This window comes from Lissotriton vulgaris, chromosome 5, assembly GCF_964263255.1.
Source record: "Lissotriton vulgaris chromosome 5, aLisVul1.2, whole genome shotgun sequence".
Taxonomy (NCBI): domain Eukaryota; kingdom Metazoa; phylum Chordata; class Amphibia; order Caudata; family Salamandridae; genus Lissotriton; species Lissotriton vulgaris.
This window is the reverse complement of record NC_141693.1, coordinates 1,064,832,389-1,065,793,193: the sequence shown is the minus strand read 5'-3', so window position 1 is coordinate 1,065,793,193 and position 960,805 is coordinate 1,064,832,389. Positions and strand designations below refer to the sequence as shown.

At 45.6% G+C, this 960,805-nt stretch overlaps 1 protein-coding gene and 1 pseudogene across 2 annotated transcripts; both read left to right on the top strand.

Annotated features, from left to right (window-relative positions):
- The first annotated feature begins 29,353 nt into the window (after window positions 1–29,353).
- On the top strand, window positions 29,354–952,342 carry CFAP43 (cilia and flagella associated protein 43). 2 transcript variants are annotated; one of them, XM_086922745.1, is made up of 38 exons: window positions 29,354–29,536; window positions 53,315–53,568; window positions 82,024–82,120; window positions 101,735–101,902; window positions 112,008–112,164; window positions 139,157–139,307; window positions 142,125–142,207; window positions 170,205–170,336; window positions 175,779–175,895; window positions 179,184–179,264; window positions 222,605–222,753; window positions 225,986–226,089; window positions 255,289–255,441; window positions 264,804–264,973; window positions 302,365–302,517; window positions 368,489–368,619; window positions 385,533–385,698; window positions 430,723–430,836; window positions 466,565–466,642; window positions 474,683–474,808; window positions 476,406–476,510; window positions 503,689–503,805; window positions 567,265–567,471; window positions 632,305–632,511; window positions 633,770–633,859; window positions 634,627–634,707; window positions 681,826–681,951; window positions 685,646–685,765; window positions 685,848–685,955; window positions 773,797–773,883; window positions 773,999–774,087; window positions 818,571–818,778; window positions 839,884–839,996; window positions 842,075–842,234; window positions 845,290–845,454; window positions 887,854–887,934; window positions 888,078–888,231; window positions 950,622–952,342. In XM_086922745.1, exons 1-38 carry the CDS (start codon window positions 29,454–29,456, stop codon window positions 950,792–950,794), a joined length of 5,058 nt encoding a protein of 1,685 aa, XP_086778871.1. In that variant the 5' UTR covers window positions 29,354–29,453; the 3' UTR covers window positions 950,795–952,342. The 2 variants fall into 2 exon arrangements, with proteins under 2 accessions (XP_086778871.1, XP_086778872.1); XM_086922746.1 differs by lacking the exon at window positions 101,735–101,902 and having other exon boundaries at window positions 29,398–29,536.
- On the top strand, window positions 583,892–583,964 carry LOC147712017 (U6 spliceosomal RNA; annotated as a pseudogene).
- Window positions 952,343–960,805: the final 8,463 nt, after the last annotated feature.

Sequence of the window (960,805 nt, the reverse complement as noted above, 5' to 3'; positions counted from 1 at the left end):
TTTTTAATTTCAATGCCTTTAAGATTCATAATAAGTACCTTCTTCTTTAGGGCTTATCGTGTTAATATGGCATGTATCCTATCCTATCAGGACCTCTGTTTCACACCCCATTTCAACCAAGCAACCATATTGTGTTATTGTTTGTATGAATTATTTATTTCGAAATTTGGTATAACCTTGTTTTTTCATGGGTGATACTATAATGCTAACATGTGAAATACTTCGACTGATACTGTAGCAGAACACTTAGCGTAAAAAAATACTGAATGTGGTCCCATCGGTAATTACACAGACGACACTGCTGCCAACGTTAAATATTTGCCAATCTGGTGGCATATTAACACTGTGCCAAGCTTTGAAACAGGATATTTACTTCATAAACAACCCTGAAAAGCTGTCACAAAACGGATTTCATTTTGTCGGCTCCTCAGATTGTATTTAGATTGAAAAGGATACACTTGAATTTGTGAAACACACACTTCCATCTCCCCCTGATATACTTGGAATCGCTTCAAAATGTGTCACTTTATCACAGGCAACTTTGCAATCATTATGCAACTTGCCGTAATTCACAGGATTTTTAGCACTCTTTCCTCAGTTTCCGTCTGGTCTTGACGAGTACAATCTGTCACTTGTAAACCAAAGACAGGCCGTGGCATTAGCACTGCATGCTGCAACAAGTATGAAGAGCATTTGGAAAAATAAATTAAATGCAGACTTTTTGAGGCACTTGTCATTGTGGAATAGAATGGCTCACGGCTTATAAAACATAAGTCGAATTGGTGTCAAAAATAGGTAGCTTTAAAAGCTGGACATTATAATTTGTGGAAATGTAGCAGTCTCACAGCATTTTTATTTAAGACTAGCAGCCCGTCCCGACGTTGCCCGGGTATGAATTGCTGCCGGCCAGTAGTATATTGTTTTGTAGGATTTTGTTTTGATAGCATTTCTTATCTGTGACAGGCCTGTGAAACGCTCTGATTCACAGTGCACTGCAAATGCACTTAAGAGTGCGCTTTCAGTAGTGAGTGAACTCGAGTTTCCTTACTTTATTTTTCCTTGCAATATTATATAGCGCAAACTCGACAACATGGCATGAGCACAATTTACATTACAGAAGAAAGCATTCATTTGTGGTAGGCACGGGGAGACAAAGCGATTTGCCTGGAATCACAGCATGTTGAGCTGATGCCGAGATTCGAATGTAGCTCCCCAGCTCTAAAGTTCGCAATTCTAGAACTTGTGGCGGGAGGTGTGTCTAAAAGTGTATGTCGGTGCTGGACATCAATGAGAGAGACCTGTGCATTTTTCCGATGGGTGGGGAAAAAATATGAGTATGTTGCTGGAGATGTGGGCCGCCGTGCCACCAATGTACTTACCGTGGGAGGGTAAACACCCATTATTCCGCAACTTTCTTTCCGCATACCAAACACTGCATACTTTCATTACGAAAGTACCATGACTCCGCAATGCCATTATAACACATGGCATTACATTTTATATGCTTTTACCACGCATACATTTACAAAGAACTTCGTTGTAAATGCATGAATGGTAAAATCATGTTTTTTTTTTAATGTTTGGATAAGGTAAGTATGGGTATAGGGGGATATGCTTTGGGGTACTGAGGTATATGTTTTGTGGTGTTTGGGTATTTTAAGGGTTCAGATATAGTTCTGGGTTAAGGGGTACAGGGGTAGTTTTAGGGTTTAGGGATAGGTATGGGTTTTGGGGTACAGGGGTATTTTTAGGGTTCATGGCTAGGTTTGGGTTTTGGGGTACAGGGGTATTTTTAGGGTTCAGGGGTAGGTTTGGGTTTTGAGGTACAGGTGTATTTATAGGGTACAGGGCTGGGTTTGGGGTACAGGGGTATTTATAGGGTTCAGGGCTAGGTTTGGGTTTTGGGGTACAGGGGTATTTCTAGGGGTTAGGGATAGGTTTGGGTTTTGGGGTACAGGGTATATTTATAGGGTTAAGATGGGATAGTGTTTAAGGGTGTTGGGGTATTTTAAGGAGTAATGGTGGGTTATGATTATGGGGTGCAGGGGTATTTAAAGGGAGCAGGGTGGGATTAGCACACAATATGAGACATGGCATGAAGGGCGGAACATACCACACGCCCCCAGTGTTTGTCACGCCCCCAGCACATGCCCACAGCACAACGCAGACAGGCCCACAAGGGACTACTTTGCTGGCACGGTTGTTTTACCTTTTAAATGTATTTGGTGGGCGTCTGCATAGCCTATGTCCTTCTGCTGCAACTGCCCTTTCCAACGCTGTATTGGGTGTTGTGATTGGTGCTGTGGTTCCTGAGATTACCCGCCTCAAAGGTTTGGGCTCTCTCTTTATTATATTAGTATGGATATGGATGTTCTTAAGTCCAGAATCTCATAGGAATATAATAGCTTGCGGACAATAGCGCTGCAGTACTTTGCAATGTTTATGGTCAACTAGCATATCCCTACCAAGTAAAAAGGCTGCAAAAAGAGCAGTATCGCAAGTCGAATTCCACCCTTAAATCACTGCAACTGCTCAACGCCTAGATACCACAGCCTTAGTGAGCGAATCTGAAGTATTTATGCAAAGCGCACATGGTGTGTAGGCGAGGCAGCAGCAAGTTTGCTCTTAAAGGGCAAACAAATGAGCTCCAAAACTAAAAGAGTCTTTAGTAGATTGCATACTTGGCAAGTCTTCCATGAAAATATGGGTATGTAGCAAATACAAGTTTAGAGTAAACAGTGCAAAGTAGCAACCGGAAAAAGGGATGGAGGGGGAGCGGGTGTCTAGGAAAAGTGTACGCGAGAGAAAAGTGAGTGAGGAGGGGAAACGAGAGCGGCAATTAGGAAACGCGTGAAAGCTAAAGTAATCGCGATTGCGATCAAAGAGAAAGACGTGCGGCCGAGTGATGCTAATGAGGCGGCTGCGCGCGTGTTTACTCGTGTGAACGCAAGCGCTAGGCCAGCCTGTAGCAGTTTGAAAACTCACCTACTAAATGTCTCTCCGAGCAGTGCATGCGCTGGCTCAGCGAGACCTAAAAAGGCACTGTGCCACAAAGAGATAAATGCAATAAAAAGTAACATGGTTCTGGATTCACTAGACGTAAACCACTCTCAAGGTTTGTGTTGTCCACAAGTGGAAACTGCCGCCAAATTATTACACATAAATCACCCCTCTGTAGGGTCCTGCTGGACACGTTCTAGTTTTCTACCCACACTGTACACCCATCCATCAAAGGCGTCACCAGTCAAGTGACCCTGTTAAATAAAAGGGTCCGGGCGCACGTGCCCAGGGCCAGTTCCAATACCCAACTACGGTGTGTCTGTGTCCATTAATACTAAGCATGTGGGCCTAGGGCCCACAACACCATATTGGCGACAATGGCGTTCGCCTCGCGTGTAACCTGGCAGCTGCTTTTACTGGTCATCCTGAGGGTAGTGCAGCCTTATCCTAAGCCCCACCTGACTGTTGCCAGCATGACAGCGTAGGTGAAAAGAACAGGGCTAGAGAGACATCCGTGTGTAGGGGAGGCGTCGCAGCTAGCACCACGCTGCAGACAGTCCTGCAACAAACGAGAGGTGGCTCTTGCCCCTGTAACGGAAGCAGACAAAAGAACTGCACTGGCAGTACATCGGGTGAAGAGCCCACAAGAGAGACAAGAGAGTGCATCTAGAAAGCAAGAGTCGATGCACGCTGCCTGCAAGCTCTTTCCTGTACCCCGGTATGTCCCACAGTACTGAGGGGAAGGAGTGGTGAGCCCGGGAGAAGGCCACCGGTTGAGGTGCTCGATGGCGGAATAAATGCTAAGCAGCAGCCATAGCTCCGTGGCCGGCCTTACGCCGTAGATCTGCGCAGACATATGCCAATTGCCCAGCCTGAACGCAGCAGAGGGAGACTGTGTAAGGTGGCCCCACCTGCTCTAGAGGAGCCTACTGGTTGTGGAAGCGACCCATTCCCAGGGACTTAAAGCCCGAAGCCTACCTCTGCAGCGAGTCTCCGGTTTGGGCCCAACACAATCTGCTTTCACTGAACAACTCCTGACTCCTGCAGCTACTAGGGACAAGCATAAAGCCCAGCAAACAGCAATGGCACCCAGTGGCCATAACTAATCAGCCGCACCCATAAGGGGAACACCAGCCTGTCGTACCCATGCGCTACAGGGAGAATACATAGCGGCCCGGTGAGAAGCAATACTGAAAACAGTCTTCTAGCCAGAAAAGGTCTGCAGCGCCCCACCAGCAAGTCAGTCAACAGAGGATGCGCTACTGCGGTGCAAACACCTCGTACCGGTGCTCCGTTGTCACTGCCGCGAGAGCGCGCGGGTCAATACGAGCCTCACGCCTACCCAAGGCACCCTTGACAGACTAGTGCCATGCCAGAAGCTACACCCAGCAGAATGAGAACAGTTCCTGCCCCCCCACGCTATACCGTGCAGAAGATGCACTGCACGGTGCATGGGGAAATCCGGCAGCATGGGCGGCATGGCCCACAGCATGAGGAGAGTCGTTGCGACCTCCTATAATGCCAACAGAGCCAGTGAGAGCCACCAATACCCCCAGAACCTCACCTTCTCTCCTGAAGCACCGGCCCCAGGAGCAGGGTCCACTACTGCACTTGCTCCCGACTGGAGCAACTGGGAGTGGAGGACACGTGGGCCGCATTTTGGCCCCTATGCAGACTCGGACAGCAGCCCAGCACCGGCCTCGGCAGCAAAGGTAAAGACCCACAATTCAAGGAAAGACGCCTGGTGCCTGTGGAAAGTGCTAACTACCACCTAGTGGCCATTGGGAAACATAGCGCCAGTAATACGATGGGCTGTTTACAAAGAAACTACCCATAGCATTGAAGAAGTGGTGTGCTTCATGACACACCTATCATCCTTGGCCCAGAAAGAAGAGACCAGCGAGTTAGCCTCCAAGACAGCCTGAATGTGAAGCTTTTAGGTGATAGAGGGGAAAGCGCCTGAATGAAAGGGGCCTGCAGTGCCCTGCACTTTGAGGCTCTACAACAACCAAGCTGCCTGCAGTACAGCAAATGCCAAGGCGGTAAAGCGAGATACACCCACAGAGCCCCATGAGACGGCAAGTCCAAAGCAGCCACAGCCAAAAGACTGGTAGAAGTGAGCACAGCATGCACCCTGTGGACTGTCAAGCAGGCTGAAGAGGAGAAAGGGACACCCTGCTGAGAGAGAGAGAGGACCAAGAAGCCCAAAAGCTGCCCCAGCCAAGAGAAGCGTCAAGTGTCCAAGTAAGGTACAGCAAATATTAGGGGGCCGAAGGCAGCCAAGCACCAAGCAAGCCCTACAAAAAGCACAAAGACATGCACGGAACGCGCAACCCCCAGTGGCTGTCTGCTACCACCACAAGTGACAAGAGTGCACTGCATGCCCCCAGTAGTGAACTGCCACCACCGCGCCAGGCGCCAGAAGAGGGCGCCCAGACGAAGGACCAAGAGTGCAGAATCCGAGGTGCGCTGAAGCATGCACCCAGAAGTTTGACAGCATGAGCTGGTGCCCAGGAGAGTGACATCTCTCCACAGGAAAGAAGCAATGCTGAAGGCAACAGGGAGAACCTCTACATCTCCACTGCAAAAACGAAGCCCCGCAGTGGGCCAACATACAGCACAGTGTCCTCCCTCACACTACCTCAAGACGGAATCGCCAGTGGCCAAAAGACAGGCAAGAGGAGAGTTGCACACTCCACATGGCAAGCTGCCACCGCAACATGTGGTCTGACAACAGGCGACACGTGGCCGGACGCCACATCACACAGCAAGTAAGGAGCATGTCACACAAAGTGACCAATCCCGCCAAGCATTGCAATCATAACAAAAGTTCTCTGCCTGTAAACAAAGTCGTACAAGTGCTAATAGTCACTGATACAAAACGGGACACCCAAACACTGGCCTTCCAAAAATCAGTACAATAGAAACATTAGATACCAAAAATATCAAATTTGTTTATTCATTATATTTTTGCAGTTTGTAAAAAAAAATGATGTCCCAATAAAACAAGCGCATCCCACATCACACACACACACACTTTCCTTGAAACAAACAGAAACATACCCACACATACTCATACGTCCTACAAAATCAGGGTTCAACAATTGACAAAATATTGATATATACACAAAAACAATTGCCCCCATACAAAATATAAAGAAATTTGTAGCTCTATGTTGTCAACAATGAATGCAAAATTTAAGATCAAAAGAGAACATTAAACACATTACAGGATTAATCAATTGGTGGTGCATTTAATGTTTGAAGTCCAACTCGTTCTCAAAGGGGGGGACAAAAGAGAGCATCACATTCCCAAAAAGAGCTCCAGCTCCGACGCGCATTTCAATGTTTCACCCAAATGTGGGTCTCACCTTCTTCAGGGCACACTGATAATGTGCGGAGGCTGGGAGGGACAAGCCTGAAACTGATGGCCAAAAATTGACAACAGAAGGTACATCACAACACGAATGATCAGTGAGCTCTATGCCCAAACCAATTTGAATAGAGCAGCCGAGTTTTCAGGTTGAGAGAGGATACTATCAACGTACAAAGAGATATTGACCAGGGTTAGCATCCAGGAGAATCAACGAATACAGTGAGCCCTTATATTGGCCAATCTCTCTTCTCTGACATATAGCCCAGGATATGTGTGGCAGAATGTCCATGGTGAAATTGGAAGTCTGATACACCTTCAAGTAAGAAGCATTAGGAAACCGTCCTGCGCCGCCCACTAGAGCTGGAGATACAACAGGATACCTGGTATCTAATGTTTTTGTTGTTATTTTTAGACGGTCAGTGTTTGGGTGTTTGGTTTTGTATCAGTGATTATTAGCACTTTTATGACTTTGTTCACAGGCAGAGAACGTTTGTTATGATTCCAATTCTGTTTTTCCCTGTTGTCTCTGCCTGTTATTTGCCTCAGGGTCCCCCTTTCATGTGAGTGGTTGTTCAATCCCACCAAGCATGCCTTAACGGATGCAGAAGCAGGCGCCACGACACCGCAGACTCAAGGCGCAAGCACAACGCCCTCGAGTGAAGAAGAGAGACAATCTGGTCACCATGAAGAATCGGACTAACACAGGTGCGCTGCAAAAGACCAACAAGAGGAGAAGAACGAGGACTCGTACCGCCACAACACAAGAGCACACCCAGAGACACCAGTCAGCCACTGAGGTGGACCGACGTCCCTGGAGACAGCCCAATGAGAGACCCAAATGTAACCCGCAGCCAGCGCAAACCGCGTCTCTAGCCAACGCTTCCCAGAGCGACCGTCCAGTCCCGAGCGTCGGCAGTCTAAGTCGGACGGCATCCCAGCTCATGACCACAAATGCCACTGGTGAAGAACAGCCTCAGGAAGACAAGTACACAGGCTGCGAAGTCCCTCCAGATATCCTCTCTCCCAGCAAGTCACCACCACCTGTCGCCCAGGTTCAATGGTAACCATAACATCACTCCCATGTGCATCACCCCATCCAAGTGAGGAACCTGGTCGGAAGCAAAGAAGAGTGTGGCATGATGTCACTCCGTGAAGAAAGGAAGGGAGTGACACAATGTCACAGGGCAAACCACCACCACAGGTGCGCAAGGAGGAATGGAGAAAGCGACAGGACAGAGGACTCGTGCCAGCACTGCAGAAGGTGTTCATCAGCTTAAGCCAGCCACCGGGTTGCAGAGATGTCACTGGAGACAGCTTCGCGGGAGGACCAACCATAAGCAGCTAGCAAGCGCGATCTGCTTCCAGGCCCCACGCTTCCCAGTTCAACTGTTCTCTCACCTATCACCAGCTGCTTGGCATCGATAGCACCACACCTAGCAAGTGCACCTGCTGGAAGACAACTGCAAGTGGCATGAAGTCTCTCCAGTCCTCCTCACTCCACAAGGTCGCCTAAGGCAAGAGATCGCCGCCTGTTGCCCAACTGAAGGAAAATTACTGTGTTCGTCATCGTCATCCAGATGCATCATCACCAAAGACGTTTAAGGAGCATCGCACCACCAGAGTGGATCCCAACACTCCCGACAACCTGAGTTCAATGAGGCTAGCCAAACCTTCTGTGCCCCCGACAAACTGAAGCCTGCCGAAGTAGAGGATACCCTTCCATTGGAACATTCACCCTTGGGGTTACACAATGGCCATTGCCGTGGCCCTGTTGGGAGTTCTGCAGCGACCCCTCAGCACGACCTGGATTGCCACGTGGTCACGTGGCAATCCAGGGGAAAGAGCCTCGATGGAGTTCCTGTGAGAGGGGAATCCGAATAGGAGAGATGCGTCGGCAGCAGCTCCACAACAGGCATGGGAAGCATGGAGGTCACAGATAAAGACTGGTCACCCAAAGACCATTGGAGGAAGGCATAGATCCTGAGCCCTGACGGCAAGAACACCTAGACTGAGACTCCACCCACTGCGGCTACATGAGCGACTTGGCTGTTGTCCTGTTGGCAGTTCCTCAGCGATGCCTTCGAGCGGCCTACACGAAGCCTGCACAGTCCACATGGTCCCATGGCAGCCCAGCAGGAAGGCCCTCCAGGAAACTCCAGTGAGAGAGGAGTCCAGGCAAGAGAGGCAATTCTGAAGTTGTTCGGCTGTCAGGAGCTGAAAAGAACATCAAGTACGTCGCATCCAAGGAAAGACCTCATCCACCAAGATCATCCTCAATAGCTGTTGGCTTGTCGTCCACTGGAACCAGAGAACCTGCAGGATCTCCAAAGTGGACTCCACCACTGCTCCAGATGCACCACTATTTTGAACTTTGTAAATAGACTCCAACACCGCAAGGCCAGGCCGGTCTGAACTACATCGCCAAAAGGGACTAAAGCATCCTGACCATGCAGTACAGAGCTCCAACATCACCCAGTAGATGGCCGGAAGAGACTCATTGATGCTGCATCTTGTTATTTGTTTTTCTTATAGGTTGGACATTTGTTTGTTTCTTTTCCATTGAAGTTCGGGAGGGATGTAGTGTCCTGCTGGACATGTTCTAGTGTTCCACCCACGCTGTACACCCACCCATCACAGTGTCATCAGTCAGGTGACCCTGTTAAATAAAAGGGGCCGGGCGCACGAGCCCTGGGCCAGTTCCAGTGCCCAACTACGGTGTGTCTTTGTCCATTAGTACTAAGCATGTGGGCCTAGGGACCACCACACCACACCCTCGTACATGAGCTTGCGGCAGGATATTGAGTGTTGCACCTCTAAACCACAATACGCTTTGAATTGAATACATGAAACAAGACACTGTCCAATGCAAGTGTTAGGCTCGAGGAGGGGGTGAAGAGGAACGGAGCAAGGGTGCATTGCTTTTACTGGACGTGGCGTGCTCCAAGAACTAAATGTCTTTCAAAGATTTAGGGCCAACAACAGCTGCGAAACAAGCGCGTTCAAACCGTGACCTTTCCCGTAACCGGCAAACTGCTTTCTGATCTAAATGTACTACAGGCGCTGCAACAAGAACACACCAACCGCAGGGACTTACTGACTCCCAATTCTTCGGCAAGGTCTGAATAGTAGGCACTCGCACCCCGTCTCTCAGAATCTCTTGTACCGACAAGGCTCCTACATCACTCCATAAGACCAGAGTTACCACAAAAGCCATCTTCGAGTGGAGTAAATAGCATTACTGAGCATGTTTGTGAGTCTCCCAGCATTTCCAGTCTGGTCTAGGAAAGACATGGCTTGGTAGTTCGGGCTGGACTGTTCCCTTGAGGCACAGGGTCAAGGCTGATTTGCATATAGCCATTGTCTGACCTAGGGTGGTGTGGAGTGCAAAAAAACAATGGATTTAGGCCCAGATCTTTGTACTAGGGTGAATGTAAGACATTGTTCTGCATTCTGTCCATCAACTGTGTTTTTTGCAATTTTTACCCCGAGTGAGCTGGGTATGCTCAGACGTGAGTCCCAGGCTCTCCACATCACTGGAGTCAAGCTATCCAGGCTGAAGAAGGCTGATAGCCAGAAACCGGTCCTTGGATGCTTGATTCCGGTCTAGGAAAGACATGGCTTGGTAGTTCGGGCTGGACTGTTCCCATGAGGCACAGGGTCAAGGCTGATTTGCATATAGCCATTGTCTGACCTAGGGTGGTGTGGAGTGCAAAAAAACGATGGATTTAGGCCCAGATCTTAGTACTGGGGTGAATGTAAGACATTGTTCTGCATTCTGTCAATCAACTGTGTTTTTTGCTGCAACAAGAACACACCAACCGCAGGGACTTACTGACTCCCAATTCTTCGGCAAGGTCCGAATAGTAGGCACTCGCACCCCGTCTCTCAGAATCTCTTGTACCGACAAGGCTCCTACATCACTCCATAAGACCAGAGTTACCACAAAAGCCATCTTCGAGTGGAGTAAATAGCATTACTGAGCGTGTTTTGTGAGTCTCCCAGCATTTCCACCACACAGGCCCCTGAAGCGTGAAATTTACCACAGAAAAAGAAGACACTCGCCTCGTCCGGAGCGCAGAATGGGCACAGGCTCCGCAAGTCCTGACACTTAGCACTTCCTGTTTTGTTTCCTGTCTGCGACAGGAAACGGGAAAGTAGAGGTGACTGCCGGGCTTTTGCCTACATCAAAATACCCCATGGTTGCTCCTTCTGCCGGGCTAGCACTGGTGGTCTACGAGGGAGCGGCAGGGTCGGGATGCATTTTATGACATCTTTTGACGCTGTTTTACTACAGGTAAGTCAAGGATGGAAGACCACCGAGAATACTGCAGGTAGGTTATTCTCGGCAGCCGAGTGTCTCGATGTCCTACTCTGCATTTGTGTCCAGAGGCAGGGTTTTTGGGGCATACGGCCAATGGCATTACAGCTGTTGAGTCGCCAAGATTACTGAGGTGAATCTTGGCGGCCGAATGTGTTAATGTCCAGAGACCTTCTCCGCTTTATGAGCAGGGTAAGGGCTTGTAAGAAGTGTGTGGTGGGCACCAAGCTACTGTGGCGTGAGTCACTGCAGCCGCGTATGTCAAAATACTGAGCCCTACTGCACTTTATGAGTGGAGGTAGGACTAGTAAGTGGAAAAGCGGAAGCGCACATACCCTATTTACCTTATGGCACGCAGACTCCAGCTGCACATCAGTTTTTAATGATTGAACGGTTGCTGAAGCAGCGTGTAGCTGGTTGGTGCAGCAGCAATGGAAAGTGAAAGCCTGCTTGGAATGTGGCGCACAGGTGCATTCCAGAAGCCAGTTTTTCAATTCCGCAAATTAGCAAATACAGCACTGCGATTGACAGCATGATTTGTATAGTATCTGTCAATAGCATGTGCTTTCTGGTTAAATGCAGTTTGAGCTGTATTTTTACAAATATACAGCATATTGCAGTTTGATCTGTGTTTTGGGGAATACTTTATAATCTGCAAGTATTGTTGAGGAGACTAGCATTTATGTTAGAGCTGGTTGATGTGGGGAGCTCCAGCTGTTGGCTGTAATTATGGGAAAACATGCAGGGAAGAGGAGACACTAGTCCCCAACATCCTCATCTGCTTTAGTGGGCAGCCCATTGCCAAAGCCTCCCCCGAAGAAGAAAGTGGGTGAGGAGGAGTGGCTTAATCAATTGCTTTTGGAGACTTTGTTTGCCTTGAAGAACAAGAAATCACGAACTTAATCTGGAGGTGACCAGGAGCTGTATTCTGATATTTCAAGTTTCAAGTCATCTGATGAGTCTTCACTGGGTGCAATGGAGCCTTAGGGAAAATATGTGTCATAGGACATGTTAACCTGAAATTCCTGCCCATGTTAGGTAAAACATGGAATTTCCAGAGGAGGAAATGCCCAGCACATCTAAGGACACTGCATCCTTCACCTCCAACTGTGGTGACGACGGATGCCAGTACCCTGGGTTTGGGGTAATGATTAGACAGCGGTCTGTTCAAACTTGATGGGACAGATTAGTAGCCATGCAGTCATCCAATTGGAAGGAACTGTCTGCAGTACAGAGGTCAATCTGATATTTCGAGCCCCATCTACCCAATTGCAATGTCCTGATTAGATTAGACAACAGTGACAGTGGCATATTTCAACCATCACAACAGCACGAACAGCCAGTCACTCAATCAAGTGGCATGTTCTGAAGGCGAGCTGCGCAGAGCTTCATCTTTAATCTATCTCTGCTCAGCACATCGGGAGTATAGACAATGTGGTGGCAGATGCCTTGAGGTCAAAAAGAGGGGGACACTGTTCCTAGGGAGGGGTGCGTTGTGTCACTTACTCCCTTAGAAGAAAGAGAAGGAAAAGGAAAGACAGGGATCCTAGGCCTAGAACCAATTAGTGAGAGGGAAGAACAAGTCTTGACCCTTGTTGCCCTCACACATCCTGAAAGATGTCATGCTTCATCATCGGGCAGTTGCTCCTCATCGAGCCGGCGCCGCAATGCCCTACGGGTTCCCCGAAGGGTCACTTTGTCAGAGATCTTCTGCGAACTGCCATATGTTGCATACGGGTGTGCGGGGTGAGTCCTAAGTAAGAGGTGTACAAGTGCGTGCAGTGATTTAAAATTGACTAAGGGTTGCCAGGAGAATGTGTTTTAATATGGTGGTACCCTTGTCAAAGTAAAAAAAACGTAGGTTTAGTGTTACCCCACAAAGCGTAATGTGCCTGGGTAACTCAAATTTCACATGTTTTGCGCCTGTAAGGTCCAGTGGGATCCGTGGCGCTTCATCAGGACCAAGTGAACATGGTGTGGTGTCTAGGAAATGTGGTAGAAAATAAATAATACACAAACACAAGAGGGTCATTCACCCTCTGGGGGATAAGGGCAGGCCCAAATATTGTGACTCCTACAGATGGGCTACAACTAAATAGTTGAGACTGCTTCCTGATCGTGGCCTAATAAACAATGGAGAAGTACTCCAAGGGCTAGAAACATGGGGTGCCCGCACCTTACCGGAAGGTTAGCTCGGGTGCCGGTTCATCAGCACCTACCCGTCCTCACGTCTGCACGAAGATGCCTTGAGCCACAGGTTTCCATACTCTCAGGATCTACGACTTTCCACCAAGGTGTAACGTCTGATCTGCCAGAAATGTGGATGTTCAGCTGTGGATTTATTCACGTCCAGAGCCAATGCACTTCTGCTAACCTTCTGCTCCAGGACACTGGAATTGGGGACCTGGGGAGTGGATGCCTTATTGATTCCGTGGCCGACAATGCTGCTGTAGGCCTTTCCTCCCTTTTCCCTGATTTAGTATTTTCTGCTGAAGACCCAGTGGGAGAGAACACAGGTGGTGGCAATACTTCCTTACTGGTCAAGGAGATCATGGTTCCCATTGTTGAAACGCATGGCTGTGGTTCCTCAATGGATCTTGCCTCAAGTCCCGTCCTCTCCACAGGCTCTCGGTCTGCAACTGATGGTTCCACTAACTCTAGTGGTTTGGAGGATGAACGGCAGACTCTAGAGAGGCAAGGTTTGCCTGCTTACAGTATTTCAGTGGTTCAGGGCTCTTGTAGGAAAACTGCCTTCTTACTCTAAAGACTGGGCTAATTTTGACACAATGTTCTTTTCATGATCTTTCTTCTACATCTTGTTCGATTTCTTCTATTCTACAATTTTTCCTGGATGGGTTTGATAGAGGTTATGCGCTAACTACCTTGAATGGGCAGGTATCGCAGGGTTTAGGGATTCTGTGTCTTTTTCCTCAAATGCTGGGCCTTTGGTTTCCAGTTTAATTCGAAGTTTTTCTCTGTCTTCTCCTACTTTCAGATCTTCTGTGCCTTAGTGGGATCTTTCTCTGGTTCTTTACGCTCTTCAATTCCCTCCTTTTGAACCTTTATCTTCGGTGGATTTGAAATTCCTTTCCTTTAAAGTAACCTTTCTGGTGGCTATCACGTCAGACAGGCACTTGGGGGATCTTTCTGCTTTGAGGTGCAATGAAATTCATGGAGGATGCAGTGATCTTGAGATTAAATTCTGAATTTATGCCAAAATTACATTCTAAGTTTCATTCCTCTAAGGAGCTGGTTTTACCCTTTCTCTGTCCTTTTCCTTCTTCTCCTGAGGAGCGAGTATTGTACATTTTGGATTTGAAACATGCTTTGTATATGTATGTTGACAAATTAGCTACATTTTGTACTCCTGACAGTCTCTTTGTGACTTTTGGTCTTGCAGGACAGGGGAAGGTAGCATCTAAGATGACTCTGAGTCACTGGATTAAAGAAACAATCTCCTTGGCATATTGGGGCTCTGAGTTGACATGTCCTTTTAACATTTAAAGAAAATCCTCTTGTGGTGTGTCGGCTTTATGGTCTGCTTTTAAAGAAGTGTCTGTAGATGAGATCTGTCGGTCTGAATCTTGGGCTTCTGAGCCCACGTTCATACAACATTATCATTTGAATTGTGTTCAAACCAATCGTTTGAATTTTGGGAGTGGTGTATTACAGGTAGACAAGACTCCTGGTCCTGTTTGATTGGTTGGATGTGGCATAATTAAATTCATTTAGGGGTGTTTTATATCCTGTGTCGTACTTTATTTCATGTATCAGTATTCCCAAGGCCTTCATTTTAGGGTGCATGCTTTTGGTTACCTGATGTTGTTTATGACTGGGTCAGGGACAAGGGACGTAGAAATAATGCCCTGATAATTTACCGGTAATCCTCATTATTCTTAGTCCTACTAGTCCTTGACCCAGTCATACTTCCCACCCACACTCCCGATATCAGACTCTTGTGTTGCTTTGTATTTCAGGAAGTGTTAAGGTACGGCTATTGTAAGTATAGCCCTTAGCCAGAGGGTGGTTGGGGTTAGCATGCATTTCCTGTTTTGTTGCCTGTCTGTAATTGGATACTACCTCATGATGTTTATGACTGAATCGAGGAAGAGTAGGACTAAGAGAAATGAGGATCACCAGTAAGTAATCAGGGCATGACAATAAGTAAATGTTTTCAACACGTAATAATAGCCCAGGTATGGATCAGCTTTTTTGGGAGAACATGGCAGCCACTAGTTGAGCAGCCGCTTGCCTCCAATGGCACTGGAGTCCTGCGCCTAATGAGTAGGCGAAACTGAGACTTGTTTATTTGTTTTTTCCCGTGTTGCAGTCGTCTCAAGGCTGTTGACTGAATCTGCTCACCTTTTCTTTTTTGTGCCATGATTGCGCTGTGGTTCTGGCTCTGCGGGTGATGTGCATTGGAGCTTTGGCTTCCGTTGTTCCCGTCTATTCGTCGCAGTGGGCTGCCGCGGCCATGAAGCTGAGGAGGGGCCGCAGAGCAGCGGCTCGCGGGCTCCTTAGGGTCGACACCGGCAGCGGCAGCACTGTGCGATTTTCCTTCACACTGGAGAAGACTGCTTTCGGAGAGGGGAACAGCAAGCAACCGAGTACAGGATACAACGAGCCTTTGTTGTCTTCCTCGCAGTCGCAGCAACAACAGGAGCAGGTACAGGAGGGTCAGGCAGTGGGGGAGTACTCAAGTATAGCGCTTCCAACTAAAGGCACAAGGAAAGGTAAAAAGCGTGGAGGGGGCAGTGCAGGGGCTGGCAAAAGTAAAAGGGGATGGTAGAAATACCAAGCATCCCCCAGAAGAGAAATCTGCTGTAAAGAACAGTGGGAAGTGCCAGGGAAAAGGCAGCACTATTCCTGCAGTGTTTACAGACAGCAGCTGCTCAAGCTTTCAGCACTGCAAGGTCAAAGGCAGGAGTATAAAGTCAGGCAGAGCAAAAAGTAATCCCCTGGATTTGAAAATCAGGATCACCCCCTCACTATGGTCGTACTTTAAAGTGCAACCACTTGTGCTGGACGATGTAAAATAGGGGGAGGCCCTCAGAAGGGCCTCGGTTGGCCAGCTGGAGTGAAGACCCATCTTGGAGACGATGGAGGCTGTTGGTAGCCCCCTCCTTAAAGTACCAACTTTATCCGCAATCACTTGAATCGCTATAACAGAGGTCTCAGATAAAGGAAAGGACCTTGCAGGAGAAAAGGCCCTGGCTTGTCAAAGTATGGCAGCTAGTTGTAGCACAGAGGTTGATAAAGTCTCTGATGATGGCGAAATTAGGAGGCCCTCAGTATCCTCTCTCCAGGCTCTTTTTTCCACCCTTTCTGCAGACATCAAAAAGGGTGTTTCAGTCTCTGAAGCTAATCAAGGTGAGATCAGGGTTTTCTTGTGAGTCGCTGGAGAAGAAAACCGACCTCCTAAATTCAAGAACAGTTGTTTTGGAGAACACAAGGGGAGAACTAAGGGACGACCTGGGAGCTGCAAAAACTGATATAATATGCCTCAAGAGGGAAGAGGTGGTTCTTCCGGATAGGCTCGAGATGTTGGAGAACAACTCTCAGAGAAATAACTTGCGTATTCTGAATGTCCCAGAGGGGAGGGAGGATCCTTCATAGTCACACTCTTAAAAGAATCATTGCAGATCGAGGAATAAGAAAAGGTCTTGAGGAAAGACATCCAGAGGGTCCACAGGGACCCTTTTAAGAGGCATCCCAACAGAACAAAGCCTAGGAAAATTCTTATGAACTTTCACACTTATGCCTTAAAGGAAAAGATCCTCGACATGGCCTTAAAGGGGAAATCATTGAAAGCCAGAGATTTTTCATACGAAATCTATTCTGATCTTGCCTGTGCCACTTTGGACAGGCAATGGGAGTGGGCAGGAATATGGACGATTTCAAAAAGCTTTTTGCGGTTGCCCAGCTTAAATTTCCTGCAACTCTGAAAATCATGCATAACAAGATGCTTTTTTTGTTGAAGTTTCTTTATTAGGTGTTCATCCATATCAGCAGACAATCTACAATAATCAACATCAATCACTTCCGCCTCAGCCGAGGTGGAGCACGGTTTTGTAATAATACAAGTCAGGAATTAGACCACATGTCTTGTCAGTGGAAAAGTCCTCCCTTTCAATGTTCCTTTTCATTTTCATGAACATAATCAAAACTTAACTGCAACTTAACTCCCCCCTCCCCGACTAACCCCCATGACCCCTTCTCGTCCCTCCCCTCCCCCCTGCCCGGTCTGGGTAACTCGAGGTTTATCATTTGTATCGTCTATACTGGGTCCCCTTGTGTCTGCCCCCTGGAACCAGGGGCCGCCCCCCCTGCGGAAGGCGTCAGCTCTGAGCTTGCTTGTGTGGATTGTGCGATGTGTCCTGCTATCGCTTGGATCATTACTCCCCACGCCAGCAACACTTCCGGTAGTTTGTTATCTCTCCTGGTGTTACGCATATGCACTTCTTCTGTTAGTGCCCACTCCCTCAAATCTGTTCTCCACTTCACCACTAGTGGCCCCTGTTGGGTTATCCAATGGATCGCGATACGCCTCTTGGCTATAACGAGGCCCAGAACCAGGAACCTCCTACTCGTCTTGCGCGTAGGATCTCGCGGGATCAAGCCTAATAGGCAAGCGTGCGGGTCCAGGTCAATTACCCATCCCATTATCCTGGTCAGGTCCCCTAGGACCGTCCGCTAATATTTCTGGATCGTTGGGCATGACCACACCATGTGCGGGAAATCCGCCGGAGCACTACGACATCTGGGGAACAACAAGATGCATAACATTAGATCAATGCTGCAGAGGCGGATGAGTTATTGGATAGTCTGGGCAAAGGAGTGAAATAACAGTGAGCTAGCCCTGGCGGTCGAGCATCTATATACAACATTTATGTTTGGGATCTATGGGGGAGATTTAGCCAGTAGGGTTCTTTTCTTTAATATCTGGCCATTGCCCATTTTCATAGGAGGCATTAGAAAGGTACTCACAAATACATTCATAAAGGGACATTTATTGGGACAAGGGCACACTTAATTAATGGAAGTCAAAGGCCGGGCCCTAGATTTTGCTTTTTTTGCCTTTTTCTTGCATTGATTCATAAGGGGACAGGGCGGGCAGCCCCAGGGTGCAGCAGCTGGACTACATATGTCCAGATTAATGGGGGAGGGTTTCTCCAGGGAGGGTTTTTTTGGGGGGCGGGTTGCACGAGGTGGGGAGCATAGGGGTAAAAACATGACATTTCCTCATTCACCTTATTGTTTGGTCACATTATCTTAATTTCATTGTGGTTGGTCTGGTGTTGGCTCCCTCGGAGATTCAGTCGACTCATAGTTCTCATGTTTAAACCTCCATGAGAACGACTCAGCTATTGTCCTGGAATGTTAAGTGGCCAGCGAGTGAAAACCAGAAGAGCAAAGATTTTGCAGTATATAACAAATTCTCCCGCGCAGGTCATTATCCTCCAGGAAACTCATCTTCTAAAATAGGAGATGACTGGGATATTTAAAAATCTAAAGTGGGTGGAACACGTGATCTGTTCTAATCAGATTGCTAACATTAGGGGCGTTGCTATATTAATCAAAAAACAAGCAAATGCCTGTATCTTAGACTCTAAGGTTGACCCAAGTGGCAGGTGGGTCATTGTGAAGCTGATCATTTCAGGTTCTCTGTTAACTTTGGTGGCTATTAATGCCCAAACCAGGATGACCCCTCCTCTCTGAAAGCCATTTTGTTTTAATATTCTGGAAAACCCAGACCCAGTTAACATGGTTGGGGATTCCAATATTGTTCTGAATCCCAAACTGGACAAATCGCCAAGTAGCAGAGCCAGGGTGCCTTCTAGGTCACGTATGTACCTCCAATCCATGATGGCGCAGACTGGGCTTTGTGATATTTGAAGGGACAGATCAGGTCACCAGATAGGAGTCTCATATAATAATAGTAAATACGGCCACATCAAGAATTGATTACATCTTGGTCAGTCAGGATCTTAGGGGTAAAGTTAAGGATATCTGCTATTAGACGCCTCACCTATCGGATCATTCAAGGGTCTGGATGGATTTTGCCCTGATAGATGGCGAACATCCTAGAGTACGGACGTTCGAATAAACGCTACTTCTTGATGAAGCCGAGATGAGGTATTTATCTCAGGAGACTGAGTGTTTTTTTTAATATGAATCTGGGCTCAGCTAGGACTCCGGTGGTTTGGGACTCCTTAAAGGCTTTTTTTAAGAGGCATGATTACGAGTAGGGTATTTCATAAGAACAGACAATACAGGGAGGAGGTGGCTTACAAGAAGGCAGAGATGAAGATAGTAGAGCTGAGTCTAAATAGAAAGGTTGACTCTGAGAAGCACGAGCAAAATCTTGCTAAACTAAGCGAATTAAAGGATCAGTTACATACTATTATTCGGATGACGGTCACAAGTAGGTGGGAGGCGAGTAAGCCTGCTCACTTTGAGTACGGAGAAGGTGCAGGTAAGCTCCTGACGAGGAAGAATAAGTCCGAAAGGACGTGTAATTTGATTAAACAAATTGATTAAGCAGATGGGGCAACTGCTCTGTCTATAGACGAAGAGATAGGGGGTGTTTTTTTTGCTTTCTTTCAGGAGTTGTATCAAGAGGATAGTGCGGTTCATAAAACCACAGCTATAGAGTGGTGGCGGGGGAGCACGCTCACCCCCCTAAATTTGTCTCAGCAGGAACATCTAGAGCAGGACATATCGCAGGAAGAGGTGAGGAAAGGCATTCTTGCCTGTAAAGGAAGGAAAGCTGCTGGGCCCGAAGGGCTCCCAGTAGAACTCTATAGATCTTTGAGGGAGGCGATAATTACCACTCTGACACTGCTCTTTATGAGATCTTATTTGTGGGTACAAGGCTTCCAGGTTCATGGGGAGAAGCTATTACTCTGATTTTGAAAGCAGGTAAGAATCCAGCGAGCTGTGGGTCCTATAGACCCATCTCGCGGCTAAATGCAGAACATAAAATCTTTGCCAGGATTCTGGCAGGCAAGCTAGGTTCGGTTGCGGGAGGCATGCTTCACACCGATCAAAAAGATTTTGTTAAGGGCACCTTACTTATGATTTTGAGGGGGCAATAGATCTGGCCACTACCTTTTTGCTTACCCTCGCAGCAATGACATTAGATGCCACTAAGGCCTTCAACAGGGTCAACTGGGTATATCTCTCAGCAGTTATGGAAAAATTTTACTTGGGTGAAAAGTTCTGCCCAGCCATTCAGCTTATTTATCGGGATCCCGAGAGACTCCTGGTCAACAATAAATTGACTAAACCTTTTAAGATCACCAGGGGTACAAGGCAGGGCTGCCTCTTTCCCCTCTTCTTTTCGATCTATACATTGAGCCTCTTGCTCAGCATTTAAGAGATGAGTCTAGTATTTTACCATTTAAGCATGCCGCTTGGGAGAGGAAGGTAGCCCTATACGCCAATGGTATTCTGATCTCGTAATGACTTTTCCCCATGTTATCAGCTTTGCACAGGATTTCGGGCAGGTATCCGGCTAGGAGATCAACGCGGAGAAAACCGAGGTTATGACTTGGAACCTGGCGGAGTGTCAATATCAGACCAAGTGTGACATGAGGTGAGAATAGTGCAGGACATTGATAAGATCCCAGGGACCAACCTGGCAAGTGTCTCTAGGGAGTGTCAGTGTCGTGTGGCGGCTTTCCGCGGTCCCGGGCGCCGCAGGGTACATGCAGACATCGGGACACTCACTTCCGGCCGGAAGTGGTGTCCCGGTCTAGTCCTCCACCACAGACATTGGGATACTTGCTTCCGGCCGGAAGTGGTGTCCCGTTCCAGTCCTTCGCCGCAATGAGCACTTCCGGGCCAGCACATTTAAAGTGCGTGAAGCCGCCGGATCGGTGCTTCTAATCCTACCTGACAGACGGGCTGGAGCCCAGCAGACGCCAAGGGTTTCTTCAGGTCACGGTAACGCTGCCATTCCTCACGCGTTACGTGACTGCTTCCGTCTGTACCTTTTGATGTCAGCCGCGCAGGAGCGCAGCTGATTACTCACTCACGAAGCAGCTGCAAAGGCGCGCTGCTACTTCCCAGCCTTGGTTCGTTTTGTTGGCAGTGGCGCAGGAGCGTTACTGCCTGTTTGTAGTTCGAAGTGCAGGTGCATTTTGCCTTCTGGTTCCTCTGTTGTTTTGCCCGAGGCGCAGGAGCGCTTAACATTCTTTCCTTTGGACATACATTTGCCTTGGCGGTGGCGCAGGAGCGCTACTGCTTGGCTCCTACACGCAGAAAGCGTAGGAGCATTGTTCATTTGGGCCGCGCTATAGCGCTTACCCTGGATTTCTTGTTCTTGCCTACTTTTCAGCGCAGAAGCGCTTTTCTTTAAGTTCTATTGGTTCCTTGGTGGTCCTGGCGCAGAAGTGCCTCATTCCTCGTTTCCCTAGCCACGGACGTGAGGCTCCTGGACGACACTGCACTGGCCTCTTCCTTAAGACAACCCGAACAATAATTAGAGGTGAGCGTCAGAAACAGGGGCTCCTGTCTGCATGTGTCTTGTGGGGTGTTGTCCAGCACGCGCGTAGTATCTAGCCCTAATCTGTTTCTTGTTCCCTCAGCTGTGCCAAGACCCGTCCCAACGTCCCTACCACCAAAGCCACTTCCTTGGTTCCTTTTGGCCCCCATCCCTGGATCCATCTCATCCTTGTCGGGCGTTATTCCCCGCGAGGGTTTGTTGGGATCAGGGGCGGTGGTTTCTGTCGTCTCTGCGGGATTGCCTCACAAGCCCAGGTGAGTCTTGTGGGGTACTTGACAGTCAGAAACTAATGAAGTCGTGGGCCCATCTCCCCTTGACCATCCATGGGAGGATTAATCTGGTTAAGATGGTAGTGCTTCCGAAAATCGCCTTCCTATTCAACACCATCCCCCTACACTTTGAAATATCAGCCATAGCTAAACTCTAGCAGGCAATCAATGTGTTTCTTTGGGCTTATAGGGCTACTATGATTACCTGGAAGAAGCTGAGGCGTAGGAGGGAGAAAGGTGGTCTTGCACCTCCTGACCTGCTATACTATGCACGGGCCTTCCAATTATCGCATTTGAGAACGAGAATGCTTTTAAAAACTCCAGACCACACAGGGGTGGGGGCCATGTTTTCTGCAATGTTAAAGGGTGCTGGTCTACCCCAGGAGGGATTTCTGTTCAAATTTGGAGAACAGAAGTTCTTCAAAAAGATCAGACTAAAAGTCCTGCTGGGGATGGCTCGAACATAGGCTAGTATTAAACAGCTGACTGGTCTCAATTATTTCTCTAGTCGGGCCCCCCGTGGGACTCCCCAGGCGTACCGGATTGTCTGAAAGATGGGATAGCATTACCACTTAGCGCAGCAGGGACCTCGCCTATGTGGGTTCACTCTTACCATGGTTGTTACTATAAAATAGACTAGAAGAGGCCATGTCTAAGTTCAAATACATCCAGTTGCAGAGTTGGTCCCAAAAACTTAAAGGCATAGGAAACACACTTGAGGAACAGCTAGTGGTAAGACAATCGGTGAGGAAGGAGGTTTCTTTCTTTTATTGGTCCATTGAGGAGGCTGTTGATGGAGATTTTAAATTGGCTGAAGAACTGTGGGGGGATTCCTTGCCAAATGAACAGTAGGAACAGTTGTAGCAAACATCCTTTAACACCTTGTTTGCCACTGTAAGACCAGCCTGGCTGAGGAGGAACCACTTGTTTACGGCTCATAGGGCTTATTTATCTCCTCTAAGATTGACTAAAATGTCGAAGGGGCCTCCAGTCAGCTGTAAAAAAGTGATTTAAAGGGAGCCTCTGACGTACATATGTTTAAGGAATGCCCGGCTATAGCAGACTTTTGGGAAAGAGTAGGAACAACTATTGCCGATATTTGGGGACTACCAATCCAAATCAATCTTGCCCTGATAATTGTTGGTATATCTAGTGAAATTACGGGCCCTGCCAGATTGTTTCTTATGTTTGCAATACTGCTGGCTAGGAGGGAAATTTGAAAAAGATGGGTAGAAGTTGCACCCCCTTTACATTCTGAGTGGCTGTCCTCTTTATTCACAACATCCAGGATAGATCTGTGTAGAATGCAGAGTAGTAAAAATAAAGCATTTTGGCATTTTCTATTAAAATGGTCCAATGCTTAGTTTTGGAGATTCATAATTTAGTGTTAATAATGATTTAAGTATTTACCTATAATGGAATCTGGATCCTATGATTATGCCTCTTTGCAACTCCTTTGATTGTGTTGGGCCTCCCAGTCTTCCTCTCTGTAGGCCAACATTAACAGTCGCCAGGTCTACCTAGGAGGGGAGAGAGACCACCCTTTTCTATCTTGGGGCCAGTGCCATTTTAAGCCTGTTATGTACCGGTAGGCGGGGTACTCCTTCCTGGTCCCCATCTAGTAGCCTATGTCTCTTTAATATCGAGTAACGGTGTGGACAGCTTATTTTGTCTACTGGGGTCTGAGGCGAAGGAGGATAAAGAAGATACAAATAATTAAAAAAAATAATAAGCCAGGTCTCTGCAACAAAAGCATTAACCCGCTGAGCTATCGCACATAAAAATGGAAACATGTGACCTGAACATTACACCTAATTTTCCATAACAAACACATGAACCGTCGTCTATTAAATGATTTAATCATATGACCCATGATTACACAAATACACAGATCTCTCCAGCTGCACTAACTCCGTAGGATGTCTTAAATCCCTGCCAATTTCTGGCCCATTAAGACATAATAGTTTTATTATCACATCTGTCCGTGTTGGGGGTTAGGGTATCTAAAAAATAGTGAATTCCATCATGACTGTCATAAGCACCACCTCATGGATGTAGTATTCTAGCTGTTCGCCCCCTCGAGGGCTAATCCTCCGGAAGCACCTCTAAACTATGTATCACTCTCTGGCCTGGCGTGGCCAGAGAGCATAAATAAAAGGGCCGGGGTCGCTCGTGGCTTCCGGCTCGTACCACTATCACTGAGCTGTGTTTGCCTGTTCATGCATCCGTTAAAACTGTTATATATTGCCCGAGGCTGGCCCAGCACATGTGCTTGTCAGGTGTTACCCCCGCTACACTGGCGACGAGGGAGGGATAGGAGAGTCTCAGAAAGGAGCGCACTGAAGCATCGGCGCGCCTACCTGAACGAGGGTGACCTCAGCGGTGGAGCAACGTGAAAGCGGCAGGGCGTGTTCATGGAAGAAAGTCCGGAGGTGAGCAGCGCTCGACACGACTCACGTCCCCGGCCGCCCCAGTGCTGAAGAGCGACGCGCATGTTGGCCTGCCGAGTCGCGGCACAGGTCGGAGCCTAGCAGTCATTCTCTACACCTGCACGCATGCACAGAAGGCCGCGCGACCAACGCTAACGACCCGACCAGCGTGAAGGAGAAACACGCTAGGTTACAACGCTGCGGGGCAAAGATTTGAAAGAGCCCGGTCATGAGGCCAAGACACGCCAGATAAGCGCACTACAGTGGGTAAAAACCACAGCATTTCATTTCTTTTTTCCATGCCGAGCAGGCGAAAAAATCAAGCACTGGCAAAAGCAATGCCGGTTGTGGAGGCAGAAAGCCAGAAAGGCGGTGCAAATAGTAATGCACCTGAGAGTACTGGCCAATAGAGGAAAAGAGCTAAAGCACCAGCCTCCAGCTCGGGCAGTCCCCCCTCGGGAGCAGTGACAACAGCACAAAGCATTGGCAAAACCAACACAGTCTAACAGCAAAGCAGCACACATGGTACCGACACGTGACGCCACACCAGGGGTGCAAGCAGATAGACAGTCACCATGAATCCCGCGGCGCCAGCGGCTCAACAGCAGGCAGCCCTACCCGCGCAACAACAAGCAGCCCCAACTGCGCAACAGCAAGCATCCCTGCCTGCACTGCAATATCCGGTACACACCCAAATTGCTGCGCTTCCACCATTCAGTGAACTAATCGACCCAGTCACCGCGTCACCAAGGTGGAAAGTGTGGGTTAGCCACCTCAACAACTACTTTGTGGCTACTAGAGAGACGGATGGCGCAGTCAAGAGATCGCTGCTTCTACACTTCGCGGGAGATTAAATATACAAACTGTTCGCGCATCTCCCAAACACGGGCGCAGCCCCTGACTATGACGCTGCCGTCAGGGCTTTAGATGCACACTTTGACCCCCAGCTCAACCCTCATTACGAGCGGTTCAAACTTAGACAAGCCAGACAAAGAGAAGGAGAGTCAATGGACACTTTTCACGCACGCCTCAGGGAACTAGCAAGCACCTACACTGAGGATGACCAGACAAAGGAAGTGACAGCACAACTCATCCAAGGTTGCTGTAACAAAACACTGTGGACACTCATACTCCGCCAACCACGCATAACGCTAGAAGAGATCCTAATCCTTGCGCGCTTGCATGAATTGTCGGACATCCGGTCAACTGCAATGGAAACCGCGCTCAACCAACAGGCTGAACAACCAGTGAGTGTTAGGGCAGAGCGAGCCGACGCCATTCGCACGTCATCTCGCGGTGGACGAGGAAGGTGGCCCACAAGGACAACAAGACGGCCACAGTGTGGGTACTGTGGGAGAGAAGAACACCCACCGAAAGCTGTCCAGCGCAGGGAAAGACGTGTTCCAAGTGTGGAATCCCAAATCACTTTGCGAGCGTGTGTCGAGGAGGTTCACGAGTAAAGGCAACCCAGGGAGAAGAACAGGGACAGGAGCAGTCAGGCAACTAGCGCTTGAAGAGCCCAGCGCATCTCGGTTAGTAAAGACGTCCTCACGCCCCATCCAACGCCTGGATGATTCATCCACAGAAGAAGATGAAGAATGCTATTTTGTATCATTTGCAAGTGACCTCAAAAAGAGACGACGGCCGCAACCCAAATGCAATATCGAAATTGATGGGTCTCCGGTGACAGGCCTGATTGATACCGGAGCGACCGTTAATGTGATGGGGTTGCAACACTACAAAAAATTGAATCCGAAGCCAGCACTAACCCCATCCAGAATCCTCATTCTCACGTATGGAAGCCAGAAGCCGCTTCCCCTAAGAGGAAAAATCACAGTTCAAGTGAAGTCCGAAACCCAAGAAGTTACGACGACATTTCATGTCGTAGACCGAGAAGCAGACATATTAGTTGGAAGCCACACTGCAGAAGACCTTAACCTGATTGCATTTACGAACGCAGTGAAACTTCTCCAAACCGATGACATGCTGGACATGTTCCCGCAGTTGTTCAAAGGACTAGGAAACATCAAAAGACCACCAGTGAAGCTTCACATAGATAAAGTAGTACAACCGGTTGCACTAAGACATCGACGAGTCCCCTTCCATCTCCGACCGTTAGTAGAGCAAGAACTCCTGAAGCTCGAACAACAAGGGGTGATTGAAAAAGTAACAGGGCCTACCCCGTGGGTATCTCCCATGGTGATTGCCGAAAAACCCAAGCAGCCGGGGAAGATTCGTATCTGCATTGACATGAGGATGCTAAACCGGGCGATAAGACGAGAAAGACATCTAACGCCGACGGTAGATGATATCCTTGCCGATCTTAATGGGTCCCAATGGTTTTCGAAATTAGATCTCAATGCGGGATATCATCAACTAACACTAGCAGAGGAGCGCAGGTAAATTACAACTTTTTCAACCCACCTTGGACTTCGTTGGTATAAAAGATTGAACTTTAGAATATCGTCAGCAGCCAAAATATTTCAGAACGCGGTAAGGGAAATCCTATCAGGCCTTCAAGGCGTCCTCAACGTCAGTGACGATATTCTCATTCATTCGAAAACCCTTGGAGAACACCACCGACGACTCCGAGCCACGCTCCAGCGACTCGCAGAACATAACGTGACCCTGCATAAAGAGAAGTGTCAATTCTTCCGCAAAATGATTGATTTTTTTGGATATGTGTTCAGCTCAGAGGGTGTCAAAGTAGACCCCAGGAAATCACAAGCCATCCAGCTTGCCCCTGCTCCCACCAACGCTTCAGATGTAAGAAGCTTTTTGGGGATGGCAACCTACTGTGGACGCTTTATCCCGAATTTAGCAACAATTGCAGAACCATTGCGGAACCTCACTAAGAAAGAAACCCCCTGGAAGTGGACCACAGAGGAGGACAATGCTTTCAAGCTAGTGAAGTCAGCTCTGCTAGATAGCACGACCATGGCATACTTTGATACCACGCGTACCACAGAATTACTCTTGGACGCCAGCCCGGTGGGCCTTGGAGCGTTGCTCACCCAAGAGACTGAGCCAGAGACTTGGGTTCCATTAGCTTTCGCAAGCAAATCGCTCACAGCAACAGAGGCCCGGTACTCACAAATAGAGCTAGAAGCCCTGGCCATCAAGTGGGCTTGCAACCACTTTCACTTATATGTGAGCGGGCACCCTTTCCGGGTGATAACAGACCATCAACCTCTAGTCCCGCTATTCAAAGGGACGGCGCCACATCCACCTCCCAGAATCGAAAGATGGGTCATTCAATTACAACATTACCAAATGGAGTTATTATACCGACCAGGCGCCAAGAACCTGGTGGACTTCTTGTCTGGACAACCCAGCATCAGCAGTCGAGGAAGATAAAGATCAAGAAACAAAAACAGAAGAGTTCGTCAACATGGTCACTTACTGGTCGTGTCCGCGAGCCCTCTCCATAGAAGAAGTAAAAGAACACTTAGACCGTGACGCAGTCCTCAAACGAGTAGCTGACGCCCTGAAGGAGGGATCGTGGGAAGGACTTCTCAAGAACATTCAAGGATGGAGTGAGCCCGACAGGGCCCGTTTAGGAAAATTTTGGAAGATTCGCAACAAACTGAGCTCCGCGGAGAATAGAATACTAAGAGGCAGACGTATTGTCATACCGCACAGCTTGCAAGAACATGCAACGACAATTGTCCATGAAGGACATCAAGGTGTTGGGAGGATGAAATCAAGGATGAGAGAAAAGGTGTGGTTCCCTGATCTCGAAGATAGTGTGGACACAGTCGTGCGCAACTGCCGAGCCCGTCAGATCACAAGCAAAGCGGAGGCAGCGGCACCTGTGATCACGGAGGACCCAGCTCCCTCGCCATGGTCATGGGTGAGCCTTGGTTTTAGAAGCTTCCCCGATGGGAGAGTCACCGCCGTCCTGATCGACAGTTACACCAAGTATCCCATAGTTGAAGTTCTGCCGTCCACTGGATTTGCCAATCTACAACCTGTCCTGGAGAAATCGTTTGCCCTATTTGGATTGTCACACGTCATCAAGACAGACAACGGACCCCCGTTTCAAGGCAGTGAATTTAAAGTCTTCTTAGCGCGGGTAGGAATCAAACATCACCGAATTACTCCTCTGTATTTGTATTTGTATTTAATTTATTTATAAAGCGCTAACAATCATCCTAGGTAGGATATCACGGCCCCAAGCCAACGGTAAAGTTGAGCGTTTCATGCGCACTGCAAACAAAATATTGCGCATAGCGGTGGCCGAGGGCATCGATCCAGAAGTTGCGCTACAAAGGTTCCTGAGGGAGTACCGCAGCACGCCTCACTGTACAACAAAGCGGTCTCAATGGTCGCTCATGCTGACCGGAACCAGGCGGGACATGTTGCCTATGGCCAGCAACTGGCAGCAAGAGCCCTACAATCCTGCATCCACACAAACCCAGAGACAAAGGGCCAACGACAAAGCAAGTCGTCGACGGAGGGCGAAAGTCCGGATGATGCATCCTGGGTGTTCGGTATTGTTAAGGAATAGGTGGGGTGGAGGAAAGTTCTGCACTCCGTATGAACCAAAAGGAACGGCAATTACTGCAGAGCGAGATGGTGAGGTGATCACAAGGAACATTTCATGGTTTAAGGACGTTCCACCTCCAGTGACAGCGTCCCAGGAAACAGACACCTCAAGGAACATTGAAGTGCAACCTGGCCATGCTGAGAGACATGTATATGAAGATGCACCTCGCAGTCCAACGGAGTCGCCGCTGTCTGAAACCTTCCGATCTAAGACAACGGACCACAGTCCATGAACAATGAATCTGCAACATGATCAGGGGTGCCGCCAGCACCCTTACAATCCAAGGCGAAACCCCCACCCCAACAAGAGACTAGCTGACTTTGTGTGCTGATGCATATTTCATTTTAGCTATTTGAAGAACCAAGTTGGGATAGGATTTAGCGCTCTAGCCTCGAGGGCTAATCCTCCGGAAGCACCTCTAAACTATGTCACACTCTCTGGCCAGGCGTGGCCAGAGAGCATAAATAAAAGGGTCGGGGTCGCTCGTGGCTTCCGGCTCGTACCACTATCACTGAGCTGTGTTTGTCTGTTCATGCGTCCGTAAAAACTGTTATATATTGCCCGAGGCTGGCCCAGCACATGTGCGTGTCAGGTGTTACCCCCGCTACAATTACTTCACCAAGCTCAGCTGAAACATATATACCTGTAGATTCGCAAAATACTATTTCCATTTCAGCACTGCCGCCACAAATATTTCCACATTTGCTCTTGACGCAGTTACAATTCTAAAATAGGTGCTACTGTACCTTCAACCTCTACGAGTTTACGGGAATATTAGCACACCGTCTTTTGTTTTTGTTAGTACGTGTGACCAACGAGGCAGGCAGCCCAAGAAACGTGCGTGCGTGACATGACTCCAATATTCTACGCAGGCCAATGGGAGAAGCTGTTTGTGTTTCCATGGTGACGCTGGTAAACGGAAGCCTCAAAAAGTAGCGAGATGAGGCACTAATTTAGGTTTGAAAGCTCCACGGCAGCAACTCTCTTTTCTGTTAGCAGACCATGGAGGACAGCAGCAGCAGCATCACCATCGTCAGCGTTAGTGCCCGCTCTAGCAGCGTCAGCAGCAACCCCTTGGAGCTCAGGTGGGAGGGCAAACGATGGTGTATAATTGTTTTAATACTGCAGACCATAGGAGTTCTTCAGTGTTAGGCGTTAACAGATCACAAAGGCGTGGTTTTATTTTTGGCATTTGAGTACCCAGCCTCACAGTGCGTCCTCTCCTTTCTTCTCGTCCTGCTCCTCGTCCGTTAAAGAATGGGAGGCTAAGATTCCTTATTCCGTCATGACTCGAGAGCTTTGGGCACGAGGAAAAAGACAAACGCACCTCTCCCATAATGCTAACACAAGAAGAAAACATCAGATGTCTGACAAAACAAACAAAAAAGAGAGGTTATTAACATGGCAATAACAATTGCAATACACCATATACCACATAAGTAAAGAATAATGCAATAACCATTACAATTATATAACTATACACAGATACAAAGCAAGATGAACTATGCATAATAAATATATTTCTCTTAAGAAGACGCCCGGAAGCAGCAAGTATTAAGATATACTTTTTTATTTAAGTTCTATGAACAACACACCATATACAGGAGTTAGCAGTGTGAAAGGCGATCAGCAACTGACAACAGTCAGTTGTAACGGAATAGTTAACTGTCATAATGGAACTTCCAGCTGTCAACGTTCCAGCTGGTGACATCATCCTAACATGTGAGGGAGGGGTCACGATGAGGGGAAGGAGTGTTGTGCAGGGAAAGGGTAAGGTAATAACTAGTGAACACAACAAATCTTCTCCTTTCCTAAAGAAACTTTTAAGGAGGAAGGATAGTTAAATAGACACAGTAAGAAAACACGTGTTGACTAGTCGCACACAAAGTCTTTGTACTTGCTTGGTTTGACCAAGATGCGTCCGCATCTACTTGTGCTTGCTTGTTCTTCCGTAATATCTCTTTCTGAAACATTGTCCTGTTCCATCAAATGACTATCTTCCGAGCTTACGGGGCTATCTGCTTTTCTATTGATGAGATCACTATTCTCACTCATAATCTCCTCTGCATCTTGTTTTTCTCCTCTAGTGATAAAGCTACTAGAGCCAGGTGAGTTCTCTGAGTCACAAGAGCTATGGCCTCTGTATTCACCAATGGACTCTCTGAGTTCAAGGTCAAGTCTCTCTCTGCTAGTATTGCAACTTTCTGGCGTGGATGTACTATCTCCTTCTCCATCTGAATCATCCGTTTCCCCACGCAGCCAGCCATAGTTGAACTTGTCTTGTTCAGTGACATTTTCCCCTTCCTCCATGGGTTTTCCCTCATTGATGACCTGTGGGATCACGTCAGAACTAGCGCAAACGGAAATTGCAGAGACCTGCCACACCTTACCATCACTGAGGAGTGCAGAGTTACAAAATACTTTTTCTACTATTAGCGGATCCATAAACCTGTTCTGCCCCTTTTCAATGTGTCCACTCCTTTTGACCCTCACTCTGTCTCCTTTGATTTTGATTTCTTTGCACTTATGTTTACTGTCAAATTTCTCCTTGCACAGCTTTTTTGCCTCCTTGTATTCTTTTTCTGACCGATTCAGCTGCCCATTCTGTTCTCCTTGCCGTTTTTAGCCATCCAATATTGTCCTTGGAAATAGGGGTCCTTCCTCTCATCATTTCGAATGGGCTTATCGGAGTACTCTCCCTTGGTGTTATTCTGTACCCCCAAACCATTTTGTTAACTTCTTTCCTCCAACATTTGCCATTTTTGTTTGCTAATTGAATGGTCCTTTTTATTACCCTACTAGCAGCCCGTCCCGACGTTGTCCGGGTATGAATTGCTGCCGGCCAGTTGTATATTGTTTTGTAGGATTTCGTTTTGATAGCATTTCTTATCTGTGACAGGCCTGTGAAACTCTCCGATTCACAGTGCACTGCTGATGCACTTAAGAGTGCGCGTTCAGTAGTGTGTGAACTCGAGTTTCCCTACTTTATTTTTCCTTGTAATATTATATAGCGCGAACTCGACAACATGGCATAAGCACAATTTACATTACAGAAGAAAGCATTAATTTGTGGTAGGCACGGGGAGACAAAGTGATTTGCCTGGAATCACAGGATGTTGAGCTGATGCCGAGATTTGAACGTAGCTCCCCAGCTCTAAAGTTCGCAATTCTAGAACTTGTGGCAGGTGGTGTGTCTAAAAGTGTATGTCGGTGCTGGACATCAATGAGAGAGACCTGTGCATTTTCAAATGGGTGGTGAAAAAATATGAGTATGTTGCTGGAGATGTGGGCCGCCGTGCCACCAATGTACTTACCGGGGGAGGGTAAACACCCATTATTCCGCAACTTTCTTTCCGCATACCATCACTCTGCATACTTTCATTACGAAAGTACCATGACTCCGCAATGCCATTATAACACATGGCATTACATTTTATATGCTTTTACCACGCATACATTTACAACAAAATTCGTTGTAAATGCATGAATGGTAAAAGCATGTTTTTTTTAATGTTTGGATAAGGTAAGTATGGGTATAGGGGTATATGCTTTGGGGTACTGAGGTATATGTTTTGTGGTGTTTGGGTATTTTAAGGGTTCAGATATAGTTTTGGGTTAAGGGGTACAGGGGTAGTTTTAGGGTTTAGGGATAGGTATGGGATTTGGGGTACAGAGTTATTTTTAGGGTTCAGGGCTAGGTTTGGGTTTTGGGGTATAGGGGTATGTTTAGGGTTCAGGGGTAGGATTGGGTTTTGGGGTACAGGGGTATTTTAAGGGTTCAGGGGTAGGTTTGGGTTTTGGGGTACAGGGTTATTTTTAGGGTTCAGGGCTAGGTTTGGGTGTTGGGGTACCAGGGTATTTTTAGGGTTCAGACGTAGGTTTGGGTTTTGGGGTACAGGGGTATTTTAAGGGTTCAGGGCTAGGTTTGGGTTTTGGGGTACAGGGGTATTTTTGGGTTCAGGGGTAGGTTTGGGTTTTGGGGTACAGTGGTATTTTTAGGTTCAGGGCTAGGTTTGGGTTTTGGGGTACAGGGGTATTTTTAGGGTTCAGGGGTAGGTTTGGGTTTTGAGGTACAGGGGTATTTATAGGGTTCAGGGCTAGGTTTGGGTTTTGGGGTACAGGGGTATTTATAGGGTTCGGGGCTAGGTTTGGGTTTTGGGGTACAGGGGTATTTTTAGGGTTTAGGAATAGGTTTGGGTTTTGGGGTACGGGGTATATTTATAGGGTTAAGATGGGTTAGTGTTTAAGGGTGTTGGGGTATTTTAAGGAGTAAGGGTGGGTTATGATTATGGGGTGCAGGGGTATTTAAAGGGAGCAGGGTGGGATTAGCACACAATATGGGACCTGGCATGAAGGGCGGAACGTACCACACTCCCCCAGCGTTTGTCACGCCCCCAGCACATGCCCACAGCACAACGCAGACACGCCCACAAGGGACTACTTTGCTGGCACAGTTGTTTTACCTTTTAAATGTATATGGTAGCCGTCTGCATAGCCTATGTCCTTCTGCTGCAACTGCCATTTCCAACGCTGTATTGGGTGTTGTGATTGGTGCTGTGGTTCCTGAGATTACCCGCCTCAAAGTTTTGGGCTCTCTCTTTATTATATTAGTATGGATTAAACCTTTCCACTGCTCCATTACCTACTGGGTGGTAAACAGACGTTGTTTTGTGGGTAATTCAGTTTCTCTCAATGAACTTTTAAAAAAGTGTCTGAAGTGAACTGACTTCCATTATCACTAACTATTGTTTTCGGTATGCCTTCTCTCGTGAATATACCGTCTATGAAGCTGACAACGTCAGTAGCATCAACCCTTCTGCAAACCTTTCTTTCTGTCCACTTTGAGAAGTGATCTACTAGGACCAATATGTTTACTTGTACCTCATGAAATTGTATGGGACCCATTATATCTATTCCTACTCTCTCCCATGACATGTTTGGGCATTCCAACAGTTGTAGAGGTGGTTTGAGAGTTACCTGGGTTTTATCAGAATTCTCACAAGGTGTGCAGTTCCTTACAGCTCTTTCAATTTTGATATCACACCCTGGCCACCAATACCAATTCTTTATTCTCTGTTTGGTTTTATTAATGCCTAGATGTCCTTCATGGCAAAGATTGATTACTCTTTCTCTTAGTTTTACCGGTGGTATCACTTTTCCCTGTCTTAAGATGACGTTCTCCTCCACGGATAACTCACTACGCAGTTCCCAAAAAGGTCTCAACTCATTTCTAAGATATCTTTTCTTTAGCCATCCTTTTACAATCAGTTTGCTGATTTCTTGTAATGTTTCATCCTTAAGATATTCCCTGTCCCATTCTTCTTTCTGTATGCTAGGGAATTCTTTGTTTATGCTTGCCACGCAGAGTTCTTCTTTGTTAGCTCCTTTTTGACCATTTTGCAGAGGCAGCCTACTTAGGAAATCCGCTACAACATGCTTTACTCCTGGTAAGTATTGTATATCATAATTGTAATCTAACAGTCTCATAGATAATCGTGCCAATCTCGCAGATGCGTTGTACAACCCTTTGACTGTGAGTACTTTGGTCAATGGTGTATGGTCGCAACGTAAAATGACCCTTTTTCCCCAAATGTACTGGCGGAAATGTTCCAGTCCCCACATGCAAGCTAATGCTTTTCGCTCAATAACTGAGTACTATTCCTCAGTACAAGTTAAAGAGCGAGATGCGAATGCGATGGTGACTTCTTTTCTATTGCTTTCCATTTGGGTGAGGACTGCTCCGATCCCTTTTCCACTTGCACCCGTAGTTACCACACAGTCCAGATTAGTAGGGGAGGTGCCTCACAAATTTCTCTTTTTAGTTCTTTGAAACTTGCTTCGCAACATTGTGTCCATTCAAATTTGTTTTTATTTTTTAGTAGTGTTCTTATGTTATAAGTTTTTTTTGAAAGGTTTCTTACAAATTTGGAGTAATACTCCACCAGTCCTAGGAATGCTCTTAGTTCTTCTTTTTTTTTTTTTTTGTGGAACTGGAGCATTTTCAATTGCCCTGAGTAGTTCTTTTTTTGGTTTGTTTCCTTTGTAGGTTATCTCATGACCCAGGAATGTTATATTTGTGTTACTGAACCTGCATTTCTTGTACTCTGCAATCATTCCACATTTTTCCAGTATTTTAAGTACTTGTTCCAATCTCTTATCATGGTCACTCTGATCTCTTCCCATTACCAGTATGTCATCCTGGAAGATGAGTAATTTTTTGACTCCTTTAAAAATTTCTTGCATCAGTCTTGGAATAACGCCGCCGCAGATGCTAAACCAAAAGGTACCCTTTTGAATCTGAAACACCCAAATGGTGAAATAAAGGTGGTGAGGTGTCTGCTTTCTGGATGCAAGGGTACCTGGTGGTATGCAGCGCTGAGTCTATGGTTGAGAATACAGTCATACCTTTAGTTAGCAACAGCATCTCATTAATTCTTGGTAGTGTGTATTAGTCAATTTGTATATTGTTATTGAGGTCACGCAAGTCCATGCATAATCTCACTTTTCCATTAGGTTTTCTAGCGACCACCAGTGGTGCAACCCATTCGGAAGTTTCTGTAGGTTCAATTATTTCTGCTTCAAGTAACTTGTTGATTTCTGTTCTAACCTCTTCCCTAAGTGTCAACGGAATGTGTCCTACCTGGTGTAGGCAGGGAACCGCTTCTTCCTTAAGTTTTATTTTGTGTTGGATTCCCCTAATCTACCAATTTTGCCATTAAATACTTCTGGGAATTTTTCAACTAAATCACTCCCCCCTATCTTGTCCTGTTGTAATACCAATACAGGTTCTGAGCTGTTGGGGTTAAGGGTGATACCAAGTTTACCCTGGTCTTTCCATCCAAGCACTGAAGGTCCAGTGACAGCTACATATAACTTACTGCTTGTTATTCTCTCCTTGAATGTGAAAGTCAGTTCCCTAAAACCCATAAGATCAATAGGTTCGCCTGTGAATGTTTTTAGAGTAATATCGGGTTTTTCCATACGCCCTCCTAATTCTTTTTTTTAAATTTATCTCTCCACACATCATGGTTGATTATTGTGCAGGGTGATCCAGAATCTGCTACTATTTCAATATTCACACCTCCTATCTTCACTATGCACATGGGTTTCTTCTTTTTGCCCTTCTCTGTTTCCTCTCCTTCGCTACCTTCCGACATGTTTAGTACACATAGGTTGTAATCCGAGTCATCCGAGGATCCTTGTTCCTCCTCTTTCTCGTCCTCTACATATTTTACATTCGCCCATAGTTTCCTTTTACAAGCTTTTTGAAAATTTCCTATTAGGCCACACTTAGTACATTTGTTATTGCTTGCCGGACATTTCCAATCATTTGCTAGATGCTTGTTGCTATCACAACGGTAGCATTTTAATTGTTCGAATGTTTTCATTTTCCCTTTCTATTTTTGTCCTTCCTCCTCTTTATACTTATAATCCGTAACCTTATTCTTCTTTCCGCTAATTTTTGCCACTACGTTTGCGTCATCTGTTTTACTTTTATTTTCACTGATGACTTCCTTAGCGCAACGCCCAGTCAATTCTGATTTCTTTACGATATCGGTGACTTGCTGAAGTGGTCTTTCACCCTTTGCCCATAGTGCATCTTGTATGTTGGGATTGGCAGCACACATTACTATCTGATCCCTAATGAGGTCATCATGCATGTTTTCAAATTTGCATGTTAACGCTAAGTTTTTTAAAGCTGATACATAGTCCTCTATACTTTCCTCCTTACCTTGTTTCCTACTGTAAAATGTATATCTGTGTACGGCAACACAAACCGTTGGCTTATAATAATTATCTAAGTCCTCTATGGCATCATTGAAAACTCTCACCTCCTTCTCTTATTTTTTTTGTAATATTATTGTACACCTTTAAACCACCAGCTCCCAAACAATGCAACAGTATCTTTTTTTTCTCCTCTGGTTTAATTGGTTCTTCACCCTTATCAAATCTCATATGTAGTTGCAAAAGTACTCCTTCCATTCCTCCCATTTTACTAATGGTGGTCCTGCACCCTTCAAAAATGCTTCTGGGGATGTAGATTGTAAATATTTCCTGACGCCACAGTCTCTGTATCCACTCACTGTATTATTAACTCTTACGATGCCACTGTAAATTATCTGCTAAATCCTGTCACTGTAATTCAAAATTCGTTTTAAATATGTATTTTAATCATACTGTAACACTCCTCACCTGTTTATATTCTGCTTACGATGAGCAAAGAATGTTCGTTAGTCCTGTCCGAACACGATAATCTCCTTTCCGACTAGATTTGCGTTACAAACAGTCTTACTTTCTGGTTCCTAATATGGCGTCATGCACGCTTCCTGTGTGTTGCAAAAAAAACTAGACCGTTCACTTCCCTCCTTCAATATGGCGCCGATGCATCTGACGTCACTCCGCTAAGTAGCCTGCGACACAATTCCTGAAGAGAATTTTCTCTCAATGCCTGCTGTAACTTATATAGGCCTGCGCTGAGGAAATTTTAACCAAACGACTTTCGGTACAAATCTCTTTCACATTCCGCTTCTTTTTGCTTTACGCTGTGTTCACTGTTGCCCCATGAGTCTTTCACGTCACCTCAATTACTCTTCAAATCCGCCTCAGCTCACCCTATGCCTTTTTGATCTCAAACGTGACAGGCTCGTCATATTTATTTTTCCTTTTTGGCCGCTGATATCCAGAGATGCTTTACTGTGAGTCTCTTTATTCTTTGATCACTCTTCCTAATTATCCTCTGCTCACAGCTTCTACTCGATATGCTCAAACTTGAGATAGGATAATTTCTTTACAACTCTGTGAGCTCCCTTAATGCTTTTCACACTTTCTTCTTTTCTTTTCAATTTTCACTCTCTCCTGTCAGTCTTCACCTTTTTCTTTCCTCACATTTACTATTATTTTGAGTTTTGTTTTCCTTTTCCAATCATCTCCACAAGCTAACGACTTACCTTATCTTTACGTTAGTCTCTAGCATGTGTTCAGATGATTTTCTTTGCTTATCTCCATTGTGAATACCGCTTCCTTCGATTAAATTTCTCCCTTCATTCTTTACTTTCGTGGGTTCTTCAGTGTGTTGTCCAGCATCCTCGTCGCCATTGTTGTTACGAAGACGTCCGGAAGCAGTAAGTATTAAGATATACTTTTTTATTTAAGTTCTATGAGCAACACACCATGGACAGGAGTTAGCAGTGTGAAAGGCAATCAGCAACTGACAACAGTCAGTTGCAATGGAATAGTCAACTGTCATAATGGAACTTCCAGCTGTCAACGTTCCAGCTGGTGACATATCCTAACATGTGAGGGAGGGTTCACGCTGAGGGGAATGAGTGTTGTGGAGGGAAAGGGTAAGGTAATAACTAGTGAACACAACCATTTTTTTATCCCATTACGGAATTCTTGAATTTCACAGGAACTTTAGTTTCACGTTTCCCACTAAAGGGACCACATCCCCTACTTTTAGACTTGGAAGACACATTTACTCTCTCAGGAACATAAGAAACTTTCTCCCCACGAGCAACATTCAACCATTGTCCATTTTCCAATCTTGAATCCACATTCACTTAAACCGCTTTTCACGTTGCCTTTCATTACCTTGTCACTAGTCATTTTAATGCGAAACCATTCTCCTTTTTTTTTTTTTTAAAACCTTTATTTATCAAATGCACATTACACAGCGTCTGCCTACAACCCTTTTGGGCCGGCCGCCATGACAAGCAGTCAAAAATTAGAACATAGTATACAGCGGGGAAGGCCGCTTCGCGTTTCATTATGGTGTAGTGCATAAAACAGCAATCGGAGGATATCGAAGGTTCAATTTTGTGATTTTGTCGAAGTGAAACAAAGAAACAAACACCTGGTAATTTAATAGCAAGGTTCACAGGAAGGGAGGAAAAACGGGAAACAGTATACAAGAATGAAAGCAGGTCTACTACGGGAGGGGAACGATGAAGGGAGTGTAGAATGGAAAATAATGAAAGGAACGTAATCTATGGGGAGGAGGGAATGGCCTCAGCATAATCAAGTGGTGGGGTATAGATGTCACCCCGGTATGCGTTCCATTGCGCCCCGATCCTATTCCAGTTCCTAGGACGACCCCGTGCCTCGTACACCGTCTTCTCCCGAAACATGCACCAATCCATGTTATCTTTCCAGGCACTGAGCCTAGGCGGTCTATTGGAGCCCCAGAGCTGAGTTATGTCCCTCTTGGCGACCGTGTTGCCCAGTGTGATCCAGAAGGTCTGAGCAGCCGTACAGTCCGTAGGCTCCCACACATTAAGCAAACAGCGTCGTGCCTCGGGAAGGAGGGGGACCCCAGAAACACGCCCCATCACATCATGGACCCTAGACCAGAAAGCTGAGATAACCGGGCATTCCCACAAGACATGAAGAAAGGTACCATCCATACCACAGCCACGTCTACACAGTCCGTCCGTCGCAAGCCCCATTCGTACCAGACGCATACCAGTCACATAGACACGGTGGAGGATCTTCAGTTGCACAAAACGAAGCCGAGCCGGAATAGCCACCTCCTTAGGGGAAGAGATAGATAGCCATTTGCCTGTCCTCGTCATCCAGTTCAAGCCCATCCGCCACCCAGGAGGCACGAAGCTTCTCCAGCAGGTCAGCCCTGTTGTTAATAAGTTTTTTATATATTAAGGAGATCGTACTGTCCGGGACATGGCCATCAAGAATACGATCCTCCAACTGGGACGACTGGGGGATGTCAGTCCCGGGGGGAAAAGCGGAGGATAAGGCATGCCGCACCTGAAGATATCTAAAATACTCCTTATCATCCAATTGATATTCCACCTTTAGGGCCTCAAAGGATTTCACTGCTCCCCTGGCCCAGAGATCCTCCACCTTGCTAATCCCAATCAAATCCCATCTATCAAACCCTTTCGTCCGCCACAGGTTGCCCAGCCGTTCAGAATCATACAACGGGGTCATACGCGTCAACCTGCCGCCCCAACCTGTAGCCTCAGTAGCATCCTTCCAGGCACGCACAGCACATTTCATAGGACCAGTCAGGAGACTGAGTGGTGACTTCGAGTATAAAGCTCTATTGAAGTTGCCACCTGGCAACAGGAGTTTATCCAGGGCAAAAGCGGGAGCAGGTTCCGGGGAATATGTCACATGGTTGATTGCACTTAAATGTGAGGCCCAGTAGTATTGTTTAATGTCGGGCAGAGCAATACCGCCATCATACCAGGGGAGTGTAAGTTTAGATAAAGCGATACGGGCACGTCCGTCCCAGATCAATTGCCTCTGTAGGCCTTCAATCTCACGGAAATAGTGAGCGGGGACGGGGTCGAAAAAGTTCTGCAAGGCATAAAGGAACCTGGGGAGCGACATCATTTTAAAAAGTGCCGCTCGTCCCAATGGGGACAAGGGCAATTCACGCCACCGCCGCACATCTTGCTTGAGGCGACGAAGGGGAGCGTAGAGATTTCGATCGTATCGCACAGAGGAATCCATGGAAACAAAGATCCCTAAATATTTAAAACCATCTTCCACCACCTGGATAGGAAACCTGCGGGGCAGCGGAGGCAATATCCCCGCTATGACATAGACACATGACTTGGTCCAGTTGATAACCAGCCCGGAGTTCTTACCAAAGGAAGTGAGAACGTCCAAAAGTACGTTCCTAGACTTCTGGGGTGAGGTGAAATAGAGAAGGATATCGTCGGCGTAAAGCGAGACGCGATCCTCCAGATCCGGTGCCCACCGGATCCCTTTAATCGAGGGCTCCCATCGAAGCCAAGCCGCAAGGCGCTCTAGTGCCAAAGCGAAAAGAAGTGGGGAAAGCGGGCACCCCTGACGGGTGCCACGTCCCAATGGAAACGAATCGGAGCTTCTGCCGTTCACCACGACTTGAGCTAACGGTTGCTCGTACAGGAGCTTCACCCATGCGATGAAACTAGGGCCGAAGCCGAACTTGGAAAGGGCCGCCCACAAATATGGCCACTCTATGGTATCAAAGGCCATTGTAGCGTCCAAGGAGGCCACCACCGCAGGCTCAGTGAGAGTTCCAGCTCTCGCGAGAACGCCGTGGGGTCTACGCAGATTAAGAGCTGTGTTTCGATGGGGTATGAAACCGGATTGATCCGGATGGATCAAGTCACAAATTAAAGACAACAGCCAATTAGCCAGGACTTTGGCCAGAATTTTGAGCTCGGCATTGAGTAATGAAATGGGGCGGTAGGAGGTGCAGCGGTCACGAGGCTTGCCTTCCTTAGGAATGACCACTATGGTAGCCAAGCGCTGTTCAGACGGAAGGACTCCCGCCTCAAACGCATCCAGAAACATTGTCCGCAAGTGAGCAGCCATTTTGTCTGGTCGAAGTTTATAGAGCTCGATAGGCAAACCATTGGGCCCCATCGCTTTACCCGATCGCAAGGATCCGATTGCAAGGGCGATCTCATTCACAGTAAAAGGAGCTTCTAGGGCCAATCTATCTTCCTCTGAGACACAGGGAAGTGCAATGTCACGCAACAGTAAACGGGAGTCGGCCTCATCACGGTCACTCACTGGGCTGTAAACCGTCCGGAAATGGTCCACGAAACAGTCAACAATCTCACCGGGATCAGACACTCATTCACCAGTCTCACGGGTGATGACGGGCACAACGCGGTTCATCCTTTCAGCCTTGTCCAGCCACGCCAGGAGTTTGCTAGCCTTGTCACCCACATCATACAAACGGCCCAGCTGATTCACACGCATCACCTTAGCAGCATCAGTCACACAGGCTCTATAATCCGCCTGCTTCAGTTCCAAGGAGTGTAGAAGTGCAGGCGTATCATCCCCACCCAACTCACTTTCGAGCGTAGTTATTTCGGTCTCAAGGGCCAGCACAGCCTCCCTCCTAGCTTTCCTGTCAGCTGCAATAAGAGACAGTGCGGAACCCCGTATAACCGTTTTGAAGGCCTCCCAGAGAACCGCAGGGGAAGCAACTGAACCTACATTCTCATCAAAGTAACAATCGATCGCCTTAACCAAATCCGAGCGGAGCCGAGGGTTCCTAAAGTGCCAGGGCGGGACAGGGGGAACTCTGCTTCCGGAAAGACCTCCCACCGAAACCTCGAGCAGCAAGGGGGAATGGTCCGAAATACCCCTGGGGAGATGTCGGACTTCCCGCACCAAGGATAAGTTAGCAGTCAGCATAAAAAAATAATCAATCCTTGAGAGGCTGCCATGGGCACCAGAGTGGAAAGTGTATTGAGTTTGTGAGGGGTGCAACGATCGCCAGACATCCACCAGCCCGAAGGTTTCCGTCATGTCAGTCAGCCACTTTTGTGACAATAGCAAAACCCTAGGGGGCAGTCTATCACACTCGCCCGACATCACCGAATTGAAATCCCCACCCATGATCAGCAGTCCATCAGGGAGCCCCAGGAGAGTCTTGCCGAGATCAGCATAAGTGGTAGCCTGCAGCCCCGGGGGAACATAAACAACAACAATTACAATTAGCTTCCCCTCCCATCTCCCCGAGACAGCAGCATAGCGACCCCGATCATCAAGGGTGACATCATCAATTTCAAGGGCTAAAGAGGATTTTACCATTATACCAACCCCTCGGGAGCCGGATGTAAAACCAGCGTGGGCGACAAGGTGGTAGCCTCGACGGTCAAGAGCTTTACAGGCATTACCAATCAAATGGGTTTCTTGGAGTAAAACAACATCGGGGGCATGACGTCTTATAAATTGCAACACAATACCACGTTTGATCCTATCCCCCAAGCCATTAACGTTCCAGGAAAGAAACTTCACGTCACCCCCCCCCCATCCCAATAAGAGTCCCATCCCAACCCCCTCCCGGAACCTCAGATCAAGGATGCACACAAGCAATATAGTACCATGTGAAAAGAGAAACAGAAAACACGAAACATAACCAAGTCCCCACCACCCACCCCTCAACCAAGAACCCGTTACAACACCCCCCACCCTGCACCCCTGCCGACTAAGAAGCCACCCCAAACTGCAGTGTGCCTGTCGCCCCATCTGAATCTACACAAACAAACCCCGAGGAGGAAGGGAGAAACTACCCCAACCCGCCCCACCCCGGGCATAGAGATGAAGCACATGATATAAGTTACTCTGTAAAGATTACGATCCAAAACCGGACCTCAGGGCCCAAAGTCAGTCCTGCGCCGTTGCGCCTCCGTCCGCAGCTCCGGGGCCTCCGCTCTCGGCGTCGTCCTTTGGCAACGAGTCTAACCAGTCACTGGCACTGTCCGGCTGATCAAAGAAGTAGGCACGGTCCCTGTATTCGATACGTAGGCGAGCGGGAAACAGCATCGCATATTTTAGTCCCAAATCTCTTAGGCGACGCTTCACTCCGAGGAATCCAGAACGTTGCCGCTGTACTTGAGGAGTGAAGTCAGGGTAGATCGAGACAGAGTTGTCGAACTTCAACGGGCCGTGTTTGCGAGCGGCCTGAAGAATGGCGTCCCTGTCACGAAAGTGAAACAGCCTAGCAATTATAGGCCTCTGGGGTCCCCCCGGCTTTACCTGTCCACCTGGGAAGCGGTAGGCACGCTCGACCGCAAAAAACTTACTGAGGCCTGCGGGAGCGAGTTTAGCAACAATTAGCTCCTCAACCAGTAAATTGATCGAGGCAGCACCACTGTCCTCCGGCACCCCGACCAGACGGATGTTGTTTCGTCGGGCCCTGTTGTCGTACTCCTCCATACGTCTGGTTAGCAGGTCCTGCGACGATCGCAGATTCCCAATCTCTGACTGCGCTTCCGCCATGTCCGTCACCAGACTGGAAGCTTTTAGGTCCAGTGCCTTGATCCTCTCGTTTGTCTTGGCTAAATCGGCTCGAATAAGGGTAACATCGACCGCCACCGTGTCTATCTTGGACACGATGGCCTCATATTGCTGACCCATATCAGCCTTGAGCCCTGCAATGGCGGCCAGTAGGTCTTGAAGTGACACTTCCGATGAGGTCGCCATGTCCGTCTTTGGGTCCTCCAAACCGCGGCTGGTAGCACTGGGGGAACCTCTCGGCTGTGTATAGCGATCGATCACATTAGACTGGACTGATCCCCCACGAGTGGTGGCTTTCCTGCGCTTCTCCATCTCGGGTTTCATCGCCATGTTGGATTCAGCACCCCACTGGGACCTCCCAGGTGCGATAGAATGTCAGCGACCCTCCGGACCTCGAAAGTCTGGTTTTGCAAAAAAATGTCACAGGCCACTGAGCCGGCGCTGCGATGGAGACGTGTTGCTGGTGAACCCACCAAAACCAGGAGTATAGAGTAGGTCCCAGGCAGTCAGTTCAAGGATGGACGAGAAACCGAAAGTGAAAGTGGCACACCATCGGTGAAGCAGATGCCAGGCAGCCGTTGTTGTTGCATTACTGCTCGGCCATCCAAAGCAGCAGAGTCCCCGGTCCCGTCCGGGGCCAGGCCAGAAAGTTTGAGACAACGTAAATATGGTCCCCGAAGTCCGATCTCGGCCCCAAAAAGTACAGCAGCATCAGCAAGAGTAGAACTTCAAAAGCCCATCAAAGTGACCAGGATAGCAGAAGGATAGATCAATAAGGGCGGCGCTGGTCTCGGGAGCTCTCTGCTCACGCGACCATCTTGGATGCCCGCGTAGCTCCTCCCCCCCCCCCCCCCCCCATTCTCCTTTTTTGAAAGAAATTGACGATGTCTTTTTGCACACGGTATATCTAAACTTACTTTTAAATTGACTATGTTCAATTTTAGCATGCATGTCACCAACATGTTGCTTAATGTCAAAACTAAGTTAAAATTTAGGCAGATTATTCAAACATGCAAACTTAAGAAAGTCTGGAGAAGATTTCTCCCCCCCCCCCCCCCCCCCCCTCAGTGCTTGAAATGCCGAACCCCCTGTTACTCAATAAGGACATTGCTATTAGACCATAACATGGCGCTTACCGCATCTCCTACATCTACCCCTTAAATGATTGCACCTCTGACACATTCACTCACAAGTCTATTCCCTCTTTCCACCTGACCATTACTTTGGGGATCATGGAAACTACATGTTTTGTGGTTGATACCAGCATCTCTTAAGAATCCTGCTATGTCATCCAACACAAACTGCATCATGTTGTCTGATAGATCTACCAATGGAAAACCTTCTCTTGAAAATAGATCAGTTAAGAAAGTTATTACAGTTTTAATGTTGGCATCACTCATCAAACCCTTCCTCGTTGCCAGTGTTATAATTGAAGAAGCTGCTGCAAAGGCGAATGGGATACTTTATGATCAAAAGACTGCCATGATGGAGTTCCAACCAGGGCAAAGGTGTCACGGAGAATAGGGCAAGCACCAGCCTCACAGTGCATCCTTTCCTTTCCTCTCATACTGCTCCTCGACTGTTAAAGAATGAGAGATAAAGATTCTGCATTGCGTCTTGGCTCGAGTGATGCAGACTCAAGAGCCCGAGGCACGAGGAGAAAGACACAAAAACTCCACATAAAGAAAACATAAAACAAACCTTACTCCCCCTTCTGTGGTAGAGCCCATCATGGACTCATTTGGAGTCCAGGGTGTAGGAAGCCCAATGATGAAGCTTGCTCAATTTTGATGTGAGTGAGGGCCCAGCATTTCCCAGAGAGATCTCTGTATAAGGATAAGGCATCAACAATAATAATTGCCGAACTTCTTTGATGTGTGTTTGCTTATGTTGGGAGTAAAATACCTCTCACCCCCTTTTTTGTGAGATAAGGTTTTAGAAGTTACAAAATAATTAAAATGTTATTGATCTGAGGTCCGACCTTTGTTTTGGTATGTAGACAATGGCTCTGGAGCACTCTCCAGCTGCTGGGTGTTGATCCACCTCTGTCAGCAGCTATTGAAGGTCTGCACTCCTGCAATACAGTGCAAGTGCTATTTGACTTAGTTGGGGAATTTAGCCCCCCTTTTCCCATCCTCTCTTGGGTCTGGCAGGGTTGCATTATGGCCCCCCTCCTATTTAATTTATTTATAAATTATGTTACTGTCTGAAGGAGATGGTATAGATTCCCTTAAGCTACTTTTTGCGAAGGATCCTATACTGTTACATGCCAATAAGGTTGCCGTCTTTGTCGGAAAACTCTATGCATGTTATGACAAATTTCATGGTTTCTGCAGAGCATAATATCTCTATTAACGTGAAGAAAACCAAGGCCATGGTGTTGGAAACGGGCATACAAGTAAAGAGACCTTTCAAGATTGATGGGGAATTGCCAGAAAAAGGTTGATCAGTTCACTAACTTGGCTTGAGTTTTCATCGCTCACTCAGTTGGCAGCCTCACCCAGAGAAATCTATTAGATTTGCCAAAAGGATATGTAGCCTGCCCCTAAATGCTGTTTTGACGGTTTTTAGACAGCTCTCTTTGGAGCCAAGATTGTTGATGAGCTATAACAAAGCTAGGGGCCTGCAACTATTTGAAAACAATTTACTATGTTCCTTTCTAAAATTGGGTCCTCAGACTTGATTACTCTCTCTATAGGTACAGCTGGGTATACGACCTGTATCAGATTTAGACGCCTTAAGACTTGTTCTGTATTGGATCCACCTTAACAGAAACCACTTGGAAATTGTGTATTTACAATATGCCATGGAAGTATTAGCTTAATGACACATAAAAAGCCGTTGCTGGGAGAAGCATGTAAGTAAAGTACTTAATGGTATAGGGTTGGATCATCTCTGGTGGGACCCCAGTCAAAAAAATGGTAATACCACTGCAGCTGTTAAGGAGGCACACTGGCATTTGAAATTTACTGTCGCTAGCTGAAAAATGAATCCTCTAACTGCCAACTATTTTGATTATTATTTCTATAACCAAGTTCCATATCTATCGACATCTATACAGCAAGGGGAGTTAGCTCTGCTCTCTACGGGGCAGAGCTATGGGGCTCATGCAATATCAATGAATTGTCAAGATCCGAGAGGAAGTTTTGTAGGGCCATCATGTCACTTCCCCAAGGTACTCCCATGGCCCCATTAATGCTTGACTTAGGTTGTCGACCTATTGGAGATTTAGCAAAGTTCCGGCCCTTACTCTTATGGGCCCGGCTGTGGCGAGTCCCGGAGCTCGCCAAATATGCGAAAGGGCTCTCTGAAATTATGTCATTACCAGGGTGGCACAGAATTAAATGGTTAAGAGACATGAAATCCCTCTTGTGCAACTTGGGCCTAAGTGAAGCCTTTGCAAATAGGTCCTCTCCACCTAAGGCAACACTCAAGAGTCTGTACTGGAATTGGATTCTGACTCAACGGAGTATTAACCGCACATTGGGCAGACTGACGGAGGATTTTTTGAAATTCAAGGACTTACCAATTCGGGAACTCTATCTAGACATCATTGAGAAACCATTTGATAGGACCCTTTATTTCAAATTTTCGAACTGGAACTCTTCCCCTGCATGCCTTTACATCTCGGTGGAAACCGCCAACACAGACCACAGAGTTTTGCCCCACATTCAGACAAGAGTCAGTGGCACATTTCATGTTTGAGTGCCAGGAGTATGCCCGACCAAGAAGAAAATGGCTTGAGCAATTGTGCCGCTTGCTGGGGACCAGGCACCACGTTGAGGCACTACGTATTTTAATTTCAGACTCTCGCCCACTGTATGTCTGTACCTTCTCTAAATTTTTATCATGGGCCTGGTGCATTAGAAGTAAAAGGCTTAAAGAAAAAGTTTAATTCTTTTTTAATCAACCTCCTATGATATGCTTCTTTTATCAGAAAATTAAGATGTTTAAAGTTGAATGTAATTAAATTGTTGTATCTTTCTTTTTCTCTTTTAAATCAAATGAACTTGTGTATTTTTATTGTGAAGCTTTTATGATAATTTTTATCGAAATAAAGCCTTTTTGACTTGACTTGACCATATCTATACTTGCAACAACCGCAACTGAAACGTACTCTAGTTGTAAAGTTCAGGTGAGGAATTTTTACAAGTTGATCTTATAGGTCTAAATGGGCTGTAGACCTGTCTCACAATTGCACATGCACTTTAGGGGGCAAGGATACAATATCACATTTCCTGCTTTTTTTGTTCAAGAATAGCTTGCTCAAGATGGAATTGGTTTGGTCTATATGATAGTTGATACTGATTTTGTGTGCACTGTCACTTCATACACATGCTCCGCTTAGTTTATTTCGAGAAAAGACAAACACAAGTCTGAATCTAGTGCCTGCTTTGTAAATGAATTTTATTTGTGCAGTTGACTAAAGAAGATTTCTATGACTTCTGAATTAGGCAGTAGAATGAATTTTAATGCAGTTTTGTTGTGATTTAAGACCGATGTATCACTGTTATTTGGAAATCCTTTCTGAATTTTATTTGTATGCTTTTGAAAGTTGTATTTCTTTTGTGTACTCTTTGTACTGTTTTGTATGTGCGGCTATAAGCTGAAACATCTATAATAAACTTGGCAACATGGTTAAATAGTGAAAAACACAATACAATAAAAATCCAACTCCGATTTATAAAAAAGAGAATATTTTAATAAACAAAATGTCAAAAATCCAATAAGGGAAACCTGAAATATGAATTATGAAAGCTTTAAACAAAAATTGCACCCAAAAGCATTATATGCCAATTGTGGTCATCTAGTTGCTCTTGATCCATACCTAGGCATAAGTTAAGGTTAACCTCGATGGAGCGCATGTTGGATGCAGGGACCAGGTTTGTCCGAATGGAAAAGTTACCTCCTAGTGTTGAGAACCTACAGTGAATCAGGCATTTGGGTTGGCATCAAGGCAAATGTCTCAGCATTGGCAGATTCCAGCATCTGGATGGAGCTGTTGTTTTAGGCGAAAGAAGTTAAAGTTTTCATACCCTGAAGGTCGTCTGTGTCAGGGCCTATGAGGCTGCGGATTGAACCTGAAGAGTTCTCGTACGCAGTGGATTCTGGCATCGACAGAAGAATGTAGCGGAAGCTACGACAAAGTCTGGCCTGGAGGTGATGCTTCCTGTTTGGATCTGGTGAGCAGGTTGGTCCCAGTCTCCAGGTAAAATGTTGTAGAAAGTCTTAAGTCTAAGGTTTTTCCAGGATGTCAGGAGGAGAACACTTTGACACAGCACTGTGACACAGGACCACAGGAACAGCATTTACGGGGGTGCGAGGTCAAGACTCACTGCAGCTGAAATCCCAAGCAGCGTCAAAGGCAGGTCCAGTTGCAAATGTTCACTTAGCCCATTCAGGAAAAGGTTAGCTAGCAGATTTATTGTGTCCCTGCAGTTTAACGAGAGGTCAGCGAATTGAATCTTGGAGTCCAATTTTATGGCTTGGGTCCAAATGAAAGCAGGCCCAGCCCTTGGGGCTCTCTTTCCAACTCTCAATATCAGGTGCAATCTAACTTCAGTGTTCGACAGGTCAAGTAGTGTTCTGACAAGAGTGCCTAAGTGTACCACATTTATGCCTGACAGTAGCCTGTAGGTGGGGTTGACTCCTGATCCCTTCCTAACTCGTATGGAAAGGTTTGCAAGGGTATCCCTACTCACTTTTGTAGCAGTTCCTATATGCCCTACTACAAACAATCCCAAAGTGCCCCCCTAATTCTAAATTCAATATGACTGAACTTTCCTTTTCCTGTGCCCACCGTAGTGATGTGTACAAACAAATAAGTATCCCCTCCTCTGTGTTCAATCAAAACTTGTTCTGGGCAGTGGTGGTTGGTGAACTTTGTAAGTGGTGTGGCGTAACTCATCACAACTTCTGAGCGAGTCTATCAGACAACCCTAGCCTTCATAAGAGGGGCTGATAAGGGACTCGCCCGACAAAATGTTTTAGGAATAATAGGGAGAATGGGTCAATATTGCACCACAATTGTCAAACTTACTAAAACACCATAGCTTTCACATACATTTCTGTGGACACTCACTCATAGAAAATTCAAAGTATACTGTTGCAAAAAAGCTCCCCTCTCACAAGCGGCATCTGGGGAAGTGTAGACCCTTGCCTAGAAAGCAATCTGGGAACATCTGAGCCAAACAATGACATTTTAGCACAATTGCCCAAACACAGTGACTAAAAGGCCACAGGTTGTATGGGTGGTTCAAGTGATTTGCGGAATTTGGAAAGGGCTCATATACTTTTTCTAAATAATGCAAGCAGCTCCCTTATCACCTTATATTTTACCCGTTCTGTTCCTTCCATAGAATACTATCTATCAGATGAGGAGTCACACAAGTACATATATCGGACCTTACGTAGCAATTATAAATAGTGCTAGCAAGATCATAAAAGGCTGCAGTATAATTTTGGAATCTATAATCATAAATTAGACACAGTACCAATCTGATTTGTTAGATATGCACATACAATTTGTCTCGGAAAAAATATACATTAATACCGGCTTTACATATCCCATTACTCTAGCAATAATAGTCTCAAAAGTAGCAAAGTTGATCATTCAAATATCCGTGTGTAATATGTTCAAAATAGATGATACTTGTTGTAAATATCAGCTGTTTATTTTCTGAGAGAAGCAGTGCATGCTTTCCTCAAAACACCAACAGGTTTTGCATAGGGAGTCAGCAAAACAACTTTTCCTCACACGAAGAATGAGTTCACCTAAGGTAGCAGAAGTGCAAGCTTCAGTGATGCATGTATGCAAAGCAAACGTGGCAACAGTGAAAGCTTGCAGGACACACCTAAAGCGTGCTGGCTGCATGAGTTTTAGTTACACGGAACATCATCCCTCAAGCACACACACAATGTTTGGCACGGGTAATATCAGACAAAGTGTAACACACACAGTATGGCCAGCAAGAAAGCAAGCATCCCTGACACATGAAGAACCTTGTCGGTAGCGTTGTGAATCCAGAATGTATTGTTAATATATTGTTGTTGGATGATAGGACATTTACAAGGTACACCACTCATTTGAACAAAATCATGAAATGAAGTACTTCGAAGTGCACGGTAGGTCTGGGTTTCATGCAAGGTATAAGGGTTGCTAGCATAGAAGAGCCACGTTGCTTTCCTTTAGCAAAGTCTCACTAATTAAACAAAGCGTTTTTCTAAATACAAACAGCCCTGTATCGCATGCAGTGCTCATTTTGGAACTAAACGTGCCACTGCCCTTCTTCTTAAGACACAATTCAAATGATTAAAACTCAAACTATATTTGAGTTTTTGTGCATCATGACAGCAGACAGTTTCAGATAATTAACAATGAAACTTCACTAGAGATCTCAACATTAAAATGAATTCTCTAATATCACACAAAGGGAATCTTTGGCACACAATGCAATATAATAGAAACATTTTTTCTTTTCTTGCTCTTCCTAGCTAGCAATGCCTCACAAATGCACACAAACACAACTCACCTTGCAGTCCTTATCTCTTCCTCTGCACAGTGAGCTGGAATGTCATGACGTAGTTGGGAGGCACAAGCTGAAAACCATGTGCAGAGGAAGAGGCTATTTAGAAAGTGCCAGCTCTCATTTTAAGTGAGTGTTACAGCTGTCAAATCCACCCCCATCCTGTGGCATCAGAGAAAAGGGTGTATTAGAGGAAGAGAAAAGGGAGCCTGCGCCTCCCTCCTATTTTAACACCTGGCTGTGGCGTTCTGCACCAGACGTAGGATTAAAATTGAAAGCAATGGGTCCTGCTGCAGTGAAATGGGATACTGCAAGGGGTGCCACTGTCCTCCACAATAGACGTCGTGTCGGACAGTTATGTGTGCTCGGCGCGTGTGCAGATTTACTTGGAGAGAAACACTGAAGCTGAAAGTCTGTTTCAGGAACTCACACGCAGCAGAAAGTAGGAACATTTTCGTGCATGGCAAAATTGTGGGGCAGCGCCTCTCCCAATAGGATTGGTGCCTAGCTGACTAGATAGATAAAGGAGACAGGTCCAGTTGTTAGCTACATCTGCCAGTGACAGGCTAGGCCTCATTGAAGTTAATTAGGTTATTGGGCACTGGCCAGATGGTCATCCTGTCAGAGTAGCAGAACACCTCCCTATACTCAAGGCTTTTGTTTCAGTGCTGGTAGCAAATTCAAACTTCCTCAAAGGGTATTTTGAATTCCTGGGTGACGGTCGAAAAATGGGCTTCTAGAGACTTTAGGCAGTAAAAGATAACTTATGTAAACTTTTTTTTGTAAATGAGATTTCAACTTTACCAGGGAATTGGGCTTGTAATAAATATTTGAAAAAGTCCCACAAATGCCTTTTGTAGAAGTTTCCTAAGTGGAGATAACATTTAATTTAAATTGTATATCGCACTTCTTTCCTCTGTAACCACTAACCCTGCTACAGCTAAAATGGCTGTTGAGGCCATGTCCCTGTAAAGACATATTATATAATAGACATCGACAGGTCCTACTTTGAAATACTATGCACCCTGCCTCATACGGCATTAAAGAGCTCCTTAGTGGTGATTTATTAACATTCTGTTCCTTATACTTGAGACTTACAGGGAGGTAGTATTTACTAATTAGGTTGTATCCAATGTCAACATGTTTTAGGGGTGCAAGTCATGGACTGGGGTCTGGTTAGCAGAGTTACAGTGCACAGAGTCAAAAGACCAGGAGAATGAATTCAAAAGGAGGCACTTTCCCAAAGAGCTAATATATTTTTCTATTTAGGTTAATTTAAAGAGTATCAATAATATGCTTGTAGAATTTGGTCCCCATGTTTTGTAAAGCATCTGTACAGAGGCCACATAAATGTTAAATAACAAGGGAAATATTATTGAGCCTTGTGAGACTCATCTATTATGAACGGGATACCTTAGATTCAATAGAGACTTTGGTATGTCATTTCATTGCCTGGTTCTGTTCATGAATTTTAAGAAAAAAGCAATACATTTCTTGCAAGACATTATACAAAAATGAACTTTTCAGCCCAGATAAGTTTAAACAATGCGTACTTGTCCCGGTTAGTCATCCCTTTGCCTTATTAAAGATGTTCCCCATGGGTGCAACAGAGTTTTGTACCAACTTTATCTCATGGAGCATTCCCTCATTGGAATTCCCAAGTAAATGGGGCAACACCTTTGCCCCAGCATGTTACTGATGCATGTGCAGGGGCAAACAGTCTCTTGAGACTTGTAGTAACTATGCTAAGTCCCCAAGGAGCCTTATGTGAGGTGGCATGGAGCTCCGGGGGACTCCCAGCAATCTCTCTACGGGTGAGTGCAGTCATACACTGCAACCGAGAGTGGTTGGAAGGTCTCTTTGACGTTAGGCTGATCCGACGACTGCCGTGAAAGACAGAGCATCGGTTTATTGATAAGTTATATGTTGTGTTCTCTTCCAGGAACCAAGGCTACGCCAGGATGAAACTGGGGCTAAAAAGAGAGGGGCAAAGGGATGGAATTGAATGAATAGATTGGAGATGGATGTTACATGTTTTGCCACTTGAGGACTGACAAAGTTGAGCTTTGTTTCCCTGAGACTAATTGTGATCATTTCTGGTTTAAAAACTGAGAAACAAAGGAAAGAGGAAGTTGCATCTGAGGAGAAGCATATATAGAGGACTGTGTGTGAGTTCCTCAGATGCTGATGACTTTTTTCAGCTGTCCTTGCTATGTCTTAAATACATCTCCCTTTGCTACTAGTTACATGGCTAAAACAGTAAACACGTATACTGGTCCCGCCCCAAAAAATCAAGAAATTCTTTTAGTACGCTTTAATTCGTAAAAGCAGCATTTGTAAAATTGGATTTTTCTCATAAATGTTACCACTCATCCTAGATGTTAAAGGATTTGACCCCACATTCCACTACAAGTGGACAGTATGTATGTGATAATATTCCATGTAAATATTGCATCCCCTAGATATTGTATATTTTGGCGTAGTTTGTTGCAATTGCTCTTGTTGTTTTTCTTACTGTTGTAATACAAAGCTTTTTACTGTGCATTTTGTCTTTTTTGTTTCGATCAGGTGGGTTCAGGGCATCAATAAGCAGAATATTTCCTTTGTGAACAACCAGACAATTTGCTTTCCCTGTGGAAACTACATCCTCTTCATTGACCTCGAAACAAAGGCCCGTTCTGTGCTGCAGTGTATGAGCGGGAGCATTGGGGCCTTTGCTGCTAATCACTCCACCGAGGTGGTTGCCTTTTCAAATCAGAGGCTTAATCCTTCGATCTTCGTATACACCTTTCCAGGGTTTGTCAAAAGGGCAGAACTAACAGGTAAGCAGCAACATTTGCTACCTGGAGCTGATATCATGTGAAATAGTGGATGCTGCATGCAATTTCTTCTAGACAGGCTGTTTGTTTTTTATCGTGGCATGGTAATACCCAAATTGTTGATGTTGTATACTAATACCCTATGCATAGTGCACAGCAATAACATGATTCTAACTAGAGTCCCTGTGAAATGTAGCTTTTGTATTTTCTACTTTTATATGCTCCACAATGCTTCTGCTTCAGTTTCAAATATATCACAAGTAGGCACCAGATGTGATAGACACCCACCAACAGACCGTGTATATAAAATAAAAATTTACTTGAGCAATTATTCACTGACCTTTGTTGAAGTTGGCGGTGAGGATCTTCTTTGACGGTGAAAGCAGCCTTTGGAAAAATGTCAATGCCAGCTCCACATTGCACAATTTTGTTAAGCAAGTTATAGCATCTTAACTCAAATGGTACATCTTACCAGACCATGTTCAAGGATATTGGATAAATAATCATATGATTATCAGGAGCTCTAAAGCGCCCCCACTGACCTATTCAAGTAATTGAAGGACACTTATACTAGACTAGAGCAATATTTATCCATTGCAAAAAATACTGTTTTGGGACCGTGTAAAATTTCTGTGTCAAGCTCTACAAAGTGTAATCTTCAAGTAAGTATTTGTACCACAAGAAAACCAGTATATATTGGATATAGTATGTTCCACAGGAAAATGTCCATTGATAATCCTATGCCAAGGGAAACCGCACTAAATTTAATTATGTGCAAGTACATCATCTCCAGAAGTGTTCCTTTAAATGTAAAGAGTCTGCCAAAATGTCTCTGCTGCACGCACTGTGATGATCGGTTTGCAGATATCACAGGGATACCATTAAAATATTCCTCACTGTTGCATCATGCAGTATCCACATAGGCCCTCTATGAAATAACCATTGCCATACAAGAGTCACATTGTCCCTACTACATATTACTAATGATATACCTCAATCTACAATGCCCTCCTGTCAAAAAATAAATACATTGTCTTCATTTGGAATTGGGGTTGTGCATTCCAGTATTTATTACCTGCAGCTATTTTCTCATCTTTGTCCGGGGTGTATATTAAGTTTGTGTTGAAGTCTCCTGTTACAACAATATCCCTGAAGGGGTTGGTACTTCTTATGTTGAAGATTATGTCTGTTAACAAAGAGTTGTGGGCTTTTTCTTTTGTGCCCTTGGATGTTCATAGGTGTTAATTAATAGTACAGTTCTTGGTTTCTCTTTAGCCGGTAGCGGGAATTTTATTAATTGCACATTTGGTCCAGAGGGGACTATCTGCTCTGATTGAATGTTAATAGCTGTAGACCTATAGACAGCTAGGCCACCTTTCAGACGACTGTGTCTCTCGGCTGGTGTGTTAAAATGTATAAGTCCTACAAGAGGCAACTCTTCCAGAGCCCACGTCTCCTGAAGGGCAATTATGTTGCATGTTACCAAAACTTGAGGGGGGCTGCCTTCTTCTAGCCATTTTTTCGTCCAGCTACGTTCCATGAGAGAAGGTGCAGGTTCAGCTTTTTGTCGTTCGCCGCCTGTTTACACGATGGTCAGTTGTTTTTCACTTTGTTCAGGATTCCTTGGAACCATGGAAGAATGGCTGGTGGGCTCCTTCCTTTTGCTTTCTGAAGGACTAAATACACCTGTGGTTTTTCTTTTGTTTGTCCTGGCACTTAGTTTACCTTCTGGATGGCATTTTCAGCAAGCGAGCCGGGATAACGTGGTGTAGCGTTTTCAGAAATGTTTATGCCCTGTGTATCAAATTGTTGGTTTTGGCTCATAATGAGCTGGGCAACTTCCACTATTTGCCATGTGTTAAGTGTTTGTTCGTTGAGGTTTTCTTTTCCCTTCTGGCAAAATTCCACGTTGAGCAGGTGGGTTGACTGTAGATGTTTTAGTGCAGGGATGTTTGTTAGTAATTTTAGTGTGTTGCCCCTGTTCAGAATATCGTGCCGCCTCTGGGACTTGTAGTCTGGCGTTAATAATATTTGTTGCAATGATAGTCCATACTGCTGGGTATTTGTGTTGATTTCATCTTCTTGGTCTATTCCCCCTGCAGGTGACTTTTGCAGTCTATGGTTTTCATGATGGGGCATACTGTCCTTAGCGATATTTTGTGCTGAGGTTACTGGCTTATTCTGGAGGTTATTCTGATTGGTTCTCGATCTGTCTTGTAGTTATTTCCTGTTCTAGGAATCCCGACTCGGTTTCTCGGGTGGTTGCCCTTGGCCAATTCCCTTGATTACATTCTGATAGGTTTGCATTTTCGTGCTTTTGCGTGAAGAATTTAAGATTTTCATGTTGCCCTTTGGATGCCAAAGGATGCCCTTTGTTTTGGGTCTGGGAAAGGGGGTCTTGTATGCCAATATTGGTGTTGTCTTGTAGTTCTTGTCTTGGAAGGATGTTTCTGCACAATCTGTGATCCCTGGCTCATTGGTTTCAATCCCACCTTGTGCTTTTTTTGTCCACCCTTGATGAGTCCAGTCATTGATCATTGCGTCTTTGCTTAGCAGTCAGTTAGTCCCATCTTTCTTGTACGATGTTCCTTCTGTCAGGTCTTTAGGCTTCAGATTTGAGACTCCGGTCACGAGAGTTTGAGATGTCAAGTTTGTGGGTTGCAGAAATGTTGTCGCTTTTTTCCAAGTTCCAGTGTCTCTTCGATTTGGTTGCTACTTTGTGGCCTTTTCGTTGTCCCTTTTTTTGTGCAGGGTTCGAAGCCCCTCAAGTATGTACTGCAGTTTTTTTAGTGTCTCTCAATTCATGTTGGTCCACGTCTTCCCAAGTGTCCGTCACCATAAACCAGTCCTTGTGGTTACCACTTGGGGTGTCGGTCGTTTCCACAGATGTCCTGGTGAGGTTAAGTTTTCCTTTTGTTTCTCTAGTTGAACTAAATATTGAGTGCATTTTAGTTCCTGGCTCGTTGCCTCCGATTGTTAATTTGTGTATGGCTTTCCTATCACGTTTTTTTTGTCTTCTTGTTTACTTAGTTACAGTATGTTCTTCCAGATTTGGTGTGGCTGTGGCGCCAAGCTTAGTCACTACAGGTGCTGCCTTCGTTCCCATTAGTCTGGGTTTTTATTTTCTTGGCCTCCTCTTTAATTTCCGCCTGCATAGGAGTTGCTGTTTGTGTTTCGTTGTCAGCCCCTGTGTGCGCGATGTAAGATGTGTTTAGCTGTCTGAGAGCTATTATTTTTTCTAAGATGCTAAATTGCGATTAATTGCATTTAAGGAACCTCAATTCGAGATTCCTTAAATGCAATTCATGAACCATTTTTTAATTGAGAATTCGCAATCTGGGACCGCTATTTACCGCGAAGTCTACCTACGTGGTAAATAGCAAAAACTTTGAAAAATGCGCTAAAGTGCATTTTTCAAAGTTTCATGTTGCGCACACACTAAGGGCATGTGTGTGCTTTGGACACCCCTGCACCCTTGAAATCGCAATCTCAATTTGCGAATCGCTAATTGGGATTAGCAAATTGAGATGGTCTTCACATTCATTCCTATGGGCCTCTTGGCCCATAGGAATGAATGGGGAGATATTCCTTAATTGCGACTCGCAATTTGCGAGTCGCAATTAAGGAATTATTAGAAATTGCTATTTTTTAAGGGATTTCTTGATGAATAGCATTTTGCTATTCCTTAATAGCGAATCGGTATTTTTCGCTATTAAGGAATCGCAAAATGTGTTCTTGATGAATCTGGGGGTTAGTATTTATCCCTGCGATATGTAGCTCTGTGATATTCATGAAATCAATTTGAATGTCCATCTTATCCGATTGCAAATTGAGTGCCTTTGTTGAGGATGAAGTGTATGTAGTAAAGTTCTGAAGAGCTCTGGGTAGCTACTTGTGCCACTGGGTGTTTCATCTTGTGATGATGTCGGTTTTGATTCAGAGTTTAATAAATGATTTCTGGTAAGTACTTGACTGATGTTCTACAATGTGAGGGCAGCTATGGTTGCGTTTTCCTTATTATGAAGAGCCAGTTATTTCTCCATTGTTTTGCATTGGGGAGATTTAGGCGTCTGTGCCTAATGCCTCTTTTGCATCTATTTCTTGCAATGCCTCCTTGTTGGGAGTGAGGCTTAAAGTTCTCAGCCATGAGTTTTCTAGGTCTTCTAGATCTTCTAGTTATTTTGCTTCATCTGAATTTATCTGATGAATCTGAGCCACCGTTGTATGCCCTTGTGTAGTTTTATGTAGCCTTTTAGGCTTTGGAGTGAAGTTAAATAAAGCTTTTTGGCCTGTACATTGATTTGGTGAATGAGCTTTTACATTCCTGTTTCCTCTTCTGTGTCTCCCTTCTTTTCCATGGCAGGCATGGAGCTCATCTATGGCCTTGTTGTTGCACACAATGCTAATGTTTTTTATTTGGCCCTCTGGGGGTTTCTCTGGGTAGAGACCCTTGTGTGTAGGTGTTATCCCGTTGACCTTGCATATCGTCCTTGTTTCATCCTTAGAAATGACCATGTCCGTATCTGGCTAGCCCAAGTTTTGACTGGTTACTTGGCTATTTGGGTCCGTTGTGTTTGTTATAGAAGCGCCAATATCCTACTGTTAAACACCATTTCCAAAATCTACATTACTCTGGTATACAAACAGTAGAAGTGTAAACTATCTGGCACTGCTGTCAGGCCAGAATCCACATATCTTGATATGCCCGGCCCCTAAATCACATGAATGTGCCCTAAGGCATCATTGCTGCATCAGTTTATATGTCTATTCTTTAACCAGCCAACAGCCCATTCATCATCCAGCCTTTCCTGTAATAATTACATTCATCCATCACTCCATCCTCAAGCTCTGTGTTCTAGGAGGCCCGCATGACCTCAACAGGATGAGCGTGGGGGCACCACAATCCCATCTCCTGCACACATTGCTTGACGACCCAGTTGGAGGGTGATCGGGTGAGTGCCATGTTTGAAGAGGAGCCCTGCCCTAGAATTGCTATGTGCATTGATCCTGGACCAGACAGAGATGGCTGTGGCATGCATATGTGGGGGATGGGGGTAGGGGGCGCTCTCTGAACTCTGGACGTAGGCTCATAAGTTTGGGGGAAGAGCAAGACATGCCTGGGGTGCCCTGCTCCCCTCCTCCACAAACATCACCTGCTGACCTGCTAGAAGAGAGACTGGGCGGTGCCATGGTTGAGGATGAGACTTGCACTCTGGAATAAGGCTACACCCTGGCCCTGGCCTGGATTAGTTTGACTCGCCCCTGCAGGTGGACACAAGGGGCTCTGAGAAGCAGTGAGCGAGGTGCCTTGGGAGCTATTGCTGGGGAGCAGCGGTGTGACTGCTGTGGCCTGTGGTGTTGGCGGCTGTGCCTTTGCTGGATTCTAGATGATTTTAGAGGGAGTTGTTGACCTAAGTGGAGCAGGGAGGTAGCTTGAGACTAGGAGCCTCCTCCCTTTCCTTGGAGGGCTGAATGAATGGGGCGCTCTCCTCATGAGAGACGCCTGAAGAAGGGTTGTCTGGGAGATGGGTGCTGGCTGAGTACCAACAACCTTCCTCGCTGTGGACCTTGTGACCACGACCAGCTGCTCGTGCCTCAACATGGCCTTAAAATTGGGTCTCACCAAGAATGGCCTTGGCCATCTGTTAAGGGAGGAATGCTTGCAGTCCAGACCCCTTGAGGAATCACAGCAAGCTGCCAATGAGCTTTCAGCAGCAGGACTGAGGAGCAGGATGATCGCATACACATACTTGTTCCATCGGCCAACGGGAGAAATTCTGTAGACCTGCTCAATTCGAGGACCATGCTGGAAGTGAAAGTGGATGCAGTGGTCGCATATCACAGACTTCTACATGATGTTCAGCACAAACTGTCAGGGTCTCCCACATGGAACGATGATTCATGAGCTCCAACCCCAAATCACAGACCTGCAGAAGCAACTACAGGAAACGACTGACAAATTGCGCTTCTTGGAAGGGCGGGTTAAATATAAGAAAGGCAGGGCTCAGTGCAACAACCTCCTCATTATAGTGATGCTGGAGGGAGCGGAAAGAAACAACCCTTTATGGTTGATCGAGTCTTGGCTCACTGGGACAGTGGCCCCACATAGCTTGCTCAGTTGGCTCATTGTGGAGAAATCTCATAGAGTTGCAGTGCAGCCACCGCCTCTGAGGAGCTCCCCCAGATCCAATGTGGCCAAGCTCCTGAACTTCTGTGACAGAGGAACTATTTTGCAGAGAACCAGGAAAAAGGGGTGCTTTTCTTTTGAAAACGTAAAAGTTATGATATTCCGGGACTACACATTGGTGGTCCAGCACCACAGGGCTAGTTTTACAGCGACCAAGAGGAAGCTGAGAATTATGGGTGTGAGGTAGGCTCTCCTCCGTATGGCAAAGTTAAAAAAAATATATATATTGAGCCAGCGAACCCTGCTTTTCACAGAGCTGTGTGGGACTGGGCTGAACAGCATGCGGCATTGCAGGAGGAGGGTGAGCGGATTGATGCTGATCGGCCTCCTCCTTTGTGACAGCACTGATGTAGAACATGGAAAAGGGGAGCAAGGATGATATCGCTATCCCCCACTAAGGTGCAGCAAGACCAACCAATTACAAGTAGTAATGGCATCCTATTAGCAAGAGTCTGAAGAAGAATATGCTCCAGAACCCTCCCCGCAATGAAATTGAGTCTTGCAGTTATTCTGGTGCGTCTGAGGGAACTGCCTGGGGTTACTTTGCAGACAGCCAACGACCTCCTGTGAAACCTGAATGATTTAGACTACCTATTGTGACTGTTACAGCAGCACTGGTACAAGGTGGCCCTTGCAATGTTAGTCTCGGGGAACCCACCACAACCGCCTTTTCCTACAGATTACTCTGAGATACAGCAGAATACAGATTGGAGTAAATATAATCTACACAGAAATGCAAATATGCCATATACTGGCATGTGGGAGGGGGGGGGGGGTGTGAGCTGACTCATGCAACCTGGATGAAGCAAGTGTTTGCAGTACAGGTCTGGTTCCTGGGCCCATAAGCTGATATTAAATGACTGGGCTGATAGTACTGAAGTACTGGCCCTCTTAGGTTCCACTTGCTGTGCACCAGGCATCCCCTTGATGCACATATGTTCCCAATTGGAGACACATGCAGCGATTGCTCTCAGTTTGTAATTAGTTACAGGTTTTGTTTGACTGTGTGGGGAAATGTTGGGTGTCTCCCCTGAAAGCTGGATGTAGGCCTCTCAGGGTGGTGCATGCGCAGGTGGGGGTAGGTAACTGGAAGGTATTCACCAAAAGCATGGGATGAGGAAGGATACATGTACATAATATTAAGGTAAAATGTTTACAGCAACTAAACAAGAGGTACTCCTTTGTGAGGAGGAGGGACACACATGTAGCTTTACTGCAAGAGACACACCTGACGGAGAGTGAGGGCACAAGGTTGCAGGCCATGTGATGGAACTGGTAATGGCCACTGATTTCTCCTATGGCAGAGTGGTCCTGATTTGGATATGTCCTGGTGTCCCTCTTCGAAATCACCAAACAATTCATTGACAGGGATGGCAGATATATTATAGTGGGGTTCAGTTGGATGGTAAGCCAAATGTGGGGAGTCTATATGCCCCTAGTTTTGGCCAGTCACAGTACTGTACATCTATCATCCTTATTGGCTAGCTGGCCATAGTGTCCCATGTTATTGGGAGGAGATTTCAGTGGGATCCACGATGCATATCTGGATCCCTCTCATCCCACTGCCTAGTCACCTGCTTATGCATCAACCAAGGCCCTCAATAACTGGTTGACTCAATGGACAGTGGTGGACATATGTAGATTCTGGCACCCCATTGGAAACAACGATTCCATCTATTCCACTGTACAAGATAATAACTTCAGCACAAGGGGATGATTGGTAGCAGATGTAGACAGGCTGAATATTTTTTTTAAGTTCAAAGAATTTTATTGATCAGAGAAAAAGGTAGAGGTGTCAATACAAAAAATAACAGCAAGCAATGAAAGAAGTACAATACAACGTTATGAAAGGCGAAATATGGGCTAAAGGGCTAAGGATAGGAAATACAATAATTGTGAAGATTACAGCAAAGCAAATGTGCAGATACATATAATGATAAAGAAGAAGAAAAGGAATGTAAAGGGAAATTAAGGAGGTTTGGAAACTTCTTGCTGAACAGGTTGCAATTTAAATGAACAGTTAGCACACACATCAAGGTACATTGTGATAGGGAGCCATAAGTCCATGCGCTTTGTTGCTAGATGGATGGGAAAGACAAAAGCAGTGTCCAGTCTGTGGTTGTAGTATACATTGTACCACCAGGCTCGAAAGGAGATGTTAGAAGGGTTTTTCCAGTTGAGTGTAATTTGTTGAAACGCTACAGCTAGCAGTAAGTCGACAATCTGAACATCAAGTGCAACGTTTTCCCAACAAGGGGAGAGACTCCCCAAGAAGACATGGGTGTAGGAAAAAGGAATGCAAGTATGAAAAATTACATTAATTGGGCCCATACTTGTAGCCAAAAAATATGGACCAATTTGCGTAAAAACAGCTTATGAAATAAGGTGGCTTGTGGAGAAGAACATGACCAACAAGTGTCTGGATTTGCTGGAAACCGCTTATGTGGGTCAAAAGGTGTGAGAAGTAGCCTGTTATATATGAAGAACAAGGATTGCATCAAATTCGCCGCTCTAGATGATTTGCGAATCTTAGTCCATATCTTGTCCCACAAGGATATCGGCCAAGACGCAGCAAGATCGGATGTACGTTGTTACAACGCATGCTTTTACCATGCATGCTGTAACAACGCAAGTTTTAAAACGCATTCCATTACAACGCATTACACTGGGGGGTGCTGGATAGTGAATAGTTTAATTTACTATTCCAACACCAGTCCCCGTGGACACTAGGGAAGGTGTTAGATAGTAAATTAAAACTATTCCCTATCCTAGAACGCCCCCCAGTGTAATGCGTTGTAATGGTTTTTGTTTTAAAGTCTGCGTTGTAATAGCACTGCGTGCTAAAAGTTGCGTTATAAAGGTTGTTCTCCAGCAAGATCATGTTCCCATTGTTCCTCCACTTTAGATTTGGGCCTTATGGACACTTTGGTATGCAAGAATTTGTAAATGAAGGATGCCTTGGAAGTGGTACGCAAAAAGGAATGAAGCCTTGCAGTTTGGGTGAGGGAGAGTCATGTATTTGTGAGAGCCGGTAGTAAGCTGTCCTCACCACCTCTTTAAGTGTAAGATATTTGTGGAAAAAAGAGGCGGGCAAAGCAAAAGAGGAGCGAAGAGTTGGAAAAGATAGAAAGGTAGACCTGAAAAAAGTTGGGAGACCCAAACCAACCCCCTAAGTCTCCAGGACCTCCAGTAAAAAGGCTTGTTGCGAATCAACAAATGAACATTATGCCATATAGTGGAATTGAGTAAGTCAGCTACAGCGGCGGGAGGAGAAGTGGAGGATAGGAGTAATTTGGTGGTGAATTTATGGATGGGCGTGGAAATGAAAGAGGGTTTGCGTGAAAAGGAGACATTTTCAGCAAAGGAAAAGGGGGAAAGAAAAAGGCGCTCAACTTTGACCCAGAGAGGACATGGAGAGTCAGGGTCCTGTAACCAAAAAGAAGCCTGTCTTAGCAAAAACGCCCTAAGATAGGTCGGAAAATCTGGAAAGTTGACTCCGCCCTCAGACTTGGGACGAATTAGTCTAGCGAGAGAGACCCTAGACTTCTTGTTGTTCCTGAGGAAAGAGGACAGAATCGAATTGATTTTTTAAATTGTTTTAAAAGGAACAGGTACCGGAATGTTCGAAATTGTGTAAAGGATTATGGGAGAAAGCATCATCTTCATAGTGTCATGGCGTCCTCACCAAGACAGGTAGAGAGGATGCCATCTAGCTGTAAGGTCGGATATTTTTTTAATACAATTTTTGAGACAAAGAGAAACTGTGTCAAAGACCGCAGGAGTAATATGCATATCTAGATATTTGATATGGGAGGGACTCCACTTCAAATTGGAAGCACTGAAATCGGGTTTGAAGGTAAACTTCGTCAAGGGCAGAAACTCACGCTTATCGTTATTGAGTTTGTAGCCAGATATCATGGAGTATTCCTGAACTTCAGTAATGAAAGCAGGAATTGAGTCGGTGGGGTTAGAGATAAACAATAAGATATTATCAGCGTATGCAGCAAGCTTGATTTGGGATTGCAAAGTCTGGAAACCATGAATATTATGATTTTGACGAAGCCTGGACAAAAAAGGCTCCAAGGCCAAATTAAAAAGAAAAGGGGATAAGGGACAGCCCTGGCGAACTCCTCTACCCAGATAAAAAAAGGAAGAGACCAAGCCATTGGCGCATACTGCTGTACGCGGCCTAGAGTAAAGTAGAGAGACAAGAGAGATAAATCTGGGGCCAAAACCAAACCATGTAAGCGTGTGAAAAAGATAGGACCATTCAACACTATCGAATGCCTTCTCGGCATCTAAAGCAATTGCTGCAAGGGCATGAGGCAAACGTGAGGATTTGGACAGAACATTAAACAAAAGCCTAGTGTTATCAGTGATATATCGGCCCTTGACGAAGCCAGATTGCTCTTCACCTAGGAGGTCAGGAAGTAAGAGGTCTAATTGTGCGGCTAGTGACTTAGCAAATATTTTATAATCAATGTTTACCAACGAGATGGGTAGCATCGAGAAGGGAATGCAATTTTGGAATTAGGAGGTTGGAAAAGTGGAGAGAAAATTCAACTGTAAAACCATCCAGCCCAGGGGCCTTGTCCTTTTTGAGGTGCTGGAGTGCAGTGAGCAACTCATGTAGGGAGATGTCTGATTCCAAATGAGAAAGATCAAGAGGGAAGTGATCAGGCTTGGAAATGGTGGAAAAGAAATGTGCTAAAGAGTGGGAAGAGGGTTGAGTTTCGGAGGAATAGAGGGTTTTGTAAAACAAGGAAAATTGATCAAGAATATCAACATCTTTGTGTTTGAGATTAGCATTATCATCGTAGATGGATTCAATATTCAACTTGTTGTGCTTTACCTTCAAATAGTTAGCTAGGATTTTCCCCGCTTTGTTTTTGCCACCATAGAACTTTGCACTTGATCTCGAAAGGAACAAAGAGGCATCTTCTGTGGATCGTTTGTTAAAGCTCATTTTAGCGGCAATAAGGGCTGTCAGACTGTCTTGCGAGTGGGAAGTAAAGTAGGTGTGTTCCAATCTCTTGATATCTTGAAGGAGATCCCCCATGTACTTGTGAGCAGCCTTCCATTTTTTTGCCACAAACCCAATGATAAAATCTCTTGCTGCGGCTTTAAAAGCATCCCAGATAGTCTGTTTAGGGATAGAGGGAGTGTCATTAAACAAAAAAAACTCTTCAAAGAATGCAGTGAAGGAGGCAGTAAACTTAGGATCCAAAAAAAGGCTATTGTTAAAACGCCACCTCTTAGGACCGACAACTTTGGGCAGTATGTCAACGCTAACTAAGACAGGGGCATGATCTGATAGTAGAATCGGACCTATTTCAGCTCTGGTAAGGGTTTGAGCAATGTTATGGGTAACAAAAATATAATCAATCCGCGACTGGGATTGATGGGAAGGGGAATAGAAAGTGAATTCTTTTATCGTTGGGTGACACAAGCTCCAAGCGTCAATAAGCTTATGTTGGGAGATTACCTGAACAAACATTTTGTGAGATTTATTTGGGACATAGGAAGCAGTGGAGTTCCTGTCTAAGAAGGGATCAAAGGGTTGGTTAAATTCCCCTGCTAGAATGAAATTATCATCAACAAATCGAGTGATGTGCTGAGACATTGCATTCCAGAAACCAGGATCTCCACCAGTAAAGGCGTAAACGTTAAGGAGAAAGATTGAAACACTTCTAAGAGACAGCCTGACATGAACCCATCTACCATCAGCATCCGATTCCTGAGAGATCAAGGAGTAAGATAAGGATTTATGACATAATATTGCTGCACCATTACGCTTACCATCGCCCTGAGAGTAATAAACATCACCCACCCAGCTTCTCTTTAGTTTTGCAGACTCTGTATCAGAAAGGTGAGTTTCTTGCAGAAGTGCAAAGTCAACATTCAATTTAGCTAGATGGGACAAAATCCTCTGGCGCTTAATTGGGGAGTTGACACCCTTAACATCCCATGTGATAACATTCAATGCCATAATATGCTAAACATGCTAAAACATGCAGATAAACTAAATGTGGAAAAAAAGCCCATGAGAAATAATACTCGAGAAAGAAGCAAATACTGGTGAAGAATGAAGAAGCAATAAGTAAAGAAAAAGGAAATGAAGGGAAAGTCAGAGGAAGGAAGAGAAAAATAGTGACCGGTATAAAGGAGAACAGAAAGAAGAGAAAATCGAAACACATCAGAGAATGAAGAACGTGAAGGGAGCTTAAGCAGTCTAAATGATAACTAGTAAGATTCTGGAGTAAAAAGAAAAACAAGTCCTCAAGGTGTGAGACACTAAAAAAGTGACAAAAAGATGAACAGAAGAAGAAAAGACTAAAAGAGTAAAGGAGGAGAAAACAATTAGGATGAAGATCGTCATAAGAGAGCAGGCGAAGAGAGAGAACCGGAGCAGGAAAGTCCAGAAAATAAATGATGAAAGAGAAAAAAGGCGATAAGAGAGAAATAAAGAGCAGCAAGGAAGAAGTGACACCTTTAAGCAAAGAACGACTAGAAAGGGTAACAGGGGAGGGGGGGGACAGGATCATAAACATGAACTAACATGCCAATTAGGGAAGGGAACGTACTTACAGAGAAGGGAAGTAGGGGATCACAACCAGGAAAAAAAAAAGACCAGACGTGGAAGGAAGGGGGAGGGGGGGGGTAGAGCCAACTGGAGGAGACAAGACGTCCAGGGCCAGTGAGCCGTCCAGCCGGTGGAAACATTAAACGCTGTATATGATCTGTGGAAACAAGAGAAGAACGTCAGGAACAAGATAATAAAAAGAACAAAAACCCCGTAAGCACCAAACAAAGGGAAGAATAAACAATAGAATTTATGAAGAACAAGACCAACATAAAAAAGGAAGAACTTTTACGTAGTGCATAAGAACACACGATGTAACTAGCAAAGTCATATATAAGATAAGAGAATCCAAAATTAGGGAGACTTCAGCAATTTAGGAGAGTCATGTAGGGAATGAAGAAGAAGGACCAGAAGTGTCCATGTTGGCAGCTCGGCAGGAATTCAAAAAGCTCCGGAGTCGTACAGGATCCTGGTAAGTTGTCTTTTTATTGTTATAAGTGACCTTAAGGAGACACGGGTGAAAGAGCCAATATCTCGCACCAATGGCTCTAAGGTCGGGTCTAGTATCCAGAAATGCTTTCCGGTGGTTGGCAGTGGTTTTGGCGTAGTCCTGCGCAAACAACAAGGGGGATCCAGACCATGTGAGTCGTGGAGAGGCTCTAGCTGCTGAGATAACTTTTAAAAAGTCAGTGTACTCTAGGAAATACATGATCACGCCGCTGGGTCTCGCCGAGACAGAGGTAGACGAGGAAACTCTGCCAAGCCTGTGAGCTCTCTGTATATTAAGCAGTGTCCTCTGGTAGATGTAGGAGCTTAGGGAGGAAAGATTTGAAGAAGGCAATAGGGTCATTCCCCTCACAGCCCTCCACCAGGCCGTAGATGCGCAGATTGTTGCGTTGATTTCAGATTTTCAAGATCTTCGACCTGCGACCTGCTTTTGTAGAGAAGAAATCTGAGAATGCATATGAGAGACCTTGGCGGATGATTCTTGAAGAGAGTAGACATCTCGTTCCACTGATGTAACTCTTGCATCCATTTGTGTCCGGTTGTCAGTCAAAACTTGCAATTTAGCATTAGTTTCTTCCATAAAAGGGTGGAGTGCCCTTATTTCCTCCAATAGCAACTCTATGGAAATGGCTGAGGCGGAAGCAGACGGCGAGGGAGGATCCTTTTTTAGTCGTTTAACAGTGGCCTTCCCGGCAGGTTGTGTAGAGGGCTCCATGTTCGACTGTGGCATATGAGCGGGAGGCGCTTGAGAAGCGTCTAACTGGGCCAGCGCCGAGAAACTTTTGAGTTCTTGACGAAAGTGCACTTTAGAGTCTTGCTGGCGCAGCTTGTTGTAAGCCTGCCTATAGAATAACAGCCCCTGCCGAGGAAACACCCAGGCAGCACAATCAGCAGGACCCCTCAGCTTCCAGGAGATATTAACAACAATAGGAGAGCAAAATACACTGACAAAATCCACCGTATGAGGAGAAAAAACTAGCAGAAGTCTCTGAAGCACTTCAATGAAAAGTTGGTCACATGTTGCAGATACATGACACAGAGCGGTAAAACCACATAGCCGGAAACAATAACTATTGAGAATTGAGGGAAGGAGATGCACCAAATAGATATGAGTTCCTAATGATAGCGCCTGGAAGCCATATTAGCGCAATTTGTTAAAGGCCTGCACACGAGGGAGTATTTGCCACCGGGGAGAGCGCCCAGACAGCACATTCAGCAAAGTCCCAGTCAGAGACCTCCCTCGGCCTGCGGTGCGTGGAAGGAACAGCAGAAGGCGGAAGTGCAATGAAAAGGAGCACCGCAAGGGAAGATGGCCCTATTGGAACTGCGCAGGCAAATTAGTGGAGAATTGGCCATGTACGATGTGTTTGTGACAGAGGGGAACAGAAGTCACAAAATGGCCGCTAGTATGCGAAAGAAGGAGAGGCAGCTTGTAGAAGTGAGTGAATAGCTGTGCAAAGCAAATAAAGCCAATTAAAAGTAATTTATTTGCCCACCATGAGTAGATGAAAAGGCGCCGTGCACTGCAGGGAGCCGCTAAAACCTGAGACAGTCCATCTATGAAGTGCGCCGCAGTAGCTCAGGGACGCAAGATGGCGGCCGCGGCCGCCATGAAGCCGCGTCTGAAAGAACGTTGTCCAGAAAGTAGCTCAAACATCCGCCAGAGATCCCGCAAAAGGTCTTAGCACATGCCTGAGGCTTTACGATGACAGTATCCTCCGTCCACAGGGATGAAGAAAAGCTCGGTCCGCTAGTGTACCCCAGCCGCGACGGAGTGCTCACACCGGCGCTGCCATCCCCATCGGGCGCTAAGCCACGCCCCCCAGGCTGAATATTTAGCACGGATAATATCAGACCACAACCTGCAGACCATGAATATCAACTGGGGAAGAAGACACACATGCACCACAACATGGTGACTTTAAAACTCTACACTAGAAGACCTCGCTTTTCGCTCTTTATTGAGCAAGCTCATTGAGGTTTTTTAAGATGAATGAGAGGTCAGCCTTCTCGCTCCAACTGAGAAGAAGGGGGAGGTCCTGGTGTTTGGACCACCATGGAGGCTAGGGCTTGAATTGCCTGTCAGCTTAGGGATCTAGACTCCAAAATCAAAAAGCTATAGAGTGAAGCAGTAACAGGTGAGTCTAAAGTTGGTGCAGAGGCTATGGAGACACAAGCCACGCTGGGTGAGAGATAGAGGTGCCTTAACTACACATCATACACCAGCATGCCGAAGGACACAAGACAGAGAGCCTCTCAGCACAGCTAGCTGGGTTGGACAGTAGCAGTCAACTCTTGACTGGGACCATAGATTTAGGAGTGTGTTGGCAAGGGAGGGGCTTCACCATTCCCAGAGGCAATTACTAAGACATTCTTTGAGTGCTACGCAGCATAAATAACAACAGTCCACAGCACACTGAGGAGGAAACACACAGATTCCCACTCCCCTGTCTCAAAATGCAGAAGAGGGCCATGATAGACCAACCAGTTTCGAACCAATACATCAGAGGGGCACTGTCATCCCTTGCCCATGGCAAGGTGCCAGGCACTGCTGGCGTTGTAGGCTACTTTTACTTACCAACACCGCAACCAAGCTGACTGTGCTGTACAATGAGGCATGGAAATAGGCAGATTGACCACTGCAGCAAGTGAAGGCCTATTAATCTCCCTCCCTAACGGGGGTAATGATCTGGTTCCGATGTCCTACTGTCCTCTCTGAATTTTAAATGCGGACTATAAAATATAAGGCAATATCTTGCATCTTGAATCCAAAATTAGGGAGACTTCAGCAATTTAGGAGAGTCATGTAGGGAATGAAGAAGAAGGACCAGAAGTGTCCATGTTGGCAGCTCGGCAGGAATTCAAAAAGCTCGGGAGTCGTACAGGATCCTGGTAAGTTGTCTTTTTTATTGTTATAAGTGACCTTAAGGAGACACGGGTGAAAGAGCCATTATCTCGCACCAATGGCTCTAAGGTCGGGTCTAGTATCCAGAAATGCTTTCCGGTGGTTGGCAGTGGTTTTGGCGTAGTCCTGCGCAAAAAACAAGAGGGATCCAGACCATGTGAGTCGTGGAGAGGCTCTAGCTGCTGAGATAACTTTTAAAAAGTCAGTGTACTCTAGGAAATACATGATCACGCCGCTGGGTCTCGCCGAGACAGAGGTAGACGAGGAAACTCTGCCAAGCCTGTGAGCTCTCTGTATATTAAGCAGTGTCCTCTGGTAGATGTAGGAGCTTAGGGAGGAAAGATTTGAAGAAGGCAATAGGGTCATTCCCCTCACAGCCCTCCACCAGGCCGTAGATGCGCAGATTGCTGCATTGATTCAGATTTTCAAGATCTTCGACCTGCGACCTGCTTTTGTAGAGAAGAAATCTGAGAATGCATATGAGAGACCTTGGCGGATGATTCTTGAAGAGAGTAGACATCGCGTTCCACTGATGTAACTCTTGCATCCATTTGTGTCCGGTTGTCAGTCAAAACTTGCAATTTAGCATTAGTTTCTTCCATAAAAGGGTGGAGTGCCCTTATTTCCTCCAATAGCAACTCTATGGAAATGGCTGAGGCGGAAGCAGACGGCGAGGGAGGATCCTTTTTTAGTCGTTTAACAGTGGCCTTCCCGGCAGGTTGTGTAGAGGGCTCCATGTTCGACTGTGGCATATGAGCGGGAGGCGCTTGAGAAGCGTCTAACTGGGCCAGCGCCGAGAAACTTTTGAGTTCTTGACGAAAGTGCACTTTAGAGTCTTGCTGGCGCAGCTTGTTGTAAGCCTGCCTATAGAATAACAGCCCCTGCCGAGGAAACACCCAGGCAGCACAATCAGCAGGACCCCTCAGCTTCCAGGAGATATTAACAACAATAGGAGAGCAAAATACACTGACAAAATCCACCGTATGAGGAGAAAAAACTAGCAGAAGTCTCTGAAGCACTTCAATGAAAAGTTGGTCACATGTTGCAGATACATGACACCGAGCGGTAAAACCACATAGCCGGAAACAATAACTGTTGAGAATTGAGGGAAGGAGATGCACCAAATAGATATGAGTTCCTAATGATAGCGCCTGGAAGCCATATTAGCGCAATTTGTTAAAGGCCTGCACACGAGGGAGTATTTGCCAGCGGGGAGAGCGCCCAGACAGCACATTCAGCAAAGTCCCAGTCAGAGACCTCCCTCGGCCTGCGGTGCGTGGAAGGAACAGCAGAAGGCGGAAGTGCAATGAAAAGGAGCACCGCAAGGGAAGATGGCCCTATTGGAACTGCGCAGGCAAATTAGTGGAGAATTGGCCATGTACGATGTGTTTGTGACAGAGGGGAACAGAAGTCACAAAATGGCCGCTAGTATGCGAAAGAAGGAGAGGCAGCTTGTAGAAGTGAGTGAATAGCTGTGCAAAGCAAATAAAGCCAATTAAAAGTAATTTATTTGCCCACCATGAGTAGATGAAAAGGCGCCGGGCACTGCAGGGAGCCGCTAAAACCTGAGACAGTCCATCTATGAAGTGCGCCGCAGTAGCTCAGGGACGCAAGATGGCGGCCGCGGCCGCCATGAAGCCGCGTCTGAAAGAACGTTGTCCAGAAAGTAGCTCAAACGTCCGCCAGAGATCCCGCAAAAGGTCTTAGCACATGCCTGAGGCTTTACGATGACAGTATCCTCCGTCCACAGGGATGAAGAAAAGCTCGGTCCGCTAGTGTACCCCAGCCGCGACGGAGTGCTCACACCGGCGCTGCCATCCCCATCGGGCGCTAAGCCACGCCCCCCAGGCTGAATATTTAGCACGGATAATATCAGACCACAACCTGCAGACCATGAATATCAACTGGGGAAGAAGACACACATGCACCACAACATGGTGACTTTAAAACTCTACACTAGAAGACCTCGCTTTTCGCTCTTTATTGAGCAAGCTCATTGAGGTTTTTTAAGATGAATGAGAGGTCAGCCTTCTCGCTCCAACTGAGAAGAAGGGGGAGGTCCTGGTGTTTGGACCACCATGGAGGCTAGGGCTTGAATTGCCTGTCAGCTTAGGGATCTAGACTCCAAAATCAAAAAGCTATAGAGTGAAGCAGTAACAGGTGAGTCTAAAGTTGGTGCAGAGGCTATGGAGACACAAGCCACGCTGGGTGAGAGATAGAGGTGCCTCAACTACACATCATACACCAGCATGCCGAAGGACACAAGACGGAGAGCCTCTCAGCACAGCTAGCTGGGTTGGACAGTAGCAGTCAACTCTTGACTGGGACCATAGATTTAGGAGTGTGTTGGCAAGGGAGGGGCTTCACCATTCCCAGAGGCAATTACTAAGACATTCTTTGAGTGCTACGCAGCATAAATAACAACAGTCCACAGCACACTGAGGAGGAAACACACAGATTCCCACTCCCCTGTCTCAAAATGCAGAAGAGGGCCATGATAGACCAACCAGTTTCGAACCAATACATCAGAGGGGCACTGTCATCCCTTGCCCATGGCAAGGTGCCAGGCACTGCTGGCGTTGTAGGCTACTTTTACTTACCAACACCGCAACCAAGCTGACTGTGCTGTACAATGAGGCATGGAAATAGGCAGATTGACCACTGCAGCAAGTGAAGGCCTATTAATCTCCCTCCCTAACGGGGGTAATGATCTGGTTCCGATGTCCTACTGTCCTCTCTGAATTTTAAATGCGGACTATAAAATATAAGGCAAGATGTTGCTACATATGCCGAACCTTACACATGGCGACCAAAACCGGTCCCTGCAAGTCTCATAACATTTACAGTTTTAAAAAAATATATATTTTATTTTCCATTTTGTGCAAATAAATCAAACAAAAATACAAAACAATCCACTCACTCCAGTATGAGACATAAAGGGGAGATCAAAAATACAATACTCTCAGAAATATTGTCTTTAGGGTCAAATACAAACTGTAAAGAAAAAAGAAGCAAAGACACAAAAGAGAAATACACACATCAATATCCAAAGGTTTTCAACAACACCTGTAGTAAGGAGCTTAGTAGTATGGAAACCGTAGCACACCTCAGCCGACATCTAGCCAGCAGCCTATATCCCAATGCCCATAACTTCCATCATGACTGTTGTGCCCCTTCAGTGGGGGGGGATTGTGCAGCTTGTTCTCGAGACTGTGACTCAATGTAAGTTGTGTATAAGCTCCAAAAGTTCATTTGTCGATTGCGGGGTGGGAGCAATTCACTATATGCTTCTGTTTGCGTATTGCAATTCAACATGTCCCTAGCCCATTGTGACAGGGAGGGAAGGGGGCCACAGGACCAGTGCATTGCTAGGACACGTTTGGCAACCAGGAGGGCCATATCCATCAGGCGTGGATTTCAGTACTTTTTTAGAATAGCTGAGGAGAGCCAGTAGTGGGTCAGGGCGAATCTCCACCTGTGTGACTGTGCTTAGTTCTGTAAACACTTGTTGCCAAAAATTGGCGATTGCAGGGCAGAGCCACGCTAGGTGTATAAAGCTGGCGTCACCCGCTCCGCAACTCTCACAATTGGTCGTATCACGTAGGCCAAATCTATGCAGGCTCACCGGAGTATGATAGATTTGATTGAGAAATTTAAATTGTATCAATCGGTGCCTACCGTTAAGTGAAAGGCCTCAAGTGGCTTTGCAGCAGTATCTCCACATGTCGTCATCTATATCTAATTCGAAGTCCGCTTGCCACTCGTGTCTAGCTTTGACATAGTGGTTACGACACAGCTCCTGTGTCTGTGAGTATATGCGGGACACTATCCTCCTAGGGGAGTCAGTACGCAATAACACTGTGAAAGACAGGACCCCTGGGGGTTCCAGTAGCTCGTCCCCGAGTAAGTCCCGCAGCGCACTTCTGGGCCTATAGTAGTGGAAAGTGGTAAAGGGATGAGGCGTCGGTTCGGTCAATAAATGGTCAGCCCAAGGTTTGCCTAGTCCCTCATGAAAAAAGTCTCCTATTGTGTCTATCTCTAGGGAATGTAAGTCTGCTACCATGTCAGGAGAGGTAAGGAGTGGAAGCCACTCGCACCAAGCAATGGGGGGTCGCAGGGGAGTATAATATGGAGAGTGCTTGCCGGTTAAGGATTTTATGCCAGGCATCTGTGGCAGCATTGATCTAGTCCAGTATCCCAGTGATGAGTCTTGGAGCCCGAAACAACGCTGTGGCAATGTGAGCAGGAGCGTGTGTGAGAGGTTCTATATGTAAATGAGGGGGGATGTTTGTTGATGTATCCAGTAATAAGCAAGCGAGGCCTGAGCAGCTCTATAATAAATATCAAGGTCTGGGGCTCCCAGCCCCCCATAGAGTATGGCAATACGAGGAGCTCCCAAATGGCTTGTGGTTGTTTGTCGGCCCAAACTAATTTAAATTGTAACGTTCTGAGTTGTTTAAAGAAGTGTGCCAGTAAGACCATTGGGATGTTAAGGAATAAGAAGAGAAATCTGGGCAGAACAACCTTCTTCATGAGCGATATTCTGCCTAGGAGGGAGAGGGGGAGGTGGGTCCATCTCGCGACATCTTCCTCAAATTTAAGTATGGCATGGCCGTAGTTCTCCCTGAACACCAGCTCGGAGTCGGTATGAATTTGAATTCCCAAATATCATACCGGATCAGTGGACCATTGCAGAGGAAAGTCCAGGGCCTCAGGTAGCGTCACCGGTGTGAGAGGGAATGTAACCGACTTTGCCCAGTTGATTTTCAGTCCGGAAAGCTCGCCAAATCTCACAATTTCATGCAGGATAGGAGACACATTCTGGGAGGTATCACGTACATATAGGAGGGTATGGTCCGCATAGGAGGAGACAACGAGACTGTACCTCAAGAAACGGATTCCCCTGTGGCTATTATATTCGCGCAGTGCGCAAGCTAAAGGCTCAGCTACCAATGGGGAGAGCTGGCAACCCTGTTGGGTACCCCTCGAGATAGGTCATCAAAAGGAGGGAGAGGGAGGCTACTGCTAAGGGCGTGCTACGACTTGCGAGGGATACGTAGGAGCACTTTTTGTGAATCTATGTGTAGTGCAGTGTGTGGTGGAGTGGTGGTGGGTGATAATTAAAAATACCTAACTAGTAAGCCAACATTTTATTCCTGCCTCTAGTTGGTATGATAAAAACGGGGGTGGATAAAGGAAAAATAACTGTTGGTCACAATAAATGTCTGTCACAATCCCTAATATCCTGTCGACATGTTTCAAGGTTTCCCCTACACCTTTTCTTCAGGACAACATAAGGGCCAGCCCCATGTATGCCACTCCTGTGAGTCAGCCTTAGTATTAAGGAATTATTGGGTAGACACACCTAGTGTGTGTATCTAGTAACAATACATACGGTTAACGCTGTACCCGTCGTATCTGCATAATGGAAAAAATAGATTTGTAGGTTAGTACACAGTGCCTGCCCATATTGGGCCGGCCACGTAGAAAGGCATTCGGTCATTGTTGTGCTTAATGCCCGTAAAGTGTAAAAAACAGAAAACTGTGGTGCATGCTCCTGTGCTCCTAAAACAAATGGCGTAGGGGAAACCTTGAAACATGTCGACAGGATATTAGGGATTGTGACCACATAACGGTTATTTTTCCTTAATCCAATCCACTTTTTATCATACCAACTAGAGGCAGGAATAAAATGTTGGCTTACTAGTTAGGTATTTTTAATTATCACCCACCACCACTCCACCACACACTGTACTACACATAGCTTCACAAAAAGTGCTCCTACGTATCCCTCACAAGTCGTAGCAGCCCCAAGCAGTAGATGCTTGGGATGGCCCCAATGATGAAGTATGTCACCTAAAGGCAACCTTGGGTGAGTGAGGGGACTCTAGAAAAGAATTTTCTTTTCCAAGACAGTACACCCAAAAACTGGGTTGTCCTGAAAAATCCTTTCCTTAGCTAGGTTCATATGATCCATCATTTTGGATTTAAGTGTTACCCCTGGAGATAGTCAAGGGGGAAGTAACTTCATCACCGACTCGCACATAGGTCGTAGGATCCCGGTATAAGGTGCTAACCATACTCAGAAAGACACTCCCCAACCCCATTCATTCTAGAGCTAGCAACATAAAGTTCCATTCGACTGAATCAAATGCTTTTTCAGCGTCTAGAAAAATTGCGGCTGCCCTGGTGTCTGGCTTGGTATGCTGGATAGCATCAAACATTGTGCGTAAGTTATGGGTAAGTGAGTGGCCTGGTATAAAGCCAGCCTGCTCCAATCCAACGAGAGTTGGCAGTATAGGGGCCAGCCGATTTGCCAGCACTTTAACAAAAATCTTGGTGTCAACATTCAATAATGAAAGTGGGCTGTAAGAGGAGCATTGTTGTGGGGATTTCCCGTGCTTTAAAAGTACCACGAAAAGGGCCTAGTTCATCATAGGGGGCATAGTGCCTTCCTCCGCCATCTCCTCAAACAGTGTTAGTAGATGTGGTGTAAGGAGTTCCTTAAATGCCTTGTAGAACCCCACAGTGAGGCCGTCCAGTTCCGGCACACTACCAGAGCTCATCGTGGACAAGGCAGCGGAGATCTCACACACCTCAAAGGGGCGCATCAGATATTATCAATGGGCATCTAGCAGCCAGGGCAGCTTAATATATTCCAAGTATTCCAGTATTTCAGAGGACATACTGCTAGACTTGGACTTGTACAGATCAGCCTAATATCACCTGAAACACTCTGCAACCTCCGCCGAATCAGGGATCAGATCGTCGTTATCTGAGGCCAGTTTGATGGAACATTGGGCGGTGCGACGCCCCTTCATGAGGTTTGCCAGGACACTGCCAGGGCGTTCCCCCTCTCTATATGATCTTGCTACTGCGTATTTCCCCAGGAGTTTTACCGCTCTGTCCGCCTCAGAGTGGTATTCCTCTAGTGTGGACTTAATGGTGGTTAGTAATGTGGGATCATTGGTGTCGTGCGACCTTCTCTTCAGCTGTGCCAGGGTTTGTTCTAATAGTGCCAACCGTCCCCTGATTGATTTCAGTACCCCAGAGTCTTTAGAAATTGCCATTCCCCAAACATAGACCTTAAAGGTCTCCAAAACTGTAGTAAAGTTTGGAACAGATCCCAAATTAGTATCAAAGAAGGTTTCCATAGCCTTCAGTAGTTCTGCCCTAAAGGCTTCATCTAGTTGTGCATAGGGGGAAAGCGCCAGGTAAACAGAGGATGGCGTTTGATAGAAGTGGTCAATGTTAGCAGCACAGTTGAGTGGTCAGATTAAGTTTGTGGCAGGACTTCACAGTCCCGTAGAGCGCTTCTGAGGGATCCCATTAGGAACCAGTAGTCTATCCTGCTATGGAGATTATGGGGGCCAGAAAAGTGTGTGTAACCTCCTGGAGCTGCCGAGCTGGAACGCCAGACGTCCACCATATTTAGCTCTGTGAGCGCATCCAAAATAGATATGGCTGATTGCAATATGCGCCTCGATCGGTCCAGCTCCGGGTTGAGAATACAGTTAAAGTCCCCCCACCCCCCCCCCATATCTGTGGGATATTCGGCATCTGGCGTGATAAAATTAGGAGGTCTTGATAGAACCGCTGGCATTCGTGGTTATGGCCGTACACATTAAATATGAAATATTCCGCACTGTTCCCACTGCACCTGCAACCCCCCCCCCCCCCCCCCCCAGCCCCCCCCCAAGCCAACACCACATGCAGGTCTCGGATACTTGTGGAAATTACTGGAGGTCGCTGTCCCATGCCATCAAGTCATTGTCTTCCAGATGTGCCGCTGGGGATTAGCAAACATGGCGTGGGCACCTCTAAGTGAGTATATGCTGTTAGGGAGGAAAACGTGTGGTTCATGACAGTGACTGGGTCCCTCTCAAAGCAGACTGTCTAGTCATTGTTGTCGAGGGAAAACCCCTGTGATCCCTCTGGCACTGCATCCAAACCCCCTGCACAGCATCACTTTGTGACTTCTTGAGTAATCCTTTCAGTTCCTTTTGCTGCGTCTTTGGGTCCGTAAAGATGCGAGTGGATTCGCCCAGGTGTACCTTCAATTCGGCTGAATACAGCATGGCGTATGCAATGTTGTGATAACGAAGTTGATGTTTGAAGGACTTTAATAGGCGTCTCGTCTCCTGCACCCGAGCGGTGAAGTCCGGATATAGAGAGATCGCCGAGCCCTTGTAACGAAGATCTTCCAGCTCCCTGGCCCGCCGCATGGCCGAGTCGTGGTCCCTGTAGTTGAGCAGCTTGGCTATCACCGGTGTGGCTGAGCCCCAGGGACAGGCCACGGGCCCAGCGACCGATGAGCCCGCTCAACAACAAATAGATCTGAGAAAGTTTCACGGCCCAATACGGAGACAAGTAAATTTTCAATGAGTTGTTCCGCATTCCCCATGGGAGTGGACTCCGGAAGGCCCGTTATACGGATATTGCTGCGGTGGGACTGGGCTTCCAACTCTTCTGCTTTGTCCTGCAACGCTGTGATGGATTTGGCCATTTTCCGCTGTGCTGAATCTGTCTCAGTCTGAGCCTCCTCCACCTCCGTTAATCTGCGTTCGGCCATATCGATGCGCTCAGTGTGTTTATCTAGCCATTCTGACATCCTGTCCATACGGTACACCAGGGAGTCCATCTTCCCATCCATCGTTGTGAGACTTTTCTGGATTGTTGCGAACATTTGTTTCACCTCACTCGGGTCCTCCTCAGGGCTGTCCGCCCTGCTGTATGCAGAGCGGGCCCCATCCATCTCCCTACTTCTGGTGCTCTTTGCGTCAAATGGGGGCTTGGTCTGAGTCTTGTCCACCCTGCCCATGATTGCGACTGCATGCAGGGGCAAATAAGGTAGCCCAGTCCAATCTCAAGGATTATGTAAGAGAGCTAGGCGCTATCGCCGGTTCTGCGCTCAAAGAGTATTGCCAGGTGCTTTGCGAGCGGTGATCAGAGGGCGCCCAATTTGGAGATTTAGCAACAAGCCAGCAGCATTGGCGAGAGCGCACCCACCCTGTCCCCGTGTGAAACTTGGAGGGAGGGGGTGGTCAACAATCTCCACTAGGGCAATCCACAGTATACGGACTAGGTACTAACATCTGTCCATGGCTGCCCCAGACTTTAGGGATGCGCCTCTGGCCAAACGGTGTCCACGCGCCAGAAGGGCAGGATACAGCTGGGCTCTCCACCTCCAATCCAAGGCTCCAATCCAAGGACCTATGGAGCCTAAGTTCTGGCTCACCGGCGCCGGGTGAGTGCAGGTGTACAGGCGCTGAGTCTCCCCCCGCAGGTCAGCAGACCGCCCCAGTCCCCTCACAGCCACAGCAGAAGAATATCGATGAAGAGAGGGGGGCATAACAGCCCCCCTCGCCTGTTACCGTGAAGACCGCTCCAGGCAGTCATGCAGATGGTGACCGGTGTGTCCCAGCTGGCTGCAGGCAATCAGCGCCACGTAAAGGCCTCTAGTGTCAGGGGGACAGCAGACTCTGCAGGGTGTCCCCAGCCCCAACAGGCATAGTATTCCCCGGGTGGTGAACCACTGGGGTGTGGGTGCGCTCCCCCCACACTCCGGACGGATTTCCCTCAGGATCCTCAGGCGGGGGCTGTGTAGAGCCCGTAGCGGCCCCTCCGCACACCAAACTCTCAACGCGGTCCACCAAAGTCCAGAGCGGCACTGCCCATCCGGGAGTCTCAGCAAGACCCCGAGGCACCAAGGGGCAGGCGCAGCCACAGGAGAAGTCAGTCGGCAGTCTGTGGCGGGCACTACAGGGGGATATCAGGTCACGGCAGGATTCAAAAGGGCCAGATGATAGTACTGAGCACCTCCCCGTGCCGCCGCTCACAGCAGCAGGAAGCGGCTCGATTTGAGAGTGGTTGCCTCCGTTCCCCACCCATGCCTGCAGTCCTCCCGGCTGTCTCCGGCTGTTTAAGGGGGTCATTATGCTCTGGGAAGTCATCGATCTGCAGCGCTCCCCCTGCTGTGGCGATATCGGGCAGTTTCGTACTGGATAGTGCGACGATTGTGAGGATAACTGGAGTGGAGCACTGACGATCGCGGAGCTCCAACTCTACGCGGCCATCTTGTGCTGCGGCAAACTCCGCCCTCCCTCAGAACATTTACAGTTATTAAGTAATGGAGGCTGCTCGAAGAATGGTCTGAGTCTGTAGTAATTACAATTGATATGAAAAGGCTCTTGACTCACTGATTTGGCAATTGCTGCACAAAGCGCTAGGGATATTCAGACTTGTGCATGACTCTACATGCTGGGTTCAGGGACTACACCTAATCGAGAGGACTTTGGAGGAGAAGCCATTTTGTGAGAGAACATAACCTTTAGGTAGCTAGGGATACAGATATACAGCTGGGACCGATCTTCTAGGCCATAATATATAGCAACCCCTTTGATCCCTGTAGCCTCAGGTAACCTTGGAGGAGTTTGCCCCTTACTGTGGTGGGAAGAATAGTCACAGCTAAAATGATAATGCTACAGTGTCTCTTGTATTAAGTTGCAAGCCTTCCTCTAGTCATTCCTGGAGGGTTTTTCCGAAACCTTGATAGTTTATTATAAGACTTTAATGCTGAGATGGGGACGACGCAGAATCGCTCTGGGAACTCTAAAATGGCAGGCAGGTTTTGGAGCCATGACAGTCCATGACTTTGAGCTATATTATATCACAGCTCAGACCCAGTGGGCTGATAGATGACCAGCTGGACGCAACCCTCTAGAACTCTGCAATTCTTTGCGGGCAGATGGCAGTTTGCTGATACGGGGACGGGTATTGCCACCTTCTAGGCTGTGAAGCTCCTTGCTGTGTCTCAAACAACATTGTGACTGACGCGCACTGCAGCCTACCCATGACACAGTGCCTTACGCACCTAACGTTCCATTGACTATAGTACTAGTATTCTTGAGGTTACAAAGCAGCAATGAGGTGAGGGGCTGGGTACAAGTTGGGACAACTGTAGTGGGAGACCTGGTTGAAAATGGTGCCCTAGTACCATTTGTTACATTAGTGGTCACATCTGGGCTCCCTCCTGACCAACTCCTACACTGCAGGGGTATAACAGTGGAACTATGCAAGCTGATATTACATATACAGAAGCACAACAACTTTCAGGCACTGTTTACGATGGGCTGTAGTTGGAGGCTCATCACCTTGATATATAAAACTATGCTGGACCTTGAGGTTTCCTTTCTGAATAAATTAAAGATCAAGTGGGAAACCGATATTGGCAGGCCTTTTCACAAAAAGAGTGTGATAAAGTATTAGAGTCCCCCCAAAAAAATCTCCTGAAATGTCAGGTTGCAATACAATCAATACAACCCGTTGCAGGGGACTATCTGACACCACACACTATCAGCAATCGGTATCCAGGTGTTTTGGCATCCTGCCATCTTTGCCATGTGCATTGGGCTGGATTCCTCTACATGATATTGTATTGCCCCATAATAGAGCTGTTTGGGCAGGGAGTTGGTCCGCACATTGAGAGTCTTATGGAGAGGAGCAACTACAAGGCCATGGAGGTCGGTAAATTGGGCATTGCCCCCTGCCCCGAGGTGGGAACGACCAAGACGAAATTTGCAGACCTGTTGCTGGTGCTAGACAAGGGAGCCATAGCCATACACTGGAATGCCAGTATATGCCCTTCCATTAAACAGTAGTATATGACAGTGAGAGCACTGCGTTGTACAGAGAAGAAGCTATAGGCAGTTCTTGAGACAATAGAACCACTCCTTGGCATTGTTCCGATTGCTGTCTCAAAACTTTAGCACTTTGAGCAGGACAGTATGCAGGCGTTTCATTAAATGTTGGAGGTTTCAATTCAACATATAACATTTTTTTGGGGGTGGGGCAAAGTGGTAGGTGGTGGGCCTGGGAGCCCTCCTTGTACTTCGCAGAGGGGCCCCCCCAAATGTTGTTATGCCACTGACCATATCCAGACTAGTTTTGTGTGGTGTTGTGATGCCTATTGGAGTTATGATTACATTTACATCACCCAGTTACTCTGAAGAGAGTCACTGAGCTCAACCCTAAAGTCACAGATGCACCTCGAAATGCAAATAGAAATCGTTTGAAAAAAATCATGGTGATTTGCTGCTTTAATGTATGATCTCACCATACGAATATTTGACTACCAAAATATTACTCTTCTTTCAAGTCAAGTGTGATGTAGGTGCACCGTAAAGCGAGGCAAAGAAAACCTCTGGACTGTTAAATATAAAATGATTAATTGCATTTTCTCAAATAATAACCTTACTTTGTGTTTTGGTTTTGTAGGAGGAGCTCAGCTGGATTACTCTTTACTCGCTTTCAGTCATACTGGCCCATTCCTGGCCAGTTATTCATCAATACCAGAGTATGCACTTACACTGTGGTAAGTGGAAGAGATGCTTTCATTCTCCCAGAACAACACAGACAAGCTTAAATTACTGATCAATACATATCTATATTTGCTTTGCAAGAATTTGTTTTATTATTTAGAGACACCAAAACCCTACATAGCAGCTTACGGTTTGGTTTAGCATCAACCAAGAGTCGCAATTCTTTACAATGAGCAAATCATGTTAAAGGCAGAATATTACAAACTCATAACAACATTAAGTTGAGTTGTGTTATTTTCCATGACTGAATACCAGACTAAATACCGTCCTCACCATTGAGAATAGGGGTGTATACAATAAGGATCAGTAGGGGCGAGACATCATAAGAGATATCGGGGATTTCATCTGGATACTCAATCAGGGTTCTTAAAAAGCGCAACTACTCTCCTGTTAGAGTCTTCTTAGTTCACTCACTAACAAGCAAATCTGAGTAGTTGACAGGAATGCATGTAGACGTGTGGAGGTAAAAGGTAAAACTAAATCTTGTAAGGGAAGAGAGGGAATACCATGGTGCTCCAGCAGCAGCATGGGGATAACGTGACATTCAGGTGATACCTAGACAATAGCTGCTTCAGGTCTTTTTTTAAAGCTGTGTTCCAGATGGTCAGGCAGAGCTTGGAATGGGAGATTCCATATTCTCAGGGCACACACTGAGGGAGAGTCAGTCAGAGTGGGCTGTTTCTTAAAATCTGGGGTACAGCAACTCTGTGCTGCTTAGACGTCTATTGAAGAGGACCTGCGTCTCTGGCAGAAGTTTAGGAGATTCAAAATGTGAAGTTTTTTGTGGAGCAGTAAAGCAGTTTTGAAGATCTTTCGTGTCCGTGGGAAGCATGTGTGGGGAGTTAATAGCAAGATATTGTGTTCAAAGCATTGTATGCTCCTGCAGAATCTCAATATACCAGTTTGGTGCACAGATCTGACATGAATGCTAATTTTGGTTCTGCTGTTTTTAAACATTCGGTTGAAAGTATATTTTGTGCAAAACTATACAGAAACAATAAATTGCCAGTGCACCTAAGTATCATAGCAGCATAATCTAATTCCACAATAATGTGCAAATCATGCAAAATTGTGCAACTTTTGTAACTAAAAATGCATGTGCATTATAGTTTTCCACTGTCCCCTCTCGGGATGAAATATCTGGAACAGACATTCCTATGCTATTAGTGCAAATTGCGCAGATAATCTCCAATATATACCAAAGTGCAAGAGACTATTGAATTTGCAGGTTCCTTCCTTCCCCATATGGCATTATCCATCTAAATATTGTCAACGTCGAGTAGCCGCTGTTTCTGTAAATTACATCCCTCAGATCCAAGTACTTATTAAAATAATCCTAATATGTAGATATCAGCCCTAATAAATATCTTTAAAAAGTTGTGTTATGTATAAAATTTGTCAACTGGCTCAATTAGAGTTCATACTTTATCCTATTCATCTATCTAACTCTAAAGAACATTCCTGGAGAAATGTATAAATCTTAAAGAAAAGAGGAGAATTTACATAACTGGGTATCATTCCATTTTTCAATTATTTATATCAAATGAACATGCATTTCTTCGTCACGGTTTAGCCCATTTGGAGTTTTACATTCATACATCAGAATGTACCTCGATTACAATTTTCTCAAATTTGCTTCGCTGTTCCCACCTCTTCTTCTTCTCGGGACCGAATCCACTAAATAAAATGTCAGGTCTTCCTCTCTGCACCCATGAACCTCATTTATATGCCTAGCAACAGGATATGATTGGTCTTTATTCTTTACTGCCCTTAGGTGTTGCAAAATTCTTATATGTGGTTTGTGCTCCCTATGTGTGTGTGTGTGTGTGTGTGTGTATATATATATATATATATATATATATATATATATATATATATATATACGCCTTGTGGATGCTGGCGTAGAGAGTGGAATCAGGATGTGTATCGGAGAGGCCAGGCTTGGCCTCCAATAGACGGACCCCTTCATAACAAGATGCGGGAACTTTTAACAAGCCAACACGGAGCAACAGTTCGGGAGAGCTTTTTTCATTCCCAGCCCCCTGCTTTGAGTGAGAAACCGGAGGAACGGAGACTCAGCGATTGGGTGAACCAGCGCGACCGAGCGAGTCGGAGGACAAGCGAAGGGAGTGTCGGAGTCATCAAAACCGTGAGTTTCTTATCCCTGACGGTTTAATTAATACTCGAAGAGTGCAGGAGAGAAGGTCAAAAAAGCCGCTTTTTGAATCCCACGTTACATAGGAAGTGGGTTAATACAGTAATAACAGTGCAAATATAATTACCGGCCGAGGATGGAAATTTCAGACGGAGAGAGGGACAAAGAGGCGGATGATTTGTTTGGGAATTTACCGGTTGTAGATACTAATCAGGGCACCGCTAATGATAAAACGGAGCAGCATTCTAATGTTAAAACGTTGCTAAAACAATTGGAGAAACATCACAAGAGCGAAGTAACTAAATATTGGGAAGCCAAGTCTCTGGAAAAGTATCATGAGGCAGGCAGAATACCCCGAGGACTTCGAATTATGCTTGCTCCAAGTTTCGAAAAACCAAACCCTATGCTATTAAAAGAATGGGCTGAATCTAATCTAGAAGCGTCGATGCGCCTAGTATGCCTGTTAATAAAATATGCAAGAATTGATAGGGGAACGGACCTGAAAGAAATAAAGAAATTAAAGGAAACAATTGAGTCTCTGCTGGATTCAAACAACAAAGACATTATAGAAAAATCTTTAAAAGACATGCATGGACGCAAAACAAAATTGGAAGATACAATCAAGAAAAGAAAAGTATGGAAATTCAGTCGGGACAAAAATGACTACGACAGGGGTCAAGTATTCACTTTTGCTAGAAAGAATGACCAGGTAAAAAGACAAAGATTAAATAAAACAACACCAACAACTCAAGAAAGTAACATCAATAGCAATCAAGCAACAGCGTCAAGTTCCACCATTCAACCTGAAAACTCTAGTTCAGAAGGGAGCATCCTATCTAGTGACGAAGACTCTGACAGAGGAAGCATGGACAAAACCCCGGAACTGTTGGGCCCTTTATCCTACGCGGAGGAACTAGAATACATTCGAGAGCAAAGAGTTCAGTCCCTCAGGCCGCGTCACCAACAGAAGCAAAGCGCACCAATACAGAAAGGAACAGGAGCCGCCGCCAACGCAGGCAATCCAACAAGAGGACGTGGAAATTGGCAGCAGAAAAAGAAAAATTGGAATTAACAAAAATCACTGGGAATACAGACCATACCATTGTCAATCTTACAAAAATTAATTTAAATGAAGCGGAAAAACAATTACTCACGCTAGGCCTCAGTTATTGCCCTGAGAGCAATTTTGATTTTGTGACAACTAGAGTGGACATCTATAAATTTATAAGGAAGTTGAAATTGACCAAGTACTTCACTATAAAAAAACCCGGAAGGTAAAAACCCACAAAAAAAGCCAACACAAAGTAATGAAATAGTGGGCATGGCAGTAAAAGAAATTCCTCTGCTAAGAACATTACATAATCTGGGAAATGATACTGACACCACTCTTAACACTCAGGAACTACTGAATGAGGAAAATATTGATGGAAATAGAGGGAGCACAAGTCCATTCAAAGCCCCATCCACTTTCGTCCCTATTATGCTGAGAGATGCAGTGGATATTTTCCATGATAGGGTGGTGGAAGAACTTAAAACTCTTCACAAAAAAACATGCATGCAAAAGACAAAAAACTAAACCAAAAATAAGCAATACTTTCAACTAATGGCCAAACTAAAAAATAATGATACAGTGGTAATAAACCGAGCAGACAAAGGAGGCAATATTGTCCTGTGGGACAAGAATCTATACAGAGAAGAAGCCATGAGACATCTGGATTATACTGATTGCTATGAGTTATCTAATGGTGCAGCGGTCCACAAAACAAAACAAATGAACAATATAAGAAAAAACTATATAAATGGACACGCGAGGGACTGATAACTAAGGAGGAAAATACATTTCTAACGAACAATTTTCCAAGTTACCCACATTTTACTTAATCTCTAAAGTTCATAAGGGGTTAAGTCCGCTCCAAGGGAGACCTATTATCTCAGCGCAAAACAGTATCTTTGAAAACACATCGAAATATGTGGACTTTTTCCTACAGGACTTTGTAAGAACACTGCCTTCTTTTATCCAAGACTCTAGAGACTTCCTGGCTAAATTAAATAATGTAGAATGGAATGAGAATTATCTTTTGATAACATTGGACATTAAATCATTATATACGTGTATCAAGCACGAGGATGGCCTGGCAGCAGTAAAATATTTCCTTAGTCTACGAAATATTCAGAACTATGGTCATAGCAAAATGTTACTCAGTATGATACACTGGTGCTTATTTAATAACAGATTCCTTTATGATGGTAAGGTGTATAGACAAAAACAGGGAGTGGCTATGGGGGCATGCTTCTCCCCCAGCTACGCATGCCTTCATGTGGGCTGGTGGGAGGAGCATGTCCTCAAGCGGGAACATCATATCCTGTATGACCTGCACATTGTACGTCTATGGTGATACATAGACGATATGTTTATAATCTGGAATGGAACAAGAGAAGAAGCTAGTGAATTCATCAAAATTATGAACAACAACTCATTAAATCTAGAGTTCACTTATCAAATTGAGAAAACAAAAATCAGCTTCTTAGATGTACAGGTCAATATCCACTCAGGTAAAGTGGAAACCAGCTTGTTTGTAAAACCAACAGCTGGGAATACCCTGTTACACGCAAGTAGCTTTCACCCTAGCCACACAAGAGCGAGTCTCCCCTATGGGGAATTCCTCAGAGTTAAAAGAACTTGTAGCTGAACACAAGCTTGTGAGGAAGCCCTTACCCAAACTAAGTTAAAATTGCTGTAACGAGGTTACAAAGAAAAAACATTAAAAGCTGCACTCCATAAGGTTTCTCTTTTTCAAAGAGAAGCTTTATTACGACCTAAAGCGGCGACCATAGATTCCAACACAGCACCCACAAGAAATAGCAATGATGTAGTGGATGAAACCAGGAAGGACTGTAGGTTTATTTCTACTTATAGTAGACAATCCAAACTAATAAAGGAAATGGTGACCAAAGAATGGCCAATCATATTGACAGATGGGGTCCTAAAAGAAATTTATACGCAAAAACCTAATTTTACCTTTAGAAAGGCCCACTCAATGAAATCTGACCTTGTAAAAACCAGCCCAGAAATTTTTAATAAAGACATCTGGCTATCTGCTCGTAATGGTTTTTTTAAAATGTGCATCGTGCAGAGCCTGCAAATTTGGTTCCAATACTTCCACATACACAACCGCATTCTCAGACCGACCTATTAAAATCAAAGGCCATTACACATGTAAGACGGAGTTTGTCGTGTATATTCTAACATGTGTTTGCGGTTTAAGATATGTGGGAAGCACTAAGCTTCCAGCCCAGGCTAGGATTCTGCAACACCTACGAGCCATAGTAAACTCGGACCCTAACTACCCCGTAGCTAGACACATAAAAGCAGAACATGGTAACAATCTTAACGTCATTACATATTTTGTAATTGATCATGTGCCTAGCAGTAAAAGAGGAGGAGACAGGGAGAAAAAACTCTGTAGACTGGAAACCAGTTACATTTTAGAGCTGGATAGCAAGAGTCCTAAAGGCCTGAACATATGTGATGATTTGTACCATTTCCTTTAAGTGTCCTGAAATCTTGTAACCCTGATAATAGCTGCAGGGCAAGGCACTTACCACTTTATGTAAGAACGCAGTAAAGGAGCAGGAAGCACTTTATTTCCTAAATAGATTGTGCAAAAGATAGGAAATCCTTTTATATTTTATATTGTATATAGGGGTTTTAGATGGATCTTATATTTACATACTTTTTATATAATATTCCTAAAAATAGGAAATTTTGGTGCCATATGAAAATTACATCACAACTAATAATAATAATATACACTGTTTTAGATATTGACTAGGACATAAAATGAGCGGAAACTGATTGAATGGTTCTAAAATCAATCACAAGGAAGTTACAGTTGCATAAGAGACCACTCTGAATTAGAAACATTGTAACATTGAGTAGTGTTGCGATAATGTATTTGTACGGATATTAAGGTAAACCCAGAGTATTACATAGAACCGCCTTTAGGTCCCTCACAAATCCCTCTCTTTTAAACACAATTAATTAATTATACAGCATGGTAATTGTATACTTCCTGTCGGGAGAATAATTTGTTACCATTATTGATTGTGTATTTTTTGACACGTTTTAGCACATTTGCACATGTTGGATAAAGCCATTGGTCTGAAATGCAGTGAAAATCGAGTCTATTACAAACAAAAACCTGTCAATATGCAACATTTTAATTACTTAGTTTCACTCGTGAAAGTAAATGAATAATCCTTTTCATTTGAAATATGATATATGCAAATGCTTTGACACTTTACATTTTACGGTCTGAGAATGACTTGTAATTATTCCTTAGCACGCAATATAAAAGAATGCAATAATGGCAATAATAACTTTAAAAGAGATGAAATTAATGCTGCGGTAATGACGATGTTAAAGGTTTTAATGTTGCAATGTAAAGTATGCTTACTATTTCCATGTTGATGCAATGACCAATCATGAAGCACTTTTTTATTTAAATAATGGAGGGAACCTCACGATCACCACCAGCGAGCAAGGCGTCAGGTACGCCGAAACGCGTTTGGTTAGGCACGGTAATGCACTTTTTGAAATGGTAAAATAAAGAACATCAGCGGCTGCTGAATTTGGATAAGAGTCCGTCTCTCTCGTGTTTTGTACGTACGCCTTGTGATAATACAAATAAAATAATACTCTGAGGGAAGTACAATCTAAATCATATATGTATGCAAACATTTTAAATAGACCAGATGAATACATTTCGACACCTGGAAATCACCCAGATTTCCGGTGTAAAAACCCACCAGCATTTCACAGCAGGTTATTATGATGGAAGAGCAGAAGTACTTCTCGGCTGGCACTACAAGATAGACAGAGCCACGCACATTCACTCTCTCACTTACTCACTCTCTCTTTTGATTCAAATTGTACACACTACCCTATTAAACCCTGACAAAATATATGCAGCACTATGCATTTGTTTGTCATTTGGGGGTCTTAATTGTTTGATAGAAGTATGATAAAATAATGTGGAATATTCCGGCAAAGCAAATTATGGGGCACTGTGAAACGGGTTGTTATCAAAGGACCTTTCATTTTAGAACTACTTTCCTGTTCAATAAAACGAAAGTGGTATGGACAGTCGAAGGTATCAGATATTCCTTTAGATAAATAATAATGATGTTTTGGTTTTCCATGTAATTCTTATTGGTTTGAGTTCTCTAGAGGCACTCTATACATGCTGTTTAAGAAACTAAAAATATTGAATTCACATGGCAGTTTCAATATGCTTGGTGATGTGTTTGCTTTTCCTACACTATTTTTAATGACACTTTACAAACAAGCACTGGCAAAGCCAATAAGTGAGCAATTGCATCATAAAGGCAAGACACATTGGCTTTGCCAATGCTTGTCGTACCTAAGGCACGTGTCACCGCTCTCTTGCACTTATGTTGCATTATATGTCGTAGGTGTATCTATGAGCCAGTTTCATCATTCTCATTTTATCAAATTTGAATGCTTGAAACACTGAGTTGGCCACAGTAAAATTTGAACCTGCCGTCTCTGAGTTGCTCACACATTTCCAAAAGCTGCAACATCAAACCAATGAGTTGTATTAACTGCTCCACCTACTGGCCAAATGTATCAACAGATAAGGCAGCTCAGTTTGTTAAGGCACCTTCTACAGCAGTGGTTCTTAACCTGTGGTCTGAGGGCCCATGGGGGCGTGTAAGGCGTACTCAGGGTGTCGGCGACAGCTTTACAAAATTAAATGATATTAAACATAATAAATAAAACTAAATAAAGAATGTAAAACTAAGCAAAATTAAACATTTTAAAACCTTTTTCCCATTTGATTGTGAATTAAATAAAATATTTCAGTATTTGGGCATTTGTTTGGTGTACGCTTGTTTTTGTGTTTTTTGTTTTTTTGTTTTGAGGTTCAAATTGCAGAAATTGCTTAGGCCAGTGGTCCCAAACTTCCAATAATGACTCGGTGGGGGTTCCCGGATTTTAGTAATGATCCAGTGGGGTCCACACAAGTAAAAAGGTTAAGTACCACTGTTCTACTGCATTCATTGTGTGTCCAGAAGGTCTAGGATTTCAGTAGTAACAAAATAGCTCAGTTGGTTAATACTTGAGTGAGAGCACTGTGTGAAATCTGGATACTAACAATGGGTTCTTGCATTGGCCGCAGAGATTCAAGCATGACCTACAAGCAACAAGTTCTAATGTTGTTGAGATAATTCAGCAGATTATGCATCTGAGACAAAGACATGTATGCAGGGTTCTGACAGGAGCTTGAATCTCAGTAGGGCCTTACAGCTCAAACATGCTTTTTTCTTTGAGTGATTTAATGGCTACCATAGAGTTTGTTAACTTAACGCGTTATTAGCGTGAAAGGACCGTTTTGTGTTGCATGCTGTAAGGGTGGTTATTATTGGTAGATTTTTTACTCTAGACTGGCAGTTTTACTCGTATTGTGTAAGCAGGAGATTATCAGCTAGATTCATCATCGAAAAATGGGCTCGCAAAGGGCCAGATTCTGAGAATCTGGCCCTTTGCGAGTGCAATTTTTGCATTTGGGATTCATCATCCCAAATGCCAAAATCGCTATTAAAGAATTCGCACATTTGTGAGGAATTCAAGTTCAAGTTCAAGTTCTGCATTTGTATAGCGCACTACTCACCCAGAGGGTCTCAAGGCGCTTGGGCGATGGGGGGTGTTTACTTATCGAATATCCATGTTTTTAGTTGTTTTCTGAAGGAGAGGTGGTTCTGGGTAAGGCGGAGGTAGGTAGGGAGGGAATTCCAGGTCTTGGCCGCTAAGTAGGAGAAGGATCTTCCCCCCCATGGTGGATCTATGGATGCGTGGAATTGTGGCGAGGGCTTGATTGGATGATCAAAGTTGGCGAGTGGGGGTGTAAAAGGACAGGCGCGTGTTGAGGCATTCGGGTCCCAGGTCGTAGAGGGCTTTGTGGGCGTGGGTGAGGAGACGGAACGTTATTCTTTTGTAGACGGGGAGCGAGTGGAAGTCTTTCAGGTGGCCGGAAATGTGTTCTTGGCAGGGGACGTCTAGTATGAGTCTGGCTGAGGCGTTTTGGATGCGTTGGAGTTTTTTCTGTAGCTTGGCTGTGGTTCCGGCGTACAAGGTGTTACCGTAGTCCAGCCGGCTGGTGACTAGTGCATGGGTAACCGTCTTTCTTGTTTCGGTGGGGATCCAACTGAAGATTTTTTTGAGCATGCGTAGGATGTTGAAGCATCCCAGGAAGATGGGGAAGATCCTAAGATGAGGACTTCAGTTTTGTCCGAGTTCAGTTTTAGGCGGCTGTTCTTCATCCACTCGGCTACTTCTTTCATTCCTTCGTGGAGGTTGGTTTTGGCGGTGTTTGGGTCTTTGGTGAGGGAGAGGATCAGCTGAGTGTCGTCAGCGTAGGAGATGATGTTGAGGTTGTGTTGGCGTGCGATGGAGGCGAGGGGACTCATGTATACGTTGAAGAGGGTGGGACTGAGTGATGATCCTTGTGGTACGCCGCAGATGACTTCTGTGGCCTCTGATCTGAAGGGGGGTAGGCGGACTCTTTGGGTTCGACCGGCGAGAAACAAGATGATCCAGTCCAGTGCTTTACCTTGTATTCCGATGTTGCTGAGACGTTGTATAAGGGTGCTGTGACAGACCGTGTCGAAAGCTGCGGAGAGGTCAAGCAGGATGAGTGCAGTGGTTTCTCCCTTGTCCAGTAGGGATCGGATGTCGTCTGTTGCTGCGATGAGTGTGGTCTCGGTGCTGTGTTTGGCACGGAACCTGGATTGTGATGGGTCGAGGGATTTGTTGGATTCGAGGAAGGCGGCAAGTTGATTGTTGACGGCTTTCTCGATGACTTTGGCGGGGAATGGGAGGAGCGGGATGGGGCGGTAGTTCTTAAGATCGGTAGGGTCTGCTGTGGGTTTCTTCAGGAGGGCGCTGAGTTTGGCATGTTTCCAGCTTTCCGGGAAGGTAGCAGAGTTGAGGGAGCAGTTGATGACATCTCGGAGATGGGGTGCGATAATGGAGTCGGCTTTGTTGAAAATGTGGTGGGGACATGGGTCGGTTGGTGATCCAGAATTCATCAGTCGGATGGTGTCTTCAGTGGTGACTGGGTTCCAGGCGCAAAGGTTGTTGGATGGGGGTTTAAGTTCCGGTGTGAGTGGTGTGGACTGATCTCCGGGTTTTTCGAAGCTATTGTGTATGTCAGCGATTTTGTTGTGAAAGAATGAGGCTAGGGAGTCGCAGAGGTCTTGGGAGGGAGTGATGTCGTTGGTGCCGGCGGTGGGGTTGGTGAATTCTTTGACGATGTTAAATAATTCCTTGCTGTTATGGGCGTTGTTGTCAAGTTGGTCCTTGAAAGCTGCTTTTTTGGTGGCTCGGATAAGTTGGTGGTGTTTGCGGGTCGCGTTTTTAAAGGTTGATAGGTTAATAGTGGTTGGGTGTTTTCTCCAAGTTTTCTCGAGTGTGCGGCAGGACTTCTTGGATTGCTTAAGTTCATCGTTGAACCAGGGTGCTTTCTTGCTTTCATGTTTAGTTTGGTGTTTTTTCAAGGGTGCTAGTTCGTCAGCGCTGTGGGTGATCCATTGTGTGAGGTTGGTGGCTGCGAGGTTTGGGTCCGATGAATTTGTGGGAGGGTTTTGGTGAAGCGATGTGAAGAGTTGATCCGAGGTTATTTTGTTCCATTTTCTACGGGGAATTGGTTGTGGGTGGTTATGGGTTATGTTTTTTTTTAAGTTGAAGTGAACGCAGCTGTGGTCTGTCCATAGTAGAGTTGTGGTGTGGGTGAAGGAGATGTACTTGCTGGAGGTGAAGATTGGGTCGAGCGTGTGTCCGGCACAATGGGTAGGGGTGTCCACAAGTTGTTTGAGTCCGATATTTGCGAGGTTGTCTAGAAGGGTGGTAGTGTTGCTGTCGTTGGTTTTTTCCAGGTGGAAGTTGAGGTCTCCCAGTAGAATGTAGTTTTCTGAGGGAAGGGCGTGTGGGCTGATGAAGTCAGTGATGTCTTCGCTGAATTGTGTGCGGGGTCCTGGTGGTCTATAGATGAGGGTGCCTCTTAGTGTGGTCTTGGGGTCGGTGTGGATCTGGAAATGAAGGTGTTCGGTGGCAGCAAGGATGTCGTCGGAGCTGGTCGTGATGCGGATGGTGTTCTTATGGACGATGGCGATGCCTCCTCCAGTTTGGTTGGTGCGGTCCTTGCGGATAATCTTGTAGCCGTCGGGGATGGCAGTTGCGATGTCAGGCGCTGAAGAGGTGTTCATCCAGGTTTCTGTAAGAAAGGCGACTTCCGGCGATGTAGTGTCGAGTAAGTTCCATAATTCAATAGCGTGACTGTGGACCGAACGAGTGTTGAGCAGGATGCACTGCAGGTGGTTCGTGGTGTGGTTCTGTTTGGGGTTTGTGTATTTAGTATGGGTCTTGATGCAGTCGAATTTGCATGGGTGGCAGGTGAAGGGTCCATGGGTGTGTCCTGGGGCGGCTTGGTAGCAGTTTAGAAGACGGCCAGGGTTGAGTGATGAGAGGGTAGTGGCATCGTATGTAATGCAGGAGGAGTGGGTCTTGCGAGGAGCAGGGGGACTGGCTGTGGGCGCGGGCCAGGCGTGGACGGGCTTACCTTTGGCCCACCTTCGGCGCGACCGCTGCGCGTTGGTTCATCTGTCTTAAATGGAGAGTGGAGGGGGCGGTGCGTGGGAGGGTCAGCTGGGAGGCGGGAGCTGGGAAGAGACACAGGCCACAAGTAAACACACAACAAAATGTCTGCCCGGTACCTGAATCGAAACTGGGGCACAGCCGGAGTGCGAGTCAAGGTACAGTTGCACAGAAATTCCCGAAAACACTTTTCAGGCACTTTTAAATTCGCCTCAATGCAAGGCCAATGTGCTAAAAATTAAATGAGAAGCAAACGATACCAGGCGCTGTGTTCAATTCAATGCGCTCTATCAGGGCAGGCAGGCAGCAGGGAGCAAAGCGTCTGTTGGGAGGCGGTGAGCGAGGGGAGCGACCGCTATGGAGAAAGTCTAGACGGTCACAAATAGAGAGAGGACGGGGCGAGTTTACTATACCAGTGGGTGGGAGGGTCAGCTGGGAGGAGACATGGGCCACAATTAAACACACAACAAAATGTCTGCCCGGTACCTGAATCGAAACTGGGGCACAGCCGGAGTGCGAGTCAAGGTACAGTTGCGCAGAAATTCCCGAAAACACTTTTCAGGCACTTTTAAATTCGCCGCTATTCAAGGCCAATGTGCTAAAAATTAAATGAGAAGCAAACGATACCAGGCGCTGTGTTCAATACAATGCGCTCTATCAGGGCAGGCAGGCAGCAGGGAGCAAAGCGTCTGTTGGGAGGCAGTGAGCGAGGGGAGCGACCGCTATGGAGAAAGTCCAGACGGTCACTTAAGGAATCTCTATTTGAGATTCCTTAAATGCAATTCATGAACTATTTTAAAATTGCGAATTCGCAATTTTGGGCCGCTATTTACCGCGAGGTCCAACCTCGTGGTAAATAGCGAAAACATAGAAAAATGCATTTAAATGCATTTTTCTAAGTTGCATGTTACACACACACATGCAAGCATATTGGACATGTGTGTGCGCAACACCAATGTAGATTACATTTCAGGGGTGCTACAGGGTGTCCTTTGGACACCCCTGGCACTCTTGAAATCGCATCCTTAAGAATAACCCCCCATTCATTCCTATGGGCCTTTAGGCCTTTAGGCCCATAGGAATGAATGGGGAGTTATTCCTTATTTGCGATTAGCAATTTACTAATCGCAAATAAGGAATGTGTAGGAATCGCAATTTATTTAGCGATTCCTACATGAATCCCGTTTTGCAAGTCCTTAATAGCGATTCCTTAATAATCTCTATTAAGGACTCGCAAAACGGCACTATGATGAATCTAGCTGTATATTTTTGTGCCTATCTTAAAGACAATGCTGAAAAAGATGCTGAATCATTTTTGCTGTGTTCCTGTTCTATATACATTTTGTTAACTTTTATTTGGAAAATGGTTTGCCTTTTCTGACATCCTGCATAAACGATCCTTATTTATCCCTATTTAGGTGTTATGGCCTCGTGTACTAAGATTTTTTGTTGCCCCAAAACTGTGTAATCAGGAAACGCCTTGTCAGTATGTACAAAACCCTCCTGTTTTAAAAAAACTTTTAAAACAGGAGGGTCTTAAAGCAAGCATTCCCCTCCTCTTTGTGAGTGGCAAAGAAATGTGTCAATGGTTTGTGATCTGCTTGTGCTGGCCAGGGAAGGAGAGCTGGTCAGTTATAGCCATGGGTGGCATTCAGTGGTAGGAGGAGTGGTCTTCAGTACCAACCGGGGTGTAATTGTCATGATGATGAGCGAGCCCCTTCATCAACATGCATGTCTCGGACATGGTGGGTACGTACCTATTCAATTCAGGCGGGGTACATACTGATAAAATGAACAGTCCTGGTTGGTTAAGACTTGGCCCGTGAATGAGCCCCTCCAATATTACCAATTGCCCTTACCACCAATCGGATTTCTTTTCTAGGCATAGCACAACCTTGATTTGAAGTAAGCTTTGTCAATGGAACTTTTGTATTCCTTTGAATGTACTTTAGGAACGTGAAGTGGTCGGCATTGTATTTCAGGCATACCATCTTGAAGACACGTCAGACTTTAGTGAGTAGCCAGTGTATCAAAATTACGCTTGGTGATGTAGCCAAAACAGTGGATGCCCACAATTAAATGGGCTTCTGCATTTTGTACAGCTTTCAGTGAGGCCTAATGGGAGACATCATTGTGGGCCCGTTTGAGGGGCCAAGAACTTTCAAAGTCTTTTTTCAGTGTCTACAGTGTAGGTTTTCATTAGATCTGATTGTTGTAATGTTTGCAATGAGCTGGGCGGTGGGCAGTGTGCTAATCTGGACGTAGGCAAAGGACTTTCCCCTAGATGCATCAACGTTGTCATTTGCGATTCCTTAATTGCGAAAAATAAGGAATCGCAATTAAGGATTCGCAAATGGCAATGCATCATTAAATTCGCAATTTCATTGGAATTCGGTAAAAATCGCAATTTTTACCGAATTCCAATAAAATTGCGAGTTCCAAATAGCGAATCCGATATTCCCATTCATTCCTACGGGCTGAAATGCCCATAGGAATGAATGGGAATTGCGAATTCGCAATTTCAATTCGGAATGCATCAAAGCCTTTCAAGGGTGGAGAGGGGGGTCCAAAGGACCCCCCCCTGCACTCATGAAATGCACTTTTACATGTGAGTTACATACACACATGTCCTAAGGACATGTGTGCCTGTAACGTACACGTTTAAAAAATGCATTTTCATGCGTTTTTAAACATTTTTGCAAATTACCACGAAGTTCAACTTCGTGGTAATTTGCATTTGCAATTTTGGAAATCGCAAATGTTTTGGAGATGATGCATTGCTGTTAAGGAATCGCAAATGTGCGATTCCTTAACAGCAATCGCATTTTTTGGAACTCGCAAAAAAAGCGATTTCCAAAAAATGCTTGATGCATCCCAGTAACCAATTTAGGAAGTGCAAAAGGCCGATTTATGCGAATCGCACCGTTTGCACTTCCTAAAAAGGTTGATGCATCTGGGCATTTGTGCGTGATAGTAGGACACGCTAAAGCCAGTTCAGAATTAGGAGTTGTGTTATGATGATCATAAGGTTTTTGAAGATAAACTGGGGGGTGTAAAAAATTATGTTCATAAAATCATGTTAAAGCAAAATGCTACCCCCGTACAACACAAACTGAGACGAGTACCTCTATCGGTCAGGCAGGGTTTGAAAGATTTGTTGCATGATTTATTGCTTTCTAAAGTCACTGAACCAGTTGAATCATCACCTTGGATTTCGCCCGTAGTTTTGACGCTTAAGTCTGATGGCCGTCTAAGATTCTGCATTGACCTTCGTTCACTCAACCGTGAAATTATCACTGACACTTTTCCTCTTCCCAACATTAACGAATTGTTGCAATCTGTTGGTGGGGGAAAGTTTTTTCAAAATTGACTTGAGAAGTGCCTACCACCAGATTAGGTTGCACCCTGAATCCAAATGTTTTACTGCTTTCATCACAACGGAGGGGACATTCCAATTCACTTGTATGCCGTTTGGCCTCGCCTCGGAGTCTTTTTCAACGTATGTTGTCCAATATGTTAACAAGGTTATCTGGCGTAGTCTATTTTCAAGACGACATATTGGTATCAGGGAAAACTGTCAATGATCACAATCTTGCTTTACGCCAAGTGTTGTAGAAGTTGGAGAAAACTGGTTTAACTGTCAATAAGGATAAGTGCACCTTTTTAACTGAAAATGTTGAATATTTGGGTTACAATATTTCGAGTGGTGGTATTGCTCCAAAGAGGAATTTGTTGGATGCCAACAGAAAAGCCCCAGCTCCTAAAGATAAGGATCAACTCCGATCCTTTTTTTAGGCCTTGTCGAATATTATTCCAAATTTGTTAGAGGATTTGCGGATTTGGCTGAGCCTTTAAGAGTGTTGTTGAGGAAAGGAAACAAATTTGTCTGGGAAGGTGTGCAAGATCAATTGTTTCAGGAAATTAAAATTAAGATGTGCAATGCTGATATTTTGGCTACTTTTGATCCTGGGTGCAAGTCATTTTTAACGGTGGATACCAGTCTGACTGGAATTGGTGTGGTTTTCTCGCAGGTGCAGCGTGGAATTTAAAAAACTGTTGCATTTGCGTCTAGGACTCTTACCCAAGCAGAGAGGAATTATTCTGTAATAGAGCGGGAGGCTCTTGCTGCAACTTGGAGTGTTGAATTCTTTAGGGTTTATTTGTGGGGCGTGAAGTTTGTGTTGAGAACTGACCACAAAGCCTTGCTGAAGATTTTGTCTGCGGGTGGAGCTGGAAAGGGGTCCGCACGGCATGCAAGGTTTGCAGCCAGGTTGCAGGAGTATCTGTATGACATCGAGTTTATTCAGGAATGGAAAAATGTGCAAGCGGACTGTTTATCTCATATGTCAGTGGATTGAAAATATGTTGATGAGAGTTTAGAGAAACTTGACAATGTAGAGGCTGTAGCGTCGGTGAGTGACATTTGTGAATCTTGTTAAGGTGCAATTTCCAAAGTTCAGCGGTTGGATGAGATGCAGAAGGATCCAGTTTTGAAGGAGGTAATTTTGTTGATTAAAAAAGGAGCTCCCAGACAAAATATGGTGTCTGTTTCTATCAGACCATTTTGGAAGTTATTGGATGAATTATCTGTGTCAGGCGAAGGAATAGTAATGAGAGGAGATCGTTTTATACCACCTTTCGGTTTAAGATCACACATTTTCAAATTGGCTCATGAAGGTCATCTTGGCCAGGGTATGACCATTAGGAGAGTTAAACAAGAATTTTGGTGACCAAGCATGAATGATCAGATTAAGAGTTGGGTGGAGAGTTGTAATTCATGTCAGGAAAGTGAGAAGAGGTTAAACATTGGTCTTCATTGTAGTAAGGGGGATATAACTGATCCAGGGAAACCTTGGTTTCATGTATGTTTAGATTTTAATGGTCCTCTTTCTGATTTGCCGTTGAATATGCGTTTTGCTGCTGTTGTTATTGATGTTCACTCGAGGTGGCTGTGTGTTGAATTTTTGAGAGATATTACTACTAGGTCTACCATAGAGGTCTTGGAACGGCTCTTTTTGGTAGAAGGTCTTCCTCACATGATTTTAACTGATAATGGTACACAATTGACTTCGAACGAGATGAAATGTTTTTTTGAGAAATGTGGTGTGAAACATTTGTGCAGATCTCTCTATAATCCCATGGGCAATGGAAAGGTGGAACGGTCCAACAGACTCATTAAGGGTACCATTCAACTAGTGTTAGCCAACAATCTTGATGTTAAACGTCTTCTGGATGAGATGATCTGGTCTTATCGTTCTACCATTCATAGTGTTATTCAGAAATCTCCTTTTCAACTCATGCGTGGACGTTCTCCAGGTTCTAGATTGGTTCCATCCTGGTTAAAAGATTGGGTACTTTCTGATGGGGAGAATGTTCCAGATGTGGTGCATGGCAAAATTGTGGTGGGTGATTGGGTCAAAGTGAAATCTGTTAGGACCAAAGCTGGTCTACACAAATTTAAGGGGCCTTTCCGTGTCATGGGAGTGAGTACGTTTTTTGTGGTTTTGGAAGGTGGTGAGAAGTGGAATTTGAGGAATGTGGCTCTTTATCAGAAGGGGGGTCATTGTGTTAAACAAGCTCCCGGTGATATGTTACCTTTTAATTTTTATTTTTATTTGTGTTTTATTTACTAAGGAGGAGAATGTGTTATGATCTTTTTCTAACCTGTCATCACATTCTCTGCATGTGCTCTCGATTCTGTGTTCTTTGTTTCCGAACGTAGGGAGGACGGCACTCGATAGTTGACAGTTTCACTGGACTGTCGAGGTGGTCGTATGCCAGGTTGCTTTCTCCAATAAACTTACCTTCAATGTTCCTGTCCTCTTCTTCTTCTTGATCTGACCGCGAAGCATAACAACATGTTGCAAATGGGAGGATCTTGAAATATTTTGTTCATTTTCTGTGGCTTTATGTTCTACTCATATGTTACTTTCATGTACAAGTTAGCATAGTCGTGTACTGGTGTTTAGTTTAATCCATCGTTCAATCCGTAATTCAAGGCCTCTAAATACATTTTAAGTGTATAATCCTAAGGAGCCTTAATGGGCCATGTCTTGCCACTCGTGGTATGGATGATCAATTTCGACTAGGTGCTCTATGTTGTTTTTAAGAATGATGAAAACCGTTTTAGGACTTTGTCATTAAGACAAATGCACGTTTTCATACTGAGGGATGCCCAGTGGAAGTTCAGACTCATACATGAGCATACCTTGCTTAGGAACCGAATCCAAAAACAATCACCACTCACTGCAAAGTTGGCTCTTTTGGTTCTACAACCCTGGTTGCAATGATCTCATTGTGCATCACTGGAACAAGTATCTCGTTAGATCCTAAAAGTAAACCAAACAACAAATGATTCATAGGTTGCATTATGTCCTCTGGAAAATTACTTAGAGACCTGTCCGTTTAGCTCTGTTCACACGCTTTGACATGCCTCCTGTCTGGTGTGCATGCCTGTACTACCATGTCTAGACACAGGGTGGCAGCAGAATGCCATACATATGAAGTCGGTCTCCAAACCGGTCCTGGAGGGCCGGTTCCATGCCAGAATTTGTGCATATCCCCATTTAGATACATGTAGTTATTTTAAAAATCTGGCATTTCAAGTGAATGGTGTATATCACTGGAATGGCGCATATCTTTCTGCGTAATCCTGGCCTTTGTGCGAGAGCGAATTTAGGTTTAGGTGTACGAAAATTCTGATTTGTGATTCCCTATTTGTGCTTTTTTGCTAATCATAATTAGGTAATCGCAAAACACAATGTATGTACGAGTTGTGGCCATAATTTACGACATGCATTGTAGTCGCATCTTTATTTTGATAATCGCATTTTACAATCACCAAAATTGCGATCCTGGTCAAATTGGTAACACCATGAACATATGGTTTGCGTGCTTCAATTATAGAATCTATAAATTTGAAATACAAAACTGGGCTGCTAAAAATAACGATTCGCAAAACTGTTGTATGCAAAAAAAAAAGATTGCTGATTGATTTCTTACATCTCAATTTGCCACGTTTTAAGTCGCTGGGCAATTTGCGACCAATTTGGTATTCACAAACCCCTCGTACATCTATCTGGCCCTCAGTGTGTTAGGATTCAGGCAGTCAAGTCTGTCTGCAGCCAGAGGCGGCTACAACGAAAGAGTCCCTTCTTTTCCTCATATGCGAATTTTAAACAGCAGAAATCTTCAAGGCAACTAACTATATATGGTGATCAGTGGACGTTGTTTATAAGCACTAGCAAAACTGTAAATCTAACTCCTAACAATATTCCCACTGCTACTATTTATAAATTACTCGTGATTCAGGCAAACACAAGCATGAATGCGCTAGTGAGTACTTTGTCTTTCTCACAGGCAAATACACTTAACTCTTTGTGCTATCCAACTTTTGGTGACGAAATGGCCACCCCTTTCTGAATGAATACCTAGATCTACGCCCTCCATATAGTTTGTTTCCTCCTATGTATCTTACCCACCACAGCAGGAAGCTCCTATTTTACTGATTAAAACTTGCTCCCTTGGCTTGAAAGATGTACACGTTCCATTGCAATAACTGATGTATCCTGTATTAAAGGAACCGCCTAACAATGTATGGCAACTGTGTTCTGAATTCTGATGGTTTGGGGCTGATCCACGCTTTACAATATGATGCACTAAATATTTGATCAGACCAGCCTTTTTGGTTTTCAATGATAAACACACTTATGACTCATTCTTCGGTATTTAATTGTATGTTCCTGAATGCTTTATTTATTCTTTCTCTCTTTCAAGGAATTGGCAGGAAGGCACTCTCTTGTGCAGTAAATCGGAATCTGACGTTCCTGCAACTAGTTTGTCTTTCAATCCAATAAATTGGTATCAACTTTGTTTGTCCAGCAATGAATTTCTTACTGTGTGGAACATTGAACGATGCGACACCATTTATCAGCTCAAGCCAACGTAAGTTACAAATTTGTCACACGTAAAATCAACCTAATGAGCGACTCTGTTCAACGCTGTAGTTGTAGCTACATGTTTAGGGGGCGGGGGGGGGGGGGGGGGGGGGTACGACTGATTAATAGATTAATTCGAGCAATCCAGATTGTGTACAACCGATTAAGCGAAAATGTCGTTGCATTCCTTTCCAAGTAATGTTAAGTTATTTGACTAGTCCAATTCGGTTAACAAAAATGTTCTGTTTATAACATGTCTGTTTAAACACGATCTGTAATCGTAACTATAACCCACATTGTGGTATCATTGGGCCTTCTTATAGTGTGCATACGAGTAGTTTTTTAAATTAATTAAACCTCAGGATAGCAATTAAATTGTGTTACTTAACTCTTCAACCCAATAAACAGGGCCACTGGAATTATGCAGCCCCGAGCACAAAATTATGTGGCCGGGTTGAGTAAATTATCTGGCAAGAAAAGGCAAATTATGCGGTGTAATGTGACACATTTTTGATAGTATTTATTCAATATTTTGTCATTTTTACGTATTCCAATACTGTTTCGGGAAAGATTTCACCTCATTAGTACCAGTTTAACAACCAAATACAGAAATAAGCAACTGAAAGATAACCAGTTAACCTTTACGAAGGGGCTTCCACTGCACACAAATACATATCACTACATTTTTAGTACCTTTTGATCCGTTTTAGAGAGAAAAAAAATTGTGTTACAAATTGCAGATTATGCAACAGACGATGGATTTTGTGGAATGCGTGGCAAATCCATATTTATGAAAATAAAAAAGTGGCCTCCGTATCGCATAATTCCAGTGCCCTTCCATTAAATCATGTACTGTTTATTACTATTACATTCTTGTTTTTCACATTGTCATCTTGAAGGTACTCTACCGTTTAGAGGCAGTATTAGACATAGCGTCTGTGCGTATAAGCCTCTCTGCGGCCTCAACACATAGAATTCTTTTTTGAGGTTACCAAGACCTTTGGAACGTGTTGCACCAAGAAGTGCTACCTTCCCTTCCAGTCCACTTCCAGAGGAGCAAGAGTATGCACCCGTATCCCTGGCAGAACTGAATGACTCTGTGACGGCTATCCCGGAACCCAGAGTGCCTCCTCAGGCCGATGCTCTAGAAAGTCCTCTTTCAGCCATGAGGAACACCACAGCATGTTGGCCAGATTAAGCGACCAAGAGGAGCTAAAGTAGAAGCTGGAAAATCCCTTCCAGCTTCACTTAGATCAGGATTCAGGTTTTATCTCTACTCTTTTTTTTTTTTTTTTTAATTTTTGAAAACCTTTATTGTGCATCAATGAGAAAACAAATACGGGCCCACAACCACCAGGCCGGCCACGGATACACTTGAGCACTAAAGCATTCAATACGGCGACACAGTAGCACGGTATTACGTAGAACAGACATGTGTAAGTTACACTGTATATCACCACAATACTGTGTCCAGGTGTAGTGAAGGTTTGTTTTATATTTTTGTTGCAACTATTAGAGTCCGACATTTAAAATTTTCATAAACAGTAAAATAAGAAAAGAAGTCCGTGCAGGCAGTACATGACATTAATAAAATTGTACCGAATAATCCAATTACCTAAGAAGACAAGTCCCCCCCAGGCGAGACGGTGGTACAAAATATACAAACGGGAGCATCAGACCTAACACCACATGCAGCGTTCACCACCACCCGCCCCCATCCAACCAAAACACGGACCCAGGAAAGAAAGAGAAAGAGGAAGTATAAAACAAAAAATATAAAAAGGCACCATAGAAACTGAAATGAAAAAGGAAAACCCCACCCACCCAACCCCCACCCTGCACGCATGCAGAGGCTACGGCCTACCCCCCCCCCCCCCAGCAGTGTGTCTGTCGCCCAATAAACCCGAAATATAGGACAAGAAAGGAAGAGAAGAAACAGAAAGAAGTAGAACACTTGAAATCTAGGAAGTAAGAAAAGAATAAACTATTCTATGACTTCCATAAAAAGGGGAAAGTGGGGAGGAGCCCACCAAATACCAGCACTCCCGGACTCCGCCGCCATGCAAACACCTTCTACGCCATATGCGACAATAAATGTAAAAGACTTAGTAGCAAAGAATGGTAAGAATCATTCACGCCCAGACCCCCGGCCCGCATCAAACCGCCACCCCATCACCAGGAGTAAACAACAGGACGTATCAACTACAACCTTAAGTGGGGCAGAACAGTAAATTCAACTCAGCTAATGTAACAGAAAGCGTTCCAGTCTGGGTCCCCGCCAGCCGATCCAGCAAAATCAACGAAGGGAACATCATCAACCCTGGCCTGAACGTCGAAATCTCTCCAGGCATGGCCACCGCTGCAAGCCACCTTCAGGCAGAACAAAGGAGCAAGATGGCCGCTCTCGAGGAAGAGGAAGCAGAGGGGGAGAAGATAAATGTTCCCAGGCACTAACAAGTCCGATGTCCAAAACGACGAAGACCCCTTTTGTCGCAGGATTACCCACACTACAACAGTGTAACACAGAGGCTCCAATGGCAGAAACAGCGAGGGGGGTATGCGACAGGGAAATTGAGAAGCAGGGCCATGGTAGAAATTGCGTAGGCAAAGTCATAGCTTCCGAAGTGAAGGGAGCCTCTGCAACTGTAGCATCGTCGATGAGTAAACACCCAACATTGTAGCCAGAAAAACGACTCTCCTCCGTCCTCTCGTTTCGCAACATTGCATCCACTTCAGGATTAATTAGAGGCGGTAGGGGGCCAGCCAGCTGGGGTCGCCCTATGTCAGATACTGCCTCCTCAATCTTCCGCCCCAATGCTCGGGTGGACCGCCGCCATGTCGCCCTCAAATCGGCAAGGGCAACCAGGATATCGCCGCAGGTCAGGTCTCTCTGCAGTGGCAGCCGGTCCGCACTACACAGCTGCTCCCTCGGTACAGCCTTCGGCTCGAGGACAGGCGAGACCACAGTCACTGGAGACAGGGGAGCAGTCACCGTCTCGTCAAGAGGGGCAGGCGCCATTACCACTCCTCCGGCGAGCAAACAATGGTGGGAGGGGGGGGCGACCGCGTTGACAGGAAGAGCAGCAGTGCAGCCACCGAGAAAACGCAGCTCACAGCCCGGGGGCGGCACAAGGTGAGAGCCCCCCCCGTCTCCTGTTAGCGCTGGCGGTCCGCAGCAGGGAAGGCGCACCAAGATGGAGTCCGCCCAACTTTCGACCGAGTGGCAGAGGAAAGCGTCTCGTGAAGGGCTCCAGCGTCATCTGCACCACCACCGCCACAAAGGGGAGTCTAACCCCAATGAAAGGGTCCAACTCCGGTCATCCCGGCAATCGTCCACGCCCCCGTAGACACCGGCACTTCCCCAGCTCGTCTCGCCGTCCACAACCTGCGGCGTCCAGCGGCGGCTACCGGCACAGGGTCCAGGGGCAGCGCCGGAGGTCGGCGAACACAGCGAGTCTACCACCGAATCAGCCGGCAAAGGTATCCAAAGAACGCTAGTGACATCAGCGCTGTCATGTCCTGGTTTTAGGGTGGGGTAGGTAAGGATAAATATCAGGATTTTGAAATGGAACCGGACGGCTTGCGGAGCCGGGAGCTCAAACGTCCGTCCCGTCCGCCATCTTGGCTCCTCCTCTATCTCTACTCTTTTGATCCTAAGCTAAGTATGCATCCTGAAGAGTCCGAGTGGGAAGTGGAAGACTAATAGGATTTGTGCAGTCCTTGGCCCTATGTGCAGTGCAGCGCGTTCACTCTACGACACACCTTCCCCAGTACACCTCCAGCAAGGTCAGGGGCTTCCAAGGCCACATCACCAGGCACTCCAAGCCATTCGCCTGTCCGCACTCAGCTACTGGTCCTAACTGTCTTCACTGATCCAGCATGGCCATCAAAGATGGATGATTCTCTTGAAGAACCGAGGCAGAAGCTTCCCAATGCAACCTCCTGAGGTCGCATGGCTGATCCAGCCATCGAGTATGGGTGATTCTCTTGTGAAGCCGAGGCTGAACCTTCGCAAGGCAAGCTCCTGTGTTTGCATTGTGATCCAGCCATCGAGGATGGGTTATTCTCTTGCGGAGTCGAGGCTGAAGTTTCGCAGTGCAACCTCATGAGGCTGCTAGGCTGATCCAGCCATCGAGGATGGATGATTCTCTTGCACAGCCGAAGCTGAAGCTTCCCAATTCAACCTCCTGGGGCCTCATGGCTGATCCAGTCATCGAGGATGGGTGATTCTCTTGGGGAGCCGAGGCTGAGGCTTCCCAAGGCAACTTCCTGGGGTTCCTTTGCTGATCCAGCCATAGAGGATGGGTGATTCTCTTGTGGAGCTGAGGCTTAGGCTTCTCAATGCAACCTCCTGGGGCTGCATGGCTGACCCAGCCACCGAGGATGGATGGTTCTCTTGCAGAACCGAGGCTAAAGCTTCTCAATGCAACCTCCTGGGGCTGTATGGCTGATCCAGCCATTGAGGATGGATGATTCTCTTGTGGAGCCTACGCAGAAGCGTCCCAATGCAACCTCCTGGGTCTGCATGGCTGATCCAGCCATCGAGGATAGATGATTCCCTTGCACAGCTGAGGCTGAAGCTTCCCAATGCAACCTCCTGGGTGTTGCATGGCTGAAACAGGGATCAAGGATGTGTGATTCTCTTGTGGAGCCGAGGCTGAAGCTTCCCATTACAACCTCCTGGGGCCGCATAGCTGATCCAGCCATCGAGGATGGATGATTCTCTTGCTCAGCAGAGGCTGACGCTTCCCATTGTAACCTCCTGGGGCAGCATTGCTCATCCAGCCATCGAGGATCGGTGATTCTCATGCGGAGCCAAGGCTGAAGCTTCTCAATGCAACCTCCTGTGGCCTCATAGCTAACCCAGCTATCGTGGATGGAGGAGTTTCTTGCAGAGCTGAGGCTGAAGCTTCTCAATGCAACCTCCTAGGGCTGCATGGCTGATCCAGCCATCAAGGATGGATGTTTCTCCTGCAGAGCCGAGGCTGAAGCTTCTCAATGCAAGTTCCTGGGGCCTCATGGCTGACCCAGCCATCGAGGATGGGTGATTCTCTTGTAGAGCCTTTCCAATAACACCTCCTGGGGCTGCATGGCTGATACAGCCATCGACGATGGATGGTTCTCTGGCGGAGCCTTTCCAATATCACCTCCTGGGGTTGCATGGCTGATCCAGCCATCAAGGATGGGTTATTCTCTTGCGGAACCGAGGATGAAGCTTCCCAATGCAACCTCCTAGGGCCGCATGGCTGATCCAGCCATCGACTATGGATGATTCTCTGACGGGGCTTTTCCAATATCACCTCCTGGGGCTGCATGGCTGATCCAGCCATCGAGGATGGATGATTCCCTGGCGGAGCCTTTCCAATATTACCTCCTGGGGCTGCATGGCTGATTCAGCCATCAAGGATGGGTGAGTCTCTTGCAGAGCTGCGGCAGAAGCTTCCCAATACAACCTCCTGGGCCGCATGGCTGATCCATCCATCAAGGATGGGTGAGTCTCTTGCAGAGCTGAGGCAGAAGCTTCCCAATACAACCTCATTGGGCTGCATGGCTGATCCAGCCATCGAGGATGGATGATTCTCCTGCAGAGCTGAGGTTGAAGCTTCTCAATGCAACTTCCTTGGGCCTCATGGCTGACCCAGCCATCGAGGATGGGTGATTCTCATGCAGAGCCTTTCCAATATCACATCCTGGGGTTGCATGGCTGATCCAGCGATCAAGGATGGGTGATTCTCTTACGGAGCCAATGCTACAGCTTCTCAATGCAACCTCCTGGGAACGCATGGCTGACCCAGCCATCGAGGATGGGTGATTCTCTTGTGGAGCCTTTCCAATATCACCTCCTGGGGCTGCATGGCTGATCCAGCCATCAAGGATGGCCGAGTCTCTTGCAGAGCTGAGGAAGAAGCTTCCCAATACAACCTCCTGGGGCTGCAAGTGTGATCCATCCATCGAGGATGGGTGATTCTCCTTCGGAGCCGAGACTGAAACTTCTCAATGCAACCTCATGGGGCCACATGGCTGACCCTGCCATCGAAGATGGGTGATTCTCTTGTGGAGCCTTTCCAATATCATCTCCTGGGGCTGCATGGCTGATACAGCCATCGAGGATGGATGGTTCTCTTACCGAACCAAGGCTGAAGCTTCCCAATGCAACCTCCTGGGGCTGCATGGCTGATCCAGCCATCGAGGATGGATGATTCTCTTGCACAGCCGAGGCTGAAGCTTCCCAATACAACCTCCTGGGGCTACATGGCTGATCCCGCCATTTAGATGGATGATTCTCTTGCACAGCCGAGGCTGAAGCTTCCCAATACAACTTCCTGGGGCTGCATGGCTGATCCCACCATCAAGGATGGATGTTTCTCTTGGGGAGCCTAGGCTGAAGCTTCCCAATGCAACCTCCTGGGGCTGCATGGCTGATACAGCCATCAAGGATGGGCGAGTCTCTTGCAGAGCTGAGGAAGAAGCTTCCCAATACAACCTCCTGGGGCTGCAAGTCTGATCCATCCATCGAGGATGGGTGATTCTCCTTCGGAGCCGAGGCTGAAGCTTCCCAATGCAACCTCCTGGGGCTGCATGGCTGATCCAGCCATCGAGGATGGATGATTCTCTTGCACAGCCGAGGCTGAAGCTTCCCAATGCAACCTTCTGGGGCTGCAAGTCTGATCCATCCATCGAGGATGGGTGATTCTCCTGCAGAGCCGAGGCTGAAACTTCTCAAGGCAACCTCATGGGGCCGCATGGCTGACTCTGCCATCGAAGATGGGTGATTCTCTTGCGGAGCCTTTCCAATATCATCTCCTGGGGCTGCATGGCTGATCCCGCCATCGAGATGGATGATTCTCTTGCACAGCCGAGGCTGAAGCTTCCCAATACAACCTCCTGGGGCTGCTGCAGATCCCACCATCGAGGATGGATGTTTCTCTTGGGGAGCCTAGGCTGAAGCTTCCCAATGCAACCTCCTGGGGCTGCATGGCTGATCCAGCCATCGAGAATGGGTGATTCTCTTGGGGAGGCGAGGCTGAAGTTTCCCAATGCAACCTCCTGGGGTCGCATGGCTGATCCATCCATTGAGGATGGGTGATTCTTCCTGGGGCTGCATGGCTGATCCAGTCATCAAGGATTGATGATTCTCTTCTGGAGCCGAGGCTGAAGCTTCAAAGAAACCTTCTAGGGCTGCATGGCTGATTTGGCCATCGAGGATGGGTGATTCTCTTGCACAGCCTAGGCTGAAGCGTCAATTAATCCTCCTAGGGCTGCATGGCCGATCCAGCCATCGAGGATGGATGATTCTCTTGGGGAGCCCAGGCTGAAGCTTCCTAATGCAACCTCCTGGGGCTGCATGGCTGATCCATCCATTGAGGATTGGTGATTCTCTTGTGGAGGCGTGGCTGAAGCTTCCGAATGCAACCTCCTTGGTGTTGCAGGGCTGATCCAGGCATCAAGGATGGGTGATTCCAATACAACCTCCTGGGGCCGCATGGCTGATCCAGCCATCGAGGATGGCTGATTGTCTTGCGGAGCCGAGGCTGAAGCTTCTCAATGCAACCTCCTGGGGACGCATGGCTGACCCAGCCATCGAGGGTGGGTGATTCTATTGCAGAGCCGAGGCTGAAGCTCCTCAATACAACCTCCTGGGGCCACATGGCTGACCCATCCATCGAGGATGGGTGATTCTCTTGCGGAGCCTTTCCAATATCACCTCCTGGGGCTGCATGCTTGATCCAGCCATCGAGGATGGGTGAATATCTTGTGGAGCCGAGGTTTAAGCTTCCCAATACAACCTCCTAGGGCTGCATGGCTGACCCAGCCATCAAGGTTGGGTGAGTCTCTTGCAGAGCGGAGGCAGAAGCTTCCCAGTACAACCTCCGGGGGCTGCATGGCTGATTCAGCCATTGAGGATGGGTGATTATCTTGGGTAGCTTAGGCTGAAGCTTCCCAATGCAACCTCCTGGAGCCGCATTGCTGATCCAGCCATCGAGGATGGGTGATTCTCTTGTGGAGCCGAGGTTGAAGCTTCCCAATACAACCTCCTGGGGCTGCATGGCTGATTCAGCCATTGAGGATGGGTGATTCTCTTGCGGAGCCGAGGCTGAAGCTTCCCAATGCAACCTCCTCTCTCTAGGTAAAAATCAAAAAGTAGGAGTAGGGTAAAGTTGCGCTCAAGCTGAACTGACTTAATTTAGTTCTTGGACTCTTTTCCATCATCAATTCCCTTCTGTCAGTCCCTCCCACAAGTTGATGCTGGGAAATAGCCTATTGGCTAAGAGTATTAGAGTCACTAAGGCCAATGGTGCAGAAGGCTCAGTTGCACTGAATAACAGACATAATTGGTTTGCTGTGAGGGCCCCACAGCAAACCATTTATATCTCTCTTTTACTGTAACAGGGCAGTTGGGCCATTTTCTTCCTTACTTTTGGGTAATGGATCTCTTTCTATCCCACAGCCAGAGGAAAGTTAATCAGGAACCTCTTGTGCCTCATTCTTTGACTCAAGTCCCCTAAGCAATACAACTGAACTACCTTGGGCCATGGTTGAAATTCTCTATATATTATAGGAGTTCTTTGTGGCTATTCTGGTCACAGCATTTAGAAGGATGATACTTTTACATTTAATGGTGTGGCTGTAGGAGATTAATATAGCAAGATAAAAAAATAAATAGAGAGAGTTCCTTTTGAGAGAAGAACGCCCCCTGCACTGTATGGTAAACTGTGATGTACCCTTGCCCTGAGTGCCAAACTACATGTGAATCTGGTATCCTGACTTTTATTTTGGCCCTGGCACTACACTAATCTAGCTAGTGGGCAGAGTCCTAGACCTGTTGTGATAATGCAAGGTCCAGGATCTGTCTTCTGACTTGGAGGGGTACACCAAGCATGCCCTGGACATCTCACGTAAGCTGGTGGTAGAACCATAACATGTTTTTTGATTTATAGCCTGACCAGATCTTTTCTCTGTCAACGAGTCTCATGACCCTCTTGTGGAATATACCCTTGTTATGTTCAGTCCCGAAACTTGTGCTGACATCCTTTGTACATTTCTAGTATCCATGTGTGTGTGTGCAGTGAGCGTTTAATACCCATATGGCAGTAGAAGAGAGTGTGTGTGTGTGTATGCATGTACCTGTGTGTGGGCAGTTGTGTGTGTGTGGGCAGGTGTGTGGGTGTGTGTGTGTGTGTGTGGGTGAGTGTGTGTGTGCTCACACATGTATCTGTACACGTGTGTGCACGTGCACACGTGTGCGCCTGTGTGTCCGTGTGTGTGCATGCTCTTGTGTCTGTGTGTGCGCACGCTGTGTGAATGTGTGTGTGTAAATGGATGTGCGTGTGCGCGTGTGTAAGTGTGGATGTGTGTGCTTGCACATGCATGTGTGTGTGCATGCATGTGTGTGTATGAGCGTGTGGTGTGCATGTGTACATGCATGCGTGGTACAACATGGAGTATGAGGACAGTTTCCTCAGGCAGTGCAGATGCTCATTGTTATGAAGCATTACAATGTGCTGCATGTAGCATGAGAAGGATTTTAAAGCTCTGCAATAGCCCTTGCAATAACCTACGTAGGCGGATGCAGCATTGTACCTTTTCAGCCTAAAGGCAGCAGTCGCTTTTGGTTTCTCCCATGTATACTTCTTAGTACTTCTTATTCACTACAGATAAATCGTATTTGGTGCCTACTACGATTGTGCTCCTTATTAGAGTTTATTTCTTTGGTGAACTCTTATCACTTGAAGGTTCAAAGTAATGATTATCTAGTGACAACTTGTCCACTCTCAGCTAAATCGATTATCCCGGACAATTACTACTTCTATTTCCATGTTAAGCATTATTGATTTTGGCAACAATTATAGTAGAATGTGGATTTTAATTTTAATTGCTCAACATTTCGGGTTAGTTTGTTTCATAGCAACCTGTGTGGGAGGGAGAATAGGTGCTGAACTGTCTCGCTAGCAGGCAGTAGCGGGAACATGAATGCTGACTTCAAGTACGGTGACTATGCTCAGTTAAATTAGCGCTGGAGCTGGAGTTCACACCTCTGTCGAGTGCCATTTTATTTTTGTTTACATCAGAATGAATGGGCAATAACGCTATTTGCTTTGCTTTCCCCAAAGGCCAGTCAAGCTTCCAAATCAAGATGGCACCATAGTAGAAGATGCTACAGTGTCTGGGAATGCTCTTCCCGCTAATGCCCCACCTGCCTATGATGGACCATCACTGCCAGTAGCTGCTGTTGCTGGGATTACTGGGGACTTTGCTGAAACATTCACGGTAACTACTTTTTATCTGCACATTTTTGCATGTCTCTGAACGAATCCATAGCCATTTGTGAACAACGGCACCACGTTAGCTAATGTTAACTAAATTCATAATTGTACACAGATCTCTCAAACAGACCTCACCAGAGAAAGGCAAAGAAATGCCAGAGAAAGACAGCGCTTGCATTTGGTTTGATTACAATACAAATCAGAATAAGATAAGAGGAACCTCAACCCCTATGATGGTCTCTTCCTCAGTCGTGGGTATTTTCACCACCTATTCAGTCTTCAGTGGTCCTCGCTCTCTTCAGTGGCCTCACTCTCTTCAGTAGTCCTTTCTCTCTTCAGTGGTCCTCGATCTCTTCAGAGGACCTCGATCTCTTCAGAGGTCCTCGATCTCTTCAGAGGTCCTCGATCTCTTCAGAGGTCCTCGATCTCTTCAGAGGTCCTCGATCTTTTCAGAGGTCCTCGATCTTTTCAGAGGTCCTCGGTCTCTGCAGTGGTCCTTGCTCTCTGCAGTGGTCCTTGCTCTCTGCAGTGGTCCTTGCTCTCTGCAGTGGTCCTTGCTCTCTCTCTTCAGAGGTCCTCAATCTTTTCAGAGGTCCTCGGTCTCTGCAGTGGTCCTAGCTCTCTGCAGTGGTCCTAGCTCTCTGCAGTGGTCCTAGCTCTCTGCAGTGGTCCTTGCTCTCTGCAGTGGTCCTTGCTCTCTGCAGTGGTCCTTGCTCTCTGCAGTGGTCCTTGCTCTCTGCAGTAGTCCTTGCTCTCTTCAGTGATCCTTGCTCTCTTCAGTGATCCTTGCTCTCTTCAGTGATCCTTGCTCTCTTCAGTGGTCCTTTCTCTCTTCAGTGGTCCTTTCTCTCTTCAGTGGTCCTTTCTCTCTGCACTGGTCCTCGATCTCTTCAGAGGTCCTCGATCTTTTCAGAGGTCGTCCGTCTCTGCAGTGGTCCTCGGTCTCTGCAGTGGTCCTCGGTCTCTGCAGTGGTTCTCGCTCTCTGCAGTGGTCCTCGCTCTCTGCAGTGGTCCTTGCTCTCTGCAGTGGTCCTTGCTCTCTGCAGTGGTCCTTGCTCTCTGCAGTGATGCTTGCTCTCTTCAGTGATGCTTGCTCTCTTCAGTGGTCCTTGCTCTCTTTAGTGGTCCTCGATCTCTTCAGAGGTCCTCGATATCTTCAGAGGTCCTCGATCTCTTCAGAGGTCCTCGATCTCTTCAGAGGTCCTCGATCTCTTCAGAGGTCCTCGATCTCTTCAGAGGTCCTCGATCTCCTTGCTCTTTTTAGTGGTCCTTGCTCTCTTTAGTGGTCCTCGATCTCTTCAGAGGTCCTCGATCTCCTTGCTCTTTTTAGTGGTCCTCGATCTCTTCAGAGGTCCTCGATCTCTTCAGAGGTCCTCGATCTCTTCAGAGGTCCTCGATCTCTTCAGAGGTCCTCTATCTTTTCAGAGGTCCTTGCTCTCTGCAGTGGTCCTTGCTCATTGCAGTGGTCCTTCATTTGCTGGTTGAGTTCCTCTAGCCCTTTCTTTAAGTCTGCCGGTGAAACAAACGCTTTGAGTTGTATCTCAAGCTTCTGAATCTCTACTTTCAGTTCCAGTGACTTTCTTGTGGCTGTTTGAACTATTAGTACCAACCAGTCTCTGGTGCAATGCCAGGAGATAAGAGACCAGGCTTTTTTAAAGACAAGGTCATCTTGAAAGATGAAAGGTTCATTTCTTACCAACAATCCCTGCGGGGCTATTTTGTTCCTCAAATATTCCCTCATTAGCAGACCATGCAAGGCTGCCCTTATCTGGACTTTTCTTAAGTTCATCAATTCATCCCAGTCCGCTACGGCTGGGCCCGGATCATTGTTACTCAGCCCTTCAAAGGGGTTGACATCTGCAAGGGTCCTATCGATGTCGTCCTCACTGAAGGTTAGGCCGTGTTCATCCTCCATTTTGGTATGGTAATGGGAAAAAAATAATAGGCGTTGGATGTAGTGTATGGCGAATGTCTAAGTGTGTTCTATATTGGGAGGGGCTCCCACAGCTGTGCGCTGTCTAGAACATAAATTCAACAAGAGGAGGGAGGGAGAGGAAGAAGTGGATTCGATCTCCCCCAACAATTCGATTAAACAAAATAGAATCCACTCAGAAGGTGGTAGTGATCCCTACAGTGGTGGGGAGCACACAGTGTTGTTTGAATACCCCTCACACACCAACAGGCCCCTTGGTGTCATGCTTCATCATCGGGGCCTTCGCACCCCTCTACGGGATGCAGCGTGCTGCGACTCACGAATAGGTAGGAGCACTGATAGTGAACTATGTGTTTGTGTGTGTGAGAGGGAGAGTGAGTGGTGAGGTGAAAAGTGAAGGTTAAAAAATACCTGGCTCGTAGGAAAAAATATGTATTACGTCCTCGGCTGGTATTATTAAAAGGGGTGCAAGATGAGGTTGTCAGTTATACGTATTAGGGTATATCAACCTCGGAAGTGCGTTGACATGTTTCGGAGTATAGGAACTCCTTCTTCAGGACGAGGATATGCACAACTATCCTCACCTTACTCACATGGGGTTTGAATGTAAAAGTGTATTCTACAAAAAACACAAGGTGAAATGTACCTATAGGTGTTATTATTTGAATAAGCTCTGTTGTGCCCAATTGGCGTTGAAGATACAGAACCTGTAGGATAAACAAAAGCATAATAAACATCACAGTCGGACGTCCAGGATCAGGAAAAAATAATTCCATACAAGGTAGGGTAAAGGTGAACCAAAAAATAAGGTTCAAGGACCCTGTGGAAAAAAGAAGAAAAAGAAGGACACACAATGGACACAGACATACACTAATGGAAGAAACGCCAACATTCTTCCCAGACATGGACTATGGAGGAAGCAAAAGATATTCATAGATGTGGCTTACTTATGGACCAAGGTTAGTTGACCTCATGAGCCTTAGCGTAGTATTGGGGGTTCCTTCCTCACTGCTCAACTGGCAGCCCGCAGACGAAACAGACCCCAGGGTCCACACCAGGAGCATGACAGCGAACCAAGCCTCAACAAGCAAGAGGGGAACTTAGCAAGGGTGGGCGTAGTGGGCGTAGTGGGGCTTCGTGTAGCTACGCAAAGTGGGCAAAACACTACGCCCACCCACGCACTTCGCGTAGCCCCACTACGCGCCACCCGCCTCCCTCCCGCCCTCCCTAAATGCTTACAATAATTAATAAAATAATTATAAAACCACTTACCTTGTCCTGCCGCGTCCCCGGGGCTCCCGCTTGTCATTGCGCCGCCGGCGCGCGCGTCCTGGATGCTAATGCGCATGCGCGGGCGGCCGCGCATGCGCATTACTCACGAAAAAATGCGCATGCGCGGGCGGCCGCGCATGCGCATTAGCATCCAGGACGCGCGCGCCGGCGGCGCAATGACGAGCGGGAGCCCCGGGGACGCGGCAGGACAAGGTAAGTGGTTTTTATTTTTTTTATTCCTCATATACCAGAAGTGGGTATTCTAGAAAGGGTAACCTCTCCTCTCCTCAGTGCGATGTTCCGTCTGACTGGACCAAATCTACCATTTTGGCTCCAGATTGGGAGAGGAGGTAGGATACCCCTCCAGCCTCCACTGTGAGCTAGGTCCACTCCATACCCTATAGTCTATACGGCCCTCGGTTGGGTAGGATACCAAGCACCCACAGGACCCAGGTGAAATCACAGGAATCTATCTCATCGGTTCCGCCAAGCCACCAGGGTTTTGTCAAGGCTAGAATTATCACATGCAATATCGGCTTCACTAATATATATAATATAACTTAAAAAATCTGCAAAGGTAGGAAGAATCTCCAATTTCCAAAGTTTACATATTTCTCGTCTAGCTATAATCATTGCATAAAATATAAATTTAGTCCTCATCTCATTATGCTGAGATCCAAACTCTAACCCAAAAAAAATGGTCATCGGAGTGATTTTAAACCGTGTATTGCACACTTCTATTATAAACTCCTCTACTTTGGACCAAAAGAGAGATAGTTTAGGGCACTCAACGAACATATGTATGTCGTCTGCCTTGGAAAGCTTACAGCGCAAACAACAGTATTCAGTATTCGTAAACTTGGACAGCTTCTTGGGTGAAAAATACGCTCTATATAATGTGAACAAGTGGTTTCGCTTTAAAGGGGCGGATTTAACAACCATATGCAACAATTTGAAAGAATCTCCCCAAAGACCTAGTAAGTCGCCATGTTGTAGAGCTATTGCTTCTGCCCATAATTTATTAATTTCAGGTTCCGTGGCTTGATCTTTCTCATTTAGTGCCTCGTACCAAAAGGAAACTTTTTTTTTCCAGCTCTCTTTTCTCTTTACTAGATCAAATTTAGAATTCGTTGTAAGATTCCAAGTTATAGTACTACACCAGCTGGATAACTGATAAAATTTGAATCTAGTAAGGGTTCCATTTGTTAATTTGGATAATGAATCCCACTCCATTAGTCTTGAGTCTACGATGAGATCTTGCCACTGTCCAATGCCCGCTGTTCTAAGAGGAATCGATAATTGATCCCTAAGGCATTCGGGTGTTCCCGGCGAATCCCATATGGGGGCAAGGGGAGTGTAGTAAGAAATGTCCACTTTTTTCCTGGCAAACACCCAATTTCTCAAAGCTGTTCCCAAGACCTTTAATCTGACCTTCTTGTAGAACTTCGGGTCTCCGAACTTGAATAAAAAGGATTCTTTACCTTGAGGAATGTTATGTAACAAAGCTTGGAATAATTGACCCAAACAAGATGTGTCTGCTTTATCGGCCATTGACCTAAAGTTTTTAAAATGAAAAGCTTGACAGTAGTGGAGAATGTCTGGCAAAGCAAGCCCGCCTGTCTTAATCTTTCTTCTAAGTTTTTTCATAGAAATTCTGGGCGATTTGGAGTTCCAAATAAAGGACCCTATCCGTCCCTGTATTTTGGCAATATCTTTGGCGCTAAATGAAAGAGGTATCGAATTGAAGAGGAAGGTGATCTTTGGTAAGATGATCATCTTCAACAGATTCACTCTACCAAAGATGTTTAATGCCAGTCCCGACCAACGGTGTAAAAGTGTATTGATATCCTTAAGTACCCTCTCCAAATTAGCTTTGGGTATTTCTGTAATGTTTTGTACAAGCTGGATGCCAAGATATCTCATACGGGTCTTTACACCAGGAAACCTAACCTCCTGATTCCACTGCATGACCTCAGTTTTTTCTTTGTTAACTTTGTACCCGGAAACTTCTCCAAATGATTCTGCTTGATGAAATAATTGAGGGATTGATGTTTCGGGATTAGATGTGAACATTAAGAGGTCATCAGCATATAGGGCAAATTTAAAATTTAACTCATTCAGGCGAAAAGGTTCAATTAGATCATCTGATCGTAATTTGATAACAAAGGGCTCCAAGTATAAATTAAATAATAGGGGGGATAGGGGACAACCCTGTCTAGTGCCACGTATAATTTTAACCCAGTCTGTAAGTAAGTTATTTACTAAGAATTTAGCTCTGGGCTGGCAATATAACGCTTTTATTGATGTTATAAAGTTAGTCGGTATGCCAAACTTTGACAGAGCTTACCACAGATACATCCAACTTACTTGATCAAAGGCCTTAGCGGCGTCTATGGCTACTGTGCTTAATGGTACCTCCCCCACTGAAGCAAAGTCAATTGCCGCAATGGCCTGAAAGGTCAATTCATTTAATTGTCTGCCCGGCATAAAGCCTCTCTGGTCCTCATGAACAATAGTCTTAATAACTTTGGCCAATCTCGCTGCCAAAACCCCTGCAAAGATTTTATAGTCCACGTTCAGCAGCGAGATTGGCCTATACGACTCAACCAATGAGGGGTCTTTATTAGGTTTCAAAACCAGGGTTTACTGTTGCCTCTGACCAAGTCGGGGGTATATGATCTCCTTCTAGATGTATTCCATTAAAAAGGGCCGTTAAAATGGGACCTAAAATTTCCGACCTATTTGGTAAATTTCGACTGGGAGCCCGTCTGGGCCTGCAGCCTTACCGCTGGCCATCCTCTTAAGTTGATCGTGTACCTCTCCTTCCTTAATTGGTGAGCTTAGAAATGAGCTATCTGTCTCTGTTAGGCGGGTATACATACTCCCTCCAGCCATTGAGCTACCTCTTCCAAAGATGTTTTATCATTGCTCCCCATATATAGATTTTGCATATAGGTTTTAACTTCACTCAGAATCTCCCCGCTATCTGATGATATATCGCCAGAGCTCTGTATCCTCAATCCGTATATCTGGTTCCTAACACGATCTGCCCTGGCCTTCCAAGCTAATATTCGGTAAGTGGTTTTATAATTATTTTATAAATTATTGTAAGCATTTAGGGAGGGTGGGAGGGAGGCGGGTGGCGGGCAACTTAGCTACGCCCACGAAGTGGGTGTAGTGTTGCCTGCTTCGCCTACTTTGCAAAGGGCGAAGTAGGCAACACTATGCCCACTTCGTGGGCGTAGCGAAGTTGCCCGCCCACCCTTAGAACTTAGTCATCAACATAACTCCCTGGCCCTTAACTAACCTACAGAACGAGGTACTCAACAAGGGCTTAGGGTATGTCCCTACTAACAAACCTGACTCATTCCTTCTACATAAGGAGATGCAAGATTTCATTAGAACTATCAAGCTGAGGGCTTTCTTTAAAAACAAAGAACCATCCCAAGAGACTTCAGATACGGGTCTGAAACCGAAATCTACTTTTACACCACTGGACAATCAACTTCCTGTTGAAGTCCTGGCATTCGAAAATGCCATCATGCTTGAACTCGGTAAATTGAACACTAAGCAGAATGTTTTCCAAAATATGAGTAAACTTGAGAATGAGGCGATAAGAAAACTCACACAGAACAAACAACTCACCATAAAACCTGCAGACAAAGGCGGGGCAGTGGTGATTCACACTACAACTGCATATGACCAAGAATGCAGAAGACTACTCTCCGACAGGAGGAACTATCAGGTTCTTGTGGAAGACCCCACTGAATCTCTACGTGTGCAGATAGGGGCAATGATTGAGGAGGCTTTGGCGCACAACTGGCTCACTAAAAAAGAGTCGGAATTCCTGGTTCAGAAAAATCCCCGCACCCCCTACTTCTACACAATACCAAAGGTCCATAAAAGCTTAGAAAGTCCACCAGGCCGGCCGATTGTGTCCGGCATTTCGTCAATTTAAGAACCACTGTCTACACTTGCCGATGCCATTTTGAGACCTCTGGTGCAGGCGACAGATACGTACCTGAGGGATACTAAAGCGGTCCTGCAGATACTACAGAACCATCCATTTGACCCAGATTCACAGATGTTGTTGAGCCTTGATGCAGAGAGTCTCTACACGAGCCTCCCGCATGATGAGACACTACTGATCATTGAGGAGGTACTACATTCTGACCAATGGAAATATCAAACCCCCCGTGGAGTGGTCATGGAGTGTATCTCGATAGCACTAACTAAAATCTTTTTTGAATATGAGGGCACTCTATATTGGCAAAGTCATGGAACTAGTATGGTGAGTACATTTGCGCCGAGCCTGGCAGGATTATACGTTCACCATCTAGAATCCACCAAGATTCTCCACCCTAGCAACCCCTTCAGGGGAAGAATCCGCACTTGGCGACGCTATATAGATGACATTCTGGTGATTTGGGAAGGGGATGGCCCATCAATCACTGAGTTCATGAATTGGCTGAATACACAAAATCTTTTTCTCAAATTCACCCACCAAATGTCCAGTGATTCGATGGTTTTTCTAGATTTGAATATCTATCACGAGGCAGGTCTGTTAAAAACGGAGACTCATTTCAAACCAACGGCGAGGAACTGTCTCCTCAGGTTTGACAGTTTCCACCCACGTCACCTGAGGGAGAATTTACCATACGGACAGTTCCTACACCGCAATTGCAGCGACATAGCCAAATACAAGACCCAAGCCCGAGATCTGAGTGAAAAACTGAAACAAAGACGATACCCAGACAAGGTCATTCAAAAAGCAATGAAAAGGGCAAGAATTAACAACGAGAGGCTCTCCTTGAAGAAAAACCTGCCAGAGAAAACACTCCCAGTAGAACAGTCTGTGTCACAACGTACAGTTCAGTTTCGAACCAAGTCTCAAAACTGGTAAATAAACACTGGCGCATTTTGATGAGCGGTTCGCTCGATTTGGAGAAACCTTTGTTTGCCCACAGGCGGGGCAAGAATTTAAAAGACATTCTTGTTCACACAAGACCACCAACCACAGAAAAACAACAAACAAGGTTGCAGGGGCTACATGGACACCATCCCTGTGGGAACTGCAACAGCTGTCATCTAACTAAAAAAAGTCAGACCCTTACTTTCATGAATGGCACTAGATGGGAACAACGAACGTTCACTAACTGTAATAGTAAGAACGTTGTTTATCTAATCACATGCCCTTGTGACAAGGAATACGTGGGCATGACCACAAGGGCTGTCAAAATCAGGATTAATGAACTTAAGAGCAACATAAGATGTAAGAAATCAACTACAAAAATGGCAGCGCATTTCCTGGAGTATCAACACTGTGTGAACGAATTACACTGGACAGTGATTGAACAATTACCAACGGATGTTGGTCTATTCGAAAAAGAGCAGAGGTGGGTGTTCCGTCTGGGTACGGACACCGCTGGACTGAACGACTCTATTCATTGGAACCAATTGCGCTGATACACCTTAACCTATTGGGCTCTTCTTTAAAATGCACACCACCCTGTCCTGGCTCTTTGTGTATAAGCTGAACTAAAACCTATGCAGAACCTCCAACCACATGAACACCTCTATATTGGTTGTTTGTTGTTATCAGACAAATATTGAGTGTTTGATACGAGCCGCTCTGTGTGTGCAGATTATGTTTAGTTAACCCTTTTTGGACGGTTAGTAAGGTTCCAACAGCTCTAACCATATGAGCACCACCATGTCCATCTGAGTACATCAACAAACTATCGAGCCGCCCTGCATGTGCAGATTCTGCATAGTTCCAACTGTCCAGTTAGCTGATAAGATCGCAACAGCTCCCATTTTCTTAACACGCATGCGCGAACGACTAGCGTCTCCACATAGGGTCGCAGAATTCTAAACTGGCTTCATATGCATGCGCCTGGGAAACGTGTGCGGAACCTCCTAGTCAGCTCCATGAGCTTCACCGCATACGTACGGATGACATTGGTTTTAGGTGTCTGCGCAGTTCGGAACACTTACTTTAAGCGCATGCGCCTTATCACCGCCAATACGCCCCTGTCCAGCGCTCAATACCGGACCTTGTGGAGGGACTCTGTCCTTCTTTGGGCATCATTCCGTTTCTAATTACTACCTAATTGAAGCAGTTTTGGCGGTATATAAGGAGACAGGCCAGCACGTCTCGACACATCGTCTGAGCCGCGTTGAGGGGAAGGCAGCCTACTAGGTCGTGCAGTAACCGTGAGGTTTGTTGGTCAAACAAGGTGTACCCACTAGGATATTCAGGGTTACTGTATATCCATGACGCTAAAACCAACCTTTAACATCTTATAGGTTGCTAATTTGAGCAGTGAGGAAGGAACACCCAATACTACGCTAAGGCTCATGAGGTCAACTAACCTTGGTCCATAAGTAAGCCACATCTATGAATATCTTTTGCTTCCTCCATAGTCCATGTCTGGGAAGAATGTTGGCGTTTCTTCCATTAGTGTATGTCTGTGTCTATTGTGTGTCCTTCTTTTTCTTCTTTTTTCCACAGGGTCCTTGAACCTTATTTTTTGGTTCACCTTTACCCTCCCTTGTATGGAATTATTTTTTCCTGATCCTTGAGGTCCGACTGTGATGTTTATTATGCTTTTGTTTATCCTACAGGTTCTGTATCTTCAACCCCAATTGGGCGCAACAGAGCTTATTCAAATAATAACACCTATAGGTACATTTCACCTTGTGTTTTTTGTAGAATACACTTTTACATTCAAACCCCATGTGAGTAAGGTGAGTATAGTTGTGCATATCCTCGTCCTGAAGAAGGAGTTCCTATACTCCGAAACATGTCGACGCACTTCCGAGGTTGATATACCCTAATACGTATAACTGACAACCTCATCTTGCACCCCTTTTAATAATACCAGCCGAGGACGTAATAAATATTTTTTCCTACGAGCCAGGTATTTTTTAACCTTCACTTTTCACCTCACCACTCACTCTCCCTCTCACACACACAAACACATAGTTCACTATCAGTGCTCCTACGTATTCGTGAGTCGCAGCATGCCGCATCCCGTAGAGGGGTGCGAAGGCCCCGATGATGAAGCATGACACCAAGGGGCCTGTTGGTGTGTGAGGGGTATTCAAACAACACTCTGTGCTCAGTTACCCAGGCATTGCGGTTCCCACCATGTATCGTCGGTTTTTTGACGAATCGGTTCTCTTGGAACTTGATGGTTGTCTCGCAGACCCTCCTCCTAGGGTATGGCTTTGGTATCTTTTCTAAGTTAAGGAAACTGTGGCTAGATGTCCCTATCAGATGGAAGAGTTACTTACCTTCTGTAACAATATATCTGGTAGAGACACAGTCTAGCGGCAGAATCCTTAATGCCCACCCATCCTCCCCGCTCTACCAAGACCTTTTCAGGTAGTGTTTTCTTCCTAGCCCAACTTTCTGTTAGCCATGGTCTTCCGGAGGTGTGCCTTCTGTGTGGGGCCCTTCGGCCTCCCCTCTGTCTTAATGTTTGGTTGATGGCGTGTTCTGGCACCTTCCTTGGTGCAGGGGGTGTTGGTCGGCTATCGAGGCCTTTGGCTCTCCACTTCGTCCACATTTTTTAAGCTGTTCACGTTCTGCTTTTCACTGCCTTCTCAAGTTGCTCCACCTGTGTTCTTCATGCTTAGAGTTCTTATGTTTTTCATTCCCTCCCACCACCCACGTCTGTGCCTCCTTCCTCTATGGCAGTCCCTTGATCCCAGAAGTGAGGGTGTAGTGTACTTTCGTCGGGTCGTTCACTTCTAGTCACTTGCCTTGCAACCTGTTGCTTCTGTGTAGTGTTTCTTTTACCCTACCTACTGTGGTGCCGGGCTGGGACTGTCTTGTCATATCTTTCGTGCAGCAGCCGGAACCCCTTCCAGATGGGGCACGGCATGGCACGTATACCCTTGCTTGCAGCAAGTGCTCTGTGGGCTCCTTTCAGTTCCCTCATGGTACTGGGTGTGTCTCAATTTACTATTGTTTATCATTCTACATAATATGATTCTCATTTTTATGTTACTTATCATTGTTGTTTAAACGATTTTTTTTAAATCTTTTATCACACACTGTTCCTATGCTATCGCAGTTTTTGTCATGGCTCCGTGTTGTGGCGCAGAAATGTTTCCTTTCCTATAGAAAACTTATGTCAGCACACCAATAGGGCCTTATATGGCTCCATTGACGTCACTTCCGTGGATGATGTCAGGACGGAGCCGGACGACACCGCCTCCCGGCGTGCAGAGGTATTGCTGGGGGGAAAAAGAGTTTCCAGATCCAGTGTGTCGCCTGGGGAGGTATTCTAAGTTAAGGAATCTGCGGCTAGACTGTGTCTCTACCAGATATATCGGTACCAGAGATAAGTAACTCTTCCATTAGCAATAATTCTTCATTCTGCTCCTGAGAGTATCGCAGGAAGACAAAGTGAGTACCGGTACTGCTTGCCTTGACATCTCTTCAGTGGTCCTCGCTCTCTTCATTGGTCCTCGATCTCTACAGTGGTCCTCAATCTCTACAGTGGTCCTCAATCTCTTCATTGGTCCTCGATCTCTTCATTGGTCCTCGCTCTCTTCATTCGTCCTCGATCTCTACAGTGGTCCTCAATCTCTTCAATGGTTGTCAATCTCTTCATTGGTCGTCGATCTCTTCATTGGTCGTCGATCTCTTCATTGGTCGTCGATCTCTTCTTTGGTCGTCGATCTCTTCAGTGATCGTCGTTCTCTGCAGTGGTCGTCGCTCTCGTTAAGTGGTGTTTACTCTCTTCAGTGGTCCTCGCTTTCTTCAGTGGTCCTCGCTTTCTTCAGTGGTCCATGCTCTCTTCAGTGGTCCATGCTCTTTTCAGTGGTCCATGCTCTTTTCAGTGGTCCATGCTTTCTTCAGTGGTCCATGCTCTCTTCAGTGGTCCATGCTCTCTTCAGTGGTCCATGCTCTCTTCAGTGGTCCATGCTCTCTTCAGTGGTCCATGCTCTCTTCAGTGGTCTTCGCTCTCTTTATTGGTCCTCGATCTCTTTATTGGTCCTCGATCTCTTTATTGGTCCTCAATCTCTTTATTGGTCCTCGATCTCTTCAGTGGTTCTTGATCTCTTCAGTGGTCCTTGATCTCTTCAGTGGACCTTGATCTCTACAGTGGACCTCGATCTGTTCAGTGGTCCTCGCTCTCTCCAGTGGTCCTCGCTCTCTCCAGTGGTCCTCGCTCTCTCCAGTGGTCCTCGTTCTCTTCATTGGTCCTCGATCTCTTCATTGGTCCTCGATCTCTTCATTGGTCCTCGCTCTCTTCATTGGTCCTCGCTCTCTTCAATGGTCCTCAATCTCTACAGTGGTCCTCAATCTCTTCATTGGTCCTCGATCTCTTCATTGGTCCTCGCTCTCTTCATTGGTCCTCGATCTCTACAGTGGTCGTCAATCTCTTCAATGGTTGTCGATCTCTTCATTGGTCGTCGATCTCTTCATTGGTCGTCGATCTCTTCTTTGGTCGTCGATCTCTTCAGTGGTCGTCGTTCTCTGCAGTGGTCGTCGCTCTCGTTAAGTGGTGTTTACTCTCTTCAGTGGTCCTCGCTTTCTTCAGTGGTCCTCGCTTTCTTCAGTGGTCCATGCTCTTTTCAGTGGTCCATGCTGTCTTCAGTGGTCCATGCTGTCTTCAGTGGTCCATGCTCTCTTCAGTGGTCCATGCTCTTTTCAGTGGTCCATGCTCTTTTCAGTGGTCCATGCTCTTTTCAGTGGTCCATGCTCTTTTCAGTGGTCCATGCTCTCTTCAGTGGTCCATGCTCTCTTCAGTGGTCCATGCTCTCTTCAGTGGTCCATGCTCTCTTCAGTGGTCTTCGATCTCTTTATTGGTCCTCGATCTCTTTATTGGTCCTCGATCTCTTTATTGGTCCTCGATCTCTTTATTGGTCCTCGATCTCTTCAGTGGTTCTTGATCTCTTCAGTGGACCTCGATCTCTACAGTGGACCTCGATCTGTTCAGTGGTCCTCGCTCTCTCCAGTGGTCCTCGCTCTCTCCAGTGGTCCTCGCTCTCTCCAGTGGTCCTCGCTCTCTCCAGTGGTCCTCGTTCTCTCCAGTGGTCCTTGTTCTCTCCAGTGGTCCTCGCTCTCTCCAGTGGTCCTCGCTCTCTCCAGTGGTCCTCGTTCTCTCCAGTGGTCCTTGTTCTCTCCAGTGGCCCTCGTTCTCTCCAGTGGCCCTCGTTCTCTCCAGTGGCCCTCGTTCTCTCCAGTGGCCCTCGTTCTCTCCTGTGGCCCTCGTTCTCTCCTGTGGCCCTCGTTCTCCCCAGTGGCCCTCGCTCTCTCCATTGGCCCTCGCTCTCTTTAGTGGCCCTCGCTCTCTTCAGTGGTCCTCGCTCTCTTCAGTGGTCCTCGATCTCTTCAGTGGCCCTCGCTCGCTCCAGGCTTCCTAGCATGTACTTTCCAGTCCAAAGTCAACATTCCGTCACATGTGTGAACCATGCAATTGTCAACCATTTTTACCCCTGATAAGGGTATTATGATACAATCTGTGGACGCTATGACCCTGCATTAATCACTTGTAAGGGCTTACTCTTCAGAATGACCCTCCATGCACAAGTTGTCACAGAAGAGGAAGGAACATGTAGTACAAAATGCCAAGTAGTGGGCTTGCCAGCAAGGTCTTTCATAGTCTTTCCACTCTTGGTAAATCCTCTTGAACAAAAGAGGGCCTGCAAGGAGACAAAAAGTGTTAAACCATCTAATCCTCATTGCCGTTCTCGGAACTTAATGTGTTCTTGCCCTCTCTTGACCTTAGCAGTACTTTTTAAATGACGCTCCAGATCCCTCCTATCCTAATTACAAATGTTCTAACCATATTTGAAGGTCTCTGTTCCTTCTTAGAATCTGATAAGTTTACTGTTTTTTTTACCTTGTAGTACATATCCACATGTACTGTTTCCGTTAAGGAATGACGATGCATCGTGAATTCCTGACACTCTCCGAATTGCTCTATTGCTCCTTTTGTTGTTTACATATTTCAGGGTGCTGCTTTTAAGGCTGTTCATGACGCACATTGCTGACGCATTCTCTGTACCCAGTTTAATTTGTATACCTAACTCCTGCTTCTTTTTGGTTTTACCCTACAAAAGTACATCATTGTTAGCAAAAAACAGTATTTTTTAAATGTTAGCACACTTCCAAGACTGTGGGGACTGGCAGTGAGTCTGCTTCTCTTCTGTGCACCACCAATTTGATTACTTACGATTTTGCCTTCAGAGGTCTTCTTAGATCCTCAGTGCTAGTGTGACTTTAAAGGTTTTGTTAAACCTCCTCTGTGTTTCTCGGTCTGCCCTATTGTGCTTTATAGTTGTGATGCAAAAGGGATTGCTGAATATATCATTGTGGAAGTGAATGGTTTTCAGTAACCAAAATTAAATATCATTCATTCATTGTGGAAGTGGACTCTACTTTCGGCCAATGGGTATCAATAGAGGTTGATGGGGGGGTGATGACCTTCACCTTGTGGCGGCAAATTCAATGTACTTGTATACTTGTAAGTGTCGATCAAGAGGAGGCATTTTATACTGGGTAGCTTGATACTTGTGTACAGAGAGGGATCCCAGTTCTAACACCTGAGATGAGTGTTAGAAGCTAAGTGTTCAGCTAGACGTCTTTAACATCCTACTGTCTCATGGCAGCCTTAATGATGCAGATCAAGAGTCTTCTAAGGAGTATGTGGTGGTCTGCTGAAGAAAAAAATAGTGCTGATGAAGGATATGAAGAAAGACTAGCCTGCTAAAAGATAAGGCACCAAAAAGAGAACTGCACCTTGTGAAAAGGCAAGCAAAAAGTTCATAGCAAGGGAGGAAAAATAAAATATTCAAGTACAAAATCAAAAACATGCTAAATATAAAAGAGCGAGCACTATGAAAATAAAGTCCAAATAGATGCAGAACAATGATAAACATAAAATCCTGAATAGAATAGAAACAATGAACTGGAATGCAAGTGGGCATAACGTGGGAGAACCATGAGCATTGTAATGCAAGTACTACATTTCAATCCTCCCTTTTTTAGACCAGTGCTTATGATGTCTGTGGTAACTGGTTATTTGTTAAGAGCGGTTTTGTAGAAAAGATGTCAACCAACATAAGACTACCATGTCTGCTCCCATCCTTTTTTGAAGGGAGTCCAAGAGAAGCTTGTGGCCGACTGTGTTGAAGGCCGCCGATAGGTCTAGGAGTATGAATAGGCAGCATCGGTCTGCATCCAAGGATTTGTGTAAGTCATCTACTATATTCAGAATGGCTGGTTCTATGCTGCATCTTTTTCTGAAGCCTGATTGATGAAGGTCCAAGAGATTGTTGTTGTCAATGTAGTGGTTGAGTTGTAAGAGAACACATCTCTCGAGAATTTTGGGTAGGTAGATAAGAATGGAGACAGGTCTGACGTTATTGAGTAAATTCGGATCTGCACCCGTTTTATTTAGCAGTGGCATGACTTGACCTAGTTTGAGGTAGTCTGGCATAACTCCTCATCAGGGAGCTGTTTATTATCTTAGACTAAAGAGGGGTTAGGGCACGATTGAGCTTTTTTGTCAGGGGGTTTAGAAGCTGGATAGTGAGGTGGGAGGAGAGTTTATACATAGCCATCCGCTCAAAGATGTACGCCTTCGAGAGTTGGTTGAACACCTCCCAGCTCCTGGTAATTGTATTAAAACTGAAACCTTTGTCAGCCATTCTGACTCATTCAAGTTGTTCTGTTGACTTTGTATCCTGAGTGTCATCTTCTTGGCCCATGATACCTTGTACCATGTATCTCAGAGTACCCTGCAATCCAGTCCCCTTTGTTTTGAAGTTCTTTCTGTTTAGATATAATTCACTCATATAGACAATACAAAAGCCCCACACTCATGTCTTGAATGTAAACATGAAACCAATAATAGTAAACCTTATTACAGTCATGCTACACCTGGGCATGAGCCTTACCCATGGTGGTGGGGGAAGGGTGTGTGTCTAAAGCAATCAGATTGTGGTGAGAAGCATGCTCCCCTTCTGCTCCAGCCAGCACTGGCATTTTTGCGGTTATTGCTGCCTAGAGGAATCTTCTATATGTAAGGAAGGAGGTCATAGAACATAGAGTTTTTTTACCTTCAGTTTCTGAAAAATAAAATGTTCCTGAAAGTAGGCTTAGGTATCTTTACTGGACATTTGCCAAGCTGTGACGTGGTGGTACTTCTGTTCCCAAAACACTAATGCCATTACTAATGCCATTACAGTCTGATCCAGCCTGAAGGTCACTGTACCTGCTTGGCCCTATATGATTTTTTGATCTGAGTTTATCCGACGGACTCTCCAACTTTGTGAGATACATCTGTGCTATGATTTCTAAAGGTGAAAAATCTGTGATTAGAAGTATCCAGAAGAAGAAAAGGTTACTAACCTTCTGTAATGCTTTTTCTGGTGGATCACTGTACTCAAACTGCCCCATTCGGTTGAGTGACTTCTTTACCATCTAAAACATCCCATATCAGAAGGCAAGCACACATTCTCAGAAAATGTGCTCTACTCTCCACGCTCAATGTCTGAGGGTGTGGAAGGAGAAATACACAAGAATGTGACATCAGCGCACAGGGGTGTGCTGATCCATCACTTCCCAGGCTCTGCTCCATCACTTCCCAGGCAGTGTAGAGCTACATGACACCATCTACCGAACATTACTGAGAAATTCTTCATATCCAGTCTGGCTCCTGGGGATATTATAAAGGTGCAGTGTTTGTGGTTATATAGAGAATTCACGAGAAGGAGCATTACTGATAGTAAATAACTTGTTCTTCTCAGTCCTTTTTCATGGTAGTGTTGGTGCCTTGTTTATCAAGTCCTGCATCATTAATCATCTATAATAAAGAACTAGAAATGTTTCCTAGAAGGTTTTTCCCTCCTAACCAGGCCCTCTAAAGGAGATACTGGTCACCTTTCACGTATATATTAAATGCAGTGTGGCACAATGGCTACTGGAAGGAGTCACCCTTTTATCAGGCAATTAATACGACAGTTAGAAAGGTCATCACGGCATTCACTCCAAGATAAGTCAGTTTGGAACATCAGTAATTCCATCCTCCTCCGATAAATTGTTCATACCAATGATTTAGGAGAAAATAAGGGTGCTTGCAGATTAACAAAAGTAATTGTCTCTACTAATCTTGAAATTCCAAGCCCAGATCACGCTTGACCCAGGAGTAACATGTATATGCTCACAGAAAAAGATCTGTGAACCTGTCCCCCATGTCTAACTAAACAACTTAAGCTACAATATTTTCAAATTATTTTCTCTTTACCCGTTAACTGATTTCAGAAGCAATTTATATTATGACAGTTTCAGGCTGTTCTTTTCTTGTAACCCTAAATTAACTTTGCGTTTTTAAAAAAATCTGTAAGGTATTGGTTCTGCTGATACAAGTTTTTGAAATATGAAAGCAGTTCTTGGAGGAGTAGAAGAGTATGCCCAAATTTGATGGATCCCATATATCTTTCTACTCTCATTTTCTGATGGATACTATTAACCGCTGATCCTCACCTTCTGCCAACCAAATCTGAAAGATATATCAGCATAGCCCCTTGGCCGGTACGTGGCATTGTGGGGCTCCATGTCTATTTTGCTCCTCCCTGGAAGTGACTACTGAAGAACATAGTTGTGTATTGTAAGATCTTCCTTTTATAGTCATAAACTGAGACTTTTGGGGGCCATAGAAAGGTCTGCAACAATCTTCAGACGTAAACTTTTGACCACTCTTCCTGGAGTTGGTGTTTTCCCTAATTCTGAGGGCCTGAACAAATCACACCAGGGGTTTTCTAGATTGGTAATAACCAACACCTCCATTTTCTCGGCATTCACTTTCAGAAGGTTGTTGGCCATCCAATTTACAGTGAATCTGAGTAAGTTCTTTACCGATTCCTGTGCCTCCCTCGAATTCTCCAACTGACAAGCAGTTGGGTATCGTCGGCATAGTTAAAGACTTTGCAATTCCTATGCGTTAACTCCTCCACAAGAGGTTGAAGGTATATGTTAAATAACAGGGGGGATAGTGCGGACCCCTGGGGTACGCCCCAGGTCACAAAATTGGCCTCAGATATTTGGTCTCCCAATTGCACTCTTTGGGTCCGGCCAGTAAGGAAAGATTTAAGCCACTTAAATGCTTGCCCTGTTATTCCCAGCTTCGCGATACGGTCAAGCAGGATGGTGTGGCTGATCGTATCAAATGCCGCTGACAGATCTAATAGAATCAAGGCACAAGGCTGTTTATTATCTGCCCTGATTCTTAGATCGTCAGCGACCGTGGCCATAACCAATTCCGTACTATGCTGCGGCCGGAAGCCCGCCTGCCTTGGATGAAGTAGACCATGCTCCTCCAGGTAGCTGGCCAGCGTATTCAGGACTTGCTTTTCCAAGATCTTTCCCAAAAAGGGCAATTGGGAGATGGGCCTGTAGTTCTTTAGAGCCTTAATGTCCGCTCCTGCTTTCTTCAGGAGGGGGATAACCCTGGCTTCCTTCAAGTTCGCTGGGAGATAACAAGACTCTAATGACTCATTTAATAGGCTTAGCAGCTGTCCTTCAAGGCCGGTCAAGGCCATTTGAAATATTCTCGGGGGGCATGGGTCCATACTAGATCCTGACTTAATTTGGCGAGCAATAGCTGACAAACTCCCTGCATCCAAGCACCGGATGCTGTTCAAGTTCCAGGTCGACTCCTGGAGGGCAGGGGTGGGTGGGAGAAAAGGATCAGCTGGAGTTTTTGAGATGTCCCTAATGATGTCTTGTATTTTCTGGAGGAAAACCTCTGTAAGGTATCAAAATCCGGTCGATCATTTGCAGGGGCTTTACCATCTAACTGCGTTAGTTCCCTGAGGATGGCAAATATCTCCCTTTGCTTATTCCCTGCACGTCTAATTCTTTCCTCATAGAAGGCTGCCTTCCTCGATAGTATATCAGCCTTGTATTTTGACAGAAGTACTTTGTAATTTTCAGACTCAACCTGACTGTAATTGAGTCTCCACCTTCTCTCCGCTTGTCGAAGAACTTGTTTTTTTTCTCTAAGCGAGGCATCAAACTAATGTGCTCCCTTCCCTTTTGCTCTGGTTCTCTCCATTCACTCAGGGACAAGAGTGTCCAAGGCAGCGCGAATCCAGGCCATGAGGGCTGTGGTGTCTGAATCAAGATTTCCCTTGCTCCTCTCTGGAGGTGGAATAGAGAGAAGCATGGAAGTCAGAGACTCAGCTTCCAGCTTCTTCCAAGCTCGGACCTTTCTCCAAAGTCGATCAGACGTTGCCGGTGAGAAGTCGCACGGAACCCAGCACTTGATCAGGGAATGATCTGACCATATGCAAGGGCTGACGTCGATTATCTCTGCCCGGGATATAGAGGACCAAACCAGGTCCAACGTGTGGCCTTTGACATGCGTAGGGCCCACCACTAATTGGCGCAGATGTAGTGAGGTCAGGTTGGTGTCAAACCCTGTCTCTGTAGGGTCTCTGGGTAACTTCCCCCAATGATAATTGAAGTCCCCTACCACCAGAAGAGATTTATATCTAGAACCCTGATCAGTTAAGAATTCCAAGAAGGCTTCATTAAAATCTGGGGAACTTTTTGGTGGGCGGTATACTACCACCATCATAATGCATGTTGATTTTAATGAGATTTTTATGCCCAGTAGCTCCGCACTGTCACAGTTTTCCGCAACAACCTGTGTGACCCTGAGAGTTTTTTTAAATAGTATAGCAACCCCCCCCTACACTCCTTAGGGCGGTTATACCACAATGCATCATATTCCAATGGTAGTGCCGCAAGAACATCCGGGGTGGAAGAAGCCCCCAACCAGGTCTCGGTGAGGGCAAGAATATCAATGTCGTCATCCGGAAGGAGTGAAAACACTTCCAGATGGTGCTTTTGCAAGGAGCGTGTGTTCAGCATTGCAACTTTTAACCCCTGGATCGTATGAGAGTGTGGCACCATCTTAGGCCGTGTATGTTCGCACCTTCCCTGCAAGAGGGATTCTTCCCGTAACCTGGCTGAAGTGAACTCGGCTAGCGCCTCATTTCCAGTTCTTAACGCCAGGAGGGTGTCCATGGAGTAAATATGAGATTGAGGAGAGGCCCTAGCCCTTGGGCCCGTCCTGGCGCGGACGGGCGCAGACGGGCTTGCCTCTGGCGCACCCGCTGCGCGCGCGCTTGCATTCTGGGTCCTTAAATCCTTAAATATATATATAGACTTGTCTTGTTTAAAATACTTTGTGGTGGGGGTGATTCCTCCATTAAAAAGAGGAGGTGATCGAGAAGCTTTATTAAGACAGCTTGAAACTAAAATGATACTTGAATTTGATAGCCGTTGGCCTAATGGATTAAACAATTTAGAAGAAATGCATCATTTTCTGTAAAGGTTTTAGCCACTGGTATATTTTACTTACAGCCCTTCCCACCCTATTCTATATACTCCCTTTCAGTTAGGTTCCCTATTGAAGGTTGAGTTGGTGGTGGATTAGGATGTTATCAGTGGGCACTCTGATTACTGTGTAGCTATTCTGTCTTTCTGTGATTGATCTGTATCTCTCTATTTATACTTACATATTTATCGTGATGATTACTGTGTTATTCCTTGATGTATATATTCGTAATATTATATTTCTACATAGTATGTATTTTTTGATTACCTTTTTATACTACTATTTATAATATTGCAGGGATACTCTGCGTGTATTAAGTATTGTGTATATATATATATTCATGATATATATATATATATATATATATATTTTTTTTTTTTTTTTTTTTTTAGGTTGTGGGTTTTAACTTTTTGATACTTTTTGATACTGACTGTTTTTAAGAGGTGTATGAAAATCATAGAAATTATGTAGCGATTATATCTCAGGGATCTGAGAAGCTCTTAATATAAATATGATGTTGTCTCTTGATCTCGTCAGCGTTGCACTTTTTGCTGCTTACTTTGCACATATGTCTGCACAACTTTATTGCACTTTTTGTCCATTTATTGCTGCTTGGCTGTATTTTGCACATGGAGATTGTAACTATGGACACGTTTTTGGCATTTAATATATAAGACCCTTCCAGTTTTAGAGTCTTTAGGCATCGTTATAGAAATGTATTTATACAGTTATCATCTGTCAATTCTGTCATACATATGAAATAAAAGTTAGACACAGTTTTAACATTTATCTTAAAACATATGTCATCATTCTTTGTTGATTTTTGTTACATATATTGACATATTGGGATTTATCCTGCTATATTCTATTGTTCAAAATGTGCAAAAATCCTTGCTGCTTAAACTACAAGTAGTAGTATTTCTTCACTTTTTATTTTGTATCACATGACTGGTGATGTCACTAGAAGTGGGTGTTAACATGGTTGAACAAATATTAAAAAAAAGCATTTCATGTGTGGCAATGTTACAGTGTGAACAAGGGCGAGTTAGCCTGAAACGCGTAGCTGTTCTCTGTGTTGTTGCTGCAATAAATCACACAGTCCAGGAAATGGGCATTGAAGAATGTTCATCACTGAAAGTAATTTTCCATCTAGTCTAAGTTTAGACTTTCAGTGCTGTATTTTCCTGTTGAGTGCTGAGGAGAGGTGCTTGGCAAAATTTAGAAGAGGCTCTGAATGATCAACACTGTGTCATGGAAGGCTGTCTATATATATGAAGAAGGAAAAACAGCCTGATGAATCACTGAAGAGATTTGAAAAGAGACCTGACTGAACCTTTAAGAACCTCAGAAACACCCTATCCCGCATTGCACTGTGGTGACAGTTTGCCTGAGTGTGTTGATTCTTTTTTCCAACTCCTCTGGGCTCGATCTCTCAACACCTGAGCAGTCTTTTTACCTACAAATCTTTTCCCTTCATATATTTAGCTTTTCCAAAAGCTTAGTACTCGACAATATGATATCTCCACTGTTGATTACATTCATTTTGTCTGGTTTTCTGACCGGAATTTCACTCTGAATGCCTGCCTTTTTTACCAAATACCCATCATGTGCTAGAAAGAAAACGAGCTCTGATGCTCATAAGGTCTGTGTAGTGTCTTTCACCTACACACCTTACTAAAGGATGTGAAATTTGCATTAAAATGTCAAAAAGGACACCTAAAGACAGAGAAGGCAATAGACTGCATGGCTGGATGCAGGATATGAAAGCAGAGCATGAGAGAAGGAAAAGAAATATAATGGAAAGGTCATCTTCCCATGACGCTACAGAAAAGTGTCAAATCAGATATAGACTCCCAAAGAGTGAGATCTAGAAGCATAAAGTCTTCCTCTTGACATTGGTATGGACACCACTCTCATCAATGTCATTCACCTAAGTCGAAGGTATTGGCCCGTCTTGTTTGCCATCAAAAGAGGGCTCCACATCGACGCAACATCATTATCATCGTCATCGCTTGACATCCAAGACGGCGAACGAAATACTAACAACGCTGTTGACATTGAAGAGTACGACGGCACCAATGCATCAGTTAAGATCAGTGTTGAAAATCGACAGTACGACATCAAGATCCCATTGGTCTGCATCATTGTTCCATCACTCAACTTCAAGACCTCCGTTGACGTCTAAGAGACATGCTTCCTCAATGACACCGGTTCCTGAAAAGAGAATCTGCTCAACGTCAATGCCACCCCTCTCGACGTCAAGGATACATAAAAGTAATTCATCCCCTTTTTCGCAATGGTTAGGATCTCCCTCTTCTCAGTCATCATGTTCTCATCAGTCAGGGTCTCAGTTGCCACAAACAGATACTGAGCTTCCGCCTAAACGTCCTAATATACCAGCAGACAATCCTCTACAGGTACCATTATGACCATTAAATCTGTCTCATCCCGTACATCAATTTTCTAGTGCCACATCTATGCCACCCATTAGAAAATGGAAGGCTCCCTCTCCAATTAGATCTCTGCCACCAAGGATTCCTTCTTATGGAAGATCCATGACCATCTCTTGCCTCTTGCTCAAGATCCCAATCTGAATCACCTGATTCCAATTCACATTCATCATACACTCCAACTGCTCCACCTCAGTCTCCAACTAGAGTATCTTCAGTGGATGATATCATGACTTTTCAATACGCCCTAATGAGAAGTGCATTGAAGCTAACTATTACGGTTGTTACACCCCAGCTGGCAGTGTCCGTGATCTTGGGGAAAAAAAACAAGATCTACTCCACAACAGCTTCTTCCTCTGCTTCCTGGCCTCTTGGATATTGTTAAGGATAAGTTTCTAACCCCAGCCTTGGTAAAAGCTATCACACCAATACAGATCTTAATAGCCAGACCTGAATTTCCTAAAATCCGATCAGAAACCAGATTCAATCATTATGATGTCAATGAGGCATAACCATGCTTCGGCTCCCCAGTTTACGACTTCTCCATATTGGTAGAGCAAATGAATGGATGCCATCGGCAAAAAAGTGTGTGGCACAGCACCCACTCATTTGAGAAATATTAATGTGGCAGCATCATTCGGTAGATACCACAACTAAATATGGGATGAAATGAAAGCCTTCATGTCTGACTTACCATCCCACAGAGAGCAAGATTACCTTGAAATGGTAAATGAGGGGTCCTTGATTTCTAATCAATCGAGGTTCCTCGCGAATGCAAGCAGACGTTACCGAGGCCAATGTGGACTTGGATCTGACTGCAATTGTGACCTCGGAAACAGACGTCATTGCCCAGAGCTCTTCGAGTTCACAAGAACCGCCCGGATTTCCTTCCATTGCGAAGTTCAGATGGTCGACCAGCTCTTTGCACTTATTACAACTGCACCGTCAATGTGAAATTTCAACTGAGGACTGATACTTCAACAACCCGCAGTTAACGAGCCCCTCTCCGGACCCAGCTTGCAGCTTGACCCCTGCTGACTTGGTCGACAAGTGCTTCTCAAGGGCAAGAGGACTGAGTTGCAAAGTAAACTTTCCAACAGGAGGACCCTGGTCCCTATATCCAACTGGCATTCCATTGCGGGCCACCTGAACTTTTGACTTTGCCCTGGTTCATCAAGACCAGATAACCATAATTGGTGCTTTCTGCTTTTTGGTGCTATTTTTATTGACATTTATAAAAATTCATATCTCCGGTTTTGGGGATTGGAGTTTTGTTGTTCTGGTGTCATTTTATTTATTAAAATGCACTGTATTGCCCTAAATTGGTTTGGAATTTGTTTTGTGTTGTGTTTTCACTTTACTGCTGTTTAAGTTATGCATAAACATTTACACATTACCTCTAAGTTAAAGCGACTGCTTTTCTGCCAAGCTACCAGAAGGTTAAGCACAGGTTTATTTAGTGACTTTTGTCATTCACACTGACCATGATTGTTTTTTACTTCAGTGGGGCTCTCAAACTTTCAAATAATAACCCACTTTCTTACATTGGTGTTCAGTGGTGGGATCCATTACTTGTGTTTGTGCCATACCATTCAGTGATTTGTGTGAATCCAAATATCCCTTGTATAATCTGACATCAAAATCCTTTTTTTCTTCAAATTTCCCTCATTTTTAATTGGGCAGTTGTATCCTTTTTTCTGCTTTATACTTTGTGGCTATGATATTTTATATGCAAAAATTGAAGGACACATCAGCAACATGGAAGGCTTTACTGTGGCAGAGCTAAAAAAGTTTTGCAAGGAGAAAGGGCTGAAGATAGCCATGGGCACCAAGAAACTAGAGTACCAGATAGCCCTTAGTACCTGGGAGGAAGTCTGCCTGCTGCAGTCTACATCAGAGGAGCAGGAGGATGATGATGATGTAGAAGAGAAGGATAAAGAGGAAGGAGAAAATATCCTGGGCATGTCCCCAGAGCTAGAGAACGGAGATGGGCCACAGCAGTTAGATCCCTTGATGGATCTAGAGCAGGGAGCAATGTGTACTCTAGTAACCTGACCACTGGAGAATTGGACGACACGAAGGCAGAGAGAGAGAGAGGGACAGAGCTGAAGCTGCAGCTGGCCAAGATAAAACGGGCTGCTCAAGAGTAAAAAATCAGAATGGCCTTGAGGAAAAAAGGGCTGAGATAGCCCTGGAGGAGAAAAGTTGGGCCTTGGAAGATAAAAAGGCCTTATTGGCTCATGAATTGAGTCCGATAGAACTGGATTTAAAGGCCAGGAGAGCCACATAGTACAGTGAGGGTGGTGGCAACAATACAAAAGTGCCTAGAGGAGGTAGGAGGGTCTACATCCCTAAATACCTGGCCTAACTATGCGGTGAGAGTTGACAATGATAAAAAGGTTGAGACCTATGAGATGATGGTAAGGAGGATTGGGCGGGTAATTTGTGGAAATATTTGCCCACTTCAGGCAGGGATATGATAGTGGCAGTGGGAAAGGAGGATCAGATGAAGTATGTCTTGATGAAAGAAACTCTGGTTGTGAAATATGTTCTTACCCCAGAAAAGCACATTTAGAGACAGCCAGAAGCTGTCTCACCAGTCATGGATGGATTATGTGGAGCATTCCTGTAAGTAATTTGATGGTTGGGTGAAAAGTAGTAAAATGGGTACTTATGGTGAGCTGTACAACCTTTTTGAAAGAGCGCACGTTCATTAATTGTTTCCCAGAGCTGCACCAACGCCTGGTATAGTCTAAGCTCACTCTACCCAGAGAGCTTGTGAAGGAAGCAGATCTCTGGATCAGCACCAGGGTGCCAGGGAGTGTCCCCAAGAAGTTGGTTCAGGTGTCCTCACCCCAGCAGAGCAAGGGAGGGGTCCTGAGTAAAGCAATTAAGTTACAAACTAGTGTGGGGAGAAGGATTCCCATGCCCAATCTGAAAATAAGGGGAGGGGAGGTTCTAATGGGCACAGACCCAGGGCACCCTTTTTCGAGCTCAAGTGCTTTTCCTGTTCCCAGTTAAGGCACAGACAGAGGAACTTGGTCTGTACCTGGAGACCACTCACTGGTGGGAACTCCACAGGAATGGCCTTCATGAGAGGTAATCTACAAGAGCCGAGGGTAGAGCATGACTTAGTGTCTCTTAGTTGGGAGGTGGGCCCAGGTGGTAAGCATGTAATTCCTGATGGTGGGAGTCATTTCGTTCACCAGATCACAGTGAATGAAGTCCCTATCAGTGCTCTGACGAATACCTGTAACAGTCAGACCATGGTGGTGGAAAGGTCGGTTTCCCCAGAACAGTACCCACCAGAACAGGTGTGTAGGGTAACCCAGGCCCATGGGCGGGACTTTGTCCACCCTATGGCTCTGGTGTCCCTAGGTTGGGGTGAGGACGTGGCCCAGAGAAGGGTCATTGTGAGTCCCCGAAGCTCATTGACTGTATCTTGGGAAATGAACTACCAGCAATGAGTGACTGGCCTCTTGGATTAGAACTGAATTAATCCTTGTCATGTATACATTCTCCACTGTAAAGGGCATGCAAATTGGAGTTAATGATAATTAGAACATTAGACTGTCGGGAGCTCCATTGTTCTACAAAGGATTCTCGAAGCTCAAGGGGATTTATATCCCCTCGAGCTTTGAGAACCCTTTGTTTAATTTGTTAGAACATTCTTCCCTCTAGTGGCAGAATGTTCTAATAGCCTTATAGCCCTTCGTAGCGGGCTATACCGGCAATTAAAGTCCTGCTGTCTCGTTAAAGCCCCCTCGCCTTCGGCTCAGGCCTTTAACGATTCAGCGGGCCTTTAATAGCCGCTATAGCCCGCTACGGCGGGCTTTAAGGCTATAGTATTCTTTTCATTATATTTGAATGTCGCCACACAAAACATAAACATACCAAACTTAAGCCAATTAAACTGTATCCAACATTCATATGTATACTCATTTTCATTTGGTGTTTTTTGTGTTTAAGCCAAAAGAAGAGATCCAACGTACAGTCCGTCCTGCTTCTCAGTGCTGGAGTTCAACGTCTAACTTATATGTCGGCTGCCTAGAGGGACACATTTTTTTATTTAATTTGGACACACAAAAGGTTACCATGCTTCACAAGACAGATATTGGTGGTAAGAATTAGAAGCTTTACTACATGAAGCAACATTTATTTTTCACTCTTGTAATATGAGATTGGCTGTATAAGTCTTACTTTATTTAATTTCAACACGAAGCCAACTTTAATCAGGAATGTAATGATTGTAGTGTATCCGGTAATTGCTAGCGTACCTTTTATTATAAATCTGTACTTTTCAGCTGTCAAGATATATCATCAACATCATCATCATCATCATCATTAAACTTTATTTGGCTTAAAAGCCATTAAAATGCACATCAATAGAAAGAACAATGCAAATGCAAACACAAAATATACAATAAAAATGCATATAAAATCAATTCTCATACACTAATCACCAGATAAAAACCTAAAAACAGATCACAAAATAGTTTATAAATAGCCATATCTATTTCTAGATAGCCAAGGCATGGCGGATAGAATTTGCCACAGCAGCACATATTTTAAAATTGTTCAGATGGTGCAAATACACTAAGGCTTCTTTGTGGAGTCTGATACTAGTAATGTGCAAGATTGGTACCAGATAACGCTTACATGGATAGAAATATAACTGACAGAAAAGTATAAAGTGCACAGTGTTCTGAAGGGAGGCATTATCACAAGGACAGTTTGTCAATGAGGAAATCCTATCACCCAGTCTAGGAAATGCCACTAAAAAAATGAATACGTTTAAACAAAATAATGTGCGATTAAACCCGCTGTAGTTGGTTTGTACCCCCAAACACCAGCTCCATACATTGCCACTGAAACATACTTGCTTGTGTAGCTGTTGACCAACTCTTTACTGGTTTGTGTCCGAGTCGGCGTGCAAAGCTAAAGACTGACTATAGCTCTTAGGCATTGCACTACCCTTGTGTTAAACATGCTGTTACAATGTAACTGCGAGTCTGGAAATCATTAATAAGTAAAAGTTGTTACTTTTGAAGATTACTGATCCTTCTAATTATATGTTCTTGTTTTAAAAATCTTTGTGCATATGCTTATGACAAATGATTTGTCAAGGTTGGTATTAAGATCCAGCTATTAGGATATTCTCAGGCGCTTCATCAGGAGAAGTTAAATATAAGATTAGTTGTATATTATTTTTAATGAGCTTATTTAAAAAAGCCTCCTTATCTACCCTTTCCCATTTTATCCTGGTGCCTATGTTCCATGATAAGTTAAGGGCGGATTCTCCTTCCATCCTTCGGAGTAAAAGAGGTCCAGATCAAGGACCAGGACAAGCAGGTTATGGTCACTTATGCCGAATATTTCAACATTATAGTTCCTCAATAGTGCAGTTAGATCAGAGGACAAAACAATGTAGTCTATCTATCTCCTGTCAAGATATATAAAAAAGATCTCAAATTTTCAACCACTGTAGCGCTTAGTTTTTGATGTGGTTGTCTGAATAGAACTGCCCAGTTTCATCCACCTACCCAGCCGGACTTAGGACAGACTTTCCTTCGTCTCTCCATCGTGTCTCCTTCCTCCCCCCCCCTCCCCTTCCTATAAATCAGCCTGCTTGTTTGACTTTCTCTTTGTCTTTTTGGTTCCCCTGAATTACTTTCCCCCTTGCCGTTCTTTCCTAACCACATCTTCATTCCAACCCCATTTTACGTGTATAAAGTAAAATCCTCTTCCTTGTATACCCCATAGGATGTGTTTATATGTTAAAGGTATGCTCTAGCAATCTCATGTGACTGTGTAACCCTGTTTTTTTCCCATGTTATACCAGGCTCCTGTAACTGACGTAATTTTGTAACTAGACAATCCTCACGTGAAGCGCTCTGATACCTCCGGGACTAGCCATGGCTATATACAACTCTTCAGGGCTCATTTTATTTAAATTAGTTAATGTTTTGAATTAATTGTTTAATTGAACTTCGATAGAGCTCTTGCCTTGATGGACACAGCTACGTTTAAAAGGGAATGGATGAAATATTTGTTTGCTGAAATGCGAAACACACAAGATGATAGACGGAATGTTGCACAATGGCAAAACATTCACCCCCAGTCACAGATCTGGGTTTAATCCATCGTTATTTTTCTCACCAAGCCACCCCAGTTCAGACATGGCCATATGCAAATCAGTCTTGACCCTGTGCCTCATGGGAACAGTCCAGCCCGAACTGCCAAGCCATGTCTTCCCTTGACCGGAATCAAGCATCCTAGGACCGGTTTCTGGCTATCAGCCGTCTTCAGCTAGGATAGCTTGACTCTAGTGGCTTAGTGAGCACGGGACCCATGTCTGGGCATACCCTTCCCACATAGGGTGAACAGCAAAACACACAAGATGATGGACGGAATGTTGCACAATGGCAAAGCATTCACCCCCAGTCACAGATCTGGGTTTAATCCATTGTTATTTTTCTCACCAAGCCACCCCAGTTCAGACATGGCCATAAGCAAATCAGTCTTGACCCTGTGCCTCATGGGAACAGTCCAGACCAAACTGCCAAGCCATGTCTTCCCTGGACCGGAATCAAGCATCCTAGGACATTGAAATGCGGACATTGTGAAATCTATCTCAGTCCCGTCCAAAGTAGAAACCGTTTTGGAAATTTGCCCAAAAATGTTGTGTTTGGGCTACTCATGCCTCCATGGAATATAGAATGTGGTCCAAGAATAATAGCTACAGCTGTTCTTATTGACTTCTTCCAGACAATCACAACGGTCCTCTGTTTAGGATCCTATTTGATAGGTTAAAGGTTAATTAAATGATGCTCTCAGTTTTGATTCTCCAAGATCAACCATTTAACATAAAATGTGAAGGCTGGTTCATATTTACTTTCACCCATAATTTTTGTTTCTGGCCCATTTTTTTGTTCAGGGGGTTCGTCAAATACCTTGCTGCCAGAAGGGAAGATAAGAACGATGGCCATTTACAAAGATGAATTATATGCAGCAGGACAGGTAAGACATTTCGCTTCCTTTTCAATTTACACAGGATTTCTGTCAGATCTGAATGAACTTTTCTTTCCATGGCCATTTTTTAGCTTCTTGTTACGACTTAGGAATTGATTTGGAGTTTGGTGGAGAGGGTACTCCACCGCAGAACCGAAGGAGTGTCCTCTCAGCCAAACTCACGGTCTGCCTGGCTGATTTATTGGTGGGTGTACTGAAAGTATGTTGTGATGGAGCCTACTCTGGCTCTGTCACCGACACTCTTCCGATAGGCCAGAGAATGTATGCTATCTGAGGTTAGCCATCCGACTCCCCACCCGATTTAGCGTGGGCAATCATTTGGCTTTTTTGTTGTTGTTGCCTGCCTTCTCCAGGTGAAGCCTGGTGGTATAAGATAATCAAAAAAATATAATAGCTCCCCACACCATGGGAGGGAGAAAACTCTCCTGGCATGGAGGTGATTAGTTTTTTTCTTTTTCAAAGACATCCTCCAGCTTTGGGAATTTAGGACCTGTTTTTCAACTTGACGGGAACTCCCGTTCTCCATCTGTGGCTGCGGTTACAAGTACTCTGTCAAGCTGACCCATTCCAGCCTGCCGTATTTAGGCTGGCTGATCCTCCGTCTGTCTTTTTTCCATTGCATACGGGCCTCGCTGCTGTTGACTCAGTGGTCCGATTTAGACTTCACAGTTGAGCTGGCGTTGTCCTAGCGGCGGATTGCCGACAGAGGGATTCTGTTGTGGGACCTGTTCAACATTATACTATTCCTGTGGTTTTTGGATGGATGCTAGCACGACTCACCTGATCTGTTTTAGCTAATTGTTTTCACATGCATACCACACTATCAAACACACTCCATATCAGACAATTATCCTTTGCCATTCCACTGCAGCAGAACATTTTTCCTGAGCACTTTTTCAGTGAAGTCAGGTGTTTTGTTGGCCTTCTCTGTTTCCTTTTGTTTTCTTTTCTAATTATTATCTTGTGGGTTGTTAAAATCATTTCAGTTTATTTTTTCACAAGCACCTCACCCCCTGCCATGTCACTCCAGCTATTGACCTCATACGCAGCATCTCTTTAGGCCAGACTGCGATAGTGAATGTAACAAATGGCTGCATTTTTGGATGCCATTCACAGTTCAATGTCTCCCACAAAATTGCAGCTTCCTCACTCACCCCATCCTCCCACCCAGCCCAACCTTCTGCCCCAACTCAAGTCCCTTTCTCAACCCCAATCCAAACTCCCACCCCATCCCAAACACACTCTTTGCAGATATCCACTACAACAGACACAAGCAGCACAATCAGACACACCCCTAAACACAAACACACAAAGAAACACAAACAATATACACACACTATTGAAAATACACCCACAAGAACAATATCCACCACCACACCTACCGCCACACCCACACCCACCGCCACACCCACACCCACTGCCACACCCACACCTACAAACACACCAACCACTACAACGACTACAACGACACGCTAAAAACCAACACCACTATTATAATTCATTTACAATTCACTGATTATTAAAACTGTTAATAAGGAATATGTGAAATACATATTCTTACTCACATTTATGCCAGAAACAACTACAGTTTTTTTAAATTACATATGTGTGCAGTCCAAACATTAGTAGTAAAAAATTGTAATGGACATTAAGATTTTGGTGCAAGCATTCATCATGATAATGGACACTTGCACCAAAAATACATTTGTTTGAGTGTTTTTAGTTTTTGATGTGTTTATACAGGTGTGTTTACTCACCACAGTTACGTTGGCTGGAAGGCACATCATGATTGGCCCAACAAAAATATTGTCCCCCCCCCTCCCCCCCACCCCCCACCCCCCCCCGACAGCTGCTTTTGCCTATGGCGCCATTGGCTCGGGTGGAAAAATCTTGTAGAGTCGGCGAGACCCACCTACATCTAAATAGAGCGGTCGGACCACCTAGTAGATGGGCAAAGAAACCAATGGAAAAGTCACGTGTACGACCAGAGTTGGCAAGATCTTAATCAGGCCCTTAATTGTGAAAAATTGAAAATTGTGTAAAAGTGTGACGGGCAGCAGTCCTGGTTGACTGAGCCATCCAAACCTACAACATTGATGAGATCTGCTATGACGGCAGTGCCCGTCAGTATTAAAAGTTATCCACATGGCTGGCGGACAGCTCTAGATTTGACAGGCAGAGGTCCCTTGAGATGGCATGGGCAATATACTCAGCCATCCTGACAGAGCACCCTCTGTCTGCCAAACTTCAAACAACCCCTTCTTTTCTGAAGAACTGTTTTATAATGTTTCGAGAATTCTTCAACATCTTAAATTCATTTATTTATGTATTTATTTATTTATGCGTTTTTTAGAGCGAGAACTTGACCGTTAGGATATCAGAGCGCTTTACAGGAGATCAAAGCAATATACAGACAGGCTTAGAATCAACCAGTAACAGATCGAGTAGTAGGGGGGGCGGAGTGTCGGATACCTATGAGAAAGAAGAGCACGTATTTTACAGTTTATATAACCAATTACTCAAGACGAGATGACCTATTTACAGAATACGTTTACAATTATTTAAGACAGACCCCAAGGTTCTGATGAGGTGACTAGGTAGTCCGAAGGGAGGCAGTGGCGGCCACAGATCGGGCCACAGTGGTTTTTGAGGCAAAATTTAAACAAGAAATTTACCCATAAGGAAGGTTTTGGCATCCTTTTTGAAGCGAGTGCTTAGTTAAAAAAATCCAAAATTGATATAAAGTGGTGTTCTGGCAAATTATATCTGAAAAGGAAACTCAACATATTAAAAATATTTGAAGTCCTTACTGGCTAGCCCACCTACCATATTTTGTCCAACTTTTGCAAAGTTTAGAAAGTCATATGTAGCAATACATGGGAAAAACTATATTTAACATAACGTCTGCTATAATGTATAAAACAGCAAAGGCAGTGAGGGAAAACAATTACAGCTGCACTTGCTCTTCTATCACTAAATGTAAATACACCTAACAGTCTAGCATTTTGCACTCCTCTGTAAGTCCACTGCCCTGGGACCTAATTTTAAACTATACAATACACTGGTTCAGAGAGGCACATATTTAATAGCATACAATATGCACACAAATCACGCAGATTATTAAGGAGACTTGTCTTCATAGAAAAATCTTCTTTATTCTTAATCCACACAGCCAACGCTGTTTTCTGACCTGGGTGGACTATCACATCACCGCTGGCATCCTATGCGAAACTAAGAACGGAATTTGGAACTAACTGACGATAAGATGCACTGCACTGAACCTTTTTGGAGCCAGAAACGGTCTATTGGAGCCTTATTGAAAGCATTGGATACCTGGTAGTGAATCCCAATATGATAAGGATATCTGTATAAGAATCGAACACTGGAGGATTACTCATCGATTTGCTAGGATGTGGAATAGAAATTTTGGGTTAGCCCTGATGAAGCCCGCTGGGGTGAAACACGTTGGCTGTGTGGATCAAGAATAAAGAAGATTTTTCTATGAAGACAAGTCTCCTTAATAATCTGCGTGATTTGTGTGCATATTTTATGCTACTAAATATGTGCCTCTCTGAGCCAGTGGATTGTCTGCTAAAATGTCATTAACAGATCAGTCATTTCAAAAGAAATTGCAGAGGGGTAATCTGAGGTACCTGCTACTAGAGGGCCTGAATCCGGATATAACTCAACACAAAGCTGTGGGTGAGCTTTTTTTCTAGGAAAGTTGTTATATCAGATTCCAAGATGGGGGAATGGGTATGTGTTTCACACATCTCCTACACGGCAAACGTTTCCAAGCATAATTGCTGATTACTGCTATTTACTGACAAAAATCAAAGGACCAATAAGGCTGAACTTACAGAATCGTTAGACAGGTACATCATCCCTTGCAGGTGTTCAGCGTCATTGAATCTAAGGATACAATTCACAAAATGCATTCTGTAGTGGGTAAAGCTGTATTATTTATGTACTACAACATGGTATTCACTAAGCCACGTCTGAGAGCCACAACTTTGTCTCGCCTATCTTTTCTGAGCAGCCATCCCTGCCAAAGTGGTGGAGATATCCACACACTTAGGCGTACGATGTTGCAGGAAATTTGGAAGGAACAAGGGGAAGAGGCAGGAAAATGGGGCAATAGTAACTACAAAACTGGAAGGGTTTTGGAAAATTTAAAGAAGAGTTGAAGGCCGGGGTATTAAACCTTTTTAGTAGTGAGAGCTACTTCTGCTGAAGGAAAGTACTCCTGAGCTACTAGCATATCTTATCACTGTTAAATAGTGACCCCATTTGTTAATGTTACAATATGACCACCATTAACAGGATTATCAGTAGTGACAAGCCGAGCATTTCAGGCAAGGGTACCCGAAAAAATGCCAGGAAAAAGCTTATGAATATTGAATGTCTACACATGAGTAATGAAGTAACATTCAAATCATCTCATGCACTCTGGCACAAATGACATAACCACAGCAGTAAGTCTTCATAACTCAACTTGAATTATCATTTAGCTATCAACTTCAAAGGTGTTTTGGAATTGCATCAGAATGTCAGTTTCTGAAAATACACATATGTGTCTGCCACTTTCCGTTTTTGGAAAACAAACTAAATTTCACAGGAGAAAAATCTTTTCTGAAACATGCCCCCCATAATTCTTGCTTTTAAAATAGCAGTTATCATTAATAGGAAATGCACAGTCCCCAAGACACCAATGATGCCTGTATTATGGCAATAGTGGCAGCCATTATAATAGGGCCATCATTGTGCCAATGCAGGACACCTTAACAACAAGGATGCCCACCAAATATATGTCAAGGCCATTATTATGCAAGGGGTGGCCACCATTCTATCCGGAATGGCCTAAAGTAGGCGTTAACATGCTAATAATGGTTGCCAGTATGCCACAACTACATCAAGAATGCCCAACATAATCAAGGATAACCATTTTTGTGCAAGTTTTCACTATTAGGCTGTGAACAGGCACACGTGTCAGAGGTGAAACCCTTCTGATAGATGCTAGAATACTGTTTTGGTAGTCCTTGAGCTAGATGTAGTGTCCAGGGAGCAACACTATTTATTAGGGAGGGACCCATTGTCACACAGACACCACTCATATAAACATTTGTGGATGGGGTACTTGCTTTTCTCTGCTCTCGATCCATACCATGCTTTCCTCAGCTCTTGGGCTGATTAAGCGCCCAACTAACACATTATCACTCTGGCTGGTGCAGCCCCACACTTCATTGGGTCAGCACTGGCTACTGCTCAGGCTACTGCTAGCAATCTTCTGTCATTAGGACATTGTTCACACACATATGATGCGGCTGATGGAGCATGGCCTACAAAGATGGACAATCTCCTCGTGACTGAGAGTTGATGCAGATGATGATGTGGCAGACCCTATAGGCCCACAACGTGTGTGTTTGACTGCTATCATGATGCCCTGCCATTGGACTGGCTGGCTGTCACTTAGGAGTGGGAAGTAAACTACGCTATGCCGGCGGAGTTCATGGAGTTTTACCACTCACGCGCAGTTCGGCAAAAACTCTGATAACCACCACGTGGCAGATCTTACCAGTGCCCACCTAAGACCTGTAGACTTTTACACGCCAACATGGCCCCCACTTGGATATTTTTTTTGTCCGTTTCATGCAATCTTTTCTTTTCCTCTGTATGGTTGGTTTAACCAATAGCGGGCTGAGAGTTGACGCTTAGTCAATGAGTGTGGGAACACCAGTGCTTTTCGCATCATCAACACAGTGCGGTTAGAGATGTCCCGCTTTTCTTTAAGATTTTGCATGTTATATGTTTGGGGCCCACTGGCGAAAAGGGGGGGGGGGGAGGAAAGCACCGACCCGAGACTCAATGTAAGTGTGATAAAGGCCGCTTTATTGGAAGCAGGTGCATCCTACACAATAACAACCTTGGCCTGCGCCGCACAATCTAAACCTCATAAATATGTAAATTCCTGCCTCACCCCCACCCCTCCCCTAACTGATTCCCACAATCCACAAACAGTAACAATTAGCATAACGTCAATTTGCCTCTCCACCTGGCTAACTACTTTATTGTGCTTGACCTACCCCCGATAATCCAAACAGTTCTCCTACTCTTCCCCCATATATTAGGAAGAACCGCCCCTACATACAGAATGCACCCCACACCTGCTCCAGCGACATGTGAAAACCCCCCCACCCCATCCAAAAAAAACCCTTTTTGCACCAGCCTCCAACAAAATGTTGCCCAAAATCCCCGTTGCCCCCAACTCCCCCGCAAAGGAAGCTCCCCCGTAAGGAGCGATGCCTGCCCTTGGCCCCCCCCCGAATCGTGACCCAGGGAGGGAGGGAGGGAAAAATTGTCCACACACCAAAACCCCCACCCGGCGGCCGAGACACCTCACTTAAAATGGTGTCTCTGCCGCGTGGCGGGACGGGAACCACCGCCCAGCCCAAAAGAAGCCTAACCAAGCCCCGCCCCCCAGCCCAAAAGCTACCAAAACACGCCCAAACCATCCCCGGGCGGCGCCGTCTCTACCCCCCCCCCCCCTTTTCCCCGGCCCCAAATTCCCCCGGGCGTGACAGGCCTCCCTTCGGTCGGCCGCCCCCCCCAGGACCCCATTGGGGCTCTGGCCATTTTTTGTCCGATGTTGAGTGAAAGACTTTGTCCTTCCTACATCTTCACCTCACTGCACGTGCCAGTGCAACCACGAGAAAAGGGTAAAAACTGCAACTTCTTCGCAGCATTGGTGAAAATGTCATTAACAAGAGTATGTGCGCCATCAGCAGCACACGGAACCATTTATACAGTGCAGAAATAAGGGTTTGTAATGGCGCTGTGTGTGTGGACCTGCCTACTATGGACAACATGTGAAAGCAGACATGCCTCGTTTTCACAAGTTCATGTGTGCAAAGTACGGGCAATGAAGTGTTGTGCACCTTGTCCAGAATTAGGAGGGCGAATGGGCTCGCACCCATGCACCTTTTATTCTGCTACCATGGAAGTGTGCATTAACACATCACCTGCCGGTGTGTCTGCAATGCACATTGCCATGAGGCAGTTTACTCTGACACATATTTAAAAGGGGACACTACTAGCTCGAGAGTCACATGTCTTGTTGTTTTGGGATTAAACTTGTTCCTTCGCCCCCTCCTCAGTTGGTATACGAATACTCTGCTAGTGTTGACTGAGCTCCTTGTTTATCCAGTATTATGGGTATCTTTCATAGATTCACATGCCTGAATCATTCCCCGTCGTCGGGGTAGGAGTCCCCGGTAAATAACAATAGTAATGTCACATAGACATATACTTAGTACTAGGCCAGAGGCCTCACATTAGTAGCCTATCTAGGTCCTTATGTAAAAAGGACCAAACTTTGGCCAGGAGCCAATCAGCTACCATCACCCTTCTCACCTTCCTGGAAGGAGCCCTAGTCCCTCAGATTTTCTACCGCACGTCGTGCAGAGGAGTCTCCACTGAGCTCTGCTCAGGTTTTTTCCTATATCTTTGGTTTTTTGCCTTCTAATTCTTCAGGTTCAGTTGGAAAAGGAGTATTGATATTTAATATGTCTACTACTCCTAAGAAAGGACTTTTTAGGCCATGTGCCTCATGTAGTAAAATGAGGCTACACATAGAGGATAAGCATGAAGAATGTTTGTATTGCCTCTATCCTCAGCATTCTGCCAAGGAATGTAAGATTTGTCGCACTCTCCCGGTCAAGACATTGAAAGACAGGGAAGGGCGACTGCTTCTGTGGCTCCAGAGACTGAAGGACAAAGACCAAGTCTCCTCAGGTGAGAGTGAGTGTTCCTTTAGAAGTTTCCACTCCTCTCCTAAAAGGCCTCGACCGACATCTCCAGGTCAATCTGCTGTGCCTACTCACAAGAAGCCAAAGTCCATGGAGGGTCATCCTAAGGTCAAGCCTTCTCTTCAGATGACAGCCTTCAAAAAGCCTGCTGTGGTATCTTCTGGCCTGCCTGTGACGATGTCGACAGTATCCATTTCGACGTCCACGGCGTCTACTTTCTCCATGGCTTCAACTGCTACAACGTCGTCGACGATGGGTAGGTCAATACCTTCTGTTATTCCTCTCACAAAACCGTCGACGACGCTCCCGTCGACGTCTGCTTCATCGTCGACGAAGGCAAGGCTACCAGCGTCGACGAAAATCCCATCGTCGACGTCGAGTTCATCGTCGACGAAGACTTCGTCGTCGTCGAAGACACCGTCGACGAGGACACCGTCGACGTCGACACCTTCGTCTACAAACCCGTCGACGACGACACCGTCGACGAGGACACCGTCGACGACGACACCGTCGACGACGACACCATCGTCGACGAGCCCGTCGACGACGACACCGTCGACGAAGCCATCGTCGTCGTCGACTTCTGCAGTGTCGACGCCGCCGTCGACGAGGGCATTGTCGTCGACGTCGACGAGGACATCATCGACGTCGATGCAGTCGACGATGAAAATGCATGATAAAATGTCAGCAATTGTAGACGCTCCATCGGACGCCACAATGAATCTACAATCGAAAGGCTCTCCATCACTTAAGTATTCCTTTACCCATTTTAAGATGTCATCATGCATGGTGACACCAGAGATGACTTCACCTAGCAAAGTCCAGCAACTGCTGCCAACGCAGTTTCTAGAAGCAGAAGATCCTGACGTGGAGAACATGTTTCCCATAGCATCCAGTCCCTCTCATCTTAACATCAAGGTTCATGAGAGTTCAGACTGTGAAGATCTTGAAGAGGTGACGATTCAAGAAGAAGTCCGACAGCATACCACTGTTCAGCCTATGGTATGCCTTCCGGCGTCAATTGTCTCTGACCTACAGTTTCTGATTTCAGACTATAAGCAACGATTTCCGTCTTCTGCTCCTGCTTCAGGAGTGCCAGCACAGCAGGAAGCTCCAACTCCTCAACGTCGCCAGCGACCACCTCCGCTGGTTGTGCATCAGGAGCAAGAGAAATTGCCTCCTCAAGTTTCTTCTGATGAGGATGAATATGAGGAAGAAATGAGACATGATGAAGTCCAAGATGAGGAAGGTGAAATACATGATGAGGATTCTGATGATAACGCCAACCTGGATCCGGCATCCCCGGAGCAAGTACAGGATGATTCACCCCCTGAAGATTTAGGGGGATTCCATAATATAGTAGGGAGAGCGGCTGCAAGATTCAGCATCCAAATAGCTTCGGAAACGCAGGACTGTTTCCTCCATGATTTTAAGGAAGCCTTCAAAAGATCTGTTCGATCCATCCCAGTAATCGATTATATATGGGAGCAAGGACTTAAAATTATGAAAAATCCTTCCTCTCTCATTCCAGTGCCGGCTAGGCTTGAAAGGAAGTACAAAGCCCCAGACACTGCGCCCGCATGTTTAACTGGCCAGACTAAACCGGACTCAGTTATATCACAGGCCGCTCAGCAGAAGTCTAGCAACCCGTCAGCGGCAATAACAGCGCCTCCTGATAAAGAGGGGAGAAAACTTGATGCCATTGGCAAAAGATTTTCGTCCATGTCCGCCCTATCAGTCAGGGCTGCAAATTCTCTGGCATTACTAGGTCGCTACAATCGACAGATATGGGCAGATATAGCCCCATATCTAGAGGCAATCCCAGAAGACCAGAAAGAAGAGGTTAAGAAAATTTTGCTGGAGGGCGAACGCTCTGCCTCGGAAATGATCGATGTGGCCTTGGATATCGCTTCCACAGGATTTCGTCAACTGGTAGGAGCAGCGGTTTTGAGACGCCAGGGCTGGCTTAAAGCCACAGCATTCCGGCCTGATGTGCAAGCCAAAGTTCTAGACATGCCATTTGATGGAGATTGGAGAACTGCTCTTCGGTGAACATATCGATGATATGCTGCAAGGTATTAAGAAGGATACCGACACGGCGAAAGCCCTAGGCACCCTACAATACAAAACTAATTCCTTTCGAGGATCCAGAGGTAGAGGGCAACAGATTCGAGGCAGCTATCAAGGTTACACGTCCGCTTATAACTCTTCTCAGCAGTACAAGCCTCAATATCAGCAGAGACAACAACAAGGACGAACTTCCTACAACAAGTCGTCCTTTCGAGGGAAAGGAGGAAAGAAAGATAATTACAGACGCCAATGACTGCTTTCTCCAGCATGCCTCCACCTCTTCTCCACAATTCGCAGTTGGAGGAAAAATTACCAACTTCCTTCACAATTGGAAGCAAATTACAACAGATCGTTGGGTGCTGCAGTTAGTTCGCTTCGGACACACTTTGGAGTTTGTGGAACATCCTCCTCCGAACCCACCATGTCCTATGCAGCACAAGAATCTACTACTACTTCAACAGGAGCTCTCTCTAATGCTCCAGAAAAGAGCAGTGGAGAGAGTTCCTCGAGGTCAGAAGGGGAGAGGATTCTATTCCCGATTCTTCCTGGTCAGAAAAAAGGAGAAGAAGCAATGGAGACCAATATTGGATCTGAGAAACCTAAATATATACCTCAAGAAGCAGTCCTTCCGTATGGTTACCCTCCAGGAGGTATTACACCTACTCAATCCAAAAGACTATATGGTATCCTTAGACCTCCAGGATGCCTATTTTCATGTCCTCATTCACAAGAGTCATCGACAATTTCTGAGGTTTGCAGTGGCAAGCAGACACTACCAGTTCAGAGTTTTACCATTCGGCCTGAAGTCAGCTCCACGCATCTTCACGAAGTGTCTGTCTCCGGTAGCGGCATACCTTCGCCAGCATCATCACCAAGTCTTTCCCTACCTAGACGACTGGCTCATCAAAGCTCCGACTCGGACAGGCGTGGCCAAGTCCTCTTCGGCCTGCCTTCATCTATTCGAAAATCTGGGCCTAAGACTCAACCAGGAAAAGTCAACTCTCCAACCGTCACAACGTCTCAATTTCCTGGGAGCAACGTTGGATACACAACAAGAGAAAGCCTTCCCTTCCAGAGAACGTCAGGTCAAGCTGAAGACCCTGGCCGTCCACATTCAGACCAAAAAGAGAGTCAAAGTTCGACTATTCAAGTCGTTGTTAGGAATGATGTCTTCCAACATTTTTCTCATTCCTCACTGTCGCCTACACATGCGGCCTCTACAGGAAGCCTTAACAAATCAGTGGATCCAAAGTACAGGGTCTTTCGACGACTGGATCAAGATCACTCAGGTCATGAAGAAAGCTCTGAGATGGTGGCTTCTGGGCGACAACTTAAACAAGGGTCTCCCTTTTCTTCTCCCAATCTCTCCTCATGTGATAACCACAGACGCTTCACTGGAAGGATGGGGGGCGTTCCTGCAGGAACTGCAAGTACACGGTCAATGGTCAGTGGCAGAAAAACAACTCCACATCAATCTGCTAGAGTTAAGAGCAGTGCGCTTGGCACTTCGAGCATTTCTGCCCCGAATCCGGAACTCCCCAGTGCTTGTGAGGACGGACAACACCACCACAATGCACTACCTGAACAAGCAGGGGGGTACTCGATCCAGGACGTTGTCTCGAGAATCTCAGCAAATTTGGATCTGGCTGGTACAACACGACATTTCTCTGCGGGCAGAGTATGTCCCAGGAGTAGACAACACCCTGGCAGACTCGCTAAGCAGGCAGCGTTCACTTTGCCACGAGTGGGAGCTCGACCAGCAGACGCTCGACTCGGTGTTCTCCCGTTGGGGCAAACCTCACCTGGATCTCTTTGCGACGGAAGTGAATGCGAAATGCCAACATTACGTAAGCTGGCTTCCCCAGAAAAGGTCCCTAGGGAATGCCTTTTCGATGACATGGTGCAACGTCTTTGCTTACGCTTTTCCACCGTTTCCCCTGATCCCCAGGGTTCTCCGGAAACTGAAAGCAGAGAGTTGTACCATGATCCTGATAGCCCCAGCGTGGCCGCGCCAACACTGGTATACAGAGCTACACCTTCTATCGCTGGAACCTCCAATTCTATTCAGGACATGCCCACATCTCCTCACAATGAACCAGGGACAAGTCCAGCATCCGGATCCAACATCTCTAAAATTATCAGCTTGGCTCCTGAGTTCAGAGAGTTCCAGGATTTAGATATACCACAGGAATGCAGGGTCGTCTTAGCCCGGGCTCGGGCTGAAAGTACTAATAAGACGTATTCCCTCAAGTGGAAAAGGTTCTGTTTGTGGTGTAGAGCTCAGAATTTGCATCCGTTCACTTCTACTCCAGCACAAATTCTGCCCTACTTGCTCCACTTAGCCAATTCTGGACTGGCACACGCTTCAATAAAGGTCCACCTGGCGGCCATATCCAGGTTCAGACGATCTTCGTGTGGAGCTTCACTATGGACCAACAGACTAATCAAACAGTTTCTGAAGGGATTATTCAGATCTTTCCCTCCAGTTAGAGCACCTCCACCTACATGGCAACTAAATGTGGTACTAGCTCAACTAATGAAACACCCGTTTGAGCCAATCCACAGAGCAGATCTAAAATATTTGTCATGGAAAACAGCTCTATTGCTGGCGCTCACGTCAGCAAGGAGAGTGAGTGAACTACAGGCTTTTTCTGTGCAAGACCCTTTCATCCAGTTCAAGAACGACAGAGTCATTCTACGGACTAACCCTAAGTTTATACCGAAGGTTCCGTCCTCTTTCCATCTCAACGAACCTATTGTCCTACGATCTTTCTTCCCGAATCCATCATCTGCGGCTGAAAGATCTCTTCACTCATTGGACCTCAAACGATGTCTCAAATTTTACCTTCACAGGACGGAGCAATTTCGAAAGTCCAACCAATTGTTTGTTGCATTTAGCAGACCCAGGAAAGGCTTAGCTTTAACAAAACAGAGCATTTCCAGATGGATTTCAGCGGCCATCGCCTTCTGTCACCAACAGGCGGGCCACCCTCTGCCTTCAAAAGTACGAGCACACTCCACTAGAGCGGTTTCCACCTCCATGGCGCTCTTTGCTGGGGTATCCATTGTCGACATTTGCAGAGCGGCGACATGGAAGACACCACATACGTTCACCAAGCACTACTGCTTGGACTCTGAACTTATGAAGGACGCAGCAGTGGGGCAGGCTGTCCTACGTCATCTATTTCATTAGTGGTGAGCCTTCTTCCTATCATCCCACCTTCCAGGTAATTTATCGCACATTTCTTATCAGGTTGTGAGTATCATGTAAACTGTGTAACAACTTATGATAAGATTACTATGTCTTTACGAATGTATTATGCGAAATGTGCTCATTATTGCTTGCTATTCTGATTCAGGCATGTGAATCTATGAAAGATACCCATAATACTGGATAAGAAATGCGTTACTTACCTGTAACAGCAGTTATCCAGTATTGGTATCTTTCATAGATTCACATGCAACCCACCCGCCTCCCCTGGAAGGGCTCACCTTCTCCCTCTCAGTAGGTACTACTTAGCACTGTGCTTACGAAAATCTGAGGGACTAGGGCTCCTTCCAGGAAGGTGAGAAGGGTGATGGTAGCTGATTGGCTCCTGGCCAAAGTTTGGTCCTTTTTACATAAGGACCTAGATAGGCTACTAATGTGAGGCCTCTGGCCTAGTACTAAGTATATGTCTATGTGACATTACTATTGTTATTTACCGGGGACTCCTACCCCGACGACGGGGAATGATTCAGGCATGTGAATCTATGAAAGATACCAATACTGGATAACTGCTGTTACAGGTAAGTAACACATTTCTTACCCATAGCTCTGCAGTTTGCTCATACAGCTGAGTGTACACTGCACTGCAGCAGCCGTGCTGCACAGAGGCCTCCCTTTATCTTCATGGCCACCTCGTGCGAACACCAACACTGCAAAGTGCCTTTCTAAATTTCCCTCACTGACACCCACAGCATTAGTGAGGCGGAGGCGCCAGGCACGACAACACATAATTGTGCCTCTGATACCACCTATCAACTGCTCTTGCGCAACCTGCAACAGGGCTCACTATCAATCCACTCATCAACAGCAAACATCGCAAGTTACTCTGCCTGCTTGTGGAACTGAGCTGAATCCCACTGAGTTTTTAAATAAATCTGTGGAATTCCGCAGAGTGAAACTTTGCGAGCTCCGCCCATGCCTACTGTACCTTTTATGGTGTTAAAATGAGCATTGTGGCCTTCTTTAACAGCACATATTCTCTGAAAGAAATACTGGGCTTGACGTCACCTCTGAGTGCTACTTTGAGGGTGCTGACGAACACCCGTAGCTCCTCCACTACTTGTTAGTGACCCCTGGTTTAAGGAAAGACATACTCATATGCAAAACAGTCCAATAACAAGCATTTGCAATGCAATAGGTCTCGCATTAGGAAAGTTTGAGCTATTGGTATTGTAAATGACAATTTTTTTATTTATGTGTTGGTTTTGAAAATAGCGAATTTAATAGCTTTGTCATTTACAATGCCAATAGTTTTAACTTTTGCAAATGTGACACCTATAGCATTTGTAATGCAATATGTGTTGTATTTACGTGACTTAGATGTATTGATATTACAAATAGCAATAGCTTTACATTTTTTAAATAATTAATACTTAAATAAAAGGTATTGTAATTCATAATGACAATAGCTTAAACTTTTGTAAATAACTTTTGTGAAGATTCTGTTCATTGTATTTTATTGTGACGAAAATCCAGGAACAGAAGTGAAATATTAACATATTTTTGTGACATTTGTAATAAAGCTTGAAACATTGAGAGAACATATTTGAACCAGTTGTTGTTGAATGGTTGCACAGATTGATGCTGTGGTGGCGCTGAGTGATGTTTTGGTGGCGACGAGTGATGTTGTGGTGCCCCTGAGTGATGCTGTGGTGGTGCTGAGTGATACTGTGGTGATGCGATAGTGATTGCGATAGATAGAGGGAGGGTGATAGATAGATAGACAGAGCGTTTTTATGTTGCATTGAGTAGAGTGTAAGTATGAGGTGTGTAATTATATGGCACTGAGTGGTATTATGTGGAGTGTATTTACGTTGCATTGAGAGGAGTGTAATTATGTGGGGTGTAATTATGTGGCCCTGAGTGGTAATATGGGGAGTGTATGTTGTATTCAGTAGAGTGTAATTATGTGGCGTGTAATTATGTGGCACTGAGTGGTATTTGGAGTGTATGTTGCATAGAGTGCAGTGTAATTATGTAGCATTTAATTATATGGCACTGAGGGGTATTGTTTGGAGTGTATGTTGCATTGGGTGCAGTGTAATTATGTAGCATATAGTTATGTGGCACTGAGTGGTATTGTGTGGAGTGTGTGTTGCATTCAGTAGAGTGTGATTGTGTGGCGTGTAATTATCTGGCAGTGAGTGGTATTTGGAGTGTATGTTGCATTGAGGGCAGTCTAATTATGTTGCCTATAACTATATGGCACTGAGAGGTATTTGGAGTGTATGTTGCATCGAGTGCAGTGTAATTATTTGGCGTGAAATTATGTGGCACTGAGTGGTATTTGGTACTGTATGTTGCATTGAGTGCAGTGTAATTATTTTGCGTGTAATTATGTGGCACTGAGTGGTATTTGGAGTGTATGTTACATTGAGTGCAATGTAGTTATGTGGCGTGTAAATATGTGGCACTGAGTGGTATTTGGAGTGTATGTTGCATTGAGTGCAGTGTAATTATGTGGCAAGTAATTATGTCGCAGTGAGTGGTATTTGGAGTGCATGTTGCGTTGAGCGCAGTGTAATTATGTAGCATATAATTATGTGGCAGAGTGGTATTGTGTGGAGTGTATGTTGTATTCAGTAGAGTGTAATTGTGTATTGTGTAATTAAGTGGCACTGAGTGGTATTTGGAGTGTATGTGGCATTGAGTGCAGTGTAATTATGTAGCATATAATTATGTGGCACCGAGTGGTATTGTGTGGAGTGTATGTTGTATTTAGTAGAGTGTAATTGCGTGGTGTGTAATTATGTGGCACTGAGTGGTATTAGGAGTGTATGTTGCATTGAGTGCAGTGTAATTATGTGGGGTTGTGTGGGTGTGTGTGGGGTGTGTCTGTGTGTGGGTGTGTGTGTGGGGGGTTTGTGTGTGTGGGGGGGTTGTGGGTCATTCCACAAGAAAAATGTAAGTGAATGTGTGAACATTAGTCGAAACAACTGTAAATAACACTGCGAAAAATACAAGCATGCAAAATGTGGAATCCATGAAGTTGCATAAAAAAAACGAGATAGCTACATTCCCTAAATCTGAAGTACTCGTAGCTGCTAGCAGATGAGGTCTGTTGACGGATGGATTGCCTCCTGTTACTTCCCCTTATGATGAGCAGGCGTAGAGAGCAACGTGTAGCAGAGCAACAGGCCAGAGGTTGGGGAGAAGAAAGTTTGAAAAATCTAAAGAAAGCCAAGGACGAAGAAGCACTGGGCAGGAGGAAGGAGCAACAGAGAGCAGGTCTGAGCGAGTGGAATAAAATGCAGCACACGAAGAAGAGAGAGCAAATTGTGTGAGGGGAGCAACATGGAGCGCTCAAGGCGAGGGGTGCAGGACTTTAGTGGAAAGAAAGCTGCACACGAGCCCTCGTGTTTAACGAACATGAAAAACTCCCTACACACGAAACATTAAAGCACCTTTCTTTAAAACTGTATTTATTTGTTTTTTTTTTCTTTTTTTAATATATTTATTTAATGGCAGCATCTTCTTTACGGGGCTGCCTAAACAGCAGTCCGGGCTGCACTGACCCATGGAACTTCAGGAAAGCTGAGCGTCACTATGAGAGTAGACAGCCCATGCAGTAAACTGTTGGCAATGGAAAACAAGCTGCTTTTGAAGAAGGACAGGCAGCGCTGGGATTCTGCGGAGCGTGTGAAGTGGCTGGTGGGAAATGTCTTGCTTACTGGGAGGGGTACAGGGAGTTTGGCGCGCATGAAGAAGCGGACATCAAAGGAAGGGTGGGAGGGAACGAGCATATGGGGTGTGAGCGATAACAGAAGTAAGAGGCTGAGCGCGCGCTGGCTAAAGCAGTGCTTCGCGCTTGAATGCCTCACAAGCACTGGTCATAATCCGCATTCCAGAGGTCTTTGGTAGACTTTTCTTTTCCCCTTACTACAATCTTGCATAGCGATTCCTTACGCAATACCTAGGCTCGACCTAAATCACCATGAAGACCGGGAAATAAAGTAACACTCCAGAATTACTTCAACATTTAAATTGTGTGTTTGTATTTTAAAATTTTATAAACATAATCAAACAAAAATGAACTTTTAAACTTTTGTTAAAAAATAGAAAATAATTTAAATTAACTCATCACAAAACTTTCAATAACATTTACTGCATAGTAAATACAAATGTTTAAGGCAGGATTGTTTTTCAATTATTTTGAAATTATTTATAAACCCTTTTTTAATTCATTATTTAATGTTTTTAATTTTACATCTTAATGTGATTTTTCATTAGTTTCTATCTTAATAATATATTGTTTTAAATAATTTACTTTTATAATTTACATTAAAATATAAATATACATAATTTCCTTATACTTTCCACTGTGTCAGAGTTCTCCACTTACGTGTGTAATGAAACTGCTAGTGTCTTTGGACTTCTAAATCCTATTGTAGAGACATGTCAGTTTAACCTAGATGTGAATGTACACTCCAAAATGGTGAATGGCAAAAAGGTGTACCGTTACACCTAGCCGTAGTAGTAAATGTACATCTGAGTGAGTATAAACATGTATATTTAGCGTTGTGAATTGAACCCTAATAATCTAACTCATTGTGGAAGGTGTATGTGCTAGACTAACACCCCATCATGTTCTAGATCATCCTCCAAATATGAAGTCGTCTTAACAGTCATTCTGTATGAACACTAGCTAACCTCAGTGGATTGCAGCTGTGTAACAAAATAATTTTCCTAATATTTCTTGTCCCTTTTTATTGATGAGGTGGTAGCAAATTTGATCTTATTTTCAGATCTGTAGGATCCGCGGATCCTCGAGGTCTCTACATCTACATACATTTTGAACCTTAATCTCTCAAAAACCACTGAACTGGTTTCAACAAATAAAAAAGACACAATTTCTGGGTTAAGATCAAGATTTCTGCAAATTTTGATGTAATTCCATTCAGTTGTTTTGGGCGTTTCACTGTTCAGTTTTCCTGGGTAAATTGTGTTCATCAAGCTAAATGAATCTGGAGGGATGAATGTACATAAACTGGACTTCTTATATATCATTTTACCCTCATGATAATTGTAGTAGTTGGCACTCTGCATACAATGTTTGGCAGGTCAACATTTAAAACTTGATAGTGTAGTAGAACACCAAACGCTACAACATTTAAGACTGAGTTACTAAAAGCAATGCCAGGAAACGTTTTCTTTATATAATGTCACAACATGACTAATGAAATAACAGTCCCAGCAGCAATTTACCGCTGGCACATGTGCAATGCTAACAGCTATCAATATGGCTAGACCCATTGAATTACGTACTGTGCTGAACCGTACTCAGGCAGCTACTTCCAGGATACTGCCCAGCTACCAGTAGCCCCTGAGCTACCAGGTGGAGTCTACTGGTGTAGTGCATTTTCTTTGTTTAAAACATATTTTTATTAATTTTGTGATAGTAAGTACCTTTTCAGAGACATACCTTAATCTCTGATCTAAGATATATAATTGTAATAACAGTTTTCTGTTCGAGATAAAATATGCTATGCATTCAGCAGGACAAACCACACATTGTGTAGCATTCCTTACAGTGATTTTATCCTTAAAGTGAGAAGTGACAGATGTGCTTGCAAATGACAACTTGTCATACCCATGATGCTATCTCCAATGACCTCTGGCTTTTTCAAACATATGGGGGCAGCCCGACCTTCGTATATTGCTTTTTCTGCACCCACACACCAGTCCATATCCTCCTCCAATTTTATGGGTGTCTTATCTTGGTTCGTTTATTTATTTATTTTTTTTTATTTTTTTTGTAAGACGTTTATTAGTGTTTTATAGAGCAGTACATATAGCTGAGCCTACAACCCGGTGGGCCGGCTGCAACAGTACGGTGTATCGTGGAGGTAAGGAAGCATGGGGAGAGGTGCATCGTTCCAATGATTGTGCTCCCAGTGAGTGGGGCTTCAATTACCATTTTCATGTCAAACGTGCTCTTTAGACAATTACATTCACAAGTGACGTCTTATTTTTCCATTTTTTTTACTATAAGTAAACAATTTAACTCTGCAAAACAAAACAGTTCAGTTCTCATCGGTATGTCCCATACTTTAGCTGTGTTATCGCGCATCTTTCCAGCGTCCACGACACTGAAACCCACAAAGCGAAATGTTAGTCCTTGGGGGCGCGGCGTTGGAATGGGGGTTATCAGTGCATGTACGCGGCCTGTCTGTGTCGCAGCATATGACAGCCATTAAGAGCAGTGGGGCCCCATGGGCTGTCGGAAGAGTGCGTGACGCACCTGACTAGTAAGTGGTGCAGCCATGTTGTGATTTTGGGAGATGCCGCCCGAGTCCGGTCCTATGGCCGGACATGCGAACAGGCACATCTTCCAAGTATGATGTGTAAGGAAATCATGGCTACATTCGGGGAACATGAGTCCAAAACAGTGAACATGGGGATATGTGTGGGAGGGGGGGCGGGGAGGGAGAGTGTACCTGCGGGAGCGATGCCGCGGAGAGGGGCCAGGAGTGTGATTCAATCCATCGTGGATAAGTGTGTCCTCTCGTGGGTGGCCATCCGTGTCCACAGCCAGCATGTCGGACGTGTGGTATATCCGCCGCTCAGGGCGTCCGGGGGGGAGGCTGGCTTCTTACAGGCCATGTGCGCCTCGCCTCCATTGCTCCCGGCGGGCAGGTGCCGTGCAGGGGGGGGGGGGGAGATACAGCCTGCGTCCCTGTCTCCGCCACTGTTGCCCCAGCAATATAATCTCGTTTGCGCGGTCTCTATGTGAGCCCTCTGGCCGTGCCCTACAAGTCTTATCTTGGTTTGTTATATGTGAAGTTCACCTGTAAACCAACAATTTCTGAATTCTCAATTTCTATGACCACACACACTCAACGTAGAAAACTTTAAAGGCCATTTCTTTTCCTCCTGGTGCTGTAGTTCGATATTACCACAGAGGTCAATCTATGTGTACCTTGAGCTGCAGAAAAGGTTTGCTGGTTTGTCATACATTGGGCACTACCTTCACCTCTGCGCGTCCGCCAGTATCAGAATACAACAACCTATTGCTCTTCAGATCCATTACCACATTTTGATACAAAACATTTTATTCCTTGCTGAGACTCTCAGAAACATTGACCTCATCACCATCTCAAGTTAACTACTTTTAAAACGGATTTTCTCTTAATGCCCTTCTAAATTGTAACATTCCAATAAAAGGCTGCCTCAGCATGATTGATGTGCTGAATAGCCTGGATATTGAAGCAGGCTCAATATTGCTGGGTTTCATTCTAGACAAGAACTTGAATATCCAGCACCAATTAGTACACTAGCAAAAGAAAATGGTAGAGTGCCAGATCAGACCACTACCAGAAAAAACCTACTCTTTCCTTAGGATTTTAAGTGTGTTATGAATGACTTGTGTCATTGAGGTTGGACAATGTCAACTCGTTGCTCATAGGAAACTCCAAGTTACTCCGAACACCCTTATGGCTGCTATTGGCCCTGCTGCCAGGCTGGCCATTGGTTTGATGAAACATGATCATATTACACATTTTCTAATCACTCTCAAATGGCTCCCTATTGATATAAGAAGTTTTCTTAACATTTGTTGTTGCTGTCCTCATTCACCTTGTACCATTACAGCCCCCTCCCTGAAGGCCCCTTATTCCAGCTCAAGGGTTATGGTCTTATGACCTCACCCATCAGGCTGGTGGTAATTTTTAGATTGATTAAAACTGGGCTGAATACCACATTCCGGAATAAAGTGTAATAATTGAACGTATGATTTCCTTATCACTCTCAGCAAGATCTATTATGTTGGCCGGTAATGAATATACATAAGGATTATCTGATGTGAGCCTTTGTCATTGTTCATCCAAGTAAGCATTGGTTGTCACATGTTCAACCTGTTATCTGAACAGTCTTTTGTATTCATATTCCGTGTATACTTCACCGAGAGATGTATGTCGTTACTACGCATGCTTTTACAACGCATGCCTTTACCACGCAGGTTTTACAACGCAAGTCGTTACAACAACTTGCGTTGGGGGGCGCTGGATAGTGAATAGTTTAATTTACTATTCCAACTCCAGTCCCCGTGGATAGTAGGGAAGGTTTTGGATCGTAAATTAAACTATTCCTTTACGTACAGCGCCCCCCAGCGCAAGTCGTTGTAACGACTTGCGCTGTAAAAGTTGTGTGGTAAAGGTACTGCGTGGTAAAAGTTGCGTTGTAAACGCTGTTCCCCTCACCGAGGCCACCCAATCTGCTCTAGATGGTGCTTACTTGAGCAGTTACTTCTTGCAAATTTCTCTCCTCGCTAAGAGAACCAAATAGAACAGTAGCTTACTTTGTACTTTACTTATAGGTGCTGGTTGGTCCATGCAGCCAAATATAATAAGTGTGAGGCTGATCTTTGTTTCAATTTGTAGAATATTCATTATCTTCTTCAACATGTCTCCCTAATAGATTCGTATTGCAGGATATTACGAAACACACGTGGCTGTTATCTGTCCTTACAGCTCCACACTTCATGCATTTTGCAATGGTCATTATTCCCATTTTTGCCACTATATGGAGTCCAATACACCCTGTGCATCGTGACTAAATGCTGTCTTCTTACAAATGCAGGCCTCACTGTACTATGTAATGGAAACATAGATACTTGTACACACAATGTATTCCGCCTAAAATTACAAGGTGGTGCTATATGCTGTTGTTATCAGGTGGAACACTGCCTGCCTAGAGACGTGGAAGGAAAGGATTCCTTTTCTTTAAATAACCCTCACACACTGTAATAGTGTCATGTTTCATCATCGGGTTCACCCTGACTCATAAAGGTCAGGATGGGCTTGCCTCAGAAGGGTACTACACAGCTTTCTGCAATATTTTAGTTGAAAAGCCCATGCGCAATACTGAAAAATGAAAATCTTTCTCTCAGCATAGTTTTTTTCCAAGACTCCCAAGAAATTCCTACCACCATTGTGGCCCAAATACAACTTTAAATTATTTTCCCTGGAGTTTATCTATCCAGGCATATTTAAAAGTAAAAGGTATGGAAGTTTAAAGGAAGGTAAGCTTTGGTAAAACAGAATTTTTTATCAGATTCATTCTGCCACAGATGGCTAATGGCAGATGAGCCCAACCCCTTGGCAATTGCTGACCTCTAATTGAACTATTTTAACATGTATTTCTGGCATCTTATTGAGATGGGTGATCCTGATCCGTAGATATTTCATCTCCTTCTTGATTTGCATGCTCTCACTCGTGGAGTTTCAGGCCATTATCTCCAATTTTGCCAGGTTTACCAAATATCCTGATATACTCCCAGAATCCTGCATCAGCTTTCCTATGGCTTATAGTGCCTGTTCTAACACTATGAGGTCATCAGCATAAATAGCTGCCTTTAATCCTCAAACTTTATACCCGAATGATTTAATCGGTCACTCCTTCCTAAGTTCAAAAGGATTTTAGCACTGGGATCTTTATATATTTGCTGAAATGTCCTACAAAAATCACTACTCGATTATTTTGGTTTAACACTGAACACAAAAACTTCAAGGTCACTCAATCAAATGCTTTTGTGGAACCCAGTGTTAATATCGCTAAGTGGAGGTTAAAAGTTAAAGCTATATATATCGCTACTATCAGGCCGTGGCTTAATTTGTGGAAATACCTCCCAGTCATGAATCCTTATTGATCCTTCTGTAGCATACTACCTTGCTTAAGCTCATAACTAGAATATTTGCACAAATGTTATAATCATTATTCAACAGGGATAAATGCTTATAAGGCTCACATCTTGCCAAATTCTTATCAGGTTTGAGCACCAAGGTAATAGTTGCTTCCCTACTAGAGGGTGGCAACTTGAGCCCAAAACTAAAAATCTCCATAAATAGTCTGGTTAAGACTGGAATGACCGTTCCCCCAGTACCTTGTGTAGCTTTTCTTGAGTAACCCATTGGGACCCGCAGCTTTCCCATTTTTTATACTTTAAATGTCTGCTGGACTTTGTGCTGCTAGATTTCCCTGTTAAGTGTTGCTGCTTGAATATCTGAAAGTTTCTCTGGAGGGTTAATATCAAGTCATTCTAGCACCCTGTCTTCGGTAACATCTGTCCTCTCTATAAACTTCCTTACAGAAATCCAGAAAAGTCTCGTCGGTTTCCTTTCTGTTGGATACTAATTCACAATTACCGTGCGTTTCTACTTCCCTAGCCAAATTCTTTGTTAAATTGGATTTTGTTTTCCAAGCTAGCTGCTCGCCACTATTCTCTCCATATTCAAAGTGTGCCAATTTACTAGCCTCCCACCTCTTCCTTATTCTTTCATCTATTAACCTTGCTAGTTTCCTCTTAGTGTCCTGAAGGTCGACAACTAATGACATCTTCCAATTATTTAGGTTGTTCTGAGATATCGGTTTATCTTCTAATTGTACCAGAGCTTTCTCCAGGTGCCCACACTCTATCTTATATACACCATTTCTGTGCCATGAAATGCTATTTATTTTCCCCCTAAAGCCTTAAAGGTGTCCCAAACCAAATTTAAGGGTGCTGAACCTTCCTTTAATTTAAAGAATTTGACATCATCTGCTCGTAAGGTCTCCAGTACCTCTATCTCCAGAAGTAATCTATGATCTAATGTCCAACTTACCTGCTCTGTTGGGGAAGCTTGAGCTCTAACAATATGGCAGACTGGTCAGATAAGTGTGCCAGGAGATGCGTGATACTACTAACTGCTTCGCCCAATTGTTGATCACCTAAATTGTTGATTGTGGAGGCATAACCATACTATTTATTATGGAATGTATATTCTCTCTTGTTTCCCATCCTTCTTCTCCAGATGTCAGATATCCAAGCTCCGGCATTATGTTTTTAATTTGTGATTGCATCTTCGCGGCATGTAATAGCGCTCTTCTGGACAACTTGTACAGATAATTATCCAGTAAGACATTAATGTCACTGGCCATAATGATAGTAGCAGGGAGTTCCACTAACTTCATGTGTACATTTTTTATTACAGTGACATCACCCCAGTTTGGATCGTAATATCCCACTAAAGTGTAGACATTGCCATACATAAGAATATTGGAGGTTATCCACCTTCTAGAGTTATAAGTGGCATATTTGGTTTTTGTGGCTTGGATGTTGTTATTTACTATGATTGCTACTCCCTTAGTACAGCCCTCTTGGTCTGTGCAAATCACTTGCTGGAGCCATTTAGGGACGTAAGGAGTTCTAAGCATTCTTTGTGGGTTAAGTCTGGCTCCTGCAAGATAATGATCTGCTCTTGGGAGTCTTGCATATATTGTAGAATTCTTTTTTGTCTGATTTTTGTGCACAGCCCATGTATATGCCATGATAATATTCTCACACTTCCTCTCCTCTATCTATACCTCCCTAATTGTAGTTTATATACTATCCTACTGACCAACTAACAGTATTTGTCTCTATTAACACCTTTCCTAAAGTAACTACGGTGCACAAAGGTCTACTCCTAATACTCTGTACCCAGTGCTCCCCCCCCCCTTCCTGCTTCTCCCACCCTCCCCTCCCAAACGGAAACCTCCCAATTTACTCCTGGACATTTCTGCTGTCCTATGGGGGTACACTGAGACTGACTTAGTTCCTTATGTGTGTGGGCTAAATAAAAACCAGAAAAATAAATGCCAAAAAGGTGTGCCCCAAAAGAAAGCTGCTACACATAAAGAAACCCAGGCCCTCAAACATTTTCCTTGGGGTCTACTTCCAACTAACTATTTTTAACTATGTAGTAGATGATTTTCTCATTTTGATGCTGTTAGCCATTTTTTCCTCATCTGAATAATCTGTTAGTTTTACAGTTGTGCATCACTCTTAGTATGGGTGGGAAACTTTAGTTGAGCAGTGGTGCCTAATTTATAATTCTTCAATCCGCTTACCTAATTCCCATTGTCTCTCTAAAGTTATGCAGGAGACGTCCAACCTGATTTTAAAAGTGAAACCCAATATCTTTTTCAATCTTAGTATCTTTGCCAATATCTGCTCTTAAGAAAATTAGTTAAGAAGTCTACAAGTATCCTGCAAGACTTCCTCCTATTTTAATTTTCCTTATAGGGATCATGTTGCACTCTATGGATGTCCCCTACTAAGTCAGCTGGTTAACTGTAGCATCGTCAAAGGCAGCTACTGATTTTAACAGTTTCACCACAAAAGATCTTAAATCTTCCTCTTCTGAGCCCTCTGGGACATTTGTAATCCTCCGTTTTTTTTCTCCTGGAGTGATTTTCTATCTGCTCTAGTTTTTTTCAAGAGCACAACCTCCTCATGTTTTAATTTTACAATCTCCTCCTTGCTCTGCACTACTAAGTCTTAAAGCTCCATAACTGTCTCCTCTAGGGCCTGAGTCCGTTGTGCTATGGAGTCCATTTTTTTATCTAGTGTTGTATTGTCCCTGTGTCTCTTTCTGGTTTGCCTTAGACATAGCAAATCTAGACTTAATTTCTGACATTAGAGACAGCAGCAAGCTCTTCACTGTTGGATCAGCTAAGGTTGTTTCAGGAGACTGGATGGGACTGAGATCAGGTGGAAAGCCTCAAAGGTCACTCTCCTCTGGTGCTAACTCTGAGGTTCTATGCAGAGATGAACCAGTACTGCTTTCTCCCGCTTTACACACTATGACTTCCACCGCGGCAAAATTCCCCTGACTCTCCTGACAAACTCATGCCTGTCATATCCTCTAAGACCTGGTATCTATTTGAAGTGGTAGCTTTGACAATTTTCCCAATGCTGGTGGCATTTACCATGTTGGTGTTAACTACAAGGTGGATACCCCCTTGAGAGACTCCCTTATTTAGTGAGTTTGGGACAGATTTGCTATCAAGTTTTCTGTTGTGTTGACATTAAGCAGCGCATTAAAGAAGGACCTTACCAAGGAGGTGATCTTCAGTCTCTGAGTTCTTGTGTCCCTTCCTTTACAGTGTCTACCTCTGGATTGCCCCCTCACTACTAGTCCAACAATTTTCTGCCTCCCACGTATGTCTTGTCCGCCTTGTTATGTGTCAACTGAGTGTCCTTTTTACAACCAACCGTGTTAATGATGCCTACCTTGCATTCCCCATCGCTCACATTTCCAACTCAGTAAGTGTGTGTCCGTGTGTATCTCAGTGTGTGTGTGTGTGTGTGTGTCCATGTGTTTCCGTGTGTGTTCATTCCCACTCACCTACAGAGCACTCCATGCTGGAGCTCCAAAATACCCAGCCCTCAGCATCTTAACAGTCTTCTGCCATAAACTCCAACCTTGATCCTTCACATGAAGTTAGTAAAAGGTATATAAAGGAAATGTGTGTTGGTAAATATAAAGTGGTCACTGATGTTTCCATGCGATGGTCAGTCTTTAATTTGATGAATGTGACAATTGAAAATCATGCACACAGGCATGATAAAACAATACGTCAAGGGGAGATGTAAATATAAACTTGCACTTCTGTGTATTTTATAGATGCTTTATGCAAGTGCATGTATGAAACCTGAAATGTGAAACCAATATAAAGCTTTTTTTTAAGTGAGTATTTTAAAATTAGCGCAGAATTTAAAGTAATATTGCACTGGTAATCATTGCATTTATTTGTACCCTGATTTGCTGGTGAGACCGTTTTAATTGTGATTGCATCCAAACCACACAATTAAATTGCACATCTATCACTGCAATGGAAAGAGTTTATTTTGGTATGTATTTGCAAAGAAATTCATTCGATTAAAAGCTCTCATTTAAGCATATGTTTTGCAAATAAATCAGATGCACTTCGAATTAAAAGTAATGTTGCGTCAGCAAATCAAAATAAAAAATAAACGCAGTATGCCGGCTCAACAATACATGTAATTATGAATGCGTATGAATTACTTTTACAGCATGCACTTAAAAAAAAGCCTTTGCAATAGTTCATTTTGTTTGTAAACACGCACCCACATAAAGTCTTTAAATTGAAGTGATTGAAGTTTGATTTAGCCACGTGTTTTGAAAGTCACTCATTGGCACAGAGAATTACAAGAATTTGTCATACCAATGCTGGAACTGAGTGTTGACATACACCAGTCATGTGTAAAAGAGCTCAATAGGTGCCCTCAGAAAATAGCGTCTGGCATTTGACCTTGGTCTTTGAATGCACAGCAAATGTGATGAGATAAGAACAAGATTTACAGCCCTGTTTATAAAAGAGCTTGGAGCAGCGAGGGAAAACGTGAGCGCTTGTGTTAAGTGTTCTTTAACCAAGAAAAAAGTAGTTCTTGAAGCAGATTCTAAAATGGAAGCTTTCAAAGGATACTGTAATTGGTCCATGCTCTCAGGGAGGGCTAAACACAGGAAAAGGCATGACAAATGCATGCCATGGTCAAATGGGGATTAAGCATCTTAGAGCGATGATGGAGACAGCAAATGGGTAGCCTATAAGTGGACTGAAGCCCACAAAGTGTATATAACATGTCTCTTCTAGACCGCACATGTGCTGTCCAGCCGAGATCTAAAATGAATCAGATTTCTTTAACTCTAAGCTAGGGCCGGTGATCTTACACCCAGCTCTCTAAGGCCCTGGTTGTCTGTTCTCTCTTTGTAGGGGTGTGAGGACATTTGTCAAAATTGGCTTTTGTTAGGAGAGCTGAACATTGGATAAAAATAATGATCTCTTGTTTTCTCTTTATGTATAAATCAAAACAACACTACAATGGTGTCACTTTCCAGCTACAATAAAGGAACTAATTCACACCAAAAAAAGACAGACTTTGATCAATGTTACTCTTGCAGAAACTGAGAGAAAACTTAATTTGGAGGAGGTGCTAACACTCGTTTTGACCGAAATTGTAACTAAAACTTGTAGGGACTGATTAGAGTAAATGTATATTTTAAATATTTTTTTTTTGTAGGATGGCATTTTACTCTGCTTTCACTTGAAAGGAAATGATTTCAAAGTTGATGAATGCTGGAATGCCGGAAGTGAAATTGAAAACCTTGCTTTTTCTCCTGATCACAGATGTTTGTCAGTAGCAACGGACAAGGTACAGTGTTATATTTTATTTTCATAAATCACAACTATGATATTATTATTACTATTGTGAGTTTTAGGGTTGAGGAAACACACTCATTCACTTTTATAAAGAAGAAAATATCTTACCAGATTAGAATTGTATTTACTCATCATGACTTTAACAACTCCTCCCTTCTCCAGGGTAAGATGGGGAGGTCTGAATACGTTTTTTCCCTAATCATTCTAACGATTCCTACTAGATGATACTTGTTTCTTACAATAAGACTATGAAATAGTTATGTGACCAGTAGGGAAGGTCTGTGCTGGGCTTCTTGCTAGTGGATCATACCCTAATTTTCCAATCCGTCTGCCACAGATCGCTGGATGGATGAGATATTTCTAAGATCTATATGTACAGAAATTAAAATAACAACAGGCAATTGGCAGTACGAGACATGCTTTGAGACATACTTGGATTTCCGGTGCCGAACTGCTTTGTATCCTCGACCACCCTGCCCCCTACTATCAAAAACAACCAACACCTTTTTGGGGCTCTATTTGGTACAGGAAGGTGCAGTTGCCCAACCCATTCTTATGGACTCCCATTCTGAAAATCCGAATGAAAGCAGGCAGTCCAAAAGGCTCATTTCTCCCTGAAACTAGAGACATTTTGAAAATTGAATGTATAACTTGCAATGTAGGACTGTCTCAAAAACTATTTCTCTTGGGCGGCCAGCGCAGTCTTCAAAATAAGTTACCACTCTGCATGTAAACTCCGAACTTAGCAAAAACACTTTATTACTTACTACCCATCGCGGGTTCTACCTCTCATCTGGAACTCAAAATGACTCACCCAAAGCCACTTCCTTCAGCTCTTTAAGAACATTTTGTGAGAGACTACCATTTGTTTGTTATTGTCTTCAGTCTTAGGACTACCAAATATCATATTTGCACCAAAGTGTTTTTACAACCAAACCTTTATGTCCCAGATTACTAACTACTAAAATACAGTTACCTATACACGTGCTTCTTTACCGAAACCTGGACCAACACCACCTCTGGACTGGATATCGCCATCCCCATTCCCCAAGGATACAAGATCTCCAGGAAGGACCACCCCACCCGCCCTGGAGGAGGAATCACCATCGTCCACAAATCCACCCTCCGCCTGAGCACACTTCCGACGAGCCCACCGACCTGATGGAACACCTTCACTTCAAGATACTGGCTAGCCCTACCTCCACCTTCCATGGAACCCTCATCTACCGACCCCCTTTACCCCGCGGACCTTTCGCCAACTCCATCACAGACATCATCTCCTGTCATGCCATCGCGTCCACTAACTACACCCTACTGGGAGACCTCAACTTTTACCTCGACAACCAACTGGACCCCAGCACCACATCTCTCCTGGACAACCTCCACAACATTGGACTCCGCCAGATGGTGACCAAACACACACACTCAGCAGGACACACCCTCGACCCCCTCTTCACAACAGGAAACTCCATCACCTTCAGCCACACCACCGAACTCCCATGGACTGACCATCAATGCATTCACTTCACCTTCAAAACACCCACCATCCACAAACACCAGCACCTGCTCCCAGGAAGAAACTGGACCAGAATCACGACGACCAGCTAACCTCATCACTCAGCAACTCCACCCCAACCATTTTGTAAAACGACGACGCCAACACCGCAGCCGGAACCCTGCACAGATGTATCTCCGACAGCACCAACACCATAGCTCCCCTCAAGGAAAACAACAACACCCACGCCAAGAAAGCTAGATGGTTCACCACAGAACTTCGAGAGTCCAGACGCACTTGCCCACCGTGAAAAGGCCTGGAGGAACACCAAATCCACTGAAGCCCACAACAACTTCAGAGCCGCCTCCAATGCCCCTCACAAACTCAACAGAAAAATGAGGAAAAAAGCGATTGAAGACAGAATCTCCACTCATGCACACAACAGCAAAGATCTCTTCAACATCATCAAGGAGTTCACCCAACCCACAAGCGAGTCCACCGACATCCCTCCCTCCCAAGACCTCTGCGACAAACTCAGCCCCTATTTCCACCGCAAAATCAAGAGCATCTATGACAACTTCGACGAAGACAACCAACACACTGAACCCTAACCAACCACCTCCGACACCCTCAAGCCAGCGATCGACAACTGGACAGCCCTCACCACCGAAGACACACTGAAGACGATAAAGTCAATCCACTCTGGGGCCCCCACGGACCCCTGCCCCCACCACATTTTCAACAGAGCCGCCGACACCATCGCACCCATGCTCTGCCACACCATCAACCGCTCCCTGGCAACCTCCTCGTTCCCTGATGACTGGAAACACACTGAGATCAACCCCCTCCTGAAGAAGCCCTTGGCGGACCCCACCGACCTAAAATACTACAAACCCATCTCCCTGCTCCCGTTCCCAGCAAAAGTAATCGAGAAAACCATCAACAGCCAACTCGCCACATTAATCGAAGAGCACAACATCCTCGACTCCTCCCAATCCGGCTTCAGAAAAAAACACAGTACGGAAACCGCTCTCCTTGCTGTAGCAGACGACATCCGTACCTTACTGGACAAAGGAGAAACAGCAGCCCTCATCTTCCTCGACCTCTCAGCGGCGTTCAACACAGTCTCTCACCACACCCTAATACGCAGACTCCACCACGAAGGGATCCAAGACAAGGCCCTCGACTGGATCCGCTCCTTCCTCTCCGGCAGAACGCAGCTGTTCAGACTCCCTCCTTTCCTCTCGGACCCTACACCTACGGAGTCCCCCAGCCCTACGCTCTTCTACATCTACATGGCTCCGCTCGCCCCCATCGTCAGAACCTACGGCCTCAACATTGGGTCATACGCAGACGACACCAAACTCATCCTCTCCCTATCCAATGAACCCAACACCGCCAGACACAACTTTCGAGAAGACATAGAAGCCGTCGCCAAATGGATGAAAAACAACTGACTACAACTAAACACAAATAAAATGGAAGTACTCATCATGGGCCCAAACCCAGATACCTGGAACGCCATCTGGTGGCCCCTCGCCCTCGGAAGCCCGCCCACCCCCACGGACCACGCATGCAACCTGGGAATCATCCTGGACTCAGAGCTCAAAATGGACGGCCAAATCAACTCTGTCTTGTCCTCCTGCTTCCACACCCTCCACCTCCTACATTAGACCTTCAAATGAATGCCCCTCGAACATAGAAAGACCTTCACTCATACCCTGGTCACTAGCAGACTAGACTACGACAACTCACTCTATGCCAGAATAAACAAAAACCTCACCCGCAAGCTACAGAACATCCGAAACGCCGCCACAAGACTGGTCCTCATCCTGCCACATCTCCCAGAACCTGCACACACTCCACTGGCTCCCAATCGAAGCTAGAGTCACCTCCAAGATGCTAACCCATGCTCACAAGGCCCTCCACGACACCGGACCAGCATACCTGAACAGCCGACTCAAATTCCACGCACCCCAAAGGACCCTACGATCAGCCCAGCTCTCCTACGCTGTGGTCCCCGCACCAGAAAGACCTGATCGGGAGGCCGCCCCTTCTCTTTCCGCACGACCAGTGCCTGGAACGACCTTCCGCTCGACCTCAGACAGATAACATCACTTCCCATCTTCGCAAGAAACCTCAAAACCTGGCTCTTCGATAGACCCCTCTTCTTGATGGACTGGAACCTGCGAACCCCCTCACCCCCACTCCCCCAGCACCTTGAGACCCTTACATGTGAGTTGTCACGCTTAACAAACACTTGATTTGATTTGATTTGATGCTTGTGCCAGCATTACAAGGTCCAGGGCAAAGAATATAGAAAACTTTGTTATAAGGGCATGCCCTTGAAAACATTATACATTCACACTGGCAGAGCATTATGCAGATTTGTAATGATACAGCATCAAAAGCTTTAAGAGTAATGTCTTTATTCAGAAGGACAAGGAAAGCCTGAAACACAATCGATGTAGCACCCACTCTTGTAAGATAACAAGATGGAGGAATGGGATAGCCAGATTCGGTTCTACATAAAAGTAAAGCCACTGAATGCATGTGCGCTGATGGTGCCACTGTATTAAAATATTGTAAATAACAAAATACCACAAGAGTGGTCTTGCTGCTAGGCAAGGGGAAGGTGGGGCGATAAAATGGAAAGGTAAATTTGCCTGTGGCTTGGAAATTGTGATCCAACGCTCCTAGAGTTATTGTTCATGCCACGTAGAACCACACAGATCAATAAGTTGGACTCTTGCACTGAATACACACATCCATCATTCATACAAGGTTGTGTACAAATTCCAGTCCTCTCCTCAATGCAGGTTTGTGTATAAACGTGCATCATCTCCTTCACACAGGGCAGTGTACAAGCTCAAGCGACCTCTTGCATACAAGGCTGTGGACAGTTCAGTTGGGAACCGTAAAACAGGGTTTTTATAAACTCAAGAGACCTCCCCTACACCTAGGCCAGTACACTCATGTGTCCTCCATCACACAGGCCTGCCTGGCGAACGACCTTTACAACGCGATCGTTACACCGCGATACATTTACATTGCGGTCACTACAACGTTACAATGACTTCCACTGGATGGCTCTCTACACCAAGGAATAGTATGGTTTACTATTCCAACACCTTCCTTACTGTTACACACACTGGAGTTATGATTTACTATTCCAACACCTTCCCTACTGTTACACACGCTGGAGTTGGAATAGTAAATCATACTATTCCTAAGTCCAGCGCCCCTAGCGCAAGTCGTTGTAACGACTTGCGTTGTAATAAGCGTGATGTAACGTACCGCGATCTAAATGATCGTGGTGTAACATCACAAATTCGGCCTTTATACATACTCTGAAGAAATCCTCCAAACAGGATTGCGCATCGTGTACAGTAACCTGCTCCACACAGCTTTGTGTTAATTGCATAGCTTCTTTCATACAGCTGTGAAGTAAGTGGCGCAACCACCCTTCGGTGTTGATGTTGTTTTCTTTCCATTCATCTGACCTCATCGGTGCCACGCAGCACTGCATATTTGGTGAATAAAACAGAGAGCACAGACATAAGATGCACAAAGTGAGGCATGCTACACACTGACCCTGCAGAAAATGTCTGTGCACATTGGTGCTTGTCTGCATTTGCATGCATTAGTAACTTAAAGCCAGACCTAGTATCTTTAGCAAGGCTTGTTTTTGTATTTATTTGTGATATCATACCCACCTTCTACTACTATCTGGGTGTATTAAGTCTCCTTCTGTTCTATTTGGGCTGCATTTCTGGGTCATCCGTGACAATCAGGATTTCTCCTAAGTTCAAGGAAGTTTTTTGGAAGTCTCATTTAAAGTGATTCACAAAATCAGTCTATTTCCATTTCCTTCCTCTCGTGCTCTCTTCAGTGATAACACTGTGAGATTTCATGATTAATTCTAATATCCATTTTCAGGGCTCACTCTATTTGTATGACCTTATGGACCCTCAGAATGTCTCCCAAATCCTGAGTGAATATCCCAGCGATGTGCTCTCGGCTGACTTTCTGATTCCTGGAGACCATTATTGTGTGGTAAGAACATTTTGACGTTCTAAATCATGCCTGTACTTGTTTTTATTACTGAATCATATGTTGTGCAAGCAGTGCAGTACAAAAACAGGCACCCCGTGCCAAGAAACACTGGAACAACTCTTGTGCGATGCAGCAGCAGTATGATAGGAATGATGTTGCCCCCATGGACCCTGAGTCACAATCCTTGTTAGTGGGTGCCTGTGGACGTCAGTGGACAGATAGATGGACTGTTAGCCTCATAGTACTAGGGCATTTAAGGGTAAGATTTAAAATGGCAGGGTGTCCGCTGGAAAGGATACTGCATGCTAATGATGCATTTGTGACAGGCAGGGAGATCACGAGGAGAAAGTGCCTGTCCAGAGGGACATCTTAATCAAAGAATGCAAACCTGCTATGATTGAAGCTACTTTACAAACCCCCATACAATGAAATGTAAGGCATTTTCAGACTTTTTGGATTATGGAAAAAGCGATTTCCTCAGATGGAATTCCTTGCGGCTCATATGTTTACATTGACTTGATGTTTTGTAGGTAATTTGAATCTCAGGACCTCTGTGTCAGTGGCCTGGAAAATTGACTGTATTTTCCCCACTCTCGGACATATTCATAACAGGACAACTTCAATATCCCTTGAATCGCTTTGATCCATTTAAACGTTCATAACTTAATGGCCAGAAAGGTTTAAAAATCATAATGTTAAATATTGTGTTCTTCTGCTATGGACAACGGCTATGGGTTTTAAAAAAGAGGCAGCGGGTGATCTTTTGAAAGTGGTGCGGCTTAAGTAATTGATTCGAATTTGGAGGACAAACCGACAAATGTGTCAACTTTTAGAAATGATCAGGGAGCTATGAGCACCAAGATGTATTTTTTTACATCAATACAACGTAAAGCGCTTTGATGCCTTGCCAGAGGTAATAAGCACTATATATATGCGATTACAATACAATATAATACAAATTGGTGCTTTTAATAACCCAAATTACCTAAAAGTACAAAGATTCTGATGGTGTAACAGTGAATATTACAATAATTCTTATGATGTGTCAAGCTTTCTTAAGCCTCACCACAAGTAATGAGTTTCAACTTTCTAAAGACCACACTGGAAATAATGGTGGCAATAGAGTGGATGTTTCTGCATAGCTTCTCTAACAAAATGACTAAAGTGTTAGTGTATTAGTGGATTATAGAATGTTTCTTTTTTCATCCTGCATCTTCAGTGATATGTTTTGACTGGCAATCTGCTAAGAAGGAGCAGGGTTAAAAAAATAAATGGCATCTCTTATAATGACAGGCCATAAACAAATGAGCCAGACAAATATTGAAGTCTCAGCACTGCTACTGATCAATTGCACAGAGCTTACAGTATCAAACAGTTTATTTCAAAACGATATCAGCTGTGTTTGCTGAGGCCCCATGCATCAGTAATTGTAATATCACGTAAAGCTTTATCAACATAGATTGTAAAATGCCTTAACATAAATCATGAATTGACAACCAACTGGCCTTGGCAGTAAGTGTCCTGTGGTAACTATCAAGCAAATTCAGCAATAAATATCTAGAACTCAGCTTGAATAATCTCTGAAATATCCGCTTTAAATATATTTTTTTATATTAATTTAAGGTTTCACCAGAAGTTCAAAGACTGCTGCATTTTCCCTATAGTTCATATAGCTCAGAACTGCCCCACCAATTCTGGCCCCTGTACATTCTCTTCCTGAATCTAGTAAATCTCATTGTACGTCATCACATACTTTATCTTCTGACAAGAAATCAGCAGAAAAAGCTCAATGTCTCTATACAATCACTCAACCTTAGCATGCGGCTTCCTATAGACCATCCTTCGCTCACTTGAGCCTCTCATCTGAGAACATGAACATTCAAGTAGCTGCCAGGAATTCCTCTGCAACTGCCAGCGAGTGAGTATATGGTTAAGGTTTTATCACTGTATTCAGTAAACAATACATCCCTCACACATAGCTAGTGATTGATGTGATACCATTTTCAAAGCGTGAAACTGAATAGTTGGATCCTGGCAAATGTAAGATGTATTTGGCAGTGACAAGAATCTACAGGAACCAGTCAGGTGAAGCCCTTTCCAATTGTAATGCAGCCGTACCATTTCAGCTTAGTAAAACACTGTCAGCATAGTGGAATATATAAATGATCTTGTGACACCTCATGCTTAAGCCTATCAAACCAGTGGTCCTACTCCCAGCAAGCATTTCCTTGTTGGACCATCTTCTGCTATATGATAAAATCAGCCCCAGGCATTGTGCGCTTATAAACAATACATATGTTTGTATCCAGGTAGTCTGATTCTTCAACTTCACCCAAAGATTTACCAACATAATTTTGCCATAACCAAGAAATGTGTCGCCCTCCTTCTTCCAGTGACTTATTTTAAATGTGTCATCACTACATCCAAGCTAAACAATACATTTGCCTTCTCTGATCTTGTTCCAGTCATAGATTGCCTGCTAACATGCACTTTTTGTCAGTACTATGCACTTTAAGCATCCTCTAAGAAAAGGGTATATTTTGACTAAGACATCCCAAAAGAACTATTTATCTTGGGTCATTTGCTGCTTGAGGTTGCCCCTGTCCATTCCCCTCCCACCTCACCCCTACCTTATTTTCTTCTTGTATGGGTATCTATCCCAGTAGGTGGCTGTGTATGGGCAATGACGGAGAAAGAGAACCTGATTTTTATGGAGCTTGCCAAATCCCTGCTCCAAGGCTCTTTTCTATTCCTAATACCCGCCCACCAACTCCTCTACCTTCAGATACATAATGACATTGAAAGTCTGTAGCATGAGGCAAATGAGCGTGTGAATAGCCGTGCACACGGCTTGTGATTTACCTCTTTAAAACGCAATCTCCAATTCTGCTATCAGGTGAAAGTTTATCTCAGAGGTTGGGTGCTATGGTGAACCTACGTTTAATTTATTTCTAACCGAGTCACTGTAAAGGTACATTTATCCTTTTCAGATCAGTGAAAGTCCGCAAACCTAAATGTCCTTTTTTTTAGTTCCTTACACCATTTCTGTCCATTGTTTGGGTGTTTTGGTTTCGTAAAAAGTGCATTATCCTGCTGTATCTTTCAACTTTTAGATGCATGAAAAGCTGCAAATTCTCAACGTGCATAATGGCTGAAAAGTTTGCTTACAGTGTTGGCTGTTTAACTTTTTCTGGGACCCAGATGGACATTGTGGTTGTTATTAAATTAAAAGTTTAAGAATTCTAATATTCTAAGCCAGTAACATCTTCTAATCTTTTTTTGTAAAAGACTGTAGGTTCATCAGGAATTTTACAGGTGTGGTCTGTAGTAGATGGCAGCAATATCAGCACGCTTCATCTTAATACACAGGTAATTAGTAGAAAGTTGTTATGCTAATTTTCATATATAGCTTTTCCTTATTGCTGACAATTGTTGAAATGTATCCAAGCATGTATTTAAAATATTTAAATTGTCAAAATATTGAGTTACGTGTAAGGTCTTGAGCTAAACTAAAGGGTTTGCCAATCACTGGCTCGTGTAACCCATAGGTTCTATTTATTTTAATTATGTACTTAGCGTCAGTAGCCTTTCAAACAAAAAGGTATAGCATAGTAACAATAACAGTACATGGGTCGTTGAGGTTAAGATGGTTAACATAGTTTGGATAAATACAATTGATGGTGTGGATTATTTGTGTCGCTAGTTCGACAATGCTTGGTGTAAAACAGCCTGTGTAAGGCAATTGAAGTTCTCTGTTTAGTAAGCCAAAGACGCAATATGAACATATTTACAACAGAAAGGTGCAGTAATCTTCTGAGTTGCTTCAGGGGTCGTTTCAGTGCTATTTTGAACCCTTGGAGACGGGCTTGCACAAATGGTGGTAGGAAGATTGAGCGTAGGGGCCTAACATGTAGAATGACGGGCGCTTATAGGCAGCACAAGGTGGCTTGGCCATGGCTAGGAGGATATGATGGATGGATCCTATGTTCAAGGTTGGTGTGTAATGCTGTAAGGTGCTGGAGAGGTCATTTGAAGCCAGACGATCTGCTGCTTTTAGTATGTGTCATTATTGTGTATACGGCCTTATTCTTGGCACTTAGCCTGCTGACTTGTTGGCGGTATGCTACAATGGGAGTGTACTTGGGTGAATTGTAGTCATTTCTGGTAGCAAAGTTTAGGAACTTAGGCAGTGGTTCATATGATTAGTGGAAGAGATGGTATGCGTTTAATGGTATGTGTGAGTATACATTGCATGTATTTGGGAATTGAAACCATATTGTAGTAGCTTTGTTGGTTACAAAAACTTCAATTTTCACAGATGGGATGAAGAGAATCCCAAGGTTTCCTGGATGAAGGAGCGAGCTTCAATAAGAGAGACCGGTGCTTACGACCTCAGTTTTGTAGGAGTTAAGCATGAGTGGTTGAAGCACCACCAGTGTCGGATGGCTGTGAGGCAGACTGAGATGTGTGATTGGAGGTGAGGTGTAAAAGTGGGACGGAAGAAAATGATTTGATTTTATCAGCATACATGTGATATCAGAATCGACAAGGAGGGATAATATCACGATGGTGGTGGGGTAGAGTAAGCAAAGGAAAGCATAACGGACAGATCCTTCTGGAACCCCCACTGGAGGTGGAGTTGGTATTTCTGTCTTTGAGTCCCTTATAACTGACAGGGTGGCTGGAGAGGCAGGAGGTGGGAAGTTTGATTGCTAGGCCTGTTGTCCAATAGTGAGTCTAGAGAAGAGATCACCGTGATCAAGTGTTAAAGGTTTCAGATTGGTCCAATAATATGAAGATGGAACAGTATGATTCGGATGAGCACTGGCAATGAATTTAGATATGTGTGAGAGTTCTGTGTCTGTGGAGTGGAGGATCTGGTTGCCTGTTCGGAGGAGGCTAAGTTGATTGTTTGAGGTGACACGCAGGACGGACCTTTCTGTTATTGTTAATAAAAGTTGGAGACAAAATTATAGAGATAAAGTATGTTAATATTGATTAAACATCATCGCTATTATATTTACTTGACGCCCCAATGATACTGTACCCTGTACCTGCTGTCTCTCATTCTTTTTATATGTGGATTGTTATACAAAATCTAGTCAATGTGATGCAGTGGAATGGAATATGTGGCGTTACCAACACACCGTATACCATCACCCTGCATTTCTTATAATGCAATTACAATGACCCCCACAAATTATCACAACACAAACTTTTACAACGACTATGCCTTTACCACGCATGCCATTACAACGCAAAGGCATGCGTGGTAAAGGTATACTCATTGTAAAAGTTTTAAAGGTAAGTGAGAGTACCCTAACCTACACCCTAATGTAGTATCCCTACATTACCTTCCCTCAACACCCAGTCCTTTTGCTACATTTACACTACCCAGCACTACCCCCAACACTACCATAAACCAATACTCTGCACTACACAAACACTTCAACACTACCCTAAAACAATACCCCCAGCACGACCCTACACTACACAAACACCACAACACTACCCTATACAAACACTACCTTAAACCCTGAAACACTAACCCAGCATGACCCCCCGACCCGCTGTCCGGTCCCAACTTTCAAACACTACCCTGCACGACCCCCAACACTACATTAAACCCTAAAACACTACCCTCCACTACACAAACACTACAACACTACCCTAAACTCTAAAACACTACCCCAGCACGACCCTACACTGCACAAACACCACAACACTACCCTAAAACACTACCCTGCATGACCTCCAGATACTACCTTAAACCCTAAAACACTACACTACACAAACACCACAGCCCTATCCTAAATCCTAAAACACTACCCCAACACGACCCTACACAACACAAACACCACTACACTACCCTAAAACACTACCCTGCACAACCCCGACACTACCCTAAACACTAAAACACTACCCTACACAAACACAACACTACCCTAAACCCTACAACACTACCCTACACGACCCCCTGACACTACCTTAAACCCTAAAACACTACCCTGCACTACACAATCACCACATCATTACCCAAAAACACTACCCCAGCACGACCCTACACTACACAAACACCACACCACTACCCTAAACCCTAAAACACTACCCTGCACGACCCCCGACACTACCCTAAACACTAAAACATTACCCTACACTACACAAAAACAACAACACTACCCTAAACCCTAAAACACTACCCCAGCTCGAACCTACACTACACAAACACCACAACACTACCCTAAACCCTTAAACACTATCCTGCACTATACAAACTCTACCCTAAACCCTAAAACACTACCCCAGCACGACCCCCCCCCATTAAAAAAATAATCCAAGCCCACTTACCTCTCTCACCTCGTGGTTCCTCTCTCCTCCTGGTTCCTTCTTCACGAAGTCTGTCGTCTGTCTCTGAGGGGCGGTGCACGTCGTAGTTTGGAAATGGAAGAGCTTCTGTTTCCTCACAATGACGTGGATCGCCCAAATAGTTTTTTCACAACGTGTGTGCATTTACCATACATGCCTTTACAAAGTAATTTGTTGTAAAGGCATGCATGACAAATGCACACGCGTTGTAAAAAAATGCGGAGTGATGGTATGCGGGGTCAAAGTCCGCAGAAAAAAGTTTTGTTGTAAACCTGGATTACCAGTGGAATGTGATTGTACTTCTACTTTTTCCTGAAAATCAATAAAAATAGTCAACAAAAAAAAAGTTGATTGTTTGTAGGAAAGGCAGAGTCTGAAATGAATTTTTTCCCACTAACTTGGGACAAAATCAGAAGTCGAGATATTGGGCATTAGTTAATGGCAGAAAAGGGATCTGTAGAAGATGTTTTTATATGAGAGTTAGAGGAAGATGTGTTTGGAAATATAGGGGGTATGCAAAAGAGGAGGGAATAGTTGAGAGAAATGTCAGACAAAGAAAAAGAGTAGATGAGAGGGAAAGGGGTTCGATGGTCTGAGAACTGAATGGATTATATGGTGCATAGCATAGAGTGTGTCGGCAGTGCTGGTTGTAGAAATAGATTTCATTTGGAATGTTGTAATTGAGAAGGTTTGGTGTATGGTGAGAGTGTAGGATGATGTTTGTGCAGCACTAAGTAGTGTGACCTGTATTTGTCGCTTAAGGTAGTTTTGTTTGATGTCTTAAAATCGACTGATGGTGATGGGTCAATAATATGTCAGTATGGAGAAGAGAATGGATTGTTTATATAATAGCAAGCCATTGGGGTAGTTTAAAGTGCCTTTATGAAGTTTTAAAATGATAACTGCATTGTAAAAGGTATCTGGTAGAATGCTCAAGGCCTATTTACACTACTCGCAGTTCAGGGTGTCTTTTTGTGCCGTTTACATAAGAATGCTTTCATTTGGTTTTGAGATTATGAATGGTAGGTGATATCCAAGGTTGATTATTTGAGGAAGTGGGGAAATGGTGTGTAACTGGGAATGTGTGTACTAAAGGTTTCTTTCAGAAGACTGATCAGCTGTACAATGATTGTAACTGAGTGATCAGAGAACAATTGTGAAAATGATCTGCTGCAGTGGATTCATGACCATCACATTGAAATCATCAAGGATGTTTGAAGTAAAGTGTGCCAATGAATCAAGGACAGAATTTGAGTGGCTACAAGTAGACTCTATATTAAATTTAAAAAGGGGACGATGACTGAGGCACAGTCATCTTCAAAGGGAGATTGGAGTGAGGGGATTATGGTATTTGAAGCGTCAGCTCTATGCTGCCTGCTGTCCAAGCCCCTCTGAAAAGACCTGCATTAGCTCCATGCTGCTTGCCGTCCAAGACCTTCTGAATAGACCTGCATTAGCTCCATGCTGCTTGCCGTCCAAGACCTTCTGAATAGACCTGCATTAGCTCCATGCTGCTTGCCGTCCAATACCTTCTGAATAGATCGCATTAACTCCATGCTGCTTGCCGTCCAAGACCTTCTGAATAGACCTGCGTTACCTCCATGCTGTTTCCCTTCCAAGAGCTTCTGAAAAGACCTGCATTACCTCCATGCTGTTTCCCTTCCAAGAGCTTCTGAAAAGACCTGCATTACCTCCATGCTGTTTCCCTTCCAAGAGCTTCTGAAAAGACCTGCATTACCTCCATGCTGTTTCCCTTCCAAGAGCTTCTGAAAAGACCTGCATTAGCTCCATGTGTCCTGCCGTCCAAGAACTCTGCATAGGCCTACATTTGCTCCTTGCTGCTTGCCCTCCAAGACCTTCTGAATAGGTCTGCAGGCACTGTGAATTTTACAAACATGTCCTAAGAGTAGGGAATGTAGGCCTCCAATTCTGGCATAAATGCATGAAAGATGTGTTTACCTCCACAATACCACACACAATCTTCAGCCCCTTAGCTGAGGAAAGGTGGACGAAATTAGTATTTATGTAGATGAAGGACAGAGGACTAGACAAAATGCAAGGAAAAAAATCCATTAAAAAAATCCTAGTAAACCACAATATTATTCCAACTATTGCACACTGAAAAATAGTCAATATTAGACATAAAAACCGACAATGATTAAACAGACGTTATGAGGAAACACGATTAGTGGTTGGATTATTATGGCCTGCTCAGCACTTCTACAGAATACATCCACTGGCTTTTGGAACCCTGAATTTATAGGGGCCACAAGAGAAATGGACTGTGATTATTAATTCCCATAATGTCATTGGAAGTGCTGAGGACTCCAGTTCACTCCTGCTAACTTCAAGCTCCAAGGCCTTATTTGAAGTCTAGGGCCTGCTATACAGCATACAGTGAAAGCCGGGATTCATCCCAGTTTTCTGGTTATACATTGCGCAATTTTCAGCCTCTAAATATACATTCTTTGCTTTCCCCACTCCGAATTTACACCCCCGCTGGCTTCAGTATGGCCCTTGGTCACACCAAAGACCAAGCTTTGCGGCCCCCGGTAAAATGTTTGTGAGTACCCATTCTATACAGCATTCCATCCACACGCACTAGGAGCCAAACTAAAATCGTAATGTGTTGCCGTCCATCAACCCCCGTCCACCTATGATTGCGTTTTTGTGCTCATTGAAAGCAGCCATAGGCGGAATAGTGCTTTAAAAATGTCATATACGAGTTGACAGAAAAATGAAAAATTCTTGTAACCCTTCAAAAAATATTTGCCTCGGGTTACTCTGGGGCTGTGGTTCCAACATGATACTCAGCCGTCCGAGGCTCAGCAGGTAACTGTTTGCTTCAGGGGATCATATTTGTAAAATGAGCCATCCTCCAAATTGTTCTTTTTTTCCCGTTTAGTGTCAAGAAATAGGTTTACTACTCATTTACCAACACATCTGCATAATAAATCTTACTCATGAAGGCGGCTGCGTGTTTTCGTTGTCCGCCACGACATGCGTGCTAATACTTCACCTAAGATAAAATATGAAAAGCTGATCTCTGGAATGCGTGTGGTTTCATTTACACAACACTGTTGTGCCTTTCTCACGGGACAGGTGTGATCATTTCTATACCCGGTGGGGCATTGCTCATCTGTGCCTCTTTCCACTGTGCCTCCAAGGCGTTTTATTTCCTAATGGTTGTGGACATCTCTTTCATAACAGAATTATTTTGCAGCAGTGTGGTTTGTACGCCACGAAAAATAGCACATAGGTGAATTTCTCTTCGCGCATTGAGAGAGTAAAGGGCAGTTTATACTTCAGTTAAGTAAGCCATGCTCTAATGCTGCTGCAGCTGTAATTTCCTTCCATGCCAAAGTGAGGTTTGACCGTGAGAGGGAAGGGAAATGAACCGCCATCAATGCCAACAAGCTGCACTCAGTAATCCATCAAGACGAGTTTCTTTCAATCATTCTGTTATCGCGCCATGACATTATTATCTCAAAATGGTTTACCATTCCAGCCTTGGATTTCTATTTTGGAATGGGAAATAATGTTGGTTTCGGGGTTGCTGACTAAATCCTCAAGCATTTCTACTTTTCGAACTGTTTTCCGAGTGCAAGTTCCTCCAAATGAAAACTGGACTGAAATGCGCTGGGAATACCCCTGGATTGAAGCCCAACTTGAGACCAAGTCCTAAATCACAAACGGGTGTAAACACCGTTAGGCCTCCATTTTAGATTATCCACAGAACTCTTAATGCTCCTGAACGTACTAGGCCTTGACCTGCCACAGCGCATGCGTCAGCTTTCTACTACTTCTTATAGAGTTAGCCATTCTAAGCATTCAAAGGCAATAATATTAATAATAAATAATGGACAAAGCTCACCCTTCTAATTTGAAGTATAGTTAGTATTTTCACCCAGACTAATTCTGCTCATGCCATCGAAAGGTTTAGTCAACTTTGTAGGGATTCGAATGTGTGCTCTTTGGATTTCTGAGAGATATTGAATCTCCATGTCTGACTTAGATTAAACCCTGCAGCTCTGACAACATGGCGATGGAGGAATCTGAGAATAGGTCTGACAAGTGTCTGTGTAACAATCATGTCATATCACAGACTAGAAATATGCTTGTGCCAGATTTCAACACACTACTCTGCAAATATGAGACTCTTTAACACAGGTTATAAAGTATGCATTAGCAGAGAACTTAGGACAGTATTTCAGGATGTATGTCACACTTCTCTCACTACTTAGGGACTGATTCTTCAGGTGTTTTGCTGACTTTATTTTAGATACAAAGAAATAGCTGCACTATATTTAAACACAGATCCTGGATAAGGCTCTTCTGGCATCCTTTCTATCGGACAGAGCTAAGGCTCTTCTGGCATCCTTTCTATCGGACAGAGAGCAGTCTGTGAAAATGGGGAGTTATTACTCGCCTGATTTCACCTTGCCTTGTGGAGTTCCTCAGGGCTCCTCGCTAAGTCCGACGCTTTTTAACATCTATGTGTCGGACTTAGCGAGGGTGATTAAGTCATTTGGCATTGGATTAACATCATACGCCGATGACACTCAGTTAGTCCTGGCTATTCACAAAAACGGAGCAGCAGTGGCCGCTAACTTCCAGGAAGGAATGAGAGCGATTAGCACCTGGATGGACCAGAATTGCTTAAAACTTAACTCCGACAAGACGGAGGTCATGCTATTTGGTGAACTGACTGTAGGAGAGTAGGGTCTGCAATCCTATGATCACCCAGATTTTTTGCTTTTGTTTCACTGGTTTACGACTTTCTCTGGCTGTGGGCCTGCCAATCAGACCCACAGCCTGGCTGTTCTCTCGCTAAATTGACATGTGTACCTTAGGTGCATTACCAATTGGAACTGGGCCACCTTGTCAGACCCTGTAACTCAGGGCATCGGTGTACCCAGGACCTACCAGGGGCTGAAGCATGTATTATGCCACCCCTGGATGGCCATCTAAATCTGACACAACTGGCTGCACGACAGCTGGGGCAAGGTGGCGTACTCGCCCTTTGCTTTAGATCTAGTATACCTATATCTAACCCTAAAATGGGCACCCGAATTCCTATCAGTCACTCCTATGGCAGGCCTGGACAATCCTGAAGGCAGAGTGCGTGGAATCGTGTGAATTGGCGCTCTGGCATGAGCCGAGCCCGGTTGCAGCTTGCGGAACCAAGACCCAATGGCTGTTCCATGATAACGCGTACCATATCGCTAACTTCGGTATCGCGTTATCAAGACATGTCGAGTAAGGTGTCATACGAATCGGGATACGGACCCCACACCAATGCTGGCGACGGGGTTAGCATTCCACCCTTCTAGAGGGACACAACATGTACGTAACTGTGAACCCCGGTTAAAGTTAACTGAAGCCTCAGCTCCACAAAATGGATGCTGCCACCACAGACACGAGTCTGACCTCCTGCTGCTGGGAGTCCTTCCAGCGCGGAGAGCTTGGACAAAGGGTTTCCTGTCCGGGGCGGTGCTCGCACCATCCCAGACAGGGTTTTGTGTATCCTGGGTAGGCAGGGCTTTACAGGAAGGTGACTGCGGAGTGGCACCCCGGTGCTCACTACGCATCTGCCGGCTCGAACCAGTTCCAGGGGCACCCCAGCCCCTGACCTGGGGAAAGTCCGGCATGGGAGAGGGGTGTAACCACCCCCTTCCTGGTCCCACCCCTAGGGCAGGACCTAGTCGCGTACCCACCCCTTTCTTTAGGATAAAGGCAGGAGCGGGGACCCTTCCAAATTAGATCATCTTTGAATCAAGAACTACTTTCTACGAAAGGAACTCTCGACTCTTCTCAAGATTTCTCCCTTGTGGCTAAGGAGTAGTCACCCTGCATCCGCAGGCACCATCTAAGAACTCTGCGGTTTGCTGCACGTCCTTCTTCAGGAATCCGACTGCCCAGCTCGACGAGAACCGGCTTCCCTGGCACCTCTGACCTCTACCCACATTGTCAGCTCAGCTGAGATCCGTGGGTGCGACGAGACCTCGAGGGACCGGCCATCATCAGAACCTGCACGATTTCTAAACCAGCACGACCACCGAGGGATCCTCTGGTGAGTGCTCTGGGGTCCGAGAAGCCCCGACCCTGAGCAGCTTCAGCACCGAAGTGCAGCCTCCCAGCATCTCCACGATCTGCGTGGGGCCCTTCTGCTCTTTGCTGCTCATCACGTTGTCTGGTTACTAGCCCGCTGGCTTGTGGCCTTCTCGACGACGCCCGACAACAACGCTGCTGGTCTGGTTGCTCCAGACTGGCCTTTGCTCCCTTCTGAAAGAGGAGCACCCCGGACCCTCCTGGTCCGCTCAAGACGCCATTTTAGGCCCACCACGTGGCCCTGAATTTGCCAAGGCTTGTTGCCCCAATCCTGGGCCCAGCGACGCCGACAGCATCAATCTTCGTGGGACAGCTCGCACCTCCATCCTGGTCGCCGACAACGCCTCCTGGTCCGTGAGACTGCAGAGCCTAGCGTCGCCCACTCACCTAGTCGAGGTGACGATCATCCGGTGCCCTCCTGGTACCCTCTGACTACTGGCTAGTAGTTACGAACTTGGTCCCCTCTGCTTTCAGGTGTCCTCCATCTCTGATCCAGGCTTGGATCTCTATGAACTATCTCCACTGGTCGCCGGCCAGCAACTCCTTCCTTCCGGCTCCTGGTTCGTCAGCGAGGACTCCCGACGTCTGTAAAGACTTGTGCAGCCGCAGCCCCTGGGCTAGGTAACTTCGGCATTTCGGTGCCCGCATAGCCTCCTTATTTAAGGGTCCAGAGTCACTGTCGCTTCCGACTTACCTTATCGGGTTCGCCCGAGAACACTAAACTTTCCGTGCCCTCGGGCTTTTGTGTAGATTGTGCACTTGAAGTATTTTCCTAAGAGTTTTGTTGTGTGCTTAGTACCCTGTCCTCATAAAGAGTACAGGGCTGTTGTGATTCTAATAAATACACTGTTTATTTTCATAACACTTGTGTGGTGTCCTTTCACTTGGTGTTCAAGGGGTATATGTGATGGTATAACAGCTGGCTTAACACGCCCTCTAGAGTTTAGCCCGAAGACTGCTTGTATCCACACTACTAGGATAGCTGGTCTAAGGTTGACTTACAACCAATCACCATAAGGGTCGTTTGGACTGATGCATAGTGATCACTAGAATAGTGAGCACTGCATATCAGGCCAACTTCTCACATTGGTGAGCAGCGGTTGGGATTTGAGCTTGCTGTTGTTTTACCACGCGTATCCTAAGAATATCTTGTGAAAGATCGCATAAGTACTCCAGGTACATATAAATTAGCTTAGAATACTCTGAGTTCTACTGAACCAGCTGTTGTAGCTCCTCAAGGCTTAGCACACCTTGGCTACAACTCTTAGCAAGGGATCAGTAGGTAAACATATAGTGTAGGTAGGTGCATCACTTACACCACACTAGAAGCAGCATGTCAGACAAAGGAGGAAACTCTGAGTCTCCCCTTGTGTCAGTCGACCCTCCACAGGTCACTTCCAGATATGCTGTACTTAGCTTCCAAGAGATGCAACAGATCTGTACATCCAGGAAGCTAAAACAGGGTGCAAATCCTACCATTCCGTTTCCGATTGGTCTCTTGGAGACTTATGATGCTAGGAGGGCTGGTAACACAGACCCTTCTCATCCAGATGGGAATATGCCCCCCCTCGAGGGAACCCTAGGTGACCCTGACCTTATCCATCTCTCCGCAGAAGGTGAAGAGGAGGATGAGGATCTGGAGCCATCTGAGTTAGGTCTCTGTCGAGAGGCTCTAATAGATCCGTTCGAACCAATGGCTCTCGAGCCTCTTCTCAAAGAGGGATGTCCCCTCAGAGGAGAGTGTACGAAGCTAAAGTGCGGGAAGTCAATCTGAGGATCGAAAGGGAAGAACTTGCCCTGGCCAAAGAGAGACTCGCCTTTGCTAGAGAGCAAGAATTGAGTGGGAAAAACCCCACTGGTGGCAGCATTCCCCCAAGGGAAAACAGGAGTTTAGACACTAGACACCTGAGTAAGATAGTGCCCCCCCTTTAAGCAAGGGGATGATATCCACAAATGGATTACTGCTTTGGAGAGGGCTGCACTGTACAGTGCTTCCCCCAAAGTCAGTGGGCAGCTATCTTGTGGCTCTCCTTTGAAGGTAAAGGTAGAGATAAGCTCCTCACTACTAGAGCTGAGGACGCTAACGATTACCAGGTCCTGAAGAACACACTGATTGATGGGTTCGGCCTAACCACTGAGCAGTACAGGTTGCTGTTCAGGAATACCCAGAAAACTCAGTCTCAGGACTGGTCTGATTTTGTCGATTGTGCCACTAAGGCTTTGGAGGGCTGGTTGCTGGGCAGTAATGTAGAAAAAGGTACGGGCAGATGACCTTTTTCAGAGTTGCCCGGCGTTAACCGCCTCTATACCCATTCAAGTTACCAAACACAGAGGCAGGCGCTGGAGACCGGAAGGCAGGAAACAGAAGTTTTATTCCGACGGAGCAGAACACATCAAATCAGACAACAGGGGTATCTTCTCGAGGTGCTCTAACCGCATCTCTGAGGCCTGGCCTCTTATACACAGGTTTATGATCTTTATTGCATGTGACACTGTGTACGTGGGGATGTGGCGGACCGGAATACCAAGCGCGGAGGCCGTATATAGTGGGCAATGTTTGATTTATTTCTATAGTTCTGGTCACAATAGGGTTTTTATCAGGCTTTAATGTTCCACAAAACAAAGTCACAGCTCCTCGGATGGAAGAAGGGTCGGGGTTCGGTATCCAGCGGGTTCGGTGTCCAGCGAGTTCTCCTGGTGTTCCGGTCTTGGGGATATCCTCGGAGGTACCGGGAGGGGAAACAAAGAAACAAAGAAAAGGAGCCGTTAGTCCTGCCGGACTTTCTCGTCGGATCCCTTTTGCCAACACCTGGGGCTGTGAGGGGTTTGAAAGCGAAAGTGAGGAGGGGACGGTAGGGTCGGGGTTGGTATCAAAGACAGACGGGGTAGCGAGAAGAAGTAGGGGTGTTGGGTGGTGGGGTGTGAAGGGTCGGGTTTCTTTACCAAGTGGAGAAGTGCTTCACAATATTTACACAGTGTTACGGGTGACGTTGTGAGCCTAAACGGGGGAAGAATATCTATACAACGGGAGTTATTTACACTGCACCTAATGATCTAAAAGATCACCTGATGTATGAGGTGTATCCTTTGATTTGTAGAAAGTATTGTCGTCACTGTGAGGGAAAGATAAAAGGACACAGACTCAACATAGACAATGACCACTTACATAGGAATCAAGCATCATGGTATATTACACATTGAGCTAATGAGCACGTGTGGGAATCACCCATTGATCTCATCGATATTATAATTAGTGACATACGAGTATTTCGTTTTGTAGCTCCTTCTTACCATGATAGTAGGAGTAGAAGGCTCCACCCCGCCTGGCAACAGCTCAGGGAACGAGTGAAGCACCGCACTGAATATAGGAGGCAAAAAACAAACATACTAGTCTGTTAGTGCCTATCGGTCTTCCGAGAATATATGAACATATGGCAGGTATCCTAAAGTAATGAAGGAGGTTTCTTTATAGCATAGTATCGATTGACCATCTTAGCCAGTAGAGGAGAGCTAAACTGGTCACAGGTATACATCAGGTGATCTTTTTTCATGTTGTAAGAAATCTTAGTATTAAGTCACGTTTAATTTTAATTTCACTTCACCTCACCTTTTGCAGTAGCATCTATATAATTTCCGGTCCTGATGAAGGCAATGGACTCGTTAGTCCCCAGAAATTTGCTGAAACATGTCGACCAATTCAATACCAGGGTAGATATTTGCTAAAACTACCTATGCTGCTTTTTAATGTTGGCGGAGCGAGCATATGACCTAATAAAGTTTTCTTATTTTTGCTCACTCACCCAATTTTATATACTCACTCACCCCTTTCACACACCCGTTTTCACAGCACTGCAAATCAATCACCCACCAAACGAATTGATGGGTAGTTTGTGACACTCTACCACTATTTGGTCGCCACTTGGCTCTCTGGAGGTTATACCATCTGACCTCCCCCAGTCTGAGCCAGTGACGCACCAATGATTGTGGACAACAGGAATGCCAAATGATGAAGGGCGGTTCCGTGTGGTGACTGATGGATAACCTGTAAGTGATCACTGGTATCCAACAATTCGCCTTTTTGGTTTTGGTTAGATGATCTGACACGGTTCTATTAGCTTAATGACCCACACATAGGATTAACTAGACCCTCTGACACTTTTTGTTTTTTCACATGTAGATAGGGAATGTGTCTTGGTCTTTAAAATCCCTTAGGCCCTCCTCCTACCTTTCTGTGTTTATTGGTTCTGGAGTGCCACCAAGCGGACCGCTTGAAGCTCGGCGGTGTTGTTAGCAAGGATACCAGCTGTGATGTTCATTGTTGTCTCAACTGCCTGGGTCAGATGTCGGATGGCACGGCTGTTTGCCATTGGGCCTCAGAGGGGAACAAGTCCCTTCATAGCATCGAGGAACTGCGCTCCTGTTGAGTCGGCCTGTTCAATATCCTTGGCTCGTTTTTGTCTATGATGATTCGCTGGAGCCACATAAGTCGGAGGAAGGATGAAGGAGATGAAACAAGTGCCCCCCCCAGCCTTTGGGGAGCCAGGTGTAAGCCTTTGTGCCGCAGACGAAATACATATTTGGAGAGGATACAAAGGAAGGCGGATCGGTGGAGTCCAAAGTTCTGGTGAAACGGCAGGCGCTGTGGCCTACTAGCTGTTTCCCAAGCCCTTCTATGCACATGTGGCCTGTGACGTTGATGACTGACAGGGCCACAGTCAGAGTGGCAGCCGTTCGTTTCCGCAGGTAGGAGAAGGTGGGTCTGGTTGGATTGTTGAACACCTGCATTTCAATTCGTTCTTTAGCAGGGATGTCCATGTGGATTGAGTCGTTGGAGGTCTGCGGGCAGAAGTGTGTCTTTGTTTTGTTTCGCCAGACCCCATGATAGAAGTGCGTCATGGTTTTGCTGGAGGTGGCATTGTCTTTATAGCTTTCTTGCAGGAGGATCAGCCAAGCAAGGCAGGAGCCATGAACTGAGAAGGGTGAAGGGATGAATGGTATCGAGTGTCCAGTGGCGTGGGGTAGCAACCCACAGATCCAACAGTTGGTGGCATTGGTGGCGAGATTGTGCTGGTGAAGTAGCTGTACAAAAGAGTTATTCCAAAACTCCTTTCGCCACTCTCTGAGTTGAGGAGAGAGCGAAATCAGATAATGTTCCTTCATGGTGGTGGGTTGAGCAGTGGTCAGGAATGTTTCGTGAGCAGGTGCATTTTCTTCCACAATCCAGAGTGTGGTCATGAGGAGAAAGCAGAAAAGGATTGTGATGAAGAGTGCAATTGTCTTTGAGCTGTGGAGTCTGTCTGTTCTTGGGTTTCTGTAGTGGGTATTTCCTGTTGCTTCCATCATCTTCTTATTTGGCGCTTCCATCATCTTCTTATTTGGCGCTTCCATCATCTTCTTATCTGGCGCTTCCATCATCTTATCTGGCGCTTCCATCATCTTCAAGGCGCTCGGTAGCAGGCAGAACCACAGACTTCGTTTAGCTTCTCTCCGGGTGACCCTTGATGGTGTTTAGGTCACCGTTCTGAGATTTAACTTAGTCCGTGGTCTACTTAGCCGAAGCTCCCTCCTTTTGACGCAGGAAATACCCTTCTCTGGATGGCACAGTGGGATCAGAGAATTTTGAAAGTTCAAGTGCTTCGGTGTCAGGATAGCAGGTTAGTGATGGTCGGTCCTTGTTCAGGAGCTCTTCTTGGTTGTCGATGTTTTCTGTCGTGGCCAGGTGTTGTAATTGGCCCGGCCGCGTTAGCGATTAGCTGAACCTACACGTTGTCCTCCTTAACTTGGCTATATATGATAACGCCATTTTGAATGTTACGGCGGCCATCTTAGATCATGAGCGGCCTCGTGGACGACGTGCCCTTTAGTCCGTTGTCCGTTCCACTGACCACTCTTGTCTGCCCAGCAACAGGCTATTTTTAGTATTGGTCAAGCCACGCATGCGCAGTCCCCACTGACTCGTAAACCTTCAGGAATGTGCACCAAACTGACCAGCGGAGTTGTGCCCCCTCCAATGAGCTGGCAGTATTCCAAAACATGACCATATGTGTCCCTAAAAATGTGTTTTAACTTGTGCCGCCTATCTTTTATTGCCCCAAACTGTATATAAACGGGGTCACACCGATGTTCGGTGTGATACCTCTTGCATTACCGAAGGGTGCTGTTTGAGTGTACCACCACCCCATGGGGTCTTAATAAACTTGTTCTTTGCCTTTTACAGTTTCCGTGCCAACAGTTCTTGAGTGTAAGTGGGTTATCTCCGGAGCGTGTAGGCCTTGGGAACCCCGAATTACTTCAATTGGCGACCACGAAGGGACTCATCGGCGACTTGGATGCCCGAAGGAGAGGTCGTGACGAAGGCTTGGAAACCCGCCATGGGCGCGCGCTGCCACGAGTGACCCGAGTCTTGGCTGGCACGGTGTTTTTTCCTTTCCTTCCGATCTGACCTTCCAGGTGGCGCCGGTCTCCGACTGAGTTTTCGAAGTGTCTGCATCGCTGAGAAAGTGCTGTTTGGCTGATTTGGCTTACAAGACCTTGGCAGTTGGAATCTGGACATTTGGGAATTTGGGTAAGCTTTGTGATCGGTAAGGTAGTCTTCGGACGCTTACTGAGGTCCTATGGTTTGTGTTCGGTAAGGTAGTCTTCGGACGCTTACTGAAAATCTGTGCTTTGTGATCGGTAAGGTAGTCCTCGGACGCTTGCCGAAGTCCTACGATCTACGTCCTTCGATTTGAGTTAGCTAACATTGTGAATTTGTGATCTTTGAACTTATATGTGTAGTGCACTTCACATAGGCAGGCATGTAGAGATGTTTCTCTAACTTTGTTTTTTTTTTCTTTGAGCGGCACAACCGTGCGAAGAACTGTAAGTGCCATTTTGTCCGGTGTCACGTTTTCGTGATACTTTTTGAACATGCCTGTTTTTAGCACACTCCGAGGAATGTGTTGTCTTGGAGAAGGTACCTCAATTAGGTTAGCGGAATCACAGCCGGCTCCCCCAGAGGGAACACCAAATAGGGAGATGTACATAAAATTTGGCCTTCCCCCTATTATGTACAGTAAATTATGGCATAAATACACTAAGGCCGATCCTGAATTGCAGTGGCCTCTACACGGGTCCTATGATTTGAGTAAAATACAATTTGTAGAGCAATGTCTGTTTCAACGCAGGTCTAGACAAAATATGTTTGATTGCGTGCGAATGTGGGAGAAAGCGGCGCGTGAGCGAATGAAGCGTGAGGTTGCCTTGGCGGACAAAGAGCAGCGCAAGGCTGCTCGGGATAAGGCTTTACAGCTTGAGGAAAAGGAGGCTCAGGAGAAGAAAGAAAGGGAGGAACGGGAACGTAAATTGCAAACGACTGGTCAATTTCCTATTCGCCGACCACTTTATCCTGTCCTTAATAATGAAATTGATGATTTTTCTTTGTTAGATCGGTCACCGCCTCCGTACGTTTCGCCGACGGCTCCGGCTGCGGATTCCGAGGATGATGGACAGGATCAGTTGAGCCAGAAGGGGGTATCGGCTCTCAGGTTTACTGCGGAGAGGTCCGCTCATTTACGCAGTTGGGCTCGTAAAGTGAATAAGCATTGTGTTACTCAGGAGCAGTTGTTAACAGAAAAGAAAGGGTGGTCGGATCTTGAATTAATGTATTTTCTGTCCATCTGGCGGATGAAGTTGTAAACGCATATCGTGAACTTTCTGATACGCTAGAGCCTAAAGTGTTGTCGGTGTATCGTGAGAATTTAGCTAAAGGTGATTTTGATCTTTCAGATGTTGACGACCTGTTCAAGCAATTGATTAAGCTGCGGGATGAGACAACCCAATTGCGGGAGGAACGGAAACGGAGGCAAAAGGAGTCCGAATCGGAGAATAACGGGCGGGCTAAGGAGTGTTCTCTCCGTGGTTCAGATAAGAGTTCTGCGTTGCATGTTATGCCTATGCGTGAAGCCGCGCCTTTGTATGTTCCACCAAAAGGGGAAGGTACGGATGATGATAAATTGTCGAAGGATGCGAAAGGGTATTTTGTGTATAATTGGGTATACACGCCATGGAATAGAGCAGATGTCATGGCATTGAAAAATTCTTTACCTGATCTTCGGAAGAATCCGGCGGCATTTTATGAGGGGGTGGAGGGGGCTATATCGTCTTGTGTGATGACTCTTGTGGATATAGATTTGTTTTTTGGACTAATTTTACCGCCTGATATGTGGAGGCAAATTCGTAAAAATAATGATGAAACGATATTGGGGGGGACATGGAAAGACATAAATGCTGCAGATTTGGACAGAGAACCAGCATGTAAGCCTTGTCAGTTAATTCTAGACCTCCCGGCAGCTATCTTGAATAAATTAAAAACGCTCGTTCCCTCCAAAAAGATTGATTGGACCATGTTAACGTCGTGCAAGCAGAAACCCGATGAAACGGTCTCAGATTTCTTTACACGCTTCGAGGAGGCGTATCATGATTACAGTGGTCAATCTTTAACTGACGATACGGGTCGGCATTTGTTTGTAGATAAGTATGTAGCTAATCTCCTACAGGAGATTGCAAAGCGATTGAAGTCGAGTGAGAGTTCCTGGGCCACGGCGACCCCTGCGTCCTTGTTAACTATGGCTCAGTATTATGAGCGGCAGGAAGTGGAGGCTAAAGAAAGTGTAGAGAAAAAGGCGAAGGAATTGAAAACGAAGGTGATGTTGGCGCAGGTTCGGGGAACACAGGGTAGAGGGAATGATAGAGGTAGACGAGGTGGAGGAAACGCATCGTATGGTCGTACGGACATTGCGGAGGATCAGTGTGCTTATTGTAAGGAGTTCGGGCATTGGGCCGAAGATTGTCCGGTACTTCGTGAGCAGCGTAGTCAGCGTGGTCGAGGAAGTGGAAGGTCAAGAGGAGGTTATACTGGAACGAGAGGTGGCGGAGGTGATCGTAGACAGGTTGAGGAGAGGGGACGTGGCCAGGACGAACGAAATACGTTTGATAGACGGAATCAATATCAGATTTCGGAAGGAGAGAATGTGGAACACCAGGATTATGTGCATGCATAGGATTGCGTAGGATGGGGTAAGGAATCAGTTGAAGTGCCGGTAGATCAGCAAGGTCCATATGTAACAGCGGGTATTTTGGGTTCTACTGATCAATTTCTAGTCGACACAGGGGCTACTCGTAGCGCCCTGTCGAAAAACTTGGTTCCGAGGGCTCCCCTGTCTGGCGAAATGATTACGTGTGTAGGGTTTGATGGCACACCCTCCCCCAGCCCATTGTCCAAGCCCCTTGCACTATGCATTGACAAATACTTTAGTTTTGGCCAATTTTTGTTATCACCCCATACCCCAGACAATATCCTGGGCATTGATTTGCTTAAATATTTTCGAGCAACAATACGTTGCGCTCCAGAGGGAGTGCGGGTTATTCTGAATGACAATTACCCTGACCCTGACGATTGCCCTGACCCTGATAGATTTTATGCCATTTTAGACATCCCTGCTTTGGCCTCTCTTCCGCGCACGTTGTGGGCGACCTCAGATACGGATGTGGGAGAGATGCGTATTCCACCAATACACATTACTGTTAAGGAGGGGGCCCCTCTACCACGAGTGCCACAGTATAAGATTTCGAAAGAAGGTGAAATTGCACTGACACACATTGTTCAGGACTTGATTTCTGCAGGGGTGGTGGAGGAGGTCCCTTATAATGTTTGTAACAGCCCTATTTTACCGATTCTTAAGAGAGACTCGGATGGTAAGATCTATCGATTTATTATTGATTTGCGTGAGATAAACAAAATTGTCATCCCCCAATACCCGGTGGTGTCTGATATCACGACTTTGCTTACTTTGGTTCCACCGACGGCCACCACCTTTAGCGTTATTGACTTAAAGAATGCGTTCTTTTCCATCCCTGTTCACCCAGATAGCAGATATCTGTTTGGTTTTACGCTCAATAATAAATCGTATAGATTTTGTCGTGTTCCCCAAGGATATACTGAAAGCCCTAGCATCTACAGCCAGGCTTTGAAAAGACAACTAGATTCTTTTGAATTGCAGTCTGGCGTTGCGCTCATCCAGTACGTGGATGACCTTCTGCTTGCCGCTGACTCCTATGTGCAATGTGAACAGAGTACGCTTGCGTTGCTTTCCTTTCTGGCACAACACAATCACAAGGTTTCCAAGAAAAAGCTCCAATACTGTAGACCCCAGGTGACCTACCTCGGTCATCTGTTGTCTAAGGAGGGACGTGCATTAACATCTGATCGAATTCAAGCAATTTTAGACACACCAGTCCCCCGCACGCAGAGAGATGTGCGTGCCTTTATAGGGTTGACGTCCTTTTGTAGGCAATGGATCATGGGTTTTTCACATATCATAAAACCTTTGCTAGCATTACTGTCCAAAACCACACCGATGCCTCTTGAGTGGACAGATGAATGTCAGAAAGCTTTTGAGCAGTTGAGGCAGGCCCTTTGTTCCGCACCCGTGTTAGGTACACCAGACTACACGAAACTTTTCACATTGTACGTACATGAGAATGATGGGTGCGCGTTGTCAGTGTTAGTGCAATTACACGGGGATAAGCAGAGACCATGTGCATACTTCTCTGCCATTTTGGATCCTGTAGCACGAGGGTTGCCTGGGTGTTTTCGAGCGGTAGCAGCAACAGCAGTAGCTATACGACAGAGTGAGGGCATAGTGTTATCACACAAATTGTTGGTGTTAGTCCCTCACGCGGTAGATGCCCTGTTAAACCAAACAAAGACTCAATACCTTACGAGTGCACGACTTACAGGATATGAGCTGACACTCTTAGCGCCACACATAACATTGAAAAGATGCGCTACTTTGAACCCTGCCACTTTATTGCCCTATCCGGCCGAGGAGGGTCAGGAAGAAAAACATCATGACTGTGTTTTCCTGACTGAGGAACAGACAAAGGGTCGTGTTGACTTACAGGATGTGCCACTTCCTGATGTGGATGGGGAACTGTGGGTTGATGGATCGTGTTTAAGGCTGCCAGATGGTACGACTTCCGCAGCATATGCGATCACGACGCTTAAGACAGTGGTAGAAACAGCTAGGATACCACAAAAATCGGCTCAGGCAGCAGAGCTGATAGCTTTAACAAGAGCCTGCGAATTGAGTGCCGGATTATGTGTGAACATATACACGGACAGCCGGTATGCCTTTGGAGTGGCCCATGACTTCGGGCTTCTTTGGAGGGAACGCGGGTTTCTGACATCACATGGAGAGCACATTATGCACGGAGAGCTAGTGCGTGATCTCCTAAATGCGTTGCTTAGCCCTAAGAAAGTAGCGATAGTGAAGTGCAGTGCCCATAAGAAGGTTACGGATAAAGTGGGTCAAGGAAATGCCTTTGCAGACAGCATAGCAAGGCAAACGGCTATGTCCCGAACTAGCTCCCCCATGTACGTGGTACAATCGCAGGCTGAGCGATGGAGTGATGCTAGAGCAGAGATATGGGATATTCAAAAATCAGCCACAGAATCTGAACTCGCGGCTTGGGCAGCAGATGGGGTACTAGATGACGAGGGTTGTTGGAGAAGCAAAGACATGGAGAAGTGGAAATTGCCTGCGGCTTACTTACAGGCGATGGTCCAGATGACACATGGACTGGCTCATGTCGGAGCTCTTGCAATCACTCGGCTTTTAACACGAGTTTGGGAACATCCCGAGATTGCTAATACTGCAAAGAGAGTAGTGCAGACCTGCCTGGTATGTTTGCAACACAATCCTGGAAAGGGGACTCATACTCCGAAAGGAGGGTTCGTTCCACCTTCTGCACCGTTTGAGGTGCTTCAAATGGATTACATCCAACTCGAGCACTGCAATAACCTGAAGTACGTCCTAGTGGTGGTGTGTGCTTTTAGTAAATGGGTTGAGGCCTACCCCACGAAAGACAATACGGCTTTGACAACAGCCAAGGTGTTGCTTAAGGAATTCTTTCCTCGCTTTGGAGTTTGCAAATTTTTGTGGAGCGATAATGGGCCCCATTTTGTTGGAAAGATTGTGGAATATGTACTGAAGGGGTTAGGGATTCAGCAAAAGTTCCACGCTGTATTCCACCCTCAGTCAGCAGGTTTGGTCGAGCGGTACAATGCCACGTTGAAGCTTAAGCTGGCCAAAATTGTGGCGTCTACATCGTTGAAGTGGCCAGATGCTTTGCCACTAGCGCTACTATCTCTTAGATCAGTACCCCACTCACGAACTGGCCTTACGCCCTATGAGGTGGTGTTTGGCCGCCCTATGAATATCTGGGGGGTGCCCAAGCCGCGATTAATACATGATGTGCCTTGTGTTATGATGAATGATTATTTGGCACGATTAACAAATGATTTGCTCTCTATTCATCAACAGGTTCGAGAAGCGCTCCCTGACAACTCTACTGGAGAGGGCCATGATCTTCGTCCTGGTGACCATGTAATGGTCCGCTCGTTTGAGAGAGCAAGCAGTCTAGAGCCCAGGTGGAAGGGCCCCGAGCAGGTCCTCCTTGCGACCCGTACCGCAGTACGAGTGACAAACAGGAAGCGGTGGGTGCATTCGACACATTGTCGCTGTGTCTCTCCGGATCTGGTGACTCCTGCTGTGTTGACTGATTATAAGGAGATCTTGGAGAAAGAGAAGAGCCCAGCTGTGACGTTGGCCGAAGTGGAGGGAGCCTTCCCGGACCAATCTGCCACCGGAAGAGAGCGCTACGACTTGCGTCCACGATAAGAAGATTTTTTTTTTTGCTCCCTTTTTAATGACTGGTTGGTTACCGCTCCAGGTTTGTGAAACGGAAACCGGGAATTCCAAGGGGGGGGGATCAGTTCTGCCAGAGTAGCGACACCCGTCTTGGCCCGGAGAAGACAACAACGGCTACCTCGGAGTTCAGCACCGCATTTTTCATTTTTTAGGTATACACGTACGTGTATCTGAGACTTTGTGAATAATTTATGACAATTTGTGCCATCTGAGACTTTGCACGAACATTCTTGAACTATGGCATCAACGGCATCTCGTGATAAGAAAATATTGGGTGCCTTTCTCTTTGTTTTGACTATTGTGGTGATAGCTGTTATAGCCTGGGTAGTCGAACTTGTGGTGCCTGTACGTGAACATTTGCTGCCGACTACCCCGGCACCGTCTGAACATTTTCATTTTACACTGCCTTTCCATGAAGAGCGCCATCGCCAAACGTACTTAAATAACAGCTTCATTCAGATCCTTCACCACACACATAATATGACCAATACCTCGAATTGCTGGGTGTGTGGGATGTTGCCTGGGCACCAGAAGAGAGGGGGCACCCCACTTATTCCACTCCTGTTTTCACATAATGGGTCATGCAACGCCTGGTACACCCTCCTTTTTACTCTGAGATGGCCAACTAAAGGGGGGGTGCTTTTCCGTTTGAATAGGGTATGTTCCCATGACAAGGATGGGTTTCCCCGGGCTGAGGGTACTCGTTTCGAATGGGAGGAGTATAGGCCTGACAATGTATCTGCCCCACGTGTATACAGCAATCAGCGGAACGTTAATGTATCTAGTGCTCATGTCATAAATGTCATTGCTACAAAAGCCGATTTATGTATCAGAAATAAGGGCTCGATTGCAGTGGGAAAAAGCGAATGTAACATTACTCTCACGTTTGATAGCCCGAATGGCATTTCATTTGTTGCATCACGAAATACATACTTTATTTGTGGAACGAAGGGATACCATCAGCTTCCAGTGGGGTGGTTGGGCACGTGCTACGTATCGTTTGTGTTACCCCCTGTATTCATTGCTCCCCCGATGTACCACAACGATTATACATTGTATCATGATTTCGTTTTGAATAGGGTTAAACGAACTGTTGCCCTGGAGGACATTGACCAAACGGACACTGCATTACAACAGTATGTGGATTTTAATCTGGGACTATTCTCCTTTGTGGGGGCCGCACTGAACAGCCGGAAAATCAGACGACTGACACGTGTTGTCGAGGCTGTTGCGAATGACACTGCTATTGCTGCTATTGCTCTGGGGAATATTACCCAGGAACTACAGATTTCCAGAATTGTCACCCTCCAAAATCGAATGGTATTGGACGTTGTTTTGGCTGATCGTGGGGGGGCATGTAGAATTATCGGAAGCAGCTGTTGCGTGTACGTCCCGGACAATTCTCCATCTGTGTATGATGCTATTTCCAAGCTGCATAAAATAGCTGCTGAAATACACCTGGACAATGGAACTTGGACACTTTCGGGATGGTTCTGGTCTATGATTGCAACTTGGGGCTGGAAACTGTTGACAATTCTTTGTATACTTGTGGGAGCAATGTTTTTTATATGCCTATGTATTCAATGTGGCCCAGCCTTATGTTCGATGTGTTTATCAGCTTGTTTACCATCAAGGCGAGCTCTTGCCCACGACAAAATGATGCTGCACAAAGAGGTGACACAAATTATGTTAATAGACATCGAGGACGAACATCCTGATTATGTTCATTATGAGGTAGATTCAGCTAAACGCTAAAAGGGTCGTCTGTTGTAATTGGCCCGGCCGCGTTAGCGATTAGCTGAACCTACACGTTGTCCTCCTTAACTTGGCTATATATGATAACGCCATTTTGAATGTTACGGCGGCCATCTTAGATCATGAGCGGCCTCGTGGCCGACGTGCCCTTTAGTCCGTTGTCCGTTCCACTGACCACTCTTGTCTGCCCAGCAACAGGCTATTTTTAGTATTGGTCAAGCCACGCATGCGCAGTCCCCACTGACTCGTAAACCTTCAGGAATGTGCACCAAACTGACCAGCGGAGTTGTGCCCCCTCCAATGAGCTGGCAGTATTCCAAAACATGACCATATATGTCCCTAAAAATGTGTTTTAACTTGTGCCGCCTATCTTTTATTGCCCCAAACTGTATATAAACGGGGTCACACCGATGTTCGGTGTGATACCTCTTGCACTACCGAAGGGTGCTGTTTGAGTGTACCACCACCCCATGGGGTCTTAATAAACTTGTTCTTTGCCTTTTACAGTTTCCGTGCCAACAGTTCTTGAGTGTAAGTGGGTTATCTCCGGAGCGTGTAGGCCTTGGGAACCCCGAATTACTTCACAGGGTCGAGGAGACCTTCTTACAGTGGTGTGCGTGCAGCCAGTGCCGTTTCCCCTCCACACGAAGAGCCGTCCGGGTGGTGATTAACACTTGCCAGGGGCCCGTCCACCGGGGTTCCAAACTCTTCGACCGCTGAAAATTCCGGATCAGCACGAAATCCCCAGGTTGGATGGCGTGACCCGGACCCCTGGAAGCATCGGGGATGGCCTGCTGCACCTGCTGATGAATGACAGACAGAGTTTCAGTCAATTTATACAGATAATCAGACATTAGGACGTCCGGGACGTCATGAATGGAAGTTGGTTTCGGTGCAGACCAGACACTCATGGGTCGACCGAAAACAACCTCATAAGGTGTCAAGTGATGTTTGGTGGGGGTGGAACGCATCGATAGCAATGCCAGTGGGAGGGCGTCTGGCCATTTCAGACCTGTGGTAGCCACTATCTTGGCCAGCTTTAGCTTTAGTGTGGCATTGTGTCGCTCAACAAGTCCAGCAGACTGGGGGTGGAAGACTGCGTGGAACTTCTGCTTGATGCCCAGCCCCTTTAAGATGAGCTGGATGACTTCGGCTATGAAGTGGGGGCCATTGTCGCTCCATAAAATTCGACAAAGGCCGTAACGGGGAAAAAATTCCTTTTAATAGTACTTTTGCAGTGGCCATAGCAGTGTTGTCACGGGTTGGGTATGCTTCCACCCATTTGCTAAATGCGCATACCACAACAAGTACATATTTCAGGCCTTGGCATCTGTCTAGCTGGATGTAGTCCATCTGCAGGTCTTCAAACGGGTGATTTGGGACCCCAAACCCTCCCCGGGGTACTACAGTTCCTTTCCCGGGGTTGTGTTGCAGGCATATCAAGCATTGTTGGACCAGACGTTTGGCGGAGTCTGTGATTTTATCATTGTGCCAAACTCTGGAGACAAGTTCAATCATGGGGGCTGATCCTATGTGGGCAGGGGAGTGTGCCATAGTCAGTATGGGAATCCGGTATGAGTCGGGTAGCAACCATTTGTTTGTGTCTTTTGTCCGCCAGCAGCCTTCGTCGTCTTTTAATCCCACCCGTGTCCATTCAGTCAGTTCGTGTTGTGTGCTAGCCATTTGAATGTCTCTAATAGTGTCCCTAGCGTCAGTCCATTTTTCTGCTTGTGACCTGGTCACATACATACGTGTTGTCGTCCTATTTTCAGCTGTCGTTCGAGCAGTGATGTCGGCTAGCGCATTTCCTTGTCCAATAATGTCTGTCACCTTTTTGTGTGCTTGGCATTTGACGACTGCAAGCTTTTTGGGGAGAAGGACAGCTTCGATCAAGGCGGAGACTAGATCTCCGTGTAAAATGGGGGTGCCGTGTGAGGTCAAGAATCCCCTTTCCCTCCAAAGGAGCCCAAAATGGTGAACCACCCCGAAGGCGTACTGGCTGTCGGTGTAAATGTTCGCTGTGGTTCCTGCTGCTAGGATGCAGGCTCGTGTCAGGGCAATCAGTTCTGCTGCCTGGGCAGATCGTTGCGTGATGCGGGCTGTCTCGACTACAGTTCGAGCCGTGGTGACTGCATAGGCAGCTGAAGTGGTGCCATCGGGGAGTTTGATGCAAGAACCGTCCACCCACAGCTCTCCGTCAGGGTCAGGAAAAGCCGTGTCTCTGAGGTCAACCCTACTTCTAGTCTGTTCGTCCGTAAGAGTCACACAGTCATGTACAGGGGGCACATTGGGATCGTTCTCTGGTAAGGGTAACAGAGTTGCCGGGTTCAGTGTGATGCATCTTTTCAGGGTGATCTGGGGTGCAAGCAAAGTCAGCTCGTATCCAGTCAGTCGTGCACTCGTCAGGTGTTGCGTCTTGGTTTGGTTCAGGAGGGTGTCAACTGCATGGGGTACTAGTACCGTGAGGGGATTCGAGAGTACGATCCCCTCACTCTGTCGGATAGAGATAGCAGCGGCAGCTACAGCTCGAAGACAGGCAGGCAAGGCTCTGGCTACAGGGTCAAGAGTGGCAGAGAAGTAAGCGCACGGTCGTTGCTTTGGGCCAATGGACTGGGTCAGGACAGATAAAGCGCACCCCTCCCTTTCGTGAGTGTAAAGGGAGAAGGGCTTTGTGTAATCGGGGGTACCTAGGACAGGGGCCGAACAAAGGGCATCTCGTAGTTCCGTGAAGGAGGTTTGACATTCAGGGGTCCAAGGGAGTGGGAAGGGGACGTCTTTAGCTAGCAGAGAAAGCAGCGGTTTCACAATGAGGCTAAAGTTTGGTAACCACTGTCGGCAGAAGGAGGTGAGGCCTAGTAGGGAGCGGACCTGTTTCTGAGTCTTAGGGACAGGAGTTTCGAGAATGGTTTGGATCCGGTCGGGAGTAAGTTTCCTTCCGTCTTTGGACAAAAGGTGGCCTAAGTAAGTGACCTGGGGTTGTGGCCATTTTCCGCAAGGAAGTGCAGGAGTTGAATGGTGGCTGTGACTGCTAATGGAGTGGTGTCGGCGGCCAAAAGGATGTCATTGACGTATTGCACTAACACCACTCCATCGGGTAACTGGACTTGATCCAGCTGTCTCTTGAGGGCCTGGCTGTAGATGCTAGGGCTTTCTGTGTAGCCCTGGGGTGCTCGGCAGAACCTATATGAGCAGGCTTTTAGGGTGAAGCCGAAGAGATATCGGCTGTATGGTTGGATGGGCATGGAAAAGAATGCGTTTTTGAGGTCAATGACAGTGAAGGTGGTGGCAGTAGAAGGAATCAAAGTCAGGATGGTGGTGATGTCTGAGACTACGGGGTACTGGGGTACAACTACTTTGTTGATCTCTCGAAGGTCGATGATGAAGCGGTACGCTTTCTCATCTCCCTCTCCTTGTTTCTTGATGATGGGCAAGATAGGGCTGTTGCAAACGTTGCTAACCACTTCCTCTACCACTCCTGCGTCTATCAGTGACTGAATAATCTTTACCAATGCCTTCTCGCCCTCGGGCGATATCCGATATTGTGGAAGTTTTGGGAGTGTTGGGTCTGGTCGGACAGTAATGTGCACTGGGTCAATCATCATGCGCCCTACGTCCGAATCCGTCTTGGCCCACAGATACGGAGGCAGAGTGTCAAGCAGGGATGTGTCAGCGTCTGTGATGGAAAACATGCGTCGGGAAGGGCAATGTCTAAGCAGAACGGGGTTGTCGTAAAGGAAAACTCGAACTCCGTCTTGGGAACATCTAATTGTCGCTCGGAAGTGTTTCAATAAGTCAAGTCCAATAATGGCGTCAGGGCTATTGGAGGAAAGCAAAAACGTGGTGTCAGTGGTGTTGTTTTCTAAGTCGAAGAGGATCGGAGCGGACAAAGGGTTAGTGGAGGGCGTTCCATCTAAACCTGTCGATGTTATAAGTGAGCCAGACAAGGGTGCCCTTGGAATCAGTCGTTTAGATAACGCACTACGTGTTGCGCCAGTGTCTACCAGAAATGGAGACTTTGTACCCAAGACCTTAGCAGTGACATAAGGGCCTTGCTGGTCAACATAGAGCTCGACTGGATCCCTCCCTTGCCCTTGGCAGTCCTATGCAAAGTCGTGGGCGTCATCGTAGTCAGATTGCTGGCACTGGTTCTGTCTGGGTCGATCAAATGTATTTGGTCTGCCTGATCTGTCGTTAGTCGTGTCAGCTAGGGGCCCTCGCTGCTGTCCCCTATTTCTCGGTCCACTTGCTATGTCCTTGGGGTCTTTGTTTCTGATTATTTCCAAAAGAACCGGGCACTGGGATTTCCAATGGCCAGTTCCTTTACAGAAAGCACACTGGTCCTCTCTAATGTCTGTACGTCCAATGTGGGGAGTCAAAGTGCGGTCCTTGGGAGGTGCAGTCTTAGGGACGTTCGTCTGATAGTTTCCCCGGTATTGGTCTCGTCCTATAGTCACCCCTTGCAGTTGTGCAATCATCACCCTCTCTTTCAAGTCCTTCTTCTTTTTCTCTGTTGCTCTATCGTTTTCATTTTTCTGATGTTCATAATATTGGGCCATCTGGAGGATAGCCGTAGGTTTGGAGGCTGCCCAACTACTCTCGCTGGCCTGCAGTTTCTGGGAGACCTCTGGTGTCAAACCCTTAACATAATTCTGGACAAACAGATGGTGTCCGGTTGCAGTGGTCATGTCCTGGCCGCTGTAATAGGAGAACACCGTTTCAAACCGGGAGAAGTAGTCCGATACATCCTCCTGGGGTTTCTGGCGACAGGCCGCTACTATGGACCAGTCCACTTTCTTCTCTGGAATCAGGGTTTTTAATTTCTGTACGATTTTATCTGGGAGGTCTAAGATGGATTTCAAAGGCTTTTGTCCAGGTTCTCGTTGTTTATCAATGCCATCGAGTTGTGACCAGGTATGTCCAAACAGCTCAAGGTGGTCGACTTTCCGGATTTGCTTCCACACATCAGCTGGTAGACATAACCCGAAGAACAAGTCGATGTCAGCCAGGGTCATAATCGTTGAACCTAGGGCTGTACCCAATTCAGTATAGAAGGCAGTGGGGTTTTTACGTAGGTCAGGCAGAGATTTCCGGAACGTCAGAATCTCTTGCCGGTCCCATGGCTGGTAGACCCAGTTGTACACTACCCTTCCTTTTGCATCTTTGTGGTTTGCATCATCGTTAGTCCCTTCACCTCGTGGAGGAACCCAGTAAGGGGCAGCCTCTCGTATCGGCATCATAGCGTTAGATTGCTCAGTTCGTGGTTCGGTCGCTACGGATGTCATGGTTTTAGCTCCCGATTCTTGTTCAGTGAGGTGGCGGAAAACCTCAAGCGTACGCATAAGGAGGTCCGTCACATCACACTCGCCCTCATCCCCGATATCGACCTTCCGGTACAGAGTCGTTAGGCTCTTGGGACCTTTGTCTCGATATCGGTCCTCGTATGCGTTCAAGACATGGTAACACAGTCGTACGGTAAAATGTTGTCTGTGACTTCCTGTATACGAGTTAAACATATCCGTGATGTATTCTTCATCTTCCTTCCTTTCTACCAGTGTCCTTGCTATCTTGTCAACCCCTGCTCGCTCATCTTTGCCTAGTCTACTTGTTCTTGCAGTACCAACCCTTCGGGCCCCGGGGTCACCTAACGTTGTCGTTTGTGTAGTATCTAATACAAGGAGTTCGGCCGGCACAGAGGCCATGGGGGCCGAAGCTGTGGTGTTACTCTCGTTTGTACCTGGGGGTGGTGGGTGCTGTGCTAAGGGTTGGGAAGGGGCATATGGAGGGGGCATGTAGGTGATCGGAGGACCTAACAAAAGATCATCGTTTGCTCGCTGTTTCGAGGGTAATTCAGGGTAGAGCGTGGAGGGTGTTCTAACCGGACACTGGTTTGATGTTTCCATTTCTAGTTTCTGTTTGGCTTCCTCTCTTTCCTTTATCTCTTCTTCTAGTTTCTGAGCAGCTAGGTGGGCTGCTTTTCGCAGCTCTTTTCCCAACCTACTCTCAGTTCTCTTTTTACGTTGTTCAGTTTCTTTGCGCCACATGCCGAAACTATCAAGCATAGTGGGCGTTGTCTTGTTTTTACCAAGGGCTGTTTCTAGCGCGTTTATTTTATCATCATCGAAGGATCCTATCAGTGGCCACTGACTTTCTCGATCCCTTTTCGTATATTTATGCCTCAGCTTGCTATAGGCTATAGCGATCAATCCATGCTTCATGAACATGTCCTTATTAGGGGTGCCTTCCAGTGGAGCCGGATGGTTCATCTCAAATAAGCGGTCCGGGCTAAACAGGCTACCAATCAGTGGGGAGAAGACAGGCATGACGGATCACAATGGGGACAAAAGTCAGTTCTACCTATCTTATCACTGTGTGCAAAGACTAGACAGAATATTTCTATTCTACGTTGTTTGCAGGCAGTGAATACCTCAAGAACCAATATCGAACAGTCAATGTTCGGTCAATCAAACAATCAGTGGGGAGAATAAGTAGGCCCGCAAAGGTCTGCGTCACCTACCCTTTCACTATCTGCAAAGAGGGAACCTGTTCTTTCCTGTTTGCAGACAGAGAATCTCCAGAAAATAATCCGCGAACAGTAGTTCGGGTTCAATCAATTAATCAGTGGGGGAGAAAGATAGGCACGACGGATTATAATGGGGACAAAAGTCTGCGTTACCTATCCTTCACTGCTTGCAAAGAGAGAGCCTGTTGTTTCTCCGTTTGCAGACAGCGAATCTCCAAACAAATCAACAAAGAGTAATACTAGTATTTTCCAAACAATCAAACAATCATTTCGCAATTCGTCGTGTTTACACGACCTTACCCGGACCGCATGGACAGTTTCTTGTCTTCCGAATCCAGCGCCCGATCGGCCTCTATTCTTCGTATTCCTCGCGGCACTCCTGATGGTTCCCAGTCAGGACCGTAGATCACTCGAGAGAGGTCTGTTCGGAACCAGTGAAGTTCGGATGATCGGCTGTCAGACGAGGGTCTATCGGACAGGTGCACTCCCGATCGTTGCAGTCGTTCACTCTGTCGTCAGGACCTCTCCCACTGGATCCACGAGTCACTGATGGGCCCCACGTTTGGGATGCCAATTGTAGAAAAAGGTACGGGCAGATGACCTTTTTCAGAGTTGCCCGGCGTTAACCGCCTCTATACCCATTCAAGTTACCAAACACAGAGGCAGGCGCTGGAGACCGGAAGGCAGGAAACAGAAGTTTTATTCCGACGGAGCAGAACACATCAAATCAGACAACAGGGGTATCTTCTCGGGGTGCTCTAACCGCATCTCTGAGGCCTGGCCTCTTATACACAGGTTTATGATCTTTATTGCATGTGACACATTCTTGCAATGTTTTGAAGTATGAAAGGACATCCTCGGAATCTCCCCTTCAGGCCCGTTCCCACACATATTTACAGTTGAAGTCCCCACCCCGGTCACAACAGGTGATGATTATCGCGCAGTTGGACATTCCGCCGATTCACGGAATGTGTGGGGTTGATCGGATCTCATAGGGTGGGGGCTTTGATCAGCTCGAGGGTCCTTTGATGGGGGGAAGCTTCCTACTGTACGGGGGGGGGGCAATAAACAGTATCCGCAGAGCCAGGTGGCGGCCTGGGAACAAGGGAGACAAACGGGCACACAGGAAAAGGGGGGGTTGTATCAAAGGACCCGGGACCATGAAAGGAATGAAGGGAGGTGTCGCGCTGGGAACAGGATGGGATTCCGAGGCAGAGCTGCGCTGGAGAGGGGTTTATGACCCAAGGCATGAGAGAGCGGGGGCTGTCAGCGTGCGGGGGATGCTTGCGAGGTTAGGAGAGAGAGAGAGAGACGCGCTGGCTATTAGCGAGGGGCAGGGAGGCCATGGTGCTCAAAATGGCTGCCGCTTACGCGCACGAATGGGCTCGAAAAGGGCAAGATGGCGCCGATAATGTTGACGTTTGCGGCCTAACTTTTAACAGTAAGGTTACTGATTACACAGGATTGTATAATTTGATCATGCGAGAACAGATTTTCAACAATTGTCAGAACCAGTTGTTGCATCAGCACCTTGTCGACTCGGATCTGACCTCTCCCCAAGAATTGGGAAAGAAGGCAGACAGATGGGTCAGAACAAGGGTTACGCAAAACCAGGGCCAGAACCAGGGTGGTCAGAAGAAAGCAGACCAGAAGGGTAAATATTCTAAGGGTGAACAAAATGACCAGAAGTCTTCGACAGGTCCCCAACAACCCAAAGAGGGGGGGGGGGGGGTCAGGCTTCCCAGAAAAAGAAGAATCAAGAAGGCCAATCGAAAAGGTGGTGCTAATACTGTAAAAGTAAAACTCACTGGTTTAGTGAGTGCAACAAGAAAGGAGGGCAGACTCCTGCTACTGCAGCCCCTAAGGCACCTGTGCCCCCTAGTACAGCCAGCAGTAGTAGTGCACCTCCCAAGGGACTAGTTGGGTTAACTTTGGGTTCTGAGGGGTGTGACAACTTAGTTGGGGTGTGTTACCGCTACAACGCATCTTTTACAACGCGTTCCGTTACAACGCGATTTTTACATCGCAAATACCATTACAATGCATGCCATTACAACGCATGGCATTACATAGCAGATGCTATTACAACGCATGGCATTACATCGTAAGTATTGGTAAGTATTTAATTTTTTTATTTTATTTTATTTAATATTTTATAATTGATTTAATTATTAATTATTTAAAAATATTTATTTCGTTTTTAAATATTATAAATTAAATATATTAATTTAAGTATTTTTTAAAATAAGTATGAGTATAGGAGTATATGTTTTGGGGTACTGATGTATATGTTTTGGGGTGTTTGGGTATTTTTAGGTTTTAGGGCAGTGTTTGGGTTTTGGGGTACAGGGGTGTTTTTAGGTTTTAGGGCAGTGTTTGGGTTTTGGGGTACAGGGGTGTTTTTAGGTTTTAGGGCAGTGTTTGGGTTTTGGGGTACAGGGGTGTTTTTAGGTTTTAGGGCAGTGTTTGGGTTTTGGGGTACAGGGGTGTTTTTAGGTTTTAGGGCAGTGTTTGGGTTTTGGGGTACAGGGGTGTTTTTAGGTTTTAGGGCAGGGTTTGGGTTTTGGGGTACAGGGGTGTTTTTAGGTTTTAGGGCTGGGTTTGGGTTTTGGGGTACAGGGGTGTTTTTAGGTTTTAGGGCAGGGTTTGGGTTTTGGGGTACAGGGGTGTTTTTAGGTTTTAGGGCAGGGTTTGGGTTTTGGGGTACAGGGGTGTTTTTAGGTTTTAGGGCAGGGTTTGGGTTTTGGGGTACAGGGGTGTTTTTAGGTTTTAGGGCAGGGTTTGGGTTTTGGGGTACAGGGGTGTTTTTAGGTTTTAGGGCAGGGTTTGGGTTTTGGGGTACAGGGGTGTTTTTAGGTTTTAGGGCAGGGTTTGGGTTTTGGGGTACAGGGGTGTTTTTAGGTTTTAGGGCAGGGTTTGGGTTTTGGGGTACAGGGGTGTTTTTAGGTTTTAGGGCAGGGTTTGGGTTTTGGGGTACAGGGGTGTTTTTAGGTTTTAGGGCAGGGTTTGGGTTTTGGGGTACAGGGGTGTTTTTAGGTTTTAGGGCAGGGTTTGGGTTTTGGGGTACAGGGGTGTTTTTAGGTTTTAGGGCAGGGTTTGGGTTTTGGGGTACAGGGGTGTTTTTAGGTTTTAGGGCTGGGTTTGGGTTTTGGGGTACAGGGGTGTTTTTAGGTTTTAGGGCAGGGTTTGGGTTTTGGGGTACAGGGGTGTTTTTAGGTTTTAGGGCTGGGTTTGTTTTTTGGGGTACAGGGGTATTACGACTTTATATAAATTAAATTAATTAAATTAATTTTATTTAATTTAATTAAAATAATAACTATATTTACAATTATTAATTTAATTGTATTAATAAACGATTATAATTAAATTATATTATTTAAAAATGTTTAATTAATTAAATTCTTTTAATTTTATTAAATATAATTATATTATGTATTATTTATAACTTAATTAAATTATAATTATATTTATTGTTAATAATTACATTATATTATTTTCTATTTATAAATTTTTTATATATCATTAATTATATTATTTTAAATATATTACATTAATATCAATTTTAATATTAATTAAATTACTATAATTAAATTAATTACTGTTTTAAAAATGTTATATTATTTTTATTATTTTAAATTAATTTAATTAACTTTATTACATTTTTTTAAAAAAAGATATACTTACCTATACTTACGATGTAATGCCATGCGTTGTAAAAGTATCTGCTATGTAATGCCATGCGTTGTAATGCCATGCATTGTAATGGTATTTGCGATGTAAAAAACGCGTTGTAACGGAACGCGTTGTAATACATCGCGTTGTACTGACACCAATCCTTTAGTTGGCACACTCACTCAGGCTGTCCTTGTCTGTACAGGGGATGTGGATATGTCCCCCGATGTCAGTCCCAATACTTTGGGCAAATACCGACAGACGCCTTTAATAAATGGAAGAATGGATCAGGCCTATAGGGACACTTGTGCCAGTGTCACCATGGTGACGCCTAACTTTGTGGACCCTGGACAGATCATGCCAGGTACGGATTTCCTGGTGACCAATGCCAGCAACGTCACTGCCAGTCATAGTATGGCGATTGTTGCTTTCTCCTGGGGAGGGGTAAATGGCCAGAAAAAGGTTGTAGTTTGTTCAGACCTCCCAGTGGATTGTTTGTTGGGCAATGATTTGGAGTCATCACAATGGTCAGAAGTGGAGCAGAGGACTCACATGGAGATGTTAGGCTTGCCAGCACATGTGCTTGCTGTGACTAGGTCACAGGTCAGACAATGCCCCACTGAACAGGTGCTGGATCCTGGAACAATGGACCAGACACATCCCAAGAAGAAGAGCAGTCGGGTTGAGGCAGCGCCTTCCCCCTTGCCCCAGGTCGAGGATCAAGTCCTCAGAGGAGGCTGACCTCCAGAAATTGCGGGAAACTGAACCTAAAGAACTCGAACTTGATCAAGTTGAGTTTCTGGGCTCAGGGGGACCCTCACAAGAAGACCTGGGGAAGGACCAGTTAGACTGCCCTTCCCTTGAATCCCTCAGACAGCAGGCTGCTGCTGAGGCTGCTGGGAACGCCACAGGTACCCACAAGGTATACTGGGAGGATGGACTCCTGTACACTGAGGCAAGAGACCCCAAGCCTGGCATGACCAGGAGGCTGGTTATCCCCTTGTCTCAGCGTGGTTTCCTTCTTACCTTTGCCCACGAGATTCCCTTCGCAGGACACTTAGGCCAGACGAAGACGTGGGACAGGCTTGTCTCACACTTTCACTGGCCTCACATGAACGAGGATACCAAGGAGTTTTGTCGCTCCTGTGTCACTTGCCAAGCCAGTGGTAAGTCAGGTGGCACAACAAAGGCCCCCCTTATACCAATGCCTGTGGTGGGGGTGCCCTTTGAACGAGTGGGGATTGACATTGTCGGTCCAATGGAACCCCAGACAGCATCAGGGCACAAGTTTATACTGGTGGTAGTGGATCATGCCACTAGGTATCCTGAAGCTATTCCCCTTAGGACCACTACAGCACCTGTTGTGGCAAGAGCCCTAGTTGGAGTGTTCTCCAGAGTGGGCTTCCCTAAGGAGGTTGTCTCCGACAGAGGTGCAAACTTCATGTCGAGTTACTTGACTGCTATGTGGAAGGAATGTGGTGTCAACTACAAGTTCACTACACCCTATCATCCACAATGCAATGGGCTTGTTGAACGGTTCAACAGGACCCTAAAAGGGATGATTCATGGACTACCTGAAAAGCTCCGGCGTAGATGGGACGTCCTGATTCCCTGCCTTTTATTCGCTTATAGAGAAGTCCCACAGAAGGGGGTTGGCTACAGCCCTTTTGAACTTTTGTACGGGCATCCTGTAAGAGGACCCCTGTGTTTGGTGAAGGAAGGATGGGAGAGACCTCTTAAAAAGCCTGCAACCAACATAGTGGACTACGTCCTTGGTCTCCGCTTGCGGATGGCTGAGTACATGGAAAAGGCATCTGAAAACCTTAAGGCCAGCCAAGAACTCCAAAAAGCTTGGCATGACCAGAAGGCTGTCCTGACTGTTTACCAGCCTGGACAGAAGGTGTGGGTGTTGGAGCCAGTGGCCCCAGCAGCACTCAAAGACAAATGGTCTGGGCCCCACACGATTCTTGAGCAAAAGGGAGAGGTCACCTTCCTGGTGGACCTTGGAACTCCCCGGAGCCCCCATAGGGTGCTCCATGTTAACAGGCTCAAAGCATATGTCGACAGGAAGGACATGAGCTTGCTCATGGCCATAGATGAGGGACAGGAGGAAGAGAGTGACCCTCTCCCAGACCTGCTCACTCAGAATCCTGACGATGGATCAGTAGACGGTGTTGTCTTTTGTGGCAGCCTCTCTGAACATCAACAGAAGGATTGTAAACAGGTTCTTCAATCCTTCCGGCATATGTTCTCTCTAACACCCAGTCAGACCAATTGGTGTACCCATGAGGTTGACACTGGTGACAGCTTGCCCGTCAAGAGTAAAATCTACAGGCAGCCCGATCACGTTAGAGACTGCATCAAAATTGAAGTGCAGAAAATGTTGGAGTTGGGAGTCATTGACCCTCGGATAGCCCTTGGGCTAGTCCCGTAGTTCTAGTACCGAAGCCTCACACCCCGGGTGGTAAGAAAGAGATGAGGTTCTGCGTAGACTACAGGGGTCTCAATGCAGTCACTAAGACTGATGCCCACCCAATACCAAGGGCAGATGAGCTTATAGATAGATTGGCTTCTGCCAACTACTTAAGTACGTTTGACCTGACAGCTGGGTATTGGCAAATCAGGTTAGCTGAGGACGCCAAGCCCAAGACAGCATTTTCTACCCCTTGTGGGCATTATCAATTTGTGGTAATGCCCTTTGGTTTGAAAAATGCACCTGCCACCTTCCAAAGGCTGGTGAATCACATTCTCACTGGGCTGGATGACTTCTGTGTGGCGTATCTTGACGATATTGCTGTCTTTAGCTCCACCTGGGAGGATCACCTGGTCCACCTGAGGAAAGTGTTAGAGGCTCTGCAAGCAGCAGGTCTCACTATCAAGGCCACCAAGTGCCAGATAGGGCAGACACAGGTTGTATACTTGGGCCACCTTGTAGGTGGAGGCCAAGTTCAACCACTGGAGAGCAAAATACAGTCAATCAGGGACTGGGCTCCTCCAACCACCCAGACTCAGGTTCGAGCTTTCTTGGGCCTGACTGGTTACTACCGAAAGTTTGTCAGAAATTATGGATCGATTGTGACTCCACTTAATGAACTGACAAGTAAGAAAATGCCAAAAAAGGTTCAGTGGACAGCGAGCTGTCAAAAAGCATTCGATGGCCTAAAACAGGCCATGTGCACGGCACCTATCCTCAAGAGTCCAGACTACTCCAAACCATTCATTGTCCAAACAGATGCTTCTGAGTTGGGTGTGGGAGCTGTTCTATCACAACTGAATTTCGATGGTAATGACCAGCCCATTGCTTTTAAAAGCAGACGGCTGACCCCCAGAGAGAAAAATTGGTCAGCTATTGAGAGGGAGGCCTTTGCTGTGGTTTGGGCCCTGAAGAAACTGAGGCCATACTTGTTTGGCACTCATTTCAAGATTCAGACCGACCATAAGCCCCTCTTATGGCTAAATCAGATGAAGGGTGAAAACCCCAAACTGCTTAGGTGGTCCATTTCCCTACAGGGGATGGACTTCACAGTGGAGCATAGACCTGGCACTGATCATGGCAATGCAGATGGGCTCTCCAGGTATTTCGACTTAGAACAAGAAGACTCACCTGGTCAAGGTTAGTTTATTGTCCCAACGTTTGGGGGGGGGGGGTCATGTAGGAGAGTAGGGTCTGCAATCCTATGATCACCCAGTTTTTTTGCTTTTGTTTCACTGGTTTACGACTTTCTCTGGCTGTGGGCCTGCCAATCAGACCCACAGCCTGGCTGTTCTCTCGCTAAATTGACATGTGTACCTTAGGTGCATTACCAATTGGAACTGGGCCACCTTGTCAGACCCTGTAACTCAGGGCATCGGTGTACCCAGGGCCTACCAGGGGCTGAAGCATGTATTATGCCACCCCTGGATGGCCATCTAAATCTGACACAACTGGCTGCACGACAGCTGGGGCAAGGTGGCGTACTCGCCCTTTGCTTTAGATATAGTATACCTATATCTAACCCTAAAATGGACACCCGAATTCCTATCAGTCACTCCTATGGCAGGCCTTGACAATCCTGAAGGCAGAGTGCGTGGAATCGTGTGAATTGGCGCTCTGGCATGAGCCGATTCCGGTTGCAGCTTGCGGAACCAAGACCCAATGGCTGTTCCATGATAACGCGTACCATATCGCTCATTTCGGTATCGCGTTATCAAGACATGTCGAGTAAGGTGTCATACGAATCGGGATACGGACCCCTCACCAATGCTGGCGTCGGGGTTAGCATTCCACCCTTCTAGAGGGACACGACATGTACGTAACTGTGAACCCCGGTTAAAGTTAACTGAAGCCTCAGCTCCACAAAATGGATGCTGCCACCACAGACACGAGTCTGACCTCCTACTGCTGGGAGTCCTTCCAGCGCGGAGAGCTTGGACAAAGGGTTTCCTGTCCGGGGCGGTGCTCGCACCATCCCAGACAGGGTTTTGTGTATCCTGGGTAGGCAGGGCTTTACAGGAAGGTGACTGCTGAGTGGCACCCCGGTGCTCACTACGCATCTGCCGGCTCGAACCAGTTCCAGGGGCACCCCAGCCCCTGACCTGGGGAAAGTCCGGCATGGGAGAGGGGTGTAACCACCCCCTTCCTGGTCCCACCCCTAGGGCAGGACCTAGTCGCGTACCCACCCCTTTCTTTAGGATAAAGGCAGGAGCGGGGACCCTTCCAAATTAGATCATCTTTGAATCAAGAACTACTTTCTACGAAAGGAACTCTCGACTCTTCTCAAGATTTCTCCCTTGTGGCTAAGGAGTAGTCACCCTGCATCCGCAGGCACCATCTAAGAACTCTGCGGTTTGCTGCACGTCCTCCCTCAGGAATCCGACTGCCCAGCTCGATGAGAACCGGCTTCCTTGGCACCTCTGACCTCTACCCACATCGTCAGCTCAGCTGAGATCCGTGGGTGCGACGAGACCTGCCATCATCAGAACCTGCACGATTTCTAAACCAGCACGACCACCGAGGGATCCTCTGGTGAGTGCTCTGGGGTCCGAGAAGCCCCGACCCTGAGCAGCTCCAGCACCGAAGTGCAGCCTCCCAGCATCTCCACGATCTGCGTGGGGCCCTTCTGCTCTTTGCTGCTCATCACGTTGTCTGGTTACTAGCCCGCTGGCTTGTGGCCTTCTCGACGACGCCCGACAACAACGCTGCTGGTCTGGTTGCTCCAGACTGGCCTTAGCTCCCTTCTGAAAAAGGAGCACCCCGGACCCTCCTGGTCCGCTCAAGACACCATTTTAGGCCCACCACGTGGCCCTGAATTTGCCAAGGCTTGTTGCCCCAATCCTGGGCCCAGCGACGCCGACAGCATCAATCTTCGTGGGACAGCTCGCACCTCCATCCTGGTCGCCGACAACGCCTCCTGGTTCGTGAGACTGCAGAGCCTAGCGTCGCCCACTCACCTAGTCGAGGTGACGATCATCCGGTGCCCTCCTGGTACCCTCTGACTACTGGCTAGTAGTTACGAACTTGGTCCCCTCTGCTTTCAGGTGTCATCCATCTCTGATCCAGGCTTGGATCTCTACGAACTATCTCCACTGGTCGCCGGCAAGCAACTCCTTCCTTCCGGCTCCTGGTTCGTCAGCGAGGACTCCCGACGTCTGTAAAGACTTGTGCAGCCGCAGCCCCTGGGCTAGGTAACTTCGGCATTTCGGTGCCCGCATAGCCTCCTTATTTAAGGGTCCAGAGTCACTGTCGCTTCCGACTTACCTTATCGGGTTCGCCCGAGAACACTAAACTTTCCGTGCCCTCGGGCATTTGTGTAGATTGTGCACTTGAAGTATTTTCCTAAGAGTTTTGTTGTGTGCTTAGTACCCTGTCCTCATAAAGAGTACAGGGCTGTTGTGATTCTAATAAATACACTGTTTATTTTCTTAACACTTGTGTGGTGTCCTTTCACTTGGTGTTCAAGGGGTATATGTGATGGTATAACAGCTGGCTTAACACGCCCTCTAAGGTTTAGCCCGAAGACTGCTTGTATCCACGCTACTAGGATAGCTGGTCTAAGGTTGACTTACAACCAATCACCATAAGGGTCGTTTGGACTGATGCATAGTGATCACTAGAATAGTGAGCACTGCATATCAGGCCAACTTCTCACACTGACCCCGTCTTGGTCCCCAGTCTGGTGGCCATCAGAGCTGGGAGATCCTCCCCTACCGGTGTCAAAAGTCAGGAATCTTGGAGTCCTATTTGACAATAGGCTAACCTTTGTCAGCCATGCTAACGCAGTGGTCTCAGCGTCCTTCTACACCTTGAGAATGTTAAAGAAATTACTTCCTTTCCTACCCCCAAATGCAGGTAAAACCTTAATGTCCACTCTGGTCCTGTCAAAGGTTGATTATTGCAATGGCCTATTGCTGAATGCACAGGAGCAAGTCTTGAACAAATTACAGCTTGTGCAAAACGCTGCCGCAAGGATCCTAAGCGGCACATCTAAATTCTCATCCATATCTCCCATCATTCCCCAACTACACTGGTTGCCGATCAGATGCCGCACAAAGTTCAAGGCCTTGTGCATTATTTACAAAACACTGAATAATACTGGACCAGATTTCTTTAAAAAATCTATCAGTGTCTACAAACTCACCCGATCCTTAAGATCCGCTGCATCTCAGCTGCTTAACATCCCACGCACTATGAAAGCAACATGGGGAGACAAACGCTTCGTAGTTGCTGCTTCGAAATTGTGGAACAAGCTTCCCCCTCATATTAAATCAAGTTCTTCCTTACTTATATTTCGGAAACACCTTAAAACATGGCTCTTTAACCAGTAAGTTTAGCAGGAACCTTTGCAATCTCAGTGAACTCTAGCGCCGAGACACCGGAAGGTAATTGTGCGCTCTAGAAGTTTTATAAAAAAAATTAAAAAATAAATAAATAAATAAAAACAAATAGGATATGGAACAGCTTCTTGCCTCAAATGAAAGTTGGCATCACAGAAAATTTGCCAATGTTATGTTTTTTTTCCTGAAGTATAAATTGAGTGATGGGAAAGGAGCATATTTAATTTCCAGGTGAGGTGTAGGGAGTGGCCTTTAGGAAGGATAGACCACAAAGACATATCCCCAATTTGTACTCAAAATACAAAGGTTGGAGTGCATTTATAATCAGGATGTCAAAGTTTCCCAACCCACATGTTTTTTTCAAGGAGAAGTGATATCTCTACCGGGAAGCATGTTTATGGTAGTGTCTCCTGAAGATTGTCCATCATATGAATAATACACAGTAAGAATTTCTGAGAAATTCGGGAATATATATATATATATATGTGTGTGTGTGTGTGTGTGTGTGTGTCTGAAATCTGTGCAGATCCTTTTCGAAAGTTCGGGCGGGGAGGGGGGGGTCAGGGGGATTGTGATTCTCCAAAAAGTTGGAAATCTGCATAGATTGTTGGGGGATCTTTGATTGGACATTTCTCTTCTTCTTTTAATTGTTTAAAAACATTTGAACCATTTTTATAAAATCAGCCCAAGGATGCAGTCTGTGCTCTAAGGATTTTTGGGTGTATTGAAGTAAGCTGTAAACACTTGTTAGCACAAGCTGCCTGCAGACAGCATAATGGCAATTTCCTCATTTGCTTGGAGAAGGCAAATTAAGGAATGCTTTTGAGTCTGGCCATATTATGAAAGTAGACACATGAGCAATGAAGACCTTTAGTGATTCTCTTCCTCTGCACTGTCAGTATGTCCATGGGTGGGCCATTCTGTTATCAGTGAACAACTCCTTATCCGATACACAATCCTATTGAGAGACCATTTGCTGGTGGTGGGGAGAAGGTATATAAATTGTTATGTTATTTCCATCTATTAAAGGTACAACCTGGTTTAGTTCATAGGAAAGGAAGGATCCATTCAGTATGTCTAATGTGCCCGTGCCCAACCCCCTTTCTGACAGTATGTGCCATTTATTATCCAGTGTCACGCTTACTATGCTTTATCAGCTCACCGGGGAGTTATATTTGTGGTCATCTTCTGTGGACAAGGTTTGCACGCACTTTATATTACACAGCCCACGGCTCAGCAGTCGTCAGCAGAGCCATACAAAGTACTGGTGGTTTCACAAGAGTTTCTTATGTGCCGTTTCTTCTATAACAACATATCTTGAGAACTGGATACACACGTCATACATTTTAAATATCCCAAATGATCACACAACTGGCAAGAACCTTTCTCAATCCAGAGGGTTTACTTTGGAATTGGAAAACCCCTCTAGTTGGAAATCTTTTAAGGTGCAAAAGATCTATTTGTGTGTGGGGTCTGCGAACTTCTCTTTTTGCTGTCTTGCCATTGATTGCTTTTTTACGCTTCCATTGAATCAGTAATAAAGTACACAGCTCTGTGTTTATTAACAAGGGAAAGGCGAGCTGTTGTGGGTGAGGTGCTACCATTTGGAGGGCGGGGGACCTCACGAGAGGCGACCATCATAAGGGAGCGGTCTGAATGCTGCCTGTGCTAGATCTGTGTGCGAGGAAGCAGGGTCTGCTGCCACCTCTCTTTGTGGGCAGGACGATTGTGCAGTTGCAGTTTCGGCTCTACCTGTGCTGTGAGGGAAGCTGCCCCTGCTAAAAGTGGTGTGTGTGTGCGAGGGTAGCTTGCACTTCTGATGACCCTGGGATACTTTCTATATGTGTGCAGTGCAAGAAAAGCTGACACTGATAATTCCGTTCTAGTAGCCATTGTGGGTGTGTGTTATGCTAACACAACTGTTACCCATATCATAGCTAGGCTTTGTGTGTGGGGAAAACCTACAAAACTGACACCTATGTGGTGTATGTTCTCTGTGTGATAGGGACAATGGCACTTCTGAGTGCCCCTATGCTCATATCAAACCTGGATCCCGTGTCCTGAGAAAGCTTGCATTGCAAATGCTTCTAACATACCTGTTCTGTGTGGGGGAAAGTTTTGTGTGTGTGTGTGTGTGTGTGTGTGTGTGTGTGTGCGCCCCCCCTTGTGGTACCTGTTCTTTGTGTGTGGGGGAGCTTGCAGCCATGGAGTACTTGTTCTTTGTGTGCGGGGAAAGTGTCAATGGCTGATTCCCACTTGGTACTTGTCTCCATGTCTTTCCTTTAGAAAGGTTTCTCACTGTACAAGAGTCAATTTTGCCCATATAAATAAATTCTAATCAGCTGCTCCTTTTCCCTTCCAATCCCATTCATCACTTCAAGCTCCTTGAAGCATCTAAATAGAGGCAGAATGTGGTATGGAAATCAAATTTAATATGTGCTAACAAAATGTGATAAATTACATTTGGGGCATAAGAAGTCTACATTTTCAGCTGCTCTGATGATAAAATATGCTACAGAAAGAGATCGCTTTGGTTTCTCAAATGCTCCTGAACGATATTTCCCACTTGACTACTGTACATGATGGAGCACCTTGTTTATGTCATAGTTGTACGAAAACCACATTGAGACTAAATTTTCCCTGAAAATGATCCAATAGCTACAAATTGATTTTGTGGAGGTGAATGTATGTTTATGGTTTCTCATGCCTTCTTTAACTAGGCGACTGCTATGGCTTGCTGCCCCTCGTCACACTGTGCTGCGGTTGGCAGTGTAACCGGCCATGTCTACTTCATCGATATTACCAGAGTGGGAGCTCCACGCCTGATCCATAGAGTCTTCTTGTCCAATTCTCCTGTGCAACAACTGCAGTGAGTAATCCGCAGTGTTGGAGGCCAAGCTACCAGTGTATTCTACTGCATGGGGTTTGTTGTCTGTAAACTCTTTGCAGTTAATTAAAGTGTTGGTCTTTCTTAGAGACTATACTTTTTGGAAATTATAAATCTTAAACTGTGTTCTCATGTAGACAGGTGTTAGGTGCATTACTTAGTTTAATAAGGTCCAATAAACATCATGATACCGTCAAGCCCAGTTCCCTAACTGGAGCAGAGTGTTCTAATTAAATAAAGGCTAATAGCGACTGGGTCAAAATATACATTGTACTTGGACCTGCAGTGCCCTCCTCAGAGAGCCCAGTTGTATGTTGATTTCTGTGATTGTGCTGGCAGCAAATATACTCAACAAAGACTGCTTCATATTGTGGGGTCCGCCTTTGAGTAGCATGGTTCAGGTCAATGCTTCTGGCTGCCGGTAGAGTTGGCCTGTGGAGACTACAGTTCTTGTGTGGGAATCAGCCACATGGCAACTACCAGGAGTCTCCACATCCTAATCTTCCACTTGTATATCGGTAGTTGGGTCAGCTGTGTGAATGCAACATGGTCGTTATAGACATTCCCCATCCTGTGAATGACATTTTCATTTTGTTGATTAGTTTAAAAGCCCAAGTGATCAGAAAAGGAAATTGCCATGGGACCAGCCTACACTTAGGGCCGGATGTAGGTCGGTCGGTAACGGCCGAAAATCGGTATTTTCGGCCGTTACCGACCGAGATTCACAAAATGGTATGTAGGGCCACATATTTTACAGATTCGGTAAATTTACCGATCGGTAAATTTACCGAATCTGTAAAATACCGAATCGGTATTTTTACCGATTCGGTAACAATGAGATGTAGGTGGGACTCTTCTGAGTCCCACAAGCCTTACAGAATCGGTATTTTACCATGAAATCCAACTTCATGGTAAAATACCGATTCAGGTGTGCATGCACATGTGTGCATGCACACCTGTGCCATATGACAGGCAGACCTGCCCTTAGGGCAGGTATGCCTGCCACATGGACCCCGATTCTTTTTTGGGGGTGCTAGAGGGTGTCAAAGTGACACCCCCTGCACCCTTGTCAAAATCTGTATTTACCGATTCGGTAAATACCGACCGGTAATGCCCCATTCATTCCTATGGGCTTCAAAGCCCATAGGAATGAATGGGGCATTACCGGTCGGTATTTACCGAATCGGTAAATACAGATATTTACCGATTCGGTAAAAGGAACATCTGGATGTTCCTACATATCCACCCCTAAGATTTACCGATTTTTAATTACCGAATCGGTAGAATTCGGTAATTAAAAATCGGTAAATCTATTTTACCTACATCTGGGCCTAAGTCCTGTGGCATTCTTAGATCTGTCTGATTGCTATGGAGCACTGCCTTTATATGCTCATTAATGCCAGGCAGTCACGAAAACTTTAGAAAGCCTCCATTAACCTCAGAATCTACAGAGAAGTCTGTAGCTCTGGAGAAGTTAGATGCAAAGTGAATTTAGATAAATGTATTTAGAAATTCGTTGTTTCAGTTAAGTATAATTGAAGACAAGTATAAGGGTTGAAAGTAAGTTTGCATGGCTACATAAACCCTTCACAAAGTATGGAATGGTGACCAGGCCCAGGGGCCAACTGCGACCTCAATAGTTGGTCTTCATGATAATTAAAAAGTAGAGGACTTTGTCCTCCAGCAAGTTTATGGTTATGTGAAGCATTACATGTAAAAATCATGGGAAATAGATATGCATTTGTTTGAAATGAAAATAAACTGTAGAATAATATTGGTGTAGGTTAAAAGGTAAGGTGACAGTTGCACTGTCAAGCCAGACCTAAAAATCCAGGTAGATTAATGACTGCCCTCCTCCTATTTGTTCTGCTGCCAGAGAAATCCAACATAAATTATCTAGTTTTCTAAGACACTTTAATAGCATTCCCAATAGACAAACAAATGATCGGAGCTGTGTGGAAGGCAATCACTTTTTTGTAGAGGCACACAACTTCTGCCCAATCAAAACATGTACTCCTGGCTCCCAGCGAATGTATGACCTTGTTACAACCCATACATTTACAACGCAGTTTTTACATTGCAATATCCTTTACAACGCATACATTTACATCGCATACCACTACAATGATTTATTTAAAACTACACTTACAACACATTCTATTGCATCGCATTATACCTTTACAACTCATACCATTACAACGCATACATTACATTGCATTTAAGGTAAGTGTTGGAAAGTGTAGGGGTAAAAATTACTATTCGAACTCCTGGGGGTGTAACAGTATTGTACGTGTGGGATAGTGTAGGGGTAAAAATTACTATTCTAACTCCTGGGGGTGCAACATTAGGGTAAGTGTTGGATAGTGTAGGTGTGCTATGCGTTGTAATGACATGCAATGTAATGGATGCGTTGTAGTGACATGTGTTGTAAAGGATGTTGCGATGTAATGCCTGCATTGTAAATGTAGTGCGATGTAATGGTTGCATTGTAAAGGTTGTTTCCCCACCCAGCATGTGGGCAGAGCCAAGGCCCCTCTTTAGTGATGCTCACATAATTGTCTGGCAATAGCTACAATGTCTATCCAACGATAAAAAGGCAGGTAGAAATTTGAGGGTGTTTGTGTATGGCAAGGAATGTGGATTTAATTGGAATTAGTTGCCCTATATAGTATTATGGAAATGCTGCTTGTCATACTGTGGGTCACAATAAAATCTAACAAAGACTTCAGACAGTAGTATGAAATCTGAATTATGGTAATATGTTATTGGATGTTGCACTGCACAGCACTTCAACTGAGCAAGCCAGAGCCACATTGATCGGAAAGGATTGGGGCATTCAATAGCTTCTAAACCTTTTTGACATCACTCTATTGCTACCAGGACAGGTGTAATCTTTGCTGTGTCTATGGTTTAGGCTTACCCTGAGATCATTCCCTCAGATTTGGGGTTCTCATCAGGCAAGTTGGTCTGCTCCTGCACGAGGGCTATATATCTATGCCCTGCATCAAAAAAGTCCACTTTATTAGAGCATAAAAAAAGTGTGCACATAGGTATGAGACATTCTTTTAAAGCATTTCTTCGGAAATGCTCCTTGTATCGAATCAGATCCATGACCAACTAGCAAGTGATCTGATGTGCAGGGACTAATGCTGAATTGTAATCTTTGTTTCATGGAGCATTATCTTCTAACTTGATATGTTTACCTTATTCCTAGCTATGACCACTCTGGTCAAATCCTTCTTTCTGGAGCAGTGGATGGTTACGTTTTCGTTTTAGATGCAAAACCTTCACAGTCATTCATGGTTATTGGATACACAGGTAATAAGCAAACTACTATATACTACAAACTACTATAACTCTATAAGGTCTTATCCGCGACTAGGCACTTCTTTACAGTAATGCGATGGGAAGGGGATAACGGCTATGTATAGGTGCCAAGCAAAGTATTTTTACTTCACCTTCAATCACTATCTAGTAATGAAGTACTGTGCACAAAACTGAAGAGGAAGGATGTAGAGTAACAGCCAGAGCCGCCAACTTTGGAAACCATGTTCAAGAAAATGAATGTGCCCTTGTGTAATGTAACTGGTGCTCATGTAAAGCGCTCCAATATCATTGGGTTGAGTGTGCGGTATATGTAAAAAAAAAAATCCTTTTCAGTTACAATCAATGCTTGTAATATAAATTATGTTATGCATATTTTTAAATACGTGCTAAATTAGGGTCCTGGGGAGGAAATTGCAATTTCAGGAATTCATTGTTTGTAGATTTACTAGTGAGGACAGGACCAGACTGTAAACCAAAACTAAACTAACCCTGGCAAATTTTACCATACGTACACCGCTCCACCCCTGTCTCCCCCACACCCCAACTAAGGGGCCGATTAGGATGGCGGTGAATCCGCATCCTCCTGGCCGGCGGAAGCCTCACCCCATAGAACCCACCTGAGAGAACCTCAGAGCCTCAGATTTTTCTACCGCACGTTGTGCTAGGGAGTCTCCACTGAGCTCTGCTAAGTTTTTTCTCTTCAAGTGAATTCTTTTTCAATCTCTTTAACTTTATTATGTCTGACAAGGAGAAGAAGGCTTTATTTAGAGCTTGTGCTACCTGCTCAAAGAAAAGGCTGTTTGTGGAGTACAAACATGAGGACTGCATCTACTGCTTGTACCCTGACCACAAAGCCACAGATTGTAAGATCTGTAGAACATTCTCAACAAAGACCTTGAGAGACCGGGAAGGCAGATTGTTAACTTGGCTCCAGAAAATGAAGTCACGGAAGGAAGTCCTGTCATCAGACAGTGAGGGCTCTTCCTCAGCTGTGTCCTCCAGAAGGTCCAAGAAAAGGTTAGGTCCTCCCCTTCAACTTCTACTGAGCCCCCTGTGAAAGCCCTGCAAAGGACCTCTGATAGGTCTGAAAGGGCTAGTCCCATAAAATATCACTGAGGTGTAAAGGAGAGGCAGGGACAGACTGAGGAGACTCAGACAGCTAAGAAGGTGAAGAAAAGTGTTTCCGTTACTTCTCCACCATCTGAAAAGGAGAAAGGAGGCAAAGAACCTTCTGCGGTCCCTCAGGAAGGAAGATCTGACAAGAAGCAACGTCCGTCAACGGCAAAAACAGCTGGTTCATCGACGACAACTTCCAAAAAAGATCTAAGTTCAGGTACGTCTCCGTCGACGGGACCGTCGACGGCAGCTTCGTCGGCGGCGGCAGCATTATTAGCGTCGTCGGCGTTTAAAGTACCTGTTTCCTGTTCGTCGAAAATGGTATCTACTTTCTCAACGTCGACGATGATGATGACGAAGGTAGTGTCGACTGCTGTGTCGACGACGAGAACTACGTCGACGACGACAGCTTTGATGATCATGACGACGAGCTTGTCGACGACACCGCTGACGATTAATCCTCCGTCGACGATGAGTCTTCCGTCGACAAGAACAAGAACCATCTTTCCGTCGACAGCCCCGTCGTCGGTTCCATCGACGACGCTTCCGTCGACGACCCAAAAAGTTTGCATCTCTATAAGAAGACGCCAGATAACACCGGAGATGACGTCTCCACGGCGGGTAACACCTTTGCCTCCTACTCTACTACTGGATGAGGAATCTGACGACGAGGAGGATAATGGTCCTTATGGGGATGCCTACAGCCCATCGGACTTAAATGTAAAATGTCAAGATACAGATTCGGAGGATTTTTACGATTGCCAATATTTCCAACAGGACAGGCCTCCGCAGACCTTAGGTCAGAATATGGTGGCAATGCAGTCTTCTCTCATTTCAGATTTGCAATTGATGTTGCAGGATTACAGAAACAGATTTCTATCACATACTTCCATTCAGCAGGAACGGCCTTCTTCACCTTCTCTACCTCCTATTCCTGCAGTGACAGTAACACCGGTGACTCCACGAGTTGCAGAGCCAGAACCAAGGGAGAGTCACCATAAGGTGGTGACGGTTCAGGATGACGATGTCTCCTCTGATGACAATTTTCAGGATGATCCTCCTCATGATCCACATAGAGGTTATGATGTTGATGACCTGCAGGATCCGGATGCACCAGCGCTGGATGCTGCTACCTTCTCTCCAGCTGACATTGGAGGTTTTCATAACCTTATGGAGAGAGCGTCCAAAAGATTTGGCCTGCCAATTACTACAGATTGTTTTCTTTATGACTTTAAAGAACCGTACAAGAAGTCGGTCCGCTCAATACCTACAATAGAGCATGTATGGTCAGAAGGAATTAAGATCATGCAAAATCCGGCAACAGTCATCCCGGTTCTTCCTGGAGAAGAAATATAAAGCGCCAGAGGGCAGTCCAGCTTGCCTAACTGGACAACCTAAACCGTATTCTGTCATTTCCCAAGCGGCGCAAAGCAAGTCAAAAAATCCTTCAACGCCACTTACGACACCGCCGGATAAGGAAGGGAGACGTCTGGACAATGTGGGCAAAAGATTCTCCACTATGGCCAGCCTCCTAGTTCGAGCTTCTAATTCACTTGCCATCTTGGGCAGGTATGATCGCCAAATGTGGTGCGATTTCTCCCCATTTGTGGATCAACTTCCAGAGTCAGCAAAGGATGAGGGCAGAAAAACTTTGATGGAAGGGGAACGTTCCTCTTCGGAGATAATAGACTGTGCTATGGACATAGCGTCTACAGCTTTTCGTGCCCTGGCGGGTTCAGCTGTGTTACAGTGAAAGGGTTGGCTGAGAGCAACCTGGTTTCGGCAGGAAGTCCAAAACAAAAATCTTGGATTTGCCGTCCGATGGGGAAATGCTTTTCGGAAAGCATGTAGATGACACACTTCAAGGCATCAGAAAGGACACGGACACAGCGAAGTCTTTGGGGTCTCTGAATTACCGCAAGGTACCATTCAGAGGTGCGAGGGGGAGAGGTATTCGTCCTATTCACAATCCTCTCAATCTTACAAACCTCAATACTCCATTCAACGCCAAGGCCAGTCAGCGTCTTTCTCTCGCCAACAACAGAGAGGACGTCAAAATTGGTAAGGTCGGGATAACTCCAAGCGTCAATAGCGACCTCCCGGCTCTTTCTACTGTTCCTACCCCTCCAATGACATCAGTGGGGGGCAGGATTTCTCATTGTCTGAACAGCTGGAAGGTTATTACATCAGACCAGTGGGTCCTGAATATCGTTCAGAGTGGCCACACGTTGGAGTTTCAACATCTTCCTCCAAACAGAGCTCCAGGCGCCAACCAGTGGAAGCATCTGGGACTGCTACGTCTCGAAGCCCACCAGCTTTTCATCAAGAGGCAATAGAACCTGTACCTATCTCACAAAGGGGGAAAGGGTTTTATTCCAGGTTCTTCCTGGTTCGCAAAACGTCAGAAACATGGCGCCCCATTTTAGATCTACGGGAGCTCAACACCTATCCCATCAAACTATCCTTCAGGATGGTCACTCTCCAGGATATTCTTCATCTACTAAATCCAGGAGACTACATGGCGACTCTGGATTTAGAGGATGCTTATTTTCATGTGAAGATCCATCCAGCTCACAGGCAATACTTGCGCTTCACAGTAGGCAAGAGCCATTTTCAGTTCAAAGTACTTCCTTTTGGTCTCCGGTCGGCACCAAGGATATTTACAAAGGTGTTGGCTCCGGTGGCAGAGTTCCTCAGGAAACGATCTCTGGAAGTTTTTCCCTACCTGGACGACTGGCTAGTCAAAGCTCAATCTTTCCAGGAAACTTCCAAGGCCATTACCACCTGCATCCAACTGTTCAACCACCTGGGCCTTCAGCTCAACAAAGACATGTCAGTTCTTCAACCGTCCAGGTCAGCAAGGTTTCTGGGATCTATTTTGGACACAAAACGCTGCAAATCTTACCCAACAGAGGAACGTCAAGACAAACTAATGCTATCGGCTCGCCTCTTGCTAAAGAGGAAATCCCTGTCAGTACGGCTCTACAAGTCCCTGCTCGGATCAATCTCATCCTGCATACCCTTAATTCCACATTGCAGGCTGCGAATGCGTCCACTGCAAGAGCAGCTCGACAAGCAATGGTACCAGGCAGAGGGCTCTTTCGACGACATGATTCAGCCACGCCTCCGGACTCCTCTGGACTGACCACAGCTGCGTCCACTTCAGCTTCAAAAAAACTACGACCCACCACCGCCCGCAACAGGTCCCCCGCTGAAGCTGGAGCAAGATCACCGCCGAGCAGCTCACCGCCTCCCTCAGCCAGAACACTCCCACCAGCACAACGGACCCCAACGAAGCAGCCAGCAACCTCACCAAGTGGCTGACCGCCTGCGCCAATGACCTCGCACCACTAAAGAACCCTCCCAGCAGACACGGCAGCAAGAAAACCCCCTGGTTCACCGACTAACTCAAGGAATCCAAGAAGAACTGCAGCACCCTCGAGAAAGCCTGGCGGCTCGACCACACCACAGACAACAGGACCGCCCTCAAGCACGACATCCGCAAACACCATCAGCTGATCCGCGCCACCAAGAAGACGGCACTCAAAGAACGACTGGACAACAACACCCACGACAGCAAGGAACTCTTCAGCATCGTCAAAGAGTTCTCCAACCCCAGCGCCGGAAACAACGACATCACTCCCTCGCAAGACCTCTGCAACTCACTCGCCTCGTTCTTCCACCGCAAGATCGCCGACATACACAACAGCTTCGACGCACAGACCACGCACCCTACCACCGAACTAACGCCCGCCACCACCACCCTCTGCAACTGGACCCCGATCAGCACCGAAGGCACCACCCGCACGATGAACTCCATCCACTCCGGATCACCAACCGACCCGTGCCCACACCACATCTTCAACAAAGCCGACGCCACCATCGCACCCCATCTCTGAGACACCGTCAACTCCTCCTTCCACACCGCCACCGTCCCGGAGAGCTAGAAGCACGCCGAGCTGACCGCCCTCCTGAAGAAACCAACGGCGGACCCCACCGACCTCAAGAACTACCGTCCCATCTCCCTCCTTCCTTTTCCGGCCAAAGTCATCGAGAAGACCGTCAACAAACAGCTTGCCGCCTTCCTCGAGACGAACGGATCCCTCGACCCCTCGCAGTCTGGGTTTCGGGCCAACCACAGCACCGAGACCGCCCTGATCGCAGCCACCGACGACATCAGAACCCTGATCGACAACGGGAAAACAGCGGCCCTCATCCTCCTGGACCTCTCTGCGGCATTCGGCATCGTCTGCCACCGCACCCTAGTGAAGCGCCTCAGCAACATCGGAATCCAAGAGAAAGCGTTTGAGTGGATCATCTCGTTCCTCACCGGAAGAACCCAGAGAGTCTGCCACACTCCGTTCAGATCCGAGGCCACCGAAGTCATCTGCGGCGTACCACAGGGATCTTCACTCAGCCCAACCCTCTTCAACGTCTACATGATCCCCCTCGCAGCCATCGCGCGCCAGCACAACCTCAACATCATCTCCTACACCGACGACACCCAGCTCATCCTCTCCCTCACCAGCGACCCCACCACCGCCAGAGCCAACCTACACGAAGGGATGAAAGACGTCGCCGACTGGATGAGGAAAGGAGACAAGACGGAAGTCCTCATCCTGGGATCATCACCCTCCGCCTGGGACGACTCCTGGTGGCCCCCTGCCCTGGGCACCGCTCCCAAACCAACGGACCACGCACACAACCTGTGCTTCATCCTGGACTCCTCCCTGTCCATGACCAGACAAGTCAACGCCATCTCATCCTCATGCTTCAACACCCTGCGCATGCTCCGCAAGATCTTCAGATGGATCCCCACGGAAACCAGGAAGACCGTCACCCAGGCACTCGTCACCAGCCGACTGGACTACGGGAACACCCTCTACGCCGGAACCACCGCGAAACTTCAAAAAAGACTTCAACGCATCCAGAACGCCTCCGCACGACTCATCCTGGACATCCCCCGACACAGCCACATCACCGGACACCTGAGAGACCTACACTGGCTCCCCGTCAGCAAGAGAATCACAATCAGACTCCTCACCCACGCATACAAGGCTCTCCACGACCTGGGTCCCAAGTACCTCAACGACCGCATGACCTTCTACACGCCCACCCGCCAGCTACGATCGACCAGCCACGCACTCGCCACCGTACCACGCATCCGCAGAGCCACCGCCGGAGGAAGATCCTTCTCCTACCTGGCAGCCAAGACGTGGAACTCCCTCCCCACCCACCTTCGGCGAACCCAGGACCATCTCGCCCTCAGGAAGCAGCTCAAGACCTGGCTGTTGAGCAGTAACTTTCCCCTCCCCCAGCGCCTTGAGACCCTCCCGGGTGAGTAGTGCGCTATACAAATGCCGTGATTGATTGGAAGGGATTTCCGCTGTCCAAACACAGCATTTCTCGCTGGATCTCCAGTGCTATTCAGTTCTGTCATCAGGAAGCGGGTAAACTGCTTGAAAGAAGAGTCCGTGCACATTCCACAAGATCAGTGGCATCGTCAGTGGCTCTATTTTCAGGAGTCCCTATCAAGGACATCGACGTGGAGCAGTACGCATACCTTCACGAAGCACTACTGCCTGGATTCTTCTACGAAGTATGACGCAGCTGTTGGACAGGCAGTCCTGAGGAATCTTTTTCAATGAGAGGTGAGCTTTTCCAACAATCCCTCCTTCCTGTGTTGCACATTTTGTATCATTGCTGATAGTCCTTGCTATTGTAACAAGTGTGTATATATATCTATATATATATATATATACATATATATATATATATATATATATATTCCAGGAGTAATCCGATGTAGCGCAGAGCTTTTCAAACAGCTGCAAAAACGGACTCGAACCCAAAATTTAGTGCAAGTTGGTGATTTATTCAGCAAGTGGTGTTCCCATAGTCATCACGACGCGTTTCGCGCTTCACAGAGCGCTTGATCACATGACACAGGTGATCACCTGACACACGTTTAAATACAGCCTACCAATGTAAGTCAAACTACAAATGCAATAGAAATGGAAGAGTTGAATCCCTAAGGACTACTCACATTATTATTTCGATATCTGCTAATGCATTTGACTATAGTTTCGTGAGACACATTTGAGCATTGTAAGTTTAAATAACTGGCTGTAGACATAAGCAAAAAACATGTGTGATAAACATTTGGTGATAGTGATTTAAATGTGAGTTTAACCAAAAGAATATTTATGAAATAGGATAAAAACAATCATAGTTGATTATCGGTTAAAGTGCAATATTTTTAGATGTTCAACGTTTTGCAATAATACCGGTGTAGTACCTTAGTAATAAAGACCGTGTTGTAAAAACACGTACACATGTGGAGCCCCACATGTAAGTACATTGCCATATAATATGTGCAAACTACAAGGACATGGAAAGTACTATAAAGTGCTAGTGCAAACAAGACTGAATAGCTGCCAAGTTCCTGAGGACAAATTCACCTCTGGTAGGAAACGATGTTGCATTGTGGGTATAGAGGTATGATCTCTGTAAAATACATATATATATATATATATATGTATGTTTATTTGGTTTTCCAAAGTGAGTATCGATGTGGCAAGGTGGTGATATTCTTCTAACAAAATGTGCTTTTGGGACTTACTGCTAGCTACTCTGATACAAAGCATGGGAATCTATGAAAGTTCCAATACTGGGGCAAGAAAACAAGTTACTTACCTGTAACTTTGGTTCCCCAGTATTGGTAACTTTCATAGATTCCCATGTGCCCCCCCTCCTCCCCTGGGAAAGCTCGGCCTTTTTACTGAGATAGTGGCTGTTGCACAACGGCTACGAAAATCTGAGGCTCTGAGGTTCTCTCAGGAGGGTTCTATGGGATGAGGCTATTCTGATTGGTTGTTGCAGAAAGTTTGGGCTCTTTTACACAAAGAGGTGGACAAGCTACAAAACGAGATGAGGTCTAGGCCTACTTTTTCTCTTTTGTGCCTATTGCTATGGTATTTTTTATTTACCGAGGCTCCCATTCCGACGACGGGGGAATGATACAAAGTATGGAAATCTATGAAAGTTACCAATACTGGGAACCAAATTTACAGGTAAGTAACTTCGATTCAATTCAATAAGACTTTATTTCGGATATATTTCAATCCATAAAAGCACCAAAATTCATTAAACAATTCATAGTTAAAATCACAATTTCTAAAAAACATGCAAATAACATTAATGAGTACGTAGGCAAGATCATGTCTAAAGTGCGAATAGTACAGAACTTACAACAAGATGGATAAATTCATCATCCTACAGAAGTATATAATCACTCATCTAGGCACTTTCTTATTTTCACAGTCAGTTTTAAAAATTCTATCACCTGAAGAACACTAACACTGTACAAAAGCTGTAAGTACATGAGAGCAGGTCTTATTTGATTAAAATTTAGTTTCTTAAGAAGGGTAACAAGATAGCGTTTTCGGGGGTATTCATAGAATTTACATACAAATATAAAATGCAGCATGTCCTGTGGAGACTTCCCGTCGCAGCCACAGGGCGCTGCAGTTTTATTAAAAATGTCCGACTTGGGTCTAATTAAAAGATGATGAAATATATTAAACCTGAACCTCGTCAGCAAAAAATTTTCATGAGAAGTAAAGGAGCATGTTAGGTAAGGTTCCATAGTATCACAAGATTTGAGCATGACAAATTTCCTAACATTAGGTTTCATGAGCTCAACCTCTTCTCTATGGGCCATTCTATCCATATAGAAAGCCCGCTTAATTGCTGCGACTTCACCCTTTAATATCTCACTCGGATTTTCAAATAGATTAAAAAAAACAAGCTTCAGAAAATAAGACCTCAGATATTTTAACCAGGGCACACGCATTGAATTTTCCTGAGATACAAGGTCTTTCACTATCAAGTGGGTTAGCGGGATGTCTTCATTTAACCATAATTTTACCCAACATGTCAGTGGTCTTAACCCAACAGTATCAGATAGGTACTGACTGCCCAGCTCTTCATGTACCGCCAGGTTTGATGTACTGGCTGGGACACAGAGCAAACGTTTTAAAAAAATTATTTTCAGTAACCTGTAGCTGTTCACCACTTACATAGCCCCATATCTCACTGCCATAAACTGCAGTGGCCATCGATTTAGCATTATAGAGCTTCATCATGGCAGAATTTGGCTTTTTGCCTAGTTTAGTAGCAAAATTAAAGATAGAGGCATTTACCCTTGTCATTTCCCCTTTCTTTTTTGCCACATGTGGGGCCCAACTAAGCTTTGAGTCAAATAAAACACCACGGTATGAGATTGTATGAGTGATGGGAATCAGGACATCATCAAGTTTAAAAATAAAATTCTTTTTTGATTGGCGGCCAACGTGCATTATATAGGATTTGGAATTGTTGATCAAAAGGTCCCTATTAGACATAAAGTTGTTAAAAGCATTCAAAAGTGCCTGGAGACCCTTTTCTGTTCTTGAAATTAAAACCGCATCATCTGCGTATAAAAGGACAGGAATACCCCGCCTGCCTACTCTAGGACAGTCTGATTTTACCTCCTGTAGTGCGGCATCTAAGGGCCCGATGTAGGTACCAAATACCGGTCGGAAACGGCCGATTTCGGCCGTTTCCGACCGGTATTTGGCCTACTGAGATGTAGGGGACCTTTTTTTGTCTGATTAAGTATTTTACCGATTCGGTAAAATTACCGAATCGCAAAAATACCGAATCGGTAATTTTACTGATTTTTTAAATTTGGGATGTAGGTGGGACTACTTTCAGTCCCACAGGCCCTTCAGATTCGGTATTTTAACACCCAATCCAATTGGGTGTTAAAATACCGAATCCAGGTGTGCATGCACATGTGTGCATGCACACCTATGCCATGTGACAGACAGACATGCCCTTAGGGCATGTCTGTGTGCCACTTGGCTCACATGCCTTTTTTTGGGGTGCTGGAGGGTGTCAAAGTGACACCCCCTGCACCCTTGCACAAATCGGTAATTACCGAATCGGTAATTACCGATTCGGTAATGCCCATTGATTCCTATGGGCTTCAAGGCCCATAGGAAGCAATGGGGGATACCGAATCGGTATTTACAGAATCGGTAAATACCGAATCTTACAGATTCGGTATTTACCGAATCTGAAATACCTACATCTCCCCCCCCCTCTAATTTACCACTTCATAAATACCGATTCGGTATGATTCGGTATTTATGAAGTGGTAAATGTAGATTTACCTACATCGGGCCCTAAGTCATTAATATAAAAATTAAAAAGAAATGGGGCCAGGATACAACCCTGCCGCACACCCTTTTTAATATTAAAATTACCCGTAGTTTCCCCACTGGTTGAAAACCTAACATTAGCTCTGGTGTCACTATGCAAGTCCACCAAGAAATCCACAACCCCTCTGTCTACACCTTTCTCCCTCATGGTCTGCCACAGCCTTCCCCTGTTAATACAGTCGAAGGCCGATGACAGATCCATGAAGGCAAGGTGGACAGTTCCCTTCTGTACAACAGTATATTTACTCAATATGAGAAACCGGTTGAGAAACTGTGTTATAGTGGAACGGCCTTCACAGAAGCCATATTGGGAATTTGACAAAATGTTATTATCAGCTGTCCATGTTGTTAAGCGCTGCAGTAGAATTCTCCATATAATCTTGACCATAGAGTCTATTAATGATATTGGGCCATAGCAAAGAGGGCTGCCCCTGTCTCCTTTCTTGAAGACCGGGACAATTGTTGACACTCCCCAGGACACGGGACAACCCAGTATAGCGGCGGCATTAAATACAGCTACCAGGATGGGTGCCCAGAAGCCTGGATCTGATTTATAGAGATCTGGCGGTATTCCGTCAGGTCCCGGGATTTTCTTTGCTGTAAGACCTTCTATGGCATCCAGTACCTCGCGTTTATCAAATTTAATATTACCGCCCCTATCATAGGGAACGGCATCAACTATAACCGGGTCAGCTGAATAATACAGTTTTTTAAAATGAAATTCCCACTCCTCCTTAGTTATACAGCAGTCTAGTCCATCACCCGGTTCACCTGCCAGGAACGTTTTTTTAACTAGAGCCCAAAATTTAGTGCTACAGTTTAAGGTGGAGGAATCAAGTATTTCTTCCCAGGCCTCTCTACTCAAAGACTCCTTGCGCAATGCAATGACAGCCTTATATTCCTTTTTGCACAGTTTTACCTCCTCCTGAATCCTCGGGGTGGCTAACAGAGCAGACCTAAGTTTACGTGCAGCTCTAGTACAGTCATGGCTAAACCATCTGGGACCCACTTTCTCCACGTTCTTGTTGGGGACTGACAGTAAACTTGACACCTTCTCCGATATGTTTTGATAAGCGATTAGGACCAACCTTGGGTCTCCCCCCTCAAAAGTACAATTTTTGATATCCTCTGCACAACTTTCAGTGATATTTTTATAGAGAATATCCGGGGAGACCATTGACCATTTAAGTCGCCTCCTCCCATCTGTTGTGCCCAGCCTACCTATGCTGATGCTCTGGGGTACTTTTTTCACCCCGAATCCTTTTAAACAGATTATGAGAGGATTGTGGTCACTAAACTCACTTAAAACAATGCTGAACGAATCTAAGAAGGTCTGCATCGTTAAAGAAACTAACATATGGCCTATGAAGGTGCCCCTACCGTGCCCTTTAAAGGTAGGAATATCAAAACATTTTAACTGGTCCCTAAGTGACATAGCCAATGAAAGGTCAAAGTTGTTCAACAGGCCATTGCATAGTTCACCCTCCACAGTATGTTCCATGTGTAGACCTCCCATACGTTCACAGTGCAACTCTGTTAGGCATTTATTCAGTGGATCACCACAAGGGTGCACATTAAAATCCCCCATGATCATAAGATTATGACCAAGATCTTCCGAGAAAGTTGAAATAAAAGAATTTAAAACAGATTAGTGCCTGCACTATCATAAATGGCATTATAAAAATTCACTAAGCCAGCCCGACAGTTTTCTCCACATAGAACTAAGCCCATCACTCCTGTGTGCTGTGAATCAATTCTGCGCATCTTACATGATAATAATATGGAAACAAAAATTACTAGTCCCCCCTTTGGCCTGCCCCTTATTGATGGTGTGGCTGGCACATAAAAAGCCTTATACCCTTCCAAGTGAAGATCACACCCCACCAGCCAGGTTTCTTGTAAGCAAATGATTTTAAATTGCTTTATGTAGTGAACCCAATTTTCATCAGTCAATTTGGCAGCCAGGCCTGCAATATTCCATGAAACAACATTACATCCAGATGCTATAGTCAATGGGTTCTCTGTGTGTATAGGTTCACCTGAAGTCCCAGCACCCTGAGCCGCAGGTACCTCCCGTCAATCGCACATCTCCAATCCAGACAGGACTTCATACCTATTCTGTGTGTTAACGTTAAACCCATGCTGGTAGTGTTCAACACTATTAATCCTGTTATAGGTTTCCTTCATACTACCAGAACCACAAGGATTAGTGATGTTATATATGAATTGTGCATCCATAGCTGGCGTCTGTGGTTCAAACACCCGCCTGGTTAACCTTTATTGGGGTGTGGGTTTACATAGATGAGCATAAAAGTAGCCTAATGGGCGCACACAAATGCTGTTCTCGTTATAAATTAGTGAGGAAGCTCTCAAAAGAACAGTTGCCACATGCTGAGGATGCTTAAAATTTACCACAATACAATCCCCACTTCCCATCTTTTTAGAAGGTCCAACCCAGTTCACCCTCCTTACTGCCATTATCTGTTCTGAATAAGAGGTGGGAAATCCACAATTTTTATTAAGCCATGCCACTGTCTTATTTTTCAACGATGCATGAGATTCATCATATGGTGAGGCGGGATGGCTCCCACAAGGTGGAACATTGGTTAAAACTGCCACAAACGGAGCGCAGTCAGGTGGTAAATTCAGATAACGATTATACCTGGGTGGTCTAGGGGGCGGACCACTTCGTGGGACTGTACTGGGTTGAGTCAGCAGAGTAGTCACCACTGGGGCGGCTAATGTACTTGATGCCTCCTTCCCAGTGGTGGCTGCTGCAGCAATACTCCCGGTATTCTGGTGGTCTGTTACTTTCACCACGTCCCGCCCTTTTCCACCCTCCTTAACGCTACCATTAATTGGTGCAGACAAATGTGTAGATAACAAGCCGCCCAACCTAGCCACTTCCGTGACCAGGATCTCAATCTGGCTGGTTAGTGGTTTGATTAGCTCCTCTATCTTCGTTGTGAGTTTTGCTTCTAGGTTTTTATTGAGAGAAGCAAACTGATCAGAAATCAGATTAGGGCCATTATCATTATTTCCTGTAAACACAAAGGGGTTTATGACAGGGCTATGTACTTCATTCCCATTCTTTTTTTTAGTATTAGCGTTATGTTTCCCCCCCCCCCCCCCCCCCCCCCCCGTTTCTGATGTGCTATCCTACAAGTTCGCACCGGCCTGATATCAGGTGGAACTTCACTAGTATCACCTATTTCCTCACTTAGCAGGGCATGTTGGTCAGGGTGAACCTCTGGGTGAACCTCCACACTCACTATAATAGGCGTCGCTGGTTCTATTATGGTAATACCACTTGTATTAGCCCCTGTGTCTATAGTCATCCTGGTAGGGGACAAATCAGGCAACTCCATTACCACAGTGCCCTTTCCTAGAGAAGCTCGTCTTTCACTATTTATTTGGTTCACTTTCTTAACCAAATAATTATCAATAGTGCCGGGACCTTGTACTGGTTTATCGCCTTTCAATTTAGACATCCTAGATAACTATGATGTAGGATATTAAAAGCAGATAGAACCACTACTTACTCATAAAACAAAAAAGAAATAAAAACAACAATATGAAATAAAGTCTCACATGAGTCATACACAGTGTGGGTCCAGATTAAAAGATGTAGGGTTCCTTGCCCAGTCCAGTCTCCTCAGGCCTCTGAGGGCCACAGAGGGCCCGCCCTTTGCCCGGGCTTCGCCCCGGGCGCTCCCGGGCGCGACTCGCGGGGCGAGAGGCGTTCCTCTCTTTTGTGGTGCCTCCGGGCGCAGAGGTCGCGTCAGGGACGCGACTCAGCCGCCGGGGCACCTGGGAGGTGTAGTCTCTAGTCCCCCCGGTGGCCGTAGACAAAGTTGCAGCGTGGGCGCGACAGCCGTTCCCCTCACGGCGTCTCACGACGTCTCCCTCGCGCTGGTGACGCAAGAAGATGCAGCAGCCGTTCCCCCTCACGGCAGGTAAGAGAAAGATTCCCGCGTCCCCTCTCTCTAATTGGTAAATAATTTGTTTTCTTACCCTACACCTATTTAATACAACTGCGTTAGTATTACCTGCATTTTAAATAAAAAGAATATACATAGGTTTAGTAACACTATGTGAGTCAACAAAAGGGAAAAGTAAACAACTGTGCTGCTAATAAATGTTGCAAGGCTTTCTCACCCACAAGCTGGACGTTTCACTGCATCCATAATTAGAGGCATGTTTTCATGATGCCAGCTAATTATCTGCCGTGTTGAAACTGCTCCAGGCATCCAGCATGTTAGGTGAGTACAACGGCGAAACCCATTGGAAGGTTGCACTTTATCAATTACAATGCCTGCCTCGTGGTGCATTAAAGATGCGGGGTAAACAGTGGATTGTTGTTAAATATAGATGCAAGGATTCCTATTCTAATTGTACTGGAGAGGGTCTTCATCCTACCCGAAGGTCTCAGGCAGGCAATAAAACGTTGGAGTTGCTGATAGATAATCTCAGTTCATCCATGCGCACCACCGCCAGAGGGATTATCTTCTTTTCCACTGAGGGGCACTGAGTCCACGGTTTCTTTCCAGTTCACACAAATTTCTCCAGATCGCAAACAGCAGCTGGGGTGTTCCAGAGACATCAGCCCATATTGGAAGTCTGTAGCTCAGCCAAGTGGAATACTTTTCGCACATTTGTACCCTTAAGCCCTGGTCACCACTGCCTGGCTTCAATCTGTTTTTTAGCCACCAAGTCTTTCACAATCTGCATACTCAATTACTTGTTATACTTTTACGTTATACCTGTGTACAGTGAAATCTGTGACACCGATAAGGAATACAGAGCTACCGGAAAACTGAAAAGTAAATTATTATCTTCAAATTAATTCATTTATTAGTTTCAGGATCTTGTCTAACAAAAACCAATACAAATTCTCCTTCACCATAGAAAAACAGAGAAGTCTTATTCCTTTGTGTCCATCTCTACCGTTCTCCAAATCTTCTGAAGGCTCGCCCAGTTCCTGCCCAGGATGAAAAAAATCTCCACCCATCGATTCTGTGTACCCCATTACCTTTTTGTGTAAGGAATAACTCACTACACAAAGACATTTACTATTGTGCTTTCCCCTGCGCCTGGAAATATGATGGAAAAGCACAAAAAGGGGCATTGAGTAGTGAATCACTGCTGTTAAACCACGGGATTAGAAGAACCTCTAGCTAATCTGTGCTTTTCATGTTTCTGGCAGGCAATGAGAGCAAGTTTAAGGTATGGAGCACACAAGTTGGCACACAAGTTGATTTCCCTAAGAGATCTTTAACATTTTCTTTGTTTTTGAAGCAGAGTACATATATCTATCTGGGGCATGGTCAGCAGGCCTCAGCAAATCTAGAGTTCAAATACCAAATTTCCAAAGTGTAAAAGAAATTGGGAGGAATGTAGCGAAACATGGAGACCCCTATTCATTATGTCTGCATAGCCAGTCAAGTAATACAAGTGACATAAGTTGTTAAGGTGTTGTGTGGTATGAGGGCAGCTTGTTTGAGCTTGATGAAGATATTCTTTCATGTGTTCCCCAACTGTTTCCATTTCTTCCAAGGGTCTGAAGGCAGTCTATTGGTAATGGAGAATGTTTTGTACCATATGGTCTTGCATCTATTTTCTCGCCTGTGATTTTATAAACTGAGAGAAGGGAAGTTTGGAGATGGGTTGGTAAACTGTCATAATCTGTGGGTCTGGCTTTAGTTTTAATCTGGAGAATTGTGAATGTGGCATAATTCAGCAACACTTCTCTTTGCAAGCTAATGTTGGTTAATCACCTGAAATAGTTTCAACATCCAGCTAGCAAGGCAAGCTTATGCTGGCATGATTGTGCTAGTTACTTTGTTTTTTGGTGACCATTTTCACATCCTCCTCTTCCATGCGTCTGACACAAGAGGAAGAAGCTTGCAACAGGGCGGAAGAGGGTGATTTCCAAGCAAAAGAAAGCATGAGTCTTAGAACCTGAGGTGATTCTGTGTTATTTGCTATTGTCTCACCCAGTCTACCCATAATCCGGATCCGGGTCTTCTGCTGTCTGATGTACAGGCAACTGTTTGCGGAAGCCACAATGTCACCACACACTCGAATATGTGGTAGGCAAGCTGCCACCTTCTGAGAAGAAAAACTTTCTTGCCGGATAAATCTTCAAAGGATTGAAGAAAAACAGGAATTTAGGTTCAAATAATGGCATTTTTCAGGAGTTAAGTCACTATCAGCAAGTAGAGGAATACAGAACACAAGTGAAGGAGCTTTGTTGTGATGCACCCTCAAACCAGACAGAAGCCTTTATATAGGAAAGAAAATGGAAATAATGTCAAAACATCACATGACTGGGAACACAAAGGATTGGGATCAGGAAAGAACCAAGGAAGAAGCACGCTAATCGAAAAGGAAAATAAATGAGAGGTGAAAACCTGAAGTAAACCATCTGCGGGCATAAACTAAACCGTGCACATGTTAGTTATAATAGCAAGAGAAAGAACACAATTACTGCCCTCAGCTGACCTAGAATTTACACCGTCCCAACTGTCTGATTGCTCCCCTATTTTCTCCCTAAATCCTGGTCTGCTGGTTTTATACTCTTCTTGTAAATCCTTTGAAATTCCAAATATAAGACATTGCACATTCTGGGTCTTCTCAAAAATGAATGTGTAACACTGTGTTTTGATTACTATGCATACATCATCTTCCTTAACCTGGATCAGATCGAGTTCCATCCGATTTTGCAACATCATGCCCCACATTGTGATTATTTCTTCAGCAATGTTCGATAGGGCAGATTGACCAATCTCTTAATTAGCTGGGCTTGTCTTTTCAATTTCTCTGCATTTAAAGCTATACCTTTTTGAGGGATCATAGTTGAAAATATATCTAATGTGTCCTCCTCTAGAACCCTTCTCTGAGGATAATAGTACAGCCTTTAGCAAGGTGATTGAAGTCTTGGATGTCCTCCAGGCCATACTAAGTAGTCCATCTGATAAAGCCCCGGGACCAGATATGATTCCATCTGATATATACAAATCCCTCCCTCAATTTTAGGACCTCTATTTACAAATATATTAGGATCTGCTACAGTCTGATCCCTAGTAAAGACAGGAGGTGATTATAGACCCTATTCTTTAAGAAGGGTGACAAGGGCCAGCCGCACAGTCACTGCCCAATTTCCCTGCTGAATAGCTCAGTGAAAATTCTAGGTAGGGTTATATTAGCCAAACTAGGCATTTGGGTAGCGGAAACACTAAGTATTTCTGATGTTCAGTTTAGTTTTGTCCTGGCCTTGGAACATAAGAGCAGACCCGGAATCTAATACTTATTATGCAAAAATACACGAAGGGAAAAAAAGGGCGTATCCATCCTGCTTTTATGGATCACACATGTGCATTTGACACAGTAAACCGGTCAAAGTTAAGGGCCACCATGGAACATTTAGGGGTTGATATTCCAATCAGAACATTGCTCCATAGACTTCTTGCCCATTACTCAGCAAAGGTCCGATATAGCAAAGATGGGGATCCTACAGAGGAATTTCCTTCAGTAATTGGGATAAGGCAAAGCTGTGCCCCCTTCCTCTTTCTTCTCTATAGTAATGACCTTGAGGACTATCTGTGCAGTACCAGGAAAAAAGATGTACCAAAAATTGGAATGAATCGGGTCCCAGTACTGCTATATGCTGATGATGCGGTCCTCAGAGCCAGAACAGCCAATGGCCTTCAATCTTCGCTGGATGCTTTTAACACCTTTAAGACTAATTTGGGCCTTGGGACAAATATAACAACATTTTTTATAATGAAGTGTGGCCCAAAACGAACTAAAACGAACTAAAACAAGGATATTTGTCTTTGGTTATTCAGAGATTATAAAAGTCCTCCATTTTACAAATGTAGACCTGCCACTGGACATTGGTTTTAGCTGGAAATTCCTCTTGAATATTAGGGTCCTACAATTTGAAAGGTCATTTGACACTGTCTATAGATTTTCAAAAAGGTTGTGGCATAAACCCACAAAAGAATTACTGTGCATTTTCAGAAGCAACTGCCTATCTATCGCCTCATTTGGTCCTGGCGTATGGGGCTATTCCAAAAGTTAATGCCTCCAAACTATAGACAATAAATTCTTGAGAAGGCTTCTTTCAGTCTCAGTCAACCCCTACAAACATTTGTAACAAAGAATTTGGTCTAGGATTTATAGAATATTATATCCGATTGCAGCCTCTTTTACTTTGGCTGAGAGTCTGAAACAATCCAGAAGTCCATTTCTGTAGAGTAGTGCTGACCGCCTGTTTAAATGGGGCTTTTGACATGGCTCAACTTTATTAGAGATACGTTTACACCCTTAGGCATCTTAGAATATTTTTTCATGCCGGATACTTTCCCTGACAGAGCTGTACTGAAAGTGAAAGAGCTCTATTCCCAACATACCAACACTATTTGTATGGCAAATAATGCATTTGGGGCGGCAGAGGATCCACAAGAAGATGCGGTCCACAAGAGGATGCGGTCCACCCTGGGAACGAGTAGGTTGTATTGATGGAGGGTTGCTGAGCACAGGTTCTACAGGCCCCTCCACCCAGACAGACCATGAGGCGCAATTTGGCCATAAAATAAATACTACGTGTTCAGAATCAACCGTATGTATTTTTTCGAAATGCTCACACAATAGGTGTGCGTTCATTATCTTTATTTTCACTTAACTATAGGTCATGCACGGTGTGGTACACAAGGGGCTGGTCCCTTTGTTGTCCTGAAGAAGAGGTTTAGGGGATACCTCGAAACATGTCGACACAATACTAGGGATTTTAAGTACATAAGTTATTTTTCCCTTTTATTAACTCCTTTTTATACTTGCCAACTGGGATCAGGAATAAAACTTTGGCTCACTAGTTGGGTAAAAATTTTAATATCACTTACACCACTCCCCCTACACTACACTACACATATCCTCACAAAATAAGTGCTCCTACATAACTTCGCAAGTCACAGCACTCCCCAAGCAGTAGATGCTTGGGATGGCCACAATGATGAAGCATGTCACCTAGGGGCAACCCTGGGTGAGTGAGCGGACTCAAGAAAATAAATTTTTCTTTTTGGCTAACAGAGGTTGGTTTCCACCCAATTGATGAATCACACTTATGTCCTTGGCTAGGTTCTTTTGATCCGTCATCCACGGATCCTTTTTGCTACACTTTGATCCACAAGAACCGTCCTATGACACACGTACTGCACTCCAAGTAATTTTACATGAGATACATACATTTCTGCAACCAGAATGCACTTAAAAACCATGCACTTTCTGACAGAATTTCCCATACATGGCACTAGGTTTCCATCACCGCCCCTTGCCTGCCTGATGGACCCCAAAGCACTAAGCACTTTATCCTTTTCAGTACTTTATGTACTATGCAAAGGAGGCAGTTTCTCCTCCCAATTTTAAAACTGTTGGAAATTTGAACCTATGAATTAGCCTTTGCTCATCTGTGTAGCTTGGGGAGTTAAGAGGTTATCCACTCAGTGCTGAATTTCATTTTGAGTGCCATTCGGGTTTGTAGCAATTAAGGATCGTGATGCTCATCCACATGTTTTCAATATACTGTATTTGGGAGACACAGCTAAATGTACTGTATTATATGAATAGTATGAACCCGCATTATGTGCACAAGGCAAAGTATCATGTAGACCGCAGGCAACCTGTATTAATGTGTTTTTGTATAAATCTGATTGAAATTTCTTATGTATTTAATAATCATTATTATTTCTACCCAGCATTTTGAGGATACTGCAATCTGCTCCAGGGCCCAATAAAAGTTCCTCCTAGCTCATATTCCTTAGATGGCATAACAAATGCTTTTTGCCCAATTTCAATAGGACTTTTTTGAGGTTTTTGCTGTTTTATGGTTTTATGTGACTTGGCAGGAAGATGCCTTGGTGCCCAGGGATGTTTTTTGATGTTTACAAAAAGTGTATGGTTTATTGTGTGTTTAGTTATGTACTAGTTCTGTGCATTTTTATTGTTCAACGAACGGAAATAAAGTTATTCATTGATACAAATACATATTGTTCAGTTATTTAGTATGATATATACAAGGTAACACCAGGGCTAAATAATCGCTTCATCCGACTGGTAGTGAAAAGTAAGCCCTTTTCCGACAGACATGGTGCATGTCCTTATAACTGTGTATCATGTAATAATGCATGAAATTCTCAAGCATATTAAAACATATGAGTAATTGCTCTCACCTACACTACGCAAAGTGTCCCTGCATTTTCACGCCACCAATTCACAGCTGGGTATGTTACTAGTGAAGCGTTCTCCATCGACCCTAATTCATTATGAAATCTCAGCATCTCAGTGTGGGTATTGTCGAGTATCATTCTTATATCCTGCTAAGAACTCCCTTTCTCGTTCGGACAGCATGCATTATACAACTTCAGGCACCGCAAACCCGATTCACTTTTCCTTCTTATTTAACCCCATAAACTCTTCATCTCTGGTGACAGAATCAGTGAACCTGTGATTGAGCAAATACAAATAAATAACACATGATAACGAAAAAGAAATAGGCATTTTTGCTTAGGTAACTCCCTCATTTAGAAAGGCAGTTTTAAGAGCCCACACCAACAGTTCAATAGATTCATAGTTGAGTAGTATGGGTGAACCAGCTGGACATAAGTGTTTTCTCTGTATTCATCATGACGATGAGGGTGCATACCATTTTCATAATTTCTTTCCCCTTTGTGAAGTACCATTGTGGTGGGAGGACCTACCATACCTTACTGTGTGAAACATTTTCATCAAAGACTCCCAATATCAGTCCCGTCAAGCATGCGGCAAATGCAGCCGCCATGATGACCAAGGCTACCCTGTATCACTTAATGTATTTTCCTTCTAATATTTAAATACTTTCTTTTTCTGGCTTTTTCTGGAATCAAATGCTTATTTCCCTATTGGATTCTAGCATGGTTCTTGGCTTGTTTGTTTTGGGGGTCTTGGGGTGTTCACTACTCCCTCTGCTGGTCTCACCTTCTTACTGTGGGACACATGCACCCAGGTTGGCAGCCGTTCACATTTCACAGCAGAGTTTGGAACTAAGAGGGTCCGACATGCTCCCTTCCAGCTTGACAGTAGACCGCTTTGCCAGGTGAGACTTTCGCTAGAAACCAGCCTTCAGGTTTTATGTTATGCAGCCAGTTGAACCTGGTGAAACACAGAACCTACTACATCAGATAGTCGCTTGCAATAATCCCTGATCAAGACATCAGTTATTTGATTTGATTTGTGGTTTTGTAAAGCGCACATATGCCCAAAGGCGTCTTAGCGCTGTAGAAACGTATGATTAGTGCAGAGAGGGAGGCATGATTTAGCATGATACGAACAACCAGGTTTTTACAGATTTCCTGAAAGACAGCAGGGAGGTGCTGTTTTTGATAGCAAGTGGGAGTCGGTTCCATTCCTTGGCTGCATGTAGTAGGAAGCTTCTACCTCCCCACCTTGCTTGTTTGAAGCGAGTTATTGACATTAAGGCGGCAGTTGGTACCCCAGATACCCTCATCTGCCTGCCCATTAGGATTTCGTGGGGGACAGTTCTGTCTTTTGATTGCATGAGCTCCAGAGGCAGGGTGCTGAGCCATATCAAGGGGGTGGAAGCATGCAGTTTTGCAAGTTTGTTCTTCATCTCATTATTCTTTCTCTACATCAGCCCCAAGAACTGTGTGTGATATGCAAAGTCTGATCAGTGAGTAATGCCTATAGCTTCACAGATTAGTTTCATTATTTTATTCTTGAAATGCACACTCTGGTCACTTTCTATGTGCATCGGTACTTGATACTGTGGAATCAGTTTCTTCAACAACAGTTTGTCCACATTCATTGCATCCCATCTGCGTATCTGGTTAGACTCAACCCATCTGGAGAACATGCGAATCACAGGACATATTGATAACCCCGTACAGAGGCATCTCAATGAAATCAATCTGTAATCTGAAAAATGGTCTATTGGAGAACATGCGAACCACAGGACATATTGATAACTTCGTACGGAGGCAGCTCTATGAAATCAATCTGTAGTCTCAAAAATGGTCTATAGGCCAATGAGGAGTGAGTTGGTAACAACTGTTCCTTTCACCATGTTATTCCTTTGGCACACCAAACCTTATGAACAATAGTCTTGTGCAAATTTTCGAGTATTACCATTCTGCCATATTCCCAGAAAACGGTCTGTCGTTATATCTCTTCATGAGTATGTGGGGCCATGAAATAAATTATCCATTTGTGGTAACAACATTTGGTAGCACCACCCTCTCCTCTGGGTCTACTTACACTCCTATCTCAATCAGCCTAGAACCTTTTCGCTCCCACTCCTGCCTTTCTACCTATTCAGCATCCTCTTGTATACTCCTGAGCTCCACTGTTTAGGCAGGCACCTCCGGGATTGTCACAGTCTCAAAAAGAGCAGCTTGACTCGTCGGAACATTAAGTGCATGAAACCTTGCCACCACATCAGCAAAATTGTTGCCTCTTGAAACCTCATCTGACCCTCCTTGATATGTTACACATACACTCGAGGGCCATTGGATTTTAGGAGTATCAGTGGAAGTCCTAAATCCCCTCTGTGACCAGGGTTAACAATAATCCTAAACTACTACAAAAACATAATGTGAATCAGTAACAAAGAGGAGGCTTCAGTTATCCTTTTTATAGTACACATGGCATAAGAGGCTCTCAAAATCTCAACAGTCTCTTATGCACGAGCCGTCATCATATATGTTGTCTATTGAGATTTACTCTTTTCAAATGATATATTTCTTATACGCTCATGTCATAATATATCCTTTTATTTTATTTCTTCCGTCGCCATCCTCTACATTCCTTCCCTTGCCTTATTCATCTTGTCTCCACTGCTTACTTCTTATGATGTAGTCCTTAGAAAGTTGAGGACAGTTTGCTCTGCTGTCACCGTTCATGCATTTTCTGTGGTGCTGATCTCTTGTTATGTTCATATAATAAAGAGTTCTGGTCTTCGAAGAAGTACAGCGTATTTTGTTTCTTTATTGCACAATACATTAGCACAGCATTTCAAAAGTTCATCTTTAATATCTGGGGAAAAGGTGGTGCACAATTCAATCACCTGAATACAGTCACACTATTTCTCCTCATCCTGCTGAGAAGGTAAAGGCAGTAACGTGGCAAAATTCAACCCCGCACCTATTCACAGATATGGTGGGGAAAGCTGGCAATGTTATCTCACAATAAATTAGACATCAGTCAAATGCTGTGTTTTACGACGTCCAAGCAAAAGTTCAACTGGATGAGGTACATACAGTGTCACAAGGTGCCTCAACACAATATCATCAGACTGTTCTAATGCCACTGCTAAAGCTGTAAAGGCTCTTCGACCCACCCAGAGGGCTACAGCTGTGGGGTACAATTTTTTAAATGTTATTTATTTATTTAATGTGATTTTATATAGCGCGAACTTTACCCGAAGGTGTCAGAGCGCTTACATAAGAACCAGTTTCAATACATAAGGACTTAGGATTACTGTGTTAGTACAGACAATGAACATCCTTCTCTCTCTGTGCAGTACAAGGAACGGTCTTAATCAAAACCTGGTATCCCTATAGCTGGGGAGGAGAACAGGGCACATTTCAATACCACGACTGGTTTGTGACATTCTTCTAACCAGGGCACTGGATTGGGGACAACTTTCTTAATTAAACAGTGAAGATGTTGAGTTATATGGGTGAAATCTAAACTCCACTGCTGCAGTACCCTACCATGCAAGAGAAACCTCTCACTTTTCTCTGTGTACAGTGTGGAGACAGCTGTCAGACCTCTGTCACCCTTTCCTGGGGCACTTTCCTTTTACCAGCATTTCATTTATATCCAAGATTACCTTGGATTTATAGTACTGAAGGTTTGCAATGTAGATATTATGCCCTCCTTGAGCCAAATGACTCAACTAAGTTATGGTGTACCACTTACGTGCCTCCCTAGTAGGCAAGGCAATGCAACCGATAAATCGTCAATGTACTGGACTAGTACTGATCCATGCTTGAGACGCATGGGTTCTAAATCCTTGTGGAGGGTTTGAGGGAAAATGGATGGGGCCTCCTTATCTCCTTGTGTGATTCATTTTCAGAAAAACACCATATTTTAAAATTGGTCGGCAAATAAATATTGGTTGTCTTTATGCAATGGTCTAGAAAAGAATGCATAACACAAATCAATAACAGTAAATCAATCTGCGAAGGCTGGGATCTGAGACATAATCATAGCAGGGTTCTGGATCACTGGGAAACTAGGGACCACTATGTCATGAATAGCTCTTAAATCTTACACCATTCTCCAAGACATACCATTAGCCTTTCGCACAAGGAGAAAGGGAGTGTTACATATCCTTGACTCCATCCACTTAAAATTGGCCTGTCATAGCAATGACTTCATCACCCAATTATTTGCAAGAGTTTATACTCAGGAATTGGTGTCAACTTAAAGCCTTCCTTCAACCTTGCATGCACTGATTGGGCACTCTGCATTTTCCCTTTCTCTCCACCTTTCACTGCCCAGAGCCCAAATGGTACTGTGTTAAGCAAATCTTTAGGTGTCTCACTCAATTCCGGGAAGACATGTTTGCCTTATCATCAGTCATCACCTTAAAATGCGCTTCTGGGTCTCTTGTCGCACAAACACTCCCTCAGAGGTTCAATACAAAATACAGTTAATTTTTCACAGCAGATCCCTCCCCTGAAAAATTCACAGGACTAGTATAGCTGATCAAAAATCATGTTGCTCGATGATGAGCCCTATAAGTACAAGAACAGGGTCTGAGGTGGGAGGAGTAATGATACAATTTGAAATGCTGACTGCCTGCGCTATCTTTCCTGAGAGGGGTCATTGGAGAACTTCCTTAGGTTTTTTGGTAGAGCTTCTGGCCCTAGTATCGACCAGAAAATCAACAAGATGTCCATTCCCTCTCCCCTTCACATTGGGACTTTCCTGATAAATGGAGGTACTGGAGCCTACAAGCTGTCATCCTCTCTCAGGCAGTCCTATGGGACATACTTGAGCCCATCAGGACACATTTCGTGGCAGCAAAGTGAAGGAATGTATTTTTCAATAATGACATAAGCTGGCTTGCTGACATCAGAGCCGGGAAAGAGGCTGGTGGATAGAATACATCAGCGGCCCGTGCATGTAAGAGCTGTTGGGCCGGGTGGTGGGGTATTTCAACAGATACCGATGAGGCAAAATTAATAATTTAGATAATTTCCCCTCGTGGTCGCCTGTAGAATTCTTCCCCCCCCCCCCCCCCCCGAACCCGGCCCAACCACTCTTACCTGCATGAGCCGCTGCTGATAGAATAGACTTGGCATTGCAGCAGGAGAATGGAGGCAGCAGGCAAGTTTGGGGCAGTTGACTCGGCTGCTGGGATAGTCTGACTCTGTGTGTCTCCCTCTGAGATATTTCCTTTTTATTTCCGGGCAATTGCTTTTCCTGTGTCCTAACTTACCACATTTGAAAAATACATCTGAGTGCCTTACCCCATCTTCCCAGCCTCTGCCCTTGCCCTTCCATGGCCACCGTAGCCTCTCCCTCCACCTCTCCACTCTCAAATTGTTTTAAAATCACGTGCATCCCGATTGCCTGCAAGGATTCTGTTTAGACCACCATCAACTTACCCTTATCCTTCTTTTGTTTCCAGTCAAGATATTGACTACAATACTGCACCCATGTCAACATTTTCTCAATTGTTTTGGCTTTCCTACACATCACAGATTGTTGCACTAGGGAATTCATAGCAGGTCGTAGTCCCTCACAGAAGCTGGCAGAAGGACCAGCTTTTCCTGTTGGGTGAGCATCCTCTATTTTACGGTGCTGCTTATAAACCTGCAAAAGCATCTCATAAAAAGGATGAACACTCTCATATTTCTTTTTCATAGTTTTTATAGTCTTGGACTAATTTACATGTTGCACCAGCAATTTTGCCTTCAAATATTGCATCATATCCGTATACTTTTCCATTACTATTGACACCTTGCGGCTCGGCTTCTGGCCACATTGACAGACACCTTACAACTGTTCCAGAAATCTATGGGGTTCTACAATAGAACACAATGCATCCAAATCTGAACATAGTAATTTGATAATTTTACCTCTGTGTACCACTTTTCAGTATTTTCCCAAAAACTAAAAAAATCTTTAGTGAAACTAGCGCTATGGCGCTACGATGTGTGCATGATGCATGGCTGCTGAAATAAGCGCTGGCGCAGGGGAAAGGGAGAGCCATATCTATGAAGAAATGGCGCTCTCCTGCGTCCTCCCTAGAGCGCAGCCTCGCGGGGGGGGGGCTGCGCTGCGTGACTTTTTTTGTAAATCTCCGCCATTGCATCTTCTCCCTTGCTCTCCCACGCCATCCATAGGTGAACTGTGTAAATTAACATTTTAATTGTTAGCTGCTGAAGCCTAAGCATGTACTAGTACTGCAGCAATGTGCGCACATATATAATACAAGATTGAGTTGGTTGTGTTTCATCTGTTTTGCCTACGCAGTGACATTGGTATGCTTGCAAATATGTATAACGTCATGTGCGACGATAAGGGTGTCTTTAATCCACGTGCTATCTTTTCTACATTACACTGCTGATGCAACCCAATTGAGTAACAACAGTTCAACGCAGGAAGTCCAGCTGACATGTTAGTAAAACATCTTTGGGATCCACCAAGAAATAGGAGAGACACAACCCAAATTTATCCACAGAAAGCACCTGTAGAAGAGCCTATGATGCCTACCTGGAATCAGTGACCCAGGATGTCCTACAGACACCTTAGTAATGGATTCATGCTTTCTGCCAAGAACCCGATTCAAAGGGCATCAATATATAAATCCTGTGGAAAGAATGTAGTCAGATTACAGGAAAAAAGAAAAGGGAATGGCAGGTGGAGAAGGACAGGAAGTTTAAACAAGGGATATAAAGAACTACAAGAGCAGGGATTCTGGCCCAGGGAACATCCAGGCACTAACAGGACCAACCAGGCAAAACTCCAGCCTCTAATAACATACCCTTCTTATGTTTATGGATATTAAGATGTTCGGTAGATATTTCATCTACACATAGTCCTAAATCTATATCTGAGCAAGATTCCCACATAAAATATGGAAGGAGCTAGGCTCTGAATTCTTTTCAGTTCTTCGCCAGTTGTGCGAACAGTCCTTTGGCAGTGGGGTGGTCCCATCATACTGGAAGCAGGCGATAGTATCACCCCTCCTGAAGAAACCAACCTTGGACCCCAAATGCCCAAAAAGTTATAGGCCCATTTCTCTTCTTCCTTACCCAGTGAAGATCGTGGAGCGCTTGGTAGTGGGTGCTTTCCCATTTCCTGGAGGTCAACAACAAGTTGGAACATAAGCAATTTGGGTTTGCCCGGGGCATGGAACGGAAACTGCCTTGATTTCCGCCTTGGACGATCTTCAAAGGCGTGCAGATAGGGGACAATCAGCTATTCTAATCCTGCTGGACCTGTCTGCCGCCTTCGATACAGTTAATCATGCGATTCTTTGAGCAAGGTTAGACGAAATGGGGGTGATAGGTGTGGCCTTAAGATGGTTGCAGTCATATCTGGCCAACAGACAGCAGGCGGTGGCCCTCCCCTTTTCAATCATGCTTTGTAGACACAGAGTACGGGGTACCTCAGGGGTCCTCAATCAGTCCTATCTTATGTAATACCTACATGAGGCCGCTGACCGGCATCATCAAGTCATTTCACATGAGGTTGGTGAACTATGCCGATGACACCCAGCTCTTCCTGTCCCTGGATGGAGACCATGCTGGCTCTCTGGAAAATTTCCATGCATGTATGCATGAAATGGTTAATTGTTTAAGGGACAACTCCCTGACAAAACTGAGATATTTCATTGTGGAGTAGGCAGAGTGCCGCCGGCTCTTCCAACCAACTTTTGGCCTATCCCCACAGATGTTCCTTTGGTACCTGTGGGGACGGTGCGAAATCTGGGGGTCAGCTTTAATGATAAGCTGAACCTAAAATCTCATGTCAACAAGCTGGTGGGGAGATGCTATTCTCTTATTAGAGGATTACAGAAGGTGCAGCCAGTGTTACCAACTCAGACCAGAGCTCTAGTGGTCAGGAGTGTCATTATGAGCCGCATTGACTACTGTAATGCCTTGTTACTGGAGTCTCTGAGATATCTGCTTGAGAGGCCCAGAGACTACAGGCGGCAGCAGCAAAACCTGCCCCTATGAACCACGTTGGTCATCTTAATCTCAGGCCCTGGCAGAGCTGCATTGGTTGCCGGTGGCTCAAAGGGTACAGTTTAAGTCCCTCTGCATCGTGTTTAAAGCTTTACACTGACTTGGGCCCAAACCAATACAGCACAGGTGTGGGTGGTATGCTCCTATACGTAGCCTTCGCTTCTCAACAGCTAATCTTGCAATCACACCCAAGACAAAGAGAGTAACTATTTGGGGGGGAGCATTTGGCGTGGCAGCTGCCCGTTTGTGGAATAGTCTCCCCAATGAACAGAGACAGATACCGGGCTTGATGTTGTACCGCAAGAAAATTAAGACCTGGCTTTTTCCTAGAGTATAATTATCTGGTAAGATCTATAGTAGGCTCCGTTTGGTAGCATGCGTGTATCACAGCGCCAGGATGCCCGCAGGGTTACAGCGCGCTTTATAAATGTGCTTACAATTACAATTACACTGTGCGTGAGCAGAAAACTAAAGTTCAGATTTTACAGACATGCGGCTTTGTAGACTCATCCACTCCTCCGACTGAACATATTATTGTATTTCAGAGATGGGAGGGGAAATCCTTGACCTTTCCACGCTTTGCAACCAGGAGACATCGCACATCCAGGCAATGGCGCTTGTTTGTCCAGAGGAATCCAAGTTGGATGGTGGAGGCACAAAACTTCAGTTATTTTATCTGACACCGGATATCCTAGATGGTAAATAGCTTTCAATTTTAACCCCAATTTATTTTACAGTCCGATAATTATTCATGTTAGTGTATTTTTCCCAGTGTACAGTGAAATGTGTTTAAATTTTGATTGCTTTATGCAAATGTTACAGTGGTCATGGTTACAAGCAGTCATTGGATGGGGGCAGAGAGCTGACTGTCTTTAACAGAGGCAAACACATTTTAAAGTATGGTGCTGTAGTTGATGAATGCAATACAATTCTAGCAGCAATATTATGCTGTTGATAGCTCCAGTTTTAAACTGTTGTTGGTCACAAATTATATCTACTGTGGTCTAGTCCCCTTAACACTGCAAACTATAACATGACGTTCAGATTCGACCCTATCTCCCTCTAAACTTATTTATCAGATGGTAGACTTGCACTTTGGGGGCTTGTGGAAATGAATCCATTAAATCCAGTAAACCCTACTGACGGAGGCGGCCATGCACTGAGCACACACACAGCCGTCGGTGTACGTAAGCGTTGTGTGGGTGTCAGCGCTGAGCTAGAGGGACTTCTGTGGGTCGGCACTTCTGTGGTCTAGCCAAAGTGCAACAGCTTTGTTTAATATTCTGTTTCCAACCCACTCCAGGTCCCAGCTCTAGTCCCAATTTCCAACCAGTTAGAGGGCTACTCGCTCTGATCCCACATTTGCCCCCTGACATGAGTGGCTTTACAGAATATCAACTATACTGCAATGTTTTTGCCCCATTTATCTTTATCTGCTACTCCCAGCTCATCCACTTCAAAATGGTTTAACTACTGTTTCAGTGCCAGTCAGGTGTCTTAGTATGTCCTATGTGGCCTGATTCCTTTGGTTAATCTTACCCTCTGTACCTTTACCTCCAGTCTTGATTTTCAAGGAGCCTGCTGTGTTTCTGCTATTACTCCATCCTTTTACTGTGGTTCTCTTCACTGGTATTATTGACATCACTTTTTGTCATCAAAGGGGTGGGAAAGGAACTAAGGGCCTCATGAATATTCATGAAGTAGGTTGAATTGCAACTACGATTCTGTTTTTGAAAACCGGCCTATTGGTACATGGGTTGCTTCACAAAATATCACACTGGTCGCAAAAATACTAGTCACAAATTGTAGCCAGTATTTTGCAACCAGTGTTTATATCTGGCCCATAGAGTCTTGGAGCGGTTTCTTTCACTTAGAGCATGGCACTAATCCACCAGGGCCAGTAACTCGCGCAATGAGGCAATCTCAATTACCACCGATGTTCCAAAGAGCATCAGGTGCAAGTTTAAAGCAGAGTAGACTTCAAAGTTTGGAGGCCATCAGTCGCTGGCCAGAGTAAAAGAAGCATCCATGCCTGTGAAGGCCTGCCTGGATCTGTCTAGTCGATCATTGAGAGGTTTCAGAGAAGGAGGAAGACGCTGGATGTTAAAAGGGAGGTGTAAGATGAAGTGAAAAGGAAATCTGAAGAACCATTTTCTGACTCCATCTACGTTGCCAAGGAAGAGGTGGAGCCCACAACCAATAAGCTCCCTGTATCCATGAGAAGCGGCTTGAAAAGCATCCCACCCTTCTAAGAAAACATCAAAGAGGATTTGGTCAATAATTTAACTTTATGCTTATCTTGGGTTGAAAAAGGAGAAAGTGGCAAAAACACTAATTAATTGAATGGCCATACTGTTCCTGATGGCAAGCTTAGACTACCCTTTTTTTCCCGCTCATGAAAGATCACCTTCATATGAAAAGATAGTTAATCTGATCGAACACAGAACAATGAGGTGATTGCAGTTTTCAGGGATAACACTAATGCAGGAAAAGAGTGAAAAAACTGTACTTCTAGCCTGCAATTTTACTCGATTTCAATCCCATAGAAATTACCAATGCACCTTAAAGCATGGTGACAATGCCTCAGGTGGGACAACTGAATTGTAATACCCCTGCCACTCGCTTTCCTTCTGTTGAGGTTAAAGTAATCAAAGACCAACAGCGTTGGCAGTAAGGCAGAGTCAAGAGTCAAGATCATCAAAGAAGGTGCCTGGTGTGCCAAAGGGGGTCAGGTCAGTGTGGATGGCAAGTGGCATGGCTAAGAGTTGCAGAGTTAGCATTGAAGCGATGGAGAACAAAATCTGATTTAGGTAATTTTGTTACACATGGATGGGACATTCCATAAACACCATGCAACCCAGTAATTGGGTGGTTCGTTTCTTGAGGTTTTATTGGTCATTCTCCGTGGAGATTTGCTGGGCCTTTTGTGTGCAGGGGTAATGCTAGGAAGAAAAAAGTCAGTGGATATGCTGGACAGTATGGTGAGGTGTAGGCTTAAAAGAGAGAGCGGTCAAGGAGGCCAGTGACTAAGGGGAGTAAGATGTGGGGGATGAGACTGATAGGGGAGAGCATTCATGACAAATTATGTATGGAGGCAGACAATCAAAGCATACTACACAATGCTTAATTTGTAAAAGAATAAGTGCCAGGGCCTTAGTCAGGAGGAGACTGCAGCTTGCACCATCCATTGCCCATGCCAGCTCTGCCAATTACCATGCCACATAACCACTAACCATCACAGTCTTAAAAAGGGTGACAATTCATAGTATACCAGGCCCCCAAAGCTGTGAGAATGGCTTGGGTGTGTAAAGATCTCACAGTTTTTTCTGCAGGAGCGGCCAGGAACCAAAGACAGGTCCACAACTTCCCACCAACACCACCGTGACTATCAAACTCTAGATCACGAGGGTGCTTGCGGGGAAGAAGGGAAACAAAACAAGGAAAGGTTTGGGGAAGAATCTGTGGAGCGATACCCTCTACTGGCTGATGCAACGATCTCCTCCACTGGCTGGCTTTAGAACTTGGCAGGAGCTGAAAGGGAAGGAAGAGATTACAAAGACAGTAGAGAGGGGTGTGCACAGGAAGTATGTGTTGGTGGAATAGTTACCTAACTGTCTTCTCTGTATGCAAAATCAAATGGTCGGTGTAAAGGTAAGTATGTCTTCCTAGGCTCAGTTAGGGATATATGAAGACAGTGAATGTTCCCTATAATAATGATAAGGGAAAGAATAGAAAAGACCTTTAGAAAATGTATGCTGTACTACAATATTCTAGCTCCCCCCCCGTCAACCCTTTGTCTCACCATAGCATAAAATGAATGGGTAGTGTCTGGGATCTGTTATGGAGAAAAACAGTACTTCTTCACCAAATACATCTAAGAGTCCCACAGAAAGGAAAAAAGCGGGTATGAACAAGTGTTGCTCTATGATATCAAAATATAAGAAAGAGCAGCGCAGCGCGCTGTTACCAGTCTTTGTAAAGGTCTTCTGGTTGGATTGGAGGAGTCTTGCAGAAATGCAGCCAACAAGCTGGACAATACGCTCCACTGGAGTTGGGCCGAATGAAATGGGGATTAATAAACATGGACAAAGGGACGGGCGGAACTCCAGGACCAAAAGACCCCCCAAAAGACCAGCGGAACCGCTCAGTCTAGATCCGGCCGGCCGACGGAACAACAAGTCTGGCCGACTGGCAGAACCCGACTAGAAGCAGTCCGTCCGGCTCTCGGTAGTCAATGGGAGGAGTCCGGCCACGGGGAGGTTTGCTAAGGATGGGAATAACGTGAGCTACTGGTACCGCGTAGCGGAAGAGCTCTGGGGAATAGAACACGAACAAGGAGTTCAAGGACACAGAACCAACGGAAACGAGGAATCTGCTTTAAAGTTCCCGCGGGGAACTCGGATTCTTGAAAGCAGGAAATACCACGAAACGGAAGTGACGGGTATCGGCAAGGCTAGAACGCAAAGCGTTGTGTTGAGAGGAAGCCAGGCTCAGCCTGCCTGACCTCCTTGCGCATGCGCGCTGCCGAACCGCCATCTTGCATACTTCGGGAGCAGTCATGACAGTGTGGCAGTTATCAGTAACTGTTAATGTGTGTTGAATTAATAAGAATCTGTTATTGTACTGCTTTGAATGAATGTGTATAATAATTATGTTTATAAACATAAAGGTATTCATTAGTTCTGCTTAACAAATGCACATAATACTTATGGGTATATTATTCTATGTCTTACACATATGTGTATGACTGCAGAAATAAGTAAATTGTTATCATAACTATTTATCTACAATTGCTTCACTATTGAATTACCAAAAATGTGTTTTTATAAAAACAAATACATTATCTTAAAGTACAGAAACACTTGAACGTCTGTGTTTATTAAATGCAACTCGGATCTACATTTATTACTCTCCTTATACAAATAACTTCCATGTACTTATGTATCTTTATTTATTACTTTACTTCTAATTAAGCATTTCCAATGTACTAAGCTAGATCTCACCCTATACTTCTCTCAACATATCCTCTACCTCCACTCTCTGACTCTCCCAAACCCCATTCTACTACTATGATCCACAAAATAACCCTTTCTAGACTCTTCCCTCCTTGCATCATCTCATACCTCTTTTACTATTCAGATATCCCAAACAAGCCTTTCAAAACACTTTCCTCTGACTCTTTCCCCATCCACCTCCCCTTTACTCATCCCAAACCTCCTCCTACTGCTATGAGCTCCATAAAAAAACACTTTCTACACCTGCCCCCTTCTATCCCTCCACAAGCCTTTTCAATCCAACTAACAGACTAACATGTCCACTGCTCAAAATAATTTCATATTTCCCTATACTTATTCCCAACTAATCCTGTTTGAGTTCCGTAGTAGCCTGCTACCTGCTGAAAAGCGTTCCGAACCTGATCAGGGGTTGGAAGCACTATATAAATGCAATCCCTTCCCTCCTCTATCACTCCACTATCCTTTTTCAATCGACATAACAAACTCGCATGTCCCCCGCTCAAATTCATTTCATATCTCCCTATACTAATTCACCACTAATCCTCTGGGGATTCCGAAGTAGTGTGCAACTCGCCAAAAAAGTGCCTTGATACCTTGTCAGGGGCAGTAAGCGCTATATAAATGCGAATATATTTACTCATACTAAATTAGGCAGACTGTGCCGCCATGTGGCAGACTGTTATAAGTGCCGGTACTGACAACTAGTTGCTGGTGGCGAGGATTGGAACGCAGCGGCTCAAATTAAGCATTGATACTACATAGTTTATAGTGCCTCAAAAATGTAAACAAATGTTTTTATGGACATTTGTTGCGTTTGGAGAACTAGAACTAATTGGAGATCCCTCCACGGTCCCCAACGGAGAGGGCCAGCCCGGGGAATGGGGACCCCAGGGCAAGAAGTGGCCCGGGAGGGGGGCCACGCGGCCCCCTCTCCAAAATGTTAAATAAATAAAAAAACAAAGGCCGGCTCCGGGGAATGGGGTCCCCGGGCAAGAAGTGGCCTGAGGAGGGGGGCAACGCAGCCACCCTCCCCAAAAATTTAATTTAAAAAAAAGGCCATGCCCCAGGGGATGGGGTCTCCGGGGCCGAGTAAGGCCTCGGGAGGGGGCCACGCATCCCCATTCCAAATTTTTTAATAAAAAAAAAATAATTAGGGGTAGGCCCTGGGGATGCGGTCGCCAGGGCCAATAAATTAGAAAAAGAAGGGGGGCCACAAAGACCCACTTCTTAAAAAAATAAATAAATAAAAGACCCGCATTGCGCCGGAGGCCACGCCCCCTCATTGCAGCACTCTGCAAACGCACCCCCTGGCGCGTTCGCAGATGGGGAACAAATTCCCCTTGAATACTGGGGGTCCCTGGGGGCCAACTAGCCCACCAGGAACCTCCAGTATGCACCAGGGGGCTGCATTGTCGAGAGGTGTTGTGAGGCCACGCCCCTTTTGACACCTTTCTGCAACACAGCTCTGTGGCGCTTAATGGAGGTAGCTGGTGGGCTAGTTGCACCTCAGGGACCCTCACGATTCAAGGGGAGTTAATACCCCAACTTAAAACGTGCCACGGGCGTGTTTGCACAGTGATGAAGGGAGGGGGCGGGGCCTGAGGTGACATGTGTGCAAACACTCCCTGTGGTGCGTTTTAAGTTGAGGAATTAATACCTCTTCAATTCTGAGGGTCCTTGGGGGCCAACTAGCCCACCAGGTACCTCCAATAAGCACCACAGAGCTGCGTTGCAGAGTGTTGTAAGAAGGGACGTGGCCTCTGAACACCTCTCTGGAATGCAGATCTCTGGCACTTACTGGAGGTACCTGGTGGGCTAGTTGGCCCGCAGGTACCCTCAGGATTGAGGAGGAATTAATTCTCCAACTTAAAACGCGCCACAAGGCGTGCTTGCAGACATGTCACCTCAGGCCACGCCCCCTTCCTTCACCATTGTGCAAACGCGCCCGTGACGAGTTGTAAGTTAGGGAATTCATTCTCTTTCAATACTTAGGGTCCCTGAGGGACAACTAGCCCAACAGATATCTCAAGGGAGCTGCGTTGCAGACAGGTGATGCAGGCTGTGCCCCTTTTTACACCTCTCTGCAATGGCGCTTACTGGAGGTACCTAGAGGGCTAGTTTGATCCTAGGGACCCTTAGGATTCAAGGGGACTTAAACTCTCAACTTAGAACAGCCACAGGGCGGGTTTACACAGTGGTGAAGAGAGGGGACGGGGCCTGAGGTGACGTGTGCAAACACGCCCTGTGGCGTGTTTTAGGTTGGGGAAATAATTCCCCTTCAATCCTGAGGGACCCTGTGGGCCAACAAGCCCACCAGGTGCTTCCAATAAGCGCCACTACGCTGTGTTGCAGAGAGGTGGTCCAGGCCATGCCACTTTTTACATCTCTCTGCAACGCAGCTCTGTGGCGCTTACTGGAGGTACCTAGTGGGCTAGTTGGACCCTAGGGACCCTCAGGATTTAAATGAACTTAATCTCCCAACTTAAAACGGCCACAGGATGTGTTTACACAGTGGTGAAGGGAGGGGACGGGCCTGATGTGACGTGTGCAAACACACCCTGTGACATGTTTTAAGTTGGGGAAATAATTCCCCCTCAATCCTGAGGGCCCATGGGGGCCAACTAGTCCTCCAGGTGCTTCCAGTAAGCGGCACTGCGCTGCGTTGCAGAGAGGTGGTCCAAGCCGTGCCCCTTTTCGCACCTCTCTGCAACACCACTCTGTGGCGCTAACTGGAGATACCTGGTGGGCTAGTTGTACCCAAGGGACACTCAGGATTCAAGGGGACTTTATCCACCAAATTAAAACGGCCACAGGGCGTGATTGCACATGTCAGCTCACCTCCCCTCTTCACCAGTGTGCAAATGCGCCCTGTGGCGTGTTTTAAGAGGTAGTTTTAACCCCCCTGCCCTATTATATACTAGGGGCTTACAGAGGAGGTTGTGCTAATAACAGGGGTACCCCAACGCATAGTGTTTCCTAGTGTATGTAGGTGTTTTAACTTTATTCTAAGTGTCTTTTAGCATAGCACTGGCTCTAGGACTGGTTAGTCAGTCAGTTACCACCAGTACCCATCTGAAAAAGTTGAGGGTACAGGATGATTTTGCAACAAGGCCTCTTTCTGCTCCTATGTTTGTTCTTTCTGTATGTCTTCCTTCTTCCTGCACTTTTCTTCGTCTTTGAGGCCTCTTTTTGCATTTCTTTTTCTTCTTTCTGTGTGTTTTTTCTTCTTTCTTCACATGTCCTACCTCTGTAAGCATAGTTAGAAACTAGCATTTAGAACAACTTAGAAATTAACTGAAAAAATCATAGGTTTCAGGCACATTATAGTTACAAATTAGCATTTAAAAAACCATTGAAATTCACTGAAAAAACATAGGTTTCAGGGACGTCATAGTTAGTTGGACATTTAACTCGTACAAAACCATAGAAATTCCCCCGTTATTGTTAGTTCAGCTAACTATAACTCGCTCGCCCGCAATGCACTGCTGATGACGTCACATATTAAATCACTCATGACATGGTCAGTGACATCACGCATGTCATCACTGAATTCACCCCCTGTCAAAAGATCTGGGTTAAATCCATTGTTCTTTTGCTCACCATGCCACTCCAGTTTAGACCCAGCTATATGCAAATCAGTCTTGACCCTGTGCCTCATGAGAACAGTCCAGACTGAACTGCCAAGCCAGGTCTTCCTTGGACCGGAAACAAGCATCCTGGGACCAGTTTCTGGGTATTACCCTTCATCAGCCAGGGTGGCTTGAATCCAGTGGCACAGTAAGCAAGGGACCCACGTCTGGGCATACCCATCCCACTTAGGGTGAAAAGTGCTGTGCAAACAAATGATGGACGGAATGCTGAATAAATCATACATTCACCCCCAGTCAAGAGATCTGGGTTAAATCTATTGTTCTTTTGCTCACTATGCCACCCCAGTTTAGACCCAGCCATGTGCAAATCAGTCTTGATCCTGTGCCCAATGGGAACAGTCCAGACCAAACTGCCAAGCCAGGTCCTCCCTGGACCGGAAACAAGCATCCTGGGACCGGTTTCTGGGTATTACCCTTAATCAGCCAGCTTTGTTCGCCCTAAGTTGGTAGGGTATTCCCGGACGTGGGTCCCTTGCTCACTTTGCCACTGGATTCGAGCTAGCCTAGCTGATGAGGGCTGTTAGCCCAAAACTGGCCCCAGGATGCTTGTTTCCAGTCCAGGAAAGACATGGCTTGGCAGTTCGAGTTGGACTGTTCCCATGAGGCACAGGTCAAGACATATTTGCATATAGCTGTGTCTGAACTGGGGTGTCAAAGTGAGCTAAAGAACGATGAAGGATTCAACCCAGATCTATGACTGGGGGTGAGTGTCTGAAAAGTTTAAGCACTCTGTCCATCATCTCCTTGTGTTTGCTTTGTTCGCCCTATGTTGGCAGGATGCCCAGACGTGGGTCCCTTGCTCACTTTGCCACTGGATTCAAGCTAGCCTGGCTGATGAGGGCTGTTAGCCCAAAACCAGTCCCAGGATGCTTGTTTCCGGTCCAGGGAAGACATGGCTTGGCAGTTCGGGCTGGACTGTTCCCATTTGGCACAGGGTCAAGACTGATTTGCATATAGCTGTGCCTGAACTGGGGTGGCAAAGTGAGCTGGAGAACGATGATGGATTCAACCCAGATCTGTGACTGGGGGTGAATGTCTGAAAAGTTTCAGCGCTCCGTCCATCATCTCCTTGTTAGTTTTCAACATGACATTCCTGAACTGAAGAAACCTCATTGCCTCAATGACAGTGCAGTTATGGAAAGCTAGGTTGCATTTAATATGGATTTGAAGGTATAATCTGTAGGTCTCTCGGTGGGCACTGAGAGCGTGGACTCTGTTTAGATAATCCATCTTTCCGCCATTGTTTAGGAAGATTCTTCTTCCACTAAGATTCAGTGTAGGAGGTAGCTGTGTGACCTTTATAAATTCTCTAACGTTTTGTTGGAAATAAAACAATGTTTGCTTGTATATCTGTAACAGAATATTTATTCAATGGCATTTTCTGATATATAATAGATCCAACTCAGTACACCAATCACAAAGGCATGCTGAAGGATGACGTCATTAGGAAGCATGACTACGAGCTGGAGCGCGCACTCTCATCAGCAGTTTTGGGACCAAATGCAAACTTGGTGTTTGGCTACTGTAACAATTCACCTTTCATATATAAATACGAGCTCCCAAAGGTATGTCTTTGACTTTGTAGACATAGCGAATATTTAGGCACAGTAAGTTCAATAACCATGTAAATATGTCTTGTAAAATCAAGGTGAAAATATAAGAATTCAAATCGATTTGTTAAAGTTTTCACCGAGAGAAAAAGCATTATAATTTTAGTTATGTTAAAACGGAATGTTTATGTCACTGATTTCTATGTATTTGACTGGTCACGTTGCCGAGTTATTAGAGTGTTCACAAATTATATGTGTGCAGATGCACAAGATCCTCTAATGCCAAAGTCCTGCTCTCATCCTATGATTCGGGAGAGCAATTGTGGTGTTTACACATCACATTTGTAGGAAAGGGATTCTGGCTGGATGTACCGAAGCCCATAAAGCCAATAAATCCTCAGAAGCCCATAGAAAATGTACATTTAGGTACTGTCTGTAAGCAATGACTTAAAACCCAAATAGATATATCCAAAAAGGCACTACCTGGCTGGTCTTAATCTCATTTACTGGATTTTTTTACCCAGTATCGGAATCTCAATGATGGCCTCTAAGGGCCTGTTAAGCTTTGTCATTCACATTCAGGCTAACGAAAATGGAGAATTAACCCCTTAGCTGATGAGACTTTTCCACCCCTGGTGCTAAACCTTTTTTTGATGTTTGGGGTACTTCGCGCTTAAGTCTTTAACGTTTTATATCCACAAAAGGTATGCATGACACATGTGCTTCCTTTTTCCCCCACATCCTGGGAGTTATAAAGGTACGTAGGGTTTGTGAATTTCCCTGGAAGCAACAGAGAAAAAAGCCAAAATATAGCTACATTTTTAGGGCTTCCTATTTGAAACATTGGAAAAAATGCTGTGCAATACAGTGTAGGAAGGTTTGCCCAGCTTTCGAGAACAAGCAGAGTTTGTTATAGCCTACTTGTAGTTTGTGATGTAAACAATTGTGAAACCCACAGCTGAACCCCTGAAGATATACATTTCTGAAAACTAGATAAAATACCAAATTCACCAAGGGGCATCTTTTATAGATAGCTCATGGTTTCCCCAAAGAAATTTGGGCATTAAAATAAAAATTATGGAAAAAATAGGAAAAACAGAAATAGTTGACAATGTTTTTGTCTGTAATTTTTTGGACCGATAGTTGATTTACAAAAGCAGTATAGCATTACATATATTGGCTCCTTCTGGTAGCAAGGATATAAAATGTTTGTTGGTTGTCCAAAAACACACAATACACAGAGCCAACAACTGAACTGCAGCATATATTGATTTTTCATTGTGTACTGTCCATGAATCAATTCATAAGGTAAATTATAATAAATGAAAAACGGATATGAAGAAAACCTAAGCTTTTTAAAAAATGTGCCCTAGATGCTAATTCTAGCAATCGGGATTATTTATACAACTCTGAATTTGATTTGATGGTTTTCCATACTATTTAGGGTAATTAGCAAAATGTCATCTTTCTTTCACACTGACTTACATTTGGAATACAAAATAGAAAGAAATTATATTTATAATAACTAATATCATACTGTTCTGTGTTTCCACACTTCACGTGATAAAAACTGTACCCCACTTGGGTGGCTGGACTATGGTCCATGGACTTTTCATTGTCCCTAGTTTGATTCTTTCCAGTCACTGAAGCTAGACCCAGCCACACAAATGAGGCACTGTTGTTATTTGGAGACGTTTGGGAATGGTAAGTGGTAGGGATATGGTAGATCCCAACAAATTTTGGAAGTTTTCATCAAATAAATATGAAGTAGAATTGTGATTTTTACACAGTTTTAAAGGTTTCAGGGCATTGTGGATATATAAGTGGAATCCACACATGGTACCCCACCATGGACTCTTCTAGATGTTCAATTTTCAAAATTGGTAGGGGCTATTGTTCCCCTGGAGTCCATCCACTACTGAAGTACAAGCTCATACAATTTGGTTTTGGCGTAAATACTAATAAAAATATCAGAATATTAAACTTTACTCTTAGGGAGCCATAATGCCTCGTCAAGGCACTATCCACTTTACTGTTTATTCACACAACTTTCATGCACGTGACACAAAGCCATTCAAACCACCACCCATGAGCCCAACATATACAACACTCACATGAACAAACCTCCTCCATTTAAGGACCCATCACATCATACTGTGACAGAACTGAAACACCAGTCACACTGCTACTCAACCAACCATCATCCAATGTATATAGAATCACACCTCGAGTAAACCAATACATACATACCGCCAGCCAGCTGCTGCACATTCCACCAACCAACAGCCACTCATTCCCCCGGCCAAGAACCACACATTCTGCCAGCCAACAGCCACACAATCGTCCCTACACAAATAACACCAGCCAATTTAGAGGGGTAGTGTATTCTATACTGACTATCCGTCTTCTACCTACACAAGATGTCTATGAAAAAAAAACAAAGACTAAGCTTTGACTACCTGTTTATGTCAGTCTCACTTGGAGTCCTCATACTACAAGGGTGCCAGGTGTCCCTTTACTGATGCAAGTTTATCTGAGCCTAATGAGGCTCAGATAAACTTGTTTTTTATGTGCCTTTAGCACATTTGCAGCCCTAAATCCAACTCCTTTTGTGCATGTAAGTTGAGGGTGTCCGAGAGTGCCTTTCAGATCTATTCATCAGACCGTGTGAGCATATCTGCTGAGTAACACCGGGGCAACCAAGCAGGGGCAGACTCTCCTAAGATCACTAAAGAACACTTCAAGAAAGACAAAGGTCTTTGGGGTTTTGACACACAGGATACTCTGTTAAATGTGGTGTATGTCCCGTCAAGCATCATGTGCTGTGCGTTGACTATAATGTACTTCTATTATGATGAATGAAACACACACCACATTCTGGTGGAGGTTGAAGGTAGGAAACAGATAAGACTACTCATTATGTTGTAGTGCTGGGTGCAGTGTTCTGTATGTCACTCGTACCTTGACCATCTGACATCTGCCTTCTACTTATACAAGAACCTTATGAAAAGAAAGCTAGTCTAAGGGTTGACTACCTCTTCATGTCTTTGTATCCCACAAAACCCTGACTAAAATCATACGCATGCCTAGTGAACCTTAACTAACAACTCCCAAGGCATCCTCCTGAGGATCAGTAAGACATGGCTTTCATGGACCCTTAGCACACTCGCTGTGCTAAATCCGACTCCTCCTAGTGTGTGGCTGTAAGAAGGGGGTGAGTGTGTGAATATGCCTGTGGTCTCTGGCTGATTCCTTGGACTGTATGAGCATATCTTCCTTTGAATACTAGTGTAAACATGTTGGAGCAGACTCTGCTAAGTTCCTTAAAGAGCACTTCCAGAAATTCCAAGGGCTTTAGGGATTGGGGCATAAGGTACTCTGTCAAAATGTAGCCTGTTTCTTTCATTGTTATGTGCAGTGCATTAACTCTAATGTACTTGTAATATGGTGACTGGAATATCTTCACACTCTGATGGAGGATAATGGCAGGATAGATTCTGCACTATGTGTCACAGCAGATGAAGTAGAGGCTACTACTTCTACAGCAATAAGACTTTTAATAATGGCAAACAGAAAGTCAGGGAAAGACATCAGTCTTCCTGTTGTCATCTGACAGTAGACATCATATGCACTATATTTCTGATAGATACATCTGCCGTGTGGATTCCTCACCGACTCCACTGACGTCACCGACGCCTATAATAGGCCCACGCCGGCGTGATGACATCAGTTCCCTTTTTTCCGCGTCGTCGACGCTAACGGTTATCGGGAATCTCTGTAGCCTACTGGTACATTGTTGCCGTTTTGTTGCATATTTCTGCTTCTCTGTATCCTGTCTCTTCGAAGATGTCATCCAAGAAGACTGGCTTCAAGCCCTGCAGGGAGTGCGGTAAAATGATGTCCATTACCGACCCCCATGAAGACTGCATCTGGTGTTTAAGTTCCGACCATGATGTGGAGGATTGTTCTTCATGTCGGAAGATGAATCCGAAGGCCCTGAGGGAGAGAGAAGCCAAACTTCTGGTTGCTAAGGTGAAAGCTGGAAAGGAGAAGTCGTCGAGGTCTCGTTCTCGAAGGGCGAGGTCGAAGTCCAGGGCGAGGTCGAGATCTGCTTCTCGAGAGAGGTCGTCTTCGAAGTCGGCGTCGGATCATGTTTCGAAGTCGAAGAAGAAGCACAAGAAGAGGAGACATGAGTCCCGACGTCGGTCTGGTAAGAAGTCGGGCTCGAGGTCGAGGTCACCGAAGAAGGTACGTTCGAAGGTGGTTACTCTCGAAGTCTCTGAGCATGAAGGTGAGGCCTCACCTTCTGAGTCGCATGGGCGGTCTCCCACTCCGGCTCCGAATGCTTCTCCGGTTCCGAATCCGTCTCCGGCGCCGTCCCTGGCCCGTGAAGAGGAAGAGACTCGGGAGGTGGTGGATTCTGCGCCTGTTGACAAGCCGAATCCGATTCCTCTACAGGTACCGGCCTGAAGGTTTACAGCCGCCCTTTCCCGCTCCAGGCTTGGACCCTTCAGCATTTCTTAAAGCTATGTATGACGTCTTCTCAAGGGCGTGGTACCCCTCTGGTGCACCTTCGGGTCCCATGGGTCCTTTGGTCCTTTGGCATTCAGCCTGGGAGTTCCTCACTCCTATCCTCCGGCTATGCCTTACATGCCGGCTCCGACGCCGCATTGGCAGTTCCCGGCTCCGCCGAAGTCGTCGACGCCGATTCCAGCGTCGCCTGCTCCTGATCATCCTCGAGGGCATTCTTCTGTGCCGTCGGATTCGATACCGGCGCCGGCCCCAAATCCGTCGAAGCCGCAGGTGGATCCAGCTGCGAGGCGTGTAAAGGAGAGGTCCAGAAGGGAAGCTCAACGCCTTTTGGAAGAGCAGAGATACATGGATTCACAGTCTGATGTTGAAGAAGGTGAATTAGAAGAGAGCTGTTTTGAGGAATTGGCGGATTCAGGGACTCTTGATTTCTCTCCAGAGTGGGAGTTGCCCTCAGGCTCGGGTGCTCCCTCTAAGGATATCCAGCCTTACCATCTGGTTATGAGGAAGGCTGCTGAGCTTCTTCAATTGCCTCTACCTACAGTGGAGTTCAAGTCTAATATCCTCACTGAAGTCTTGCATTCACCGAATTCTGTGGTTGAGCCTTTACTTCCATTCAATGATGCCTTGACTGATCCTATTATGGAGGTGTGGAAGAAACCTTTGTCGGCTCCTGCGATTTCTAAGAGTGTTGCGAGGAGGTACAGGGCTGCTCCTGAGGACCCGGCTTTTCTGTCTTCACATCCTTCGCCAGAGAGCCTGGTCATTCAGGCTGCCTGTTCAAAGAAGAGTCTTAGTGCCTTTCCTCAGGTTCCTTGTGAGAAGGAAGCAAAGAAACAGGACCAGGTGGCAAAAAAGACCTTTTCATCGGCTAGTATGGCGTTGAAGTCAACTAATGCCACATGTCTTATGGGAAGGTATGTGCATGCCCTGATGGACTCCTTGCGTATCCTGGCTCCAAAATTCCTGACGCCAACCGGAAGGATTTTGAGGAGGTGATTTCTGACACTCAGGCAGCAGCCCGCCAGGTTATTCAAAGTGGTCTGGACACTGCTGACTCTGTGGCTCGTATTATGGGCACCGCTGTCGCCACTAGGAGGTCAGCCTGGTTGAAGTCATCGGACTTTTCGGCTGATGTTCAGGCGACTCTGCTTGATCTTCCTTTTGATGGATCAGGTCTCTTTGGGAAGAAGGCGGATGCAGCTCTTGAGAGATTCAAGGATTGCAGAGCAACAGCGAAGTCTTTGGGTCTCCAGATCAGGGGCACTTCTTCCAACAGAAGGTTCAGGGGCTTTGGTCGCTCCTTTCGGAATTTCCAGCAAGGCCAACAGCAGCAGCAGCAGCAACAGCAGCAGCAGCAAAATTCAGTGTACAGATCGTACAGGGGAAAGCAAAGAGCGCGTCCTCGTGGACGTCAGCCCTCCTCTTCCTCCACCTCTTCCAACCCCCCTGCCGCAGAAAAGCAGCCCTAGATCCGCTATTCAGGATCATGTGGGTCCGGTTGGGGGTCGGCTTACCCATTTTCTACAGGATTGGGAATCGGTTACGACAGATCTTTGGGTTCTCAATCTTGTAGAAAATGGGTATGCCCTTCCCTTTCGGGAATTCCCCCCTGTTTACCCTCCTTGTCAAGGTTTTTGCACCGAGGAACATCTGTCTCTTCTGCAGGAGGAGGTTCTAACTCTGTTACAAAAGGGTGCGATAGAGGTGGTCCCAGAGCAGGAAAGGGGTCAGGGATGCTACTCCCGGTATTTCCTGATCCCCAAGAAGGATGGCAGGCTTCGTCCAATCCTGGATCTCAGGATCTTGAATCTCTATCTGAAGCAGGAGAAATTCAAGATGCTCACCCTTGTTTAGGTTCTTCAAGCGTTGATGGAAGGAGACTGGATGGTGTTGCTCGACTTGCAGGACGCGTATTTCCATATACCCATCCTGAAGTCACACAGGAAGTATCTGCGTTTCACGGTTGGGTCGCAGCACTACCAGTTTGCGGTCCTTCCGTTTGGTCTTACTACTGCGCCTCGAGTCTTCACCAATGTGATGGCGGTGGTGGCAGCTCATCTCAGGAGGTCGGGGATACCTGTGTTCCCTTATTTGGACGACTGGCTGATCAAAGCGGAGTCGTCAGAGAAGGTGCTCCATCATCTGCAAGAGACAACTCAGTTGTTGTTCAGGTTGGGTTTTTCGATAAATGTACCCAAGTCTCACCTGGTGCCCTCCCAGCGCAACCTGTTCATAGGTGCCGTACTGGACACTACTGTTTGTCGTGCATTCCCTCCTCCTCAAAGGATTCGCGACATTCAGGAAATGATTACTTTGTTTTTCAATGGAGCGGTCGTTCCAGTCCTGAAGGTCCTTCGCCTGCTCGGTCTGATGGCTTCTTGCATTCTCCTGGTCAACCATGCACGCTGGCACATGAGGGCACTCCAGTGGTGTCTCCGCAGGCAGTGGTATCAGCACAACGGAGATCTCGGGGAGTCGGTGAAGATCTCCAGAGAAACTGCAGCGGATCTGTCTTGGTGGAGCGTGGAAGGCAACCTGTCACAAGGGAAGCCTTCCCATCTACCTCCATCGGTGGCCACGGTGATAACGGATGCATCCACTCTAGGGTGGGGTGCTCATCTGGGGGATCTGGAGGTCAAGGGTCTTTGGTCTCCAGAGGAAAGGTTGCTTCACATCAACCTTCTAGAGTTGCGGGCGATACGTTTGGCGCTCAAGGCCTTCCTCCCTTCCCTTCGCGGTCAGTCGATCCAAGTCCTGACGGACAACACGACCGCGATGTGGTACATCAACAAGCAGGGAGGAGTGGGGTCTCAGTGTCTCTGCAGAGAGGCTCTGCGTCCCTGGTCCTGGGTTCAGGACCACCAGATTTGTCTGATGGCAAATCATCTGGCCGGAGTTCTGAACGTGCGTGCAGACAGTCTCAGCCGGCAGTTCTCTGCCGACCACGAGTGGAGGCTTCACCCGAAGGTGGTTCGTCACGTCTTTCGGACGTGGGGGACTCCTCGGGTGGACCTGTTTGCCACTCGCGAGAATGCTCACTGCCCGTCATTCTGCAGTCTCCAGTATCCGATGCAAGGAGCCTTGGGGGACGCGTTTCAGTTGAGTTGGGGAAATCAACTCCTTTACGCGTTTCCTCCCATACCCTTGATTCCTCGGGTTCTGAGGAAAATTCGCCAAGACCGGGCCCAAGTTATATTGGTCGCCCCGGATTGGCCAAGAAGGGTGTGGTATACAGATCTACTCCACCTCTCCTCTCACCCGCCGCTCCGTCTCCCTCTCAGGGCAGACCTCCTCTCTCAGATGGAGGGGCAGGTTCTACACCCCCACCTCCAGACATTGCACCTTCATGCCTGGAGATTGAACGGGGCAACCTGATTTCCTATTCTCTCACACCTGATGTGGTGGATGTCATTTTGTCTGCCAGACGTGACTCCACTAAGACTGTCTATTCATATAGATGGTCTAGGTTTGTTATTTGGTGTGGTGAGAATATTGACCCGTTGAGAGCCCATTTATCAGATGTGCTCCGGTTTGCTCTTTCTTTGGCGCAACAGGGGCTTGCAGTTGCCACGGTTAAGGGCTATCTTTCGGCGCTGTCGGCTTTTATTTGTTTGCCTGATCAGCCCTCTCTTTTTAAGTCTCCTGTAGTTTTGAGGTTTTTGAAGGGTCTTGTAAACAAGTTCCCTCCTACTCCTTTTATTGTACCTCAGTGGGACTTGAATCTTGTCTTGACTTATCTGATGGGCTCTCCCTTTGAGCCTCTTCATAAATGTCCTATGAGGCTTTTAACCTTTAAGGCAGTTTTCCTAGTTGCAATTACCTCGGCAAGGAGGGTGAGTGAGCTTCAAGCTCTTAGTTCCAAGCCCCCGTTCCTGACCATACATGCTGATCGGATGGTTCTAAGGACCAGGGCTGCTTTTCTTCCTAAGGTGGTGACTCCTTTCCACCTTGGTCAATCCATTACCCTCCCTACCTTTTATCCTCCCCCGCACCCTTCCAAGGAGGAGGAGAGGTTACACCGTCTGGACCCTAAGAGGGCGGTGTCTTTTTTATTTGGACAGAACTAAAGACTGTCGCTTGGATGATCAACTCTTCATTGGCTTTGCTGGCTGCAAGAAGGGAAGAGCGGTCCATAAAAGGACTTTATCAAGATGGATCGTTCTGTGTATTAAGATCTGCTACTCTTTGGCCGGTAAGGAACCTCCAGAGGGTATTAGGGCTCATTCAACTAGAGCTAAGTCGTCAACCTCGGCTTTGGCTAGAGGTGTTCCTGTGGAGGACATTTGTAGAGCGGCAACTTGGTCCTCCCTCCACACGTTTGCTAAGCATTACTGCTTGGACACTGAGGTGAGGAGGGACGGCCACTTTGCTCGCTCTGTCCTTCAGGATTTCCTGGTTTAGAAGAGTGGACACCCTCCTCCGGGAGTGGGGACTGCTGTGGGACTCTATTCACAAGGTGAGGAATCCACACGGCAGATGTATCTATCAGAAGAACAAGTTACTTACCTTCGGTAACGTTTTTTCTGGTAGATACTATATCTGCCTGTGGATTCCTCACTGACCCACTCGCCTCCCCGTTGTCCACTCTTCTATGCCAGAGTTATTGTGCTGTAATGTATATTTATTTTGATGTCAAGGAAATGTTTCATTTGCTTTCCTGCATTTGCTTTGCACTGTGTGTTTTGCCTTGACTATCGTATACTGTGTATACTTTGTATATATCTACTGTCATTGGTCCGTCCGTGTGCCTCGATGGCACGGAAAAAAGGCGGAACTGATGTCATCACGCCGGCGTGGTCCTATTATAGGCGTCGGTGACGTCAGCGGAGTCGCGAGCGGAGCCGTGTCTCTGTGACGTCCTATCCACGTCGGCGCGAGGCTACGAAAAAGAATTTCCGAATGTTGCTGGCGCAAGGGGGATATTCACAAGGTGAGGAATTCACAGGCAGATATAGTATCTACCAGAAAAAACGTTACCGAAGGTAAGTAACTTGTTCGTTGCCACAGGATCTGGTGGGTAGTCAACTTCCTATACCATGCGCTTGTTTTATGACTCACATTATATGGTTGAGGTACCTGGTCATCTTTACCCACCCGGCCAATGTATTTATAATCCAGAATACGGTTGGGCCTGGGAACATCTGCCAAGGGACCCTGAACCATGTGGATTGTTGTGAGCACATACGTTTCTAGCCTATTTAAGAATTTGTCTATGAGCAGTTCATTGGAATACAACAAGCTTGTATGAATCCTTTATGGTGCATTCAAATTGTACACATGCCACAGTTCAGCTTTGTACAGCTCTCTGAACAGCTGTACAACTGCATTAGTTGTCCACGTAAAGGATATACCCTTTATGAAGGAGTGGTTAGAGAAGTTCACCTACAATTCTCTCACTAAGTCTTAGTGTGCAAGGGGGATTTATAGAGGAGTCATTTCCAGTGTGTACTCTCAGGCAGTCTGCATAACCATTAGTAACAAAGCAGTAGCCATAAAATAACCCCCCCCCCCCCCCCAACTTTGAACGATATCCCAATTGACTCTGAGGGAGTGGGTTGACACTCATTTTAAAGGTGTTATATTGTACAAACTGCTCTGTGCCTCCACCACCCGTTCAAGCTGCTAAAGTGAGGGTGTTCATTATATCCTTGACTAGAGCTCTCTTATAACATGTGTCTTTAAATGCATAGCAAAACACAGAAGATGATGGACGGAATGTTGCACAATGGCATAACATTCACCCCCAGTCAAAGATCTGGGTTTAATCCATTGTTATTTTGCTCTCCAAGCCACCCCAGTTCAGACATGGCCATATGCAAATCAGTCTTGACCCTGTCCCTAATGGGAGCAGTCCAGCCCGAACTGCCAAGCCATGTCTTCCCTGGACCGGAATCAAGCATCCTAGGACTGGTTTCTCGCTATCAGCCGTCTTCAGCCAGGATTGCTTGACTCCAGTGGCCTAGTGAGCAAGGTACCCACGTCTGGGCATACCCTTCCCACATAGGGTGAACAGCAAAACACACAGGATGATGGACGGAATGTTGCACAATGTCAAAACATTCACCCCCAGTCACAGATCTGGGTTTAATCCATCGTTATTTTGCTCACCAAGCCACCCCAGTTCAGACATGGCCGTATGCAAATCAGTCTTGGCCCTGTGCCTCATGGGAACAGTCCAGCCCGAACTGCCAAGCCATGTCTTCCCTGGACCGGAATCAAGCATCCTAGGACCGGTTTCTGGCTATCAGCATTCTTCAGCCTGGATAGCGTGACTCCAGTGATGTGGAGAGCCTGGTACTCACGTCTGAGCATACCCAGCCCACTTGGGGTGAAAATTGCAAAAAACACAGTTGATGGACATAATGTAGATCAATGTCATACATTCATCCCAGTACAAGGATCTGGGCATAAATCCATCGTTTTTTTTTGCACTCCACACCACCCTGGGTTAGACACTGGCTATATGCAAATCAGCTCTGACCCTGTGCCTCATGGGAACAGTCCAGTCCGAACTACCAAGCCATGTCTTTCCCAGACCGGAATCAAGCATCCAAGGACCGGTTTCTGGCGATCAGCCTTCATCAGCCTGGATAGCTTGACTCCAGTGGTGTGGAGAGCCTGGGACTCACGTCTGAGCATACCCAGCACACTCGGGGTGAAAATTGCAAAAAACACACAGTTGATGGACAGAATGTAGAACAATGTCATACATTCATCCCAGTACAAGGATCTGGGCATAAATCCATCCAAGACGGCTGATAGCCAGAAACCGGTACCAGGGCAATGCTATAGAATTTTCACTGAAATGCAGCGTTCGCTGCATAACAAAAACTTGTCGCTTTTCATGACCGGTGCGAAGATGGGTGTTGCCCAAACCATACGATGCCAGCATGACTGTAGAGTTTCCCAGGTTAAGCATTAGGCCCAGAAAATATTTAACTCCCCACTCGAAGTGGGAATCCAATGGTGTGCATTAGAATGAAGCCCAAGAGTGTCCTCGTGCTCCCTCAAACTGTTGGGGCTCACACATTTGTTTGGTGCGCAATATTCTGAAGAAAGTCAATAGAACGAGATGGAAGTCATTAGGCAAAGCAATTGCACTTATCTTTACATTCAGCGTCTGCAGTGAATGAGGGAATTTGGGATTGAATAAAATAGAAGGGCTGCCAATGATGACTCTGTCTGTGTTAGGCGTAGTACCTGCCTGCTCTCTGGATTGTGCTGCACTGCCGCTGTCTCTCCACTGTGCAGATTGTGCTTACAAAGGGACATCACACAGGCCATGAACATGTTCCTAGAATCAGCAAAAGATGAGTCTTCACTGGATGTGTAGGAAATTATAATCTTTTGCATGATGTTCCCCTGGATTTTTGGCCTATCTGCTTTGCTAGTTTTAGAACTATGTGCACTTTACCCCTGCTATCCAGGAGTCAAGTGTCAGTGCTTCCCCTGTAATCTTGGACAAAGTTAGTTGGCTCCTTAACTTGCCTGTAAGTCCCTAGTGTGTGGTATGGAAAGTTCACCCAAGGCCTGAAAGTTAAATGCCACTTGTGGACTGAAGAATCAAATGTGCCATCCTCTACAGTGGCAGAGCATACAAGACTTGACGCCTAACCTGTGTAGACTGACTGCTGCTAGGTAAAATCTGCAGTGTGGCCTGTTAAAATAACACTTTTTGATGGGTGGAAACCTCCTACCTTTTAATATTAGTAAGTCACCACATGTAGGCCTAGTAGCCCATAAGTTATGGTGCAAGGTATGAAAAAGTGAAACGGGTAGAACATTGGTGTCATCATACCCCTACAGTGGCAAGGCCCTAAAAACTATTTTCACTGTAACAAGGCTCTGGTTGACCCATATAGAAACACTTCAAAGCCAGATGTAATATTAATTCTGCGATCTCTGGGTTGGGACCAATCAGAAACATGATTAAACCACTAATACATATTAAAAGCCCAACTCAATAGTGAAGTTGGATTTCTAATAAATACTAACAAAAAGTAACTTTTAAAAAGTTATCTTTTATCTGCCCAAACCTCAAGGAGCCTGATTTGCATTCACTTTACAATAGTAGCCCAGCCAAGATTATCCCTGATGAGATGTGAAACCTTCTTACAGAGCACATTCAATGACCGGGGTGTAGGGAGCAAACTGGGCAGTTAACTCTGCTCCGTTTGCAGAGTTTTCCATACTCCGTGCAGCATGCAGAGTTCTGAAAAACTCTGCTCTGTGTAGCTGAGCAGAGTTTTTTCCTCGCTCGCACTTCTCAATGTCAAGTTGGCGAGTGTGAGCGAGAAAAATCCACCTCCTGGCAAGATTTCTCAACGCGGGTGGTCGGATTTCTCAATGCGAGCGGTCGCAGGTGGTCGCGAGCGGTCGCAGGTGGTAGCAACCGCTCATGTTGAGAAACCTTCTGTTTGAGTTGAAAACGTTGCTGCTCAAGTTGAAAATCGACTCAAGAGGCAGAAAAGAAGCAGCGCCCTCTTGCGCTGCTCATGGTGCAGTTTATGTTGATTTTCCATCGCAGGACAAACACCAGCTGAAAATCAACGCTAACAGGGGTGACCAAGCGCACTCCGCCGCTTACGGTACTCCGCATAGTGCAGCAGAGTTTTTTGTTCACTTCACAGAGGTCCTCTTAGAGGAACTCTGCAAACTCTGCCCAGGCTTAGTAGGGAGGTATTTTGGTTCCCTGACAGGAATTTCAGTTGGTGTGTACCCAGAAACTCAATTTACTTCAAAGGTGCCTCCCCTGCTACAAGTTAATGTAGGATGATAACTGGCACCAAATCCAGTGGGGAGAAAGCTACCCTTGAACTGGTTTGGAGTGATCACAGAGGAGGGCACTGCTCATTACCGTGGGCCCACATGTTCTGCAGAAAGGGAGAATGGTTTCCCCCATCTTGGATTTTGGAGGTGAGGGAAACAGTGGGGTTTTTTGCAGTATGGCAAACAGGAATGGCTGTAAAAGCGGATAGGGTTACTCCATTGGTTAGGAAGAAGGCAGGAGTTACCCCCACACACTAGCTGGTACCAGGAATAAATGTGACACCCAGAGGCATCCTCCACTGAACGCTTTCTGGACCTGAGGAAAAACTGAAAAAAACTGTCTGTCTGTGGCCTGAGAGGAGCCTTGAAAGACCGGACCTATTTCCCCTTGTACCCAGGAAATAAAAGTGGACACCAAGGGTCAGTTGTCTGACCTCTAGTGCATCTACAAGGCCATAACAAACTGCAAAAGGCCTTTTCCCTGAAGGGCTTTGCTGACCAGTACCAACTGGACCTGACCTGGACCCTGCTAGTGGCCCCTGCTGGAGTGAGTAGTGACCCCCCCAAGTGCTATTCTTGATATATTGGGACCCTTGACTATCCCAAGCTAGACTTCTCCTACCAACTCTGAAAACCTTGGACCTAGTAGCATTTTGGACTTCCAGGCCTCTTGAGGACAGGTGCAAACCACCCCAGCCTAATATTTTGAGGCCCGACCTTGCTGGGCTAATAAAACAGGTTTTGCAAGCTTGGTGCTTCTCCGAAGCAGGAAGTCTGATTCAGCTGACTCTTTGCAACAAGGTATACTGCCTGCCACCTTGCCACCCTACAGGATTCTGAGCTCTACAAAAGAGACTAAGTCCAAAGATAAAAATCTTGACCCTGCGTAGGTGGCAAAAGTATGCAGCCAGAGGACTTCCACGGGAGTGAGATTTGAATTTCTCCCACTCTGAGCTTTTCGTGTCAAAACCAACAACTTCAGTTGGCTTTATCCAAAGCCTATCTTACTTAGTGAGGAGTTCTTTGGATCCAGCCTGCTGCCTAGCTGTGCTGAAGGATTTTGACATCCAAAAAAGAGGCTACGTCTGACCGGGTTGAACCTCGTTGGTGTATCCTACCGAGCAAACAACAACAACACGACGATAAGGTGGGACCCAAGGGAAATTTAAAGACCAGGCTCTGGGAACATTCCCAACAGATACGTAGCAAACAAAAGAGTACCAGAGGGTCTTGAAGAAAAAAAGTGGGTTTATAGTGTGTGAAGCCAAACAACAGTGACCTCTTCACCTGACCTGTAGGGGATGGTAATCAATGACACCCTGATAGATGGTCAGAGATACCCATCAGTCACCACTCGGAACCGCCCTTCATCATTTGGGATTCCTCCAAAACCATTTATTCAAAGGTGTTTATCTCAGAAAGAAGGAGACCAAGATGTTAGTAGATCCCTTTGACTGAAACAACAGGTTGTATGGTATACCACTTCTCGAGGTTAGTGAGTGGTAAAATGTGGGATGACTGGTGGAGTGCAGTGCAAAAAACTATGTGAAAAAAAATGAATAAAAGAGTGTGTTTAAAATTGGATGAGGGAGTACAGAACAAACTTTATTCGGGTGATACTCACTCCGCCAACATTAAAAAATTTGTTAAGACAGTTTCAGAGATTAGCTGTCTAGAAATGGAACCAGGTCAACATGTTTCAGCAATTTGTGGACAAGATTGTCCTTGCTTTCTTCAGGACCTTACAACAAATATATGCTACTGCAGATATAAAAGAAATAATAAGTGAGAATAAGAAACCAAGTTCAAAGACAAGTACTAAGGTCACCTGCAGTCTCTAGGTGAGGAGTCTTGTCTTGTTCCTTACAGGTTATGTCGTTCGCTAGGAAAGGTCAGAACAAGAAGGGTTACATGTAAGAAAGGCTAAAACCACACACAAAAACACACAGGATCGCGAAGTCTAATAAATGTAGACCTTACGCGAAGTCAGACAACCAGTACTGACTCTTGACACTCATATACGTAGTGTAATTGATTAACATTTCAGGATATATAAATTATATGCCATATGAGAGAGAGTAAATCTTACCACAGCTTGTAAGAAGTGAAGACCTCACCCCACCTGGCAGTGGCTCAGGAGTAGAGTGAAGCACCGCTCTAAAGAGACAAGTAAACAAAAATTCGAGAACTTGTCTCTCCTCTATATGAACATTCACCCACATTCAACTCTGGGCATATGAATATCCAAACTCCATTGTTCTCTTTTAAGAGAGGTCCAAATTTGAGAGACAGAATGGTCCACACGAGACCCCGAGAAGAACAACCCAGGGTCCTGGGTTTGTTATGGGACCTCCCTCCTGTCACCGGACACCACCCTTGCGGCTCATGTCAGGCGTGCCCACAAACCAAAAAAATAACAGAGGTTGACATAGGAACATCCAGGCCTTGGAAACAAATAAAATTCACGAATTGCAACAGTGAACGATTAGTCTACCTGATAACATGCCCCTGTGGGTACAAATATGTGGGAATGACGACGTGTAAAATACGCATATGGATATCTGAGCACATTAGTACTATTCGTAGCAAGAGGCAGTCTACCAAGCTTACTACACATTTCTTAGAAGCTAATCATCCTTCCACTGCATTCCAGTGGACTGTGCTAGAACAACCATTCATTCCCTCTCACACCACAGATGTGGCGAAATTTCTCCTTTTGAAGGACCAGAAATGGGTCCTTAAACTTGACACTCATCGTAGTGGGCTCAATGACGAGATTCCGTGGTCCACCTTTTAAACACATTAACAGCAGTAGTTTTTCTTGACACTCGAACTCCTAGAGACAGCATCTGCTGCTGTCAAGGTTACTGCTATGGGATGTGAGGAGAGGCGTGTGTATTTATTTATATATATACCTGTCATCAATTTAATACCTGACCTAGCAGTGATTAGTTACAACTTCTTAAATACCTTACCTGCTACAACATGGCCCCTTTAACATCTGGGTATGCCATATATTACCACACACGTCTTCACATAAGGATTGGAGTTTTAATGACTCATTAAGCTGGGTGATATATGTTTTGCCACACTACTCGGTTTTCCGAGGTATCCACTAACAAATGGTCATTTGAGTTGCTATTAGCACACTTTTTTGTCAGGGAGTTCAGTTACGATAGTTCACACAGTTACCCGGCAAGTGGCTTGTCAACATACACCGGTCACCTAGGCATTCTCATGCTGCCAATGACAAGTGTCATTACATTTCTCTTATCCAGAGAGCCTATCAGAAAGCACTCTAGAGGACCACATGACTATCTCATCCAATCGGAATGGTCCTTATAACGTAGCGCGATCCGATCCGCCGGTGCCTCCCCAGTCGGTTCAGACGCCGGCTCCGAAGTACCTACGGAAAGGTAAGCTTGCTACGGTTATATGCGGCTTAGTTTGGCTCTGCCTCGGCAGCTTTTAACATTAATTACAACTTTGCCTCGCTAGACGGAAATGCCGCCCAGTCATATACCTGTGGGTGTCTCTTAACGCTAAGGCTTAATTGAACAACGAGACACTTTTAACGATAACACGGAGTTAAACAATGAGATTCTGATTGTTTCACATCTTGAACCAGAACGTTGAACTACACTTTCTTTCTCTATCTAAATAGCTCACAATGGGGATTGTCACGATGTGGTTGAATGTTCATATAGAGGAGAGACAAGTTCTCGAATTTTTGTTTACTTGTCTCTTTAGAGCGGTGCTTCACTCTACTCCTGAGCCACTGCCAGGTGGGGTGAGGTCTTCACTTCTTACAAGCTGTGGTAAGATTTACTCTCTCTCATATGGCATATAATTTATATATCCTGAAATGTTAATCAATTACACTACGTATATGAGTGGCCAGAGTCAGTACTGGTTGTCTGACTTAGCGTAAGGTCTACATTTATTAGACCTAGCGATCGTGTGTGTTTTTTTGTGTGGTTTTAGCCTTTCTTACATGTAACCCTTCTTGTTCTGACCTTTCCTAGCGAACGACATAAGCTGTAAGGAACAAGACAAGACTCCTCACCTAGAGACTGCAAGTTACCTTAGTACTTGTCTTTCAACTTTGTTTCTTATTCTCACTTATTATTTCTTTTATATCTGCAGTAGCATATATTTGTTGTAGGGTCCTGAAGAAAGCAAGGACAATCTTGTCCACAAATTGCTGAAACATGTTGACCTGGTTCCATTTCTAGACAGCTAATCTCTCAAACTGTCTAAACAAATTTTTTAATGTTGGCGTAGTGAGTATCACCCGAATAAAGTTTGTTCTGTACTCCCTCATCCAATTTTAAACACACGCTTTTATTCATTTTTTTCACATAGTTTTTTGCACTGCACTCCACCAGTCATCCCACATTTTACCACTCACTAACCTCGAGAAGTGGTATACCATACAACCTGTTGTTTCAGTCGAAGGGATCTACTAACATCTTGGTCTCCTTCTTTCTGAGATAAACACCTTTGAATAAAAGGTTTTGGAGGAATCCCAAATGATGAAGGGCGGTTCCGAGTGGTGACAGATGGGTATCTCTGACCATCTATCAGGGTGTCATTGATTACCATCCCCTACAGGTCAGGTGAAGAGGCCACTGTTGTTTGGCTTCACACACTATATAAACCCACCTTTTTTCTTCTAGACCCTCTGGTACTCTTTTGTATCCTACCGAGCTCCTTTGCAGTCAGCCTGAAATCACATCTAGATGATGGTCTACCATGACTATTGACAACCATTGACACTTTTTGCTTATTAGAGATGTTTTCTCTTAAATCTACAAAGGTTCTTATCTCAGGTCCCCCTATTAGATTTTTATCATTGTAGTGTAATTTTATGTTTTTTTAATTTACTCTAGGTTTCGGATTTGCTTTAGGATTCTTATAGCCTTGATTTTTTAACTTTATTACTGTTTTGGAACTCCATAAATACTTTTCACACTGCCATCAGTCAAGCTTGTCTGCTCTGTGCCATAGCTACCACGGGGTTAGCTCAGGTTGATTTGGTGAATGTTTACCCCTGGCAAGAGATTTGATTGACCCTTGAGGTGGGCAATTGTCCACCCCAAATAAAAATCCAATTTCATGCAGGATGGAATTCCAGCAATTGCAAAATTACTTACAGATTCAGCTCCATAATCCTTTTTCTCAGATTCTATCTCAGCATCAGAACCTGTCTCAGAGCCCCCCCCCCCCCCCCCCCCCATTATTCAAGATGGGAACAGGGCAGCCGTCGTCCAATGAATGGGTGTGTCTACATGATGTGAGCTGAAATAAAGTGAAAATAAATTACTAAGAAAAAGCTGAATAAAATGTCAAAAACACTTTTCACACTCTTCTCATTGCGAACCAGCGAACTTCACCAAATAAGCTAAAAGAGACAAAAAAGAAAATATTCTTCTTGCAGCATATGCATTTCACCCGTAGTTCTGCCATTCACATTCCCCTTCCACCCACCACAGTACAGGGCAATGAGTTAGCCCACATCAGCTATTGATCGGTTAATCGGCCTTTCACATTTTGCTTACGCCCATCCCAGCACACTTTAGTGAGAAAGGAATTGAGCTTCAGAATGTAGCAAAAGGACTGCCATGTGTTTCCTTCCCTGAGGCAGCAGGATCAATCATGCTTTCCTCTAGGGCCCGATTGTCCCTTCACCATCCAGGGAAGGTAAAATAACAAACTGAAAAAGTATGCCCTCCTGGGGGAGCGACCCTTCCCAGCAAGGCCGACCCCCTCCTAAAACACAAACTCCCTAGAGCTAAGGACATTCCTGCTCATGGATCGCAAATGTGTTTGAAAGAAGCATCAATAAAAAGGGGAGATGTTCTCTTTCTAGCAATATCTACTCAAAACGTTAGGGTGCTGCCTAGGGAGAGGGATACCCATGGAACTACTCACCAGTTCCTTCTTTCCATTCAAGTGGGGAAATGCGCCATACGGCTCGCTGACATCACCAATGGGCAGGGGATTGGGTGGGTGTTAAAAATTAAGCAATTTTGCTTCAGCCGCCAACAGGGAAACTGAAGGGGAAGCCTCCAGTTCTTGAGGTAGGTCCAGCTGAGCCCTTGCCCAGTGTCTCACCACTGCCAATGGCGGCACCAGAGATGCCGTAAGGCTGTCGCCAACGCGTCGAAGGCCGCACTAAAGAGATTAAGACTAGTTGTCCAATCAGTCATTTCTTTGGCTTTTTATATTTGATGGGGAGTACCTAGTGCAATCCAACATGCAAAGGCCAGACTCCCTGACTGTCATGAGTGTTTTGTGTTGCTGAATCTAGGATTCAATGTAAGTGGCACTTTACGAACACTGCATAACAAACATTCAGCTCCTGGTTGTTACTGAGTGCAACACCTATGACTTCACAGACTAATTTTTCTTCTCCCTAATGCCTATTATTCTCTTCCAGGGGATCCTCATCAATAGTCATAAGCACATGACTGTTCCCGCCCATGCGCGGGGACTCCGGAAATATATAAAACATATATGTGGAAACCTATATGTAGCTCTAAAAACATATACATATATATCTATATCACAATAAACACAATGCAGCCCTCCATACAGTAAAGACTGCGCAATGTAAGAATTTCTCTTACATAAATATATAACATTCCAATAAAGCAGGGAGAAAGAACACACCTTTGAAAACTTTTTTAATGCATCATAGAAATAATACTCCTGCAAAGAGGAATGAAAAACATTGCCAGCCCATAGGCTGCATTGTAGAAACATTAGTGTAGAAAGCTGAAAAGCTAACCCACATAAACACAGAATAAAACTTGCAGCGTGCCTTTAAGGCAGCCATGACCCCTAGCTTCCCATTAAGCCTCAGGGGTGTCAGTTGTTCTTTCCGGATCCTTCTGTCAGGACCCTGGTTACTTCAACTCTCAGTTTTTAGGTTTCGCCTGGCGTCCACTGCGCAGCAGTGTTCGCGCAGGCGAAATCTTTTGAGTTTCAGTATGGGGCTATAACCCGCCTCTCTTTTCCATTGGCTAGCTCCATAAATGGAGTCTAGCCATTGGAACAGAGATGCGTCAGTCATTGTCCGAGCAGATTCGTGGGCATTGCGGCGATTTTTTCGCTCTCCGCCCCTTTAACAACGTCATTGCGCCAGTGGGCGGATGTTTTTTTTTAAATTTTCGTCATGTTTTGGTCTCTTTCGAAGTGTCTTTTGCCGGAGTGGGCTGCGCGATTGTCGTCTCCGTGGCTTCTTTCAGTCTTGTTTTTTTGTTGTCGTCTTTGTTTTCCGTCTTTGCGTGGCTCGTTGTTGTCGTGTCTGTTTTCTGTCTTTGCCTGGTATGTATGCTCCTGTTTTTGCATTTAAGGTAAATTTGTGGCTGTCGTCTTTGTTTTCCGTCTTGTGTGCGTGAGCTCCTCACCTCCCTCCCCTCTCGTTCCTTGTGTGCGTGCGCTCATCACCCCCTCCTCCCTCATTGCTTGTGTGCGTGAGCTCCTCACCCCCTCCCCCCTCGTTGCTTGTTTTGCACATCTTTCCAGAGTGAGGCCAGTAGAAATAATTAATTTTGATTTTATGGGCAAACCCAAGGGGCAGGGAAATTAACATTGTGAGCGAGCCAAAGCTCAAGTGAACCCTGTCGTGGCATCAGTAGAATTTGTGGCTTAGAAATCTATTCTCTTTGGGTCGTCATCTGCTTGTGTGAACCCTGTAAAATCTACTAGACATCCATGGCCACTCATTAGTTTAGTGGAAGAAAAGCGGCCACTATAGTCTCTTCCTAGCTCTAACGATCTCAAGGACAAAAGAGGAGAAAACGGCGAGGTTTCGCTGATGAATGGATTCTTACAAATATCTTTGTTTTGGTTCATTGGAAAACCTATACAATATTGCAGGCATATTAATGCAATAGAAGTGTATACAGAGGCTGGTTTTAAGTCAATATTTTAAGAAAGGCCTTTAAGATCTAAAACCAATGCAACCCCTGTCTCACAAGTTTATTGAACATAAACGCCATCCGCCCTAGTTACATCTGATTACCTAGTTCATGCTCGTTGTAAATGTAATCTATTTTTATGAGGATGTGGATTGAACAACAATACTGATCGTGGAGCATCAAGTATATTAGTTTAACCAGATGTAGGGGTGATTGTTACTAACAAAACTGCATCCTTTTCAGCACAGGTCAGCCTTGTGGAGGTACGTAAAGTCTGTGAGAAAAGTGAAATTGTTAAAAGCGCGGTGGTTGTTGGTTAAGTGCCATTGTCTTTTGTTTTTGTTGCTGAAGATGCATGGCGGAAAAAACTGCTTCATTTCGAAGTAGTCACGGTGATAATTACTTCCTGTTTTTTAATTGAAAGTAATGGGTTTGCTGCTTTAGGGCCCGGCTACTGTTCTAACTTGCTGCGAGTATACTTTAAATCCGTGATACACAATGTACAGCCCATGGGGCCGCTTGCGTCCAACTTGACCTTTACATGCGGCCCCTCCTTGTGGGGGGGCTCGTAGTGTGTGGGGGGCTCGCAGTGTGTGGGGGGCTCTGTGTGGGGGGGCTCGCAGTGTGTGGGGGGGCTCTGTGTGGGTGTGTGAGGGGCTCTGTGTGGGTGTGTGGGGGGGGCCCTTGTTGCTTGTGTGCGTGAGCTCCTCACCCTCCCCCCTCGTTGCTTGTGTGCGTGAGCTCCTCCCCCCTCCCCCCTCGTTCCTTGTGTGCGTGCGTGCCTCACCCCCCTCCCTCCTCGTTGCTTGTGTGCGTGAGCTCCTCACCCCCTAGCCCCTCGTTGCTTGTGTGCGTGAGCTCCTCACCCCCCCTCGTTGCTTGTATGCGTGAGCTCCTCACCCCCTCCCCCCTCGTTACTTATGTGCGGGAGCTCCTCACCCCCCCTCCCCTCTCGTTGCTAATGTGCGTGCGCTCCTCACCCCCTTCCCCCTGGTTGCTTGTGTGCGTGAGCTCCTCACCCCCTCCCCCCTCGTTACTTGTGTGCGTGAGCTCCTCACCCCCCCCTCGTTGCTTGTGTGCGTGCGCTCATCACCCCCTCCCCCCCTCATTGCTTGTGTGCGTGAGCTCCTCACCCCCCCCCCCCCTCGTTGCTTGTTTTGCACATCTTTCCAGAGTGAGGCCAGTAGAAATAATTAATTTTGATTTTATGGGCAAACCCAAGGGGCAGGGAAATTAACATTGTGAGCGAGCCAAAGCTCAAGTGAACCCTGTCGTGGCATCAGTAGAATTTGTGGCTTAGAAATCTATTCTCTTTGGGTCGTCATCTGCTTGTGTGAACCCTGTGGGGGGGCTCTGTACGGGGGGCTCTGTGTGGATGTGTGTGTGGGGTACTCTGTGTGTGTGTGTGTGGGGGGGGGCTCTGTGTGTGTGTGTGTGGGGGGGGCTCTGTGTGTGTGTGTGGGGGGGGCTCTGTGTGGGTGTGTGTGTGTGTGTGGGCTCTGTGTGTGTGTGGGGAGGGCTCTGTGTGGGGGCTCCCTGTGGGTGTGTGTGTGTGGCATTTGCGAGAGATTAAGCTATTGGCATTATAAATGACAATGCCATTTATTTATCTGTTTTCAACACCAACACATAAATAAAAATGTTGTCATTTACAATGCCAATAGCTCTAACTTTTGCAAAGGCGTAACAGTTGCATTGTAAATGCTTGTTTCTGATTCCTGTCAGAAATTATTGTCTATTTTTTCTCAAAAGCTTCCTACTTCGATGCCTTTTTACTGTTGAAGTAGTTTTCTGCTTTTTTTGAGAGAGTTGAGCATTATTTTTCACTCAAAATGCCCTCTCTGTGTGATCCTTGCCCTTCCTGTGGCAAGAAGTCAAAAACAGAACCCCATCCTGTCTGTATCCTTTGCCTTCCTAATGATCACTCTCCCAAGACTTGCCAGCATTGCTAGTCTTTGTCCAAGAGAACTCTGAAGGACAGAGAGAGGATTGCCTCTATGGACTGGCGGAGAAGGGGAAGACACCTTCAAGAGGCAGGTCTCCAGTGAAGAAGAGAAAGGAGAGAGCCAGATCTTTATCCGGAAGTAAGGTTCCAATCTGCTCTCCTTCGGCGTCGGGCTCGGTGCCGAAAATACCTTAATCGGCAGCGAAAACGTCGTCGACGAAAAGACCATCGACAGCAGGCTCGCCGTCAAGAGAACTTCGGTTGTCGACAAAGACAACAGGTATGTCGGATCCTCGGCCGTCGTCAACCCGGCGACGATCGGTGTCGAGGAGTCGTTCTCCGTTGGTGCGGGCTCGCCCAACATCGAGAGAGAAGTCTCCTTCAGCATCGGTTCGATGTACGACGTCGAGAGATGCTTCACCTTCGCCGAGGCATCGGTGATCGGCATTGAAGCAGGTGTCTCCGTCAACCAGGCAGCGGTCGACGTCGAGATATGCCTCGTCGTCACCAGAGGCAAGACATTTAACGTCTTGACCAACACCTCCGGTGACATCAACCAGGCGACGTTCAACGTCGAGGTCTAAACCCGTATCGATGGCGAGGAAGCATTTGTCGTTCAGACCTGATGTAAGGTATTCACGAAGACGTTCGACATCTAGACTGCGGTCTCCGTCGACATCAAGAAGTGCCCAGATCTCCACTCTGCTGGCTTCTATTACACGCTCTGCATCAGGAGAGAGATCTGAAAGGACCAAGGACACGACGTCGAGAAGGATTTCTTCATCCATTCGCACTTCATTGGGTTCTCCAAGACGCTCAACGTCTAAAGCGAAGTCTGTGAGTTCTATGTGTTCGACGTCAGAACATCCAACGTCGGAACATAAAGAAGGATCGATGTCCAGGAGAAGATCTCTCTCAAAAGAGTCACTAGTTTTAATGATGCATAGTCGATCGACAACGAGGCACTCTCCAGCGACGTCACATTGTTCCTCGAGAAGACGTTCAGCCTCCGAAGAACTCTGTTTCAGTGATGAGCTCTCATCAGATTCTCTCATCGCTCATTCTCCAGAGCAGACAAGAAAGTCACCAAGAAGCTCTCCACAGCGCCAAAAATCTCCTTCTGTGCACCTTTCACCACAATGGCTTCTGCCCTTTCATCATTGGCAGAAGGAACCCTCTGGCCAAGTACAGCGGCCTGCAACCTATTCTAGTCCTCTGCACAGATCTCCGCTACAACGACTGGTGCAAGAGATGGACAGGTCTCCTACTACTCGGACCAGAGATCACTGCAGCAGATCTCCTGAGCATAGACCAGCTCATGCTCATCATAAATGAAGAAGAACGACATCATGGTCGTCTTCCTCCACTCACTCCTCAAAAATGGACTACTCTCTTACCCTTACAGATAGCCCTCCCTCAAGAGTGTCACCTACAGATGATGTTAACACCTTCCACGATGTCCTTGCTAGAGGGGCACAGAAGCTTAATATAGATATGTCAGCACCTCAAGCTTCTACATCCATCATTTTTTAGACCCTTCAACAGTGGTCTGCGGCTAGACTATTCCTCCCATTGGTTCCCGGTCTCATTAAGCCAGTGATGTACGTTTCTCTCACCCCATCCTCGATTAAAGCAGCTCCAGCTAGGATCCAGAAAAAGTACAAACCGGCTACATCGGCTCCTTTGCTTTTGAAATCTGATCCTCCACCGCATTCGGTTATCATTGCAGCAGCAAAGAAAACGCATGCTATGGCTTCTACTTCCAGACAAGGAGTGTAGAGCTCAGGATTCTTGGGGGGAGAAAGGCATGCAGCACTGCAGCATCTTGTTTGAAGGTTTCTAGCGCTGCAAGCTTGCTGGGCCGAAACGACAGATCCTTATGGGATTCATTGGAGCGCTTTAAGGAGAAGCTGCCAAAGGAGGATCGACAAGAGTTCGCAGGGATTCTCCAAGAGCGGGCGCTGGTGGCCAACCAAGTGATCAGCACAGCAGTGGATGGAGCTTCTCTGGCTGCGCATTCATATGCACATGGAATATGCGCAAGGAGGTCATCTTGGCTGCGCCTAACTGCTTTGAAACCAGAGGCTCAGAAGCCTATTTCAAATCTTCCGTTCTCTTGGAACTCCCTTTTTGGATCACATACTGATTAGAAGATGGCCAGAAAGAAGGCCAAATTGGATACACTGAAGGCCGTCGGCCTAGAGAAAAGAAGAGTTCAGGCATTGCTACAGGCCTTATAAACGTAAGAACTACCAACAGAGGGTTCAAACCCCTCAATGGTCACAGAAGCAACAATCTAATTCGCAGTACCAGGGCCGTCATTCCTCTAGAGGCAGAGGTGGACATCAGCAGCAAACCTCCGCATCCAAAGCTCCAGGCAAGCAATGAGTTTTCGCTTCCTCTAGCACCCTTGCTCACTCCAGTGGGAGGAAACATCTCAAATTGCATTGCAGAGTGGCGCAACATCACCAAAGATCAGTGGGTGCTAAATATACTGTGCAATGGGTATGCGCTACGTTTCTGCTCACCTCCACAAGACATTCTTACAGTAAGATCACGTCCTAACCACCTGGGTTTGCTACATCAGGAAGTGTTGACCCTTCTAAAGAAACTAGCCATAGAAGACGTCCCTCCTGCTCAAAGAGGAAAAGGAGTTTACTCCAGATACTTCCTTGTACTGAAAAAAGACCAAGCGCACAAGTTCAGATCTATCCTAGATCTCCGATCTCTGGACAAAATAATCCAATTTCAGTTTAGCATGTTGGTGCTCCATCAAATATATCCACATCTACAGAAAGGGGGTTGGAGGTGTTCGGTAGATCTCCAAGATGCATACTTCCACATTCCAATTGCTCCACGCCATCGCAAGTTCCTGAGATTCATGGTAGGTGCAAAGCATTACCAGTTCAGAGTCTTGCCGTTCGGCCTCAAATCTGCGTCAAGGGTATTCACGAAATGCATGGCAGTATTGGTCGCAGCATTACATCGCCAAGCCCTGTTTGTGTATCCGTACCTGATGAAAGGATCATCTCCTCACATGGTGCCGAGCCATTATCACATCTGCCTAGATCTGCTACACCGCTTGGGTCTTCACGTGAACATGGAGAAATCAGTCCATCAGCCCACCCAAACGCTCCACTATCTGGGCGCCACACTGGACTCCGGCTTAGGAAAAGTGTTTCCTTTGGAGAAGAGACTGTTATTGATGAGAAACAAGTGCAATATCATCCTCCAAGCACATCAACCATCAGTGAGGCAAGCGGCGTCTCTACTGGTATCGATGGCCTCTTGCATTTTTCTCATACTCAACTCCAGATTGAGGATGATACTGCTGCAGCAGAATCTGGAGGACAAAAGGGACCAATCCTCAGGGCATTGGGAAGATCGAATTCTCCTCTCTGTCAGCATGGAAATCCATTCTCTAGTGGACTCGAAATATCTCCTGGTGGGAGTCCCGTTCCATCAACCTCTCCCAAAACAATCCCTGATCACGGATGCTTCTCTTCAGGGATAGGGGGCACACCTGGGTCAACTGCAGACTCAGGGCAGATGGTCGAACAAGGAGCAGACCTTTCATATAAATATGTTAGAGCTGCGGGTAGTTTATTTAGCCCTCAAGGCTTTCCAGCCATAGATACAGTCCGAATCGTTACTGATACAAATGGACAACACAACCACTATATATTACTTGAACAAACAAGGCGGAATCCACTCCCGTCCGCCGTCACTGGAATCTCAATTGCTCTGGCACTGGCTTCTAGCCAGGAACCTCTCAATCACAGCGGTGCATCTGCCCGGAGAATAAAACGTGCAGGCAAACGCTCTCAGTTGACACTTTGAGGAACAAGAAGACTGGGTGCTCAATGAGGAGGTGGTGGCAGACATTTTTTATCAATGGGGTCAGCCATCCATAGACCTCTTTGCTTACGATCTAAACAGAAAATGCTATGCCTTCGCGTCCCGATTTTACCGACCAGGAATGAGAGGGAATGCTCTTTTGATAGACTGGTCCGGGACGCTTGCATACGCCTTTACTCCCCTTCCTCTCATCCCGAAGGTGGTGACCAAGCTAATCAGATCCAGGATGGAGATCATACTGATAGCACCAGACTGGCCTCACCAATGGTGGTATCCGGACCTACCGCAACTCTCGATCTGTCTGCACAGGAAGCTCCTGTGCAGGCCGGACCTTCTGACCAAAATGAGTGGGGAAATTCTGCATCCCTATCTTCCCTTGCTGAGCTTGGCAGCATGGCTCCTGAGGTACAGCAGTATGGACATTGAAATTGCGATTCTCCTATTAACATGACCAGAGAATCTGGATTTCATTAAAGACACGGAGGATAACATTATGCATTAATCCGTTAATGCAACTCACAAACAGCCGCTTACATCATAAAGATAAGAATAAGAATGTGATGAAACAATATAAGGCATGAGCAAGAGCAGAGCTGCCTCTTTTAAATGCAATGAAACAAGGAGAAAGTCAGCAAAATCAAGCTGCAACTTGGGGCAAAGGGTGCTGAGAAGCTGAAAACCAAGGAAGGAGGCGAAGGTAAATCCAAGGAGATCCGTCAGTTCGAATTATCTGAAAATAAAGTGAAGAGGGTCAAAAGATTGGAACAAACTTTGCCAAAAACCTTGAACATGAAGAAAAAAATAACATATGATATTCAAATAGTTAACAACATCATCAAATGTAGAGCAAAAGTAAACAACATCATATGAAAGCAATCTAAATAATACATTCTCCGTCCAAGGGAGGGACGGGAGCAATAATGTTAGCCTCTGTGTCTTTAATGAAATCCAGATTCCCTGGTCATGTTAATAGGAGAATCAAAATGTCATTACAAGACAAGTAAGCTATATTATGCATGTTGGTAGCCTTGAATAACGACGTCGGAAACATGTTCAATAGGTTTACAATAATGATGAGCAAATGTAGAGGCATTGGACCAATCAGCAGCCTTAAGGATAGCATCCAACTTACCACCAGACCAGAAGGACTTGCTGGCCATAGCACTTCTGAGAGAATGAGCTTGAAATTTGGAAAGGTCAATACCAGCAAGGTTCATAGCCATTTTAACCCACCTAGCAATAGAACAGGATGAGATGGGTTTAAAAGGTTTGACAAAGAAATGAGAAGTTGATTGGCATTAGGAGGACGAAGGAATCATATTCCTTCATACAATCAACAACACAAAGTTTTTTGCAAAAGTCAAAACAAGGATAAAAAATAGTCAGACATGGTTTTAGTCCTCCTAAGGATTTCAAATTTAACACCAAACATGTCGTAGCATCTATTAGAGGTATCTAGAGCTTTGACATCCGAAACCCTGCGACAAGAAACTAAGCACAAAAGAGAGGCAAGTTTAATGGGAAGACATTTCCTGTTAAGAAGAGAATTGTCAGGCCAAGAGCAAAAAAGGTCAAGCAGAAGTTTAACATCCCACACAGATTGGTATTTAGGCCTAGGAGGTCTTTTTAGTCTAATACTTTTAAGGACTCTACAAATGATAACGTTCTTACCTACCGTCTTACCGTTGACAAGAGAATGTCCTGCGGAAATGGCAGATCTAAAACAATTAATTGATCTATAGGAGAGACCGTTGTCGAAAAGTTCCTTATTGATGATAGGAACCTCCACGGGATCCAAGTTCCTCTCCATGCACCAACAAGACCATTTCCTCCAGATGTTATTATATCTGTAGTGAGTTCCTGGTGCCCATGATTCTCCGAGGAGAGTGAGAGCAGATGACAAAAGTCCAGACAATTCGTTAGATTGCCTGAAACTTTCCAGGCAAGAAGGTTCAAACTCCCTGAAAGAACTAGGTGTGATCTTCTCCGTTTGCGTTTAGAACCAGACCTTTGGTTGCAGGAATCAGGAAAGGGATCTCGCAAGAAAGTTCCAGAGCTGTGGGGAACCATGCTTGAGAGGGCCAGAAAGGAGTTACCAGGATCAGGGAGCATTGGTCTTGTTTCACTTTTTGAAGAACCCTTTGAATCATAGCGAACGGGGGAAAGGCGTAAGGTCGGTGAGGAGCCCATGGTTGGAGAAAGGCGTTCACTGCAAGAGCGCCCGGGTCTGGCATCCAGCTGAAAATACGGTGGGAGTTGGAAAGTCAACCGGCTGATAAAAAGGACCACATTGAATGGGCCCCAAAAAAGAGACAAAGAATTGAAAACGTTTGCATCGAGTTTCCAATTGCTGAAATCTTGAAGGAATCTCGAGTTCCAATCCGCTGAGAGATTCGATTTCCCGGGGAGATATTCTGCTCCCAGCGAAATCTTGTATTCCAAACAGAACATCCAAAGTTTCCTTGCCAAATCGGAGAGGTCTGCAGATCTCGTTCCACCGAGGCGGTTGATATAGGAGACTGCAGAGACGTTGTCCATCTTCAAAAAAACGGATCTGCCCTGAAGAGAGTGTCTGAAACTCATTAGGGCATAGAGACCGGCAGTCAATTCTAAGAAGTTTATTTGGTGGGATGACTCTGTCTGAGACCATACCCCACCAGTGTCTTTGTCGAGGAGAGGTGCACCCCAGACATGAAGGCTGGCGTCTGACTCCAAGACAAAATCCGGAGTAGAACCGAAGATAGCTCTTCCGTTCCAAGCATCCAAATTGTCCAGCCACCAAGAGAGTTCCAATCTCGCTTGATGATCTAAGGAAACAAGGTCCCCGTACCACAGACCGGATCTGAGGGCATTGGCTTTTACTCTCTGGAGGGCACGATAGTTGAGGGGTCTGGGGAAGATGGCTTGAATTGAAGAAGAAAGTAAGCCCAGGAGTCTAGCCAACTCTCGGAGAGTGAGGGATTGCTGTCTCAGAGCAAACCTGATCTCCTTCCGAATTTTGGCAATTTTCTTTTTGGGAAGTAAGAGGAGACATTTGGAGGTGTCCACAGTGAAACCTAGGAACTCTACCGATTTGGAAGGGTAAAGAATGGATTTTTCACGGTTTATAACGAAGCCAAGGTCCTCTATGAGATTCATGGAGATCCTGAGATCTTCCAAGAGCTGGGAATGAGTTCGAATACCTTTCGATCTCAGGAGAGAGACAATTGTTCTCATGACCTTGGTGAAGCACCAAGGGGCGGATGAGAGGCCGAAATGGAGGGCCTGAAATTGAAAGAGGTGGCCATCCCATATAAATTGAAGAAAGGGTTGATGTTCTACTGCCACAGGGATGGTAAAATAGGCGTCTTTTAGGTCCAATTTGACCAACCGATCTCCCTGTAGGAGAAGGTCTCTGAGAAGATGGATGCCCTCCATCTTGAAATGTCTGTAAACAAGGTATTTGTTTACTTCCCGAAGGTTTATCACCGGTCTCCAACCTTTGTCCTTCTTCTTGACTAAGAAGAGCGTGCTCACAACTTTTCTTTGAGACCAAGGGACCTCGATAATAGCACCTTTCTGGAGCATAGAGGAAATTTCCTCTTTGACAATTTTTAGATGTTCTAAAGGAAGAACCAAAGGTTTGGGTGCAACACTCTGACATGGAATATCTACAAAATCTATTCTGAACCCCCGAACTGTCTCGAGAACGCACGGGTCTTGGGTCAAGGATTTCCAAACGTGATAGAAGTGTCTGAGCCTTCCCCCGACCCTTGGAGGGGAAGAAGAAACAGAAGCACTTACTTTGAGAGTTGTTGTTGGAAGCTCCACGGGAAGGGAAGACTCTGCCGCAAGAACCTCTTCCTCTTTGGGGGTAGAATTGTCAGTTGGAGGGGTTGAAGCCTTTGCCAGTGGCACCTCTTCCTCTACCGGATGAGAAGGGCTGGAAGTTTCCGCGTCCGGAAGAGCAGCCCCTTCTTCCGGCCTGTCCAAAAAGGTTAGTTGAGAAGACACGTCTCATATTATTCTGTACCTTATCGAGAGCGGTGAAAGTGGCAGCGTACTTTCCAATGGTCTTAATCATATCTTCGCCGAAGAGAAGACCCTTGGGTTTATTAGAACGTTCCTTCTCAGCAAGGTCACCTAGTATAGGATTAATCCTATTGAGGATAGTCTTCCTCCTTTCGATATTAAGTCCAGAGTTAGCGTTACCAAGAAGGACGATCGCCCTCTGGCTCCAGCCCCCAATTAAGTTAGTGTCGAGGGGTGAATTTGAGATATGGGATTCCTCCGGCAGGTCGAGGATTCTAGTAAGGGGGCCGAGAACATCAAGAAGGCGGTCTTGACAAGCCTTAAGGGCCCTCTCAAGGCCCTTTCTAGGGTCTTTACCCAGTTTGAATAAAAATTTAATGAGGTCAGGGTCTAGATTGGGGGTCTGGCAGACCTTGTTTTCGATGCACGGCCTAGGACATTCTGATCTCATAGTATTGCGTGTTTCTCTCTCTTTCGAGATAGAGAATTTCTGAGCCATTTAGTAATAAATTTGGCAACATGGTTGTGCGGGAACCATCTAGAACTATTAGGGTGGGAGATGTTGTTGGGGGAAAACATTTTGCCACCCAAAGGGTCAAAGATGGCGTCTTTAGTTTAGGGGGAAGAGTCAGCCTCCGAAAGGGCATTAAAATCCAAGTCGTCCAGGTCATGGTCATTCAGGTCAAGGACGAATTTGTCGTAAGGGTCATTGAAGACCTTGTCTTCATCTGAGTTAGTCTGTGTCAACACGTGCACTATCAACAATTGTGCCGCTGAGGGCACCTGCCAAATCTGTGGCGCTAATGACACCCATCCTGGTTGTGCCGTGAGGGGCACCATTACCTTTTGAGGCGCAAGGGCCTCTCATAGTGCGCGAGGTGCTGGGACCTCCCAGGTCATGTGAGGTAGCGCGACCTCCAATAGTGCTTTCACAGTGTTTGACTTTCTTAGAAGGCTTAGATTATGTAGATTCAGTATCACGAGGAGTGTCGCCATCGTTTAGCAAGGACCTCTTATGCGACATGACCTCTTTCAGTGTGTCCAGCGTACATGATCTCATCTCCTTCGGTAGGAAAGTTTTAAAGGAATCATTTGTGTGGTTAGGGGAGCTAGCCACAGCGTCATCTGACTCCATGTCAGACATGACGGTATAGGGTAACACTAAATTAGGTATAGACAAATTATATATAACACTAAATTAGGTATAGACAAATAAAATATATATATATATATATATATATATTATTTTTTTTAAAATATTTTTTATGGGAAGGATATCAAAGGTATAAGCAAATTATATATATATATATATATATATTTTATTTTTATTTTTTTTTATGAGAGAATATCTAAAGTATAAGAGTATAAGCGAATTATATATCTAATAATATATATCTTTTTTTATGGGGAAAAAATAGGTAGACTGCGGTTCAGGGCAAGAGATGTGGTGAAACTAGGGAGAGTGCGGTTAAAAAAGAGGCGGTAGGGGGGCCCAAAGGATGATTGGAAACAGCTGACCGGGAGGCAAGATTTGATCCTGAGAAGGAAAGCGCAACCGACGCGCTCGAGACAGCCGATCTTACACGGGTTGAGGAATAAACCTAAGGAGGCAGGGGGCGTAACGCTCGCCGCTACCAAGGTTCATTCCTCTACAAAGGGAGGAAGGAGAAAGAGACGCGCTTGCGCTGGAAGCGAGTGCGTCGGTATGTCAGAAAAATGCTTAAATAAAGTAAATAAAGCTTAAACAAGGCTCACAGGCACAAGGAGCGAGGATGGCAGGAATCCATAAGGGGGACTAAAGGGAAATATACGCAGAGAAAAGGAGGAAGGGGGGGACGCTTCAAGAGGACGGAGTGTCCCGAGGACAGGGAGGAGCCCACACAAAGTCCATCGGTGAGGAAGGGTGGGTGGTGGTCGGGAAACGACAACCATAAATTGGAAGTCGAGGGGGGGTGAGGAGTTGGGGAAAGGAGCCAGAGCAAGTCTGGCAATAAGGTCACAATTAAACAGCAGGTTTTAGTTAACAATCACAGTAAGAGTAATAAACTATACAGTAATCATCAATCAATTTCAAAATCAATATCTTGTTGCTTAAAATAATGGCAAAGGAAGAAAGGAAAGGTAGAGCCAACTTATCTGTTTACGATCCGCATTTAAAAGAGGCAGCTCTGCTCTTGCTCATGCCTTATATTGTTGCTATGCTGTCATCACATTCTTATTCTTACCTTTATGATGTAAGCAGCTGTTTGTGAGTTGCATTAAAGGATTAATGCATAATGTAGCCTCCTTGTCTTGTAATGAAATCTCCCTCAGGACTGTATGGACATTTTGAGGGAGTCAAGGAGGCCATCGACAAGGAGATCTTACTCCTTTAAATGGAAAAGATTTTACTTATGGAGTGTACGTAATGGTTGGAGTCCGACTAATGGGAAAGAGCAGGTAATCTTGCCGTACCTGCTTTATTTAGCCAAATCTGGTTTGAAGTACACTTCTGTAAAGGTTCATTTGGCGGCCATTACGGCCTATAGAAAGTCACCTAACCAACCTTCTTTCTTTCAACTTCAGGTGGTCAAGGATTTCCTTCAGGGGTTGAAGAAGGTTTATCCCCCTGTCTGTCCTCCTTCTCCTCCTTAGAAGTTGAATCTGGTTTTGTCCAAATTGATGGGTCCTCCTTTCAAACCCATTCATAAAGCCACGGTACAGCACCTTACATGGAAAGTGTTTTTTCTGGTGGCTATAACATCAGCATACAGAGTGAGTAAAATCCAGGCACTCTGCTCTAAGGAACCGTATACGGTCTACCATCACAATAGGGTGGTTTTGAGAACTCACCCTTCTTTCTTACCAAAAGTAGTGTCTGACTTCCATGTCAACTAAACAATTGCTCTCCTCTCTTTTCTTCCAAATCCTGCCACACCAGCAGAAAGGTCTCTTCACTCGCTAGATCTCAAGAGGGTTCTCAAATTCTATTTTGAGAGAACAAAATCAGTTAGAAAGTCTGATCAATTGTTTGTAAACTATGGCTCTGTTAAGACAGGATTTCCAGCCTCCAATTGATCCATTGCGAGATGGATAGTGTCCTGCATTAAATTGGCTTATCAATATCGCGAACAAGCCTCTGTTGGTTTCCCCTAAAGCTCACTCGACTAGGAGAAAAGCGGCTACTATATCTTTCTTACACAATGTGCCCATGGCTGAGATTTGCAAGGCTGGAACTTGGAAATCGGTACACACGTTTACTAGACATTACTGTCTTGATTCGGACTCCAGAGAGGATATCCAAGTAGATTAACTCTCCTTAAGGAATTTGTTCAAATAATAGCCCGATTGGAGTCATTGATGTTTTTTAACAATGTCTTCTCTATTTTGTACTTGTCACTTGCCCGCAGGAAGAGAGGATGGGCTTGTTGCTGGATTCATGTGCTTATTACTATTGATGAGGGTCCCCTGGCAGAAAAGGATAAGTTACTTACCTGTAATCCTAGTTCAACCCACCCGCCTCCCCGTGCAAGTGATAAAGGTGAATGTCATCTCTTTGTGCCCTGGCCTTCGGATCTCAGCAAAGAACAAGTGACCTAACTGTCACCACTTCCTTAAAGGCACGGTGCCAGTTTTATTCTGTGTTTCTGTGGGTTAGCTTTTCAGCTTTCTACACTAATGTTTCTACAATGCAGCCTTAGGGCTGGCAATGTTTTTCATTCCTCTTTGAAGGAATATGATTTCTATAATGCATTAAAGCAGTTTTCAAATGTATTTTTTTTCTCCCTGCTTTATTGGGATGTTATATATTTATGCAAGAGAAATTCTTACATTGCTCAGTCTTTACTGTATGGAGGACTGCATTGTGTTTATTGTGATATACATATATATATGTATATCTTTTTAGAACTACATATATGTTTCCACATATAGGTTTATATGTTTCTGGGGTACCCCCGCATAGGCAGGAATATTCATGTGCTTATGACTTTGATGAGGATACCCCTGGAAGAGAACTAGGAATACAGGTAAGTAACTTATCCTTATTTCCCAAAGTGCTCATGGGAGGGCCTTCTCAAAAAAGATGAAGCATCTAAATGTCAAAACATGAGTAAACAGGAAGTACTGGGAACAAAATCTTGGCTATGCAGCACCAATAGAATTGTGCAAGACTTCCATTTAGAGAGAGATTTTCGACCTTTGGTACAAGTGCATATTTTAGTCACAAAATCACAGTTTGCCTCGGCAAAATGATTTTTTGTCATGTACCAAGTACCTTTTTTGATTTGGAAAAACCCTTTCGAATTGCAAAAGGGGTTTTGCAATTCATTCAGAATTGCAATTAAGATGAGGCGTGAAAGGGGTGTTCCCTCCTCATCACTGGTGTAATGAAACTTGAGGGGGCCTTCCTGCAAGATACGTGGAGGGCCCCCCTCTGGGCTCAATGAGGAGCTCTCTGACCAGAGCTGTGTGCTGAGGGGGGCCCCTGGAGCTTGGAGCCCCCCGCACCGCAGGGGCTGCGGGGGCCTGTGTTACGCCCCTGCTCCTCATGGTGAATTGCAATAAGATGTATCAATGCTTTGTGACTGCAATTGTGGCTGCATACCTCTGAAAAGATACCATTACCTCAAAGGGGGTGGTAACTCGTTGAAAAAAAGGGGAAGCTGTCTTTGTTGAACTGCTTCCTGTTTGGGGATTGTGTCAGGTGACCTCGGGGAAAATAGACTGGGATCTAGGTAAACTCTGCTGACAGTTCCCAATGTCTTCCTGAATGGATTTTATTTTTAAAGTAGCACCTTTTCCTTCAAGCAACAGGTGCTGCTTTAAAAATATTTTTCATTAGGAATGCAAACAATAGGAATCATGGTCTGCTCTACCTTTCAGGTTACCATCTCTGCGTCAATGGCTAATTGAAGAAGGTCACAAATAGCGACTTACCAAATTGGATTTCATTAGGCAGACAATTCTGCGACCTCATATGACTGATCACCTATCAGTACATATGTTATATGTTATATCACAAAATAACAGGTAGATCGCAAACACTCGGTGGGCAGTTTGCACTCCTTATTTACAACTAGCCTGATCGCACACCAGGCTGTGTTTGCCATAGAATACAGAAGCACTGGCCTGTGCTGTCCAGCATCCAAGTCAACTCAAAGTAGAATTCCTAGGAAGTCAAGGGTAGGCGGCAGAGATAGCTCTGGTTGAAATGCTCATCTGAGTGTGGTTGGACTATAAAATGGTTTCTCTTGCAATTTGCTGCTTGGGTTTAAAGATGGCGCTTTTGGAGACTGGAGTAAAAGGCAAATATTTTTTGTATGTTCCCTTTAATTAGGGGTTTTATGATTATAAGATGATGACTATTACTTAATAATTAACTAATCTTCATTGGATCGTTGGATCACCACACATTCTGGCACCAATGCCACTGACTTAAAATACCAAATAACAACAATTTTTTAACTGTGGTCTATCTAACGTCTGCAAACATTGGGCATCCTGAAGGAATGAACGATATTATGCAACTGAGCCTCGATTTCAAATATTTCTGATCTACAGCTTGTTGAGTAATCTGTCCCATTCCTTTATATTGATTTTATTCAGCAGGTAAATGTAATACTGTGGAATCGCAGTACACCTTCAGATCTTCCTCAAGTTAACTATTTTCTATTAGGTACACCTCCATATACCAGCAGTAGTTACATATTTTGATATTTCCTGTTGAAACGCATGTAAAACAATTCTAGGGTTACATTGGTTGAAATTCATATTTCATCTGCATTGTAGCATTCTCGTGAATCATAATCATTTCTGTGAACTATGGATTTTGAAACCATATTTCTTAGTTAAGAACCATGTAAGTAATGTAATGCAAGATCTGTCAGTGAAGCATCGGCTTAATTAAATAGGTACTCCTCAAGCCCTAAAACAATATACCTCTTTACTACAATGTTTCATTAGATGTGTTATCTCCCAGAGATATTTGGTGGTAAAGTGAAGAAGGGGAATGTGACATGAGAGTTTACCATAAAAAAGTAAGATACACTCAGCTATGTCAAAGAAAATCACAGTCCAGCGGTATCCATTTATGTACACTACAGCAGCGGCGGCCGGCACAGGTAGAGGTCGTGAGGCGGTGAGAGGGGGTAAGTCATCAAACGACTGAATTGGTATAATCAAATAAGTAAATTATACCTATTCCGTCGTCTGACGACTTCCCCCCACTGCGCTTACCTGAGACGGCCGCTGCTGCACTACAGTGAACATGCTTATAATCGGTCATATTGAGTATCCTTATTTGTTTAGTTGATACTAGTAAACAACGGTCATCGTTTTGCATATGCTATTTTTTAATGTTGTGGGATTTTTTTTGGTTAAAGGAGAACTCCCGTGGTGCTTCACCTCTTACTCCTACCAAGGCAGTCCAGGGAAATCAGCTTGGAGCAGGAGCCCTCTGTATGTCACCAGACCAAAGCTGGCTGGCATCGGTGGCCCCAGATGGAATGATGTGCATTCTGGATACACGTAATATGGTAACTATGAATCCTTTGGTGGAAATCATGATTACATATATGGATAGAATATCTTAAACAAAGAATATTGGTGCAAAGTTAACAAAGTCATTTAGCCCTGACTACTGATGTGGTTTGGTGATTCTCAGTAGAATAATTTGCCCTGTTTTACTTGTAATTTGTTTTGATCAAAGTTACATTTAAGGGTTTTGTAAAACAGAAGAGTTGCATATATGTAACCAATTGTAACCTTGAATATTTTCATATACATTTGTGACATGTAGAACCTCCTGCCAATGATATGTAATGTGTTTTATTATGAAACACGGTAACTATCATAGTATTTTCTGTTTCAAGTACCAAAACCAAGTTTGGCGACCCTGCAGGCAAGTATACAGAAAATCAGCAAACGCTAGACAAGTCGCTGTTGCAGGAATAGAGTAGTTAACCTGCACGCTAACATATAAATAACAGCCAATAGGTGTGGCTTACATTGTGCAATGACTACATTGTTATATGTTTCAATGTAAAAACCGATAACACATACAGGTACAGATACTAAGGTACAAGAAGCAAGCAGACAGGCAACACTTCTTTGGGCACATACAAATGTGATAGTTGGACTGATGAATGTTCATGCAACAGTGGATGGTCGAGTAAATGAATACAGATAGTAATGTAACTAGCAGGCAGGCGACACTCCTATGGCCACATGCAGACAAGGGGATGGATGATGAATGTCTGTATACCAATAAATAGATGATTGGATAGCTGTAAGTTCACGCAACAGTGGATGGTTGAGTAAATCAGTGAGTGTGAGTGCATAGCTAGAAGAAGGATGAAAATAGGTGTGTGGATGGATCAATGCTGGGATGTGGGTACATTCTAGATGCATGGATATTGGTGGGTGGATGTTGCCAAGCTCGGTTTGGGGGGGGGCAAAGCGCTAACAGGGCCTAATAGACTCAACCATGTCAGTTGAAGTCATTTACCTTTGATGTCCTGGCATCTGTCCTACTATCGCTGTGCAAACTGGACCATGTATACCCTCTCTGCACTTGACTCTCATGGTAGAGAGCAATGAAACACTTTCTCAGGGCGCTATTGTGGGGTACGGAGACTCCGAACTGAAAGCAACTACTGATGGGCATAATAATTCACTGCCCAGAGAAGTATTTTAATACCACCAAAATGAAATACTTCACATTAGAAATGTTGCATAGTAAGGCGTTGATCTACTCAGAAATCAGTTGACTTGATTAAAGCGTGCATGTGGGCTCACTATGGGAACACTGCAGCTTCCCTGGTTTCTATAACCCATACCTTTTCTACTTTATATGACTGTGTATCAATGACTTGACATTTGTATGTAGGTGTGTCATGACTTTAAATCGACTCATACCTTTGTGATGGGTAAATATGTAATCGAGGTGGGAGAGGCTGCCATGTCTGGCTGACGGGTTTTCATTTGGATTATGTACCCGCCAAAGGTCTGCCATACTGATGGGAGCCCTTAAGGACTAAAGTCTGCTCCCTCCCTGCGTAGCTCACCTTACTGGCCACCTGCCCCACCCCAGCGCTATCACATCGTTCATGTCACCCTCCTACCCAATGTGCCAACTTGCAGATCCAAGAGGGAGGTGCCACTGGCAGATAAAGTGTCCCCTTGAAGCTTAGGTGGTGGCTAGACAGAGCATACATTGAGCGTCTGAACTTCCCAAACTCCTGTCTGATAAACGAAGCAACCTAGAGAGTCACGCCACATCTGACCAGGTGTGTATGGTGTGGAGGTCTTCGGAAGGATACCCATCCCCCGAGACCCTGTGCTGAAGCCTGCATGCGCTATCAGGTTATAGCCCCCTTTGTCTGGGCCTTACAAAAGTGGCCCATCAGATGAGTTTCTAGCAGAAAATCCAGGTCTGGGGCATTTTGACTGATAAATTGAAACATCAAGGTATGTTTAATCTTAGAGCCCAGACCGTTCACATTATAAGACGTAATTTTTTGGTCTGCGGAGGCCTGTGTTTCCATTTTATGGAATGATGCGAGCTCTTCCCACCCAAGACATGGATCTGATCCTAGACCGCCCTGGTCCCCATGGTCTAGCCCCCTAAACCCCTTGACCCGCCATGCAATTGCATAAATGGTCGGTGCTCTGAGCATAACTTTGAACGCAAAACAATGGCATAATATTCCCATAAACCTCCCCCTGCTACCCTGCACTGTGGATCGAAACATGCACACCACCCCAATTTGCAGAGTGCCTGTCGCCCTTAACTGAACAGCAAACGTGTCAAGGCATGGCCACTCTACCAATTCGTTGTCAACTGCTTACAGCCCTCATAAACCCTTCATGGAACCATCATTAGTGTCACCCATAGTTATTGCCCATAGAACAGATATATTTGCAGTTCTTTATGCGTTCATGCAGTCCCCGAGTCCACTAGGATGAAACTTTACCAGTCTGCTCTGCTGAATTCCCCCAACCACAAAACAGTAGAATGGTTTACAAGTCAGCCAAGGGATCAGAGTTTGATTAGTGGCTCTTAGTAGGGGATTCCCAAGCATGTCCAAGAAACAGTCTCATCAGTAGCCACAAATATAATACAATCAGGTACTCATCCAGTGTCCGTCGATACCTCTACTGTGCCTCTTCCTCCACGCCACCAATTGTCGGGCCACTTCTAAATCCCGGTGCATCTTCACTTTGTAGGCCCGGGGTGCCCTCTCCCGCCTCCACTAGGCCTCCTCCCCTCCGCGGTACACCAGCCCCCCAGCCAGTCCCATGCCACTGCTGGTGTAGTGAAGAACCATGTTTTGCCCTCCGCCAGGACGCGTAGCTTGGCTGGGAACAGCATCATGTATTTCAGCTCTCTGTCACGAAGTGCCCTCTTTACTTCCTCAGAACTACAGCGAAGACGTGAACCTGTACCGTAAAGTCCAGGATACCCTAGTAGCTCCACAGCGCCGAGACACCCCAGGGTATTTGTTGCGCTATAAAAATCACGTAAATAAAATAAATAAAGCGCACTATGGTGTTTTCGTATTTCAATTCCCCCAGTGAGCCTGGAACATAGCGCCCCTGTTGAGTAGTTGAATATCCTGGCAATAATAGTGGATGGGGGAGCCCCTAGCTTCAGCAGCGGGATCCGCGCCCTGTGTGCCCACTCAGCTGAAAAGAATTTAGAGAGGCGTTTGGGCCACAGGAAGTTGGTTATAAGGTTCTCAATAAACAGGTCAGCGCTGGGTCCCTCTGACCCTTCCGAGACCCCAACCACTCTAATGTTATTCCTGCAGGCCCTACCCTCCTGGTCCTCAAGTTTGGTGGCCATGATTTCATGTTTTGTGACGCTGCGTACTTGGTCTTCCAATGACTTGGATGTGTATTGGAGAGCATGGATATTGGGCTCAGCAGTCGACACAGTTTCAGACATTTTTTGGAGGTCCGCACATAGAAGACCAACATCTACTGTGACTGCATCTATTTTAGACTCTAGCGAGGTCCTGAATGGCCACCATAATAGACCCCAGAGAGGGCTCAGCTGGCTCCACCAACCCCCAGCTGACCCCAAACCCTCCGCTTATTGCCTTGGAACTGCATACATGTCTATCTTGTTGGATTGTGGTGGTAGTTTCAGTTTCATCCTGAACCCCCAGACACAGCCGTTAGCAGGACAGTTTGCGAGAAAAGATTGGGGAGAGGGCACTCCACTCCAAGCACCCCCAGGGCATGAGGGCATGCCCCCAGTCGCCGGTGAGGCCTCCTCTCCTCCAGCTCCCCAGTGCAGGCCCATAACACATAAAAGGCCAAGCAGAAGCACTGTGCCAGAAATCCAAGCTCTCCCCCCCCCCACCCCAGGGCTGGCATTCAGAACTGCCACACAGGCTCTGTCTGGAGGGGCCCAGCCGGAGTCTCTCCAACGTCCTTTACAATTATTGCTCCCAAGTATCAAGGACGGCCTGAAGCAGTCCCCTTACTGTCACATTCAAATGGTGGACCACTCTGCAGGTCTCAGCACTGCATCTATCGAATCTCCCATAGGTGTCAATGAGGCTCCCATCCACCAATGCCTCCCCTTCCTGACCTGCTCCATGTCCCGGGACAGCCTCAAGGCCTGCAAGGAGGGCGCGCGCCCTTTCCTCTTTTGTTCGATATGACTGCCCCACCAGGTCCCTTTGAGTCCGGAGCCAGCCGACACCGCTGACACAGTTGGACCACCGGTGGTCCCCAACAGCACCCCAAGGAGCCTTGGTCACCCATGTCCTGTCCCAGACATCTGCTCTCCTATGGGTGGAACCGCGGATCAGCATATTGCATCACTGTCAGGCCGCAGATACCGGTCTCTGAATCCGGCCAACGCACCCCTCTCACTCTGGTCGGCAGCTCCACTCCAATATTCGGATCCTCCTGCGAGGGGCGAGAGAGGTCGTCCCAACCCCACTGGCACTCTCAGGCCCCATCTCGACTCACCACTCCGATCCGGCACAGTGTGCTCAACGAATGGCTGGCCTGGCCTCCGCTAAGCGATAGGTTCCGTAAGTCGATTTTCTTCAGCTGCGCATCCATGGGGTCGGCGGCCACTCAGGGGGTCTATGTAGTGGCCGCCTAGCTTCACATGAGCAGGACTAACGAACGGATGGTGGGTATACGGTGTCAGAGCTCTCCTAGGTTACGGCCATCTTGGCTGGAGCCAAGCCACACCCGCACTCTGGGATTTTAGCTTCTTCCCCCAGTCTATGGTGTGAACCAGTGCACATAAATTCAAGACAGCACAAGTCTGTTGTCCTCCTCTGGTTGCAGTCGCTGGAGTGTGCATGTTGGTGGGGGTTCAATGAGCTGGCTCTGCTCATGTTGCTAAAATGTAGAAACAATTTGGGAGACCGAGCGATCTTCCAGCAGATTCAGGTCATCATCAGTTACTCTCCTGCAAATAATCTGCTCCACTGGCCATTCCTCCTCTGGGCCCCAGGTTGGGTCAGCAACATCTGAGCCCCTATTTCTATTTAATGATGCCCTCACAGATACCCTTATGGCTACTTGGTGGAAACCATAATAATACTTTCCTGTGAATTGGCAGGCAGAGGGCCAGATGTCATAGACTAGTAAAAAGAAACCAAATTAATTTCCAACCATTTCTCTGGATAGAGACTACAAGAGGAATGATGCTTTTGGCAAATGCATGGTTTTTCTGACAGGCTGGCACTGTGATGTGTGAGTGAAGCCTGTCTGCTGGGTTGCTACACACATGCCCTTTAGGTCATGGCCTGAGAGATCTTGCTGGCTATCCCAGACGATAAAGGACAGGGCCAAGTATGTTATCTGAGACTGTCTGAATATAATGGATTTCCTGGGCAGGGTGGTCTATATGAGTGGTTTCATTCATAAGCATTCCTGGATGTGGTCCACTGGATTCTCTGGGGACATACAGGCCTCATTAATGGAAATGCCCTTTGATGGGTCCTGCATCTTTGGAGAGAAATCCACTTTGGACCGCTTTAAAGACAGCACAGCTACTTGGGTATCTTGGGGCTGTGGACCCCTGCCAAACAGTTTCTGCATCAGTTCCTGAAGTTCAGAGGCTATTCCAGAGAACAGAAGTTTAAACCGCGATAGCCTTCACCGTCAGTGATGCAGCAGACAAGCCAGTCTTTTCAAGGTGGTGGACATGTGTCTGGCAGGCTTCATGCAGGTCAGCACGGCATCAGACGTCCAACTTCTCCCCCATGCTACAATAGTAAAAAAACACTTTGGTGTGCCCTTAGTGGCACATGCACAGCCAGTGGAGTGCAGGATTCAACTACTGGGTTGGCGATCCTTGAAACCCAACAATTGAGTCTCGCAAATAGTGCAAAATGGCTGTCCTGCCTTTTCTCCACTCCCTTCCTTACCCTTTCCCCCAGACCAGAACAAATTTTGGAAAAGCATCTTTCCATTCTGCTACAGGAAGTATTCCCGTTACTCTCAATGGGTGCTAGCAAGAAGGTGTCGGACTAGTAAACAGGCGGGGTTTGTTACACTCGCTAATTCCTCGTCCTGAAAAAGGACAGGAGCTTGAGGCCTATCCTGGACATTTGACCATTCAATGCCTTTCTTTGGAAGGACAAATTCAAAATGCTCTGGTTGGCCCATATCCTGTCTGCTATGGACCTGGACAACTGGATGGTGTCCTCAGACTTGCAGATTGCATGTTTACATATAGCTGTCTTGCAGTCCCACAGGTGTTATCTGTGTTCCAAGATGGGCAAGGAGTATTTTTAGTTTAACATGCTGACCTTTGGCCTCACCAGCACTCCTTGAATGTTCACGAAAGTAATGGTGGTGATCGCTTCTCATGCTCAGAGGTTGTACATCTCTGTATTCCACATACCTCTACAACTGATTACTGAAGACGGGCTCCCCATAGTCAGTCTTGGACCACCTCCGGATGACGGCTGAACTCTTGACATTGTTTGGGTTCATTATAAATTAGCTAAAGTCCCACCTGATTTCTTTCCAGAAGCTTCCATTTATTGGACCAATCCTGGACACAGTATTCAGGGCTCTTCCTCTGCAGCAGCTAGTCCAGGACATTGGTACAATGATCCCAAACTTGCAGTTGCATTCAAGGTGAGTGGCTGTGAGGCTGCTTGGCCTCTTGGCCTAGTGAATCTTCCTCATCAACTATCCCAGTGAACTTGAAATTGAAATGCTTCCCGAATGACCAGACCCAAGTCATCCTAGTCACTTCAGATTGTATAAGGAGAGTGTGGTGCCTGGAACTTTTGGACATTAGCATATGCCATCTGATCAGGCTACCGCTCTGTTCCAGCAGTGGGGCAAAGTCCTGTACCCATACCTACGCAATCTGAACTTCCATATATAGAGTTTGAGCAGTGGCAGTTGACTCAGTTTAATCTTCCTCCCAAAGCTGTAGATGCCATTGTGTCTGCCAGCCATCCTTCTACAAAGTCTGTTTGTGCTGAGAGCTGGGACAAATTTGTTACCTGGTGTGGCACACGCAATACTGACCCATTACAGGCCATACTGTCACAATTCTTGCTGTAATTTTTATCTCTGGCCCTGCAATGACTTGCAGGGAGCACCGTTAAAAGATATTTTTTGGCCCATTTGGCCTGTTTACGTTTACTGGACCAATTGACCTTGTTCAAATCACCTGTTCAGATGAGAAATCTAAAAGGGTTGACTCGTTTGTTTTCTCCCAAATCCTTTGTGATGCTCAGTCGGATCTTAACTTAATTTGGTCCTCACTTTTTTCATGTGCACTACTTTCGAAACTTCATCTTGTCTCATGACTCTTAAGATTGTGTTTCTGGTATCTGTGACTTCGACTCATCGCGTTACTGAGGTTCAAGCTCATTCACGGCAGCCGCTTTACACCACCTTTTGCCCAGATCAAATGCTGTTGAGTGCCAGGGAAACCTTTTTGCCAAAGTCACAAGTGCTTTTCACGTTGGGCATGATCCATCACACTACCAGCGTTCTTTGTTCCGCCTCACCTCTCAGAAGAGGAGGAGTACTCCATTGGCTCACCCCCAAAAGATTTTTAAGCTTTTACAGCAATCGTGCCAAAGACCAATGGGTTGATGACTAGCTGTTTGTGGGGTTCTCTGGGGAAAGAAAGTCAAGTCAGTGCAGGAAAGGACTTTATCAAGATGGATCAATCAATCAATCAATCAGAGTACTTGTAAAGCGCGCTACTTACCCGTGAGGGTCTCAAGGCGCTAAGGTGAGGGGGGGGTGCTGCTACTGCTCGAAGAGCCAGGTCTTGATGAGTCTTCTGAAGTCGAGTAGGTCTTAGGTCTGCCGTATGTGGGTAGGGAGGGTGTTCCAGGTCTTGGCGGCGAGGTAGGAGAAGGATCTGCCGCCGGAGGTCGTTCGTTAGATGCGGGGGACAGCGGCGAGGGCGAGGCTGGTGGAGCGGAGCTGGCGGGTGGGGGTGTAGAAGCTGAGTCTGCTGTTCAGGTAGGCTGGTCTGGCGTTGTGGAGTGCTTTGTGTGCTTGGGTGAGGAGCTTGAAGGTGATCCTCTTGTCCACGGGGAGCCAGTGTAGGTCTCTCAGGTGGGGGGTGATGTGGCTGCTGCGGGGGACGTTGACGATCAGTCGGGCGGAGGCGTTTTGGATGTGTTGTAGTCGTCGTAGGTGTTTGGCTGGGATTCCTGCATAGAGTGCGTTGCCGTAGTCCAGTCTTGTGCTGACAAGGGCCTGTGTCACCGTTCTTCTTGTTTCGGTCGGGATCCACTTGTAGATCCCGCGGAGCATGCGGAGGGTGTTGTAGCAGGAGGAGGAGACGGCGTTGACCTGCTTAGACATGGAGAAGGAGGAGTCGAGGATGAATCCTAGGTTGTGTGCATGGTCAGTGGGTGTTGATGCTGTTCCCAGTGTGGTCGGCCACCAGGAGTCATCCCAGGCTGAGGGTGTGGGTCCGAGGATAAGGACCTCCGTCTTGTCCGAGTTCAGCTTCAGACGGCTGCTCCTCATCCAGTCGGCGACGGCCTTCATTCCCTCGTGGAGGTTGGTTTTGGCGGTGTGTGGGTCCTTGGTGAGCGAGAGGATGGGCTGGGTGTCGTCGGCGTAGGAGATGATGTTGAGGTTGTGATTGCGGGCCACTTGTCCGAGGGGGGCGATGTTGACGTTGAACAGCGTCGGGCTGAGAGATGAGCCCTGGGGGTCGCCGCAGATGATGTCGGTGGCTTCTGATCAGAAGAGTGGGAGGCGGACGCTCTGGGTTCTGCCGGAGAGGAAGGACGTGGTCCAGTCAAGGGCCTTCTCTTGGATTCCGGCATCTAGGAAGCGTGTCTTTAGATTGGAATGGCAGACCGTGTCGAAGGCAGCTGACAGGTCCAGGAGGATGAGGGCTGATGTTTCGCCGTTTTCTAGTTGGCGCCTGAGGTCGTCTGTGGCGGCGATGAGGGCTGTCTCGGTGCTGTGGTTTTGTCTGAATCCGGACTTGGATGGGTCCAAGATGTTGTTGTCTTCCAGGTGGCGGGCCAATTGCATGTTGACGATTTTCCTGATGACCTTTGCCGGGAACGGGAGCACGGAGATGGGCCGGAAGTTCTAGAGGTCCTTGGGGTCCGCCTTGGGCTTCTTGAGGAGGGCGTTGATTTCGGCGTGCTTCCAGCTTTCCTGGAATGTCGCTGTTTCAAAGGAGATGTTGATGACCTTCCGTAGTTGGGGTGAGATGACTGTTTCTGCTTTGTTGAATACGTAGTGTGGGCACAGGTCTGACGGAGATCCTGAGTGGATGGAGTTCATGACCTTGCTTGTCTCGTCGTAGTTGACGTTGGACCAGGAGATCAGGCGGTTGGCGCTGGTAGTGTTTACAGGGGAGGTGGAGTCTGGAATAGTCGGGGTGGTCGTGGTGTTGAAGCTGTCGTGGATGTCAGCGATCTTGCGGTGGAAGAAGATGGCTAGTGAGTCGCACAGTTCTTGTGAGTGCGGGATGTCGTTGGCGCTGGTGTTGGAGAGTTCCTTTACGACGCTGAAGAGCTCCTTGCTGTTGTGTGCGTTGTTATCCAAGCGGTCTGTGAAGGAGGATATCTTGGCTAATCTGATGAGGTGGTGATGTCTGCAGGTGGCGTCCTTGTGGGCTGCGTGGTTGTCCGGTATGCGCTCGTGGAGCACTATCTTCTCCAGTTTCTGGCATGCGCGTTTGGAGGTCTGGAGCTCGTTGGTGAACCAGGTTGCTCTCTTGCTGGAGTGGTTGTTGGAGGGTTTCTTGAGCGAGGGCGAGGTTGCAGGCTGCGGCGTCTGGGTTGGTGGGGTCGGAGGGTGGGTTCTGGGCGAGGTCTTAGGTGACTTTGCTCCAGCAGCGGCGTCGCAGCTGTTGGGTGCAGTGGTGCGTGGTTGGTTTCTTGAAGGTGAAATGAATGCAATGGTGGTTGGTCCAGTGGAGTTCAGTGGTGTGGTCGAAGGCGACGTGGGTGCCTGTGGAGAAGACTGGGTCCAGCGTGTGGCCGGCGGTGTGGGTGGGTGCGGTGACGAGTTGTCTGAGGCCAAGGTTGGCGAGGTTGTCGATCAGGGTGGCAGAGTTGGCGTTGTTGTTGTTCTCGAGGTGGAAGTTCAGGACCCCGAGGAGGATGTAGTCCGTGGAGGCGAGTGCGTGGGTGCTGGCGAGGTCGGCGATGGAGTCGCTGAACTGAGCCCGGGGTCCGAGGGTCTGTAGATGAGTGTTCCTCTGAGGGTGGTGTTTGGGTCGGCGTGGATCCTGAAGTGGAGGTGTTTGGTGGTGTTCAGGGTATCGTCTGCGTGGGTGGCGACCTTGAGGATGGACGATGGCTTATTCCTCCTCCGATTCCGTTGGCGTAATCCCTGCGGGTGATCTTGTAGCCGTCCGGGATGGCTATGGCGATGTCGGGCGCCGAGGAGTCGTTCCACCAGGTCTCAGTCAGGAAGGCCACGTCTGGGGCGGAGGTGTTGAGCAGATCCCAGAGCTCGACGGTGTGTTTGCGTGTGGAGCGGGTGTTGAGGAGTATGCAGCGGAGGTGGTTGGGTTCATTCCTTGGAGGTTTGGTGGCTCTGTCGCAGGTGAAACTGCAGGTGCGGCAGGAGAAGGGTCCGTGGGTCCGCTTCGGGGCGGCCTGGAAGCAGGTGTGGTTTCGGCTGACGTTGAGTGCGTGGAGGGTTCTGTTGTCATAGTGGAGTCTGGTGTTGTGGCGTTCGAGGGGTCCAGGGGTTCTGGCGCTAGGCGCGGTCCAGGCACGGACGGGCGCAGACGGGCTTGCCTTAGGTGCACCTTCGGCATCACAGCGGCATGCCTGCTGCGTGCGTCCGCTGCGCGGCTGTGCAGCGTCCGGCATATATGGGGAGTTGGGAGGGAGGAGCAGCTGAGAGGCGGGAGCAGCGAGTGGGCAGGGGGCGGGGCCGCAGGGGGCACAGCGGCGGGGAAACAGTGGTACAGAAAACAAAATGGGGCCCAAGGGGGGAAACGAGTTTTGCAGATCAGAAAACGAGGCACGAAGAGGGGGAAACAGTGGTACAGAAGGCAAAATGAGGCACAAGGGGGGGAAACGAGTGGCACAGAGCAGAAAACTAGGCACAAAGAGGGGGAAACAGTGGTACAAAAGGCAATATGGGGCACAAGGGGGGGAAATGAGTGGCACAGAGCAGAAAACGAGGCACAAGGGGGGAGATAGTGGCAGAGAAGCAAAAAGGACGGAGGACACTTACCAGCGGCAGGGGTAGCGGCAGCAGGAGCACACAGTCAGAGCTGTGTGGAGGGGGATCGACATACCAGGAGGGTCAGGGGTCGCTCACCTCACCGCGCAGCGTCCGGCATATATGGGGTGGTGGGAGGGAGGAGCACCTGGGAGGCGGGAGCAGCGATTGGGCAGTGGGCAGTCAGGGGGGCAGGGCTGTAGGGGGCACAGTGGAGGGGAAACGAGTGCAACAGAAGAAAAGAGGGGCACAAAAAAACGAGTGGAACAGAGGGCAGAAGGGCACAAAAAATGAGGTAAAAACGAGTGGCACAGAGGGCAGAAGGGCACAAAAAACGAGTGGAACAGTGGGCAGAAAGTCACAAAAAACGAGGGAAAAACGGGTGGAACAGAGGGCAGAAAGGCACAAAAAACGAGGGAAAAACAGGTGGAACAGAGGGCAGAAAGGCACAAAAAAAAGGAAAAACGGATGGAACAGAAGGCAGAAAGGCACAAAAAACGAGGGAAAAACGGGTGGAACAGAGGGCAGAAAAGCACAAAAAACGAGGGAAAAACGGGTGGAACAAAGGGCAGAAAGGCACAAAAAACAAAGGAAAAACGGATGGAACAGAGGGCAGAAAACAAGCACAATAGGGGGAGACAGTGGCACAGAGCAGAAAACGAGGCACAAGAGGCGGAGACAGTGGCACAGAAGCAAAAGGGACGGAGGACACTTACCAGCAGCAGTGGCAGTGGCAGCAGGAGCACACAGTCGGAGCTGAGTGGAGGGGGAGCGACCTACCAGGAGGGTCAGGGGTCGCTCCTAGCATTAAATTTGCTATGTCCCACCCAAGAAGCAACCTCCACCAGGGCCAAGGCTGTTACCACTGTGCTGGCACATGGAGTGTCTGTCCTTGACATCTGTCAGGCAACAACTAGATGGCCTGGAGGACCTTTGGTATGAGTCATTCACATACCCCCACCTTAGAAAGTACTGCTTTGGTTCTAAAGGTGAGTAATTTGATGTTGGAAGTATCCGTCAGAAGAACAAGCTATTTACATTTGGTAAAGCGTTCTGGTGGATACGCTGTCTAACCTTTGATTCCTCACTGTCCTCCCCATTCTGTGGGATGGTCTCTTTTTCAAACCTGAAAGGTCCCAAATTACATATCTGCCCACTAGTGCCTCTGAGTTTTGTTGGGCTCAGAGCTGAGAGTGCGGACAGAGTTAGGAAAGAAACTGACAGCGATGAGCAGTAGTAGCACTTATATGTGACTCAACTGTCACTTCCAGGGCGGAAGGAAGTTAATGCAGAGACAGCATCTCCACCTACTGGCACAAGGAAGTAATTCTGTTTAAACTTCCTGATCCAGTCTGGCACCTGGGGATATTCTAAAGGTGAGAATCTACGGTTAAATAGAGTATGCAGCAGAAAGAGCATTATCGAAGGTAAGTAACTTGTACTTTGGTGCTCTGCATCACTCTCAGAAATATGGATCCAACATTGAAGAAGATGTAGACGATATAGTGCCAGTTGAAAGAATTCCCAAATCATTTTCAAAAACTCCCACCTGCAACACTGCATCACTCTTTATAACTTGCTTAAAAAGACTACCACAATGCCTGATAACACTGTATCGCAAGCACTTGATTATCCTTACAAGGCATTCCTTGGCCAATGCTGAATGTCCGTAAATCAATTTCACCATGCTCTCAAATGCACATCTTTATTAAGGAGAAGTGTGGCTCAATGGTTAGAGGCGGCAGACCCGGAAGCTGAGATCCGCCCGGGACCAGGGTTCGATTCCCAACGCGGCAGGGTCTTGGGTCAAAATGTCGCGGGCCTGATAATTCTCGCCTCGGCGCCTACTCTAACCTTGGGTTCCACTCTGTAACTCTGGGCAATAGCTTGCTTAATCTTCACAATGGCCCCTTCAACGCAGGGGATGCCTGGTCTCACCTTGGGGGTGCCCAGAAGGGACAATCTCACAGGGAAAGCCAGGACGGGTTCCCCAGCGGTATACAGCGCCGGGACGCCCGCGGTGCGGGCAGCTGTGCGCTTTACAAGTTTACAACATTTACATTTACATTTACATTTAACTTTAACCTTTCCATGATTATCATTACCCTTCAGCTCTTTACTCAAAAACATAATGTTCTTCCACTTTCCAAAACAACCATTCCCACAATTCACACCTAGAAACCTGTTGACTGGCTGCGCTTCTGACAAAGAGGGATTTGACACAGTCTGCCACCGCACACTAAGAGCACGCCTACATGACGCCGGAATCCAAGAGAAGGCCCTGGACTGGACCACCTCCTTCCTCTCCGGGAGAACCCAGAGCGTCCGCCTCCCCCCTTCCGCTCCAAAGCCACCAAGATCATCTGCGGCATACCCCAAGGCTCATCTCTCAGCCCAATGCTGTTCAACGTCTACATGACACCACACACCACACACCACGTCGCCCGACAGCACGACCTAAACACCATCTCCTATGCCGACGACACCCAGCTGATCCTCTCGCTCACCAAGGACCCCTACACCACCAAAACCAACCTCCACGAAAGAATGAAGGCTGTCGCCGACTGGATGAGGGACAGCAGACTGAAGCTGAACTCGGACAAGACAGAGGACCTCATCTTCGGCTCCACCCCCTCGGGCTGGACTGACTCCTGGTGGCCAACGGCACTAGGAGCACCCCCCACACCCACCAACCAAGCACGAAACCTAGGGGTCATCCTCGACCCCACACTCTCCATGACAAAGCAGGTCAACGCCGTCTCCTCCTCCTGCTTCAACACCCTCCGCATGCTTCGCAGGATCTTCAAGTCGATCCCCACCAAAACTAGAAGGACGGTCACCCAGGCCCTCATCAGCAGTAGACTGGACTACGGCAACGCACTCTACGCAGGAGCCCCGGCCAAACTCCTGACACGACAACATCGCATCCAGAACGCCTCTGCTCGCCTGATCCTCGACATCCCCCACCACAGCTACATCACACTCCACCTGAAAGACCTGCAGTGGCTCCCCATCAACAAGAGGATAACCTTCAAGCTCCTCACCCACGCACACAAGGCACTCCTCGACACCGGAACAGCGTACCTCAACAGACGACTCGGCCTCTACACCACCGCACGCCAGCTCCGCTCCACAGACCATGCCCTCGCCACCATCCCCCGCATCCGAAGAGTGACCACCGGTGGCAGATCATTCTCCCACCTCGCCGCCAAGACGTGGAACACCCTCCCTATCCGCATATGGCAGACGGAAGACCTCCTAACCTTCAGGAGACTCCTCAAGACCTGGCTCTTTGAACTGTAGCACCTCCCCCCCCTAGCGCCTTGAGACCCTCACAGGTATGTAGTTCGCTTTACAAATGCTATGATTGATTGATTTTCACAGCCCGGAATGCCTTTGATTCTTGAGGTTGGATGTATGTAGTAGTAATTGACCACGTATGTATTCTTCTTTAACCTCAGTGAAATTACACTGGGCAAGAAATTCTCTCAGAGCCATTGTGTACAAATCAGCATACTCAATACCTTGGTAGAGACAAAAAATTGCTCATACCTTTTCAGCACCACATTTCTTTTCTCTCAGAAATGTTTTTCCAATTTAGTAAAGGCAAACATCCAGCTCAAAGTATTCAGCACTTCCCATCTCAGTTTCTGATAGGTGCCAGAAAATGTGGAACCGCATTGCTCATAACCAGCATAGCCTGTAGCTTCCTTTTACTCATTGTTAAACCATAATCCTACAGCGTTTTTAATATACGCTTAAAACAAATATTTCTAATGTCCCAATCAATAACTTGGCATCCTTATACCAGACCAAAATTGAGCACCTCCCTGCCATCACGCACTCCACAATGATTTGAACAGAGAACCTGTATGCAAATAGTGAAGGGCAAAGCAAGAGTTTTGTAGTTACTCTGTTCACATTTATGTTCAGACCACTCTAGACATGTCACACTTAACCTTAGTATAAGTATCAAATACCTGTCCATGATGTTGCACATCCCTCCCTTCCTGCACCTGTTCCTGACACCGGTACACATCCTACCTCTTCTTCCTTTTAGCAGATTCACATCTGACCACAGTCCACCAGCATGTTGCTCCTACATCACCATATATCGATAGTACCACTGGCCTTTTAAAAATGATTTTCCACCTGTAGGAGATTCAATATTTTGCACTGTTAGCAGTTTGAATGATATTACTTTCCTGCCTGTAAACCTTTGCTAAGCCATAAGTGCTCATTTGTTGTGCCTTCACGTCTCCATGACAACACTTATCAAACACCCCAGCTGAAGCTACACCCCTGGGTTTGGGGTGTAACACACCTCAAATGCATTTTGTGCTTTGTAGTTGGTTCTCAGGGCCCTGAGTGGGTCTGCTATGTATGTGTCGGGTTTTCTCGTCCTCAATCCACTAATAGGTTTTAACTTGTTCATTTTTTTGGATCGGGATCTTAAATATATGTATTTACCGGTTTACCAAACGAGTAGTAAATCTGCCCCTATAAACGTGCTCCTTGAATGGGCATAAATGTAATACTTTCTGGAATTCAAAAACATTGGAGAAGAAGGCTTGGTAAGCTGTGCCAGTCTCAACGATACCTGCATATTACTGGAAATCAAACAACTGAAGGGTGATGGAATGAACCTGGTAGTTCTCCCTACCACGTTCTCCAAGGGAACTCATGGCTATGATCACATCTAACACAACGGCCTTGAATCCCTGCCCTTAGATCATTTATTTAAAATGCATGTTCACTGCACACGCTCTTCTTCAACTCTGCTGCAAGACCCCTTGATTGTTGAATTGTCAAATTGTCGCATGTGGGCAGGGCTCCATGTTATTAGTTCTCGCCTTTTACAAATGATTTTGGCAATTACTGATGGCCCCCATGCACTAAGTCTGAGTCGCAAATTGAAGAAGGCATGCAGTCAAATAATGGGGGAAGCTGAGCCATGTTTCTGGCTTGGCTTTAGGAGTCTGTGCACGAGCCGATCCAAGAAAACATTTAGCATGTATGTTGTACAAGAAAGAAAATGTAAAAATATGATACAATCTCTTAGAAATTCAAAAAAGTATATTTCTTTAACATATGGAAGGGTCTCACCATTGTGCATCAGACCATATCAGTGCATAGAGAGATATTTATCAAAAGTGATCATTATCAGATAGAGCTATCTAGCCGCAGATTCATTAACTTTGAATTCTCCCCTGGCGTCAGACTGGATACAACATTTTTTCAGCAGTACCTCAGCACACTGGGAGATGGCGCAGTACGGGTCTGTGATGACGTTAACTCCGGTCATGTTGTCAGTGGAGCCACATAAGTCCCCTCCTGCGCCAGGACGTCATTTTCTCTTCTCCGCGCTGCAACGAGGATCCGGAGAAGCCGTTCCTCAGGCCCTTTTTGGCATACTTCGACAGTTTTTTGTCATTGGGAGCAGTGTGCCCTTTTTCTCTGTAGCTTCAGTCTTTAAGGCTTGTGGGTCTAGTAGTCGTCAGATGTCAGTTACGGACCTGCATATGATTTGTATGTGGTGTTTGGGCGATCACCATGATGCCAAGGATTGAAGCCGAAGGCGCTTAAAGAGCGTTGCATGAAGTTGCTGGCATTGTGTATGCTGCAAACTTCGGGAACTTCCTGGCCGTGATCTTTGTCGTTCCAGAAGGAGGTCAGTTTGCTGGGTCAATCTAGAAGTCGGAGCCAATCCAAAGGACGTCCTTCTCCGGAGACATCAAAAGGTAGAAAGTGGTTTAAGTTGTGGCATCCCCCAGTTTCACTTCGTGAAAACTCCATCTCCCACAGCTCCTCCCTCTCGACGGTTCAGTTGGCCTTACATGACTCCGCACCACGTTTTCCTGTTTTTCTTGCAGCCAGGGCGTCAATGGCCCAGATGAGGGAGTATTATAACTCTTTACACCTCATCTTTAGAACTTAGTCTCCTTCTGGAGTGCCTTCGGGACCCAAGGAAGTGAGTGGAGCACTGTCAGAGGGTTTGACCTCGGTGACAGTTGGGCCATCAGAGTTGTTGGGTCGACGCTGATTGGCTTCGGCCGGCTCCGCATTTGGCACAGGTATAAAGTCCTTCGGGATCTCCACCTACGGTGCCTGTATTTGACCAGCGGACTCCAGCACAGACGTTCGTGGCATCAGTCAAAATCATCTCTCCTCCTATCGACGTCAAGGCGTCGCCTTCTCGGCACCATTCAGCGTTGAATACAGAGTCGACAGAACAAACTGAGTGGATTGTGCTATTGTTGGTTCCTTCTCAGGAGGGACTTCTGAAAGTCACCTTGATTTGGCTGAGACAGAGCATTTTAAGCCCATTTCGGATACTATTACATCTCTGGTGAAGGAGAGCTGGATAGCTGTTCATGGAGAGGCTAGTGAACTAGAATCTTCACCAGCGTCGGGGTTACTTTCTCCCCCTAGTCTCACTACTGAGGCGAGTTCTGCCTTTGCAGATATGTTGAGGAGAGTGGATACAGTCTTGGAATTGTCCGTGCCTATGGTGCCGAGGTCTACTTCGACCCTCTGATTGAGGTCCTCTATGAAGGACAGACTGTGGAGGAGCCTGTTCTTCTGTACATTGAGGCCCTGTTTGATATTGTATTATGATTTTGGGCCGAGTCTGATTCAGGGGTCTCAGTGGATTGGGATATTGTTTGCGGACATTTGCCTGCACCTGGAGACCCAGTTTGCCTCCATAGACATCCTTCCACTCTTATCTTGGTTGTTCAGGCTGCAACATCTTCTCATGATGTGGATTCTGCACCCAAGACTCCTTTTGATACGGATTCTGGGAGTCAAGATGCATGTGGCAAAATATCTTTGCTAATGACAACTCTGCTTTGAGATCCACGAACATATCTTGTGTGCTAGGGCATTTTTTTCATGCTTTGTGGCAATCTTTGCAAAATATGTTGCATTCTCTTCTAGATAACCTCTATTCTGAGGTGGCTGGCTTGATAAGAAATTGTCAACAGGCAGCTAAGCATTCAATTAGGTGTGGCATGAACACTACGATTCTGTAGGTCGAGCCATGGTATCTGTGGTGGTGCTACGGCATCGTGCTTGGTGGCAGCTTCAGGTATTTCGGAGGCTGTACAGACGACTTTAGTAGACATACCATTTGATTGTTCCCATCTCTTTGGGGCTCAGGCCGATGCGGCATTAAGACTCGTAGGAGAGGACTTTGCTGGGCATTTCTTTGTTCTTTGTGTTGCTGAGGACTACAAGGTCCAGGAGCCCAGGGATTGAGAACACCTGTGCCCGCCCACCCACAACCACTACCACTACATTACTCCTCGCGGCCCCCGCTTCGTGGGAGCCGCTCGTAGGAGAGCACATTGCTGGGCATTTCTTTGCTTTTTGTGTTGCTGAGAACTACAAGGTCTAGGAGCCCGGGGATTGAGAACACCTGTGCCCGCCCGCCCACAACCGCTACCGCTACATTACTCCTCGCGGCCCCCGCTCCGCGGTATGCGCGCAGGCACGCGCCGGGCGAAGTCTCAGCCAAGGGCTGGCCCGTTTGAGCCCGTTGGAGCCTATGCTGGGCCCCCCCTCTGACGACTGTACTACAATCAATCTGGCTGCTTTCTCAGTAAGTGTTGCAGCAACTACTTATTGGATCCACTTTTGCATGTGATATGTCTGGGCGAGACGGATAGGGGAAGAAAGTTGCTGGGGGTGGCTTCGTAGCGGGGACTCTGGACCAATTTATTACAAGAGCTACATCGGTCCTGGTGCACGAGATTGCCACTGTCACTGAGCGCCGTCTTTCCTTGGACCCTACCTTTGCTAAACGATCGTCCATGGGGGTCCTGGCAAACTCAAGTACTCTTGAAAAATGTTCACAGACTGCCCCTGTTGTTGGGTCTCCGAGCCAGAGCCTGCGCCAATCATTACATGATACAGGGGACATGTTTCTGGCTCGTACAGACTCCCTGCAAGTTACGGAGCCTATGTAGGGGGCGACCTCGAAGAGGAAACGAGGGGGTGCCGCCATGAGGGGAAAAAGCCCAAGATACAAAAACTTTATAAGGCTGCTGACCAGGGAAATAATGAACATCACACTATTGAAGTTCCACAGGAGAGTATGCCAGCTGTATATAGCACAAGCATGGGTGATTCTGTTCACATATTGCCTCAGCTTGAAGAAGCTTACTGTCAAAAAACCGGTCTTATAACATCATCTTTCCAGCCTATACTGCAAAGACTTCTACTAATAGAGAATAGGCTGGAAAAATGCGAAGAACAGATGGTGTCAACCTTGGGTTCTATCAATAACGAAGTGGTGAACTCTGGACAGACCCTTGAATTAGTAAGGGATGGATTACGGGGTTCCATGGTTTCTACTGTTTCCAATGCCACATTGAGCTTAGACATTGAAGCACATCCATCGGACTCTATACCACCCAGGGCCAAAGCAAGGAGCACGAATAATACAGCTGGTGCAGAGGCACGGCCTAAAAGGGTCCATTCTTGTGAGGGAATAGAAGCACAACAACTGCTGGGAGAGGATCAGCAGCAAAATGTAAAAACTGCCCCTAATGGGACCTGGTGTGGTAATGATGCAAAGAAGTTATCCTCCCACTTAGACTTACCCACTGATTGCTCAACGTATGTTGTGGCTTCGACTGGCGTCTCAGAACTGGAAAATGGCAAAGTTGAATATTATGAGGAATTAAAAAATAAAACAATTTATTGGTGAAACAATAACAGACCACTCCCCATAGATGTCCAATGCCAGATCCTATTCGTCCGTAGAGTCAGCTGGGTAGGATGTAGACCCAAAAACATCTTAGGCGATTGCATTGTTATTAATTTTGATGACTGTAGGGCAGTGGAATATGTCTGTGGGAGTTCCACGAATAATTTGAGATCTACCATCCAGATTCGGGACCTAAGTTATTTTTATACTCCCCCAGATCGTATGTCTAATTTCAGTTACCAAGGAATGACCATGGGCAGGAAAAGCAGGATTGCATTGCATAGCGACAGAGAAAGGGGGAGGAGTAGAGAGCTGTTATCAGCTGTACCCCTCAGCAACAGATTTAGTGTGTTGGATAGGGTAGATTGACTGACACCCGCAGGTATTAGCCTCCCCGCAACTTACAAACAACCGTATGCTGAAATACGAGTGGTGGGTACTGGGGCTATAACATCTACTGCTACAATAATGCCCACGCAAACGTGCAGTATTACACGTTTGCTAGGGTGTGAGGCTACAAACCACCACTTAGGGCACAGTGATGTAATGGGGGATGCCTTTGGTAGTAAAATATGTATAGTTAATGCACTAGAAGAGGTGGGGAACCAGACTGTCCGAAATGTAATAAATTATGCCCCTGACGATGTCGAATGCTACTCTGCTACCTGCTACACCCACCAATGTTAAATGCTATCCTAAAGTACCGGCTCCATCCATCATCCATGTTGACAACCCTGGCATGCTAGCCATATTAGAACCGGAGGTAAAAGCTAGGAGCAGAGGGAGCAGTGGGAAACTGTGTGCCGATGACACGAGAATTCTGTCCTGGAATATTGCAGGTCTCGTGGCTAAATTAGACCAGCCTGATTGGGGGGGATTATATTGACTCCCACAAGATCTGCCTATTCCAGGAAACCTGGGCCACAGACCACCAATATAGAGTAGGGTATGTGATGTATATGAGGTTGCAGTCAAGGGATTAAGGGGCAGACCTTCGAGGGGCTTATGTATTTGGGTACGATCACATTCAGGTTGTAAGATAAAGAGAGTAGAAACATACTCCCCTGACATTATATGTATCCTTCTGACATGTAAGAACCTCCCGAAACTGGCCCTCATTAATGTTTACTCCCGGCCAGTTCAGCACGGTGGGATTTCAACGGCACTCGAATCCCTTGTAAACCTCCTTAACTCACTTGCGGGAAGGATGAATTTTTTAATCGGTGGGGATTTTAACTCCCACTTTGAACCTTTTAACTGTCTCATGCAATCCATTACTAGTGACGAGGATGCTATCTGGCCTATCCCGACACCTAATACATATCCAATTAGGAGCTGGACACCGCTAGTCTTACAATTAATTTCGTTAACCTGGTCCTTCTCTTTAAGGGCCTGTAATGGACTGTTTCCGGGAAATAATCCGGGGTGCCCTACCTTTGAGAGATTTGTCAAGACCTCAGTTATCGACTATTTTTTGCTCAGCGTAGAGATCTGGGACAAAGTGATGGATTTCTGCATTGAAACTCTCACTGAAAGTGACCATAATCCTGTGGTTACAATCTTGGATTATTATATGGGGGGAATTGGTCGAGGGACGGATAATCCAGACCATACTAATTTATGCCAAAGTAATTTGGTTGTTGTTGAAGGAGGGAGATGCATCCGATGGACCACAATAAACCAATCACCCGAAACCATGTCTAAATTGTATACCAGTATTATACCCCTGATAGAGAAGGCAAGTTTTTTATCAGATAACCCAATGAATTTAGGGCCTGTCAGTGACCTAGGAAAAATCCACCAAGAATTGATACAGATTCTGGGGGATTGTTTCTACAAAAGTGGACCGGCCAATAATAAACCTGACAGGAATAAAAATACTTGGAATAATAAGAATTGTAGGGAAGCTAAGTGAGCTTTGTTGTCTACAATCAAGGGTGGCGACAATGACCGTATTAGGGAAGCCAGGGCTGTTTTTAAGAAAATAACTGTAAAAGCAAAATCTGATTGGGAAACAGAGAGATGGCAGCCTATCAAGATGGCTTTCGATTTAAAAGATAGTAGAGGTTTTTGGAACCTGGTCCATACGAGAAAACCAGAGGGTAGGACCGCTATCGACCCAAACATCGATGACGATGCCTGGCGTCTCTATTTTAAGGAACTATACTTAAGCCCGTCCAATGATTTGGGTGGGAGTGAGACGCCGGTATCTCCCTCCATCCTCGAACCCCCATTGAATACACCCCATGTTCTATGGTGGAGGTATTATCTGCTTTGGCAAAGTTACAACCCAACAAAGCTCCTGGACTGGGCAGAATTCCAGGGGACCTGTATAAAAATGAGCAAGTATTGTGGGCCCCATATTTATTATCTCTTTTTAATGCAAACCTTCATGGCCTCCCAGCACCGCCAACGTGGGCTGGTGCTGAGATCATTCCGATATATAAAAAAGAGTCCCCTATCAGCCTTATTGACGTTACACAAAAAATCTTCGCAAGGATCTTATTAGGAAGATTACAGGAATGGATAGAAGACTGTGATGTTTTAACACCGCTGCAAGCTGGTTTCAGAGCCCAAACCTCAACCGTGGACCAGCTGTTTAGGTTTCAGCTGATTCACTGGAAGCATGTAGTTCTGGAAGGAGGGAGCTGGTATCTTACCTTCGTGGATTTGAAATCAGCGTTTGATATGGTGCACCATGACCAGTTGTGGAGAATCCTACTGGACATGGGGGTCCCACCATATCTTTGTTTCCAACTTAAACGCCTCCACGAGGGTACATATGCGAGAGTTAGATACGGCAGAAATGGTCAACTAACAGCCCCTTTCCCTGTTGGTAAGGGAATACGACAGGGTTATGTGCTCGCGCCGACCCTTTTTTCCCTCTTCCTAAACGGTTTAATTGAAGATCTACTTGCTGCAAAGGATTTGGACTCCCCTAAAATAGCATTCTGTAAATTTCCCGCACTAATGTTTGCGGATGATACCCTGCTCCTCTCGAAGTCATCGATGGGGAGTTCTTAAGGAATTTAGCCAGTTTTGTAGCAAGAGGAATTTTGTAGTAAATATTAACAAAACAAAATACATGGTCTTTAACGCCAAATCCGCTAATTGTCCCCACCCAATGATGAATGGTAGGCCTCTTGAGCGGGTAGACATCTTCGATTACTTGGGCCTAACTTTAAATGACAAAATGGGATGGGGTCCCCAAATTAATAAGGCTAATTTGAGGTTAACCCAGGCAATTGGGGGCATCCTAAAAGTCCAGAAGGGTTGCGCCACAAAGCTCATTAGCTCACCTCTAGAAATATATAAAGTACAAGCTCGGTCGTATTCTTTATATGGGGCAGAACTGTGGGGGCATAGTCTATCTAATACCTTGATCCTCACTGAAAATAAGTTCATTAGGCAAACCCTGGCACTCCCAGTTAACACACCCCTATTACCGCTAAGGATGGATCTGGGTATCCTACCTATGGTGGATCTAATCTCGTCCCGACCGCTGCTTTATTGGCGACGGCAGTGGAGTACACCTGAGTTGAGACACTATAGGCAGGAACTACAAGCGGTAATGGCACTACTGGGGGCTGTGGGTAAAACCCCTGGTTGTCTTTTGTTAGGGATTTGTTTCGTCAAATGGGCAGTGAAGACTTGTGGACCTCTCCAGAGAAATCCTGCCCAGCTACTCCAAAACAAATTCTAGCCAAAGCGGTGAAAGAGTATAAATTGGCTAGTCTATTACAGGCAGCCAAAACTATGAGTTTGACATATGGGTTCTTGGATTTTAAGTGTCACTATCAATTTGAAGAGGGTTTAGACTGTATACAACCTCCACTAGCAAGGAAGTTGTATCTGCAATTTAGATATGGGGCACTCCCGCTTCACACAATAACTAATAAGTGGTCGGGTGCAAACCATTGTCTCTGCCCTGGATGCCTAGTGGAGGAGGAAACAGAAATCCATGTACTGTTTTCTGCCTGGCATATAAACAGGCTAGGTCCAAATGGGTTATACAACTGTGCAGAAATTTGGATATTAGGAACTACCAAGAACTATTCAGGATCCTAAAATCAGATACTGACCCAATATATGTCGTCGTAGTTTCGAAATTTCTCCTTGCGATGTGGATAAAACGAAGTCATCTGTTGAACACGCGTATTTAGTCCTGTGTTTATTAATTCTAACCCTTCACTTTGTAATAATCAATCTTTCAGCCTGGTAATTGGAGTCAAGCCTACATGAGATAGAGATATCCTCTTCCCGGCTGATGCACTGATTATGATTATTTTAAAAACAAGAAAAAATATATATTTTTATTGGATGTGTGCAATAAATTCTTTTAAGGCTTTTTATTATAAATTATATTTTTAATGTAAGAATTTTATTAATTCCCATGAATAATGATACCTGTGATTTACTTCAAGTTTATTTGATTTGATTCGGAACTCCGAAGGGATCCACAAAAAAGCAATAAATGCAACAATACCAAGAACATTTTTACAAAAAAAAAAAAAGAAAGAAGCACATTACAAAGTCTCAATTTCTGTACAAAAGGCCAATACGGGTTACAAGAATCGATAATGCATACAATGCAAGAAAAAAGCCCCTCAATAAATATCTAAAATACATTTAAAAAAGTTAAAAACATTAAAACAGAACATCTCGTTAGGAGGGTTATATAGAGCATGTACAAAAGCATTAGCAGTAAAAATACTCAATTTCAAGCAAATGTGGCGTAACCATTTGCGACGGAAAGGGAACAGGGAGGGACATATAAATATAACATGTGTCAAATCTTGTTTAGGGAAGTTGCAAAAGTTACAAGCTGCGGAAGTACCATACCACTTGGCCAGAAGTGTATTTAAAGGCAAGAGATCCTGTCTTAGCAGAAACCAGAATCGCCGGACACCGTGGGATAGGTTCCAAGATATGTAGGGTTGCCTATATTTAATGACACAAGATGAGATAAATGGAGTGACTCCCTTCCTAGATTCAATATACTCCCTATCTAATCGGAAACTAAGGGCCCATGAGGCCCGTTTCAAAACTAATTTTAATTGGCCCTGGGAAAGTGAAAAAAGGGAGGTCTCATCTAATTTCAGAAGCGTCACTGCCCTTCTGAAATTTTTTACAAGAAGGGAGAATTTGTTAAAGGACCCCAGTAGTTCGTCTTTCATTAGGCATCTTAATGTCCCCACTTCCCCCTTAGCCAAACAGGCAACCCAACGCACCAACCCCGCCAGGCCCTGGACCCAACTACTACGAGCTCCAAACTCCAATCTGAAGGCGGCAGCTGTACATGAATTATTAGTAGTGGTTAGATTCCAGAAAATCTTCCCCTCTGCCAACTGCAAAAAAAACCCATTGCCCCAAATCCACTATTTCGAGTCCATAAAGTAAAGTGGACGGGATCTTAGCACAAAATACCTCTAATAGGAAGGAGAAATGGCGCCTCCCCGTGGCTGAATAAAGGGCTTGTAAACTTTTGCCTTGGGCCACTGCCTTCCGCATGTTATTATCAATATGGGGTTTCTCACTGGAGTTATTAGTTATTACTTTCCCCAAGAATACATAACTATTTACAACTTCCAACTTGAGTCCCCCAACTGTCCATCCAAATTTCACAAATTTAGGTTTTTTATTGCCAGCAATACACATTATTTTGCTTTTAGAAATATTTATTTTGAGAAAGTGAGTTTCAGCAAATAAATGGAGGGTGTGCAGGCGGTTGTTTAAGCCTTTAGGCGTTAGATCCAGCAATAAAATATCATCGGCGTAAAGTAAACTAGAAATCGCGACACCTCCCAGCGTAGGAGCTATTCCTTCGCAGGCAGCCAGTGTCATAGGGAGATTCGAGATATATAAAGAAAAAAGAATAGGGGCTAACAAACAACCCTGCTTAAGACCATTAACAGAGTAAATGACCCTAGAAAGCCCTCTTTCTCCCCCCAAAAGGACCTTACACCAAGTATCTGTGTGAAGTGCGCGCACCAGCTCCAACAAAATAAAGGGCATACCCAGCGCAGACAGCTTCCTCCATATCGAACGCCGTGGAGAAATCAATGAACGCTGCGTACACTGTACCGCGGCGGACCCTCACGTATTTGTCTGTGATTATCTGTAACGCCGTGAGATTATCAAGAGTACCATGACTCTTACGGAAGCCTGTCTGTTCAAGGGGCAATATGTTACTGTTAGCTACCCACTCATTTATTGAGTACAGCAGGCATTTAGAAAAGACCTTACCAATTGCGTCAAGAAGGGCGATTAGGCGATAGTTTTGAGGAACATTCCTATCGCCCTTCTTGTACAGCGGCACCAAAATGCTACCCTTCCAAGACGGCAGGACTGTTTTGCTCATGAAGCAATACCTAAATATTGGAAACAAGATCTTGCTCCAAGAGCTGGGATCCTGCTTTAGAACCAAAACAGGGAGCTCATCTGGGCCCATTGCACCAGAGGAGCGTAATTCTATTATAGCCCGTTCGATAACCCTCTCAGAGGAAGGATCTATGAGGGAGCTATCTTCTTTACAGTCCCAAGAGGCATTTATACAGCCATTACTCGCATAGAGGTTAGAAATAAAATGAATCCAAATGGCTTCAGCAATGGGAATTGGAGAAGGAGAAGACCTTGTTCTGCAGCCCTCACTAATTAAGGACCAGAACAACCTTGCTTGCCCGCACACTGCGGCCTCACGCAAGCTAACCCATATTGTGTCCTCTTTGTCCTTTTTTATTTTCATTTTAACCCTATGCCTCCTTCTTCTCAGAAGGGTTATTTTATTGTTTCTATTGAGGGATCTGCATAGATATTGCTCCCTAACTAGTTTATTTATTTCCCTAATGAGACACAAAATAGAACTAGGAATTATTTTCCTCTTTTTTGTCGAGAGGGTTTTCTAGCAACAGACCTTACCACCTTCAAAAAATCTTCAAAGAGGGGTAGAGACGAGCTATCCTCATTTTGTAAGGCATTTAGTTTATTCTCTATAATAGGTTCTAGGCCCATAATAGCCGTGGAATTCCAAAAGCATCGTCCAGTCTTGTTGGCAAAATTAACAAAATCACCGTTAAGAGTCCAGGGATCAGTGATGGGCGAATTTATTAACACTGATACCGATAACACATTATGATCACTCAGTGTAGTCTGCAAAATTGATAGGTCATTTAGAATATAAAAACTATTCATAGCTATAATCACGTAATCTAAAATAGACCCACCATGAATGGATCTATGCATACAATTAGCTGGAAAATCGGAAGAAAATCTTCCGTTTACTATAATCCCCTCCATCTCAAAGAGTTCAGTTAAAAACAGTTTCCCTCTCTTATTTGTTTTGATCTTATCCGGAAAAACGGCCCAGGGAATATGGAGAGATTCCTCTTTCAACTTGTTTTGGAAAAGTTCCAAACTTAAGTTTGAGACATGACAGTTGAAATCTCCCACTAGTATTATATGGGGAACGGGGATTTTGTCCATAATTTTCTTTATATAGACAAAAACCTGTTTTAGAACTATATTGAAACTAGCTTCCGGGGGGATATAGGAGTTAATAATTACTAAAGGTTTCAAGTTCTCAACATTGTCCGCACTAAACAATGTTACTGCTTGAAATAGCTTACTTGAATCCAGGTGGTGTGAAAAGTTCCACCTTATTTGATTTGAGAGTAAGCAAGCAATACCCCCTTTAGCATGACCTCTCTTTGATGGTGAGGCTCCCCCCTCTAAGCAGAAGTAATCCTTTACTACAGGCATTCTATCTACACACCACGTTTCTTGTAAACAAATTACAGGGGCCTTCAATGAGGAAAGATACTGTAGTTTCTCCGGGTCATTTTTTAAACCAGCAGCGTTCCATGAGATTATTTTCAGTCCACTGCTAAAGATGTGAAAATAATTTGGGGTGACAAGTGGATTGACTGGCCAGGACACCGGGCAACCAATTCCATTGGCAGATTTCCTCACCCGTAGTCCTATTAGTGACCACAGAGATAGGAATTCTATGTGTCACTTGGCGGATACTTTTAGTTAAACTTATCTTTAAATCCTCAAAGCCCTGGGCAAACCCACTTGATCCAGATGAGAACGGGAAGGAATTTTTGACTAAATAGTCCTCTTTCCTATTTAATACAAATGGCATAACATCAATCCCCCTACATTGGAAGTTCTCAGCCTGATGGAAGATAAGGTTTACAATTAGTTTGGAAAAGAATTTTGCCCTAATATACATCCCATCCTCACCTTTCAAGATCGTAACCAAATCAATATCATTAGAATGTAATAATTTTAATCCCTCAAGCTCCCCAAAACATTTGAGTAACATAGATCTATTTAATATTAGACCAGAATCAAATAGGGCGTACCTGTGATTTACATTTATTGTGGCTTCCATACCCCTATATGTTTTTATACCAGTATTTTCAATGTCACTTTATTGTTTTATGTGGATTAGATTTTATCTCGTTGTAAATTTGAATGTGCTTTTATGGCTGTAATAGCCGAAAATAAAGTTTTGATGATGATTAAGACTCCTTCATGATAGGTGAAGTTGTAATTCCTCATTTTCTGTTATATGCTATTTAGCCTACACTTGGATTGTATAGGTGGTTAAGCCTTGTTAGCGCATTCTCATGTCTACCTTTGGTGCACCAGATGGTGTTCCTGCGAAAAGCAGATGTTTTTGTTTCAATACCATCAAGACTGAAGGATGGTTGTGTCCCTTTATTCTTTTACCCTTCAGTTGGAAAGCTTACCTGTTCAAATGCTTCTTTGAAGCAGTTCAGAATGATGAATTTGCATGCCTTCTTTCAGTATTTCTTATAGAGACATATTGTTGTGCAAGTTGTGAGACCTGATACATATGGAGTATATCTTTTTTTGCATCTAATCTGTTTTTTCTTGTCCGGTTAATCAGTGAAACTCTTTTTTGCTACTTGAGTGGAGTGCCTGTTCATTGTGGGTGCTTCACTTTAATGAAGCATTGTGCTGGTAAGCTCAGAGCCTATGTTTGGTATTCTTTCGGATACTCACACTCTTGGTTTCCTCCTTTATTGGAGGGTATATGTAATTTCTGTGTTTAATTTTGGAACATGGTGATTATATGAACTCTGTGTCTAAAGTTATCTGAAAGGCAGTCTCTGAAAAACCTTTCCTTTAGGCTATTTTTGGCCATGCCTTACATAGTAGGAGAATTTTAGGCTTTCTTAAAAGCTCTTCTTCTTCTTTATTTTCCTGCAATGTTCTTAGCATGTCATTTGAGATGTCATCAGTGATGTCATGAGTGACGTCACTGACCAGGTCATGAGTGATGTAATATGTGATGTTATCAGCAGGGCACTGCGGGCGCGCGAGTTATAGTTAGCTGAACTCACTATAACGGGGGAGTTTTGATGGTTTTGTATAAGTGAAATGTCCAACTAACTATAACATGTGTGAACCCTATGTTTTTTCTGTGAATTCCTAAGGTTTTTTTAAATGCTAATTCCTAACTATAACGTGGCTGAAACCTATGGTTTTTTCAGTGAATTTCATAGGTTTTGTAAATGATAATTTTTAAATGTAATAATTGTTATATTTTTTTATACTGATTTACTACATTTTTTTAAAGTATTTATTTTTAGATATTTTATTTTTTACATTACATATTTTTAATATAAATTGAATTATTTTTTTTAAAAAATATTGAAATTGTAATGTTTTTATTTTTTTATTTTATATTTTTTTAATGTATATGTATATTTTATATAGCAGAGAATGATATCCTATAGAAGGAAATTCAAGTTACTGGTAAGTACGGTTAAAATTACTTTTCAGGAACAGTAGTGAGCTGAAAGATGCAGCACTGATGTCTCTCCTGATAATAGGTGAATAAATCGGAATTCGTAGTTCGACTGATTTTAGAGGAATTTTTTAAAGTTCCAAAACTCCACACTTAAAACAATTTCCAAGTGAAACCAGTCAATGTTAGCCTATGGAAGGAAATTCAAGTTACTGTAACTACAATTGGAATTACTTTTCAGGAAGTTCCAAAACTCCACACTTAGAAGAATTTCCAAGTGAAATCAGTCAATGTTAGCCTATGGAAGGAAATTCAAGTTACTGTAAGTATGGTTAGAATTACTTTTCAGGATCAGTAGTGCGCTCAAAGGTGCAGCACTGACGTTTCTTGTAATAACAGGTGAGTAAATCGGAATTCGTAGTTCGGCTGATTTTACATGAATATTTTGCTCAATAGTGAAGGAAGGGGGCGGACCTTAAGGTAACATGTGTGCAAACACGCCCTGTGGCGCGTTTTAGATTAAGGAATTCATTCCTCTTCAATCCTGAGGTCCCCTGTGAGCCAACTAGCCCACCAGGTACCTCCAGTATGCGCCAGGCAGCTGTGTTGCAGAGAGGTGTTCAGAGGGCACGCCCCCTTTTTACAACACTCCGCAACACAGCTCCGTGGCGCTTACTGGAGATACATGTTGGACTAGTTGCCCCCTAGGGGACCTCTGGATTGAAGAGGAATTAATTCCCCAACTTAAAACGCGCCACAGGGCATGTTTGCACTCACATCGCCTCAAGCCCCGCCCCCTACCTTCACCACTGTGCAAACGTGCCCTGTAGTGTGTTCTAAGTTGGGGGATTAAGTCCCCTTGCATACTGGGGGTCCCTGGGGGCCATCTAGCCCACCAGGACCCTCCAGTATGCGCCACGGGTCTGCGTTGCAGAGAGGTGTAAAAAGGGGCGTTGGCTCATTACACCTCTCTGCAACGTAGCCCCCTGGTGCGTTTGCAGAGGGGGAACTAATTCCCCTTAAATACTGGGGGTCCCTGGGGGCCAACTAGCCCGCCAGGAACCTCCAGTATGCGCCAGGGGGCTGCATTGCAGAGAGGTGTAATAAGGCCAGGCCCGTTTTTACACCTCTCTGCAACGCAGTCCCCTGGCGTGTTTGCAGAGGGAGAACTAATTCCCCTTGCATACTGGGGGTCCCTGGGGGCCAACTAGCCCATTAGGAACCTCCAGCATGTGCCAAGGGGCTGCATTGCAGAGAGGTGTAATGAGGCCACGCGCCTTTTTACACCTCTCTGCAACCCACCCCCCTGGCGCGTTTGCAGAGGGGAAACTAATTCCCCTTGCATACTGGAGGTCCCTGGGGGCCAACTATCCCACCAGGAACCTCCAGTATGCGCTCGGGAAGGTACAGAGTACCCCGCAATATTTTTTTTTTTTAAAGGAATTTTTCTTTGGCCTTGGGGGTCCTTGTGGGACCCCCTGAGCAGGCCTAGGGGATCAGGGTGTTTCTACCCTGCCCCCTTTGCGTGTTTTGCACGTTTGTTTCACTGCTTTCTTGTGCCTCGGTTCTACCGAGGCACAAGATGGCTGTCAACACTTCCTGGTTTGGAGTGTTGACAGACAGTTGACAGCCAATGACCATGCAGCTCGTGCTCGGGAAGTTACAGAGTACAGTACAGAGTACTGAACTCTGTCTCTAGATATCACTATGATTTTACTTTTGATTTTCTCAGGAACTACTGAACGGATTTACACCAAAAAGCACAATCTGCGAACAGAACTCTACCTCTCTGCCAAATTTGGTGTAATTCTGTTCATCCGTTCGGGCTGTAGCCCTGGCTAAAGGTCCCTATGGAAAATTGCATGGGGAAAACACGTTTTAGGACCCCCCCTTTATTCTCGGCCCCCACTTGACGAATCACTCCCAAACTTTTAGGGAAGGAGCGGAGCAGACCATTTTCTTGTAGAAATTCGCGAAGATTCGTCCACCAGCGCCAAAGTTATTCCAAATAGAATGTTGTGGATTTCCTATGGAAACTAGGTCCTAACTATAACTACCTACTGGCAACCGCCAGTAGGTAACACATATATATATATATATATATATATATATATATATATATATATATATATATATATATATATATTACCTACTGGCGGTCGCCAGTAGGTATATATAGTTAGGATTTTTTCTCTATGGGATTTTTGAAAATTCTATGTCTAATAACTTTGGCGTTTGTGGACGGAGTTGGCTGAAATTTTCAGGAAAATTGAACATTTTGTTTCTGAGCAGCCCCTGACAATTTGGGGGGGTTTCATCAAGGGGGGGCCGAGAAAAAAGGGGGGTCCCAAAACGCGTTTTTCCCATGTTAATTTCCATAGGGCGGTTGGCCTCACTTTTAGCTCGAACGGCTGAATGGATTTGCACGAAACTTGGCAAAATTGTAGGGACTGTTAGCCCGATGTGCCTTTGCTAGGTCTCAATATATGTGCTCCAGTGGATTTTGAGTAATTTAGGTTCAAAAAAAGATATATATCTGGGCGGAGCCTAACCACACATCTGATCTGATTGGCTGTCCGCACTTCATCCAAGAAGTGTTGGCAGCCATCTTGGGACCAATATACATGATAGCACCTCATTAAAAAGCATTGTAGTTAATAGAGGGTTTTAGGACTTTAGTTACATTATAAATCATTTGTTGATGGTACCATACTCGTTTTAGGAATTGTGGTGGGTTCTAAGGTGATTTTACCATGTGAAAAAACCTTCTACTGTGATATCATGAATATTGTTTGAAAGAAAACTAATATCTCATGATTTTCCCACAGTGGTTTGGAAGGGGATCTATAAGCTAAACTGAAAGCATATTTTCTGTAAATTCACATTATCTTTCTCAGTCATGTGAAAATGAAGTCTGACATTCTCAGTAAAACATGTACATCCAACAAGGACAGAGACTGTCAGTTGATTCCTTTGTGTTCTACTGCAGCCTCCTAGAGTGTTCTAAAGAACAACTAGAGCGCTAACAGTCCTACTTATTACAAAGGTATGGCACACCTGAAGTCATCTTGATTGGAATAAAGTGGTAACTCTTAAAACATTTAATTTAAAAAGAAACAACATGAGGGGGTATATTTTGCCATAGAAAGTATGATTAGTGCTGCAGAATGAAAAATTAGGGCACATTTTGAGTGACTTCTCAAATCCTTTTCTATTTCATTAAAACATTCTGACATGCAGTCTCCCAAAATGGCCACCAGAGACAAAAAAGCCCAAATGTAGCCCAAATATCACCCAGATGTAGCCCAAGTATAGCCCAATGACAGAATGTCCCAGAGTGTTCTAAAGAACAACTAGAGCGCTAACAGTCCTACTTATTACAAAGGTATGGCACACCTGAAGCCATCTTGATTGGAATAAAGTGGTAACTCTTAAAACATTTAATTTAAAAAGAAACAACATGAGGGGGTATATTATGCAATAGAAGGTATTATTAGTGCTGCAGAAAGAAAAATTAGGGCACATTTTGAGTGACTTTTCAAATCCTCTTCTATTTCATTAAAAAATTCTGACATGCAGTCTCCCAAAATGGCCACCAGAGACAAAAGAGCCCAAATGTAGCCCAAATATCACCCAGATGTAGCCCAAGTATAGCCCAATGACAGAATGTCCCAGAGTGTTCTAAAGAACAACTAGAGCGCTAACAGTCCTACTTATTACAAGGGTATGGCACACCTGAAGCCATCTTGATTGGAATAAAGTGGTAACTCTTAAAACATTTAATTTAAAAAGGAACAAAATGAGGGGGTATATTTTGCCATATGAATTATGATTAGTGCTGCAGAAAGAAAAATTAGGGCACATTTTGAGTGACTTCTCAAACCCTCTTCAATTTCATTAAAAAATTCTGACATACAGTCTCCCAAGATGGCCACCAGAGACAAAAGAGCCTAAATGTAGCCCAAATATCACCCAGATGTACCCCAAGTATAGCCCAATGACAGAATGTCCCAGAGTGTTCTAAAGAACAACTAGAGCGCTAACAGTCTTACTTATGACAAAAGTATGGCACACCAGAAGCCATCTTGATTGGAATGAAGTGGTAAGTCTGAAAACACTCAATTTAAAAAGGAACAACATGAGGGGGTTAATTTTGCCATAGAAAGTATGATTAGTGCTTCAGAAAGAAAAAATAGGGATCATTTTGAGTGACTTCTCAAATCCTCTTCTATTTCATGAAATAAATTCTGACATGCAGACTGAAACATGCACTTTGAATACCAGCAGCAGACGTCCCTGGTGAGCAGTAGCTTTACTACAGTGATCTAATGTGCAACTAGAGTGCTAACATTCAGAATTTATGGCAAATGTGTGACACATCTGAATGCCTTCTTGATGGAACCAAAGTAAACAAGCATTGAAAATGCAATAGATCTCGCCCTCGTTTAAGTTAAAGCCATTCTGTTTGTAATGAGGTGGCTTTTTAGCTTTGCTTTTATTAGTGTTTTTTCAACTTTCATGTAAATAACATGCATCTGTATGCATATAAGTATATGTATGCATGCATTTATGTTTGTATTTATATAGATATACAGATGATATATGTATGTATATATATATATTCACTGAAAAAACCATAGGCTATAGACCATATATAGTTAGGAATAGGCATTTACAAAACCTTGAAAATTCACTGAAAAAAACATAGGTTATAGACCATATATAGTTAGGAATTAGCTTTCACAAAACCTTGAAAATTCACTGAAAAAACCATAGGTTATAGACCATATATAGTTAGGAATTCGCATTTACAAAACCTTATTTTACTCACACAAAACCATTGAAATTCCATATATAGTTAGTTGCACTAACTATATATCGCGCACCCGCAATCCACTGCTAATGATGTCACATATTACATCATTCATGACATGGTCAGTGACATCACTGATGACATCACTGATGACATCTCAAATGACATCACTGATGACATCACTGATGACAACATCCAGTGACTGTATGTTTCTGTAAAGTTAAAATATGTCTTACATATTGAAGAATGAGTGGATGTATAAGTGTCTGGATGAAGGATTTAGTAGGTGCATGACTGACTGTATGAGTGAGTGACTAAATGTGTCTCACTGAGTGCATGGGTTAGTGACTAAACTGTCTTAATTTGTGCATCATTATGTCTGTTGTTCTGTAAACTGTTGCATGTGTTGATAAGTAGCTATATGAGTAACTATATGGGTTATTGATTGGTTGCCCAAGTATTTGTATGGGAGACTGAGTGTGTGTGTGGGTGGCTGGGAGGTGTATGACTCTGTGCATAGATGTGTGAGCAGTTGATTCACTAGATGTATGGGTTCAAAAGTGCATGTAGAAACAGCTGTATGGACAGTTGACTGTGTGCATGAGTGTATTGGTGAGTGAATGGATATCTCAGTGCTACATGTCAAAGTAAGTACATATGTAAAACACAGTCCATGTGAGAGTTGACATATATAAATAACTGAACATCAGAGCCAGTGAATGTGAGAGTGGCTGTATGAATCATTGTGAACTTGTATCAGGGATTGTATAAGAGAGTAAATATGTGTTAGTGTATGTTTGAATAAGTAAGGTGTGTATAACTGTATAGTTGTTGAAATGGAGATGTGATTGATTCTTTGCATGACTGACTAGGTGTGTGAGTAACTCTATGGATGTGTGACAGTCTGTGAGTGCCTGTTTACACTGAGTGTATCTAAGGTTATATTAGAGTCTGAAGATGTATTATCACATAAATGATATCATCAGTGATGTAATCAGTAATGTCAAATGAGATGTCAGTGATGTCATCAGTGATGTCATTTCAGAGTACTGAACTCTGTCTCTAGATATCACTATGATTTTACTTTTGATTTTCTCAGGAACTACTGAACGGATTTACACCAAAAAGCACAATCTGCGAACAGAACTCTACCTCTCTGCCAAATTTGGTGTAATTCTGTTCATCCGTTCGGGCTGTAGCCCTGGCTAAAGGTCCCTATGGAAATTTGCATGGGGAAAACACGTTTTAGGACCCCCCCTTTATTCTCGGCCCCCACTTGACGAATCACTCCCAAACTTTTAGGGAAGGAGCGGAGCAGACCATTTTCTTGTAGAAATTCGCGAAGATTCGTCCACCAGCGCCAAAGTTATTCCAAATAGAATGTTGTGGATTTCATATGGAAACTAGGTCCTAACTATAACTACCTACTGGCAACCGCCAGTAGGTAACACATATATATATATATATATATATATATATATATATATATATATATGGGGTGAAATGCACGCTGAACCTGCATCCGCAATAAATGAAGGAAAGAATCTTCCATTGTGCAGGCGTTTCTTAATAGGGCAACCTTCTTTGTGTGGATTAAAAGTGCGTCGCGCCTCGTCGCTGAAACGCCCCTCCGCAATCACAGCGGACCTGACACCGGGATTCCTGAGTGTTGAGAGGAGGGGAAGATTTCCGGTATTGTGTTTACAGACATTGGCAGGCACAGAGGTGATTCTCCCCCATTCAACCCACTGGGGGATTACAATAAGGCACGAATTCCCTGAGCAGCCCACTATGGATAAAAACAATTGGACTACCTGTCCCAGCATTCTTGAAGTCCCACATGGGCGGGACAGTAGAGTATAAGTCCCTACAGCTGCCGGGACTTGCGTGTTAGCCAGTGAACAAGGGCATGGAGCCCGAAATGGATTTGGCATCTGAGATGGGGGATAAATGCAAGCTGAACCTGCATCCGCAATAAATGAAGGAAAGAATCTTTCACTGTGCAGGCATTTCTTAATAGGGCAACCTTCTTTGTGTGGATATATATATATATATATATATATATATATATATATATATATAATATTATGATATTTGTGCATTTATGCCGTATACATTTCCGGAATCACGTTCTTGTTTATTTAAATGTAAACCCTTTAAATTTAAGACATTACTGGCATTTACTACAAATTAACTCTTTTTCCCTTCAACCGGTTGGAAAGTAGTATTACTTCGTTTTTGTACACACAAAGCGTAGTCTCTTTTCTAAATAGCGCAAAATGTTGCTTGCTCACCTTTTCTTTATGTCATTCACATCAAAGATCACGTGTTTGGAGTGGTAGCTGTTTAAAAGGTCCAGTAAAAAATGCAAACGTTGTCATGTGATCAAGCCACTCCGGTGGTGAAACGCGTTATGGCGGACTCTTGAAAAAATAAACGCTACTTGTTTTTGCACTTACTCTGGGCTCGTGTCTGCTTCCTTGGTGCCTGCTGGAAACTCGTTGTTGCACCCGACCTTCGCAAGCAGCCTCTGGGATATATAACTGGTGAAGCTTCGACCAGTTACACACGGACCCCCAAACCAATTGTGGCAGCTGGTAAACGGAAGCCTGTCTTCAAGCTACGGCGTGGAGTCCTTTTCTTCAAATCCGGGAGGATTATACTGGCTTGCCCCCCCACCAGAGACTACAAGGCGCCTGGATCGATCGCTTTTCCCTGCTGCACCGGAGGGTGTTTGGGGATACAAGCAGGACGTGAAAGGTAGGACCTCTCCTGAACTGTGGGGTGTTTGGTGTGCAAGGGCGCTCGTGGAACGGAGGGTAATTTACGACTCTCAGTCCGAGCTGCACCTTCAAGTGAAACCGGCGTTTTTCTTTTTCTCAACAAGTAAACATGTCTGCCGACACGTTAAAGGACCGAGAAGCGGCAGCGCAGGGGCTTTTTATCAACATCGCCCAGGCTCGGGAGCGCTCTGAACCTGCAGGGCCGAGCAATGTCAAACCTGATGATACACTGAAAAACAAAATGAAAACATTGGAAAAGTTGATGCGGGGAGAGCAGGCAAAATGGTGGGAGCACAGATCATTACAAAGTTATCTGGACGCGGGAAGAGTACCGAGGGGATTAAGAATTTTACTGGCTCCCAGTTACGAGCAGCCCAACCCCGAATTAATGAAAGAATGGGCACAAAAAAACTTGGAATCATCAAGAGAATTAGTAATTTTGCTCGTCAAATATGCTGAGATTGACCGCATTGAACTCCAAAAAAAAGTGGTAGCATTAACGGACGAAATAGCACAAATGGGAACACCTGAAGAAATAAATAAACTGAATGCTGAAATGACCGCTCGCCTCAAAAAAGAAGAGGAGAAAATTAAGGCACGCAAAGCATATAAATTTCAACGCGACCTTGCTGACTACGAATGCGGACGCATTTTCACTTTTGCCCGCAAATTCGACTCCATAAAAAGTGGCAAACCATCGGGCAAGAACAAAAATAAAGCACAAGCGAGTACATCAAATGCCTCTAATGACTCCACTCTGTCCGACTTCAGCTCTGCTGCTGAAAGTGAAAACGAGGGCAATAATCCCAGAATGGTGCCAACTGACCCCAAGGCAATTCCAACTCCAGGCGACGAGATTATTTTTTTATCCATGGATCGTCTGTCAACCCTGCGGCCAAGAAATCGGCAGACTCAGGCCGCAAGTGGAGAAACCACAAACGCAGCCAAAGGAGGAAAGCAAGGAAACGCGCAAACAAACTCCAACTACAAGGGCAAGGGGAGAGGTCGCTGGAAACGCCAATAACGACCTACAACGATGCTTGCAATTCATCTGTTCCCATCGAATGCAATATGAATGACATTTCCAAGAACTCCAACAACCGTGCAGAAAAAACAGTTATTAATCTGACAGAAACAGTCCTGACTAAAGCGGAAATTCAAATCCTTTCCCTAGGACTTTCTCATTGCAAAGAATCTAATTTCGATTATGCTACCACCCGTATGGATGTATACCAGTTTATCCGCAAACTTAAACTGAACAAATTCCATACACTCAATCCACCCAAACAAACGGACAAAGAAATCACAACTCAAATGGGAAGCCAAAGCACTATGGGGACGCCACCATGCACAGAATTACCTTCAACCTTGTTGACTGTTCTTACGGATCTCCATGCCCAGAACCGCACTGATTTTTCACAAACATCTTCTGGCAGCCAAACTCTAAGCTCAACCAATAGACCTATCACCACTACTCCTTTCAAAAACAAATCTAGGTTCAATCCAATCATGCCACGTGATGGTATCGACATTTACAATGAACACGTGATAAACAAATTGAAAAAATTGAACTTCAAAACTTGCGCAATGAAAAACAAAATATCTAGACGCAACAGAACTTATGACAATCTGGTAGCCAAACTGCAACAAAACAACCAGATAATCATTCGAAACTCTGATAAAGGAGGTAATGTGGTACTTTGGGACAGAAACCAATACATGAGTGAGGCTATGTTGCAGCTGAATGACCGCAGTTGCTACAGATTAAGCAGTGCTGCGGCAGTCAAAGAAACATCAAACTCCTTTTTCCTAAAGCTCCTAGCTTGGAAAGGTGCGGGCTTAATTACCAAGGACGAATATCTGTACATGAAAAATGATTATCCCACCATCCCCAACATTTACTTTATTCCCAAAGTACACAAGGACCCTTTACATCCCCCGGAAGGCCCATCATTTCCGGGAGAAACAGCCTGTTGGAACACACCTCAAATTATATTGACTTTTTTTTTGCAGGACTGTGTAACTGGGTTGGCTTCCTATCTCAGAGACACCAGTGACTTTCTGCACAAAATCAGGGATTTTCCTTGGGATCCGGGGTTCCTTCTGCTTACCTTAGACGTTTCATCTCTTTACACTTGTATTGACCACAAGGATGGTATAAGAGCTTTGGATTATTTTCTCACCAAAAACAGACCCGCTTGCCCGGAGCATAACATCATGTTGTTGGATATGGTGACGTTTTGCCTTCATCATAATCTGTTCACCTTTAACCAAACTTTTTACCAACAGGTGAGGGGGGTAGCGATGGGGGCCAGCTTCTCCCCCAGTTATGCCTGCATCTTCATGGGCTGGTGGGAGGAGCTGGTCCTAAAAGGGACCCTTGGTGAGTGGTTTCAAAAACATGTTAGAATGTACTATAGGTATATTGATGACCTTATCTTTGTCTGGGATGGTACAAGGGAAGAGGCCCTGGAGTGGGTCAACATCTTAAATGTTAACAACATCAATCTGAATTTCACTTGTACCGTCAGCCCCACAAACATTTACTTTCTAGACGTAGAACTGTACATTTCCAACAACACAGTAGAAACAAAGCTCTATAGAAAAGAAACCGCTGGTAATTCCATCCTACACTACACCAGCTTCCATCCTAAACATCTTATTCGAAGCATCCCCTATGGGGAAATGCTGAGAATAAAAAGGATTTGCAGCAACCCCTTAGATCTGATTATGGCCCAAAAAGAATGCAAAGAGCGATTCCTCGCTCGAGGATATCCCATGCATATCATCCAAACTGCCATCAACAAAACAATGGAACAAGACAGAAATCTCCTTCTCGTTCCAAGATCCATCAGAAATCGCTCTACCTCTGAAACCATCAAATCAGCTGAACCAGAAAGTGCCAGACTTATCGTGCCATACAGCATTCAAAAAGACGCGATAAGCAAAATCATTAATCAGAACTGGTCACTCATACGCTCTGACCCAATAATAGGCCACAAAATGCCAGCCAAACCCAGCATTACATATAAGAGAGCTACTTCTCTCCACAACAGTCTGGTTTCCAGTTGTCCAGAAGTCGTCCCATCTAAGGACTGGCTAAAAACTTCCCGGGGGTTTACTAAATGTCATACATGTAAAGCTTGTACTTACGGCATCAATAAAACCAGTTACCGTACAGCCTTCAGTAACAAGGAAATCAAAATTTCCAAATCCCTCCATTGCAAAACAGAGTACGCCATTTACATCTTGGAGTGTACTTGTCCCTTACGGTACGTGGGGAGTACCAAATTACCAGCCAGTGTAAGGGTACTACAACATATCAGAGCAATCACCAATTCTGACCCCACCTACCCAGTGGCGAGACATTTTCGTGAGGTCCACAACAACAACTTGAAGGACCTCAAATACTATGTCATCGACACAATTCCCAAAACGAAACAGGGAGGTGATAGGGTACGCAAAATGCGCATGTTGGAGACCAGATACATCTTGAACTTCAACAGTAAAAGCCCCGGAGGTTTGAATAACACTGAAGACTTACATACGTGTTTATGACTGAATTATTTCCTTTCCAACAATCCCCCATCAATGAAATGAATTCTTTCTGTTTCTCCCGATACCTTTTGTTAACCAGCCCCCTGTGTCCTTTTCCTCCCTGTTTTCATGAAATATGTTATTAATCTGGTGCCTCTAATTGAATTATTGTGCCAGATAAACATGTCTACATTTCACTCTACCGATGTGTAGAACTTGACTAGTAGCCCAATGCAACTGCCCTAAGCTTCTCACCTAATCCTGTATACTCAGGATTATTTTTTCATTTCTGGGATTCACTTCACCTCAATTTTGGGCACCAAAGCACTTTATTCACTCTTTTACGAATTATCCAACTGTGTTCAAAAATTCAGTGTTTAGCGACACATAGAAGGGTACTTGACAAAATGGCATTTAGGCCAATATTAAAGAATGACCAGTAACTCTAAATGTGCACTATGTAAATATATGAATTATAAATGTATGTATATATATATATATATACATTTTTAACTATATATATATATTTTTACAACCTTTTCTTTATGTCATTCACATCAAAGATCACGTGTTTGGAGTGCTAGCTGTTTAAAAGGTCCAGTAAAAAATGCAAACGTTGTCATGTGATCAAGCCACTCCGGTGGTGAAACGCGTTATGGCGGACTCTTGAAAAAATAAACGCTACTTGTTTTTGCACTTACTCTGGGCTCGTGTCTGCTTCCTTGGTGCCTGCTGGAAACTCGTTGTTGCACCCGACCTTCGCAAGCAGCCTCTGGGATATATATAATATATATATATATATTATATATATATATATAATCTCCTCGCCACTCCACTCCCACGAGCTGGTTGCCTGCGCTTTCTCACACGGAAAGAAACGTGGAGCACAGACCCAGGTTGGTGCCAAAATTACTTATTTATTTAGCTGCTGTTCAGTCGGCCATTACGCGTTTTGGTACTCAACATACCTTGATCACATGACACAGGGAAAGGTCACCTGATTCTTTAAATGCCAACATTTCTCACTTTTTTTCGTGATGCAATTTTAAAGTGACATTGCTCCTATTACAGTGCAAATAAAGCTACAATTTGACATCTCACTTTAGATATCGGTATAATACCAGACTTCAAAAAAGCTGTCAATCCCAGACGGGTAAATCTTAAAACAGCAAAGCGTCCCACACACCGTCACAAGGGAAAGTGCTTAAAAATCCTCGGTGGAAGGGTAGGAGGGGTCGGGGAGAGCGGCCCAGGTGTTCACAATCAGGGCTGGCGGGCGCTCCTGGGAATTGCAGTCCCAGTTGAAGCACACGCACTCGCTCGCAGCCCCAGGGAGTCTCTGTCTTCGCCGTTCCCTCCACAAACCTTCAGCTGCAACAATGTATCTCAGGCGACGCGGGACCCGCGAAGCGGGTTCCGCGAGAAGTAAAGAAAAAAGCGGTCAATCCCAGACGGGTAAATCTTAAAACAGCAAAGCGTATATATATATAATCTCGTCGCCACTCCACTCCCACGAGCTGGTTGCCTGCGCTTTCTCACACGGAAAGAAACGTGGAGCACATACCCAGGTTGGTAATTAAAGTACAATAAAAAATACTTAAATTCTGGGGCACTTAGAGTTTCGGTTATTGTTCTAATAACATGTCCATTTCTGCATCTTTAATACAGTCTCACCAGTGAGTTTGTATTATTGCCACAATTGGCAATTATTGTCACTTGTTCCAATAAAGTTTTAGAGTTCAACAACAACTTCATTTTGAGTGAGTGATGGCTACTTGGATTTTTTTCTCTCCAGTGAGTTTTAGTCTTGAGTCTGGCCAGTGATCAATGATTTTTCATTCTCTCTGGTGAGATGAATTTGATTTTTCAAATGATGTCAATATTCCCTTTTTGTCATTACAGTTGGTTTCATATATGGACATATAATTCCTCACTCTGATTTAGTCCTCTCGGATCCAGTGTTCTGAAGTTGATAATATGTCTTGATTCTCTTTGTCGGAGGGACTTGATTCGATTTCCACCTCTCTCTGATGCTGGTATTTGATCAATGGCACAAAATCGCAATGTTTCCCAGTTGTTATCGTGATGTTTTTCCATATGTTTGGCGATTGAATTTGTTTGGTCCTTATGTGTCGTGGCTCGTGTGTGCTCTAGGATTCTTTTTTTCACCTCAAATATGGTGCTACCTATATATTTCTTATGGCAGGGACATTCACTATATAGACGACAAAGGTGCTTTTACACATCAAATGTTGGTGTATGGTCCATTTTCTTCCTTTTCTTATTTCCAGTTGTTTCGTTGGTGTGGCAATTCTGCAGACCTAGCCATGTTTGCATGGCCAGAATCCGGCTCGTTGTAACCAGATTCTGTTCGTTGGTTTACTGAAGTGGCTGTGAACTAACTGGTCCCCTATGTTCTTGGCTCTTCTATAGGTTATGTTTAGGTGGTCTCCAATCAGTTTTGTTAGTGTTTGATCTGATTTCAGGATTCCCCAGTGTTTGTGAATGATTCTTGTAAGTTGTTTATTCTCCGCACTGTGAGTAGTAATGAGTCTGATGGTCTTATCTTTTGTTTTATCTTTTCTCTCTCCGTGTAAGATTTCTCTATGATTTTTCTTCTGCTTTTTTCAGACATGTCTCCACTACTTTTGGAGGATATTTCCTAGTAATGAATCTGTTTTTTGCTTTTTCGCTGTGTTTTTTTTAATTGATCACTGGCCAGACTCAAGACTAAAACTCACTGGAGAGAAAAAAATCCAAGTAGCCACTCACTCAAATTGAAGTTGTTGTTGAACTCTGAAACTTTATTGGAACAAGTGACAATAATCGCCAATTCTGGCAATAATACAAACTCACTGGTGAGACTGTATTAAAGAACACATGCAGAAATGGACATGTTATTAGAACAATAACCGTAACTCTAAGTGCCCCTGAATTTAAGTATTTTTTGTTGTACTTTAAGTTAATTTGGTTAAATGTACTAGTGAAGAAACTACATTAACCATAATGCACCAGTTATATACATTTGTGTTGCACTAAAGATAAAAGAAGGCTGAATGTTAAGCACAACATCCCGTGAGCAAGCCTCAGGTTGAGGTGAAACGCGTCTGGCTTTTTGGTTGCAATAAAGCCACTGAAATGTAAAAACTATGCTCGAGTGAGTGCGTTCTTACTTTGCTAATGCAAGTTAGCCACTGGAAGACATTTTTCGGACAGACCCCATCGAAAGCACGCACCACGCCAATCATAGAGCGCCGGCGTCCAAGTGGGTCAAACAGGACGGATTCAAGGAAGGACGCTGAGCTGCTGTCGCTGAGGAAGCTGGATACCCGCAGCTAATAGTGAGAGACCCGTTGTCATTGGAGTGAAAGGCAATTGCAGGAGCAGGAGCCGGAGTTACCGCACCAATATCGAAGAGCAGTGGAGGAATCACACCAGAGGGTGGAAGCCACGCAGCAACTCGAACGCCGGTAAGAGCAAAACCAGCATGCGACTAACAGCGCCCACGCCATAAGCGTCTCTCAGTAAATAACAAGCTGTGTGTTCAGCAGCGATACAGGCGTTCCAATCACAGAAATGTATTATGCAGAATTGTGAAGCTCACAGATGAATACCCGTATAATTGAGCTCATTGCAAAAACGAACTCAAGATAACAGCTTAATATCGTACAGGGCTACAAATACGCTCTTGATAAACAAGAATAATTCTGAAGCACTGGAACTCGAGCATTAACACAAACAGCGCACGAATAGTCAAAAAAGCATTGGCATTTAGCAGCCATGGAGGAAAGGGAGGCATGGAGAATTGCGGAAATTGATAATTTATTCACTGTCACCTCCACAAAATGACCAGAGAGGGTACAAACATCTACATCAGCATATGCAAACAAGGACAAATTGAGATACTGGGAGAGACTATCCAAAAGAGAAATTAACAAATGGTGGGAGTTACTAACCCTACAAAAATATGTGGAAATGAAACGGATCCCACAAGGACTGCGCCTAACCCTAATGCCCAGTCACCAGGACACAAGTGCAGATGTACTCCAAGAATAGGGAGAGTACCTATTGGAATCCTCAACAGGATTAATGATCATTCTAATCAAACATATGTATAAGGCCCTGAAAGAAATTAAAGATGAATTGAAAAATGGGGAGGAAGAGATAAACAACTTAATGCTAACCGAGGAACAACAAAAACTCAAAGTAGGCATACTAAACAACTTGGAAAAACATGAGGCAAGAGTCAAACAGCGCAAACAATTCAAATGTCAAAGGAACAAAACGGATTTCGAAGAAGGGAGGATATTTAACTTCGGGAAACAATATGACATTAGAAAAAATACAATACCATCGAGAACAACAGGGGAAGAAACCTTGAGTTTCGAATCAATATCCAGTACGGACATAAGTGAGAATGAAGATCTCCCCAGACAAGCAACAGAGCAGACAAAAAATCCAAATTTTTAATGGAAATGCGAAAGGTCCTGGAACAACAAAATAAAGGAAACCAACCGAAAAGAGGCAAAGGCAGGGGAAGAGGTAGAGGACAGCCAGGAAAACCAGACGATGCCAGAGAGGCAAGGCCGGATCCAGAGGACGATGTATGGCCGAAAAACAGACTGAGACACCCTCACAAGTAACTCCACAAAATGATGACACACATGAGTTGAACATCATAAATCTCTTAAACAGAACTCTTAAAAAAAGTCTTAATTTTTGCCCCACCACTCACCTGGACATCTCCGAAACACGCATTGACCTATATAAAATTACAAGAAAATTGAAGCTAGCAAAAATCTATGTTGAAAAACCAGAGCTATGTAAAAGGTCAAAGAAAACAACTTCTAATACTTTATATGCGGAAGATGTCCCGGGATTAACTGCACTTATGACAATGGGCACGACATCACTAACACAAGAAGAACAAGCTTTAATGGAGATGGACGAAACACTAGAAATGGGAGGAGAAGGAGAAAGCGGCCTTAAGCCCAAATCTAAGTTCTATCCAAACTTACCATCCGGGAACAAGATAGACACATTCCACGATCTGATAGTGGAAGAAATATACAAAATCACACCAAATAGAGCACACAAAAATTTAGCAAGACAACAAAAGGAAACCTTGGAGGCACTAGGCAAAGACACAACAATAAAGATTAAGCTGGCAGACAAAGGCGGAAGCATAGTTATTGTAAACAAAATGGACTATGTAATAGAAGCTGAACGCCAATTGAATGACATAGAATGTTACCACTTTTCTGAAATCAGATCCTACGAAACAACTACAACTTAAAGTGATACAACGCCTTATGGAATGGCATAAAAAAAAGCTTAATAAATGAGGAAGAATTTAAATATCTGGAAAACAAATATCCCACAATGCCTAGTTTTTACTGCCTTCCCAAAATACATAAGTGCCAAGAAAAACCGCCGGGGAGACCTATCGTGTCCGCCAACAATTCACTGTTAGAACCGATATCCAATTATATTGATCAATTCCTTGCTCCCCTAGTCAAGGACCTCAAATCATATTTAAAAGATACAACGGAACTCCTAAAGAAACTTGAGACAATTGTTTGGCAATCGACATATAAACTCATAACCATGGATGTGGTTTTGCTTTATACGAACATCATATTGGAATGGAGGCCTGCAAACAATATTTGGGCAAGAGAAACATCAAATATAGAGAACATAACGAAATGTTAAATTAAATGATCTCATTGTGCTTGCATAACAATTTCTTTCTTTTTAATAAGAAGATTTATAAACAAATACAGGGCTGCGGAATGGGATTTTCGTTCTTACCAAACTATGTGAACCTCACCATGGGGTGGTTTGAACAGAAGAATGCATGGAGCACCCCAAATTATGAATGGACACAAAAAATCATCTTATGGTTAAGATTTATAGACGACCTATTCATTATCTGGAATGGCACAGCAGAAGAATTCGGACAATATTTTGAGAAATTTATCCGCACACATACTCCACCTAGACCTACAGAAGGGCTTATACCTCAGTACTGCAGTTAGAATGCTTCTCACTCGTCACGGAACCTTTTGAGCAGCATCTATAGGCGGCTACCCAGCCGCAGAGAGTGCACCACCCCACGGTCCTCAAGGGGGCCACAAGGATCGATATATACCGATCTTTGCTGTGGAGCTGCAGTACAGGATGGAAGATGGGTCCGCCTACGGAGGCACATCCAGTGCCAGTAATTCAGTACAGCTATAAAGGGCATCCATTTGTGGACGATAATACCCGGCACTACCTTTCCCAGCATGCAGCACACAATCTCATTGGAGTTGCCCCAACCAGTGGCGTGTCATAACGCATGAATAAAGTGAGTGACGGCAGCACATAATGACTCTGGCAAGCCTCTGATGAAGAAGCAGGAACTTTGAAACGCGTAAGGCAGTCACGGAACCACTGTTTCAATTTATCCGCACACGGATGCCGCCTGGACCTACAGAAGGGCTTGTACCTCAGTACTGCAGTTAGAGTGCTTCTCACTCGTCAGGGAACCTTTTGAGCAGTAATATTTATATAGGAGTATATCTTTTCACACAAAAAAGCGGGGGAGATTTTATTGTGGAGTGTGATGGCTTCCCTTTTCAACGCTAATTTCGGTGTGTGATACCCTATATATAAATCTTTATATATATATACATTTTTGTGTGTTTAGTTTTGTGTTATTATTTTGGTTATTCATGTATTATGAAGCGTATATAGTTCTGGCATATTTTATCAACATCTATAACAGATTCAAGCTTATTTGGTTGCCGTCTTTACTGTCATTATGTAAATCTTTCGCTGGTCATTGTGTATAAAGAATATTTTTTTGTTCCAGGGATGGACTATTGTTCATCTTCTCTGGTACATGGATTGTATCTCCAGACCTTGTAATGATGGTTTATTCATCTTGGATTTTAATGAGAATCAGTTCTGGAAGTCCTTCTTTGTGGATTTATTGGGGGCAGATCTTCATTGAATATTTCTTTATTGATGTAAAGAATGCAATTGCATGGTATTCGTTTTGTCCTTGGACCTTCTGATCTAAGGGTTTTCCTTCCCTTTGAGGGTTATTTACGAATGTCTGACTGTGCCATATGTTATTGCTCAGGGTTTTATTCTGTTCCCCTTAAGGCTTGGTTCTTTCCTGCCTGCAAGGTAGTTTCTTATTTATATTGTCTGAGGTCATTGCCAGAGGTTTTGTTAAGAGCCCTGTCTCTTTCTCTTCTGTTCCTAGATTTGGTCGGTTGTTGGTTAGGAACGACTGGTTCTCTGTGAGGTCTTTTATGGGATACGTTTGCAGACCCTCTGCTGGGTGGGCATAGCTATGGTATTTAATTCAAAGTTAAGAAATCTTCGGCTAGATGTCTCTATCAGATGAACAAGTTACTTACCTTTGGTAACGTATTATCTGGTAGAGACACAGTCTAGCTGCAGATTCCTGAACTTTGAAATTTGATTCTTTGGAACCATTCATGACTCTACCCAACAACCATGCCATCAGTGAACTAAGAGGCAAGTCAGTAGTTATACAAGTCCTAAACATGGCCTAGATTCTTACATTAGATGAAGCAACATTATAATCTGTTAAATCAAGCATAAAAGGAGGTTGCACAGCGCACTTTCTGAACGCAAATATTTAAAGCTGAGCTTATATGTGTTAAAAGGAGGCTCTCTGGAATAAAATATTTCACATTAGGATCACAGAATTTGGACAAGGTGAAGCTGGTGTTGATGCCAGGTTATCTGGTTTCACATTTTGAAATTCAGCCACCATATTGGTATCTCTGTTCTTTCTCTCCCTCCTGTTTACAACAAAGGTAAATATTTTTCTTTCATTCCTGGCTATAGATAAGAAAAACCGATACAGAGATAGCAGAACTGACTCAAGGTCCCCAGACCCAACCACCAAGCCAAGAATGCATTTTTCTGGGGTGTGTAACACCCCAAATACCCCCACGAAGCTATACCGTGGCCACAAATGGCAGGCAGCTCTTAAATGAAATATAATTGCCTAGGCAATTCACAGCAAATACAAGTTGTCAAGCTTTTTTTCATTCTCCTAGAGTTGTAGTCACTGGAAAGGAGGAGTGTTTAAGGCATGTTGAGTGTGGAAAAATTCTTGATAGGAAAAACCAAGGAAAATGAAAATAATTTTCCACCAAGCGTGGGATAAACATGTTATATATGTGGATGTTACTGTTTCCTAAAAATGTACCAGTTTTTACTTTGCATTAATAGATTATTGATAAATTATAGACAATGGTGAGACTCCGTGGATTTAAGTGATTCTGTGATTGTAGCCTTTACCACATAACAATGGACTCATTACATTTGCCCCAAATTTTGTAAGTTACTTTTCTGGATCTTAAGATTTTCAAAAAAATCTTGTTACTAGCTGAAATTGATCAAAATAACAGAGCCAAAGAATGTTTTTCTTAATTTGACTTCCTTTGCTGCATAATTTATTCCTCCGTTGTTGGATAATCTGAACAGCGAATTGGGTTAGCTGCGCAGGATGTGAGGCCTACACAAGTAAATGTTCCACAATTTTCCCTTACTAATTATTATCAATGAAGTATTTCAACATTGCTTTAAAATCACTGTAAGCGCTATATTTTCAGACAAGCTCTTAAAAGAATATATCGTAGCTTGATCTTTTTTATACACCTTCAGGCCACATAAAATGTGTTACAGGACCCTGCACTACCAGCTGAAGAGCAAAAGCTCCAGCCTTGATAGTTATTGAAAAAAGTTTGTACAAATCCTGGAGATCATGCATTTCATGATCCCCGATCATAGGGTCAGTTTATCAATCCACTTGTGAGTTGTGAGGGGGGGGGGGGGGGTGCTGTGCAGAGCTGCTGCACTTCCGGCCACACCTCCCCCCTAAATACTTAAAATCCAGTTGGTGGTGTCCCTGCCCTCTTGGGGCCACCATAAGAAGGAAAAATGTGTGCAAATAAGCTTGGAAGGGCAGTATTGGGAGCTCCCAGTAAGGAACATGAATATTATTTTAGCAGCTTTGGTCGCTTCCATTGGTGCCACATGTCTCATGCAGCATGAAGTTTTGTGTTTTTCTTTTTTTAGTGGGGTGTCTGGTTCCACCCAGGCACCCCCGTACTCCAAGGTTTTGGAGCTGCGCTGAGTGCCCACTTCCATGCAGCCTGCTGGATTTCAACACATCCTGCTTCATCCTCACCGGCGTAGGAGCCAGCAATCTTCCTTTGCCTGCCTGCTCTTTGCGGACAGGTGCATTCTACGGTGACCACCCCGCTCCCCCAGGCATGGGGAATGGGTGCGGGCAAGGCCAACCCCACGGGGTGCCATGGCTCTACCCCATACTCCTTTGGGAGCTGGGGCCCGGCATTGGGTTCACAAGCCCTTTGCTTTCATCGGCCCCGGAGAGATGGGGTCCTGGGGAAATGTACTCAAAGGGGAGGGGCCCACACATACCCTCTCCCCCAAATAATAAATTAAGGAGCTTGCATCATTTCATGGGCCCTGGCACACCCTCGGGGTAATCTTGAAAATTGTAGCGGAGCCCCACACTCGCCTTCGGTCAGGAAAGGGGTGGTCATAAGTCGGTCAAGGATCTTTAAATGTGGGTATCTCAGACCCAATGGGCCGATTTTAAAGATCTTGGACTCATTTTTTTCTGAGGGTGAGCTCTAGCATCAGGAGCAGTTCCAATAGGACTTGTGACCTCAAAAGCGCATAATTCTGGGAGGAGCTCGTTTTAGTGGCTTCTCGCTTCAGCTTTTCATCTCTTGCTTGGGGACAGGAGTCCAAATTTACCCCCAACTGATCCTCAGAGGAAGTAAGGTTGCCAGCTTCACTGGCCCTTGAAGAGACCCACTGCTCCTGGGGCAACTGTAAGTCATCAGGGGCATTTTCTTCTAGTTGTCCATGGCTGCTACCGCCATCGCAATTCCAGAGTCCAACTGCAAAAATCTCTCGCTCTCGCCCTCTCTCTCTCGCTCTCGCTCTCACTCTCACTCTCTCGCTCTCTCGCTCTCGCTCTCTCTCTCTCTCTCTCTCTCTCTCTCTCTCTCTCTCTCCCACATCACCTCTCCATCACTGTCCCAACCCGCATGATCAGCATGCTGGGCAGGATGGTTGATTTCCAAGATGGCGCCATCCACAAGTCACTAGTCACATCTCTTCTGGGGGCCTTAACTCCACCCCTAGCTGCCAACACTGCCAGAGTCTTTCCCACCAGAACTTCAAAGAGGACCTCCCTTTGTTGGCTCCAGTTGTCTGGGCTTCCACCTTTTGTTTAGTGGGTCTGGGCTGTACCAGTCCTGGTACAGTGTGACAGCTAATTAAAATATGCAGATTTTCTTTCCCACCCTTCCACCTCAGGAACTGGGTGGAGCACTGTTAATCATTCATTGTGTGTGGGAAGGAGGCTTTGCTCCTTCTGCTGGGGAGCAAAGTAAATACCTTGGCCCAGTAAGGCCTGGACTCTGATCCTGAGCTGACCCAGGGAAATTTGAAGATTCTGGAATTCTGGACAACCCATAAGGGGTACATTTATGATCTAGGGACCTGCATAGTCAAACTGGGCAAACATATTTCACCCCAGTTTCATACCTCATGGGTCTTGGTAGGTAAGCGAAACTGCGCTCAAAGGCAGATTACCACCTATGTATATAATAAATGTGTCACTGCAGACAAAACAGTAAACCATATTGACTTTACCTATGTTGCACAGTAATATCATAAGGCCGGCCTCAGGGCAAAATCTAAACCTGCAGTGTCCCCTCTGTGCCAGGCTACCTGTGGGCAGTTGCCGGACAGCGCACAACAGTAGTCTCACACGTGCAGTGCACTCTCAAGCACACTTGGCTGGTTCAGTTGTAACAGAGACAATATATTGAGTTATAGTTACTTTAGCACTTGAATTAAGAGTAAATTGAGATAACTATAACTGTTGAAAGACAGTGGTTTTGTTAAAGCTTTTTTTCACGTACATTTTCACCAGTAAATAATGTCCCTTTAACCTTTGTTTTTTCAGTGAGTATATATGTGTACACACACACACACTCTCTCTCTCTCACTCACTCAAGCCTTCTTATTAACTGTTAGTCAGTGATTTTAAAGTTCATATGTTGCCGAAAATGTATCTAACTGTGAATTATTTCACATAATGAATACTAGTGTGCAGGATAATTAGCTTCCCTAAAAGATAAAATGGTTAAGGTCAGCCTTTCCTTTTACTTTCAGCACTGCTAAAGAAGAAAACCTATAACAATTTACCAAACATTCTTCGCAGTGTGTGAAAGCTAAAGATTGTAAACGTAGAACCTTGTCAGTAAAAGTCCAATACAGCACTTTATTTTCTTTCTTTATATATGTCTTGTAAAACTGCTCTCTATCAATGTACTACAAAAAACAAATTTTTAATGCATGTTTTTAATTTCCTTACAATGTACTTTGCATTTAACATTTGATTTATAATAATAATACACATTGTTCCAATAAAACATTTTAAATAGTAAAACATTATCTACCCAAAAAAACATTTCTCAAAACACTGATAGGTATAGATCCAGTCTCAGGCAAGCAATGAATACTAAATGAATGGCAATCAAATGCCTAAACCTTTCTAAAGAGCACTAAAATGAAATAATAAATCAAGTAGCATAAAAAATGCTTAATGAGTAACATGTGAAACGGTCCGGTATTTCTGTGTTGGGAAATGGTGGTAAAACTAGCAGTTCCCAAAGGGGCACGTGCATTAAGGGATTTTGCCATCGCAAACAGTGCAATTCACAAAAATCGTCCGTTTGCGATCGCAAAATGGTCTTTTGCAATGCTTGAAAGTCTCTGGGATGCGCAATTTCCGTAATCTAATTTTTTTCCGATTTCCCAAATTGCGATTGCATTTTAAGAATCGCAATTTGCGATTCCTTAAATGCAATGCTAGAAGCAGTTTGAAATTGCAATTTCGCTATTTGGGGCGCAAATTACCGAAAATTAAACTGGTTGGCAATTTGCAAAAACTTAGAAAAATGCACTAAAAGTGCATTTTTAAAATTTCATGTTACACACACACATGCCCTTGGAGCATGAGTGTGCGGAGCATGGGTGCACAGAACAATTTCAGGGGTGCAACAGGGTGTATTTTATAGCGATTCCTACATGCATAGGCTTCTGTGAGTCCTTAATTGCGATTCCTTAATAATCTCAATTAAGGACTCGCAAAAACCTACCTTGATTCATGTGCCCTAAAGTCACAAAGTTAGGCAGTTATTCACTAATTCTATGGTATCTTTCAGTGTGGAGTTGTAATGATTTGTTTAAAGTTGACATGATAGAGCAATTAAGTCATTAAAGTGGCTAACATCTGTAGTCATTCCACATACCCCTTATGGAGCCATAAGAATGTTGATGGATCTGAGGGATCAGATCCAAGGGCCTATATTGTCGGTATACTCCAGAAGGCCCTACCTGACTTGGCCGATTGGGACTGGGACTCACAGATACAACGGGCCCATCGTTTGCCACTATTTCAGAGAAACAAAGACTCACAGTTTCCCCGTCCATTTATAATTTATTTTGGGAACTTTCTTTTACGTCAGGCTGTTTGGCAGAGAGTACGTCCTAACTCACCAATCTTGGTTGGGGAGATGTCGCTTTTCACTCGATAAGACTTAAGTAAGGAAACTATGGACAGGCGGTGGCATCTCCGAAAATTGATTGACCCCATTAAAGCTTGTGGCGCCCAGATATTTCTACAAGAGACAGCACGTCTTAAAGTTATCAAGAATGGGCGCACACATTATCTTAACGATCTCAAGGAGGCCGAAGCTTTTCTAGCCAATATAAATTCTGACAAAAGTTAAACTAGATTTATAGAAGAGTTACTTAGGGAATCTTTCTAGTCTTTCTAGCCCTTTTTGATGAAGCAACCAGAATCTGCGTACGTTTATCATGGCTTACTATAGGGAAGGGGAGGGGGGGCGGGAGCTCGTAGGGACGATCCTCTACACAAGCTGCCTCACCAACGGCAGCTGAAGCTGAAGGGCGGTTCCTCCCCGGCTGGGGTAGGTACCAGGGGGGGTAAGGGGGTGGGGACCTTCTCCGCAGGTCGTGTTGGGTGGGGGGTGGGTGAGGGGAGAACAGTAAAAATCAGTTCACAGGCTGACAAGGACTTGTTCGAAGATGGACTAGACATGGATGTTATGGTATTGAATGAGAAGTACATCAGACGCTGTATTATTTGTTTGTGGAATCAAGAATTTATAATGTTTTTGCCACCTTTTTTGCTTTTTAATATATACAACTACAAACGACTAATTCGTATTTGGGAGCGGGGACCGATGCATTTGTTAATTTTTAATGCATGAAATAAAATGCTTAGCCTGGAATATAGCGGGTCTGAATAGTAAAGGCAAAAGATCTTTGGTCTCCGAAGAGCTGAAAATATATAAGCCACATTTTTGTCTACTATCAGAAACACATCTTATTTGGAAAGATAGGAAATTACTTAATCAACTAGGATATGAAATCATGGTTTGCTCTTCTGCCGGTACGTCAGTAAGAGGAGTGGCTATACTTAAAGACCGGCGAGTTAGGTCAGAAGTGATACAGACTGCTCATGATAAAGATGGTAGATGGGCAATAGTCCAGCTTAGTATGAAAATAATACATTTGTACTATGTGTGGTATATGGATCAAACATAGACGAACCAAAGGTCTTCGATCAACTGAACATTAAACTGTTGGACTGGGCAGGGGAACTTATAATTATGGGCGATTTTAACTGCATTATGGATTATAAATTGGATACAACCAGATCAAATAGCCATCAACGGATGCATAAGACGAGGGCAGCTATATTAGATATCTGCCGCTTACATAATATCAAACACGCCTGGCGACACCTTTACACAAAACGACCTGGGTATACCTATTATTCGGCACCCCACAAATTATGCTCCAGATTGGACATGGCCTTAGTCAGCGATAATATATTAAAGGCTTGCTCTATGACCCTCTGCCCTCGTATTTCATCTGATCACAATGCCATAATCATATCATTTTCCATACCACATGGTGTAACTCCTTTTAGAATGTTTTCCTTTCCTAGATATCTTAGATATCTTATTTCAGATCAATCTTATATTGCGCAGTTGAAAGCCCATCTTGCAGAATTTATTAGCATCAACAAGAACTCGCCCTCATGTCATATAGTATGGGAAGCTTGCAAGGCAAGTATCAGGGGCTTTACACAGGCCTATGTGCTTAGGCAAAATGCCGAACATAAACAAAGTCAAGCGCGGGTAACACTGCAAATAATTAACCAAGAAGAGCAATTAGCTCTAGCACTACGGCATAACCTACCAACTTGTATGGATATTAATCTTAAACTTAGTAAATTAAAAAATGATGCAAAGAAAGATCTCTACCGGAAATACAGTGCCAATATTCACAAATATAAAATAGCACAATACGAGGGAGGGGACAAAATTGGCCGTATTCTGGCCTATAAAGTGGCAGAAGCTAGAGCAGGCTCTTTAATTTCCAACATCAGTGGGTCAGATAACAACATTTATAATAATCCACAGGAAGTGCTAGCTTCTACAAAACTCTACACACTCCAGAAAATCAACCGGATTCTGATCTTATACGGGATTATATAGATAAATATACACTGAGGTCTGATGACAGGCCAGATCTGAGCTTTCTATCTGACGATTTAACAATGATAGAGTTACACCAGGCTATCAATTCCTTGCCCGGGTCAAAGCAGCAGGGGAAGACACCATCCCGTTAGAGCTATACAAGGCCTGTTTGCCTGAACTAGACTTACTATTATTAGAATTTATGCAGTCAGTAGGAACAAACGGAAATGTACCTAAATCATGGAATAAGGCGAAAATAATATTTTTAAAAAAAAAGGATAAACCAAAAGAAGAGATGGGGTCATACCAACCAATCTCATTGATTAATACTGACGCTAAACTTTTTGCTAAAATACTTGCACTTAGACTGGCACCTGTTATGCCCCAATTAGTTAACACACAACAGCACAGCTTTATTTTTGGGAGAGATACCACCTCACATGTAAACATGGCTATTACAGCTTTTGACGTCGCAGAGATAGAATCCACCCCCTTAGGCATGATCTTATTAGATGCAGAAAAAGCATTTGATCGAGTGAGGTGGAACTATCTCTGGAGTGCGTTGTCAAAAATAGGGTTTAGGGGAAGGTTCCTGAGGGGTATACAGGCCTTATATAATAATCCCATTGCCTGTACTAGCTATAACGGTTTAATTTCCTCAGATTTTCCTATTCTGCGTGGCACACGCCAAGGTTGCCCTCTCTCACCTCTTTTATTTGCTCTTTCTTTAGAACCTTTTTTAATGGCTCTCAATTCTCAAAACCTGATTGTCCCTTTCACCTCTGGCTCAAAAGAGCTTAAACTGACCGCTTACGCTGATGATATTGCCGTTTATACACACGACATAAATCAGGCTCTAAGAGGAATTAAATTAGAAGCTACTAAATTTGTGAAAGTGTCTGGATACAGGCTTAATATACAAAAGACTCAAGTTATTGCCAATTACTCACCATCTATGGCCACCCCAGAGATCTGCAAGGTAGCTACTTATCTTGGTGTCAAGATTACGGCCAAAATGCAAGAAATAAATCATATTAATTACAACGAATTAATCAAATCCACGGCTTTAATTTTAAAGAAATGGCATAGGTTACCCCTGAATATTATCGGCAGAATTGCTTACTAAACACCCTCCTGAGTAAAGGAGTGCAATCCACAGCTTTGAGCTGGATTAAATCATTCCTCAGCAAGCGCACCCAAGCAGTGCACATGGGCCAGTACCACTCAAAACCCTATCCCATCAGCTGTGGGGTCCCACAAGGGGCCTCGCTGAGCCCCACTCTCTTCAATGTCTATGTTTCATCTCTGGCTGACATTGGAAGAAAGTGGGGCATCGGCATATGCTCCTATGCCGACGATACACAGCTGATGGTAACAATGGGTGAAGGGGCGGAGACAACAAAGAAAAAGCTACATAGCTGTCTCTCCGAAATGGCGGATTGGATGCGCAACCATTGCTTAAAATTAAACGCCGGCAAATCGGAGATACTACTGTTCGGAGGAGCCAAACTTACATGGAACGGCACATGGTGGCCACCATCACTGGGGTCAGCCCCCACCCCAAAACAGCATGCCAGAAATATGGGTATCATTATGGACGACGCCCTATCCATGAAGGACCACATACGATCACTCTGGGGCAAAGGCTTCGCAATACTTAAACTCCTGGCAAAAATCTTTTCCTGGATACCTCTGGACTGCCGACGTACAGTCACTCAGGCCCTACTGGTCAGCTGCCTGGATTATGGCAATGCCCTGTTCGAAGGGATGAACGAACAGCTGTTCTCCCACCTACAGGTCCTACAAAACCAGGCGGCTAAACTGGTTTGCAATAAAGGCAAGCGAGACTCAGCATCCGCATGCCTCAGGAAACCCCACTGGCTACCAATGCGCCAGAGGGCTACTTTCAAAATACTCTGCCACGCGCACAGAGCTCTTAATAAAACTGGCCCCACCATCCTCCAAGGGAAAATTGAATTCTACACCCCCAACAGGAACTTAAGATCGAACCAATTAGCTCTGGCTAAACCCAAGCGCATTTACAAGGCAAGGACCGGCGGACGCGCCTTTTCATATCTGGCAGCCAAAAGGTGGAATGAGTTACCTGTAGAACTCAGACACACCATAAACTACCCTCAATTCCGCCAAAAACTAAAAACTCACCTTTTCCCTAAAAACTAACTCCCAGCACAGTTCTCAGCAGTCTCTTCTGTTTTACAGCGCCGTGATATCCCTTGGGATGAGTGTCGCGCTTTATAAATACCAGAAATAAGAAATAAAATTAAGATGAAGGTATTACCTAAATTCTTATACCTATTTCGATCGATCCTGTTAGCACTGAATAATCGGTTTTTTCAACAATTAGATGGTATCTTTAATAGCTTTATCTGGGGCTACAAAAAAGCAAGAAGATCATTGAAATACTTGAAAAACACCACAAACGAGGGAGGGCTTAATTCCCCAGATTTTAAGTTGTACTTTTGGTCTTCATTTGTCTACGATTACGTTCTTTACTTCATAAAGAGGGAAGTACATTTTTTCATCAATTTATGCTGAAACAAGAGTCAAACATGTTTTTGTTTAGAGTAAATGACCCTAACTATTTCAAGAGGGTAAGGTTCAAGACGGCTAGGGATATAGTTAAGATATGGAAAAACATACTGACTTATAATAGGACTTCATTTTTCCATCCAAAGCTACCGCTTTGGGGCAACCCAGGTCTTCCAAGTGTATTTTCCGACAATACTAATAACATATGGGCCGAAAAGGGAATTAATATTCTGGCCGATTTATATGGCCCACAGGGGTTTGTTGACTTCAGTACACTTAAAATAACATACGATTTACCAGAATATGCTAGATATAAGTATCTTCGGATTCATGATTTTTTAATTAATAAAAAAAAGATTCGAAATATTACAGAATGTGACATATGGACCGGTTTATATTCTAAAAAAAACAAATCCGTCATTAGTGGGGCGTATAAGCTAATCGTAAAATATAAAACAAATGACCTGTCTAAACGAATGGAAAAATGGGGGGCCCAACTCGGCCTTAATGTCACCATGAAGCAAATAGAGAACTTGTTGTCTAATATTAATAAGCTAGTTAGATCTTCCAGCCTTAGGCTACAGCAGTTTAGAACAACTTGTATGCTTTATTACACTTCGGCAAGAATCTCCAGGTGGTCCCCTAATCCTGACTTCACAGATTGTACAAAATGCCCTAAATGTCTCGAAGTAGCTGCTAATCTAGTACACATGTTATTCTCTTGCCCCAAGCTTAAGACTTTCTGGGATAAGGTCCAAGATACATGTAGACTTAAGAAGATTGGGCTGCCCATGCTTTCTGCCTCTTTAATTCTGTTAGATTGTAATACCTCCCCAACCCCTCAATCTCCCTTGGCAACTATACTAATTTCTTGTGCTAAACTAACTATCGCAAGAGCCTGGATTGCTACGGACCCACCTACTGTTTGGGATTGGTGGGCTCTAGTTATGGAAATATATTCCATGGAACTTGCTTTAGCAAATACAAGGGGTGGATGCTCTTTGGTTAAATTTGAAAGAAAATGGGGAACCTGCTGTTTGACTTGATATGACTTTGTCAAGCCTTATCTTTATTTGACTCATCATGAAATATACTAGCTACCTTTGCCTTTCCTGCTGTTTTATGAATTTGTATGTATATGATCTTTCAGTGTTTTATTAATGATACCTTCAGTACTTCTTATTTCTTATGTATTTGATTTGTATATTTAATAATTTTCTCTTAATATCTTCCATGTCCTGGATATATATATGCATTGTTCTTTTCTTTTTCTGTCAGCCTGTTTACAATAAAAATTGTTTAAAAAAAAAAAAAAAGGATCTGAGGGACTACTGATGTAGTCCCTCAGATCCATGAAAATTAATTTGGTGGATGGAGTACCCACAAGAAGGTGAAGTAGTTCAGCATGGGAGATGTTTGTACTACCCTCTATATTGGGTTTTTTCTGCAGATCTACAACTTATTCAGAACCATATGTAGGGTTATAGCCCGAGATTAATATCCTGATAAATGTACTTAAGAAGCTCATGCTAAAAGAGTATACATGGTATTGGGTGTCTTATCCCCAAGAGTGTCCAGGTCACGCTGGAATGTGCTGTGGAGGATTCTAATTTATCCTAGCTAGGGCTTGAAAAGACTGTGGTTATCACACCAGAGGACTTCCTATTTCAAATCCCCACCTCAGGATGCTGGGGAAGAACTTCTCCTGCAGCCTGAGGCTTATTTCCTGTGAATAATGATCAGCACACATAACAAACTGACATCATCACTAGTGAAAGTGTGCCGGCTGCATTTACGGTGGCGCTGTGTGGGTGCACAGTTAAGCTTCATGAGCATTGATCTCAATGGAAGAGGTTCCATTTGAAGGGGATACACTCCCCCTGTCCAGTGGTTCCTTTCCTCAGTGGAATCCTGCTCAGGGACAAGCTGGACTCATTCTAAGCACAGCCCAGAATGTGCAGTGGTGGATGCTAACTCATTTAGCTAGGGTTTGAAAAGTCTGTGGCTGTTGCCCCAGAGGGCTTCCTTTTTTAGGTCCCCACCTTGCGCTACTGGGGAAGAGCTTTTCCTGACCCTTATTTTCTGTGAGAGACGTTCAGCACACTTGACGAACTGATATAATCGCTATTGAAAGTGCTCCATCTCCATTCACTGTGTGCACTGCTTGGAGGCACAGTTCAGCTCCTCGAGCACTGATCTCAATAAAAGAAGTATTGTTTAAATAGGAGACACTCCCTCTTTCCAGTGGTCCCTTTACTCAGTGGAATCCTGCTCAGGCACCATTGCAGAAAGATTATCCTCGATCAGGGATTCACCCTCCTGGATTACTAGGGATATTTTCATCAGCTGAGCCACCAACCTCCTACCATGGTCTTTTGCGCTGAGTCTGCTCACCTTCTTGGCATCAAATACTCCTTCTTCCCCTGTCCCTGGGTACAGATTATCCTATTCCAGGGAGGCTGTTTGTCCTCTAGAAACCAGGGTATACATTTAGAATTGTTTAGGGGGTTTGGCTCATCCTGCACCCAGGCCACCAATCTTCACTCTTGGCACTCTTTTTATAATTCTAGTGGGAGCTAGGCAGCCTTTCTTCTCCTGTGGGTTGCAGATTGGATTTTACCCCACCGCAGTTCAGCATCAGGGGTAGTTGGCAAGGGAAAGAAAGCATAATAGACAACAAGGATTTGTTCACCATAAAGAACAGGATGGATATCAGGCTGACCTATAAACGGAGTGCACCCTGGACAGTCTTTTTGCTCTATCCAACCTGTGACGATAGCAGAAAAGGTCCACCAAGCAGAAAAAGACACCTTAGTGGCATCCTTCCAGTTAGAGGTGATTTCCTGAAAAGCAATAGCAATTTACAAATGTACAAACAAGCCCATCATGTGAGCACTAAACCAATTTACAGAATTGCTACTCAGAAAGATGGAGTAGATGTCAAATGGAAAATTGACAAAACAGATGGAGGAAATAGATTTACAGACCTTGGTCCAAACAAGGTAATACTGGGGCAAGAAAAAAAGGAGTGTAGGAATGTGCTAGGGCTATTTTTGCAAGACCAGCAGTCTGGGGACAGGTCAGAAGTATATTTGGAGAGGGACACTGGAGTTAAATACAACCTCTGATAAAAATAATAAAGAGTTTGGGTGGTACTAGCAGTTACAGGAGGTGTGGTGTATCCGTGCCCAAATGGAGTTCGATGTATGAAAAGAAAGTGTACACTGCAAATCTGATTCCCATAGAAGTTCAATTTTACTCTTAGAGTGGTTGGGGAAAAGAAATGAAGATATTTGTAAATATGAGAGGCCCGAAGAGAAGGAGAAGTAGACAGAGGTTCTAAAAGGGGGTCTGATGAGGAGGCAAGGGATTCAGAGAGGAGAGAAAACTGGTGAGTTAAAAGGGATCGCAAAGTGTCGTAATTGAGAAGAGAAGAAGCAGGCAGGCTAAATTTAGTCCGAACTTCCTGAGAAGAGAGAAATTGCGAACCTTGTAATAAATGTTTAACCTGAAAATTCAATTTAGCTCGGAACAATTTCTCAAGAGTAGCCTCGTCATTAGAGTAAAAATAGGTATGTTCTAACTGTTTGCTATATATATTGTGGAAGCAGATTCCCTAAGAAATTGTTTCTTCTTAACGGCCACATAATCAATGATAAAACCCCTGGCTGTCTCTTTGAAAGCATCCCATAAGGTGTGAAAGGGTGTGTCTGGATTGGCATTAAAGAGTAAAAATTCTGACACAAAATCTTTGAAGCGCCCAACAAAAGTAGGATCTTTGAGGAGATAATTATTGAAACACCATCTACGCAATTTGAAAGGTATTGAAGGAAGATCTAAATTAATAAAGACAGGCGCTTGATCGGAAATAAGTACTGATCTAATTTCAGCATGATGAAAATTTGAGAGAAGATGTGGACTTTGAAAAATGTAATCAATTCTAGAAGTAGAATTATGTGTGGGGGAATAAAAAGTAAATTTCAAGCAATCAGGGTTATATATCCTCCAGGCATCTACCAGACCTCTCGAGCGGATCATATTCGCAAAGGTTTTTTGCATTTTGTTTGGAATGTACCTGGAAGCAAATTTTGGTCAGTGAAAGGGTCCATGACTTGATTGGAATCCCAACCAACTATGAGGTTTAAGTCAGCAAGTGAATGAAGTATGTGTGACATGGAGTGCTAAAACTGTGAATCAATACCAGTGGGACCATAAATGTTGAGGAAAGAGATAGGGGAACCATTTATACCTGTATGAAGAAGAAGCCATCGGCCATCTGTATCCTTCTCCTCCCTCTGTATAGTGAGGGAAAGGGATTTATGAAACAATATCACCACTCCATTTTCCTACCCTTAGCTGGGGAACAATACACATGGCCAACCCATGTTTTAAGGAAGTTAATATCATTGTCATTAAGATATGTCTCTTGTAAGATCAAAATTTTACACAGTAATCTAGAAAGATGGGTAAGTACCCTTTGCTTCTTGACAGGGTTACGTAAACCCTTTACATTCCAGGAGACAATGTGAACATTATTAGTCATCACAAGAGGGAAAAGGCATTAAACAGCATCATGAGTATTCTAAAATTGATAGAAGTGAAGAATTCAGCATGCAAACATTTGGAGTCAACAAATAAGTAACTGTGCAGTGAAAACATGTATGAAAAAGGCATATGAGAGGAGTAAAAGTAAGAAATACGAAAATAAAGAGAACAGACAAGAGTCATAAACTGAAGAAAAAAAGGAGGAAGAAAGAAGCCATAGACCAAGAGAGAGAAACAGGGAAGGGAAAACAGGAGTAGAGGAGAGAGTGAGAGAAAAGAAAAGGAAGGGGGTGTAAATGATAGACCGAGAAAAGCTGACAGGAAGCCAAGTGACTTTAGCCAAGAGAAAAGAAATACATCACCAGACTAAAGAAGATATTATGGGGAAGTCGAAGCCGCAAAGGGAAGACAGACGACCAACCAAGCCAGCCAAGTCAACAAGGAACAACAGAGACCACTAGATAGTGTTGCAAGGAAAAGGGGAACAAAATAGGAAGTGGCAGCTAGGGAAATACAGATAACATATAAAAACTGAAAGTGATAGTGTTATAATAGACAAACATAAGTTACAGGGAGACTTAAGGACACTTACTACACATGAGGAATAACTGTGAACATTAGGAGCGGATGGGAGGGCAGGAAGGAGAGAAACATCACGGAGGGGTGTCCATACTAGACAGGGATATCTGTGGAGAAAAACCACAAAGTTAATGAAGAATATCATCCATAGAATACAGACAAACAACAGCAGCCAGCAGTTAAGCGAAACAGGTAACAATGAAATAAGATGAATATCACCTGAGCCAGTAAATTGGAGGAGATTAAGTCAAGGAAAGTGAAACATAATGAGGGAAATATTGATCACGTTTTCCCAAAGTCCATTTCTTCTGCTTTATGGCGAACAATAAATTTTTGTAGGACTTCAGGATGATCAAATGAGTACGTTCTTTCCTTATGAGTGACTTTAAAAAAGAAGGGGTGCACTAATCCATATCTGGCATTCTTGGAAGAGCAGGACGAAAAGAAAGGAACTCCTTGCAATGGGTAGCAGTATCTCGAGCCACATCCTTAGAGAAATAGACTCTTTGATCTGACCACAATATCTGCTTTCTTTGTTTTGTAGCCGATAGAACCATTAACAGTTCAGTGTACTCCAAAAAAAGAACAATTATCCCTCTGGGAAGATTGATTGACGATGTAGAGGGGGAACCTCTGAGCTTAGGTCCAATGCGATGGGCACGTTGCAGATTAAGAGTGGTCTCTTCCTTGAGACCAACAATCTTAGGAATGTGAGTTTTTGGAAAGGCAAGCAGGTCTGACCCCTCCTCTCCCTCTGGAATACCGTAAATTCAAGGGTTATTGCGCCTATTGCAAATTTACAAGTTCTCAGTTTTTAGTTTGAGGAGAGCGATTTCTTTGGACATAGCTGCAACCTTAGGAATCACATCTTGTGTGTCACTGACCTTTTGTTCCATCACGGACACCCTTGAGTCTAAATTAGACCACTTGTCCTCTAGCCTCTGAAGAGTAGCTTTGGCGTCAATCACAAAAGGTTTTATAAGCTTCTCCTCCATGAGGCCGTCCAATGTTATGGGAATTGGAGATTTAGTAGGATAATTAGGCTCCTTCTTTTGACGTTTAGAGGCAGCAGTAGTAGGGTCCTTACGGAGGGAAGACATATTGGCATAGGCACTCTTCTGACTGAAGGAGGGAGGAGGATCCATGTATGTGAGGGAAAAATAGTAAGTGCTGATATAACAATGTCTCAAAAGGCAGGCAGATTATAGAAAAAGAGTATAGACCTATAAATTACGAAAATGGAACAGAAACCTCTTTTGTAAAGCTGCGCTTCTGGGCTTGCATCTCTAATATCCAAATTAGAGCTGAGAGGCTTTAAGTTCAGCAGAGAAAAATAAAAAAGTAGCTGAAATGAGTCGGAGAGACACTAGGAGCTGGCTATTGAGAGGGGTTGGAGCTCTTCCGAATACAGGAAGGGAAAGAATGCTTCTAATGACTATTGTATCCTGTTACACACAAAATGGCGGCGCTGCCAGGATTTCTGTGGAGAACGCAGCACGGGGAAAACAGGGACAGAAGCAGCTCAAGTTAGTCAAAAAAAGACAGCTACCTGTGCCCCGTGCCCATGCCTCCGATATGATCAGTTCATACCGCCCGAGCTCAGAAGCAGCCACTCTGAAAAAAGAAACGGTCCCGGGTAACTCACGGAGCCTCAGCCTGACGCGGCCATCTTGTGGCAGCTCATGCCACGCCCCCTATGTGCTGGATTTTTAGCTACCAGCACTTTGCATCCTGAAACTTGGAATTGGGGCTCTGCTTCATCCTCCATCTGCGATGTTGAGGACTTTCGAGTCTTGAGAGATTGAATTTGTAGCGATATCCCAGGGTGGATAAAGTTGCTATGGAATTGACTAAAAAAGATGTGATTGACTTATACTGGATTTTCCACTTAAACAGTGGAGAGCAGGTGTTGGGAGAAGGAAGTACTGGTTGGTCAGCATGTGTTCCAGTCCAAGCATCAATTTCGATTTCGGTGATGGTAGTGCAGTGGCGCAAGGGTTAGTGACAGTCAAAATGATCTGTGATGAATGAAGATTAATTACAGAGGATTTGAGTATTACTGGAGCATAAAATGATAGCAATGGTAGGAATGGGGTGTCGGGAGTGGGATGAAATATGGTGTAACAGAAAAGTGACTGTGGATCAAAGATACAGAAATAGGTGGCGGGGGGAGAGTGGGATTGATCCAGGGGTCGATGACTCTATGATAGGATATACCGAGAATAAAGATATGAAGTAATCGTCAGGAGCAGGTTTGGTGCTGGGTGGTCTCCTGATAGCTCGATATTTAGTGTAATAGCAATTTGGGTACATAATGCTTTATAGTTTCTGTCTTCTTCAGGTGATTTCAAGTATGGCGTCCTTTAACACCACACTTACTAATAAATACCATTTGTTTAAATGTTTCAGCTTTTGTATGAATTTTATAAATTGCACTGATGTATAAACCAAAATGACAAGTTTTAATCTTGTTGTTACATGACAGAATGGTACAGTTCTACCTGGATTGCAGAACTTTCTGATAGTCTCTGACAGTCACTAAAAGGTGTGATGATACACTCTACAAATATATCCGAGAAAGAAAAGATATTTAACCCTGAGGGACATGTTATATCCAAAGTATGTGAACATTATCAATTAATGATATCCGAGAAAGAAAAGATATTTAACCCTGAGGGACATGTTATATCCAAAGTATGTGAACATTATCAATTAATGATACTGATCTCGATAAATTGATAAATGTTCAATTAACATTTTCTCCAAACAGGGAAAACAAACTATACTGAAGATCAAATACTGAAATGTTAAAATTAAAACTGTCCCACATCAAATATAAACCTCTAATTTTCCATGTTACATTTACTCATGCTTTCCTTTAGGAAATCCATGCTCGAGCACAGTGCCATTCATACCAGAATGGAGGAGTCCGCTCATTGAACTTTTCAACGACTGACCATAACATAGTCACCACAGGCATAAATGACGGTGCTCTGGTTTGTTTGAAATTAACGTAAGTAATTAGAAGTCCTATCTTCATATTCTTATCTATTCCTACTGCTGTCTTTTAATTGATTTTTAACAAAATTATAATTGATCTAAAGAAAATCCTGTAGCCAATGCCAATGACACCTGTTGGATTCAACTCCAATTAAAATAGCAATACCACAGAGATAATATCATATTAACTTTGAACTATCGGAAAGCTCAAACAATATCTACAGTATTTTCAAATCTTTTATAAGAACCTAGCACTTCCTATAATAGAACCATTATATAATCCATATATGTGAGTGAAATGTGATTTAAAGTTATCACTTGGCATGAATCCGAAACCTTTTGTTTCTATCAAAATGCTCCATTCTGTTATTCAAATGTGAGTTGCGTGCTTGCTCCTACTGGTGCTAAAAACAACATGAAGTAAGCTTTAACATCCAAAACAAATGACTGAATGCAGGAAGCGTGCAACCAAGCTGGAGTGGCCAGTAATACATGTCTGTCGAAAACCACTGTCCATCAACTCTGTGTTGTTAACTTATCATTATTCTCAGCTCCATGCTTTTGTGTGGAATTGTAAAACTATTACAGCAAGGAGGCAGATGAAGAAGATTACCTTCTGAGCATTAAAAAACATTACCCAAGTCCTTCTGATGTTTTATATTTGCCCATAAAATCAGCTGAACTGTTCGACTTCATGATAGGTTGCCTTTGATGTTGTCACCATTAAGGTGGTAGCTTAAATTTCGGAAAAGTATAATGAATATGGATGTACCATAAAGTCGGTGTACAAATATATTGTGATGAGTATTATTTAGGAGTGAGATTTGTCAACTGGAGAGATCTACCTTTAAGAGTCTCATTTATGGAAGGCTGCATAGCAGTTGCGGGGACAAAAGTTCTTCGCTGGTTTGGATCTTCCCTTATGAGCTATGGGATTGATTATGGGGGGTGGAAATTTAGAGTGATTTGGATGAAATAATTGTAAAAAGAATTGTAAATGTTCTTTTTATAATGTTCACAAAAAGAATATTTTTGAAAGTACTTCTGATATGTTTTAGCAAATATATATGCTATATTGTAGGTAAACAGTTGCAAGGGTTATATGTTTTAATTTCTCCCACTTAAATTATGCTCAGAAAGGAGCAACCTTTGCATAGTTGGTGATGTAATGACTGAGGTAGCGATTAAACTTAGAAATAATTCGACCATTGAACAGTGGAACATGTAGTAAGATATGGATTCATCCGATTAGGGCCAGGGGCCTTAGGAAAGGTTTTGAAGCATATTGAAGAGTACTTGAGGAGCAATTGGGAAATGGAACAGGTTAATTAGGAATAATGTTTTAATTGAATTTGTGGATTCAGGGGGAAAAGAGGAGAGAAGGGGAGCTTTCATGAAGCTGGAACCTGTTTCAATTGCTTTCTATATGCCAATTAGAGATTGGTAATTTTACTCATGTTGAGGAATTCCTGTTATAATATCCGTAATGTTGCACTAGGTATAAATTTAAGAGCATTTATACCCAAAGAACACTCCTGGATTTACAAAATGGCTCTCTGCCTCTACTTGTAGTAGGCTCTGCTGCCATGGGGCAGCTTAAATGTTTGGATTGAATGGGATATCTTTTTTTTTTTTTTTGCACGGGCCTGCTTAAGTAAGTGTCAGGAGGCAAACCAATAACCTACTCTAGTGTGGATATTGTATTGTGCAGGGTAGTACGTGAAATCACCCTGTCGTGGATATTCGTGTCACCAGACGTCGTCCATGTCATATCTCAAAAGTGTTGACTCAACCACCCTCGCCGAGGCCGAAGGTATTCTGTCTGGGCCATCCGACCTGTCCATAGCGGGTTGTCTTGTAAAATTGAAATCCCAACCCCACAGTGCGTTATCCCGGGCATATGGCTGCATGATCGCCACCAGGTTAATGTAAAAGTCTGGATGGTCGTAGTTAGGGCCTTAGACATTTAGGATAACAAGTTCCAACCCTTTCCCGTGGCATCTGGAGAGGGTGCATCTACCCTCCAGATCCGTTTCCACAGGTGTCAAGGTTACCAGTGACCTCGAGTTCACCCATGTCATGACCCTCCTAGCGTGTGAAGTAAAGCCTGCAGAGTGAATGTTGCCCACCAGGCCCTTGGAGCGTAACATGGGACTGTCCGGGTGTAGGTGTGTCTCTTGCAAGAGGGCAATGTCTACTTTGTGTCTGTAGAGATAGCTTAAGATCTTGCGGACCTTGCGATGGTCATTGAGACCGCGTACGTTCCAGGTGAGCAATACCAGTGAGTCAGGAGTGCCTTCAGAATCAGTCATAGGCATGTTAGTCGCAAAAAGGTATGTTGTAGCGGATCAGTCGGACGGCGTGTAGTCTGACCGCACCATGTCAAAGCTGTGCAACGCAACTCAACATAACGTTCAAGACCTTCAAGAAGCCCCCCAACCAGAAACTCCCCCCCTACTTGTGCAGGAATAGAAGCATGATTAGTCAAGCAATGCAGTCGGAACCCTGCAATACAGTAACCTGCAAAGGAGATCAATAGCAATAAACAAATAACAGCTCTACAAAACAAGCCCTTCCATGCCCACCCAAGCCTGCCTGACCCCAACTTGGCTGCAATCCCATCCCTCCCTCCCTGCCAACAACCCCCCCACCCTGCCCCAACCAATAAAACACATCCCAGGTGTGATTCACTCCGAGGTGGATGTAGCTCGCAAAATAGAATGGTATTAACGACCAAGTGGGGGCATACTCCGCAATCCGCCAAACCGGGATCCACTCAGCTGCACTGGAGTGTAATAGTGCTAAGCCGAGCCGGGCCCCCCGCAGCAATGTCATGGGTTGCGTCCAAACATCAAAGTTATCACTGACACAGCCTACATCTGTACTACTATGCCGAACCAGACGACCACCGCTCTCACTCACGTCCCGGATGGAGGCCCCAAACACAGACAATATAATAGGGGCTCAAAGGAGGGCCCGGCTATATGTGGCAGTAGGCCCTCGTCTCCCCGTGTAGTACCCCCTGTTCTTTTTGATTCCAATCATACTTTCAGATACATTTATGACAGAGAGGCGCTCTGGGCCTTAAATAGCAAGTCCTCGGCAATGGGATGCATAGTAAGGGAACCAGGGGTCAAGGCCCGACTCAATACATCCCATTTTGCTAACTGCCTACAAGCCCTGCCCAAACTACTCTGGCAACCCATCGCGCCCCAAGGGAACCACAAGGCGGACCTATTAGGAAGGATGATCCAGCGGTCAATTGCCTTCTCCTCAACGCGAGGTCATTAGTCAAACATAGCACGGAGGTAGCAGAGGTAATTCAGGACGCGGGCATAAAGATAGCATTTGTCACCGAGTCATGGACTGACGCAGCGTCAGGTCCTAACATAGTCAAGGCCACCCCGCCGGACTATGTGTGTTACACCCAAAATCGGGACAAGAGGAAAGGGGGTGGTCTAGCCATTATTTATCATAAAGCTATCAGAGGGTCCTTTCAATCCGGCCCCATTGGTCTCGAGGAGTCACTTCTTTTTAACTTCACCCTTTCCGATCATCAATCCCTTAGTGGTTGTCTTGTATACAGACCCCCAGGTACTAAAGCCCCATTTGTATTAGCACTGAGTAGGGTACTCGAAGCTGTAGAATCTGCCCAAGAATTCACTCTTCTGGGTGATTTTAACTATCATCTTGAATGTGATTCAGACACAGACACCCGTGATTTGATCGACCTATTGCTGGGGGTTGATTTGATTCAACGGGTGTCAGGTCCGACACACAAGGCAGGACACACCCTAGACGGGATTTTGTCTAATCCTCCCAGTTTGAAAGTATCATCGGTACTGCCGGTCCCCTGGTCCGATCACTCAGCTGTCTATTTTATGGTTTCTCTAACCACCCCCATGAAACCACCCAGTACTAGAAACGCCCCCAGACTGGTCAGAAAATGGAACAATATTAAAGGCGAAACGCTGGATTAAAAAATTCCCTGACATCCCTTGCTGACAATGTGGAGGAAGCAGCCACGGCCTATACAATCTGGCTAGAACGTGCCTGCCTACTCCTGGCTCCTCCCAAAATCACTTACTCCACTTGGGCAACTCCTGCCGCCCCCTGGTTTTCGGAACAAATCAGGGAGCACAAAGTGCGGTGTAAAAAACTGAAGAGAATCTGGCGAATGAACTATAGTGAAACAGTCAAGCAATTTCTTAACTCGGAGCAAAGAGTCTACAAAGAAAGAATCTTGCAGGCAAAAAGGGCTTTCCTCACAAAACAGATCAAAGAAGCCAGCAATACCCCAAAAGAATTATTCCAAACTGTTTCATCCCTGGCAAACCCTAAAACCATAGAAATTCCCCCCAGTCTTCCACTCTGTGAAAATCTTGCCTCTTTCTTTCGAGAAAAAGTAGAAAACATTTTTTTTTCCTAGACAGTCTGGTCAGGACACCCCCTCCGAGGGATGGTCCGGAATCAGACAGCACTCTGGAAAAACTTCTACATTTCCAGCCCATCACCGAAAAGGAAGTGGTGAGCCGTCTATTGAAGATAAAATCGGGCTCCCCATACGATCCATGTCCTACGGCAATAGCTAAATTAGCTCCTGACATCATTGCAACTGGACTCACCCTCCTCTTCAATCAGATGTTGGACAAAGGGGAATATCCCGCCAGATGGAAGTGAGCCTCCATCCTGCCCCTGCTAAAAAAAAAACAACCTAGACATCACCGAGATGAATAACTATCGGCCGATTGCATGACTTCCCCTCCCCGCCAAAATCATGGAAGGCAACTTAAATGCACAATGAAGTACCTTTTTAAAGACAGGTGAACACCTTGACCCTTCCCAACACGGCTTTCATGCGGAACATAGCACGGAATCCGCCCTGATCAAATCAGTGGAAGACATCAGAAAGGTGATGGACGCAGGAGGCAGAGCGGCCCTGATTCTGTTGGATCTATCCGCGGCCTTTGACACGGTCCACCACAAGTTGTTGGTGGACCGGTTGAGGGCCTGTGGAATTCAGGGAAAGGCACTAAAGATATTACAGGCCTTCCTCTCCAACAGAACTCAGTCGGTGGCCCTGGGAGACTTTGAATCTCGTCCGTTTGTGTTGCCCTGTGGAGTTCCCCAGGGGTCCTCACTTAGTCCCACCCTTTTTAATGTTTATGTTGCGACCCTTGCCCCGGTGATTCGATCGTTCGGTTTTTACCTTACAGCATATGCCGATGACACACAGATAGTGGTGTCACTACTACCCGGCAACACAGACAGTACAACAGACAGGTTTAGAGGTTGCATGCATGAGGTGGGCTGCTGGATGGCTCAAAACTGTCTAAAACTCAATTCCACTAAGAAGTGCTGCTCTTTGGTGCCAGGGACAACTTCTGGTCCCCGAGATGGTGGCCAGATGAAATGGGACCTCTCCCCTCCCCGGTGGAAAAAGTCAAAAATCTGGGTATACTGGTGGACGACTCTTTGTCCTTCAAACCCCAGATTAATGCACTATCCTCCTCTATGCACTACATCCTCAAAACTATCAGGAAAGTTCTTCCGTATCTGGAGAAGGAGCACAGGAAAACTGTTGTTACTGGTCTAGTCCTTTCACGCTTGGACTATTGTAACAGCCTGATGTTAAACGCCCAGCAGAGCGTTCTTAATAAACTCCAGTTACTGCAAAACGCAGCTGCCCGCCTGATCACCGACACCCCCAAATTTGCATCGGTAGCTCAGGACTTGGTGAACCTTCACTTGTTGCCAATTCGCAAGAGAATTGCTTTTAAAGCACTATGCATGGTCTTCAAGGCCCTACATGACATGGGTCCTAGATACATGAAACTGCTCTTCCGTTGGCATAAACCAGCAAGAACCCTGAGATCTGGGGAACTGGCACTGGTTATGGTCCCCAGAGTTAAAAGAGCACGCTGGGGAGGCAGGAGCTTCTCCCTCGGGCGGCAGAGGCGTGGAACAAACTGCCACTCTACCTTAGACAATCTTCCGACCTGATGGCTTTTAGGAAAGAGCTCAAGACCTGGCTCTTTACTCATTAATCTCTCAGCTACCCACTTACACTGGTTCAATTATGCTAGCGCCAGGACACCTCCGGGTAACAGAGCGCTCTACAAATGTAAAAAATAAATAAATAGTGCTGGTACAACAATCTGTCAGCTGCCCGGGGGGGGCCCAAAAGACCAGGCACAAGTGCACAAGAACACACTCCCCTGAACCCCAGACCCACCAGGAGGAAGCCCCCCACTCTCCCACAACAACTAGGGATACTCAGCAGTCGAAGTCCGGAAGTAGCGTTCAGTCCTGCTCATTCAGCGACCCTCCCGCCGCTTCAGCCAAGAGTTGTCTTTCCGGGGAGGTGCGCTGCTCCTTCGCCCAGCCCTTCAGCGCTTTTTTTAGTGCCTTAGGGTCAGTGAAAATTAACGAACGTCCCTGCCGGTTAACTCTAAACTTAGCAGGGTACAGCATAGCGTAATCCGCTCCAAGATCGCGTAACTGTCGTTTCATGGGGGCAAACAAATGTCTTGCCTCTTGCAACCGTGCTTGAAGTCCGGGAACAGCGAGATTGTCGACCTCTCGAACCTCAGCGGCTGCTTCTCAAGGGCCAGGCAGAGGGCCATATCTTGATCCCTATAATTTAGTAATTTCGCTATTATTGGTCTGGGGGGGCCCACGGCTTCGGTCTCGGGCCGAGGGAGCGGTGAGTACTCTCCACTACAAACATTTCGGAAAAGGAGGTATCGCCCGAAGTGTTTTCAAAAGTATTTCCCGGCAGGCCCGTAATGCGGAGGTTACAGCGCCTGGAGCGAGCCTCCATGTCTTCCGTCTTGTCCTGCAATATCTGGAGTACCTTACCCAGGTGCTTATGCTCTGTGTCCAGAGTGGTTTGGGCCTCCTCTGCCTCTGTTAGCCTTCGCTCTGACATGTCCAGTCTTTCAGCATGTTTGTCTGATCGTTCGGCCATGCGGTCCATTCTATATGTAAGAGCGTCCATCTTGGTGCCCAAAGAAGTTATCCCGCCCTGTAGGTCCTTTTCCATGTTGACCAAGAGGCCGCAGATATTATGGCCAGGGTCGTCCGCGTCTTGTTCTTTGTCACCCAAACCATCTTCAGGAGTGGGTATCCCAGTCTTGGACTTCCTCGAGTCGAACGATAGTTTTGACTGTGTCCTGTCCACACGCCCCTTTCTCCCAGGGGCACGGAGAGTATCCTGCGGCTAGATGGATGTCTCTCAGAATGGCAGCTCCCCAAAGCTCCGACAGTGCCTGTACCGCGGGCCGGGCCCGCAATGAATGTGGTCGCAGCGACCCCCCCCTCCCCCGCGACCACACTGCACCGAGGCTCACAGGCAGTCTCAAAGCCTACGGCCCATCCTGGATCTTGACTATGGTCACCAACCTCACCGCCAACTCGCCTCCTGAATCGTCACACTTCGCTAGTGTTCTCGGGGGGGTGGGGGGGAGCCAGTAAGTGCGCAATCCCCAACCCCCACCCTAAGCCCCCAGTAGGTAGCCCTCGTGTTTCTTCGGCAGGGTGAGGGTACACAGTAGGCCCCAGTGTGTCCCTCTGTGCGGCTCGGCACATGCCCCAGCTTCAGGAAGTATTGTGAGTCCACATGAGGCAGTGGCACAATAGGGTGATATCCCAGGGCTCCCACAGCGTGCCCCTGTTCTTCCTAAACAGAGTCCAGTTCAGCTCGTGAAGCCACGCCTCCACCTCAGGCTAAACGTCCGTGGCAGTATTCAGGCCCAGTCCAGGCCGCAGTTGGTCCAGGCCGTGCAAGCAGGCTCGAGACCGCGGCCCCCTCCAGGCAACAACCAGCCCGCAGCGTGCACAGGCAGGGTCAGCCCCAGTGACCCACCTCCAGTAGCGGCAACACAGCCTGGAGCCCAATCAATGCTCCACCAGTAGATCTTGTGTGGGCCTCAGTGTTCTCGGTGAACAGGCGTCTCCGGGGAGTAAGCTTTCCCGTCCCCGTCTCTCAGACCAACCTACGTGGGGTGTATCAAGCGGCATGTCCGTCCGCGTAGAAGCAGCCCACAGTGCCTGGGCCGCCAGCCCCTCTCTCAGAGCAGGCGTCCCGGGTCCGGGGAGTTTGCAGGAGCGCCCCCCTCCACTGGGCTCTTCAGGCGGGCACGGCAGCGACTCACCGCCATTCACCAAAGGCGCAGGCCCTCCTCTTCCAGGCTCCGGGGGTCTCCGCTCATGCCTCACTCACGCTAGCTTCAGGCGTCGACCCTCTCACCACCATGGGGCGAGCGGCGTTCAATCCACACAGCGCCTCATTCAGGACGCCAGCGTCGAGGTGGGCAGGAGCATGTTCTTACTTGCTTCTGTAGCGTAGTCGCAGCAGCGATCTGCCACCAGCTCCTCAGATCATGGGAGGAAGGGAGCCTCCGGGCAGATTCAGGCCCCGCACCTCAATCGGGAGCGCAGTCGGCCTCGCACCAGCCGTCGATCTCGGCTCCAGGAGCAGGTAGGGGGCTCGTTCTTTCCGCGGGGGACTGCGTGGGGGCTTCAGACACTCGCCAGCACACTACCAAAAGATTAAAATTATGGCAGCTGCAGGATACTTGTTGGATAGTGCGGCGGACTGTCGGAGCACTCGGCTCAAGCGGCCATCTTGGTCGCGAGCTAGCTCCGCCCCAATTGAATGGGATATCTACTACCCAAAAAAATGTGTACATCAACATAATGAGTCTGAGCATCTAGGCAAGCATCTCAATGGGCATTGGTACTTATTATATATTATGCTGCTGCACAAGTAATTTGAAACAAATTGATGGAAATCCCTCACAGCCGTGCTCTGCTGGCAATCAGAAAAACATGTCTCATTCTTATGTAACCATGTAAATACTAACATCACACTATAAATACGCGTTAGTACAATAGGCAGCTGTGTAAAAGTATGTCAGTGTGCACAGTGCCATGCAAAAAATAGTAGTATAGCCTTTACCCAAACACAAGTTCTCACAGTCCTTCCCCAATCCACCTGTTTCCCTTCCCTAGCGCACCCAGTTTTCTGTAATCAGATCTGAACTGGACACTGTATATACAGTACTGATCAGTTTGCAGCACCACTGGTTTGTAATTCTCTTGCTACAGTAATGTGCTCTATAAAGTGCTGCACTGTTGCTTGGAGGTAGGCCTCTGCTACATATCAGATACATGAAGCAAAGTTTGTCTAGGCCATTGGGGTTTCTTCAATGCGTACATCTTCCTCCTTATCTCCATATTGCCCTGAATGTGCGCCACATCTCTGGGTGGCAACTCATGTCTTCATGCTTTTACATGAGGTGTGCTAGAGTTGATGGAAAAAGGCGTAATAATGAGGGACTTCACCTTAAAACCGCTGAGCTACCTTTTTCCAGACGTCTCCTGTGGTGATCAGATTCTCTATAGTGCTTCCCTGATTTCTTTCAAAATTATGTTGCGTTTGATTCTGGCTTATTTTTTGGATCATAGTTTATTTTTCTTATAAATTGTTTTACATTCTAATCCCATTTTTAGATATATATAGTCCATTTGATTCTAGTTCATTGATCTGTATAACAACTGCAGTCATGCTTCAAGACTATTTCTTGATAGTCCTCACTAAGTACAAAAACATTGATAATTGAATTCACATCTGGTAAATGCAAAAACGTCCCTTTAAAGGAATAGTAGAGTGTTCAAGTAAAAATTGTGTAATTATTGAGAGTGAGCATAATTGCATAACTTTTCCTAACTATAATATGATAATTTTTGTATTCAAATTACACCTATTAAGTGAATTACACCTGGTTGTCAGTTCTATGATAATTGTTCGCAAAGTATGTCGTAGTGTACAGATGTCGCAAAAGATATCCACTCAATGTATTGTTGATACATTTCTTAAGTCGCGCCAGGCACATTGTTACTGCTATGCATACAGCGGTGGCACACATCCAGTTCCATGGAATCCTGCTAAGCATTTTATGATCTAACAATTCTACTGTAAGTTAAAATTACTTATAAAACATAAGCAGGGTAAAAACAAAAATGATGTGAAATATGCATGACCTATTGCACAACATTATACTCATGTTATTTTTGGGGAGGGGTGTGTTAATTATCTGTTTTTTTGTTTTATTTTTTGAAACTTTTTTTAATAGGGATAGCAGTAAAACAATAATAGAAAAGGTCAAGTCAGAAGACATACATCATAAAAACAAAGACGTGGTATCTTAAATATAATTTTAGACAGCTGGTCTCGTTGGGAGGCTTTATATACAATCCACCCAATGCTTGACTGGGTCCCAGATTCTGACAAGCCACAATCATTAATAAAAAAAAAAATCTTTCTTCCAAATAGCGAAATTGTAGGGATTCAACTTTAACCAATGTTTAGCAATGCATAATCTAGCTGTTTTTATTGCAGGTAAGACAATGCCTTCTTTTTCCATTGTACCATAGGTTGAATAACCCAAATTAATTATTTTGGTGGACACAATCAGTCTGATCTCTACGAAGGTATTACTTTCAATAAATATACCTTCCCAATACTCCTGTAGTTTGCCACCAGAGTGGTGGACTAAGTTTTCATTTTTCAACATTGAAAGCACCTTGAATCTGAGTCACAGAGTATGTATATCTAAAAGTTTCCTTGTAATCGTTACGGAATGTTTCAGTTCTATTAAGGACACTGGGTGAGGATTAGGCTTTACTTTCTCCACTTTAATACACAGCAGCCATCAAACCTCATGCATCCACATTTAACTACATTTCCCATGAGTCCCTGTGAAAAAGAAAGAAACAGTTCATCCAGTCAGAACAGTGCATGTCCTTTCAACATCCCTGGTAGACGCTTTATTGTCCTCTTTCTTTTAACAAACACAGCCGTTCTCTCTCGGGATCACTCCTGTTTATTTGAATCTATCCCTGAGAAGACAAATTAGAGACTTAAGAATTTTGTTATCTAAACTACATCAGCTCAAGGTCATGAAACAATGCTAGAAACACAATATGCAAGCTGTGTATCAAGACAAGAAATTGTGAAGCAGTTCTTCATAACTGTACAATATCATCAATTAGACACTTCAGTATTGTAATTTCATATCATATTGGGTGGGTTCATTAACCAATTCAGAAGAGTGGGCTAATCCTCGCCTCTGAGTACTTTATAAAATTGAAACTTTCCGTTACGATAGCTGGAAAAGATTTCATTTTATATTAGGACCGAAGGTGAGGATTAGGTTAGTTTAAAGCTTCTCCACTACGAGAGATGCCAGATTTGTAACTGGTTTGAAGTAATACCTTTTGAAGGTAGAATCTAAGGACTGATCCTCTGCATTGAGAATGTCCTCCATACGATCTCCCATGGGAAAACTTTCGAAGCCTCATGGAGTGAGCTCCACACTGGGAGATGTTGACCCCCGCTTCCTACATGGCCCATCACACCCATTTATCAATGGTAGGGGAGGTGAGGTTTAGTGAGAGCAGTGAGTATTTGTCTTTCACCCTGAGGGCGTAAGTCTTCTGTCATAGGCCTTCAATGCTCGAACCACGCATAACTTTGGAGCACTTGAAAATGCTTGATATGATCCAGTTCTTGAATTACATTTTGCTTGTCTAGAGATAGTGAAAGTTACTCCATCTAGAGAGTAAATAATCCTACCATTTAAAAATCTAGAGCTCTCACATCCGAGACTCTCCTGCAGGAGATTAAACACAATAGAGTAGCTAGTTTTGCTGGCTTCTGTTTCCTGGAAAATTACTTATTAGAGGGTCATGACTTAAACAAAGAATCGTATTAACATCCCACAACCTTGAATACGCTAATGACCAGACAAGTTTTACATGTAAAACTAACCATATAAAAATGCACCTAGCAAAGCTGGTTTTGTTTATTTTCTCCTAACCTCCTTAGATGAAAGTTCCCAGATACACAAATCCACATATATTTTCCATGATGGGAAGGGTAGAGTGGAAATCGGAGTGGTCCCCTGTCCAACATAGCTTGAGCCACTTTGTAGTTATAGTTAGGGTTACCAGAGATGGGAATTTCTTGGATATTTAATCAAAATTAACTTTACACCCATTTGACAAATCTCTACAGAACTTTGCAGACCGATTCTTCCTTCTACATTGGCAGATGATGCAAAGTCTTGCTGTGATTGGTCAAGGAGGTGCAAAGATAAAAGGGAGGCCCAAAACGCATTTTTCCACCAATGCATTTCCCATAGACTTTTGCATTGAACGTAGTGTGGAAACAGCTGAACAAATTCACATGAAATTTGTCAGGATTAGACATTATGGTGCGCAGATTAACCCTTTTGGGTACTACAAGCAAGTATTTTTAAGTTATAAGGCAATTTAACTTAGTAATATCTGTTGTGGCAGTACTTTCGCAAAATGTCATGGTATTTCGTGGAAGTTCCACAGAAACTAGTGAAAGTCATTAGGTGATTGACTAATGACTGCTTTTGCCAAAGTTAAATGCATCATGTTGTTTGGGTACAGTTTTGCTGTGTTCTATTTTACACAGTCAGGTCTTGGTAAGTATTAGGTTTTGAATTTTTCTCCTACCTACTACCACTTTAGCAAAGTGGTAATAGATATTAAAAAATATGTATACATTTCAATATATTTTTTTAATGTACAGAGTACCGCAGTAATCCCCCAAAAATTTTACAAATAAAAAATACACTATATTTTACAAATATAATGTATTTTCTATTTTTAACGTATTTAAATATGCACAAAAATGACTACAAAGTAGCACAGTAATACCTACAAATTGCTGCACCACTTTAAAAAAAATTGCAGTTCTCCTACACTGCTATAAAAATATATAGAAAGTTATAAATACATTTTTTCATCTATTACCACTTTAGTAAAGTGGTAATAGGTAGTGAACAACAATAAAAGCTACTTCTTCTGTATATCGAAGACCCTGACACATAATGCAGAGAAACGCTGAACGCTGCAAAACTGTGATAAGAACTACATTACTGCCTTTTATCTTTGGTAAACACAACCATAAGCCAATCCCATATTGAATTCTCATCCCTATCTACCGATGTATACTCCAAATGTACTGCAGTATACCGCAGCACAATATATAACTGTTTTTTAAAAAGGTATAACTTTAACACTAGTTACACTGTCTACACATACAGCCAAAAAATTAACATTTACACCTCATAATATATAGTCCTGCCACATTACATCTACATTTGTTCACAGACTTTCATGCTACGTCTGTTTTAATGAACACACTCCACTCCAGTCAACTCTATGCCACTCTACATTATCACTGTACGCCACTCCATGTCACTCCGCTCTATGCCACTTCATTCTATGGTAATTCACTGTGCGCCACTCTACTCTACTCCACTGTCACCACTCCACTCTACACCACTCAACGTTATTATAATCTACGTCACTCCACTCCACTGTGCACAACTCCACTCTACGCTATTCAACTCAATTCCATGCCACTCTACGCTACTCCACAGTGCACCACTGTACTCCATTCCACTCCACTGTATGTTGTTCCATCAACGCCACTCCAGTGTACACCACTCCACTGTATGCTACTCTATGCTAATCCATTGTATGATATAAAAAATATATGCTAGTCTGCTGTACGTTATTCCACTGTATGCCACTCTATGCCACCCCACTCTACGCTATTCCACTCTACACCACTCCACTGTATGATCCTCCACTCTGAACTGTAGCGCAGTAATTGCCTCTACACTGGACCTTCCTCCACTGTACCCATTGCCACTCTATGCTACTGCACTCTTTGCTACTTCACTTATGGTATTACACTCTATCCCACTCCCTTCTGTAATTTACTTCACTTCTCACCACTCCACTGTGCCCCACTCCACTATACACAATTCCATTACAAGCAACAACACTCTACACCACTCATCTCTACACCACTGCACTCTACTCCACTCTACACCACCATACTATACACTGTTCAACTGTACATCACATTATAAGCCACTCCAATGTACACGATTCCACTCTACGCCAATCCACTGTACCCTACTACAATCTACACTAGTCCACTGTACCTCACTCCATTCTACACCACTTGTACTGTATGCTATTCCACTATATGCCACTTCACTCTATGCCACTAGAATGTGCACCAGTCCGCGAATTCACAGTAAAAAATTTTTTTTACGTTGGCTTCCACCCTTTTCAAATAACAGCCCCCAGGGTGGACCAGGGCCAGGAGGGTTTGTGCAGTGTTTTTGGAGGGGCATGTAGCTTCCCTCCCTGAGACATTGAAGGCTACTGCAACCACATCTGTTATCATTTTTATGGGGAGGGGGCATGAGGCCCCACTCCCGAGCCATTTAGAGGCCCTGGAGACCCCATCCCGGGCCTTAATTTTTTGGGGGATTAGATGTAGACATGGGACCCTCCTCTCCAAGCCATGGAATGTCCCTGGGGACCCCAGCGCCAGGGTTGCTTTGTTATATTTTAGGGAGTGGGCATGTGGCTCCACTCCGTGTGCCATGGTACAACCCTGGGAACCCCATCCCCCGAGCTGATTGACCGTTAGTGTCTCAGGGACCCCATTCCCTGGGGCACTGTTCCCTCCCTGCGAGAGCACGGACAGGGAAGACTTCAGTGCTCTCACCCAGTAGGAGCAGAAAGGCTCCCACCAGGCGGGAGCGGAAATGTTTCTCCTAGCCCACAATCTCACCCGCAGGGAGCCTAGGATGCTCAGATACATAAAGAAAAGTTGCTCCGAGCCGAGCTGGTGCATAGCTGGTTCCTGCTGCACCCAGGACAGGTGCTGTCACAGGAGCAGCGAGCCACACGGGCAATGGGACTCCCCCCCCCCCCCCCCCCCCCGTGACCCTTTACGTTAAATATGTTGGGAGCCCCAGGTGGGACCAGGGCACCCAGTAGAAAAAAAACACCATCTAAGTGTAGCAGGCTCCTGAGCAGCCCCATGGAATAAGGAAAGTAATAAATGCCTGATTTATTGTTCACTGCTCCTTGTAAGGAGTGCAGTATAATGACCTAATCGGCTCATTTACATATATTTTGCTGGATGGTGGTGCCCAAATCTGGGCAGCATGTTCTTATGTGTTGGGCCTGTAGGGAGTGCAGCAGCCACTAAGAAATATTTTACGAATAGTAATCTTTTTATTTTCCTGAGGTCTATAGAACATAACCCCAGGGAAAGGTTGTGATGTTTTCAAGCATTGCCAGAGCTAGAGCCTTTGTTCTCCAGCTAGGGACTGCATGAATCCCTACAGGTGGTCTTATGGCTACATTATGTGGCCTGAAGAATGTAAAAGAAAGGCTCTAGCACAAGTTGAATGTTGTTTTGAATACAAATACCTGATTTAAATATTTATGAATTAGCATTGCAATGCTTCTTATTAGTGATTAATATTTTTAAATATGCTATTGGAATGTATTGGTTTTAATCATGAATCCTAACAAGTCAAAGTTGTTATTCAGGTAGTGACCTTTAAAAAAAAACAATAGTATTGTCTTTATATATTGATGTTCTGACTCTTTGAAAAAGCCAATAGGCTTGCCTTTATGCATTGATGTGGTGATCCCTTGACAAAGCCAACAAGCTTGTCTTGTATATGAATGTAGTCACTCCTTCACAAAGCCAATAGCCCTGCCTTTTAAATATTGGCAGTGACTTGCATGAAAAAAACTACAAATTCACTGAAAAAACAAAAGTCAATGTGTCAGTTATATTTTGGTAAAGACATTTTTTTTTAGAAATTCAGGGAGAAATCCAAAGATTAAAGTGACGTTCTAGTTAGGTGAAAATGTCACTGACAACATAACATTGTAAACTAAAAATACACTGAAAATTGTCAGTTACAGTTAACTGAACTAACTATAACTCTCCATTGCCATGCACTGCTTATACACTCACTTATTACATCACTCATAACAGGTTCAATGAGAGTATTGATGGCATCACTGATGACATCTAAAATGACATCATGGGCCATGAGTTATAGTTTGTCGCACAAGTTATACTTACTTCAGTTAGTTTCACGTGGGCTTGTCCCCAGCACAGACTTGTAAATTATTATTCTGCTTTTAGTGAACCTCAGAAAGATAAACAGTTCCCACAGAAACATTTACAACAATCTAGTACATTCAAGCTACTGCAGCTCGGATCCTGAAAGGAGAGAAAGAGTGAGAACACAGCAGCTAAAGAACATTTTCAATGTTGGCATAAGTCATTGAAACTGAGTCCCCATGTGGGCGACACAGCAGAATAGGGAGGTAAGCACTGGATCGTATGCCAATAGAGGTGCTGGGGTCGATGGTGGAGGGACAGATGATGGCACACGGTGATTGCGTCAAACTGGGAGGCTTCATGTTGTACAAGGAGATAGTGGGGTATAGGGTGGATGTAACATCTCAGAAATGTATCGCTTGGCTTTTGCTCTACTGATGTGTTAAGGTGGCGCCCGTGCACTTATTGTTTGTTGTATTTGAAAAATAAAATTTTACAAACAAAAAAAACACTGTCTAACTTAACTTAAAAATTACACTTCATATAAGAATATATGATATGCAGATTAATATATACTTTGAGGAAAACGAAAAACAGTGACAGTGTGTCACCACTGGCAGTGAAACTGTAATCGCCAAGTTACACCCAGGGAACTGTAGCAGATACTCGACTTCAGCTGCCTCCTTGGAACCTGAGCCTATTACCCTATCACCTGAGTGTTGTACCCTCTCGATACTCCCCTGCTCGTACCCGTCTTTCAGTTGGGTCACCAGCCGCCATAGATGGGAAATCTCAGACTTTAACCCCCGCATCTCATCCCCTGAATATTATACTTGGCAAAACCTTTTCCAGTTCAATATATGAATCACTTAATGTACATTTCCAAGGCCAAGTTTTAACAAATCAGTTTCAAATGATCTGTCTTTCAGAGCTCCTGTACTTCCGCAATCGGATTCAGTAGATACATTTGGGAAAATGCTTTTCATACGTTTGGCAAATACAATTATGTTTGAAAACGAAACTTTAAAGATAATGCCCGTGTGGACCCTGGAAACATTGTCTAATATGCAACTGAATGCTGAAAAACAGACAGAGGTAAGGTTACTCTTCATTTTAAACTGCGATTATTGCATTAAAGCTAGATACAAGTTCTTTATTTAAACGCATTTTTAAATAGAGTACTCCATAGTCTTCCACTTTTCGTCTAATTTGCATTCTTTTATGTTTTTTATTAATGCATGCAATTTTGGGCTTATTGTATTTTATTTGTAGATCACACGTTAGAAGCGCTTTCTGGCGCTGTGGAAAACAAGTAAGCGAACCTTGTCAACATATATCAGTAAGACATAAATAAACAAAACTAAACGCGAAATACCTACTGGGTGATGCTCATAATTATCTCTTGTCTCAGTTTGTTTCGGTATGCAGAGAAAAGAGGGAGAGAGGCCTACAGTGACAGACAAGCATTTGCAATGAAATAGGTCTCGCATTTACGCGAGTTAGAGCTATTGGCATTGTAAATGACAATGCCTTTTATTTATGTTTTGGTTTTTAAAATATAAATAAAAGGCATTGCCATTTACAATGCCAATAGCTCAAACTCGCGTAAATGCAAGACCTATTGGATTGCAAATGCTTGTTCCCGATGTCACCTATGGAAACTGTAAGTGAAACATGGAAACATCTCGACATGCCGTGGGCTGATACCAAGACATGAGGGCAGCTCCTGGAGCCAATGCCTGTAGGGACTAAGGTAAACACACCGGACTGACCCACCAACTCTTTCTGTATGTTATGTGGCGTGTCTTGTGACATGAGTTCTGCCGAAGTATCTATAGCGACCTCTAGCCAGACATACCAAGGTACTTCTGTGGAAAAAGTACTTTAAAAGGCAATAGAAAAAAAGACTGTATTTTATTCCCCTACCAGCATAAAATGTGTGCACACAGAAAACGTGCTTTCACAAAGCTGCACCAGACACGTGTACAGCACACAAACCTTGTAAACCAAGGTAGTCTCGCCCTGTTTGGTCAAAAAACACGGTTATTACTACGACATATTTGTTTATACCGTGACTTTTTCGCTTGAGGAAACAAAAATAAATATCCTTTTTAAATAACACGCAGCACCTTTCCCTCTAACATATTTAGGAATTGGATGAATGCAAGGAAGGAAGCTCCCCGTCCCAGGTGCCTCGCCCCCTACAAAGTATTTGTTTATCCAGCGCCACTCCTGTAATAACCACTATTCCAGATGTAAATATATGTAGATATATATTTATTCCAAGCAGGTACAAGGACAGGTCATCATACAAGCTAGTCCAACAGTTAACTCTCTCTATATTCTAGAATACAACAATACAGTACAACCTCGTAGAACACCAAACAATGATGTAGGTATGCCACATCTCCCTTCTTTACAATAAACAACACTTAAGTAAAGTACCTATTACATAAATAATATGACAAGAATAACATAAAATAATGAATATTAAAAAGGCACCGGTGTCATTATTTAGCCTAAAGCAATCTGGCGTCCAGCCGACAGGGACAGCACTTTGCTCTCTGTGCCAGAGCTGCAATTTGGGGTTGTGAGGTTCCGTGACGATTTGAACCCGTGTTTTCAATATTGTCGGAAATACATAATATTGGTATCAGCGAACCGCAAATGATCCATTTAGCATATCCTGGTGTTTTCGCTACGCTACGAGCAAGAGCACTCCTTTTATAAACACATTTCTGATCTACCCTCGGCATCCATCTTAGATCGTGGCCGCCATTTTGTGGTTCCTTGCCCTCACATATGCAATAGCCTCTGATCATTTCATTCACTTCACTTTGATTAAGGACACGTAGCCTTAGCCGGAGATTCACCTCTTACATGACACGTGCACCTTAAACCAGATCACGCTGAAGCTGCATGACTCGACAAAGGCTGCCTCCTCTGCCCGAGGCCAGCCCACCTGAACTGGTTTTCCTGTCCATTGTACCTGATCATGATTAGGCGGCCGAAGCCGGTAGCCTTGCCCATTTACAACCCACAAACATCTCTTATCCCTTTTCTATCTTCTGCACCTGGCTCTGCTCCTTTCCTTCTGGGCCTTTATTAGGGGGAGGTAACGAACTTTACGATGAGGCGGTCCGGGTCTTGAATGCAATATTGACAAGGGATTGTGATGGACTGGTGGGAACCCCTCTTCGTGATGTTTGGTATCAGATATTATCGACAGTTCCTGTGTAACGCCAAATATTTATTGTTTAGAGACACAAAGGTTTGGGAATGTACCGACATGTGAAATATTTGCCTAGAGCACAATTTTTAGTATATAAGGAGCAACCCACTTTGTACAAATCGAACAGTCTCCTGAATTCTGCCCGTGTGTAGATTCTGTGACTTCTGTGTCCCTGCAGTAATAAACCTTTGGTCTTTGACGCCACCATCGAGAAGCCTGTGTTTCTGTTCATTTGTGCACCAAGGCAGGTGGAACTCCGGGGTCTTCGGGTGTTGTACCCTGACACCTCTGGACGGAACCAAAAAGTCCAGAACTCCAATTGGCGCCCAACGTGGGGCGACGTCATTCGGTACCGGTCCAAAAGCCTGAAGAGTTCGAGAAGCTTCGTGTGAAGATTCCTGAGGGAGGCGCCCCACTTCATCGATCCCGGCATATCGCAAAAGTGGCCCTGAAGTTCTCTTCCACGAGGGTTCCCGTTCAGGACGGCTGCAGTGGGCCGTTGCCTTGACCGTCGCCCTGTCTTGGACCCGAAGTGGTGCAGTCCTTAGTACGGCGAAACGTGACGGGTTTCTCCTTGGTGACGTCTTCAGTGCCTCAGTTAAGTATTTAGTGATAGCTAGCTGGTTACTTTTGTGAGGATTGTTAAAAATCCTTGATCGGTTCTTGGTTTGGTTTGGTTTTGTAAGATTATCACTAGTTGTTCTGGTTACGATAATCTATTTGGTTCAGTTTTGGGTATCGATACATCAGTTCGTTTTGGTAGGCCTAAGTTCTTGGTTCAAGTGCACAATTTGTTTCGTGTTTTGTTTGTTTTGTGTTCCGGACTGAGAATGGTAAGTCGGAAAATGTTGTCTTGTTTTAGTTGCAACAGTGACTCACAATTAGAGGATTCCTGTCTGGTTCCTCCGATTGGGACTCCCCTATATGACCTATATTGTAAGTATGGTGTGGGTCCTATAACTTATAATGAGATATGGGTCCGCTATTGTAAGAAGGATGGTGTCCTTAGTTGGCCATTGCATGGTAGTTTTGAACAAGAGATTCTCGACAATTTAGAAGAGAAATTGTTTAGGAAGAAAGCCCGGCCGGCAATGTTTGACTCTTTTCGTTATTGGCGGAAAGAATCCAAACAGAGAGAAATGAAAAGGTTGAAGAAAGAGCAAAAAGAACTAGAAGAGTTAACTCTAGAGCAAGCGACTAAGCAGTTGCAGGCTAATGAGTGTGAGAAAGCCATAGATGTAGCCATTAGAGAGCGTAACTTAGCGATTGACAAGTGCTATCCTGCCTTGCCATCGAAAATGGCTAAGATACTGGAGGATTCCGAAAACGATCCTCTGCTATCTTATCTGTTACGGTCGCCTCCACCGTATGCACAAGGTGCTACGGCTCCACTGATCCCGAATGTTCAATTGCCGGTTGCTGGACAACCTGGTGTTCTTGTTCCTCAGAATCAAGTTCCTATACCTCCTGTGGTGAATGTAAATGTTCCTACAGCTCCTCCTCTTCCTGCACTGCCCGCTCCTATACCTACCACTGTACCTATTGGTCCTCAAACTATTTTCATCGATACTCCTACTGTTTCGTCATCTATTCCTACCTCTACTGCGTTCTCTATGTCTGCGAGTGTACTAACTCCACTTTCTGTTCGTCGAAGAATTACTGATTCTGTTACTAATATGCTGTCTCCTATATATAAAACCTTGATTAAGACTCCTACTCCTGACTCTGTTCAGAGACGGAGTCAGCTTCCAAGTACTGAGGAACGGGGAGTTTTAGACTCCACGGCTCTCAGATGGATTACGAAAGTTAGAAGATATAGTACGAAAGATGTGTTAGAGACATTTATGCAATGGGGAGAGCCAACACAGCGATACGTCTTCGACGAGATGTGCTCGTTGTTGCGTGAGGAAATAGAAGAAGACGATGTCGAATCAGATTTGGAAGATTTAATTAAGATTCAAAAAGAGTTTGCTGCTGGAATGATAGTGGGCGATAATATAAAGGAAGCGATGGAACTCATTTTGAGTTTTAGGAATGATCCATCTCTTCGTTCGCCGAGAGATTTAGAGAAAGGTAAAATGAAGCCAAGTCGCCAATATCCTATGAGGGAAGTTCCTCCAATTTGGCGCGAAGCAGTACAACGTGATGATAATGCGGGTATTGCAGCTGCTCCAGCACAGTTCCAAAGAGTATGGATACATATTCCGTGGAAGCGAGCAGAAGTGTTAGCAGTGAAACAGGCCTTGCCAGATCCACGTAAGAATCCAGCCGGATATTACAAGGAATTGACACAGACAGTTGAGGCTTGTATAATGAACTTAGCCGACATTGATATGTTGTTTGGTAATGTAGTTCCACAACCAGTGTGGGCTAAAATTCGTAGAGAGGATCATCAGGCTGCTTTAGGTGGTGATTGGGCAGCTATCACTGCAGCAGATAATCAACAAATAGGTGGTGCGAAACCTGAACCTTTGATCGCTAATCTTCCAGGTAGAATAATAGATTTAATGAAGACTCTGATGCCAGCATTGCGTGTTAATTGGGATAAATTATCCGCATGCAAGCAGAAGAAAGACGAAAGTGTCTCCGACTTCTTCACGAGGTTCGAAGAGACTTTTGTGGACCATAGTGGTCAGGATATGAGCACTGAAGGAGGACAGAGATTGTTTGTCGATAAATTTGTGCATAATTTGTTACCCGAATTATGCAATAAATTGAAAGACTCAGAAAGTGCGTGGGCTGTATCTACGACAGCGCAAATACTTGCGACTGCACAGTACTATGAAAATAGGGATAAAGAGGAAAAGGAGAAATCAGAGAAGAAAACGAAAGATTTAAAGACTAAAGTTCTTTTACAGCAGGCGTATCCGCCTCGCACGAATCAGACTAATATGCAACAGAATTCGTATCAAAAGACAGATTATAATTCGACCAGGCCTCAATACCAGTGGAATCAGTGTGCGTACTGTAAGAAAGAGGGTCACTATAAAAATGATTGTCAGATTTTAGCGCAAAATAATGCGGCAGCAGCTCAGAGAGGTCGTGGTGGTTATGCACAGAATTCTAAAGGTCGGGGACGAGGTGCTATGCCTCCACAAACTAATGATCGTCCTTCTAATCACTTTGATCAGCGAAATGTACAGTCAGCTCAACAGAATAGATCTCAGCAATATCTTGTTGAGGATTATTGTGAAGTTGAAGAGGGATTTCAACAAAATGGGTACTAGGACAGCCATGGACAGAGAGAGGGAGTAGTATCAGTTCCAGTGGATCAGAGTGGGCCTTATGTCGCAGTAGCAACATCAGGTGTAGTCGAACCGTTTCTGTTGGATACTGGTGCCGCGAAAAGTTCTATCATGCATGCGAAACTCCCTGGCGCACCTTTGTCTGGCTCAACAAATGTTTCCGTAGGTTTTTCAGGCGCCCCTGTGTACAACCCGATATCTGGTCCTTTGTCTATTTCTGTTGGACCGTGTCAATTGAAAGCACCCTTAATTTTGACGACAGGCTGTAATGAAAATCTGCTTGGTTTAGATTTGTTAAAACGACTATATGCGACATTGTACTGTTCTCCGGAAGGAGTACAGCTTACTTTGGGTAAAAGACTCACCTCTCCGATGTACTTGTCAATGGACGCACTCCCGCCGGAGCTACGTTCACTCCCTGATTCTCTTTGGGCGACTGGTCCCAATGATGTAGGTCTGCTAGAGATTCCACCGTATGTAGTAACTTTGAAAGCGAATGTGAAATTTCCAAGAATTCCTCAATATAAAATATCGAATGAAGGTGAGCGTGCACTCTTATTGATTGTGCAAGATTTGATTAAAAAAGGTGTGGTTGAAGAAACGCGAGGAAATGTTTGTAATAGTCCTGTATTGCCGATTTTGAAACGAACAGATCCTACAAAGCCTCCAGTCTATAGGTTTGTCATAGACCTTAGAGAAGTTAATAAGATTGTAATTCCGCAGTTTCCTGTAGTGCCAGACATTACTGCCTTGCTAACATTGATTCCCGCTACAGCCAATTGGTTCTCAGTCATCGACTTGAAGAATGCCTTTTTCAGCATTCCGATAGCCGAGGAAAGCAGAGATATTTTTGGCTTCTGTTTAGGAGGTCGCAGTTTCAGATTTAAACGCGCTCCACAAGGCTACTGTGAAAGTCCATCTATTTACAGTCAAGCTTTAAAAAGTCAGCTAGATTCTTTTGTCCTTCCTCCAGGTTCTGCCCTAGTACAATACGTAGATGATCTTTTGGTGGCTGCCGATGACAAGGAAACTTGCAAAGCAGCTACAATTTCACTATTGCATCATTTGTCTAATTTGAATCATAAGGTGTCACCTTCCAAAATGCAATATTGCTGCCAAGAAGTAACCTACTTAGGTCATCTCTTGTCAAAGGAGGGAAGGAAGTTGACCCCAGAAAGAATAAAAGCAATTACGCAGATGAGTGTTCCACGCACACAGAGGGAAGTACGTGCCTTTCTAGGTATTACCTCTTACTGTAGGCAATGGATCCCAAATTTTTCACTTTTAGCAAAACCGTTGGTAGCTTTGACTGGGAAAAATGTTCCGAGTCCGGTGCCATGGTCTGATGAATGTCAAGAGAGTTTTGCTGAATTACGAAAAGCTTTGTGTTCAGCTCCTGTATTGGGCACACCTGATTACAGTAAGCCATTCACGCTCTACGTTCACGAAAGAGAAGGTTGCGCGTTGAGTGTCTTGACACAGAAGTTTGGTGATAAACAACGCCCTTGTGCGTATTTCTCATCAACATTAGATCCGGTAGCTAGAGCATTGCCTAGTTGTTTGAGGGCTACAGCGGCAGCTGCAGCTTCCATTCGACAATCTGCTGGTTTGGTGATGAACAATATGCTAGTGGTCATGGTTCCTCATGCAGTGGACACACTCATGAACCGAACGAAGACACAACATCTTACTAGTGCGAGATTATCTGGTTACGAGCTGACGTTATTAGCGAGTCATATTCAGATCAAAAGATGCAATGTATTGAACCCAGCAACATTGTTGCCGACTGATCAAGAGTCGAGTGATTCTGAGCCACATGACTGTTATTTCAAAACGGAGGAAGAGACAAAAGGTCGTATCGACTTGAGAGATACTCCTCTATCCGACCCAGATGGTACGCTGTATGTGGACGGGTCATGTTTTAAATTGGAGAATGGTGATGTGACTGCTGCCTACGCGGTAACGACTTTGAAGACGATTGTGGAGACTGCAAGAGTGAGTCAGAATTCTGCCCAAGCTGCAGAGTTAATAGCTCTTACGAGAGCGTGTGTTTTAGCTGAGGGAAAGAGAGTGAATGTGTTTACAGATAGTCAGTACGCATTTGGCGTGGCCCATAGTTTTGGCCGGTTGTGGAGAGAAAGGGGTTTCATTACGTCCCATGGGACTAAGATTCAACATGGTCAGCTAGTTAACGACTTGTTAGAATCTCTAACCTTACCGACTGAAGTTGCGATTGTGAAGTGCAGTGCTCATAAAGCAATCACGGATGATGTTGGTAGGGGAAATGCCTTTGCTGATGAAACCGCTAAACAGACAGCTAGAGACATGATGAGTAGAATGTACATTGCTACGTCTGCAAGATGGATTGCTGAGTCTGGAATGTGTGAGGACACAATGGAAAGTGTGAAAGAGATTCAGAAAGAAGCGACTGAGGAAGAGAAACGCGTATGGAGAGAAAGTACGGGCAAATTGGACTCGAATGGATGTTGGATCGATTTGACAGAACAGCAGCGTTGGATGTTGCCTGATGCGTATGTGCTTGCAGTAGTGACGATGGCGCATGGAGTGGCGCACATAAGTTCTAAAGGGATATGTAAGATGTTAGCTCCAGTTTGGAAGAATGAGGGAATCAGTAAGTGTGCAGAGAGAGTGGTGAAAAATTGTATGGTGTGCTTGATGCATAATCCTGGCAAGGGAACTCCAACTCCAGCTGGTCATTTTGCTCCTCCTTCCTGTCCCTTTGAAGTAATACAGTTAGACTTCATTCACATGGAACGCTGCAACAATTTAAAATACGTCCTGGTGGTGGTTTGTGCTTTTTCCAGGTGGATAGAAGCATACCCACTAAAGGACAACACTGCTTTATCAACTGCCAAAATTCTTCTCAAAGAATTTTTCCCTAGGTTTGGAATGCCACGGATTGTATGGTCAGATAACGGAAGTGAGTTTATAGGGAAAGTTATGCAGAGTGTGTGTGCTGGTCTAGGATTGAAACAAAAATTTCATAGTGCGAACCATCCCCAGTCTGCTGGTTTAGTCGAGGGTTACAATGGCACCCTCAAGCTTAAAATGGCCAAAATTCAAGCATCCACAGGTTTGGCTTGGCCAGACGCACTTCCTTTGGCCTTGTTATCAACGAGAGCAACAGTGCATTCTAGAATAGGGCTTTCTCCATATGAGATTGTATTTGGCCGCCCGGCAAATGTCTGGGGTGTGCCAAGGCCTAAACAATTTTGCTCCATTGAATATCCTATGTTGATAGACTATCTTTACGACTTGACTGCTAAATTAAGTCTTATTCATCAACAGGTCTTTGATGCTTTGCCAAAACCTCCGGAGAGTCCAGGGCATCAGCTGAAACCCGGCGACCACGTGGTGGTCAGAAATTTTGCGAGGACAAAGAATCTTCAGCCTCGCTACATCGGCCCCTTCCAAATCCTGCTGGCGACGAGGACAGCTGTACGTGTTGCTGGTCGCAAGCACTGGATCCACGCTTCTCACGTAAAGCGTGTTCCACTGCCGCTGCCCTACGACGACTGGGTGAAGAAGGGAATTGGTGCCTCCGAAGCTGAAACAACTCCGAAATTTGTCCCTTTCAGCGATGCCGATTTGATTTCTGACACTTTGAAACGTGACTCTCCTCTTGAAAAGACTACTTTGAACATTGAACATTTGTCTCCAGCATCAGAAGAAACTTTGCCATCTGCGAACGTAAACTCTGCAACAGCTGCTAGTGATACACTATTTTCCGATCAGACAGTACCAGCGAAGCAGAAATACAACCTTAGAAGCCATAAAAAGGACTAATAAAGCAGGCAACTGCATATTGTGATTTTGATATTTATATACATTGGACTTTTTTGCTTTTCAGCCAGGAAGTTTGCTATTGTTTATTGTTTTTAATAAATTGCCTTGCCGTCTGGGTAGCCGTAGGGTCGTGGCTGTGTGCCTAGTTTGAATTTGCAGGGGTCTGACACAAGGTCGATCTTTCTGTTAGTACTGGGAACTCCCAGGGCTGACAGAGGCATTTTCATCTACGTACACATCATCAGTGGTCGCGAGCGGATTGTAGAAGATGGAGCTTCCTGCGCTGCAACGAAAGAATGTGGTTTACGTTCGCAGAAACAGACTAAATAGAATTCTTCATAGCAAATGTTTCTTGATGCAATGTGCCATTACATTTTTGATTGTTTTAGCAACACTGGTGGGTGGAATTGTCTTTAGCATAAATTTGATTTTTGTGCCAGTATCTACAGTACCTCCCCTTGATCCTGCTATTTCTACTGTTTCTTCTATACACTCTTTTCACTCGTTTCCGGAACATGAGCAAGCTCGACGCTCAGAATTCATTAATAATACTTTTGTACAGCTCTTGCACCAACACCAACTGGTAGTTAACACGACAGACTGTTGGGTGTGTGGCTTGATACCCCACACTATGGATAAAGGTATTCCCTATCTGGTTTTGCCTTTCAGCTACAATGGATCATTTCAGGCCCTTCAAACCATCTTTGCTTATGCTCTTGAGACCTATCCTCCACGTCCACCACGTTCCACTAAATATAACTCTGCCAACAAAGCTTTAGTCCAGGGAATTATTGACATGGTCAAAGACGTCAATAATACTCCATCATACCCTAGAGACGAATTGCGAGTATATTTAAGTTGGAATACTTCAGAGTATCGCCTTAGTTTAGGAGAAAGCAAGCGTAAAAGCTCAACTCCAATCTGGGTCGTACCTCACCGAGGTCAGGTCTGTTTGCAAGGTAATGGGAGAAATCCGAGAGCTCAGCTAGGGAGGAGTGAGTGCGTAGAGACTTATGTGTTTCCGGCTAACTCTTCCCCTGCCTTCCTTACTGCCAGGGGTACCTACTTCATCTGTCGAGACAGAGCTTATACATGGTTGCCTGCCGACTTCTCAGGATCATGTTATATTGCTCGATTATTGCCTCCGACATACACTGCTTCACCTGATTACCACAGAACAAGAGTAGCGAGAGGTGTCTTCAGCAAGGAAGATACAGCTGGTCAGGAAGCTGGAGACTTCTTCAAAGGCTTCCTTCCGTTCTGGGGGCCTATGGCCAATAGTAGAAACATACGTCAGCTAACACGGGTAGTTGAATCTACTATTACCGAAACTGCTGGTGCCCTTAGCAATCTGACAGCTGAGCTTCAGGCGGATAGGCTCATGACATTGCAGAACCGTATGGTTCTAGATGTTATACTTGCAGATCGAGGTGGGGTATGCAGAATGATCCAATCGAGCTGCTGTGTCTTTATTCCTAATAATGCTCCAACAGTTTACGAGGCGATCTCTAAGTTGCACAAGATTTCGGACTCCATACATGTAGATGAGGGAAACTGGTCCTTTATGGAGTGGGTTTGGACTCTGATCTCAGCGTGGGGATGGAAGGTTCTAATGGTCATTGGTGTCATCTTAATATTACTATTCTCATGTTGTCTGATTATCCAGTGTGGTCCTGCTCTGTGTAGTCTTTGTGCTACAACCTGTTTTAGGAAACCACCTGCATTTGGAGAAAAGACACGAGAAAGGATGATGATACAACAGCATGTCACTGACCTGATGAGCATAGAATTAGACTCTGACATAGACTGAGTAATTGCCTATGTAAGGGCAAAAGGAGGGTCTGAGGTTCCGTGACGATTTGAACCCGTGTTTTCAATATTGTCGGAAATACATAATATTGGTATCAGCGAACCGCAAATGATCCATTTAGCATATCCTGGTGTTTTCGCTACGCTACGAGCAAGAGCACTCCTTTTATAAACACATTTCTGATCTACCCTCGGCATCCATCTTAGATCGTGGCCGCCATTTTGTGGTTCCTTGCCCTCACATATGCAATAGCCTCTGATCATTTCATTCACTTCACTTTGATTAAGGACACGTAGCCTTAGCCGGAGATTCACCTCTTACATGACACGTGCACCTTAAACCAGATCACGCTGAAGCTGCATGACTCGACAAAGGCTGCCTCCTCTGCCCGAGGCCAGCCCACCTGAACTGGTTTTCCTGTCCATTGTACCTGATCATGATTAGGCGGCCGAAGCCGGTAGCCTTGCCCATTTACAACCCACAAACATCTCTTATCCCTTTTCTATCTTCTGCACCTGGCTCTGCTCCTTTCCTTCTGGGCCTTTATTAGGGGGAGGTAACGAACTTTACGATGAGGCGGTCCGGGTCTTGAATGCAATATTGACAAGGGATTGTGATGGACTGGTGGGAACCCCTCTTCGTGATGTTTGGTATCAGATATTATCGACAGTTCCTGTGTAACGCCAAATATTTATTGTTTAGAGACACAAAGGTTTGGGAATGTACCGACATGTGAAATATTTGCCTAGAGCACAATTTTTAGTATATAAGGAGCAACCCACTTTGTACAAATCGAACAGTCTCCTGAATTCTGCCCGTGTGTAGATTCTGTGACTTCTGTGTCCCTGCAGTAATAAACCTTTGGTCTTTGACGCCACCATCGAGAAGCCTGTGTTTCTGTTCATTTGTGCACCAAGGCAGGTGGAACTCCGGGGTCTTCGGGTGTTGTACCCTGACACCTCTGGACGGAACCAAAAAGTCCAGAACTCCAATTGGGCTTGTAATAGCTATTGCACGCAAGTTGTACGGTTCCAGCCCTTGCTGACGCCATACCGCCTCGCTTTGAGCGTACCACGGACCTTTCTGTTCCTCCTTGACCCCTGACAGCTCGCACGGACCCGCCCGCCCGTCTCCCGCGGCCCGCCAGCTCTGATTCCAGCTAGAGCGGGGTCGCCAAGAGGAGACCGGCGAGGGGAGAACTTAATTTCCCAGAAGCCCTTGCTGGGGTCCGTGTCATCGGGGAGCGCCAGGCGGCGCATAAAAAGCGCATCAGCCCCATCGAGTGGGGGAATCCTTGTAGCCCTTGCTGACGCCACACCGCCTCGCTTTGAGCGTACCACGGACCTTTCTGTTCCTTCTTGACCCCTGACAGCTCGCACGGACCCGCCCGCCCGTCTCCCGCGGCCCGCCAGCTCTGATTCCAGCTAGAGCGGGGTCGCCGAGAGGAGACCGGCGAGGGGAGAACTTCATTTCCCAGAAGCCCTTGCTGGGGTCCGTGTCATCGGGGAGCGCCAGGCGGCGCATAAAAAGCGCATCAGACCCGTCTCGCGGGACGCCAGGCGAAGCCCGGGCAAAGAGAGGGCCTGTTTAAGCCCGTTTAAGCCCGTTCAAGACCGGGTAAGACTGGACTGGGCCATGCTATGTGCATTTGTTAATTCTATCGTGCTGCATATCTCCATTGTTTGTTTAATTAGTTCCACCCTACCGTCTTTCACATTGTTTGTTTGATAACGACGATTCCACTTTGTACTAGGTCTATTCCTACTTCCTCTGTGGTGAAATGTCTTCCACAAGAGGTTCAAGAAGCAAAACTGCACAGAATCTAGCTCAAATAACAGGTCCTATAGACTTATTCATCACCAGAACCAACAAGGTGATTAATCAAAGTATTTCTCTGTTGGAGCGGAGGGTATCGCAAGAGCTGGAAATAGCAAGGAGGTCCTCTTTAGGGCCCCTAGCTTCCGCTCAAACCCCAACACAGTCAAGGCGAACTACCTCTCTCGTAAGCCAAAATGAAACCGTGGCAGAGATCCTTACCTTCCCTGTCACGGTCGATTTGTCTGTCTCGCAGCTGTCGCTTAACTCACTCTTATCCGATGACCTAGAAAAAACACCAGATCTATCCCAATGCCAAAATCACGCGATGTCATCGGAAACAAAGGATAAAGGGAAGAGGGAAGGCGCCATAGCCAAACAGACAAAGAAGACAAAGAAGACAAAGGGGAATAAATCTAATCCTACTCAACCAACACTCTCAGCAAACTCTCAGCCCCCGGATGTAAATCACCCCGCACGGTTTTCACAAAATGATATCAACACCTCTGTGATTAATATTCAGGAAATTCCGGACAGCATGCGAAGTGCCGGGTGTTCCTGCGACAGATGTGCCTCTAACGCCTACCTATTAACCAGCGTGGGGGAGCTTTTTAAACGATATCTGCAACCAGTTGAAAAAAGGATAATGCACATTGAAAAACAGCTAGCGAAGCTAACTACATTACCTTGTAATCAGAAAACCCTGGCTCCTGTGCTCTCAGGGGGGGCCAAATCGAAAGCCTCGGGTATTCCTCCTACATTAGCACAAACTGTTTCAAAAACCCCAGTCACATAATCTATCAAATCTGCAGATACACAATCTGAGTGGAAAACTGTACAAGAAACTGCCGATTCCACTGCTGGGCGAGTAAAGGAAAAGTCCAACACCATCCAAGACAGCTCTAAGTCCACTCCGGCCACAACCAAGGATCCTGCGGGGTCAGCCAAGCAAAATCCTAAAATACATCCTTCTTCTAAAGTGCTGGCAACACATCCTAAGGGAGAAGAGAACAAGAAGGGAGTAAGGTTCAGGCGGCCTGTTCATCTTCCCCCCGAGGCGACGCCCTATACAGTTATCCTTACGGGGGTACCGGAGCTGATGGAAAATACGGATGAACCTCCGTGGTCTCTCCGTAATAAGGTCCTTCAGTGGCTAGGTACAAACAGACCTCTTCAATCTCCATATACTAGTAGCATCACATCAGTGCAAAGAATTGTATGGATTGGGGATTCTAGAAAAAACATACAGGGCGACTGCATTATAGTCAGCTGTGGTGACTCCGCCACGGTGGATTATATTTGCTCCTGGCCTGATCTGGAAAAAAAGGGGGGGGTTGACGCTCATAGTCTATCCTTCTTTTAGCCTCCAACTAACTCATATAATAACGCAGATTTCCAATACTGGGAGGATGGCGCGGACTGGTCTTGGAACCAAGTAGGTAATTGGAATGGAAATAGACATAGATCGAGAGACTGGGAACCTAGGCCTTGGCTGCAAAGGAGAAACCAGTATAACCTGGATGGATGGAGGGGCATCCCCCTGAGAAATAGGTATGATTGCCTGGACATGGTTGACTGACCATCACGGCACTCATCAAGGGTGAATAAGGAGTGTAGTACCCTTTCCACTACCTCAATCCTAGGAAATAAACCTGAGTTGTGTCATTCAAATCAGCCCCTTAAGGGTTCAATCGAGACTACTATGAACCTTGACCCTCCCTGCACACCACTTACGGAACTCTCCGTTATTTCAACACAAGAAAAAATAAACAAAGGTCCGCTAGACCCAATAGGATATAACGAAGTTAATAGTCTGAGCCCACAACACTTTGAAAAAGTTCTGTCACCACCATTGAGGAAATCTAATCTGCTCCTGACCTCATGGAACGTCGCGGGCCTGCACAAGAAAGTGAAGGATCAGTTAATTCTATCTTTTGTAAGGAAATACGACATCGTTTGCCTCCAAGAGTGTTAAGAGTGTTGGGATCAGGAAGAGTCGCATTTAGCGGGCTATACCACCATATTTACGCCGTCTACACAGGGTAATCGAGGCAGGGGATCTGGTGGGCTTTGTACATATGTCTCTAATCTGGTGAAGGTTACAGTGAAGAAAATATCAGGGGATGGGGCAAATGACAGAGTGTGCAGATCCCTGCAAGGTCTTTCTGTTGCTTGCGAGGGGATGAATTTCGTTCTGAGTAACTTTTATAATAACATCGGGAAAGAAGAACCAAAAGATACAATAGAGGACCTTACCAACATCCTAAATCTGGGAGCAGGAAAAGCGGACTGCATTCTCATCATGGGTGATTTCAATTGCCATTTATGTCCCTTTAGTGGTGCGGGGATTTGTGGCATAACTTATCTTAAGGGCGAACCGACCACACACTTTGTCCACTCCACTTTTGGTACCATGTTAAATCATCTCATGCACGAATGGGACCTAGGATTTGCGAACGAACTTTGCGAACCTGTGGTTGACTTTCAAACAGCCTTCCATGGGCATGGATCTGGGACCACTATTGATTTCATGCTGATATCGAACAATGGCCAGGGACATGTTCAGGGCTTTGATATTGAAAATTTAGCAATTAGTGATCATTTCCCAATTAGCATTAGTTTGCATAAAGCCTGGCACAATGGTCATGCCGCGAGCCTTCCCGATAAATTATACAGTCACTCTATTTCACTTTCCAAAAGAAATGGATACGCTGTGAAGTGGGCGAAAGTTGATTCTAGTAACTTTCTAAAAGAAGTAATCACACAAGATCAGGAGCACTTCATGATGTGCTTGGAACAAGATCCTTCTCCGGAGAAGGTGAAACTAGCCTATAGTAAGATAGCGGCCACCATAAAGGAAAAATTGACTAGGAAATGCAAAGAGAGGAAAACGAGCAAATTGAACCGTTGGTTCAACTCTGCCTGTACTAAAGCTCATACTTCTATATTGCAGACCCTAAAGACACTTCCGAGGGATGTTAATCTAGTTAGAGAAGCGAGAACAGTGTATAAACAGGCCCTAACTAATAGGAAAAACGATCTCAAACAGCATGCTTGGGAAGCACTAATCAGAGCTAGCGCCCTACGTGATAACATTTCCTTCTGGAGAGAAGTTAATGCCCCATTTTTTGTAGAAAGCAGGACTGACTCTCTCGAAATCGTGATATCCGAGGATGATTGGGTCAATTATTTCACAGGCCTATATAAAAAAGAGGATTTATTGGAGATTAATCACCGCGAAATTCCTGCAAACAACTCTATTGACCTACACCCAGAGTTAACTTGCCATTTAGACAAGTTTCCTGTGAATATAGCTTTCATGTCAGCAGAAGTCGAGCAGGCCATTCGTGATAGCGCAAATTTAAAAGCCCCAGGCCCAGATGGAATTCCTATTGACATATTTAAAGAAAGTCTGGACCTCTGGGCTCCGCTTCTCACAAATGTCCTGAATGCCTACAGCCAAGTAGGTTTTCCTGTTACGTGGCAAGAAGCCATTGTAATCCCAATATTTAAAAAAGGTGACAGACAGGATCCTAAATGCTATAGGCCCATCTCCCTGCTCGACTCGCTGATGAAAGTAGCAGGGAGAGTATTATTGACTAGATTACAAACCTGGGCTAATGGAGAGAAGGTCCTTTCAAAATTTCAGTATGGTTTTAAGAGAGGTTTTGGTACAGTCGAGCAAGGCCTGAATCTGGCCCTTATACCAGTAAATATACGATGGCAAAAAAAGGCAATTTGTTTATAACATTTGTCGATCTAAGCTCGGCTTTTGACTGTCTAGATCACAAACTGTTATGGTCAACTCTAACGAAGTTAGGTTTAGATCCCCCAATTTTGAATTTTATCAAGGAACTTTATAGAGGTGCAGGAGCAATGGTTCGCTACGGCAGAAATGGTGAATGCACCAGGAAATTCCCTATAGATAAGGGGGTAAGGCAAGGATGTATACTTGCACCCTTTCTTTTTAACCTTTATATTAACGAGGTGGCAGAATTCTTAACTAATTTAGAAGTTGATTACCCCAAAATAAATGGCTCGTCGGTGCCAATACTTCTATATGCCGACGATGCCGCAATTATATCACGTACTCAGATGGGCCTTCAAAAAGCACTAACTGGCTTCTCATCTTTTATGGGGTCTAGAGGTTTGAAGATCAATGTAGGTAAAACTTTTACAATGTGTTGTACCTCCAAAAAAAACCTAAGATAGTCTGCAGAACCTTTGTCAATCAGTCTAAGATAAGCTTAACTAAATCTTTCTCATATCTAGGCATCATATTCAATAATAGAGGAACCTGGACAACAGCGATAGCTCCACGTAACTTGGCCTTCTCCCGTACTATTGGAGCGGTAAAACAATTTGCTAAGCGCCTGGGTGGGAAACCCATTGATACTTTGATTAAAATCTATGCAGCTAAATGAGTATCGACTGCAATCTATGGCGCTGGCATATGGGGGACGGCCGATTGTTCACAAATCCAAATTACAGAAAATGCCTTTCTCAGATATTTACTGGCAGTCCCAAGATCTGTTTCCACCACAATCTGTCATAAAGAACTAAACCGTGTGCATATTACAGATCTGATAAAGGTCACACCAGTGATGCTGTGGCATAAGATTTGGACCTCAGATGAGAAGGGTTTCAGCAGGGATGTGATCTTGGACTGTATGAAACAATCAGCGGCCAAGAAGATCATCTGGCTGCAATATATTAAAAACTTTATGAACTCCATTGGGCACCCCGAATTCTTCACAACTCTGAGTACATGTTCTTTAATTTCGAAAAAACTTTTAAAAGTTTCTTGTCTCGAACTATTGGAAGATAGAAGGTGGTACCTGGATGGCACCAAGTCAACAATCATTTCCCATCACCGCATTTTACATGGTCCAGGCCTTCATCCGTATCTGGCCCCGGAAATCCCTAGTCACACAAGATCACTTTTAACTAGGATGAGAACAGACTGCTTTTTCAGGATGGTAACATTCCCTACTCCAAATGACTGGTCAGTGTCATTGATAAAATGTCTGTGTGATGACGTTTCGAGTCGACTCAGTCAAACATCCATAGTATTTTCTTCTGTAAATATTATGAGTGGGGGAGAAAGAGATTTCTGCTACCACTATTAAGGCTGTGGGGCTTGCGTCAAGGCAGACCTGCCCTAATTAGGCTGTATATGCTACCCGATGAACTCACTGTGAATACAGCTGCCACTTATCTGAAATATGTGGTTAGAACTAGAGGCTCCATGATTTAATGTAAAACTTGGAATTTATACATATGTAGCAAATAGCATACTTAATTAAATGAGTTCCTCAGATTACCTTTTTATAAAGTGTTTATAAATGATTTTTATATTTCTTTTTAATGTTTTCTTATGCTGTAATATAGATAGACTTAACTGTATCATGGTATGGTTTTTTATTGTGCTTTTATGGTCTTTTTATAATGCCGAATAAAGCTATCTTGACTTGACTTGACTTGAATATTAAAACAACAAAAATATAAATAAGAAAATACCATAAATTGAATAGATGGCATTCCCATCTCCTCTTTTTATAAATTAGTACTACAAATATTTTGAACATTTCTTTGTGAAGTAAGTGTGCATCAACACTTGAACTAATATGTGCAGTTTCCTGTGAATCAGTGACATCATCCAGTGGAACAGTGTATCTAAGCTTTTGTTCTTATACATGCACATCCTAATATAAAGTCAAATATCTCCATCACTAAGTTTTGCAGACTTATAATATGGGGTTATTATTTGCAAAAGAGACAAATGTTTACTCAAATCTTTTTTAAATACTTCGATAATCTTACTTTAACCACATCTCCACACTCTGAAGGGAAATCTTTGGTAATATGTAATTTCTCAGAGATATGTTTGCATGACTTGATCACTAAATTTAGGATTTAAAATAATCCCCAACTCACCTTGATCAATCCATCCCTAGACAGATGGACCTTTCTCAGCAACATAAAGCTTTCCCATAGTAGACCTCCCTTTGAACTTAAAAAGTTCCTCCACATACCCTACCATGGGAATTCTCTGACCGGTGTAAGTCATAGGACAAATATCAGAGGGTTTTAATTCCTTATTAATGACTTTAGCAAATTTATTATCCCAAACTGCGCTCTGTACAATGGTACAAGGGGATCCAGAATCCTCAACAATTTTAATGGTTACCCCACCAATATCAATATCACAAACTGGTTTTATTTTTCCATTGACACAAACATTTTAATTGCTATCCTCAATGTCATCAAAATCCTGAACGCAAAGTATTTCATCATCCTCAGAGCTTACTTCATTATTACTATCTTTTTCTTCTGTTTCATTAACATAGCTTACATGCTTTATTTGATTTTTGTTAACTCGTCTTCTACATACTTTAGCATAATGTCCTGGTATACCACAGTAAGTGCACTTAGCATTAATAGCAGGACATACTTTATCAAATGCATTGTGACCAGTATACCCACATCTATAACACGCATTCTTATGTTCATTAACGTTCTTGCTCTTATAATTATCTTTTTTAAAGTTGCGATCATTATACTTCTCATTATCTACCTTTATTTTTTCATGTACAATTGCAACTACCTTATCCTCACCATCTTTTTTTTAGCGCAACTTGTGCGCACCGTTTAGACATTTCAGCCTTTTTAATAATGGCAACTATTTAATTCAATGGAGAATCCCCACAAACTCATAGCTTTTCTTGAATTGAAGAGTTATTGCAGTGCATGACAAGTTGATCCCTGACAAAACTATCATGAAGATTCTCAAACTGACAATTTATCGATAACTTCTTTAAGGACGATCCATAATCTTCCACAGATTCAGTATTCTTTTGACTTCTTTGGAAAAATTCATGTTGGCTTCTTCCCACACAGACAGTCGGTTGATAGTATCTGTCTAAATCAGCTAAAGTATCCAGAAAAATGTCTGAGCTGCTATCCACACTTGTTTTTTTTTCCATCTGTAAATAAATCGTTATTCCTTCTGGCCCTAAATTATGCAAAAGCATTTTTTTCTTCCTTGATGGTGTGAAAGCCTCATCATGGAAGGTTCACCAGGTCGAGGAAGAAATGGAACAGGAGTAACCAACCCAGTAGATTGTGAAGCCATATTTATGATAGTGCTTAAGTAATCTGATACTTGTTCTTAGTCGTGTTAATTTAATTTAATGGTTGATGTGATGATCTTACAGTTGCTAATGATACACTCAATATTCTGTTCATACGTTTTTTCTATTGAACTGTCTGAATGCCAAATGCTTAGTTCACTTACTTGACAGTTGGTAATTTGAGCCGAAATAATGCCAAAATCAGTCAATAAATCGACTGGCAAGCGTTTATTCCATTCGCATATACCCGTTACTAAGGAAAGCGTTTACCTTAGATACAGAAGTTCCTTACTGTGGATTGTGATGCCATATTGTATATTACTTGTTTGTTTTCCAAGACTTTGTTCTGTATATAGACTCGTTTTTTATTGTAAAGATAAAAATATCGACAGTTAATGTATTCAGAAAAATAAAGCTTCTTGTTTTTCTTGACTTGTCTTTCTTGTAAGGCTACCTGTCAGGAGCATAAGCAGCTTTTATATCAGGAGCATAAATACCCTTCTTTTTCCTTTCCTGAGGCTGAATTTTTAGTTTTTTAGTTTAGATTTAGTCAGCTCGGGAGTGAGCCAGCCCTTACCTTTATACTACTTCCCTGTTGGGATTTTGCGGTTGACAGTTGCTAGTTTTATATTCAGAACATCATCGGGTCTCATATGATCTAAATCTTTGACTGAATTTGAGTCAATGGCTTACTTTTTGATTGTCAAAAACGTTAATGATGTATATAGTCATAGCCGCAAGGCCTTGACCCAGACTTGTTTGATGTAGGGGCAAGAGTAGCACCTCTCCAGCCAATATGTTTGGAATGGAGGCGAGAGCATTTCAATCCATAATCACGCTGTAGGCCTTCACTTCATACATTTAGGCACATATGTGTACATCGTCATAATACCAAAGACAGCCATTAAATGTGCCTTGGCTACTGAATCTGAAAAACACAACATAATTGAGAGAATGATTCTGTCAAGGCCTTTTGTCCTTCTGAGGTAGGTTATAGCAACATCAGGAAAGGTAATGTTGGGCATGACTTGATGCCAAAGAAGATAATCACGCTTGAGCTCCTTACCCATTTCTGCACAGTGATGTGATAGTTTGTGTAAGAATAGGACCATTATTTGGGGTAGGTGACTAACCACCTCAAGGAATTATAACAATTGTCAGAATGAACCCTCGAAGTCCTACAAATACTCTGAGCTCAAATCCCCTGGTAGCTATGGCACAGAGCCGACAAGCTTTTCGTTGGGCAAGGTGTAAAGCATTTATGTGGTACTAAACAGCAATATAGTCAAAATGCAAAACAATAAAAATCTCAAATCAAATTATAAACATTAGGTAAAATAATAAATAATATGATGCCATGCCACAATGAAAAAAATCCTACCCGGGGAACCGAAGAAATTAGCTTTTAAACTTTTCAGTAAAATTAGAACCAAAAAGCACAACTCGCCATGATAGTCACAGGTCGCATTAGACCTGGACCTAGGCGCAATTTAGGCTGACCACGATGGAGCGTTGGCCAAATACACCAACTAGGTTCATCCTGGTCAAAGAATTTACCTCTGACGTAGTCCTTTATATCCCAATCCCTCATAGGAGTACACTTCTGAGGACCCCCAGACCTCAGGAAAGGCACTTATCACAGGGCGTCAGGCAGAAGCCAACAGCAGGGTGCAGTCCAGGTTCTACTGCCATTGGTCAGCTTGGTACTTCCAGGTAAAGACCTCTTACAGCTTGTTATGGCCTTGTAACTGACACAGGCAGAAAGGCAACTGTCCCTTGGAACCCACCTCTTTGTCCTGGGTAGAAGTGGGAGCAGGTCCAGCCCTTCAGGGCTACTCTTAGATCACAGACAGCATGTCCAGTCATCTTCTGCGCTTCTCATGTCCAAAAACTGTTCTGAAGGTGGTACTTGGACATGCCATATTTACTCCTGTTACTTGCTAGAATATGGAAATGACTCCTGGGCATGCCCTTAACAATGGGGTGAAAGTGTCCCTGGCCTAACTTACTCACTGTGGGCATTTTCAAGATGGGAAAATCCTCAGCCTTATTAAGCATGGGCTGGGCATCTGTGTTGGGAGTGTACTGTGTCCTAATCCTAATGTCCTCTCACCACTAACACCAAAATCCAGTTTGAGGCAGTTACTGTACTCACATTAACTTAAGAGACAGGTGTCTGGTAAAATAAAAGCAGAGTCGTTCAGCAACCAGACATTGGAGCCACAAGTATTGTTTTAGCATCCTCTTCTCTTCTTCCAAGTATTGTCTTGGGATACTGTTCTCTTCCTTTCAAGTACACCCCAAGAGTTATATGTGAACCAGCAGACCTGTCAAACAGGGCTTGGCACTCAAGCGAGATTGACAATATAGTAGCAAAGAGGATGCCTACAGTCCACAACCTGGATATTCTGTTGAGTTTAGGAGTCATCTCTGCCCATTCAGGTGAGTCTATTGCATCTCCTGGGAGATTATTCACACCTATTCAAGGCTAACTACTGGCTGGGAGAAGCTGGAGAGCTAACACAAATTAGCCTCAGGGAATTTGAGGCAGGGAGAAAGTTACTTTCTAAAAGTTACTTTTCCTTAGTATTTATTGAAGTCTGACTTCAACATTGAATTGAATTTGTAATAATTATAAAAGCCAGTCATTTTTATTATTTTCTAGCTGGTCCCATTCCGAGATAGAGTAGTATTTCAATCTGTACTCTGGTTTTCTACATCGGGCATCTAGGTCTGTCGCTGTGAAAATAGCTTTTGGGTGTTAGTCACTGTCAGGACATTTTAAAATTAAATTTGTACATGATCTACCTTTAAATACCATGCACCGTGCCTAGTGGGCTACAAGGCCTTCATAGGAGTAACCTTTTAATAATTCAAGGGAGGTTTTTACTTGTCAAAAGGTTTTATTTCAGCATAGGGATTCTACTTAAGATTATTTCGGGTCAGTAAAAAATCCTATGGATGGTGCCCCATTGTGAACCTTAGGAAGCTCATCAAATACAAAAAAATCAGGGCTTCAGGATCGTTATTCTTCTCCATGTTCTTTAGTTCATATATGATGATGACTTTTCCTTGCATATATTGCTATTCAAGATACATTATCTCTAGGCACACTTTAACACAAGAAATACCTCTACTTTACTCTACATGGTCTATATTACCAATGCAGAGTTGCTGCCCATTGGTCTCAAGCCACCTCCGTGAGCCTTAATCCAGACTTGTTTGGCCACACTAAGGGTCACTAGGAGTGTGCTTGTTCCTCTGGCCTGAGGCATTTAATTGAAGTCAGCAGTCACTTTAAGCAAATACAAGACCCTTCTGGTCTTGATGTGCTCTTGCACCCCATCAGTCATCTGAGGAGGTGACTGCTCCAAGAACTGTTGAGTCATCAATGGTGTGAAGCCACTTATATCTTGATAAAGAACCGCTGCCAAGTGCTTCTTCATAATCCAATTCCAATGCACTTGAAACTCTGGCTTATTCAGACCTATAATTTTGCTCCCACATCATAGTCAAAAGAACTTGCAGGCATCCACTTCCAACATCTGTTCCCTTAAATAGAAGAGATAATGCAGTTTTTTGGGAAGATCCAATGTACAAGAGGAAACCATTACTTATCTGTAACTACATTTATTCAGCATTGATATCTTACATAGGGTCACATACTACCTTCTCTCCTCCCTTTTTTCTTTGAGAATATATATTCTTACTGTCTTTGCCAAGAACATTTTAGCTATGAGAGCCCAAATCAAAGAGTCTCCCTCACCCTCTAAAGTTGTGTCTGCATGACGAAGTGGACAGACTGCACTTAAGTGGATGTTGTACATGATATACTGAATGAGTGTGATAACCCAAAATAGGTTTCTTTGGCCCTTATGTACAAAGGTATTTTATGATTGCAAAGCTGGGAATTCCCAATACCACAGCGTTTTTTACTCCAAAATACCTTTTTACAATTTTCAAAAGCCCCTTTATGGTTGCAGAAAACTTTTTAAATCAGAAAAGGTCTTTGTAATCCTTTCCCAATCACAAGTAGCCTGGGAACAGAAAGGAGAATCCCCCTGCTGATTGCGAATTGCAAAGATAGAAATGGTTTGTGACCACATTTACAGTCCCTAACCATTCATCATGTTGGGGTAGGGGCTCAGGGAGAGCAAGCAGTCAACCTGCGGCATGCCTAACAGAGTCCTTTTGATGTGCACAGGCTGCTTTAAAAAAATAATGTTTGGGAATGCAATCAGCACTGTCGCAGCATTGCTTCAATTTAGGAAAGAGTTGAAGAGTCATCTGTTTAGGTTTAAATCTTTTCATTGAGCAATGCAAATAAACCAGCATATCAGAATCGACCCATACAGGGCCCATCGTTCTACTACTAACCGCAGTGATAAAACTAAAACAATATGTAACAACTGCAGTCCTTCCCACCTCCCAGAAAGAAAAATGAAATGAAATGAAATGAAACGTAAACTTATAAAGCGCGGTTGCTGCCCTGGGGCGTCCAAGCGCTAACTAGAAAGTGGAATCGCTGTCAGAGGAAAGCAGCTGGGAGAATTAATAGTGAGCGTTAAAGAGAAAGGTCTTTAATTGCTTCCGGAAGGAGGACAGGTTAGGGTCGGCCCTAAGCTGAAGGGGAAGCGAGTTCCACGGTCTGGCGGCATTGTAAGAGAACATCCTGCCACCAGCTCTTTTTCTCTTTATTCAGGGGACTGTGGCCAAGAAGGCCTGGCTAGAGCGGAGGTGTTTCCTAGGGAAATACTGTGTAATAAGTTTGCGGCTAATTAACGGTCCTGTGTGCCAGAAGGCCTGATGGGATATGCACATTGCCTTAAAAACAATTCTTTGCCGCACCGGGAGCCAGTGCAGACTGCTCAGCCCCGGTTTAGCTGACAGTCTGCGAGGCAACTGGAGCAATGTGCGTGCTGCGCAATTTTGGACTACCTGCAGCTTGCGCAGTGTGAAGTCAGGGGCACTAAGATACAGAACATTGCTAAAGTCCAGTCGAGACTGGATCAGGCCCTGGACGGCCACTGCTTGGCTTCCATAGGTAGGAGTGGAAGAACTTTTTTCAGCATTCTAAGGAGGCCAAAACAGGTTGCGGAGAGTTTAGTGGCCTGGGTGCTGAAGGTCAGGGCTCTGTCCAGCCATACCCCCAAGCTTTTTATGTTATCCTTGGATAATGGAGGAGTACCCAAGCATGGAGGCCATAGGGAGTCAAAGTGTGTTAAGGCCATGGGGCCCAGGAGCATCAGCTCAGTTTTATCCCCATTGAGCTTGAGGGAGGATGTTGTCATCCGGTTTTTTACCTCCTCCAGGCCTTTAATTAACCCCGATTGTGCTGATTGGCCATCCTCCTGCGCCAAGTAGACCACTAGCTGCGCGTCGTCCGCATATGAGATGATTTTAATGACAAACGGACGAACAACATCAGCCAGTGGTCTCATATAGATGTTAAATAGTTCAGGGCTTAAGGAGGAGCCCTGCGGTACCCCACAGCTCAATGGTCTGCTCAAGTATACCGTGTCTCCCTCGAAGATCTAAAAAGACCTATTGCTCAAAAAGGATTTGAGCCAGAGTAGTGCCCTGCCTGATATTCCAACAACCGAGAGGCGGTTCAGCAGTGTGTCGTGGCTAACCGTGTTGAATGCTGCACTCAGATCAAGGAGGACCACTGCCACTGATCCCCCCCCTGATCTAAGATCCTTCTGGTTTCCTCTGTGACTGCTAGTAGAGCAGTCTCTGTCCCATGTCTAGGTCGAAAGCCCGTCTGGGTGGCATCCAGCAGCTGGTTATTCTCGAGAAAGTCCATCAGATGGATATTGATGTGCTTCTCAAGAATTTTGCTCACCCATGGGAGCAAGGAGATGGGGCGGTAGCTGCTGAAGTCAGCAGGGTCAAGTTTTGGTTTCTTAAGCAGAGCACGTACCATGGCCTGCTTCCAGGCAGGCGGGACAGTGCAGGAGGTGATGGAAGCGTTAAGGAGGTTCATGATAGTGGGGAGGACGACCTGAATTACCGCGGTCATTGCCTCTGGTGGAGCTGGATCGCGTGGTGACCCTGATTTTACTTGGTGGGCTAAAGATTCGAGGGACTCGTGGTTTAACAACGGGAAGTGTTCCAGAGTTGCCGGGGTTTGAGGCAAAGCTTCCACCAGGCTTACCCCTGCCTCAGCAGAGGGGTCTAGCTCTATGGTAGGGAAGGAGGAGTAGATTTTGTGAACTTTTTGATGGAAAAATTCTACCAAATCATTACAGTGGGCTATGGTATTACATGAATACGCAGCGGGGGGGAGGTTTAATGAGACTCCTCACTATCTGAAAGATTTCCTTCGGTTTGGATTTGGCCCGCATGATTTGTTTTGAGAAGTAAGATGACTGCGCAGTTTTTACCTCATCTTTGTAGGCTCTGATTGCCTCTCTATATTGAGTTTTATCATCCAAAGTGTAATCCAAGCGCCACCGTCTTTCTAGTTTCCTGCAGTGCCGTTTTTTTCCCTGAGTATCTCGGAAAACCAGGGGGCAGTTTTTTGTGATCGTTTTATAGTGACTTTATGGAGGGGGAGAGCGGCCTCGAGAGAGTTCGTAATCCACTCTTCATATTCTTGATTGGCTACGCAGGGATCCCCATTATAAGGGGGGCGGGAGGTCATAAGACTATTAGACCAGGATTTAACTGGGAGTCTAGCCCAGTTTCTGGAGTTCCTCACAGTGGGGGTTGAGTGGGGTAACTTGCGTGTGGTCCATGTAAGGGGGACAAGAGAATGATCGGTCCAAGGAAGACAAATCGGTTGCCCAGCCTTGAACTCGATACAGTTGCTAAAAACTGGGTCCAAGAGATGACCTTTAATGTGGGGTAGATGAGTCTACCAGTTGGTCCAGTTGTGGAGCCGCTAGGTCATCTGACAGCTCCGTAGCAGTGTGGTCAAGTGTGGCGTCAAAATGAAGCTTGAGATCGCCTAGTAGTGTATATTTAGATGCGGTTGTGACCCGCTCGGCCAGAATAGATGGAAGGAACTTGTGGAACTGCTTTGGGGGGCCGGGCGGCCGATATATAAGGGTGCCTGAAAAGCAGTTGTTGGGGTAGAATTCAATGCTAAATGCGAGACTTTCACAGTCTGGGATTGATTCAGGGGTGCATCGGCAAAGATGCTGCTCTTTATATATGAAAAGGAGATAAAATAAAAGGAGAAAGAAAGAGAAAGAAGACACAGAAAGGGCCGACCCCCACCCTCCTTCTGTCCATTCCATCTAAACAGATCTGCGTATAGCGGTTTATTGTACACAAATCTGGGTCAGTCTATGTGGAAGATTCTGGTGTGGTGAGGTGCAAGAGGTGCAGATATTTTGGGCAGTACAGCGCCCAAAACTCCGGGGCTAACAAAGCGAGGAATGGCTGCCAGAGGTCGCTGAAGGAGGAACCTTTCTCAGCTAAGGTAAGAGACATTTTTTCCATACCCAGCACATGCCATAGTCGCTGGTACCACCCTTTGTGTGCGGGGATGCAGGGGGTTCTCCAATGTGTTAATATGTTTTGGATGGCTGTGCCTAGGGCTATTGCTATATGCTTCCCTCGTCTAAATTTCAAAAGGTAAGTAAGCAAATTCGGTACCCCTTATAAGACATATGCAGGAAGCATAGGAAGGTCCGCGTCTAGTTATGTATCGAACTCATCAAGTATGTGCTTCCAATAAGTCTGGAGATGTTCACATTCCCACAAAAGGTGGACCAGGGTGCCCCTCTTCCCACACCCTCTCCAGCAGTCAGGGCTCTGCTCTGTGTAGTGTCAGCCTGGTGTAGTCGCTCCTGTGTGTAGTAGCAGCGGTAGACAAGCTTGGTAAATGTTTCCGTTAGGCCGACATGAGTTGCTGTGGGCCGCGCCCTATGACAAGCACCCTCCCACTCCGTGGAAGAAAGGCTCCGTCCCAGGTCCCTCTCCGAGCGTGAGAGTCCAGCGTGATAAGTGTGGGTATTTCTGGACAGGAGCATCTTCTACAAGTCCGAGATTAGTTTCTTGTCCGAAGACCGCGTGATGAGCCACCGTTCGTATTTGGTGAGGAGCCTAGTTGCTAGTGTTCTGTTACTAGGGTGCATAGCCCAGTGTCGCACCTGAAGGTAGCGCATTTGTTCGGATTCTGAATGTCTGAAATTGGCCCTGAGTTGCGAGAAGGGGATAATATCCCCCTGGTCAAATAATAGACCTAAGGCTCAGCATCCAACATCTCTCCACAACGAGGTACGTGAGTGGGAAGGGGAAGGTCATTAGTACGAGACGTGTGTTGGTCCGATCCCAGATGTTTAGGGTTGTACGCATCACCTGTGAAGCGTATAGATTGGGTGGACTGTGAGGTTTCAGGAGAAAGAGAATTTTCATGAGAGACGTACCGGCTATTGCCCGGTCCTGGAAAAAACAATGCTTCTCGGATTCAGCTCGACTCCATTCGACCAGATGTTGAAGCTGCGCTGCCTGGTAGTAGAGCATGAGATCTGGAATTCCAAAGCCCCGCTCGTGGAGTGCGAGGAAGCTAACTAACCGTTTCATTCTTGGCTTACGCCCCTGCCAGTTGAAAAGAGAAAGGTCTGACTGAACTTTTTGAAGCCAGCTTGTAGGGGGTGGCAAGGGGAGCATCTGATAGAATTTTGGGGAGAATCGTCATTTTAACAGCAGCGATTTGGCCCAGCCACGAGACTGTATAATGTTTCCATCTCTGCAATGCCATGTGAATGTGTGTGAGGAACAGTGAATAATTGACCCTCCTCATATCTTGCAAGTTCGGGGCCAGTTGTATACCTAAGTAAGGAACAGCATCATCAGACCACTGCAAGGGGTGTCGAGCCTGAATACCTGCCTTCACTTGTGATGACAACGAGAGATTCAACGCTGTTGATTTAGTTAGATTAACCTCAAAGCCAGAGGCGCTCGCAAAGGAGTCCAATTCCTTCAGAAAGTTCCCCAAAGCAGCCGACGGGTTAGCTAGAGTGACGTCGTCTGTGTATAGACGTATAGTATGTGTATCCCCTCCAAAGCAAATGCCTGTAATCTGAGGATGATCCCTGACCCTTTGCCCCATAGGTTCCATGTAGAGGTCGCAGAGCAAGGGCGACAAGGAGCACTCCTGCCTCGTACCTCTACTGATAGGGAATGGGGTGGATGTGTGACCCGTACTGTAGCTGTAGGGGAGCAGTAACAATTGTAAATATGCGTCCTCATTTAGTCTCCAATGCCGGCGCGAATCAGCACCTTCTCGAGGTCGGGCCAGTGTTCTTGGTCGAAGGTCGTCTCCGCATCTATGGTTAAAAGCATGTACTCCCCAGGGATGCGAGAGGCCTTTTCTATGAATGTGTGACCTGTTTGGTGTTATGCCGTTTGTGTCTGTGGAATGAATCCTGCCTGGTCGGGATCTACAAGTCCCGGCATATATAGGCCAAGCCGCGTACCCAGGATTCCCATGTACAACTTCAGGTTGATGTTTAACAGCGATATAGGCCGGTACGATCCACAAGCCGTTTTGTCCTTTCCCGTCTTGGGAATGACTGCAATCGCCAACTCTAGCATGGAGGAGGGAATCGCCTCGGATGTTGCGAAGGAGTTAAAAAGCCGGGTGAGCAAGGGGGTTAGCGCTGAACAGAACTGCTTATAAAAAGCTGCGGCGTAACTGTCCGGGCCCGGTGATTAGCCCAACTTCAAACAAGCGATAGAGGCTATGACTTCCTTCGGTCAACCTCCCTCTCTATGTGAGTTGCCTGTTCCGGTGTTAGAGCAGGCAGGTGGGCTTGTGCTAGGTAGGCATCTATATCTGCTCTCTTTAAGGGCTATTCGTCTTAAAGGTGTGCATAGAAATCGCGAAATACCTCCGCGATTGCCGCATCATCCGAACAGGTGCCCCCATGTGGTCCTTAATCTCCTGTACCCCTTCCCGCTGCCGAGTTTCCCTGAGTCTATGCGCCAGCAGGCACCCACATTTATCTCCGCCAACACATAAGGAATGTCGCAGGCGCATCGCGGCATAGTCCGCCTTGTCAAGGGAAGCCATCGGCCCCTATGCCGCGGTTAGATGTCGCTATATACGTGGGGCCCCAGTGCCTTGATGCATAGGCTCTAATTCTCGTACCTTTTGAGTCAGTTCCTCTCTTTTCTTTCTGCGTTCCGCGTTGTCAGCGGAAGAAATGGCTATGACTTCTCCCCTAATTACTGCCTTAAGGGCCTGCCAGTTAGTCGAAAGGGTTGTCAGGGCTTTCGTTATGCAATAAATAATCATCGAGCACTCGCTGTATCTGAGCGACCGTGTACGGCCGGTGCAATAGTGTGTCCCTAAACCGCCAATGTCTGATTGAGCGTTGTAATTGTGGAAGGGCCGAGGTGATCACCATTGGGGCATGATCAGACAATGCCGCCACCAAGATGTCAGTGGAAAGCGTGGCTTCCCGGACAGCCTTTGAACCTAGAACGTAATCGAGTCTTGCATACCTCTTGTGTGCATTGGAGTAAAATTAGTATTCCTGTGATCAAGGGTGTAGCTGACCCACAGGTCTGCAAGACCTAAATCCTGCAGTCTGGTTAGCCCTGCAGACGAGATAGCACCGACCTGGCTCTTTCGTTGTGCCGATCAATATAAGTCGTTATCAAACACCAAGTTGAGATCTCCCCTATCAATATATGATGATCCGGAGTCACCATCGCTTCAGTGAGTGCTTCATGTAGGAATCATTCCTGCCCCCGAGTCAGAGTGTGCACCCCTATGGTAAGTTGGTACGTGAGAAGTCTACCCTTTATTTCAACCCCTTTCTGCACTACTTTCCCATGAAAAGCCCTTGACACCAGCATAGCCACCCCAGCAGTCTTAGAGGGTCTAGAGAAGAAGTACTGAATCGGAAAGGTGCGTGACCGGAGTCTGTGACAGTCCTTAGGGAGCATGTGTGTCTCTTGAAGGAGGCAGATGTCCGCCCCTGTGCTCTCCAAATAAGAGAGGAGTGCTCTGCGTTTTATGGGGTTATTGAGACCTCTCACATTAAGAGTGAGGATCTTAACTAAGGGTGGTGCCATCTAGATCTCAAAGGGGGAGAGCAATGCCAATCATGTGCACCTGAAGAGCAAAACTCTGGTAAGGCCTACAGAAGTCCCTATCCACCATCAGTGCGCGAACAGAGTAGTAATAGCACCCCATGGACCGAGGGCTCCCCTGGGATAGGAAGGAAAGAAAGAAAGAGGATGAGTGAAGAGAAAGGCAAAGGAAAGACCCCAAGTACGTGAAACCTCAAAAACATGGCGTAACAAGCGCCCAAAGAAACCCAAAGTTTGGTCATTAGTCCGTCATCCAAGGATGAACAGAAGGAAAATCCGTTGGGTTATCATGTGGCTTACATCAGCCCAACCCCCCTCTCTCCCAGCCCCCAAGGAATGAAGGGAAGGATACACCATAGCAACCAGGCACAGTCCCATGGTTGACGTCTTGGCCAGGGCTTCTGGCAGGGCGGCCTGCTACTCCTTCTTGACCACCGCGGGGTCTTGGCGATGAATGCGTCATCGTCGTTGCTGCTGTCTCCACTTCGGTCGATCATCAGTGGTTCCCTGATCGGAGCATTCTCCCTCATCCGTGTCCTCTGGGATGGTGATCCCCAAAAGTTTGCTAGCTTCAGAGAGGGAATGGAGTTGGTACAATTTGCCATCGTGCAGGAATACAAGGCGGAACGGATGCCCCTAAGTGTAGGGAATATTGATGTGACAGAGGACCTCTGTGATAGGCCGGAAGTTATTTTGTTTCTGAAGTGTGATAGCAGCGAGGTCCTGATACAGAGTGGGTGTCTGGTTGCAGAAGGAGGTCTGTTGGAGCAAGCAGACTTTGCGCAAGATTTCTTACTCAGTGTGGAAGTCCTGGACACAGACCAAAATGTCCGCTGGAGGTGCCGTGGCCGCCCTGGGTGGGCCTACTCAATGCGCTCAGTCTAGTTTAAGATCTGTGTCTGGTGGGTTGCCCAGGATGTGGTTTAAGAGCTCTCGCACACATTTAAAGATGTTGCCTGCTTCTTCATTAGTGCCCACCCCTCTGATTGTAATGTTGTGTCGGCGGGAGCGATTCTCGAGGTCCTCTAAATGAGATTGAACGTCTACCTGTTGCTCATGTACTTGGATTACCTCCTGCTGCATGGTCGCCAGTTCTGTATCCTGGGCATCGTTCCCATCCTCTAGTGTTGCTACTCTCTCCCCTATATTGTCAGTATCTTTGCGAATGTCCTTGATCTCTGCCGTGAGATCACATTTCACACTTTGAAGTTAATCTCGTAGGGCAGCGAACAGGGATTCCAAAAAGGCCTGCATCACTGGCACATCAGTTGAGGCTGCCACCTGTGTCGCCGCGGCTGGCTGTCCTGGGTCCCCAGACCCTCCTTCCTGTGCTTTGGCGAACAGGTCATTGAGTGATTTTTCTCTCGTGTCGGATTTGCCTTTCCTCCCTCTTGTGGATGTCATACTTGCCGCGCCCCATGCCACTAGCACCAGCAGAGGCCGACCGGGCCAGGGCGACAGTCACTGCGGCACAGCGCCAACCGATTCAGCGGCTCGCCCCGCCTCTCTAGGGGCAGTTCCGCGAGTACCAGCAATGAACTTGCTCTGGTGTGGGAGATTGCAGCAGTTAACAATCCATCGGCCACTGCATGGGGTACCTGGCGTCTGTGCTGCCCGGGCTCAGGGAGGGTTATGTCGCAATGCAGTGGGGGCCAGTAGGAATCAGGGAAGCAAAAGCCGATATCTGTCGTCTGTGCGCCGCCACTCACGGTGGGTGGTAGGGCTGCGTTGGGGGGAGCCGGGCTATCCCGCTACAGGGCCGCCACGACTGTCACCGTGTTCAAAGGCGAGTCCCGTTCCAGCTCGGGGGTCCGCCAAGTAGCTCAGTCAGTGCCAGGTAGTCTGCCACATCCCAGGGTCCAACAGCAGGGGGATCAGACCAACAAGGCCTCCCTCAGCAAGCCCAAAAAAGTCTTTTTTACCGGCCCGCTTAGAGCGCACAATCGTAGGCCCAGCACCTAAGTATGTCCTCCAAGCGGCATAGCACGTTCTAGGTGCTTCCAGCAGGTCCCCTATAGGCAAAGAAACTGAGGAGACGTGGCCGACGGCTCGGTCTACCATAGCAGCTCCTCCATGTGCTCCGCAAGGCCGAAGACCGAAGTGCCTTCCGATGGCCAGCTCTGCTCCCTGCCGGTCACTGAGTGCCTTTGTGGGGTTGCTGTGTGCACCACCGCTTGTTGGAAAGGCCGCAGCATGACCCAAGATGGCGCCCAGTGTTCAGCTGCTGGTCGCTGCCGGCATCACTCGTGGGGGCCGGGCGCGGCGGAGAAGTGTCCCTGGAGCCGGTCGCAAGCCCAAGAGGAGATCCGGCATAGGCGCTGAATGAAGATGGCGGCTAGGGGCCCAGATTCCAGGTTGGCCCACCACGCAGCACATTGCGGTCCGAGTGCGTCTAGCAGGCCCAGGGTAGTCGGGCCGTAGTAGGGTCCGGGGCCACCAGCGTGAGTCACCGTCGCAGCCTCCGAGAACTTTCCATGGTACCGGAGGCCAAAGTGCCTCCCGACGGTCCGCTCCAATGTCGCTGATTCTGGGCCCTCGTGGAAGGTCGACCCGCACTCCATTTCACACCGGAGAGACTGCCACACCTCTCAAGCTGGCGCTCGGAGCTCCACCGCAGGCTGCTGTCGTCTCCGTTCACCAATCCGAGGCAGTGGGGAATGCCTCTGAGCGTAACTGGTACCCCAAGCAGAGTTGTAATATTCTGCCTACTTGAGCACAGTATGTACTACAAAACAGGGTTGAACCCAATAGTCAAAGGGACCTGGGTAGTTAATTGTTATAAGCAGAGGGGTCCCCAACTGATATGGAGTTGGTAAAGGAAAAGGAAAATCAACAAGTATTTCAAAAGGTCCCTTTGACTATTGGTTTCAACCCTGTTTTGTAATACATACTTCGGGCAGACGCTGGTCTGCGAGGTTTTTCTTTCGCAAATATAATAAGTGTAGCACTGTGGGATTCATAACCAATGTTAAATGGCAGACAAAGAAATTCTATCCTATACTGAGGACTATATTAAACAACTTCTTCTGGATCCAGCCAATAATTTTCTTTCATCTAATATACCTAACCTTGACTTCACATTGAATGATAAAATCAGTAACCTAGAACGCCATGAGAAGAAACTCATCAGAACAAAATTGCACGGACATTTTCTTGCACAATGCTTGACGTCTAACATTATTCCTGTAGGCTTACAGGTTAAAGTGGAACCAGCAATCTTTGTCGACGTCCCTAAATTTAGGGAGGGCTTCAGCTTTGTCGCGAACAATTGTTCGCGACACTGGATGGTGCTTGGTATTGAAACCGCCAACGAACAAATTGCCGTCCTAACAAAACAAATCTCTGATCTAAAGGCTGAAATAACAAGTGACTCAACCCTAACTAACTCCAAGGAAGCTCTCACCAAACTTGTCTCCACATTACAAGACTTTGAAACAACGACTATAAAGAAGAAGTTGGAGAAACTTGCCCGAGACCTGAAACTATATGACAAGAAAAAGACGTACCCCTACCTCCAAGAAGAGTATTACCGACAGGACTCTCAGGGTAGATTCACCAACCGAGGACGTGGTGCCTACAGGGGAGGGAGAAGAAACTTTACAACCTTCTCAGACTCTTCTTACAGTTCGGGGGAAGACGCCGAACTAGCCGGCCCGAGCGGATACCAAGGAACATACGGCCCCCTCTACCAACAGAACTCTTTTTTAGGACAAGGTGGATGGAGACCCCCACGGGGAAGAGGCAACAACTGGACCAGAGGGTCGGGCAGAGGTCAACAGAACTCGAGAGAAGAATGGGATTCTGGCAGAGGGAGAGGGACGAAACAGGTGAACTTCCCCGCCCAAGAAGAACACGGGGAGAGATCGACCCGCAGAAAGAACTACAGGTGGTGAGGTCTGTCCCGTCTCCTGTGATCAACATCTCAAAATACGTCCTGAAAAACGAAGAACTGAGAGTGCTTAACCGCGGGTTATCTTTTGTACCTACCGCATTACCCAATACCTTTACCACTCTGGCGGAACTGCATAATTTTTTCCGAAAAATTAGACTTAGATATTTCTTCAAAGACAGACCAATGCAACGCCCCTCTTCTACGACTGGTCTCAGGGTCCCGTCGACTTTTGTTCCCCCGACCCACACTATGACCCAACGTATCCTTGCCTATGAAAGCCTCGTCACACGGGATGTAAAGAGGATCCTGGACGAAAGGAAATATATCAAGTTCAATACTAGTAGAGCTGAGAAACTGGCGCTAATGTCCTTGAAAGAGAACAAAACAGTGGTCGTCAAACCCGCAGACAAGGGCGGTGCGATTGTAGTTCAGGATGTGGATGACTACAAGAATGAAATCCTGAGGCAACTAGGAGACGGGATCAGTTACAGGAGACTGCCTGGTGACCCCTCCAAGGACTTGGCCAGGGAGATACTAAGAACCACCCAGGATGGTCTGGACCAAGGCTTCTTATCGGACAAAGAGTTTGGATTTCTCAATCAAAAAGATCCACGGATACCTACAATTTACACTTTGCCAAAGGTGCATAAAGACTTGAACCGACCACCGGGACGACCAATCGTCTCCGGTTGTGGCTCCATACTGGAACCTCTATGTAAATATATAGACTTTTTTCTAAAACCTCTAGCTGAAGACACCGCAACCTACATCCGGGACACCACACACACCATCAATCTGGTGGACGGAAGCCCATTCGATTCTCGACAAGAGCTACTTGCGACCTGTGACATTGTGTCACTTTATACTAGCATACCTCAAGATGAAGCACTTGTTGTGGCCACACTTGCACTCAACAAAAGAGAGGCCCCGGTCCAGGTTCCTACTCAATTCATTGTCCAGCTCCTCAGAATCGCCATGAAGAAGAACTTCTTCATGTTTCAGAATCTTTTTTACCTCCAGACCAAAGGGGTGGCTATGGGGGCAGCTTTTGCGCCGGACCTAGCCATAATCTTCATGTCTACATTTGAAGAGACATTTGTGTTGAATGACGTCAATCCCTACAGACCAAACATACGTATGTGGATGAGATACATCGACGATATTCTTTTAATCTGGACAGGTACTGAGACAAGAATTCAAGACTTCTACAATTGGCTGAATAGAAGATCTCAGGATATTCAGTTTACCATTCAATTTGATAAAACAACTATCAATTTCTTGGACATCTCCATCATCGCTGAGGATGATGTACTACACACCACTTTGTTTCGGAAGCCGACGGAAAGGAACTCGCTACTCCAATACTCCAGCCACCACCCCAGAGGTCTAAGGGACAATCTGCCTTTCGGGCAATTCTTGCGAATACGCCGAAATTGTAGCAAGCAAGAGGACTACATGGAACAATCGGAAGTCCTAAAAGCGCGGTTAATAGAACGTGGCTATCCAAAACGCCTGACCACAAAAGCTAGGAAAAGAGCATGGTTCAATCACCGAGATATCTTGTTACAGCCGAAGGAGCACAAAAGCAACACAGAAGAACGCTTGATTTGTGTGACGACTTTTTCCACCCAGAGTAACTCTATAAAGAAAGTTATTAATAAACACTGGAATTTGATTTCGGAGGACCTTGACAGCAAAGATTTACCATTACATTCCTTTAAGAAGGCCAAGAACATTCGAGACCATGTGGTCTGTTCACTCCTTGACACCATTGAAGAACCCACCATCACCGCAATGTGGAATCTTCCACCGATTGTGGGACACTTCAGATGTGGCTCCTGTAAAGCATGCCCTGCGACCATTCAAACCAAAGAATTCATTCACAAACAACTACGAGTAACTCTCAAATCGCATACAAACTGTAACACGACAAATGTGATATACTGCATTATATGTCCATGCGATTTACCCTACGTTGGACAGACACAACAACGTGCAAAAGTGAGATTTCTCCAACATTGCAGTAGGATCAAATGTAGGGTACAGGGGGCCCCAATGGTAGAACACTGTACCGCAAACAACCACTTACCGGAAAGCCTGAGATGGGTCATCCTAGAACAGGTCAAACTGGGCCCCAGGGGAGGTAGGTGTGTTACTGCTACAACGCATCTTTTACAACGTAATGCTGTTACAACGCAGCTATTACATCGCAAATACCATTACAATGCATGCCATTACAACGCATGGCATTACATAGCAGATGCTATTACAACGCATACCATTACATCGTAAGTATTGGTAAGTATTTAATTTTTTTTTTTATTTTATTTAATATTTTATAATTGATTTAGTTATTATTAATTATAAAAAAATATTTATTTCGTTTTTAAATATTATAAATTAAATATATTAATTTAAGTATTTTTTAAAATAAGTATGAGTATAGGAGTATATGTTTTGGGGTACTGATGTATATGTTTTGGGGTGTTTGGGTATTTTTAGGTTTTAGGGCAGTGTTTGGGTTTTGGGGTACAGGGGTGTTTTTAGGTTTTAGGGCAGGGTTTGGGTTTTGGGGTACAGGGGTGTTTTTAGGTTTTAGGGCAGGGTTTGGGTTTTGGGGTACAGGGGTGTTTTTAGGTTTTAGGGTAGGGTTTGGGTTTTGGGGTACAGGGGTGTTTTTAGGTTTTAGGGCAGGGTTTGGGTTTTGGGGTACAGGGGTGTTTTTAGGTTTTAGGGCAGGGTTTGGGTTTTGGGGTACAGGGGTGTTTTTAGGTTTTAGGGCAGGGTTTGGGTTTTGGGGTACAGGGGTGTTTTTAGGTTTTAGGGCAGTGTTTGGGTTTTTGGGTACAGGGGTGTTTTTAGGTTTTAGGGCAGTGTTTGGGTTTTGGGGTACAGGGGTGTTTTTAGGTTTTAGGGCAGGGTTTGGGTTTTGGGGTACAGGGGTGTTTTTAGGTTTTAGGGCAGGGTTTGGGTTTTGGGGTACAGGGGTGTTTTTAGGTTTTAGGGTAGGGTTTGGGTTTTGGGGTACAGGGGTGTTTTTAGGTTTTAGGGCAGTGTTTGGGTTTTGGGGTACAGGGGTGTTTTTAGGTTTTAGGGCAGGGTTTGGGTTTTGGGGTACAGGGGTGTTTTTAGGTTTTAGGGCAGGGTTTGGGTTTTGGGGTACAGGGGTGTTTTTAGGTTTTAGGGCAGGGTTTGGGTTTTGGGGTACAGGGGTGTTTTTAGGTTTTAGGGTAGGGTTTGTGTTTAGGGATAATTAAATTATATTTACTATTTTAAAATTGATTAAAATATATTTAATAAATGAAATTAATTATTTTACACTAATTACATTTTTTAATTAAATTAATTAAATTAAATAAATAATTATTATTAATTTAATTTAATTTCATTATCATAAATATGTACTTTAAACTAATTACCTTTTTTTATTAAATTAAATTAATTACTATTTTTAATAAAATTACATTTATTAAATAGATATTGTTTATTAAATAGATATTATTTAATTAAATTAATTTAATGACAATTTTAAAATGTCTTTTAATTAAATTATTTTAAATAAATTAATTACAATAAACTAAATAACATTTTTAAAAAAAGCTATACTTACCTATACTTACGATGTAATGCCATGCGTTGTAATAGCATTTGCGATGTAATGCCATGCATTGTAATGACATCCGTTGTAATGTATCCCGCGTTGTAAAATCTGCGTTGTAACGGAACGCGTTGTAATACATCGCGTTGTACTGACACCAATCCGGGGAGGTAGTATAACCCCGATCCTGAATGTCAGGGAATTGAAATGGATTACTTTTTTCAACTCAGTAAAAAATGGGTTAAATGAATCTGAGAATACTTTTGCCCAACTGGCTAATTTGTGATACCCTTATGAACTTTAGATCTGTTCTGTAGTAGGGCTATTAATGTGCATTTAACCACCATGTTGGCAGGTTCATGCAGATCAACCAACTTATGAGACCCTTATGAATTTCAGATCTGTTCTATATCAGGGCAATTACGTGTATTTAACCACTGTGTTGGCAGGTTCATGCTGATCATCCCAATGATTCTGTCTACTAATGCTTAATTCACCTTCTAAACTATTGGAATGTTCAATGGAGTGACTTATACACCTGTCATATATTTGACCACTAGTGTTTTATTTTACTTTACCTTACCCTCTAAACCAGTGTAAAAGCCTTTGTCGTGCATTTGACCGCCTTGTCGGCAGGTCCTTGCTAGCAAGGGGCAGTTTAGCTATATGTCCTTCTTGTTTTAGCAATTACAACGTATATTCTGAATATACAAGGTGTCCTAGATTAAACCTCTACTTCGTGTTATGTTAAATTAAGGACTTCGTTCACATGCACTGTGTTGTGAAACACACGTATCACTCATTTAATGTCCAGCGCGCTGTTCCGCTTTTTGTTTATACCAAGGCGGTTGCTAGGTTACCTATTCTAAGTCCTTCCTTTACCTTGTTGACTCTCGTATATATTAAGTTGCCACGCCCCCCGCCAGGACACTTCCTGGTTACGGAGAAGTGTTCGACCGTGAGGATTCCCGGCCGATGCAGAGAGCATTGCACTTTTTGGTAAGTGCTTTAAACAATCTCGCGTTCGGGGAAAGCCCCTCTGTCACCCTAACCTAATCCGCCAATTCATTTACCGCTTCAGATACGGACGGCGGAGTCACTTAGCCCGCCCCATCCCCGCATCCTCCAGGCCCGATTTGAGCACTCTGGAGACGCTCCTTTGAGACACCCGTCCAACGCAGCAGGACCGGTTCTCATAGGTAAGCCCCTTTTCCAAAAATCCGCCACTGCTACAGCAATCACGGTGGGGTAGTCCATTTACTTAATTAGTCCCCCGTGTTTTCTTCATTTTAGATACGGTCCTTTGACTCACGGACTCTGATATTAGTTGAGCCGTTTTTTTAAATAAAAGGTAGCTCCTCTCTGCACTACTTGATACATCAAAACAAGGTATGACTCTATACAAATGGACAAGAGTGAATAGCATTGTTTGTTGCTCTTAGTGGTGATCATTCTAAAATCTCATACGAATTCTTATGTTCCTCTCCAGATATGGAATGTTTTATTATACTAATATAACTCTGATACCTACAAACCGTAACCCACGACCTGACCTGCAATACACAGCAGGTAACAGTCCTTACAGACAATATTTATAGTCCTCAGTGTTTTTAACGTTGTTCCCGGGCGGCCTGCCACTTTCCCCGCTACGGTTGTCTCAGGGACATATTGCCCTATATGAAGTAAAATTTTGACCCTAATCTCCCTTTAACCCTAGGAGGTCTGCCCATCGCCCTACCCCGTATGTCCTGAAGAAGACCCTCTCTGTAAGGATCAACTATCCTACAACGATTCCTGGGTCGAAACGTAGACTGTTCTTCTACCCACCCTCAACTCCTATCACCAGCATGATATGTACGGCTTTATAGGAGCTTGAATTTTTCTGAATAAGTTCCAGACATTGTGGACATTGTATATGACCCTGTTGTGGATAGGGATCATTCAGAATTCATACATGAATTTCAATGTATTTTTGTTTTTGTTTCTATTAAATGTAAAGTGAGTCACAAGTTTTTGCTAACTTTACTACCTCCCCTTTCCTTTCCCTTTCTCTATGGGCACATAAATTAATGATAATCAAGTGTGTATTTTGATCTTTACAAATGAATTAGTTGACTATAACGAAATGGATGCATAGTGAATAAAACACTGCATTTCCAGAACCTTTTTTGATTCTGTTTTCTCTTCAACCTTTTGAAATACTTGTTGATTTTACTTTTCCTTTACCAACTCCATATCAGTTGGGGACCCCTATACTTGAGCACAGGGCCTCAGCTCCCCGGCTACTGCTGTGTCGCCCGGTGCCTCAAACCACTGCTCTGGCACCCAGGTCTAGCTTGGGCCGGGAGCTATGAATGCGTACCGGAGACCGGGGAAGTCGCTTTCGTAGGTCGTAGACTGTGCTTGGGTGCTGTAGGGAACGATTCAGCTGTTTCCCATGTGATTTAGGGCCAAAGGCTGGTGCGATTAGCTGGCGGGCAGAGGAGAGAAGGCAGAGCACGTCTTAGCTCTCCACCATCTTGTCCACGCCACAGAGTCATCTGTTTAAAGCAAACTACATCACAATGCATTAACCATCCTTAACTTAGGTACAGTGCTCCTCTGCCTTTTGGCTAGGTTTGTGCTATAGATACCATATGCATACATGCATACATAAAAATGTAGGGATAAGCTCTCCTTTCCCTTGCACTCTGACATTCTGCATTCACAGCGAATCACTGGGAGTTGATACGAATTCTGGGATTTCCCAGATTTGAGGGGGTCGGATTTCTAACCCATGAGTGCAAGGACTTACTTCAATGACTGTGCTGAGGAAGACATATCAATTGGACCAAAGCACTATCACTAACACACCAAGCAGTCCTGTGTAGGCACTGTTTTCGGGTAACTTAACAACCCCATATAGCTTTCAGGGACACAGTTGTAATCCAAAGAATCTTTCATTCTTGAACAATACAGTCAAACATAGTAATATGAGCAACATGGATTAGTTTAAAACCTTTTAGAAAAAAAAGTCCTAGTCTAGTCCTTGAAATGTCCTCAGTAACCACAGAGCAAGACAATATAAAAGTGATTATGCATGTTATAAGCAGTGAGAATAAAATGAACATTTCTAAAATGTTTGTAAAGATTCTAGCACTCACTAGATATTTCTAAGCGCTATACCATATTTTTAGTCATAGCATTTAATAGCAAGCTTGCCTCTTGAGTTTCGTAAGGATAATCATACGTCATAGCGGTTGATAACTATTACAACTATCCTTAATCAGAGTTCTACCAGGGGAGGAAATGTACTCTAAGTGAAAGAGCATCCTGAGCTAGGCTTGCAGACTCAACTCTCTGACTGAGAGTGTCAGATTTAACAATCTGGCATGACCTCTTGCGACAATCTTAGCACAAAGACCTTTCCTAATCAATGGTCAAATCCTGGACTTTATACAGGGTTTGCCCATTGATGTTATCTTGTACTTACAAAACAAAAAGGGTCTCAGAGACCTGAGAGTCTTAACAGACTAAGCTACAAAGATACAAAATGCATATGCTGTGTCCACATGTTCATTTTAAGGAGCCACTACTAAAATCTTGAGATCTATACAGGAAGGGCCTATATTAGAAATATGGCGCCTGTTGTCCAATGTAATGAACAAAAGAAGTGAGCAGTTGTTAACCTGACCTTCGCAAACTCAGCTAAAGATACACAGGGGAGAAAATGGAAAACAGACTAACTTAGCCTAACTAAATGGAACCTGTCACTGTGTACACAACATTCCTGGATTGGGGGTGGAGGTTACTCATTTTCGGTCCTCCATGGATGTATAAAGATGACAGTGTGCGAAGAATAACGTATAAATGAATATACATGTTGTTAGACCTGTCTGCCTCTGGGGGTGTTCTAACCATTATTATTTATTTTTGTCACCCTTAGCCTCCTAGTGTTTCTATTTTTTTTTATGTTCACCAGGATTTTTCAGTGTTGTCAGGGGGCTAGGTGTTCCTTGACTATGTCGCCATCTTTCCCTTCATTTACTGTGAGGCCTAGTCAAGCTCCTGAAAATCTAGGGACGCTTAGAAACCTAAAATGGTGTCCAGCAACTGCCATAACAGTCACTTCAGTGAAGCAGTCCCATTGGATTCAATGAAGAAGGTTCTGAAACCCACTAGCAGGTTCTAAGAGTCCGAGGTCAGCCTATATAAGGCCAAGTCAAGGGTGGACAGTGTGTGTGTGTGGACCGAGACAGGAGAGAGGCAAACCTATGAGGAGGACAGCGCTTTCACAGGGATAGATCGACCTGTGGGCCGGCTGAATTCTTGTACTGACGTTGCCCCTCTGGGACTGACCGAACCTTGTCATGTGATTCTGATTATTAACCTTAAAGCAGGATTTGGCACTTATCACCTGAAGTCTTAAATCAGGGAAGTAGCCCAAGGACTGTCTGCTCTCAAGGACCTACAAGACTCTGCATAAGTCTATTGTGGAGATTGTTCACGATATAATCAAGGCGCAAGGTGTGAGCAGGCAACGCACTTACGGTGAGGAGAAGGAGAAGCATCGCTGACATAGCGGTACCTGGAGGAGTTCCCTCTCATCGGGTGACGTGGTTGACGGCCGCTGAGGAGAAGACGCGGCTCGTCGGAGATTCCAGGAGTGAAAGGAGGAAGCCCCAGGTGACGTCGGAAGGCGGAGTGGAGGCGGGGAACAGAGGCAGGAAGCTGACGCCGGAATCGGAGGAGGCGTACCAGTGTGTGGAGAGGCCGGACGAAGAAGGCGGAGCTTGCCGCGGAAGGAGTCGGCGCCGGAGGGTGTCTGGCAGAATCTGCAGCGGCAGTCGTCCTGCGTGACAGAACCCCGGAGCTCCGCGATCTCAGAGAGGAGAGGCGCTGCGGAGCCGCTGTGAAGTCCTGCCCCTCATTCAGCTACCGGGTTTAGGACCAGTGCCGGAGCGTGTCCGAGTTTCAAGGGACAGCCTTCAAACCCTGAAGTAAGCGGGGAACAGCACCCTGGGAGCGGGAGGAGAGAAAGTGAACTAGTTACCTCCGTAAAGTGAAGGGGTGAACACGAACCCATTCCGGGTTGATTTGAGCAGTGGTGTCAGCATCTACCCTGCGTGACATTCCCAGTATTACCAGCAGGGAATAGACTTACGAAATGAAGTATTTCTAGAGGTGAAGCAGGAGGAAGGAGTGAGGTTCTAAATAAACTGATTAACGAGTCAACCGGTCAGACAACTTGGTGACCGAGTTGAACTGGTGGTGGTAGAACAACTGAAGGATAATATCCCCAAGAGTATAAAAACAAAACCAGATAAGTCAACCTTTGTAGGAAGGGTGTAGCGCGGAGGGCCTTGTAGACGTATAAGTAATTTGCCTGTCTTTCTCCTAACATATAGCTTATGGAAGCGGGTCACAGAAAGTTGTGGGGACCAGGCTGCGGTACGTCTGTAAACTCACGCTAAGGTTGGCTACAAGTGACGAAGGGTAATGTACATGACAGGAAACTAAGTGAGCATTAACCTAGTATTGTGTCTTAATTGGGGGTTGCCATCCAGGTTGTGAAGAGTTTAAGTGTCATTAAAGTGGCTAAGTTTCCACAATTACAGTATAATCAAAAACAAATGTATTGAATATTGTCCATTGCATGTAAAGATGTTTATTGTACTGAATCAATACCTTACCATGATTTAAAAGAAAGAGAAGATACAAAGAGATATATTTTATAAAAGGTACTGGTATTTTTCTAAACTGGTGTGGCGTCTTTTATTTTTAGTGGTAAGTCGCTGAGTTATTGTGAGTGGGGTTGTAAGCACTACACAATTGCCTTGGAGTATTGCTGGGACTGCTCTGTGCCAAACTACCCTATGTAGTCCAGGTTACCTAGGTCTAACACATGTATAATAAAATGTAAGCATACATTCATAAATCATAATATTTGAAAAATAATTGAATACATCAATAATAAAATGCAAACATACATGCATATAAATCCTGATATTTAAAAGTGAATGTGTTTTTATAAAAGAGCAAACCAGGCATTTTTTATTTTGAACTGATGCCTACCTGAATAATATTCATTTAGCTGGTCATTTTGCCATCGATGTGACTGGGTCGTTTAGAATGCAACCTCTTTGTACATAGGTTGCATTGCAAATTGCATCCCCATTTCCAAGCCAATGAGTGTGCAAATTGCACATTCTAGTGTGTGAATGGGTATTAGCACATCAGACTGATCAGACCCAGAAAAGACCCACAAGTTGCAGAGGTTTCTATTTTGAGGTTGTAGGAATCTCAGTATGTAAATTCAGTTCACTTCCTTGGAGACTACCTCAAAGAAACTATGAAAAATGTGTTTTGCTTTTATAGACATTTATATAAAAGTAAAACCAGTACTTCTTTAAATATGTGTGCTTTTTTCATTAAGGACGGTCTAAACATTTCGGGAGAGAGCACTGGACAGGTTTGTTGACTGCTCAAGTCTTTGAAATTGCGCTATTATTTCATTTCATTTGTTTCATTGCATTCTTTAATACTCTGCTAGGAAATTGTTGAGAAACGATCAAGCGTAGATGTGACCGAACAAGATGAGAGTTATGTGGATTTGACTCCTGGCTCTGCTGTGGAATTGACCTGGTTGGACCAGAAAGTTCATGAGGTATGTGTAACACCAGGATGAGTGAAGCTAGGAGCAGCTGTCCAGAAGATACCATGCAAAGCAACAGAAAACATCACACTTGCATTGTATCTACTTATGAAATGCATTGGATCCATTTTTATATGGTGTGGTTACAGTACTTGCTGCATTGTGTTCAGGGAAGATCATGACATGGGTTTGTTATTTTATTTTGTGTTTGCAGCCATTGGAAGAAACATTCTACCATCTATGGGTGCAATGTTCTTATAACCGTATAGCTCTTCTGCCTCAGGCTATACTGGTTGTTAAAGGCCCTCTTCCACATTATAGTCCCCTCCTGCAGCTCGGGTGTAAAACTCGGGTTCAGAGCCTTAACTAACCATTACAGCCCTGTGCAGTGGGCTATGAGGCTACACATAACCAGCTGAAAAATAATGTGTTTTTTTTCAAAGTAAAGAGATTCGTTCTGAACCAATGTATAATTCAGTCCTCAACAGTTATTGTGGAAGAAAACTATAGTGTGTTAATTTACTTCTGCAAGGAGGGAGTCCGAGCTTCAAGCTCTTTGTGCGGGTGCATCTCATACAGTCTTCCATCTTATTCAATTGTCCCTAGAAACTCTTACTTGTTTCTGCCCAACGTTATTTCAGACTTTCATATTAACCAAACAATTTTGTTGCTGACTTTTTTCCGAAATTGTTCTAGTCACAAGAAAGGTGTCTTCACAGTTTACATGTTTACAGAGATTGTAGTTACTATTTAGAACTTTGGAAATCAAAAAAACGACTTGCTAATTATGGAGTCATTGACGTCATACAGCCTGAACATTGCTACATTCGTAGACTTGGATCATAACTTAGTGTAGGAAGAACAGATGACCCTTGCCTGGTAAATCAATAGTCCATTCCGCCAGAGGTAAAGGCAGCCTCTGTTACACTATAGTGAACTGATACTGTATCAGGCATCAGATGGGCCAATACCAGAAGATCAATACTGATCTTCACAATGCATTATTTTTTCTCTCCCTTAAGTGTTGCAATCAATTTCAAGTATTGATTATTTTTTAAAGAAAAACAAAGTAGTACATGAAAACAATGAAGGAAAGCATTATTGTTTAGATGCTGATTTGCAGGCAGTTAACTCTACTGGACCATGCTTCTCTGTAATCTCTTTGCACAGCCATGGCTAATTTTCTGTCTCTAGAATTTTGGTTTCTGGCCTCCCAGTTTGAGTTTTCATTTGCTATTATTTTTGTGTATGAATGTCAGAAAGAACCGTATATAGCAACGGATTGGTTACCCATCTGAAATGCTAATTTTGCGTTACTGGTATTATTTCTGAATTCATAAACATCCCTCCTGCATTCTGTCAAAGAACCTACTGATTGCGTCTCTCTCACTTTAAGTGACCTCCAAAAGCAAACTATATGACTCATTTTGCTGGCAGATACAAGATATGGCAGCTTCTGGGGTCCTTAAAAGTGCCTGTGTTACCATTCCTTTAGTGATAGTCTTAATTTAAAAGCATCATTTAGTAAATGCGGCTTTAGGGTGTTTTGGCAGGCCTATACACTTTGCTATGACTGATTTATTTTGAATTGCCTAAATTTAAAATAAAGTCTGATACTGTTGCCTATTTGTAGCGTGGGGTTAGTGACAGACCGGAGACCATTCTTGGGTAAACCAGGTTTTATTTTTAACAAAGCTCTTCTACTGCGGGATATTAGTCTTTCTCTGGCGAATTGTGATGGATCCGTGGTGGCCACCCAGGAATACGATGTAGGTGCGGGGATTCCTCCTCTGCTGTCGACGGTACGTCTTTTGGTTCCTCCCTCAGATTTTCGACGTCGTCCAGCCCCAAAAGAGAACCAACAAAGGGAACGCAGTCAATTCACAGTCAGAGCAGTATACGCTCCTGGGGAATCCCGGAGTGCAGTGGACACCGCTGAGTAGTGCTTTACAAATGGGTATAGTGACAGGTTGTGAGGGATAAGGTGAACGGAACAAGGGGGACGGAAAACAGGGAAGGGGAGTCGGTCACGGGATAAAGGTAGCGAGACAAGTTAGACCGGGAAGGTATACAGGCGCGGGAAGGTTTGAGGAAGGGCTAGGGATTTATACACGGTTTATTTACACAGGAGGTTCTTCTCCCCTTCTCCCCACCCAGGCCGCCAAACGTCTCCGTACCTGTGAAAGCCACACTCCTCCCTCGGGAGTGTGGCATGGCGCTTCGCAGCGACGTTGGCCTCCTGGCTTATCTTCTTCGCTTTCCTCACTCCTCCGCTCTCCACACAGTTCGCCTCCTCTCACGACCGCCTCTCATTGGCCACCTCTCTCTCCGCCTTCTACCTCCGGGGTGACGTTGCACACGGTATAGAGCACTTCCTGCTTTTTGTCCACTCCAGATCCATAGACGTCATATGGGGTGTGGTCTCGCTATCCTCAGCAAACACCCAATTAAAGGCACCCTCTCCCTTTTCGATGTCGGCTTGGAGTAGGGGCTCAGCAGTGCTTGCGCAGCACAGGTCATTTTGGAGGTAAAAAACGGGAAATGGGAGCTGACTTAGGAATCGCACACGCTCGTGCATGTGCGTTTCCTTTTCAGCTCCCCATTGGCCTTTGCGTGTGTCTTATTGTAAAAGACTGCAAGCAATTGGCCAGAGGCGCGCGCATAGCTCCTCCCACGGCCTTTTCGTGTCTATTACTAGCACCAGGTGCGTAATAGACATCAATAGGCCGTGGGAGAAGCAATGATCCTGCCCACTTGTTTTTCTTTACTTTTGGTATAAGCGTGGCACCCACGCTTTACTTTTGATGTTATAAGTAAAGCGCGGGTGCCGCGATTATACCAAAGGTAAAGAAATAGTAAAAACGCATCTATTTCTTTACTTTTGGTATAATCGCGGCACCCGCGCTTTACTTATAACATTAAAAGTAAAGCACGGGTGCCTCGATTATTCCAAAGGTAAAGAAATAGATTTTTTTTCTCTTCTTTACTTGTGGTATAATCGCGGCACCCGTGCTTTACTTTTAATGTTATAAGTCAAGCGCGGGTACCGCGATTATACCAAAAGTAAAGGAATAGAAAAAAACATCTATTTCTTTACTTTTGGTATAATCGCGGCACTGGCACTTTACTTTTAACATTAAAAGTAAAGCGCGGGCGCCGCCATTATACCCATAGCTGCCAATGTTTCAGATTGCCGTGTGTGACATTTTTAAAATGTCAGTGAAATTATGAGTGACATTCCAACGACTATGAGTGACACTTTTCAGCGAGCAAAAATCATGCATTAAAGACTGGGGAAACCTCTAAATATCAGAAATGACAGCCATTTGAGCAACAAGAAACTCCAAGAACATCTTGAAACTGCTGCGGAGCACCAGAAATGGAAGGACACGAACCCCAGTTATAACGGACTCCCCCTCCCCTCCACCCTGCCATCCCGCCACCCCCCCCCCCCCCCCCCTCACCCAGTGCCGAGAGAGCTCTCTGGCTGGTAAAACTGACACGCACTGACCCACAATCTGTGAAGGTAAAAGTTAGTCATGGCAACCATGATAAGGATGAGGAGACAGAGCAGCCCTGCGGCCGGCCCTACAGATTTACTGTGATTAAATCAGATCTGCAGATAAACCAGGCTCACTCAGAAGGATGAATAAGGCAGTGCTGCCCTGCCTGCAGATTTTAAACTTTGATTGTGTGTGACTGAAATAATTTATTCAGGGATGATCAGACTGTGCGTGCTGCCGCGGAGCTGACACAAGCACTAATGCGCTGTGTGAAGTAAGTTCGGGACACAGGGCCTCTGAGGAATGACGCTATCTACCCCCCCCCCCCCCCCCCCCCCAAGAACCCTCCCCAGTGCCAGGCCCCAGTGCAGACAGCAGAGAAATCCCTACCCTGCCTGATAAAACTGTCATGCACTGAGTCAGGAAGGATGACAGAGCAGCCCTGCCTGCAAATGCTAACTCTTATCATGAGAACGGACAGGGAAGGGACCTCTGAGGAATCACGGTACCCCCTCCCGCCAACTGCCCCCTACCCCGCCCTCTTAGTGTCCACGTGGGACCTCTGATGATCTCCATTTCCATCCTCATCTTTTATTTAATTTCAGTTCCACAGTTGCGAACCACAGGAGGTGCCGGCTGGTGATAATGGCCCCGGTGGCAACCTGGAGGAACGCATGTAAATCTGGGCAGAAGGTTCACTAAGGGCACCTTCACCCACAAATAATCACTTACACCCACACATACTTTTCACCCAGTGCCAGGAGCAGAGAGAGCCCTGCCTGGTAAAACTGTCACGTACTGACCCGGCCGTGAATATATTACCTTACTACTGCCCTAAGAAGAGACTCAGAGCAGCCCTGCGGCCTGCGGGCATTTACTGTGATAAGTCACAATGATCAGACTGCGGATAATCTAGGAGGCTCACTGACTCAGGAAGGATGATGAGACAGAGCAGCCCTGGAGATGCTATTGTGTGTGAAATCTTTTTTTTTCAGATGACTCATCGTGTAGTATAATACACTTACTTAAACTAGGACTAGACGAGTTCAGAGACTCAGGGGCCTGCTGGGGCTGCACAGTGCTGCAGCACTGTGACTGTACTAATACCAAAGGTAAAGAAAAAGATTTTTTTTTCTATTTCTTTACTTGTTTTTTATGTTCTTGAAATAGGCATAAAATAGTCCTTGGTCAATTTTGATTCTAGCTCGGTCTGGTTGAGCAAGTTTTTCCCCAGTGAACTTGCTATCTCAAGGCAACAGGGGCTTTGCTGAACAGTGGATTGATCGTCAGATGTATTAGCTTATAAAGCGCTACGTTCACCACCCAGTGGCTTTTGGCCACTAGTACTTAAAAACTTGGAACTGAGCAGATGTTTGCAAGAGCCAGGATAGATCAAAATTCAAATTCAAATTTTCAAATTCAAATTTGTTTATTTATGATAACGGAACTCAATTGAGGTCCACATAAAAATTCAATAAAGAATAAACAACAAATTTCATGAGAATACAGGAAAGAAGTTTTACAGAATATTCAGTTATCAATATAATGTTAAAAAACATTTAAAAAAGTTAAACAATTTAAAACAAAACATTTCGTTTGGAGGATTAAGCATTGCCTCAATAAAATCATAAGCAGTGGAAATACCCAATTGGAGGCACATAGGTCTCAACCATTTGCGTCTAAATGCCATAAGAGCCGGACAAACAAAGACAACATGGTACAAATCCTGGGAATTACAATTACAGAAATTACAAATATCTGAACCACCATGCCATTTGGACAGAAGACAGTTCAGAGGAAGTAAGTTATACCTTAACAAAAGGATAAATCGCCTAACTCCATGGGGGAGGTTCCAACATATGTATGGTTGGGGGTTTTTTATTTCACAGAATTTACCAATGGGGAACATTCTGCTCGCAGTTTTACTTGACCCACTATCAACTCTAAAGCTCAACTCCCAAGAGGCAGATTTTAAGGATAACCTTAGTTGGGCAGCAGTTTGTAAAAATAGGTTTTGTTCATCTAGCTGTAGTAAGGTAACAGCCTGTCGGAAATTCCTTACAATAGAGGAATAAGCATTAAAGGAACCCAACAGCTCACTTCTTATTAAATATCTCAAGGTACCAGGCATTCCTCCAGCAATATTGAAAACCCAACGTACCACACTAGCAGCTGCCTGGGCCCGAGAGCTGCGCAGACCAAATTCTCGTCTTAACGAAGACGTAGAATTTGCAGTATTTACAGAAGCTAAGTTACGTAATATTTTTCCTTCGGTAGAATCCAAAAATTTCCAACATACCATATCCACTATTTCTAGTCCATAGATTAGGGATGCGGGGATTTTTGCTCGGTAGACCTCGAGCAGTGTGGAAAAATGCCTTCTACCTGTTGATTTGTAAAAGGAAATAAGGCTCTTCCCTTGAACAAGGGCTTTTCTGCTATTGTTCTCAATGTGGGTTTTTTCGCTTAAATTGCTCATGACAATCTTTCCAAGAAAGGGATATGATTTCACTACTTCTAACCTTTCACCCCCTATGGACCAATAAGAATTTTCATATTTGAGTTTTCTCCTTCCATGGAAGCACATAATTTTACTCTTTGAAATATTTATTTTCAAGAAGTGAGCCTCAGCATAGGAGGACAGAGCTTGTAAACGGTCATTCAAACCTTTTGGGGTGAGGTCCAGCATTAAAATGTCATCAGCGTACATTAAGCACGCTATTGGAGTTCTCCCCAAAATAGGTGCAATTCCGTTACTAGATGATAATATAGCCTTAGGGAGGTCAGCAATATATAGGGAGAACAACAGGGGAGCCAATAGGCAGCCCTGATTTAGTCCATTATTAGTGGGTATAACCCGGGACAGTCCTCTCTCACCACCCATTAAAACTCTACACCAAGTGTCTGTGTGTAGTGCAATGACTAACTTCAATAGCCTAGGGGGCATCTCTAGTTTAGTTAACTTACTCCACAGCAAGGATCTATCTACCTTATCAAAAGCCGTAGAGAAGTCAATAAAGGCCCCATATACACCCCCTCTACGAACTGTAACATATTTTTCCACCAGGATTTGAAGGGCAGTAAGATTGTCCAGGGTACCATGCTGTTTCCTAAAGCCAGTTTGTTCTAGCGGAAGTATTGCAGACGCTGATACCCAGTCATTTAAAGAGTTCAATAAACATTTAGCAAAAACTTTGCCTATGGCATCTAAGAGGGCTATTTGTCTATAGTTTTGGGGTAAGTTTCTAGCCCCCTTTTTATAGAGAGGGATTAATAAACTCCCCTTCCAGGAGTACGGGACAGTGCCATTAATAAAGCAAGTTTTGAAGACTGGGTATAAAATTTTCCCCCACAGCATACTGTATGATTTTAACACTGAAATCGGAATTTCATCTGGGCCTAATGCTCCAGAAGTGCGTAAAGCTTTTATTGCAGCAACTATTTCCAGTTCAGACGGAGGATCGTATGGAAATGAATCCTCCTGCAGCTTACCAGGGCCAAACTTCTCACCATTACTGCTATATAGTTGCTGTATAAAATACACCCATGTCTGCTCTTTAATAGATATCGGAGAGGGTCTAGATCTTACCCCACATCCTTCTCCAATTAATGACCAAAAGGTCTTGGCCTGCCCACATTTAGATGCCTCGCGAAGTTTGATCCAGAGGGCATCTTCTTTCTCCTGTTTTAATCTCGCCTTTATCCTTTTTCTCCTTCTTTTCAAAAGGGATATTCTTCTACTACGTTCAGGTATAAAGGAAAGATACTGGGCCCTAACTAGTTTATTTATTTCTGTATTTAAACGACGTAGATCAAAAGGGATTTTAGGAATTATCTTTCCAAGTGGAGGCTTTTGAACTTTAGATTTTAAAGTATGTAAAAGGGATGCAAAATAGAGTAGTTCTCTACCTTCCCAATGGATTATGTTCTTTGCTGTGTGTTCTAATATATTGGACAAACTTCTAATAGACCCTGAATTCCAATAACATTTCCTTTTTTTATTATTAAGGTTCAATAAGTCATCTCCAATATTCCATAAATCTCTTTGTGGTGAGATTGCATTTAATTTTGCGAGAAGAACATTATGATCACTAAGATCAGTGACGAGTACAGAAAAATCCTCTAAAAAGCCAAAAAAGGAACTATCAACTATCATGTAGTCTAGGATTGAACCACCCTTCCCTAACTTATGAGTAAAATGAGCGGGACTATCCGAAGGAAGCCTTCCATTGATTATGATACAGTCTGCTTCTGCTAGACTCTCCAAGATTAATTTCCCCCTTTTATTTGTTTTAATATTCTCCGGAAATATGGCTTTAGGTATCGTGAATGTCTCCTCTTTTTCCTTATTCCTAAATAATTCCATGGCACTATTAGATATTTTACCATTTAGATCACCTAATAATAAAATATGAGGAGGGGAAATAGATTCCTGAAGATTTGAAATAAAAGAACAAATCATCTTAATACCCGGATTATAGTTTATATCTGGAGGTAAGTAAGCATTAATTATTACCAGTGATTTCTGAGGAACATCTTTAGCAAAATTTATTAAGGTTATTGCCTGAAATAATTTATTTGAATCAATATAGTGGGTATAATTCCATTTAACTTTGTTTGTCAAAAGACAGGCTAGCCCTCCCTTTGCTCGACCCCTCGTAGAGGGAGTAGCATTACTCTCTAATACATAATAATCTTTTACAGCCGGGAAATTCCCTACCAACCACGTTTCTTGCAAACAAATAATGTCAGCATTTAGAGAGTGCAAGTATGACAACTTTTCTGTGCTCTGGTTTAGACCAGCAGTGTTCCACGATATTATTTTTAAATTATCGCTAAAATTCTGAATTCATTTTAGGTACAAAACCAGATTTATCTGATAAAACAGCGGGCAACCAGCTCCACTCCAGATCGGCATCCTTTACCCTAGTTTGTTTAATGGGTAGCGGATTATTTACTATCACCTGTCGCTCATTTTTTGATATCCGTATTTTTAAACTCTTCGGTCACTGTAGAGGAACCATCTAGAGGACCAGATTTTTTACCCTGATAAGGTAACATTTTTTGGAATTTATAACTTTCTATTTTGACCGGAATAAAAGGATCAACATCGATTCCTCTTATTTGAAGTTCTTCCGCCCATTGTAGGACGTGATTTGTTACCAGTTTTGAGTGAAATTTTACCCGTGATTTCATCCCATTTTCTAAATTTATTAATGTTATTATATCTAGATCTGCAGATTGAATCAATTTTAAGCTCTCTATTTCATGAAAGCAATTAACTAAAGCAGATCTATTTAAGATGAGGTCTGGGTCAAAAATAGGTATAAAATCAAGGAAGAGGGTATCCACATTTTTCCTAGTCTTAGGCACTGTCTTAGCTGCATATTCAGTTGCAACTACGTCTGAAAAAGAACTAACCAGGGGGTTAAGGGTTGATTTTGGTTTAGGATCTATAATTAATGTAGATTTTTGGTCCTTCACCAATTTTATCTGCTCATCTAGATGCTGTTGAATTATATGAGGTATAGGATCTTGTTGTATGTCTGTAGTGGTCATCTTTATAGTTCCCACTGGCTCATGGGACAGGTTAGAGTCGAAATCTACAGGATTAGAAATATCCGACGAAGGTTCTTGTTCACAATTAAAAATTATTTTCCTTTGCCTTTTTTTATAAAATCTACGATTTGGTTTTCTTTTTTTACATCGTTGTTTTTTAGATAGTGTTATTTCCGGTTTTTTCTCCTTTAATGGAGAGATTTTATCCGAAACAACAGGTAGAGTTGAAGTTTCTTTATTAAATTGTGGAATGAAAATGGGGAAGATACACGGGGGCAAGATGGCGGCCGAGTAGCTGAGGCCGAAAGCAGTAACAGAACAGTGGAGCCCATGACTACCTAACTCTTCATTGTATGGCGCTACCCGTTTGCCGGTCGGAACACGGGAGACAAACGGTAATGGCATCTCGTATATAATCGTGGCTGCGGTGCAAGCGGCTCGTCTTGCAGAGCAAACGCGGATGTTCCTTGTGCTCACCTGCGTCTCGGTGCGGCCGAACGCCCGCGGACTGGTTCCTCTCCCCGCCTCGGTCTGTGCCTGCCTCGGCAGGCTGGCTGATGACGAGAGCCGGCGGAGATTGCGGTTCAAGGTTGACCTGAGGCGGGCTGGAGGGATTTCCTCGGTGGTGGTGGCAGTGTGGCCGGCGCCTGCAGCGCCTGCAGCCTCCCGGCATCGGCTGAGAAAAGGAAGGCGGGGCAAGGGCAAGACTCCGCACAGTGGGCCAACGGGACCTGAGCAAGGCCAGAGGCGGATGCAGGGAGCAAAATTGACTGAGTCAGAGGACGAGCAGATTTCAAGCGGCGAGGCAGCAAAAATTGAAAGCAACCTCAGTAACAGCATAATCAGAGCAATGGCCCCCAAACTGAATACTGGTACAAAAACTGCCACAGAAAAGAAGAAAAAGACTGGGGGTGAGACGGCACCAGCAGAAGCAGAAGCAGAGCAGAAAGTGCAGTCCCCCCAGGTAAAGAAACAAATCGCTTCCAGAACAAGACAAGCCTTGGCTGCGGCCCCCACTGCTCCTATTGCTGATTTTTTCCCTAAAGTGATCAAGGAAAAAGGTTTAAAAAATATTTCAGTAATGGAGGGGGGGAGAATGATCAGTCAACAGCTGAAAATTCAGCCACGCCAACACCAACACTAAACACTCGGGATGTGGCACACGCGATCAAAGATGGGCTCGAACATGTGAAACACGGGGAAGAAATTAATAACCAAACATGGAAGCCCAATGTTATTGAGAGATCAGAAAATGATGATAGCAAACAAACTGACCAACCAACCGAAGGTGAGACAATGGTGGGACCCTTATGTTGTGGACAGGTTAGCTCTGAAACAGGAAATCCTCAATTGAATAAGGCTGATATGGGCAAAGATGAGCACACAGCAGATGTTTTGCTTGAGCTGGAATCAGCAGAGACGCCTAAAGTACCTCAGGAGCTTTTGGGGGGTCGTCCTGAGATGGAAAAATGCAAGGAGAACGAAAAAGTTCCGAGCGAATGCTTCTTCTCTGTGTCAGAGGGGGGCGAGTGGTCAGAGGAGGATGATAGCTCCAATCTTGGATCAGATCTGGACACAGAGAGCGATCATGAGCTGGAATCACCGGCAACAGCAGTAAAATCACATAAAACCCGAGAGAATTCTCAAGGCGAGCTGAGTTGGAACCACTCATCAGCAATGCCACTGCAGGGCAGCCCGGGAGGAGCGGCGGCTCAGATGTCGCTTCTGGAGACTATTCATAAAGAGATTTTGGCACACAGGGAGGAAGCCCGACAGGAAAGCCGAAAATCTAGAGCAGCAGTAAGAAAGATGCAGGGCGCAGTAAGGAAGTTATCCAAAGTCTGTATCAACCTGGGGGATCGAATGACCAATCTCGAAGATAGAGTGGTCTCAACAGAGACGGAGGCTGCAGCAGCAACCAACAAAGTCGAAGCCCAGAGCTCACAAATAACAGACATCCAGTGGAAGCTGGAGGATATGGAAAATCGGCTCAGGCGAAATAACCTCCGGATTCTGGGGGTCCCAGAGGGAAGGGAAGGGTCCGATATAAGGGCCTATGTTACTAAACTGTGTGAGCAAGCATTCCCTGAGTTATCGAGCTGGGACTGGGCCACAGAAATTCAACGAGCTCACCGTTTTCCGCTTAAAATCAAAAGGAGGGCGAAAGAGGATGAAAAACCAAGAGCAATTCTCATCTTTGTAAGCAACTTTTTGCTTAGGCAGGCGATTTCAGAGAAAGCAAGACCAGATGCTAAGAGGAATGTAGATGGGGTATCCTTCTTTGTGCGTCCTGATTTCTGCCACACAACAGTAGAGAGACGCTGGCGACTCAGACAACTGATAAAACCGTTCAATGAAAAGAAGATGCAGGCCTACCTTGTAAACCCAGCCCAACTAAAAATTATCAACGACGGGAGAACAATCTATTTTTCCTCAGAAATAAAGGCCAAAGAGTATCTGGAATCTCACGGGAAATAAAGTAATAGTCGGGCAGAAGTAAAGTAGAAGCAGTAGACATTTAAAAACATACTCTAGGGGGAAAAAACAAACAAAAAAAAAAAAAAACGACTGAACATTGATATATAAATGGAAAATTATGGCTGGCAGGATGCAATGTAGAGGGGGGTAAGGGGAGTTAGAAATGGCAAATGATTGGTTCTGAAAGGGCTTCACTGTTCATACTGCGTCCATCACACGCACAGACCAGGTCTGAGCGTCTCACGAGCAAGGGAGGGGGAGTGTTGGGGAAAGAGGGGGGTGGGGGAGTGCAGAAAGGGAGGGGGAGGGGTGGGAAGGGCAAAAACAGAAAAAATGGAGATAAGGAGTTTTGAAATGGAATATGTCAGAGCTAGTAGTTATTCTCAGAAAATAATGATGATCAAGATTCGACAGGGAATGTTAGATCAACAATTTGGGAAAAATGGCAAATACGACTATCATTAATATTTGTACGGCTAATGTAGGCGGCCTGAACGACCAGAGGAAAAGACTTAATGTAGAACACTTTGTAAAATTTAACAATATTGATATCCTTTGTATACAGGAGACCCATCTCCCTTGGGAAAAACAAAATCTGATGAAATTGAGGGGGTATGAAATTTTATCTTGCTCCACACAAACATCAAACATCAGGGGGGTCGCTATATTGGCTAAATCTTATTTGGGGGGGGCCAAACGTCACAAATCTGATAGCGGTGGTAGATGGGCGATTGTAGAACTCAACATTGGGTACACCCTATGTGTAGTCTATGGGTCAAATCAAGATGACCCTGAAGTTTTTGATTTTCTGGAAGGAGAGTTAGCAAACTGGCCAACACCCATGATAATCTGTGGGGATTTTAATATATCGGTGGATTGGAATGATCCGGCGGGCTACTCTGGGAGGAAATCAAGGGTATTCCGAGCCTTGGATTCCCTCAAGAATTCCCATGGGCTTAAGGACGTCTGGGGGGAAAAGAAGCCTTTAGACCCAGGCTACACCTACTTCTCTTTCCCTAATGCGAAATATACCAAGCTAGATTACTTCTTGATCTCCCTCTCGGAAATGAATAAGGTTGGCATCAGGAAACTCCCGAAATCAATATCCGACCACAACCCATTAATTATGACCTGTACAATTTCAAGTATGGAGAGGAAACAAAACAGCTGGTCGTTCGAGCGTAAGCTTCTGTTAGATACCAGATTTGTAGAACACATTAGAAAATGGGCAGAGGAATTTTTTTATATCAATAGATACAGCACATCCAGAAATATGGTTTGGGAAGCCTTCAAAGCCTCTTTGAGGGGGGAAACAATTAGCTGCTCAGGAGGGAAGATAAGAGTGAGGTAGAGAAGCTGATGGATGAACTTGCAATGATAGAAAAACAGCATATTAGGGAAATTAGTATGGGGCAGGATGGTCACGGAAGCCTTACAAGAATTACCAATACCAAAGCTAACCTCCAGAAAATAGCTACGGAGAAGGAGGCTAGAAGCTATCAAGCAGCAAGGGCAAAACGGTACGAAACAGGGGAGCAGGCAGGAAAAGCTTTAGCCCTGCAGTTCAGACAGGAGAGAACTAAAAACATAATTCCCTGTATACAGGACGAAGGCATAGAGTTTACAGAGCCTAAAGAGATACTGAGAGTATTTCATGGTTTCTACCAAAAATTATATGATGAGGAGGAGCAGACCAGAGAGCCAAGGCCGGGCTTTACAGACAGGGGCCCCAGAGTAACTGTACAGGATCGGGAAGAATTGGAAAAAGATATACAGATAAACGAGGTAACGAAAGCCCTACATGAGCTAGCCGCGGGAAAGGCCGCAGGTCCTGACGGGTTACCCCTAGAAGTGTATGTGTGCCTAGAAAAACAGATTACCCCTATATTGATTGACCTATTTAATGGGATTCTATATCCAGGGAGAGTACCAGAATCATGGAAAGAGACAAAAATCATTATCTTTCATAAGAAGGGGAAACCCAAGGAATTACCAGGATCATACCGCCCCATATCGCTCATAAATGCTGACACAAAGCTATATTCAAAGATCTGGGCGAGTAGATTGGGGGGGATGATTGGCAATCTCGTGTCTCCGTGGCAGCATGGGTTTGTGCCAGGGAGAGGCACCACAGACCATATTAGAAAGGCAATAGCATTGTTCGACACTCAGGGTGCCGCGGGGGGGGAGATGGCCATGATTCTCCTCGACGCGGAGAAAGCCTTCGACCGCGTGGTCTGGGATTATCTCTGGGGTATATTGGGAGGCAGAGGGTTCGGTAACAATTTTTTGAGGGCAATTAAAGCCATGTATTGTAACCCAGTGGCTAGGGTCTCAGTCATGGGGCTTCAATCTGATAAAATAATAATCAAGAGAGGGACGCGTCAGGGGTGCCCCTGCTCTCCAATTCTATTCTCTATGTATATAGACCCCCTTATACAAAGAATCCTGGCCTCAGGACAAATAAGCCCAGTAGTGGTCAATGGATTCACAACCAAATTATTGGCTTATGCAGATGATCTGGCTATAACCACTGTGGACCCCCACCAAGCTATGCCGGAAATTGTACAATTGGCCAAAGAATTTGGCAATTGCTCTGGGTATAAGTTGAATGAGGGGAAAACCCAGATCATCTGTACCAAGAATATTAGGAAAAGTGATCATAGGTATGTAGAGTGTGCGACGTATCTTGGGGTTAAGATTAATTCATCAGTTGAGAAGATGGTTGAGGAGAACTATCTTCCGCTGCTGGGCTCAATTGAAACAGAGCTTAGAAGAATTGATGTCCTGCATCTATCCCTTATAGGTAGGGTGAATGCCCTAAAGATGACCATGTTTCCCAAAATATTATATCTTTTTAGGGCTATTCCCCTATTTATAGGGGAGACAATGATCAGAAAAATTGAATCCACGTTTGTCAGATTTGTGTGGCAGTACGGTAAAATCAGACGATCTATAAACTATCTATCTTTACCGGTGGATAGGGGCGTTCTGTCATTTCCAAACCTTAAACTTTACCATTTGGCATGCCTGTTCACACAAATGAATATATTGATTCAATCTGAACCCTTGCCAGCAGTAGGCTATAATGAAAATCAAGATCCTCCCTCCATCTATGAGCTATTGCTAGGTAGAAAAGCGTATGGGTTATTACAGTGTGAAGTGGAACTGAGATTCTACAACAGGACGAGATATAGGATCATCAAAGGGGTTTGGTGGACGTGGAAATCCATAAGTAAAATCCTAGGAATCCCGAAAATAAATGCTAATACTGATCTGTGGAAATCATGTCTATTCACCCATCTTGGACAGAACGAGAATAGTTTAATTTGGAGGGCACAAGGGATAAGATGCTTGGGTGATGTTATGTTGGGAGAGAATATATATAGCTTTATCGAAATACAGCGGAAGTTTGGGATCCCTGGGAATCACTGGCTGCTATACTGGCAAGTCATTCAAACTATCTCAGCAATAAGACCAAAACTAGTGATGACACCAAACTGCCAACTGATTGAGTATATAAAAAGAGGGGGAAGGAAGATTGGTACGGTCTATAATTTTCTGGTGTCCGGGCTCCCAGATGATCTGGATAAAACTGAGGTGGCTTGGTCACGTAAGTTAGGGGACCCAGACGTAGATATAGATCTGGCCTTACTTTTAAGCAGTAAAGTATTTCGAGCCTCAAACTTAAGGGCCCAACATTACAAGACGGTGTTTAACCTTTATTACACCCCTGCAAAGCTGTTTGGGTGGGGGTTAAGGGAAGACGATAAGTGCCCAAGATGTAACACAGGCCCAGCAGATTTGATACATATGTTTTACGGCTGCTCTAGTCTGGCCCCAATTTGTGGTGAGATAACAACCTTTTTGAGGGGGCTGCTAGGTAACAATATCAACCTATCCCCCACACTGGTTCTTTTAGGAGTGGACTCTAAACTTAAGGTTGTGAAACACGCACAAGCATTGTTATTTATTGCCGCAGCAGTACTCCGTATGCTAATCTCTGCTGGGTGGAAAGATTCCAACGCCCCCACATTTCAGATGTGGATGTCTAGGCTGCTGGGTATCCACAATCTGGAAGCCTGCCTTTATGAATTAAAGGGTAGAAAGAAGCAGGAGTTTGGTAGGAATATTTGGGCACCGGTTAAGATCTGGAGAAACCCTGATTCATGAGATTGGTTGGGATTTGGCTCCTTTGTTCTATTTTTAAGAATTTTGACTGAATGTTATTAACTTTTGTAAAGCTCTGATTAATGTACTGCATATTATGAAATTTCTTTTTTTACATTTTATAATATATATTGTATCTATTTATCTGGATATGTACTGATTCTGTAATTTTAACTGCCTTATCTCTAATAAATAAAAAAAAAAAAAAGAAAATGGGGAAGATAGAGGGTGGAGTATTAGTCAATTTATTCTCCTTTGGTGGTAGGGTCTCCATTTCCTGGTTAATGAAAGCTACGCAGTTACCATTAATTGGATTCTCATTCCTATATGCGGTAGATTCAGAAGTAACTGCAGTATAAGTATTAGTTTTAATCAGGGGATCTAACGGTAAAGGGACCTCAGGAGATGTTTTTATTTTTACTTCCCCGGTTCCTTCTACATCTAGGTTGGGTGGAGTGATACTTTTTTGATGAGTAACATATTCTGATCCTGTTTTATTATTCAGCAATGCCTTTAAAATCAGAGTTACTGTATCAGATACATTATCAGATCCATTAACTAATCTTTCCAGTAATTGTAGAATAGATGAAATGAGACGTTCTAGAGAAGCTAAGGAATTAGATATTACATTATCTTCACATATGTAGGAATTTAGGGGATCTTTGTTTTGAATGTTAGTAGAATTAGAGAATAGGTTCATTTCAGGGATGGAAAACTCATTTTTCTGAAGGGGTACTACTATAAAGATGTAATCTAGGAGTAGTTACAAGATCCTGTGTGATAATAAAGTTCTGCGCTTTAATTAATCCTTTCTGAGACTCTAGGTTTATATCAGGAAGCGTGAAATCCTCTGGGAGAATATCTTCAGGGGGAATATGCAGGGATAGAGAAGTACCAGAATGAATTCTTTGATCTACTGTAGGAGAAGAAGGAGGGTTATGTACTAGAGCCGCGACAGGGATAACAGAAATGCTACCCCGATCTGCAACATTTATAGCTTTTTCTTGGGTTTCAAAAAGATTGTCCGAGTCTCTCTCTTGGTTTTTATTGGATATAACATCTAAAGGGGATAGAACACTAATACCTAAATGGGTACCTTCATTTTTAGTAGCAGGGGGGACTCGCTCATTTTCTTGACAATTGATGTTAATAGTTTCAGTGAGGGGCCCCTCTCTGTCTACTTTATCCTTACCCTTATCCCATAAAGAGTATAGTTGACATTTACTTTTTAGTTGGAGAGCTGAGCCAGCTTTATTTCGCAGGGGATTAGATTTAGGTTTGGAACAAGCTCTACCAACTAAAACTCTTCCTGATCTCAATTTCTTAGTAGTCATGTTAATTAGGGAAACAATATACGATGTAGCCTAAAATTAGAGGAAATATTTAATAATAAAAGATAACACACTATATACCGCTACTTAGCAATACAAATAAAACACTCTATTAGTCTAAGCAACAAGCAAACTAAAGGGGGGTGGCCCAGCCCGGCCTCAATCGGTCGCAGTCGGTCCCGCCCTTGTCCCGGGCTTCTCCCGGCGCGCTCCCGCGCTGCGGGGGTACGGTCGTTATTATATGCCTAAGAGGAAGGGGGCGTGTCCAACAGGGAGAGCGTCACCAGGTGTTTGCAGTCAGGTGAATAGCGGGGACTCTTGGGAAATGTAGTCCTGCTACCAGTGCGCTCGCAGCCCTGTCCTTAAAAAACCCTCGGTTCTGCTCCAACACCCACAAACAGCACGGCACCGCGTAGCGGGACCCGCGAAGCGGGTCCGGCAAGGAGATGCGGTTTAAAGTGCTGAGAGCGGCAAGATGGTTCAGGAGACACAGACCGGGTTCAACGGCGTCAGAGTGTCACATCCAGGAAAACAGCAGCCAGGAAAAGCAATCCACGATAGATCCGTGTCCATAGATCTTCATCGCATCTGTTATTTAAATAAAAAAGTTTTTATAGTTGGAATGCCTGAGTACAATGGAATTTCGGATTCATTTGAAAATGTGAATTTTTTCAGACAAGACTGGATGCAAGTACAGTGGAAAAACGCAAAAGCCGGGTTCTGATAGATACATCTGCCAGTGGATTCCTCAACGTGTGAATATCCCCCTTGCGTCAGCAACATTTGAAAATTCTTTCGTAGCTTTGCGCCGACGTGGGCGACGTCATAGAGGCACGGCATCGCGCGCGACTCCGCTGACGTCACCGACACCAATATTAGGCCCACACCAGCGTGATGACATCAGTTATCTTTTTTCTGCGTCTTCGACGCTAACGGTTTTCTAGGGATCGTCCGTAGTAATTGCTGTAACTTTGTTACTTTGAAATATTTGTGCTTCATTGTCTTCTCTCTCGACATGTCTTCGAAGAAGACTGGGTTAAAGCTTGTGGCGAATGTGGGAAAACTATGTTCATTACGGATCCACATGAATGCTGCGTATGGTGTCTAAACTCCGACCCCGACGTCGAAGACTGCCAGTCTTATAAGAAGATGACACCTAAGGCCCTCCTGGAGAAAGAAACCAAGCTTCTCGTGGCTAAACTTAAAGGCAGAAAAGAGAAGAAAAGTTTGAGGTCGCGAACTCGGCTTTCGAGGTCAAGGTCTCGATCGAGGTCGCCCTTGGACTCGTCCTCTGCCCATGCTTCACGATCTTCAAAGAAGAAACATAAGAAGAGAACCCATGAGTCCCAGCATCACTCGAGGAAGGACTCGGGTTCGAAGCCGAAGTCGCAGGTGAAGCTGGTTGAGAAGGTCGTGGTGTCTTCGGCTTCGGAAGAGCAGGACACCGAGGGTGAAGTGTTGCATGAGAATTCGCCAGGTACGCCGAGGCAGGTAGCGAATCCATCTCCGGATCCGTCCCATCCTTCAGGTCGGAAGGATGAAGGTGGGGAGGAGGTGGTTGGTGAGGGAGAGGCTCAGTTGCCAGAGTATCCGTCGACTCCGGTGCACCAGCCCGAAGAGGAGGTCGACGCCGTATCGACTCCGCACCCTCAAGAGCAGCCCAGGGGTTCGTACCCGGCCTTCCCGGCTCCAGGTCAGGATCCGTCGCAGTTCCTGAATGCGATGTTTGGCATATATTCTAGGGCTATGTACCCCACTGGGGCTCTTGCTGGTCCCACGGGTCCGATGGTGTTTGGTTTGGGTGTTCCCTGGACCTATGCTCCTGCGCCCTTTATGCCGGCTCCAGCGCCGCATTGGCATTTTCCGAACCCGCCGAGGCCTTCAACTCCGAGGCCTTCAACTCCGAAGCCTTCGACGCCGAAGCCGTCAACGCCGAATCCATCGACGCCGAATCCATCGACGCCGATTCAATCAGCTCCGATGCCGAACCTTGATCGACCTCATATGAAGATGCCACATTCGACGTCGGTATCGGCGGCGGCGCCGGCTCCGTCGGAGTCGACAGTGGATCCGTCGGCCTCGTATTTGAAGCACAGGTCGAGGCGTGAAGCCCAGAGGCTTTTGGAGGAAGAAAAGTTTAGAGAAGAAAATTTGGAGGAGGGTGAGCTACAGGAGTCTGAGGACCCATTTGAAGATCTGACTGTGGCTAGTGGCCTTGAACTGTCCCCCGAGTGGGATTTAGGTTCAGTGCCGGATGCACCCTCTAAAGATGTGGCTCCTTACCATGTCGTGATAAGGAAGGTGACAAGTTTATTGAACATTACTCTGCCTACTGCTGAGTTTAAGTCGAACTTTCTCACAGAGGTCCTTCATTCACCATCTTCAGTGGTTGAGCCAATACTGCCGTTTAATGATGCACTGGCAGAGCCAATTTTAGATGTTTGTCAGCTCCTGCAGTATCTAGGGCTGTTGCCAGGAGATATAGAGTTGCTTCAGATGACCCGGAATTTTTGTCCACTCACCCTCTGCCTGAGAGCTTGGTGTTGCAGGCTGCCTGTTCCAAGAGGTCAACGGGGGCTTTTCCACAGGTACCTGGAGAAAAGGAGTCGAGAAAACAGGATCAGGCAGCTAAGAAGGTTTTCTCCTCTGCCAGCATGGCGTTGAAGTCCACAAATGCGACCTGCCTGATGGGGCGTTATATCCACGCCCTTATGGATACTGTAAAACAATTGGTGCCAAAGATACCGGAGGATGATAGAAAAGACTTCCAGGAGGTAATCTCGGACACTCAGGCCGCAGCAAGGCAGGTGATCCAGAGTGGTTTGGACACTGCGGATTCTGTGGCAAGGGTCATGGGCTCTTCGGTGGCTACGAGGAGAGCTGCATGGCTAAAATCTTCTGAGTTTTCTACAGATGTCCAGTCTGCATTAATGGATTTACCATTCGACGGATCTGGTCTGTTTGGCAAGAAGGCAGATGCTGCTTTAGAACGTTTTAAAGACAGCAGGGCGACGGCTAAGTCGTTGGGCCTTCAGACCAGGGGCTCCTTTGGAAGACGCTTTAGAGGTTTGGCAGATTTTCTTTTCGTTCCTTCAAGTCAACTCAGCAGCAGCCCCAGCAGCAGCAAAACACATTGTACAAGGCGTAGAGAGGCAGACAGAGAGCACGTCCCAGGGGTCGTCAAGTTGCTTCCTCCTCTTCTTCCTCTTCCCCTTCCCAGCCCCCTGCCAACGCAGCAAAGCAGCCCTAGATCTGCCATTCCGGATCATGCGGGCCCATTTCCTACGAGATTGGGAATTGATTACATCGGATCTTTGGGTTCTCAATCTCGTGGGGAATGGGTATGCTCTTCGTTTTCGGGAGTTTCCCCAAAATTTCCCTCCTTGCCAGGGTTATTGTTCGGAGGACCACCTGCTTCTCCTGCTGGAAGAAGTCCTGGCGCTGTTCAGAAAAGGTGCGATAGAGATGGTTCCAGAGCAGGAAAGGGGTCAGGGGTGCTACTCCCGGTATTTTCTGATCCCCAAGAAGGATGGCAGGCTTCGGCCAATCCTGGATCTCAGGATCTTGAATTTGTATCTGAAGCAGGAGAAGTTCAAGATGCTCACCCTTGCTCAGGTTCTTCAGGTGCTGATGGAAGAAGACTGGATGGTGTCAATCGACTTGCAAGATGCGTATTTTCATATTCCCATATTGAAGTCGCCCTGAAAGTATCTCCGTTTCACGGTTGGGTCGCAATACTACCAGTTTGCGGTCCTTCCGTTTGGCCTTACTACTGCGCCTCGAGTCTTTACCAAGGTGATGGCAGTGGTGGCAGCACATCTCAGGAGGTCAGGGATACCTGTATTCCCGTATCTGGACGACTGGCTGATCAAAGCAGAGATGCCGGAGAAGGTGCTCCATCACCTGCAGGAGACAACTCAGTTGTTGCACAGGTTGGGTTTTTCGATAAATGTACCCAAATCTCACCTGGTGCCCTCCCAGCGCAATCTGTTCATAGGTGCAGTACTGGACACTACTGTATGTCGTGCATTCCCTCCTCCTCAAAGGATTCGTGACATACAGGAAATGATTCCTTTGTTCAATGGAGCGGTCGTTCCAGTCCTGAAGGTCCTTCGCTTGCTCGGTCTGATGGCTTCTTGCATTCTGTGGGTCAACCATGCACGCTGGCACATGAGGGCACTCCAGTGGTGCCTCCGCAGGCAGTGGTATCAACACAACGGAGATCTCAGGGAGTCAGTGAGGATCTCCAGAGAAACTGCAGCGGATCTTATTTGGTGGAGTGTGGAAGGCAATCCGTCTTAAGGAAAGCCTTTTCATCTACCTTCATCTGTGGCCACAGTGATAACGGATGCATCCACTCTAGGATGGGGTGTCATCTGGGGGATCTGGAGATAAAAGGCCTTTGGTCTCCAGAGGAAAGGTTGCTTCACATCAACCTTCTAGAGTTGCGGGCAATACATTTGGCACTCAAAGCCTTCCTCCCTTCCCTTCGCGGTCAGTCAGTTCAAGTTCTGACGGACAACACGACCGCGATGTGGTATGTCAACAAGCAGGGAGGAGTGGGGTTGCAGTGTCTCTGCAGAGAGGCTCTGCGTCTCTGGACCATCAGATTTGCCTGATGGCAAGTCATCTGGCCGGAGTTCTGAACGTACGTGCAGACACTCTCAGTCGGTAGTTCTCCGCCGACCACGAGTGGAGACTCCATCCAGAGGTAGTTTGTTGGGTCTTTCGGACTTGGGGAACTCCTCTGGTGGATCTATTTGCCACTCACGAGAATGCTCACTGCCCGTCATTCTGCAGCCTCCAGTTTCCGATGCAGGGAGACTTGGGGGACGCGTTTCAGTTGAGTTGGGACTCACGGCTCTTTAACGCGTTTCCCCATACCCTTGATTCCTCGGGTTCTGAGGAAGGTTCGCCAAGACCGGGCCCAAGGTATATTGATCGCCCCGGATTGGCCAAGAAGGGTGTGGTACACAGATCTTCTCCACCTCTCCTCGTGCTCGCCGCTCCGTCTCCCTCACAGGGCAGATCTCCTCTCCCAGATGGAGGCAGGTTCTACACCCTCACCTCCAGACCTTACACCTTCATGCCTGGAAATTGAACGGGGCAACCTGACTTCCTTTTCTCTCCCACACGATGTGGTGGATGTCATTTTGTCAGCCAGGCGTGACTCCACTAAGTCCATTTATTCCTATAGATGGACTAAGTTCGTTGTTTGGTGTGGGGAGAAGTCCATTGACCCTTTAAGGGCTCGTTTGTCCAATATTCTTCAATTTGCTCTCTCCTTGGCCCAGCAGGGTTTTGCGGTCGCAACTATTAAGGGTTATTTGTTGGCCTTATCGTCTTTCCTTTGTTTGCCGGACCAGCCCTCTTTGTTTAAGTCACCTATTGTTTTACGATTCATCAAGGGCCTTACCAATAAATTTCCACCAACTCCTTTTATTGTGCCTCAGTGGGACTTGAACCTTGTACTTACTTTCCTGATGGGTTCGCCTTTCGAGCCATTACACAAGTGTCCCTTGACGCTTTTGTCTTTCAAGACTGTTTTTCTGATAGCGATTACCTCGGCAAGGAGGGTAAGTGAGCTTCAAGCTCTTAGTTCAAAGCCCCCGTTTTTATCCATTCATGCTGATCGAATGGTTCTCGGGACCAGGGCTGCTTTTCTGCCAAAGGTGGAACTCCTTTCCACCTGGGGCAGTCCGTTACCCTCCCTACCATTTATCCTCTCCCTCACCCTTCCAAGGAGGAGGAGATACTTCACCGCCTGGACCCTAAGAGGGCGGTGAGCTTTTATTTGAGTTCAGAAAAATTTTATTAAAAGAATATGATCAAAGTTTACAAATTAAGACAAAGAAAATGACCAGCAAAAGTATATGTCAAGAAAAGTCATGGCAATAATACAAGCTATAAAAAGAAACATCAAAAATTTAGAGTAATTCTAAGCAAAACTGGCAACTGGTATGATATAAGGCAATGAAAGAGATACTAAGTATACATTATAGTTATAAGAAAAGATAAAATAGGAATACTGTGTTTAACAAAGTATAGGAAGTTATGGAGGTTTAGGGACTTCTTGCTGTAACAGGGATAAAGACAGAGAACCTTGAGCACTCAGATTAAAAAATAATGTAACTGGACTCCACAATTCTCTTCGCTTAGTAGCTAAAGTCAAGGCTAAAAACAAAAGTGGTGTCTAACCTGTGATTGTAGCAAACAGCATACCACCAAGCCTGATAAGATAGTTTGATAAAATCTTTCCAATTTTTAGTTATTTGCTGAAATGCTACTGCCAACAGTAAGTCAATTATTCTAACCCTGAAAGTGCAATGATCCCAAATGGGGGAAATACTCCCTAAGAAAATGTGAGATCAAGAAAAGGAGTGAGTGGAGGAAAAAATCTTGTTAATTTGAGACCAAACCTGTATCCAAAAACTATGAACCAGGGGACAACTGAAAAGCATATGAAATAGATCTGCATGTGGTAAAAAGCAGGACCAACATTTGTCAGAGGCATCTGGGAAGTGTTTGCTGAGAGCTAGTGGTGAAAATAATAAACGATTGTAAATAAAAAATAGTGTCTGAGTAGTATTAGCAGCTCTGGAAGATCTACGAATCTTCAACCACAATTTGTCCCATACCTCAATAGGCCAAGATGCTTCTAGGTCCTTTTTCCATGTTTCTTCCGTCATGGTTTTAGTGCGAGGTGAGGACAGAGTTTGAAGAAAAGCGTAAATTTGTGAAGCTTTAGAGTGTTTAAGAAGTAAGGAATTCAGTGAAGTCATATCAGAGGTTGCACGATTTGATGAAGGAGGTGCAGCAAGAGAAGTATCGTAAGCATGTTGTAATGCGTGTGTCAATAACGAATATTTGGCTTGGAAAGCGGGAGGTAGATTGAAAGAAGTAGTGGCTAATGTAAATGGAATGGTCTGATTATGATGGAACAATTGACTCACCCAAATAAGACCACGTGATCTCCAGGATTTCCAAAAAATCGGCTTATTGTTAATTAAAATAGATGTGTTACGCCAGATAGGTTGATCAAAAAAGGATGAAACAGGAAAGCAAGGAAGAATTTTGGAAGTATACTTAAGAATGGGAGTAGATAAAGACTGAGGTCTACGAGAAAACATACGATATTCTTTGAAGGAAAAGGGAGATATAAAAGACCGTTCCAAGGTCAACCAGAGAGGAGAGGATGAGGAGGAATCCTCAATCCAATGCGAGACTTGATTCAGTAAAAAGGATTTATGATATAAGGAAAAATTTGGAAAGTTCACCCCACCTTCTTTTTTAGAACGCATTAGTTTGGATAAGGACATAGGAGACTTTTTATGCCCCCACAAAAAGGAAGATAAAATAGAGTTAATTTTCTTGAAGTATTTCAAGGGGATAGCAAGTGGTATGTTGGATATTGTAAACAAGACAATGGGAGAGAGCATCATCTTGATTGTATCCAATCTTCCCCACCACGTCAGATACAGAGGATGCCATTTGTTAGTAAGAGTATTCAGTTTTTGTATACAATCGTCCATACACTTAGTGATTGTACCCGAAAGAGAAGATTGAAAATTAAGGCCTAAATATTTAATAGAAGTAGGGCTCCAAGTAAAACCTGAAGCAGAAAAGTCATCCTTAAGAGGTACTTTAGTGAGTGGCAAGATTTCGCACTTATCTTTATTTAATTTGTAGCCAGATACTTGAGCAAAAGAATGAACTTCTTCCAAAAATGCTGGAAGGGATGTATCTGGTTGGGAAAGAAATAGTAAGACATCGTCGGCATATGCTGCCATCTTAATGTCAGATTTGTGGAAGTTGAAACCATGAATATTATCATTCTGACAAATTCTCAGAAGGAAAGGTTCCAAAGCAAGATTAAACAAAAAATGTGAAAGTGGGCATCCCTGTCTGACCCCTCTATTTAGGGAAAAGTAAGAAGATAAGCCACCATTTTCCGAAATTGCTGCTCTAGGACGAGAATATAGGAATGAAATCAGGAGGACATTTTTGGACCAAAACCAAACCACTTCAGAGTATTAAATAAATATGGCCACTCAACCCGATCAAAAGCTTTCTCCGCATCCAAAGCTATGGCTGCGAGGGAATGAGAATAATGTGAGGTCTTAGAGAGAATATCAAAAAATAGCCTAGTATTATCCGACAGCAGTCTACCTTTAACAAAGCCGGATTGTCCTTTCCCTAAAAGCTTGGGTAGGAATGATTCTAAACGCAATGCTAATGCCTTTGAAAACATTTTAAAATCGATATTTACTAAAGAAATAGGGCGGTAATTTTTACAATGCTGCGGATCTTTACCTGGTTTCAGGATAATGCAAATAAGGGCATCAGAGAAAGAGACAGAAGGGGAGCCAGTTTGAACAAAAGTAGAGAGAAGAGTATGTAATTTGGGAATAAGTAATTTTGAGAAACAGGAAAAGAATTCAACAGTAAAGCCGTCAGGGCCCGGAGCTTTCCTATGTTTGAGAGAGTTAAGGGCCTGATAGAGATCTTTTTGTGTAAGGTTGGATTCTAAAGAGGAAAGGTCCGGTGGAGTGTCGAAAGGAGAAGAGATTTTGGACAAAAAATGGTAAATGGACTGTTCAGATGAAGATGATTCGGAAGAATATAATGATTCATAAAAATGCAAGAATTCCTGTAGGATATCTTCATTCTTGTGTTTCAGTAGCCCGTCACAACCATAAACAGATTCAATGTTGACTTTATTTTGTTTTACCTTTAGATAATTAACCAACAATTTCCCAGCCTTATTCTTCCCGCCATAGAACTTGGCGCTAGATTTTAGGAGAAAATGGGAGGCGTTCTATGTGGAATCCTTATTAAATTGAAGTTTGGAAGCAATGAGGTCGTTTAAACAATCTTTTGATTTGGAAGTGTAATATAAGTGTTCTAATTGTTTAATTTTAGAAAGAAGGTCATTAGTGGCTTGTTGGGCTTTTTTCCGTTTGCGAGAAACATAGCTAATGATGAAGTCTCTGGCTGATGCTTTGAAAGCGTCCCAAACTACAGGGAATTGAATTTCATCCGTATGATTAAACAAAAAATATTTGTGGAAAAAGGATGTAAATGAAGAAACAAATCGTGCATCGAGAAGGAGAGCATTATTAAAACGCCATTTTCTAATGAAAGTAGGCTTTTGTAATACATCCAAAATAATGGAGACCGGGGCGTGATCAAAAATTAAGATGGAGCCAATATCAGAAGAAATAAGGGACTGGGTAAGGTGATGTGAAATAATAAAATAATCTAAACGGGATTGAATTTGATGAGGGGTGAAAAGAAAGAGTATTCTCGCAAAGTGGAATTGCAGAGTCTCCATGCATCAGTAAGTTTGTATTGTGCAATGAGTTGTGTGAAAGATTTGTGTGACTTATTAGGAATGTATGCACTAGCTGAATGTCTATCCAAAAAAGGGTCAAAAACTTCATTGCAATCACCCACAAGAATAAAATTGTCAACGTAATGTTGAGTGATGAGCGGTGCTAAAGAGTTCCAGAAAGAGGCATCACCACTTGTTGGAGAATGAACATTTAAAATGGAAATGGGGACATTATCTAGATTGAAATTAACTAACACCCATCTCCCTGAAGTATCAGCAAAATGCGTTATTGACTGGATTGGAAGAGATTTTCGAAACAGAATCAAGACTCCGTTACGTTTACTATCACCTGGGGAAAAATATACTTCACCTACCCAACCCCTCTTCAGTTTAGCAGATTCATCAGCTGATAGAGGGCGGTGAGCTTTTACCTGGACAGGACGAGTAAGTTCAGGTCAGATGACCAGCTGTTTGTCGGATTTGCTGGCTGCAGGAAGGGGAAGGCTGTGCACAAACGCACGCTATCAAGATGGATAATTTTATGCATCAAGATCTGCTACTCCCTGGCGGGTAAGGAACCTCCAGAGGGTATAAGGGCTCATTTCACTAGAGCTAAGTCTGCAACATCTGCTTTGGCTAGAGGTGTGCCTTTAGAGGATATTTGCAGAGCTGCAACTTGGGCCTCCCTCCACACTTTCGCAGAGCATTACTGCTTGGATTCCGAAGTGAGGGGGGACGGCCGCTTTGCACGCTCTGTTCTCCAAGATTTCTTGGAATAGCGGAGTGGACACCCTCCTCTGGGAGTGGGGACTGCTGTGGGAATCTATTCACAAGGTGAGAAATCCACTGGCAGATGTATCTACCAGAAGAACAAGTTACTTACCTTCGGTAACGCTTTTTCTGGTAGATACAATATCTGCCTGTGGATTCCTCACTGACCCACCCGCCTCCCCGTTGTCCACTCTTCTATACCAGAGTAATTGTAATGTATTGTATATATATATGCATGAACCTGTACTTGAGACATTGGACTACAAGACCCAGCACTCAGTGCGTGCACTCGAGAAGCCAATTGGATGGTGTTAATCAATCGACTGCTGGGGCGTGTCTTAAGTGGCACAAACACCTTGTCGTGCCTCTGATGAGAGCGAAAGCTCAGAAACGCGTCAGGCTACTACTTCCGACATGTGAACTGTAAAGGAGATGGACTATGGCGCTATCCTTTACCCGAATAAATGCCTTTGGCCACATGCTGCTGGGTGCGACCTTACCTGTGGGTACTCGGAGCAAGATGTTACACGCGGCAGCCCAGCCGCGAAGGACCGCACTACCCCGCGAACACAGGGGGCCACAGGGCTCGGAATCCTGCCGAGCTCTCATGGTGGAACAGCGTGTGAGGGATCAATGGATGGCACATAGTCCGAGGCCCATTGGAGGGCTTCAAATGCAACAGTTGAATTAATGTGCATGAACCTGTACTTGAGACATTGGACTACAAGACCCAGCACTCAGTGCGTGCACTCGAGAAGCCAATTGGATGGTGTTAATCAATCGACTGCTGGGGCGTGTCTTAAGTGGCACAAACACCTTGTCGTGCCTCTGATGAGAGCGAAAGCTCAGAAACGCGTCAGGCTACTACTTCCGACATGTGAACTGTAAAGGAGATGGACTATGGCGCTATCCTTTACCCGAATAAATGCCTTTGGCCACATGCTGCTGGGTGCGACCTTACCTGTGGGTACTCGGAGCAAGATGTTACACGCGGCAGCCCAGCCGCGAAGGACCGCACTACCCCGCGAACACAGGGGGCCACAGGGCTCGGAATCCTGCCGAGCTCTCATGGTGGAACAGCGTGTGAGGGATCAATGGATGGCACATAGTCCGAGGCCCATTGGAGGGCTTCAAATGCAACAGTTGAATTAATGTGCATGAACCTGTACTTGAGACATTGGACTACAAGACCCAGCACTCAGTGCGTGCACTCGAGAAGCCAATTGGATGGTGTTAATCAATCGACTGCTGGGGCGTGTCTTAAGTGGCACAAACACCTTGTCGTGCCTCTGATGAGAGCGAAAGCTCAGAAACGCGTCAGGCTACTACTTCCGACATGTGAACTGTAAAGGAGATGGACTATGGCGCTATCCTTTACCCGAATAAATGCCTTTGGCCACATGCTGCTGGGTGCGACCTTACCTGTGGGTACTCGGAGCAAGATGTTACACGCGGCAGCCCAGCCGCGAAGGACCGCACTACCCCGCGAACACAGGGGGCCACAGGGCTCGGAATCCTGCCGAGCTCTCATGGTGGAACAGCGTGTGAGGGATCAATGGATGGCACATAGTCCGAGGCCCATTGGAGGGCTTCAAATGCAACAGTTGAATTAATGTGCATGAACCTGTACTTGAGACATTGGACTACAAGACCCAGCACTCAGTGCGTGCACTCGAGAAGCCAATTGGATGGTGTTAATCAATCGACTGCTGGGGCGTGTCTTAAGTGGCACAAACACCTTGTCGTGCCTCTGATGAGAGCGAAAGCTCAGAAACGCGTCAGGCTACTACTTCCGACATGTGAACTGTAAAGGAGATGGACTATGGCGCTATCCTTTACCCGAATAAATGCCTTTGGCCACATGCTGCTGGGTGCGACCTTACCTGTGGGTACTCGGAGCAAGATGTTACACGCGGCAGCCCAGCCGCGAAGGACCGCACTACCCCGCGAACACAGGGGGCCACAGGGCTCGGAATCCTGCCGAGCTCTCATGGTGGAACAGCGTGTGAGGGATCAATGGATGGCACATAGTCCGAGGCCCATTGGAGGGCTTCAAATGCAACAGTTGAATTAATGTGCATGAACCTGTACTTGAGACATTGGACTACAAGACCCAGCACTCAGTGCGTGCACTCGAGAAGCCAATTGGATGGTGTTAATCAATCGACTGCTGGGGCGTGTCTTAAGTGGCACAAACACCTTGTCGTGCCTCTGATGAGAGCGAAAGCTCAGAAACGCGTCAGGCTACTACTTCCGACATGTGAACTGTAAAGGAGATGGACTATGGCGCTATCCTTTACCCGAATAAATGCCTTTGGCCACATGCTGCTGGGTGCGACCTTACCTGTGGGTACTCGGAGCAAGATGTTACACGCGGCAGCCCAGCCGCGAAGGACCGCACTACCCCGCGAACACAGGGGGCCACAGGGCTCGGAATCCTGCCGAGCTCTCATGGTGGAACAGCGTGTGAGGGATCAATGGATGGCACATAGTCCGAGGCCCATTGGAGGGCTTCAAATGCAACAGTTGAATTAATGTGCATGAACCTGTACTTGAGACATTGGACTACAAGACCCAGCACTCAGTGCGTGCACTCGAGAAGCCAATTGGATGGTGTTAATCAATCGACTGCTGGGGCGTGTCTTAAGTGGCACAAACACCTTGTCGTGCCTCTGATGAGAGCGAAAGCTCAGAAACGCGTCAGGCTACTACTTCCGACATGTGAACTGTAAAGGAGATGGACTATGGCGCTATCCTTTACCCGAATAAATGCCTTTGGCCACATGCTGCTGGGTGCGACCTTACCTGTGGGTACTCGGAGCAAGATGTTACACGCGGCAGCCCAGCCGCGAAGGACCGCACTACCCCGCGAACACAGGGGGCCACAGGGCTCGGAATCCTGCCGAGCTCTCATGGTGGAACAGCGTGTGAGGGATCAATGGATGGCACATAGTCCGAGGCCCATTGGAGGGCTTCAAATGCAACAGTTGAATTAATGTGCATGAACCTGTACTTGAGACATTGGACTACAAGACCCAGCACTCAGTGCGTGCACTCGAGAAGCCAATTGGATGGTGTTAATCAATCGACTGCTGGGGCGTGTCTTAAGTGGCACAAACACCTTGTCGTGCCTCTGATGAGAGCGAAAGCTCAGAAACGCGTCAGGCTACTACTTCCGACATGTGAACTGTAAAGGAGATGGACTATGGCGCTATCCTTTACCCGAATAAATGCCTTTGGCCACATGCTGCTGGGTGCGACCTTACCTGTGGGTACTCGGAGCAAGATGTTACACGCGGCAGCCCAGCCGCGAAGGACCGCACTACCCCGCGAACACAGGGGGCCACAGGGCTCGGAATCCTGCCGAGCTCTCATGGTGGAACAGCGTGTGAGGGATCAATGGATGGCACATAGTCCGAGGCCCATTGGAGGGCTTCAAATGCAACAGTTGAATTAATGTGCATGAACCTGTACTTGAGACATTGGACTACAAGACCCAGCACTCAGTGCGTGCACTCGAGAAGCCAATTGGATGGTGTTAATCAATCGACTGCTGGGGCGTGTCTTAAGTGGCACAAACACCTTGTCGTGCCTCTGATGAGAGCGAAAGCTCAGAAACGCGTCAGGCTACTACTTCCGACATGTGAACTGTAAAGGAGATGGACTATGGCGCTATCCTTTACCCGAATAAATGCCTTTGGCCACATGCTGCTGGGTGCGACCTTACCTGTGGGTACTCGGAGCAAGATGTTACACGCGGCAGCCCAGCCGCGAAGGACCGCACTACCCCGCGAACACAGGGGGCCACAGGGCTCGGAATCCTGCCGAGCTCTCATGGTGGAACAGCGTGTGAGGGATCAATGGATGGCACATAGTCCGAGGCCCATTGGAGGGCTTCAAATGCAACAGTTGAATTAATGTGCATGAACCTGTACTTGAGACATTGGACTACAAGACCCAGCACTCAGTGCGTGCACTCGAGAAGCCAATTGGATGGTGTTAATCAATCGACTGCTGGGGCGTGTCTTAAGTGGCACAAACACCTTGTCGTGCCTCTGATGAGAGCGAAAGCTCAGAAACGCGTCAGGCTACTACTTCCGACATGTGAACTGTAAAGGAGATGGACTATGGCGCTATCCTTTACCCGAATAAATGCCTTTGGCCACATGCTGCTGGGTGCGACCTTACCTGTGGGTACTCGGAGCAAGATATATATATATATATATATATATATATATATATATATATATATATATATATATATATATATATGCAGCTCAAGGTTTCCACCAGATTTGCCCAAGAAACCACGCACTCCGGGGGTAGTTCTCCGATGTTGTTTATTTCAAAATTCGCAACAGACGCGTTTCGGCGCTCCGCCTTCCTCAATGTTACAAACATTGATGGTTGGCGCCATGTTTTTAATAGCGTTCTCGTGTGATTAAGTGGTAAAAACAAACAAGGGGCTAGATCATACGCCATATTGGATGTTGTTCACAGTGCACATCAGGTATTGTTTCAGTACATTAATGATACCATGGTAACTTTTCTTTTTGATTTCGCCACTATTCAGGCTCAATTAATCGCAAGCACAATATAATCAAACTTATTTCGCGCAAAGATTGAAATTATCAATCGCGCGCACATTACCACAATAACGTTTCTACGCCGTGTATCGGCTAAATTATTTCGGCATAATCAGGGTTTGTACAATTAAACATGTATTTCAACGCGGCTAATTTTATCTCCGAGATTTACGGACCAAAGCCACCAACATCTTTTCTAATGACAATTATTGCGCCATCTTAAAACTGAACCCAATCTTAGAATGAGCCGTTTAGCCATGTACTGGCGTAACCATTGTACTTTAACAGTACCAATGATGTTTCAAAATAATCAACGTTATTGTGGTAATGTGCGCGTGATTGATAATTTCAATCTTTGCGCAAAATAAGTTTGATTATATTGTGCTTGCGATTAATTGAGCCTGAATGTTGCTGACGCAAGGGGGATATTCACAAGGTAAGGAATCCACAGGCAGATATTGTATCTACCAGAAAAAGCGTTACCGAAGGTAAGTAACTTGTTCTTCTCTGCCATGTAGATTTCAAAAGGAACAAGCATTTGCAATGCAATAGGTCTCACATTACTAAGTGTTTGAGTTATTGGCATTGCATTATTATTAGCAAAGCTAATAGCTCAAGCTTTTACTAATGCAAGGCCTATTGCATTACAAATGCTTGTTAGAATGTTTTTTTAAAATAAAGAAACAGAGGAAGGGGCTCACACGGCCCCCCTCCTGTGCCGATTTTGGTCCCGGGCCTGGCCTTTCAATTTTTTTATATTCGGCCCGGCCTTTTTTTAAAATGTTTATTAAAAATGAAAAAACGGGAGGGGGGCCGTGCATCCCCCACCTCCCAGGGCATTTTCGCGCCCGTGTTCATTTAAAAAAAAATTCTTTCTGCAGGAGTCTACTTTCCAGCATGATTCCAGCTGAATATTTTTTACAAAAAAGGCTTTTTTGCCCTTGGTGGTCCCTGTGGGACCCCACCAAGATTCCTAGGGGGTTAGGAGAAGAGAAATGTTAGAACCTGACAATTCCATTTGCAAACAATTGGCTAATAAGTTGTGAACAATGTTGGGGCAGCTAACATTTTCAACAATTCAATCATCCGCCAGAGACTTATCCAAGGGCTCAACCCAACCCACCCTCCGGACCATCAAAACACTACAGCAAGCTGCAAGGTCAGGGTGTGGGGGCCCCCTTCCCTGGGCCTTGTAGCCATTACTCTCTCTTTCTTTTCCTTTTCTTTATTTGTTCCCCTGTGAAATTAATCCAAAAAAGAAAAACTTGTAAGCTGGAAAGGTCATCTTTTTTGTGACCTTTTTCACTTCCAAAGTGCAGCCTTGGGATGGAAGAAATAAAAGGTTCAAAATGTAAAAAAATAACTAAAGCAAGACAGAGTGGGTAGAAAAGGCGCCAGATTGATTTTATTCACACCCAAAACACATTAGTGCCACTCCACAGAGTTTACCAGTGAAGCGCTACTTTTCTTTTCTTGTCTTTCTCTGAGTACTGCAATACTTGCTCGATGGGCCGACTGGAAAATAAAATGCATACCGCTGCTCTGTATTTCACGAATGTCGTATTTTTAAACCACATTGTTTTCGTTTTGTAAGGATACTAGCAGCCCGCCCCAGCGTTGCCTGGGGCAGAAGGGGGCTGGGGGCTGCATTTTTAGGCAGGGGCCAGAAGGTGGCTGGGGCAGCATGTTGTCGAGCGGTGCACCCGCCGACTCCCTCCCGCCCCCCCCGCCTCCAGCCTCCTATTCCCCCGCGCCTCCAGCCTCCCGCCCCCCCCGCCTCCAGTCTCCCGCCCCCCCCAGCCTCCCGAGTACCGCCCGACTCCCTCCCGCCCCCGCCTATTTTCTTTTCTTACCTGACCCGCTGCTCCTCCTCTTCATGTCGCCACCACTGCACCGCCGCCTCTTCATGTCGTCGCCGCCGCTACTCACTGCACCACTGCACCACCGCTCCTCCATGACGACGCTGCTCCTCCTTCGTCATGACGCACGTCGCGTCGCGGCCAGCGCTAGGCCCCGGCCGGCGCTACTTTCAGGGGACTACTTTGTTTTGTAAATTAATATTTTTATTTTGCTTTTTTTCTTTAATTTATAAAGCCTATGTCCTACACACCCTGACATTTTCAAAGATGTATCGGGTGTGTAGATTGGCGCTGTGGTTCCCGAGATTACCTTGCCAAAAGGTGCAAGTTCTCTCTTTATAATAGTAGTATAGATAAGCAATGGGCATTGAAGCAGGTCAGTTCCGGCTCTGTAGTCATGGCCTTAACTTTTCATGCAAAAGCACTCATTGATTTCTGAATAATAAGTGCAAAAGCGTTAAGGTAACCATGTTGTTCCTGCTTACATTTCACATGCTTTAATTAATCTTACATTCTTATGAGTTTTTGCTTCTTCCAGAATGTTGTCATTTTTTTTTAGCCAGCATATTGCTCTTGTCTAGTGCATAATTTGGATTGAGTCGCCTACATGGAGAAAATGGCCTCCCCATAGGTGCCTGGCTGGTCGGCGTCCTGATAAATCACAACGCTGCCATTGCAGCATTGTGATTAGCTATGGGGAGGGGAGGGAGGCTGCCTGCTTCCTGTTCCCCCTCCTCCTGAACTCCTGCGAGACCCTCCACCCGCGAGTCATGCTGGCTGCGACTGGAAGTTACATGCAAATTAGAGGGGCCTCACATCTTCCCTTTCGCCCAAGGCCCCAGGAGTTCTAGGACCGGCCCTGATGGTTCTTATAGCTATAGGTACTAATTCCAGTGTTTCCAAGGGAGACCCAGGTGCACGGGGGACGAAGGGACGGTGGGGATGAAAGTGACAGGCAGCGTTCCGCCAGCTTAATTTCCTTGCTGATTGCACACACGTCTCTCTATAAGAAGTCATCCAGGTTAGAGCCAGGTGGGGTTTAGGACCAGTCTCCAATACCTTCCGTTTCCCCATCATGAATCAGCCGAGGATATAGGCCTCTGTATTGCCACATAAATAAAAATAGTTATTGACAGTACCTGAAAGAGACAAGCAATAATAGGGGTGGCCCTGCCCAGCTCAGCCTCTTCGGGCGATGGACAAAGACGGGCACGTTGTTGGCCCGTGTGTGTCATGCACATGTCATGCGCACCCTGGGTCCAGGCGTGCTTTTTATCATGAGGTTCTGAGGGCCAAGATAATGGCAAGTTTCTCAAAGCAGCAAGTGATCCTGGGGTTTGAAGTCCCCCTCCAGCGACAAACACAGCAATCTCCCATTCACCTTTGGTACTGAGCTCATGTCAACCACATAAGTACTAGGAGAATCCTGATAAATACAGTCCTCATTTCCTTAGATTTAATACTCAAATAATTAATCGAAGATTATTTGCAATTTCATAGAACTGCCGAGTGTATAAAACACCCTACAGTATTGCACAGCAAATATTGAATTCAACTTTATTTTTTAAGTTATATAATAATGTGGCAGACATTTTCCTTGTTCAATAATTTTTGGACTAAATTCATGTTTGTTGTTTAGTTGTCTTGACAGGAAGAGAACCTCAGATCATAGGGTGAGCTAGACACAGGACATGAGGATATTAAGTGCTATACTCTAGGTCTTTAAAGTCCAGGTAGTGTTTTGCCATACATATTTCCACTATTCCAATTTAGGAATGTGACTATACCTACTGGAACAAAATGGTGGCATGTTTTGTCGCCTCTTTGTGCATATTTCGTTTAAGTGGTCAATTTCCCTGAGATGCTGTGAACACTTTACAACCAGACACCTCAGATTAAGTTCCATTTGATCAAATACACTGAGGAAAAAGTAAAAAAAAAAAAATATATATATATATATCGCAGAATTCTTTTTAAGGACGCATGCCATTCATATATTTATGTATATTACTTAGTGCAGGAATACCTTGTTGAGGTCGATGTACGCTCGTCATAAGTCAGTTTTCAATCATTCATTCTATCGTTTCATTCATTATATTTCTTCAAGATGGTGCATACTCTTATTAGTAATAATTGTGTTGTCATTTAGGTAATGAAACAAGAAAGAAAGAAGTTTTCAGGCTTGAAGAAAGAATTGAAAAACCAGATAAAAGAGCTACGAAATAAAGTGAGTACTGAAGATGTAATGTTTTGTCTTTGATATGAATGGGACATCTGTGGGACCAATGATGAATGGGTGGTGGAGTAGGTTCTATGATGCAGCATATTATGAGTATTCGCAGTCCGGTCTCCCTTTTTTGCTCCCATCTTCACCACCCCTACATCCAACAAGCCTTTCAACCCTTTGACCCCCATTTTGCATAGATTTGGATGGACAAGGAACCTGTGTATCATTAATTTTTAGATTATTTGCTATTTATTTATTGGCACACATTTTTCTGGATGCTCTGATCCTTCAGAATGTCACTGGGCTACAATGTTTGTTAAATCCCATTCTTTTCATAACTCCCTCTCAAAATACAAGTATATCTGGTTCCTTGAGTGTTGACAGCTGTTGAGCTGCTGTCCACTATGCCCTTGCGTGAGTTCCGGTCCAGGGAAGACATGGCTTGGTACTTCGGGCTGGACTGTTCCCATGAGGCACAGGGTCAGACTGATTTGCATATGGCCATGTCTGAACTGGGGTGGCTGAGTGAGCTAAAGAATGGTGATGGATTAAACTCAGATCAGTTGACTGGGGGTGAGTGTTTGATTTGCTCAAACGCTCCGTCCATCATCCCCTTTTGTATCGCTTTGTTCGCCCTAAGTTGGCAGGGTATGCTCAGACGTGCGTCCCTTGCTCACTTGGCCACTGGATTCAAGATAGCCTGGCTGATGCGGATTATGAATCCGAAACCGGTCCCAGGATGCTTGTTTCCGGTCCAGGGATGACATGGGTTGGTAGTTTGGGCTGGACTGTTCCCATGAGGCACAGGGTCAGACTGATTTGCATATGGCCATGTCTGAACTGGGGTGGCTGAGTGAGCTAAAGAATGGTGATGGATTAAACCCAGATCAGTGGACTGGGGGTGAGTGTTTGATTTGCTCAAACGCTCCGTCCATCATCCCCTTTTGTATCGCTTTCCCTACCACCCCACTGGATAGGGAATCCAAGAGGCTGGATGCTTTAGACAAGGAAATGTTTTCTTCCACCAGCCAGGCACTGCGGTCCGGGGACACTGCATGCCTTTTGGGCCATTACTGTCATCCACTATGGGATTCATTTGCACATGTGCTGCCCATGATTCTGGAGGAGGCCCCGGTGTCAGGACTGAGCAAGCCTATCCTCAACTGAGCCTTTTTCCTCCTAATTCCTGTGTGGGGCAGAGTGTATTGTTCAGGAAGTCACCTCTAAACTGGAGCCAAATGGTAGCCAGGCCGTTCCAGTCGATGAATTAGTTGATACTGTTCTGCCGTTTAACGGCAGAATTATAAGATGGTGGCCGCATATGAGAGTAAGGTTAGCTTTCTAATGTTTCTAACTGTTTAGAACAGTGTTACGGTTTTGTGCTCGCGCACTTGATGTGCGGCGCACTTCAACCGTCGTCTTGAGGGAGAAGCAGCGTCTATCCTGTGAAGCGGTCCTGACAGGAAAAAATACTCAGCAAGGATACTTATCGATTGCTTCCCAGTTTGTGTCCTGTTCTCAGTCAGGAATCCAGAAGGTCTGTAAAGCCACTATTTTCCCTGAGAGTCTTCGCTGGAGTATTCAGGTATTTTTTCATTGGACTTGAGAGTTTCTTCGTTCCTGGGAATTCTCATGGCCCGTTCCCAGTCACCATATTGCCGAACTCGTAGCTCACTGGCAAAAATTATTTGACTGAGGCTTATTGTTTAAAGACTTCTCAACCGGACTTGGAGCGCATCTTGTTCACCTCAACTACTGAGCTCTCCCGCCTTGTGAAAAGAGACATTTCAGTTGGAGTTGTGGCGCTCTGTAATTTTTCTACCTTCTGCAGCATCATCAGTTATGCTAAGAGACTAATCAATTGACTACTAATAGCCCGCAACATAGTCTCCCACTCACTGCTGCGTACTAATTCTTTTCCTCAACTAGTAGAGCGTGACTCACCATAACATTCAAGTAGCTATAAATATATATATTTGTACTTACCACCTCTATACTTGCTCATAGTCTACGAAGTCCGCCGCGTTTGTAAGACAAAAGGACAAGTTGAAAACGGTTAAATTACAAGCATCATATTTACAAAAGCATGAATCTTCAGGACAGTATTTCTAAACACATGTAGAGAGAAGCTAATCCACTGAGTATTTCAGGTATAGAATATATTGTGAGCTTAAAGATTGTTAAGGTAGTTTAATGTGGAAGAATTGGGGTTTGGAATAATATTGTGCTTTGTGGTTTCAGATTCAGGAAGGTCCAGTCCTGGGATATTCCACTAGAAGAAGCACTGCAGTGGCAGACTCTTTTTGCTTCCCATTCGCCTTTCCCCCTAAGTACTGTGGGCAGACTAACATCTAGCTTACAGTGGTGTTGGGGAATTGAGAAATATACATCAGCAGCAGAGAAGTTCAGCAGTTCAGCTCCTGTGGAAGATCAAGCTCTGGTACCTGCTTCGGACACCGAGTCCTACTTTCCCAAGCTATGGCAGACAGGAGAGTGGAAGCTAAGTTCACAATAAGACACGACTGACTCATTTAGCAGAATGGTTTGTTCATCGGTGGCCTTGCAGCACCATGCCTGGCTGAGAAAAACCGGCTTTTTAGGAGATGTCCAAGCTTTGCTTATGGACATGCTCTTTGATGGCTTCCGTCTCTTCAGGGACAATGCATACTCATTGCTGAAGCACTTCAAGGACCGGAGGGCTACTGCCAGGTCCTTTGGCCTTTCCTTGACCCCCGAACAACCCTAGTCCACCTTCCACTCCTTTCATGGCTACAGAAGGAGCTGCCTGCTGCATACTCATCTGCCCAGTTACTTTGGCCCCAAGCTTCCCAGCCTCTGTATGGCAGAGGACATGATGCCCACAGATCCGTAAGTCAGACGGCCAGAGGTCTGCCCAGTCTACCGCACCCCAGCAGCCACCAAGCCCCTTTAATTTGCCCTCCGACCATCACAGGCAATCAGTGGGTGGCAGGATACGCCATCCCCTGCACCACTGTAGGTCAATTTTATCAGACCCCTGGGTTCTCCATATTTTCCGAAAGGGCTACTAGCTTCCCTTCGTGTCTACCCTTCCACCCATGCCACCCACTCACGACAAGCTGATGGAGGATCATGTTGCCTTACTCCGCCAGCAAGTGACTGCCATAGAGAAGATGCAGACATTAGAAGTATATTATAGATTGTTTTCCCACTACTTTCTGGTGCCCTTCTTTTTGGTGCCCTATAATAGTCCTGCACCCTCTCAATTTCTTCCTTAAAACTGGGAAATTCAAAATGTTCTTGCTCACTCGAGTTCGGTCTGCTCTCAACCCGGGAGACTGAGTCCATCACCTTCCTCCACATCTGTCTAAGGAAGAAGAGGGACTCCATTGACTGGACCCAAAAATACTGTTGTCATTCTACCTTGACCTCATGAAAGAGTTCCAGGTGGATGATCAACTCTTTGTGTGGTATATCAGAGCCAAGAAAAGAAAGACAGTGCAGAATGGACTATCTTTGGTGAGGCATGCTCTCCATTAAAATCTGCTACTCAATGGCCAATAAGCAACCCCCAGAAGTTGTGGCTGCTCATTCCACCAGAGCTAATGCTGCGACCACTGCGTTAGCATGCAGAGTTCTAGTCCTGAACATCTGCCAGAGACCAACATGGGCTTCCCTGCCCACGTTCACCAAGCACTACTGCCTGCTCAGTCAGGTCTGTAGGGATGGGTACTTTGCCCATTTTATTCTGCAGGACCTTTTTGTGTGAAATTGTTTTGCAGATGCACATCCGGGGAAATATTTCTTGGGTATCTATTCTAAGGTAAGGAATCTGTGGCTAGAAGTCTCTAACAGGTAAGCAAGTTACTTACTTTCAGTAACGCCTTATCTGGTTGACACTCTTATCTGGCCACAGATGCATTACCGACCCACCCATCCTCCCCACTGTGCGAACAGATTTCTAGGGTCAAGGCTGTTTCCTTCAAGAAAGTTGCAAAAACAAACCGATGTCAGTGCGCTGAGGAGGTTGTGCCTATATAGGCACCGTGCACATCACTTCCAGCGAAGGACGATACCGACGACACCATGCAGAGCTGAAAGATGCCAACTACCAGCATGCAGGAGTACTGTTCATAAAAACATTTCAAGATCCAGTCTGATGCCTGGAGATAATTCTAAGGTGAGAAATCTGCGGTTAGATAGAGTCTCTACCTATGTGAAAAAGTTACTTACCTTCGGTAATGCTTTATGTAAGCATTACCGAAGATAAGTAACTTTTTCGTGAAGGTGTCACTGTTGGGAAATGGTGGGATGTGTTGGCACAAGGAAGGTGATCGTGATGAGGTGGGGTCAGACAGCGATGGTGCTTCTCTTTCTGTCTGGCCTGTGGCTGCCAGGGTGCGAGAGAGACTAGAAAATAGTCAATCCTAGCATTGGTCTGGTAGAAGGCCGAGAAAGATGTGTAGCCCTTTAGGGAGGGGCATGCATGGTTCCCGCGTCCCTTAACCACTGCTGCCCCGTGTCTGAGAGCAGTCCGAACTGGTCTTCTCTATTCGCTGACCTATCCTGCGTGTCATTGTAGACTAAGGTCAAGTTGCCCACTACCATTATCACCACTATCACCATATCGTGGTCTTGCCTTGTAACAACTAGACCTACAGGATGGTAAAATCACAGTTAGGATCACGTAAAAAGGGAGATCAGCAGCAGGTGTTTTGCAGGGGCATTAAGACCACTAACATTACGGCTCACTACTTTTATCATTTGCAAAATGGTGGGGGCGTTCTGCTTGTAGGGGGGTCTTGAGAGCCTCAGACAGGCATGCGTGGTAGTAGTGTGCTTCCGCATGAATATGTGATGGGTTGCTAGGGATGGGTACTTGAGACAGAGAGGGGTGGAACAGGGAGCCAATATTTAACAGGTGCTGCACCCTTGGCTCCGAATAGAACGTGTTTTACAAGGGGAGTGCAGTTCCTAGAGGGGGGATGGAAGAGGAAGGGGAAAAGACAAATCTCTTGTCATGTCGCTCTCATACACCCCGAGAGGTGTCATGCTTCATCAGTGGGCCTTGCTCCTTGTCGGACCGGCGCTGCAATGCTCGACGGGCTCACCGTTTCCGGGGCTCTTTGTCGGAGATCTTTTTAGAAGAAGCCGTTGGGTGCGTGTGGGGGCAGTGTGAATATGTTCTGTACTAATCCCATGAAATATGCATGGAAAATGAGATTGTGTGCGCCAATATTGCAAGTACATTTATTAATAGAATGAAGAAATCTATGTGTAACATCATGGGCCATTATGGGATTTGCAAAGTTAAAAAACAAACAAACAAAAAAACGCCAGGATATGGCTATACTTAGAAATCACACAATGCTACATTAAAAGAAGCTATTTTCTTAAATGAATTATGCAGACAAAGATGCTAAAAATGAACTTTTTTTAAAAAACGTGAACATATGAGGTACCTATTACCTAGAAAATTGGGGTCGTGAGAGAAATACAGTGAGGCAATGCATCTGTTCAAGGTAGTGTTCCAAGAGACTCCCTTCAAGAGAGCACTTGAAGTGCAGCCCTACTATGATATACTGTTGAAACACACATCGTACTAGATATTTTCTATTTGAGATTGATCTTCCATCACTATTCAGGGCATAAGGCTGCTCTGCCAAGTACCACTGTAAAGTGACCCTCGTAGCAGCCATTTCTCCCAGAATAACATATTTTACGCCATTAAGGCCTAAAACCATTTTTTCGAAATATCATGTGCATTCAATGTATTGCTACATACTACAAAGTGATGAGTCTTTCTCTAACTGCGCCAAGCCTTTGTTTCTTTTGATTTTGTATTCAGAAAACCCAGTTTACCAATGTGATGGGAAATCTTTTATGATGTCCTTAAAGACAGATTCAGAATTAAAATCATGTTCTGAATCTTTACCATCTATTTGTTGAACCTTATTAAAGTATTGTGACATTAAAAATTAACACTACATTTCGTAATGTAGTATGCAAGTTGTTTAATGTACTAATAACCTGTCTGGAATTTTCTGCCTCTAAATCAGCCGCGGCCCATGCAGGTAAGAGCTTTGGGGCGGTGGGTCTGGGTGTTTTTTTATTTTTTCCACAGACGTTGACGAGGGAAAATTGATTCTTTATTTAATTTTCTCTCGTGGCCCTCTGTCGAATCCGCCACAACCCGACCCCACCGCTTTTATCTGCATGGGCCGCAGCTGCTCTAAATGCTATGAAATGCAGATGTTAGAACAATAATACTTATGGTACTCAATTTACAAAAATGAGAAGAATTAAATTGTAGTTTGGCTCCGGATTCACGCTTTTGCCTGCAGGCCACGGCCAAATCACCAAGCTATTCTTTGCTAACATCTGCCACGTATTTCAATTGTATGAGCTTCACATTCTGTTTTCTCTATTTATCTATATAGATGTTGGAGATACCTTTTTTAAACCCTTTCTTAGTTTCTCTACACTGGCTCTTCCTTATATTTGCATACTACAAAAATATCCAGAGATACCGATGAACGTCTCACAATAGTTTAAAATATTCTTTTGAGTATATTTCCTGTGATGTCACAACTGTTTGTCTTGAGATTTAGGTTGCCATTAACTCCATGTAAATATCAGCCCATGGCCACCGTATTAGTCTTCTTATCTCTCCATTTAGAGGATACTCTCTAGACTTTATGCCTTTTAAATAGATCTATGCAACCTTTCTTGCAGTTGGAATGCCTTTTTTTGATCTCATCTTCGTTTTTGTAGGATGTAGCCTTAGCCAAGGTTCTGAGTGAGGTTACAAAAATGGCCACTGAGGACTCAGTAGTCGAACTTCAAGGGTGGCTTACAGGTTTTATTTGCAAGGTAGAATGTTTGCCAGGATCTGCTGTGGTGAACGCAGAACAGCAACCTTTCATGAAGTCAGTATTTTCCTCTTCCACAAGTAAGATTTGCTGTCTCCCTGAGAGGGCGATGTTAGCAATTGGAGTTCTTCTCTGACCTGTGGCGTGAAACTGTAACACAAAGTTTTTTGGACTTCATAGCAATCAGGTTGTTGGTTGGCTTTTTTTTTTTAAAGGAGGCAGTTTCTGTTGATGGATGGCACTACAACTATGCGCGATATCCGCAAAAGCGTGGACTGTGCACCTTGAAGTTGTGTTGAAAAACAGTGCTTTAGCTTGGGCTGTCAAAAAAAGCATCCATATTCATGATGTACTTTTGGTAGTGTAAAGTAGTTTGAGGGTGTATGAATTCCCCAAGATTTTGTCATGTAACCTTCATACTCATGGTCTGAAAGTGAGAGCATCAATAGGCATATATCTTGGCAATATCCTAAAATGCAAAATGTCCTACTTGTAGCTCTCTGCTTTTGCTGAGCACGGTTGCTATGCAGGATTGTCAGGAATCAGGCTCAGCAAAGGCAGTAATCAAACATTCGAATAATGAAGGCTGGAGATTGTGGAGAATAGAACAATATAAAATAAAGAGATTTAGGACACCAGGGGCCATATTATGTATGAGGGCGCACATTCCCTGTTTGCGCCTGGCGCACCTTAAAACAGGAGCGCTCAGCGCAAACAAAGAAAGTGCGCCCTATTACAAAGAATGCACTGCCCTCAGGGCAGTGGTGAAGTCGTGCTGCCCCAGGGCATGGAATTGTGTAGTTCTAGTTAGGACCATGTTTCCATAGGAAAAGCATTTTTTGGTTTGCTTATAACTTTGCCCTCATTTCATGAATCTTCACAAAACATTCTAAAAAGATAAATGAAGGTTCAAAATATAAAGTTATTTCTTGCCGGGTAAGACCGATCTAGAAAAGATCTGATTGGTTGCCACAACCCCAACAAAGATGGTATTGCTGATATTTTAGGAATCAAAAGCTCCCCTGTCCTGAAAATAAGTAAATAAAAACATATAGGGGGGACAAGATAGGGATACTCTGCTCCCCTACGCCTGGTGATGGGGGCACTGCAAATGCATCTGGGGCATAAAACAAACATGTGTATCGCTTTCTGAAAACTGATCACTGCCTCACCTTCTGTATTTGCAAAGATTCAGACAATGATGCGAGAAAACGAATCCCTGCCTGACACTGAGAAACTGGACCAACAGGAGTTCAATATGGATCTTGAAGAACAAGAAAGACTGCAAGCAGAGAGCCAGCAAGAAGTAGCCAGGGTATGTATTGGCTGCAGTTATACTACTTGATTGATTGTTGTGGCATCGCCCCTACACCCTACATAATTCCACATTCAGCACATCTAGATCTTTGAAAGGAATGTTGAAGATTTTGTGTTTATGTCTAGTAAGCATTTAACAATAAATAAATCCATCCATCTTTGTAAGAGCATACTCCAAATGCAATTGCAGAAACTCAAGACCGCATATATAGCGAGATGTGGCAAAGAGAACTTCCCACATTCCCTGAAGAATTAAGTACCTGAAAATAAATGTGTGTTTCCCAGACCATACTAAAACTTGAAGTACTAGATGTCCAGTAATACTGCAGAAACCCGAATCACTGACAGCCAAGACCAGACATTCAAACGACGAGAGGGTTACTGACATGAGTTCATTTCCACTGCACATCCTGAAACGTGCTTTGATGGGATTGCTTGAAAATGCTCTCAAAACTTATAAACAGGGTTTAGAGTTGGTACAGATTGGGTCCTATGGTAAATAACTTGGCTTTGGATTGAAAAAGTAATCCTTTCTAGATTTGTCACAAAATGTTTTTAAATTATATTTGTTTTTGTTTGTTTTTTAACTTCTTATTAATGATGTTCATATATTAACTTAGTAATATTAACTGAGTACATTTATTTATTTATTTATTTAGTTATTTATTTATGTTCTTGTATAGCGCAGGACTCGACCCCCTGAGGGGTATCTCCGCGCTTGCGCTTTAACCAAAGAGCCCAACCATGATCATAGACTGTGAGGCAATCAGTAATTCATATTTTAAGAGGCTGAATTTAGATATGTTTTTAGGGTCTTCCTAAAAGACTGAAAGTTGGTGATTTGTTTCGAAGTAGGGGGGAGTGAGTTGTATTTAGGTCACAATCGCACCACTCTACCAATACCTAGGATCATTGTAAGTTACAACACAGTATTTGTTTTCTATCTAAAGGAGCCAAGTTTCTGTGATTCTACGAAGATGTATTCATTGCACCAATAGATAGTTGTTGGTTGCTACTGTGGTGCTTTCTCAAAAAAGTTTAATCTGTATATCACAACCACACCTCCCAAATGTTGCCATGTTTCTGGTGTATCCTCACGCTTTTCAAATACAATACGCAGGAAGCAACGGAATGGCTCTTTGTTTTATTAAGAAGATTATAGGCTTTACAACTGAAGCGTTGCCTAAAGGACAGTAAAAACTAAGAGTGTATTTCATATACTTGCAGCAGTGAGAGAGATCTCAGCTAAGATTTAATATAACCACAGGTAATGCCATGTATTTTGCACCTAAAACCCTGTGGAACAGCCCACTATGTATAGGCATCGCACTAAAGTAGTGTATGAAAGGTTACAAAAACTGAGTTTGGCCAAACTAAATTGGTCACAAGAATTACCTGCATTTAACTACTCAGAATCCATATAGCAGTTCCAGTTCCTCAGACATGATGAAAGTGGGAAAGCCAGGGCAAACTAATCGTCAAAAAATGTCCTTAACTTGTTAAGGATTGTAAAAGGTGACACTCTTGTAAACCTAGAATATTATTATGGTGTTCAATAATATTCATAATTACCTAATTTATCTGACTTTTTAAAGGTGAGAAAGGAGATTGAGTTGGACAATCTTGCTAAACGTTACTTGCGGGACATCATCAAAAAAGAATGCTGGGACGCAATGGCAGTGAAAGGAAAGTCAGTTGTGGTAAGTTTCAATAGTTATGAAATAGATTTATTTAAATTCATCAGTTTTATAAAAAAAAATACTTACTTTGATAACTTTATTTCGGTCATAGACCATAAAAGTGCAATAAAATATGTACAAGCGCAATGTTAAAATATAAATGCATCAAGTTAAAAAGTTATTAAACAGTAGATATCAAAGTTAATAGTTATGAATGGAAGCAGTCGTCCCTTAGTCCTTGTGGATTATAACGGATCTTCTCCTCCACATACCGAGAAGAAACCTGGAAACAGCGAAGACAATGGGGGGGGGGGGTAGTATCATAGCTTAAAACTCTACGGGCGAGAGTACAGTGCCTGAAACCCAAGTTCTTGCAAAGTGGGATGATCCAACACTTCCGAATTTCGCCATCTGCCGGGCAGAAAAAGAGGACGTGTGTAATGTCTTCCCTATCATGATTGCAGGCAGGACAGTTAGGTTTCGTCGCTTTAGCCCATCTTGAAGTGAATTCTCCAACTGGCAGGGAGCCATGTCTCAGTTGAATGTAAAGCTTTCTTGCCAGTGGAGGTTGCACCGAGTCCAAAAACGCCTCCATCCTGAATTCATCTTTGGTTATCAGAAACTCATTAGATAGTCTGCCCAGGGATTTAGAGGAATGTAGCTTTTTGAGGTTATACGCTTTAACAGCTGCCACCAGGACAGACCTTTGGGTCCTCAAACAGCTAACCTCTGGTGTGTCCCAAAGATGTGGATGGCCGATTTGGTAGAAAAGGGACTTGACATGTGTTAGCCATGGTATGTTCTTGGTCTTTAGCTGCCCCCAAATGTTTTTAAATTCTGCTCTGAACGGTTCCAGCTCTGGAACAGACCAGAGCCTTCTCCAATAGAGCAGAGGTCGGGCTGCCGCCAGCTCAGTAATAGGTTCCAGGCCCAGGTCCAAACGTAGTGGGAGCAAAGGTGTACTTTGCGGGAGATCGAACAAATGCCGCATGAAAGAATGTTCTGCTTTCATCAGGTTACATGTGTTAGTGTGTCCCCAGAGTTCAGCTGCATATAAAGCTGCAGATCTGACCTGTATTTTATATATCTCTAGGGCAGGGGTAACCGGTTTGAAGGATGAGGCACTGCAAAATCTGCCTATGCCACCCACTATCTGTGCTAATCTCAGGGAGGATTTAGAGACGTGTTGGTCCCATATGAATTGTTCTGTCAGAGTCACTCCTAAGTATATGAAGGTCTTAACTCTCTCAAGAGGGGCTCCGTTTAGTGTGGGGTTGGGGCAGGTGTGCCTCGGGGGGGTTGAAGATCATAAACTTGGTTTTCTCCAAGTTGATCTCCAAGCCTCGCGTGGCACAAAAGGATACAAACCCATCCAAAACCCGCTGGATGCCCGATGATGTACGCGACAGCAACAAGGTGTCGTCCGCGAACATCAGAGCGGGCACCCTACCAGTTACCAGGCGTGGTGCATCATTGTCCTTGACACAATTAAGTCTGTCTATCAGGCCGTTAACATATAGGCTGAAAAGGGTAGGGGCTAGTACGCAGCCCTGACGTACTCCTCGTGTGATAGGGAAACAATCAGATAATTCCCCGTTCTTCCCACACCTCACCTGGGCATAATTCCCAGTGTGGAGCCGGATTATGGAGTGCAGTAAGTAGGGAGGGAGACCAAGATCCTCCAAGACCGTCCAGAGCCAATCTGACCTAGTGTTCGATCTTGGATTACCATGGTTTGATATAAGGTACCACAAAATATCCTGCACTTACTTTTTATGTCTGCCATTTTCCTGCCAAGTACTAGTATTAACTAATTTCCAAAATGTAGTTAGATGTTAGACCACGTTCAGAGAGCCACAGGGGCTACTGGGCCACATATGTGGTGTTTGAAGTTGTTTGCCACTAGTTTCCTGGGGTCCGCCCTACTATACCTCTTAAAACCGGGACAAGTACAACCCTTTCCCCAATTGGCTCTCAGGATAGTGAGAGCAAGCAGTCACAGACTTCTCAACAGGAAGTCTCTGAAGCAAGAACTCATCCAAAAGACACTATAAAATATGGTCCTGTCCAGTACTAGTGCTTTGACCAAAAGAAAGTAATCACTCAGTGTTACTCAGTACTACACAGCACGGTTCAGGGAATATAATTCAGTATTATATTCCTGACCTTAATAAATTGCTTCTCCCTTCTGTATAAACGGCCACTAACTGAGTCCACAGCATCTGTGATGCATGGGGTCTAATCCGGTACATGGCGCTGGTACAGGTGCAGCCACTCAGTTAACTCCAAGATGTATGTGTGGCAACACTTCAGTTTGGTTTTCTTTCAATGCGTTATTAGCAATAAGGTGTTGGCATCTAAAAAGTCTTAGTTCTTGCAGCTTGCTTCCGCTCCTTCTGAGTCTCTCATTTGCACGTGTTCAGCCTCATGGTTTCCCGCTTTCAGCAGTTGTAGTTGCTGTGGTGCTGGGAGGGGTGGATACTTTGACGGTGCAGAGATTTCTTCCAGCAGCTTCGAATCTTTGACAGATATGGCCTCCCTAGTGCTGGGACTGGAGGATTGCTGGTTTGGCAGGTGAGGTCTGCAGGCCAATTTTGACTTTGCAAATGGTTGTGACATTGCGACCTCTGGGACGGTCAGGGTGCACCACTCTGTATTGCAGGAGAACTTGTGCTCTCATGGCGGGGGCACTAATCTTTCATCCATGGTGGAACCCCAATTTTGCTCAGCGCTTGGTTTTTTTGTAAGGCGTGATGTGGTTCATGATTATAGCCAATTGGAGAGACTGGGGATCTTCCATACATGGGTTCGCTCCTGACTAGCTCCATTGCAGTCGCTCACTGTCTCTGCCTACTTGAAAACTGGGAAGACACTGAGCTTCCCCTAGTGGATATTCTGTTGCTGTTATCATTAACTTTTGCTCTGATAGACTTGTTGGGCCAAAAGACAATTGCACTGTCTCAAAGGCCAATCTCTTGGGTAATCACTAATGATTTGCTTCTGTGCTAGCCTATGCCTGTACCCTACCTTTGTCTCAGAGAGAGGAGAGAGGGAGAAGCTGGTATCGTAGGGAAACCTACCTTTTGTTAGACGCCATAGTGGGCATACCACCCTGTAACTGAACAACCTTTGTAATGTGTAATATTTAGTAAAGCTGTGTGATTAAAGTACTTTATTTTACTTTACAAAGTAGCATTCGGCTGGGCAGTACTTTATTGTATCTGTTGACTGGCTATTGATCTATGAGCTCTTTGTCCCCACACAACCTCTCAGAGAAGCTTATGACTTCCTGCCATTTTTACACAAAGAGTCAAGTGCAGAAAGAGTTTTACATTACCGAGTTTGCACAGTCATAGTAGGACTCATCTCAAAACACCAGTGACAAACAACCTCATCCACCACGGATGGGGCCCAGTAGTACCTGTCTGTGCTATGGCCACTGAATGGGGTCCGGAAGGCTGAATTGAAAGCATCACAATGACTCACACAGGAGAGATGTCATTTTCATATGTAGCTATATGAGAAATGAGGTTGTTGGTTGAAGGGAATGAGCCCTGTTTAAGCAACAGCTACAACCCCCGTCAGAGTGAACCACAATTATTCCCTAAATTAACCTGTGCTTAACTTCGCACTAAATTAACCTGTGCTTAGCTTGGTACAAAAGCAGTCAGGCAATGTGTAAAGTATTTATGCTAGAAAACAAGGGGAAGAGCAAGGGATGGTGTTTACCCGTGGTGAACGGAGAATACTCCTATTCCCCTGGTCAAGGACTAAGTAAAACAAATAGAGGAGTATCACCCGAAGTAAAGCTGAAGGTTTCCTAAAGGGGGGTTTTCAATGATGAAAGGAAAGGATTCATCCTTTTGTAAGAAACCCCTCACTCACCAACCTAGTGGTGACATGCTTCATCATCGGGGTCCACCCTGGTGGCCTAGCGTCACCAGGGTGTGCTTCTACACCTGTAGTACAGTGGAGCAGGTTGTGAATGTAGGTGCAAAAAAAGGAAATGTTAAAAATTGCCCTGGTTTAACTTGTAAAAATATGAATTTTATTTTAAAGCAACTGGACAATGTTAAAAGCAGCGGAAGGTAGAAGTAGGTTATTGGCGGTACACGTCACCGGTAAACTAATATGTCCCACCGTGTGATGAGCCTACCCCCTGCCCGCCGAAGCATTTGACAGCACTTAAATAAGTTTTTTGCTTTTCTTATTACACATGCTCATCAAAAAAATATTTGAGCATTTTATCACTGGCAATTTTGCTAAGAGGTACACGAGGATTTAGGATAGGGTGTGCCTTTTAGGGTGCCCACACCGTCCATCTCCTTGTTCATGGTCCTGATGAATACCGGGTACTCACCCATATGGTAGAAACATGTTGACCAACCCACCACTACACATATAGAGATACCTTGGTCGTAACTTCCCTCCCAGTATCTCGCCACTCTTTTTTAACATTATCCAGTTGCTTTAAAATAAAATTCATATTTTTACAAGTTAAACCAGGACAATTTTTAACATTTCCTTTTTTTGCACCTACATTCACAACCTGCTCCACTGTACTACAGGTGTCGAAGCACACCCTGGTGACACTAGGCTACCAGAGTGGACCCCGATGATGAAGCATGTCACCACTAGGTTGGTGAGTGAGGGGTTTCTTACAAAAGGATGAATCCTTTCCTTTCATCATTGAAAACCCCCCTTTAGGAAACCTTCAGCTTTACTTCGGGGGATACTCCTCTATTTGTTTTACTTAAAGTATTTATACAGCACACAAACAGTAATAGAGTAAACACACAACACTAGAAAAATCCCACACCAACTTAGAAAAATAGAACACAATGTAATACATTATTTGATACCAAAACAACAAAAATCCAATCAGTAGAACCGAGAACTTGATTTTTTGCAAACACAAATACTTTACAAATCTACAAATGCAGGGTTGACAACAATCCATGGCAATCCGTGGGTTGAATGCAGCAATTCAAATATCTGTGATCTGCTCAGATTGAAACCCACCATAAGATTCAGTATGTTATTAATTGAATTCTGTAAGCAGGTAACTGTCAGGCATTATCATATTTTATGACTCTAGAACTCAAACCCTTTTCCATATGGCCATCAAAGATTTGAGACTAATATGCTATGCGTTTACTTATGCAGGGGATCCAAAAGAGTCTGTCTTTTGTTGTGTAATGTGCAGATTCAGACCAAACTTTCTCTCACTGATACCGTTAGAAACTTCTCTTAGATGGTTTAAAAGACCATATTCTGAATAATCTGATCTTGTATGATGAATTTTATCCATCGCCACAATCACATCAATTTCTGGAGACATATAAATTCAGCGCACAGGCTTCTAGCATATTTCCCTTGATTTTCTATATGTGTGGTTCATTCTACATCACATTAAACATTCTGGGTGTCATAATTTAGAAGAAGAAATCTGTTTTAATGTAATCTGCTTTTCCACCCATTTAGGTTATGTTTATATCATTTCTTATATTTTTTATTGAAAATAATGTTTTAACAAATAATACATTAAATGTGTACAACGTACACAGCACTGCCATTGATGTTGATTTCACAGAAATAAAATAAATTGATCAGTAACAGTGTAAAAAGTTAGAAGATAGACATCAAAGGTTCTCATGTCATGAAAATCACTTTCATTAGTGATATTCGCAATATCCATGCCACATAAATCGGTGAACAATTATCACCATTCTGTAATTATTGTTGGATATTTTTTCCAGCCATAATCTTGCAATTCTTAGCCAGCTCAGAATGATTGCCGCTAAAACATTACCCTTAAACCTTTTGTGAAATTACTTCATCAAAGCCCAGTATAACACATTTTGGAGTATAGGGAATTGTAATACCAAGAAGTTGCCTTAATTTCTGTATTACGTGTTGCCAGTTTGTCTGAATCTCTTGACACTGTATAACTATATGAACAGTATTGGCATTGGTATCATGGTATATAAAGCATGTGTGCCCACATGCATCAAGCATTTTTGGAATCGCAAACGGTGCGATTCCTTAAAATCGGCCGTTTGCGATTCCAAAAATGCTTTTTGGGATGCATCATTGCTTTTTCATGAAAATCGCTAATTTTGCGATTTTCAAAAATGCGATTGCATTTAAGGAATCGCAATTTTGCGATTCCTTAAATGCAATGCATCATTCTTTGAAAAAATTGCGATCTTGAAGATTGCAAGTGCAATTTACCACGAGGTTGAACCTCGTGGTAAATTGCGAAAAATGTTTAAAATGGTCAAATTTACATTTTAAACAATGTCATGTTACAGACACACATGTCCTTAGGACATGTGTGTGTGAAACATCCATTTAAAAAAACATTTCACGGGTGCAGGGGGGGGGGTCCTTTGGACCCCCCCCTGCACCCATGGAATGCCTCAACATTATGTGAATTCAAAATTGCGAATTCGCAATTTCCATTGATTCCTATGGGCCTTTTGGCCCATAGGAATCAATGGGAATAGCGAATTCGCAATTTTGAATTCGCATAATTTTTGCGATTCGGTAAAAATTGCGATTTTTACCGCATCGCAAAAATTATGCACTTTCTGTGATGCATCCCGTTTTGCGAATCCATATTTGCGATTCGGTAAAAATCGCAAATTTGGAAACGCAAAACGGGAGTTTGATGCATGTGGGGGTTAGACTCTGTTTGAATCCCCCATCTGAACATTCTCTCTGGTGTGTAGATTGTACTCTGGATGCTTTTAAAGTGATACATTTCTATATCTGGATATACTTTGGAACCTATGACTCTGCATAATAGTTTTTTCAATGTGAGTCACTTAAATTGATTTAGAGAGTTTGGAGGAAAGTCTGTTGGCTATGTATTTCAAGTTATATGGTTGCTTTTTCAGAAATAACATGCATTCTCTTATAGGGGATTTCCATTTATAGCCATAAGCCCTGAATAGTCCCACCCATGTGCAGGGACCCCGGAGCACTTCGTCAATATATACTTAAGTGTAGATTTTTGCCTTTCTTTGGGAAGGCAAGTAGAGACACGTAATAAAGAAAACAGAAAAAACAGCCTATAAGCATTAGGTACAATGGTCCACTTATTCACAATGAGCTACAAAAAGGGTCGGAAGGAAGCATATATGTATCATTTTATGATGCCTTAGGAAACGGTGTATATCTTCCTCACAAACCCTTTTCATGATAGAGAAGAAGGAGAAAACGACAGTGTCGCCTCATAGGCTGCCATTAAACGGTTAAAACTAAAGACTGTGCCTTTAAGAACCCCAGAGACCACCAGTATCCCATTTTGTTTTCCTCATCAAAATTCTGAAACATATAGGTAACAACACCTTTACATAAAGTTTTTCATCTCTCCCTGGCTCTTTTTGTTTTTTACTGACAGAAAATGGTGGTATTTTTGTAAAAAAAAATGCCATCTTTATTTGACACGTGCCCAGAGCACAGTAGAAAGAAGGCCAAAACAGAAGGTCCAGCTTCCACCATGGCTCTGTCTTTAACCTCCAGGGGACGTAGGAGGTCTGAAAACGCAATTTCTGGCCAAAGACGACATTGCTCCCGGTCGATGTCGAGAGGATCGACGTTGATTCAAGGTACGAGCCGACCTGTTCGTCTTCAACAGCTGGTTCGACGTTGAGGAAACGACATCGATCATCATCGAGGCAACCCCTGGTAATGTCAAAAGACCATACGACATCGACTTGCAGACACCATACGACATCAAGGAGTGCTCGGTCGTAAGGAAGGAGTGGCTTGATGGTAAGGCATCGAGGGAAGTCGACGTTGAGGAGTGCTATACCTTGCAAACATCGTAGTGAGATGTGAAGAGTTTCTTGATGTCACGAGGACAACAGGAGTCAAGGAAAAAGTGGAAAAGAATATATTTGACTCTTGACTCTCAATATTCTAGAGCGTATTCACCCTCTATTGTGGTACCATCTTCTCCTTCTCCTACTCTCACTTTGCCTGTGCTACCTCCTAATCCTCCACCCCACCACCCCTACCTCCTCTACCAGTAGGGCCTCTTCCAATAGCACCAGTTCCTCCTAGAGATGCAACTCCCAGAAATAGGTTGCGCTCTTGAATGCCCCATGCTCTCACCATCATTCTCATCATAATCCAAGGCGCTCACCAATATCTTAGACATAGACACCATACAAGATCAAGATCCAGGTCTCATCGTAGACATACAGATACTTCCTCCTGATCTACAAGAGGATACTCTCCAACGCTATTACATTATCCACTGGCCTGTATCTCCCCTGTGGATGATATCACATCCTTCCAAGAGGTTTTGGTATGTGAATCAGCCAAACTAAATATACAGATTTGGTACTAACACCTTCCACATCTGTAATATATGAAACTCCACATCAACGAGCAGCTTTAAGGCCACTACTTCCACTGGTCCCTGGCCTTCGAGAACCTACTATGGAGCTGTTTTTGACACCAGCCAATCTTAAGCCTGCTGTGTCGAGGCTGCAGAAGAAATGCCGTCCCCCAAACAAAACCTTTTATTCCTCCACTCTGATCCCCCTACAGATTCTATAGTGATATTGGCAGCTAAGAAACACTACTCTACTGCTCCGTCATCATCGGCTCCTCCGTATAAAGAGAACAGGAAACTGGACATGGCAGGCCGCAAATTATACAGCACTGCCTCAAAATGAATGAAAGTAGCCTGCGGAACAGACCTTTTAGGCAGATATGATAGAGCCCTCCGGGGCTTTATCCAGCATTTCACTGAGTATCTCCCAAGAGATAAGAAACAAGACTTTCTGGAGATCGTACAGGAGTGAGCGATGGTATCTAATCAAGTGCCACTCATGGTTATTGTCATGGAGTAACCTTAAGGAGACATGCTTGGTTCTGGTTAACATCCCTCAAGCCCGAGAGTCAGCAATGCATACCAAATCTTCCATTCTCAGGCTCCATGCTCTTTGAAAGTCACGCTTACGATGAAATGGCATGGACGAAAAGCTAAATGGACACTCTGAAAGTGGTGGGTCTAGAGAGACTAATGGAACAAAGAAAATCTTTCAGACACTAACAGCGTTGCTTTTATTCTCAGAGGGTTCCAACCCCTCAGTTGTAGACAGGCAGAACTCAGCAGCAACACAAGATCTTTCCTGTGACAACGCAAACAGACAAGAGAACACTCGACCCATCAGCCTGACCAGGGAGGTAACAGGCAACAGCATCCAAAACATGAGTCCTTTCTTCCCCCTCTTCCATTACCCACTCAGAGAAACATAACTTATTATCTGACAGAGTGGCAAAACATCACAAAAGACACCTGAGTTCTGAATATTGTGCAAAATGAATATTGTGTCAAGTACACAAGTCCACCACCATCCATCGCTCCCAAATCGTTCAATTTTCATCTCACATGGCTAAGGTCGGAGGTCAACATCCTATCACAGAAAAAAGCTGCGGAACCTGTTCCCCACAGTCAGTTTTCAGGTACTTCCTGGAGAAAAAGAAGGACAAAAAACGAATTCAGACCCATTCTTGATCTCAAAATAGCCAACACATGGATTTAGTGAGAATAGGTCCAGATGCTGGGGGAGTGGGGCGGGAGGGGGGGGGGAGCTTGCCACGATCCAAGATGGCCGCGTAGAAGGAGAGTTCCGCAAGCCATCGGCGCCACAATCAAACAATCCGGCCATTTAACCACCATTTATTAATACTATCGACTGAGGAATGCTCCTGAACAACAGCACCACAGATTGATACGTTCTGGGCCCGATCAAGTGAACTACAAGAGCGGCGGCTGAGAGTGAGGCCTTCCAGCCATGTTGCGGGGAGAAAAATAATCGAGCACCTCCTGGCCCTACACAGAAGCTCTCCCTGAGAGCCGAGACTGGAGCTGCGCACTCCGGAACAGTGTGGCGACGGCCCTGAGACCTGCAGTGAGACCCGACCGGAGCCCTGTGGTATCAGTGAGTGCCCTCAGGAGGTGGGGTCATGGTGAGGCTGCGGCCACGAGCCAGGCTTGACCTGACCTGCGCGCGTGGCGGGGTGTGAGCAGAGTGAGGAAAATTTGACCGGGGCACTCGCTCGGCGTGAAACGCTGCTCATTACAGCTCATCACTGCGGATCCTGGAGACCGCGTACGCCTGATGATAAAAGGGCCCCACTGAACTGGAGGCTGGGTGTGCTACTGTACTGCGACGCACTGGATGACAGATCCTTGAGCTGGGGCCTGCTGTAGCACACTGACATCTGCATAACCATACATTGCCTGCAAGCCGGAATAGCCAGAGAGATTGCTGCTGGTTGCAGAGAACCACTGAAGTAAAGCGGTGTGCGTTACGGCCATGGTAGGCTTGCACTAACCCCAATCTGTGGCAGGACGAGAGGCTGGAGGGGAGGCGACCTGATGGTGTCCACTCCGCTTGCAGAGGACCCCCTGTGCATGGATCAACATTAGCGCTTCGCCATCTGCCATTGCTACATTGCCCAGGAGGGTGGATACGAATAGGGAACTTGGCTCTTAGCTGCCCTTTCTTGCGGACATACGTCCAGCACCCTGACTACTGCCCGACCACCGGCTTTGCAATTACACGTTGTGAGAAATGGTGCCGGTTACTACACCCAGACTTACCTTTAACGGGACAGTCACGCACTAAGGGCAACGATGGGGATAGTGCAGAAGGTGCTCCATTAATTGAGAGCTGTCACTTTCCTCCACAGGGCGGGAATCTGCGTGCTTGGAATCAAGCCCACCCTCATGCATACACCTGATAGGGAATATCCAATGGAGGAGAAAAGGAGGCCGCGTCATCAGGAGGAGGACGAAGCAACCAGGAAACAGATGATGAATAGGAAGAAGACGCCAGAGGGACCGGAGCCAAGAACACCAAAAAGAAAGTGGAAGACCAGGCAGTACCAGCAGGGAGCAACTACCTGGGAGCGGAGACAACCGCAGGCGAGACCAAAGAAGAACCAGACGAGTGGTGGGACGAGTGGTGGACGCCGGAGGACACGCAGGAATAGTCGTAACTTAGGAGAGTTGCGGCTTGAGGTGGTACGTGTCGGGGCACGGGGGAAAAGGGGTGCCAGTGTGGGTGGCGGGTGAAAGAGAAACGCACTCTGTACATTTAAACCGCGCCACCCCACAACCGGTTTTTGCACCTTTTAGCAACGTATAAACCTTAGCACTCACCTATACCCCAATTTTTTGGACCGCTTTTTGACCACCTTTACACTTTCTTTTTGGTGCACTTTTTGTTATTTGTTTTTTTTTCTTTGTTCATCCCACAGCTTGTGAAAAGGGAGAAAGTAGGGAAGGACCCTGAGGGAAGGGACCGTGCTTCTAGCACCGCCTTCTTTTACTAGTACCCCAAACAAGCACAAACCTCACCTTGGTGTGGTGGTAGAAACAGTACAGCACACATAGGGATACTTATTGTCTCTTTTTCCTCCTTTGGGTTATCCTGCCCCCTTAACCTCCTGGGAAGTGATCTTCTCTGGACCACCTCCCCGGGAGAAAGAGTGAATGAGTGAAGCAAGATCTGAGAAGCATCACTGAACGACAAAGACCCATCACCCGGATGTACACCAGCAGAAAAGACTCTTTGAACACCCTGTGAACCTGTAATCCTGTCTGCATTTGTTGCTATCCTGACAATAAAACCCTCACTATACACCACTTATGGCCTCCTCTCTTCTGTTTCCACCCATCCCTCCAACACACGTGCACTACAGCGCAGAGACTTTGACATAACCAGGCATTAACCACGTAGGAGATCTACATAACACGCGACTGGGCTACTTCTTGGTTCGCCCTAACTGGAACCTTTGATCAGACCAGCGACGAATTCCCCTACACCTGAAGCCACACGCTCCTGAATTGCCAATATAATAGCTAAAACCATGGGTCGAGTGGACAAAACGCAAACCAAGTTGCCTTTTGATGCTAAAGCCACCAGACATAAGGAACCTGATCGGGTTCGATCTGCGGACGCCAGAACGGAGGAGTCGGAGGAGGAGGCTGGAGACGTGAAGCAAATGTTCGCCACTATCCAAAAAAGTCTAATGACTATGGATGGGAAAATAGATTCATTAGTCTATTGTATGGATAGAATGACCGAGAAACTAGATAAGCAAGCCGAGTGCACCGATATGGTAGAAAGGCGAATCACGGAGGTCGAAGAAGCCCAAACCACATCAGACCAAAAGCAGAGACAAATGGCTAAAACTATCTCGGACCTGCAGGATAAAACAGAAAATTTGGAGGCCCGCTCACGCGGTAGTAACCTGCGCATAACGGGCCTGCCAGAGACCACGTCAATGGGAAATGTAGAGCACTTCACTGAAAAGCTCCTGATCACTTTACTAATCAGTGATGTTTTTTCGGACATGTTTGTTGTCGAGAGGGTGCATCGTTCACCAGGGCCGAGACCTGCTCCGGGTGCCCCGCCGCGCCTGGTGATAGCTAAGCTCCTGAATTACCGTGACTCGGCTTTGCGGCATGCTAGAGAACTAGGGGAACTCAAATATGAGGGCTCATCCATCTCCCTCTACCCAGACTTCACGGACAGGGTACAAGAGGCGCACCACCAATTTAACCGCCTCAAACAATGACTCCGGGATCAGAACATCACCTACGCCATGCTATATCCTGCCAAGCTGAAAGTCACCATGGATGTCTCTGTGCGCATCTTCACAGATCCGAAGCTGTTGCAGAAGGCTCTGAAGGACATACTCAAGAAAGCGAGGAAAGAATCGAAACAGGACAGAGCAACGGCAGAAGAGATGGAAGAAAGAGGCAGCTCTCTAGAGAGCAAACTGCCAATTATAGCAAGCCACTATGACACAATTATAGCTTATGGGCACTAACCTGCTTCTCCTGACGTGGAACTTCAGAGGCCTTAATGATCAACGTAAAACCAGGAAGGTTATGTCTTATCTCGAAAGGCGCAATGTGGATGTGGCTCTCATCCAGGAGATGCACCTCCCTGTGTTGGACCTCTCACAACTCAGGAGCAGAGTAAGGGGCACGTTCCACGCAGCAGGGTTCACCTCACACACCCGAGGGGTACTGACATGGATCAACCCTGCATCAAACTCACACTTGAAGAATTGCACACTGATGCTGATGGCCATTATGTGAAATCTAGATGCAGCGGGAAGAGCATAGACGAACTACTGATAAATGTAAATGGCCCTAACTTTGATTGCCCGCAATTTTATTCAGACCTCCTGAATATAGCTAGACTGTTGCCTGACGCACCACAGATCTGGAGGGGAGGGGACTTTAACTGTACGTTCCACCCTGACCTTGATCGCTCTGGAGGTCCACCAATACGCCGCACGCAGGCTGCAGAAGTCAAATTAGCCACACTAACAGAGTTAAACATGTTTGATGGGTGGCGTTATCGTTCACCTCTACCTGGGGCTACACACTCTACGCTGCGCTCCACAAACTACACGCCAGAATAGATTACTGGTTCCTATCAAGGACACTACAAAATTCTCTTAAAGATTGTGAGGTGCTGCCCATAACCTACTCTGATCACTCCCCGGTGCTCCTGGTCTTGACTGCTCCAACCAAAAGACCGCCCCCTTTATATGGCGGTTTCCTCCCTATGCATTATCGGATGAGTTATTTAGAGCAGAGATGCTGGAGGCTATGGAAACCTTCTTTGAGACAAATATATGGTCTGGCCCGCACTTCACCACAGTCTGGAAAATGTTCAAGGTATACGTAAGGGGTGTGGTGATATCCAAACACTCTGGCGTGCGCAAATCGATTAGAGACCGACTGAAGCGTCTAGATAAACACTAGCAGATCTAGAGAGAGCGACACAGACCAATGATGATCCCACACTGCAAGACACACTAAAAGCTACACTAGAAGAATACCACACTGAGGCAGATAAGGAAGTGAAACTCCTGGGTAAATATGCAATAGCCAGGGTATATTGAGAGGGAGAACGCCCAGGTGCCACCCTAGCTAATCTTACAAAAGGTCATAGAGCTACCTCACATCCCCTAGAATTGAACACTGATAACGGAACAGCGCTAAAAGACCCGGAAGAAGTGGTGGGTTGCTTTAGAGAATATTATACGACTCTCCATCAATCTACATCAAATGTCGCACAACCTGAAATCTTAGAATATTTGGAATATATCAAATTGCCATGGCGTTTGGATTATCATAGAGAATACCCGACGCGCCCACTTGAGTCATGGGAAATTAAAGCGGGTATCTCTGCAATGCATGCCGGTAGTGTGCCAGGGCAGGACGGACTTACGGTGGGGTTATATAAAGCATTTCAGGACTTACTGGCTCCACATCTGTTCACTTTGTTTGAAGAAGTGGCTGAGGAGGACACAATGCCCCCACAATGAGAGAAGCACTCTTAGTAGTCATACTGAAACCAGGCAAACCCGCAAATTGTTGCTCATGCTATCGTCCTCTCTCTCTACTGAATGTTGACGCCAACATATTTGCCAAGGTCCTAGCAAATAGGCTAGCTGCATTAATGCCAACCTTGGTGGGTCTAGAACAATCGGGCTTTAACCCAGAACGCACTCTTACATACAACCTCCGCACAGTATTCAGTGCCATACAACACACTGCCCCTGATACAAAAGCGGCAGCAATATCTTTAGATGCTGAAAAAGCATTTGATTCGGTGGAATGGAGGTTCATGCTGCAAACCTTAGAGCGTATTGGGCTGGGAAGCGTTTGCTTAAGCTCAATTAGCACACTCTATAGAAACAGCTAGAGGGAAGGAGGGAAGGTGGGCCCGCTGAAAATATCCAGAGGTACCAGACAGGGCTGCCCCCTGTCGCCATTATTGTATGCATTAGTAGCTTAACCATTGGCGTGCACACTGCGTGAGTACCATAGCCATTGGGGGATACGATTTCCGAACTACAACCTTATTGTCTCCTCATACGCTAATGACACTCTCCTGTAAATTAGAGACCCAGCCACCAACGTGTCTCCTGTGCTGCGTGAAATAGTACCCTTTGGCGAACTATCGGGCCTTAAAATAAACTGGTCAAAATCGGTGATATTCCCTCTGACTCCAGCAACTACCCCAGAGGAATTGGATTCCCAGTACGGTACTTGGAGGTGCAATACACACAGATTCAGATCTCGTTTTCTGAGAGAACTATGGCCGTGCAGTGGCTAAGTTAGAAAACGACATTGCGCGCTGAATTCGCCTCCCCCTTTCCCTACTAGGCAGAATATCATTAATGAAAATGGTGGTTCTTCCCCGCTTTCTCTTTCTATTTATTAACATACCTATGGTCCTACCAGCCCAATTCTTCAAGCATATTGGCTCGTAGTTAATTAAATTGGCATGGGCCAATAAACAACCCGAGCCTCCTGGAAACTGATGGGCAAGGTATGGAGGGCAGCTCCTAGGAACCTAAGCTCATTGTATTTTAACTGTGACATTTTTAAAACTATTTTTTATTTCACACTGTAGATTGCAGCATTGTGTGTTAATTTTGCGGGGGTATCTAAGACACTTTCCGGTCCACCGCAATCCCTTCTAGTGATTGTTTGTGTGGAGAGAGTAGTCTTTCCTTGATCTTTCAGGGGAAATTCAGCAGGCGGTTGGCGGTCTAGTTGTTCTTTCGCCAACACGGCACTAACATAAATTCCAGCTGCCGGGCGGACGCGTGCAGCGGTTGTGCCGAAGGTGCGCCAAAGGCAAGCCTGTCTGCGCCAGCCAGCGCCAGAACGCCGACAGCTGCCAGGAAATGCTGCCATCCCCACTGCAGGATCTCGGGGAGAGCAGATTGACCTACACGCGGGAGAATCCCCCATCATATTGCCCCAGGGACACAGAGCGGTGGATAGATGAGGGTAAGAGGTCTTAGATTAAGGGATGCACTAATTGTCAGTGGCTCCCGGTTAAACAGCTAGCTCCCTCTTCCAACATTCAGTCTGGGAGACAGGAGAATTATTGGGAGAGCCGGGGGGAGTATTGGGACTGGGCAGGACAGACGGAGACCTTGCATCCGGGGATTATACCTGAATGCCAGGTCTCTTCCCAAACATGCAATGGAGACCTGGGACCTACTAGAAGACCGGAAGCCCGATATATGTTTTTGTACAGAAACATGGCTCAATAATGATGTTACACCCATCTTAGCAGTGGCCTTTCCGGATGACTATGCATTCATCAGACTGGATAGGACGGGAAAACGAGGAGGAGGGCTAGCCAGTGCCTCGCGGCGCCCCTATTAGATTAGGACGATTGATAGAATCTCGTTGGCTAGTATGGAGCTCCTTATTTTTAGAGTAGAGTCCAACCTGGTTATAGAATGGACAGGAGCACTGGTATACCATCCGCCAGGGAGCAGTAACAAGGAGTTTGGCTCTATATGACTAGAGTCTGGTACCCCATATTATTAATACTAAAAAGTTCCTACTGTTAGGGGATTTTAATCATCATTTAGAGATGCCCTCTAATTCGGACTCAGCTAATCTGATTGCCATAATGGAATCTCTCGGGCTATCTTTGAGAACTATTGGTCCTACTCATACTGCAGGACACACATTCGATGCATATTTTCCAAAATAACAGATCTGGCCACTGAGCCTCCGCAGGTACTAAGCTGGACTGACCACATGGCACTGAGTTTTTCAGTGATGTCTGCCCATTCAGTACAAAAGGGACAAGGTCAGAGGAGCCATTGGAGACCTTTGTCGAGGGTAACTGCCTCCGCTTCTGGAATGACATATGTGGATCCCCTGCTTAACTTGGAAGTGGGCCCTAATGTGGCCTGGGAAAAATTGAAGGGAGCAATTCAGGTAGCCTTAGACATCATAGCCCCACTAAAAAGAGTTAGTACCCAGAAGAGGGCAGCTCCGGCCCCCTGGTATTCGGATACTCTTATAAAGAAAAAGCTAAGAATACAGTTTTGGAGAGGAGATGGAGAAATTCAAAGAGGGAGCAAGACGAATTGCTATACCAGAAATCACACAGAGATTATTTAAATAGCTGTTAAACAGCAAGAAGTATACACCTTGGTGTACGCATCATTGAGGCCAAAAATTCATCCAGGGAACTTTATAGGATACTGAAGGAATTTACAAACGCTAAGGTGAACAATGTGGCACCTCCCCCTACACAAGAACTATGTGAGGACTTAGCCAGGCAATTCACTAATAATATCGACCTGATTTTGAGACAACTATGGTGGAACAAGGAGAGGAAAATGCTCCTAAAGAACTCTTGCTGGAAGAGGTTGCCCCCCATAGGTTAGACTCTTTTGCCGCTATGACCAGTATGCAAGTTGGAGCCCTACTAAGCCGTGTAAAATCGGGTTCACCATCTGACCCGGTGCCACCAACAGTAATGTCAATTCTCAGCCCGATCCTAGCAGACGCACTTTCGGAAATCTATAACATCTCGGTGGAAACAGCCATATTTACAACTGAATGGAAAGTAGCGCGGGTCAAGCCACTCTTAAAGAAGGCTTCGGCGGATCCATCCGAGCTGCAGAACTGTAGGCCAATATCGCTCCTCCCCTGCTGTGTGAAGGTTTTTGAAACTCTAGTGAACAAACAACTGTCCCAATATTTGGAACAAAACCATCTCCTGGATCCCTTCCAGTCTAGATTTCGTGCATCCCACAGTACAGAGGCTGCATTGCTTGAAGTAACAAATACCATCAGGATGACACTAGACGGAGGGAGTCCAGTGATCCTCGTCCTCCTCGATCTGTCAGCGGCATTTGACACCATTTCACATCGGCTGCCGCTAGACAGGTTAAGGGGGATCTGGGTGAGGGGTAAAGCTCTTAAATGGATCCAGAGCTTTCAATTGGGACGTACACTGAGTATCCAGCTAGGGTCATTCGTATCACAGACAACGAGGATGGATAGGGGTGTTCCGCAGGGCTCAGTACTGAGCCCTACTTTGTTTAATGCCTATGTAACACCCCTGGCGGATATCATCAGAGGCCACGGGTTCAAGACCATCTCCTATGCGGACGACACACAGCTAACCGTCCCCGTTGAGGATGATATTACATCTACTCAACGGAAATGTCGGAGCTGAATGTCCAGTATTGCCGTCTGGATGAGGAGGAACTTCTTACAACTGAACTTCTCAAAAACCGAAATTCTGCTTTTCGGAAAGGCTGAGACAATCTGGTCCCTTGAGTGGTGGCCACCCGAGTTGGGTGAGCCCCCACCACCCAGGAGGTGGGCTAAGAATCTGGGCGTGAGGATTGATGATGAATTATCCATGGAGGAACAGGTCAAGACAGTGTCTGGCACATGCTTCGGCACAATGATGATGTTTAGGAAAATCTTTCCCTGGATTCCTCTGTCTGCAAGGAAGGCCCATAATCCCGTCCCTCTTGGTGAGTCGACTGGAATATGGCAATGCGCTGCTGGTGGGTGCCCGTGAGGATCTACTAACGCGTCTACAGGTAGTGCAGAATACCACAGCCCACCTTGCCTTAAACAAGCCGCCACAAACTCCATCGGCTCCCCTGCTGAACCAACTGCACTGGCTCCCGGAGAGGAAATGAGCCATCTTTAAGATGCTATGTGTGGCCTTCAAATCACTACAGGGGAAGGGACCTCTATATCTTAGAAATAAACTCAGGTGGTATCTGCCGGCACGACAGCTAAGATCTAGCAATGCCAACCTTCTGTGTACTCAGAAAATACACAGAGTAAGAAAGGGTGGCAGAGCCTTTTCTCACCTGGCACCTAGATACTGGAACAAACTGCCTGCAACTATCAGGTCATGAAGTGATTTATCTAGCTTTAAGAAACTTTTGAAAACATGGTTGTTTTAGACATTTCTGCCCTCCGTGTCTCCTCCTGTAGCTCCGAGAGATCCCCTTGGCGATGATTCGCTTGCGCTCAAGAAATTCACAAAGTAAAGTAAGTAAAGTATGGTCCTGCCTTATTCGATGGGCGGCCCAAGCCTCACATGCCTATTTTTAGCTGCACCAGCAGACTTCCCCTCCGCACCTGCACATAGAACGTCTCACGCAAGCTCCAGAGCATTTAGCGACCTCTCTGCACCACCCTCCTCGCAGAAATACTACTATTCTGGACTCAGTAAACGCTACAGTTCATGCGTGGCACAACCTTATAAACAGACAAGCGGCACGCATATAATACTCACCTCATACGCCCATAGCCTGGTGTGAAAGGCTACCGAGCTAAACTTCACCAGAGATGGTAGCTGCACTACAATTTTTGGGATTGAACACAATAGGAGACTTTTTCAGTGATTGCCGGGGCAAGGAGGGGACAGATCTACTAGAGAGGGAACCGAGCCCCACGCTTTTAAATACTTTCCATTACTTCAGAGCCCGGAGTTCGCTAATACGGATGCTGGGCGAAGAAATGCTGGAGCCCCAAGAGGTGTGTTCTTTTACTGCATTGATACAAGCAACATCTCCTAAACAAATAGTAGCAAAGATATACTCCCAGACACAGGAACTGTATAGAGACCGCCATAATAAAGCCCGACTAGACTGGCTAATGGACTTGGAACTGGACATGGATGATGACATGTGGAGGTACTGCTGCGAGGCTACTAAGCGTATCTCGCTTAATGGACGCCATAAGCTCATCCAGTTTAAATTTTTAACCGCATTTATTACACACCAACACGCCTCCACAAATATGGGCAACGTGATGCATCTAACTGCGATCATTGCGGTGCAGAGGCCGACTTCCTACAGCTAGCATGGCTCTGTCCACAGATAGCAAGCTACAGGACACAAATCTTTGTGTAAATTCAGGCGATAGCGCAGGTAGAACCAGACCCGCTACTCGCACTACTAGGCTACTCCAAGAAGATACAGAAACCAATTAGGCGCCTGGTGGACATGGCGCTCCTAGTTGCCAAATGAGTGTTGGCAATGCACTGGTAGAGAGGCCCCCTCCCCACGCTGAAACAATGGTCTAGAGATATGCTGTATTGCAACACGCAAACAAACATCCCCCCTAGTAATTGAGCGAAGAACTTTTGGAGCCTATATGCCACTTACACTGCGACTAAAGCCATGGAACAAACTGTAACACCTCTAATGGCGGAGAGTGATCCGCTGACACAATAGACTTAGCTAATATACCGGGTGATGAGAATTATATACTGATGAGACAACTGCTCAAGGCAGCTAGAATGCTAGACCTATGACGTTGCTGCCTCACGAGGGGTACATGCATTGGGTTATAAAATCTTGCCAGATCTGATTGTTTGGTTGGGATCGGACAGTGTGGAGGAGAATCATTTTAACTTTGATTGGAAGGAGTGTTTATGTAGATTGTGATTTTATCATATATGCATTATGGTACAAAGTGGAAATTGAGTCCTTTCTTCTGTTCATTTTTCTTTTCATTATTAATTCTTTTCTTATCATGAACACTCTAATGATTTGTTTGTATTATATTATTTAAATAGGAAAAATAAAATAATTTAAAAAAAAGAAAAATTGTTCCAGATGCTGGCAATACATCAAATCTATCCCCATTACCATCAGGGAGATTGAATTTGCTCCATCGAACTTGGGGGTGCAAACTTCCACATTCCAATCGCCAGAGAGCATCAGACGTTTTTAAGGACCATTAGCAGTACACAGTACTTCCATTTGGCCTAAAGTCAGCATTCAGAACATTCTCAAAGTGCACGCCAGTGGTGGCAGCCCATCTAAGAAAGCACTGACTCTTCCTCTACCCATTCCTAAAAGATTTGCTCATAAAGGGGTCAAGTTCTCAAGGAGCCCAACTTAATTTCAAATGGACCTGAGATATCCTTCAACGGTTGTGCCTTCATATCAACCACAACAAGTCCACACCAACACTGGTTCAAACTTTGCATTACTTGGGGGCCTGCAACAACACCAAGCAGGCAAAAGTGTGTCCTTCGGAGGAGAGACACATAGCAATCCTTCGGAAATGTCACTCTGTCTCAAAGGTATCTCATCCAACAGTGAGGGCAATATCGTCTCTTCTCGGCTAAATGGTCTCTTGCATCTTCCTCACTCTAAATGTTCACCTCCACATGCAGCCTCTCCAAGAATGTCTCGAGGATCAGTGGGACCAACTAATGGGCAACTGGGACAACAGGATCAGGCTGTCCCTTCATGCACAACAGTCCCTGAAATTATGGGGCTCTCCAACCAGTCTCCTGAAAGGCTTGCCGTTTCACCTACAGGGCCAGTCTCGGACCATAGTGATGGATGCATCACTACTAGGATAGGGAACCCACATGAATCACCTACATATTTAGGGCACATGGTCTCGGAGAGAGACCACTTACAACATTAATCTCCTAGAGTTCTGCACAGTCCACTTAGCCCTCAAAGCCTTTCACCCATCTTTCACAACCAACACCCTGCTTGTTCAGACGGACAATACCACTACCATGTACTACCTCAGCAAGCAGGGTGAGACGAGGTCCAAAGCCCTGTCACTCGAGGCCCAGGTGATATGCATGCGGTAGACCTGTGAAGGCATATGGAGACGCATTGGATCAAACTCATTAGATACGCTATCTGCCGCACTGTTAGAGAACCCTTCCTTCCTCCCGTTGCGTAACAAAGGGACGGCGCGCCGCTCTAAGACACTTGGCCTGACAACATTCGCCAACCGATAGTTCCTCCCTCCCTTTGCCAGCATGGCCACATGTGAAACCGCACCACTAGGTACTCTATTGTATTATCAAATCAGGACAACCTGTAGAACGCAAACAAAGCATTCCCAGAGCCCCGGCCGGGTACCATGGTGCTTGAATATGTACATACTACTGGCTTGCCCTGCAAACTTATAACCCAACTCTATTCATTAACACAGCTGCCTCCCCACCTGATAATGTACGAGCTCGCGGGCCTGAGACTTAGACACAGGCTTGGATTTCACTGAGGAACAATGGCAGTAGTGATGTAGCCAAACCCAGTGGCTCTCCCCAAATTACAGATTGCGATTAATACATTTTAAATATCTATACAGACTATACCGCACCCCAGCGAGCCTCTATAGCAGAGTTCTTCAATCTGTGGGACGCGATCCCCTGGGGGGATGCAACAACATCTCAGGGGGGCGCGCACTCCACTCTAATCTAACCTTTGTTCCCTGTGTCGTAAGTCGTCTTGGAGAACTCCGGTATGGTTGGAGGGGGGGAGAAGGGGAAATCGATGGGACATGATGTGCCCATGCTTGTGTCATGTTAATCTTCCCAGGAGGGGGTTAATTCTTAGAGCTGAAATGCTTCAGCTGCAGTGAGAAGCCGGAAGTCTCTTCTGCTAAAACCGAAAGCAAACGAACAGACAGTCCTTTACCTCCTTATTCCATATCATAGCAGGGGAGACTCCTTGCCTCCCACTGCAGCTGAAATGACTGTCTTGGTTTGCTTTCATTTTAAGCAGAGGAGCAGTCCTGCCTCCCACTGGAGGCAGGACGTCTCCAGTCACATTTATGTTGGTGGTGTTATTATCAATCTATGTCATGTGTAAAACAAAGCATCCTAGTAATAACTGTTTGCGCACATTTTATCTTGGAAAATGGTGTTTGGAGCTGTGTAATAAGCCTCTGTCATTTCACCACACCCACTCACAAACCTGCAGTTTACTAAACACTCTTATTGTGTTGAACATTATATGCTGGATATGGCCCGGTATATGCGCGTGGTGGTCAATTATGTCGTGTACCAGCTTCCCGAAATTTCTGTCAGGTGGTGGGGGGGCCCAACATCTAAAACAAAAATCAGCTGGGGGGCTCAACCTACAAAAGTTTGAAGACCTCTGCTCTATAGGATAGGCATTGCCAATGACGCAAGATATCTATGATGCTCTGCGCCAGATCCCATGTTCACACATCGTGTTCGAAGGTGGTGAACTATTGGTGTGTTGTATGTGACACTGTAAGTGCCATTACACAAGACTCTCTAACGCTAACCTTACCTCAGTGTTTGCTAGGATGCGTTAGGGAACTCCCAGACACACACCGGCAATTTGTAGCGATGCTGTTGTTGCTTGCCAAACACAGGGGGTGACACTGCAACTGCCAAACACAACTGCCCACATATTTGGACTTAATGCCCCAAGCAAATCAGCCACACGATAGCTGGGACCGACTTTCCTTTTTTTCTTTTTCACGTTTTTCTATTCTTTTTTCTTTCTTTCTTTCTTTCTTTCTTTTTTCCATCTTTCTTTCCCTCTTTTTCTTCCTCACCTTTCTTCTTTTTCAGTTTGTTTCCCTCCTTTCTTTCCTTCTATCTGTATTCCTATTCTTTTTTCCATCTTTCCATTTTTCCTTCCTTTTTCATTCTTTCCTTTCTTCTTTCATTCTTTCCTTACAGCTTTCTTTAATTCCTTCTTTCCTTTTATTTCTTTTTTCCTCCTTTCTTTCTTTCCTTCCTATTTTCCCTCTTTTTTTTTTGCTTTCCTTCCTTCTTGTCTCCTTGCCTTCTTTCTTTCTTTCCTTCTTTCTCAAAGGTAAGTGATGCCCACTACTGAAAAATGTTTTACATTTCCAAAAGTCATAAATTTACACGCATGTGTAGGAGTTGGAAAAGTGTTGTTTTAAGACCTTTTGTTAATTGTGCCCCTAATCTTGAACTGCTTTGAGAACTGGCTAGCACACTTTGTTAGGTCGAGCTATTATACCCCGCAGGGATTAATAGCTCGAACATATAGTAGGGGAAACAAATTCTTGAACAAGCAGATTCCTTGCAGTTCATGTGATGCACTTGTGTGAGATGCGCGTCCACATTAAACCCATCAGCCTCGCAGCATCAGACTTCAATGGAATGCCTCCCAAGCTGCTCCCCCGCCATGAGACGTCAAAGCAATGCGCTATCATCCCTATCACTCCCCCCTCTCCTACTTCCCAAACAGCATCGAGCCGTGAAGACTTGTTTCTTTCAGTTAGTGGTGTCTTGTTGTTAACCTGGGCCCCTGCCTGTTTGCCTATGTCGTACAAGTTTATCTCTCAGGCTAGTTGTCAATATATGTATGGCTTACTATGTTTGTGTCTTCATGTTTGCCTCTTTAATGAGCTTTCTGATAATCTTTGATTCGGACTTTGTTAACTATATGTTTTATCTACTTGTCTGCTTCTCTATTGTCTTTCCTAACAATCCGTACGCGTGCCTGCCTCTCTTGCTATCTTTCTTGCTATCTTTTACTGCTTATGTTCATACAGCTATCTTTATGTCCACCTGCCTAACTCTCTAACAATACAGGTTTTTCATTGTTTAGCTTTGTGTTTATTTTTCAGTTCTCTCCCAGCTTCGCATGAAGGCACATTTTATAGTGTAAAGCAGCCATTTCAGCTGTATCTTTAACTTCGGATTTGTTTCTAATTATACGCATCGCCTTTTAAGAAGAATTTCGCTAATCATTCTTTTTTTTATATTGTCACATGATTAGTGCAATTCAGGAAAGTTTACATTTTCAAGCAAAATAACATTTGCGGAATGCTTTGAGGGGGAGCAGGTAATGACTACTTTCAACACATTTTTAAGCATTCTAAGAAATGCAAAACATTATTCTTTAGGACTCTCTTTTGCTCTCTCTCTCTCTCCCTCTATCTCTCTCTCTCTCTCCTCTCTCTTTCTCTTTCTCTCTGGTTCTCTCGCTCGCTCTCCCTCTTCCCCTCTCTTGCTCTCTCTCTCCCCCAGTTTCACATGAAGGTACACTTTTTAGTGTAAAGCTACCATTTCAGCTGTATTTTGAATGTCGGATTAGTTTCTAATTACAAGCATCGCCTTTTAAGTAGAATTTCGCAAATCATTCCTTTTTTTATATTGTCACATGACTAGTGCAATTCAGGAAAGTTGACATTTTCAAGCAAAATAACATTTGCGGAATGCTTTGAGGGGGAGCAGGCAATGACTACTTTCAACACATTTTTAAGCATTCTAAGACATGCAAAACATTATTCTTTAGCACTCCCGGGCTCTCTCTCTCTCTCTCTCTCTCTCTCTCTCCCTCTCTTGCTCTCTCTCTCGCCCAGTTTCGCACGAAGGCACACTTTTTAGTGTAAAGCTACCATTTCAGCTGTATTTTGAACGTCGGATTTGTTTCTTATTACACGCATCTCCTTTTAAGTAGAATTTCGTAAATCATTCCTTTTTTAAAAAATTGTCACATGACTATTGCAATTCAGGAAATTTGACATTTATCAGCAAAATAACATTTTTTATATTGTCACATGACTATTGCAATTCAGGAAAGTTGACATTTTCCAGCAAAATAACATTTGTGGCATGCTTTGAGGGGGAGCAGGCAGTGACTACTTTCAACACATTTTTATGCATTCTAAGACATACAAAACATTATTCTTTACATTTATGTTGCAGTGTCACAAAAAATGGGTAGACGATCTAATTAATCTATAGGTGTCCATAGTCCGCTCCTGCGCAAATAAACCACTGGATATTTTCTCCAATAGAATACCTACAGATCTGTTTCCCACATGAACATATCTTGTTTTTTTATGTGTTCAGGCGCCACCCAAGATCCCCTCTCCGCACTTCTGCATCTGTAAATTCAAACCCCCCACCTTCCCTGCCAGGTTCTTCTCCTCTTTCACTTCTGCCCGCTTTTAATTATTTATTTAGTTGTGCACGTTTTATATTTAGCATGGCCCCCACTTTAAATTATTTATTTAGTTGCACGCATTGCTTGTTTAGTGGAGCCAGCTTTTAAAAAAAACCGTATTTGTGTTTGAGCGGCATCCAAGAGCACCTCGCCGTACAGCTGCATCTGTAAATTTAAACCACCCTTCCCTGCCAGGTTCTCCTCCCCTCGTGCGTCCCGTGACTGCCCATAGTCCCCACAGCTGTTAGAACTCCTACAATACGGCCACACAAGGCAAAACCTTCTTCAAACAAGCATTTGCAATGTAATAGGTCTCACATTTAAGCAAGTTTAAGCTGTTGCCATTGTAAATGGCAATGCATTTTATTTATGTTTTACAAACAAAAACATAAATAAAAGGCATTGTCATTTACAATGCAATAGCTCAAACCGGCATCATTGCGAGACCGACTGCATTGCACCACTCAACGCCACAGCACCACTCAACGCCACAGCATTCCTCAACGCCACAAAATCACTCAACCCCACAGCATTACTCAACGCCACAGAACCACTCAATACCACAGCACCACTCAACACCACAGCACCACTAAACGCCACAGCGTCACTCAAAGCCACAGCATCACTCAGCGCCACATAATCACTCAGCGCCACATAATCACTCAGCACCACTGAATGCCACAGCACCCCACAACACCACAGCACTACTCAATGCCACAGCACCACTCAATGCCACAGCACCACTCAACGCCACAGCACCACTCAACGCACAGCATCCCTCAACACCACAGCATCACTCAATGTCACAGCATCACTCAATGTCACAGCATCACTCAATGTCATAGCATCACTCAACGCCACAGCATCACTCAACGCCACAGCATCACTCAGCACCACTCAACGCCACAGCACCACTCAACGCCACAGCATCACTCAGCACCACTGAATGCCACAGCATCACTCAGCACCACTGAATGCCACAGCATCACTCAGCACCACTGAACGCCACAGCATCACTCAGCACCACTGAACGCCACAGCATAACTCAGCACCACTGAAGGCCACAGCATCACTCAGCACCACTGAACGCCACAGCATCACTCTGTGCAGCCATTCAACAACAACTGGTTCTAATAGGTTCTCTCAATGTTTCAAGCTGTATTACAAATGTCACAAAAAGATGTTCATATTTCACTTCTGTTCTTGGATTTTCATCACAATAAAATACACTGAACATAATCTTCCCAAAAGTTATTTACAAAAGTTGAAGCTATTGCCATTATGAATTACAATAACTTTTATTTAAGTATTCATTATTAAAAAAATAAAAGCCATTGTTATTTGTAATATTAATACATCTAAGTCATGTAAATACAACATATATAGCATTACAAATGCTATAGGTGTCACGTTTGCGAAAGTTAAATCTATTGGCATTGTAAATGACAAAGCTATTAATTTCGCTATTTTCAAAACCAACACATAAATAAAAAATGTGTCATTTACAATACCAATAGCTCAAACTTTCCTAATGCGAGACCTATTGCTTTGCAAATGCTTGTTTGATAAATGGAATGATTTTTTTTCTAAATCCTCTTGTTTGTTCATTTTTTGTTGTTTGAAGGCCTTCAACTCCAGTCATGAGGTGAAAAATTATCCCCTGAAAGAAAGATCTAGCAAGGAGTTAGAAGAGATTCAGAGGGTTCTGAACCTAAAGAGGATTGAAGCAGCCGATCATCAAGTACGGTACCAATCACAAGAAAAATGGCAAAAAATATTATGTATGATTAGAAATGTTTCATTTGCCCTTGTCGCTGTGTTTTTATATGTAAATACATTAACTTCGTAAATATGTTCAGTCTGATATGTCACTAGCACACGTTAATTCTATGATCAAAAACTGTTTTGTTGGTCTAACGCCTAATAACATTCGACACAAGCAATTGTAGGCCTAATTCCTGAATATACCCTTCGTTTTCAAAACCTTATGAATTCAAAGTAACGGGGCAGGAATTGCAGCTTTTAAATTAATGTTAAACAGAAAGTCAAACGTTTAACACCACGGTTTGCACCTTTAAGGTTTGAAATGCAGTAGCTCCCGCATTTGTTGAGTTAGAGCTTTTTGGCGTTGTAAATTGTGATGTATTTTACTTATGTGTTATGGAGTGTATGTTTGTGGTGTGGAGTGGAATTATGTGGAGGGGAATTGTTCGTTGTGGAGAAGCATTAAGCATAAGGAAGAAGAGTAAGGAGGAGAAGAGCAGCATGACGCACAAGTAAGGATAGTGAGAAAAGCAGGATAAGGCACAAGTGAGGAGAAGAGCAGCATGAGGTACTAGGAAGGAGAGTGAGAAGAGCAGCGTGAGGCACAAGGAAAAGGAAGTAGAGTGAGAACAGCAGCATGATGTACAAGGAAGGAGGGTGAGAAGAGCAGCGTGAGGCAGAAGGACAGAGAGTGAGAAGAGCAGCGTGAGGCACAAGGAAGCAGACTGAGAACAGCAGCGTGAGGCACAAGGAAGGAGATTGAGAAGAGCAGCGTGAGGCAGAAGGACAGAGAATGAGAAGAGTAGCGTGAGGTACAAGGAAGCAGAGTGAAAACAGCACCGTGAGGCACAAGGAAGGAGAGTGAGAAGAGCAGCATGAGGCACAAGGAAGCAGAGTGAGAACAGCATCATGATGCACAAGGAAGAAGGGTGAGAAGAGCAGCCTGAGGCTGAAGGGCAGAGTGAGAAGAGCAGCGTGAGGCACAAGGAAGCAGAGTGAGGACAGCAGCGTGAGGCACAAGGAAGGAGAGTGAGAACAGCAGCGTGAGGCAGAAGGGCAGAGTGAGAAGAGCAGCGTGAGGCACAAGGAAGCAGAGTGAGGACAGCAGCGTGAGGCACAAGGAAGGAGAGTGAGAACAGCAGCGTGAGGCACAAGGAAGTAGAGTGAGAAGAGCAGCGTGAGGCACAAGGAAGGAGAGTGAGGATGAAATGAGCAGCGTAAGGCATGAGGAAAAAAGCAGCATGAGGCACAAGGAAGGAGAGTGAAAAGAGCAGCCTGAGGCACAAGGAAGGAGAGTGAGAAGAGCAGCGTGAGGCACAAGGAAGGAGAGTGAGGATGAAAAGAGCAGTGTGAGGCATGAGGAAAAGAGCAGCATGAGGCACAAGGAAGTAGAGTGAGAAGAGCAGCATGAGGCACAAGGAAGGAGAGTGAGAAGTGCAGCATTAGGCACAAGGAAGGAGAGTGAGGATAAGAAGAGCAGCATGAGGCATGAGGAAAAGAGCAGCATGAGGCACAAGGAATTAGAGTGAGAAGAGCAGCGTGAGGCACAAGGAAAGAGTGAGAAGTGCAGCGTGAGGCACAAGGAAGGAGAGTGAGGATGAAAAGAGCAGCATGAGGCAAGAGGAAAAGAGCAGCATGAAACACAAGGAAGTAGAATGAGAAGAGCAGCGTGAGGCACAAGGAAGGAGGGTGAAAAGAGTAGCACAAGGAAGGTGAGTGAGAAGAGCAGCATGAGGCACAAGGAAGTAGAATGAGAAGAGCAGCGTTGGGCACAGAGCACTTTACACAAGCACAAGTTGTATAAGTGTTTTCCAATGTGTGGAAGACTGCAAGGATTTGAGAGTGATGCAGACAGTGTTTGTGAGAATATCATTGTAATTACTAACCCTGGGCGCAGTGCCCCGCTCCGTCCACGGAGTGTGCGTAGTGTTGCCTAGTTAGCGATTCGCAAAGTAGGCGTAGTAGGCAACACTATGCACACTCCATGGCGGAGCGAAGTTGCCCGCCACCTGCCTCCCTCCCGCCCTCTTCTACATGGCCAATTTAATGTTAAACAGATTAAAAGTAATTAAAAAGGACTGCAAGAAAACTAGCAACAGTCGAAGCAAGCATGCAGTGGTGCATCACAAATTCACCAATCCAGTTAGCAATGTAATGCCAGACCTGAGGCAGTCTCCAGCTCCTCTTGGGGTCTGCCCTAGAGATCTACCCCATAATGTGGAGGTAGGGTAGTTTTGCTGGACATAGTGACTTGGGAGGAGAGGGCACAGGACAAACATCAAGCTCCCCTGGAGCATGGATGGAGGCAAGTGGCCTCAGACGCAGCACTGGGCAGCCGGCGGCTCCACCGCACCAGATCCAGGGGCATGGCAGATGGCTGGAGCCTTGCAGGCTTGCCCTTGGGTGCACATTACAAACATGAAGCTACCCGGGGCATGAAAGGAGTCCAACGGCGAGGTGGGGAAACATACAGATGAATACCGGTGGGTTACCCGCACCAGATCTAGGACCATGGCCGATGACTCCTGTCTCACAGTCTTCGAACGCCCCTGATTGTATGGTAACGGGCCGTGCTTGGAGGCCTCAAAGGCACTCCTTCCTAGAAATGTAGCATTGAGTTATGCATGTAGCATTGAGTTATGCAACTGGTGCTTATATAAAGAGCTCCAATACCCTGAAATCTACTTTGTGCGATATAAATCTGCAAAACAAAAAAAAAAATTGGTTCTGCCGAGAATTGGGGAAGCCCAGTCGAACTAGTTCTCTAACGGCGGCAACTCTTCACCGCTGCTGTCCTAGCCAAAAACAGATGCTCTGAAAATGGAGAGCTCCCTCAACAACTTCTCATTGAAAAAGGGAGTGCCCACACCAGTTCTTTCGCACTCCAGCGCTTTGAAAATCCTCCACCTAAGGGGAAGTCAGCCACATGCTTGCAAACAGTAGCAGAGCAGGGAAGAAATAAAACAAAAATAAGCCCAAAAAGAACAGATAAGCAAGCATAGTGTAATAATACAGTATTTAGTCCCTGCTCTGTGGTAGTAACGAGAGAGAAAAGGAGGGTCAAAGAGGCACGACTGACCACTAGCAGTCTAGGATTTTTAAAGACACTGAAACAAACAAATGAAAGCAGTGGGCAGAGTTTAAGCCCACACAGAAGTACATAAGTATATACTAAAGTATATACAAGAGGTCGAAAGCTCAACCTAAAAATTACAAAATGATGGGCACAAAAGTATGGGATGTTCTCTACTGTAATAAGCCAGGCTGCATCAGTATCCAGCTGAAAGTCAGTAGGTTTCCCAAGAGGTAGGGTGTGTTGGCTGCAGTAATTAGAAAGCTTGATCTCCTTTATCGAGGCCACAGGATTCTTTGCTACTTCGTTGCCACCACCCTTAAAGTTTTAAGAGACTTCAGACTGGTCACCCAAATTTTGAAGGACTTGAAAATACCATGCCAACTGGGGCCACCAAATCAGTCTGTGTCTGGCTGTGTCTGGCTAGGGGAAAATAAATGAGATCTGTAGCCAAAACGAAAAAGCTGCTGGGTAATAAGGAAGAGATTGATGAGATACCCGAAGAGAGCACAAGAGGACCTGCCCTCAATGAACCCTGAATTTGGAAGGAAAGGTAATTTCTCCTTGATGCTGCTGTAGAGAAAGTAAAGGTGGTGTGGCATCTGTGGGCATTGAGCGCAAATGACAGCAGTGACCATGACTCGGAAGGATCTTGTTAGACCTGTCAGCCTTAGGTTGGTCTTACCCCAAACTTTTTGCCTTCCTCCATTTTTTGTTAATCTTTTTTTTGCTAGCATTAGCGCTCTGTGCACTTTACCACTGCTAACAAGTGCTAAAGTGTATGTGCTCACTCTTTAAAACATGGTACTATTGGCGTAAACCCAATTGGCATATTTAATTTACTGATAAGTCCCAAGTAAAGTGGTACTACATGTACCCAGGGTCTGTAAATTAAATACTACTAGGCGGCAGGCACTGATTATGCCCTCCTCCACTTAAGTAGCCCTTTCAAACATGTCTCAGGCCTGCCATTGGAGCCTGTGTGTACAGTTGTGAACTGCCATTTTGACCTGGCAAAATAAACTTTTTGCCAAGCCCAAACTTCTTTTTTATTGCATATAAATCACCCTTAGCATAGGCTCGGGACAGTCCAGAGGGAAGGGGGCAGTGTATTTTAAAAGTTGGACATGTACTTTTAAGTTTTACATGTCCTACTAGTTAAAAACTCTTACATTCGTTTTTCATTACTGCAATACCTACCTTGCCCATAGGATAACTTTGGAGTTACCTTATTACATTTAATAAGCTGTAACTTCCAAATGGGAACTGTTAGACCTGACAACCAAAGGGTGGTCTTCGCCCAATGCTTTGCCTACCTACTCCACTTTTCTGACTTTGTTTTGCTGGTTTTAGGACTCTGTGCAATTTACCACTGCTAACCAGTGCTAGAGTGCTTGTGCTTTCACCCCCAAATCATGGTAGCATTGGTTCATTCACAATTTGCATATTTAATTTACTTGTAAGTCCTTAGTACAATGGTTCCCCCTGGACTTAGGGCCTGCAAATTACATGCTACTAGTGGGTCTGCAGTAATGATTGTGCATCCCACTGAAGTAGCCCTTTAACCATGTCTCAGACCTTCCACTGAAGAGCCTGTATGTGCAGTTTAAACTGCCATTTTGACTTGGCAAAATAAACATTTTGCCAGGCCCAAACCCGTCCTTTTTTATACATATATCACACCCATAAGGTAGCCTGGACAGCCAAGAGGGAAGGGTGCAATATTTTTAAAAGACAGGAAATACGCTTTTAAGTTTTACACGTTCTGGTAGTGAAAACCTTACAAAGTCGTTTTTCACTACTGCAAGGCCTTTCTCTACTGTAGGATAACATTGGGATTAGTTCATGACATTTTATAAGTGTAATTTGCAATTGGTAAGAGATAAGACCCCCAAGTCTGGTGTCTCTGGAATCCTCATTTAAAATCCTAATTAATAGCGAAGTCGGATTTTAAATTACATTTCAGGAAATGCCACTTTTAGAAAGGTGGCCTTTATTTGCTTTAGCCATTTGGTGCCTGCCTCTGATACATGTCTGGGGAAGGTGACAGCTGAGCTTAGTGTATTCCCCCTAGACAGCCACGCACAATGCGAGATTAGGTGGGACTTGATTGGCCATCCTGGGAGGATGAGAGTGAGGAGCTGGACTCAGCCTCACTTATACTTGAAAAGGCTGTGTCCTGTCCCAACACAAAGGGCTGCATACCTCCTTGTAGTGAGTCTAGGGCCAGGACGGAAAGGTAGGACCGATGTGCACTTCAAAGACCGGTCTTTGACGTCTCCCCCACTTAAAAGGCATAACTGGTTATAAGTACTGAACCTCTTACTTTGTCCTGGTCTGGCGCGATCAAATAACCCAAGTAAGCCCTTATTGCTTCTAAGCGCTATTTTCCAGTTTATTCTTTAAAAATTCATATCTCAAGTTCTACTTATTTGAATTTTTTCATTTTGGTCTTGTTTTATTTATTAAATTACACTCTATTTTCTAACCTTCAGTAGAATCATTTTGGGTGGTGTTTTATCTGTTTTACTGTTTGAAGTATTGCACAAATAATGTACACATTGTCAAACAGTTAAGCCTGACTGGTAAGTGCCAAGCTACCAGAGGGGGAGCACAGTTTAAATTAGGGTTGCCTGGTTCATACCCTGACTAGGATTGTATTTGCTGCCTGACTGGGTCTCACACCTTAACCACATCCGCGCTAGTTGAATTCTCCTCCTGTGCTGAGATTTTAAAAAAACCCTGCTCCATGACGAGCTGGGCTCGTCATGAGTGTGCGAGGAGGCTACACCATGACGAGCCCAGCTCGTCATGAGCCTGGAAGGGGTTAATCAACCAATAACCAAATTTCTAACAGGAACAGGCAAACTATTCATGTTAAAATCCTCTGTTATGGGTCAGATTTTAAATTAGAAGTTTGAAAATGCCACTTTTAGAAAGTTGCCATTTTCCTGACTTAGCCATTTGGTGCTTGCAGCCTGTCTCAGGGTCACATGGTTGGGTGTGATTGACAGTTGGGCTTTTTTCATTCCTCCTAGAAAGCCATACACAATAGAGAGTTTAGGTGTGCCTGGATAGGCCATCACTGGCAGGATGGGAGGGAGAAGCTGGGCACAGCCCTACTTTAACTTGAATTTGGCTATGTCCTGCCTTCACACAAAAGGCTGAATACCCCCATAGTTAGTCTGGAGCCAGGGGCAGGAAGGCAGGACACCGGTGCACTTCAAAGGTAAATCTCTAGAACCTTCTCCCACTTCAAAGACAGAACTGGGTATAAATATTGGATCTTAGACTCCAGCTCATCAGTACACGTCTGGAACTGTATAGACTCTGCCAGGAAGAAGTACTGCCCTGCTGCTGAAAGGACTGCCACTCTGCTGGACTGCCTCCCTTCTGCCTTGCTAGAGTTTTGCCCTGAAACTCTCCTGCCGGAGTCAGAGGGGTTTGAACCAACCTCCTATAGTAACTCTACGGGCTAGTCTGCTGTCCTACTGTTCAGAAGAGACATAGCAGACTCGAAACCACCTGAACCAGCACCCAAATACATCTAGAGCAAGCCCCTGCCCATAAGTAGTGCCCCTCAGGCCCTGGCCCCTTGATGTGGCCTCAGAGAGACTGAATTGGAGTGATTGGTCTCTTTGTGAACTCAAACAGGCCCACTGGTGTTAAAATGTCGTCACTAGCACAGCCCACTAATGTGAAGTTCCATCATCCCAACCCTTCTCTCTACAACATTGAGAACTCAGGCAGAGCGCCATTGCGAAGCACGGGCCTGACCGTTTGCAATGACAGCCACGCTCATCCACATTGCCATTTGTTCCCTTCGAGCTACAACGATGACTGTCCGCAACACTTCCCAGCTCCTTGTGGCCCCTTAGTCCTCAAATGGGACTCTTTGTGCTGTACTGAGAAGGTAACTTTTAAGCAGAACTAACCTCACTGTATGCAACACATGTTGTACCATGGTGGCCTGAACTTGTGACTTTCTCCCAGTCTTGCGCCATTAGATACCCATGAGTGGCGCTTTGGGCTTTTTTACTCTTTTTTTCACATACATCTTTAAAATATCAGATCTCCGAATCTACTGATTGAATCTTTGTCATTTTGGTCTTGTTATATTGATAAAAATGTACTAAATGTTTCTAATTTGTTGTGGGATCCTTTTTTGAGTAGTGTTTTCATGTTATTACTATTTGAACTTTTGCAGAAATACTTTACATTGCCTTAAGTTAAGCCAGAGAGCTCTGTACCAATCTCCCAGAGGGTTGAGCACAGGTTAACTTGGGTTTGCTTCTGACTTCACACTGACAAGGATTGTGGTTGCTGCTCGAGCATGATTTCACCCCCTCAACCAGTAACCCAATTTCCTACAGTTCTGAACCAGATCCACTGGCAAGAGATGGGGACACTGTGATCTTTTATGAACATGGTACTTCACTGAATTTCCTAACTGTCTGGAAATGTAGGCTCATGAAGGGATGGGTTAGGGTTGAAACAGACATGAAGTAAACCGGAATGAACGATTGGATCCATGATTCAAGGAGGGGTGAATGTTTCTTTACTTTATTGGTAGTTCTGGTTACTGTGGGTTGGGTGCATCCAGCTATAGCTCTACAGGGCCCTTCCGGCAGCCGCCCTTTCACCTCATCCGCTTATCTGAAACCAACTTCTAAAACCATCACCCTTGGTTGAACCTCATTAGCCTTAATACAAAGGGTCTTAAGCCCTCATTCAAGGGGCGGCTGTCCTTAATATTCTTAAAGATGCAAAAAGTGTCACACTTTCTTCCAAGAAATATATTTTCTTAAAACAGACTTGTGTTCTCTTAAATCCAAGTGATTCCCACAGCAAGTAATCTTTTCTGGGAACTCCAGCATGGCAAGGGTGGCCATACTGTACTTACACAGTGCAAACTGTGAGATGTTTGACATATTCAGACACTACTCGGTGCCTACTATGGCTAAATATTAAACAGGGCAGTATTACCTATGTGATCGCTAATATGTATGCCTCCAATGCCAACTAAGAATAGTTTCTTAAAATTGCAGTAGCGAAGATCATGGAGAGGGCGAATGGAGACCTAATTGTAGCGAGGGACTTTAAACTTGTTATGGACAGCCTGAAATATAGATCCAACACAGGTTCAAATTCAAAACAGAGTCTGGATTGGCTAGAGGAGGTGGGTCTGGTTGATGTTTGTTGAGATCTATGTTCTTATTGTTTTCTGTGGCCTGTATACTGCACACCCAAATCGACTATTTCTTGGAAGGTTCTGTGCTTCTCGCAAGAGTGGAAAGCAGCACTAAAGTACTCATAGCTTAATCAAGTCACACCCCGTAACACTTACCTTTTTGGGTTGAGACCTTATCTAGCCAGAATAAATCAGAGATTGAATGATAACATGCTAAGAAGCAGACACGTGTGCGGATATTGGTGGAGGTCATAAAAACATAAATGAGGAAGAATGACATGGGAGAATTTACTATTAACACATTCTTGGATGTTCTAAAAGCAGTTATCCAGTATTAGGGGTGTCTTTCATAGATTCACATGCCTGATTCATTCCCCGTCGTCGAGACGGGAGCCTCCGGTACATAGAAAAGTAATGTCCTATAGACATACATAGAGAAAAATAGGCCTAAGGGCCTCACCTTAGTAGCCTATCATTGTCCTTATGTAAAAAGGACCAAACTCTTAGAGCTAGCCAATCAGCTATCACCTCCCTCTAGAACCTTTCTGACAGGAGCCTCAGTCTCTCAGATTTTCTACTGCATGTTGTGCTAAGGAGTCTCCAGCCTGAGTTCTCCTCAGGATCTCTTCAAAACCAACTTGTTCACTTTTAAAAGTGAGTTCTTTCTTCAAAATCTCGAACAGGATTACTTCAAGCCACTTATCACTGCAGTAAGTGATTTATTTCTACAAAATTCTGGCATGTCTGAATCCCAGAAGAAAGCCCTTTTCAGGGCCTGCTCTTCATGTGGGAAGAAAAGGCTACATGTCGAAGATAAGCATGACCTATGCTTATATTGCCTTTATCCTGACCACATACCTAAAGACTGTAAGATATGTAGGTCTTTCCCTAACAAGACCTTGAGGGACAGAGAAGGTCGCCTGCTCATCTGGCTGGACAGGCTTAAAAAGAGGGAAAATGTGGAATCCTCAGAGGGAAGTTTTTCAATGACCTTAGAAGTCTCCCTGAAGAGGCCAAGGGTGACGTCCCCTGGCCCCTCAGACACTCCTCCTATGAAGGCACAAAAAAAGTCTTCAGAGGCAAGATCGACAAAATCTTCAGTCTCTGAAAAGGATTCTCGGGCTTTTAAGAAGCCTACGCAAACGTCCAGCAAATTCGCGACATCCTTCTCGGCACAAAAAAGAGTTGTGGCACCAGTTTACGTCTCCACAGCGACGACGACTGTGTCGACGACGACAGCGTCGTCGGTTTTCTCATCGACGATGACCACTCCTTCATCGTCGTCAGCAGGTAAACCTATTCCATCTATAATACTGCTGAAGCCGTCGTCGACTTACAAAACCTCGTCGACGACGAAGATTGCCCCGTCGACGTCGACATCGTCGATGAAGAGTCCCCCGTCGACGGGAGTGTTGACGACGAAGACGTCGATGATGAAGACGTCGACTAACAAATCACCGTCGACGAGGAATGAATCGTCGACGAGCGCATCGTCGACGAGCGCATCGTCGACAAAGGCATCGTCGACGAAGAAAATATTGTGTACGGAGGCACCGTCGACGAAGGTCATGCCGTCGACGAGGGTACCGTCGACGGGGGAATCGTCGTCAGCATTGGTCATTACTGAGCCGTGGAAGAAATCCAAGCTGATAGAAACGTCGTCTTTGACCCTACCACCGTTGACAACACCAGAGACGACGGCAGGGGCTCCTGCAAAAGGTCCTGTGTCTGGCACACTGACCAAGAAGCAGATTACACCAGAAACAACGTCACCAAGTAAGGTGCAAAGTCATTTGCCTACGGATATTCTCCAGAGTGAGGAATCTGAAGAAGAACTCCTGGATCAGGCTTCTTCCCTTTCAGACCTTAACGTGAAATGTCAGAGCACGGACGAAGAACAGGATGAGATGAGCTACCAGGAACACTCTTTCCAAGCTCATGTTCGCACAGAGGTCACCCCGATGGTATGCCTTCCCGCTTCAATTGTAAATGACCTTAAATACCTTATCCAGGATTACAAACAGCGTTTCCCGGAAACACCGGCAACTGAGACAGGGGGCCCGACGCCTGCTACAAATACACCAGCGGCAGCCCCAAAACAGACACGGCCAACTACTCCGGTCTGCCATGAGAAAGTGCCACCTCAGGTGATAGAATCATCAGATGAGGAGGCTGAAGAAATGGAAGAGGGGGTAGTCCAAGAAGACCAGACGGATCACGAAGAGGAGGAAGAGTATGTGGCATCTTCCCCAGCTTCACCCAAACCACGCCAGGCAGATTCACCGCCAGTGGACATTGGCGGTTTCCATAGAATAGTGGAAAGAGCGGCGAATCGATTTCATATGGTGATGGAATCAACTGAGACTGAGTGCTTCTTACATGACTTCAAGGAGCAAACAAAAAAGACAACGAAGTCTATCCCAATAATAGAATTTCTCTGGGACCAGGGAAAGAAACTGATGCCGACGCCGGCCTCTGTACCTGCGGTTGTTCCACGCCTGGATAAAAAAATACAAGGCTCCAACCACAGCGCCAGCTTGCCTTAATGGGCACCCGAAACCAGATTTGGTCGTAACCCAGGCGGCCCAAAAGAATTCTCGCAACCCTTCCTCTCCTCTGTCAGCTCCACCGGACAAGGAAGGCAGGAAGTTGGACACAATCGGTAAGAGATTTACAACGACATCGGCCATGACCATCAAGGTGGCCAACTCCATAGCCCTGTTGGGGCGTTATAACCGCCAGCTTTGGGAAGATATAGTCCCATATATAGCGGAACTGCCAGACACAGTTCAGGAGGAGGTCAAGGCACTGCTTATGGAGGGTCAAACCTCGGCAGCTGGGATCATTGATTTTGCCATAGATGTAGCCATTACGGGCTTTCGACAACTAGCTGGGGCAGCAGTCCTGCGCCGTCAGGGATGGCTTAAGGCAACATCATTCAGACAAGAGGTGCAGACGAAGGTGCTGGACATGCCCTTCGAAAGCCAACACCTTTTCGGGGACAAGATTGACGAGGCGCTCCAAGCGATCAAGAAAGACACTGATACTGCTAGAGCACTTGGTACTTTGCAGGCAAGGAACCAGTCCAGGGGCCAATCCTCCTACAAGGGATCCTATCAAAATAGGTCCTCGTATTCCTACCAGAATAAATCCCAGTACCAACAGAAGCAGCAACAAGGTCGTCAGACTTCTTATGGGAGATCAAACTTCAGGGGCAAAAACCAGAAGAAGTGCACTGGCGGACGCCAGTGACCAATTACTCCAGCCAGTCCAGCAACTATATCCCTCATTAAAGATTGGAGGAAAATTGACCCATTTCCTAGACAATTGGCATCTCATCACCACAGATCGGTGGGTACTCCAATTAATAAGATTCGGGCATTCCCTGGAATTCACCACCATCCCACCTGCAACCCCTCCCTGTAGGCTTCCGCACAAACATCTACGCCTGCTGCTCCAGGAAAATATCTGCGATGTTGAAGAAAGGAGCGATCGAGCGAGTTCCATCATCTCAAAGAGTGAAAGGATTCTATTCCCGCTTCTTTCTTATACGCAAGAAGGAGAAAAAATGTAGGCCCATACTAGACCTCAGGGCACTCAACTCTTTCCTGAAGAGTCAGTCGTTCAGGATGGTGACGATCCAAGAAATACTAGGCATACTGGAAAAAGGAGATTTTATGACATCTTTGGATCTCCAGGATGCCTACTACCACATCCCGATACTCAAGGGGCACAGAAAATTCCTGAGATTCGAGGTGGCAGGACAGCACTACCAATTCAAAGTCCTACCGTTTTGGCCTCAAATCCGCACCGCGGATTTTCACCAAGTGCCTTTCTCCTGTGGCAGCTTTCCTGTGTCAAATGGGTCACCAAGTCTTCCCCTACCTCGACGACTGGCTGGTAAAGGCACCTTCAGCTGCAGGCGCGACCGAATCCTCCAACGCCTGCACCAATCTCTTTCAGCAGCTAGGATTGACTCTCAATCACGAGAAATCCTGCATGACCCCAACAAGAAACATCACCTTCCTCGGGCGACCTTGAACACGGAATGCGCAAGGGCATTTCCTTCAAAGGGAAGGAAAAACAAAATAATATCTCTGGCCACGGCTGTGGCATCAAAGAAGTCCCTAAGAGTTCGAACCTACAAATCACTCCTAGGAATGATGTCTTCTTGTATACTCCTCATCCCTCACTGCAGACTCAGGATGCGCCCATTGCAAGAAGCCCTCACGAACCAATGGACACAGAGTACAGGTTCTTTCGAAGACATTTTGAAGATAACACCGCAAATATCCAAGAGCCTGGAATGGTGGAGAAATCACAAGAATTTGTCTATAGGACTGCCATTCCTACTTCCAGCAGCACCTCTGGTGATCACCACGGATGCATCCCTGGAAGGCTCGGGAGCTGCCCTCCAGGACCTCCAAATAAGCGGCAAATGGCCAAATCAGGAGAAGCAACTCCATATCAATCTTCTGGAACTGAAGGCTGTGTATCTGGCACTACAAGCCTTTTTACCACGCATCCAGAACTCCCAGGTGCTCGTCAGAACGGACAACACCACGACGATGCACTATCTCAACAAACAGGGAGGAACGCGTTCGCTCACTCTATCACGCGAATCGCAAAAGGTCTGGAACTGGCTTGTACTCCATGGGATCACGCTCAGGGCGGACTATGTCCCGGGCAAGGACAACACCATTGCGGACGCCCTAAGCATACAGAAATCCCTCTCCCACGAATGGGAGCTCGACAAGAGTACGCTGGATCACATATTCTCAGAATGGGGAGTCCCAGGAATCGACCTGTTTGCCACCAAGGAGAACGCCAAATGCCCAAACTACGCAAGCTGGCGTCCCCAACCAAGGTCACTCGGAAATGCTTTTTCCATCGGTTGGTTCAGCGTATTTGCATACGCTTTTCCACCATTTCCGATGATTCCCAGGGTTCTCAGGAAGATGAAGGCAGAGCCTTGTACCCTGATCCTAATTGCCCCGTTCTGGCCGAGGCAGCACTGGTTCTCGGATCTTCATCGCCTCTCCATCAGGACACCGATTCGTCTGAAGCAGCACCCGAACCTGCTGACAATGTCCAACGGGCAGGTGCAACACCCGAACCTGCAATCGCTCAGGTTATCGGCCTGGCTCCTGAGCACAGAGAGTTCTGTCATCTAAACATCCCGCAGGAATGCAGGGACGTGCTGGCAAAAGCAAGAGCAGACAGTACCAACAAAACGTACTCTCTAAAATGGAAACGATTCTGCATATGGTGTTTAGAGAAAGGCCTGAGACCACTCCATATCACACCCGAACAGATATTGCCATATCTACTGCATTTGGCACAGTCAGGATGGGCGCACGCATCCATAAAGGTGCATTTGGCGGCCTTTTCACGATTCACCAGGACTTACAAGGGACCGTCTCTTTGGTCCAATAGACTTATCAAGCAGTTCATAAAGGGACTATATAGATCCTTCCCAAGACCTAGAAGGGTCCCACCGACATGGCACCTCAATTTAGTCCTCAACCAACTCATGAAGCACCCTTTTGAGCCCATTCATCGAGCATCCATCAAGTACATCTCATGGAAGACGGCTCTGCTGCTCGCTCTAACATCTGCCAGGAGAGTCAGTGAGCTACAGGCTCTATCCATTCAGGAACCCTTCATACAGTTCAAACAGGACAGGGTGGTGCTGAGGACAAATCCCAAGTTCATACCGAAAGTGCCTTCAGACTTTCACCTTAATGAACCAATGGTTCTACGTTCCTTCTTTGCAAACCCTACCACCGCAGCAGAAAGGACGCTACACTCCTTGGAGCTCAAAAGGTGTCTAAAGTTTTACATAGACAAGACAAAGAGCTTCAGGAAGTCATCACAGCTATTTGTGGCCTACAGTAGGCCAAGGATGGGTATGCCTCTAACGAAACAGAGCATCTCAAGGTGGATCTCCTCAGCGATAGCATTCTGCCATGACAGGGCCGGACGGCCTTTGAGTGCTAATGTTAAAGCGCATTCCACCAGAGCGATGTCCACATCAGCAGCGCTGTTCGCTGGAGTGCCGATTTTGGACATATGTAGAGCGGCGACGTGGAAGTCACCGCACACCTTCTCCAGACACTACTGCCTGGATGCTGAACTTATGAAGGATGCAGCAGTGGGCCAGGCGGTGCTTCGCCATCTATTCCAGTGAGGTGAGCCTTCCAACATCCCGCCATCCTGGTATGCACATCTCTTGCTGTTATGAGGACCCTTCCTGACATACTACAGAGGAATATCTGTCGACTGTATTCGGCCTAAATTATTGCAATAGCATTTGGCCTTTCTTGATCGTCCTACAGAGATCAACCAGTGTTTAGACGAAAAAATTTGTGTGGACCAAAATATTGAGGAAGGTATTTTCTTATGGGTTTTACTTCATATAACTTCACATATATGTACTTTGGCTTTAACAATATATATATATATATATATATATATATATATATATATATATATATATATATATATATATATAAAACGAGCAATGTTCCAATGAGAGAGGAACAGCTGGTGCTGACGGCGAGTTTTGGAACTGACTCGCAATTAATGTCTTGAGCAAGAACTTTCAAAAAGAAAGACGCCGCACTCCACTTCGATGGTTTTATCTTGATTTTAATTCCTGTAGGTTCCCCACCTACGCGTTTCAGACATCAACTGTCCTTGATCACGGTTACAAACAAATGTCCATCATTTGTTTTTAGTATTTATAACAAAAGTCACCACATGGCTTATTAGGATGCATTGTGGGCTCTGTAGTTTATCTTAGCTATTTAAGCTTATCATGGCAATGTTTATGACTGTATCACTACAATCACTGTCATAGATCGATATTTAATTTATAACATGGTTGTTATTAATTGTTTTGCGCTTGTTTATGACTTTCAATCAGTTGTTAGTCAATTAGCAGATTCTGGCTGCTTAGAAGGCGCAGGTTTTAGTTGCACAGGATAAGTATCCTGTAAGAACGTATTGGCTGAGTGCCTTAATCAACATATGTCAAGTAGTGCAGCAGATACAGTCTAGTAGTGCCATGAATTGTTACTAAAATTGTTTTTTTATCTGTGCCACATGTATTTCTGTTACATTTTTAACCACATATATATGAATGATTAGTCAAAGTATATTGCAATACACAATTGTCAGTATATACAGTATTTGATTGTATAGTTCATAAATTTCACAAATGTACATAAAGTTCCTCATCCCCATTAAGGCCCCACTGGATTCTCGTTTTGAATCCTATTATAAGTTTTGATTCAAGGCGTCTCAGTTTGTTAATACGGTCACCTCCTCTTTCATTTTCATTCACCACGGCAATGCCAGCATATTTCATATCTTTCCAGGTTTTGCCTGGATGGATTTTAAGATGTTTCGCTGTTGCATAACTGAAGTCATTATTCTGCATGGCTCTAGTATGCTCTAGTATTCTTTTTTTGAGTGGACAAATTGTAGAGCCAATATATTTCTTTCCGCAGAAGCATTGTATTTGATATACCACAAATTGTGATTCACAAGTTATTTTATCCTTGATTTCAAAGATCCTGCCTTTGGGGTCTTTTATGGTTTTCATGTTTTGACCAATTTTGCATGCTTTGCAGGATAGACATTTGCTGAAGCCTAGTTGTCATTTTTCTAGCCATGATAAAGATTTGCCTTTTCTGAAATGACTGTTGTCTAGGGTGTCTTTTACAGAGGGAGCTTTCCGAGGAGATATAAATGGTCTCTCTCCAATAAGCGGGCCTATTTCAGCATCTTTTTTTAGCACACTCCAATATTTTATCAAAAGTTGTTGTATCCTGTAACTTTCTTTGGAGTAAGTGAGGATAAGTCTTGGTTTATCATCATCCGTGGTTTGTACAGTTTTATCTTTAGATATCAATGTTTCAGCTCTTGATTTGGCTCTTGCTCTTTGTTCACCTCTTGTAATATCTGCATGCTTGTATCCACGTTTGGAAAAACGATCTTTAGTCTCTTTAAATTTGTTTTCCATTTCTTTTTCCTCAGAGCAGTTCCTGTTCATTCGTAGGAACTCGCCGTATGGGATGCTTTTTTTCAGTGAGGTTGGATGGAAACTGGTTCCATGAAGGACACTATTAGTAGATGTTTTCTTTCTGAATACTGTAGTCTCCAATTTGTTAATTTTTACATAGACTTTTGTATCCAGAAATTCTATTTCTTTTTTTGGGATATTTGAAGTGAATTTCAAACCTACCTCATTGTCATTCAAGATATCAATATATTGAGTCAGTTTCTGTTTTGGACCCTTCCATAAGAGGAAAAGATCATCAATGAATCTGAGCCATAATACCACATCCATGGTGTATGGCTCATTTTCTTCTCTCCAAGCTATGTTTTTCTCCCACCAACCCATGGTGAGGTTGGCATAGCTTGGAGAGAAGGAAACGCCCATAGCACAACCACATACTTGATTGTAAATGTTGTTGTTAAAGGTAAAGACATTGTTTTTCAAGCAAAAGGTTATCATGTCCAGTAGCATATTAGTATGCCTTAATTCTGATAGTGGTCTTTGGTTTAAAAAGTATTTGATTGCTTTGAGGCCAATATCATGTTGTATCGAAGTATATAATGATACAACGTCTATGGTGGCTAACCAGTACTCAGACTGCCATTCCATCCCTATGATGATTCTTAAAAAGTCACCGGTATCCTTGATGAATGAGCTGAGAGTTGGTACTATTGGGGCCAGAAAATAGTCTACATAAGATGCAACATTCTCAAACAATGATCCACAACTAGATATTATTGGACGTGCAGGTGGTTTAAACAGAGTCTTGTGTATTTTCAGCAGAAAATATATTGTTGGCATTATGGGATGTGACACAATCAAGTAGTTTATTTCTTCCGTGCTTATCAATCCTATTTCCTGCCTACTGATTACCTGCCAAATGATGGACATTTGTTTGTAACCGTGATCAGGGACAGTTGATGTCCAAAACGCGTAGGTGGGGAACCTACAGGGATTAAAATCAAGATAAAACCATTGAAGTGGAGTGCGGCGTCTTTCTTTTTGAAAGTTCTTGCTCAAGACATATAAATATATATATATATATATATATATATATATATATATATATATATATATATATATATATATATATATATATATATATATATATATATATATATATATATATATATATATATATATATATATATATATATATATATATATATATATATATATATATATATATATATATATCTCTTGTTCCCTATATAATATGCACTTTAGTTCCAGCACCTCATGTCTTTTTTTCCAAACAGGGGGCTCCCTATGAATTTTGTCAGGTCTGGTCCGAGTTGGAAACCATAACATTATTTGTGTGCTGCATTCAGGCATCTATTATAAAATGAAAATCCTTTTAAATATCGATTTGTTTATAATCACAAATGTATATATATGAAATGATTTTAACACAGATATCATATATTTTTGTATAGAATCACACTGATACCTACACTTTGACAGCTGTATGTGTATAATATTTTATGATTATTGGTTTCGGGCTCCCTGGTCCTCCCATGTATTTATACTGCTATTTTGAATGCCATGCTCTTTCCCCCTGATAATTGCCTGTGTTAAATTCATGAAATATGCAATTACTTTTGTTTACATATTCAGTGCATTCCATTTGCAATTTGGGAACGATAAAACTTAAAGATTTCCTTTATGTCTATCACCTATCTCACAGTCACGTGTTATAGTTGCAGCCTTTTAAATGGTCCGTGGAAATGTTAGCGTTGTCATGTGATCAAGCCACTCCGGTGGTGAAACGCGTTATGGCCGTCAACAAATAAACGCACAAATTTTCGCACACAGCCTGGGTTCGTGTCTGCTTGTTTCCTGCTTATGGGAGCTCCACGTGGGAAGCGGTCTTTCTGAGCAGTTATCTGGATATATATATATATATATATATATATATATATATATATATATCCAAAAGTTTTACCGTCTTTGATTGTTGACAGAGAGTCGAGGCCCAGGTCAGCTTAGTTCAAGTGCTTTTTATTCGGTGTTGTTGTTGCCGAATAAAAAGCACTTGAACTAAGCTGACCTGGGCCTCGACTCTCTGTCAACAATCAAAGACGGTAAAACTTTTGGATTTAACGGGGCGAGGCGAAACCCCGTCGAGGCCCGCCACAAACTAAGAGGCGCAGGCACGAACTTCGCCAAGCTGTTTGGAATATATATATATATATATATATATATATATATATATTGCTTTCCGTTTGGTCCACAGAGCGGGCTTCCAGGCGCTCTTCGGCGGTGCACGCGAAGTGCGGCAGAACCAAGCCGCGGTTAAATTAATTCCAGTTTCCCCAGAAAGGGGATTTAGTCTTCATGCACTCCCGGGTATTATTTTCAATTTACAGCCATACAACAGGGTTTGTAGAACGGTTTAGTTTTATTTTCAATATATCAGCAAGCCAGCAACACCCAACGCTTTTCGGTCTCTACGGAGACCTTGCTCACAGGAAACAATTACTACGTTTTTTTGCTAAGTTTGAATAAAGTACATCCTCCATGTTAACACCTCACTTCCTGTTAGTTGCACAGGGGTTGTGGGACATGTAGTTTTCAACCAAAACATTTTAACCATGTTACGATTCTTTTATAATTTGGACATTTGATAAATAATAATTAAATGGAAAATACAATTGGAATTCATACCCTCCAGTGCGATAAAACGTGGGTACCCTAACTCAAGCTTTTGCCCCATAGATCGTTATGATTTAGCCCTCTGGTGGGCATTCCAATCACAATTACCAATCAATGGCACCCAATTGCATATTGTATCACTTCCTCCCATGTACGTTCCATATGTTGTTCCCACTATTTGTCCTATGCATCTAAATAAGAGGAAAAGCAAATTAATTAAGTGAAACAGAATCGTGCCCTCAATTTGTTTCATGTGATGAGTGAAAAATAGTTAAAAGTTTAGAGAGAGATATAGTTCATGTTCATTTAATTTGGTTTTGAGTTTCAAAGATGGCAATGTAGTTCTTCATCCTGGTTATGCCAATGAGGATTTAGAGTTCGAAAGCTCATTATGTGTTTTGATTCTTTCTGTCTCATTATTTTTTCACGATCCCCTCCTCGCTGATTTACTCCGACACTCTCAATTCCATAGAATTTTAGTTCTTTCCAATTCCCGTTGTGTTCCTTTTCCATATGTTTGGCCATTGCATTACTTCTATCATTGTTGATTGTTGCTCGGACATGCTCCAAAATGCGCAATTTTAGTTCCTTTTTGGTGCTGCCAATACATTTCAACAAACACGGGCACTCTAAAACATAGATGACAAATTGTGTTTTGCAGTTGATCAGTTGATTGATTTTCCATGTTTTTTTGTTTGCCATATCTTATTCCTTGATGTTTTTGGCAATGCAGCAAACCTTGCAACCAGAGCATTTATAAAAAACCTTTTGGTCTGTACCAGGCTTCTGGTTTTTTCTGATCCTGAAAGTGGCTGAAAATTAATTTGTCTTTTTGATTTTTGGCCCTTCGGTACGTTATGTTGGGGTGATCTCCGACAATTTCAGCTGTTTTTGGGTCCATATGCAAGATATGCCAATTTTTTCTTAGGATTTTCGTTATGGATTGATTTGCTGTCGAATGAGTTGTTATGAATCGGATCTTTTGATCATCCATGTTTGGTTTAGATTTCTCTTTCAGCAATTCAGTTCTTTTGACACCGGATGATCGTTTCAAAGCAGTTTGGATTATAGCAGGATGGTATTTTCGTTTTTCAAATCTCTTACTGGCCAATTTTTTATTGACAATCCAATCCTCTTCTTTTGAGCAAATTCTTTTAATTCTTAAGAATTCTCCGTATGGAATGTTATGAATTCAGCTGGATTGGTGAAAACTTTGAGCATGTAATACCCCGTTTGTCGCAGTACTTTTGCGATGCAATGTCGTTTGTATTGTGTTGTTTTGAATAAAGATTTCCGTATCCAGAAAAATCACTTTTGATTCACTTATTGTGTAAGTAAATTTTAGGCCAAAGTTCGAATTGTTCAATATTTCAAAGTATGTTTCAAATTCTTCCTCTGTTCCATCCCAAATCAGTAGCAAATCGTCTATGTATCTTAACCAGTCTATGGTTTTTGATACAGCCATATCGTTTTCACATCTCCATGCCCACGTCCTTTGCCAATGACCCATTGTCAGACAGGCATATGATGGACTAAAAGAAAAGCCCATCACTGTGCCTTTTGATTGTTGATAGATCTCTTTTCCAAACATGAATACATTTTGTTCCAGGCACATCGAGATCATTTCAAGGAGCATGTGCTCTGCAAATTGAATGTTTCTATCCATCAAGAAGGATTTACAAGCTTCTAAGCCAATTTCATTTCGAATGTTGGAATACAAAGATATTACATCCATTGCCACAAGTTTGTAGGAAGATTGCCAGGGGGTGTCTTCCAAACTTCTCAATAGATCCCCTGTGTCTTTCACATACGATGTTAAACTCTTTACATAAGGTAATAGGAAAATATCTAAATAGTTTGCAATAGGTTCCAATAATGCGCCTTTTTCCGAGATTATCGGCCTCCCTGGTGGTTTCGTGGTGTGTTTATGTATTTTGGGAAGGAAGTATATGGTGGCCATTTTTGGATGGGATGTTTGAAGGTATTTATATTCGTCACTGTCAATTAGGTTTTGTTTGAACCAATTGTCTAACTTTCGGTCTAGTTCTTTTTTCTGCTTTGGCAAAGGATTTGTTTTCAACTTTTCATAGGATTCCTTATTGCGGAGTTGGGAATGTGCCTCACGCATGTATGTTTCTTTGTCCTTTTTGAGACAATATTCTGTCCACAATATTTTTGCTACTGGTTCTCTGTCAGTGATCTGGTCAAGGAGGTTATACTAGGTATGAAGAAACTAAAGTTTGGAAAGTTCTGGGACTAGAAGGTTTCACCTTACAGCTCGTCAAAACCATTGCACCAATTCTTACAGCCTTATACAATTCCCTTTTCACACCTTCAAGTAGATCTCCCACAATAAGAGATGCGACGATTACCATCATTTACAAGTCTAGGAAGGATATTATACTTTGTACCTCTGATAGGCCAGTCTTGCTTCTAAACATTGAATACAAGTTATTCCCTGGTATATTCCCAACCAGATTGAACTCATTAGCATGTGAGTTGATGGATCCCACTCAATCTGGCTTCGTGAAGGGAAGAAATAGCAGGGATAACACCAAGGAAGTGTAGCATATTATTGTCAATGTGCGCAGAACTAGGAAGAAGTCCTAGCTGCTTGTGGTAGATGGCGAGCAGGTATTTGAAGGAATACGTTGACCATTTCTAGTGGAATTTGTTTTGGCCTTCTATTATGGGGGGAGGGGGTGGATAATGGTTGGCTGAAAGGGTTCAACAGTGTTTGTCATGGTCACTGACCTCTGTTAACCTGCCTTCCAGACATGATGAGGCACTAGGCATTGTTTGCTTTCCCCATACTGCAAAAACGAACTCTTTATGGTAGAGGCTCAGGGTTCAAAGTCAACTTGCATAAATCCCAGTTGATGAACCTCTCACTGCCAAAAGAGCAGGTCATGCAGCACAAGGCGCAATTTCCATTTCCAGTATTGGGGTATCTTTCATAGATTTACATGCCTGAATCATTCCCCGTCGCCGAGGCGGGAGTCCCACGGTATACAAAAAAGCAGTGCAATAGGTAAATTATAGTAGTAGTAGGCCTAAGAGAAAGGCCTGAGGCCTAAACTGTAGTAGCCCATCTACCTCATTATGCCAAAAGGACCAAACATGTCCCAACCAATCAGCTTGCAGCACCCTCTAGAACCCTCTCTGCAGAGCCAGTTCTCCTCAGATTTTCACCGCACGTAGTGTGAAAGCGAGTCTTCTGAGTTTCTAATCAGTTTTCTATCCTTCAGGATGTCTGACAAGAAGGCCTTGTTTAGACCTTGCAGAACATGCAACAAGAAAAGAGTCCATGTTGATGATCAACATAATGACTGTATTTATTGCCTCTACCCAAAGCATGAGGCAAAAAATTGTAAGATGAGCCGCACCTTCCCTTTTAAGACCTTAAGGGATACTCACCCGACCAAGATAGATGAGTGTTCAACCATCGCTATTGTCATGAGAATACTGCTGCTAAGTATTGTTTTTTAATTGGAGGGACTACTCTCTTTGAGCATGCCACTCACCTTGCTCATTACGGTTTAGTCCACATGTTTTTAATACATGCCTATTACACATCCATACAGGCATGCTTCACACTGTTTTGGTTGTTTGGTGTCACACTTGGTGTCACATGTGAATTACTGTGGAATTCGTGACCTGTTGTGAAATGCCCTTTTTGTCTCCCACTTTAGGCAATTACAGCACAACACAGGTATTACTTTTTACCCTTTACACTGATTAGAAAAAGTCTTCTAGCTAGGTAAAGGCACCATGTAGATAGTTAACAAATCACAAACCTTTTTGTTTATTTTTCTTGGTCCTGAGGAATCGCTTGTCAGAGGACAAACAGCGAGAAACATGTCGACTGATTGATACACCCTGTAGTCTAGCCTCGCACTAGGGGACATTAATTCCCTACGAGCCTATTTTATCGCTCTAATTTGAATTTGTAATAAGGGACCGCTAGAATAAACCTGACCCTGGTACCATTTACTCCAATTTTAACTTCTTCACCACGTCTACATACTACTGGCCCCTCACCCACACTTCACCCATACAGCAGTTGGAAAAAGATCTCCGCCAGAGAGCCCCTCTTTGAGGTGTTGCCCGTTGGATGTTGCACCGCCGACCCAATGAGGAGCATTGCCGATGATGAAGCATGACACCTGCAAGGGTGTGTGAGGCCATTATATCCAACACAGTGGATACCCACGCATTCATCCACGACGTAAAGTAGGCACCAACATCCAACCTTCACTCTATTTAGGAACAGACTGGTACTTCTTGTGTTTCATACTTATGTTATACCCATGCCGTCTCCACCAACTCCACAACCTTCAGACTCACCACCAGAAGACCTAGGTGGGTTTCATAATCTTATGCTGCGAGCTGTGGGTAGGTTTCAATGACCAGTAACAGTGGAACAATCGGAGTGCTTTCTTCACGATTTCAAAGAAGAAACTAGAAAGGTGTCAAGGGCCATACGAATAATAGACTATATATGGAAGGAGGGCATCAAGTTAATGAAAAATCCTGCTTCTGTGCCTGCCCTGCTTCCACAGATTGATAAAAAATATTGTGCTCTGTTCGGTAGCCCTTCCTGCCTTATTGGACATCTGCGCGCGGCCAGATTCGGTCATTTCACAAGGCGCACAACAAAGATCGAAAAACCCAGCCACTCCCATCACTATGCCACCAGAGAAAGAGGGACGTCGTCTGGACCTTATTGGTAAAAAATTCACAACCATGGCTGCCACCTCAATCAGGGCAGCAAATTCTTTGGCGATCATAGGACGTTAAGATCGACAAATGTGGTCAGACATGGCTGGTCTGATTGACCTAATCCCAGAGGATAAACGTCAGTAAGCTCGGAAGATCTTGATGGAAGGGGAGCGTGCAGGATATTGCGAATACAAATTTTAGAAAACTAGCTGGGGCTGCAGTTCTCAGGCATTAGGGCTGGCTAAAGGCTACCACCTTCCGGCCTGAGGTCCAACTAAAGATTTTGGATATGGCCTACGATGGCGAGTCTTTATTTGGAAAACATATAGACGAAGTCCTCCAGGCAATTAAAACGGACACTGATACCGCATGATATCTGGGTTCCCTGCAGTACAAGCGAGGATATTTTAGAGGCGGTAGAGGGCGTAGATACTCCTCTAGAGGAAGTTATTATCAACAAAACAGACAATATCAGCCTCAATACCGGCAGAATTATCAATCCACATACCGCCAATCTGGTACGGCTAGTTTCTCTCGCCATGGAGGCCGAAAACGCTCTAACAATCAAGGGTGGGATACTCACAGAAAGCAGTGATATCAGCCGGGCGCCATCCATATTTCCTTCCCTCCCTGTGGGCGTGAAAATGTCTTATTTTCTACACAAGTGGCAACAGATTACCTCCAACCAATGGGTGCTAGACCTCGTTCAACATGGACACACCCTAGAGTTTGTCACCAAACCACCAACTACTCCACCCAGGGGACCCCCCTCCCCCTCGTCTTCACTTATTGTTCAAGGAGGATTACTCAATGTTCCTCAAGAACGCTATAGAAAGATTTCCAGTTCATCAGAGGCGGACAGGCTTCTATTCCCGTTTTTTCCTCATGAAGAAGAAATCAGGGGAATGGCGACCGATCCTGGACCTGCGCAATCTCAACAGGTATCTCAAGAAACAGGGGAGATTCTAAGCTGCCTGAACGAGGGAGATTTTATGGCTTCTTTGGACATAGAAGACGCTTACTTTCACATCACAATCCATCTGAAACATCGAAAGTATATCCGATTCACTGTGGCTGGCGCCCACTATCAGTTCAAAGTGCTCCCATTTTGCCTCAAAGCTGGCTCCAAGGATTTTCCCAAAGTGCCTGGCTCCAGTAGCGGCAGCATTACTTTCTTCGGGAATCCAGGTCTTCCCGTACTTGGACGATTGGCTAATCAAAGTTCCTTCAAAGAACAGGGTACAGAACGACATAACAACGTGTTGCAATCTCTTTGCATCCCTGGGTCTCACTGTGAACACAAACAAATCTCAATTGCTTCCGCAAAGGATCCTGCCTTTCTTGGGCGCTCGTCTAGACACAATGCAATGCAAAGCATTCTTGTCTTAAGAAAGACAACTCCGTCTGCAGAAATTAGCAATTCAAGTGTAAAAAAGAAGGTCACTTTCTGTTCACCTGTTCGCTTCATTACTGGGAATGTGTTCCTCAGCCATAAATCTCATCCCACTAGCACGTCTGAAAATGCGACATCTACATGAAGAGCTACATCTTCAGTGGGAACAAGCGACAGGCTCTTTCGACGACATCATCAAAATCACACAGCGCATGGTAGATGCTCTTCAATGGTGGGCGGAACAGCACAATCTGAAGCAAGGGCTCACATTCATGCAAATTCCTCCGGACTTCGTTCTAACAACGGATGCGTCCATGGAAGGATGGGGTGGCCATCTCCAAGATTCACAAGTGCAGGGCAAGTGGTCTTAGAAATACAGACAATGTCACATCAAGTCTGGAATTGAGAGCCATCTTTCTATCCTTACAGGCGTTCCTTCCCAGAATCGCAGGATCTTCAGTCCTGGTCCGCACGGACAATACCACCAGCATGTTTTATGTGAACAAGCAAGGAGGAACAAGATCAGCTACACTATCAAAGGAAGCTCAGATGTTGTGGGAATGGCTAACACTTCACAACATAACTCTCAAAGCAGAACATGTCAGGGGCCTCCACAATACCCTAGCGGACAAGCTCAGCAGATCCTTATCAGACTGCAACGAGTTGAATTAGACAACACTCAATTAAACAGAGTGTTCCAGACATGGGGCAAACCAACGTTAGACTTGTTTGCAACACAGCAGAACAAGAAATGCCGGTATTACACCAGCAGATACCCTCAACAGGGATCAAGAGAGAATGCCCTGTCCATGCGATGGTCAGGAATTTGTGCTTACGCCTTTCCTCCAATCCCGTTGATTCCAAGAGCGTTACGCAAGATGAAGCTGGAGAGCTGCCGTCTCATCCTAATTGCCCCCAGGTGGCCCGCCAGTATTGGTTCAAGGAGCTCATGTTACTATCCCAGGAGCCTCCAATCAGACTTCTCCCGGCTCCAACACTGCTATCATGCAACGAGGGTCAGATCCTTCACCCAGATCCTCAATCTCTGAAATTACACGCATGGCTCCTGACTTCTTAGATTTTCAACACCTTCAAATTCCTCAGGATTGCCGTGACATCTTAAATAAGGCGCGAGCCCAAAGCCCATTGAAGACTTATTGTCTTAAATGGAAGCGATTTTGCTCTTGGTGCATCTCAAACACTTTACACCAGATTGAAGCTCCAGCAGAAAAAAAATTCTTCCTTACCTACTACATTTGGCTCGCTCTGGTCTTTCTTTTTCTTCAATAAAGGTCCATCTAGCGGCTCCAACCAGGTTCAGGAAGGTAGCTAACATTCCCTCACTATGGTCTTCATCTTTAATAAAACAGTTCGTGAGAGGTCTTTTCCGAGCTTATCCTCCGGTTAGGCCTTCCCCACGGGAATGGGAACTCAATACGGTCCTCTCACAACTGATGAAGCACCCATTCGAACCTATTCACAATGCCGACCTCAAATATCTCACATGGAAGGTCGCCTTACTTTTTGCCCTGACATCTGCCAGAAGAGTAGGGGAAATTCAGGCTTTCACTATAAAAGAACCTTCCTGCATTTCTCTCAGGATTACCTCACTCTCCGAACTAATCCGACTTTTATACCCAAAGTGCCTTCTCAGTTCGATTTAAATGAGCCAGTGAAATTAAGAGTTTTCTTTCCAAATCCTACTACACCGGAGGAAAGAACACTGCATTCTTTGGACGTCAAGCGATGTTTGAAGTTTTATCTTCAAAGGACAAACAATTTCAGAAAATCACATCAGTTATTCGTGGCTTATGGTCAAACTACGCTTGGGAAAGCGGTCACTAAAGCCACAATTTCCAGGTGGATAGCCTCTGCAATCCATTTCTGTCATGTTAAATCTAACAGACCACTACAAAGAAATGTCAGGTCTCACTCTACAAGAGTTGTAGCGGCGTCTACAGCATTGTTTGAAGGAGTGACATTAGAAAATATTATCCGTGATGCGACATGGAAGAATGTCCACACGTTTACAAGACATTACTGCCTACAATCGACAAGTCAAGAAGATGCGGCGGTTGGTCAAGCGGTCTCACGTCATCTATTTCCATAGGAACAGCTTCAGGTAACCAGTGTTCCTTCAATTTGTGGTTAAAATATGCTTTTCGATATATCTGTGTATTATAAAGATATAGACATATTTCAATTTGCCTACTTATTATGTGCGTTGTTACTTCTCCTGATTAATATTCTATGACTACTCTTTTGAATTTAGTCCTGTTTTATCATTAGCAATGTACGTACTTCACACTTGTTGGTTGGTAAATATAAGGTTTATGGGAGTGTATCAGTATAAGTCTCCCACCATCTGCAACCGACTCTTACCTGGCATACTGCTTGCCACTCTGATTCAGGCATGTGAATCTATGAAAGATACCCCATTACTGGATAAAAAAACAAGTTACTTACCTGTAACTTCAGTTATTCAGTATTGGTATCTTTAATAGATTCACATGCACCCACCCTCCTTCCCGGAGAGTCAGTTCTCTAATTTTGGGATACTCAGTTCCCACTTGTGCTAACGAAAATCTGAGGAGAACTGGCTCTGCAGAGAGGGTTCTAGAGGGTGCTGCAAGCTGATTGGTTGGGACAAAATGTTTGGTACTTTTTGCATAATGAGGTAGATAGGCTACTACAGTTTAGGCCTCAGGCCTTTCTCTTAGGCCTACTACTACTATAATTTACCTTTGGCACTGCTTTTTTATATACCCTGGGACTCCCGCCTCGGTGATGGGGAATGATTCAGGCATGTGAATCTATGAAATATACGAATACTGGATAACTGAAGTTACAGGTAAGTAACGTGTTGTCTTCCATTGGATGACAGTTCACTTAAGTTAAGTTAAAATACAAATTAATCCCACCCTGACGCTGGTGTACACCTCCAATTATATGTTGCTTCTGAGTGAAATTCAGAGAGAATATCAAGCATGGCATGTCGGAAGGCTTTTATGCCTAGGTCGCATTGTTATTATGACAACACTTACTAAATTGTTGTATTTGTTCCAACCCTCCGTTAGCTGCTTTGCACGAGCACGCACAAGTGCAAAAACCTATTAATAGTTTTATCGCTACTCTACTGGGCGCAACCACGTTTATAACATGACGTTAAAAGAGAACCTGTTTATTTCATGAAACAAAAAGATTGTCTTGAGACTGGGGAAAGTTTTGATGCAAACAAGATTAAGTTAATTCATGAGATGAAGAGGCATTTCAGCGTTTTCTCAGACGAAGACACTTGTAGTTTTAGATTAGGCATTGGGGCATGCAGCAATCCCTCTGCCCACATGCTTCTAGACAAATTAGACTCTTCCAGAAGGGGCTCCTTAGCCAATATAGGGACAGACAACGTATCTCCGATCTATATCCTTGTTCATGCCATGCCAAATGTGTACATTTCAGGACAGATGAAATGGGAAACGGACTGGGCCCTTCACTTACAGACCGGGAGCGAGAAAATGTTTTAATTGGAACAAAAAAGATGGCCAGAAGCTCCAGGGCTAGAGGGCCTTTGCTAAAAGTCACACTTGACTGGTACCATACACCAGCAAATATGCCTGTGCGAAACCCAAACCACACTGACAGAAGCTGAAGGACCTGTGGGGGGAACTGTACATTTATACACGAGGTGGGACTGGCCTAAGTTTCAGAAATATTGGTCTGAGGTGTTGGATGTCATAGACTCAATGCTCCAGGCAAGCCCCAGATTATCCGCCTATACACTGGTGGTCCTCCCAAACCCAAAATCGTACATGTGGCCTCCACCAGGGTTCCCTCTACATTACAGCTAGTGAATACCGGAGATAAGAGACTAGCATCTGAGGCTTTGGGAACTATTAAGAATTATAGAAGCTGATTAGGTCTTTAGAGCAGGGAGGGTGTGGACTAAGTTGCCCCATACTTTGCATTGTACTATCTAACATCTTGCAAGTGAGGTAAATGATCCGACCTTTGGGCGCAGTAAAGGTTTAAATTAAGTGAATTGGACTATGGGGGAGGAATAGAATCATATAGCTACATTAGTGGGCCAAGACTATTGGGCACTGGTGGATTTCTGGGGTTTGGAGATATTCCTTTTTTTTTTTTACAATATTGTGTAGTAGCGCATAGTTTTCCTATCTGGCCAGTGGAAGTAGGCGAGGTGTATATGCAATGAAAATGCAAATACAAATAGTTTTTTTACTGTTCTTAGTAGATACTTTTTTAACACTATGTTATGTTTTTCTCATGAGAATTTCACCATCTGCAAACAGTGTGGTACGGGGTAAATTCTCTCCATAGAGTAAACAGTGTCAACAGTACCCACTTTTCTACTTATATCCACTTCATTTCCCAATGTAGGTTCAGTGACTATCAGGGTTTGATACAGGTAGGGCATTAGTTTTGTAACAGGATTTCGGTATCTGGAAGAACTTGGTTGTATACAGATTAAACACCATGTGCAGGATAGGCTACTATTTCATCTGTGGTTCATAGTCAACATGAACCCTGCTACCCATGAATTGTAACATACAGGGTCAATGCTGCACATTAGACACAGGCTTGCTTTACCTATTGGGGCTGTATGTATGATAGCAGTAATGATGCTTGATATTATTATGAGCTATTTTGCATTTACATTCAGAGCTCTGATACTATACCCATTTATAGAGCAATGTGTACCAAAGAAACTTGGATGATGTCGTCAGTGATGTCATAAATGATGTCATTGAACATGTAATGTGTGACGTAATGTGTAAGGTCATAAGCAGTGCATGGTTGAAGCGCAAATTATGGTTAGCTCTACTAACTATAACTGGTGAATTTCTGTGTGTTTTTTTTTTAGTTAAGAACGTTAAAATTGTCTCTGACATATTCACATGACTATAATGTTATATTAACCATGGTTTTTTTCAATGAATTTCTTATGTGAGTAATATTTTATTAACATTTGTAAAGACAACCCCCTACCGCACATAGACTTTGGCTATGCACAATGGGGTGGATGACCACAGGGCCTTGTGTTTTTCAAGGGAAGGAGGACCACTTGGCCTCCTTCCCCGAGCATTATTAGGCACTGAAGACCCCATCCTCCAGATCCATATGTTTTTCAAAAGGGGGGAGACCAAGTGCCCCCTCCCTAAGCCACATTAGGCCATGGGGACCCCATCCCATAAGGCCTTTTTTTCAATTAGAGGGGAAAGGGGCCACGTGGCTCCCCTCCCGAGCCTTATTGGACCCTGGAGACCCCATCACCTGGGCCTTTTCTTCTGTGAAAGGGGAGGGGGCTTTGTAGCCCTCCCTAGGCCATGTTAGACCTTGGGCATAGCCCATCTTCCAGGGTCATTACCAAAATTAAAGGGGGGGCTTTTCACCTCCCGAGCCTATTTCAGCGCTGGGTCCCCCATCCCCTCGGGCCTGCATCATTGAAGGTAGGTGCCCTGGTGCCCACCTAGGGCTCCAATCACACATTTGTTGGGGGACTTCTGGGGGAGCGCCAAGGCACCCACTGCACATTCTGGCTTCCCGCATGCAGCAAGAGCCAGCATTCCTCCCGCTTGGAGGGAGGAACTACTTACGCTGCTCCCTTCCGGCGAGAGCACTATTTTCAAAACTCCTGCCTGCTTGGAGCAGAATTTGTGCTTTCTCCCGCTTTACAGGAGTTTAAAAATGTCCCAACTAAGTGGGAGCGAACACAGGTTTCCCTGCTCTCTCCTGTGAGGGAAGGAAATCCACTATGTCCCAGGGGTGGGCTCCCCAGGATATAGTTAGTGAGCCGGCCCCGGGAGATAGTGTCCCTGGGGCATTAATGGTTCAGCCATTTGGCCCCCTTCCCTTTTAATTTTTTTTTTTTTAAAACCTTTATTATATCATTCACAAAAATTTCAGGAGTAGACCTACAACCACAGGGGCCGGACACTGCATTTAGGAGATACGTATAAGAAGTTCAATAACACAGCTCTTCAGCCTGCAACCCTGAGGTCCGGCAGCGGTACAGGATATATGTTGCATTGAACACAGTGCAGATCGCATGCTATTCATAAGGTTTTCATTTTGCCTTTAAGCCCCCCCCGCCCCCCCCAGAGACAAGATAAGAAGAAGATACAGGATATCCGGAGCCACACAATCGAAGATATAATAAAGGTGGGTAGGTGTAGGAAAGTATTCGCTGACCAACTTAAAGGGACAGTAAAGACGCAAGCGCTAGCGAGCTCAAGGAGGATAAAGAACCGAACAACCGATCTCTCATCGCGGCCGCCCACTCTCAGACCCCGCCCACTTATACACTCCAGGATGAAACAGAAAGTACTGCAACCGGACACTGCAAGAAGAAGACAGAGGCCATAGAACAAAACAAAGGCAAAATAACAAACCCCCCCCACACCCTCCACCCTGCACCCCTGCAATGGCTACGGCCTACCCCACTAGCAGCGTGCCTGTCGCCCATAGGAATACCCTTAAAAAAGAGAGAAAAGAAAGAAAGAGGGGGCCATAGAACAAAACAAAGGCAAAATAACAAACCCCCCCCCACCCTGCACCCCTGCAATGGCTACGGCCTAACCCACTAGCAGCGTGCCTGTCGCCCAGGAACATCCCTAAAAGAGAAGAAAAGCGGAGGAGGAGAGATAAAAACACACTCCCGGACTCCTTTACCCCCCACCAGATGTAACCACCCCAGAACATGGTCAAAATAGAATGCAGCGAAATATAAAATCAATCCGGTAAGTATGATACACACCACCCGACTCTCGTACATTACAGGTCACAATCCCAGCAGCGAGATAAAATATTATGCCAAACCCAAAAAAGACACAAGCTAACCCTGGCCGGTACGATTATTAACCAGAGCACTTACAATCCAGACCACAACAACAGTGAAAGCAGCAGAGCGTTCATCAAAGTTCAAGTCAGTACGAACAAGTCGAAAAAAGGATAAAAGTGCACGGCATCCCCAAAGCAAGTGAGGAAAAGCATGGAAGAATAATGAAGCTCTCCGGTAACCACAGGTGGTCCTGTTGAGGCACTCCAGGTTGTCCATGACGATGTTCAGTGGGTTATGGCTCAAGCGGGGGAAGCTAACAATGTTCACGGGTGTGCAAACCATCCTGTAGGGATCAGCAGCGCACACGGAGTCCGGCTTCCGCACAGGGTCCTCGAAGTTGAGCCCACAATGTTCCATGGGTAGTACAGCTGGCTGAAACAATGCCGAAAAGTCGCCGTCCGGTCTCCGGCAGATATTGTCCACTGTTACAGACAGTGACTGGTATTGGACGATGATCTGTGAGTGGAGCGCCCCAATGGCCGCCATTACGGCTTGCAGTGATGGTGTGCCTTCTGACCCCTCCATCTCCTCTCACGAAGCGACAGAGCAGGATATGAACCCCGGAGGTCACCTACTCCGGGGTAGCAGGTGCAACCAGAGCAGACCACAACAATGGGCGCCCTCACCTCACGATTTCTACACCTTCGCAGCTAGTCAGGGCTCCGGTCCGTCACCCCTGGGAGGCTTACAGTGTCTCCGGGCGTCGGATACAGGACCGCAGCAACCGAAGAGCCACGCTGCGGCGTCTGCGGTGTAGACAGGATATTAAATCGCCATTGGAAACAAGTAAAGTGTGTCTCCGTTCGAGAGACCGGACGAAGCCCAAAGTCCACAGCCGATGTTGTTCAACTCCAGCCCGGATGGGTTGGAAATCGAGGCCCCGGCTTCCACGCTGAGTTAGGCCGAGAATGAAACACGGCGTATCTTCGTCACCCGATCAATTAAAAAGGTCGGGATTGCACCTTCAGAGTAAGTAACTCCTCGCGTACACTGGAGTCAGGTGTAAAAGCAGGATAAATTGCAGGACATACGAGCTGCTGGCGGAGGTCGGCGGAGACGGGAGCTTCTGCGGCCATCTTGTTTTCCTGCGTAGCTCCTCCGCCAGACAAAATTGTCCCTTTTAATTATTATAGCCGCCTGATGCTTTAGATGTATGAGGAGGCCCCCTCTCCATTTTGAATAATTTGGATCCTGGGGGTCGGCTCTCCGGGGCCTGTGATGGCTCAGGAAAGGGGCTCCCCTCCTGATATTAATTTCGGCCCCAAAGGTGGCCTCCCTGGAAGCTGTGATGGTTCAGGGAAGGAGGGTGCACGGTTCTCCCCATATTGATTCATTTCGGCCTGGTGTGGACTTCCCAGGACCTGTGATGGCTCAGGACGGTGTCCGCCTGGCCCCCCTCCCCTTGATTAATTTTGGACACCAGAGGTGGGCTCCCTGGGACCTGTGATGGCTCAGGGAAGGGGGGGGTGTGGCCCTACTCCCCATACACAATATTTGTGTCCTTGTGGGTGGGATTCCCGAGGCCTGTAAAGCAAGGGAAGGAGACCACAACGCCCCCCCCCACTTAACTCACCTGACTGCTGTTACGAAGATCAAACCAACATCAGTGCATGTACTGTACAACAAAAAAACTTCTAAATACAGGTACAATATCTGAGGACTTCCATATCATCACAAATGCACTGTGGGATTTGAAGTTGTTTTATAATAGTCATGTGATGTACCTTCTTTTAGAACATGCCCGAGCGCAATATGGCGTTTGTAATTCACCCGTGAGCAAGGCAATGGTGCTGAAACATTGGGGCAAAGATAACAAGCGCTGCTGGACTGAGAAATAAATTCTGCTTCAGTATTGGACCTCATTTTGTGTCTACAAGGTGATGTTGTGATGGGCTGCTCCATGCCCAGGTGTGCAGCCGCCCTATAGGGTCCGGTGTGGCAAAAATGGGTTGGCGTGAGGAAGGGATTCGAGCAGGGGGACCCCAGCCACAATCATGCTGAAAGCGGATTTCTTTTCAAAGTAGTTCGCAGAGTGACAATACTGCGGCATTTTAACTCACCCGACTGCTGTTACGAAGAAAACACCAACATAGTGCATGTACTGTACAACAAAAAAACTTCTAAATACAGGCACAATATCTGAGGACTTCCATGTCATCACAAATGCACTGGGGGTTTTGAAGTTGTTTTATAATAGTCACATGCTGTACCGTACTTGGGAACACGTCCGAGCGCAATATTTCATTTGTTATTCACCCGTGAGCAAGGCTATGGTGCCGAAATGTTGGGGCAAAGATAACAAGCGCTGCTAGACTGAGAAATAAATTCTGCTTCAGTATTGGGCCTCATTTTGTGTCTACATGGTGATGTTTTGATGGGCTGCTCCATGCCCAGGTGTGAGGCCGTCCTGTAGGGTCCGGGGCTACGGTAACGTGAGACTGTTTGTTGGGATTAAATTGAGGAGCCTGACAAACTCGCGCATCCAACCTACAGAGGATACGCCAATGTGGCAAAAATGGATTGGCGTGAGGAAGGGATTCGAGCAGGGGGACCCCTGCCATGATCATGCTGAAAGCGGATTTCTTTTCAAAGTTGTTCGCAGAGTGACAACACTGCGGCATTTTAACTCACCTGACTGCTGTTACGAAGACCACACCAACATCAGTGCATGTACTGTACAACAACAAAAACTTCTAAATACTGGTACAATATCTGAGGACTTCCATATCATCACAAATGCACTGTGGGATTTGAAGTTGTTTTATATTAGTCATGTGATGTACCTTACTTGAGAACACGCCCGAGCGCAATATGGCGTTTGTAATTCACCCGTGAGCAAGGCAATGGTGCTGAAACATTGGGGCAAAGATAACAAGCGCTGCTGGACTGAGAAATAAATTCTGCTACAGTATTGGGCCTCATTTTGTGTCTACAAGGTGATGTTGTGATGGGCTGCTCCATGCCCAGGTGTGCAGCCGCCCTGTAGGGTCCGATGTGGCAAAAATGGATTGGCGTGAGGAAGGGATTCGAGCAGGGGGACCCCAGCCACAATCATGCTGAAAGCGGATTTCTTTTCAAAGTAGTTCGTAGAGTGACAATACTGCGGCATTTTAACTCACCCGACTGCTGTTACGAAGACCACACCAACATAGTGCATGTACTGTACAACAACAAAAACTTCTAAATACAGGCACAATATCTGAGGACTTCCATGTCATCACAAATGCACTGTGGGATTTGAAGTTGTTTTATAATAGTCATGTGATGTACTTTACTTGAGAACACGCCCGAGTGCAATATGGTGTTTGTTATTCACCCGTGAGCAAGGCTATGGTGCCGAAACTTTGGGGCAAAGATAACAAGCGCTGCTGGACTGAGAAATAAATTCTGCTTCAGTATTGGGCCTCCTTTTTTGTCTACATGGTGATGTATTGATTGGCTGCTCTGTGCCCAGTCGTGAGGCCGCCCTGTAGGGTCCGGGGCTCCAGAAACGTGAGACTGTTTGTTGGGGTGGATATATATATATATATACATATATATATATATATATTTGCTCCAAATTCTCCAATAATACCCAGCCGGGTTAGAAGAAATACAGCACTCTCGGGGTTCCAGCAAAGGTTTATTTTCCAAAACAAACGCGTTTCAGGAGAAACTCCCTTCGTCAGTGTTTACACAGGAACGCGCTACACAACGCCATTATGTTAGTTCACTGTGGGAATGTCCGGGTGACTTGTATACACTAGACACTGTGTATGCCAATATTGATTATAAATTGTACTTTTGCCGATACACGGCGTGATTACGCTTGGGTGAGATATATGACTGAATAATGACCAATATTTAGACAGTCGTTTGAAATAATACCATGTACACTCAAAGATGGCGCGCAAACATGAATGTTTGTAGGAGTCCTATGTTTGTTTCCATCACCCACAGTGAACTAACATAATGGCGCCGTGTAGCGCGTTCGTGTGTAAACACTGACGAAGGGAGTTTCTCCCGAAACGCGTTTGTTTTGGAAAATAAGCCTTTGCTGAGAACTGGAACCCCGAGAGTGCTGTATTTCTTCTAACCCGGCTGTGTATTATTGGAGAATTTGGAGCAAACATTGTTATCGCGGGGCACCACCGCGGAAACAGCACCCGCTGCTGCAGTGACTCGTGTTACTGGGGTTTTTGGAGCATTAAAATATATATATATATATATATATGTATATATATATATATAATATTTTTTACATGTGTCGGACAGGGGACTAAGTCTCTGAGTCCTACAATGACTGGCAGCAAGTTTTTTTCATTTGTCTGGCAGCCAGTCAGAGCGCTCGCTCGCGTTTTAGCCTGACTCCTGTGGGAGCAGATTGGCTCAAGAGAAGTAAAACTCCCTCGGCCAATCAGAACACTTTACTTCTTAAAATTAGGATTCGAGAGACTCTTGTGACAGTACCTCGAACTCAACCATCCAGATATCTATATATTTTTTTAACTTTAATATCTTAAAAATTACTGAACCGATTTAAACTGATTCACAAAAAGCACACTCTGCATGCAATTCTGTTCAGCAGCTGTTTGCTGTAGCCCTTCTTTAAAAAGTCTATGGAAAAAGCACGGGGAGTTTGTGTCTTGAGAAACCCCCATTTGTTCCGCCCCACACTTGACAGATCACCTCAAAAAAATCCATTAATCACAAAGTAGCACCCTTTTGGAAAGGTTTGTGGAGATTTATTAAACAGTGTCAAAGTCATTGGCAACACAAAAAACGTTGATATATATCTCTCTCTCTCTCCATATATATATATATTCACTGAAAAAACCATAGGTTTCGGGGGCGTTATAGTTAGTTGGACATTTTACTCGTACAAAACCATTGAAATTCCCCCATTATAGTTAGTTCAGCTAACTATAACTCAAACGCCCGCAATGCACTGCTGATGGCGTCACATATTACATCACTCATGACATGGTCATTGACATCACTAATGACATCTCAAATGACATCACTGATGACCTCACTGATGACATCATCCAGTGAATTTGTGTTTTTCTGAAAATTAAATATGTTTTATATATGTATATCTCAAGGTCGATGGAAGAATAAATGGGTATATAAGTGTCTAAATGGATGATTTTTTTGTAAAGAACAAGTTACTTACCTTCGGTAACACTTTTTCTGGTGGATACAGTATCTGCCTGTGGATTCCTCACCTTGTGAATATCCCCTTGCGTCAGCAACATTCGGAATTTTTTTTTTTGAGCTTCGCGCCGACGTGAACAACGTCACAGAAGCACGGCATTGCGCACGGCTCCGCTGACGTGACTGACTCCATAATAGGACCATGTTGGCGTGATGACATCAGTTCCACCCTTTTTTCCGTGCCTTCGAGGCACACGGATGGACCGATACCAGTAAATATATACACAGTATACACAGTACACAATTGTCAAGATAACACACACAGTGTGAAGACAATAAAGCTAACCAAGTAGGATAACACACTACCTTAGAAAGCAACACATATGGATTAAAACATTGACAATAACTTAGGTATAGAAGAGTGGACAACGGTGAGGCGGGTGGGTCAGTGAGGAATCCACAGGCAGATACTATATCCACCAGAAAAAGCGTTACCGAAGGTAAGTATCTTGTTCTTCTGATGGATACATCTGCCAGTGGATTTCTCACCTTGTGAATAGAGTCCCACAGCAGTCCCCACACCCGGAGGAGGGTGTCCACTCTCCTATACCAGAAAATCCTGGAGGACGGAGTGCGCAAAGTGGCCATCCCTCCTCACTTCTGCTTCGCGAAAGAGTGGAGGGAGGCCCAAGTCGCCGCCCTACAAATGTCCTCTACAGGCACACCCCTAGACAAAGCAGATGTAGCAGACCTTGCTCTAGTAGAATGAGCTCTTAAACCTTCAGGAGGTTCCTTACCCGCCAGAGAGCAGCATATCTTGATGCACAAGACAATCCATCTTGACTGCGTGCGCTTGTGCACTGCTTTGCCTCTTCTGGCACCAACAAAGCCAACGAAGAGCTGGTCATCCACTCTGAACTCTCTGGGTCTGTCCAGGTAGAAGCTCACCGCCCTCTTAGAGTCCAAGCGGTGAAGTTTCTCCTCCTCCTTGGAAGGGTGAGGAGGAGGATAGAAGGTTGGGAGGGTAATGGACTGCCCTAGATGGAAGGGAGTTACCACCTTAGGCAGAAAAGCAGCCATGGTCCTGAGTACCATTCGTTCAGCATGAACAGTCAAGAATGGGGGCTCACTTACCCTCCTTGCCGAGGTAATTGCGATCAGAAAAACCGTCTTAAAAGACAACAGTCTCAAGGGACACTTGTGCAAAGATTCAAAAGGTGAACCCATCAAGAAAGTGAGCACAAGATTTAAATCCCATTGAGGCACAATAAAGGGAGTAGGAGGAAATGTATTTGTAAGACCCTTTAAAAATCTTAATACTACAGGAGATTTAAATAAGTATGGCTGATCCAGCAGACAGAGAAATGCCGACAAAGCCGAAAGATAACCTTTGACCGTAGCCACAGCAAATCCTTGCTGAGCCAAAGAGAGTGCAAATTGAAGTATGTCAGATAAACAAGCCCTCAAAGGATCGATGGACTTCTCTCCACAACCAGCAACAAATTTAGACCACCTATAAGAGTAGATAGAATTGGTGGAGTCACGCCTGGCTGATAAGATGACATCCACCACATCATGTGGGAGAGAAAAGGAATTCAGGTTGCCCCGTTCAATCTCCAGGCATGAAGGTGTAAGGTCTGAAGGTGGGGGTGTAGAACCTGCACCCCCATCTGAGAGAGGAGATCTGCCCTCAGAGGGAGACGGAGCGACGGGCACGAGGAGAGGTGGAGAAGATCTGTGTACCCCACCATTCTTGGCCAATCCGGGGCGATCAATATAACTTGAGCCCGGTCTTGGTGAATCTTCCTCAGAACCCGAGGAATCAAGGGTATGGGTGGAAATGTGTAAAGGAGTTGAGAGTCCCAACTCAGCTGAAACGCGTCTCCCAATGCTCCTTGCATCGGAAACTGGAGATTGCAGAATGACGGGCAGTGAGCATTCTCGGGAGTGGCAAACGGGTCCACCCGAGGAGTTCCCCAAGTCCGAAAGACGTAACGAACCACCTCCAGGTGAAGCCTCCACTCGTGGTCGGCCGAGAACTGCCGACTGAGACTGTCTGCACGCACATTCAGAACTCCGGCCAGGTGATTTGCCATCAGACAAATCTGATGGTCCTGGACCCAGGACCAAAGACGCAGAGCCTCTCTGCAGAGACACTGCGATCCCACTCCTCCCTGCGTGTAGACATACCACATCGCGGTCGTGTTGTCCGTCAGGACTTGAACCGACTGACCGCGAAGGGAAGGAAGGAAGGCCTTGAGAGCCAACCGTATGGCCCGTAACTCTAGAAGGTTGATGTGAAGCAACCTTTCCTCTGGAGTCCAAAGACTCTTGACCTCCAGATCCCCCAGATGAGCACCCCACCCTAGAGTGGATGCATCCGTTATCACTGTGGCCACCGATGGAGGTAGCTGAAAAGGCTTTCCTTGAGACAGATTGCCTTCCACGCTCCATCAAGACAGATCCTCCGCAGCTTCTCTGGAGATCTTGACTGACTCCCTGAGATCTCTATTGTGCTGATACCACTGCCTGCGGAGGCACCACTGGAGGGCCCTCATGTGCCAGCTTGCATGGTTGACCAACAGAATGCAAGAAGCCATCAGACTGAGCAGACAAAGGACCTTCAGGACTGGAACGACCGCTCCATTGTGAAATAAAGGAATCATTTCCTGTATGTAGCGAATTCGTTGTGGAGGAGGAAATGCCCGACATACAGTTGTATCCAGTACCGCACCTATGAACAGGTTGCGCTGGGAGGGCACCAGGTGAGAATTGGGTACATTTATCGAAAAACCCAACCTGTACAAAACTGAGTTGTGACTTGCAGATGATGGAGCACTTTCTCTGGAGATTCCGCTTTGATCAGCCAATCATCCAGATAAGGGAATACCAGAATCCCTGACCTTCTGGGATGTGCAGCCACCACAGCCATCACCTTGGTGCAGACTCGAGGCGCAGTAGTAAGACCAAACGGAAGGACCGCAAACTTGTAGTGTTGCGGTCCCACCGTAAAACGGAGATACTTCCTGTGCGACTTCAGGATTGGGATGTGAAAATACGCATCCTGCAAGTCGATCGACACCATCCAGTCTTCTTCCAGCAGCGCCTGAAGAACCTGTGCAGGGGTGAGCATCTTGAACTCTTCCTGTTTCAGATACAAGTTCAAGATCCTGAGATCCAGGATTGGACAAAGTCTGCCATCCTTCTTGAGGATCAGGAAATACCGGGAGTAGCAACCCTGACCCCTATCCTGCTCCGGAACCACCTCTATCGCGCCTCTTCTTAGCAACGCCAGGACTTACTTCTACTGGAGCAGCAGGTGGTCCTCCGAGCAAAAGCCTTGTCAAGGAGGGGAATTGGGAGGGAATTCCCGAAAGGGAATTGCATACCCATTCTCCACGAGATTGAGAACCCAAAGGTCCAATGTGACCGATTCCCAATCCCGCAGAAAATAGGTAAGCCGACCCCCTACAGGACCGGCATGATCCGGAATGGCGGATCTAGGGCTGCTTTGCTGTTGTGGGAGGGGAGTGGGTAGAGGAAGAGGAAGATGAGAAGGAGGAGGAGGCCTGGCGTCCCCGTGGACGAGCTCTTTGCCTGACCCTGTATAACTTATACAGCGGCTTTTGTTGCCTTTGTTGCTGCTGCTGTTGGGATTGTCTATAGGGACGAAAGGAGGACCTTCCAAAACCCCTCTATCTCTTGCTCACAGAACCTCTGGACTGTAGACCCAATGATCTGGCTGTAGCCCTGCTGTCCTTAAACCTCTCCAATGCTGCATCAGCCTTTTTCCCAAAAAGGCCTGAGCCGTCAAAGGGCAGATCTAATAATGCAGCTTGGACGTCCGTAGAGAATTCAGATGACTTCAACCAGGCAGCCCTTCTCGTAGCAATTGAAGTCCCCATTACTTTAGCCACAGAGTCAGCAGTGTCAAGACCACTCTGAATGACCTGCTTTGCAGCAGCTTGAGTGTCAGCCAACACCTCATTAAAATTTTTCCTGTCCTCTTTCGGAATCTTCGGGACCAATTGCCTTAACGAGTCCATCAAGGCATGAATATATCTTCCCATTAGACATGTAGCATTCGTGGACTTAAGAGCCATACTCGCAGAAGAAAATATTTTCTTAGCAGTCTGGTCCTGCTTTTTTGACTCCTTGTCTCCAGGCACCTGAGGAAAGGCCCCAACAGATTTTTTCTAACAGGCCACCTGTATTACCAAGCTCTCTGGTAAAGAATGCGATGTCAAAAAGTCCGGGTCACCAGGCGCCACCCTGTACCTTCTTGCAACACCCTTTGCAACAGCAGGAGCCGAGAGGGGTCTATTCCATACTTCCAAAATAGGCTCCGTCAAAGCATCATTGAAAGGAAGTATGGGTTCCACAACAGAAGACGGAGAATGGAGGACCTCAGTCAGCAAATTAGACTTGAACTCAGCAGTAGGCAGAGTCAAATTTAAGAGTTCTGCAGCCTTTTTCATGACCACTTGGTACGGTGCATTATCCTTAGAAGGGGCATCCGAAATGGAGGACAACTGCCAGTCTGGCGAAAACTCCAGACCACTAGCCTCCCTTAGGTCATCAAAATAATCATCCTCCTGCAGCTCACCTTCCTCAACTTCAGCCTCTCTATACCTCTAATCCTTCAGAAGATGTTGAGCATCACGCCCTGATCTCTCCTTTAAGAACGGCGTCGACAGATCCGCAAACGACTCCGATGGAGCCGGATCCGGATGAATAGGACGATGCTCTCGAGATCGGGCCGGCGCCGGTGACACAGGTATCGGCGTCGAAGACCTCGGCGGCACCGAGAAATGCCATGGCGTAGTCGATACTGGCATAAATGGCATAAATGGAGCTGGGGCATAAGACTGGGGAACTCCCAGGTTGTATGCCAAAGGACCCATGGGACCCGCAGGTGCACCAGAGGGGTACATAGCTCTCGAATAGACACCATACATCGCGTTTAAAAACTGTTTAGGGTCTTGACCTGGGCCCGGAAAGGGTGGGTATGGGCCCACAGGATGCTCTTGAGGAGGTACCGGATTCGTCTTCTCTTCTCGGGCTGATGAGCCGGAGTCGCCGAACCCTCTGGTACAGGAGCCTCTTCTTCCTCTCGAACTGGAGATCGAGACGGCGCCGGAGAGGGATTCGACACCGGAGCCGGTGAATGCTCCGACGACTCCACAGGCAAAACCTCACCAACTGGATCCACAATTGGAGAATGCTCTTTACGACGTCTCCTACCTGGCGACTTAGGCCTCGAATCCGAATTCTTGCCTGAGTGATGTCGAGACTCATGCCTTCTCTTCTTGTGCTTCTTCTTCGAAGATCTAGAAGCATGCCCAGACGATGACTTCGCAGGCGAAGCCGTGCGAGACCTTGACCTCGACTTCGACCTCGTCTTCGATCTCGACCTCCTCGAATGCGACCTCGAAGACTTCTTCTCCTTTTTTACCCTTTAACTTGGCAACCAGTACGCCGATGACATCATATTATACATCAATGACATGTCGGCAGATATGGCCCCCCTTCCAACAATATTCAATACTTTCCGGAACATTTCGGGATTAGGGATCAATGACTCGAAATCTAATGGCTTTTGCTTTAACTCCCCATTAAACGATACACACATAGAGTTCGAGCCCCACTATTTTCAAGTAGCGTCAACGACTTTCAAGTATTTAGGGATACAGATGTACCGGAACACCCGAGACCTCCTGGACGGTAACCTGGGTAAGGCGATCACTGCACTCAGGACACAAATACAATTTTGGAATACACTGCCCCTATCGATAGCTGGGAAGGTGGCAATTGCAAAGAAGGTGGTACTGCCTAGATTACTGTATTTCTTCACGAATCTACCCCTTCTGGTCCCGATTAGTTTTTTCAAGACCATAAACACGTTACTAACGGAACTGATCTGGGGTGCAGGTAGACGACGAATCAGTATGGCTAAGTTGCAACTACCCACAGACAGGGGAGGCATGGGAGCACCAGATATGATCGCATATGGTTACGCTTGTCAGCTCCAGTGGTTAGCCTACTGGTTAGCAGGGCGCAACCTGCTTGAAATAGGTATGGCGGAGGTAGACAAGGACAGGGGCACTATACACAGGCTGCTGCTAACAAACGCTAGACTGCCGGCCGCAGCGCCATACCTCCTGGGACTAGCTATCAAGTGCTGTAAAAAGGCGGTTCAATACACCAGCGCTACATCATCCTATGCTCCCACTATACCCCTGCTGGGACTTTCACTGGGCGACGGAATACTATCAGAACTAAAACTCAGGACTTGGCAGCAAGCGGGTGTCCTACAAGTGGGAGATTTCTTTGCGGAGAATGCTCTCATGACCCACGCGGACTTCACACGGCTGCATCACACCCCCATCACGTTATACTTGCTACACGCACAGGTTACACAATACATAACTTCGACCTGGGCACGAGATGGGACGGAAACGCCAGCGAATCCGCTCCTCACAATGCAGTACTTGATTGGGACGGGCAGCCACCTGACGAAGTGACTGACGGTCGGCATCCAAACTGGTAGAGCGATCACACTACAGCCCACACGGGAAAGATGGGATGGTGATATGGGCCACGAAATTGGAGATAAGGATTGGGTAAAGATACTCAGGTTCCCTAAGAAGGTGTCACGTAACCCAAAATTCAAATTCATCCAATTGATGGCCATGCACAGAGCATATCTCATTTCACACAAATTACATGTCATGTTCCCAAGCGCAGTGAGTACAAGCCCTAGGTGCGGAGCGGATGATGCCAGACTGTTACATATTTTATGGGATTGCCCGAGGCTCAGCTATTATTGGGCGACAATCCACAAAACTTTAGGGGCTGTTGCTCCAGGTAGGCCCTACGCATCACCGCTGTACAACCTGCTAGGAGTAGGCCATAAAAAAAGAAAAGGAGCGGAGCAACCTGTGTTGTTGATCTGGCATTACTGCTTGGTAAAAGGTTAATAACGATGCGCTGGAAGTCGGCAAGACCTCCGGATGTGGAGGGATGGCATAATGAGATGATGCGCTGGGGAAGGGCAGAAGGGATGGAAATACGAAGGGAGGAATGTAGAGGTCTACGGAAAACACACATCTCTCTAGAGTGGGATACTATGATGGCGGACTTTGAGGTATGTGCTGACTCATTCTGAGACTAATGTCATGCGGCACTGGCATGCCCGCTATGAGATGTGAGATTATATTGTATACTTGTCAACACGATACATAGGGGGAGTTGTGGCACTGTGAGCCAGAACAGAGGGAAGTGTACTTACGAGAGTCACCACGTCAGCAGAGAGAACAGAAATGTTTATCACGTAATATACAATACGCAGTTGTCTGGAAATGTTTTGAATTTGTCCTGTGGATAAAAATATGTGGGAACTGAAAAGTGCTAATGGGGATTGGGAGGGGTAGAGTTGCAAAAGGAAGGGTGTTTTCTAAAAAGTAAAATGGAAGATAAGTTTTTAAATGTACAGTCGGTGGTATAATTTCGCAAATTCTGTTAGTTGGTGACAATATGACTGTATGACTGTAACAATGATAGGCTGCAAAAAAATTGGCAACCAGAAGCTTAGCCTCTCATTCACGAAGAGCCTTCGGCTTCATCTTTTTACATGAAGAGCAACCTTGAACATCATGGTCCGAACTCGGGCACCAAATGCAGTCCTTATGCAGATCCGTGATCAACATCATCCTTCCGCATTCTCCACACGGCTTGAACCCGGTCTTCTTTGAGGACATCTCGACAGGTGACAAAGAAGCAAGAAGACACTAGCAGAAACAAACAGTAACAAAGTTACCAAACAGCTACCGAGGATCCCTCGAAAACCGTTCGCGTCGACAACGCGGAAAAATGGGAACTGATGTCATCACGCCGACGTGGTCCTATTATGGAGTCGGTGACGTCAGCGGAGCCGCGCGCGATGCCGTGCTTCTGTGACGTCGTCCACGTCGGCGCAAAGCTACAAAATGACGTTCCGTATGTTGCTGACGCAAGGGGATATTCTCAAGGTGAGGAATCCACTCGCAGATGTATCCATCAGAAATTGATTGTATAACTGACTGATTAAGTGTATCTTAGTGAATACATGGGTTAGTGAGTAATGTTTAAACATGTAAATATCGGTCTCAGACTCCCACTTTGTGTAGAAGTGGCTGCATGGGTTGGTGAATAGCTACATGAGTGTCTATATGGGTTATTAGTTGTTTTTTTGAGTATCAGTATGAGTGTCTGTATGGTTGGAGGGTATTACTAAGTGCATAGATGCATGAATGAGTGACTCACTGTTTGTATGTGGTGAATACAACATGTGTGCAGGACTGTATGGGTGGATGAGTATGTGTATGGGTGTGTAAGTGAGTGAATGACTGTCTCAATAGTGTCTTTATGAGTAACTACATATGTTTTAAACTAGTATATGTGAATATTGGTGTATATAAGTGAGTATATGTGAAAGTGAGAGATTGGAAGAGTTCCTGTATAAATAAGTATGTGTTTCGATAAGTGATTGTTTAAGAGAGTAAATATGTGTAATTTGCTGTAGAAGTAAGTATGGTGGTGTGTGTATAACTGTATATGCAAGTAAATCGATTTTTGCATGTGTGACTATGTGTTTGAGTAACTCTATGGATGAGTAGCGGTGTGTAACAGGATGAATAGGTGTATGAGTACATATGATAAGTGAGTACATGTATGAGTGACTGTATAGGACTGTTGGTGAATGAGTGGATGTGTGTGTATATCTAGGAATTACTGAATAGGTTGTTGTAACTGGTATTGGTATGTCCATTGTTTTGAAAATGTTAGTTTCTATTTTTGAGTGTGTGTATAAAAGGTAATATTAGGGTGAGAGGAGGTCTGCCACTCTATCACAAGGATGATGTCATGAGTGATGTCATTTGAGATGTCATCAAAGATGTCATGAGTGATGTCACTGACCATGTCATGAGTGATGTAATATGTGACGTCTTCAGCAGTGCATTGCGGGCGCGCTAGTTTTAGTTAGCTGAACTAACTATAACGGGAGAATTTCAATGGTTTTGTACGAGTGAAATGTTCAACTAACTATAGCGCCCCTGAAACCTATGGATTTTTCAGTGAATTTCTAAGGTTTTTTAAGTGCTAATTCCTAACTATAACGTGCCTGAAACTATGTTTTTTTCAGTGAATTTCAAAGGTTTTTTAAATGCTAATTTGTAACTATAACGTGCCTAAAACCTATGCTTTTTCCAGTTAATTTCAAAGGTTATTCAAATGTTAGTGTCTAACTATGCCTACAGAGGTAGGACATGTGAAGAAAGAAGAAAAAACACAGAGAAAGAAGAAAAAGGAATGCAGAAAGAAGCAACAGAAGTCCTCAAAGACGAAGAAAAGTGCAGGAAGAAGGAAGACATGCAGAAAGAACAAACAGAGGAGCAGAAAGAGGCCTTGTTGCAACATCATCCTGTAACCTCAACTTTTTCAGATGGGTACTGGTGGTAACTGACTCTCACTAACCAGTCCTAAAACCAGTGTTATGCTAAAAGACACTTAGAATACAGTTAAAACACCTACATACACTAGGGAACACTATGTGTTGGGGTACCCCTGTGATTACCATGGCCTCCTCTGTAAGACCCTAGTACATAACAGGGCAGGGGATTAAAACTACCTCTTAAAATGCGCCACAGGCCGCATTTGCACACTGGTGAAGGGAGGGGGGAGCTAAGCTGACATGTGCAAACACGCCCTGTGGCCAACTTAATTTGGTGGATAAAGTCCCTCTTGAATCCTGAGTGTCCCTTGGGTACAAGTAGCCCACCAGCATCTCCGTTTGCGCCACAGAGCTGCGTTGCAGAGAGGTGTAAAAATGGGTATGGCCTGGACCACTTCTCTGCAACGCAGAGCAGTGGCGCTTACTGGAAGGACCTGGTGGGCTAGTTAGCTCCAAGGGGCCCTCAGGATTGAAGGGGAATTATTTCCCCAACTTAAACGCACCACAGGGCGTGTTTCCACATGTCACCTCAGGCCCGTCCCCTCCCTTCGCTCCTGTGTAAACGCGCCCTGTGTCTGTTTTAAGTTGGGAGATTAAGTCCCCTTGAATCCTAAAGGTCCCTAGGGTCAAATTAGCCCACTAGGTACCTCCAGTAAGCGCTGTTGCAGAGAGGTGTAAAATGGGGTACGGCCTGGACCACCTCTCTGCAATGCAGCACAATGGCACTTACTGGAAGCACCTAGTGGGCTAGTTGACCCCCAGGGGCTCTCAGGATTGAAGGGGAATTATTTCCCTAACTTAAAACACACCACAGGGAGTGTTTTCACATGTCACCTCAGGCCCCGTCCCCTCCCTTTGCTCCTGTGTAAATGCGCCCTGTGTCTGTTTTAAGTTGGGAGATTAAGTCCCCTTGAATCCTGAGGGTCCCTAGGGTCAAACTAGCCCACTAGGTACCTTCAGTAAGCACCACAGAGCTGCGTTGCAGAGAGGTTTAAAAGGGGGCGTGGCCTCTGAACACTTCTCTGCAACGCAGCTCCCTGGCGCATACTGGAGGTACCTGGTGGGCTAGTTGGCCCTCAGGGACCCTCAGTTTTGAAGAGGAATTAATTCCCCAACTTATAACTCGCCAGGGGGAGGGTTTGCACAGTGGTGAAGGAAGGGGGTGGCCTGAGGTGAAATGTCTGCAAACACGCCCTGTGGCACACTTTAAGTTGGAGAATTAATTCCTCCTCAATCCTGAGGGTCCCTGAGGGCCAACTAGCCGACCAGGTACCTCCAGTATGGGCCAGAGAGCTTCATTGCACAGAGAGTTGTTCAGAGACCACTTCCCTTTTTAGAACACTCTGCAACACAGTTACGTGGCGCTTACTGGAGGTACCTGGTGGGTTAGTTGGCCTCCAGGGACCCTCAGGATTGAAGAGGAATTAATTCCTCAACTTAAAAAGTGCCACAGGGTGTGTTTGCACACATGTCACCTCAGGCCCCGCCCCCTCCATTCACCACTGTGCAAACGCGCTCCGTGGCACGTTTTAAGATGGGGGATTAACTCCCCTTGAACCCTAAGCGTCATTGGGTGCAACTAGCCCACCAGCTACTTCCATTAAGTACCACAGAGCTGCGTTGCAGAGAGGTGTAAAAAGGGGCGTGGCCTCAGAACACCTCTCGGCACCGCAGTCCCCTGGTGCATACTGGAGGTTCCTGGTAGGCTAGTTGACCCCCAGGGACCCTCAGTATTCAAGAGGAATTTGTTCCACGTCTGCAAACATGCCAGGGGGCGCATTTGCAGAGTGCTGCAGGGAGGGGGCGGTGTGGCCCCCTTCTTCTCCTAATATTTTGCCCCTGGGGATCCCTTGCCCCAGGGCCTGACCCCTTTTTTTTTTTAGATAATTTTGGAAGGGGGCCACGTGGCCCCCCTCCCAAGGCCATAATTGGCCCCGTGGACCCCATCCCCTGGGCCGTCCTTTTTTCTCTCTAATATATATATATTTTTTACTTCTGAGGATGGGGGCCGCGTGGCCCCCTCCTGTGCCACTAATTACCCTGGGGACCCCATACCCCGGGGCTGACCCTCTCCATTGGGGACCATGGGGGCTCTCCAATCTCCCCACGGTCCCGCCCGCTCCCCGCGTCCTGCGAAGATGCAGCTCCCTGTGTGAAAAAGCAATCGTCTTTGGTATTTGGAAGAGAGAGCAGGTTTCCTGCTCTCTCTTCCAAATACCAAAGCAGTTTGCTACGGCAGAGCGGGAGCTACAAGTCTCCTGCCCTGCCATAGCAAACTACAGTGTCCCGGGGTGGACACTGCAGGAGCTGGCCCTGGGGGTGCTGGTCCCCAGGGCCAAGACAGGGCTCCAGGAGGGGGGCCGCACGCCCCCTCCCCCAACATTCAAAAAAGCCCCGGGGAGGTGATGGTCCCTGCGGCTGGATAATCCGTCACAGACCCCCCAGTTATAATATTTAGAGCCCCAGGGAGGTGGCAGTTCTCAGGCGTGTGGGGGGCTCGAGTCCCCCCTCCACAGGTTATTTATGTATTGGACCGTGCGCCCCCGCATATATTGTCATAAAGCCCCGGGGGTGGCGGTCCCCAGGGCTTGGGGGGCTGTGAGCCCCCGCACATAATTTTATAAAGCCCTGGGGGCGGCGGTCCCCGGGGCTGGGGGGCCCCTCTGGGCCCCCCATTACATAACAATATTGCACCCGGGACTTGGCTAAATAGCAACAAAGCGTGGGAGCCTGCGCTTCGTTCTTTTTTTTTTTCTCGGCAGGATCTGCGCACCCTGCACGGAATTTGCCTATTTTAAAAAATAATAATTTTTGGGGGCCCTGGGGGGGTCCTTGTGGACCCCCTTAGCAGGCCTAGGGGTCAGGGTGTTTCTACCCTGCCCCCTTTTTGCGTTTTGCGCCTTAGTTTGACTGATTTCTTGTGCCTCGGTTCTACCGATTTACAAAAGGGGGTTTACAAAAGGGGGTGGTGATGAACAGAGTGTCTGAATTGAGCAGACCACTCTTACCCAGTCCAAAGATCAGGGCTTGATCCATCACCGTTATTTATCTCACTGCCCCATCCCAGCTCAGAATCTGGCTATATGCAAATCAGTCTGTCCCTGGCCCAGTGCATCATGGGAACAGGGCAGACTAAACTACCAAGCCAATTCTTTACCAGAAAGGAGACAAGCTACAGAGGCACAAGATGGCTGCCAACACTTCCTGGTTTGAAGTGTTGACAGCCAATTACCATAAAACCCGTGATCGGGAGGGTCGCGGAGGGTCGCGGATCCACCGCAGCCATAGATATCACTATCTTTATTCCTTAATTTCTCAAAAACTACTGAACGGATTTACACCATTTTTCAAAAAGTCGCTTTCTTAGCCAAGCAGTACCTTTTTGGCAAATTTGGTGTCATTCCGTTCAGCAGTTTTTGCTATAACAGCATCTAAAGTTTCCTATGGGAAAATGATTTTTTCACCACTATTTTTTTAATTTCTCAGGAACTACTGAACGGATTTACACCATTTAAGAAAAGGGTGCTTTCTGAACCAAGGGCTACCTTTTTGCAAACTTTTGTGTAATTCAGTTCAGCAGTTCGGGCTGTATCTGTGCCTAAAATGTCCTATCGGAAATAACATGGGCAAAACGCGTTTTGAAACCCCCTTTTTTCTCGGCCCCCGCTTGACGATTCACCCTCAAACTTTCAGGATAGGAGCGGACTGGAGCGCCCCACGAGTTTTGAAAATTTGGCGAAGATTCGTCAACCGGCGCCCAAGTTATTGGGAATAGAATGTTGTGGATTTCCTATGGAAAATATGTCCTAAACTATAACTACCTACTGGCGCCCGCAATAAGTGTAAAGAATGATGTGAAGAGCATGTTGAAAAATTTGGAGAAAATGCTTCGGACAGAACTAACAAAATGGTGGGAGATGAAGAGTCTAGAAAAATACAAAGAAGTGGGTAGAGTACCTCGAGGACTTAGAGTACTTAATGCCCCATCGTTTGAAAAACCTAATCCATTAATGCTAAAAGAATGGGCCAATAATAACCTAGAAGCATCAATGAACATGGTATCGATTTTAATTAAGTATGCAGAAATCAATAGGCAAAAAGTAGTCAAGGAAATTGACAAACTTAATGCAATACTGGATGCTCACAACCAAAAAGAACTAATTCAAAAAGGTAGTGAAGATATTGACATGAGACTAAAGAAGCATGAGGAAACCATTAAAGCACGAAAATTTTTAAAGTTTGCTCGTGATAAAATCGATTACGAGACAGGACGAGTATTCACATTCTCAAAGAAATTTGACAGTGCAAAAAGACAAGCCTTAACCCCCCTGAAAACACCAGCAAGTAATACCACAGTTCAAGCCAATATTGATCCATCCAGCTCAGAGGCCAGTTCTTTAAGTAGCAACTATGAATACGACGACAGCATGTCTAACAATCAGCTATTGAAATTACCCACTGACTACACACCATCAGAGGAATTGGGGTTTCTTATAGAAGTCTGGTGCCAAACACTTCGCTCGTACATTCCAACGAGGAAAAACAGCGACGCAACAACATCCGCAGAAAACAAAGGCGAAAAACCCAAAGGCAGATGCAGAGGAGGCATGGGCAGGAAATGGCCCCAGCAATAATTGAATCAAAGATATCTGATAAAACAGTGATCAATGTCTCTAATGTCGAACTTACAATTGCAGAACTCCAGCTTCTATCCTTGGGCCTCTCATTCTGTCCAGGTAATAACTTCAAATACCCCAAATCGCGGGTAAATGTATTTAAATTCATTTGGAAATTGAAGCTTATGAAACACTTCAAACTAAATAAAGTCAATGAAGTAGTGAATACTAGCAGACCCACTATGACAATGGAAGAACATCTACAGGTTTCTGACATTACCCTATGAGGTGCATACATGCATTAGCAGAAGAACATGACATTACCACTAATTCTAAATAGCAAGATTTGGCTGATCTAGGAATGCAAAGTAACAACATAAAAAATGGGACCCTCTCTGTGTTTAGATTGATGACCAGGGGAAAGAGAGAGAAACAGCAATATAAGCATACAAAAAATCCCCCCTCGGCCAGTTCATACTTACATAACCAATTTCATCAAATGAATTTATTTACCTTCTGTAAAGCATAGGTGAAGCAACAACAAGAGTTTCATTTTGTATATTTTGTTTATTTTCTTTTTTTAAAAAGAGTATCAAAAGATATATATATATTTTTACTATTTTGGATCATTTTTTTGTATATACTTCAAGTTCATAAATATCATTTTAAATTCAATTCAATTACAATTATAATCTTCACAGTGTTATTAGAAAACAATCCTTAATATAAAACAGAAACAATACAACCCTGCCATCCACACATCAACCAACAATCACACTGACACATTCATACATTTTCCACATTTATTCCAATCCCAACAAAAAAGGCTGATTCTAAGGTTTTGAGTGACACAGATGTTGTTCGTGTCTTGTTCACGCCAGGTCTACGCGCGTTTCGGTGGGTTGAGACCACCTTCCTCAGGACCAGACTAGAAAGAGTATTTACTCTCTCTTCCTTAAGTGTGTGCAGGGTACCTTTCGGTAAGATAGTTGCCTGAACTATCTGGGTTCTCATGTAAATAAGCTTATTTTCACAGTCAATTCAGTAAAGAGATCCCCGAGTTGTATCATGAGTACCTCACTCAGGGAAAGTTTCTTATCTTGAGTTGTAGAGGGGAGGCAAGCGTTTCGTTGTTTAGCTTTTTTGGAGAGACGTCCTGATTTTTAAAACGGGAAGATGTACTTCTCAGTCCTTTATTTTATGAATGTAAATGATGCCATTTTCAAACTAATTTGGTTCCTTTCTTCCTTGGTGGCTGCAATCTTGCTGAGATGTAGTTTATAATCCGTTCGGTCGTCTTGCCTCATGCCGCTCGTGCAAAATGATGTGGACCAAAGTAACTACAGCGATCCAACCCCCTCCCGACCTCCGTCAGTCTTTATGCCCATGATGCCAAAGGACGCTATCGACATTTTCAGTGACTGCGTTGTGGAGGATCTAAAACAACTTAACAGAACTGTACTGAAAAAAGAAAAACAATGCAGATACAAAGAAAAACAATACTCTACACTAATGCGCAAGTTACAAAACAATGACAACATCGTCATCAATAAGTCACATAAATGGGGCAATATAGTACTCTGGCCTCGCGATCTGTATATGCAGGAAGCAGAAAGACACCTAGGCGATTCAGAGTGCTATAGAAAGGCTGCATTCAGTGATCTCAAACGCATCAAGCAATCCCTTTTTAAAGAACTTTCCCAATGGAAAAGAATGGGGCTCCTTAGTAAAAATTTGTTTTTTTTAAATGACTATCCTACTACACCAGTACTGTATTTTATCCCTAAGGTGCACAAATATACAACTCCATTACCGGGGAGGCCCATAATATCGGCACAGAAGGGACTATTGGAACTTATTTCCAAATACGTCGATTACCTCCTTCATGATTACGTAGAGGCATTACCATCTTTTATAACTGGATATTTCCTATCTAAAATACAGACAATAGAGTGGAAACAAGAATATGTCTTACTGGAGGAGCTACGACACCAACCAAGATGGCCGCATAGTCTCCCGGCTCCGCTGACCTCCGTCCTACGCTCGCTTATCCTGTCGAATATCCTTATCTCCTGCCCCGGATTCGTGTGGGTGAACTAGTCGGCACCCCGATGGTGTGACCACAGAATTTTTCTGATGTTCTGGGGTGAAGTGACATCGAAAATGTTTTGAGGCCTAACCCAGACTGGAACTGGAATTGGTCTCAATTGCTGTTCTACCCGGGTCCAAAGTGAACAACAACGGACTGAGGAGAGTGGTTTGGTCCGGTCCTTGGAACTTTTGAAAATTTCTCTGGACTACTTTGCAACCATCTGCTGCCTGGTGTTGTACCTGAGGTGAGGTGACGGTTGACGCGCGGTGCTGCGTCGCGGGGGGCCCCGGCCCGGAGGCCCGGCACTAGCACCGCTGGTGCCCCGGGGCGGGGGTCCCGCCGCGCGTTGCTGCGTGCTGCTGGCCCGTCCCTCACGTCTTGATTCTGCTCCGGCGTATCCTGCCCTGGAGGGGTGCTTCCCCGTGGGGATCGTTATGCCTGCGGACGTACGGAACTTGGCGGAACGGACTCAATGTGGCCCTTCCTTGCGGATGGTAATGGTGGAACTTGCGGCGCTTCGCGCGACGATGAGGGCCCAGGTCAATTGTTTGCTGTCGGCAGCAGATGGGATCATAGGACCGGGAGCAAGCCCTGACTTGATTTTTGAGACCCGGCAGCCGACTTGCCTCCTGTTGGGCGCCCTAGTGGCGCGTTTGGACCCAGTGCTGGAAGCTGTGCCTGCCCCCGAGGAAATGGAACTCATTGTGTGTGCTGAGATTGGTGACTCTCTTACGTGCCCGGAAACATCGGTCCTACAGTTATCGGAACATTCTACTGCTTCCCCCATCCTGGACACTGTTGGCCCACACTATAACTTGTATCGGAACGCGTTGCACCACCTTCCCAATCGGTCTCCCAACATGGCGGATGTAAAGATGCTTGGCTTCGGAGACGGGGAGGGGCATTGTTTGTGCAAGCTGTGTGCTTTGGGATCTGCTGTTCCTCTCCCATTTGCTGGCCCAATCTTCGGCTGCTACTGTGTGACTTTTGACTTTCCGGGGATGGGGCTTTACTTATCCGAGGGACTTGGCAGCTTTGATAGACGGGGCCAAGGCTGAGATTGTGGGTTGAATTGTTTACGATGGATCTATTGGTAACGGGACTGCTTCATTAACAGACGGATTCCGGGGCGGGAGGTTTGTGGTTCCCCCCGGGGTATTTTTGTACGGTGGACAACTTTATTTGTGCTGGCTTAGGGGGGCCCCCTTTGTTAGGGCGGGGGGAGAGACCGGGAGTGCAGAGACTATTGCCCTCCTCCATCTCCCCGTTGGGTGGGGTTTCCTTTCTTTCTCCTTTTTCTCTGTTCTTCTATATTTCGGGTTTGGTTCTCGGGCGACAGGCACACTGCTGGGGGGGCCGTAGTCATCTGCAGGGGTGCATGGTGGGGGGTTGGGGGAGGGGATTTTTCGTTTTTATTTTGTTTCTATGGCCTTTGTTCTCTTCTCTTATCTTCCTTTGTCTTTTTCTTTCTCTGGGTCAGTGCAGTGGGTTTCCTTTGGTATCAATCACTGCTTTTTCATCTGTGCCTCAATTTTCCTAGTGTACTCTGGGTTTTAGAGTAAACAGAACAAGGTGGCTGGACAGGAAAAATTCATATCATAAATAACAGAAACGCAGTCAATATGTACTACGTAACCGCGGAATTTATGTACCAAAACAAATTTATTTTCTTTTTATCTAGTTTATCAGAATTTCAAAAACACAAGGACAAACCAAAGACTGTCACGACAGTGAATTCATGAGTACAATATCTACAAATATACAAGTTTACAAATATACAATACTTACAAAGTGAATAAAGCAAAACAAATAAGAACAAATAGGAAAGACACACCAATAAACAATGAAATAATTCAGTATTCAAAAATCAATTGCATTTATATACAGTGCAAAAATTCGTGCAAAAAGCAAGGGTACAACCAGTCCATGGGACTATGAGACCAAGCGACAGGCGGGGGCAGATGGAATGGGACGCCTGCCTGCCTGACAGAACCCGTGGTTCAATGTTTATATTGGGTTGCAAAGCTAGGATCCAAAGTAGTGGACAAATTCTTTACCTAGATGCACCCTTTTGAGTAACCACAGGGTGGAGGTGTCGACGCGTTTCGAACCAGAGTATTAAAGGTTCTCTTCAGGACGGGGACTGGGAACAGTGAGTCTGCACGAGGCAAGGAGTATGCCGTGGTGTCGGTAATTCGCAAAGGATGATTGTTTCTGTGGTTAGCCAAGTGTTAATGTCGTAGATGTGTTGCCCGCCACGCGGTGCACACTCGAAAGAGGGAACGGCTCACATTTTAACTGTGTTGTCTTTTGAAGGCTTAGTGCGCGGCTTTAGCAGATTAGGGCGTCTGGTCACAGAGGCCAATTTTGAGCCGGCGGGCGGTTTCACAATGAACCGGGACTTGTATTGGAGGAGTCAATCTCTCGCTTCAGAGGGATGTTCCCTCTGAAGCGAGAGATAGACTCCTCCAATACAAGTCCCGGTTCATTGTGAAACCGCCCGCCGGCTCAAAATTGGCCTCTGTGACCAGACGCCCTAATCTGCTAAAGCCGCGCACTAAGCCTTCAAAAGACAACACAGTTAAAATGTGAGCCGTTCCCTCTTTCGAGTGTGCACCGCGTGGCGGGCAACACATCTACGACATTAACACTTGGCTAACCACAGAAACAATCATCCTTTGCGAATTACCGACACCACGGCATACTCCTTGCCTCGTGCAGACTCACTGTTCCCAGTCCCTGTCCTGAAGAGAACCTTTAATACTCTGGTTCGAAACGCGTCGACACCTCCACCCTGTGGTTACTCAAAAGGGTGCATCTAGGAAAAGAATTTGTCCACTACTTTGGATCCTAGCTGTGCAACCCAATATAAACATTGAACCACGGGTTCTGTCAGGCAGGCAGGCGTCCCATTCCATCTGCCCCCGCCTGTCGCTTGGTCTCATAGTCCCATGGACTGGTTGTACCCTTGCTTTTTGCACGAATTTTTGCACTGTATATAAATGCAATTGATTTTTGAATACTGAATTATTTCATTGTTTATTGGTGTGTCTTTCCTATTTGTTCTTATTTGTTTTGCTTTATTCACTTTGTAAGTATTGTATATTTGTAAACTTGTATATTTGTAGATATTGTACTCATGAATTCACTGTCGTGACAGTCTTTGGTTTGTCCTTGTGTTTTTGAAATTCTGATAAACTAGATAAAAAGAAAATAAATTTGTTTTGGTACAAAAATTCCGCGGTTACGTAGTACATATTGACTGCGTTTCTGTTATTTATGATATGAATTTTTCCTGTCCAGCCACCTTGTTCTGTTTACTCTGTTGTTGAGATCCGGGCTGGGCAGACGTAGGATCCAAAACCTTCACTGCTTCACACTCTGGGTTTTAGGGCAGCTGACTAGCAGGCGCGAATTGATCGTAATATTTCTTCATATTCTGAACCGCCTGTTTTAGCGCCATTGATTTGACCGCTTACAGTTGACACGTTTACTATTCTGCCTGCCATTTTTCGCTGCTGGGAAATTGTTCTGTACCTGATCCTTCCATCTTATACTATAAAATGAGAACCTTTTATGTCCTGTTTTTCTAATTGTGCTATTCAGTGACTAAGAGTACGATAGCATGGTGATTCAGCTCCCCGAGGTGCTGCATGTGATTTAAAATTTGCTCTATGCTCATCTAACTGCTTAGCGGCCAGCCCCGGGGGTTGTAGGCCCATACTTGTATTTGCTTGAAATGTCAATAAAGGTTTTAAAAAAAAAAAAAATGTGTCTTACTAGTTATGGACATAAGTTCACTCTACACAAGCATACAACATGTTGATGGAATAGCAGCTATTAAGCATTTTTTATCTAAGTGCAAGAGTGAATATTATCAGCACAATGAAATGCTTTTGAGTATCGGCTTATGTCTGAATAATATTTACTTTTTCTTCAACAACAGGTGCATCAGCAGCTGCGTGGTGTGGCAATGGGGGTATGCTTTTCTCCCAGCTATGCGTGTCTCCACGTTGGCTGGTGGGAGGAGCACATCCTCAGAACCACCCACAAGGAACTGTTCGAAGCACATGTCAGGCAGTGGTGGCATTTTATCTACGACATATGTGTAATTTGGGAGGGTTCCATTGAATCTGCATATGAATTTGTCAAAGTTATGAACAACAATGACCTCAATCTAAGGTTTACAGCTGAAGCTAGTATAGAAAGAGTACAATTTCTAGATGTTGAGATCTATATTCAAGAAAATGCCATTCACACAAAACTACACAGATAGAGCACTGCAGGCAATGCAGTGCTACATGCCAGTAGCTCCCACCCGAATCATCTGATAAAAGTATACCCTACAGGGAATTCTTAAGGATAAAGCGCATTTGTAATTCAGATGGTGACCTTAAGAATTGTCAGAATGAGGCGTTCCAGAGATTCAGGATTCGTGGGTACAAGGAGAGTGATCTGAAGATGGCCATGACTAAAGCAAATAAACCAACTAATAAAACAAACATAGCTAGTTCTATAAGCACAGACACTTCTAGTATGATCAACAGAGACCAATCAAAACAATGCAACATTGTGAGGCTCATCACATCTTACAGTAAGCAAGAGAAGCAACTGAGAAAGATCATATACAAAAACTGGCCCATTATAAAAACAGATCTGACTATGTCACAATTTGTGCCAGAATTACCTATGATTACTTTCAGACGTGCCCCCTCTATGATAGATGCGCTGGTAAAGACTAGTCCTGAGATTGCAGGTACATCTAACTGGCTTTCAAATGGAGCAGGATTTTTTAAATGTAGCTCATGCAGAGCGTGTAAGTTTGGGAAAAACACTAACACAGTAACAACCGCGTTTGATCCTAAACCAATGAAAATCGCGAAGCTACTTACATGCCGCAAAGAGTTTGCAGTCTACGTATTAGAGTGTTCATGCAAACTCAGATACGTTGGGAGTACCAAACTACAAGTGTTTAACCGCATACTGCAACATTTGAGAGCGATAGTGAACTCTGATCCCAGTTACCCGGTGGCCAGGCACTTCAAACATGTACATAACCATGATCTCAAAGAACTAAAGTATTATGTAATTGATTCAGTGCCTAGAACAATAAGGGGTGGTAACAGGGAGAAGAAGCTTAGACAGTTAGAGTCTCACTACATAGTAGTACTCGATACAAAAATTGCCAAATGGTCTCAACACCGGAGAGGAACTACATTATTATTTATGAACTATAAGTTGCACTGACTCCTGGGTTGTGTCTGTACTGTATTCTGTATTATATTCATTTTATCGCACCATATTTATTACGTGGTTTTAGCCTAGTTTTAGACGTGGTTTTACTATGGGTTTTAGCTGGGTTTCCAGGTTTTAACCTCTAGTTTTACTAGTCTTATACATGGCTGATGCTGGGGTTTTATTATGTGCGATGTTACAGGGGTCTTTTTGCTAGTATTGTCTGTTGATTACTGGTCCAAACATGTCTCCCTATTTATGTGATCAGTAACTATTTTTATAAGAATTGAATTACATAATGTTTAGCACTGGCCAAGGATATCGGAAAAATAAAAATTATGAATTACCTATGGACATGCTCACAAATTGCACTGAAATTGATGGACCATGACATGAATATTGCACTTGCACTTTGACAGTAGGTAGATGAAAGATGGTTTTAAAGTATCTCACTGTCTTATCTTTGAGAGTGTTTACAGATATGCTTTTTTAAATAACTGGTGACTTTTAAGGACTAGATCATATTTTATTAATATTTAGCACTAGCACTTTAAAGTTCACTTGAGATGTATTTAATTTATATATTTATATATATATATATATAGCTGCCTGATATTACAATCATTGTGATGTTCATATTTTATGAATTTGGATTGTTAAGGTATTTCTTCTAGCTCCTTGCTTGTAGAATAGGCGGGCAAATTACACAAGTTTTTTTTCAATGTTTGAATCACTATTTATTGCTGATTGGCCCTTGGCAAGTCATGTGATCAAAACAGTGTTTCACTGTCGAAACGCGTCATGCTGGGCACTTGCTGTCAATGAGAAAGCAGAAATCTATGCAATAAACCGCACAAAATCAATCAAGACACGCTGTGGTCCATACCTGTTTGTTGGGGAATCCGGGCAGGGACAGCCAAAACAGGAATACCTGGAGGAGAAGGGGTAGAAGGCAGGCCTGCAGGAAAAAACGTGAAGAAACATGGTTGGGGAGAGAGGCACGTAAGTAACAGATGGGTCATGTAATTCTAACCCCATAGCTATGAACCCAAGAAGAACTCAAGAGACAAACACTATAGTCAACTTGGCAAACATCAATCTGACAGTAGCAGAACAGCAGCTCTTATCCTTGAGTTTATCTTACTGCCTCAAATCCAATTTCAGCTACACCCAAACAAGGGCCGATATAAGTTTATAAGGAAACTTAAACTGAAGAAATATAATCATTTAAGAGGTAGCCAGCAGGACCCTGGAAACCTCGTCCAGCTGATCACCGATATAAGCCCCCAAACTTGGCTATATCAGACCTGGATCGGTTACAGGACCTACATGATTTGGCAGGAGGGGTGGATGCGACAACCAGTACCAACAGGAGTCAAGCAAACCCCATTTGTTGTCATTGTGAAGTACTAGAAAACTGTACCAAATGGGTAACCCCTTTTAAAACTAAATCGAGGTTTGTACCAATCATGGCCCGAGACTCCAGATATGTGTTCAACGAACAAATCGCAGCACAAGTCAAGAAATTAAATTCCATTGCCAACCAAACACAAAGGAAAATCACCTATCATGAAAGACAATACTACCTATTGATCGCCAAATTGAAAAAAGAAAATAATGTGATGATACGTAATTCAGACAAGTGCGGAAACATAGTTTTATGGCCATTAAAAGAATATTTGGAGGAAGCAAACAGTCCACTAAATGATAAGGAATGTTGTAGGAAGAACTCTCCATTGAAGTATAAATACACCCATGAACTCTTTTTTTGCACAGCTTCTTGCTTGGAAAAGCTTGGGCTTCCTAAGCTGGGAGGAGTTTAAGTATCTCACAAAAGAGCATCCCGCCATCCCAGTGATGTATTTTATCACAGATATACATAAATGCATCCATAAACCACCGGGTAGGCCGATTTATTACAGCTTGTGACTGCCCATTGGAACATGCATCCAAATACATTTACTTTTTCCTGCAGGACTATGTAAAGCAATTCAAATCGTATGTCCAGGACACAGGGGATTTTTTAAGGAAGATCAAGAATATTCAGTGGAAGCCTGCGTATCTACTTATAGCTCTAGATGTTTCATCTTTATATACATGCATTAGAAACAAGGATGGAATGTGAGCTGTGGAATACTTTTTATCAAATAGACCTATCGAGTATGCACAGCACACTAAAATGCTTCTCGCAATGTTACTTTTTTGCTTGGAAAATAATGTATTTCTTTTTAACAGCCACATGTATCAACAATCACAGGGAGTGGCGATGGGGCCAGCTTCTCCCCCAGCTATGCCTGTTTAATTATGGGCTGGTGGGAGGAGCTGGTCCTGATGCAGCAATTCAAGCAAATATGTTCAGTTAATATTGTAACATGGCTGAGGTTTATATTTATTTATTGTATGGAATGGTGATGAATCAAGTGCTAAGGATTTTATTGAACTGATTAACAAGAATGATATCAATTTACAGTTTACCGCGACTTTTAGTAAAGACACTGTGACATTTTTAGATGTAAAAATGTAAGTAATCAATAACTGTCTGTCCACTACATTAAACAGGAAACGGACATCAGGCAATACATTGCTACATGCTACTAGTGCGCACCCACCTTATTTAATCGAAAGCTTTCGCTACGGGGGAATGCTCCGTATCAGGCGTATATGTAATAATGATCAAGACACTAATGAGAAGCAAGCAGAAAGCAGAGAAAGTTTCCTGGCCAAGGGATATAGAACTGAGTTAGTGGATGCAGCCATAAGAAGATCTAAACAGCAGGCAAGAGATGACTTATTGTATAAATCCAATACTATGGAGAAAACCAATGCAAATGATGAAGCCCAGCAACCGACTCGGCTCATTTTAACTTTTTTCAAGCAAGAAAAGCAGCTAAGAACTATAGTTAGGCAAAACATGCCAATAGTTAGGGATGACCCTGTGATAGGCAAACTTCTACCACCCAGCCCAGCAATCACATTCAGAAAAACCATGAGTATGGGCGATGCTGGTGAATAGCAGCCCGGAGAATCTCAATAAAGTTTTGTGGCTAGCAGCCCGGAAGGGATTTTTTAAGTGCTCCTCATGTAAAGCGTGCCAATATGGCATAAATGCAACTACATACAAAACAGCATTCAACAGCAAGTCTCAGGATATTAAACAGCACCTGACTTGTAAGTCTGAGTATGCTGTGTATATTTTAGAATGTAGCTGTAATTTAAAGTATATTGGGAGCACTAAGTTGGCCGTACATAAGAGAATCCTCCAACATATCAGGGCAATCTTAAACAATGATGGCACCTATGCAGTGGCAAGACATTTTAAAATATGCCATAACAGCAGTTTGAGTCAGCTCAAATATTATGTCATAGAGGCTGTCCCACCACAGAAAAGAAGAGGGGATCGTGAAGCCAAACTTAGATGCCTGGCAACCAATTTCATATTAGAGTTTGACTGTAAACAGCCGGGAGGCCTCAAAACTAGCGAGGATCTCTATACCTCTTTATGATTTAATACTGGTTACGTCTATGCACAGGTACCAACTGGGAGCAAAAGTGGGTCTGTACTGACGAGGATATGGTGGTATTAACACAAAAGTGTATATCTTAATGAAGCTTTGGGAATACCATTATAGGATTATACATGTGTATTCATACTACCCTCTTTTGTTTGAATCTTTTCGGCTTGCATATCAACTGATGAAATTTTCTTCGTGCCATTGCAGCATTTGAAATTACAGTAGAGAATTTTTATAAGGATTTTTATGGATCTTTTTGTTTTTTTGGGTAGCAATTTATTTGTATGTATATGTATATATTTATTACTATTAACAGTTGGTTTTATGGATTATATTTTAAGGATTTGTATTTTAAACAAACCAGGAATATTTATGCATATAGAAAGGGATCAACTGTGAACAAAAAGTGATATATATAGTATATTTATAAAATGCCCCTTGTACATTTGCACTAGCTAGAATTTTACACCTTGCTGTAGTATATATTGTCTTTACTCTGAGAAGCCTGGGGTAACAATTATGTTTGAAATACAAGGCACCCGGAGATTAAGGATATTTAGAAAATGCACTTTATATTCACATTAGACACTTTTTCATAAGCACATATTCACTTTAATTATTTATTTGCAAATATTTGTTTATTATTGATCCCACAGATAAAAAGGGAGTGATACGCTAGAAGCTAGATAGGCAGCAATTGTATTGATGCACTAATTAGCTTCATTTAGGAAACACTATTAGGTTTCTATATACATATGTTTATAGTTTGTACATAACAGTTATGGAGTGATGATATACACATTGTACTTGGTTTTGTTCAATAGGGGTTGTAGGGTTTTGCACAATGTAACTTTAGCCATAATGTTATGCATTAGGAATTATGCATTTATGCAGATGTCATGAAGATGATTATTAATATGGTGTACAAGCCATGAGCCATTAGTGCGGGATTTCTTTTTTACATGGCGAAAATGTAGTATTTAAGCGAGAAAATACCTGATGCAATCTATTTTCTATGTCTATGATTATGTTCATTGCACTTGCACTTTAAAAGGCATTACGAAACGCATCATGGAGGACTACATGGTGGCAATAAACTGAAAAAAATACTGCACGAATTACTGGGTCTACGCTCGTTTGTTTCCGAAGGAATCGCTCGAGTGACTCAGAGTTTTTTCATAGATATATATATTTATATTTATATAGTCCCTTTATAACAAAGCGTCAGTGGTGCTTCGAGTGTCCCTCTACTAACATTGAGTACTGTGGAAAAGCACTGGCCTAAAATGAATGACACATCAAAAGTTCAGTATGTCATTCCTACATTCAACTTTCATGTTATCTTCAAAGAGCCCTAATTCTAGAATTGTTACATTTATCCCTTTTCCTTTCAGGCTCGAAAAGAGATTGTTGAGTTTCAGCCAGCTGTTGGCCCAGAGGATGAAGAGGAAGTAGAAGAGCAGGAAAATACAGGCCCAGGGGACGCTTGGTCCTTGATTGGAAGCCAAAGTGATAGTTATGGGGGTAATACCTCAAACCTGTATGACCAGATGGAGCTGCACACTCGAGAACAGAAAATAAATCAGATAATATTACTACAAGTAAGAGTTACTCTAGATTATTAGATACTTACATAATAGTATTGATTCACCACTCAGAGAATACATATTGTTTTTGTGCTAGTTCGTTGCTGTTCTTAAATTCGCAAGCACACAGTGTTCAATATGTATAATAGTAATAATGTGTAGGGGACCAAAGTTTTTCTTGGGAGCTATCCATGGACCCTGCCAAATGCGCAGGTTGCTGAATACCGAAGCTCCCAAGACTTGAATATACATAATGCTTCTTTCTTCTACTACCCTACTCTTCCTGTGTCTCTATCTTAATCTTACAAGTTTTGTTTTTATCCCGCTCTGCTGTTTTCCATTTCTCAATATTTTCCTGTCTTTTTCTTCTTTATTTTTTTGTTCTTTTCTTCCTTTCTCGTTCTTGTCCCAGGTTAGCCTGAAGGCAAGGAATGCGTTCTGGTTAGAGCATCCATTTTAGGATATCCTGATGCCTCACTCCTCATTCCTACTTCTCATCCCTATTTCTCATCCATCATATCTACTTCTCATCCACCATGCCTACTTCTCATCCCTATTTCTCATCTATCATCACTAGTTCTTATCCATCATCCCTACTTCTCTCCCAGCATCCTTACATCTCATTGCTCAACCATACTTCTCATCCTTCAGCTCTACTTCTCATCCATCTTCCCCCCTTCTCTTCCATCATCCCTACTTCTAATATAGAGATGATGCATGAGAAATAGTGATGAGAAGCAGGGGTGCGGGATGAGATATAGGGATGATGGAAGAGAAGTAGATATAATGGAAGAGTAAGGAGGGATGATGGTTTAGAAGTAGGGATGATGGATGAAAAATAGGGATGAGAAGTAGGGATGATGGAATAGAAGCACGGATGAGAAGCAGGGATGAGAGATGAGAAGCAGGGATGGTGGATGAAAAGTAGGGATGAGAAATGAGAAACCTAGATTAATAAAACACCAGTGCACATCAGTTTCATTTCATAGTGCCAACTAACAATCTAGGTTACTGTGCATGTTACACAAATTTTAACTATTATCACTTTCGTTTTAATGTAATCACAAACATCGTTTATGGTTCTTCGGCTTGTGTGGACTATCCAGATTTTTTAAAACACTTTAAAGCTTTGGCCTAGGCATTTCTTAAGCATTTGGTAAGATGTTGTTCACCTAAAAAAATTAATACTATTAAATTGTACCTTTTCATCACTGCTTCCATGAAAAAAAATCACATATTTCTCACTCTGTCTCTCAGCATACAACATCCACCAACTCAATCAATCAATCAATCACTGCATTTATAAAGCGCGCTACTCACCCGGGAGGGTCTCAAGGCGCTGGGGGAGGGGGTGTGTTACTGCTCGAACAATAAAAAACAAAAAGGGAGGTCTCCTCACAGATCCAATGTCGGGACGAGGAGTAAGGGGAAAACAAGAAATCAGAACAGTCCCTATCTATAATTAAAAAAGAGGATACAAATATCCACAGTATGCCACCATAGCTCAAGAGATCCTTACACTTAAATCCACTCTAATAAATTGTATACACAATAAGAAAATAATTCTGATAAAATATTTAAGCAATTTATTTCAAAAATATACAATGTTCAGTTTCAATTACAGTGCCACAATGTAAAATATTAAAAAAGAGTGTCAGCACCCTACCAATGGTTCAATGGTGCACATATAATAAACACACAAAATCAGGAATAAAAACAGCAATTAGCTATTAAAAACAAGTTGTCGACGCAGCGTTTCGGTTTCTAAGTTGACACCTTCATCAGGACAGGGTTTTTAAAAACAAACTCATATAACATTAGAGCCCTATTCCTCTATATTCAATTCGAGGAGGGAGTCCTTAACTCATCACAGGACATCATATACACAAATGGATGTAACCGATAGAGACATCTCTTTATGTCTTAATTATGTCATGGAGTTTTCTTTATATGGGGGAAAAAGGAGCCACCGTTATGAGGGACTTTTTTTTGAAGTTCCCTTTGGTACACGGGACCAGCCTAAAATGCAGCACGTGACTGGATGGCGTCAAGTTCTTTTTTTAAAAAGTGCTGTTTCGCTCGTTTGCTCTGTTCGGGGTTTTTTATTCTCAATTGACCACCCTTACGACCAATATTCGGCCTCCCTGCTCCTTTTTCCACTCCGTTATCGTCAACCTGACGATAACGGAGTGGAAAAAGGAGCAGGGAGGCCGAATATTGACGATAACAGAGTGGAAAAAGGAGCAGGGAGGCCGAATATTGGTCGTAAGGGTGGTCAATTGAGAATAAAACCCCCCGAACAGAGCAAACGAGCGAAACAGCACTTTTTAAAAAAAGAACTTGACGCCATCCAGTCACGTGCTGCATTTTAGGCTGGTCCCGTGTACCAAAGGGAACTTAAAAAAAAAAGTCCCTCATAACGGTGGCTCCTTTTTCCCCCATATAAAGAAAACTCCATGACATAATTAAGACATAAAGAGATGTCTCTATCGGTTACATCCATTCGTGTATATGATGTCCTGTGATGAGTTAAGGACTCCCTCCTCGAATTGAATATAGAGGAATACGGCTCTAATGTTATATGAGTTCGTTTTTAAAAACCCTGTCCTGATGAAGGTGTCAACTTAGAAACCGAAACGCTGCGTCGACAACTTGTTTTTAATAGCTAATTGCTGTTTTTATTCCTGATTTTGTGTGTTTATTATATGTGCACCATTGAACCATTGGTAGGGTGCTGACACTCTTTTTAAATATTTTACATTGTGGCACTGTAATTGAAACTGAACATTGTATATTTTTGAAATAAATTGCTTAAAATGTTATCAGAATTATTTTCTTATTGTGTATACAATTTATTAGAGTGGATTTAAGTGTAAGGATCTCTTGAGATATGGTGGCATACTGTGGATATTTTTATCCTCTTTTTTAACTATAGATAGGGACTGTTCTGATTACTGCTCGAACAGCCAGGTCTTGAGCTGCTTTCTGAAGGAGAGATGGACTTGGGTTCGCCGAAGGTGGGTGGGGAGGGAGTTGCAGGTCTTGGCTGCCAGGTAGGAGAAGGATCTTCCTCCGGCGGTGGCTCTGCGGATGCGTGGAACGGTGGCAAGGGCGTGGCTGGTCGGTCGTAGCTGGCGGGTGGGCGTGTAGAAGGTCATGCAGTCATTGAGGTACTTGGGGCCCAGGTCGTGGAGAGCCTTGTGTGCGTGGGTGAGGAGTCTGAACGTGATTCTCTTGCTGACGGGGAGCCAGTGCAGGTCTCTCAGGTGTCCGGTGATGTGGCTGTGTCGGGGGATGACCAGGATGAGTCGTGCGGAGGCGTTCTGGATGCGTTGGAGTCTTTTTTGAAGTTTGGCTGTGGTTCCGGCGTAGAGGGTGTTCCCGTAGTCCAGTCGGCTGGTGACGAGTGCCTGGGTAACGGTCCTCCCGAAGCCATAAAGTGTCTCTAGCAACAGGCTCTCTTCCATGTGAGAAATAATTGTGCTCATCTCTCCGTAAAAGTCTGTTCTTTCTCCAGCTGACATGAAGAGCTGTAGGCCAATGATACTCTTTTCTCCTGTTTCCATAATCATGAAGAAGCATCCAGTGACGTGGTTTTCTAATTTCTTTGAAAGCCATATGCTCTTATACTGGTTTCAAGCTGTTTTCAGCCCCAGATATGGATGGGAGTTGTTCTTACTGGCCATTCTGAATGAACTACACAATTCTAAGGATGAAGGTGTACAGTGAGGGCATCTGGTACTGGAGTTCTGGACTTTTTGGTTCCGTCCAGAGGTGTCAGGGATAACACCCGAAGACCCCGGAGTTCTACCTGTCTCGGTGCACAAATAAACAGAAACACGGGCTTCTCGATGGTGGCGTCAAAGACCAAAAGTTTATTACTGCAGGGACACAGAAGTCACAGAAACTACACACGGGCAGAATCTAGGAGCCTGTTCGAATTGTACAAAGAGGGTTGCTCCTTATATACTAAATATTGGGCTTGAGGCAAATTCTTTACATGTTAGTACATTCCCAAACCTTTGTGTCCTAAACAATAAATATTTGGCGTTGCACAGGAATCGTCAACAATATCTGATGTCAAAACATTACGAACGAGGGGTTCCCACTGTTCCATCATAATCCCATGTCAACTTTTCATTCAAGACCCGGACCGCCTCATCGTAAATTTCGTTACCTCCCCCTAATAAAGGCCCAGAAGGAAAGGAGCAGAGCCAGGTGCAGAAGATAGAAAAGCAGGATAAGAGATGGTTGTGGGTCGTAAATGGGCAAGGCTACCAGCTTCGGCCGCCTAATCATGATCAGGCCAACGAACACGAGAACCAGTATAGCAGGACTGGCCTCAGGCAGAGGAGGCAGCTTCTGCCGAGTCATGCAGCCATGGCGTGTTCTGTTCTAAGGTGCACGTGTCACTAGCAAGATGAATCTCCGGCTAAAGCTTACGTGTCCTTAGGTGAAAGGGGTCACTGCGTGTTCATTGTCTACGTGAGGGCAAGAAACACAAAATGGCTTCCGTGATCTAAGATGGATGCCATGGGTAGATCAGAAATGTGTTCATAACAGGAGTGCTCTTGCTCGTAGCATAGCGAAAACACCAGGATATGCTAAATGGATCATTTGCGGTTCACTGATACCAAAATTATGTATTTACGACAATGTTGAAAACACGGGTTCAAATCGTCACGGAACCTCAGACCCTCCTTTTGCCCTAACGTAGGCAATTACTCTATGTCCGAGTCTATCTCTATGCTCATCAGGTCAGTGACATGTTGCTGCATCATCATTCTTTCTCGCGCCTTTTCTCCAAACGCAGGTGGTTTTCTGAAACATGTTGCAGCACAGAGACTACACAAAGCGGGACCACACTGGATAATCAGGCAGCATGAGAATAGAAATACTAGGATGACACCGATGACCATCAGAACCTTCCATCCCCACGCTGATATCAGAGTCCAAAACCACTCCATGAAGGACCAGTTTCCCTTGTCTACGTGTATAGAGTCGGAAATCTTGTGTAGCTTAGAGATCGCCTCATAGACAGTTGGAGCGTTATTGGGAATAAAAACACAGCAGCTCGATTGGATCATTCTGCATACCCCACCTCGATCTGCAAGTATTACGTCTAGAACCATACGGTTCTGCAACGTCATGAGTCGATCCGCCTGAAGCTCAGCTGTTAGGTTACTAAGGGCACCAGCAGTTTCTGTAATAGTAGATTCAACTACCCGTGTTAGCTGACATAGATTTCTACTATTGGCCATAGGCCCCCAGAACGGAAGGAAACCTTTGAAGAAGTCTCCAGCTTCCTGACCAGCGGTATCTTCCTTGCTGAAAACACCTCTTGCTACTCTGGTCTTGTGATAGTCTGAAGAAGCAGTGTATGTTTGAGGTAACAGTCGAGCAATATAACATGAACCTGAAAAGTCAGCAGGCAGCCATGTATATGCTCTGTCTTGACAGATGAAGTAGGTACCCCTAGCGGTAAGGAAGGCAGGGGAAGAGTTAGACGGAAACACGTAAGTCTCAACGCACTCACTCCTCCCTAGCTGAGCTCTCGGATTTCTCCCATTTCCTTGCAAACAGACCTGACCTCGGTGAGGCACGACCCAGACTGGAGTGGAGCTTTTACGCTTGCTTTCTCCCAAACTAAGGCGATACTCTGTAGAATTCCAACTCAAATATACCCGTAATTCATCTCTAGGGTAAGATGGAGTATTATTGACGTCCTTAATCATGTCAATAATTCCCTGGACTAAAGCTTTGTAGGCAGAGTTGTATTTAGTGGAACGTGGTGGACGCGGAGGATAGGTCTCAAGGGCATAGGCAAAAATGGTCTGAAAGGCCTGAAATGATCCATTATAGCTAAAAGGCAAGACTAGATAGGGAATGCCTTTATCCATAGTGTGGGGTATCAAGCCACACACCCAGCAGTCTGTAGTGTTAACTACCAGTTGGTGTTGATGCAAGAGCTGTACAAAAGTGTTATTAATAAATTCTGAGCGTCGAGCTTGCTCATGTTCAGGAAACGAGTGAAAAGAATGCATAGAAGAAACAGTAGAAGTAGCAGGATCAAGGGGAGGTACTGTAGTTACCGGCATAAAAATCAAATGCACACCAAAGACGATTCCACCCACCAACGTTATCAAAACAATTAAAAACGTAACTGCACATTGCATTAGAAAGCATTTGCTGTGAAGAATTCTGTACAGTCTATTTCTGCGAACATAAATTACATTCTCTCGTTGCAGCTCAGGAAGCTCCATCTTCTACAATCCGCTCGCGACCACTGATGATGTGTACGTAGATGAAAATGCCTCTATCAGCCCTGGGAGTTCCCAGAACTAACAGAAAGATCGACCTTGTGTCTGACCCCCGCAGATTCAACTAGGCACACAGTCACGACCCTACGGCTACCCAGACGGCAAGGCAATTTTAAAACAACAAAACAATAGCAAACTTCCTGGCTGGAGGCAATGTACGGTATTCAAATTCAAAATGTGAAAAATAGGCAGTTTCCTGCTTTATTTGTCCATATTGCGAGATCGTAAATTGTATCTCAGTTTTGCAGGAGCAGTTTGATCTGGAAACAGTGTATTTTCAGCAGGTATTGCAATATTCAGGTTCGCAGATGGCAAATGTTCTTTTGTTGCAGATTGCAAATGTTCAGAGTTCAAAAGAGCAGTTTCAGGAGGAGAGCCAGAGTTCGATGTATCAGTGATTAGTTCTGCATCGCTGAAAGGAAGAAACCTGGGTATTTGTTCTGTTTCAGAGGCACCGATTCCCTTCTTCACCCAGTTATCGTAAGGAAGTGGCAGAGGCACACGTTTGACGTGTGTTGTGTGTATCCAATTCTTCCGTCCGGCCACACGAATAGCAGTTCTCGTCGCCAATAACACCTGGAAGGGGCCAACGAATCTGGGCTGAAGATTTTTCGTTCTTGCAAAATTTCTAATGACGACTTGATCCCCAGGTTTCAGCTGATGACCTGGACTCTCCGGTGGCTTTGGCAATGCATCGAAAACCTGTTGGTGAATAAGACTCAATTTAGCAGTCAAGTCGAAAAGGTAATCAATTAACATTGGATATTCCAGCTGTCTAAATTCTTTTGGCCTAGGTACCCCCCAAACATTGGCGGGACGACCAAAGACTATTTCATATGGACTGAGCCCTACTCTAGAATGTACAGTTGCTGTCGTTGATAACAAAGCCAAAGGCAGTGCATCTGGCCAGGACAAACCCGTGGATGTCTGTATTTTAGCAAGTTTTAGTTTGAGGGTACCATTGTAACCCTCAACTAAACCAGCAGACTGGGGATGGTTCGCACCGTGGAACTTTTGTTTGATCCCTAGACCGGCACACACACTCTGCATAACTTTCCCTACGAACTCACTTCCGTTATCTGACCATACAATCCGTGGCATGCCATACCTAGGGAAGTATTCCTTGAGAAGAATTTTGGCAGTGGACAAGGCAGTATTATCCTTCAGTGGATATGCTTCGATCCATCTGGAGAAAGCACAAACTACCACTAGGACGTATTTTAGATTGTTGCAACGATCCATGTGAATGAAGTCTAACTGGATCACTTCAAAGGGGCAAGAAGGAGGAGCGAAGTGACCTGCAGGTGTGGGGATTCCCTTGCCAGGATTATGCATCAGGCATACCATGCAATTTCTCACCACTCTCTCTGCACATTTACTAATCCCATCATTCTTCCAAACTGGAGCCAACATCTTACAAATCCCTTTAGAACTAATATGCGCTGCTCCATGTGCCATCGTTAATACTGCAAGCACATACGCATCAGGCAACATCCAACGCTGTTGTTCCGACAAATCAATCCAACACCCACTCGAGTCCAATTTACCCGTACTCTCTTTCCATGCAAGCTTTTCCTCCTCAGTCGCCTCCTTCTGAATTTCTTTCACGCTTTCCACTGTGTCCTCACACATTCCAGACTCAGAAATCCATCTTGCAGACGTAGCAACATACATTCTACTCATCATATTTCTAGCTGTCTGTTTAGCAGTCTCATCAGCAAAAGCATTCCCACGACCAACATCATCCGTGATTGCTTTATGAGCGCTGCACTTCACAATCGCAACTTCGGCAAGGTTAGAGATTCCAACAAGTCATTAACTAGCTGACCATGTTGAATCTTAGTCCCATGGGACGTAATGAAACCTCTCTCTTTCCACAAACGGCCAAAACTATGGGCCACGCCGAACGCGTACTGACTATCTGTGAACACATTCACTCTCTTTCCCTTAGCTAAAACACACGCTCTCGTTAGCGCAATTAATTCCGCAGCTTGGGCAGAATTCTGACTCACTCTTGCAGTCTCCACAATCGTACTCAAAGTCGTTACTGCATAGGCAGCAGTCACATCACCATTCTCCAATTTAAAGTAAGACCCATCAACATACAACGTGCCATCTGGATCTGACAACGGAGTGTCTTTTAAATCAGTTCGTCCTTTTGTCTCTTCCTCGGTTCTGAAACAACAATCATGGGGTTCAGAATCACTCGACTCCTGATTAGTCGGCAACAATGTTGCTGGATTCAATACATTGCATCTTTTGATCTGAATATGACTTGCTAGCAGTGTCAGCTCGTAGCCAGATAATCTAGCACTGGTAAGGTGTTGCGTCTTGGTTCGATTCATGAGTGTGTCCACAGCTTGAGGAACCATGACCACTAGCATGTTGTTCATCACCAAACCAGCAGATTGTCGAATGGAAGCCGCAGCTGCCGCTGTAGCTCTCAAACAACTAGGCAACGCTCTAGCTACCGGATCTAATGTTGATGAAAAATACGCACAAGGGCGTTGTTTATCACCAAATCTCTGTGTCAGAACACTCAACGCGCAACCTTCTCTCTCGTGAACATAGAGCGTGAATGGTTTACTGTAATCGGGTGTACCCAATACAGGAGCTGAACATAGTGCATTTCGTAGCTCAGAAAAACTCTCCTGACATTCAGGAGACCATGGCACCGGACTCGGAACATTTTTCCCAGTCAAAGCTACCAACGGTTTTGCTAAAAGAGAAAAATTTGGGATCCACTGCCTACAGTAAGAGGTAATACCTAGAAAGGCACGTACTTCTCTCTGTGTGCGGGGAACATTCATCTGCGTAATTGCTTTTATTCTCTCTGGGGTCAACTTCCTTCCCTCCTTTGACAAGAGATGACCTAGGTAGGTCACTTCTTGGCAACAGTATTGCATTTTCGAAGGTGACACCTTGTGATTCAAATTAGACAAATGATGCAATAACGAAATTGTAGCTGCTTTGCAAGTTTCCTTGTCATCGGCAGCCACTAGAAGATCATCTACATACTGCACTAAAGCAGAACCAGGAGGAAGTACAAAGGAATCTAACTGACTTTTTAATGCCTGACTGTAAATAGACGGACTTTCACAATACCCTTGTGGAGCACGTTTAAACCTGAAGCTTCGACCTCCTAAAGTGAAGCCGAAAATATCTCTGCTTTCCTCGGCTATCGGAATGCTGAAAAAGGCATTCTTCAAGTCGATAACTGAAAACCATGTGGCTGTAGCAGGAATCAACGTTAACAATGCAGTTATGTCTGGAACCACAGGAAACTGTGGAATCACAATCTTGTTAACCTCCCTAAGATCTATTACAAACCTATAGACTGGAGGTTTTGAAGGATCAGTACGTTTCAGAATTGGCAATACAAGACTGTTACAGACATTTCCTCTAGTTTCTTCTACTACACCTTTCTCGATTAAATCTTGTACAATTAATAGAAGTGCCCGTTCACCTTCACTAGAGATTTTGTATTGTGGGATTCGTGGAAATTTGACATTCGCTTTCAAAGTAACTACATATGGTGGAATTTCTAAAAGACCTACATCGTTAGGACCAGTCGCCCAAAGAGTATCAGGGAGAGAACGCAGCTCTGGTGGGAGCGCATCCATCGACAAGTACATTGGAGAGGTGATTCTTTTACCCAACGTAAGCTGTACTCCTTCCGGAGAACAGTACAATGTCGCATATAGTCGTTTTAACAAGTCTAAACCAAGCAGATTTTCATTACAACCTGTCGTCAAAATCAAGGGTGCTTTCAATTGACGGGGTCCAACAGAAATAGACAAAGGACCGGATACGGGGTTGTAAACAGGGGCGCCTGAAAAACCTACAGAAAATTTTTTTAAGCCAGACAAAGGTGCGCCAGGGAGTTTCTCATGTATGATAGAACTTTTTGCTGCACCAGTATCCAACAGAAACGGTTCGACTACACCTGATGTTGCTACTGCGACATAAGGCCCACTCTACTGGAACTGATACTACTCCCTCTCTTTGTCTTTGGCTGTCCTAGTACTCACTTTGCTGAAATTCTTCACTAGTTTCACAATAGTCTTCAACATGATACTGCTGAGATCTATTTTGTTGAGCAGACTGTCCATTTCACTGATCAAAGTGATTAGAAGGGCGATCATTCGTTTGTGGAGGCATAGCACCTCGTCCTCGACCCCTAGAATTTTGCACAAAACCACCACGACCTCTCTGAGCTGCTGCAGCGTTATTCTGCGCTAAGACAGGACACTCATTTTTATAATGACCTTCTTTCTTACAATACGCACATTGATTCCATTGGTATTGCGGTCTCTGAGAACCATAATCTGTCCTTTGATATGACCCTTGCTGCATATTAGTCTGATTCGTGCGAGGCGGATATGCTTGCTGTAAAAGAACTTTAGTTTTTAAATCTTTCGTCTTCTTCTCTGACTTTTCCTTCTCCTGTTTATCCCTATTTTCATAGTACTGAGCCGTCGCAAGAATTTGCGCAGTCGTAGAGACAGCCCACACACTTTCGGAATCTTTCAATTTATTACTAAGGTCTGGCAACAAATTGTGTACGAATTTATCAACGAATAGTCTCTGTCCTCCTTCTGTGCTCATATCCTGACCACTGTGATCTACGAAAGTCTCTTCGAACCTTGTGAAAAAGTCGGAAACACTTTTGTCTTTCTTTTGCCTGCATGCGGACAACTTGTCCCAGTTAACACGCAGTGCTGGCATCAGAGTCTTCATTAAGTCAATTATTCTACCGGGCAAATTAGCAATTAGAGGTTCGGGTTTGGAACCACCTGTTTGCTGACCATCCGCTGCAATTATAGCTGCCCAATCACCACCTAGAGCAACTGGATGATTCTCTTTACGAATTTTAGCCCAAATTGGTTGCGGAACTACATTCCCAAATAACATGTCAATGTCCGCTAGATTCATCACACAAGCCTCAACTGTCTGTGCTAACTCCTTATAATATCCGGCTGGATTTTTACGCGGATCTGGCAAGGCCTGCTTTACTGCTAATACTTCAGCTCGCTTCCACGGAATGTGTATCCACACTCTCTGGAATTGCGCCGGAGCGGCTGCAATACCAAGGTTTGCATTAGCTTGCACAGCTTCACGCCAAATTGGAGGAACCTCCCTCATTGGATATTGGCGATTCTGTTTCGTACTATGTTTCTCTAACTCCCTCGGTGAACGAAGGGATGGATCATTCCTATAACTTAAATTTAGTTCCATTGCTTCTTTTATATTCTCACCAACTATCATACCTGCAGCAAACTCTTTCTGAACACTAATTAATTCTTCTAAATTTGATTCAGAGTCATCTTCATCTAATTCCTCACGTAAAAGGGAGCACATTTCATCGAACACATATCTTTGTGTCGGTTCATTCCATTGCATGAATGTATCTAATACATCTCTAGTACTATATCTCCCACTTTTCGAAATCCATCTAAGAGCTGTGGAATCTAATATTCCCCGTTCTTCAGTACTGGGAAGCTGACTACGTCTCTGCACAGAGTCAGAAGTAGGAGTCTTAATCAGAGTTTTATAGAAAGGAGATAGAATATTAGAGACAGAATCAGTGATTCTCCGACGAACAGAAAGTGGAGTCATAATACTAGCAGAAGCAGAGAATAAAGTAGCAGTTGGGACAGATAGAACAGGAACAGTTGGAGTAGCAGGCAGAGTAGCCTGTGAACTAGCAGGTGTAAGTGATACAGGTATAGGTTGAGAAGCCGGCAACCCTGGAAGAGGGGGTGCCGAAGGAACATTAACATTGACCACAGGAGGTACAGGAGCTTGATTCTGGGGAGCAGGAGCAGGAATACCAGGCTGTCCAGCAACCGGTAAAGGTGGAACCGTAGCACCTTGTGCATACGGTGGGGGTGACCGTAACAAGTAAGACAACAGAGGATCATTTTCGGGGTCCTCTACTATCTTAGCTGTACTCGATGGCAAGGCAGGATAGCACTTGTCTATCGCTAAATTACGCTCTCTGTTGGCCACCTCCATTGCTTTCTCGGATTCGTTGAGTTGCAGCTGCTTGGCAGACTGCTCTAAAGTCAACTCTTGCTCTTTCTGTTCTTTCTTCAACTTTTTAATTTCTCTCTGTTTAGATTCTTTTCGCCAATAACGAAGAGAATCAAACATTGCCGGCCGGGCTTTCTTCTTGAACAATTTCGTTTCTAAATTATCAATAACTTGGGGTTCAAAACTACCATGCAGTGGCCAACTAAGGACACCGTCTTTCTCTGTATATCGGACCCATACCTCATTATAAGATATAGGACCCACTCCAAACTTACAATACAGATCATAAAGAGGAGTTCCGATCGGAGGAACCAGACATGAGTCCTCCAACCGGGAATCACTGTTGCAACCAAAACACGACAATATACAATTTTTCCGACTTACCATTTTATAACCCGGAACACAGAACAAACAAAAACACGAACAAAGGTGCGCACTCGAACCAAGAATTTAGGCCTACCAAAGCGAACAAATGTATTGATACCCAAACTAAACCAAATGATTATCGTAACCAGAACAACCAGTGATAATCTTACGAAACCAAACCAAACCAAGAACTAAAAGGATTTTATCCAAACAGGAACAACCCTTACGAAGTAACCAACTAGCAACCACTTAATACTTAACTGAGGCACTGAAGACGTCACCAAGGAGAAACCCGTCACGTCTCGCCGTACTAAGGACTGCACCTCGGGTCCAAGACAGGGCGACGGTCAAGGCAACGGACCACTGCAGCCGTCCTGAACGGGAACCCTCGTGGAAGAGAACGTCGGGCCACTTTTGCGATATGCCGGGATCGATGAAGTGGGGCGCCTCCCTCAGGAATCTTCACACGAAGCTTCTCGAACTCTTCAGGCTTTTGGACCGGTACCGAATGACGTCGCCCCACAGTGGGCACCAATTGGAGTTCTGGACTTTTTAGTTCCGTCCAGAGGTGTCAGGGATAACACCCGAAGACCCCGGAGTTCTACCTGTCTCGGTGCACAAATAAACAGAAACACGGGCTTCTCGATGGTGGCGTCGGTCAAAGACCAAAGGTTTATTACTGCAGGGACACAGAAGTCACAGAAACTACACACGGGCAGAATCTAGGAGCCTGTTCGAATTGTACAAAGAGGGTTGCTCCTTATATACTAAATATTGGGCTTGAGGCAAATTCTTTACATGTTAGTACATTCCCAAACCTTTGTGTCCTAAACAATAAATATTTGGCGTTGCACAGGAATCGTCAACAATATCTGATGTCAAAACATTACGAACGAGGGGTTCCCACTGTTCCATCATAATCCCATGTCAACTTTTCATTCAAGACCCGGACCGCCTCATCGTAAATTTCGTTACCTCCCCCTAATAAAGGCCCAGAAGGAAAGGAGCAGAGCCAGGTGCAGAAGATAAAAAAGCAGGATAAGAGATGTTTGTGGGTCGTAAATGGGCAAGGCTACCAGCTTCGGCCGCCTAATCATGATCAGGCCAACGAACACGAGAACCAGTATAGCAGGACTGGCCTCAGGCAGAGGAGGCAGCTTCTGCCGAGTCATGCAGCCATGGCGTGTTCTGTTCTAAGGTGCACGTGTCACTAGCAAGGTGAATCTCCGGCTAAAGCTTACGTGTCCTTAGGTGAAAGGGGTCACTGCGTGTTCATTGTCTACATGAGGGCAAGAAACACAAAATGGCTTCCGTGATCTAAGATGGATGCCATGGGTAGATCAGAAATGTGTTCATAACAGGAGTGCTCTTGCTCGTAGCATAGCGAAAACACCAGGATATGCTAAATGGATCATTTGCGGTTCACTGATACCAAAATTATGTATTTACGACAATGTTGAAAACACGGGTTCAAATCGTCACAGAACCTCAGTACTTGGACTGCCTCCACTGTTTGATGGGGTTTAACACTCTATCCTAATTAACCATTTCTCAGATGCAGGAATAGCAGATCCTGCCTTGCAGTGGGCTCAGGTCCTCTATCAGTGTTCAAATCCCTGGTGTGCCTTTACAAATCACAATGCTGAGATTTGGCCAACTTTTGAACAGCTAATGAGGTCTAAACAGATCGCCTAAGGAGATTGCCCTGTGATCAGATACATTTGGTTGGCCACTAATTGTCTCAAAATGGGGTGGCTTGGTGAGCAAAATAACAATGGATTAAGCCCAGATCTGTGACTGGGGGTGAATGTTTTGCCATTGTGCAACATTCTGTCCATCATCTTGTGTGTCAAAATGAGCAGTGGCAAGCCTGATGTCCTTGTCATAGGAGGATAGCCATTTTGGTGGGTTAGTAGGCTTTGGCCTGAGTCTTGGTCTCTTGCCTCTTCCTGTTCCTAGTGCCGCACACCTGCTGGCAGGTCTGAGATACACAAATTCAAAAGGTGTGCTTCTCCTAGTTTCTGCAGTTCACCTTTTTGTGCAAGAACCTGCCTATCAAACCTGAAGAAATGCATACCATGACACAAATACGTGCTATGAATGCATAATTTGAATTTGAATTTGAATTTAAAATTATTTATTAAGCGCACGTTCGCCAGCGGCTTCATGGCGCTACAACTTACAGAAACAGGGTGAACTGGACAATGAAATAAAGCAATTCAGACTGTGGGAGGAAGACTTTAATTAAAAGCTTTAGAAAACAAGAGAGTCTTAAGTTGTTTTCTAAACTGGGAATAAAGAGTCATGGTCCTAAGCTCAGGGGGCAGGGAATTCCAGAGGAGTGGGGCGAGGATCGCAAATTTCGAACCGCCCCATTTCTTCCTCCGAAATCGCGGGACCGTAAGAAGGGCCTGGGTGGATGAGCGAAGGTCTCTGGTGGGGACATAGGGAGTGATCTCGGAAGAGATGAAGGCCGGTGCCGTGCCCAGTCTCGCTTGGAAGGTGATAGAGGCCAGCTTGAACTGGACACGTTCACGAACGGGGAGCCAATGTAAAGATTTAAGGAGGGGGGTGACATGGTGAAATTTTGGTAGTTTGAACACCAGGCGGGCCGCCTGGTTCTGGATCTGTTGCAACCGCTTAAGACTATATGCAGGTATACTAGCATATAGGGCGTTGCCGTAGTGCAGGCGGGAGATGACCATCGCCAAGGTGATCAGTTTAAGGGCCTGAAAAGAAAAAAAACGGGACACCTTGCGTATAGTACGCAGTGAGAGAAAGGAAGAGGACACCACAGAGCTAACCTGGGAGTGGAGAGTAAGTTGAGAATTGATCTTGATACCTAAGGTTTTTACTGAGGAAGAGGGGACAGGTGGGGAACCCAGGGAAGGGGGCCAGAACAGAGGAGACCAGGGGCTGGATGAACCACCCGTCAACACCAGCTCGGTCTTATCTGGGTTGAGTTTTAGATGGTTGTGGTTCATCCAGTCACGAATGTGGGTCATGGTAGATTGGAAATTAGAGATAGAAGAGGGAGAGGAGGACAGATCAAAAACAAGTTGGAGGTCGTCAGCATAATTATATACTGCGACCTCCATCTGCTGTAAAGAAAAAATAAGTGGGGCAATGTAAAGATTAAACAAGAGGGGGGAAAGAGAAGAGCCCTGGGGGACCCCGCACTGAACTTTCCGGAAATCCGCAGTAAAGTCACCCAGGCGAACAGCCTGGGTGCGGTCCCTCAGGAAGGAGGATAACCAGACCAATGCAGTGCCTCCGATCCCCGCCGCCCTGACACGGGAAAGACATGCATAAGAGTGGTCCTTCGTCCTCCTCGTTAACTACTAGCAACTCAGTGTATCACATTTAAACCTGCACGTCTGTTGTCAAGGCCAGACTGGCCATAAAGCATTCAGGCAGTGCTTTATCAGTGTGTGGGCACGTTTTTTGGCTGTCTGTGGAGCTGTTTTATTGTCTGCTGGGACGGTGTTTACTGTTAATTACCCGATTTTACTTGCGGCAAGTTCAAACATCCATGCAGTCTCTCATATCCCGAAAAATACGTACACAGCACGTATTTACAAGTTAAAAACTGCCTCAATATGGGCAACACTTTTTAGCTACCTAATTCGCTACGGGGAGGCACTTTTGTTTTGGATTCCGGATCAATTTTTAGTCCTAGTCAGTCCCTGTCTGTTGTTTAATTGCTGCAGTCTGTGTCGCTTCAGCAGCACATATACTAAAATCAGAAGGAAACAGAGACGATTAGCATGGCCCCTGTGCAAGGATACTAAAGTGCTACCAATCGGTGACTGATAGCATCCCATATGACACAATGTGGTGGTTCCCAAGTAGGATTCCAATTAATGTTTAAACTAATATGTTCACAATGTTCATTTGAAATTGATATTTATTCTCATCAATTCTCATTAGAAATTTGACTTCATTTCATTTTCACGAGTACACATTTCTTCAACATGATATTATATTCTCTTCATAATGGCTCCAATGCATTTCTGGCATTGTGCCCTTCATCGGGGAGCGTATCTACGGTAAACAAATGATAATAACATTGTGCAAGGATGAGACACAAATTCGTGAAGCATTCCATATTATTCAAATAAACTCAAACAGATATAAAAATAAGTAAACAAACAAATACATACAACATCAATGCAGCAGTCTACCTACAGGAGAAACTGTCATGGTACCAACCATCACAAGCATTGAGGTCCGACAATTCGAAGAGCCAGGCGCCACTGTAAAGAGTACTGGGGGGTTCGCTATTTATGGCCCACAGATATGGAAGTTTCTGCCAGAAGATGTTAAGCATAAGCACATTCTGTTAACCTTTAGGAAAACAGTCAAAATGTGTCTTTTTAATTCTTAGGTGCTTGAGTCCTGTAATACAATAGAGACAGAGGGCCGACCAAACCAGTCAAGCGTACTCAGGAGTGGGCAAACCACTCCTGTCCTGCCCAGGCAGCTCCGCCCACTTGCCTGCCCGCAATGGGAAAAGAAACATAAAGTGGTAATTACCATTTTGTGTTTCGCCTTTCTCGCACTGCGAGAAAGCAGTGGGGCAACGCTCCTCTTCCCAAGAGGAGGAGTTGCCCCAGCGTGGCAGGCATCTGGCGATTGCCCAGAAGGCTGTAAGGGTGGGGCTGATTTTGGAGCAGTGGGGGCTGGTTTTGTTACTGGGGTCCGGCTTTGCAGCAGTGTTGCAATATCACCTCCCAGTACCAAAGCAGCAGTGCTCCCCCTCCTCCCCCTCCCCCCAAGGTGGGGGTCGGTCTGACAACATTGCCAAAGTTGCTTTGGCTTCTCAGTCCGGCCCTGTGGCCAGGAGTCCAGAATATTGCCATCAGTCTGGCCTGCAAGGTCTGTAAATATGGTATTATTTTGGCAGGAAGCAGCTGCAGAGCTTAATTAATGGTGATAGAACCATTGGAAAATCATCACAAAAATCATTTTTGAAAAAACATTCACATATAAAAGCAAGATCTTAAACAGCTGCTTTACACCCTCAGCCATCTAATTTCTGCAGCCAACTGACATTTTTGGTTCGATGAAGAGCATGCATTCCACAGCCACCTCCTTGTTAGCTCATCATTAAAATGTATATCCTGAGGATACTTCTGTGACAGGAAGTCCTGTGCTTTACCTAGACGGAGGGTCCCAAAATTACATATCTATACCATGCCCTGGCTAGAGCCCATCTTAGTAAACAAACCACTGCCTACTATGCCGTGGTGACGCTTGGGTGATCGATCCCCCAGTGCAGTATCTTAAACAAAATTGATTCAAATTGGGTTTCCCCAAAGACCCATGACCCCTTAAACTCTTGACGTTAGGGGCTGATACTATTAATCTAGTGGCGAACTGCATTCTTAATACCTCAATAAGGACAGCAGCAGTTCTGGGAGCTTGGGAGCAAGCGATGATCCTTATACTTATAAAAAATCCAGCTGCAGATCCTACTATCCTGGCTAATTATAGGCTCACCTCCTTGCTACCAGCCTTCTCTAAAATGCAATAGAAACAGGTGAATATTCAACTGTTAAACTTCTTGGAAGCAAATTAGCTACTTCACCAAAGCCAATCAGTCTCTAGAGCCCGTTTTAGCACAGAAACTGCACTGATTGAGGTATCAGAATATATCAAAGGAACCCTTGATGGGTGGGGAGCAGCTGTATTGATCATGCTGGACTTATCAGCAGCATTTGATACAGTACTCTACACACTGTTACACTTACTTGTCTGTCTCTAGGCCATCGGAGTGTCAGGACTTGCTTTGGACTAGCTGATGTCATTTTTAGCAGAGAGAAGCCAGCAAGTTTGGATTCCTCTCTGTTTGGCCAGTCCACAGGAAATGGATACAGGTGTCCCCCTTGGGCTGACCTTGAGTCTGATGCTTTTTAATTTATATCTCACTCCCCTGGCATTTCTAGCAGAAGAACTGGGATCGAAAGTGATATCCTATGCGGATGACACACAATTGCTATTCTCCTGGAATAAGGACTCTGAGCGGAAGGGCTCACACATCACAACTTGCCTAACTGCAGTTTTCCACTGGCTTTCCAAAGCTCAACTCAAATATAATGAGGAAAATCCTCTTCTGGGCATTCCAACCAAACTTCTGGCTAACTTTTTGGCCTGATGATGCCCCCCACCATCCCCCACGTCCCTTTCTTCCAGACACCAGAAAGACATGCCCAAAAACCTGGGAATAACTTTTGACAACAGACTTTCATTTGATCCTCAGGTCAAAAGGTTGGTGATTGTAAATTTCGGGATTATGATGTCCCTCAAAAAAAATGTGCCCCTGTTATCCTTCTAAGCAAAGAAAACAGTCACCCAGGCAATGATGACATCTAGAATAGATTATGGCAATGCACTATATTTGGGCACACTGGAGTACTAATTGGGCAAGCTGCAGGTGATCCATAATGCGGCAGCTCGCCTCCTGCTTAATGTGCCTCGAAAGCTTGACATTATTTCACATTTGCGGGGAGTCCACTTTCTGCCCATCACAGAGAGAGTCAGATTCAAGGCTCTGACATTAGTACATGCTGATTTGCATCAGACAGGGCCAGATTACCTAAGAGCTAGATTCAACTTCTATAATCCTACTAGGCACTTACAATCTTCCAACAAACTCTTGACAGTGATCCCAAAGTTTCAGCGTCCAAGATCTGGGGACAGACCATTAACATTCCTAGGCACGACAGCATGGAATCCACTCCCATTGGAGCTACGCTCCACGAGTAATCTAGTGCTGTTTAAGAAGAAACTGAAAACCTGGTGCTTTGTGCAAGACTAGTTTCTATCTTGGGGACCACACTATGCATGCGCCGGGACACTCCTCGGAGTAGCTGTGCGCAATACAAATAACCCATCAAATCATATCATATTTCTTCAGCAGTGACAAAAACAGTAAATATACCCAAAGGTATTTTAACTGTATTTGTCCAAAAACTTTCTCTTATGGTCCATTCTCGTAGTGAGGTTGTCGATTTGGCAATCTATTGTAGCCAACTGGCCTTCAGGTTCCAAAAAAGAAGTTTAATTCATTTGACTTCAAGAACATTGCACCAGATCTAAATTTTCATTGATATCCTTTCAGAGCATGTCCTTGTTTCAGACGTATGCTATGTAAGCCCCTATCTTACTTTGATTAAAATGAAGGCTCACGGTTTTCCATTTTTACGGATTTTTACAGATAAATACAGAGCGAAGGCAATATGTTTTCTGTCTGCATTTATTTTTAAAAAAGAATAAATACAGAAAACAGGGCTTCTTTTAATTGACTCTCCATGCAGTCGTTCAAGAATTATAGCCCAATAGCTGAGCTGATGGACAGCATGGGAAGATAAAAAAACAGGATGACATTTCTTTAAATAATGGTATATGTCAACATACAGTTGTGGTATAATGCTAATATTTACCTGTGGGTGTATTGTTATGTAATATTTGGCAGCTTAAATAGCTAAATCACGACTGACATCAAAGTATGACTGCGTGTCTATCAATTAAATACATTTGGAAATGTACAGTTTTACAACTACATTTATCTGCAAAATACTAAATAAATATGGATAGATATAGATAAAATGGCCCAAAAATAAATATAGATAAATACAGGCAGAAAAGTAAAAAAATAACATAAAACCGGGAGTCCTAATTAAAATGTACTCATCAACCTCTTAAACTAAATCCAAATTTGAAGTCTATATGGGAAGGTCCACGAAAAGACTATTGATAAAGATGTATATTTAATAGAGCTTCTACTAGTTTTGAAATATTACACATATTTTGCCTGGGCACTTCTGAGTGCTGAACAACAGGAATTATTATTGGCGGCAGAATTTCTGGCATCTCACCACTACTTTGCTCTTCTGCTTAGTTTGAGTCCGTTGCTGGCAGAACAAAGACAATTTACACAAAGTCCAAGATAGAAATAAATGATTACTCCCTGTTTTCTAAAACACATCTATCTCTGAATTGCTCTTTCTGTATTTATCTCCTTTAAATTTGAAGAGCAGAGACAGAACATTGAACTCAATCCCCACAATAGGCCTCCTAGAGCAGAAGGAATCTTATGTTGGAGATTTCCTTGAGTTAGTGGGAGTAATTCTGCCTACCTGAGCAGAAGTAAGGATTCTGAGACAGCTCAGGAATGATCAATATGTTTTGCTTGTGCAAGAGACTGCACCATAGACTTTTCCCTGGTATCATATCCCAGAATTGGATTATACGGATGCAAAACCTGGCAATGAGAAGCGCTGGAATTTTCTCACTATTAGCTAAGGGGTTCTCACCAGCAGCTGACTCACTTTACCTTTCAACAACTCCCTGGGTAATCCATTTGTAGCAGAGAACATAAGAAGACTTCCATGCTTAATTTAGAGAAGACTGACTTCTTGTCTAAAGAGGACTCTGGAGAGGTATGACTCCACCTCTGTCTGTAATCTTGTTGAACAACATGTTTCTCCAGAACAAGTGTTACAAATCACTTCCTACCTCACAAGCCTATATGGGTCCCAGTCCTGCCATGTTAGCGTGCTGGCCTTTGCTTAACATGCATACGGGGGGCGTGACTAGCCAGCCATGGTAATGGAGTCTGCCAGCTCCATATCGGCCAACAATTACTCCTGCTGATTCTCCCCTGCTGGGCGCCATCTGTCCTAGGCACTGACGGCGTAGGTCGGTGGTAGGTCTTTGGTGGGCATTCGTACCAGCGAGTGCTCCGAACGCCCACTTGAATCTTTGTGATTGTTAACCGGCTGTGAGCCTCCAGAGTGCAAGCATGATTTGTGGCTGTGCACTCCTGCTGGGAAGCTGTGCTGTGTGTCCGGTCATGTGAAAAGCCCCGAGCTGTGGAGCAAAGTCGACATTGCTGACAAACCGGGTGAGTGGTCCGGGAGCGTCATGAGGCTGATGTGTTGATGCACTGCGTTGTCGTGACTGCCCATCCACCTTCCCTCCCTTTTTAGGTCTCGCCTAAGCCATCGCGTTAGTGATGCTTTAGGGAGATATTAAGTAGGGGCTTTCAAAAGTGCTCCCAAAGTCTGCAGGCGGATCGGGTAAAGTGGTACTGTACAGTGGTGCTGCAGAGTGGTGCTGTACAGTGGTGCTGCAGAGTGCTGCTGTACAGTGGTGATGCAAAGTGCTGCTGTACAGTGGTGATGCAGAGTGCTGCTGTACAGTGATGCTGCAGAGTGGTGCTGTACAGTGGTGCTGCTGAGTGGTGCTTTCAATTGGTGCTGTAAAGGGGCACTGTAGAGTGGTTCTATACAGTGGTGCTGCACAGTGGTGCTGCAGAGTGGTGGTTTAAATTGGTGCTGCAGATTGGTGCTGCAGAGTGGTAATTTGTGGGCCTACCGTGTGTAATGAAAGGACCCATATCTACAAAAATGTCTGTTAAGTTTCAGCGTTTATCTATCTATCTATCTATCTATCTATCTATCTATCTATCTATCTATCTATCTATCTATCTATCGGCCTCACTCTATCTGTCTATCTATCTATCTATCTATCTATCTATCTATCTATCTATCTATCTATCTATCTATCTATCTGCCTCACACTATCTATCAATCTATCTATCGGCCTCACTCTATCTATCTATCTATCTATCTATCTATCTATCTATCTATCTATCTATCTATCTATCTATCTATCTATCTGCCTCTATCTATCGCCCTCACTCTATCTATCTATCTATCTATCTATCTATCTATCTATCTATCACCCTCACTCTATCTATCTATCTATCTATCTATCTATCTATCTATCTATCTATCTATCACCCTCACTCTATCTATCGCCCTCACTGTATCTATCTATCGCCCTCCCTCTATATAATCTATCTATCTATCTACCTATCTATCTATCTATCTATCTATCTATCTATCTATCTATCTATCTATCTATCTATCTATCTATCTATCTATCTATCTATCTATCGTCCTCACTCTATCTATCTATCTATATATTGCCCTCACTCTATCTCCCTCACTCTATCTATCTATCGCCTTCACTCTATCTATCTATCTATCTATCTATCTATCTATCTATCTATCTATCTATCTATCTATCTATCTATCTATCTATCTATCTATCTATCTATCGCCCTCACTCTATCTATCGCCCTCACTCTATCTATCTATCTATCTATCTATCTATCGCCCTCACTCTATCCATCTATCTATCTATCGCCCTCACTCTATCCATCTATCTATCTATCGCCCTCAATCTATCTACCTATCGCCCTCACTCTATCTGTCTATCTATCTATCGCCCTCACTCTATCTGTCTATCTATCTATCGCCCTCACTCTATCTGTCTATCTATCGCACTCACTCTATCTATCTGTCTATCTGTCTATCTGTCTATCTGTCTATCTGTCTATCTGTCTATCTGTCTATCTGTCTGTCTGTCTGTCTGTCTGTCTGTCTGTCTGTCTGTCTGTCTGTCTGTCTGTCTATTGCCCTCGCTCTATCTATCACCCTCTATCTATTGCCCTCGCTCTATCTATCTATCACCCTCTATCTATTGCCCTCGCTCTATCTATCTATCACCCTCTATCTATTGCCCTCGCTCTATCTATCTATCACCCTCTATCTATTGCCCTCGCTCTATCTATCTATCACCCTCTATCTATTGCCCTCGCTCTATCTATCTATCACCCTCTATCTATTGCCCTCGCTCTATCTATCTATCACCCTCTATCTATTGCCCTCGCTCTATCTATCTATCACCCTCTATCTATCGCCCTCGCTCTATCTATCTATCACCCTCTATCTATCGCCCTCGCTCTATCTATCTATCACCCTCTATCGCCCTCGCTCTATCTATCTATCACCCTCTATCTATCGCCCTCGCTCTATCTATCTATCACCCTCTATCTATCGCCCTCGCTCTATCTATCTATCACCCTCTATCTATCGCCCTCGCTCTATCTATCTATCACCCTCTATCTATCGCCCTCGCTCTATCTATCTATCACCCTCTATCTATCGCCCTCGCTCTATCTATCTATCACCCTCTATCTATCGCCCTCGCTCTATCTATCTATCACCCTCTATCTATCGCCCTCGCTCTATCTATCTATCACCCTCTATCTATCGCCCTCGCTCTATCTATCTATCGCCCTCCTTCTATCTATCTATCACCCTCCTTCTATCTATCTATCGCCCTCCCTCTATCTATCTATCGCACTCACTATCTATAGCATCACCACAGCATCATTCAACACCACTACAGCATCACTCAGGGGCACCACAACATCACTATGCACTACCACAGCATCACTGAACGCACAGCATCACCCGTCACCACCACAACATCACTCAGCGCCACCACAGCATCAATCTGTGCAACCATTTAACAACAACTGGTTCAAATATGTTCTCTCAATGTTTCAAGCTTTGTTACAAATGTCACAAAAAGTTGTTACTATTTCACTTCTGTTCTTGGATTTTCGTCACAATAAAATACACTGAACATAATCTTCACAAATGTTATTTACAAATGTTTAAACTATTGCCATTATAAATTACAATAACTTTTATTTAAGAATTAATTATTTTAAAAAAAGTAAAAGCCATTGTTATTTGTAAAATCAATAGATCTAAGTCACGTAAATACAACACATATTGCATGACAAATGCTATAGGTGTCACATTTGCGAAAGTTAAAACTATTGGCATTGTAAATGACAAAGCTATTAATTTCGCTATTTTCAAAACCAACACATGAATACAAAATGTGTCATTTACGGGGGAGGAGCTACGCCGCGAACCAAGATGGCCGCATAAGCTCCCGGCTCCGCCGACCTCCACCGGCGGCTCGTCTATCCTGTTGTTTATCCTCTACCCACGCCCTGTGCCTGGATGTATGAAGGTTACCTGATGCCAACGGTGCTGTCCCGGACTTCCTAACTTACTCAGCGACGGAGTTAAGTCGTGTCCCATTTTCGGCCTACTCCCGGGCTGCCGCCGGGACCTCGATTTCTGAACTGTCCGAGCGGGAACTGATCAACATCGGCTGTGGGACCGCGACTGTGGCCGGTCTTCCAGATTTGAATAATTCTTTCCGCTTTCGACTTGTGACCTCGTTGATGGGAGGTGCCGGAGAAGAGACATTGTGACGTGCTGTGATCCTCCTGCACCGTGGCTGGGGGCTGTGTGCCTGACCCTCGTTTCCCGGTCCGGGGGCTGACGGGCTGCACCCACGGCCGGTGACTGTGTTGAGTGTGCCAGTTTGGGGAGCCCCTGTTGTTGAGATCGCTAAATGTGTGCCCGGAGCCAGGCGATGTGGGCTGGAGATTGTGTCCCCCTCCGTCCATTGGGCCCCGGGATGGAGGGGATGGATAGCGCACATTCATTGAGTTCCATAATGGCAGCTATTGGGGCGCTCCGCTCGCTATTCACCGTCGCATGTGTCTCCCTGGCGGCAAAGCTGGATGATGTCTGCTTGCGACCGGCCACTGACGCTGCAACACCTGAACAGCAGTTTGTGGTCCAGTCGAGCGATTTGACCCGCCATCTTGAGGTGCCTGAGCGGCAGCCCGACTTTGCTCCTTTGGGAGTCGGCCTCACTTCTCCTTCATCTGCTACAGTGCCTGGTCTTCCCTTCAAGTTTCCTATCCGATGGTGTATCGTCGCTGGAGGTCCTGTTCGTCAACGCCGAGTCTTGGGGTCCTGTCGAAGGGGATTTCCATTTTTCTTCGTCCCGGCCCTTCTGTGTAACGGAGACCGCCATTTTGTGTCCGGACTTTGCTCCATCTTCAATGCCTCGGATTGCCGTGGACGCTTTGTCTGCCTCTTGTCGGATGTGGCTTGGTCGGAATGGGCTCCGGAACGGATTTGCACTGGTCAGGGCTGACTTTGATCTTGACTTGTTCTTGCTCCTCGCCACTGCTTCGGACCACCTGAGACGCTCCCTTTGATTGCATTTGTTATGACTTTGGCGATGGAACTACCCGTGCAGCTTGCAGGGTTGACTTCTACTTTCTTAGGATTGCTCAGTTCTCTTTTGCCGGGACTGCATCAAGTATCTCACCGGGCCAGGGGTGGGGTGGGGGGATTTTTATTGGTGACGGTCCTCCCCATGATAATGCCGAATTTTTGCCTTGATTGATGATGAATGTGCCTGGGGGGGAGGGGGGGTCACTGCCGGCGGGGGGTACCGGGTGTCCGGGGGAGTGTCTGTTTCTCTCCTCCTTCACTTCTTGTACTTTTTCCCTTCTCTGGGGCAGTTCCAGGGCGACAGGCACGCTGTTAGTGGGTTAGGCCGTAGCCATTACAGGGGTGCAGGGTGGCGGGTGCGGGGGGGGGGGGGGTTTGTTATTTTAGTTTGTTTTGTTCTATGGTCCCTATCGCTCTTTTCCGGCTTTGGGAGGGTTCTCTCCTCTTTCGTAGGGTTGGCTGTCTCTTGGTCTTACACCTTTGTTCTTTTCCGGCATCTCAACTAGACTCTGTTTCTCCTTTCTTGGGGGGTGGGCTCTCTGGGGTGATATTTAGCAATGTTGTTTATTGTAATATTGCCTATTCTCCAGTATTACCACCGCGGCTGCCTAGAATATATAGTTGCTGTAGTTATAGCCTATCTCCGACTGTAATTGGGGTAAGTCCCCCTCGTCTCTTTTGTGTATCTCTCTTGTAAGGTGTGATGTCCTTGTTGTTGCAGCCCCTACTCTTCTTCTAAAATTTAAAAATGAAAACCTCATATCCTGTGTTGCGAGACTCACAACCACGTCTGGTGTACCTTAACATATCCTGATTGCTGATTGGCCTAAGTTTCTCCTGTTTCTATTGACTGTCTTTGCGGCCGGCCATGATGGTTGTGGGCCTGCGCATGTATCTCCTTATTTTTTTAATAAAGGTTTTAAAAAAAAAAAAATGTGTCATTTACCATACCAATAGCTCAAACTTTCCTAATGCGAGACCTATTGCATTGCAAATGCTTGTTTGCTTTGTTGCCACCACCCTGAGAGTGGTGCAATCCCCCTGGGCAACGAGAGCGCAGCGGAATCCCTGGGCCCCGGCAGCAGTTCGCATAAGTGAGGATGATTAGAACTCCTGGGTGCTGCTATGGGGTATAGGGCATGGAGATGGGCCTGCCAGCATCCCTGTCCTAGGCTCCTGCTCTGCCTGGGAGACCGGGGAATTTCCAACTCACTTCCATCGAAGCTGCTAGGGGCGAGTGGCACACGACCCTATCTGTGGGTGGAGGTGCTGGGCTGATGGCTCTGCTTCCAGACAGCTGTGGTTATTAGTTGAAGGTTGACTACAGTGAGGATTTAGCTCTGATGTTTGTGCCTCACTTTCTTCCCCTCCACTAATAAGAAGCTGCTCTGCGCCATAGAGCACCGACCCTGAGGGGCAAAACCACAGCCGATGAGGCAGGCCCCTACGAGGGTGCTGAGAGCCCCAGTCTGAGAATGCGACTGCAGCAGAGGTCTTCTGCCCTACAGAGGTCATTGAGTGGGAAGGACTCCAAACGCATTTGAGCGGCTAACTTAGTGGCAAGAGGCCATCCCAAGCTGCGTGAACAATGTAGGCCCTGATACCTGGTGACAGGGGCTGCTTCTGAGTGGCACGTACCACATACCCAGAGGAGCCCTCGTGCTTGGCTCCTGTTCCGCCTGCCGCTGCGTGGGGGACCCGATTATGCTTGTTTGCAGTCTGAAAAGGCCAACTTTTGTGGTAAGAGACTATTTCTGTGCAGGATGGGTGCCCACATAGCTGGTAGCATGGCTGAGTGTCTTCTCTGTGAGCACTGCTGAAACCCTGGCGGTGCTGGGTGGCACAAAGGGGAACGCCACCGCTGAGTGGGGTCAACGAGTGAGGATCGAGAAGTTGGTTGGGGGAACCGGGGTGATCTCAGATACAAGCTATGGGATCAGCAGGTTTCTTGCTGTGGTGCACCTCATGCCCACTTAGCATGGGCAAACCAAGGGTCAAACTACAGTGACCATGCTCATTGGCACCGGATTCAGAACAGGACTTGTCTGAACTGGAGGCTCCACTGGACTCCTATTCACCCACCTTGCAGGGCACCCTGGACTAGATCGTAGGGGCCATAGAAGACTCAAAATCTACTCTCCAACGTGAAATAGGGAAGGTGCCCGTTGAACTAGGCCTGCTCCATGCGGACCATCAGAAGCTGCCTGCCATGGTGAAGGACAATGAGACATCCCTGGTCGACTTGCACACCACGCAGCAAGCCATGAAAGCCCAACTTACTCACCTATCAAATTGGGTGCAACAACAGAAACAGAAAGCAGAAGACGCAGAGGGACACGGTAGGCGCAACAATGTGCGAGGGCATGGAGGAGCCGGATATGGTGGCCTGCTTGGAACCCTGACTGAAAATGGTGGTGTGCCTGACCCAGCTCACGCCTTTCTTTGCCCTGAACCAGGCGCATTGAGTGCCAGCTTGGCCGCTGGCCCTGGGCTGCCCGCCCAGACCTGTGGTCGCTTAGTTACTATACTATGAAGATAAAGACGTACTGTTTTGGTGAGCATGAGAGGTGGGCACCTCCGAGTTAGCAATGGCCAGGTCACACTGTTCCCGGACTTCACAACAGCGGTACAGACCAAGCGTGCCTCCTTCATGGAAGTGGACCAAGCACACTGACAGAATAGAATTCAGTACTCTATCATATTCCCGGCTAGACTGAAGATTCTGTGGGATGACCACTCTCACTTCTGCCAGAACCTGGACGAGGTGTGAGCTTAGTTGGAGACGCACTGGTCTGACATGAACAAGATTCCTGTTGATGCAGAAAGCAACCTCGCCGCTGAAAGCAACCGCGCTGCTGAAAGCAACGCCAAAATGGGTAATGCGGCAGAACTGCAGGCTACGGTGTTGCTCACTGAGCCTGGGGACCTCCAACAGGGAGAACAACAGCAGCTCAGATCACTAAGACAAAGCTACAGACTCTGATTCGCTCCATGTCAAGGGCGCTGGACTCCCGGTGGCTACCCTCCAAACTGCAGAAGACATTATTTGAGCAGTGCCACTCTTCTTACGTGGCCCAATGAGCCCATCATGTAGACTGTGCCATTCCCGCAAGGGCCGATGCGTCTGCAGGCACCTGAACTGATTGTCTGTCTCTGACTTTCACCCCCTTTTTCATGCCACTTTGGAAGTTCATTAGCGAGAATGCAGTGTGATATTCCCACTTTTTTTGGCTCACATGGTTCGGGTGGGCAGCTTTGGGGATGAGGAGCTGGGCTGCTTGCTTTGTTCTTTCCTTTCTTGTTGCCCTTTTCCGTCTCTGAAGTAAGGCTGCGGTGTGGGGTGGGGTGGTTGGTGGGCGGGGGTACTGGTAGTGGAATTGCCTCTGCTGGTTTGTTGTGTAGCAATTCAAATGACTAACACATTACACACCTACAAACTGATGACATGGAACGTATATTGTATGTACCGCAACCAAAGGGCACAAATCGTGACATACCTTACAAGATGGGGGTACATGTTGCCCAGCTTCAAGAAACACATCTCACTCTTGCAGAGGCTGACCACCTTTGACGGAGGTGGCGGGGTCAACTTCATGCTGCTACATATTTAGCCTTTGCGAGGGGGGTCGTGTTATGAATGGGGGAAGGGATTCCCTTTGAGATTACTACAGATGACATTGATAAAGAGGACCACTACATCTTTGTAGAGGGGTGACTCTGTGGCCAACTTGTGGTCCTGGGTAGTGTCTATGTGCCAAACCAAGATCAGATCTCATCCTTCCACATTTCAGCGCTCCTAGTTCGGCTGACAGGAGGGCCATACCTAATTGGCGGTGACTTTAATTGTGTTCTAGACATGGCCTTGGATCGCTCCACTCCCCCGCTACCGGGTCCGCGGCTCATAGGGCAGATTTTGACCTGACTGCTTGGACCACCCACTGGGGCATGGAGGACCCTTGGTGCACCCAGCAGATAGGGACTACTCCTTTTACTCTGGCCTGCACCAAGTCCATACTAGGATTGACCGTTTTGTGTGCACCACATCACTTAGCGGCTACGTAACACTCACTGAATATCTGGGCTGTACTTTAGCGGACCATAGCCCTCTCCTTTTGACCTTGCACCCCATTGATGAATGCCCTCTCATTCCTACATGGAGGCTCACCTCTGCATCCCTTTTAGTGCCCCCTAGCTGACCGTTTAAGGATTATTTTGCCTCCAACTCTGAGTCTACTTTGAGCCCCGGCATAGAATGGGTGGCCTTTAAGGTGGTGGTGAGGGCACACTGCCTAGGACAGACATATGGTATTCAACGTGACTTGGAACGAGATCTTAAGAAACTGGAAGATGAGCTCCATGTACAAGGTAATGAACAAGGTGGGAGTCCTGGGGCACTTCCGCTGTTGCTGGAGGTGCGTGAATCCTATAATGTAGCCCTGAAATAGCTTAGATGCAATAACTATAAATGTTACGTGATCAGGGCCCACGAGGAGGAAGGGAAATTAGGGAGACTCCTCGCCTGGTTGATCCGCCCTATCGCTTGCCTGGTCACAGCAGAGAGGGCAGTTCTTTTTTCACCTCAATGCATCAATGAGGCATTTAGGACCTACTATGTGTCCCTCTACTGCCCCCCGAAGGTAGAACTCACAATGACACTGGGCCCATAGGTGGTGTGCTCTCAAATTTGAGAAGCATAGATACAAAAACTTGTGAGATTATCCTATTAAGCTTCGGGGGGTAGGTGCTTCATGCGGTACAACGTATTAGTTTACTGGCGTGGCGAGAGGCCCATAACCTACGTCTACCGTCTGCTGCTCGACTACACCCTACCACTGGTCTTTTAAGGATTTAGGACAGGGTGGGTCTTTTAGGGGGCCCATACCATCCATCTCCTTGGTCCTGATGAATACCGGGAATCTTCCCTCACGGTTGAAACATGTTGACCAATGCACTATGAACACATATTGAGATACGTAGGTCGTAACTCCCCTTCCAGGATCTCACTTTTATTATTTTAGTATTGTCCAGTTGCTTTTCAATAAAAATTCATTCTTGCAAAGTTAAACCGGGACAATTTTTAACACTTTTTTGCACTTACACCTCACAACTTGCTCCACTGTATTACAGGTGTCGAAGCACCCACTGGTGACGCTAGGCCACCAGGGTGGACCCCGATGATGAAGCATGTCACCACTAGGTGGTGAGTGAGGGGTTTTTAGAAAAGGAATAATTATTCCAATTTTGGAAAACCTTCAGCCTATCCATCGGGTGATACTCCTTCAATTGTTTTTCAATAACTTGGAGGCCACCATGCTTCGAATGGGGCTTGGTGCCGCCTGGGTGAGATGGGTCAGATTGCTTTCCACTCACCCGATGGCGAGGGTTAAAACACGAGGGACTATCTCTGCAGCCTATGAAATCTTTAAGGGAACTAGACAGGGCTGTGGAAGGCTCTCCGGCCCACCATGGCCCGAATAACGCTCTTTAAAATGGTTATGCTCCTGAGACTCTTTTATTTCTTTGTGAAAATCCCAGTGACCTGGTTTCGGGGACTCGATTCACCTCTCTGGGAACTGCTTTGAGATGGCGGACATCAGAGAGTTGCATTCGCTACCCTCTGCTGCGACTTCCTAGAGAATTAAAGTTGCACTTCCTTGCAGCCCAACTCCAATGGATCGTTAGGTGGCACGGTGGAGCTGGTCTCTCAGAAATTGGCAAGATGGGTGTTGAGCCTAACCAAGGTCTACTGCTGGCAAAGCTGTTGCACCCAGAGATGCGGACTCCCCACCCGGGTGTCCTGCTGTCATCTGCTCTGACCTGCTGGCGACGAGGGCTGTGACGCACTGGAGTGCCGACTCCTTATGCCCCCAAGCTCCCGTTGGTGAGCTTCCCCTTGGTGAGCCTCAGAGCTATTTTATTGCAGGCAAACTGGACTCCTAGACAGAAGCTGGTCTGGTGACCCTGGAAGACTGCTTCCAGATGACTGCCCTAATTCAGTTCAGAGAATTGGTGGAACGGGCCTGTCTACCAGGGGGCTAATTTCTTAACTACGAAGCACTTGTTCATGCCTTACGTGACCTGCGGGGCACTGCGGAGGTGGAACCGCCCACTCATGCAGTCCTCCAGCTCCTCTTGATGCTGGGAACAGTTACCCACCTGATCACATGTTTTTACAGGGTACTTAATGGACTTGTCTTGAAACCACAGAATGCCCTATGGGCCCGCTGGATGCTGCAATGACTGGAAGAGGGTACTTGCTTTTCCACAGAATGTCTACTGTAGCTTGTGGCTTAAATACATACAATACAACTACACCCATAGGACTTACTGTACTTCCCCCCAGAACTAGGGTTGTATACTGTGGGGACCCTAGGAGAGGTCCTTGCTGCGTTGCTGAACTCTGATTTCCATCACATGACCTGAGACTGTCATTGTGAGACTCAGTAGGACACTGACTAGACCACTTGCCAATACACCCACTATCTTCCTCCTGGGCCTCTTCCATAGACCGGCACCCAAGAAGCTGGGGAACATATTTATGGACTTGGCTCCGGCCCTAACGAGACAAGTAGCTATGGCTTGGAAGTCCCCCAGAGGACCTTTCCTGGAAACCTGGATGAACGATATTACTCGTTGGGCCCTAATCGAGGAGAGAGCACTGCAAAGAGAGGAGGCTTGGGGGTGCACTTTAGACCTATTGCGTTCTTCTGGATGGAAGTTGTTGAGAAATGGGAATTACCTGGGTCGAATGACGAACCAGTGAGAGATGATGAAGAGGGGGTTGACTGAAGAGTTTTGAGCCGGCCCCGGCAGAGAGCATGACGGTGAGCGGGATAAATACATACAGGACTTGAAGTTGTGGATGGGACACATTGGTGGGTAGAGGGGAACCTGAGCAGGATAGTGTGTGACCACCCCACCGGGGCTGCCTCAGATGGTCCTCTCCCTTCTCTTCTGCCTAGCATTTGCCACCCCCCCCCCCTCCTTCCCCAAAGGGGTCACTACGATCCTTCCCTTTTCCTGCTCATTCCCATTTCTCCCCGAATACTACTTGCACACTTCAACACGAGACTCAGGCATGTTTGTACTATGGAATGCTTTCTTGTTATTGTTTTTTTATGACATATGGTTCTCCTGTATATGTGACCACGTCCCAACTCCAGTGAGTTGTGAGAATTTACCAAATGACTGGTGAGCCCCCAATTAACTTGTTTGAGCATACCTCACCATGTATGCTCGGAGTAGCCTCTCTTACTGGGGATTACTAAGCCACCTCCCATTGCCTTGACTTCTTGTAGCAAGGGTCCTGTGCTTTTGTGACTATTGAAATGCCACTAAACAGAAGTGTAAAAAAATAAACACTTGCGTCCTGTGGCTGGAGGATGGACAAAATCCTGCAGCGGAGAAAGTTTTCTGCCTGCATGAAATGAAATCTTTTGGCCAAGTTACAACTGGAACTTTCTCCTGCTTATCTCTGTGAAACGCCTGCCTGGAGTAGCAAGAGCTTTCTCTGTGCAATGGGCAAAGGAAGCTGTCACTGCTGCAGAGAAATCTTGATGACTGATTGAACTGATTATTTTATGGTGGACCTGATTCCAATCTTGTGGCTCTCTTGTAACTGAAAACCTTGGACATATGTCTAAAGAACCAACCGTTAAAATGTGAAGGCTCCTATTAAAAAAAACATCTCCTGCAAAGTTGAGTGGTACTGCTGCAATACAACAGAACTCTGAAGATTACATTTCTTCTTTTGTAAATGTTTTCATAATTTTTCGTCATATAGTAACAGAACAGTATGCACACTACTCAAGCCCTCACACAGTGAGACAGAATAATGTGAGTCTTATGCAGTCATTGTACAATTATTCAGCAACAACCTATTTATAAGGTAGATTTTAGGAACCAACCTATAAATAATATAAAAAATAAGGACAAACAATGGAGCATTGCACACCTTCGCCCATTGCCCTCAAGCCCTTCATTCAATTCTAGTTACAGTATTCCCCTCCCCCAAGGCCTCCCATGAACCGTACATCACCTTTTCGTCCAGTGTATACCAGTGTCACAAGTTCTGTGTTATCTTTCATACTATTACATACCAGTCTGTAAAGGCAGCCATTAACAAAGACTGACCATAACCTCCTATAATTCCCCTCATTGTCTGTCGGTATTTCCCCACAAGCGTTTGCACAGTCTACCATGCAAAAAATAATTCGGATATATGATCCGGCATCAGTGTGGGTTTAATGTGCTGAAAAGTTTGCTACTAAACTTTCCAGGTTTAGTAAAGCCATTAAGGAGCTGTGGAAATCGTAATAACCAACGCCCAGACCATATACTCTTTATGGCTTTACTACACTTACAATGTCTAAGAATGGATGTAAACACTGTACGGGTGCAGGCCTCATGCAACTTTACCCTCACCTGAGGCTAGTGCACCCTACCCCAGTGGTGCCTTACATAGGCCTCAGGCAGTGGATTGTAGGCATCGCACACAGGGATGTGTGCCATGTCGACTCTTCACTTTTCCTGCCCCAAAGCACACTGACTGCAGTGGCAGTGTGTGGGTGTTAAGTTATAGGGCCTCTAAGCGTGGCACAATAGGTGCTGCAGACCTTAGAGGCCTTCCCTGGTCACAGTGCCCTCTCTACATTTGATACCTTTTACAAGGGGCTTACCTGTGGCCAGGGTTGTGCCAATTGTGGGTACCAAGGTACAGTTTTTGGGAACAAACACAGGCCCTGGGAGCCTGTTTGGCAGGGACCAAGGGCACATCAAGTATGACTGCATCAGATGTCAGGCAAAAAGTGGGGGTTAACCATGCAAAAAGGGGTGCTTTCCTACACAATACCACATGGAAACTTACTATCTGTAACCACTGAGCAAAGACGTAGGCTGTTAAGATTGCAACACAACACAATCCTAGATATCCAAACCACAGAGGGAGGACTCTACAAATGTAGGGTGCAACTCAACCTGACCCCACTAACATCTTTTCAACCCCTGTGGGGGGTCAGTACAGACCAGGTGCATCTCAACCATGATAATCCTTATCCCATGGGAAAGGACTCATTCAACTTTGGGTGGAACAGAACATGACCCCAACTAACACCTCCTCAACCCCAGAGGGAGGACGATACAAATCACATGCAGTACACCCAATGCATTTCAACCATGAGAATCTTTCACCCTTGAGTAAGAACTCTCGCAAATTTAGGGTGCGACACAGCATGACCCCTACAATATCTCCTCAACCCCTGCGGAAGAATCATCTTAAGTAATGAACTGCAACAACTCTCACCCCTTCTGCATACACATGCACACGGACTTCCATTGACTCTTACATCCAACAGCGCTCCAAACTAAACAGAAATATTCTGGCAACTAAAATCTAACATAGCAGTCCTCAAAATTGTATAACATTACACCATACTTAAACATTCAGTATAGCATTAAGTAAAATACATTTGACAGCATCTTAGATGATCATAACATCAACAATTATTCTCTGCATTGTGAGTGAAGTCCTTCACCCTAGTTGAGAAACGATTCACCCGAACGGATCGCAAACCCTCGTCACTCTGGTGAGCGGCATCTCAGCCGAATGTACCGCAAAACTACACAGCACCAGCATGAACACCTATAGAAATCCTTTCTCCATCCTGAAAATGTCGTTAACTGATCACCAGTTGAGCACTAAAAAAACAACCCTCTATTGACGCTCGCACCTGTACACTTTAGTTCCCTTCAACCAAATAGGGAAACTCCCAAAACTCCCATCAACTTAACACTGGTGCAGCTTGCACTGGCCAGACAACTATTTGAAATGCTTCTGTAGCACGAGTTCAATAGATGTGTTCATAGGCTGTGATCATTTTACCTCTCACTGCTTAAAAACACCAACTTCCTTCGTCAGAGTGTGAATCTGCCTAACAAGCTTCAGAGTTAAGTATTGTGCTTTGATTGCGTTTCCTCCTCAGACCACATTGAAAGCATTATCCCAATTTATTACACGTGCTATACTTTCCTCTTCCAATAACTTGTGTGCCATAGGTTACAAGTGCATCATGCCCAAAGATGTAAAATGCTCACCGATGCGTTGCCAAGCGTCATTTACCACAGAAATTAGGGCTTGTTTGACAAACCAGCTGAACTTCGTTGCATATCGATTTCTATTGAAAATTGTCCTCACTGCACACGCTGCTGTACCACTCAGGAATCCTCAGCATGCGCGCCAGTCATTCTGTGGGGCTTACACACCAGCCACGGTTCATTTTTATGGTTTAAATCTTTTTATTGATTTTAAAGATGCATAGAATAACAGTAGCCGCCACCTACATCCCATGGCCGGAGGGGGAGTGATAAAGAAGAATTATTCAAGAGGAACTTAAAGAAAAGGAGCAAGGACCGAAGATTTAAGAGAAGAAAAGTTAAGAGTTCTGGTGCCTTAGACGGGTTCCTGATTACACCATGCTGATGTGTAGCCACAGGGGGGAATATTCCCTTTTTTGGCGTTGGTCGCTTGGCTGGGATTTCGAAGTGGGGAGTCGTAGAACTCAGAGGTAACTTGGACACGTGAGTTCCTTAAATTCGGAGGAAAGAAATTTGATGGTGTTATCCCATGTTTTATCGAACCTGGGGAGGGTGCGGGCCAAACCGGCTGTAATCTTTTACATGCCTACTATCTCCAATACCTTTGTACAGCCAATCTAATTTAGTCGGGACCTCATCAGTTCCCCAGTGAGCCAATATCACCTGTTTGGTGGCTGCTAGTGTTAAAGTATTGGCTCTTCCCCTATATGACTTAAGACGTTAGGTAAGGGGATTTGGCAGTACAGGAGGGTGTAACTGGGAAATCAGGGTATTTCGGTGTGATGGATGGAGTTAACTTCTTGGAGGACTGTGTTCCAATAAACCTGCATTTTCAGGCACTGCCAGAGGATATGGGTGAACGTGCCCACCTGCCCACAGTTGCGCCAGCATAGATCACTTACACTGGGTTTCCATTTTGCAACTCTAACCGGAGTACAGTACCAGTAGTGTGCTATCTTTAAAAACATTTCTTTTCCCACATTACTGCAGGAGGAGGCCCTGGCCCCATGGATTATCTTTAGGGTAGAATACCCGCTCCAGCTGATTCCCATCTACGCTGTGCTGGGGTCTTGACTATATGTTTAGGCTTATTCAAAAAGGAGTAGATATCTGAAAGCAGGCGCTTGTCTGATGTGCGTGTGATATGCCATAGCACAAACTTTGTGAGGGAGTGGCTAGCATGGGGTTGCACCTGAGGTTGTGTTACCCAGTGTCAGATTGCTAAATAGGTGTCTTGGGAGATTCCGAAACCTGAAACCAGTTCGGGAAAATCCATAATCCCTTTCTTATTAAATAAACCACCTATCCTTTTATAGTTGGGTTCTTGCCATTTCAGATACCCCTTCTCTTCCATCGCTGGGGGGGGGAAAGTCTGGGTTGCCTATGAACGGGGTCAGCTGGGGAACGGGGGTCGAAAGGCCACTGGGTTCCTGTACTCTGTCCCACGCCCCAATGGTTGCCCTCAGTACCGGTGATATATAAGGTCCAGTTGGCCTATGTCGTTTAGGAAGCCAGGGAACCTTCCATATGTGCATCCCTGCAATTTTCACGATCAATGAAACACCAATGCTTTTCAGACTCGAGTTTATACCACTCAATCATATACCATAGTTGCACAGCTTGAAAATATTTCTCTTAGTGCGGGACCCTAAGACCCCCATCATCCTGATTCAGAAATGTTTGATGTCGTGCCATGCGGGCCCTTTTCCCTTCCTATATAAAGTTCCCAATTAAATGTTGCATTTGCACCAATGTTCATGGTGGGGGGCATAGTGGTAGTGTCTGCATCACATAGAGAATACGGGGCAGGAGAGTCATATTAACGGCCGCCAGCCTGCCAACCATGGCATGGTGTGCTTCTTCCAGTTAAGTAACTCAGGCCGGGTCTCATCCAGCAAGGCTGAATAGTTGGCCTTGACCGTCTTTTCCATTGTGGGAACTATCTGTAGCCCTAAATAAGAAAAACCCCTTGTGCCCACTTGAATGGGAATTTATGCCTCAATTGATCCTTCTCAGCTCGGGGAAGAGTAAAGCCAAGTGCCAGTGTTTTTTGTAGATTCATTTTGAAGACTGATACCCCGCTAAATGTTGTAAGTTCTTCTACTAGTGGAGGAAGAGAAAGTGGCAGTTGCTTGAGAAATAACACTACATCGCCCACATACAGGGATATTTTGTGTTCTCTGTCACACATTCGAATCCCAGTGACCGTCTGGAGTTGTCGGACCCTCTCAGCAAATGACTTAATATAGAGCGTGAAGAGCAAGGGGGAGAGCGGGTACTCCTGGTGAGTCCCCCTCCCTATCACAACCGGGCGGGAAGCTATCCGATTTACCCTAATGCGCGCTTCTGGTACAATTCACACATCTTTGATTGTGTCACCCAATCCCAAACCTGCCCAGGACATGCCTCAAGTACGGCCAATGTAGACTGTCAAACGCCTTCTCGGCATTGACCGACCGAAGTAGTGTAGGTTGTTGGGTGCGCTGAGTTTTGTCTAGTAAGTGACAAAGGCATCTCATCCCATCACTGCAATTGCATGTGAGGAGCCAGTCCTGCCACCAATAGCCTGGTGAAGATCTTTAGGTCAACATTTAGTAACGAAATTGGGCGGTATGAGGCTCACTCCTGTGGGTCTTTTCTGGGTTTTTGGTTTCACCACCACTTTTGCCATTGCGGGGGTTAGGGTTCCTGTTTCGCTGAAAGCATTAAATAGACGGACCATGAGCAGTGTGAGCATCAGGGCAAACACTTTGTAGAAATCTACTGGGAAACCACCCCCCCCTGGTGCTTTCCCTACTGTAAGCTTCTGTATGGCCCGCAGGACGTCTTCTGGGCAGATATCCACATCCATAGCACCTGCGTCCATCGGGGGGAGGGATGCCACTGGTGCTCGACGGACATAGTCCTTGGCAGCCGTCGTATCCAGGTGTTCCGCTGTGTACAGTGTGGTGTTCAAGGCCTCAAACATGGCCACAATGTCCTTGTTCCCCTGGAGACTTTTTCCCCGGGGGTCTTTATTCCTGCAATGCAGCGTGAGTACGTCTGGGCCCTCAGCAAGTGTGCTAGGAGTTTCCCAGCTTTGTTTCCCCCTTCATAGTATTGCTGCCTAGTACGCAGGAGTGCATATTCTGAACAGTCACTCTCCTGAGTCTTCAGTTGCTTCTGTGCATTATTAAGTTGCCTTCTGGTTAGGACCGCCCCTGTGCAGCGGTGAACCACTTTTATCTCCTTGATCTGTGACTCAAGCAGCTCCCGTTTGTCCTTCCTATCTTCATTGAGCCCTACTGTGATAGACAAAAACCAGCCTTGTGTGACCGCCTTCAGGGCGTCCCAAACCTGGGGAAGCGAAACTGACCCATCGTCATTAATTCCCAGATAATCACTGATCGCGGCTCGCTTGTCAGCAATATTAGAATCGTATGTGAGTAGTTTGTGGTTGAGCCTCAACGACCTCTGGTGCGGCGACCCTCCCTATAAGCATAGCACTAGTGAACTCAGAGAGTGGTCCCACAAAGCTGCTGTACCTATTGTTACATCTTTGATGTAGCCCATAATCCATTGGGAGGTCCAGAATAAGTCAATGCACGTGTATCTTTGGTGCGACACTGAGAAAAAGGAGTATTCCCGAGCTGTGTGGTTGCAATACCTCCAAGCGTCTGTCAGTCCCACCTCCCCAAGTCTCTGGAGCATGGGTTCTGAAAGTGATCCTGAGTGACGTGACCCACACACATTATCGACCTGTCTAGCTGTGAGTCTGACACTATATTGAAGTCCCCCAATACTACATCCTCATCTTGAGAGTCCACAATCACATTAAGCTTATCCCGTAGGAAAGTCTCCTGATGTTCATTAGGGATGTATATGGAAGCTATGGTATATGTGTGGGATCCCACCAGTACTCACAATGGCAACATCCTGCCCGGTATTTCTGCTAGGACCCCCCCTTACAGTTCCCGGGAAATGTGAAGCTATGAGAATAGCCACTGCAGCCTTCTACCCCATGGTCGAGGAGAAATATTGTCTATCATACCATTTGGATCAGAGGAATTTCCAATCAGCACGCAGCAAGTGGGTCTAATACAAATGGCAGATATTGCTGCCCGCCTCTCTAATCATTGTGATAAGAGATTGCCGCTTAACGGGTGCATTGAGTCCTCCAATGTTGAAGTTCATGATCCTAATTTTTTTAATGGTGGACATATGGGCATTTAAGGGGGTGTGCAGGTATCCTCCGCTGGGGTTGCGTGTTAACAGGGAGTCTCCCTTCCCTCCCGACTCATCCCGGGCTTGAATGGTGGCCTGATGCACAAACAGAGATGCCTCTCTGCATCTACCGCTCGTCCCCCCTCCCCAGTCGTGGTGGTTCTCGTGGCGGCTCCCTCCCTCTTGTCCCCTCAACAATGAAAGGCACAACATAGTGACCCATGGGTTTTAGCAGTGAGACATTTAGGATAAGGGCATCCCCGTTGCCTGATACCGACCTCCCCCTGTGAATACTATTGTTCCCTCCCTGTTTCCGTGTGTCCCTAGGCAATCTTCTTGCTAATCCTCTCCCCCCCGTGGCATCGAGAGGAGTAGGTTCTGTTTCTAAAGAAAGAGAAGAGGAAAAGAAGTACAGAAGACAGATAAGTAAGCAAACAGTGAGAGAATCCCATCAGCCTGGCATATATCACACTACCGTGCATGGGTCCATGTGTTCGATTATTGCTCATCTCGTCAACAAGAGGGAGCCATCTCTGCCGGGACCGGGTTTCTTTATTCCTGGATGTATCTGGAATTTCAGCAGTGCCAAGGCGGAGATAGCCGTAGGGCCTGCGCTCAGAAGGTCAGATTATCCCCGGCCCCATCTCGGTTCTGTAGTTGTCGGGACAGCGCCCCTCTTTCTTTCTGGCTCTCCGTAGCTGTAGGTTTGGAACGTTTCTCACGTCTGGTCCCTCATTGTCTGCCAGGTTTCTGCGAGTCACGTGTGGCAGTGTCTTCTGTTGACCATTCAGGAATGTCCACCTCCATCAAGTCAAAACCAAGCACCTCCTGTGCCTCCTTCAATGACCAAACTGAGTGCAATTCTTTGTCCCAAACAAATGAGAGCCTAAAAGGGTGTCCCCAGCGGTATCGGATTCCTTTATCGCGTAGGTAGGCTGTGGCTGGTTGCAGGGCTTTGCTTCTTTGAAGGGTGAGCAGTGACAAATCTAGGTAAATTCCCACTTGAAGCCCCTCAAATGCAAGGGTCGGTTAATCTCTGGTGGCGGCCATTATGATCTCCTTCTGCTGAAAAGAATGGAGACATGTGAGGATGTCCTGCTGTTGTCCCGGGTTCTTGGCTGCGTAGTGAGTGCGATCCAGTATGATTTCTGTGTCTGTGCCACATGTCGGAAGAAGCGGATCACCCATTCCACCCGCTTTCCCCCATCTGCCTCGAGAGGTACACCTTTAATGCGTATATTGGATCTCCGAGAGCAATTCTCAAGGTCCTCGAGCTGAAGGTAGAACTCCTCACTACAATCTCTAATCTCCAGCAGCTCACGGGCCTGTTCAGTAATCTTCTCCTCCCTTCGGTCACCATTCCTTTCCAGGGAGACAACTCAGTCACCAATTTCCTGTACCTCTGCCCTGATCTGCTTAATATCGGAGATGACATCTTGTCTCAGGTCCCCGAAGTCTTTTCTAAGTGTCTCAAATAGCTGCTCCAGAAAGCCCCGGGTGATTGGCTCCTCCGGCTGTTCCCCAGGAGAGTCCATATCTTTATCCTGTTGTTGGGCTGTTGGCTGGTCTGACTTTTTAGCTCCCGGTTTCTGCAGGGGATCCTTGATCGTTGGATCTTTCTTTGTATGGTGTGTGGTCATCTCTATAGGGCACCGTCTCTCGATCACCAGCAGCGTGGTCACTCAGACCAGTCTCAAACAAGGTCACAGGCCCCTTTGGCAGTCTTTGTTTTGGTGAGATTTTGGGGCTCCCTTTCACATTCAGGATTACCGAGTACCCAGTAAGCGTTGTGGCGTCGCCTTAGCCTCTCTTAGCTCTTGTCCCCTCTGTGTTGGGTGCGTCTGCAGCACTCCTATAGGGCTCGTGTATGTGGAAGCCTCCCGGACTCATGCCTGCCAGTGTATCGCAGTCGGCGGGTTGCAAAACTTTACTAGGCCCTCTCCAGCTTTCCGACTCTGAGTCTGGGCCTCAAATCTCTCGTATAAGCTTTCTCGGAATTCCGGGCTAGTCTTTTGTCCCTTTATAAAATCGCTGGCCTTGGTGGACAATAACTGCCCCCGGGGCAAGTGAAGGTCGCAGACCGGTCTTTCCCCGGGGCTATTCGCGCAATGCCAGAAGGACAGGGTGGGGGAGGTATTTAGAGTATTGAGGAAGGGGCGGGAGTTTAAGAACGTATATAAGGTGTCAGGAGAGTAGGATCCGGCCTCTTCCTGACACCTTAGCACTACCGGGGGGTTTAGAGATAAAAGTTTGTGCAGGTTAGTGGGGCCAGTGGGCCGATTCGTGAGGCGTGAAATGGGGGCCGGGGTCTCGTGATGGATACACTGCGACGCTTGGGTGTCCATGGAGGAAGGGGGGTGGCGAGATGGGTGCACCCAGCGGGGCTGGTCACTGAGGCAGTTCATGTCCACGGGAATAGGGGGTTGTGGTACCTGTCTTTTGGCACACAGGAGCGTTGCCGGCATTGCTGCATAGATTCCGAGGGTGGGGGGGGGGGGCACTTGTGAGTCAGTTGAAGCAGCGTGGGAGGGGCACAGGTGCCGTCAGTCAGCCAGTGTCTGGGAATAGGCCTGGCCCGCAATCATTCCTACAGATGGGCTGTTTTGGGGAGGGGTCCAGCGTCACGCCAGGCTGGGTTTATGACAACCGTGGGGGAGCTATGCACATTCTAAAACTGGAGAGGGAAGACTGTGGCCTACTCCAGGGCGGGTTTGGGGCTGGAGACACGTTTCCATGGCGGCCGGCGGAGGCAGCAAATAGTTGGTTGGGGCGGCCACAGTCTCTAGCCCGGCCGACTCACTCGTGGGACATGGGGACTGGTGCACGAACCCGAGGCAGGAACGGGAGGCTGGCCAGGGCCCTATCAGCGATACTGACGCCAAACCAGTCCCGAGAGACATAATGAAAGGAGGTTCTTAATGCCCCACAGACTGCACGTGTATTTTAAGAGTAAGAACACGTTCCCCACTCGTGTAATTTCAACCATAGAGCCGCATATGAGACTGTGACATCAATAAACACAGACCGTGTTGCCCTCTACGTTTGGAGGCGATCACGCCCCTAAGTTTTCAATTTAGAGAGACCTCATATCTAAACAAAGAAGCAACCTTCTCCAGCATCAATATCACTTTAACTACATTATAAAAACATAACTGTTTTGCCAGTATGTTCGAGACTCTTTACGTGACCGTTTAACCGTACTCTGAGAATGATACGCATGAATTGTTTGGTGGTGATTTCCTGACGAAGGCACTATTAGTGCCGAAACGCGCGTCGAAGAAACCATCTCTACCTATCAATAAATTGTTTTATTTGAGGATTTTATGATATGTATCACTGAAAGCCATTGGCTGATGTTTTTAAATTACAAATGTATTTGTTCATAAAATTAAAATGTATTTAAAAAAAAAAAAAATTAATTTCTCTTTTGAATTCTTTTTTGCATTGCATATGCTAATTATTGCCTGGGAACTTTATTTTCATTACAGGGCCTGTAAAGGGGAGTCAGGAATGGGCTGCACACGATGTTGTGGTAAAGAGGGTTTTATTTTCATATACAATTTCTTTTTCCTTAGTGTCAGTCTTTCCTTGGCAAATTCGGCAGAATCCGTGATGCCGGCTGGTGTGGCTGCTCTACCAAAGTCTGTCTGGGTCCAGGCCGGGGCTTCTCATAAGGGGCCTCTCTCAGTAGGTCCGAGAAGAAACAAAACAAAGAAAAAGGACCAATTACTTTCCTTCCTCGTGCTGTCGTTTAGGGGGTACCAGGGAGTGAGGGACACATTTAGTGACACACTTTGCCGGGCAATTCGTGAGGTGAAGTGAGGAAGGGTATTTAAAGGGCTTGGGTAGTGCAGGATAACTAAGAGGCAGAGGTCAGTATCAGCGTGGGAATGCTTCCCTGCGTCCCACCCAGCTTGCGAACTTGTCCCGTACCTGTCGGAGCCACACTCCTCCCTCTGGAGTGTGGCAAGGCGCAGCGCTGTCCCGTTGGCCTCCTGGCTCGTCTTCTTCGGAATGCAGCGCGTCTACTCATCCCAATACGTCTGCTTCTTGTCCTGGCTTGTCGTTCACCTCTTCTCCTTCTCGCCGGCTCGCCTCCGCGTACTCCTCCGTCCGGTTCTCTCCAACTCCGGTGATGTCACACGCCATCCTCTGGGCATCCGGCATCTTATCCAATGCGGCGAAAGAAACGTCACGGTGGGCGGAACCTTCCTCCGGGGCATACTGCCAGTTAAAGTAGCCGCACTGATTATCTTCGGGAAGGGTTCGCCAATAACTCTGTTCGTCCTGTGAGGAAGGATCAAGGGATTCCTCGTCATTATAGAACCACCAGTCCGTTTCCTTGTTGTGCTCCTGTTTACCTGGCACCTTGTTTCAGGGCCCTACCAGCATGCAGCCGGCCACATGTGCATGGGGAGCCGCCATATCTTCGGGGGGGTTTGCCATCTAGGTTGAAGAGCTGCTGAGCCTGCCTATGAGGGGGGAGGGGAGGACGGTGGCCAGTGGCTAGTAATAAATGTGCCTGCACAGAGTTGACCACGGGAGACGGTACTTAGTGAGGTGGTGCCTGTGGGCTCCAACGCCATATTGAGCCCTGTGCAGCAGGCCTGGTCCAGGCGCCCTGGATCTTTTCAGTGGCTGGGGAGGGGCTCAGTTAGGTAGTATGTGCTGGGGAGGGTGAGGCTGGGCCAGGTTAGGAATTGTTCTGCCCAGGGTTACCAGGATAGGGGTGAGGGACTGCCAGCCGGCACGAGGCCCGGTGGTGCTGGGGACCCTCCAGGCTGGAGCGACCTGGAGGGGGGGAACCAGGACAGGGCAATTGATACCGGCAGTAACGGGGCATCGCCAGTGGGGCGCATGGCGGCCCCGGGGCGCTGGCCAGAAGCAGTAGGGGGTTCCGGGCCGCCTGCCCCTCCAATGAGGGATCGCGCACCGCATACTACGATGAGATTGTACAATCTGTGACAAATGCTTTGTATGGTGAGAGGATAGACTGAGGAGTGTGATGCGGTACAATGGGATGGGAGTGTTGGATGATAAAGGCCGTGCGAGGACAGATGTGTCTGAGTAGGGTTTTGGGGGGGGTTGGAGGTAATTTTGTACCGTGAGATGATAAAGGCTGGGGAGTGTGACATGGTGACTGGATGGGAGTGTTGGCTGATAAAGGAAGTGTGAGGTTGGTTGCGGCTGAGTAGGGTTTTTTGGGGAGTGGGGGGAGTTGAGGTAATCAGCCTGTTTTAGTTTTGCAGGAGGCGAGTATGGCCTCAGATGGAACTGTGGATGGGAGCGAAAGGGCGCAGCCGCGCCGGGCAGGATGTGGAGGGCCCGGACGGATTCTCAAGTAACAGAATTAAGCCGGGGCAGGGGTCACAGGGAGCACGGGTAAGAGGGGATTTCAGCTGGTCCACTGGGGTATGTGGGGAGTGTGAGGGATTTGGCACGGTGGCAGGTGCAGCGGCAGCATCCTGCTGGAGTAATGGGAGCCTGGCATTTTCGTGGGGATTGGTCCAGATGGACAACGGTACCACATGCAAAGAAAGGTCGCCTAATGGATCACATATTGTTGCCTGCCAGGCTGGATGGTGGTGTCAAATGGGCCTGGGGTGCCAGTTAATGAAAGAGGACATCGCTCTCCGCTGGGCCCACATTTTACGGTGTGGGGGGCTGAGGGCAGTTGCCCTGTGGATATGCCATGGTTGGCAGCTGAACAGCAGGAGGGATGGGGGATTCGCATGACTGAGCGGGGGGGAGGAGGGATAGGGTTCACCCTGACTCGTCTGAACCAGAAGGTGTATCTATTCGTTGGTTAGCCTCTCCGCACAGCGAGGGTATAATAGCGTCCTTATCGGATTCCTGAGGGATCACTTAACCAAGGGTGGGGGGATTTGAGAGACACCTCCTTTCATAGGAGGTAAAATAGAGGCCACTCTGGGGGATCAAAGGAAGATCGTGACAAAAGGGATGGATTGGGGGGGCGGTCCGGGACAGGGGGTCCTTACACAGTTCTTAGAGGCAAAGGGCTTCTGGTGCCCTATCTTTTTTCAGATCGGAAGCTGGTGCCGCAGCACAGTAAGGAGGGGTTCTCAAGTATGGGTTGGGGGGTGACTACGGGTATGCGAGGGTCAAGAGCAGCAGGCACTTTGCAAGAGGTGGACTATGACGAGTGATGGCAGATTATAGGGCTTCAAGGTCCACGGAAGGGTTGGTGGTCTGGTGGATCGGCCACCGTAAGGGTGAACTTGGTTAAATTCATCGAGCAGGGGACTTGCCTGGGGGCTGGGCAGGTATGAGGCTCGTGACGGACATGTTTTTGCACACTTGGCGGGCACGCCTTGTGCAGTAGGGTAGGGGAGAGGTACGTCAGCCTCGACCGGGATGGGGGTGGAATGGGTGTGGGGACCTTGTTGATCACCGGGTAATATAATCCGAGGTGGGGATTTTGGGGGCACTACAGTCAGGAGTTACTCAAAGGGTATGGGGGAGGAGGTCACGGGGAGATGGAGTGCTGCCGCCCAGGCATGGCTGGAGTTGGCCGGCGGTACTGTGGAGTAGTGTCTTTATTTAGTTTTCTTCCTGAAGGTTTATGGTGCACTAGTGAGACCCATTACCAGAGGAGAATCGCGTTGGATAATTTTTCATTTTCAGTTTCGGGGTGTTGTGAATAAGGGAGTTGGTTCTCTCAGATTTCTTTTCCCTGTGTGTGTCAGTTTGTCATTAGGTAGTTGGGGGGATTGGACAGGGGGAGACCAGGTTTGCGGTGGAACAGTGAGACAGAGTGCAAAGGGGCCTGGAACGTGGCAAGGGTGGATGGTGGTTTGTCAGAGGCAACGTGGGTGTAAGCAACAGGAACCTGTAGAGCAGGCAATGGGAGAGGCTGGTTCGAGGATGTGGGGGGGGGGGTGCACAAGGTGGGAGATTCGAAAGAACAAGGACAGTGGTATTTTCCGGAGGTCAGGTTGGATTGGGGTGTTTTGGGGGAGTGAACCTGGGAGACGGGCGATACAGTGGGGATGAGACGTGGGCAAAGGGTCATGGGCTTGGATGAAAGGGTTGCTTAGGGCACCTGGTGTGCTTAGAGGTGGTCCATGGGCAAGGGTTATTAGGCAGGGCAGACCAGGGTTGGTGCAGTTTCACCGTTTGTTAGGACAGGGATTGTGCCTGGGACAAGGGCGATTTGGGGGTGGTTGAATTCTTTTGGACGCAGAGGACGGGTGCAGTGGAGCGTGGGTCATAGTAAGTGGCAAAGGAAAGGACTAAAGGAAAGGGGACGTATTTCTTGCAGGACTAATCATTCTTTTTCTACTACAGGAAATGGGAGTAGATAGGGCTCCTGGGTGGTCGCCTGGTTGGGTGGCCATTCTCCTGGGCATTGGACAGCAAAGGAGGCGAATTAGCAGGTGTACAGACTTCACCAGGCGGGGAACACAGTCATCGGGCTGCGAGATGATGGGGAAACAGTGGAACGAAAAGGGGGGGGGGGGGTAGTTGTGGCCCGTACGGCTGACATTGTGTCACAAGAAACAAGAAGTGTCACGATATGAGGATACTTGTGGGAGAAAGCAAGGTGCTATCGAACTGATTGACCAGGTAATGGCCGCTGGTGACGAGACTGTTTCGAAGAGAAACAGGTGATTTTGTTTCAATAGGGGACACCTTTTATGGCCCGAATGTTCTTTATTTACCCGGGTCGCAGGTTTAGGTGGTGGATGGTCGTTCATCGCGATGAGGGGCACCTTTCACAGACAAGGGTTGGCCCGACAATGTTGCTTGTTACACAGGATGCAGGTACAGGCGGTGGATGGTCATTCACCGCAATGGGGGGCACCTTTCATGGACAAGGATTAGCCCGAATGTTTCTCTAGTTTACACATGACGCAGGCCCAGGTGATGGATGGTCGTTTACCACGATGGGGGCACCTTTCATGCACAAGGATTAGCCCCGAAGTGTTACTTGTTTACACATGATGCAGGCCCAGGTGGTGGAGTGTGGGGAAGCGTTCGGTGCATGGGAACTGGGGGAGCAACTGGTCCTGTGTATGTTTGGCACCTTTCGCGACTAACGACTGTCCCACCGATAGTAATTTTTTACGGGACACAAGTTTAGATAGTGGATGGGTCGTCCACTGGGTGCCGCAGGGCCGGCTGACGGGAGGCGAAAGATGCCCAGAAACTGGGGGGATGGGGCAGGGAACCGTCCTAAGGGGGTTCCCTGGCTGGCTGTACTTTGGAGGGGTGGTGAGTCACATATGGGCGGATCCACTCCTCGGGGGAAGAACGGTACACGGGTGACTGATAGCGGGGCACGGGAGCCAATGAAGGAAATTCAACTGAGGATGCTTGGAGGACAAGTGAAGGGGAGAATGGGGAGAGGAAGGAGGTCACCAAGTGAATGGGGAAGAGTCAAACAGGTGAGATGGTTTCGAGAAGGATGAATGGAGACTGAGTCGGTATGGGATGGGAAAAGTATATTTATTGCATTTATTTAATGTTTAATAAAGTCTAGTTGGTAGCAACCTTGTCCTGATAAAATGGCCTTTTACGCTTCAAGTAACAGCGTGGAGTGTAGTTATTGTGCGAAGAGGGCGCCGTGGATGGTTCTTCCCAGCCCGACCTCCCCCCACAGGCCGCTGCGTCTATTTCACTCTTTGGGGACCGGTCCGGCCCCGTACTGGTTGGGGTCTGCTGGTATGATTGGTGCCTGGTCCCTGATGGCGCTTCAAAGAGTCCCGAGAGTCCTCTCATATCCTTGTGGTGAGGCCTACTCTACTGTCTCAGGCCTAGGCAGGGCCTGTCTCCATCTTCGGCCTCCCACCGCAGCCCCATCGGCCTGTAGCTCTCACCTTACTAACGCTGCACTCGGGCCCCATGTCTCTCTGCTACGCCGTTCCCTTGCTGGATGAAGTCAATGCAGCATTTCTCTGGGCCATGACTGTCGGAGGTCAGCTTTTGCATGGCTCATCTCGGGAGCCACACATCAAGTTGTTGCGCCTAATTGGGTCTCGGTGCAGTAGGCCTCCTCTTCTGTTTGTCGCCCCGGATTATGCCTCGCACCCTTTTCTGCTCCAGACGCTTTCCCCAGTCCCAAGAGGGCCTCTGCACAGTAGTCTCAGCACCGAGCTCCCCAAAATCGCGGCCTGGGGGTTGTCCTCTCCCCGCTCCTTGTCTCGTCAGCCGGGCCACTTGTGCAAGGCGTCTCCAAAGCAAAAACGGCTCCGCCGCCACTCAAAGGTCGCTGTATTTAATCTTTATATGCTCCGGTGGATATAGGGCGAATTCGGCTATGTGCTGTGTCCAGGATCGCTGTTGGATGCTAATATGCCAGCCATGGCTAGCAGAGCTCACAAATACCGCTGCTACTCCACCGCCATCTTGATCATGCCCCCCCACGGTTCATTTTTAAATAATAATGCTGACTAGGTAACCGTTTCCTACAAGTTAATCCCTTTAGCTCAGCGCTACTTCAGCATGCAATAGTTCAAGTCCCTTTATCCAGCAAGGCACGCCGTACCTGACAGGGTGGTTAAAGGCAATAAAAAGGTACTCTTACCACCTTACCCCTTGTAAAGAGTCCCCACGCATGAAATCCAAAATACATTCATCACCAGCTGACCGTAAATATTACCCACTGCACATTCTAATAAATCTGTACTTCAGCTCTTCAAGTGGGTGATTCATCTCAATGCTGGTTCACTTCGCATCACAAATGCTGCATTCCCTGTTCATCTGTGAACAGTCAAGAAGACCACTCTCTAAATGCACAGACTGTCTGATGGAGAAGACACTGGTGGTGCTCAGGGTGTCTACTTTTCTATTTTTCAGTCTCTTTTCTCCTCTTGCAGTTTTGATGTTTCTTCACTTGGTTGTTTCTTAAGTTCCTTCCATGTAGGTTTGTTTCTAGATCATCGCCAGTGTTGTAATTTAGGTAGCCGGTTCACGTAGGTTGCAAAATGTACATTTATTTAAAAAGATATCTTTTAGGTTACAGGTTATGGGTCATATATAAATGCCCCACCAGGAGCAGCATTGTCACTGCTTAGCCCAATTGACACTCTACAAGCACAGGCACTCATCAATATTCCATGACATAACACACTGGCTGAGCAGCAGGGAACTGAGAAACTATGGAGAGGATGCATTATAACAACCACAAGTTACAACACAATGGCTTACTCCTTTGTGTGCACCTGGATGTCCCTCTCTAACCCCTCCCTCGCACCCCCTATGCCCCTCCTTAACACTCCCTATACCCCGCCTTACCCTTATCTACATTCCCCCATTTAAGAGAAAGTATGCCCCTTTTCCAGCCCCTCCCCCTGGTCCCTCCCACATTTTACTACTAAGTAGTAAAGTTGCATGTATGAGGATCTCCCCATAGATACAATAGGACAGGTGGAGTTGAAGATTTACACTCATAGGTTTGTGAATAACATTTTGTAGTACTTTAATAGTATAATTGTAGTGCTACTAAATGTATTGTGGATAGGCCCCTTAGAGTGGAGGTCTTTAGTATTTATAGTTGAAGAGCGGGATCAGCACTTTTTTACAACTATCAGCAGTTGTAAATGGTTGATTGTCATAGGAACTTTAAAGTCATGTGCTGCTTTTTGCTTGATATGTAGCAGCATTTTAACATGTCTAAAGTACAGAACATGACACAGTAACTGACACAGTGCGACATAACACAATTAAAAATAGGACATGAAACAATAAAATAGTCAAAACCAAACTACAATCACAGTAAAAGACATCACATTTTTAGAATGTAGCACAGAAACACAGCAGCACAAACAAACAGCAGCACTTGGTTATTGGGCATGATGAGCAAGTGCCTGCTGCTTGCTTTTTATCTCAGTTTGTCCATGACCGAACATTCTACCCAAAAATGCATTGACTAGGACACAGTGCTGGTTGACATTTCCCTACACTGTTTCAATGTTTGGAAACCCTTAGTATTGTGAATCATAACCCATACTCAAGGTACGCAAAATAATCCAGCTTTGATGGAAAATGTGCAGTCTCCATTTGTAAGAGTGTTACTTTAAGGTTTTCGAATAATTTGATATGTATCAATCTAGGCAACAGAACGTAATAAGTGGTCGAAATGAACTGAGCTAAAACATAGGTTGTTTGTAAAAAAGGGGTAGTTCAATTTTATTCATAAATTCTTTTAAAAAACACATTAAAATAATAATACATATTCACAAATTGTATGCGACATAATAAATCAACAATACACAGCAACACTTTAAGAGAGAAGGACAAATAATCCAACAAATGAAGATTATATAAAATGAACACAATTTTTAAGAGAGAAAGGTGTGGCTAAAATAATCTCTACGCGCGTTTCGGCGAACCAGCGCCTTCTTCTGGAGCAGCCACGATAGTATTTAAAAAACACGGAGTATATTAACGCTATTTGATGTTCTCAATCTGGATTATCTGTATATTGACTTTCTTTTCTTTGGTTAGGTGACGAAGATATTCTATTTTAGTTAAGGTTTGCAGATAGATATTCCATAGTCACACGATGTAATTTGTTTGTCTTGATTGTTGAGTTTTGAATTTCTATATTTCCTTAAGTGAGGAGTGGGATTTCAGTTAGACCCGCCTGCCGGAGATTCCGGCGGCGGGACACGGGGGTTCTATGCTCCTTCCACGGCCGTCTTTCGTGGAAGGAGCATAGAACCCCCGTGTCCCGCCGCCGGAATCTCTGAGCCCTGTTGATATCTATTGGACAGGGAGTTATTTTAAACCACTTTGAAATCCATCGCTCCTTGAGCACAAGTAAAAAGGCAATCTCGCCATTTGTTATCTCCACATCAGGAGGACTATATCTTTTGGGATCCACAAAAATATTCATTATCGTGGCCATAAATTTTAACTCCGGCAGGCGGGTCTAACTGAAATCCCACTCCTCACTTAAGGAAATATAGAAATTCAAAACTCAACAATCTTCGTCACCTAACCAAAGAAAAGAAAGTCAATATACAGATAATCCAGATTGAGAACATCAAATAGCGTTAATATACTCCGTGTTTTTTAAATACTATCGTGGCTGCTCCAGAAGAAGGCGCTGGTTCGCCGAAACGCGCGTAGAGATTATTTTAGCCACACCTTTCTCTCTTAAAAATTGTGTTCATTTTATATAATCTTCATTTGTTGGATTATTTGTCCTTCTCTCTTAAAGTGTTGCTGTGTATTGTTGATTTATTATGTCGCATACAATTTGTGAATATGTATTATTATTTTAATGTGTTTTTTAAAAGAATTTATGAATAAAATTGAACTACCCCTTTTTTACAAACAACCTATGTTTTAGCTCAGTTCATTTCGACCACTTATTACGTTCTGTTGCCTAGATTGATACATATCAAATTATTTGCTTTTCCCTGGTCTAGGAACTCCATTTCCATGTACTCAGGGGGTCCTTGATAAATATTTACACAACTTTAAGGTTTTCGACCATTAGCTGTTGGCGAACCTTGTGTTACGGTATTGCTTTTGCTAAACTGCACTGTATTGTTTTCTCCTGGTCTAGGTAAGTGCCATACTTTACAAAACGTAAAGCTTTGTGAACATTAGACCATGTGAACAATATATAGAGTGTTTATCTCAGTGTCCTGCTTTGTATTGTATAGTATGTTTACCATCTCCTCTATTTGGTTACCAAGAGCAAAAAGAACAGATGATGGACAGAATGCTGAACAATCAAACATTCAGCCCCGTTCACAGATGTGGGTTTAATCATTTGTTTTTTTACTCACGGCCCCAGTTTGGACCCAGCCAAATGCAAATCAGTCTTGACCCTGCTCCCCATGAAAATAATCCAGCCCAACTGCCAGGCCATGTCCCTCATAAGCCAGACTAGCTTGAATCCAGTAATCATTTTTAATTATTTTACATTTATATTAAAATGTTTTGATATGTTTTTATTGTGCAAAGGTATATGCCCAGGCAGACTCACAACACAAGAACTGGCTTTTTAAAAACACATTATATAAACATAAATCAAGAAATTAGCGCAATGGACTATAATGATATCAAAAAATAGTTTTTAATTCCGATATTAAAAAATGAATAAATACATATAGATTTGTATACAAGATATACACAATAAAAGCTAATGATTCTTAGTATAATCCTTCTTTAACACATCATAAGAATTCATGACAGTTAGCAATAAAAATTATCCCTGATTGTGAAGGAATGGGCTGTGTATGTCAACGCGTTTCGACAATATCTTTTGTCTTCATCAGGACAAATGAATATTCAGCCACTTTTCTAAACAAAATAAAACAATGTTTTAGTTGACATCAAAATGACAGTGCATTGCATCTTTTTCAATTATATACATCAAATGTTTCTGAACAAAATATCATTTGTTTGATATTTCATAGCCAGACGTGTATTTTTGAGCGAACTGTTAGAAAAAGAGGTTGGAAAACATTTATATCTCATATTGTCGATAGTACATGATATTTCTGAAAGGTTTAAATGACAATTTGAACGTTAAAAAAAACACACATTAAATGCTATTATCTAGAGATCGGCATAACATATTGCTATGTAACATTAGAAGGTGTCTATAGCGGTAACTGTAATTTGGTATATTTAAAAGTTATTCTAAATTTATTCCCTATTTAATTTTCTAATAATTACTAAGTTATTTATCACATATGGCCTACGTATGATAGGTTTTTACGCATCCTACGAAAAACAGGGGTTATTCTGTTCATAAACAACTTCATTTACTGGATTTTAATATCAATTATCCAGACTAGGTTCAAAAGTCGGTAGATGAAAGTTAGATGAAAGCTTTTATTCGGACTTTCCACATATGACCTTCTTTACTTTATCGATGTTCGTTTTTTATTTGTCATTGTTATCTTGATTTGATCTTACCTAAAATTCTTTTTGATATAAACACATTCAAACAACACGGATGAAGGGAGTGAGGCACCTTTCCTTTAATATTTAGAGTAGGCATGTGAAATCTGTCTTGGAGAAAGAGACAACAATTTATTATTTTGCAGAAAGGTTCACATGGTTTTTATTTCCTAATCTTTGTTGTTCTCACTTTCATAGTCCCACATTTTTTACCTTTTTAAATATTAATTCACTGCTGCCATCTCGCTTCTACCTTTATCTAAATCTTGCCGATTTTGAAAAAGAGACTTCAATCGCTCTCCGTCATTTTGCCACTGCAGTGCGTAGTTGCTCATATAGTTAATCACCTGTTTTATCAAAGAATTTCTGATAGATACATCTGCCGTGTGGATTCCTCACCTTGTGAATATCCCCTTGCGTCAGCAACATTCGGAAATTCTTTTTGTAGCTTCGTGCCGACGTGGACGCGGACGTCACAGAGACACGGCTCCGCTCGCGACTCCGCTGACGTCACCGACGCCTATAATAGGCCCACGCCGGCGTGATGACATCAGTTCCCTTTTTTCCGCGTCGTCGACGCTAACGGTTTTCAGGGATCGTACTGTAGCTTTACAGTAACTTTGTTACTATTAACCTGTTATTCTGTTTAACTTTATATTCTTCGAGATGTCGTCGAAGAAGACTGGTTTTAAGGCTTGCGGCGAATGTGGCAAGACTATGTCTATCACCGATCCTCATGATTGCTGTGTCTGGTGTTTAAGCTCCGACCATGACGTCGAGGACTGTCCTTGCTGCAAGAAGATGACTTCGAAGGCGCTAAGAGAAAGACAGGCGAAGCTCCTTGTGGCTAAGCTTAAGAGTAAGAAGGATAAGAAATCTTCGAAGTCCCGAACTCGTCGTTCGAGATCGAGGTTGAGGTCTCGATCGAGGTCACGCTCGGAGTTGTCTTCAGCTCACGCTTCGAAGTCTTCGAGGAAGAAACACAAGAAGAGGAGCCATGAGTCACGTCATCACTCCGGAAAAGGCTCTGGTTCGAGACCGAAGTCCCAGGTCAAGCTTGTGAGTAAAGAGGTGGTGGTTTCGGAGTCGGAGCATGTCTCTGTTGGTGAGGCTTCACATCCAGGTTCACCCGAATCACAGGAGCAGGTCCATTCTCCAGTTCCATCCAATCCTTCTGGTCAGGAGGATGAAGGTGAGGAGCAGGGGGCTGGTGAAGTCGAGGTTCCGGTGCCTGAGGGTTCGTCGACCCCGGTTCCAGGACTCGTTGAAGAGGTCGACGTCGTTTTGACTCCGCCTCCTCAGGATCGACCCAGAGAACCATATCCTGAGTTTCCAGCTCCAGGTCAGGATCCATCTCAGTTCTTGAACGCCATGTTTGGTGTCTATTCTAGGGTAATGTTCCCGTCTGGTGCACCTGTTGGTCCCACGGGTCCTATGGCTTTCAACTTGGGTGTTCCCCAGGCTTACGCCCCTGCGCCCTTCATGCCTTTTATGCCGGCTATACCACCGCATTGGCATTTTCCGACACCTCCGGTGTCGTCAACGCCGAAGCGCTCGACGCCGACTCCGTCGACGCCGATGCCTACAACTCCGAGGCAGGATTCTGTCCGACCTCGTGCTGAGAAGCCTCGTCCGACGTCGGGTTCAACGCCGGCTCTGGTGCCGTCGGAGTCGATTCCGAACCCGTTGGCTTCGACTGTGAAGGAAAGGTCTCGGAGAAAGGCTCAGAGACTTCTGGAAGAGGAAAGGTATCTATATTCGGATACTGAAGAAGGGGAGTTACGGGATTCTGAGGATCCTTTTGAAGATTTGTGTGAGGCCAGTGGGGTTGAACTGTCACCTGAGTGGGAGTTGGCTTCAGTTTCAAATGTGCCATCAAAGGATGTGGTGCCTTAACACATTGTTATAAAAAAAGCAGCGAGTCTGTTGAATATTACTCTTCCTACTGCTGACTATAAGCCTAACATCTTGACTGAGATTCTTCATTCTCCCTCGTCAGTAGTTGAGCCTGTGTTACCCTTCAACGAGGCCTTGACTGAGCCCATCTATGAGGTTTGGAAGAAGCCTTTGTCTGCTCCTGCAGTTTCAAGAACAGTTGCGAGGAGATACAGAGTGGCACCTGAGGACCCTGCGTTTTTATCAATTCATCCCTTGCCTGAGAGTTTGGTGGTGCAGGCTGCTTGCTCAAAGAAATCTGCTGGAGCTTTCCCACAGGTTCCTGGGGACAAAGAATCCAGAAAGCAAGATCAGGGTGCCAGGAAGGCCTTCTCTTCAGCCAGTATGGCGTTAAAGTCAACCAACGCAACGTGCCTGATGGGGAGGTATATCCATGCCTTGATGGATTCTGTCAAGCAGCTAGTTCCGAAAATTCCTGAAGATGACCGGAAGGATTTTCAGGAGGTGATTTCAGACAGTCAAGCCTTCTGCTGAGTCTGAGAAGAACAGAGAAAAACTACATTCAGAATTGGGCGCCAAACAGATGAAGTATGGCTTCGCGGAGTTCCGCATCGTTACTGCGGAGTTTATCGAGCTCTTACCGTTTTATCGCTTAGTAGCTCAAACGCGTGTGCTTCCGTCAGCGGTCCGTGTAGAAAGGGAGGATTATACAAAGTCCTTTTTCTACTACTATTTATATCCGGTGATGTATTACTCATTCAGATTAAGCGCTGCCTCTATTTAAAGCGGTATTATGAGTATTTAGCTGCGGACCCCTATTTCGTGCATTTAACATGCGTATCTTTACTTCGATTCAAAAAATTTTTTTTTGAATTATCGCATTTATCATTATGTTGTTACTGGTAAAGCCTTATTGAGGAACACTATATCGGGATTAATTTCATTTTACCGCTATATTATTGCGTTCTCCCAAGGTAAATCCTGGTTTAAACCATGATTAAATGTTCCAAGGGTGAAAATCCAGAAAACCTCTCTTTTTTTGCGTATTTCATCTCCTCCTTGGTTTTTCTGTAAATGGATTTTTTCCAGAATACGCCATTTAAGCTCTTCTGGTGTATGCTTGTATTCCATGAAATGGTTCACATGTGGGGCTGATACCTTCTGTGTTTTGATGGCTGACCTGTGCTCAGTCAGCCTGGTCTTTACCATGCGGGACGTCTCTCCCACATATCCTAGGTTACAAGGGCATGTAATCAGATAGATTACATTCTTAGTATTGCAAGTCCATAACTCTTTTGCTTGAATCGTTATATTATTGAATTGCATATTTTCACCAATTATAATGGCATCACAAGACTGGCAAGATCCACAACGTGAAGTGCCTTTAATCGCATTTGTTCCATCAATGGATTTTTGAATAAAAGGAATATTTCTTGTGTTGCCTTTATAGCGGGAATGAACTAGTTGGTCCTTTAGATTTTTATTTCGCTTATGGGCAAACATTGGTTTTGGTAACTTTTGTTGGTTGTCGAGTGCATTTAGCAGATGCCAGTTCGAGTTAGTTATTTGTCTGACTGTAGCGTCCATGGTTGAGTGTTTGGTTACACACACCAATTTAGGGTCAGATTTTTGTTTTTGAGAATTTAGAAGGGTATCCCGATCGTAGAAGCGAGCTCTCTTGTAAGCCACTCTAACAAGACAATGTGGGTATCCTCTTTGGATGAATTTCTGTTTCATAATCTCTGCTTGGGTGTCAAAATCCCTTATGTTTGTGCAGTTACGCCTTACTCTCAAAAATTGAGAGAAGGGGATACTGTCTTTTTGACATCTTGGATGATAACTTTTAAAATGTAAAAGGGTATTTCGAGCAGTGGGCTTTGTGTATAAATCCACTTCAAGGACACCATCTTTATTCTTTATGTTAATATCCAAAAATTCAACCTTGGATTTATTGGTATGTGCAGTGAAACGTAAGTTTTCATCTGTTAGGTTTAACCATAGAAGAAATTCCTTCAGAGTCTGTTCCCCATCGGTCCATACAAAGAAAATATAGTCTATGTACCGGTACCAATGGGAAACAGACTCGAAGAATGGGGCTACTTCGTTGAAAATGAATTTACTTTCGAACAGGGTCATATAGATGTTTGCTATTGAGGGGGCCATAGAGGCCCCCATGCTTACACCTTTGATTTGTAAGTATAGATCTTCACCAAATTCTAAGAAATTCTCCTTTAATACTAGAGTTAAGCAATCTCTAATGAAGGGTTTGGAACAGGGGATCTGATGTAAGTCGATAAACCACATTGTGGCCTCAATTGCTCCTGTCTGGGGTATATTACTATAAAGCAACTCGATATCGAGGGTCACTAAGATATCATTACATTCGTTATATACCAAGTTTTCTACCTTTGCAATTATATCCCCTGTGTCTTTCACATATGATGGCGAAAGTGAGATATATGGGCGTAGAATTTGATCCAGATATTTTGAAAGAGCTTCAAGAGGTGTTCCTATCGTTGAAACAATTGGACGATAGGGTGGGTTTTCTTGGTCCTTATGGATCTTGGGCAGTCCGTATATGCAAGATACCTTCCTGTCCGATTTGTTTAAGAATTCAAATTCTTTTTTATTTATTGTTCCCTCATTTAAAGCTTTTGTGGTTAGTCTATTTATAGTTTTAACTATTCTTTCTGTTAGGTTAGATTTGATCTTTTTGTAAAAAGTAGGGTCACTTAGCATCTTGATCATGTTGTTTTCATATGTGGTACAGTCCAATAGGACTATGCCTCCACCTTTATCGCTGCTTTTAATTACGATTGTATCATCATTCTTCAGTTTTTCAAGGGAATCATGTTCCTCCTTTGAAATATTGTATCTAGGTTTGGGAATGAATTTTAAGGCTTGATCTAACCGTTTGAGAACAACCTTTTCAAAGATGGCCACTTCGGGACCTACTTGTTGCAGAGAAGGAGTAAAGGTAGATGGTAAAGCTACAATGTTATTGCTTATATTATCTAACTCCATTGGGTCATTTTGTTGGAAGAACTTTTTTAGCCTAATTTTTCTCAGGAAAGAGTGGATATCGCAGTAGAGTTCAAAAGTATTTACTTTTGCATGTGGAACAAAGGATAAACCCTTGGTAAGGAGAGACAAATCCGAGGGCTCAAGGGTATGGGAGGATAAGTTGAATATTGGGATTACATCCCGTTCCTCCAGTATTGTTTGTTTCTCGTCTCTAGGTATTGTTGAAGTTCCTGGGCGTATTGGTTGGTCTGATAGTTGCCTCTTGTATGGTTCTGAAACCTGACTTTCTGACGGCCTCCCCTCCCCCCCGTCGGCCTAAAAAAGGTTGCCGACTATTCCTTTGGCCATTTCTGGGATCAAAGGGTCTATCATCCTGATACCCCGTATTGCTTTCTCCCTCCGAGTCTGAATCTGAGGAATTTGAGAAGTTATTAATTCTATGTTGAAAAGTATGGTTATATGTTCCAGTTTGAGAGTCAGTTTTAAAGAAACCTTCTACAATATAGGGATATGTTTTTTCCACAGTATAGGATCTTTTATCTTTCAGAAATTTGTCTTCCTTCCTTTTTTTTAAATAATCAGAGAATGATAGAATATCTTTTTTTATGGTCTCCAATTGTTTCTCTGCTTCTTCTAACGTTGTGGATTTTTTCATTTTATCTTCAAGTTCCTGTATTTCTTTTTTTATTTCAACGGCAAATTCTTTTGATGTGGAAATGATCAGAATCATAAGGTCTCTCGAGCAACGACTCGCGATCATACTCCACTTCACTAAGAACGCTTTGATGTCTACAAAGAGGCCCGGGATGTTACGGATCCTCAGACCCATTGGGATTATGCCATTTTTAAGATAGTTCAACATAAACTCCCCATGGGCCTCTATTCTAATGAGTTTCTTTTGGAGATTTAATAATTTATTGTAATCACTGTTACTTTGTGGATTGCTAGCTTGGTTATTACCAAAATCTACGTTAGTGTCTACCAGTGTGGCAAATTCCTCATCTGAAAAGCCAAAGGTCTGAAGGTTGGCCATTTTATTCTAATGTTTTTTAAAACAAATGTTACGCCAAAGTCCAAGACAAATGACAGAAAAAATTGCAAAAATAAAGAGTTAACACTTACAGAAGAAGATACAATGTTATATACAGTTTCCAACAACAGCAAATGAAAAGATAAAACACAAAGGTCCCACACGGATACACCGTGTGTAGTACTATGTAGGTATCAAGGACCCCCTGGTTTGGAGCCCCTCCTGGGTCAGGGAAAACAATTTTTGTGCAAAGGTATATGCCCAGGCAGACTCACAACACCAGAACTGGCTTTTTAAAAACACATTATATAAACATAAATCAAGAAATTAGCGCAATGGACTGTAATGATATCAAAAAATAGTTTTTAATTCCGATATTAAAAATTGAATAAATACATATAGATTTGTATACAAGATATACACAATAAAAGCTAATGATTCTTAGTATAATCCTTCTTTAACACATCATAAGAATTCATGACAGTTAGCAATAAAAATTATCCCTGATTGTGAAGGAATGGGCTGTGTATGTCAACGCGTTTCGACAATATCTTTTGTCTTCATCAGGACAAATGAATATTCAGCCACTTTTCTAAACAAAATAAAACAATGTTTTAGTTGACATCAAAATGACAGTGCATTGCATCTTTGTTAATTATATACATCAAATGTTTCTGAACAAAATATCAATAGTTTGATAGAAATCTTCATAGCCAGACTTGTATTTTTGAGCAAACTGTTAGAAAAAGAGGTTGGAAAACATTTATATCTCATATTGTCGATAGTTCATGATATTTCTAAAAGGTTTAAATGACAATTTGAACGTTAAAAAAAACACACATTAAATGCTATCATCTAGAGATCGGCGTAACATATTGCTATGTAACATTAGAAGGTGTCTATAGCGGTAACTGTAATTTGGTATATTTAAAAGTTATTCTAAATTTATTCCCTATTTAATTTTCTAATAATTACTAAGTTATTTATGACATATGGCCTACGTATGATAGGTTTTTACGCATCCTACGAAAAACAGGGGTTATTCTGTTCATAAACAACTTCATTTACTGGATTTTAATATCAATTATCCAGACTAGGTTCAAAAGTCGGTAGATGAAAGTTAGATGAAAGTTAGTTTTTATTCGGACTTTCCACATATGACCTTCTTTACTTTATCGATGTTCGTTTTTTATTTGTCATTGTTATCTTGATTTGATCTTACCTAAAATTCTTTTTGATATAAACACATTCAAACAACACTGATGAAGGGAGTGAGGAACCTTTCCTTTAATATTTGGAGTAGGTATGTGAAATCTGTCTTGGAGAAAGAGACAACGATTTATTATTTTGCAGAAAGGTTCACATGGTTTTTATTTCCTAATCTTTGTTGTTCTCACGTTCATAGTCCCACATTTTTTACCTGTTTAAACATAATTCACTGCTCCCATCTCGCTTCTACCTTCATCTAAATCTTGCCGATTTTGCAAAAGAGACTTCAAGCGCTCTCCGTCATTTTGCCACTGCAGTGCGTAGTTGCTCATATAGTTAATCACCTGTTTTATCAAAGAATGCCTGGTATTTTAATCTTTTTAAAACAAAAGTTCCTTTTTACCAAATTTATTTTGGATTATCTCTCTTTCAATATTACCTTTACTAAGTGGTAGTTTCCCCAATGTAAATGGAAAACGATCTTGTGTAGTTGTTAGTCTGTGGACTGGTCAATTGCATCAGTGCCGCATGCAATTGGACTTATTCAGGAGCCTGCCTCCGTCGTAAGTGCAGTTTGTAGCCAGACCTTAAAACACAAGGGTAGACGATATTATCAGTAACATTTTATCTTTTGATTGTAGCGTTCCTCCAAATTCAGCTCTTAACGCTTTTTATTTTTACCTTGGTTTCGCTTGCAGGTGAAATTAAAATGGCTACGAATTTTTCACTCTTTTTTCCTTTTTTCTTTCTTCTCCCCACCCGGTGATTCAAATGTTTTGCACTCAGCGGGATTTGACGTTCGTTAAAGGTACAAGACCCGCTGAGTCTGAGAAGAACAGAGAAAAACTACATTCAGAATTGGGCGCCAAACAGATGAAGTATGGCTTCGCGGAGTTCCGCCTCGTTACTGCGGAGTTTATCGAGCTCTTACCGTTTTATCGCTTAGTAGCTCAAACGCGTGTGCTTCCGTCAGCGGTCCGTGTAGAAAGGGAGGATTATACAAAGTCCTTTTTCTACTACTATTTATATCCGGTGATGTATTACTCATTCAGATTAGGCTCCGCCTCTATTTAAAGCGGTATTATGAGTATTTAGCTGCGGACCCCTATTTCGTGCATTTAACATGCGTATCTTTACTTCGATTCAAAATTTTTTTTTTTTGAATTAGCCCAGTTATCATTATGTTGTTACTGGTAAAGCCTTATTGAGGAACACTATATCGGGATTAATTTCATTTTACCGCTATATTATTGCGTTCTCCCAAGGTAAATCCTGGTTTAAACCATGATTAAATGTTCCAAGGGTGAAAATCCAGAAAACCTCTCTTTTTTTGCATATTTCATCTCCTCCTTGGTTTTTCTGTAAATGGAATTTTTCCAGAATACGCCATTTAAGCTCTTCTGGTGTATGCTTGTATTCCATGAAATGGTTCACAAGTGGGGCTGATACCTTCTGTGTTTTGATGGCTGACCTGTGCTCAGTCAGCCTGGTCTTTACCATGCGGGACGTCTCTCCCACATATCCTAGGTTACAAGGGCATGTAATCAGATAGATTACATTCTTAGTATTGCAAGTCCATAACTAGTAAAGAAGGTCATATGTGGAAAGTCCGAATAAAAACTAACTTTCATCTAACTTTCATCTACCGACTTTTGAACCTAGTCTGGATAATTGATATTAAAATCCAGTAAATGAAGTTGTTTATGAACAGAATAACCCCTGTTTTTCGTAGGATGCGTAAAAACCTATCATACGTAGGCCATATGTGACAAATAACTTAGTAATTATTAGAAAATTAAATAGGGAATAAATTTAGAATAACTTTTAAATATACCAAATTACAGTTACCGCTATAGACACCTTCTAATGTTACATAGCAATATGTTACGCCGATCTCTAGATAATAGCATTTAATGTGTGTTTTTTTTAACGTTCAAATTGTCATTTAAACCTTTTAGAAATATCATGAACTATCGACAATATGAGATATAAATGTTTTCCAACCTCTTTTTCTAACAGTTCGCTCAAAAATACAAGTCTGGCTATGAAATATCAAACAAATGATATTTTGTTCAGAAACATTTGATGTATATAATTATCAAAGATGCAATGCACTGTCATTTTGATGTCAACTAAAACATTGTTTTATTTTGTTTAGAAAAGTGGCTGAATATTCATTTGTCCTGATGAAGACAAAAGATATTGTCGAAACGCGTTGACATACACAGCCCATTCCTTCACAATCAGGGATAATTTTTATTGCTAACTGTCATGAATTCTTATGATGTGTTAAAGAAGGATTATACTAAGAATCATTAGCTTTTATTGTGTATATCTTGTATACAAATCTATATGTATTTATTCATTTTTTAATATCGGAATTAAAAAGTATTTTTTGATATCATTACAGTCCATTGCACTAATTTCTTGGTTTATGTTTATATAATGTGTTTTTAAAAAGCCAGTTCTTGTGTTGTGAGTCTGCCTGGGCATATACCTTTGCACAAAAATTGTTTTCCCTGACCCAGGAGCCATATCCTAACCAGGGGGTCCTTGATACCTACATAGTTGATATGTTTTTAAAGCATAATACACTTTAATATTTGTCACTCTGCTTTCCCGTAGGGAGATTTCTGCCACGGTTGGGAAAAGTGCCACTATTTGCGAAAAAATACTAGTATTCATTTTACTATTGTAAATTCAGGCTTAGATGTTTTCACCCCCTGGACTGAAAGAGCGTAGACCTGTACATTCACACTTGGAAATGACGATTAGTACAAACTTGTGGAATTACACCTAGAAGCAGGAGTAGATTTACACATTAGTAAATTTACCTTTGTGAATAGGCTCCACAGTTGTAATTTTGTATGCTGCCAGGTTGCATAAAGTGATACATGGATTTCCAAAACCATGGGTTCTGTAAGGCCACATGAGGGCTGCACTAGGCTCGCCGGCAGCTGCACTTGCGTTGTGGCTGTTGTGTCTGAGCTTGAGAACAGGTATCGGAAGAGAACCTGATGCATGTCATATGTGCTTCAACAAACATGCACATGCCTAGGTTAGTTTGGGTCTGTCTATACACACATCAGTGACCCACGCCAGACATGCTGTTGCGACACATACATACAGGCGTGTCCGACTCCCTCATAACTGCACTGATTGCATCTTCTTTACTCAGTCCTTCTCAGTATTGCCTAACACTTGTTCCACTGCCCCCTCTGTCCGCACAACCCTCTCTTACCCCATAGCCAGGGTGCACATGAATACCCTATTTAACCTATTTCTCTTTTTCTCCGCCAGTCTTTCTATGTATTCTTTTTCTCAATTTAGACTCCTCTCCTTTGAATCAAAGTCGACAGACCCACATTTTAGTCATTAACCAAGATATGTACTGCACTCCCTCTTAAACTGATGAGATGATTTCGGTTTAGGGCTATACTTTTCATATGGACATTAAATGTAAAATATGTCTATAATGATTGTATTTGTAGGGTACCACTGGTGCTTTAGTGTTCAGCATTCTCACTCCCAGGAGGCCTTGCACTGTGTGATCCTGCACAAAGAAGCACATAAATAGTGGTTCATGTAGTGGCAGGCTCATGTGGGAATCGACTGCTTGAATTGGTTTTTGCCTCATTGACCGATACTGACATAGTGACCTAGTGAAAGAGAAGCAGCCAATCAGGAACCTTCATAGTTCTACCATGGTTAGCGCCAGGACAAGGTCCGGTAGAAATGCCTGAAAATGTGCACGTTAGACAGGGCGGTTACGAAGTAAATTGTTACTAATACATGCCCTTCTCTGCTGTTGCAGGATATCATTTACCAGATAAAAGAAGCATTTAACAAACAGTTTGACGCTGTCTGTAAGCAGAAGGAGCAGGAGATCGCACGGGTAAAGGAGAAAAACGTGAGGATTAAAGAAATCATCCCTGAACTGGGCCTGGAAGAGAAAGTGATGGAACCCAGCTTCACTGACGACGAGAAACCCGAGAGGGCTCTTACCGTGGAGGATTCAGAGGTAGGAGAAAAAACATTCGATGTCTTTGTGTTTGTGTAGATGGATGTGGCCAAACCCGGCAGTGGGGACTAGCAAGTGATCGTATAAATCAAGCGTTGGTGGGAGGAAAAACAATGTATGGTTGAAACGCAGATGGAACAGAGAACAGCCTTTGCTTTTTACGGCGAACACGGCTAATGTTGGGCCCAGTTGATGTTTTTGCCACCACAGCAAAGTGCTATTTGGCTTCCAATTCCATAAAATTGAGGCTGCAATAAGCATACCAAACAGAACTGGAGGCCCACATAAACAGTGCAAAATACATCTCAACTAATATAGAGTTCCAGATCCAGGGCGTGAGCGTGACAATGCTTGCTTAGTTCATTCGGTGTTTTAGCAAATGTCCTTGGGGATAGTTGCTATTGTTGCAGACCTGCATCTGGCACGTGTTGTGCCTTAAGCTGTGGCCAGTTTGTCTGCCAAGTGGAAGTGTTTATAGAGTATTACTGCTTTGTAAATGGTACCGCATATCTGCAATGTAGTACTCCCCTCTAGTGGGAAGCAAGCACCCCATCTGTGTGAAACGGGGTACTGATCAGGCTTTTTCACCTTAGTTATGAAGCGTGCTGTGGCACAGATGATACCCGTCACTAGTGCAAGAGTGGATAATAGGCTGACGAGTGCAGATTTCTCACTATAAGTATGTGAAAGGATGAGTGTTTGTGGGGCTGTTCTGTAGTCCAAGGAAGGCACCAGTGTCATCGTTGAGAGAAGGAATTACTCTACTTTTTGGAATGTCTTTGAGTGGGAGAGGTGGAGATTGAGTGTGAAGAGATATGACTTATGGGGTGAGCCAGGGGGTCCATCATAGAGGTATGTATTGGGGTCACCAGTGCAAGGGGTACCAAAGAGCAAACCAGTGGCCCACTGCTGCTGCCCTTAATTGGCGTGCATGCCCCTCGTATTCCATGGATCTTCTGAGTCTTTTTGTGGGACAAAGAGCTATTGCGACGTAAGGAGCGCCCCCATTTGGTGAGGCAGTATCTACAAACATAGTAGGGCCTTGCACGTTAGTAGGACTATTCCAAAAATACATTTTCTTTAGCGGGAAAGACAGTATGCATAGGAATAAGGTAGCCCAAGGTGCATATCTTTTTTACTTTGTGTCCACACCATGCCACTGTTTACTGTTTATGTTGAAAGGTGAGCAACAACCGAGACACGAATCTATAGTACTTACTGTGCACCCTTCCACACTAGATTCTTTTTTTCATTACAGATAAAGGTAGAAAAATATTTGACCCCGGAACAGAAGGCAAAAGCAGAGGAGCGCGCAAAGATTGAAGAGCAAAAGCGACTTGAAGCACTGGTTTGTTGACCTGTTTATTTTATTCAGTTATGGAGAAATCTGCTAATGACTGTTCAGGGTAGTTTTATTTCTAGCACTGAAATGTGCCACTGCAGTTCATCTGTGATACAGCCCGACAATGACATGAAATGCTAACATGAAGAGTTACTACAATCAACCACTGAAAAGTAGAGCTCCCAGTTTTCATGGGGTTTTGCCGAAGCCAAACGTTGACTGCAATGATGTGATCTGTGCAAATATGAATCCACAGGCTTTCTGCTACAGAAACAGCATCCTGTAATAACCGAGTTCAACCAGGCGCATACACCATGTTGGCCTGTTTCGCACTCAACAAAACTTGATTCTATGTTATTTCTCTGTGAGGCCCACCATGGGCATCATTGTCTGCTACCTCCCTAAATGCAATTGTGTTTTACTTTTTATACTGAGTCGGTCTCTGTCAGACTTTATTGTAGGTGATCTCTGTTCAGTGCTTTATGATCAGCCACAGTCTGTGCAGGTAACAGTGGTGGGGCGGTAGGGCCGGGTAAGGGGGGATTTCGAGGGATGATGCTGAAGGAAAATTAAATAAATAATACTTGTTCCCTCTGCATCGTCCCTCGAAATCCCTCCTTACCAGGCCCACCGCTGTTACCTGTACGGACCGCGGCTGTTTATGATGTAGATGTTAGTATATCTATACATCGAATATAATTAATCCATGCTAATACATTAAACTTCACACTGGGAAGGTAGAGTTGTAACTAGTACTTTTTGCTCTCCCCCAGGCAGATGATGCAAAGCAGCGAGCCCTGATGGACATGATGAATGGAGTCCTTGAAGTGAAAAGGGAAGACATCTTTAAAGTGGTAAGAGGTCTACCTGCGTGGAAGCAGATAGTATATTATGTCCTCATTCTAATTCACACGATCTTCTTAACACACTTCATGTCTATGCAGCACTAATGCACATTCATACTCTGAGTATAGGATAGTTCACATGACCAGTTTCCTTCTGCAGATTCTCCCTTTTGGTGGGCGGAACTACGGAAATGTTCCTCGCTCCCATTCTTATGGATGTCATGAGTCCCAATGCACTCAAGTGCTGGGTGGACTAATATGATAGTCGAGATAAGGTTTCCCAAAACTCGTCACCCTACACCAGATTCAAATTACTCTATCAAATGCATGCTAGTTATGGCTGTGAAGGCTCTTCATGACCACTGTATACGCTACCTGGAACTTTTAATGAAAGTCAAGACTATGACTCTTGGTGCAGCTTGGAATCCAAAGCTAGGTGATTTAAGAAATGGAGACCAAGGTGCCGCTGTGGAAGAGTAAGAGTCATGGGATCAGCCTAGGATTCTTGCTTTGGTTCATGGGCCTTGGAGTTATTTGGCAGGCCTGTTCTGATGAATCATAAAACAAGCAAGCCCAGTTTTGTATGTGTCAACCTGCTTAAAAAATAAAAGAAAACATGACCTGGCCTCTTTGGCCACTTCCATGTATCCAAAAATCACAGACCAGTTTGAAAATGTTTTCAGAATGACTTCAGCGATTGCTGTGTGCAAGTACGACCAGTCCCTGTAAACTGTGTCCTAAACCAACAACAGTTTTTTTTTTCAGGGCTTTATATAGCGCAAACTGGACCTGAAGGTATTGGGTATCAGAGCGCTTTACATAGCACCAGTTGCGTTACATGAGGACATATTCATTATTGTCAGGCACAGGGAGAATAAGTGATTTTGCCCAGAATCACAGGATGTTCAGCATCATTGCCGAGACTCGAACCCCGTTGCCCAGATCCGAGGTCGACTGCCCTAGCCATTAGGCCAACTCCTTACTCACAGATTCCATGATTCCAATTTATGTCTCTTTTAGTCCAAGAGCGAGGTTTTGGGTGTGTTTTTACATTTTAAATGGCAAGTGTGAAACAGGCTCCCAACGGCTCTCGTCCATGAATTGGGATATTGCTGTTTTCCAGTGCTGTTCTGACCTTTCCGCACCCTCCTTCACAAAGGTTTAAAGATAGGCCCTCAGCGACACTAACACCATCTTCACCTTTGGAAACAAGGGCAATTAATTTGCTGATGCATGAACTGGGTTTCTCCAGTATTAGGGGTGTCTTTCATAGATTTACATGCCTGAATCATTCCCCGTCGTCGGAGTGGGAGTCCCACGGTACATAAAAAAGCAACAATATGCCATAAATATGTAGAGATATATCAATAAAACAAACCAGGAAGTATAGTAGGCAAAGCTACAGGAGAAAAAACTTCCACACCTATGACTATCCTAGTAATTTTGTAAAGTCCAAACTACAGCCAATCAGGCGCCAGCACCCACCAGAAGGTTCTTCCCAGAGGCTCAGGCTCTCAGATTTTCTACTGCATGTCGTGTGAAGGGAGTCTCCCTGAGCTCTGCTCAGTTTTTCACTTCTATCTTCCTTTTGGATCTTTTCTTCAAGGATGTCTTCAAAGAAATCTCTATTTAGAGCCTGGAATCTTGTGGTAAGCTCCGGCTTTTTAAATAGGACCCCCACAAAAAATGTATTTATTGTCTGTATCCAGATCACCAAGTCAAGGACTGTAAGATCTGCAGAACTTTTCCTCAAAAGACTCTCAGAGAGGGTCGGTTGCTTTTGTGGCTACAAAAGCTTAAGGATTCTGATAATCCTGTGTCTGAGGTTGGCAGTATTGCCTCTGGTTCCACTTCAGCGTCTTGAAAGAGGCCTGCTTATGAGGTATTGCCATCGCCTGGGGCTAAGGTTGCTAAAAAACATCAACCTTCTAAGGGATCAGACAAGCCTTCTACTTCTAAGGCTGCCTCCGCAGGCAAGGACATGGAGGGTTCTTCTGCACCTCAAAAACAGTCCACCAAAAGATTGCCTCAGACAGTTGACAAAGTTTCACCTCAGGAAACTTCTTTATCGTCGTCGACGCCATCTTCTATCTCCTCGTCGACGAAGACCTCCGTCGACGCTACATCTACGTCGACAGTGACATTCTCATCTCCCAAACCCCAGATGATAATGTCGACGACGGCTTCTTCACCAACTATGGTCTATGTATCTGTTAGACCTCTCTCGTCGACGACGATCGTCGCCGATGCCTCGTTGTCGACTCCTCTGAAAGCTCTACCGTCGACGAAGAAGATGCCGTCGACGGGCTCGTCGGCGACGAGCTCCACTCCGTCGACGAAGTTACCCCCGTCGACGAAGGCATCGACAAAGACTGTACCGTCGACGACGAAGCCCATTCCGTCGATGACTGTCATACCGTAGACAAAGCCTGTCCCGTCGACAATTTCTATACCGTCGACGAAACCTGTTCCGTCGACGACGTCTATACCGTCGACGAAGTCTTTACCGTCGACAAAGCCCATTTCGTCGACGGAGTCCATTCCGTCGACGAAGCCTATTTCGTTGACGAAGTATATGCCGTCGACGACGGAACCATTGACGTCTGCTCCTTTGGCAGCGGTGGACACACCGTCGGCGCCGCAATTGTCTTCTTGCACGGCATTGCAGGTCTGGTCACCATCTACGGTGTTCCTTACACCAAAACAGTCTTTAGTTCAAAGGCCTGAAACAGCTTTCCAACTCTCACCCCTACATATTTCACCTCAGAAGACGTCGTCGCAGGTTCCTGACCAGCTTTTAGACTCTGATAGTGAGGATGACGTGGTTCAAAATACATTTGGAGCAGCCACTAGTCCTTCTGAGCTAAATATAAAGTTTCAAGAAGAGGAACAGGAGGATATACCATCACCTGTACAAATGGCGTCCCCGGTAGACGGTGTACCTGTCTTGCAGGTGCCAATTGCTTTACTGACCAACCTACAGTGTATGTTGGATGATTATTATAGAAGGTTTCCACCATCTGAATCTACAGGCTCGGTGCCTGTTACTCCGGCTAATGAAGCGCCTGTGCCAGTCTTTCAACCAGAAAATCCTGCTTCACCTCCACCGCTCAATCAGCCTGTGGACCCTCAGTCTTCGGAAGAAGAGGAACAAAGAGAAGAAGGAGAAGTACAGGATGAGTCGGAGTGGGATGAATACCAAGTGCAAACTCCTTCTCCCTCACCTCAGACTGTCTCAATTTCACCACCAGTGGACGTCGGTAGCTTCCACCTTTTGATGGAGCGTGCAACTAAACGCTTTCATATTGATATGGAACATATGGAACAAGACTGTTTCCTATATGACTTTAAAGATCAGCCCAGGAAACAGATCAAGTCTATACCCATCATTGACTTCATTTGGCAGGAGGGAATAAAGGTCATGGCAACCCCGGTATCCATTTTCCCAGTCCTGCCAAGAATGGAAAAGAAATACAGGGCACCGGACAAATCACCTGCGTGCCTCATTGGGCAGCCGAAGCTTGACTCTGTAATTGTCCAAGCAGCCCAAAAGAGGGCTAGAAACCCTTCCTTCCCTGTTACAGCCCCGCCGGACAGAAATGGCAAATGCCTAGATTCGATTGGGAAGCACGTCTCCACTATGGCGGCCACGACTGTTCGAGCGGCTAACTCATTGGCCATCTTAGGAAGGTATGACGGACAGATGTGGTCAGACATCGCACCGTTCATTGACCTCCTTCCTGAACCTTCCAAGGCTGAAGCACTGAAGATACTGCAAGAAGGCCAAAGAATCTCACTAGAGATTATTGATTCAGCAGTGGATGTAGCCTCAACGGGCTTTCGACAACTAGCGGGCGCTGCGGTTCTGCGTAGGCAGGGGTGGCTACATTCCACTTCCTTCGGACAAGAAGTCCAGAATAAGGTATTGGACATGCCATATGATGGCGAATATCTGTTTGGCCCACAAGTGGAGGAAGCCTTACAGACGATAAAAAAGGATACGGAAACAGCAAACTCCTTGGGCAGCCTTCAATTCCGCAAGCCGCCCTTTCGAGGAGCAAGAAGACGGGGAACGTCCTCCAACAGAGGTGAATATAACCAACAATCCTCCTACAGACAAAATAATCAGCGCTATCACACCCAGCGCTACCAATCTTACGACCAGAGATAGTCTACTTATACCCAGAACAGAGGAAAGACAAATTACAGCGGAAAAGATAAGCGTCAATGAGACATTTCACCTGCCACCACTACTGCCCCACTCTCGAGAAAAAATTGGAGGGCGAATATCAAAATTTTACTCAAATTGGCTGTCGATAACATCAGAAAAATGGGTCCTGGAGATTGTAGCCAGGGGCCATGCCCTAGAATTCGAGAAATTTCCTCCAAATGTCCCACCGAAAGGACCACCTCCAGCTCACCTGAAGGAGCTGTTTGCCCAAATCAGATTGATGATGCAAAAAGGAGCGATCGTGAGCGTACCTCAGAAGATGAGGGGAATGGGGTTTTACTCCAGATTTTTCCTAATAAAGAAGAAAAACGGAGAGTGGCGCCCGATCCTAAATCTTCGAGCTCTAAACAAATATTTAAAAAAGTTAACTTTCAGGATGTTATCGCTTCAGGAAATATTACATCTTTTGGCAGCAGGAGATTACATGGTCACCTTAGATCTCCAAGATGCATATTTCCATATCCCCATTCTACCTCGCCACAGAAAATCCTGCGCTTCAGGCTGGCAGGGATTACCAATTCAAAGTCCTTCCTTTCGGGCTACGGTCAGCGCCAAGAGTTTTTACGAAAGTTTTGGCTCCAGTGGCGGCGCACCTCTGGCAGGAGGGAATCCAAATTTTCCCATACTTAGACGACTGCCTTATAAAGGCCAGTTCTCTTGAGGTTACACATTATCATCTACAACAGTGTCTCTGGGCCTGTCCGTCAACCTTGACAAATCCCAATTGAAACCCTCTCAAAGTCTAGCTTTCTTAGGAGCAACATTGGACACCCAAAAGCTCCAAGCTTTTGTCTCGGAGGAGAGGCAAATGAAGATAAAACACATGGCGCAGAATCTGATATCAAGAAAGTCCGTTTCAGTTCAGCTGTACAAGTCTTTTCTGGGGATGATATCATCCTGCATCCCATTAATACCAAACTGTCGCCTCAGGATGAGACCGCACCAGGAAGAACTGAGCCTGCAGTGGCTACAGGTCTCCGGCACTTTCGAAGATCTCATCAGAATCACACCACTCATGCGGAATTCTCTCCTCTGGTGGTCACAAAAGTGACATCTTCAGCAGGGGTGTGCATTCCTTCAAGATGCACCAAGCCTCACCAACACTACGGATGCGTCTCTCGAGGGCTGGGGAGCGCATCTTCAGGGTCTCACAATCAGTGGCAAGTGGACTGCTCAACAAAGGCGGTGGCACATCAACCGTCTGGAGCTGAGAGCTATCTTTCTAGCACTCAAGGCGTTTTGTGCAATCATTCAGGATGCCAACAAGCAGGGAGGAACATGATCCCTTCTCCTGTCACAAGAAGCTCAAGACCTATGGGCATGGGCACTAAAGCACAATATAAATCTTCAAGCAGTGCATGTTCCGGGAACGGAGAACGTCTTGGCAGACGCACTCAGCAGGACAACGGTCTCCACTCACGAGTGGGAACTGCATCAGCAGACAGTCCTGCTTGTGACTAGGATAGTCATAGGCGTGGAAGTTTTTTCTCCTGTAGCTTTGGCTACTTTACTTCCTGGTTTGTTTTATTGGTATATCTCTACATATTTATGGCATATTATTGCTTTTTTATGTACCGTGGGACTCCCACTCCGACGACGGGGAATGATTCAGGCATGTGAATCTATTAAAGACACCAATACTGGAGAACTACAGATTACAGGTAAGTAACTATTGTTCATACTACCTTCCTGGCATTTAGTACTGACTGTAATAGAGCTCTGAGGACTCAACAAGTTCAGGTGCCTAGTCACAAACTACATTTGTACTTATTTAGTAATACCACTGAAATACTACAAAGGGCCAGATGTATGAAGCTGAAATGGGTTCGCAAACGCCAAAATTCTCACAATTTCGGCGTTTGCAAACTCATTTGAGCAAAATGGTATGTATGTAGCAAATTTCAGTGCAAAATAAGGAATCGCAAATTTGCGATTCCTTATTTTGCAATTGCATTTACGGAATCTCAAAATTTGCGATTCCTTAAATGCAATGTATGAAGCAAAAAAAAATTGCTAATTGTCCTTAAGGAATCGCAAATTACCACCAACTTCAAGTTGGTGGTAATTTGCAAATTTCTTGAAAAATGCCCATTTTTGCATTTTTCAAAGTGCCATGTGGTGCACATACATGCCCTTAGGGCATGTATGTGCACCACATGTGCACCCATGCTTATTTCAGGGGTGCAACCCCTGCACCCTTGAAATTATTCTCAATTTGCGATTAGCAAATTGCGAATCGCAAATTGAGAATAATTTCACATTCATTCCTATGGGCCTCCTGGCCCATAGAAATGAATGGGAAATTATTCCTTAATTGTGATTAGCAATTTGCTAATTGCAATTAAGGAATTTTAAGAAATCGCATAAAAAAATTGCGAATTTCTACATACATACCATTTTGCAATTCTCAAATAGTGATTCCTTAAAAATCGCTATTTGAGAATCGCAAAAGTGTATCTTGATACATCTGGCCCTAAATCTCTACAAAATGCTATTTGAAAATCTACAAGTGTAAATATCCACCACCACTTCTCATTTCTTTTTTATGGAGAGATCCTCAACCATGTCAGTTTACTTCTTAACAGTAAATGTAGAAGGGAATGGGGGAGTGGCTCAAAAAGGGGCATACTCACAACTAAATTGGAGGGTGTTAGGGAGGAGCAAGGAGGGGATTAGCGAGGGTTGGCGAGAGGGTTACGGAGGGACATGCACCCTTCCACAAAACACTGAAGCCCATTGATATGCATTAAAAAGTAATATTATTTTCGTCCTGTTTAGTTACTTACAGTGATGTATAGAATTAATTAGAAGTAATTTTAATGATATTTTAATAAAAAGATTACGATAATTTATCAATTCAAAAAAGCGCTTAAAAGATTTTATAATTATATCACATTTTGTTTTTAGATTTCTTCTAAACATTAAATTTTAAACCTCATGTAAACTATTTTAAATACATTTATTGAATAATTATTTCCTGGGTGGGATGTTGCAGTGTCAGTGGTTGGCGATATGTGGTGCTGAACTTACTACTGTTTCTATTTTTTTAGCAATAACTTACTCTTAGAAATGTGGATCCATCCCTTTTTAGGGCTCGCCTGCTGTGCGCTTGCGCATAGCTGGCGAGCTATATTGCAGCCTAAACAGAGTTAAACCAACTCGGCGATTTCTTTGAGTGCCCGAGAGCGCGTGCACATCAAAGCCATCAGCCTCCTCGGGCATCTCAAGCTTCCCTCAGCCGGCATTTCTCCTCCCCTAATTAGTCATGCACGGCCGGCCAGTCAGCACATCAAAGGCTGCTGCTCCCGGCCCCTATTCCTCCCTTCTTGCCTCTCCCCGCCCCCCTTCCCACCACAGCAATGCAGAGGGCTTGTTTATATTGCAGCCCCTAACCATCTCGCATGCTGCTCTTGAAACAATAACCATTGTTGGTCATGATATAATAAACGCTCTAATTATTTTATCAGGGCCACACAGAATTTTATAAAGTCTTTTGCTGGCATTTTCGTTTTATGCTGATTGGTATTAACGCTCTAATTATTTTATCAGGGCCACGCAGAATTTTATAAAGTCTTTTGCTGGCATTTTCGTTTTATGCTGATTGCTATTTTACACCTTTCACATGCTGGCGATTTGCTTCAAAGATATACATTCATCCTGAATCCCATTACTAGAGCTTTCTCCTCTTCTGCTATATATGGGTTTTAGTTGAATTTCATTGATCTCTTTTACTAATGATTTATAAAAAGTGCCACCCACCACACAGCTCCACCTACACAGCTCCACCGATGCACCCACCACACAGCTCCACCGATGCACCCACCACACAGCTCCACCGATGCGCCCACCACACAGTTCCACCGATGCACTCACCACCCAGCTCCACAGATGCACCCACCACCCAGCTCCACAGATGCACCCACCACCCAGCTCCACAGATGCACCCACCACCCAGCTCCACAGATGCACCCACCACACAGCTCCACAGATGCACCCACCACCCAGCTCCACCGATGCACCCACCACACAGCTCCACAGATGCACCCACCACACAGCTCCACAGATGCACCCACCACACAGCTCCACTGATGCACCCACCTCCACCGATGCACCCACCACACAGCTCCACCGACACAGCTCCACCGATGCACCCACCACCCAGCTCCACCGATGCACCCACCACACAGCCCCACCGATGCACCCACCACACAGCTCCACAGATGCACCCACCACACAGCTCCACTGATGCACCCACCTCCACCGATGCACCCACCACACAGCTCCACCGACACAGCTCCACCGATGCACCCACCACACAGCTCCACTGATGCAACCACCACACAGCTCCACCGACACAGCTCCACCGATGCACCCACCACAGAGCTCCACTGATGCACCCACCACAGAGCTCCACAGATGACCCCACCACACAGCTCCACTGATGCACCCAAGACACAGCTCCACAGATGCACCCACCACAGAGCTCCACTGATGCACCCACCACAGAGCTCCACAGATGACCCCACCACACAGCTCCACTGATGCACCCAAGACACAGCTCCACCGATGCACCCACCACAGAGCTCCACTGATGCACCCACCACAGAGCTCCACAGATGACCCCACCACACAGCTCCACTGATGCACCCACCACACAGCTCCACAGATGCACCCACCACACAGCTCCACAGATGCACCCACCACACAGCTCCACTGATGCACCCACCTCCACCGATGCACCCACCACACAGCTCCACCGACACAGCTCCACCGATGCACCCACCACACAGCTCCACTGATGCAACCACCACACAGCTCCACCGACACAGCTCCACCGAGGCACCCACCACACAGCTCGACCGAGGCACCCACCACAAAGCTCCACCGATGCACCCACCACACAGCTCCACCTATGCACCCACCACACAGCTCCACCGAGGCACCCACCACACAGCTCCACAGAGCCACCCACCACACAGCTCCACTGATGCACCCACCACACAGCTCCACCGAGGCACCCACCACACAGCTCCACCGATGCACCCACCACACAGCTCCACCGATGCACCCACCACACAGCTCCACCGAGGCACCAACCACACAGCTCCACCGATGCACCCACCACACAGCTCCACCGATGCACCCACCACACAGCTCCACCGATGCACCCACCACACAGCTCCACCGAGGCACCCACCACACAGCTCCACAGAGCCACCCACCACACAGCTCCACCGATGCACCCACCACACAGCTCCACTGAGGCACCCACCACACAGCTCCACCGATGCACCCACCACACAGCTCCACCGAGGCACCAACCACACAGCTCCACCGATGCACCCACCACACAGCTCCACCGAGGCACCCACCACACAGCTCCACCGATGCACCCACCACACAGCTCCACTGACACAGCTCCACCAATGCACCCACCACACAGCTCCACAGAGGCACCCACCACACAGCTCCACCGATGCACCCACCACACAGCTCCACCAAGGCACCCACCATACAGCTCCACCAAGGCACCCACCATACAGCTCCACCAAGGCACCCACCACACAGCTCCACCTACACAGCTCCACAGATGCACCCACCACACAGTTCCACCGATGCACCCACCACACAGCTCCACCGAGGCACCCACCACACAGCTCCACTGAGGCACCCACCACACAGCTCCACTGAGGCACCCACCACACAGCTCCACCGAGGCACCCACCACACAGCTCCAGCGAGGCACCCACCACACAGCTCCACCGAGGCACCCACCACACAGCTCCACCTATGCACCCACCACACAGCTCCACCGAGGCACCCACCACACAGCTCCACCGAGGCACCCACCACACAGCTCCACAGAGCCACCCACCACACAGCTCCACCGATGCACCCACCACACAGCTCCACCGAAGCACCCACCACACAGCTCCACCGAGGCACCCACCACACAGCTCCACCGAGGCACCCACCACACAGCTCCACAGATGCACCCATCACACAGCTCCACAGATGCACCCACCACACAGCTCCACAGATGCACCCAGCACACAGCTCCACAGATGCACCCACCACACAGCTCCACCGAGGCACCCACCACACAGCTACACCGAGGCACCCACCACACAGCTACACCGAGGCACCCACCACACAGCTCCACCGAGGCACCCACCACACAGCTCCACTGATGCACCCACCTCCACCGATGCACCTACCACACAGCTCCACCGACACAGCTCCACCGATGCACCCACCACACAGCTCCACTGATGCAACCACCACACAGCTCCACCGACACAGCTCCACCGATGCACCCACCACAGAGCTCCACAGATGACCCCACCACACAGCTCCACTGATGCACCCAAGACACAGCTCCACCGAGGCACCCACCACACAGCTCCACCGAGGCACCCACCACACAGCTCCACCGATGCACCCACCACACAGCTCCACCTATGCACCCACCACACAGCTCCACCGAGGCACCCACCACACAGCTCCACCGAGGCACCCACCACACTGCTCCACCGAGGCACCCACCACACTGCTCCACCGAGGCACCCACCACACAGCTCCACCGAGGCACCCACCACACAGCTCCACCGAGGCACCCATCACACAGCTCCACTGACACAGCTCCACCAATGCACCCACCACACAGCTCCACAGAGGCACCCACCACACAGCTCCACCGAGGCACCCACCACACAGCTCCACCGATGCACCCACCACACAGCTCCACTGACACAGCTCCACCAATGCACCCACCACACAGCTCCACAGAGACACCCACCACACAGCTCCACCGATGCACCCACCACACAGCTCCACCAAGGCACCCACCATACAGCTCCACCAAGGCACCCACCACACAGCTCCAGCTACACAGCTCCACCGATGCACCCACCACACAGTTCCACCGATGCACCCACCACACAGTTCCACCGATGCACCCACCACACAGCTCCACCGAGGCACCCACCACACAGCTCCACCGAGGCACCCACCACACAGCTCCACCGAGGCACCCACCACACAGCTCCACCGAGGCACCCACCACACAGCTCCACCGAGGCACCCACCACACAGCTCCACCGAGGCACCCACCACACAGCTCCACCGAGGCACCCACCACACAGCTCCACCGATGCACCCACCACACAGCTCCACCGACACAGCTCCACCGATGCACTCACCACAGAGCTCCACTGATCCAACCACCACACAGCTCCACAGATGCACCCACCACACAGCTCCACTGATGCAACCACCATACAGCTCCACCGACACAGCTCCACAGATGCCCCCACCACAGAGCTCCACAGATGCCCCCACCACACAGCTCCACCGATGCACCCACCACACAGCTCCGCCGATGCACCCACCACACAGCTCCACCGATGAAGCCACCACACAGCTCCACCGATGCACCCACCACACAGCTCCACCGAGGCACCCACCATACAGCTCCACCGAGGCACCCACCACACAGCTCCACCGATGCACCCAGCACACAGCTACACCGAGGCACCCACCACACAGCTCCACCGAGGCACCCACCACACAGCTCCACAGATGCACCCACCACACAGCTCCACCGATGCACCCACCACACAGCTCCGCTGCTGCACCCACCACACAGCTCCGCCGAGGCACCCAGCACACAGCTACACCGAGGCACCCACCACACAGCTCCATCGAGGCACCCACCACACAGCTCCACAGATGCACCCACCACACAGCTCCACAGATGCACCCACCACACAGCTCCACCGATGCACCCACCACACAGCTCCGCCGATGCACCCACCACACAGCTCCGCCGATGCACCCACCACACAGCTCCGCCGATGCAGCCACCACACAGCTCCGCTGATGCACCCACCACACAGCTCCACCGATGCACCCACCACACAGCTCCACTGATGCAACCACCATACAGCTCTACCGACACAGCTCCACCGATGCACCCACCACAGAGCTCCACAGATGCCCCCACCACAGAGCTCCACAGATGTCCCCACCACAGAGCTCCACAGATGCCCCCACCACACAGCTCCACCGATGCACCCACCACACAGCTTCACCGATGCACCCACCACACAGCTCCACCGATGCACCCACCACACAGCTCCACCGATGCAGCCACCACACAGCTCCACCGACACAGCTCCACCGATGCACCCACCACCCAGCTCCACCGATGCACCCACCACACAGCTCCACCAATGCACCCACCACACAGCTCCACCGATGCAGCCACCACACAGCTCCACCGACACAGCTCCACCAATGCACCCACCACCCAGCTCCACCGATGCACCCACCACACAGCTCCACCGACACAGCTCCACCGATGCACCCACCACACAGCTCCACCGATGCACCCACCACACAGCTCCACCGAGGCACCCACCATACAGCTCCACCAAGGCACCCACCACACAGCTCCACCGAGGCACCCACCACACAGCTCCACCGAGGCACCCAGCACACAGCTCCACCGATGCACCCAGCACACAGCTCCACCGATGCACCCAGCACACAGCTCCACCGATGCACCCACCACACAGCTCCGCCGATGCACCCACCACACAGCTCCGCCAATGCACCCACCACACAGCTCCGCGGATGCACCCACCACACAGCTCCGCCGAGGCACCCACCACAGCTCCACCGATGCACCCACCACACAGCTCCGCCGATGCTCCAACTAAGCTCCACCAATGCACCCCCCAAACAGCTCCACTGATGCACCCGCTAAGCTCCACCGATGCACACACCACTCAGCGCAACCACAGCATCACTCAGCGCAACCACAGCATCTCTCAGCGTAACCACAGCATCACTCAGCGCAACCACAGCATCACTGGTTCAAATATGTTCTTTCAATGTTTCAAGCTGTTTTCAAGCTTTCACGCTTTATTACAAATCACAAAAAGATGTTAATATTTCACTTCTGATCTTGAATTTTCGACACAATAAAAAACACTGAACATAATCTTCACAAAAGTTATTTACAAAAGTTTAAGCTATTGCCATTACAAATTAAATAAATTATTTAAGTATTAATTATTTTTAAAAATTAAAAGCCATTGTTATTTGTAATATCAATACATCTAAGTCACGTAAATACAAAACATGTTGCATTACAAATGCTATAGGTGTCACATTTGCGAAAGTTATAACTATTGGCATTGTAAATGACAAAGCTATTAATTTAGCTATTTAAAAAAAAACACATAAATAAAAAAAAAATCATTTATAAGACCAATAGCTCAAACTTTCCTACTGCGAGCCCTATTGCATTTCCAATGCTTGTTTTACTGGGTGGAGACATGTAAAGGTACACTTTTGATTAACTTTACTATCCAATTTTGTGATTAGCCAAAAGTAGTACATTTACTCAGGAAACCGAAGAGTAAAGTACATGTGTAAATTACTCACAGGTGTAAGTTACCTTTGTGAATAACCTCGATAGAGAAGATATTATGAGGCCAGGAATAAGTATTCTTCAGAATTATTTACATCTCATGAGACTACTTATTCTAAGGAGGTTCAAGAAGTTTCAAAACAATAGTGGGGTAGTTATCCCACAATTTTTACAACAAAAAAAGAAATGTATGCTGGTCTTTTGACATAGCAGTCATCTTTTGACTATAGGCACTTACGCATTTCACTATTAGCTATGGGGATAACAAAATATTATATATTCTATAAAAATAAAATGTGGCCCGGATGCTCCTATTCCACAAATATGAGAACATATATGTATTCTGTCCTCTCACAGGTTTGGGAAAACATAAACGTACTTTTGGGAATGCAGGTTATCTGTAGGGTCAACTAGTAGCTTTATTTATTCTGCCAGCCGGCACAAAATCCAAGAACATAAATTCCATGGCTAATATTTATGTTATGGGTTCTTTGGCACTTAGAAGAGGTCTATTGGGTTAATAAGAGAAGCATTCTGATGTGCTGCCCGGGAGCAGATGGAGAATTGTACTGAGCATCTGTCTGAGCCTTTGAGGCATCTTTTGGAATGTCAAAATTGCTTATTGTTTGAATTGGAGCCAGGAACAGACTGAACGTCAATTTGAAATGGATGACTTAGTAGATCAAAAGAGGTGGACGGGATGGTCTTTCCTTGAGGCTTTGATTTCTGATCTTGAAGATAATGAGGTCTCGTCTGTAAACCACTTTGCCAACCAGTGAAGAAAAGCAAAGCAGGAGAGTGTCCCCTTTAAAAAGCCAACACTGGGAGGAAAACACCTGTGGTATATAAATTGTCCAACCAGGTGTTGTAGTTGACAGTAGCACAAAGTCGTGGGAGAAGTCCACCCAAAGGCCTTGGAGCACACCAAGTGGTAAAGGCTGAAAGGACTGGTGTTGCAATCCTACAGGAAAATTCTTCCGAGAAGCTAAGAGGAAACCAACAATATACTCTCAAAGTGTTTCGACACAACCATCATTGTAGGCAGAGCTGTATATGCCTACTAAACAGTAAAATGAAATGCTCCATAACTTGGAAGAAGAAAGACACCACAGTGGATTGGGAAAAATCTATTCAAATACAGCTTTAGGCAGCACCTTTGACAAATTTGACAATGAACAGGCAATAAGGTTCGCATCATCGAAGGCTGTCGTGACATCGAATTTTGCACAAGGATCCTAAAGGAACCGATCTCATTGGGAAAACATTCTGGCACTAGGGAGGGCTGAAGCCAGGGCGACAGAACATGCAAACGAAATGGAACGAGGCAAAGGACGAGGCACAGAACGGATTCAGCGAATAACGAACAACCGCTCAGGAGGTTGGAGAAAAGAAAAAAATGACCAGACGGCGAAGAAACATACGGAAGGAACTTGCTACAGATGCGGACTAGAGTTCCCGCACAGAGGCCCATGCCCGGCTTTCGGCCAGACCTGCAGAAAGTGCAATGGAAGAGATCACTATGCCAGTGTGTGCCAAGGGAGGCAATGCAGAAATGACAGAAGAAGACCAGGAAGAGCACGAATGCCAACAAACAGACACATCAGACATGTCGAGACCGGGGCAAGAAGCTCATCAGTAGAATCTGAAGAAGAGGAAGCAGAAATAAAAACGGAACGACTATACCTCATGACCGCAGAAACAGACGAGGAAGATGATGATGAAAGAATATGCCTGATAGACCAGAAGAAAATAAAGAAAACAGAGTCGGTGAACATCAAGGTCGGGCCACATGAAGCAGAATTTGTCCTGGACAGTGGTGCAACGTGCAACATTATGTGCTTCTCTGAATATGACAAGATCCTCAGTCTCGGTATATCACAACGTTCTCCACTCACCTAGGTCTGTTTAGGTACAAACGTTTGCGCTTTGGAATCTCATCAGCGGCAGAGATATTTCAAGAAACAATAAGACAGATAATAAGGCCAATAAAGAACAGTTTAAATTACAGCGATGACATTTTAGTGTTCGGCAAGTCAGATGAAGAGCATGACAAAGCTCTAAGAGAAGTGTGCCCACACCTGGAGCAATCTGGCTTAACGCTGAATGAAGACAAGTGCGAGCTACGGCGGAATGAACTGGTTTTCTTCCGCCACATCTTCTCCAGGAAAGGAATGCGGCCGGACCACAGCAAGGTGGAAACACTGGAAAAAGCAAAACAACCAACGGATGTAGCGGCAGTAAGGTAATTTCTTGGCCTAGCAAGCTACTGCGCAAGATACATCAGAGACTTTGCCACTGTAAGCGCACCACTAAGAGAGCTGACAAAACAAGGACAAAGTTTCCTGTGGACTGACGAATGCAGCAAAGCATTCGAAGAAATAAGACAAGTCATCGCAGCAGTGGATCATCTGGCCTATTTTGACCCAAGACTATGCACCGAGTTAACGGTAGACGCCAGCCCAGTGGGACTAGGAGCAATACTGGCGCAGCATCAACAAGGGAGGGACTCCCCAAGGGAAATAGTGGCACACGGAAGCAAGAGCTTGTCAGAAGTTGAAAAAGGATACTCGCAACCAGAAAAAGAGAGCCTGGCAGTGGTGTGGGCCTGCGAACACTACCACATGTTCATCTACGGGAAGCCATTTACAATCATAACAGACCACCAGGCGCTCACGACAATTTATGGAAACCCAAATGCAAAAATACCGGCCAGGATAGAACGATGGGGGATCCGGCTCATGGACTACAATTTCAAGATTATTCACAAGCCAGGAAAAGAGCACAACCCGGCTGACTATGTGTCACGGCACCCTCTGCCACAGGCATCACAAGCAACCACGATGGCCGAACAGTACCTCAACTTTGCACTGACACTCAGCACCCCAACAACAATCACATTGGAAGAACTGCAAGAGGAGACAAAATGAGTTCGCACCATGCAGGAATCAATGAAGATCACCAAACAGCAAAGATGGACACATGTGAACAGCAACAGCCATGTGGAAAAAGGGGTAGAAAAAGAAGAACTGTTAGCTTTCAAAAGGGTAAGTGAAGAACTATCGGAATGCGGAAAAGGAATAATAATGAGAGGCACACGGATAGTGATGCCCAGGACACTGAGAAAAAGGACCGTAGAGCTGGCACATGAATCACACAGAGGAATTGTAGCAACAAAGAAGATGCTGCGGGAAAAAGTATGGTTTCCGGGACTAGACGACATGGTGGAAGAAACGGTGATGCGCTGCCACATCTGTCAAATAACAGGACCGCCATCAAAGCCCGAACCACTACAAATGTCTCCACTACCAAAAGAAGTGTGGACAGAGCTGGCAGCAGACTTCTATGGGCCCTTAGAAACACCTGTTGGTGATCATAGATGAATACTCAAGATTCCCAATAGTGAGACCAGTAGCATCAACGTCAGCAAATGCGACCCTGCCTGTGCTAGACGATGTATTCGCAGCGTGGGGCTCACCCCACACACTAAAGACAGACAATGGCCCGCCATTCTCTGGCGAGGAATTCAAGAAGTTCATGGCGTACCTGGTAATAAATCACCGAAGAATAACGCCGCAGGCAAACAGCATGGCCGAACGGTTCATGGGAACAATCAAGAAGGCGATACAGAGAGCAAAGCTGAAGCAAATATCAAATGGCCAGGCCCTATGCCAGGTGATAAGGGACTATCGCAACACACCCCACAGCTCCACGGGAAAATGCCCCGCAGAACTGGTACTAGGGCGCTCAAGCAGAACAATATTGCCACAGCTAAAGGAGGCAGAGCAACCAGAACAAAAGGACATCGCGACAAGAGACAAAGAACAGAAAGCGAAAATGAAGGCGTATGCTGACCAGAGAAGACCCGCGACGTGCACAACGATTAAAGAAGGAGACACTGTGCTAGTGAGACAGAGACAAGTAAAAAGTCGGACAGTGCATTCGCAAAGGAACCTCTGAAAGTGACTGAAGTCAAGGGGCCTATGATCACGGCATCAATGGGCAAATATCACATCACGCGGAACAGCTCCCACTTCAGAGAACTAAAAATAAAGGAAGAAGAGACACCAAAGCAAGAGCAGAGTGAAGACACCGCACCAACAGAATCACCAACTGACGTCAGAGAACAACGACCAAGAAGAGAGTGCAGGAAGACAAAGAGACTAATTGCGGAGATGTAGAGAGACAATAGTTGGACAAGCACATGTTGGAAGGATGGAACTCTCTCTCTCTCTCTCTCTCCTTGTCTTTCCTTTTGTTCACAACAAAGGGGGAGATGTCGTGCCGTGGGAATGGCACTAGGACCCTGGGGCACAGGGTTGGGGACAAGAGATACCGGACACCACATCCGGTCAGGGGAGGGGACCAGGGGTCAGTAAGGATCAGGACCTCGGAGCGAGAGGTCGAGGGCAACGAAGGGCAACCAGCATGTACCTAAGAAACGAATAAAGAATATACTGAACAGCCTTACCGTCTCCTGTGTGTTCCTGGGTTAGGGAACACGACAGTCACCACCTGGGAGTCTCCTAACAGCTGAAGTTTGGCAGTTTGTTCTGCACTGTGCCACCCAATAAAAACATCCTACATGAAATGTTCCTTGCTCCAACAAGGTTGCTTCTAAGTAGCAGCTTGTCCTGCATTTTGAGCGCAATGCCTCTAAATAATGGCAAGGAATTCTTGTTTCCATCTTGTATGTCTTGAACCCGATGTACTAATATCTTTCGACCAATAAGGATTTTAGGCCACTGCCTTCTCCAAAATAAACTTTCCTAAGGGAACCCCTCTCTTTTGGGAATGGGTTACCACCCCAGCGTAGGGGCTTGGTAACTATTGCTATGCTATGCTATGCTATGGTGACTTGTATAGCGCACGGCTGCCTCAGCAAAGGGGCGTCCCGGCGCTGCGGAAGGACAGTGTACAGTGAGGAGAAGACGCTAAGAACGAAACTATTGTTGGAAGAGGTGTGTTTTGATAGCCTTTCTGAAGACTAGGAGATCTTGTATCCCACGGATAGCTTCAGGGAGACTATTCCATAGCTTGGCCGCTAGGAAACTGAAAGAGCGGCCGCCCACTCTGGCCAGTCTGGTGCGGGGGATAATCGCAAGATGCTGTCCCTCTGACCGGAGCGATCTCCTAGGGATGTACTCTGACAGGAGTGGGCGAAGCATTGGGGGGGAGGAGGTTTTAAGGATTTTGAAAGCGAGGCACAATGCTTTGAACTGGACCCTTTTGCCCACCGGGAGCCAGTGCAGTTTCTTCAAGGTTCCCGATACTGAGGAATGGCGCGGGAGACCAACCAGAGCCCTGGCGGCCGCATTCTGAACTCTTTGCAGTCTAGTAATTTCAGCTAGATTAGCCCCCAATAGAAGGGAGCTCGCATAGTCCAGTCTGGAAAGAATGGTCGCCTGGACGATAAGTTGGCGAGTGCGGCAGTCAAAGAACTTCAGAATGGGCCTGATGTTACGCAGGACGCCAAAGCATGTGGCGGCAACTTTTTTGGTGTGGTGCGTGAACTTTAAAGCAGAGTCCACCCAAACTCACAGGTTTTTGACACATTCCTTAGGCGTAGGGGGTGGGCCTAGCACATCCGGCCACCAGTTGTCACCCCAGGACGAAGTGTTTTTCAATGGTTTATGACTACTATTTCAATCCTAAAACACTGAAACATGGATAAGAATAGCTTTTTGGAAGGGACTTCCAAAAAGCGGTTAATTACCCATTTCCAAACCCATTTTAGGAGTCGGTAAAAAGTTAGATACTCTTAAAACGGGTTTAGTACACTGCTAAAAAATAGTTTTTCGATTGCAATTGGAGCATTTGCGACCGAAAAATGCTTTGTACATGTGGTCCTTAATTTATAACCTGAACCATATTTTTTCCTCTATGGCTAGAAGGCTACCGTAGCACTGTTGAGGCACTGCTCAAGACGTCTAGCTACTTCTCTCCCAGGAGACGAGATAGGCAGGCAGATGCACCAGAGTGTAATGCCCTCATGGAGGGAATAAGTAGTTTTTGTCTTCAGCTGGGAAATAGTGTTCAATGAAACGATTGATTGCTTTTCCTTATTGAGTCTCTACACCTAATTGCTGGGATTTCTAGCTTATAAGAGGAAGGCCAAATAATACCTCTAGGATTTCTGCCAGGTCTTCTGAAACCGGATAGCCTAGTTCATGACAGAAACATTGTTACCAGACAAGTTGGCAATAATGCACTACAGGGGAATCACTTGCTGCTAGAAACGCCACGGACCTTTGAATTACGGACCTCTGCTGATTCCCGCCTGCTGACCGCTGCTGCTCGCCGGACCCGCTGCGCGGGTCCCGCTTCGCGGTTTGCAGAGTGTGGACTACGCCTGGGGATAGTGGACACCGGCAGGGCTGCGAGGGTAGAGCGGGTGGACTCTGAGTTCCAGGAGTCCCCGCGCGCCCGTGTCAGCTGGGCTCCTCTCCCTGCCGGCCGCGCCCCCTCCTCAGCGGTACTTAACCACCTGCCTTTCCAACATCAGAGGGAATCACTTGCTGCTAGAAACGCCACGGACCTTTGAATTACGGACCTCTGCTGATTCCCGCCTGCTGACCGCTGCTGCTCGCCGGACCCGCTGCGCGGGTCCCGCTTCGCGGTTTGCAGAGTGTGGACTACGCCTGGGGATAGTGGACACCGGCAGGGCTGCGAGGGTAGAGCGGGTGGACTCTGAGTTCCAGGAGTCCCCGCGCGCCCGTGTCAGCTGGGCTCCTCTCCCTGCCGGCCGCGCCCCCTCCTCAGCGGTACTTAACCACCTGCCTTTCCAACATCAGAGGGAATCACTTGCTGCTAGAAACGCCACGGACCTTTGAATTACGGACCTCTGCTGATTCCCGCCTGCTGACCGCTGCTGCTCGCCGGACCCGCTGCGCGGGTCCCGCTTCGCGGTTTGCAGAGTGTGGACTACGCCTGGGGATAGTGGACACCGGCAGGGCTGCGAGGGTAGAGCGGGTGGACTCTGAGTTCCAGGAGTCCCCGCGCGCCCGTGTCAGCTGGGCTCCTCTCCCTGCCGGCCGCGCCCCCTCCTCAGCGGTACTTAACCACCTGCCTTTCCAACATCAGAGGGAATCACTTGCTGCTAGAAACGCCACGGACCTTTGAATTACGGACCTCTGCTGATTCCCGCCTGCTGACCGCTGCTGCTCGCCGGACCCGCTGCGCGGGTCCCGCTTCGCGGTTTGCAGAGTGTGGACTACGCCTGGGGATAGTGGACACCGGCAGGGCTGCGAGGGTAGAGCGGGTGGACTCTGAGTTCCAGGAGTCCCCGCGCGCCCGTGTCAGCTGGGCTCCTCTCCCTGCCGGCCGCGCCCCCTCCTCAGCGGTACTTAACCACCTGCCTTTCCAACATCAGAGGGAATCACTTGCTGCTAGAAACGCCACGGACCTTTGAATTACGGACCTCTGCTGATTCCCGCCTGCTGACCGCTGCTGCTCGCCGGACCCGCTGCGCGGGTCCCGCTTCGCGGTTTGCAGAGTGTGGACTACGCCTGGGGATAGTGGACACCGGCAGGGCTGCGAGGGTAGAGCGGGTGGACTCTGAGTTCCAGGAGTCCCCGCGCGCCCGTGTCAGCTGGGCTCCTCTCCCTGCCGGCCGCGCCCCCTCCTCAGCGGTACTTAACCACCTGCCTTTCCAACATCAGAGGGAATCACTTGCTGCTAGAAACGCCACGGACCTTTGAATTACGGACCTCTGCTGATTCCCGCCTGCTGACCGCTGCTGCTCGCCGGACCCGCTGCGCGGGTCCCGCTTCGCGGTTTGCAGAGTGTGGACTACGCCTGGGGATAGTGGACACCGGCAGGGCTGCGAGGGTAGAGCGGGTGGACTCTGAGTTCCAGGAGTCCCCGCGCGCCCGTGTCAGCTGGGCTCCTCTCCCTGCCGGCCGCGCCCCCTCCTCAGCGGTACTTAACCACCTGCCTTTCCAACATCAGAGGGAATCACTTGCTGCTAGAAACGCCACGGACCTTTGAATTACGGACCTCTGCTGATTCCCGCCTGCTGACCGCTGCTGCTCGCCGGACCCGCTGCGCGGGTCCCGCTTCGCGGTTTGCAGAGTGTGGACTACGCCTGGGGATAGTGGACACCGGCAGGGCTGCGAGGGTAGAGCGGGTGGACTCTGAGTTCCAGGAGTCCCCGCGCGCCCGTGTCAGCTGGGCTCCTCTCCCTGCCGGCCGCGCCCCCTCCTCAGCGGTACTTAACCACCTGCCTTTCCAACATCAGAGGGAATCACTTGCTGCTAGAAACGCCACGGACCTTTGAATTACGGACCTCTGCTGATTCCCGCCTGCTGACCGCTGCTGCTCGCCGGACCCGCTGCGCGGGTCCCGCTTCGCGGTTTGCAGAGTGTGGACTACGCCTGGGGATAGTGGACACCGGCAGGGCTGCGAGGGTAGAGCGGGTGGACTCTGAGTTCCAGGAGTCCCCGCGCGCCCGTGTCAGCTGGGCTCCTCTCCCTGCCGGCCGCGCCCCCTCCTCAGCGGTACTTAACCACCTGCCTTTCCAACATCAGAGGGAATCACTTGCTGCTAGAAACGCCACGGACCTTTGAATTACGGACCTCTGCTGATTCCCGCCTGCTGACCGCTGCTGCTCGCCGGACCCGCTGCGCGGGTCCCGCTTCGCGGTTTGCAGAGTGTGGACTACGCCTGGGGATAGTGGACACCGGCAGGGCTGCGAGGGTAGAGCGGGTGGACTCTGAGTTCCAGGAGTCCCCGCGCGCCCGTGTCAGCTGGGCTCCTCTCCCTGCCGGCCGCGCCCCCTCCTCAGCGGTACTTAACCACCTGCCTTTCCAACATCAGAGGGAATCACTTGCTGCTAGAAACGCCACGGACCTTTGAATTACGGACCTCTGCTGATTCCCGCCTGCTGACCGCTGCTGCTCGCCGGACCCGCTTCGCGGGTCCCGCTTCGCGGTTTGCAGAGTGTGGACTACGCCTGGGGATAGTGGACACCGGCAGGGCTGCGAGGGTAGAGCGGGTGGACTCTGAGTTCCAGGAGTCCCCGCGCGCCCGTGTCAGCTGGGCTCCTCTCCCTGCCGGCCACGCCCCCTAGGTCACCCTAGCTCATTTTAAAAGGAGCTGTGTTCCCCGCTGCGCGGGAGCGCGCGGGAGGGCGCCGGGAGAAGCCCGGGACAAGGGCGGGACCGTCTGTGGCCGTCCGGGGCCGCAGGAGGCCGGGCAGGGCCTGACCGCTTTCATTTTAGTGACTGGTGGTCAGTGTTTGTAATACTATGGATAGAGTAACTGAAGCAGAAACTCCGGGGAAAAAATCTAGATTACGTAATGGATCCCTGGAGAATTACTTTCCCAAGAGGATCGAGGGAGAGAAGGACTCCATTCTAGCAGAGCGCAGGGCAGAGCGGCGCCGCTCTGTAGAGAACATGAAGCATAGACCCCTCACTGACAGTCTACTCGAATCGAACCGGGAAGGTGACTCGAATGGCTTAAGCGAGGAAAATGTAAGCCAAGATGGCATCCCCCTATTGTTTCGTGACTTTGTAGCCACTCCTTGTCTGCCCGAGGATAATATTATAATTGTTTCACCCTCCCCTAGTGTTAGTTGTGTGGCCGATAAACCCAAGTCTAAGAAGCAGAAAGTTAAAACATACCCTGTTGCCCAGATCCACCGCCCACCCCCTAGTAAAAAAAGAAGGAAACAAAGGGTGGTAACAGGCAAAGCAAAAATATCACATGCAGATTTGGGCAAAGGGATTAAAACTCCAACCACAACTGAGACCCCTGCAGTAGTTGAGCAGGAACACATTCCATTGATAGATGCTTCTCCGGGTCCTTGCCCATCTGAAGCAATTAGACAAGCGGAGGTCTCTGATAATACTATTAGAGTCACCCCATCTATCACTACACCTCCACTTCCTACCTCTGTAATAGGGAATTTGGAATTTTTGTTAAGATCTCTCCTTCTACCCATTAATGAATCTATTAAGAAGGTGGAAATTAGATTAACTATAATGGAAGCCGCTATTACCAGTTTGACTTCCCATACCAAAAATAAAGGAAGTGTGGTGGTACAGCCGATACCCCCTCCAACCGCACCTCAGAGTAAATCTAGAATCCCCCCTACTCCTGCTCCGGCTAAGCAATCTTGTCAGCCCTCGGGGGGAGCTGTGCCCCCATCTCATAATACGCTGACACCTAACCAATCTAAAACATCAGCAACCGACTCGGGAGCAGGTCCCTCAAAACCACCCCTAAAGGACCCGATGAGCAATAATCAAAGTGCACATGGGGATGATGGGAAAAGCAGAATGCCTCATAAAAGGATCCCACAAGTAGAGATTCCCCCAGAAGCAGTGCCCTACGTGGTGATCCTAACGGGGGTTCCACAGCTACCTGAGAATAAGAAGGAGGGATTTTCTGACCTTAAAAACAAAATTATCCACTGGCTAAGGTTGCATAGGCCGATAGCACCAAATATAGATGGGGACATAGTTTATGTAAGAAGGATCAATTAGCTGGGGAGTAGAACTAAAGATATTGAGGGAGACCTAGTGGTGGTCAATTTTAGAGATCCTCGAGCAGTGGATTACATCTTAAACTGGCCTCCTGGGACTAGCGAAACCAGTGTTATCCCACGGGCCTTAACACATTTTTATCCCAGGTCAAAAGTCACCAACTCTAAACATTCCATCAGACCACAAGGTTATAGGCTGCCCTTTATCCCACCCTACACTAATAATCAACTTCAGTACGGCCATCAGCCGACTAGGGTGCCAGATCTACACCCCGCCTGGTCCATGGTCCCCTATAGATATATGCAGAACCAGGGTCATAGTATGAACCATCTGATGCCCTTTACCCCGTTGGAGACCTACAATCGGTTTTCTCAGCTGTCAGGATTGGAAGACTGCGATTGAAGGTGGGGGCAAGGGGGGGAGGGAAATGAAAATGACAATGAATCTCCAGGGGATAAGGATCATCGTCCTTTCGGGGATAGCAACAGTAAAGAAGAAGATGGTCCATCCACCGTCCACATGGTGATCACCAATGTATTAACAAAGGATCCTAAGCTAACTGGGCCTATGATGAGTACGGCTGGTGGTTCTGCAACCCTCACTTCACCAACCCAGGAGGAGGGGTGCCCCCCGACCAGGGTGGTCAACGAGAGGTTGCCCAAGGTGGGCTATACTCCTAGACCTAGTGGAAGGAGGGTAATAAACCTCCTCTCCTGGAACATTGCTGGGCTGAGGAGGAAGTTAGATATCCCGGAGTGGCACTCACAAATTGAGCATTTTGATGTCTGCCTGTTTCAAGAGACGTGGAGTTTTGTGCCGCTACATAAATCAGGGTACACCACCCACTGCGTGCCCGCTGTAAGCAAGGGAAAGGGCAGACCTTCGGGCGGCCTAATAGTCTGGATAAAAATAGATTTGGACTGGGTGGTTACAAAACATAGTGTGGAGTGTAATGATATACTCCACCTTTCGGCAAAAGGAAGGGAAGAGGTTGTCAGGCTAGATCTTTTTAATGTTTATGCAAGAGGGACACAGGGTGACTCCCCCTCTCTGACCCTAACAACTCTGGACCTGACCTTAGCAAATTGCCCCGGCTCAGCTAAAATTCTGGTGGGGGGTGATTTTAATTGTACATTTGAACCCCTTCTCGGAGACGACCCCTTAGGAATCGAAGAGGAGGATTCAAAATGGTCTATTCCATCTCTTTCTTTGCCCCCTGTACGGAAGTGGTCGCCTAGAGCCATACAACTCAATGCACTGACAAGGGACCATAAACTAAGAGCCCTGAATGGTAGGACGACATCCGACCAGTTGGGGGCATGGACCTTTAATAGACTGTCGGGCCCGTCAAGAATCGATTACATCCTAATGGATGTGGGATTCTGGCCGGATCTGATTGATATGGAGGTCGTCCCAAGCCAGGATAGTGACCACAATTTGCTGTGTTGTAAGTTTCACTGGGGTCTGCTGAATGACAGGCGAGGGGCGGTCACCCTAAAAACAACCAAAGAAGTCATCCCATCTAATAACAATCGCAGGCTGAAATGGGATAAGGCCAAGCTCAATGAGGGCGATATAGGAAGTATAAAAGTAATGGTTGAGGACTTGTCTTCCACCTTAGACAGATGGGTTAGTGAAACCCGGATTGTCAATCCCCATCTCCCCTCCCTTGACTCTGCCTATAAAACTACAATAGATCAGATTGGCCAATTCTTTATCACTAAGAGGAAAGGTAATAGGGCTCCTGCTATACCCTCTACTCTTAGCAAAGTATGGTATAATGACCTTTGCAAAAGCAAAAGGAAAAAATTGACGGAAGCGTTGCTTTCAGGGGACCCTCCACTGGTTAGAGCGGCCAGGAAGGATTACCTAAAAGCACTATCATTGGCCAAACGGGAGTGGGAGGAACAGCATTGGCTGGATCTTTCTAACGCAGTGAATGGCAGGAACCCAAACCTCTTTTGGGAACTGGTCAATAAAACAAGGCAGAGAAGATCGCAACCATTGGCTGATCACATAACTTGCCAGCAATGGTTTACACATTTTTCATCTCTCTATGGAGACCTGGAAGAAATAACTAGTCCCGGGGTGATTAGCCAGGGTGTAGGGGACCCTGGGGATAAAAACGACCTCTTGTTCTCAACGGGTGAGGTAGTCTTGGCGATTAGACACCTAACCCCAAAAAAAGCCGCTGGGCAGGATGGGATCCCGGGGGACCTATTATTGGCGGACCCGGAGACCTGGGCTAAAGTAATTGCGACCATAATGAATTTGATTATGTGGGGACATCAGGTTCCAGACTCCTGGAAAGGGGCTGAGGTAGTCACTGTATATAAGAAGGGGGCTAGAGATGACCCTGCAAACTACAGACCCATTAGTCTGATAGATATAATTCAGAAAGTGGTCGGCAGGGTCATCATTTCAAGAGTAGGCGACTGGATAGAGGAGGCTAGTATCCTCTCCCATCTACAAGCGGGGTTCAGAAGGAGTGTAGGTACGATGGATCAGGTCTTTCGATTATTCGCCATATATTGGAAAGTGGTTACTATTATGAAGGGTAGTTTGTATATGGCGTTTATCGATCTTAAAACCGCATTCGACCTGGTCCCTCGCACAAAATTATGGGGAATTCTAAGAGAGATGGGTATCCCCAGTGGTCTCCTGAGCCTAATCGTTAAACTACACGAGGGGAACTACGCAAGGGTGAGATGGGGATCCCAGGGTCAACTCACAGATAGGATCCCTGTGCGCAGAGGAGTGCGTCAGGGGTGTGTCATGGCTCCGACCCTCTTCTCCCTATTTGTAAATGGAGTGGTGGATCATCTAATGGGGGAAGAGTCGGATGCTCCATCCCTGGCGGGGGAGAGAATCCCCACACTTCTCTTCGCTGATGACACCCTGTTAATTTCTAAATCCCCGATGGGCCTTCAAAAACTTTTGAATAGGTTTAGCTCCTTCTGCACTAACAGAGGCTTAACCATCAACACATCGAAAACAAAACTGATGGCCTTTGCTCCCTCCAAAAGATTTAAAAATAACTTTGTACTTAACAATGCCCCCCTTGAACTGGTCGAGTCCTTTGACTACCTTGGTGTCCGAATTAACAGCCATATGACCTGGAAGGATCATTTGTCAAAAATGTTATTAAACCATCAAAGAGTATCCGGGGTGACGCTGAAGGAGATCCGTGAGTCAACCAGTAAACCGGTCTCCCCAGCTATGACCATCTACGAGGGCCAGATTCTACCCGCAGCACTCTACGGCTCTGAGCTGTGGGGGTTTGAAGGGATTTCCGACTTGACGAGAGCGGAAAACAACTTCTTTAGGAAAGTGGTAGCTCTTCCCACCTCCACCCCAATGATTCCTTTAAGATTAGATCTGGGTAGGAAAGCAGTTAAGGACTTGGTGAGGCTTCGCCCATTGTTATTTTGGTCCCGTCTACGTAGAACTGATGAACTGGCTAAGTATGCAGAAGGGCTAGACGAATTGCTATTATTGGACAACTGTAAAAAAATAGCCTGGCTAAATAATCTGAAGGAATTGGTCCTCACGCTGGGTCTTAGAGAGGCATGGGAGTCGCAGTCACCACCACCAAAAGTTGTCATTAAAAAACTATACTGGGACTGGGTACAGCATAATGCCATGAGGTCTAGGAATTTGGGTTCACTCACTGACCAATTCTTGTCTATCAAGTGTATGCGTAAAATGGAACCCTTTCTAGACTTAATAACTAAACCATGGGATCGAGCATTATACCTTAAATTGCGGTATGGGACGCTCCCGGTGTGGGAGTTCATGGGTAGATGGAAGAATATAGATGCTTGCTCCCGTGGTTGCCCGGGTTGTGCGGCCCCCAAGGAATCGGTAGCCCACTTGTTCTTCGCCTGCCCAGCTTACAAAGGGGCTAGGAAATTTTGGTTGAAACCCGTCTGTAGGGCACTGGGGTTGAGGTGCCATAGTCAGGCATTACGCGTCCTCTCTTCAGACTCTTCATCTGCCAGTATGATCTGTGGGGTGGCTAAGTTTTTAGGAAGTGCGTGGTTGACACGTAGCCGTTTGCTGAAACCTCAAACTGGAAGTCCCATTAGCTGAGGGCGATTTTACTATCAGTAAACTGTTGAATGTTGTGATATTGTTTTTACTGTATTATAATCTTTGACTGTACTGAAATGTTTTATGGATTGTATTCTTTTATGGTGAAAAATCACCGAATAAAGATATTTCAACAACAGCACTACAGTTTTAGCTTCTTCTCAAGAAGGCAAAGGGTTTGACACCTACGTGTCAAGACTGGGTGTGATGTCCTCCTTACCCCCGACCTATAGCCCTCCCCAATAGTTAAAGGCCACAAACGATTCAAGGAGTTTTTACTGCTCAAGGTAAAAGAAGAACTCCCTGTGCACAAAAGGGCAAGTTTTCCTGGCCTTCTGTAGTAAGTATGTACTACCACTAGGTGGCAACATCAGCCTGGTGACAACCTTCAATGAAAGAAGGCGCCAGCCTTCAATCTAGGTCCAACAATTAGTGAACGTTCGGAAAGAAGCTCATATAACAAGCACTAGGAGTAGTGGGGCTTCTGTTATCCCCGCCATGTGAAGATAACAACTAAAACTCCTTGTAAATTCTTGATGTAGGTGCTTAGCCTGCACTGTGAGCCAACCATGTCACATATGCTGGAAATAGATATTTTCTTCCAGATTCCCAAACGTTCTTTGAAGATATTATCTCTTTGTCTCGTTTTTCACAGTTATCGCAGGCTGTCACACTGTTGATTTGAATATACCAGTAGATTCAAGTTTAGTGTGGATGATTTATATCTTTAATTCAAGTTATGAATCTACATTAAGGCAATACTTGTGTGTCCAGTAATTCTTTGGTGCAATAATATTTGTAACTGTTTTACCGACTGGGCCAAAAATATTTACTAATCTGTGTGTCCCCATTTTGCTTGTGGTATCCCTGCAGTTTCTGAATGGAAATCTTAACCAAGTTGCAGGCACCATAGTGGGCAAAAATACCAAACCAGATATGATGGAAAAAATTGTTTTTTTATAGGCTGGGGACTTATTATAATCTATCACTATGATTGACAATGGAGAGTATGTCATCCCTGAGAAATACATTTCTGACACTACTGTGCAGCACCAGTAGTAGTAGGCCTGTATTAACTTATGGATTATTATTACCTCAAATATTCACCAAACAAAGGATATTCCTTGTGGACTTTCAGATTGCAACACATCCTATGTTTTTACTTAAGCCTTCCTATGTTGAACCTCGAACAGCGTATAAGGAAAAAGTTTATTGGAGCAGTGATGGCTAATGCTTTATAAAGCCATTCCTACTTCTAGCAAGGGTTCTTCGCATAGGAAGGAAGAGCCCTTTGTTCATATCAAATACAAAGATATGTAGTGCACATTTTGAGGATGTTAGGATATGACATCTTGTATTCTGTTTAATGCATCCAGAGAGGCTAGGAATCAGCTAATTGCAATGGCCGGGCAGTAGTTAATGGTCACTATTGTCAGGGAACAGGTGTTGAATCTTTTTCCAGTGAGACAGAATGTGTCAGGAAATCATATGGTGGTCACAGTAGAGCAACCTGTCCCAAGAAAATGATCTGGTTCTTTAATAGTCAAATAATGGTGTATGCTTGATTGGTAGGATGGGGATCATGATCACAATTCGGGGACATAATGAGCCTTGCAGAGAAACTGGTTGTATCTATTTAGAGCCCCAGATTCACATGATCTTACAAAAGGAGACTAGGGTGTCTCCAGAAGCTGCCTGAGTAGGATCCCATCCGATGATCAAGTGTCTCATTCGAACAATGGGGTCGAAAGTCATACCACAGGGTATGACTGGCCACAATTTATGGACTACATAACCTACCCAGTCTAAAACGGATGTTATTTATGGATGTACAGACTTGAATAACTAAGATTGATTAACCAATATTGTAATATCTATTCATGCACATTCACTTACTTTACAAGCGCTTTTTGCACTGTGTACTGAGCAACTTGTTGAGCTATACTGCTTATAGAGTGAACTGAACTATTGTGAGACAATATATCTCTTTTGAAGGAAACAAAATTGTGATATTGTTGTGTGTGACTGAATCAATACTATTAATGGTCTCGAAGGAGTATCCTTTTTGATGGACTCACGACTAGCATTGAAATTATTTTGATCATTTACGACAGAACCACTCCTTTTTCATTTTTTGTAACAGGTTCTTAGGGACACAGGAGTACTCAATATATATTACATACTTTGGCTGCAGTGTCTGCAGGCTCTTATCAATTTGCTGCAATTTCTTGACATTAGGTTGGTGTTAGTAGCCTTTCTTCTGTGTATGCAGCTCTATTTGTTTTTGATGATTACAAATTATTCAATATCCATGAAATATGTCACAAATAAATGGGACTGGGCTCTCTGAAGTCGTGCAGAGAAGCAATGATATTGTGGCTTTTGACTGTCCCCAGGGGCATTCATGTTCTGGCTGCACATTTGGCTGGGTAGGGCAGTGTGTGAGTCTATGCTTACAGCAGCAGGTTCTAAAGACTTTACACAAGTGGAGTCATCAATTTATTGCGGCTACATCGATTTTCGCGATGTGGACTAGTCGCACGTAAATGTCAATGTAATTCATTGCCAAGTCCCAATTGTTATGCTGTCTGGAGTTTGGCAAGGAAGAGTGCTCTGATGGCCCACTGGTGTTACCCCCTGGTTCCATCTTTGCATCTTCACCCATTATTTGATTTTATTTGGAACGGCTACAGTAGTGATCAGAAGTGACCCGAATGAATCACTACAGAGGTCACTGATTACTCAGTAAGAGAGACTTGGTCAAGCTGCCAATCCTCCGTTCCTTTTTATCTCAAAAAGCGGGGCATTCTGTTACATCTACAGCCTTGGCTGCTGAAATGCTGAGCCTTTTCAGACATGATGTTTTAGAATATGATCTTTTGAGGGCATCTTTGATACTTAATAGTGAAGTCAAGGTGAAGGAGTACTAGGTCTTATGTGCCTGGCAGTTGAGATTTTGTAAATGGATTGATCTTAACACCTCAACCAATTGTAGGCTCACTTGAGCAGGGTACCAGATTTTTCTTAACCGCTTGTCAATGAAGGACTGGAATTTTCAAGTACAAAGTTTACCTGGCAACTCTTTCTATCATGTTAAGAAAGATTGATGAACATTTTATTTTTCAGATATCAATGGTGTCTCAGTTTTGAAAGAGCTGGTGAACAGGTTTCCTCGTGTCCTTTATATGAGAGCAAAGGGAAACCATACATTTTTGTTAGTTCAACGAATATGGCATAATTGGGAGTTTAAACATTTACTTATTTTCCTGGTGGGGATAACTTTAGCCACGAGGGTCAGAAAATTGCAAGCTTTTGCAAAATATCTGCCCTATGCTGTTTTTATAAGGGACAAAGTACCTATATAGGTGAAGCTTAAAATGTAGTGAGGGTTTTCCCTCAAGCCAGTCTGATCTATTGCCCACACTTTTCCCCCGTCTCACCTGTCTACGCTGCAGCAGAGGTTCATAATCTTGACTCAAGCAAGGAAGCAAGCCTGATGAGTATAGAATCAACAAATTCTTCATATTTGCTCATTTGTACTGCTTCAAATGGTGTAGCTGTGATGACTAGTGGAGGGCAAGTTTTATTTTTTTCATTTTGCAGCAAAAAGATGTGACTTTGAGGGCGAATTTGCTTTTTTTTATGAGTCACAGTGGATACCACAACTGAACCATATAAGAATTGTAAAAAAATTGTGCCTGCCCTCCTCTATGCTCATTGGTTCACAGTTCTTTCTCTTTAATTACAGTTCTCCAGTATTAATGTAATGTGTCTTGGAAAGCGCACTGCTGCCCTGAGGCGTCGTGGCGCTGTAGACCGCTGGGGAACCCGTCCTGGCTATCCCTGTGAGATGGTCGCTACTGGGTATCTCCAAGGTGAAACCAGGCATCCCCGGCGAATGTGGGGGGCCGTTGTAGAGATGAGGCAAGCTAATGCCCAGAGTTGCCGAGTGTGATCCCTGGTTAGAGTAGGCACCGAGGTGAGAATTATCAAGTCCGCTGACTCTGGTCCACGACCCTGCTGCGTCGGGAATTGAACCCTGGTCCCGGGCCGTTCTCTGCTTCCGGGTCCGCTGCCGGGTCTGCTGCCTCTAACCGGTGAGCCACACCACTCCACATTAGGGTGTCTTTCATAGATTCACATGCTTGAATATTCCCCGTCGTCGGAGTGTGAGTCCCACAGTAAATAAAATAGCAATAACATACTAATATTATGTATATGTAAATCATAACAGATGAAATACACATTAGAAAACAGTCAGTAAATGCCTAGACAAAATTCCTCCTAGGAATACATGAATAGAGAAAAAACACTTGTGGCCTATTCTTGTCATTATGTTGGTCCAAACTGTGGCCAATCAGGCGCCAGCAGCCCTCCAGAACCTTCTCCTCAGAGCTCATCACCTCAGATTTTCTACCGCACGTCGTGTGAAGGGAGTCTCCCTGAGCTCTGCTCAGTTTTCTTCAATTTTCTTCAATTTTTTCTTCAGAATATCAGTTTTGTAATGTCTTCTTACATGAAGTCTACCTTCAGACCCTGCGTCACTTGTGGGAAGCTGAGACCTTTTTCCTGTGAACCCTCATGAAGAGTATATGGACAGCACTCTGCCTGTCTCTGACATGGTAGGAGGAGAAGGGGTTGTTCTTGTGCTTAGACTTTACCCCCTTCTGATGTGGGAGGATTTTTTTGTTTGTCCTGCACATTAAGGTTGTAAGTGATGCTTCTCCTCTACTTCACCAGCTGAAGTAACATCACAATTAAGGCGTCTCTGGCCTTCTTTGAGTCTGCCTCCCACATCTACGCCCACGAGATTTACTCTCAGGCGTCTAGACTCACTCTGCGCACTTTTCTACGTGAAAATGTGCCAGCTACGGTGAGCTCTATAGACGGTGAGCTCTATAGACGGTGAGCTCCGTAGACGGTGAGCTCCGTAGACGGTGAGCTCTGTAGACGGTGAGCTCTGTAGATGGTGAGCTCTGTAGACGGAGAGCTCTGTAGACGGTGAGCTTCGTCAACTTTCAGCTTCGACGCCAGTTGGCTTTATTGACGGATGACCCTGTCAACTGTTGGATTTGTCGACGGTTGAGCCCGTTGACAGTTGGTTTCACACAATGTTGACTTTTATGCACAATGCTTTTGTAGACGATTTATTTCTCGACGGCAGCTTTCCGCTACATCCACGTGATGGCTTTTTACTTCTGCCATTATTCTTCTTGGACAGCACATAGCCGGATGAGCATGTTTTCTCTTCAGATCAGAATTGTGTATTTCTGACAGCAAGGCTGCCACGGCCTGTACCATGGCGGGATTACGTCTTCTCTTACAACTGGAGTTCTATTGCATTCACCTCCGGTGAATATGGGAGGTTTTCCCCTCCTTATGAAGAGAGCGGCAAATCGTTTTCCCCTTTCCCCTCGTCCTGGGAAAACCACAGAAACAAATTTGTTCAGTTCCTATCATAGACTTTATTTAGCAAGAGTGTGTTAAACTCATGCAGAGGCCAAACTCTGTGCCGGCGGTTTTTTCCACGCCTCGACAAGAAATGTGAAGCTCCCCACTATTCACCTACTTTTCTAGTCTCTCAGTCTACCCTGACTCAGTCATTACTCAGGCGGCACAGCGATTATCTTGCAAGCCAGTTGGGCAGGTATGCCGCCAGATGCGCTCTGACATTTTGGCGCTAGTAGAACTTATTCCAGAATCCTCCAAGCCTCACGCTTCAAAGATCGTGCAGGAGGGCGAGAGAGAGAGAGAGAGAGAGAGAGACGTGCATCAGAAATGATACACTGTGCAGCGGACATTGCGTGTACAGGTTTTCGACAGCTCGCAATAGGGGCAGTCTGGCAAAGACAATTTTGCTTCAATGCTACGTCTTTCGCAAGGAGGTTCAGACTTCAATACTTCACTTGCCTTTTGATTGAGGACCCCTTCTGGCCAGCATGTTGATGAGGCACTGCAGACCATCTTATCCAACGGCGCTACTCAAATCAAACGCAGTCACATAGGCACAGTACCAACAGGTCCTACATAGAAAAACTTCATACAGCCGAGGCAACTCTTCTAAGAAACAATGGATTACCTTGAACCCACCTTTATTCCCTCCAAAAACGTTGGAGGTCTAATATCTCACTTTGATTCCAATTGGTCAAAGGTGACAGAGGACCGTTGGGTTTTTAAACTTCATGCCCAAGCGCACACACTCTAGAATTTGTCAAATTTCCCTCTTTCTACAATTCCAAAGGGACCTCCACCTTCTCATCTACGGGAGTCGTTTGCACAAGTGTCTATATGGATACAAACAGGGACCGTTGGAGTGGTTCCGAATCTCCAACATCGTTAGGGTTTACTCTCAGTTCCTCATCAACAAGCAAATGAGGAAAGTAGCGCATGATTTTAGATCTTTGCGCAAACTTTACAAATGTTGTCCCTCAAAGTCCTAAAGTTCTTATGCCAGAACGACTTTATAACTACTCTCAACCTCCAGGATGTCTATTTTCATGTGCCAATCCTTCCTAAGCACAGGAAGTGGCTACGCTTTACAATAGGTACAAAACATTTTCAATTAAAATCCTACCTTTTGGACTTGGGTCCGCTTCACGTGTCTTTACATAGATCCTGGCACCAGTCATACGTCTGCAAGGCATACAAATTTATCATTGAGACAACTGTATAATAAGAGCTCACTCTTATTTACAAGCAGTCCAGCACACCCAGACTTGTCAGTCGCTGTTTCAAAACCTGGTTTTCAATAAATCATGACAAGTCCCAACTAGTACTAGCTCCGATATGAACGTTTCTCGGAGCATCAATCAATGCAAACCTAGCAAAGGTGTTTGTCTCACATGAACGACGGGCCTGCAGCTCCCTCTTGGTGGTTCTTCTTTGTACATAAAAAAAAAAAAGACGGTCCGTTTCAGTAGATCCCCAAAGTCATTCCTGGCACGGCTCCACCTGCATCCCGTTGGTTCCCAACTACAGATTACACATGAAAAAATTGCTAGAGGAGCTAGACAAGCAGTGGTTGCAGGTCTCCAGTTCATTCGAAGATCTCATTCAAATCAATCCTCGGATGCAAGAGGCCTCTTGTTTGGTGGGTCTAGGAAAGAAATTTGTAGAAGGGGTGTGCGTTTCCTTCAAGAAGCGCCAAATTACACAATCACCACAGACGCATCCCTCGAGGGTTGGGGAGCATATCTTCAAGGGCTAAAGGTCAGCGGGAAATGGAACCCTCAACAGAAGGCTTGGCACATCAATCTGCTAGAGCTAGGTGCCATCTTCTTAGCCCTCAAATCCTTTCGTGCAATCATTCAAGGGGCCACAGTATTGGTTCGCACAGACAATACTTCAAGTATGCATTACTTAAACAAACAGGGAAGAACGAGGTCAGTTCTTCTATCTCAGAAAGCCCAAGAGATATGGGCTTGGACGATATGACACAGGATCAAACTCTTGGCTGTTCATGTGCCGTGAGTTGCAAATGTGCTGGAGGACACCCTCAGCATGTCAACAGGTGTCCAACCACGAATAGGAACTGCATCAGCCAACGGCGGATCAAATCTTCCAGCAGTGGGGTCATCCCGATCTAGACCTCTTTGCGACAAAAAAGAACAGAAATGCCTGTTTCTTTGCAAACTGGCATCCCCACAGGGGTAGGCGTTTTCAATGAACTGGTCTCAAATATATGCTTACGCCTTTCCTCCGATACCGTTGATTCCGAGAGTTCTCCGGAAGATGAAGGAAGAGCCGTGTCATTTGATTCTCATCGCCCCCAGGTGGCCTCGCCAATACTGGTTCACCGAACTTCTTCTCCTCTCAGAGTGCGATCCAATACAGTTTTGACCAATACCGAATTTCCTCTCCATTCAGAATGGTCAAATTTGCCATCCGATTCGGCTTCTCTAAAATTAGCAGCTTGGCGCCTGAGCACCTTGAATTAGCTCATCTGACTATCTCGGTGGATTGTAAGGAGGTACTGGCTTACGCGAGAGCACCTACTAAAATAAGGACATACAGACTTTCATGGAAAATAATCTGCATTTGGTGTTAATCTGCTGTGATTCACCCATTTCATGCAACGCCGGACCAGATATTACCTTTTTTCTTGCACTTGGCAAGATCAGGCTTATCTCATGCAGCGTTGAAGGTCTTTTTGGCAGCCGTTTCAAGGTAACATCAGGATGGGTACATCTCTCTTTATTCTTCAAGAATACAACAGTTCTTTAGGGGACTATTCAGAATGTTTCCTTCTGTACGTCGTCTGCCTCCATCATGGCATTTTAATGTCGTTTTAGCGCAGCTCATGCGCCACCCATTTGAGCCAATTTTCAGGGTGTATTTCAAATTCCTAACATGGAATGTTTCTTTTTTGCTAGCATTAACTTCATCTAGAAGAGTCAGTGATGTTCAAGCGTTCACCGTCAATTCACCTTTCTTACAATTCACGTCCAATTCTGTGGTGCTACGTACAAACCCAAGGTTTATGCCTAAGGTGCGTTCAGATTTTCACCTGAATGAACCAGTCATCTTAAAGACTTTTTTTCCTAATCCGCAATCCCCTGCGAAGAGGGCATTACATTCCCTTGACATCAGAAGATGTTTAAAATTCTATTTGCAAAGGACCTCTGTCATTCTCAAATCCGATCAACTGTTTATTGCCTATAGAAAGATACGGCAAGGACAAGCAGTGTCTAAACAAACCATAGCTAGATGGATTTCTGCAGCTGCTGACTTTTGCCATCTTCATAGCTTATGGACGTTTCCACAAAGGGCGTCCAGTTCCCAAACATACAATTGCTCGTTGGGTTCCCTCGGCCATCGCTTTCTGCCATCAACAGGCAGGCAAGCTTCTACAGTCTTCATTAAGGGCCCATTCTACCAGGGCGATGTCGTCTTCAACTGCCCTGTTTGCCGGTGTGCACCTGCATCAGATCTGCAGAGCAGCCACGTGGTCAAGCAGGCACACGTTTACGAAACACTACTGCCTGGGTGCTATCAACAAAGCAGACACTGCAGTGGGACAGGCTGTGCTTCGCAATCTTTTTCAATAAGGTGAGCCTCTGTCTTCCCTCCTCCATTATGGTTTACCTTATTACTGTATGTCTTGCATGACTATATACATATTTGGTCTTATAAGTCTATGCATGTGTATCATGACTGTGAAGTTTTCTTCGGATATTACTGCTTTCTATTCTATATTCAAGCATGTGAATCTATGAAAGACACCCTAATACTGGAGAAGAACAATTGTTACTTACCTGTAAACAGGGGGTTCTCCAGTATTGGTGTTTTCATAGATTCACATGCGACCCACCCTCCTCCCCTCAGGGGCTCTCTTCTCCTCATAGACTCTGTGGTCACTCTTGTGCTACGGAAATCTGAGGTGCTGAGCTCTGAGGAGAAGGTTCTGGAGGGCTTCTGGCGCCTGATTGGCTACAGTTTGGACCAACATAATGACAAGAATAGGCTACAAGTGTTTTTTCTCTATTCATGTATTCCTTTGAGGAATTATGTCTAGGCATTTACTGCCTGTTTTCTAATGTGTATTTCATCTGTTATGATTTATATATACATATTATTAGTATGTTATTGCTATTTTATTTACCGTGGGACTCCCACTCCGACGACGGGGAATATTCAAGCATGTGAATCTATGAAAGACAATCACAAAAAAGGGGCGAGGGTCAACTAAATTTTTACTCTATCACCCCAGATCCCCAAAGACCTCAATTGTACACACACCAGGGGTGAATAGAGTAAATAACATAAAAATACATATATACACAACAAACAGAGAAGGCCCCAATAGGGCAAATCACTCTATTTGAAAAAACTGCCTTCACTCACATACCAAGGTATGTGACATGCTTCATCATTGGGCCTGCTTACAATACGTCCTGGTGTACCCCACACAGGACGGAGCATAAGGGAGGGGAAAAAATAATAAATTTCTCTTAACACGACATATAGTCAGGACAAATGGACATCAACAACATTAAACACATAAATTGGTGAAAATTGTGCAAACACCAAGTGATCTCAACCGAGAAGTGCGACAAAAAAGTGCAGTATAGGGAGTGATTAAAACTGATTAAAGGTGTCAACCAAAAACAAACTTTATTAAACTTTCCTTGACACCCTTATCAGGATTAAAAATTGAACGAAAGGATGGGAATGGGCCTCTAAGGAATAATAAGACACCTCAAGGAATCCCTCCTACCACTGCCAGAGTCAACATGTTTCGACCGCTCTGTATGCGCCTGTAAGGTCGGTCCGGTCTTCTTCAGGACCGTCTCATTCGGTGTCAATCTAAGATCCCCCGAACTCTGGAGAAATAATATCCCACCAGGGGGGGCAGGTCAAATCGATCCGTGCCTCTCCTGTGTTGTATGTGAAGAGTGTTCCCTCCAATGCGGGAGAACATTCACTACAGCAAAGAGAGAGAGTAGAGAGAAGGTGATATAATCCCTTATTAGTATACACCTACTCTATCAAATTTTTTACATGTCATCCCTGTCTCTCTTATTTAATATTGGTACTTGTCGTCAATGTCTGTAGCCATTAAGATCCATTATTAGCCACTTGTCCCTATGTACTCAAATGTATACAAGACACCGTTCCTTGTAATTAACCATGTCTCTGTATTTAGCGTAATCACCCGTACCCCGAGCCTAGCCCACTCTATGACTGAGGGACCATCATTGTGCTACAATCTGTAACTCTTGCTGTTTACGTGCCACCACTCATGATATAATTGAAAGTATTATTCACTTAACCGAGTTCATAAAAGTTACAAACTCGAACTGGTGTCCGGTAAGGGGGACGCCCAAGAACACAATCTGTAAAGAAAAATGCGGGAGGAGATGTTACCTGCCAGGTCTCCCCCTCCCGTTATACGTCTATTGGTGTATATAAAGTAGGTTGTTCTTTAAAATCAGAGTCCCTTCGTGGGTGTTGCCTGTAGGCTGTACTACACACGCTCACCCCCATGAAGCCCTCTCCTTACCGTTCCGTAGGCTCGCCCCAGCTGAGTCACCGTCAAACCGGAACACCGCGCAGATGATATGCGCCGTGTTTCTGCGTTCATTTAATGTTGTGAACCGGCTGGGGCGTTCCACGTGACAACGTAGGAGGCGTCGTCACGCTGAGCGCTTACGCGCTCATAGAGGGAACCTTGGGAAATGTAGTCGGAGCTTGGAAATTTCCCAAACGTTCCGAGTTTGAGACTCCTATGGCGTTGTGTGTTTTAATTCAAAAATAGAAATTAACAAATATCAATGCGCAAAATCACTTAATCTGCCCCAGATTGTTAATTTGCCTAGGTAAATGCCTTCAAATGGAAACCTCAGCGAAAAAAACAGAATTCGTTGTACAGGATTCCTATTACCGCCAAACACTGGGCAGGGAGTGCTTGCTCAAAGATCAGGCTTTTCTTTAATTACATATAAATCTTGAGGTGGATGATGTATAATGAGCACGTGCCTCCTAGCTCGGCTCTTTCCACCCGGATAGGGTCATTAGGGATTTAGCTTTGAAAACTGGAGATTATTTCACACACAAAGTGCCCCCTCTATAATGCTACATTCTGTCCTCCTACCTTTGGGGATGTCTGACATTGGCAGGGCCATCTCTTTTGGGTGATAGCACAGTCACGGCAGTGTTAGCCCAAGGTGAATGTGGGGATGACAATTAGGAAAGTGCGTGCGCGGATCACTGAACATCGCAGCACAATTAGATGTGGTAAAACCAACACTCGACTCAAAGCACATTTCCAGGAAAAAGGACATGGTATAGATGACCTAGAGTGGACTGTCATCGAAAAAATCCAACTAGGCAGATACCAAGCAGATGATCATGACTTGTTGCCCCGGCGGGAGCAAAGATGGGTCTATCGCCTAAAGAGTCATGTAGTAGGACTGAATGACGATATCCCCTGGCAGGCACTGAGCAGACAGTAGATGGCCACTGTGTATTCAGGAGGTCTAGTTGCATCCTTAATTAATGTCCATTAATAATGTAAACAAGCTTCTAGGGTCTATTGTAGCCCTCTATGAAATTTGATCCGCTTAATGTCTGGACCTCCTTGTCACCCCCATTTCCAAGTACCTTGTCAGTGTATTTGATTATTTACCCTAATATTCTATTTGAGGTTTTTGGGGTGCTAATGTTAAATGCGTAGGAGGACAGAATGTAGCATTATAGAGGGGGCACTTTGTGTGTGAAATAATCTCCAGTTTTCAAAGCTAAATCCCTAATGACCCTATCCGGGTGGAAAGAGCCGAGCTAGGAGGCACGTGCTCATTATACATCATCCACCTCAAGATTTATATGTAATTAAAGAAAAGCCTGATCTTTGAGCAAGCACTCCCTGCCCAGTGCTTGGCGGTAATAGGAATCCTGTACAACAAATTCTGGGTTTTTCGCTGAGGTTTCCATTTGAAGGCATTTACCTAGGCAAATTAACAATCTGGGGCAGATTAAGTGATTTTGCGCATTGATATTTTTTAATTTCTATTTTTGAATTAAAACACACAACGCCATAGGAGTCTCGAACTCGGAACGTTTGGGAAATTTCCAAGCGCCGACTACATTTCCCAAGGTTCCCTCTATGAGCACGTAAGCGCTCAGCGTGACGACGCCTCCTACGTTGTCACGTGGAACGCCCCAGCCGGTTCACAACATTAAATGAACGCGGAAACACGGCGCATATCATCTGCGTGGTGTTCTGGTTTGAAGGTGACTGAGCCGGGGCGAGCCTACTGAACGGTAAGGAGAGGGCTTCATGGGGGTGAGCGCGTGTAGTACAGCCTACAGGCAACACCCACGAAGGGACTCTGATTTTAAAGAACAACCTACGTTATATACACCAATAGACGTATAACGGAGGGGGAGACCTGGCAGGTAACATCTCCTCCCACATTTTTCTTTACAGATTGTGTTCTTGGGCGTCCCCCTTGCCGGACACCAGTTCGAGTTTGTAACTTTTATGAACTCGGTAAGTGAATAATACTGTCAATTATATCATGAGTGGTGGCACGTAAACAGCAAGAGTTACAGATTGTAGCACAATGATGGTCCCTCAGTCATAGAGTGGGCTAGGCACGGGGTATGGGTGATTACACTAAATACAGAGACATGGTTAATTACAAGGAACGGTGTCTTGTATACATTTGAGTACATAGGGACAAGTGGCTAATAATGGTTCTTAATGGCTACAGACATTGACGACAAGTACCAATATTAAATAAGAGAGGCAGGGATGACATGTAAAAAATTTGATAGAGTAGGTGTATACTAATAAGGGATTATATCACCTTCTCTCTACTCTCTCTCTTTGCTGTAGTGAATGTTCTCCCGCATTGGAGGGAACACTCTTCACATACAACACAGGAGAGGCACGGATCGATTTGACCTGCCCCCCTGGTGAGATAATATTTCTCCAGAGTACGGGGGATCCCAGATTGACACCGACTGCGACGGTCCTGAAGAAGACCGGAGTGACCTTATAGGCGCTTACAGAGCGGTCGAAACATGTTGACTCTGGCAGTGGTAGGAGGGATGCCTTGAGGTTCCTTATTATTCCTTAGAGGCCCATTCCCATCCTTTTCTTCAATTTTTAATCCTGATAAGGGTGTCAAGGAAAGTTTAATAAAGTTTGTTTTTGGTTGACACCTTTAATCAGTTTTAATCACTCCCTATACTGCACTTTTTTGTCGCACTTCTCTGTTGAGATCACTTGGTGCTTGCACAATTTTCACCAATTTATGTGTTTAATGTTGTTGATGTCCATTTGTCCTGACTATATGTCGTATTAAGAGAAATTTATTATTTTTCCCCTCCCTTATGCTCCGTCCTGTGTGGGGTACACCAGGACGTATTGTAAGCAGGCCCAATGATGAAGCATGTCACATACCTTGGTATGTGAGTGAAGGCAGTTTTTTCAAATAGAGTGATTTGCCCTATTGGGGCCTTCTCTGTTTGTTGTGTATATATGTATTTTTATGTTATTTACTCTATTCACCCGTGGTGTGTGTACAATCTATGAAAGACACCAATACTGGAGAACCACCTGTTTACAGGTAAGTAACAATTGTTCTTACCCGTCCACCCATGTCAGAGGCCACAAAGTTGTAAATATTAACGGAGTATTCAGCAGCTCTCCTGAAAAGAACTTGCCTGATCTCTACTCTTAAGGGTTTTAGCAGCGTTTTCGATGTGGAGCTGCAAAAAGATCCTTAAAAACAGCCATAGAGGATGTGATTTGTTGCAATCTCTAAATAGAGCTGTGGGTAGGGGAGGCAGGCAGGATTTGGCTTTGAAGGCTGAGGCCAAATCCTATACGCCCCCTGCCCCCAAAGGAGTGGGCAGCCTCAGCAGGACTCTGTAATCTTGAGTGTGAGAGACTTCAGGAAATCCTCAACCCAGTCTTTGGGCCCTGAACTCTTCCATCCATAGATGCCTTTGCAATTCACCTCGACAACTGTGTTCACTTTGCTTCATGAATGGGTAGAGGGCCCGGATCCCTTGGTTTCAGCTTGATGGTGATCACAGTTGGGTATTTATGTGTTCTATTACCCCAACCCATTTGATTCTGAGGTTTCTCCAGAAGAAAAGGGAGATCCCACTGGGCCCAGAAATCCTGATGGGTCTCCCAGATTTGATACTTTGGTCATCTGCAACTTCTTCAAAGGGACTATGAGCCTTATTATGAGTACAGGGGTCCTAGGACCGCTGTACTTGTGGTGGCGGTCCGACCACCGCCAAACTGCAAGTCCACCTGCAGTATTCTGAGTGTGGCGGTTCAACCACCACAAGACCGAAGACTCTGCTGGGATCAAGGATCCTGCTGGGCCGGCAGTCTGCAACCGGCCCAAATTTCCTGGCGGTGCAGCTGCCGGCAACGATGAGCATATTACAAGTTGCCTGTTCACCACCCTTTTCATGGCGGTGAGCCTGCTATTAAAAGGGTGGTGGAGAGGCAACTAAGGGGGACCTAACAGGGCCCCCTGTCAGATCTGGGCCTGAGGGTGCACACATGTTGTGCCCCCCTGTAATTGCCCCCCTGTAATTGCCCCCGTTCCTCCACGGTGTGGCATACATGCCACGCCGTGCAGGAACATGCTGTCACTGCGGCGGGCTGCATGTCAGATTCTCCTATGAGCCTACCAGTGCACTGCCGTGAGACCACCACAGCACTGCCTCCCCACCCCTGTCATGGATTACACTCTTAATCCAACGGGCGGGCACTTGACAGATGTGGCGGTCCTCAAAAAGATTGCTGCATCCTCCCTATTTTCACTCAACTTCAGTTCAAGGTTCTTGAAGAATTGTGCTTTGAACACCTGGGAGGTTCCTTGAAGCACTCTGGGTCCTCTTCGATAGTAGCCATTACAAAAGTTACGGCTGAGATTCTGCCACTTGGTGAAGAAAATCAAGCCATGTACACGTTCAACAGATGCTCTCATATTTTCTTTGCTATATCTGTGTGAAACAAATGCAGGTGGAAACCAGCATGCCCTATCCATGGCTAAATAAGTTGTCAGGGAGACATTGGCTTGGCCCATTACATGATTTCCTCTGTTAGGGTCTCCCCAAACCACATCAATCTTGTTCGAATTAGATAAATGCCCAAGTCTTTCTGAACAATGTAATGTAATGTAATGTAAATGCCAATTTGTATCGCGCAACAATCGCTCGAGGGAGCATCTAGGAGCAGAATACAATGGTATTCTGTGACATCAAACTTCTTTCATGAAAGGTTGCCTTCTTTGCAGCCATCAGGGCTTTAAGTGGGATGAAAAAACTGGGGGGTCTCTCAAAGGGGCGTGGCTAGTGTAATTAGGGGCGTGGCTTTAAATCACTTACGCAAAACATCTGTGCTTAGCAAAGTGTGCTGCCCGACTGGTATTTTGCTGTTTCTTTCATTGCATCCAGATATATGATACAACAAGTAACATCATACCTACAATAAGTAAGGAATTTTGGCTTTGTTAATGGTTATTAGTTGCAGAAGATAAATAAGCTGCAACTATGACTTGTATATAATATTGACAAAGCTTCCATTTAAATCCCTGGTGACCCTACCACAATGTTGCTGCTCCTGAGTTTCAGAAAGAGAAGGGAAATCCAGAAAGAAAATGACTCTTAAAGGATTTCCCTTCCCCCACAACGCTCCCCTGGCATGACGTCATGCTGTAACTTCTCCACTAGTGAGAAGTGAGCAGTGTGAGCATCGCACATCCATGTGCCTGCTGTCTTGAAACGGGTCTCTATGGTCACTGCAATCTGGAAAAAAATGGACCGCCTGTGTCAGGGCTCAAAACAGAGCCCGATGGAGACCCGTTTCGAGGCCCCCTGAAAAAAACTGCCGGTGCTCAGACCCCTTGAGACCCGACCCACTTAAAGCCCTGGCAGCCATAATATCTGCCAGGACACATAAGTTATCGACAAGCCTTTTGCACCTATGAATCCTTCACGATATTTCAAAGGGACATTGTGCTTCTTTAGACTTACCCTTCCTCATTCCACAAATGTTGTTGGAGTTCCATTTAAGTGAAGAGACATGATTTGAAATTCGGACACGGCAACAGCAGGGAGGCCTGATTCTTGACAAAAGGCTCACAGAGACGGAGAGGTCAGCCCTTCATGATCATTGGATGCCAGGAAGCGAGAAGCAGCATCTGAGTTTATCAAGATTACTGTCAACCCGCAAATTGAAACGAAAGGGGTACTAACTTGCTATTGCCTATCCATGGAATAAGCAGCCAAACAAACAGTATTAAGGTGGCTCCTCGTGTCCATTGAGAATGACCCAGAGTCAAATTAAGAAACAATAGACCAATGTCTGAAGCAGCATTGAGACCTGCATTACATCTTGAGGACTGAGACTTAAGGTGCCTAAAGACCTCATGATCAAGATTTGAAACAATTGCGGAAAGACAATTTGTCCTGAAGAAGGTGACACCATTACACAACACCGAAACGCTGCGTCAACTGTTTTTGACTATTTTGATTGTAACCTGATTGATTTTTAATTGTCTACATACATCATAGTATTATGATTTTTTAATATATTTTAGATTGTAACCCTAAAGGGAGGTACCTAATACATTTTTTTAAATATTTTTAATACATTTTTCTATTTCTATTTTTATTCATGTGTCTCCCTGGCCTGTACATCGATTGATGCTTATTCTTGAGGTAGATTCTGCGCACACAAACCAATGTACTTATGTGGTCTGTTTTCCCTGCACATTTTTCTTATTAGTCATTCTGGAATCTTTTCCCACACAAAAGCACAGGGTTCAATTTTGTGTGCTTCTTTAGACTTACCCTTCCTCATTCCACAAATGTTGTTGGAGTTCCATTTAAGTGAAGAGGTTGTTCTTCCGATTTCTTTGCGCATCTCCATGCATCCTTGGATGAGGATCTTCTTCACAGTTTGAATGCTATGTATATTTACTTGAACTGAACCAGTGATTGTCATTCGTTAGACCAACTGTTCATGATCTTTGAGGACAATGAAGCATGTGGAGCCACTGCTGTGTCTACAACTGCCACTAAAAAGCACTATAAAAGTAACATTATCCTTTTCTTCCTCTCTGCTGACCACTGTATTTCCACAGCAACCATCTTCTCCCATTTTACTCACTTGCATCTAACCTTCAAACCGCTCTCTAATTTGCTATCCATCACAACCCTAGATCCACTACTTTTATTAGTAGTGGCTCACACAGGTAAGAGCATGGGGTGGTGGGGTGGAGCGGGGGAGGGTCGGGGTGGTGGAAGTCGACATGCGATGGGATAAGTAATATTAAATAAAGAAATAAATAAAACCACATACTTTGCACTCGCCGCATCCGTGATGCGGCAAGCGCAAAGTAAGTGGTTTTATTTATTTAATTAGTATTTTTTATCCCGTCATCTGTCCACTTTCACCCCCCCCTCAACTCACCCCGCCCCGCCTCTCCGGTCTGGTCTTCCCTATGCGAGCCGCCACTGACTTTTATGTTAATTCATACATACCTGTCTACCGCAACCCTGTTTAGTACCCTATTTCTTACTGCATTTTTCTCCCACCTCTATTTTAGTAATTCTCAATTGTAAAAATGAGACAAAACCAGGACATTAGATAAAGACAGTGTCTGTATAGGCTAGACATGTTTCAGTATGGGATTGTAGTGCTGGTTAAGGAAGGTGTTAGGAATGCCGGGCATGGTGGTAGGCAATAGGCATGGACAGGGTCACAAGAATGCCCGATTGGAAGGGATTTTGGCAATATAAAGAGCAGTCTTTTTTGGATGCTGAGTTGATAGCACATTGTGCTTAAGGAATGAACAGGTGAAACGGAGCATGACTGAGGCCAAGGTGGACCAGGTCCAGTGCAGTGCAGGCAGGGTGCTGAGCAGAGTAGGATGTATTCCGACCAGAGAGAGTTATTAACTGTGTTGTAGATGTTCTCTAGCATAATTATCTTCTCACTTTGGATCTTTCCAATTCACAGCTTCTCAATGCTCACACAGTTCCTTTTATACACCCAATGTAAGTGCTGCCGAATAAAGTACTTTGAAATGAAAAAATGAGTGCATTGTCTACATTTCACAAAAATCCCTTGCCTGTGTGTACGAACGTGAACACTCTGTATGTCAAGTAAACAGAAAAGAGTGGCCAAACTAAATAAGTAATACAATAATTTAGTTATAGAAGATCTTTAGGACCTTGCTCTCTTTAAAGTCTACTATTCATTTATGCCAATGGTAATGAACTTTATATTAAAACAATTGTAGATCTATATATGGAATTGTTGCATGTAAAATTAGGGTTCAATACAAACTGTAAATTATTCACTTTTCTCCATATTGCAATTGTCTTGAAATCTTTAGGAAATCCCTCGTCCAACATTTATGGTCAAAGAAGAGGAAGACTGGAACGAGGACGAGAAGAAACAATTTAAGGAGTATGAGAAAAAATGCAAAGATTTAAATGAAGAAAAGGATAAATTGCGGAAGGTAAATAAAGACATGTTTATTATAATAAAATTATACCTACTAAATTGAAATCGTGCCACCAGTGTGTGCAGCAGCTGTTTACTCCTCAGATTTTTACCTACCTCAAAGAAAATGCAACAAAATGTTGTTGATTTTGTTTTATTTTATTTGTAATCCAGCTCCACGGGTGAACTCAAGGACTAGTCATCGACTATTATGAGCGCTATTTGGGTATAATCTTAAAATGGTGTAAGCATGCACATTTTTTGCATATACATCTTGCCTAGTCTGTGTTTTAACAGGTCTTGCCACAATATGGTGTAACTGTAGTCTGGTCTTCGCTACAGCTTGTAATAATTATTACCATTCTAAATGATATACAATATGATATATTTTGTATCATACCCTGCACACCACGAATATAATCTTCTTCAAGTGTTTACAACTGGCTTTGATCTTAAATATACCCCTCGCCACCAGCACAATATTAGAATTAAGCAGGATGTTCTGGTAAACATAAGAGTGGGGAAGGTTTGGGTGTTCCATGACAGTACATTTTTATATACTTTTACATGCGCAGCCACGTTTAATTGCTTTTAATAGTTCCTCAGCTTTATTTTATGCTTTATTGGACCAGTCTGAAGTCAAAGCTTAGGGTAATGCAGGTAACGTCAGCACATTTCTGGCACAAAATGATGCACAAAAGAGAATGGGCTTCGATGACCTCTCTTCCAGCATACCAGCACTTGCTTTTCCAAAGCTGTATCGATGCCAGGGACAATGGAAGGTGTCCTCATTTTGGAAACACCTCAGTGTGAGGTGTGTGATTCAAAGAGAAGTCCCCTCTACATATAAATCTCGGAGCACAGAGAGGAGTTAAGCTATCGTTTAAGACTGTTTCCAGCGGTACTCGGACACACTTAAGTATTAGTCTGCACAGATGTACCATCCAGTTTCTAATGTTTTTAGTAGGCGTCACTTACATCACAATGGATTGGGATCAGGGTTCAGCAGTGTTGCCCGAGCATTTTCAACCACAGTGTCATTGGTGTAGAAATAATAGGAATTCCTAACGTCTATCTTTCTGATTTTTAACCTTAATAGGGGCACCCTGAATACTTTTTGTGAAGTGCTCCACTACATAACGGTTTTTGGACACACCTGAGAATCCTCATCTATAAGAGAAACTGGCTAGCTGAGCCCATCCAGGCAGAATAGGGGTTCTGGTTGATTGATTGAGAATAAGCCCCTGTGGTTAAGCATGCCAGCATTGATGGGTGTGGGTCCTGTATCTTAATAAGGTGACATTTCCTGAATACATGTTACACTGGTGATGTGTGTTATCGCTATACTTCACATTTAGATATACATTTCTGTTTGGGAATCTGCCCATCCCTCTCACTGCCTTTCGTTTACAAGAGTCATTGGTGTCATCGCCAGAAGAGACATAGAACTACATAAGGGCCCTGGTCATGTCACTGACCTCCGTTTCCTTTTTTTCCATGTGCAATTGATACCATAATCTGGAGGTCTCGCTGTATTTCCGCTTTATATTTGTTCTCTGTTTTTACTTTCAATTGCAGCTTCTTTCAGTCAAGAAAGGTGTTGCTTTGAAAGCCTAAAGATTGTGGTGCCTAAAAGAGGTATTTGTCCAGCGACGGTTTCTTCGGTAGAGTTTGGGAGCATCACCCCCCTCCGCCCACTGTGAACCGCGTTAATCGTGAAAAATAAAATGACAATGAAATGATTTAACTGCCATTTTATTTTTCACTATGGAGTGCCGCCAGCCTGGCCCCAAGCAAAAGAAAATGGAGGCGTGTCAAGCAGAGGACTGTAGCAGTGGCTGCCTAGACGCTCCAAAGAGTGCATGTGGTTTGACCAGCTGTCTTGCGCCACACAAAGTGACGTGCGCACTTTAAAGCTGTCCATCCAGCTGTCTTAGACAGCTGAGGGTAGACTAAAACACAGGCCTCCAGGACCTGAAGGAGCATCTAGCCAGCCTGTTCCATCCAATCCTGGCACTGCTCTCATGCTGGTTAGCTGCAAGAGAGCAGCGTCTGAATTGGTTACAGCATCATCCTTCGTGCATCAGACTACAGAGGAACACCGAGGAGGACGTGAACCAATGAGCTTACCAAACATACTGGCGAGTGGGTCAGGCTTGCACACCCAATACACAAATTAAATGTAAAGACAGTATATCTCGCCTTTTATTACTGAAAATACTTGGTAATTGATGGGTTAGTGTGTGATTGCATGCATTGGTGAATCCGCGAATAATCAGATGGGTGAATGTGAGTGATTGAGTGAATGTGGAGTGGTGGGTAAATGTGAGTGGAAAAGATAAATGTGGGAGGGTAAGTGGGTATATGGTTGAAGGTAAGTGACCACGTACATTTTAGTAAAACAGTGTTACAAACATATGTGCCGCAGTCAAAAGATGGCAAAGGAAAGTGTGCCACAAGCACAATAGTGCCACAAAGGGAAAAGGGAGACGCAGAAAACTTGCTCTATATATGTCTGAAGAATCCTGATGTATAAAGTAAAACAAGTTTATTTCAGATTTCTGTAGCTTAATCTTTCCCTCACGTAACCTCTTAGTTAAACGAAAATTACATGTCCCCAACTACTTTCTCTTAATTTTCCCCTTTGATTCTCCCAAATGTTGTCATGTATCTATTCTTCCATTATTGCATGTTACTATATGTGCAGAAATTGCTGTTACGCACATATCTAATTTTGAGTATTGTGATAAAAATGTCACCCTCCCAGATATTGTTTGTAAGGCTTGGTTGCAAAAAAGGACAATCGTGACGAGGAACATGAGCAGGGTAGGCGGGGGAGAGACTGGAGCGGAGAGAGAGTCTGGACAAGGTAGAGAAACTGGACCTCTGCGTTCCATGGAGAGTGGAGACAGGAAGAGGGACAGACTGAAAACAAAAGGGAGGGCACGAGAAAGAAGCCACTTGTTATCTGGGGATTACAAAGAAACAGTGAGCAGTAGGGCTTGGTGTTGGCAAGGAAGGTGGAGGGAAGGAGATAACGAGCAAGCGTCACTGGGAAGTTGTCAGGAGGAAGCGGGAAACACGCACCTATATACACAATGGAGAGGAATAAGAGTCAATGCGCCCCCCTTGAGTGGTAAAATTGAATGCTCTAGGTATAGAGAAAAGGAAACTAGTTACCTGGAGTCATCAGTAGAAGGATAAACTCAACCAATCGAAGTCATGGTGGAATCTAAATGCTCCTGGGTGGAACAAATGCAAAACTAGATAGGAAAGCCATCAATTCAGGAGCAGAGGATTGAAATGGGCAGTAATGCCATCCAATCATGAGCAAGGGGCTGACCCAGAGCCTACTTTAAATATTTATTAACGCATTGCTTACAATGCTGTCGGTGACCGTTCTTTAGATCTGTCTGTTACAAGACAGCAAAATAATAGTTGGCCATTATGTGATCGATTTAACTGTTGTATTTTTACACATTGCTGTTTTGCTGGCCATCCCAGTGATCACAAGAGGGCCGTCTCATTGTGCTCCACACAACTGGTGCCGCGTTGCCTTTATTTTTGTTGTTGTTTTTCTATGTGACTGATAACCCAGCTTTACTAGAACAAGATCTTCTTGACAGAAGAGAACATATTTCGGCAAGGTACGCTTCTGTAATCAGGTGATGAAGTGCTTCACTAAGTCATGTGTTTCTTATTTTTTTCAGATATTAGAAACAGAATTAAAAAAGCACCAAGCTACTATTAGAGAGGCAACTTCGACCTTTGACGAAAGCTTGACAAAACTCTTCTTTAAAAAAGTGAAGTGCGAGATGGTCATCTACCAGGTAGGCATTGCTTGTCCCTTGGGTCTTCTTGAAACATGCTCAGGTAGAGGCACTGATTTCTATCTTTGTACCCTTTTAACAGGAGGAACTTAAAATCAACAGCCTTATTTTCGCGATCCTTAATGATGAAGAGTTATGTACAAGAGAAGAACAGCTTCATTATTCCCTTGACAACTTGCGGAAGCAGAAAGTAAGGATTTTGTATGATTATGGCACCTGATATGTTTTTTAGACTGCTACGTTTAGTTCGAAAGCACATTTCCCAAAATAGTCGGGGGGTTATTTGCTGTTACAACCTGTCCTATGTTTGGAAAAGTAAAAAAAAAAAAATAAATACTTCTAAAAATGCAAACTAAACATGGAATACAGTCTTTTTCTTGGGCAACTCTTCACATTCACCACCCCTTTGCCAGTGGCAGGAACACAGAAATAATATTGCCAGGAGGAGCTCTTTGTGCACTGAGGGCAGGCAACGACATTGCTCCTGCCTTCAGTTCTAAAAAGATAACATCCTGATGACCAAAACATCCAATAACCCATACCTGACTCTAAAGAAACATGGAATGATTTTTGGGAAAAAAGATCAGACTAAGAGTGCACGTGCCACCAATAACCGGCATTGACAAGGTTCCGCCTACGCAAATTCTATTGAGTTTGTCAGTGTTTTGTTTACATATTGCAGAGCAGTTTGAGCTGATCTGCAATACAAATAAAAGAATTTAAAAAACGCCATGACCTGCGTCGAAGCTATTCTGTTAAATATTTGAAATCTCCAAAGTCAAAGCTTCTCCTTACCTTGAACTTTGTGTCTTTGAAGCTGCCAACGGAATAGCAGTTGTCTCGTGGGCTAACAGAGCCAGTGGATATCTGGTGCAGATGAATGGCAAGAAGGGAACCATTGATATGTCAAACCGGAAGTGTAACCGCAGCTTCTCCACGTTGTGATATCTTGGGCAAATGTCGTTATCTGTGTCCCTGAAACAGTAGGGGGGAACAAATATAACGTTTTTTAATCTGCTGAACTCTGCTATACTCCCCTGTATATATAACGGCATCGATTTTCAATCAAAACAATGTAATGGGCGGCTCTGCTTGGCAAAGCAGGCCTCAGAAGGGCCTCCAGGTTCCCGTTTAAAGTTGCACACAGTACGACACAATGAGGAAGCCATTTGTCTAAAATACAGCTGTAACTTTATTGTGCGTGAACCACCGGATTATACATTCTGGAGTCTGAGGCAAATCATAAATGTTTTGGCAAATGTATGCACTGACGCAATAGGACTGCATCAGTCTGCCTTCTTTTCTTCTTAAAGTAGGGTGGCACCATGTATGGTTCCTCGAGGCTCGGCCCTGACCCCCACACTGTTCAATATCTATATCGCTCCACTAGCCAGACTGATTCAAAGTTGTGGTCTTTCCTTAATGCGATAGTAGATGATATGCAAAATGTAATGCTCTCTGGATGTGCATGAATTCCCTAAAGTTAAAAGTGGATAAAACAGCTTCATAAACCTTTGGCCTCTTGTCCTTCACGCACACGCCCAAAGGTGACCTATAACGAGTGGGAACTCCTCCTGCCCCTGTGCACTCAGCCATGATTGTTGGCACGTCTAATGGATTGAGTTTTATCCATTTACCATGTGAGTTCTCTTCACATCTACTACATGGAGAGCTCCCTTTGGCGAAGTATGTTCGGGAAAGATATTTTTAAGTGATATTGTCTGATTGATATGAAAGTCAAATATTATTTTGGCCAGGTAAGAATAATGAGTTCTTGGGGAAACCTTTAATCTTTCCAGGATCAATAATACCTATGCATTACACCAATAACTGCTTAGAGAGCACTTATTTGTGACAAGTGCTACTTACATGGTCAGTATTATTACTGCAGTGCATTTGCTTGATGGGAGCAATGTTGACTCTTAATGGACCTCAATCTCGAAATGCACTTTGTAGTATGTTTTGTAGCTCTACAAAATGTACGTTTTGCCTATACCTATATTTGTGAAGTTCGCCACCCCGACTGTGGAGTATTCATCCATGTAAGTATACATTTTAGGAATAAATGTGGCAGGGAAAAGGGAAGACTTACTAATAAAGGGAATGGGAATAGGGAGGAGTAAGAGGGGTTTAGGGAGAGCTAGGGAAGAGTTTAGGGAGGGAAGTCACCCACCCACACAAGAATGAGCCAATTGCTTTATTCTGGGAATGGGGACATATAACTTAAACTTTTGTAGTAAGTTTACACTTGGAGGTTGTGAATACCGAGAGTAGTAAGCTAACTACAAAATATAAACGCACTCAAAAGTGTTACTCACCTTTGTATATCTTAGCACTCGTATATATTGTATAATATGTGAGGGCAACCTGGACAGGGTCCAAGACTCCTTACTCCTTTTTGCGGACACTGCCACCACTGCCAATGGGTCGCATAGCCTTGGCAACAATGGTGGCTCTGTCTTGCCTGCTGTATGTGTTTGCCAATGTACCCCTGATGCTCCCCAGGGCGGTGTTCCGAGAACTATGTGAATAGTTTTCTGACCTAGGTTGTCCCTAATTTCGGGCAGGGGTTGTGTGGCGCTGGAACCATTGTGTCCACCCATGGCAGTGCGGGGCCTAGGACCAGGGACTATGAGCTGTACTACTTAGCAGGACATCTGCAGTGACTGATGACTAGACAGAGTTGGAGACACAATATCTATGGCCCGGTGTGACGGGGTGCGTGTGCTGGGCAAAGTGCTGGGGGCGGGCCCCCGGTGCGCAGGAATGTCGCTCCTGTTCCGGGTGGCTTGGTTTTGATGGTTCTAATACCTCTGCCAACGATGCAGCGGGACAGGGTACTCCCTGGATCTTACCCTATTGTGTCTCTCTGCCTCCACAATGGTGGGGGCGACAGCGCACTTTTCTCAGTGATGTTGCACGTCATTTGCCATTGTGTGTCGGCTGTTCGCTGATCGGCCGTAAGAACTTTATAGCATCCTTGCTGGACCGTTTTTAATGCACACAGCACAAGGGAGAGCGTGATTAGGAAGCCCAACACCATTGTTGACATGAAACCCCACAAGGCATGGGATCACCAGCATGTACAGGACTCTGGGTCAGGTGGTGGGACCGACATTGACTGGGCTGAAAGATCTCTGGAGTCAGGACTTACAGTTGGACCTTACTGATGCAGACTGGAGTAGAATCCTGAGTCACATGTCACAGATCTGAAAAACAGGTGGATTAAAATTACTGCAGTTCAACTATGTCCATTGTACCTATCTGACCCCAACACAACTGCACAGGATGTTCAAACTGTGCCCCATACATGCCTCAGATGCATTCAGGAACATGCAAACGTCTGTCACATGACCACATGGCAATGTACAGCGCTGCACACATTCTCAACCGAGGTCCGCGATTACCTCACACATGTTACCAATAGACCCCACATCAATGCCCCTAGAACATGCCTGTTGGAACTGATGCCAGACGAAAAATTGACAAGGCAGGAACTAAACTCATAGAATTGGCACTTGCATTGCCATGGCGGGTGATTGCAATACATTGGAAAGCAGCCTCGGTGCCTCCAGTGAGAGCCTGGCCGTTGGAGTTTGGCTTTGGGCTGAGGACAACATAATGCAGCAACTCTAACAGCAGGCTGGACAAGGTGCACATATCAGAAGGTGTTATGTAATACTATTTGTACTGGAGCCTGCCTCTAATTTAGAACTGCTTGATGAATGGATGGCTGGCTGACTGGCTTGAGTGTCAAGACTAAGCTGGACGGCCTACGCCAACGACATCTTAGATGTTGGCATCTTCCCTGGGTTACATCACTTGTGAGGTCTGGTGAAGACCCCTTTCGTGCTGCGCTTATGGTGCAAGACATGGATCCACACAGAGGTCATAGATCATTTGGTGTCAAAAGTGGCAAGAGCTAGTGCACATAGATTTGCTTGGTATTGCAGATATGCGGCGAAACGTCACCTGAATTTTAGATTTGATGGATTGCTAAGCTTTTTATAGAATTTCATTGAATATCATTTTCAGAGGTTGGAGTAGTCAAAGTAGAAGGCAATAATCAGTGATATTATTTTCATTCACTGCATTACAAATCTTAGCCCCAATTCCGGTCTCAAGTGATGGTAGAAAATTGAGTGTATGAGGATCAACAATGTATAGCTATTTCTATTCACCTCCAATTCCTGGCTTGCCGGTGTTAAAGCAGTTGCCTCTACAGTTCATGACTTCAGGGGGAGGGGGCCTGTGGTACCTGTCCAATTCAGTACGGAATGTTTTGACATGATAGTATTAGCATAGAAATGTGTTGGCCATACCAGAAATATAACTAGATGGCCTCTGTGAATCTCCCAATTGGTTACATCCCCATACAATTCAAGAGAGCAAAACGTAAACTTTGCCATCCGAAGTCATCATTTTGGGCACTACCTTCCCTTTGCACATCACCTGCACTTATCCTGGCTATGCACTTGTCACCTCACAATGTGTGCACCTGCTACTTGCAATTGGATAAATATGAAATGCGTTCTATGTCATATTTTTGATTCATTTCTATACCTGTGATATAATTAAATCACAACCACTTTTGGAATGAGCTAATTGGTGGTGGTATAATTTGCCTACTTTGATCATTTACTGCTCATCTATATTTTGTGAATGCTCTCCACAGGGACATTATTTTTATGTACCGCATTGTACCCGGGTCCAGTGGTCTATCAGGTTACCCCATTATTACAAAACTCTTAGTTCCCCATGATGACAGGTGGTAGAACGGCCTGAACTGTACACCAGACTAAATTGGACAAATGTGTTCTAACTAAGGAGACCTCTAATAAAATACTGCCAGAGGACCAGCAGCTACCTATGGTCCACCCATCGGACGCGACGGAGACCCCTACCCTAATAGACATTAGGGCGGCGATGCAGGGGGTCCGTGCTGCCCTGGAGGTGAAAATAGACAGTGTCCACTGACATCACCCTGATAGGGGCAGCTCTCCACAATATGGGAGCGCAAGTCAAAGAGACTGAGGACTCCATTGCCACTCTCCAGGTGAAGGCGAAGATGTTGAAAATTTGAGTGGAGGGCTTATTGCTACTACGGGCGTCTGCCTGGAGGATTACGAGGGATGGTAAAGAAGGAACAACAGCCGCATAATAGGGGTAATAGAACATTCAGAAGGCTCGGTAGTCGACTTGTTTGTAGAAGATCTCATACTTAAGCACCTTTAGCCCCGTGGCCTCTCAAACTGTTTCTCATTTGAACGTACCCATAGCGTCCCTGCCACTCCAGCGATTCTATGCCCGATCACAGCGCGCATCTTTAACTACCGGGACCGGGATGTCATCTTGCAGACCGCTCATAATGCTCCACCAGTCAAGTGTGAAAATAACACTATAACATTCTTTCCAGACTTCACTCTCAAATTCCAAAGACAACAATGGTCCTTCCTCGAAGTCAAGAGAGCACAGAGAGAGGGGGATGTTAAGGGCTCCATGATTGTTCTGGCAAAACTGCATGTGGTGGCTGAGGAGAAGACCGTTCATTTCACTACACTGGAAGCAGCCTGGGACTGTTTGGACAGCTGGAGGAGGGCGGAGGATCGGGACCCCAGGGACGGACAGGGAGGTGACGGATGTGGAGACTGTCAACCAGATGGAAGGATCCGCAGGTTTAGAAACGTTTAATCCCCTGAAAGCCCCTGTGGTTGATATTGAGATCAAGTAGACTCTCCACCTTCATGTTTCCAGACGAGGAACGCTGGACTCTGCTGCCAGGACCCTTTGAATATTGATCTTGTCAGCGGTAACGTTATTAACAGTGATTAGTGGGGAGTGACTGTGCAATGATTCGATGCGAACCACAGGCCCCCTAAGTTTGTCAAATGTTTTGGGGTGACCGCACTTTTCACGGTTGGGGGGCAGGCAGGTTTAAATCTGCCATGCAGGGAGGCGGGGTTTGTGCTGAGGTTATGGTTTTGATCTTTATTCTCGTTTTGTTGTTTTTTTTTGTAACTTTGGTGACTTCCCAAAGCGGCGAACTAGACAAGATGCTTTTTCATTTTCTCCATTAGTGCCTCCTATCACCGCCACAACCAGATTCACCACAAGCACATGCTGCCCATTAGGAAGGGAAGGGACTCCTTTGGTTGTTCTGCTCCGAGTAGGACCTTGTGTTTAGTGGGTGGTAGACTGACCTCTGGGGATGTTGGCGCCTCTTGGGTATTTACGATCCATGGCTATGACCGCTCCATTTAAAATCCTTTCCTAGAATGTCAATGGGCTCGGGGACAAAATCAAACAGGGTGTGGTGCTGGCAGTACCCCAAGAGACACTCACATGACCTAGTCCTACCCCAGGAGACACACTTACAAGGCAATATCTGAAAGAAACACGTTAGTGTTAGATTCCTTACCTTAGAATATCCCCAGGCGTCAGTCTGGATCCGGAAACTTTTGCGTAGCAGTACCCCTGCGCGTCGGTAGGCGTCGTCTGCAGGCGTCCCCTGCGGCTCCGCGTCCGTCGTTGGCGTCGTGCGCCGTGATGACGTCGCTGGAGTATATAGACGCCGCCTCCGCGCGCTGACGTCAGTTCTTCTTTTTTCCGCGCCAGTGGACGCAGATCTGAAGAGCAGTACTCCTGTCTTTTGACCAAGTTTTTCGATAGTTATTTCTCTCTTTGTGCCTGATAGGATGCCTGGGTTCAAGCACTGTGATGACTGTGAGCGCACGATGTCGGTCACAGACCATCACCGCCTCTGTCTCCGGTGTCTGGGCCCCGACCACGACATGGACTCCTGTGTCGACTGCCGGGCCCTCACCAACAAGGCTAGGCGGGAGCGGTCCCGCAAGCTACTGGAGCTCCGGGTGTCGGCCCCACGTCGGGACCGGGAGCGGTCCCGGTCCGGCCGGAGGTCGAGAGAGCGTTCGAGGGAGCGGTCGCGGAGCCGCGCCGAGCGTTCCAGAAGTCGACACCACTCGTCAGGCTCATCAGGTAAGAAGCACAAGAAGTCGGGGCGTCGTCATCGTACCCCCGACTCCCCCCGACGCTCGCGTGATGCGGCCGGGGGCTCGGGTGACCCCAACCCCGCGGCTCCGCGAGAGTCGCCGGCGCGGCCTGCCTCATACCCTCCGGTCCCTGGGCACGGCGCGACGCCTGAGGAGATCGAGGCGTTCCTCATGGCCATGAGGGCGCTCGCTTCTCCGACGGGGCCTACGGCGCCTTCGGGCCCAGTGCTACCGTCTGGGGGCCTTGGCGGTTCGGGTGTCCCTGCCTCGGCGCCGTCGGGTGCTCCGGCCCCGGCGCCGCCAACGGCTCCGACCCCGGCGCCGCAAGGGCCTTCGGGATCGGCGCGGGCTGGTCTTCCGGCCTCCCCGGCGCCGTTACCATCGGGGTTACCCCCGACGCCGCCCCCGCGCGGCGCCGGTTCTCCGGTGCCGGCTCCGGCCAGCGGCGGGGTTCCGGCGCCGGCTCCGGGCAACGCGGAGCCGGACCGGCGTCGCTCGACGCCGGTCCCGGCGCCGATGGGGCCCATGAACCCCGAGGAGCCGGTCTACATCGTTGACTCCGAATACGGAGAGGATGAAGAGTTCGGTGAAGGTTGGGAGGGGTCCGAGGACCCTCTGTCACGCGAGTGCCAGTATGACCCGGACTGGACTGGTGACTTGGGGGATGCCAGTGGTTTGGACGACTCTCCTAACCCTGGTTGGATCTCTCCTCCAACCGTGGCATCGGTGGAGGGAGCTGCATATTCAGTGGTGCTGATGAGGGCTGCCAAGGCCTTACACCTTGAGCTCCCCGTCGCGGCCGTGAGGCCTAACATCCTCACTGAGGTCTTCAAACCGCAGTCATGCCCACAGGAGCCACTGCTGCCGTTTAATGAAGCCTTATCAGATGTTCTGTTGGGCACGTGGTCCAGGCCCGCTTCAGGTGCGCCTGTTGATCGGAACGTGGCCAGGCGCCACCGTCCTTGTCCGGACGACCCCAAGTTCCTGTCTACCCACCCCACTCCTGAGAGTCTGGTGATCCAGGCCTCGACCTCCCAGTCCGCATTCCCGTCGGCCCCGCCCGACCGGGAATCCAAGAGGTATGACCAGTTTGGCAAGAAGGTCTTCTCGTCCATTAGTTTGGGCCTGCGGTCTTGCAACACCGCTTGCCTCTTGGGCCGCTACACCCACTCTGTGTGGGATACGGTCGCGGAACTGCTGCCAGAATGCCCCATGGAGGTGCGGGCAAAACTCGGTCAGGCTGTGGCTGAGGGCCGAGATGCAGCGAAATATTCGATACGGTGTGGTCTTGATACGACCGACTCGCTGGGCAGAGCTATGTCAACGACAGTGGCGATTCGTCGCCACGCCTGGCTGAGATCCGCCAACTTTTCGGCTGATGTCCAGAATACATTGATGGACATGCCGTTCGATGGCTGTCACCTGTTCGGTGACAAGGCGGACCACGCGCTGGAACGCTTCAAGGACTCCAGGGTCACGGCCAAGTCCTTGGGTCTCTCGACCCAGCGTCAGCAAACGGGTTCGTTTCGTCCCTTTCGTGGCCAAGGAAGCGGCGCCCCCACACGTGCTGCCAGCCACGCGCCGCAACAATCCTTTCAACGCGGTGGCGGCCGTGGAAACCGCCGTGGCGGCGGTCGGGGACAACGGCGGGGTCAGACCACACCTCCCCCCGCAGCATCTGCCTCAAAATCCTCCTAGTCCGTGCTTTCGGCCCCATGTGACGCCAGTGGGTGGCAGGGTTCGCCATCACCACGCTCACTGGCGCACGATCACTTCGGACAGGTGGGTGCTGCAAATCGTCCGAAGGGGCTACTCCCTCCCCTTCGAGACCACTCCTCCAGCCATGCCACCGCAGAACCACCGTGTGTCGGGGGACCACTTGACACTTCTGCAGGAGGAAGTTACGGCCCTCTTGGCCAAGGGGGCCATCGAGCGCGTTCCTGGGCCAGAAGTAGGGCGTGGTTGCTATTCCCACTACTTTCTGGTACCCAAGAAGGACAAGGGGGGCCTACGTCCTATCTTGGATCTAAGGAACGTCAACGGCTTCCTCCGGAAGGAGAAGTTCAAGATGTTGACGTTAGCTCAGGTCTTGGCTGCTCTAGACCCACAAGACTGGATGGTAGCGTTGGACTTGCAGGATGCCTATTTTCACATCCCCGTCCTGCCGGCCCACCGGCGTTACCTGCGGTTCACGGTAGGCCAGGAGCACTTTCAGTTTATCGTGCTTCCCTTCGGCCTTACCAGCGCCCCACGGGTGTTCACAAAGGTGATGGCGGTGGTCGCAGCCCATCTGCGCAGGTTGGGGGTTTCAGTCTTCCCCTACCTAGACGACTGGTTGTTGAAGGCGGACTCGCCCCAGACAGTCGTCCACCACCTTCAGATGACGGCAGACCTCTTGCACGACCTGGGGTTCTCCATCAATGTGCCGAAATCACACCTGTGTCCCTCTCAGAAGCTCCTTTTCATCGGAGCGGTTCTGGACTCGGCGCAGTTTCGGGTTTATCCTCCGGAACGGCGGGTCCGGGATATTCAGGCTTTGATTCCCATCTTTCAGCCGCTATCCCGGGTTTCGGTCAGGTTGACGCTGCGGCTGCTGGGACTGATGGCTTCCTGCATCCTTCTGGTGCATCACGCCCGGTGGCGGATGCGGGCTCTGCAGTGGGACCTGAAGTTTCAGTGGGCCCAGCATCAGGGCAACTTGTCCGACCACGTCTTGATCTCGGAGGGCACTGCGAGACAACTGCAGTGGTGGCTTACGGACCGCGATTGGGTCAGAGGCAGGTCCCTCTCCCTTCCCCAACCGGAGCACGTCGTCGTGACGGACGCGTCACTGCAGGGCTGGGGTGGCCACTTGGGAGAGGCAGAGATCAGAGGCATCTGGTCTCCGGCGGAGTCCCGGCTCCATATCAACCTGTTGGAGCTGCGGGCGATTCGTCTGGCACTGAAGGCATTCCTCCCCTTTGTCAATGGGAGTGTAGTGCAGGTGTTCACCGACAACACCACCGCCATGTGGTACTGCAACAAACAGGGCGGAGTGGGGTCGTGGACCCTTTGCCAGGAGGCTCTGCGCCTCTGGCAATGGCTGGAACGTCAGGGCGTGACTCTGACGGTTCAACACCTGGCAGGTTCCCTGAACGCCAGGGCGGACGAACTCAGCCGTCGGTGCTCGATGGATCACGAATGGCGTCTGAACTCGGACGTGGCGCAAGGCATCTTTCTGCAATGGGGAGAGCCTTGGTTAGATCTATTCGCCACAGAAGAGAACGCGCAATGTCATCAGTTCTGCGCGTCGGAGTTTCCAAGACGGCACTCGCACGGCGACGCCTTTCGGCGCGAGTGGAGTTGCGGTCTGTTATACGCCTTTCCGCCTATACCACTTCTGCCCAGAGTGCTGAAGAAGATCAGGCGTGACCGGGCCCAAGTTATCCTTGTGGCTCCGGACTGGGCTCGAAGGTACTGGTATCCTCAGCATGTCAGCCGGTCCCCCGATCCGCCTGCCCCTTCAGGAGGACCTTCTGTCGCAGGAGCAGGGGACGGTCCTCCACCCGAACCTGTCCAGTCTCCACCTCCATGCTTGGAGATTGAGCGGCGGCAGTTGAGGCCATTTGACTTGCCTCCTCAAGTCTGTGATGTGATTCTGGCAGCCAGGCGTCCCTCCACTAAGTCGGTATACGCCTGTCGGTGGAACAGATTTGTGGCATGGTGCACAGAAAAGGCTGTGGATCCTCTTTCTGCCCCTCTTTCGGAGGTTCTTCTGTTTCTTCTTTCTCTTGCCCAGCAGGGCTCTGCTCTGGGCACTATCAAGGGCTACCTTTCTGCCCTTTTAGCCTTCTTGAGGCTTCCTGATCAGCCTTCTTTGTTCAAATCCCCGATTGTTACTCGATTCTTGAAGGGCATCACTCACATGTTTCCACCTGTTCCGTTTGTGATGCCCCAGTGGGATTTGAACCTGGTTCTAACCTTTCTGATGTGTGCTCCCTTTGAGCCCCTTCATTCTTGTCCTCTCCGTCTCCTGACTTTAAAGACGGCTTTCCTGGTTGCCATCACCTCTGCCAGGAGAGTGAGTGAGCTCCAGGCTCTTTCTGTCCAACCCCCTTTCCTGTCCATTCATCCTGACAAGGTGGTTCTGAGGACTAGACCTTCTTTCCTGCCCAAGGTTGTTTCGGCCTTTCACATCGGGCAGTCCATCACCCTCCCTTCCTTCTTCCCGCCTCCGCATCCTTCAAAGGATGAGGAGCGGCTCCATCGTCTGGACCCAAAACGTGCGCTTTCATTTTACATGGATCGCACACGCCAGTTCCGGGTGGATGACCAGCTGTTTGTTGGCTACGTGGGTGCGAAGAAGGGACGGGCGGTCTGTAAACGAACCATCTCTCGATGGGTCGTTCTCTGCATCAAAGCGTGCTACTCTTTGGCTCGGAAGGAGCCTCCTGTTGGGCTGAGGGCCCATTCCACTCGGGCCACGGCGGCTACTACTGCCCTGGGCCGGGGAGTCCCCTTGCAGGACATTTGCCAAGCGCCACTCCACACACACCACCAGCCAAGCGCCACTCCACGCACACTGCAAGTCAAGCGCCACTCCACGCACACCGCAAGCCAAGCGCCACTCCGTGCACAGACAGCAAAGTACCACTCCACGCACACCATCCAGCCAAGCGCCACTCTACACACACCGCCAGCCAAGCACCACTCCGTGCACAGACAGCCAAGTACCACTCCGTGCACAGACAGCAAAGTACCACTCCACGCACACTGCAAGCCAAGCGCCACTCCACGCACACTGCAAGCCAAGCGCCACTCCACGCACACCGCAAGCCAAGCGCCACTCCACACACACCACCAGCCAAGCGTCACTCCACACACACCACCAGCCAAGCGCCACTCCACACACACCACCAGCCAAGCGCCACTCCACACACACCACCAGCCAAGCGCCACTCCACACACACCGCCAGCCAAGCACCACTCCGTGCGTAGATAGCCAAGTACCCCTCCACGCACACCGCCAGCCAAACACCACTCAGCGCACACCGACAGCCAAGGGCCACTCCACACACACCGCCAGCCAAGCACCACTCCACGCACACTGCAAGCCAAGCGCCACTCCACGCACACTGCAAGCCAAGCGCCACTCCACGCACACCGCCAGCCAAGCACCACTCCACGCACACTGCAAGCCAAGCGCCACTCCACGCACACTGCAAGCCAAGCGCCACTCCACGCACACTGCAAGCCAAGCGCCACTCCACACACACCACCAGCCAAGCGTCACTCCACACACACCACCAGCCAAGCGCCACTCCACACACACCACCAGCCAAGCGCCACTCCACACACACCACCAGCCAAGCGCCACTCCACGCACACTGCAAGCCAAGCGCCACTCCACGCACACCGCAAGCCAAGCGCCACTCCGTGCACAGACAGCAAAGTACCACTCCACGCACACCATCCAGCCAAGCGCCACTCTACACACACCGCCAGCCAAGCACCACTCCGTGCACAGACAGCCAAGTACCACTCCGTGCACAGACAGCAAAGTACCACTCCACGCACACTGCAAGCCAAGCGCCACTCCACGCACACCGCAAGCCAAGCGCCACTCCACACACACCACCAGCCAAGCGTCACTCCACACACACCACCAGCCAAGCGCCACTCCACACACACCACCAGCCAAGCGCCACTCCACACACACCACCAGCCAAGCGCCACTCCACACACACCGCCAGCCAAGCACCACTCCGTGCGTAGATAGCCAAGTACCCCTCCACGCACACCGCCAGCCAAACACCACTCAGCGCACACCGACAGCCAAGGGCCACTCCACACACACCGCCAGCCAAGCACCACTCCACGCACACTGCAAGCCAAGCGCCACTCCACGCACACTGCAAGCCAAGCGCCACTCCACGCACACCGCCAGCCAAGCACCACTCCACGCACACTGGAAGCCAAGCGCCACTCCACGCACACTGCAAGCCAAGCGCCACTCCACGCACACTGCAAGCCAAGCGCCACTCCACGCACACTGCCAGCCAAGCACCACTCCGTGCACAGACAGCCAAGTACCACTCAACGCACACCACCAGCCAAACACCACTCCACACACACCGCCAGCCAAACACCACTCCACGCACACTGCAAGCCAAGCGCCACTCCACACACACCTCCAGCCAAGCGCCACTCCACACACACCACCAGCCAAGCGCCACTCCACACACACCGCCAGCCAAGCACCACTCCGTGCGTAGATAGCCAAGTACCCCTCCACGCACACCGCCAGCCAAACACCACTCAGCGCACACCGACAGCCAAGGGCCACTCCACACACACCGCCAGCCAAGCACCACTCCACGCACACTGCAAGCCAAGCGCCACTCCACGCACACTGCAAGCCAAGCGCCACTCCACGCACACCGCAAGCCAAGCGCCACTCCACACACACCACCAGCCAAGCGCCACTCCACACACACCACCAGCCAAGCGCCACTCCACACACACCACCAGCCAAGCGCCACTCCACACACACCGCCAGCCAAGCACCACTCCACACACACCACCAGCCAAGCACCACTCAGCGCACACCGACAGCCAAGTACCACTCCACACACACCGCCAGCCAAGCACCACTCCACGCACACCGCAAGCTAAGCGCCACTCACCGCCAGCCAAGCACCGCTCCACGCACACCGCCAGCCAAGCACCACTCCGTGCACAGACAGCAAAGTACCACTCAACGCACACCACCAGCCAAACGCCACTCCACACACACCGCCAGCCAAACACCACTCCACGCACACTGCAAGCCAAGCGCCACTCCACACACACCACCAGCCAAGCGCCACTCCACACACACCACCAGCCAAGCGCCACTCCACACACACCGCCAGCCAAGCACCACTCCGTGCGTAGATAGCCAAGTACCCCTCCACGCACACCGCCAGCCAAACACCACTCAGCGCACACCGACAGCCAAGGGCCACTCCACACACACCGCCAGCCAAGCACCACTCCACGCACACTGCAAGCCAAGCGCCACTCCACGCACACTGCAAGCCAAGCGCCACTCCACGCACACCGCCAGCCAAGCACCACTCCACGCACACTGCAAGCCAAGCGCCACTCCACGCACACTGCAAGCCAAGCGCCACTCCAAGCACACTGCAAGCCAAGCGCCACTCCACGCACACCGCCAGCCAAGCACCACTCCACGCACACCGCCAGCCAAGCACCACTCCGTGCACAGACAGCCAAGTACCACTCCACGCACACCATCCAGCCAAACGCCACTCCACACACACCGCCAGCCAAGCACCACTCCGTGCACAGACAGCCAAGTACCACTCAATGCAGACCACCAGCCAAGGGCCACTCCACACACACCGCCAGCCAAGCACCACTCCACGCACACTGCAAGCCAAGCGCCACTCCACGCACACTGCAAGCCAAGCGCCACTCCACGCACACCGCCAGCCAAGCACCACTCCACGCACACTGCCAGCCAAGCACCACTCCGTGCACAGACAGCCAAGTACCACTCCACGCACACCATCCAGCCATGCGCACCTCCACACACACCGCCAGCCAAGCAGCACTCCGTGCACAGACAGCCAAGTACCACTCCACGCACACCATCCAGCCAAGCGCCACTCCACCAGCCAAACACCACTTCACGCACACTGCAAGCCAAGTGCCACTCCACACACACCGCCAGCCAAGCAGTACTTCTTGCCCAAGGGGTCGCTTCCTAAAAACTAAATATAAATTCCCTGGTGCTAGTGGGTATTTTCTGCCCCCCCCCTGGGGGCAAAAAGGCAAATAAAACGGTCCGATTTGCACCTAGGGTGGACAGAAAAACAAAAAACACAATCATGGCCACCTGGAAGCGACCCTTACCCAATGGGTCGCTTCCCAAAAGAAACACAGTGCCCCAACAAATATCCCTGGTGCTAGTGGGAAATTTCTGCCCCCCCTGGGGGCAAAACGGCCGAAAAACAGGCCGATTTGCCCCCAGGGGGGGCAGAAAAACAAAAAGTTAAGTGTGAGGCCACCTGGAAGCAACCCTTGCCCAAGGGGTCGCTTCCTAAAAGCTAAAAACAAAATCCCTGGTGCTAGTGGGCATTTTCTGTCCCCCCCTGGGGGCAAAACGGCAAAAAAACGGGCCGATTCGCCCCCAGGGGGGACAGAAAAACGTAAACAAAAAATATGGCCGCCATCTTGGCTCCAAAAAACAACCCTGGTGCTAGTGGGGAATTTCTGCCCCCCCTGGGGGCAAAACGGCCGAAAAAACGGGCCGATTTGCCCCCAGGGGGGGGCAGAAAAACGAAAACATTATCACAGCCCGCCTGGAAGCGACCCTTGCCCAAGGGGTCGCTTCCTATAATCTAAAATTACATCCCTGGTGCTAGTGGGGGCATTTCCGCCGCACAATCGCGACGCTGTGCGCGATCGTGAGGCAGAAATGCCCTGCAAAGAGACATCAGGGGAGAGGAAAAACTCTTTCCTCTCCCCTGATGCCTCTTCGCTGCCCCAAACCCCCGCCAGACACTGCAATCTTACCTTTTCCCCAGACGCGCAGGAAGCAGATGGCTTCCCGAGCGCTGGGAATCCCTGATGATGTCAGCGCGCGCTGTGCGCGCTGACGTCATCAGGGATTCCCATGGGGGGGGGCGGGGGCGGCAGCGGAAGGTCTTCCGCTGCCGCCCCCAGCAAAACAACGAGGATCAGAGAACCTCGGGGGGAGCGCCAGCGCTTCCCCCGAGGGTGGGGCTCATGACGAGCTGGGCTCGTCATCAGCACACGACCACCGTGCACCATGACGAGCCCAGCTCGTCATCAGCATCGAAAGGGTTAAGTGCTCCAGCACTGAGTCTGCCTTTTCACAAAAGAGGTGGGAGCCATCAAAGGGCATGTCCATAAGAGAAGATTGAATATCCTCTGAAAATCCAGTGGTTCACAACAAGACATGGCATCTTAGTACCACCAATGATGCAATCGCTCAACCTAGTGAGTTGGTTGTGCCCAGCCCAAATCGAATTGTGAACTTTGCTGTATCTCTGCTTTTTGCAATTGCCTGTGACAGTATCGCTTGGGTCTCCTCGGAGACCATGGGCAGCATGTGTGCAACTGAATCTCAAACTGTGTGGATGTAACAGCCCAAAAGGCATTCGGTGTTCCCTGCCCACACTACTCGGGTGGCGGAAGACAGAATCCTCTGGCCAAAGGTATCCAAGGTATCCAGCCTTTTGGAATCCCTATCCAGTGTATGGTAGGGAACATGCTCAGGTTGACTTTTGATGTGGTGGCTTGGACCATAAAAGCTCTCTGGAGTAGAGTGCTGGGTGAGGCAACTGGCATCCCAAGGAGGGGGGAGATGGCGACGGACAATTATCCTGTGCACATGGGTCCCTGCGCAGGGCTTTGACCAGGCCCCAAGCAGGATGTTCGTATGGGCTTCATTAAATGGGAGAATAGGTTCAGAGGGGGCAACTCCCAGCTGAAGCACCTCTGTCAAGACGTTTGTCTTCATTGCCACTAGGGGAAGCTGAAGGACCAGGATTGAAGCCGCCCTACGCTCCACCATTCCAAAAGAGGCCCCTTCCTCCAAAGCCACAGTGGGAGGAGAGACCAAGTCAGTGTCTACTGAGGTATCGGAAGCACTGGCATCTTCCAGTTCCTCATACCATTTGTCCTTTTGCAGATCCAAGGGTTTAAGGTGACCATAAGGGTTCCGAGACCCCTTCCAGTCGCCTTCCTCTCATGGCCTATCAAAAGGAAAAAGACACTGGCTCTGACTTGGAGGGCTTGATGCCTATCCAGCTTTGTATTAGAATTGGGTATTACGATGGTGTAGTTGCCGCCACACGGCATCAGAGGTTCAGGTAACAGTGACACTGGAGTGGGCTCCTTGGAAGATTGTGGTCTTACAGCCCGAGTCAAACACCGGATCCAAGGGAATCCAGTAGGGGCTCCATCTGAGCCTATGGGGCCTAAAAGTGCTCCAGAGTGGCCGTTATATGAGGTGCATGGCCTCATAGAACACTTTGAGTTTGGCGGGAGTCACTCCGGCTCTAAAAACTCTTGGAGGCTAAAAGCAGACATTGGCACAAGCTCTGTGATGAACGCATGGACCCATGGCCCCAACTTGTGTTGATGTTCACGCACCTAGTCCAAAAACTTAAACAGGCGCAGAGATCTCGAAGATCACCTCGGCTTCTTTTTGTGGGACTTACCCGGCGAAGACTTCGACTGCGATGATGAACATTTAGAGTGGCTCTGTGAACGGTTCCAGGATCTTCCACTTGACTGGGATCTTGATCGTTGCAGGGTAATCTGACTTTGGGTGGTGAAGAAATTCAAGGAGTGCTACCGCAATGCCATTGGGGGCATGGTGTGGCAGTCCTCACAGGCCTAGGAGTTCTGGTCCAGCCATAAGAACCATAGATTAACCAGATGTGGGACCACAACAGACATATGCCTGTGAGAGGCATCGTAAGGTTGAAAACCTGCTGGTTTATTATAGGACATCCCCAGGAGACCAGGTCTCAAAAAAGGCTTCGACAAAAAATCAAAAATAAGGTGAGTCAAAAAGTGACTGGAGGTAGCTCTCTCTGGATCTGTGCTGACTGGCACCAAAAGAAAATAACTGATAGGAGTGTGCTGGGGTGCGCCTATATATGCACCATACACGTCACTTCCGGCAGTTGAACGATGCCATCTAGTTGAAGATTGATACAGTGCTCTGGCCACAACTGAACTATACAAGCGATAACCATACTTTCTCTCCAAAGAGCTTTGAAGTGGTCATGAAGAGTATTTATTTCCAGCCTGACCAACTTCCACAAAGCATGCTGTTAACATGCCAGTAAACAGAACACATTGGAGAACCTAGGTACTTACATGACCAAAACAAATGTGTTCCTCCCCAGTGTGTGTAATTTTGAGGATTCTATGTTTTAGATGTTATCCACAATTTTACCCTGCATGAGCTTTCTCACATACACTTACACAATAAAACTTTCAGTCATTGGAATGACTTGAAAGGTAAGGCGAATCAGACAGCATTGATTTATTTGAGCCAAATCTTGCAAATGTTAGAGTAGAATACAGCTTAAAACAAGGTTCCTTCAGCTTATATAATGAATGAAAGAATCTTCTCCGTAGGTAGCTTTCATATCAAAATCACTAGAAATAACAAAGACTAAAGCTGTTGCTTATATGACTCAATATTCATAGTCTCAGCAGCTTTCCTCATCACTGCAACTTGATGGGCCTCCAGCCAAAGCATTCCTGTCACAGCTTTGGGAAACCAGGCACCAGCAAAGCAATTGAATCCAAAGTGAGGCAAATACATCTTCCTCATCTAAATCATCAATGGCCAGTTAACTGGGATTTAAGATCTCAAGTGCCTCTCAGTAATACTCAAACAGGTTTGCAACATACTTCAGTGATCTGAGGAACTCCATGTACCTGAAATAATACTTTGCCCTTTTGTTTGGTGAATTAGATATTTTGCTGTCCCAATGGAGACTCCAAAGCAGCTGTGCCTGGAAGGCAACAGTTTTTTAATCAAAGTTTTGCAACTTGATTTTCAGGAGTATGGAGGCAGATTTGCCCCTGTATTGCCCTTCTGTCTGTGGAAATGAAGTCCAAGTGCAAGGAAAAGAGGCTGAGGATGAGTCATAAGTCCAGTAATGATTGTGTGAAGGCCTCTGGGCCTGGGAAGAATCTGCCAAGCACTGATCACATCAGACAAGTATTTGAAAGTTGAAGATGCATCTGCACAAAATGATACCCTGCCGCAAGGAACATCTTTACCTGTGTTGCCTGGGGTGGGAACTTTAGGCCCTCTTGCAGAATGTCCCAGTCTGAGCTGGAGGCTCATGCAATGGTATATGACGGCAAGAAGACGGAGAAGGACAGGAAAGTGAAATTGACTACTCTTGCCCTGGAGGAGAAAAAGACCAGATCAGCCTTGTTGTGGAGAAGAAAAAGGCAGTCTGGGCTATGGAGTAGAAAAGGGTGGCAGTTGCCCTTGATGAGCTTAGACTGAGAGGAGAGGAGAAGAAGGCAGCTGCAACCCTGGCTAGTGAGGACAAATAAGCGTCAGCTTCATTAGCACTGGATAAGAGGAGACTACCCTTGAATTAGAAAGCCATAGCGGCTCATAAGAGGAGCCAGCTGAAGGACCAGGAGGGCATCAGAGTCGGGCATCAGAGTACATTGAGGATGGTGTCAGCAACAATTAAGGAGCCAGGATGGCATTCACACTGTAATCTTTCTAAAGACATAGTGCCTAGCTATATGGTTGGTGATGAGATAGAGTGGTTTGACGCTTACAAAATAGGCCTAGAATGCACATGATATATATAATGGGGGTGGAGAGAGGGTGAATTTTGGAGGCATATATCCATCCAGGATAGGAATGCCATTCAAGCTAGCCTGGCTGATGAAGGGTGTTACCCAAAAACCGGTCTTCAGGGAAGACCTGGCTTGGCAGTTCGGTTTAGACTATTCCCATGAGGCACTGGGTCAAGACTGATTTGCATATAGCTGGGTCCGAACTGAGGTGGGGAAGTGAGCTAAAGAATGATGATTGAATCAACCCAGATCTGTGACTGGGGGTGAGTGTCTGAAACGTTTCAGCGCTCCATCCATCATCTCCTTCTGTTTATTCTGAAACTGGAGGAGTCAGATCTGGATCAGTACCCACTCTTAAAGGCAGCCCTCATTTATATGTTTGGTCTTAGTCCTGCAAACTATTGCAAAAAGTTTAGGGATACCCCAGTGGAGTCACAGCAAGGATTTTGTTGACGTTTCATTGAAGGCAATAGAAAGTTGGGTGAAGTGTAGCAAGGTAAATCACTATAAAGTGCTAAGCAATTTGTTTAGTCAAGAACATATTTTGAATGACTGTTTTATAGTTACATCAGCACCTTATTGATTAGAAATGCACTGATTCCCAGGGAGCTGGGTAAAGACAACCCCTAATGCTTACAGAGGGGTTGTTACCTCATCTAAATTAGGATGTGCCAAAGGGAGAGTCCTTTCAGATGGAAGGAGACATTAGCTGTTTTGGATTTAGGCTTCTAGATTTTATTACAGTAAATTAAACAAGGTATGCAAAATGAGGTGGGCATTGTAGGAACAACTATACAGGACAGGTCGGGAAAAGTCTCCAGTCGCAGGTTAGTGAACAGGACAAGAATAGAACCTCACCACCATCACCTCTTCTGAACATTCCTGCCCTTGGGAAGACAACAAACAGGAAGAAGACCCTGCTGGAAGAAACTGACTAAATAACTCCTTAATCCTGCTGGCAGAGTGGGAAAAAACCTGCTCTCCAACAGTGTGGTGGCTGACCTCTTGTTTGTCTGCTCCAGAGACACAAAAAGCAGAAGAACTCCTGACTGCAAGGGGTCCCAACTAACCACAGAGAACTCGACCCTGTAAGAACCCTGGCTGGAGTAAGACCAGCTGCCTAGAAGCCTGCCCTGAGGTATGCAGGTGTTACCAGAAATGTTCCAAGCAGTTGCAGAAACGTGGCACTTATTTACTATCTATTGAAGACTGGGACAAGGTGCTGAGACTTCACCAAGGAGGACTGAACCTCAGGAGGAAAGAAACAGATTTGTCCTGCTCAGATCTTTTTGCCACAATGAACACTGGATCACCTGGACTTGCTGTGAAACTTTACTGACTATTGGAGCCCTCTCTGACCTTGCCTGCTGGTAGATTCTGAGCATCAATAAAGGGACTAAGAGCCCTATTTAGAGTTAGCTGGATGGAACATTGTCATAAACTTGGTAGATATCCCGTTCACTGAATTATAAGGACCACAGGCTACAATGCAATTATAATACAGCGGACTGAATATCTTTCACATTTGTGACTTAGTATCATGTCCACCAAAATCTACATAAGGCCAGAAGTCTGAAGATTGAATCTTGGATCATGCAAGATGGAAATGTATCACAGCACTGAAGTAACTCCACTGCCTGTCCCACTTTGTCCTGCTATGAGCTTTTAGCATCAAAACCAACAGTTTAAGGGGAAGCTCAACAATGACAAATCCAAACTTCAAGGGACCCTTACCACCTTCATTTGTGGACTTTGACTCGCTAGAAGACCTAGACTACTGCAAAGTGAATATTTCCATTAGAGTTTTCTTGGTGCGTTTTGCATTATATCGTTGAAATGTATATCTCCGGTTCCCTTATCTGATTTTGATAGTTTTGGAGTCTTTTTGCTTATAAGATTTTTCTATATTTTTCTAAATTGGTTTGAGAATTTTAAAGTGTTGTTTTCTTAACCTCAGCATGGTTTCACTGAGAACTGTGTTGCGATCTAACCAGCACAACCCCTACTTAAAGTACTGTGTGGAATTCCACACCACACTGCTATCTGTGTGGTGTTCTCACATCCAGATTTACCACAGGGGGAGACCACCATCTTGAAAGATATTCTGCTCTTGTGTCTGCCGATACTTTTCTTCCTTGTGTATTCAGTAAGCAGCCACGACCACTATAGACTGAGCTGGGTGGGAGCTCCTTGCACAAAGACTGGATAGTTTAGATAGGTCTGGGACTTGGTGCCTAGTGTTTCATAAATAACTCTCTTAGAAAAGGGCAAAGCTTTTTCAAAACCTTGTGGATTCTGCTAGAGGATATGGGTCTCAATTCTCAGAACTGGCCTCAGTGGGGGAGCAGGTAAGGCAACCAAGGCATAAGAAGAAAACAAGTTACTTACCTGTTACTTTGGTTCCCCAGTATTGGTAACTTTCATAGATTCCCATAGCTTGTATCTTTCCCCGTCGTCGGAATGGGAGTCTCGGTAACAAAAATAACATAGCAGTAGGTACAAAAGAGAAAGAAAAAGGCCTAGGCCTCATTCCCTTTTGTAGCATATCTGTCTCTTTTTGTAAAAGAGACCAAACTAAGCATCAGCCAATCAGAAGAGCCTCACACCATAGAACCCTCCGAAAGGAATCTCAGAGCCTCAGATTTTCATAACCGGTGTGTAACAGTAACCACATCTGATGAAGGCTGAGCTTTCTCAGGGGAGGAGGGTGGGCGCATGGGGATCTATGGAAGTTACCAATACTGGGAAACCAAAACTTAAAGGTAAGTAACTTGTTTTCTTGCCCCAGTATTGGAATTTTCATAGATTCCCATAGCTTGTATCAGAGTAGCTAGCAGTAAGCAATAAAGCACATTTTGTGACATAAATAAAGAGACTTGTTAGTATCCGTACTTTCATAAGAGAAGAAGTAAACCACATATCGAAATAACAATCTGTACTAACAGTAAATAGAAAATGTGCAGAAATAGGAAGGAGGGATAGTAGGGAAAGCTCACCGATCAGTGGAAGAGGTTCCTCAGGACTTCCTGGCCCACACTGTGTCTTCCTCTGTCAAGGATTCCAAGCAGTAATGCTTCGTAAAGGTGTGCACCCTGCTCCAAGTCGCAGCTCTGCAAATGTCTCTGATGTGTACTCCCGCGGCGAGAGCTATAGATGAAGCCACGGATCTTGTGGAGTGTGCTCTGATCTTGCTGTCCAGCGGGTTACCCGCTGTAGAGTGGCAGTATAGAATGGCACTGGAGATCCATCTCGCAATACTCTGCTTTGACAGTGGAAGGCCCTTGCGAGGACCACCAAAAGCGATGAATAATTGAGAAGATTTATAAAATCCTTTGGTCCGATCCAAATAAAATTTCAAGCACCGCTGCTCATCCAGAGATTTTAGTGACCTCTCCGCTGGTGTGGAAGGGTGAGAAAAGAAAGACTTGAGAACCACAGGTTCATTGAGGTGAAAGTCTAAAGGCACTTTTGGTATGAACCTCGGATTAGTTCTTAAAATCACAGTATTTCCTTTGAACTGGAAAAAAGGTTCATATATTGTGAGAGCCTGCAATTCCCCAATGCGTCTTGCCGATGTGAGGGCAAGAAGAAGAGCCAATTTCCAAGAAAGAAATTTCATGTCCGCCCGATGAATCGGTTCGAAGGGATTTTTTATGAGCTGTGCGAGAACCAAATTCAAATGCCATGCGGGAGGCGGAGGCCTCACCGGGGGAAAAACTCGGAATAAGCCCTTGATAAACTGTTTCATGATCCTGGACGACCAGAGAGAAGGTCCAGATGCAGTGCGTCTGTAGCCAGAGATTGCCGCCAAGTGAACTTTTATGGGTGAATTAGCCAATCCTGCCTTAGCCAAGGACAAGAGATAAGGTAGAAGTTGGTGAGGCTGAGAAGAGAAAGGGTCAACACTTTCCTTCCGGCACCAAATGCAAAATATTTTCCATTTCAAACGGTAAGTCTTGTTAGTGGAAGGTGCTCTAGCTTGAGCCAGAACTTCTTACTTGATTCGAGATGGGAAGGTTTATGAATTCTCGCTGCTCAGGAGTCATGCAGTCCGGTGTAGAGAACCTGGATCCGGATACCAAATCTGCCCGTGGGACATCGTGAGAAGATCCGGAAGCACCCGTAAAGGAAGCTGAGGAACCAGAAACAGAAGGTGTAGCTCCATGAACCAGAACTGCCTCGGCCAAGCAGGAGCTATTAAGATCATCTTGCACGGTTCCGCCTTGACCTTCCTCAGCGGCCTCTGAATCACCGGAATGGGGGGAAAGGCGGACACAAATGCTCTTGGCCAATCGAAAGCTATCGAAAGTGCATTCTCTAATGATCCTCGATGGTGAAGCCTGCTTGCATAAAACTGGCATTTCTTGTTGATCGGTGTTAGAATTGGGGGTCTCTGGTTGGCGCAAGTTTTCACTTGTGACAAGCAGGGACCCTCTCCTCTAAGTCAGGGCAAAGGATGACCCCTTAGAAGTACCCTTGCTCACCCTCTAGGTGCGTGGCGTGAGCAGCCAAGGCTATTCTTCAGGCGTTAGTTAGTTAAGCATTTGTAATTACACACACAGTAAAATACACCAATCCCTCCACAAATGGACACCAGGCTGTAAGTATATGTAAAAATACGTTTCTTTATGTAAAAATATAAATATACTCAGGTACAGTCTTATCACAAGACCACATATAACGTTGTTTTCAAATTAGGCCACAGATTGTAAATAGTCAAGCTTTTCTTCTGTTTCAGTTCACTTTACTTAAAAATAGTTCTCTAGGTCTCTCTGGGTTTTATTTCCCCAAGCCTTTAGCTCTCTGAGGGCACTCTGGGAGTCTGTTCACTCCTTCCCCTCTCCCTAGTGCTGCCCACGGGCTCCTGAACACTTCTGGCCCGTTTCCGTGTAGTGCGGCGGGCCCGACCTCCCAAGACTCACGCTTCCCGCGTGGGGCTTTCTCAGCCCGGCCGGGTCTGTGGGAGCGGACGGGTCCCACCGGCTATGCGGGACTCACACTGAGAGGGCACAGCTCTTGGGACGGTCCAGGGGGGGGGCAGAGAACACCGAGCCGCGCGAGCCTCGATGTCAGGAGGGCTCGCGCTGCTGCCTTCAGAACAACGGAGCGGCGCTCACGAGGGAGGGGCGCTGCAGGGGCACACAGGGCGGTGCGAGACGGGCCAGGAGAGCGGCTCGCACCGCGGAGGAAGTACACAGTACCTGCTTGTATGGCCGATCAGCAGCGGGGAAATAAGGCGTTGCGGGCCCGAGCCCGATGACGAGACGTTCCTTCTCTTTGGTGGTTGGGGCCGAGTCGGCAAGCACAGCGCGACTCGGTCCGGTCCGTGCTTTGGGGGCTCGTCGAGAGGCGGAGGATCTCAGGGAGGCAAGACGTCACACGGGAGCCCTCAGTACAGGCAGTACCGAGCGGGGGCTCCCTTCACCGTGCGACGCGGCCTCTCGGGGGGGGAACAGCTGACAGCGGGGCGGCCGGGTGCACTCAGAGGCACATCGATCATCCAGGCGGCAGGCAGCTCGCGTCCCCGGAATTCCGGCGGGAGGGGCTCAGTCGGACTCACGCTTCTCTGTCAAGCAGGCAGGTGGTAGAGGAGCGGCCGGCCTTAGCCCTGGGGCAGAGAGCGACTCCGTGGGGAGCGAGGCTCTCACGGGCAAGAGGGCAGGCTGGCTCCCGAGTACCACGGCCCTAGGAGGGGGCGAGAGGGGGCAGACTTCTCCTTCTGGCGGGAAGAAATACTCGGCCTCAGGCAGGAGGCTAGCCAAAGCACAGGAGAACCCACTGGTCCTGGGGTTCAGTTCAGGGGGCAAGCTCAATCAAGCCCTTGGAGAATGTTTCTGAGCACAAAGCAGCAAAGTCTGTTTTCAAGTCTTTTCCCTCTCCTTTCTCAGCAAGGCAAGCAGCAGGCCAGTCCTTCCAGCGTCTCTTCTCCTTCTAGTCGGGCAGAGGTCCTTTGTGGGGAAACAGGATTCTCATTTACAAGGAGCAGGGCTCCTACTTTTATACACAGTTTATTTTGTTCTCACAGGCCAGGGGGGCCTTTGCATAACTGCTCTCAGCCTCTGAGCACTTGTTGGGGGTACTTCTGGCTTCTGCATTCAATGTGAGGGCAGGCACATCAGACGCTCCACAGGAGGTGGAGCCAGCATTGTGTGGACAGGGGCAGCCAGGAGTACCTTGATGATGGGGCTTCACCCTTCCTGGGCCAGGCGCAGGCTGAGTCATCAGTCGCTCACCAGGGGGGCGGAGCCAGCATTGTGGTGGCAGAGCACAGCCAGATTAAGAGTCAAGGGGCACTCCTACCTCCCACCAAGGTGTAATCCTTCCATTCACCATCTGTCATCCCCCAGCCCTGTCACTCACACAACCCAGACAGTCAGATACACATACTGCAGAGGCGGGCTGAAATGGTTAGGCAAGCAAATGCTAACTTTCTAAAAGTAGCATTTGCAAACACAGGATATTAAAATAAACTTTACTAAAAGAAGTATTTTATTATTCTGAGTTCAGGCATACTAAACATTATTTTCTACCATGCTCCCTGAGCCTGCTGGGATTATAGAGTGCAATAATTCCAGCAGCCCATCCTGGCCTAAGGGGAGCAGGTAGCCTTACAATAGTGAAAAACGAATTTGGCTGTAATTCACTATTAGGACATGCCACACACATCAGGGCATGTCCTACCTTACACTTACAATGCACCCTGCCCTAGGGCCTACCATAGGGGTGACTAATATGAAGTTAAGGGAAGGTTTAGGGGCTGGCAAGTGAGTGCACTTGCCCAGCCAGCATGACAGTACCAGACTGCACGCAGGTTCTGCAATGGCAGACCCTAGACACATTTTAAGGCTGCTTCTGTGGGTTGCGCAACCAGCGCTGCAGGCCCACTAGCAGTATTGGCATTTACAAGCCCTGGCACTCCTGGTGCACTTTACTGGGGACTGACAGTAAATCCAATGAACCAATCAGGTATACCAAACAAAGTTATACTTTATACAGGGAGAGCATATGCACTTTAGCACTGGTCAGCAGTGGTAAAGTGCCCAGAGTCATTAAACCAACAAAAACAGGTCAGAGAGAGTATTGGAGGAAGGCAAAAAGTTTAGGGATGACCCTGCCAAGAGGCCCAGGTCCAACAATCGGGGTGGCAAATAGATCTATTGAGGGGTTGCCCCACCGAAGAAAAATGTTGTCCAGTATCGTCTGGTTCAGTTCCCATTTGTGGCTGACTGACGAAAGCCTTCTGAGTCTGTCCGCCTTTTCGTTTAGAACTCCTGGTAGATGTTCTGCCTGTAGCGATATTCCGTGAAGAATAGCCCACTCCCAAATCTTCTGGGCCTCTTGGGATAATGGAAGAGATGTTACCCCCTTTCTTGTTTATGTAGTGCAGGGGTGTGGTGTTGTGCGTGCGGACGAGAACCGCCGATCCCTGCAGTCGTGGGAGAAACGCCTGTAGTGCCAGCCTGATTGCCCTGAGTTCCAGGAGGTTGATGTCAAAATGACGGTGCTGGTGCAACCAATGTCCGCTGACATGAAGATCCTGAAGCGCCGCACCCCAGCCCTCCAGTGAAGTATCCGTCGTTACGACCCGAGGAGCCGGATTGCTTACGAAGGATAGACCTCGGGAAAGGTTTTCTTGCTTCGTCCACCACAAAGCTGCTCTTTTCATTGCCACAGTAATCATCACCTTGTCGTCGAATGAGCCGTGAACTTGCCTCCATTGTTTGTCTAGCTGTTCCTGAAGAGAATGCATCCGCAATCTGCAGTGAGGTATCAGAGGAATGCTTGAAGAGATCCCTCCCAGAAGGGATTTGTAACGGCGTACTGAAAGACACTTTCTTTTTCTCAATAACAGCGCCATGGATTGCAGTTTTTCCTGCCTTTCTAGGGATGGAAAGGCCTTGTTGAGAGTTGTGTCCAAGATGGCTCCCAGGAAACGCGCCGTCCTGGACGGGATTAGAGATGACTTCTCTCTGTTGAGAGTAAGACCCAAATTCTGGAATAGATTTGTACATGCATTGACTGCTTCTCCCGCAGCCTCCCTGGACGGGGCCTTCAGCAACCAGTCGTCCAGATATGGGAAGACCTGAAAATGATGTTTTCGTAGAAAAGCTGCCACCGGTGCCAGCACCTTGGTAAAGATCCTTGGAGCAGAGCGAAGTCCGAAGGGTAAAACCCTGAATTGAAAGTGGCTCTTGGCTACTGTAAATCGAAGAAACCTCCTGTGCGCTGGGTGAATGGGTATGTGAAAATGCGCATCTTCGAGATCGAGAGTGGCCATGAAATCCCCTCGATTGATGAGAAGTAAGATATCCTGGAGTGAAACCATCCGAAAGAATTGGGAAATGAGATAGGTGTTTAGCTCCCTGAGATCTAAAATAGAGTGCCATTTCTCCAGCGTTTTCTTTACCAGGAAGAACCTGGAATAGAATACTACCCCGCTTTGAGATAAGGGGACTAGCTCCACCGCTCCCTTGAGGAGCATCTGATAAACTTCGAGCTGCAAGAGACGCAGAGGTTTTGAAGGAATGGCAACAGGGGGCTTGGAAGGTGGAATCTGTGTAAACTCCAAAGTATGGCCCTTTCGAGTGATGTTGAGCACCCAACGGTCTGATGTTATCCGTGTCCAGTTGTGGAGGTATTGAGATACCCTGCCTCCTACAGATGTTGTTGTGGAGGTGGGTACAGCAGGCAGAGCCAGAACGCCGCTATTGGCTCTTGGACGTATCATGTCCCTGGCGGTTCTGCTTCCCTCTTGCATTCGACCTAGAGAAAGACTAGGCTTGACCTTGCTTTTGGTGATAGAGTTGTTGGTACGATTGTGACATTGATCCGTATGAAGAGTATCTTTACTGCTGGTTCGAGCCTCTGTATGACATAGTACTCCTTCCTCTGGAACCCCTGAAAGGAGCTTTCCGGTACTGAAGTGTACCAAGAGACCTAGCCGTCTCTGTATCCTTCTTTATTTCTTTAATGTGTTTTCCGAATAATGCCTCACCAACAAAAGGGAGGTCCAAGATCTTGTTCTGGACCTCCGGCCTGAACCACGTCGCTCTGAGCCATCCTTGGCGACGAAGAACCGCTGCACCAGCCAATGAACGAAAAGCTGTAGTGGCAATGTCCATGGCACAATCTATCACCTCAGCCGATGTCCCTTCCCCATCTTGTAGTATCTTCTTGGCTTCTCCTCTTGACTCCTGGGGAAGTTAATAAGGTGATAGGTCACACCATATTTGACAATCATACCTGCCCAGTATCGCCAAAGCATTTACCGCTCGCACCAGGAAACTAGCCATTGAAGAGAACCTCTTCCCTGCGTTTTCCAGTCGCCTGCCCTCCTTATCAGGAGGAGTTGTAAGGGGTGCCGAAGGGTTGCAGGACTTTCTCTGTGCCGCCTGCGACATCACAGAGTCCGGTTTTGGCTGCCCAGTCAAGGACGCCGGACCATCTTCAGGGGCCTTATATTTCTTTTCCAGGCGTGGTAAGACCGGAATAACCATAGCCGGGTTTTTCATCGCCTGTAGACCCTCTTCCCACACATGGTCTACAATGGGTATAGATCGGGTCACCTTCCTATAGGGCTCTTTAAAGTCATTGAGGAAACACTCTGTCTGTACGGAAGGCATAGGCAGCTTGAATCTACTAGATGCTCTCACCATTAATTTATGAAAACCCCCAACATCTGCTGGGGGAGAATCCACTGGGTCCGGACTAGGTGACGGTGGATCCGGGATCACATACTCATCCCATTCTAAGCCCTGATTGGGCCTGTTATCAACATTCTGCTCCTCATCCGAGGAATCATCCTGAATGTCCGGTAGCACTGGAGGTATATTTGAAGCAGGTGTTTGTGGCTGAGAGAACACCTGGGTTGACAACTCTAGAGAAACCATCATCAGAGTCGTGGGGGCAGGTATAGTTTGAACTGCCGGGACAGAGGCAACCCGAGTTATAGACTGAGAGAACCTGGTTTTATAATCCTGCAGCATGCTATGGAGATCCGCCAAGAGTGAGGAAGGAACAGACACCATCTCCTGGCCTGCGGTCTCCTGATGTTGATAAGAGTGCTGGTAAGAACATTCATGCAAAAACTCGCCCTCAGAATCCGTTTTCTGACATTTAACCAACAATTGAGAGGGACTGTGAGCATACCCAAAAGAGTCCTGATCATCCTCATCAGAATCCACTTCTTCCTCTTCTAGTAACAAAGCGGGAGGTCATGTCCGAAGTTATCCTTTTCAAAGAAATCATAATTTTCTCCATCGACGACTTCATCGTCGACTGTACCGTGGTCGATGGAGTAGGTAGAGGTAAACTAGTCGTCGATGTCATCAACGGAAGAGCCACCGTCGACGGGTGGACTGTCGAAGATGAGATGGGCGTTGTCGACACTGCTGTAGACGAGACCGTCGATGCTCCCGCCATCGTCAGCGTCATGGTAGTCGTCGAGGCACTCGTCGACTACAACGTCGTCGTCACCATCGTCTACGAAATCTTTGTCGTCGCTGCCGTTGTCGATACCCTGCTGTCTCCGTCGATGCCGACTATACCGACGGTATATCTTTCGTCACCTTAGATTTAGACACCTTTGACGACGGAGTCTTCTGCTGCATCATCGACGACTTGGAGCTTTTCTCTGACTTCTCAGATGACAAAGAAGATGGTTTCTTAAAAGTTGAAGCAGTCTCCACCACTGCTGAAGGCTTAGATGGTTCTTCCCTCTCCTTTACAAAGTGGTGAGGAGATTTACCTGGACTTTGGCTCTCAGACTCACAAGGAGTCTTTTTTGAGACCATAACTGGAAGCTCCACAGAAGGTGAAGGGGAAGCCCTACCCCTTTTGACTGACCTTCTAGATGATGTTGCAGAGAAGAGTCCTCACTGTCGCTTGACACAGTTTCTTGCCTGGACTTCAGTTTCTGGAGCCAAGTGAGGAGGCGACCCTCACGGTCCTGGAGGGTCCTTGAAGAGAAGGTGCAGCAGATCTTGCAGTCCGCAGCCTTATGATCTGGATACAGGCAATATATACAGTCCTTATGCCTGTCTTCCACATACAGCCTTTTCTTGCCACAGGTGGAACATGACTTGAAAAGGGCTTTCCTCTCCTTGTCAGACATCTCAGAAGAAATACCTAACAATCCTGAAGAAAAAAGTTGAAAAAATCCTCAAATAGAGTAGAAATGAGCAGAGCTCAAAGGAGACTCCCTAAGCACAACGTGCGGTAGAAAATCTGAGGCTCTGAGGTTCCTTCAGGAGGGTTCTATGGGGTGAGGCTCTTCTGATTGGCTGATGCTTAGTTTGGTCTATACCTATTGTAGACCATGTGTGGGAATAGGGTCTAAAGGCGATGAAAAACCCGGCTATGGTTATTCCGGTCTTACCACGCCTGGAAAAGAAATATAAGGCCCCTGAAGATGGTCCGGCGTCCTTGACTGGGCAGCCAAAACCGGACTCTGTGATGTCGCAGGTGGCACAGAGGAAGTCCCGCAACCCTTCGGCACCCCCTACAACTCCTCCTGATAAGGAGGGCAGGCGACTGGAAAACGCAGGGAAGAGGTTCTCTTCAATGGCTAGTTTCCTGGTGCGAGTTTGAATATGCTACAAAAGGGAATGAGGCCTACGCCTTTTTCTTTCTCTTTTGTACCTACTGCTATGTTATTTTTGTTACCAAGACTCCCATTCCGACGACGGGGAATGATACAAGCTATGGTAATCTATGAAAGTTCCAATACTGGGGCAACCCACATTCTCTGGCAGTGATGCTTGTGTTAAATCTGACAATGCCCGAGTGCCAGTCCTCGTTGTAGGAGGTTGTATAGTGTATGTCCCTCATGATCACTGGTACTGGTTACAGGTAAGTGTCAGGTGTGCCCTCTTGTCAGGAAGGAGTCTGATAGTACTGTCATCTAATGAAGGAGGTGTAACTGGTTGGGGGCAGTGTTTGAATTGGAGCCATCTGTGTAGTACAGTCAAGTCTAGGCATTTCTAGAGAGCATATCTATCGGAATGGCCCTCCCAGCGTTGTGCAACAAACATCCAGACCATATTACATCCTGATTTAGACAAATAGCAAGGTTTTCAATCACTTTCTGAACTTCAATTCCAAATTGATCTTACATGTCTTCACAGGTAAGAAACTACATTAGCAAAAACCTGCTTCCACTTCTAGCCTTTTTGACCTTCATGATCACAAATTGACATTGTATCAGATGTTGCAACAGCAGAGGCCCTGATATAAAACTTGATAAGCCATACAAAGGACTTTAAACTGGATCCTCTGTTTAACGGGTAGACAGTGAAGGGAGGCTACCAAGCCCAACACTGACATCTGTTTAGGAATCTTTAGCAGGAGGTAAGCAGTTGCATTTTGTACCACCTTCAGTCTTCTGACCACATATTGAAGACTTACAAGATGGAGTGGAGTGGTGTGGCTCACTGGTTAGAGGCGGCAGACCCGTAAGCAGAGAACGGCCCGGGACCAGGGTTCAATTCCCGACGCGGCAGGGTCGTGGACCAGGGTCAAACGGACTCGATAATTCTCGCCTCGGTGCCTACTCTAACCAGGGAACACACTCTGCAACTCTGCGCATTAAGCTTGCCTCATCTCTACAATGGCCCCCCACAGACGCCGGGGATGCCCGGTTTCACCTTGGAGATACCCAGAACGGGACCATCTCACAGGGAAAACCAGGACGGGTTCCCCAGCGGTCTTCAGCGCCAGGATACTCCTTGGAGTCACAGTGCGCTTTACAAGTACACCCACATAGAGAGAGTTGCAATAATCTCAACATGACCAAAATAGTCCCTGCACTGCAAGTATCCACGATGAGAAAGGTAAGAACTCTAAGATTTTTTTTTAACATTCTCATGATTCTGAATTAAGTGGCTGCGAGTGTCCTCACTTATTTGAAAAGTTTTATAAAGCGCTAACATGACCCTTGCGGGTATCAGAGTGCTGTACACAGAGGCAGAAGCATGCATGAACTCAGAACAGTTGAGGTCAACATCGTAAAATAACAAGGAGTAAACAATCAAAATCAGATACCGGGTAGAAGGCCCTACTAGTTCAGTTTCTCATATAGTGCAATATATTTCCTGTAACATTCAGTAAAACAATCATAGAGTGGCTCCTCACAGAATAGCAGAGTAAATGACAAATCTGAATAATCCCAAGAAATATTCTTCTATTATGGTTCAGTAAGGGCCCTAGAGTAAAATAACAGTTCAACATCCAATCCAAAACACATAGCGAAAGATACGTTGGGATAAATGTTAAATCTGTCAACAAGGGGACAAGAGAAAGAGTACATGATGATGCAGTTTATGTCCACTCAGGAAAAGCCATTTGGCCTGTTTCTTGAAATAGGCAGTGGAGGGATTGGTTCTCATCTCCACTTGTCCAGCCAAATATCCAGATTTGTTACTGTAGTTTTGGAAGCAGGGTGGCTATCTAAGAGTTTGACCAGCACATCATCGACCAACGGTTGAAGTCATTGCCAACAACCATTACTTGCGTTTTATCCCCATTAAGCACCAGGCAGCTTCCTGATGTCAATTTTGTTACATCATTTGAGCAGGTTTTTAGCTGATCAGAGCAAGAAGATGTATCAGGTTTGAGGAAGAAGGTGCCAAGTCGGCTGGTCAATATAGGGGTCGAAATGTCAACATTGTTTTAATTTTTGTGTCAAATTTGGATGATCGAGAATATGTATCTGCATCTTTTTGTTATGATTTAACATTCATATGTATGCCAGAAATCTGGCAGGATAGGTCGTCGTTATTATTATTTGTTGGGACCTGGCTGTTTCTGTGTCCTTCTTAATTGTTTGCAAGGCGTCTTCTACCTGCGGGCCAAACAAATTTTCCCCATCGAAGGGCATATCCAACACCTTTGCTTGCACCTCCTGGCGAAAAGAAGTCGCCTTAAGCCAGCCCTGTCGCCGTAGGACGGCTGCCTCTGCTAACTGTCTGAATCCCGTAAAAGCCACATCTACTGCATAGTCTATAATCTCCGCTGATGTTCTCTCTCCTTCCTACAGTATCTTGAGAGCTTCAGATTTAGCAGGTTCAGGAAGCATATTAATGTATGGTAAGATGTCAGACCACATTTGCTGGTCGTAACGACCCAGAATGGCCAAGGAGTTGGCCGCCCGGACCTTTGTTACTGCCATCGTAGATACCTTTTTCCCAACAGAATCTAGATGCCTGCCATCTCTATCAGGCGGGGCTGTAATCGGCGATGACTGATTTCTGTACCTCTTTTGTGCAGCTTGTACAATCACCGAATCTGTCTTGGGTGTCCTATAAGGCAAGCTGAGGTCTTTTCCAGAGCCTTATATTTTTTATCTATACGTGGTAATACTGGCGGGATAGATGCAGGAGTAGACATCAGCTAAAGGCCCTCTTTCCATATGAATTCAATAATTTGATTTGTCTTTACTTGTCTCCTCGGCTGGTCATTGAAGTCATAGAGGAAACATTCCTCCTTCGTAGTTTCCAGGGAGATATGGAAACGTTGAGTCGCTCTTTCCATAAGAAGGTGAAAACCCCCAATGTCCACAGGAGGTGAATCAGCAGGAACCAGAGGCAAAGGAGAAGGTGTCTGGATTTGATAGTCAACCCACTCCGACAACAAGGATCTGTCATCGACTTTACCTTGCTCACGCTCCTCATCTTCTGATGATTGATGTTCCTCAGGTTGTTGAGAAGCTTCTGGCGAACAAAGTTTTGGCGACTTAAATTCAGATGTGGAAGCTTGAACCACAGGTGTAGGTGGTCCAAATCCGCTGACTCAGATGGTGGAAAACGCCGGTAATAATCATTGAGCATGTGCTGAAGATTAGACAACAATGACACAGGCATCTGGGCTGTTGGAATACTAGTAATGGGGGACATCACCTGTTTAGGTGAAGGTGGATCATCTTGATCCTCTTCCTGGTATTTGATGAGTAGTTCTGAAGGACTGCTCCAAACCTACCATCCAAATCAGAGTCTTCATCACTATTCTCTGAATCTAGTAATTTTTCAGGGACCTGTAAAGGTACTGTACGAGGTGACACATGTAATGGAGATAAAGGTTCTAGTCCAGAACCGCGCCTTTGCAACAGGGAAGGCTTTGCCGTAGACGGCGTAGATGTAAATACCGTACATGGTGACCAAGCTTGCATTGTCGTACATGTAGATAGTTGTGGCGTCGACAGAGGAACCGTCGATGGGCCCGTCGACGGAGGCATAAGCCCCGACGATGACAACGTGGAGTTCGTCGACGATACAGTAGTCTTCGTCGACGATGCAGGCTTCGTCGACGATGCAGTCTTCGTCGACAATGCAGTATTCGTCGACGATGCAGCCTTCATCGACGATGAAGTTTTCGACGACTATTTGACCGTCGACGATGCAGCTTTCGTCGAAGTCGAGGAGGTCGTCGACGACGATGATGAAGTGACCGTCGACGGAGGCGTCGACGATGATGTTGTCGCCGACTGAGTTTTCTTAGGTCTTGACGTCGGCAGGGCGCCGACGATGGCAGGTGTAGATTCCTTCGTCGACGAGATAGGTCTTACTGAGACATAGACCATCGTCGACGGAGAAGACGGCGTCGACATTATCATTTCAGGTTTAGGTGAAGAAAAGGTTACCGTAGATGTAGATGTTGCGTCGACGGGTATCTTCGTCGACGAAGGGACCGCTGACAGCGTCGTCGATGATAGGGACTTCTCAGAAGTTGATTTCTGAGGTAAATTCCTGGTCGATTTTCTCGGGGGCGTTGATGGCAAAGGTTTGCTCTTACCAGGGGCAGTAGCCTTAGAAGTGGTAGGCCTCTCTAACCCCTTAGAAGGTTGCTGTCTCCCCGCAACCTTAGTCCCAGGAGAAGAAAATACGTCCTCAGCAGCTCTCTTCCTAGAAGCTGTAGTAGATCCAGAGGCAATACTGCTTACCTCAGACAGCTGATCCTCATGATCCTTGAGCTTCTGTAGCCACAGAAGTAAGCCACCCTCTCTGTCCATGAGGGTCTTTTGAGGGAAGGTCCTACAAATCTTGCAGTCCTTCACCTGAGGGTCTGGGTACAGGCAGTAGATGCACTTCTTGTGGGGATCTTCCTTGAAAAGTTGAAGCTTACCACAAGTCCTGAATAAAGATTTCTTAAAGGAAGATATCCTAAAATCCAGGATTTTGAAGGAAAAAAGAGAAGCACTGAGCAGAGCTCAGGGAGACTCCCTTCACACGACGTGCGGTAGAAAAGAGAGCCTGAGCATCTGGGGAGAACATTTTGGTGGGTGCCGTCGCCTGATTGGCTGCAGTTTGATGTATACAAAATGACTAGGATAGTCATGAGTGTGGAAATATTTTCTCTGGTAGCTGGGGCTACTTTCTTCCTGGTTGGTTGTCACCAAGTTTTTCTAAGGATATTATTGCATATTGTTACTTTTTTATGTACCGTGGGACTCCGACTCTGACAATGGGAAATGATTAAGGCATGTGAATCTATGAAAGACACCAATACTGGAGAACCACAGATTACAGGTAAGTAACTATTGTTCTTTCTGCATTCAGGGAATAAACTGCTTCCTTAACTGCATAGTAGGCTGGTTAGGTTTCATTTTTCAGAGAACTGTTGAGATCACCTATATCTAGCTTGCAACACTCTGATCTAGTGCCTTCACAAAGGCTTCAGTGTCTGTTGACAGAAACTAAAACGTCTTCAGACCAAGCAAAGGGGTTTCTGTCACTAAGCCAAATAATTAAGCACATTCTTTGAGCATAGATCTGATGGTTTCCATTACTCCAGATCCTGATGGCTTCCTTCGTAGTTGTTGTCCTTGCAGTATAGTTGCAAATAAGGACTCTTCACCAACGCCTACCTCAGTCTAGGAGTCTTTGTCAAAAAGGATGGTGACTCTCAGTATGCACTCTAGTCTCTTTTTTTGTCAGCTGAGAAGGCTAACCCTTTATAAGGCTCTCCTCTAGTATTTCACATCACGATGACTAAAGGGGCCTTGTACAACAGCAGAGCAGCTTCACCAGCGTTAGCTGACCCATAAACTGCGGAAAGATCACGACCGAGAAGATCATGTGTGGTTGCTTGATCCCAAAGCCATATTTTTGAGCCTCAAATTCTTCTTTTCTTCCTTTACTCAGTAAGAAAGTTGTTGTCATAATGGATAATACTTCTGTAGTGTTATTACCATCTTATGATGCAATAAAATATAAGATTTCTCCACTCATTGGTATCGGTAGAGGAGTTTAGGGAAGAGTGCACCTAGTGGCACTCAACATCGAAAACCCTTTTGAATCTCTAGGGTGGGAGTATATCTGCAATCCTCAGATTAATGGGCTTTGTCTGGAATTTTGGGGGATTGAGGCCCAGTTAATAAGGTCTACTGCAGTGACCTGACAGCTCGCAACTGGAAGGTCGAAAGAGGGACAAGGTAGGGATGTCGGTTGTCTACCTCTTGTTCATCTTGGTGATGGAGTCACTGACTATGTGGGTACAGCAAAAAATGCAACTCTGGGGAATATAGGTTGAGCCAGGGGGCATGTGGTCTCATTGTATGTGACGATGCACTGTTTTACATGGCACAACCTTGTTAGTCTATCCCAATACTTGAAGAGTATTTGCAGCGGTCTAAGGGTGACAAATTTGCAAAGGAAGAACACTGGTATACCCCCTGGTGGTCCTAGCCGGAATTCAGCACACACAGCTTCCCCCTCCGGTCCTCCAGTGGGAAAGATCGACACTCAGATACCTGAAGGTGTGGATGACCTTCGGCAGCATTACACTATGCATGCAATCTGGGCATAATTGTGCAGTGTCTTAGCGCTTCTACATGCTCCTGCAAATCTCTATCACTCTCTGTGATGGGTAGAATGCCGCTAGCAAAAATGATACTACTCCCACTTCGCTGATACATTCTACAAAATTCTGAATATCCAGTAGGGCAGTCCGCTTTTCGGGCGGTAGATAGCCTGCTAGTCCTCTCAGGGTGGGTGGGAAAAGAAGTAGATTGCATCTGGCAGTGCAGAAGAGGGACAAGGAGAAAGAAAGGGGGGGCTGGGATTACTGTATCTGGAACTTTACTATATTGCAGCACAGCTGCAGCATGCAGAGAAGTGGTGGTAGGGAAGCCCAAATAGGGACACTAGACTTTTGGGGTAGCTAATACCAGAAAGTGCCCTGCCGATCCAACTGATGAGAGAAGCACACCAACCCCTGAACACTACTAGATTGATATTGCACGTGGCCTCGGCCCGGGAAACTAGCTGTCAAGAGTACTGAAATTGGGGTGGGGCACTGGTTTGTTTTGTATAGAAACAGCGCTTATGGCTGCTCGGTACTGCTTATTTTGCTTCCCACTCCCACCTTAACTGTCCACTTGGTCGCCTTTGTACGATTTGCCAATTGGCTGTAGACTTTGAAAAGATTGCTTGCTGTTGATCATGTGCATTAGAATCCCAAAAGAAAAAAGAAACCTCATTTATCCTGGTATTTGATAATACGAACATTATCCTGAGCTACAACGGGGCAGTTTGGGGTTGTAATACTGTATGCTTATGATCATGTTGCTTTACTTGCCCGCGTTTGTATTGCTACAAGTACAATAAAGGTTTACCAAAAATTAAAAAAAAAAAAAAAAAAAAAGAGTACTGAAGTTCCTGCCCTTTAGCAGATCCCTGATGATCGTCTGGCTACAACCATTCCTTTGAATACAGGAGACCATGACTCTGGCAGCATGGAGAGATGGCAGATGCCACACACTTAGTGACTTATACCCCAAGGCCAAATTTATGTCATTCCACATGGCGTGCCAGATGTTCGAGTTGGAGCTGTGCAGTTGCTATGTTTTGCTAAACTAGCATGAACGACTAGAAAGATCTGAACAAGGTTTCCAGGGAGACTGACCCCCTCTGCTATACTGGATATCCTTATAGAGGGAGCAGAAAGGGTGAGACTAGTTTTACTGCCTTACATAGCACTAACGAATGACATATTTGTGACCCCAATGCATTCCAGACAGACTTGGTACAATGACTTTCCATCCCCCTTTGACAGATACGGAGTGGGCGCCTACCTACGCACAGGTGTAGAAGATTGCAACCAATGCACAGTCTAAATTAATATATTTTAGCTATCTCCATTGCACATACCTGACACCCGCTCAACTACAGAGAATTTACCCGAGCAGACCCTTGACGTGCCCAAGTTGTGGGGGAACATGGCGTCAAATCTCTGAACATGAGGCGGACATGCAGGAAACTATCACAAAATTGGACAGAGATAGTATTGCAGCTTGAAAAGGCAACCCTTCACGGAATGGAAGCAACCATAGAGCATTGCTTGCTCAGTTTAGTCCCACAACCTGAGCATGGAAAAATGCAGCACAAATTTGCAACCCTGGGCCTCTTACTGGCCAAGCACTGAATAGTGATAAACTGGCTGTCTACGGGCAGTCCCAGTTCCAAATGGTGCCAAAATATGGCTGAACGGGCACTAGCAGAGGAACTGCGGCTGAAAAGGTGGCGGATGGTTGAGAAGGCGGAGGACGACTTGACAAGCTAGGCCGATATGTTGCAGACTCTGATGGGTGGACAGAATAATGAGTGTTGAGTGTAGGAAGGTGGATATCTGACTATGGTTACCCTAAACTTTATGTCTAGTGTTTAGCTGGTTTTCGACTTAGTTGGCCTGGGATCCTGCTATTCAGGACCCCAGGCTTCCTGCTCTCTCTGTTAAAATGGACTCCATGTACCTTAGGTACATATCCAATTGGATACTGGGTCACCTTATCAGTCCCTGTACAGTGTACCTTAGGTACCCAGGGCATAGGTGCATTCAGGGCCTACCAGGGGTGGCAGCATGTATTATGCCACCCCTGGCTGGCCATCCAAATCTGACACAACTGGCTGATCAATCAGCTGGGGCAAGGTGGTGTAATCACCCTTTGCTTTAGATATAGTATACCTATATCTAAACCTAGAATGGACACATATACTCCTATAAGTCACTCATATGGCAGGCCTTAACAATCCTGGAGGCAGAGTGCTTGGAATTATGTGAGATAGTGCTCTGGCATGAGCTGAGCCTGTCTACAGCTTTCGGAACCAAGTCCTTTAGCTGTTTCCATGATAACGCTATACCATATACTCTTAAGTGCATTATAACCTCGTGGTTATTGCTAACTTTGGCATAGCATTATCAAAACATGTTGAGTCAGGTGTCATATGAATTGGAATACTACCCCCTCACCAATTCTGGCGACGGGGGTAGCATTCCACCCTTTTAGAGGGACACAACATGTATGTAACTGTGAACCCTGCTTAAAGTTAACTCGAGCCGCAGCATCACAAAATGGATGCTGCCACCACAGACACAAGTCTTGCCTCCTGCTGCTGGGAGTCCTTCCAGCGAGGGAGGCTTGGACAAAGGGTTTCCTGCCTTGGGAGGTGCTAGCACCACCCAAGACAGGATTTTGTGTATTAGGTAGGACAGGGCTGAAAGGAATGAGACATGCCTGGGGCACACAAGGTGCCCTGTGCATACACCGGTTCAAACCAGTTGCTGGGGCACTCCAGCCCCAGCTCTGGCGCGAGACCGGACAAAAGATAGGGGGTGTAACCACCCCTCTTCCTGGTCCCACCCATGGGAGGGACCTAGTGATAGTGCAGCCCCCTTTAGCAGGATAAAGGTAGGAGCTGGTCCCATTCCAAATCAGATTAATCCTGAACTGAAATTCTACAAGAAACTCTGGACTTCGACTTTCTACACAGAAGACTGAAGAAATCTCCCTTGTGGGCAAGGAGTGTCCACCCTGCTCAAGCAGGCACCATCAAGCGTCCAGCGGCTTCACTTTGTCATCTTTCCTCGAGGATCCATACTTCAGAGCCCGACGAGACCCGGATTCCCAGACCTCTCCGACCTCAACTCACATCTGCAGCACAGCTGAGATCCGTGGGTGTGATGAGACACGTGGGATCGGCCATCTTGGAGAAACTGCACTTGGCTTCCAGCACAACTTCTCAGATAACCTCGATGAAGTGCTTTGGGGATTGAGAAGCCCCAGCCCCGAGCAGCTCCTGCACCGAAGACCAGCCCTCCAGCATCCACGAGATCTGCGTGGGGCCCTTCTGCCTGTTTGCTGCTCGACGCGTTGTCTGGTCACTTGTCGGCTGGCTAGTGGCCTCCTAGACGACGATCCACGACATCAAAACCGCTGGTCTGGTTGCTCCAGACTGGCCCTTGCTTCCCTGCAAAGGAGAAGCACCCCGGACCCTCCTGGTCCGCACCAGACATCTTTTCCACTCACCGCGTGGGTTACCTTTGCCAAGGCCTGTTGACGCCGAATCCAGAACCAACACCACCGACAGCGAGAGCCTGCGTAGGACAGCTCGTGCCTCCATCCTGGTTGTCGAAGACACCACCTGGTCCACGTCCAGTCACTGGCTAGTGACTTTGAACATTGTCCCCTCTGCTTTCAGGTCTTCAGCAGTCCTGATCCACCCTTGGATCACACCGGACATCTTCCTCCTGGTCGCCTGCAGCATCTTTTCTTTCAGGCTCCATAGACTTCAACGCAGAAACCCAACACGACTTCGCACCTATGCACCCGCAGCCCGTGGGTGAGGTAACCAGAGCATTTCGGTGCTCAAGAGTAGATTGACTCTCCTAGTGTCCAGTTTCACAGTCGTTTTAGTCCTAACTAGTCAGGCTTGTCCGTACTCACCTTTTTCTTGAACTGTACTGTCCATAGACGTTGTTACGCATCTCGCGTGTGAGTTCACACTCTGCACACACGTTCCGTGGGCCTCCTATTACTTACCTAAAGTTAGGGTAGTGTAGTCCCAGCGATCCTACAGCCTCTGGACAGCTCCATTCCTTCTATCGACTTCCTTATACCATTTACTTAGTATATGGTTTGTTGCGCCCCTAGGGCGACATTGTAACTTGTGCAGCTTAACGTATTTTTCTTAAGAGTCTTGTCATGTGCTTAGCCCTCTGATCTCATAAAGAGTTCAGAGGTGTTTGTTAGTTAATAAATATCTTGTTTATTTTCATAGCAACCTGTGTGATGTCCTTTCATTTGGTATTCAAGGGATTATATGTGGTAAAACAGCTGGCTTCACATGCCAAAAGAGTTTAGCCTAAGACTGCTTTGTCCATGCTACCATTAGGATTGCTGGTCTATAAGGTTGACTTACAAACAATCACCATAAGGGTTGTTTGAACTAATACAAGGTGATCACTAGAACTAGTGAGCATCATATATCAGGCCAACTTCTCACAAATAGCTACTGAAAACCTTAGCATATTTAAGACATTTAGTGACTGGCCCGAGACCCACAGCTCCAAAATAAGGGGAACTCCGAGGGAACGAGCCACACTTGGAGGGGAACATAAGTAGTTGTGCCTGGGGAGAACGGGTCAAGAACGGGGTTGGCGAGATGGGGCATGAGCCTGGAGTGGCAATATTTAGGAAATTAACTTATGGGGTCTGTAGTGTAATGTTGTTCAATGCTGGGCAAACATCCTTCAATTGAGTGTGTACAGATCCTATTTCATTGTTGCTACCTTGTTGGATGTCTGAAAATTTTAAATAAAGATGACATGCCAGTGGCTGTCTGGGCTCCCTAAAAGTGTAAATGTGTCCACAGTGTGATCTTTTATGAGAAATGGGGGAAGATATTTTGTCAGTTATTCGGAACCCCCCCTACTCTGACATCTACTTCCACTCAAGACATGAGAATTAAAAATACATTACTGGTGGCCCATTACAGAGTGGCTCACTGCTACTCTGTTTTCTTTCCCTAAAGGACTGTTTGTCGCATGATTTTTTTCTCTGTTCCGCAGGGGCATGATAAATGCTCCGCTTGGCCAGAGCTTGGCACCCTTCCCACATCCTAAGATCACTTCAGGCCCTCCAGTGGGTCCACCACCAGTTTGAAGACCCCTCTGTCGGACACAAATGGGAGATCATTGGTAAAGCCATACTGAATTGAGAGTTTTTGGAACTAAAAATACACTTTGTGCAAAGTTTGTCACCTGACTGGGGCAGGGAAGAAGTCACTTATGGATGTTTTCCACAGTGCCTGATCTCTAACGTATCTATTCGCCTTTCCACGCACATTCATCAGACTCTCCAAAAAGTGAGGAATTTCCCATTTTATATTGATTTCCAGATCATGACCATGCCAAGTTTGTTTCATTGGGGCATTTTTTTCTCTCACAGAAGGAGTTTGTGGTTCCTCATATCATAGACTGTTTATCATAGGATGGTGGTGAAGTTTGTTTCTTTGCCCCTCCCTGCAATTGTATTGCTTGAGACCCTTGGTTCCTCTGAAATTAGGGTGTGCACCTTAGAATACCGCTACAGATACATTTTCACCAATGCATGCTGCTTAGTAGGGTTTGCCCTGAAAGCAATAACATAACAAGTGGACTAGGTCTTCTTACAAGACCTTAAAGAGTGAAACCTAAGTCCTGTTAAAGCTTTCTGGAATGACACCTTAGCTTTCGTTTCTTATTTGGCTTGTTTTGAGAGATTACACTTTTCTACAAAGTTTTAAGGCTCTTTTTTCCATGATCATTTATTTAAATGTTTCTTTACTCAGTTGACCACTCTCCTTTCCCTTTAAGAAATGAGGATGTGCAGTCACAGAGATGAATTTTTACATCTTCATTCTCACATTAGAAATAACCCTCTCTCAATGGCATCTAATTCTAGTCTTGGCCTTGCTGAAGCTCATGCACAAACCATTTGAGCCCATTTCTTTTTGTGATGTAGGTTTTGAATAGCTTGAAAACAGCTTTCAAATTAGTTCTTTCCCATTGAGATTTGAGTTTCATAGTGGAGATGCTCAAAATTATTTCATTAGATAGTTAATACAGACCTTTGATGTGCTATTAGTGTATACTAATACATACACCATGAGAGGCACACTTTTATCCCTTTACATTTACACACCCTCACCTTCCATTTTTTCACCTATCAGTGTGTATAGGGACCTGCTTTCCTCATGGTCATTGATTTACTAGTAGCTACTCCAGGTATTTGGGACATTTTTGTTAATGTCTTTACTTGCTATTTTATACTTCATCCCCTTTTTCTTTCAGTTAGGAAAGCTATTCTGAGAAACCTGGGCTTAAAGCCATGCTCCTTGAGCCATTTGCAGGTTTTACACAAAATCTTTGAATCTTTGAAAGATTTATCTGCTACATAGCTTGTATTGTGTGCTTTTATTGCAGGACTCTCTTGTACAACAGTACAACATAGTGTATATGCAGTACAAGCGTACACAAATCTTGCAAGAGGCCATTGGATTTGATTTGATCACTAGTAAAAAGAGTTAGGAGGTGACAGAAGGTAGGTACAGTGTCTCAGACACCAAATGCAAAACCAGATACCTTCCTGATTCAGAAATACTTTATTTCTAAGAAATATATTCTTATAGATATATTTCGCACAGATTCCTTCCTGCCAGTGAGGTAGTTAGGCATCCCTTGTGGGTGCTACCTCCAATATTGATTGGCTCCACATTAGTCGTGTAAGTAATTCCCTGAAGGATGGAAGCACTAAGTCATAAGACCATCTACCTCCACGTAGCTTCTGACTTCTTTTGGCCAGACCCGTTGTCATGTTCTTGCAGAAGGGTGTGAAGTTCCTGCGTCAGAGGATCCCAGGATTTAGTCTCATGTCCAAAAGACTCTGTTGCACTGTTGGAATGGGCCTAACTTCCTCTCTTGATGTGGATCAGCCACAACAGTTTCCTATCACTTTAGAGATTCTGGAGGTTTCCACCATCTCCTCCTGTGAGAGGTCTTTGTTAAAGTCCTACTCCGACATTGGGTTTATCCTGACTCTTCTTTGCTCCTGTGGTTAATGATGGCTCCCGCACTAGACAGGAGACTGTCAAACAGCAATGCACCACCCAGTCAGTAAGTGACTCAGCACAGACACAAGCACCTCCCAAAGTTCTGCGGTGCTCCTGGAGTCCACCAAAAGCAAAGTAAGCACAAATACATGAAAGACCAGCACCCTGCAGACATACCTCATCTGCAAGCCTTGTTCTAGTAGTTCTGGGTCATAACCTGACATAGGAGGTGCATAGTACCCAAGAACACTTGACCCTGCCCCGTACTTTGCCAGTCCGCTTCCCAGAGGAGAAGGACTTTGCCTTGGTTTCTCTTACACATCAGTTGGACTCTGTGGCATCCAGTCCAATGCTGGTGGTCTCTCATGGGTATTTGACTCCATGGCAGACAGATTGCATTCCTTTGATTATTTGTGGAAAGAACAGTCAGAGTAGATACCACCCTCCTCTCAGCCTCCAATTGATTCAACTGCATTGTTTACTCCAAACTGTCCTCCATCCTTTACCTAGGCTTCTTTCTGGATTCTATGAGTGCAAAATTGAAAGCTAGAGATCCCTTTGCATCTCCTCTACCTAAAATCAGTTCCCATTGACCCAGTGCAGCTCATACATTCTCCAGTGCTTCTTCAGAGGCATGTGGATCAGACTTCGTCATCAGTCCTCTACCTCGGATGGCACCGCCATTTTATCCTCAGAAGTGGGGAGTACCCAGGATTCTACTCTTGAGCCCTAACTTAATTCATCTTTATGTGCATCCCTTGGCTGAGATTGTTCAATCTCATGGCCTTTTAATAATATTGGCTTAAGCTGATGACAACCAGATTGCGATCTTCCTCAAACCTGATACATCTTCTCGCTCTGATCAACTTAAAACCTGCTTAAATGATGTAACAAAATGGACATCAGTAAGCTGCCTGGTGCTTAATGGGGATAAAACGCAAGTAATGGTTGTTGGCAATGACTTCAACCGTTGGTCGATGATGTGCTGGCCAGTCTCTAAGGTAGCTGCCCTGCTTCGAAAACTACAGTAACAAATCGGGATATTTGGCTTGACAAGTGGAGATGAGAACCAATCCCTCCACTGCCTATTTCAAGAAACAGGCCTAATGGCTTTTCCTGAGTGGACATGAACTGCATCATCATGTACTCTTTCTCTAGTCCCCTCGTTGACAGATTTGACATTTATCCCAACGTATCTTTCTCTATGTGTTTTTAATTGGATGTTGAACTGTTATTTTACTCTGGGGCCTTACTGAACTATAATAGAAGAATATTTCTTGGGCCTATTACAGATTTGTCATTTACTCTGCTATGCTGTGAGGAGCCACTCTGATTGTTTTACTGAATGTTACAGGAAATATATTGCACTATATGAGAAACTGAACTAGTAGGGCCTTCTACCCGGTATCTGATTTTGATTGTTTACTCCTTGTTGTTTTACAATGTTGACCTCAACTGTTCTGAGTTCATGCATGCTTCTGCCTCTGTGTACAGCACTCTGATACCCGCAAGGGTCATGCTCGCGCTTTATAAAACTTTTCAAATAAGTGAGGACACTCGCAGCCACTTAATTCAGAATCATGAGAATGTTAAAAAACATCTTAGAGTTCTTACCTTTCTCATCGTGGATACTTGCAGTGCAGGGAGTATTTTGGTCATGTTGAGATTATGGCAACTCTCTCTATCTTGGAAGTCTTCAATATGTGGTCAGAAGACTGAAGGTGGTACAAAATGCAGCTGCTTGCCTCCTGCTAAAGATTCCTAAACACATGTCAGTATTGGGCTTGGTAGCCTGCCTTCACTGTCTACCCGTTAAACAGAGGATCCAGTTTAAAGTCCTTCGTATGGCTTATCAAGTTTTATATAAGGGCCTCTGCTGTTGCAACATCTGCTACAATGTCAATTTGTGATCACGAAGGACAAAAAGGCCAGAAGTGGAGGCAGGTTTTTGCTATCTGTCTCCATATTATGTAATTTCTTACCTGTGAAGATATGTAAGATCAATTTGGAATTGAATTCAGAAAGTGATTGAAAACCTTGCTATTTGTTTAAATCAGGATGTAATATGGTCTGGATATTTGTTGCACAACGCTGGGAGGCATATTCAGATAGATATGCTCTCTAGAAATGCCTAGGCTTGACTGGACTACACAGATGGCTCCAATTCAAACACTGCCTCCAACCAGTTACACCTCCTTCATGAGATGACAGTACTATCAGACTCCTTCCTGACAAGGGGGCACGCCTGACACTTACCTGTAACCAGTACCAGTGATCATGAGGGACATGCACTATACAACCTCCTACAACAAGGACTGGCACTCAGGCATTGTCCGATTTAACACAAGCATCACTGCCAGAGAATGTGGGTTGCCCCAGTATTGGAACTTTCATAGATTCCCATAGCTTGTATCATTCCCCGTCGTCGGAATGGGAGTCTCTGTAACAAAAATAACATAGCAGTAGGTACAAAAGAGAAAGAAAAAGGCCTAGGCCTCATTCCCTTTTGTAGCATATCAGCCTCTTTTTGTAAGAGACCAAACTAAGCATCAGCCAATCAGAAGAGCCTCACCCCATAGAACCCTCCTGAAGGAACCTCTGAGCCTCAGATGTTCTACCGCACGTTGTGCTTAGGGAATCTCCTTTGAGCTCTGCTCATTTCTACTCTATTTAAGGATTTTTTCAACTTTTTTCTTCAGGATTGTTAGGTATTTCTGACAAGGAGAGGAAAGCCCTTTTCAAGTCATGTTCCACCTGTGGCAAGAAAAGGCTGTATGTGGAAGACAGACATAAGGATTGTATATATTGCCTGTATCCAGATCATAAGGCTACGGACTGCAAGATCTGCCTCACCTTCTCTTCAAAGACTCTCCGGGACCGTAAGGGTCGCTTCTTCACTTGCCTCCAGAAACTGAAGTCCAGGCAAGAAACTGTTTCAAGCGACAGTGAGGACTCTTCTTCTGCAACATTATCTAGAAGGTCGGTCAAAAGGGGTAGGGCTTCCCCATCACCTTCTGTAGAGCGTCCAGTTAAGGCCTCAAAAAAGACCCCCCGTGAGTCTGAGAGGCCAAAGTCCCGTTAAATCTCCTCACCAGGGTGTAAAGGAGAGGGAAGGACCATCTACGCCTTCAGCAGTTGTGGAGACTGCTTCAACTTTTAAGAAACTATCTTCTCTGTCATCTGAGAAGTAATGGAAAAGCTCCAAGTCGTCGACGACGCAGCAGAAGACTCCGTCGACGAAGGCGTCTAAATCCACGGTGACAAAAGATATATTGTTGACGGTCTTGTCGACAGTACAGTCGGCGTCGACGGGATCGTCGACGACGGTGACAGCGACGTCGACGAGGATGTCGACGGGGGTATCGACGACGGCAGTGACGACGAAGATTTCGTCGACGATGGTGACGACGAAGGTATTGTCGACGAGTTCTTCGATGACGACGACCATGACGACGACAACAGCGGGAGCGTCGACGGTCTCGTCTCCAGCAGTGTCGACTACGCCCATCTCGTCGTCGACAGTCCACCCGTCGGCGGTGACTCTTCCGTTGACGACATAGACGACGAGTTTACCTCTACCTACTCCATCGACCACGGTACCGTCGATGATGCAGTCGTCAACGGAGAAAATTACTATTTCCTTGAAAAGGATAACTCCGGACATGACGTCTCCAAGGTTACCCCCTTGCCTCCCGCTTTGTTACTAGAAGAGGAAGAAGAGGATTCTGATGAGGATGATCAGGACTCTTTTGGGTATGCTCACAGTCCCTCTCAATTGTTGGTTAAATGTCAGGAAACGGATTCTGAGGGCGAGTTTCTGCATGAATGTTCTTACCAACACTCTTATCAACATCAGGAGACTGCAGGCCAGAGATGGTGTCTGTTCCTTACTCACTCTTGGCGGTTCTCCATAGCATGCTGCAGGATTATAAAACCAGGTTCTCTCAGGCTACAACTCAGGTTGCCTCTGTCCCGACAGTTCAAACTATACCTGCCCCCCGACTCCGATGATAGTTTCTCCGGAGTTGCCAACCCAGATGTTCTCTCAGCCCCAAACATCTGCTCCAAATATACCTCCAGTGCTACCCGATGTTCAGGATGATTCCTCGGATGAGGATTAGAATGTTGATAACAGGACCAATCAGGGCTTAGAATGGGATGAGTATGTGATCCCAGATCCAGCGTCACCTAGTCCGGACCCAGTGGATTCTCCCCCAGCAGATGATGGGGGTTTTCATAAATTAATGGAGAGAGCATCTAGTAGATTCAAGCTGCCTATGCCTGCCGTACAGACGGAGTGTTTCCTCTATGACTTTAAAGAGCCCTATAGGAAGGTGACCCGATCTATACCCATTGTAGACCATGTGTGGGAAGAGGGTCTAAAGGCGATGAAAAACCCAGGTACGGTTATTCTGGTCTTACCACGCCTGGAAAAGAAATACAAGGCCCCTTGATTGGGCAGCCAAAACCGGACTCTGTGATATCGCAGGCGGCACAGAGGAAGTCTCGCAACCCTTCGGCACCCCTTACAACTCCTCCTGATAAGGAGGGCAGGCGGCTTGATAACGCAGGGAAGAGGTTCTCTTCAATGGCTAGTCTCCTGGTGCGAGCTCCAAATGCTTTGGGCAGGTATGATTGTCAATTATGGTGTGACCTATCACCTTATTTGGAACAACTTCCCCAGGAGTCAAGAGGAGAAGCCAAGAAGATACTACAAGAAGGGGAAGGGACATCGGCTGAGGTGATAGATTGTGATAGATTGTGCCATGGCACATTGCCACTACAGCTTTTCGTTTATTGGCTGGTGCAGCGGTTCTTTCTTTGCCAAGGATGGCTCAGAGCGACGTGGTTCAGGCCGGAGGTCCAGAACAAGATCTTGGACCTCCCTTTTGATGGTGAGGCATTATTCGGAAAACACATTGATGATGCCCTCCAAGAAATAAAGAAGGATACAGAGACTGCTAGGTCTCTTGGTACACTTCAGTACCGAAAAGATCCTTTCAGGGGTGCAAGAGGAAGGAGTACTACGTCATACAGAGGCTCATACCAGCAGCAAAGATACTCTTCATACGGATCAACGTCACAATGGTACCGACAACCCTATCACCAAAAGCAAGGTCAAGCCTCGTCTTTCTCTAGGTCGAATGCGAGAGGGAAGAAGAACCGCCAGGGACGTGATACGTCCAAGAGGCAACAGCTGCATTCTGGCTCTGCCTGCTGTACCCACCTCCACAACAACATCTGTAGGAGGCAGGGTATCTCAATACCACCACAACTGGACACAGATAACATGAGACCGTTGGGTGCTCAACATCATTCGAAAGGGCCATACTGTGGAGTTTACACAGATTCCACCTTCCAAGCCCCCTGTTCCCATTCCTTTAAAACATCTGCTCGAAGTTCATCAGATGCTCCTCAAGGGAGCGGTGGAGCTAGTCCACTTATCTCAAGGAGGGGAAGGATTCTATTCCAGGTTACTCCTGGTAAAGAAAACGCTGGAGAAATGGCGCCCTATTTTAGATCTCAGGTAGCTAAACACCTATCTCATTTCCCAATCCTTTCGGATGGTTTCAATCCAGGGGATTTTATGGCCACTCTCGATCTCAAAGATACGTATTATCACATACCCATTCACCCTGCGCACAGGAGGTTTCTTCGATTTACAGTAGCCAAGAGCCACTTTCAATTCAAGGTTTTACCCTTCGGACTTCGCTCTGCCCCAAGGATCTTTACTAAGGTGCTGGCACCTGTGGCAGCTTTTCTACGAAAACATAATTTTCAGGTCTTCCCATACCTGGGCAACTGGTTGCTGAAGGCCCCGTCCAGGGAGGCTACGGGAGAAGCAGTCAACGCATGTACAAACCTATTCCAGAATTTGGGTCTTACTTTCAACAGAGAGAAGTCGTCTCTAATCCTGTCCAGGATTGCTCGTTTCCTGGGAGCCATCTTGGACACAACTCTCAACAAGGCCTTTCCATCCCTAGAAAGGCAGGAAAAACTGCAATCCATGGCGCTGTTATTAAAAAAAAGAAAGTGTCTTTCAGTACGCCGTTACAAATCCCTTCTGGGAGTGATCTCTTCATGCATTCCTCTGATACCTCACTGCATATTGCGGGTGCGTTCTCTTCAGGAACAGGTAGACAAACAATGGAGGCAAGTTCACGGCTCATTCGACGACAAGGTGATGATTACTGTGGCAATGAAAAGAGCAGCTTTGTGGTGGACGAAGCAAGAAAACCTTTCCCGAGGTCTATCCTTCGTAAGCAATCCGGTTTCTCAGGTGGTAGCGACGGATGCTTCACTGGAGGGCTGGAGTGCGGTGCTTCAGGATCTTCATGTCAGCGGGCATTGGTTGCTCCAGCATCGTCATTTTCACATCAACCTCCTGGAACTCAGGGCAATCAGGCTGGCACTACAGGCGTTTCTCCCACGACTGCAGGGATTGGCGGTTCTCGTCCGCACGGACAACACCACGGCCCTGCACTACATAAACAAGGAAGGGGGTACCATATCTCTTCCATTATCTCAAGAGGCCCAGAAGATTTGGGAGTGGGCTATTCTTCACGGAATATCGCTACAGGCAGAACATCTACCAGGAGTTCTAAACGAAAAGGCGGACAGACTAAGCAGGCTGTCGTCAGTCAGCCACGAATGAGAACTGAACCATACGATACTGGATGACATTTTTCATCGGTGGGGCAAACCCTCAATAGATCTATTTGCCACCCGGATCAACTAGAAATGCCAGTTTTACGCAAGCAGGCTTCACCATCGAGGATCATTAGGGAATGCGCTTTCGATAGCTTGGTCAAGAGCATTTGTGTACTCCTTTCCCCCCATTCCGGTGATTCCGAGGACGCTCAGGAAGGTCAAGGCGGAACCGTGCAAGATGATCTTAATAGCTCCTGCTTGGCCGAGGCAGTTCTGGTCCACGGAGCTACACCTTCTGTCTCTGGTTCCTCCACTTCCTTCACGGGTGCTTCCGGATCTTCTCACGATGTCCCACGGGCAGATTTGGCATCCGGATCAAGGTTCTCTACACCTGACTGCATGACTCCTGAGCAGCGAGAATTCATAAACCTTCCCATCTCGAATGAAGTAAGAGAAGTTCTGGCTCAAGCTAGAGCCCCTTCCACTAGTAAGACTTACCGTTTGAAATGGAAAATATTTTGCATTTGGTGCCGGAAGGAAAGTGTTGACCCTTTCTCTTCTCAGCCTCAACTTCTACCTTATCTCTTGTCCTTGGCTAAGGCAGGATTGGCTCATTCATCCATAAAATTTCACTTGGCAACTATCTCTCGCTACAGACGCAATGCATCTGGACCTTCTCTCTGGTCGTCCAGGATTATTAAACAGTTTTTCACGGGATGATTCAGAGTCTTTCCCCCGGTGAGACCTCCGCCTCCCACATGGCATTTCAATTTGGTTCTCGTACAGCTCATGAAAAATCCCTTTGAACCGATTCATCGGGCGGACATGAAATTTCTTTCTTGGAAATTGGCTCTTCTTCCTGCCCTCACATCGACAAGATGCATTGGGGAATTGCAAGCACATGAACCTTTTCTCCAGTTCAAAAGAAATACTGTGATTTTAAGAACTAATCCGAGGTTCATACCAAAAGTGCCTTTAGACTTTCACCTCAATGAACCTGTGATTCTCAAGTTTTTCTGTCCTCACCCTTCCACACCAGCGGAGAGGTCAATCCGTTCTCTGGATGCTCAGCGGTGCTTGAAATTTTATTTGGATCGCACCAAAGGGTTTCGTAAATCTTCTCAATTATTCATTGCTTTTGATGGTCCTCGCAAGGGCATTCCACTGTCAAAGCAGAGTATTGAGAGATGGATCTCCAGTGCCATTCTATATTTCCACTCTACAGCTGGTAAGCAGCTGGACAGCAGGATCAGAGCATACTCCACAAGATCCGTGGCTTCATCTACAGCTCTCTTCGCGGGAGTACACATTAGAGACATTTGCAGAGCTGCGACTTGGAGCAGCGTGCACACCTTTACGAAGCATTACTGCTTGGAATCCTTGACACAGGAAGACACAACTGTGGGCCAGGCAGTCCTGAGGAACCTCTTCCACTGATTGGTGAGCTTTCCCTACTATCCCTCCTTCGCATTTCTGCACATTTTGTATTTACTGTTAGTACAGATTGTTATTTCGATATGTGGTTTACTTCTTCTCTTATGAAAGTACGGATACTAACATGTCTCTTTATTTATGTCACAAAATGTGCTTTATTGCTTACTGCTAGCTACCCTGATACAAGCTCTGGGAATCTATGAAAGTTCTAATACTGGGGCAAGAAAACAAGTTACTTACCTGTAACTTTGGTTCCCATGTATTGGTAACTTTCATAGATTCTCATGCACCCACCCTCCTCCCCTGGGAAAGCTCAGCCTTCAGCAGATGTGGTTACTGTTACACAACGGCTACGAAAATCTGAGGCTCTGAGGTTCCTTCAGGAGGGTTCTATGGGGTGAGGCTCTTCTGATTGGCTGATGCTTAGTTTGGTCTCTTTTACAAAAAGAGGCGGATATGCTACAAAAGGGAATAGCCTTTTTCTTTCTCTTTTGTACCTACTGCTGCTATGTTATTTTTGTTATCGAGACTCCCATTCTGACGACGGGGAATGATACAAGCTATGAGAATCTATGAAAGTTACCAATACTGGGGAACCAAAGTTACAGGTAAGTAACTTGTTTTCTTCTTATGCCTCGGTTGCCTTACCTGCTCCCCCACTGAGGCCAGTTCTGGCTATTGAGACCCATATCCTCAAGCAGAATCCAAAAGTTTTTGAAAAAGCTTTGCCCTTTTCTGAGAGAGATAGTTAAGAAACACTAGGCACCAAGTCCCAGACCTATCTAAACTATCCAGTCTTTGTGAAAGGAACCCCCGTCCAGCTCAGTCTATAGTGGTTGTGGCTGCTTATAAAAAGCACAGGAAGAAAAGTATCTGCAGACACAAGAGCAGAAGATCTTTCAAGATGGTGGTTTCCCCCTGTGGTAAATCTGGATGTGAGAACACCGCACAGATAGTAGTGTGGAGTGGAATTCCACACAGTACTTTAAGTAGGGGTTGTGCTGGTTAGATCGCAACACAGTTCTCAGTGAAACCATGCTGAGCTAAGAAAACAACACTTTAAAATTCTCAAGCCAATTTAGAAAATTATAGAAAAATCTTATAAGCAAAAAGACTCCAAAACTATCAAAATCACATAAGGGAACCGGAGATATCTATTTCAAAGATTTGATGCAAAATGCACCAAGAAAACGCTAATGGAAATATTCACTTTGCAGTAGTCTAGGTCTTCTAGCGAGTCATGGTCCACAAATAAAGGTGATAAGGGTCCCTTGAAGTTGGATTTGTCATTGTTGAGCTTCCCCTTAAACTGTTGGTTTTGAAGCCAAAACCTCGTAGCAGGACAAGGTGGGACAGGCAGTGGAGTTACTTCAGTGCTGTGATACATTTCCATCTTGCATGATCCAAGATTTAACCTTCAGACTTCTGGCCTTATGTAGATTTTGGTGGACAGGATACTAAGTCACAAATGTGAAAGATATTCAGTCCGCTGTATTATAAGTGCATTGTAGCTTGTGGTCCTTATAATTCAGTGAACGGGATATCTACCAAGTTTGTGACAGTGTTCCATCCAGCTAACTCTAAATAGGGCTCTTAGTCCCTTTATTGATGCTCAGAATCTACCAGCAGGCAAGGTCAGAGAGGGCTCCAAAAGACAGTATAGTTTTACAGCAAGTCCAGGTGATCCAGTTTTAATTGTGGCAAAAAGCTCTGCGCAGGACAAATCTGTTTCTTTCCTCCTGAGGGTGAGTCCTTCGTGGGGAAGTTTCAGCACCTTGTCCCAGTCTTCAATAGGTAGTAAATAAGTGCCACCTTTCTGCAACTGCTTGGAACATTTCTGGTAACACCTGCATACCTCAGGTCCTCAGGGCAGGCTTATAGGCAGCTGGTCTTACTCCAGCCAGGGTTCTTACAGGGTCGAGTTCTCTGTGGTTAGTTGGGACCCCTTGCAGTCAGGAGTTCTTCTGCTTTTTGTGTCTCTGGAGCAGACAAACAAGAGGTCAGCCACCACACTGTTGGAGAGCAGGTTTTTACCCTCTCTGCCAGCAGGATTAAGGAGTCATTTAGTCTGTTTTTTCCAGCGTGGTCTTCTTTCTGTTTGTTGTTTTCCCAAGGGCAGGAATGTTCGGAAGAGGTGATGGTGGTGAGGTGCTATTCTTGTCTTGTACACTAACCTGTGACTGGAGACTTTTCCCGACCTGTCCTGTATAGTTGTTCCTACAATGCCCAACTCATTTTGCATACCTTGTTTAATTTACTGTAAAAAAATCTAGAAGCCCTAAATCCAAAACAGCTAATGCCTCCTTCCTACTGAAATGACTCTCCCTTTGGCACATCCTAATTTAGATAAGGTAACAACCCCTCTGTAAGCATTAGTGCTGGTTGTCTTTCCCAAGCTCCCTGGGAATCAGTGAATTTGTAATCAATAAGGTGCTGCTATAACTATAAAAAAGTCATTCAAAATATGTTCTTGACTAAACAAATTGCTTAGCGCTTTATAGTGATTTACCGTGCTGCACTTCACCCAACTTACAATTGCCTTCAATGAAACATCAACAAAATCCTTGCTGTGACTCCACTGGGGTATCCCTAAACGTTTTTCAATAGCTCTCAGCACTAAGGCCAAACATATCAACGAGGTCTGCCTTTAAGAGTGGGTACTGATCCAGATCTGACTCCTCCACTTTCAGAATAAACAGAAGGAGATGATGGACGGATCGCTGAAACTTTTCAGACACTCACCCCCAGTCACAGATCTGGGTTGATTCAATCATCATTCTTTAGCTCACTTCCCCACCTCAGTTCGGACCCAGCTATATGCAAATCAGTCTTGACCCTGTGCCTCATGGGAATAGTCTAGCCCGAACTGCCAAGCCAGGTCTTCCCTGAACCGGAAACAAGCATCATGGGACCGGTTTCTGGGTAACACCCTTCATCAGCCAGGCTAGCTTGAATGGCATTCCTATCTTGGATGGATATATGCCTCCACAATTCACCCTCTCTCCACCCCCATTATACATATCATGTGCATTTTAGGGCTATTTTGTAAGCAGCAAATCACTCTTATCTCATTACCAAACATATAGCTAGGCACTATGTCTTTAGAAAGATTACAGTGTGAATGCCATCCTGGCTCCTTAATTGTTGCTGTCACCATCCTCAATGTACTCTGATGCCCGACTCTGATGCCCTCCTGGACCTTCAGCTTGCTCCTCTTATGAGCTGCTATGGTTTTCTAATAATTCAAGGGCAGTCTCCTCTTATCCAGTGTTACTGAAGCTGATGCTTGTTTCTCCTCACTAGCCAGGGTTGCAGCTACGTTCTTCTCCTCTCCTCTCAGTCTAAGCTCATCAAGGGCAACTGCCACCTTTTTCTACTCCATAGCCCAGACTGCCTTTTACTTCTCTACAACAAGGCTGATCCGGTCTTTTTCTCCTCTAGGGCAAGTGTAGTCAATTTCACTTACCTGTCCTTCTCAGTATTCTTGCCGTCATATACCAATCCATGATCCTCCAGCTCAGACTGGGACATTCTGCAAGAGGGCCTAAAGTTCCCACCCCAGGCAACACAGGTGAACATGTTCCTTGCTGCAGGGTATCGTTTTGTGCAGGTGCATCTTCACCTTTCAAATACTTGTCTGATGGGATCAGTGCTTAGCAGATTCTTCCCAGGCCCAGAGGCCTTCACACAATCATTACTGGACTTATGACTCATCCTCAGCCTCTTTTCCTTGCACTTGGCCTTCATTTCCACAGACAGAAGGGCAATACAGGGGCAAATCTGTCTCCATACTCCTGAAAATCAAGGTGCAAAACTTTGATTAAAAAACCTTTGCCTTCCGGCACAGCTGCTTTGGAGTCTCCATTGGGACAGCAAAATATCTACTTCACCAAACAAAAGGGTAAAGTATTATTTCAGGAACACGGAGTTCCTCAGATCTCTGAAGTATGTTGCAAACCTGTTTGAGCATTTTTGAGAGGCACTTGAGATCTTAAATCCTAGTTAACAGGCCACTGATGATTTAGATGAGGAAGATGTATTTGCCTCACTTTGGATTGACTTGCTTTGCTGGTGCCTGGTTTCCCAAAGCTGTGACAGGAATGCTTTGGCTGGAGGCCCATCATGTTGCAGTGATGAGGAAAGCTGCGAAGACTATGAATATTGAGTCATATAAGCAACAACTTTAGTCTTTGTTATTTCTAGTGATTTTGATATGAAAGCTACCTACGGAGAAGATTCTTCCATTCATTATATAAGCTGAAGAAACCTTGTTTTAAGTTGTATTCTACTCTAACTTTTGCAAGATTTGGCTCAAATAAATCAATGCTGTCTGATTAACCTTACCTTTCAAGTCATTCCAATGACTGAAAGTTTTATTGCGTAAGTGTATGTGAGAAAGCTCATGCAGGGTAAAATTGTGGATAACATCTAAAACAAAGAATCCTCAAAATGACACACACTGGGGAGGAACACATTTGTTTTGGTCATGTAAGTACCTAGGTTCTCCAATGTCTTCTGTTTACTGGCATGTTAACAGCATGCTTTGTGGAAGTTGGTCAGGCTGGAAATAAATACTCTTCATGACCACTTCAAAGCTCTTTGGAGAGAAAGTATGGTTATCGCTTGTATAGTTCAGTTGTGGCCAGAGCACTGTATCAATCTTTAACTACATGGCATCGTTCAACTGCCGGAAGTGACGTGTATGGTGCATATATAGGCGCACCCCAGCACACTCCTATCAGTTATTTTCTTTTGGTGCCAGTCAGCACAGATCCAGAGAGAGCTACCCCCAGTCACTTTTTGACTTACCTTATTTTTGATTTTTTTGTCGAAGCCTTTTTTGAGACCTGGTCTCCTGGGGATGTCCTATAAGAAACCAGCAGGTTTTCAACCTTATGATGCCTCTCACAGGCATATGTCTGTTGTGGACCCACATCTGGTTAATCTATGGTGCTTATGGCTGGACCAGAACTCCAAGGCCTGTGAGGACTGCCACACCATGCCCCCAATGGCATTGCGGTAGCACTCCTTGAATTTCCTCACCACCCAAAGTCAGATTACCCTGCAACGATCAAGATCCCAGTCAAGTGGAAGATCCTGGAACCGTTCACGGAGCCACTCTCAATGTTCATCATCGCAGTCGAAGACTTCGCCAGGTAAGTCCCACAAAAAGAAGCTGAGGTGAACTTCGAGGTCTCTGCGCCTGTTTAAGTCTTTGGACTAGGCGCGTGAACACCAACACAAGTTGGGGCCATGGGTCCATGCGTTCATCACAGAGCTTGTGCCTATGTCTCCTTTGAGCCTCCGAGAGTTTTTGGAGCCGGAGTGACTCCCGCCGAACTCAAAGTGTTCTATGAGGCCATGCACCTCATAGTTCGGTTGCCTGGCTGCTCTGGAGCACTTTTGGGCCTGATAGGCTCAGATGGAGCCCCTACTGGATTCCTGTTGGGGTCCTTGGATCCGGTGTTTGACTCTGACTGTAAGACCACAATCTTCCAAGGAGCCCACCCCAGTGTCACTGTTACCTGCACCTCTGATGCCGTGTGGCGGCACCTACACCATCGTCATACCCAACTCTAATACAAAGCTGGATAGGCATCGTCTAACTCCGGCGCCAGCCGGCACCAAGCCCTTCAAGTCAGAGCCAGTGTCTTTTTCCTTTTAATAGGCCATGAGAAGAAGGAGACTGGAAGGGGTCTCAGGACCCTTATGGTCACCTTAACCCACAGGATCTGCAAATGGACAAATGGTATGAGGAACTGGAAGATGCCAGTGCTTCTGATACCTCAGTAGACACTGGCTTGAACTCTCCTCCCACTGTGACTTTGGAGGAAGGGGCCTCTTTTGCAATGGTGGTGCGTAGGGCGGATTCAATCCTGGACCTTCAGCTGCCCCCAGTGGCAATGAAGACAAAAGTCTTGACAGAGGTGCTTCAGCTGGGAGTTGCCCCCTCTGAACCTATCCTCCCATTTAATGCAGCCCATACGGACATCCTGCTTGGGGCCTGCTCAAAGCCCTGCACAGGGACCCATGTGCACAGGATAATTGTCCGTCGCCATCTCCCCCCTCCTTGGGATGCCAGTTGCCTCACCCAGCACTCTACTCCAGAGAGCTTTTATGGTCCAAGCCACCACATCAAAAGTCAACCTGAGCATGTTCCCTACCATTCACCGGATAGGGATTCCAAAAGGCTGGATACCTTTGACAAGAGGATGCTGTCTTCCACCACCCGAGTAGTGTGGGCATGGAACACCAAATGCCTTTTGGGCTGTTACATCCACACAGTTTAAGATTCAGTTGTACACATGCTGCCCATGGTCTCCGAGGAGACCCAAGTGATACTGTCACAGGCAATTGCAAATAGCAGAGATGCAGCAAAGTTCACAATTCGATTTGGGCTGGACACAACCAACTCACTAGGTAGAGCGATTGCATCATTGGTGGTACTAAGACGCCATGTCTTGTTGTGAACCACTGGATTTTCAGAGGATATCCAATCTTCTCTTATGGACATGCCCTTTGATGGCTCCCACCTCTTTTGTGAAAAGGCAGACTCAGTGCTGGAGCACTTTAAGGATAGCCGGGCAAATGTCAGGTCCTTGGACTTCTCTATAGTCACCAGCCGACCCTATTCTAACTTTCTTCCCTTCTCTGGCTACGGTAGGAACTACCAATGTCATCCATTCACACCCAGCCACGAAGGCCACCAACATGCCCAGCTTTTTTGTGGCCACGGATACATTTTCCAGAGAATGTGGAATGACCAGCCAGAGGTCGACCCAGTCCCCAACCTTCCCATGACAGCAGCAGCCTCCAAGCCCCTTTAGCTTGCCATCATACCACCTGGGGCATCCAGTGGGTGGCTGGATCTGCTATCACCTGCCCCACAGGCAGTCTATAACATCAGAAAAATCATCTTCCAACAGGGTTACTCTATCCCCTTTATGGAAACCCTGCCACCCATGCCTACTTTTTACGACTGGCTGATGAGGACCACCTCTCCCTGCTCTGACAGAAAGTGCTGACTCTTTTGGCTAAAGGAACCCAAAACTGACCGAGGCCTCTGCCCTATTTTGGACCTGTACTTTCTCAACTTCTTCCTGAAGAAGAAGTTGAAGATGCTCACGTTAGTTCATGTCCTGTCTACATGGGAAACTGGATGGTAGCACTGGACTTGCAGGTAACCTACTTTCACATCTCTGTTCTTCCTGCCCACAGGCATTGCCTACGTTTCACGGTGGACCATGAGCACGTTCAGTTGACTGTGCCCCACTTTGACTATGCCAGCATGCCTTGGGTGTTCACCAAGGTGATGTCGGTAGTTGCAGCACATCTTCAGAAGTTGGGGGGATCCAGTCTTTCCCTATCTCGACGACTGACTGTTGAAGGCCGGCTCGGCCCAGGCAGTCGCCTCCCACCTCCAGACTCTGGCGTCCCCCCTGCACCTGCTGGTGTTCACTAACAATGTGTCGAAGTCGCATCTGACTCCCTTTCAGACGCTCCCTTTCATCTGAGCCGTTCTTGGCACAGTGCAATTTCAGGACTTACAGGCACATGCATCAATGTAGGCTTTTGCGATTTCTTAATTGTGATTATTAAGGAATCTCAATTAAGGAAATGCAAAAGCCTATGCATGTGGGAATCGCTATAAAATTAGCGAGTCCCAAACAGTCCTGATTTGCGACTCACAAATTGCGACTTGCAATTAAGGAATGGCTTCCCATTCATGCCTATGGGCCTACAGGCCCTTAGGAATTAATGGGATTTTGCATACGCAATTTCCGAGTACCAATAGGTACTCGCAAATTGCGCATGCAATTTCAAGGGTGTCAAAAGGACACCCTGTTGCACCCCTGAAATTGATCTGTGCACACATGTTGCGCACACACATGCCCCAATGGCATGTGTATTTTGCAAATTACCATCTAGCACAAATTGATGGTAATTTGCGCCCCCTATTAGCAAAATTGCAATTTGCAATTCAATCATGCATTGCATTTAAGGAATCGCAGTTTGCAATTCCTTAAATGCAATTGCAATTTAAGAAATCTCAATAATTTGCGATTTCTTAAATTGCAAGAGGCTGACAGGTTGATGCATCGTAGAAGCCCTTTTTGCGGGCGCAAATGGACGATTTTTGTGAATCGCCCCATTGGGGCTCGTAAAAATGGTTGATACATGTGCCTGTAAAATCTAGAGCGGCAAGTCTAGGATATTCAGGCTGTGATAACGATGCCTCTATCGAGGATGTCGGTGACACTGCCCCTGAGGCTGGCGTGCCTCATGTCCTCCTACAATCTGCTGGTAACACATGCTCATTGCATATGTTTGCTCTGCTGTGGGACGTGAAGTCCCAGTGGGTGCAGCTTCAAGGCATCTCTCCGACATTGTCCAGTTCCCTGAAGGAACTACTAAAGACCTGTAGTAGAGGTTGACAGACCTCGATTGTGTGAGCCGTAGACCACTCTCTCTTACACAATTAGAGCTGACTGTTTTGACAGATACATTACTCCTGGGCTGTATGGCCACCTGGGAAAGGTGGAGATCAGAGTCCAAGCTCCACATCAACTTGTTGGAGCTGATGGTGATCCAACTGGATTTAAAAGCCTTTCTTCCTTCCTTCAAGGGAAAGCTAATAGAGTTGTTCATGGACAATTCCACTGCCATATGGTATGGCAACAAACAGGATGGGGTGGGGTCCTGGACCCTGTGTCAAGAGGCTCTATGCCTCTGGACATGGCTGGAAAGTCAGGCTATTTCCCTGATGGTACAGTCTCTGACAGCTTTTCCAACTCCAGACAGGATGAACTCAGCTGTCGAAGCCTAGCGGATAATGAATGGCGTCGCCATGTGGAGGCAGTGCAAGGTCTCTTCACAGATTAGGGGGACACATGGTTAGATCTATTTTCCGCTGCCAAGATTGGACAATGTGAGTCCTTCTGTGCGATGGAGTTTCCAAAGCATCTCTCGCTCTGAGGCACTTTTCGTCTTGAGTGGAGCTCAGACCTCCTGTGTGCCTTTCTGCCAACACTCTCAAGAAGATCAGGATGAACTGACCAAAGTTATTCTTGTGGTTTCAGATTGGGCAGGCTGCCCCTTAAAGGAGGATCTTCTGTAGCAGAAACAGGGCAGAGTCTTGCATCCGAACCTGTGCACGCTCCGCCTTTGTGCTTGGAGATTGAGTGACGACATTTGAAGGTTTCCCTTTATTCTTGCCTGCCTTTGATATGGTTAAAAATCTAAATATAGACGTGTTCTGATGGGGGTTACTACCCTTCAAGCCTGACATGTTGTCAACATGTTTCAGCCCTCTGAATGGCATATCAAAGGTCCCGGGCTTTCATCAGAATTACTTTTATGTTTATGCCCAGTCCTAGTTTTGTGGGTCTTCTGTCGTCTTTTGATTAATAGTCTTGTGATGTCGTCCAGTGGACACACATATATCACAACACTTAATTTTGGGCAAGCCTACTTGCCCATACCAAGATATTGTTGATGTGTATTACTGCCTGGTTTCATCCCAAGTGATGTTGTGTGGTCAATCAAAAGTAACAAAAACACAAAAACATGAATCCTTTCATTAGTATAATTGAGGATTGAATCCCGTCCATATAAGATAGACTGACATAAATATGGAATATACATTCTGTATGTTTTGCACACTGTTGTATGCTATATAATGCAAGGACACAAGCTTACTCTGCATCCTTAGATAAAACACAGACATGGCAATGCCTGTGTGTATCAGGGAGGTTTGTGAGATACACTGCAATGGTTGATCCTCAAATGGGAATCACTGCGCCTATGAGACAGTGCTGGCCCATCCGATGCACTTTTATGTACTAATAGTTAGCACACTTTTACCCTAAATGGTGTATATTAGTACCATATACGGGTTGGTGGCTGGACATCCCTATTGTCATACTCTAAACATAGTTAGCAGAAGTACTGTAAGTAAAAAGAGATTAAGACCCTGCAGTTGTCGTCCCGTTCTTAAAATGCTGAATGGCTCGGTCACTTACCACGCCAAGGGTATCACACCTCCATACTACCTATTAGGCCACCAAATCGCCTGTGCCAATAGCTGGATGGCTGAGAAAACGCAGCTTTTGTCCGTATCGGTCAACACTGCGTATTCCAGGTTTGGCTTATGGTGACACATGGGTACTTCAATGCACATGGCACGTGACCTCGAGGAACCGTGAAAAGTGTAGTTTCCTCGTGGTCATAACGATAAAACAAGGGTAAATCTCCTTTCTTGGTTCCTATTGAAATTTCATGTCACACATGGCTAAATAGTGATTACTGTTTTTTTTTATTTAATTACTATGTAGGTTCTTATTAAGCCTTTGCTTTCTAAAGCACTGGGAGGAGCAGTGTTGGAGAAAGTTGGGAGGAGAAGGGGATAAGAGATAAACAGAGGAATTATTATGCCTCTCTTCCAAAGTATCTTCCTCCCTCAAAATCAATGTTATTGTCTACTCTAAATAGTAGCCAACTATGCATGTTATCTGAGTAACAATTAATCACATTCCACCGCATTTCATCATTCAAACCATTTACTTGGGACTTAAGTATGTACACCCATCTCTGTTCTCACTCAGTTAGGACCTTGATTATGTTTGCTGTCCCTGTTACTTTTTTAAATGATTGACTGTGATATGTAATTTTTCTATGACCACTGGTCACCAAATAAATAGTCATCTTTGTTGTACTGCATCTGCAGCCTTATTGTCATACTACTTGTCATGCCTATGTACGTCAGGCCACAGAAGTGTTTAATTAGGTAAATTACATTATGTGAGTTGCAATTGGTGTGGTTCTTTCTTCCCAAGGTTTTTGCAGGCTTAATTCTATATTTGTAGGGTGTCTTGTTTATGCGCAAACTGAAAGACGCCACATGGAAAAAGGCCTTTGATTGGGGAAAGACCCCAAGGTGTATTCTCTTCCTTTTTCTTCCTTGGGCGTGTATGAGCCAACATGTCCTATAAACTGGTTTTTCTTTTACAAGAGAACATGGGTTTCTCTTCTTTCAAAGTATTTCTTTTGAGCATTCTCCAATGCATATTAACTATTTTATTTCACTTACTTAGAGTTGTTAATGTATGTACTAACACAAGGAGTGGTTGGTTCATCTGCTTTTCTTTGTCCATTATGAGATGTTCCCTAGTGCTATATTTAGCACATTTTGCTACCTTTTTTATCAGATGGTGTGGCTAATTTCTGTTTCTATTTGTCTGTGAGTAGTTTTCCCTCAGTTCTGTACTCCAGGTCAGAACAGTTTCTTCTTAAACACAAGAACTGCCCTATTAGTCACTTTCCCCTCAGTGTTCTTGAACGTGCACTGTCAAATTGGATAGGCTGTTTCTATCTGTTGGCTTCCTGCACACTTTTGTGGTTAGTCCCCTGTCTAAAGGTCTTATACGTAGATCTAGATACTGGAATTCTTGGTTGCTCTTTGTCATATTAAACCTTAAGAGCTGGTATTGACTCAAATCAGAAATTCCTCTGCTGTGCCGTGCCATAATATAAGGACATTGTCTATGTACCGTTGACAGGGTTTTATTTCCCCATAATAGGGTTGTTTCCCCTGATATATTCCTGTTCAAAAGATTTACGTAGACGAATGCTCTACTAGGGTCGCCGGTGCATCCCATTGATGTTCCTTGTGTCTGTTCATATATGGTTCCTTCAAATTCAAAATAATTCTACCTAAGTGCTAACCTAGACTAAGCCATGATCAATAAAATTGGCGTTGCTCATTCCCATGTCCTGTGTCTCAATAAATCTTCAATGGCCATAAGGCACTCATACTGCGGTATGCTGGTGGAGACCTCCTCTGCATCTCATCTGATCAGTATCTCCTCTGCTGGCTCAAACTGTATGTCTTTACGGATGTTCAAGAGATGTATTGTGTCCTTGATATATGAAGGGATCTCGTACAGTCATGGTCTTAACAACAAATCAACGAAGATGGACAAGGTTCTAGTACTGAGCCCATTCCTGAAACTATAGGACAGCCATATGGTTCTATTCTTGTGAATTTTGGGAATCATGTGAAGACAAGGGATTCTTGGTTCAACATTCATCAGGAATTCTGTGTCTTTCTTGGTTATCCATAGATTTTTTTAAAGTTCTTTTTATTAAACAGTTAGACATAGAAAACAGTGGTGACAGTAGACCTTTCAGACCAAGGGTAAAGACAGCAGCAGCAACTGACAAAGTCCCATGAGGATAGCCACATATCAACATTTGACTGTTGTATCAATATTACACAGATCAGTGATAAGATCCATACTATCAGGATTGCAAAACATCAGTAGTACCACCCAGGGGCTCACAGATTTCCCCTTCTATGAGCATTCCACTTTCTCCATATTTTATTCCATTTATTTTGACAACCTCTTCCCACATATACCACCCTCTCGGCCAGCATGCACCAATCCATGTCTCTCTTCCAGTTTCCCAAACTCGGGCTCAATTCAGATCTCCACACTGTTGGAGCACAAGTCAACTCCACAGCATATGGAAGAATGTACCCTCCTGACCACACTTCCTAGGACACAAAGCTTGATCTATTTTGCCCATTTGAACCAGGGTAGTGCATACATAATAGCTGCAGTGAAGAATTTTCATTTGCACCAATCGGAATCTGGAGCGAATGGCCACCTCCTGCGGGAAGGCCATGGCTTCAGGCCACTCTCCCTCTACGAATCCCCTTTGTCTTGCTCCCAGCTACTCAGTAGCTTGGACAGAAGATTAGGAGAGTTATTGATCAATTTATGAATGGTGATTTAGCTCACCTGTCTCGGCATGGATTCATCGACCAACCGATCCTGCAGTGGAGAGGACTCCGGGAACTCTCCACTGGAGAGTTCCCTGAGTCCTCTCTAGTGATTGCTTTCTGTAGGACGTGTCTGATTTGTAAGTAGCACCAGGTCTCCGTGGAGGCCAGCTTGTACTCTCTCTGTAACTCTGAGAATGGCAGCACATCCCCCTGCCTCCACTGATCACCCACCCTCGACAGACCAATTAAGTCCCATTTGTCAAAGCCTCTTTGTGTTGCTTACGTGCCCAACCTCGCTTTATCCCACAAGGGGGTGGCCTTCGCGATTTTATCCCTCCATTCCTTATCGTGAAGCGCAGTGTGCCAGAGACCTAATGTAGTAGTGGTAGGGCTAAGCGAGGGCACTGCCCCCGAACTCCAATCGATGACCTCCAAGTCTCATGTTGTTCATGTCCATTCTGAACGTCGGCTTCCCTCTGGGAGATGGATCTAGTGGTTAATAGCTACCAGTTGCACCACCCAGTAATACCTTTTTATGTCAGTAAGGGCTATACCACCATCAGACCAACTCCAACTCAGTTTTTGCATGGAAACCCGAGGGGGACCACCATCCCAGAGAAGGGTATGCACTTCACTGTCTATGGCCTGAAAGCAGTAAAAAGGAACAGGATATGGCGTGTTACGGCGTACATACAAGAATCGGGCAGGAAAATCATCTTGAAGAGGGCTTCCCTCCCCAAAAGAGACAGAGGCAAAGCCCTCTAGTGCCGGACATCGGCTCTTAGTCTAGCCAACAGTGACTCCAGACGTGGTGAAAATTCCCAAGTATCGAAAACCACCTGTTACTACTTGGGCCTCACAATCAGTTGCCAACGCTGGAGCTGCTCCGCTAAGTAGATATATCAAGGATTTAGTCCAATTGATAGTGTAGCCCGAGTACCTCCTGTATAATGTGAACACATGCCGAATTCTGTCGAGGGAATTGGCGGGATCAACTACATACAACAGAATATTATCACTGTAGAGGGAGATTCTGTCTTCCCACTCAGCAGTCCATCTCAGCCCTCTGATCATAGAGTCAGTTCTCACCCAGGCCGCCAATGGCTCTAACACCAGGGCAAAGATTAAGGGGGGAGAGGACAGCCTGCCTCCTCACATTGAAAAGAGGGCAGACATGCCCCTTTCACCAACAACCGGGCGATCGGATCGGAGTATAGGAGCTCAATCCATGACAGGAAACAAGGGCCAAATCCAAGCTCTCCAACACGGTATGAATAAAGAAATCGTCTACCGCATCGTAAGCCAAACGTGCATCTAGGAACAACATGATAGCATCTTCCCAGATCCAGTCACGTGGCCCAAAACCCCATGCAATCTACACAGATTTAGTGCTACACTCCTGCTTGGCAGAAAGCCAGACTGCACCGGGTGCATTAGTGGTCAAATCACTTGAATCAAACATGTGGCCAGGAGTTTTGCAAGTATTTTAACCTCTGCATTCAGTAATGGAATGGACCTGTAGGAGGCGCAATCCTCTGGCGGTTTGTCGTCCTAATAGATTACTACTATACTAGCAACTCCTTGATCCCTCTGCATCATACCGGCTTCTCGGCTTTCCATGAACATGTGCAGGAGGCGAGGTGCCAAATCTGGGGTTGCGAGTTTGTATAGTTCTATGGGGAGACGATTGGGACCCACCACTGTACCTGAGTTCAGAGCACCAATGGCCTCTGTCACCTCCTCTTCCGTTAGGTAACATTCCATAAATTCCCTATCTGACTGTGTTAGGCCAGGTATTTGGATTTCCACAAGAAGTTCGTTATTCCTCAAGTGTGGCAGAAGCAAAGATGCAGGTATAGTAGAACGCTAAAACTGAGGCCAATCCCTATCAGTCCCTAACGTGTGCTCCTGCTTAATTTAGGACTTCAAGAACCGATCTGGACAGCGCCTCCCTCCTGTCCAGCCAAGGTAAGAACTTACCGGCCCTATCAACCTCCTGGTAGAGTTGATGTTGATTAGTATGAAAGCTGGTCCAAGCTGCCTTTTTCGCCACCTCCCTGTATTTCCCTCTGCTTCAAGGCCACGTCATTAGTGAGGTCATTGTGGTCACCCGTGACAAGCTGGGACTCCAACTTGTTGATCTCTCTCTCTCGATCTTTTCAAGACTGTCTCTTTTCTCTTTTATATATTCAGCAATCAAGGCTTTGCCCTGATCTCTGTCTGAGATGAAGTCGCAGAGCTTTCGTTCGCCTTAAAATAATTATCCGCAGTCTTGCGAAGGCTCTCTTGTACTCAAGGAACCTTAAGGTAGCAGGGGTTAAGCACCACTCTATGACTGCCGCCACCCTTTGTCAGTCCACAAAGGTAAAGGCAGGGAAGTGATTGGAGATACCCCTAGCCAGGTGAGAAATCTCTCTAAAACAAGGGAGTTGTCAAGCTGAAGTGACAATGCAATCAATGCGTGAAAGACTCCCATGGGCCACAGAGTGGAATGTGTATTGTTAGGCTTTGGGATTAAACGCCCGCCATGTGTCAACCAGTACATGCGCCCCCATGAAGTCCACAAGAGGCCTACATGTTTATATTGCTTGGCGAGAGGGTCAGCTGTCAGCCTCCTCATACCGACCGGCATTAAAGTCACCACCCAAATGGAGCTTAGCCTCAGATAGCTGGTGAAGAAGTCAGGAGGCAATGTAAAGTAAAGCATTGTTAAGTGTGGTACCCTCCCTTTCAACACTATGACATATCTCCCTTGGGGATAAGCTCATGCATGCTGTATAGTAAACTGGAACGGTTTACGCACATGGATGCACACTCCTTTCAATCCCTTTCCATATACTGCATCAGACCCCAATTTTTAACCCCCTCTGTCTAATTCGTACCAGGTATTGCCTTGTAAGTGTGTCTCCTGGGGTAGGACTATGTCATGTGAGTGTCTCTTGGGGTACTGCAGCACCACACCCTGTTTGATTTTGTCCCCGAACTCATTCCAAGAAAGGATTTTAAATGGAGGGGTCATAGCCATGGACCGTAAATACACAAGAGGCGCCAACATCCCCAGAGGTCAGTCTCCCACCCACTAAACACAAGGACCCAGCTCGGAGCAGAACAACTAAAGGAGTCCCGTCCCTTCCTAATGGGCAGCATGTGTTTGTGGAGAATCTGGTTGTGGCGGTGGCACTAATGGAGAAAATGAAAAAGCATCTTGTCTAGTTCGCCGCTGTGTGAAGTCACCAAAGTAACAAAAAAAACAACAAAACAAGAATAAACTTCAAAACCATAACACCAGCACAAACCCCGCCTCCCTGCATGGCAGATTTAAAACTGCCTGCCCCCCAACCGTGCAGAGTGCGGCCACCCCAAAACAATTGACAAACTTAGGGAGCCTGTGGTTCTCACTGAATCATTGCACAGCCACTCCCCACTTAATCACTGTTAATAACGTTACCGCTGACAAGATCAATATTCGGAGGGTCCTGGCAGCAGAGTCCAGCGGTCCTCGTCTGGAAACATGAAGGTGTAGAGTCTCTTTGATCTCGATTTCAACCACAGGGGCTTTCAGGGGATGAAACGTTTCTAAACCTGCGGATCCTTTCATCTGATTGACAGTCTCCACATCCGTAGCCTCCCTGTCCGTCCCTGGGGCCCCGATCCTCCGATCCTCCGATCCTCCGACCCTCCGACCCTCCTCCAGCTGTCCAAACAATCCCAGGCTGCTTCCAGTGTAGTGAAATTAACGGTCTTCTCCTCAGCCACCACATGCAGTTTTGCCGGAACAATCATGGAGCCTCAACATCCCCCTCTCTCTGTGTGCCCTCTTGACTTCGAGGAAGGACCAATGTTGTCTTTGGAATTTGAGAGTAAAGTCTGGAAAGAATTTGATAGTGTTATTTTCACACTTGACTGGTGGAGAATTATGAGCAGTCTGCAAAATGACATCCCTGTCCCGGTAGTTAAAGATGCCGCTGTGATCGGGCATAGAATCGTTGGAGTGGCAGGGACGCTATGGGCACGTTCAAATGAGAAATAGTTTGAGAGGCCACGGGGCTGAAGGTGCTTAAGTATGAGATCTTCTACAAACAAGTCGACTGCCGAGCCTTCTGAACGTTCTGTTAACCCTATTATGCGGCTGTTGTTCTTTCTGGACCATCCCTCGTAGTCCTCCAGGCAAGCGCCTGTAATAGCAATAAGCCCGCCACTCAAATTTTCAACATCTTCGCCTTCACCTGGAGAGTGGCAATGGAGTCCTCAGTCTCTTTGACTTGCGCTCCCATATTGTGGAGAGCTACCCTTATCAGGGGGATGTCAGTGGACACTGCGTCTATTTTCACCTCCAGGGCAGCGCACACCCCCTGTATCGCCACCCTAATGTCTATTAGGGTGGGGGTCTCTGTCGCGTCCGATGATTGAACCATAGGTAGCTGCTGGTCGTCTGGCAGTATTTTATTAGAGGTCTCCTTAGTTAGAACACATATGTCCAATTTAGTCTGGTGTACAGTTCAGGCCGTTCTCCCACCTGTCATCATGGGCAACTCAGAGTTGTGTAATAATGGGGTAACCAGATAGACCACTGGACCCGGGTACAATGCGGTACATACAAATAATGTCCCATTGGAGAGCATTCACAAAATATAGATGAGCAGTAAATGATCAAAGTAGGCAAATTATAACACCACCAATTAGCTCATTCCAAAAATGGTTGTGATTTAATTATATCACAGGTATAGGAATTAATCAAAAATATGACATAAAACGCATTTCACATTTATCCAATTACAAGTAGCAGGTGCACACATTGGCCCACATGCATCATTGTGTCATTTTGCATTTCTTAATTTGCGAAAAATAAGGAATCCCAAATTAAGAAGTGCAAAATGCTATGCATCATTTTTTTCGGTATTTCTTTGTGATTCGGTAAAAATCGCAATTTTTACCGAATCCCAAAGAAATACCGAATTCTTAAGTTAGTTTTCGCAATTCCCATTGATTCCTATGGGCCAAAAGGCCCATAGGAGTCAATGCAAATTGCGAGTGGCACTTAGAAAATTTCATGGGTGCAGGGGGGGGGTCCAAAGGACCCCCCCATGCACCCCTGAAATGTATTTTTCGCATCATGTTGCACACACACATGTCCTAAGGACATGTGTGTCCGTAACATGAATGTTGAAAAAAAAACATTTTCAACATTTTAAACACTTTTTCCAAATTTACCGAGTGTTTCAAGCACTCGGTAAATTTGGCACCCTATTTGCGAATTTTCACTTTTTAAAATAATGATGCATTGCTTTTAAGAAATCGCACATCTGCGACTTCTTAAAAGCACCCGCAATTTTAGAATTCGCAAACATGTTACGAATTCTAAAATTGCTTCATGCATCCCAAAAAGCACTTTTGCATTCGCAAACGGCCGATTTTAAGGAATCGCACCGTTTGCGAATGAAAAAGTGCTTGATGCATGTGGGCCATTGTGAGGTGACAAGTGTATAGCCGGGATAAGTGCAGGTGATGTGCAAAGGGAAGGTAGTGCGCATATATGCATCAACAATTCATAATGACAACCTACCCTGCCAGATTTCTGGCATACAAATGAATGTTAAATCATAACAAAAAGATGCAGATACATATTCTCTGTCATCCAAGTTTGATTGGATAGATGTGAAATGCATTCTATGTCATATTTTTTAATCATTCCTATACCTGTGATATAATTAAATCATAACCATTTTTGGAATGAGCTAATTGGTGGTGTTATAATTTGCCTACTTTGATCATATACTGCTCGCCTATATTTTGTGAATGCTCTCCACTGGGATATTATTTCTATGTACATCATGGTGGACACAGCCTCGAACTCCCCTCCAGGAGGCAACAGCAGTGCAATGAAAAAGTCTGTACACACCGCCGCCTTCCATTGGGCAAAAGACAACCCCAATCGGCCTGTCTGGTTTTCCTCCTCCACCCCGTATCTTCAGGAGATAAGTGCTAATAACATTGCATTATGCATTATGGAATGTCCTTAAATACTGTCTGGAAAAGAGTGACCATGATATTTTACTTTTCTTGTAAGTCATTCAAGAGCATCAGGCCCGGACTTCCTATTTATTCCACTGCAAAAGGAACAAATGATGGATGGAATGCTGAACAATGCAAACATTAGCCCTCAGTAACAAAGATCTGGGTTTAATGCATCATTCTTTTGCTCACCACACCACCCCATTTTGGACCCAGCCATATGCAAATATGTCTTGACCCCGTTCCTCATGGTAACAGTCCAGCCCGAACTGCCAAGCCAGGTCCTCCCTGGACTGGAAACAAGCATCCCAGAACCGGTTTTGGGGCATCACCCCTCATCAACAAGGCTCCAGACTTTGTGTTCTTAGTGCTATCTGCCTACGTGTTATATGGTTTTTGGAATCTACCTGTCCTAAAACTCAGCTCAAGCAGAACACATGATCTGACTGCATTTCATTTGATTTGTGCAATCTGACTGTGTCTAATTCTGTAACCTTAGCATAAATAGAGCGTGTGATGTTGCTCTTGTTGCAATGTATTTTGATAATCCCAGTGTCTTATCTTTCCCAACTAAATTGACCTCGAAGCTGATTTGTTTACTTTCATCAATCCGCTGGTAGCACCTCCTTACACGATCATTCTCTGGAGGAACTGTCAATACTGATATGTTTGATGTACCAGGTACTTTTTGATTTGTATGTTTTATTGATTTCTATCTACTATCGGTATGTATCAAAGGTTGCAGCTGTCCTCTCTCATCTACTGTAATTTATTAACTTGAAGCAATGGGCACATACTGCTGTCTAATCATGCATAATCATGTACTGCTAAAGGTGAGGCTTTTTAGGGACATTTTCTCTGGGTCCTTAATGTCTGTACTAAAACTTTTTATACTAACATTCCCCCTTTAGTTGATTCTTCAACTATCTCAGAGTTCATTCTGTCTTCATTCTTCTTGGACCTAAGGCTTGCAACTGTCTGTTAACATACATTCCCTTTCCCAATTTTGTGACTGCGTTTTCACAATAATGTAATATTAATTGGAAGATACAACACATAACAAGCAGCACCACTATTATTGGAAGTAAAAATGTAAGTAGTCTGGATACCCAATTCGGAAGCCAACTAAACCAGTTCGAAAACCAGTCATGTAGGGCACCTTCTCCTTAATGCATAGTCTGTTGTAAGTTATGTAAAGTCTGTATGGCTTTAGTAAGAGAGACCTTTTCTGCATCATATCCTGGTATAAATGTATATCATGTAGCTCCTATATTTGCGCAAAGTCCACCGTAGATAGCTGTGAGTAAATCTAACTCATCTGTTTTGTGTTATCATCATTATCATGGATCTTAGTTCCTCTTTAATTGAATCAAACCCGTCTTCTGTATTGTTCATCATTTTTAAAAGTTCCCATCCTGTGATCTGCAACCACCTTGTGTTTGCTTTTATTTGCAAGGTGAAGAAGGGTATGAACCCTCCTGCATTTACTTGGCTTTCACTGAAAAGTCAGAAGTCTTGTGGGATATTTTTGTATATGTTTCACCTGAAATACTCTGTTTCTCTTCCTGTTCTTTTCTGGTGAAGAAGGGTAATCTTTTTGCTCATTAGGTTTTTGTGCAATGCTCCCCTTTGATTATTATCACTGTGGTGTGCAGAGTTACCAAGGAACAGACGCCGTGCAATTAGGCATGGGCGGAAAATCCGTTCCGCTCGCGGATTTTGCGGATTTTCGGGAAATCCGCAATCCGCGAGATTTGCGAATTTCCCGCAAAATCCGCGAGCAGCGGATTTTGCTCGCACTGCTCGCACTGTTCGCGTGAGTTCGCGCCCCGCGAATAAGTGCAAAATTGCAGAAATACGATCTTAGCAAAACTGAAAGTAACTACTTACCAGGTTCAAAAGTTCAGGCTCATCATTAGTAGCCATTTCCTGTAGTGCTTCCTGAGGGGCCCCTCCAGAGTTCAGTTGCCAGTTGAAACTATTATGTGACCCTGCTCTGAACCTCAGAATAGTTACACATATGCCACAAAGGTCCTGAATTACAGCTAAGGGAGACAAGCAGGAGCCAGGCTGGAAGTTAAAATCCATTAATCAGCCCCTAATTCATTATTGTCAGTTGGGGCAGGGCAGGTGTTGTAACTAATTTTGCAACAATGAAAGCACTTAGCAAGTGCAAAAGATCACTAATCAGGAAGCACTAAGGAAGCAGGTGCCAGCTAAAAAAATATTCTGTGACACATTAATCAGCCCCAAATTAATTCAGGTCACTTGAGGCAGGGAAGGTGTGCTTTGCTTTGCCGAAAATAATGTACACTGGACAACCAGAGGGTGTGGTGATGAAACAGAGGGTGGCATGGGTGGGCCAGAGGGTGGCATGAGTAGTCAGAGAGTGGCAGTGGTGACAGAGAGTGGCAGTGATGAAGAAGAGTGTCCCAAACAGGCTGGACACGTAGAAACAACAAGTTCGCAAAACTTGCGACCCGACAGGTAAGTTCGCAAATTGCGAAATTGTAAAAACCCTCGCGAACTGGCAGAAACACGGGCGAACACAAAAAAAAAAAAATCCGCAAATTCGCGGGAATTCGCGGATTTTGCGGATTGCGAATCCACAAATCCGCAAAATTCGCGAACGCGAGATCCGCAAAATTCGCCCATGCTTACGTGCAATCCAGGTGGCAGTTGGGCATAGACTTTTTCTCCACACTGCCAGAAAGTAGTCCATTAGTCCGGAGGTGCCTTGTTGTAAACATCCTGATTTTAAGTGGTGCTGCAGTTACAGTTGATACCCACTGGAACTGTACCATTGTTCTTAAAACATAATGAACAAGCATTTGCAATGCAATAGGTCTCGCATTAGGAAAGTTTGAGCTATTGGTATTGTAAATGACACATTTTTTATTTATGTGTTGGTTTTGAAAATAGCAAATTTAATAGCTTTGTCATTTACAATGCCAATAGTTCTAACGTTTGCAAATGTGACACCTATAGCATTTGTAATGCAATATGTGTTGTATTTACGTGACTTAGATGTATTGATATTTCAAATAACAATGGCTTTTACATTTTTTAATAATTAATACTTAAATAAAAGTTATTGTAATTTATAATAGCAATAGCTTAAACTTTTGTAAAAAAAATTGTGAAGATTATGTTAATTGTATTTTATTTTGACGAAAATCCAAGAACAGAAGTGAAATATTAACATCTTTTTATGACATTTGTAATAAAGCTTGAAACATTGAGAGAACATATTTGAACCAGTTATTGAATGGTTGCACAGATTGATGCGGTGGTGGCGCTGAGTGATATTGTGGTGGCAACGAGTGATGCTGTGGCGTTCATTGATGTTGTGGTAGCGCCTAGTGATGTTGTATTTCCCATGAGTGATGCTCTGGTGGTGCTGAGTGATGCTGTGGCGAAGTGATAGATAGAGTGAAGGCGATAGATAGATAGAGTGATGGCGATAGATAGATAGAGTGATGGCGATAGATAGAGTAAGTGCGATAGATAGATAGAGTGTATTTATGTTGCATTGAGTAGTGTAAGTATGAGGTGTGTAATTATACGGCACTGAGTGGTATTATGTGAAGTGTATTTACGTTGCATTGAGAAGAGTAATTATATGGGGTGTAATTAAGTGGCACTGAGTGGTAATATGGGGAGTGTATGTTGTATTCAGTAGAGTAATTATGTGGCACTGAGTGGTATTTGGAGTGTATGTTGCATTGAGTGCAGTGTAATTATGTAGCATATTATACGGCACTGAGTGGTATTATGTGAAGTGTATTTACGTTGCATTGAGAAGAGTAATTATATGGGGTGTAATTACGTGGCACTGAGTGGTAATATGGGGAGTGTATGATGCATTCAGTAGAGTGTACTTATGTGGCACTGAGTGGGATTTGGAGTGAATGTTGCATTGAGTGCAGTGTAATTATGTGGTGTGTAATTATGTGGCACTCAGTAGTATTTGGAGTGTATGTTGCATGGAGTGCAGTGTAAATATGTAATATGTAATTTTGTGGCACTGAGTCGTATTGTTTGGAGTGTATATGGCATTGAGTGCAGTGTAACTATGTAGCATATAATTATGTGGCACTGAGTGGTATTTGGAGTGTATGTTGCATTGAGAGCTGGGTAATTATGTGGCAGCGCAGTGTGTGAGGCAACGCAGTGTGTGTGTGTGTGTGTGTGTGTGAGGCAGCGCAGTGTGTGTGTGTGTGTGTGTGAGGCAGTGCAGTGTGTGTGTGTGAGGCAGCGCATTGTGTGTGTGTGAGGCAGTAATTGTGTGTGAGGCAGCGTGTGTGTGAGGCAGCGCAGTGTGTGTGTGTGAGGCAGCGTGTGTGTGTTTGAGGAAGTGCAATGTGTGTGTGTGTGTGTGTGAGGCAGCGCAGTGTGTGTGTGTGTGGCAGCGCAGTGTGTGTGTGAGGCAGTGCAGTGTGTGTGAGGCAGCGCAGTGTGTGAGGTAGTGCAGTGTGTGTGAGGCAGTGCAGTGTGTGAGGTAGTGCAGTGTGTGAGGTAGTGCAGTGTGTGTGAGGCTGCGCAGTGTGTGTGTGCGTGAGGCAGCACAGTGTGTGTGAGGCAGCCCAGTGTGTGTGAGGCAGCGCAGTGTGTGTGAGGCAGCGCAGTGTGTGTGAGGCAGCACAATGTGTGTGAGGCAGCGCAGTGTGTGTGAGGCAGCGCAGTGTGTGTGAGGCAGCGCAGTGTGTGTGGCAGCGCAGTGTGTTGAAGCAGCGCAGTGTGTTGAAGCAGCGCAGTGTGTTGAAGCAGCGCAGTGTGTTGAGGCAGCGCAGTGTGTGTGAGGCAGCGCAGTGTGTGTGAGGCAGCGCAGTGTGTGTGAGGCAGCGTGTGTGAGGCAGCGCAGTGTGTGAGGCAGCGCAGTGTGTGTGAGGCAGTGCAATGTGTAGCAGGGCAGTGTGTGCGTGATGCAGCGCAGTGTGTGTGTGAGGCAGTGTAGTATGTGTGTCATAGGGCAGTGTTTGTGTGTAACAGCGCAGTGTGTGTGATAGGACAGTGTGAGTGACACACAGCAGTGTGTGGCTCCATACTGTGTTTGTGAGGCAGCGCAGTGTGACTGTGTGTGAGGCAGCGCAGTGTGTGTGTGTGAGGCAGCGCAGTGTGTGTGTGTGTGAGGCAGCGCAGTGTGTGTGTGTGAGGCAGCGCAGTGTGTGTGTGTGAGGCAGCGCAGTGTGTGCGTGAGGCAGCGCAGTGTGTGTGTGTGCGTGAGGCAGCGCAGTGTGTGTGTGTGAGAGGCAGTGCAGTGTGTGTGTGTGCGTGAGGCAGCGCAGTGTGTGTGTGTGAGAGGCAGCGCAGTGTGTGTGTGTGAGAGGCAGCGCAGTGTGTGTGTGTGAGAGGCAGTGCAGTGTGTGTGTGAGGCAGTGCAGTGTGTGTGAGGCAGCGCAGTGTGTGTGAGGCAGCGCAGTGTGTGTGAGGCAGCGCAGTGTGTGTGAGGCAGCGCAGTGTGTGTGAGGCAGCGCAGTGTGTGTGAGGCAGCGCAGTGTGTGTGAGGCAGCGCAGTGTGTGTGAGGCAGCGCAGTGTGTGTGAGGCAGCGCAGTGTGTGTGAGGCAGCGCAGTGTGTGTGAGGCAGCGCAGTGTGTGTGAGGCAGCGCAGTGTGTGTGTGTGTGAGGCAGCGCGGTGTGTGTGAGGCAGCGCAGTGTGTGTGAGGCAGCGCAGTGTGTGTGAGGCAGCGCAGTGTGTGTGAGGGAGGGCAGCGCAGTGTGTGTGAGGGAGGGCAGCGCAGTGTGTGTGAGGGAGGGCAGCGCAGTATGTGTGTGAGGGAGGGCAGCGCAGCATGTGTGAGGCAGCGCAGTGTGTGTGAGGCAGCGCAGTGTGTGTGTAAGGCAGCGCAGTGTGTGTGTGAGGCAGCGCAGTGTGTGTGAGGCAGCGCAGTGTGTGTGTGAGGCAGCGCAGTGTGTGTGTGAGGCAGCGCAGTGTGTGTGTGAGGCAGCGCAGTGTGTGTGTGAGGCAGCGCAGTGTGTGTGTGAGGCAGCGCAGTGTGTGTGTGAGGCAGCGCAGTGTGTGTGTGAGGCAGCGCAGAGTGTGTGTGAGGCAGCGCAGTGTGTGTGTGAGGCAGGGCAGTGTGTGTGTGAGGCAGCGCAGTGTGTGTGTGAGGCAGCGCAGTGTGTGTGTGAGGCAGCGCAGTGTGTGTGTGAGGCAGCGCAGTGTGTGTGTGAGGCAGCGCAGTGTGTGTGTGTGTGAGGCAGCGCAGTGTGTGTGTGTGTGAGGCAGCGCAGTGTGTGTGAGGCAGCGCAGTGTGTGTGAGGCAGCGCAGTGTGTGTGAGGCAGCGCAGTGTGTGTGAGGCAGCGCAGTGTGTGTGAGGCAGCGCAGTGTGTGTGTGAGGCAGCGTAGTGTGTGTGTGTGTGTGAGGCAGCGTAGTGTGTGTGTGTGTTAGGCAGCGCAGTTTGTGTGAGGCAGCGCAGTGTGTGTGTGTGTGTGAGGCAGCGCAGTGTGTGTGTGTGTGAGGCAGCGCAGTGTGTGTGAGGCAGCGCAGTGTGTGTGAGGCAGCGCAGTGTGTGTGTGAGGCAGCGTAGTGTGTGTGTGTGTGTGAGGCAGCGCAGTTTGTGTGAGGCAGCGCAGTTTGTGTGAGGCAGCGCAGTGTCCAATGTGTGGAAGGCCCTGGTTACTTCAGCATGAATGACGCATTTGCACTTCATAGCAGCTAGATTTAGACCGGCACTGCAGGATTATAAACCCCTTGGAAGCCCTTGAATCGTCTGTACATCCAGTTCTAGGGTCACAAGACTCATTCTGTTGTTTTATTTATTTCCAATGCACGTGGCTGTGTTTAAATGTGACGGGGTTCTGCTTGGCCCAAAACATGGGCTTCAAACGTCTGGTCGCAGAGCGGTGCAGCCGCCTGCAGGCTGGAAGCACACGGCTTGACATGGAATGATTTACATTTAAACAAAAATAAAATCAATGGGTTTACATAGGTTACGACTGCCCTATATGAACACGGTGACAGAGACTGGAAAACAACTGCTTGATTGCTGGTAGGTAGAGAAATGCATTTATAGGAAAACGTGTTTATTTTCGATTTTTTGACAACATAATATATCAAAGTAATATAGATACACCTAAAAAACTGATTCTGCGCGAGCCACTGCCGCCGATTTTGCAGTTTCCTACCTAACCTTCGTAAATAGTGTATAGCCACCGGTTTTACCAATCAACGCAGTAGTGCTTATGTTATCAACTGAGGTAAGATGAAACTTTGAGCAGTGACTCGCATTGTAACATGCTACTTGCACACTGTAGATGGGGCTACCCGCTCAGATGTTTTACCTGCGTTGGAACCTGTGGCTGAAAGTCCCCCACACATGTGTTTTAAAGGGTTGGAGCCTGTAGGTGTGACCACAAAGATCTCCGCAGTGGGCGTATCACGCCTCTGGTCCAGAACAGATGTGTTTTTTTTTTTCTAAGGAGACATTTCAGATAAAATGTGAAACCCTGTCGCTGTTACTTATAAGACAGCTCCAATGGTGAGGGTTCTGGAAGGGCATGGTCTTTTTTTTTACGTAACCCCTTGGGCGTGCCCACCACCATGCAGCAGAAAGAAAAACAAGCATAATCATGGTGGGTGAGAGATAGGAACAGGGGGAGGGGGCAGGGGTGAGTGATCGAAACAAAGTGGAGGGTGTGAGGTGGGAACAGGGCGGAGGGGTGAGAAGAGGTTGGAGGTGATGAGAAACGGGAGAGGGTGAAAGTGAGAGATGGGTGGAGGGTGAGTGATGAGAAGAGGGTGCAAAGACGAGAGGAAGACAATAGTGAGGTGGATGTGACATATAGGAGCGGGGTGCGGAGGCTGGGGATGGGGTACAGTGCACAGAGTTAAGAAAGTAACAATAGTGTGAGGTACCAGGAGAGGGAAAGGAACCGGACGGATGAGTGAGAGAAATAAAGAACAGTGGCCGAGGAGTTCGGATTGGGACAGTGCGGAGGTAGAGGTGGATGAGTTGAGAAAGAAACAAGCGGGTGGGGAAGAGATGTTTGGGGTAGTAATAGACACCGTAAGGGTAGATGGGTGAGGGATCGGTGGATAGGTGAGGGACTGACGGATAGACCGGCGAGAGTCCTGGTCGGGTGATTGACGGGTAGAATGGAGAGAGAGGAGGCGAGATGATTAGGAGAAGCAGTTAAGAAAAGTGAGAGAGGTGGGTGCAGAGGTGAGAGCGATAAGTGGATGGGGGACTGCAGGAGGGAGCGGAGGGCTGATGGGTGAGTGCACAAATTGAGGGATGAAAAGCGGAGGAGTGACTACTTGGGGAGGAATGAGCGGTTGGAAAGTGTTAAGGGGTGGGGGGAGGAGTGGAACGGTCCAATGGTCGAAGGATGTGTGGTTGAGTAGAGGGAGCCCGGGTGGAGCCGTAGGGCATGGCTGACAGTGGTGAAAGGGGGAGACCTGCAAGAATGTTGTGATGGGCGGAGGGGGAGGCAGGGTAAAAGTGTGAGCGGCTTAGGCAGGACGAAAGGCTGAAGTGTGTGGGAAGAAGTTAAGAGAAACTAGGAAAGGCTATAAACCTCCGATGTTTGGCATTCTGTAGCCCCACGGACATAAATATGCAGAGAAGGATACGGTTGTGAAAGAACATGCTGACCAGTTAGAATAGAAAACAAGAAATAAAGATTATTTCAAAGTTACCTTGGCGGGGCTTGCTGGGCATGCTTGTGTGCTTCCCAGAGAGACAGGAGATTGGGAAACGCACGCGCGCGGCCGGCGCCGATCGCTTTCCAGAGCGTGCGCGTGACATCTACTGTCTCCTGGGAAGCAGACCCGACAGCATTAGTATCGCGCCTGCGCGATGGCATATGGCTTCGCCATATGCATCGCAGGCGCGAGACCTAAAAATGTGTTACTTTAATCACTTTTATATTTTTAGGAGTAGGGCTAACAGTGATGTAAACTAGAGGCATAAGTGTTCCAGATGGGCTTACATCCTTTTGTGTGTGTGGCGTTTAGCCCCTCCTCCTACAGAAATCTCCCCTGGCAAGAAATTATGAGATTGTGACTCCACCCCTACTGTGAGAAAATGGATCCATTTATTAGCATTGTTGGCCTTATTTCACCGCCATCTTGGAGAGCATCATGAATGTCTGTATAATTATCTGCTAAAATATGGCATTTTCATGGTTGATCCTAAAATCAGCCAGGACAACGACTGCACCTTAATTACACCCTGGCGTAAAGTCACCCCTAAATCATTCTCCACCTATTTTAACGTTGATGCCATAACACACCCAGATAATGTAGATCAAGTAATAGCGGACTTTGAAGAGGCTGTCATGCATGCCCTGAACATAATAGCACCCATGTCAAGAGTTAAGATCAAGGCCAAAGCATCTCCATGGTTTACATCAGCACTAAAAACTGAGAAACTCTCCTGCAGAACTGCCGAACAGCACTGGAGGAAAACCAAAACTACCGTAGATCAAATCAGACATAAACTAATTTACCGTACCTATTTAAACAATGTTAAAGAAGCCAAAAAGACCTATTTAACAGCAAGGATTAACAAGGCTGCTAACACCAGTAAAGAGCAATATAAAATTCTGAATGAGTTCACTACTCCTCAGGCCAACCAGCGTACCCTTTCCCCCACACAAGAATGGGTCAATAGAATATCCTCCTTTTTCGACAAAAAGGTTAAATCCATTTATGGATCCTTCCCCCAAGACAACGTAAGCAATATTGATTTACACTCAGTGGCGAGTAGCCAATCGCCGGTGCCTTTGCTGGATGCATTTAAAACTAACCTGTGAACAGGTATTAGAAGCCATCACTAAGATCAAATCAGACTCCCCAGCAGATCCTTTACCTCCCCGTTGATAACAGAGATTTTTAACATGTCACTAGACCAAGCGATGGTGCCCAAAAGATGGAAAACAGCGCAAGTCAGACCTATTCTGAAAAAAACAACTCTAGATTCCAGAGAACCAGGCAATTACAGTCCCATCTCGCTACTGCCTTATTTCGGGAAGGCTCTCGAATCCTTGGTAAATAAACAGCTTCCCATCAATCTGGAAAGTCATGGTCTCCTTGACTCATCGCAATCAGGATTTCGGTTGGCGCATAGTACCGAAACGGCAGTAGTAGAGACGGTGGACAACATCAGGCTGGCTTTGGATAAAAGAGAATCAGCTATGCTGGTTCTTTTAGACCTGTCTGCTGCCTTCGATACCATCTCCCATGACATTTTAGAACAACGGCTCTGGGAGATAAGGGTCGAGGGAAAGCCCTGGACTGGTTTAAAAACTATTTAAAGGATCACTCCACCACTGTGCACATCGATACCCTAGCCTTATGCAGCAGACCAGTAAGCATTGGAGTTCCCCAGGGGTCGATTCTGAGCCTGATACTCTTTAATCTTCATGTAACACCACTGGCCAGGATAATCAGGGCTTACGGGTTTGAGGTCGTGTCATATGCCAATGACACCCAGCTGCTGATCACTTTTGGTCCTGACACTAGTGACACAATGATCCAATTTAAAAACTGTCTGACCCACATTAACAACTGTATGGGCGAAAATAAATTGCAGCTGAACAGCAGCAAAACCGAGATCATTCTGTTTGGCAGGGCCGAAGGGTATTGGTCTAGCAGCTGGTGGCCCCAGGCACTGGGCCCACGCCCTTCCCCTAAACAAGTAGTCTGCAACCTAGGAATAACGATTGACAACAAGTTATCCATGAAAAATCATGTCAATCTTGTGCTGGGCACTTGGTAAAGGATTTTCAGGAAGTTACGCAAAATCTTTAAATGGCTACCTATTGAAGCCAGGAAGCCTTTCGTCCAGGGCCTAGTTGTAAGCGGTTTGGATTACGGGAATACCTTACTAGCCTCCCTAAACGAAGACCTCTTTTGTAAATTGCAAGTTTTGCAGAATACTGTGGCCTGACTGATCTTAAACCTACCACCAAGATCTCCTTCAGTCCCAAGTCTGAGGTCCCTCCATTGGCTTCCAGTTAGGAAAAGAGGTCACTTCAAAATCATGTGCCTAACTCATAAAAGTGATACCAAAGGGGATGATGGACGGAGGGCTTGAGCAAATTAAACACTCACCCCCAGTCAACTGATCTGGGTTTAATCCATCATCATTCTTTAGCTCACTCCACCACCCCAGTTCAGACATGGCCATATGCAAATCAGTCTGACCCTGTGCCTTATGGGAACAGTCCAGCCCGAACTGCCAAGCCATGTCTGCCCTGAACCGGAAACAAGCATCTCATAAAAGTATCTATGGTACTGGGCCTGGTTATTTAGTGAAAAAAACTTAAAAGATATCAACTAAAAAAGAACACTGTGATCCAGTTCAAAATCTATTCTCACCCCATTTCTTGTCCGCACCACACGCAACAGGGGACGATCGTTTTCCTTTCTTGCCCCCTTCTCTGGAATAAGCTACCGCTTCATCTTCTTTCTATGGTGGACCACCAGCGTTTCCGCAAAGAATTGAAAACATGGCTGTTTGACCAGGAATATTCGTAAATCGGATTTGTCCTCTAGGCTCTGGAATCTTTGCAGCCGCCATGAGACCTAGCGGTGATATGCGCACTATATAAGATTCTCTGACTTGACTGACTTGACTTGACATCTAAGATCGTAATCGTATACTGCTAGCTTTTCCAGCTGTATCATATAGTCTTTCAGGAATTCATGTCTTTTATAACTTCCTAAAACATGTCCTCTTCTTCCCATATCTTCTAGTGCTTCATGTATCTTGCATCTGTCTGTTATGATTTTGGTTAAACTGTTATTTGTATCATAGGCAGAGGCGTTTGTGAATCTATTTGTTGCTTGGAATAAATAGGGCTGAATTTGACCACTTACTCTACAGGCAAGCCAATGTATCAAGCATAAGGTGATGTTTGGGTCTACTTCTTTTGTTAAGTAGAAAATTGAATGCAAAACGAACAATTGATGGACAGAATGCAGAACAATGTCATACATTCACCCCAGTACAGAGATCAGTTTGGACCCAGCCATATGCAAACCAGTCTTGACCCTGCGCCCAATGCGAACAGTCCAACCCGAACTACACGGCCAGGTCCTTCCAGGACTGGAAACAAGCACCCTAGGATCGTTTCGGGCTTTCAGCCCTCATCAGCCAGATTAGCTTGACTCCAGTGGCATGGAGAGCACGGGACCCACGTCTGGGCATACCCATCCCACTCGGGGTGACAAATGCAAAAAGAACAATTGATTGACAGAATGCAGAACAATGTCATACATTCACCCCAGTACAGAGATCTGGGCCTACATCCATTGTTTTTTTGCTCACCATGCCATTACATTACAGACATTACAGATACATTTGTAAATCGCGCTACTTACCCGTGAGGGTCTCAAGACGCTGGGAGGGGGAGCTGCTACTGGTCGAAGAGCCAGGTCTTGAGAAGTCTTCTGAAGGTCGGCAGGTCCTGAGTCTGTCGTAGGTCCATAGGGAGAGTGTTCCAGGTCTTGGCGGCGAGGAAGGAGAAGGATCTATCGCCGGTGGTGGTTTTCCAGATGCGTGGAACTGTGGCGAGGGGGAGGTTGGCAGAGCGGAGGCTGCGGGTGGGGGTGTAGAAGCTGAGTCGGTTGCTGAGGTGTTCTGGTCCGGCGTTGTGGAAGGCCTTGTGTGCTTGGATGAGGAGTTTGAAGGTGATCCTCTTGTCGATGGGGAGCCAGTGTAGGTCTCTCAGGTGGGGTGTGATGTGGCTGCGTCGTGGGACATCTAGGATCAGTCATGCCATGGCGTTCTGGATGCGTTGCAGTCGTCTCAGGAGCTTGGTTGTTGTTCCTGCATAGAGGGTGTTCCTGTAGTCCAGTGTGCTGGTGATGAGGGCAGGGGTGACGGTCTTTCTCGTGTTGGGGGGGGGGGGGGGGTCCATTTGAAGATTCTGAGGAGCATTCTGAGGGTGTTGAAGCAGGGCGCGGAGACGGCGTTGACTTGCTTGGTCATGGAGAGGGCGGAGTCGAGGATGATCCCCAGGTTGTGAGCGTGGTCGGTGGGTTCTGGGGCTGTTCCCAGCGATGTTGGCCACCAGGAGTCGTCCCAGGCTGAAGGGGTGGAGCCGAGTATGAGGACCTCCGTCTTGTCTGAGTTCAGCTTCAGTCTGCTGTGCTTCATCCTTTCGGTGACGGCCTTCATTCCTCTGTGGAGGTTGGCTTTGGCGGTGTGGGGGTCTTCGGTGAGGGATATGAACAGCTGGGTGTCGTCAGCGTAGGAGATGATGTTGAGGTTGTGTTGTCGTGCGACTCGGGCGAGTGGTGCCATGTAGATATTGAACAGTGTTGGACTGAGGGAAGATCCCTGTGGGACGCCGCAGATGATCTCGGTGGTCTTGGAGCGGAAAGGTGGGAGCTGGACGCTCTGTGTTCTGCCGGAGAGGAAGGATATGGTCCAGGCCAGGGCCTTCTCTTGGAGTCCGGCGTCATGGAGGCGTGCTGATAGGGTGTGGTGGCAGACCGTGTCGAAGGCTACTGATAGGTCCAGAAGGATGATGGCGGCTGTTTGTCCTTTGTCCATCAGGATCCTAATGTCGTCGGTGGCGGAGATGAAGGCGGTCTCGGTGCTGTGGTTGCTGCGGAAGCTGGACTGGGATGCATCCAGGATGTGCTTGTCTTCGAGGTAGCGGGTCAGCTGTCTGTTGACAATCTTCTCAGTGACTTTTGCCGAGAAGGGGAGCAGGGAGATGGGCCGGAAGTTCTTGAGGTCCTTTGGGCCGCTTTCGGTTTGGACCCAGCCATATGCAAATCGGTCTTGACCCTGGGTCCAATGGGAACAGTCCAGCCCGAACTGCCAGGCCAGGTCCTCTCTGTACTGGAAACAAGCATCCTAGGTCCAGTTTCGGGCTTTCAGCCCTCATCAGCCAGTCTACACTCTCTTGCATTGTGGCCTATTATATGACAGTAGACTACCTCCACACTTTTGGATTCAGAGGTGAAGCGGGATGGCTTTTTTGCTCGTTCCGTGCTGAATGGTTGTATGGTATAGGCAGGCAGGCACCTTCCCCCGTGAGCCTGACTGCTTGGGGATTTCAAATCAGAAGGTGAGGAATCCACAGGCAGTTGTATCCATCAGTAGAACAAGTTACTTACCTTCAGTAATGCTTTTTCTGGTGGTTACAGTATCTGCCTTTGGATTCCTCACTGACCCACCCACTGCTTATACAGAAAAATAGTTAATGTGTATTTTATGTGATTTATTGTTAGAATCTTGTGATACTTGGGACTAGGAAATGTCTATGATGAAGAATTTCCATGAAAATGGGTGGAACTGGCGCCAGCACGCCAACAAGGTCTTCTTATGACTCCAATGACGTCACGCGGAGTCGCAGGTGGAGCCGTTCCATTGTGAAGTCCTCGTCAACGTGGGAGAGCTGAGGAGAAAAGTTGGGATAATTCAGAAGTTGAGGACACCACAGGCAGAAACTGTATCCACCAGAAAAATCGTTAGCGAAGGTAAGTAACTTGTTCGTTTAGTATGTTTTTAGGATGGATTTTATTGGATTTGTTATTCTATACCGAATAAAGCTTATATTGATTGACTCTGTTAACTGACCAGTCCATCCCCGTATCTCTTCTCCCAGACTTCAGATGGATGTTACCCGCATGATACCCTTCCCATTATTATTTCGGCATTGAAGGCGGTCCCCCACTCTCCTTGTTGTGCTGTATGCCATTGATGATTGAAAAAATCAACTCACTATCTTTTGCTGACTAATGTACAACTAGAGACATTTCCCTGTCATAATAGGAGTAATACCTGATCAAACACCTTCCTTCTTTTTCTACTACAAACTGCACCAGCACCACACAACCAAATTAAGAATAATAACTAACTAGGGTTCCTCACAGTGTGCCCTTGCCCTGTTTCACATTTTGACACCAGTTAGCAATGAGAAAATTGTTGTTTTATTTTTTTCCCTTTGATTTAAAGTTTAAAGAAAATGTATCTTCAGTTTTGTCATTTTCTGTTATGTCTCTCCTTTCATTGTGGGTGTTTCTAAATGTATGATTTGGTTACATATTTGTTTTATCTATGTACACAGAAGAAGCCTCGGGCCTGTGCGCCACAGAGGCAAAACGCTTGTTAGCTGGCCATTTTCTCCTTTCTTTTCTGTATGATGTTAATGAACTGATTAATACTAAGACTCATAATAATAAAGAAAACACTGAAGTCATAATGGAAAACGAAAGAAAGCTTATTTTTGCATGTTCTGTATGTGACCGTGCTCATTCAAGCTTACCCAAGCTCCCACAGGATCTAACTAGTCTTATTTGTCTTGTATAATCTGCATCTCGTGCTAGCACTAGCCCTTATCGGTGCCCTTTATGAACATTCCCGGAACTGGTAGTGCCATTAACTATTTTACCCTAATTTCCCTGCTGACCCTCTAGATAATTTCTTCCTTCTTCCTCCTGTTCTTCCCTTACCCTTATTCTCTTCCCCCGCTTCTTCAGCATTCAGTACTCTGCCCTGCACACCTCCCTTTACTCCCATTTACGCCATCTCATATCAGTGATCAGTCAAGTAATTTGCCAACAGTTGGGCACTGACACGCACTGAATGGTGCTGTGAGTTTGATCCTGAAGGTGGGCTGATATCCCTAGCCTCTTTTTAGTGCATCGAACGTACTTGTTGGTCTCAGAGAAATATATGAGAGTTCTGTGGCTTCCGCAAGATAGTAACAGGTGCTTCTGTAATACTTTGAGTAGCAACTCCATGCCACTTCACTCAGCAAACTGCAATTGAACTGCAGAAGACACTCACAGCCTGTAGGCTCCATGCACTTTGTATTCTCTATTCGCATATAGCCCAGCAAGGGGCACTAATAATCACAATACCTGCTGAGCTGCATCAAATAAGTCCCATTAGCCTACCTGTGTACCCCGACAGAGCACCTGGTTCCCAGAGTAACTCCACAGTACCACTGTGGTGGATCAACAGCAGCTTGATGAGAGAAGTGCACACAACATCTAAAGGCAGAAGCACATTTGGCCACTCTTACCAGTAGGCCTATCAAAGTCACTGTGGTAAAATTGCCCAGGTTTCTTCTTTGATCTGTAAGATTTAGTCATCTCTATGTTTCATGCTAGTTTTCCCTTTGTTCAGTGGTCTGTAATTAATGTTAATGTTAATTTTAATGAGATTTTTAAAGCGCACGTATACCCTGGGGTGTCTTGGCGCTGAACTAGAGTAGGACCTTAAGACGAGGAAGGAAAACAAGGGACTAGTTTGAAAATAACCACGTTTTTAATTGTTTTCTGAAGGAGGAGAGGGAGTTCAACTCTCTCATGGCAACAGGAAGAGTATTACATAGTTTTGCTGCACAATAGGCCGTGCTCCGACCTCCCCAGCTAGCAGTTCGGATCTTAGGAACCAGCATTAATCTGGCATTTGTCGATCTTAGCTGCCTGCCTGGGTGGTACCATGAGAATAGATGTTTCAAAGGTACCTGTCCTGCCCCATTCAATGTTTTATAGGCAAGGCATAGTGCCTTAAACTTAGAACGTTGCACCACAGGCAACCAGTGGAGCCTCTGTATCTCTTCTTTAATTGATTGGTACTTGGGTATTTTCAGTAGGAGTCTGGCTGCAGCGTTCTGTATCATTTGAAGTTTCTTTAGATGTTGTTTCTGTAACCAAAGGTATAAACTGTTACAGTAGTCCAGCTTAGGCAGCACCAAGGTGGGCGCCACTGTTTTTCTAATTAGGATTAGACCATCTATTTGCTGAATCAAGACCCAAAGAATATACAAGAATATACAAAGGAAATTGTCCTTATCTTCTTATTATAGTCATCCCCATTGTCCACTTGTTTGTGTTTAAATGTGTATTGCAGAATTTGTCAAAATCCAAATTCACAAGAAATTGTGGGAAACGTGAATGCGAAAGGAAGAAAAAATTAATTGGTTTTTCTCTTAAAGGCAATTAGTTCAGAAACACTTGAGACATTTCGCGAGCAAGTTGAATCTTTCAGAGAGAACTACGACTACTTGGTTTCAGAAGATAAGGTGAGTTTTTTTTCTGTTTTCAATGCACAGTTGATCAATGTTACCACTCTTATTTTGCTTAATATCAGTGTAATTTGGATTAGAAATATCTTATTTTTAAATCTTTGTTTTCTAGTTCATGGACAAAGGCTTTAAAAAGGAGTTTTCAGATGTTCCCACTCATCAAGTTGATCAGCTTTACAAGCTCTACAGACGCAGACCAAGGTACAATGTTCTTCACTATTTCAGACTCCTTTGAGATTAAACTTCTGCTCATCAGTCTCTTCTCAGAATGACAGAGGGCTCTTGAAAGCTAGTTCCAATGGAATTGCTTCCATCCTGCCATCATGATGTGCCCTATGAAATTTCTTTTCCATTTTGATTGATCTCCCCCAGAAGCATCTCAAACAAAAGCAGTATGGTTGTCTGGATTTGCAATTTAGCATTACCAGCTTTTTTATGTCCATGGGCAGCAAACATCATCCAGATGTTTCAGGACAAAAGAGTGCCATTCATAAAATATGATGTCCAGCAGGCATGGGCGTGAATATATGATTTTCAGAGGATTTTTTGCATTCTCTATGATTTAGAAAGTGTTATTTGCCCTCTGGAAAAACCTATGAGTTTGTCTGGTGTATGTTTTCCGAATATATACTTCGCCAGTATTGGGGTGTCTTTCATAGATTCACATGCCTGAATAATTCTCCGTCGTCGGAGTGGGAGTCCCACGGTACATAAAAAAGGCAATAATTTGTATATAAGAAAACCAAAACCCCTGGTAATACCAACCAGGAAATAAAGAAGCCCTAAACTACAATGGAAAAAAAACTTCCACACTCATGACTATCTTAGTCATTTTGTATAGACCAAACTACAGCCAATCAGGTGCCAGCACCCACAAGAATGCTCTCCCCAGAGACTGAGGCTCTCAGATTTTCTACCGCACGTCGTGTGAAAGGGTGTTCCCCAGGCTCTGCTCAGTACTTCTCAACCTGACTGGTATTTCTCCTATTTTTGGAATGTCTTCTTCAAAATCTCTCTTCAGACCATGTGAGTCTTGTGGGAAGCTTAGGCTTTTTAAAGAAGATCCCCACAAAAAGTGCATTTATTGCCTATATCCTGATCATGAGGTAAAGGATTGTAAGATCTGCAGGACCTTCAGAGACAGAGAAGGTTGTTTTCTATTATGGTTGCAGAAAATTAAGGACCAGGATGATCCTCTATCTGAGGTAGGAAGTTTGGCTTCGGGGTCTTCTATATCTTCCAGAAAGAGAAAGATTGAGGATGAGGTATCTTCTCCTGGGGCTAAGGTGTTGAGAAAAGCTAAGGATTCTAGTTTGCCTTCCTCTTCTACCGCAAAAAAAGGCTTCTCCACCTTCTAAATTTGGACTCAAAACGCCCCTGAGAAAGTCTGCAAAGTCTTTACTATCTAAAAGACTGTCAGCGAAAAATTTCCTCAGACCCGTAGACGGGTCCCGTCTACAGTATTTTCTCCACATCGACGGTAACTTTCTCTTCGCCAAAGCCTCAGATGGTGATGTCGACGGTTTCTTCACCGTCAACGATGGTCTTGGTTTCAGTGAGACCCATCTTGTCGACGAAGATTCAGCCATCAAGCGTCGACGTTCCTTCGTCGTCGAAGTTAAAGATGATAATGTCGATGAGTGCATCTTCGACGAAGATTAGCCCATTGACGAAAGTCATCCCGTCGACGGGTTCCTCGTCGACGAATGCAGCTTTGCCATCGACGACCACACCGTTGACGAGAAGTCCATCGTTGACGACGACATCGTCGTCGAAGATTCCACCGTCATCTACAAGTTCCTGGTTGACAAAAGTTTTACCGTCGTCGACAGCTTCGTCGATGACGAAGTTAACATCGTCGTCGAAGGCTTCGTCACGAAACTTACCTCGTCGTTGAAAACATCGTCAACATTGAAAGCCCCGTCAACGGTGGGTCCATCGACACCTCTTCTGTCTTCATGTACGGATCTGCAGGTTTGGTCCGCAGCTCCGTCTGCTGCCTCTTTTACTTCACCGTCATCGGGAGCTTCATTATTACAAAGGAGAGGCTCTACGCTATTGCCTCTTTCACCCCTAAAGTTGCCTGAACAGCTTTTGGATTCAGCGGAGGATGATAATCAGGACGTCAATTTCTGAGTGGCCAGAAGTCCGTCAGAACTGTTAATAAAGACGCAGGAGGATGATCACGAAGAGGAAGAGTTTTTTCCTGCACCAGTTGCTCAAGCCCCTGCAGCAGTACCAACAGCACAGATGCCATTAAACCTTCTTACAAATCTACAATACATGTTAATTTACTATTACTGCCGGTTCCCTCTGTCTGAGTCTGCAGATTCGCTTCCGGCGACACCCATGACGCAAGCACCTGCCTCAGCCTTGAAAGTCCCGAGACAGTCTCCTTTGACACCAGTACCTGAGGTACAATCTTCTAATCCACCTTCTCCAGCACAATCCCACCATACGTGTAACACCACTGATGACAATAGAGAGGAAGGAGAGGTGGACGACCATTCAGTATTGTCGGAGCAGGATAATCATCAGACGCAGACCCCATAACCTACTGCTCCTCATACGGCGGACTCTCCACCTGTTGATATTGGTGGATTCCATCTAGTAATGGAAAGAGCAACAAAGATGTTTCAGATTACTATGGAAGGTAAACAGCAGGATTGTTTTTTATATTACTTTAAAGATCAGCCACACAAACAAGTGAGGACAATCCCGAAAATAGATTTCATTGTGAAGGAGTGCCTGAAAGTCATCTCCACTCCAAATTCTTTACCAGCAGTCTTACCTCGAATTGACAAAAAGTACAAGGCGCCCATTGCATCACCTGCATGCCTTATCGGACAAGCTAAAACAGAGTCCGTTGTCACTCAAGCCGCTCAGAATAGGGCTAGGAACCCATCCTCACAAGTGACCACCCCACCAGACAGAGATGGAAGACGTCCCGACTCCATCGGGAAAAAGGTGTCAACTATAGCTGCGACTACTATCCAAGCAGCAAATTCCCTAGTAATCGTACGGAGATATGATAGACAGATGTGGTCAGACATATCTCCATATCTAGAAAAGCTTCCAAAACCGGAGAGGTCAGAAGCAAAGAAGGTGTTACATGAAGGGGAGTACGTCTCTGCAGAGATGATTGACGCAGCTGTGGATGTGGCAACCACAGGCTTCCGACAGTTGGCGGGCGCAGCAGTCTTAAGGAGACAATATTGGCTGAAGTCAACCTCCTTCTGGCAAGAAGTCCAGGCAAAGATAATAGATATGCCTTACGATTGAGAGTATTTGGCCAGCACATTGATGAGGCTTTGCAGGCCATAAAGAAAGATACAGGCACCGCAAGGTCGCGGGGAAACCTGCAATTTCGCAAATCGTCGTTTCGTGGCGCCAAAGGACGTGGGTCCTATTCAAATAGAGGAGGATATTCTCAGCATCGCTCGTACCATTCATGACAAGGTAACCAGCGATATCAACCGTATAAACAACAGACATACAGACAGCGAAGCAACAACTTTTTGCAAGGAAAAAGAAAATCCTCCTATCTGGGACGAGATTCTGCTAAAAGACAATGGGAACTGCCACCTGCCGCCACCGATGCCAGTACCAAACTCAAAAGTTGGAGCAAGAATATCCCATTACTTATCAAAATGGTCCAAGATTACTATGGACAAGTGGGTCCTGGATGTAGTAGCCAGAGGACACGCTTTGGAATTTGTCAAAATCCCTCCACATTCACCTCCAAAAGGTCCACCACCAGCTCACCTCAAAGAGCTTCTGTCCCAAATAAACATAATGATTCGGAAAGGTGCAATCGAGAAGGTTCCTCAAATACTGAGAGGAAGAGGTTTCTATTCGAGGTTCTTCCTCATACGAAAGAAAACAGGAGAATGGCGCCCCATTCTCGACCTACGCGCCCTCAACAAATACCTCAAGAAGGTGTCCTTCCGGATGCTAACACTTCAAGAAATCCTCCAGCTTCTTTCCCAAGGCGATCACATGGCTACCCTAGATCTTCAAGATGCCTACTTTCATGTGCCCCTTCTCCCCAGGCACAGAAAATTTCTGAGGTGCAGAGTGGCTGGTAGGGACTTTCAATTCAAAGCTCTCCCGTTTGGGCTTCGTTCAGCGCCCCGAGTATTCACGAAGGTATTAGCCCCAGTGGCGGCACATCTTCGCTTGGAAGGCATTCCAATCTTCCCGTATTAAGACGATTGCCTTATCAAGGCCAGGTCTCTAAGAGCAGCAAGAGTACATGTCCAAAGATGCCTCTCGCTCTACCAGTCTCTGGGACTTTCAATCAATTTCAAGAAATCCCATCTTGTACTGTCACAAAGGATATCGTTTTTGGGGGCAACATTAGACACTCACATCACCCAAGCCTTTGTCTCAAAAGAAAGACAACTCAAGATTTGCAAGATGGCCCTCAACTTACGACAAAAAGAGTACGTTTCAGTATGAATGTACAAGTCATTCCTAGGGATGCTTTCATCCTGCATCCCTCTCATACCCAACTGCCGTCTCCGGATGAGACCTTTCCAGGAGGAACTCAATCTACAATGGGTTCAAGTGTCAGGGTCATTCGACAACAAGATCGCCATAACCTACAGTATGAAAAAGGCTTTTCTATGGTGGACTCGGAAAAAGAATCTGCAAATAGGGCGTTCATTCCTAACGGAAATACCAAGTTACACAATCACCACGGACGCTTCCTTGGAAGGATGGGGGGCACACCTACAGGGAATGACCGTCAATGGGAAATGGGATACACATCAAAAGAAGTGGCACATCAACCTTCTAGAGTTGAGAGCAATTTTTCTGGCCCTGAAATCTTTTCGGACGGTGATACACACGGATCCAAAGTTTTAATCAGAACAGACAATACAACAAGTATGCATTACTTGAACAAACAATGGGGCACAAGATCGTCCCTTCTTTCTCAAGAGGCCCAGGAGATTTGAAGTTGGGCTCTAGATCACAGGATAAATCTGTCAGCAACGCACGTTCCAGGGATGTCCAATGTCCTCGCCGATTCTCTCAGCCGAGCGACAGTGACAAATCACGAATGGGAACTTCATCAGCCGACTCTGGACAGAGTTTTTCAGAAGTGGGGTCATCCCGACCTGGACTTATTTGCGATGAAGCAGAACCACAAAAGCCCATACTTTGCAAGTTGGGTTCCCCACAAGGATTCATGCGGAGAAGCACTTTCGATGAATTGGCCTCAAATATTTGCATACAATTTTCCGCCGATTCCTTTGGTTCCCAGTGTCATCCGTAAAATGAAACAGCAGCCATGCCGCCTCATCCTCATCGCGCCGAGGTGGCCTCACCAATATTGGTTCACCGAGCTCCTACTTCTCTCGGAGTGCAATCCCATACAACTTCAAACACTACCAAATCTTTTAACAATGCAAGAGGGTCAAATTTGTCATTCGGGCCCTGCTTCCTTGAAATTAGCAGCTTGGCTCCTCAACACGTTGAATTCGCCCATCTAAACATTCTGGAGGATTGTAAAGAAGTTCTAGCCAATGCTCCAGCACCTGCTACTATTAAGACTTACAAACTTAAATGGAAAATGTTTTGTGTCTGGTGTCTCGCGACCAACTAACATCCACTCCATGCCAAACCAGAACAGATCTTACCGTGCTTTCTTCAATTGGCTAAGTCTGGCTTGTCTCATTCAACTCTGAAAGGGTTTTTAGTGGCCATTTCCAGATTCTGTCAAGATGGTTCTAACTCTTTGTATTCCACTAGAATAATTCAGCAATTCTTCAAAGGCCTTTTTCGAATGTTCCCATATGTTTAGCGTCCACCTCCTTCCTGGTCCTTGAATGTGGTACTCTCTCAGCTCATGCGTCACCCCTTTGAGCCTATTAATAAAGTGGATCAAAAATTCCTTTCCTGGAAGGTTTCTCTCCTTCTAGCTCTAAAATCGGCACGTAGAGTCAGTGACATTCAAGCATTCACCATCAAAGCTCCGTTTTTACAGTTCACTTCAAATTTGGTGGTGCTACGTACCAATCCAAGCTACATGCCTAAAGTTCCATCCGACTTTCACCTTAATGAGCCGGTGCTTTTAAAGGCATTCTTTCCTAATCCACAAACAAGAGCGGAGAAGGCCTTGCATTCCCTGGACATCAAGAGATGTCTTGAATTTTACCTCCAACGAATTGCTACATTGCGAAAAACAGATCAGCTTTTAGTAGCATACGGAAGGATACGTCAAGGATACGCTGTATCTAAGCAGACCATAGTCCGTTGGGTGTCCTCAGCAATTAGTCTCTGTCACCAACAAGCAGGGAGACCATTGCAGTCATTGCCAAGAGCGCATTCTACGAGAGAGGTCTCCTCCTCGACAGCCCTCTTTGCTGGAGTGCCTCTTCATCATATCTGCAGAGCGGCAACCTGGACCAGCACGCATTCCTTCACCAAGCACTATTGCTTGAATGCTGCCAGCGATGCAGATACTTCAGCGGGACGAGCAGTGCTTCGCAATCTTTTTAAATAAGGTGAGCCTCTGTTCTCCCTCCGCCTCTATGCTCTTCTAGAAGATTATGTTTCATGTAATATTGTTTGCAATGTACATATGCATAGGAATGCAAAGAGGCGTCTATGAGCAGGATGGTGTGTACTGCTATTTACTCTCATTCAGGCATGTGAATCTATGAAAGACACCCCAATACTGGAGAAGAACAATAGTTACTTACCTGTAATCTGTGGTTCTCCAGTATTGGTGCCTTTCATAGATTCACATGCACCCGCCCACCTCCCCTCAGAGGCTCCTCAGGTGATAATATTACTTTCACTCCTGTGCAAGAAAATCTGAGAGCCTGAGGCTCTGGGGAGAGCATTCTAGTGGGTGCTGGTGCCTGATTGGCTGTAGTTTGATCTATACAAAATGACTAGGATAGTCATGAGTGTGGAAGTTTTTTTTCCATTGTAGCTTAGGGCTACTTTACTTCCTGGTTGGTATTACCAGGGGTTTTGGTTTTCCTATATACAAATTATTGCTTTTTTATGTATCATGGGACTCCCACTCCGACGACGGGGAATGATTCAGGCATGTGAATCTATGAAAGACACCAATACTGGAGCACCACAGAATACAGGTAAGTAACTATTGTTCTTTTACTTTGCATGCGTTACATCGCATGCCTTTACAACGCGTCGTTACAACGCTATTACATCCCAAGTCATTTCAACAACTGGCTGTAGGGGGCGCGCTGGACTTAGGATTAGTATAATTTATTATTCCTCCTCCAGTTTGTGCATCAGCTGGGAAGATGTTGGATTCTAAATCCAACACCAGTGTGGCCCCTACAGCAAGTCGTTGAAACGACGTGCGATGTAGTGGTTTGCGTTGTAATTATGCAGTCGTTGTAACGACTGTGTTGTAAAGGCATACGATGTAAGGAATGAGTTTGTTGTGGCTGTTTCCCATGTTTTCCATGCCATCCATTGACATGTGCATTGCTTGCAGGGTAGATAGTCTATAGGATTGATAAATGTACTCCAGTGTTTTACCATGGACATGTTTCATTCTGGAAGTATTGTATACTTTCTCATTAGCGTACTGCAAAAGAGCCTGAGTCAACTTTGTGCATCTGCTTTATAAAAATTACCAGGTAGTGGAAAATCATATAACGCTATTTGCAGAAAGCTCTAAGATGTACTTAAAATGTTTTCACCAAAAGAGGTTGATCGACAACTGAATTAGTTTGCAAACCAATCAATGTACCAAAAGGTCGATGTGCAAAATAAGGAATCAGAGCGGGTCACAGTCGACCTGCCTTGTTAATATTAATGAGGTGAATTGCAAATTCTGACTGATTCCATTTAGTGGCCATCACAAGGATGATGGCAATTGCGTAGCTAGACCTACTGCCACCCGGGGCGTACCATAAGTCTGCCGCCCAGTGCAGGTAAGAGGGGGAGGCAGGGTAGTGGCCGACGGATGACTTGTTGGGGAGGGGGGGGGGAGGGGGGGGGGCAACAGACACCTTGTTCTGGGACAGGGGTAGTTGACAGACATGACTTGCTCACCTCTGCCACTCCCAAAAACAGTGCCGCCCGGGGCGGACCGACGTTTCCCCCCCCCCCCCCGAGCTACGCCACTGGATGATCTTCTTTTAGGTTCAGCAGACCACCATGTAACGATTTTGTTAAATGCACCTCCATTTCATTCAAGGAAATGTTGCTATGTTAAAATAAAGTTTCCTGTTTCAGAAAAGCTTGTTTGAGGTTAGGCAGTGTTGCCCTGGATTATTGCCCGCTCTCAACAAATATTTTTACAGTCAAAAAGAGGAAGGGAGCTGTAAGAGACCTCTTCCCTTTTGCGAATGGTATACCGGTATCTTTTCAATATTTTGCAACTGAATTTCAGTCTCAAAACAGGTACTGAATTTGTATTTGCAAGGGATGACCAAAACACACCACTTTCAAATACCGTTTAATAGCTATTTCTAAACACAATTGGCGATTCTGGGTAATTTGCAAACAACCGCACTTCTCATACATCTAGCCGTAAGTGAAATGTTTGTATTTAGGCAGAAGAGCTCATACACAATTCAGCACTTTACCCTTTGCCCACTGTATCTCATAAGGAGGTATCCATTTTCAAACTGCTGTCCCATATGTACAAATAATTTACACAGTGTCATACCGGTCTCGGTGTGGAGTGGGTGTATAGAATGGGACTGGTAGGCGCTACTGGACCTCAGCCGGGTGGTTGAGGTTGTTTGCTTCTGTTCTGACCAACTATGACTATGACTCTGCAAACTGGGCCAAGTACAACTCATAACTTTATAGACACAAAGAAAGGGACTGCCCCCCGTTTTTAATCCAACGGCTCACATAGAGTCCTTAACAAATAACATACAAAGATGAGCTCACTGAAATCAGACACAAGACCATATTTTTAGGAAAATACAAAACATGATTTTATTTATTTTTCCATTTATGATTTTTTTCAATCTGTTATTTCATTGCAAACAAAATCAATTCCAACAGTAGTATAATACAATAAATAATTTAAATAAACCTTCCAACCCCTATAAACGAATGCACTAGCTATACATAGGGAAAACTAACTGGTTTGAAAAGGTCTATAGCTAGTAAACCATTAATTAAATAAACCTAACTTGGTAAATACATTATGAGTTATAATTTATAGCCCACTATGACAAAGACTTTTTACCAACTATATGGATCAGTTTTTTAGTTTTATTATTCAAAGACACATATTTTTATATCTGATAGTTCTTTTTGTATAAAGTATAAATATAAACTTTTTTTGCTACAAACTGATATGTTTTTCTAATAATTTAGTATTTTTAAGCATTATATTCAGAATAGTTCATAAAAACATATAACATAGACACAATTGAGCATAAGACAAAAGAGACGATGGAAGGAAAGCGGTAAATGGCACACACTACGCGCGTTTCGGCTTGGCAGCCTTTGTCAGGTGACCCGTCTTTTGCAATGAAATGCTCAAGATGAGAGGAAAAACTGGCTTAAAAACATATATTTCGTCGGAGCTTCGTGTCTCTTCAAACTATGATGAGGATAGGTAGTGCTTGTTCCTTGAATAAATGCATTACCCCATGATGAGAAACAATACAATGTATATGGAAGACGAACCTAGAATCTAGGCAGCTGATCTGAGATTAGGATCACATATATATTAGCCAGGGGCCAGATGAAAGCTCATATGGATTGGCGATATATCTGATACTTTTTCAAAACTGGCGGGGTATGGCCCTCACGGCATGGGGTTCTCTGTAAGACCGGCGTGTCGCATCGGATGTAAAAAAAATACATCATAGTGGGCTATAAATTATAACTCAGAATGTATTTACCAAGTTAGGTTTATTTAATTAATGGTTTACTAGCTATAGACCTTTTCAAACCAGTTACATTCAATCAAACAACACAACAAACATTCTCATGGAACCACATCAAACACATTCTACAGTTAGGCATACCCATCCATTCTTCACTCGTTTACCACTCATCATACTTCCGGAGTCAGATGTAGCACAAAATATTCTGTCCACACTAATTTCCCCACAAGCATGTGGGAGACCAGATGATGAGAAAAAGCTGCCAAAACGCCGACGCGCGTTTCGGTGCAGTGCCAAGTCAAAGGCTACACCTTCAGGGCGATCAGAGTAGGGAAGGGACAAGATGGAGAAAACAGCATACAGTCTATAAAAGTTTAAAAAAGAAACAAATTCAAATTTCCGTATAACGACTTAAGCAATTTGTTACACTCACAATTTTCCCCAAAAGCCACTACATTAGGATGCACATTTAATATCACAGTTTTAGCAGTGGTCACGGCAGACTGAAATTCAAGTTTTTTAAGGAGGAAAGGAGGAGTCTGTGGGGAACGGGGTCGGGAGAATGAGAGTCGCCACGAGTTGGAGTCTATCTTTACCCGTTTTTATTCGGTTTGAAAACACCGGGTTAGGTTCAAAAAGGGGTTCAAGAACACAATATCCAGTAGGGTACAAATCACAAGCTTGGAGTCTCTCAGTTGGGGATCTTCCGGGATCTTCGGTTCCACTCTTGAGTCAATCAGAGGTGGCCACTGGTCCAGAGAGACGCTCGAGAAAAAGGAAAAGAAAAAGCAGCCATGTTAGGGCTGGGGTCGATATGTACAATAAGTGAGAATGGGGTAGGGTAGTGAGGGATCACCAGGGTGCTACCACCAACTATAGCAGTCTATGAGTGTAGGCGGACGGCAAGGTACGGCGATAGTGACCACCCTCAGGCTACCCCGTCCCACCCCGTGATTTAAACAACCCCTGAAAACGCCCTTGTACCTTGTGGAGCCACACTTCTCCCCTGGAAGTGTGCCGGGGCGGCTCGTGGTAACGTTGGCCTCCTGGCTTGTCGAGTCTCTGCTCCAGGGGTCCCAGCAGCGGTTCCACGATAGTTCCTCCTTCTTCCTCCGTGGCGTCCTCCTCGTGCTTCGGCTGGCGTTCCAAAGGTTCCGCGCCGACAATCCAAGACGGGGCTTCCTTAAACGCCCCCAGCTCGTCTGATTGAGTAGTGTCAGATGACGTCCGGCCACCTGATTGGTCGACCGCTGGAGATGCCGGAGAACACGCCCCCAGCGTCACAGAAGCTGGATACAGAGATGAATGTACTGGAGGCAGAGCCGGGGAAACCCAGGAAACGTCCAAAGGATCCTGCGGACGGGGTGGAAAGGAAGAAACGTTAGCAGGTACACCCCGTCCGTCCGAGTCAGGGAGCTCATCTAGGTCAGGGAGCTCGGCTTCGTGACACATCCCACCCCCAGGATTGACCCGATCGGGGGGAATCGGATAGCGGGACAGAAAGTCAACATTCCCCTGCAAAGAACCCTTCCGGTGACGGACCTCGATCTGGAAAGGCTGCAGGGCCAAGAACCAACGCAGGATGCGATCGTTGTTCCCTCTGTTACGCTGGAGCCAAGTCAAGGGAGCATGGTCCGTATACAACACAAACGGCCTCCCTTCGAGATAGTATCTCAACTTTTCCACTCCCCAACGGACAGCCAGGCATTCTTTCTCAATCGTAGAATACACCTGTTCCCTAGGAAACAGCTTGCGACTGATAAAGAGCACAGGTCTTTCAGCCCCATTCTCATCCTCCTGGGAAAGAACCGCTCCAATACCAACCCCAGAAGCGTCCGTCTGGAGAATGAACGGTTTGAGGAAATCAGGAGAAATGAGAACAGAGGAAGAAGTTAAAGCGTCCTTTAAAGCTTGGAAGGCCGAAGTCTGCACAACAAAAGGAGTGGGGAGTGCAGCAGACTTGATGTTCTTCCCGAGGAGGTCAGTGAGAGGAGCTGCCAAACTAGCAAACTGAGCAATGAATCGGCGGTAGTAACCCACCAACCCCAAGAAGGCCCTGAGTTCTTTTTTTGTAGAGGGGTAGGGTAATGCTTTGATCGCTTCCAGTTTCTCAGTCTGGGGCTTAATCTGCCCATCCCCTAAAAGGTACCCGAGATACTTGACCTGCTGGAAAGCAAATCGGGACTTCTTTGCATTAATGTGGAGATTGGCATCCTTTAGACTGGTCAGTATATTCCCGAGGTGTTTCAAATGGTCATCCCATGTCTTGCTAAACACTACAATGTCGTCCAGGTAGGCCGACGCATAGTGTAAGTGAGGTGCCAGTAGTGTATCCATGACCCTCTGAAACGTTGCTGGCGCCCCATGCAAACCAAAGGGAAGTACCGTGAAGTGGTAATGACCAGAAGGGGTTGAGAATGCCGTCTTTTCCATGTCTTTAGGAGCAAGGGGTATCTGCCAATATCCCTTGGTGAGATTTATGGTGGTGATGTACCGAGCCTCTCCAAGGCGTTCCAGTAGTTCATCGACCCTAGGCAAGGGGTATGCGTCTTGTTTAGACACCCGGTTAACGGCCCTGAAGTCGATACAAAAGCGGATACTACCGTCAGGCTTCGGTACCAAGACCACCGGTGAGCAGCAGTTGCTGTGGGAAGGAACTATGATCCCGGATTTCAGCATACTGTCTACCTCGGCCTGGAATGCTGAGCGTCTTGCCTCTGGGATTCGGTAGGGCTTTTGTTTTACCACTGTATTGGGGAGAGTAGGTATACTGTGTTCCGCCAAGTGGGTTCGGCCCGGTTGATCCGAGAAGACTTCTGTATGAGACAAGAGCAGGTTTTTAACTTCTTGTTGCTGGGTAATAGACAGATCAGGATTGATAGGAGCAGCACTGACTGTATGGTTTGTATCGAGTGCAGGAGACACCACATTGACTGCCTGGGGGGGGGGTGGCCCTAACCATTTTTTAAGTATGTTGATATGATACATTTGGGTTTTGCCTCTTCCTAACTGTACCAAGTAGGTAGTGCGTCCTATTTTCCTCAAAAGTTTAAAGGGTCCCTGCCACTCCTTCCTCATTTTATGTGTAGAGGAGGGTAATAGAATCAAAACCCAATCACCTACATCCAACACCCTCCACTTCGTACCACGATCATATAGGGTTTTCTGTTTGGTTTGAGCCACCGCTAAATGCTCGTGAGCAAGTGTCCTAAGTTTGTGTAGCCTGCTCTGTAGTTGCCTGGTGTAATCCAACAGGGCCTCAGCTTCCTGTGCTCCCTCAGTCTCCCAACTATCTTTAGTAATTTCAAGAAGTGTTCTAGGGGGTCTCCCAAATAACAATTCAAATGGAGAGGTCCCTAGACTGGACTGTTTCTGGCTACGGAGCACAAAGAGGGCCAGGGGCAATAACTGGTCCCAGTTCTTCCCATCACCTGACAACAATTTTTTTAAGGTTAGCTTAAGGGAGCCGTTGTATCGCTCAACCAAACCGTCTGTTTGCGGGTGATACACAGATGTCTTAATGTGTTTGATGTTTAATTGTTTGCATACCTGTTGCATCAAATGAGAAACAAAAGGGGTGCCCTGATCGGTAACGATCTCTTTCGGAAAACCCATGCGAGAGAACACCTCAACTAACCTCTGGGCTATCGCTGCTGAAGTGGCAGCTTTAAGAGGAAAAGCCTCGGGATATCGCGTGGCGTAATCAACCAAGACCAGGGCGTACTGATGTCCTCGGGAGGATTTCGGCAAAGGGCCGATTAAGTCCATTCCTATACGATCAAATGGGACCCCTATAATAGGCATGGGTACCAAAGGGACAGGAGGAGGGGTGTAGGGGTTCTGTTTCTGGCATATTCTACACTCCTGACAATATTTTTGTACTTGGGCGTAAATACCTGGCCAAAAAAAATGTCGCAATATGGACTGACTCGTTTTTTCTACCCCAGAGTGGCCAGCTAACAGATGAGCATGACCAAAAAACAATATCTGATCACGAAAATCATTCAGGACCAACAGTTGAGGTTCAGCATCAGCTTTGGCGAGTCTATAAAGCAGGCCATTCTTTTCAACAAACGTGGGATAACTTCTGGTGGACGGATCTTGTCCGTTTCGTGCAACGTGCCATGCGTTGGTGAGACTTGCATCGTTCAATTGGGCAGTCCTAAAATGGGTGTCCCTGGCCCAGGGTTCTGCGGCTAACAAGGTGTCACGGGGAAGGGACAAGTGGTGAAGGGTATCTAACAACAAAGTGCTGAATGAAGGGTTATCTGTCCCTATGATTATTGGTTCAGGTAAACCGGCCATAACTCCTACAATAACTTGCATGTTTTTCCCTGAAGGTGTGTACAGAGTGACTTTGGCTACAGGATACTCCTTAACATCCCCATGGACACAACGGATACTGACCCGTCTCCCTGAAATGAGATTTGTGGTCTACCAGCTCTTCTCTTATCACTGAATGTTTGCAGCCGGAATCTAACAAGGCTGTTATACTAGTACCGTTCAAAGAGACCCGTACATAGAAAGTGGTTCCGGTTTCTTGAGCATACAGGATGGACCTTGGGGCGTAGCTCACGTCCATAGGTTCGTCTTCTCTTTCTTTTTTTTTCCGACAAAACCGAGCAATATGACCCCACTCTCCACAGTAATAACATTGAGGTCCTGAATTGGGAAGTTCAGGACGTTGAAACCGCTCCTTTGGTGGTTCTGGGATAGGTTTTTGGAATTTTTTATCAGTTTTAACAGGTGGCAAGACTTTAGCGTTTTTTTCTGGTTCCCTCATATAAGGCTTACCCTGAGCCCGGGCTTAACAATTTGCCATTTCTATAGCATGCTCCAACGTTAAACCTGCATGTTGCTTAAGCCACCTCTGAGTGCTATAGGGAAGGGCCTCGATGAACTGTTCAAGATATACTTTGTTCATAATGGCATCGATGTTTCCTTCATGGGGCTTTAGCCATAAGTCCACAGACTCCTTTAATTTGAAAAACAAGGTTTTGGGTAAATTCCCGGGTGACCCTTTCTCTTGACGAAACCGAAGTCGATGGGTTTCCTCGTCTACCCCCAACCTATCGAGGATATACTGTTTCACGACCGCATAAGCAGTTATTCCATCCCGGTTCACTGTCTGATAAGCTGCTTGGGCCTCACCAACTAACAAAGGCGCCAAATAGAAGGGCCATCTATCCCCGGGCCAGGAACTGGCTCTTGCCGCTCTTTCAAAGTTCAAAAAGAAAGCAAGGGGGTCCTCGCTGGGACTAAACTTCTGTAGCGGTACAACAGTGCCCGGAGGTGGAGCTGTAGCCCTTCCCTGTCCTAACACAGTCATTAGTTGGGTTTGTCCCTCCGCCAATTTTAGAATGTTATCGGACTGGGTTTGAATGGCTTGGGAAAACGCAGTCCGGTCTGCTCCCATTTGGGTCAAAAGGTTCTCCATTCTGTATCGGATGGCGTGGTTCACTGGTTGATCCGAGTCACGGCACCACTTGTGGGGAACGGGGTCGGGAGAATGAGAGTCGCCACGAGTTGGAGTCTATCTTTACCCGTTTTTATTCGGTTTGAAAACACCGGGTTAGGTTCAAAAAGGGGTTCAAGAACACAATATCCAGTAGGGTACAAATCACAAGCTTGGAGTCTCTCAGTTTGGGATCTTCCGGGATCTTCGGTTCCACTCTTGAGTCAATCAGAGGTGGCCACTGGTCCAGAGAGACGCTCGAGAAAAAGGAAAAGAAAAAGCAGCCATGTTAGGGCTGGGGTCGATATGTACAATAAGTGAGAATGGGGTAGGGTAGTGAGGGATCACCAGGGTGCTACCACCAACTATAGCAGTCTATGAGTGTAGGCGGACGGCAAGGTATGGCGATAGTGACCACCCTCAGGCTACCCCGTCCCACCCCGTGATTTAAACAACCCCTGAAAACGCCCTCGTACCTTGTGGAGCCACACTTCTCCCCTGGAAGTGTGGCGGGGCGGCTCGTGGTAACGTTGGCCTCCTGGCTTGTCGAGTCTCTGCTCCAGGGGTCCCAGCAGCGGTTCCACGATAGTTCCTCCTTCTTCCTCCGTGGCGTCCTCCTCGTGCTTCGACTGGCGTTCCAAAGGTTCCGCGCCGACAATCCAAGACCTGGCTTCCTTAAACGCCCCCAGCTCGTCTGATTGGGTAGTGTCAGATGACGTCCGGCCACCTGATTGGTCGACCGCTGGAGATGCCGGAGAACACGCCCCCAGCGTCACAGAAGCTGGATACAGAGATGAATGTACTGGAGGCAGAGCCGGGGAAACCCAGGAAACGTCCAAAGGATCCTGCGGACGGGGTGGAAAGGAAGAAACGTTAGCAGTTACACCCCGTCCGTCCGAGTCAGGGAGCTCATCTAGGTCAGGGAGCTCGGCTTCGTGACACATCCCACCCCCAGGATTGACCCGATCGGGGGGAATCGGATAGCGGGACAGAAAGTCAACATTCCCCTGCAAAGAACCCTTCCGGTGACGGACCTCGATCTGGAAAGGCTGCAGGGCCAAGAACCAACGCAGGATGCGATCGTTGTTCCCTCTGTTACGCTGGATCCAAGTCAAGGGAGCATGGTCCGTATACAACACAAACGGCCTCCCTTCGAGATAGTATCTCAACTTTTCCACTCCCCAACGGACAGCCAGGCATTCTTTCTCAATCGTAGATTACGCCTGTTCCCTAGGAAACAGCTTGCGACTGATAAAGAGCACAGGTCTTTCAGCCCCATTCTCATCCTCCTGGGAAAGAACCGCTCCAATACCAACCCCAGAAGCGTCCGTCTGGAGAATGAACGGTTTGAGGAAATCAGGAGAAATGAGAACAGAGGAAGAAGTTAAAGCGTCCTTTAAAGCTTGGAAGGCCGAAGTCTGCACAACAGAAGGAGTGGGGAGTGCAGCAGACTTGATGTTCTTCCCGAGGAGGTCAGTGAGAGGAGCTGCCAAACTAGCAAACTGAGCAATGAATCGGCGGTAGTAACCCACCAACCCCAAGAAGGCCCTGAGTTCTTTTTTTGTAGAGGGGTAGGGTAATGCTTTGATCGCTTCCAGTTTCTCAGTCTGGGGCTTAATCTGCCCATCCCCTAAAAGGTACCCGAGATACTTGACCTGCTGGAAAGCAAATCGGGACTTCTTTGCATTAATGTGGAGATTGGCATCCTTTAGACTGGTCAGTATATTCCCGAGGTGTTTCAAATGGTCATCCCATGTCTTGCTAAACACTACAATGTCGTCCAGGTAGGCCGGCGCATAGTGTAAGTGAGGTGCCAGTAGTGTATCCATGACCCTAAGGGACCCAAAGGGAAGTACCGTGAAGTGGTAATGACCAGAAGGGGTTGAGAATGCCGTCTTTTCCATGTCTTTAGGAGCAAGGGGTATCTGCCAATATCCCTTGGTGAGATCTATGGTGGTGATGTACCGAGCCTCTCCAAGGCGTTCCAGTAGTTCATCGACCCTAGGCAAGGGGTATGCGTCTTGTTTAGACACCCGGTTAACAGCCCTGAAGTCGATACAAAAGCGGATACTACCGTCAGGCTTCGGTATCAAGACCACCGGTGAGCACCAGTTGCTGTGGGAAGGAACTATGATCCCGGATTTCAGCATACTGTCTACCTCGGCCTGGAATGCTGAGCGTCTTGCCTCTGGGATTCGGTAGGGCTTTTGTTTTACCACTGTATTGGGGAGAGTAGGTATACTGTGTTCCGCCAAGTGGGTACGGCCCGGTTGATCCGAGAAGACTTCTTTATGAGACAAGAGCAGGTTTTTAACTTCTTGTTGCTGGGTAATAGACAGATCAGGATTGATAGGAGCAGCACTGACTGTATGGTTTGTATCAAGTACAGGAGGCACCACATTGACTGCCTGGGGGGGTGGCCCTAACCATTTTTTAAGTATGTTGATATGATACATTTGGGTTTTGCCTCTTCCTAACTGTACCAAGTAGGTAGTGCGTCCTGTTTTCCTCAAAATTTTGAAGGGTCCCTGCCACTCCTTCCTCATTTTATGTGTAGAGGAGGGTAATAGAATCAAAACCCAATCACCTACATCCAACACCCTCCACTTCGTACCACGATCATATAGGGTTTTCTTTTTGGTTTGAGCCACCGCTAAATGCTCGTGAGCAAGTGTCCTAAGTTTGTGTAGCCTGCTCTGTAGTTGCCTGGTGTAATCCAACAGGGCCTCAGCTTCCTGTGCTCCCTCAGTCTCCCAACTATCTTTAGTAATTTCAAGAAGTGTTCTAGGGGGTTTCCCAAACAACAATTCAAATGGAGAGGTCCCTAGACTGGACTGTTTCTGGCTACGGAGCACAAAGAGGGCCAGGGGCAATAACTGGTCCCAGTTCTTCCCATCACCTGACAACAATTTTTTTAAGGTTAGCTTAAAGGAGCCATAGTATCGCTCAACCAAACCGTCTGTTTGCGGGTGATACACAGATGTCTTAATGTGTTTGATGTTTAATTGTTTGCATACCTGTTGCATCAAACGAGAAACAAAAGGGGTGCCCTGATCGGTAACGATCTCTTTCGGAAAACCCATGCGAGAGAACACCTCAACTAACCTCTGGGCTATCGCTGCTGAAGTGGCTGCTTTAAGAGGAAAAGCCTCGGGATATCGCGTGGCGTAATCAACCAAGACCAGGGCGTACTGATGTCCTCGGGAGGATTTCGGCAAAGGGCCGATTAAGTCCATTCCTATACGATCAAATGGGACCCCTATAATAGGCATGGGTACCAAAGGGACAGGAGGAGGGGTGTAGGGGTTCTGTTTCTGGCATATTCTACACTCCTGACAATATTTTTGTTCTTGGGCGTAAATACCTGGCTAAAAAAAATGTCGCAATATGGACTGACTCGTTTTTTCTACCCCAGAGTGGCCAGCTAACAGATGAGCATGACCAAAAAACAATATCTGATCACGAAAATCATTCGGGACCAACAGTTGAGGTTCAGCATCAGCTTTGGCGAGTCTATAAAGCAGGCCATTCTTTTCAACAAACGTGGGATAACTTCTGGTGGACGGATCTTGTCCGTTTCGTGCAACCTGCCATGCGTTGGTGAGACTTGCATCGTTCAATTGGGCAGTCCTAAAATGGGTGTCCCTGGCCCAGGGTTCTGCGGCTAACAAGGTGTCACGGGGAAGGGACAAGTGGTGAAGGGTATCTAACAACAAAGTGCTGAATGAAGGGTTATCTGTCCCTATGATTATTGGTTCAGGTAAACCGGCCATAACTCCTACAATAACTTGCATGTTTTTCCCTGAAGGTGTGTACAGAGTGACTTTGGCTACAGGATACTCCTTAACGTCCCCATGGACACAACGGATACTGACCCGTCTCCCTGAAATGAGAGAGTTGTGGTCTACCAGCTCTTCTCTTATCACTGAATGTTTGCAGCCGGAATCTAACAAGGTTCTTATACTAGTACCGTTCAAAGAGACCCGTACATAGAAAGTGGTTCCGGTTTCTTGAGCATACAGGATGGACCTTGGGGCGTAGCTCACGTCCATAGGTTCGTCTTCTCTTTCTTTTTTTTTCCGACAAAACCGAGCAATATGACCCCACTCTCCACAGTCATAACATTGAGGTCCTGAATTGGGAAGTTCAGGACGTTGAAACCGCGCCTTTGGTGGTTCTGGGATAGGTTTTTGGAATTTTTTATCAGTTTTAACAGGTGGCAAGACTTTAGCGGTTTTTTCTGGTTTCCTCATATAAGGCTTACCCTGAGCCCGGGCTTAACAAGTTGCCATTTCTATAGCATGCTCCAACGTTAAACCTGCATGTTGCTTAAGCCACCTCTGAGTGCTATAGGGAAGGGCCTCGATGAACTGTTCAAGATATACTTTGTTCATAATGGCATCGATGTTTCCTTCATGGGGCTTTAGCCATAAGTCCGCATACTCCTTTAATTTGAAAAACAAGGTTTTGGGTAAATCCCCGGGTGACCCTTTCTCTTGACGAAACCGAAGTCGATGGGTTTCCTCGTCTACCCCCAACCTATCGAGGATATACTGTTTCACGACCGCATAAGCCGGTGTTCCATCCCGGTTCACTGTCTGATAAGCTGCTTGGGCCTCACCAACTAACAAAGGCGCCAAATAGAAGGGCCATCTATCCCCGGGCCAGGAACTGGCTCTTGCCGCTCTTTCAAAGTTCAAAAAGAAAGCAAGGGGGTCCTCGCCGGGACTAAACTTCTGTAGCGGTACAACAGTGCCCGGAGGTGGAGCTGTAGCCCTTCCCTGTCCTAACACAGTCATTAGTTGGGTTTGTCCCTCCGCCAATTTTAGAATGTTATCGGACTGGGTTTGAATGGCTTGGGAAAACGCAGTCCGGTCTGCTTCCATTTGGGTCAAAAGGTTCTCCATTCTGTATCGGATGGCGTGGTTCACTGGTTGATCCGAGTCACGGCACCACTTGTGGGGAACGGGGTCGGGAGAATGAGAGTCGCCACGAGTTGGAGTCTATCTTTACCCGTTTTTATTTGGTTTGAAAACACCGGGTTAGGTTCAAAAAGGGGTTCAAGAACACAATATCCAGTAGGGTACAAATCACAAGCTTGGAGTCTCTCAGTTGGGGATCTTCCGGGATCTTCGGTTCCACTCTTGAGTCAATCAGAGGTGGCCACTGGTCCAGAGAGACGCTCGAGAAAAAGGAAAAGAAAAAGCAGCCATGTTAGGGCTGGGGTCGATATGTACAATAAGTGAGAATGGGGTAGGGTAGTGAGGGATCACCAGGGTGCTACCACCAACTATAGCAGTCTATGAGTGTAGGCGGACGGCAAGGTACGGCGATAGTGACCACCCTCAGGCTACCCCGTCCCACCCCGTGATTTAAACAACCCCTGAAAACGCCCTCGTACCTTGTGGAGCCACACTTCTCCCCTGGAAGTGTGGCGGGGCGGCTCGTGGTAACGTTGGCCTCCTGGCTTGTCGAGTCTCTGCTCCAGGGGTCCCAGCACCGGTTCCACGATAGTTCCTCCTTCTTCCTCCGTGGCGTCCTCCTCGTGCTTCGGCTGGCGTTCCAAAGGTTCCACGCCGACAATCCAAGACGGGGCTTCCTTAAACGCCCCCAGCTCGTCTGATTGGGTAGTGTCAGATGACGTCCGGCCACCTGATTGGTCGACCGCTGGAGATGCCGGAGAACACGCCCCCAGCGTCACAGAAGCTGGACACAGAGATGAATGTACTGGAGGCAGAGCCGGGGAAACCCAGGAAACATCCAAAGGATCCTGCGGACGGGGTGGAAAGGAAGAAACGTTAGCAGGTACACCCCGTCCGTCCGAGTCAGGGAGCTCATCTAGGTCAGGGAGCTCGGCTTCGTGACAGAGTCCCACCACGGGGACAACCATACAGGAGTCGAAATAAATATTCTGAAAAAAACGTTAAGATTTAATGATTAGGGCCTTCGCTGTTACAGGTTCGAAGTGGTAATTCGGGGTCATAAACAGCCAGATTCATCAAGCGAAATGCGCTCGCAAAAGGGCCCAATTCTGAGAATCTGGCCCTTTGCGAGTGCAATTTTTGCATTTGGGATTCATCATCCCAAATTAAAAAATCGCTAATAAAGAATTCACAAATTTGCGAGGATTAGCATTTAAGAAATCCCTATTAGAGATTCCTTAAATGCTATTCATGAACCATTTAAAAATTGCGAATTCGCAATTTAGGAGCGCTATTTACCACGAAGTCAAACCTCGTGGTAAATAGCGAAAACTTAGAAAAATGCATTTAAATGCATTTTTTTAAGTTGCATGTTACACACACACATGTCCTTTGGACATGTGTGTGCACATCATCAGTGTAAATTCACATTTCAGGGGTGCTACAGGGTGTCCTTTGGACACCCCTGGCACCCTTGAAATCGCATCCTTATTTGCGATTAGCAAATTGCTAATCGCAAATAACGATTGACTCCCCATTCATTCCTAAGGGCCTTTAGGCCCATAGGAATGAAGGGGGAGTTATTCCTTATTTGCAATTAGCAATTTGCTAATCGCAAATAAGGAGGCTGTAGGAATCGCAATTTATTTTGCGATTTCTACATGAATCCCGATTTGCAAGTCCTTAATAGTGATCCCTTAATAATCGCTATTAAGGACTCGCAAATCGGATCTTTGATAAATCTAGCTGAAAGTCCCCAAGTTTATTAGGAGGCCGACTTACCTCAAATGCAATCCGATGCTTCAGGCCAGTCCTTCTAAGAGTCTTTCAGGCTGTACAACCGACCTAAAGTGGAGTCAGCCCATCCGTATGCTGCAAGGGAGGAGGGTCCAGAGGATACCGTCCCGAATAAACGTCCTTAGATCTGGAGTCTAGGAAGTAGCGAAAGAAAAATGGATAGCATAGAATACCATAAGCCATATAATTTCGATATAAACCAGGATTAATGCAAAAAAATAATGCAATGTAGCCGTCAGGAGAGTCGGCACGTCAGCTAGTAGTCTGGGGACCTCAAATTCCCAGCATGCCCCATGGTGACTAAGGATAAAGCCCAAAATGGATTTACCTGTCGGTTATCGAAAGATTACTGCTAAAGTGCAAAGTTTTACGGCGGCCCACGTTGTGAATCATTCAGTACCGCTCCTGTGGGATCAAAAAATCAAAATTCAAGATCCCCTTTTGAGAGCAAATGCCCCTAAGTAATACGGAACCATTTACGCAGGTAGTCAGCTCAGCAGAAAGAAAATATCGCAGTCCCCCCTGACCCTGCTTGAACTTCTGAGACCCGTAGTGAAATCAAAATCTTTGTATGTTACTGATAAAGGACTCTATGTGAGCCGTTGGATTAAAAACGGGGGGCAGTCCCTTTCTTTGTGTCTATAAATGCAGGAATACCAGATTTCAGGTGCCATCCCTCACTCCCGCAACGCTGGCTGTCAGGCAGACACTAGCTCTGGTTGGTCCTCTGACTACTCTGCAGAGCAGTAACGTCCGTGATAAGTGAGGTGGTTTGAGTCCCACTCTTTATACATAATGTCCAGACAGACAATCTGGATTTACTGTCTCAAACTGTAGAACTGGTTTGAGATGGGTCTTCTTTCAAGTGTCCTTCCTAGGTCGCTCAACAGTTAGAGGCTTTGTTTAGAGCGAGCTTCAATAAATCAAGTAGCAGTGGAGCTTCTTCGTCCTGGAGCACTCACAACAGAGGGACAAAGAGGGGTAGGCTAAGGTTTCTGCACCTGGCTGTCATTAGTTCAACTGAAGGCGTATTCTTGTAAAGACAAAAGAGACGGCCTCAGCTATAGACTTCCTCACTTTTCACAACAGAGTCAACAGTCCTACCCCTCACCCTACCATCCACCAAATGGCAGGACTCAGAGTCCAATAGCAGCTCCTGGCTAACTAAAAGGCCTCATAGCATATCTAGAGGATGTCTGTTGCTTCTTCATTGACTTCATTGGCTGGGTCTCCTCTCTCCAGCTGCAGGAATATGTGTAATACACTTTTACTGTCTCGGAGCACAGTCCTCGACCTCCCTCTTCTGCTAATCCAAAATGGATCCCACTGGCCTCCAATCTCTGGCTCATGCATGTCCTCTACTTGCTACACCAACCATGCTTTACACGCACTCTGAATGTCAGCGCAAGGGGCTAGGAAAGGGCATAGAAGCAAAACGGCACACAGGCAGGCCGGTAGACCTCAATCAGGGTGACCCAGATAAAAAGGTATGGTCACTCTATTGATACTTTTAACCAAGGCATGCTGCCACTACAGCTCTATATTCTAAGCCCATGACAGGGACACTATCAACAATGAGCGCATACGTGGTGCGCCCCTCGAGGGCACAGGACAGGCAAAATACTTCTCATAGTTAGGGACAGGTCTAGGCCACCAAGCACACGCTTAGTCAAGACTAAAACAAAAAATCAGGATACCAGATACACATGCAGTCAGCCAACCAGGAAAGGGAAACGTGCCAGTGAAACAAGCTGGGGAGATCCCCAGCTAAACACACTGTGCCTAGGAAATCCTTAATTATTGTGAACAAATGGCTAGAGTAATCCGCTTTTAACCACATTAGTGCTTTCACTGTTGACATAATCTGCTGAAGCAAGAAGATTAAACTATCGAGCCATGAATTAAATGTCGTGCATGAACTTATACAACTATCTGTTGTAAAATATCCACTTATAATGGCCATTCAAGTTCGGCTAATCATTGTCTAAATGTTATCAAGACGGTTTAGGTGCAATAGGGTTGTATCTTTTTTTCCATTCAAAACATCAAAAGGCATTTGGTATTTCCTGAAGCAATACCATGTCATTGATATAAACATGAAGTGTAGCAAAGTAAGCATACCTTCTGATAGATACATCTGCGGTGTGGATTCCTCACCTTGTGAATATCCCCCTTGCGTCAGCAACATTCGGAAATTCTTTTGTAGCCTCGGGCCGACGTGGACTCGGACGTCATAGAGACACGACATCGCTCGCGACTCCGCTGACGTCACCGACGCCTACACTAGGCCCACGCCGGCGTGATGACATCAGTTCCCTTTTTTCCGCGTCGTCGACACTAACGGTTTCGGGTTACTCTGTAGCTTCTAGTATCTTTAATACTTTTTTTCCTCGATTCTCCATTCTCTGACCTTTTTGCTCGGTTGTCATGTCGACAAAGAAGACAGGGTTTAAGCCTTGTAGAGAATGTGGGAAGATGATGTCCGTTACGGACCCTCACCAAGACAGCATATGGTGTTTGAGTTCGGATCACGACGTTGAAGGGTGTTCATCGTGCCAGAAGATGAATCCGAAGGCTCTTCGAGAGAGGGAATCAAAGCTTCTTGTGGCCAAGCTTAAGGCGAGTAAGGTTAGAAAATCTTCGAAGCACTCGAGGAGATCGAAGTCGAGATCCAGGTCGAGGTCTCGTGAGGCGTCGGCCTCGAAGTCTTCATCTGATCACGCTTCCGGTTTTTGAAAAAAGCATAAGAAAAGGAGGCATGAATCCCGTCATCATTCAGGGGATAAGTCTGGTTCAAGATCGAAATCTCCCAGGAGGATCAAGTCGAAAGGGATTCCTCCACAAGTGTCGGATCAAGAAGGCGAGGCTTCGCCTTCGGAGTCAGTGGTCCATTCTCCGACTCTGGTTCCGGATCCGACTCCAGCTCCGTCTCCGGCTCGATCTCCGGCTCCGTTTGACGCTGATGAAGTTCCTGTTGAGGGAGAGTCTTCGAATCCTGTTGAGGAAACAGATTCAAACCTACCTCGAGGTCATCCTGAGCATCCACCATTCCCGACACCAGGTCAGGACCCTTCTGCTTTTTTAAACGCGATGTATGGTGTTTTCTCGAGATCATGGTACCCCTCTGGTGCGCCTTTGGGTCCCATGGGTCCTATGGCCTTTAATTTGGGTGTTCCTCACTCATATGCTCCGGCACCTTTCATGCCGTTTATGCCAACCCCGACTCCGCTGTGGCAGTACCAAGCTCCACCAGGGTCGACGCCGGTATCGACGCCGGCCCGCCCAAAGTCGATGACTCCGGCTCCGACGTCACCGGCTCCAAGCAAGTCTATGGAACCTCCTTCCAAGCCCTCGGATTCGGTTCCGAAGTCGGCTCCGGCGCCGTCGGATTCGGCGTTGGATTCGGCTGCACTTTGAGTTAAATTCAGATCTCGAAGAGAGGCTCAACGTCTGCTTGATGAACAGAGAATTGATGAATCTTCTTCTGATATGGAGGAAGGTGAGCTGGATGGGGGTAGTTTTGACAACCTGGCAGAGGCAAGTGGTCTCGAATTTTCCCCGGAATGGGCTTTGCTTCGGGATCTGATGCACCCTCCAGGGATGTTCAACCGTATCATGTAGTCATGAAGAAGGCAGCTGGACTTTTGGGTTTGTCTTTGCCTACTGTCGAATTTAAGTCAAATTTACTGACTGAGGTTCTTCATTCTCCAAATCCAGCAGTGGAGCCTTTATTACCATTTAATGATGCCTTAAAGGATCCCATTATGGAGGTATGGAAAAAGCCTTTTTCTGCTCCTGCAGTTTCGAAAAGTGTGGCTAGGAGATATAGGGTGGCTCCTGAGGACCCTGCATTCTTGTCATCTCACCCGTCTCCTGAGAGTTTGGTGATTCAGGCCGCATGTTCTAAAAAGTCGGTTGGGGCTTTTCCGCATGTGCCTGGCGACAAAGAGGCCAAGAAACAGGACCAAATTGCAAAAAAGACTTTTTCTTCGGCTAGTATGGCACTGAAATCTTCTAATGCCACTTGCCTTATGGGAAGATATATTCATGCTCTTATGGACTCTATGCATTCATTAATCCCTAAGGTTCCTGAGGATAGCAGAAAAGACTTTGAGGAAGCCTTGTCTGACTCTCAAGCGGCTGCCCGTCAAGTCATCCAAAGCGGGCTTGATACTACGGATTCTGTGGCAAGGATCATGGGCACAGCGGTTGCCACGAGGCGTTCAGCCTGGTTGAAGTCATCTGATTTTTCAGCTGATGTACAGTCTGCTTTATTGGATTTGCCTTTCGATGGTGAGGGGCTCTTTGGAAGGAAAGCAGATGCGGCCTTGGAGAGATTCAAGGACAGCAGGGCAACTGCTAGATCTCTTGGCCTTCGGATCAGAGGTTCTACGACCAGGAAATTTAGAGGGTTTGGCCGCTCTTCCTTTCGTTCATATAGACAAGGTCAGCAGCAGCAACAACAGCAGCAGCAGCAGAATACCTTGTATAGATCATACAGGGGAAAGCAGAGAGCACGTCCTCGAGGGCGTCAACCCAATTCCTACTCCACCTCCTCCAACCCCCCAGCCACAGAAAAGCAGCCCTAGATCCGCCATTCAGGATCATGTAGGCCCAGTGGGGGGCTGGCTTACCCACTTTCTACGAGATTGGGAATCGGTTACATCAGATCTTTGGGTTCTCAATCTCGTAGAAAATGGGTATGCCCTTCCCTTTCGGGAATTCCCTCCCAATTACCCTCCTTGCCAAGGGTATTGCTCAGAAGAACATCTGTTTCTCCTTCAGGAGGAAGTCCAAACTCTATTGAGGAAAGGTGCAATAGAGGTGGTCCCAGAGCGGGAAAGGGGTCAGGGATGCTACTCCCGGTATTTCCTGATTCCCAAGAAGGATGACAGACTTCGTCCAATCCTGGATCTCAGGATCTTGAATTTTTATCTGAAGCAGAAGAAATTCAACATGCTAACCCTTGCTCAGGTTCTTCAGGCTCTGCTGGAAGAAAACTGGATGGTGTCGCTCGACTTGCAGGATGCGTATTTCCACATCCCCATCCTGAAGTCGCACAGGAAGTATCTCCATTTTACGATGGGATCGCAGCACTATCAGTTTGCGGTCCTTCCGTTTGGACTTACTACTGCGCCTCGAGTCTTCACCAAGGTGATGGCAGTGGTGGCGGCGCATCCCAGAAGATCGGGGATTCCTGTATTCCCCTATCTGGATGACTGGCTGATCAAAGCGGAGTCGTCGGAGATTGTGCTTCATCATCTGCAGGAGACAACCCAGTTGTTGTACAGGTTGGGTTTTTCGATAAATGTACCCAAATCTCACCTGGTGCCCTCCCAGCGCAACCTGTTCATTGGTGCTGTACTGGACACAACTGTATGTCGTGCATTCCCTGCACCTCAAAGGATTCGTGACATACAGGAAATGATCCCTTTATTTTACAATGGAGCGGTTGTTCCGGTCCTGAAGGTCCTTCGCCTGCTCGGTCTGATGGCTTCTTGCATTCTCCTGGTCAACCATGCACGCTGGTACATGAGGGCACTCCAGTGGTGCCTCCGCAGGCAGTGGTATCAGCACAACGGAGATCTCAGGGAGTCAGTGAAGATCTCCAGAGAAACTGCAGCGGATCTGTCTTGGTGGGGCGTGGAAGGCAACCTGTCTCAGGGGAAGCCCTTTCATCTGCCTCCTCCGGTGGCCACGGTGATAACGGATGCATCCACTCTAGGGTGGGGTGCTCATCTGGGGGATCTGGAGGTCAAGGGTCTTTGGTCTCCAGAGGAAAGGTTGCTTCACATCAACCTTCTAGAATTGCGGGCGATTCGTTTAGCGCTCAAGGCCTTCCTCCCTTCCCTTCGCGGTCAGTCGATCCAAGTCCTGACGGACAACACGACCGCGATGTGGTACATCAACAAACAGGGAGGGGTGGGATCGCAGTGTCTCTGCAGAGAGGCTCTGCGTCTCTGGTCCTGGGTTCAGGACCATCAGATTTGTCTGATGGCAAATCATCTGGCCGGGGTTCTGAACGTTCGAGCAGACGGTCTCAGTCGGCAGTTCTCTGCCGATCACGAGTGGAGGCTTCACCCGGAGGTGGTTCGCAACATCTTTCAGATGTGGGGGACTCCTCAGGTGGACCTGTTTGCCACTTGCGAGAATGCTCACTGCCCGTCATTCTGCAGTCTCCAGTATCCGATGCAAGGAGCCTTGAGGGACGCGTTTCAGTTGAGTTGGGGAAATCAACTCCTTTACGCGTTTCCTCTCATACCTTTGATTCCTCGGGTTCTGAGGAAGATTCGCCAAGGCCGGGCCCAAGTTATATTGGTCGCCCCGGATTGGCCAAGAAGGGTGTGGTACTCAGATCTTCTCCACCTCTCCTCTCACCGGCCGCTCCGTCTCTCTCTCAGGGCAGACCTCCTCTCTCAGATGGAGGGGCAGGTTCTACACCCCCACCTCCAGACATTACACCTTCATGACTGGAGATTGAGCGGGGCAACCTGAATTCCTTTTCCCTCCCGCCTGATGTTGTGGATGTCATCTTATCCGCCAGGCGTGACTCCACTAAGTCCATCTATTCTTATAGATGGTCGAAATTTGTCGAGTGGTGTAGGGAGAAGTCTATTGACCCTGTGAGAGCCCATTTGTCTAATGTTCTCCAGTTTGCCATTTCTCTGGCACAACAGGGGCTTGCTGTTGCTACTGTGAAGGGCTACCTTTCGGCGCTGTCGGCATTTCTCTGCTTGCCTGACCAGCCGTCTCTTTTTAAATCTCCCGTGGTTTTGAGATTTTTGAAGGGCCTCACTAATAAGTTCCCTCTTCACCTTTTATTGTGCCTCAGTGGGACTTAAATCTTGTTTTGTCCTTTTTGATGGGTGCTCCATTTGAGCCTCTTCACAAATGTCCCATGAGGCTTCTTACTTTTAAAAGTCTTCCTCGTTGCAATAACCTCGGCAAGGAGGGTAAGTGAGCTTCAAGCTCTGAGTTCTAAGCCCCCATTCCTGACCATTCATGCTGATCGAATGGTTCTCAGGACCAGGGCTGCTTTTCTGCCTAAGGTGGTAACTCCCTTCCATTTGGGTCAGTCCATTACCCTACCTTCCTTTTATCCTCCCCCTCACCCTTCTAAGGAGGAAGAGAGACTGCACCGTCTGGACCCTAAAAGGGCGGTTTCCTTTTACTTGGACAGATCCAAGGATTTTCGTTTGGAGGACCAGCTCTTCGTTGGGTTTGCTGGTTGCAAGAAGGGAAAGGCGGTCCATAAAAGAACCCTATCAAGATGGATCGTTCTCTGCATTAAGATCTGCTATTCTTTGGCCGGTAAGGAACCACCAGAGGGTATAAGGGCTCATTCTACAAGAGCTAAGTCTTCGACCTCAGCGTTGGCTAGAGGTGTACCTGTTGAGGATATTTGTAGGGCGGCAACTTGGTCTTCCCTCCACACTTTCGCGAAGCATTACTGCTTGGATTCCGAAGTGAGGAGGGACGGTCACTTTGCTCGCTCTGTCCTTCAGGATTTTCTGGTTTAGAAGAGTGGACTCCCTCCTCCGGGAGTGGGGACTGCTGTGGGACTCTATTCACAAGGTGAGGAATCCACACGGCAGATGTATCTATCAGAAGAACAAGTTACTTACCTTCGGTAACGCTTTTTCTGGTAGATACAATATCTGCCTGTGGATTCCTCACTGACCCACCCGCCTCCCCGTTGTCCACTCTTCTATGCCAGAGTTATTGTACTGTAATGTATAATTATTTTGATGTCAAGGAAATGTTTCAATTGCTTTCCTGCATTTGCTTTGCACTGTGTGTTTTGCCTTGACTATTGTGTACTGTGTATACTTTGTATATATCTACTGTCATTGGTCCGTCCGTGTGCCTCAATGGCACGGAAAAAAGGGCGGAACTGATGTCATCACGCCGGCGTGGGCCTATTGTAGGCGTCGGTGAGGTCAGCGGAGTCGCGAGCGATGTCGTGTCTCTATGACGTCCGAGTCCACGTCGGCGCGAGGCTACAAAAGAATTTCCGAATGTTGCTGACGCAAGGGGGATATTCACAAGGTGAGGAATCCACAGGCAGATATTGTATCTACCAGAAAAAGCGTTACCGAAGGTAAGTAACTTGTTCATTTTGTTGATGATGGGAACAAGCAGTATCAAAGGCCACTGGCATCTGCAATGTGGAAATTAAACAACGGAGTTATAATAATGCACAGCTGTTTAGGGTCATGATGTATGAGAAATCAGTTAATTACATGTTGTGTGTTGCCAAGATGCAACTCAACCCAGGTATCTTCATGGCATATCTTGAAAAGGGTGTCCAGCTCTGAGTTGATGTCCCAATGTTTAGCAACAATTCCATTGCCCCTAACACAAGTGATGAAAATGGACCCCAGAGTGCTTGTTGAATTGTAAAATACAGCAGTAATCTGTATTCAGCTAGCCCTAAAATCCTCTTGACCCCGATAGCACTGCACCTGCAGCACCATTCGTAGTTACGATTCTGTGTTACCAAGGCAGGAAGTTTGGAACACAAAAGGTTCTATCTATGCAATATAATAGTGTTTTAAAATTAAGATGCCAATGCAATGTCCCCTTTTTTTAGTTAAAACACCTTATAAGTCACGAAGGCAACACAAAATATTTTCTTCTCCAGCATTGGATTTTTCGTGCATTCCCATGATTAAATCATTGCCCATCGTCGAGGTGGGACCATCCGGTCACCTTCAATAGCAGTGTATATATAGGAACCAGCTTATTTAGTTTGTTCAATTGCCATTCCATCTCAATGGAAATGATCTAACTTCAGTCAGCACGGTGGAGCTGCTCTGAACTCAAAACCCTCGGCCTCCATAGTTCAGAGTTCTACCACGTCATGTGTGTAGAGAGTTTCCACCGAACTGTGCGGATTTTTCTCTACAGTTTCTTCAACGGACTAACAATTTAGATTTGTTGACTTCTTTATCTGGGCTACTGTGATTGGTTTTACCCTTTTTTAGGTCTCGGCGTCAACGCGCGGAAGCGCGTCTCCGCCGAGATCTTTTGTTAGCGACTATGCTTCCCAGGAGACAGTCCCGGCCGCGCGCATCCTTCCAGGCGATTTGTAACTGGAACGCGCGCTGTGGCCAGGCGCTGTCTCCTGGGAAGCGCAAGCACCACACACGCATGCGCATACACACACACACAAGCGCCCATGCACGCACGCACATACATACATACAGAGACACCACCCCTGACACATACACACACGCGCGCACACACACAAGTGCACCGAGGCCCCCCCTCCCCCTCCCCCGCCGTCACCGTCGCACACATACATACACACACACACACGAGCATACACACACACACGTGCACCAATCCCGCTCCAGCCTTTTGGAACTTACCTTACCTCAGCACGCGGCGCCCAACCTCCTGCTGGCGCGGCCCCAGGGCTCTACACCGCTCACAGGAGCCCCGGGCCGCGAGACGCAACGACTCCGCCTGCCTCCTCTTCCGGTCTGAACGTGGCCCCGCCCCCGTCACAGGCGACCGTGCCTGACTTCCGGGGCGGCTGCGATACTAAGAGACTGCTGGGGACAAAGTGTGGTCTGTGGAGTTACAATGGCTGCAAGCAAGGGGTGAGTGTGAAAGTGCCGACCTTATTTATGTTTAATGATAAAAACAAGGTTAAACTTAAAAATCTGAGTATCTATCACACAGAGAAGATGGGATGGGCAGATCTACAGCACAAAACTCCTAAAATGCAAACGTGTTAAAGAAGACCCATAGAAAGCAACAGGCTGTTCACATACACTGAACATCTGCCTGTGATAAATGCAATATAAACTGTGATAAAACTGCATTGGTGACACCCCAATATGTTACATTGAAATATTAGGGATTAAATCCCAGTTGTCGCTGTGTGTTTAAGAAACATCTGTTAGTTCAGTGTGTGGAAAGCTTTTTCAGAAACATCTGTTAGTACAGTGTGTGGAAAGCTTTTTCAGAAACTATGTAGGAGCGTGATTGGAGACCCACAACAGCAAATAACCCAATCACAAACACGCTGGTACATTGCACAGGCAGAATCTACTACATTAACTGATGCAAATGAAAAGCATCTTTGCTTCTACTTCAGGACGTACAACCATTTTCAAAATATTAAATGACCTGATCCCCCTCCCCAAGTTTGGAGGGAGATTTGTAGCAGCACTGTTACAAAAATATTTCTCAAGTTGATTTTTTTATTTTTAGTGGCCTAAAGTTAAGCACTGTCTACTTTGAACAAGGGAACCAGGTTCGAGTCCTTGCCTCGACTTACCATCCTGTGATTATGACAAAATCACTTAATTTCCCTGTACTTAAAAATGAATGTATATGTAATGTAATCTGGTGCTTATATAAAACTGTTCCATTGCCTCTGGGTCGTGTTCGCACCATATAGACCTTCGAAAAAGACTCTGACATTTTAATAGAAGTCTACTTGAAATTAAAACGACTGCTCTTTCTGCTGCAACACTTCCAAGGTGCTCCAAGATGTATGTATGTCAAGCTTTGCATGCAGCCTGTACAAAAGTCCCTGCAGGTTTCAGATACAAAAGGCAGTGAGCGGGCTAGGGTGCTAGTATTATCTCTACCTGGTGGTGAGTGGTGAGTGCAGAGTGGTGAGTGCAGAGTGGTGAGTGCAGAGTGGTGAGTGCAGAGTGGTGAGTGCAGAGTGGTGAGTGCAGAGTGGTGAGTGCAGAGTGGTGAGTGCAGAGTGGTGAGTGTGCAGAGTGGTGAGTGTGCAGAGTGGTGAGTGTGCAGAGTGGTGAGTGCAGGGTAGTGAGTGTGCAGAGTAGTGAGTGTGCAGAGTAGTGAGTGTGCAGAGTAGTGAGTGTGCAGAGTAGTGAGTGTGCAGAGCAGTGAGTGCAGAGCAAGTGTGCAGAGCATTGTGTGCTGTTGAGTGCAGAGTGCTGTGTATTGGCAATGTTAATGACAATGCCCATTTATTTTTGATTTAAAGAAAAAAAATGTCATGAGCAATGCCAATAGCTCTACCTTTAATGATGCCGAGACCATTGCATTGCAAATGCTTGTTTCTTATGGGTTTGTTGCTTCTGGCAAAGTTATGAGCCTGGGAGTTTCAATTTCTCCCCTCGTCGCTGATACAAGCAGAAAAGCCCTATTTTGACCCTGTAGAGCTTGTAGGAGGAAATGCGCTCATTCAGATTTAATAAAGATGCAAAAATGGGTTCTGCCAGCACTGCACGGGATGTGTTATTTTTCTGTTGGATACTTCTAATTTCAGTTTCCCTACTTTTTTGATTCCACCAGGCGCCAGAGTTGATCTGGAAACTTTTCAGCAATTTCTTCCATGGTGTCATCTGACATCTTAGCAATCTTGAACCATCTCCTGAAAGTGATGGCATGGAGCCATAAACGGGCACCAACCCCTGCCTTCTGATGCCACTTCCTTTTTTTCTGCACCTTTTGACGTTTATCCAGAGATCTGCTCTTAATCTTTTGTTCGTGTTTTACCAATCTCCTAAACTATTTTGCTGACAGTATGCTATGGATGTCTTCCGTTAAAACTAAAAGCTTCAAGCTGAGCCAGACCTGCAGGAAGCAGATGTCGGTCAGAGACCTACATGACAGCTATCTTTGGTACTTCAGCTCCAGGCATGATTTGAAGTCATGTGAGAAATGGTCCCTGATCCATCTGACAGCCTCAGAAAGCGAGAAGAGAAGCTTTACGTTGACAAGCATAAAATGCAAGACTGGTTGTCGCTGGCCTGCTCCAAGCCCTAGTTCTGATCCAGGTCCTCCAGTAACTTTAGACAAAATTCAAGATCAGATCTTAATGCAAACATAAGAAGTCCAGACAGTAGCCCTCCCATCATTGCTCACACACCAGAAAGAGTTCACGCAATCAGCAGTGAAAGGCCCCGAATCCAACCCATTTATCAGACTCTGACCACACTCCACAGTTGCAGCTGGCGTGCCAACGTTTTCTGAGCCATCCACAACTCCACCGCAGGAGGAAGCCTTCAAGGGGCAATGCTGCATCTCTTCTGGATGATTCCAGGTCCTACCAGAGTACCTTTGAGCTCGGAAGGCACCCCTACTGACCCCTTTAGGCTTTCGTCACCGGCATACGGCCATGTTTCCACTTTCTTGCCATAGGCCATGCAAGTCCTGATTCGGCTGATACAAGCCACGGGTTAGAGACAAATAAATAAATAAAATAAATTCTCGGATTTATATAGCATAGCTTATAACCATGAGGGTATCAAGGCGCTGTCCATAGTCATGGGGAGATTAAGTGTTTTGCCCAAAATCACAGGATGTTGAGCCAATATTGCAACTCGAACCTGGACCCCAGCGCTGAAGTCAGCAGCTCTGTCCGTTCGGCCACATCCTTTTCAAAATCCAATCAAAAGCTCTGTCCAGAATTGATTTTGGCGAAATCTCAGCCAATGTCTTACTCTGAGATCACTAAGACACTGACAGTAGTTTTGGAAAATTCTCTTCCAGGGATACTCATTAAGCGTCATAAGCACTGAATAGTCCAGCCCATGTACAGGGACCCTGTAGTATATACTAAATATATATATATATATATATATATATATATATATATATATATACATACATATATATATATATATATATATATATATATATATATATATATATATGTGTGTTTAAAAACTTAAAAGTACAAAGTACCTTCAAACATACATATGTATGTGTGTAAGCATACATATACATGCAGCCTAAACCATCAAATAGATAAAAAAAATGTCAAAATTGCATTGGATTTTTCATTTAGCATAAATATATATCTATTTAGCATTTCTGTAACATAGAACATGCACACTTTCACTTTTAAAGCATAGCCTTTATTTCTAAAGGAAAAGGCAGCCTGTAGGCCTGTAGGCTGTATAGATAAACCTTAACAAAATAAACTGGCGCCATGCCTTTAAGACCTCCAAGACGGCCATGCTCCCATCACGTCCTACAGGTGACAAGTCAGTTTTTTTTTCCGGCTCCTCCTGTGAGGATCCTGGAGAATGAGCTCGTCAGTTTTTGATTTTTTCTGTCAAGAATTGGTATCTAGAAGTTGTTTTTCTTAGTTCAAAATGATTTTATTGAATTTTGACAGAGGGAAAAACACAGAAGTACATACAGAAAACTGATAAAATAATTCTTTGAATTACATGGAAGCGAATAAGGACAATCATAAATAAGCAGTCATAAATAAATTACATCGCATAGTGCCATCGTCAATGAAAGGAGAACTAAAACAGAGGAGAAGAAGGAAGGGGAGGAAGGAAGGGAAGAGGGAAATATACAATTCATATCATAATAAATTAACCAAATAGAATTACCAATAATCAGCTACAAAACAGTATGACAATTAATGAATATCATAATACCATTGAAAGAGCATGAATTATAACATCATATATGAATCTATAGGAGGCCAAAAGGATTGAAAATGCAAAGAAGTATGATGAACACCTTGTAGAGATAATTGAGCACCTCTTCTTGTAAAGATAATCCAAGACCACCAAGCATGATCAGAGAGAGAAGTAGCATCCTTCCAACAAAAAGTAATTCATTTGAGCGCAGCCGAAACCAAAAAATTAAATAACTTTGCTTCAGCATCTTCAAGAGGAGCATCTAATACAACTGATTTACATATTAACAATTTATAAGAAAGCAAATCAGAAATAGGCAACATTTTCAATATCACATTCCATACTTCAGACCAAAATTTCATAATAATAGGACAATCAAATAACATGTGACGTAAAGAGCCAGGATGTAAATTACAATGCCAACAAAGGTTTGATGATAATAATTTAGCTTTAAATAAACGTACTGGAGTCCATAAAGAATTAAACAAAATATAAGCTTTAGTTTGATAAAGAGAAACTGGTAACCATCCAGAAATACTATTAGTCCAAATTAATGACCATGAATCAGTTGAAAGGGAAATGGATAGTTCAGTATTCCAAAAAGTGGAAATTATATCAATGTTGGAACCTAAGGAAAAAGTAAGTTTCTTAAAAAATACAGAGACTGCCTTTGAAGACACAGAAACAGTTTTGATATAAATTAAAAAATCAGCTGAGGATGTAGACGGGATACCATCTGGGAAAGAGTCTAAAATGGAATTACAGAGAAATTGGTATTTTAACAAGTCGGACATTGGTAGATTGAATTTTAATTGGAGCTGAGCAAAAGGAATAAAGGCATCATTCAAGAAAACATCTTTAAGAAAGAAAATACCCTTAGCAATCCATGAAGACCAAAAAGAAACATTTCTATTTAATTTTATTAAAGCACTATGCCATAAGGACAAATGCACCATAGAAAGTAAAGGAGATGCAAAATTAGAGTCCAAATCATTAAAAATTAATCTTGAGGATTTGATTATGGACGAGGAATGTACAATCTTAGAGGAAGGGGACATAGTTAATATGGATGACAAAGGAAAAGGTTTAGCAAGGGAAGTTTCAATATGAAACCATATAGGGGGATTAGCAATAGGTGAAATAGTAAACCATAACGAGCTCTGTTTTAAGATAAATGCCTTATGATATAAATAGAAATCAGGTAGGGCAAATGAATTTGGTATTTAGGAATTTTCAATTTTTTATAAGCGATACGAGGATGTTTATTATTCCAAAGAAATTTAGATAACAGTTTATCAATATCTTTATAAATTTTGAGTTGAAATTGAGTTGGTATCATTGCAAGAGAATACAATATTTTCGGGGCAATATTCATTTTAATAGATTTGATTCTCCCCCACCAGGAAAGATGAAGGGAAGACCATTTGGAGGTTTTTTGTTTTATATAGTCAAGAATGAAATCACTGTTTAGTTTCAAGGTAGCAGACAGGGATGATGAAAATAATATACCAAGGTATTTTAACTTACCTTTTTGCCAAACAATATCCTGTGAAGGTAACATATCAGGACAGCAAAGCCTATTTAAAGGAAAAAATTCAGTTTTACTAACATTTAATTTATATCCTGATACAGCTGAATATTTAGAAATAACATCAAGCAGAAATGGTACAGACGATGCAGGATTACTAATAAATAATAACACATCATCAGCATATGCCAAAGTTTTGACAGTAACATTTTTAATAGTGATACCCTGAATATGGTCAGATTTACGAATGAAATTAAGAAATGGTTCAATTCCCAATAAAAATAAAAGGGGGGATAAGGGACAACCCTGACGTGTACCTCTAAAAAGGGAAAATTGATTCGAAATTTGACCATTAATAAACAATCGAGCAGTGGGAGCATAGTATAGAGCGGAAATCATACGAATAAAGGATGGACCAAAATTAAAAGATAATAAAGTTTTAAATAAAAACTGCCAATGGATTTTATCAAAAGCTTTTTCAGCATCTAATATCATAACACCAGCAGGGACAAGGAGAGTAGGGCTTTGTTCAATGATATGTAATAATGTTCTAGTATTGTTAGCAGAATATCTATTTTTCATAAAACCAGATTGGTCAGGGTGGATAATAGAGTGAAGGACAGGAGCTAATCTAGAGGCAAGGATTTTAGCATATAATTTACAGTCTTGATTAATCAAAGAAATGGGACGGTAATTAGAGACAAGGGTAGGGTCTTTATCAGGTTTGGGAAGTACAACAATTAGGGCTTCTGAAAAAGAACCCGAAATGGCACCTGTAGAACAAAAGTGAGAAAAAATCTGGTACAAATAAGGTAATAGATGATTTTGAAATTCTTTATAAAATTCGGCTGGGATGCCATCAGGACCAGGAGATTTATTTTTTGGAAGTGATTTAATAGCAATAAGTATTTCATCAGTAGTAATAGGGGAATCCAATCCAAGTTTATCCGAGGGAGAAATATAAGGTAAATTAGAATAATTTAAAAAAGCATCAATTAGAGATTCATCACAAAAATCTGGTTTATTATACAGGGTGGAGTAAAAGTGTAAAAATTCTTGAACAATATCATTGTGGGAAAGTGCGATTTTACCTTGAGGACCTTGAATGGAAGTAATCTGTGTTTTATCCTTTTTAATACGTAAATAATTAGCAAGGAGTTTACCAGACCTATTGGAATTAAAACAGAATCTGGCATTGGACTTAGAAATCTGGACCCCAGCCCTAGTACTAAGAATAGCATTAAATTCATATCTAAGTTGTTGTAATTTAAGTTTATATTGGAGATCACTAGAAGTAATAAATAAACATTCAAAATGAGCTATTTGTTTCTCTAAAGATTTGATATTAGAATTAAATTTCTTATTCTCATGTGCCATAATAGAAATTGTAGAACCTCTGATATAAGCTTTAAAAGCATCCCACCGATTGATAACAGAGGTAGAGTATTCCCGATTAAATGTAAAAAAATCTTGAATCGCTTGCAACAACTTGGGCTTGTGATTGTCATTAAGGACAATGTCAGTATTCATACGCCATCTATATTGCTTAGCAAAAGAAGACGAAACATTTAAAACAAAAGAAATCAGGGCATGGTCTGATACGTCAATAGTACCAATGGTAGGAGTATTTGCAAATTGAATGAGAGAGGGGGAAAGTAAAAAATAATCAATTCTGGAATGAGAATTATGAGGATTGGAGAAAAAGGAAAATTCCTTGCTAGTGGGATAGTGTAACCTCCAAATGTCAGCTAACCTGGTGGTATGAAGAAAAGTCTTAAAGGTATGAAAAATCCTAGATGGTCGAAACCTAGAGGTAGATAATCTATCTAGCAAGGGGTCTGCAAAAACATTAGATCTCCCCCAAAAATAAAGGGAACTTTTCCCAACTTTAAAACTTCAGTTGTAACAGTAGTCCAAAAAGCAAGGTCATCTGCTGTAGGGCCATAAACATTAAACAAAAAGAAAATAGTGTCATGTATTTTGACTTTAACAATAATATATCTGCCTTCAGAATCTGAAATCTTGTTAAGAATTTGACAATGTAATCTCTTAGCAAAGAAAATAGCGACCCCATTCTTTTTACCTTTAGCAGGTGAGGAGACAATATAATCTACCCATTTTTTGTTCATATATTGTAAAACGTTATCTTCAACATGCGTTTCTTGAACAAAACAAATATCAGCCTTGCAACTACCTAAATAATCCAGAATTTTGGTACGTTTTACTGGATGTCTTAAACCTTTTACATTTAGAGAAACAACTTTAATGTTATGAATAGTAGCCATTAATATTTAAAAGGAAGGCAAGAAGGAAATCAGAACAAGATGGAGGAAGAAAAAGACAAGTTAACAGAGTAATTCTATGTGGAGAATAGGAAGGGAAAAAACAAAAAAGAGAGAGAAAGGAACAAACAAGAAACATGAATAAAGACAAAGAAACGCACACCCGTTCCTCAAGCATGGCCAGTAACCGTTGGAGCCCATGAACAAAATTATGCAGAGATGTGACACATGAAGTCAGACGATACCAATTCAAGAATTAGGATCCTGAGTATCCATGGATGGAGGAACTTGTTGATCAAGGAATAGCCGGAGATCTTCTGGGCGCTGAAAAGACTTGGAGACATTGTCTTTCCACACACTCATTGTAGAAGGATTAAACAGTCCATATTTTAAACCAAGGCTCCTCAGTTGTGGACGAAGGGAAGAAAACTCTTTATGAATAGCCACAGTTTCTTTAGCAAAGTCCTCCATTCACCAATAACGATGGAATTTCTCTCGCAGCTTTTCAAATGAGAACCAAATGATGATGGCGCAGCACCTTAAATATCATTTGCCTTGGCTTAATATGTTGAGGGTTCCGGTGTGATGGGACTCTATGGGTTTTGTCAATCTCACATTTTTCTGAGAATTTAATATTCAAAAGACCAGGCAGAAGAGATTCTAGATAGAGTCGGCAATTGGTCCCTTCAACATCTTCAGGCAAAATAAAAATGCGAAGAATATATTGCCTATTGCGATTTTCCATGTCCAGCAATTGAGTATGCATTGGAACAATTTTGGCCATTAAAGGAGTAAAAGCGTCTAACTTGTTTTTGTTATCTTGAATTTTGATGACATTGTCAGAAACCTTAATTGAAATGGAAGCCATATCTTTCCGAACATTTTTGAAGCAATAGTGTCAGTATTCAGACGTAATGCCTTAATTTCCTCCAAAATTAGCGCAAGAGAAGGTTCTGAGGACTCCACCACTTTAGATTTAGTTGGAGGAGGAGGGACCTGCTGCTTTCTTTTATTAGTAGTTGACTGTTTAGAATCCATTCTGAGGTGAAAAAATATTCACTACTACGTAGAAATAACAGAATGAAGTAAATTCACCTCAAAAAGTAATGAAAATGACGTAAATAGGGACAAAAACGTCAAAAAACTCTGTAAAACAACAGGTGCAGCAGCTAAATAAGACTGTAGGCGTGGTTAGGCCCAAGCCAGGCTCTGTCATAGAAGGTACTCCGCCCCCAGGCAATCAGAGCCGGCAGTACCTTCAAGTGAAACTGGGAGCAGGAACCATGAAGCCAGCAAACTCACTTCCGTCGACGAAATTTATCAGAAAAAGACTCCACAGGTAAGGAGCAGCATAAGGAGACAAACGCCGGTATTTTCTACGACTTTCTGTGCCAAAATCGAAGTTTATAAGTTTTTATGGGCTGTGGTGCTCACGGAGCGCGGGTGGCGGCGGCCATCTTGATTGACGCGCTTGCGCGTCTCTAAGAAGTTGTTTTTCTGACCTTCATTCGAAGGTTTTAAGTACAAGCTGTACTTTTAACCTGTTTTTCAGACTATTTTGTCATATATTTTTGTCAGAAATGGCAGTTTTATTTAACAAATGTCCTTTGTGTGGAAAAAAGATGCCAAAATATGACCCACACTCTGTTTGTAATTTTCTCACCTACCAGACAACTTTTACTACTGCCAGCAATTTCCCAGAAGGATTCTGCTCGACAGAGAAAGAATCAGGCTGCATGGCATACAGGAGAGAGGGAAGGTGGGATCTACAAGTGGCGTTGAAGGGTCTCAACAACCTTTCAAAGAGCCCTACTCTCACCACAGATCTGAGCACAGGGGCAGGAAGGAAAAGAGGGAACACCGGTCTGCTTTTCCTTTGACAGAGAGGAGGTCAGCGTCAAGCCGGATCCGAGCAGAATGCATGCCTGCATTGAGAAAAGCAGGGGTTCAGTTCATCCCTGCACCCTGTGGCCGGCATCCCAAGGTGCCTGCCACCGGGTGCAGGGATTCACAGATGGGGAACCATAGGTGCCCCCAGGCTGCCATTCAGCAGCCTTGTACCCATGGGGGCCCTGCCGGGGGCCCCCAAAGACAGTCTCCGACTGCCTTTTCGTGCCGGACAGACCGGCACGACAAGGCAGTGAAAAACTGCCATCGTACTCCCTCAGTCATAAAGAGGTAACCGGGGGAGTACTGGAGAATTTCCGGATGGCAGACGGGCTTTCCGAGCCCGTCGTAGGCCATCCGGAAATCCATCGGAATGGCTCGGAATCCGGCCGCCACTGACCGATTCGGTCGGAAGGGCTCCGAACAGGGTTTGGAACCCTTCCGACCCGAATCAGAATCGGCCCCTAAGTGTACTACTTTTCAGTATTCAGAGTGTAAGTTACTACTGGAAAAAACAGTAGTAAGTCGAGCACTACACATGGCTAAACACTGATAGTGCATCACGCTCCTATAAAAAATAATGGAGTAAGGATCTTAAAATAAAACCCCATAGGACAAAAAGTGCAATGAAATTATGTAAAATAGTTAAAAATATAAATACATCTAGATTAATATTAACAATATATAAAAACATAATTTGTTATTTAATTATAAGTATGTTTATCTATTTTGAATTTAAATGATGTAAAAATATGTTTGATTAAAATAAAACAAATTTTAATAGATTACATACATCACATTTACTAATGAGTATTGCACATTAAACAATGTAATTTTGTTTTGATGGGAATTACTTTTTTAAATTTACACTTCAGGAAAATATTTGAATATATTCCTTTTGAGTAAAATTTTATTTCAAAATGTATTAAATAGTGCTGTTGCATTTTTTCTATTTTGTAGAAGTAAATATTTAAATGTAAAATTAAACTAAATATATAAAATTATTTTACATTAACATTTGACCTGAAAATATTTTTATATTTATTTTCGAGTTAGGTAAACTTTTTTTCACAGAACTATGCCTCACCTGTGAAGGCTTGCTATGGTAAAGTTTCAAAAAGTGTCCTAAACTCGAAAAAAATAAGCAAAATATTGTTATGTTAACTATTAATGTAAATTAAATTTTATATATTTACTTTAAATACAGAACAAAATGTAAAGCATAGTACACCACTAATTTTATTTAAAAAGTTAATATAAATGAATGTGTTGAATTAAAACTATTTTTTTGAACTTTCAATTAAAAAATAAATACCCCTTAAAAGTATGTGTTTAAAGCACAGTAATGATTATTAAAGATGATGTATAAAATAAATTTAACATTTATGCCATTATTTTTCAATAAAATGTAGTGTTACATTATTGTTTAATTCAAAACAGGTTATCAACATATTTTATAATTAAATAGTGCATATGTGCTATTTATGTATATATTGTTTAACATCAATTTATATTTATTTATATTTTTAACTAGTTTAAATAATGTAATTTGATTTAACATTAAATCTTATTGGGTTCTCTTTTAAGCCCCTACCTCTAATTATTTTTTATGAGCGGGTGTTGTAGTACTGGTGGTTCACTAGGTGTAGTGCTGGACTTACTACTCCTTTTTTAATTGTATCTTGCTCTCAGAGTTTGTGAGTACCCAAAATGTGTGAACTTACTCGAAAATGTAAGTTGCCTTTGTGAATCAAGGCCAATGTTTACATTTTTCATATGTGTGGACTGGGGGTTGGTGCGGACCGGAATAACAGGCGTGGAGGCCGTATATACTTGGCTATGGTAGCTGTTTTTATTGTGGAGTTAACAATCGGGGGTAGGGAGAGGGTTGGAGACGGGAAGCCGTAGAATCTGTTCTCCTTGCGTCGGCCGGCAAATGGATCTTCCCGAGGTTTGTCTTCTGGTCTTCCGGGGGAGCTCCGGTGTAACCTCGGAGGGAAACAGAGATGCAATGGGGTTTAGTCCTTTTCAGCACAGACTTGTGGAGTACTAGCACCAGCACCGGGGCGTGTGGGGATAAAAAATGAACGTGAGGACGGAAACGGAAGGGAGGGTTTCAGACGGAAGGGAAGAGACGGGGGAACGGGGATAAGAAGGGTGCTCAAGTGAGGGGTGGGGTGTAGGGTTACGGTACAAGATAGAGGTATAGTGACTACTAAATATATATACACAGTGCCAGGGTGATCTATTCGTGTGGTCTATTTCTGTACAAATATTTACATATATCTACAAAGGGGGGGGAAACACGGAGACGGTAACAAGGTACTCACGTGCCCCGCCGTGACTCTCCAGTGAGTCACGGCCGCTCTCCAGCCACCTCCAGAGGACTCCACCACTCCTCGGTCCAGACGTCCTCTGCTTCCTCGTCGTCACTCCTCTCAGTCGGTCTACTCTCCTTCACTGGTCCACTACGCCCTGTCTCCTGCCACGAGTCGGCTACCTGGAACGCTCTCCTCTCTTCCTCGCCGGCTTTTCTGCTTCTCGGTCTGTTGTTGGGGGCGGAACTTCCGGGTTCATGGCGAGTCGCTTCCGGGTTGTCACTTCCGAGGTCTCTGGGTTCATGGGAAGCCGCATCCGGGTTAGCGTTCTGTCCTGTAGTTCGTTCTGGTTCCTGCAGGGAGAAAAAGAAAGGTGGAGTCCTGGTCGTCAGGGACGCAGGAGAGTTAGTGTTCATGGTCTCCCCGTTCAGGTGCCGCTCACCCGAGGTGAGTGGCTCTCCCCCTTCACAATATGCAACCAAGAACCACGGTGAGGGTAAAGATACTAAAGCACAGAAAATAACAACATTTATAAATAAGTTCTGAATTTTTTTTTCATGTACTACAGTCCGCTCAACACCTCAAAATGGATCCACCGTTGAAAATCCAAAAATTGTCCAATGTAACCTCCAATGATTTGAGGGAGCGACTTCCACTTTATGTAAGTATCACAGGGTCAAAGTCATTGCTTCCCAAAATTTTTCTTTATTCAAGTGTTGAACACAAAAATGACAACAGCTTCTCAATTCAAATTCAATGTCTTTTCAGTAAGTCTAGAAAAGTATCCGTTAATCAAAACATTAAACAGCCGATTAACAGATACTTTAATGAACTTACTGAAAAGACATTGAATTTGAATTGAGAAGCTGTTGTCATTTTTGTGTTCAACACTTGAATAAAGAAAAATTTGGGGAATCAACGACTTTGACCCTGTGATGCTTACATAAAGTGGAAGTCGCTCCCTCAAATCATTGGAGGTTACATTGGACAATTTTTCATATGCTAGTTACTTTGAAATTATGTACATTGATTAACTCATTTGCACCAGTTTTGTATTTCATCAAATAGCTCAGTCATACAGTATATTCTCTAATTTAAATCAGTATAAGGGCCAGACCTGATATGTGCACCATTAGAAACCGGTTTGCAGAGCTCTTCCATGCTCCTGTGCTCAGATTCTGAACTAGTGTGAGAATGTAGCTCATTTGACTCTTATTGTATGCTGTTGTGACAGAGAGTCACTCTGTTGAACCTCATGTTAATGATTCCAGGGTGCTACGGATGCGGACACAGACCGACGGCTCCAGTCCAATAGGCGATGCCCCAGGGGGGCCAAAGACTCGTGAAGATGCAGCTGCTCTGCTAGCTAAAGCTATGGAAGAACTTGATGCTCCCGAAAATATGCCAGAAGGTGTGGAGTTACCCGTCTGGGAACGATTTTGCCTTACTAGAAGACAGAAAATCAAATCTGAGCAAGAGGTTTGTAGAATATTTGTGGCAGTCCTGTTAACATGTTTAGTGTAACAAGACACGGTGTGGAGCCTGGTGTGTTAAAGATTCATTAGCATTCCAAAATAGCAATCCATTTCTGTAGCCTTACAGTGAATCGAAAGTATCTTATAACGTGCTAAAATATAGAATATATTCCATAAGTACCCTCTGCCGTACACTATAAGAATGCTGCAAGTCACTGAGGAGTTCCATGGTGCTTTATAAGGTTATCCAAACTCCAAAAAGCATTTTTGGTTTTTCTTATAACTTTAGCGCCGTCTTGGGGTGGCGAGGCTAGAATCTGCGCAAGATGGCAACGCTCTCCTAAGCTCCAACGAACAAACCACTTCACAAGCTATTTTTCTCTGCCTTGGACCCCATCCTGATGACCCAATGTGACGACTGATAGCCAGATATTGAGAGGAGAGCACTTGAGGATCCTTGTGATCCCGGGACCTCGTGGGGCTCTGTCTCCCTGACTCGTCTTGCGACTGAACTGATGCAACCTGCAAAATGGCAACTCCGCCTTCTTGGGCGCTTCAGACCCGGTAATGCGCCTGTGCCCCAATGCTTCTGCCATGGTGCAGATTGTCTGCTGACTCTGCCGCACTCGCTAGTGTGCCCTGGTGTGGCCATTTTACTTCAGCACCCCACCGCGCAATCTGAGCTCCCTCTATAATCTCTGCAGCCTACACTGTGGTCCGATTCGCCTATACTTCTTCAATTCTGATCTGACTTCCTAGTGCTACCTGCATCTAAGCACTGCTCCTTCTGCCTTTGTCTCCTTCAGTGCCTGCTTCTACCACCATTGCCACAAACTCTACTAACACGTGTGCATGCTGGGATGGCTCAACGGCCTCCATTGAGCTCCGCTGGGCTGCCATTATGGCCCCCGCTGTGTGAGCCAACGGGTGGCCCTTGCAGCTTGTATCCATCAGTGAGAACTTGAAGAGCAACAGTCTATTTGCTACCTGAATCACAGAATAGCACCTCCTGCTTTCTTCACTAGCCACTATTGCTACCAGCGCTTCTGCCCACTCCTGAATGACCATCCCAAGTACAACTCTTGGAGTGCCCCATGCTCCCGTTATAGGTAATCTACTTGCATGATCCACAATCCCCACAGTGCCAGTCATCCACCACATAGGCCACCAAGAACATTGATCCATTGCTGTTCCTTTGATCCTAGATGATACGAGTTTTATAGCAATGCTGTAACTGTATTAAGGTGACTACACATACTAATAAGCAAATATTTCAAATTAAATGACTACTTGCTTGATCCACAAGCAGCACAGTGCAAGGCATCTACCACATACGCCCCCAGGAAAATTGATGAGTTTGTTCCTTTGATCCTAGATGATACACGTTTAATACTGCTACTATAACTGTATTGTAGTGACTACATTTACTAATAAGCAGATATTTCAAATGAAATGTGTTTGGTCCACAGTTTGCAACTTCCATCAGACACCACCGGATACCCCCTGATCCCTCTCCATGCCTCATTCTTACAAAACCAGAAGCCATAACTGTTTGCATTCACCTTCTGAAATGGCGGAGCAAGACTACCTAAGTGCATTTGCACTTGGAATTGTAGCGCCTGTCTGGCCACACGGATACATGATAGACATGCAGATACAGCAGAGTGCATTGTGATGTGATGTGAAAGGCATTTATAAAGCGCAGCATACACTATACAGTTTCTTGGCGCTGAAAAAAAAAGGACAGTAAGGCAGCTTCCTGGACAGTGCGGGGGAGAAGATAGCAATAGCAGGGTGAAAACGAAGCAGAGTAAAAGGGACCAGGGAAGAGGAGAATATTTTAATTTTAATTGTATGCAGAGCGAAATAGGTGAGTCTTAAGGAGGGATCTGAAGAGGGTGTAGAGTGGAGCCGACCTTATGTCCAAGGGAAGGGCGTTCCAGAGAGATGGAGCTAGGAACGAGAATCTTAAGCCTCCCCATTTCTTACGCTTGACTCTAGGGACTATGAGTAGAGCCAGGTGAGCCGAGCGCAGATTGCGGGAGGGGACATAGGGATGAATGAGGGAGGAGATGAAAGTAGGACCTAGGCCGGCCAGAGATTTAGAGACCAGGCAGCCTAGCTTGAATTTGCAGCGTTCAGAAACAGGGAGCCAGTGCAGGGATTTTAGCAAAGGGCAGATGTGGTGGTGCCTCGGTTGATGGAAGATGAGGCGAGCCGCCTGGTTCTGAACAAGCTGCAAACGTTTGAGTTGGTAGTCAGGGATGCCTACGTACAAGGAGTTGGCGTAGTCCATTCTGGAGACGACTAATGCCAAGAGGGCCAAGGTAAGAGCTTCGGTGGTGAGAAAACGCGAGATTTTCCGGATTTTGCGTAGTTGGAAGAAGCAAGAAGAGATGGTGACATTTATCTGGGGTTTCATCTAGAGGTCTTTGCTGATGATAACCCCCAGACTTTTGGCCGAGTCAGTTGGGCGGGGGGGAAGGCCCAAGCTGGCGGGCCAGAAGTTGGAGTTCCAAGGATTGGAAGGCCCTCCACTATAAAGTGCAAACGTCGCATTACTCTTAGATTTACATCTAGTACTGGGACCTGTAACCCTCATCTGGCCTCACACATTTGATGAACTTTACTCTGCTACCAGTTTGCTTACAATTCTTACAGACCCTACTGCTGCATATAACACTACTCCAAGAAAACTAGTGCCCTGTGAGTGAGGCCTACTTCTAGGCCCGCAATAATACAGCAAGTGTCACTTCAACTCACTGTGTCATCTGAGCCCACAGACCCCAGCTCCCTATTGCCAGTTACCCAGACTTATCTGAGTTAACCTACAGTGTCTCAGTCTCTCAACTTTAGATACTACTTCTCTGGAAGACACCAGACACCCTGCAGTCATGGCGGACCAGAGGGAACACAAACCACTTAAGGAGAAGGAAACCAGAACTGGTTTCAAACGTTTAAAACATGATGCCCTGAATCCTGACTCTCCCTTCAAAGAGAAACATGTGAACCAATTTACTCTTGAAACAATTCTTAAAAAACTGAATAACATCCACGAGAATGCCCAAAGCACAAAGACCAACACTGACATGCTACAAACTGAAGTCGCCACGATCAAGAGAGACCTTAAAGATCAAGTTTCAAGTTCAATGTTTATTGCTTGATTAATTAAAATCATCACAACCCCCCCCCCCCCCCCCCTACATAAAATAAATGAATTACATCTACACGGGCAGCTAGGATTGTCATTATGCGAGCGATCGTATTATGTCTGTGCTCTGTCTGCCATGTTATGTTATGGTATGTTATATTTAGATTTGTATCGCGCACTGTTAGTCAAGACTGTCCTGGCGCGTGGGGGAACAACATGCATGTAAGACAGACAAGGTAGCTAGGCTGCTTGTTGGAAAAGATGCGTTTTGAGTAATTTTTTTAAACTATTCAAGTTCGTAGTGTATCTGAGTAGGTCAGGTAAATCATTCCACATTCCACATTTCGAGTGTATAAAATTCTATTATTATAAAATCGTACTAAAACTGTATTAAGATCAAGTTACAGCAAAGAAATAAAATTTCATGGACCTCCAAGTAGGAGTGTGGGGAGGTATTACATACATTTAAATTTAGACATCGTCCGCTTGCGATAGGCAGCTGTTTACCAATTTCATATACTTGACTCCTCGGCAAGCCAGAATGCATGACGAACCCTCCAGCCAGCTTATCACTGCTTGTCTGCTAGAGCGAATGTTCAGGTTGATTAAAATTGCCTTTAGGTACTGTCTCCTTTGGCTTAACATGGCTGGACAGGCGCACAACAAATGGGTCAGGGTTTTCTTTTGGAATCTGCATAAGCGACAACCTTCTGACTTAAAACCTATCGCCCACGAGGGGGATAAATCCTTGGAGACGTGCACCCCCATACTGAACTTTAAGACGCACATCTTTAAGTGGGAACTAAAGTGGGTAGATAAGTAGGCTTGTGGCTTTGTAGTCCTATATGATTTCATAACTGTCCATCCGTGCCGCCTCTTTGTGAGCACTGATTTATCTTCCAGTAAAGATTTCTTTTTGCTCGCGACATTCACAGTTTTATTAAAAGAAACTCGATCCATCTTGTTCTCCCATGCTGGTTGAAGTTCCAAAGTGGCCAGAGATGTATTCAGGAAACTCCCCCAAGAGTTTGGAATTTCTTGCTCGTTCTGTGACCTAACTTCGTCCCAGCAAAGTCTGTTTAGAGTGTCTACTTCGGATAGCCGGAGAGTGTGGCAGAATTTAATGAAGTTGCTCATTGCCCTGTATTTAAGATCCTGGAGCCCAAATTCCAGTCTTACCTGAGGCGCATTTTGGCAAATCAAAAACCGATTTGTAGATTTTTGACTGCAATTCGTTCTGAAAATGCGAATCTTTTCCACACCAGGGGACGAGGCCGTAGGACACACTTGGTTGGATTTGGGCAGCCATATCTTTTAACAGATGCGAATAGTTTGGGCAGTCCAGTTTTCTGCGCAAGGATCTGTAAGTATAGATCAAGGGCTGGGTCTTTGCTCTAAGGGCCAGTTTGTGCTCTTTGTGACTTGTGCCCTGCCCGATTATTACGCCCAGATATTTGTATGAGTTTTTTTCTTCCACGTGAGCCCCGTTAACCCTCCATTTGAACTTTAATTTCCTACTGTAAACCAAGCGGACGACTTTTGTTTTGTCTTTGTTTATCTCTAGCTGTTCCGAGTCCAAGTAGGATGCCAGGTTATTTATTGATCTTTGTAGCCCCACTGGGGTTTGGCTTAGCAAGACTATATCGTCTGCGTATTAGAGGATTGGGACGGGCTCGTTTGCCAGTTTCGGGGGGTGGCAGTCTGGGTTTTCAAAGTGTCGGGCATTTTCCGATAAGTACAGATTAAAAAGGCTTGGGGCCAAGACACAGCCTTGCTTAAGACCACTTTGTGTAAGAATACTTCCGGTGGTGCTCAACCCATTTCCCAACTTGACTCTTGTCCAGGTGTCAGTGTACAAGTTTATGATGGCAATGAGGAGTACATTTGGTAGGCCCCATCTTTTGAGTTTGCTCCATAAATGATTTCGGCTGACTCTGTCAAATGCTGATTTGATATCCACGAAACAGGCAAAGAGGCGAACTTTCCTTCTTTGCGCTTGTTCTGTCAGGAGGGCTAGGGTTGCAAGATTCGATTGAGTACCCATGCCTTGCCTGAATCCTGTTTGAAATTTGGGGATGATGTTTTTTTCCTCCATCCAGCCTTGCAGATGGTTCAATAGATACGAGGCATATAATTTTGCTTCCACGTCAATCAACGAGATTAGTCTGTAGTTCCCTGGCTTGCCATGGTCTCCCTTTTTGTATATGGGGTGGATGACAGACCCCCTCCAGGAAACTGGGTTGTTAGAATATACATAAATCTCATTGAAGACTGGGGTTAGGATTTCAGACCACAACTCTGGGTTGCTCCTGAAAATTGCATTTGGTATTCCATTTGGCCCAGCCGCTCCCTCAGACTTTAGTTTCTTTATGAGGCTTTTCAATTCTTTCGCATTTGTCAGAGGAGTTTTCTCTTTAAACGTGGCGTTTGAATGGGCTGAATTGTCTGTTGATGTTACATGACTCGATACGGCTTGAGCCTCCTTTTGGTCATGGTGTTGCACCTGGGCTTGTTGTTCTAGGTCCCTCGTGGGTTGGTTGAACAAGGTGTTTACGTAGTCTGTCCAGATTTCTGCACCGATTCCTGCCTGTTGCTGAAGTGTTGGACCAGCTGTTAAAGTATTAATGATCCCCAAGAAAATCGCTGCTGTTGGATTTTTGCTAGCTGTTAATAGTTGCTGCCAGATTGAATCTTTATATACTGATTTTGCTTACCTCAACTTTTTTCTATAAGCGCTCCTTAGTGCCTGCAACTTTATTGTTTCTTGTGTTAAGCCCTTTTCTCCCTCTCGGGATAGGCGTCGCACTTCTCTCGCGATCTCTCTTTTGCACATTTTGAGATCTTGAGTTAACCATGGCTCCCTTCTGGCTGTTTTTGAAGACCTCTGTTACTTGGAAACCGGGAAGGTATGGAGCAAGAACTCAGCCATTTGCTCCCAATGGTTTACGTGTGCCCGTTCTTGAAGCCGGGCCGAAGACGGCTGAAATCCCAGAAACTGGTCCCCGGTAGCTTGTTTCCTTCCCAGTATAAGAATTGGCTTGGTAGTTTGGTCTGCCCTGTTCCCATGATGCACTGGGCGAGGTTCAGACTAATTTGCATATAGCCAAGTTCTGAGCTGGGATGGTGCAGTGAGCTAAAAAAAGGTGATGGATAAAGCCCTGATCTTTGGACTGGGTAAGAGTGGTCTGCTTTATTCAGACACTCTGTTCATCACCACCCCCTTTTCTGAATCATTTTTGTCCACCATAAGCGTGGAAGGGTATACTCAGATGTGAGTCCCTAGCTCATTGCACCATCAGGATTCAAGCAAGCCGGGCCGAAGACGGCTGAAATGCCAGAAACCGGTCCCCGGTAGCTTGTTTCCTTCGCAGTATAAGAATTGGCTTGGTAGTTTGGTCTGCCCTGTTCCCATGATGCACTGGGCCAGGGTCAGACTAATTTGCATATAGCCAAGTTCTGAGCTGGGATGGTGCAGTGAGCTAAAAAACGGTGATGGATAAAGCCCTGATCTTTGGATTGGGTAAGAGTGGTCTGCTTTATTCAGACACTCTGTTCATCACCACCCCCTTTTCAGAATCGTTCTTGAACTGGGCCTTGGGTTTCAATAAAGGCCTTTACTTTGTCCTCCATAACTTCTGGGGCCACTCCTCGCCATTTTACTTTGCGCAAATTGAAAGTTTCTGGGTGCTGGATAATGGCATTACTCTTCTGAGCAGTTTTTGTTCTCTTCTTCCGATTCAGTGATAGCGGGAGGTGGTCACTTTCTCCTCGTGGAATTATTCTAAAACTGTTTATTTCTGAAAACAGTTTTGTGCTAGTAATGATAAAATCTATTGTCAAGGTAACTTTTCCACTCAGGTATGTTGCCGCTGGGGGCGAGTCCCACGGGGATTTACCATTCATGATTATTAGGTCAAGTGCTGCTAGTTTGCGGACGAAATCGGACGCACCATTCGGAACTTTACAGTTTCTTCCCCGTTTAGTCGCTAAAAGATTGGTGTTAAAGTCGCCGGCGATCAACATATGAGCATTTGTGTGGCTATTCTGCAATGCTTTTAGTAGTTTTATAAGAGTTATGTATTTACCATTTTGATTCTTTCTCTCCGGATGGATGTAAACATTTATTAGGAGGAGTTTTATGGTATGTTGCTTGCTGGTTACCTTGGTCACTTGGATCCAGTTTGCCCCTGTGTCTATTTCTTCCGTTACCTAGCTCAAATTTTGAGTTATGAAGGTTGATAAGCCCCCTCTTGGATGGCCATAATTTGAGTATCTTTCTGCCAGGCAATGATGTTCGATGAAACCAGGTATTGAGGTTGCCCCCATGTTCCATGTTTCCTGAAGCAGGATAATTTGTTGTTGCATTAAAAAGGTTACTGTCTCTTGATCTTGGCCCATGTCCCTGAAGCCATGCACATTCCATGAACAGAGCGAGATGTTAATTAATTCATTGTTCCCCCTTACCGGTCCCGGTGATTGTATTCCTTGGTTAGGAATGCTTATCATTCAGCGTTTTTGCAATACAGGCCCAATCCTTGAGTTCCTGCGGGCTTCCCCCTGTGGTACCCAAGCTTTCACTTTTGGGGTGCCTATTGGTTTGCAGGGACTTTGTTGGTGAGTTGGAACGTGCTCCGTGTAAGCATGTGTACTGGTGTGTTCGGGGGGTTTTCTCTTCATTTGGATTGTTTAGAAAGGGATACGGGTACCTTGGGCGTTGCACTGCCTGGAGCCTGATTCCCCATGTCTCGAATCTTCCTCTCATTGCTACAATGTTGTCCACCAGGTCCTTGGACGCCCACGTTGTCAGGGACTCCTCTACCCCCCTTTGGGGTGTTTCCCTGAATTCCAGCGAGATTAGATCTCGTGAACAGATTCCTTTTAGTTCGGGGATTTCTTAAAGATCTTAACCTGAGAATCCCGAATGAAGAAAAACGCATAAGAATGACTTTGGATTGCCTGACAGTACAATCTAAACACCTGCTCAAAAACAATAACTCCATCTCTACCCTCAAACGTGAAATAACAGTTAGAAGGCCGTAATAGGAGGATCAAAAGGCAAAGCTCCCTCCGCATTGCCTTCCTTAAAACATGGATCCCTCGACTCTGGGAATTACTTTCAATGAAGACTTTGAAATTGAATGTGCCCACAGGGTGCTCTCTTTCAAGCTTAAGAACATGTCCACCCCAAGGACACTGATTTTTTTATCTTTGCTTTACCAACATGCAGAACTCCTCCTTTCAAAAGGAAACCAAGTCACTCTTCTGGCAAAGCGCAAAGATCAGCATCTCACAAGACTACACCAGGAACACAGTCATCAGGAGGAAAGGGTTCTTAGCCCTCAAACGGTCACTCCAGGACAGAGCAATCCAACACTCCATCGGGCCAGCCAAATTTATAATTGTTTACAAAGGCTAATCCCACGTTTTCTCCAATCCCAGTGATCTACAAGTCTTCCAGGACAACTTTACAGAATCCCGTATGGAGGACTCTCTGAGTTACCCTGGTTAAAGAAAACAGACTTTCTCCTTTTGCTCAATTGCTTTGTGGAATATTCTTTAAAGTACTCTATAATGCTTTACAAATTTAAGTAATGCCTGAAGTGTCTACACAATAACATGTATCATATTCCTAAATGTATTTTTACAACATGACATGTGGCCTTGGAGAACTGTTGCTCCTACCATTTTTGATACACTGTTGTCTCACCCTGTAGGCTTATATTCATCACCAGTTTTCACATATCACAAACTCATCACGGCTGACATTCACAAGTTCTATGTATGACTCCTACACTATGCCCCCGAATACACTGGGTCACTCTGCTATGATCAGGTGTTTCTCTAAGCAATACAACTAACCATCATCTCCCCCTGACTTACGCAATTCCGCTGACTCGTATAGTATTCCTCTGTATAGTATTTACTCCTCACATATGGCTTCCTAACATGTCCTACACCCACGACACGACACAGCTAATTTGGTGTGCTCATCTTTTGTCTCACCATATAGCAAATGACCCCTCACTAAACTCAGCGTATTACTTCTTTGCGAGGCCCCTCACCCACTTCTCCATTTACTGCCCCTAACCAGAAACTGAAGCCCTACCCATAATATATTTTGATATATTTGGGATGTGTGCAAAGACCCACATATCTATAGTATACTATCCAATCCCTGTGTAGTGCATTGCTAGGACCACAGTGCTTGCCCATCCCCCTGCCTTAACCTCCCAGACATATATACTTGGCTGTGCTATCAAATACCTTGTTACACTATCAAACAATTATGTGTCCTGCCATACTGTAATACTCCACATCATAACAATTATGAGTCCTATGACACCTAGCTATGTCTCCATATGCTCCTCCACAGATGCCCCAAAATCTTGTTTATGATATTTTGCAATTCTCTATCACACTTACTCTCTTTTTTGTGCATATATATGGTGAATATGTGGTCTAATGGAAATATATGATGAATATATAATCTAATGCAGTGTTGCAATTATTCTTGTTCTAGATTGTTGATATTGTTCCTCAAAATGACTGAGTATTTGTACTAGGCTCCATATTTTGTTGGTTTGCATTTACTGTTTACCAAGGCCTTACTGTTTATATCATGTTAATTAGTAACCTTTGTCGCATCCCCATGCCCTCCTCTCTCTCTCTCGTTATCTACACCTAACTGTCACTGTCTTGCAAGTGCCATCCACTCCCGCTCTCTGCACTTTGTCTCTTGTGACTTCTCTGCTAATCGGAGATTGTTGCTCTACCCATGACCCTATTACCTACACCAGCTATCTCCTCCATCTCTCCTTGCACCCTGAGTCATGTGATATCGCAGTACCCTACTTGATTCTAACATCTCCTAATGGCTGACCCTAGTATCACCATACTGAAACTGATTTCCCTAAATGTTAAAGGACTCAACTACCCTGTGAAGCTGAAAAAGTTCTCGGACTACTGCCACTCTCTTAAGGGGGACCTGGTATTTTTGCAGGAAAACAAAATCTGTTATAAAGAAGCACTCTCCCTTCGAGAGGCTGATATTGCTTGCTCCCCAGCTATCTACAAAAAACATGGGGTTCTCAAATTGATCTCCAAGAATTCCAGCCTGTCCATCATCTCCTCTGAACTTGACAATGATGGTAGATGGGTTATTACAAGATTACAAATCTATCTACGGAAATCTATGCAGTGAATATATATACACCCCTACCACAAACCTACATTCTCCCCCCAGAGGCAGAGATCATACTTGGGGGTAATTTCAACTTCCCAATTGGACCCCATTCTAGACAGGCAATCGGCATTCAGGTTCCGAATTTTTAGATCCTATAAAGCACTTCAAGCCTTGAGCTCAGCCCACAAACTAGCCGATGTCTGGAGGCTCCACAATCCCTCTGGTAACAATTTTACTTTCACCCCTACATAACATTTTCTACAGAAGCAATTATCCCCTAGCTGACTCCACTCTCCTTCCTTACACCACCTCCGCATCCGATCATTATTTTGGACCATGCAGCCATTTCAATACATCTCCCGCTACTCCCTTCCTCACAGAAGTCAAAGGCCTGGCGTATGAATCTAGAGATCTTGTAAGACTCGTCTGCAGTCAGGGAACTCTATGAAGTCGCGGCCGGCATGAATTGCGGGTGTAGAGGGTTGCGCGTGGGTGGTTTAATTTTTTTTTTTTAAGTTAACTTACCTTTGCCGGCCCGGTCCAATCCCACGTCGTCTCTGATTCTCTGCTCCTCACAGGAAGCAGGAAGCCTCCCTTCCTCCCCTAAACCAATCACAATGCTGCATTGGCAGCATTGTGATTGGTTGTGACACCGACCACACAGGCGTCTATGGGGAGGCCATTTTCTCCATGTAGGCGGCATTTAGCCTACATGGAGAAAAGCCAGAGTGCGTATAACTGGTTTGGTAGGCCCTGGGGCCGACCAAACAGACAGCATCCTCAGAGTGGGCAAGCCACTGCTCCCCTGCCCTAGAGCAGGACCGCCCACCGGCAACCAAACCCTTCTACTTTCTCGCAGTGCGAGAAGCAGAAACATAAAATGGTATTTATAATAACATTTTATGTTTCTGCTTCTCGCACCGCGGCGACGCTCCTCCACCCACATAAAGGAGCTGCCCCTGACTCTATGATATACTAGCCCAGTTCATTCAGATTAATCATAACCCTTTTCAGTTACTCACTTGGACTACCTAAAATGCTACTGTAGAGGCTAAATCATAAACCAAATATCAGGGCAAAAATAAACGTATTAAGTCATCCCCAGACCAATAGACTTCAGAAATGAAAGCTACAGAGCTGAGCTATTGGTAGAATAATGGCTTGACTACCTTTTTTCCAGGATCTCACGACCTGTGTTTCATTAAGTAAAAGGAGCATGACAGAGGCTTTTTTTCCAACTCGAGGAGTTCCAGAGGCTCAGGAGTCTCCAGACATGTCCAACGGTCATAAGATATTTGGACTTATGTGACACTGATAACATCAATAGCTATTTACAGACTGCCTGCAGCTGATGGGAACATTCACTCTTATTTCATTTTAGATCAGGCACGGTTAAGTACCTGTTATGCTTTCCCCTGGGATATACACAACATCTTTATTCCATATCTAACTCGTGGAAGATGCTTCTAAACAGACTATGTTTCATTTTATCTTTTTTAGATTTTCTTCTCCCAATATTCTAAATAGTTTTTAACCCCTATTCTAAAGAAGCACTGTTAAAACCTAAACCAACGCAGAACAGCTCATTCTTATTACTTTTACATAATGATCAAGTGTCTTTTAATGTAGGCGAACTTTTAAAGACTGCCATGCGGGTACCAACTTCCTTTCACTGATGAGATATGCTGCTGCAATTTGGTACTCTACGAGATATATTATCTTTTTAGCTGAATGTACTGGTCACATTTTAATTTTAATTGTTATGATGTAAAATGTTTTTAACTTTTTCTTTTTGTGAATAACTTTTATGGCTGCTACAATGCTGTTGAACAAAGTTTTGAATTGATCGATTGATTGACTCAACTACCCTAACACCCCTAATGCGACTTAAATACAAACTCAACTCCATAGTCAGTAAATGTGTGCATTTTTGGGTTCGTGCCCAACAAGTTAAAAAATTGTTTTACCTTAATAAAGCTAGAAGATCTCTGGCGACCTACCTAAAGTTAAAATATAACTCTAACTTGATTCAGTTGATCAAAGATGAACATAAAAAAACACAAACTTCAACTGAAATAATACATAGGGGCTTATTTTGAGGTCGGGCAGACGCAACGTCGCGTAAACGGGACCAACCAACCTCCGTTCCGCCGTCCCGACTGCCTAATCATGCTGCGACCGCACATGGTTTAACCGGCCGTAACACAAGCTCCTGTAGAGAAATGGGTGTTTGTGTTCATCTCTGCACCGGTGGCAGGCACCGCGGAGATCAATGGTGCCCCCTTGGCTCCCAACTTGAGGCTGAAAAGAGAAGGGGGCCCTGCTAGGAGCCCCCAAACATGCTTTCTGACGGGGTTTCCATGTTGGAAGGGCCAGCATGGAACCCCTGCCGGAAACCATGCATCGTGATCCAGAAGGCGGAAACATCTTCCATTTGTAATATGGGCTGGTCTTCGACTGGCAGACTGGCTACTGGAACCCATCAGGAGGCAACCGGAAGACCTGGCCGGTTTCAATTCCGACCAACTATATTGTAATCAGCCGGTTCGAATTGAAACTGGTGATCTCGGTGGCAAGGCCTCCAACCTACGGTCAGAGGCTTTATGTCTGTTAGAAATTGGATCTCTGGTTGGCTAAGGCTTGCGCCAAAACCAGGCAGAGACCACCACTCTAGTCAGGGCAAGGGAGTTACACGCCAAAGATAACCCCTACTCACCCCCTTGGTAGCTTGGCACGAGCATTCAGGCTTATACCGGAGGCCATGTGTAAAGCATTTGCGCACGCACAAAGCAACAACATCCCAGGTACCCTACAAAAGGAACTCCACACAAGGTTATATCAAAAATAGCGTTTGTATTCTCATAACACATTAGAATAGTAAACACATAATATACATGGTGCCACCTGGCACTGGGTCATATCTACAAGGGAATATATACACCGGACAGGGCCCACTGGGCCACTGTCAGAACCATCACAAAGCGAACTTAGTAAAAGTAAAACAGATCATAAACGTACAACCAGTAACCACTGGTTATCACTGTACTTAGCATCAGCCTGTAACATAAACTACATTATGCACAGTATCACATCAGGCGCGAATTACATCCTGCGCCAACCTCACCAGCATAAACACATTATGCAATCATCTCACAAGTCTAAACGCATTAGACCCAAACCTCCTAAGCATAACTCACATTAGGGACATAAATCACACAGTGAAACATAATCTCACTAGCATAAACCATAATATGCAAAACAACCTCATCATCATAAAAACACATTTAAAGGTATCAAACAGGGTGTGTAATCATACTACACACATTACATTTCCTAGCACCACATAATCACAGTAGGGCCTTGCGCCCTACAAACCTGATAGTCCCCCTGGCCAACAGGCCATCTCAAAAAGAGGCTCAAATGCCCTATGCCCCAAGAGTTAGGGCACGCTACCAAAGCAGCGAAAGTCAAGGGTGCGCAATCTGTGCAGGCCTAAACTTTGCAGCTGGCACTAAGTGCTGCGCAGCAGTGAAAGGATGGGGCAAAAGGAGTGCATCTCACTCCGAATTCAAACATGTCCCTAAAGCAAAGAAAGACCTAAACGGTGAAGCTGCCCACTACTTGCTGGGCAGCTGGGAATAGTAAAATGAGGCTGGGCTCTCAATGGCCCTTTGAATCAATATGCAAAATGTGGCAGCTGCCCGTGCTGGTGCGGCGCAGCTGATAAAACAGAACAGGGGCCCTGGCACATCTGTGCCTTCGGGCCTCACTGGGGCTTTTAAATTACCTTTGCCCCCATAGCGTTGGAGCCACCTAGGCTCTAAGAATATCTATTCCAAACGTTGGAGCCACGTATGCTCTGAACCAACTATGCCCACTTTGGAGCGGCTCGCTGACAGACTGGGCTGCTCTGACTCTGTGCCTCGCACTGGCACTTAAAACAAGATATGCTCCCTCGTAGAGCGGGAGCGAAATGCGGCCATGTCCCCCTATCAGCTCTCACTCACCGGCTCTGGGGGCAAAGGCAGCAGTCTCCCCTTTTCGCCCGGTCCCGTTCCTGGGGGCCGGGTCTTCTCACAGGCGGCCGGCGGGGCTCTCTCACGCATGAGAGCCTCGCTGGGGGATCCGGCTGCATCTCCCTTGCGGCGCAGGGCTTCCCCTTGCTCCTGGGATCCCCGCACTGCCATCAGAGGCCACAGCCGCCTTTTACTCATCATCCGGGCACCCTCCTGGGAGCCTCGGGGCTTGTCACGGGCATTCGGGAGGCAGGGTAAGCTCCCGTCCTCCTCTCACGCAGCCCAGCTTCTGCACTATTCTGAAGGCAACAGGCCCACCCACGTCCCAGACAAGGCTTGCCTGACTTCCGGGCCACGCTAGGCAGCGGGCCGAAGGAGATTCCTCTTGCGGCTCAGGCCGCAGCGGTGAGATGCAAGGTGGGCTGCCGCTAAGGTAAATAAAATATAAAAATAAGTGGCAGCGGGGTGGGCACCCGCCATGTAATTACACAAAGCAGGGTGGGCACCCGCTAAAAGGCAAATACAGCGGAGTGGGCACCCGCAGTTAAATATAAAAATAAGCGGGTGGGCACCAGCTAAATCGGCATCACGGGGGAATCCTTACGCTGGTGATTCCCTCTTCCTCCTCATACAGCGCAGCGCTGCCAAGGCCCACGTGTTCTTCCTTCTTGGGGGAAAGATAGTGCTTCCCAGGCGCTAGGGGCAACAGAAAGTCCTGGATAAAAAGAATAGGTCCCAGCAAGGAAAGTCCTCCAGTCATCAAAGGCAAGGCAGGGCCCAGGGAGGCAAGCCCTCATGGCAACCCCCCCTGGGCCCCAGGAGCAGCACGCCCCGCAGGAACAGAACCAGTACCGAACATTTTCATGGGGTCCCAGCCCCTATATTTATACATTTCCCTTTGTCTAAAAGTGCAGGGCATGGGAGAACCAGATACAACTGGTTCAGAAGCACTTTGTTTTGCTCAGCTCCTCTCTCCTTTGTGAGGTGGGGGCTCAGTGCTCAGATGCACCACAGGGGGCAGAGCTGGCATTGTGGAGGGAAGGCACAGTCCTATTCAGGTCCCAGGTGCAACTCCTCCCTCCCATATACATGCAGATCTCCCTATTTACCACTGGGCAGACTAATCCTGGCTCCTTGAGCCACCCACATCATCCAGCACCTGTCAATCACAAGCCAGACATGCAATTCGCATCAGGCAGGCAGACACACAGTACACAGAAATGCCAACTCCTAGAAGTGGCATTTCTAAAATAACCACAATAAATCTGCGCACACAATTGTGCAGCATTTATTCACACGAGTTCGCACATACTAAACTCGACCCTGCACTCCCCTTATACCAGGAATTACCATGGACACAAATATCCCCAATGCATTCCTATTGGAGGGCAGGCCAATCTCACCGCACACACTCAGAGAGCACACGCACTTTAAACTAGGCCACAGTGCTAAAGTGCGCAGAGGCCAAAAATCACTACCACTATGTCAGAGCTTAAGGCAAAAAGTGCAGGGGTGAACCTGCCAAAAAGGCCAAGTCCAACAAGGACCAAGATCATAATCAGGCCTTAAAGTCTACCAACGATTCTACACCAAACTTTACACTCCTTATGTCAACATGTTAAACATTTATAAAATTAATTTGTACTTTTGCTCACTACTTCTAGAATGTCCACTCGTACTGTGTAATCAACTCAAATTTGGCATGGTGGAATTAACTAGATAAATATGTATGTGAAACAGACACAGGTGCGCTTATTTTGAATCTGTAATTTTTGTTATGTTGTCTGCAATTTTGTTGAAATGAGTGTGGTGTACATAAATTATTTTATTCCACACTGCAAAGTACAATTATGGTTGAATTCAACATAACAATGTACAAAATTACACATTTAATAAAAAGATTAACATTTTGTATCCTCAACTTTTAAACTACTTTAGATGTACATATAACCTAAATATACATTTTAGTAGGGTAGTGGCTATAACAACCTTATTTTATAAGTATCTGTGCAACAATCGACCTGAAGACAACATAACTAACTTTTATGTCTTACAGACAACAGGGTTATCTCCTTTTTTGAGGCAAATATATTTTTTTTATTACATTTTTGTTCATGGTACATGCTCCACATGTTTGGTTCGCTCTTTCTGTTAACTACAAATGTGTATTTTGTGTGCTTTTTACTGACCAATCTTATCCTCTTTCTGTTGTACGGCGCTCTGATACCCTTACAGGTCATGTTCGCGCTATATAGAACCTTTCAAATAAAATAAGAGATAAAGTAGTTCTCCGCAGTCACTGTATTTTTCTAATATCCATTCTCCTTGTGAATCAGTTGATTTAGAGCTTTGGACTGTGTCTCTTGATGATTCACGTCTTCCTATTAAATGAAGCGATTGTGTTGAAGGCTTTTTGAACTTCATTGGTATAGCTGGCGAAGAAGCTTTAATGTCTTGGGTGATGACTGTAGTGCACATTTCCTGTTTTTGAGACAAGTTCGAATGATCCTCTTTGGACAAATGACGATGATACATGCAGGGACAATGTAATTGTAATTGCAATTATATAGCGCTTACTAGCCCTGATGAGGCGTCGATGCACTTTTCAGTGGTGAGCATGCTACTCCAGAACCCATAAAGGATTAGTGGTGAATTAGTATAGGGAGATATGAAATTAATTTGAGGGGTAGACGTGTGAGTTTGTTATTTGGATTGAAAAAGGATAGCGGAGGGATAGAAGAGGGAAGAGTTATATTTATATAGCGCTTACTACCCCTGATGAGGTGTCAAAGAGCTTTTTGGCAGGTAGCACGCTACTCTGGAACCCAAATAGGATTATTGGGGAATTAGTGATATGAGCGGTAGACATGTAGGTCTGTTAGTGGATTGAAAGGAAAGTGGAGGGATGGAAGAGGGAAGGGTCTAGAACGTGGTTTTGGAGATCATAGCTGTAGGAGGAGGTTTGGGATCAGAAAGGGGAAGTGGAGGGGGGAAGAGTAAGAGGGAAGGGTTTAGGAAGGGTTGTTTTGAAGATCTGAAGAGTAAAAGAGGTTTGTGATTATGCAAGGAGGGGTAGAGGAGGAAAGAGTCTAGAAAGAGTTTTTGGGGTGATAATAGTAGAATGGAGTTTGAGGTTTGGGTCAGAGAGTAGAGGTAGAGTATATAAGGAGAGAGGTAAAGGGTGAGAAATAGGGAAGTGCTTTGGAGAGAGTAGTAGAATAAGGTTTGGGATGATTTAGTGGAGGTGGAGGATATATTGAGAGAGGCATAGGGTAGTGCATTTTGAGATGCTGAATTAGAAGCAAACTAATAAATATAAAGACATAAGTACACTGAAGGTATATATGTATAAGGAAAGTAATATATGTAGATTTAAGTTGCATTTAATAAACTCAGACTTACAAGTGTTGCTGAGCTAATTTATTTGTTTTTATAATTAATAGTTTTTTTTGTAATACAATAGTGAATCAATTATAGATAGTTATGATAAAAATGTACTTATTTAGGCAGTGACCTACATGTTAAGCATAGAATAATGTAACCATAAGTAATATGCACATTTGTTGAGCAGAACTAACGAATATCTATATATTTATAAACATAATTATTATCCACGTTCATACAAATTAATGCACATATCGAGGTACACATATATAGTCCAAAAATATGCTTGTATACACAAGGATATGCTGTACATTTTTGTTTGAGTGTGGTGCTTATGTGGGGAGGTGCCAACTCTTGAGTAGTCTTCTGAAGATTTGGTAGTTAACCATGGATCTTATGTTTGGGGTAAAGAGTTTCATCGTTTGGCTGCTTGAACAGAGAAGGATGTGCCACCTATAATTTTTTTCTTGAATGGTTGGATTTTGAGGTGAGGTGCCACTCTGGAGCAGAGGTTCCTTTGTTGAATGTACTTGGTGATTTTATTCCTAATGAAGAGCGGTCCTGTTCAATGTATCGCTTTGTGGGTGATACAAAGCAGCTTGAATAAACATATCTCTCAGGCTGATGAAATGGCCCAACCACTTGACTTCAACGTGTGTGAGCCATTCTACTTCAATGCAATCAATGATGGCCTGATCCAGTATTTTGCCTTTTCTATGTGACTGGAAACTTGTTTTGTGTTTAGTTGTTTTGAAAGGTTCTGAATAGCGTTGGCGTAGTTAATTGAGGTATTGCATCAAGGGGCAGAGATAAATATTGCAATCATTCACTGTTCTGTTGTTCCAGTAAACATTCAAGATCTCAGATGAAGCTCCTATCAAGTCTGGTATGGGTAGAAAGATGGCTGTACAAATCTTATTTTAGAGTGCATTTTTTATGCATTGCAAATTACTTTGGTGTACGAGTGCAAGCCTATTCAGCCTCAGCTGTGCACGGCCTTGACACAAGTCACTTATTATGTTCTAAGATATCCAAGAATTTTCTGAACCCACATAAAATATTTACACAGTGTGTTTCAGTGAGCTCTTCCTTAATATAAAGAGATATGCTTGTAAAAGTAACAGCAGACATCTTGGACATATTTATGTTAAATTTTGGCAAATGTATGTCTGCATGTATGTATGAGCTTTTTGTAGAACCTAAACGTAGCAAAAAGGCAGCAAAGCTTTGTAATGTGTTGTAAATCTACCGCTGTATTAATCTGTGGTGTATCAATGCTAAATACTAGTTTTTGCCAATTTATATTGTTCTCACATGCGTGTCTACTTTGTTCACCATCTCAGATGGTGACAAAAAGGCATAGTTAGTGTGAAAACCTGTCCAAATGTAGCTTTAACATTGTCCAAGAGTGAGTAGGGAAGTGTCCTTGCAAAGAGCAAAATCTCCGAATGAAACATATGTAGGTACTTAATGACTGAAATGGGTGCCACTGTTTTAAAACATATAATGCAAAAGGAACAAATTGTGGCAATGGGAAATGGCTGGCTATTGTATAATGTAAATGTTGTTGTGTTGATTCTGTGGTAGTAGGGAAATGGTGTGGTGATGGGTGGGTGGGTTTTAAAGAACATTGAGTCAGAGACATTGGTAGAACTTAAGGACCAGTTGACTGGGTAGCTTTTATAAAGTTAGTAAAATTATGACACAAAACACTTTGAAACATATACAACTCCTGGCTTTACAACAGAGTCTTGAAAAAGATTTTCTGTGTTTTAAATGTGCCTATTTCTATAATCTTAGAACATCAGTGGAATGAAGCTATGAAGTGGAAGAACCTAAAGGGCAAAATCGTGATGGATAGTCTGAGGATTTTGTTATGGAAATGGGGTTTTGGACATTTACCCATTTGCGACTATAGTACCCTATAATAAATTTATATAACACAATGACCAATGCCATATCCAAAACTGCCTTAAAATATCCATTAACAAAAGACTGTTTTGCACAGTGCTGCTCAATATAATACAATGCTTCCCAGTGCAATACAGTGAAGGGCAAAAGGGCCCTGATGCTCAGTGTGATAACGTGCTGTTTGTTATGACAGTGCTGCCCATGATCACGAATGCTTTGTAGCCTCAGACATTGCTTCCTCGAATGACAGATGGACGCTTAGTATGACATGATGCAGTCTCATGTGACACTGTGTTTCCAACATCACACAGTGCTTCCATGTATTAAAGCTAGCTGCCCAGCGTCAGACGATGCCGCCAGAGTGTGACAGGACAAGGTGGTACCCTTTGACGGACCCACATATTTTTAGGGCGAGCGGGGAATAGGTATCTGTGATATTGGTTTTTAGTTCGAGCATTCAAGACCTCTTGTATAAACTTTATTATATATTTAAATGTGTATGTACTGTGTGGGCTTTGAAGATCAGCCCTAGGACCTATCGGCTTCCGCTTAGGGACTTTTTTTCTGTTCAACTGCATCTATTTTAATGTCTTGATAGAAAATGACCAGCAGAGGTCAATAAAACACCAGAATTGCTTTCTGCTGAGGGACTGTCTTTTTATTTCTTTCTGGAAAGTGCCTCTATTGAACCTTCTTGATAGAAAACAACCAGCAGAGGTCAGTAAAATACCAGAATCACTTTAACATTCTCTAGATTCCAGTCCATAGAAATTGTCTTCCACGAGCACAAGCAGACAATAATATTTTTTTCAAATCTTGTATTTTCAGTGATATGACCACCGAAGGCCCTGATTTTCTATTAAAACCAGAGCGTTGGACTGTACCATTCCAGCTGAAAGGCAATATTTCTCTACATGTGTTCCCATATCTGGCGTGTCATGCAGATTGGTGCTTACTTTCCCTCCATGTTAAAGAACAGTAGATGTTTCAGCACCCAGGCAAATGTGCTTCATGGCTAAATACATATAAGGTCCCAAAGGCGAGACCGATTGCATTGCAAATGCTGGTTTGTTATGTGCCTGTGATGAACTTTTCCTCTGTCTGTTCCGAGCAGATCAGAAAATAATTGATGTAAGTGTCTTATATGCGAGGTGTCCTAGGTTGACACTACACAGGGATGTAGACGTTTAGGTTGGCGAGGTTAATCTGTCACAGAAGACAGAATGACCTATGCTCTCTTGTGTCATCTCTTTCCTACTCTCTCCCTGTCTGCCCCCTACTTTGACTAATCCTCTAGCTCGTTAAACTTTTTCAGCACATCACTTCCCCCCTACTTTCGAAGGAGGAGCTAAAGTCCCTTTTAGTCATTTATTTCCTGTTTAATTCATATTCCTCGTGACATAAACATTTTCTGTGATTCTTTCAATATTTATGGAAAGATAAATATTCATCTTTATTTTTCAGATAAAACAGAACGCCCTAACTCTAGCTGAAATGCAGGCATTCCTCCAGAAGCGAGTGGAAGAAGACGAGAAGACCCGTTTAGATTTTGAGCGCATGATGATGGAGCTTAATACGTAGGTCGACTAGTTTACCTTTAATTTTTCATAGTTTTCTGTGTCGGATGGGTAGGTAAGGTGGTATAGGGGGTGGGGGAGCAGGTGGCAGGCTGTAGTTTGGACCCATCCATTTGCAAATCAGTCTTGACCCTGCTCCAATGGGAACAGTCTAGTCCAATGGATACAACGTCCCTACAGGCAGGTGATGCTCACAGCCATCCCTGCTGGGGAAGTTGACGTGAAAAGTACTTTCTGATGTGTACTTCTAAACGCAGATTACTCAACTTGTGAATACCCCCAGACTACAGAGATTATTTTCCAGCAATTCCCTTTTGGTCATATGCAGCTCTGCCAGCTCTGTGTTGACTCCATCCTGATCTGGAAGTGACACATGTAACCATCACTCCTGCACGCTGACTTCAACTTCTATCTTTCTCCATGCTTACATCAGCTTCTTTCTTTCTGCGCCTTAAGCCACAGGTTCAAAGCTCTTTCCCTCAACTTTTCTATCATTAGACAGGATTTTTTTGGCCAGCAGGGACTGTCAGAAACATATGTCTGAGACATACCTCCACCAGGTTTGTCTCTGGTGCCTGCGATCGCCGCATGACTCCAGGTCTTCCGGAGGCTGCCCAAGAGTGAACCCAAAGGCAATCAGGGACCCCAAAGCCAAGCTCAACATCTCCAAACACTGTTGGATGGTGTTTAGGGACCAATCTCGGTCGAGGATGCAGACCCATTCCCGCTCTCAAAACTGTTCACAGGAAGGATCCTCTTCACATTTCGAAGTCATGAGGTAAGTCAGAGTCAAAGAAAAAACACAGGAAGTCAAAGCCTGAATCAATCTTCCCACTACTTTCTTTAGGAGATGTCTCATGGACATCAGGGTGCCTATCGATCTTAGACCTGGTCTCCTACAGTGGAGCTGATCCCACAACTGTTCCTGATCCAACCCAATTACCCAGGCCTATCGGTAACGCTGTATCAAATCAAGGCCTTGTAGGAGGCCATGTTACACGTCTTTGGCACCCTTCCCGTTCCCTTTGGCGCATCTGTGGGCCCTAGGATACGAGGAGGTCTCCAGTCAGATAACCATTAGTGCATTCTTTTTCAACACCGTCTGTGCCTCATGACTACGCTGGGGAAGTTAGCCCTGACTCCTGGGGCAGCTTCCATCCCGGCTTCACACACAACAATGGTTACTATGCACCAGTCCAGGGGAGGAACCAATTGTTCTTTCAGGTTTGGAAGCAAATCCTGCATGACATTGCCCGAAGTTGTGCCCTCTCGTCCTCATATACAGCTGATTCAATCCCATTCTGACTCATGTGGTACCCTGCCTTCTTGTAGGCCATTACATATTCATTTGGCTTTTGGTTGTAACCAACATGATGATGGGGATCGCAATTTGAGAATTTTTGCAGGGGTGTCTCAAGGACACCCTGCGGCACCCCTGTAAATTACATGTGTGTGCATATGGCGCACATACATGCCCAATGGGCATGTATGTGCATCATATGCCACCCTCACAAATGCACAATTGTGCATATTTACAAGAAATCGCAAATTACAACCAACTACAAGTTGGTGGTAATTTGCGATTCCTTAACCAAAAATGCTACATACATAGCATTTAAGGAATTTGCGATTCCCAAAATGCTATGGCAAAATAAGGAATCGCACAAGTTTGCAATTCCTTATTTTGGGAATGTTTTATACATCCCAAAACATGCAAAAAGGCCGTTTGCGATTCGCAAAGGCCGAAATTCTGCGAATTTCGGCCTTTGCGAATCACAAAAGGCTTGATACATATGGCCCTTAATCTCCCCGTGCATGAGAAAAAAAGGTCCTTGTGTAATGTAACTGCGAGTATGTAAAGCGCTCCAATACTTTTGGGTCGAGTTTGCGCTGTATAAAACTGCAAAAAAGGCATAATACGTCGGTGTATGTGTTTTTAATGCCCCAGTAGTGCCAGCCACCTGTTCCTAAGCACGCCACATATGCATTAATGCGACCAGAAGTGGTTCAGTATGGTGAAAATGTTCATTTAATACTCATTTGTTGCACATATTTGCTTTCGAAAATCTCTGCTACAGGCTTCGGGAGGAGAAGATGAAGTTTCAGATGGACCTGACCGTCCAGTTCCTGCTCAAACAAGGTCAGGTGGAGGTGGACAGCAGCGACTTGATTCCAAACTACTCGGACTGCGTTCTTCTTCAGCGAGGAGTAGTCGAGGACCTAAACAGCACTATCCGGGTAAAGGTTTACACCAGTATCTTTAGAGCATGGTATAGAACAGAGGATGCATGGAGGTCTACTGTCGCAAAAATTGTAACGTGCGCTGTCAGTTCCCACTTTGTAATTAAGTTCTCTATTGCCTATATTAGGCCACACAACTGTAAACATTGTCATTCACATCAGAACCACAAGTCATGTTTCCAGACTACCCAATAAATTAGTGGTGCCCAAAATTATTAAGTCCTTCGACTGGTAACTTCACATGTTTTTAAAAACTTTGCAAATGTCATGATGTTTGAGGCGCTTGAAATTTACAAATAGAGTGACCGCTCCAGTTGCAACAACTAGGGCCTCGAGGGAAGCTACACCCAGTCTTAGTTTGCGTACGTGCTGAACCAGCTGCGCATGGCCTCACACATGACAGTACATCCTGCAACTAGCTGCCTGTCCACAGAACCACGGGAGGGACACATGGCCTTCAGTCACACCCAGGACCCAGCAACCGTGACTGCAGAACCAGTTGTGCATGGCCAATATCAATGTGCACCAGGCTGTGGGTGCCAGGTCCGGCATTCCGCCAGATAGTGATCCTGTACCTATCCCCCTGACATGCCACATCCTACATGTGCAAACAAAACAGGTGATGGACAGAATGTGGATCAATGTCACACATTCAACCCAGTCCAAAGATCTGGGCCCAAATCCATTGTTTTTTTGCACTCCACACCACCCTGGGTTAGACAATGGCGATATGCAAATCAGCTCTGACCCTGTGCCCCATGGGAACAGTCCAGTCCGAACTACAAAAGCCATGTCCTTCCCAGAACGGAATCAAGCATCCGAGGACCGGACCGGTTTCGAGGTAACACCTCTCATCAGCCCGGCTAGCTTGACTCCAGTGGTGTGGAGTGCCTGGGACCCACGTCTGAGCATCCCCAGCGCACTTATGGCGGCAATTGCAAACAAAACAGGTGATGGACAGAATGTGGATCAATGTCACACATTCAACCCAGTCCAAAGATCTGGGCCCAAATCCATCGTTTTTTTGCACTCCACACCACCCTGGGTTAGACAATGGCGATATGCAAATCAGCTCTGACCCTGTGCCCCATGGGAACAGTCCAGTCCGAACTACAAAAGCCATGTCCTTCCCAGAACGGAATCAAGCATCCGAGGACCGGACCGGTTTCGAGGTAACACCTCTCATCAGCCCGGCTAGCTTGACTCCAGTGGTGTGGAGTGCCTGGGACCCACGTCTGAGCATCCCCAGCGCACTTATGGCGGCAATTGCAAACAAAACAGGTGATGGACAGAATGTGGATCAATGTCACACATCCTACATGTGGCCAGGTATTTTCCCCTTGCCTATTGCTGCCAACTTATTGTGTGTTGCGGGATCCGTGATAATTTGTGGATCCATTGCATTATGTACTGGTGTCCTCAATGCATTTTTTCTACCCATGGCCAGTCAATTAAATACTTGTGCTACAAAAAAACAGACCAGGTGTAATTGTACTATCAAACAGATATAATGTATGTTAAATATCTAGTGATTGAGTATTTCTTCAGAACTCTGGTCTCTTATCCACACAAGATAGCATATTTCATCAATTGTCCTGCTCCACGCCACCCTGCAGGTCAGCAGTCGTTAAGGGTCAGCCCACACTGTGCGGAACTCTAAAACAGGGGATGCATGTTGTAGCTTGACACCAACCCAGTGACTCACTAAACTGCTGTTCAAAATTAGAACTTTCTCGCAAAACCCCTTGTAATTTAATATTGCCTGAGGTTGACCTAACTCTAGTTTATTCATATCACTCTGGACAACCATAAAAAGGAGGAGTTACGACCCTTTATGCCTGCAACTCTCAACAGATTTCATTTCTATTGAAGCCTGTTAGGCCTCTGGCATTTCATCAGGAATAGGAGTCTTTGTGACATTTACTATGAGCACCTTCCTTCAAAGCCATTTGGGTGTTTGTAGAACGTGCATAGTCAATCCATAGTCTGGATCGGCCGAATCAATCAGAGGTTGAGTTTATTTTTCACATTTTCACTCTTAGATTCTCTATGTATCAAAATAGGTGGATTACTTCAGAATTCCATTCTCCAGATCCCACCAAGCACCTTTTTGTAACTCAAATATCTATCACACATTTGATTTGCATAAAAATACGAGAGGGCTTATTCTGCCTACATTTCTGTCGTCATGCCTTGGCCGGTGCACTCCATTGAGTCGTTTCTGTTGTAGTACACACCATATTTACTCATGGGCCTGAAAATGAAAAACATTACATTTAAAAGGCACCTGTAACTTTGTCCCACCCCCGATGGTTCTACAGAAAACATACAAAGTGGACAAAGTAGACTGACACATTCTACGAGGATTTGTCAAATAGCTTCAAAGTTATCAGTAAATTGAAATTGGCCTTTTCTATGAAAGCACAATATAACCATAACTTCAAAGTTGTTATTGGCAACTCTAATATATACTTCTATCACAGAGTACCCGCTTATGACTTACCAAAAAGTGTGTACATGTAGCTAGGCTCGATCCTGGAGTGCGTCGTTGAGATTGCTCCTTGTAGGAAGGTTATATGAAGCTGTCCGAAACGTCCATAGAGGTGTTCACTAGGGCTGTGCAAACCCCCCAAAAATCTGCCAGCAGGAAGCTGATCCTTGGACTAATCATTTTCCCTGTTCCTGGCAACACCCTCGTTCCGGCCCCTTCTCCTACTTCAGACAATCTGTAATTCAAGGGGATTTTGTTGTGGCAGTAAATTGCATTTCCTATGTAAATATCACCAGATCGCATGTGTCATTTGCACCCGTAGATGGCATTTGGTTGAACAAAAAGGTTGTGGTCGGGCTTTAGGTCTCCTAATGCAGGATGATGCTTATGGGTGGGATGCAATTCACATAGGACTGGCATTGAGTTGGTAAGAAAGAAACAGTGTGTGTGCACCCACCTTAATAGCCAGTTCAAGAAAAGGAGGTAACTAATTTTTGGGACAGTTAATTCATATGCACCCCCATCTCAGTACTCCCGTGTGAGATCTTATTCTCTTTTCAGACTCTAGGAGAACAGAAGATCGCTAATATGGTAGAAGTGAAAGATTTCCGAAAAGGCATATTTCAGCAGGAGTGGGAACATAAAAAAATGCACATGGAAATGGAAGATCTGAACAAGAAGCTTCGGGATATTCAGCGGCTGCGCGTCACGAAGGAGCTCCGGACGGTAGGGCAATATTTAAATCTTACATAACCATGCCTTTTCCTATTTTTTGCAGGACAATGTGTGTTTTATGGAGCATATAAAATTCATTTCTAAAATCAAGATGCATTTAATGGCCCGCAGTGTTTTATTTCTTCAAATGATAAAAGAGGACTGTTTTCACAGTTAACAAGCCTAAATATATAATTTACCGTCTTAATTTCTATGCAGGTAAGTACTTAATCAATAATAACTCAAATCGGAAAGAAAAAACCAGAGTCCGTGGTGTTAGAGTTCTTAGGGGTTTTATTCCTCAAAAAGGAATGGTCAAGACCAGGATATCATGTTCTTCCCACCACAGGGGTGGAAGAAGGGATAGAGCGCTACATTTTATTGACAGTACATAGCTTATATACTTAATTTACATCATAGAAAGCAATGCAGTAGGCGTAACAGCTGAGAGAAGACAAGATAACAGTATCCACGTGTTACTAGTACGTAATCAGAAGGCGTGGACTAGGCGTGAACTGGAGGTGTGTGCTAGAAACGTCACAGGTAGGTGTCACAAAGGGGGTGGCACTAACAGAAATGTTGCAATGTCAGCAGAAATCGGAAGCTTGGATGCGCACGCAGCTGCATGACGTGTGATTGACGTGAGACTGGAGGGTGCAGGGGACTTGACATTTACACTGACGGAAAGAGACAGAAGTCTGGCATGTCAGATCAACTTGTACTTCTATCATATCTATCATATCTGATATCTGATGTTTGGGAACCATATTATCTGGACGGGAAAGGTCTCTGGGGCAGAAGCTATTCTATACTGACTGTGAGTGCGTGTATATGCGCCTGAGTGTCTGCATGAGAAGCGTGGGGCATGGGGCCTTCCATGGGAGCATGGTAACAGAGGCTATGAATTACTTGCACTGAGACAGGTCGGCCCTTTGGCTCTGTAGCTGAGGGGGATGTTTACTGAAGCTAGTAGGCAGGAATGTATTTTCGAGGAGCGGAATAGATAACTCGAAGGTTATAGTCAGTCTTGGCAGGCAGCAGGCTGAGCTGAGCGCGGTGGGCCGCGCTGGGAGTAAGTCAGAGTTCACGGGTACAGAGGTACAGAGGCAGCCTGGGCTGAGGCTTTCAGAGTCAGAAGCCAGAAAAAGGCTCGATGGCAGAAATTCAGGGCCTACTTTGCCAGAGCATAAAAACGTGTAAGGTACACTACAAAAAGACGTTGGCATAGCATACTTAGGAACGGACTAATTAACCCATTCAGGGTGGGTCTGAAAGAGGACATGTTGACGTTGGACGCAAATGCATTTGCGTCTTCATAGCTGGCACAGGAGGGAAGTTACATGCACTTTAAGCTGGTACATGGAGACGGTGGGGTACGCGCTAGGGAACACAACTTGACCATAAAATTAATATTTCCTCATTCCCTCCTTGTTCCCTACGGACCCTTCATGATATATCGATCCTCATGAACCGATCAGTTTGTTCTTGTAACATCATTTGCTCCTCTTTCTTTCTTTTGCGTTTTGAAAGGAAACTGGAATGTTCAATGCATGACGTGGCACACAGTCCACAAATCGCTGGCCCACACTGCAGGCACAGGCAGCAACTGAATACTAGGACTAGGCCAATGCCTAGGAAGGATAGGATCTTCCATCCCCAAGCGGTTAACGTTGTCCAGAACCAACCGGACCAAGTCCAGGTGCCTGGATTCTGATGTATCAGGTTAGCAATTTTATGAAGACGTGTAATAGCTTTGTATACAGATGGCGCGTTTTCTGGAATGAAAACACAGCAACTTGACCCGATGACCTTACAGGCTCCACCTCTATCTGCCAAGATGACGTCAATAACAAGACGATTCTGAAGGACAACAACCCGCATGGCGGACTGCTCTTCGGTTAAGTTACCTAGGGCGGAGGCAGTTTCATTCACTACTGCTTCAAGTGTTCTAGTTAATCTGCGTATTAGTTTACTATTTCGAACAGGTCCTAAAAAGAAAAAGAATCCTTTATTAAAATCGGTGTACTGTTCCCATGCCGTTTCTGTGTAGTCGACAAGTGGGATATCTCTTCTGAGTCTATTCTTTACTAGATTTGTATTTCTGTGGTAATCAGGAGGAGCTAGAAAAACAGGTGGCAGAAGGAATGCAATATAACAGGTACCATCCCAGTCGGGAGGTAGGCGTATGTATGCGGTATGACCACAAACAAAATAGGAATGACTGATAGCTTTAAAGGACGATTTACCATAATCACTGAATTCGACCACAGTAGTACATTTACTATGACCTAAGTGTACTGAACCTTTCTTCCTGACACATAATTCACCAGTGACTGGTAGTACTGACATAACGGGCAGAACTGGTGCAGCTTCGGCTTCAACGGTGAGAATCATAAGGTTAATTGTGTAATTACCTAATCCATACACTTCATTCTCTAGATCAGTTCCTATTCTGGTGGGGAGTCCCTCTTTATCAGGGTAACAGACGTCGAGCAGGACCAAGTTCAAGTTTCCCCAAACCCAGCCCCCATCGAAAACAGCAATATCAGGATCTAAGGAATTAATTATTTTAAACCATGCACCACAGGAGCCATTGTGAGTGAACGGGTACGGAAAGAGGGGCAGAGCTCCCTTGTAATTCTGGTAGGGAGGGAGTCGGCCACATATCCAGCAGTTTGTAGCGTTATTAGTCTGATGGGAATGATGAAGCATACTAATGAATGTGTTGTTGCGCAGCGCAAGTCTGTAGGAGAGTTCATGTGGAGGTAACTCGCTAAAAGAATGTTCAGCAGAGACATTGTAAGCAGATTGTTCACGCTTGAAAATAGGGTAATAGATAGGGAGAAGTATACTTGCAACTATTATCAGCAGACTTAGAAAAAACATTATTAACAATGTCACTATACAGTGACTACGCAGTGACTTGCAGTATGTACGTTTCTTGAATAGTCTCTCTCTCTCTCTATCTCGATCTAGGGGGTACATGTCAGAAACTATTTAACCGATTCACCTAGGGGAGGACTTAAACAATTAAACTGTCTGACTTGCTAGATCGAAGCTTGAGTCGGTACTCCTCTTGGGGAGTTTTCTCTCGTTCGGAAACCTTAAAGTCACTAGGCTCGATACAGTCTTTGGAAGGGGTGGATGAGCCTGGGTCGGATTTCAGTTCATTGCACAGTTTAACATGGCTCATGTGGATCCACCCCTTCCTGCCCTCAACTTTTACCGCTGTCCTCGTAGTAAGTAGAACGGTCTTCGGCTCTTTCCAGCGGGGCTCCAGCGGACTTTTCCTGTCAAAGTTTCTTATGAGAATCAGGTCGCCTGGACGGACATCATGCGGCTTTACATCAGTGTTGTCAGGGAAGGCTGCGGCAACCTGTGAACGACATGATTGGAGTGCAGACATCAAGGAGGCAAGGTAATCTGTCAACATATTACAATCAACATCAGTAATTTTCTTAGGAATGGGCGTCCCCCACATATTCGGTGGTCTACCAAAGACCACTTCGTACGGGGATAGTCCTGATCTCGAATGGGCAACCATTCTCATATAGAACAGTGCCACTGGCAGGGCGACTATCCAGTCGACCCCTTTCTCTTGACATATTTTAGCAAGACGGGTCTTTAATGTCTGATTATGCCTCTCTACAAGGCCTGCGGCTTCGGGATGTCGGACACAATGGAATTTCCATTGATATCCTAGCAGCAAGGAAACCTGCTTCATTAATTCGGATGAGAATGGCTGACCGTTATCTGAATACACGACACGAGGCATGCCGTACCGTGGGAAGAATTCACGAACCAACTGCCTGGCAGTGGTCGGGGCAGTATAATCTGGGACTGGATATGCTTCGGTCCAACGGGACAGAGCACAAACAATTACGAGGACATATTTGAATCCTCGACAACGGTCCATCTGGATATAATCCATCTGGAGGACTTCAAAAGGGTGATCGGGAGGATGAAATCCACCTTGCTCTACAGGGACGCTTTTACCTGGATTGAACTGACAACAGATCATGCAAGTACGCACTTTCTGTTTTGCTGCTGCTCGTAAGTGTTTATTGCTCCAAAGATTTTGTAAACTGTCTAACATCGCTTTTTCTCCTAGATGTGCTGGACTATGTGCTGTATTAACCATGACTTGAACCATAGAGTCAGGGAGAAACCATGTAGATTTTCCCTTCGTCATCCAACCTTGATCTGTCTGGATCCCTCCTAGTTCAATCCATTTCTTTATTTCTTCTGGGGTAGCATGTGTCTGTATATCGATAACATCTAGTGTGGGATCCCTGACTGTCATACAATTTGTCGATCCTATTGTCTTTGTTATGTCAGTTGTCTGAGTGTGAGTCAATGCTGTATGTTTTGCTGTCTGGTCTGCCAGGTCGTTACCCTGGGAAACAGAATCTGTAACTTTAGTATGTGCTTTACACTTCATGACGGATATGCCTGAAGGCAGATGTATTGCTTCTAACAGTGCTTGAATGAGGGGACCGTGTTGAATCTTGGCACCATGAGACGTCAAAAAACCTCGTTCTTGCCATAACATGCCGAAGTCGTGTACAACTCCGAACGCATAACGGGAATCAGTGTATATGTTGACATTTCTGTTCTTGGCTAGTATACAGGCTCGGGTCAGAGCAATAAGCTCTGCCGCTTGAGCAGACAGTGTGTCAATACGATGTGTTTCTTTTACTTCGGTTTCAGTGGTCACGGCATATGCGGCCACTAATTCTCCTGTACTTGTTCGCATACATGAACCATCCACATAAAGTGTCAGGTCTGGATTTGTCAATGGAACATCTGTTAAGTCTCGTCGGGGCTTTGTTACTGCATTAATGATCTCTATGCAATCATGCGGGGCTGGATCTGTCATAATTGTAGGTAACAGTGTTGCGGGGTTCAGAATGCTGCAGCGTCTGATTTCTATGTGTGGCTGGAATAGCGTTAATTCGTAACCTGTCAGTCGTGCTATAGTCAAGTGTTGAGTCTGGGTTCTGTTTAACAGAACCTCTACAGAGTGTGGAACTTGTACTGTTAACTGATGTCCTAAAACAATCGAATCGCTCTGTCTTATTGCTAACGCTGTTGCTGCTACTGACTTTAAGCACGCAGGGAGTGCCTGGGCTACTGAATCCAATGTACTTGAAAAATAAGCGCAAGGCTTATATGAACCTGCTTGGTCTTGAGTGAGGACAGACAATGCTGTACCATCACGTTCTGTAACAAAAAGTGTAAACGGTTTGCTGTAGCATGGTGTCGCTAAAACTGGTGCTTGACATAATGCTTTCTTTAATTCCTCAAAGGCTTGTGTATGTTCCTGAGTCCAAGGGAGGACAGTCGAAGTCGCTGCCTCCTGCGTCGTTAACTGGATGAGTGGTTTAGCTAGAAATGCATATTGAGGAATCCATTGTCTACAGTACGAGGTGAGGCCTATGAAGGCCCGCACTTCCTTTTGTGTCTGGGGTCGTGGCATATTTACAATTAACTGAATGCGATCGGGAGTGAGCTGTCTCCCCACTTTGGACAGCAAGTGACCCAAGTACACAACTTGCTGAACACAGAATTGAAGCTTCGAAGGAGACACCTTGTCGGCCAGGAAATGTAAAACTGTCAGTGATGCTTGCTCACATTCGGGCTCACTTCGTGCGGTGATCAATAGATCATCGACGTATTGCAGTAAAGCGGTGTTAACTGGCATTTGAATACAATCTAGTTGTCTTTTCAGTGCTTGACTATAGATGCTGGGGCTTTCTGTGAATCCTTGAGGTGCGCGGGAAAATTTGAAGCTTCGTCCATTTAAACTGAATCCGAAGAGATATTGGCTCTCTGGATCAATAGGTACACTGAAGAAAGCGTTCTTGAGATCAATTACAGTAAAGAACGTTGCTTCTGAGTCAATAGCAGTCAATAGGGAAGAGATATCGGGGACCACAGGGTACTGTGGTACAATACATTTATTCAGCTCTCGAAGATCAATCACCAGCCGATATACTGGCGGTGCATTGGGGTCAGTACGTTTAAGAATTGGAATGATGGGTGAATTACAGATATTGGAGTCGGTCTCTACGACCACTCCTTGGGCTATGAGCTCTTCAATGATTTCCAGTAAAGCCACTACAGCATCGGGGGGTAACTTGTATTGTCTGATTCGTGGTAGAACAACTCCTGTCTTGAGTGTAACACGGTATGGTGTGATATGCATACAACCTACATCAGTTGGGCCTTTTGCCCACAGGTGATCTGGTACATTTCTTAATCTGACATCGAATCCTCGCAACACATAATGACCCTTGAAATCCCGTAGAAAGAGTCTAACTCCCTCCGGGGAACAGCAGATTATAGCTCCTAGAGCCTTCAATGTTTTAATTCCTAACAGATTTTCTGGACATGATTTCGTAAGTAACAAGTCTGTAACTCGTGATAATGGACCCACAGCCAGGGGAACTGGTTCAGATACTTCATTTACAATAGGCTGTCCTGAAAAACCAAGGGAAACATTCTGTGAGCCTGAGAGGGGTGCCCCTGGGACTTCATTATGACTGATCGTTGTGCGGCTTGCCCCTGTGTCAATTTAAAACTTTCTATCTTTTCCCAATACTTGACTGTGTACATAAGGACCTTCTTGATCTACAGGAATTTCAATAAGAGGCAAGCCAAACTCCCTCTCTAGGCTGTTTCATGTGTATCGTTGATACTCAGGGTAAGCAGATTGGGCATACTGGTACATCTGTTGGGAAACTTGTTGAGTCGAGGCAGTGGGCTGTGGTACCGCTACTGTCTGTGCTGTATGAGATGTAGCATGCATAGGCTGTGTGTTCTGCATGGGCTGTACATTCTGTGAAGTCTGTTGCTGGACCTGATCTTGTCTAGGTGGATGCGGTCTCTCTTTAGTTTTACCTGTTGCTATGTTATGTTTCAGGACTGGACATTCATGTACGTAGTGACCTGGCTGCTTGCAATAATTGCATGTCCCTTTAACGGGACCTGCGGCGTGACCTGTCTGGTTCGTACCCTTTCTGTTTCCGTCGGTATGGACCGACTGGGCTACTAACATTTTCATTTTCGTGTCTTTCATACGTTTCTGTTCCTGATCCTGTTCTTCTCTAATTCTATTCTGATGGTATTGTAACATTTGTAACATCTGGGATGGCGTATTTGCTTGCCATGTACTCTCAACCTTGTATACACGATTTTTGACTGCTAACAGGGAATTCTCAACTAACTTTGATACAAAAAGATGCGGGTACGACTCGCTACTTGGTTTAAGACCACTATTAATAATAAAACATTTCTCGAATCTTGAATAAAAGTCACTAGTATCTTCGTCGGGTTTCTGTTTACATGCTGAAATTGCATCCCAGTCTTCTTTTCTAGTTGTCAATAATCTTGGCAGAACCTGTACTATCAAACCTGGTAATGCTTTAGTTTTGTCCCCAAGGCCTACCCCTGGGACACGTTTGTTCTCTTCGTCTTCTATTTCTGCCCATACAATCTTTTTCTCTCCCTCCTCCCATTCTTTTTCCTTCAGTTTCTCGTAGATGCCCGTGGGCAGCAGTACCTTTAACATTTTCATGATATCTTCATATGTGTAATCCCCCATCAGTAACATGTCTTTAAGCTCTCTGTGAAAACCTGCAGGGTCTTTATCATGGCTCGGGACTAGTTTCTTCATTTCTAACAGTTCTAACTTAGTCAGTGGCGTGTGTACATATACACGTTTCAAGATATGATCCTCACCCATAACTGGGTGCACTCCCCGTAAGGGGTTCTGACTTTCAATGCCACTCAGGCGTTGCATGTGATACATTTTCCTTTCTGGGGGCGGAGCGGGAACATATTCAGAGCTTATGAAAGTGTTATATCTATGTCGTTGTTCTAGAATTATTTGTATTAACTTGGTACTGAGACCTCTCCATCTATCCATGAGTAGTGCTTCTAATGTTTCATGTAAGGGACCTGGATCAGAATGTTGGTTTCTGTATTTCGTGAGGAGGTGCTGAATCATGTATACACCTGCTAATTTCTGCTCGTCTGGGGAGAGGTTCAGAAATGTCTGCGCTACTGTGTCATCATTATACATATCCGGATTTTCAGCCCATAATATGGCTGACCGGGCTAGTTCTTGTTCATCCATAGAATTGAGTATGTGGTACCCCACTCGGTCTCGGAGTCTTTTATCAGTCTCCTGGAACTGATGTTCAGAAGAATTCGGGTTTGTTAAGGCAGAGAGAAAAACTCTCTTGCTTTCCGGACGGATACCTTTCCTAAGGTAAGTTCCCTTACCTACATACGCTATAGTATCTGTAGTCTTTTCTGGTTCTTCAAGTTCTTCTTCCTCCTCGGAGGAAGCCTTCTCTTTCTCTTTTTGGTGTATTTCTATCACTGCTTTTCTAATCTTCTTGTACATACTGGCTATGCAAGTCCCCTTATCATGTTTTCCTTCAGATATATTTTGACCCCACTTGTTTAGTGCATCTAATTCACTCTGATCTGTCCCAGGCCTGTCTCGTTCTCTTATTAGGCAATTTATGAAAAAACGTAGTATCTGTGCTTGAACGTCAACTTTCTGACGCTCCATGGCCTCCTGAATACTGTCAGGGCCTTTCCCCGTCTGAATAAACTCATATATTCTATCTAGGCGCTCCTTCATTCCTGCATAGCAGAGCAGGAAATCAGTAGCAGATCTTAACCGTAGTGATGCCATCATCATTATATTGTCTTTACCGGGTACTGGATCATATCTGCAAACTGAAAGGTTTTCTTTGAATATGTCAAGGCGGGGTGACTTGAACGTAAAAGGATTCCGCAAATCTCCGAGCTGTAACCTGCGTGTTAACGGCGGTGTTTGAAGACCCCCGGCCGCACCCCCTGAGGTGGAAACTTGGGCATTATCTCTCGGCGGAGTCTGTATCTGAACTTGAATTTGTCTTTTAGTAGGTTCAGGTAGAAGTGGTTTTGGTAGATCAACTTTAAGTGCAGGAAGTGGTGGAGGTGGTGGAACAGGAGCATTCTGTTGTGGTACTGGCGGAATATGATCTTGGGGCGGGTTACCACCCCCGTTCCTGTCGTTAGGCAGGGCGCGGACAGGGAGGTTGGTGTAAGCGGGTGCTACATCCTCTAGATGGGAATTCAGGAATATGTCTTTAGTAGTCTTATGCATTACTTTAGTTGGAACTAATGGTGTCGGCAGATTTTTCGGTATTTCCGAAATGGCCTCAGGCGAACCCTCGGCCGCGAGATACATACCGTTTACGAGGTTATTTTGTGCGCGGTCTACTTGCTCTGATTTTACTCGGATCCCCTCGGTAACTAACTCGTTTTCTTGGGCCTTGTCTGATTCTTTAAGTCTGTCTTCTCTACGTAGTGCTTTTTCAGCACGCTTATGTGATTCCTTACGCCAAAACTCTATGGCGTCTTTCTGAGATTGTCTGGCTTTCTTTTTCCATAGTGCTTCCTCTACCTTCATGATGCACTCGGCATCCCATGTTCCGGTAACAGGCCATCTGTGTCTTTCGTCTAGATGCTTAGTATAGTCGGCCCATAAATCTAGATATAATATGGCATCTATGCCATGCTTGTGGTACATAAAGTTTCCTGGAGTGTCCCTAGGGGGGATAGGAATTGCTTCCTCTAGTATCCCTTTCCTAGTTCCTATCTGCTTTAATTTGTCGAAAAACGGCATCTTGTTTACTTAATACTGAGTGCTCAATCCTTACTACTTAATGCTGAATATAGCTGGTTATACAAGAACACAATAATGCACAAAAACAGTCACACTCATACCACGACATTAATCACATGAAAAAAGACATTTCAGACATATATGACTACCCTCTATACTGGATGTACTGCTAAACAGCACAGATACACTGTCTAAACAGCGCAGAAACTTGAATAACGGATGTACTGCTAAACAGTACAGATACACTGTCTAAAACAGTGCAGACCGGACTTGTGTACCCAAACCCGTCTAGATACGTCCCAGCAATGGTACTCACGGGAAGCACGGAAACAGAAGGCCTCGGAAAACTCGACTGGACTTGACTCGACACTTCGGAAGACTTCGGAAAACTTCGGAAAACTGGTGGGCCTCTTGACACCTCGGACCTTGCTTCTTTCGGCTAGGCTCTGGTCGGGATCCTCCGCACTCCTCACCGCCTCGTCTGGGTACTGATCGCAGTCTTCGTCACCTCCGTGGGCCAGAGGGAGATGCAGGAAATCCTGCCGGTACGCGTAGTTTCCGTCTAACTGATGGCAGGGGACAGAGCTTGCAACGCACCAACCGGCGCGTGAGGTGGGGGAGGGGTCCCTGTTCGGGCGCCAAAATGATGTAAATATATAATTTACCGTCTTAATTTCTATGCAGGTAAGTACTTAATCAATAATAACTCAAATCGGAAAGAAAAAACCAGAGTCCGTGGTGTTAGAGTTCTTAGGGGTTTTATTCCTCAAAAAGGAATGGTCAAGACCAGGATATCATGTTCTTCCCACCACAGGGGTGGAAGAAGGGATAGAGCGCTACATTTTATTGACAGTACATAGCTTATATACTTAATTTACATCATAGAAAGCAATGCAGTAGGCGTAACAGCTGAGAGAAGACAAGATAACAGTATCCACGTGTTACTAGTACGTAATCAGAAGGCGTGGACTAGGCGTGAACTGGAGGTGTGTGCTAGAAACGTCACAGGTAGGTGTCACAAAGGGGGTGGCACTAACAGAAATGTTGCAATGTCAGCAGAAATCGGAAGCTTGGATGCGCACGCAGCTGCATGACGTGTGATTGACGTGAGACTGGAGGGTGCAGGGGACTTGACATTTACACTGACGGAAAGAGACAGAAGTCTGGCATGTCAGATCAACTTGTACTTCTATCATATCTATCATATCTGATATCTGATGTTTGGGAACCATATTATCTGGACGGGAAAGGTCTCTGGGGCAGAAGCTATTCTATACTGACTGTGAGTGCGTGTATATGCGCCTGAGTGTCTGCATGAGAAGCGTGGGGCATGGGGCCTTCCATGGGAGCATGGTAACAGAGGCTATGAATTACTTGCACTGAGACAGGTCGGCCCTTTGGCTCTGTAGCTGAGGGGGATGTTTACTGAAGCTAGTAGGCAGGAATGTATTTTCGAGGAGCGGAATAGATAACTCGAAGGTTATAGTCAGTCTTGGCAGGCAGCAGGCTGAGCTGAGCGCGGTGGGCCGCGCTGGGAGTAAGTCAGAGTTCACGGGTACAGAGGCAGCCTGGGCTGAGGCTTTCAGAGTCAGAAGCCAGAAAAAGGCTCGATGGCAGAAATTCAGGGCCTACTTTGCCAGAGCATAAAAACGTGTAAGGTACACTACAAAAAGACGTTGGCATAGCATACTTAGGAACGGACTAATTAACCCATTCAGGGTGGGTCTGAAAGAGGACATGTTGACGTTGGACGCAAATGCATTTGCGTCTTCATAGCTGGCACAGGAGGGAAGTTACATGCACTTTAAGCTGGTACATGGAGACGGTGGGGTACGCGCTAGGGAACACAACTTGACCATAAAATGTATATTTCCTCAGTGACGTCAATATGTCTGGTTTAAACGTGCTAATGAAAGGAAACCGCATTTGTGCATGCCTATATCTGCATGCACTAGCACATTAAAGCCAGACCTGTTATCTTTGGTGCTCTCAGAGCCATTTACATAGGTCCACCAGTGACGCCAGACAGCAAGCACAGGTTGACATCAATGCACACACACCTTCCAAAGCCAACCACTGTAACTAGAAGTGAAAAAATAAGGCGACGTGAAGTAGAACATAAATGTAACAGTTAGCGCACCAGCATTTCTTGCTGGCACGCGTCCACAGATCCCCGCCCCTGAGCTCACGCCTGCTGGAGTGAGCGCGTTTATAAATAAAGAGGGCGGAGCTGCGGATTTAGTCCGCGTGCAACCAAGACACTGTGTGTCCGTGTCTCTGTACAGCGCGCAGCGAGACCCTAGTGCGCAGCATGCAGCGGGAGGGTGGCCCCCTGCATACATTACACTGGCGATGAGGGCGGAAAACACACGCCTGCTCCTGCCCTGCAGAGTTACAACTCACTCCTCTGAGGCCACGAGGCCCATTCCTGAGTGTTGCAGTCCCGCTGGAAGTGATCCCTGATTGGCCTCAGTCCCTAGATAAGCTGCCACCTGGTGACAACAACGATCCCAGCAGCTCTTCCCAGCCGCCGTCTCCACCCAGTGGACCATCAACACCACGTCAAGGGGGTGAGTCGTGCATGCTCCAGGGGAAGCCACAAGGACAGGCTTGTGACCCATGCTAGCCCAGCGAGCGCCACGCACCTGAGCACACGTGGGCCCACACGACGCTCAGTGCCACTGCACCGTCACCTGTGCACGTAGGCTAGCTGCAAGAAGTAAGCGTCCTTGCTAGGCCGCACATCGGCCCCCATGTTCAGCACCATGGGGGATCAAGATAACGCCGCCCAGGCCCCTGTGCCAGCGACTCCACATTACCCCCCCTCAGGTATTCTGCCTCCTTTCAGTGAGTCAGCATACACCTCCACGGCCGCACCAAGATGGCAAACATGGCTTGGCCGCCTGGAGAACTACTTGCCCCAGTATTGGAACTTTCAAAGATTCCCATGCTATGTATCATTCCCCGTCGTCAGCCTGTGAGCCTCGGTAAATAGAAAATACCATAGCAGTATGTACAAAGGAGAAAATAAGGCCTAGGCCTCATCTCATTTTGTAGCCTATCTGCCTCTTTTTGTAAAAGAGACCAACATTTTGCAACAGCCAATCGGATTAGCCTCACCCCATAGAACCCTCCTGAGAGAGCCTCAGAGCCTTAGATTTTCTACTGCACGTTGTGCTAAGGGAGTCTCCACTGAGCTCTGCTCAGTTTTCTCTTCAACTCTGGATTTCTACACCTTTTTCCCTTCAGGATGTCTGAAAAGAAAGCTTTATTCAAAGCTTGTGCTACTTGCTCAAAGAAGAGGCTATATGTCGAAGATAAGCATAAAGATTGCATTTATTGCTTATATCCAGATCACAAAGCCACTGAGTGTAAGATCTGCAGGACCTTCTCGACAAAAACTCTGAGAGACCGAGAAGGAAGACTTCTGACTTGGCTACAGAAGATGAAGTCTCGGAAGGAGGTTCTGTCTAGTGACAGTGAAGATTCTTCCTCAGCAACATCTTTGAGGAGGTCTACAAAAAGGGGTAGGTCTTCCCCTTCTACTTCAGCGGAACCTCCTGCAAAAGCCTCTCAAAAGACCTCTGAAAGGTCTAAAAGGCTTAGTCCCCATAAATCTCCTCACCATTCAAAGGAGAAAGAGGGACATCTTCCTGAGGTGTCATCTGGAAAAAAGGCAAGTCAAGGCCCTTTTGTTGCCTCTTCGCCATCAGAAAAGGAAAAGATCTTCAAGAAACCTTCAAGTATGCCTCAGGAAGCGAAAGGAGAGAAGAAAATTCGTCCGTCGATGACAATCTCCTCAAGTACTTCAATGACGACGTCAAAAACTCAAGTGGTTTCAATTTCTGATAGATACATCTGCCTTGTGGATTCCTCACCTTGTGAATATCCCCCTTGCGCCAGCAACGTTCGGAAAATTATTTGTAGCACGCCGGCGTGGTTGACGTCATAGGAGCACGGCATTGCGCGCGACTCCGTCTGACGTCACCGACTCCTCATAAGGCCCACGTCGGCGTGATGACGTCAGTTCCCTTTTGTCCGCGTCGTCAACGCTAACGGTTTCTGTGGTCTTCTGGGATACTTTGAGTATCTTGTTACTATTTTGTGTAACTGTTTCTCTTTTGAGATTTTCTTCTTCGTTGAGGATGTCGTCGAGGAAGACGGGGTTCAAGCAGTGTGGTTCGTGTGCCCGAATGATGTCGATCACTGATCCGCATGCCGATTGTCTGTGGTGTCTTGGGTTGGACCATGATGTTAAGAACTGTCGTTCCTGCTTCAAGATGAACCCCAAGGCCTTACGAGAGCGAGAGGCGAAGCTTCTTCTTGCGAAGGTGAAAGAAAGAGAGGCTGGAAGGTCTTCCAGGTCGGTTTCCAGGCGCTCGAAGTCGAGGCAGATGTCGCGGTCGAAGTCGAGGTCGTGGTCGGCTTCGAGATCGAGGTCCAGAGCGAGGTCGAGATCCAGAGAGAGGTCGAGGTCTGGATCCAAGTCGGCTTCGGGACATGCATCGAGCTCCTCGAGAAAGAAGCACAAGAGGAGTAAGCATCGCTCTAAACATCACTCTGGCAAGGAGTCTTCGGATTCGAAGAAGAAGTCTCGTAAACATCATAAGGACTTCGTGTCTCCTTCTCCGGCGCAGTCTCGTGGAGGTTCTCCTGTTCAGGAGCAGGAACTGGATCTGGAGTCGCACCATTCTTCGGTGCATGAAGAAGAAGAGGTTCCTCGGGCTCCGACTCCGGAGGTGGAGCCTGAAAGTCAAGAGGGCCAGGGTGCACCTTTGCCGGATCAGCCTCCTTCGGAGCGGCCGTTGGGTTCGTACCCTCTCTTTCCTGGTCCGGGTCAGGACCCCTCGCAATTTCTAAATGCCATGTTTGGTGTTTATGCGAGGGCAATGTACCCCACTGGCGCACCGGTTGGTCCCATGGGTCCATTGTCTTTTAATTTAGGCGTACCTCAGGCTTACGCCCCGGTCCCCTTTATGCCGTTTATGCCGAGGCCTTGTGCTCCTTGGCTCGGTACGGCGCCGCCGAGGTCGTCGACTTCGCATGCGGCTTCGCCGGCCCCGGATCGACCTCGTGATTCGGATCGTGGTGCTTCCTGTCCTCCAGCTCCTCGTTCGACGTCGGCTCCGGCTCCGTCGGAGTCTTTGCCGGATCCGTCGACTGCGGTCCGCATGGAATGGTCGAGGCGAAGGGCTCAGCGCCTCTTGGAGGAAAAGGAGTACATGGATTCCGAGGTTGAGGAAGGAGAACTACAAGAACAGGGGGATTGTTTTGAGGACCTCCAAAGCGCTAGTGGCCTGTAACTTTCTCCTGAGTGGGGTTTGCCATCCGTTTCGGATACACCATCCAAGGACGTTCCGCCCTCTATCACGTCGTTATTAGGAAGGCTGCGGATTTGCTCGGTTTGACTTTGCCCACTGTTGAGTACAAGCCCAACATCCTCACGGAGGTTTTACATTCGCCTTCTTCTATAATAGAGCCTACTCTTCCATTCACTGACGCTTTGACTGAGCCTATAAAGGAGGTTTGGAAGAGGCCTTTGACTGCTCCTGCGGTTTCCAGGTCGGTGGCAAGGTGTTACAGGGTGGCACCTGGTGACCCTGAATTTCTTTCTTCACATCCTTCTCCGGAGAGTCTGGTGGTGCAGGCCGCTTGTTCCAACAGGTCTGCAGGTTCATTCCCTCAGGTGCCGGCAGACAAGGACTCTAAACAATTGGACCAGTCTGAGAAAAAGATTTTCTCCTCGAGTAGCATGGCTTTAAAATCTACTAATGCTACTTGCCTGTTGGGGAGATATGTTCATGCATTGATGGACTCTGTGAAACAACTCTCATCTAAACTTCCAGAGGATGATAGGAAGAACTTTAATGAAGTGGTCTCCGATACTCAGGCAGCAGCCCGTATGGTAATACAGAGTGGCATGGACACGGCGGACTCTGTTGCCAGGAATATGGGCTCTACTGTTGCAACCAGAAGGGCCGCATGGCTAAAATCTTCTGATTTTTCAACTGATGTACAGTCTACCTTATTGGACTTGCCATTTGATGGGACAGGCCTCTTTGGTAAGAAAGCGGATGTGGCCTTGGAGAGATTCAAGGACAGCCGGGCGAAAGCGAGGTCTTTGAGCCTTCAGGCAAGGGGTTCTGCAACTAGCAAGTTTAGGGGATTTGGCAGATCCACTTTTCGTTCCTATAACCAAGGACAGCAGCAGCAGCCGCAGCGACAGAACCCTCTGTATAAGACATACAGAGGAAAACAAAGGGGCCGTGCTCGTGGACACCAGGCCTCCTCCTCTTCCTCTTCCTCTAATAATCAACCCTCTCCCTCAACAGCAAAGCAGCCCTAGATCCGCCATTCTGGATCATGTGGGTCCGGTAGGGGGTCGGCTTACTCATTTTCTACGGGATTGGGAATCGGTTACATCAGATCTTTGGGTTCTCAATCTCGTAGAAAATGGGTATGCACTTCCTTTCCAGGAGTTCCCTCCCAATTACCCTCCTTGCCAGGGTTATTGTTCGGAGGACCACCTGCTTCTCCTGCAGGAAGAAGTCCTGGCACTGTTCAGAAAAGGTGCGATAGAGGTGGTCCCGGAGCAGGAGAGGGGTCAGGGGTGCTACTCCTGGTATTTCCTGATCCCCAAGAAGGATGGCAGGTTACGACCAATCTTGGACCTCAGGATTTTGAATCTCTACCTCAAACAGGAGAAGTTCAAAATGCTCACGCTTGCGCAGGTTCTTCAAGCGCTGTTGAAAGAAGACTGGATGGTGTCAATCGACTTGCAGGATGCGTATTTTCACATCCCAATCCTAAAGTCGCACGGGAAGTATCTCCGTTTTACGGTAGGTTCGCAACACTACCAGTTTGAGGTCCTTCCGTTTGGACTTACTACTGCGCCTCGAGTTTTCACCAAGGTGATGGCGGTGGTGGCTGCACATCTCAGGAGGTCGGGGATTCCTGTGTTCCCCTATCTGGACGACAGGCTGATCAAGGCAGAGTCGCCCGAGAAGGAGCTTCATCACCTGCAAGAGACATCGCAGCTGTTGTACAGATTGGGTTTTTCGATAAACGTGCCCAAATCTCACCGGGTGCCCTCCCAGCGCAACCTGTTCATAGGTGCGGTACTGGACACTACTGTATGTCGTGCATTCCCTCCGCCTCAAAGGATTCGCGACATTCAGGAAATGATTCCTTTGTTCTACAATGGAGCGGTTGTTCCAGTCCTGAAGGTCCTTCGCCTGCTCGGTCTGATGGCTTCTTGCATTCTGTTGGTCAACCATGCACGCTGGCACATGAGGGCACTCCAGTGGTGCCTCCGCAGGCAGTGGTATCAGCACAACGGAGATCTCAGGGAGTCAGTGAAGATCTCAAGAGAAACTGCAGCAGATCTGTCTTGGTGGGGCGTGGAAGGCAATCTGTCACAAGGAAAGCCTTTTCAGCTTCCACCATCGGTGGCCACGGTGATAACGGATGCATCCACTCTAGGGTGGGGTGCTCATCTGGGGGATCTGGAGGTCAAGGGTCTTTGGTCTCCAGAGGAAAGGTTGCTTCACATCAACCTTCTAGAGTTGCGGGCGATACATCTGGCGCTCAAGGCCTTCCTCCCTTCCCTTCGCGGTCAGTCGATCCAAGTCCTGACGGACAACAAGACCCCGATGTGGTACATCAACAAGCAGGGAGGAGTAGGGTCGCAGTGTCTCTGCAGAGAGGCTCTGCATCTCTGGTCCTGGGTTCAGGACCATCGGATTTGTCTGATTGCAAATCATCTGGCCGAAGTTCTGAACGTTCGTGCAGACGTTCTCATTCGGCAGTTCTCTGCCGACCACGAGTGGAGGCTTCACCCGGAGGTTGTTCACGACATCTTTCAGATGTGGGGATCTCCTCGTGTGGACCTGTTTGCCACTTGCGAGAATGCTCACTGCCCGTCATTCTGCAGTCTCCAGTATCCGATGCAAGGAGCATTGGGGGACGCGTTTCAGTTGAGCTGGGGAGGTCATCTCCTTTACGCGTTTCCCCCATTCCCTTGATTCCTCGGGTTCTGAGGAAGATTCGCCAAGACCGGGCCCAAGTCATATTGGTCGCCCCGGATTGGCCAAGAAGGGTGTGGTACTCGGACCTTCTCCACCTCTCCTCTCGCCCGCCGCTCCGTCTCCCTCTCAGGGCAGACCTCCTCTCTCAGGTGGAGGGGCAAGTTCTACACCCCCACCTCCAGACATTACACCTTCATGCCTGGAGATTAAACGGGGCAACTTGAATTCCATTTTCTCTCCCTCACGATGTGGTGGATGTCATTCTTTCTGCCAGGCGTGACTCCACCAAGTCCATCTATTCGTATAGGTGGTCTAAGTTTGTCTCTTGGTGCAGGGAGAGGGATGTTGACCCTTTGAGGACTCATTTGTCTGACATTTTGCAGTTTGCTCTTTCTCTGGCACGGCAAGGATTTGCTGTTGCTACGGTCAAAGGATATCTGTCGGCATTTCTCTGTTTGCCGGATCAGCCCTCTCTTTTTAAGTCTCCTGTTGTGTTAAGATTTTTGAAGGGACTCACTAATAGGTTCCCTCCTTCTCCGTTTATTGTTCCTCATTGGGACTTGAATCTTGTGTTAACTTATCTGATGGGTTCTCCGTTTGAACCCTTGCACAAGTGTCCCATGAGGCTTCTTTCTTTTAAAACCGTCTTCTTGGTTGCAATTACCTCGGCAAGGAGGGTAAGTGAGCTTCAGGCTCTTAGTTCCAAGCCCCCGTTCTTGTCCATTCATGCTGAAAGAATGGTTCTCAGGACCAGGGCTGCTTTTCTGCCTAAGGTGGTAACTCTCTTCCATCTAGGTCAATCCATTACCCTTTCTACCTTTTATCCTCCCCCACACCCTTCTAAGGAGGAGGAGAGGCTTCATCGCTTGGACCCAAAGAGAGCAGTTAGTTTCTATCTTGATAGGACTAAAGACTATTGTGTTGACGATCAGCTCTTTGTGGGCTTTACTGGCTGCAAGAAGGGCAGAGCGGTGCACAAGCGCACATTTTCCAGGTGGATTATCCTGTGCATCAAGATTTGCTACTCTCTGGCGGGTAAGGACCCTCCTGAGGGTATTAGAGCTCATTCAACTAGAGCGAAGTCTGCATCTTCTGCATTGTCTAGAGGTGTTCCAGTTGAGGACATTTGCAGGGCCGCGACATGGGCCTCCCTCCACACTTTTGCGAAGCACTACTGCTTGGATGCTGAGGTGAGGAGGGACGGCCACTTTGCGCGCTCTGTCCTCCAAGATTTCCTGGTGTAGCAGAGTGGACACCCTCCTCCGGGAGTGGGGACTGCTGTGGGAATCTATTCACAAGGTGAGGAATCCACAAGGCAGATGCATCTATCAGAAGAACAAGTTCCTCACTGACCCACCCGCCTCCCCGTTGTTCACTCTGCTATACCTGGGTTTGTGTACGTATGTATTTATGTACTTATTTTTCTGGTATTTTATGCTTTTGCTATGCACTTTTAGTGGGTTTTTGGATTGCGTGTACTGTGTACATTGTATATTTGTATATGTTTGTTGGTCCGTCCGGGTGCCTCGAAGGCACGGAAAAAAGGGCGGAACTGACGTCATCATGCCGACGTGGGCCTTATGAGGAGTCGGTGACGTCAGACGGAGTCGCGCACAATGCCGTGCTCCTATGACGTCGACCACGCCAGCCTGCTACAAAGAATTTTCCGAACGTTGTTGGCGCAAGGGGGATATTCACAAGGTGAGGAATCCACAGGCAGATACTGTATCTACCAGAAAAAGCGTTACCGGAGGTAAGTAACTTGTTCTTCTGCACCGCCAACGGGCCCGTCGCTGAGAGCTTCGTCGACGATGACTTCGTCGACGATGACTTCATCAACGTTACATCCTACGTCGACGAGACTAACAACCTCGATGTCGACGGTGATGTCGCCGACGATAGTGTCAACGGCGACGAGGATGAAGTCGATGGCTACGGCGACGATGATCCTGACATCGACCTCGTCGACGGTGCCGTCGACGACGCTTCTGACGAAGACGATTCCCTCGTCGACGACACCGTCGACGATCCAAAAAGTGAAGATTTCCATCAGGAAAAGACTAATAACACCGGAATTTACATCACCCGGTAGAGTAACACCATTGCCTCCACCTCTTCTTCTGGAGGAGGAATAAGACTGATGAGGATGAGAGTCAATATGGGGATGCTTATAGTCCATCACAACTTCAGGTGAAGTACCAGGACTCGGACTCAGAGGACTATTATCTGGATCAGCATCATCCAGAATCTCATTGCACTCCACGGGAGACATATCAGGAACCATCAGGACAAGGTATGGTTGCCATGCCATCTTCACTTATAAATGATCTACAACTAATGTTGTTGGATTACAAGAGGAGGTTCCCATCAGAAACCTCCGGAACCATACAACCTCCTCCGCCACCACCTCAACAACCTCCTCCGCCACCACATCAGCAACCTCCTGTTTCTGTGGCATCAACCTCTCAAAGGCAGGGAGAACAACCTTTGATAGAAGGGCATGATATAGTGACAGTACCTGATGATGATGATTCATCAGATGAGGACCAGAATGTAGAACAGACCCAAGATCCTAACGCAGAATGGGACAGTTATGTTATCCCAGATCCAGCTTCTCCATCTCTGGACCCGGTGGATTCGCCTCCTGTGGAGGTTTCCATAATCTGATGGAAAGGGTATCTAAAAGATTTGGCCTTCCTGTTCCTGTGTTACAATCAGACTGTTTCCTCTATGATTTTAAGGAGCCCTCCAAAAAATACATTAATTCCCTACCCATTGTAGAACATGTTTGGAATGAAGGCAAGAAGGTAATGCAGTCTCCAGCGACTGTAACTCCGGTTCTACCGCGCCTTGAGAAAAAATATAAAGCTCCGGACGACAGTCCTGCCTGTCTTATTGGACAACCTAAACCGGACTCAGGTATTTCTCAGGCGGCACAAAGAAAGTCAAGGAACCCGACGGCACCCCTGACAGCACCGCCAGACAAAGAGGGCAGGCGCCTGGACAATTTAGGCAAGAGATTCTCCTCTATGTCTAGCCTCCTTGTTAGGGCCTCGAATGCACTAGCGATTTTGGGACAATATGATCGCCAAATGTGGTGCAATCTTTCCCCTTTCATTGATCAGCTTCCTGAGAGTGCCAAGACGGAAGCGAGGAAGATCCTAGAAGAAGGTGAACGATCTTCATCTGAAATTATAGATTGTGCAATGGACATTGTTACAACAGCTTTTTGCGTCTTAGCAGGTACAGCGATCCAGGGGCGTCAAGGGTGACTGAGATGTACCTGGTTTCGCCCGGAGGTGCAGAACAAAATTCTGGATCTGCTTTTCGATGGGGATATGCTGTTTGGCAAGCATATAGATGAGGCTTTACAAGACATTAAGAAAGATATAGAAACAGCGAAATCTTTGGGCACACTTCAATATCGAAAAGTACCTTTCCGGGGTGCAAGAGGTAAAGGATTCTCTACATATAGGGGAGGTTATCAGCAACGCTACTCTTCCTATTCACAGTCCTCTCAATCATTTAAACCTCAATATTCTCAGCGGCAAAATCAATCGGCGTCTTTCTCTTGCCAATCTTCCAGAGGTAGACAAGGACGGCAGGGGAGAGACACCTCAAAATGCCAATAGCGGCTTCCTGGCTCTGCCTACTGGTCCTTCACCCCTTGTAACATTGTTAGAGGCAGGATTACACATTTTCTTGATTGCTGGAAGATCATATCAACAGATCAGTGGATCCTGAATACTGTTCAATTTGGCCACACATTAGAATTCCAAAACCTCCCACCTCCCAGAGCCCCTTGCGCCACAGAGTCAAAACATCTGCATCTTCTCCGTCTCAAAGTTTGTCATCTGCTCAACAAAGGAGCGATAGAACCAGTACCACTCTCTCAAAGAGGAAAACGGTTCTATTCCAGATTTTTCCTCATTCACAAGACGGAGGAAAAGTGGCGCCCAATCTTAGATCTGACGGAGCTCAACACCGATCTCATAAAACTCTCTTTTCGCATGGTCTCTCTTCAAGACGTCTTACGTCTTCTAAATCCAGGGGATTACATGGTGACCCTGGATCTCCAGGACACTTATTTCCACTTCCCGATCCACCCAGCTCACAGAAAATATTTACGCTTCACAGTAGCCAAGAGCCACTTTCAGTTCAAAGTACTACCGTTCGGGCTCCGATCCGCGCCGCAGATATTCACAAAGGTGTTGGCCCAGGTAACAGCATTACTAAGAAAACAATTGCTAGAGGTTTTCCCTTACCTAGACGATTGGTTAATAAAGGCTCCATCGTCTCAAGCAACAACAAGGGCGGTCGAAAGTTGCATCCAACTTTTCAATCACCTGGGTCTAAATCTCAAGAAGGAAAAATCAGTCTTTGTTCCATTCAGAAGGGTCAGGTTCCTGGGTGCCTTTCTGGATGCATGAATCTGCAAGGCTTCTCCTACGGAAGAAAGACAAAAGAAGCTAATCTGCTCTGCCAACCATTTAGGAAGAAGACGATTCCTGACAGTTCATCAATACAAGTTTTTCCTAGGATCGATCTCATCTTGCATATCATTAGTTCCGCATTGCAGACTGAGAATGCGTCCCTTGCAAGAACAGCTAGACATACAATGGCGCCAGGCGGAAGGAACTTTCGAGGATAAGATAAGAATCACTCCTCTCAGGAGAAAAGCTGCTGGTTGGTGGGCTATCAAGGAGAACATCTCAAAAGGTTTCTCTTTCAGAATGGCTCCATCCCCTCTGATTCTAACCACAGATGCCTGCATGGAAGGTTGGGGCGCTGTCTTACAGGACCTCCAAGTCAGCAATTACTGGAGTGCAGAAGAGCGTCTTCTTCATATCAATCTCTTAGACCTCAGAGCGGTTCGCCTAGCCTTGCAAGCTTTCAGGGCGAAAGTTCAACACGCAACAGTGCTGGTCAGGACGGACAACACAACGGCAATGCATTACATAAACAGCAGGGAGGTACGAGATCACGTCTGCTCTCCAAAGAAGCCCAGGAGATATGGGAATGGGCGATTCTCCACAAGGTAATTCTTTCAGCAGAGCATCTTCCAGGCACTCTCAACACGAAAGCAGACACCTTAAGTCATCTAAAGTCGACTTGTCACGAGTGGGAATTGGATCAAATCATTCTGGAGGAAGTGTTTCAACGCTGGGTAACTCCAACAATGGACCTGCTTGCGACTCCAGGGAACAGGAAATGCCATCTCTATGCAAGCAGGGATCACCATCTAGGATCACTGGGGAATGCTCATTCGATGTCTTGGTTAGGCGCATTTGTTTACGCCTTTCCTCCAATTCCCCTAATCCCACGACTTCTCAGGAAAATAAAGATGGAACCTTGCCGGATGATCTTAATAGCAACAGCGTGGCCTCGCCAATTCTGGTTCACTGAACTTCTTCTTCTATCTCAGGACCATCCATTTCACCTGTGTCCCATTCCATCTCTATTGACAATGTCCCAAGGACAGGTAGTACATCCAGATCCAGGCTGTCTTCATTTGAAGGCCTGGCTCCTGAGCACAGATAATTCCACAGCCTAGATATCCTTCGGGAATGTAGGGAGATATTAGGTCAAGCACGCGCACCAAGTACAAATAAAACTTATCGTGCTAAATGGAAGCGCTTCTGTCTGTGGTGTCATCAGGAATGCAACCATCCATTCTCTTCAGGCCCTCATCAGATACTGCCTTACATTCTATCGCTGGCTAAATCAGGTCTTTCTCATTCTTCGGTCAAGGTCCATCTGGCGGCTATTTCAAGATACAGAAGATCAGCTTTGGGTCCTTCTCTCTGGTCGGCCAGAATTATCAAACAATTCCTGAAAGGTCTTTTCAGGGTTTTTCCTCCAGTGCGACCACCACCTCCGACTTGGAATCTCAACCTGGTTCTGGCTCATCTCATTAGGTCTCCATTCGAGCCAATCCATAGGGTGGACTTAAAAATCTTTGTCTTGGAAATTAGCTCTCCTTTTAGCCCTCACTTCAGCTAGGAGAGTAGGAGAATTACAAGCTCTATCCATTCAAGAACTCTTTCTTCAGTTCAAAAATACACTGTGATTTTAAGGACCAATCCGAAATTAATTTCAAAGGTCCCTTCGGATTTCCATTTGAACTAGCCAGTTGTTTCAAAATCATTCTTTCCTCGACCTACATCCCCTGTAGAACGGTCTCTGCATTCCTTGGATGTCCAGAGATGTCTCAAATTTTACCTTGAACGCACAAAGGATTTCAAAAAATCATCTCAACTTTTTGTGGCTTTTAGTGCACCCAGGAAAGGACTTCCTCTCTCAAAGCAAGGAATCTCACGCTGGATTTCAAGTGCAATTCATTTTTGCCACAGAGCGGCAGGAGACACATGTAAGAGCTCACTCCACAAGATCAGTTTCATCTTCAGCAGCCCTCTTCGCTGGAGTCCCTATAAAAAACATTTGTAGGGCAGCCACATGGAGCAGTGTCCATACTTTCACAAAACATTACTGCCTGGACTCTTTCTTTAGAAGCGAAGCAGCAGTAGGACAAGCAGACCTGAGGAATCTTTTCCAATGAGAGGTGAGCTTTCCCTTCTATCCCTCCTTCCTATGATTGCACATTTTGTATCATTTAATGTTTTGTTACAAGGTATAATATATATATATATATATATATATATATATATATATATATATATATATATATATATATATATATATATATATATATATATATATATATATCCAACAGAGTTTTGCCCAAAGCAATGAGAGCGCCCATGAAAAGGTCCATGATTAAGAGGCAGGAGCCTAGAAACGTGTCGGACGGAAATGAAATGCCAAGATGAATGCTGCTGCTCGTTTTCTCATTTTAAATAAACCGGATGGTTACTTCTGAAATTGTGTGCGCTCTCATTGCTTTGGGCAAAACTCTGTTGGATTTAATTACACGGCAGCCCTGCCGTGGAGAGCTGCGCCATCTCCAAACTCACGAGTGAGAGGCTGCAAGTTGGAACTGTGCCATACTTGAATGACAGCATTTCAGAGGAATGTAAAATAAAAACGGACTCAGCAAACATGACCCACTGGAGGGGAACAACATTTTCCAGAAAATGAACTTTTAAAAGGTCATGCACGAGGCAGCACCTATTGGAAGGTAATGAACTACTCTGATGGGGACTACAAATCCTAGCATGCTTGGAGGGAGTGACGTAAACAGCAAGGCTCACTGGGAGTGTAAAAGGAGGCATGCCTAAAATCAAATAATCAGAGTCAGCTGCCAAACCCATGAAAAGGTCCATGATTAAGAGGCAGGAGCCTAGAAACGCGTCGGACGGAAATGAAATGCCAAGATGAATGCTGCTGCTCGTTTTCTCATTTTAAATAAACCGGATGGTTACTTCTGAAATTGTGTGCGCTCTCATTGCTTTGGGCAAAACTCTGTTGGATTTAATTACACGGCAGCCCTGCCGTGGAGAGCTGCGCCATCTCCAAACTCACGAGTGAGAGGCTGCAAGTTGGAACTGTGCCATACTTGAATGACAGCATTTCAGAGGAATGTAAAATAAAAACGGACTCAGCAAACATGACCCACTGGAGGGGAACAACATTTTCCAGAAAATGAACTTTTAAAAGGTCATGCACAAGGCAGCACCTATTGGAAGGTAATGAACTACTCTGATGGGGACTACAAATCCTAGCATGCTTGGAGGGAGTGACGTAAACAGCAAGGCTCACTGGGAGTGTAAAAGGAGGCATGCCTAAAATCAAATAATCAGAGTCAGCTGCCAAACCCATGAAAAGGTCCATGATTAAGAGGCAGGAGCCTAGAAACGCGTCGGACGGAAATGAAATGCCAAGATGAATGCTGCTGCTCGTTTTCTCATTTTAAATAAACCGGATGGTTACTTCTGAAATTGTGTGCGCTCTCATTGCTTTGGGCAAAACTCTGTTGGATATATATATATATATATATATATATATATATATATATATATATATATATATATATATATATATATATATATATGGTCATATGGATACAGTTATACTGTGATGTTGTAATACACTTGTAGCAAAATGTGCACTGGTGGCTTACTGCTAGCTACTCTGATACAAAGCATGGGAATCTATGAAAGTTCCAATACCGGGGCAAGAAAACAAATTATTTACCTGTAACTTTGGTTCCCCAGTATTGGTAACTTTCATAGATTCCCATGCGCCCACCCTCCTCCCCTGGGAAAGCTCACCCTTCAGCAAAACTTGTTACTGTTACACAACGGCTATGAAAATCTGAGGCTCTGAGGTTCTCTCAGGAGGTTTCTATGGGGTGAGGCTAAGCTGATTGGCTATTGCAAAATTTTGGTCTCTTTTACAAAAAGAGGCAGACAGGCTACAAAATGACATGAGGCCTAGGCCTTATTTTCTCTTTTGTACATAATGCTATTGTATTTTCTATTTACTGAGGCTACCAGGCTGACAACGAGGAATGATACAAAGCATGGGAATCTATGAAAGTTACCAATACTGGGGAACCAAAGTTACAGGTAAGTAACTTTTTTTCTTCATTACCATGCGGGACAAGGATAGGGCAGTGAAACGCTCGCTGCTGCTCCATTATGAGGGGGAGGAAATATACCTTTTCTTCAAGCACCTACTGAACACAGGCCCCCCAATGACTAAGCTGCAGCGGTCACAGCCCTAAATGCCCACTTCGATCCCTAAATGTACCCAGACTTCGAACACTTCAAGCTGAGGCAAGCCAAGCAAAGAAAGGGCGAGTCGGTAGATGCTTTTCACACACGGTTCAGAGAACTAGCCGCCACTCACCTTGTGGGAGACCGAGCAGCAGAGAAGATCAAACCCCAGCTGATCCTTGGGATACGCAGCAAAGTCCTACGAGGCCTCATACTCAGGCAGCCGAATATATTGATGAACGCCATCCTCGAACTAGCACGGTCCCACGACCTGTCGGCAGCACGGGCAGAAGAAATGGACATGGCATTAGTGCGTGGGGTGGAGAAGACCGTCAAGGTCAAAGCAGAAAGAACTGATGCAGTCAGCAAGATAAATCTCTCCAATTCGGTTCTGCCCACTACCTTATACGCTCAGATGTGGGGAAAGTAACAGCGCAACGGCAATGGGAATTGGGGAATCGAATGTCAGAATTAAAAAGCTTGGGCGCACAGGTTCAGATGAAGTTTCCAGCTTTTTTGAAAGTGGTATGGAGAAACAGAACACAAAATTTTACTTCGCCCCAAGAAGTCGATACGTTCCTTACTCTAATGCGAGATAGCCCCCCTTAGTCATATCTGGATCCAACATAGTACCTTTTTTTTTCAGTTCAAAACTGCTCAATACCCCTTAAAGGCAGAATTGCATGTTCACCCAAAATCGCTAGCGGTGCTCATAGGTGGAAAGTGGATCAACTTACAAAGTAAATAACATAAAATCGACTAAGGCGGGCAAAAGACTAAATTGAAAAAGGGGGAAAAGGAAAAGGGGAGGGAAGAAGAAGGAAGGAAGGGGAAAAAAATATAAATAAACAAAAATAAGTAAATAAATAAATACACATATATATATATATATATATATATATAATGTACTTACACGCGGTGCAGAGGGGGAGATACACAAAGTAGGTAAATTAGGGGCGCACAAAAGACAAAATATAAAAAAGTATAAAAAAAAAAAAGAAAAAAAAACATATACGCACAAATGTACACAGAAGAGTTATGATTATGATTTAGAGCCCACGTTCCGGTGTCCTATTTTTCTTTTTTCTTTTCTTTTTTCTTTGTTTGTATGTTAAGCGTCCGGGGAACCACCGAACAGGGTCTCAGTGAGCTCTCAACCAGCGACAAGATCGCCAAAAGAGGGGGGGGGGGGGGGTTCCTCACGGGAGGTGGGTGGGCGGGGGGAAAGGGGTAAAATGGAAAAAAAATAAAATCCTCATGTACACAAAAATTCACATCATATCATTGTTGGGAACCGGCTAATGAATAATTCCGTTGCTGATCATCTATTCTGGCCAACATGACATGTAGGATAAAATGTATCAGTCGGAATGTTAACGGGATGAGGGACAGCAAGAAAACACGCAGGATAATTGATTTCCTATTTAACTCAGGAGCAAATATATGTTTACTAGTTGAGAATCATCTAGAGAAAGAGGAATGTAAGTCATTATTTAAAAGATGTAGGTGGTCTCAGGATGTAGTCTGCTCAGAGCAAAGTGGTAGTACGAGAGGGGTGGCCATAATAATCAGAGCCAACACAGGGACCAAGCTCACGAAACACAAGACAGATTACACTGGGAGATGGTTGGTGGCATCTTTGACAACTGGACAAACTCCCCTAGCGTGTGCTGTGTATTAGGGTCCTAATCAGGACGTTCCAGGAGCACTGACGAAACTTAAACATGCCCTAATAGATACAGATGGTCCCATAATTCTTGGAGGGGATTTTAACCTCATTTTTGATAAAGTGCTAGACCGAATCTCCAGAGTCAGATTTACTCCCCCTCAAAAGTCTAGATTAGAACTCAAGAATGTTATGCGGGACTTCAATCTAACAGATATTTGGAGACTCAAAAACTCAGAGAAAAGGGACTACTCCTTCTATAGCAGAAGGTATGGCCACCATTCTAGAATAGATTTCTTTTTGCTAGACAACACTCTTTCTTCTGCAGTGGACTCCATAACGTATATCCCTGCAATCCTATTTGGTCATTCAATTGTTGAGCTGGCGATCCATTTGAAGCAGAAAGTACAGCAAAGTAGGTGGACTGAGACCGGACTCTACTACTTGAAGAGGGGGTAAGACAGGACCTTATCACTGAGTCTGAGGAATTACTCAGGGTCAACAACGGGTCAGCAAGTAAACAGTTAGTCTGGGACTCATACAAAGCTTGCATCAGAGGTGTGCTTACTACTCGGATGATCAGGAGGAGTAAAACGAGGAAAGATTAGAGTGAAGCACGTCTCCTGAAAATCAAAATAAAAGAGCAGGAGCTTCAGACAGCGTCAACGGAACAGTCACATAACAGGCTCACTGTCCAAAGGGAACTAGACATCCTGCGAGCTGAGTATCAAGCAGAGCTCGATAAAGACCTAATAAACAAATGGGATGTGAGCAAGCTACAACACTTTGCGTATGGGGAGAAATGCGGCCGCCTCTTAGAATGGAAGGCTCGAGCTGGTAGAATTAGAAATCAGATGGACAGCCTATCACTAACAAGCACAGGGAAAACCATGCAAGATGACGATCTCATCCGCGAAGAGGCTAAAATGTACATGCAGTCACTGTACGGATCAAACACATCTCAGAGCAGGCAGCAGGTGGAAAACTGGCTGAACAACATACAGCTTCCCAAACTATCAGAGACAGAAAGATCCTTTCTTAGCTCCGAGATAAGGGAAGGAGAGGTAAGAACCCAAATTTTGAAAATGGTCAATGGAAAAGCTGCAGGCCCTGACGGGCTTCCGGTGGAGCTGTATAAGTTTGTAATTGATCAAGTAGTTGGAGACATGACATCACTATTTAATGAAATTCTACTTCAAGGGGGGCAGGCTCCTAGATCATGGGCCGACGCAACAGTTACGTTGATATTAAAGCCCAACAAAGATCCTGGCAAGATAGAGTCATACAGACCCATTTCCTTACTAAATGTTGATTATAAGGTTTTTGCGGGGGTATTAGCAACGAGACTGGCTAAAGTAGTAAGATCCATAGTACATTGTGATCAAAGAGGATTTATTCCAGACAGGCACCTTAACAAATTAAAGTTTCAAGTGGTTGCAGCAATAGATGTCGCGACTGAGAAAAAGCTGCCACTGACCATCGTGGCAGTTGATGCTGCTAAAGCATTCGACCAGGTCGAATGGGAATATCTTTGGACTGCCTTATCAAAATTTGGTCTTCCAAAAAACTTTATAACAGCTATACAGTCTTTATACTCTGCACCAACAGCTAGAATCCTAATAAACGGATCCCTCAGTGATCAAATATCTATAGCCCGAGGCACTAGGCAGGGCTGCCCCCTGTCACCTCTTTTGTTTAATTTATATATTGAGCCCTTTGTCTGCCTGCTTAGATACGACCCCCTAATCAAGCCATTTAAAATCGCGGACTTAGAGTTAAAATTTGCGCTATACGCAGACGATCTGTTGATGTATACTTCAGACCCGGAAGAAGCCTTGCACAGATTAATACATCTTGCAGAAGGCTTCTGCGAGGTCTCGGGTTATACAATCAACAAAGATAAAACAGAAATTATGGAGTGGAACCAGCTGGGAGACACGGTGGGGAGTAAAAATAAAATGAGATACCTAGGAGTTCAATTAGCAAAAAAAATAGACGACATTCCAAAAATTAACTTAGATAGAGTTATTAAAGACACATCTGCCTTACTCCATCGGTGGTCCTCTCTCCCTTTAAATATCTACGGGAGGGTGAACCTACTTAAGATGATCATTCTCCCCAGGATCACTTTTTTATTTAACTCCATCCCTTTATCGTTTCCGTTGCCTTTAATTAAAAAGCTACAAGGGAAGTTGGGATCTTTTATTTGGAATTCTAGAGCCCCCAGAATTACCTGGAAAAAACTCAGGAGAAGCTTAAAAACTGGAGGGCTGGCTTTCCCAGACCTACTTCTTTACTGCCAGGCTTTCCATTTCAAACATTTTAGACAAATGGCCGATCATTTGGACCAATCATCTATGGGTTTACTGTTTTCTGCCCTACTACAGGATGTCCCCCAGGGACCAGACTATTTTCAATTTAAGTTCGGGACCAAAAATTTTTCAAAAAATTAAGACTGAAGATCTTGGTGACAGCCCTGAAAAATTGGGTATTTATTAGAAATAAGCGGAATATCCCTTACTATGCAGTTCAGGCCCCGATTAGGGACTCACCGGGGTTACCAGCATGCTTAAATGACCATCTATCACTACCATTGAAGCAGGCAGGGCTGAATTGTTGGGGGGATTTGCAGGAGGGTGGACAGCTTCTAAGCTGGGACACGCTTTCCAATCTTACAAGGGGAACACTCACTAGGTTTAAGTTTTACCAGTTATCGGGGTGGTGGTCAACTAGACCTGTAGACAGAAAAATTCCAAACCCTAAATTTGATTTAGTGACGAGACGTGGGCGTTGGAAGAGCCAAATTGCTTTTTGGTATTCATCACTGCTTGAGGGCGAGGAAGTAACAGAAGCTGAGCTTAGTAAACTGGAGTAGCGCTCTCACATTAGACAACGGTACCTTCAGCGATTTGTGGCTGAACTCTTTTAAGATCCTACAATCCGTAGTTAAGCCAGCGGCATTAAAAAGAAACCACCTGTTCACCATGTATAGGGTTTACATAACTCCAAAGAAACTGTCTAAATTCTCCAATCTAGTCTATCCCTGCCCTAGGTGTGGCCTGCTTAATGCGGATGATGTCCACATGTTTGCTGACTGCCCCGAACTAAAAGACTACTGGGGCAAGATTGGAGATTTTCTAGAAAAGGTCCTTTCAGTGCCTATTGCAATTTCCACCACCACAATATTTTCAGGGCTATGCACGGGTTATAGAGCAAATGATCTCCCCACTAAATTTGTTTTCTACGTCATTCTTCTCGCAAGGCGTGAGATCTGCAGAGCTTGGAAGGATCCAATCCCCCCTACTTTCCCGAACTGCTTACAGCAAATTATGATAACTAGTAAGTCTGACATAGCGTGTGATCCTTTGAGTCTGGTTAAAGTTTGGGCGGCCCTAGAGGCATGGCAACTTCAATGATTGGTTCTCCAATGATTATCCGGAGCCCTGCTGGTTCCCTAAACTCCGAAGTAGCACAGGAGCCCACAGGAAGGTGAAACGGAGTATTGATGGGAAGGTAGTGGCTAATTGAGGGTTCAGGCATACCACCCTGCTATTGGCCAATTCCAACAAGGGCCGGACCAGGATGACCAAACTGCATCGAGGTGCCAGTATCCCATCAAGAGTTCCATTATGGTATATGAGGATAACCAAAAAAAAAAAAAAAAAAGAACTGATGCATTCAGGACAAAAGACAAGACCCACAGACCCCAAAGAACTGCTACGGATACAGTTGATATGAGAAACATCCCTCACAGGCATGCCCGGCACAAGGGAATACCTGCACTAACTGTGGCATCGCGAACCACTTTGTATCAATGTGCAGAAGGAAGACACAACACAAGGAAGAAAGCTGACCCAAACCAATAAGGAGGATGGTCCGCCAACTGTCACAGGTCTTGCTAACGTCACAACCCGGAATTACAAAAAGAGAACAGATAGCCTACCAAGGGAACGATTCCATGTCGGAAGACGAAGGGGAGACGTACCTAGTCTCATTCATACAAGCCCTGAAGAATAGGAGGTGACCCAAACCTTGTTGCACGATCCTGATCGCAGGGTCAGATGTCAATGCGGTAATTGACACAGGCACCTCAGTGACAGTAATGGGGATCCTGCAATTCAACAAGCTAAGACCCAAACCAGAACTCAGACTGTCGAAGACCCACATCTTCGACTATGGTAGCGATTGGCCACTGCCACTCTGAGGAAAAATGACTGTGCCAGTATGGTCAAAAGGCATTGAGATCACCATCGACATCCACGTAATTAACCAGGAGGCAGACATCCTGTTCTGCAGCCATGCAGCCAAAGACTTAGGTCTGGCGATGTTCGCCAGGAGAGTACAAGAGTTGTTGAGCCAATTTAAAGATTTTTTTAAGGGGCTATGCAGAATAAAGAGAGCCCCCCATTAAATCACTCATAGACCCAACTTTCCCGCCAACAGCCCTACGATTCAGGAGGATCCCTTTTCATCTCCGACCACTGGTGGAATAAGAATTACAGAAGCTCGAAGACCAAGGGGTCATAGAGAAAGTGTCAGGGCCTACGCCGTGGGTGTCACCAATGGTAATCGCCAAAAAGCCCCATCAACCGGGGAAGATCAGACTCTGCATGGACATGTGCCTCCCAAACAAGGTCATTCAGCGCAAATGCCACATAACGCCAACTATGGATGACATTGTAGCCGATCTGAACAGGTCCATATAGTTTTCAAAGTTGGACTTGAATGCTGGCTATCACCAACTAACACTTGCCAAGGACAGCCGGTACATAACTACGTTCAGTGCACTCCTAAGCCTCCAGAGGTATAAACGCTGAACTTCAACATATCATCTGCCACAGAAATATTCCAAAATGCCGTCAAGGAGATCATAGTCGGACTCTCTTGGGTCTCAAACGTGAGTGATGATATCCTCCTCCGCTCAAAGACTGTGGAAGAGCATTACCTACACGTGAGAGCTATGCTGAAATGACTTCTGGAACACAGGGTCACACCTTACACAAGGAAAAGTGCCTGCTTTTCCAACAAACAATTGAGTTTCTACCAACACGTTCATGCAAGAAGGCTTACAGGTCGACCCACGGAAGTCCCAAGCCATTAAGACCACAGCTGCACCGCTCACCGTAGCGGAAGTCTGCAGTGTCCTGGGAATGGCTACGTACTGTGGCCGGTTCATTCCAAACCTAGCCACCCTTGCACAACCCCTCTGAAGTCTCACCCGTACAGATGCCATGTGGCAATGGGGTCCAGCCGAAGAGACGGCATTTCAGGCCGTCAACAAAGGTCTCCTCGACCACACCACGCTGGTGTACTTTGACCCAGTGAAGAAGACCGAAATAATTGTAGACGCCAGCCCCGTAGGCCTTGCGGCCGTCCTCACACAAGAGCAGGAACCCGGGCGATGGGCCGACTTAGCGTACGCCAGCAAAGCGCTGTCGCCAACGGAGAAACAATATTCTCAGAATGAAAGAGAAGCCCTAGCAATCCGCTGGGCCTGACAACATTTTCACCTGTACATATGCAGACACCCATTCAGTGTTGTCACGGATCACCAACCCTGGTACAGCTATTCAGAGGATCGGCACCCCACCCTCACCACGCATTGAAAGATGGGCCATTGGGCTCCAACACTACGACATAGACGTGATCTATTGACCCGGCGCCAAGAACCCGGCCGACTTCCTGTCGAGGCACCCAGACACAACCAGAGAAGGAAGTGAGGAGCGGACAGTGAGGACACAGAGGCCCATCTGGACATGATGGCGGCACTGACGGCCCTCAAGCACTGACGCTCTAAGAAGTGGCCACCGCAGCCGGACAAGACCCCGTCATAATCAAGGTTCGGAACACTATCCAAGGAGGGCTGTGGAGTCAATTCCTGCAGTCGGAAAACACGCGGTCAAGCCCAGAGAAGAAAAGCCTGATGCAAATGTGGAGGGTCAGGAACAAACCGAGCCTCATCCAAAGAGGTATTCTCCTGAGAGGACCCTGCATTGTTATTCCTGCATCCCTGCAGCTACGGGCAACACAACTCGCCCACAGAGGGCACCAGAGGATGGAAAAGATGAAGGCCCGCATGAGAGAAAAGGTCTGGTTTCCAGGGATGGATGCCCGGATAGAAGAGATCGTTCAGAAGTGCCCATCCTTCCAAATAACAAGCGGGCCTGAGACCAGCACCCGTCCACACAGAAGAACACGGCCGAAGCCTGTGGGAGAAAGTGAGGGCATATTTTGGGAGTTTCCCTGATGGGCGAGTCACACTAGCCCTCATCGACAGTTTCTCCAAATAGCCTGTGGTAGAAGTCGTGAGCTCAAAGGCTTTCCTACATGTTGGCCCTGCCCTAGAGAAAATATTCGGTATGTTCTGGTGTCCGGATGAGCTCCGCAGCAACAATCGACCTCAATTCCAAGGGCATGAGTCCCGCAAATTCATGCCCCACCATGGCATCCAGCACCAGCGCATCACCCCACAATGACCCCAAGCCAATGGGGGGATTGAAAGTTTCATGAGGACAATAAACAAAACCCTTCGCATTGCCGTGGTGGAGCAAAGTGAGCAAGAGCTTCAGAGGTTCCTACGGGATTATCGGAGCACGCCACATTGCTCAATGTGCCAAGCTCCCTGGGTGCTGTTGTTCAACAGCCCCCGGCGGGATGGCATCCCCACTGCCCCCAGTTGACCCCCCCCATTTGACATAGAGGGGGCACTGAGGAGGAGAGAGAAGTGCAATAACAATGCCAGCCAGACTCCGAGAGCGGCATTTCGCCTGCTCCAGCAAGGAGACATTGTCATCCTAGAAGACCGGAGGCCCGGAGGGAAGTTCCATGCTCGGTACGAACAAGGGCACTGGACAGTGGTCAACAGGCAAGGGACCATGGTGACCGTCGAGAAAGCAGGAGAAACAGTGCCCCGCAACATCTTGTGGTTCAAGCAAGTAGACAAGCCTGTCTCTCCTGCTGCCATCGAGGACCACACTGAGGAGGCCGAGACCAGCCAGGGAGAGCCCTAAGGAGCTGATGACCACCATCCAGGGGTGACCCTCTTGCTGGCAAGTCCAGGAGCCGCCGGGGCCACCCCAAATCTGCCTCCAATCTCCAGCACCCCGGTCCCTGCCCCGACCACCAGCTGGGGCCCCCCCAGGTATGCCCTGAGGGAGAATCCTCTGCCGAGCACTCTCCTGAGAGACTTTGCCTGCCAAGTAAGTGAACTATGAGACTTTCGTGATACAGTCAAGGACTGAGTTAAGATGGGATGTAACAGTTAGCGCACCAGCCTATCTCGCTGTCCACCGATCCCCGCTCCTGCGCTCACGCCTATATATATTCAATCTCATCAAGGCCAGGCTATATGGGATTCAAGTCTTTGTTAAAATCTTCTGAACACCTAGAGTATTAGGACTAGTTGTTCTCTAGGTGTAAAAAGCTTTGTTAAGTTGGTTGATTTCATTCGCAACTTGATGAGATTGAATATATGTATATATAAATGGCTTTTTTTGACATGTTGAATATTAGGTAATGTGTTGATGTATTGAATTCCATCGTGTGTTTAAATGTATTGTAAATTTATGTGAAGATATATGTACAATATGATATAATTTAGTTATTGTCAGTCTGTTTTGTATTAACGTGACATTCTGTTTGGTAGATGATGTGTTCTTATTGTGGTTAAACAGATATCCGTTTTTCTACAAAATAATTCAAAATAAAGATGCAAAAATCACTGCCAAGATAAACATAATAATTTTTGTTTCTTATTTTTGGATCGGAAATCTGATCTTAACTAATGGAGGTGTGGGTAATTTTTCTAGTTCTTTATCAAAATGAAAGCGCGGCATGGCACGGTGATAAAAACTAAAATGATAGGGTTTTGAGTTTGGAAAGGCAGTGGGTGTGGTTGCTGTCAGGCAGCGGAGAGCAAAGAAGCGACAGAAAGCCTGCATCTTCCCACGGCGCATGTTTGCAAGCAAGTAGGGTATGTGCTGCCTTTATGGAAGTGAAAGCAAGCATTGGAGGATTCTTCAAACGAGCAACCTACATTGGGATAAGCTGTTATTCTCATTCAAAAAGGCAAGGAGCTTGAAGGACACACTAGTCAACACCTGCCCTAGGAAAATAGAACAGGACAATACACATACTGTTCTAAAGGCATGGGGTTTACCTAAAATTGTTGGTCACTTTCCCTGCGGCAATTGCAGTTTGAGCCATTTGACAACTGCGACAAAAACACTAAACCTAGAACCTGGAAAAATCTGGACACAAAGGGCACACACCAATTGCAGTACCACCAACGTGGTCTACCTTATAACATGCCCATGTAGCCTACAATACATAGGCATGACGGGAAGGAAAATCAAAAACAGTATATGTGAGCATCGCAGCACCATCAGGTGTAAGAAAGTAACAACAAAACTCACTGAACACTTCCTGCAGGTGAACCACACCCCAACAACATGAAGTGGACAATAATAGAACAAGTGCCAATTCATGAGAATACCCAACAACTCCTTTTTGAAAAAGAGCCATGCTGGGTCTACAGACTATCTACTCACAGAAATGGGTTAAATGACAATATCCCCTGGAACTCAGTACTGCAAAGATAAACTCCAAAGTCTAGAACTCCTTCTATGGTTTGACAGTAAGGTCAGATCCATTATTGTATCTAAAAAAAAAGCCTTTTCCCAACATGTACATTTAGGGAGCATTTAGAATGCGACCCCTTTGGCTTTTTAACTACTTTTTTTTTTTTAAAACCTTTATTCAAAAAAGTAAGGAGATACATGCGCAGGCCCACAACCATCATGTCCGGCCGCAAAGACAGTCAATAGAAACAGGAGAAACTTAGGCCAATCAGCAATCAGGATATGTTAAGGTACACCAGACGTGGTTGTGAGGCTCGCAACACCGGATATGAGGTTTTCATTTTTAAATTTTAGAAGAAGAGTAGGGGCTGCAACAACAAGGACATCACACCTTACATGAGAGATACACAAAAGAGACGAGGGGGACGTACCCCAATTACAGTCGGTGATAGGCTATGACTACAGCAACTATGTAATCTAGGCAGCCGCGGCGGTAATACTGGACAATAGGCAATATTACAGTAAACAACATTTCTAAATATCACCCCAGAGAGCCCACCCCCCAAGAACGGAGAAACAGAGGCTTGTTGAGATGCCGGAAAAAGAAAAAAGGTGCAAGACCAAGAGACAGCCAACCCTACTAAAGAGGAAAGAACCCTCCCAAAGCCGGAAAAGAGCGATAGGGACCATAGAACAAAACAAACAAAAATAACAAACCCCCCCCCGCACCCGCCACCCTGCACCCCTGTAATGGCTACGGCCTAACCCACTAACAGCGTGCCTGTCGCCCAGGAACTGCCTCACAGAAGGGAAAAAGTACAAGAAGTGGAGGAGGAGAGAAACAGACACACCCCCGGACACCCGGTACCCCCCGCCGGCAGTGACCCCCCCAAGGCACATTCATCATCAATCAAAGCAAACATTCGGCATTATCACGGGGAGGACAGTCACCAATAAAAAAAAACCCCACCCCACCCCTGGCCCGGTGAGATACTCGGTGCAGTCCCGGCAAAAGTGAACTGAGCAATCCCAGGAGAGTAGAAGTCAACCCTGCAAATTTCACGGGGAGATCTATCGCCAAAGTCATAACAAATGCAATCAAAGGGAGCGTCTCAGGTGGTCCGAAGCAGTGGCGAGGAGCAAGAACAACTCAAAGTCAAAGTCAGCCCTGACCAGTGCGAATCCGTTCCGGAGCACACTCCGGCCAAGCCACATCCGACCAGAGGCAGACAAAGCGTCCATGGCAGTCCGAGGCATTGAAGGTGGAGCAAAGTCCGGACACAAAATGGCGGCCTCCGTTATACAGACGGGCCGGGACGAAGAAAAATGGCAGTCCCCTTCGACAGGACCCCGAGACTCGGCATTGATGAACAGGACCTCCAGCGACGATATACCATCGGATAGAAAACGTGAAGGGAAGACCAGGCACTGTAGCAGATGAAGGAGAAGGGAGGCCGACTCCCAAGGGAGCGAAGTCGGGCTGCCGCTCGGGCACCTTAAAATGGCGGGTCAAATCGCTCGACTGGACCACAAACTGCTGTTCAGGTGTTGCAGCGTCAGTGGCCGGTCGCGAGCAGACATCATCCAGCTTTGCATCCAGGGACACACATGCAACGGTGAATTGCGAGCGGAGCGCCCCAATCGCTGCCATTACGGAACTCAATGAATGTGCGCTATCCATCCCCTCCATCCCGGGGCCCAAAGGACGGAGGGGGACACAATCTCCAGCCCACATCGCCGGGCTCCGGGCACACATTTAGCGATCTCAACAACAGGGGCGCCCCGAACTGGCACACTCAATCAATCAATCAATCAATCAATGACACTTATAAAGCGCGCTACATACCCGTAGGGTCTCAAGGCACCGGCCGTGGGTGCAGCCCGTCAGCCCCCGGACCGGGAAACGAGGGTCGGGCACACAGCCCCCAGCCACGGTGCAGGAGGATCACAGCACGTCACAATGTCTCTTCTCCGGCACCATCCATCAACGAGGTAACAAGTCTAAGGCGGAAAGAATTATTCAAATCTGGAAGACCAGCCACAATCGCGGTCCCACAGCCGATGTTGATCCGTTCCCGCTCGGATAGTTCAAAAATCAAGGTCCCGGCGGCAGCCCGGGAGTAGGCCGAAAATGGGACACGACATAACTCCGTTGCTGAATAAGGTAGGAAGTCCGGGACGGCACCGTTGGCATCAGGTAACCTTCATACATCCAGGCACAGGGCGTGGGTAGAGGATAAACAACAGGATAGATGAGCCGCCGGCGGAGGTCGGCGGAGCCGGGAGCTTATGCGGCCATCTTGGTTCGCGGCGTAGCTCCTCCCGCTTTTTAACTACTTGATATAATAGCTGTTATACAAACAGTCCTTCAGATCAACATCAACATTCCCAGTCGTTTGATATTAGTGCTTTTTATTCCACTCCATTGATGTGTTCATCTAACATAATCCAAAAATTATATGAGCACACACTGTTTTTGAAAAGAACATATCCTTCTTTGAAGTGAACCCTTCGGTTCTAATGACATGCAATGGGAAGCATGCCATCGTCCCTCAACGTCATCCTACCTACACATGACCGCGTCACGCACCAGGAAGCACTACGTCCCGCTTCCGGGTTAAAAGCTCATTGGGATGCAGAGACGGAGCTGCTCAGGACTCCCTGTAGGACGAGCATCCAGGTTTGAATGCGGGTGCCATGGTTTGGCGTAGTGAGTACGGATTTCACGCGGGTGGGCTCCGCCTAAATTACGAGTCCCAACAAAAACCGTATGTGGACACAAAATGCGTTTTGATTATGTATTTTACACCCCCAGAGTGTGACTAGAGCAAGCGCCCTTTCCTACGGTCTCCATGAGGCACGACAAAAGCTAATTTCTAGTAAAACTGTTTTTCCTCCTACGTGTCTCAGCAGTTTTTCCGATTTTAGCAATGTCAATTCTGATTGCATGCCCGCTTCCTTTGCGTAGCTACTATTTGAAAACATGCTCACTTTCAATGAGCATTTTGACACCTACACAAATTATCGCTTTGTAGGTTGATTACTGGGAAAAGGGGTGGGTTTGTTCACCCTTTTTATGATGGCTCACTGCCGCCATTGAGATGTGAATGCACTCTGAAACATCGTGCATGGTATGTATGGAACACGGAATGTTACACGCGAAATAGCTCATAATAGAGCTAAGAACGAGAGGTCCTCTAAGGTCGACACACATGGATAACATGGATTTTGTGTGTTTGTTCCCTTATTTTCAGATTTTCCCTTTCGCAGAAGGCTGGAAGATTGCCACACTGTAAGTACACGGTGTGGTTCTTGATTGACCCAGAGTAGGGTGCACCTTAGCGTGTGCACACCGCTCGGGCCATTGTAATAGGTTGTGACGAAAACCTGGTAATATCACGCACAGGTTGAAACATGTAGACCACCACGATCACTATTTTAGACATAGACACCACAGGTCAATCTAACCTAACTTGGGGGCTCATTAGGATGACGGGCGGACTTTGTCCGCCCACCATCCTGTCGGAATTCGGGACCGCCCGCCATAAGGGCGGGGATCCCGTGGGGGGTATTAGGATGTGCCCGCCACAGTTGCGGGCACATCCTGCATTTATAGCATTGTGGCGGGCGGTGCTCTCTGCACCGCCCGTCACAATGCTATAAATGCATTAATGCATTTACATAAACAAAGCGGCAGGCACCGCTCGGTGCCTGCCGCTTTGTTTATGCAAATGAAGGGGGGTGCCACATACCCCCCGTGTGCAGCCCCCATCTCTCCTTCACTCTGGGGGCCCGCAGGGGGCCCCCAGAGTGAAGACCGCATGCCTTTCCGTAGCGGCATCGCCGCCACGGAAAGGCATTTCACATAGCTTATTGTATTATGGCTGGCGGTGTCTAATAGACACCGCCATCATATTAATCCTTTTCCGCCCCGACCGCAAGGCGACCGGGGCGGAAAAGCGGCGGACAGTCTTTCCGTCCGACGAGGTACCCCCCGCCATACTAATATGGCGGGGGGAATTCGAATGCGGATGTCGGGCGGATTGCCCCCACCAGGCTGGCGGCAGCCACCGCCAGCCTGGCGGGGCAATCCGCCCGACATCCTAATGGGCCCCTTGGTGTCCCACCTTGTTTTTAACCATTGTCTTATTGCTCCATATTAAAGTTTTATGGAGTTAAATAAAGACGATTTGTAACCTCACCTATTCACTCACTTACACCACTGTTGTGAATAATCCTGCACCACTGTAAACAGGTGTTGAAGCACACACGGGAAGCATTCGCCTACTCAGCTGGGACCCCAATGATGAAGCATGTCACCAACTAGGTTGGTAAGTGAGGGGTCGTTTAGAAAAGGAACTCTTTCCTTTTCTTCCATGTTTACCTGCTCATCTCATTGATATCCTATATCCATGGAGTTTACTACTTCATTTGTTTTTGATGCCAGTGCCTATAGTCATGATTCCACCTCATGTCTCTTTCTTGCACCGCCCTAGGGGGCAGATTTACAAGCCCCTTGCGTCACTTTTGCGTCACTTTTAACATGGGAAAAGTGACACAAAAGTGGCACAAGGGGCTTGTAAATCTGCCACTAGGTCGATATATCTCACTCTTCCAAGGTCTTCTTCCACATTGTTTTGTCACTTTAACACTATTATCCTATCTTTCTCCCTTTTTTCTTTCACTAGTGCTGTCTTTCTCTCATGCTCTGGGTGAAATTCTGATGGGAAACAAGTGTAGGTCTCCGCCTGGCCTGGAAATTAAACACTGAATATAATTCATATGTTATTTTTCCTTCTCTCTGTCTCCCTGTTCCTTCTGGGCTGGGTTCAGTGAAGTACTAGGACAATGACCAGGAACAGAGCAGATGGCAATTGGGGACTGGGGACTGGGGACAGCGAGGAAGACGATCAAAAAGAGACACGGTTGCAAAGGCATAGTCAAGAAATGCTTCTGACCTGCACATGGTCTTTTTTATTGTTAAAAAAGTATACTGCACAATGATGGCAAACATTTGCAAAACCTTACTATTTTCATACCATGCTCGTTATTTGGCGTTGGAGTTGGGAACATATATCTAATTTTTGCATCTGAATTTCTCCATTTGTCGCTTAGTACTGATTGTTCGAAATAATATTTAACTTACGTTTTCAAAACATTTCTGTTGCTTTTATACTTGACTGAACATTTTCACCTCTGTGTTCCAGTACTCATTTTCAATTTATTTTTTAAAGAAAACAACAGTAAAATAATTGCACTCGTATGGAATTATCCCAGAACAGTTGTAGTATGATGTAATTCGCGGTACTTATTTTTTAAATAGTAATCATAAAGTACTTATTTAAACCTGTTCGACTTGCCTTTCGTGCTAAGCTTTACCACAGGTGGATGGTTACATTTTAGGAGCTGTGACCTGGGTCATAAGACTAAGTTCAGTGGTTCAATACTAACCAGAGAGTGGCTGCTTTTTTATTTTGGTATTAATGAATTGTATATTGCTTCATATTGAGTTAGCCTGGGTTCCTTACTTGTTGCAAATTTGAGGGAAACAACACTCAGATGAAATTGTATACATTTTATAAACTAAACAATCTGTTGGTGAGGAATTCTGGATGGGCAAAACCTCACATTGCATTCTTTAATGTAGACGTTAACCCCACACTCTCTCCATTAACAAGTCTGTTCGAATATCTATCTTTAAAAGCAGAGAATAAATGCATTATTGCATCCCTGTAGATGAATTTGATAAATCTGCATCTTTCCTTTTCCACAGTTCCTAAACGTAGCAGATTATGATGAACGTATCCTACATCAGATTTCGATCTTGGAGCAAACACTTGAAATGCAGGACAAGGTGAGCTTGAATACACCTACGATATGCACCTGCAGCACAAAACATCTCCATAGACTGCTTTTAAAATGATACAACCTACCCATTTCAGAAGGGATCATCCCACTAAACCTTTCAACCCACATCATTCTTTATTTATTTCATAGGATCATGAAAAAAATTTGAAGAACTGCAAGGACATTATCAAGGGCATAGAGAGACAGATGGGTCAGAAAATGCAGGTCAACCAGCAACTTGAGGAGGAAATACAAGAAATGCGTGCATCCGTCTCTGAAAGGAGACACATCTACAATGCTGTTGGTAAGACCTCAATGTACTACATGAGATAACGGTTCCCGAAAACACCCTTAAAAACCTCAAGGTGGTGATGGAACTTGCTTCTCTGTTGGATAACAATATAGAACTGGGCAAGATAGTTTCATCTAGTTCTCCGCTGTCTCATGTATCAGGGCGATCAGAGGGAACCAGGCTTTTGTGAAATTTTACCTATTAGATTAATCTGTCAGCTGTACCTTTCAAAGCTGGACACTTGAGGCTTCTAGCCAGATCACAATATTGACAATCTATTGTGGAAGAATCAATTCAACATGGGTACTTTTTTCTTGGTGGCATTCTTTCTCCCAAAGCTCGTTAATGTTAAAGTACCACTGGCACCATTGTGGAAGAGAACAATATTTACATCCTTTTTTGTGATCAATAGCTATCTATTGTTACGCCCCACAGTATTTCCAAAATCAACTGCAATGTTATTCTTACAAAGGAAAAGTGCTACATTTCTAAAGTGTTGAATTCGAAGCCAACAACCCACACGTTTCTTGTTATTCCTGTGTTTGGTGACATTCTGCAGTGGTGCAACAAAACTTGAGCCCCCCCCCCCCTCCCCCTGCAAAGTACATGGAGGCCCCTCCCTCCAGAGTCAGTCAAGAGCTCTCTGGCGAAGGTACTGTGATGAAGGGGCCCCCTGGAGCTTGGGGACCTTGGCTCCACGGGGGAGGTGAGGCTTATGTTATGCCACTGACATTCTGTTGAAGGCTGAAATTAAAATTACAGTGTCATCTTCAGTCTTAGCACAGGCAGGAAAAGTCCATCCACCTTGTGATTTGGAATTTAGTGGAGTCCAGAGGGAAACAGGAGTGTTGTGTCTCATGGATCAAAGGTGAACCTTTAGAACCTGGTCTATAGAAGGAGTTGGTGAAGGAGGAACCACCACGTAATAAGATGTGGTTAATTGAGGGGGGGCTTGATGTGCTGAGATGCATTGATAAGACAATATTCCAGTGTTCTCCGCAACTCATTACCCTCAGGTTTTTCTGATTGCCACCAGCAGTACTTTATTTGTATGATTGAGCACTGATGGGCCCCCAGCACTGAATTTAGTGGAGCAGGACTCTTTGGAAAGCCTCACCCGTGGACGGTAGGTGTAAAATTTGCAGGGCTTATTGACCCCACCCTATAGTTATAGTTATAGTTCTCCAGTATTAGGGGTGTCTTTCATAGATTCACATGCTTGAATATTCCCCGTCGTCGAAGTGGGAGTCCCACGGTACATAAAATAGCAGTAATATATGCATGTATATATGAGAAATATTATAAATAAAATATACACACATATAATGCAATAAAAGTGTAAACTTAAAAAAGTACCATAGAACAGAATAGGCCCATTGAAAAGCCCAAGGAGGAATTCACTTTAGTAACTTATAGGAGTCATTATGTGTTGGTCCACATTCCAGCCAATCAGGCTGTAGCCTCCTCTAGAACCTTCTCCTCAGAAGCCCAAGTCCTCAGATTTTCTACCGCACGTCGTGTGAAGGGAGTCTCCCTGAGCTCTGCTCAGTTTCTTCAAGTTTCTTCATATTTTTTCTTCAAAATGTCTTCTTCAAAGAAAACTCTGTTCAAGGCTTGTCCATCCTGTGGGAAACTTCGCCTTTTTCATGAGGATCCACACAGTAAGTGTATTTACTGTCTTTATCCGGACCATGTTGTCTCTACCTGCAGACTCTGTCGCAAATTTCCTCCTAAGACTTTGAGGGACAGAGAGGCTCGTCTCCTTCTGTGGCTACAGAAGTTGAAATCATCTGATAACATCGTGTCCGATGCTGAGAGTATGTCATCTGGTTTTTCTAAAACCTCTCAGAAGCGTGGGTCTGAGACTGAAGTCCCCTCTCCTTTTCTTAAGAAGAGTAAAAAGTTGGGATCTTCCAAGGATGTCTCCTCACAAGACTTGCTTCAGGGCGCGCCTACGAGACCTGGTTCTCTGGCGTCTCGTCCCAAGACCATGCCCTCCGTTTCTAAAACGGGCATTGGCTCGTCGACGGGCTCGTCGACGCGTCCGTCGACGTCTTCAGCGTCTACGAAGTCTGTTTTGGCATTTTCCACGTCGACGACTACTTCTTCCATGTCGACTAGTTCTGCCACGACGATGATCGTCTCGTCGACGAGCAGCCAGGAGGTGAGACCCATCTCATCCATTATTATGATCTCGTCAATCAAACCGTCGACGAAGAAACCACCGTCGACGCATCCATCGTCGACGGCTCTCCCGTCGACGAAGACCAAGGCTTCATCGTCGACGACCGAATCCTCGTCGACGACAGCCCCGTCGACGATACCATCGACGCAGACGATGAACCCCCCGTCGACGGCTGCTCCGCCGACGACTTCCTCGTCGACAGCAAAGACTGCGATTCCATCGACGGCCTCGTCGACGGCCTCGTCGACGACCAAAAAATCATCGTCTACCAAAATTAAAATTCCTACGCCGGATGCAGTGGCGCCAACGAAAAAACAACTAGAGGGTGTTAAAGCTATACAACTCTTGTCGACGGGCTCGTCGACGACACAGCAACCACTACAATCTGCTACCACCTTCAAAGTGGTTTCTACTTCGTCCCTCAAGTCTGTCCCACTTATACAGTTAAGTCCTATTAGGAGTGGATCGCAACCTCCGGAGAAATTATTTCAATCTGGAGCAGAGGAATCTGGAAATGATTCAGAAGTGGATCAACTTTATCAACCAGCAACCAGTCCATCGGATTTACACATAAAGTGTCAGGACTACAGCGATGAGGATGAGTATGCGGATAATACCGTCGAAGATGGGAATGTCCTTTTTCCATTGGATAGCACACAACAACCAAATTACGAACGCTTTACACAAATTCCTATGTCTATGGTGAAAGACCGACAACATATGCTGGATGACTACAATCGTAGATTTCCACCATCGCTGCCGCCGTCCCCAGCACCCCAAGTGCAGCGGTCCCAGGCTCCAGCTCCACGCCCTCCGTCTCCAGTGCCTCAACCACAGTCTCCAGCACCTAGGCCTCGAGCTCAAGCGACTGTTGCACCTACGTCTCCTTTAGGTGCTGCTCCTGATACAGATAATGAGGGTCAAACTCCACAAAACACTGGAGATAATGACACTGATGATGAGGAAATGCAGGATTGGGACAATTATAGGGCACAGACACCCTCTACTCCACCAACATCACCAAGAACTTCGCCACCAGTGGATATCGCAAGTTTCCACAGCCTTATGGTTCGTGCAGCAAAGAGGTTCCACCTAACGTTAGAAACGCAGCAAGCAGAATGTTTTCTGTATGACTTTAAAGACTTGCCTCAACGCCAAACTCATACCATTCCTATTATTGACCACATATGGGAAGAGGGTCTGAAGTTGATGGAACGTCCTAACTCCATTCCAGCCGTTCTACCTAGACTGGACAAAAAATATAAAGCGCCGCCTACTTCCCCGGCCTGCTTAGTTTCACAGCCTAAAGCAGACTCAGTGATCACTCAGGCGGCACAAAAAAGGTCTCGAAATCCAGCCATACCCCTGACTTCCCCCCCGGATCAGGATGGCCGCAAATCGGACTCAATTGGTAATAAATTTACCACAATGGCAGCGACAACGGTAAGAGCTTCCAACGCCTTAGCCATTCTGGGTCGATACGACCGTCAAATGTGGTCCGAGATCGCTGGTCTACTTCCCCAAATGCCCGACTCCATCCGGGAGGAAGCACAGGCCATCATTCTCGAGGGAGAAAAGATTTCAACGGAAATTATCGACTGTGCCGTCGACATAGCCTCTACTGGATTCCGACAATTGGCGGGTGCTGCAGTTTTGCGTCGCCAAGGCTGGCTAAAGTCAACAACCTTCCGTCCGGAAGTTCAATCCAGAGTGCTTGATTTGCCCTACGATGGCGAGTCTCTGTTTGGTAAGCACGTTGATGATGCCTTAGAACTCATCAAAAAGGACACGGACACAGCGAAGTCCTTAACAACTCTTCAATACAGAAAGAGGCCATTTCGTGGGGCACGTGGTAGAGGAGGAGGAACCTCTACTTTTCGAGGCACGGGCCAATATAGAGGATACACTTACGACAACAGACAAAGAGGATCCTATCAGTCCCAAAATCGTTCATCCACCTCCAGACCTTACCAGCGGAAGTCCAACAACAGAGGTGGTGCGAACACCAGCAAAAAACAGTGAGAGGATTGTGCATCTTGGAGGTCGAATCTCGAAATTCTTCTGCAATTGGTCGAACATCACCAACGACCGATGGGTCTTGGATGTAGTTTCAAAAGGACACACCCTGGAATTTACGAAATTTCCCCCCGCTCGCCCGCCTTCGGGCCCACCTTCTCCCCATTTCAAGGAACTGTTGGCCCAGGTGCAGCTTCTGATCACGAAGGGAGCCATAGAATTGGTACCGCAATGTCAACGCGGCAAGGGATTCTACTCCCGTTTCTTTCTAGTGAAGAAAAAATCAGGAGAGTGGCGCCCCATCTTGGATCTGAGGGCTCTAAACAAGTTCATCGCGTCCAAGACTTTTCAGATGCTAACCCTGCTTCAAATCTTGAATTTCCGAGGAGGAGCCAAGCCGGCGCCCGCAATGGCCGCCTAGTCCCTCGGCTCCGATCATCGTCTCCTGACGAGCATATATCCTGCGTGCACCGCCGCGGCAAGACGGAGGGTACGGGGTCGTGAAAGTATCCGATCATCGAGGGTGCAATCCTGAGGTCCGTGCCTGCTTCTGGAGGCGAGAAAACGTCGGCGATTCCAGCGGCCCGTAGCAGCTCTAAGACCGGGGACTCGGCCATCTTGCGAGGCTGGACCCCGAGTAAACAACAGCGGCCGCCGTTGACCTGGAGGGACCGGTCAGCTCTGAGGGGGCGTGTGACGGCGAATCTCCTGACTGTAAGCGAAGATCGAGACTCTCCCTGTGCCCCTGCGTTCCCTGACAGTGCAACATTGTATTCGCTCCGCCTAAAGGTATTTACTTAATATCCCGAGTTTTGCGGGAGGCTCCCTAATTTCTTGCGAGCCACCCTTCACCTGCACTAATTCCAGCGGCACCTTTTGATAGCTCTTGGCGACCTTGCCGAGGGGACCACATTGTTCGCCGCCTTCCAGCCCGTGCCCCGGCTCCACATCGGCTCTGCTCTGCCCGTGCTACTATGGTGGAAGAGACCGCACCACACGGGACACACAGAACTGGTTTGCGCCTCGACGCACTACTTGCTTCTTTGGCTGCCCTCCGTGACACCTTGGTGCAGGGCGCCCTACTGTTGGGGGGCAAGTTGGATACCATGATCCTAGCGGTGGAGCCATTGATTTTGTCTGGCCCGCTTGTGTACAGTGAGACGCCGTCTTCAGCGCCAGGAGGTTTCAAGATGGCGCCTTTCACCGCAGCTGGATGGTCGAAAGCACGGCGTCTTCGGATTTTCCGTATGTGTACGGTTGGATGCATCGGGCGTTTTGGACATGCTAATCTGGATCTAGCTGCAATATCCTTCCCCAACGACCTGCTGCTGGCTGCTCTTACGCTGTTCCCGCTGTATTTTAACATTGAACTGGGGCTCTCCTGTGTTGCTTTGTTCCATGGAGCTTGGGAGGGCTGTATCACTGACTCGTTTCACATGCCGCACTTGCTGGAGCTTGGTACTGTCGCTGACTCTGGTACTTCACGCAAGACTGGGCAAGGATGACTATCCCCCCTCCGGGTCACCGTCCTCTGGGCTACTACTTTGAGGGCTGTGTGACACGTTGGACCTCCATGATGCTGCGCTGAGTTGACTCTGTTCCTGGATATCTTACTCTGACCTGGTTCTTGCTGCTTTGGTTCATGTACTGTGCTCAATAATTTCACGTACGAGAAGGGCCGAGGGACTGCTATAGGCTGGCTTTCATTCTTGCTTGTGCTTTTGGTTGCAGGGGGTAATGCTTCATGATATTGCTACTACAGTGGCTATTAATGCTTTGGGAATGCGACCTGTACTGCCTTGTGATTAATCCTGATTACGATGTGTTGATTCTCACGCACCGCTCGTAGTTTTCCCCACTATGTATACATTGCTCAACGATTACCCCTTGCTCTGTGTTGTTCCTTGCCGGCGAGGGGGCACTGGGTGCCCGGGAGCGGGTTCGCTCCTCTCCTCCTCCACTCTTTATAATTCCCTACTGTGGGGCAGTTCCGGGGCGACAGGCACGCTGTTAGTGGGTTAGGCCGTAGCCATTACAGGGGTGCAGGGTGGCGGGTGCGGGGGGGGTTTGTTGTTTTAGTTTGTTTTGTTCTATGGTCCCTATCGCTCTTTTCCGGCTTTGGGAGGGTCTTCCTCTTTAGTGGGGCTGGCGTCACGGGGTCCCACACCTTTGTTCTTTTTCTATACTTGGCATTTCCATAATTCTCTATCCCTCGCTTTTCAGGGGTGGGCTTTCGGGGATCGGACTTGGTAAAGTTGCCCTTTATATCGTCGCTACTGTTTAGGTTCTTGCGCTATGGCTGCTTGACTGTAGAGTTGCTTTACGTATAGCCCACCACCGAATATCACTGGGGTTTATCCCCCCTGCGTCTTCTATGTCTTTATGTAAGGTGTGTAGTCCTTGTTGTTGCGGCCCCCTCTCTTCTTCTAAATTTAAAAACGAAAACCTCATATCCTATGTCGCATACCCCACAGTCCGTATAACATATTTCGACATATCCTGCTAGTTTATTGGCCTATTGCATGCTACTCTCCTGTTTTTATTGAGTGTCTTTGCGGCCGGCCATGATGGTTGTGGGCTTGCGCATGTATATCCTGATTTTCCAATAAAGGTTTTCAAAAAAAAAAAAAAAAAAAAAATCTTGAATTTCCTCATTCCAGGAGAGTTCTTTTCGACAATAGACCTTCAAGATGCATATTTCCATGTGCCTATTCACACCAGGCACAGGAAATACCTTCGTTTTACAGTCGGCCAATTTCATTATCAATTCAAGGTCCTTCCATTCGGCCTTCGATCGGCACCGAGGGTATTTACCAAGATCCTAGCCCCGGTGGCCGCTTACCTGCGCTTACAGAGCATCCAGTTTTATCCGTATCTGGACGATTGCCTCATAAAAGCCAGGACTTTCCAACTGACACAAGAACACACACAAGTCTGCATATCCCTGTTCGAAACTTTAGGTTTCTCCATCAATTGCCTGAAGTCACACTTTCACCCTTCTCAACAACGAGATTTTCTAGGAGCCTCGCTCGATTCTCGGCTAGGGGAAGTGTTCGTTTCACAGGAACGTCAGAGCAGAATGTTGCAGAAAGTTCAGTTCCTGCAGTCAAGACAGTACGTTTCTGTCCGAATGTACAAGTCATTCCTCGGCATGGCTTCCTCGTGCATTCAACTGATTCCCAACTGCAGACTGCACATGAGAGTCCTTCAGGAAGAACTCGACAGCCAGTGGAAGCAGGTATCAGGGTCGTTCGAGGACAAGATCCATCTAACGTCCCGCATACAAAGAGCTTTGGAGTGGTGGGCTCATCCTCCAAATATAGCGACAGGTCGTTCATTCAAGGACGAACAACCAACACTGACACTGACGACAGACGCCTCCCTAGAAGGTTGGGGTGCTCATCTCGACGGAATGTCCGTGAGAGGCAAGTGGCCGGCGTCTCAGCGCACTTGGCACATAAATCGCTTAGAACTACTGGCGATTTTCTTGGCCTTGAAGTCCTTTCAAAGAGTAGTGCAGGGACAGACATTGTTGGTGAAGACAGACAATACCACCAGCATGCACTACATCAACAAACAGGGCGGCACAAGATCTCTCGTGCTATCACAGCTGGCACAGGAAATTTGGGACTGGGCTCTACAACGTCAAATACATCTCCAAGCTATCCATGTACCAGGTGTGGCCAATGTGCTGGCGGACGCGCTCAGCAGAGCCCTCTCGGACAACCACGAATGGGAACTCCACCAACCAACGTTGGATTACATCTTCTGACAGTGGGGCCGACCGCAGTTGGATCTCTTTGCAACTGTTCTCAACAGGAAATGTCTAAGGTTTGCGAGCCGGCATCCACACAAGGAGTCGAGTGGGAATGCCTTTTCCATAAATTGGTCGAACGCCTTCAGTTATGCATTCCCTCCTCTGCCGCTCATTCCACGTCTGTTACACAGAATGAGATTCCAACCATGTCGGATGATCCTGATCGCACCCAAGTGGCCGAGACGTCCTTGGTTCTCAGATCTCCTCCTATTCTCTCTGACACAACCGATACGGTTGCATCCTCTGCCACATCTTCTCACAATGCATCAAGGTCAAGTATGCCATCCGGATCCAGCGTACCTTCAACTTCATGCTTGGAACCTGAGTACTATGAATTTGCACACATGAATATCGACAAGGATTGTAGGGCAGTGCTATCAAATGCTCGAGCACAATCTACTGTCAAAACTTACCAGCTGAAATGGAAGCGTTTCTGCGCTTGGTGTTCCACTAGATCACTAGATCCCATGCGTGCTCAGCCAGAACAAATTTTGCCATTCTTTTTGTCGCTAGCAAAATCAGGACTATCTCACTCCACCCTTAAGGTTTTTCTGGCTGCTATCTCTCGTTTCCGTCATGATGGCATAACATCTTTGTACTCTTCCAGGATCATAAGACAGTTCTTCAAAGGCCTTTTTAGGATGTTTCCTCCAATCCGTCGGCCTCCACCTTCATGGCGACTCAACCTAGTTCTGTCTCAGCTGCTTTTGCCTCCATTCGAGCCCATCCATTCTTCCAATCTGAAGTTCCTCACGTGGAAAGTGGCTCTGTTACTTGCTCTGACCTCTTCTAGACGCGTCAGCGACATTCAAGCCTTTACTATACAGCCACCGTTTTTGAAATTTTCCAACGAGGCTGTTACCTTGAGAACAAATCCCAGTTTTATTCCTAAGGTTCCCAGTGACTTTCATCTCAATGAACCTATTGTTCTTAAGACTTTCTTCCCTGCACCTCAATCTGCAGCGGAGCGCTCCTTACACACTCTGGATGTGAAGCGCTGTCTTAAATTTTACATTCAACGCACAGCTGCCTTCAGAAAGTCTGATCAATTGTTTGTTGCATATGGCCCAGTATGCAAAGGACAACCCGTAACTAAACAGACTATCACCAGATGGATATCGTCTGCCATATCCTATTGTCATCAACGGGCTGGCAAGCCCCTTCCTGCTCCTGCTCGAGCTCATTCCACGAGAGCTGTGTCAACTTCTGCTGCCCTCTTTGCGGGGGTACCTCTAAGACAAATCTGCAGAGCTGCTACTTGGTCCAGCAGCCATACTTTCACGAAGCACTACTGCCTGCAATCAACAGATGCCGCAGATGCGGCAGTGGGTCAAGCGGTGCTGCGGAATCTTTTCCAATAAAGGTGAGCCTCTGTTGCTACCCGCCTCCAGTCATAAAGGTATTGTCATGTTTTGGTTTTTTATTGCTTATTAAGTGATAAGTTATGCCTAAACTTAATTTGTATCTTCCTTTATGACTAATGTATGTTTTACTGCTTTCTATTCTTATTCAAGCATGTGAATCTATGAAAGACACCCCTAATACTGTAGAAGAACATAAGTTACTTACCTGTAAACTGTGGTTCTCCAGTATTGGTGTCTTTCATAGATTCACATGCGACCCTCCCATCCTCCCCTCAGAGGCTCTCTTCTCCTCAAGCATTTATACTTACTTGTGCTACGAAAATCTGAGGACTTGGGCTTCTGAGGAGAAGGTTCTAGAGGAGGCTACAGCCTGATTGGCTGGAATGTGGACCAACACATAATGACTCCTATAAGTTACTAAAGTGAATTCTCCCTTGGGCTTTTCAATGGGCCTATTCTGTTCTATGGTACTTTTTTAAGTTTACACTTTTATTGCATTATATGTGTGTATATTTTATTTATAATATTTCTCATATATACATGCATATATTACTGCTATTTTATGTACCGTGGGACTCCCACTTCGACGACGGGGAATATTCAAGCATGTGAATCTATGAAAGACAACAATACTGGAGAACCACAGTTTACAGGTAAGTAACTTATGTTCTTATTGATTTATATAGCGCTGAATCACCCATGAGGGTATCTCGGCGCTTAGGCTGTGGAACCCTTCCTGGCTCTCCCTGTGAGGGGCGGAGCCAGGCATCCCAGCGCTGGTGGGGCCGTTGTGGAGATTAAGCAAGCTATTGCCCAGAGTTGCAGCATGGGCCCATGATTAGAGAAGGCGCTGAAGCGAGAAATATCGAGTCCGCGGACATTGATCCTAGACCCTGCTGCGTCGGGAATTGAACCCTGGTCCCGGGCCTGATCTCTGCTTCAGGGTCTGCCGCCTCTAACCAGTTAGCCACACTTCTCCCTAATCTGGGAAATGAAAGAGTGGGTTCTCATCGGCTGAATGGAAACTAGCTGAGGCAAGTGACTGTTGGCTGGTAGTAGAGCTAGAGCTTTGATGCTGTATCAGAGCTTCCAAGTCACACCGTCCCACCGTGTGTCACACAATATCGGCTCCCATTACACAGTCACCCGGTGAGGAGCCAACATCATATGGTGGGCAAACAATTAGCTGGAAACTCCTGCAGAGAGCAGGTTTCTAGTTAATTGTTTGGATGGTCTGAGCAGCCGAAGTCTGATACCGGGTGTGAAACCTCCTCAGGACATCGGCACAAGCCTCCAAGGTTTTGTTTTTTGATGTAGGCGGGGGTGGTGAACTACAGTGAGTCGGGCTATAATCGGCATTAAGCCATGCCCCGTGTGAGTCCCCACCCCAATCTTTACACAGTGAGAAAGGTTCATAAGTTGGCAAGGCTGATGTATGCATGTGCTCTAACATGACAACGCTGTCACATGAGCCCCAGATCAAGTGCCTGCCCTGTTCCATAGCCTGCTGCCTTCACTTGTTGGTCCTGGATGGAAAAATTATGCTCATATATCATTTAGAGGGAGATAGAAGCTGAGATCCATTCTGATTTCGTGGGTAATAACATCAATCAAGAGATAATGGATCACATGTCTGGTGGTACCAGGGTCTATAGGTTGTAAAAAACCTTCATTTACTCTAACTTTTATGGTGGTATATCTTGATTATCCAGTATTGGGGTATCTTTCATAGATTCACATGCCTGAATCATTTCCCTTTGCCGAGGCGGGAGTCCCACGGTAAATAAAAAATCAGTGCCAAAGGTAAATAACAGTAGTAGGCCCAGTAGTAGACCCAAAAGAAAAGCCTGAGGCCTAGATCTTAGTAGCCTATCTACATCATTATACTAAAAGAACCAAAAATGTGGTCACAACCAATCAGCTAGCAGCACCCTCTAGAACCGTCTCTGCAGAGCCAGTACTCCTCAGATTTTCACCGCACGTCGTGTGTGAAGGGAGTCTCACTGAGCTCTGCTCAGTTTCTTCAGCTTTTCTTCAGCTTTTACTTCTTTATGGATCATCCAAGATCATACTTCATTTCTCTGACCCTATTAAGGCAGTAATATGGCAGTTTGGCAGAAAGCAAGGTAATACACTGCGAAATATGTCTAACCTTTTCCTCAATAACTCTCACGTTCTGAGAGATGAGGCTATTATTGGGACTACATAGACTTTAATCTGCCACTTCTGATGAGGACAACGAGCATTCCTTCAACTCATAGGAGAGGTCAAAGGGAGAAGTCGCGCCAGGAGCCTCCATAGGGCACCCATAAAAGCCATAAAGACTCACCTTGAGTCGTTATAAGGCACTTCCCCCAGAGAGGCAATTGGAAAAACTTCCTTAGAGGCTGATCCTACAACTCCCTTTTCATCCCTGACACTACATCAGGGAAATCCTCTTAACCTGACATTAGGAGTCTATAACAAAACTCCATGTCTACTATTAATGCCTCACCAATATGGACCTCAGCTACGATGGTCTCGTCTACGATGGTCTCATCTATGACGGTCGTCGACGACTGCCTCATCTATGTCGGTCCTCGATGACTGCCTCATCTACGACGGTCGTCAACGACTGCCTCATCTACGACGGTCGTCGACGACAGCCTCATCTACGACGGTCGTCGACGACGGCCTCATCTATGACGGTTGTCGACGACGGCCTCATCTATGACGGTCGTCGACGACGGCCTCATCTACGACGGTCGTCGACGACGGCCTCATCTACGACTGCCTCATCTACGATGGTCGTCGACGAAGGCCTCATTTACGATGGTCGTCGATGATGGCCTCATCTATGACGGTCCTCAACGACGGCCTCATCTACGATGGTCGTCGACGACGGTCTCATCTACGACGGTCGTGGACGATGGTCTCATCTACGACGGTCGTCGACAACTGCCTCATCGATGACGGTCGTCGACAACTGCCTCATCGATGACGGTCGTCGACGTCGGCCTCATCTACAATGATCGTCTATGACAGCCTTGTCTATAATGGTCTCATCTACAATGGCATTGCCTAGGACAGCCTCCGCTCGAAGACAACCTCATCTAAGAGGGTCGTCTATGACAGCCTTATCAATGAAGCCTCATCTACGTATGGCCTCATCTATGAATGGCCTCAACTACAAATGGCTCCATCTATGAATGGCCTCATCCATGGATTGTTATTGTTATTGTTATGTGTACTTCTTAAGCGCAACATTCATCCAACCAGGATATCACGGCGCTGCAATATTGAGCAGTAAACCATGGGCAATTACCAGAGACCACTGTTTATTCTGATATAGGGAATAATGCAGTTTTTAATTTTTTCTTAAAGATAGGGTAGCAGTCCGTAAGTCGGAGGTCGATGGGCAGATCATTCCAACATTTGGCAGCAATGTGCGAAAAGGCGCGTCCACCCATCCTGGATAGCTTGATCCGTGTGGTGGCTGCTTTGGCTGAGGCTTGTGAACGTAAGTTCCGCGCTGGAGCATAGAGCTTAATTCTATTCCGCAGAATGTAAGGGCCAGTATTGTGTAAAGTTTTATGAGCAATGCATAGCATTTTGAAAGAAGCTCTTTGTCTCATAGGCAGCCAGTGTAAGGCTCTCAAGCAGTTGGTAGCTGAATCATACTTTCTTTTGTTGCAGACAGCTTTAGCTGCCGCATTCTGGACCAATTGTAGTTTTGAAAATAAATAGTCCGACATACCAACAAATAGCGAATTACCATAGTCCAGCCTGCTAACTAGTAGAGACTGGACTAGGATCTGTCTGCATTCCAGTGGAATCCAGGGAAAGACCTGTTTCAACATTTTTAGTATGGCAAATCCTTTGCCACATATTGTGGTGACATGGTGTTTCATAGATAGAGTAGTGTCCATCTGGATTCCCAAGTTTCTAGCAGACGAAGTTGGATTTGGTGGAGTGCCTAAGGTATTTGGCCACCAAGAATTATCCCAAAGCTGTTTTGCTCTGCCGAAAAGGAGGATTTCTGACTTGTCAGCATTTAGTTTCAAATAGTGGCCATGCATCCAATTGGATAGCTCTGACAAGTAGTTATGCAGTCTATATTTGGCGTCATTTACACCATTTAGGGTTACCATCAGCTGAGTATCGTCAGCGTAAGAGCAGATATTGATGCCCCATTTCTTGCCTATCGACGCCAATGAGGAAACATATACATTGAACAATGTTGGGCTCAATGTTGCTCCTTGAGGCACCCCATATTTGATCTTCCGAGGAGTAGAGGTAAAGTTACCTAAACAGATGGACTGGGATCTATTCGATAGAAAAGACTCCAGCCAATTCAGGGCTTTACCTTGTATTCCTTTTGCGGCTAGCATATGTATTAGCAGTTTGTGAGAAACTGTATCAAACGCCGCTGATAAATCAAGTAGTATCAGGGCGACCGTTTTGCCTTTATCAACCTGCATTCGAATAACGTCCATCATAGCCAAGAGCGTTGTCTCAGTACTGTTATTTGATCTAAAACCAGTTTGGGAGATGTCCAGTAGGTTATTGATTTCCAGGAAACTTGACAGCTGTTTTGTTACCAATCTTTCTAAAACCTTAGATAGGAATGGAAGCTGTGAAATGGGACGGTAATTGGCTAGATCGTTTATATCCGCGCCAGCTTTTTTTAGTAATGGAATTACAGCTGAATTTTTCCAAACTTCTGGGAATACAGCTTGCTCCAGGGACAGATTAAGAACTTTTGTAACTGCTGGGCAAATTATAGGTGTTAATTGAGAAAAAATATAGTGTGGACAAACATCCCATGGCGAGCCTGATTTGATTTCTGACATGGCTTTGCTAACCTCGTCTTCGGAAAAAGGGCCAAAAGTAGAGCAGCTGGCCTGCAGAGTAGAATCAGCCTGATACTCCACATAGGCCTGGCTGTTATTTGTAAAGGAAGCATATATTTTATCAATTTTTTCACTGAAAAAATCACAAATTTTTTAGCAATTTTCTTGTGAAGGAGTCAAGTTAGAGGTGAGACTAGAGGGATTACAGAGTTCTTTTACTATTTTAAAAAGCTCCTTGGACGAATTTTTATTCTCTAGTATTTTTTGGGAAAAGTAGTCTTTCTTTGCTTTACGTATGGCTGTATGGTATATTTTCAGTTGATGTTTATAAGTGGCTCTGTCTTCGGGTGTTTTACTTACTCTCCATTTGTGTTCTAGTGTAGTACATTTTCTTTTTTCAATTTTTAGGTCTGGACTATACCATTTCTCAGAGATTTTCCGTCTAGATGGATCAATTGCGCGGGTCCGTGAACAATGATCCAGCGCTTTCTCTATGTTGCCAAGCAATTGACAAATTTCTTCCTCACATGCAGTTTCAGAGTTGGGATTATAAAAAAACTCTTCTTTAAATTTTTCCATAGAGAACTTACTCCAACATTTTGTAGAGTTAGTCGACTGAACTAACAGTCTTTTATTTTTTATAGGTAGGTTTAATGTAAATTCTATCCTATAATGATCCGTCCATGTCAAAGGTGTTATATTTGTAATGTTAGTATTTGTTATGTTAGTAAATATAAGATCTAACATGTGCCCCGCTCTGTGTGTGGGGTGAGCTATTTTCTGCGTCAATTGCATAATTTCCATGTCTGTAGCGAGGCGTTTAGTTAGAGGGTTATCAGGTAGATCGAAATGAACATTAAAGTCACCAAGGACTATAATGTTTTTATGATTGAGACAAACTGGAAGAATTTGTTCCAGGAGTTGGGTGCTAAAGTCAATTGTACTACTGGGGGGATTATAAATGATCGCACCTCCGAGGATCACCTGAGTATTAATAGAGATGGAGATAATTAGAACTTCATGTTTACCTAGTTGTGTGACTGTTTCTTGACGACATGAAAAGCTGTCTTTGCATATCATGGCCACCCCACCACCCCTCTTAATTGATCGATTTAGATTAATAATTTTGTACCCATTAGGTAGAGCTGCAGTAATATCCGGGGTATTGTGCTCACCGAGCCAAGTCTCCGTGATAAAAAGAAAATCAGGTTTAATATCCTGTAGCATATCCCATATTTCAATAGAGTGTTTGGGTAGGGACCTTGCATTGACATAAATGCATGAGTAATCCTGAGTGGGAGTTTCTTCAGATATAGGAGACTCCGTGTAGTTACTATTCCATCTACAATTCCGACAGCTAAAGGGGCCCAAGGTGTTAGAGGGTCCTACTATAGCACAATGGGAATGATAGGATGGTATGGAAGTATTAAGATGGCCATCATACGATTGCCTCATCTATGATTACCATCTACGGATGACATCACCTATGTTAACCTCATCTATGATGGTATTGTCTATGACTGTCGTCTATGACAGCCTCATCATCTATGTATGGCTTCATCTACCAATAGCCTCATCCACCAATGGCTTCATCCACCAATGATCTCATCTACCAATGGCCTCATCTACCAATGGCCTCATCTACCAATGGCCTCATCTACCAATGGCCTCGTCTACCAATGGCCTCGTCTACCAATGGCCTCGTCTACCGATGGCCTCATCCACGAATGGCCCCATCTACGAATGGCCCCATCTACGAATGGCCTCATCCATGAATGGCCTCGTCCACGAATGGCCTCATCTATGATTGCCTCATCTACAGATACCCTCACCTATCTAAGATGGCATTGTCTATGACTGTCGTCTATGACAGCCTCATCTATGATGGTTGGTCATGACGATTATCTATGACAACGTTCTCGTCTGCAATAACCTCGCCTACATAACCATGTCTACGACAGCAAAGTCTATGATGAGATTGTCTACGATGGCCTCTTCTATGACAGCATCCTGTACATTTTTTAATGCAATGGGCAGCAGCTAGATTTCAACTGCCAGTTACAGTCGGACAGAATATTTCCTTTATGATTTCAAGGAAGAATCCAGGAAGATCACGAGAGCGGTACCTACAATATACTAAGTCTATTCCAGCAGTGCTTCCGCGCATAGAAAAGAAATAATGTGCACCTGCTAACAGCCCATCCTGTCTGATAGGCCACCGTTCGGCCAGATTCAGTAATTTCACAGGCCTTTCAACAACAATCTAAATTCCGCAACGCCTATCACCATACCACCTGACAAGAAAGGACATCGTCTGGACCTTATAGGCAAAAAATTCTCTACTTTGGCAGCGGCTTCTATTAGAGCTGCCAATCCTCTAGCCATAATCGTCTGTTATGACCGTCAAATGTGGTCAGACATGGCGAGTCTCATTGACCTCATTCCTGAGGACCGAAGGCAGGAAGCAAGAAAGATTCTGTTGGAAGGAGAGCGTGCCACATCAGAAACTATAGATTGCGCCTTGGACATCATGAACTCCAACCTCCATCAGCTAGCATGGGCTGCAGGGCTTAGATGCCAGGGATGGCTTAAAGCCACTACTTTCACACCTGAGGGGCAAACAAAGATTCTAGGCATGGCCTATAATGGAGAGTTTTTGGTTTGGTAAACATTTTAATGAAACCCTCTTAGCTATAAAAACTGACACGAATACTGCAGGATCATTAAGCACCCTTCAATACGGGTGCAGATCTTTCAGAGGAGCGAGAGGACGTGGTTTTTCATCAAGAGGAGGATACCAAAAGCAAACAGAATAAGCAGTATCAATCCCAGTACAGCCTTACAGCCAGACATCATACCGTCGATAGTCTACGACTAGTTTCTCCCGTCAGGGTGGCCGAAAGAGATTACAGTATCAAGGCCGAGACACTAACAGAAAGCCGTGATCTCCACAAGGCGCCAACCATTTTACCCTCCTTACCCTTGGGCCCGAAGATTTCAGCTTATGTTCACAAGTGACAAGAAATGACTTCAGACCAATGGGTTCTAGACCTAGTAACCAATGGCCACTCTGTGGAATTCATCTAAAAACAGCCACCTGCTACTCCGCCCAGGGGTTCCCCTCCCCCTCGTCTACACAAGATTTGAGTTGTTTAAATGAAGGATGTTTTATGGCTTATCTGGATAGGGAAGATGCGTATTTCCACATACCTATCGACCCCAAACAGCACAAATATCTTCGCTTTCAAGTGGCTGGCGCCCATTATAAGTTCAAAGTGCTCCCGTTTGGACTGAAATCTGCACCAAGAACCTTCACAAAGTACTTGGCACCAGTGGCAGCAGCATTGAGATCTGGAGGAATACAAGTATTTCCTTATCTAGACAATTAGCTGCTCAAAGGTCCTTCAGAACATGAAACCAAGATTGCCACAGTAGAATGTACCCATCTCTTCTCTTCTCTGGGGCTGATAATCAACGACAGCAAATCACATTTACGTCCTCTCCGAGTAATGTATTTTCTCGGAGCAAAGTTAGACACGGTCCAGAGCAACGCATTCTTGTCACACGACAGCCTGATGCGTCTTAAAAAATTGGCAAGGTTAATTTAAAAAAAGGTCAGTTTCAGTTCGAATGTTTGCTTCACTCCTGAGGATGTGCTATACATCTCATACCCTTGGCATGGCTCAAAATGAGACCTCTTCAGGAGGAACTGCAACTTCAATGGCAACAAACCATGGGTTTGTTCGACGATACCATCAAGGTCGCGCCGTGTATGATAAATTCTCTACATTGGTGGTCGCAGACAGAGAATCTAACCCAGTGTCTCACGTTCCTACAGACCATTCCAGATTTAGTTTTAACGACTGATGCCTCCATGGAAGGATGGGGAGGTCATCTGCAGGAGTTGCAGAATTCAAGGAAGATGGTCTCAAAGACAAAAACAACAGCAGCTCAACAGGCTTGAGCTCCACAACGTTTTTCTGTCTCTCCAAGCATTCCTCCCGAGGATTGCGGGTTCCTCTGTGCTAGTCCAGACCGACATTACCATCAGCATGTATTATATCAATAAGAGGCTCAGAAATTGTGGGAAGGCGTCACATTCCACAAGATGCCCTGAGTGCCGAATACTTCAGGGCTCTCCACAATACCCTGAGCACGTCTCAGTCGGACTGTCACGAGTGGAAGCTGAAAAAGGAACAGGTGAACCCAGTGCTCCAAGCTTGGGTCAAACCAGCACTGGATCTATTTGCAATGAGAGAGAACAAGGAATGCCGATATTATGCCAGCAGGTTCCCTCAGCAGGGATCAAGAGGGAATGCCCTGTCCATGTAATGGTCAGGGATTTGTGAGTACGCTTTTCCCCCGATACCATTGGTTCCGAAGGTGCTCTGCAAGATGAAGCTGGAAGGTTGCTATCTAATTCTGATTGTACCCCTTTGGCCAAGACAATATTGGTTCCAGGAACTTCTACTATTGTCTCCAGACAAGCCCATTTGCCTACTGCCGACGCCTACGATGTTGTCAAGGGACTGAGGCCAAGTGGTTCATCCGGACCCACAGACACTGCACTTGTATGCACAGCTTCTCATTTCTTAGAGTTCAAGGATCTCAACATTTCAACGGACTGTTGTGAAATATTGGCCAAATCTCGTGCCCAAAGCACAGTCAAGACTTATCGCCTCAAATGGAAGCGATTTTGCTGTTAGTGTGAGGCGAATAATATTCACTGAATTACAGCTCCTGCAGAACAAGTTCTCCATTATCTGCTTTTTCTAGCCAAGTCTGGGCTTATTTTTTCATCAGTCAAAGTACATCTTGCTGCTCTTTCCAGATTCAGGAAATGCTCAAAATTTCCTTTTCTCTGCTCTTCTTGACTTGCCAAACAATTTATGAAAGGACTTTTCCGATCCTTCCCTCCAGTGCGAGCACCCCTCCAGAGTGGGAACTCAACACTGCTAGCGCAGTTAATGAAGCGTCCATTTGAGCCGATCCATAAAGTTGATCTCAAAATCCTCACTTGGAAGGTTGCCCATTTACTGGCTCTTACCTCGGCAAAAAGGGTTAGTGAAATCCAAGCTTTCACTATAAAGGAACCCCTTTTTACATTTTGCTCGGGACTATGTAACCCTTTGAACAAATCCCAGGTTCATTCCTAGGCTACCAACACAATTTCACTTGAACAAACCGGTAAGATTAAAAACATTCTTTCGGGATCCATCCACTCTAGCTGAAAGTATAATACACTCGCTGGACGTTGAACGCTGTTTAAAATTCTACCTACAGAAAACTAAGGATATCAGACGACCCAACCAGCTGTTCGTGGCTTATGGTCAAGCAACTCTTGGAAATGCTGTAACAAAGGCAACAATAGCCAGATGGCTGGCATCTGCTGTTCACTTCTGCCATGACAAGGCTAACAAACCTTTGCAGAAGAAAGTCAAAGCTCATTCGACAAGAACAGTATCAACGACGACAGCTTTGTTTGCTGGAGTAACTCCGGAAAATATGTTGTGCTGCGACATGGAAAAATGTCCACACTTTCACGAGACAATACTGCCTTCAGTCTACATGTCAAGAGGATTCGGCAGTTGGACAGGCTGTCCTACGCCAGCTTTTTCTTTAACACCAGTTTCAGGTACCCTTTGGTTTTTTAAATATTATCTATGATTGTCATTATTCATGATATACATAAGGCTATGCGATTATAGTCAAGTCAAGTCAAGTCATAAAATTTATATAGCGCACTACATACCCAGAGGGTTTCAAGGCGCTTAGGAAGGGGAGGAGGATTATTTGTCAAATATCCACGTTTTAAGCTGTTTTCTGAACGCTAGGTGATTCTGGGTGAGGCGAAGGTAAGCGGGGAGTGAGTTCCAAGTTTTGGCAGCCAGGTATGAGAAGGATCTGCCTCCCATGGTGGTCTTGTTGATGCGAGGTACAGTGGCGAAGGCTTGGCTGGAAGAGCGAAGTTGGCGGGAGGGGGTGTAGAAGGACAGTCGAGAATTGAGGCAATCTGGTCCGATGTCGTAGAGTGATTTGTGTGCGTGGGTAAGCAGTCGGAAAGTAATCCTCTTATTGACGGGTAGCCAGTGGAGGTCTTTAAGGTGACCAGAGATGTGTTCGTTGCGTGGGATGTCTAATATGAGCCTGGTTGAGGCGTTTTGGATTCGTTGTAGTTTCTTCTGGAGTTTAGCGGTGGTACCTGCGTAGAGGGTGTTTCCGTAGTCCAGTCGGCTTGTGACCAGAGCGTGGGTGACTGTTTTCCTTGTTTCGGAGGGGATCCAGCGAAAAGTTTTTCTGAGCATGCGAAGAATGTTAAAGCAGGAAGAGGATACGGCGCTGACTTGTTTGTTCATTGAGAGTGAAGAATCCAGGATGACGCCAAGGTTCCGTGCGTGGTCTGTCGGGATGGGTGCATTTCCGAGGGCTTCCGGCCACCAGGAGTCGTCCCATGCAGAGGGGGATTTACCTAAGATGAGGACTTCTGTTTTGTCCGAGTTAAGTTTCAGACGGCTTTGTTTCATCCATTCGGCGACTTCTTTCATTCCTTCGTGTAGGTTAGTTTTGGCGGTGCTGGGGTCCTTGGTGAGAGATAGGATCAGTTGAGTGTCATCCGCGTAAGAGATGATGTTGAGGTTGTGTTGGCGGGCGATGGCCGCGAGGGGGCTCATGTATACGTTGAAGAGGGTGGGACTGAGTGAGGATCCTTGTGGTACGCCGCAGATGATTTCAGAGGCCTCGGACTTGAATGGTGGGAGGCGGACTCTCTGGGTTCTTCCGGTGAGGAACGAGGTGATCCATTCCAGTGCCTTTCCTTGGATTCCGATGTTTCTGAGGCGTTGTAGAAGGGTGCTGTGGCAGACTGTGTCGAAGGCTGCAGAGAGGTCGAGGAGGATGAGGGCGACTGTGTCTCCATTGTCTAGTAAAGTTCGAATGTCGTCTGTTGCTGCGATGAGGGCGGTCTCAGTGCTGTGTTTGGCTCGGAAGCCAGATTGTGAGGGGTCGAGTGATTTGTTGGCTTCGAGGAAGGCGGCGAGCTGGTTGTTGACAGCTTTCTCGATGACTTTGGCCGGGAATGGAAGAAGCGAGATGGGGCGGTAGTTTTTGAGTTCGGTGGGGTCTGCTGTTGGTTTTTTCAGAAGGGCGGTGAGTTCAGCGTGTTTCCAGTCTTCTGGGAAGGTAGCGGAGTTGAAGGAGCAGTTGATGACGTCTCGGAGGTGCGGAGCTATGACGGAGTCTGCTTTGTTGAAGATGTGGTGAGGGCATGGGTCTGTGGGGGATCCTGAGTGGATGGAGTTCATCAGGCGGATGGTGTCCTCAGTGGAGATTGGGTTCCAGGCGTTAAGGGTGTTAATGGGGGGAAGATGGTCAGCTGGTGGTAGGGTGGGTTGGCTTCCGGGTTGGTTGTCAAAGCTGTTGTGGATGTCAGCAATCTTGTTGTGGAAAAAAGAGGCTAGGGAATCGCAGAGGGTTTGGGAGGGGGTGATGTCGTTGGAGTTGGCCGAGGGGTTGGAAAATTCCTTGACGATGTTGAAAAGTTCCTTGCTGTTGTGGGCGTTGTTGTCAAGTCGATCCTTGAATGCTGTTTTCTTGGCTTTTCGGATCAGTTGGTGGTGGGTACGGATGGCGCTTTTGAAGGCGTCCTTGTTGCTGGTGGATGGGTCTTTTTTCCAGGCCTTTTCAAGGGAGCGGCACAGTTTCTTGGACTTCTTGAGGTCATCGTTGAACCATGAGGCCTTCTTGATGCCAAGTTTGTGTTGACGTTTTTTCAGTGGTGCTAAGGTGTCGGCGGTGTTGGATAACCAAAGGGTGAGGTTGGAGGCGGCTTCGTTGGCGTTAGAAGAGAGGGCTGGGGAGGTTTGGAGGAGCGATGTGGAGATCTGCTCTGTGGTGATTTTGTTCCAGTTTCTTTGTAGAGTTGGTTGGAGGTGGATGATGGGTTTCGGCTTGTTGTAGGTGAAGTGAACGCAGCTGTGGTCAGTCCAGAAGAGATCCGTAGTGTGGCTGAAGGAGACATGGTTGCTGGAGGTGAAGATGGGGTCGAGAGTGTGACCTGCGATGTGGGTGGGGGAAGTGACCAGTTGTTTAAGTCCGAGGTTGGCGAGGTTGTCCACTAGGGTGGCGGTGTTGCGGTCGTTGATCTTTTCAAGGTGGAAGTTGAGGTCTCCCAGAAGGATGTAGTCTTTGGAGGGGAGCGCGTGTGGGGTGATGAAGTCCGTGATGTCTTCACTGAATTTTGCGCGTGGTCCTGGTGGTCTGTAGAGGAGGGTGCCTCTGAGTGTGGTCTTGGGGTCGATGTGGATCTGGAAGTGAAGGTGTTCGGAGTTAGCGAGGTTGGCGTCAGAGCAGGTTGAGATGCGGATTGATTTCTTATGGACGATAGCGATTCCACCTCCTGTATGGTCAGTGCGGTCCTTGCGTGTGATCTTATAGTCATCAGGGATAGCGATGGCGATGTCAGGGGCGGAGGAAGCGTTCATCCATGTTTCCGTTAGGAAGGCGACGTCCGGAGAGATGGTGTCTAGTAGGTTCCAAAGGTCAATGGCGTGCCTGTGGACCGAGCGGGTGTTGAGAAGGATGCATTCTAGTTGGTTGGGGTCGGGAATCTGTGTTGTGGTCGTAGCGGAGATGTTGTCGGTGCCGCTAAATTTGCAGGAGAAGCAGGAGAACGGTCCATGGGTGCGTCCAGGAGCGGCTTGGACGCAGTTGGGGGCGCGACCGGGGTTAAGGGCTAGGAGGGTGGCGGAATCGTAGGTAATGCGGGGGAGCTGGGCAGCGCGAGGGGCAGGGGGAAAGGCGCTGGGCGCGGTCCAGGCGCGGACGGGCGTAGACGGGCTTACCTTAGGCGCACCTTCGGCGTGTACGTAGCGCGTGGACGCTGCGCGTGGAGACATTGGCCATAAATGGAAGGTGGAGGGGGCGGAGCGTGGGAGGGGCAGCAGTTGGGAGGCGGTAGCAGGGAGGAGGGGCGGGTCAGGGAGCGAGTCAACAAGACGGAGGGTCAAGGGGAGACGAAGGCAGGGGCAGCAAATGCACCACGGCACCGGGGGCGCTAATCAGTTACCAGCGTGATGTACAGGTAAAGAAATAAATGCCAGCGTGACTCAAGTTAAATAATAATACTCAGCGCGAGTCTAGATGACTAATTAGTACACAGCGCGACTCCAATTAAACAAATAATGGATGCAACTGGGAGTTTATCAGCACAAGTCTCCCACCATCCGCAACCGACTGTATACTTGGTATACTGCTTGCTACTCTGATTCAGGCATGTGAATCTATGAAAAATACCCCAATACTGGATAAGAAAACAAGTTACTTACCTGTAACTACGGTTATCCAGTATTGGTATCTTTCATAGATTCACATGCACCCACCCTCCTCCCCGGAAAGTCAGTTCTCTGTTTTGGGATACTTATTTGCCACTTGTGCTAACGAAAATCTGAGGCGTACTGGCTCTGCAGAGAGGGCCCTAGAGGGTGCTGATAGCTGATTGGTTGTGGCCAAATTTGTGGTTCTTTAAGCATAATGATGTAGATAGGCTACTAAGATCTAGGCCTTGGGCCTTTTCTTTTGGGCCTACTACTGTTATTTACCTTTGGCAATGCTTTTTTATTTACCATGGGACTCCTGCCTCGGCGACGGGGAATTATTCAGACATGTGAATCTATGAAAGATACCAATACTGGATAACCGTAGTTACAGGTAAGTAACTTGTTTTCTTCTCTGTCTTATTGGTTAGGTGAATAGTGTCATCATTGGGTCTTCACCGCCGAGTTTCCAGCTCTCCAGGCGGTCTACTATCCTTCACCCGGAGGGAGACCATCTGGTTTTAGACAGTTGTGAAGAAATGGGTAAAAGAGTGAGGATTACGATTACCTCCTTTCTTGTTTAGTGAATTTAAGAATTCAGGAAGGAGTAATATTAAAAACAAGGTTGGTGCTGAGATGGATTTGTTGTGGTCTATCGCACCTAGTGTTTTAATCGTGAGAGGCCGACATGTTTCGGCCCTTTATTGTCTCTAAGGATCTGTGGGCTTTCCACAGGACCGGAAAGCGTGAGAATATTGGTCTTCATCGCTCATATCAGGTAAGTCGAATCACTTACCCATATACTTCATTGAGTATATTAGCTCAAAATGTGCCAGGATTACGGGTATGTATTGTACCTATAATTTATATAGAGTCAGTTGTGGCTCCTTTGGGAATGGGAAAGCGCTCACTAGGGAGATGTATGGAAAAATTATGCTAAAGGAAGGAATTCACTTCTGGGTGATCCGATGACTGGATCAAGCTGACCGGTGTGCACGTAAGTGAGGAAGGATAAGGAAAGCAGTTGTAGAGTGCTGTTTGAAGATGTGTGTAAGTGTGAGTGTGTCTGTAGGGGCTCTCAAGTGCATGTGTATCTAAAATACTTGAGATTCCTATCTTGATTGAGTCGCTCACATTGGCATTAAATATTTATAGCTTAATGAGACCGAAGCATAGTGGAAGCAAGCTGTAGTTAGTGAAATTAATATGTAATTAATAGTTGTATTAAATTGATTATCCAGTGTGATTTCTGCCTCCAAATAACAGTCTGGTCATATTTCGTATTTAAACAATAGAACAATCATTTTATTGGTAGACTGAAAGAGGCAGTCAAATACACATGCAGTGCAAAGGGTGTGACACTTCATTACAGATTGCACTAAGAGGCAGTCTAGTCTGACGTATTTGTCAAACGCACAATCTCATTCTTTTGCAAGGGTCTGTGCAGTTTGCAAGGTCTATTCTTTTACTGATGTAGGAGCCAGTGCAGTCTACTCTAATGCAAACTTTTGAGAATACACACATCCACCTAGTTACTGATTTCAGTTTGTCAGAACACTGTTTAGAGGGCCACGAGGCAAGCAGGAGCTACTGAGCCCAACCGCATATTGTTGATGTCTTTTATATCACGAGGCCAGCCTACTATGGGTCCTGAGTAACTGGGCAACGTACCTCTTCAGATCCTGACTGTCAGTAATAGCACGGGTTGAGTAGTCCAAGACATCTCTTGGTTGAAGTAGACCCAGGGGCGTCACCACAGGTTCACAACTCAAAATATGTTAATTGCCAACAACAAAAGGACTGTCCAGTCAAAGCTTTCTTTTATGACAAAAGGAGTATTTATATACAACCACAAAGTAAAATACAGCCTACATCAATACACACTGCCCACCGGCTCTTGTGTTTAATGCCTGTGCGCTAAGTCCCACTTCCATCTAATTAGCATTATTGGTTGTAGGAAAGGGCCCCTTTTTGCATGGTTACCCTCCACATTTTGCCTGACATCTGATGCAACCTGATTAGATGTGTCCTGGGTCCCTGCCAATCAGGTTCCTAGGGCCTGTGTTCTTTCTCAAGACTGTGCCTTTGTATACACAATTGACACATCCCTGGCCACAGGTAAGCTCCTTGTAAAAGGTTTCATGGGCACTGTGACCAGGGAACGTCCCTAAGGGGCTGCAGCACCTATTGTGCCACCCTTAGATGCCCTGCACCTTAACCCACTCACACTGCCCCTGCAGGCTGCATTTTTGGTGCAGAGAAAAGTGAAGAGTCGACATGGCACACATCCCTGTGTGCCATGCCTACAATCCACTGCCCTAGGCCTAGGTAAGTCACCCCTCAAGCAGGGTGCACTAGCCCAAAAGGTTAGCGTACAGAGGCATGAGCCCTGTACCCCTACAGTGTTTAAGACCATTTGTAGACATTGTAAGTGTAGTAAAGCCACAAAAAATATATGGTCTGGGAGGTGTTCACTACAAACTCCACAGCTCCATAATGGCGTAACTAAAAACTGGGAAGTTTAGTAGCAAACTTCTCAGCACATTAAAGCCAAACTGATGCTAGTATGGGATTTAATGTAAAATGCACCCAGAGTGCATCTTAGAGATGCCCCCTGAAAATCGACTAGCGCTGATGTGGTTCCTGAATGGCTACTCATCATTTGCCACCACAAGTTTCTGAACCCCTGGGTAGAGAGCCTCTGCTCTCTGTGCCCAGAAACAAATGTCATCCTGGGCAGAGGTGCCATGCCTCCCCCCCAGGATGGCCTGGTGTAGTGTAGTTCCTATATGCCCAATAGGCTCTGCGCATTGGAATAATATGTCCTATATATTAGACGTAGGACGGAGGTCACCTAGGTCTTTATCGAATATAATAAACTTAATTGTGAGTGCCAGCTAGCTCAGAGGTCACTAGAAACTTTCTCGAATTCACAAGAAGGGATTAATTTCTGACAACGGCATAAACATGACAACTTTGTTTCCCAAGAATAAGAATATATCTCTGAGTCGTGGAAAAATTAGATAAGTATTTCACTCATGCAATCGTGCATGCTTCGTTTCTACAGAGTTTCAGAGAAATAGAGAGACGGTGTTTTCAATAAAAAGGTTTATTGAACAGTCTTCTTTCTCATGCAAGAGAAGTGAACTGCTACAAGCGTTAAGCAGACTGTAAAGTATAATGCGTACAGCGTGAAAATTATTATAAAATAATACTGTAAAAGCATTGTATGGTTTCTAAGCCATATAAAAATACATACAAAAATAATACATACAAGACTAAAATACTCAACTGGTGCTTCTAAAATACGCCTACCCCAATGTACCTAACCTAAATCTAGTACACGGCAAGAAGTAAGTATTGTGTAGCATAGGTTTTAGTTTTCTTTGCCAAGAATCTACCAAAGGTTTCTCTAGGTTCTAATCCGCTCCATACCTTAGTTTAGAATGAAGGAGGTCAGGTATCTCTGTCTCAGACTCTATTTCCCAACACCCCGCAAGGGGAGCCGGAAACACTGGAGCTAGATTCTCGGCTGGAGAAGAGCAGTTTCTTGATCAGTGTGTCAGCTGGAGAGTCGGCTTCCTTCGGCACTTGCTGTAGCGAGCTGCGTCGGGCAAGTAGATAGTCTAACTGCTCCGAACCACCGTAGTTTGCTATAGCATGTGAAGGTATATTTATACCTTGAAGGTGTTTAGGAATGCCATAGTTTGACTTAAAGTCGGGCATGTGCATGTCATAATGCAACCATTGGGAATAGTTCATTGTAAAACTAACTGAGTTCTCGGAGAAATCAATATTCAAGCAAGGGGAAGTCCCTGACTGCTTAAGCCGATTTTCCAAGAAATTGTTGTGACGTTTCGTACGGGTGGAAGTTACCATGCCTGTATTGGGGTAGCATGGGCTATGCCTAAATAAGGGTTTGATTTCTATGCCTATGTAAGAGCAATGTGAATTGTACCTATATAAGAGCATGAATCAGGAAAATTCCCTCAGAGCCTAAAACGCCACACAATACTGGGTCCAATACTGGGTCCACAAGAGGGGAGGCTTCAAAGACCTGCCACCTTTGGACGCTGTCCCTGCCTTCAAGATGAAGGAACTCAATCAATTAGGAAGAGGTCATACCCTCTCATACTGGAGGGTTACACAATAGATGTACCCACCTGAAGGAAGGGAACCATTGGTCCCGACCTGTATACCCCATTAAACCCCCCCTAAATCTAGTATTTAGGGGTGACCCTGAAGCTTGCCTCCTCAGACTCAAAGAAAAAGGACCGAAGAGCTCTGCTGACCTAGGAAGGAGAAGTGGACACCAACTGCCTTGGCCCCAGCCCTACCGGCTGTCCCTTCTACGACCTGCCTACAGCACAAACCCTAGCGAGTCCAGTAGCCAGCAACCCCCAGAGGCCAGAGTACCAGCTCTGCATCCTCCCTACAGACTGTCTCCCATGAGCAACAGATTTGCTCAAACAAAGACTCACCTCCAGAATCCGGATCCCGGCGACTCCTTGATCCTGCACCACTCTGCACCCGATACCCTTGGTCCAAGTGACCCAAATCTCCAAGGAGGTCTCCCCAGTAATCTTGACCTCCCTCAAGACTCCAAATGATGCCTGCAGCCTCAATCGGAAAGGTCCCCCCCAACCGAAGACCGAAGTTGGTAAAAAGAAAACGATGCCAGACGACACCCCTGCACCCGACTCCCCACAGCCTTGGTTGGCCCAACTTACAGTGTCTAGGCATCCCCCCAAATCCCAACTTACCTTTCCCTGTCCGAGCCTGCAGCATCTTCCTGAAACTGAAGGTCTCCTTTGAAAAGCACAGGGTCCTAGACGTCCATTTTGCACCCTGCACCCAGCCGCCCTAGTGCAGCCAGTGCAGCTCATGTGCTGGTCGTTGGCCCCTTCAGTGCTGACCTTAATCCCAGGAGCTTTGCTCCCACAACCAAGTGGCCTGCTCATCAGCAATCCCTAACTGAAGGCCCCCTTAACCCTGTTGGCTAACATTAGGCCCCTGCACTTTGCACATGGCCGCCCCACTGCCACTGGTGGTGCAACTTGAGTGCCCATCTTGACCGTGGGAAACCTTGATCATAACCCCAAAACTCACCCTCATAAGCCATGTACTTACCCTCAATACTTCTAACATTTTTTCCCCATAAGAACCCTTGTAAAGAGATTTTGAGACTAAAAAATGTTTGTGTTGAACTGTGTTGTATGAAGTAAAGGGAATCCTATTGCACAGTATGAAAAGTCGTACTTATCCAGTATTGGAGTATCTTTCATAGATTCACATGCCTGAATCATTCCCCGTCGCCGAGGCGGGAGCCCCACGGTAAATACAAAAGTAGTGCCAAGAGAAAATATTAGTAGTAGGCTAAAAGAAAAAGCCTAAGGCTACTAAGGCCTAAGTCTTAGTAGCCTATCTACATCAATATAGTAAAAAGAACCAAAGATTGGTCCCAGCAAGTCTACGATGGCCTCCTATGATGGTCGTCTACGACAGCCTCTTCTATGACTGTCGTCAATGACTTCCTCATCTACGACGGTCGTCGACGGTGGCCTCATCTACGACGGTCGCTGTCGACGGCCTCATCTACGACGGCTTCATCGACGACGGCCTCTTCTACGACGGTTGTCGACGACGGCCTCATCTATGACGGTCGTCAACGACGGCCTCATCTACGACTGTTGTCGACAATGTCCTCATCAGGGAAATCCTCATAACTTGACAATAAGGAGTCTATAAGAAAACTCCATGACTTCTATTACTGCCTCCCAATATTGACCTCGTCTACGATGGCCTCCTATGATGTTCGTCTACGACAGCCTCTTCTATGACTGTCGTCAATGACTGCCTCATCTATGACGGTCGTTGACGGAGGCCTCATCTACGAAGGTCGCTGTCGACGGCCTCATCCACGATGGTCAACGACGACTGCCTCATCTACGACGGTCGACGACGACGGCCTCATCTACGACGGTCACCGACGACGGCCTCTTCTACAACAGTCGTCGACGACGGCCTAATCTACGACTGCCTCATCTACGACGGTCGACGACGACGGCCTCATCTACGACGGTCACCGACGACGGCCTCTTCTACAACAGTCGTCGACGACGGCCTAATCTACGACTGCCTCATCTACGATGGCGTCTTCTACGACGGTGTCATCTAGGACGGTCGTCGACGACGGCCTCTTCTACGACGGTCTCATCTAGGACAGTCGTTGACGATGGCCTCATCTACGACTGTCGTCGACAATGGCCTCATCTACGATGGTCTCACCCACGAATGGCCTCACCCACGAATGGCCTCATCTACGATGGCCTCATCTACAATGGCATTGCCTAGGACAGCCTCATCTTGACGGCAACCTCATCTACAATGGTATTGCCTAGGACAGCCTCATCTCGACGACAACCTCATCTACAATGGTCATCTACGACGGTTGTCTATGACAGCCTTATCAATGAGGCCTCATCTACATATGGCCTAATGTACGAATGGCATCTACTACGAATGACCTCATCCATGAATGGCCTCATCCACAAATGCCCCCATCTACGAAAGGCCTCATCCACGGATGGCCATCATACGATTGCCACATCTATGATTGCCTCATCTACGGATGGCCTCACCAATGATTGCCTCATCTATGATGGTATTGTCTAATACGGTCGTCTACGACAGCCTCATCACCTATGTATGGCCTCATCCACGAATGGCCTCATCCACGGATGGCCATCATAGGATTGCCTCATCTATGATTGCCTCATCTACGGATGGCCTCACCTATGATTGCCTCATCTATGATAGTATTATCTATGACGGTCGGCACGACAGCCTCATCTATGATGTTTGTTCATGCCGGTCATCTATGACGACGGCCTCGTCTGCTATAACCTCACCTACATAACCATGTCTACGACAGCCTAGTCTACGATGAGATCGTCTACGATGGCCTCATCTATGACTGCATCCTGTACATAATTTAATGCACGGGCAGCAGCTAGATTTCAACTGCCAGTTACAGTCGAACAGACCGAATGTTTCCTTCATGATTTCAAGGAAGAGTCCCGGAAGATCACGAGAGCGGTACCTATAATAGACCACATCTATTCCAGCAGTGTTTCCGTGCATAGAAAAGAAATACCGTGCCTCTGCTAACAGCCCATCCTGTCTGATTGGCCACCCTCTGCCAGTTTCAGTAATTTCACAGGCCACCCAACAGCGATCTAAAATTCCTGCAACACCTATCACCACACCGCCTGACAAGGAAGGACGTTGTCTGGACCTTATAGGCAAAACATTATCTACCTTGGCAGCGGCCTCTATTAGAGCTGTCAATTCTCTAGCCATAATCGGTTGTTATGACCGTCAAATGTGGTCAGACATGGCGAGTCTCATTGACCTCATTCCTGAGGACCGAAGGCAGGAAGCAAGAAAAATTCTGTTGGAAGGAGCACGTGCCGCATTGGAAACTATAGATTGCGCCTTGGACATCGTGAACACCACCTTCCGTCAGCTTGCAGGGGCTGCAGTGCTTAGATGCCAGGGATGGCTTAAAGCCACTACTTTCAGACCTGAGGGGCAAACAAAGATTCTAGACATGGCCTATGATTTAGAGTCTTTTTCTGATAGATACATCTGCCAGTGGATTCCTCAACCTGTGAATATCCCCCTGCGTCAGCAGCATTCGGAAATTCTTTTTTGTAGCTTCGTGCCGACGTGGTCCGACGTCACAGAGGCACGGCACGCGCGCGACTCCGCTGACGTCACCAACACCATATTAGACCCACGCCGGCGTGATGACATCAGTTCCCTTTTTTCCGCGTTGTCGACGCTAACGGTTTTCTGGGATCGTACAGTAGCTTTGTAGTAACTTTGTTACTTTGTGATTATTTTCACTGTATCTTCGTCTTAGGTCGAGATGTCTTCGAAGAAGACTGGTTTTAAGGCTTGCGGGGAATGTGGGAAGACTATGTCCATAACTGACCCGCATAAGTGCTGCGTCTGGTGTCTAAGCTCCGACATGACGTCGAGGATTGCCAATCGTGCAAGAAAATGGCTCAGAAGGCCCTTCGGGGGAGAGAGACGAAGCTCCTTGTTGCGAAGCTTAAGAACAAGAAAGAAAAGAAGACTTCAAAGTCTTGGTCTCGACGTTCGAGGTCGAGGTCTCGATCGAGGTCGGAGTCGTCATCTGCTCATGCTTCAAATTCTTCTAGGAAGAAGCATAAGAAGAGGGGTCATGAGTCACGTCATCACTCAGGAAAGGACTCCAGTTCGCGACCGAAGTCGCAAGTGAGGCTTCTTCGAAAGGAAGTAGAGGTTTCGGCGTCGGAAGCTCAGGACACAGATGGTGAGGCTTTGCGTCCGAATTTGCCAGGGTCACCAAAGCAGCAAGCGAACCCTTCTCCGAATCCGTCTAATCCTTCTGGTCGGGAGGATGAAGGTGAGGTGGAGGAGGTTGGTGATGATGAGGTGCAAGTGCCAGCGGGTTCGTCGACCCCGGTGCCGCAGGTCGAGGAGGGGGTCGACGTCGTGACGACTCCGCCTCCTCGAGAGCAACCAGGTGGACCTTATCAGGATCCATCCCAGCTCCTGAATGCAATGGTTGGAGTTTACACGAGGGCGATGTACCCCTCTGGTGCACCTGTTGGTCCCACGGGTCCTATGGCATTTAACTTGGGCATTCCCCAGGCTTATGCTCCTGCGCCCTTCATGCCTTTTATGCCGGCTCTTACACCGCAATGGCATTTTCTGACGCCGGCGAAGCCTTCGACGCCGAAGCCCTCGACCCCGCACCAGTCGACACCGATTCCATTGACGCTGGTGCACACGACTCCGAGGCAGGATTCTGTTCGACCTCGACTTCGCCCGACTTCGGGTTCGACGCCAGCCCCAGCGGAGTCGGTTCCGGATCCGTCGGCTTCGTTTACTAAGGAAAGGTCAAGGCGTGAAGCCCAGAGACTTCTGGAGGAAGAAAGGTATCAGTTTGCTGATGTTGAAGAAGGGGAGTTACAGGATTCTGATGATCCTTTTGATGACCTGAGAGAGGCCAGTGGGCTTGAACTGTCTCCTGCGTGGGATTTGGCTTCTGTGTCAGATGTACCTTCCAAAGATGTGATACCATATCACGTTGTTATTAGAAAAAGGCAGCAAGCTTATTGAATATCACTCTGCCCACTACGGAGTATAAGTCTAATCTTCTAACAGAGGTCCTTCACTCACCTTCTTCAGTTATTGTGCCAATGCTGCTGTTTAATGGTGCTTTGGCTGAACCCATCTATGAGGTCTGGAAGAAGCCTTTGACAGCTCCAGCTGTTTCAAGGTCTGTGGCGAGGAGGTATAGAGTTGCACCTAATGACCCAGACTTTTTGTCAACACACCTTCTGCCTGAGAGTCTGGTTGTGCAAGCTGCCTGCTCGAAGAAGTCTGTAGGGGCCTTTCCGCAGGTTCCTGGGGAAAAGGAATCCAGAAAGCAAGACCAGGCGGCCAAGAAGGTCTTCTCTTCAGCCAGTATGGCGTTAAAATCTACCAACGCAACTTGTCCTATGGGACGGTACATCCATGCCTTGATGGATTCTGTAAAGCAGTTGGTGCCAAAAATTCCTGAGGTGGACAGAAAGGATTCTCAGGAAGTAATTGCGAACACTCAGGCTGCTGCGAGACAAGTGATACAGAGTGGGCTGGACACTGCTGATTCGGTGGCGAGAGTCATGGGCTCTTCGGTGGCCGCTAGAAGAGCTGCGTGGCTAAAAACATTGGAGTTTTCTGCAGATGTACAGTCTGCTTTGATGGACTTGCCATTTGATGGCTCAGGATTGTTTGGCAAGAAATCTGACGCTGCCTTGGAACGTTTCAAAGATAGTAGGGCCACAGCAAAATCTTTGGGACTTCAAACCAGGGGTACTACTGGAAGGCGCTTCAGAGGATTTGGAAGATCTTCCTTTCGTTCCAATAAAACATTGCAGCAGCAGCCACAACAACAGCAAAATACGCTGTATAAGTCCTATAGAGGAAGACAACGAGCTTGTCCTAGAGGTCGTCAAGCCTCCTCCTCCTCCTCTTCCCCTTCCCAGCCCCCTGCCACCGCAGCAAAGCAGCTCTAGATCTGCCATTCCGGATCATGTGGGCCCAGTTGGGGGCCCGGCTTACCCATTTTCTACGAGATTGGGAATTGATTACCTCAGATCTTTGGGTTCTCAATCTCGTTGTAGAATGGATATGCTCTTCCCTTTCGGGAATTTCCCCCAAATTACCCTCCTTGCCAGGGTTTTTGTTTGGAGGACCATCTGCTGCTCCTGCAGGAAGAAGTCCTGGCTCTGTTCAGAAAGGGTGCGATAGAGGTGGTACCAGAGAAGGAGAGGGGTCAGGGGTGCTACTCCCGGTATTTTCTGATCCCCAAGAAGGATGGCAGACTCCGTCTAATACTAGATCTCAGGATCTTGAACCTTTACCTGAAGCAGGAGAAGTTCAAGATGCTCACCCTTGCACAGGTTCTTAAAGCGCTGCTGGAAGAAGACTGGATGGTGTCGATCGACTTGCAGGATGCGTGTTTTCACATCCCAATCCTGAAGTCGCACAGAAAGTATCTCCGTTTCACGGTTGGTTCGCAACACTACCAGTTTGCGGTCCTTCCGTTTGGTCTTACTACTGCGCCTCGAGTCTTCACCAAGGTGATGGCAGTGGTGGCTGCACATCTCAGAAGGTCGAGGATACCTGTATTCCCGCATCTGGACGATTAGCTGATCAAAGCAGAATCTCCAGAGATAGTGCTGCATCATCTGCAGGAGACAACTCAGTTCTTGCACAGGTTGGGTTTTTCAATAAATGTACCCAAATCTCACCTGGTGCACTCCCAGCGCAACCTGTTCATAAGTCCAGTACTGGATACAACTGTGTGTCGTGCATTCCCTCCTCCTCAAAGGATTCGCAACATACAGGAAATGATTCCTTTGTTTTTCAATGGAGCGGTCGTTCCAGTCCTGAAGGTTCTTCGCTTGCTCGGTCTGATGGCTTCTTGCATTCTGTTGGTCAACCATGCACGCTGGCACTTGAGGGCACTCCAGTGGTGCTTCCGCAGGCAGTGGTATCAACACAACGGAGATCTCAGGGAGTCAGTGAGGATCTCCAGAGAAACTGCAACGGATCTGACTTGGTGGGGCGTGGAAGGCAACTTGTCACAAGGAAAGCCTTTTCATCTACCTCCATCAGTGGCCACAGTGATAACGGATGCATCCACTCTAGGGTGGGGTGCTCATCTGGGGGATCTGGAGGTCAAGGGTCTTTGGTCTCCAGAGGAAAGGTTGCTTCACATCAACCTTCTAGAGTTGCGGGCGATACGTCTGGCACTCAAGGCCTTCCTCCCTTCCATTCGCGGTCAGTCAGTCCAAGTTCTGACGGACAACACGACCGCGATGTGGTATGTCAACAAGCAGGGAGGATTAGGGTCGCAGTGTCTCTGCAGAGAGGCTCTGCACTCTGGTCCTGGGTTCAGGACCATCAGATTTGTCTGATGGAAAATTATCTGGCCGGAGTTCTGAAAGTACGTGCAGACAGTCTCAGTCGGCAGTTCTCCGCTGACCACGAGTGGAGGCTTCACCCGGAGGTAGTTCGTCACGTCTTCCTGACGTGGGGAACTCCTCGGGTGGACCTGTTCGCCACTCACGAGAATGCTCACTGTCCGTCATTCTGCAGCCTCCAGTTTCCGTTGCAGGGAGCTTTGGGGGACGCGTTTCAGTTGAGTTGGGACTCGCAACTCCTTTTTGCGTTTCCTCCCATACCCTTGATTCCTCAGGTTCTGAGGAAGATTTGCCAAGACCGGGCCCAAGTCATATTGATCGCCCCGGATTGGCCAAGAAGGGTGTGGTATACAGATCTTCTCCACCTCTCCTCGTGCCCTCCGCTCAGTCTCCCTCACAGGGCAGTTCTCCTCTCCCAGATGGAGGGGCAGGTTCTACACCCCACCTCCAGACCTTACACCTTCGTGCCTGGAGATTGAACGGGGCAATCTGATTTCCTTTTCTCTTCTGCACGATGTGGTAGATGTCATCTTGTCGGCCAGATGTGACTCTACCAAGTCCATTTATTCTTATAGATGGTCTAAGTTTGTTGCTTGGTGCGGGAAGAAGTTAGTTGACCCTTTAAGGGCTCGTTTGTCCAATATACTTCAATTCGCACTTTCTTTGGCCCAGCAGGGTTTTGCAGTGGCAACTATCAAAGGTTATTTGTCGGCCTTGTCGGCTTTCCTTTGTTTGCCAGACCAGCCCTCTTTGTTTAAGTCTCCTATTGTTTTGCGTTTCTAAGGGCCTTACAAATAAATTTCCTCCCACACCATTTATTGTACCTCAATGGGACTTGAACCTTGTTCTTACGTATTTAATGGGTTCACCTTTTGAGCCTTTACACACATGTCCCTTGAGGCTTTTGTCTTTCAAGACTTTTTTTCTGATGGCAATTACCTTGGCAAGGAGGGTAAGTGAGCTTCAAGCTCTTAGTTCTAAGCCCCCGTTTTTATCCATCCATGCTGAAAGAATGGTTCTAAGGACCTGGGCTGCTTTTCTGCCTAAAGTGGTTACTCCTTTCCATCTGGGGCAGTCCGTTACCCTCCCTACCTTTTATCCTCCCCCTCACCCTTCCAAGGAGGAGAGACTTGGACCCTAAGAGGGCGGTGAGCTTTTACCTGGACAGGACACGGGAGTTCAGGTTGGAATACCAGCTGTTCGTATGCTTTGCTGGCTGCAAGAAGGGGAAGGCGGTGCACAAGCGCACGCTCTCGAGGTGGATCATCCTCTGCATTAAGATTTGCTACGCCCTTGCGGGTAAGGACCCTCCAGAGGGTATAAGAGGGTATAAGAGCTCACTCTACTAGAGCAAGTCATCAACATCTGCTTTGTCTAGGGGTGTTCCAGTTGAGGACATTTGTAAAGCGGCGACTTGGGCCTCCCTCTATACTTTTGCGAAGCATTACTGCTTAGATGCCGAACTGAGGAGGGAGGGCCACTTTGCGCGTGCTGTCCTCCAGGATTTTCTGGTATAGGAGAGTGGACACCCTCCTCCGGGAGTGGGGACTGCTGTGGGACTCTATTCACAAGGTTAGGACTCCACTGGCAGATGTATATATCAGAAGAACAAGTTACTTACCTTCGGTAACGCTTTTTCTGGTAGATACAGTATCTGCCTGCGGATTCCTCCCTGACCCACCCGCCTCCCCGTTGTCCACTCTTTTATACCTGAGTAACTATAATGCATTTACTTTGTTGTCAAGGAATTGTTTATTTCAAATGTTTGATTGCATTTGTTTCACACTGTGCGTGTTAACTTGATATTTGTGTATTGTGTATACTATGTATATCTCTTCTGTCATTGGTCCGTCCGTGTGCCTTGAAGGCACGGAAAATAGGACGGAACTGATGTCATCACGCCGGCGTGGGCCTAATATGGTGTCGGTGACGTCAGCGGAGTTGCGCGTGCCGCTGTGACGTCGGACCACGTCGGCGTGAAGCTACAAAAAAGAATTTCCGAATGCTGCTGACGCAGGGGGATATTCACAAGGTGAGGAATCCACAGGCAGATACTGTATCTACCAGAAAAAGCGTTACCGAAGGTAAGTAACTTGTTCGTTTGGTAAACATATTGATGAGGCCCTCTTAGCTATAAAAACTGACATGGATACCGCACAATTATTAGGCACCCTTCAATATGGGCGCGGATCTTTCAGAGGAGCCAGAGGACGTGGTTTGTCATCAAGAGGAGGATACCAAAACCAACAGAATATGCAGTATCAATACCAGTATAGACAGCCTTACAGCCAGACATCATACCGTCAATAGCCTACGAATAGTTTCTCCCGTCAGGGTGGTCGTAAGAGATCACAGTATCAAGGCCGAGACACTAACAGGAAGAAGTGATCTCCACAGGGCGCCAACCATTTTACCCTCCTTACCCGTGGGCGCGAAGATTTCAGCTTTTGTTCACAAGTGGCAGGAAATTACATCATACTAATGGGTTCTAGACCTAGTAACCAACGACCACACCCTGGAATTCATCAAACTGCCACCTCCGCCTCTGCCCAGGGGTCCCCCTCCCCCTCGTCTTCACAAGATTTTGAGTTATTTTAAGGTAGGAGATTTTATGGCTTCTCTGGATATGGATGACACGTATTTCCACATACCTATCCACCCCAAACATCGCAAATATCTTCGCTTTCAAGTGGCTGGCCCCCATTATCAGTTCAAAGTGCTCCAGTTTGGGCTGAAATTGGCACCAAGAATCTTCACGAAGTGCTTGGCATCAGTGGCAGCAGCATTGAGATCTCAAGGAATACAAGTATTCCTTTATCTAGACGATTGGCTGCTCAAAGGTCCTTCAGAACACGAAACCAAGATTGCCACAGCAGAATGTATCCATCTCTTCTCTTCTCTGGGGCTGACTCTCAACGACAGCAAATCACAGTTACGTCCTCTTCAAGTCATGTTTTTTCTCGGAGTAAGGTTAGACACGGTCCAGTGCAAAGCATTCTTGTCACACGGCCGCCAGCTGCGTCTTCAAAAATTGGCAAGGTTAATTTCAATAGGTCAGTTTCAGTCCTAATGTTTGCTTCTCTCCTGAGGATGTGCTCTTCAGCGATGCATCTCATACCCTGGCACGGCTCAAAATGAGACCTCTTCAGGAGAAACTGCAACTTCAATGGCAACAAGCCACGGGTTCGTTCGACGATACCATCAAGGTCACGCCTGCATGATAAATTCTCTACATTGGTGGTCGCAGACAGAAAATCTAACTCAGGGTCTCACGTTCCTACAGACCACTCCAGATTTCGTTTTAATGACTGATGCCTCCATGGAAGGATGGGGAGGTCATCTGCAGGATTTGCAGATTCAAGGAAGATGGTATCAAAGACAACAACAACAGCAGATCAACAGGCTGGAGCACGGTGCCATTTTTTTGTCTCTCCAAGCATTTCTCTCGAGGATTGCGGGTTCCTCTGTGCTAGTCAGTACCGACAATACCATCAGAAATAACAAACAAGGAGGAACGAAATCAGCTATGCTCTCGCAAGAGGCTCAGGAATTGTGGGAATGGGTCACATTCCACAAAATGCCCTGAGAGCCGAACATGTCCGGGGTCTCCACAATACCCTGGCGAACACGCTGAGCATGTCTCAGTCAGACTGTCACGAGTGAAAGCTTGAACAGGAACATGCGAACACAGTGTTCCAAGCTTGGGGCAAACCAGCACTGGATCTATTCGCAACGAGAGAGAACAAGAAATGCCGATATTATGCCCGCAGGTTCCCTCAACAGAGATCAAGAGGGAATGCCCTGTCCATGCGATGGTCCGGGATTTGTGCGTACGCTTTTACCCCAATACCATTGATTCCGAAGGTGCTCCGCAAGATGAAGCTGGAAGGTTGCCGTCTAATTCTGATTGCACCCCGTTGGACAAGACAATATTGGTTCCAGGAACTTCTACTATTTTCTCAAGGCAAGCCCATTTGCCTACTGCTGACGCCTACGATGTTGTCAAGGGACGGACGCCAAGTGGTTCATCTGTACCCACAGTCACTGTACTTGCACGCATGGCTCCTGATTTCTTAGAGTTCAAGGACTTCAACATTTCACAGGACTAGCACAATCAAGACTTATCGCCTCAAATGGAAGTGATTTTGCTGTTGGTGTGAGGCAAATAATATTCACCCAATTCACGCTCCTGCAGAACACGTTCTTCCTCATCTGCTGTCTGATGTTGAAATCTAATGGTGGAGAGATGTCCCATGTCTTTAGGCAACTCGACTTGCTGACTACAGGATGCGTTCCGGACAAGGCTCCATTCTATGAGACGGCGATTACCGAAATAAGTACACCGCACTGCCTAAAGAACTGGGACATCTCTCCACCATGAGATTTCAACATCACGTCCTAGAACTCTTTTTAAACTCCCTTTCTTGACCCAGCTACTGAGAATCTAGTTCAAACCATAATCTATTGCCCCGAAGAAGCCCATGTCTCGGCGAAACGTGTTGGCTGGTTCTATCAATCGCATATCAAGCACATCGGAAAATAAAAGACCAGAAACGACTCTCTGCCTACGTTTTTATTCATGTGCTTTTCTGTACCAATTGATTGTGTTTTATAATGGCTCTCATCCAACCAGTCCATAGATATTGGTGGTAATTCTTGGCATATTGGGGCCACCCGTGGCATAAATGGTGCCATTCCCTGCCATAGTACTGGTACTATTATATTTGTAGCTTTCCGTGACATTATGCTGCGCACACCTGGTATAATCCTGAACTGCCAGTGCCTCTGACGTTTTAGCAAATGTATGAAGCAATGTGCGTAAAATCCAGTATCTACCCTTTAACCTCCCTTGAGATAGCCTTGCTCGCTGCCATGGCTTACTCGCTACAGTTTGAGAAGGGTTACAGCCCACCACTTTTAAAGCTCAGGAACCAGGTATTCTACATGGGTAGTAAACCTGCATTTTGGGAATTTGCATTTATTTTAGTACAAATTAAACACTGGCCACAAAGTAGGCGAGGTAAGGTCCCTAGCCCAGATCATAGTCCAGACAGCTCAGTTTGCTGTACTTTATTGCTCCAGCAAGGAACAGTTTCAGGGAACATGATTTACCTTTGCCTGTTCAATGTTTTTCAGTAGTCCCACTATAAACCGGAACATCCCATTCTTCACTCATGGGTTCCTATGAACGCTGTTGCATTTCTCCTTTCAGTGCCCCCGACATAGAAATGGAAACTCGATGTCTGGCTGATCGTTCTGCTCTGCCGGCGCAATTTGGGAAAGCCCTCACTATGCTGTAGGAAAATGCTTTCTTAGTCATGCAGAGTATTTTCTTCAGGGTCTTCTAACAGTTCAATTTTCAGAAAACACAAAACACATTTATCCGTCATACTTCCACTGACAAAAAATCATTACAAACCAAGATATTAGAAGGGCTCTGCACCTTGTACTTTTATAGGGTTACCCCTCTGGGCGATTCCACACAGCTCTTTGGACCATAAGACCAAATATTATGAGGAAATGTATTTCGAATGAACCCATGATTGGGTGGATGTATAATTTGCCCTTCGCGCTAGCTAAAGACAAGCCCCTGTGGCATATTGACTTAAAATTCATCTTTGTAGAACCAAATTGAAATTTGGATAAGTCTACGACAGTGTCTTCACATGATGGTCTGCACATTTATCCTTTTGTCTGCTGAAAGTACACGTACTTATACCATTATTATGTAAATTCTGATTCCAGGGCTACTGTAGATTTTGGCACGGTATTCTGCCAGTTTCTTTCCAGAATATTGTAGGGGGGTACATTCTTTGGGGTTTATGAGTTGTAGATCCTATCAAGTAACGAGTAGAAACGAGTGCACTTATTTGTAATGTTACATTTTATTGGTAAACATTTCACTTGCGCAGTTCATAGTCATACACAATTTTGGGCTATTTCTGAATAGTCGACACCTGTTATTTTGGGAAGTGGTTATTTAAAATGTATAGCTCGGAGGTTTTGTGTCCCATTTAGAAAATGCCATTTGAATCCCTTTTCCCTGGTTGATGGATATTTGTAATGATGATAACATATGTATGTAACGAGTAAGTGACTTTTATGCTAATTCCATTTTTACAAATTCACTCTCACTCTTCAGACTGTCTCCCTAATTGAATTACTGTAAAGCTCCAATGGGGCAGAGAGCAGGTACTGGTCATCTGTTTGTATTTGTGCCTAGCTTTAACAAGCTTTTGCAATGCAATAGGTCTCGCATTAATTACGTTTGAGCTATTGGCATTGCTAAATATTGCAACACCAGTTGCAACAAAAGTCTATAAATTGTAGGCCAAAAATTTATTTATTTATTTTTGTAGCAATGGTGTAATGCTGTGCTTTAGATAAATATGTTTTAAAGTAAAGTGCGCCATACTGCGATTGCTACAATAGTTAATTGTGGATGCGTTAACAATTGATGTGTGCACTGATGGCTGGTGTTGTGTGTGCCTGGTGGAAGTGTGCACTGCCGGCTGGTGGTGTGAGTGCCTGTTGAAAGAGTGCACTGACGGCTGGTGGTGTGTGGGTGCCTGGTGAAAGCGTGCACTGACATCTGGTGGTGTGTGCCTGGTGGAAGCGTGCACTGACGGCTGGTGGCGTTTGTGCCCTGTGAAAGCGTGCACTGACGGCTGGTGGTGTTTGTGCCCGGTGAAAGCGTGCACAGACGACTGATGGTGTCTGTGCCTGGTGAAAGTGTGCACTGATGGTGTGGTTGTGTGTGCCTGGTGAAAGTGTGCACTGACGTCTGATGGTGTCTGTGCCTGGTGAAAGCGTGCAGTGATGGCTGGTGGTCTGTGCCTGGTGAAAGCGTGCACTGACAGCTGGCGGTGTGTGTGTGCCTGGTGAAAGCGTGCACTGACAGCTGGTGGTGTGTGCCTGGTGGAAGCGTGCACTGACGGCTGGTAGCGTTTGTGCCCGGTGAAAGCGTGCACTGACGACTGATGGTGTCTGTGCCTGGTGGAAGTGTGCACTGAAGGTGTGGTTGTGTGTGTGGTTGTATGTGTGGTTGTGTGTGTGACAGGAATCCACTGTTTAAATACGGTGAAAGCGTGCACTGATGGCTGGTAGTGTTTGTGCCCTGTGAAAGGATGCACTGACAACTGATGGTGTCTGTGCCTGGTGAAAGTGTTCACTGACGGCTGGTGGTGTGTACCTGGTAAAAGTGTGCACTGACGGCTGGTGGTGTGTGTGTACCTGGTGAAAGCGTGCACTGACGGCTGGTGGTGTGTGTGTGTGTGCCTGGTGAAAGCGTGCTCTGACATCTGGTGGTATGTGACTGGTGGAAGCGTGCACTGACGGTGTGGTTGTGTGTGCCTGGTGGAAGCGTGCACTGACGGTGTGGTTGTGTGTGCCTGGTGGAAGTGTGCACTGACGGCTGGTGGTGTTTGTGCCTGGTAAAAAAGTGCACTGATGGTGTCTGTGCCTGGTGAAAATGTGCACTGACGGCTGGTAGTGTTTGTGCCCAGTGAAAGTGTGCACTGACGAATGATGGTGTCTGTGCCTGGTGAAAGTGTGCACTGACGGCTGGTGGTGTGTGTGTGTGCCTGGTAAAAGCTTGCACTGACGTCTGGTGGTGTGTGCCTGGTGGAAGCGAGAACTGACGGCTGGTGTTGTTTGTGCCAGATGAAAGCGTGCACTGACGACTGATGGTGCCTGTGCCTGATGAGTGTATGTGGTTGTGGTTGTGTGTGTGACAGGAATCCACTGTAATACTTAAATACGGTGAAAGCGTGCATTGATGGCTGGTAGTAATTGTGCCCTGTGAAAGCGTGCACTGACGATTGATGGTGTGTGCCTGGTGGAAGCATGCACTGACGGCTAGTGGTGTGTGTGTACCTGGTGAAAGCGTGCACTGACGTCTGGTGGTGTGTGCCTGGTGGAAGCATGCACTGACGGTGTGGTTGTGTGTGCCTGGTGGAAGCATGCACTGACGTCTGGTGGTGTTTGTGCCCGTGAAAGCGTACACTGACGACTGATAGTGTCTGTACCTGGTGAAAATGTGCACTGATGGCTGGTGGTGTGTGCCTGGTGAAAGCGCATACTGACGGCTGGTGGTGTGTGTGTGCCTGGTGAAAGCGTGAACTGACGTCTGGTGGTGTGTGTGTGTGCCTGGTGAAAGCGTGCACTGTGGTCTGGTGGTGTGTGCCTGGTGGGAGCGTGCACTGACGGCTGGTGTTGTTTGTGCCCGGTGAAAGTGTGCACTGATGGCTGGTGGTGTTTGTGCCTGGTGAAAGCGTGCACTGATGGCTGGTGGTGTGTGTTTGTGTGCCTGGTGAAAGCATGCACTGACGTCTGGTGGTGTGTGCCTGCTGGAAGCGTGCACTGACGGTGTGGTTGTGTGTGTCTGGTGAAAGCGTGCACTGACGGCTGGTGGTATTTGTGCCCGGTGAAAGCTAGCACTGACGACTGATGGTGTCTGTGCCTGGTGAAAGTGTGCACGGCGGCTGGTGGTGTGTGCCTGGTGAAAGCGTGCACTGATGGCTGGTGGTGTGTGTGTGGCTGGTGAAAGCGTGCACTGACGGCTGGTGGTGTGCGTGTGTGTGCCTGGTGAAAGCGTGCACTGACGGCTTGCGGTGTGTGTGTGCCTGGTGAAAGCGTGCACTGACAGCTGGTGGTGTGTGTGTGCCTGGTGAAAGCGTGCACTGACGTCTGGTGGTGTGTGCCTGGTGAAAGCGTGCACTGACGGCTGGTGGTGTGTGCCTGTTGAAAGCGTGCACTGACGGCTGGTGGTGTGTGCGTGCCTGGTGAAAGCGTGCACTGACGTCTGGTGGTGTGTGCCTGGTGAAAGCATGCACTGACGGCTGGTGGTGTTTGCCCCCGGTGAAAACGTGCACTGACGACTGATGGTGTATCTGCCTGATGAAAGTGTGCACTGACAGTGTGGTTGTGTGTGTGTTTTGTATGTGTGGTTGTGTGTGTGACAGGAATCCACTGTAATGCTTAAATATGGGTGATTCCTGCCCTTTCCCTTTGGCGTAGGGCAGCGCATCAGGGTGCCTTGCTGCGCTGCCCTCTGCCAAGTTTGAACCTGTAGTTGGAGGTGAGGTTTAGCGGAAATCATTTTTGTGGACTGGCACTTATATTCCCTCATCAGGGTTTGACTCAGAGCAAGAAAAATAAAAACACACAAGGCCAAAAGAAAAAGGAAGAAAAAAAAAAATCCCCACATTTGCAATGTAGAACTTAAAATATAGCTTCAATTCCTTAATTAATTTGACATTCCTTTACTCTCTTTTGGTAACTATGTGCCCAGCACAAACAATGGGCAGAGCCGTCCCTCACGTAGTAAAAAAGATTATGGATAAAAGGGTGGGTGGTATGATAAATGGATGGATAGATCGATGAATGGATTAAAAATGGCATATGATGATGTTCTAGTGAATGCGTACATGGAGATTTTGGTTTAAAAAATAGGTTATAGCACCCAAAGTGACAACATCGTGTAACAAATGTCATTGCCGGATAATGGTGTGGGGCCTCAATGGCCAAAACAACACACGCTAAAAGGTCACAGGGCATTGGCTGTGGCATCGCGTTCAGGCTGCAGGCAGGGAAATAATGTTTTTTCACCACTTTCCATCATCCTAAAGTTAATTTAAAAAACGGTTGGATTGGCTAGAAAAGTGAAATGTGGACATGTTAAGTTGTAATATGGGGTGATGTCATACAGAAAGGCACTCTTTAAGTGGTTTTGCTTGATAATTGTCTTGCTATGCATGAATACTTATGTTTTTGGGCGAGTTAACAAAAAATCCCCAACTTTAAGAGTTTAGAAAACTTGCGGCATAACTCTGTATAAAAAGCGGGTGGGGGGGGGTTTAAAGCAAAAACTATCGCTGTCTGCATGTTTTCACTTCATGCAGGATTATGTTTTAATCCAGTTTTAAATAGCGCAAACTCAACACGAAAGTATTGGAGGCCTTTCATAAACACCAGTTACGTTACACAAGACTGTATTATTTTTTTGGGTAAAATCCCCAACTTTAAGAGTTTGGAAAACTTGTGAAAATATGTGGCATAACTGTCTATAAATAGCAGGTGGGTGGGGGTTTTAAAGCAGAAACTGTCGCTGTCTGCATGTTTGGTATTTGTTTTTTCTTCATAATAATTTGCGTTATGTAATGTGTAATGTTTTTAGAGGTTTGTGTTATCCAGTATTAGGGTATCTTTCATAGATTCACATTCCTGACTCAATCCCCGTTGTCGGGATGGGAGTCCCCGGTAGATAAATAAAGTAATGTCCCATAGACATAAAGGGTAACAGGCCCAAGGGCCTCACATTAGTAACATATCTATGTCCTTTTGTAAAAAGGACCAAACTATAGAGAAGAGCCAATCAGCTATCACCTCCCTCTAGAACCCTCCTGGAAGGAGCTCCTGTCCCTCAGATTTTCTACCGCACGTCGTGCTAAGGGAGTCTCCTCTGAGCTCTGCTCAGTTTTCTTACTCTACTGGTTTTTCCAGAGTTTTCTGGTGATTTTCTTCATATTCTGGACTGAGGTTCCTGATTTCTTCATGGCTGAGACACCTAAAGAGGGTCTTTTTAGGCCCTGTGGTTCCTGTGGAAAGAAGAGACCGCGTATAGATGACCAACATCAAGATTGTCTATATTGCCTGTATCCAGACCATTCTTCTAAAGATTGCAAGGTATGTCGTACCTTCTCTACAAAAACCCTCAAAGATCGGGAAGGACGCCTTTTAATCTGGCTACAAAGGCTGAAAGACAGGGACCAACTGGAGTCTTCTGAGGAGAGTGAGGGTTCTTCAGTATCCTCTAAGTCCTCTCAAAAAAGACCGAGGGTGGCTTCTCCGGGCCCTTCGTCACAGCCTCCTCAAAAGAAGACACTAAAGGAGTCTTCAGAGGTCCATTGCAAGGCTCTACCATTGAAGGTGTCCTCTCAGGAAGTTCCCACCTTCAAAAAGCCTACTTCTACTCTGTCGACGATGACATAGTCGACGACTACTTCAGCGACGAGGAAAGCTGTGTCTACAGCCTTAAGTGTGACTTAGTCGATGACGACAGTCACCACGTCGATGGCAACGTCGTCATTCACCTCGTCGACGACAAAGACTCCATCGTCGACGGCAGGTAAGACTGTGTCGTCGACGATAAAGATCAAGTCGAAGCAACCGTCGACGCTGCAATCGCCGATGACTAGGTCGTGGACGACCTCGACGATGAAGACAGCTCCGTCGACGTCCACACCATCGTCGACGAAAGCTTAGTTGACAAAGTCTATACAGTCAACAAGATCTCCACCGGCAGCAGTGTTGACGACGGCTCCGTCGACGATAATACCATTGACTACGACACCCGTCGACGACCACACCGTTGACGGGCTCGTCGATGGTGACAGATCTAAATCTGAGAAACGCAGGTGGCTTGGCTACGAGCCGACCGAGATGGCGGTGTAGTGCGAGGGCTCCGAGGCCGAAACAGCTCTAACTTCATTAATCCGTCTGTCCATCCGGCTTATTTCGCCTTCTAAAGCCTGACCGGAACGCCGGAGCGGGAGGGGCACAGAATGTCCCAGTTCCGGGCGAAATAGAGCGACGCCAGCCGGAGATAGATCGAAGAGGCGAGACGGGCCCTGCCGCATATCCGAACACCGCCCTGCCGCAGCACTGCAACCCGACTGGAAGTGCCCTGTGGTCGGGGTACTACACCGGAAGGTACCGCTGGTCGGCTGCGGACTGTGTTGAAGATCGACTCGAGTGAGAGCGGAGGTGGGCCGGTTCTCTGACAATTACTTGCCCAGCGATGCCATTGCATCTGAGGGTGAGAAATCCGTACTAGTAAAGGAAGAGACCAGGGCGTACTTTGCTGACCGCTGGGAGTCTGAAACTGTACCCGGCTGAGCCTACAGTGATCGGTGGGACTGAGTAATAGTAACACCTAGACAATCAATACTGGCGGGCAATCAGGGGAGTGGAGACTGGTGAATTTGATACTGGGACAGGGGAGGTGATTACACTGCAACACTTCCTCCTCACGTCCGCCATCACCCTGTTCCCCTTGGTGACATACGAGCCCTGAAAGACAACGCCATTTTGGATATCGCCTCCCCACAGCCTAGAACGGCAGTGCTGTCAACACGCTGAGTGACGAAGCCACAGGAGCAAACAGCGAAAAAGACTGCCGATTGAAATGGCGGGAAGGGGACCCAGACACGCTACGGCGCAATCGAAACTGGAGAAGTACGCCTTTGAAAAAGCTGCCGTGCAACATCCGGAGGGCCGCCCGTCCACGGGAAAAAGCCCAGAGGGAGATGGATCCAAAAAAGTGACACTAGAGGACCTAATGAAGACGCTCTCCAGCGTTCAGACAACGGTGGGGTCTATTGCAACGGACAATGGCCTACTGCGGGCTGACCTCCACAAGATGGCGGAGCGTGTGGCACAGGTGGAAGTCGTTACCAAATCCTTAATGGAAGACACCTCGGAACTGCAGCTCACTACGGAGCGACTGGAGGCAGTCGCCAGAAAACTGCAGGAACGCCTAGATGATCAGGAAGGACGCTCACGGAGGAATAACGTCCGAATTCTAGGTATTCCGGAATCGGAAGGCAAGCAAGCGATGGATCTTTATGTGGAGGACTTAATTAAAACGAAACTGCAACCGAAAGGCCTCTCCCATTTCTTTTCTGTTGAGCGAGCACATAGAGTTCCAGGGGGTGCGGCGAAGCCGGGGGCACCGCCGCGACCAGTACTGGCCAGACTTTTTAACTTCCGTGATCGGGATGCCATACTCCAGGCAGCCAGGGTCTCTGAACCTATTAAAATTCTAAACTCCACCATTGCCTTCTTTCCAGACTATACGGCTGAGGTGGCCCGGCGCCGGAAAACCTTCACCGACATTAAAAAAGCTTTGCGGGCCAAAGAGTTACCCTACTCCATGCTTTTTCCGGCAAGACTCAGAATCGTGGACAATCACAAGGCATGGATCTTCGACACCCCGGAGGCGGCAAGAGACTGGCTGGATGGTTGGAGACGAACTGAGGCCCCGCGACGAACTGGTAGGGGTCAAGGCGACCAAAAGACTGCTCAGACGGATCCCCAGGCAGCACAAGGACATAGTCAGGACCTATTTGCTGAATCGGGCCTGGAAGAGGGTGAGCCACCGGAGGAGTGAGCGCCGGACCTAGAGACCCTTGATCGAACTTTATACGACACACTGACTGTGTAATCCTTGGTATCAGGCGGACGAGGCCACACGGAGCTGGTTGTAAGGTCACAGAGCTACTTACCCCTTGCAAGCAAGTACAATGGGTTGGGTTGGGACTATGCGCTCTGCTAAGTTGGGGTGGCGGGCGGTTTCAGGCCCGTGCAGCAGGGAGGCAGGGAGGGGGTTGTTTGGATGTTTTTATTTTTGTTCTTGTAATTTGCGACAAAACACGATATGTTCTGCACAATACGATGGAGACTGGCTTATTGGTAACAGTGCGCGGCAAAGCCCATCCCCTATTGGACTGCACACAACCACGCATGCACTTGAATGTCAGCACAAGTGATGGATACACCTGAAAATCCTACGCCGCATTCCTCTCACACATCGACCTTAACAGTGATGACGTGGAACGTCAGGGGACTGGGAGACAGGGTGAAGAGAGGCCTAGTTCTTAGATATCTGAAGCGCTGCAGGCCAGCAATAGTTCTATTGCAGGAAACACACCTTGTCGGCTCGGCCTCGAAGGCGATGGATAGATGGGGGTATAGGTTCATTGCGCATGCAGATTTCTCCTCCGGCTCTAGAGGAACGGGCGTACTTATTCAAAAGAACTTTCAAATGGTGTGTCAACAGACTAAAATAGACAATCAGGGACACTTTGCAGCAGTGACGATACTATGGGAGGGCCAACTGTACAACTTTGTGTCCGTGTACGTCCCTCCTGGGCTGCATGCCACAGCACACACTGCCCTTGCTACTTTTCTCCTGTCACTGCCGGCAGCGACGCTAGTGTTGGGGGGCGACTTCAATGACGCTCTAGATCATGAGATGGATAGACACCCACTACTACAACGGCACGGGAAGCGGGCGACTAGCTGGATTATTAGATGCCTTGGGTCTGACGGACTGCTGGCGACATAAACATCCCCATGACAAGCAATATACTTATTACTTGGCGACACACCACTGCTTATCACGTATAGATTACATTTTAATGTCCGGAGACGGACTGCATGGCATTGAGGAGGTGGACATCTGCCCCAGGGGAATCTCTGATCACTCTCCGTTGCAACTCACAATCACGACTCATTGCTCCTGTAGAAGCCGTGTTTTTCCTATCCATGCGGGTTACCTTCAGAGCGCCCCTTTGAGGAAGTCCCTTTCCAACACTGCTACACACTACTTTCAGGAGAATTTGGGCATCGTAGGCACCCATAGTACCCTATGGGAGGCATATAAAACGGGTATACGTGGGCAGGCGATTGCATCCATAGCCGCTCATTGGCGGACTCAGAATCAAGAACTCAGCGCCCTTGAGTGTGCTCTTAAAGATGCCATCTCTGATCACGAGACCCACCCGTCCCCGGGAGCCGCTCAAACAGTCCGGCTGCGGCAGGTTGAATGGAGGGCGTATCAAAGGGAAAGGGTGCAGACTACACTTCAGGCCTCCCATCATAGGGTGTATGAGCTGGGTGATAAAGCCGGAAAGATGCTGGCTTGGCTCGACAAAAAAGAAAAAGCAGGCAGGGTCATTGCACAACTGCAATTGCCTGAGGGAAATTTGACCTCGGTCCCTGGAGTTATAGTTGAAGTGCTGGCTGACCACATTGAGACAATTTATGCTCCCCAAGCGTCATACACGACAGATGGAGCCTATGACTACATTAAGGATTTGACAACCCCCTGCCTCTCACCTGAGGCGGCTCTTTTGTTGGAGGCGGACATTACTGTGGAGGAGGTGCGGGAAGCGACCAACGCACTGATGTCCGGCAAGGCCCTGGGACCCAACGGACTCCCAGTGGAACTATACAAGCAAACAGCTTCCAAAACGGCCCCCCATTTACTCAGAACGTTTGTAGACAGCCTAAAAGTAGTAGAACTCCCTAAAGATCAACGCCTGGCCACGATCATACCCAACCATAAACCTGGTAAAGCTCCGGAAGCATGCAGCTCTTACTGTCCCATCTCCTTACTAAACGCCGAGCCAAAGATCCTCGCCAAACTACTATCACAGCGTTTGGCCCCCCACCTTGCCGCCTTGGTACACCCGACCAGTCCGGCTTTATGCCAAATCGTAACACCTCCCATAACCTGCGCCATCTACAGGCGGTGCTAGCTCGTCGGGAATACATACAGGAACCGGCAGTACTTCTCTCCCTTGACGCCACCATGGCGTTTGATACAGTGGAATGGCCTTATCTATTCACGGTGCTCCGTCATATGGGTTTTGGCCCTAAGTTCTGTGCGTGGGTCCGCCTGCTTTATACCGGGCCTCTGGCTCAGATAGCAGCTAATGGTTACATCTCCAGGGACTTCCCGCTTGGACGTGGGACGAGGCAGGGCTGCCCGTTGTCCCCCTTGTTGTTCACGCTAGTCCTTGAGCCGTTGGCGATTTGGGTTCGGTGGGAACCGTCCATCAAAGGTATCAGATGGTCTCCGTCATGGGAGGATAGGATATCTCTCTATGCGGACGACATCCTTCTTTATTTGACTTCCCCTAAAAAAATCGATCCTAGAATTACTTAATGTTTGGGAGAAGTTCGGGAGAGTCTCGGGATATAGAATGAACTGGGCTAAATCAGTCTTATATGTCCTTGCTGGTTGCCCGCCACCACTCCCGGCTGACTGTCTGCTGCGCTACACTGACACCCCCTTCAAATATCTGGGAATCCACGTTTCGTCCAACCCAGACGAGTTCCACGCACTAAATCTGAAACCCCCACTGGAACGATTCAATCGAGACGTAAAGGTGTGGCGGTCCCTCCCTCTCACCCTCCTGGGCAAAGCCGCGTTGTTCAAAATGATGACATTGCCCCGGTTTCTTTACCTCCTTGAGAACACTCCATTCCTGGTCCCCTACTCCTACTTCAAAGCCATCGCAGCAGCAGTCTCTACTTTGCTGTGGGATGGGAAGCCGGCGAGGATTGCACAATGCAAACTGGTGAAAGATTGGTACGATGGGGGCATAGCGCTCCCTAATATTGAACTGTATTACTGGGCTGCCCATCTCAAGCAAATCAATTATTGGCTGCAAGCCCCACAGACTGAACCCGCCTTTATGGCGGACCGGCAGAGTATTGAACCCAGGGGATTGTTAAGAAACCTATATAGTCGTAGCGCCCCAACCGACCTTCTGGGTCCGACCCGTCACACGGTTCAGCTTTGGTACAAGGCACATAGACATCTTCAGTGCGCGAACATTGTTACACAAATGAGACCCCTATGGGACTCTCACAGGCTGGGCTTCATGGGCAATAGTAAAGGGTTTCAGGCATGGGACTCCATAGGTATATCAGTGGTGGGAGACCTCTGGAAAAAAAAAATCTTAGTATATTTCACGTATCTACAAACCAAACACGATATGGCACAGTGAGAATACTATAGGTACATACAGATACGGCATGCGCTTCTGTCAGCCGTCCCGGTGGGAACGAAACTGCAGGAGTCCACCCCTCTAGAAGACAGGCTACTGACAGCACATATGTCCCGCAAAGCGACGTCCTACACATACCGGAAACTGGTCAACAACCTCCCTGACATGCTGACCAAACTACGTTTGTCTTGGGTGGGTGATATTGGTGAACCTGATGACTCGGAATGGCAGGAGGCTCTCTCGTCACCCCGAGAAACTGCAATTCCATCCAGACTTAAGCTGGTTCAGTTAAAGATGCTGCACCACACGTACTACACCAGGACGGTCCTTTACAGAATAGGGAGAGCCTCTCACGAATATTGCCTTCGAGGTTGCGGAGAAAGAGGAACGTTCTTCCATACTGTGGGAATGTAGCCGGGTGGACATGTACTGGGCAGCGGTGATGCGAACCATTTCCCAGACCATGGCTGTCTCCCTGCTGCCCAACCCACGTCGCTGCCTGTTGAACATCTGGGACGCAGAAGACCTGACCCATCGACAGCAGGACTGGGCCATGTTAGGAATGTTGGTAGCGAAACGTAACGTTGCGAGACTGTGGGGTTCCCACGTGCTGCCTACATTGCGAGACTGGTGCAAGGACATGGATGAAGCAATGGTGGCGGAGAAAGCAGTCTTTATTCATCAGGGGTGCCCTGCAAAGTAGGGACAAATCTGGGGGGCCTGGAACAAATTTAGGGGGGACATATGCGAGCCTCCACGTGTTGACCCAGATGAGTGTCTTTCAGATTAGGACCTGGGTCTGAGTTACATGTGTGTCGAAGGGTATCTCCTGTTCTGGTGAACTCCGTCCTACTGAATATTTGCTGTCAGAAGGTGGGGGGTGGGTCAAAGGTTGCACTGCCAATGTTTGCTACGTTGTTTACCTGAACATTGTTTTGTCGCTAGGGAAGAAATGAACGTTATTGATTTGTTTTTCATTTATCGTACGGTTTTGTTACGGGGTTAAAGCAAAAATCATAGACTTAAGCCATATCGTACATTTGTAACGTCTGCATTATGATACAGCATACTCCCATTCGCCGCCGGACCCCCGGGTTGCTGGCTAAACGGCTGTGTAATCCTGATAATATTGCTAAGACTGTATTGCTATCGCGGCCGGCCCAGGAGGTTATAGGCCCTACATTGTGCTATACTGAAAATGTACAATAAAGGTCTTTAAAAAAAAAAAATCTGAAAGCACATATGTGCATCTAAGGATTACAAAAAAGACATTGACGCCGGCCCTAACATCGCCAAGTAGGGTCCAACTACTGCCTCCAGCATGTCTTCTGGAAGAGGAGGATTCAGATGAGGGGGACATGTTTCAAACTGCGACAAGCCCCTCTGAACTTAATGTAAAATATCAAGACAGTTCAGATGAGGAAGACCAGGAACAGGACGAAGAATATCAACCACCTCCTCCACCAATGGTTTGTCTTCCAGCTTCTTTGGTCTCGAACTTGCAGTACCTTATTACGGACTACAAACTGAGATTTCCAACATCTCCTAAACCTCAACCCCCGGCGGTGTCTCCATTACCAAGACCACGGCCTCCACCTTTAAATTTACAGCTGGAACCTGTCACTTTACCGCATCCTCCATCTACTGATGATGAGGAGGAAGATCAGCATGAGGAGGTGGAACTTCAGGACACCCAGTCTAACCATGATGAACGGGACGACTATGTCATTCCCTGTCTTCCTTCTCCAGTGCCTGCACAGGCTGATTAATCACCTGAAGGCATTGGGGGTTCATTAATGTCGTTGAGAGAGCAGCTCAACGTTTTCAAATTCCCATGACTTCTCTTGTATGATTTTAAGGAGCCTTTCAAGAAAGCAGTAAGATCGATACCCTTAATAGAATACTTGTGGGGTCAAGGGGTGAAAATTATGCAAAATCCTTCCTCAGTGCCTCCAGTGTTACCTCGCTTGGATAAAAAATATAGGGTGCCGGATACTGCTCCAGCTTGTTTAATAGGCCGGACTCAGTTATAACACAGGCAGCTTAGAAAAAACCCAAGAACCCTTCTGCCCTGTTAGCAACTCCGCCGGACAAAGACGGCCAAAGGTTGGACAACATCGGAAATCGATTTTCCTCAATGTCTACATTGACAGGTAAAGCGTCCAATGCCCTAGCGCTATTGGGGTGATACAATAGACAGTTATGGACAGACATAGCTCCATATCTGGCGGCCTTGCCTGAGGACTCAAAAGAAGAGACAAAGAAAATATTACTGGAAGGTGAGAGCTCAGCACCAGAAATAATAGACTGCGCGATGGATATCGCGTCAACGGGGTTTCGTCAGCTGGCTGGCGCAGCTGCATTGAGAAGACAAGGTTGGTTAAAGGCGACTTCTTTTCGTCCTGAAATACAGACGAAGGTTTTGGATATGCCCTATGATGGCCAGTTTCTCTTAGGACCACAAATTGATGAGGCTCTAAAGAGTATAAAGAAAAGATACGGATACAGCCAGAGCATTGGGAACTCTCCAATTCAAAATTCCGTCCTTTCGTGGATCAAGGGGGAGAGGGCAGTCCTCCTAAAGAGGGGATTACCAATATCGGTCGTCATACTCTTCTGGTTAGCAACATCGACCACAATATCAACAACGCCAGCAGCAATCGTCTTATGGAAAATCATCCTTTTGTGGTAAAGGTCAACAAAAAGGCAACAATCGTTGGCAATGACCCTTCACTTCAGCCAGTCTCCAGTTTAACTCCACCCTCAAAAATTGGAGGAAGAATTTCCAATTTTCTGACAAATTGGAAGCAAATTACGATGGACCGTTGGGTTCTACAATTAGTTCAATTCGGCCATTCACTAGAATTTCTTCACATCCCTCCACAAACCCCTCCCCGACCTATGCTTCACAAAAATCTATGTATACTTCTGCGGGAGATTTCTCTTATGCTCCAGAAAGGGGCGATAGAAAGAGTTCCTCTGTCTCAACGGGGGCAAGGATTTTACTCCCGCTTCTTCCTGATACAGAAAAAGGAAAATAAATGGAGACCAATTTTAGACCTCTGAGCCCTCAACAAATTCCTAAAAAAGCAGTTGTTTTGTATGGTGACAATCCAGGAGGTTTTACAACTGCTAGATGTGGAAGATTACATGGTATCCCTGGATCTTCAGGATGCTTACTTTCATATCCCTATTCAAAGGAATCACAAAAAGTTCCAAAGGTTTGCAGTAGCAGTCAGACACTTTCAATTTCGCGTCTTGCCTTTCAGGCACCTCGCATCTTTATGAAGTGCCGCTCTCCAGTGGCAGCATATCTCAGACAGCATCACCATCAGGTTTTTCCATATGTGGACGATTGGCTGATCAAGGCACCAACCTTGGAAGACGCGTCCAGGTCTTCCAACGCTTGTCTACAACTTTTCAAACGTTTGGGACTCACACTCAATCGGGACAAATCAGTCCTTATACCTTCTCAACGTATAAATTTCCTAGGTGCTACCCTCGACACAAAACAAAAGAAGGCATTCCTGTCACAGGAAAGAAAGGACAAGCTCTTGGCACTGGCCATTCTCGTAGTCTCCAAGAGAACCTTGACGGTTTGCCTATTCAAATCCCTGCTCGGAATGATGTCATCATGTATCTTGCTGGTTCCACACTGCCGCCTTCGAATGCGCCCTCTCAGCACAATGGGTCCAATGAACAGGTTCATTCGACGATCTCATAAGAATGACCCCTCGGATGGTCAAGGCTCTGCAATGGTGGATTTCTCCTCAGAACCTTTCTCTAGGCTTGCCCTTCTTGCTTCCAGATTCACCGCATATCATCCCAACAGACGCCTCGCTGGGAGGCTGGGGAGCTTACCTTCAGGAACTGCAGATAAGCGGAAAGTGGTCCCCCTTCGAAAAAGGATTTCACATAAATCTCCTCGAACTACGGGCGGTCTTCCTCGCCCTTCAAGCTTTTCTCCCAAGAACCAAAAATTCTCTGGTGCTTGTACGTACAGACAATACCACGACAATGCACTATCTCAACAAGCAAGGAGGAACTCGCTCTCTTACACTCTCTTGCGAGTCGCAAATAATCTGGAACTGGTTGGTCCTGCACAATATCTCCCTTCGGGCGGAGTATGTCCCAGGCATGGACAATGTTCTAGCCGATTTAATAAGCAGACAACACTCAACGTCTCACAAGTGGGAATTGGATCAGATATTCTCACAATGGGGCACTCCTCTAATCGATCTGTTCGCTACAAAACACAATGCCAAATGCCAACACTTAGCAAGCTGGCATCCCTAGAAGGGATCTCTAGGGAACGCATTTTCGAGCGTATGGTGCAACGTCTTTGCATACGCTTTTTCACCGTTTCCGGTGATTCCCAGAGTCCTCAGGAAATTAAAAGCGGAACCTTGCACGCTCATTCTCATAGCCCCAGCTTGGCCACGCCAACATTAGTTCAAAGAGCTTCACCTTCTTTCTCTGGAACCGCCAATACGGTTGAGGCAGTTCCCTTCTCTCCTCACGATGAACAGCCACGAAGTCCAGCATCTGAATCTGGCATCTCTCAGGTTATCCGCCTGGCTCCTGAGTTCAAAGAATTTCAGAATCTAGATATTCCGCCGGATTGTAGGGCCATTCTGGCTCAGGCAAGAGCGGACAGTACCAACAAGACATACTCTTTAAAATGGAAGAGGTTTTGCATTTGGTGTAAAACTCAGAAAATACATCCCTTTTCTTCTTCTCCAGTGCAAATATTACCTTCTCCATTTGGCAAATTCAGGCCTCGCTCTTGCCTCCATCAGAGTTCACCTGGCGGCAATATCCCGTTACAGAAGATCTTCTTCTGGACCTTCTCTCGGGTCTCACAGATTGATCAAACAATTTCTTAAAGGCCTCTTCAGGACTATTCCTCCTGTGAAGACTTTACCTCTTACTTGGCAGCTTAACATAGTCCTTAATCAACTCATGAAACATCCCTTTGAGCCAATACACAGGACTGATCTTAAGTACCTCTCTTGGAAAACGGCACTCCTTCTCGCACTTACTTCAACAAGACGAGTATGTGACCTCCAGGCTTTCTCAATTCAGGAGCCTTTTCTACAGTTCAAACAGGATAGAGTTATATTACGAACAAACCCAAAATTCGTACCAAAGGTCCCGTTGGACTTCCATCTCAACAAACCTATAGTCTTACGCTCTTTCTTTCCAAACCCCCACACCGCAGCAGAGAGGACTCTACATTCTCTGGATCTCAAGCGCTGCCTAAAGATTTATATTGAGAAGACGAAAACCTTCCGTAAATCCAACCAGCTCTTTGTGGCCTACAGTAGACCTAGAAAAGGCCTTCCACTCACTAAGCAAAGTATTTCTCGCTTGATCTCTGCAGCAATTTCATTCTGTCACGAGCAGGCGGGGCAACCCCTGCAATCTAAAGTAAGGACACATTCCACTAGGGCGATGTCTACATCCATGGCGCTCTTCTCAGGAGTTCCTATAATAGACATTTGCAGAGCGTCAACGTGGAAGACGCCGCATACATTCACCAAGCATTACTGCCTGGATACAGAACTTATGAAGGATGCTGCAGTGGGACAAGCAGTACTTAGTCATCTATTTCAATAGAGGTGAGCCTTCTTTTCATCCCACCATCCTTTTTTTCATATGCGCACATTTCTCTATTGTATTTTCTGATGGTATCTGTACTTACATTCTGATGTTTTCTATTTGTCACTTTGATATGTTATTATCTGGTGAATTTGCATCTACTGTACCATCCGAAATGTGCTTATCATTGCTTGCTACTCTGATTCAGCCATGTGAATCTATGAAAGATACCCTAATACTGGCTAAGAAATGTGTTACTTACCTGTAACTGCAGTTATCCAGTATTGGTATCTTTCATAGCTTCACATGCAACCCTCCCGCCTCCCCTGGAAGGGCTCATCTAGTTCTCCCAGTAATACGCCTATTTAGCACGGTGCTTACGAAGATCTGAGGAGCAGGAGCTCCTTCCAGGAGGGTTCTAGAGGGAGGTGATAGCTGATTGGCTCTTCTCTAGAGTTTGGTCCTTTTTACAAAAGGACATGATATTTTACTAATGTGAGGCCCTTGGGCCTGTTACTCTTTATGTCTATGGGACATTACTTTATTTATGTACCGGGGACTCCCATCCCGACGACGGGGAATGATTCAGGCATGTTAATCTATGAAAGATACCAATACTGGATAACTGCAGTTACAGGTAAGTAACGCATTTCTAATGCAAGTTTAGTCATACTGTGGTTGAAATAAAGCCCCTTTCAAAACAGTGTCGTAAAGAGCTGGCAGTAGAAAGCACAGGCTTAGTGGGATGGGAGTGTTTGGAACTAATCCTAAACAAAGGACTTGGCTAAGGGGAAAGAGGGATAAAGGAGGAGGGCTATGTGTGGCTTATGTCACACTGACGCCGCTAATCTGTTTCCTGCTGACACTTGTAACAACAGCATTCTAATGTACCTGCGGGGAAGCGGCGGTGGACGCCATTACGTCCTTAGACATTAAGGCCATAGGCACTTCTTAACACAAGCAATGGCAAAGCCAATAGGTCTCGGCAATCCGAGAGCTATTTGTGTTGGCAATGTAAATGCATTTGTGTACGGCTCTGGGGCTGTTTTTTATCGATATACGCAAATCCATTAACATTGCTTACGCCTATAGCACTCGGATTGCAGAGATCTATTGGGTTTGTCAATATTTATCAGTTTAAGTCTGAGTAAACGTGCTCAGGTTGTCGACGAAAGTAAGAAAAAAAAAGAGCAGGTTCCTGGTTCCTAACAAAGGCACCCGCAGTGACGTAGCCCTGGTATGAAAACTGCCTTAGTTTGATGTTCTAGGACAGTGTTTCCCAAACTGGGGTCCGTGACACATTCCCTGGGGGTCCGTAGGAAAGTTTCTTGTATAATTAGCAGCTTTCAAGCAACAATAAAAGTGCCAGATCATGCCAGTGATTAATGTACCTGCTGGAGCATGAGGAGAGTTTTGTTCAGTGGCAGCTTTGACTTAACTAATGTAGCACAGAGGGTTAATGTGCCTACTGCAAAGAACGTGTAACATGCATTTTAAACACAGTATTTTATGTGCACAGGTTCGTGGTTACTGCTTTTGTCACAAAGATTCTTTTGTTACTGTTCACTTCACAAGTGACAATTGTAATGTAGCAGAGGGACCTATAAACTGTCACCTAAGAGCTGCTTGCAAACTGCATGGTACCAGTTAGTAACTTATGTTTTTCCCCAGTTATTCATTATCCTGATGCTGCTAAAAAGGTTTATTTGGGTGGAAATACATTTTTAATGTTTAAGTCAGTGCTAGCGACAGTGTTATGTTCTGAATCCTGTGTTTGTGCTTTTCCAGACCAAGCACTCTTTAAACATTTTATATACACACTGATTTACATGTATGATTCAATGTCTCTATATGTGTGTGATGTAAAGTGCTCTGGCATCCTACAATGGTGTGAGAGATGCTACAAAACAAATGAAAATGCATGTGACAGAGGGGCTATTACTTCAATATAGAATACTTAGGGCCAGATGTATGATCCGTTTTTATATGTGCGAATGGGTTCGCAATCCCGTTTGCGCATGCAAAAACCTATTGTGCCATGTACATTGTCTATTTCGCGAGTCGCAATTCGTTTGCGACTCGCTAAATACATTTTGCAACTTACTATTTGGAAGGGGCATTTCCTTCTAAATAGCGAGTCTCAAAACCATGTCCAAATGTTTTGCGATCGCAAAACATTCGCAATTACCACCTACTTCAAGTAGATGGGAATGCATTTGCAAATGGGAAGGGGTCCTCAGGGGACCCCTTCCCCTTTGCAAATGCATCCTAAATTATTTTTGAAGTGCAGGCAGTGGTCCGAGGGACCTCTGCCTGCCCTTAGAAAATGAAACGAAAATGTTTAATTTCCTTTTTCTTTAAATGCATGGTAAATGGGCTACATTTTCTTTTTAAAACTGCTTTATTTAAAAGCAGTCCCAGACATGGTGGCCTGCAGAGCCCAGCAGGCCACAATACCTTGGAGGTCTGGCATCACCAATGGGCTCGCAAATTGCGAGAGGCTCATTAATATTATTGAACCTCGCAATTTGCGACCCCATTGGGAATCCCAAACAGTGTTAAACACACTGTTGTACATTTCATTTAGCGACTCGCAATTTGCCACTTGCCATGTGTCGCCAATTACGAGGCGCTAAATGAAATGGTCGCACATCTGGCCCCAAAATCCTTAGTACTTTGAGTATTTGTTTTGTATGCACACATGTGTATTTTTTTCGAATTACTGTTTTAATATTTGAAATATTTGAAATTTAACTCATACTAATTGCTTGGGTGTCCCCGGCTTCCTCTGGTGACTCAATGGGGGTCCTCAGGAGTCAAAAGTTTGGGAACCACTGTTCTAGGAGATTGCAGCAAGTTTATATGCACAAAAACAACATGGAGGCGTAGAGGATTAAAGAAACCTGAGCCGGGCTTTATCTCTGGAAACCTATGATCTTTTACACAACGGCAAGGGCCAGATAAAGAGTGAGTTCAATACACTCTTTTAAAATCTCCACTGCAAATCTTGCTTCCTCGGAAAGCAAATGCCATGTTCTGACTCTGAAAATGGATGACTGTGAAACACAAGTATAAGAAGCAAACTTTATGTAGTGCATTTCACAAAAAAAAAGCGAGACCTATTGGCTATGCCAATGCTTGTTTAACTTTAAGATTCCTTATTGCACAAGAGCACACAGTATACCCATTGCTTAGAGAAGTGCATGAGTCCGAGAGGGCAGATGGGAGTGGTGGGGGTGCACGTGGGCACAAGAAACAGATGTGGGTGGGTGGGTGTAAGGGAGTAGAAACAGACAAGGGGTGCGTTATGGGAAGCAAGCAATGAAGGGAAAAGCAGTGACACGGGTCGGGGGGGGTCTATGGACAGGGGCATTTAGGTAATCTGTATAATCTGTAGCAAATCCTACCCTTTACATCAGGGGTCTCCAAACCGGTCCTGGAGGGCCGGATCCATGCCAGATTTTTAAAATAACGACATGTATCTCAATGGGGATATCCAAAAAATCTGCCATGGATCCGGCCCTTCAGGACCGGTTTGGAGACCCCTGCTTTACATTCATGTTTGTAAAAAATGTGCAGTAATAAAACTTGCAATGGAAAACACTAAACAAAAAGCCTCACAACTAAATACGTAATTTAATTTTGTTAGCATAGCCACAAAACACATTAACCAGTGCTATCTCTGCTCGGTTGTGAACACAACTGCATGAAGACATCACTTGCGTTTCATTGGAGGCAAGTGCGATCAGAAAGCACGTAGAAAGAAGCCTGCCAAAGGGAAGACATGATATCATTCTAAGCGGGTTAGGACGTGGGATGCCACACACAAAAGAATATTTCAACTTTGAAAATTAGCATATCGCATACTGTGCTGCAATCTGGCGCCATGGAGGCCTCGACAACAATGGGTTTAGATAACGTTGAACCCATAACTAAACTGTGGAAATCAGTGAATTCCTTCCGGCTGCTTAAAGACTTTGGAAGGCGTTGATCTAAAAGTTTGGTGCCTGGCTGCCTTTGATCTTAAGAGTTACATTGTGCAATAGTGTCAGCATTTTACGTCACCTAAACAAAATCCAAAATGACATACTTATTACTTATGAGGGAGAAAACACTTTTGTTGAAGGCTAATCACTTCAGAGATGTGTTTCAGTAAAAAATGATCTAATACATGAAGTCAATGTTTAGTTATGCTGTGCTCTTAAAAACAGTACAGGGTGTGTGTGATCACTTTCGCGGCCGCTTTGATGTTCTCAGTGGCCGCGCGGCTCACTGAGAACATCAAAGAGGCCCCGAAAGAGATCAGCAGGCTGACAAATGGTGCCCGCGCACATGCACTGTACCTGATCTGCCTGCAGCCTTTGGGAGCACTTTCAGAAGCCCCATTAAATATCTCGCAAAGCATTGCTTAAGCGATAGCTAGGCGAGACCTAAAAACCAAGGGGCATATTATCAAGAAACTGAGTTAAAGATTATCGCTGCTTTAGCCCATGTTCTGTTGTGAACATGGGCTTCTACTGGAATTGTCGACAGCATATCATCAAGCCCATTATCGCCACTTTAGCTGGAGTGTCCTGCCACTAAAGCGGCGATAATCTTAACTCCGTTCTTGATAATATGCCCCCAATTTATTTAACTGTCTTGACAATCAGAATTGGCCAAAGTAACATTTGGAAAGGCAGAAATGGCTGAACATGATAGGGAAGTTGCTGTTCACAATGGTGGAGTTGTACCAGAATCATCATGAACAATGGCTCTAAATGAAACGTATGTGCTATGGGCAATCTTTGCTACAGAGAGGAAGGACTGTCTAGATTTAGAGTGCAAGCATTCCCATTACTACCACCATGGCCCGACGCACAAGTTTGAATGGATATTTGCCATACTTCACCTATTCAGCTGCAATTTCTTTTGCTCACAGACTGCCAACTCAAATGAGAACCAACCTCGAGTTCAAAGAAAACACAGAGTATGTGGCAACCATGAGACCGTTCTATTATTATCCCCACATATTCCATTTTGTTATGTATCTCCAAAGATCCATCAATGTTCCACTGAAATCAGCTGCTCGCTAAAATGAAGAAGACATTTATAATGTAGACCTTAGGTTTTAATGAACTGTGTATTCCTCTATAATTAACAGGCCTGTTTTCCTTTTCCTCAAATAGGTGTGGAGCAAACTGCTGCAAGAAATGCCCAGGAACGATACCAAGAAATTGTGCAGAGGCGAAAATTAGTGGATCTGGCTAAGTCACAGGCTCAAGAAATCAATGCTCTTCGGGCAGAAGTTGAAAGACTTAGGATGAAAACCTTTCCGGCTCTTGTCCAAATGGAATACTAAGCACGTATATAAACATTACTGCTCACTTCAAACTGAAGCTGGCTGTAAATATAATAATGCATTCGAGCTCTCTCTAATTCTGTCTCCCTCATGTGAGACTTGTACCTTTCTTCCTGTGCAACTTAAAAAAAAAAAGAATAAACTTCAATTGATAACAATATAGCCTCAAACAACTCCCTCAGAAAAAAGCAGATGAAGATTCTAATGTGTTCAGTAGCCACAGTATATGTGTCACCCCATAATATTGTACCCTGCAAATGCATTCTTTTGATCAATCAGATTTTAAAGTAATACCCCCAAAGCACTTTCAGTAGTTATTGGGTCCCTGCCATTTTTCACTTTCTCACATTTCTTCTCATCAGTTACATGAAGCATTGGTTTATAGGCGTGCACAGAATACTAATACATCCAACGCCATAAGAGATGGCCCAATAACTTGACCATTTGGAGCAAAGTTCTCTGTGTAGCCTGCGGATCCCTACTAAGAGTAATGCCAAAGTAGGCTGTGCATGTCATCCTCTTGAAGATGATAAATCAAATGCTCTCGATTGTCAATCTTGTACTGAAAAGGTAAATTCATGCTGAAAACATACTCAAATCTCAGTTGGTTCAGGCCCATTTGTCCCTCAGACTCTACAAAAGAACATAAAAAAGTATTATGGAAAGTTGAGAATCCCGCCACCAATCCACAGAAGGGACCAGTAGCCTTCACTGACAGTTGTTTAGGTTTACTTATACCAAAAGTAGAGGAAATCTACCTTTACTGCATGGTCATCCCTGATTGTATGCCTTTTTCTGGGCCCTATTTTTGCTGGTGTTAGGACTTTGCTTTTTTCTGTGTATAGGTTAAGCTCGATTCTCCATGAACAGACAGACGTAGGTATAATTGAAATCCTTACCTTGTGTCTCTGCTCATTCAAAATCTAATTTCAAAGTAGATTTTTGATACCTTTTGTAAAAAAGTAACTTTATAAATGTACTTTTGCTGCCTGAACGTCAAATGGCTTACAACCACTTTTGCCACTCAACCCCCTTCTAGAGGCCCAGTACACATACATTCATGTCTGGAGTTAACTACCCTGCTCTCTACAGGACTAAGGCTTGGCCTCAAGGCCCGGTAAATCCTATTGGTAGATTTTGAGAGCCAAAAACATGAGTAACTTTTAAGGTAATACCTTGTAATCGGGCAAGGCAGCAAATCTAGCCTGGCAGCAAATCTAGCCTAGCAGCAAAGCAACCTAGGCAACTATGAATCCAGATCTGCCCTGCTCTGAGCTTTTGGCACAAAATTCAATGGCTTCAGCCAGAGCGCGATGATGACATAACAGACGTATCATTTCGGCATGCGTTGTGTGTCTGATCTCCTCTCCATTACTGTTAGCCTGAAATTGTGTCTAGGTCACAGTCCGCTGCAAACTCAGACTTAACATTGGTGCTTCAGTTTTTGTATGTGCTTTTGACCTCAAATCTTTCACATCTTTGGTTCCCCGTCTGTGAATGTTATCGTTTTCCTGTATTTTTACTTATTAATAAAAATCCTCTATTTTAGTGCATTGGATTGGGAATTTCATTTTGTTGTTTTTATTTTACATTGACATTGTTTGCTGTGCGTGAATTTAAAACACATTTCTCTGTGGAACTACCTGCTGCTTGTGCCATAGCTATCAGGCATTGAACAGAGATTCTCTGGCAACTGTTTTAGCCCAACCAGATTGTATGCATTTTATTTATTTATTTTAAAAGTTTTATATAGCGTTAGCTTGACCCTTAGGTATCAGAGCGTTTTACATACACACTGTAAAAAATAGAAGGATATTACATTACAAATGTAGGCCGGCATTAAGTTGGCAGGGCCAAATGAATAACCGTGTTCCTGATAAAAGGTTTGCCATAATGTCAGCAGGCTTGGTCGATACCCATTCCCTATCACCAACTTCTGGCAACTCTGACAACACTTCCTGCTTAAAGATATCGTTCATCCTTAAACTTTACCTTCCATCCGCCTTACATAGTCGTGCACAGCCACAATGATATGGCCCGAAATTGTGATGGATTGTCTAGTTGATAATCTCAAACTTCATGTCTATCAGAGAGATGCGGCTTAAGGAACACTAAACAATCAACTTTGCACTGACAGAATAATTAAACTGACAAATATGTATAGAGGATCCTAGGCTATTTTTGCATACAGAACAGTATGGTCAACCATCACCACAGGGAAATCTGGCGGTCAAATGAAACCCAACCACACACGGCTCAAAAAATGACGAGAAATAACTATGGAGCGTCACGAAATGATGCAATACCGCAAATGTATGTGTGCTTTACTACTCCTGATACAGAACGGTCCACAACACAACAGAAAGTATCTGTCAGAGTATCGCAGGTATAGTCAGTACAGCTTTCTCTACATATCCTACAACACAGTCCCATCAGACTAGACAGACCATCAGGCACACATGCAATCCAGCTCAGATGCACACTCACCACAGCACACGAAACTAAAAGAGCATAGACTCCCACAAACAAATGAAGAAACTATACAAATTCGCATCTACCACACACAGCATATTAAATAGACCACATGAGGGACGGCTGTACAAACACATCCAATACAGCACACGTTCAAAATGTTCTTTTTTTTTGTCGCTCTCAGAATCCCCAACCCCTAAGGTGCCATCCACATCAATTAACATAGCACACAAGGGCATATTTACTAGCAAGGTGGTGAAGCGTTCAGCCAAGAAGGCGAACAACACACTCCATCACTTTAGAAACACAGGGCTGCACCATATTTACAAGAACGTGGTGCAGCCCTTCGTTTCCCACTGCGCTGGAGCTAAATTTAGTTGCCTAGCGCCAACACAGGCACCCTTACATCGTAATGCAAGGATGCTTATATTAAGTGATTGTTTATGTGCAGGGACGTGTCCCTTCCTGCACATAAACAATCCTTAAATGGTGTTTTGTAACCTTTATGTGTGCTGCTCAATGCAGCACACATATAAGTTGCAAAACGTCATTAAGTCGAGCCTGGGTAGCGTATGTGCTGCACTGCGAGGGTTGCTGTATTCAAGTATGGACTTGAAGCTCTGCCCATATTTTTCATTGGCTTGCGTCATTGTCCTTTAGTAAATGCTGCCTTCCCATTCATTAATAGGCTTGTTAGTCCCTCCTTAGTACTGCCCTGTCTTCATTTGTAAACTCCCATGAGGACTGGCCCTTTTACTTCTGTTGTTACATCGTATGTCTTATTTAGTCTGTAAGCACTATTTTCTTTAATGAGTTTCTCCTACTGTAGGCATGACATGCTTTCCTGCAACATTCAGCACGCCATGCGCACTTTCAATTTCCAAGCAGCCCAGGACAATGGCGGCTGCTTCTCTGAAATGAAATAGGTCTCAAATATACAAGAGTTTGAGCTATTGGCATTGTAAATGACAATGCCTTTTATTTATATGTTAATTATCAAAACAGATAAATAAAAAGCATTGTCATTTACAATGCCAATAGCTCAAATTCTAGCAAATGCGAGACCTATTGCATTGCAAATGCTTATTTTTTTTAAATGATTGTTTACTTGCAGGAAGGGACATCTTCCTGCACATAATCATTGGCGTTTTGCTGTTTCCACATGTGCAGCACAACGCAACAAACATGGAAACAGCAAAAACGAGGAGAAATTAAACATTTCTCCTAGTTCAGGCAGCGTAAGACCAGGTTTTCCCTTGTCTTCATTTTGGTGCTGCCCCATATTTACACCACCCTTGTAAATATGGGGCAGTGTCAAAATCAATGTGTGTTGCAGTGAAATGCCCCAAGCAACACCCATTTCCCTCCCCTTTCACCTAAGTATAGCGTGAAAAGGTGCCTTATTTACAAGTCCGGGTTAAGTCACGTTACGCGGCTTAAAGCTGCCTTGTAAATAAGGCGAAGCTCCTATCGTGAAAAGTGACGTTGTGGTGGCAATAGGGGCTTGTAAATATGTCCCACAGAGTCAACACAACTCCTACATGCTACCTGGATGATAAAAGAAAGCACAGACGAAATCTAACTGCAGGCCAACAAGCATCTTACAGAGTATAAATATAAGTCAATAGTAAAGCCCTCTGGCCACACTTCTCCCAATTTAGAATCATTATCTACATCCTAATACATGAGACACCACCAATCAATCACTGAAGGTCACCAGTTATGGTCAAACTGGTTAGTCTTTACACCACCAGAGATCAGAACACAGTATTACCGAAATTCAATACCCGAAACACATCACATGACAACAAAAATATCGGTCTGCAGGAAACCCCAGAACCCTAACACATATTCCAGATACCTCTCAACACTGCTAGACATTACTAAAGTCAGATGTGTGTTTACACCTGCCGATAAAATAATATAGGGGGCATATTAGCAAGAACCTCGTTAAAATTATTGCCATTTTAGCGGCAGGAAACTGCTGCTAAAACGGCGATAATGGGCTTGCTAATATGCGATAAATAATTCTAATAGAAGCCCAGGTTAGCTGTGCAGGACGTCTAACCTCGGCTTCTATTCGAATTCTATAACGCATATTAGCAAGCCCATTATCGCCGTTTTAGCGACAGTTTCCTGCCGCTAAAACGGCAATAATTTTAACGAGGTTCTTGCTAATATGCCCCAAATTGTGTTACGTTTTCTTTCGTCACTACAAGAGTTTTTTTCAATCATTAACTAACAAGAGCAACTTGGGCCCCTCTCTCACCAAAAAGTACAAAGTTACTGTCTACATTACTTACAGGACAGCAATGATAGCACTCCACCAACCTTGGTGACCAAGACTAAGACCTCTAGTGGAGTCAACATGATATGCAGTATAAGCAGCACTGCTAGAATAGGAATCAGGAAACAGAGGAAGGAAAAGACAATATAAGAGGCATTTTCCTGCTTCCTACGCCATTCCAGTCTAGATGCTCCATTCCTGATCTGCTTTCACAAGGAATTCAAACCCATTTCATCAGGAAACATTGCATGATAGAATTCCAGACAACCCCTGAAGAACTCCTAATTTTACACCACCCCACTTCACACCTGCAGTTCTACCACTCTCTCCTTGAAGTAACAAAATTACCAAATAAGTAACTATACCCTACTAGAAGGTCATGGGTCACTTCTGAAAGCGCCGAATCCTAGCCACTAGACCACCAGGGAAGTCATGGGTCACTTTTTTTTTTTTTTTTTTTAAACTGTTTATTTGCAGGATTGAAAGCGCCGAATCCTAGCCACTAGACCACCAGGGAAGTCATGGGTCACTTCTACTGGATTTGTATGTTACTTTGCCTAAGTCAAACTATGATGAAGAGTCACTTAAAAGCAGTTGTGTGGTCACCAGGCAAAATCCAAGAGCGTGCTTGACATCAACATTGCAGAATATTCATTTGACCGAAAAAAATGAGTACATGGATGGAAGACTGGGAGAACATTCTTCTCTTTGAGGTGACAGGAAGGCAACACCATAGGGGCAAATGAATGATGAATCCCGACTACCACCAAATCCTACAGGAACATGATGTCTGTATGAGACCCGTCATCTGAGAGAGAGGTCTGAAAGGAGAGGCCAGTCTCTCCACACCCTACTATGCACACCGATCTTTACAGAGAGAGATCTCACTAGAGAGGCCAATCCCCTCCCCCACATCCTGCTTCGCACACCGTCATCTGAGAGACAGGTCTTAAAGAAGAGCCCAGTCTCTCCCCACACCCTACTGTGCACACCTATATTTACAGAGAGAGGTCTCAGCAGAGAGGCCAAGTCTCTGCACACACCCTACCAAGCACACATGTTATCTGAGAGAGAGGTCTAAAAAGAGAGGGCACTCCCTTCCCACAACCTACTATGAACACCCATCTTCTGAGAGAGATGTCTGAAAAGAGAAGCCAGTCCCTCTCTACACCTTACTACACACAAGCATCATTACAGAGAGAGTTCTCACCAGAGAGGCCAGTCGATCCCCACACTGTACTATGCACACCAGTCATCAGAGAGAGGGGTCTAAAAGAGGCCAGTCCCTCCCGACACCCTACTACTCACACCTGTCATCTGAGAGGGGTTTGAAAGGAGAGGCCAGTCCCTCCCCACACCCTATCACTCACACCTGTCATCTGAGAGAGGGGTCTGAAAGGAGAGGCTAGTCCCTCTCCACATCCTACTATGCACAACGATCACCACAGAGCGAGGTCTCACCAGAGAAGCCAGTCCATCTCCACACTGCACTATGCACATCTGTCATCTGAGGGAGAGATCTGAAAGGAGAGGCCAGTCCCCTCCCCCACACCACACTACGCACACCCATTATTATAAAGAGAGGCCTCAGAAAAGATGCCACTCCGTCCACATACCCTACTACGCACACCCATAATCTGAGAGAGGGGTCTGGAAGGAGAAGCCAGTCCCTCCCCAGGCCTGTCCCTGCCCACTCCCTACTAAACACACGTCATCTGAGAGAGGGGTCCAAAAGGAGAGGGCTGACACTCCCCATACACCTGCACACAGGATATATTATGCAGTTATTCTACCATAGATCCAATCAAAAATAATTATTTCACTTAGAAAAAAAAGACATTCACAGGAAAAAAACAAGATTAAACTGATGTTATAGCCCCACCAGGAGCAGCCTCCTTGCTGCTCAGCCCACACTCTCAACCTCACCAGACACTCAATCATTCCATTACATCACTAAGCACCCCAGCATTCCACTATACCACATTCATACTAAATAAAGTAAATCAACATTTGTAAAGCAAGCAATCACCCGCAAGGGTCTCTAGGCGCTGGGGGCCGTCGGGAAGATTAAGCAAGCTATTGCCAAGAGTCACATGGTGCTGGGCTAATCTGCCGCCGGTGCCGGGGATCGAACCGTGATCCTCAGATTCCGGAGTCAGTCGCCCTAGCCGCGGCGCCACACCTCTTCCATACTGGCTGAGCAGCAGGGACTTGGAACACTGTGAAGGATGCATTAAGTTACAACACAAACTCTCATTGAGTATGGTGTTTAATCTGTGTACAACTGTTCATAGAAAGCGAAATGAGTGAATGCCAATTAAAAAACAAATGCCCTACTACTGACCGCACTTATCTGTACCCCTGAGACACATTGAACTTCATTAAGAAATGAAGATGTTGTCAGTAGAGAACTGAGGGGCATATTATCAATGTGGTTTATGTCTGCTTTTTTGGCTTTAAAAGCCAAGAAAGCGGAGATAAAATTATCTCCCTATTACCTAGCTGTCGCTAACACCAGTTAGCGACAGCTAGTAGGAGATAGCGACCATCTTGGGCCCCACTTTGCATGTCAGTGATATTTATCACTAATGACATGCAAAGTGGGCGTGCCAAGATGTTAGCGACTGGAAACAGTCGCTAACATTGATATCTCCTATTACCAACTTTTGGAGATATTCGCGCTAAGCGCGAATATCTCCAAAAGCGAACACCTGCCCTGAGCAGTTCTTAGCCATGTTATTTAATGGGAGGTGGATAACATGGCTAAGAGCATTAGCTCTGGAATGCATGAATATCACTGACTTTTCAGCAATATTCATGTATTGCGGCTGATTTTTATCGCATTTGCGATAAACCTTGGTGATACCAAGGTTTATTTGCGATAAAAATCGCCGCAGCTCAGCGGTAAATTTTTGTCTCTAACCAAGCAATAGCGAAAATTATCGCTATTGCTTGGTAATATGCCCCCCAGTACTGTAAACAGTACTTACTCTATAGAGAGAGTTTACTTTATACCAGTTTGCAAACACTTAAGCTTTCATAAGAAATACACGAAAGACTATTACAAAATATCTAACAAGAACAGAGCACACTCTATGTGACACTGTTCGCTAAAAATAACCAAGATCTGAAGGTGCTAAACATCTTACTATATGCACTGTTCATACTATGGTGAAAACTTTACAGATAGCCCATCTCCTGAAGAAAAACAAGCACATGTACCTAAGCTAGTACTTAATGCACACAGTTTTCTAGGTTAAGTAGAAATTGTCCTGCTGAGCTAATTTTATTCAATAACTAAAGGCTGCTTACAAGATTTAGGGGCGTATTTATGATTCGGTTTGCGTCGCTCTTGCATCATGCAACGTGGTGCAAGAGCGACGCAAACCTTTAATCAGATTTTTGAAGACATGTAAAGGCACTTTGCGTGGTTCTGAGTGGCTTAAAAAATCTGGATTAACACAACGCAGCACAAATCGCTGCATTGCGTTACTCTGCCCTGGGCAGGAATTCCATGGGCGCCGCATGGGTGCTCCCACGCAACTCCCATGGATTTTGACATGTCCCAGATTCACAAGAAATCCCTGCACAAAAACAATCCTGCATGCAACGCAGCCTTGCACCATGGTGCAAGGGTTCCTGCTTTGGCACAAGGCAGCCCATTGTGCGCTAGCACATGGGAAAGGACAGGAATAAGCCATATTCCATTAAATATGGCACATTCCTGCCCTTTCCCTGTCACGCAGTGCAGCACAGAAAGGTGATTTGCAGAGCAGCACTAAATCACTGAGCTCATAAACGAGGCCCCTAGTATCTAGTACACAGAGGGGGAGATTTACAAGCCCCTTGCGCCGCCGGTGCTTCACGTTGCGTGACGCACGGGTGGTACAGCCTGCTAAGTGATATTTACAAGAACAGCTAAAGTTACCCTGCGTGACTTAACCTGTGCTTGTAAATATCACCCTTGTTCACGCAACACTTTGCGTGTTAGGGGCGTGACATGGGTGTTGCTGTGGGTGTTCCCACGCAACACCCTTGTCCATTGAGGCCTTTCCAGATTTACAAGAAATCGTAAATCTGGAAATGCATCAGAATGCTACGCCACCCTAGGGGTGACGTAGCGAGGTGCAATGATTTTTTTCCTCTTTCAATGCGTGCTGCATTCTACAGCACACATTGGAAGATGAAGTCACCTCAATTGATTGTTTTTGTGTAGGAAGGTGCCCCTTCCTGCACAAAAACAATCTCCCCCACGACGCAGGCATCCTAGCACCATGGTGCAAGTGTGCCTGCGCTGGCCCATGGCAGCAGTTTCTGTGTCAGCGTAGGGGGAAGCACAGAGATGCGACATATTGTTGTAAATATGTTGCATCCCTGTGCTTCAAACCTAACGCAGCGCGGCACAGCAAAGTGACTTGCGGCACGGCCCTGCGTTAGTCTCTTGTAGATCTGCCCCAGAATCTTTACCCTGCTGGAAACCTTTCATGGAGTACCAAAATACTTATGTGGAACATAATGAACACAAGTCTACTGTCACCTATACCCTGAGTTAATCTTGAATATAAAGATTTATAACATGTTCAACACGGCTACAAAGCTATGGTGCATAAGAAGGACATGCGTTTCCTAAATACTTACCATTAGCTGGACCTAAACTGTACAAAATTAAGTGGAAAAGTAATATGGTAGTTATTTGTTCCAATTTAAACTATAAAACAAACGATCACACTCATTGGATGGTGTCATAAATTATGTCATAGAACATGTCATGGGTGATGTCATATGTGAGGTCATAAACAGTGTGCGTGGCAGGGGCTCCAGTTATATAGTGCTGCTAGCTATAACTACTGTATTTCTGTGTTTTTTTTTGTTCATAATGTTAATGTTTGCACTAAGAAATTCACCTAACTATAACATTACTTTAACCAGTGTTTTATCAGCTAATATATATCGACACAGATAGATGTATATGGGGGTTAGGGATTGGTAGGAATATGGAGTAGTAATGGTGTTTTTAGGATGTAGGGGTGTTGGGTGGTAAGGATGTTTTTAGGGTTTAGGGGTGGGTAAGGTGTTTTTAGGGTTTAGGAGTGCATAGGGGTATAGGGTAGTACAGGAGTGTTTAAGTTTAAGGGTGGGTAAGGGTATTGGGTGATAGGGATTATTTTAGGCTTTGAGTGGGTAAGGGTGATTTTAGGGGTGGGTATATGATGGTAAGGGTAATTTTTAAATGTAAGGTGTTTGGGGGCCCT

Excerpts from the sequence above, each read along its gene's own strand:
- CFAP43 (XM_086922745.1), top strand. The coding sequence starts at position 29,454 with ATGGAGGACAGCAGCAGCAGCATCACCATCGTCAGCGTTAGTGCCCGC. Across the intron at positions 302,518-368,488 it reads TTCTGGATACACGTAATATG|GAAATCCATGCTCGAGCACA; the intron begins GTAACTATGAAT and ends GCTTTCCTTTAG. Across the intron at positions 681,952-685,645 it reads AAAAGGATAAATTGCGGAAG|ATATTAGAAACAGAATTAAA; the intron begins GTAAATAAAGAC and ends TATTTTTTTCAG.